This window comes from Muntiacus reevesi, chromosome 7, assembly GCF_963930625.1.
Source record: "Muntiacus reevesi chromosome 7, mMunRee1.1, whole genome shotgun sequence".
In the NCBI taxonomy this organism is placed as follows: domain Eukaryota; kingdom Metazoa; phylum Chordata; class Mammalia; order Artiodactyla; family Cervidae; genus Muntiacus; species Muntiacus reevesi.
In genome coordinates this window covers 21,415,898-22,569,330 of record NC_089255.1, presented here as the reverse complement: position 1 = coordinate 22,569,330, position 1,153,433 = coordinate 21,415,898, and the positions used below count along the sequence as shown (strand labels likewise).

The following is a 1,153,433-nucleotide window of genomic DNA, read 5'->3' as shown; positions in this document are numbered from 1 at the left end:
CTCCTAGAGGAGAACATAGACAAATCATTCTCTGACATAAATCACAGCAGGATCCTCTATGACCCACCACCCAGAATATTGGAAATAAAAGCAAAAATAAACAAATGTACCACAGCTTCCTTATCCATTCATCATGCACCATGGAATATTACTCAGCCATTAAGAAGAATTCATTTGAATCAGTTCTAATGAGATGGATGAAACTGGAGCCCATTATACAGAGTGAAGTAAGCCGGAAAGATAAAGAACATTACAGCATACTAACACATATATATGGAATTTAGAAAGATGGTAATGATAATTCTATATTCAAAACAGAAAAAGAGACACAGAAGTACAGAACAGACTTTTGAACTCTGTGGAAGAAGGTGAGGGTGGGATGTTTTGAAAGAACAGCATGTATATTATCTATGGTGGAACAAATCACCAGCTCAGGTGGGCTGCATGAGACAGGTGCTCGGGCCTGGTGCACTGGGAAGACCCAGAGGATTCAGGTGGAGAGGGAGATGGGAGGGGGGATCGGGATCGGGAATACGTGTAACTCCATGGCTAATTCATGTCTATGTCTGACAAAACCCACTGAAATTTCGTGAAGTAATTAGCCTCCAACTAATAAAAAAAAAAATAAATAAAAATTAAAAATAAATAAATAAACAAATGGGACCTAATAAAACTTAAAAGCTTTTGCACAACAAAGGAAACTCTAAGCAAGGTGAAAAGACAGTCTTCAGAATAGGAGAAAATAATAGCAAATGGAGCAACAGACAAAGGATTAATCTCAGAAATATACAAGCAACTCCTGAAGCTCAATTCCAGAAAAATAAATGACCCAATCAAAAAATGGGCCAAAGATCTAAACAGACTTTCCTCCAAAGAAGACATACAGATGGCTAGCAAACACATGAAAAGATGCTCAACATCATTCATTATCAGAGAAATGCAAATCAAAACCAAAACCACAATGAGGTACCATTACATGCCAGTCAGGATGGCTGCTATCCAAAAGTCCTCAAGCAATAAATGCTGGAGAGGGTGTGGAGAAAAGGGAACCCTCTTACACTGTTGGTGGGAATGCAAACTAGTACAGCCACTATGAAGAACAGTGTGGAGATTCCTTAAAAACCTGGAAATAGAACTGCCATATGACTCAGCAATCCCACTGCTTGGCATACACACTGAGGAAATCAGATCTGAAAGAGACACATATACGCCAATGTTCATCGCAGCACTGTTTATAATAGCCAGGACATGGAAGCAACCTAGATGCCCATCAGCAGACGAATGGATAAGTAAGCTGTGGTACATATAAACAATGGAATATTACTCAGCCATTAAAAAGAATTCATTTGAATCAGTTCTAATGAGGTGGATGAAACTGGAGCCCATTATACAGAGTGATGTAAGCCAGAAAGATAAAGACCAATACAGTATACTAACGCATGTATATGGAATTTTAAAAGATGGTAATAACAACCCTATATGCAAAACAGAAAAAGAGGCACAGATGTACAGAACAGACTTTTGAACTCTGTGGGAGAAGGCGAGGGTGGAATGTTCTGAGAGAATAGCATTGAAACATGTATATTATCAAGGGTGAAACAGATCGCCAGCCCATGTTGGATGCATGAGACAAGTGCTCAGGGCTGGTGCACTGGGAAGACCCAGAGGGATGGAATGGGGAGGGAGGCAGGAGGGGTATCAGGATGGGGAACACATGTAAATCCACGGCTGATTCATGTCAGTGTATGGCAGAAACCACTACAATATAGTAAAGTAATTAGCCTCCAACTAATAAAAATAAATTCAAAAAAATAAAAATATCGAAAGCTGAGCACCAAAGAATTGATGCTTTTGAACTGTGATGTTGGAGAAGACTCCTGAGGGTCCCCTGGACTGCAAGGAGATCCAACCAGCCCATCCTAAAGGAGATCAGTCCTGGGTGTTCATTGGAAGGACTGATGCTGAAGCTGAAACTCTATTCCTTTGTCACCTGATGCGAAGAGCTGACTCATTTGAAAAGTCCCTGATGCTGGGAAAGATTGAAGGCAGGAGAAGAAGGGGATGACAGAGGATGAGATGGTTGGATGGCATCACCGATTCAATGGACATGAGTTTGAGTTGGTGGTGGACAGGGAGGCCTGTGTGCTGCATTCCATGGGGTCGCAAAGAATCAAACACGACTGAGCGACTGAACTGAATTGAATAATGTTTAAGTGTATAATCCAGTGATATTAAATACATTTACATTGTTATTAAACAGCAACATTATTCATCTCTAGAACTCTTTTCATGTTGAAAAACTGAAAACTTGTACCCATTAAAGAGTAACTCCCCATTCCCCTGTCCCTCCAGCCCCTGGCCACTACTCTTCTACTTTCTCTGAGTTACTACTTCAGACAGCCTGTATAAGTGGAATCATGCAACACTGGTCATTTTGTGTCTTATTTCATTTATCATGATGTACTCCAGTTTCATCTATGTTGTAGCATGTTTTAGAATTTCTTTCCTTTTTAAGGTTGAATAATATTCTAGTGTAAGTATAGACCACATTTTTGTCTATCCATTCATTTGTTGATATTTGGGTTGCTTCCACCTTTTGATGGAAACATAGATATATAGATATCTCCGTATTTGGGGCATGTGCCAAAAGTTCAATTTTTGAAATAATTAGAAATGGAATTCCTGAATATATGGCACTCTATTTTAAAATTTTTGAGAAGTATTTATCCTAGTTAATTTGAACAGCTTTCCTCTAGACTGCTTTATCACAAGCCTGTTTCAAGGACTAGAGAATGCAAGTGATCAGGAGCTGTGAATGAAATTTTGGTACTCTGGGGGCTCACCTAAACCTAGAAAAATTTGTCATCTTTTTTATAGTGCATTGCTCCTCAGGTGCCTAACAATTGATCTGAAAGGAATGGCCAAGGCAGTACCTGGTAGTCAGCTCCTGAACTGCAGCTTGGATATTCTTTCCAATGTGTTGCTGTCCTCTTTTGGTGAAAGGGTCAAATCTGTGATTATTTAGTCACTTTTTATTGTTCAATATGCAGAAATAAAGAAGAAAGCAGTTAACAGACTGTATTGTGTGTGTATGTGCAGTCTGTTGCTTCAGTCATGTCCAGCCCTTTGTGACCCCGTGAACTGTAACTTGCCAGGTTCCTCTGTCCATGGGATTATCCTGGCAAGAATACTGGAGTGGGTTGCCATTTCCTCCTCCAGGGGATCTTCCCAACTCAGGGATCCAACCTGCAGTTTCTGCATTGCAGGTGGGTTCTTTACCACTGAGCCACCAGGGAAGCCCCTGAAAATTATCTATAGTATAAAAAACAGGGAATCAGGTTTGCTATCAGAGAGATTTCTATTCAAAATTATTAGCTCTGCCATGAACTTTCTAGACACTTGTGAGCCTTGTCTTATTATTTAAAATGGGAGAGTGATATATTCTTTGACATTTTATTGTGGCAAGTTATCAATAGTGTAGTTACAGGGGCTGACAAGTAGCAGTTGATTAATTAACGAGAATAACCTCAATAGATGCAGAAAAAGCATTTGCGAAAATTCAGCATTCATTCGTGGTTAAACACTTCCAGCAAATTAGGACTTAAGGAGTTTCCTCAACTAAATAAAAAACCTCTACAAAAACTACATCAGACATCATACTTGATGATGAAAGAATGAATGCTTCCCTCCTAATTTTAGCACTAGGGAAAGAATTTTGGCTCTCACCGTTTGTATATAGTGTTTTACTAGGGATTCTAGCCAGTGTAAAAAGGCAAGAGAAAGAAGCAAAAAAAAAAAAACAAAAAAACACAATTTGAAAAGGAAGACATGAAACTGTCTTTAGTCACAGACAGCATAATTATCTGAGTATAAAATCCAAGAGAAAAACCACTAGAAAAAATAAGAAAGTTAAAGTCAAATAAACACCTACCATATGCTCCAGGAATTCCACTCCCAGATATTATTCCAAGAGAAAAATGAAAGCACATGTCTCCTAAAAATGTGACACACAAAAGCTCAAAGCAACTATGTTTGTAGCAGCCTCCAACTAGAACTAACATAAATGTTTGTTAATAGGTGACTAGATTAACAATTAATTCCAAATTGTTTTATATCTATGTAATGGAAGACTTTTCATCAATACAAAGGAATGAACCATTGATACTTACAACCATGAAAGAGTCTTAATTATGCTGAGAGAAAGAAGCTAGACAAAAGAGTACACATGATTCCATTTATATCATATAAAATATGCAAACTAATTCATGATGGAAGTGCTGCATGAAAATTGGAGTAGGAGGTGGGGAAAGGATTGAGAGATGATTATAAAGAGATGTGAGGAAACTTTTTTGGGTGATGCATTGTGCATTATCTTGACTGAAATAATAGCTTCATAAATGTGTACACATGTCAAATCTTATTAATTTGTTTATTTAAAATAACTTCAGTATAGTTTTGTGAATGTTGTGTATTTATAAAACAATTAAAAATCCAAGTTTAGCAAATGTCTTTCTTCAATGTTGCATGAGTCTTCTAATGTAACCCCAATTCCAAATATTTCTCCTCTATATTTTCTCCTCATTTCTCTTCATATCATCCTATATGTTTTTTAAAGGTGTGGATAGCAACTTTCTTTGTCCATATGTTATACATTTATTTTCAATCCAGCATCATCCAAACTTTTTTGCTATCTGTTTAATGTGTCAAATTTTTTCAGAATTCTTCCTAGCATAGTTTTGAGAACATATTTGACAACAGAGTTGGAAAATAAAGGAGAAAGGAAGGAATATGTGAACCCAAAAAAGAATCTGAGCCTGATTTTATTACTTAAATCTGGATCAGGGAAATTATTTGTATGTTAACTTTGGACTGATGAAGCTGCTTGATACAAATCTGTGGAGAGTGATCTCCAGGAATCAGGCTGAGCTAAGCTTCCATCTTTGTGTCTAGTATGGGACTTCCCCTGTGGCTTAGTGGTAAAGAATCTTCCTGCAATGCAGGAGATTCAGGAGTTGTGGGTTCAATTGCTGGGTCAGGAAGATCCCCTGGATGAGGGCCTGACAACCCTTGCCTGGAGAATGCCATGGACAGAGGAGCCTGGCAGGCTACAGTCCATAGGATTGCCAAGAGTTGGATATGACTGAAGCAACTGAGCACCCATGCATGTTTGTCTAGGGATGCATGGTTACAGGGTTTTACAGAAGGTGTGTTCCACTCCAGAACTTAATCCTGATAGCCTTGAGGATTTTTTATTTTAGTTTTTCAAAAATGAATATTCATAAAAAGTAAGATAAAGAAGTGCTTGTTTTTGCTACTGCTACTTCATAGCAAAAGAGCAGTTTAAAAAATTGCACTTCTTCCTGATCATTGATGACCATCTTGCTCTAGGACACTGATTACAAAAGAAATCTTATAAACCAGTATTGAACTGGCTGCAACAAAACCATCTGGGAGTTTTAAAAGTTATGACTTTCTGGGAATTCCCTGGTGATCCAGTGGTTAGGAGTCTGTTCTCTCACTGCCAAGGGCCCTGGTTCCATCCCTGGGTGGGGAACTAAGATCCTACAAGCTGTGCAGTGGGGTCAAGGAAAAAAATTACACTTTTTGGTCTCAATCCTGAAAAGTACAAATCATGAAGTTATAGTTGGGATTCCTGAATCTGTCATTTAAAATCAGTGACATGTTGATTCTATTATCAGCTGTTGTATAAATATCAGCTATGTCTTTAATAATTTGAAAAGCTGGGAAAGAGCAGAGTCCTAACTCGTGCTCCAGGCTTTTGCCAGAAATCCACATTTTTAGAGTTCACAACCCAGTGGAGGAAAATTATTTGATTAAAATTTGGTAGCAAAATGTGGTAGATGGGTGCTAAGAGAATCAGTCCTGAAGCTAGATTTTCACTAAGAGTATGGGGTTAGTCTTGGTTGATTCAGATAGATTAACCATTTTATCTTGAAATCAGGGAAATAGTAGAACAAGATATTGATGCCAGATCATTCTATAAGGATTTGATAAATTCAGTTATGGTAATTCTTTCGTTTTCATATTTTAATGGTTTTGAAATTCAAGGTTATTTGACTATTGATAGGATAGTGTGAATTTTTCCCCCTGAAAATATTTTATTAATAAGCTAGCATTTCTTGCAAATGATATTATTTCAGGAATGATAAAATACTATTTTTCAAGTAGTAGTGATTCCTCAATCAAAGACCCTTTATTCATTATTTTTGTTTGGTATAGCAAATACTTAGTGAGCATGTAATAAATGTAAGTCACTGTTCCATAAATTGGGATACAATGCTGAGAAATAGAGATTCATTCAATACTGACTTGACTTCTTATTACTTCCTCTGTAATCAGCCACAAAACCCTTTTCTGACAGTCAGTAGATTATAGGTTGGCCCACATGGATTCATGAGGCACTATATTAAAATGCTTAAGAAAACTGACATCTTCTCAGCTACAGAAATACCTACGATGATTTGTTAAAGAACTTCCAAGTCAGGTAGTATCCTAAAAACAAAACAGACCTGAGAGATGTTGACAACTGTTGATTAGGTTTCCAAACCTCACCTGAAGACTGACATGTGCCTCATGGATAAAATCAAGAATAACATTTTTCTGATTTGTGGAGGAGACCAGGATACATGCATCACTTTTCTGTCCCTGTCCACCAGAGGGTGCAGATTCCTAACGCAGACACATTTTCTGTGTGAAACTAAATTTCACTGTGAGTTCAACATTTCTTCATGTTAAGAATCAAGAATGCTACTCAGGAGACACTCTAGAGATGAACTCTTCTTCAGGTTAGTGACCATAATACTCTTCCTGCTGGGTAAGCAAATACTTCTAAAAATTTGGATTCTTTCTTCTGTTATGTCAACAAAACCTTTAATCATAATTTTATCCCAGAGCTTTATGCCTGGGATCACACAGAACTGTTTTATTTTTCCCCAGGACAAACCGGTGGAGACTCAGTGACCCAGTTAGGTGGCCAAGTGACTCTTCCAGAAAAGGCTGCTCTGACCATCAGTTGCACTTATTCAGCCTCTGGGTACCCCACTCATTTTTGGTATGTTCACTATTCAAGAGAAGGTCCACAGCTCCTCTTGGAAGCCACGAAGGACAAGGAGAAGGGAATCAGCAAAGAGTTTGAAGCCACATACCACAGAAAATCAAAATCCTTCCACTTGAAGAAAGCCTCAGTCCAAGAGTCAGACTTGGTTGGGTACTACTGTGCTCTGAGTGACACAGAGAAGGGAACTGCAGGGGGAGCTGACTCGCACTCTGAACAGCAGCGGGGCCTGGATGCAGAGCATCTGACTGTTTGATCCACTCTGGGGCCCAGTCTGTGGTATTCTGTCTCTCAGCCTCTGGTTGATACAAAATTCATACAAATGATTAGGGCCTGAGAACAAGACATAAAGATTCCCCATACCCAACTCTCATTAGTGAGTTTAGCAAAAGAGTATGACACCAATAGTTCCTTCTCTAGGATTAAAGTAATTTCAGGGTAAAGTCACGTAAATAGTGAGACTTGGGGCCATTGGAAAAAGGAACAAGAAGCATTGGGATGCTGCTGTACACTTGTGGAAAAATTTAGAGACCAGAAACATCAATTACATTTGAATAATTAGAGTGGATGACACAGTGTGTGTGTGTGTGTGTGTGTGTGTGTGTGTGTTCTGAGGTCATTCAGGGAGTGAACGTTGAAATTAGGAGGACTAAAAATATATAAGCAGAGACTACCTATGTTCTCTACCAGTGCCTGTATAATAAGCAATGATCACTTTCCAAACCCAGCAGAAAACTGGAAGTTAGCCATTGATGTATTGAGCAATGGCACATGTAAGTAAGAAAGCCAAAATAAATAAAAAATTAAAATATAATAATTAAGTATTCATTTCAGGGAAATAAGATATTATTGAAGAAAGTAACATACCCATAGTCTTTATGATTCAACTAAATTTTCTTCTAGATAAGTTTTACCACCAATAGTCATGATTAGGCAGAATACCTATTTTCCTAAACTTTGTGTATTACTGAGGTTTTGGACTTTTGCTTATCAGTTAGGCTTTAATTTTTTTTTTTAATGATTAAAAGTTTATGAATGAGGCAGAACTTCATTTCATTTAAAAGTCATTTATATGTATTTGTGTAAATTTTCTATTCACGTTTCTTACCCTTCTCTACTGTGTTATGGGGCTTCCCAGATGGTTCAGTGGGAAGGAAATGATGGTTCAGTCTCTGAGTCCAGAAGAGGCCCTGGAGATGGAAATGGCAGCCACTCCAACATTCCTGCCTGGAAAAACCCTGGACCGAGGAGCCTGGTGGGCTGTAGTCCACGGGGTGCCTGAGAGCTGGATGTGACTTAGCAACTAAAACAGCACCTGTGTTAGAGTCATTTAAATATAGATTTGAAAAGAGCATTCTCTGTTAAGAAAGTTGTCATAAAACTGTCATATATATGTCTTTTTAAAAAAAGTTTAATACAATCTTTTTTATTTTGTTCATGTTTGCTATGCAGAATTTTAAATATAGTATGTAGTAAATTTTTGAAAAATTTCTTTTATGGATTCTGAGTTATATATTTCATGCTTCACAATCTGTAGCACCTTAAATGGTAAAATTTTATCTCATATTTTCCTTAATTTCTCTCAAACTAGTTTTGTCTTTAAATTTGCATGTGTGTGTGTGTGTATGCGTGTGTGTATGAGTTGAGACTGAGGTTAAGGCTATCTGTTTTTCTCAGTTTTTGTTTATTTTGAGGCAGCTATCCAGGCTCAACATCTTGAATGGCTCATTTTTCTTCTGATTTTCAAATGTTATGTTTGTCTTTTTTCATATCTCTTTCATTTTTCCTTAAGATTTTCAGCCTAGGCATTCTTTTCTGTTCAATATTTATATTTCAATATTAGCAATGCTTTTTGCCAGTTGCTTACTGGATACGTAAGGAATACATGTCTAGTCAACTTCAAGCCTATGCTAGTAATATAGAGAAAACAATGTGGCTGGGAGAGATGCCACTGGAAAAGTAAGGAGAGAGAAATCCACTCCATTGCATCACAAGATGTGTATGAAGTCTCATCTCAGGCAATGGAAACTATCTACCTGTGTTCCCAGCTCTGTCAGTTGGGAACCCAGGCAAAGTCACTAAAAACATGTTCACAATTAGTCCACACAAGGATGGGAAGTGGACAACCAACACGAGAATGAGAACATTTTGTGTCATCTGTCTTCTTGAAGAAGAGGATTTAAATAATGAGCACTGGGTTTTAGAGTCACATCTACTTGAAATGTCTTGAAATCTGCAGCTGTCTCAGTGTTTTGAGCTCTGTCATTGCTTTGTAGGACATTTTTGAATTTTTTTTTTTTCTGTTGCCACATTGATTTTTGATGAAGTTTGTAAAAATCTACTTTAGTAACTATCCTTGCTTCTGTTGAGGGTGTTGTTGAAAATTGATTACTGTATTTCAAATATCTTGCCCCTAGTTTAAGCAGAACAGGTATGGGCAGCTCTGTGGTCTAAGGTTCTTCTCTTCTATCTCTTCTTCCTCTCCTGTTCCCTTTGCCTCTCTCCTCTCTTGTCTTCTCTCAGCTCTTCTGCTCTTGGTTTTCCTGGACTGATTCTGTTTTCATCCTTCTCTGAAGTAAGCGTTTCTAATCAACCATTTCTTTGAGCCATCAATGTAAAATATAACAAATGTTCACAAAAGTATGTAAAACTCACAATATATATTATTTAGGTACATACAAATTTGAGACTATGGTTTTTTGCTCTGAAACTTCTTTAAGAATTTTAAAGTTCTCTGTATTAGGGTTCCCCATAGAAACAGAGCCAATAGGATTAATTTAATGTGGGTGTGTCTTCATCTCTAATAATCCTATTCTGAAGGCCTACTTTGTTATACAAGGGGATAATATGTTAGATTTTTAAGGTAAGTGCTTATGTGATATATCTTTTGCCATTCTTTTGCTTTCAAAATCTTTGGGCATTATATTTCAAGTTTGGAATAAATCTTCAGATATCCAGATACTCAAGTGTTCATTGGCTTCCTATTTCACTGAGAAAATAGAAGCAATAAGAAAATTTTCACAAGCTTCTACACTTAGCAGTTTTTAACGTAATTCACAGATTTCCATTTCTTTCAGTTGGTTACTGGAAATTTATTTTCTGCCTTTATTATCATGTTTTCTCGATTCTTTATGCATCTTGTAGATTTGCTTTGTTGTGTGAGCTTTTGAAGCAGCAGGTACCTCTCCCAGTATTTATGGTCTGGTCTTGACTAGAAGAGACCTTCCTCAGTCAGCAGTGCTAAATATGAGGCAAGATAGAGACCAGTCCCTTTGGGAGTATACTCCTGAGTAAATTTGGACAAGAACATGTTGGTTTTCTGTCCTATCATTTGGAGGAAACACCTCAGTTCTATCCTTCCTCCACCTTGTAGATCAGTACTAGCTGTAATACCACACCATTATTTCTCCCTTTGCTGCTAGCTGTTCCAGTGACCAAGCCCTGCCAGTCATTCAGTGCTAAGTATGACCTGAAGCAAGTAGAAACTGGCTACATGGAGGGTGCTTTGAATTATCTGGCATAAGGCTCCCTTCACTCTGTGTGGGGTTAAAACCAGATCTGCACTGATTCCCAGCCTTGCAGGGCAGTGGTAGTTGTAGAACCACACTCTCCCTTTCCTTGTTCCTTACTATCCCAAGGGACCAGGCTCTGCTCCGTCCTGGATAGGGGGAGAGAGAAACCATTCCTACTCTGAAATGATAGGAGTAAGGCCAGCTCCTTCTCCTCCCCCCATTTGCTCTCTTTTCCCCTTTGGAGGAAGAACTTCAGTTCTGCTCTTCCAAGTTCACAGAACAGGACTGGCAGCAAAAGAGACGTCCTGCATTTTCCATTGTTGCTCACTGTCCAAGGGATTGCTCTCTGCCTGTCATACTGGGCGGGAGGTAAGATAGAAAACCAGCCACAGAGGGGGCCCTGAGAGGACTGAAGGTCGGGTGCAAGCTCCAATATCACTCCCCTCCCCCATGGGGGACACGATGGGCACAGGCTATCTTCTCGGTACTGAGCTGAGTCCATCTGAGGGACTGATGTGGGTGAAGTGAAGTTGCTCTGCTCCCCCCTGTAAATGTGACTGCTCTCAGCTTGTTCTTACGGGAACGCGTTTACTTTTAGCTGGTTCTGCCTTGTCCTTCAAGGTATATTGTCACTAATACCGTTGTTGCGTCCATGTCTGTGGAGGAGAGGGAGATAGGGCTTCCTTCTTTGCCATCATGCTGAGAGCCACATCACGTCTTTTAAATCTTTCAAAAATGTCAGCAAAGTATTACCACATGTATTTTCAGATGAGAAAACGGAGGCTTAACTCTCCCATCCAATAAGTCAGAATTCATACCGAGGTTTTTAAACACATGTTTTATCTACTAACCTACTCTGTTTACAGAGATTTATAGGGGCTTATATTCAGTATTATGTTCAAAATAGTGAGAAGGAAACCTAGCAAGAAGTCCAACCCAAGGTTCTGAGCAACCATAGCTCTGACCCCAAGATGGCAGTATTTCCATTGGCCCTGCCTGTGGGTATGATTGAGTATGAAGCAGCAAAATCTGGTCTTTGGCTCAATAGGGATGTAGTCTCTGATTGGCTAAGCATAATCCCTGAGAATCCTTTGTTCATGTAAATAAATAAAAGGTTTTGAATAGACTAGTCAGTTTTGGGGGACAGCCCAGTGCAGAAGAATGGAGATGCACGCGAGATCCTCCCTGGTGGTTCTGTGGCTTCATTTCTATTGTAAGTTAATGAAGAGTTTTAGCCAGGTTGACACAATAAGTCCGGGGAATATTTTTAAAGGTTTTCAAAAAGGTGTACTGCATGTATTGCTTTGGGGTAGGAGGAGAGAAGAATTTGGGGCCGTGTTATGGTTCATCTGGGATTCATTCTGGAGAGGAGTAAGAGATCCAAATTAGAAAGCAATGAAAATGGGTGAGCTATCTCTCAGATCTCTCTTTGCTTTTTGAACAGGTGTGAGTGGCAAAAGCCAAGTGGAACAGAGTCCTCCAGCCCTGGTGGTCCTGGAGGGAGAGAATTGCACATTTCAATGCAATTATACAGTGAGCCCCGTTAACAACCTAAGGTGGTACACACAGGACCCTGGGAGAGGTCCTGTTTCCCTGATCACCATGACCTACAGTGACAACAAAAAGTCAAATGGACGGTACACAGCGACTATGGATGCAACTGCCAAGCTCAGCTCCTTGCACCTCACTGCTGCCCAGCTCGGCGACCCAGCCTTCCACATTTGTGTGGTGGGCGCACCGTGCTCCCCAGGCACTCGCACTCTGTACCCAAACCTGCACCTGGAGGTTGTCAAGGAGCAGTTTTTGAAGTGTTGTGTGTAATTTCAAAGTGAGCTAGCACTTCTCTTTCAGACATGACTGAATTTGAACTTGAGTCTAGGTATCTACTAACATAGAGGTATCCTCACTCACCACAGAAAGTTAACTGCTCACCTGGTTATTCCCAAGGGTAAGACCATCATATTGCATTACTACCCTGAAGTAGTTGATAATTTTGTTTAAAAGAGAGAGGTCAGTTCTGTGTGGGGTTCAGCAACTAGTAGAATGTCGACTGAGTATAAAAGCACAATGTTGACAAAGCTGATGACAATATTTGGTAGGAATGCTAATTTTGTGTTTGTTTTCTTTATCTCACAGGCATTATGCACAGAAAATGACAATACCTTCCTTCTTGTATAATTTAATGTAGATTGTAAGAAGAATCCATACAAGATTTATGAAGCAGGGTCCGGATGTAAGAGAATTATCCTGAGCTACAGTGTCAATAACTAAATTCATATATATCAGCTCACTGAGCAGGTTTTTGCACTGACAGGAGAGAAAAGAATCTTACAGGTTTTCCTCAGAGAGGGTTGATTTTAGTTATTCAATTTTTATAACTTGTACATGGTAGATTGCTGGGGTTCAGCCTCAGCAGGATCCAGGGGTACCCTCAGGATGAACGGCGTCGGCAAGAAAGAGAGAGAGAGAGAGAGAGAGAGAGAGACCAGACTGGGGGTGTGTAGTAGAGTATGGCAAATCTTTATTTATTTATTTTTTACTGTAGCTTTTATATTCCAAGTTAGTACATTTTTAAGGGGAAGATAGTTTAATATTACATCAGCTTGTGCTACTTGAAACCAGTGAGTTTTCTGCATGCTTTTTGTGAGAGTCTTGTACATTATCTTCTGGCCTTGGGGCCTATTGACATTTTATGACCTAGGTGAATGCAAAGCTGTTTTCTGTAATCTATTCTTTGTTGAACACAAAGGTCAGTCCTTTTGCAGAAGTTATCAGTTAAATTTATCTAAAAGGTTTACCACACAAAGACTCTGCAGCTCCGGTGAGGCAGCCCCTGTTTAGCATTCCTGGTTAAAATTAACAATTCTAAACTCTTATTTTTCTAAATCTTTAACTATAACCGCTTTTAGAATAATATTTTTATGTTCTCTAATAGAGCTTCCTCACCTCCTAAAGGGCTCTGTGCCTATTAGGGCCTTTTGTGTGATCAGGTTCTTTATGCTGTTTATGATTAAGGTGTTGTGAGCAGTCATGTGCGTTAGTACGCATTTGCCAAGCAGGCTAGAATGCCAGCAAAGGGGTCTAAATTGAAACACTCCTTTCATCCTGGATAATCTTATAGGATACCACCGTCCGGGGGACATATTGATTAAAGTGCTAAGTTGATTCTGTTTGGAAAGAGATCGGGGAAGGCCTTCTACTTGTGTCACAGAAATTAGGGAGTAGTCTAATATAGCAAGCATCAGAAAGACAGAGAACATCTGTAAGGTGAGCGCCGCGGCAGCTTTTCAAAATCCCTGAAGTCCTGATCTGCCTTGCTTGTCAGGTCTTCTCCTCATGACCTTGTCATGGGTGGGATCTCGTGTGCTGGCTCCTGGCAGTAGATGCTCAAGAACTTTATTTAAGTAGAAAGGGAAGAGAAAAATCTAGGAGATAAATAGTAGGTGTATCTCTCTGACTACTCTGCAAGTCCTCTGCACTTGATCTTGATGTGGTCCTCTCTCCATGTTACCTCTTCAGAGATCAGAAGAAGCTGGGTGAGTGTGTGCACAGGGGCATGGATCTAATTTCTGATTTGGTGAGGAGTCTCTCAGCTTCCTGTGACAGCGGATTCATGAATATGCACTTAGATCAACAAATTGTTTGACCTGGTAGTGTCTGAGAGCTCGCAGATTCCAACCTGAGTTCTCTTGAATCTGGTGAATGGAAAAAAAATGGAGAAGTCTTTGGGAGTTTCATGCCTGGTTCTTTTTTGGCAACTGTGCTGTGAGTTGGCTGGCTTTGAAGTTATGAATGAAAAGAGCAGATCCTAGTAATCTCTATGAATCTGAAAGTTATAGAAGGGTGGTTAGTGTTACCGGGGTCAGCTGGGCGGGATTGTGAAAAGGAAATATAGTCTTTCAAAAAATAATCGACCATTAATATATCTCCTTTGTGGTTCTCTGTTCAAACAGGGGTGAGCAGCCAATATACATTGGACCAGAGTCCTTTATTCCTGAGTATCCAGGAGAGAACACTTGCCGATCTTAATTGTACTTATCAAAAGAAAACATTTTACAATTTTGTCTGGTTCAAGCAGGAGCCTGGGGAAGGACTTGTATCTTTGTCTTTAATTCAATCAAGCCAGAAAGAGCAGGCAGACAAAAATTTTAAAGAATTCCCAGGAAAAGAGAAGTTTTACAGTGTTTTGCGTGTCTCAGCCTCCCACCCTGGAGACTCAGCTGTCTACTTTTGTGCTTTGCATCACAGCGCTCTCCAAGCACCTGCAGCCTGTCTCACAGCTGCCAGCTGGGCCTCTTGACAGGGGTCTAGCCTTGGGGTGGGAATGAAGGTGTTTCCTTTATCCTCAGAGGGAGTTTTCTTAAAATCTCTGTCTCCAAACAGAAATCAAAGATAATCTATCCCTCCCTTATGTGATGAATCTGAATTTATATTGAATTAAATTTCCATTTGTTATTATTGAAAGTTCATTCCTCAGTGCAAATTGTACTCATTCTGGGCCTGTTTGCCGAGATTTCTTTTCACCTTCTATCCTTCAGGTGAGAGGGCAGGCCCCTTTGTGCTCAGAATCCAGTTCAGAAAGCAAGTTTTCACCATGCTGTACCCTCACCAGTAGTGTCATATTCATTGGTTCATAGTCTTGGTGATTTTTTTTATATCTGTGTACCATTTATACAATTATTTACTAATTTAATATTAAATTTGCTTTTATATTAAATAGACTTTAAAAATGACTGTGCAAAAAGTTATCCTTGTTTTAATGGATGTTATATATGAAACCATATATTTCATGTGCAGGTTATATTTTTTCTATTACAAATTAAAATAATACCTTATATGTAACATAATACAAATTAAAATAATAACTTTTCTGCAACAATTACAACTTTCTTTTATGTGCTGCCTACCATGACCTCTTGCATCAATCACACTTTAGGAAATACTGATTCAGTCCATGCTCTTCATTGAATAGGTAAAAGAATTAGGATCTACAGGATTTGAATGGCCACTTAAAGCATGAGTTATAGCAAAATGGAAGCTGGGAACAGAACTCAGACACTCTGACCTTTTGTCAACTGCTTCTTCCACTAAAGACAAAAAATGGATCCAGAATTTGAAGGAAGGAGTCTAGTATTTTAAATTTAAATTAAACTAAAATTTTATTACTTAATTATATATTAATTTTAAATAAATTAGAAGATATAAACACCTTTAAAAAGAGAACACTCCCATAATTTCGTGACATAAAGCTTATGACTATCACCAGTTTTCAGAATTTTTAGTGTATGGATTATACAGCTATATTTTTCTATGAGAGGGGACTATAATATACTTGGAATTTATTAACATATTTTTTTTTTCTCAACATTGTAGATATTTCCATGTCAGAAAACATAAAGGCATAATTTTAAATGATTGGCTAATTTCCATTATTTAGGTGTATTTTAAAAAGTAATCACTATTTGGTATTTTTCCAATTATATAGTATTCTAGACAATATTTTTATGAACATCATTTAAGTTGTAGTTTCAATGGATGTGAAATTGCTTGGATACAGGAAAAAACATGACACTAAATGTTTGGTTTCTATGAAGAAATTTTTCACCAAGCTATGACTTCAACAGCAACCCATGAAGCTGCTGACTTTCCAATACTATACCAAGTCAGGATATTACTACTTTAAATTAGTTTTAATTTTACTACGTGAAAAATTTCAGTTTTAATTTTTGTTTATTTTAATCAGTAAGGTTTTTGTCATTACACATTTTATAATAAAAAATAAGATTGGGGAAAAAAATAAGATTGGAAAACATCAGAGTACCTTACAGAGAATAAGAACTAGTATTTTTCATAAAAGTGAAAAAGCTAGCTTAAAACCCAACATTCAAAAAACTAAGATCATGGCATCTGGTCTTCATGGCAGATGGAAAATAGATGGGGAAACAGTGGAAACAGTGATAGACTTTATCTTCTTGGGTTCCAAAATCACTGCAGATGGTGATTGCAGCCATGAAATTAAAAGATGTTTGCTCTTTGGAAAAAAAGCTATCACAAACCTAGACAGCATATTGCAGAGACATTACTTTACTGACAAAGGTCTATCTAATCAAAACTATGGTTTTTCCAGTGGTCATGTATGGATGTGAGAGTTAAACTATAAAGAAAGCTAAGTGCTGAAGAATTGATGTTTTTGAACTGTGGTGTTGGAGAAGACTCTTGAGATTCCCTAGGACAGGAACGAGATCAAACCAGTCAATCCTAAAGGAAATCAGTCCTGAATAGTCATTGGAAGTTTGATGTTGAAATTGAAGCTCCAGTACTTTGGCCACCTTATGTGAAGAACTGGCTCATTGGAAAAGATCCTGATGCTGCAAAAATTGAAGGCAGGAGGAGAAGGGGATGATGACAGAGGATGAGATGACTGGATGGCATCACTGACTCTATAGACATGAGTTTGAGCAAGTTTTGGAAGTTGGTGATGGACAGGGAAGCCTGGTGTGCTGCAGTCCATGTGGTTGCAGAGTTGGACATGACTGAGTGAATGAATTGAATTGATCTTTTCATAAAATAAGATATATTAAACAAAATTTGGAAAGCATTGTTCTCTTTTCTCTCAAAGTGTGTTATCCAGAGTTTTGAGACTCAAAATATAGACCACAATATTAGAACTTGTGCAGAATTCCAGGATCGAGTTCAAATCTACTGAATTTGAATCTTCATTTTAACAAATCCCCAGGTGATTCTACCACTTTGAAATTTGAGAAGCACTAATCTAACTGGTAGCAACAGTCATTTTTTAAGTGTAAAGCAAAGTTGTTGCTACCTGCCTAAATGCTTCAGTGGATTTCTATTGCCTCTAGAATAAAATACAAGCTCTTGGCTATGGTACACAAGACTCTGCATGATGTGAATCCCACCTGACCCATCAATCTTAGCTCATAACTCTCTTCCCTGACTCTCCGTGCAGTCACAATGCTGATCTTTTAGTATTCTAAGCTTGTCACGTCTTGTCCCACGTTGGGTCTTATTCTTTCATTTGTCTGCCATTTTCGTCCCCCAGATCTTGGTGAGCCTGACCTATTCTCATCCTTCAGGTCTCAGCTCAAATATCACTTGTTTATGTTTGGTCGCTAGATTGTGTCCAACTCTTTTGTGGCCCCAGGGACTGTAGTTCACCAGGCTTCTCTGTCCATGGAATTTTCCAGGCAAGAATATAGAGTGGGTTTTTATTTTCTTCCCCAAATATCACTACTGTAGAGAAAACCTTTTGACTTTTGCTGAACTTCCTGACTAATGTAGCCATCCATAAACCTTTTCTTAACTCTGTGTCAAACACCCTAGTCATTTCCCAATGGTAGTAACCATAATGAGCAGGCATATTCTTGATTGACATGTCAATATATTCATTGCTAGTAACTCCAATTAGATTATAAGTTCTGTGAGGTCAGTATTATTGTGTGTTTTGCTCATGTGTGTTTTACTCTTAGTGTCTAGAACAGGGACTGGCCCATAGTAGTCAGTTGATAAATATCTACTAAACAAATGTTGCATGGACCTTCTCCCTCTTTGTTTCCTTTTCCCTTCTTGTCATTTCCACCCATGAAACTCTTAACTATATGTATGTTCTCATTGCTTGTTATGTGGTATAATTCAGTTATCTCTGCCTCTTACTTGAAGACTCAGGTTCCAGCCTTGCTTTGCTCAGTAGGCTCTGTTAAATAATTAGATCCACACAGGGTCTCAGTCTGTCCTCAATCAACTGACTTCGCTTTATCAGGTGTAATCTCAATGAACTGGGTCAACTTGAAAGCTAGAAACCCTGCAGTGAAATATGTAAAAGAGAAAAAAAAAAGACATGTTCTAAAGACTTTAGAAAATATAAAAGGAATTTCAAGTCAAATAATTATGAGCACATGTCAAAATTTGATTTCAAATTATTGCAAGAGAAAGTCTCAGGAAACATATTCAAATGATTAGCCTTGGTAGAAACATTTTACAGGAGATAAGATTTTCTTTTTAAAGCTTTGATTAGAGATCATAATTATGGTCAGAAGACTGGTTCATATTTACTCTACTTTTGATTGTGTACTGGTATTAGATTCTTCACATGATTAATAGTCCTTTGAGGGTGTAACACTAATTTCCCAGGAGCCTTTATTTCATTAGGAAATGGCAGCACATTCCAGTACTCTTGCCTGGAAAATCCCATGGACAGAGGAGGCTGGTAGGCTACAGTCCATGGGGTCGCAAAGAGTCGGACATGACTGGGCGACTTCACTCACTCATGTAAGAGAATTCCTCAAGCATTCCATTAGAAATAATGGTTAAGTCCCATGTGAGGCTATAAAGAACATCCTTCAGAAAAGATCCATTTTAGACCAGTTTGGGGAAGCATTTTTCTCAAAAGTAATTCAAGTATTTATTATACTGTCTGTAAAAGGTGGCAGAGAGGATTTTGTCAGGTTTTGATCTTACTTCGGAGAAGGCAACGGCACCCCACTCCAGTACTCTTGCCCGGAAAATCCCATGGATGGAGGGGCCTGGTCAACTGCAGTCTGGTCAACTGCAGGCTGCAGTCCATAAGGTCGCTAAGAGTCGGACACGACTGAGTGACTTCACTTTCGCTTTTCACTTTCATGCAATGGAGAAGGAAATGGCAACCCACTCCATTGTTCTTGCCTGGAGAACCCCAGGGACGGGGGAGCCTGGTAGGATGCCGTCTATGGGGTCGCACAGAGTTGGGCACGATAGAAGTGACTTAACAGCAGCAGCAGCAGATCTTACTCTCTTACAGGCTAATAGCTTGTTGTTTCTTTGGTGCTATCAGTAAAGTCACAAATCCTGTGTCAGAGATGAAGGATGTTATTATTTAGGACACAGCAAGCAGCATGAACACTAGCATATTTGCTTCAGTTGCCTTTGTCCATAAGTCTCTCATGGTGATTTAAGGGGTGTAAATGGATGCTATGCATGCGATGGGATTGTGTCACAGCTGATGAATAGCGAGCTTGGGGAATTCATTGCTATTTTCACCAAGCAGTAAGCAAGCTCATTCTTTGTCTCAGAGAAGACATTACCCCATCCATCAAGGTTACATGTTGCAAGCACAACTCTGAGAAATGGTTCAGGTTGAGTGGTAATGACCTTACATTGTTGGTAAACCCTGAACATCATGTAGAAGTATAAGAGACTCACAGCAAACTGCCTTTCAACAACATTCACTTCATGGTTCTAAATTGTATTAGTTTCTAGAAATTTTTCTTGAGAGTTTGCCACTCCATCCACTGTTCTGATTCTCTGAATGACAAAGACTGAGATTGAATCTATTTGAATTTTCTCTAACAACATGTAATTAAATCCATTGTTAGTAGGGCTTCCCTTGTGGCTCAGTGGTAGAGAATCTGCCTGCAATCCAGAAGACTCAGGAAACACTGTTTGATCCCTGGGTTGGGATGATACCCTGGAACAGTAAAAGGTGACCCATTTCAGTATTCTTACTTGGAAAATCTCATGGACAGAGAAGCCTGGCAGGCTACAGTCCATGGAGTCATAAAAGAGCTGAATACAACTTAGCGAATAAACAGCAACTGTGAGCAGAAATTCATATAGCAGGATGAGGCCAGTCTGCATGATTAAGCTCAGTCATGTTTCCTAGGATCCCAGATTCAGCCAACTGTGAATAAGTTCCAGGATATAAACAGCTTGGATGTAGTATAATATTCATTATGATCCATGCAAGGGAATTGGGCACACTGGCCTTTGGTTTAATTTCTAAAAACGGATCAAAGATCAACCATCCTTCCCAATGGAAAGATGTTCTTTCTTCCCTAACACAAACATATAACTCCAAAGGAGACAGATTGCTCTAGTTTTAAATTTATTGTTAAACTTGATTAGAATCATCATTAAATTACTTATTAAGTTATATGAGCAGCATCATTCATGAGGCATAATTCAAGATGGGCAGACATCAAAAGCATATGCATTTGAACTGCCATACTGAAACAAAGTTGTGCTGATTTATAGGTTTGTACACATAGGGGGTTGGGAATCCATGTTGAACAGCTTCCATTGATGATGTCAGGCACAGAACAGTCCAGGACAAGCCATATTCATATCAATGTTTCTGTTTTCACAGACCATATGGTTGTTCTGCTTAGGCTGCAGTGCTGGGTCTAGCTTACAAAGAGAGCATGAACAGTCTTCCCTTCCAGCAAACACAAACTTTCCAGGGTCTAAGGTTTTCCCTTCTCTAGTACTAGGGTTGTTGTTCCTTTTTCACTACCACAAATTTGGTGTGATCATTCTAGTAGCTATAACTTTGCCATTTTTCCTAGTCATTTCCTAATCACACTCAAAACATTTGTATAGAATGATAAGGAGCAAGAGGAATAAGGGCATTTTCACGCCATTTACAGAGATCATTTATATTCACCACCTTGGCCCTACTGGGCCATATAAGGGAATTCTTAGAGCAGTATACTCAATAAACCATAGTTATCTTTACAATCTAGGACCATATTTATTCAACAGGAGAATCTAGGTGCTAAACAATAATTCGATAATTTTAATACCATTTTGACTGGCCTACTGCCAAGAAGGTAGACTAGCCAAGCTGGTCAGAGGTTCGCTCTTCAGGGAAAGAAGGAAGCATCATACTTTCCACTTCTAGCAAGCTGTAGTAGGTGTTTTTTTTTGTTTCTTCTTTTTTTTAACTCAACCTGTTGAGGACAGTTAGAAACCCTGGACCACATGTGAAAGAAAAACATAAGAATTTGGAGAGAAGTCAGACTAGCTCAGGAAACTGGAGCTTGAGGAATGATAGGGCAGTTAGTTCCCTGAGCTTCCTTTTGCCTCATGTAACCCAAGTGAGTCCTGGAGAAGCCAGGAACCTGGGAATGCCAACAGATGTAGACAAAAAAGGCCATGAAAAGTCTTCGATCTGCAGCCAAAGGTCCAGGAAGAGGCCAGCTTAGAAAGACAGGAAACTTTAGCACATTAATCTGAAAATAGAGGCAAACACCACAGAAAGCTGTGCAGCAACTGAGCAAACACATAAGTAAAAGGTAACAGATGCCTGGTAGGAAAGCTCTGTGGTATTTTAACCTACCCTGTTCTATCTTTTCATCACTGGATCCATGACAGTTTTTAGATAGCTGTCTGCATCCCCAGTGTGGGTTCCTGGTGGTGGAGGGAGCAGAGCCCTTGGTCATGAAAGAACAGAGCTTGACCTCTCTAACCTCCCTCAGGACTAATGCAAAGGGCTTGCCTATATGTCACATAACAGCACTCTCTCAGAGCAGAGAAATTGTTATGCAGAGAACATTTTCTAAGAAAAATTCAACCATAGATTTGAATAGGCAGGAGAAAGAACTTGAAGATAGGTTGATTGAAATTATTCAGTCAGAAAGCAGAAAGAAAAACTGAAGAAAAAATAAACTGAGACTAAAGGACCTGTGGGACTTTGTCAGATTTTCTGACGTAAGTATAATAGGATTCCCAGAAGAGGAGGAGAGTGAGAAATAGCTGTGTGAGTTTTGTCAAAAGCAATGTTCTCTTAAAGAAAAGGATCCCACTGTTAGCATCTTCTCCCTCATCCTACTTCCTACATAGTCGTCGGTGGGAATAGGGAGGACCTGACTAGCCCATCTTTGATGGATACTGTTTACCTAGTTCTCGAGCAGAAACGGACCTGCTGCATTGCTGGTCTCTAGCCACTAGCTTCTACAAAGGCATGAGGCGGGAGGTGAAATGAGAAGGAACAGTACTTGTCTGTGCTTCTTTTTCCATTAGACTCGATTAAGCTTCTTGCATAGATAGCCCTCTGATAAACCTGGTTTGCTGATTAGGGTACAATAGAAAGGCAGAGAGTGATTGTTGCTGTTCTTCTCTAGTTGCTAAGCCATGTCTGACTCTTTTGGGATCCCATGGACTATAGCCTTGCCAGACTCCTGTGTCTATGGGATTTTCCAGGCAAGAATACTGGAGTGGCTTGCCATGTCCTTCTCTGGGGAAATCTTCTCGACCCAGGGATTGAACTATCTCTTGCATTGGCAGGCGGATACTTTACCACTGATCCACCAGAGAAGCTCATTAGAGAGACTGATACCAGAGCTATAACTCTGGAGATAAATCCTGAGATGCCAGAGCTGTGTACAAGAAGAGGGATTAGACCCATGAACAGGTCCTTTGGATTTTATTTAAAGTCTAGGTGCTGAAGGCTGGTTCATCTACTACTACCATCAGCTGAAGTAAGCAATGTTTCCACACAGATATGCCACTGGTACAAAATAGAATTTAGAATTTAGTCCTTGACTTTGTTAAAAATACACCCAAGTTGTGAGCTGGAAACATGTTTGTTCAGTCAGATTTTAAGTCATTGTGTCTTTTTTTTTCTCATAGTTTTCAATAAATTGTAAACATTTTTGTTAAACAGATAACCTGATTTTATTTATTTATTTATTTATTTTTACTTTACAACATTGTATTGGTTTTGCCATACATTGACTTGAATCTGCCATGGGTGTACATGTGTTCCCCATCCTGAACCCACCTCCCACCTCCCTCCCCATCCCATCCCTCTGGGTCATCCCAGGGCACAAGCCCCGAGCATCCTGTATCATGTATCGAACCTGGACTGGCGATTCATTTCACATATGATAATTTACATGTTTCAATGCCATTCTCCCATATCATCCCACCCTTGCCTTCTCCCACAAAGAGGAGAGTTCTCTCTTACATCTGGGTCTCTCTTGCTGTCTCGCATACTGGGTTATCGTTACCATTTTTCTAAATTCCACATATATGTGTTAGTATACTGTATTGGTGTTTTTCTTTCTGGCTTACTTCACTCTGTATAATAGGCTCCAGTTTCATCCATCCCATTAGAACTGATTCAAATGAATTCTTTTTAACGGCTGAGTAATATTCCATGGTGTATATGTACCACAGCTTCCTTATTCATTCATCTGCTGATGGGCATCTAGGTTGCTTCCAGGTCCTGGCTATTATAAACAGTTTTGTGATGAACATTGGGGTACACGTGTCTCTTTCAGATCTGGTTTCCTCAGTGTGTATGCCCAGCAGCAGGATTGCTGGGTCATATGGCAGTTCTATTTCCAGTTTTTTAAGGAATCTCCACACTGTTCTCCATAGTGGCTGTACTAGTTTGCATTCCCACCAACAGTGTAAGAGGGTTCCCTTTTCTCCACACCCTCTCCAGCATTTATTGCTTGTAGACTTTTGGGTAGCAGCCATTCTGATGGGCGTGTAATGGTACCTCGTTGTGGTTTTGATTTGCATTTCTCTGATAATGAGCAATGTTGAGCATCTTTTCCTGTGTTTGTTAGCCCATTATGTCTTAAGAGAATTCTTTTGAGTTAGATTAGATTTCTTTAAAAATAAAGGTGGGGAAATAAAATAGGAAGTGTCTGGCCTGATATGAAGAAGAGCTACACAGATCCCCTGAATCATGACAGCCTCACCCAGACTTCTATCATTAGAATACCTTTTTGTCAATGTGAGAGAGTGTCCATTTGATAAAATTGCTTCTAATCAAACAGGTGTTGCCATTTGATGTAAAACACACATGTACACATCACTCTATCCCCACACACATTGACTTGGACCATATGCTTCTCAAATTTTTAATTTAACTAAAGTGGCAAATTTTTATTTTCATCAGTTCCCATAGTAAGGATCTATGTTTCGAACATTTCCTTGATCAGGGTCTTGAGTCCACAAGATGGCAGTGTCTTCTCAGGTACCCTACTCATGTATTCCTTCCTATGTGTGTGTGTGTGAGAGAGAGAGAGAGAGAGAGAGAGAGAGAGAGAGAGAGAGAAATGAGCAAGAGAGAAAGAGAGTGAGAGTGAGAGAGCGAGAAAGAGGGAGAGAGAGAGAGAGAAAGAGAGAGAGAGAGCAATAACGAGAGAGAGAGCGAGAGCAAGAGAGAGAGCGAGAGAGCAAGAGACCGAGAGAGAGAGCGAGAGTGAGAAAGAGAGGGAGAAAATGGGAGGAGAGAGGAGGAACTCAGTGGTGTGTTGCATGCATAGTGGAAAAAAATCTCTTTTTTCTTTGGTAGAACAGGCTCTTTTTATGATTTCTAGAGCAGAAGAACTGAAATGTCTGAGCTCGACTTTTTTTTTTTTTTTTTTTTTTTAGGGCTTAAAATTTGAATCCTCAGTGAACCAGAGGAGGCAAGAATGATGAAATCCTCAAGACTTTTATTAGTGATCCTGTGGCTTCAGTTAATCTGTAAGTTTGGGGCATTTCTATGGGACCATATAATATACTATTTGGAGTCATTGCCCCTTCTAGGCTCATGGAGAATCATGAACACTATTTCCCTTAAATAAGGGATGGTAGAGGTGGGAGGCCTGTGAAAAGATAACTTGAATTCTGGAGAGGAAGCATCCACTACCTAACCAATCTTCTTTGACTGACCATTCACTGTCTCTCTGCACAGCGGTGAGCAGCCCACAGAACACAGTGGAGCAGAGTCCTGCGTCTCTGCCGGTCCCAGAGGGAGCCGTCGCCTCTCTCAGCTGCACTTACTCTGACAGTGCTTCTCAGTACTTCGTATGGTACAGACAGAAACCTGGGAAAGGCCCCGAGTTTCTGCTGTATGTATATGCCGACAAAGACAAAGAGGAAGGAAAATTTACAGCGCAGGCCACTAAAGCCAACAAGCATGTCTCCCTGCTTATCAGAGACTCTGAGCCCAGCGACTCAGCCGCCTACCTCTGTGCAGCGAGCACACGGTGCTCCCCAGGCACCTGCAGCCTGTGCCCAAACCTGCTGGGGCCCCAGCAGCGCCTCGGGGAGAGCTTAGGCTGCAGGGCGCAGACACCCTGGTACCTCTCTAGATGTAAATGAGACTTAAGAGTAGAGTAACTAAAGGAGATCAGTCCTGGGTGTTCATTGGAAGGACTGATGCTGAAGCTGAAACTTCAATACTTTGGCCACCTCATACAAAGAGTTGACTCGCTGGAAAAGACCCTGATGCTGGGAGGGATTGGGGGCAGGAGGAGAAGGTGACAACAGAAGATCAGATGGCTGGATGGCATCACCGACTCGATGGGCATGAGTCTGAGTACACTCCGGGAGTTGGTGATTGACAGGGAGGCCTGGCGTGCTGCAATTCATTGGGTCGCAAAGAGTCGGACACGACCGAGCGACTGAACTGACCTGAACTGAACTGAACAGTGAAGAAGGTTTGATTGATTAGGGAAGTATTTTCATAATTCTGAAACAGTTGATTCTGAAGGGAAATTAAAGACGCAGTTTGGTCTGAATGACAATATTTTTCAATCTTCTCATTGTACTCTAGTTTTGTACCATAACTTTACTCACTGGAATTGGTATTATGATTTTATATATGACAACAATATTTTAATATGATAACTGAGATACTCCCTAATAGTTCCTGGTACATTTCGCTATTTCCCCATGTAGTTATTCAAAGTGTTTGATATTCATTGCTTTAGAAAATAATGGATAAACATAAATGCAGAAGTCTTTTTTTAAGTTTTTTTTTTTTTTTTTTTTAATGTGGACCATTTTTAAAGCCTTTATTGAATTTGTTACAATATTGTTTCTACTTTATGTTTTTTGCTTTTTGGCTGTGACACATGTGGGATCTTAGTCCCAAGACCAGGGATTGGAAGGCACACAAGTGGAATGAGAATTGGAAAGTTCCCCTGTGTGGAAGGCCAGGTCTTAACCACTGGACCTCCAGGGAAGCTCCAGAAAGGAGTCTTAAGCAACTATTTTGAAAAAGTTGTAAGTCATAAATTATTTTAATTATAGGTCTGCCACCTCATCTTCACCTTCAACTGCAACCACATTGATGGATTAGATAAGGATACATTTGATGGGTGGGTGGAAGGACTAGCATCAAAAGGTGAGAACTGGTTGAAACAAAAAGCCTAGACAGTTGCAGGAATTCAGATCAGAGGTTTATGTTACCATTTTTGAGTAAAGGCTGAGTAGAACTCAAAGTTCCAGGTGTGAGCTTTGTGGGCAAGTGTATTGATTCCTATGTATTTGAGTGTGGCTGGGGATGGTAGAGAGAATAAACTACAGCCATAGAATGTCCCATTCCCACAGCAGGGTGTAGGGGTACAGATTTCCTGAGAAGGATCTCTTAGTAACCAATGTTATGGTGATTAAAGATTTACATGGATCAGTTGTCAAAGACCATATGGTGTTGAGGCTGCTTTAGAAAATGTTGGTGGGGGGAACTGGCAATACCAACAAAGATGTGAATATCCACCCTCTCCTGACTCACCAGTGCTGTGGAATTGTCTTATAACTTATGCCAAAGTCCAGGAAAAATGTTTGTGATCTGATGAGAATCAATTGATGCTTTTGAACTGTGGTGTTGAAGACTCTTGAGAGTCCCTTGGACTGCAAAGATATTAAACCAATCAATGCTAAAGGAAATTAACCCTGAATATTCATTGGAAGGACTGATGCTGAAGCTTCAACACTTTGGTCACCTGATGCAAAGAGTTGACTCACTGGAAGACCCTGATGCTGGGAAAGATTGAAGGCAGGGGAGAAAGGGATGACAGAAGACGAGATGGTCAGATGACATCACGACTCAATAGACATGAGTTTGTGCAAGATCCAGGAGATGGTGAAGGACAGGGAAGCCTAGTATGCTACAGTCCATGGGGTTGCAAAGAGTCAGACATGGCTGAGTGACTGAACAACAACAAATAAATCCAGGGAAAAAATTAGGAGTCATAGCCATCATAAAGCTGGAGTAGTGGTCTGTTAGACATGACATTGTTTGTTTAGTCCAAAGAGCATGAAAAGATAGGAATGACTAGTTAAGATTTTTACTCAGTTTTGTTCACATAGTCACTGACTAGAAGGATGTAAAAGTATAAAAGGCTACAACCCATGGGGTTGCACAGAATTAGACACAACTGAAGCAACTTAGCATGCAAAGGATGTAATCTAATCGAATTTGCTTCAAATTCTCAGTCTGGAAACTTATGACTCAGAAATATTTCCAAATCATGGAAAAAGCACTTGAAAGGCAGTGAGAAAGACCATGAAATGCATTGAACTCAAGATACTCGAATTCTTTTTCCACTTGTGTGTCTTCTGGTGCCACTGGAAAGAACTTGGTTTGTGGTGCTGGTCATACTATCTTTTGTTGCTAATGAGTGACTTGATTTAAGGCTATACTCATATATATATATATATATATATATATATATATATATATATATATATATTTCAGGATAGGTTTATGATTATGTGAGGTAGCATATTGTCTTAGGTTGACTTCCTTAACAGAGCCAAAGTTGGGATTTCTGACACTCATCTTATTTTGAGAAAAAAAAGCAAGTTAAGTGGGGAGGGGAAGAGGGTAAAGATGAATGTGGCTGAGCTGAACTCTTGATCCAGCCTGACTTCATCGGGGTCTCTGGAGCATGAAATGCCCCCACAGAATTTGTCCCTCCCACCTTGAGTCAAGGGGGTCATACACCTGGTCTTAGAATAAGGCACTCATTGGAGCATGGATATACTCTACTGGAGAAAGGTGATGTTTATTGGTGTAGATCAGTTTTCTGGGAAAGAGGGCAGCTATGAGCCAAGCATAGCCAATGCTTGCAGGAGCTAGAAATTGGGTCCACTGGTCTGGAAAAGGAGGTCTAGGTTGAGCACCAGCAGTGCCTACTACTAGCATGGAACTCTCTTGTCATATAGGTGCATTCAATAAATGGTAGACTTGAAAATCAGTGTATTTAAAAAGTTAATTTTTTTCTCTATGTCTTGAAAGTGAAAGTGAGTCACTCAGTCATGTCCAACTCTTTGTTACCTCATGGACTATACAGCCCATGGAATTCTCCAGGCCAGAATCTTCTTGTTAATTGGGAAAAGTGAAAAGTCAAAGTGTTAGCTGCTCAGTTGTGTCTGACTCTTTGTGACCCCATGAACTGTAGCCTGCCAGGCTCCTCTGTCCATGGAATTCTCCAGGTCAGAGTACTGGAGTGGGTAGCCATTCCCTTCTCCAGGGGATCTTCCCAATCCAGGGATCGAACCCAGGTCTCCCAAATTGCAGGTGGATTCTTTACCATCTGAGCCACCAGGAAGCCCTTTCTATTTCTTGCCAATCTGGAAAAATTAAAATAATATAGGGTAAAGAACGTAAGAGAGAAAAACTAAAAAAATATAAAGAATTATTATCCAAAGCTAAGACTCCAGATTTTTTTAAAGTAGTTACCAAGGAACCATTATATTATTCTCTTAGATCCTTTGGTCATTCTCCAAATACACATTTCCATACGAGACCATAAAACACAACATTCTGCCACCACTTTGGTTCCAGGTATAAGGGCTCTCATATTCACAGTTGATGACCTGTTGCATCAAGGTGTGGAAAGAGATGCCATCTGTACTTATTAATGACTAGTGTTACTTTGTTCTTGGTTTATATTTAAGAATGAAGAACTGGGTAGTCGGATGGACTTCTTATGTCATTGTGTCCCTGTTCTCCACAGAGTTTCTTCTTGAATGGGATTCTTGGCCAGTAGTCTGGCCATGTGGGCTTACCATGTTACTTGGCAGGCTTCTTTTTAGGATGAATGAGCAGGGAACTGGTTATTAACTTGTTTCTTCCTCTCCTTTCCACCTAATATCAGTTTGAAGGTGGCTTAGCTCTGTTAAGTATTCACAGGAAAAAATAGCATTCCAGGGGTTTTATTTCAATTTTAGTGAACATCAGGTGCCCACATACAGGATAGCCTACTATGCTTCTCACATGTAAGTCCAGTAGCAAGGAGACTAGTATAACTATTCCACATATTGACCTTCAATTGGTCCCCACGTGCTGTCCCTCCTGCCCTCCATCACACTTATGCTTTCTCAGTCCAGAATCTCTATAGATTCCTAAGGACTAAGTTTCCTTCACTGGCATATCCAATAAAACCTTCTCATAGTTCATTCTGGGCTGTGCTTTCTCCCTCTCTGTCTCACCCATCAGAATGCTCACATCTACTTTTTGTCTTATGGGAACTGTTGATATCTTTCACCTTTTTTATTATTTTCACATTATGGTTTTAGTATCATCCTGTTTATACTTGTAAATTTCATCCCAGTGGGAAGTTTGGTGAGAAAGGAGGAGAGTACATATATTTGATCAGATATTTTGAATCATATAAAATTTCAAACTGACCCTTTTATTTGGTCTTATATGTGAAAGAAAATCTATCAACAGGATCAAGAAGTAAATAGAAGTACAAGGGAGAACTGATTTCAAACTGGTACAAGTTAACGGAGTGCTCAGAAAGAAGGAAGTTGATTTGACCTTGTCAAAAGGACCCCCGCTGACCAGACTTTCATTTCAGCTGAGATTTCTCTGCTTAATATTTTCAACACTAGGTCTCAGTGTTCTCTATGCTAAAATAAGTTGAGTAGGGAAGTCTTTTCCCTTTAGAGTTGCATCTTATTATTAGACCACAGAAGGAGTGTTCCTTGAACAGACCCTCTCTCCTATCTGCATGGGATGCTAATTGCTTTGCTATGTTGAGTGTCTGTGTCAATTTACTGCCATGTCCTCTGTACCTACAGAAGTTCTTCTCATTACTGCCTTCTTGTTTTCACTCCTTCCAGCTTTATTGAGCTTAAGTAAGTGTATTCTTCTTTTTATCACAGTTCTTTCCAAAATCATTTATTTGTGTGCTATATTCTCTTTACTGTTAGAATGTAGCTCAGGTTTCTCTACAGATACACCTCTGTTGACATTCTCCTTAGTGTGAGGTCCCCTTAATTTGGCGCTGTATACCTGTCTGTTCTGACCATGGACAATGGGAATGGGACTCTCCTTTTCTGCACATAAACGTGTGATGCCCAAGTCATTTTTTTTCATGGCTTTAACAAATATCAAAGTTGTTCACCTGAGACCGAGTCATATTTAGACTTTCTGACTGACAAAGAAAACTGTTGTTTTTTTAATTAACTTGCATTGATTAAATAATCAATGTTACATGTTCCATTCTGATGTTAAGTAAAAGTCTCTGATCTAATTTACTCTTCCCCTTTTAGCACCAAACAAAGGAATAATCTCTCCCCATCCCCCACCTGCTATGACACTCATATCCATTCTTCCTTTTCTTGAAAGTGATGCTTGCTGAACCACCTGAGCCCAGCAGGGAGTCCAATTACAGACTTTTACCATTTCTGTCACTTCATTGCGTTATTTTTATGTCTCCTAAGCACGAGTTGACTATCAGATTGTCTCTATATCTTAATAGGAAAATTTACCTATTTATATTTGTGTTTACATGCATTTATTGTTCCAACTAGTATTTTTAACTATTTGAAGCAGCGTCTTTGTTTGGACCAAAGTACAATAGAGCAGGTGGATTATAAACAACATGGGTTTGTTTGTTTCTCACCATTCTGGAGGCTGGAAGTCTGAGGTCAGGGTGCCAGCATGGTGAGGTGTTGGTGAGATCTCTTCTCTGGTTTACAGACTGCTCACCTCTCATTGTATCTTCATGTAGAGAGTAGAGAGAGAAACTGCCTGTCTTGCATCTCTTATAAAGGCACAAATCCCACAGTGAGGGCTCCACTCTGATTTTCTCTCAAAGACCCCACCTTCAAATGCAGTGACTTTGGGGGATTAGAGTTTCAACATATGAATTTCATAGCAAATAATGATGACATTTGAGATTATAGAACACTCCCTTCTTGAAACTCTTTATTTAGATTTAGAGACCGAGCACTTTCTTGGTTCACTTTCTGCTATCAGTTGCTCCTTCTCAGTCTCCTTTGAGGGTTTTTCCTTCATCCCCCCCGATCTCTAAACATTGGAATGCCTCAAGAATTTATTCTTAGAACTCTTTACTTTCTATCAACAATTTTTTTCCAGCTAATTGTATCCAGTCTCTTGGCTCTAAAAAATATTTAAATACCAGCATTTATATCTGAAATCCTGGAGAAGGCAATGGCACTCCACTCCAATACTCTTGCCTAGAAAATCCCATGGACGGAGGAGCCTGGTAGGCTGCAGTCCACGGGCTCGCTAAGAGTGAGACACGATTGAGCGACTTCACTTTCACTTTTCACTTTCATATCTTGGAGAAGGAAATGGCAACCCACTCCAGTATTCTTGCCTGGAGAATCCCAAGGAAAGGGGAGCCTGGTAGGCTGCAGTCTATGGGGTTGCTCAGAATCGGACAAGACTGAAGTGACTTAGCTTAGCTTATATCTGAAATGCACATGGCTCCTCTGATTTCTGAACTTGTATATTAAATGATCTATCTGACATTCCCATTTGGGTATCTTCTTCTTGGTATATCTCCAGGTGATCTCCTGATTTCCACCGCTCCAGCTACTTCACCCTCCAGACCTGCCACCTGATTTTTGTGAACTCATTCTCATTTAGGCAAAAGGCAACTGTGTCTCTGAAATTCTCTAATCACCTTGGTCAGAAACCTTGAAGGTGCCCTTATCTCCTCAATTTTTCTCATATCGCCATTTGATCTGTTAGGAAAGTCAATTAGCTCTTTCTTCAAAGCAGTCCCAGAATTGATCACTTTTCACTCCCGACTCTGCTCTTACCTGATCCAAGTCACTCTCATCTCTTGCCTGGGGGTGGCAATAATAACCCTCCGTGATCTCTCTTCTTTTCTTCTTGCCCTCTTCAGTCTGGTCTTCACCCAGAGGAGTGAGTTTCTGAGAACACAATTCAGATCATGTGGCTTCTGTGCTCACAACTCTGCAGTGGTTTTTCATCTCACTGAGATGAAACCAGATTCTTACTACAAACTGTAAGACTGCTCCATCTGGTTCCCTGCCCCTATCTGCTGTCAGTCACTGTCTCCTCACTCTCTCCACCTTCACCACATTTGATGCTGCTCTGACCTGACATCTGCTTTCCTGCCCTGGGGTTTCTGCAGCTCTTTTTCCTGGACCTGAGTGCTTTTCCTCCAGGTAGCCATCTAGCTTACTTTTTCACTTCATTCTGGCCTCTGCTCAGGAGACATGCTTGAAACATTTATTGTAGCACTTGAGGGCAGTAATAGTTGGAAAAAAGAAATGCAAAGTGTTTCTCAGGAAATGAGTTCAAAAGCTGTATTACAAATCTATTCTACATTAAGCCCCCTACATACAAGTGAGTTCCATTCTGAGAGCGTGTACACAGCTCCAATTTGTTTGTAAGTCTAACAAAGTTAGCTTTGTCCAACTAACACAATCGGTTATATACTAGTGTACTCTAACAGGCTTATCACACAAATAATACATAAAAGACAAGTACAAAAATAAAGAAAACAAAATAAAACTACAGTACCTTGAAAATTACACCAGATATGTGAACTAACTTACATGACTGGACATGAAAATGCATGTTTGCATTTTTGAAAGTTTGAAATTTGAAGCTTTGTATATAGGGGATTAATTATTATGAAGCAGGGTGTTAGCATCAGGATGTATAACTGAGTTCCATAAGTCAAGTTGCAAACTGTATAATATTACATATAGAGAGGAGAGATAGGTTAATAATATATTCATCCAGTTCCATTCTTCTTTCTCAAGATTGCTTTGGCTATTCAAGGTTTTTTGTATTTCCATACAAATTGTGATATTACTTGTTCTAGTTCTGTGAAAAATACCGTTGGTAGCTTGATAGGAATTGCATTGAATCTATAGATTGCTTTGGGTAGTATACTCATTTCACAATATTGATTCTTCCAATCCATGAGCACGGTATATTTCTCCATCTATTTGTGTCCTCTTTGATTCCTTTCACCAGTGTTTTATAGTTTACTATATATAGGTCTTTTGTTTCTTTAGGTAGATATACTCCTAAGTATTTTATTCTTCTTGTTGCAATGCTGAATGGTATTGTTTCCTTAATTTCTCTTTCTGTTTTCTCATTGTTAGTGTATAGGAATGTCAGGGATTTCTGTGTGTTAATTTTATATCCTGCAACTTTACTATATTCATTGATTAGCTCTAGTAATTTTCTAGTGAGTCTTTAGGGTTTTCTATGTAGAGGATCATGTCGTCTGCAAACAGTGAGAGTTTCACTTCTTCTTTTCCTATCTGGATTGCTTTTATTTCTTTTTCTGCGCTGATTGCTGTGGCAAACACTTCCAAAACTATGTTAATAGTAGTGGTGAGAGTGGGCACCCTTGTCTTGTTTCTGACTTTAGGGGAAATGCTTTCAGTTTTTCACCATTGAGGATAATGCTTGCTGTGGGTTTGTCATATATAGCTTTTATTATGTTGAGGTATGTTCCTTCTATTCCTGCTTTCTGGAGAGTTTTTAATCATAAATGGATGTTGAATTTTGTCAAAGGTTTTTTCTGCATCTATTGAGATAATCATATGGCTTTCATGTTTCAATTTGTTAATGTGGTGTGTTACATTGATTTGCAGATATTAAAGAATCCCTGCATTCCTGGGATAAAGCCCACTTGGTCATGATGTATGAGCTTTTTAATATGCTGTTGGATTCTGTTTTCTAGAATTTTGTTAAGGATTTTTGCATCTATGTTCATCAGTGATATTGGTAGTTTTCTTTTTCTGTGACATCTTTGTCTGGTTTTGGTATTAGGGTGATGGTGGCCTCATAAAATGCGTTTGGAAGTTTACCTTGTTCTGCAATTTTCTGGAAGAGTTTGAGTAAGATAGTAAAACAAATGGGACCTAATTAAACTTAAAAGCTCTTGCACAACAAAGGAAACTATGAACAAGGTGAAAAGACAGCCTTCAGAATGGGAGAAAATAATAGCAAACCAAGCAATGGACAAAGGATTAATCTCAAAAATATACAAGCAACTCCTGCAGCTCAATTACAGGAAAATAAATGACCCAATCAAAAAATGGGCCAAAGAACTAAACAGACATTTCTCCAAAGAAGACATACAGATGGCTAAGAAACACATGAAAAGATGCTCAACATCACCCATTATCAGAGAAAGGCAAATCACAAATCAAAACCACAATGAGTTACCACTCCACGCCAGTCAGAATGGCTGCTATCCAAAAGTCTACAAGCAATAAATGTTGGAGAGGGTGTGGAGAAAAGGGAACCCTCTTACACTGTTGGTGGGAATGCAAACTAGTACAGCCACTATGGAGAACAGCGTGCAGATCCCTTAAAAAACTGGAAATAGAACTGCCATATGACCCAGCAATCCCACTCCTGGGCATACACACCGAGGAAACCAGATCTGAAAGAGACACGTGTACCCCAATGTTCATCGCAGCACTCTTTATAATAGCCAGGACCTGGAAGTAACCTAGATGCCCATCAGCAGACAAATGGATAAGAAAGCTGTGGTACATATATACAATGGAATATTGTATATTCCAGCCATTAAAAAGCCATTCAGCCATTAAAGAGAATTCATTTGAATCAGTTCTAATGAGATGGATGGAGCTGGACCCCATTATACAGAGTGGAGTAAACCAGAAAGTTAAAGACCAATACAGAATACTAATACATATATATGGAATTTAAAAAGATGGTAATAATAACCCTATATGCAGGACAGAAAAAGAGACACAAAAGTATAGAACAGACTTTTGGACTCTTTGGGAGAAGGCGAGGGTGGGACGATCTGAGAGGATAGCATTGAAACATATATATTACCAAGTGTGAAACAGATTGCCAGCCCACGTTGAATGCATGAGATAAGTGCTCAGGGCTGGTGCACTAGGAAGACCCAGAGGGATGGGATGGGGAGGGAGGTGGGTGGGGGGGATGAGTATGGGGAACACATGTAAATCCATGGCTGATTCATGACATGTATGGCAAAAACCACTACAATATTGTAATTAGCCTCCAACTAATAAAAATAAATGAAAAAAATAAAAAATATATTCATATGTCCTTTAAAATTTTGAAATACACAACAGAATAGAACACTTTACCTCATATCTCCCACATTACTTGCACCTGTCTGTCCATCTCCTAGTCTTTTATTTTCATCTAGAAAGTGTCTCTAGTCTTTAGTTTACTCCCGACCTAATATCTCTACTTAACCTCTGATAGCATTCCTTTCTATCATTTACAGGGGGAAAAAAAAAAAAAAGCGATTTTGTTCTCATTAATTTTTGTCTGACTGTTTTCTGTTATAAGAAATGTCCCCTTATTTCTGGATTCATTTTGTACTATCTCATGTGCCACTTTCTATAAGAACACACACACACACATACACATGTCCTTGTCTTTCCTATTATACTGCAACATCTTGTAAATAGACAAAGCTGAATTCAGTTCTTAAGTTTTAAAGACTTAGAACAAGATCTCACTCATAGAAAACCTTTGATAATTTGTTGTGGACTTCTTTTGAAATAGATTGGAAAAATCACATTCAACTTTGAAGATGCAATTTGACAAAATAGTTTAAGATAGTAGTTTCCATTAACTGACATTTTGAAGAAGGAATAAGTTTACTTAAAAAATCTCCACCCAAGCCGACAGTTCTTTTGTTCCTGATAATTTCTAGGTGATCCTCAGGAGAGAACGAAGGGCTGGTGGCTGCTGATGAGCTAGTTGACCACCCCCCAACAATTTTAGACCACTAGGGGGCACTCTAAGCTACTCAAAATGACGAAATTTTTTCTCATTTGAGAAAAAGTCTCAAATGAATCTTGAGATGAATCTTGGTGAACATTTGAGTGAGGGTTTCTGGCAGTTAGGAAAACATCTGAACTAGTCAGATGGGGAACTGGGGCATCTCCATATACTCATCTGTGAGGTTGATCTGTTGCTTTGAGTGGTGTAAAGAAATGATTCCCCAACAGAATTGAGAATCAGATTAAGGCCATGGTAAAACTAAAAGTTCAAGAAGAAAAGACATACATTAGCTATATAGAGTTTGGATATTCATGACTAAAATTCTAAAATATAAGGCTTGCTGTCATTTCACAATTATTCCAATGATTTCTGCCCTCTATTACAACTTCATTTCTTTCAAATCAAAAAAGAAAAAAAAGCAAAGAAAAAAGGAGATGAGAAAAGAGAGATTGGGGAGAAAGAAATAGGAGACAGTTACTTGAATTGTGGCCCCTACTTCATAGTCACAGAGCAGAATCAGTCAGATGCACTTGCAAGGTGAGTGGGGAAAGTGCTGGATAGGAGCAGAAGGGCGGTGGGATTGAGGTCAGGTGGTCATCATGTACATGTCCTGTTTCTCTTCCATCAATCAAAATCTTGTTGGAGACACTGTATTGTTTCATGAGAATTATGTCTGAGGTTTACATAATTCTCCTAATTTTATTTAATTGTATTTATTCCCTCAAGAGGCTTCAATAAATAAGCAATGCATTCAGTGAGATATTCCTTCTTTGTGAGAACTTCTTTGTAAATGAATTCTCAATCACTGAAAACTTTGTGCCCTGATTTTTGGCTAGGGAAATTGGGTCACTGACCCTGATCATTTTTTCAGACTTTATTTTCCTCCAGACGAAGCCCTTATTTTTCTCTGAAGTATCCTTTCCCTTTCTATACTCCTTTCTGACCTGTCTCATTGCTGGGGCACTTTAACTGGAGGGAATGTTGTGAGAATGAAAAGTCTAGATATTTCCGTAACTGTGATCAGCAGTGTCTTAGGCAGTAGGGCATTGGTCTCAGCAGTAATGCCAGTATTTTGCTGAAAAACTAGAAAGTCATGTCTTTGCTCTCCAATCTCTTTGTACTCCTCTCCATTTAAGACAGATGGGACTCAACCTGCTACTTTCTTCTCAGCTATTTGGGGGCTAGAGAAAAGACTTTCTCAAAAGACTTACCTTCCTTAGAGGTCCACTGATCTCTGCATGTAAAGCTTTCTTCATGACCTATAGCTTTCTGCTCTTCATCCTGGAGTTTCTTGCTACTGACCCCAGATTTATTACGAGTCCCAATGGAAGAACTCACTTGAGCTCTGTTGACACAGCATTGACTGGCTTTAACAGAAAGCTCCTTGGGTAAACACAGGGGATCAGGAACATTTTTAATCTCTCTTTCTAGAATTGTCTTCTTTTTAGTTCAAATGATTGTTACTTTGTTAATGAACTATTTAAAAAAAGACTGTAGATCTAAAATTCTAAGGGTCCATTCCTGGTGTGAGGAAGGTCAGAATCAATGATGATGAATGGAAAATAACTTGGTATGGTAATGTTTAAGCATTTCATTAACAACCTATACAGAAGTCTGATCTGCTAATATCTTCCTATACTCTTTCTGACTTTCATGTTTAGAAAATTCATGACCATCCTAAATTTATAAAAAAATAGCTATTACTTAAAAATATTAATTATCTATATTTAGAATTTATTTAATAACAGATGCTAAGGTAGGCGTCCAAATTTATTTGTTAATCTCTAGACGACTCTCCATTTTTGAGGGCATGTTTTATTGAATATACCATCTTTTCCTTATTCTTTAATAACTAAATTTTCGTAGTTTGTATGTTTGGACTTTCTATTATGTTTCACCGATGCTTGAACTTTCAAGCAAGGGTGAAATGACTGTTTCCATCTAACAAGTTAAGTCTGTCCTTTGAACAAGTAAAGATGTTCTCATCCTTTCCCCCAAATGAGGAGACCTGCGGTCCCAACAGTCACTACAGATCACTAGCTGTATTAAGTTACTTCTAAAATTCAGAGGAAATTCGACTGAAAATTCTGTTATACACAGTCTAAATTGTAAAGTTAATCTCTCTCAAGTTGTATATAGAATAAGTATAGTGAGGAGAAGAAAGAAGAAAATGAATAAAGGAACATATGAAAGTAAAGAGCAAGAAGAAAATGTAGAAAACTACTACATTCTTTGATTCCCGATTTGGTCATGATGCTGCAATTGATATAGATGACTTTTTATTACACATTTTATATTTTCCCTGCTCACAGCCATAACCTCCATGAATTGGGTTACTTACCTAGTGGTGTGACCCAACTCTTTATCCTCAAAGGATCTGAGTACTCAAAAACCTTGTCTTTTTATTGGTTGTTGTAATTTAACATTAACCTTTAGTATTGGGCATGGAAGTGCCAAGAGGCTCCCTTAGGAAATCTCCTGGGTTCCAGACATAGTCCTCTTTATATTTTATATGTAGCAACAACCCAATTTCTCCTTGATAATTGGTATCAACCACTCTAGTCAGTAGAGTAACCTCATTTTCTATTCATTGGTTGTGAGACGTATGTAGCCCAAAGAGTCACATGGAAGTCTTATCTTCCAGTTCAGTGAAACCATTGCTGTGTTCCCTGGTGAAAGCATGATATCTTTTAGAGAATAAGAACTAATACAACTCAAAGTTACAAACATTACATGCAAAAATCTTGCTAGTGAGTTACTGACAATAACAGTGAAGGATCCACTCCCAGTGCCACCTCCTTGATTTCTGGAATCATGCATTCTGGCGATGGGGGAGACAACACCATTACTTATCTCTGCTGTAAAGCATACACTGCAGCCGATGAGACAGACAGCCATCTTTTTAGAGTTGTTTTTCAACCGGTGCTCTTACAGAATCAATGTGTGTGTGAGTGCTCAGTCGTTCAGTCCCCTTTGTGACCCCATGGACTATGGTCCATCAGGCTCCTCTGTCCCTGGAGTTTTTCAGGCAGAATACTGGAGCGGGTTGCCATTTCCTACCCCAGGGGATCTTACTGGCCCAGGGCTCAGACCTGTGCTTCTTGCATCTCCTGTATTGGCAGCTGGATCCTTTATCACTGTGCCACCTGGGAAGCCCATGGAATCAATAAGCCATGCTAAATTTAATCAGTTCAGCCATTTCTGGATTATAGGGTATGTGGTAAGAAAAATAATCCTGTGGGCGTGTGCCCATGGCTGTAATCTTTTGCTGTGAAAATAGTTTCTTCCTCAGAAGAAGTGCTGTGGGGAATATCTTGCTGAAATTAGGCATTCTGTGGGTTTATGAGGATGACGCTAGCAGAGTACAACAGCAGGTATAAGTGTCTATTCCAGTGAGAACAAATCTCAGTCATCTCCATCATAGGCGATATCTAATATAATCCAGTAGTCACGAGGCATCTGGGGAGTCTCTCTGGGGAATAACACCACATCAGGGACTCAGTATGAGTCTGTGTCATTGACAGATTAGGCCCCGAGCAATAGCATTAGGGAGGTCAAACTTGGTAAGTGCAAATCAGTGCTTTTGAGCTCAGGCATAAATTTCAGACTGCTAGCAAGGACGGATCATGAAGTCATGAAACCAAAGTGATGAAGCAGGTTGCACTGAGATGTTCCTTCTTCTGCAATCTCTGCAACTTTTGAGAGTAGTTTGAGAAGGATCAGTGTTAGCTCTACCTTAAATGTTTGGTAGACTGACTCTATAGCTTTGGAGTCCAGTTCTCTGACTGTATTGGAGATTCTGAGGCAAACCCAATATTAATTAACTTATTCCTTTTCTTTTTAATTCAGTCAGAGTCAGTTTCTGTTACTCATAAATAAGAACCTTGACTGATATAGAATCTCATTCCAGCATTAGGCAAGTTAGGAAAAAAGAAGAAGGACATGGTATCAGAAGTGACTGTAAGAAGTCTAACAGTGCTCCTCAGAGGGGTTCTGTAAATACTGGGCATCAATGTTCTCTCTTAATTGAGTTTTTAGTGCATAAGATTGTAGCTGTTCTCACTCTAGGCTGGAACTGGAGTTCAACAAAGGCAGAGAGTAGAACAGCTTTGCAATTTCCTCTGACCCAGCCCTAACACACTTCATCTTCCTTGAGTGGTTCTCTTTGCAGGATGATGTTGACCCCACAGATGGCATTGCCTCTCTCCTCAGACTCACTTTGTTTGAAATCAGCACGTTTGTATTGAAAGCAGAAGATTAAGCTTCCTTTGATTGGCTGGGTAAGAAACCTGAGACTCTCCCTGGGACTCAGAGGGACTGGATGAGTACACCCAAAAAAAGAGCTAGACTGAGGAACCTGGCTTTATTTCAGGGCAAGAGCTGCATCTGCCATGATCCCCCTAAAGAAGAAGAATGGAGAAGCTTCTGGCTCTGTCTTGGGTGATTCTGTGGCTTCAACTGGCCAGTGAGTTGGGGCTCTTGGTGATGGGGAGAGGGTGACTAAAGTTCAGAGCCCACAAGACTGAGGGGCAAAATCTCTTTAATTGGGAAAAGTGAAAAGTGAAAGTGTTAGTCACTCAGTCCTGTCTCACTCTTTGTGACCCAATGGACTATAGCCAGCCAGGCTCCTCTTTCCATGGAATTTTCTAGGCAACAATACTGGAGTGGGTTACCATTCCCTGCTCCAGGAGATCTTCCTGACCCAGGGATCAAACTCACATCTCCTGCATTGCCGGCAGATTCTTTACCACTGTGCCACCAGGAAAGCCTGTTAATTGGGAAATCTACCTTCAAATTATGGAAGGAAATGCAAACACTAGTGAGTGAAATTGCAGTGACTGACTCCTGGCCTCTGTCCTTGTGTTTCTGCCTAGAGGTGAATAGCCAGCAAGGAGAACAGAATCTTCAGACCCTGCACATCCAGGAGGGTGAAAATGACACCATGAACTACAGTTACAAAAGTATTACTTTAACTGCCTTACAGTGGTACAGACAGGATTCAAGGCAAGGCTTTGTTCATCTGATTATAATGCATTATAATGAAAGACAGAAATATAGTGGGAGACTACACTTCACACTTGACAACTCCATCAAAAGTGGTTCCTTGTCCATCACGGCTTCCCAGGCTGAGGACGCGGCTACTTACCTCTGTGCTGCAGACCCACAGTGCTCAGCGGGCACCTGCAGCCCCAGCACAGACCTGCCAGAGCTGTCTCTTAGAAACAGCGACAGTGTGCAGAGTTGGTGGTTTGTCTTCCCACAAAGGAGAGTCTGCAAACGGCTAGCAACACGAAAGGGAGCTCCTCTCAAATTCCTGATGTTTTCGGTAGTGTGTCAGACTATAGCAAAGGGTGTGAGGTTTAGAACGGGAAACTGAAATGCTAGATTCAGCTCTGCCCATCCTGGCTGTGTCTTTAGCCATTTCATTGGTGTAGCAGCCTTCAGTTTCCTCAATTTAAACAAAGGATTTAGACTGGATGAGCCTAAAGACCCTACAAGTTCTAATTTTACCAGGTCACCTCTGGAGGATGAAGAAGGACTTTTCAGTATGAGAAGGGCCCATCTGTTATATGTGCAGCTTCCCCAAGACCTAGATGGGGCTTTAAGATGCATGAGATGATTTTAGTATTTCTCTAATTCTTGTATAGGAAACAGTGGTTTCATTACACATTAGAAATAAAAAGGATTTAGAACTGTTTCAATGAAACGTTTCACTTTAAAACTGAGGAGTGAAAACATTATGTAATAATAGACACAAAGATCTCAGTCTTTGGAGTAAAAGAGACAAAGATGTGCATCTGATTCTGCCGTTTACTATTTATATGATTTCTAAGCTTCAATTTCTCCATTAAAGAGATGGGAATTTATCTGAAAGTCAGAATTTTTCCTCTTACAAGTGAGAGATATATGTTTTCTTCTATCAGCCCCTGAAGTATTGTTTTTTGAAAGTGGATACTTCTGTTTATTATCACATATATAACAATTTTCCATCCATTGTATTCTTGTTCCTGGTAAGAATAGTTTTCTTGATACAGTTTTGATGCTACTGAAAATGTGTTTGTGGATAAAGGGCATTTGTATTTATGTGACACTTGGTGGAAAAGGTAGGAGGGCAGGAGAAAGCTTGGTAGAACTGTGATTCCCACATTCCAGACCTTAACTCACCACCATCACCTATATCAGAATCACCTAGAACACCTTTGAAGATCTGGGTTATTAGGAGCTTACTCAATCAGACTGATGCAGTGATGTATTTTTAATGAACATCATTTATATCAGATATTGGTTCAGCTTCATATCACAAAAAACTCAGATAACGTTTTTAACAAGCTGGAATTTTCTTCCCTCTCATATAAAGAAGCTCTATCGCATGTACCATGTGCAATCCAGGGCTGGTATACCAGCTTCATAATTTTGTGAGGAATCAAGGGTCTTCTTTCTGGCTGTTGCTTGTCCTTAAATTGTCAATTTGGTTTATATACTTTGCCGAAATGGCAAGAAGTCTATCCATTTTATCCACCTTCTAGGAAGAACGTCAAGAGGCAACTGAGCACATGCTGGCCATGTCAACCATTTTCAGAAGCTTCACCCCACAGCTCCTACTCACATTTCATTCACGAGTGTTAGTCCATGTCTCCACGTTTTTTCCGTCTGCAAAGGAGCCTGGGATATCAGGATTTTTTCAGTCTCTGCATGTTGTCGCTTACAACAAAACTGTTGTTCTCCTTTCAATTCAGTTCAGTCACTCAGTTGTGTCTGACTCTTTGTGATCCATGAACTGCAGCACGTCAGGTTTACTTGTCCATCACCAGTTCCACAAATTTGCTCAAATTGATGTCCATTGAGTCTGTGATGCCATTTAACCATCTCATCCTCTGTCATCCCCCTCTCCTTCCGCCTTCAATCTTTCCCAGCATCTGTGTCTTTTCCAGTGAATCAGCTCTTCATATCAGGTGACTAAAGTATTGGAACTTCAATTTCAGCATCAACCTTCCAAAGAATATTCAGGACTGATCTCCTTCAGGATTGACTGGTTTGATCTCCTTGCAGTCCAAGAGACTCTCAAGAGTCCTCTCCAACACCACAGTTCAAAAGCATCAGTTCTTCGGTGCTCAGCTTTCTTCATGGTCCAACTCTCACATCATACAAGACTACTGGAAAAATCATAGGTTTGACTATATGGAACTTTGTTGGCAAAGTAATGTCTCTGCTTTTTAATATGCTGTCTAGGTTGGGATATCAGGATCTTTTCAATCTCAGCATGTTGCCACTCACAACAAAATTTTGGTTCTACCATAATTGAAAAAGACACATATACCCATTTATTGAAGCACTATTTACATCAGCTAGGACAAGGAAGCAACCTAGACGTCCATTGACAGATGAATGGATAAGGAAGTTGTGGTACATATGTACAATGGAGTATCACTCAGCTATAAAAAGGAACACATTTGAGTCAGTTCTAATGAGGTGGATGAACTTAAAGCCTATTGCACAGGGTGAAGTAAGCCAGAAAGAGAAAGACAAATATGTATTAACGCATATATATGGAATCTAGAAAGATGGTGATGATGACCTATTTGCAGGGCAGCAAAGGAGACACAGACATAAAGAACAGACTTTTGGTCACAATGAGGAAGGGAGAGGGTGGGAAGACTTGAAAGAGTAGTCCTGAAATATATATATTACTATATGTAAAACAGAGAGCCAGTGGGAATTTGCTGTATCATGCAGGGAACTCAAAGCTGGTGCTCTTCTAACAACCTAGAGGGGTGGAATTGGGAGGGAGGTGGGAATGAGGTTTAAGAGGGAGGGGACATGTGTATGCCTGTGGCTGACTCATGTTGATGTTTGGTAGAAACCATCGCTAGAGTATAAAGTAATTATCCTCCAATAAAAAATAAAAAAATAAAAGTATATAATCAACAAGGACCCACTGTAGAGCACAGAGAAGACTGCTCCATGTTCTGTAATAACCTAAGTGGGAAAAGATTTGAGAAAGAATAGATCCATTTTTATTTATAACTGAATCACTTTGCTGTACACTTGAAACTAACATGACACTGTTAATCAACTATACTCCAACATAAAATAAAAGTGGAAAAAAATGTAGTTCTATTAGAAGTAGTAGAAAATGAGCATTCTATAGGCAAATAGCAGTTTCTGCTGTACTCTTAGTATTGGGCATATTAAGACTCATGTGTGTTTTTTTGTTGGTTTAGTGATGTTCATTTCTGAAGTACTGTCTCCAGTCTGCTTCCCAGCTCTGTTAACTCTGCTTCCTGAAGTCCTCTAGAAGATGTCACAAGCCCCACAACCCAATTCACCTCCACAGTCCTCATTAAAAATCCATCTTAGTCTCTTGTTCAACACTTGACACTCCCCATCTCTCTTCCATGTAGTCCCTTGTACCACGGTGAGAGCGATTTTGTCAGAGTGCAAATTTTAGCCTGTCAGTCACCTGGATCCGCATGTGCTCTGAGGATAAAGAAAAGTTGTGTCTCCAGCTTCATTTCATTGTGTTCTTATCCCCATCTCTGTCTCTCCCTCTCTCTCAACAGAATTGATACTATGTTTCTCAAGGGCACAACTTTCCTCTTATATAACCCATTCATAGAAATTTTAGGTGATTTTTGAATTTGTTTTTTTCCTAAAATACTTTTCCTTGCTTCAAAAGAGTTAGAAGAGAAGAGAGAAGAGAAGTCGCGCAGTCGTGTCCGACTCTTTGTGACCCCATGGACTGTAGCCCACCAGACTCCTCAGCCCATGGGATTTTCCAGGCATGAATACCACAGTGGGGTGCCATTTCCTTCTCCATGAAAAGAGTTATAAACATAGTAAATGCCTACTCATTCTTGTATACTTGTCCAAGAGTCAGTAGCTAAGGAAAGCTTAGTGGATATATTTAGAATTATAGACCTTTGCATTTTCAGGTTTGTGATTTATTTTTATTTCATTATTTGTTTAAGGTCTATTTTCAATCCTACTCAGCGATCTCCTTAATGGTAGTGTCCATATCTGTGTTTTCCATTCTTGAAAAACTCAGCATCAGTGTATCTTAGGCATTTGTTGTTGTTGTTTAGTTGCTAAGTCATGGCCAGTTCTTCCTGACCTCATGGACTGTAGCCTGCAAGACTTCTCTCTCCATTGGACTTTCAGGTGAGAATACTGGAGTGGGTTGCCATTTCCTCCTCCAGGGGATCTTCCTGACCCAGGGATCAAATCCGCATCTCCTACATCAGCAGGTGGATTCTTTACCACTGAGCCACCCGGGAAGTATCTTTGGCATTAGCATCATTTAATTTCCTTCTTCTTTTCTATCCATTAATGTGTTCTTTTTTTTAATCCTCCTCAAAAAGCTGTGATAATATTTAGTGAAAAAAGTAATCTTTAGAGGTTTACGGATAAATTCTTGGAGTATAGAGAGGATTGGCAAAGGATAACCACAGGACAAAGTAGCTTGATACTTATGTTTGTAAATAAAGTTTTGTTGGAAGACAGCCATGCTCATTCATTTATGCATTGACCATGGATGCTTTGTGCTATACCAGCATAGTCATAGCAGAGACTGTACCACTTCAAAACCTAAACTATTTACTATTTGACCTTTTATGGACAAAAAAGTCTGCCAACCTACAGGGTGTAGGAATTACATTAGAACTTTTCGATTTGGATTTCTTTCTTTGGTGACAACAAATTAAATAATAAAGGCATATTTCTAATCATCAGTTGGGCCAATTTAGAATACTCCCCGTCTTTCTGAAGATTTTGTGTTATGTCATTTTTTAAATCTAATTAAAGACAAATGAATAATGACACTACAAATAAAAGCATCATGGGTCTTTGAATGGATAAAAGTTTTAAGACTATTTTTTAAACATTTAAAAATTTGAATGTATCAACATGAAATTCGGTAGAAAAAAAGAGTAGCAGTAAATGCACAATATTTTTTTCAGTGCTGAGTTTTTGATGCTTTGTTCAATAATAGAGTTATATAATGCTGACTTAAATGGATATTTTTGAATAGAAGTAAAAACACTGGAAATCAGTAATCACAGTAATTCAGACAATAGTGTGGAGAAGGCAATGGCAACCCTCTCCAGTACTCTCCCCTGGACAATCCCATGGATGGAGGAGCCTGGTAGGCTGCGGTCCATAGGGTCATCAAGTTTCAGACACGACTGAGCGTCTTCATTTTCACTTTTCACTTTCATGCATTAGAGAAGGAAATGGCAACCTACTCCAGTGTTCTTGCCTGGAGAACCCCATGGATAGGGGAGCCTGGTGGGCTGCCATCTATGGGGTCACACAGAGTTGGACATGACTGAAGCGACTTAGCAGCAGCAGCAGCAAATAGTGCATGAATCTCCAAATCATCTTAATCAGGTGAATTGCTGAATGACACAATCTATAGTTTTCTTCTAATGAGATTTCAGCACATCTTTAGTTTCATCAAAATATCACTCCTCACATTAATGTTTTAATATGAATTTTATTAACTTCATATTTTGTATGCATGGGCTTCCCTGATAGCTCAGTTGGTAAAGAATCCGCCTGCAATGCAGGAGACCCTGGTTCAATTTCTACATCAGGAAGATCCGCTGGAGAAGGGATAGGTAACCACTCCGTATTCTAGAGCTTTGCTTGTGGCTCAACTGGTAAAGAATTCGCCTGCAATGTGGGATCTGGGTTTGATCCCTGGATTGGGAAGATCCCTGGAGAAAGGAAAGGCTACCCACTCCAGTATTCTGGCCTGGAGATTCCCATATAGTTCATGGGGTCGCAAAGAGTCAGACTCGACTAAGCGACTTTCACTTTAGTGATTAAGAACTGTGAACTGAAGACATTTATACTTAACCTGAGTTTTGCATGTATGAAAGTGCTATAGTATTTTTTAAATAGTCAGTATGAGAATGGTCTCTTACATGAAGAACTGTACCTTAGTTTGAGAAATACCTAATGCCCCTGTGTTCAGACCCTAGACATGCCGCTGGAAGAAGCTCACCATAACACGGGCTTGAGAACTATTTCTCGTAGAGACTATACTTCATAAACAGATCATTATACACCTGAACATGTCCACTCACTCACTTATTCATTTATTTTTCAAATATTTTTAAACCATTTGCTCTGAACTAGTGTTCTGTGTATTTTGAGAAGTTGGCCACTGAGATTAATAAGATTAAGTTCCTGATCTCAGATGCATCAAACCAAGTTTGAAAAACAATACACAAATGCTACTGGATTGATAGCACTTCCCTGAAAACCCGTGTAAGGCAACCTCACACCTGACTGCAGCCACAAAGTCTTCATGCCTTAAAATGGTTTATGTCATCAAAGAACAATGTTTTGACTTCTTTCCATAATACAACCATACTTTTCATAAATCCTAGAAAAAGAAGCAGCTATGAAATGACTTTGTTATATCTTCTGCTGGGTTCACTTCACTTGCACAAATAATTGCAAAGGGACCTAGATAAACAGGCTGATAGACACTGAGCAGACAGTTTTTCCCCCTGAGGTTCCTGAATCTCTAATAAAATAAATACACAGGAGCCTGATAAACACCGCACACATGCCTTTGGAATGAAGCAAGCCTGGTTAATATTTTAAGCATCTGAACTTGATTTTCTAAAGACTCTACCAGAAAATTACTAGAGCTAATCAATGAATATAGTAAAGTTGCAGTATATAACTTAACACACAGAAGTCCCTTGCATTCCTATACACTAACAATGAGAAAACAGAAAGAGAAATTAAGGAAACAATACCATTCACCATTGCAACAAAAAGAATAAAATACTTAGGAGTATATCTACCTAAAGAAACAAAAGACCTATACATAGAAAACTATAAAACATTGATGAAAGCACTCAAAGAGGGCACAAATAGATGGAGAAGTATATCGTGTTCATGTTTTGGAAGAATCAATACTGTTAAAATGAGTATACCACCCAAAGCAACCTATAGATTCAATGCAATTCCTATCAAGCTACCAACGGTATTCTTCACAGAATTAGAACAAAAAATTTCACAATTTGTATGGAAATACAAAAACCTTGAATAGCGAAAGCAATCTTGACAAAGAAGAATGGAACTGGAGGAATCAACCTGCGTGACTTCAGGCTCTATGACAAAGCTACAATAATCAAGACAGTATGGTACTGGCACAAAGACAGAAATATAGATCAATGGAACAAAATAGAAAGTCCAGAGATAAATCCACGTGCCTATGGACACCTTATCTTCGACAAAGGAGGCAAGAATATACAATGGAAAAGAGACAACCTCTTTAACAAGTGGTGCTGAGAAAACTGGCCAACCACTTGTAAAAGAATGATTTTCTAAAAAAAAAAAAAAAAAAAAAAAAACAAACTTAGTTGAATTAAAACAAGAATGTGACAAGTGCTATCACCCAAGTATGGTCCAGGGGCCCCAAAGGAGATCTTTTCAGGGAGGTTTACCAAACTCCCTGAGGTTTCTCTCTTTTATTGCAGATTATTACTCAGCCTAAGAATCACCTTGGATCTCTGCCCTCCACATGCTACCCCCTAGCCCCTATCTCTCTCTCTTTCTCTCTTTTTGCCCACATCTCTCCTTTCTTGTCCAGTGGTCCACACATTTTGAAGTTCCATCTCAATCCCACAGTGAGACAGTTTTGGTAAACCCCGCCAGAACTGGTGCCTGGAAGCTGCTTCCATGAAGTAAGCTGGGCAGTGTAAACCCTCATCTCATCTGTCTTCCTTATCTCTGTGCTACCTGACGTCCAAGGTCCAAAATTTGTTTCATGTATCTTGTCCAGGTTTCTAGTTGTAAGGTCAACTGTACCTTTAACTGTGAAAAAGAAGTAACGGTAATTTTTTTCTAGTATTTTTACAAATGTGTCATTTTATGATGGTAGGGTATGTAATAAAAACCTTATCATTCAACCACACATTATTTGAGACCTGCTATAGATAAGGTTTCCTCCATGGCATGTTGACTGAGTCTTGGGGATGAACAGAGCTAATTCAGGTAAAGAACTCGAGGAGAGCAGGGAGCACTTTCCATTCTCCTGAATGGAGGATCCTTCTCTGAGGATGAATCATGAATCATGAATCAGGATCCTTCTCTGATTCATGGGTATCTTGGAGACACATTGAAGGAAGAAATCTCTGACTAGTCCATCTAGAAATTGTAACGGGTTTCTTGCGAAGCTAGAGATACCTGTACTATGCAAAAGGTCTTGGAAGTAATGATAGTTTGCCTATGCACGCTTATGTTTAGGACTCTCTTCTTCAGGTCCTGTCCCATTCTCCTGTATGTAATCCCACAAGCTATTATCAGGAGAAATAGTTCAGACTGGGCTGTGGTGCAATTCTCACGATCACCACCAGAGGGCGGGGCTTCCTTCAGATGCTGTTCCTTGTTGTGTTCAGTAGCCGGTTTCACTTGCCTACTTTGTAGCCACAAGACAGAATACTGCTATGGTGCAGAGAGGGGCTCTCCGTTTCTGAGTGAGGAGCTTCTGTAACATCCAGATGGAGACTAGATTCGTTAGACTGGTGTATTCCAGGGAACAAGGACCGTTTTCTTTTGCCAGCATGTATTCTGCCACTCACTCAGTTCTTCTGATCATCTTAATATTCAGTAAGTAACATTTTATCCTAAATGTTAATGATTTTTCATTTTCCTATGATTATAGGTAAGTTTTATTTTTCTTCTCTGGCTGAAAACTCCTCTCCTGTGCATTTCTACGATAACAAAGTGATTTTCTTGTAGGAGGGACCAATGGTGACTCAGTGAACCAGACAGAAGGCCCAGTGACTGTCTCAGAGGGGGCTCTCATGACCCTGAACTGCACTTACCAGGCCACGTATTCGGATCACTCTCTTTTCTGGTATGTCCAGCATCTCAACAAAGCTCCTCAACTTCTCCTGAAGAGTTTAACAGCAGACAAGAAGGTAGAGCATGAAGGTTTTCAGGCCACTCTTGTTAAGAGGGACAGCTCCTTCCACCTGCAGAAACAGGCAGTGCAAACATCAGACTCGGCTGTGTACTACTGCGCTCTGAGTGACACAGTGATGGAGGGCTGCAGGGGGAGCTGAGCGCAAACCCAGATGCAGATGGGGCTTCGGCGTGGGCAGATCCAGAAGGGGGTGTTGTTTCTCTCTCAGAGGTACAGTCAAAGCACTTCTAGCTCTGATACTCCGAGCCAAGGACCTTGGAATTCTTGGATTGCCTGACAGAGGAATCTGGGACAGGACAGTGTAAAGAGGAACCTAAGCGCTTTTCTCCAGAAATGCCTGTTTTCAGCCCATCCACATGCCCCCAGATGGCATAGAATCCATTGAAGTGACATTAACTGCTCAACAACAATTCAGATTATATATGCTGAAATATTTCACAATGTGTTAATAAAAATTCCAGGGCTCATTGTTGATGGATGACTGTGTGATCTAGAAGCTAGTCTCTGGCTTTTAAAATTCAGGCCAAGATTGTGTATCCTGCTGAGTTTCACCTGCAGACACTCCATCTTCAGTGAGTGGAGCTTTATTCTCTCTTTCCTTGACTTTTCCATCCCTGCTGGCTGCTCCAAAAATGCTGCTACCTAAGTAAGTTCCAAGAGGAGAGTTTCTGACAAGATATTCCTTCTGTCAAGGGCCCTGTGGATCAGAGCAGCCCACTCTGTAAATATTGCAGGTGTTGTGTGTATTGTTTATATTCATACTGGGTGCAGGATATTCTCTTCACTAATCACCTCATCTCAGGTAAATGAATGCCAAAGAATTAACATACAGTTGCACTCATTTCACATGCTATTAAGATTATGCTCAAAATCCTTCAAGCTATGCTTCAGCAGTACATGAACCAAGAATTTCAGATGTAGAAGCTGGGTTTAGAAAAGGCAGAGGAACCAGAACAGATCCAATATCTGCTGGATCACAGCAAAAGCAAGGGAACTTTAAAAAAAAAAAATCTACTTCTGCTTCATTGACTACGCTAAAGCCTTTGACTGTGTGGATCACAACAAACTGTGGAAAGTTCTTAAAAAGATGGGGATACCCAAGAAAGCTGTATGCAGGACAAGAAGCAACAGTTAGTACTGTACATGGAACAATGGACTGGTTCAAAATTGGGAAAGGAGTACATCAAGGCTATATATTGTCAGCCTGTTTATTTAACTTATATGTGGAGTACATCAGGTGAAATGCAGGGTTGGATGACTCAAAAGCTGGAATCAAGATTGCCAGGAGAAATATCAACAACCTCAGATATGCAGATGACACCACTCTGATTGTTATAGCCATGGTTTCCAGGAAACAAGCTCACTCAGAAGGACAATGCAGATAATGGAGTACAGTTTATTACACCGGTGGGTCAAAGGCAGTTTCCTCCTAGCCAAGGACCCCGACCAGCATTTGTGAAAATTTTTTATACCCCATGTGTACATGTCCAAACACACCACCCCAATTCCCTTGAGACTTACATAAAGAAAGGTAGGGTAAATACAACTACAATAACCCCATCATTCACGTGTTATGTGTTCAAACAGTCAATAATCAATAAGCCCACAGTTACATTCCAAACAGTTAATCAATAAGCTTGTGGTCACGTTCCAACCAGTTAATAATCGATAAGCCTGTGATTACATCCTGATAGATACGGAAAATGTTTATGACCTGTCCGGAGACAGGGGTGATTACAGTATGTTTCCTCTTTAGGCAATGAGTAACCTGGATGTGATCTTCAAGATTCCCCTGTCTGGAGGGGCTCTTATCCTTCCATTGTCTTTCCCACAGGCACTAAGCAGAGAGTTCAGAGTCCACTGGAGAGGCAGCCGAGCACGATCAGCACAGATAGGCCTGAGATGGAGTCCTGGCTCTATGAATTCCTTCTTCATGATGGCAGAAAGTGAAAAGAAAATAAAGAACATCTTGATGCAGGTGAAAGAGGAGAGTGAAAAAGCTGTATTAAAACTCAACATTAAAAAAAAAACTAAGATTACAGCATCCAACTCCATTATTTTAAGGCAAACAGATGGGGAAAATGTGGAAACAGTGACAGATTCAATTTTCTTGGGCTTCAAAATCACTGCAAATGGTGACTGTAGACATGAAATTAAATGATGCTTGTTCCTTGTAAGAAAAGCTATGATCAACCTAGACAGCATGTTAAAAAGCAGAGACATTACTTTATCAGCAAAGGTCCATATAGTCAGAGCTATGGTTTTCCCAGTAATCATGAATGGATGTGTGCCGGGAGCCATTATGTGAGATCCCACCCATGATAAGGTCATGAGGAGAAGACCTGAAACGCAAGGCTGTTCAGGCTCCAAGGGACCCTCCAAGTTGACCTCGGCCTCTACCCCACCCTGTAGCCTCCCCCTTTTGCTGTTGTCTTTGTTCGTCCTGTTGCAGATCTTTGCGTTGCCTGCCAAGAGCTCTCCTGCTCCTCTTTCACTAAATAAAGACCAACATAGAACCCTAATTAATAAATCTCCTGGACGCTGGTTCCCTATGAAGGGGCCATGAAAGAAGGAAATGTTTCAAGTAAAAACCCTTCTGCTGGCACTCTGGCTTGTTTGGCAAATATGTACTAATGCACATGACTGCTCACAACACATTAATCATAAACAGCATAAAGAACCTGATCACAAAACGCCCTAATGGTCACAGAGCCCTTCGGGGGGTGAGGAGGCCCTATTAGAGAACACAAAAATATTATTCTAAAAGTGGTTATAGTTAAAGATTTTTAAAAAAATAAGAGTTTAGGATTGTTAATTTTAACCAAGAGTGCTAAAACAGAGGCTGCCTCACCAGAGCCGCAGAGCCTTTGTGTGGTAAACTTTTTAGATAAATTTAGCTGAGAACTTTTGCAAAAAGACTGACCTTTGTGTTAACAGGATTGTATTTCTACTATGCTGCAACCAGCTGTACAAGAGACTGCAACTTTTCTGTTTTCTGCTAAGCTCAAGGCAAAATAGAACAATAAAGAATAGACTATGGAAAACAGCTTTGCCTTCACCTAGGTCGTAAAATGCTAATAGGTCCCAAGGCCAGAAAATAATATACAAAGATCCACTTTGATAGAAGACTCTCATAAACAAAGAAGCATGCAGAAAACACCCTGGTTTCATGAAGGACAAACTGAGGTAATGTTAAACTAAACTTTGTATGCTTATCTTTCACCTCCCCTTAGAAATGTACTAACTTAGGGTATAAAAGCTACGATAAAAAATAAAGCAATGCCAGACCCTGCTGCACACACCCCAGTCTGGTCTCTCTCTCTCTCTCTCTCTCTCTCTCTCTCTCTCTCTCTCTCTCTCTCTCTCTCTCTCTCTCGCCGATGCCGTTCATCCTAGGGGTACCCCTGGATCCTGCTGAGGCTGGACCCTAGCAGATGTCAGAGTTGGACCATAAAGAAGGCTGAGTGCCAAAGAATTGATGCTTTCTAGCTGTGGGTTGGAGAAGACTCATGAGAGTCCCTTGACTGCAAGGAGATCAAACCAGTCCATCCTAAAGGATATCAACTGTGAATATTCATTGGAAGGACTGATGCTGAAGCGGAAGTTGTGGCCAGAATACTGAATCATTGTCATTTCATAATTTATAGGCATGCGTGATTTGCTAAGTTTTGTCTGACTCTTTGCGATGCCGTGGACTGTAGCCCACCAGGCTCCTCTGTCCATGGAATTTTCCAGGCAAGAATACTGGAGTGGGTTGCTATTCCCTTCTCCTGGGGATCTTTCTCACCCAGGGATCAAACCCTCATCTCCTCAATTGACAGGCAGATTCTTTATCACTTAGCACCTGGGAAGCTCAATTTATAGACACAACTACTTAAATGCAGCGTTTAATAGTTGTAGTAGTTTTATGGTCTTGGCAGATGCACTCACCATCGTCGCTTAGGGTGGGTCTGGACACCCGCCTGAAGGTGAGCACTGCCTTCCTCCCTGACATCCCAGAGCCCTGCACACTGGGTGCTGGCCCCCTGTGCCCTGGGGGTTCAGCATCTTAATAAACAGGCCTAGAAATGGAGAGGGAGATGAAAGAGCAAAAGTAAATCTTAATAGTGGGAAAATAACAGTATTCTAGCAGGTTTTATTTCCCTGGTAGTAACTGCTTCAGTTCTCTGCTTTCGGTCTGATCCCTCATTTCACGTACTGGGGTCCATGTAGTGGGAGTACAGACAGGGCACAGGATTTTATTTTTTTTTTTTTTCCTCACCTGCTCCTCAATCAACTGAAAGCAATTTGAGGTAGGAAATTGTCTCATTTTTGTTTCCACGTTGTAGACAACCCTGTAAATTTCCAGAATGAATGTTGGAGGGATTCCTGAAAATGCACAAGAGTTTAAGAGAATCTAGGTGATCTGCTGAGCCAGAGAGTCTTGCCAGCATGATAACTTCAACTCAAGATTCTAATTTTAGGGAGAGCGTTGGTTCAGTGACTGGGACTCTCTGCACTCACATTGCTGGAGGCCCAAGTTCGATCCCTGGTCAGGGAACTAGATCTCACAAGCCTAAACTAAACCCGGTACAGACAAAAGAACAAAACAAGCAAAAAGAACAGCTCAGCATCAGATGTGCATTAAAAATGATCCCAGTTTTGGTAAGAACTAACAAAGTTCATTTTAACTGGGGAGATATCTCAGTAGTTAAAAAAGGCACATTTGAAGAAGACTGTTCTTGAGTTCAGCTGACTTAGTCACAGCCGTTGTTACTGGATTGACAACACTGAGAGCCCTGTAAGGCACCCTCACAGCTGTCTGCAGCCACAACGTCCCCAAGCCTTAAAATGGCTTATGTCACCAAAGAACAATGTTCTGACTTCTTACCATATTATAGTTAGATTTTGCATAAAGTAAACCCAATCCCAGAGAAAACAACAAGCTAAGAGAAGACCCCATTAAATCTTCTGCTGGGTTCACTTCACTAGCACAAATAATTGCACAGGGAACTAGACAAACAGGCTGACAGACAGTGAGCAAACAGTTCTTTCCATTGAGATTCCTGAATTCCTAATAAATAAACAGAAGACAGATAAATACCACACACATATCTCTGGAATGAAGAGTGTCTGGCTAATGTATTTAGCATCTAAACTTGACATTCTAAAAAAAACACTTATTTGAATTAAAGCAAGAATGTGACAAGAGGTAAAAAGATGTTTCAAGAACCAGGTTACCTAAGTAAGGTCACCTGTGCCTCATGAGGCTAAAGGTGTAAGGTTGCTGTCATCCAGGGTGGTCCAACTCCCCCCTGCCATTCTCTCCCCCAAACCCTGCCTTGCACTTATTTCTCTCTCTTTCTCTCTTTTTTGTCAACGTTCCTCCCCTTTGGTACAGAGGTCCACAAGTTTTAGGTTTTTCAGGATCTCTGTTCTCCTATTCTGTCTCAATCCCACAGTGAGACAGCTGCACTATTTTTGGTAAATCCCTCATGCACTGGTGCCTAGAAACTGCCTCCAGAAAGTAAGTTGGGCAGTGTTTGTGGTCATATCATCTGTTTTCCTTATCTCGGTGCTACCTGATGTTCAAGGTCCAAAAATAGTTTTATAGTTGGAAAATCTACTCTACCATTATCAGTGAAAAATAAGTCACAAATTTTACTTTTATTGTGTTTTACAAATCTGTCATTCCATGATAAATCAGGATAATAACCCTATCATTTAACTACACGTTATTTGACACCTGCCTTAGATAAAATTTTCACCACGGCATGTTGACAGAGTCAACATGAATATAACTACTTCAGAGAAATGACTTGGGGAGAGGAGGAAGCACTTTCCATACAGAGGGATCCTTCTCTGACCCATGGGAATCCAAGACATACGGGAGGAAGAATCCTCTATTCCATCTAGAAACTGTAACTGGGGTTTCTTGTGAAACTAGAGATAGCTGTGCCATGAAAAAAATTATGGAAGTAATAATAGAATATTTCCCTAAGCACGCTTATGTTTAGGACTCTCTTCCTAGGGTCCTGTCCCATTCTCCTGTATGTAATCCCACAAGCTATTATCAGGAGGAATATGTGAGACTCGACTGTGGTGCAATTCTCACGATCACCACCAGAGGGCGGGGCTTCCTTCAGATGTGGTTCCTCGTTGTGTTCAGGAGCCGGTTTCACTTGCCTACTTTGCAGCCACAAGAGAGAATGTTGCTACTGTGCAGAAAGGGGCTCTCAGTTTCTGAGTGAGGAGCTTCTGTAACATCCAGATGGAGACTAGATTCGTTAGACTGGTGTATTCCAGGGAACAAGGACCGTTTTCTTTTGCATACATGCATTCAGTCACTCACTCAGTTCTTCTGATCATCTTAATATTCAGTAAGTAGCATTTTATTCTAAAACTTAATGATTTTTCACTTTCCTATAACTGTAGGTAAGTTTTATTTTTCTTCTCTGACTGAAAAGTCCTCTCCTGTACATTTCTATGATAACAAAGTGATTTTCTTGTAGGAGGGACCAATGGTGACTCAGTGAACCAGACAGAAGGCCCAGTGACTGTCTCAGAGGGGGCTCTCATGACCCTGAACTGCACTTACCAGACTGCTCGTTCGGCTGCCTATCTTTTCTGGTATGTCCAGCATCTCAACAAAGCTCCTCAACTCCTCCTGAAGGGCTCAACAGCAGACAAGAAGGTAGAGCATGAAGGTTTTCAGGCCACTCTTGTTAAAAAGGACAGCTCCTTCCACCTGCAGAAACAGGCAGTGCAAACATCAGACTCGGCTGTGTACTACTGTGCTCTGAGTGACACAGTGATGGAGGGCTGCAGGGGGAGCTGAGCGCAAAACCAGAGGTAGATGGGGCTCCGGCTGTGGGCAGACCCGGAAGGGGGTGTTGCTTCTCTCTCCAGTGTGCTATGCTAGAGGTCTTGTCAAAGCTCTTCCAGGTCTGCTCCTCAGAGCCAATTGGACCCAGGAATTCTTGGGTTGCCCTACAGAGAGGAATCTGGGGGCAGAACAGTTCAAAAAGGAAACTAAGAGTTTTTCTCCAGAAATGCCTATTTTCAGCCCATCCACAATCCCCCCAAATGGCATAGAATCCCTTAAAGTGACATTAACTCTTCAATGACAATTCGGAAATACGCTGAAATATTTTACAATGTGTTAATGAAAATTCCAAGGCACATTGTTAATGGATTAGTGTGCGACCTGGAAGCTAGTCTCTGGTTTTTAAAATTCAGGCCAAAATTGTGTATCCTGCTGAGTTTCACCGGCAGACACTCCATCTTCAGTGACCGGAGCTTTATTCACTCTTTTCTTGACTTGTCCATCCCTTCTGGTTGCTCCAGATATGCTGCTACCTAAGTAAGTTCCAGGAGGAGAACTTCCTGAAAAGTTAATACTTCTTTTGATGGAACTGTAGATCAGAGCAGCCCACTCTGTAAATATTGCAGGTGTTGTGTGTTTGTTTGTGTTCAAACTGGGTACAGGATATTCTCTTTGCTAATCACCTCATCTCAGGGAAATGAATGCCAAAGAATGTTCAAATTACCATACAATTGCACTCATTTCACATGCTAGCAAGCTTATGCTCAAAATCCTTCAAGCTATGCTTCAGCAGTTCGTGAACCAAGAACTTCAGATGTACAAGCTGAGTTTAGAAAAGGCAGAGGAACCAGAGATCAAATTACCAACAGCCATGGATCTCAGAAAAAAAGCAAGGGAATTAAAAAACGTCTACTTCTGCTTCACTGACTACGCTAAATCCTTTGACTGTGTGGATCACAACAAACTGTGGAAAATTCTTAAAGAGATGGGAATACCCAAGAAACCTATATGCAGGACAGGAAGCAACAGTTAGGACCTCACATGCAACAATGGACTGGTTCAAATTTGGAAAAGGAATACATCAAGGCTATATATTGTCACCCTGCTTATTTAACTTATATGCAGAGTACAGCATGCCAAATGCTGGGCTGGATGATTCACAAGCTGGAATCAAGATTGCCAGGAGAAATATCAACAACCTCATATATGCAGATGATACCACTCTAATGGCAGAAGAAGAGAAGCTAAAGAGCCTCTTGATGAGGGTGAAAGAGGAGAGTGAAAAAACTGGAGTAAAACTCAACATTCAAAAAACTGAGATTATGACATCTTGTCCCATCACTTTATGGCAAATAGATGGGGAAAAAGTGGAAACAATGACAGATTTTTTTTTCTTGGTTTCCAAAGTCACTGCAGATGGTGACTGCATTCATAAAATTAAAAGACTCTTGATCCTTGGAAGAAAAGATATGACAAACCTAGACAGTGTATTAAAAAGCAGAGACATTACTTTGCTGAAAAAGGTCCATATAGTCAGAGCTATGGTTTACTCAGTAATCATGTATGAATGTGAAAGTTGGACCATAAAGAAGGCTGTGCACTGAAGAACTGATGCTTTTGAACTGTAGTTTTGGAGAAGATTCTTGAGAGTCTCCTGGACTGCAAGGTGGTCAACGCGGTCTATCCTAAAGAATATCAACCCTTAATGTTCCTTGGAAGGACTGATGCTGAAGCTATAAGTTCCAATATTTTGGCCACCTGATGTGAAGAACCGATTCACTGGAGAAGACCCTGATGCTGGGAAAGATTGAGGGCAAGAGGATAAGATGGTTGGATGTCATCACTGACTCAATGAACAGGAGTTTGAGCAAATTCTGGGAGCTTGTGAAGGACAGGGAAGCGTGACATGCTGCAGTTCCTGGGGTCGTAAAGAGTCAGACATGGCCTAGGGACTGAACAAAAGCAAAAGCAGGGAAATTAATTCATCAGTCAGCCATATTTCAGACACGTGGGGGAGGTCATTATGTTCTCTTAAAATAGGCTATCTTGACAGTGGAGTGGGCTTTTCACCTGCTCAGGACACTAGGAGAAATTACCACCCACTCAGAGAGCAGGAGCATCTCCACACTCCTCTGCTCATGAGTGGAATGCGGAGCCACTCTGGTCTCCGCTCTGTGTCCCTGCTACAGTCGTGCCCATTGCACAGAGTCCCCTCATCTTCTCAGGCTGAACTCCTGTCTGCAACTTCCGGGAGCAGACTTTCTGGAAGGACAGTGGTGGGCACAGCAGGTGGGAAGAGATGGATGTTTTACTGCTGGGGAGTCTGTGAGGTGTGGCCAGGATACTGAATCCTTGTCATTTCATAATTTACAGGCACATGTGTATTGTGTCTGGTGCTCAGTTGCTAAGTGGCATCTGACTTTCGCCATCCTGTGGACTGTAGCTGCCAGGGTCCCCTGTCCATGGAATTTTCCAGGCAAGAATACTGGAGTGGGTTGCTATTTTCTCCTCCACGGGATCATCCTGACCCAGGGATCGAACTCTCATCTCCTCAATTGGCAGACAGATTCTTTAGTGCTGAGCTACTGGGGAAATCCAATTTATAGACACAACTACTTAAATGCAGAATTTAATGGTTATAATAGTTTTATGGTCTTGGCAAATGTAGTCACCATCATCACTTAGGGGGATCTGGACACTCACCTGAAGGTGAGCACTGCCTTCCTCCCTGACATCCCAGAGCCCTGCACACTGGGTGCTGGCCCCCTGTGCCCTGGGGGTTCAACATCTTAATAAACAGGCCTAGAAATGAAGAGAGAGTTGAAGGAACAAAAATAAATCTTAACGGTGGGGAGAAAATTATTCTAGCAAGCTTAATTTCCCTGGTGGTAACTGCATCAGTTCTCTACTTCCAGTCTGATCCCTCATTTCATGTACTGGGGTCCAGGCTAGTGGGAGTACAGACAGGACATGGGATTTTTTTTTTTTTTTTTTTTTTTTTTTTTTTGCTTATGGGCTTCTCAATCAACTGAAAGCAATTTGAGATAGGAATTGGATCTGATTTTGGTTTCCACATTGCAGACAACCCTGTGAATTTCCAGAACGAATGCTGGAAGCTAGGGATTCCTGAAAATGCACAAGAGTTTAAGAGAATCTAGGTGATCTGCTGAGCCAGAGGGTCCTGCCAGCATGATAACTTCAGCTCAAGATTCTAATTTTAGGTGGAGGGTTGTTTCAGTGAGTAGGACTGTGCACTCACATTGCTGGAGGCCCCGGTTCGATCCCTGGTCAGGGAACTGGATCCCACAAGCTTAAACTAAGACCTGGCACAGACAAAAAACAAACAAAAAGAACAACTCGGCAAACAGGTGTGCATTAAAAATGATCCCAGTTTTGGTAAGAACCAACACAGTTCATTTTAACTAGCGAGAAAATCTCTGTAGAAATTTGAAGAAGGCTGTTCTAGAGTTCTGGACAAGGCACTGGCTCCGCACTCCAGTACTCTTGCCTGGAAAATCCCATGGACGGAGGAGCCTGGTGGGCTACAGTCCATGGGGTCACGAAGAGTCGGACACAACTGAGTGGCTTCACTTTCACTTTTCATTTTCATGCACTGGAGAAGGAAATGGCAACCCACTCCAATGTTCTTGCCTGGAGAATCCCAGGGACAGGGGAGCCTGGTGGGCTGCCATCGATGTGGCCGCATAGAGTCGGACACGACTGAAGCGACTTAGCAGCAGCAGCAGTTCTTGAGATCAACTGACTTAGTCACAGCCATTGTTACTGGATTGACAGCACTGCCCTGAGAGTCCATGTAAGGTGACCTCACAGCTGTCTGCAGTCACAGCGTTTTCATGCTTTAACATGGTTTATGTCAGCAAAGAACAATGTTTTGACTTCTTACCATCAAAGAGTCAGACTTTGCATAAAATATACCCTATCCTAGAGGAAAGAACAAGCTATGAAATGACCCCATTAAATCTTCTGCTGGGTTCACTTCACTGGCACAAATAATTGCACAGGGAACTAGACAAACATGCTGACAGACAGTGAGCAAACAGTTCTTTCCATTGAGATTCCTGAATTCCTAATAAATAAACAGAAGACAGATAAATACCGCATACACATGCCTCTGGAATGAAGAGTGCCTGGCTACACAAAGACAGAAATGTTGATCAATGGAACAGAATAGAAAGCCCAGAGGTAAATCCACGAACCTATGGACACCTTATCTTCGACAAAGGAGGCAAGGATATAAAATGGAAAAAAGACAACCTCTTTAACAAGTGGTGCTGGGAAAACTGGTCAATCCCTTGTAAAAGAATGAAACTAGAATACTCTCTAACACCATACACAAAATAAACTCAAAATGGATTAAAGATCTAAATGTAAGACCAGAAACTATAAAACTCCTAGAGGAGAACATAGGTAAAACACTCTTTGACATAAATCACAGCAGGATCCTCTATGACCCACCTCCCAGAATATTGGAAATAAAAGCAAAAATAAACAAATGGGACCTAATGAAACTTAAAAGCTTTTGTACAACAAAGGAAACTATAAGTAAGGTGAAAAGACAGCCCTCAGATTGGGAGGAAACAATAGCAAATGAAGCAACAGATAAAGGATTAATCTCAAAAATATACAAGCAACTTCTGCAGCTCAATTCCAGAAAAATAAATGACCCAATCAAAAAATGGGTCAAAGAACTAAACAGACATTTCTCCAAAGAAGAGATACAGATGTCTAACAAACACATGAAAAGATGCTCAACGTCACTCGTTATCAGAGAAATGCAAATCAAAACCACAATGAGGTACCATTACACGCCAGTCAGGATGGCTGTTATCCAAAAGTCTACAAGAAATAAATGCTGGAGAGGGTGTGGAGAGAAGGGAACCCTCTTATACTGTTGGTGGGAATGCAAACTAGTACAGCCCCTATGGAGAACAGTGTGGAGATTCCTTTAAAAACTGGAAATAGAACTGCCATATAACCCAGCAATCCCCCTTCTGGGCATACACACTGAGGAAAGCAGATCTGAAAGAGACACATACACCCCAATGTTCATCGCAGCACTGTTTATAATAGCCAGGACATGGAAACAACATAGATGCCTATCAGCATACGAATGGATAAGGAAGCTGTGGTACATATACACCATGGAATAGTACTCAGCCATTAAAAAGAATTCATTTGAATCAGTTCTAATGAGATGGATGAAACTGGAGCCCATTGTACAGAGTGAAGTAAGCCAGAAAGATAAAGACCAACATAGTATACTAACACATATATATGGAATTTAGAAAGATGGAAATGATAACCCTATATGCAAAATAGAAAAAGAGACACAGATGTACAGAACAGACTTTTGGACTCTATGGGAGAAGGCGAGGGTGGGATGTTTTGAGAGAACAGCATGTGTATTATCTATAGTGAAACAGATCACCAGCCCAAGTGGGATGCATGAGACAAGTGCTCGGGCCTGGTGCACTGGGAAGACCCAGAGGAATAGGGTGGAGAGGGAGGTGGGAGGGGGGATTGGGATGGGGAATACATGTAACTCCATGGCTGATTCATGTCAATGTATGACAAAACCCACTGCAATGTTGTGAAGTAATTAGCCTCCAACTAATAAACATAAATGAAAAAAAAAATAATTAAAAAAAAAGACTGCCTGGCTAATATATTAAGCATCTAAACTTGACATTCTAAAAAAAAATACTTAGTTGAATTAAAGCAAGAATGTGAGAAGAGGTAAAAAGATGTTTCAAGAACCAAGTTTCCCAAGTAAGGTCACCCGTCCCTCATGAGGTTGAAGGTGTAAGGTGGCTGTCCTCCAAGTAGGGTCCAGGCCCCAAAGGAGGCCCCTTCTGGGAGGTTTACCAAGCTCATTGGGTCTTCTCTCTTTACTTACAGGTCAGTACTCAGTCCAGGATTCACAGTGACTCCTCCCTCCACCTCTTTGCCCTCATCTCTCTCCCTATCTCTCTCTTTTGCCCACGTCCCTCCTCTCTGGTACACTGGTCCACAAATTTCTAGGTTCCTCAGGATCCCCAAAATATTATTCCATCTCACAGTGAGGCAGTTGGGCCATTTTTGTTAAATCCCTCATGCACTGGTGCCTAGAAGCTGCCTCCGTGAAGAAAGCTGGGCGATGTCCTGGCTCATCTCATCTGTTTTCCTTATCTCTGTGCTACCTGATGTCCAAGATCCACAAGTTGTCTCATATATTTTGTCCAGTTTGCTAGTTGGAAGGTCGACTCTACCTTTATCAGTAAAAAGAAGTAACAGCAATTTATTTTTTAATTTTACAAATATGACATTTTATGATGGATAGGGGTAATAACCTGCTCATTTAACCACACATTAGATGAGATCTGCCTTAAATGATCAGGTGGCTCAGATGTGTAACGAATCCACCTGCAATGAGGGAGATGCAGGAGACTCTGGCTCAATCCCTGTGTTGGGAAGATCCCCTGGAAGAGGGCATGGCAAGCCACTCTAGTATTCTCGCCTGGAAAATCCCATGGACAGAGGAGCCTGGCAGGCTGTAGTCTCTAGGGCCACAAAGAGTCAGACATGACTGAGTAACAGCCCAGCACAGGGCACAGGGATCATTCATTCACCTGATCATTCAGCTACACATTGTTTGAGACCTGACTTAGATAATGTTTCCAACACTATGTAACATTCCAACATTCCAGCAGCATGTTGGCTGTGCCTTAGGGATGAAAAGAGCTAATTCAGGAGATGGTCTTGGGGAGAGGAGGGAGCACTTCCCATGTAGAGGGGTCCTGTTCTGACTCATGGGAATCATGGAGACATATGTAAAGAAGAAACCCTCTGACTATTCCTCGTAAAAATTGTTAACTGGCATTATTTGCAAAGCTAGAGATACCATACCACACAGAAAATAATGGATGTAATAATGGAGGGTTTCCCAAAGCATGTTTGTGTTTAGGGCTCTCCTGTTAGAGTCCTGCCCCATTCTCCTGTGTGTACCCCACAAACTGTCATCAGGAGGACTAGGTCACGAGTAGGTCAGGATGAGGAGAGTGAAAAAGCTGGCTTTAAACTAAGCATTCAAAAACTAAGATCACAGCATCCAGTCCCATCACTTCAAGGCAAATAGATTGGGAGACAATGGAAACAGTGAAAGACTTTGTTTTCTAGGGCTCCAAAATCACTGCGAGTGGTGACTGCAGACATGAAATTAAAAGACACTCACTCCTTGGAAGAAAAGCTATGACCAACCAAGACAGCATATTAAAAAGCAGAGACATTACTTTGCTGACAAAAGCCCATATAGTCAAACCTATGAGTTTTCCTGTAGTCATGTATGGATGTGAGAGTTGGACCAGAAAGAAAGCTGAGCGCAGAAGAATTGATGCTTTTGAACTGTGGTGTTCAAAAGAGAACCCCTTGGCTCTTGAGAGCCCCTTGACTGCAAGGAGATCAAACCTGTCAGTCCTAAAAGAAATCAGTTCTGAATATTCACTGGAAGGACTGATGTTGAAGTTCTAGCTCCAATACGTTGGCCACCTGATGCGAAGAGCTGACTCATTAGAAAAGACCCTGATGCTGGGAAAGATTGAAGGCAGGAGGAGAAAGGGACGACAGAAGATGAGATGGTTGGATGGCATCACTGACTCAATGGACATGGGTCTGAGCAAGCTCCGGAGCTGGTGTTGGACAGCGAAGCCTGGCCTGCTGCTGTCCATGGGGTTGCAAAGAGTTGGACACGACTGAGTTACTGAACTGAACTGAGGTCAGTTATGACTGTGGTGTAATCTTTCAGATCACCACCAGAGGGCGGGGCTTCCTTCAAATGTGATTCCTTTTTGTATTCAGGAGCTGGTTTGACTTGCCTCCTCTGTAGCCACAAGACAGATGACTGCTGCTGTGCAGAAAATGGTCCCCATTTTCTGAATGAGGAACTTCTGTAACATCCAGCTGAAGACTAACTTTGCTAGATTTGATGTTTCTAGGGAACAAGGACTGTCGCCAGAATGTTTTCTGCCACTCACTCAGTTCTGGTCATCTTCTTAATACTTGGTAAGTAGCATTTTATCCTAAAATGATTTCTCATTTTCCTATGATAACAGGTCAGTTTTATTTTTCTTCTCTGGCTGAAAACTCTCCTCCTGTACATTTCTACTATAACGAAGTGATTCTCTTGTAGGAGGGACCAATGGTGACTCAGTGAACCAGACAGAAGGCCCAGTGACTGTCTCAGAGGGGGCTCTCATGACCCTGAACTGCACTTACCAGACCAAGTATCCAGATCCCTATATTTTTTGGTACATCCAGCATCTCAACAAAGCTCCTCAACTCCTCCTGAAGGGCTTCACAGCAGACAAGACGGTAGAGCATGAAGGTTTTCAGGCCACTCTTATTAAGAGGGACAGCTCCTTCCACCTGCAGAAACATGCAGTGCAAGCATCAGACTCGGCTGTGTACTACTGTGCTCTGAGGGACACAGTGATGGAGGGCTGCAGGGGGAGCTGAGTGCAAACCCAACGGGAGCAGGAGGCTGACGTCAGGAAGAGGTATATTCTCTCCTTGATCAGAGTTTAGTGTACATTTAGAGTTTTTCAGTGAAACCAATCAAGCTCAGGTCTAATCCTAGAAACTCAGGGGGTTGGGAATTGCTCTACAGGGATAATAGGGTGGATGTCAGTCTTAAAGAAGACCCAAGCTCCAATCCCCAGAAGCACCCCTGTGCAGCCAGAAGGATTCCTCTCTGCTCTAGACTGACCTTAAAAAAAAATCTATTTTCCTCATAATGTATGATAGATATTAGATGTCACAAAATTAGTAGTTCCTTTAGAGAAAAGAAATAGATGATTAAAAGCTCATCACCTGAAACATCATCATAAACCAACACAGAGGTACCAGACAAATCACATAGCAGTCTGCGTGTGGCTGAGATATAACGCTATTGAGGTGCTGTTTGCAGTGAAAGCCTTTGAACCAGAGCTGCTGCAGCTGTGGGATGAGAAAGCGTCTGTGACTTTTGAGTGGCCATGTTTCCTTTATTACTTATTTGTTTGTTTTATTTTTGGTCCGGCTGGGTCTTTGTTATTGACCTTGGCTCTCTCCAGTTGCAGCGGGTGGAGGTTGCTCGTCATTGTGGTGCACGGGCTTCTCGCTGTGGCGGCTCCTCTTGGTGCGGAGCGCGGGCTCCCGGTGCACCGGCTTCAGTAGCGGCGGCACGCAGCCTCTAGGGCTGCATTTCTGATGTAAGGAAATAAGGATGCTTGGTCTGGTGAGCTTGTACTCATTTTGGCTATAGGGTGGATATGTAAAAGCAAGATTATTTTAGCACACATTATTGATTCCTGTTAGACACATACAGCTGGACAAATTTTGTCCACCAGGAAACTTGCTGTGATTGCATTAAACAGACAAGGAACTTTATTCAGTGTAAATTTCCACAGAAACCCATGCCTTGGCGTGTAGGAAGAAAAGTTACGACGATTGAGAGTAAACAGTTTTATCTTCCTGTATGAAAGAAAAACTTGCCAGCTTATTTCACTGTAGATTTGGGCTGCAGATCTCACCTTCCCCAAAAAGAGCTATACAAAAATGGATGCCTATCTGTTCTGAGAGGTCACTATAATCATAATAAATTGTTTTTGTCACAAAATGTATGTCTATCCTAGATGCATTGACTGAATATGCATGCAGCCCTGATGTAATTGTTGTTAATTTAATTACAGCATGGCAACCCACTCCAATATTCTTGCCTGGAAAATCCCATGGACAGAGGAGCCTGGTGGGCTACAGGCCATGGAGTCACAAAGAGTCAGATATGACGAAGTGACTTTCAAGTCTAAATAGGCAGCTTATAATCACCAACCACATCAACAAGCCATGACATGACGCAGGCAAACTGGTGTCAGTCAGTTACAGCTCCTGTTCTGATGCAGAAGCATCTCACAGTTCAGTCACTGTGCATGCGCCCTCAGGCACGGCTCAGGCATCTGCTCAGAGGAAGAACTTCCCACATGGGGCTCCCTGGCCTGCTCAGAGCTGTCATAGCCTCTGTCTGCCTTGGTAAGGCTGGTAAGGATGACCGCCTGCAGACTCAGCTCTGCTCAGCTCCCATGTGAGAGGTAGAGCAGGGGATTATTGTCTGTTAGGGTTTAGGAGAGTTGGTTAACTGGCAGAGGAATTAGAACTCTTAATCCTCTGTTTGTTCCTTGAAGCCCTCTGAGTTCCACCAGGAGAATCAGCCTGTTCCTTTCTGTCTCTCTCTCTCTCCATATAATCTATCTATCTATCTATCTATCTATCTATATATATATATATATATTTTTTTTTTTTTCTTCTCTCTAGGATCCATCATGGCCCAGAAAGTAACTCAAAACCAGTCTGAAATTCCTGTACTGGAGAAGGAGGTTCTAACCTTGAACTGTGCATATGAAGCTAATAGTTATACTTATTACTTATTCTGGTACAAGCAACCACCAAGTGGGGAAATGATTTTCCTTATTTATCAGGAGTCTTACAATGAACTGAATACAACAAAAGGTCGGTATTTTTTGAACTTCCAGAAAACAACGAGTTCCATAAGCCTCACCATCACAGACTTACAGCTTGAAGACTCAGCGGTGTATTTCTGTGCTCTGAGAGACCACAGTGATGCCGGTGCCTGAGGGAGCCGCACAGAAACCTCAGATGTCAACATGTGGAGTCCCCCAGCTATGAATACCTTTGTGAGATTCTCAGTAAGGACAGGAAAAGGTAGTGGGGTTAGAAGTGAAAACCTCACTGTATGGAAAATGCTATCTCTTTGGCTCAGAGAGCATATCTCAAGATGAGACATGACATTGCTGTCACAAATGAATGCCATTTGTGATGTCATTCATCAAAAATACCTTTATCTTCAATTCTTTATCTTGCAGATGATTGTTTGCCAAATTTTTTTTAAAAACTTTTAAATGATGATTTTATTAAAGTATGAAATTTTAAAAAATTCAATAGTATTTGACTAAACCTGCATTGAGTTGTTAGAGTTGTAGGTTCACTGCACAAATATTTATGCATTGCTAAGTCTGGCCATCATTGTGGATCTGAAATATCTCTGAAAGGACACTTCTTGGACCCTCCCTGTGCCCTGCCTCACCTGTGCCGTGAATGACTTGGAATGATGTGCACAGAGTAACTATTACCACAAACCTTCACCCCAAGGGGAAATGAAACCCTGCAGTTTGCTCAGAACTAACCTCATCACCTGGTCACATTCTCTACATGTGATTACAGAGTTATGTATGTTTAAGGTAGAGAATAGAGTATGCAAAGAAGGAATGCTAGAAACAATATAACTCACCAATTTTACTAGTCAAAAAAACTCTATTAGAGATTCATACCTTATAGGATATTTCTTTTCTGAGTTTTTACCTGACAGTATATTGTGAAATAATTATTTCACAACAATATTTACAAGCCAGCATCACACATTCTAATGGTGATATTCCAATGTGTTGTTTTAGCATTCTTTTGGGCTAATTCCATTTTACCAGCTTTTTAGATTGTTTTACTCACTGTAGTAAACAATACTGGAATAAACACAAAGGTATTTAGTGATTTTCTTGATGGCTCCTAGGCGTTTAATAGGAGTTTACCATTAAATCTTTCTGATGTGGCTCCCTGCTCATTTCTGTGACCCTGGACTATAGAGCATTTTCACTCTGCAATTACTGAACAGTCATATTTTCCTTGTTTCACAAAACTCTTTTATATGAAGGCTTTGCTTTGTACTTTAGTCCCAGTTAACTCCAAATAGCTTCAATTTTGGATGATTCCACACCAAGTATGTGCAGAGTAGCTGTCATATAACATCTAAAAGAGTTAAGCCTCTGCACTATTCTTGGTGACTTTAGGTTGGAATTAACCTAGTGGGTTTGCTTTCATCTGGAATTCCAAAAAGGAAGATACTCTTCCTTGTGTAAGGATTTTCTATCCCTATTGTACAAATTACAAGGATCCCAATTAAGAGCAACTTCCCAGAAAAGAAAGTATAAGTGTGTTTGTGTGTTCAATGCACATGTGTGTGAAGAAGAGAGAGAGACAATAGACTTACATAGCCAAGTCATCAAATAATTAGTTTAAAGAGTTGAATTTTGTAAAACATATTGGAAAGAAGGCAGTAAAATCATCTAGAGACCAACTTTTAACGAAGAAAATAGATGTAAGCAATTTCAAGGAATAAATCAAACATATAAAAGAAGAAAAATGTATCCTAGAATTGACTCTTTGCAATTCCAATTTTTTGCAGGCTCCTCTGTCCATGGGACTTTCCAGGCAAGAATACTGGAGTGGGTTGCCATTTCCTTCTCCAGGGCATCTTCCTGACCCAGAGATTGAACTTGCATCTCCTGCATTGGTAGTCAGATTCTTTACCACAGTAAAGTGAGAGAAGTTGTCATTGCAACCTAATGTAAGCCTCAAAATCCTCCAGACTCCAGGGGAATATTTCAAACTCTCTGAGTCAATCCTTTGAATCTCCTCTAACTTGAGAACGATTGAAAAAAAACACACACCACCACAGATTCACTTTTTTCTCTTTTGTTTTTAATATTTTTTAAAATTGATTTCACTGTGCCAGCTCTTAGTTGCAGCACATGGGATATAATACTTTGTCTGGGGTCAAACCCAGGTCCCTAGCACTGGAAGTTCAGCGTCTTAGCCACTGCACCACCTGTGAAGTCCCTATTTATTCTAACTCTTTAGTGAATTATCAGTTTTCTCATGTATCGTTATTGTGCAGAATAGGCTAGGGAAAGTTAAAAAGTGGGCTTTATATATGTTTTGCAAGTGTCTTCAAGCATGTATTGTGGTCTCTCTCCATGTGTTCTCATGTATTGCAGGCTGTCTTCAAAGCCCAAGACAAAAGGGATGTTGCAATTAATATGCTTTTATGTATCTACATCTATATCTATAATTATGTATTGTATTTTTCAGTAGCTCAGTCATATCTCACTCTGTGACCCAATGGACTGCAGAACACCAGGCTTCCCTGTCCTTCGCTATCTCTCAGAGCTTGCTCAAACTCATGTCCATTGAGTCAGTGATGCCATCCAACTATCATCCTCTGTCATCCCGTTCTCCTCCTCCAATCTTTCCCAGCATCAGGGTCTTTTCCAATGAGTCGTTTCCTTGCATCAGGTGGCCAAAGGATTGGAGCTTCAGCTTCAGCATCAATCCTTCCAATGAATATCCAGGACTGATTTCCTTCAGGACTGACTGGTTTGATCTCCTTGCAGTCCAAGGAACTCTCAAGAGTCTTCTCCAATGCCACACTTCAAAACATCATTCATTCAGCGCTCAGCCTTCTTTATGGTCCAACTCTCACATCCACACATGACTACTGGAAAAATCATAGCTTTGACTATATGGACCTTTGTTGACAATGTAATGTCTCTGTTATGACTATAACTGTGAGCTCCATAGGGTCAGGAAATGTGAATCCATTGTACATTACAAAGTACATAGCACATAGTGGTTGTGTATTAAATATTGATTGACTGAAGAAGAAGAATTAATTCATAAAATCAACAGATATAGAGCTTCTACCCTTTGGGTGCTGTTAGGTAATTGTGGATCTATTTTTTCTTGTAGTTCATTTCTCATCACATTAAGAATACTTGTGTTTATATGTGTCATAAGTTCCCTTTCTGTTTGAACAGATTTTCTTCACATGGTACTATTTTTAGGCTTGCAATTAAATTAAATGGTCTCCCTCCTGTTGGCATAGACAGAGCCCTCTTAATCACCTGAGTGAGTCTATAGTGAGGTGTATCGACTTGTTCTCTTGTAAACTTGGAAGTCCCTCTTATCAGGGATTCTTCTAGGTTTCAGCCAATGTTAACGTACCCCTGTATTATCTCTTTCTTGCTTTCATTTCTAGACTTTTTAATCTTTGAATTTTAGCCTCAAATATTTACTTGCTGTGGCTAAAGATATGAATCCTATTAAGCTAAGGATGGTAGTGGGCAAGCAGGGAGCAGTGGTCCAGACTGAAAGAAGGTCATACTTACCTTAGTTCTCTTTGAGTCTCAATACTTTTCCTTTCCATCCTAATTTCTAGGGTTCAAAGGAAATGACCTTTGTATAACAGGTAGTCTCCATACACTAGATTTTGCCCATGAGTACAACTGGATGGTGTCAAACTATTTGTTTCTATTTATCTTTACCATTGCCATGACTTGTGCTGCTTCTTTGTGTATTTCTTCTTTCAAATCTAAAGACCAAGTTTAGGGATAAATACTCCTATCATTGGGAGTCCTAGCCTAAGACAAGAAAAGTGCCTTGTCTGTTTTTCTAGTTTCTGTTTTCAAGGGCTGACTTATTTTGATCAATAACAATTTTAAGCTCCTGGATTCACAACCCTTAAGAAAATTTTTAGAAACTGTTATCCTCAATTATCATATTTGTATTTAAAAAATTGGTATTTAAGAGACTCTGCCCCTGAGACAGTAGAAAGAAGAATTACTGCATCCTTGGAGAAATGAGCTGTTTGACCTTGGAATGCTGATTGTGAAAAAAGGTCAATGGAAGCCTGTAATTTTAGCAAAAAGTAATAACAGAAAGAGGGAATTTTCATTCTTGGGACAATTTGTAAAGAATATTCTCTTCTTCAAGAAACACAAGCTCAATTATAAGAAAGGAGTTACAGACAAGGAAGGAGATTCTGACTTTTAGCTCAGTTTGATGACTTAAAGATTGATAGGCATTTTTCTCAGAGAACTTTAAAGTTTAAAGAAATGTGAATGTTAGAAGAGATTACAGTTATCTTATTTTTTTTCTTCTTCTTTTTTTTTTTTATTTTTCAGTGGGTTTTGTCATACATTGACATGAATCAGCCATAGAGTTACACGTATTCCCCATCCCGGTCCCCCATCCCACCTCCCTCTCCACCCAATTCCTCTGGGTGTTCCCAGCCCACCAGGCCTGAGCACTTGACTCATGCCTCCCACCTGGGCTGGTGGTCTGTTTCACCACAGATAATATATATGCTGTTCTTTCGAAACATCCCACCCTCACCTTCTCCAACATAGTTCAAAAGTCTGTTCTGTACTTCTGCATCTCTTCTTCTGCCCTGCATATAGGGTCATCGTTACCATCTTTCTAAATTCCGTATATATGTGTTAGTATGCTGTAATGTTCTTTATCCTTCTGGCTTACTTCACTCTGTATAATGGGCTCCAGTTTCATCCATCTCATTAGAACTGATTCAAATGAATTCTTTTTAACGGCTGAGTAATATTCCATGGTGTATATACCACAGCTTCCTTATCCATTCATCTACTGATGGGCATCTAGGTTGCTTCCATGTCCTGGCTATTATAAACAGTGCTGCGATGAACATTGGGGTATACGTGTCTCTTTCAGATCTGCTTTCCTCAGTGTGTATGCCCAGAAGTGGTATTGCTGGGTCATATGATAGTTCTATTTCCAGTTTTTTAAGAAATCTCCACACTGTTTTCCATAGTGGCTGTACTAGTTTGCATTCCCACCAACAGTGTAAGAGGGTTCCCTTTTCTCCACACCCTCTCCAGCATGTATTGCTTGTAGACTTTTGGATAGCAGCCATCCTGACTGGCGTGTAATGGTACCTCATTGTGGTTTTGATTTGCGTTTCTCTGATAATGAGTGATGTTGAGCATCTTTTCATGTGTTTGTTAGCCATCTGTATGTCTTCTTTGGAGAAATGTCTGTTTAGTTCTTCGGCCCATTTTTTGATTGGGTCATTTATTTTTCTGGAATTGAGCTTCAGGAGTTGCTTGTATATTTTTGAGATTAATCCTTTGTCTGTTTCCTCTTTTGCTATTATTTTCTCCCAATCTGAGGGCTGTCTTTTCACCTTACTTATAGTTTCCTTTGTAGTGCAGAAGCTTTTAAGTTTCATTAGGTCCCATTTGTTTATTTTTGCTTTTATTTCCAATATTCTTGGAGATGGGTCATAGAAGATCTTGCTGTGATTTATGTCGGAGAGTGTTTTGCCTATGTTCTCCTCTAGGAGTTTTATAGTTTCTGGTCTTACATTTAGATCTTTAATCCATTTTGAGTTTATTTTTGTGTATGGTGTTAGAAAGTGTTCTAGTTTCATTCTTTTACAAGTGGTTGACCAGTTTTCCCAGCACCACTTGTTAAAGAGATTGTCTTTTTTCCATTGTATAGCCTTGCCTCCTTTGTCAAAGATAAGGTGTCCATAGGTTCGTGGATTTATCTCTGGGCCTTCTATTCTGTTCCATTGATTTATATTTCTGTCTTTGTGCCAGTACCATACTGTCTTGATGACTGTGGCTTTGTAGTAGAGTCTGAAGTCAGGCAGGTTGATTCCTCCAGTTCCATTCTTCTTTCTCAAGATTACTTTGGCTATTCGAGGTTTTTTGTATTTCCATACAAATTGTGAAATTATTTGTTCTAGTTCTGTGAAAAATACCGTTGGTAGCTTGATAGGGATTGCATTGAATCTATAGATTGCTTTGGGTAGAATAGCCATTTTGACAATATTGATTCTTCCAATCCATGAACACGGTATGCTTCTCCATCTGTTTGTGTCCTCTTTGATTTCTTTCATCAATGTTTTATAGTTTTCTGTGTATAGGTCTTTTGTTTCTTTAGGTAGATATACTCCTAAGTATTTTATTCTTTTTGTTGCAATGGTGAATGGTATTGTTTCCTTGATTTCTCTTTCTGTTTTTTCATTGTTAGTATATAGGAATGCAAGGGATTTCTGTGTGTTAACTTTATATCCTGCAACTTTACTATATTCATTGATTAGCTCTAGTAATTTTCTGGAAGAGTCTTTAAGGTTTTCTATGTAGAGGATCATGTCATCTGCAAACAGCAAGAGTTTCACTTCTTCTTTTCCTATCTGGATTCCTTTTACGTCTTTTTCTGCTCTGATTGCTGTGGCCAAAACTTCCAACACTATGTTGAATAGTAGTGGTGAGAGTGGGCACCCTTGTCTTGTTCCTGATTTCAGGGGAAATGCTTTCAATTTTTCACCATTGAGGGTGATGCTTGCTGTGGGTTTGTCATATATAGCTTTTAGTATGTTGAGGTATGTTCCTTCTATTCCTGCTTTCTGGAGAGTTTTAATCATAAATGAGTGTTGAATTTTGTTAAAGGCTTTCTCTGCATCTATTGAGATAATCATATGGTTTTTATCTTCCAATTTGTTAATGTGGTGTATTACGTTGATTGATTTGCAGATATTAAAGAATCCTTGCATTCCTGGGATAAAGCCCACTTGGTCATGGTGTATGATTTTTTTAATATGTTATTGGATTCTGTTTGCTAGAATTTTGTTAAGGAATTTTGCATCTATGTTCATCAGTGATATTGGCCTGTAGTTTTCTTTTTTTGTGGCATCTTTATCTGGTTTTGGAATTAGGGTGATGGTGGCCTCATAGAATGAGTTTGGAAGTTTACCTTCATCTGCAATTTTCTGGAAGAGTTTGAGTAAGATAGGTGTTAGCTCTTCTCTAAATTTTTGGTAGAATTCAGCTGTGAAGCCATCTGGTCCTGGGCTTTTGTTTGCTGGAAGATTTTTGATTACAGTTTGGATTTCGTTGCTTGTGATGGTTCTGTTAAGATCTTCTCTTTCTTCCTGATTCAGTTTTGGAAAGTTATACTTTTGTCCATTTCATCCAAGTTGTCCATTTTATTGGCATAGAGCTGCTGGTAGTAGTCTCTTATGATCCTTTGGATTTCAGTGTTGTCTGTTGTGATCTCTCCATTTTAATTTCTAATTTTGTTAATTTGGTTCTTCTCTCTTTGTTTCTTAATGAGTCTTGCTAATGGTTTGTCAATTTTGTTTATTTTTTCAAAAAACCAGGTTTTAGCTTTGTTGATTTTTGCTATGGTCTCTTTAGTTTCTTTTGCATTTATTTCTGCCCTAATTTTTAAGATTTCTTTCCTTCTGCTAACCCTGGGGTTCTTCATTTCTTCCTTCTCTAATTGCTTTAGGTGTAGAGTTAGGTTATTGGTTATTTATTTGCCTTTTTTCTTGTTTCTTGATGTAAGCCTGTAATGCTTTGAACCTTCCCCTTAGCACTGTTTTTACAGTGTCCCATAGGTTTTGGGTTGTTGTGTTTTCATTTTCATTCATTTCTATACATATTTTGATTTCTTTTTTGATTTCTTCTATGATTTGTTGGTTATTCAGAAGCGTGTTATTTAGCCTCCATATGTTTGAATTTTTAACAATTATTTTTTCCTGTAATTGAGATCTAATCTTACTGCACTGTGGTCAGAAAAGATGACTGGAATGATTTCAATTTTTTTGACTTTTCCAAGACCAGATTTATGGCCCAGGATGTGATCTATTCTGGAGAAGGTTCCGTGTGCACTTGAGGGAAAGGTGAAGTTGATTGTTTTGGGGTGAAATGTCCTATAGATATCAATTAGGTCTAGCTGGTCCATTGTGTCATTTAAGGTTTGTGTTTCCTTGTTAATTTTCTGTTTAGTTGATCTATCCATAGTTGTGAGTGGGGTATTAAAGTCTCCCACTATTATTGCGTTACTAATTTCCTCTTTCATACTCCTTAGCATTTGCCGTACATATTGCGGTGCTCCTATGTTGAGTGCATATATATTTATAATTGTTATATCTTCTTCTTGGATTGATCCTTTGATCATTATGTAGTGTCCTTCTTTGTCTCTTTTCACATCTTTTATTTGAAAGTCTATCTTATCTGATATGAGTATTGCGACTTCTGCTTTCTTTTGGTCTCCGTTTGCGTGAAATATTTTTTTCCAGCCCTTCACTTTTAGTCTGTATGTGTCTCTGGTTTTGAGGTGGGTCTCTTGTAGACAGCATATATAGGGGTCTTGTTTTTGTATCCATTCAGCCAATCTTTGTCTTTTGGTTGGGGCATTCAACCCATTTACATTTAAGGTAATTATTGATAGGTGTGGTCCCATTGCCATTTACTTTGTTGTTTTGGGTTCACGTTTATACAACCTTTCTGCATTTCCTGTCTAGAGAAGATCCTTTAGCATTAGTTGAAGAGCTGGTTTGGTGGTGCTGAATTCTCTCAGCTTTTGCTTGTCTGTAAAGCTTTTGAATTCTCCTTCATATCTGAATGAGATCCTTGCTGGGTACAGTAATCTAGGTGGTAGGTTATTCTCTTTCATTACTTTCAGTATGTCCTGCCATTCCCTTCTGGCCTGGAGGGTTTCTATTGATAGATCAGCTGTTATCCTTATGGGAATCCCTTTGTGTGTTATTTGTTGCTTCTCCCTTGCTGCTTTTAGTATTTGTTCTTTGTGTTTGATCTTTGTTAATTTGATTAATATGTGTCTTGGGGTGTTTCGCCTTGGGTTTATCCTGTTTGGGACTCTCTGGGTTTCTTGGACTTGGGTGGCTATTTCCTTCCCCATTTTAGGGAAGTTTTCAGCTATTATCTCCTCGAGTATTTTCTCATGGCCTTTCTTTTTGTCTTCTTCTTCTGGGACTCCTATGATTCGAATGTTGGGGCGTTTCACATTGTCCCAGAGGTCCCTGAGGTTGTCCTCATTTCCTTTGATCCTTTTTTCTTTTTTCCTCTCTGCTTCATTTATTTCCATCATTTTATCTTCTACCTCACTTATCCTATCTTCTGTCTCCGTTATTCTACTCTTGGTTCCCTCCAGAGTGTTTTTGATCTCATTCATTGCATTATTCATTTTAAATTGACTCTTTTTTATTTCTTCTAGGTCTTTTATTAAACATTTCTTGCATCTTTTCAATCTTTGTCTCCAAGCTATTTATCTGTAACTCCATTTTGCTTTCAAGATTTTGGATCATTTTTATTATCATTATTCTAAATTCTTTTTCAGGTAGATTCCCTATCTCCTCCTCTTTTGTTTGACTTGGTGGGCTTTTTTCATGTTCCTTTACCTGTTGGATATTTCTCTGCCTTTTCATCTTGTTTAGATTGCTGTGTCTGGAGTGGACTTTCTGTATTCTGGAGGTCTGTGGTTCCTTTTTATTGTGGAGGTTTTACCCAGTGGGTGGGATTAGATGATTGGCTTGTCAAGGTTTCCTAGTTAGCGAAGCTTGCGTTGGTGTTCTGGTGCATAGATCTTGATTTCTTCTCTTTGGAGAGCAATGGAGTGCCCAGTAATGGGTTTTGAGATGGGTCTATGTGTTAGGTGTGACCTTGGGCAGTCTGTATGTTGATGTTCAGGGCTATGTTCCTGCGTTGCTGGAGAATTTGCGTGGTATGTCGTGCTCTAAAACTTATTGGCTCTTGGGTGGTGGTTGGTTTCAGTGTAGGTATGGAGGCTTTTGGATGGTCACTTATTACTTAAAGGTCCATGTAGTCAGGAGTTTTCTGGTGTTCTCAGGTTTTGGGCTTACGTCTCCTGCCTCTGGATTTCAGTTTTATTCTTCCTGTAGTCTCAGGACTTCTCCAAGTATACAGCACTGATAATAAAACTTCTAGGTTAATGGTGAAAGGTTTCTCCCCTGTTAGGGACACCCAGAGAGGTTCACAGAGTTACATGAAGAAGAGGAGAGGGAGGAGGGAGATAGAGATGAGCAGGAGGAGAAAAGGGGGGACTCAAGAGGAGAGAGACAGATCTACGAAGTTGTCTGATCCCAGAGTGTTCTCCGTAGCCCAGACACCCACAAAGATTCACAGAATTGGATTGGGAAGAGAAGGGGAAAGGAGGAAATAGAGGTGTTCTGAGGTAGAAAACAGAGAGTCAAGATTGGGAGAGAATTATCAACACACTCCTGAATAAAAATGGGAGCTGAATATTGGATTCTTAAATGTTCACAATTTATATCATATACTGAAAAACAAAAATTAAAAATCTAGAGTAGAGGTTAGACTCTTAAAAATACTATATTAAAAACAAAAACCAAAATACACACAAAAAAATTTTAGAAATATATATGAAGTTCGGTTTAAAAATAGGGCTTCTCTTCTTTTTTTTTTTGTAAGTTTATAGTGTATTGAAAATGAAAATTAAGGAGTAGTAAGAGGAGTACTAGAGGACTTTAAAAGAAATAAGAGAAAAAGAAAAATAGAAAATAGAAGAGAAGAAGAAAAGAAAAGAAGAAAAAGAAAAAAAAATTGTTTTACCTAATTAAAAAAATCATAAAAATCTATGAAAGTGAAAGTTAAGGAGTAATGGGGGAGTAATAGGGAATTTTAAAGGAAAATAAAAGAGAAAAAAGAAAGAAAAAAAAAGAAAAAAATTTTTTTCTTACTTAAGAAAAACAAAAAAAAAGGAAAGAAAAGAAAAAATATATCTAGGAATTTCTCTGGAGCTGTTGCGGTCAGTGTGGGTTCGGCTCAGTTTCAGATAGCTCCTCGTTCCAGCTTACACTTCTCGATATCTACAGGCCCTTCCAGTGTAGTCGGTGTTTTCTTCAGGGATTTTAATCTGTTGCACCGGTCCCTTCTGAAGCAGTTCCCTTTGTTTCTTTGGCTTCTGTTGCCGGTCTCTTCAGTGCCTAATTTCTGCCCTGACACAGGCGGGCGGAGGTGGACTTTATTCAGGTAGCTAGTTCCGTCGCGCTGCGGCGAGGGGCTGGCGCTCCGGGGAGGGGCTGACGTTTTTCTCCCTCTGCGCTGCTCAGGTTCCCGGCTGCTCTATATGGAGCGCGCCCCGCGCTGCGCGCGGTTCCAGCCCTCGGGTGATTCACAAAAGCGCGGAACACAAAGCTGCGCCTGCGTTTTGTCCCTACGCCGCCCAAGTGGCTCAGGCAGCCAGGCGCTTGACGGGCGCTCTCTCCGCGGGTGCGGCGCACCTTCTGCCCTGCGCGATCCCAGCCTCAGTTTCCGCCGGCGCCAGTCGGGTGCGTGCGCCCTCTGCCCTCCGCATCCCCAGCCCCAGTCCCTGCCCGCGCAGGTCGGGTGCGTGTGCCCTGTGTCTAGCCACGACCCTCCTGGCAGATGTCGACCATCCAGAATCTCGGGAGGTCTCTGATTAGAAGGTGGAGGCCCGTTTGCAGTGTGGTAGGGGATGCGGTCCTTGGGGCAGAGTCTGCCCCTTTCTCCTCCCCCCTGCTTCCTGCCTCCTTCGTGGCTGGGCCAGTCCGCAGCCTGCCAGCTCTTCTCAGGACTTTCTCGTTCCCTTTGTTCTGCGAACGGCCGGCAGTGTGTTCGGGCCGGTTAATTTTCTCTCTCTTTTGCTCTCCCACAGTTTAAGCTGGCAACTCACAAAAGCTCCTTCTGATTGTCCTCAAGGCACTCAGGCCCGGACCCTGCCCCCAAGCAATGCCGCCGGCCCCTCTCCGTTCCGCCCCCACTTGCTGGTGGCGATGTGGGTGTCTGGGGTACTTTTCTGCTGGGAGTTGCTTTTAGGCTAGTAATCTGTGGGTTTTATTTATTGTTTCCCTCCCAGTCAGATTCAAACTCCGAGATTCAAACACTTCCCTCAGGCCCGCCAGTGCGAGGGTTTCCCGGTGTCTGGAAACGTGCTCTATTAAAACCCTTCCCGGGACGGATCTCCGTCCTTAGCTCTTTTGTCTCACTTTTTATCTTTTATATTTTGTCCTACCTCCTTTTGAAGACAATGGGCTGCTTTTCTGGGTGCCTGATGACCTCAGCTAGCGATAAGAAGTTGTTTTGTGAAGTTTGCTCTGTGTTCAGTTATTCTTTTGATGAATTTCTAGGAGAGAAAGTGGTCTCCCCGTCCTATTCCTCTGCCATCTTGGCTCCTCCGCTGGAAGGACTGATGTTGAAGTTGAAGCTCCAATACTTGGCCACCTGATGCGAAGAGTCGACCCACTGGAAAAGACACTGATGTTGAGAAAGATTGAAGGCAGGAGGAGAAAGGGACGACAGAAGATGAGATGGTTGGATGGCATCACCGACTCAGTGGACATGGGTCTGAGCAAGCTCTGGGAGCTGGTGTTGGACAGGGAAGCCTGGCCTGCTGCTATCCATGGGGTTGCAAAGAGTTGGACACGACTGAGTTACTGAACTGAACTGAGGTCAGTTATGACTGTGGTGTAATCTTTCAGATCACCACCAGAGGGCGGGGCTTCCTTCAAATGCGATTCCTTTTTGTATTCAAGAGCTGGTTTGACTTGCCTTCCTCTGTAGCCACAAGACAGATGACTGCTGCTGTGCAGAAAGTGGTCCCCATTTTCTGAGTGAGGAGCTTCTGTAACATCCAGCTGAGACTAACTTTGTTAGATTTGATGTTTCTAGGGAACAAGGACTGTCGCCAGAATGTTCTCTGCCACTCACTCAGTTCTGGTCATCCTCTTAATACTTGGTAAGTAGCATTTTGTCCTAAAATGATTTCTCATTTTCCTATGATAACAGGTCAGTTTTATTTTTCTTCTCTGGCTAAAAACTCTCCTCCTGTACATTTCTACTATAACGAAGTGATTCTCTTGTAGGAGGGACCAATGGTGACTCAGTGAACCAGACAGAAGGCCCAGTGACTGTCTCAGAGGGGGCTCTCATGACCCTGAACTGCACTTACCAGGCCACGTATTCAGATCCCTATCTTTTTTGGTACGTCCAGCATCTCAACAAAGGTCCTCAACTCCTCCTGAAGGGCTTCACAGCAGACAAGACGGTAGAGCATGAAGGTTTTCAGGCCACTCTTATTAAGAGGGACAGCTCCTTCCACCTGCAGAAACATGCAGTGCAAGCATCAGACTCGGCTGTGTACTACTGTGCTCTGAGTGACACAGTGATGGAGGGCTGCAGGGGGAGCTGAGCGCAAACCCAACGGGAGCAGGAGGCTGACGTCAGGAAGAGGTATATTCTCTCCTTGATCAGAGTTTAGTGTACATTTAGAGTTTTTCAGTGAAACCAATCAAGCTCAGGTCTAATCCTAGAAACTCAGGGGGTTGGGAATTACTCTACAGGGAAAATAGGGTGGATGTCAGTCTTAAAGAAGACCCAAGCTTCAATCCCCAGAAGCACCCCTGTTCAGCCAGAAAGATTCCTCTCTTCTCTAGGCTGACCTTAAAAAAAAAAAATCTATTTTTCTCATAATGTAAGATGGATATTAGATGTCACAAAATTAGTAGTTCCTTTAGAGAAAAGAAATAGATGATTAAAAGCGCATCACCTGAATCATAATCATAAACCAACACAGAGGTATCAGGCAAATCACATAGTCTGCATGTGGCTGAGATGTAACGCTATTGAGGTACTGTTTGCAGTGAAAGCCTTTGAACCTCAGCTGTTGCAGCCGTGGGATGAAAAAGTGTTTGTGGCTTTTGAGTGGCCATGTTTCTTTTGTTACTTATTTGTTTATTTTTGGTCCGGCTGGGTCTTTGTTACTGACCTTGGGCTCTCTCCAGTTGCAGCGGGTGGAGGTTGCTCGTCATTGCAGTGCACGGACTTCTCACCGCGGCGGCTCCTCTTGGTGCGGAGCGCCGGCTTCCGCTGCACCGGCTTCAGTAGCGGCGGTGCTCGGGCTCAGTAGCGGCGGCACGCAGCATCTAGGGCTGCATTTCTGATGTAAGGAAATAAGGATGCTTGGTCTGGTGAGTTTGTACTCATTTTGGCTATAGGGTGGATATTTAAAAGTAAGATTATTTTAGCACACATTATTGATTACTGTTAGACACATACAGCTGGACAAATTTTGTCCACCAGGAAGTTTGCTGTGGTTGCATTAAACAGACAAGGAACTTTATCCAGTGTAAATTTCCACAGAAACCCATGCCTTGGAGTGTAGGAAGAAAAGTTACGACGATTGAGAGTAAACAGTTTTATCTTCCTGTATGAAAGAAAAACTTGCCAGCTTATTTCACTGTAGATTTGGGCTGCAGATCTCTCCTCCCCCAAAAAAAGCTTTACAAAAATGGATGCCTATGTGTTCTCAGAGGTCACTATTATCATAATAAATTGTTTTTGTCACAAAATGTATGTCTATCCTAGATGCATTGACTGAATATGCATGCAGCCCTGATGTAACTGTTGTTAATTTAATTACAGCATGGCAACCCACTCCAATATTCTTGCCTGGAAAATGCTATGGACAGAGGAGCCTGGTGGGCTACAGTCCATGGAGTCACAAAGAGTCAGATATGACCAAGTGACTTTCAAGTCTAAATAGGCAGCTTATAATCACCAAACACATCAACAAGCCATGACATGATGCAGGCAAACTGGTATCAGCAGTTACATCTCCTGTTCTGATGCAGAAGCATCTCACAGCTCAGTCACTGTGCATGCGCCCTCAGGCACGGCTCTGGCATCTGCTCAGAGGAAGAACTTCCAACATGGGGCTCCTTGGTCTGCTCAGAGCTGTCATAGCCTCTGTCTGCCTTGGTAAGACTGGTAAGGATGACCGCCAGCAGACTCAGCTCTGCTCAGCTCCCATGTGTAGAGGTAGGGCAGGTGATTATTGTGTGTTGGGGTTTAGGAGAGTTGGTTAACTGGCAGAGGAGTTAAGACTCTTAATCCTCTGTTTGTTCCTTGTAGCCCTCTGAGTTCCACCAGGAGAATCAGCCTCTTCCTCTCATATATATATATATATATATAGATAGATAGATATACATATATGTATATATATATTATATATACATACATATATATATATATATATATATATATATATATATATATATATATATTTCTTTTCTCTAGGATCCGTCATGGCCCAGAAAGTAACACAAAACCAGCCAGAAATTCCTGTACTGGAGAAGGAGTATGTAACCTTGAACTGTGCATATGAAGCTGATAGTTATTCTTATTCTTTATTCTGGTACAAGCAACCACCAAGTGGGGAAATGATTTTCCTTATTCATCAGGAGTCTTACAATGAACTGAATGCAACAAAAGGTCAGTATTTTTTGAACTTCCAGAAAACAACGAGTTCCATCAGCCTCACCATCACAGACTTAGAGCTCGAGGACTCAGCGTTGTATTTCTGTGCTCTGAGAGACCACAGTGATGCCGGTGCCTGAGGGAGCCCCACAGAAACCTCAGACGTCAACATGCGGAGTCCCCCAGCTATGAACACCTTCGTGAGATTCTCAGTAAGGACAAGAACAGGTAGATGGGATAGAAGTGAAAACCTCACTGTAAGTAAAATGCTATCTCTTTGGCTCAGAGAGCATATCTCAAAGTGTCATTCATCAAAAATACCTTTATCTTCAATTCTTTATCTTGCAGAAGATCGTTTGCCAAATTAAAAAAAAAAACTTAAATGGTGATTTTATTGAAGCATGAAATTTGGCTTTAAAAATATTCAGTAGTATTTGAGTAAATCTGCATCTGAGTTGTCAGAGTTGTAGGTTCACTGCACAAATATTTATACATTGCTAAGTCTGGCCATCATTGTGGATCTGAAATATCTCTGAAAGGACACTTCTTGGACCCTCCCTGTGCCCTGCCTCACCTGTGCCGTGAATGACTTGGAATGAGGTGCATAGAGTAACTGTTACCACAAATCTTCACCCCAAGGGGAAACGAAACCCTGCAGTTTGCTCAGAACTAACCTCATCACCTGATCACATTCTCTACATGAGATTACAGAGTTATGTATGTTTAAGGTAGAAAATAGAATATGCAAAGAAGGAATGATAAAAACAAAATAACTCACCTATTTTACCAGTCAAAAAAACTATATTAGAGATTCATACCTTATAGGATATTTCTATTCTGAGTTTTTACCTGACAGTATATTGTGAAATAATTATTTCACAACAATATTTACAGGTCAACATCCCACATTCTAATGATGATATTCCAATGTGTGATTTTATCATACTTTTGGAGTAATTCAATTTTACTAGCTTTTTAGATTGTTTTACTGACTGTAGTAAACAATACTGGAATAAACACAAAGGTATTTAGTGATTTTTTTGATGACTCCTAGGAGTTTAATAGGAGTTTACCATTAAATCTTTCTGATGTGGCTCCCTGCTCATTTCTGTGACCCTGGAGTATAGAGCATTTTTACTCTGCAATTACTAAACAGTCATATTTTCCTTGTTTCACAAAATTCTTTTATACGAAGGCTTTGCTTTATACTTTAGTCCCATTTAACTCCAGATGGCTTCAATTTTGGATGATTCCACACCACGTATGTGCAGAGTAGCTGTCATATAACATCTAAAAGAGTTAAGTCTCTGCACTATTCTTGGTGACATTAGGTGGGAATTAACCTAGTGAGTTTGCTTTCATCTGGAATTCCAAAAAGGAAGATACTACTCTTCCTTGTGTAAGGATGTTCTATCCCTATTGTACAAATAATAATGATCCCAATAATGACCAACTTTCCAGAAAAGAAAGTATAAGTGTGTGTGTGCATGACACGCAAGTGTGTAAAGGACAGAGATGAGAGAGACAATAGACTTACATAGCCAAGTCATCAAGTAATTAGTTAAAAGAGTTGAATTTTATAAAACATATTGGAAAGAAGGAAGTAAAGTCACCTAGAGACCAACTTTTAATGAAGAAAATAGATGTAAGCAGTTTTAATGAATAAATCAAACATGTGAAAGAAGAAAAATGTATCATAGAATTGACTCATTGCAATCCCATTTTTTTGCAGTCTCCTCTGTTCATGGGATTTCCCAGGCAAGAATACTGGAGTGGGTTCCCATTTCCTTCTCCAGGGCATCTTCCCGACCCAGGGATTGAACTTGCATCCCCTGCATTGGCAGTCAGATTCTTTACCACAGTAACGTGAGAGAAGTTGTCATTGCAACCTAATGTGAGCCTCGAATTCCTCCAGACTCCAGGGGGATATTTTAAACTCTCTGAGTCAATCCTTTGAATCTCCTCTAACTTGAGAACGATTGAAAAAAACACACACCACCACAGCTTCCCTTTTTTCTCTTTTGTTTTTAATATTTTTTAAACTGATTTGGCTGTGCCAGCTCTTAGTTGCAGCACATGGGATCTAATTCTCTGTCTGGGGTCAAACCCAGGTCCCTAGCATTGGGAGTTCAGCGTCTTAGCCATTGCACCACCTGTGAAGTCCCTATTTATTCTAACTCTTTAGTGAATTGTCAGTTTTCTCATGTATCATTATTGTGCAGAATAGGCTAAGGAAAGTTAAAAAGTGGGCTTTATATATGTTTTGCAAGTGTCTTCAAGCATGTATTGTGGTCTCTCTGAGTTCTCATGTACAGCAGACTGTCTTCAAAGCCCAAGGCAAAAGGGATGTTGCAATTAATATACTTTTATGTATCTACATCTATATCTATAATTACGTATTGTATTTTTCAGTAGCTCAGGCATGTCCCACTCTTTGTGACCCAATGGACTGCAGAACACCAGGCTTCCCTGTCCTTCGGTATCTCTCAGAGCTTGCTCAAACTCATGTCCATTGAGTCAGTGATGTTATCCAACTATCATCCTCTGTCATCCCCTTCTCCTCCTTCAATCTTTCCCAGCATCAGGGTCTTTTCCAATGAGTCGGTTCCTCGCATCAGATGGCCAAAGGATTGGAGCTTCAGTTTCAGCATCAATCCTTCCAATGAATATTCAGGACTGATTTCCTTCAGGATTGACTGGTTTGATCTCCTTGTAGTCCAAGGTACTCTCAAGAGTCTTCTTCAACACCACATTTCAAAAGCATCAATCCTTCGGCACTCAGCCTTCTTTGTGGTCCAACTCTCACATCCACACATGACTACTGGAAAAAATCATAGCTTTGACTATATGGACCTTTGTTGGCAAAGTACTGTCTCTGTTATGACTATAACTGTGAGCTCCATAGGGTCAGGAAACGTGAATGCATTGTACATTACACAATACATAGCACATAGTGGTTCCGTATTAAATATTGGTTGACTGAAGAATAATTAATTCATAAAATCAACAGATATAGAGCTTCTACCCTTTGGATGCTGTTAGGTAATTGTGGATCTATTTTTTCTTGTAGTTCATTTCTCATCACATTAAGAATACTTCTGTTTATATGTGTCATAAATTCCTTTCTGTTTCAACAGATTTTCTTCATATGGTACTATTTTCAGGCTTGCAATTAAATTAAATGGTCTCCCTCCTGTTGGCATAGACAGAGCCATCTTAATCACCTGAGTGAGTCTATAGTAAGGTATATAGACTTGTTCTCTTGTAAACTTGGAAGTCCCTCTTATCAGTGATTCTTCTAGGTTTCAGCCAATGTTAACATTCCCCTGTATTATCTCTTTCTTGCTTTCATTTCTAGACTTTTTAATCTTCAAATTTTAGCCTCAAATATTTACTTGCTGTGGCTAAAGATATGGATCCTATTAAGCTAAGGATGGTAGTGGGCAAGGAGGGAGCAGTGGTCCAGACTGAAAGAAAGTCATAGTTACCTTAGTTCTCTTTTCCTTTCCATCCTAATTTCTAGGGTTCAAAGGAAATGACCTTTGTATAACAGGTAGTCTCCATACAGTAGATTTTGCCCATGAGTACAACTGGATGGTGTCAAACTATTTGTTTCTATTTATCTTTATCATTGCCATGACTTGTGCTGCTTCTTTGTATATTTTTTCTTTCAAATCTAAAGACCTAGTTTAGGGATAAATACTCCTATCATTGGGAGTCCTAGCCTAAGACAAGAAAAGTGCCTTGTCTGTTTTTCTAGTTTCTGTTTTCAAGGGCTGACTTATTTTGATCAATAACAATTTTAAGCTCCTGGATTCACAACCCTTAAGAAAATTTTTAGAAACTGTTATCCTCAATTATCATATTTGTATTTAAAAAATTGGTATTTAAGAGACTCTGCCCCTGGGACAGTAGAAAGAAGAATGACTACATCCTTGGAGAAATGAGCTGTTTGACCTTGGAATGCTGACTGTGAAAAAAGTCACACACACACAGAGAAAAAATGGAAGACTGTAATTTTAGCAAAAAGTAATAACAGAAAGAGGGAATTTTCATTCTTGGGACAATTTGTAAAGAATATTCTCTTCTTCAAGAAACACAAGCTCAATCATAAGAAAGAAGTTACAGACAAGGAAGGAGATTCTGACTTTTAGCTCAGTTTGATGACTTAAAGATTGATAGGCATTTTTCTCAGAGAACTTTAAAGTTTAAAGAAATGTGAATGTTAGAAGAGATTACAGTTATCTTAAAACATAAGACAGCTGTAGCCATTTTCTGAATCTATACTAGAAAGCATTACCCTGTAATACATGATAGATGATTTCAGAGGCGATGAATTGAGAAGGGCTTGGTTTTTTACTACAATTTTAACTTTACTCTTTGGGTAGAGAAATCACACTAAGCATAAAAAGGGAAAGTCACAGGCTCAAAGGACAAATTTTTTTTCACTCCCCTATGAGAGGTCTTCAATCCACACTTTGGTTATGTTGCTTTGAACTAGTTACTTGATAACAGCAAATAGGTAAAACCTGAAACAAAGATGATGGCACGGCCCTTTCAAAAATATTAAAAATATATATACATTATAAAAGTTAGCTCAAAATGGATCATGGACTTAAATATAAATCATAAAACTAATCAACTCTAAAAAAAAAAAATAAGAGAAAAACTTCAGGCTTGCAGCTAAGTAAATCTTAGATCTGACACTGAAAGCATGATACACTCACACACACATGCACACACCAAACTGAATCAAAATTGAAAACCTTTCCTCTGTAAAAGACCCTATTAAAATATGAAATGATAAGCTACAGAACTGGAGGTGAAAGTGAAAGTTTCTCAGTTGTGTCCGACTCTATGTGACCCCTTGGACTATATACAGTCCGTGAATTCTCCAGGCCAGAATACTGGAATGGGTAGCCTTTCCCTTCTCCAGTGGATCTTCCCAACCCAGGGATCGAACCTAGGTCTCCTGCATTGCAGGTGGATTCTTTACCAACTGAGCTATGAGGGAAGAAAATGGGCAACGGATTCGAACAGGCATTTCACCAAAGAGGGGATATACCAATTGCAAATTAGCACCTGAAAAGATGTTCAACAATATTAGCCATCAGAGAAATGCAAATTAAAACCAAAATGAAATATCACTACACAAACTCAGTGGGGCTAAAATAAAGAATAGTGATAACACTAAATTCTGGCAAACATGTGGGAAAAACTTAATCACTCACAAATTGCTGATGAAGATCTAAAATGATACGGGCATTCTGGAAAATATCTTGGCAGTTTCTCATAAAACTAAACATGCAGTCACACATTTGGACACTTATTCTAAATAAATAAAAGATTTTATTCACATAAAAACTCATACCTGAATATTCATAACAGCTTTATTCACAGCAGCTGAAATATGGAAACAACTGTGTCCCTCCGTGGGTTTCTGGTTAAGCAAACTGTGGAACATCTACACCATGGAATACTCTTCAGAAATAAAAAAGACCAACAAGTTGGATACATACAGTAGCTTGGATAGATCTCATGATTTTACTACTTATGCTAAGTGAAAAAAATCTCATTGGCTACTTCTATATAATTCCATTTCTAGGACATTGTTGTTGTTTAGTCGATAAGTCAGTCCTGACTCTGCAATTCTATGGACTCCCACCAGGCTCCTCTCTCCATGAGATTTCCCAGACAAGAATACTGGAGTGGGTTGCCATTTCCTTCTCTAGAGGCTCTTCCTGACCCAAGGATTAAACCTGCATTTCCTGCAGGCAGATTCTTTTACCATTGAGCCACCAGGGAAGCCCCTCTATGACATTCCTAAACAACAAAATTGTATGGATGAAGAACAAATGAGTGATTGTCTGGGGTTAATGATTAGGGAAGGGGGTCAGTGTGGCTACAAAGGTGTGCATGGCCTAGGGAAACCTTATTATGATGAAACAGTTGTGCATCTTGATTGTGGTGATGAACCTATACATGTGATATACATGCATACATGAATCTGTACATGTGTAAAATTGAAAAGCTACACATATACACACACACACACATATCTGCATGCAAAACTGAGGAAATCTAAAAACTGAAACCTGTGGATTTTACTAATGTTAATTTCCTGGTTTAAGATACCATGGAGGAGACCGGGTAAAGAGTACACAGAGCCTCCTTGTACATTTTCGGAAATTTCATGACTCTATAGTGATTTAAAATTAAAAATATTTTTAAAATGACATGCAATTTTCATAAAGTTCACAACTGTAAATCATCTCTTGAGCTTCCTTACACATCACTCATCCAGCTTCCGGATTCATTTAGTGTCTGTTCTACAAAGAGCTCCTGCATTTATTTTTCAGTTATCTTTCCCATCTTCTTTCTGAGATACACACTGAGAAACAAAGAAAAGCTGCCTTCTAACTATGATTGTAAGAGGGCTTGCTAAGTGTGGGTAAAATGAATTATATCAAAGGATGCTAAAATGGATATGTTAGTTCAATGACTTTTAAATCACTGAGAAATTACCAAATTTTCAAATAAAACTTCCAAGAACAACAAACTTCAAACACTGTTAGTGTAAGAACTTCTGTGCTGCTTATTCTTTCTCGCCACTGAGTGGGTAAAGGATAAAGTGACATCAAAACAGTGCAGCTGAGAGCTGATGCTCTTTATCCGCTTTGAAGCTAATGGGGTTGGGGCAGAGTGTGCCTTTCAGACAAGTCTTAAGAGAGCTCCTATAAATGGTGGTCAACTCTACAACAGAGACACACGTTCAATGACAAAATCCAGTGGGGTGTCATAGAGCCAAGCAAATTAAGCAAGGCTAGTTTTGCTATACTTATCTTCTGCTACCCACTCTGCCCTGTGACTTTCTGACCTGTCTGATGTCTACATTGGAGAGCTCTTCTTTCCCTCTGCCATGATCGCCCGTTCTGTCCTCCCAAGATCTATCAAGTTCTTGACCCTGAGTTTTAGTTATGCTTGGTTCCTGAAGCCAGACATAAAATTATTTGAAGAAATGGATTTCTTAACTTATTTTCCCAATTCTCTGTCAAAGAGGTTTCCAGACAGATGCACTCTGCTTCTGTCAGCACTCTGCTTCTCTCAGCACTCTGGTCTTTTTAAGGTCTCACCCGCTGAGACTCTTGTGTGCCGTAGAGGGAAACACAATCCATTACACCAATGCCGCTGCTACTAAGCCCCTTCAGTCGTGTCTGACTCTGTGCGACCCCAGGGACTGTAGCCTGCCAAGCTCCTCTGTCCATGGGATTCTCCAGGCAAGAATACTGGAGTGGACGGCCATGTCATCCACCAGGGGATCTTCCCCACCCAGGGATTGAACCCACGTCTCTTACATCTCTTGCGCTGGCAGATGGGCTCTTTACCAGTAGTGCCACCTAAGAAGCCCCATTACACTGATGCTTGGGCTCAACTCCCATAACCCTTGGTAGCAGTTTAGCTTTAAAGTACATCCATGGAACAAAGACATGATTAAAATCGCAGGCAGAGAAGGCTTTTCTGATTCCTGCTTTAGACCTGTGTACTGTGCCCACCAACATAAAAGATGTCCAGTGAGATGTGTGTGTTTGTGACCACCAGGGGGCAGTGATTCCATTCCTTTCATTTTCCCAGTGTCTTAAAAGTCAAAAGCATGAAGCTACTAGAGGATTTGCTCGTGATTGGCTGAGCCCAGCAGAAAGGCTCTCTTGTGCATTAGAGAAGAACTAAGACACAGGAGCAGCTCCTCAGGGGAGAAGATTTGGAATCATTAAAATTGCATCAAGAGTGAGGTGGCAGGATGGAGAACATGCTGGAATGTGCATTCATAGTCTTGTGGCTTCAAGTTGGATGTAAGTTGCCCATTAAGAGGTGAGATCATATGGGCACATTTTTCCAAAGACAGAGAGGAGAGAGAGAGGAGTCTAGACACCACTCATCCCAGGCTTTGTGTTGGGATTTTAAGCACTGCTGAACTGAAAGCTTTGCGTTGTTTCTGACTTTGTTCTCCTGAACAGGGCTGCGTGGAGAAGACCGCATGGAGCAGAGTCCTCAGACCCTGAGAACCCAGGAGGGGGGGCAGGCTCAGCCTCAACTGCAGCCACACCGCCAGCAGCTTCAGAGGGCTACAGTGGTATAGACAAGACCCCGGGAAGGGCCCTGAACTCCTTCCTTCTCTACTCAGCTGGGGATGAAAAGCAGAAAGAAAGGCTGAGAGCCACCTTGTTAAAGAAGGGAAGTTCTCTGCACATCGAAGCCCCCAAACCCGAAGACTCAGCCACTTACCTCTGCGCTGTGCAGACACAGTGCTCCCCAGGCACCCGCAGACTGTACCCAAACCCTGAGGCTGCGGCTCTAAAGTAAGGGCGTCTTTGCTGTTTTCCTGCCTCCTGAGCACCCAGGGCCTCTTCCCAAGTGGTCCTATGGAGAACGAACTCTTGTGACGCAGCCAGACAGCAGAGATTACTGGGCATTCTGTCCAGGATCCTAGACAGGCACCCGTGTGTCCATGGATCAGGCTGGTCTTTTAAACAACCCAGAGCTTTGCCCGTGTAGACTCGAAAGGGATAGTGGTGGTATGGAGTCTTGGTTTCCAGTCTTGGGCCCCTGGAAAAGACGCCACAGGAATGTACCTTCTTCCCTGAAATAAATTTTTTGGCATTCTCTTATAAAGAGAATCTTTCCCATTTTAATATACTCTCGAAGGTCATATCTCCACCAGCCCTATTACTACATTTCTCTTCTCCTTAATAATCAAATTAGTTGACTGTCTAGACTTACTGTCCCCTCCGTAAACCTGACTTCTGTGAGCATTACTCCGTGAGAAGCTCTCACTTAAACCAGTGGCTTTGGTGGTGATAAAGCCAATGATTATTTCTCAACCCCATCTCATCTGAGATTCTCACTTTCTCACCTTATTAAAAATAAAATTTCCTTTTTTAAATCAAGATAATACTCTCATTTATTTACAAAATCAAATAGCACTCTCTTTTTCTTCTCACTCTTCCACATAGTCTGTTTTTGCCTCCCCAGAGGAACCACTTTTTATTCTCAGGTGATGACACTGACATTTGTCTCCATATTCAAAATGCTTCTTGGCTTTCTTTTCTCTCTCTCTCTCTGTAATTGAAGTACAACACATATAATAAAGTGTACAAAACGGAAGCTTAGAACTCAATGAAGTTTTACACTTGTTAATATCTACATGCATAGTGTATATTATCTCTGGCTTTCTTCACTCAGAATAATATCTTTGCAATTCACTGATGTCACTGTGTATGTCTTGTTCTTTTTTTAATTGATGCATAGAGTTCCTCTATATGAATATCTAACAATTTAATTATCCATCCTCCAAGAAGTAGATATTTGGGTTGTTTGGATTGATTGCAGTTTTGTGCTATTGTGAAAAAAGCTGTGTGTGAGGGGAAAAAATCAGATTTTTTTCCTTTTTGTGTAGGGAAAAACCTAGTTCTGCCCTATTATGTCCTTCTTACCTATGAGTCTCCTTTACTACTTGCACAAAACATTTCTGGTCAACAAATGTGTTTTTTTTCCCATACTAAGCAATTCTCTTGGAGAAGGCAATGGCACCTCACTCCAGTACTCTTGCCTGGAAAGTCCCATGGACAGAGGAGCCTGGTAGGCTGCAGTCCATGGGGTCGCTAGGAGTCAGAGATGCCTGATCAACTTCACTTTCACTTTTCACTTTCACTCATTGGAGAAGGAAATGGCAACCCACTCCAGTCTTCTTGCCTGGAGAATCTCAGGGACGGGGGAGCCTGGTGGGCTGCCGTCCATGGGGTCGCACAGAGTCGGACACAACTGAAGCGACTTAGCAGCAGCAGCAGCAAGCAATTCTCTACAATCCCACCTGAGTATCCTATCATTCTAGTCAGTTTTGACACTTTCTACCTGAAAAAGGCATGCCAGTCACAAGTCCAAGTGATCAACTGTGCGTCTGAACAGAAGACTGTAGATAGAAGATTCCCAAAACAAGATAAAACAAAATAAAATCCTGGGCTCAATTAATACTCTAGAGTGACTCACAGAACTAGGAGAAATATTTCACTTATTTTTACCTGTTTATTATAAAAGGCTATGATAAAGGATGCAGATGAATATCCAGATGGAAGAGACATGTAGGGTCAGGTTTGGGAGAGGAACTGTCGAGCTTCCACGTCCTCTCCAGGGACCACTCGCCTAGCACCTCTGTGTGTTCACCGACGGAAAGCTCTTCAGTAGGTCTGGGGTCTGGGCAGTGGTCCTATGAGATGACTCCCCAGCCCACTTGTCATTCTGCATTTTCATTTTAACTGCACCCCACAAATGATGTAGCAAGTCCTACTTAACTGGCTAAGATCACCTATAAAATATTGAATAGAATTCTTCTTATTCCCAAACTCAGAGGTAAAGCATTCAATATTTCACTGTGTCTATAATTATAGTGATTTTGATCAATATTCTTTATTTATTTAAATTGATTTTTAAATGTGAAACCAACTTTCATTTCTAGAGTTAAGTGCCCTTAGGAATGTTGTTTTGTCCTTTTTACATAATGAAACATTGATTTGCTATTATTTTATTGAGCACTTTCCCCCATTTTCCTGAATGATATAGTATTCAACTTTTTCTTTTCCAGGTTAATGTCAGATTTTGGTATCAAGATTGTAATGGTTCATTAGGTAACTTGCAATTTTTGGCTTCTTTTCTACCTGTAGAAGAATTTGTGTAGGGTTTTTAATGATTTAGAAACAATTTTCAGAAAGTTCACTGTAGTGAGGCCATGTAAGCATAGCCTTATGGGGGAAACTTAATAATCTTGAAATTATGGATTCAGTTAGTTTAACAGATAAAAGTTTCTTTATACATTAATTTTTCTCTTATGATGGTTGACAAATTGTGTTTTTTTCTGCCCATGTTTTATTATTTGCTACCTTTACTTTCTTTTATTTTAACTTGCTACTTTTTCTAGTTCTTTGAGTTGCAACTTTGCCTATTAACTCTCAACATTTCTTTTTTCCTGACAAATATAATTTAAATTCATAAATTTGTCTCTAATTACAACTATTCCTTGACTTACAATGGTGTTACGTGCCAAGAAACTTATCATAAGCTGATAATATCTTTAGTCAAAAGTTCATTTAAAATACCTGAACTCTGAACATCATAGCTCATCCTAGCCTGCATTAAACATGTTCAGAACACTTATATTAGCCAACAGTTGGGCAAAATTATCTAATACAAAGCCTATCTTATAATTTGATGCTGACTACCACATATAATTTATTTGGCACTGTACTGAAAATGAAAAACTGAGTGGTTGTCTAGGTTCAGAATGGTTGTGTGTTGGTTGTTTACCTTTTCAATCGAGTAAGTGACTGGGAGCTGCAACTTGCTGCTGATGTTCAGCATTAAAAGACAGCATCACACTAGCCCATGAAAAGATCAAAATTCAAAATTAGAAGTGCAGTTTCTACTGCACTGAATCCATATTATTTTTATACCATTGTAAAGTTGGCAAACCATAAGTCAGGGACTTTCTGTACTGCATTTGCTGCATCTTGCATGTTTTCATATGTCATATATTCATTATTATTCAACTAAAATATTTCCATTTGAAGTAGGAATTTAATACCCTATGGAGATATTTTCAGGGACGTAAGAAGGGCCAAATCCTGCCCTGCTCACTACAGGGGAGATTCCTAAAGATGCTGTATATATTAGCTTAAGACACAGAAATTGAAGATGGACTTTTGGCTGATCCCTGGACCTAATTACCTCCAGGCCCTAATATCACTGGTCCTCTGATTACCTCTAGGAAAGGTGGGTTTGAGGTTCACGCCTAAGTAGAGTTTCCTACTTCCTTCTGATCCAGAATAGCAAGCTCAGAATTCCTACAAGGATGAGGTGGAAAGATAGGACACACCTCAAATTGACCAAGAGTTGATTTACTTTTCAGGCATCTGGGCTGAAATAGAAAGAAGAGACAGTCCATCCCAGGGCACTAAATTAGCCCTCTATAGAGATGCATTTATCACAGGTAGGCAAAGACTTCAAAATGCAGGAGCTATAAGCAGAATAAGTGGACTCTGGAGTCCTGTGTTTAAGTTAGACTGAGAACTAATCTCCTGGGCTTCTCTGGGGGCTCAGATGGTAAAGAATCCGCCTGCAGTGCAAGAGACACGGATTCAACCCCTGGGCCAAGAAGATCCCCTGGAGAAGGGATTGGCTACTCACTCTAGTATGCTTTCTTGGAGAATTCCATGGACAGACGAACCTGGCAGGATACCGTCCATGGGATCACAAAGAGTTGGACATGAATGAGCGACTAGCATTTCACTTTTTTTTCAATCTCCTACTCATAAATGGACTCTGAATGACAGAATCAGCCCTCCTCACTCCTCCTTTGTGGGTAGAAGAAGAGGTCGGAGGGTTTACAAAGAAGGGAAGAAGTGGAAGCATCCTGATTCAAGGAGAGAGACACAGGTATTATTATCCACACCTCCTGGTTTTGTTCAGTTTTGATCTTTTGGGTTTTTAGCTTTATAGTCTGCCCAATGTCTTCAGTGGAATAAATCTGAGAATTATCATGAGATTCTTGTTTCTACCTGCTGTCTTTTTGTCATTCTCATCTTCAACACCAGAGTCTTTATTATCATTTATTGAACCACTACCATATGCCAGGTCCATTGCTCAGCACTTTAGATACTCCTTCTGTAATCTAAAACCCACAGAGTAATATTAATCTATCCTCAGGTAAGGAAACTGAGCCTTAAACATGTTTAAAAATGAAGGTATTTCTGAGATCAATGCTGCAGGCAACATAAAACGAGAATTAAAAAATAAAAACTCCAGTTCAAAATTTTTTCTGCTATACAGCAGAAAGTAACATAACATTGTAAATCAGATATACTTCAACAAGAATTAATCTAAAATGTAAATAGCCAGTTTGAATAAGTCCAAAAAATCTTTGCAAGTCAGAAATAAGTCTACTTACTCTTTTGACAACTGTTTAGTATATTATAATACTGATCTATCATAACATATTGAGTATTTGTATTGAAGGATATTTAAATATCCTTGCTGCATACAATATGCAATTTTATAATGCATTTATAAGGATATTTCTTAAAAAATTCTCAGACAAGTGGAATATCTGGCCAATGATATGAAAATAGCACCTATGAATCTTATTTAGCTTATACTTCAGTTATAGGATGTGAAAGTGCCCATTTCCTGATATATCACACACATTGAATGTGAATATTATGATTCTTAACTCTTTTTGCAACCTGATGGCTGAGAAATGATAGAAAGGGATTTTCAAGGAAGTGTGAATTAAAGAAAACAATTCTTAAGAACTGAAGTGGCAAGAGGAGGGAGTAGTTCCAGGAATGTGAAGAGGTTCAGCTGTGGCTGTGCAGTAAAACTTTTGATTTCTTCTTTTCTAACATAAGCATTTATGCTTACATTTCTCTGTAGGTACCTGTGTGTATGAGTTACTCAGTATTGTCTGAGTCTTTGCCACCCCATGGACGGTAGCCCACCAGGCTCCTCTGTCCATGGAATTTTCCAGGCAAGGATACTGGAGTGGGTTGTCACTCATATCTCCAGGGGTCTTCCCCATCCAGGGATCGAACTTGGGTCTCCTGAATTGCAGGCAGATTCTTTACTGTTTGAGCCATCAGAGAAGCCCCTAGGTGCATATTTAGCCACATTCTGCAAATCTGATGTGGTAAAAATTGTTTTCCCTAGGAGGAGGGAAAGAGATAAGCATTTCTCTGGCAACGCTGGGCTTAGTCCTGAGATGATGGTGTTTCCATGGCAACCTGGCACTCCTGGCAGATGGGCTTCTAGCGTGTCCTCCTCCGTGCCTGTGTGACTTGCTCTGATTGGCTGGGCTGACTCTGTTTTTCCCGTAGAAAGTTTTGAACACAAGAGGCAGCAAAGCAGGTGTTTTATCCTTCGAGTCCTTGAATATTTTACAGACACAAGAATTCAGTTCTCCAGTGAGTCTAAATGACAGAAGGAATGGACAAATTCCTGAGCCTGCTTATCCTTTAGTTACAACTAAACTTTGAGTTAGAGGGATTTGGAAATGGGCAAAGAATGGACAACTCCCGGATATTCCTCCCCAGGGAAGACAGAAAGTCAGGGAGTTGTACCTGCATGGTTTCTGGGAGTTCCCGTGGAGAGCGAAAACGTAAACTTCGGTTAGTTATCAAAGAATAATAATAATAATCAGCCGCTGACCAGCCTGTCTCTGTTTTCTCTTTCTGAACAGGGGTGAGCAGTAAGCAGGATGTGAGTCAGAGTCCTGAAGCTCTGAGCGTGAGGGAGGGAGACAGCGTGGATTAACTGCAGTTACCCTGACAGCGCTCTGTACTTCCTGCAGTGGTTTAGGCAGGATCCGGGGAAAGGGCTCACATCCCTATTGTCAATTCAGGCGAATCAGAAAGAGCAAACAAGTGGAAGAATTACAGTCTCGTTGGATAAACCATCAGGACACAGTACTTCACACATGGCGACTTCTTAGCACAGTGACTCGACCACCGACCTCTGTGCTGTGAGCTACAGTGCGCAGAGGGAGCCTGTTCCCAGGACTCAGACTGCAGATGGGGCTCCATCTGCATTGGAGGTGGATTCTTTACCAACTGAGCTATGAGGGAAGCCCAGAGCCAACTGGAGAAAGGCAAATGTTCATCCTTAGCCAATCACCTCAGATGCCATACTGCTAATTAGCCTGCTGACATTGCCCCTGTTCTTTCCACCCCCCTCCACCCGTCTGTTTTGCTAGAACTTTGTCAGTTTTCCTGATTCTCTTAAAGAATCAACTCTTTGTTTCATTGAATTTCTCTATTGTTTATCTTTTTAAAATTTCATTGACTTCTCCTTTTATCTTTATTAATTTTTTATGCTTGTTTGATTAATTTATCTTTTCCTTGTTCAGGTTCCTCAGGTAGAAGCTTAGATAATCTATCTGAGATTTTATTATTTTTTAATATTTGCATGTGGTGCTAAAATTTCACTCTCAATACTTCTTTGGCTATGTCCCCCCAATTTTGGTATGTTGTATTTTCATTTTTATTCAACTCATGGGAAATTCAATCATTTCCCTTGAGACATTCTCTATGATCCGTAGATGATTCAGAAGTGTGTTGTTTGGTTGCCAAATGTTTGGGAATTTTCCTGTATCTTTCTGTTATTTATTTATACTATTATTTCATTGTGGTTGGAGAACATACTCTTTATATTTCAGTTCTTTTACATTAGATTTGTTGAGTTTTTTTGGTCCCAAGATTTGGACTTACCTGGTATATATTCCACGGACACTTGACAAGAAGTATATTCTGCTCTGGTTGTGTGAAGTATTGTATAAATGACAATTAAATCCTACTGGTTAGTGGTGTTATTGAATTCTTCTATATATCTACTGATTTTCTGACAAGTTATTCTACCAGTTGTTGAGAGAGGAATATTGAAGTATTTAACTATATTTCTAGATTTGTTTCTTTTCTTTTTAGTTATAATTTTTGTTCCATTTATTTTTCAGCTCTGTTAGTTGGTATGTATACATTTAGGATTACTATGTCTTCTCAGTAAATTATCCTTTTTTTCAGTAGATAATATTTATCTGTCTCTGGTAATTTTCTTTGTTCAGGAGTCTGTCTACTTTATCTGATATTAATATAGCCATTATACTTTCCTTTGATTAATGTTTGCATAATACATCTTTTCCCATCCTGTTACTTTCAAGATGACTATGTCTTATTTGAAATGAATTTCTCTCAGACAGTTACAGTTGGGTCGTGTTTCTTAACTCACTTTTTTTCTGAGCTGTTTTGTCACTGGTGTGTTCAGGTCAACTTCTGCGTCTTAGTTTCTGTGTGTAGATCACTTGTTTTTAATGTCTTGATATGTTAGGGCTTAGCCTTCCATTTTATTTGATTTTTTGTTTGCACTTTTTTTTTTTTGTCCCCTATGTTTTTCCTTCTAACCTCCTGTGAGTTATTCAACATTTTCTAGGATTACACTTCAATCTACCTGCAGTGTTTTGTGTGTGTGTGTGTGTGAGTTGCTCAGTTGTGTCTGACTCTTTGTGACCTCAGGAACTGTACCCTACCATGGAATTCTCTAAACAAGAATATGGGAGTGTATAGCCATTCTCTTCTCCAGGGCATCTTGTCAACCCAGGGACTGAACCTGGGTCACCCACATTGTAGGAAGATTCGTTTATGGTCTGAGTCACAAGGGAAGCTCCTATAGCATTTCAGTCAGTTCAGTTCAATTGCTCAGTCATGTCCGACTCTTTGCGACCCCATGAATCACAGCACGCCAGGTCTCCCTGTCCATCACCAACTCCTGGAGTTTACTCAAACTCATGTCCATCGAGTTGGTGATGCCATCTCATCCTCTGTCATCCCCTTCCCCTCCTACCCCCAGTCCCTCCCAGCATCAGGGTCTTTTCCAGTGAGTCAACTTTTCGCATCAGGTGGCCAAAGGACTGAAGTTTCAGCTTCAGCATCAGTCCTTCCAATAAATACCCAGGGCTGATCTTCTTTAGGATGGACTGGTTGGATCTCCTTGCAGTCCAAGGGACTCTCAAGAGTCTTCTCCAACACCACAGCTCAAAAGCATCAATTCTTCGGCACTCAGCTGTCTTCACAGTCTAACTCTCACATCCATACCTGACCACTGGAAAAACCATAGCCTTAACTAGACGGACCTTTGTCGGCAAAGTAATGTCTCTGCTTTTTAATATGCTGTCTAGGTTGGTCATAACTTTCCTTCCAAGGAGTAAGCGTCTTTTAATTTCATGGCTGCCTATAGCATTTAGATGTGTCTTATTGTATAGCTGTTTTTATACGGCTGCTCTGGTTATTGCATTTACATAACACAGTCTATTGGTAATATTATTTTACCTATTTGAATGAAGTGTATAAATATTGCCTCCCTTTACACCTATTTACTCTCCCCTATTCATAAAATAATTTTCTTTAGTATTTCCTCCGTATGTGTTTAGAGCCTCATTAGACAGTGTTATAATTTTTCCAGATATATAATTATATTATATTATTATATATTAATATATAATATATAATAATAATATGCTATATATATTATGCTATATATATAACATATATATTATGCTATATAACATATATAACATATATGCTATATGTATATATAACATATGTAATATATGTTATGCTATATATTATATATATAATATATATATATTGCTATATATATTACATATAATATGCTATAATATATTTCCACCAAATATAATTGAGAAAACTCAAGAGGAAATGTCTATTGTATTTATCCATATTTTTGCTTATTGTATTCTTTATTCCTTCTTGTTGATTCAAGACTCATTCCTTTGTAATTTTATTTCTGTTTATAGAGCTTCCTTTAGACATTATTTTAGGATAGGTCTTCTGGTGACCACTTTTCTTAGTTTTCCTTCATCTGAGACTATCTCAATTTCACCTTTATTAGTGAAGACTTCTCGGTTAATGGCTCTTCTCTTTCTGCAGTTGAAATATATTGGATTATTTCTTTCTGGCTCATAGTTAAATCTGGGAACTAAAATAATTGTAACATTGTGATTTTATGTTTCATTCTAAAAATTATTTTGTATCCACTTAAAAGTTGAAGGATAGCTGATTGACAATGTTATGCTAATTTCTTCTGTAGAGCAAAGTGATTCAGTTATATATATATAGACTTTCTTTTTTATTTTCTTTTCCATTATGGATATATATATAACCCTTGGATATTGAATATAGTTCCTTGTGCTATATAGTAACACAGGGAATTTTTAACTCACAATTCTGTATTTTTTTAAAAAGTCAAATTTAATACAGTTCAAGGCTGACAACATATAAATCCTTTTCTGTACATAATCATATTGCTTTGAAATTCAACCACAGGTCAGTAGAAAGGTGGGGCATGTTAATGAAAACAGTGAACTTCTCCGTAGTTCTCTATTTGGCCTCTGGAGGGCACTGCTGCCTAAATTGGAAATTGGTTTTCTGTAAAAGATCAGAAGAACCCTAGGGTTTAAAGAGATATTCTGACCATTTTTTACACAGTGAGATGTAAAACATCTCAGACACCAGAGATAGGCATTTTGTTAAGACAGCTTCTCTTCCTAACAACCTCCCTACAATTTCCATCAGAAGTATAAATTCTTTGTCATTCTTAACTTCAGAGAAACCTGGGTTCAAGCCAGTCAGTCTTCAGACTTATTTGTGGGGAACCCGTTAGAAAGGAGCTCACTGCCTCTTCACTGCTCCACTATGACCTTGGTGTTCACCTTGATGCTTGAGATGCTCCTGTTTCTGAGTGAGTATTACTCCATTTTACCCCTTTGTCCACACACGGAATATTGCTCCATGTTGAATAGAGACTTTTGCTTTAGCTGAGTTCACTGATTCAGCATTGATGTCTCAGCAGGAGCTGGAGCCCAGTCGTGACCCAGCCTGATGACCACATCACTGTCTCTGAAGGAGCCCGTCTGGAGCTGAAGTGCAACTACTCATCTTCTGTTTCACCATACCTCTTCTGGTTCGTGCAGTACCGGAACTGAGGACCCCAGCTTCTCCTGAAGTACGTGTCTGGAGACAATCTTGTTTCAGGCATCAGAGGTTTTGAGGCTGAATTTAGGAAGAGTGAGAAGTCCTTCCACCTGAGGAAAATACCAGCTCATTGGAAAGACTCGGCCAAGTCCTTCTGTGCTCTGAGTGACACAGTGCCTGGGGCTGCAGGAGGAGCTGAACACAAACCTCCTGGACACTGTAGCTCAGTCTTTGTTATATTAGGAAGTTGGCATGTTCTGTGAAGGCAAGCAGCACAGACAATACAGAATCCTGGAAGTGTTTGGTTCCCTTGGGCATCTTAGATTCTTCTTTTTTTCATTTTTTCTTGTCTTTTCTATTCTTTATTCTTTATCATTTTGCAAAGGAAAGACTCCTGTTTTCTGAAATTTGGAATTTTTGTCCTCTAGAATCAGAATTCCAGGGAAAATGAGGCCATAGAATTTTCAACAAACTGGAGAAAGCTACTTACTCCTGTGTCATTTGGAATAGTGATGGGCTGAGATATAATAGCTTGAGGTTGGCCATGTGAGTTGATATAACACAAGTCAGACAATTTCTTTACAATATTAATCTCATCTCTCAAGTAAACAAAAATCCCTGGACAATGGCTTATTTCTAACTGCATTATCTCCAGACTATTTTGCTACTATCCTAAGAAGCTTCTTTCCTTAAAGGATTTCAACTCTTTGACTGAAGCACTTGGGACTGATGCAGCTAATTACTGCTGGCACTTAAAGATGTATATGGGTGACCTTTCCAAAGACAATATTTCAGTTTCAGTTCAGTTGATCAGTTATGTCCAACTCTTTGCAACCCAATGAACCACAGCACGCCAGGCCTCCCTTGTCCATCACCAATTCCCGGAGTCCACCCAAACCCGTGTCCATCGAGTTGATGATGCCATCCAACCATCTCATCCTCTGTCTTCCCCTCTCCTCCTGCCCTCAATCATTCCCAGCATCAGAGTCTTTTCCATGAATCAGCTCTTTGCATCAGGTGGCCAAAGTATTAGAATTTCAGCTTCAACATCAGTCCTTCCAGTGAACACCCAGGACTGATCTCCTTTAGGATGGACTGGTTGGATCTCCTTGCAGTCCAAGGGACTCTCAAGAGTCTTCTCCACAGCACAGTTCAAAAGCATCAGTTCTTCAACGCTCAGCTTTCTTGACAGTCCAACTCTCACATCCATACATGACCACTGGAAAAACCATAGCCTTGACTAGACAGACCTTTGTTGACAAAGTAATGTCTCTGCTTTTTAATATGCTATCTAGGTTGGTCATAACTTTCCTTCCAAGGAGTAAGCATCTTTTAATTTCATGGCTGCAGTCACCATCTGCAGTGATTTTGGAGCCCAGAAAAATAAAGTCAGCCACTGTTTCCACTGTTTCCCCATCTATTTGCCATGAAGTGATGGGACCGGATGCCATGATCTTAGTTTTCTGAATATTGAGCTTTAAGCCAACTTTTTCACTCTCCTCTTTCACTTTCATCAAGAGACTCTTTAGTTTTTCTTCACTTTCTGCCATAAGGGTGGTACCACCTGCATATCTGAGGTTATTTATATTTCTCCTGGCAATTTTGATTCCAGCTTTTGCTTCTTCCAGCCCAGCGTTTCTCATGATGTACTCTGCATATATGTTAAATAAGCAGGGTGACAATATACAGCCTTGATGTACTCTTCCTTTTTGGAAGCAGTCTGCTGTTCTGTGTCCAGTTCTAACTGTTGCTTCCTGACCTGCATACAGGTTTCTCAAGAGACAGGTCAGGTGGTCTGGTATGCTCATCTCTTTCAGAATTTTCCACAGTTTATTGTGATCCACACAGTCAAAGGCTTTGGCATAATCAATAAGGCAGAAATAGATGTTTTTCTGGAACTCTCTTGTTTTTTCAATGATCCAGAGGAAGTTGGCAATTTGATCTCTGGTTCCTCTGCCTTTTCTAAAACCAGATTGAACATCTGGAAGTTCACGGTTCACGTATTTTTGAAGCCTGGCTTGGAGAATTTGGGGCATTACTTTACTAGTGTGTGAGATCAGTGCAATTGTAGTGCGAAGCAAAAAAAATTCTCCTTTATTCATCAGTCCCCAAAAATAGACTTCCCACGTGGTGCAGTGGTAAAGAATCTGCCTGCCAATGCAGGAGACACAAGGGCATCCTCCCTCATGAGCAGGAAGATGAGGAGTGCAGTGAAGAGGTGGTTAAGTCATCTATATGGGGCAATTCTTCTGAGTCTGTGTTTATCTTTGACCAGATATCTCTCTCCTTTTCCCACATCAGACCTGTTTTAGGACATTCCTAAAAGATGCATGTGCATTTTTGCCAAGATGGATTCCAGCACAGAGCTTTGTGGGATGCTTGGCATCATCTGTTATGAGGCGGTGCCACCTCCTTTTTGAGCTCCGAGGAGTCTTTCTGTGCCTGCACAGTTTTCCTTGACCTCTTGACCTCAGAAGTCGTCACTTTTTTACTCTAGCAGAGCTCAGCTTCTGCTGTTAATTGTCTTGGTTACTGAGGCTAATTAGCATGACAGGTTAATGAATCTGAGAGGAGGTGTTGAGCCAAAGTCTTTATTCGGAAAGCTGGCTGACCAAGAAGATGGCAGACTAATGTCTCAAAATGATCATCTTGTCTGGGTCTGGATGGCAGGTTCTTTCACAGAACAGGGTGGGGGAAAGTGAGGAAACAAACTGAAAAGGCAAAATTAATCTTGTAAACATCTGCTAGAATGGCAAGTCTCAGGCAGGGGATGTATTAATTTCTTCTTTCCCACCATCCACAGGTGGACAGGTCATGAACAAAAACCCTTTAGCAGTCAGGCAGAGGGGGTGATTCTCTGAGGCAGCCCATTATGTATGATTATAATAACAAAAGCAGTGAAAAGCAAGTCAAAGGAACAGTTCCAACAAGGTAGAATTGGTTCTTCCTTCAGTATTTGGAGTGTGTAGGGAAAACAAAGCTTGAATTTTACTCTGCTTGACAAATACCAGCTGTCTAGCCCAGGGCCCCATCTACCTCCTACCTCCGAAACTCACTCTGAGTTTTCATGTGCTCAGTTGCTCAGTCGGGTCTTACTCTTTGCGATCCCATGGACTATAGCCCACCAGGCTCCCCTGGCCATGGGATTTTCCAAGCAAGAATACTGGAGCTGCTTGGTTGCCATTTCCTTCTCCAGGGGACCTTCCTGACCCAGAGATCGAACCCCCATCTCTTTCGTCCCCTGCATTGGCAAGTATATTCTTTACTGCTCCATCACCTGGAAAACTCTTTCAAATGGAAGTTAGTAATAATAGAGGAGAATAATTTTGTGTGAAGAAAAGCTAAACCATTATCGGCATATAAGAAGTATGCTTTTTGATGAATATTCCTTTCAATTAATAGCTCTGTCTTATTCCCTGATTCAAGCACTAGACATTTATGACCATAATGCAGAATATCTATATTTACATTGATTGTTATTATCTTTATCTATGTCATTTTCTTTATCCATAGCTCTCAGGAAAGTCCCCTGGATCAAACAGGGAGTCATAAACAAAAGGTAAGATGGAAAATTTTGAAGTATAGATACCAGCTTTTTCTGATTTTTTTTCCATTTTTATTGCCTAAGATTTATTTATTAATATATATCAGGAGAAAATAGGAACTTTCAATTCACAAGTTCAAAATTATGTATAAAACATTGAATGTCACCTTTTCCCTCCACTCTCACCCCTCTTTAACCTGTTTTTAGTTCAGTTGAGATCAGAGGATGGGGCTTCCTGTCACAGAGTGTCAGCTGAGCAGGGTTTGTTGGCTGAGCTGATTGGTTGCAGGAGCTGAAACATCCAGACAAGTCATGACACTCACCACCCAGGGTTTGCTATGTATCTTGTGAATGTTTTCCAGCAACAAGGCAAAGCGTCATGAAAAGGCTAGTGGACACTGTACTGGGGCTTTTGTTTGCCCAGGTTTGCTGTGAGTTGGGGCTGCCCCACAGGGGAATCTGAAGGAATGAGCAGCTTCTCTTTTGTTGAAGGAGGAAGAGGAGTTGACAAGTCCTGCAGACTTTCTATCCTTATCATTTATGGGGTTGGGGGTGTACTTTACGGGTTTTGCAGGCGCTCTGTAATCCTCACCTGTGACTTTCCCTCCTTTACATCAGGTGTGCAAGGGATGGATGTGGTGCAGAGTCCCCCAGCCCTGCGTCTCCAGGAGGGAGCCAGCTCTACTCTGAGGTGTAATTTCTCCACCTTCCCAAACAGTGTGCAGTGGTATCTTCAGAACCCCGGGGGCCGCCTCATCCACCTGTTTTACATTCCTTCAGGGACAAAGCAGGATGGAAGATTAAATGCCACGACAGTCTCTGCAGAACGCCGCAGCTCACTGCACATTTCCTCTTCGCAGACCACAGACTCGGGCACTTACTTCTGTGCTGTGAAGCACGGTGCTCCCCAGGCACCTGCAGCCTCTACATGAACCCTCCCGGGCTCAGCCCCTCCTCCAGCCTCAGTCACACTGTGGGCCCCACAGGGCATTTGCAGTGCTTCATGTTACTCACCTACATCAGGACAGTTTTAACCACAGACACTGTTTGGCCCTACAGGTTACGGACTTTGGTCTCTATCTCCACTACTCAGTCTGTGTCTCCTTCTGCACTAGAAACTTCGAACTGGGAACTAGCAGAGAGTTGATACGAGGACAGAATTAAAATAAATGTTTAACCACAGCTTCCCAGGTGGCTCAGTGGTAAAGAATCTGCTTACCAATGCAGGAGACGCAGGAGACATAGGTTCGATCCCTGGGTGGGGTAAATTCTCTGGAGGAGGAAACAGTAACCCATTCCAGTATTCTTGGGAAATACTGGGAAATCTCATGGACAGAAGAGGCTGACAGGCTAACAGTCCATGGGGTCTCAAAGAGTTGGACAAGACTGTGTGACAGAGCATGCATGCTGAACTCAAAAATGTTAAAAAGTGAAAGGAATTAAATGAAATCACTCCAATAAAGATATTATCCAGCTTAGTCGCCTTCTACAGAGTGTTCAAGTCTACCTCACCAAAAAGTGTTCTAAAAGGCAACTGCAAATATTTATATGCCATCCTACTACTGTGGAAAGCAAACAAAAAATGTTTGCTTAATGTTTAATATGAACTTCATAAGTTAAAACAAATGAATTCTCTTATAGTTCTGGGTTGAAGAAGTATGAAAGCAATTTTGCTTGGCTGGTTGGTAGGTTTCCTCTAGAGTCTAAGGAAGAATCCATTTCCTTGCATTTTTCTAGCTTCTGGAGGTCAGTTGGATTCCTTGGGTCATAGCCTTTCCTTGAATCACTACAACCTCTTCTACCACCTCAGCTCCTTTCTCTTCTGGAGTCAAATACTTTTCTGCTTCTAAGGTGTAGGAAATTAGTAAATAAACAGAAACTCATTTAAATAGAGTTGGCAGACAGGGGGAGCTGTCATACCCTGTGAAGATAACAGGATTAAAGGGCAGAAGAAAGATGCCTCTTCTTTCCAGGCAAACACTGGACCAGTGAAAAACCATGGACTCTGTTTACTGTGTGTGTGTGTTTGTGCGTGTGTGTGAGTGTGTGTGCATGTGTGTGTGCATGCGTGTGTGAGTGAGTGAGTGTGTGTGTGAGTGTGTGTGTGTGTTTGTGTCTGTGTGTGTGTGTGTGTGTGTATGTGCAGGGGCTTCTCTTGTTGAGGAGCACTGTCTCTAGAGTGCGTGGGCTCCGTAGTTGCAGCACATGGGCTCTCCAGTTATGGAACATGGGCTTAGTTGCCTGGTGGCATGTGGGATTTTAGGTCCCTACCAGGGATTGAACTGCATCTCCTGCGTTGGAAGACAGATTCTTAAGCACTGGACCACCAGGGACATCCCAATGTAAACAAATGTAAGCGTCTGTTTACAGTAGCCCTCCCAACTTCTTTTTCTTCTCTATAAGATCCTTCTCTTGTCCTGTGGGGACTTGCATAAGGCTTGCCAAGGTTGCAGACCCCAAATTGCAATCCTTTGCTGATCCCAGCTAAACTCATCTTTTTAGAGAAATATCTGATAGTCTTTTCTTTTTTTTTCGTGTTCAGCAAAGTATGCATAGTTATGTATAGTCCCTACCCAGATAATCCAGAATAATTCGTATTGAGAGAGTCAATTCCTAGGCAGCTTGATAAGAAGTCCAGGGGTCCCCAAGGAGAGAGGTGTCTGGAATTCTCAAGGAGGAAGAAAGGACAAACTTTTTCCCTCTACATTCCTTAGGATTGTATAACAATAATGTGTCCTGCTTGAGGACAGTCTCTGGAAAAAGCCTTCTGGCTGATCCTGTCATCTTAAAATGTAAACTATGGGAGTAGGTCCAGTGAGGTCTTTACAGCCTCCAGACATTCTTTTGATTCACTGTAATAACTAACTAGAGAGTATATAACTCCATGGCTAACCCTAGCAAGGGGGTACTCTTTCTGCCTCCTTCTGATGCCTATGTCAGAAGCTTTCTCTATCTCCTTTATACTTTAATAAAACTTTATTACACAAAAGCTCCAAGCAATCAAGCCTCGTCTCTGGCCCCGGATTGAATACTTCTCCTTCGGAGGCCAGGAATCCCAGCATCTTTGCGTGGTTCAGCAACACCCTTTCAGTATCAAGATCCTTCAACTAATCCTACACCTAAAGTCTACTTTGCCACATTTTTATCTACTTAAAACTTTTAAAATTGAAACATAGTTGACTTACAATACTATATTAGTTTCAGATGTACAGCGTAGCCAATTGATATTTTTGATAAATTACATACCATACAAAATTATTATAAAATGTTGATCATATTTCCTTTGGTGTACATTACAAACTTATGATTTGTTTTATAACTGAGAGTGTGCACCTCTTAATTCCTTTCACCTCTTTCACTCCTACACTCATTCCTCTCACATCCAGTGACCACTCGTTGTTTCATTATGTCTGTCAGTCTCTATTTTGTTATATTTGTTTTTCAGATTCCACATACATGTATTAAACATTCAGTTTATTTGTCTCACTCTGACTTATTTCAATAAGTATAATACCCTCTGGGTCTAGCCATGTTGTCCCAAATGGCAAGATTTTACTTTTTTATGGTAATATTTCACTATTTATATCTATATTGATCTATCTACCGATCTACCATCTAGATCTTCTTTATCCATTCATCTATGATATGAATGAACACTGAGATGTCTTCAATATCTTGACTATTGTAAATAATGTTTCTGTGAACATTGGGGTGCCTATATATTTTTGAACTAGTTATTTTGTTTTCTTTGGATAAATACCCAGGAGTGGAAGTTCTGTATCATGTAGTAGTACTATTTTTAATTAAAAAAAATTGTCAGTCAATTTACTGTTATCTTTCCCACCACAACCACTAAAACGAGATAGGATCCTATTCGCTATCTCTTTCCCCCCGAAGGTGCTACCTCCTTTCTAAGCAATTGAGGAAGGATAAGACTTCAGGTTGCAGACATCATTCCATTTTTAATCTGGGGAGGGCAGAGCGGGGAGAATCTCCATACTGTTTTCCACAGAGACTGCACCAATTCATATTAGTACCAACAGTGCACAAAGATTCCCTGTTCTCCACATCCTCACCAACCCTTGTTATTTCTTGCCTTTTTAATGACAGCCCTAGTAAGGTGACTTGCTCATTTGTTGTCCTTATTTGCATTTTACTGATGATTAAAGATATTGAGCATCTTTTCATCTGCCTGTTGGCCATCTGTATGCCTTTTTTGGTAAAATGCCTATACAGGTCCTCTGCCTAATTTAAAATAAGATCATGTTTTTGATATTAAATGTATAAGTTCTTTATATATTTTGGATATTAAAATCCTTGTTGGCATGTTGTTTGCAAATATCTTTTCCTTTTCAGATTTCCTTTTCTTTGTGTTAATGGTTTTCTTCTCTGTGCAAGAGTTTCGTTTCATTAGAAAAAAATATTATAAAGATGAATGTCACAGAGCATACTGTCTATATTTTCTTTTAGGAATTTTATGATTTCAGCTCTTGCATTTTAGTCTTTAAAATATTTTGAGTTATTTTTGTTCATGCTGTGAGAAAAATTTCTAGTTTCATTCTTTTACACGTAGCTGTTCAGTTTGCTCAAAACCTACTTATTGAAGAATCTGTCTTTCCCCCCACTGCATATTCTTGCCTCTTTTGTCATAGACTGATGCATAGATAGGTGTCATAGATAGGTGCACGGGTTTATTTTGGTTCTATTTTGTCCCATTTATCTATGTCTGTTTTTGTGCCAGTACCATACAATTTTGGATTACTACCTCTGTGTAGCATGTTTTCGTATCAGAGAGTGTAGTATTTTCAACTTTGCTCTTTTTTCTCAAAATTGCTTCAGCTGTTGAAGTCTTCTGTGGTTCCATACAAATTTTAGGATTATTTTTTCTAGTTCTGTGAAAAATGCCATGGGTAATTTGATGAGGATCACATTGAATCTGTAGATTGTCTTGGGTGTATGGATATTTTAGCAATATTAACTCCTCCAGTCCATGAACATGAGATATCTTTCTATTTATTTGTATTGTCTTAAATCATTTTCATCAAATCTTATAGTTCTCAAAATACAGGTCTTTCAATTCCTTTGTTGAAATTATTGCTAATTATTTTATTCTCTTAGATTCAATTGTAAATTGATGTTTTCTTAAATTCTTTTTCTTATAATTCATTATTAGTGTATAGAAATGCAAAAGATTTCTATATGTTAATTTGGTACCCTGCAACTTTACTGAGCTTTACTTTCATTTACTTATCCTAAGAGCTTTTTGATGGTACTTTACAATTTTCTATACACAACATCATGTCATTTGCAAATAGTGGCCGTTTCTTTCTTCAAATTTGGATGCCTTCTCTTTCTTTTTCATATCTGATTGCTATGGCTAGGACTCCCAGTCCTATGTTAAATAGAAGTGGTGAGATTTGCAGACTTGTCTAGTTTAAGGTCTTAGAGAAAAAGCTTTCATTTTTTAAAACAACTGATCGTGATGGTAGCTGTTGGTTTGTCAGAAATAACCTTTACTATTTTGAGGTACACTTTCCCCATATCAAGTTTATTGATAGCTTTTATCATGAGCAGATATTGAATTTTGTCAAATGCTTTTTCTGCATCTACTGAAGTAATTATGTGGTTTTTATCTTTCATTCTGTTGTTGTGGTGTATCATATTGATTGATCTGAGGATACTGAATCATCCTTGCATGCCTGGAATAAATCCTAGATGATCATGATGTATGATTACAAAGGGTCTTTTTACAATAGTTCTAATTCACTTGCTTATTGTTTCATTCTGTTGGGGTCTTAAATATTTGTGTCCAGTTACTGTCTCAATAATAGATTCAGCAAATAATGCAAAAACAAAAACAAGCTAAAGTCATGTCATCAGTGTGCAAACCAAAAAATAAAATGACAGCAGTATTAAGTGTGGGCAGAATATGTAACACAATTTTCTGATTTAAAAATCTATTTAAAGACATGGTCTCTTCAGTATAAAGGGCTCTTCTTGATTTGCTGTTGACATTATGGGAAGAAAGACAGCTCCTTACACTGACTCAGTCTGAGGGTCAACATTTCAACAAGGTAAAATCTCCTTCTGTCTCAAGAAATCACTGATTCAAGATGAAGACTTGGTTACATATTTCAGTGCTCCGATTGATGTTCATAGGTGGTGAACATGAATTTTTAAGAAGCTATATACATTTTTTCAGCGTAACTTCTTTCTATGGCCACAAAAGGGGCAATGCTGCTTCAGAGATTACTGTAATGCTTGTCCCACATACACATATTCTTCAAGTAGCCAGAAAGGATCCCTTAAAAATCTACTAAAGTTTTATCTCCTATTATGGTTCCATTTACATCTATCAATCATGCATGAATGTATGGTATGTTTCTATCTATCCATCCATCTACCTAGGTAGTATCTATGTATATTGTAGTCTAATAGTTTGAAAATATGGCTTTGAAAATCAGCACTTCTCTGAATAATACATGTTGTCCTCAAGGAAATGGCCACATTTAGCTTCTTTAGTATAAATGTATACCACACTTAGTTAATCTGCGCCTAGAGTTCATGTCCTCCATCTTTATGGAAAATGTAGTAGTGATGTAAGTTCCAGTTCAAGTATCACCTCCATTAAAGCTGTTATCTGGTTGAGTTGAGAAGCAGAGTTTATAACTTTTTTCTTTGTCATATCTTAGAGATACACATCTCTCCTTAGTAGTTTTTATCTGATTGTACTTGAGTATTGGGCCTCAGTTAACTGAAAATGGGAACTGTCTCTTTCCTTCTTGAGACCCAAGTACTGAATAGTAAGTAGTCACTTAGCAGCACTCCTTAAATATATATTGAGATGCATTAGTGAATGAATAAATTAAAAATATATCGGAAGTCTAACAAACAATAAAAGTTCCCCTTGGAATGATGGGGTAAATGGGATTCGACTGAGGAATGAGAACTTTTATTATTTCTCCTGTTGGACTGTAATGATATTTTCTTTGAATTTGAGATGACATCAAATACAGAGACAAAATGCTGGGCTTCAAAAACATATGCTCCTTATTTGTTTTAACTTTACAAATAGATGGGGCAAATAGATGGGGAAACAGTAGAAACAGTGGCAGACTTTATTTTTGTGGGCTCCAAAATCACTGCAGATGGTGACTGCAGCCATGAAATTAAAAGATGATTGCTCCTTGGAAGAAAAGTTATGACCAACCTAGACAGCATTTTAAAAGGCAGAGACATTGCTTTGCCAATTTAGTCAAAGCTATGGTTTTTCCAGTAGTCATATATGGATGTGAGAGTTGGACTGTAAAGAAAGCTGAGTGCTGAAGAATTGATTCTTTTGAACTGTGGTGTTGGAGAAGACTCTTGAGAGTCCCTTGGACTGCAAGGAGATCCAACCAGTCCATTCTAAAGGAAATCAGTCCTGAATATTCATTGGAAGAACTGATGTTGAAGCTGAAACTCCAAAACTTCTGCCACCTGATGCGAAGAACTGACTCAATGGAAAATACTGATGCCTGGAAAAATGGAAGGCAGGAGAAGAAGGGGACGACAGAGGATGAGATGGTTGGATGACATCACTGACTCAGTGGACATGAGCTTGAGTGAACTCTGGAAGTTGGTAATGCACAGGGAGACCTGGTGTGCTGCAGTCCATGGGTTCGCAAAGAGTCGTACATGACTGAGTGACTAAAATGAACTGATATCTTCAATAGACTTTAATTTGTACTTGTAATTAGAAAAAGAGAAGTGCTCATCTTGTGATTTCATGGGAATCCCTCTCTTCTCCATTGCAAAGTAATGTAATCCCTGTTAAAACATCAAGTTGTCCTGATATGTGATTTTTAACCTTCTTGGAAACGTGAAGAAAAAGAAGAAGAGGAATAGGGGAGAGAAATTCTAAACTAAGTATATTCCATGTGTAAGGAGGAGATTTCTGCTTTTCATTGAAAGTAATTTTGAGCAAGTCTAAGACAGAAGATCGAGAAGTGCTTGCTTTGAAAAAAAAATAGCTTTAGTTGAAAATAGCCCCACTTGTGAGAAGGTGGGGCTTCTTGAAAGAATTAAAGCTGATGTGAACCTTAAGTCAGAGTTCTAGCTGGCTGAGGAGACCAGAGGAAGAACCTGAGCTGTCATTGAAATTTGGTGTCAGGACCAAAGGACAAGATGCTGGAAGCATCATTCTTAATTCTGTGTCTTCAAGTAAACTGTGAGTTATGATGGAGAAACCCTAGGATATCTCATTAATTTGGGGGAGTGAGAAAATTGGAGTATGGACAAATTCATCAGATAAAAACTTTACTAAGGAAATACCAGTTTGTGGACCTAATGACTTTTTATCTTTTTAAGCAGGGGTGAGTGGACAACAGAAGGAAAAGAGTGACCAAGAGCAGGTGAAACAGAGCCCTCAATCTCTGACAGTTCAGGAAGTAGAGATTTCCATTCTGAACTGTGGTTATTAGAAGAGTGCATTTGACTACTTCCTGTGGTACTGGCAATACCCTGGTAAAGGGCCTGCATTCTTGATAGCCATACGTTCAGTTGTGAATGAAATGGAAGATGGAAGACTCACAGTTTCCCTCAATAAGAGCACCAAACCGCTCACATTGCACATCACAACTTCCCAGCCTGAAGACTCAGCCGCATACTTCTGTGCAGCAAGTGTACAGTGCTCCCCAGGCACCTGCAGCCTGTACCCAGCTCTGCAGCCGAGGCTCCAGACACACCCTGAAGTGCAGATGAAATACATACATATACATGCTTGTGTATAAGAAGTCTTAATATAAGAAAACTGAAATTATACAGAATTAATTCTTTCACCAAAATGGAATGGATATAGAAAATCAGTTGGAAAAAATGTCTCTAAAAACTCCCAAACATTTGGAATTTAGGCACTAAATTTAAAACAACTCATAGGTATGTTTAAGAAGCAATTACAAAGACTATTAAAACCTTTCAACAAAAGAAGAGAAAAAGAACAAATAAAACCCAATATAATCTAACAGAAGGATAAACTTAAAAATTCAGATTGGTGAACTCTAAAACAAGCAATAGAAATAACCATTAAATATAGTCAATTTTGTTAAAATGATTAATAACATTGATCTATTCCTAGCTAGAATTATCAAGGTAATTATCAATATAATAAAAGAAAACATGAATTATACACATGAGAAAATCACATGCAGATTCTGCAGTGTGAAAATGGTAATAAAACAATATTGTTAATAAATTTATGCCTCTGGGTAACACTGTAGAAGTAGACTCACACAGGGAGAAAGTTGATTAATAAAATTGATCTGTTTCAAGGTAGAAGTATTAGGGAAGAAGAGAAAAACATGGTTTATGAATATAAGGAATGAAAAAGTAAACCATAATACAGATGCTAAAAGGATAATTAAAAATCATTGGCAAGTTTATGTCACTGAGTAACAGTATAGAAGTCAACTCACACAAGTGGGGAAAATTGATTTTTTGAAAAAGGTGCAAATACAATTGAACAGAGGACAGTTTTATCAACAAATGATACTGGGACAATTGGATATTTATACACAAATGATTGGAACTTGGCCTAAATCTCACACCTTATACAAAACTTTGAATTCAGTCTCAAAATGGATCATACATTCAAATGTAAGACTATAAATATTTTAGAAGGAACCAGAAGAGAAAATCCTGATAACGTAGTGTTAGGCAAAAAGATTTTTGATATGACACCAAAAGCACAATCCATAAAAAAACTTAGATTTCATTAAAATTAAAACCGGTTTCTCTGTGAAAGTTATTATTAAAAGAATGAAAAAGACAAGCCACTGAATGGCAGGAAATGTTTGCAGATTATATTTCCATCGAAAGAGTGGTATTTAGAATACAATAGACTCCTAAACTCAATAGGAAGAAAACAAACAATCCAATTGAAAAATGAACAAAAGACTAACACAAGCACTTTACCAAAGACAATGATATGTAGTAGGGATAAAAGCATATAAATAAGTATATTAACAAATGTTCACATCAACAGCCATTAGGGAATGTAAACTAGGGACCCAATGAGACAGCACTCCACATCTGTCATAAAGGCTAAAACTAAAAGTACTGATAATACCAAGTTCTAGAAACGGTGCAGAGAAATTGGATTACTCATGCATTGCTGGTGGGTGAATGGTACAGTCATTCTAGAAGACGGTACATCAGTTTCACATAAGCTTTATCCACTTTCCTTACAACTCAGCAATCACAATTGTGGTATTAATGCTTGAGAAATAAAAAAACTTATGTTCATACAAATATCTGTAGATGAATATTCATGGTAGCTCTATTTGTGATGGCCCCAAACTGGAAACTGCCCAAACATCTTCATTGGGTAAACTGATGAATAAATAGACATATTATTTATAGATCTTCCTCAACTTATGATGGAGTTAACATTTTAATAAACCACTGTAAGTAGAAAATATTGTATTAAGGAGAAGAAAGCATTTACTACATCTAACCCTCCGAACATCTTAGTTTAGCCTAGCTTAGCTTAAACATGCTCAACAGTTACATTAACTTACAGTTGGGAAAAATCATCTAATGCAAAGTTTATTTTATAGTAAAGTATAGAAAAACCTCATGTAATTTATTGACTGCTGAGCTGAGAGTTAAAAACAGAAAGGTTATATGGGAACAGAAGGGTTGTTTATGCTCCTGATTCTGGGGCTGACTAGAAGCTCAGCTCACTCCCAGCATCACCTGAGAATATCATACTGCATGGTGCTAGCCCAGGAAAAGATCAAAATTCAAAATTTGCTCTCAACTGAATGCATATGGCTTTCTCACCACCATAAAGTCATTAAGCGTAACTCAAACCATCCTTAGTTGGGAAAAGTCTGTAGTGATTAAAAGGAACAGACTACTGCAATAAGCTAGATTGTCCTCAAGAGTGTTATGCTAAGTGGAAAAAGGTCTATCTCAGAAGGCTATTTGATGTATAACACTTATTGGATAGTATGATTATACATAAGGTATGATTCTACTTACATGGCATTCTTAAAAGGAAAAATATAGAAATAAAAAGGAGAGCAGTAGTTGCCAGGGGTGATCAGGGGTTGCAGGGGTGAGAATGTGTGCAAAGGGACATTTTTTAGAGTGATGGGACAGCTCTGTATTGTGATTTCTGTGACAGTTACAAGAACCCAAACATGTGATAAAATTTCATAGAGTTATGCATCAAAAAAGTGCCTGTAAAAACTGGTGAATCAGAGTAAGTTCTGTGTTTTGATAAAAATTTATCAATATCAATTTCCTTATATTTATATCTGTAATTATTCTGTTAATATACATATACATATATATAATTTTATCATGCTGCTGCCTAGGTTGTTATGGGCATCCATGTTCTCTTCTACTTAGTTATAAATAATTGCAAGGGCATCAGCTGCCTGTCAGCACTCCGAGGTGAAATGACACAGAGGAGTAGACACCTCAACTAAATACACACTTTTATTCCTGCATCACTAGTTATCTTGTCCTAAAATTAAAAGACTGGCACTGTTTTAGAGAACTTGTCTGTACTTTCCTTTCTACTTGTCTATTTGCCTTTGACTACTTTATGTTAATTCTTCCATTAAAACAATGAAACCAGACGGAAGGTTGGCAGTTACATTCTACATGATCTTGTACCAGTGTGCAGATCACCAGCTACAGTCAGCAGCTTCTGTGGTACTGCCGGGTACTAAGGGTCTGCAGCCTGTAGATGCCAAGTTTGGCAGGAGTGCATTGTAGCATTGTGTCACAGAAAGATCCGGCATGCTTCTATTGACTTTATTTTACAAAGAGAAAAATAATGAGCCACTAACAAGTGAGACTGAACTCTTTGGGACAATGACATAGAAAACGTGACATGAGGACAACTCTAGGACACATGATCTAATAAGTATGATTCCACTTTGGGAGGCGGCAGGTCTGAATATCCTGATCCTTCTCAATGTCTAATAAGTAAGATTCAATGTCAGCCTTACAGCTGGAAGACTCCACAAAGTACCTTTGTGCAGTCTGGGAACTCACAGTGCTTGAAGTAATGGGAAAAGCTGTACAAAAAGTGATTTATTCCTGTTATAATTTCATAAAAACATAGATAACGGAATAGATTCTGAAAGTCAGAGGACTGATTTGTTATTGTTTGATCTTGAAGTAACTTATGTACAGGAAAACCTAACTAGAACCTTAGAGTCCAGTAAACAAGAGATATATAAACTATTTGGATAAGATTGCCTTTCACTAAGAAAGCTGAAGGTCTTTGAGCTTCTTAAAAGTGTCATTAGACTCTGGATGGAAGAGAGTAGACATAGGCTAAATGATGACCAGTAAATAGATTATAAGAAGGGTTCATGTCATATACTAAATTATGTTTAAAATGGGCTGGTAAAGTTATTCCGCTGAATAATTACCAATGTATGTCAACCTGTTTATTCTTCTGTTCTGCTCAACTCAAACCTTTCATGAGAATTGTTTTTTCCAGGCCTCTTTCAGATACTGCATAGGTCATTAGTGACCAGGTAATTCCTGACCAGAGCAAGAAAAGTAGATAAAATAAAGGTCTGTGGTGAGTCAGACTTTTCCTCATCTGTGCACAGACCACATGGGCTATGAACATGACAACTCCCACTTCCTGTCGGGGGGAGTCACATAGGTACCGGGTAGTATGTATATGTGCTGCCAGGCTCTCAAAGACACTGAACTCTCAGCTTGAGGCAGAACTGAGCACGTTTGTGCAGGGGAACCCATGCCTCATGCCGCTCTCTAGTCTGCTCTGGGTGTTCCTGGCCTTCACCTTCTCTGGTAGGGATGCTCCCAAACATGAGTGCCAGGGTTTGGGGTGAAAGGACTGCACACAGGCACGTGGTGCTTCACAGGGACTTGGGGAGGAATGGAGGATTGCAGAAAAGCATATTTATTATGATTTCAATTTGAGTTTTCTTTGGGTTTCAAATTAGTCTAATTCCTACTTTATTTTGTTCACTGTTTCAGCTCGGTTTTCTGATTTTTTCCACAGGATCTGGTGTGGCCCAGAAAGTTACTCAAAACCAGCCATACATAACCAGTCAAATAGGGCAATCTGTCACTCTAAACTGTCGGTATGAAGTAAGTTGGAGTGGGTACACGCACTACCTTTTTTGGTACAAGCAGCTTCCCAGTGGAGAGATGACTTTCCTTATTCGTCAGGAATCTTCTGGCCCGAATGCAAGGAATGGCCGCTACTCTGTAAACTTTCATAGAGCACAGAACTCCATTAGCCTCACCATTTCAACCTTACAGCTGGAAGACTCCGCAAAGTACTTTTGTGCAGTCTGGGAACTCACAGTGCTTGAAGTAATGGGAAAAGCTGTACAAAAACCCCAGAGCTTAATAAGTGAGAGCCCCCCTGCTGCAAGATCCCAGCTGAAATGCACACCTGCAGACCTCAGACAAGAAATGGTAGTCCTGCGGTTGTTTCATCTGTGGTCTGGATCAGAGGATTTAATTTTAAACAAAAACTCCTTCCATGTCATTTGGAAACAGGTGTCCAGAGTAACTTTCTACTAATACATTCTCGGTCTTGAATTTTTGACTTTAAAACAATCATACAGAACATGCATTGTCTAAAGTTGAATACTTGCCCCATAATACATCAAAGTGGCAGCTTCACCTAAAGACCCTCACATGGCAAACATGGGTCTAGTTATAGTTATCTGGACTCATCATGAAAATCATTTCCTTAGTCTTCTCCTCTTAGACTCTGTGTCACTGAAGTTACAATCAGAAGAGCAGAACCACTAGTGGTGTCGAATAAGAGATCAGTTATTGAGATTAGAACTCAGGCAATTGCTAGAGCTGGAGGAGTCCATACAAAGCTGTTATCTTTGTATCTGGTGTTGAGACTGAATTCACTGTTAGCCAGCTAGAGTAACATTTGTGAGGGAAAGTGGGTGCAGACCAAAGCATGGACAAACTGTGACTCATAAGGACATACTAGAACCATGAGGATAATGGAACCTGCATAACACACTAAAACTTGTCTTTCACCTCCTTTAGTGTCTCACAAGAATGAGTGATCTTGAGGAGAAGAGAGTCACTTGCTATTATGCTACATGCATACTTGGCCCAAGATGAACAGAAGATTTGGAGATCTGGTGGGAGGTGGAAGAGTTGTGTGTCATCAATTAGATGATGTAGTTGATCAGCAGCAACCTGTGTGAGTTGCCACAGTGCCTGGAGCCCTGCACCAGACAGCAGAATATAAAAATATGGCTACTTCATGACAAGTACCTTCCAAATAGATTTCTAGAGAGTTAGGTTGGGACAGTACAAAGTTACTGCAATAGCTTAACTATTTAATCGATTTGTTAACTAGGCATCCATCAGTACCTCTTTTAACTTTGTCATGAAGTCAACAGGAAAACTATTCTTCCTGCTGCAATAATTCCTCATTCAACCAGTATAAGTTAACTCCCTTCTGCAAAATTATACCAAGTTCATTTATCCATTTTTTGGGTGATGTTCTTTCCTCTTCTAGCTGAATCAAACTCTTGCATTGAAACCTGTATCTTAATAACTGAGATAGAATGAGATATAAGATTAACTTATATTAGCACATTTTATGTTACTACAGGCAAGCAAATGAGACAGGGGATTTAAAAATAATTAATGTATGTGTGAATATATTCATATCAAAATGAAAAGCATTAATAACATTTCATGTTTTTGTTACTGAAAATGACCAGATAATTGTCGCTGGAATTTATAACTACTTCCGTTACCCATTCCATAACCTATTTGCTTACAGGAGGCGCCTCCACTCACTGCTGTATTGACTTCCTCTATAGCAAGGTCCTTATTCAAGAGCAATTTATGTGAAATGCCATAAAGATGAATAAGGAATTCTGCAAGTGGGCCATCGTGGTTTTGGCAGAAGTTTGCAAGGCATTGAAGAAGAATCCCAGAGTCTATTTAAGTGGAAATAATCTTTCCAATACTCAGGGAAAAGTGATATATTGTATTCTGGGAACCATCATTTGAATGATATACCTGCTTTCTTATCAGAAGCAATAGCAGTCACCAAAAGAAAGCAGTTCTACAGTTCTTAAAGAAAACAAACAAAACTTTCAAGCTAGTTTCTTATGAACATGAAAGTGTATTTTTAAATAGTCTTTATTAAAAAAAAAAATAACTGCAAAGAGGATAGAAAGTCAATTCCAGACTGGTAGACCATATCTGCAATGCATATTTCTAAAAAAGAACTCAAGTGCAGGATATATGAAAAGCTCATAAATCAAAAAGAAAAGAAGATAGTTAAACAATGGAAAAAATCTTGGAGATCCAATTAGAAATATTATATCCATAGCCATAGCCAGTAAACATACAAAAATGACCTTGATTTTATTATTCACTAGGCAATCAAAATAATACCTACCTCCTCTGGGTGTTCCTTTCATGTCTTTTCTGCACCCTGAGAGTATCAATGCATCAGTGTAGCTAGTAGATATAACCCTAAAAGTATAGAGAAGAGTAATGAGTCTCCAGGAAAATAAGTGATTAAGTATCTGTCTAGAAACTTCCATCACTGACCTGATATAGAGGGAGAAACAAAGCAGTAGAAGGTTACAGACCTGGACATCGAAGGAAAGGTAGGTTTTATTAGAAAAAAGAAAATTGATATTTATTGTGCTTAGTATATTTCAGGCAATGTAGGATGCATTTCAGATTCATTATCTAATTTAAATACCAAAACTATGATTTTATTGTTCCCAAGTTGTTAATCTGTGAGAAATGAGATGTAACTTCTCTAACTGTGATAAGCTTCTCTAATTTTTATTGCCAGGCAGTGTGTAACATCTTAAAGGGCTCCTAAAGAGAAAGACTTGGACTATGGAGAAGCACTTGACCCCAGGGTGGCTGGACGTCTCAATGGCGGTGACATTACTGGTTAAAACCTGAAGTTAAAGGGAACCAGGAAAGAAGATGCCAAACCATAGACACAATTGCCCCAGGATCAGAATATGAGGAAATCATCCACTAACCAGGTAACAGTGCTGAATGCTTTGTTGTTGCTCAGTTGCTCAGTCGTGCCTGACTCTGCGACCCCATGGACTGCAGAATGCCAGGCTTCAGGGTCTTTCACTATTTCCCGGAGTTTGCTCAAACTCAAGTCCGTTGAGTCATCCAACCACCTCATCCTCTGTTGTCCTCTTCTCCTCCTGCCTTCAATCTTTCCCAGCATCAGAGTCTTTTTCAATGAGGGCTCTTTGCATCAGGTGGCCAAAGTACTGGAGCTTTGGCTTCAGAATCAGTCCTTCCAATGAATAATCAGCTGAATGCTTTAGCAAATTTCTCATGCAATAGTGTCCTAGGAAGAATAAGCGGTTAGAGAGAAAGAAGAGATATTATTACTTAAACACTCTAAACATGTTTCTATATCAAGACCTGTGTCCCTTGCCTTTGCCCTCTCTACTGTGATGCTATTACCCAAAACACCCACACGGTGTATCTCTGAACTTCCTTCACATCTTTACTTGAATGTCACCCCTTGCTGAATGCTTTATCTCAATTTTTCTATTTTCCCCCCTAGAGAATCAAGTTCCAGCACAGTGCATGCAGCAAGAATGAAAGCTGAAGCATTGCCACCTAGGGTCCTACTCAAACATTTTGTGGGGCCTACACTAGCCTCCTTGCTCCCCTCAGTGATCGTGGGTTAAATTGTGCAGAAGCCTAATCACCATAGGACCTGCCATTGCTGTAGCAATTAGTAAACTTTGCAACACAGAAACCATGAGTGAGAGGATTCAGGAGAACTGGCTGCTTTTTAATCTTTTGCCTGCCAGATGTGAACTTGATCAACTTCAAATGATAAATTGAAGCTGGAGAGTAATAAGCTAACTTGAACAGAAAGTTTGGAATTGTTGCACGAGGTGGGAGTTTTTTCCTCTGGCAAGTGAATTTTGTCTACTGCTCTGTCTTTCTTGTAGTATAGAAATATGAAGAGAAGGGGGAGCAGGACTCAATAATGGGGAAAAAACCAAACAATCATAGCAAACATGACTTTGTATACTTATTTAATATTATAATATTAGTCATACACCCAATCTCTCAACATAGCACTCTAACGAACAAATTTCCCTTTAACAGTAAGAGCATGATAGATTAGATACTTATGTGCTGTGTTAGCAGAACACAACAACTTAGGTTATATTTCCAAATCTGCCACTCATTAGTTGAGTGATCTAGGGAAAGTGACTTAATAATTTTTATGCTTCAGAATTCTATTTTATTAGCTGCAGGAATGCCATGGCTTTTGGAAATATACCTAGTTTGTTCTACATATAGATCCTCAAATGGATCTGAAGTTGAAACAGTCTGTTTAATTTTGATTATTAATAGAGATACAGTCATGCTATTTTAAATAGCCCTGTTAGAATAAACACACCGTCTAAAGCAGACAGGCACCAGCGTGTAATGAAGCACACACACCCTCCATAAACATCGAGGTCACATCAGTGTATCTTTTGTGTAGCACCCATGTCCATCTCCTCCTTTCCAAACTCTTCACTGCTCTTCTAATTCAGCCATTTGGTGCATCTTTCTTGTGTAACTGCAGGGACCTCTTCGGTTTCTTCCTAGTTTTACTCTCAACTCCTTGAATCTAACTTCTACATGATCATAGAGTTATTATAAAATGTATATATAATCATATCACTTCCTGGTCATTGTTGGGTAATGAGGAACCATTAGAAGATATAAAGATCAAATTCTATATTAAGAAATACAAGACAATGTACAGTTTTCCCCTAAACCGCTTCTAGTTTTGTCATTTCCCCTTTTCTACCACATACTCCTTAATGTACATCAACCACTTTAAAATTCTAACCATTTATATTATATTTATATTATATTAAACTCTTTCCTAAATCAGAGCCTTTGCAGATTGTGTCCTCTTTGGCCAGAATGAATTTTCCATGTAATTGTGAAAATGAACATGTGTGTTCAGTATTCATGTTCAGTTCAAGCAGTATTATTTGCTTCTTATCTAAAATCTCATAGGATAAAAATTGTAACAGTTTATTATAAATATTCTTCTATCTGGTCCTCTTTTAAAATCGCTTTGACAAGAATATTAGTGAATAAGGGCTATCTTATACATGTATTCTGTGGAGTCATTTCCTACTAAACATGTTGAGCTCCCTTTTTGTCCATAAACCAAAGCAAAGCCAGGTCTCTTTCTCTTCATTTAGCAAATTTCTACTTTTCACCCCAAGATCCAGAGATAACATACAGTAAATACGGTGGTGTGAGTGGGAAAGGGCAGCCTTCTCCAGGGGGTGACTGTTCTCTCCCAGTTTACATCCTTCTGTGTAAACTGCAGCAGGGCTCCTGATCTGCATGAAGATCAGGGAACTTTAAAAGCAACCCCAAGTGCTCTCCAGACCCCTTGCTCTTTTAGGATGGGGCAGAAGCCTTCACTAACATAGCATTGCTATGTTTGTCTTCATTTTGGTGTCCAAATCCAACATGCCTGAGAAGAAAAAGTTGTCCCAAGAGAGTGCATTTCAAAAAACTTTGTTAACTCATGGTATCTTCATTTTCCAGTGCATCCTAAACTTGCTTCTCTCTCTTTCCATATTATGCAGTAATTCAGATTCAGATTCACTTTTGACTCTGAAATAAATGTTGAGATTTCTATCATTCATATATTTTCATGAATTCTTCAAAGGCATTAAAGACCTTATAGTGGGATGGAGAGAGGGCTCCCAAGTGATAAACCCACATCCTAATCACAGAAAGTGTGAATGTGGCTTATTTGGACAAAGAGACTCTGTAAAAGTAAACAAAGTTAAGGATAGAAAGATGAGGTCAATGCAGCATACTAACGCACATATATGGAATTTAGAAAGATGGTAATGATAGTCCTATATGCAAACCAGAAAAAGAGACACAGATGTACAGAACAAAATTTTGGACTCTCTGGGAGAGTGTGAGGGTAGGATGTTTTGAGAGAACAGCAATGAAACATGTATATTATCCAGGGTGAAACGGATCACCAGCCCAGACTGGATGCATAAGACAAGTGCTCAGGGCTGGTGCACTGGGAAGACCCAGAGGAATCCGGTGGAGAGGGAGGTGGGAGGGGGGATCGGGATGGGGAACACATGTAAATCCATGGCTGATTCATGTCAATGTATGACAAAAATCACTACAATATTGTAAAGCAATTAGCCTCCAACTAATAAAAATAAATGGGGGAAAAAATGAAAGATAAGGTCATCCTGGACTATTCAGGTAGGGCCTAAATTCAGTGACAATTTTTCTTTTAAGAAACACACAGGTGAGAAAGCCTTGTGAGGCCTTCTCGATGGAGGAGGAGGTTGGGGGTATATAGTCACAAGTGAAGGAACCTTTGGAGTCACCTAAAGCTAGAAGAGGCACTGAAGAATTCCCTTCCAGAACATTCAGAAGGAGTATGTTTCTGTTGACACCTTGTCTCAGACTTCTGGCCTCCAGATTGGTTTAGTCGCTAAGACTCTTGCAGCCTCATGGACTGTAGCCCACCAGGCTCCTCTGTCCATGGGATTTTTCAGGCAAGAATACTGAGTGGGTTGCTGTTTCCTTATCCAGGGGATCCTCCCAACCCAGAGATCGCACCCAGGCCTCCTGCACTGCAGGCAGATTCTTCACCAATTGAGCTACCAAGGAAGCCCTTCCAGATTGTAAGGGAACCACTTTTTTTTTTAAAGAGCCATTAAATCTGTGATAAATTGTTATGACAGACTGGAGTTTTAATGCAATTTTCCAAAAGCAACATTTCAAAATAGCTACAAGCAACTCCTGATTACAGTCATGGAAGGGTGTTTTTAAACTGATCTTTGGAATATTTTGAGTTCAAACTCTCACACATGCAGACACATCCATTTATTTATTATACTACAAATACTTGAGTATCTACTATTTATCAGGTATTCAAGTAGTTTCTGGGAACATGGTGATGTTAACATACAAACACTTATTAAGTGCACACCTCATATCTAGGCCTTTAATTGTGACACCAAACAGGCAAAGTTCCTTGTTCTCATAGACCCTACACTGCAGAGAACCACCACTCAGTGGAACTTTATGAGATGGTGGAAACGCCCTATATCTGCACTATTCAATAGCCTCTGGTCAGGTGTGGGTACTTAGCCCTTGTTATATGGCCAGTATGATTGAGGAACTAAAATTTTAATATTATTTAAGTTCAATTAATTTAAATTTAAGTAGCCTCATGTGGCTAGTAGCTGCTATATAGAACAGCTCAGTTCTTGAAGGTGATACAGTACACACCGTCTAGATCATGAGGTCAGTCCCCTCATTTAACAGATCATACTATGGGCTGGTAAATGCTGTGATAAGCGACAAATTCTGTGGAGCCATACAAATGTATTCTATCTGAGAGTTTTGCTTAAGGAAGTCTTAGAGAAAGTCATATCTGATAGATAAGGCTTCCTGTCAAATTATACTGATTTTAAAAAATCACTGGTATGTGATAAAATAACACAGTGGGACAATAAATAAGAGCTCCAAATTGTATAATTCACAACCAGGACAATCTGTAAGACAACAGAAAAATAGGTACTTTTTATCTTCCATTTCAAGATCTTAGGTCATCTAACAATAAATTTTGAGTCTTTGCAATACCTCTTCAACTGTCTCTGATCTAATACATTCCATTAGTACATGCAGAGACACACATGTATGATTCTGATGAAACTGGAAATGCAAAATTAAGCATTTATTTTCTCCTGATGTCCTCAGTTCAGTTCAGTTCAGTTGCTCAGTCATGTCTGACACTTTGTGATCCCATGGACTGCAGCACACCGGTCTTCCCTGTCCATCATCAACACCTGGAGCTTACTCAAACTCAAGTCCATTGAGTTGGTGATGCCATCCAACCATCTCATCCTCTGTCATCCCCTTCTCTTCCCACCTTCAATCTTTCCCAGCATCAGGGTCTTTTCCAATGAGTCAGTTCTTCGAATCAGGTAGCCAAAGTATTGGAGTTTCAGCTGCAGTATCAGTCCTTCCAATGAACATTCAAGACTGATCTCCTTTAGGATGGACTGGTTGGATCTCCAAGGGACACTCAAGAGTCTCCAACACCACAGTTCAAAAGTATCAATTCTTGGGTGCTCAGCTTTCTTTATAGTCTAACACTCATATCCATACATGACTACTGGAAAAACCATAGCTTTGACTAGATGGACTTTTGTTGGCAAAGTAATGTCTCTGCTTTTTAAGATGCTGTGTAGGTTGGTCATAGCTTTGCTTCCAAGGAGCAAACGTCTTTTAATTTCATGGCTGCAGAAACCATCTGCAGTGATTCTGGAGCTTCCCCAAATAAAGTCTCTCACTGTTTTCATTGTTTCCTCTGATGCCCTAGTTTTAAATTTTAAAAATCCATTTTAAAAGGCAAATTGTTCCTCCCCAAACAATATCAGCGTGAGCAAACTCTTTCTTTTCAAGTTTTGACAAACATATATACCACTTAAATTAGAAAGCATTCTGTGAAAATTGGTTATAAAGTCAACAATTTTAGATCCAGCCACAGGGGGGCAGCATCTGCAAACCCGCCCTGCTTTTTAAGATGTGTGAATAAAATAGGGGTAAGTCTGATTGGCTGTCTCAAATTGCAGTCACTCCTTTCGTTTTTCTTTGCAAAAGGCAGTGTCGACCACAGAAACGTATGTGGGACTGGAAAAGCTTGTACAAGGGAAACCCTTTAGAGCAGGCAGATTCAGCAACTCTTCCTGACGAGGGAGAAGAGGGAAATGCTGCTCATAGCACCAGTGTTGATCTTATGGATGCAAATATCACGTGAGTTTTGGGGTTTCCCTGATTGCTTCCAGAGAATTCTGCACAGCGGAATCTTATCTGCAGGAAACTGTAGAGTGAGATTTTCTGAGAGAGAGCAGGATGTTGAGAAAAACTCAGAAACTAAAAAGTGGAAAGATGGAGGGAGTTGGGCAGGGAGACATGGAAAGAAGGAGAAAAATACACAAACAGAATGAGAGAGACCGTTGGAGCTGAGAGAATAGACATCTGATTAGACTTTCTCTGATACTTCTCACTGTTTTCTCAACAGAAGTGAACGGACAACAGATCAGTCAAATTCCTCAATTCTTGCGTCTACAAGAAGGAGAGAACTTCACCACGTACTGCAATTCCTCAAGCATTTTACCCACCTTACAGTGGTATAAGCAGAGCCCTGGGGGAAGTCCTGTCCTCTTGATGATATTAGCTAAGGGTGGAGAAGTGAAGACGGAGCAGAGACTGACAGGTCGGTTTGGAGAGACCAGACAGCACAGCTCCCTGCACCTCGCTGCTGCCCAGCCCTCAGATGTAGGAACCTACTTCTGTGCAGGGCACAGTGCTCTGGAAGCACCTGCTGTCTGTCCCCAAACCTCACTGTGGGCTCCAGGGGCCGCTCCTCTTCACCTCTTCTCAGAGCAGGGGCCAGAGAAAGCTGAAGTCACGATATCTATGAAGAAATTGAATTTTTAATTAAAAAAAAAAAATCCCTGGACTTAGTGTTACTAGATAATTCTACCAATCTTTTGAAGTATTAGCATGAATTATGCACTATTTCTTCCAGAAAAAAAGGAAGAAAAGAATTCTTCACTCATTTTATGAAGCTAGTGTTACCCTGAAATTAAAATCAGACAAATATCATAACAGAAAACTGCAGAGACATATTTCATGAATATAGACATAAAGTTTCTTAAAAATATTAGCAAGTAAAATTCATCTATATAAATAGAGTAATATACCAAGCACAAATGGATTTTTTTCAAAGATGCAAATTACTTCAAATTGGAAATCAGTTGATGAAATTCACCATATTAACAGGATAGAAAAGAAAAATTACATCATATAATCTATGTAGACTAAACTTTTGCCAATATTCAGCAGTCAACTATGGTGAGGACTTTGAGAAGCACAGGCACAGTGGGGAAGATCCTCAGCAGCGAACAGTGTGCTTACTAACAGAAGACTATGTGTTTCCCCAAGACTGGGGACAAGGCAAGCACATCCACTCTCATCACTCTCCTTCAGCACAGTGCTAGACGTCAGAGCCAGGCAGTAAAGAAAGTAGGTGTAAAGACAGTCTTGGGCCAGAAAAGACGTAAAACTGCCAGGTAATATGATTATCTGTATAGGAAACCTCACAAAGAACGTACCCCCAAAACTCTCAGACCTGTTGAGTTAAGCAACACCATAGGAAGTAAGATAAATGTATGTAGTCAACTGTATTTCTATATATTAGTGATGGACATGTGGACCTCGAAATTAAAATATAATACCATTTACAATGACTCGAAAAGAGACCCTGAGTGGTCTTTTTTGTTCAGAAAACATGTACAGAATTTTTAAGCTGAAAACTACAAAACACTGATGGAAGAAATTAAAGAAGACAGATGGAGAAATGTCATGAGTTTGCAAACTGGACATTTCAAAGCAGCGAGCATGGCAAGTCTCTCCAAATTCACACACACATGTCATAGAACTCCTGCTAAAATCCATCAGGATTTGAAAAAACAAACACAGGCAAGACAATTCTAAAATTTATATGAACAGGGAGAGATACTGGAGTAATTTTTAAAATCTTGAAGAAATAAGAAGTCAGAACAATCAGTCAATCTGATTTCAGGCTACAGTTATCGAGGTTATTTGGTACTGGTGCAGGGATGAACACACAGTTCAGTGGAAATGAACAGAGAAAATAGATCCACACAAATATGCCCAACTGACTTTTTCTGGCAAAGTGCCAAATACATGCAATAGAGGAAAGATAACCCTTTCAACAGATAGTGCTGGAGAAAGTTGAAATCCACTGGCAGGAAAAATTAACCTTGATTCAGGTCTCACACTTCATACATACATTCTTTAAAATGGATCACAGACTTAAATGTAAAATGTTAAATTATAAAAAATTTTAGGACAAAATACAGGACAAAATTTTGATATGTGTATGGGCCAAGAGTCTTTGGACCTGACAACAAAACAAGTCTATAAAATATTTTTTAAATGGCAAACTAGACTTCAAAATTAAGATCTTTTGCCCTCCAAAGCAACCCGTAAGAGCATGAAAAGACAAGCTACCAACTGTGAAAAACTGTTATTTGGAAACCATACTTCCCACAAGGAACTAGTACCTAGAATATATAAACAACTCTCAAAGCTAAACAGTATTTAAATAAGGCAAACATTTCACTTAGACCATGGGCAAAGAGCTATTTCATAAAAGAAGGAGGAAGGAGTCAAGGTACTTTCAAAAGATGCAAATAGCCAGAAATTGCAGAAATGCAATGAAAACCACGGTAAGGTATCACTAAGAGCACATTCTAGTGTTTGTGTGGTCTCAGCACAGGGTGGGGGCTTCCCAGGTGGCTGAGACGGTAAAGAGTCTGCCTGCAGTGTGGGAGACCTGGGTTCAATCCCTGGGTCAGGAGGATCCCTTGGAGAAGGGCATGGCAACCCACTCCACTATTCTTGCCTGGAGAATCGCATGGACAGAGGAGGCTGACTAGCTACAGTTCATAGCATCACAGAGAATCAGACATGGCTGAGCAACTAACACTAGCTGTTATCCCCGAAAGACCATCTTTTCCCCCATAGAATTGCATAGACACCTTTGGAGAAAATCAATTGATATTGTATACATATGGACCTATTTTTGGATTTGATCCTGCTTATTCATCTTTATTTTATCCTCTTTCCAACAGAACATTCTGTCCTAATTACTGGGGCTTCATATACATTTTGATATCTGGAAATGCAATTCAAACTTTTCTTCTTCTTCAAGGTTTATTTTAGGTCTTTTTGAATTTCCACCAAACTTATATATATTAGCTTCTCAACGTCTACCAAAAAACCTTGCTAGTAGTTGTATTGGGCTTGTGTTGAATTTATGGATTCATTTGGGACAATTTACATCTTGACATATGGCATCTTATGTTATTCCCTTTTATGTAGATCCTGTCTAATTTTTTTTTTTTTTGGGGGGGGGGTAGAGGACTGTATACCTTGTGTTAAATGAATTGCCATGTATTTAATAAATGAAAGTTAAATTTCACTTTCTAATGATTTCACTAGTATCTAGAAATAAAACGTATATTTGTCTTTAGTGACTATACAGTCAATAATTCCCCTATTAGTTCTAGCTCTTATAGTTTGCTTATAGACTCCTTTGCATTTTCTACATGCACCTATGAATAAAAATGGTTTATTTCTCCCTTTTCAGACTTAATACATCTTATTTCCTTTCCTGGTTTGATGCCAGGCCCTTCAGGAAGACAGTGAATAGGAGCAGTGATAGTCTACCTATCTTGTTCGGGATCCTTTAGAGACTAATATTGATTTTTTATATTTTCATCGATACTCTTTATTAGATTCAGGAATTTCTCTTCCATTTCTGGACTGTTGAAAGTATCCATCATACAGAGGTACTAGCCTTTCATCAAGTCATCTTGATTTTCTGAAAGTATGTTATGGGCATTATTTTGGTTTTCATCAAGCAAAGGAAGATAACCTCACCTCATATGGTCTTAGAGATATAATCCTATAAAATTAAAAACCCTGAAAAGAGCCAATAGGCAAGAAAACATTTTTAGATTCCTCATGGTCATACAGAGTATTTTTTGCTTTTTAGTATTATTTAAAAGAACACTTGGTAGTGGTTTTTATCATCTTCTAAAAACAAAGGCAAAGAACCCAACAAAAAAAAAAATGTACTGGTACTTGCTTTTCTTATGCTTTTTTCTAATATAATAAACTAATACATCCATACTTACTTTAAGCAATTCATTTTTATTTGTTCTTATATTTTCATTAGAAGTGCTTGTTGGCTTCTAAGTGTGTGTGTGTGTGTGTGTGTGTGTGTGAGATTTGCCACAGAACAGGTTCCCAGTGAATACTTATGAATATTTGTTAAATGAATGAAGCATGATTACCATGACGTTTACTCCCATGTCTTCAATATAATTTTCTTCCATCTTAGATTTTGAATGTTCTTTCCCTATTGTTGAATTTGCCCATAATTATAACCCTTTATTTATCCTGTTAGAGTCTTTTTGTTTAACATGCTTTCCATAAAATTGGGAGATTGTTTTCAGAATAGTGACTCATCACAATTTCTTTCTTTCACTAAATTCATAAATAAAGACTCAACTATTTATTCACGAAACATTCTTGAGTTCCCAGACTGTAACAACCTCTTTTATAAATGTTTGTTTGACTTTTGAAGTAAACTTTAAATATGGGAAGTTTAAAGACAAACGGAAAGATGAAAGAGATGTCAACAATGGAGAATCATAATAGGGGTTTTACTGAAATAAAATGGCCGAAAATAATTTATGTCTAAGAAAACACAGGTGAGTACAAAGGTTTTACAACTAAGATTCTTTTTTTCTTTTGAACTTTTGATTTTGTCTTGAGGTATAGCCGATGAACAATGTTGTAATAGTTTCAGCTGAACAGTGAAGGGACTCAGGCATACATGTACATGTATCCATTCTTCCCCAAATTCCCCTCCCATTCACATAATGTTGAGCAGAGTTCCTTGTACTATACAAAAGGTCCTTGTTGGTTATCCATTTTAAACAAAGCAGTGTGTACATGACCATCCCAGATTCCCTAACTATCCTTTTCCCCTTATGACAACCATACATTTGTTTCTAAGTCTGTGAGTCTCCTTCTGTTTTGTAAGTAAGTTCATTTGTATCATTTCTTTTTAGAGCTCACATATAAGGGCTGCCATATGATATTTCTCCTTCTCTGTCTGACTTACTTCACTCAGTATGAGACTCTCTAGGTCCATCCATGTTGCTACAGATGGCATTATTTCATTCTTTTTAATGGCTGAGCAATATTTCATTGTGTTTATACACCACATCTTCTTTATACACTCCTCTGTCAGTGAAAGCAGTTAGATTACTTCTTTTACCTTCAAATTTGAGCTTTTCCAAAGGTTGCATGCTCAGTAGTGTTCGAGTTTGGGAAATGCCATGGACAGAGGAGGCTGGCGGTCTACAGTCCATGGGATTTCCCAGGTGAGAACACTGGAGTGGGTTGTCATTTCCGTCTACAGGGTATCTTCCTGGTCCAGGGATCGAACCCATGTCTCCCGCATCTCCTACACTGGCAGGCAGAGTCTTACTGCTAAGCCATCTGGGAAGCCCCCCTTTTAAAAGATTATATAGTAGTGCTATAGTGCTCAGTCGTGTCCAACTTTTTGAGACCCCATGAACTGTTGTAGACTGCCAGGCTCCTCTGTCCATGGCATTCTTCAGGCAAGAATACTGGAGTGCATTGCTATTTCCTCCTACAGGGAATCTTCTCGACTCAGAGGCTAAACCTGCATCTCCGGAATCTTCTCCACTGGCTGGCAGACTCTTTACTCCTGAGCCACACCAGGGGGCTTTTGGCCTGGGTTTAGTTCTGCAGTTCACTTACTCAGTCACTGGAGGGGGCTGCTTCAACTGAAAACGGTGGTCCTTTCTGGGAGAGGGAAAGGGCACATCCATTGATGTGCCAAAGAAAAAGAAAAAATGACATCTTTCCATTCTTTCTCTCTCTCTCTCTCTTTTTTTTAATGTTTAAATGTTATTTTCATGTTAAAAAGGATGAGTTACCCTGTGGTTAGAATACCTTTTTGCTGAACAACAAAGTCACTTTCATTTCTGAAATATTTCCAGAAAAAAAAAAAAGAAAGAAAAAAGGAAATAGAAATCTAAAAGTGAGGAAGAGTAAGATCAAACTGTCCTGGTAGATTCCATCCACAGTCCCAACAGAAGCCATTCCCTCTAAAGGTTGCATCTCTAATTCAGTGCATTTCGCAATATCAGGTTCTGATGTCTCCCACCATCAATTTAGATATTTATGAGCAGGATGTCTGTACATTTAAAACCTAGAGCTTCTCGTGCTTTTATTTGAAAAGGTATCTATTTCAACAGACCTTTCAGTGTTTTAGTATATTGCCTATATTGCACACAAAAAATATCTTCTCTCCATATTTGAGCATAACTTCTCCACCACCCATACTGTTCTTTTACATAACGGGTGACACGCGGTGTATTACACATAGTACAGTTTTGAGGGAGGAGATGGTTGTTGGGTTTATGGACCACCTATCTTGCCATTTGCAGAGATTAGAATGGAGAACTGAGGCCGTTTTTGAGCTGATGAGAGTAGAAAGATGATGAAAGAAGAATCCAGACAGAACCACCCTCTGTGGTCAGTGGAGTTGGAATGAGTGGTCTTCCCTGAGAGACTTTACTGTGGTCCCAACATCCCAACACTGGGAAGATGTTATTATCTTTTGACAGCTTGTTCTTTATAATCCCTGGCTAAGGATCCATGGCCAAGGATTCTGGGCATCTTAGCCCAACCTAAGCCTTTTCCATGTACCTTCCTGACACTGCTTTCTCTGTTTCCCTCCTCTGATTATCTTTTCCCTTCCTTATTACTTACACTTTTATCCCTTCCCCTGACTTTTTCTACCACTTGCACCCACCCTACACATCACCCCGTCTTTGTTTGCATTCCTTCCTGTCTTTTCTCTCTGCTTCAGCATCCTTGGTGCACAGTGCCTACAAGCATGGGCATAGAGAACATGAGGATTAAAGATCACTCTTCAAGAAGAGTGAGGCGGACACCATCTGAGTCATCAGTTACTGTATCAAGAACAGATGCATTGAGAAATGTTTACCTAGATGGTGGAGGACACATGATTTCAAGGACCTTTCTTTACAGGAGCCCAGAACTCCAGGTTGTATAGCTTTAGTTTCAACATTATTAATATTTTCTGTCCTCCAGAGAACATCACTGCCTGCTCTGGAGTCTCACATACATTTTCTGGAATGTGGTTGGAAATTTTCATCTCCTTACAATACAGAGCTCAGTACAGTTTTCTGGTATTAATTAATGTTTTCCATAAGCTTCATAGAACACCAGCCAATTTCTTTAAGGAACCAAATGATCGGACAATGGCTCTGGATATCATTGTGACTGGTGTTCCTTTTACAGAGCCAGACTTTAAACTTCACAGAGGATGGCAGCAGACACCGTGTGAGTTGGGGATGTCTCTCCTTCTTTGGGGGACATGCCTAAAACAGGGGAGGAAGACCTAGACAAGGAACTGCTTGATCATTGGCTGACAGATCCTGGCGAAAACACACTGATACCTGCTCTGGTTCTAAGTCTTCACCAGCAGTGGTTGCTTCTGTTCTGTGGAAACAAGCCCAGGAGCAGACACAGTCTGAGCTGTGCGCCCATGATCCTGGTTTGTCCTTGGAGTATGAGGCTGGTGACTGGAGTAACCGTGTTTCTGACCTTGGGTAAGTCCTCTGTGTCTACAAGGGATGACTTGAGGGCAAAGGGCCATGAAGTGTTATTTGCTCTCTGCTCTCCCTGTGCCCTATTCAGCCTCATAACGATGGAATTGAGAACTGATCTATACATTTGCTAGGGAGCACAAACTTCTACATGACAGGTTAAATCATAGCTATGATCCCAGAAGAGCACTTAGCAGTAACCAATTTGTAGGAAATCCCTGCATTTACTGAGCAAAGGATCCATGAGATAAAGGTTATAGAGTCTCAGATTCTTGCCATGTGTCTTTGGTCTCTATATAATAAACACCAATGATATTTTGCAGGACATAGATAAAAACACTGGAATAGGGGGAGGTCCAGATAGTTATGGGAATGTTGTACACTTGATCCACAGAATTACACTGATTTGTGGTCAGGGGCTAATTTTATTTTCTTGACCCTTTAGGAACTGTGATTAATGCTAAGACCACCCAGCCCAACTCCATGGATTGTGCTGAAGGAGAAAATGTAAACCTGCCTTGTAACCACTCTACCATCAGTGGAGCTGACTATATACATTGGTATCGGCAAAATCCCAATCAGAGTCCACAGTATGTCATTCATGGCTTACGAGGCACAGTGAACAACAGCCTGGCCTCTCTGACCATAGCTTCAGACAGAAAGTCCAGCACCTTGGTCCTGCCCCAGGTCACCCTGAGAGACACCGCTGTGTACTACTGCGTCCTGAGAGGGGCACACGGGGACAGACGGGGCTGCACCTGCGCAGTATCTCTGGTGGGAAGAAGGGGGGACACAGTGGGGGAGCAGTCACGAGAGCAAATCTAGAGTCATCTGGAAGGAGAGTCAGAGAGCAGTAAGAGAGGAGGAAAATGAAGGGAAGGGAAAGGGAAGAAGATGGATAAAGAAAAGAAGAAAAAGAGGACACGGAATAAACACCTAGCTTATTAATGCAGCTGAGAAGAATTTTGAGGTGTGTCAGAATCATAATTTTAGCACAGCAATAAAGTAAAGAGGTGTTAAACTTGTTATGGCTCCTCCTCATGTCAATAAAATGTTGGTTTCAGTGTACTAGTCCCAACATAAGAAGTGGGAAACATGCAAATAATTCTCCTTGTACCAAAGGCTTCTTTCACTTGGATCCAGGGCCAAGTTCAAACTCTGATGTGTTATAGTTGCTCCACTTACCAGAAACAAACTACTCTTTCTCTGAGAAAAATCTGAAATGTTATTGTTGTTAGTCTAGGACATTCATATTTCCCATGAAGAAGTGTTTTGAAAGAAACAAAAATTAAGTGAATGACAATGTTTCACTTTCTTGGCAGGTCTGGAAATCCTGCTTCTATAAAGAGTTTTCATCATTTTTGATATTCCCTAAGCAGCCCATGGGGCTTCCCCTTTGGCTCAGCAGTAAAGAATCTGCCTGCTGCAGGAGCTGCAGGAGAGAGACAGGGGTTTGATCCCAGGGTTGGGAAGATCCCCTGGAGGAGGGCATAGCTACCCACTCCAGTATTCTTCCCTGGGGGATTCCATGGACACAAGAGCCTGGCGGACTACAGACCCTAGAGTTGCAAAGAGTTGGACATGACTGAAGTGACTTAGCATGCAGGCTTGCAAGCAGCACATGGGGCTTACCCTGGTGGCTCAGTGGTAAAGAATCTGCCTGCTAATGCAAGGGTCACAGGTTCAGTCCCTGGTTGGAGAACTGAGATCCCACATGCCTTGGAGCAACCAGGCCTACGTGCTGCTACTACTGAAGCATCCTTGAACTGTCCATCTGAATGTTAGTGCCTGCAGATCACTTCACTTTCACTGCAGTGAAAATATACAGGTCCTCATCTTCCATCCCTTTTACTCCCAAATCCACTGACAGAGAATCGATATTATTTACAAAGTCTGAGATAAGAGCACAAACTAAAATTATCTTCATATGGTTTCAAAAACACTTATTTTTCTCTAAAACAGCTTACTAAAATTAGCAAGCAGAATACAAAACTAATAATCAACAGTTTTAAAAATGTATTTATGATAGAAATTTTCTTTAAAATAATTTATTTTAAAATTATAGATGTTTTAATAAAAATAAAACTTACAATTCAGTTTTCAATGTCCAGCTAGTGGTTAAGATAACTTAAATTGCTCTTTATGCAGCCCTAGTCTAAAATAAATATATATAACTTTTTAAGTAATCAGTACCATTTTTATAGGATCTATATATATGCATTAATATGTGATATTTGTTTTTCTCTTTTTGACTTACTTCACTTTGGTTAACAGGCTCTAGTTTCATCCACCTCACTAGAACTGTTTCAAATGTGGTTTGTTTGTTTTTTTATTCGTTGGAGGCTAATTACTTCACAACATTTCAGTGGGTTTTGTCATACATTGAAATGAATTAGCCATAGAGTTACACGTATTCCCCATCCCGATCCCCCCCTCCCACCTCCCTCTCCACCCAATTCCTCTGGGTCTTCCCAGTGCACCAGGCCCCTGAGGAAACCAGATCTGAAAGAGACACGTGCACCCCAATGTTCATCGCAGCACTGTTTATAATAGCCAGGACATGGAAGCAACATAGATGCCCATCAGCAGATGAATGGATAAGGAAGCTGTGGTACATATATACCATGGAATATTACTCAGCCATTAAAAAGAATTCATTTGAATCAGTTCTAATGAGATGGATGAAACTGGAGCCCATTATACAGAGTGAAGTAAGACAGAAAGATAAATAACTGTTTCAAATGTGTTTTTTTTATGGCTGAGTAATATTCCATTGTATACAGGTACCACAACTTTATCCATTCATCTGTTGATGGACCCTATTTGCAGGACAAAAACGGAAATGCAGACATAGAGAACAGATTTTGGACACAGTAGGGGAAGGAGAAGGTGGGGTGAATTGAGGATAGCTTTGAAATGTATACATTACCATATGCAAAAGAGATAGCTCATGGGAAGTTGCTGTATGATGCAGGGAGCTCAACACGGTGCTCCGTGATAACCTAGAGGAATGGGGGGAAGGTTCAAAGGGAGGGGACGTATGTATACTTATGACTTATTTGCATCATTGTATGGCAGAAGCCAACACAACATTGTAAAGCAATTATCCTCCAATTAAAAATAAATAAATTTAAAAAATAAATAAAAAAAATACTGTTTAATCCAGCAAAGTGTTCCAGCCAATAGGGGCAACTTCCAATACTGTGCTGATCCATGAGCACCCTTTAGAACCACAGTGAGAGCATAAGAGAAACAATAGCTGAATTCTCAGCACTTCTGGGAAAAAACATTTCACTATGGAAGAAGCTACTACATCCATGTCATGTGAGAGGAAGATGGGGCTATACAGTTCATTTTTGCTTTCTTTATCCTAAAATTCTCCCAAATTCCAAATCAGAGTCTGCCTTCTCCGAAATGTTCTCAGCAAGTATCCCTTAAGTCATAAAATAACGACTTTTCTGTTTCCCACTCTCACCCGCCCCTGGCCAGCAAATTCTGTGTTGGTCGCGGTGGGGGGTGGAGTGTCCTGTAGTGTCACCTGAGCAGGATTGGTTGGGTGAGCTGATTGGCTGCAGGAGTAGGAACGACTTACGTCACTCACTCCCTCAGGCTTTAGTGAGGTGTCTTGCAGTGAAAATGTCCCAACAAGAAGAGGAAGCATCATGAAGAGGCCAGCAGGCACTGTGCTGGGGCTTCTGTTTGCCCAGGTTTGCTGTGAGTTGGGGCTGCCCCATGGGGGCATCTGAAGGATTGAGCAGCTGCTGTATTGTTAAGGGAGAGAGAGGAGCTGACAAGTCCTGCAGACTTTGTATCCTCTTCATCATCTATGGGATCCGGGAAGGAGTGGCTGGGGGGAGGGGGTGGTGGAGGCACTTTCAGGGTTTTGTAGGAGTTATGGTGACTTTCGCCTGTGACTATTTCTCTTTCCTCATCAGGTGTACGAGCGGCCGATGTGGAGCAGAGTCCCCCAGCCCTGAGTCTCCAGGAGGGAGCCAGCTACACGCTTCGGTGTAATTTTTCCACTTCCTCCCAGAGTGTGAACTGGTATCTTCAGAACCCTGCGGGCCGCCTCATCCACCTGTTTTACATTCCTTCAGGGACAAAGCAGGAAGGAAGATTAAAGGCCACCACAGTCCCTGCAGAACGCCGCAGCTCATTGCACATTTCCTCTCCGCGGACCACAGACTCGGGCACTTACTTCTGCGCTGCGCAGCACGGTGCTCCCCAGGCACCTGCAGCCTCCACACGAACCTGCAGCCGAAGCTCCAGACACGCCCTGCTGTGTAGATGAGACACATACACACACACACACACACATCAGTGTGTGCATAATGAGTCTTAATATATTTAATAAAACTGAAATTATACAGAATTTATTCTTTGACCAAGATGGAAATGATTAGAAAATCAAGTTAAAAGAAATGTTTCTAGAAACTTCAAAATATTTGGATTATATGCACTAACTTTAAAATAACTCTAGGTTAAAGAAGCAATTGCAATTGCTATTAGAAAATATTTTGAAAGTAAATATTGTGAGAGCATATTATATAAATATGTCTGAAATGCAGCTAAAATAATACATAGAAGAAAATTTATCTTTTTAAGTACTTATATTACTAAAGAAAGATGTTGAAAACCTGTTATGAAGACTCAGCAAAGATGATAGAAAAGCAAATTAAACCCAACATAAAATGAATGATGTAATAATAAAATGTTCAATTGGTGAAATACAAATAAAACCAAAGTGATAACCATGAAGCACAAATTTAGTTTTGTTAAAATGATTAATAAAATTGATATATTCCTAGGTATAATTATCAAGGGAAAAAAGAAAAAAAGATGAATTATTCATATAAATATAAGTAATAAAAAAGAGAACCATTTTACAGGCTCTATAATGTTATAAATGTAATGAAAGAATATCATTAACAAGTTTATGTCACTGAGTAAATGTGTAGAAGTAGATCCATACAGGTCAGGAAAACTTATTTTTTGACAAATGAAAAGACAGTTCAATAGAGGTAACAACATAGTCTTATGAGATAATGAGGTTGGGATGATTGTATATTCTTAGGAAATAATTGAAAATTGACATAAATATCACATCTTGTACAAAAAAGTGTGTACAGCCTCAAAATGAACCATATATCCAACTATAAAATGTAACATTAAATCTTTTAGGAAAAACATAAGAGAATATCTTCATGACCTAGGGTTAGACAAAAAGATTTTTGACATGACACCAAAAACACAATCCATGCAACATAAATAAGTTAGATTTCATCAAAATTAAAAATGTTTGCTCTGTGAAAGACACCATTAAGAGAAGGAAAAAGATAAACACAGGCTGGCAGGAAATGTTTACAAAATACAGTTTCATCAAAAAACTGTATTTAAAATACAATGAACTGTTCTAAACTCAGCAAGAAGAAACAAACAATCCAGTTGAAACCTGAACCAAAGATTCAGATGCTTTACCAAAGAGCTATGTGGAAATAAGCATATAGAGAGATGGTCAGTGTTGTTAGTAGTTAGGGAAGTGCAAATTAAGCCACAAAGAAATGCCGCTTCACATCTATCATAAAGGCTAAAATTAAAAATACTGACAATGCCAAGTTCTGGCAAAACTGCAGAGAAATTGGATCACTCATACATTGCTGGTGGGTGAGTGGTCCAGCTATTCTGGAAAACAGTCCAAGAGTTTTGCATAAGCTTAAATACTCACTTACCTTACAACTCAGCAAACCACATTCCTGGGTATTTATGCTTGAAAAATGAAAAACTTACATTCACACAAAACTCTGTACCTGAATATTCATGACAGCTATATTTGTGGTCACCAAAAGCTGGAAATTAGCCAAGGATCTTTCACTGGGTAAATGCAACTGTAATACATATGTACGATGAGATCTTATTTACAGAGTTTTCTCAATTTTCAGTAGAGTTGTGTCTCAATAAACCATTTTCAGTTGAGAATATCATAGGTGGAAAATGCATTTAATATACCTAACCTAGCTTCCCTTATATGTGCTCAACATTTATATTAGCCTACCGGTGGGAGAAATCATCTAAAATAAAGTCTATTTTATAGAAAAATATTGAAAATCTCATGTAATTTATTGAGTACTCTACTGAAAGTAGGGCTTCCCAGGTGATGCTAGTGGTAAAGAACCTGCCTGCCAATGAAGGGGACATAAAAGACACAGGTTCAATCCCTGGATAGGGAAGATTCCCCGGAGGAGGACATGGCAGCCCACTGCAGTATTCTTGCCTAGAGAATTCCATGGACAGAGGAGCCCGGTGGGCTATAGTCCATAGTATCACAAAGAGTCGGACATGACAGCAGCGACTTAGCACACACACTGAAAGTGAAAACCAGAATGGTTGTATGAGTACAGAATGCGTGTAAGTATGTCAGTTGCTTACCCTCATGATTTCAGGGCTGGCCAGGAGCTCAGCTCACTGCTGATGCCCAGAATCACCAGGGAATATCATGCCACATGTTGCTAGGATGGGAAAAGATCAAATTTAAAAATTCCAAGTATGGTTTCTACTGAATGTGTATTGCTTTCTTACCACTGGAAAGTCAAAAAGCCAAAATCAATGTCATAAGTTGGTGACAGTTTGTAGTGATTAAAAGAAACAGACTACTGATACATTTAGTAGCCAAATGGGGCTTCCTAGGTGGATCAGTGGTAAAGAATCTGCCTGTAATGCAGAAGACCTGGGTTTTATCCCTGGGTTGGGAATATTCCCTGAGAAGGAAATGGCAACTCAGTCCAGGATTTTTGCCTGGGAAATTCCATAGACGAAGGAGCCTGGTGGGCTACAGTATATGGGGTCATAAAAGAGTCAGACAGGACTTAGTGACTAAACAAATATAGCCTAGATGGATCTCAGGATGCTATGCTGAATGAAAAAAAGTCAATCTCAGAGGCGATATAGTGTATGATTACACTTATTGGATTATTATGATTATATGCATAGTATGATTCTATTTATAAAACATTCTCAAAAGGACAAAATACAGAGATGAAAAGATCAGTAGTTATTGGGGTTATAAAGAATTGCAGGTATGGGGAGGGTATGCAAAAGGGTTTCTTTAGAGAAATGGAATAATTCTGTGTCATGATTTTAGTGGTGGTACAAGAACCTATAAATGTGATAAAACTTCACAGAACTTCAAAACCAAACAGCACATATAAAAACTGATGTGTAATATTACAGTCTGTATTTTGATAAAAATTTTATCAGTACCAGTTTCATAATGTATATGTGATTACTATATTAATATATATCAACCTTTTATAGCATCATGCTGCTGCACAGGCTGCTGTGGTCATTCATGATCTCCTCTGCTTAGTTACAAAGAATTTCAAGCCCAGTGCTGCCTGTCAGCACTCAGAAGTGAAATGGGACAGAAGAGTGGATGTCTCAGATAAATACAATCTTTCCTTTCTGCTTCACTCATTCATGACTTATTTGATCTTAAATTACATGAACTGGCACTGTTTTAGAACTTGTCTGTATTTTCTTTTCTACTTGTCTATTTGCCTTTGGTTCTTTTATATTAATTCATCTATTACAGCAATGAAACCAAATGGAAGATTGACAGCTACATTCCACATGAACATGAAACCGTGTACAAAAGTTCAGTCACCAACTTCTGTGGGGTTGACATGTTGCAGTCTGTAGATATTAAGTTTTGTAAGAGTGCATTATAGTACTACAACAGAGAAAACTCCAGCATGTCTATCCTAACTTTATTTTACAAAGAGAAATAATAATGAGTGACTGACAAGTGAGACTGAATACCCTGGACCGATGAGACAGAAAATGTGACCTGATAATTCTGGGACACACAATCTAGTAAGTGCAATTCTACATTTAGAGTAACAGGATTGAACACCCTGATCCCCCTCAGTCTACTACATAAGAATCAATATCAGATTTCAAAAGAATATTTTATTCCTGTTATAATTCCATTTAAATACAAGCCACTGAGTAGACTCTGAAATTCAGATGGACTGATTTTTTAAAAATCATTTCATGTTGAAATAATTTCATTTATTGAAAAACCCAAGTAGAACCCTGGAACTGAGTAAAAAAAATAGAGAGAGAGATACATTAATTATTTTGGATAAGATTGCTTCTCATTCAGGAGACCTAAGATCTGTGAATGTTTTAAAACATTCACTAGATTCTGGATAGAGAAAAGAAAGTAAAGGCTAATGAATGAATAATCAGTAGATTATAAGCATGTTTCATAGGCTATACAAAATTATATCTTAAACAGGATGGAAAAATTATTTTACTGAATAACTACTGATGTATGTCAGTTTGTTTAATCTTCAGTTTCCCTCAGTTCAAATCTTTAATATTAATTGCTTTCTTTATGCCCCTTTTCAGGATCTGCCAAACGTAATGGCCAGGGAAAAATAGGTAGAAAAAGTAAAGATTTGTGGTGAGCCAGACAGTAGTCATATACTTAAAGCTATGGTTTTTCCAGTAGTCATGTATGGATGTGAGAGTTGGACCATAAAGAAAGCTGAGCACCAAAGAATTCATGCTTTTGAACTGTAGCATTGGAGAAAACTCTTGGGAGCCCCTTGGGCTGCAAGGAGATCAAACCAGTCCCTCCTAAAGGAAATCAGTCCTGAATATTCATTGGAAGGACTGTTACTGAAACTGAAACTCCAATACTTTGACCACCTAATGCGAAAAACTGACTCATTTGAAAAGAGTCAGTTGATGCTGAGAAAGATTGAAGGCAGGAGGAGAAGGGGGTGACAGAGGATGAGATGGTTGGAAAGCATCACCGACTCAATGGACATGACTTTGAGTCAACACTGGGAGTTGGTGATGGACAGGGAGGCCTGGTGTGCTGCAGTCCATGGGGTCGCAAAGAGTTGGACAGGACTGAGTGACTGAACTGAACTGAGAATTTTTCCATCTCTGCACAGACCATGTGGTTGATCCACATGACAAACCCCACTTCCTGTTTTGGGGGAGAGTCACAAGGAACCCACGTGCTATGTATATGTGCTCTCAGGCAATTAAAGACACTGACCTCTCAGCTTGAGGCAGAATTAAACAGATTTGTGTGGGGGAATCCATGCCTCATGCCACTCTCCAGTCTGCTCTGGGTGTTCCTGGCCTTCACCTTCTCTGGTAGGGATGCTCTCAAACATGGGTGCAGTGTTCAGGGTGAAAGGACTTCACACAGGCATGTGGTGATTCAACGGGACTTGGGGAGGAAAGGAGGACTGGAGAAGAGCAAGCATCTTATGACTTCAGTTTGGTTTGTAAATATATGGGTCCAAAATTAGTGTAATTTCTACATTATTTTGTTCATTATTTCAACTCTGTTTTCTTATTTTTTCCACAGGATCTGATGTGGCCCAGAAAGTTACTCAAGACCAGCCAGACATAACCAGTCAAGTGGGGCAGTCAGTCACTCTGAACTGTCAGTATGAAGTAAGTTGGTACATGATCTCCTACTCCATTTTGTGGTACAAACAGCTTCCCAGTGGACAGATGACTTACCTTATTCGTCAGTATTCAGAAAATGGGAATGCAAGGGACGGCCGCTACTCTATAAACTTCCAGAAAGCAGATAACTCCATTAGCCTCACCATTTCAGCCTTACAGCTGGAAGACACTGCAAAGTTCTTCTGTGCTCTCAGTCAACTCACAGTGGTTGAAGTAATGGGAAAAGCTGAACAAAAACCCCAGAGCTTAATAAGAGAGAGCCTCCCTGCTGCAGGACTCCAGCTGAAATGCACACCTGCAGATCCCAGCAAGAAATGGTAATCGTGTGGTTGCTTCATCTGTGGTCCGGATCATAGGATTTAATTCTAAATAAAAGCTTCTTCCTTGCTATTTGGTGTCCAGAGTAATATTCTCCTCTTGGATTTTTGACTTTAAATCAATCATACAGAACATGTGTAAAGTTGTCTAAACTTGCTCCATAATTAATTAAAAGTGACAGTTTCCCTAAAATACACTCACATCACAAATCTGGGTATAGTTACTTGGAATCATCATAAAAATAATTTCCTTAGTCCTTTGTTCTTAGTCTTGTGTCACTGAAGGTACAATCAAAGAAGCAGAACCACCAGTGGTGTGGAATAAGAAATTAGTTATAAAGATTAAACCTTAGGTAATTGCTAGATATGGTGGAAGAGTATATGCAAAACTGTTATCTTGGTATCTGATGTTGAGACTGAACTCATTGTTTGTCAGCTAGAGTAATATTTGTAGAAGAAAGTTGGATATAGACCAAAGCATGGACAAACTATGACTCATAATGACAAACTAGAACCATGAGGTGAATGGACACCACAAAGACACACTAAAATTTGTCTGTGTTTCACCTCCTTTAGTCTCACAGTAGTGGGTGACCTTAGGAGAAGTGGGTGTCATTTGGCATCTTGCTACATGCATACTTGGCCCAAAACAGAGAAGAGGTTTGGTGGGAAGTGAAGGAGTTGTGAATCAACAATAAGTTGAGCTATCAGATCAGCAGCAACACGAGTGAGCAACCATAGTTCCTGGAGCCCTGTACCAACACCACAAACATAGAAACTGTGGCTACTTCATCACAATCAGCTTGCAAATGTTACACAAATTTCTTTTGTGGCCAACCCTAACCAAGAACAATATGGGAAGCACTGTGTGGGAAAGACTTCCAGTTAGTTTAGATAGTACAAAGCTGCTACAGAACCCTCTTTGTTAACCTGGCATCCATCTGTACTCTTTTAACAACTTTTGAATAAAGAAAGCAAAACTATGCTTCTTGCTAATGTTGTTGCTGCTGTTCAGTCACTAAGTCGTGTCTGACTCTTTGTGACCCCGTGGACTGCAGCTTGCCAGGCTCCTCTATCCTCCACCATCTCCCAGAGTTTGCTCAAATTCATGTCCCTTGATTTGGTAATGCTATCTAACCATCTCATCCTCTGCCACCCCCTTCTCCTTTCGCGTTCAATCTTTCCCAGCATCAGGGTCTTTCCCAATGAGTGGCTCTTCTCATCAAGTGGCCAAATTACTGGAGTTTCAGCTCCAGCATTAGTCCTTCCAATGAATATTCAGGGTTGATTTCCTTTAGGATTGACTGGTTGGATCTCCTTGCAGTCCAAGGGACTCTCAAGAGTCTTTTCCAACACCACGTTTCTTGCTAATATAATGCAGTAATTCCTCCTTCAACCCCAAAGATTCTAACCTCATCCTGCAAAGATTATAGCAAATTCATTTATCCATTTGGGGGTGAAGTTATTTTGTTTTCTAGCTAAGCCACATTCTCCCATTGAATCCTTTATCTTCACTACTGAGCTATAATAAGATATAAGATTGACTTATGTTAGCATATCTTATGTTACTACAGGCAGGCAAATGGGAGAGGGGAGTTAAAACTGGTTAATGTAATACATAAATATATTCATATAAAAATGAAAAACAAATTCACATAAGTATTATTGCTCTCATTCCTGCAAATGACCACATGATTATAGCTGGTATTTACAACTACCTCTTCTATTACCCATCCCATAACCTCTTTACTCATAGTAAGCATTTCCGCTCACTGCTATACTTGATTTCCTATAAAACAGTCTCCTTATACAGAAGCAATGCTATGAGGAAAGTCATAAATTTGAATAAGCAATTCTGCAAGTCCACCACTCTGGTTTTGGCAGAAGATTGCAATTTTCACTGCAACACATTGAAGGCAAATTCAAAAGTCTATTTAAGTGGAAACAATCTTGCCAAAACCCATGGAAATTTCCCATATTGTATTCTAGGAAACATGATTAAGAATGATACTTAACTTCACATCAGAAGCAATAGAAGACCCCAAGGTAAAATATTTTTAAAGTGCTTAAAGAGAAAAAACAAACAAAACTTTCAAGGTAATATCTTATGAATATGAAAATGTATTTTTAAATTGTGTTTGTTATACATCACTACTAAGAGTTTTGAAAGTGAGTGCACAGACTGATAAACTATATTTGCAATATGTATGTTTGAAAAAGCCTCAGATGAAGATTATGTTAAACATAATATGTTAAAAGTTCCTCAAATCAATAAGAAAACAGGTAATGAGAATGACAAAATGTTGGAAAGCCAAGTGATAAATGTGATATCCAATAGCTAATAAATATATAAAAACTTTAATGAGAATAAAACCTTATCTGAGGGTTCCATCTGGGTCCTTTCAGTATTCTGAGGGTGTCAATGTGGCTAGGAGAATATGACCCCAGGGAATAGGGAAAAATAATGACTGTCTCCAGGAAAATAAGTGATTAAGTGAATTTCCTAGAAGCTTCCATCATTGAACTGATGTGGAATAAAGAGCAAACAGTAATAGGTCACAGACCTGGACATTGAAGGAGATGTAGGCTTTACTAGAACAAAGAAAGTTGGTATTTATTGAGCTTACTCTTTGTCAGGCACTGTGGTTTGCATTTCAAATTCATTGTCCAATTTAAATATAAAAATCCTGTGAGATAGGTTTTATTATTCCCATTTTTTAAATCTATGTGAAATGAGCCGAAACTCTCCTAACTGTGAAAAGCATCTCCAGCGTTTATCGCCAGCCAGAGTGTATTATTTGAGGGGCTCCTTAGGAGCAAGATTTGGACTATGGAGAAGCACTTGACCCCAGAACATAGTGGCTCGAAGTCTTAGTGGTGGAGACATTACTGGTTTAAACTAGAAGTTAAAGGGAACTAGGAAAGAAAATGCCAAACCATAGATTCAATTGCCCCAGGATCAGTAGATGAGGAAATCATCCACTAACCAGTTAACAGTGCTGGATGCTTTAGTAAGTTTCTTGTGTGCTGGGAAAAACAAGGGCTACAAGGAGATTTTATCCCTTTAACACCCTAAGCTTGTCTCCCTATCAAGACCTGTACCCCTTGTCTTTGCCTTCTCTGCTGTGATGCTTGGTTGTTGTTTAGTCACAAAGTTCTATCTGACTCATCCTCAGTGATAGTCACCTACCCACTAGGCCATCAGTGAATTCCAGCCTTTTGAGTTCTGGCTGCCTGGACTACTTGCTTGGTGTCCTGTGATAAGCACTGAATTTTGCTTCACTGCAATCCGCATGAGCAAGTGGACCCAGGAAGGTTATATATAACCTTGGGTTGGGCAACCATGGGTTGCCATCTCCTTCTCTAGGGTATCTTCCTGACCCAGGAATCGAACTTGCATCTTCTGCATTCTAGATGGATTCTTTACCACTGAGGCACCTGGGAAACCCAATATGTGTGTGTGTGTGTGTGTGTAGTGCAAAAGATAAAAGTATTTCTAGAGTTCACATTATTCTAACTCTAAAAGTCTAAGTTGGACTCTTTTTGATTTTTTTAATCTAGATGTCAACATTTCTACCTTGCAAGCCTCTTCAGGCAATATTTATTTAATTTACCTAGTGGTCAATTGGTTTGGCCTCTATTTCAAATGATTATGCTGGCTTTACAGCTCCTGCAGTTCAATTCCAGAAAAATAAATGACCCAATCAAAAAATGGGCCAAAGAACTAAACAGACATTTCTCCAAAGAAGACATACAGATGGCTAACAAACACATGAGAAGATGCTCAGCATCACTCATTATCAGAGAAATGCAAATCAAAACCACAACGAGGTACCATTACATGCCAGTCAGGATGGTTGCTATCCAAAAGTCTACAAGCAATAAATGCTGAAGAGGGTGTGGAGAAAAGGGAACCCTCTTACACTGTTGGTGGGAATGCAAATTAGTACAGCCACTTGGAGAAGAGTGTGGAGATTCCTTAAAAAACTGGAAATAGAACTGCCATATGACCCAGTAATCCCACTCCTGGGCACACATACCGAGGAAACTAGATCTGAAAGAGACACATGCACCTCAATGTTCATCGCAGCACTGTTTATAATAGCCAGGACATGGAAGCAACCTAGATGCCCATCAGCAGAGGAATGGCTAAGGAAGTTATGGTACATATACACAATGGAATATTACTCAGCCATTAAAAAGAATTCATTTGAATCAGTTCTAATGAGATGGATGAAACTGGAGCCCATTATACAGAGTGAAGTAAGCCAGAAAGATAAAGACCAATACAGTATACTAACGCATATATATGGAATTAAAAAATATGTTAACGATAACCCAATATGCAAAACAGAAAAAGAGACACAGATGTACAGAACAGACTTTTGGACTCTATGGGAGAAGGCGAGGGTGGGATGTTCTGAGAGAATAGCATTGAAACAAGTATACTATCAAAGGTGAAACAGATCGCCAGCCCAGGTTGGATGCATGAGACAAGTGCTCAGGGCTGGTGCACTGGGAAGACCCAGAGGGATGGGATGGGGAGGGAGGCGGGAGGGGGGATCGGGATGGGGAACACATGTAAATCCATGGCTGATCCATGTCAATGTATGGCAAAAACCACTATAATATTGTAAAGTAATTAGCCTCCAACTAATAAAAATACATGAAAAAAAATTATGCTGGATTTAGATTTCAGGATTCTGCCTTATTAGTTGAAGGAATGCTCCCTGCTGTTGGAGACACATGCTTCCTGGTTTAGACAAAGCCCCTCCAATATGTGGGTAAATTTACCAAGGAATTAGCAGTCTCATCAGAAATAAGCTCCATAGCAAATTAGCTTTTTGAATGTCCTTTTTTGAGCTTTTCTTGTCCTCAGAATCTTATCCTCAAGCGGTCTGATTGCTGCAAGTGGGCTGACTGCTGTGATCTGGAGGGAAAAAAAGGAAATTGATTTGTAGTGACTTCTGTGTGTTAGGGCTTCCCAGGTGGCGCTAGTGGTAAAGAACTCACTTGCCAATGCTGGAAACATACGAAATGGGGGTTCAATCCCTGGGTCGGGAAGATCTCCTGGAGGAGGGCATGGCAACCCACTGCAGTATTCTTGCCCCGAGAATCCCATGGACAGTAGAGCCTGGTCGGTTACAGTTCCTGGGGTTGCAAAGAGTCGGACACAACTAAGCAACTTTCACTATACTACACCACTGTTTATCTGGCATTCCCTGCCCAACCATCTATTCATACTTCTAAATAGGAGACGTTAATCAGGCTTTTCAGATATTCCTTTATTAACTGTAGCTGCATCTCTTTTCTTGGGAATTTAGTCAGAATTTGGCCATTGAGACGCCTTCCAATCCTGTTTCACTTTTCTTAACACAATTTAAGTTTGAGTAAGTGGAAGGCACTGCTCTGATTTTTAGCACCTACCTACCCCATACTGTTTAGGTGAGATGGATTGAGGTTGTTAGATAGCATCCCTGACTCAATGGACGTGAATTTGAGCAAACTCACGTTTGGTGGACATAGTGGAGGACAGAGGAGACTCGTGTGCCTCAGTCTACGGGTCACAAAGAGTCAAACGTGACTTAGTGATTGAACAACAACCATGCCATTTCCTTTGCTTATTTCAGTTGTTCACTGAAAAGAAGATTTTGTAGTCAGGCACCTCCAGATTCTAATATTTGAGAATGTGAAGAATGAACACTTTGTAGAGAAATCAGTTTCTGTGACTGACACTGTCTTTCTGAACAGGAGTGAGCAGCTGCTTGACTGTGGAACAGTGTCCTGCCTCGCTGTGGGTTCAGGAAGGAGAGAGCGCCAATTTCACCTGCAGTTTCCCTTCCAGCTCTTTCTATGCTTCACACTGGTACAGATGGGAACCTGCAAAGGGCCCCAGGAACCTGTTTGTAGTGAGTGTAAATGGGGATGAAAAGAAGCGAGGACGAGTGAGAGTCACTCTGAACACTAAGGAGGGTGATAGCTCCATGTACACTGGAGGATCCCATTGGAAAAGACCCTGATGCTGAGAAAAATCGAGGGCAGGAGGAGAAGATCACGACAAAGGATGAGATAGTTGGATGGCATCACTGACTCAATGAACACATGAGTGAAAGTTGCACATGTCCTAGTCTTTGCAACCCCACAGACTATACAGTCCATGGAATTCTCCAGGCCAGAACACTGAAGTGAGTAGTCTTTCCCTTCTCCAGGGGATCTTCCCAACCCAGGGATCGAACCCAGGTCTCCCGAACTGCAGGAGGATTCTTTACCAGCTGAGCCACCAGGGAAGCCCAAGGATACTGGAGTGGGTGGCCTATCCCTTCTCTAGCAGATCTTCCCAACCCAGGAATCCGTGTGGGTCTTCTGCATTGTGGGTGGATTCTTTACCAGCTGAACTACCAGGGAACATAAGTTTGAGCATATTGGGAGATAACAAAGGACAGGGAAGCCTGGCATGCTGTTGTCCATGACATCACAAAGAGTCAGACACAACTTAGTGACTGAACAACAACAACAACAATTTAATATGCAAACCCCAGAGAACACTCTTATCAGCTTAGAGTGGGAAGAAATTTAAGCCTAGGGAGGAACAGGGAGGAAATGGGGGCACAAAAGACCCAATAGGAACTTTGCTCCAATTTTTGACCTCCAGGGCATGAGGTTGCATTAACTGGAAATGTCACCACTAATAAAAGCTCCCTTTCACATCTATGAGATTCTGTACCTCACAGTTCACTGAGTTGCACATTTGAACAGGTTCAACACCAGGAGCAGTGATTATCAAGGAAGCATCTCTTACTGATAGTCACTAGAACTTGCTTGCATGGGGATCTTTTGAATCTCAGATTTCCCTGTAATAGGACTCAGTGCACTCTGGCACATTCCTTCCTTCGCAGGGGAGATCTTCCGCAATATGACTCTCAGCTTCCTTCCTCTATAGCCATGTTCTCTACCACCCTTCTCCTGTTGGGAATGTTCTTCATAGGGAATCAGTAACATTATATTCCATGCTCCTGCCTCTACAGAACAGAGTTCTGGTTGAAATCTGAATAGAGACATTGTCTCCTTATAGGTAGGTCTGTCCTGGTCTCACTGATTCAGCATTGCTGTTGCAGAAAGTACTGGAGCCCAGTCAGTGACCCGCCTGACAGCCACATCACTGGCTCTCAGGGGCCCCCTGAAGTGGAGATGCAACTATTCCTCCCTCTAGGGAACTTCCCTATCTCTTCTTGTATGTCCAGACAATACAGTAGGAAGGAAAAAAGGTTTGTTTTATTTAGAGGTTGTCTGTAACAGGCATTCTAGGTTAAACACATTTTCATGCAAAGTTCCAAGTGACCCGCTCAGATTGCCCCTCTCCTCTTTTCTAATTCAACTTCTCTAATACCCACTGGGTGCCCAATAATAGTTATTGATTCTAATCAACTTTATTTTTCTACACCATTTCCCACAGTTCCTTTAGTAAACATTTGCCGTAATCTCGAACTGTTCATCTGATCCTCGTGCCTGCAGATCACTTCAATTTTATCTCAGTGAAAATATATGGGTCCTCATTTTCCATGCTTTTTACCTCAAAATCCATATACACAGAACCATTATTATTCATAGAGTTGGAGAAAAAGCAAAGACTTGTCTTTCATAAGTTTTAAAAACCCTTATTTTTCTCTTAAAATAACCTAGTAGAGGCAAAAGACAGAATAAAAAATAACAATAGTTAACAGTTAAACTGTATTTTGTGTAAAATAGATAACTAATGGGAAGTTGCAATATAACAGGGAGCCCATACTGGTGCTCTGTGAGGAACTAGAGCATTGGAGGGAGTCTCAAGAGGGAGGGGAGATACACACATGTGTGTATGTATATATATGTATATATGTATATATGTATATGTATATGTATATACACATACATATACATATATATACATATACACACATACATAGATACATTTATAAAATGCTGACTGATTCACTTTGTTTTACAGCAGAAACTGACCCAACAATGTAAAACAATTATCCTCTAATTAAAAAGATAATAATAAAATTTACTTAAACATGAAATTTTATTTAAAATTTATTTTTAAATTACATGTTTTTAAATTAATTTATTATCTTAATTGGAGGATAGTTATTCTGCCATATTGTGGTGGTTTTTGCTGTACTTCGACATGAATGAGTTTTAACAAATATAAACATAAAGCTATTAGTTTTAATAAAAATAAAGCTATTTACAATTCTACTTTCAATGCTCATCAAGTGACAAAAAATAATGTCACTGTTTATGTAGGTTCAGTCTAAAATAAATATATATATATGTTAAAAGTAAACCTGTCTAATATTGCAAAATGTTCCATCGAAGACTGTTATGAATACTATGTTGATTCATGAGCACCCTTCAGAATCACAGGTGAGTGCATAAGAAATGCCAAAGGGAAGAGAAAAAAAAAAAAAAAAAAGGCTCCTGAGAACTTCTGGGAAATAAAATTTCATTTTGCAAGAATCTCCTGCATCCATGCCAGCTAGATAATTAACGTTTATTTTCTCTTCCTTAAAATTCTCCACAAATTCAAATCAGAGTCTGCCTTCATTGCAATGTTGTTAGAAAATGACCCTAAAGTCCTAAAATAATGACTTTCTATTTCTCACTCCCCTCACTCCTCTTTAGTCCATTCTGAAATGGTTGAGGTGGGAGGTTGGGGCTTCCTGTCATAAAGCGAGGGCCTGAGCAGGACTTGTTGGGTGAGCTGATTGGCTGCAGAAGCAGGAACATTTCCACAGCAGCTTATGACACTCTCTCCCTCAGGGTTTAGTGAAGTATCTTACAGTGAAAACGTCTCAGTAAGAAGAGGAGGCATCATGAAGAGGCTAGCAGGCACTGTGCTGGGGCTTTTGTTTGCCCAGGTTTGCTGTGAGTTGGGGCTGCCCCATGGGGGCATCTGAAGGATTGAGCAGCTGCTGTATTGTTAAGGGAGAGAGAGGAACTGACAAGTCCTGCAGACTTTCTATCTTTCTCATCATCTATGGGATCAGCGGAGGGGCGGGTGGGAGAATGGTGGAGGCACTTTTAGGGTTTTGTAGGAGTTACGGTGACTTTTGCCTGTGACTATTTCTCTTTCCTCATCAGGTGTGCGAGGGGCCGATGTGGAGCAGAGTCCCCCAGCCCTGAGTCTCCAGCAGGGAGCCAGCTACACGCTTCGGTGTAATTTTTCCACTTCCCCAATGAGTGTGAATTGGTATCTTCAGAACCCTGGGGGCCGCCTCATCCACCTGTTTTACATTCCTTCAGGGACAAAGCAGGAAGGAAGATTAAAGGCCACCACAGTCCCTGCAGAACGCCGCAGCTCATTGCACATTTCCTCTCCGCGGACCACAGACTCGGGGACTTACTTCTGCGCTGCGCAGCACGGTGCTCCCCAGGCACCTGCAGCCTCTACACGAACCCGCCCGGGCTCAGCCCCTCCTCCAGCCTCAGTCACACCGTGGGCCCCACAGGGCATTTGCAGTGCTTAGTATTCCTTACGGACATTGGTATACGTATAACCACAAACGCTTTTTAGCCCGACAGATTTGTGTTGGTCTTTCCCCTTCTCAGTCTATCTCCTTCTGCACTAGACCCTCTAACTTGCAACTAAAAAAGTAGTTGATAAGAGGACAGAGTTAAAATAAATGCTTCCCACAGTATGCCCAACTCCAAAACAGTAAACATTGAAAGCGAGTAAAAGAAGAGAGAAATCTCTCCAGTAAAGATATTATCCAGCTTGGTCGGGTGTCTCAAGAATGTTCAGATCTGTCTCACTGCGATGTAACCCAACAGGCAACTGCAAGCACTGGTATCCCATCCTATGAGTGCAGCAAAGTGAACAGAAAAGATTTGCTCAATGTTTAATATGAATTTGACCACTTACAAAATATTTCTTATAGTTCTGGATTCAAGAAATCTAAAATCAGTTTCGCTGTCTATAGCCAAGGTCTTGGCGGGGCTGATTCCTTCCAGATTCTCTGAGGAAGAATCTGTTTCCTTTCCTTTTGTAGCTTCTGGAGACCACTTGGATCCATGGCTCAAGAACCCCTTCTTGAATCACTCCAAAAATGGCCATTCAGGTTCTATGCCCAGTTTTTAATCAGACTGTGTTTTTGTTATTGAGGTACATAATGTCTTTGTGTATTTTGGATATTGATCCCTTATTGCAAATATCTACTCCCCATCAGTAGTTTGCCTTTTATTTTTGTTGATGGTTTCGTTGCTGTGCTTTAGATTTTAATTTGATTCAGTTCAATTCAGTCACTCAGTTGTGTCCGACTCTTTGTAACCCCATGAATTGCAGCACATCAGGCCTCCCTGCGGGGAGCCGGCCTGCTCAAGGCGCAAATAGGCCCTGGGAAAAGGCCTTCAAAGAGGCCATTCCCTGTCCCGCCACCCCATGATAAAGTAGTAAAATATTTGCTGGGCCTCCTTTGTTTTTCCTTGAGAAAAACGTAGTAGTGACCTTCACTTAGTAGTTTATTTTGGGAATGCCAAAAACAAGATGTAAGCTTCTGCAATCATTTAAAACAAAGAATTGTATTGATGTGACAAACACCAGATGGCATTTTTTATGAATTATGTTTTCTGCTTGTACTAGTATAAAGGTAGCTGTTCTACTCAATAAAATTGCTGACTTGCCTAAAGAACATTCAGCCCTCTCGACCCCATCCTTTACTATCATCTTTTTTTTCTCAGGCTTCCGTGTGGTTGCGGTCGGGACTTGTTCATTTTGCTGGCTGGTCCCGGCACCTCCCTGTCCATCACCAACTCCCGGAGTTCACCCAAACTCATGTGAATCGAGTTGGTGATGCCATCCAACCATCTCATCCTCTGTCTTCCCCTTCTTCTCCTGCCCCCAATCCCTCCCAGCATCAGGGTCTTTTCCAATGAGTCAACTCTTCGCATGAGGTAGCCAAATATTGGAGTTTCAGCCTAAGCATGAGTCCTTCCAAAGAACACCCAGGACTGGTCTCCTTTAGAATAGACTGGTTGGATCTCCTTGCACTCCAAGGGACTCTCAAGAATCTTCTCCAACACCACACTTCAAAAGCATCAATTTTTCAGCGCTCCGCTTTCTTCACAGTCCAACTCTCACATCCATACATGACCACTGGAAAAACCATAGCCTTGACTAGACAGACCTTTGTTGGCAAAGTAATACCTCTGCTTTTTTTTTTTATACCTCTGCTTTTTAATAAGCTATTTAGGTTGGTTATAACTTTCCTTCCAAGGAGGAAGCGTCTTTTAATTTCATGGCTGCAATCACCATCTGCAGTGATTTTGGAGCCCAAAAAATTAAAGTCTGACACTGCTTCCACTGTCTCCCCATCTATTTCCCAGGAGTGATGGGACCAGATGCCATGATCTTAGTTTTCTGAATGTTGATTTATGTTAGCTTGATTAGGTCCCTTTTATTTATTTTTCCTTTTGTTGCCCTTGCCTTTGAGACAGGAAAAAAGTATTGCAAAGAGAAATGTCAATGAGCATACTGCCTATATTTTCTTTCTCAAGTTTTAAAAGTTTCAGGTCTTACATTTTGGTGTTTAATCCATTTTGAGTTTATATTTGTATACGTTGTGAGAAAATGTTCTAATTTTAGTCTTTTCCCCATTTCAAGAAGCTATATCAAATCATTGAGTAATATCTTTACATGGCCGCAGAGGGGCAACACTGCTTCAGGGACAATTAACTTTTGTCCCACATATACAGATTCTTCAACTAGCCAGAAAGGATCCTTTAAATATCTGTTAAACTTTTACCTCCAACTTTGCTTCAATTTACATCTCTGAATCTTATATGTAAGTAGGTATCTATCCATCTACCTAAATAGTATCTCTGTATATTTTAGTCTAACAGTTTGAAAAATATGGCTTTGAAAATTAATATTTCTTTGAACAGCATGTTTTATCCTTTGGCATTAAGGCCATATTAGTTTCTCTAATATAAATTTATAATGTTTTCACCCAGATATACCCCAGACTTCAATCATACTAAGTTAATCAGTGCCAGAATTCCCTTACCCCATTCTTTACTAAGAAATATATTGTAAGTTTCAGTTCAAGCAACTCCTCCATCAGAACTACTCTGACTGAGTCCAGAAGTGAGCCCATTATCATTTTCTTGGGTTCATCATATAGAAACACATTTCTTTTTAGTAGCTTTTATCTGAATGTACTTGTATTGGGAGCGGATTGACTGAAGATTGCTACTTCTGTTTCTTTCTTGAATGAGACCCAAGGATGACCATTTTAGGCACTAGTAAATATATATTGAAGACGTGCATGGATGAATGAATAAATAAAAAATAAAACACACCAAAAATTCAACAAACAATAAAAAATCCCCTTAGAGAGCTGAAGTAGATGGAAATAGATTGAGGAGTGGGAATGGTTATTATTGTCTCCTGTTGAACTGTGATGATGTTTTTCTTTGATAGTGTCTGAGATGACATCAAATACAGAGAAAACAAACTCTTAAAAAAAAACGAGCTCCTTAATTTCTGTTTCTCTACCTTGATGTGTTGACCTCTAAAGCCAAATTGTTTCTTAACATTTTTGTATTTTACCTGTGAGAATAAGGTGTAACTCAGTATGAGAACTATCAAAAATGTCTCATTACTGAATGATCATGGTCCCATATCTTCTGAATTCTGCAGAATTTTCCTAGCTAATCTTATCAATTTGAAGACAAAAGATTCTCCAGAACAAATTATTCCAGTGCCTCTCAATTTATTTTCTCCATGCTTATTCTGGAAACATTTTATTTGCCTGATTTATATTTTATAAGAAGTATAAATTGAAATTGATCTAATTATATTTTATTAATTCTTAGGATCATGTAAAGTGTGGAAACCCCGAACGATGGTGTTAAAATGTAAATTCCATCAGGGCAAAAGGACTATGTATCTTTATGCTCTGCTCCATAAACTTTGCTTGTAATGATATATTATGCCCCCTGTGTATCCTCAATAGACTTTAATTAGTATTTGTAATAAAAAAGAAATGCTCCCTACATACTAATCTTCTGACTTCATGGGAGTCTCTCTCTTCCCCATTGTAAAATAACACTAGTTCTATTAAAACATCAAACTGTCCTGATACATGATTTTTAACCTTCTAGGAGGGGTAAGGAAAAGGAAGAAGGGGATAGTGTGAGAGAAATTCTCACCTGCACTTTTATCCTTGTAGGGGGTCATTTCAGATTCCCAATGAATTTAATTTTCAGTGATTCTAATTTAGCACAGAATGAGAAATACTACTTTTGAGCTAGGGGTTTAAGAGAAAGCCCTTGTGAGAGGGTGGGGCCTACTGAAAGAATAAAAGCAGGTGTGAACTTAACGTCAGAGCTCTAGCTGGCTGAGAAGAGCAGAAGAGGAACTGAAGTTGCCACTGAGCACTGGTGCCAGAAACAATGGACAAGATACTGGGAGCATCACTTACGGTTCTGTGGCTTCAACGAGGCTGTGAGTTGTGGAGGAGAAAATCTAGGATATCTCATTAATTAGGGGGACTGGGAAAACTGGGTTACAAACAAGTTCATGCAGATAGAAACTTTAAGAAATAAACATATGTCTGTGGAACTGATGGCTTTTTATCTCTTTAAGTGGGGGTGAGTGGCCAACAGGAGGAAAAAAGTGACCAAGAGCAGGTGAAAGAGAGCCCTTAATCTTTGACAGTCCAGAAAGGAGAGATTTCCATTCTGAACTGTAGTTATGAGGATTTTTTTTTTTTTTTTTTTTTTTTTTTACTACTTCCTATGGTACTGGCAATACCCTTATAAAGGCCTTGCATTCTTGATAGCCATACATTCGGTTGTGAATGAAATGGAAGAGGGAAGATTCACAGGGAAGTTTTCCTAAATAAGAGTCCCAGACAGCTCTCATTGCACATCACAACTGCCTTGCCTGGAGACTCAGCCACCTACTTCTGTGCATCAAGTGCACAGTGCTCCCCAGGTACCTGCAGCCTGTACCCAAACCTACAGCCGAGGCTCCAGTCACACCCTCACACACAGACACATACAATTTGTTTGTGCATAAAAAGTCTTAATATATTGAAGAAAACTGACATTATACAGAATTTATTTTTTGACCAAAATGGAAATGATATGGATCAAGTGCAAAGAGATATCTCTAGAAACTCCCAAATATTTGATACATATTTAAATCTTCTAACTTTAAATAAGCCTAAGATCATGGCATCTGGTCCCATCACTTCATGGGAAATATATGGGAAGACAGTGGAAACAGTGTCAGACTTTAATTTTTTGGGCTCCAAAATCACTGCAGATGGTGATTGCAGCCATGAAATTAAAAGACACTTCCTCCTTGGAAGGAAAGTTATGACCAACCTAGATAGCATATTAAAAAGCAGAGACATTACTTTGCCAACAAAGGTCTGTCTAGTCAAGGCTATGGTTTTTCCAGTGGTCATGTATGGATGTGAGAGTTGGACTGTGAAGAAAGCGGAGCGCTGAAAAATTGATGCTTTTGAAGTGTGGTGTTGGAGAAGACTCTTGAGAGAGTCCCTTGGAGTGCAAGGAGATCCAACCAGTCCATCCTAAAGGAGATCAGTCCTGGGTGTTCTTTGGAAGGACTGATGCTGAAGCTGAAACTCCAATATTTGGCCACCTCATGCGAAGAGTTGACTCATTGGAAAAGACCCTGATGCTGGGAGGGATTGGGGGCAGGAGGAGAAGGGGAAGACAGAGGATGAGATGGTTGGATTGCATCACTGACCCGAAGGACATGGGTTTGAGTAAACTCCGGGAGTTGGTGATGGACAGGGAGGCCTGGTGTGCTGCGATTCATGGGGTCGCAAAGAATCAGACACAACTGAGTGACTGAACTGAACTGAACTGAAGTTAAAAAAAAATTACAATGGATGCTAGAAGATATTTTGAAAATAAATGTTGGGAGAGCACACTATATAAACATTCATGAGATGCAGCTAAAATAACACATAGAAGGAAATTTACCTTTTAAAATACTTATATTAATGAAGAAAAAATGTTGATAGACTACTCTCAAGGTTTTCAGGAAAAGATGATAGAAAAGCAAATTTAACCCAACATAAACTTATAGAAGCAAATAATAAAATGTCCAAATGGTGAAATACAAAGAAAACTATGGAGATAACCATGAAATCAGTCAGTTCAGTCTTTGCAACCCCAAGGACTGTAGCATACCAGGCTTCTCTCTCCATCACCAGCTCCCGGAGGTTGCTCAAACTCATGTCTATCAGGATGGTGATGTCATCCAACCATCTCATCCTCTGTAGTCTCCTTCTCCTCCTGCCTTCAATCTTTCCCAGCAACAGGGTCTTTTCCAATGAGTCAGTTCTTCATATCAAGTGGCCAAAGTATTGGAGCTTCAGCTTCGGGATGAGCCCTTCCAATGAATATTCAGGACTGATTTCTTTTAGGATGGACTGGTTGGATCTCCTTGCAGTTCAACGGACCCTCAAGAGTCTTCTCCAACACCACAGGTCAAAAACATCAATTCTTTGGCACTCAGATTTCTTGATAGCCCAATTCTCACATCCATACATGACTACTGGGAAAACCATAGCTTTGACTATATGGACCTTTGTCAGCAAAGCAATGTGTCTGCTTTTTAATATGTTATCTAGGTTGGTCATAGCTTTGCTTCCAAGAAGCAAGCATCTTTTAACTTCATAGCTGCAGTCACCATTTACACTGATTTTGGAGCCCAAGAAAATAAAGTCTGTCACTGTTTCCACTGTTTCCCCATCTCTTTGCCATGGAATGATGGGACTGGATGCCATGATCTTAGTTTTTTGAATGTTGAATTTTAAGCCAACTTTTTCATTTTCCTCTTACACTTTCTTCAAGAGGCTCTTTAGTTCCTCTTCACTTTCTGCCATAAGGGTGCTATCATCTGCATATCTGAGGTTATTAATATTTCTCCCAGCAATCTTGGTTCCAGCTTGTGCTTCATCCAGTCTGGCATTTTGCACGATGTACTCTGCATATAAGTTAAATAAGCAGGGTGACAATATGCAGCTTTGACATACTCCTTTCTGAACTTGGAACCAGTCTGTTGTTCCATGTCCACTTCTAATTGTTGCTTCTTGACTTGCATACAGATTTCTCAGGAGACAGGCAAGGTGGTCTGGTATCCCATTTCTTGAATAATTTTCCACAGTTTGTTGTGATCCACAATGTGGCATAGTCAGTAAAGCGGAAATAGATGTTTTTCTAGAATTTTCTTGCTTTTTATATGATCCAACGGATGTTGGCAATTTGATCTCTGCTTTATCTGGCTTTTCTGAATCCAGCTTGAACATCTGGAAGTTCAGAGTTCATATACTGTTGAATCCTGGCTTGGAGAATTTTGAGCAGTACTTTGCTAGTGAGTGAGAAGAGTGCAATCGTGTGGTAGTTTAAAAATTCTTTGCCATTGCCTTTCTTTGGGATGGGAATGAAAAGTGACCTTTTCTAGTCCTGTGGCCACTGCTGAGTTATTCAAATTTGCTGGCATATTGAGTGTAGCACTTTCACAGCATCATCTTTTGGGATTTGAAATGGCTCAGCTGGAATTCCATCATCTCCACTAGCTTTGTTTGTAGTGATGCTGCCTAACAAAGGTCCATCTAGTCAAAACTACAGTTTTTCCAGTAGTCTTTATGGATGTGATTGCTATCCATGCACCAGAACACTGACGCAATCTTCGCTAACCAGGAAACCTTGACAAGCCAATCGTCTAACCCCACCCACTGGGTAAAACCTCCACAATAAAAAGGAACCACAGACCTCCAGAATACAGAAAGCCCACTCCAGACACAGCAATCTAAACAAGCTGAAAAGGCAGAGAAATACCCAACAGGTAAAGGAACATGAAAAAAACCCACCAAGTCAAACAACAGAGGAGGAGATAGGGAATCTACCTGAAAAAGAGTTTAGAATAATGATAATAAAAATGATCCAAAATCTTGAAAGCAAAATGGAGTTACAGATAAATAGCCTGGAGACAAAGATTGAAAATATGCAAGAAATGTTTAATAAAGACCTAGAAGAAATAAAAAAGAGTCAATTAAAAATGAATAATGCAATGAATGAGATCAAAAACACTCTGGAGGGAACCAAAAGTAGAATAACGGAGACAGAAGATAGGATAAGTGAGGTAGAAGATAAAATTGTGGAAATAAATGAAGCAGAGAGGAAAAAAGAAAAAAGGATCAAAAGAAATGAGGACAACCTCAGGGACCTCTGGGACAATGTGAAACGCCCCAACATTCGAATCATAGGAGTCCCAGAAGAAGAAGACAAAAAGAAAGGCCATGAGAAAATACTCAAGGAGATAATAGCTGAAAACTTCCCTAAAATGGGGAAGGAAATAGCCACCCAAGTCCAAGAAACCCAGAGAGTCCCAAACAGGATAAACCCAAGGCGAAACACACCAAGACACATATTAATCAAATTAACAAAGATCAAACACAAAGAACAAATATTAAAAGCAGGAAGGGAGAAACAACAAATAACACACAAAGGGATTCCTATAAGGATAACAGCTGATCTATCAATAGAAACCCTCCAGGCCAGAAGGGAATGGCAGGGCATACTGAAAGTAATGAAAGAGAATAACCTACCACCTAGATTACTGTACCCAGCAAGGATCTCATTCAGATATGAAGGAGAATTCAAAAGCTTTACAGACAAGCAAAAGCTGAGAGAATTCAGCACCACCAAACCAGCTCTTCAGCAAATGCTAAAGGATCTTCTCTAGACAGGAAGCACAGAAAGGTTGTATAAACGTGAACCCAAAACAACAAAGTAAATGGCAACGGGACCACACCTATCAATAATTACCTTAAATGTAAATGAGTTGAATGCCCCAACCAAAAGACAAAGATTGGCTGAATGGATACAAAAACAAGACCCTTATATATGCTGTCTACAAGAGCCCCACCTCAAAACAAGAGACACATCCAGACTAAAAGTGAAGGGCTGGAAAAAAATATTTCACGCAAACAGAGACCAAAAGAAAGCAGGAGTCGCAATACTCATATCAGATAAAATAGACTTTCAAATAAAGGATGTGAAAAGAGACAAAGAAGGACACTACATAATGATCAAAGAATTGATTCAAGAAGAAGATATAACAGTTATAAATATATATGCACCCAACATAGGAGCACCGCAATATGTATGGCAAACGCTAACGAGTATGAAAGAGGAAATTAATAGCAACACAATAATAGTGGGAGACTTTAATACCCCACTCACAACTATGGATAGATCAACTAAACAGAAAATCAACAAGGAAACACAAACCTTAAATGACACAATGAACCAGCTAGACCTAATTGATATCTATAGGACATTTCACCCCAAAACAATCAACTTCACCTTTTTCTCAAGTGCACACGGAACCTTCTCCAGAATAGATCACATCCTGGGCCATAAATCTGGTCTTGGAAAAGTCAAAAAAATTGAAATCATTCCAGTCATGTTTTCTGACCACAGTGCAGTAAGATTAGATCTAAATTACAGGAAAAATATTGTTAAAAATTCCAACATATGGAGGCTAAATAACACGCTTCCGAATAACCAACAAATCATAGAAGAAATCAAAAAAGAAATCAAAATATGCATAGAAATGAATGAAAATGAAAACACAACAACCCAAAACCTATGGGACACTGTAAAAGCAGTGCTAAGGGGAAGGTTCATAGCATTACAGGCTTATATCAAGAAACAAGAAAAAAGCCAAATAAATAACCTAACTCTACACCTAAAGCAACTAGAGAAGGAAGAAATGAAGAACCCCAGGGTTAGCAGAAGGAAAGAAATCTTAAAAATTAGGGCAGAAATAAATGCAAAAAAACTAAAGAGACCATAGCAAAAATCAACAAAGCTAAAAGCTGGTTTTTTGAAAAAATAAACAAAATTGACAAACCATTAGCAAGACTCATTAAGAAACAAAGAGAGAAGAACCAAATTAACAAAATAAGAAATGAAAAGGGTGAGATCACAACAGACAACACTGAAATACAAAGGATCATAAGAGACTACTACCAGCAGCTCTATGCCAATAAAATGGACAACTTGGATGAAATGGACAAATTCTTAGAAAAGTATAACTTTGCAAAACTGAACCAGGAAGAAATAGACGATCTTAACAGACCTATCACAAGCAAGGAAATCGAAACTGTAATCAAAAATCTTCCAGCAAACAAAAGCCCAGGACCAGATGGCTTCACAGCTGAATTCTACCAAAAATTTAGAGAAGTGCTAACACCTATCTTACTCAAACTCTTTCAGAAAATTGCAGATGAAGGTAAACTTCCAAACTCATTCTATGAGGCCACCATCACCCTAATTCCAAAACCAGACAAAGATGCTACAAAAAAAGAAAACTACAGGCCAATATCACTGATGAACATAGATGCAAAAATCCTTAACAATATTCTAGCAAACAGAATCCAACAACATATTAAAAAAGTCATACACCATGACCAAGTGGGTTTTATCCCAGGAATGCAAGGATTCTTTAATATCCATAAATCAATCAGTGTAATACACCACATTAACAAATTGGAAGATAAAAACCATATGATTATCTCAATAGATTCAGAGAAAGCCTTTGACAAAATTCAACACTCATTTATGATTAAAACTCTCCAGAAAGCAGGAATAGAAGGAACATACCTCAACATAATAAAAGCTATATATGACAAACCCACAACAAGCATCACCCTCAATGGTGAAAAATTGAAAGCATTTCCTCTGAAATCAAGAATAAGACAAGGATGCCCACTCTCACCACTACTATTCAACATAGTGTTGGAAGTTTTGGCCACAGCAATCAGAGCAGAAAAAGACGTAAAAGGAATCCAGATAGGAAAAGAAGAAGTGAAACTCTCGCTGTTTGCAGATGACATGATCCTCTACATGGAAAACCCTAAAGACTCTTCCAGAAAATTACTAGAGCTAATCAATGAATATAGTAAAGTTGCAGGATATAAAATTAACACACAGAAATCCCTTGCATTCCTATATACTAACAATGAAAAAACAGAGAGAGAAATTAAGGAAACAATACCATTCACCATTGCAACAAAAAGAATAAAATACTTAGGAGTATATCTACCTAAAGAAAAAAAGACCTATACACAGAAAACTATAAAACACTGATGAAAGAAATCAAAGAGGACACAAACAGATGGAGAAACATACCTTGTTCATGGATTGGAAGAATCAATATTGTCAAAATGGCTATTCTGCCCAAAGCAATCTATCGATTCAATGCAACCCCTATCAAGCTACCAATGGTATTTTTCACAGAACTAGAACAAATAATTTCACAATTTGTATGGAAATACAAAAAACCTCGAATAGACAAAGCAATCTTGAGAAAAAAGAATGGAACTGGAGGAATCAACCTGCCTGGCTTCAGACGCTACTACAAAGCCACAGTCATCAAGACAGTATGGTACTGGCACAAAGACAGAAATATAGATCAATGGAACAGAGTAGAAAGCCCAGAGATAAATCCACGAACCTATGGACAGCTTATCTTTGACAAAGGAGGCAAGGATATACAATGGAAAAGAGACAACCTCTTTAACAAGTGGTGCTGGCAAAAACTGGTCAACCACTTATAAAAGGATGAAACTAGAACATTTTCTAACACCATACACAAAAATAAACTCAAAATGGATTAAAGATCTAAATGTAAGACCAGAAACTATAAAACTCCTAGAGGAGAACATAGGCAAGACACTCTCCGACATAAATCACAGCAAGATCTTCTATGACCCACCTCCCAGAATATTGGAAATAAAAGCACAAATAAACAAATGGGACCTAATGAAAATTAAATGTTTTTGCACAACAAAGGAAACTATAAGTAAGGTGAAAAGACAGCCCTCAGATTGGGAGAAAATAATAGCAAATGAGGAAACAGACAAAGGATTAATCTCAAAAATATACAAGCGACTCCTGCAGCTCAATTCGAGAAAAATAAATGACCCAATCAAAAAATGGGCCAAAGATCTAAACAGACATTTCTCCAAAGAAGACATACAGATGGCTAACAAACACATGAAAAGATGCTCAACATCACTCATTATCAGAGAAATGCAAATCAAAACCACAACGAGGTACCATTACACGCCAGTCAGGATGGCTGCTATCCAAAAGTCTACAAGCAATAAGTGCTGCAGAGGGTGTGGAGAAAACGGAACCCTCTTACACTGTTGGTGGGAATGCAAACTAGTATAGCCACTATAGAAAACAGTGTGGAGATTTCTTAAAAAACTGGAAATAGAACTGCCATATGACCCAGCAATACCACTTCTGGGCATACACACTGAGGAATCCAGATCTGAAAGAGACACGTGCACCCCAATGTTCATCGCAGCACTGTTTATAATAGCCAGGACATGGAAGCAACCTAGATGCCCATCAGCAGATGAATGGATAAGGAAGCTGTGGTACATATACACCATGGAATATTACTCAGCCGTTAAAAAGAATTCATTTGAATCAGTTCTAATGAGATGGATGAAACTGGAGCCCATTATACAGAGTGAAGTAAGCCAGGAAGATAAAGAACATTACAGCATACTAACACATATATACGGAATTTAGAACGATGGTAACGATAACCCAATATGCAAAACAGAAAAAGAGACACAGAAGTACAGAACAGACTTTTGAACTCTGTGGGAGAAGGTGAGGGTGGGATGTTTCAAAAGAGCAGCATGTATATTATCTATGGTGAAAGAGACCGCCAGCCCAGGTGGGATGCATGAGTCAAGTGCTCGGGCCTGGTGGGCTGGGAAGACCCAGAGGAATCTGGTGGAGAGGGAGGCGGGATGGGGGATCGGGATGGGGAATACGTGTAACTCTATGGCTGATTCATATCAATGTATGACAAAACTCACTGAAAAATAAAAAAAATAAAATAAAATAAAATAAAAAAAAAATTAAAAAAAAAAAAAACAAAAACAAAAAGTGAGTGCCAAAGAATTGATGCTTTGAACTGTGATATTGGAGAAGACTCTTGAGAGTCCCTTGGACTACAAGGAGATCCAACCTGTCAATCCTAAAGAAAATCAGTCCTGACTATTTATTGGAAAGACTGATGCTGAAGCTGAAACTCCAATCCTTTGGCCCTGATGGGAAGAACTGGCTCCTTCGAAAAGACCCTGATGCTGGGAAAGATTGAAGTTGGGAGGAGAATGGGACGATAGAGGAAGAGATGGCATCACTGACTCGGCGGACATGAGTTTGAGCAAGCTCTGGGAGTAGGTGATGGACAGAGAATCCTGTCGTGCTGCAGTCCATGGGGTTGCAAAGAGTTGACCACAACTGAGCAACTGAACTGAACTGATACATAGTGTGATTCTGCTTAAACAACATTCTCAAAAGGACAAAATATAAAGATAAAAAGGAAACAGCAATTAACAGGGTTATAAAGAGTTGCAGGGATGAGGAAGGTAATCAAAGAGGATTTCTTTAGAGAGATGAAACGATTTTGTGTCATGGTCTTAGTGGTGTTACAAGAACCTATACATGTGATAAAATTTCTTAGAGTGATGCATCATAACCTAAGAGTGTATATGAGAACTAATTTATAAAGTTATGGTATTTTGAAAAAATTTTATTAATATAAATTTCTTGATAGATATGTAATTATTATATTAATATATATCTATATTATATAATATGATGCTCTGCAAGCTGCTGTAATCATTCATGATCTCCTCTCCTTAATTACGAATGATTTCAAGCCTGGCATTTGTTGTTTGTCAGCACTCAGATGTGAAATGGGACAGAAGAGTAGATGTCTCAGATAAATACAAACTCTCCTCCCCGCTTCACTCATTCATGAGTTACTTTGATCCCTGAACTTGCACTCTTTTAGACCTTGTCTGTATATTTTCCTACTTGTTTATTTGCATTTGGTTCTTTTATATTAATTCATCTATTACAGCAATGAAACCAAATGGAAGATCGACAGCTACATTCCACATGAACATGAAACAGTGTACAGAATTTGAGTCACCGTCTTCTGTGGCGTTGACAAGTACTATGTGTATGCAGTTTGCAGATATTAAGTTTTGTAAGAGTTTTACAGCATTATGTCACAGAAAGATCTGACATGTTTATCTTAACTTTATTTTATAAAGAGAAATAGTCATGAGCAACTGACAACTGAGACTGAATACTCTGGACCAATGAGACACAAAATGTGCCATGAGGATGATTCTAGGACACACGGTCTAATAAGTACAATTCTACATTTAGATGCAACAGGATTGAATATCCTGATCCCCTTCAAAGTCTAATACATAAAACTCAATATCAGATTTCAAAAGAATAATATTTTATTCCTGATATAATGTCATTTAAATATAAACCACTGAATAGACTCTGAAATTCAGATGGACTGATTGTTAAAAATTATTTCATGTTGAAGTAATTTTATTGATTGAAAAACCTAAGTAGAGCCCTGCAACTCAGTAAAAAAAGAGGCAGAGATACATTAATTACTTTGGATAAGATTGCTTTTCACCCAGAAAGCCTAAAATCTGTGAATGCTGTAAAATAGTCACTAGATTCTGGATGGAGAAAAATAAGCATAGGCTAAATTAATGACCAATCTGTAGATTACAAGAAAGTTTTGTAGGCTATACTAAATTATATCTTAAACAGGATGGCAAAATTATTTTACTGAATCAATGTATGTCAACTTGTTTAACCTTCAGTTTCCCTCAGCTCAAACCTCTAATACTAATTTCTTTCCTCATGCCCCTTTACAGGATCTGCCAAACTTAATGACCAGGGAAAGACAAGTAGACAAAGCAAAGGTGTGTGGTGAGCCAGACTTCATCTGTACACAGACCACGTGGTCGGTGAACATGACACCCTACTTCCTGTTTGGGGGAGTCACACAGGAACCCGGGTGCTATGTATATGTGCTGCCAGGCACTCAAAGACACTGAAATCTTAGCTTGAGGCAGAATTAAACGCATTTGTGCAGGGGAATCCACACCTCATGCCGCTCTCCAGCCTGCTCTGGGTGTTCCTGGCCTTCACCTTCTCTGGTAGGGATGCTCCCAAACATGGGTGCGGTGCTCAGGGTGAAAGGACTGCACACAGGCACGTGGTGCTTCACTGGGACTTGGGGAGGAAAGGAGGACTGGAGAAAAGAGAGTGTTTTATGATTTCAGTTTGGTTTGTAAGCATTTGGGTCCAAAATTTCTCTAACTTCTACAACATTTTGTTCACTATTTCAGCTCTGCTTTCTTATTTTTTTTCCATAGGATCTGCAGTGGCCCAGAAAGTTACTCAAGACCAGCCAGTCATAATCAGTCAAGTGGGGAAGATAGTCACCCTTAACTGTCAATATGAAACCAGTAGGAATGTGCATGACTACAGCATTTTTTGGTACAAACAGCTTCCCAGTGGACAGATGACTTACCTCATTCGTCAGTATTCAGAAGACGAGAATGAAAGGGATGGCCGCTACTCTGTAAACTTCCAGAAAGCACATAAATCCATCAGCCTCACGATTACATTCTTAAAACTGGAACATTCTGCAAAGTATTTCTGTGCTCTCTGGGAACTCACAGTGCTTGAAGTAATAGGAAAAACTGAACAAAAACCCCTGAACTTAATAAGAGAGAGTCCCCCTGCTGCAGGACCCCAGCTGAAATGCACACCTGCAGACATCAGACAAGAAATGATAGTCTTGTGGTTGCTTAATCTGTGATCTGGATCAGAGGAATTAATTCTACATGAAAGCTTCTTCTATGTCATTTGGATTCAGGTGTCCAGAGTAACTTTCTACTAAAACATTCTCCTCTTGAATTTTTGAATTTAAATCAATCATACAGAACATGTGTAATCTTGTCTAAAGTTATAAACTAGCTCCATAATAATGTAAAGTGACAGTTTCACTAAAATACACTCATATCACACACCTGGGTCTAGTTATTTGGAATCATTATGGAAGTAATTTCCTGAATCCTTTCTTCTTAGACTTACGTCACTTAAGGTGCAATCAGACAAGCAGAAACACCAGTGGTATGGAATAAGAAATTAGTTATAAAGATTAGAACTCAGGCAATTGCTAGATTTGGTGGAAGAGTGTATACAAAGCTACTATCTTTGTATCTGGTGTTGAGAAATAATTCATTGTTAATCAGCTAGAGTAATTGTTGTAGAACAAAGCTGGAAACAGACTGAAGTGTGGACAAACTGTGACTCATAAGGACATATTAGAACCATGAGGATAATGGAACCCACAAGACACGCTAAAACTTGTCTATGTCTCACCTCCTTCAGTCTTACAGTAGTGGGTGACCTGAGGAGAAGTTGGTGTCATTTGACATCATGCTTAAAATTGGCTTAAAACTCAACATTCAGAAAAATAAGATCATGGCATCTGGTCCCATCACTTCATGGCAAATAGATGGGGAAACAATGGAAACAGTGATGGACTTTATTTTTTGGGCTCCAAAATCATTGCAGATGGTGACTACAGTCATGAAATTAAAAGACACTTGCTCCTTGGAAAGAAAAGTTATGACCAACCTATACAGCATATTAAAAAGTAGAGATATTACTTTGCCAACAAAGGTCCATCTAATCAAAGTCATGGTTTTTCCAATAGTCATGTATGGAGGTGAGATTTGCACTATAAGGAAATCTGAGTGCCGAAGAATTGATGCTTTAGAACTGCAGTGTTAGAGAGGACTCTTGAGAAACACTTGTACTGCCAGGAGATCAAACCAGTCCATCCTAAAGGAAATCAGACCTGAATATTCATTGGAAGGACTGATGCTGAAGCTGGAACTCCAATATTTTGGCCACCTGATATGAAGAACTGACTCATTGGAAAAGACCTTGAGCTGGGAAAGATTGAAGGCGGGAGGAGAAGGGGATGACAGAGGATGAGATGGCTGCATGGCATCACTGACTCAATGGACATTAATTTGAGTAAACTCTGGGAATTGGTGATGGATAGGAAAGCCTGGTGTGTTACAGTCCATAGGGTCACAAAGAGTCAGACATGACTGAGTGACTGAACCGAACTTACATACATACTTGGCCCAAGACAAAGAGACAATAAGGAGGAGATTTGGTGGGAAGTGGATGTGTTGTGAGTCAACAATAAGGTGAAATATCAGATCAGCAACAACACATGTGAGTAGCCATAGTCCCTGGAGCCCTGCACCAACCCCCAAAACATAATAACTGTGGCTGCTTCATCACATTGACCTTCTAAATGTCCCACAAATTTCTTTTGTGGCCAACCCTGAGCCAGAACAATACAGGAAGCACATTCTGGGAAAGATTTTCAGTCAGTTAAGGTAGCTCAAAACTGCTACAATACTCTTTAGGTTAATTTGGCAGCCATCTGTACTCTTTTAACAGCTTTTGAATAAAGAAGACAGCAAAACTATGCTTCTTGCTAATGTTGTTTTTGCTGTTCAGAAATTAAGTTATGTCTGATTTTTGCAACCCTGTGGACTGCAGCACAAGGCCTCCTCTGTCTTCCACTATCCATTGATTTGGTGATACCATCCAACTGTCTTATCCACTGCTGCCCTCTTCTCCTTTTGCCTTCAATGTTTGTTTCCCAGCTTCAGAGTCTTTTCAAATGATATGCCTCTTCTCATCAAGTGGCCAAAGTGTTGGAGTTTCAAGCTCAGCATCAGTCCTTTCAATGAATATTCAGGGTTGATTTCCTTTAGGATTGGCTGGGTTGATCTCCTTGCAGTCCAGGGGACTCTCAAGAATCTTCTCCAACACCACAATTCTTGCTAATATGATGCAGTAATTCCTCATTCAACCCAAAACATCCTAAACATATCCTTCAAAGATTAGAGCAAGTTCACCTATCCATTTGTGGGTGATGTTTCTTTCTCTTTTAGCCACTGAATCCTGTATCTTCACTACTGAGATATAATAAGATATAAGATTGACTTATATTAGCATATCTTGTTATCACATGTAGCAAATGCGAGAGAGGAGTTAAAATTTAATACATAACGTAATACATAAATATATTTATATAAAAATGAAAAACAAATTTTCATAAGTATTATTGTTCTTATTTCTGCAAATGACCACATGGTTATAGCAGGTATTTATAACGACCTCTTCCATTACCCATCCTATAACCTCTTTGCTCATAGCAAGCATTTCCATTCACTGCTATACTTCACTTCCTATAAAGCAACCTCCTTATTCAAGAGCAATACTATGAGGAAAATCATAAATTTGAATAAGGAATTCTGCAGGTCCACCACTCTGGTTTTGGCAGACGTTTGCAAGCCACTGTATTCTGGGAAACATCATTAAAATGATATCTAACTTCATATTAGAAGCAACAGAAACCACCAAAGTAGAATATTTTTTAAAGAGCTTAAAGAAAACAAGCAAAATATCCAAGCTAGTTTCTTATGAACATCAATGTATATTTCTTTTTTTTTTTATTTTTTTTATTTTTTATTATTATTATTTTTTTAATATTATTTTATTAGTTGGAGGCCAATCACTTGTATATTTCTTAATTGTGAGTTTGTTATAAATCACTGCTAAGAGTTTTGAAAGTCAATGCACAGAGTGATAAACTGTATTTGCAATGCATATTTCTGAAAAAAGACTCAAATGCAGAATATCTTAGAAGTTCCTTTAAATCGTTAAGAAAACAGATAATAAAGAATGATAAAATCTTGGCGATCCAACTCAAAAATAAGATATCCGATAGCTAATAAATATATAAAAACCTTAATATTATTATTAATTAGGGAAATGAAAATAATACCATATCTTGGCATTCCATCTGGGTCCTTTCAGTACTATGAGTGTATCAATGTGGCTAAGAGAATATGACTCCAGGAAATAGGGAGAGATAATGACTGTCTCCAGGAAAATAAGTGATTAAGTGAATTTTCTAAAAACTTCCATCATTGAACTGATGTGGAGAAAAGAGCAAACAGTAACAAGTCACAGACCTGGACATTGAAGGAGAGGTAGGATTGATGGGAAAAAAGAAAGTTGATATTTATTGAGCTTTACTCAATGTGAGGCACTCTGGTTTGTGTTTCAGATTCATTATCTAATTCAAATATCAAAACCCTAAGAGATAGGTTTTATTGTTTTTTTCTCTTTTTTCCATTTATTTTTATTAGTTGGAGGCTAATTACTTTACAATATTGTAGTGGTTTTTGCCATACATTGACATGAATCAGACATGAATTTACATGTATTCTCCATCCCGAACCCCCCTCCCACCTCCCTCCCCATCCCATCCCTCTGGATTGTCCCAGTGCACCAGCCCCGAGCACTTGTTTCATGCATCCAACCTGGACTGGCGATCTATTTCACACTTGATAATATATATGCTTCGATGCTGTTCTCTCAGATCATCCCACCCTCGCCTTCTCCCATAGAGTCCAAAATTCTGTTCTGTACATCTGTGTCTCTTTTTCTGTCTTGCATATAGGGTTATCGTTACCATCTTTCTACATTCCATATATATGCGTGAATATACTGTATTGGTGTTTATCTTTCTGGCTTACTTCACTCTGTATAATGGGCTCCAGTTTCATCCATCTCATCAGAACTGATTCAAATGTATTCTTTTTAATGGCTGTGTAATATTCCATTGTATATATGTACCACAGCTTTCTTATCCATTCGTCTGCTGATGGGCATCTAGGTTGCTTCCATGTCCTGGCTATTATAAACAGTGCTGCGATGAACATTGGGTGCAAAACAAAACAACTTTGGGAAATGAGTCGTACCATTCCTAATTGTGAAAAGCTTCTTTACCTTTTATAATCAGCCTGTGTGTTGCATTTTAGAGGGCTGCTTAAGAGCAAGGTCTGGACTATGGAGAAGCACTTGGTCCCAGAACTGGGTGGCTGAATGTCTCAGTGGTGGTGACATTACTGGTTTAAACTGGATGCTAAAGGAAACTAAGAAAGAAAATGCCCAAACATGGATTCAACTGTCCCAGAATCAGTAAATGAGGAAGGCATCCACTAACTAGTTAACGGTGCCGGATGCTTTAGTTAGTTTCTTATGTAATAGTGTGCTGGGAAAAATAAGGGCTACAATGAGATTTCATTCCTTAAACACCCCAAGCTTGTTTCCCTATCAAGTCCCATGCCCCTTGTTTTTCCCTCTCTCCTGTGATGCTTTGCTGTTGTTTAGTCACTAAGTCGTGTGTGACTTATCCTCTGTCCGTGGGATTTCCCAGGCAAGAATACCGGAGTGGCTTGCCATTTCCTTCTCTATGGGATCTTCCAGACCCGGAGGTTGAATCCACCAGACGGTGGATTCTTTACCACTGAGCCAGTGATGCTATCCCCCCAGATATAAACATGAGGCCCCTCTGAATTCCTTCATGTTTCAACTTAAATGTCACCCCTTTGTGACTCTTTTGTCTAAATCTGTTTTTCCGTCCTGAGAGTCGGACTCTAGCACACTGGATGCAGCAAGAATGAAAGCTGACATACTGCCACCTGGTGTCCTGCTCAAACATTTTGTGAGGCTTTCCCTGACTTCCCTGCTCCCCTCCAGTGATCTTGCATTAAATTGTGGGGAAGTCTAATCACAACAGGAGCTGCCAAGGCTGAACCAGTCAGTAAACGTCCCAGTGCAGAAATCAAGAGGGAGAGGATTCAGGAAAACTGGCTGTTTGTTTGTTTGTTTTTTCTTTTGCATGCCATATGGGAAAGTGATTGATTCCAAATGACAAATACAACACATGAGATGATTATGGCTGCAGAGTTTGGGGTACCTTGGATAGAAAGTTTGGAATTGTTGCACAAGATAGATTTTTCTCTATTAAGTCAGATTGCATTTACTGTTCTGTCCTTTCTTGTAGTATAGAAATATCCTGAGAAGTGGGAGCAAGAGTCAATTATGAAAATGTTAATACACAGTAGTAGCAAACACAGGTTGGTATACACTTTCTATGTTATATTATGATACCCATTCTCTCAATATAATACCTTATATTTAAGGTAGTTAACATCAGTTAATGGGAACTGATTTCCCAGTAACAGTAAGAAACAGACCATTGATACTTATGATAGCACATGAAAACTGCTGTGTAAACTGTTAAATAAACCTCAGAAAATACTGAGCTTTATCTTGTAGATAGACTCTTCTGGAATTTCATGCTGTGGCTTCCTATCCTCCAAGGTCTTGTACATTTCCACAGCTGGTTGACAGCCTGTGACAGAGAAGGTGTTGCACTCGGTGATTCGCATGTGTGTTCACAGTTCTTACTGGAACCCCTCAAAGTTGTGTCCACCCTACTTTAGGAAGACAGTGGAGCAACGTGCTTCAGACCAAGGACTGAGATTGTGTTTCTAGATCTAGCATTCATTAGTTGTGTGATGTTGGGATTGTGACAGTAATTTTTATGCTTAATTTCCTCATCTCTGCACTGTGGTTATTGATAGAATTTACCATGCAGGGTTCTGATAAGAAGTGAATGGAATAATGAATGCCAATGCTAAGCCCAGTGCCCAGCAGAAAGATCCTGGCTACTTAGAGAAATACAATTGAATATGAGACAGTTTCAATACCTTGTCTGGTATTGCAGAATAAGTGTCAGAGTGAAGCCCTCCCTCCATACCGTACTTAAAGCAGATGCCCTTCCTCATCCCAAGAGTCACTCTCTACCTTAACACAGTTTTGTATTGTCTTTAAAGTGCTTACCACTATTTAAAATTGTCTACTTCTAAATAGGAGACATTAATGATACTTTTCAGATATTCCTTTATTAACTGTAAGTGCATCTCTTTTCTTAAGAAGGTAAGTCAGGAGTTAGCTGTTGAGACCTTCCAATCCTGTTTCTCTTTTCAGAACATGACTTAAGTTTCAGTATTCATGAGCTTCCCTGGTGGCTCAGACAATGAAGAATCTACCTGCAGTGTGGAAGACCTGGGTTTGACCTCTGAGTTGGAAAGATCCCCCGGAGTAGGGCCTGGCAAGCTTCTCCAGTATTCTTGCCTGGAGAATCCCCAGGGACAGAGAAGCCTGGCGGGCTGCAGTCCGTGGGGTCAAGGGTCGGACACGACTGAGTGACTGAGCTCACAGGTGGAAGGCGCTGCTCTGATTTTGGCACCGACCCCATACTGTTTAGGCGAGATGAGATGAGATGGTTAGATAGCACCACTGAGTCAATGGACGTGAATTTGAGCAAACTCTGGGTCATAGTGGAGGGCAGAGGACACTGGCGTGCTTGGGGTCACAAACAGTTGACTTAGCGACTGAACAACCATGCTATTTCCTTTGCTTATTTCAGTTGTTCACTGGAAAGAAGGTTTTGCAGTCAATCTGCAGTACCGGATTTCCAAGAAGTAGAGTTAGATTCTGAACAGTCTTAATTAATGCTATCTTGTACTAATAAATTTTCCTGGATGCATTTTATTTTACCAACTGCATATTGAGCTCACAGATAATATTGCTTTTATAATTTTCGAAGGCCCTAGGGAAATTGTGGTCCCCAAATCATTGTTTAAATAAATATGAATTAAACTAACATTCTTCCTGGACTGTAACAGATGAGACAGAACAAAATTCTTATTTATTTTTAAGCAACTCTATTGAGATATAAGTGACATTCCCTAATATTCATCCATTTTGAATTTCCAGTTTAATAATTTTTAGTAAATTATCCTTCATCCCCAATTATAGTTGTTCTTTATTTCCATGCTTGGCCCCATAGCAACCACTGACCACATTTATAACTTTATAAGTTCCTTTTGTGAATATTTCATATACATGAAATCATTCAATATGTAATCTTGTGTCTGGCTGTTATTCCTTAACATAATTAAAAAATTATTTATCTTGTAGCATACATTAGTATTTCACTCATATTTATTGATGAATAGTAATTCACTGGCAAATGAATTACATTTCATTTATCTATTCACCAGATGTTGCACATTTTGGTGCTATTAAGAGGAATAACCACAAAGTAGGTTCCTAGTATTTTTAGAATATACCTTCAATAACACTTACACATTTACTGAGCATCACAAATGTAGGTGGTGTGGCAGATTCCAAACGCTGTAGACTACTTAGCCAGATAGACATGCGTTGTGATTCTTACTATGCACCTACCATATGTGTGATCTCAAGTTAGCTACTTGATCTCTTTCAGCTTTAGTTTTCTTGTTTCTAAGTTGGAAATAATATCTCTATTGCATAACTTTTCTTTTAGAATGGTGTGCATAAAGATAGTTTAACACACAGCATTTGTGCACATTTATAAATTGGGATTTGAAAGTTTATAAACTTTATTGAAATTTTATGTAAAAGATTCCTAATCAAAGTGTATTTCCTGCCATGTTTGCAATCCCAATCTCTTTAAAGTTGAATAAGAACAGCCGATCATAAGGCAACCCAATTCTGAAAGGCTGTCAGCTCTCTTTGCATTGCGAGCTCATGAGAGATATCCTAAATGTTTCTGAAGTTGGTCTCAAGAAAGCAGCGTTTGATCTTTCCTTGAACCACAGGAAACTGATTCTAGGGCAGAAATGGTGTATTTCTAGCACATGTATATGTACTCCTCTCTGACTGGCTGAGCAACAAGATGCAGAATCCTTATTACCTGAAGCAGACCGTTCCCCAGATCTAGGCTGTAGAACTTTCCATGTTGAGGATACTTGATCAGAATAAATGGAGAGGAGCACTTTTCTAGCCTCATTACTGATCCTGTGGCTTCATCTTGGTCGTAAGTCTAGGGGCTGCTGAAGACATTCTGAGCAGTCTGGGGTGGTGATGGGGAAGGTGGGGGGCGCATTTAGGCACCTCCAGGTTCTAATATTTGGAAATGTGAAGACAATGAATACTCTGTAGATAAGTCAGTTTCTATGCGTGACCTTGTCTTTCTGAACCGGAGTGAGCAGCCTCTTGACTGTGGAACAGCGTCCTCCTTTGCTGTGTTCAGGAAGGAGAGAGCCCCAATTTCACCTGCAGTTCCCCTTCCAGCTCTCTCTATGCATTACACTGGTACAGATGGGAACCTGCAAAAAGCCCCAAGAACATGTTTGTAGTGAGTGTAAATGGGGGTGAAAAAGAGCAAGGACGAGTGAGAGTCACTGTGAACACCAAGGAGGGTGACAGCTTCATGCACATCAGAGGATCCCAGCCTGAAGACTCAGCCATATACCTCTGAGCCTGCACACAGTGCCCCTCAGGCCCCTGCAGCCCACACCCAAAGCCGTGCCTGCTGCTGCTCTTGGACCAGAGCTGAGGAAGAGCCATGTGTGGGTTGGAAAAGGGAAAGTCAATGAACTATAGTGTTTTCAGTAATCAGGGGGAAGTGGAACCATAGATTAACAGGTATTCCAGTCACTGTAGTTCCCTCAACTAACTAGACTGTACTGAACATCACTAACTAATGTGACTCCCACCAGTGTATTGGCCATATCGTTGAGTCAGATCTCTAGCCTCTTTTCCCATGATTTAAAATGCACTAAATGATTACTCAAAGATATCAAACAAAATAATGTGGCTCAACTAGGTCAACATTTAAACTCCACTGTTGCTACATCCTAAGAGCTAGACCTTCTATGGTGTTTCTTCACATTCATGAATGAGACATGGACACACACCTTCTTCTCACACACCTGGCAAGAAAATCTACATGTTTTACACCAGACCAGTCAATTATGCCTCATTAATTCATTGGAGAGATTTTAATTTTGGTTTAGTTCAAACTTCTCACTGCATGGGTATTTGTATTTCATTTCTTCTCATATGAAGCTATTTGCATTTTTAAAACTCATTTTTGATATCTGAAAGGAGCATTGATGGGGAAGTCCACCACTGTCTCCTGAGAAACCTGTATGGGGGTCAAGAAGCAACAGTTAGAATCAGACATGGAACCACAGACTGGCTCAAAATTGGGAAAGGAGTATGTCAGGGCTGTATATTGTCACCCTGCCTATTTAACTCTATGCAGAATACCTCATGCAAAACCCTGGGCTGGATGAATCACAAGCTGAAATCAAGATTGCTGGGAGAAATAGCAATAACCTCAGATATGCAGATGACACCACACTTATGGTAGAAAGCCAAGAGGAACTAAAGAACCTCCTGATGAGGGTGAAAGAAACTAAAGAACCTCTGATGAGGGTGAAAGAGGAGAGTGAAAAATCTGGATTAAAACTGAAAATTCAAAAAGCTAAGATCATGACATTCAGTCCCATCACTTCATGGCAAATAGGGGAAAAGTGGAAGCAGTGGAAGATTTTATATTCCAGGTCTGCAAAATCACTATTTGGTGACTGCAGCCATGAAATTAAAGGATGCTTGCTCCTTGGAAGAAAAGCTATTACAAACCTAGATAGTCTATTAGAAAGCAGAGACATCACTTTGCTGACAAAGATCCGTATAGTCAAAACTATCATTTTCCCAGTAGTTGTGTATGGATGTGAGAGTTTGACCAAAAAGTCTGAGCATTAAAAACCTGATGCTTTCAAGTTGTGGTGCTGGAGAAGACTCTTGAGAGTCCTTGGACAGCATGTAGATCAAAACCGTCAATTCTAAAGGAAATCAACCCTGAATATTCTTTGGAAGACTGTTGCTGAAGCTCCAATACTTTGGCCATGTAATTCGAAGAGCCGGCTCATTGGACAAGATCCTGATGCTAGGTAGATTGAGGGCAGGAGAAGATGGTGACAGAGGATGAGATAGTTGGATGGCTTCACCGACTCAGTGAACATGAATTTGACAAACTCTGGGAAATAGTGAAAGACAGGGAAGCCTGGCATGATGCAGTCCATGGGGCCTCAAAGAGTAGGACACAACTTAGTGACTGAACAACAACAACAACAACTTAACATTCGAACCCCTGAAAACATTCATCAAATTAGAATGGGAAGAAATTCAACCCTGGTAGAACGAGGAGGAAATAGGGCATAAAAGCCTCAAGGTGGGATTTGTTTCCACTGCTATCCTCCAGGGGGTGATGTTGCATAAATTGGAAATGTCACCTCCAACAAAAGTTCCATTTCACCCCTATGAGCTTCTGTATCTCGCAGCTCATTGAGGTACACATTTGAACAGGCTCAACACCAGGAACGGTCATTGTCAAGGAAGCACTTCTTCCTGATAGTCACTATAATTTCCTTAAATAGAGATCTTTTGAATCTCAGATTTCCCTGTAATAGGATTCAGCACACTCTGGCACATTCCTTCTGGCTCCTTAGGGAAAATCTTCCACAACATGGCTCACAGCTTCTTTTCTGCACAGTCAGGTTCTCCACCACCCTTCGCCTGTTGGGAATGCTCTTCATAGGGAATCAGTAGCATTATATTCCATGCTCCTTCCTCTACAGAACAAACCAGTTCTGGCTGAAATCTGAATAGAGACATTGTCTTACTATAGGCAGATTTGTCCTGGTCTCACTGATTCAGCACTAATGTTGCAGGAAGAACTGGAGGCCAGTCAGTGACCCCCCTGACAATCACATCACTGGCTTTAAAGGGGCCCCCTGAAGTGGAGGTGCAACTATTCCTACATCCAGTGTACTTCCTTATCTCTTCTTGTATGTCCAGACAATAGAATATGAAGGGGAAATAAAGGCTTTTTTTATCCAGTGGTCACCTATAACGGGCATTCTAGGTTAAGTACATTTTTGTGGCAAAGTTCCAACTGACCCACTCTGGTTGCCCCTCTCTTCTTTTCTCTCTTCTATTTCTCTAATATCCACTGTGTGGCCAATGATAATTATTATTACTTTTATTTTTCTACACTGTTTCTCACAGTTCCTTTAGTCAACATTTGCAACCATCTCGAACTGCCCATCTGATCCTGAGAGTCTGCAGATCACTTCAGTTTTAATTCAGTGAAAATATGCAAGTCCTCATTTTCTATCCCCTTTACCTCTAAATCCATATACAGGGAAACATTATTAATCATAGACTCTGAGAAAAAGCACAGAATTGATTTTCAAAAACACTTATTGTTCTTTTAAAATAACCTAATAGAGCTAAAAAGCAGAATTCAAATAACAATAATCAACAGTTAAAATATATTCAGTGTAAAATAGCTAGTGGGAAGGTTCAATAAAACAGCTGGAGCCCCTACTGGTGGTCTATGAGGAATTAAAGGGTTGGAAGGAAAAGGGGAGGGAGGCTCAAGAAGGATGATAATATATGTATATGTAACCATGACTGATTCACTTGTTGTATGGCAGAAATTAACACAAGAATGTAAAGCAATTATCCTCTAATTTAAAAAATAACTAAATAAAATATACTGTATTTAAACCTGAAGTTTTATTCAAAATTTATTTTTATTTTAAAATTATATATTTTAATAAAAATAAAACAATTTACAATTCTAATTTCAGTGCCCATCTAGAGATTAAAAATAATATAACTCTTTATGTAGGTTCAGTCTAGAATAAGTATATATATATAATTTAAAAATGAAAGTGTTTAATACTGAAAAGTATTCCAGCCAAGACTGTTACGAATACTGTGCTGATTCGTGAGCACCCTTCAGAATCACAGGTGAGTACACAGGAGATGCCAAAAAAAAAAAAAAAGGATCCTGAGAACTGAGAAAATATTTCATTATGTAAGAATCTTCTGCATCCTTGCCATCTGAGACTAAAACTATAGCTAGATAATTAATTTTTGTTTTCTTTTCCCTAAAATCCTCCACAAATTCCAAATCAGAGTCTGCCTTCACTGCAATGTTGTTAGAAAAGGACCCTCAGGTCCTAAAATAATGACCTTTCTATTTTCCACTCCCTTCCACTCCTCTGCAGCCCATTCTGAATTGGTTGAGGTGGGAGGGTGGGGTTTCCTGTCGCAAAGTGAGGGCCTGAGCAGGACTTGGTGGGTGAGCTGATTGACTACAGGAGCAGGAACATTTCCACAGCAGCTTATGACACTCCCTCCCTCAGGGTTTAGTTAAGTATCTGACAGTGAAAATGTCTCAGTAAGAAGAGGAAGCATCATGAAGAGGCTAGCAGGCGCTGTGCTGGGGCTTCTGTTTGCCCAGGTTTGCTGTGAGTTGGGGCTGCGTTACCGGGGCTTCTGAAGGATTGAGCAGCTGCTGTATTGTTAAGGGAGGGAGAGGAACTGCCAAGTCCTGCAGACTTTCTATCCTTCTCATCATCTATGGGACTTGTGTGTGTGTGTGTGTGTGGGGGGGGGGGGGGGGTCACTTCCACGATTTTATCAGAGTTACAGTGACCTTCTCCTGTGACTGTTTCTGTTTTCATCAGGTGTGCGAGGGGTGGATGTGGAGCAGAGTCCCACAGCCCTGAGTCTCCAGGAGGGAGCCAGCTACACGCTTCGGTGTAATTTTTCTGCCTCTGTGACCAGCGTACACTGGTATCTTCAGAACCCCAGCGGCCGCCTTATCCACCTGTTTTACATTCCTTCAGGGACAAAGCAGGATGGAAGATTAAAGGCCACGACAGTCCCTGCAGAACGCCGCAGCTCACTGCACATTTCCTCTTCGCGGCCCACAGACTCGGGCACTTACTTCTGCGCTGCGCAGCACGGTGCTCCCCAGGCACCTGCAGCCTCGACACGAACCCTCCGGGGGCTCAGCCCCTCCTCCAGCCTCAGTCACACCGTGAGGCCTCCACAGGGCATTTGCCGTGCTGATTGTCTCTTACCTACACTGGTACAGTTTAATCACAGACACTTTCCGCCTACAGATTGTGAACTTTGGTCTTTGTCTTCCTTTCTCAACCTGTATCTCCTTCTGCACTAGAGACTTCTAACTTGGAATGAGCAGAATAGCCGATAAGACGACAAAATAAATAAATATTCAACCATAGTATGCTGAACTCAAAAGTGGTAAAAAGTGAGAAGAATTCAGAGAGAAAAATAACTCCAATAAAGTTGTTATCCTGATTAGTTAGCTGTCTCAAGAATGTTCAGATCTGCCTCACCAGAATGTGTCCCAAAAGACACTTGCATCGTCCCATCCTACGAGTGCAGCAAAGTGAGCAACAACAATAAACCTTACTCAATGTTTAGTATGAGCTTGATAACTTAGAAGAAAATTATTCTGGATGCAAGAAATCTTAAATCTAATTCCATAGTCAAGGTCTTGGAAGAGTTGATTCCTTCTTGAGATCTAAGGGATACAAGATCCATTTCCTTGCCTTTTTTAGCTTTTGAAGGCCAACTAAATTCTTTGGTTCATGACTTCTCCTTGAATCACTAGAACTTCTTGATTCCCTCACCGTAGCTACTTCCTCTTTTGGAGTCAAATATCTTTCTCTCTGTCCTAAAAGGTTTAAAAATTATTAAACAGAAATCTCAGTTAAATAGAGTTGGGAGACAGGGGGAGCTCTCGTGACCTGTGGACATAGTGGAGGGCAAAGATAAGATGAAAGATGCCTCTTATTTCCTAGCAAGGACTCAGCCAATGAAAAGCCATGGGCTCTTGTTTACTGCAGCCCTCTCAGCTTCCTTTTTCAGTTTACATTGTCTTAAATTCTTTTCAACGTCTTACAGTTTTCAGAGAACTGGTCTTTCACTTCATTGGTTAAATTTATTCCTAGGTATTTTTGATTATTTTTGATTCAACTAGAAATTGGATTGCTTTCTTAAATTCTTAATAATAGTTATTATTAGTATATAGAAGTGCACAAATTTCTGTATATAAATCTTGTATCTTGCAACTTTATCTTGTAATCAACTTTGTTGATTGTTTATGTTAGTTTTTTTTTTTGGTGGTGTCTTTACAATTTTCTATGTAGAGTATTATGCTGTCTATAATTAGAGACAGTTTACCTCTTTCTGTTCAACTTGGATGCCAATTATTTCTTTTTCCCATGTGATTACTGAGACTAGGACTTCCATTACTATGTTAAATAGAAATGGTGAGAGTTGCATCCTTGTCTTGTTACTGATCTTAGAGAAAAAGATTAAGATTTTACCATTTAGTATGATGTCAACTGTAGATTTATAACAAATGGTCTATTATTTTGAGGCGTGCTCTCTTTATACCAAATATATTGACAGTTTTTTCCATGAATGTTAAATTTTGTCAAAATCTTTTTCTGCATTTATTGACATAGTCGTGTAATTTTTATCCTTTATTCTGCTAACATGGTATATCACCTTGCTTCATTTGTGGATAGTGAACCATCGTTGCACACCTGAAATAAATCTCTTGATCATGATGCATGATTCTTTCAAGTTTTGTTGAATTCAGTTTGCTACTATTTTGTTAAGAATTTTTGCATCTATATTCCTCAGAAATATAAGCCTGAATTTTCTTTTCTGTAGAATCTTTGTTTGATTTTGGTATCAGGATATTGTAGGCCTCAGAGAATGAGAGTGAGAGCATTTCCTCATCTTTGATTTTTAGGAATAATTTGCAAAGGGTGAGTATTAATTTTCCTTTAAATGTTCAGTTGAATTTCTTCTTGAAGCATATGGCCCTGGATTTCTGTTTCTCAGGAATTTTTTGATTACTGGTTCAACTTAATTACTAGTAATTGGTCTGTTCAAATTTTCTTTTTCTTTCATATTCCGTCTTGGAAGACTGTGTGTGTCCAGGACTGTATTGCTTTTACAGTCATATTTTTAGGTCCCAGGCATTAGGACTTGAATAACTTTGGGAGTCCTTTTTCAGGCTAGCACATTTATTACGGCAACTCTGGCTATCCGTTTTCCACCCCTCCGGCACTTGCTGTTATCTGCTTGTTTATTTGCCTAGTGACTTGATTATTTCAGGTAAGTTAATGTTTCCCATACTGTACAGCCTATGATGTTGTTCCTCAAAGGATATAGTCTTGGGTAGATTCTCAGACATCCTAATGCAGTAGTGGGTTAGCAAGGCTCTTTAACAGTCTTTTTCTCTAATTTCTATGCTAGGCTATATGCTTCTGTTTGTATTCAGTTCAGTTCAGTCGCTCAGTTGTGTCCGACTCTCTGTGACCCCATGAATCGCAGCATGCCAGGCCTCTCTGTCCATCACCAACTCCCAGAGTTTACTCAAACTCATGTCCATCGAGTCAGTGACGCCAGTCAGCCATCTCATCCTCTGTCGTCCCCTTCTCCTCCTGCCCCCAATCCCTCCCAGCATCAGGGTCATTTCCAACGAGTCAACTCTTCTCATGAGGTGGCCAAAGTATTGGAATTTCAGCTTCAGCATCAGTCCTTCCAATGAACACCCAGGACTGATCTCCTTTAGGATGGACTGGTTGGATCTCCTTGCAGTTCAAGGAACTCTCAAGAGTCTTCTCCAACACCACAGTTCAAAAGCATCAATTCTTTGGCACCTAAGCAATAGACTCCTCTAATCGCTGGCTGATTTTTTCCAACAATGCTATGAAGCCATAAACTGTTCCCAGGACTCATCTAATTAAATCAAGCCTGTTTGCAGAGACAGCCTTTGAAACTTTTCTTTGAGATCTTCTGACCAGAGAGGACTTTTCCTAGCTCTCCTCTTTCCTATACTTTCTGTTAAGATTTTAAGTTGTTGTCTATGAATTAAATTAACTTGTTGCTTTCATTGAGTTGCCAGCCTCCTCTTAATTGTTTACCATAAGCATTTCCATTGTTTTCAACACACCCTTAAACTTGGGCTTCCCAATGATGATTTCAAATAAAGCCATCTCAAAGGGAGACCTCTGTTTTTACAGCTGCTTCTCTCCGTGGGCATAACACCTGAGCCACTGCTCTGAACCTGTAATAAGGGACAGTTGGCTGCTTGTCTCAGAGTGACATCTCTGTGTTATGAGAAGCGTGATGGAAGGGAGCAGTAGCCACTTGTCTTCTTGGCTTGCCTTTGCCAGCATGAAATCACCACTCTATGATCTGGGATGAGAGTGAGAGGACCCAGTATCCTCAGTCTACCAAGCCTGACATAAAACCTCTGTGCTGTAAGTGAGGTGAGAAGTGGCCATAGAGCTGTCAGCTTTTCTTGTTTGTAACACAGTTTCTGTAACACAGGCCTGGGGGAGGTAAGGAAGGACAGCAGTCAGCCCCTCTGTAGGAGATACGATAGCCCTGCACTGCGGACTGGAGGGAGGAGGAGGCTTGTGTCCTTGGTTGTATCTGCCTTGAGGAGAACTTCCATCATCTTGAGCTGGGGCCGGGGAGTGGGTCATGGTACAATTGCCACAGATTCTTTCTGCTGTCGTGGCGATTTCGTAGATTTTATGAATAAATGTGTCTCTATTACGCTTTTTATATGCTGTATAACCTAAACACTATGTCCAGAGGCTTTAGTTTCTTAAAAATAATTTTCATGTGTTTTAACTCTTTTGTTGGAGAGAGTATCCATAAATCAACTCACAAAGTCATTCTGGAAGGTACAGTCTGCTATTTACATTATTAGCACCAACAGAATAGGTTTAAACAGAATATAATCAAAAGTTGAGCTTTTCTTTGAGACTCATTGGCTTTTTCCATTGACATAGAAAGTTGTCTTCTTGTCTTTAGCCTAAACCTGCCACAAAAATAATTCTACCATGGATCTCCATATTAACACAATCATGTTTTTTGATAGTATTAATATTGAAAAACAGGAATATCATATCTTTTCTGAAACATTAGTTATACTTAGAGCTATTATCCATAGTATAGAGATTAACAGTCGTATCTTCTAAGTTTTGACTCTTCAACAGAAAGCACCATTAGTGTTGGGTTTTTATAATATCTAATATTAGTGTATCAAAGATAGCATAATTATGAGAAGTTGTATGATTTTTCACTAATGAAAATAATGGACAAGCTATTTAAATATTCTCTGCCATAGGTCTTCTTCCTACGACTCTGACCTCGAGAGGAAGATCCACCAGGTTCCTCTGCCCGTGGGACTTTCCAGGCAAGAATACTGGACTGGGTTGCCATTCCCTCCTCCAGGGGATCTTCCCGACCTAGGGATCAAACTGGAGTCTCTTAGGTCTCCTGCCTTGGCAGGCGGCTTCTTTACCACTAGCTCTGCCTGGGAAGCCCACTGACTAGGGAAAAGGAAAAGGCCAAACAAGAGGAAGGTTTCAGATGTTCCTGCTGTTCTGTCTGCCTGGTTCTGTGGGGAGCGCTAGAGCACATATCAGACTATACTGTACCACTTAGACAAGAGAATTGGATAGTCCCAGAAATCAGTTATTATCTAAGCTGCTGGCAGCAAAACACAAAGAACTTGGGGACTGAGCACAGATGAGGTTTCTGAGAAAATTTGAGCAAGGTACCAACAATGTCTAATGTAGCCACTGTAACATTTATTCCTTGGAACAGTCCTGCAGGTTTCACTGCTTTTGCTATTATTCAGGTCAAATTCTCCAATGTTCACTTTTGTCTTTGAACTTTCTCTGCCTGTCCAACCAACCCTCATCTCTTTCTAGCCACGTCTACACATGTCTTCCCCAGCACTATCTGCTTTAATCTTCACACTTCTCTGCTCCCTAAGTGATGAAGAACATTTTTCACTCACAAACCCATGTTTCTCTCCTAACCCTGGATATTTTCCTCCCCAACCTTTCCTTCAGACCTCTTACACTTTGACCCTTGATATTGCTTCTCTTATTCACTATATTTTCCAGAATCATCTTTACCATTCAGAGGTGGTGGATTATTTTATTCTCTCTCTGATAAAATATCAGCAGAAATGGTCATGTGATCTTAAGGACATCAGAAGCTGAGGGACATCTGTGATACCGATGTGTGTGAAGGAAGAGACAGAGTATGTGGATGTCTTAAATCTGTACAGATTCATAATTTAAAACTCACTTTTTATACTTCAACCCTTATCAAAAGTATTCTGAGCAACCTGAATGTCAGCTTAGGATCCATGATCACCTTGGAAATATTCCATTTGCCTAATTTACGTTTTAGGAAAAGTATAAATTGAACTTGATTGGTTTTCTATCATTTTTTAAGGTCATGTAAAATGTGGACACATCTGAAAGATTGTGTCAAAATTGAAGTTCCATCATGGCAAAAGGGCTATATATTCTCTCTGTTCGGATCAATGACTTTGTCTTGTAATGATAGATAGTATGCTTCGGTGTATCTTCAATGGACTTTATTAGTATTTATAATAAAAAAGAAATACCCCTCTGCACACTAATTTGTAACCACATCAGAGTCTCTCTCGTTCCCATTGTAAAATAAAGTAATCTCCATTAACATATCATGCTCTCCTGATATATGAGTTTTTCTAGGAGGTGTTAAGAAGAGGAAGAGGTGGAGAGGGGGAGAGAAATTCTAACCTGCCCTTTACCCATGTGTAAGCAGAGTATTTCTGATTCCCAGTGAAATTAATTTACAGCACTTCTAGTCTCAATATGAGGAATACTTTCCTTGAGAGAGATAGGTTTAAGTGAAAGCACTCATAAGAAGATGAGGTCTGCTGAAAGCATTAAATCAGATGTGAACTTAAAGTCAGAGTTCTAGCTGGTTGAGAAGACCAGAAGAGGAACCTAAGTTGTCACTGACCTTTGGTGACAAGAACAATGGACACGATTCTGGATGCGTCATTTTTACTTCTGTAGTTTCAATTAGACTGTGGGTTGTGGTGGACAAAAACTAAGATATCTCATTAGTGAGGGGGAATGAGAAATTTAGGGAATGGACAAATTCATGCAGATAGGAACTTTAAGAAGGAAATATTAATTTGTGGCCCTAATGGCTTTTTATCTCTTTAAACAGGGGTGGGTGGACAAGAGAAGGAAAAAAGTGACCAACAGCAGGTGAAACCATCAATCTTTGATAGTCCAGAAAGGAGAGATTTCCATTCTGAACTGTAGGAGAGGAGTACATTTGACATTTCTCATGATATGATCAATACCCTGATAAAGGCCTTGCATTCTTGATAGCCATAGGTTCAGTTATGAATAAAAAGGAAGATGGAAGACTCACAATTTTCTTCAGTACGAGTACCAAACAGCTCTCATTGCACATCACAGCCTCCCAGCCTGGAGACGCAGCACCTACTTCTGCAGCAAGTGCAGAGTGCTCCCCAGGCACCTGCAGCCTGGACTCAGATCTGCAGGCGAGGCTCCAGACACACCCTGCCATGTAGATAAATACACACACACACTGGTTTGTGTATGAAAAGTCTTAATACATTTAAGAAAGCTGAAATTATGTAGAATTTATTCTTTGAACAAAATTGGAATTGACTTAGAAAATCAATAGCAAAAAGATATCTTTAGAAATTCCCAAATATTTGGAATTTAGGCATTAAACTTTAAAAAAACTCCATAGGTTAGAGAAACAATTAGTGAGCTACAAGAAAATATTTTGAGGAAAATATAGTGAGAACACATACATACAGATATTTATGAGATACAGTTAATATTTTACATAGGAGAGATTTATCTCTTTAAATGTTTATACTGCTAAAGAAAAAAGGCTGAGAAAACAATTATGTAAGCTTTCAACAAAAAAAAGAAGAAAAATTACAACTAATGCAAACTGAAACAAGAGCATAATAAAAATGTCAATTGGTAAAATAGAAAATGATAGAAATAGCTGAGATACCAAGTTAATTTTGCTAAAATGATTAATAAAATATACAGTCCTAGGTAAAATCATCATGATGAAAAAAGAGAAAGCACAAATTATAAATATAAGGAATGAAAAGTAAGCAATAATACAGATGCTACAGTGTTAATCAGATAGACTCCCTCTGGTGTCCACCTGAAACTATTACAGCATTAATTGGCTATACTCCAATATAAAATAAAAAGTATAATAAAAAATACAAAAAGTATCATGAAATTCATTAACAAGTATATGCTATTGAGTTATCCCAAGTGGGGATGTGGAGAAAGTTGGGAAATCTGACTTTTTCACAAAGGTGCAATGACAATTCCGTGGAGGAATGATAGAAGCAAATGGTTTGGGGACAACTGGATATGTTCATAGGCAAGTAGCTGAAACTTGGCCTAAACCTCACACCTTATACAAAAATTTGAGGAGAATCTCAAAATGGACCATACCTCCACGTGTGAAATATAAAACTATGAACCTTTTTGAAAAAAAAGAAAATCTTCAGGGCCAATTGTTAGACAAAATGATTTTTGTCATGACACTGAAATCACAATCCATAAAAAATAAACTATTTCATCAAAACTAAAAATGCTTGCTCTGTGAAAGATACTATTTAAGAGAATGAAAAAGACAAAGCACAGAATGGCAGGAAATATCTTCACAATGTATTTTCATCAAAGGATGGTATTCAGAATACAATGAACTCTCTAAACTCAGCAGGAAGAAAGCAAGCAATCTAACTGAAAAATGAACAAAAGGTTCACCCAGACACTTCATCCAAGAAATTTGTATTAGATAAATAAGCATGTAAATAAGCATGTAAACAGATGCTCAACATCATTAACCATCAGGGAAATGCAAATTAAAGTCACAATGAGATACCAGTCCACATCTTTCTTAATGGCTAAAATGAAAACTACTGATGATAACAAGTTCTGGCAATGACGTAGAGAAACTGGATCACTCATACATTGCTGGTGGGAAAATGGTACAGTCATTCTGGAAGAGAGTTTAGCAGTTCCATATAAACTTAAATATTCACTCACCTTACAACTCAGCAATCATACTCCTTTAAGAGCATTTATACTTGAGAAATGAAAAACATGTTCACACAGAAATCTGTACATGAATACTCATGGCAGCTATGTTTGTGATGGCCCAAAGCTGGAAACCAAATGTTCTTCATTGTGTGAATAGATAAATATGCTGTGGTACACCCGTACAATAAACTATTACTTACAGATCTATCTCAACTTGAAATAGGGTTAAGTCTCAATAAACCAATTTAAGTTGAAAATATCATAAGTAGAAAATGAATACAATAAGCATTGTGAATCAGAGTTTAGCCTAGCCTAACCTTAAGGTATTGTACTGAAAGTGAAAAAAAGAATGGTTGTATGAGTGCAGAATGGTTGTAAGTGTACCAGTTGTTTACCCTCATGATCCCTGGGCTGACGGAGAACTCAGTTTTCTGTTGCTGGTCAGCATCATTAGAGAACGTCATGCAGCATGTCACTAGCATGGGGAAAGATAGAAATTGAAAATACAAAGTATGGTTTCTAGTGAATGTATGTACACCTTTCTCATAACCATAAAGTCAAAAATCCTAAGTTGGTCCATCAGAAGCTGGGGACAGTCTGTAGTGATTAAAAGAAATATACTATTGATACATGCAATAGCCTAGATGGACCTCAATGGTGAGTGAAAAAGTATCTTGGAAGACTACATGGTACATGCTTACACACTATATTATTACAATTGCATACATAATGTATGAGTTTACTTTTACAGAATTCTCAAAAGGACAAAATATAGAGATCAAAAGATCAGTAGTTTCTGGGGGTTATCATGAGTTGCAGGAGTGGAGATAGTATGAAAATCGTTTTCTCTAGCGATGGAACAATTCTGTATCATGATTTTTGTAATGGTACAAAAATCCACACCTGTGATAAAATTTCATAGAGCTATGCATAAAAAAGTGGATGTAAAACTAATGTATCAGATTATTATTTGTATTTTAAAATCTTTTATCAATATCAGTTTTCTGGTATATATAATGTATATAATTGTTATATATAAATTTTTATGCTACATGTACAATCTCATGCTGCTCTCCAGGCTGCTGTGAGTTTCATGATCTCTTCTTTTAAGATACAAGCAAACCAAGGCCTCAGCTGCCTGACAGCACTCAGAGGTGAAATGGGACAGAGGAGAAGATGTCTCAACTAAATCTGCACTCTCCTCCGTGTATCAGTCATTAACGACACCACTCAAGGAGCTTAAAACCAAGGAATTGACACTGTTTTAAAGACCTTGTCTGTACTTTTTTTCCTATTATCTATATGCCTTTGATTCTTTTTATTAATTCATCCATTAAAATGATGAAATCAAATGGAAGATTGACAGCTATATTCTAAATGAACATGTCAGTTCAGTTCAGTTCAGTCGCTCAGTTGTTTCTGACCCTTTGCGACCCAATGGACTGTAGCATGCCAGGTTTCCCTGTCCATCACCAACTCCCTGAACTTACGCAGACTCATGTCCATTGAGCTGGTAATGCCATCCAACCATCTCATCCTCTGTCATCCCCGTCTCCTCCTGCCTTCAATGAACATGCAACAGTTTACAAAACTTCATACATCACCATCTATGGTGTAGATACTGCTTGTAGATACTAAGTTTTGTTAGAGTGCATTATAATACTATGGCACAGAAGGATCCAGCATGCTTATCTAAAGTGTATTTTGCAAGAAGAAAAAATAATAAGCAACTAACTAGTGAGACTGAACAATTTGGGCCAGTGGGATAAAAAATGTGACATGAGGACAATTCCAAGACACATGATCTAATAAGTACAATTCTACTTGTGGAGGCAATGAGACTGAATATTCTGATCCTTCTCAAAATCTAATAAATAAGACTCAATATCAGGTTTTAAAAGTATAATTATTTTATTCCTGTCATAAATTCCTATAAACACAATCAATAGAATAGACTCTTAAAGTCAGAAGGGCTGATTTTTTGTTATCATTTGATATCAAAGTAATTTTCCATATTGAAAAAAACTAAGTAGAGCCCTAAAACCCAGAAAAAAATACCTAAAAAATTTTGGATAAGACTACATTTCACCAAGAAGACCAAAGATCTGTGAGTTTTTAAACAAAGTACTTGGATTCTAGATGGAGCAATATAACTATACGCTAAATAAATGACCAGTATGTAGATTACAAGAAGGGTTCGTAGCGTATACTAAATTTTATTTTAGATCTGTTCATGTTGCAACAAATGGCATTATTTTATTTTATTTTATTTTTATAGCTGAATGATTTCATCATGGGTTTCCCTGGTGGCCCAGCGGTAGAGAATGCATTTGCCAAGCAGGAGACATGGGTTTGATCCCTGGGTCAGGAAGAACCCCTGGAGAAGGAAATGGTACCCCACTCCAGTATTCTTGCCTGGGAAATCCCATGGACAGAGCAGTCTGGAGGGCTACAGTCCATGGGGTTGAAAAACAGAGGGACACGACTTAGCAACTAAACAACAATGGCAGCAATTTCATTATACACACGTTCCATCCGCTCCTCTGTTGACGGATATTTCATTATACACATGTTCCATCCAGTCCTCTGTTGACGGATATTCCATTGTGCTGTACAGCAGAAGCTAACACAGCACTGTAAATCAACTATACTCTAATAAAAAGTTCAAAAACAAAAAGCAATTGCTGTTTTAAATGGGATGGCAAAATTAGTGTGCTGAATATTTATCAGTGAATGTCACCTAGCTTGTTCCTCAATTCCCCCCAGCTCAAACCTTTATTACTAATTGCTTTTGTGAAGCCCCCTTTCAAGATAAGCTTAACTTAATTACCAGTGAAAGAAAAGTTGAGAAAGTAAAAGTTCATTGGAAGGACTGATGCTGAAGCTGAAACTCCAGTACTTTGGCCACCTCATGCGAAGAGTTGACTCGTTGGAAAAGACCCTGATGCTGGGAGGGATTGGGGGCAGGAGGAGAAGGGGACGACAGAGGATGAGATGACTGGATGGCATCACCGACTCGATGGGCATGGGTTTGGGTAGACTCCGGGAGTTGGTTATGGACAGGGAGGCCTGGCGTGCTGCGATTCATGGGGTCGCAAAGTATCAGACACGACTGAGTGACTGAACTGACTGACTGACTGAAAAATTTGTGGTGAGCCAGACTTTTTTCCCCATCTGTGCACAGACCACATGATGTATGTAAATGACAAATCCCACTTCCTGTTTGAAGGAGTCACACAGGACCTGAGCTTATATGTATACGTGCTGCCAGGAGCACAAAGACACTCTCAGCTTGAGGCAAAACTGAGCCCAATTGTGCAGGGGAATCCATGCCTCATGCCGCTCTCTAGCCTGCTCTGGGTGTTCCTGGCCTTCACCTTCTCTGGTAGGGATGCTCCCACAGATGGGTGCACGTGTTCAGGGTGAAAGGACTGCACACAGGCACGCGGTGCTTCACAGGGACTTGGGGAGGAAAGGAGGACTGTAGAAAAGCAAGCATCTTATGATTTCAGTCTGTTTTTGGGGGTGGTGGTCCTAAATGAGTCTAATTCCTACATTATTTTATTCACTGTTTCATCTCTGTTTTCTGATTTTCCCCCACAGGATCCACTGTAGCCCAGAAAGTTATTCAAGACCAGCCAGACATATCCAGTCGAGTTGAGGAGTCAGTTACCCTGAATTGTCGGTATGAAACAAGTTGGAGCAGTTACACCAATTTTTGGTACAAGCAGCTTCCCAGTGGAGAGATGATTTTCCTTACAAGGGGTGGCCGTTACTCTATAAATGTTGAGAGATCACGTAAATCATCCAGCCTCACCATTTCAACCTTACAATTGGAAGATTCTGCAAAGTACTTCTGTGCTCTCTGGGAACTCACAGTGCTTGAAGCAATAGGAAAAGCTGAACAAAAACCCCCAAGCTTAATAAGAGAAAGCCTCTCTGCTGTAGGACCCAGGCTGAAATACACACCTGCAGATCCCAGACAATAATGGTAGTCCTGTGGTTGCTTCATCTGTGGTCTGGATCAGAAGCTTTAATTCTAAATAGAAGCTCCTTCCGTGTCATATGAAAGCAGGTGTCCAGAGTAACTTTCTACTGGTACATTTTCCACTTGAATTTTTGACTTTAAATCAACCATACAGAACATGCGTAAAGTTGTCAAAATTTGAAAACTTGCCCCATAATAATATAAAATGACACTTTCACCTAAAGATCCTCACATCACAAATCTTGGTATAGTATCTGAAATTGCCGTGAAAATCATTTCCTTAGTTCTTTCCTTTTAGGGTTTCCCAGGCATTAGGGGTAAAGAACTTGCCTGCCAATGCAGGAGACGTAAGAGACACAGATTTGATCCCTGGTTTGGGAAGTTCCACTGGAGGAGGGCATGGCAACCCACTCCAGTATTCTTGCCTGGAGAATCCCTTGGACAGAGGAGCTTGGTGGGCTACAGTCCATAGGGTCACAAAGAGTAGGACATAACTGAAGTGACTTCATACAGCCTTTTTCTCTTAGACATCATGTCAGGGCATATTCAGAGAAGGAGAACTACCAGTGATGTAGAGTAAGAGATTAATTATGAGGATTATTCCACTTCTCTTGTGGCTTGGCTGGTAAAGAATCCACCTGCAATGCAGGAGACCTGGGGAGAGTCCCTTGGACTGAAAGGAGATCAAACCAGTCAATCCTAAAGGAAATCAGTCCTGAATATTCATTGGAAGGACTGATGTTGAAGCTGAAACTCCAATACTTTGGCCACCTGATGAGAAGAACTGACTCATTGGAAAAGACCCTGGTACTGGGAAAGATTGAAGGCAGGAGGAGAAGGGGATGACAGAGGATGAGGTGGTTGGTTGGTATCACTGTCTCGATGGACATGAGTGTGAGCAAGCTCTGGGTGTTGGTGATGGACAGGGAGGCCTGGTGTGCTGCAGTCCATAGGGTCACAAAGAGTCAGACACCACTGAGTTACTGAACTGATAAGGATTATTCACTGGCAGGAGTTAGAGCCGGTGGAAGAGTCTGTTCTATTTGTATTCCAACACTAAATACAGATGAAAAATGTTATATTTGTATTTGGTGTTGTGTCTGAATTCACTGAAAGTCAACCAGAGTAATATTTTTGAAGGAAAGTTGGATGTGGACAAAAGCATGGACAAACTGTGACATGTATGGAAATATATAAGGATAATGGAACCCACAAGATACACTGAACCTTGTCTTTTTCTCTTACCTCATTTAGGCTCAAAGTACTGGGTGACCTTCAGGAGAAGTGGATGTCAGTTGCCATCATGCTGCAAGCATACCTCGTCAAAGACAAAGATAACATGAGTAAGAGATCTGGTGGAAGGTCGAGGAGTTGTGAGTCAACAATAAATTGAACTACCTGATCAGCAACAACGTTATGAGTTGCCATAGTCCCTGGAGCCCTACACCAACCTGTGGAAGATAGAAACATGACTACTGCATCACAAGTACCTTCCAAATCTTATGCAGACCTCTTTCATGGCCAACCATAAACAAGAACAATACAGGGAAGCAAATTCTGGGAAACAGATTTTCAGATAGTTAAGTTGAGACACTACAAAGCCACTGTAATAATTTAACTAGTTAACTGCGTTCCTTGTTAACTAAGAATTCATCACTACCTCTTTGAAGAACAAAACTTTCTGAAAAGGACAACAGGAAAATTATGATTCGTGTTCAGTTCAGTTCAGTCGCTCAGTCATGTCCGACTCTTTGCAACCCCATGAATTGCAGGACACCAGGCCTCCCTGTCCATCACCAACTCCTGGAGATTACCCAAACTCATGTCCATTGAGTCGGTGATGCCATCCAACCATCTCATCCTCTGTCGTCCCCTTCTCCTCCTGCCCTCAATCTTTCCCAGCATCAGGGTCTTTTCCAATGAGTCAGCACTTCACATCAGGTGGCCAAAGTACTGGAGTTTCAACTTCAACATCAGTCCTTCCAATGAACACCCAGGACTGATCTCCTTTAGGATGAACTGGTTGGATCTCCTTGCAGTCCAAGGGACTCTCAAGAGTCTTCTCCAACACCACATTTCAAAAGCATCAATTCTTCAGTGATCAGCTTTCTTTATCATCCAACTCTCATATCCATACATGACCACTGGAAAAATCCAGCTCGACTAGATGGACATTTGTTGGCAAAGTAATGCCTCTGTTTTTTAATATGCTGTCTAGGTTGGTCATAACTTTCTTTCCAAGGAGTAAACGTCTTTTTATTTCATGGCTGCAATCACCATTTGCAGTGATTTTGGAGCCCAGAAAAGTAAAGTCAGCCACTGTTTCTGCTTTTTCTCCATCTATTTGCCATGAAGTGATGGGACCAGATACCATGATCTTAGTTTTCTGGATGTTGAGCTTTAAGCCAACTTTTCACTCTCCTCTTTCACTCTCATCAAGAGGCTCTTTAGTTCTTCTTCGCTCTCTGCCATAAGGGTGGTGTCATCTGCATATCTGAGATTATTGATATTTCTCCCAGCAATCTTGATTCCAGTTTGTGCTTCTTCCAGCCCAGTGTTTCTCATGATGTACTCTGCATATAAGTTAAATATACAGGGTAACGATATACAGCCTTGACATACTCCTTTTCCAATTTGGAACCAGTCTGTAGTTCCATGTCCAGTTCTAACTGTTGCTTCCTGATCTGAATACAGGTTTCTCAAGAGGCAGGTCAGGTGGTCTGGTATTCCCATCTCTTTTAGAATTATCCACAATTTATTGTGATCCACACAGTCAAAAGCTTTGGCATAGTCAATAAAGGAGACATAGATGTTTTTTCTGGAATTCTCTTGCTTTTTCGATTATCCAGAGGATGTTGGCAATTTGATCTCTGGTTCCTCTGCCTTTTCTAAATCCAGCTTGAACATCTGGAAGTTCATGGTTCACGTATTGCTGAGGCCTGGCTTGGAGAATTTTAAGCATTACTTTACTAGGGTGTGAGATGAGTGCAATTGTGTGGTAGTTTGAGCATTCTTTAGCATTGCCTTTCTTTGGGATTGGAATGAAAACTGACCCTTTCCAGTCCTGTGGCCACTGCTGAGTTTTCCAAATTTGCTGACATATTGAGTGCAGCACTTTCACAGCATCATCTTTTAGGATTTCAAATGTCTCAACTGGAATTCCATCACCTTCACTCGCTCTGTTCATAGTAATGCTTCCTAAGGCCCACCTGACTTCACATTCCAGAATGTCTGGCTCTAGTTGATTGATCACACCTTTGTGCGTATCTGGGTCATGAAGATCTTTTTTGTACAATTCTTCTGTGTATTCTTGTCACCTCTTCTTAATACCTTCTGCTTCCATTAGGTCCCTGCCATTTCTGTCCTTTATTGAGCCCATCTTTGCATGAAATGTTCCCTTGATATCACTAATTTTCTTGAAGAGCTCTCTAGTCTTTCCCATTTTATTGTTTTCCTCTATTTCTTTGCACTGATCACTGAGGAAGGCTTTCTTATCTCTCCTTGCTACTCTTTGGAACTCTGCATTCAAATGGGTATATCTTTCCTTTTCTCCTTTGCTCTTTGCTTCTCTTCTTTTCACAGCTATTTGTAAGTCCTCCTCAAACAGCCATTTTGCATTTTTGCATTTCTTTTGCTTTGGGATGGTCTTGATCTCTATCTCCTGTGCAAGGTCACGATCCTCTGTCTATAGTTCATCAGGCACTCTGTCTATAAGATCTATTCCCTTTTCATCTTTGAGAAATGAGACACAACTTTCTTAGCTGTGAAAAGTGTCTGAAACCTTTATTGTCATCCAGAGTGTGCCATTTACAGGGCTCCTTGGAGAAGATTTGGATATGAGGAAGACTTTACCCAGAACAGGATGAATGTATGTCTCAGTGCCAGTGACAGTATGAGTTTAAACTAGAACCTAAAGAGATCTGTGAAGAATGGTTCTATCAAGATCTACAAGACTTTCTAGAGCTACAACAAAGAAAACATGTCCTTTTTCATCATAGGGGATTGGAATGCAAACATAGGAAGTCAAGAGATACCTGGAGTAACAGGCAAGTTTGGCCTTGGAGTACAAAATGAAGCAGGACAAAGGCTAGCAGAGTTTTGCCAAGAAAACACACTGGTCATAGCAAACACCCTCTTCCAACAACACGAGAGCCCACCCTACACATGGATATCACCAGAGGGTTATTACAGAAATCAGATTGATTATATTCTTTGCAGCCGAAGATGGAGGAAATCTATACAGTCACAAAAAGAAAATCTGGAGCCGACTGTGGCTAAGATCATGAGCTCCTTATTGCAAAATTCAGGCTTAAGCTGAAGAAAGTAGGGAAAACCACTAGATCATTTAGGTATGACCTAAATCAAGAACCGTATGATTATAGAGTGGAGGTGACAACTAGATACAGGGATTAGATCCCATGGACAGAGCTCCTGAAGAACTGTGGTTGGAGGTTTGTAACATTGTACAGAAGTCAGTGACCAAAACCATCCCAAAGAAAAAGAAATGAAAGAAGGCAAAATGTTTCTCTAAGAAAATAGCTGAGAAAAGAAGTAAGAGATAAAGAAGAAGCGTAAAGATATAGCCAAATGAATGCAGAATTCCAGAGAATAGCAAGTAGAGATAAGAAATCTTTCTTAAGTGAGCAATACAAAGAAATAGCAGGGAACAATAGACTGCGAAAGACCATAGACTTATTCAAGAAAATTAGAGATACCAAGGGAACATTTCATGCAATGATGGGCACAAAAAAGAACAGAAATGGCAAGAATCTAACAGAAGCAGAAGAGATTAAGAAGAGGTGGCAAGAATACACAGAAAAACTGTACAAAAAAACTCTTAATGACCCAGATAACTAGGATGGTCACTCACCTAAAGCTAGGCATCCTGGAGTGTGAAGTCTAGTGGGCCTTAGGAAGCATTACTATAAATAAAGCTAGTGCAGATGATGGAATTCCAGCTAACCTTTTAAAGTCCTAAATGATGATAATGTTAAAGGACTGTACTCATTCTGCCAGCAAATTTTGAAAACTCAGCAATGGTCACAAGAGTAGAAAAGGTCCGTTTTCATTCCGATACTAAAAAAAGGCAACACCAAAGAATGTTCAAAGTATCGTGCAATTGAGCTCATTTCATAGATTAGCAAGGTAATGCACAAAATCCTTCAAGTAGGCTTAAGCAGTATGTGAACTGAGAAATTCCAAATGTATAACTTGGATTTAGAAAAGGCAGAGGAACCAGAAATCAAATTGCCAACATTCACTGGATCATAGAAAAAGCAAGGGAATTCCAGAAAAGCATCTATCTCTGCTTCACTGACTACACTAAAGCCTTACACTAAAGCCTTTGAATGTGTGGATCACAACAAACTGAAAAATTCTTAAATAGATAGGATCCTAGTACACCTTACCTGCCTCATGTGAAACCTGCATGTAGGCCAGGAAGCAACAGAACTGGACATGGAACAACAAACCAGTTCAAAATTGGGAAAGGAGTACATCAAGCGTGTATACTGTCTCTCTGTTGATTTAAACTGTATGTAGAGTACATCACACATCATATGAAATGCTGGGTTGGATGAATCACAAGCTGGAATCAAGATTGCCAGGAGAAATACCAACAACCTCAAATATGCAGATAATACCACTCTAATGGCAGAAAGAGAAAAGTAACTAAAGAGCCTCTTGATGAGGGTGAAGGAGGACAGTGACAAATTGACTTAAAACTCAACATTCAAAAAATGAAGATCATGACATCTTATCCCATCACTTCATAGCAAATAGATGGGGGAAAAGTGTAAGCAGTCATGGATTTTATTTTCTGGGGCTCCAAAATCACTGTGGAAGATGATTGCAGCCATGATATTAAAAGACGCTTGCTTCTTGGATGGAAAGCTATGACAAACCTAGACAGCATATTAAAAAGCAGAGAGATCACTTTGCCAACAAAGGCCCATAGAGTCGAAGCTATGGTTTTCCAGTAGTCATGTATGGATGTGAGAGTTGGACGCTCAAGGAGGCTGAGAGCCGAAGAATTGAGCCTTTCTAATTGGGGTGCTGTAGAAGACCTTTGAGAATTTCTTGGACAGCAAGGATATCAAACCAGTCAATTCTAAAAGAAATCAACCCTGAATATTCATCAAAAAGAGTGATGCTGAAGCTGAAGCTCCAATATTTTGACCCCCTGGTGTGAAGAGCCGACTCACTGAAAAGACCCTGATGCTGGGAAAGGTTGAGGGCAGGAGGAGAAGGGGGTGACAGAGGCCGAGATGACTGGATGGCATCATCCACACAATGGACATGAGTTTGAGCAATCTCTTGGAGATAGTGAAGGACAGGGAAGTCTGCTGTGCTGAAGTCCAAGGGGTCACATAGAGTCAGACATGACTGAGTGACTGAACAACAATGAGACTTCCACTGAGTATTTATGAATGTTTGTTAAATGAACAAAGCATAATTACCATAGCATTTACTCCCATGTCTTCAATAGAATTTTCCTCAATCCTAGACTTGGATTTATTGTTTATTGTCCATTTTGTTCACAATTTACTGTTCATTTTTTTCACAATAATAACCCTCTGTTTATACTATTGGAGCCTTTTGTTTGGCATGCATTCCATAAAACTGGAAGATTGTTTTCAGAATAATTTAAACAATCGTTCAAGAAAATTTTTTCATTAAATTCATGAATAATGATTCATTGGCTCATTCAGGATACAAGTAATTCTTGAGTGTCTACTATGTACCAAACTTTCTTATAAACATTGAATTACAGGGCCTTAAAAGTAAATTTCAAATATAGGAATGTTAGAGACAAATGAAAACTTAAAGAAATCAACAAATGAGAATCATATGACTGCAGTAAAGCCGTCAAAGATAATTAAGACACGTCTATGGCATGTTTAGAACCAAGAAAATACAGATGAGTACAGAGGTATTACAAGTAAGATGTGTGAAGTGTGTGCTGAGATGCTTCAGTCTTGTCTGACTCTACAAGTCATGGACTGTAGCCCACCAGGTTCCTCTTTCCAGTGAATTTTCCAGGCAGAATATTGGAGTGGGTTGCCATGGGCCCTTCTCCAGGGGATCGTCCTGATCCAGGGATTGAACCTGGGTCTCTTAAGTCTCCTGGATTGGCAGGTGAGTTCTTTACCACTCGCACCACCTGGGAAGCCCATTTACCTGCAAACTTGAGGGGTTTTTCAAAAAATTGCTTGCTGACTTAGTTAAGTATTTAGATCTGCAGTTCTTCTATTCAGTCACAAGAGGGGGCTGATTCATCTGGAAAAAGTGTTTCTGGGAGAAGGGGAGAAAATTTATTTTCCATTGATTTGCCCCCAAAAGGGAAAATGACACACTTTCATCTTCTTTAAACAACTCGAGCTTTATCATCCCTTGTTGAACGTGTGTGGTCAAGGATTCAGGTTAGCCCAATAGCCTAAGCCCTTTCCAAGTACCTTCCTAACACGCTTTCCCATTTTCCTGCTCTGATTATCCCTTCCCGTTTTCTATTCTTGATACCCTTTTTCCCCTCCTCCAACTTTTTCTACCACTCACACCCACCTCCACCCCACATCCACATTTTTTTTCCTTCATTACTGTCTATTCCTCTGCCTTAGCATCCTTGCTACACAACATCCACAAACATCTGCATAAGGAACATGAGGATTAAGGACCGCTGTTCAAGGAAGAGGTGAACACCATCTATGTCAATCAGTTAGTTTATTAAGAACAAATTCGTGGAAAATGTCTACCTAGCTGGCAATAGGTGCTGTGATTCCAAGAACCCTCACAAGAGCTGCAGCGAGTTCTAGGATATGTTACTTTTCGTCTCAATGTTATTACTTTTTCCTGTCTCCCAGAGCACATCACTGCCTACTTTTGAATCTCTCATTAATTTTCTGGAATATGGGTGGAAATTTTCATCATTTTACAACACAGAGCTCAGTACATTTTTCTGGGATTAAGCATTGTGTTCCTCAATCTTCTTGGAGCATCAGCCAATTTCCTAAGAAACAAATGAAAGACCAATAACTGTGCAGCGACACATCATTGTGATCAGTGCTCCTTTGCCAGAGCCAGACTTTAAACTTCATAGCTGATCTCATTGTGATCTGGGGATGTTTCACCATCTTTTGGGGACATGACTAAAACCGGGGAGGAAGACATAGACAAGGAACTGCTTGATCATTGGCTGAGAAGGTCCTGACAACACAGCAGTATCTGCGCGGGTTGTACGTTTTTACTGACTAGCTGTTGCCTCTGTTCTCTGGAACCTCCTCAAGCAAAGGATCAGACACAAGTCTGAGCTCTGGGCCCATGGTCCTAGCTTGTCCTTGAAGTATGAGACTGGTGACTGGAGTAACTGTGTTTCTGACCTTGGGTAAGTGTTTTGTGTCCACAAGGGGTGACTTGAGGGCAAAGGCCACAAAGAGTCACTTACTCTCCACTCCCCTCCCTGTGTGTAGTCAGCATCACAGTGATGGGACTGAGAAGTGATCTGTGGGTTTGCTAAAGAGGACAGACTTCTACATTACAGTTTAAATTATAGCCACGATACCAGAAGAGTCCTTAGCAGTAAGCAGGTTGTAAGAATTCTCTGGGCTTATTAAGCCACGGACCCATGGGACAAAACCCATGGAATCTCTGATTCTTGCCACATGTCTTTGGTCTCTATAATTTTGTTGCTGTCCAGTTGCTAAGTTGTATCCAACTTTTTACAACCAAATGGACATCAGTATGACAGGCTCCTATGTCCTCTACTATCTCCTGGAGCATGCTCAAATTCATGTCCACTGAGATGGTGATGCTGTTTAACCATCTCATCCTCTGATGCCCCTTCTCCTTTTGCCTTCGGTCTTTCCCAGAATCAGGGTATTTTCCAATGAGTCAACTCTTCTCATCAGGTGGACAAAATATTGAAGCTTCAGCTTCAGCGTCAGTCTCTCCAGTGAATATTTAGGGTTCATTTCCTTTAGGATAACTGGTTTGATTTCCTTGAAGTCCAATTATGAGCATCAACAATATTTTTATAGGACATAAGTAGAAACACTGGAGTAGGGGTTAAGGCTAGACAGTTACAGGAGGCTTATGCCTTTGATCCATAGAATTACACTGATTTGTGCTCCGGAGTTAATTTGATTTCTTAACCCCCCAGGGACTGTGATTGATGCTAAGACCACTCAGCCCAGCTCCTTGGATTGTTCTGAAGGAGAGGATGTAAACCTGCCTTGTAACCACTCTACCATTGGTGGAAATGACTATATACATTGATATCGGCAAAATCCCAATCAGAGTCCACAGTATGTCATTCATGGCTTACGAGGCACAGTGAACAGCAGCCTGGCCTCTCTGACCACAGCTTCAGACAGAAAGTCCAGCACCTTGGTCCTGCCCCCGGTCACCCTGAGGGACACCGCTGTGTACTACTGCGTCCTGAGAGGGGCACACGGGGACAGATGGGGCTGCACCTGGGCAGTATCTCTGGTGGGAAGAAGGGGGGACACCGTGGGGGAGCAGTCACGAGAGCAAACCTAGAGCCATCTGGAAGGAGAGTCAGAGAGCAGTAAGAGAGGAGGAAAATGTAGGGAAGGAAACGGGGAGAAGACGCATAAAGGAAAGGACAAGGAAGAAGTGCTTCATTGATTGATGTGGCTGAGACAAATTATGGGTGTACTAAGAATCCTAATTGCAGCATAGAAATGAAGTGAGAAGCATTAGCAATGTTTCATGGTTCCTTCTCATGTCAATAAAACGTTAGTTCCAGTGTGTTAGTCTTAACCTAAAAGTGAGAAAAATACAAATAATTCTCATTGTTCCAAAGACTTCTTTCATGTCTGACTCTTTGCCAACTCAAGAACTGTAGCCCTCCAGGCTCCTCTGTCCATGGGATTTTCTAGGCAAGAATACTGGAGTGGGTTACCATTTCCTTCTCCAGAAGATCTTCCCAATCCAAGAATCAAATCTGGTCTCCTTTGTCTCCTGCATTGTAGGCAGATTCTTTACCACTGTGCCACCTGCAAAGTGGTTCAATTTATTCTTTATAATGTCTATGTAGTATTCTGAAATGTTCTATTACTAACTACTTTTCCATTAATAAATATTTGTCTCTATTACTGTGCTATCATAAAGAGTGTTGTCTTTATACAGCTTTGTAGATTGACTTTTGTATATGTGGAGACATGTCTACTGTAATGGAATTTCTGAAACTGGAATGGCTGTTTGCAAAATAAGGTGCACTTAAAAATGTTTTTGATAAAGTGACAACTTTCCATTCAAGTGGTATAAACAATTATACTTCAACCAACAGGGAGTGGGAAGGTGCAATTTGCATCTTCTAAAAATTGAGAATTATCAGCCTCTTTCATTTTAGCAATCCAAAGGTACTTTATCTATAGCATTTTACTGATCCCTAGTGCTTTTGAACAATTTTTTTCTCTGTATATTGGCACTCTTTCATTCAACCTTGGTCACATGCCTATTCCTATCTTTTGACCATTTTTTCCCATTGTATTAGTTTTTTTTTTATTTGCTAGAATTATTTTGATATCCTGCTTGATAATTCAACTTTTGTATTTGTTAGTATGTTTTATTCTAACATACTACCATTTATTTTTTAAATGATGTTGTCTTTAGTTCTTACACTGTCAAATCTATCAAAAATTTCTTTTTGGCTTTAAAATCACTGTCTTTTTTAGAAAGCCCTAAATGTATCTCTTAATCTTCATTACCATTTAGTGAGTTATTCTGAGATCTATGCTACCTATTAGAAAGCTAAGCCTCAAAGAGATTTTAAAAATTGCTTATCTTCAGTTTTAACAAGTCTTAGTCCAGCTGTTACATTTATTTTTAAATCTGCTAATGTCAAGCTCGAAAATCTTGGCATGTGTTGCTCAATGTGGCCTCGTTGGAAGCAATGGTAAGACGAAAGCCCCAAACTAGTGAGTCAGCTGGAAACTCAGTGGAATAAATCACAATACCCATCGCAGAAGGTGAAACATTTCAGGGCAAAATGTCAAGTGTTAGGATAAAAAGCGTATGCTGTGACTCGAGAAAAGCAATAATCCTTAATCTGTAAAGAAACATGCCTCTAAATACCCAAAATGGCAGTAGGACTATGTGTTACTGATTGTAGCAAGATTCTGAAACATCCTTAGCTCCTTATTAGCCACACATTTTCCCCAGGTGAAAAGATTTAGAGGAAATTAGAGCACAAGGCAGGAAAATAATAGAGAGGTATTCTGGTCCTTGATGTGAGTGGCATCACTAACATAATATTCTTGGATCATCAAAAAGACAGAAATGTATCCTCCTGTGTAGGATGTGTACCTAAATGTGAATTGCTGTGTTTATCATGCTTTGGAAATTGCTTTGATTTGTGAGTTAGAGATGAAGGAACAGATACTTGTACTGAAGTCTTGGAAAGTGCAATGAGAGGCGCTGTAGCACTTTCCAAATACCAGCATATCTCTCCAGTCGCTTTTTCACTCATCTCTTCCTCTTCACAGACTTTGAGCTCACTTTTCTTTTCCTCACTTCACTATTCCTGAAACATATCTTTTTGTTCCTTTTGCTTATTGAAGTATTATCAGTCATCATCCCAGTACCCAACATATAGTAGGTGTTCAATAAATATTTATTGAGTAAAGAAATATTCATGACTGATGATACTAATAAGTACTAGGGATGCAATAAAATATTGAAAGGGTGAGTTAGAGCTTCTATAAAAATAGAAGAGAGAGTCAACCTCACAAAGATTTCATAATGAAGACAGGGTTATATTTGAAAAATACTTATTTATTCATAAACCCATTAATTCTTTCCTTTTATTTCCATTTCTTTCCCTTCCTCCCTCGCTCTCTCTTTTCCTTCTTTCCTCTCTTTACTCCTTTTTCTATCATTATTAGTGAAATAGGTCATGTGAAACTTTAGTTTATTCCAATACAAAATTCTTTCTTCCATTAAAATTCCCAGTATGTTGTGTTTCTCATAAAGTGGTTGACACCAGATATTTTGAAAAATTTAAATTGTGTTTAAGTAGAGTCCCCTGCAAAGAGGCAGGGAATTCTTCTGATTTTAGAAAAATGGATAAAAAAATAGTTATTTAGCTATCAACTGGTATTCTCATTCAATTCATCTTCCATAACTATAAGCCAACAAAAGTGTTAAAATTCCATGTGGTATTTCAGCAAACCCATGCCCATAGGAAGCACAGTGCTTGCCAAACCAGAAGTGGTGAACAGATTTTAAAAAGCCTTTTTTGCTTTCTAATTTTTCATCTCTGTTCAGAAATAACCCTTACAAAAAAAAAATAAATAAATCAAGTGCCATTTTTATACCAAACATGTCCTGCTTTAAAACATTCTACTGAATTTATCTTTAGAAATTATAGAATTAATGAGTACTGTTTAATAGAGCTGTCATTAGTTCTATCACTAATTCTACCAATAGAGATTCACCATGAGTATATGATCTCACAAGAAAATTAATAGGAATTAGTAACTTGGAACTCCATTGGCTCGCTGTGTCTTTTAACTGTTTTTCCCTACAGCTAATGCATTAGTAAATTGAATCAGGAGATATTGTTAGCAGTGCACACTGAGGATTCTAATGTTTCACAAATTCTACCTGTTTGCACATCTGAGGGACTGAATCTAAAGTTAGAAGAATATCTAATTTGTTCATTACACTAGAATTGCATAAAACTGGCAACATACTAAGTGATGTTTAAGTTAACTAATAACAAGTGTATAGACAATATAAAACATAAGAAGAAAGTATCCTGGGCACAAAGACGATGAGAAAACTTCAGCAAATAATTCATTTTAGTAGTTAGAGAGAAAGTTCAGAAAACTATATCATTCATGTAATAAATACATGCTAACTATGAAAGGTAAAGAAAAATTTTAAAAATAGAAAAAATAGAAGAAAACCTGAAATAAAGGAGAATGATATGACCAGAGGGAGAGGGTGACAAAGTAAAATTTTGTGATAAAATTAATACTGGAAAGGTGTTACACTAAAAATTGGAAAACATTTCCATCCATGTGCCAAGGATAAAGGGTTTATAAATAGCAGTCAGAATGCAGATCTGAATGTAAGAATAATGCATGAAGTTAATAGAAAAAATTCAGAACTTGTTCATTACTTTGTGTTAGATACACATTTCTTAAACAAGACACAAGAATCGCTAAGCATCAAAACTAATCTATATGCATATATACATTCATGTTTTGTCACTTCTCTGTACAGCAAAGATGGGCACAGCATTGTAAATCAACTACCCTTCATTAAAAAACTGATCTACATTAAAATTATTTCAAGAGTTAAAAGGATAACTGGAAAACCTATTAAAGGATAACTAGTAAATATATTTACAATACTAGTATCTTATCAAATTTAATATTGATTATCAAAAATAATATATTATCAAACATTATCTATCACATATATTATCAAAGGGATCATTTTGATTTTAAAATATCTCTTTCAAATCAACAAGAAAGCAAGCAAATTGATAGAAAAGGCAAAAGTCTGAAGTAGGTTTTTGACAACAGAAGATATTCAGATAGTCAATAAACATGTCATTCCTATAGGATACAAAAGCTGATGTAGCTCATTTACACTGGCAGAAATCAGAATACTGTTATATGTGGGGCAATATCATAAAGAGAGCACTGTAGGGCTGGTAAAGCTCTGTTTCTTGATCTGAGTGCTGGTTAAAAGAGTGCTGGTTATGTGAAAATTTACCAGGCTATACCCTTATATTACATTTTCTTATATGACTATAATACTCCAATAATAACTAATATGATACATGATGACCTCCTACTAATTATAAGGTAACAATGAACTAAAACTGATATTTCAGGTGCTTTCATTCTAGTCTTCCTTTTCTGCTCCTGAAATATTTAAGTAAGAACAGATTTGTGAAACAAGCATGACTTCCGACCAGGGGTAAGCCTTCTATTAATAGACCATGGATGAGAAATGTGTCATTGGTCTTTTTCATCTCTGCGGGATACAAATGTGACTTTTGACCTTTGGTATGTAGTATCAGGACTCCCCTGGTGGCTCAGCGGTAAAGAATCTGCCTGCAATGCAGGAGCCACAGGAGTCTCAGGTTCGATCCCTGGGTCGGGAAGATCCCCTGGAGAGGTCATGGCCACCCACTTCAGTATTCTTGCCTGGAGAATCCCACGGACAGAGGAGCCTGGCAGGCTACAGTCCACAGGGTCAGAAAGAGTCCATAGAGTCGCTTCATGACTGAAGTGACTTAGCACGCATGCACTCATGTATTAGCAAGGTACTAACCCATTGATGGGGTCGCAAAGAGTCAGACACGACTGAGCGACTGAACTGAACTGAACTGGACCCATTGACATTTGGCATTATTAGGAAAAGTAGATAAGTTTAGTGGATAGGAAAGGGTGATAAACCACTCAGGATGCTTACGTTTTACTGATTAGAACTGAGTTCAAGCTGATCTCAAGCTATGAAAGTCTGGGGAAGATATGCATTTTTGTCTAGAAACATTGCTGAAAAACAGAACATAGAGATTCTGGTAAGGATGAAGAAGTAAATCTACTTGTAGGCAATGAACAGTACCTGCCATAGCCTTTCACCTAAATATTAAGGTGAAAGTGAAAGTCCCTCAGTCGTGTCCAACTCTTTGAGACCCCGTGGGCTACATAGTCCATGAAATTCTCTGGGTCAGAATACTAAAGTGGGTAGTCTTTCCCTTCTCCAGAAGATCTTCCCAACCCAGGTTTCGAACTCAGGTTTCCTGAATTGCAGGAGGATTATTCACCAGCTGAGCCACAAGGGAAGCCCAAGAACACTGGAGTGGGTAGTCCATCCCTTCACCAGCAGATCTTCCCGACCCAGGAATTGGACCAGGGTCTCCTGCACTGCAGGTGGATTCTTTGCCAACTGAGCTCTCAGGGGAACATTTAAGGGCTCTTGAAACACTGTGGCATTCTGTGCAGTCAATGAGATTTATTAGCCAACATCTTTATTCTTAACATTATCTCAGAATCTAGGGCGTGGTTCCAGTTTGCTGTAAAAACAGAAAAAGGAGTTCATCTTATCTTTGGATTCCAATGGCTGGTGAAATGGAAGAGAGAGGGGAACATTTATAAAGGAGCTTTGGAATGATTATCTTTACACTCCATGTTAGTTAAGGAAGCAATAGCCTCTGTGAAAATTCCTTGCACATGGCCTTAACTAAAAAAACGGAACATTTACAATACCTCTCTCTCTCTTGTAGTTGCTCCTAATTCTTTCTCATCTAAAACACTTCCAATTTAGTGATGGGAACAGCATTCTCTTCACAACCACACCCGTGCAAAAATAGACTCTTGTCTTTGCTCTCAGTCTCAAACAGAGCCCTCAATCATGGATAGTCCAGGAAGGAGCGATTTCCATTCAGAACTGTACTTATGAGAAGAGTGAATTTGACTACTTCCCATGGTATCAGCAATACCCTGGTAAAGGCCCTGCATTCTTGATAGCCATCCATTTGGTTGTGAATAAAAAGAAAGACTCACAGTTTTCCAGTACAGTGCCGAACAGCTCTCACGGCACATCACAGCTTCCCAGCCTGGAGACTCAGCACCGACTTCTGCAGCAAGTGCCGAGTGCTCCCCGGGCACCTGCAGTCTGGACCCAGATCTGCAGCCCAGGATTCAGACACACCCTGTTGTGCAGATTAAATACACATGCACACACACAATTTGTTTGTGCATAAGAAGGCTTAATATATTTAAGAAAATTGAAGTTATACAGAATGTATTCTTTGATCAGTAGTGAGATTGACTTAGAAAATCAAGAGCAAACAGATATCTTTAGAAACTCCCAAATATTTGGAATTTAGGCAGTAAGTTTTAAAGTAACCCATAGTTTAAAGAAATAACTACTTGGCTCTTAGAAAGTATTTTGAAAGAAAATATAGTGAGAACATATATGCATATACATATTATGAGATACAGGTAATATCTCATAATATAGTATCTCATAATAGATTCTGGTAAAGAATCTGCCTGCAATGCGGGAGACCTGGGTTCAATCCCTGGATTGGGAAGATCCCCTGGAGAAGGGAAAGGCTACCCGCTCCAGTACTCTGTCCTTGAGAATTCCATGAACTGTATAGGCCATGGGGTCTCAAAGAGTCACACAGGATTAAGCTACTTCCACTTTCAATTTCATAGGTAATATGTTACATAGGAGGAGTTCATCTTTTTAAATACTTATATTTCTAAAGAAAAATGCTGCAAAACAACTATCTAAGCTTTCAACAAAAAAGATAGAAGAACAAATTACAACTAATATAAACTGAAATAAGAAAATAATAAAAATGTCAAGTTGGTAAAACAGAAGGAAAATGATAGAAATACCCATGAGATACAAAGTTAAGTTTGCTAAAATGATTAATAAACTATATATTCCTAGACAGAATTAGCATGGTTAAAAAAAAGAAAAAACACAAATTAGAAATATAAAGAGTGAAAAAGTAAAATATTGTACAGATGTTACAATGTTAAAAAGATAGAGTCCCTCTGCTGTCAACCTGAAACTATCACAGCATTGTGAATTGGCTATACTCCAATACAAGATAAAAATTTCAATAAAAATGAATAAAAAGGGAAAATAAAAAAATTATTAACAAGATAATGCTACTGACTCATCCCAAGTGGGGATGTGGGAAAGTGGAGAAATTTGATTTTTTGGCAAGGGTGCAATGACAATTCAATGCAGTAATGATAGTCATATGAACAAATGATTTAGGGACAATTGGATATTCCTAGGCAAATTAGTGAATCTTGGCCTAAATCTCACACCTTATACAAAAATTTGAGGAGAATCTCAAAATGGACTGTATATCCAAGTGTAAAATCTGAAACTCTAAATCTTTTTTAAAAAAATATCTTCAGGACGAAGTGTTAGACAAAATGATTTTTGTCATGATGTTAAAGCACAATCAACAAAAAATAAAATATTTCATCAAAAGTAAAAATGCTTGCTCTGTGAAAGATACTATTAAGAGAATGTAAAGGACAAACCACAGAATGGCAGGAAATATTTTCATGATGTATTTTCATCAAAGGGTGGTGTTCAGAAAACAATGAACTGTCTAATCTCAGTAGGAAGAAAACAAGTAGTCCAATTGGAAAATGGTTCATCCAAACATATCATGGAAGAGCTATGTGTTAGGGAAATAAGCGTATAAACAGATGTGCATCATTAACCACCAAGGAAATGCAAATTAAAGCCACAATGAGATACCATTACACATCTTGCTTAATGGCTAAGATGAAAATTACTCATGACAACCATGTTCTGGCAATATGTAGAGAAGCTGGACCGCTCATACATTGCTGGTGAGTAAATGGTGCAGTCATTCTGGAAGACAGTTAGCAGTTCCACATAAACTTAAATATTTACTCACCGTACAGCTCAGCAATCACACTCTCTTATGGGCTTTGAGTTTCTTAGTAATTTCCAGGTATATGAAGCTGATCAATTATCTGGTCCTGTGCTCATTTTGCAGATTTCCAAATAACCCACTAGTTTAACATCATATTGGGCTTCGGTGATGGTCAGATGGTAAAGAATCTACCCACAGTGCAGGAGAGCTGTGTTTGATCCCTGGGTCAGGAAGATACCCTGGAGAAGGGAATGGTTACCATTCCAGTATTCTTGCCTGGATAATTCCATGGGCAGAGGAGCCTGGTGAGCTATAGTCCATGGGGTCACAAAGAGTTGGACATGACTTAGTGACTGAACAACAATAACATATATATGCATGTATAATATATATAATACATACATATATATATATACATATACACATACAATTAGATTGCTTCCTGCTCATCTTTGGATAATGAGGAACCATTAGCAATTGTAAAGATTAAATTTTATATTAAGAATTACAAGGCAATGTACAATTTTTCCCTGAGTTACTTATAGTAACTCATTCACCCTTTTTTGCCACATACTCTAGATGTACATCAGCCACTTTAAAATAAAACCATTTATGCTGCTATTAAGCTCTTTCCTTAATCTGAACCTTTGCAGATGCTGTCCTCTTTGGTCAGAATGGTTTTTCCCAAGTGCTTGTTCAAAACACATACATGCACTCAACCTTTACAGCCCAGTTCAAGCAACATTACTTCTTATGTGAAATCTCAGAGGATAATATTGCTAACTTTTAATTATAAATATTCTTGGATCTGCTCCCCTCTTAAGATGGTTTGACAGGAATATTTGCTACTGGGGGCCATCTTATATTTCTATTCATTCAAACTGTTTCCTACGAGGCATGAAGAGATTCCTTTTAGCCCACAAACCAAAGCACGATCAGGTTCCTTTCTTTTCATTTAGCAAATATCTCCTTCACAGCACAAGCCCCGAAGATAGGCTACAGCAAATACGATGGTGTGAGTTGGGAAAGCGCGGCCTTCTCCAGGGGGTGAGTGTTCTGTCTTGGTTTACATCCTTCTGTGTAAACTTCGGCAGGGCTCCTGATCTGCATGAAGACCAGGGAACTTTTAAAGCATCCCCAAGTGCTGCTCCAGACCCCTTGCTCTCCTAGGGTGGGAGTGGAGCCTTCACCAACATAGCACTGCTAGATTTGTCTTCATTTGGAGGTTCAAATTCAACATGCCTGAAAAGGAAAAGTTATCCCAGGGATGTGCATTTCAAAGAACTTTGTTAACTCATGGGCTTTTCCTTTTCCATTACATCCTAAACCTGCTTCTCTTTCTGTTTCTATATATAAAGTAATTCAGATTCAGATTTACTTTTGACTTTAAAGAAGTTTTGAGATTTCTACTGTTTGTATAGTTACATGGCAACACTTCAAAGACAATAAGGATCCTATAGTGGGTTGGAGGGCGGGTCCCAAAAGATACATTCACATCCTAACCCACAGAAACTGTGAATGTGAACTTATTTAACAAAGAACTTTTTCAAATGGAATTAAGCAAAGGATATCAAAATCCAATCATACTGGATTATGTTGGTGGGGCCTCAACCCAGTGACAAGAGTCCTTTTAAGAGACACACAGGTGAGAAGGCCTCGTGAGGTCTTTTTGATGGAGGAGGAGGCTGGAGGTGTACAGTCACTAACAAAGGAGCACCTGGAACCACCAGAAGCCAGAAGAGGCAGGAAGGAGTCTCTCCAGAAACATTTGGAAGCAGTATGTTCCTGCTGACACCTTATCATCAGACTTCTGCCCTCCAGGTTGCAGGGAACTGATTCTTGATTTTTGGAGCCATCAAATTTGTGATGATTTGTTATGGGAGAACTAGAGCTACTGGGGCTAACACAGTTTTCAAAAGGTAGCATTTCTAATTAGCTGCAAGCAACTCCTGACTCTTTACATTCATGGAAAGGCACTTTTAAATTGCTCTTTGGGACATTTGTATTCAAATTCTCACATATGCAAACATATTTATTTATCATTCAGCAAATATTTGAGTAATCACTGTTTACCAGGTATTACTGGATCAGCAATTTTTGATCCAGTCACAGAGGGGCAGCATCTGCAAACACAGACACTCCATGGGGAAGATGGGTGGATAATAAGGTGGTAAATCTGATTGGCTGTCTCAAATTGCAGTCACTCCTTTCTATTTGCTTTCCAAAAGGCAGTATAGACTACATTTCTATAGGTCTGGAAGAAGCTGATACAAGGGAAACACTTTTAGGAGCAGGCAGATGCAGCAACTCTTTCTGAAGAGGAAGAAGAGGGAGATGCTACTGTTAGCACCAGTGTTGATCTTATGGATGCAAATATCATGTGAGTTTGGGGTTACCCTGATTGCTCCCAGAAAATTCAGCACAGAGGAATCTTATCTGCAGGCAACTGTAGGAGTGGGATTTTCTGACTGAGAGCAGGATGTTGAGAAAAACATAAAAACTAAAATGTGGGAGGTAGAGGGAGTTGTTGAGAGACACATGGAAAGAAGGAGAAAATACCCAAGAAGAATGAGAGAGACCATGACAGCTGAGAGAATAAACATCTAATCAGAGTTTCTCTGTTACTTCTCATTGCTTTTCTGAACAGAAATGAATGGACAACAGATACAGCATTTCCCTGAATTCTTGCTTCTGCAAGAAGGAGAGAACTTCACCACATACTGCAATTCCTCAAGCACATTTTACAGTTTACAGTGGTATAAGCAGAGGCCTGGGGGAAGTCCTGTCCTCTTGATGATATTAGCTAAGGGTGGAGAAGTGAAGATGGAGCAGAGATGGACAGATTGGTTTGGAGAGTTCAGACAGCACAGCTCCGTGCACCTCGCAGCTGCCCAGCTCTCAGACATAGGAACCTACTTCTGGGCAAGGGGACAGTGCTCTGGAAGCACCTGCTGTCTGTCCCCAAACCTCACTGTGGGCTCCGGAGTCGCTCCTCATCTCTCCTCAGAGCAGGGGCCAGAGAAAGCTGAAGTCATGATGTCTATGAAGAAATTGAATTTTTAATAAAAAAAATCCCCAGACTCAGTGTCACTGAAGAATTCTGTCAAACATTGAATTATACACAATTTCTTTCAGAAAATAGAAAGAAAATAATTCTTCACTCATTTTATGAGGCTAATATTACCCTGATACCCAAATCAGACAAAGACCATTAAGAACCAAAAACTACAGGGAAATATCTTTTATCTTGAAGATAGACACAACATTTCTGAAAATATTTTAGCAAGTTAAATTCATTGATATATAAAATGAATAATCTACCGAGCACAAATGTAATTTCTTTCAAGGGTGCAAGACACTTTAATATTGAAAATCAATGGATGGAATTCACCATATTAACAGGGTAGAAAAGAAAAATCATATCATCATATTAACCTAGTCAGAATAAAAGGATTTGCAAAAATTCAGTAGTCAGTTATGTTGAAAACACTGAGCAACACAAGATAGTGGGGAATCTCCTCAATAACTAATGGTATTCTTACTAGTAAAAGACTATGATTTTCTCTAATAAAGAGAACAAAACCAGAGTGTCCATTCTTGTCACTCCTTCTGTACAGTGCTAGATGTTGGAGCCAGTCCAATAAACAAAGTAGATGTAACAATCTTATAGAGTTGAAAGAAAAAGTGAAACTGCCATTATTTGCTGGTAACATGATCATCTATGTAGAAAATCCAAAGAATACACCCCTAAAATTATATTAGGGAAATCCAAATTAAAATTACAAAGAGAAACCACTTCACATCTATCACAAGGGCCAAAATTAAAATTACTGACAATATCAAGTTCTGGCAAGGAAGCAGAGAAGTTGGATCACTTATTCATTGCTGGTGGGTGAATGGCCCAGTCATTCTAGAAAACAATCCACGAGTTTCACATAAACTTAAATATTCACTTACTGAACAACCCAGAAATCACACTCTTGGGTATTTCTGCTTGAGAAATGAAAACTTTATGTTCACACAAAAATATGTACATTAGTACTGGAAATTAACCAGTGATCTTCACTGAATGAACAGATAAATATTCTGTAGTGCATTCACACAATGAAATATTATTTATACATCTTTCTCAACTTCAATAGGGTTATTTTGCAATAAATCATTTTAAGTTGAAACAATAGTAAGTCAAAAGTTCATTTAATATAGGAAGGAAATCTAAAAAAGAGTGGAGATAAATGTATGCATGTATAACTGATTCTCTTTGCTATACTGCAGGAACTGACATTGTAAAGAAACTTTGCTTCAATAAAAATAAATAAAAATTAAAAAATAAAAGAAAATCCATCTAATATATTTAACCTAGCTTCCCTTGAAAATGAAAGTCACTCAGTCGTGTCTGACTCTCTGTGACCCCGTGAACTGTCCATGGAATTCTCCAGGCCAGACTACTGGAGTGGTCAGCCTTTCCCTTCTCCAGAGCATTTTCCCAATCCAGGGATCGAACACAGATCTCCTGCATTGCAGGCGGATTCTTTACCAGCTGAGTCACAAGGGAAATCCAAGAATACTGGAATGGGTAGCCTATCCCTTCTCCAGAGGAACTTTCCAACCCAGGAATCAAACCAGGGTCTCCTGTATTGCAGCAAATTCTTTACCAACTCAGCTATCAAGGAAGCGGTAGCTTCCCTTAAATGTAGCCATAAATCACATTAGCCTACAGTTGGAAAAAATTGTCTCATACAGTCTATTTTATACTAAAATTATGAAAATCTTATGAATGTGTTGAGTACTGTACTGAAAGTGAAAATCAAAATGGTTATAAAGGTATGAAATGGCTGTAAATGTGTCGGTTGTTTACACTGATGATTTTGAGGCTGGCCAGGAGCTCAGCTCACTACTGCTGCCCGAATCACCAGGAAATATCATACTGCATGTTGTTAGCCCAGGAAAAGATAAAATTTCCATATTCCAGGTATGGTTTCTACTGAATGCATACCACTTTCTCACTACTGTAAAGTCAAAAATCTTAAATTGAGTTATCCTAATTAAGTTGGGGACAGTCTGTAGTGATTGAAAGGAAACGATTATTGACATATGCAATAGTCTAGATGGATCTCAGGATGTTATGCTGAGTAAAAAATAATCAATCTCAGAGGCTACATGGTGTATGGTTACACTTACTGGATTATTATGATTGTATAAATAGTGTGATTCTACTTACACAACATTCTCAGTTGGACAAAATACAGAGATGAAAGGAGATCAGTAGTGACCTGGACTGTAAAGAATTGCAGGCCTCGGGAGTGTGTGCAAAGAGGGTTTCTTTAGAGAGATGGAAAAATTCTATGTTGCGATTTTAAAGGTGGTAACAGGAGTCTATACATGTGATAAAGTTTCACAGAGCTATGCATCAAAACCAAAGAGTGTATATAAAACTGAGGTATCAGATCACGATTTGTGTTTTAATAAAATTTTAGCAATATAATTTCCTGGTATGTATATGTAATTATTATATTAGCATATATATTTTAGAATATCAAGCTGCTCCCCAGGCTGTTGTGGGCCTTTGTGGTCTCTTCTGCCTAGTTACAAATAATTGGAAACCAAGGCATCAGCAGTTTTCAAGGGTTGCAGCAGTGGGGATGGTTGGCAAAGCAACCTAAAGTTCTTTAGGGTGATAGAATGGTTCTGTATCTTAATTTTAGTGGTAGTAATAAGAATTTACAGATGTGATCAACTTCACAACTATGCACATGAAGGTGGATATAGAAACATGTGATAAATATAATATGTTGATATATATAATATATGTATTATCTTGGTGTTCCCCAGAATGCTCTGGGCATTTGTGGTCTCTCCTGCTTCCTTGTAAATAATTAGAAACCAGGACATCAGCTGCCTGTCACTCAGAGTTCAAAAGGGACAGAAGAGATGGTTCAACCTCATATAAACTCTCCTCCCTGCATCACTCAGTAATGAGTCCTTGTGACCTTAAATTCTAAGAACTAGCACTGTTTTGGAGACTGTGTCTATACTTCCTTTTCTACTTGTTTGTTTGCTTTAGGTTCTTTTAAATTAATTCATCTATTAAAATGATGAAACCAAGTGGAAGATTGAGAGATACATACTTCATGACCATGTACCATATACAAAACTTCAATCATCAAGTTCTGTGGTATTGACATATACTAAGTGTTTGAACAGGACTGGAAAAGGTCAGTTTTCATTCCACTCCCAAGAAGGGCAATACCAAAGATTGTTCAAATTATTATGGGGTTGTGCTCATTTCACATGCTAGTAAGATTATGCTTAAAATCCTTCAACTAGCCTTCAACAGTATGGGAATCAAGAACTTTCAGATGTACAAACTGGGTTTCACGGAGGCAGAGGAGCCCGAGATCAAATTGCCAACGTTCATGGGATCATGGAGAAAGCAAAGGAATTCCAGAACAACATCTACTTCTGCTTCATTGACTACACTAAAAACTTTGTGTGGATAATAACAAACTGGAAAATTCTGAAGGAGATGGAAATACCAACCCACCTTTCTTGTCTCCTGAGAAACCTGTATGCAGGTCAAGAGTAACAGTTAGAACCAGACATGGAACAACCAACTGGTTCCAACTTGGAAAAGGAGTACATCAAGGCTGTATTGCCAGTCCTCTTATTTAACTTATATGCAGAGTATAACATGCGAAATGCCTGGCTGGATGAATCACAAGCTGGAATCAAGATTGCTGGGAGAAATATAAAAAACCTCAGATATACAGATGATACCACTCTAATGGGAGAAAGTGAAGAGGAACTTAAGGGCCTCTTGATGAGTGTGAAAGAGAAGAGTGAAAAAACTGGCTTGAAACTCAACATTCAAAAATCTAAGATCATGGCATCTGGTCCCATCACTTTATGGCAAATAGAAGGGGGAAAAGTAGAAGCAGTGACAGATTTAATTTTCGTGGGCCCAAAATCCCTATGGATGGTGACTGAAGCCATGAAATTAAAAGATGCTTGCTCCTTGGAAGAGAAGATATGACAAACCTGCAGGTGAGCTAAGTTGCTTTAGTCGTGTCCGGCTCTGCATCCCTGTGAACCGTAGCCCTCCAGGTACCTCTGTTCATGAGATTTCCCAGGGAAGAATATGGAGTGGGTTGCCATGCCCTCCTCCAGGTGATCTTCCTGACCCAAGGATCGAACCCACATCTCTTATGTCTCCTGCATTTGCAGGCGGGTTCTTAAACACCTGTGCCTCCTGGGAAACTTAAGATGGCATATTAAAAAGCAGACACATCACTTTGCCGACAAAGTTCTGTATCATCAAAGCTATGGTTTTTCCAATTGTCATGTGTGGTGTGAGAGTTGGACCATAAATAAGGTTGAATGCTGAACAAGTGATGCTTTTGAATTGTGGTGCTGGAGAAAGCTCTTGAGAGTCACTTGGACTGCAAGGAGGACAAACCAGTCAGTCCTAATTGAAATCCATTTTGAATATGCACCTGAAGGACTGATGCTGAAGCTGAAGCTCCAATACTTTGGCCACCTGATGTGAAGATCTTACTCTTTGGAAAAACCCTGATACTGGGAAAGATTGAAGTCTAAAGGAGAAAGGAGCAGCAGAGGATGAGGTGGATAGATAGCATCATTGACTCAATGGACATGAATTAGAGCAACTTTGGGAGATATTGAAGTACAGTGTAGCCTGGGGTGCTGCAGTGCATGGGGTCACAAAGTTTGGTTGTGATTTAGTGACTGAACAACAACAAAAAAGTGTTTAAAACGTGTAGATACCAAGTTTTGTAGGAGAACATTACAGCATTATGTCACAGAAAGATTTGGTGTACTTATTTTGAATTTATTTTACAAAGAGAAAAATAATGAGCCACTAAAAAGTGAGACTGAACACTTTGGACCACTGACATAGAAAATGTGACATCAGGACAATTCCAGGACACATGGTCTAATAAATGCAATTCTGCTTGTGGAGGGGACAGGACGAATATCCTGGTCTTCCTCAAAGTCTAATAAAAAAGACTCAATTCCAAATTTCAAAAGAACATTTTATTCCTGTATAATTTCATTCAAAATTTGAAACTGAATAGACTCTGAAAGTCAGATGGACTGATTATTTTGTCATTTTATGGTGAAGTCATTTTATTTATTGAAAAACCTAAATAGAGTCACAAATCTCAATACAAAGACAGAGATACATTAATGATTTTGAATAAAATTTCCATTCACCATGAAGCCTAACATCTGCAAGTTTTTAAAAGAGTCATTAGGTTCTGGATGGAGAAAAGTATAGGCTAAATGAATGACCTGTTAGTAGATTACCGAAAGTTTCATAGGCTATAGTAAATTGTATCTTAAACAGGATGACAAAACTATTTTGCTGAATAATTATCAACATATGCTAACTTGTCTAATATTCAGTTCTCCTCAGTTCAAATTTTAATACTGATTGCTTTTTTCATATCTTCTTTCAGGATCTGCCTAATTTAACAACCTGGAAAAGACAATCCGACAAAGTAAAGGTTTGTGGTGAGCCAGACTTTTTCCCATGCATGCACAGACCACGTGGGCTATGAACATCACAAACCCCACTTCCCGTTGGGGGGAGTCACGCGGGTACCGGGTAGTATGTATATGTGCTGCCAGGCTCTCAAAGACACTGAACTCTCAGCCTGAGGCAGGACTGAGCACATTTGTGCAGGGGAACCCATGCCTCATGCCGCTCTCCAGTCTGCTCTGGGTGTCCCTGGCCTTCACCTTCTCTGGTAGGGATGCTCTCAAATGCGGGTGCAAGTATTCAGGGTGAAAGGACTGCACACAGGCACGTGGTGCTTCACAGGGACTTGGGGAAGAAAGGACAGATGGAGAAAAGCAAGAATCTTATGATTTCAATTTTTTGTCTTTGGGTCCTAAATAACTCCTACACTATTTTATTCACTGCTTCATCTTTGTTTTCTGATTTTTTCCCCACAGGATCTGGTGTGGCCCAGAAAGTTACTCAAGACCAGCCAGATGTATCCAGACAAGTGGGGCAGTCAGTCACCCTGAACTGTCAGTATGAAACAAGTTGGACCGCTTACTACCTTTTTTGGTACAAGCAACCTCCCAGTGGACAGATGACTTACGTTATTCGTCAGGGTTCGGAAGTCACAAATGCAAAGAACGACCGCTACTCTGTAAACTTTAAGAAAGCAGACAAATCCATCAGCCTCACCATTTCAGCCTTACAACTGGAAGACTCTGCAAAGTACTTCTGTGCTCTCCGTGAGCTCACAGTGCTTGAAGTAATAGGAAAAGCTGTACAAAAACCCCAGAGCTTAGTAAGAAAGAGTCCCCCTGCTGCAAGACCCCAGCTGAAATGCACACCCACAGACCCCAGACAAGAAATGATAGTCCTGTGGTTATTTAAGTTGTGGTCTGGATCGGAAGATTTAGTTCTAGTTAAAGGCACCTTCTTCGTTATTTGGAAACAGGTGTCCAGAGTAACTTTCTATTAATATATTTGCTTGAATTTTTGACTTTAAATCAACTGTACAGAACATGTGTAAAGTTGTCTAAATTTGAAAACTTGCCTCATAATACTTTAAACTGGCAGTTTTACTTCATCACAAACCTGGGTCTAGTTGTGTGAAATCACCATCAAAACCATTTCCTTAGTCACTCCCTCTTAGACTTTGTGTCAGGGCACAATCAGAAAAGCAGACCATGGGTGATGTAGAATAAGAGATTAGCTCTAGGGATTAGAACTCAGGTAATGGCTAGAGCTGTTGGACGAGTCTGTACAAAGCTTCTATCTTCATATCTGTTGTTGAGCCTGAATTCACTTTAAGTCAGCTTAGAGTAACACTGATGCTTTTGAACTGTGGTGCTGGAGAAGACTCTTGAGAGTCCCTTGGACTGCAAGGAGATTCAACCAGTCCATCCCAAAGGAAATCAGTCCTGAATACTCATTGGAAGGACTGATGCTGAAGCTGAAATTCCAATACTTTGGCCACATAATGAGAAGAACTGACTCATTGGAAAAGACCCTGATGCTGGGAAAGATCGAAGGTGGGAGGAGAAGGGGACGGAAGAGGATGAGATGGTTGGATGGCATCACTGACTCAATGGACAAGAGTTTGAGTAAGCTCCGGGAGTTGGTGATGGACAGGAAAGCCTGGCATACTGCAGTCCATGGGGTCGCAAAGAGTCAGACACAATTGAGCAACTGAACTGAACAAAACTGAACTGAGGTTAACATTTGTAAAGCAAAGTCTGATGGGGACAAAAGCATGGACAAACTTGGACAAACAAAGTCATACTTGAACTATGAGGGCAACTGGAACCCACAAAGACTTGTCCGTCCCTCACCTCCTTCAGTCTCACAATAGTGGGTGACTTTGAAGAGAAGTGGGTATCATTTGCCATCTTGCTACATGCACACTTGGCTCAAGACAAAGAAGATGAGGAGGACATCTAACGGGAAGTGGAGGAGTTGTGAGTCAATAATAAGATGAGCTAGTTCGGCAGCAGCAATGAGTAGAAAAAGCATTTGCCAAAATCCAATAGTCGGCCATAGTGAAAACTCTAAGAAACACAGGAATAATGGGGAAGTTCCTCAACAGCTCTTAGCATGTTTACTGGTAAAAGACTATACTTTTCCCTAAGGAAGGGAGCAAAGGGAGAATATCCACTTTAATCACTCTCCTTCAGCACAGTGCTGGATGGTGTAGCCAGTGCAATAAAGCAAACAAATATATAAACAATCTTTTAAGCCAGAAAGGCAGTCAAATTACCACTATTTTCTACCTATGTAGAAAATCCCAAAGAATATAACCTCCAAAACTCCTACAACTATTAAGTGGGTTCAGAAGGTCTCAGGATATATAAGGTAAACACACAAAATAAAATGCATTTTTATATACTATCAGTAAACATGTGGATGCCTAAATTAAAAATATAATACTGCTTACAATGGCTCAAGAAAGACCCTAAATCCTTAGGCATAAATCTAAGAAAATATGTACAGAAATTATACACAGAAAGCTACAAAACACTGGTACTTCCAAAAATAAAAATAGCCAATTATTCTAGCTATTATTCTAGAAAGATCAACTTTCCTCCAGTGGAGCTGCATAGGCACTTTTAGAGAAAATACATTGATGGCACATGTATTATGGCATGTCTTTTTGGACTTGATTTTGTTTATTGACTATTTATCTTCATACCAACAGACCATTCTATCTTAATTACTGGGGCTTCATACACATTTTGTAATCTGGAAATGTAAGTCATGTTTTCCTTGTCTTATTCAAGGCTTGTTGTAGGTCTTTGCACTTTCACGTAAATTATAGAACAGCTTCTGACACAAGAGATTGAGGTAATTTGAAAGGGATTGTGTTAAATTTATGAATTCATTTAGGACAACTGACATCTTAACATATGGAGTCTTTAGATCCATAACCTCTTTATTTATGTCCTCTCTAATTTCTTTCATTAATTTAGGTCCTCTCTAATTTCTTTTGTTAGTGTTAAGATTTTTGTAGAGGACTTTTATTGCTGCTGTTGTTTAGTCTCTGTCGTGTCCAACTCTTCGCAACCCCATGGACTGTAGCCCGCCAGGCTCCTCTGTCCACGGGATTTCCCAGGCAAGAATACTGGAGTGGGTTGCCCCTCCCCTCTTCAGGGGATATTCCCAATGCAGGGATGTTTTCTACATGTACAAACGTATGCTGTGTAAATAAAAATAGTCCACCTGGTTGGCAGGCGGACTCTTTACCACTGAGCCACCTGGGAAGCAAGGCTACTTATAACAATTTTATCTTTTATTTCATATAGCTTTTTACCTTAATTGACCTAAATGCCCAGCATCAAATCCAGAGCTAGGACTAATTGGCTTAAGAAAATGCAAATATAGAGAATTAACTATGCCCTGAAATAGCCAGAACAGAACTAGATACCTGTCAATATGAGAACAGATTTAGTTCAACAGCCAAATAAATGGTACCAACCTCTTGTTTGGGGTTTTGAAAAAACTATTTCATTGAGCAGCCTTAAGAAGTGGTCTTTCCCAGAAACTATAAAACTCCTAGAGGAGAACATAGGCAAAACACTCTCCGACATAAATCTCAGCAAGATCCTCTATGACCCACCTCCCAGAATAATGGAAATAAAAGCAAAACTAAACAAATGGGACCTAATGAAACTTAAAAGCTTCTGCACTACAAAGGAAACTATAAGTAAGGTGAAAAGACAGCCCTCAGATTGGGAGAAAATAATAGCAAATGAAGAAACAGACAAAGGATTAATCTCAAAAATATACAAGCAACTCCTACAGCTCAATTCCAGAAAAATAAATGACCCAATCAAAAAATGGGCCAAACATCTAAACAGACATTTCTCCAAAGAAGACATGCAGATGGCTAACAAACACATGAAAAGATGCTCAACATCACTCATTATTAGAGAAATGCGCAAATCAAAACCACAATGAGGTACCATTACACGCCAGTCAGGATGGCTGCTATCCAAAAGTCTACAAGCAATAAATGCTGGAGAGGGTGTGGAGAAAAGGGAACCCTCTTACACTGTTGGTGGGAATGCAAACTAGTACAGCCACTATGGAGAACAGTGTGGAGATTTCTTAAAAAACTGGAAATAGAACTGCCATATGACCCAGCAATACCACTTCTGGGCATACACACTGAGGAAACCAGATCTGAAAGAGACACGTGCACCCTAATGTTCATCGCAGCACTGTTTATAATAGCCAGGACATGGAAGCAACCTAGATGCCCATCAGCAGATGAATGGATAAGGAAGCTGTGGTACATATACACTGTGGAATATTACTCAGCCATTAAAAAGAATTCATTTGAATCAGTTCTAATGAGATGGATGAAACCGGAGCCCATTATACAGAGTGAAGTAAGCCAGAAAGATAAAGAACATTACAGCATACTAACACATATATATGGAATTTAGAAAGATGGTAACGATAACCCTATATGCAAAACAGAAAAAGAGACACAGAAGTACAGAACAGACTTTTGAACTCTGTGGGAGAAGGTGAGGGTGGGATGTTTTGAAAGAACAGCATGTATATTATCTATGATGAAACAGATCACCAGCCCAGGTGGGATGCATGAGACAAGTGCTCGGGCCTGGTGCACTGGGAGGACCCTGAGGAGTCGGGTGGAGAGGGAGGGGGAGGGGGGATCGGGATGGGGAATACGTGTAACTCTATGGCTGATTCATGTCAATGTATGACAAAACCCACTGAAATGTTGTGAAGTAATTAGCCTCCAACTAATAAAAAAAATTAAGAAAAAAAAAAAAAGAAATGGTCTTTCCTGACATTAGTGTCTATAGGTGGCAAGGACTGGTCACCACTGAGTACCAGGCCATGATTTATGTTAGTTACCCCAGACCTCAGAAGTGAGGACATTTCTCATCTTCCCTAAAATGCTATGTGATTTTTATCCCTCAAATCAAAATTATTCTAGAGTTTTTGGAGAGGAATCAAGAAGAGGTCTTCCATACCTTATATTACATTTGTTCCCCAGCATTTGATAAATGACATTTTAATTGCATTTTCTAATGTTTTTGCTAGAATCTAGAAATAAAATTGATTTTTGTGTTTGGTGACTGTACCAATGCACTAATAGGTTCTAGTTCTTAAACAGCTTGTTTAGAGGTACTTTGTATTTTCTACATGTATAAACTTATGCTCTATAAATTAAAATAGTTTTGCTTCTCCTTTTATTTTCTTATTTTTTGCTTCTCCTTTTAAAACTTAATATACCTTATATCCTTTCCTGTTTTGATCCCAGGCCCTCCATTAGGACAGTGAATAGAAGTGATGAATAGTACATGTCTTGTTTGTGATCCTGTAGGGAATAATATTGACTTTGATATTTTCACTGATATCCTTATTAGATTTGGGAACTTCTCTTTTGTTTTTGGATTGTTGGGAGTATTCATCATGCAAAGACATTAGCCTTTCATCAAATTCTCTTGAGTTTTTAAAATAATATTAAGTACATTATTTTGGTTTTCATCAAGCAAAGACAGATAACTTCATCTCATATGGTCAAGATAAAATCTTCTAAAATTAAAAATTCTGAAAAGAGCCAATAGGTTAAAAAACTTGTTTTTAGATTCTCCATATCTTGGTTTTCATTTTTTTGGTTTTCAGTATTAATTAAAATGCCACTTTGAAGTGTGTCATCAAATCATCTAAAAAATAAAGTCAAAGAAACTAAGAAGCAAAAGCATTTTTTTTTCTGCCTTTTGGTAATATAATAAAATAATATATTCCTACATAGTTTAAATGAATTCATTTTTAGTTGTTCCTATATTTTCCGTAGTAGTGGGTGTTGACTTGTGTGTGTGTGATCCACCACAGAACGGACTACCAAAGAATAATTATGAATATTTGTTAAATATTTATATGGGAATAATATTTATACCCATATCAGTTTAATTTTCCTCCATCCTAGACTTGAGATGTTTGCTATCTGTTCTTGAATTTTGTCCATATAACCCTCTATTTATCCTGTTGGAGTCTTTTGTTTAACTTGACTCCCATTGTATTGAAAGAATTCTTTTAGAACCATTTCAAGAGTTGTTCAGTATAACTTCTTTCACTAAGTTCATGAATAACAACTCATGTACTCATTCAGAAAACAGATAACCCTTGAGTGCTTTACCTGTAGCAACCTCTCTCTATAAACACTGAATAACCTTTAAATATGGGAAGACAAAAGACAAAAGGAAAACTACAAAGAAGCCAGCAACTGAGGATCATAATGGGAGTGTGAAAAAGAAAGGAGCCAGAAAGAATGAAAACAATTTGTGGAGTGGCATAGAACTAGGAAAACACAGATGAATATAGAGGTCATACAACTAAGATGTGTGTATCTCAGTCGTGTCCAACTCCTGGGACACCATGGACTGTAGCCCACCAGACTCTTCTGTTCATGGATTTACCCAGGCAAGAATACTGGAGTGGGTTCAGTTCAGTTCATTTCAGTCGCTCAGTCGTGTCCGACTCTTTGTGACCCCATAAACTGCAGCACGCCAGGCCGCCCTGTCCATCACCAACTACTGAAGTCTACCCAAACCCATGTCCATTGTGTCGGTGATTCGATCCAACCTTCTCATCCTCTGTGGTCCCCTTCTCCTCCTTCCCTCAATCTTTCCCAGCATCAGGGTCTTTTCAAATGAGTCAGCTCTTCGCATCAGGTGGCCAAAGTATTGGAGTTTCAGCTTCAACATCAGTCCTTCCAATAAACACCAAGGACTGATCTCCTCTGGGATGGACTGGTTGGATCTCCTTGCAGTCCAAGGGACTCTCAAGAGTCTTCTCCAACACCACAGTTCAAGAGCATCAATTCTTCAGCGCTCAGCTTCCTTTATAGTCCAACTCTCACATCCATACATGACCCCTGGAAAAAACCATAGCCTTGACTAGATGGACCTTTCTTGGCAAACTAATGTCTCTGCTTTTTAATATGCTGTCTAGGTTGGTCATAACTTTCCTTCCAAGGAGTAATTGTCTTTAATTTCATGGCTGCAATCACCATCTGTAGTGATTTTGGAGCCCAGAAAGTCAGCCACTGTTTCCACTGTTTCCCCATCTATTTGCCATGAAGTGATGGGACCAGATTCCACGATCTTAGTTTTCTGAATATTGAACTTTAAGCAAACTTTTTCACTCTCCTCTTTCACTTCCTTGAGGTTCTTTAGTTCTTCACTTTTTGCCATAAGGGTAGTGTCATCTGCGTATCTGAGGGTATTGATATTTCTCCCAGCAATCCTGATTCCAGCTTGGGCTTCCTCCAGCCCAGCGTTTCTCATGATGTACTCTGCATATAAGTTAAATGAGCAGGGTGACAATATACAGCCTGACATACTCTTTTTCCTATTTGGGACCAGTCTGTTGTTTCATGTCCAGTTCTAACTATTGCTTCCTGACTTGCATGCAGGTTTCTCAAGAGGCAGGTCAGGTGGTCTGGTGTTTCTATCTCTTTCAGAATTTTCCACAGTTTATTGTGATCCACAGTCAAAAGCTTTGGCATAGTCAATAAAGTAGACATGGATATTTTTCTGGAACTCTTGTGCTTTTTTGATGACCTAATCAAATCCCTTATGACTATACAGTGGAAGTGAGAAATAAATTTAAGGGAGTAGATCTGATAGGCAGAGTGCCTGATGAACTATGGACGGAGGTTTGTGACATTGTACAGTAGACAGGGATCAAGACTTATCCCCAAGAAAAAGAAATGCAAAAAAGCAAAATGGCTGTCTGAGGAGGCCTTACAAATAGCTGTGAAAAGAAGGTGAAAGGCAAAAGAGAAAAGGAAAGATATCTCCATTTGAATGTAAAGTTCCAAAGAATAGCAAGGAGAGATAAGAAATCATTCCTCAGAGATCAGTGCAAAGAAACAGAGGAAAACAATAGAATGGGAAAGACTAGAGATCTCTTAAATTAGAGATACCAAGAGAACATTTCATGCAAAGATGGGCTCAATAAAGGACAAAAATTGTATGGGCCTAACAGAAGCACACGATATTAACAAGAGGTGGGAAGAATACACAGAAGAACTGTACAAAAAAGATCTTCACGACCCAGATAGTCACAAAAGTGTGATCACTCACACTCACCTAGAGCTGGACATCCTGGAATGTGAAGTCAAGTGGGCCTTAGGAAGCATCACTACAAACAAAGCCAGTGGAGGTGATGGAATTCCAGTTGAGCTATTTCAAATCCTAAAAGATGATGCTGTGAAAGTGCTGCACTCAATATACCCGCAAATTTGGAAAACTCAGCATTGGCCACAGGACTGGAAAAGGTCAGTTTTCATTCCAATCCCAAAGAAAGACAATGCCAAAGAATGCTCAAACTACCGCACAATTGCACTCATCTCACACGCTAGTATAGTAATGCTGAAAATTCTCCAAGCCAGGCTTCAGCAATACCTGAACTGTGAACTTCCAGATGCTCAAGCTGGTTTTAGAAAAGGCAGAGGAACCAGAGATCAAATTGCCAACATTCGCTGGGTCATTGAAAAAACTGAAACACCTTTCTATCTGAGGAACCTTTCAAAAGATTGACATCCGGTGGGAGTTTAGCTCTGCAGTTCATGTATTCAGTCACTAGAGGGGGCTGCGTCACTTGGAAACAGCGGGCCTTTCTGGCTATAAAGGAAAAGAAGTTTATGTTTTCCATCGATGTTCCACAGAAAAGTAAAAAAAAAAAAAAAAAAAGACAGATTTTCATCATCTTTAGACAACTTGATTTTATAATCCTTTGTTGAGTGCATGTGGCCAAGGATTCAGGGAATCATAGCCTTATAGCCTAAATCTTTTCCATGTACTTCCCTAAACATTGCTTTCCTATTTCCCACCCCTGGTTAACCCTTCCCTTCCCTATTCCTTATGCTCTTTTCTCTTCACTTTTCTTTCTCTGCCGGGATCATCCACCTCCACCCTTCTCCACCCCAGAGAGTTCACTCTCCCTTCTGTCTTCTCTCTCTGTCTCAGCATCCTTGGTGCGGGGCACCTACACACACGGGCACAGAGGACATAAGGATTCAGGACCATTGTTCAAGGAGGACGAGAATACCATCCGTGTCATCAGTTACTATATCAAGAACCGACGCATTGAGAAATGTCTGCCTAGATGGAGACAGATGCATGATTCCAAGGACCTTTTCAGGACGTTGGGCTCCAATGTCCAAGCTCAAGAAGTTTAGTTTTTGTCCCAATGTTATTAATATTTCCTGTCCCTCAGAGCAATCACAGCCTACTTTGAAATCTCACATACATTTGCTAGAACACGGATGGGAATTTTTATCTCTTTGCAATTCAGAGCTCAGTACAGTTTTCTGGGATTAAACAATGTTTTCCACAAGCTTCATGGAGCATCAGAAAATTTCTTTGAAGAAGAAATGATAGAAAAATGGTTCTGGATAGACACACCATCATGATCAGTGTTCCGTTTTCAGAGCCAGACTTTAAACTTCACAAGGGATAGCAGTCAGCACCCTATGAGTTGGGGATGTCTCTCCTTCTTTGGGGGATGTGACTAAAACAGGGGAGGAAGACCTAGATGAGGAACTGCTTGATCACTGGCTGACAGATCCTGGCAACAACACACTGCAACAGACACCTGCACTCGTTGTAGGTCTCTACCAGCAGCAGTTGTTTCTGTTCTCTGGAGACAAGCCCAGGAGCAGACACAAGTGTGAGCTCTGATCCCACAGTCCTGGTTTGTCCTTGAAGTATGAGGCTGGTGGTTGGAGTAACTGTTTTTCTGACCTTGGGTAAGTGTTCTGTATCTACAAGGGATGACTTTGAGGCCAAGGGAGCATTTGTTGTCCACTCCTCTCCCTGTGCTTTATTCAGCATTATAGAAATGGAACTGAGAACAGATCTATGCATTTGCTAGGTAGTGCAAACTTTTACATGACAGGTTAATTCATAGCCATGATCCGGAAGAGACCTTAGCAGTAAGCAGGTTAGAAGAAATCTCTGGGGTTACTGAGCCAAGGAACATGGGATAAAGCCTATAGAGTTCTCAGATTCTTGCCATGTGTCTTTGGTCCCTATATAATAAGCATCAATAATATGTCTCAGGACATAGATAAAAACACTGGAGTAGGGGGTATGTATGTCCAAACAGTTATGGGAATGTTGTGCCCTTGATCCACAGAATTACACGAATTTGTTGTCAGAGGCTAATTTTATTTTCTTGAGCCTTTAGGGACTGTGATTGATGCTAAGACCACCCAACCCAGCTCCATGGATTGTGCTGAAGGAGAGGATGTAAACCTGCCTTGTAACCACTCTACCATCAGTGGAGCTAACTATATACATTGGTATCGGCAAAATCCCAATCAGAGTCCACAGTATGTCATTCATGGCTTACGAGGCACAGTGAACAAAAGCCTGGCCTCTCTGACCATAGCTTCAGACAGAAAGTCCAGCACCTTGGTCCTGCCCCAGGTCACCCTGAGAGACACCGCTGTGTACTACTGCGTCCTGAGAGGGGCACACGGGGACAGACGGGGCTGCACCTGCGCAGTATCTCTGGTGGGAAGAAGGGGGGACACCGTGGGGGAGCAGTCACGAGAGCAAACCTAGAGTCATCTGGAAGGAACTCAGAGAGCAGTAAGAGATAAGGGAAATGAAGGGAAGATAAATGGAAGAAGATGGATAAAAACAGAAGAAAAAGAGGACAAGGAATAAGCACCTAGTTTACTGATGAATCTGAGAAGAATTTTGAACATAATTTTAACATAGCAATAAAGTAAGAGGTGTTAGTAATTTTTATGACTCTTTCTCATGTCAATAAAATGTTGGTTTTAGTGTACTAGCCCCAACATAAGAAGTGGGAAACATACAAATAATTTTCCTTGTACCAAAGGCTTCTTTCATTTGGATCCAAGGGCAATTTGTGACTCTGATATGTTATAATTGTTCCACTTACCAGAAACAAACTACTCTCTCTGAGAAAGATCTGAAATATTTTTTGTTGCTAGTCTAGAACATTCATATTTCCCATGAAGAAGTTTTTTAAAAGAAACAAAAATTAAGTGAATAATAATTTTTCACTTTCTAGGCAGGTCTGGAAACCCTTTCATCAATTTGATAATCCCTAAGCAGCACACGGGGGATCCCCTGTGGCTCAGCAGTAAAGAATTCATCTGCAATGCAGGAGCTGCAAGAGACCCAGGTTCAATCCTTGGTTCAGGAAGATCCCTTGGAGGAGGGCATGGCAACCCATTCCAGTATTCTTGCCTGGAGAATCCCATGGACAGAGGAGCCTGGCAGACTACAGTTGCAAAGAATCAGGCATGATGGAAGCGACTTAGCATGCAGGCATGCAAGCAGCACATGGGTCTTACCCTGGTGGCTCAGTGGTAAAGAATCTGCCTGCCAATGCAAGGGACACAGATTCAGTCCCTGGTTGGAGAACTAAGATCCCACATGCCTTGGAGCAACCAGGCCTATGTGCTGCTACTACTGAAGCATCCTTGAACTGTCCATCTGAATGTTAGTGTCTGCAGATCACTTCACTTTCACTGAAGTGAAAATATACAGGTCCTCATCTTCCATCCCTTTTACTCCCAAATCCACTGACAGAAAATCGATATTATTTACAGAGTCTGAGATAAGAGTACAAACTAAAATTATCCTCATATGGTTTCAAAAGCACTTATTTTTCTCAAAAATAGCCTACTAAAATTAAAAAGCAGAATACAAAACTAGTAGTCAACAGTTTAAAAATGTATTTAACATAGAAATTTTAAAAAAATAATTTATTTTAAAATTATAGATGTTTTAACAAACATAAAACTATTACAATTCAATTTTCGATGTCCAGCTGGTGGTTAAGATAGCTAATATTGCTCGTAATGCAGGCCGAGTCTAAAATAAAGGTATACAACTTTTAAAGTAATCAGTACCATTTTTATGGAATCCATATATATGCAGTAATATACATTTTTTTTTTTCTTTCTGACTTACTTCACTCTGCTTAACAGGCTCTGGGCTCATCCACCTTACTAGAACTGTCTCAAATGTGTTTTTTTTTTTTTTTTTTTTTTTAATGGCTGAGAAATATTCCATTGTATATAAGTACCACAACTTCTTTATCTGTTCATCTGTTGATAGACCCTATTTGCAGGACAAAAATTGGGACGCGGACATAGAGACTAGACTTTGGACACAGTAGGGGAAAGAGAGAGTGGGAAAAATTGAGAGAGTAGCACTGAAACATATGCATTACCATATGCAAAAGAAACAGCTAGTGGGAAGTTGCTGTGTGATGCAGGGAGCTCAACACGGTGCTCCGTGACAACCTAGAGGGGTTGGGAGGAGGTTCAAGAGGGAGGGGACGTGTGTGTCCTTCTGGCTGATTCACATCCTTGTATGGCAAAAGCCAACACAATATTGTAGAGCAATTATCCTTCAATTAGATATAAATTAAGTTTTAAAAATAAATTTAAAAAATAATACTGTTTAATACAGCAAAGCATTCCAGCCAATAGAAGCACCTTTTGATACTGTGCTGATTCATGAGCACCCTTCAGAACCACAAACAAGTGCATAAGACAACCAAAAGCTGCATCCTCAGCACTTCTGGGAAACAATATTTCATTACGGAAGAATCTACTGCATCCTTGCCATGTGAGAGAAAGATGGGGCTATATAATTAATTTTTGCTTTCTTTTCCCTAAAATTCTCCCAAGTTCCTAATCAGGGTCTGCCTTCTCCTAAATGTTCTCAGAAGATGTCCCTCAAATCATAAAATAATGATCTTTCTATTTCCCACTCTCACCTGCCCCTGGCCAGCGCATTCTGAGTTGGTTGCGGTGGGCGGTGGGGCGTCCTGTCAGTGTCACCTGAGCAGGATTTGTTGGGTGAGCTGATTGGCTGCAGGAGCAGGAACAACTTACGACACTCACCCCCTCAGGGTTTAGTGAAGTGTCTTGCAGTGAAAATGTCCCAACAAGAAGAGGAAGCATCATGAAGAGGCTAGCAGGCGCTGTGCTGGGGCTTCTGTTTGCCCAGGTTTGTTGTGAGTTGGGGCTGCCCCACAGGGAACCTGAAGGAGCGAGGCGCTGCTCTATTGTTGAGGGAGGGAGAGGAGCTGACAAGTCCTGCAGAATTTCTATCCTTCTCATCATCTGTGGGGATGGGGGAGCACTTTCAGGGTTTAGTAGGAGTTACAGTGACCCTCACAGTGACTGTTTCTCTTTCCTCATCAGGTGTGCGAGGGGCCGATGTGGAGCAGAGTCCCCCAGCCCTGAGTCTCCAGGAGGGAGCCAGCTACGCGCTTCGGTGTAATTTTTCCACTTCCCCACAGAGTGTGAATTGGTATCTTCAGAACCCTGGGGGCCGCCTCATCCACCTGTTTTCCGTTCCTTCAGGGACAAAGCAGGATGGAAGATTAAATGCCACCACAGTCCCTGCAGAACGCCGCAGCTCACTGCACATTTCCTCTCCGCGGCCCACAGACTCGGGCACTTACTTCTGCGCTGCGCAGCACGGTGCTCCCCAGGCACCTGCAGCCTCGACGCGAACCCTCCCGGGGCTCAGCCCCTCCTCCAGCCTCAGTCACACCGTGAGGCCCCACAGGGCATTTGCAGTGCTTCATGTTACTCACCTACATCAGGACAGTTTTAACCACAGATACCTTTTGGCCCTACAGATTACGGAGTTTGGTCTTTATCTTCCCTTCTCAATATGTATCTCCTTCTGCACTAGAAACTTCTGACTGGGAACTAGCAGAGTAGTTGACAGGAAGACAGAATTAAAATAAATATTTAACCACAGCTTGCCAGGTGGCTCAGTGGTAAAGAATTTGCCAACCAATGGAGGAGATGCAGAAGACATGGGTTTGATCCCTGGGTTGGCAAGATCCTCTGGAGGAGGAAATGGTAACCCACTCCAGTGTTCTTGGGAAACACTGGGAAATCTCATGGACAGAGGAGCCTGGTGGGCTCCAGTCCATGGGGTCTCAAAGAGTTGGACTGATTGAGTGACTAAGTACACATGCTGAACTCAAAAATGTTAAAAAGTGAAAGGAATTAAATGAAATCACTCCAATAAAGATATTATCCAGTTTGTGAGAGGGTGGGGCCTACTGAAAGAATTAAAGCAGATATGAACTTAGAGTTCTAGCTGGCTGAGAAGAGCAGAAAAGGAACTTGAGTTGTCACTGAGCACTGATGCCAGAAACAATGAACAAGATACTGGGAGCATCATTTTGATTCTGTGGTATGACTAGGCTATGACTTGTGAGGAGAAAATCTAGGTAATCTCATCAGTTAGGTGGACTGAGAAAACTGGATTACAAACAAGCTCATACAGATAGAAACTCTGAGAAAGAAATAGGTGTCTGTGGATCTAACAACTTTTTAATCTGTTTAGGTAGGGGTGAGTGGACAACAGAAGGAAAAAAGTGATCAAGAGCAGGTGAAACAGAGCCCTCAATCTTTGACAGTCCAGGAAGGAGAGATTTAAATTCTGAACTGAAGTTATGAGAAGAGTGCGTTTGACTATCTCCTGTGGTACTGGCAATATTCTGGTAAAGGTCCTGCATTCTTGATAGCCATAAGTTCAGTTATGAATGAAATGGAAGATGAAAGCTTCACTTTCCCTCAATAAGAGTGCCAAACAGCTCCTATTGTACATCGCAACTTCCCAGCCTGGAGACTCAGCCACCTACATCTGTGCAGCAAGTGCCCGGTGCTCCCCAGGCACCTGCAGCCAGTACCCAAACCTGCGGCTGAGCTGCAGCCACACCCTGCTGTGCAGATGAAATACACATGCACACACGCAAAATCTGTTTGGTCCTAAAAATCTTAATATATTTAAGAAAACTGAAATTATGTAGAATTTATTCTTCAACCAAAATGGAAATGATACAGAATATCTACTACAAAGAGATGTCTGTAGAACCTCTCAAATATTTGGAATATATGCACTAACTTAAAAATAAACACAGGTTAAAGAAACAATTACTATGACTTTAGAAAATATTTGGAAAGTAAATATTGTGAGAGCACATTTTATAAATATGAATGAGATGCAGCTAAAATAATGCATAAAAGGAAATTTATCTTTTTAAATGCTTATTTAACTAAATAAAAAAGGCTTAAAAACTATCATCTAGGCTTTTAGTGAAAGATGATAGGAAAGCGAATTAAACCCAACATAAACTGAAAGAAGTAAATAATCAACTGTTGGATTGGTGAAATACAAAGAAAACTATAGGGATAGCCAAGAAATACAAAGTTAATTTTGTTAAAATGGTAAATAAGATTGAAATATTTCTAGGTAGAATTATCAAAGGAAAAAAGGAAAAAACAACTTATAAATATAAGTTATAATTATTCTAGTAGAATAATTATCTTTTTAGTTACTTATGTTTATAAGTTGTTTTTTCCTTTTTTCCTTTGATAATTCTACCTAGAAATATTTCAATCTTATTGACTATTTTAACAAAATTAACTTTGTATTTCTATAATATTAAAAGGGTAATAAAAGAATATAATTAACAAGTTTATGTCACTGAGTAAGTGTATAGAAGTAGATTTACACAAGTAGGGAAGATTTATTTTTTTGACAAAGTGCAAAGTTCAATGGAGGTAACACAGTCTTATGAGCAAATGATGTTGGGATAATTGGATATTCTTGGGAAATAATTAAAAGTTGGCCTAAATATCACACCTCATACAAAAATTTGGGTACAGCCTCAAAATTAACCATACATCCAAGTGTAAAATGTAAAATTGCCAAATCTTTTAGGAAAACCTAAGAGAATATCTTCATGACCTAGAGTTAGACAAAAAGAATTTTGACATGATACCAAAAGCATGATCCATAAACAAACTTAGATTTCATCAAAATTAAGAATTTGCTCTGTGAAAGACACTGTTAAGAGAAGGAAAAAGATAAACCACAGAAATGACAGGAAATTCATTTTCATCAAAAGATTGTGTTCAGAATACAATGAACTCTCTAGACTCAGCAGGAAGAAAACAATCCAGTTGAAATTGGACAAGAGATTTACACAGACACTTCACCAGAGAGCTATGTAGTAAGGAAATAAGCATATAAAAAGATGGTCAGGCTAAGTCAAATATCTCTCTTAGTAAATGTCACATTGCACTGGAAAATATGTGGGTTATTTTCAAGTATCTTTGATAATGATTTCTAGCATAATTCCACAGTGATTAGAAAACAGACTGTAGGATTTCAATATCTTTAAACCATGAAATTTTGCACCTTGTTTTATGTCCCTGGATATTTACCTGTGTCTCCTAGTTTATAGTCTATGGGACCTTGAATAGAATTTGCATCCTACTATTGTGTGAAAATTGCATAAATCTTAGTTAAGTTTATTCATAGTGCTTTTCAGGTCTAATGTACCCTCCTACTTTTCTGTATATTCGTTCTATTAATTTTTGAGAGTTTGCCATTGAAACTCCAACCAAAATTTTTAATTTATTTACATAAAAAAATAGCTGTAATATACAGTGGAACTGTAGTTTGTGCTTTGTTTTCTAAGTCTAATGTATACTTTCATCATTTAAAAAATAAAGAGAAAAAAAGATGGTCGACATTATTAGTCATTAGGGAAATGCAAATTAAGGCACAAAGAGATACTACTTCACATCTACCATAAAGACTAAAAATAAAAATACTGGCAATATTGAGTTCTGGCAAAGATGCAGAGAAATTGGAGCCCTCCTATATTGCTGGTGGGTGAATGGTCCAATCATTCTGGAAAAAAGTTCAGCAGTTCCACATAAATTTAAATATTCACTTACCTTACAACTCTGCAATCACACTCCTGAGTATTTATGCTTGAAAATGAAAAGCTTATATTTATACAAAAATCTGTACATGAATATTCATAGCAGCTATATTTGTGATGATCAAAAGCTGGAAACCAGTCAGGTATTCTTCCTTGGGTGAATAGATAAATAAATCCACTGTGATACCTCTGTACAATGACATATTATTTACAGATTTTCTTTCAACTTATAATAGAGTTGTGCCTCAACAAACCACTTTCAGTTGAAAAATAACAAAAATGCATTTAATATACCTAATCCAGCCTACATTAAAGGTGCTCAACACTTACTTTAGCCTACTTACTTTTTTTTACTTTAGTCTACTTACTTTGTCTTTAGGTGGGAGAAATCATCTAATGCAAAGTCTATTTTTACTAACATGTTGACAATCTCATGTAATTTGTTGAGTACTGTACTGAAAGTGGAAAATAGAATAGTTGTATGATTACAGAATGAAGGTAAGTGTGTCAGTTTTTTACCCTCATGATCTCAGAGCTGGCCAGGAGCTCAACTTACTGCTGCTGCCCAGATCACCAAAAAATATATAGCAAATGTTGCTAGCATGGGCAAAGATAAAATTTAAAATTTCAAAGTGTGGTTTCTACTGAATGTGCATCACTTTCTTACCACTGTAAAGTCAAAAATCGAAAGTCAAGACATCATAAGTTGGGACAGTCTGTAGTGACTAAAAGAAACAGACTATTGATACATGCAGTAGCTTAGATAGGGCTTCCGAGGTGCCTCATTGGTAAGAATCTGCCTGCAATGCAGGAGACAGGGATTTGATTCCTGGGTGGGGAAGATCCCCTGGAGAAGGAAATGGCAACCCACTCTAGTATTCTTCCCTGGAAAATTCCAAGGACAGAGGAGCCTAGAAGTCTACAGTTAGTGAGGTTGCACAAGAGTGGGACATGACTTAGCAGCTATAAAACAATAGCCTAAATGGCTATAACATCTCAGGATGTTATGCTGAATGAAGAAATAGTCAATCTCAGATGCTACATGATGTATGATCACACTTATTGGGTTATTATGATTGTATACATTCTGTGATTCTACTGATACAACATTCTCAAAAAACAAAATTAGAGATGAAAAAGAGATCAGTGGTCAGGGTTAGAAAGAGCTGCAGGAATGGGGAGAGTATGCAGAGGGGATTTCTTTAAGAGACAAAACAATTTTGTGTAATGATTTTAGTGGTGGTACAAGAACCAATACATGTGATAAAATGTCATGGACTAATGCATCAAAACCAAAGAATGTACATAAAAACTGATGTATAAGGTATGGTATTTTGATAAAATTTTATCAATATCAATTTCTTGATATACATAATTATTATATTAGTATATATTTTTATTTTATAATATCATGCTGCTTTGCAAGCTGCTGTGGTCATTCTTGATCTGATCTCATCTGCTTAGTTACAAATAATTTCATACCCGGCCATTCGTTGCCTGTCAGCACTCAGAAGTGAAATGAGAAAGAAGTGCAGATGTCTCAGATAAATACAAACTATCCTCTCTGCTTCAGTCATTCATGAGTTATTTTGATCTTAGATTCCATGAACTGGCACTATTTTAGACCTTGTCTGTATTTTATTTTCTACTTGTCTATTTGCCTTTGGTTCTTTTATATTAATTCATCTATTACAGCAATGAAAGCAAATGGAAGATTGACAGCTACATTCCACATGAACATGAAACAGTGCAGAGAACTTCAGTCACCAACATCTCTGGTGTTGATAGGTACTAAGTGTCTACAGTCTGTAAATATTAAGTTTTGTAGGAGTGCATTATAGCATTACACCAGAGAAAGATCTGGCATGTTTATCTTTATTTTATAAAGAGAAATAATAATGAGCAACTGACAAGTGAGACTGAACACTCTGGACCAATGAGACAGAAAATGTGACATGAGAATGACTCTAGGACAGATGATCTAATAAGTACAATTCTACATTTAGAGGTAACAGGATTGAATAGCCTGATTGCCCTCAACGTTTAATACATAAGATTCAATATAAAATTTAAAAAGAATAATATTTTATTCCAATTATAATTTCATTTAAATATACACCACTGAATACTCTGAAATTCAGATGGGCTGATTTTTTAAAGTCGTTTTATGTTGAAGTGGTTTCATTTATTGAAAAATCTAAGTGGAGCCCTGGAACACAGTAAAAAAAAAAAAAAGAGAGAGAGAGAGAGAGAGGTACATTAGTTCTTTTGTATAAGATTGCTATTCACCCAGAAGTCCTAAGATCTGTGAATGTTTTAAAATAGTCACTAGATTCTGGGTAGAGAAAAGTAAGTATAGGCTAAATGAATGACAAATCAGCAGATTACAAGAATATTTCTTAGGCTATACTAAATTATATATTAAAGAGGATGACAAAATTATTTGACTGAATCAATGTATGTCTAATTTGCCTTCACAGTTGAATTCTACTAAAACTTTAAAGAGCTAACACCTATGCTACTCAAACTCTTCCAGAAATTTGCAGAGGAAGGTAAACTTCCAAACTCATTCCTTAAGGCCACCATCACCCTAATACCAAAACCAGACAAAGATGCCACAAAAAAAGAAAACTATGGGCCAATATCACTGATAAACATAGATGCAAAAATCCTTAACAAAATTCTAGCAAACAGAATCCAACAACATATTAAAAAGAACATATATCATGACCAAGTGGGCTTTATCCCAGGGATGAAAGGATTCTTTAATATCCACAAATCAATGTGATACACCACATTAACAAACTGAAAGATAAAAGCCATATGATTATCTCAATAGATGTAGAAAAAGCTTTTGACAAAATTCAACATCCATTTATGATAAAAACCCTCCAGAAAGCAGGAATAAATGGAACATACCTCAACATAATAAAAGCCATTTATGACAAACCCAAGGCAAACATTATGCTCAATGGTGAAAAATTGAAAGCATTTTCCCTAAAGTCAGGAGCAAGACAAGGGTGCCCACTCTCATCACTACTATTCAACATAGTTTTGGAAGTTTTAACTACAGCAATCAGAGAAGAAAAAGAAATAAAAGGAATCCAGATTGGTAAAGAAGTAAAACTCTCACTGTTTGCAGATTACATGATCCTCCAGATAGAACACCCTAAAGACTCCACCAAAAAATTTCTAGAGCTAATCAATGAATAAAGTTGCAGGATATACAATTAACATACAGAAATCCTTTGCATTCCTATAAACTAACAAAGAGAAAACAGAAAGAGAAATTAAGGAAACAATTCCATTCACCATTGCAATGAAAAGAATAAAATACTTAGGAATAAATCTACCTAAAGAAACAAAAGACTTATATATAGAAAACTATAAAATACTGGTGAAGGAAATCAAAGATGAGTCAAATAGATGGAGAAATATGCCATGTTCCTGGATCAGAAGAATCAATACAGTGAAAATGAGTATACTATCCCAAAGCAATCTATAGATTCAATGCAATCCCCATTAAGCAACCAACGGTACTTTTCAGAGAACTAGAACAAATAATTTCACAATTTGTACAGAAATACAGAAAACCTTGAATAGCCAATGCAATCTTTAGAAAAAAGAATGGAACTGGAGGAATCAACCTGCCTGACTTCAGGCTCTACTACAAAGCCACAGTCATCAGAACAGTATGATACTGGCACAAAGACAGAAACATAGATCAATGGAACAAAATAGAAAGCCCAGAGATAAATCCACACACCTATGAGCACCTTATCTTTGATAAAGAAGGCAAGAATATACAATGAAGAAAAGACAATCTCTTCAACAAGTGGTGCTGGGAAAACTGGTCAACCACTTGTAAAAGAAAGAAACTAGAACACTTTCTAACACCATACACAAAAATAAACTCAATATAGATTAAAGATCTAAATATAAGACCAGAAACTGTAAAACTTCTACAGGAAAACATAGGCAAAACATTCTCTGACATAAACCACAGTAGGATCCTCTATGACCCACCTCCCAGAGTAATGGAAATAAAGGCAAAATTAAGCAAATGGGACCTAATTAAACTTAAAAGCTTTGGCCAATGAAGGAAACTATAAGCAAGGTGAAAAGACAACCTTCAGAATGGGAGAAAATAATAACAAATGAAGAAACTGACAAAGAATTAATCTCAAAAATATGCAAGCAGTGCCTGCAGCTCAACTCCAGAAAAATAAATGACCTAATCAAAAAATGGGCCAAAGAACTAAACAGACATTTCTCCAAAGAAGACATACAGATGGCTAACAAACACATGAAAAGATGCTCAATATCACTCATTATCAGAGAAATGCAAATCAAAATCACAATGAGGTACCATTTCACGTTGGTCAGAATGGCTGCTATCCAAAAGTCTACAAGCAATAAATGCTGGAGAGGCTGAGAGAAAAGGGAACCCTCTTACACTGTTGGTGGGAATGCAAACTAGTACAGCCACTATGGAGAACAGTGTGGAGATTCCTTAAAAAACTGAAAATAGAACTGCCACATGACCCAGCAACCCCACTGCTGGGCATACGCACTAAGGAAACCAGAATTGAAAGAGACACGTGTACCCCAATGTTCATCCCAGGTCTGTTTATAATAGCCAGGACATGGAAGCAACCTAGATGCCCATCAGTAGTCGAATGGATAAGAAAGCTGTGGTATGTATACACAATGGAATATTACTCAGCCATTAAAAAGAATGCATTTCAATCAGCTCTAACTAGGTGGATGAAATTGGAGCCTATTATACAGAGTGAAGTAAGTCAGAAAGAAAAACACCAATACAGTATACTAACACATATATATGGAATTTAGAAAGATGGTAACGAGGACCCTACATGCAGGACAGCAAAAGAAACACAGATGTATAAAACAATCTTTTGGACTCTGTGGGAGAAGGCGAGGGTGGGATGATTTGAGAGAATAGTGTTGAAACATGTATATTATCATATGTGAAAGAGATCACCAATCCAGGTTTGATGAATGAGACAGGGTGCTCAGGGCTAGTGCACTGGGATGACCCTGGGGGATGGGATGGGGACGGAGGTGGGAGGGGGGTTCAGGATGGGGAACACATGTACACCTATGGCTGATTCATTTCAATGTATCAGCAAAAACCACTACAATATTGTAAAATAATTAGCCTCCAATTAATATAAATAAATTTTAAAAAATGCATGACATCTTCTTTAATCTTCAGTTTCCCTCAATTCAAACCTTTAATATTAATTGCTTTCTTCAAGCCCATTTTCAGGATCTGCCAAACATAAAGACCAGGGAAAGGAAAGTAGACAAAATAAAGGTGTGTGGTGAGCCAGACTTTATCTGTACACAGACCACGTGGTCGATGAACATGACACCCTACTTCCTGTTTAGGAGGAGTCACTCAGGAACCAGGTACTATGTATATGTGCTGCCAGGCACTTAACGACACTGAAATCTTAGCTTGAGGCAGAATTAGACACACGTGCTGGGGAATTCATGCCTCATGCCGCTCTCCAGTTTGCTCTGGGTATTCCTGGCCTTCACCTTCTCTGGTAGGGATGCTGTCAAACATGGGAGCGAACGTTCAGGGTGAAAGGACTGCACACAGGCACGTGGTGCTTCACAGGGACTTGGGGAGGAAAGGAGGACTGGAGAAAAGCAGGCATCCCATGATTTCAGTATGGTTTGTAAATATTTGAGCCCAAAATTAGTTGAATTTCTACATTATTTTGTTCGGTATTTCAGTTCTGTTTTCTTCTTTTTTCTGCAGGATCTGGTGTGGCCCAAAAAGTTACTCAATATCAGCCAGACATAATCAGTCAAGTGCAGAATGTAGTCACCCTGAACTGTCGGTATGAAAAAAGTCAGAACGTGTACATCTACTGGATGTTTTGGTAGAAGCAGCTTCCCAGTGGAGAGATGACTTACCTCATTCGTCAGTATTCAGAATATGGGAATGAAAGGGATGGCCACTACTCTGTAAACTTCCAGAAAGCACATCAATTCATCAGCCTCACCATTTCATCCTTAAAGCTGGAACATTCTGGAAAATACTTTTGTGCTCTCTGGGAGCTCACAGTGCTTGAAATAATAGGAAAAACTGAACAAAAACCCCAGAGCTTAATAAGAGAGAGCTTCCCTGCTGCGGGACCCAGGTTGAAATGAACAGCTGCAGACCCCAGACAAGAAATAGTAGTCCTGTGGTTCCTTAATCTGTGATCTGGATCAGAAGATTTGATTCTAAATAAAAGCTTCTTCTATGTAATTTGGAAGCAGGTGTCCTGAGTGACTTTCTACTAATATTCTTCTCTTGAATTCCTGACTTTAAATCAATCATGCAGAGCATGTGTAACCTTGTCTAAAGTTGTAAACTTTCTCTATAATTATGTAAAGAGACAGTTTCACTAAACTACAGTCACATCATAAACCTGGGTCTATCTGGTTTATATATATATATATATATATAGTTATATATATATATAACTATTGCAGTTATTTGGAATCATCATGAAAATTATTTCCTTAGTCCTTTATTCTTAGACTTTTGTCACTTAAGTTACAATCAGAGAAGCAGATCACCAGTGGTGTCCAATAAGAAATTGGTTTCGGAGTTTAGAACTCAGTCAATTGCTAGATCTGGTGGAGAAGTGTACACAAAGTTGCTATCTTTGTGTGTGGTGCTGAGACTGAATTCATTGTTAATCAGCTAGAGTAGTATATGTAGAACAAAGTTGGGTATAGACAAAAGCATGGACAAACTGTGACTCATAAGGACATATTAGAACCATGAGGATAATGGAACCCACAAGACACACTAAAACTTGTCTATGTCTCACCTCCTTCAGTTCCACAGTAGTGAGTGACCTTAGGAGATGTCAGTGTCACTTGGCATCATGCTAACATACCTACTTGGTCCAAGACAAAGAGAAGATGAGGAGGAGGTTTGGTGGGAAGTGGAAGGGTTGTGAATCAATGATAAGATGAGCTATCAGATCAGCAGCAACATGAGTAAGTAACCATAGTCTCTGGAGCCCTGCACCAACCCCCAAAACATAAAACTGTGGCTGCTTCATCACAATGACCTTTCAAATGTCACACAAATTTCTTTTGTGGTCAGCCCTAACCCAGAAAAATACGGGAAGCACATTCTGGGAAAGATGTTTCCGGTTAGTTAAGATAGATCAAAGCTGCTACAGTATCTTCTTTGTTAACTGGGCATCCATCTGTACTCTTTAACAGTTTTTGAACAAAGACCATAGCAAAACTACGCTTCTTGCTAATGTTGTTGTTGCTGTTCAGTCACTAAGTCGTGTCTGACTCTTTGTGATCCCATGGACTGCAGGATCCTCTATCTCCCACTATCTTCTGGAGTTTGCTCAAATTCATGTCCACTGAGTTGGCAATACCATCCAACCGCCTCAACCTCTGCTGCTGTCTTCTTCTTTAGCCTTCAATCTTTCCCAGCATCAGGGTCTTTTCCAATGAGTTGGCTTTTCTCACCAAGTGGCCAAAGTACTGAAGTTTCAGCTTCAGTATCAGTCCTTCCAATGACTATTCAGGGTTGATTTCCTTAGGATTGACTGGTTTGATCTCTTTGCAATCCAAGGGACTCTCAAGAGTTTTCTCCAGTACCACACTTCTTGCTAATATGATGCAATAATTCCTCATTCAACCCAAAACATTGTAAACATATCCTGTGAAGATTATAGCAAGTTCATTTATCCCTTTGTGGGTGATGTTATTTTCTTTTCTACCTAGGACATACCCTCCCTTTGAATCCTGTATCTTCACTACTGAGATACAACAGCATATAACACTGACTTACATTAGCATGTGTTATGTTACTACATGTAGTCAAATTGGAGAAAGGAGTTAAAATTGGTTACTGTAATACATAAATATATTATATCAAATTGAAAAACAAATTTCCATAAGTATTATTGTTCTTATTTCTGCAAATGACCTCATGATCTGGGAAAAAATCAAGACCTTGATCTAGGGAAAATCAAGGGCAGGAGAAGATGGTGACAGAGGATGATATAATTGGATGGCATCATCGACTCAATGAATACGTGAGTGAAAGTCACTCAACTGTGTCCGAATCTTTGCAAACCATGGACTATACAGTCCATGGAATTTTCCAGGCCAGAATACTGAAGTGATTAGCCTTTCCCTTCTCCTGGGGATCTTCCCAACCCAGGGATTGAACCCAGGTCTCCCACATTGCAGGTGGATTCTTTACCAGCTGAGCCACCAGGGAAGCCCAAGAATCCTGGAGTGGGTAGCCTATCCCTTCTCCAGTGGATCTTCCTGACCCAGGAATCCATATGGAGTCTCCTGCATTGCAGGTGGATTCTTTACCAACTGAGCTACCAAGAGACATGGGATTGAGCATATTGGGAGATAAGGAAGGACAGGGAAGCCTGGCATGCTGCAGCCCATGAGGTTGCAAAGAATTGGACACAACTTGGTGACTGAACAACAACAACAACAAAAAATTTAATTTGGGAAATCCTGAAAACACTCTTATCAGATTACAATTGGAAGAAATTCAACCCTAGTAAGAACAGGGAGGAAACAGAGCACAAAATACTCAAGAAAGGATTTGTTCCAGTTGTTGACCTCCAGGTGATGTTGCAGAAACTTTAAATGCCACCTCTAATAAAAGCTCCATTTCACTCCTATGAGCTTCTGTACCTCACAACTCACTGAGGTGTACATTTGAATACTCTCACCAGCAGCAGTAATTGTCAAGGACACATGTCTTCCTGATAGTCACTAGAACTTGCTTACATTGGGGTCCTTTGAATCTCAGATTTCCCTTAATAAAGACTCAGCACCCTCTGGCACATTCCTTCCATGGAATCAGTAACATCATATTCATGCTCCTGTGTCTATAGAACAAACAGAGCTATGGTTGAAATCTGAATAGAGACACGGTCTCATTATAGGTAGGCCTGTCCTGGTCTCACTGATTTGGCACTGATGCTGCAGGAGGAACTGGAGACCAGTTAGTGACCTGCCTGACAGTTGCACCTCTGGCTCTAAGGGGCCCCCTGAAGTGGAGGTGCAACTATACCTACCTGTAGTGAACTTCCTTATCTCTTCTTGTATGTCTAGACAATAGAGTATGAAGGTAAAAAAAAAAAAAAAAGAAAATAAAGCTGTCTTTCTCTAGCAGTAGCCTATAACAGGCATTCTAGGTTAAACACATTGCTTTGCCAAAGAACCAAGTGACCCACTCAGGCTGCTCCTTTCCTCTTTTCTCTCTTCTAATTTAATTTCTCTAATACCCACAGTGTGCACAATAATAATTATTGATTCCTAATTAGCTTTATTTTTATACACTATTTCTCACAGTTCCTTTAGTAAACATTTGCAATAATCTCAAACTGTGCATCTGATCCCCGTGCCTACACATCATTTCAATTTTACCTCAGTGAAAATAAACAGGTTCTCATTTTCCACCCTTTTTACCTTGAAGTCCATATACACAGAACGATTATTATTCATAGAATCTGAGAAAAAAGCAGAGTTAATTTTCATATGTTTTAAAACACTTCTTTTAAAATATCCTACTAGAGGTAAAAAGCAGAATATAAATACAATAACCAACAGTTAAAATATATTTAGTATAAAATAGATAATTAACGGGAATCTGCGATATAAATACCCATACTGGTGCTCTGTGAGGAACTGGATCATTGGAGGGAGGCTCAAGAGGGAGGGGATGCATATACAATATTGACTGATTCATATTGTTGTAAGGCAGAAACGGACACAACAGTGTAAAGCAATTATCCCCTAACTAGAAAAATGATAAAATAAAATGTATTTAAACCTAAAATTTTATTTAAAATTTATTTTTAAATTGTATGTTTTTAAAATTAATTTATTTATTTTAATTGGAGGGCAATTATTTTATAATATTGTAGTGGTTTTTGTCATACTTTGACATGAATCAGTTTTAACAAAAATAAAAATAAAGCTATCAGTTTTAATAAAAATAAAACTATTTACAATTCTACTTTCAGTGCTCATCAAGAGACAAAAAATAATAAGACTTTTTATGTAGGTTCAGTCTAAAATAAATATATATAATCTAAAAGTAAAGCTGTTTAATACTGCAAAATGTTCCAGCCAACACTGCTATGAATACTGTGTTGATTCGAGAGCACCCTTCAGAATCACAGGTGAGTGCATAAGAAATGCCAAAGGGGGAAAAAACGGATCCTGAGAACTCCTGGGAAATAATATTTCATTTTGCAAGAATCTCCTGCATCCATGCCAGCTAGATAATTGATTTTTGTTTTCTCTTTCCTAAAATCCTCCTCAAATTCCAACTCATGTCAGCCTTTTTTGCAAAGTTCTTAGAAAATGCTCAAGTCCTAAACTATTGACCTTTCTATTTGCCACTCTCCTCCACTCCTCTCTAGTCCATTCTGAATTGGTTGAGGTGGGAGGGTGGGGCTTCCTGTCACAAAGTGAGGACATGAGGAGGATTTGTTGGGTGAACTGATTGGCTGCAGGAGCAGGAACATTTCCACAAGGATTTATGACACTCACCCCCTTAGGGTTTAGTTAAGTATCTTACAGGGAAAATGTCCCAACAAGAGGAAGCATCATGAAAAGGCTAGCAGGCACTCTGCTGGGGCTTTTGTTTGCCCAGGTTTGCTGTGAGTTGGGGCTGCCCCACAGGGGCATCTGAAGGAATGAGGCGCTGCTCTATTGTTGAGGGAGAGAGAGGAGCTGACAAGTCCTGCAGACTTCCTATCCTTCTCATTATCTATGGGGATTGAGAGGGGTGGGGGGCACTTTCAGGGTTTAGTAGGAGTTACAGTGACCCTCACAGTGACTGTTTCTCTTTCCTCATCAGGTGTGCGACAGGTGAATGTGAAGCAGAGTCTCCCAGTCCTGAGTCTCCAGGAGTGAGCCAGCGCCACACTTCCCCACAGAGTGTGAAGTGGTATCTTAAGAGCTTTGGGGGCCACCTCATCCACCTGGTTTACGATCCTTCAGGGACAAAACAGGATGGAAGATTAAAGGCCACCATAGTCCCTATAGAACGCCATAGCTTACTGCACATTTCCTCTTTGCAGACCACAGACTCAGGCAATTACTTGTGTTGGGCAGCACAGTGTTCCCCAGGCACCTGCAGCCTGTACTCAAACCCTTTTCAGGGCTTAGCCCTTCCTCCATCCACAGTCACATCATGAGGCCACCACAGGGCATTTGCAGTACTTAGTATTTCTTACCTACATTGGTATAGTTATAACCACAAACACTTTTTAGCCCTACAGATCTGGGATTTGGTCTTTTCCCTTCTCAATCTGTACCTCCTTCTACACTAGAATCTCTAACTTGTAACTAAAAGAATAGCTGATAAGATGACATAATTAAAATAAATATTTCCCACAGTAAGCCAGACTCCAAAACAGTAAACATTGAATGCAACTAAAAGAAGAGAGAAATCCCTCCAGTAAAGATATTATCCAGCTTGGTTGGGTGTCTCAAGAATGTTCAGGTCTGTCTCACCATGATGTATCCCAACAGGCAACTGCAAGCACTGGTATCCCATCCTATGAGTGCAGCAAAGTGAAAAAAAATATTTGCTCAATGTTTAGTGTGAACTTGATCACTTACAAAATATTTCTTATAGTTCTGGAGGCAAGAAATCTAAAATCCGTTTTGCTGTCTACAGTCAAGGTCTTGGCAGAATTCCTTCCAGATTCTCTGTGGAAGAATCTGTTTCTTTCCTTTGTAGTTTCTGGAAGCCACTCAGATTCCATGGTTCAAGACCCCTTCTTGAATCACTCCAACATCTTACTTCCACCACCATGGCTCCCTCATCTCCTGGAATCAAATATCTTTCTGACTCTGTCCTATAAGTTATAAAGGTTTAATGCAGAGAAATCTCAATTAAATAGAGCTGGCAGAAGAGGGGGAGCTCTCCTGACCTGTGGACATCACAGAGGGCAAAAGGAAGATGGAAGAAGCCCCTTCTTCCCCGGTCAGGATGCAGGCGATGGAAAGTCAAGGGCACTCTGTTTACTGTCACCCTCCCAATTTCCATGTCTTCCCTATAAAAGCATTTCCTTTCCTTGTCCAGTGGGGACTTGCATGTGGCTCTTCACGGTTGCTGATCCAGAACTGCAGTCCTTGATGATCGCCGATAAACTCATCTTTTATGGGGAAATACCTGGCAGTCTGCCATTTGTTCCTGTGATTCTGTTTTTGTTCTATTTGTTCCTTTGTTTTGCTTTGCTTTTATATATCATATATAAGTAAAAACACACAGTATTTGTCTTTCTCTGCCTGACTTATTTCACTAAGTTTAATAAGCTCCATATCTATCCATGTTGCTCCGTTTGGCACAATTACATTCTTTTTTTATATGTGATTAATGTTCCATCTTGGGGAGTGTGTATGTGTGTATAGATAGATAATTAGATGAAAGATCAGTATTTTCTGTATCCATTCATCTATGAATGAACACTTAGCTTGGTTTCAGATCTTGGTTATTGTAAATAATGCTGCTATAAACATTTGGGTGCAGATACAGTTTTGAAGAGTTTTTGTTTTCTTTAGATAAATACCCAGGAGTGGAATTGCTGGATTATATGGTAATTATATTTTTAGTGTTTTGGGAGGAATCTCCATAATGTTTTCCATAGTACCAGCAATTTACAACCCAGCAGCAGTGCACTAGGTTTTCCTTTCCTCTGGCTCCTCACCACATTTGTTATTTTTTTTTTTTCTTTTGATGATAGCCATACTGATAGATGTCAGGTGACACCTCATTTTGACATAGATTTGCTCTTTTTCTGAATATTAGAGCTTTTGGGTATCTTTTCATGTACCTGTTGGCTATCTCTTTGGAAAAATGGCTACTCAGGCCCTATGCCCATTTTTCAATCAGACTGTGTTTTTGATATTGAGGTATATGAAGTCTTTATGTATTTTGGATATAAACTCCTTATGGCAAATATATACTCCCATTTAGTATTTTGCCTTTTATTTTTGTTGATGGTTTCTTTGTTGTGCATTAGATTTTAGTTTGATTACATCCCATTTATTTATTTTTGTTTTTGTTGCCCTTGCCTTTGAGACAGAAACAAATATTGCAAAGAGGAACGTCAATGAATATACTGTCTATATATTCTTTTGTGAGTTTTAATGCTTCAGGTCTTACATTTCAGTCTTTAATCCATTTTGAGTTTATATTTATATATGTTGTGAGAAAATGTTCTAGTTTTGGTCTTATCCTTGTAGGTGTTCAGTATGGTCAACACCACTTACTGAAGAAACTTGTCTTTTCCCCATTTTAAGAAGCTGGTAAATCCATGGCTGATTCATGTCAATGTATGACAAAAACCACTACAATATTGGAATTAATTAGCCTCCAACTAATAAAAAAAAAAAAAAAAGAAGCTGGATAAAGTCATTCAGAGTAATATCTCTGTATGGCCACAGAGGGGCAACACTGCTTCAGAGATTAACTTTTGTCCCACATATACAGATTCTTCAAGGAGCCAGAAAACATCCTTTAAATATCTATCAAATTTTTATCTCCAACATTGGTTCAATTTACAGCTATCATTCTTGTATGTATGCATGTATCCATTTCTTCCTAAATAGTATCTGTGTATATTTGTCTAACTGTTTGAAAAGTATGACTTTGAAAGTTAATATCTCTGTGAATAATATATGTTGTCCTTTAAGATTAAGGCTACATTAGTTTGTCTAATATAAATTTATAATGTTTTCACCCAGACAGATCCCAAACTCCAATTATAATGAGTTAATCAGTGCCAGAATTTCCTTACTCCATTCTTTACTAAGAAATCTAGTGATGGTGTAAGTTCTAGTTCAAGGAGCTCCTCCATCAGAACCTCTCTCTGACTGAGCCCAGAAGTGAGTCCATTATCATTTTCTTGGGTGCATCATATAGAAATACATTTCTCTATAGTAGCATTTATGTGAATGTACTTGAGTATTGGGAGTGGGTTGACTGAAGATTGTTATTTCTGTCTCTTTCTTAAATGAGACCCAAGTATGACCATTTAGTAGGCACTAAGTATCGCTAATAAATATATACTGAAGACATGTGTCAACAAAAAAATGAATAAAAAAGAAAACACACCAACATTTAACAAACAATAAAAAATCCCCTTAGAGAGCTGGAGTAGATGGGATTAGATTGAGGAGTGGAAATGGTTATCATTATTTCCTGTTGAACCGTGAAGATGTTTTTCTTTGATAGTATCTGAGATCACATCAATGCAGAGACCACAAACTCTTCTCTGTGCTTCAAAAATATGAGCTCCTTTGTTGCAGCCTGGCGGAGCAGAGACCAGAACCTACCCCATGACTGGAGGGTGCGGCAAACTGCACCCCGTGATTGTCCTAGTAGGCATGCCGAAGGGACATTCTTGGGTGGACTTGCACTCTGCTCCGCTTCACTGCCTACACCTGCCTCCGTCCCCATGGAAACAAAACAAGATGTTCCTGATCAACAGCAGAGCCTTAACTTTACTCTCTTTATGGTGTGCTAATCAAACTCTCCAGTATAACTTCCCTCATGATCTCATGTGTTTTCTGCCAATAAAAGTGCGGGCTGAAAGGAGCCATTTTGTCTTCCTGCCATGGAGAGCCGGAGGGCCCCCTGACTCCCCATTTGCCAAATTATATGTGTCTGTCTTTCCATCAGGCGCTCGGCCCCATTCCAGGTCTTTCTCACCTGCTGTGCTGGAGGAGATGCTCCTTGATTTCCGTCTCTATACCCTGATGTGTTGACCTCAAAAGCCAAACTGATTCTTCACAGTTTTGTATTTTACCTGTGAGGTTAAGATTAACTCAGGATGAGAACTACCAAAACTGTTTCATTATTGAATGATCATGGTCCCATATCTTCTGAATTCTGCAGAATTTTTCTAGTCAATTTTATCCTTTGGAGATCAAAGATCCTCCAGACTAGATTATTCCAGTGCTTCTCAATTTATTTTCTCCATGCCTATTCTTGGAAATATTTTATTTGCCTGATTTATATTTTAGAAGAAATATAAATTGAAATTTATTTATCTTTTTTTTTTTTTTACTTCTTAAGGTCATGTAAAGTGTGGAAACATCTGAACAATGGTGTTAAAATTTAAGTTCCTCCAGGGTAAAAAGTCTATATATTCTTTATTTTCTAATGCATAAGCTTAGCTTGTGAAAGTGAAAGTGTTAGTTACTCAGTAGTTTCTGACACTGGGACCCTGCCAGGCTCCCTCTGTCCATGGGATTCTCCAGGCAAGAATACTGGGGTGGATTGCCATTTCTTTCTCCAGGGGATCTTCCTGACCTAGGGAACAAACCCTGGTCTCCTGCTTGGCAGGCAGATTCTTTACTGTCTGAGCCACCAGGGAAGCCACCAGGGAAGCTTAGCTAGTTACGACATATTTTGCCCCTTGTGTATTCTTAATGCACTTTAAGTAGTTTGCAAAGAGAGAGAGAGAGAGAGAGAGATAGAGAGAGAGAGAGAGAGAAATGCCCCCTATATACTAATCTTGTGACTTCTTCCCCATTGTAATATAATGGTATTCCCTATTAACACATCAAGTTGTCCTGATATATGATTTTTAAACTTCTAGGAGGTGTAAGGAAAGGAAGAAGGGGATAGTGTGGGAGAAATTCTAACATGCTCTTTATCCATTTAAGTTGGGGGAGTGCATTTCTGATTCCCAATTAATTTGATTTTTGGTGATTCTAAATTAGCACTGAATGAGAACTTGTACTTTTGAGAGAAATAGGTTTAAGTGAAAGCAATTGTGAGAGGGTGGGGCCTACTGAAAGAATAAAAGCAGGTGCGAACTTAAAGTCAGAGTTCTAGCTGGTTGAGAAGCGCAGAAGAGGAACTTGAGTTGCCACTGAGCACTGGTGCCAGAAGCAATGGACAAGATACTGGGAGCATCATTTTTGTTTCTGTGGCTTCAGCTGGTCTGTAAGTTGTTCCCTATGAATTTCTTCACTAATGAAATTCTTCCTTAATTTCATTAATTAAGGGGACTGAGAAAATTGGATTACAAACAAGTTCATGCAGATAGAAACTTTAAACAAGAAATATGTTTTATGGAACTAATGGCTTTTATCTCTTTAAGCAGGGGTGAATGGACAACAGAAGGAAAAAAGTGACCAACAGCAGGTGAAACAGAGCCCTCAATCTTTGACAGTCCAGGAAGGAGAGATTTCCATTCTGAACTGTAGTTATGAGAACAGTTTGTTTGACTACTTCCCGTGGTACCGACAATATCCTGGTAAAGGCCCTGCATTCTTGATAGCCATACGTTCAGCTGTGAATAAAATGGAAGATGGAAGACTCACAATTTTCCTCAATAAGAGTGCCAAACAGCTGTCACTGCACATCGCAACTTCCCAGCCTGGAGACTCAGCCACCTACTTCTGTGCAGCAAGTGCACGGTGCTCCCCGGGCACCTGCAGGCTGTACCCAAACCTGCAGCAGAGGCTCCAGACACAGCCTGCTGAGTAGATGAAATACACACCCACAGTTTGTCTGTGCATAAAAAAGTCTTAATATATTTAAGAAAACTGAAATTATACAGAATTTATTATTTCATCAAAATGGAATTGATACAGAAAATCAATTGTTAAAAGATGTGTCTATGAACTCCCAAACATTTGGAATACATGAGCTAACTTAGAAATAACCATGGGTTAAAGAAACAATTACAATGACTTTAGAAAATATTTGGAAAGTAAATATTGTGAGAGCACATGATATAAACATGTATGAGGTAAAGCTAAAAATAATACATAGAAGGAAATTTATCTTTTTAAATACTTATATTACTAAAGAAAAAAAGTTGAAAATTATTATCAAGAGTTGCAGCAAAAGATGATGGACAAGCAAATTAAACTCAACATAAACTGAAAGAAGTAAATAATAAAATGTTGGATTGGTGAAATACAAAGAATACTATGGATATAACTATGAAATACAAAATCAACTTTGTTAATAAGATTAATAAGATTGATATATTCCTAGATAGAATTATCCATGGAAAAAATAAAAAAACCCACAAAGTATAAATATTAATAATAAAAAAGAAAACTATTCTGCAGGTTCTATAATGTTCTAAGGGTAATGAATGAATATCATTAACAAATTTATGTCACTTTGTAAGTGTATAGAGGTAGATCTACACAGGGTGGGAAAACTTATGTTTTGAAAAAGTGCAAAGACAGCTCAATAGAGGTGACATAGTCTCATGAGCAAATGAGGTTGGGACAATTGGATATTCATGGGAAATAATTGAAACTTGGCCTAAACATCACATCTTATACAAAAATTTGTGTACACTCCCAAAATGAGCCATCAGTTTATTTCAGTTCAGTTGCTCAGTCATATCTGACATGTTGCAACCATGGACTGCAGCACACCAGTTTTCCCTGTCCATCACCAAATCCCTGAACCTGCTCAAACTCATGTCCATCAAGTTGGTGATGCCATCCTATCATCTCATCCTCTGTTGTCCCTTTCTTCTCCTGCCTTTACTCTTTCCCAGCATCAGGGTCTTTTCCAATGAGTCAGTTCTTTGCATCAGGTGGCCAAAGTACTATAACTTCAACGTCATCATCAGTCCTTCCAATGAATATTCAGGGTTCATTTCTTTTAGGATTGACTGCTTTGATCTCTTTTCTGTCCAAGGGACTTTCAAGAGTCTTCTCCAACATCACAATTCAAAAGCATCAATTCTGCACTCAGCTTTCTCTATGGTCCAACTCTCACATCAATACATGACTAGTGGAAAAACCATACCTTTGACTAGATGGACCTTTGTCCTTTTACCGACCTTTGACCTTTGTACTGTGTATCGACAAAGGTCGATATTCCTAACCCAGCCTAACTTAACAACGCTCAACACTTACATTAGTGTACAGTTGGAAGAAATCATCTAACACAAAATCTATTTTATACCAAAGTGTTGAAAATCTCATGCAATTCATTGAGTATTGTACTGAAATTGGTGTGCTGCAGTCCATGGAATCGCAAAGAGTCGGACATTACTGAGTGACTGAGCTGAACTGAACTGAAAAGTGGGGCTTCCCAGGAGGCACTCATGGCAAAGAACTGGCCAGCCAATGCAGGTAAATAGCAGACTCGGGTTCAATCCCTGGATCAGGAAGATGCCCTGGAGGAGGACACGGGAGACCACTCCAGTATTCTTGCCTGGAGAATTTCATGGACAGAGGAGCCCGCTGGGCTTCAGTCCATAGGGTTCACACATACACAGAAAGCGAAAAACAGAATGATTGTATTAGTACAGAATGAATGTAAGTGGATTGGTTGTTTACCATCATGATCTCAGGGCCGGCCAGGAGCTCAGCTCGCTGCTGCTGCCCAGAATCACCAGAGAATAATACACTACATCTTGTTAGCATGGGAAAAGATCAAACTTAAAAATTCAAAGTATGGTTACTACTGAATGTGTTCACTTTTTTACCACTGTAAAGTCAAAAATCCGAAGTCAAAACATCATAAGTTGGTGAGTCTATAGTGATTAAGAGAAACAGACTATTGATACTTGCAACAGCCTAGATGGAGATTCCTAGGTGGGTCAGTGGTAAAGAATCTGCCTGCAACGCAGGAGACCCAAGTTTGATGCCTGGGTCAGGAAGACCCCCCCTAGAGAAGGAAATGGCAACTCCCTCCAGTATTCTTCCCTGGAAAATTCCAAGGACAGAGGAGCCTGGCAGTCTACAGTACATGGGGTCTAAAGTGAGTATGACTTGACTTAGTGACCAAACAACAATAGCCAAGATGGATCTCAGGATGTTATGCTGAATGAAAGAAAAATCAACCTCAGAGGCTACATGGTGTATATTTACACTTATTGGATTATTATGATTGTATATATGGTGTGATTCTACTTATACAACATTCTCAAAAGAACAAAATATAGAGCTAAAAAGGAGATTAGTAGTTACTGGGGTTATAAAGAGTTGCAGGGATAGGGAGGGTATTCAAAGAGGGTTTCTTTAGAGAGATATGTCATGATTTTAGTGGCAGTACAGGAACCTATATATGTGATAAAACTTCGTAGAGCTTCATATCAAAACCAAAGAGCACTTGTAAAAACTGATGTATAAGGTTATGGTCTGTATTTTGATAAAAAATGTCATCAATATCAATTTCCTAACATATATGTTATTCTTACATGAATATATATCTGTATTTTACAACATCATGCTGCTACACAGGCTGATGCAGTCATTCATGATCTCCTCTGCTTAGTTACAAATAATTTCAAGCCCAGGCATTAGTTACCTGCCAGCACTCAGAAGTGAAATGGGATGGAAGAGTAGCTGTCTCAGATAAATACAAACTCACCTCCCTGCTTCACTCCTTTGAGTCATTTTGATCTTAAATTCCATGAATTGGCACTGTTTTAGACCTTGTCTGTATTTTTCTTTTCTACTTGTCTATTTGCCTTTCATTCTTTTATATTAATTCTTCCATTATGACAATGAAACCAAATGGAAGATTGAAAGCTACATTCCACATGAACATGAAACAGTGCACAGAACTTCAGTCACCAACTTCTGTGGTATTGACAGGTACTAAGTGTCTGCAGTCTGTAGATATTAGGTATTGTAGAGTGCATTATCGCAGTACATCAGAGAAAGATCTAGCATGTTTATCTTAACTTTATTTTACAAAGAGAAATAATAAAGAGTGACTGAGAAGTGAGACTGAATGCTCTGGATCAATGAGACAGAAAATGTGACATTTGGATGATTCTGGTATGCATGATCTAATAAGTACAATTCTACACTTAGAGGCAACAAGATTGAATAACCTGATTGCCATCAAAGTCTAATACATAAGACTCAATATAAAGTTTCAAAAGAATAATATTTTATTCCAGTTATAATTTCATTTAAATATACACCACTGAATAGACTCTGAAATTCAGATGGACTGATTTTTTTAAATCATTTCAAATTGAAGTAGTTTTATTTATTGAAAAATCTAAGTAGAGTGCTGTAACTCAGTTAAAAAAAAAAAGATGAGATACATTAATTACTTTGGATAAGATTACTTTTCACCCAGAAGCCCTAAGATCTGTGAAAGTTTTAAAATAGTCACTAGATTCTGGATGGAGAAAAGTAAGCATAGGCTAAAAGAATGACCAACCAGTAGATTACAAGAATGTTTCACAGGCTATACTAAATTATATCTTAAACAGGATGGCAGAGTTATTTTACTGAATAATTACCAATGTATGTCAACTTGTTTAACCTTCAGTTTCCTTCAGTTAAAACCTTTAATATTAATTGCTTTCTTCATGCCCCTTTTCAGGATCTGCCAAACTTAATGACCAAGGAAAGAAAAGTAGACAAAGTAAAGGTTTGTAGGGAGCCAGACTTTTTCCCATCTGGGCACAGACAAGCTGGTCTATGAATACGACAAACCCCACTTCCTGTATGGGGGAGGAGTCACACAGGAGCCAGGTACTATGTATATGTGCTGTCAGGCACTTAAAGATGCTGAATTCTTAGCTTGAGGCAGAATTAAACACTTTTATGCACAGAATCCATGCCTCATGTCGCTCTCCAACCTGCTCTGGGTGTTCCTGGCCTTCATCATCACTGGTAGGGATGCTTCCAAACGTGGGTGCCAGTGTTCAGGGTGAAAGGACTGTACACAGCCACGTGGTACTTCACAGGGATTTGGGGAGGAAATGAGGACTGGAGAAAAGCAAGCATCTTATGATTTCAGTTTGGGTTGTAAATATTTGAGTCGGTCCAAAATTAATTTCTGCATTGTTTTGTTCACTATTTCAGCTCTGTTTTCTCACATTTTCCACAGGATCTTGTGTGGCCCAGAAAGTTACTCAAGACCAGTCAGACATAATCTGGCAAGTGGGGCAGTCAGTCATTTTGAACTGTCAGTATCAAATAAGTTGACTCACATACTACTACTCCATTTATTGGTACAAACAGCTTCCTAGGGGACAGATGACTTTCCTTATTCATCAACATTCAGAACACGGGAATGCAGGGAATGGCCGCTACGCTGTAAACTTCCAGAAAGCATATAAATCCATCAGCCTCACAATTTCAGCCTTACAGCTGGAAGACTCTGCAGAGTACTTTTGTACTTTAAGAGAGCTCTCATATAAGTCAGAGAACTCACAGTGCTTGAAGTAATGGGAGAAGCCATACAGAAACCCCAGAGCTTAAAAAAAGGGCTCTGCTGTTGCAGGAGCTGAAATGCACACCTGCAGACCCCAGACAAGAAATGGTAATCATGTGGTTGCTTAATGTGTGGTCTGAATCAAAGAATTTAATTCTAAATTAAAGGTTCTTCTATGTCCAGAATAACTTTCTACTGTTTACATTCTCCTCTTGAATTTTTGACTTTAAATCAATCATACAGAACATGTGTAAAGTTGCCTAAACATGCTCCAAAGTTAATTAAAAGTGACAGTTTCACTAAAATACACTAACATCACAAATCTGGGTATAGTCATCTGGAATTGTCATGAAAATCATTTCCTTAGTCCTTTCTTCTTAGACTTGTGTCACTTAAGTTACAATCAGAGAAGCAGATCACCAGTGGTATCAAATAAGAAAATTAGTTATGAAGATTAGAACTCAGGCAATTGCCAGATCTGGTGGAAGAGTGTATACAAAGCTGTTATCTTCATATCTGGTGTTGAGACTGAATTTATTGTTAATCAGCTAGAGCAAATTTAGGGAGAGACTGAAGCATAGACAAACTGTGACTCTTAAGGACATACTAGAACCATGAGGGTGATGGAACCCACATAGACACACTAAAACTTGTCTATGTCTCACCTCCTTTGGTCTCACAGTAGAGGGTGAGCTTAAGAGAAGTGGGTGTCATTTGGCATCATGCTACATGCATCCTTGGCCCAAGACAAGCAGAAGATGAGGAGATTTGGTGGGAAGTGGAGGGGTTGTGAGTCAACAACGAGCTATCAGATCAGGAGGAGGAACACGTGTGAGTAACCATAGTCCCTGGAGCCCTGCACCAATCGAAACATAAAAACTGTGGCTACTTCATCACAACGACCTTCCAGATGTCACACAAATTTCTTCTGTGGCCAACCCTAAGCCAGAACAATATGGAAAGCACATTCTGGGAAAGATACTTCCAGTTAGTTAAGATAGATCAAAGTTGCTACAGTACCCTCTTTGTTAACTTGGCATCATCTGTACTCTTTTAACAGCTTTGGAATAAAGACCATAGAAAAACTATGCTTCTTGATAATGTTGATGTTGCTGTTCAGTCAGTAAATCGTGTCTGATTCTTTGGGATCCCATGGACTGCAGCACACTAGGCTCCTCTATCCTGCCAAGCATGGAAATAGAGAATAACTATAACTGAAGATGAACGATAATTTATTAAAATTATTAAATTTGAATTTCAAAAGGGATGAACTTTATGGAATGTCAGTTATACCTCAATAGAGTTGCTCAAAATAAATAAGACTTTGTTCTGTCTTACCGGTGTCACAGTCCAGGAATCAGTTCAGTTCAGTCGCTCAGTCGTGTCTGACTCTTTGTGACCCCATGAACCACAGCATGCCAGGCCACCCTGTCCATCACCAACTACTGAAGTCTACCCAAACCCATGTCCATCAAGTCAGTGACGCCATCCAACCATCTCATCCTCTGTTGTCCCCTTCTCCGCCTGCTTTAAATCTTTCCCAGCATCAGGGTTTTTTCAAAGAAGTCAGCTCTTCACATCAGGTGGCCAAAGTATTGGAGTTTCAGTTTCAAAATTAGTCCTACCAGTGAACACCCAGGACTGATCGCCTTTAGGATGGACTGGTTGGATCTCCTTGCAGTCCAAGGGACTCTCAAGAGTCTTTTCCAATACCACAGTTCAAAAGCATCAATTCTTCAGTGCTCATTGCTAAGGATGCAATAATAATAATGCTAAAGAAGGTGAAGTTAAACAGTTCTATGATGACCAACATTTCTCATGATGTACTCTGCATATATGTTAAATAAGAAGGGTGACAATATACAGCCTTGACATAATCCTTTTCCTATTTGGAACCAGTCTGTTGTTCCATGTCCAATTCTAACTGTTGCTTCCTAACCTGCATACAGGTTTCTCTAGAGGCTGCTCAGATGGTCTGGTATGCCCGTCTCTTTCAGAATTTTCCACAGTTCATTGTAATCCACACAGTCAAAGGCTTTGGCATAGTCAATAAAGCAGAAGTAGATGTTTTTCTGGAACTCTTGCTTTTTTGATGATCCACCGGATGTTGGCAATTTGATCTCTGGGTCCTCTGCCTTTTCTAAAACCAACTTGAACATCTGGAAGTTCATGGTTCATGTATTGCTGAAGCCTGGCTTGGAGAATTTTGAGCATTACTTTACTAGCATGTGAGATGACTGCAATTGTGTGGTAGGTTGTGCATTCTTTGGCATTACCTTTCTTTGGGATTGGAATGAAAACTGACCTTTTCCAGCCCTGTGGCCACTGTTGAGTTTTCCAAATTTGCTGGTATATTGAGTGCAGCACTTTCACAACATTAAGTCTCAGGATTTGAAATAGCTCAACTGGAATTCCATCACCTCCAGTTGCTTTGCTCGTAGTGATACTTTCTAAGGCCCACTTGACTTTGCAATTCAGGATGTCTGGATCTTGGTGAATGATCACCATCGTGGTTATCTGGGTCATGAAGATCATTTTTGTATAGTCCTTCTGTGTATTCTTGCCTTTTCTTAATATCTTCTGCTTCTGTTAGGTCCATACAATTTCTGTCCTTTATTGAGCCCATCTTTGGATGAAATGTTTCCTTTGTATCTCTAATTTTCTTGAAGAGATCTCTAGTCTTTCCCATTCTATTGTTTTCCTCTATTTCTTTGCCTTGATCACTGAGAAAGGCTTTCTTATCTCTCTTTGCTATTCTTTGAATCTCTGAATTAAATGGGTACATTTTTCCTTTTCTCCTTTGCCTTTCACTTCTCTTCTTTTCACAGCTATTTGTAAAGCCTCCTCAGACAACCATTTTGCCTCTTTGCATTTCTTTTTCTTGGGGATGGTCTTGATCCCTGCCTCCTGTACAGTGTCATGAGCCTCCTTCTGTAGTTCTCAGGCACTCTGTCTGTCAGCTCTGATCCCTTGAATCTATGTCACTTCCACTGTATAGTCGTAAGGGATTTGATTTAGGCCATACTTCAATGGTCTAGTGGTTTTCCCCACTTTCTTCAGTTTAAGTCTGAATTTGGCAATAAGGAGTTCATGATCTGAGCCACAGTCAGCTCCCAGTCTTCTTTCTGCTGACTTTATGGAGCTTCTCCATCTTTGGCTGCAAAGAATATAATCAATCTGATTTCGGTATTGACCATCTGGTGATGTCCATGTGTAGAGTCCTCCTTTGTGTTGTTGGAAGAGGGTGTTTGCTATGACCAGTGAGTTCTCCTGGCAAAACTATTAGCCTTTGCCCTGCTTCTTTCTGTACTGTAAGGCAAAATTTGCCTGTTATTCCAGGTATTTCTTGACTTCCTACATTTGCATTTCAGTCTCCTGTAATGAAAAGCACATCTTCTTTGGGTGTTAGTTCTAGAGGGTATTGTAGGTCATCATAGAACTGTTCAACTTCACCTTCTTTAGCATTATTGGTCAGGTATAGACTTGGATTACTGTGATATTGAATGGTTTTTCTTGGATCCGATCAGAGATCATTCTGTCGTTTTTGAGATTGCATCCAAGTACTGCATTTCAGACTCTTCCGTTGACTATGATGGCTACTCCATCTTTCAATGGTCACCAAGTGACAAAAAATAATATCACTCTTTATGTGGGTTCAATTAAAAAAATATATATGTATATATAATTTAAATGTAAAGTTGTTTAATACTGCAAAATGTTTCAGGCAAGACTGTTATGAATATTATGTTGATTCATGAGCACCCTTCAGAATCACAGGTGAGTGCATAGGAGATGAGGGCGGGGGGGATGATCCTGAGAACTCCTGGGAAATAATATTTCATTTGCAAAAATCTCTTGCATCCATGCCAGTTAGGTAATTAATTTTTGTTTTCTCTTCCCTAAAATCCTACACAAATTCCAAATTTGCCTTCTTTGTGATATTCTTAAAAAATTCCCCTCAAGTCCTAACATAATGACCTTTCTATTTCTCGCTCTCACTCCACTCCTCTCCAGTCCATTCTGAGTTGGTTGAGGTGGGAGGGTGGGTCTTCCTGTCACAAAGTGAGGAAGTTGGGTGAGCTGATTGGCTGCAGAAGCAAGAACATTTCTGCATGGACTTATGACATTCACCCCCTCAGGGTTTAGTGAAATATTTTACAGTGGAAATGTCTCAGTAAGAAGAGGAAGCATCATGAAGAGGATAGCAGGCACTGTGCTGGGGCTTTTGTTTGCCCAGGTTTGCTGTGAGTTGGGGCTGACCCACAGGGGAATCTGAAGGATTGACCAGCTTCTGTATTTTTAAGGGAGAGAGAGAGTAGCTGACAAGTCCTGCAGACTTTCTATCCTTCTCATCATCTATGGGAGTTGGGGGGGCAGTTTCAGGGTTTTGTAGGAGCTACGGTGACCCTCACCTGTGATTATTACTCTTTCCTCATCAGGTGTGTGAGAAGTGGATGGTGAGCAGAGTCCCCCAGTCCTGAATCTCCAGGAGGGAGTCCACTCACCGTATTGGTGTAATTTTTCCATTTCTACACAGAGTGTGAATTGGTATAAGAACCCTGGGGACTGCCTCATTCACCTGGTTTATGTTCCTTTAGGGACAAAACAGGACGGAAGATTAAATGCCACCACAGTCCCTACAGAACACCGCCCCTCACTGCACATTTTCTCTTCACAGACCACAGACTCGGGCACTTACTTCTGTGCTGTGCAGCTCACTGCTCCCCAGGCACCTGCAGCCTCCACACGAACCCTCCTGGGGCTCAGCCCCTCCTCCAGCCTCAGTCACACCATGAGGCCTCCGTGAGGTCACCATAAGGCATTTACATTACTTAGTATTTCTTACCTACATTGGTACAGTTATAACCACAAACACTTGTTAGCCCTACGGATTTGGGACTTGGTCTTTTCCCTTCTCAGTCTGTATCTCCTTCTGCTCTAGAACCTCTAACTTGTAACTAAAGGAATAGCTTATAAGAGGATACAATTAAAATAAATATTTTTCCAAGTATGCTGGACTCCAAAACAGTAAATATTGAAAGCAACTAAAAGGAGAGAGAAATCTCTCCAGTAAAGATATTATTCAGCTTGGTTGGGTGTCTCAAGAATGTTCAGGTCTGTCTCACCACGATGTGTCCCAACAGGCAACTGCAAGCACTGGTATCCCATCCTATGAGTGCAGCAAAGTGGACAAAAAATATTTGCTCAATGTTTAATATGAACTTGATCACTTACAAAATATCTTATAGTTCTGGGTCCAAAAAAATCTAAAATTTCTTTTGCTGTCTACAGTCAAGGTCTTGGTAGAGTTGATTACTTCCAGATTCTCTGTGGAAGAATCTGTTTCTTTCCTTTTGTAGTTTCTGGAAGCCACTCAGATTCCATGGCTCAAGACTCCTTCTTGAATCACTCCAAAATCTTACTTCCACCACCATGGCTCCCTTATCTCCTGGAATCAAATATCTTTCTGACTCTGTCCTATAAGGTATGAAAATTTAATGCAGAGAAATCTCAATTAAATAGAGCTGGCAGAAAAGGGGGAGCTCTCCTGACCTGTGGACATCACAGAGGGCAAAGGGAAGATGGAAGAAGCCCCTTCTTCCCCGGTCAGGACACAGTCAATGGAAAGTCAAGGGCACTCTGTTTACTATGACCCTCCCAATTTCCATGTCTTCCCTATAAAAACATTTCCTTTACTTGTCCAGTGGGGACTTGCATACGGCTCGTCATGGTTGCTGATCCAGAACTGCAGTCCTTTGATGATTTCAAATAAACTCATCTTTTATGGGGAAACACCTGGCAGTCTGCCATTTGTTCCCTGTTCCTGTGATTCTGTTTTTGTTCTATTCTATTTGTTGCTTTGTTTTGCTTTGTTTTTATATATAATATATAAATAAAAACACACAGTATTTGTCTTTCTCTGTCTGACCTATTTCACTAAGTATAATACACTCCATATCTATCCACGTTGTTCCATTTGGCACGATTACATTCTTTTTTATATTTGATTAATGTTCCATTGTGGTGTGTGTGTGTGCCTGTGTGTCTGTGTCTGTGTGTGTATGGATAGATAGTTAGAGGAAGGATCAGTATTTTCTCTATCCATTCATCTGTGAATGAACACTTAGCTTGGTTCTGAATCTTGGTTATTGTAAATAATGCTGCTATAAACATGCTGCAGATACAGTTTTGAAGAGCTTTGGTTTTCTTTGGATAAATACCTAGGAGTGGAATTGCTGGATTATATGGTAGTTATATTTTTAGTGTTTTGAGAGGAATCTCCATAATGTTTTCCATAGTAGCTGCAGCAATTTACAACCCAGCAGCAGTGCACTAGAGTTTCCATCCCTCAGCATCCTCACCACACTTGTTAATTTTTTTTCTTTTGATGATAACCAAACTGATAGATTTGAGGTGACACCTCATTTTGACATAGATTTGTCATTTTCTGAATATTAGAGACTTTGGGTATCTTTTCATGTACCTGTTGGCTCTCTCTTTGGAAAAGTGGCTACTCAGGTCCTTTGTCCATTTTTCAATCAGACTGTGTTTTTGATACTGAGGTATATGATGTCTTTATGTATTTTGGATATTAACCCCTTGTTGCAAATATCTACTCCCATTCAGTAATTTGCCTTTTATTTTTGCTGATGGTTTCTTTACTGTACATTAGATTTTAGTTTTATTAGGTCCTGTTTATTTATTTTTGCTTTTGTTGCCATTGCCTTTGAGAAAGAAAAAAATATTGTAAAGAGAAACGTCAATAAGCATACTGTCTATATTTTCTTCTGTGAATTTTAATGTTTCAGGTCTTACATTTCAGTCTTTAATCCATTTTGAGTTTATATTTATATATGTTGTGAGAAAATGTGCTAGTTTTGGTCTTATCCTTGTAGGCGTTCAGTAGGGTCAACACCACTTACTAAAGGAACTTGTCTTTTCCCCATTTTAAGAAGCTGTGTAAAGTCATTCAGAGTAATATCTCTGTATGGCCACAGAGGGGCAACGCTGCTTCAGAGAAGCATACACAGATTCTTCAAGGAACCACAAAGGATCCTTTAAATATCAAATGTTTATCTCCAACTTTGCTTCAATTTGCATCTCTCAGTCTTCTATGTATGTAGGTATCCATCCATCTACATAAATAGTATCTATGTATATTTTAGTCTAACAGTTTTAAAAATATGGTTTTGAAAATTAATATTTAAATTAAATAAAATATTTAAATAAATATTAAATCTTTAAACAATATGTTTTGTCCTCTGAGATTAAGGCCATATTAATTTCTCTAATATAAATTTATAATATTTTCATCCAGATACATCCCAAATTCCAATCATACTGAGTTAATCAGTGCCAGAATTCCCTTACCCCAATCCTTACTAAGAAACCTAGTGGTGGTGTAAGTTCCAGTTCAAGCAGCTCCTCCATCATAACTACTCTCTGACTGAGCCCAGAAGTGAGTCCATTATCATTTTCTTGGGTGCATCATATAGAAACACATTTCTTTTCAGTAGCTTTTATCTGAATGTACTTGAGTATTGGGAGTGGGTAGGCTGAAGATGGCCACTTCTGTCTCTCTCTGGAATGAGACCCAAGTATGACCATTTAGTAGGCACAACTATATATATATTGAAGACATTCATCAATGAGTGAATAAATAAAAGAGAAAACACACCAAAAATTCAACAAACAATAAAACATCCCCTTAGAGAACTGGAGTAGATGGGATTAGATTGAGGAGTGGGAGTGGTTATTATTGTCTTTTTGAACTGTGATGATGTTTTTCTTTGATAGTGTCTGAGATGACATCAAATACAGAGACCACAAACTCTTCTTTGTGCTTAAAAAAAAATGAGCTCCTTAATTTCTGTCTCTATCCCCTGATGTGTTGACATCAAAAGCCAAATTGACTCTTCACATTTTTGTATTTTCCTTGTGAGGATAAGGTGTAACTCAGGATGAGAACTACCAAAAATGTTTACTGAATGATCATGGTCTCAGAACTTCTGCATTCTGCTGAATTTTCGTAGCCAATCTTATCCCTTTGGAGATCAAATGTCCTCCAGAGCAGATTATTCCAGTGCTTCTCAGTTTATTTTCTCCATGCATATTCTTGGAGACATTTTATTTTCCTGATTTATATTTTAGAAGAAATATAAATTGAAATTGATCTAATTATATTTTATTAATTCTTAGGATCATGTAAAGTGTAGAAACATTGAACAATCATGTTAAAATTTAAGTTCCATCAGGGCAAAAGGACTATGTATCTTTATGTTATGCTCCATAAGCTTTGCGTGAATGATATATTATGCCCCTTGTGTATTCACAATAGACTTTAATTAGTATTTGTAATAAAAAAAGAAATACCCTGTAATGCTAATCTTGTGAATTTGTGCGAGGCCCTCTCTTCCCTTTTGTAAACTAATCCTATTCCTATTAAAACATCAAACTCTCCTGATATATGATTTTTAACCTTCTTGGAGGTGTGAGGAACAGGAAGAAGGGGATAGAGCGAGAGAAATTCTAACTTGGTCTTTATGCTTGTAAGGGGGGCATTTCTGATTCCCAATGAATTTAATGTTTGGGGATTCTAAATTAGCACTGAATGAGAAGTAGTACTTTTGATAGAGATAGATTTGAGGAAAGCACTTATGAAAGAGTGGGACCTACTGAAAGAATAAAAGCAGGTGTTAGCTTAAAGTCAGAGTTCTAGCTGGCTGAGAAGCGCAGAAGAGGATCTTGGGTTGCCACTGAACACTGGTGCCAGAAACAGTGGACAAGATACTGGGAGCATCGCTTATGATTCTGTGGCTTCAGCTGGGCTGTGAGCTGTGGGGGAGAAACCTAGGATATCTCATTAATTAGGAGGACTGAGAAAATTGGGTTACAAACAAGTTCATGCAGATATTCTTAAAAAAGAAATATATTTTATGGAATTAATGGCTTTTATCTCTTTAAGAAGGGGGTGAATGGACAACAAAAGGAAAAAAGTGACCAAAAACAGGTGAAACAGAGCCCTCAATCTCTGACAGTCCAGGAAGGAGAGCTTTCCATTCTGAACTGTGGTTATGAGACGAGTGCATTTAATTGCTTCCTGTGGTACCAGCAATACCCTGGTAAAGGCCCTGTATTCTTGGTAGCCGTAGGTTCAATTGTGAATGAAATGGAAGAGGGAAGATTCACCGTTTTCCTCAAGAAGAGTGCCCTAAGCTCTCATTGCACATCGCAAATTCCCAGCCTGGAGACTCAGCATTTACTTCTGTGCAGCAAGTGCACGGTGCTCCCCGGGCACCTGCAGACTGTGCCCAGACCTGCAGCCGAGGCTCCAGACACACCCTGTTGAGTAGATGAAATACACACAGACACACAATTTGTTTCTGCATAAAAGGTCTTAATATATTTAGGAAAACTGACATTATATGGACTTTATTTTTTGACCAAAATGGAAATGATATGGAAAATTAAGTGCAAAGAGACATCTCTAGAAACTCCCAAATAGTTGGTATATATTTAAAATCTATAACTTTAAAACAACCCTAGGTTAAAGGAACAATTACAATGGATGCTAGAAGATATTTTGAAAGTAAATGCTGTGAGAGCACATTAAATATGAGGTGCAGCTAAAATAATACATAGAAAGAAATTTATCTTTTTAAATACTTCTATTACTAAAGAAAAAAGGTTGATAAACTACTATTAAGGTTTTTAAGAAAAGATGATAGAAAAGCAAATTAAACACAACATAAACTGAAAGAAGTAAACAATAAAATGTCTAATTGGTGAAATACAAAGAAATCTATGGAGATAACCATGAAATACAAAGTTAATTTTGTTAAAATAATTAATAAACTTGATATATTCCTAGGTAGAATTATCAAAGGAAAAAAGAAAAAATACAAATTATAAATATAAGAAATAAAAAAGAGAACTATTCTGCAGGTTCTGTTACATTCTAAGGGAATGAAAGAGTATCATTAACAAGTTTATGTTAGTGAGTCATTGTATAGAAGTGGATCCACACAAGTCAGGAAAGCTTATTTTTTGACAAAATGCAAAGACAATTCAATAGAGGTAGCAAGGTGTTTTTTTAAAATTAATTAATTTATTTTAATTGGAGGCTAATTACTTTACAATATTGTGTTGGTTTTTGCCATACATTGACATGAATCAGCCATGGGTGTACATGTGTCCCCCATCCTGAACCCCCATCCCACCTCCCTCCCCATCCCATCCCTCTGGGTGATCCCAGTACACTAGCTTTGAGTGCCCTGCTTCATGTGCTGAACTTGGACTGGTCATCCATTTCACATATGGTAATATACATGTTTCAATGCTATTCTTTCAGATTACCCCTCCCTCACCTTCCCCACAGAGTCCAAAAATCTTTTCTTTATATCTGTGTCTCTTTTGCCATCTCACATATAGGGTCGTTGTTGCCATCTTTCTAAATTCCATATATATGCATTAATATACTTTATTGGTATTTTTCTTTCTGACTTACTTCACTCTGTATAATAGGCTCCAGTTTCATCTACCTCATTAGAACTGATTCAAATGTGTTCTTTTTAATTGCTGAGAAATATTCCATTGTGTATATGTACCACAACTTTCTTATCCATTCATCTGCTGATGGACATCTAGGTTGCTTTCATGTCCCGGCTATTGTAAACAGTGCTGTGATGAACACTGGGGTACACATGTCTCTTTCAATTCTAGAGTGGTAACATAGTTTTATGAGCAAATGAGATTAGGACAATTGGATATTCTTGGGAAACAATTGAAACTTGATCTAAATATCACACATTATACAAAAATTTGAGTATAGTCTCAAAGTGAACCATACATCCAGGTATAAAGTGTAACATTACAAATTTTTAGGAAAAACGTAAAGAGAATATATTCATGACCCAAGTCTGGACAAAAAGACTTTTGACATGACCCCAAAAGCACAATTCATTGAAAAAAATCACTTAGATTTCATCAAAATTAAAAATGTTTGCTCTGTAAAAGACATTACTAAGAGAAGGAAAAAGATAAACCACAGAAAGGCAGGAAATAGTTGTAAATACATTTTCATCCAAAGACTGTATTCTGAATACAATGAACTCTCTGAACTCAGCAGGAAGAAAGCAAACAATCCAGTTGAAACCTGGACAAAAGATTAACACAGACACTTTACCAAAAGTTATCTGATAATTAAATAAGAATATAAAGACATGATTAGCATTATTAGTAATTAGGGAATGCAAATTAAGCCACAAAGAGATAACACTTCACATTTCTCACAGGCTAAAATTAAAAATACTAACAATACCAAGTTCTGGCAAAACTGCAGAGAAATTGGATCACTCATACATTTCTGGTGGGTGAATGGTCCACCCATTCTAGAAAAAAGTTCAGCAGTTTCACCTAAACTTAAATATTCACTTACCTTATAGCTCGGCAATCACACTCCTGGGTATTAATGCCTGAAAAGTGAAAAACTTAAATTCATTCAAAAATCTGTACTTGAATATTCATAGCAGCTCTATCCTGATGATCAAAAACTGGAAACTAGCCAAATGTTCTTCACTGGGTGAACAGACAAATAAATCCACTGTAATACATCTGTACAATGCCATATTATTTATAGGTTTTTCTCAACTTGCAATAGAATTGTGCCTCAATAAACCATTTTCAGTTGAGAGGATCATAAATGGGAAATGCATCTAATATACCTAACTCACTGAATTGAACCCAGTCTACCTTAAAGGTGCTCAACACTGACAGTAACCTACAGCTGGGTGAAATCATCTAACACAAAGTCTATTTTATATTAAAATGTTGAAAATCTCATATAATTTATTGAGTACCGTACTGAAAGTGGGGCTTCCAAGGTGGCTCTAATGGATAAAGAATCTGCCCGCTAAAGCAGAGACATAAGAGATGCAGGTTAAATCCCTGGATCAGGAAGATCCCCTGGAGGAGGGCACAGCACCACACTCGAATATTTTTGCCTGGAGACTCCCGTGGACAGAGGAGCCTGGTGGGCTACCGTCCATACTATCTCAGAGTTGGACACAACTGCAGGAACCTAACACACACACTAAAAGTAAAAAACAGAATGGTTGTATGAGTACAGAGTGAATGTAAGAGTGTCTGTCCTGATCTCAGGGCTGGCCAGGAGCTCAGCTCACTGCTGCTGCCCAGAATCACCAGGGAATGTTATACCACATGTTGCTAGCATGGGGAAAGATCATATTTAAAAATTCAAAGTATGGTTTCTACTTTCTACTGAAAGTTCATCACTGTCTTGCCACTGTAAGGTAAAGAAATCCAGAAGATGGTAACAGTCTGTAGTGATTAAAAGAAACAGACTGCTGATATGTGCAATAGCCTAGATGGGGCTTCCCTGGTGGCTCAGTGGTAAAAATCTGCCTGCCAAGCGGGAGACGTGGGTTTGATCTCTGGGTCAAGAAATCCCCTGGAGAAGGAAAAAGCAACTCTCTCCAGTATTCATGCCTGGAAAATTCCGTAGACAGAGGAGACTGGTGGGATATAGTCCATGGGGTCACAAAAGAGTCAGACAGGACTTAGAGACTAAACAACAATAGCCTAGATGGATCTCAGGGTGTTATGCTGAATGAAAAAGTAGTCAATCTCAGAGGCCACATGGTATATGATTACACTTACTGGATTATTATGATGCTTACATAGTGTGATTTTGCTTAAACAACATTCTCAAAGGCACAAAATATAAAGATGAAAAGGAGATGAGTAGTTAGCAGGGTTATAAAGAGTTGCAGGGATGGGGAGGGTATTAAAAGAGGATTTCTTTAGAGAGATGAAATAATTTTGTGTCATGATTTCAGTGGTGGTAGAAGAACTTATACCTGTGATAAAATTTCTTAGAGAGATGTATGAAAACCTAAGAGTGTACGTCAAAATGGATGTATAAGGTTATGATATTTTGGTAAAATTGTATTAATATCAATTTTTTGATAGATATGAAGTCAATATCAGAGTTCAAAAGAATAATATTTTATTCTGGTTATAATTTCATTTAAATATAAACCACTAAATAGGCTCTGAAATTCAGATGGGCTGATTTTCTAAAATCATTTCATGTCGCAGGAATTTTATTTATTGAAAAATCTAAGTAGAGCCCTGGAACTCAGTGAAAAAACAAAAGCGATACATTTATTATTTTGGATAAGATTGCCTTTCTCCCAGAAGGCTTAAGATTGTGAATGTTTTAAAACAGTCAGTAGATTCTGGATGGAGAAAAGTAAGTATAGGCTAAATGAATGACCAAGCAGTAAATTTCAAGAAAGTTTTGTACGCTATCCAAAATTATATCTAAAACAGGATGGCAAATAATTTTACTGAATAATTACCAGTGTATGTCAACTTGTTTAATCTTTAGTTCTCCTCAAGTAATCTTTAATATTAATTGCTGTTTTCAAGCCCTTTTCCAGGATCTGCCAAATTTAATGACCAGGGAAACACGAGTAGACAAAGTAAAAGTTTGTGGTGAGCCAAACTGTTTTCCTTCTGAGCACAGACCAGCTGGTCTAGGAACATGACAAATGGCACTTCCCGTCTGGGGGAGGAGCCACACAGGAACCAGGTGCTGTGTAAATGTGCTGCCAGGCGCTTACAGACACTGAAATCTTAGCTTGAGGCAGAATTAGACACACGTGCTGGGGAATTCATGCCTCATGCCGCTCTCCAGTTTGCTCTGGGTGTTCCTGGCCTTCTCCTTCTCTGGTAGGGATGCTTCCAAGCATGGGTGTGAGTGTTCAGGGTGAAAGGACTGCACACAGGCATGTGTTACTTCACAGGGGCTTGGGGAGGAAAGGAGGACTGGAGAAAAGCAAGGATCTTAGGATTTCAGTTTGGATTGTCAATATTTGGGTCCAAAATTAGCCTAATTTCTACATTATTTTGTTCACTATTTCAGCTGTTTTCTTGTTGTTTTTTTCCCCACAGGATCTGGTGTGGCCCAGAGTGTTACTCAAGACCAACCACACATACTCAGTGAAGTGGGGAAGACAGTCACCCTGAACTGTCGGTATGAGACAAGCTGGGACGTGTACAAGTACTACATTTTTTGGTACAAGCAGCTTCCCAGTGGACAGATGACTTACCTTATTCGTCAGTATTCAGATGATGGGAGTACAAGGGATGGCCGCTATTCTGTAAATTTCCAGAAAGCTCATAAGTCCATCAGCCTCACCATTTCAGCCTTACACCTGGAAGATTCTGCAAAGTACTTCTGTGCTCTCTGGGACTCACAGTGCTTGAAGTAATAGGAAAGCTGAACAAAAACCCCAGAACTAAATAAACGAGAGCCCCCCTGCTGCAGGACCCCAGCTGAAATGCACACCTGCAGAGCCCAGACAAGAAATAGTAATCTTGAGGTTGCTTCATCTGTAGTCTGGATCAGAGGATTTAATTCTAAATAAAAGCTTCTTTGATGTCACTTGGAAGCAGGTGTCCAGAGTGACTGTTGACTAATACGTTCTCCTCTTGAATTCTTGACTTTAAGTCAATCATACAGAAGATGTGTAAAGTTGTCTAAAGCTGTAAACTTGCTCCTTAATAATTTAAAGTGACAGTTTCCCTAAAATACACTCACATCACAAATCTGGGTACAGTTATCATGAATCATCATGAAAATCTCTTCCTTATTCCTTTCTTCTTAGACTTTTGTCCCTTAAGGTACAATCAGAGAAGCAGAACCAATAGTAGTGTCGAATAAGAAATTAGTTATAAAGACTAGAATTCAGGCAATTGCTAGGTCTGGTGAAAGAGTGTACACAAAGCTGTTATCTTAGTATCTGGTATTGATACTGAATTTAGTGTTAATCAGTTGGAGTAATATTTGTAGAAGAACATTGGACAGAGACTGAAGCATGGATGAACTGTGACTCAAATGACATACTAGAACCATGAAGATAATGGAGCCCACAAAGACACACTAAAACTTGTTTATGTCTCACCTCCATCATTTCACAGTAGTGGGTGTCCTTAGAAGAAGCAGGTGTCATTTGGCATCATGCTACATACATACTTGGCCCAAGACAAAGAAAGATGAGAAGGAGATTTGGTTGAAAGTGAAGGAGTTGTGAGTCAACAATAAGATAAGCTATCAGATCAACAGCAACATGTATAATTAACCATAGTCTCTGGAGCCCTGCAACACACCCCCAAATATAAAAACTGGCTGCTTCATTACAGTGACCTTCCAAATATTAGACAAGTTCCTTTGGTGGCCAACCCTAAGTCCAAACAACATGGGAACCACATTCTGGGAAAGCTGTTTCCAGTTAGTTAAGATAGATCAAAGCTGCTGCAGTACCCTCTTTGTCAACTTGTCATCCATCTGTACTCTTTTAACCACTTTTGAAAAAGGATGATTGGAAAGCCATGCTTCTTGCTCATGTTGTTGTTGCTGTTCAGTCACTAAGTCATGTCTGACTGTTTGTGACTCCATGGACTGCAGCTCACCAGGCTCCTCTATCTTCCACTACCTCCCAGAGTTTGCTCAAATTCATGTCCATTTATTTGCTGGTACCATACAACCGTCTCATTCTCTGCTGCCCTCTTCTTTTGCTTTCAATCTTTCCCAGCATCAAGCTCAGTCTTTTCCAATGAGTTGGCTCTTCTCAACAAGTGGCTAAAGTATTGGAGTTTCAGCTTTAGCATCAGTCCTTCCAATGAATATTTAGGGTTGATTTCCTTTGGGATTGACTACTCTGATCTCCTTGCAGCCCAAGGGACTCTCAAGAGTCTTCTCTAGCACCACACTTTTTGCTATTATGATGCAGTAATTCCTCATTCAATCCAAAACCTTCTAACCTTATCCTTCAAAGATTAGAGCAAGTTCATTTATCCTTTTGTAGGTGATGTTATTTTATCTTCTAGCTAGCCACACTCTCCCACTGAATCCTGTATCTTCACTACTGAGATAAAATAAGATATAAGATTGAGTTATGTTAACATACCTTCCTTATGTTACTACATGCAGGAAAATGGGAGGGGGGAGTTAAAAATTGGTTAATATAATACATAAATATTCATATAAAAATGAAAAACAAATTTCCATAAGTATTATTGTTCTCATTCCTGTAAATGGCCATATGATTGTAGCTTGTATTTATAATGACCTCTTCCATTATCCATCCCATAACCTGTTTGCTCATAGCAAGCACTTCCACTCACTGCTACACTTGACTTCCTATAAAGCAATCTCCTTATTCAGGAGCAATGCTATAAGGAAAGCCATAAATTTGAATAAGAAATTCTGCAAGTCCACCACTCTGGTTTTGACAGATGTTAGGAAGACATTGTATTCTGGAAAACATCATTAATAATGATTAAAAGATGTTTGCTCTTTGGAAGAAGAGCTATGACAAAGCTAGACAGTAGAGACATTACTTTACCAACAAAGGTCCATGTAGTCAAAGCTGTTTTTTCCAGTAGTTGTGTATGTATGTGAGAGTTGGACCATAAAGCTGAGCGCAGAATAACTGATGCTTTTGAATTGTGGTGTTGAAGAAGACTCTTGAGAGTCCCTTGGACGGCAAGGAAATCCAACCAGTCAATTCGAAGGGAATCAGTCCTGAATATTCATTGGAAGGACTGATTCTGAAGCTGAAACTCCAATATTTTGGCCACCTGATGCGAAGAACTGACTCATTGGAAAAGACTCTAATGTTGAGAAAGATTGAAGGCAGAAGAAGGGGAATACAGAGGATAAGATGGTTGGATGGCATCACTGACTCAATGAACTTAAGTTTGAGCAAGCTCCAGGAGTTTGTGAGGGACAGGGAAGCCTGGTGTGCTGCAGTCCATGGGGTCGCAAAGAGTAGTACATGACTGAGCTACTGAACTGAGCTGATAACTTCACATCAGAAGCAATAGAAGCCACCAAAGTAAAAAAAAAAAAAAAAAAAAAAAAAAAAAAAAAGAAAGGAAGAAAGAAAGAAACATTTATAGAGTTTAAAGAAAACAAACTAAATATCCAAGCCAGTTTCTTATGAACATGAAAATATATTTTTAAATTGTGTTTGTTATAAATCACCACTAAGAGTTTTGAAAGTCAAAGCACAGACTGATAAACAGTATTTGCAGTGCATATTTCTGAAAAAGGACTCAAATGCAGAATATGTTAGAAGTTCCTTTAAGTCATTAAGAAAACAGATAATAAAGAATGACAAAATCTTGGAGATCCAACTCAGAAATAAGATAATCGAGAGCTAATGCATATATAAAGACCTTAAAATTATTATTAATTAGGGAAATGAAAATAATACTTTACCTAGGCATACCATCTGGGTCATTTCAGTACTCTGAGCATCTATGTGGCTAAGAGACTATGACTCCAGGAAATAGGGAGAAATAATGACTGTCTCCAGGAAAATAAGTGATTAAGTGAATTTTCTAGAAACTTCCATCATTGGACCGATGTGGAGAAAAGAACAAACAGTAACAAGTCACAGACCTGGACATTGAAGGAGAGGTAAGAGTTACTGGAAAAAAGAAAGTTGGTATATTTACTGAGCTTTACTCAATGTCAGGCACTGTGTTTGCCTTTCAGATTCATTACCTAATTTAAACATCAAAACCCTAAGAGATAGGATTTATTGTTTCCTTTGAAAAAATAATTTGGGAATGAGCCCTATCTCTTCTAATTGTGAAAAGCTTCTCTACCTTTTATTATTGGCCAGTGTGTTGCATTTTAGAGGGCTCCTTAGAAGCAAGATCTGGACTATGGAGAAGCACTTGGCCCCAGAACTGGGTGGCTGGATGTCTCAATGGTGGTGACATTACTGGTTTAAACTGGATGCTAAAGGGAACTAAGAAAGAAAATGCCCAAACATAGATTCAACTGTCCCAAGGTCAGTAAATGAGCAAAGCATCCACTAACTAGTTGACAGTGTCAGATGCTTTAGTAAGTTTCTTAAGTAATAGTGTGCTGGGAAAAACAAGGGCTACAATGAGATTTCATTCCTTAAACACCCCAAGCTTGTTTCCCAATCAAGACCTGTGCCCTTGTTTTTCCCTCTTGACAGTGATGCTTTGCTGTTGTTTAGTCACTAAGTCATGTGTTACTCATCCTCTGTCCATGGGATTTCCCAGGCAAGAATACTGGAGTGGGTAGCCATTTCCTTCTTTAGGGGATCCTCCAGACCCAGGGATTGAATCCATTGGAAGGTGGATTCTTTACCACTGAGCCAGTGATGCTATCCCCCCAAATATGAACATGATGCACTTCTGAATTCCTTCATGTTTCAACTCAAATGTTACTCCTTTGTGAATCTTTTGTGTAAACCTGTTTTTCCTTTCTGAGAATCGGACTCTAGCACACTGGATGCAGCAAGAATGAAAGCTGACATATTGCCGCCTGGTGTCCTGCTCAAACATTTTGTGAGGCTTTCTCTGGCTTCCCTGCTTCCCTCCAGTGATCTTGCATTAAACTATGGGGAAACCTAATCACAAGGGCAACTGCCAAAGTTGAACCACTCAGTAAACTTTGCAATGCAAAATTCAAGAGACAGAGGATTCAATAAAACTGGCTGTGGCTTTTTTTTCTTTTCTTTTTTTTTTTTTGCTTTTGCCAGACAGATGTGAAAGTGATTGATTCCAAATGAAAAATAAACACATGAGATGACTATGATCTGCATGAATAGAAAGTTTGGAACTGTTGCACAAGATGGGAGATTTTTATCTATTAAGTCACATTGCATTTACTGCTTGTCTTTTCTTGTAGTGTAGAAATATCCTGAGAAGTGGGAGCAAAAGTCAATTATGAAAATACTAATAGACCGTAGTAGCAAACACAGCTTGGTGTACTCTTTCTATGTTATATGATGCTACCCATTGTCTCAATGTAATACGTTATATTTAAGGTGGTTAACATCAGTTAATGGGAACTGATTTCCCATTAACTGTAAGAAACATAATAGACTACTGATATTTATGATAATATATGAAATCTTCTGTGTAAACTGCTAAACAAACCTCAGAAAATATTGAGCTTTATCGTGTAGATAGACTCCTCTGGAATTTCATGCCATGGCTTCCTGTCCTCCAAGGTCTTGTACATTACCACAGCTGGTTGAGAGCCTGTGACAGAGAAGGTGTTGCACTCGCTGATTTGCATGTGTGTTCGCAATTCTTACTGGAACCCCTCAAGAGACAGTGGAGCAAAGTGCTTAAAACCAAAGACTTAAGTTGTATTTCTAGATCTAGCATTCATTAGTTGTGTGACCTTGGGTTTGGGACAAGAATTTTTACGCTTCAATTTCTTCATCTCTGCACTGTGTTTATTGATAGAATTTACCATGCAGGGTTCTGATAAGAAGTGAATGGAATATTGAGTGCCAATGCTGAGCCCAGTGTCCAGCAGAAAGATACTGGCTACTTACAGAAATAAAATTGAACATGAGAGAGGTTCAATGCCTAGCCTGGTATTGCAGAGTAAGTATCAGAAGGGAGCCCTCCCTCCATACCCTACTTACAGCTGATGCCTTTCCTCATCCCAAGAGTCACTCTCTATCTTAACACAGTTTTGTAATGTCTTTAAAGTGTTGTTGTTAAAGTGTTGTTAAAATTGTCTAATTTTTTAGAAAACAAAGCTGTTTCATTTTTTCTCCTTCTACTGCACTATAGTCCTTTTTTTCCCTTTTTTATTGCTCTTCACTGTTGCATCCTGCATTCCTGAACAATACATAGCACACACAGGAGACTATCTATCTATCTATAAGCAATTGGGCAGGACCTTATGAGGCCTTCCTGAAGCAGACCACTCCATCTGTCCCTGCAATGTCCTCTCTCTGCCTCTTATGTATAGAAAAGCTTTAGTTCCTACACCTTCCCCAAGTTCCAACGTATAAATTTAATCAGAGAAGTGAGAAAATGCAGAAAGAAGGGAAAACAATCCAGCAAGATAAAACAATAATAGTTTCAGTTCAGTTCAGTCACAGACTCGTGTCTTCAGCATGCCAGGCTTCCTGTCCATCACCAACTCCCAGAGCTTGCTCAAACTCATGGCCATCGAGTCAGGGAGGCCATCCAACCATCTCATCCTCTATCATCCCCTTCTCCTGCCTTCAATCTTTTCCAGCATCAGGGTTTTTTCCAATGAGTCAGTTCTTCATATGGGGGCTAAAGTATTAGAGCTTCAACTTCAGCATCAGTCCTCCAGTAAATATGCAGGACTGATTTCCTTTAAGTTTGACTGGTTTGATATCCTTGTTGTCCAACGGACTCTCAAGAGTCTTCACCAACAGTTTAGCCATTAAACAAATTCAAAGACCTTCAGATCCCCCTCAAGGACTGTGTATAACATTCTGAGCCAAGCCCTTTGAGCTGTTTTGCAGAAGCTGAAACCCCTACCAAGTGGAAGAAGTTAACTGTATGTGCTCACGAACACTAGATCTCAGACTATCTGTGTTAGTTGTTCAATTGTGTTGGACTCCTTTCAACCCCATGGACTGTGGTCACCAGGCTCCTCTCTCCATGGAATTCTCCAGGCAAGAATACTGGAGTGGGTTGCCATTTTCTTCTCCTGGAGATCTTCCTGACCCAGGTATCAAACCCGGGTCTCCTTCATTGCAAGTGGCTGCTTTACCGTCCCAGCTACTAACGAAGCCCCAGTACTCAGACTGGTTGGAAACAAAAGGCTGACTGTGTTGACTCCTGATTACCTCACCACCAACGAACCAGAAGAATGTCCACAAGCTGATCACACATCCCACAACTCCCTTCCCTCACGTTATCTTTAAAACATTTTCTTCAAAGCCATCCGGGAATTCCAGACTTCTGAGTCCTGGCTGCATGGGCTACTTGCTTGGTGCCCTGTGATAAACACTGCATTTTGCTTCACTGCAACTCACATGGGCAAGTGGATCCAGAAATGTTCCAGGAATATATATTGTTGTTTAGTCGCTAAATCATGTCCGCCTTTTTGTGACCTGGTGGACTGTAGCTTGCCAGGCTCCGCTATCCACAGGCTTTCCCAGGCAAGAATAATGGAGTGGGTTGCCATTTATTCCTCCAGGGTATCGTCCTGATCCAGTGATCAAACTCATGTCTCCTGCCTTGCAGGTGGATTCTTTACCACTGAGCCATCTGGGAAGCCAATGTGTGTGAGTATGTGTTTGTGTGTGTGTGTGTGTGTGTGTGTGTGTAGTGTGAAAGAAGAAAGTATTTCTAAGAGTTCACAGTATTCAAACTCTAAAGTAAAAGATTAAATGGGACTCATTTTAATTTATCTGTATTTGTCAACATTTCTACCTTGCATGCCACTTCAGGAAGATTTATTTAATTTACCTAGTGGTCAATTGACTTGGCCTCTATTTCAGACAATTATGATAGTTTTAGATATCAGGATTCTGTCATATTAGTTGAAGGAATGCTTCCTGCTGTTGGAGGCCTGTACTTCCTCCAGTATTTCGGTAAATTTATCAAAGAATTAGTCGTCTCATCAGAAATAAGCTCCATAGCAAATGAGCTTTCTGAATGGTGTGGTCATGTTCTTACGATCTTATCCTCAAGTGGGCTGATTGCTGTGATCTGGAGAAAAGAAAAAGGAAATCGATTTGTAGTGACTTCTGTTTGTCAGGGCTTCCCAAGTGGTGCTAGTGGTAAAGAACCTGCCTGTCAATGAAGGAGATATAAGAGGTATGGGTTCAGTCTCTGGGTCTGCAGGATCTCCTGGAGGAGGGCATGGTAACCCACTCTAGTATTCTTGCCCCAAGAATCCCATAGACAGGAGAGCCTGGTGGGCTACAGTCAATGGGGTTGCAAAGAGTCAGACACAAATCGAGCAACTAACACTATACTACAGTGCTGTTTGTCTAGCATCCCCTCCCCAAACATACATTCATACTTCTGGATAGGAGGTGTTAATGAGACTTTTCAGATATTCCTTTATTAACCGTAGGTGTGTTTCTTTTCCTGGGAAGGTAAGCCAGAGGTTAGCCATTGAGAAACCTTCCAATCCTGTTTCTCTTTTCAGAACATGATTTAAATTTGAGTATTCATGGGCTTCCCTGGTGGCTCAGATGCTAAAGAATCCACCTGTAGTGTAGGATACCTGGGTTCGACCTCTGGGTTGAGAAGATCCCCTGGAGGGCATGGCAAGCCTCTCCTGTATTCTTGACTGAAGAATTCCCATGGACAGAGGAACCTGGTGGGTTACAGTCCATGGGGTTGAAAAGAGTCATACATGACTGAGCGACTAAGCTGGTGGAAGGCACTGCTCTGATTTTTAGCACCTATCCCATGCTGTTTAGGTGAGATGAGACGAGGTGGTTAGATAGCATCATTGACTCAATAGACATGAATTTGAGCAAGCTCCAGGGCACAGTGGAGGACAGAGGACACTAGCAGGCTGCAGTCCTTGGGCTCACAAATAGTTGACTTAACTACTGAACAACAACCATACTGTTTACTTTGCTTATTTCAATTGGTCCTTGGAAAGAAGATTTGTAGTCAGTATGCAGTACCAGATTCCAGGAAGTAGATTTAGATTCTGAACAGTCTCTATTAATATTATCTCATATTTGCAAATTTTCTCTAGATGTGTTTTATTTTTTCAACTACATTTTGAGCTCACAGACAATGTTGCTTTTACAACTTTTAAAGGTCCTAGGGAAATTGTGGACAAAATCACTGTTTAAATAAATACCTACATGTTGAATTAAACTAACATTCTTCCTGTACTGTGACACAGGTAAGACAGAAAAAAATTCTTGTTTATTTTTAAGCAACTCTACTGAGGTATAAGTGACATTCCCTAAAATTCTTCCATTTTGAATTCCCAGTTTAATAATTTTTAGTAAATTATCCTGCATCCCCAATTATAGTTGTCCTTTATTTCCACGTTTGCCCCCTGGCAACCACTGATCTAATTTACAGCTTTATAAGTTCCTTTTGTGAATATTTCATATACACGGGAACTTTCAATATGTAATTTTGTGTTTTGCTATTTTTCCTTAACATAAGTTTTAGAAAAAAATTATTTATCTTGTAGTATACATTAGTATTTCACTCATATTTATTGATGAATAGAAATTCATTGACAAATTAATTACATTTTGTTTATCCACTCACCAGATGTTGCACATTTGCTTGCTTCTCTTTTGGGGGCTATTAGGAAGGGTAACCACAAAGTAGGTTCTCAGTATTTTTAGAACGTAGCTTTGCTAACACTTACACATTTACTGAGTATCACAAATGTAGGTCACATGGCAAATTCCAAACACTATAGACTACTTGAAAGTGAAAGGGAAATCACTCAGTTGTGTCTGACTCTTTCTGACCCTTGGATTGTAGTCCGTCAGGCTCCTCCGTCCATGGGATTTTCCAGGCAAGCATACTGGAGTGGGTTGCCATTTCCTTCTCCAGGGGATATTCCTGACCCAGGGATCGAACCGGGGACTCCCGCATTACAGGGAGACTCTTTACCGTCTGAGCCACTGGGGAATCCCAGGGAATAGACTACTTAGCCAAATAGGTATATATTGTGATTCTTACTATGCTACCTGCCATATGTGTGATCTCAAGTTAGTTACTTGATCTCTTTCAGCTATAGTTTTCTTGTTTGTAAGTTGGAAATAATATCTCTATTGCATATATTTTCTATTAGAATAGTGTGCACAAAGATAATTTAACACATAGCATTTGTGCACCTTTATAAATTGGTGATTTGAAAGTTTATCAATTTTATTGAAATTTTATGTAAAAGTTTCCTAACCAAAGTGTGTTTCCTGCCACATTTGCAATCCCAATCTCTCTCAAGTTGAATAATAGCAGTCCATCCCAAGGCATCCCAATTCTGAAAGGTAGCCAGCTCTCTTTGCATTGTGAGCTCTTTAGAGATATCCACAATGTTTGTGAAGCTGGTTTCAAGAAAGCAGTGTTTGAGTCCTCATTTTGAACCACAGGAAGTTGATTCTAGGGCAGAAATGGTGTATTTCTAGCACATGTATGTGGTCTCATCTCTGATTGGCTGGGCAACAAGATGCAAAATCCATAACCTGAAGCAGAATATTCCACAGACCTAGGCTGCAGAACTTTCCTGTTGAGGATACTTGATCAGAATAAATGGAGAGGAGCACTTTACCAGCCTAATTACTGATTCCATGACTTCATCCAAACCGGCACTTCACATGATGTACTCTGCATATAAGTTAAATAAGCAGGGTGACAATAGACAGCCTTGATATATTCCTTTCCCGATTTGAACCAGTCCATGTCTAGTTCCATGTCCAGTTCTAATTGCTGCTTCTTGACCTGCATACAGACTTCTCAGGAGGAAGGTCAGGTGGTCTGCTATTCCCATCTATTGAAGAATTTCCCACAGTCTGTTGTGATTCACACAGTCAAAGGCTTTGGCATAGTCAATAAAGCAGAAGTAGATGTATTTCTGTAACTCTCTTTCTTTTTTGATGTTTCAGGTGATGTTGGCAATTTGATCTTTGGCTCCTCTGCCTTTTCTAAATTCAGCTTGAACATCTGAAAGTTCACGGTTCACATATTGTTGAAGCTTGGCTTGGAGAATTCTGAGCATTACTTTGCTAGCGTGTAGATGAGTGCAATTGTGCCATAGTTTGAACATTCTTTGGCATTGCCTTTCTTTGGGATTGGAATGAAAACTGACCTTTTCCAGTCCTATGGCCACTGCTGAGTTTTCCAAATTTGCTGACATATTGAGTGCAGCACTTTCCCAGCATCATCTTTTAGGATTTGAAATAGTTCAATTGGAATTCCATCATCTCCACTGGCTTTGTTTGTAGTGATGCTTCCTAAGGCCCACTTGACTTTCCATTCCAGGATGTCTGGCTCTAGGTGAGTGATCACACCATTGTGGCTTTCTGCATCATGAAGATCTTTTTTGTATAGCTCCTCTGTGTATTCTTGCTACCTCTTCTTAATATCTTCTGCTTCTCTTAGGTCCATACCATTTCTTTCCGTTATTGTGCTCATCTTTGCATGAAGTGTTCTCTGGATATCTCTAATTTTGTTGAAGAGATCTCTAGTCTTTCCCACTCTGTTGTTTTCCTCTATTTCTTTTCACTGATCACTGAGAGGACCTTCTTATCTCTCCTTGCTATTCTTGGAACTCTGCATTCAAATGGGTATATCGCTCCTTTTCTTCTTTGCTTTTCTTTTCTCTTCTTTTCTCAGTTATTTGTAAGGCCTCCTCAAATGAACATTTTGCCTACACTCTAATAAAAAGTTTAGAAACAAAAAGCAAATGGTGTTTTAAATGGGATGGCAAAATAATTGTCCTGAATATGTATCAGTGAATGACACCTAGTTTGTTCCTCAATTCCCTCAGCTCAAACCTTTATTACTAACTGCTTTTTCAATGCCCCCTTTCAGGATCAGCCTAACTTAATCGCCAGTGAAAGAAAAATAGACAAAGTAAAAGTTTGTGGTGAGTCAGACATTTTTTTCTCATCTGTACACAGACCGCATGACATATGAATATGACAAACACCACTTCCTGTTTGAAGGAGTCACACAAGAACTGAGGTATTATGCATATGTGCTGCCAGGTGCACAAAAACACTGAACTCTAAGCGTGAGGCAGAACTGAGCACATTTGTGTGGGGGAATCCATGCCTCATGCTGCTCTCCAGCCTGCTTTGGGTGTTCCTGGCCTTCACCCTCTCTGGTAGGGATGCTTCCAATCATGGGTGTGAGTGTCTAGGGTGAAAGGACTGCACACAGGCACGTGGTGCTTCAGAGGGACTTGGGGAGGAAAGGAGGATTGGAATTAGCAAGCATCTTATGATTTCAGTTTGCTTTTTTGGGGGGAGGGTGGTCTGAAATGAGTCTAATTACTACACTATTTATTCACTGCTTCATCTCTGTTTTCTGATTTTTTCCACAGGATCTGGTAGCCCAGAAAGTTATTCAAGATCAAGCAGACATATTCGCTCAGATTGGAGAGGTAGTCACTGTGAACTGTCGGTGTGAAACAAGTTGGAGGAATTACATTTTTTTGGTATAAGCAACCTCCTAGTGGAGAGATGATTTTCCTTACAAGGGATGGTCACTACTCTAAATTTTCAGAGATCACTTAAATAACCTCCAGCCTCACCATTTCAACCTTACAACTGGAAGATTCTGCAAAGTACTTCTGTGCCCTCTTTGAACTCACAGTGCTCAAGGTAATAGGAAAAGCCTAACAAAAAACCCCAGAGCTTAATAAGAGAGAGCCCCTCTGCTGCAGGACCAGAGCTGAGATACACGCCTATAGATCCTAGGCAAGAAACGGTAATCCTGCGGTTGCTTCATCTGTGGTCTGCATCAGAGGATTTAATTCTAAATAAAATTTCCTTCCATGACATATGGAAGCAGGTGTCCAGAGTAACTCTCTCTTGATAACATTCTTCTCTTGAATTTTTGACTTTAAATCAACCATATAAAATATGTGCAAAGTTGTCTAAATTTGAATACTTTCTCTACAGTAATATAAAATGGTAGTTTCACCTAGAGATCCTCACATCACAAGTCTGGGTCTAGAGTCTGAAATCATCATGAAAATAATTTCCTTAGTCCTTTCCTTTTAGGGCTTCCCAGGCGCTAGGGGTAAAGAACTCACTTGCCAATGCAGGAGACATAAGAGACACAGATTTGATCCCTGGTTTGGGAAGATCCCCTGGAGGAGGCCATGGCCACGAACTCCAATATTCTTGCCTGGAGAATCCCTTGGACAGAGGAAGTTGGTGGGCTAGAGTCCATGGGGTTGCAAAGAGTCAGACATGACTGAAGTGACTTATCATACAGTCCTTTCCTCTTAGACATTGTGTCAGAGCATATTCAGAGGAGAACTACTAGTGATGTATGATAAGAGATTAGTTATAAGGATTATTCACAGGCAGGGGCTAGAGCTGGTGGAAGAGTCTATGAAAGCTATTATATTTGTATTAGGTTTGAGCTTGAGATCACTGTAAGTCAACTAAAGTACCATTTATGAAGGAAAGTTGGATGTGGCAACTGGACAAACTGTGGACAAACTGGAAAAAGCATGGACAAACTGACATGTACATGAGGACAATGGAACCCACAAGACACACTAAAACTTGTCTTTCTCTTACCTCCTCAGGCTCACAGTAGTGGGCGAACTTCAGAAGTATGCCATCATGCTACATGCATACTTGGTCAAAGACAAAGAGGACATGAGTAAGAGATCTGGTGGGAGATCAAGGAGTTGTGAGTCAACAATAAATTGAACTACCAGACCAGCAGCAACATTATGAGTTGCCATAGTTTCTGTAACCCTGAACCAACCACTGGAACCTAGAAACATGACTACTTCATCACAGTTCAGTTCAGTTCAGTTCAGTCGCTCAGTTGTGTCCGACTGTTTGCGACCCCATGAATCGCAGCACGTCAGGCCTCCCTGTCCAACACCAACTCCCAGAGCCTACTCCAACTCATGTCCACCAAGTTGGTGATGCCATCCAGCCATCTCATCCTCTGTCATCCACTTCTCCTTCTGCCCCCAATCCCTCCCAGCATCAGGGTCTTTTCCAATGAGTCAACTCCGCATCAGGTGGCCTAAATATTGGAGTTTCAGCTTCAGCATCAGTCCTTCCAATGAACACCCAGGACTGATCTCCTTTAGGATGGACTGGTTGCATCTCCTTGTAATCCAAGGGACTCTCAAGAGTCTTCTCCAACACCACAGTTCAAAAGCATCCATTTTTTGGTGCTCAGCTTTCTTCACAGTCCAACTCTCACATCCATACATGACCACTGGAAAAGCCATAGCCTTGACTAGATGGACCTTCGTTGGCAAAGTAATGTCCCTGCTTTTTAATATGCTGTCTAGGTTGGTCATAGCTTTCCATCCAAGGAGTAAGGGTCTTTTAATTTCATGGCTGCAATCACTACCTACAGTGATTTTGGAGCCCCCCAAAATAAAGTCTGACACTGCTTCCAATGTTTTCCCATCTATTTCCCATGAAGTGTTGGGATGCTTCATCACAAGTACCTTCCAAATCTTACACAAATCTCTTTTGTGGCCAACCATAACCCAGAACAATACAGAGAAGCAAATTCTGGGAAATAGATTAAGTTGAGACAGTACCAATCCACCAAAATAGCTTAACTGATTAACTTCCCTCCTTGTTAACTAAGCATTCATTACCGCTTTGAACACCACAACTTTGAATAAGGACCACAGGAAAACTATGCTTCCTGTTAATATGATGCAATTTATCTTTATTCAGCCAAAACAAGCTCTCTCCTTCAAAGAGAATACCAAGTTCACTTATCTATTTAAGGGTGATGTTCTTTCCTCTTCTAGCTGAATCACACTCTCCAATTGACCCTGTGTCTTTAGTACAGAGATACAATGAGATATAAGATTAACTTGTAGCAGCACATTTTCTGTTACCAGAAGCAGGCAAAGAGGAGAGGGAAGCTAAAAATGGCCAATGTATACATAAATATATTCATATAAAATGAAAATAATTTCATAAATATTCTAGGTTTTGTTACTGCAAATGACCACATGGCTGTAACTAGTATTTATAACTACCTCATCCATTACCCATTCCATAACCTCTTTAGCACAGCAAGAACCTCTATTCCCTGTTGTACTTGACTTCCTCTAAAAGAAGCTCCTTATTCAGGAGCAATGCTATATGGAAAGTCATAAAGATGAATAAAGAGTTCTTTAAGTTGACCGCTGTGGTTTTGGCAGAAGCTTGCAAGGTCTTGAAGACAAATTCAAGGGTCTATTTTAGTGGAAAAAAAATCATGCTAATAGGCAGGGGAAATTGATATGTTGTATTCTGGGAAACATCATTAAGAATGACACTTGTCTTCTCATCACAAACAATAGCAGTCATAACAGGAAAACATTTGTAAAGTCTTTAAAGAAAACAACAAATAAAATGTACAAGGAAACTTCTAATGAGCATAAAACATATTTTTAAATTGTCTTTTTTGTTAAAAAACACTGCTAAGAGAGTTCAAAGCCAGTGCCAGTCTGGAAGGCTATATATGCAATACACATTACTGAAAAAGGAATTAACTGCAGAATATATTAAAAGCTCATAAAGCAAAAAGGAGTGAAAATAGTCACTTCTTAGTCATTAATAAGAACGACTTATTAGTAGTCATTAATAAGAATAGCAAAATCTTGGAGATCCAATTCAGAAATATTATATCCAATAGCTAGTAAACATGGAAGATGTCCTTGATTTCACTATTTTTATGGAAATCAAAGTCAAACCTCACCTGTTCCATCTGTGTCTTTTCAGCACCCTGAGTGTATCAATGTAGCTAGCTGGCTATCACACCAAAAGGATAAGGAAAAATAATGACTATTTTCAGGAAAACAAGTGATTAAATAAATTTCCTAGAAGTGTCCATTACTGAACTGATGTGGAGTTGAAAAATCAGGTCACAGACCTGGACATTAGTGGAAAGGAGGTTTTAGTAGAATATAGAAAGATGGTATTTATTGAGCTTACTGTATGTCAGGCACTTCCGATTCATTATCTAATTTAAATATCAAAACCCTATGAGACAGATTTTACTGTTCCAATTTTTTTAATCTTTGAGAAATGAGACACAACTTTCTTAACTGTGAAAAGCATCTTAAACTTTTATTGCCATCCTGAGTGTACCATTTAGAGGGCTTCTTGGAGAAGATTTGGGTATGAGGAAGCACTTGACCCAGAACAGGGTGACTGGATGTCTCAGTGATGGTGACATGATGGGTTTAAACTGGAACCTAAAGGGATCTATGAAGAACTGTTCTATGAAGATCTACAAGATCTTCTAGAAATAGCACCAAAAAAAGATGTCCTTTTCATCATAGGGGACTGGAATGCGCACATAGGAAGTCAAGAGATACCTGGAGTAACAGGCAAGTTTGGCCTTGGAGTACAAAATGAAGCAAGACAAGGACTAATAGAGTTTTGCCAAGAAAACACACTGGTCATAGAGAAACCCTCTTCCTACAACATGAGAGCCCACCCTACGCATGGATATCACCAGAGGGTTAATACAGAAATCAAACTGATTATATTCTTTGCAGCCAAAGATGGAGAAACTCTACACAGTCAGCAAAAACAAGATCTGGAGCTGACTGTGGCTCAGATCATGAAGTCATTACTGCAAAATTCAGGCTTAAGCTGAAGAAAGTAGGGAAAACCACTAGACCATTCACTGGATCATAGAAAAGGCAAGGGAATTCCAGAAAACATCTACTTCTGCTTTGTTGACTATGCTAAAGCCTTTGACTTTGTGGATGTGAACAAACTGAAAGATTATTAAATAGATAGGAATACCAAACCACCTTACCTGCCTCCTGAGAAACCTGTATGCAGGTCAAGAAGCAACAGTTAGAACCAGACATGGAACAACAAACTGATTCAAAATTGGGAAAGGAATACATGAAGGCTGTATACTGTCACCCTGCTTATTTAAATTATATGTAGAGTACATTATGTGAAATGCTGGGTTAGATGAATCACAAGCTGGAATCAAGTTTGCCAGGAGAAATACCAACAACCTCAAATATGCAGATGATACCACTCTAATGGCAGAAAGAGAAGAGTAATTAAAGAGCCTCTTGATGAGAGTGAAGGAGGACAGTGACAAACTCAACATTCAAAAAACTAAGATCATGGCATCTGGGGTCCCAACACTTAATGCAAATAGATGGGGAAAAAGCAGAAGCAGTGACAGATTTTATTTTCTTGGGCTCCAAAATCACTGCAGAAGATGACTGCAGCCATGATATTAAAAGACACTTGCTCCTTGGAAGGAAAACTATGACAAACCTAGACAGCATATTAAAAAGCAGAGACATCACTTTGCCAACAAAGTTCCAAAGAGTTGAAGCTATGGTTTTCCAGTAGTCATAGTGATGTGAGAGTTAGACCCTAAAGAAGGCTGAGTGCTGAAGAATTGAGGCTTTCTAATTGTGGTGCTGCAGAAGACCTTTGAGAGTTTCTTGGACAGCAAAGAGATCAAAGCAGTCAATCATAAAGGAAATCAATCCAGAATATTCATCAGAAAGATTGATGCTGAAGCTGAAGTTCCAATACTTTGGCCATCTGATGTAGAGAGCTGACTGACTGGAAAAGACCCTGATGCTGGGAAAGCTTGAGGGCAGGAGAAGAAGGGGGTGATTGGATGGCAGCATCCACAGAATGGACATGGGCTTGAACAAACTCTTGGAGACAGGAGGATAAGAAATTGTGGTGTGCTGCAGTTCATGGGGTCACAAAGAGTCAGACATGACTTAGAGACTGAACAGCAACAACACTTCCAGTGAGTATTTATGAATATTTGTTAAATGAACAAAGCATGATTACTATAACATTTACTCCTAAGTCTTCAGTATAATTTTTCTCCATGCTAGACTTGGATTTATTATTTATAGTCTATTATTCATTGTTCACAACAATAACCTTCTGTTTATACTATCAGAGTCTTTTATTTGGCATGCATCCCATAAAATTGGAAGATTGTTTTCAGAATAACTTAAACAGTTGTTTAACGTAATTTCTCATCAAATTCATGAATAATGATTCATCGGCTCACTCAGAAACCATGCAATTCTTGAGTGCCTACTGTGTATCAAACTCTCTTATAAATATTGAATTACATGGGCTTTGAAGTAAATTTTAAATATAGGAAGGTTAGAGACAAATGAAAAAGAGATCAACAAATGAGAATCGTATGACTGCAAAGGCCTGGTGTGCTGCGGTTCATGGGGTCGCAAAGAGTTGGACACGACTGAGTGACTGAAAGACTGAACTGAACAGAACTGAAAGCAGTCAAAGATAATTAAAACCTTCTATGAGGTATTTAGGACCAAGAAAATACGGATGAGTACAGAGGTATTGCAAGTAAGATGTGTGTACTCTGTGGCAAGTTGCTTCAATCATGTCTAACTCTGCGAGTCATGGCCTGTAGCCCACCAGGCCCCTCTGTCCAGTGGATTCTCCAGGCAAGAATACTGAAGTGGGTTGCTATGCCCTTCTCTAGGGGATCTTCCTGAGCCAGGGATTGAACATGGGTCTCTTAAGTCTCCTGCATTGGCAGGTGAGTTCTTTACCACTTGCACCACTTGGGAAGCCCATTTACCTTCAAATCTGAAGAGCTTTTCAAAAAGTTGCTTGCTGACTTTTGGTGTGGGTTTAGCTCTGCAGTTCTTCTATTCAGTCACAAGAGGGGGCTGATTCATCTGAAAACAGTGTTTCTTTCTGGGAGAAAGGGAGGGAAATTTGTTTTCCATTGATGCACCAAAAACAACGAAAAATGACATGCTTTCATCTTCTTTAGACAACTTGAGCTTTTTATCCCTTGTTGAATGTGTGTGATTAAGGATTCAGGGGATCTGAACCCAATAACCTAAGCCTTTTCCGTGTACCTCCCTAACACTGCTTTCCCATTTCCCTGCTCCGATTATCTCTTCCCTTTTCTATTCCTTACACCCATTTTTTCCCTCTTCCGACTTTTTATACTACTCACACCCACCTCCAGCCCACCCCACCTACTTTGCCTTTCTTTCTGTCTATTCCTCTGCCTTAGCATCCTTGCCGCACAACACCCACAAGCATCGGCATAGGGAACATGAAGATTATGGACCACTCTTCAAGGAGGAGGTGAACACCATCTATGTCAATATATATATGTCAATTAGAACAGATGCATGAAAAATGTCTACCTAGATGGTGATAGATGCATGATTCCAAGAACACTTACAAGAGCTCCAAGTTCCAGGATGTGTAGTTTTAGTCTCAATGTTATTAATTTTTCCATCTTCCAGAGCAAATCACTGCCTACTTTTGAATCTCCCATACATTTTCTGGAATGTGTATGGAAATTTTCATTATCTTACAACACAGAGCTCAGTAATTTTTCTGGGATTAAATATTATGCTCTGCAAGCTTCGTGGAGCACCAGCCAATTTCTTAAGAAACAAATGATAGACCAATAGTTGTGCATAGACACATCATTGTGATTGGTATTCCTTTCCCCAAGGCAGACATTAAACTTCAGAGATGATTGCACTGTGAACTGGGGATGTTTCACCATCTTTTGGGGACATGACTAAAACAGGGGAGGAAGACCTAGATAAGGAATTCTTTGATCATTGGCTGAGAAGGTCCTGGCAACAACACAGCGATATCTGCACTGGTTGTAAGTTTTTACTAACACTGTTGCCTCTGTTCTCTGGAACCTCCTTAAGCCAAGGATCAGCTCTGAGCCCATGATCCTGGTGTGTCCTTGAAGTATGAGGCTGGTGACTGGAGTAACCGTGTTTCTGACCTTGGGTAAGTGTTCTGTGTCTACAAGGGATGATTTTGAGAGCAAAGGGCCACAAAGAGTTATTTGTTCTCTACTCCTTTCCCTGTGCTTTATTCAGCATCACAGTGATGGAACTGAGAAGCGATCTATGGATTTTCTAGGGAACAAAAACTTCTACATGACAGAAACCACGAACATGATTTCAGAACAGTCTTTAGCAGTAAACAGGTTGTAGGACATCTCTTGGTTTATTGAGCCAAGGACCCATGGAACAAAGCCTATGGATATCTGATTCTTGCCATGTATCTTTGGTCTCTATAATTTTGTTGTTTAGTCACTAAGTTGTATCCAATTTTTTACCACCAAATGGATGGCTGTATGCCAGGCTCCTCTGTCCTCTATAATGTCTTGGAATATGCTCAAATTCAAGTCCATTGAGACAGTAATGCTGTTTAACTATCTCATCATCTACCGCCCCCTTCTCCTTTTGCCTTCAATTTTTCCCAGCATCAGGGTATTTTTCAATGAGTCAGCTCTTTTCATCAGGTGTACAAATTATTGGAGCTTCAGTTTCAGCATCAGTCCTTCCAATGAATATTTAGGGTTCATTTCCTTTAGGATAACTGGTTTGATCTCCTTACAGTCCAATACTGAACACCAATAATATTTTTGCAGGACATAAATAGAAACACAGGAGTAGGGGTTAAGGCTAGACAGTTACAGAAGCGTTATGCCCTTGATCCACAGAATTATCCTTATTTGTGCTCTGGAACTAATGTGCTCTTATTTGTGCTCTGGAACTGGCCCCTCTGTCCCTGGGATTTTCCAGGGAAGAATACTGGTGTGGCTTGCCATTTCCTTCTCCAGAAGGATCTTCCCGATCCAGGGATCAAACCAGTGTCCTTTGTCTCTTGCATTGTAGGAGGATTCTTTACCACTGTGCCACCTGGAAAGTGGTCAAATTCTTTCTTTATAATGCCTGTGTAGCACTCTGAAACTTTCTGTTATTAATTATGTTTACCTTAATAAGTATTTATTTCTATGACTGTGCTATCCTAAAGAGTGTTGTCTTTATACAACTTTGTAGACTGACTTTTGTATATATGGGGACATGTCTATTGTAATGAAATTTTTGAACTGGAATGGCTATTTTCAAAACAAGGTGCATTTATAATTTTTTTTGATAAAGTGACAACTTTCCATTCAAATGGTATAAACAATTATACTTCAACCAACAGGAAGTGAGAAGGTGTACTTTGCATCCTCTAAAAATTGAGAGTTACCAGCCCTTTCCATTTTAACAATCCAAATGTGCTTTATCTGTAGACATTTTACTGATCCCTAGTGCTTTCGAGCAACTTTTTCTTGTATATTGGCACTCTGTCATTTAACCTTGTTCATATGCTTGTTCCTATCTTTTGACCATTTTTTCCCCATTAGGTTAGCTTTATTTTTATTCCCTAGAATTATTTTGATATCTTACATGTTATTTTGACTTTTATGTTTGCTTGTATGTTTTATTCTAACATACTACCTTTATTTTTAAAATGATGTTGTCTTTATTTCTTACACTGTTAAATCTATGAAAAATAAAATCAGTGTCTTTTAGAAACCCCTAAATGTATCTTTTAATCCTCCTTACCATTTAGTGAATTATTCTGAGATCTATGCTACTTATTACAAAGCTAAGCCTCAAAGATATTTTAAAAGTTGCCCATCTTCAGTCTTAATATGTCTTAGACCAACTGTTATGTTTATTTTTAAATCTGCTAATGTCAAGCTCCAAAATCTCAGCATGTGTAGTTCAATCTGGCCTTACTGGAAGCAACAGTAAAAAGAAAGCCCTGGAATACTGAGGCAACTGGAAAGTCATGGGGTGAATCACAATTCCCATAGCTGAAGGTGACACACATTTTAGGCGAAAAATCAAGTGTTAAAATAAAAAGCATATGTTGTGACTCAAGAAAAGCAATAATCTTTAATTCTGTAAAGAAACATGCAAGTCCTCTAAACATCCAAATAGCAGTAGAAATATTTTTACTGATTGTAGTGGGATTCCAAAACATCCTTAGCTCTTTATTAGTCACACATTTTCCCCAAGAGAAAAGATATAGACGAAACTAGAACACAAGACAGAGAAAGAAATAGGGAGGCATTCTGGCCCTTGATGTGAACTGCATCACTAACATAATATTCGTGGATCATCCGCAAATCAATCAATGTAACACACCACATTAACCAATTGAAAGATAAAAGCCATATGATTATCTCAATAGATGCAGAAAAAGCCTTTGACAAAATTCAACATCCATTTATGATAAAAACTCTCCAGAAAGCAGGAACAGAAGGAACATACCTCAATATAATAAAAGCTATTATGACAAACCCTCAGCAGACATTATCCTCAATGGTGAAAAAATGAAAGCATTTTTCCTAAAGTCAGGAACAAGACAAGAGTGCCCACTCTCACCACTACTATTCAACATAGTTTTGGAAGTTTTGGCCACAGCAATCAGAGCAGAAAAAGAAAGAAAAGGAATCCAGATAGGAAAAGAAGAAATGAAACACTCACTGTTTGCAGATGACATGATCCTATACATAGAAAACCCTAAAGACTCCACCAAAAAATTACTAGAGCTAATCAATGAATATAGTAAAGTTGCAGGATATAAAATTAACAAACAGAAATCCCTTGCATTCCTATACACTAACAATGAGAAAACAGAAAGAGAAATTAAGGCAACAATACCATTTGCCATTGCAATAAAAAGAATAAAATACTTAGGAGTATATCTACCTAAAGAAACAAAAGACCTATGTACAGAAAACTATAAAACACTGGTGAAAGAAATCAAAGAGGACATAAATAGATAGAGAAATATACTGTGTTCATGGATTGGAAGAATCAATATTGTGAAAATGAGTATACTACCCAAAGCAATCTACAGATTCAATGCAATCCCTATTACGCTACCAATGATACTCTTCACAGAACTAGAACAAATAATTTCACAATTTGTATGGAAATACAAAAAGCCTTGAACAGCCAAAGCAATCTTGAGAAAGAAGAATGGAACTGGAAGAATCAACCTGCCTGTCTTTAGGTTCTACTACAAAGCCACAGTCATCAAGACAGTATGGTACTGGCACAAAGACAGAAATATAGATCAATGGAAAAAATAGAAAGCCCAGAGATAAACCCACATGCCTATGGACACCTTATCTTTGACAAAGGAGGCAAGAATATACAACGGAAAAAAGACAACCTCTTTAACAAGTGGTGCTGGTAAAACTGGTCAACCACCTGTAAAAGAATGAAACTAGAACACTTTCTAACACCATACACAAAAATAAACTCAAAATGGATTAAATATTTAAATGCAAGACCAGAAATTATAAAACACCTAGCAGAGAACATAGGTAAAACACTCTCCGACATAAATCACAGCAAGATCCTCTACGACCCACCTTCCAGAATATTAGAAACAAAAACAAAAATAAACAAATGGGACCTAATGAAACTTAAAAGCTTTTGCACTACAAAGGAAACTATAAGCAAGGTGAAAAGACAGCCCTCAGATTGGGAGAAAATAATAGCAAACGAAGCAACAGACAAAGGATTAATCTCAAAAATATACAAGCAACTCCTACAGCTCAATTCCAGAAAAATAAATGACCCAATCAAAAAATGGGCCAAAGGTCTAAACAGATATTTCTCCAAAGAAGACATACAGATGGCTAACAAACACGTGAAAAGATGCTCAACATCACTCATTATCAGAGAAATGCAAATCAAAACCACAATGAGGTACCATTACATGCCAGTCAGGATGGCTGCTATCCAAAAGTCTACAAGCCATAAATGCTGGGGAGGGTGTGGAGAAAAGGGAACCCTCTTACACTGTTGGTGGGAATGCAAACTAGTACAGCCACTATGGAGAATAGTGTGGAGATTTCTTAAAAAATTGAAAATAGAACTGCCATATGACCCAGCAATACCACTTCTGGGCATACACACTGAGGAAACCAGATCTGAAAGAGACACGTGTACCCCAATGTTCATCGCAGCACTGTTTATAATAGCCAGGACATGGAAGCAACCTAGATGTCCATCTGCAGACAAATGGATAAGAAAGCTATGGTACATATACACTATAGAATATTACTCAGCCATTAAAAAGAATACATTTGAATCAGTTCTAATGAGATGGATAAAACTGGAGTCCATTATACAGAGTAAAGTAAGCCAGAAAGATAAACACCAATACAGTATACTAACACATATATATGGGATTTAGAAAGATGGTAATTATAATCCTAAATTCAAGACAGAAAAAGAGGCACAGACGTATAGAACAGACTTTTGGGCTCTATGGGAGAAGGTGAGGATGGGATGATCTGAGAGAATAGCATCAAAACATGTATATTATCAAGTGTGAAAGAGATTGCCAGTCCAGGTTAGATGCATGAGACAAGTGCTCAGGGCTGGTGCACTGGGATGATGCAGAGCGATGGGATGGGGAGGGAGGTGGGAGGGGGGTTCAGGATGGGAAACACATGTAAATCCATGGCTGATTCATGTCAATATATGGCAAAAACCACTGCAATATTTTAAAGTAATTAGCCTCCAACTAATGAAAATAAAAGGAAAAAAAAAAAAAAAGACTGAGAAATCTCTCCTGCTGCATAGGATGTGTACCTCAACATATATCGCTGTGTTTATACTTTGGGAACTGCTTTGATTTGTGAGTCAGAGATGAAGGAACAGATACTTGTACTCAATCTTGCCAAGTACAATGAGAGGTGCTGTAGCATTTTCCAAATATTCCTTCAGTCACCTTTTCACTCATTTGCTCCTCTTCACGGACTTTTTTTTCCCATTTATTTTTATTCGTTGGAGGCTAATTACTTTACAATATTGTAGTGGTTTTGGCCACACATTGACATGAATCAGCCATGGATTTACATGGGTTCCCCATTCCGATCCCCCCTCCTGCCTCCCTCTCCATCCCATCCCTCTGGGTCTTCCCAGTGCACTAGCCCTGAGCACCCATCTCATGCATCCAAACTGGGCTGGTGATCTGTTTCACCCTTGATAGTATACTTGTTTCAGTGCTGTTCTCTCTGAACATCCCACCCTCGCCTTCTCCCACAGAGTCTCTCACTTTCTGTTTCCTTATTTCACTTTTCATGAAACATATCTTTCGTCCCTTTAGTTTATTGAAGTATTCTCAGTAATTAGCACAGTACCTAACAAATAGTATGTGTTCAACAAATATTTATTGAGTAAAGAATTATTTATGACTGATGTTACTAGTAATTGCTAGGGATGCAACAAAATATTGAAAGGGTGAGCTAGATCTTTTTAACAATAGAAGAGAGTCAACATCACACGGATTTCACAATGAAGATGGATATATTTGAAGATACTTATTCAGTCATGAACTCATTAATCCTATTCTATTCCCCTTTCTTTTCCTTCCACCCTCCATCTCTCTTTTCCTTCTTTCCTCTCTTTCCTCTTCTTTCCTATAATTGTTAGTAAAACAGGTACCCAAGTACTTTGTTAAGGTCTTCTTGTGAAACTTTAGTTTATTCCAACACAAAATTCTTTCTTCCATCAAAATTCCCAGTACTTTGTGTTTCTCATAAAGTGGTTGACACCAGATATTTTGAAAGATTAAATTTGCACTTAACTCATTCCCCCAATGAGGCAGGGAATTCTCCTAATTTTAGAAAAATGGGTACAAAAAATAGTTATTTGGATATCAACTGGTATTGTCATTCACGCCATCTTCCATAACTATAAGCCAACAAAGATGTTAAAAGTCCATATGGTATTTCAGCAAACACATGGCCATTGGAAACACAGTGCTTGCCAACCCAAAAGTGGTGAACAGATTTTAAAAAGCCTTTTCTTATTCCTGTTTTTTCATCTTCATTCAGAAATAATACTTGCCAATAAAAAAAAAGAAAAAAAAAGTGCTATCCTTATACCAAACGTGTCCTGCTTTAAAACATTCTACTGAACTTATCTTTAGAAATTACAGAATTAATGAGTACTGTTAAATAGAACTGTCATTAGTTCTATCACTAATTCTACCAGTAGAGATTCACCATGAGCAGATGATCTCACAAGAAAAATAACAGGAGTTAGGAACTTGAAACTCCATTAGCTCACTGTGTCTTTTAACTATTTTTCCCTACAACTAATACATTAATAAACTGAATCAGGAAGAGCTTGTTATCAGTGCACCCTGAGGATTCTAATGTTTTACAAATTCTACCTGTTTGCACATCTGAGGGACTGAATCTAAAGTAAGATGAATATCTAATTCATTTGTTACACCAGAATAGCATAAAACAGGCAACATACTAAGTGATTTTCAAATTAACTAATAACAAGAGTACACACAATACAGCACTTGGAAAAGAAAGCATCCTGGGCACAAATAGGAGGAGAAATCTTCTGAAAATAATTCATTTTAGTAATTAGAATGAAAGTTTAGAAGACTGCATCATCCAAGTAATAAATATGTGATAACTATAAAATGTTAAAAAAGTTCTAAAAACAGAAGAAAAATTGAAATAAAGCAGAATGATATAAGCAGATGGAGAGGGTGACAAAGTAAAATTTTGTGATAAAATTTATCCTGAAAATGTATTACACTAAAAATTGGAAAACATTTGCCTTTATGTGCCAAGGATAAAGGATTTTCATTGCAATAAGGGACATTCTATCACTTTTCCTATGGAAAAGTGTATTATGGCCTTCAGATCACATATAAATAGCAGTCAAAGTGCAGATCTGAATGTAAGAATAATATATGAAGTTAATGGAAAAAATATAAAACTTGTGTTAGGTACACATTTCTTAAACAGGACACAAACATGGCTAAGCACCAAAACTAGTCTATATTCATATATACATTCATCTTTTGTGTCACTTTTCTGTATAGCAGAGATGGGCACAACATTGTAAACCAACTACCCTTCATTTAAAAACTGATATATATATTAAAATTGGCATTAAAAATATTCGAGTTAAAAGGATAGTTAGAAAATCTATTAAAGGGTAACTAGTGAATATATTTATAGTATTATTATGTTATCAAAGTTAATATTATTAATTATAAAATATTATATTATCAAATATTAGCTATAAAATATATTATCATACCATCAAAGGGCTCATTTTGATTTCAAAATATCTCCTTCAAATCAACAAGAAAACAAACAAATTGATAGAAAAGACAAAAGTCTGAAGTAGGCATTTGACAATAGAAGATATTCAAATGGTCAATAAACATGTCATTCCCATAAGATGCATAAGCTGACATAGTTAATTTATACTGGTAGAAATCAGAATACTGTTATAAATGGGTCAGTATCATAAAGGGAACTCTGAAGGGCTGGTAATGCTCTGTTTCTTAATCTGAGTGTTGGTTATAAAGGTGTTGGTTATGTGAAAACTTACCTTGTTGTACCCTTATATTACATTTTCTTATATGAATATAAAACTCCAATAAAAACTAAAATGATACATGATGATCTCTTATTAATTATTAGTTATAAGGTGACAATAAACTAAAACTAAATTTCAGGTGTTTTCATTCTAGTTTTCCTTTTCTGCTACTGAAGTATTTAGGTAGGAACACATTTGTGAAACAAGCATGACTTCTGACCATGTGTAAGCATTGACTTTCTATTCATAGACCATAGATGAGAAATATGTCATTTGTCTTTTTCATCTATCCGAGGTACAAATGTGTGATGTTGCTGTTAGGTATGTAGTATCAGGACTTCCCTGGTGGCTCAGCGGTAAAGAATCCGCCTGCAGTGCAGGAACCGCAGGAGTCTCTGGTCGACCCCTGGGTCAGGAAGATCCCCTGGAGGAGGGCATAACAACACACGCCAGTATTCATGCCTGGAGAATCCCACGGACAGAGGAACCTGGAGGGCTACAGTACATAGGGTCAGAAAGAGTCAGACATGACTGAACTGACTTCACACGTGTGCAACACATGCAGTATCAAGGCACCAACACGTTGACATTTGGCATTATTAGGAAAAGTAGAAAACTCTAGTGAATAGGAAAGGGTGATAAATCGCTCAGGATGCTTACAACTTATTGATTACAACAGAGTTCACACTGATCCCAAGCTATGAAAGTCTGGGGAAGGTACGCATTTTTCTCTAGGAACATTGTTAACAAACAGAATATTGGGATTCTGGTAAGGATGAAGAAGTAAATCTACTTGTAGACAATGAACAGTACCTGTCATATCCTTAAATATTAAAGGGCTCCTGAAACACTGTGGCATGCTATGCAGTCAGTGAGATTTATTAGCCAACATCTTTATCGCTAACACTATCCCAGAATCTGGTGCTTGGTTCCGGTTTGCTGTAACAACAGAAAAGGAAGTTTGTCTTGTCTTTGGACTTCAAAGTCTGGCGAAATGGAAGAGAGAGAGTAACATTTATAAAGGAGCTTTGGAATGATTATCTTTACACTCCCTTTTATTTAAGGAAGCAATAGCCTCTGTGAAAATTCCTTCCACATGGCCTTAACTAAAAACTGACCAGTATAATACATTTCTCTCTCTTGTGGTTGCTCCTTAGTCTCTCTCATCTAAAACATTTTGAATTTAGAGATGGGAAGAGCATTCTCTTCAGAATCACATCCGTGCAAAAATAGATTCTAGTCTTTGCTCTCAATCTCAAACAGAGCCCTCAATCATTGACAGTCCAGGAAAGAGAGATCTCCATGCTGAACTGTACTTATGAGAAGAGTGCATTTGACTACTTCCCACGGACTTCCCTGGTGGCTCAGACAGTAAAGCCTCTGCCTACAATGTGGGAGACCCGGGTTCGATCCCTGGGTCGGAAAGATCCCCTGGAGAAGGAAATGGCAACCCACTCCAATATTCTTGCCTGGAGAATCCCATGGACAGAGGAGCCTGGTGGGCTATATTCCATGGGGTCACAAAGAGTCGGATATGACTGAGTAAGTGAGGAATATTAAAGAAATGATATCAGCAACACTCTGCTAAAGGCCCTGCACTCTTGATAACCATATGTTTGGTTGTGAATAAAAAGGAAGACTCACAGTTCCCCTCAATAAGAGTGTCAAACAGCTTTCACTGCACATCACAACTTCCCAGCCTGGGGACTCAGTCGTCTACTTCTGAGCAGAAAGTGCACAGTGCTCCCCGGGCACCTACAGCGTGTACCCAAACCTGCAGCTGAGGTTCCAGACACGCCCTGACGTGTAGATGAAATATACTCACAGACACACACACGTATATCAGTTTGTGCATAAAATTTTTAATATATTTAAGAAAATTGAAATTATATAGAATTTATTCTTTGATCAAAAGTGGAATTGACTTAGAAAATCAATAGTAAAATGATATCTTGAGAAATGCCAATATTTCAAATTGAGGCATTAAAATCTAGGTTTTAATTTAACCCATAGGTTAAAGAAATAATACTTGGCTATTAGAAAATATTGTGAAAGAAAACATAGTGAGAACATATACATATAAATGTTATGAGATGCAGCTAATATAGGAGGAATTTCTCTTTTAAATACCTATACTACTAAAGAAAAAGGCTGCAAAACAATTATCTAAGTTTACAACAAAAAAAATAGCAAAAGAAGAACAAATTGCAACTAATATAAACTGAAATAAGAAAATAATAAAATTGTTTGATTGGTAAAACAGAAATAGAATAATAGAAATAAACATGAGATACAAAGTTAATTTTGCTAAAATGATTATATTCCTAAAAAATTATATTCCTAGATAGAATTATCATGGTGAAAAAAGAGAAAACACAAATTAGAAATATAAAGAATGAAAAAGCAAACAATAGATGCTGCAGTGTTAAAAGGATAGAGTACCTCTGCTGTCCATCTGAAACTATCACAATATTGCTAATTGGCCATACTCCAATACAAGATAAAAAGTTCAACAAAAATGGATAAAAAGAGATAATAAAAAATCATTAACAGGATAATGCTACTGACTCATCCCAAGTGGGGATGTGAGAAAGTGGGCAAATCTAATTTTTTGGCAAAGGTGCAATGACTATTCAATGGAGAAATGATAGTCTTATGAGCAAATGATTTAGGGACAATTGGATATTCCTAGGCAAATAACTGAATCTTGGCCTAAATCTCACACCTTATACAAAAATTTGAGGAAAGTCGCAAAATGGACCATATAGCCAAGTGTAAAATCCAAAACTATAAAACTTTGAAAAAAAAACAATCTTCAGTATCAAGTGTTGGACAAAATGGTTTTTGTCATGACGTCAAAGCACAATCCATAAAAAATAAAATATTCATCAAAAGTAAAAATGCTTGCTCTGTGAAAGATACTGTTAAGAGAATGAAAAAGACAAACCACAGAAAGGCAGGAAATGTTTTCACGACGTGTTTTCATCAAAGGATGGTGTTCAAAAAACAATGACTGTATAAACTCAGCAGGAAGAAAACAAGTAGTTCAATTGGAAAATGGTTCACCCAGACATTTCATCGAAGAGTCATGTGTTAGGGAAATAAGCATGTAAACATATGTTCAACATCATTAACCATCAGGGAAATGCAAATTAAAACCACAATGAAATATCATTCCACATATTTCTTAATGGCTAAAATGAAAAATAATGATGATACCAAGTTCTGGCAATGATGTAGAGAAATTGGATCACTCATACATTGCTGGTGAGTAAATGGAACAATCATTCTGGAAGACAGCTTAGCAGTTCCACATAAACTTAAATATTCACTCACCCTACAATTCAGTAGTCACACTCCTTTATGGGCATTTATACTGGAATAATGAAAAACTTATGCTCACACAAAATTTGTACTTGAATATTCATGGAAACTATATATGCGATGGTCAAAAAATGGAACCCAGCTAAATGTTCTTCATTGTGTGAATAGATAAATATGCTGTGGTACACCCATTCAGTACAATATTATTTATAGATCTATCTCAACTTGCTATAAGGTTAAGTGTAAATAAATCATTTTAAGTTGAAAATGTTGTAAGTGGAAAATGCATATAATATACTTAACCTACTGTGCATCAGAGTTCTGCCTGGCCTAATCTTAAAGGTGTTGCACTGAAAGTGATGCATGAGACAAGTGCTCGGGCCTGGTGCACTGGGAAGACCCAGAGGGATCAGGTAGAGAGGGAGGTGGGAGGGGGGATCGGGATGGAGAATACATGTAACTCCATGGCTGATTCATGTCAATGTATGACAAAACCCACTACAATATTATAAAGTAATTAGCCTCCAACTAATAAAAATAAACGAAAAAACAAAAAACAAAAAACAAAACCAAACAGAATGGCTGTATGGGTGCTGCTGCTGCTGCTGCTGAGTCGCTTCAGTCGTGTCCGACTCTGCGACCGTATGGGTACAGAATGGTTGTGAGTGTATCAGTTGTTTACCCTCATGATCCCAGGGTTGACTGAGAGCTCAGCTTGCTGTTGCTGCCCAGCATCACTAGAGAATGTCATACAGCATGTTGCTAGCATGGGAAAAGATAAAAATTAAAAATACAAAGCATGGTTTCTAGTGAGTGCATATTAGGTTTCTCACTACTGTAACGTGAAAAATCCTAAGTTGATTCATCACAAGTTGGGGACAGTCTGTAGTGATTAAAACAAACTTACTATTGATTCATGCAACAGCCTAAATGGATCTCAATGCTGAGTGAAAAAAAGTATCTCAGAAGACTACATGATACATGCTTACACACCATATTACTACCATTACATGCATAATGTATGAATTTACTTAAACAGCATTCTCAAAAGGACAAAATATAGAGATGAAAAGATCAGTAGTTGCTAGGAGTTGCAAGGGTGGAGACAGTGTGAAAGTGATTTTCTCTAGAGGAATGGAACAATTCTGCATCATGATTTTAGTGATGGTACAAAAATTTATACCTGTGATAAAATTTCAGAGCTATGCATAAAAAAGAGTGCATATAAAGCTGGTATATCAGATTATCATCTGTATTTTAGTAATACTTTATCAATATCAGTTTTCTGGTATATATATAATATCGATAGTTATATATGCTACATATACAGTATCATGCTGCAGCCCAGTTGCCATGGACATTCGTGATCTCTTCTACTTAAATACAAGTAGGTTTGGTCATGCAATCCAGGGCATCAGCTGCCTGTCAGCACTCAGAGGTGAAATGGCACAGAGGAGATGTCTCAACTAAACGTGCACTCTCCTCCATGCATCAGTCGCTAACAACACCGCTCAAGCAACTTAAAAGCAAGGAGTTGGCACTGCTTTAGAGACCTTGTCTGTACTTCCTTTCTATTATTTGTTTGCCTTTGGTTCTTTTATATTAATACATACATTAAAATGGTAAAACCAAATGGAAAATTGACAGCTACATTCAAATGAACAGGTAACAGTTTACAAAATTTCAGTAATCACCTTCTGTGCTATAGACATATACTGTGTGCTTGCAGTCTGTAGATACCAAGTTTTGTTGGAGCGCATTATAGTATTATGGCACAGAAAGAACTGACATGCTTATCTTAACTTTACTTAACAAAAAGAAAAAATATAGCAAGCAACTAGCTAGTAAGACTGAACACTTTGGGCCAGTGGGACAGAAAAAATAACATGAGGAAAATTCTAAGACACATGATCTAAGAAGTACAATTCTACTTGTGGAAGGAATGGGACTGAATTTCCTGATCCTCCTTAAAGTCTGATAAATAAGATTCAATATCAAGTTTCAAAAGAATAGTTATTTTATTCTGGTTATAAATTCATACAAACATAAAAAACAGAATAAACTTTGAAAGTTAGAAGGACTGATGTTTAATCATTTGATATAAAAATGATTTTATGTATTGTAAAAACCCAATAGAGCCCTAAAACCTATAAAAAATATGTTAAAAATTTTGAAAAGACTGCCTTTCACCAAAAGTCTGTGAGTTTTTCAATAGAGTATTTAAATTTTGGATGGAGAGATGTAAGTATAGGCTAAATGAATGACTAGTAAATAAGTAGATTATAGGAAGAGTTCATTGATTATATTAAATCTTATTTTAGTCTGCTCATTTTGTTACAAACAGCATTATTTTGTTCTTTTTCATGGTTGAGGAATTTTATTGTGGGGTTTCCCCCATGGCTCTGCAGTAAAGAATCCACCTGCCAAGCAGGACACATGGGTTCGATTCCAGGCTCAGGAAGATCCCTGGAAAAGGAAATGACACCCCACTCCAGTATCTTGCCTGGGAAATCCCATGGAAAGAGGAGCCTAGCAGGTTACAGTCCATGGATCCCAAAGAGTCAGACACCACTTAGTGACTACAGAACAACAACAATATCATTGTACATAAGTAACATATTCTATTCATTTCTCTGTCAAAGCACATTTTGCTGTAACACAAACTGTAAATCAACCAAACACCAATAAAAATGTGAAAAAACAAACAAAAAAAATCCTATATTAAATGGGATGGCAAAATTATTCTGTGGAATAATTATAAGTGAAAATCAACTTGTTTGTTCTTTAGTTCCACTCAGTTCAAACCTTTAAAATAATTGCTTTTGCAAAGCCCCCTTTCAGGCTCAGCCTAATTTAAGAAAGAAAAATAGACAAAGAAAGGTTTGTGGTGAGCTAGACATTTTTTCCCCTCTGTGCACAGACCATGTTACCCATGAACATGAGAACCCCCACTTCCTGTCTGAAGGAGTCACACAGGAACCAGATACTATGTATATGTGCTGCCAGGCACAGAGACACTCAACTCTCAGCCTGAGGCAGAACTCAGCATATTTGTGAGGGGAACCCACGCCTCATGTTGCCCTCCAGTCTGCCCTGGGCGTTCCTGGCCTTCGTCTTCTCTGGTAGGTATTCTAAAAGAGAAGCAAACATCTTATGATTTCAGCTTGGTTTTTTTCAGTCTAATTCCTATACTATTTTATTCACTGCTCCATCTCTGTTTTCTGATTTTCCCCACAGGATCCAGTGTAGCCCAGAGAGTTACTCAAGATCAGCCAGACATTTCCAGTCAAGCTGGGGAGGTAGTCACCCTGAGCTGTCGATATGAGACACTTCAGAGTAGTTACAACATGTTTTGGTACAAACAACTTCCCAGTGGAGAGATGATTTACCTTATTGGTCAGGGTTCTTCTAGCCAGAATGCAAGGGATGGCCGCTACTCTATAAATTTTCAGAGATTACGTAAATCCATCAGCCTCACCATTTCAGACTTACAGCTGGAAGACTCTGCAAAGTACTTCTGCGCTCTCTGGGAACTCACAGTGGTTGAAGTAATAGGAAAAGCTGAACAAAAACCCCAGAGCTTAATAAAAGAGAGCCCCCCTGCTGCGGGACCCAGGCTGAAATACACACCTGCAGACCCCAGACAAGAAATGGTAGTCCTGTGGTTGCTTCATCTGTGGTCTGGATCAGAAGATTTAATTCTAAATAAAAACTCCTTCTATGTCATTTGGAAGCAGGTGTCCAGAGTAACTTTCTACAGATACATTCTCCTCCTGAATTTTTGACTTTAAATCAGCCACACAGAACATATGTAAAGTTGTCTAAATTTGAAAACTTGCCCCATAATAATATAGAATATCAGTTTCACTTAAAGAGGCTCACACCACAAATCTGGGTCTAGAAGCTGAAATTGTCATGAAAATCATTTCCTTAGTGCTTTCCCCTCAGATTTTGTGTCAGGGAGCAATCAGAGGAGAACCACCAGTGATGTAGAGTAAGAGATTAGTAATAAGGATTAGAACATAGGCAATGGCTAGAACTGGTGGAAGAGTCCATAAAAACTGTTATATTTGTATTCGGTGTTGCGTTGAATTCACTGTAAGTCAACTAGAGTAACATTCATGAAGGAAAGGTGGATGTGGACAAAAGCATGGACAAACTGTGACATGAATGGAAATATATGAGGACAATGGAACCCACCAAAACTTGTCTTTCTCTAACCTCCTTAGGGCTCACAGTAGTGGGTGAACTTCAGGAGAAGTGGATGTCATTTGCCATCGTATTATATGCATACATGGTCTAATACAAAGAGAACGTGAGTAAGATATCTGGTGAAAGGTCAAGGGGTTTTAAGTCAACAGTAAATTGAACTATCAGAGCAGCAGCAACAGTATGTATTGCCATAGTCCTTGGAGCCCTGCACCAACCTCAGGAACATAGAAAATGCTACTTCCAAAACTTACACAAATCTCTTTCAGGGCCAACCTTAACTCAAAACAATACAGGGAAGCAAATCCTGGGAAATAGATTTTCATATTGTTGAGACTGTACATAATCTGCCATAATAGCTTAACTAGTTAACTTCCCTCGTTAACTAGGCATTCATCAGTACCTCTTTGAACATCACAGCTTTCTAATAAGTACCACAGGAAAACTATGCTTGCTGTTAATATGATGCAATTATTCTTCATTCAACCAAAACAAGCTGTCTCCTTCAAAGAGAATACCAAGTTCATTTATTCGTTTAAGGTTCTTTCCTCTTCTAGCTAAATCACACTCTCCCATTGAATCCTGTATCTTAACTACTGAGATACAATGAGATAAAGATTAATTTGTAGTGGCATATTTTATGTTACGACAGGCAGGCAAACAGGAGAGGGAAATTAAAAATGGTTAATATATACATATATTCATATAAAATGAAAATAATTTTATAACTACTATAGTTTTTGTTACTGCAAATGACCACATGATTGTAACTAGGATTTATAACTACCTCATCCATTACCCACTCCATAAGCTCTTTATCATAGAAAGAACCTCCACTCACTGTGACTTCCAATAAAGCAAGCTGCTTATTCAGGAGCATTGCTATGTGGAAAGTCATAAAGATGAATAAGAAATTCTGAAAGTCGACTAGGATCCTTTTAGCAGAAGTTTGCAAGGCACTGAAGACAAAACCAAGGGTCTATTTTCATGGAAAAAAAAATCTTGCTAATACTCACAGGAAATTGATTCATTGTATTCTGGGAAATATCATTAAGAGTGATACCTGACTGTCATCACAAGCAACAGCAGTCACAAAGGGAAAGCATTTCTATATTTTCTAAAGAAACCAAACAAATAAAACTTTCAAGGGAGATTCTTATGAGCATGAATGTATATTGTTAAATTGCCTTTTTTTTTGTCATTGTTCAAAATCACTGCTAAGAGAGTAGAAAGTCAATGCCAGCATGGAAGGCAATATATGAAAAAAACACGTCTGAAAGAGGAATCAAATGCAGAATATATTAAGAGTTCATAAATTAATAAGAAGAGAAAACAGTTCATCATAGTAGCAAAATCTTAGAGATCCAAATCAAAAATATTATATCCAATAGGTAGTAAACAAGCAAGATGACCTTGATTTTACTGTTTTTAGGAAAACCAAAATCAAACCTCACATGTTCCATCTGTGTCCTTTCAACACCCTGAGTGGATCAATGTATCAATGTAGCTAGTTGTATATGGTATCAAAAGGTTAAGGAAAAAATAATGACTGTCTCCAAGAAAATAAGAGATTAAGTAAATGTCCTAGAAGCTTCCATCTCTGAACTGATGTGGCAGGAATAAAAAGCAGATCACAGATCTGGACACTGAAGGAAAGGCAAGTTTTAGTAGAATAAAGAAAGTTGATATTTACTGAACTTACTATATGTCAGGAACTGTAGAATGCATTTCTGATTCATTATATAAGCTAAATATCGAAACCCTAGGAGGCAAGTTTTATAGTTCCAATGCTTGTAATCTTTGGGAAATGAGACATAACTTTCCTAACTGTGAAAAATGTCTCAAGCCTTTATTGTCATCTAGAGTGTACCATTTAGAGGGCTCCTTGGAGAAGATTTGGGTATGAGGAATCACTTGACCCAGAAGAGGATGAATGGATGTTTCAGTGATGGTGATATTATGGTTAAAACGGAACCTAATGAGATCTATGAAGAATGGTTCTATCAAGATCTGCAAGACCTTCTAGGATTAACACCAAAAATAGATGCCCTTTTCATCATAGAGGACTAGAATGCAAACTCAGGAAGCAATGCAAACTTACTCTAGGCTAGTTTGAACTTGGAGTACAAAATGAAGCAGGGCAAAAGCTACTACAGTCTTGCCAAGAAAACACACTGGTCATAGCAAATGCCCTCTTCCAACAACACGAGAGACCACTCTACACTTGAATATCACTAGATGGTTAATACAGAAATAAGACAGGTTATATTCTTTGCAGCCGAAGATGGAGAAACTCTAAGGAGTCTGCAAAAACAAGATCTGGAGCTGACTCTGGTCAGATCATGGGCTCCTTATTTTAAAATTCAGGTTTAAATTGAAGAAAGGCTGGAAAACCACTAGGCCATTCTGGTACGACCTAAATCAAATCCCTTAATTTAAACAATTTAAACAGTTTTTCAACATAACATTTTCATTAAATTCAATAAATTCATTGGCTCATTCAGCAAGCAGATAATTCTTTAGTGCCCAGTCTGTACTGACCTCTCTTATAAACATTTGAATTATATGGGCTTTTGAGTAAATTTTAAATATGGGAATGTTGGATACAAATGAAAACTAAAGAGATCAAGAAGTGAGAATCATATGACTGCAATAAAGCAGTCAAAGATAATTAAAACTTTCTATGGAGTGTTTAGGAACAAGAAAATACAGATGAGTACAGAGGTATTCCAAGTAAGATGTGTGTGCTGTGTGGTAAGTTGCTTCAGTCGTGTCTGACCCTGCGAACACATGGTTTATAGCCCAGCAGGCTCCCTTGTCCAAGGGATTCTCAGGCAAGAATATTGAAGTGGGTTGCCATGCCCTTCTCCAGGGGATCTCCCCAATCCAGGGATTGAAACTGTGTCTCTTAAGTCTTCTGCATTGGCAGGTGAGTTCTTTACCACTAGAGTCACCTGAAGTGAAAGTGAAAGTCGCTCAGTCGTGTCTGACTCTTTGTGAACCTATGGACCGTAGTCCATGGAATTCTCTGGCAGAATACTGGAATGGGTAGCCTATCCCTTCTCCGGTGTATCTTCCCAATGCAGGAATCGAACCAGGGTCTCCTGCATTGCAGGTGGGTTCTTTACCAACTGAACCATCAGGGAGTCACCTGGGAAGCCTATTTCCCTTCAAACCTGAGGAACTTTTCAAACAGTTGCTTGTTGACTTTTGGTCTGGGCTTAGCTCTCCACTTTTATTCAGTCACAAGAGGGGGCTGCTTCATCTGAAAACTGTTTCTGGGAGAGGGGAAGGGAAATTTGTTTTCCACTGATGTGCCAAAAAAACGAAAAATGACACGCTTTCACCTCCTTTACACAAGTTGCGCTTTATTATTCCTTGTTGATTGTGTGTGGTCAAGGATTCAGGGGATCTTAGCCCAATGGCCTAAACCCTTTCCACGTACCTCCCTAAACACTGCTTTCCCATTTCCCTGCTCTGATTATCCCTTCACCTTTCTATTCCTTAAACTCTTTTTCTCCTCCTCCAACTTTTTTTTTACCACTCACACTTATCTCCACCCAAACTCCACTTCATTTGCTTTTCTTTCTATCTATTCCTCTGCCTTAGCATCCTTGCTCAACAACAGCCACAAGCATAGGGAACATGAGGACTATGGACCACTGTTCAAGGAGGATGAGGTGAATACTATCTATGTCAATCAGTTAGTATATTAAGAACAGATGCATGAAAAATGTCTACCTAGATGGTGAGCATGATTCCAAGAACATTTACAAGAGCTCCAAGTTCCAGGATGTGTAGCTTTTAGTCTCAATGTTATCTTACCATCTCTCAGACCACATCCTACTTTTGAACCTCCCACAGATTTTCTGAAACCTGGATAGAAATTTTCATCATCTTACAACACAGAGTTCAGTGCATTTTTCTGGGATTAAATGCTGTATTCCACAAGCTTCTTGGAGCATCAGTCAATTTCTTAAACAAATGATAGACCAATGGTTGTGCGTAGACACGTCATTGTGAGTGGTGTTCCTTTGCCAGAACCAGGCACTAAACTTCACAAATGATTGCACAGTGAGCTGGGAATGTTTCACCATCGTTTGGGGACATGACTAAAACAGAGGAGGAAGACCTAGATAAGGAAATGCTTGATCATTGGCTGAGATGGTCTTGGCAATAACACAGTGGTATCTGCACTCATTGTAAGTCTTTACTAGCAGCTGTTGCCTCTGTTCTCTGGAACCTCCTTAAGCCGAGGATCAGACACAAGTCTGAGCTCTGAGTCCATGGTCCTAGCTTGTCCTTGAAGTATGAGGCTGGTGACTGGAGTAACTGTGTTTCTGACCATGGGTAAGTGTTCTGTGTCTACAAGGGATGACTTTGAGGGCAAAGGGCCACAAAGAGTTATTTGCTCTCTACTCCTCTCCTTGTGCTGTATTCAGCATTATAGTGATGGAACTGAGAAGTGATCTGTGGGTTTGCTAAAGAGGACAGACTTCTATATGACAAGTTAAATCATGGCCATGATTCCGGATGAGTCCTTAGCAGTAAGCAGGTTGTAGGAAATCTCTGGGTCTATTGAGTCAACGACCCATGGAACAAAGCCTATGGATCTCTGATTCTTGCCACATTTTTGGGCTTTGTAATTTTGCTGTTGTTCAGTCACTAAATTGTATAAAACTTTTTACGTACATGGACGGCAGTATGCCAGGCTCCTATATCCTCTACTATCTCCTGGAGTATGCTCACATTCATGTCCATTGAGATGGTGATGCTGTTTAACCATTTCATCCTTTGATGCCCCCTTCTCCTTTTGCCTTCAGTCTTTCCCAGAATCAGGATATTTTCCAATGAGTTGGGTCTTGAACCAAGTATTGGAGCTTCAGTTTCAGCATCAGTCCTTCCTAAATGAATATTTAGGGTTCATTTCCTTTAGATTGACTGGCTTGATCTCCTTGTAGTCCAATAATGAACATCAATAATATTTTTGCCGGACATAAATAGAAACACTGGAGTAGGGGTTAGGGCCAGACAGTTATGGGATCGTTATAACTTTGATCCATAGAATTATACTGATTTGTGCTCCAGTGCTAATTTGATTTCCTAACCCCATAGGGACTGTGATTGATGCTAAGACCACCCAGCCCAGCTCCATGGATTGTGCTGAAGGAGAAGATATAAACCTGCCTTGTAATAACTATACCATTGATGGAAATGACTATATACACTCATATCAGCAAAATCCCAATCAGAGTCCACAGTATGTCATTCATGGCGTATGAAGCACAGTGAACAGCAGCCTGGCCTCTCTGACCATAGCTTCAGACAGAAAGTCCAGCACCTTGGTCCTGCCCCAGGTCACCCTGAGAGACACCGCTGTGTACTGCTGCATCCTGAAAGGGGCACACGGGGACAGACGGGCTGCACCTGCGCAGTATCTCTGGTGGGAAGAAGGGGGGACACAGTGGGGGAGCAGTCACGAGAGCAAATCTAGAGTCATCTGGAAGGAGAGTCAGAGAGCAGTAAGAGATGAGGAAAATGAAGGGAAGGAGAAGGGAAGATGCATAAAGAAAAGAAAAAAAGGACAAAGAAGAAGTGCCTCATTAGTTGATGTAGCTGGGAAAAATTATATGGCTGCTAGGAATCCTAATTGCAACACAGAAATCAAGTGAGAACCATTAAGCATGGAGGAACTGTGACACGTATGGAGGTGGATGAGGACAACGGAACCCAGAAGACACACTAAAGCTTGTCTGTCCCTCACCTCCTTCAGTCTCACAGTAGTGGGTGACCTTCAGGAGAAGTGGATGTCACTTGCCATCATGCTACATGCATACTTGTTCTAATTCAAAGAGAACATGAGTAAGAGCTCTGATGGAAGGTAGAGGAGTTGTGAGTCAATAATAAGTTGAACTATCAGATCAGCAGCCACATTATGTATTGCCATAGTCCCTGGAGCTCTGCACCAACCTGTGGAACATAAAAATATGGCTACTTCATCACAAGTGTCTTCCAAAACTTACACAAATCTCTTTCATGGCCAAACCTAACACAGAACAAAAAAGGGAAGCAAATTCAAGGAAATAGATTTCCAGATAGCTAAGTTGAAACGGTACAAAGCTACCATAATACCTTAACTAGTTAAGTTCCCTCCTTGTTAACTAGGTATTCATCAATACCTCCTTGAACAACACAACTTTCTCATAAGGACAACAGGAAAATAATGCTTCCTGCTAATATGATGCAATTATTTCTTCAATCAACCAAAACAACTTCTCTCCCTCAAAGAGAATGCCAAGTCCATTTATTCATGTAGGGGTGATGCTCTTTCCTCTGATAGCTGGATTAGAGGATCCACTGAATTTTTTAACTTGACTACTGAGATGCAAGGAGATAAAAATTAACTTGTAGTAGCATGTTTTGTGCTACTACAGGCAGGAAAACTGGAGATGGAAGTTTAAAATGGTTGATGTATACATAAATATATTCATATAAAATGAAAGTAATTTCATAACTACTATATTTTTTGGTACTGCAAATGACCACATGGCTGTAACTGGTATTTCTAACTACCTCATGCATTCTATAATCTCTTTGCTCATAGCAAGAATCTCCACTTACTGTTGTAGTTAGCTTCATATAAAACAAGCTCTTTATTCAGGAACAACACTATATGGAAAGTAATAAATATGAATAAGGAATTCTGCAAGTCCACCTCTGTGGTTTTGGCAGAAGTTTGCCAAGCATTGAAGACAAATCCAAGCGTCTATTTTAGTGGGAAAAAAATCTTACTAATCCTCAGGGGAAATTGATATGTTGTATTCTGGGAAACATCGTTAATAATGATACCTGACTTATCACAGGCAATAACAGTCACAAAAGGTAAGCATTTCTAAAGTTTTTAAAGAAAACAAACATGTAAAAGTTTCAAGGGAGCTTCTTATGAGCATGCAAGTATATTTTGAAATTGTTTTTATTTGTTAAAAATCACTGCAAAGAGAGGGAAAAGTCAAAGTCCGACTGGAAGGCTATATATGCAATACACAGTCCTGAAAAGACTCAAATGCAGGATATATTAAAAGCTCATAAATCAATAAAAAGAGAAAACAGGTAATAAGAATGGCAAAATCTTGGAGATCCAAATCATAAATATTATATCCAATAGGTAGTAAACATGCAATATGACCTTGATTTTACTGTTTTTACAGAAACCAAAATCAAACCTCATCTGTTCCATCTGTGTCCTTTCAGCCTGAGTGTATCAATGTAGCTAGATGTATATGATATCAAAAGGATAAGGAAAAATAATGACTGTCTCCAGGAAAGTAAGTGATTAAGTAAATATCCTGGAAGCTTCCATTACTGAACTGATGTGGGGGTAGGGAGTAGGTCACAGAAGTGGACTTTGAAGGAAAGGTAAGCTTTAGTAAAAGAAAGAAAGTTGATATTTATTGAGCTTAGTATAATATAGTAAGGCACCATGGGATGCATTTCCAGTCCATTATCTAATTTAAGTGTTAAAACCCTATTAGATAGGTTTTATTGTTCCATTTCTTTTAATCTTTGAGAAGTGAAACATAACTTTTCTAACTGTGAAAAGTGTCCCAAACTTTTATTGTCTTCCAGAGTGTACCATCTTAGAGGGCTCCTTAAGAGTTTGGGTATGGAGAAGCACTTGGATCTAAGACAGGGTGGCTGGATATCTCAGTGATGGTGACATTATACTAGTTTAAACTGGAAACTAAAGGCAACTAGGAAAGAAGACAGTAAACCTAGGTACAAACTGCCCCAGAATCAGTAGATGAGGAAATCAGCCACTATTCAGTTAAGTGTCAAATGCTTTGTTTGTTAGTTGTAGAGTGCCTGGAAAAACAAGAGGCTACAGGAAAAGAAGAGATATCACTCCTTAAACACTCCAGGCATATTCCTATATCAAGACCTGTGCCCCTTGCCTTTGCCCTCTCTACTGTGATGCTATCCCTCAAAACATTTACGTGGTGCACCTCTGAAAACTCAAATGTCACAGCTTTGTGAATGCCTTATCTCAGCCTTACTATTCGCATTCCCAGAGAATCAGGCTCCAGCAGCTGCACAGCAGGAATGAAAGCTGAAGCACTGCCCACCTGGTGTCCCGCTGAATATTCTGTGAGGCGGACACTGGGCACCTTGCTGCCCTCTAGTGGTCATGGATTAAACTGCGGGCAAACCTAGTCACTGGTATGTGCCTGGAGAATCCCGTGGACTGAAGAGCCTGAGTGGCTACAGTCCAAAGGTTTCAAAGACTGAGAGGCTAAGCATGCATGCACGCTAGTCACAATGGGGGCTTCCATTGTTGAACCAAAATCAGTAAACGTCTCATTGAAGAAATCATAGGAGATGAGAAGATTCGGGAGAACAGGCTGGTTTTAATCTTTACCTGTGAGTGAAAGTCACTCAGTCGTGTCCGAATCTTTGCGACCCCATGGACTATACAGTCCCTGGAATTCTCTAGGCCAGAGTACTGGAGTGGGTAGGCTTTCCCTTCTTTAGGGGATCTTCCCAATCCAGGGATCAAACCCAGGCCTCCCACGTTGCAGGCGATTTCTTTACAATCTGAGCCGCAAGGGAAGCCCCAAAATACTTGAGTGGATAGCCTATCCCTTCTCCAGCGGATCTTCCGGACCCAGGAATCGAATGGAGGTCTCCTGCATTGCAGGTGGATTCTTTACCAACTGAGCTCTCAGGGAAGCCCTGATAATCTTTGCCTACTAGATGTGAAAATGATTGACTTCAAAATGACAAATATTAGGTTGGCCAAAAAGTATCTTCATGTTTACCTTTATGTAAAATATTTTACATGGGATGATTTTGGCTGGCAAGTAATAGGCTACCTTGGAAAGGAAGCTCAGAATTATTGCACAAAGGGTTGTTTTTTTCTTCTTCTTCTGGTAAGTAAAATCATTTCTACTACTCTGTCCTTTCTTGTAGTATAGTATAGAAATATTCTGAGAATGGGAGCAAGACTCAAAAATGGGGAAAAAACTAAACGATCATAGCAAACACTGCTTGGTGTACTCATTCCAACAACAAGATCCCAATCTCTCAATATAACGCCCTAATGAACTGATTTTCCCTGAACAGTAAGAACATGATAGACCATAGAAACTTATGACAATACATGAAATCTACCATTTAAACTGCCAATTACACCTCAAAAAATATTAAGCTCCATCTAGTGGATAGACTCCTTTGCAATTTGAGAGTTTGGCTCCCAAATCCTCAACATTTTGTGCATTGCTTGCAACTGACTGAGTGCCAATGCTAGGGAAAGTGTTATGCAAGGTGATTTTCAGATGTGTACTCATTCAATTCTTCTCCTAACCCTTCAAGTTTGGGTCCACACTACTTTAGGGAGGCAATGTAACAGTGCTTGGGATGGAAGACTTGGATTATGTTTCTAGACCTATCAGTCACTAGTTGAGTGATCTTGGGAGTATCACTTAATTATTTTTATGCTTCAGTTTCCTCATATCTGCAATGTGGATATTGATAGAATCTACCATGCAGGGTTCTTAGGAGAAGTGAACGAGATGATGAATGCCAATGTGAGCCTAGTGCCCAGCAGAAGGATACTGACTATTCACAGAAATGGAAATTGAACATGAGAGACATTCAATACCTTGCCTGGTGTTGCAGAGTAAGTGTCAGAGTGGAGCCCTCCCTCCATAACTTGCTTGAGCAGATGCCTTCCTCATCCCAAGAGTAACTCTCTGTCTTAAAATAGTATTGTCTTGTCTTTAAAGTGCTTATCCAGTGCAGTGGGTGCTGTGCTGGTTTGATTCTTGATCAGAGAGCTAAGATTCCACATGCTTTGTCCCCCCCTCAAAAAAAAAATTAAAAAATCCAGAAGCAGTATTGTAACAAATTCAATAAAGTCTTTAAAAATTATTGACATCAAGATAATTCTTTAAAAAAAAAAGAAAGAAAATCAACAAGTAGACTCCTATTATTTTTAAAACATTTACAGAATATCACAAACATAGGAGCATGACAGATTCCAAACACCATATGCTCCATACCAGACAGATAAGTGTTCTAATTCTTACAATGGCACTTATCTGATATTTCACCTTGAGTTAATCACCCAAACTCTTTGAGCTTCAGTTTTTGTTATTTGTAAATTAGGAATAATAGTAACTCTATTGTGTGACTTTCATATTAGAATAATGTACTTGAAGCTAAACAAAGTTCAGCACGTTATGTGGGTGAACATTTCTATTTGGGGAATTTGAAAGTTTTAAAAATTTTATTTAAAATACGTATAAATATTCTTTCCTTTTTTTTTTTTTTTTTCGTATAAAGATTCTTAACCAAAGTGGGATTCATGTCACATATTACCATCCCACTCCCTCAATTTGAATAGGAGCAGTCCATGATTAAGCAGCCCACTTCTGAAACGCTGTCGGTTCTCTTTGTGTAGTGAGCTCATCTCAATGTTTGTGAAGTTGGTCTCAAGAAAGCAGTGTTTGATCCCACATTGTGAACCACAGGAAACCAATTCTAGGGCAGAAATTGTTGGTGTTTCTAGCACATGTATGCTGTCTTGTCTCTCATTGGTTGGGCAACCAGGTACAGAAACCTATTTTCTGAAGCAGAATGTTTCACAGATCTAGGCTGCAGAACATTCCTCTACTGAGGATACTTGAGCAGGATAAATGGAGAGGAACACTTTGACAGCCTCATGGCTGATCCTGTGGCTTCATCTTGGCCGGAAGTCCTGGGGCTGCTGAAGACATTCTGAACAGTCTGGGGTGGTGATGGGGAAGGAGGGAGCTGCAGTCAGGCACCTCAAGATTCTAATATTTGGGAATGTGTGAAGGCAATGAACACTGTAGAGAAATCAGTTTCTATGTGTGACCTTGTCTTTCTGAACAGGAGTGAGCAGCCTCTTGACTGTGGAACAGCGTCCTGCCTCGCTGTGGGTTCAGGAAGGAGAGAGCGCCAATTTCACCTGCAGTTTCCCTTCCAGCTCTTTCTATGCCTTACACTGGTACAGATGGGACAGATGGGAACAGATGGGAACAGATGGGAACAGATGGGAACCTGCAAAGGGCCTCAAGAACCTGTTTGTAGTGAGTATAAATGGGGATGAAAAGAATCGAGGACGAGTGAGAGGCACTCTGAGCACTAAGGAGGGTGACAGCTCCATGTACATCGGAGGATCCCAGCCTGAAGACTCAGCCACATACCCCTGCACCTCCACACAGTGCTCCTCAGCCCCCTGCAGCCCACACCCAAACCCGGGCCTGCTGCCGCTCTGGGACCAGTGCCGAGGAAGAGTCATTGTCGGGAGGAAAAGGGAAATTCAATGAATGACAGTGTTTTCAGTAATCAGGAGGAAATGCAGACACAGATAAACAGGCATTCCAGTCACTGTAGCTCCCTAAACATCACTAATCTCCACTACCACCAGTATTCTGGCCATATCATTGATTCCAATTCCTAGCCTCCTGTTTTCCCATGATTGCAAGTGAACTAGATAGTACTCAAACCTATCTAAAATAATGTGGTTATACCTGGGTAATATTTACCCTTCACTATTGCTACATCCTAAGAGCTAGTCTTTATGGTATTTCCTTATGTGCATGAATGTAATATGGGGATATGCTGTCTCACACATCTGGCATGGAAGTCTGCATGTTTTATACCAGAACAGTCAATTTTGTCTCATTTAACTCATTGGAGATTTTGATTTTGCTTTAGTTCAAACTCCCCACTACATGGACATCTGTATGTCATTTCTATACTTTGTGGCTGTTTGCATTTTAAAAAATCACTTTGATATCTGGAAGAAGCATTGATAGGGGAAATTCACTACTAAAATTGGTCTCTCCCCCAGTTTATATTGTAACTGTGATAGTGAATAAGTAACTGAACTCCAGGATCTGAGTTTTTACTTAGTAATTTCCAGGTATATGAAGCTGATCAATCATCTGGCCCTGTGCTCATTTTGCAGATTTCCAAATAGCCCACCAGTTTAATATCATATCAGGCTTCTCTGATGGCGCAGATGGCAAAGAATCTGCCCACAGTGCAGGAGAGCCGTGTTTGATCCCTGGGTCAGGAAGATCCCCTGGAGGAGAGAATGGCTACCCATTCCGACATTCTTGCCTGGATAGTTCCATGGGCAGAGGAGCCTGGTGGGCTGTAGTCCGTGGGGTCACAAAGAGCTGGACGTGACTGAGTGACTAGCACTCTCACTTAATGCCGCGTCGCTGCTTTGCTGCTGCTTAGTCGCTTCAGGTGCGTCCGACTCCGATGCTATGGACTGCAGCCCACCAGGCTCCTCTGGCACAGGCTGCTAGTTCTGGGGTCTTTCTGGGGTTTGTCAACACGATTTAATTTGCTTCTGGGCTCTTCATCTTATCGCTTGTGTTTTCAGATTTCTCCCCACCATACACATTAGTAATTAATATCCAGCCTCTGTCCAGCCTCCTGAAGTATGGGGCTATTGTGCTCTCTCTCTTTCATAAATTTATATTTTAAAAAATGTATTAGTGTCACTATGTTTAGGAAAGATAATGCATATTATAAAAACAATACTGGTTTGCATACACATCCCTCAGACCGAAACTATTTAAGAAACATTCATGTGAAAGATTTCTTTTTCGAAGGTCATTCACAAGGCAGTAATGAATCTATTTGTCCATCAGATTGCAAATGGTTGAATCCGCTTTGTGATATGAATGTGCATAGAACTGGAAGGTAGGCCGCAGAAGTGAGTGAGGTGAACCTGTAGTTCATTGTACAGTAGTGTTGATGGAATAAAACAACACGTCAAAAAACAGCTTCTGGTCAACTTCCCAAACTGGGTCTTCAACATGATTGGCATAAAGATCAATGGAAGAAGTCTCTAATACTATCAGTGAAGACCCTGAGTTTTAGCTAACTCTGAATTGGTAGAAACAAAAAGCAAAGAGAAAAAGCAAGGACACAATCTGTCTATACTGTGTGCTGCTGCAACACAGTGCTTCATGTATTTTTCATACCAAAGAACATATAGAAATTGATTACATTTGTACACCACTTCAATATAGAATGCTGTTTGAAAATGACCTGTGATTCCACATTCCCTGGGTTCTTCCTCACCTTAGGAGGTAAGGAGATAAAGCACTTTCCACACAGGTAATCAATTCCTGGCATGCAGTGGCACATAATTTGGAAAATCTACTCTTATAAACATGGGGAAAATGTAAACCCGGAAATGAGATTTCTTCAAAAACACCTGTGTCTTTAAGAAAGTCATATGTAACCAAGCAAACATGCACCAACTTTTCAGTTTCTTTGGGTTCTCAAATGGATTTGAAATTGGAAATATTCTGTTGTGTTAGTTATAGAGATACAGATCTGACCTCTTAAATAGTCCCTCATTTTTTAAAGTCACATGGAGTGAGAAGAATGAGTGAAATATAAACATCAAATTGAACAAGGAAAGCTCACATCTCCCTGTTTACTGTAGGGCCCCAACATGAGCAACAACCACCTGCTCCTGTTCTGTGGGGCCCGAGGCTCTCATCACACCTGGGCATCACCAGCTAATCTTCTGTGCTAAGGCAGGAGCACTGAGACCACACGTGAAGAAGTTTGGTGAAACAGACAGATGTTTCAGGTCCAGCTCTTAGAGACAATCAGAATTCAGGGAGAGGAAAAACACCTTTCATTCTTGCTAATATCTCACAAGTCTTCAACAGGATTCTCTTCACGGGCTTTAGTGTCATTGTGTTTTGCTGCACAACAAACCACCTCAAAACTCACTGTTTAATTATCTCATGACACCTCTGCTCCATGCAGTGAAAGGGGGCTCAACTGCACTGGAATCCCTCAATTTACTCACTTAATTAGTGGAGTTTGACTGGAAGCTGAGGCTCAACTGAAATCTCAGAAGCTCAGGCTCATCTCTTCTTCAGACGTTCCCAGGAGTGACCATGGCCCATACATGTGATCTCTCTTTGTGGCCCTGAGGGAAGCTGGGCATCTTACATTGTGCCTCGGGGCTTCCAAAATCACAGATGTGTCAACTGCCAAAGAGTCGCCCCCTTTCGCCTCAGAACTGGCATGATGTTAATTCTGCTCATCTGTTTACTCCAGCAAGTCACGCAGCCAGCCTGGACTCAGTGCACACAGGGGCTACACAAGGTCCCAGGTATCGGGAAGCAAGGATCACTGGAGGCAACTTTGGCCACTAGTTTCCACGTGAGCTGATAGAATAAATACATTCCTTGTGGCAAACTGGCACCAGAGTGCTAATGAAGCACATAGACCTTAATAATCATCAAGGTCAAGTCAGTTTACTTTTCAAATAACACCCACATTCATTTCCTCATCTCTATACTCCTTGCAACTGCCCTAATCCAAGCATTTAGCACCTCTCACTTGGATAACTGCAAAGGCCTCTTCACTCTCTTCCTGCCTTTACTCTCAACTCTTTGAATCTGACTTTTACATGGCCACAGAGTTTATACATATATATATATATATATATACATATATATATATATATACACACACACATATATAGATATACTATATATATATTAGAGAAGGAAATAGCAACCCACTCCAGTATTCTTGCCTGGGAAATCACATGGACAGAGGAGCCTGGCGTGCTGCAGTTCATGGGGTCACAAAGAATTAGACACAGCTTAGTGATTGAACAACAATAACAATAACTGAATAACAATAACAACAACTAATAACAACAGTAACATAAAATTAGTTCACTTCATGCTCATCTTTGGATAATGAGGAACCATTAGAAATTGTAAAGATCAAATTTTATATTAAGAATTACAAGGCAATGTACAATTTTTCCCTGAGTTACTTCTAGTTTTCTCATTCACCCTTTTCTGCCACATACTCTATATATACATCAGCCACTTTAAAATAAAACCATTTATGCTGGCATTAAGCTCTTTCCTTAATCTGAATCTTTGCGGATGCTGTCCTCTTTGGTCAGAATGGTTTTTCCCAAGTACTTGTGTAAAACACATATATGTACTCAATCTTTACAGCCCAGTTCAAGCAACATTATTTCTTATGTGAAGTCTTAGAGGATAATATTGCTAACTTTTAATTATAAATATTCTTAGATCTCGTCCCCTCTTAAAATAGTTTGAAAGGAATATTTGCTACTGAGGGCCATCTTATATTTATATTCATTCAAACTGTTTCCTACGAGGCATGAACAGATTCCTTTTAGTCCACAAACCAAAGCACGGTCAGGTTCCCTTCTTTTCATTTAGCAAATATCTCCTTCACAGCACAAGCCCTGGAGATAGGCTGCAGCAAATATGATGCTGTGAGTTGGGAAAGTGCGGCCTTCTCCAGGGGGTGACTGTTCTGTCTTGGTTTACATCCTTCTGTGTAAACTGTGGCAGGGCTCCTGATCTGCATGAAGACCAGGGAACTTTTAAAGCATCCCCAAGTGCTGCTCCAGACCCCTTGCTCTTTTAGGGTGGAGGTGGAGCCTTCACCAACAAAGCATTGCTAGATTTGTCTTCATTTGGAGGTTCAGATCCAACACGCCTGAAAAGGAAAAGTTATCCCAATGATGTGCATTTCAAATAACTTTGTAAACTCATGGGATTTTCCTTTTCCATTACATCTTAAACCTGCTACTCTTTCTGTTTCTATATATAAAGTAATTCAGATTCAGATTTACTTTTGACTTTTAAGAAGTTTTGAGATGTCTACCATTCATATAACTGCATGGCAACACTTCAAAGACATTAAGGACCCTATAGTGGGTTGGAGGGTGGCCCTTGAAGGATACATTCACATCCTAATCCACGGAAACTGTGAATGTGAACTTATTTAACAAAGCAACTCTTCAAATGGAATTAAGAAAAGGGTGTCAAATCCAAGCATACTGGATTATCTTGGTGGAGCCTCAATCCAGTGACAAGTGTCCTTTTAAGAGACACACAGGTGAGAAGGCCTTGTGAGGTCTTCTCGGTGGAGGAAGAGGCTGGAGGTGTACAGTCACTAACAAAGGAGCCCCTGAAGCCACCAGAGGCCAGAAGAGGCAGGAAAGAGTCTCTTCTGGACCATCTGGAAGGAGTGTGTTCCTGCTGACACCTTGTCATCAGACTTCTGACCTCCAGGTTGCAGGGAACCAATTTTTGCTTTTTGGAGCCATCAAATTTGTGATAATTTGTAATGGTAGAACAAGGGCTACTGGGGCTAAAACAGTTTTCCATAGGTAACATTTCTAAATAGCTATAAGCAACTCCTGAATGTTTACATTCATGGAAGGACATTTTTAAATTACTTTAAAGAGGAATTAATTTAATTAATTTACTCTTTGAGACATTTGCATTCAAATTCTCACATAAGTAAACGTACACATGTATTTATCATTCAAATGTTTGAGTAACCACTATTTACCAGGTATTACTGGATCAGAAATTTTTGATCCAGTCACAGAGGGGCAGCATCTGCAAACATAGATCCTCCCTGAGGAAGAAGGGTGGGTAACATGGTGGTAAGTGATGGGCTGTCTCAGACTGCAGTCACTCCTTTCTTTTTTATTTCCCAAATGCAGTATAGACCAGGTTTCTATAGGTCTGGAAGAAGCTGATACCAGGGAAACCCTTTCAGGAGCAGACAGATTCAGCAACTCTTTTTGAAGAGGAAGAAAAGGGAGATGCTACTGTTAGCACCAGTGTTGATTTTAAGGATGCCAGTATCACATGAGCTTGGGGTTTCCCTGATTGCTCCTTGAAAATTCAGCACAGAGGAATCTTATCTGCAGGCAACTGTAGGAGGGAGATTTTCTGACTGAGAGCATGATGTTAAGAAGAAAATGAAAACTAAAAAGTGGAAGATAGCGTTGGGGAGAGAGACATGGAAAGAAGGAGAAAATATACAAGAAGAATGAGAGAGACCATGACAGCTGAGAGAATAAACATCTAATCAGACTTTCTCTGTTACTTCTCACTGTTTTTCTGAACAGAAATGAATGGACAACAGAATTCATTTTCCTGAATTCTTGCTTCTGCAAGAAGGAGAGAACTTCACCACATACTGTAATTCTCAAGCACACTTTACAGTTTACAGTGGTATCAGCAGAGGCCTGGGGGAAGTCCTGTCCTCTTGATTATATTAGCTAAGGGTGGAGAAGTGAAGATGGAGCAGAGATGGACAGATCGATTTGGAGAGTCCAGACAGCACAGCTCCCTGCGCCTCTCTGCTGCCCAGCTCTCAGATGGAGGAAACTACTTCTGGGCAAGGGTACAGTGCTCTGGAAGCACCTGTTGTCTGTCCCCAAACCTCACTGTTGGCTCTGGGGTCGCTCCTCCTCATCTCTCCTCAGAGCAGGGGCCAGAGAAAGCTGAAGTGATGATGTCTATGAAGAAATTGTAGTTTTAATAAAAAAAAATCACCAAACTCGGTGTCACTGAAGAATTCTGTCAAACACTGAAGAGGAATTAGCATGAATTATACACAATTTCTTGCAGACAATAGAAAGAAAATAGTTCTTCACTCATTTTCTGAGGCTAATATTACCCTGATGCCAAAATCAGACAAATACCATAAAGAACTGAAAACTACAGGGAAATATCTTTCATCTAGAAGATAGACACACATTTCTTAAAATATTTTAGCAAGTAAAATTCATTGATATGTAAAATGAATAATATACCAAGCACAAATGTAATTTCTTTCAAGAGTGCAAGACACTTTAATATTGAAAATTAATGGATAGAATTCACCATATTAGCAGGGTAGAGAAGAAGAACCATATCATCATATTAATCTAGTCAGAAAAAAAAGATTTGCAAAAATTCAGTAGTCAGTTATGATGAAAACTCTGAGAATCACAAGAATAGTGGGGAATTTCCTCAATAGTTAATGTTATTCTTACTAGTAAAAGACTATAATTTTCTTTAAGAAAGAGAAAAAAGTCAGAGTGTCCATTCTTGTCACTCTTTCAGTACAGTGCTAGATGTTGGAGCAAGTGCGATAAAGAAAGTAAATGTAACGATCTTATAGAGTTGAAAGAAGAAGTAAAACTGTCACTATTTGCTGGTAACATGATTATCTATGTAGAAAATACAAAGACTATACCCCTAAGTTTATATTAGGAAAATCCAAATTAAAACTACAAAGAGACACCACTTCACATATATCATAAGGGCTAAAATTAAAAATACTGACAATACCAAGTTCTGGCAAGGATGCAGAGAAGTTGGATCACTCGTGCATTGCTGGTGGGTGAATGGACCAGTCATTCCAGAAAATAGTCCAAGAATTTCAAATACACTTAAATATTCACTTGCAGAATTCTTAATACGTGAAATCAATCAGTGATCTTCACTGAATGAACAGATAAATATCCTATAGTACATTCACACAATGAAATATTATTTATACATCTTTCTCAACTTCAAAAGGGTTATTTTTCAATAAATCATTTTAAGTTGAAACAATAGGAAGTCAAAAGTTCATTTAATACGGGAAGGAAATCTATAAAAGAGTGGAGATAAATGTATACATTAAAACTGACTCACTCTGCAGCACTGCAGAAACTAGCATTGTAAAGCAACTATACTCCAATAAAAGTAAATTAAAATAAAAAAAAAGAAAATCCATCTAATATATTTAAGCTAGGCTTCCCTTAAATGTGGCCAATACTTGCATTAGCCTACAGTTGGGAAAGAAATCATCTCACACAGCCTATTTTATACTAAAATGATGAAAATCCTATGCAATGTATTGAATACTGTACTGAAAGTGAAAATCAGGATGGTTATACGGGTGTGAAATGGTTGTAAATGTGTTAGTTGTTTATACTCATGATTTTGAGGCTGGCCAGGAGCTCAGCTCACTCTTGCTGCTCAGAATCACCAGGAAACATAATACTGCATGTTGCTAGCCCAGGAAAATATAAAAGTTCAATATTCCAAGTATGGTTTCTATTGAAAGCATACCATTTTCTCACTACTGTAAAGTCAAAAATTCTAAATTGAATTATCATAAGTTGGGGACAGTCTGCAGTGATTAAAAGGAACAGACTATTGATATATGCAGTAGTCTAGATGGATCTTAGGATGTTATGCTGAGTAAAAGAGTCAATCTCAGAGGCTACATGGTATATGATTACACTTATTGGATTATTATGACTATTTATGTAGTGTGATTCTGCTTATACAACATTCTCAACAGGACAAAATACAGAGATGAAAGGACATCAGTAGTGACCTGGAGTGTAAAGAACTGCAGGCCTTGGGAGGGTGTGCAAAGAGGGTTTCTTTAGAGAGATGGAACAATTCTATGTCATGATTTTAATGGTGGTAACAAGAGCCTATACATGTGATAAAGTTTCACAGAGCTATGCATCAAAACCAGAGTGCATATGAAACTGAGGTATCAGATTGCAATCTGTATTTTAATAAAATTTTAGCAATATCAATTTCCTGGTATGTATATGTAATTATTTTGTTAGCATATATATTTTAGAATATCAAGCTGATCTTCAGGCTGCTGCAATCCTTTGTGGTCTCTTCTGCTTAGTTACAAATAAATGGAACCCAGGACATCAGCAGATTACAGGGATTTTCAAGGGTTGTGGAGGTGGGGATGGTCTGCAAAGTAAGTTCTTCAGGGTGATGGAATGATTCTGTATCTTAATTTTAGTGGTAGTAACAAGAACCTACAAATGGGATAAATTTCACAGCTATGCATAAAAAGGTGGATATAAAAACGTGATATGTATAATAAAATGATACATATAATATAATGATACATATAGTATGTGTATTATCATTCTTCTCCCCAGACTGCTCTGGGCATTTGTGGTCTCCCCTGCTTCTTTGTAAATAATTAGAAACCAGGACATCAGCTGCCTGTCACTCAGAGTTCAAATGGGACAGAAGAGTAGATGGTTCAACTACATATAAACTCTCCTCCCTGCATCACTCATTAATGAGTTCTTTTGAACTTATATTTTAAGAACTGGCACTGTTTTGGAGACTGTGTCTATACTTCCTTTTTCTATTTGCTTGTTTGCTTTTAGTTCTTCTAAATTAATTCATCTATTAAGATGATGAAACTAAGTGGAAGACTGAGAGATACATACTTCATGATCTTGCACAGTATACAAAACTTCAATCATCAAGTTCTGTGGTATTGACATATACTAAGTGTTTGAACAGAACTGGAAAAGGTCAGTTTTCATTCCAGTCCCAAGAAGGGCAATGCCAAAGACTGTTCAAACCATTATGCAATTGTGCTCATTTCACATGCAAGTAAGGTTATGCTTAAAAGATTTTAAACTAGGTTTCGCAGTGTGTGAACCAAGAACTTCCAGATGTACAGGCTAGGTTTCAAAGAGGCAGAGGAACCAGAGATCAAGTTGCTAACATTCATTGGATCATGGAGAAAGCAAAGGAATTCCAGAAAAGCATCTACTTCTACTTCATTGCCTATGCTAAAAACTTTGTGTGGATAACAGCAAACTATGGAAAATTCTTAAAGTGATGGAAATACCAGCCCACATTATTTGTCTCCTGAGAAACCTGGATGCAGGTCAAGAAGCAATAGTTAGAACTGGACATGGAATAATGGACTGGTTCCAAATCGGGAAAGGAGTCTTTCAAGGCTGTATATGGTCAGCCTGCTTATATAACTTATATGCTGAGTACAACATGTGAAATGCCGGGCTGGATGAATCACAAGCTGCAATCAAGATTGCCGGGAGAAATATCAAAAATCTCAGATACGCAGAAGATACCACTCTAATAGGAGAAGATGAAGAGGAGCTGAAAGGGCTTTTTGATGAGTGTGAAAGAGGAGAGTGAAAAAGCTGCCTTGAAACTCAACATTGAAAATTCTAAGATCATGGCATCTGGTCCCATCACTTCATGGCAAACAGAAGGGGAAAAAGTAGAAGCAATGACAGTTTTTACTTTCTTGGGCTCCAAAATCTCTATGGACAGTGACTGCAGCCATGAGATTGAAAGATGCTTGCCCCATGGAAGAAAAGATCTGACAAACCTGCAGGTGGGCTAAGTCACTTCAGTCGTGTCCGGCTCTGCGTCCCTGTGAACTGTAGCCCTCCTGGATCCTCTGTCCGTGTGATTTCCCAGGCAAGAATACTGGAGTGGGTTGCCATGCCCTCCTCCAGGGGATCTTCCTGACCCAGGGATTGAACCCACATCTCTTATGTCTCCTGAATTTGCAGGCAAGTTCTTAACCACTAGTGCCACCTAGGAAGCTTAAGATGACATATTAGAAAGCATAGACATCACTTTGCTGACAAAGGTCTGTATGTCAAAGCTATGGTTTTTCCAACAGTCATGTGTGGTGTAAGAGTTGGACTATAAATAAGGCTGAAAGCTGAAGAATTGATGCTTTTGAACTGTGGTGCTGGATAAGACTCTTGAGAGTCCCTTGGACTACAAGGAAGACAAACTAGTCAATCCTAATAGGAATCACTGTGAATATTCACTGGAAGGACTGATGCTGAAGCTGAAATTCCAGTACTTTGGCCACCTGATATGAAGAGCCAACTCATTGGAAAAGACCTTGATGATGGGAAAGATTGAAGGCAAAAGGAGAAGGGAGAGGCAGAGCATGAGATGATTAGATAGCATCATTGACTCAATGACATGAATTAAAGCGACTCTGGGAGATATTGAAGCACAGTGTAGCCTGGGGTGCTGCAGTGCATGGGGTCACAAAGAGTTGGACACAACTTAGCAACTGAACAACAACAACAAAGTGTTTGAAACCTGTGGATACCAACTTTTATAGGAGAGCATTACAGCATTATGTCACAGAAAGATTTGGCATACTTAACATGAATTTATTTTACAAAGAGAAAAATAATGAGCCACTAACAAGTGAGACTGAACACTTTGGACCACTGACATAGAAAATGTGACGTCAGGACAATTCCAGGACACATGATCTAATAAATGCAATTCTACTTGTGGAGGGGACAGGACTGAATATCCTGGTCCTCCTCAAAGTCTAATAAATAAGACTCAATTTCAAATTTAAAAAGAATATTTTATTCCTGTATAATTTCATTCAAAATTTAAAACTGAATAGACTCTGAAAGTCAGATGGACTGATTTTTTGTCATTTATGGTGAAGTAACTTTATTTATTGAAAAACCTAAATAGAGTCATAGAACTCAATACAAAGACAAAGAGATACAATAATTATTTTGAATAAAATTTCCATTCACCAAGAAGCCTAAGATCTGCAAGTTTTCTTAAAGAGTTATTAGATTCTGGATGGAGAAAAGTAAGTATAAGCTAAATAAATGACCAGTTAATAGATAACAGAACATTTCATAGGCTATAGTAAATTGTATTTTAAATCAGCTGGAAAAACCATTTTGCTGAATAATTATCGATGTATGTCAACTTGCTTACTATTCAGTTCCCTTCAGTTTAAATTTTAATACTGATTGCTTTTTTTCATGCCTTCTTTCAGGATCTGATTAATTTAATGACCAGGAAAAAACAAGCAATCAAAGTAAAGGTTTGTGGTGAGCCAGACTTTTTCCCATGCGTGCACAGACCACGTGGTCTATGAACGTGACAACCCCCACTTCCTGTCGGGGGGAGTCACGCAGGTACCGGGTAGTATGTATATGTGCTGCCGGGCACTTAAAAGACACTGAACGCTCAGCTTGAGGCAGAACTGAGCACATTTGTGCAGGGGAACCCATGCCTCATGCCGCTCTCCAGTCTGCTCTGGGTGTTTCTGGCCTTCACCTTCCCTGGTAGGGATGCTTCCAAACCTGGATGTGATTATTCAGGGTAAAAGGACTGCACACAGGCATGTGGTGTTTCACAGGGACTTGGGGAGGAAAGGAAAGATGGAGAAAAGCAAGCAAACATCTTATGATTTCAATTTTTTGTCTTTGGGTCCTAAATAAATCCTACACTATTTTATTCACTGCTTCATCTTTGTTTTCTGATTTTTTTCCCCACAGCATCTGGTGTGGCCCAGAGAGTTACTCAAGACCAGCCAGATATATCCAGTCAAGTGGGGCAGTCAGTCACCCTGAATTGTCGGTATGAAACAAGTTGGAGAAATTACTACCTCATTTGGTACAAGCAACTTCCCAGTGGACAGATGACTTACCTTATTCATCAGTATTCAGAAGACAGTAATGCAAGGAACGGCCGCTACTCTGTAAACTTCCTGAAAACAGATAAATCCATCAGCCTCATCATTTCATTCTTACAGCTGGAAGATTCTGCAAAGTACTTCTGTGCTCTCCCTAAGCTCACAGTGCTTGAAGTAATAGGAAAAGCTGTACAAAAACCCAGAGCTTGATAAGAGAGAGCCCCCCTGCTGCAGGACCCCAGCTGAAATTCACACCCACAGACCCCAGACAAGAAATGATAACCCTGTGGTTGTTTAAGTTGTGGTCTGGATCAGAAGATTTAATTCTAGATAAAGGCTCCTTCCATGTCATTGGAAACAGGTGTCCAAAGTAACTTTCTACAAATACATTCTCCTCTTGAATTTTTGACTCTAAGTCAACCATACAGAACATGTGTAAAGTTGTCTAGATTTGAAAACTTGTCCCATAATACTCTAAACTGGCAGTTTTACTTCACCACAAACCTGGGTCTAGTTGTGTGGAGTCACCATCAAAACCATTTGCTTAGTCACTTCCTCTTAGACTTCGTGTCAGGGCACAATCAGAAAAGCAGAACCATAAGTGATGTAGAATAAGAGATTAGTTATAAGGACTAGAATTCAGGCAATAGCTAGAGCTGGTGGACAAGTCTGTACACAGCTGTTATTTTATATCTGATGTTGAGCCTGAATTCACTTTAAGTGAGCTTAGAGTAACGTTTGTAAAGGAAAGTTTGATGAGGACAAAAGCATGGACAAACTGTGATACATAAAGTCATACTTAAACTGTGAGGATACTTGGAACCACAAAGACTTGTCTGTCCCTCATCTCTTTCAGTCTCACAATACTGGGTGACCTTGAAGAGAAGTAGCTGTCATTTGCCATCACGCTACACGCATACCTGGCCCAAGACAAAGAAGATGAGGAGGACTTCTAATGGGAAGTGGAGGAGTTGTGAGTCAACAATAAGATGAGCTAGTTCAGCAGCAGCAATGTAGAAAAAGCATTTGCCAAAATCCAATAGTCAACCATGGTGAAAACTTTAAGAAGCACAGCAATAATGGAGAAGTTCCTCAACAGCACTTAGTATGTTTACTGGTAAAAAACTATACTTTTCCCTAAGGAAGGGAACAAAGGGAGAATATCCACTTTAATCACTCTCCTTCAGCACAGTGCTGGACGTTGTAACCAGGGCAGTAAAGAAAGTAAATATATGATCAACCTTATAAGCCAGAAAGGCAGTCCAATTACCACTATTTTCTATCTATGTAGAAAATCCCAAAGAATATACCCTCCAAAACTCCTACAACTAGTAAGCAGGTTCAGAAGGTCTCAGGATACATAAGATAAACACAAAATAATATGCATTTCTATATACTAGCAGTAAACATGTGGATATCTAAATTAATAATATAATACTATTTACAATGACTCAAGAAAGACCCTAAATCCTTAGGTTAAAATTTAAGAAAACATGTACAGAACTTATACACAGAAAGCAACAAAACACTGGTACTTCCAAAAAATACAAATAGCCAATTATTCTAGCTATTGTCCTAGAAAGACCAACTTTTCCCCCATGAAGCTGCTTAGGCATCTTTAAAAGTGAAAGTGAAAGTCCTCAGTTGTGTCCAACTCATTGCAACCCCATGGACTATACAGTCCATGGAATTCTCCAGGCCAGAATACTGGAGTGAGTAGCCTTTCCCTTCTCCAGGGGATCTTCCCAACCCAGGGATCGAACCCAGGTCTCCCATATTGCAGGTGGATTCTTTACTAGCTAAGCCACAGGGGAATCCCCATGGAGCTGCATAGGCACCTTTAGAGAAAAAAAAAAATTGATGACACATGCATTATGACCTCCTTTTGGACTTGATTCTGTTTATTGACTTTATTTTATCCTCATACCAACAGACCATTCTATCTTAATTACTGGGGCTTCATACACGTTTTGAAATCTGGGAATGCAAGAGATGCTTTCTTTGTCTTATTCAAGGCTTATCTAGGTTTTTGCACTTCCGCATAAGTTATGCATAGCTTCTACCACAAGAGACTGAGGTAATTTTCTTGGGATTGTGTTGAATTTATGAATTGATTTGGGATAATTGACATCTTAACATATGAAGTCTTTGGATCCATAGCCTCTTTATTTATGTCCTCTCTAATTTCTTTCATTAATGTTAAGATTTTTGTAGAGGACATGCATTGCTGCTGCTGTTTAGTCTCTGTCGTGTCCAACTCTTCGTGACCCCATGGACTGTAGCCCACCAGGCTCCTCTATCAATGGGCTTCCCAGGCAAGAATACTGGAATAGGTTGCCATTCCCATCTCTAGGGAATCTTCCCAATGCAGGGGTATTTTCTACATATACAAACATATGATGTATAAATAAAAATAATCCACCTGGTTGGCAGGCAGACTCTTTACCACTGAGCCACCTGGGAAGCAAGACTACTTATCAATATAACAATTTTATCTTTTATTTTATATAACTTTTTTACCTTAATTGACCTAAATACCCATCATCAAATCCAGAGCTAGAGTTAACTGGGCTTGTTTTTTTTTAAAAAAAAGTGTGAATACAGGGATTTAATTGTGTTCTGAAATGGCCAGAACAGAGCTAGATACCTGTCAATATGAGAATAGATTCAATTAAACAGCCAAATAGATGGTACCAACCTCTTGTTTTGGAATTTGAAAATGCTATTTCATTGAGCAGCCTTAGGAAATTGTCCTTCCTGATATCAGTGTCTGTAGGTGGCAAGGACTGGTCACCATTGAGTACCAGGCCATGATTTCTGTTAGTTACCCCAGACCTCAGAAGTGAGGACATTTCTCACCTCCCTAAAATGATCTGTGATTTTTTTCTCCCAAATCAAAACTATTCTAGAGTATTGGAGAGGAATCAAGAAGAGGACTTGCATACCTTATAATAAATTAGTTCCCAAGCATTTGATAAATGGTATTTTAATTGCATTTTCTAATGCTTTTGCTAGAATCTAGAAATAAAATTGATTTTTTGTGTTTAGTGACTGTATCAATGCACTAATAGGTTCTAGTTCTTAAACAGCTTGTTTAGAGGTACTTTGTATTTTCTACATATACAAACTTATGATCTCTAAATAAAAATAACTTTACTTCTCCTTTTCAAACTTAATACATCTTATTTCCTTTCCTGATTTGATCCCAGGCCCTCCATCAAGACAGTGAATAGGAGTACTGATAGTCTACCTGTCTTGTTTGTGATCCTGTAGGGAATAATACTGACTTTGATATTTTCAATGATACCCTTTATTAGATTTGGGAATTTGTCTTTTATTTTTGGATTGTTGGGAGTATTCATCATACTTACCTCCCATAACTCCCATCATACATACATAACAAAAGAGACGTTAGCCTTTCAGCAAATTCTCTTGATTATTTGAAAGTAAATTAAGTACATAATTTTGGTTTTCATCAGGCAAAGGAAGATAACCTCACCTCATATGGTCAAGATATAATCTTCTAAAATTAAAAATTCTGAAAAGCAGCAGTAGGCTAGAAAACTTATTTTCAGATTCTCCATATATTTTTGGTTTTCAATATTATTTAAAATGACACTTTGAAGTGTTTCGTACAATCTTCTAAAAAATAAAGTCAAAGAAATCAACAAATAAAATGTTCATGCTAGTTTTCTTCTGCCTTTTGCTAACATAATAAAATAATATATTCCTACATAGCTTATATGAATTCATTTTCATTTGTTCCTATATTTTCAGTAGTAGTGGGTATTGACTTGTGTGTGCATGTGATCCGCCACAGAGAGACTCCCAAAGAATATTTATGATTACTTATTAAATGAATGAAGCATGATTATGATGATATTTACTCCCATATCACCAGTTTAATTTTCCTCCATCCTAGAGTTGGGATGTTTGTTATCTGTTCTTGAATTTTGTCCACAAATATAACTCTCTATTTATCCTGTTGGAGTCTTTTGTTTAACTTGACTTCCATGGCATTGAAAGATTGCTTTTAGAATAATTTCAAGAGTTGCTCAGCATAACTTCTTTCACTAAGTTCATGAATAACAACTCATCTACTCATTCAGAAAACAGATAACTCTTGAGTGCTTTATGTGTAGGAACCTCTCTTTTTAAACTTTGAATAACCTTAAAATATGAGAAGGTTAAAGACAAAAGGAAAACTACAAAGAAGCTGACAACTGAGGATCATAATGGGGGTGTGACAAAGAAAGGAGCCAGAAATAACTAAAATCTTCTGTGGAGTGGTATAGAACCAAGAAAACACAGCTGAGTACAGAGGTAGTACAATTATGATGTGTGTGAGTTCTCAGTCGTGTCCAGCTCTTGGGCCCACCAGGCTCCTCTGTGCATGGATTTACCTAGGCAAGAATACTGGAGTGGGTAGCCATTTCCTTTTCCAGAGGATATCCCTGATCCAGGGATCAAACCCCCATTGCCTACATTGCAGGTGGGTTCTTTACCGGCTGAGCCACCTTTCAATCTGAGCAACTTTTCAAAAGGTTGACTTCTGGTGGGAGTTTAGCTCTGCAGTCTGTTTATTCAGTCACAAGAGGGGGCTGCTTCACTTGGAAACAGTGGTCCTTTCTGGCTATAAAGGAAAGGAAACATGTTTTCCATTGATGTTCCACAGAAAAGTGAAAAAAAAGAACAGATTTTCATTGTCTTTAGATAAACTGATTTTATAATCCTTTGTTGAGTGCCTGTGGTCAAGGATTCAGGGAATCATAGCCTCTTAGCCTAAACCTTTTCCATTTACCTCCCTAAACACTGCTTTCCCATTTCCCACCCCTGGTTAACTCTTCCCTTCCCTATTGCTTATGCTCTTTCCTCTTCACTCCTCCTTTTCTGCCAGGATCATCCACCTCCACCCTTCTCCACCCCAGAGAGTTAGCTCTCCCTTCTGTCTTCTCTCTCAGTGTCTGTATTCTTGGTGCAGAGCACCTACAAACGTGGGCACAGAGGGCCTTTAATGGGCATTGTTCAAGGAGGACAAGGAGAATACCATCCGTGTCATCAGTTACTATATCAAGAACCAATGCATTGAGAAATGTCTGCCTAGATGGAGACAGATGCACGATTCCAAGGACATTTTCAGGACGCTGAGTTCCAATGTCCGAGATCAAGATGTTTAGTTTTTGTCTCAGTGTTACTAATATTTCCTGTCCATCAGGACAACCAGAACCTACTTTGAAATCTCACATACATTTGCTAGAACATGGATGGGAATTTTCACCTCTTTACATTATAGAGCTCAGTACAGTTTTCTGGGATTAAACAATGTTTTCCACAAGGTTCACGGAGCATCAGAAAATTTCTTTGAAGAAGAAATGATAGAACAATGGTTCTGGATAGACACACCACTGTGATTGGTGTTCCTTTTCCAGAGCCAGACTTTAAACTTCACAGGAGTATCAGTCTGTACCCTGTGAGTTGGGGATGTCTCTCCTTCTTTGGGGGACATGACTAAAACACGGGAGGAAGACCTAGACAAGGAACTGCTTGATCATTGGCTGACAAATCCTGGCAACAACACACTGCAACAAACACCTGCACTGGTTGTAGGTCTCTGACAGCAGCAGTTGGTTCTGTTCTCTGGAGACAAGCCCAGGAGCTGACACAAGTGTCAACTCTGAGCCCACAGTCCTGATTTGTCCTTGAAGTATGAGGTTGGTGGTTGGAGTAACTGCTTTTCTGACCTTGGGTAAGTGTTCTGTGTCTACAAGGGATGACTTTGAGGCCAAGGGAGCATAAATCATCATTTGCTCTCTACTCTCCTTCCTGTGTTTTATTCAGCTTTATAGCAATGGAATTGAGAACAGATCTATGCATTTGCTAGTGAGCGCAAACTTCTACATGACAGGTTAATCCATAGCCATGATCCCAGAAGAGACTTTAGCAGTAAGCAGGTTGGAAGAAATCTCTGGGGTTATTGAGCCAAGGACCCATGGGATAAAACCTATAGAGTTCTCTGAATCTTGCATGTGTCTTTGGTCCCTATATAATAAGCACCAATAATATTTCTCAGGACATAGATAAAAATACTGGAGTAGGGGGTAAGTCCAGACAGTTTGGGGAATGTTGTGCCCTTGTTCCACAGAATTACACTGATTTGTTGTTGGGGGATAATTTTATTTTCTTGACCCTTTAGGGACTGTGATTGATGCTAAGACCACTCAGCCCAGCTCCATGGATTGTGCTGAAGGAGAGGATGTAAACCTGCCTTGTAACCACTCTACTATCAGTGGAGATGACTATATACATTGGTATCGGCAAAATCCCAATCAGAGTCCACAGTATGTCATTCATGGCTTACGAGGCACAGTGAACAAAAGCCTGGCCTCTCTGACCATAGCTTCAGACAGAAAGTCCAGCTCCTTGGTCCTGCCCCAGGTCACCCTGAGAGACACCGCTGTGTACTACTGCATCCTGAGAGGGGCACAGTGGGCCAGACAGGGCTGCACCTGTGCAGTATCTCTGGGGGAAGAAGGGGGGACACCGTGGGGGAGCAGTCACGAGAGCAAATCTAGAGTCATCTGGAAAGAGAGTCAGAGAGCAGTAAGAGATGAGGAAAATGAAGGGAAGGAGAAGGGAAGAAGATGGATAAAGAAAGAAGAGAAAGAGGACAAGCAAAAAGTGCATCACTGGTTGATGTGGCTGTGAATGACAAAGCAATTAAGAATCATAATTTTAACAGAGGAATAAAGTGAAGAGGTATTAATAACTTCTCATGGCTCCTCCTCATGTCAATAAAATGTTGGTTTCAGTGTGTTAAAGATGAAAAGATAAGGAAAACACAAATAATTCTCCTGTTCCAAAGGCTTCTTTTGTTTGGACCCAGGACAAATCCATACTCAGAACGCACATTATTACCGTTGTTTCACTTGCAAATTGATCTTACTCAGAGAAAAATCTGAAATGTTATTTTGTTACTACTCTAGAACAAGCATGTTTGTGACAAAAATTTTTTTTAAGGAAACAAAAGCTAAGTGAATATTTGTTTTTAATTTGTCTAGAAGTTCTGCCTCTATAAAGAGTTTTCATAATTTTTTATATTCTAAGCAGCATGTAGATCCATCTAATCATAAAAGTCTCAGGCAGAGCAAAAGTGAAGGCTCATAGCTATATCTCCTTCATTCCACCAAATGGAGATTCCTCCCTCTGTCCTTTTCTGACAGTTTAATGTATATCATAGCAGCCTGTTTATTTCAATTACATATATTTTTGCACAGTTCCCCAGGTGAAAGGCTTCCCTGATGAAAGGCTTCCCCTTGATAAAAATAAAAGGGGAGAGTGGAAAAGTTGGCTTAAAACTCTTCATTCAAAAAACTAAGATCATGGCACCAGTCCCATGACTTCATGGCAAATAAATGGGGAAACAATGAAACAGTGAGAGACTTAATTTTCGGGGGTTCAAAAATCACTGTAGATGGTGACTGCAGTCGTGAAATTAAGACGCTTGCTCCTTGGAAGAAAAGCTCTGACAAACGTAGATAGCATATTAAAAAGCAGTGACATTACTTTTGTGACAAAGGTCTGTCTAGTCAAAGTTCTGGTTTTTCCAGTAGTCATATATGGGTGTGAGAGTTGGACTATAAAGAAAGCTGAGTGCCAAAGAACTGATGCTTTTGAACTGTGGTGTTGGAGAAGACTCTTGAGAGTTCCTTGGACTGCAAGGAAATCAAACCAGTCCATCCTAAAGGAAATCAATCCTGAATATTTATTGGAAGAACTGATGCTGAAGCTCCAGTACTTTAGCCACCTGATGTGAAAAAGTGACTCATTTGAAAAGACCCTGATGCTGGGAAAGATCAAAGGTAGGAGAAGAAGGAAATGACAGAGGATAAGATAGTTGGATGGCATCACTGACTCAATGGACATGAGTTTGAGCAAGCTCTGTGATGGACAGGGAAGCCGGGCCTGCTGCAGTCCATGGGGTTGCAAAGAGTCGAACACAACTGAGTGACTGAACTGAATTGAACCCCAGGTGGTGCAGTGGTAAAGAATCTGCCTGCCAATGCAGGAGACACAACAGAGGCAGCTTCAATTCCTGGGTCAGGAAGATCCCCTGGAGTAGGAAATGGCAACCCACTCCAGTATCCTTGCCTGAGAAATTCCATGGACAGAAGAGCCTGAGCGGCTACAGTCTAGTGGGTCGCAAAGAGTTGGACACAGTTGAACACACACACACATATTTTTGCACATCACTTTATGCAACTGCATACACATTTATACACATACATACATATGTACACACACACAGATCAAACGATTTGCCATTAAATTGAATTTATTTGGATTTTTCACACTGTGCCTTTTGATTTTCATTTAATAATGTCCTGGAGCTCTTTCTACAGTTGAAACAAAGTGGAGTGGCCCACTGCATTCTTTCTGATGCTTATTTAGTATTTGAAACATCTTATCATTAAATTAGTTGATTAGTAATTATAATAATTATTATAATAGTTATAATGAAGACAACATCTTACTCATCTTTGTAGAATCTTACACATCTCTGCAGATGTGTACACATCTTTGTCTTACACATCTTTGTAGAATCGCTTTGGCATGTACATCAAAAATTTAATTAGATATATGAATTAGATACTAGAAAATTTGATTAGATGTTCAATAAAGGGCACATTTAAAATTTTTGGAGAAGTGGCATCTTGCCCTCTATATGCTGTGAACAGTCACACTTCAACAGAGTGAGAGGACATATCTTGCATCCTCCACAATTAGGAAATCACCTGTATTTTTTATTTTAACAGTCCAAATTTACTTTATCTATACACAATGTGCATATATGCTAAGTTGTTTCAGTCATGTCTGACCCTTTGTGACCCTCTGGACTGTATCCTGACTGTCTCCTCTGTCCATGGATTCTAGGCAAGAATACTGGAGTGGCTTTTATTATGTTGAGGTATGTTCCTTCTATTCCTGTTTTCTGGAGTGTTTTAATCATAAATGAATGTTGAATTTTGTCAAAGGCTTTCTCTGCATCTATTGAGATAATCATATGGTTTTTATCTTCCAATTTGTTAATGTGGTGTATTACGTTGATTGATTTCCGGATATTAAAGAATCCTTGCATTCCTGGGATAAAGCCCACTTGGTCAGGGTGTATGATTTTTTTAATATGTTGTTGGATTCTGTTAGCTAGAATTTTGTTAAGGATTTTTGCATCTATGTTCATCAGTGATATTGGCCTGTAGTTTTCTTTTTTTGTGGCATCTTTGTCTGGTTTTGGAATTAGGGTGATGGTGGCCTCATAGAACGAGTCTGGAAGTTTACCTTCATCTGCAATTTTCTGGAAGAGTTTGAGTAAGATAGGTGTTAGGTCTTCTCTAAATTTTTGGTAGAATTCAGCTGTGAAGCCATCCGGTCCTGGGCTTTTGGTTGCTGGAAGATTTTTGATTACAGTTTTGATTTCCTTGCTTGTGATGGTTCTGTTAAGATCTTCTATTTCTTCCTGGTTCAGTTTTGGAAAGTTATACTTTTCTAAGAATTTGTCCATTTCATCCAAGTTGTCCATTTTATTGGCAGAGAGCTGCTGGTAGTAGTCTCTTATGATCCTTTGGATTTCAGTGTTGTCTGTTGTGATCTCACCCTTTTCATTTCTTATTTTGCTAATTTGGTTCTTCTCTCTTTGTTTCTTAATGAGTCTTGCTAATGGTTTGTCAATTTTGTTTATTTTTTCAAAAAACCAGCTTTTAGCTTTGCTGATTTTTGCTATGGTCTTTTTAGTTTCTTTTGCATTTATTTCTGCCCTAATTTTTAAGATTTCTTTCCTTCTGCTAACCCTATATGACAAATCCACAGCAAGCATCACCCTCAATGGTGAAAAATTGAAAGCATTTCCTCTGAAATCAGGAACAAGACAAGGGTGCCCACTCTCACCACTACTATTCAACATAGTTTTGGAAGTTTTGGCCACAGCAATCAGAGCAGAAAAAGAAGTAAAAGGAATCCAGATAGGAAAAGAAGAAGTGAAACTCTCGCTGTTTGCAGATGACATGACCCTCTACATAGAAAACCCTAAAGACTCTTCCAGAAAATTACTAGAGCTAATAAATGAATATAGTAAAGTTGCAGGATATAAAATTAACACACAGAAATCCCTTGCATTCCTATATACTAACAATGAAAAAACAGAAAGAGAAATTAAGGAAACAATACCATTCACCATTGCAACAAAAAGAATAAAACACTTAGGAGTATATCTACCTAAAGAAACAAAAGACCTATACATAGAAAACTATAAAACAGTGATGAAAGAAATCAAAGAGGAAACAAACAGATGGAGAAACATACCGTGTTCATGAATTGGAAGAATCAATATTGTCAAAATGGCTATTCTACCCAAAGCAATCTCTAGATTCAATGCAATCCCTATCAAGTTACCAACAGTATTTTTCACAGAACTAGAACAAATAATTTCACAATTTGTATGGAAATACAAAAAACCTCGAATAGCCAAAGTAATCTTGAGAAAGAAGAATGGAACTGGAGGAATCAACCTGCCTGACTTCAGACTCTACTACAAAGCCACAGTCATCAAGACAGTATGGTACTGGCACAAAGACAGAAATATAGATCAATGGAACAGAATAGAAAGCCCAGAGATAAATCCACGAACCTATGGACAGCTTATCTTTGACAAAGGAGGCAAGGATATACAATGGAAAAAAGACAATCTCTTTAACAAGTGGTGCTTGGAAAACTGGTCAACCACTTGTAAAAGAATGAAACTAGAACACTTTCTAACACCATACACAAAACTAAACTCAAAATGGATTAAAGATCTAAATGTAAGACCAGAAACTATAAAACTCCTAGAGGAGAACATAGGCAAAACACTCTCCGACATAAATCACAGCAAGATCTTCTATGACCCACCTCCCAGAATATTGGAAATAAAAGCAAAAATAAACAAATGGGACCTAATGAAAATTAAAAGCTTTTGCACAACACAGGATACTATAAGTAAGGTGAAAAAACAGCCCTCAGATTGGGAGAATATAATAGCAAATGAGGAAACAGACAAACGATTAATCTGAAAAATATACAAGCAACTCCTGAAGCTCAATTCCAGAAAAATAAATGACCCAATCAAAAAATGGGCCAAAGAACTAAACAGACATTTCTCCAAAGAAGACATACAGATGGCTAACAAACACATGAAGAGATGCTCAACATCACTCATTATCAGAGAAATGCAAATCAAAACCACAATGAGGTACCATTACAGGCCAGTCAGGATGGCTGCTATCCAAAAGTCTACAAGCAATACATGCTGGAGAGGGTGTGGAGAAAAGGGAACCCTCTTACACTGTTGGTGGGAATGCAAACTAGTACAGCCACTATGGAAAACAGTGTGGAGATTTCTTAAAAAACTGGAAATAGAACTGCCACATGACCCATCAATACCACTTCTGGGCATACACACTGAGAAATCCAGATCTGAAAGAGACACGTGCACCCCAATGTTCATCGCAGCACTTTTTATAATAGCCAGGACATGGAAGCAACCTAGATGCCCATCAGCAGATGAATGGATAAGGAAGCTGTGGTACATATACACCATGGAATATTACTCAGCCGTTAAAAAGAATTCATTTGAATCAGTTCTAATGAGATGGATGACACTGGAGCCCATTATACAGAGTGAATTAAGCCAGAAAGATAAAGAACATTACAGTATACTAACACATATATACGGAATTTAGAAAGATGGTAACGATGGCCCTATATACAGGGCAAGAGAAGAGACGCAGAAGTACAGAGCAGACTTTTGAACTCTGTGGGAGAAGGTGAGGTTGGGATGTTTCGAAAGAACAGCATGTATATTATCTGTGGTGAAACAGACCACCAGCCCAGGTGGGATGCATGAGTCAAGTGCTCGGGCCTGGTGGGCTGGGAAGACCCAGAGGAATCGGGTGGAGAGGGAGGTGTGATGGGGGACCGGGATGGGGAATACATGTAACTCTATGGCTGATTCATATCGATGTATAACAAAACCCACGGAAAAATTAAAAAAAAAAAAAAAAAAAAAACCTGAAAAAAAAAAATAAAGCTACTTCTTATTCCCCATGGGAAAAAATAAATAAATAAATAAATTAAAAAAAAAAATACTGGAGTGGGTTGCCTTGCCCTACTCCATGGGATCTTCCCAACCCTGGGGTTGAACCCATGTCTTTTATATCTCTTGCACTGGCAGGCAGGTTCTTTACCACTAGTGCCACCTGGGAAGCCCGAGTATAAGAAGAGGCTTTTTATTAATCAAATTGGTTCACTACTTTAGGGTTGACAAGCACTATGCTTCCTTGGGCACATTGCTGAATCATCATGTGCATTTTTACATTTTCATTGACTTGTAGTTGTGATAACAGGTTGACTGTGAGTATCAACTGATGTCTAAATGAATATTTTTTTGTTATTCTTTTTTGCCAAGTTAAGAGAATTCTTGCGTCTTTCCAGGGAACTCTATCTAGCTACATGCAATCGTAATCTTTCAAACTATCTGGTGTCAACCTTATGACAAACACAATAATTAAACATTTTAATAAAACAAGCAGAAATCTATGTCATTTATCACAGTCTATGAAGAATATCAAAGATAAAGAGAAGTTTGTATTGGAATGAACTGGAGTTCACAGGAAGAACCTAACAAAATAGTTGGGGACCAATTTCACATTTAATAATGATAGGAATGGGGAATAAAAAAAGAAAGGAAGGAAAAGAGAGAGGGTGGGAAGAAGGAAAGAAAAAAGGTAAATAGGAAGGAAAAATGTAATGAGTCCATGAATGTATAAGGATTTTGGAATACATTCTTGTCTTCATTATGAGATCCCATGTGATGTCCTTTGATTCTTTCTTCTATTTTTATAGAAGGTCTAACTCATGGCCTCTATATTTTATTGCATCCCTAGCAATTGTCAGTAAAATGTTCAGCCAAGAGCATTTCTTTATTCAATAAATGTTTATTGAGCAGCTACTATCCATCAGGTACTATGCTAATTACTGAGAACACTTCAATAAATAAAATGGACAAAAAGATATGTTTTAGGAAAAGCAAAGTGAGGAAATAAGCAAGTGAGCTCTAAAGCTGGGAAGAGGAAATGAGTGAAAAAGTGACTTAAAGTGTTCTGAAGGGATATGCTGATCTTTGGAAAGTGTTAGAGCATCTCTCATTGTACTTTCCAAGACTTGAGTACAAGTATCTGTTACTTCAGATTTCACTCACAGAATCAAAACAATTTCCAAAGTATGATAAACATAGCCATTTACATTTCCACACACATCCTACACACCAGGACAAATTTCCGTCTTTTTGAATATCCAAGAATATGATGTGAATGATGCCACATTGAGGATTCTAATGTTTCACAAACTTCATCTGTTGGGCACATCTGAGAGATTGATTCTAAGTTAGAAGAATATCTAATTCACTCTGTCAGAATTGCATGAAATGTGCAACATACTAAGTGATTTCAAATTGACTTGCCCCCCAAAGTAGATAAGATATAAGAGGGTTATAAGAAACAAGTAACAAGTGTATACATATGGCACATGGAAAAGACAATTTCCTGAACACAAAGAAAAGAAAACTTCTGAAAATAACCCATTGGGATAGCCAAAATTCACTGATTTATGACATCTTCTTAGAGACTTGAGCACAAGTTGATCTGGTTGTGGCCACCTTCCTCTGTACTAGGACCTTTGAAGGCACATTTGATTCTACCCCTGATTGACTCCTTGCAGAGAGGAATGATTCACCAAGGAGTCTGGCCTGTTTAATTTTCTACACTAATCTTACTACCTCTTACCATCCCACACTACTTTCTACTTTGCCCTCTAAATCCTCATTCTATTGAAAATAAGCATTCAGTATCCCCTATAAAAATTCCTTCCACATATCTTAACTGAAACCTGACTGCAATAAGGTTCTTTCACTTGTGGTTACTTCTGGTCCTCCCTCATCTAAAACACTTCAAATTTAGAGATGAGAACAGCATTCTTGTCACAACCACACCCTCCAAAAACGGACTCTTGTCTTTGACCCTTTGAGGCTTTGCCTTTTACCCCTACTTTTCCCTATTCCTTTCATCACTCTCATCTTTATAAACATCAGACACTCTCTGTGGGAACCATGTTTCACTGTTTGCTCAGAAATGTCTCCTGGAATTGACTCTCACTCATTCCCTCCTCCTGGCTTGCTCTCCCCTGCCTTTAAGTTAGATGTTCTGGTTGACATGTTGGCATTGCAGGATGCTGTTCTGCATGATAAACAAACTCGCCTTTCTTCAAAGGCCTTTCTTTAGGACTCTGGTGTGACTTCCTTCAGACGTCCCGGAGGTCCCTTCCTTAGCCCCAGAGTGCTGGCCTCCATCTGGCTTTCCTGCTCTCAGTTAAAGATCACCTGACCTTACTTATAGTTTCCTTTGTTGTGCAAAAGCTTTTAATTTTCATTAGGTCCCATTTGTTTATTTTTGCTTTTATTTCCAATATTCTGGGAGGTGGGTCATAGAAGATCTTGCTGTGATTTATGTCGGAGAGTGTTTTGCCTATGTTCTCCTCTAGGAGTTTTATAGTTTCTGGTCTTACATTTAGATCTTTAATCCATTTTGAGTTTATTTTTGTGTATGGTGTTAGGAAGTGTTCTAGTTTCATTCTTTTACAAGTGGTTAACCAGTTTTCCCAGCACCACTTGTTAAAGAGATTGTCTTTTTTCCATCGTATATCCTTGCCTCCTTTGTCAAAGATAAGCTGTCCATAGGTTCGTGGATTTATCTCTGGGCTTTCTATTCTGTTCCATTGATCTATATTTCTGTCTTTGTGCCAGTACCATACTGTCTTGATGACTGTGGCTTTGTAGTAGAGTCTGAAGTCAGGCAGGTTGATTCCTCCAGTTCCATTCTTCTTTCTCAAGATTACTTTGGCTATTCGAGGTTTTTTGTATTTCCATACAAATTGTGAAATTATTTGTTCTAGTTCTGTGAAAAATACTGTTGGTAACTTGATAGGGATTGCATTGAATCTATAGATTGCTTTGGGTAGAATGGCCATTTTGACAATATTGATTCTTCCAATCCATGAACACGGTATGTTTCTCCAACTGTTTGTGTCCTCTTTGATTTCTTTCATCAGTGTTTTATAGTTTTCTATGTATAGGTCTTTTGTTTCTTTAGGTAGATATACTCCTAAGTATTTTATTCTTTTTGTTGCAATGGTGAATGGTATTGTTTCCTTAATTTCTCTTTCTGTTTTTTCATTGTTAGTGTATAGGAATGCAAGGGATTTCTGTGTGTTAATTTTATATCCCGCAACTTTACTATATTCATTAATTAGCTCTAGTAATTTTCTGGTAGAGTCTTTAGGGTTTTCTATGTAGAGGATCATGTCATCTGCAAACAGCGAGAGTTTCACTTCTTCTTTTCCTATCTGGATTCCTTTTAGGCCAAAGAACTAAACAGACATTTCTCCAAAGAAGACATACAGATGGCTAACAAACACATGAAAAGATGCTCAACATCACTCATCATCAGAGAAATGCAAATCAAAACCACAATGAGGTACCATTACACGCCAGTCAGGATGGCTGCTATCCAAATGTCTACAAGCAATAAATGCTGGAGAGGGTGTGGAGAAAAGGGAACCCTCTTACACTGTTGGTGGGAATGCAAACTAGTACAGCCACTATGGAAAACAGTGTGGAGATTTCTTAAAAAACTGGAAATAGAACTGCCATATGACCCAGCAATACCACTTCTGGGCATACACACTGAGGAATCCAGATCTGAAAGAGACACGTGCACCCCAATGTTCATCGCAGCACTGTTTATAATAGCCAGGACATGGAAGCAACCTAGATGCCCATCAGCAGATGAATGGATAAGGAAGCTGTGGTACATATACACCATGGAATATTACTCAGCCGTTAAAAAGAATTCATTTGAATCAGTTCTAATGAGATGGATGAAACTGGAGCCCATTATACAGAGTGAAGTAAGTCAGAAAGATAAAGAACATTACAGTATACTAACACATATATACGGAATTTAGATAGATGGTGGCGATAACCCTATATGCAAAACAGAAAAAGAGACACAGAAATACAGAACAGACTTTTGAACTCTGGGGGAGAACGTGAGGGTGGGATGTTTTGAAAGAACAGCATGTATATTATCTATGGTGAAACGGACCACCAGCCCAGGTGGGATACATGAGTCAGGTGCTCGGGCCTGGTGCACTGGGAGGACCCTGAGGAGTCGGGTGGGGAGGGAGGTGGGAGGGGGGATCGGGATGGGGAATACATGTAACTATATGGCTGATTCATGTCAATGTATGACAAAACCCACTGAAATGTTGTAAAGTGATTGGCCTCCAACTAATAAAATAATATTAAAAAAAAAAAAAAAAAAAAGATCACCTGACAGGTTACCAGCAAACATGGGCTCGGCGTTTCCTTAGAGCTGCTCTTCCCCGAGCCTCCCCACACTGTCTCTTACGACCCTGTGTGTTTGTGAGAATCATTCAGTGCGACGCCGCCACACTCTCCCTTATATATTGAAGATGTACACACATAAGATTCTACTGTAACCTAAAATACTCCTTGACTTAAATTCAGAGAGAAACCTGAACTCATCAACTGTGAAGTCTGTCAGTTAGGATCCCTCTCAGTCACAAACTCCCATGGCCACACTCCAGAAAGATGTGATGATATTTCTCCAGGTAGATGTCGCTCCACCTCTGAAATCTTACATCCTGTCTCAACCTTGAATCTGCAGATTCTTACACTCATATACTTCTACTGCATTCGTTCTTTGACTCTTTATGACCATTTAGTCCTCAGATCTCTTTATTGTTATCTTATTTCTTAGAAGTTTCCAATCTTTTATTTCTCTTTCTACAATATCTAAACTTACAGCCCTCCTTCAATCAGTATTTAGTCACTAACTTCATTGTTTTGAGTTAATTCTATGTCATATCAATAATCTTACTACTTCCTAATCATGGATTAATATCTGCCTTCTTACGCACCTCATTGGGGTAATGATTCAAAACACTATATTACACTCATACCATGGAATACTGTTCAGTCATCATAAAGATCAAATTACAAAAAAAAAAATCTACTTTCTTATATACTTTGGTAAAGCAGAGTTCAAGAAAATCACACCGATGGGCAGACTGGTGTCACTGAAATTGTGATCACCTCCAATACTAACTAGACCCACAGTGCTTCCAAGAAAGTATTCTTTTTCTCTGTAATCATTTCTCATTGTCAATTCCTACAGTGACTTTTTCAAAACTTCTCACACTCATCAGATTTCTTAACCCAGGATCTCTTCTATTAATTATCTTGGAAGGTACTTAATTTCTATCTACAAGAAGAAAAAATTCATTAAAATTAAAAGATGTGTCAACTTTCTGCCTTCATCCCCTGAAATAATACTGAAAACCAAACCAATTCTTTCCTCCTTCATTCCAATAAAATTGGAAATAACTGTTTCTCCTCACAAATTAATTCTCCTACCTGTGGTCCATATTCCATCCTGGCTGTCTCTTCAGAAGTTTGATCCATTGTTCATAGAACATTTCCAAAAACATGTAAATATATCTCAACCTTTAAAACCCCTACGATTACCACTTTAACATCCTTGTCTAGTTAGCACCATGTCTTTTCTCCCGTTCTCAGTTCAGCCTCTGGAAAGAGATTTTTGTATTCCAAAATTTTTCTCCTTTGTCTTGTCTCTACTATAGTTGAGTTCCTGCTGAAAAACTCAAATCATGATCTTGGTGCTGCTAAAAGTCAACAGACACTTTTCAGTTGTCATCTCACTAGGTAGACATTTTTTAGCATCTGCTCTGATGGACAGTCCTTCCTCTTTGAAACTCCACTTTCCTTCTCTTTCAGGACACCAGTCAATTCTGATTTGCCATGTACCTCTCTGGACTACCTTTGAGGTTTCTCTGATACTTTTTTCTACTGGCCATCACGTCAGTGTTTGAGTTCCTTGAGATTTTCTTTAGTTTCTATTCTCTTGTGAAGTTTGCGCTGTGTGTGTGTCTTGGTGAAATTACATTTAATCTAAAGAGTAGTATTATCAGTAGTTGTCAGTAGATGACTACATAATGGAGTCTAATTGAATTAGGTTCTAATCCTTATATATCCTTGGACAAATCATTTAACTTCTAAAGGACTTGATTTCCCATCTAATAAGTGAGGATACTATCTAGCCTAATGGCCATAGTGCTAAATTGTCAGTGGCCAATGATACAGATTCTTGAATCATACCAATGGGACAAATTCCAGATCACTTATGGTGATCTTGAACAAATTACATCCTTCCTTTCTTGCTTCAATTTTATCATCTATAAAAATAAGGATAATTTACTTTATGTGATTATATAATGCTATTTAATTCATAGTATTAAAAGAGCCTCTTACTAAGCAAACCCCTGAAACATTCTCATCAGTTTAAAATGCTAAGTAATTCAAGCCTAAATAGGAGCAGAAAGGAGATGGGGCACAAAAGCCTGAAGACTCGATTTGTTTCTTTTGTTGACCTGCAGAGGGTGATGTTGCATAAACTGGAAGTGTTTGTCTCACTCCTATGAGCTTCTTATCTTACAACTCATTGAAGTGCATATTTGAACAGGCTCAATGTCAGGAGCAGTCATTCTTTTTTTTTTTTTTTTTTTAGGAGTAGTCATTCTTAAGGAAGCATTTCTTACTGGTAGTAGCAAGGACTGCCTAAACAGGGATCTCTTTAACTCTCAGATTTTCCCGGTTACAAGGACTCAGCACACTCTGGCACATTCCTTCCTGCTCAAGGGAGATCTTCCTCCCTGCATAGCCATGCTCTCAGTGGCTCTTCTGCTACTTGGAATGCTATTCACAGCAAGCAAATAACATTATATTCCATGCTTATGCCTATATAGAAGGGATTTTGTTCTGAGGGTGTCTGAATGGAAACACTGTCTCATTATAGATAGGTGTGTCCTGGATTCACTGATGCTGCATTGCTGTTGCAGGAGGAACTGGAGCCCAGTTAGTGACCCAGCCTGACGGTCACATCAGCGTCTCTGAAGGAAACCATCTGGAGCTGAGATGCAACTATTCTTATGGTGGATCTATTAATCTCTTCTGGTATGTCCAGCACCCCAGCCAAGACCTCCAGGTTCTACTGAAGTATTTATCAGGGACCACCTGGGTTAAAGGCATCAAAGGCTTCGAGACTGAATTCAAGAAGGATGAAAAGTCCTTCCACCTGATGAAAGCTTCAGCCCATTGGAGTGACTCTGCCAAGTACTTCTGTGCTCTGTGTGACACAGTGCCTAAGTCTGCAGGGGGAGCTGGACAAAAACCTTCTCAAACATTGTAGCTTAAAACACTCAGGGTCTCAGTCTGACCTGGTTTTAGAGAGGTCTCTGCTCTGATGAAAGTGAGCAGAAGGAGAAGCAGAGTCCTGGGGAGTGCGTGGTCCTGAGGAAAAACAAGATTTTCAATGAGTCCCTTGTTTCACAGCTATGTGAGACCAGACCTGGAATAGACTCGTATGGATAGTCTCCTTTTCGTGGTGACATAGCATTCTGAAGGATTTTTTTAAGTGTTGTTGTTGTTTAGTCACTAAGTCATGTCCAACTTTTTACAACTCCATGGATGGCAGTTCCCCAGGCTCGTTTGTCCATGAGATTTCCCAGGCAAGGATACTTCAGTGGGTTGCCATTTCCTTCTCCAGGAGATTTTCCTGACCCAGGAATCAAACCCATTTCTCCCGCTTGGCAGGCAGGTTCTTTACCGCTGAGCCACCTGGGAAGACCCAGTTCAATGTGAGCAGCACTAACCTTCTGATCTTTCACCTTCTGAGCTGTCCTCCAACATGCTCCTCCCACACCTCTCGTTTACAGCTGAGAGCACCTCCATGCTGTCCACGTCTCTTGCTGTAACTTTAATGATCTTTGACTCTTACTGTTTTCTCACCGCTTACATCTAACTCAGAAAGAAACCCGGTTGGCCATATCTTAAAAATTAATGCCAAATCGAACCACCGCTGCCATTTTCACTGCTACTTCTTTGGTCAAACCACGCTCATCTCTCAAATGTATTACTCTGAAACCCAGTTTACTTATTATGACATAGACACTCTTCAGCAAATGGTATTGGGAAAGTTGGAGAACTGCATGTAAATCAATGCTGTTGGAACATACTCTCACACACCACACACAAAAATAAACTCAAAGTGGCTTAAAGACTTAGATATAAGACACAATACTCTAAAACTCCTAGAAGAGAACATAGGCAAAACATTCTCTGACATAAATCTCACCAGTGTTTTTTCAGATCAGTCTCCCAAAGCAATAGAAATAAAAGCAAAAATAAACAAATGGGACCTAATAAACTTACAAGTTTTTTTTTTTTTTTTTTACAGCAAATGAATTCATAAACAATACGAAGACCCAAGTTACAGACCGGGAGAAAATATTTGCAAATGTTGTGATGGACAAGGGCTTAATTTCCAAGATATACTAGCAGCTTATATAACTCAATAACAAAACAGGAAACAACCCAGTGGGAAAATGGGCATATGACCTAAACAGAAATTCATCCAAAGAAGACATGCAGATAGCCAACAGGCACGTGTAAAGATGCTCAACATTGCTAATTACTAGAAAAATGCAAATCAAAATGACAGTGAGGTATCACTTCACAACTGTCAGAATGGCCATCATCAAAAAAATCTACAAACAATAAACACTGGAGAAGGTATGGAGAAAAGGGAGCTCTCTTACATTGGCCAGAATGTAAATTGGTTCAGACACTGTGGAAAACAATATGAAAATTCCTCAAAAAACTAAAAGTAGAGTTCCTATATAATCCAGCAATCCCTCTCCTGGGCATATACTCAGAGGAAAAAACATGGTCCAAAAAGATATGTGCACCCCAATGTTCACTGCATTATTCACAATAGTCAAGACATGGAAGCAACCTAAACATCCATTGACAGAGGAATGGATAAAGATGTGGTACAGGTATACAATGGAGTATTACCCAGCCATTAAAGGGAATGAAATAAATGCCATTTGCAGCAACATGGATGGACCTAGAGATTATCATACTGAGATAAGCAAATCAGACAGAAAAGGAGAAACATTGTGTGACATCCCTTATATACAGAATCTAAACAGAAATGATACAAATAAACTTACTTACAAAACAGAAACATATCCACAGACTTAGAGAAGGAACATATGGTCTCCAGGGGGGAAGAATGAGGAGAAAGAATAGTTAGGGAGTATAGGATCAACATGTACACACTGCTATATTTTAAATACACAACCAACAAAGTCCTACTGTATAGCACAGGGAACTCTGCTCACTGTTATGTGGGAGGGATGTTTGGGGGAGAATGGACACGTGTATGTGCATGGCCGAGTCCCTTTACTGTCCACCTGAAACTGTGACAACATTGTTGATTGGCTGTATGTGTCATCCAGTCTTGCTGACTCTTTGTGACCCCATGTACTGTAGCCTTCCAGGCTCCTCTGTCCATGGAATTTTCCAGGTAAGAATACTGGAGTGGTTTGCCATTTCCTACTCTAGGGGAATATAAAATAAAAAGCCTTACAAAAGTAAAGTCGATCAACTTTGTAAAAGTTAATTTTCATATAGAAAGTAAAAGGCAAAAAGAAAATCTATGAGCTTCATCTCATAGAAATATTTACTATGCACAGCTCAAGTCATTTTCTAAGTTCCTACCCTGTCTACCATCTTCAACTTTTTCTTGGTGTTTCTCTGGTATTCTTTGTACTATGCAGCATGTATTATGCAAAACTATTTGAGAATGTATGTAGTTCAATTATAATCATAACCTGGAAAGTAGAAATAATCCCTGGTAAGTAAAGCAATATAAAGGCATTTAAGAGGGTAGGCATATGCATATTCCAACTCAACTGAATTACAGCAAAAAGAAGTTAATAAATATTTTAATCTTAGTTTTGTCACTTGTATACTGGGGTAGTTACAAGAAAGAAAGGATCCGTAGGACAGTGTTCAAAAGATAGTATATGGAAAAATGAGTCCAGTCTGGCTCATTTGGAGACTGCGTGACACCCATGGAAAGAAAATAAAGATTCAAAGTATATGGCTTTTCAGCAAGATTCTGGACCATTCTGAATAGCTGTAAGTCAGCAGCCAAAATGATTTTGGTTGCTGAGCATTGTGGAGGGAAAAATTTCATTTCTGAATTTCAAGTATAAGGTGACATGTTTTGATATGGTGGACTCTAGCCCTTCAGTTTTCTCCATCATGTAGTCACATGCACTTGAAGAAAATTAAGTGATAGCTAAAATAATTTTTTTTTAAATCACAAATCTCTCACTATTATGACTTTGTGAGCCAAGTATTTGAGTGTGAACGTGGAAACTTAGCAGCCATAAAGACTTCATCACCAGAGCAGAACCATCTGCCCTGATAAACGGGACAAGATCTTATATAAGAGGTTGTTACTGTGAGCAACTAATTCACTTAAGGCATGTTCTTCAAATTTTACAAAAAGAACAAAAGAGAAAAATGGGAAAAGCAAGTTATTTTTATTATTGATTTCATCTAGGTCTTCACAAAAACCTTTCTTAAATATTTGAAGTTAATACATCTTCTTTTCCCTAAAATGGTTAACCTGTGACTGCCCTATAAGCTCACTCTCACGTAGCTCATTTCCAAGTGTGCATGTGCGACCCCATGGACTATAACCAGCCAGGCTCCTCTGTCCATGGAATTTTCCAGGCAAGTATAATGGAGTGGGTTGCCGGTTTCTTCTCCAGGGGATCTTCCTGACCCAGGGATTGAACCCACGTCTTTTGCATCTCCTGCATTGGCAAGCAGATTATTTACCACTGTGCCACCTGGAAAGCCCAAGAGCAATAGTATATATTGTTTGTTGACTACTTGTTCTCTCTCACTCTTGCTATGCTAACCTTTAGCCAGAGTGTATTTCCGATACTTCACCACACTGTGGACTTTGGACGTAACAATGTGACCATGTTTGACCAATAAAATGTGAGTGGATAGTTATATCCTAGTTAAAACTAAATATATTTACATGATATGCCTTCTTTTGTTTCTTCCCTGCACATACCAGATAGTAGTTGTCCTTTCAGGTTTTATTCCATAACGTGAAACAGACACAAGTTTCAGAATGAAGAGACAACTCAAGGGAGCAGAACTGAATCCACTTGTATGCAAGAGCAGAGCCACAGTGTTGAAATGGCAGCTGACCCACAAGTAACACACAGCGGACCATTCATTAAGCTTTGTTCCTGTGAGCCACTGAGATTGTGAGGTTCTTTGTACTGAGTCTTATGCTAGCCAAAGTTGACTGATACATGAAGTCACATCAATCCTGTCTTCTAAATATCTCTCGCATTCAACCACCTCTTTTTAGTTGCCTTGTTACTATCCTGGTTCAGGTTCTTATAATCTCTCACCAAGCTGGTTGGAATAACTTCTTAAATATATCCTTTACCCATGAGCTCCTACCACTCCAAACTCTCTAAAGTAATCATTGTAAAACACACATTTGGTTTAGATTGCTATTCTATTTCAAGACCTTCTATAGCTCACGATGACCCACAAATGAAAATGAAGGTTTCTGTGGCCATCTACAATATTACTTCCAGGAAGTTTTCATCCTCATCCCCAACACTACCCCAAGATTTCTAAACATCAGACATAATGAACTCATTTTAATATTTTCTTCTCATATATATTATTCTTCTCTCAAGTTTGCAAAAGCCTACTCAACCTTCAGGACTCAGTAAATGTCACATTTACTTTTTAAAAGATTTTCCACCTTATATTTATTTGTCTTCTTCCTCTTTTAGTATTTTGTACACAATTTTGTAATAGCAATATTTACAATGTTATGAATATTGTTTGGTTTTTGATGCTTTACTAGTACAAGTTCCTCAAGGATAGGGGCCATTCCACACTATTCTTTAATCTCACCTGTTATTACTGTTCCTGACATACAAGGAACATTCAGCAGATGGGCCACAGCTTGACCACAGGGTGCTTTTGACCTGTGCACTGATGAATGAGAGCTGGTTTGTGACGCTGGATATGCAGGTGGACTGGAAACCTCCCACATGGCAAACCTTGAGGACACCTTAACCTCATTACATCCCTCAAACCAACACATGTCTATGCTTCCCACTCTTACATACTTAAACCATACTCCCTAGAAGACAAAATTACCCCATCCAGTCATATGAATCATACAGTCTTACTGAAGTTTGCCTCCATATATTTGTGGCTTTTAACATCAATGGTAAATGAAATGGTGAATGAAAACTTTTTCATGTTTCTATAATATATCATTTATATCTCCTTTGACTCTGTACTCTCCTAAAATAGCCAACCGACCACATTTGATGAGTCATGGTAGGTGACAATAAAGACAATTTATATCATTAAATGAATCCTCCTCAACTTTCTGCATCCTAGGTAAAACATTCCTGTTTTACACATATAGTTTACCTTCTCTCCCATAATAATAAAAAAGGTGTCTCTCTTACTTTGAAATGGTACCCCTCTGCCCAAATGCTTTACCCACAGTATTCTGTCTGAATTCTCTGGCACTTCAGTCCACTGATCACACAAACTTTGGTCTGACTCTTTAAGATTTTCTTGCTAATTCCCTCCCAGCATTTAAAATATTCAAGCTTTCTCATCTTAAAAAATAGTTAATATTCCCACAAACCCATATGTGCCTCTCCAGCAACAAATCTTTTTTTTTTCTTTGCCACCTGTTTCTTGTAAGATCTAAAAGATGATAGATATAATTCTTTTTATTATTTTGTTTAACTGAAGGATAATTGCCTTACAGAATTTTGTGGTTTTCTTTCATAGCAACAAGAATCAGCCATAGCACACCCATGTACCGCTCCCCCCGCCCCCCAGACCTCCCTCCCGTCTCCCTCCCGCCCTCAGCCCTTCTCAGAGCCCCGTCTGAGCTCCCTGCTCCCTCAGCCCGTCTCAGAGTCCCCGTCTGAGCTCCCTCCCGTCTCCCTCTCTGCTCCCTCAGCCCGTCTCAGAGCCCCCGTCTGAGCTCCCTGCTCCCTCAGCCCGTCTCAGAGCCACCCCCCCCCCCCAGTCTGAGCTCCCTGCTCCCTCAGCCCGTCTCAGAGCCCCCGTCTGAGCTCCTGCTCCCTCAGCCCTTCTCAAAGCCCCGTCTGAGCTCCCTGCTCCCTCAGCCCGTCTCAGAGTCCCCGTCTGAGCTCCCTCCCGTCTCCCTCCCTGCTCCCTCAGCCCGTCTCAGAGCCCCCGTCTGAGCTCCCTGCTCCCTCAGCCCGTCTCAGAGCCACCCCCTCCCCCCCCCCCAGTCTGAGCTCCCTGCTCCCTCAGCCCTCTCAGAGCCCCGTCTGAGCTCCCTGCTCCCTCAGCCCGTCTCAGAGCCCCCGTCTGAGCTCCTGCTCCCTCAGCCCTCTCAGAGCCCCCGTCTGAGCTCCCTGCTCCCTCAGCCCTGCTCTGAGTCTCACAGCACACTCCCCTGGCCCTCTCTCACACACGGCGCTGTCCGTTTCTATGTTACTCTGTCCATACGCCTCCCCTTCTCCCTCCTCTTCTCCTGCCTTGTCCATAGGTCTGTTCTCTATGTCTCTTTCTCCACTGCTACCCTGAAAATAAATTCATCAGTGCCATCTCTTCAGATTCCATATATGTGTCAGTAGACAATATTTATATCTCTCTTTCTGACTTACTCCACTCTATATAATGAGCTATAGTTTCGTACACCTCATTAGAACAGATTCAAATGCATTCCTTTTTATGGCTGAGTACTATTCCATTGTATATATGGTACCAGCTTCTTTATCCATTCATCTGTCAATGGACAGCTAGGTTGCGTCCATGTTCTAGCTATTATAAATAGAGCTACAGTGAACATTGGGGTACATGTGTCTTCTTCAATTTTGGTTTCCTCAGGGTCTATGCCTAGGAGTGGGATTTCTGGGTCATATGGTCATTTTATTCCTAGCTTTTTAAGGAGTTTCCATACCTTCTTCCATAGTGGCTGTATCAATTTACATTTCCACCAGCAATACAAGAGCATTCCCTTTTCTCCATATACTCTCCAGCATTTATCGTTTGTAGACTTTTTGATGATGGCCGTTCTGACTGGTGTGAGGTGGTATCTCATTGTAGTTTTGATTTGCATTTCTCTGATAACGAGTGACGTTGAGCATCTTTTCATGTGCTTGTTAGCCATCTGTATGTCTTCTTTGGAGAAATGTCTCTTCAAGTCCCTTTCCCACTTTTTGATAGGGTTTTTTTTTTTTTTTGGTATTGAGTTGTATGAGCTTCTTGTATATTTTGGAAATTAATTATTTATCAATTGTTTCCCTTGCTATTATTTACTCCCATTATGAGGGTTGTCTTTTCACCTTGCTTGTAGTTTCCTTTGTTGTGAAAAAGCTTTTAAGTTTAATTAGGTCCCAATTGTTTTTGTTTTTACTTCCATTACTCTAGGAGGTGGGTCATAGAAGATCTTGCTTTGATTTATATCATCAAATGTTCTGCCCATGTTCTCCTGTAAGAGTTTAATAGTTTCTGGTCTTACATTTAGATCTTTAATCCATTTTGAGTTTATCTTTGTGTATGGCATTAGGTAATGATCTAATTTCATTCTTTTGTACACTGCTGTCAAGTTTTCCCACGACCACTTATTGAAGAGGCTGTCTTTGCCCCATTGTATATTCTTGCCTCCTCTGTCAAAAATAAGGTACCATGGGTGTGTGGGTTTATCTCTGGGTTCTCTATCTTTTTCCATTGGTCTGTTTTTCTGCCAGTACCATACTGTCTTGATGACTATAGCTTTTGTAGTATAGTCTGAAGTCAGGAAGGTTAATTCCTCCAGCTCCATTCTTCTTTCTCAAGACTGCTTTGGCTATTCAGGGTCTTTTGTGTTTCCATATGAATTGTGAAATTTTTTGTTCTAGTTCTGTGAAAAAAAGCCACTGGTAATTTCATAGAGATCACATTGAATCCCTAGATTGCATTTGGTAGTATAGTCATTTCATGATATTGATTATTCCCAGCCAGGAACATGGAATATCTCTACATCTGTTTATGTCATCTTTAATTTCTTTCATCAGTATCTTATAGTTTTCTGAATACAGGTATTTTGTTTCCTTAAATAGGTTTATTCCTAGATATGTTGTTCTTTTTGTTGCAATGGTGAATGATATTGATTCCTTAATTTCTCTTTCTGAGGGCACTTTCAGGGTTTTGCTGGAGCTCTGTGGCTCAGCTGGTGAAGAATCGCCTGCAATGAGGGAGATGTGGGTTCGATCCCTCGGTTGGGAAGATCCCCTGGAGAAGGGAAAGGCTGCCACTCAGTATTCTGGCCTGGAGAATTCCATGAGCTGTATATAGTCCATGGAGTCACAAAGAGTGGGACATGACTGAGTGACTTACACTATACTACTGTGACCCTCTCCTACGACTGTTCTTTCTCATCAGGTGTGAGAGGGGTGGATGTAGCGCAGAGTTCCCCAGCCCTGAGTCTACAGGAAGGAGCCAACTCTACCCTGCGGTGTAATTTCTCCACCCTCACAGACAATGTGTAGTGGTTCCGTTAGAACCCTGGGGGCAGCCTCATCCGTCTGTTTTACATTCCTTCAGAGACAGAGCAGGATGGAAGCTTAAACGCGGTGACAGTCCCTACAGAACGCCGCAGCTCACTGCAGTCTCCTCTTCGCAGACCACTGACTCAGGCACTTACTTCTGTGCTGCGCAGCGGAGTGCTCCCCAGGCACCTGCGGCCTCTACACGAACCCTCCCGGGACTCAGCCCCTCCTCCAGCCACAGTCACACCGTGACACCCTTACCAGATATCTGCACTGTTTAGTATTTCTTACCTACACTGGTACAGTTTTAACCACAAACACTTTTTGGCCCAACAAATTTGGGATTTGGTCTTTTCCCTTCTGAATATCTCCTATATCTCCTTCTACACTACAACCTCTGACTTGTAGCTAGGAGAATATCTAGATAAGGCGACAGATTTAAAGTAAATATTTAAACACGATATGAGGGACTCTAAAACGATAAAAAGTGGAAGGATCTAAAAGGAGCGAAAATAACTCTAATAAAGATGTTATCCAATTTAGTTGGGTGTCTCAAGAATATTCAAATTCGCCTTACCATAATAGCAAATACAAATAACTCACAATTGCAATTACTCACATTTGCAAATTGCAAATACTCACATTTTATCCTATGACTGGGGCAAAGCAAACAGAAAATAACTGTTCAGTGTTCATACATGAATTGATCATTTGAAACAAATTTATTCTCTTTCAGTTCTGGATGCAAGAAGTCTAAAATCAGTTTCACTGGCTACAGTCAAGTTCTTAGCAAGATGGATTCTTTCCCTTCACTGCACATTACTTAGTTTTAATTTATTTATTTTGTAAGTGGAAGTTTCTACCTCTTAATCCCCTTCATCTATTTCACCCCTACACCCACCCTTTCCCCTTCAGTAACCAATAGTTTGTTGCCTATATGTCTGAGTCTGTTTCTGTTTTGTTGTATTTGTTAACTTGTTTTGCTTTTTAGATTTCATATAAAAGTGAAAGCATACAGTATTTGTCTTTCTCTATCTGACATTTCACTATGTGCGGCATCCTACAAGTCTATCATGCTGTCCTGACCGGCAAAATTTTATTCTTTTTTATGGTTAGTAACATTCCATTGTATACACACACACACAAAAACACACACACTCACACATATATATCTTCTAGATCCCTTCATATGAGTGAAAATTGAGGTTGTTTATATATATCTTCACTATTGGAACTAATGTTGCAGTGAACATTTGGGTGCATACATATTTCTGAATTAGTGTTTTTGTTTTCTTCTGATAGATACCCAGGAATGGAATCAATGAATCATATAATGCATGTGCATGCTAAGTCATTGCAGTCATGTCCGACTCTTTGCAATCTCATGGAAACATAGAGCGCCAGGCTCATCTGTCTCTGGAAATTATCCCAGCAAGATTACTGGAGTGGGGTGCCACTTCCTACTCCAGGAGATCTTCCTGACCCAAGAATCGAAATTGAAGTGTCTCCTGCATTGAAGGTGGATTCTTTATCACTGAGCCATCTGGGAAGCCCCAAATCATAGAGCAGTTACATTTTTATTATTTTGGGGAATCTTCATGCTGTTTTAAATAGAGGCTACATCAGTGTACTTTCCCAGCAAGAATACACAAGTTTTCCCTTTTCGTCACATCCTTGACAATACTCAATTATTTTTCATTTTTGTTATGATAGTATTCTGGTAGGAGTGAGGTGATTTTGGTTTTGATTTGCACTTACCTGATGATTAGAGATGCTTAACATCTTTTCATGTGTCTGTTTGCCATCTGTATGTTTCTTTGGGGAAAATGCCTATTCATGCCCTCTGCCTGTGGTTTTGATACTGTGTGCAAAGTTTTTTTATATATTCTGGACATTAACCACTTATTGACCAATCACTTCCAAATATCTTCTCCCATTTGATAGGTTGCCTTTTGTGTGTGTGAATGGTTTATTTCACTGTGCAAAATAATTTAATTAGGTCCTATTTTCTGTGTTGTTCCTTTTTTCCTTGCCTGAGGAAATAGATACAAAAATATGGCAAAGATGAATGTCATAAAGCATATTGCCTATACTTTCTTTAAGAATTTATGAGTTCAGATCTTATATTTAAGTCTCTAATACATTTTGAGTTTATTTTAGTATATGCTGTGAGAAAATATTCTAATTTCATTCTTTAACATGTAGCTGTCCAGTTGTCTAACACCACTAATAGAAGAAGCAGTTTTCCCCCAATGCTTGTTCTTGCCTCCTTTGTTATAGATTGATTGACCATGTATACAAGGGTTAAAATCTGGACTCGCTATTCTGTTCCATTGACTGAATCTCTGTGTTTGGGCCAGCAATGTACATTTTAGATTGTAACACCTTTGAAACATATTTTGAAGTCAGAAAGTGTGATACCTTCAACTTTGTTATTTTTTTTTCAAAATTACTTTGATAATTTGTGGTCTTTTGTGGTAATTTGTGATAATTTGTGGTTCTATAAAAATTTTAGGATTATTTGTTCTAGTTGCGTGAAAAATGCCATGACTATTTTGAGAGCGATTGCATTAAATCTGTAGATTGCTCTGGTTCAGAGGACATTTCAGCATTGTTAATTCTTAAAACCTATGAACATGAAATATCTTTATATTTACTTGCATTGTCTTTAATTTTATTCATCAATATCTTATAGCTTTCTGAGTGCCATCAGTACAATTCTCGGGCACATGATCTAATAAGTACAATTCTCATAGAGGCAACAAGACTGAATATCCTGATCCTTCTCAAAGTCTAACAAATAAGATTCAATGTCAGATTTCAAAAAAACAATATTTTATTCCTGTTACAGTTTCATAAAAACACATACAAATGAATAGATTTTGAAAGTCAGAAGAACTGATGTTTCTTCATTTCATGTTAAAGTAATTTTATTTACTAAAAAATTTAAATAGAGCCCTAAAACTCAGTTAAGAAAAAAAAGATAATTATTTTGGATAAGATAGCTCTTCACCAAGATAGTTGAAAACCTGTGGGTTTTAAAAAAGTCATTGTTCTGAATGGAGGAAAGGTAAGCAAAGGCTAAATGAATGACCAGTAAGTAAGTTACAAGAAGAGTTCATAGCCTATACTACATTCTATCTTAAATGAGCTGGTAAAATTATTTTACTGATGATTATCAATATTTTTCAACTTGTTTAAAATTCAGTTCCCCTCAGCTCATACCTTTAATACTAATTGTTTTTTCTCCATACTCCTTTTCAAGATTTGCCTAACTCAATTACCAAGGAGAGACAAGTAGACAAAATAAAGTTTGTGGTGAGCCAGACATTTTTTCCCACATGTGCACAGACCACGTGGGCTATGAACATGACAAACCCCACTTCCCGTTGGGGGGAGTCACGCAGGTACCGGGTAGTATGTATATGTGCTGCCAGGCTCTCAAAGACACTGAGCTCTCAGCTTGAGGCAGAATTGAGCACATTTGTGCAGGGGAACCCACGCCTCATGCCGCTCTCCAGTTTGCTCTGGGTGTTCCTGGCCTTCACCTTCTCTGGTAGGGATGCTTCCAAACAAGGGTACGAGTGTTCAGGGTGAAAGGTCCGCACACAGGCACATGGTGCTTCACAGGGACTTGGGGAGGAAAGGAGGGTTGGGGAAAAGCATACTTATTATGATTTCAATTTGGGTTTTCTTTGGGCCCCAAGGTAGTCTAATTCCTACATTATTTTGTTCATTACTTCAGCTCTGTTTCCTGATTTTTTTTTCCCCCTACAGGATCTGGTGTGGCACAGAACGTTATTCAAGATCAGCCAGTCATATCCGGTCAACTGGGCCAGTCAGTCACCCTGAACTGTCGGTATAGAGCAACCTTGAGCTATTACTACATGTTTTGGTACAAGCTGCTTCCCAATGGAGAGATGATTTACCTTATTGGTCAGGTTTCTACTGGCCAGAACGCAAGGGATGGCCGCTACTCTGTAAATTTTCAGAAAGCTCGTAAATCCATCAGCCTCACCATTTCAGACTTAGAGCTGGAAGATTCTGCAGAGTATTTCTGTGCTCTCTGGGAGCTCACAGTGCTTAAAGTAAAGGGAAAAGCTAAACAAAAACCCCAGGGTTTAATAAAAGAGAGCTTCCCTGCTGCAGAACTCCAGCTGAAATATGCACCTGCATATCCCAGACCAGAAATGGTAGTTGTGTGGTTGCTTAATCTGTGGTCTGGAAGCCCCTTTTAAGTCGCTTAGGAACAGATGTCCAGACTAACTTTCTAGTAATACGTTCTCAGTCTTGATTTTTTTTAAATTTTATATCAATCATACAGAACATGTGCAAAGTTGTCTAAATTTGAAAACTTGCTCCATAATAATTTAATGTGGCAACTTCACTTGAAAAATCTCACATCATAAATCTGGGTTTAATTTTCAGAAATTGTCACGAATATAATTTCCTTAATCTTTTCTTCTTAGGTTTTGTGTCAGTTAGGGCACAATCAGAAAAGTAGAACCACAGTGATACAGAATAAGAGACTCATTTTAAGGAATAGAACTCTCAGACAATTGCTAGAGTTGGTGGAGGAATTTATACAAAGCTGTTATCTTGCATTTGGTGCTGAGCCTAAATTTACTTTAAATCAACTAGAGTGTCGTTTGGAAAGGAAAATTGGATATGGTCAAAAGCATGGAAAAACTGACATTTAAGGACATACTAGAACCCATGAGGACAATTGGCACCCACAAAGACACATTAAAACTTGTCTGTCTCTCGCCTCCTTCAATCTCATGGTAATGGGTGACTTTCGGGAGAAGTGGATATTTACCATCATGCTACATGCACATTTGGCCCGAAATGGGAGATCTGGTTGGAGGTTAAGGAGTTGTAAGTTAACAATAAGATGAACTAGCAGGTGAGCAGCAACACATGTGAGTTGCACAGTGACTGAAGCCCTGCACCAACCAGCAGGACATAAAAAAATGTGGCTACTTCATGAAAACTACCTTCTAAACCTTGCACAATCATTTTTATGGCCAACTCTAACCCAGAACAATACAGAGAAACAAATTCTGAGTCATAGATTTCCAGCTAGCACAGACACTACAAGGGCTTCCCTGCTGGCTCAGAGGGTAAAGTGTCTGCCTACAATGCAGGAGACCTGGGTTCGATCCCTAGTACAGGAAGATCCCCTAGAGAAGGAAATGGCAACCCATTCCAGTACACTTGCCTGGAAAATCCCATGGATGGAAAAACCTGGTAAGCTACAGTCCATGGGGTTGCAAAGAGTCGGACACGACTTAGAGATACTACAAAGCTATTCCATTACTTTCTATGTCAACTGGTCATCCATCTATACCTCTTTTAACAGCACACTTTCAAATAAAGAAAACAGCAAAACTATGCTTCTTGCTAATACGATGCAATTATTTCCCATTCGACCAAAATCACCATAACCTTCTCCTGAAAAGAGTATACCAGGTTTGTGCATGCGTACTAAGTTGCTTCAGCCACATCCAACTCTTGATGACCTTATGTACTGCAACCTACCAGACTCCTCTGTCCATGGGATTCTCCAGGCAAGAATACCGGAGTGGGTTGCCATACTCTCTTCAAGGGATACCAAGTTCACTTATCCATTTTTGGGTGTTCTTTCCCTTTATACCTCACCCACACTGTCCCATTGGATCCTGCATCTTAACTACTGAGATACAATCAGATACAAGATTAACTTGTATTTTGCACATCATACATTTCCATAGGCAGGCGATTGGGGGAGAGATTTAAAAATGATTACTGTATACATAAACATATTCACATCAAACTGAAAAAGAGATTGTCATAACTACTATCAACTTAAAATATATTCACAACCAGAAGTTGAGAGTTATGTTTTATCTGGTGGGAATTTTTAGGACTTCAAGTCTGGGAGATAGCATCTCAAGTAACCCTGAAAGAAATGCTCTAAGGAGGTGAGCAGAGAAGCCAGGTTGTATAGAAGTTTTGCAACAAAGTGCAGGTAGTCTGAACATCAAAAGATTATTGTTAATTAAAGAAAAATGGATATCTCAAGTTAAGGAATCTAGCTCTTTTCTATGCATGGGAAGGTGAAAGAGTCTGGGCTCACTGAAGTCATTCTTTTACTATTCACCTCAGCTGTCCTGAGGCCAGTATCTGTGTTTTTTACATCCTGAGATCCTTTAGGCTCCTGGTAGGGAGTGACTGCAGTTCTGATGGCTGTTAGATCACAGATATTCTTCTCCTTCCTGAGTGCCCTTAGGCTCAGGAGCGCACATTGGGCTACAGTTGTTGATGACTGTGACATCCTTGTTTACTGATATGGCAGGAAATACTCCATTTCTGACTATTACAGTCTTTGTTACTGCAAATGACCACATGATTGTTGGTAGTATTTATAACTACCTTTTCCATTACCCGTTCCATAACATTTTTGCTCATAACAAGCACCTTCACTCACTGCCATACTTGACTTCCTATAAAACAAGCTCCTTACATAGGAGCAATACTATGTGGAAAGTCATCAAGGTGAATAAGACATTCTGCAAGTCCACCACTGTGATTTTGACAGAAGTTCAAAGGGTATTGAAGGCAAATCCAAGGGTCTATTTAAGTGGAAATAATCTTGCCAATAAACAGGGAAAATTGATATATTGTATTCTGGGATTTCATATCAGATGCAAGAGAAATCACCAAGGGAAAGCATTTTTAAAGTGTTCAAGCTAGTAACACTTTCAAGCTAGCTTCTTATGAACATGAAAATGAATCCTTTATCTAAATCTTTCTATTTTTCCCCCGGAGAATCAGGCTGTAACACACTGCATGAATCAAGAATGAAAGCTAAAGTTCTGCCAGCTGGTGTCCTGCTCAAACATCTTATGATGCTTACACTGGCCTCGCTGCTCCCCTCCAGTGATCATGGGTTAAACTGCGAGGAAGCCTGCTGCAGTGAAAAGGAAAAAAAGAGGAATGGAGGTTTTTTTCTTTCACTTTCCTGAGAACAAAGAAAATAAAGAGAACAGTGAGCAGGCCTGAACATTCCTGAAAGTCGCTCAGTTGTGTCCAGCTCTTTGGGACCCCATAGACTGTGGCCACCAGACTCCTCTATCCATGGACTTCTCTGAGCAAAAACACTGGAGTGGGTTGCCATTCCCTTCTCCAGGGGATCTTCTTAACTCAGGGATCAAACCAGGGTCTCTTGAACTGCAGGCATATTCTTTACCATCTGAGCCATCAGGGAAGCCCTCAAACATATAATACTAACTGCTTTTCCCTGACGCTTTCAGGATCTACCTAACGTAATAATCAGGGAAAGAAAATTAAACTTCTGTGAGCCAAAAGTTTTTCCCATCTGTGAAAAAGACCATGTGATCTATGAACATGACAAACCCTACTTCCTGTCTGAAGGAGTCACACATTCACACAGGTACTATGTAAATGTGCCGCCAGGCTGACAGAGACACTGAATTCTCAGCTTGAGGCAGGGCTGAGCACATCTGTGCAGGGGAATCCATGCCTCATGCAGCTCTCCAGCCTGCTCTGGGTGTTCCTGGCCTTCACCTTCTCTGGTAGGGATGCTTCCAAGCATGGGTGTGAGTGTTCAGGGTGAAAGGACTGCACACAGGCACGTAATGCTTCACAGGGACTTGGAGGGTAAGTCCACTTGGAGGACTGGAGAAAAAGAAGTATTTTATAATTTGAATTTGATTTGTCTCTGGGTCCTAAATTAGTCTAAATCCCACACTATTTTATTTACTACTTCATCTCTGTTTTCTGATTTTTTTCCCCATAGGATTCAGTCTGGCCCAGAAAGTAACTCAAGTCCAGACAGCCGTATCCAGTCGAGTGGGGCAGACAGTCACCCTGAATTGTCGCTATGAATTAAGTTGGACCACGGACTACTAGTCCATTTTTTGGTATAAACAGCTTCCCAGTGGAGAGATGAATTTCCTTATTCATCAGTATTCAGAACACCTGAATGCAAGGAATGGCCACTATTCTGTAAACTTCCAGAAAGCAGATAAATCCATCAGCCTCATCATTTCAGCCTTATAGCTCGAAGACTCTGCAAAGTACTTCTGTGCTCTCCCTAAGCTCACAGTGCTTGAAGTAATGGGAAAAGTTGAACAAAATCCCCAGAGCTTAATAAGAGAGAGCACACTGCTTCAGGACCTCAGTTGAAGTGCACACCTGCACATCCCAGAATAGAAATGGTAGTCCTGTGGTTGCTTCATCTGTGGTCTGGATCAGAAGATTTAATTCTAAATAAAAGCTCCTTCTAGGTGGATCATCAGGCTACAGCTGGAACCAGGTGGGCCTGCCCCGCAGGAACTGGAGCCTGAAATAGACAGGGAATCACTGTGGTTTTTCCCTCCCTTTGGTCCCCCAATTTCCCACCACTGCTTTGGGTCCCCCATTTGAGCAGGAGGCCAGTAGATGCTGGAACTGGGAAAGCACATCTTATCTCCTGCATCTCCTTTCTGGTGGATCCACTTCACAGCTCTTGCCTCCCCTTTCACTCAGAGTTTCCTCTGACTGCCCAGGTTGATACAGGCTTTCAGCTCTTGCTAGTATCTTGATGCTTCCCATCTCTTTGTTTTCCTTAACCCTGTCTGCAAATCTATAAATATTCCCTTCATTAAACTTTGTAGTTAAATCTTCAAGTAAATCAAAGATATTTCTATGTTATTTGGAAGCAGGTGTCCACAGTAACTTTCTACTAATACATTCTTCTCTTGAACTATCGACTTTAAATCAATCATACAGAACATGTATAAACTTGTCTAAAGCTATAAACTTGCTCCATAATAATTTAAAGTGACTGCTTCACTAAAATACACTCACATCACAAACCTGGATATAGTTATCTGGAATCATTATGAAAATCATTTACTTAGTACTTTCTTCTTAGACTTTGTGTCACTTAAGGTACAATCAGGAAGCAGACCATCAGCAATGTTGAATAAGAGGTTAGTTATATGTAAAGGTTAGAACTCAGGCAGTTGCTAGAGTTGATGGAATAGTCTATACAAGCAGAAAAGATATAAGGACCCTCATGTTCATTGCAGCACTAATTACAGTAGCATGGACATGGAAGCAACCTAAATGTCCAATGATGGAATAATAGATAAAAAAAAAATACAGCATATATATACAATTGAATATTATTCAGCCATGGGAAGGAACAAAACAGTGCCATTTGCAGTGGCATGGGTGGACCTAAAGATTGTCATACTGAATAAAGTAAGTCAGACAGAGAAAGACAAATATCCTCTGATATCTCTTTTATCAGATGGCATTTTAAAAAGTGGTATTTACAAATGAAGGTGTTTACAAAACAGAAATAGAATCCAGGATGTAGAAAACTAATTATGGTTACCAAAGGGGGAAAGAGATATGAGGGATAAACTGGCAGACTGGGATTCACATATACACACTACTACTATACACATATATATTCACATATACACTGTATATTCACATATACACTATACTACTACCACTACATATACACACTACTACTATACACATATATATTCACATATACACTGTATATTCACATATACACTATACTACTACCACTACATATACACACTACTACTATACACATATATATTCACATATACACTGTATATTCACATATACACTATACTACTACTACTACATATACACACTACTACTATCTACTATAAAATAGGTAACTAATGAGAACCTTCTGTATAACACAGGAAACTCTACTCAATAGTCTATAATGACCTATACAGAGCACAATCTGAAAAAGAGAGGATATATGTATACATATAACTGATTTGCTGTACAACAGAAACTAACGTTGTAAAGCAACTATACTCCAATAAAAATTAATTTTAAAAGTAGACATAATAAATTTACTGGAAAAAATAAGAGCTATCAGAACTTTGAAAAAACAGTGATACCTGACTGTTGATCCAGACCAACAGAAGTTACAATGGGAAAGTATTTTTAAAGTGTTTAAGAAAATAAACAGAACTTTAAAGCTAGCTTCTTTTGAAAATGAAGACATATATTAAAATGTCTGTGCTGAATATCAACGCTAAGAGGGTGGAAAGTCAATGTGCCAGACTTTTAAACTATATTTCCAATGCATATTTCTGAAAAAGGACTCAAATAAAAAAAAATATATAAAACACATACAAATTAATCAGTAAAGAAAACAGTCAAGAAGAATGGGGCAATCTTGGAGATCCAATTCAGAAATTTGATATTCAATATCTAATAAATATACTAAAAATAATATTATTATTCATCAGGTAAGTGAAAATAAAACTTCCTCTGAGTGCTCCATCTGTGTCCTTTCAGCACCCTGAATGTACTAATGTAGCTAGGAGAATATGACCCAAGAGGACAGGGAAAAATAATGACTGTCTCAAAGAAAATAAGTGATTAAATAAATTTCCTATAGTTTCCCTCATTGAACCAATGTTGAGGAAGAAAAAAAAAAAAAGGTAGTAACAAGTCACAGATTCTGGATATTGAAGAAAAGGCAGGCTTCACTAGAAAAAAAGAAAGATAGTATTTTTTGAGCTTATTTTATGTCAGGCACTGTGGTATGCATTTCAGATTCATCATCTAATTTAAATATCAAAATCTTATGAGATAGGTTTTATTGTTTCTTTTTGTTTTTTTTTTTTAGTCTTTGGGAAATGAACCATAACTTTCCTAAGTGTGAAATGTTTCTTTACCTTTTATTATCAGCCAGAGTGTAATATTTTAGGGGGCTCCTGAGGAGCAAGGTCTGGACTATGGAGAAGCACTTGGACTCAAAATAGGGTGGCTGGACATCTGAGTGATGGTGACATTACTGGTTTAAACTGGAACCTAAAGTGAACTAGAAAGAGAAGATGCCAAACCTAGACACAAAGTCTTAGGATGAGTACATGAGGAAATCATCCACTAATCAGTTAACAGTGCTGAATGCTTTAGCAAGTTTTTTATTTAATAGTATGCTGGGGAAATTGAGGGCTACGATGGGATATTATTCTTTAAACACTCCTGTGAGGCTATCTTCCCAAACATCTACATGGTGTTATCTCTGAAGTTCCTTTACATCTTTACTCGACTTTACTTGGTGAGTTCTTTATTTAAATCTTTCTAGTTTCCTTCCTTGAGAACCAGACTCCAGCGCACTGCATGTAGCAGGAGTGAACGCCGAAGCACTGCCGCCTGCTGTCCTACTGGAACATTCTGCGAGACTTACACGGGCTTCCTTGCTGCCCTCTGTGCTGAGTCCCTTCAGTCGTGTCCGACTCTGCGACCCCATCGACTGTAGTCCACCAGGCTCCTCTGTACGTGGGATTCTCCAGGCAAGAATACTAGAGTGGGGTTGCCATGCCCTCCTCCAGGGGATCGTCCTGACCCAGGGATCAAACCCACACCTCTTATACCTCCTACAGTGACACTCCTACACTCCGTTACCACTAGCGCCACCTGGGAAGCACTAAATTGTGAGGAAGTCTCATCAAGGTAGGGCCTTTGGTTGCTGAACCAGTCAGTAAACTCAATGCAGACATCAGGAGACAGAGAATTCAGGAGAACTGGCCTTTTTTTGGTTTTTTTGTTTTTTTCCCTCTCCCTCTCTTTTGCCTGCCAGATATAAAAGGGATTGACTTCAAACATAGAATGCATAGGATGATTCTGGCTGGAGAGTAAGAGGCTACCTTGGAAACAAAGCTCTAAATTACTTCACAAAGTGAGAGTTTCTTCCCTGATAAGTGAAATTGTGCTTACTGTTACATCCTTTCTTGTAGTATAGAAATAGCCTGAGAAGTGGGAGCAAGAGTCAATAATGGGAAAAATAAACAATCATGGCAAATATTGCTTGGTTATACTCATTACATATTATAATATTCCACCCATTCTCTCAATAGAACACCTTATGAATTGATTTTCCATTGACTGTGAGAAACATGATAGACCATGGATACTTAGGATAATACATGTAATATGCTATGTAAACTGATAAAATACATCTTAGAAAAATATTGAGATTTATCTTGTGTGTAGAATCTTCATCAATTTCAAATTCTGTCTCCCAATCCCCTGCCCCATGAATTTGTTCATTGCCTACAGCTGGTTGAGTGTTTACGACAGGATTTCTGCATCTCTTCTCTTGGGCAGGAAAGATAGAGGTTAGTCATTGAGATGGCTTCCAATTCTGTTCCACTTTCCCGAACACAATTTAAATTTGACTATGTAGAAGGCACTGCTGTCTAGTTTTAGCACTTATTCTGTTTCCTTTGTTTATTTCAGTTGTTCACTGGAAAGACATTTATGTAGTCAATTTATACTATCAATTTCCCAGAAGTAGATTTAGATTCTGAACAATCTTAATTAGTGCTATCCTGCACTATTAAAATTTCCCTGATTATGTTTTATTTTTCTGACAATATTTGGAGCTTACAGAGAACAAAGAATATTGCTTTTATAACTTTTGGAGCTTAGAAATCATGGGCACAAAATCATGTTTAAACAAATGTGTGCATGTTCAATGAAACTAACCTGATTCGTGAGCTGTGACACAGGCAAAATAGAACATAAATCTTATTTACTTTAACCAACACTATTGAGGTATAACTGACATTCCATAAAATTCATCCATTTTGCATCTACAGTTCAATGATTTTTGGTAAATTATTTTAGTTGTAAAATTATTTCCATAATCAAAATCATTACCATGGCCCTCCATGTGCTCTCTTTTAGTGGTCTCTCAGGGAAGCTGTTCATCTCACTTGATGCCTCACAAAAGCATAAGCTGAGAAAGACTCTTCATGTTTAGTCTCACTACTGCAACAATATTAACTTTGCTGCATTTGTTTATTACAGTGAGTTACCAAGCCAGCACAGATTCAGTGTGCACAGGATCTACACAAGGGCATGGATATCAGGAAGCAGGGATCACTGGAGGCATTTCGGGCTCAAATTTGTGATAATTTGTTATGATAGAAGGAGGATTCTAACACAGTTCCTAAAAGTAACATTTCTAAACAGCTATAGCCAATCTTTGATTGTTTACATTCATGGGAGAATGCATTTAAATTGGTCTTTGGCCTATGTTGAGTTCAAACTCTCAAGCATGAAAATACACACACTTATTTATCACTCAACAAATGCTTGAATGTTCACTATTCACCAGGTATTCAAGTAGTTTCTGGGAACATGGTTATGAACAGTAAACACATATTTATTTAGTGTATACCACATACCTGGGACTTTAATTATCATATAAAAGACAAAATTTCTTGTTTTCATAGATCCTCCCTTCTAGAACATCACAGTCCAATAGAACTCTCAGAGGTGGTGGAAATGTTTTCTATCTTGCACTGTCTAATAGCCCCTAGCCTACTAGTATAAGTGTGGCCTGTAGCCCAGCAGGTTCTCCAGGCAAGATTCTCTAGGCAAGAATACTGGAGTGGGTTGCCATGCCCTTCTCCAGGGATCTTCCTGACCCAGGGATTGAACCTGCATCTCTTACGTCTCCTGAATTGTCAGGAAGGTTCTTACCACTAGCACCATCTAGGAAGCCCCGAAATGTGGCTAGTATGATTAAAAAGCTAAAATTTAATTCTATTTAATTTTCAGTTCAGTACAGTCACTCAGTCGTGTCTGACACTTTGCGACCCCATGAACTGCAGCATGCCAGGTCTCCTTGTTCATCACTAACTCCCAGAGTTTATTCAAACTCATGTCCTTTGAGTCGGTGATGCCATCCAACCATCTCATCCTCTGTTGGTCCCTTCTCCTCTCACCTTCAATCTTTCCCAGCATCAGGGTATTTTCCAATTAGTCAGTTCTTCGCATCAGGTGGCTAAAGTATTGGAGTTTCAGCTTCAGCATCAGTCCTTCCAATGAATATTCAGGACTGGTTTCCTTTAGGATGGACTGGTTGGATTTCCTTGCAGTCCAAGGGACTCTCAAGAGTCTTCTCCAACACCACAGTTCAAAAGCATCAGTTCTTCGGCACTCAGCTTTGTTTATAGTCCAACTCTTACATCCATACATGACTTCTGCAAAAACCATAGCTTTGTCTAGATGGACCTTTGTTGGCAAAGTAATGTCTCTGCTTTTTAATATGTTATGCTGTCTAGGTTGGTCATAACTTTTCTTCCAAGGAGCAGGTGTCTTTTAATTTCATGACTGCAGTCACCTTCTGAAGTGATTTTGGAGCCCCCAAAAATAAAGTCTGTCACTGTTTCCACTGTTTCCCCATGTATTTGCCATGAAGTGATGGTACCAATGCCATGATCTTAGTTTTCTGAATGTTGAGCTTTAAGCCAATTTTTCATTCTCCTCTTTTACTTTCATCAAGAGGCTCTTTAGTCCTTCTTCACTTTCTGCCATATGGGTGGTGTCATCTGCATATCTGAGGTTACTGTTATTTCTCCGGGCAATCTTGATTTCAGCTTCTGTTTCATCCAGCCCAGCGTTTCTCATGATGTACTCTGCATATAAGTTAAATAAGCAGGGTGACAATATACAGCCTTGACGTACTCCTTTTCCTATTTGGAACTAGTCTGTTGTTCCATGTCCAGTTCTAACTGTTGCTTCCTGACCTGCATACAGATTTCTCAAGAGACAGGTCACATGGTCTGGTATTCCCATCTCTTGAAGAATTCTCCACAGTTTGTTGTGATCCATACAGTCAAATGTTTGGCATAGTCAATAAAGCAAAAGTAGATGTTTTTCTGGAATGCTCTTGCTTTATCAATGATCCAACAGATGTTGGCAATTTGATCACTAGTTCCTCTGCCTTTTCTAAATCCAGCTTGAACATCTGGAATTTCTTGGTTCACGTACTGCTGAAGCCTGGCTTAGAGAATTTTGAGCTTTACTTTACCAGCATGTCAGATGAGTGCAATTGTGCGGTTGCAATTCTTTGGCATTGCCTTTCTTTGGGATTGGAATGAAAACTGACCTTTTCTAGTCCTGTGGTCACTGCTGAGTTTTCCAAATATGCTGGCATATTGAGTGCAGCACTTTCCCAGCATCATCTTTTAGGATTTGAAATAACTCAACTGGAATTCTATCATGTCCACTAGCTTTGTTCATAGTGATGCTTCCTAAGGCCCACTTGACTTCACATTCCAGGATGTCTGGCTCTAGGTGAGTGATCACACCATCATGATTATCTGGGTCATGAAGATCTTTTTTGTATAGTTCTTCTGTGTATTCTTGCCACCTCTTAAAATCTTCTGTTTCTGTTAAGTCCATACAATTTCTGTCCTTTATTGTACCCATCTTTGCATGAAATGTCCCCTTGGTATCTCTAATTTTCTTGAAGAGGTCTTTCCCATTCTACTGTTTTCCTCTATTTCTTTGCGCTGATAACTGAGGAAGGCTTTCTTATCTTTCCTTGCTATTCTTTGGAACTCTGCATTCAAAGGGGTATATCTTTCCTTTTCTCCTTTGCCTTTCCCTTCTCTTCTTTTCATAACTATTTGTAAGGCCTCCTCAGAGAACAGTTTTTCCTTTTTTCAGTTCTTTTTCTTGAGGATGGTCTTGATCCCTGCCTCCTGTACAATGTCAGGAACCTCCATCCATAGTTCTTCAAGTACTCTGTCTATTGGAGTTAATCGCTTGAGTCTATTTCTCACTCACACTGTTTAATTTTAATTTACTTTAAACTCAGCAGCTTTTAGACAACATATAGGACAGCTTAGTTCTTGATGATGATACAGTACATACCCTCTAGGCACATGGGACCAGCCCCTACAATTAACAAACCATTATAATGCAAGCTAATAGTGCTAAGTGAGCAATTCTGAAATTCTGTAGAACCTACAGGATGGTATTCTATTCAACTGTTTAGTTTTAAGAAATTCTCCCTAGAGAAGTTCATGTCTGATAGATAGATAAGACTCTTTTTGAATTATATTGATTTCTTAAAATCCCTGGTATGTGGTAAAGTAACATGGTGAGAGAGCCAATATATAAGCTTTAAATTGGATAATTTATAGCCAGAATATTCTATATGACAGCAGGGAAAAAAAGATACAGTTTATCTTCCATTTTGACATCATAGGTTGTCTAACAATAAATTATGGGTCTTCTCCACATATTAAAATGACCTAATATATTCCATCAGTACATACAGAAAAACACACTACATGATTCTGATAAAATTCGAAAAGACAAATGAAACATTTTATTTCATTCTGATGACCTGGTTTTTAAAGAATCACAGAATCCTTTCCTGAAGTGCAAAATATACCTCCCCAAACACTATCATGTGGCTCAGCTGGTAAAGTATCCACCTGCAATGTGGGAGACCTGTGTTCGATCCTTGGGTTGGAAAGATTCCCTGCAGAAGGGAAAGGCTACCCATTCCAGTATTCTGGTCTGGAGAATTCCATGGACTCTATAGTCCATTGGGTCGCAAAGAGTCGGACATGACTGGGCGAATTTCACTTTCATTTCCACTTTTTAAACACTTTCAGCATGAGTAAATTCCTTCCAAGCCTTGACAAATATTTACCACAGGAGATACCCGTCTGCTGATGGGCATCTAGGTTGCTTCCATGTCCTGGCTATCATAAACAGTGCTGCAATGAACATTGAGGTGCATGTATCTCTTTCAGATCTGGTTTCCTTGGTGTGTATGCCCAGGAGTGGGCTTGCTGGGTCATATGGCAGTTCTATTTCCATTTTTTTAAGGAATCTCCACACTCTTCTCCCCATAGTGGCTGTATTACCTTCCATTCCCACCAGCAGTGTAAGAGGGTCCCCTTTTCTCCACACCCTCTCCAGCATTTATTGCTTGTAGACTTTTGGATGGCAGCCATTCTGACTGGCATGTAATGGTACCTCATTATGGTTTTGATTCGCATTTCTCTGATAATGAGTGATGTTGAGCATCTTTTCATGTGTTTGTTAGCCATCTGTATGTCTTCTTTGGAGAAATGTCTGTTTAGTTCTTTGGCCCATTTTTTGATTGGGTCATTTATTTTTCTGGAATTGAGCTGCAGAAGTTGCTTGTATATTTTTGAGATTAATTCTTTGTCTGTTGCTTCATTTGCTAGTATTTTCTCCCATTCTGAAGGCTGTCTTTTTACCTTGCATATAGTTTCCTTTGTTGTGCAAAAACTTTTAAGTTTTTTAGGTCCCATTTGTTTATTTTTGCTTTTATTTCCAATATTCTGGGAGGTGGATCATAGAGGATCCTGCTGTGATTCATGTCGGATAGTGTTTTGCCTATGTTGAAAAAAACTTCCAAAGCTATGTTGAATAGTAGTGGTGAGAGTGGGAACCCTTGTCTTGTTCCTGACTTTAAGGGAAATGCTTTCAATTTTTCACCATTGAGGAAAATGTTTGCTGTGGGTTTGTCATATATAGCTTTTATTATGTTGAGGTATGTTCCTTCTATGCCTGCTTTCTGGAGAGATTTTATCATAGATGGATGTTGAATTTTGTCAAAGGCTTTTTCTACATCTATTGAGATAATCATATGGTTTTTATCTTTCAATTTGTTAATGTAGTGTATTACATTGATTGATTTGCAAATATTAAAGAATCCTTGCATTCCTGGGTTAAAGCCCACTTGGTCATGATGTATGATCTTTTTAATATGTTGTTGGATTCTGTTTGCTAGAATTTTGTTAAGGATTTTTGCATCTATGTTCATCAGTGATATTGGCCTGTAGTTTTCTTTTTGTGTGTCATCTTTGTCTGGTTTTGGAATTAGGGTGACAGTGACCTCATAGAATGAGTTTGAAAGTTTACCTTCTTCTGCAATTTTCTGGAAGAGTTTGAGTAGGATAGGTGTTAGCTCTTCTCTAAACTTTTGATAGAATTCAGTTGTGAAACCATCTGGTCCTGGGCTTTTGTTTGCTGGAAGATTTCTGATTACAGTTTCGATTTCCGTGCTTGTGATGGGTCTGTTAAGATCTTCTATTTCTTCCTGGTTCAGTTTTGGAAAGTTATACTTTTCTAAGAATTTGTCCATTTCTTCCAAGTTGTTCATTTTATTGGCATAGAGCTGCTGGTAGTAGTCTATTATGACCCTTTCTACTTCAGAGTTATCTGTTGTGACCTTTCCATTTTCATTTCTAATTTTGTTGATTTGGTTCTTCTCCCTTTGTTTCTTGATGAATCTGGCTAACAGTTTGTCAATTTTATTTACCTTTTCAAAAAACCAGCTTTTAGCTTTGTTGATTTTTGTTATGGTCTCTTGTTTCTTTTGCATTTATTTCTGCCCTAATTTTTAAGATTTCTTTCCTTATACTAACCCTGGGGTTCTTCATTTCTTTCTTCTCTATTTGCTTTAAGTGCAGAGTTAGGTTATTTATTTGACTTTTTTCTGGTTTCTTGAGGCAAGTCTGTAATGCTATGAACCTTCCCCTTAGCACTGCTGTAAACAGTGTCCCATAGGTTTGGGGTTGTTATATTTTCATTTTCATTCATTTCTATGCATATTTTGATGTCTTTTTTGATTTCTTCTATGATTTCTTGATTATTCAGAAGCGTGTTATTTAGCCTCTATATGGTGGAATTTTTAATATTTTTTTTTCCTGCAATTGAGATCTAGTCTTACTGCACTGTGGTCAGAAAAGATGACTGGAATGATTTCAATTTTTTCAAATTTACCAAGGCTAGACTTATGGCCCAGGATGTGATCTATTCTGGAGAAGGTTCTGTGTGCACTTGAGAAAAAGGTGAAATTGATTGTTTTGGGGTAAAATGTCCTATAGATATCAATTAGGTCTAGCTGGACCATTGTGTCATTTAAAGTTTGTGTTTCCTTGTTAAGTTTCTGTTTAGTTGATCTATCCATAGATGTGAGTGGGGTATTAAAGTCTCCCACTATTATTGTGTTATTATTAATTTCCCCTTTCATTCTTGTTAGCATTTGCCTTACATATTGTGGTGCTCCTATGTTGGGTGCGTATATATTTATAATTTTTATATCTTCTTCTCCAACTTCTCTTTTAAACATTGAATAGTATGGACTTTCGAACTACCATCACAAATAAGAAGCTTGGGGATAAAAGGAACATTAAATAGAAACCAACAACTGAGAATCATATGCTGAAATAAAGCAATGAAAAATAATTAAACCTTCACAGAGCTATGGAAACAAACATAAGTACAGAGATATTACAACTAAGATGTAAAGTGAAAGTTAAAGTCGCTCAGTCTTGTCTGACTCTTTGTGACACCATGGACTATACAGTCCGTCCATGGAATTGTCTAGGCCAGAATACTGTAGTAGGTAGCCTTTCCCTTCTCCAGGGAATCTTCCCAACCTAGGGACTGACCCTAGGTATCCCAGATTACAGGCGGATTCTTTACCAGCTGAGCCACAAGGAAAGCCCAAGAATACTGGAGTGGTTAGCCTTTCCCTTCTACAGGGGATCTTCCCAATCCAGGAATCAAACTGGGGTCTCCTGCATTGCAGGCAGATTCTTTACCAACTGAGCTATCTGGGAAGCCCTACAACTAAGATGAAAGTGGAAGTCGCTCAGTCGTGTCCGACTCTTTGGGATACCATGGACTGCAGCCTCCCAGGCTCCTCCGTCCATGGGATTTTCCAGGCAAGAGTACTGGAGTGCGTTGCCATTTCCTTCTCCAACAACTAAGATACGTACCTTCAAATCTGAGTAGTCTTTCAAAAGATTGCTGGCTGACTTTTGGTTTAGGTCTGCAGATCATTTATTCGGTCGCAAGATGGGGCTGCTTCATCTGGAAATAGCGGTCTTTTCTGGGAAAAGGGAAGGGAAGCTTGTTTTCTGTTGGTATTCCACAGAAAAAGGGAAAATGACATACTTTCTTTCTTTTTAGACTGCTTGTAGTTTGTGATCCCTTCTTGAGTGTGTGTGGTCAAGGATTAGGGTATCTTCAGTTCAGTTCAGTTCATTTGCTCAGTCGTGTCCAAATCTTTGCGACCCCATGTATCGCAGCACGCCAGGCCTCCCTGTCCATCACCAACTCCCGGAGTTTACTCAAACTCATGCCCATTGAGTCGGTGATGCCATCCAGCCATCTCATTCTCTGTCGTCCCCTTCTCCTCCTGCCCCCAGTCCTTCCCAGCGTCAGAGTCTTTTCCAATGAGTCAACTCTTCGCATCAGGTGGCCAAAGTATTGGAGTTTCAGCTTCAGCATCAATCCTTCCAATGAACACCCAGGACTGATCTCCTTTAGAATGGACTGGTTGGATCTCCTTGCAGTCCAAGGGACTCTGAAGAGTCTTCTCCAACACCATAGTTCAAAAACATCACTAGCCTAAATCCTTTCCATGAACTTCCCTCAACACTGCTTTCTCTATTTCTCTTCTCTGTTATCCTTTCCCTTCCCTAATCCTTATGCTCTTTTTCTTCCCTCTTCCAACTTTTTTCTACCAGCCTCATCCACCTCCACCCTGTCCCATCTTGCTTTGCTTTCCCTTCTGTCTTTTCTCCCTTCCTCAGCATCCTTAGTGTACCTACAAGCTTAGGCATAGAGAACATGAGGATTAAGGACCACTGTTCAATGAAAATGAGGTGAACACCGTCAGAGTCATCAGTTACTATATCAATAACAGATGCACTGAGAAATTTCTACCCAGAGGGCAGTAGATGCTTGGATCCAGGGACCTTTATAGGGACTCTGAGCCTGAGCTCTAGAATGTTTAGCTTTTAGTCTCAACATTAATTTTTCCTGCCCTCCCTGAGCACATCATTGCCTACTTTGGAAACTCACATACATTTTCTGGAATGTGGATAGGAATTTTCATCTCCTTACCATACAGTGCTCAGTTCAGTTTCTAGGATTAATCAGTGCTTTCCCCAAGCTTCATGGGACATCAGAAAATTTCTTTAAAAACACAAATGATGGAACAATGGTTGTGGATAGACACAATACTGTGTTTGGTGTGTCTCGTCCAGAGCCAGACTTTAAACTTCACAGGGATGACAGCGGGCACCCTGTGAGCTGGGGATGACTCTCCTTCTTTTGGCGACAAGACTAAAACAGAGGATGAAAACCCAGATAAGGAACTGCCCAATCATTGGCTGAGAAGGTCCTGGCAACAAGACAGTGGTACCTTCACTGGTTGCAAATCTCTACTGGCAGCAGTTGCTTCTATTGTCTGGAACCTCTTTATCCAGGAGTAGACACAAGTCTGAGCTCTGAGCCCATGACCCTGGTTTGTCCTTGAAGTATGAGGCTGGTGACTGGTGTAACAGTGCTTCTGACCTTGGGTAAGTGTCCTGTGTCTGCAAGGGATGATCTGAAACTAAAGGACCGTGAAGGGTCATTTGTTCTTTACTCCTCTCCCTGTGCTTTACCCAGCATTATAGTGGTGGGACTGAGAAATGATCTGTGAGTTTGTTAGGGAGCACAAACTACTGGAGTAGGAAATGGCAACCCTCTCCAGTATTCTTGCCCAGAGAATTCCATGGCCAGAGGAGCCTGGTGGGCTATAGTCCATGGGGTCGCAGAGTCAAATATGATTGAACGACCAATATACTTGCACACACAAACCTCTACATGACAGTCAAATTATCTATGATCCCAGAAGAGCACCTAGCAATAACCAAGTTATAAGAAATCTCTGGAGTTATTGAGCCAAGAACCCATGGAATAAAACCTATTGAGTCTCTGATTCTTGCCATGTGTCTTTGGTCTGTATATAATAAGCATCAGTGATATGTTTGCAGGACAGAAATGAAAACACTGGAGTAGGGCATAGGTCCAGACAGTTATAGGAATGCTGTACACTTGATCCACAGAATTGCACTGATTTGTGGTCAGGGGATAATTTTTTTTTCTTGACTCTTTAGGGATTATGGTTGATACTGAGATCACTCAGCTCAGTTCCATGGATTGTGCTGAAGGAGAGGATGTAAACCTGCCTTGTAACCACTCTACCATTGATGCATTGGACTATATACATTGGTATTGGCAAAATCCCAATCAGAGTCCACAATATGTCATTCATGGCTTACAAGACACAGTGAACAACAGCAAGGCCTCTCTGACCATAGCTTCAGACAGAAAGTCCAGCACCTTGGTCCTGCCCCAGGTCACCCTGAGAGACACTGCTGTGTACTACTGCGTCCTGAGAGGGGCACACGGGGACAGACGGGGCTGCACCTGCGCAGTATCTCTGGTGGGAAGAAGAGGGGACACGGTGGGGGAGCAGTCACGAGAGCAAACCTAGAGTCATCTGGAAGGAGAGTCAGAGAGCAGTAAGAGATGAGGAAAATGAGGGGAGATGAAAGGCGAGAAGATGCAAAACTAAACGAAGAAAGAGAAGACAAAGAAGTGCTTCTTGGTTCACGTGGCTGAGACAAATTTTGAGAATTACGAGAATTATGAAAATTATGTTAATTTTAACATAGAAATGAAGTGAAGAGGTATCAGTCATTTATCATGGCTCCACTTCATGTCAATAATGCTGGTTTCAGTATATTAGCCTCCATATAAAAGGTGAGGAAAATATAAATTGTCCCACAGACTTCTTTCCTTTGAGCCCAAGGCAAGTCCAGACTCTGAAAATCACATTATTATCATTGTTCCACTTAATAGAAACAAATTCTTGTCCTGAGGAACACTTCAAATTTTTTTGTTGTTAGTCTACAACATGCATGTATGTGATGAAGCTATTTTTTGGAAAGAAATAAAAATCAGGTGAGTATTAATTTATTTTTATTTATCTAGAAACCCCTGTCCTATAAAAGAGCTTTTATCTTTTTGATATTCCTTGAGTAACACATGGGGCTTCCCAGGTGGGCTCAGCAGTAAAGAATCCACCTGCAATGCAGGAGCCACAAGAGACATGGGTCCTATCCTGGGTCAGGAAGATCCCTTGGAGCAGGGAATGGCAACCCAATCCAGTGTTCTTGCCTGAGAATCCCATGATAGAGGAGTTTGTTGGGCTATAGTCCATAGCATTGCAAAGAGTAGGACATGACTGAAGTGACTTACCAAGCAAGCAAGCAACAAGTGGTTCATTGGTAAAGAATCTGCCTGCCAAAGCAGGAGACATGGGGAATTTTATCCTTGGGTCAGAAAGATCCCCTGGAGGAGGAAATGGCAATCAACTCCAATATTCTTGTCAGAAAAATCCCATGGACAGAGGTGCCTGGCGGACTACGGTTCATGGGGTCACAAAGAATCTGACACTGATAGCTTACGGTGAACAGTATGGGATTCAAAGAAGAAAATTTAGCATCAGGATCAGGGCCCAGGCTTGAACACTCAGGGCTCTTGTGTGGCAGAAATTTTACTACAGTGAAAAAGGACAGAAAAAACTTCTGACATAGACATCAGAAGGGGGCAGAGAGTGCCCCCCTCACTACTCTTATCAAGGAAGCTATATACTTTTCAATTGGTTATTACAGTAAATCAAAAGACTATAAAGGTTTTAACAGACCCACTCCCAGAATTTACATTTTAAGATAATGGGATTAGAATTAACAATAGAAAGATCATACCAGACCATTCCCATAATAACATTTTTAAGATAACAGGATTAGTCAGAAGATTCTTAAGAAGGAGAAACACTCCTCCAGCAGGATACATTGTTGTTGGTTATTTTTTTTTTCTTACTTTACAAAATTGTATTGGTTTTGCCATACATTGACTTGAATCCTCCATGGGTATACATGTGTTCCCCATCTTGAACCCCCCTCCCACCTCCCTCCCCATCCCATCCCTCTGGGTCGTCCCAGTGCACCAGGCCCGAGCACCCTGTATCATGCATCAAACCTGGACTGGTGATTCGTTTCACATATGATAATTTACATGTTTCAATGTCATCCTTCCATATCATCACACCCTCGCCTTCTCCCACAGAGCCCAAAAGACTGTTCAATATATCTGTGTCTCTTTTGCTGTCTCGCATACAAGGTTATTGTTACCATCTTTCTAAATTCCATGCATTAGTATACTGTTTTTGTGTTTTTCTTTCTGGCTTACTTCACTCTGTATGATAGGCTCCAGTTTCATCCATCTCATTAGAACTGATTCAAATGTATTCTTTCTAATGGCTGAGTAATATTCCATTGTGTATATGTACCACAGCTTTCTTATCCATTCATCTGCTGATGGGCATCTAGGTTGCTTCCATGTCCTGGCTATTACAAACAGTGCCGTGATGAACATTCGTGTATACGTGTCTCTTTCAATTCTGGTTTTCTCAGTGTGTGTGCTCAGGAGTGAGATTGCTGAGTCACATGGCAGTTCTATTTCCATGTTTTTAAGAAATCTCCACACTGTTCTCCATAGTGGCTCTACTAGTTTGCACTCCCACCAACAGTGTAAGAGGGTTCCCTTTTCTCCACACCCTCTCCAGCATTTATGGCTTGTAGACTTTTGGATAGCAGCCATTGTAACTGGTGTGTTATGGTACCCCATTGTGGTTTTGATTTGCATTTCTCTGATAATGAGTGATGTTGAGAACCTTTTCATGTGTTTGTTAGCCATCTGTATGTCTTCCTTGGAGAAATGCCCATTTAGTTTTTTGGCCCACTTTTTGATTGGGTCTTTTATTTTTCTGGAATTGAGCTTCAGGAGTTGCTTGTATATTTTTGAGATTAATTCATTCTCTGTTGCTTCATTTTCTATTATTTTCTCCCATTCTGAAGGCTGTCTTTTCACCTTGCTTATAGTTTCCTTTGTTGTGAAGATGCTTTTAATTTTAATTGGTGCAATTTGTTTATTTTGCTTTTATTTCCAATATTCTGGGAGGTGGGTCATAGAGGATCCTGCTATGGTTTATGTTGGAGAGTGTTTTGTCTATGTTTTCCTCTACAAGTTTTAGAGTTTCTGGTCTTACATTTATATCTTTAATCCATTTTGAGTTTATTTTTGTGTATGGTGTTAGAATGTGTTCTAGTTTCATTCTTTTACAAGTGGTTGACCAGTTTTCCCAGCACCACTGTTAAAGAGTTTATCTTTTTTCCATTGTATATTCTTGCCTCCTTTGTCAAAGATAAGGTGTCCACAGGTGCATGGATTTATCTCTGGGCTTTCTATTTTGTTCCATTGGTCTATATTTTTGTCTTTGTGCCAGTACCATACTGTCTTGATGATTGTGGCTTTGTAGTAGAGCCTGAAGTCAAGAAGGTTGATTCCTCTAGTTCCATTCTTCTTTCTCAAGATTGCTTTGGCTATTCAAGGTTTTTTGTATTTCCATACAAATTGTGAAATTATTTGTTCTAGTTCTCTGAAAAATAACCGTTGGTAGCTGCATGGGGGTTGCATTTAATCTATAGATTGCTTTGGGTAGTATACTCAGTTTCACTATATTGATTCTTATGATCCATGGACACAGTATATTTCTCCATCTATTTGGGTTCTCTTTGATTTCTTCCATCAGTGTTTTATAGTTTTCTATATATAGGTCTTTTGTTTCTTTAGGTAGTTATATTCCTAGGTATTTTATTCTTTTTGTTCCAATGGTGAACGGAATTGTTTCCTTAATTTCTCTTTCTGTTTTCTCATTGTTAGTGTATAGGAATGCAAGGGATTTCTGTGTGTTAATTTTATATCCTACAACTATATTCATTGATTAGCTCTAGTAATTTTCTGGTGGACTCTTTAGGGTTTTCTATGTAGAGGATCATGTCATCTGCAAACAGTGAGTTTTACTTCTTCTTTTCCAATCTGGATTCCTTTTATTTCTTTTTCTGCTCTGATTGCTTTGGCCAAAACTTCCAAAACTATGTTGAATAGTAGTGGTGACAGTGTGCACCTTTGTCTTGTTCCTGACTTTAGGGGAAATGCTTTCAGTTTTTCACCACTGAGGATAATGTTTGCTGTGGGTTTGTCATATATAGCTTTTATTATGTTGAGGTATGTTCCTTCTATTCCTGCTTTCTGGAGGGTTTTTTTTTTTTAATCATAAATGGATGTTGAATTTTGTCAAAGGCTTTCTCTGCATCTATTGAGATAATCATATGTTCTTATATAATTATTGGTACAGAGTTTAAGGAAAAACATATCCTTGAGCAAGATGAGCTGTTTTGTTGTATAATCATTCAGTTCAGTTCAGTTCAGTCACTCAGTCGGGTCCAACTCTTTGCAATCCTATGAACCACAGCATGCCAGGCCTTCCTGTCCATCACCAAGTCCTGGAGTTTGCTCAAACTCATGTCCATTGAGTTGGTGATGCCATCCAACCATCTCACCCTCTGTCATCCCCTTCTCCTCTCGCCTTCAATCTTTCCCAGCATCAGGGTCTTTTCAAATGAGTCAGCTCTTTGCATCAGGTGGCCAAAGTATTGGAGCTTCTGCTTCAACATCAGTCCTTCCAATGAACATTCAGGACTGATTTCCTTTAGGATTGACTGGTTTGATCTCCTTGTTGTCCAAGGGACTCTCAAGATCTTCTCCAACACCACAGTTCAAAAGCATCAATTCTTCTATGCTCAGCTTGCCTTATAGTCCAACTCTCACATCCATACATGACTTCTGGAAAAACCATAGCTTTGTCTAGACGGACCTTTGTTGGCAAAGTAATGTCTCTGCTTTTTAATATGCTGTCTAGGTTGGTCATAACTTTTCTTCTCTGCTATATAATCATTAGCTCTGGGCTTAAAGAAAAAAAGCAATAACAAAAACGTTTTATGTGACTAAGACTGAGGAATAAAGGAAAAAATTGTTTGTCCTTTTCTCCTCCCTTTCTCCTCATTAGGAACCAGACTTCTTATCAACCTACCTAAGAATTAGCTCTCTCAACACGACTGAGTCAACTGAGGAAGCACACACACACAGAGAAGCAACAGATCCATCTCATCATGCAGACCAAAAGTGAAAGCCCATGGGTCATTCCACCACAGCTCCAATTATCCTCTTCGAAAACCAGTTCTGATAGTTTGGAATACCAACACACTCTGTTTTGATTAAGTATGTCTTTGCAGATCATTTTATGCAACCACATATACATTAACAGGGCTTCCCTGGTAGCTCAGTGGGTAAAGAGTCTATCTGCAGTGCGGGAGAACCGTGTTCAATCCCTGACTTAGGAAGATCCCCTGGACAAGGAAATGGCAACTCACTCCAGTATTCTTGCCTGGAAAATTCCATGGACAGAAGAGCCTGGTGGGCTACAGACCATGAGGTCCCAAAGAGTCAGACACGACTGAGTGATTAACACTATACATTAACACATACATACACTCATATATGTGTACACATACATGACACAGAGAATTTGCCATGTAAGCTGGATTATTTTAATTTTTCCAACTTGCCTTTTTATTTTCATTTAATAGTGTCATGGAGATATTTCTATAATTGAAAAATGTAAAGAGGTGTGCTTTATCCTTTTTGATACTGGTTTAGTACTTTGAAACATTTCATTATTTAATTAACTATTCTCCTATTAATGCATATGTGTTTCTGTTTCTTTGCTGTCTTAGAGAATGTTATCTTATACATCTGTGTACATATAATTTTTATGTATGTAGACGTGTCTATTTAATGAAATTTATGTAATTGTAATTGCTATGAAAGTGAAAGAAAGTCACTTTTTTTCTAAAGAAGTGAAAGTGAAAGTTGCTTAGTCATGTCTGACTCTTTGTGACCCCATGGACTGTAGCCCACTAGGCTCTACTGTCCATGGGATTATCCAGGCAAGAATACTGAAGTGGGTTGCCATTCCCTTCTCCAGGGGATCTTCCTGACCCAGGGATCAAACCTAGGTCACCTGTATTGCAGGCAGATTCTTTATGTTTTGAGCTACCAAAGAACCCTAAAGAAAAGCACATGTAAATGAAGACAGTGACCATTTGCCCTCCAAATGGTTTAAACAATTATACTTCTGTTAACAGTGAATGAGCAGGTACATTTTGCATTCTCTACAAATTGGAAATTACTGGTGTTTTTTATTTTAACAATCCAAACACACTTTACCTACATACATTTTTTTGAGCCCTAGGGCTTTTGAACCACTTTTTCTCTAACAATTGGCACTCTGTTATTTAACACTGGTCTTATCCTTATTTCTACTTTTTGATCATTTATCTTTAAGGTTTTCTCTTTTTATTTGTAGAAATTACTTCTATATCTTAGTATTTTGATTTTATATTTTCATACATTTTATTCTAACATACAAGCTTTTATTTTGCTTATGTATTAATGTGGCTGTCCTTAATTCTTACATTGTAAAGTCAAGTATTTATTCCACTTTGACTTCAAAGTAAAGAATCTGCCTGCAGTGCAGGAGGCAAAAAAGACCAGGCTTGATCCCAAGATCAGGAAGATTGCCTGGAGGAGGAAATGGAAACCAACTACAGTATTCTTGCCTGAAAAATCCCTTGAACAGAGGAGCCTCGCAGGCCACAGTCCTTGGGGTTGCTCTTTGCAACTCTTTGTTGGACATGACTGAGAGACTTTCACTGCTGCTTACTGACCCATGCCATATGACTCAGAAAATATAATACAATTTCATAAAAAACACACCACACACTCACCCACAAATGCAGTTTACACAGACACTTCACTGCTCAACATGTTTGTTGAGGATACCAGAAATGATATGATGATATGTTCTTTATCTTCTGTTATCTTGCCTAAAAATGGTAAATTTTAATGGTCATATTTTCATGTCTGACCAGGTCACCAGACTTATTTAAATCTTGATGCTTGTGCATGCCAAATGAAATTGGGAGAAACAGAAGCATCATTGAAAGTAAGCCCCTTTTCAGTAAGGAAATTCCGACATTTCCCTTCCCTGCTGCAGGTTTCTTAGCCTAGAGAAGGTGAAAACATGACTTCCTCACATTTTAAGTAGACTTAGAATGAAAGAGAAATTAACCCTGTGACATTAGGCTACTCATAGTTTTTACTATCTGAAAGTGACTAGAAAAGTCCTGGAGTCTGCCAACATTTTAATGAGGGTCAAGGAAGAGCAACTCAACAGGGCAGGTTTCAAGGGACAATGGTGGGAAAGAGAAAACGTATTCTCTACTTGTACTCTACTGGATTCAATCTGTTAGACTGTCAAGAATAAAAAGAAAGTAAATTACTTTTCTACCTCTCCACAGGAGGGCAGTATTTCAAAAGGCAAAGTCCTTCCCAGAATCAGAGTAGAGTTTGAGGTTGGATGAAACCAGAGTGGGGGTGGAGGGTGAATGATTCAATTGGCTGACACACAGAGGTCTGTACCTTTTTACTGAGATCAAAGTGGGTAGCAAGTGTTGCTATAGCCCAGAAAAGCCTCTTTCAGGAGGGAATCTTTCAAGGACAGCTAAAATTAGGGACTGTAGCCACCAAATGATAAGAAGAAAAGATGCTCCAGAAACTCTTGGTGTTGGCCTTTTGGATTCAACTGGCATGTGAGTTTTAGAAGTTACCAATTACACGAATATGAAATACTCCACAGATGAAAAATCCTTGAAGGCAGGTTATTTTATGGTAAAGAGTGAAAGGAAGTGTTAGAAAGGAAAGAAGAAAGGGAGAGAGCAAGAGAGGAACAAGGGAGAAAATAATCATTTCCGGTTGGGAAGAAGGCCCTAATTCCCTTCCCTGCTGCATTTTGCTTTGTTTCTAAACAGGAGAGCACCCAGCAGCTGGAGCAGAATCTGCAGTTTCTATGTATCCAGGAGGGAGGAAATGTCACCGTGCACTGCAGCTCCTCAAGCACCTTCACCTTCTTTCAGTGGTACAGACAGAAGCCCGAGGAAGGGCCTGTCCTTTTGATGACATTAACGAAACCTAAAGAAATGAAGGAGCAGAAGTGAATAAGGGCTCAGTTTGGTGAGGCAAGAAAGGACAGCTCGCTGCCCATCACTGCAGCCCAGACTGGGGATGCAGGCACCTACCTCTGTGCAGGGGCACGGTGCTCCAGGGTCTCCTGCTGCCTGCACACAGACCCTGCTGCAGGCCCCCAGCCTCGCAGCTGCCTCACTCCTCCAGCTCCACCTCACACATCTTTTCTCATGGAGGAGAACCATTTCTGCTGCCTTTCCAGAACATTTCCCACATACGCTGGAGTCCAAGATTCATCTGCTCTAAGACAAGCTTCTGGAAATGAAACTTAGTACTCAAGTGAGTGGGCTTCCAAGTGGTAAAGAATCTGCCTGCCAATGCAGGAGATGTAAGAGATGCAGGTTTGATACCTGGGTCTGGAAGATCCCCTAGAGTAGGAAATGGCAGCCCACTCCAGTATTCTTATCTTGATAATCCCATGGACAGAGGATCCTGACACGCTATAGTCCATGGGGTAGCAAAGAGTCAGACACGACTGAGCACATGGGGATGCATGCACTTAAATGAGTAAAAATAAAGGTTTACAAAATATCATATACTAAAGCATATACATAGAATCTAGAAAGATGGTACTGAGGATCCTACATGAATTACAGCAAAGGAGACGCAAACATAAAGAACAGGCTTTGGGACTCAGTGGGAGAATGAGAGGGTGGGATGATTTGAGAGAATAGCACTGAAACATATACATTACCATATGCAAAATAGACAGCCAGTGGGAGTTTGATGTATGACACAGGGACCCAAAGCCGATGCTCTGTAACAACCTGGAGGGATGAGGTGGGGAGGGAGGTGGGAGGGTGCTTAGATGGAGAGGACAGATGTATGTCTATGACTGATTCACTGATTCATGTTGATGTATGGCAAAATCCACCATAATATTGTAAAGTAATTATCTTCCTATTAAAATAGATTAATTAACTTAAAAATATTTACAGCTTCTCAGGGTAGGCAGTAGGGGTGAGAAGAAAGTCAATATGGAGGATATCAGACACAGTACATCCCAAAGACCATGGCAAGGAATGGTCAGTACAAGGTGACAGAAATGAATGATTTTGCAGCTTTATGCAGTTGATGAAGCTTCTTCATCCCTAGTCTGCTAAACCAGAGTAAAAGGCAGAAGTACAGTAAAAATTAATTAGAAGAAGAAAGTTCCTACTTTTTGACAGAAAATGCCCTAAATGTACTCCAGTAATATCCAACTGTGTTCCCAAAGCAACATTCCCACAAGATGGTCCTGAAACCACTTAAGCAATAACTGCAGTAGTCTGTATTTGCTCAGAATTTGCTTGGGGATTACAGTTTGCATAACAGACATCAATAGCTTCAAATTTTCAAGGCCGGAAGACACTGGAAGCTGACAGCTTCCTCCATCTGGCAAGTCCTCCACTGGCCCACTTTTATACCTGAAGCATTCCTGGTTGTTCTTAAAGCAAGATGATATAATACGAAGCACATAGGTTTTGAAGTCACAATATCCCAGGTTTGAACCTGGATCTTTGAATCCTGTCTTTGCAGTTTTCTAGTTCTCTCCTCAGGCAATTATTTATCCTCATCTAAGCTTCCTTGTAAGTACAGGTTAATAAGAACACCTATCTTGGTAAGTTGCTACTAATTAAATGAGATAACATTTTAAAAGTGATATGAAGTCTCATGTGCAATATGTACTCAATAAATGTACCTGTAAATGATATTGTTATTAATTTTTCTAAATAAAAACTGTTTCTACTGTGAGATTTTAGCTGACTTCTCAAGGAGGAATAAGCTAACCTCTGCCAAATATTCTGAATTCTCATTTTAGTAGTCAGGGAGGCAGACACTGTGAGTTGCCTACCTAATTACCATTCTCTTCTGCTTCCTTCTTAACGGAGCTTTCAATTTTGATTTGCACAACGGTATCCCCAACTTTAAAAAAATAACCACTACATTTCACATCTTTTCTTACAATGAGGGGTCGCATATAGCATAGCTCTGACCAATGAGTCACACTCAGAAACATGCTAAGGATTCTCTGTAATGTTTTTGCTCTTCTGGTACAAGCGCCATAATTTCCTGTCCCCTTTCCAGTGATTTTCTTCCTGAAACATGGAAGTGATAACTCTACCATGAAGGAAAGTACAATCATAAATTCCCTCCCTAATCCCATGCCTGATCACCTTTTAGATACCAGGTCAAATCCCTCCCCCAGATTTGTTTGTATAGGAAAATTTTTAATAAACAAGCTTTTAGTTGAATTTCTTTGCTACTTATGGCTAAACATAATCCTAACTGTAGTTGGATGACATAAAATGGCTTTGTGATTTTGTGTGCATTGAAAGAATGATACAAATAAGTACTATAATTTTACAAAGGAGGGACCTGTATTTATGCTGATCATATTTATTTCTTGAAGAGTTAATGTTCCTATAAATTTGTATTAAGAAAAAATTTATCTTCCATTTATTTTAAAATTTCTGTCAATCTCCTACACTCATGGGAGACTATGAAATTCAGCTTTGCATCCTAAGCTATAGACAATATCAATTTCCACATAAATATTAACAAATAATAATAGTAGCATTACATTTTTCACATTCTGAGTCCAAATATTATTTATTTTTATTGATTTATAGCTTCATATTACCCCAGAAACATACTCAAAGACACCCCCTTGAACAAATACATTCATTTTGAAGATTGCAAGGGCAAATATAAGTTAAAAATAAGAAAAACACATTTCAATTCTGCCTCATAAAAAAAGGGAAAGGCTTCACTCCCTCCCCTTTCTTAGAGTATTTACTTTAGAAAATTTGTAATTATGAATTTTTTCTCTATCACTTTGAGATATGTGCAAACCTTTTAATAAGCTAAATAAGCCTCTTGCCAGTTTTATAATCCAGAAATATTTGTCAAGCACCTGGGAGCCATCTCTTTGAAATGGACTCATCAAGGAGGACACCCTCACCTTGCAGTGTCTGTGGAGGGCAGGAGTCTAACCTTGGCTGGCACTTTGCTCTAAATTGTAAACTTTCCTCCTGTCAAAGAAACAAGCCATTTTTCCTTCAGGTAAAGGAAATCAGCAAGCACACATGGCTACCCCAATGACCAGGTAAAGGTCAGAAGGAACTCTTGGCAAATGGTGCTGTCAAGTCCTCTTACCTGAGAACTAGTTATTGTTTATCTTGAGAAATGCATAAAATGGGTTGTATTTGTTTGGCTACATAAAGGGATAAAAAATTTTTTACATCTTTGCAGTATCTTTAACGGATAGACCAGGAAAAACACTATATTCCGATTTAATGTTTATTCAATAATAAAACTGTTTCCTTCCTTTTTTTACCCTCATGGAGAGGTGTTCTGGATTGGCAGGAAATTTTGGTTTTGTTTTCCCATGAAGATGGCCCATGTCTTTCCATAATCACTGCTCTTATCTGTAAAAGTTGACATGACACTGTGAGAAGAGCATGGGATATCTATGCCTCTGCCACTTACTGGCTGTGAGGCCTTATATGCCAATATTGTGACCATCAGTTTCCTCATAAATACTTTGGAAGTAAATAAGTAGCACTTACTTTACAGTGCTATTATGAGGATTAACAGTGTTTTGTGAATTGCCCAGCACAATGGATTAAAAAAATTAAAAGTTTGCAAGGCAGAATGACAGATTCAATAAGATACATTAAAGCCTTCATCTGGGTCCTGATATTCTGTGCAGCAAATGTGTAAAGAACACAGTTTCCACATTCAAGTAACTCGTTCTTGTGATGATGGAAAGCCAGTGACTAGTTCCCATAGCCATTGCTCTCCATGGGCCACAGCTTAAGAATCCACTCACCTACAACCTCCATTCAGAGAAGTAATTTTTAAGAACAACTTGGACACTCTCCATGATCCTGAAGCAATCTGTGCCTTCGTGAAAACACACTGTGATGCTGAAGGCCACAGTCAAAAACCCTGGTTTGGGTATGGACTTCCCTGGAGGCTCAGATGGTAATGAATCTGCTGGCAGTGTGGGAGACCTGGGTTTGATCTCTGGGTTGAGAATGTTCCCTGAAGAACAGAACAGCAGCCCACTCCAGTATTGTTGCCTAGAGAATTCCATGGACAGAGGAATCAGGTGAGCCACAGTCCACAGGGCTGCAAACACTACTGAGCTACTAACAGACACACACACACACACATACACACACACACACACACACACACACACACCCCTCTGTATATGAAGTGGTGTCAGTGCTAGGTTTTAGTCCAGATGGAGGCACTCTAAGTGTGTTTAGGCTTTCAGGATTAACTGTTGAAGGAAGAAGGTCTCTGAAACAGGTAGGGGACTAATAATTAGAGCCAGGGCAGAGGATGAGGAGCAAGAGAATTTCTGGACAAGAAAATTGTTCATAATGCACTTGGTCCTGCTTTCTTATCACCAATTCTTATCTCCAAACTTCAAAATGAAGCTTGAAATTAAAACAAGACAATTTGTTTCATACTTCTGTAATTTTATAGTTTCTTGAATCCATATTTTTAGGTGCCAGGGACCAATAGGAGCTTTTATTAATTTGTCCAGAAATTCTTTTCAACCTGATTGTTTTTCTTTTCCAAACCATACTGATACCTCATATAAGAAGAGAAACACAAAGATAAGAAAAATAAAAGCAAAGATAGAAGCAAGTAAAGAAAAGGTAAATTATATATGGAAAGAAGAGGGTGGAGACATAAGGAGTAAGAGAAAATGGCAGAAGACTGTTTAAACTGGAAGCCCTTGTCTGTATGTTTCTCACAGCAACATTTTTAACACCTGGGGCCAGGTGACTTTTTTGGGGGAAGGGGTTTCCTGTGCATTGGAGGATATTTAGCAGCATCCCAGGCCTCTGCTCACTAGATGCGGATGACACCCTCTCCTTTCCCCAGTTGTGAAAACCAAAAATGCCTTCAGACGCCGTCAAGTGTCCCCTGGGGGCAGCTGGCTGTAAACCAATGGTTTATATGTTAAATTTATTGAGTAGAAACTTGTACGAGATGATAGAGTGATAAATAACAAATGTACGTTGATTGGGGATAGATGATAGATGGATGGATAGACACAGTAGAGCTGGATATTTCGTCATATATACTCATAATATATATATATCCTCAAAGTTTCTGCTCTCTCAGTTTAACATATGGATCATCTAACATTCACTTCTTCATTCCATTTTGTGTGTAACATTTCACATTTTATAGGTATATACTACCAATATATGTTTTTCTAACATATATATAGACGTGAAAAAGACTGAGGAACTAAATATTTTCCTTTCTCCTATTATGATTAACTATTTTTTATTTCAAGTGGCCATTTTTTCTAGACTTCTACCGTGTCATTTGACATTGATACATTCAAAAAGTAAAATACATGGAGTGTAAAAATGCAAATGAGTCATATGTATTTGCATTATTCATATATATTTGCATAATATATAATGTGTATGTTTTATATATGTAGATACAGATATAGATATATATCATCACAACCTAAAAAACTCTAAATTGAATCAGATCTGACATTTTAGCTTGGTCAATATATCTTATCTATGGTTCTTTATAGATAAGAAACCATTTCTTTACTCTCCCTGTAAGGTATGGTCTCCCTATTCTATACATGAATATTCTATATATACTCAGAGTTTACAGAAATAGATTCCTAAACACTGAAAAGACAATCCTTCCATTACCCCCAACATCATAACAGACCCACACACACTCCCACAGACCACAGTGCATAGAAGGGCTAAGTCAGAGATGGGTGGTGCTCCCACTACACAGCTGAGTGATGACACTTAGGGTTGGCTTTTGTTGAATCTCTCATGAAAACAATCAGACACACAGGAACAGAATCACTCCCATAATCAAGATATCATGAATACCAATACTTAAAGGAGCTTGACATCAAGGTGTGTCCCTGTATCAGAAGAGTAAAGAATCATGAAGACACAAAGAAGAGTCTTGCTGAGTCTCCTATGGATACAGATTTGCTGTGAGTTAAGAACATCCCAGGGGGAACCTGAAGGAACATCAACATCACAACTAAATTTGGAAAGGAAAAAGGTGGGAGGGGATGATGGAGGAAGAGAGAGAACACGAGTCTCTTGGGCTGTGTCCACCATGAGGATGGAAATAAGAGGAAAATGCCCTCCACTCGGAAACAGACAGTCATTGTTCAGGGACCCTTACCTGTGCCTATTTCTCTCTTTCTCAACAGGGTTCAGAGTGCAGATGAAGGTGGAGCAGAGTCCTGGGGTTCTGATCCTTCAAGAGGGCAGAAATTCTTCTCTGATATGCAATTATTCTATCTCCATAAGAAACGTGCAGTGGTTCCAACAAAATCCTGATGAACGCCTCATCTTCTTGTTTTACATAGCTTCAGGAACGCAGCAGAAAGGAAGACTGAAATCCACCATCAATAGCAAGGAGCGTTACAGTCAACTCTACATCAGAGACTCCCAGCCTGAGGACTCAGCCACTTACTTCTGTGCTGTGGATGCACAGTGCTCTGCAGACACCTGCAGCGTGTACACAAAACCAGAGTTGAGGACTTAACCCAACCACCTGAGGGGTAGCAGATGCCCAGTGGGATTAGAATTGAAATCTCATTGTCTTGCTTCTCCTGATTCTTGCAGAAAGCATTTCTATAGAACTACAACTTGACACTGCAGAGTAGGCACATAAGCAGATCTTCTGGAGATCTCTGTAACTAGGTAAAATCTATACACTGATCAACTCTTTCCTATCTGATTCTGTCTTTCTGTACAGAAGTGAGCAGCTGGTTCAGTGTAGAGCAGAACCCTTGATCCCTCCATCTCTAAGAGCATGGAAGCACCAGTCTCACCTTCTCTTCAACATCTCTTTATAGCTTACACTGGTACAGACAGAACCCTGGGAAAAGCTCTCTTTTTCTTTTTAAATACACTTAAATGGGAATAAAAGGAGCAGAAGAAACTAAGAGCCACAATTAGCGTGAAGGTAGGGCAGAACTTTCTGCACACCAGACCAGAGACTCAGCCACATATCTTGTGTTGCAGCAACACAGGGCCTCCCAGGCACCTGAAGTCTGAACCCAGATGTGTGTCTGCAGTCCCCAAACCCAACATGAGGTAGAGGTGTCTGAATGTTTTTACTCACACCTAATATGGTATTAAGAAGTGACTCTGGATAAATCAAAGTAATCTCACTTTCAAAAAAAATTTGAGGTGCTAACGAATATTCAACTAGTAACTATCTCTTTCATTTCCTAAATAGAAATATCCCTAACCTCCTAATCCCTAAATCAGGGAATCAGTGATTCAGTAATTCCAGTTAGCAAATCTTTCAAACCTAATTTTAAGACTCTGTGTAAAAATGGGTATATTCAGCCTGAATGCTGTTTATTCATAACCCATGTTATTCTCACTCATGAAGGGAAATCATAGAAAGTCAAACCTTAAAGTGTCAAAGAAAGACAGTGCTATGCTCTGTAATCCTTCACTTCGTTTTGTTTCAACTTCTTACGGTGCATTTAATTGTTAATTTTGTTCATATTCAATAGTATTTACTTATATCATTTGTATCATTATCCTTTTTGTTATGTTTTGGAAGACCATTGGAGAAAAGCTAATTTCCAGTCATGAGAATGCTATTTCATCTTGAGAAAATGAGTCACAATTTTTGTACCTCATTCAAGAATCCTCAGTTGAGGACATATTTTCAACCCACCATTATTCACAGGGTTTGTATATTCAATCATTCAACAAATATGCATTTAACATCTGTCAGGTACTGGATAAGGAGGTTTCAGTAAATAGAGTTCTTTCTCTTGTTGAATATGTAGCCCTGTGGCAAACAGATTTTTGTTATCTTACAGTTTTTATAAAGTAAAAAAGGATGAAATTTGGTATTATAGAGGCAACTAGATGTCAGTCAGAGAAAGCTTCCTGGATTGTGTGATGTCTCAGTTTGAAGCCTAGTAGTTTAACAGGAGTTAATCAGGCTAAAGGCAAAGGAGAGTGGGAGAAAAGTTCTCCAATTTGAGGAAAACCATATACATGTGGGAAGCAAGACAGATGACGGCTAATTTAAAACCAAAATATAATTTGCAAGTGATAAAACTCTTCATGCTGTGGGGGACTTAAAATAAACAATAACAGTTCCTGGAGTGAGCAGCCTTAATACTGTGATGTGACACAGTAAAGGATCGAGGAACAGCAGTGACCAGGCTCATCCGCACACTCAGGGCGCACAGGCAGGAACAGCTGCACTGAGGACCAGGGAAAGAGTCAGAAATCATTACTTATGAGAAAGAAATGTTAGTGATCTAGAGACCCCATTCCTTTTAAATGCAGACAACATTCTGAAATAAGCTGTGCAAGATATCATAAATACAGTACATATGCATGAAACATTTTGACTACTGAATAAAAAATGACAGGTAATTTTAAAACAGGAGGAACAGTGAAATAACTAAGACAGAAAGATAAATGCTTTATGATTTCACTTATATGTGAAATCTAAAAAAAAAACAGGACAAACGAACAAAGATAACAAAACAGAAACAGACTCATGGATGAAGAGAACAAACAGGCATTGCCAAAGTGAAACAAGGCGCGAGGAGGAGGAAAGAAAGTGGTGAGACAGATTAAGAGGCACAAACTTACAGCAGCAAAATAACTGAGGCACAGATGTGAGCTGAACAGTGGAGGAAACACAGTCAAAGGTTATCTGACATCTTAGTCTGGTGAAAGACGGTGACTAGACTTTTTGTGGTGAATATCTTGAAATTCTGAATCACTATGTTGTTTAAAGGAACTAACATAGTATTGCAGGTCAATTATACTCACAAATAAGCAATCAAACTCAGAAAAAAAGATCAGATTTGTGGTTACCAGGGCCAGGAGGCAGGGGGAGACGGAATTGGATGAAGGCAGTCAAAAGGCACAAAGTGTCAGTTATAAGATAGCTGACTAAGTACAATGAACGTAATGCACAACAGAATAAATATACTTAACACTGCTGCATTTATACATAAAACTTGAGAGTAAATCCCAAGAGTTCTCACCACAAGGAAAAACATTGTTTTCTATTTATTTACTTTTGTATCTATATGAGATGATGGATGTTCACTAAACCTTTTGTGGTAATCATTTCCTGATGAATATGTCATTATACTGTACATCATAAACTTACACAGATCTGTATGTCAATTTTATCTCAATAAAACTGGAAGAAAAAAACGAGAGGAAATATGTTTTAAAAAAGGGGGGGGGCTATCTTAAGAGAACAAAAGAATGTCTGGCTATTCCAGTAAAGCTGATATGGAATTATCTTCTAACTGTAAACCACTCCAATACTGGGAAAACATATGAAGCAACTGTTTCCAAGGAGTGCAGACAGTGAAAGTTTGCCATCTGTGGGAGAAATAAAGCCTGCAGAACGAACCCCACAGTCACTAGGCATCTCCCAGGGGATTTTCTAACCTTCAGCACAAGGACCTGGAGCCCCGCAGAGTGGCAGCTTGCTGTATGCAAGAAACAGAGATCAGAATTAGGGCTGGTGATATCACTGGAATTTGAGGGGAAAGGTGTTGGAGAGAAGTGAACTTCATAAAAAGGACCTTAAAATCTGCCGAGGGAGTTTTTTGAACCTACACAAGCGCTACACATGCACACAGAGAGACAGGGAAAGCTAGCACAAAACAGCTTTTGAGGTCTAAAAACTCCAAGGAGATTTCAGAGACTTTGCTGTGTTGGGAAGACATCGGAGCTCTGGTTTTTCTAGAGCGAAGAATTTTGGTAAAAATGCCTTGCTCAATTGAGTCACCAGAATAAAAATCTCAGGCCAAAAGTAAAGGCTAAGTCCTGGTACAAAAATAAATAAATAAGGAATTAAAAACTTGCCCTAACAGATATTAAAGTAAACCTCAACAGACTTTAAGTGATAATTTAACAAAGTTAACATATTTTTGACAAAGACAAAATAATCGAGCTCTGCTTCTTGCTTCATCAACTTTTTGTTTTGTATTTTAGTTGATTAACCATGTTGTGATAGTTTCAGTTGTGCTGCAAAGTGACTCAGTTATATATACACCTGTATCTGTTCTTCCCTGGTGACTCAGATGGTAAAGAATCCACCAGCAATGCAGAAGACCTGGGTCCTATCCCTGGGTTGAGAAGATCCCCTAGAGGAGGGCATGGCAACCCACTTCAGTATTCTGGCCTGGAGAATCCCCATGTAGAGAGGAGCCTGGCAGGCTACAGTCCGTGGGGTCGCAAAGTGTTGGACACAACTGAGTGACTAAGAACAGCACAGCACATTCTATTTCAAAATCTTTTCCCATTTAGGTTGTTACAGTACATGATATCGAGCAGAGTTCTCTGTGCTATACAGTAGGTCCTTGCTGATTATCCATTTTAAATAAAGCAGTGTGTATATTCAGTCCCTATCCTTTCCCCTCACCCTTTCCCTTGGTAACAAAGAGATACCATACTGACTGAAGTTAAGTCAGACCGCAAAAGAGAAATATTCTATGATATGGCTTATTTGTGGAATCTAAAAAGAAATGATACAAATGAACTTACTTATGAAACAGAAACGGACTCACAGACTTAGAGAAGGAACTTCTGTTTACCAGAGTTCTACTTCCATCTTAGAGCACACAATAAAAGAAATATTTCAGCATTTATTCTTATCTACAATCATTAATTGCCCAACTGATTTAGTATTGAAACCACAATAGATTCTTCTTGCCTCTTATTGGATTAAGCTATGGAGGCATATTAGATGTGAATCAAGAGTGAAAACAAAAAAGCATGCTGCCTTTTTGGCATCTTCTAGTACCTTTCAATGTTATAGACTCATTCTGTCTGTAGACTTTACAGGATGATGTAATTTTTTCTCATTTGAGAATATGGAACAGTTAAATGATCCCATCTAAACTCTAAGAGAGGTAATTCAGTTCAGAGGTTGGTTTAATACAGAGGATAAACTTTAGTGCTCTCATTTGAGTTTTTAAGAGAAGTGTCTAGAATTTACATCAGATTGAATTACCTTATGGCATTTATTTAACCAGAACAAATACTGCACCACTGAAGACCAGGTAGAATGCAACTACATTGATTCCAAACTCCACATGTTCTAAGTTTGAAATTGTTATGTTAAGTGGAACATAATACCCTTATGTGTTGCCCATGACACCAGTTCTTCTTAGTACATTTAAATAAAGTGTTTGTCTAAACATACCAGCTGACAAAGTGCCTCTCATTTGATCTTACATAACTCTGTATATTCTTGGTTATCAGTTATCATTTTTACTTACTTCCTCTCTAGATATATATGCATGCAATAGATATATGACCAAAAAGTTTGTAAGATTTTACAGAAAAACTTGAAAGAAATTTTTGGCCCACCCAATAAAATTACATGATCTCTGAAAAAATTTTTCTTCTCTTAAAACCTCTGATTTTAACACTTTTAATGAGTAAAGGATTGCAAACTGGTCTTTAGGAAATATAGAAATGCATTTTCAGAAATTTTCTACATGTGAACTAAAGGGGGCAATGCTTCCCTTCATAAACATGAGTAACTGGTTAAAAAGAGGGCTGTTTACATGTGAAACAGAAGTCACTGTGGAAGGAAATGAATAAAGTGGAGGAAGTGGCAGTCAGATGTATGTTTGCTTGGGCAGGAGAGAGGACAACCTGAGTCTTTGCAGGAGAAATGAGCAAGCTCTTGGGAGCATCACTGTTGATTCTGTGGCTCCAGTCTGACTGTGAGTTGTGGGAGGGAGGTTTAAATACAGTAGAAAAATGCCAAGAGCAATGCAAGTCTGGGAGCTGAGACAACTGGGGACTTTTATTTCAGTAGGTTTTCTGGATCATAATGATTTTCTGTGGAAATTTTAAGAATAAAATTTGAAATCTGTTACTCTATTTTCAAACAGGGGTGAAGAGTCAACAGAAGAACAGTGCTCAGCAGCAGGTTAAACAAAGTCCTCCGTCCCTGAGCATGACAGAAGGAGGGATTTCTATTCTGAACTGTGACTATGATAATACTATGTTTGATTATTTCCAATGGTACAGAAAATACCCAGCAAAAAGTCCCACATTCTTGATATCAATAAGTTCCGTTTTGGAGAAAAATGAGGATGGAAGGTTCACAGTCTTCCACAACAGAAGTGCCAAACACCTCTCTCTGCACATCTCGGCCTCCCAGCCTGGAGACTCAGCCTTGTACCTCTGCGCAGCCGGCACACGGTGCTCCCCAGGCACCTGCAGTCTGCACTCAAACGTGCTCTGGGGACTCAGACTCAGAGGCACACACACTTGTTCCCGTTATAGATGGCAGCGTGAGAAGCTGTGCCTTAAAGTGAGTGAGGCAACTGACCTTTCCCTTCTCCAGGGGATCTTCCCAACCCAGGAATCAAACCAGGGTCTCCTGCATTGCAGGCAGATTCTTTACCAACTGAGCTAACAGGGAAGCCCAGCTGAATTTCAAAGAAGATCAATAGGTGGCAAGTCCTACATTCCCTGGGCTCCAGGGTTTCCAAGAATTGAGCCTTTTTACTTTCAGAGAGAGGCTGCTGGGTCAGCTAAGCTCCAATCACTGATGATGCTTTGTTGCCACTTGCTCCTGGAATGAGGTAGCCTTTTTTCCCCTGTATTCCAAAGAAAAGAGGTGTTCAGGATGGGGAATAAGATCTCACTGCAAGTTTTACAGTGAACGCTGGTGCGCTTTTGAATATCACAGCCATGTGCTTCAGTTTTATATAAAATGGGTAATATAATACATTATTTTTTCTGCCTAAATGTGCCTTTCCATTTAATGCATTTGAGGTTGTGTATGCTGTAAATCACATTCATTTACATGTTTCTTAATTTATAAGTACTTCTAGGTAATGCTTTAGCAAATCGTTTACTGTGTATTCTTTTCCAGGATGGCATTCAATTATTTGACACATTGTCATCAGTAAAAGACACGGTCTTATTTTTGTTCAGTCACTCAGTTGTGTCTGGTTCTTTGAGACCCCATGGACTGCAGCACACCAGGTTTCCCTGTGTTTCAGTATCTCCAAGAGTTTGCTCAAACTTGTGTCCATCAAGTCAGTAATGCCATCTAATCATCTCTTCCTCTGTTGCCTCCTTCTCCTGCTCTCAATCTTTCCTGGCATCTTTTCCAATGAGTCAACTCTTCACATCAGGTGGCCAAAGTATTGGAGCCTTAGCTTCAGCATCAGTCCTTCCAATGAATATGCAGGACTGATTTCCTTTAGGATGGACTGGTTGGATCTCCTTGCAGTCCAAGGGACACTCAAGAGTCCTCCAACACCACAGTTCAAAAGCATCAGTTCTTTGGCACTCAGTTTTCTTTATAGTCCAACTCTCACATCCATACGTGACTACTGGAAAAACCATAGCTTTAACCATTCAGACTCTTGTTGGCAAAGTGATGTCTCTGTTTTTTATTATGCTGTCTATGTTCATCATAGCTTTCCTTCCAAGGAGCAAGAGTCTTTTAATTTTAAGGTTGTAGTCACTGTCTGCAGTGGTTTTGGAGCCCAAGGAAATAAACTCTGTCACTGCTTCCACTTTTCCCCTTCTATTTGCAATGAAGTGATGGACCAGATGCCATAATCTTAGTTTTTTGGATGTTGAGTTTTAAATCAGCTTTTTCACTCTTCTTTTTCACCCTAATCAAGAGGCTCTTTTGTTTCTGTTCACTTTCTGCTATTAGAATGGTATCATCATTAAGCTTTAGTGGGAGTTAATCAGGTTGAAAGACAGCCCAGGTAGGAAAAGTGACCTTACAAGTAGGAATAGCACACACAGGGCAATAGAGATTATAGTGAATTTCAGGACTTTGTAAGTCAAGGTTATGTTACGAATAAAATCACACAAATACAAAATTTTTAAACCAACACTGCAAAGTAGCTATAATTTCAATTTTACAAATGAGCAAACATAGTCTTCATGAAGTTACCAAAAGTATTCTCTGTTTACTTGGTATTCTTCTAATAATTCATTCATTTGGCATGTGATGTGTCCTAGATCCAAATACATATTGTGTCTGCACTCAGGAAGCATGTAATATTGGAAAGTCCATTACAAAACAGTGCAATCAAAGCTACCAAAAGGGAAAAGTAAAATATGGTCACTAACAGAGGCATCCAAATTGGAAAAAGAGTATAAGGGAATACTACCTAAGATAAGTGGTGTCTATGTCCAGACTTTTAAAAGAATTCATCAAAGATGGAGTCAGGTAAAGAGTATTACAGAAAAAGACAAATAGAATGTGCAAAGGTAAAGTCAAGATGTTGTTTAGGAGGATGACATTAACTCAGAATGGCTGGAGCACACAACTCCAAACAGGCAACAACAAATATAAAACTAAAACAATAAGCAGAAGCCACCTTGTGAAAATAATTATGAGCCATTATGAGATGCTGTATATCATCTGGAAGGCATTGAGAAGCACTGTAAGGGATCTGCACAGCAAATGTTACACTGAAATGTTAGTATCCGAAATATGATTTTGGTATATGCATATGTACTTATATATATGTAACTGTATATATGTGTATATATACACTAATATTTACCTTGATTTTTCTTTTTCTGTTAATCTTGGAGCAATTCTCTCTCTAACACTGGTATTGATAGACCTAACCTTGTAGAAGAAAAAAATAAAAGTCACATGTTGGTTGTAAACTTATTCAAGAAGTCAAAATTCACCTTTCAATGAGCATTTCTCAGTCTTACCACAGGGAGCACTGTTTTCAAGGACTCTAGACAGGCACAGATCCCTGTGAACTGTGAAAGTGACTGGTTATCCCCAACTAAAAGTCAACTTCCTAGCACCACCATACCATATTGATCACCTCCTACAGTTTTATTTGGAGAATCTAGGGTCACTTGAAATGACCACTTTTGCTTAATAATAAAAATATTACCTACACTTCACTGAACACTTAGCATGTTCTAGGAACTTCCTGCAGGAAATCTTACTTAATCCTTGCCTGGTGGGAAGGGTGAAACTCTTGAGAGGTTATTCTTCCCCACTCCCATCCTTTCTCTTATACAGAAGGGAGAATGAGGCTAAGATACTCGTCCAAAGTCAGAGCTAGTAAATGGAGGATATGGGATTTAATTTAAGGGGTTATATTTAATCACAATCATCTAGTACCTCTGAGAGTAGATGCACAGTGATACCCAGGCCTCCACAGTCTGTGCCTGACCCTGAACCTGGACCACAGATGCTCTCCAGACAGGACTTCTGTGAGGCACTGACCAGAAGGGTCATTCAGGAAGAGAGAGAGACCCAAGGGAAACTCAGCTGCTTCAATATGAAATGCAAAAGGGGGTTTTGCTCTTAAGATCATATCTAGTTTAACATTATTTTCTTGGTCATTATATAATTTCTGGTTAGATAATTATGTAACTGCATGGTAGGTATTGTATATTAAATAGAGAACCACACAAATTTCAGTTTAAAAAAACCAAAGTGAATCACCATATTACTGAACTACACATGTGAACTACATTGTTGTCTGTAAATGAAATGGAATATCTCTTTCTTCTGCTAGATATTCACAGCTTCTTATTATTAAAAAAAAAAAAAACCAAACAACTAAGCAATAGTGTATAGAGGTTCAGGATTTTTACTTTTATGGGGCAGCATGACAGGCTGAAGGTAAGTAAAGATAAAAAATAATTTCTCCTCATCTCACAGATGTCTAGCAACCTGGAATCATAGGAAATAATCTATCATCATAGAAGTGATCTTCTATTATAACTGAGCCCAAGACAAATAACATTGAATAGAACAGAGATTTTCCTTTGTCCTAGTGAAATAGCTACCTAGATCACCATCAGAAGTCTAAGATAATCCAAAAAGGGAGCAGACTTTAAAGGGAAGTGTTTGAAAACATGATTTGAGAAAGAAAAGGGTGGCAGGGAAGAATACCTGGGTTGTGAAATTTCTACTTTGAAATTTTATGTGTAATAATATATAACTATCCCTTACAAGGACACAAAACCATATCTGCAGTTTATTTTAAAATATTCTTTCTTCACTTGAGAAGGAAAACACATTGTATTTTTAAATGTCAATCTAAATTTAAGGATATATTCACATGGCCCCCAAATTTCTGGAGAATATATGAACAACTTTTTCAGGAGGAAAGAGGCTAGTTTAAATGCATTTGGTGGCTCAACTTATTCTATGCAAGGATGCACAGGATATGATCTGACAGGTCATCCTACCAACCAAACCAATGTCTGCTCTGAGAGAGCTGTACCGCTCATGGCCAACAATTCTAGGGGTAGCTTTACACAAAGCCAAATAAGACTGAGCAGGCTCAGAGCAGATGACTTCTTAAAACACAGGTGCCAACATGACTCTTGTCAGCATATTATGGGCATGATGGCCTCTGACTTCATTGGTAGGAGGAGTTGCTAATAGGAAGGCTGAGGACAGTGTTGGATTGTGGGGAGACAGTGGGAAGGAGCAGAGAGGGTGAACAATGGCCAAACGTAACAAATACTCAGGAAATTAAGAAGGAAGGAGAAAGGAATCCATAACTGACTCCCTTAGTCTTAACTGAAGATTTAACTCTTGCCCTTGAAGTTTTTGGCCAGTTCCTTCCTTATTTGTCAGCACCAAGGATCAAGCTTTTTATTTCTTCTGTTTACAGGATCCAGATTGTCCCAGGTCATTCAGTTCTAACCAACAACAGTTAGTCAGGAGAGCAAAATTGAGGAACTGGACTGTTCCTATGAAATCAGACTTGTATGTTTTGTACTGTATTGTACAAAAGTCCTCCCAGTGAGGAGATGACTTCCCCCAAACTCAGCACAGTGCAGAAGCCGATGCAACAGAGGGTCAAAATTTTGTGAAATTCCAGAAAGCTACAAAAATGATCAGGCTCATCATATTATCATCACAACTAGAAGATTCTGCAATATACTTTTGCTGTCTCAGAGAAATGACTACCAAAAAAAAATACACATGAAAAAAGAACTTTACAAAAACCTCATAACTCAGCTGGAGCAATTGCCTGTTCCCATATTCGCAGAGAAAACATACAAATCTTACCCAGACTTTTTTTTAGAAGCTGATGGGTAAAGGGAGTAAGATAAGATTTATAAAGGAAGTCATTGAATTCATTCTAGGAAGAACTCCCTCACAGCTGGCTCAGAGACCATACTGCATGCCATACAGAAGCAACATATGAAGGACAGTGTTTAGAAATTATACATGATTCTTGCAGTTTTTACACCTGATCAACTCAAACTTTTCAAGGAAAATAGTCTTTTCAGGGGTCCTGGACCCAATTTCCACATGTACATGGGTGGGGAGTTTACCACACAACACCAAGCACTTCTCTGGACACCAGCTGCATCCCTCTATTCAACTCAACTCTGCCATCCTCTACCTGTAAATAACATAATTTCCCAAAGGTTAGGGCTCAGTACTACCAGACAGCCTCCTCTATCCCATCCCTCACTGAAACTGGAGTTTCAAATAATTTATTCCAGGGCTTCCCGGGTAGTGCTAGTAGTAAAGAATGTGCCTGCCAATGAAGGAGACACAAGAGATGCCAGTTCAATCCCTAGTTTGGAAGATCCCCTGGAGTAGCAAATAACAACCCACTCCAGTACTCTTGCCTGGAAAATCCCATGGATAGAGAAGCTTGGCAGGCTACAGTCCATTGAGCTGCAAAGAGTCAGACATGACTGAGCAACTGAATACAATAACTTATTCCATCTCAGAGTGCCAAACACAAGCCTAGGTTATTATCTATACTTCTACATGACTACCTATAGACCAGACGTTCCTGTGACCCCATTCTCAGTTTCAATGAATTTGGTAGAGCAGCTCACAGAACTCAGAGAAACATTTTACTCACTAGTGTGCTGTGCATGCTAACTCAATTCAGTAATATTCAACTCTTTGTGACCTTATGGACTGTAGCCCGCCAGGCTCCTCTGACCATGGGATTCTTCCAGGCAAGCATACTGGAGTGGGTTGCCATGCCCTCCTCCAGGGGATCTTCCCAACCGAGGGATTGAACCTGCATCTCTTATGTCTACTGCATTGGCAGGTGAGTTATTTACCACTAGCACCACTTGGGAAGCCCTTTACTCACTACATCACTGGTTTATTATAAAAGGATATAATTCAGGAACAGCCAGATGGAGAGATGCACAGGACGAGGTATGTAGAACCTCCAAGCCCTCTTCGGGTGAACTCTCCCAGCACCTCCATGAGTTCACCAACCCAGAACCTCTCAAACCGTGTTGTGAGTTTTAGGGAGTCTTCTTTAGATCACCATGACTGATTTACATCACCATGACTGATTTACATAATTAGCCATTGTGGATCAATTCAACCTCCAGCCCTTCCCCTCTCCCCTGTGTGGTCAGGAGGAGAAGGTTTCAACCATCCAATCAGTTAGTTGATAGTGAATAGCTTTTAACACAAATTATTATTTGGTTTTTGAATAGATAATAAATACATGTAGTATAAGACTTAAAAAGTATTCAAAGGATATATGTAGTGCATGTAGTGTATATAAGAAAGTAACACTATCTCTCACCCGCATCCCCACTGTCCTCAGTATCCTAGTAAAAATACTATTAAAATTAAAATTTTCCTTGAGTTATTTGTATTTTAGTTGCTGAGTTGTAACTGTTCTTTGTGTATTCTGAATACTCAGTCCTTAACAAATGCGATTTGTAAATAGTTACTCCCATTCCATGGGTTGCCTTTTTCACCTTCCTGATAGCATCTTTTGAAACAAAAGCTATTTAATTGTGATGAAGACTGATTTATCTATTTTTCTTTACTTACTTGTGCTTTGATTGCATACCTTAAGAACCATTGCCTAATCAAAAGTCACAAAGATTTACATCAATGATTTCTTCTAAGAGTTTCATAGTTTGAATTTTTACATTGAGGTCATTGATCCATTTCAGACTAATTCTTCAATCTGGTGGAAGGTAGAGAGAAATAACTTCTTTCCTTTGCGTATGGCTAATGAGACATTTGGAGTCCCTGACCAAAAGAAAACTGAGTAGATATAGCAAATAAAGTGGACATTAAAATGAAAATTGTTGCTAGGAATACAGAGCAGCTCTTCAGAATGATTAAGTGCACAATTGACCAGGAATATAGAATAATCCTATTTTATATGCACTAATAATATACCTTCAAAATATATTCAACATAAATCAGTATAGTTAATCAGCAGAATTAAATTAGTAGAATTTGTTGAGTTAAAAATAGTCACTAAGCAAATATACAACTCTGCTGCCAGACGTTAACATCTATCTCTCAGTAGAAACACAGAGAAAATATTCTCTACTTATACAATTACTAAATTGTATTCTTTACCTAATTTACATATATAGAACACTGTACCCCAAAACAACAGAATACAGATTATTTTCAAATGCACTTGTAATATTTATCAAACTTGTTCATACTCTGGATTGTAAAGCAAGGCTTAATCAATTTCAGAGGATTTAAATCATTCAGAACATAGTCTCTGATCATCATGATATTAAATAAGAATTCAATAACAAAAAGATAATTAAACTTTATTCCTGTACTTGCTAGATAAAATAGCCATTTTTCAAAGGCTGATGTTTTAGAGAAACATCAAGGCAAAACAGTGGTTGGGGTGGGGTAGATGTTTCAGTCCCTGAATGGTATGGTCTCCTTATGAACATTACTTCCTGTTTGGGACAGAAACATCTAAAACCCATGAGAACTCTGCACTCAGCTACTCAGAGAAGGGCTGATCTCTGCTACAATAAGAACAAGAGAAATTTAGAGAAGAATGTCTGTCAAGCTCTGCCCTGGTCTGCTGTGGGTGTTCGTGGCCACCTTTGGCTTCTGTACATGAGGCCCTAAATACGGCGCCTCAGTTTCCTCTTAGAGATCAATGGTAGCACCACGCAAGCTGTGACTTAGAGGATTAGAGGGAAGAGAGATGGAGAAATGAACAACTAAGCAACCCTTTTCTTGGTCCTCATGTCATAACCTCGTCTAGCCCTCATGACTCCTGAGACATTTCAGAGAACCAACGCAGTCTTCTCTTTTTCCCATGGGATCCAGCATGGCTGACCAAGTCACCCAAGCTCAGAACACAGTAGCAGCACAGGAAGAAGACCATGGGCTACATGTATGAAACCACTTTGGGGAGGTATATTATGTACTGGTACAGAGAGCTTCCAGGTGGAGGGATGGAGTTCCTTATTTATCATGATGATAATTCCACTCTGTGGAATTTCATCAGGAAAAAAATTCATGAGCCTCACCATCTCTTCCTTGCAACTAGCTGACTCAGCAAGGTATTTCTGTGTTCTCTTGGAACACCAGAGTGATAGAAATGACAGTAGAGATAATCAAAAACCTTAGAGCTGTATAAAGGCAGTCACCTGCTTAGAGTCTTAGGAAAATCCCATGAACCACAGTCAGGAAGAAGGCAGACACTGTGGTAGCAATTTAGACATTCTAGTGTAAACTTTTCTTGTATAAAACATGTCCCTTTTTTATTTCAGTGTATGAAACAGCATTGTTCCCTGAGATTCCCAGCTATTATGTTTGTATCTTGGATTAATATAAATCCCAAAGTGATTTTCAAATTGCTCCTAAATAGCTACATTGAAGAACCCACTTATTTCAGGAAAATTAGAAGCAATTCAATTCTTGAATTGCTGGATTTTCAGACCTGAAATTGTAAGAAAAACCATTCATTTTCTCTTCCATTATCATGCTGATTTTAGTAATTTTTACCATTAAATAATGCATTTTATTACTTTGTATATTTTATAAAAACAAATTTTATAGATATACATTAACATGATTCAAATAAATAAGAACTAGTTTTTGGAAAAATTTGAATAATTAAAAACAGCTTTAACTAAAACAAACTATAATCATTAGAGATTCAAAATACAGTTGAACTTTGAGCAAACCTCATGGGTTTGAATGTGAGGGTCCATTCAAACACAGACTATTTTAAAAACTAAAAACACTACTACATGATTCTCAGTTGGCTGAATTGCAGGTGCAAAACCTCAGATAGGGAGGAATTGCAAATAAGGAGAACCAAGTATAAGTTCTATGCAGATCTTCAACTGTTGGCCCCCCAAACTCCTGCACTGTTGGAGAGCCAACTGTACTTCAACTCTTAACAAACCCAGGCAGACAAAATATTTTTTCTTTTTGTTCTTTTATTTTCTTTTAAAGTCCTCTATTACTCCTCTATCACTCCTTAATTTTCATTTTCATTTCACTATAACCTTGCAAAAAAAAAAGACCTTATTTTTAAAGTGAACTTCATATATATTTCTTAAATTTTTTGTGTTTTTGTTTTTAATATTGTATTTTTAAGAGTCTAACCCTTACTCTAGATTTTTAAATTATTTTTCAGTAATTGATGTCAATTTTGGACATTTAAGAATCCAATATTCAATACCCATTTTTATTCAGGAGTGTGATGATTACTCTCTCCCCCTTTTGACTCTCCTTTTTCTCCCCCAGGTCACCTCTATTTCCTCCCTCCCCTTCTCTTCTCAGTCCAATTCTGTGAATCTCTGTGGGTGTTCTGGGCTACAGAGAACACTTAGGGAACAGAGTACTGCATAGATCTGTCTCTCTTCTCTTGAGTCCCCCTTTTTCTCCTCCTGCTCATCTCTATCTCCCTCCTCCCTCTCCTCTTCTTCATGTAACTTTGGGAACCTCTCTGGGTGTCCCTCACTGTGGAGAATCTTTTCACCATTAACCTAGAAGTTTTATTATCAGTGCTGTATAGTTGGAGAAGTCTTGAGGCTACTGGAAAAATAAGACTGAAATCCAGAGGCAGGAGACTTAAGCCCAAAACCTGAGAACACCAGAAAACTCCTGACTACAGGGAACATTAAATAATAAGAGATTATCCAAAAGCCTCCATACCTACACTGAAACCAACCACCACCCAAGAGCCAATAAGTTCCAGAGAAAGACATACCACACAAATTCTTCAGCATGCAGGAACATAGCCCTGAGACTCAATATACAGGCTGCCCAAAGTCACATCAAACACATCGACCCGCCGCAAAACTAACTACTGGACACTCCATTGCACTCCAGAGAGAAATCCAGTTCCATGCACCAGAACACTGACGCAAGCTTCCCTAACCCAGAAACCTTGACAAGCCAATTGACCAACCCCACCCACTGGGAGAAACCTCCACAATAAAAAGGAACCACAGACCACCAGAATACAGAGAGACCACTCCAGACACAGCAATCTAAACAAGATGAAAAGGCAGAGAAATAGCCAGCAGGTAAAGGAACATGAAAAATGGCCACCAAGCCAAACAAAAGAGGAGGAGATAGGGAATCTACCTGAAAAAGAATTTAGATAATTACAATAAAAATGATCCAAAATCTTGAAAACAAAATGGAGTTACAGATAAATAGCCTGGAGACAAGGATTGAGAAGATGCAAGAAATGTTTAACAAAGACCTAGAAGAAATAAAAAAGAGTCAATGAATAATGCAATAAATGAGATCAAAAACACTCTGGAGGGAACCAACAGTAGAATAACGGAGGCAGAAGATCGGATAAGTGAGGTAGAAGATAAAATGGTGGAAATAGATGAAGTAGAGAGGAAAAAAGAAAAAAGAATCAAAAGAAATGAGGACAACCTCAGGGACCTCTGGGACAATGTGAAATGCCCCAACATTCGAATCATAGGAGTCCCAGAAGAAGAAGACAAAAAGAAAGGCCATGAGAAAATACTCAAGGAGATAATAGCTGAAAACTTCCCTAAAATGGGGAAGGAAAAAGTTACACAGGTCCAAGAAACCCAGAGAGTCCCAAACAGGATAAAGCCAAGGCAAAACACCCCAAGACACATATTAATCAAATTAACAAAGATCAAACACAAGGAACAAATATTAAAAACAGCAAGGGAGAAACAACAAATAACACACAAAGGGATTCCCATAGGATAACAGCTGATCTATCAATAGAAACTCTTCAGGCCAGAAGGGAATGGCAGGGCATACTATAAGTAATGAAAGAGAATAACCTACAACTCAGATTACTGTACCCAGCAAGGATCTCATTCAGATATGAAGGAGAATTCAAAAGCTTTACAGACAAGCAAAAGCTGAGAGAATTCGGCACCACCAAACCAGCTCTTCAACAAATGCTAAAGGATCTTCTCTAGACAGGAAGCACAGAAAGGTTGTATGAACGTGAACACAAAACAACAAAGTAAATGGCAATGGGACCATACCTATCAATAATTACCTTAAATGTAAATGGGTTGAATGCCCCAACCAAAAGACAAAGACTGACTGAACGGATACAAAAACAAGACCCCTATATATCTTGTCTACAAGAGACCCACCTCAACACAAGGGACATAAACAGACTGAAAGTGAAGGGCTGAAAAAACAAACAGAGACCAAAAGAAAGCAGGAGTTGCAATACCCATATCAGATAAAATAAACTTTCAAATAAAGGCTGTGAAAAGAGACAAAGAAGGACACTACATAATGATCAAAGAATCAATCCAAGAAGAAGATATAACAATTATAAATATATATGCACCCAACATAGGAGCATCACAATATGTAAGGCAAAAGCAAATGAGTATGAAAGGGGAAATCAACAATAACACAATAATAGTGGGAGACTTTTAATACCCCACTCACATCTATGAATAGATCAACTAAACAGAAAATTAACAAGGAAACACAAACTTTAAATGACACAATGGTCCAGCAAGACCTCATTGATCTCTATAGGGCATTTCACCCCAAAACAATCAATTTCACCTTTTTCTCAAGTGCACATGGAACCTTCTCCAGAATAGATCACACCCTGGGCCATAAAACTAGCCGTGGTAAATTCAAAAAAATTGAAATCATTCCAGTCATCTTTCTGACCACAATGCAGTAAGATTAGATCTCAATTACAGGGAAAGAAAACTATTAAAAATTCCACCATATGGAGGCTAAATAACACGCTTCTGAATAACCAAGAAATCATAGAAGAAATCAAAAAAGAAATCAAAATATGCGTAGAAATGAATGAAAATGAAAATACAACAATCCAAAATCTATGGGACACTGTAAAAGCAGTGTTAAGGGGAAGGTTCATAGCATTACAGGCTTACCTCAAGAAACAAGAAAAAAGTCAAATAAATAACCTAACTCTACACCTAAAGCAACTAGAGAAGGAAGAAATGAAGAACCCCAGGGTTAGTATAAGGAAAGAAATCTTAAAAATTAGGGCAGAAGTAAATGCAAAAGAAACAAAAGAGACCATAGCAAAAATCAACAAAGGTAAAAGCTGGTTTTCTGAAAGGATACACAAAATTGTCAAATCGTTAGCAAGACTCATTAAGAAACAAAGGGAGAAGAACCAAATCAACAAAATTAGAAATGAACATAGAGAGGTCACAACAGACAACACTGAAATACAAAGGATCATAAGAGACTACTACCAGCAGCTCTATGCCAATAAAATGAACAACCTGGAAGAAATGGACAAATTCTTAGAAAAGTATAACTTTCCAAAACTGAACCAGGAAGAAACAGAAGATCTTAATAGACCCATCACAAGCACGGAAATCGAAACTGTAATCAGAAATCTTCCAGCAAACAAAAGCCCAAGACCAGATGGCTTCACAGCTGAATTCTACCAAAAGTTTAGAGAAGAGATAACACCTATCCTACTCAAACTCTTCCAGAAAATTGCAGAAAAAGGTAAACTTCCAAACTCATTCTATGAGGCCACCATCACCTTAATACCAAAACCAGACAAGGATGCCACAAAAAAAGAAAACTACAGGCCAATATCACTGATAAACATAGATGCAAAAATTCTTAAAACAAAATTGTAGCAAACAGAATCCAACAACATATTAAAAAGATCATATATCATGACCAAGTGGGCTTTAACCCAGGAATGCAAGGATTCTTTAATATCCACAAATCAATCAATGTAATACATCACATTAACAAATTGAAAGATAAAAACCATATGATTATCTCAATAGATGCAGAAAAAGCCTTTGACAAAATTCAACATCCATTTATGATAAAAAACTCTCCAGAAAGCAGGCATAGAAGGAACATATCTCAACATAATAAAAGCTATATATGACAAACCCACAGCAAACATTATCCTCAATGGTGAAAAATTGAAAGCATTTCCCCTAAAGTCAGGAACAAGACAAGCGTGCCCACTTTCACCACTACTATTCAACATAGTTTTGGAAGTTTGGGCCACAGCAATCAGAGCAGAAAAAGAAATAAGAGGAATTCAGATAGGAAAAGAAGAAGTGAAACTCTCACTGTTTGCAAATGACATGATCCTCTACATAGAAAACCTTTTAAGACTCTACCAGAAAATTGCTAGAGCTAATCAATGAATATAGCAAAGTTGCAGGATATAAAATTAACACACAGAAATCCCTTGCATTCTTATACACTAACAATGAGAAAACAGAAAGAGAAATTAAGGAAACAATACCATTCACCACTGCAATGAAAAGAATAAAATACTTAGGCATATATCTACCTAAAGAAACAAAAGACCTATGCATTGAAAACTATAAAACACTGATGAAAGAAATCACAGAGGACACAAATAGATGGAGAAATATACCGTGTTCATGGATTGGAGGAATCAATATTGTGAAAATGAGTACTACCCAAAGCAATCTATACATTCAATGCAATCCCTATCAAGCTACCAACGAACGGTATACTTCACAACTAGAACAAATAATTTCACAATTTGTATGGAAATACAAAAAACCTCGAATAGCCAAAGCAATCTTGAGAAAGAAGAGTGAAACTGGAGGAATCAACCTGCCTGACTTCAGGCTCTACTACAAAGCCACAGTCATCAAGACAGTATGGTACTGGCACAAAGACAGAAATATAGATTAATGGCACAAAATAGAAAGCCCAGAGATAAATCCATGAACCTATGGACACCTTATCTTCGACAAAGGAGACAAGAATATACAATGGAAAAAGACAATCTCTTTAACAAGTGGCACTGGGAAAGCTGGTCAGCCTTTTGTAAAAGAATGAAATTAGAACACTTTCTAACACCATACACAAAAATAAACTCAAAATGGATTAAAAATCTAAATGTAAGACGAGAAACTATAAAACTCCTAGAGGATAACATAGGCAAAACACTCTCTGACATAAATCACAGCTATGACCCACCTCCCAGAATATTGGAAATGAAAGCAAAAATAAACAAATGGGTCCTAATGAAACTTAAAAGCTTTTGCACAACAAAGGAAACTATAAGCAAGGTGAAAAGACAGCCTTCAGAATGGGAGAAAATAATAGCAAATGGAGCAACAGACAAAGGATTAATCTCAAAAATATACAAGCAACTCCTGCAGCTCAATTCCAGAAAAAATTAAAACCCCAATCAAAAAGCGGCTAACAAACACATGAAAAGATGTTCAACATCACTCACTATCAGAGAAATACAAATCAAAACCACAATGAGGTACCATTTCTCGCCAGTCAGAATGGCTGCTATTCAAAAGTCTACAAGCAATGAATGCTGGAGAGGGTGTGGAGAAAAGGGAACCCTCTTACACTGTTGGTGGGAATGCAAGCTAGTACAGTTGCTATGGAGAACAGTGTGGAGATTCCTTAAAAAACTGGAAATAGAACTGCCATATGACCCAGCAATCCCACTTCTGGGCATACACACGAGGAAACAAGAACTGAAAGAGATACATGTACCACAATGTTCATCGCAGCACTGTTTATAATAGCCAGGACATGGGAGCAACCTAGATACCCATCAGCGGACGAATAGATAAGAAAGCTGTGGTACATATACACAATGGAATATTACTCAGCCATTAAAAAGAAAACATTTGAATCAGTTCTAATGAGATGGATAAAACTGGAGCCCATTATACAGAGTGAAGTAAGTCAGAAAGATAAACACCAATACAGTATACTAACGCATATATATGGAATTTAGAAAGATGGTAATGATAACCCTATATGCAAGACAGAAAAAGAGACACAGATATATAGAACAAACTTTTGGAGTGTATGGGAGAAGGCGAGGGTGGGATGATCTAAGAGAACAGCATTGAAATATGTATATTATCAAGTGTGAAACAGATCGCCAGTCCAGGTTGGATGCATAAGACAAGTGCTCGGGGCTGGTGCACTGGGATGACCCAGAGGGATGGGATGGGGAGGGAGGTGGGAGGGGGGTTCAGGATGGGGAACACATGTAAATCTATGGCTGATTCATGTCAATGTATGGCAAAAATCACTACAATATTGTAAAGTAATTAGCCTCCAACTAATAAAAATAATTGGGGAAAAAAAATAAAGCTATCACAGTAATAATCCCCATTAATAAAAATATCATCCCAACAGTTACACAAAAATGTAATCAACAGTCACTCAAAGTAAAGAAATTAATTCCCAACAAATTAGGATTGAAAGAAAAGCTTCTTCATTCTGGTAAAGTGTATATGCTACAAGCACAAAGCAAATACTAAACTTAATGGTGAAGTGTTAAGTGTTTTCTTTCATTGAAGCCAAATAGTACTATCTCTATTACAGTGTGTACTGGGCCCTTGCCAGTTGTAGAAAGGAAAGAAAAATAAAGTTTTAATAACTAGAAATCAAGGACTATATGATAGTCACACATATGATTGTGAGATAAACAATCCAAAATAATCTACAAATATATTACAATACTAATGCAGTTGAGCAATATAAAATATAAAATATATTTTATATGCAAGTAACTAGAAATGAGATGAAATTTTTTAAAAAAATTCTTAAAATAGAATAAGAATCAAAATCCTTAGGAATAAAATTTTTAAATATATTTATAAGACCACAGCACAGAAAATTACAAAACACAAAGAAATTAATTTCAGTTGTAAATAAATGGGAGGATATACTATGTTCATGAATTAAAAAATTCATGAAACAAAAAATGTCAAAGTCTTTCACATTTCTTAAATAGATTCAACTCTTTGTATGTATGTAAAGGTGAAAATCAACTCTAAAATTTGTATATTTTAAAAGGCCAAGAATCTTTAAAACATACTGAAATTTAAAAAGCAAGTATGAGGACTTCCTCTACCTTAAATATTAAGCCCATGAAGTTAAAACTGTGGAATAAGTGAAAGAATAGACAACTAGATATAGACCATCAGCTCAAAGTATTTCATTTGCCTTTCACATATCTATCTTTCCTCTTCTTACTGTCTGCATCAGGAGGCCGATCTGAGTGGACCGCATAAATATGGCTCCTTTGAAATGAGTGCTTTTATAAAAGAGGCTCCAAAGAGAGCCTTTGCCCCTTCTACCACATGAGGGGACAGCAAGAAGGCATCACCTGTGAGCCAGGAAGCGTACCCTCACTAGACACCCAATCTGCCAGTGCCTTGCTCTTGTACCTCCAGCATGCAGAATTGTACGGGAAAAAAATTTCTCTTGTTTTGAAGCTACTCAATCCTCATCTGTTAAGGAAGTCCAAATGGATTAGGGCAGAAACAGAGTAGGCGAGTGGTTGCCCAGATGGAGTTTCATGGGGAGAAATGGTGGGTGACTGCAAATGGGTATAGGTTCCGTTTAGAGATCACAAAATGTTCTAAAATTGAGTGTGGTGACAGTTGCACAACTCTATGAATATACTAAAAACATTGAACTATACAATATAAATGGGTGAATTATATGACATATAAGTTGTATCTCAAAGAAGTTGTTATATAAAAACAAATAAACAAAAATAAAAAGTACCACAATACTTATAGTTCTTTGTGCTTGATCTGGATTGTCCATATCACCTGACCTCTGCAGTAATAAACACCAAATAAAAAGCTGTACCTGAGCATGATTTTGTGTTATATAACTAGATGATATAATGACTCTTATCTTTCATATTTCCTTCAGCAATCCCAATATTTCTCTCATTTATATATTGACATCAACCTTAAAACACTATTGCTAGTTTATAACCTGGTGCATAGTAGGTGCACATGTAGATTAAATTAACAGTGACTATATGACCACCATGCCATGGACTACCACATTCTCAAAACCAAGCTTCCCCTTTCCTAAATTTTTGAATTCTCCCATTTTTGGAGGATGGGGAGTAAGAACTGGTGTGCTGTCTATCTGAATTTTGCATTTATCTTCACTGCTGGATGAATAAAGTGTTAGTTGCTCAGTTGAGTCTGATTCTTTGCCACCCCATGAATTGTAGCCCACCAGGCTCCTTTGTCCATGGAATTCTCCAGGCAAGAGTATGGGAGCGGGTAGCCATTCCCTCTTCCAGGTGATCGTCCCAACCCAGGATTGAACACAGGTCTCCTACACTGCAGACAGATTCTTTACCACCTGAGCCACCAGGGAAGCTGTATACTTTTGTTCAGTTTATTTTCCAGAAAATCAGAATCTTTGGTTTGGAATAATTTTGAGAGTCACTCCATATAATTCTATATAACTTCTCCTAGTCTATATTAATTAATACATTCACTCAACAAATTAGTATTAAATGTAAGCAAAACCTGTGCCAAATCCCATGCTAAACAATGAATAAACTGGCCTTTGGAAACTGCCCTCCAACATGGGAAGTTCAAGATAATAAGGGAAGTAAAAGGCATTTAATTAAGAGATATTTAAAACTATTTCTGTGAGAAATATCTCACAGAAAAATAAAATTTCTAAAATTGTATGTGTCCTAAAATTCCCAAGTGACTGAAAATGATTCCGTCTTCAGAGTACCATGTTAGGAAACCTTGCCACTAGAGGGCCAGAGGGAGCACCTGTGAGACAGCTGTTCACAGAGTTGAAATACAAAGTTTGAAAGGCTGCTGATTCCAGGTTCTGAGGAAAGGAGTTCATATATGCAGTCACAAGAGGGGGCTGTTACTTCTGCAAACCAAAGCTCCATCCAGGGTGACAGAGAAGTTATCATTGAGTTGTACAAAGAATTGACTCTTATCCCCTTTATCACCTGTACTTCAGAATTTCACATTGAGTGTATGCGCAGTTTTAAGGACACGAGAAAGCCATTTTCCAAATGCAGAGCAAAGAGCTGACCCTCCACAGGAAAAAAAGGGAGAAGTGATTAATAGTTTAATTTTAAATGGCCCAATATTTGTTGCTAGAGTGGAGTAATAAGCTTAGATATTGTAACAGAGAAGGATGAGTAATCTTAAATTTTATTCTATCCCCTTTCTTTAATAATAACATTTTGGGGGATAACAGAAATAGCTTTATGGTTATTTTTGTCTCTCTTATAAGATGGCTTCATTTCGTTTCCCTTTCCAAATTTTATTTTCCCCTCTTTTCCTCTCTTCTTTTCTCCTACTATCCTCAATTCATTTCACCCCAAGTCATGAGCAATGAGACTAGTAACTATGCATTATAAAGGACCCAAGTGAAATAGGAATAAGTATCATATAAGTCATTGGTTCCTGGGACAAGACCAGAGGATTTCAACAATATTCATCTGAAATATGTCACACAGACATAGACTATTTATGTTTGAACTTTGAAAATAAACTTAATGCAAACTTTCTGCATTATGGCTTAACATTGGGAAAATATTATTAGTCTCTTTTGAGATTTGTGTTTAGTCCTGGGCATGGGAGTAGACCCAACCAAGAGACAGCTGACGCCTGGCTGGGGAGCACCCCAGTGAGCTGCCTGGTGTGGGCTGTGCATGTGGCTGCTGGTTTGGCACTTGGGACCTCCCCCAACTTAGGCTCAGTCAAAGATCCTGAGCTCTGAGGCCTGGGACTTCAAGTATGAGACTGGTGACAGGAATAACTCTTCTCCTAGCTTTGGGTAAGTGACCTGGGCCTAAGAAAGAATGACTTTCATAGCTAAAGACAAAGACAGGTGTCTGCTGCTTTCACTTCTCCCACTGTGCTTCACCAGACTACAGGGAAGAATGTGCATCTCTGTGTTTCTATGTGTCTGTGTGTTTGTCTAGAGACCCTGATCATCACTGTGAGAGGCTATCACATCCTCTACTCACAGAAGATCTCCTGAGTCTCAGTTTTCAGACTGTAAGGAGTCTGGGGCTTCACTGAATCCAAGGGTCATGGAAAACAACAATTTATCTTTGGCTTTGTGGCTCTAAGTAGCTCAGTAATAAATACTAGTAATACTTATCTTGTCCTGTGCAACAAATTTGAAAATCCTCATGGACAGGGCAAAGCCAGAGCGGGGAATTCTGGCAGTGTTTATGAATCTGCGCTTTAGGCGCACCCTGATTTGACAATCCAGAGCTAATCAATTGTTTCTCAATACCTCAGGTATATTGGGAGATTCTAAGACCACACAGCCAAGCTCAGCAGAGGTCACTGAAGAAGAACCTGTGCATTTGCCCTGTAATCACTCCACAATCAGTGGAAGTGAGTATGTATACTGGTATCGACAGATTCCCCACCAGGGTCCAGAGTACTTGATTCATGGTCTGAACAACAATGTGACAAATAGGATGGCCTCTCTGAGCATCGCCAAAGACAGAAAGTCCAGCATCTTGGTTCTGCCCCAGGTCACCATGAGAGACACCGCTGTGTACTACTGCGTCCTGAGAGACACACAATGGGACAGGCGGGGCTGCACCTGTGCAGTATGTCCTTGCTGGGGAAGGAAGGCAGCAGTGTGCCTTGTTAGAGCCGGTTTGGAAGGCAACCTTACTATACCCGTGAAAACATGTAATAGTCATACCCTTAGTTAACAATATTGCACTGAACACTTTAAAAATTACTAAGAGAATATATTTAAAGTATTCCTTTCACAAAAAAACAAATAAATAAAATTTTAAAAATAAGAAGAGCAAGAGAAAACTTTTGGACATAACCAGTATGTTTATGACATGGATTATGGTGATGGTTTCAAGACTATATTTTTCCCCAAAACTTATCAAGCTTTATACGTTAAATGCATACTGGTTTTTGTACATCACTCATATGTCAAAGAAGTTATTTTTGAAAAATTTCAACACACTGACCTTCATAATATTAAAATTGTTTGCTTCTTAAAAGACACTGTTAGAAAAATACAAGCAAAAGCCACAGACTAGCAGAAAGTCTTTGCAAAATATTTAACAAAAGATCCATATCTAGAATATATATATTATATATAATGTGTATACTATACATATAAACTCTTACAATTTAATAAAACAAAAATTTATTGTTTTTACATGGGCCAAAAATTTGAACACTTTACCAAAGTATGCCTATGTATGGTAAATAAGTACGTGAAAAAATGTTCAGAATCATTATAGTATGGGAGATGCAAGTTAAAGGAATAAGATACCACAACATACCTAATAGAACGGCTAAAATAAACATGACTGGCAATTCCAAGTATTAATGAGGTTTTGGAGCAATTGGAGTTCTCATACAGTGCTGCTAAGAATGTAGATGGTCCAACTGCCCAAAACACAGTTTCACTATTTCTTCCAAAGTTAAGCATACACATATCACATAACCTAGCATCTCCTTGCCTACTTAAAATCCAAAAGAAATAAAACCTATGTCCATACAAAAAACACTTAGACATGAATGTTCATAATAGCTTATAAAAGAGTAATTGGAAATAACCTTAAAGTCCATCAACTGGTGAATAAATAAATAAATTGATATACAGCTGCACAGCGGAACACTACTTAGCAATTCGAAGGATGAACTACTACTAAATATAACAACATAGATGAATCCCAAAATAAATATGCCCAAAGAAACCAAGAGAAATTATATACTCTATGATACTATTTACATAATATTAGAGAAAATGCACACCAGTGTATAGTAAGAAAAAGCAGAGTAGTGACTGCTTAGGGATGAATAGGGGTTGGAGGGACATAGTAGGAAGATATATAGGAGGGATTAAAAATGAGCAGAGAATAGGGCCACTAAGGAACTTTAGCAGATCGTACATCTGCTCTTTACCTTCACTGTCATAATTTCATCTTTGTATGCCCATGTAAAAAATGATCTAATTGTACATTTTAAGTATATGCAGTTATTCAGTGGTCAAGTATGCCTCAATAAAGCATTTTTTTTAAGAATAAAACCAAAAGCAGATAGAATCTAATGATGAAAAACAAGCTACAAATAACAGAATTTTTCACTTTCTCATAATTACAAAGGGGGAACTGTTTCAAACATGTGCATATCACAGGATACTTTATGTATCTCATAATAAATAGCATACTCTGTTGTAAAAAGGGATGTAATCCATATATAAATTAATTCCCAAAAGTCATGAATTATTCAACATTTCTCAGTCTAGCCAAGGGACGGCAGTGTCTAAAAAATATTTGAGTTAAGTTTGTGCAGTGCTGGACAAAGAAGAAACCAGAAACCTGGTTTCTGATTGGTGCAGTTTCCTGCACCAATGGGAGACCACTGAGCTAAAGTGACCTCTGCTGGGGAAGCGCATTCAAGAAAACCTGATTGGGCTCTGTTTCCTAAGGAATCATGGATGAAGACTCTTCTGCAAGTACTGGAAGGGACATTGGAGTTGCAGACAGCCTGTGAGGATGTAGTTAAATGTAGGGGAGTCAGGAGATAATGCCAACTCCCTGAGGGCAGGAACTGAGTCACCTTTAATCCTGGGAAAGCCCTTTTGAAACCCAGATACAGAAGTAAAAGTAGACAGTCTTCTGTGTTGATGTAATAACCTTGTTGCCTGGGGGAGTGAGGCAGGGAAAGAAAAAACCATCTCTAGTATGAACGGAAGATCTTATGTGGGTCTCCTGTATTCTCTTGACTTTTGAACAGGTCTCATAGCCAAAAACTGGACCACTGATCACAGTCCCTCATCGTCCAAGAGAGAGAAGATTTCACCATAAACTCTAATTCATCAGAGAACTCACATGCCTTATACTGATGCAGGCAAAAGCATAGTGAAGGTCTGATCTTCTGGATGGTGTTGTGGAAAATTAAAGAAGGAAAAAGTCAATGAAAAATAAGTGCCAAGTTGAATGAGAAAAAGCAGAAAAGTTCCCTGAATATTACAACCTCACAGCCCAGCCACTTAGGCATCAACTCTATAGGGAAGACACATATCGATCTCCAGACCTCTCCAGGCTGTCCAGAAATATACAGCTGGACCACAGATGCTCCCTGACACAGGACTCCTGAGGGGTGGCTGAGACATTTGCTGAGATGAGGAGCCTAAGAAAGATGCTATTGTCCCGTTGCCAAAGAAAGGGAAAGGAGTCAGAGCAGAAGAAGCTATGCCTTCATTCCAAAATTTAATTTGGCTTTTTGTCCTGGTAACTTACTTTTTAGTAGATAAAACCTGAAACAGGGGTGAGAATAGCATGAATGTCAGTGATTGCTGCAATAACTGTGCACAAATCTTGTGCCTTAATTGTCCCTGGGAAACTTTTTCCCATCTGTTATTCACATACCTTGTTAATAGAAAGAAATTCTGAGTCATTTATCTGGTTCCTTGTGGCATATTAAGACTGCACCATGAGTACTGGTACAACAATATTGACATACTGGGAAGACTCATGGGGAGTAATTTTTTCTAAGTGTACGTTAGACCCATAGATATATGTGAGAGTGGGTGGGGTAGAGGCAGAGAGAAAGAGAAGAGACCCACTACAATATTGTTAAGTAATCAGCCTCCAGCTAATAAAAATAAATGGAAAAAAAAAAGAAAGAGAGGAGACCTAGATCAGCATCTAATCTGGTCTCCTACTGGCCTTCGCTACTCTGATCTCTGTTCTCACTGCCCATGGGCTGCAGTCACACCCAGTTAGCCTCTCACCTTTGATATAGCTTCACAAAGAAACAAGTCATACTCAGTCCTGCACAGAGCTCAATTTGTAGACTTTTTTCACTTGTCTTACTGTTGTTAATAAAAAGATCAGAACTTAGGACCAGAACTGGGACATGTATATCTTTTGTCTTCAGTCCTTCACAATCACTGTTACTTTATCTGCCTCCCTCCCATCTCTGTTCCTGCTTCATGTCCAGCCCCTCATGTACCCTGTGACCATTTACTACCCCTTTTGCAGACCCAAAGTCTAATGTTTCTAGTCACTGAACTACTTTTCAAAATCTTCTCTCACTTTATGGTTTCCATAACCATTTCCCAAATCAGTCTTTAAAATGGAATGATTTATACCCTAAATTACATTCAGTTCAACATGCTGGATTAACCATCCTCAGATTGTATTTACAAAGGGAGTGATTCAGGAGATTGAAAATAAGTCACCTCAAATGTGCATTTTCAGTTGTTATAACAGTTGGATAGGAAGAATGTTTCATGGTAAAACAGTTTCCCACATTTCCAAATCATAGTGTAGGTCATGTGCCTGTGTGTAGGGCAGATTCCCTGAGCAAGGGTGAGAGCACCAGTGTTGGTATTTTTTAGAAATACAATTTTATTCAAATCTGTTCAGAAGGAAAATATACTACAAGAAGGAAAAAGGATAAAGATTCTTTTGCTTGACACTACACACAATAATTGGCAGCATCTGTTATGTAAGATGGATTTCATTTTTATAACAATCATGGAAATAACGGTGTAAAATACACATTTAAAGAACCATATTCATTTAGATTTAATATAGCAGAAGGCATCAAATGGAGATATCATTATCTTCATTTTGCTGATAAGAAAACTGAGAGGCAGAAAAATTCCCATCAAGTAATGCTTCTGAGAACATGAATTCTGCGGAAGCAGAGGAGATCCACAGCCACTCCAGAGACACTGAAGCCGCTCGCCCATTATGTAGTCAGTCCTAGCCTCCACCCTCTTCTTTTCATTAAGTACCACTGACCAAATTTTCTCATGGTCATCACTCACTGACCTGGGGCCTGGAGGTAGGTCACACTTTGTACCCACATCCCCAAACTGCATATCAGAAAATGGTGAAATCTGGGTTATTTTACTCCTGATCCTATCAGGTAAATGAGCTACATCTTCTTTGATTCCAAAAATCTCTCCCCAGGGACAATGTATGCAGTCCTGGAACTGTCAGTTTCCTGCAATTGAAAGCAGGGCTCTATAGTTACTTCTGAATACACTCAGAAAATTAAGATCATGGCATCTGGTCCATCACTTCATGGGAAATAGATGGGGAAACAGTAGAAACAGTGTCAGACTTTTTTCGGGGGGCACTCCAAAATCACTGCAGATGGTGATTGCAGCCATGAAATTAAAAGACGCTTGCTCCTTGGAAGGAAAGTTATGACCAACCTAGATAGCATATTAAAAAGCAGAGACATTACTTTGCCAGCAAAGGCCCATCTAGTCAAGGCTATTGCTTTCCCAATGGTCATGTATGGATGTGAGAGGTGGACTGTGAAGAAAGCTGAGCATCGAAGAACTGATGCTTTTGAACTGTGTTGTTGAGGACTCTTGAGAGTCACTTGGACTGCAAGGAGATCCAACCAGTACATCCTAAAGGAGATCAGTCCTGGGTATTCATTGGAAAGACTAATGTTGAAGCTGAAACTCCAATACTTTGGCCACCTGATACGAAGAGCTGACTCATTGGAAAAGACCCTGATGCTGGGAGGGATTGGGGACAGGAGGAGAAGGGGATGTCAGAGGATGAGATGGCTGGATGGCATCATCAACTCAATGGACATGAATTTGAGTAAACTCCGGGAGTTGGGGATGGACAGGGAGGCCTGGCGTGCTGCGATTCATGGGGTCACAAAGAGTCAGACATGACTGAGTGACTGAACTGAACTGATAGTTACTTCATTTTATTTTACTGGGATTTTTGTTTGATATGATTCCTCCTTTATAACTTAAAATAAAAATAATCCACCTTTATGGCACAATTGTCTTCCTAAAAATCTCACTACATGCATTTGCTACTCCTGATTTTCTGGCTTAGCAATGCCAATTAGAACATCATTTGAACAAATAAATTAGAACACACAGAAGTGGTATTACTTAGGTTGTTCCAGTTAGCACACTTTCGACATATATGACATGTATCTTAGTAACCTGAGTGTGTTTTAAAATTTCCCTACAAATTGCCATTAACAATCTGAGAGAGTAAGGATGTATTCTTAGAGGCCTGAGAGATATGGTCCTCCATATGTATAAAATTTCTTTGAAATCTCATGTTAATGAAACTCATGTGTTATACTCTATTCTGTACTATAACCTTATTTATTTCAATATACCAACACAATGTCAAATTGGTGATCCAGAATTGCACACCATGTTTATCCCAGTGGTTAGTATCACCCTCATACACTGTTTGCTGACCTATTCTCCCTTAGGGGATACAACTATATTGAAGGAATTCTCAAGGAAATGAAAATACAATTAAGGCTGAGACTGCAGATCTCATGAAGAACTGACACAAGAGCTTCTCATTGCTGTTACAACAACAATCATCGTGATCACAATGGGGGGTAATAGACCTGGTGATAAACCTCTCATCTTTGAACCTCCCACATTCCATTAAGATAGTATAAGATTAATGCAAATTTGTTTTTATCTAAATGAAGATGTTTCTGTTTTTATTTACGTTTATCTTTTCTTTATTAATAGTGCACAATTACTATTATTTACTTAAGTATATATTAATAAAATGCTTTAGCCCCAAAAAACAGAATATAGATTATATTCACACCCACACATAATATTTATAAAAGTTGACTCTGGCTCTTAAAAAAAGGCTTAATCAATTTCAAAGAATTTTCAGTCGTTCAGAATATAGTCTCTGATCACGATGGCAATAAACAAGAATTCAATAACAAAAAGATAATGAAACTTCATTCCTGTACCTTGCTAGATACAATAGCCATTTTTCAAAGGTATTCCTCCAGAAAAACATCAATGCAAAACAGTGGTTTGAGGTGGTTCATTCTGAATAGACTGAATGGAACATCTTCCTTATGAACAGTACTTCCTGTTTGGGGCAGAAATGTCTAAAAGCTGGAGGAACTCTGCACTCAGCTACTCAGGAAGGACTGGTCTCTGCGACAGTAAGAACAAGAGCAATTTCAACCAGAAAAGAATGTCTGTCATGATCTTCCTGGTCTGCTGTGGGTGTTCATGGCCATCTTTGGCTTCAGTATGTGTGGCCCTAAACACGGGGCCTCAGCTTCTCTTAGAGGTCAGGGATGACCCTGTGCAAGTTGTGAGTAGCAGGGATGTTAGAGGGAAGAAAAGTGGGCAAATGAACACCTGGTGATCCTTTTCTTGGTCCTTGTGTCATAACTTCAACTAACCCTCATGACCATTGAGACATTTTGGAAAACCAGCCCTGTCTTCTCCTTTTCCCCCCGGATCCAGCATGGCTGACAAAGTAACCCAAGCACAAACCACAGCAACAGTCGGGAAGAAGAAGCTTTGACCGAGGACTGCACATATGAAACCATTCAGAGGAGATACACTTTGTACTGATGCAAACAGCCCAGCGGTGGGATGGTTTTCTTTATTCATCAGCTTGACAGCATGCCAAATGCAAAGCAGTATCACTACTACCGGGACCTCCAAATGGCAAAAAAATCCATCAGCCTTACCGTCTCTTTCTTATAAATGGACGACTCAGCAAAGTATTTCTGTGCTCTCTGGGAATACCAGAGTGACAGAAATGACAGTAGAGGATAATCAAAACATGACTTCAATTAAGACAGCCACCTGCCCAGAAGCTTAGGAAAATCCCATGATCACAGACAGGAAGAAGGCAAGCATTGTGGTAGCACAGTTGAGACTTTCTAATGTAAACTTTCCTTCTATAAAACATTTTCCCTTTGAACTCAGTGTATGAAACAACACTGCTTCCTGAGACTCCTGGGTATTGTGTTTGTATCTGGGGTGAAAATAAATCTCAAAATGCTTTTCAAATTGTTCCTAAACAGCTAGATTGAGTGAATCTACTTATTCAGGAAAATCAGAAGTAGTTTCCTAATCCTTGAGTTATTGAATTTTTCAGATCTGAAGTTGTAGGAAAAATCACTTTATCTTCCAATAGTAAGCTGATTTTAACAGTTCTCACAAATATACTGTGGTTTTTTTTGCTTTGTATATGTGAGCATTTTGTAAAAAATTATAAATACGTAAATATATGATTTTTATTAGACTCAAATAGATAAGAAGGCATCTAATCTTTTTAAAAACCCGGATGGCCAAAAAACAGCTTTGGCTAAAACAATGGTCATTAGAAATTCACAATACAGTTGAACCTTGAACAAACCACATGGGTGTGAACTGTGTGGGTTTACTTATACAGGATCCTTTTCAAAAGTAAATACTGGCTTAAAACTCAACATTTAAGAAACTAAGATCATGGCATCTGAGATCCCACCACTTTTTGGTAAATAGATGGGGAAACAATGGAAACAGTAACAGACTTTATTTTCTTGGACTCCAAAATCACTGCAGATGGTGACTGCAGCCATGAAATTAGAAGATGTTTGCTCCTTGGGAAAAAAACAAACAAACCTATGACAAACCTAGACAGTGTATTAAAAAGTGGAGACATGACTTTGCTGACCAAGGTTCATATAGTCAAAACTATGGTTTTTCCAGTAGTCATGTATGGATACGAGAGTTGAACACTAAAGAAGGCTGAATATGGAAGAATTGATGCTTTTGAAATGTGATGTTGGAGAAGACTCTTGAGAATCCCTTAGACAGCAAGGAGACCAAAACAGCCAATCCTAAAGGCAATAAACCATGAATATTCATTGGAAGGACTGATACTGAAGGTGAAGCTCAAATACTTGGCCACCTAAAGCGAAGAGCAGACTCATTGGAAAAGACCCTGATGCTGGGAAAGATTGAGGGCAGGAGGAGAAGGGGGCAACAGAGAATGAAATGGCTGGATAGTATCATTGACTTAATGGACATGGGTCTGAGCAAATTCTGTGAGATAGTGAAGGACAGGGAAGCCTGGCGTGCTGCAGTCCATGGGGTTGCAAAGTGTCAGACATGACTTAGCAACTGAACAACAATAATATTCCATATATGTGTTAACACAACCCAGAAGAGTTTCCCAATCTGATCATGTCTCAGATTTCAGCTTGATCAATATATTTTGCCTATGGCTCTTTATAGACATAGAAATCATTTCTTTATTCCCCCTCAAATATACCATCTCCCTAATCATAACATAAATTATTTTACATATACCCAGAGTCTACAGGAAAAAAAAAAAAAAAAAAGACTTTTAAACCCTGAAAAGATAGCACTTCCCTTACACCCAACAAACACAAAAACACACATAAAAGCTCACAGACCACAGTGTGTAGAAGGACTAAACCACAGATGGGTGGAGCTCCCACTACACAGCTGAGTGATGATATTTAGGATTGGCTTCTGTTGAATCTTTCATGAAAGCAATCAGGCACAGGAACAGAATCAGTCCCATTTTCAAGATATGATGAATACCAATATTTAAAGGAACTTGACATCAAAGTGAGTCCTTGTATCAAAAGAGTAAAGAAACATGAAGACACAAAGAAGAGTCTTGCTGAGTCTCCTGTGGATACAGATTTGCTGTGAGTTAAGAACATCCTGGGGGAACATGAAGAAACATCACACTTGAATTTAGAAAGGAACAAAGTGGAGGGGAAGATGGAGGAAGGGAGAACATGAGTCTGTTGAGTTGTATCCTCCACCATGAGGATGGAAACTAGAGAAAAATGCCCTCCATTTGTAAACAGCCACAGTCATTGTTCAGGGACCCTCACCTGTGCCTTTTTCTCTCTTTCTCAACAGGGCTCAGAGTGCAGATGAAGGTGGAGCAGAGTCCTGGGGTTCTGACTCTCCAAGAGGGGAGAAATTCCTCTCTGATATGCAATTATTCTACTTCCATGACCAGTGTGCAGTGGTTCCAACAAAATCCTGATAGATGCCTCATCTCCTTGTTTTACATAGCTTCAGGAACGCAGCAGAAAGGAAGACTGAAATCCACCATCAACAGCAAGGAGCGTTACAGTCAACTCTACATCAGAGACTCCCAGCCTGAGGACTCAGCCACTTACTTCTGTGCTGTGGATGCACAGTGCTCTGCAGACACCTGCAGCCTGTACACAAAACCAGAGCTGAGGACTTAACCCAACCACCTGAGTGGGAGCAGATGCCCAATGTGATTAGAATTGAAATCTCATTGTCTTGCTTCTCCTGACTCCTGCAGAAAGCATTTCTGTAGAACTACAACCTGACACTGCAGAGTAGGCACATAAGCAGATCTTCTGGAGATCTCTGTAGATAGGTAAAATCTATACATTGATCAACTCTTTCCTATCTGATTCTGTCTTTCTGTACAGAAGTGAGCAACTGGTTCAGTGTAGAGCAGAACCCTTGATCCCTCCATCTCTAAGAGCATGGAGGCACCAGTCTCACCTTCTCTTCAACATCTTTTTATAGCTTACACTGGTATAGACAGAACCCTGCAAAAAGCTCTATTTTCCTTTTTAAATACACTTAAGTGGGGAATAAAAGGAGCAAAAGAAGCCCAGAGCCACTCTTTGTATGAAGGCTGGGCAGAACTTTCTGCACACCAGACCAGAGACTCAGCCACATATCTTCTGTTGTGGGGACACAGTGCTTCCCAAGCACCTGAAGTCTGAACCCAGATGCGCGTCTGCAGTCCCCAAACCCAACATGAGGTAAAGGTGTCTGAATGTTTTTACTCACACCTAACATGGTATTAAGAAGTGACTCTGGATAAATCTAAGTGATTTGACTTTCAAAAAAAAATGGAAATGCTGAAGAATATTCAACCTAGTAACTATCTCTTTCATTTCCTAAATAGAACTATTTCTAACATCCTAATCCCTAAATCAGAGAATCAGTGACACAGTAATTCCAGTTAGCAAATCTTAAAGCTAGTTATAAAGCTCTGTGTTAAAATGGGTATACTCAGCCTGAAGGCTGTTTATTCATAACCCATATTATTCTCATGTATGAAGGAAAATCATAGAAAGTCAAACCTTAAACCAGTCAATCCTAAAGGAAATCAGTCCTGAATATTCTTTGGAAGGACTGATGTTGAAGCTGAAGCTCCAATACTTTGGCCACTTGCTGTGAAGAACTGACTCATTGGAAAAGACCTTGATGTTGGGAAAGAAAGAGGGCAGGAGAGGGGGAAGACAGAGAATGAGATGGTTGGATGGCATCACCAATGTGATGGACATGAGTTTGAGCAAGCTCTGGGAGATGGTGTTGATCAGGGAGGACTGGTATGCTGCAGCCCATTGGATTCACAAAGAGTCAGACATAACTGAGCGACTGAACTGAACTGAAAGTGTCAAAGAAAGAGCAGTTAAGGATCTGTAATCCTTCACTTATTTTTGTTTCAATTTCTTACAGTGCATTTAATTGTTAATTTTGTTCATATTCAATAGTATTTACTAATATCATTTATATCATTATCCTCTTTTATGTTTTGGAAGACCATTAGAAAAAAGCTAATTTCCAGTCAATAGTATGCTATTTCCTCTTTAGAAAATGAGTCACCATCTTTGTACATCTTTCAAGAATCCTCAGCTGCAGATGTATTCTCCACCCACCATTACTCGCAGAGTTCATATATTCAGTCATTCAACAAATATGCACTTAATATGTGTTAGGTACTAGATAAGGAGCTCCCAATAAATAATGAGTTCCTTCCCATTTTGAATATGTATCCAGTGGGGAACCCATTTTTGTTGTCATACAGTTCCAAATTAAGTGTTATAAATACAAATAGACATCAGTCGAAGACAGCTTCCTGAATTATATGGAGTCTCAGCTTGAAAACTAATAGATTAATAGAAGTTGATCAGGTTAAAGGACAAAACAGGGTTGGGGGGTGGAAAGTGCTCCAATTTGAGGAAAAGCATATGTATGTGTGAAACAAGGCAGATCATGGCTAATTTAAGACCTAAAATGTAATTTTCAAGTGACAAAACTCTGCATGGGTGACTCTTTATGTGGTGGGAGACTTAAAATATAATAGTTCTTGGAGTGAATAGTTTTAATATTACAATGTGATAAGGTGAAGGATATGGGGAACATTCACTAAGCACATCTACATATTCAGGGTGTACAGACAGGTGGTAATTGCATTGAGAGCCATGAAAAAAAATCACGAAAGTAATTAGTGATAAGGAGTATTAGTTCTCTAGAGACCCTATTCCTTTTAAATGCAGGGAACATTTTTAAATATCATAAATAGGATACATACGCAAAATACATTTATTTGACTAAAATAAAAATGACAGTTGCCTTTAAAAGTGAGGAAATAGTGAAATAAGCCAGACAGAGAGACAAATACTGTGTGATTTCACTTACATGCAAACAACAGAGCAAATGAACAAACGCAACAAAACAGAAATAGTGTTATGGATGCAGAGAACAAATAGGCATTGCCAGAGGGATGGGAATGAGGAGAAGGAAGGGAGTAGATGAGGGAGATTAAGAGGTACAAACTTCCAGCAGCAATAAAAATGAGTCACAGATATGAAATGAATAGTGGAGGGAATATAATCAATTATTATGTATAATATCTTTGGATGGTGACAAGACTTGTGATCATTTTGAAATACTGAATCACTACGTTGTATAAAAGGAACTAGCTTGTCATTATAGATCAGTTATATACTTCACAAACAAACAATCAAACTCAGAAAAAGAGATCAGATTTATAGTTAGTAGGGGCAGGGGCTGGAGGGAGAGGTAATTGGATGAAGGCAGTCAAAAGGTACAAAGTTCCAGCTATAAATATATAAATATAAATAAATAAAGTACTAAGAATGTAATATACACCATAAATATAATTAACATTGCTGTTTGTTTTACATGAAAGTTAAGAGAGTAAATCTTATGAATTCTCATTATAAGGGAGAATGACAGGGGAATTAAATTAATATTTTTTTTAATTTCATTTCTAATTTTTAGTTATTTGCATATAAAATTTTAAAATTTATAAAAATTTTAATATTATATGACTAAACTGCTTTAGTAATGTAATATATTTGTAGATTATTTTGTATTGTTTATATCACAGTCATATTTGTGATATGATAGTCCTTGATTTCTAATTATGAAAGCTTTTGTTAATTTAATTTGGTAGCTATACAAGATAATGGATGTTCACTAAAATTATTCTGGCAATGATTTCATGACATAAGTCAAATCAGTATATTGTACACCCTGATGCAGAGCAGTATGTAAATTCTTTCAATAAAACTAGAGGGAAAAAATGGAGGAAATGCATAAAAACATGCTATCTTAAGAGAAAAATCTACTTTTGGTTCTTATATATAGCTGATACTAGAATTATCTTCTAAGTGTAAACCACTCTAAAACTGGAAAAAGTATGAAACAACTGTTTCCAAGGAGCATAGACAGTGAAAGTTTATAGTCTGTAGGAGAAAGAAAACCTGCAGAATGACCCCCACATTCACAAGGCATCTCCTAGGGGGATTTTCTAAACCTTCAGCACAAGAAGCTGGAGCCCCAGAAGAGTGACAGCTTGCTGTTTGCAGGAAACAGAGATCAGAGTTAGGGCTGCTAACATCACTGGAATCTGAGGGAAAAGGTGTTGGAGAGAAGTGAGCCTCATATAAAGAATCTTAAAATCTGTAGAGGGGGTCTTCTGAGCCTACACACAAGCTGCACGTGCAGAGAGACATGGATAGAACTAGCAGGAAACAGCCTTTGAGGGTCTAAAGACCCCGAGGAGATTTCAGGGACCATACAGTGCTGGGAAGACGTAAGAGCTCTGGCCTTTCCAGAGTAAAGAACATTGGCAAACGCTTTGAACTTTCAATGGAGTCACCAGAACAAGGACTGCAGACTAGGGGTAAGAGGTAAATTCTAATTTAAAAGAAAACTGGGGAAAAAAAAACAACTCTGCTCTAAAAGAGATTAAAGTAAGCCTCAACAGATTCTAAGGGATAATTTAACAAATCTAGCATTCTTTCAGAAGAAGACAAAATAATCCAGAGTTCTGTATATCATTACCTGCATCATAGAACACACAATAAAACAGTTCTTCCAGGAATTAGCCTCACCTGCCATCATCACTGGCCCAACTGATCTAGGACTGAGAGCATAGGAGTGTCTCCTTGTCTCTCACATTGAATTAAGCTGTGAAGACAACCAGAAGTGAAGCGAGACTGAAGACAAAGATGCTACCTTTGTGGCATCTTCTGGTACCTTTCAACACTATTGCCTCATTCTTTCTATAGACTTTACAGGATTGTGTGTTTTTTGTCATTTGAGAATATGGAACACATTAAATGATCTCATCCAAATTCTAAGAGAGATAATTTAGTTCAAAGAGTGATTTAATGCAGAGGGTAAATTTTATTGTGGTGGTTTGTGTTTTTAAGAGAGATGCCCAGAATTTACATCAGCTTGAATTGCCTTGTGGCATTTATTTAACCAGAACAAATACTGTACCTCTGAAGACCATGTAGAATGCAACTATATCGAAGACAGATTTCAAACTGCCATTGTTATATATTTGTAACCATTGTTTTAGATAGACCATCATATGTTTCTTGTCCCCCAAGACACCAAGTCTTCTTAGTATTTTAAATAAGGTGCCTGTCTAAATACACCAATTAGCAAAGTGCCGCTCCTTTGACCTAACATAATTCTCTATATTGGAGAATGAAATGGCAACCCACTCCAGTATTCTTGCCTGGAAAATCCCATGGACAGAGGAACCTGGAAAGTTACAGTCCATGGGATTTCAAAGAGTCGGACACGACTGAGTGACTTCCCTTTCTTTTACTAATTCTCTATATTCTCAGTTGTTTTCTACTTGCTCTCTTTCTACATATATATATATATATATATCTTCCCTGGTGGCTCAGACAGTAAAAGCATCTGTCTACAATGCGGGAGACCAGGGTTCAATCCCTGGGTCAGGCAGATCCCCTGGAGAAGGAAATGGCAACCCACTCCAGTACTCTTGCCTGGAAAATCCCATGGACGGAGAAGCCTGGTAGGCTATAATCCATGGGGTTGCACTGAGGGACTTCACTTTCTTTCTTTCTATACATATGTGTGTGTGTGTGTGTGTGTGTGTGTGTGTGTGTGTGTATAATGTGATCTCTGAACACCTTTCTTTCTCTTACAAACTCTAATTTTAATGTTTTTACAGGGAAGGGACTGCAAACTGATCTTTAAGAAACACAGAAATGCATTTTTAGGAATTTTCTGCATATGGTCGAAAGGGGGCAGTGCTTCCTTTCATAAACATAAATTTGGTTTAAAAAGGGCTGTTCATATGTGAAGGCTCTGTGGAAGGAAACAAATGAAGTGGAGGAAGTGGCAGTCAGATTTATGTTTGCTTGGGCAGGAAAGAGGACGACCTGAGTCTTTGCAGGAGAAATGAGTAAACTCCTAGGAACATCGTTGTTGATTCTGTGGCTCCAGTTTGACTGTGAGTTGTGGGCAGGAAGTTTAAATATAGTAGAAAAACTCCAAGAATAATGCAAGGCTGGGAGATGAGATAATTGGGGATTTTTATTTCAATATATCTTCTGGCTCATAATGGTTTTCTGTGGAAATTTTAAGAATAAAATTTGAAATCTGTTACTCTCTTTCCAAACAGGGGTGAAGAGTCAACAGAAGAATGGTGACCAGCAGCAGGTTAAGCAAAATCCTCTGTCCCTGAGTGTGACAGAAGGAGGGGTTTCTATTCTGAACTGTGACTATGATGACATTATGTTTAATTACTTCCATTGGTACAGAGTCTACCCAGCAAAACGTCCCACATTCCTGATATCAATAGGTTCCGTTTTGGAGAAAAAGGAGGATGGAAGGTTCACAGTCTTCCACAATAGAAATGCCAAACACCTCTCTCTGCACATCTCGGCCTCCCAGCCTGGAGACTCAGCCTTGTACCTCTGCGCAGCCCACACACGGTGCTCCCCAGGCACCTGCAGCCTGTACGCAAACGTGCTCTGGGGACTCAGACTCAGAGGCACACAGACTTGTTCCCCATTATACACGGCAGCGTGAGAAGCTGTGCCTTAAAGTGGGTGAGGCAGCTGAGCTTCAAAGAAAACCAATGGGTGGCAAGTTCCACAAATGAGTTAAGCACATTCCATGGGCTCCAGGGTGTCCAGGAATCTAACCATTTTCCTTTTTTACTTTCAGAGAGAGGCAGTGGGTCAACTGAACTCCAGTCACCGATTATGCTTTGTTCTGACTTGTTCCTGGAATGAGGTACTTGTTAAGCTTGTATTCCAGGGAAAAGTGTGTTCAGGATAGGGAACCAGATCCCACTGCAAGTTTCACCAGTGGATGGTGGTGTGCCTTTGAGTATCAGTAGCCATGTGCTTCAGTTTTGTATAAAATGGGCAATTTAATACATGATTATTGTTTCTGGGTAACTGTGTGTGTGTTACTCACTCAGTTGTGTCCGACTCTTTGTAACCCTGTGGACTGTAGCCCTCCAAGCTCCTCTGTCCATGGGATTCTCCAGGCAGGAGTACTGGAGTGGATTCCATGCCCTCTTCCAGGGGATCTTCCCAAACCCAGGAATCAAAACTGTGTTTCTTATATGTCTCCTGCATTGGCAGGTGGGTTCTTTGCCACTGTCACCACCTGCAAAGCCCTTAGGTAAATGAACCTTTCCATGTAAAGCATTTGGGAATGTGTATATTGTAAATCACGTTTATTTACTCTCTTCTTCACTTATAAGTACTTCTGGGCAATGCCTCAGCAAATCATTTGCTGTGTACTCTTTCCCTGAATGACATTCAATATTTGACACATTGTCCACAAGTAAATGTTGATGTCCTGTGGATCATAATAATAAATACAAGCATCTCATGAAGTTTGTCAGCTGCAAAGATCTTATTATTGGTAGCCATTCTTACTCTCTGCTGAGATGGATATAGAGCATTGAGCATTTAGGATGCAGTTCAATGTTGAGCGGGAAGAACCAGGCCAAGGTCATTCTAGGATGACCATATGATCCATATGAATTTAGAGGATGTGGAAAACATCCCAAAGGTTTAGTAAATCAGAGGTCTTCAGTAGGTTGTCTGTTAATCAAAACCACAAGTAGTTTACAACTTCAAACTTATTGATCTACATGGTGAAAGTTTACCTACAAGAAAATCTCCTTTCCTACAATTGAGTAGTAATGAAATGAATCTGTTAGCTAATAAAAGATATCTTGACATTTTATATTCTAACTTCCACTGTCTATTTGTATGACCTTTCACTACCATCCCATCAGTAGATTTTTAGTGAAACAATTTAATACAAATTATTCTTTGATTTTTGAATATATAATAAATGCATATGGTATAAAATTTTAAAATTATACAAAAGGGCATATACTGAATATATCTATAGTGTATGAAAAAAGAAGAGAATGTGTTAGTCACTCAGTCATATCTGACTCTTTTCGACCCCATGGACCATAGCCTGGGTTCATGGGATTTCCCAGGCAAGAACACTGGAGTGGGTTGCCACTCCCTTCTCCAAGAGATCTTCCCAACCCAGGGATTGAATCCCTCATTGCCAGAAGATTCTTTACCACCTGAACCTCCAGGGAAGCCCATCTATTGTGTGTACAGGAAAGTAACAATACTTCTTACATGTATTCCCACTGTCCTCAGAACCCTAGTAAAAAAAAATATGATTAAAATAAAAAGTTTCCTTGAGTTATTTGTACTTTTATTCTTGAGTTATATATGTTCTTTATGTATTCTGAATACTCAGGCCTTAACAGACAAGATTTGCAAATAGTTTTCTCCACTCTGTGGGTTGTCTTTCTCACTTTCTTGATACTGTTGTTTGAAACAGAAGGTTTACAATTTTGATGAAGCCTAATTTATCTACATTTTTAGTTACTTGGGCATTACTGTAATATTTTAAAAACCATTGTTTAATTCAAGATCACAACAATTTACATCTATGATTTCTTCTAGGAGTCCGATAGTTTAAAATTGTATATAGAAGTCATTGATTCATTTCAGGTTAACTCTTTAATATTGTAGGCGATAGAGAGATACAACTTCATTCTTTTGCATATGAATAATGAGACATTTGATCTGGAGTCCGTAACCAAAAGAAAACTGAGTAGCTATGCTAATATCAGATAAAGTGGACATTAAAACGGAAATTGTTACTAAGAATACAGAAAAGCACTTCAAAATGATTCAGTACACACTCTACCAGGAAAATAGAAACAATTTTATGTTTATGGGCATGCTCTGAATATCATAGCTTCAAACTACATCCAACATAAATCAGTAGAGTTAATCAGCAAAATTAAACTTGTAGAATTTATTGATTCGAAAATAATCAGTAAGCAAATATACAACCTCTGTGGCAGGACATTAACACACATCTCTCAATATTCCCTCAAGTAGAGAGAAAATATTCTCTACTTATCAAAGACAATTACCTATTTTTTACCTAGTTTACCTATATAGAATACTTTAATCCCCAAAACAACATAATACAGATTATTTTCAAATGCATATGGAATATTTGTCAAAGTTGACTCTACTCTGGATCTTCAAGCAAGGCTTAATTATTTCAAAAGATTTCAGTCATTCAGAATACAGTCTCTGATCACAATGGTATTAAGCAAGAATTCAATAACAAAAAGATAATTAAACTTCATTCCTGTAACTTGCTAGTTACAATAGCCATTTTTTAAAGGTATTCCTCCAGGAAACATCAAAGCAAAACAGTGTTTTGTGGTGGGGTAGATGTTTCAGTCTCTGAACAAACTGAACGGAACGCCCTTATTATGCAAATCACTTCCTGTTTGCGGTAGAATCCTCTGAAAGCCCCGGGGACTCTGCACTCAGCTGCTCAGAGAAGGGCGGGTCTGTGCCGCAGTGAGAACAGGAGCAGTTCCCACCAGAGAAGCGCGTCCGCCATGCTCCGCCCGGGCCTGCTGTGGGTGCTCATGGCCGCCTTTGGCTTCAGTACGTGTGGCCCTGAGCCTGGACCCTCAGCCTCCTCTTAGAGCTGAAGGGTGACCTTGTGCAAGCTGTGACCGGCAGGGGGGTCAGAGGGGAAAGAGGTGGGGAAATGAACAACTAGGTGACCCTTTTCTTGTCCCTGTGTCGTAACTTAACAGAGCCCTCATGATCCCCGAGTCATTTCAGAGGACCAACCCTGTCTTCTCCTTTTTCCACAGGATCCAGCATGGCTGACACAGTAACTCAAGCTCAGGCTACAGTAACAGCGCGGCAAGGAGAAGCTGCGACCATAGACTGCACATATCAAACCTCTTGGTATAGGTATACTTTGTACTGGTACAGACAGTTTCCTGATGGAAGGATGGAATACCTTATTTATCAGGATGATGATAAAGCAAATGCAAGGAGGGATCGGTACTCTGTAAACTTTCAACGGGGAAGAAGATTCATCAGCCTCACCATCTCTTCCTTGCACCTGGCTGACTCAGCGAAGTATTTCTGTGCTCTCTGGGAATACCACAGTGATAGAAATGATAGTAGAGGATAATCAAAAACCTTAGAGCTGCATTAAGGCAGCCACCTGCCCAGAGGGTTAGGAAAATCCCATGAACCACAGACAGGAAGAAGGCAGGCACTGTGGTAGCACAGCTGAGACCTTCTAATGTAAACTTTCCTTCTATAAAATATGTTCCCTTATTTGAACTCAGTGTGTGAAACTGCACTATTTCCTAAGATGCCCACATACTATGTTTGTTCCTTGGGTTAAAATAAATCACAAAATTCTAAACAACTAGATTGAATCCACCCACTTATTCTGGGGAAATCAGAAGTAGTTTCTAATTCTTGAATTGTTGGATATTCAGATCTGAAGCTGTAGTAAAAACCATACGTGGGCTTTCCTGGTGGCTCTGTGGTAAAGAGTCCACCTGCCAATGCAGGTGACAGGTTCGCTCCCTGGCCCAGGAGGACCCCCACATGGAGCAGGATAGCTAATCCCTTTCAGCACAACTACGGAGCCAGCGCCCTAGAGCCAGTGCTTCGCACCAAGAGAAACCCCTGCAATGAAGTCTACGCATCACGACCAGAGAGTGGCCTCCTTCGCTGCAACTAGAGAAGCCTGCACAAGACAATGAAGATCCAGCACAGCCAAAAAATTAAAAAATATTCTAAAACATCATTCACTTCCTCTTCCAGCAAACTCAGGGTCACTCTCACATACCTATAGCTGAGAGAAGCCTCCTCTTGAGGTACTTGTGGAAAGTTGGCATTCCTCTTGAGTCGAAGCCAGGGAATCAGCTCTCATCTCGACTTGACTTGGGTGCACGGAGCTCTTTCCTGTTGCTGCGGTGACCTCAGGGTCCCTCTAGACTTTTGACAGTGTTCTTGGGGACTCTGGAGTTCCATCAAGGAAGTCAAGGCTCCTTTCGTGTTTGATGTGGAACACAGAATTGCTCTGCACGCAATGCAGGGCAATCAGGCCTCATCTCGCGGCAAGAGGGAAGTCTCATGGCTTTTCTCAAGTTGCGGCGGGAACCTGGGGTATATTCTCGAGTTACGACCTTGCTGGCCCTTCAAAACTCAGGTTTGTTCAGCGACAACAGGACTTCTTTCTAGTTGCGAGGGACACCTCGGGATTACAAATATAATAATGCACCTTATTACCTTGTATAATATATATGTGTATTTTATTTAATAAATTAAACACATAAATATAAGACTTTTCTGGAATCAAATAAATAAGTTACCAATCTTTTGAAAGACCTGGATGGTCAAAATCAGCTTTGCCTAAAACAAACTATGGTCATTATGGATTCACAATACAGTTAAACCTTGAACAAATCACATGGATTTGAACCTTGGGGGTCCACTTATACACAGTTTTTTTCAAAAATAAATACAACAGTACTACATGATCCTCAACTGACTGAACTGTGGGCACAAAATCTCAGATAATGGAGGAATCATGTGTAAGGAGGACCTACTACAAGTTACACACAGTTTTTCGACTCTGTGAAGGGTCACCTCCCACCCCTGGACTCTTGTGATGTTTGAAAGTTAACTGTATTTCTACAGCTCTTAACAAACCCAGGTAGAGAAGACTGAGAAGTCTATTTACCAATAAAGAAGTGATAGTCCTTAAGATGTGGCCAAAGAAGATAATGGAAAAAGAATATCCTCGAGTGCTAAGTCAGAGAATGTGAAAAGCAATGAGCAAGCTATTTCCTTACATGAAACACAGAGTCTCATCAAAACAGGGTAAGAAATGCCACAAGCAATTCCCCCTGGGACCATAGACTTGCTTCGGATCAGCACTGTCTCGCTTCTCTTCCCAAGAGAACGTGGAATGATATAATCCAATGTCTTCTCCGTAATGGTATACTTGGTATGTGGAGCTTACTTGTCTTTCTTCACCAGTTTGTTTTCTGCTTATTTGTTTTCTCATAGATCTTCACACCAACAGGCATCTGAGGAAGACTATAGGGTCTCAATTAGAGACCCTGCTTTTGCTCAAAAAGGGTGACTGAACAGGGGTTCTAAGCCATCTTCCTTGGAGAAGGAATACCTGAGTTCTTGGTTACAAGTGGGGAGTTCGACTATGGAGTCCAGGATAGCTATTCATCAGTACTGTATCCAGTTCCCTCTCCTCCAACCATGCAGGAGAATTGCCTCCTGAAGACTCACAGGGCCATAGGACTTCCTTCAGCCAAAGAAATGTGAATAGAAATGACATATGTCACTTCATGATAGTGACATGTAAATGCCTAGTTTAAATTTCAACCTTTACTTTCACAGACTGTGGTGATTGTTGAATTGTGTGTTGATACAATATTTACAGAGATTCAAATGTGAAAACATTAGTCATCACATGTAGTATAGCTGACCTGGAGAATCACTTTGATTCAAAATGAATTATGACTATTTCATTGAGCCATGGATATTTGGAGTTGCTTATTATAACAGCATAACCTATCATTACTTGTGTACCAAACTTACCTAAATACAGAAAAAAAGGAGTAGGCACTGTAAAAGGACACCATAGTCTTGACACTAAAACTTGAATGAAGAAATTTTTTACAAGGTATAAGATACAGTCTTTCAAAGAACAGAAATTCAAAACTTTTAAATGAAATATTAGCAAAAGAATTAACATTTTCTATAAAAGCACCCACAACCAAATTGGGCTCTGTGTATGCTTATTCAACACTTTAAATCAATCAAAGTAATAATTCACATTAATGAAAACATCAATACACAATCAATAAAAAATACACAAAAGTATTAAATGTGTAATCAACATTCTCTTATTATAAAGAAAGAAATTTCCAGCAACTTAGGAATAAAAAAAAACCTTCTTCACTTTGGCAAAGGGTATATGCTATAAACATCAAGCAAATACCCAACTTAATGGTGAAATGTTAAATCCTTTCTTTCAAGGAAACCAAATAGCACTATTTCTGTTAAACAGTGTACTGGATCTTAGCTAGTATAAAAAGGAAAGAAAAAGAAACAAAAGTTTTAATAATTAGAAATCAAGGACCATCATATCACAAATATGATTGTGATATAAACAATGCAAAATAATCTACAAATTACTAAAGCAGTTTAGTAATATAATATTTAAAATTATATTTTATATGCAACTAATTAAAAATTAGAAATGAAATTTAAAAAAATATTCTCAAAAGCACATAAGAATCAATGTACTAAAAATAAGAATCAGTATACTTAAGATTAAATTTGTAAAATATAGTTACAATATCACAGCATAGAAAACTATAAAAAATAATTTATAGTTGCATACAAATGAGTCCCTGGTGGCTCAGTTGGTACAGAATCTGCCTGCAATGCAGGAGACCTGGATTTGATCCTTGGGTCAGGAAGATTCCCTGGAAAAGGGAATGCAACCTACTCCAGTATTCTTCCCTGCAGAATTCCATGGGCAGAAGAGCCTGGCAGCTACTGTCCATGGGGTCACAAAGAGTTGGACATGACTGAATGACTAACACACATTATAAATGGGAGAATATACAATGTTCATGAATTAAAAGATGAGGCAAAAATGTCGATCTTCTCACATTTTATAAATTCACCCAATGAAGTCCCCATCAGTCTCATCTCTGTGTATGTGTGTGTAAATGGAAAAGCTAATTCAAAATGTTGTATTTTTTAAGAGGTCAAGATTATTTAAAACACTCTGAAATTTAAAAAGCAAGACAAGGACTTCTTCTACCTTAAATATTAAGAACTATGAAGTTTAAACTATGGTATGAGTGAAAGAATAGAAAACTGGATACAGATTGTCACCTCAAAGTATTACATTTGCCTCTCACATACAATCTCTGATCTTTCTCCTCCTTGCTCTCTGCCTCGGGAGGCTGATCTGAGTGACCACATCAATATGGCTCCTTTGGAATGAGTGCTCTTATAAAAGAGGCTCCAAAGAAATTGGTATGCAGGTCAGGAAACAACAGTTAGAACTGGATATGGAATAGCAAAGGTCTGTCTAGTCAAAGCTATGGTTTTCCCAGTAGTCATGTGTAGATGAGAGAGTTGGACTATAAAGAAAGCTGAGTGCCAAAGAACTGATACTTTTGAACTGTGGTGTTGGAGAAGACTCTTGAGAGTCCCTTGGACTGCAAGGAGATCCAACCAGTCCATCCTAAAGGAAATCAGTCCTGAATGTTCATTGGAAGGACTGATGTTGAAGCTGAAGCTCTAATATTTTGGCCACCTGCTGAGAAGAACTGACTCATTTGAAAAGATCCTGATGCTGGGAAAGATTCAAGGCAGGAGGAGAAGGGGACAGATGAGAGGATGAGATGGTTGGATGGCATCACCGACTCAAGGGACATGACTTTGAGTAAACTCTGGGAGTTGGTAAGGGACAGGGAGGCCTGGCGTTCTGCAGTCCATGGGGTCGCAAACAGTCGGACAGGACTGAGCAACTGGGCTTTTGCCCCTTCCACCACATGAGGAGACAGCAAGAAGGCATCACCTGTGAGCTAGGAAGCCAGTCCTCACTAGACACCCAATCTGCCAGTGCCTTGTTCTTAAACTTCCAGCCTCCAGAACTGTATGGGGGAAAAAAATCTTTGTTGTTTCTAAACTACTCAGACTGTGGTAATTTGGTAAGGCGGTCCAAATTGACTAAGACAGAAGGAGAGTAGATTAGTGGTTGCTTAGATGTAATTTCATAGGTAGAAATGGTGAGTGTCTGCTAATGGTATGGGTTCCTTTAAGAGATCATGAAATGTTCTAAAATTGACTTTAGTGATGGCTGTGCAATTCTGTGAATATACAAAAAAAAAAAACCCATTAAGTTGTACAGTTTAAATGGGTGAATTGAATCTTATATGAATTGTATCACAAAGACATTATTATGTAAAAACGAATCAACAAAAATAAAAAGTGCCACAATATTTATGGTTCTCTGTGCTTGGTCTGGAGAAGGCAATGGCACCCCACTCCAGTACTCTTGCCTGGAAAATCCCATGGACAGCGGAGCCTGATAGGCTGCAGTCCATGGGGTCGCTAAGAGTCGGACACGACTGACCGACTTCACTTTCACTTTTCACTTTCATGCACTGGAGAAGGAAATGGCAGCCCACTCCACTGTTCTTGCCTGGAGAATCCCAGGGGCATGGGAGCCTGGTGGGCTGCCATCTATGGGGTCGCACAGAGTAGGACACGACTGAAGCGACTTAGCAGCAGCAGCAGCAGGGCTTGGTCTGGATTGTCCATACCATCTGACCATTTCAGTAATAAACACTAGATAAAAAGTTGTAACTTGACCTTGACTTTTGTATTGTGTAACTAAATGATATAATGACTCTTCACTTTCATATTTCCTCAGCATGCCCATTATTTATTTATATATTTATATTACATATATGTTATTGTATATATTATATATACTATATATACAATATAACATAGTAATATTTATACAGCATAATAACTTATAAACATATATATATACATTTCTATCATTTATATATTACACCAGCCTTAAATTTTAATTGTTAGCTTATAACCAGGCAAGCAGTAGATGCACATTGACTGGTGATTAAACTGACATTGACTACACAACCATCATGCCATAGACTGCCACATTTTCAAAACCAAGTTTTCCCTTTCCTATATATGTGGATTTTCCCTTTTTTGTAGGATAAAAAATAAGAACTGGTGTGCTGTCTATTTGAATTTTCCTCTTAGGTTTGTTCTTGCATTTATCTTCACAGCTGGATACTTGTGTGCAGTTTATTTACCACAAAATTAGAAGCTTTGGTTTGGAATAATTTTGAGAGTCACTCCATATGACTTTTCCTAGTACATATTAATTAATACATTCACCCAGCAAGTTAGTATTAAGTGCTTAGCCTGTACTAAATCCCATGCTAAGGATGAATAATGGGGCCTTTGGAAACTGCCCTCCAACATGGGAAGTTAACACACTAAGGGAAGTAAAATGCATTTGATTGAGGGAATTTAGAATTATTTCTGTGAGGAAAAAAAATGTCACAGAAAGTGTTCTAAAATTCCCAAGTGACTGAAAATAATCCAATCTTTAGAATACTATGTTAGGAAACCTTGCCACTAGAGGGCCAGAGGGAGCACCTGTGTGATACTTAGAGCTGAAAAGCAAAGCCCCAGTGGCTGCTGACTGACTTAAGTTCCATTTCTTAGGAAAGGAGTTCATGTATACAGCCACAAGAGGGGGCTGTTACTCTGGAAAACCAAAGCTCCAACCAGGGTGAGGGAGAAGCTATCAGTGAGTTATACAAAGAATTTACTTTCCTCCTCTTCATCACCTTGTACTTCACAATCTCACGTTGAGTTTCAAGGGCCTGGGTAACCCCCTTACTAAATGGAGAGCAAAGAGCTGACCCACTCACAGGAAAAAAATGGAGAGAGATGACTATTAGTTGAATTTTTAGTGGCCAAATATCTGTTCCTAGAATAGAGTAATAAACTTAGTTATTGCAGCTAAATAGGATGAGTAATCTTAATTTTATTCTATCCCACGGGCTTCCCTGGTGGCTCAGACAGTAAAGAATCTACCTGCAACGTGGGAGACCTGGGCTCAATCCCTGGGGTGGGAAGATCTCTTGGAGAAAGGAACGGCGCTCGCTCTAGTATTCTTGCCTGGAGAATTCCATGGACAGAGGAGCCTGGCAGCCTGCAGTCCATGCAGTGACAAAGAGTTGGACATGACTGAGCGACTTTCACTTTCTTTCACATTTTGTTAATAACCAATTTGAGAATAACAAAAGAAAATGCCTTATGCTTATTTTCATCTCTTATCTCTTATAAGATGGTTTCATTTCATTCTCTTTTCCATATTTTCTTTTCCCGTCTCCTCCTCTCTTACTTTCTCCTTAATGTCCTCAATGCATTCCATCCCTAAGCATGGGCAGGGAGAAGAGAAAGTATGCGTTAAAGAAGGTTCGGGTGGAATAGGGATAAGTGAAATTCAAGTCATCTATTCCTGGATCAAACCAGAGGAATCCAATAAAGTCCACTTATTGGACATCTTTCCAGGAGCCAGTAAAGAGACCTGCTTACCAGGTGACTTGCCTTTTTAGACTGGATTCTAATTTTCTTTTCCAATCAGACTGAGAACAGCAGTATTATACAACTATGAAGTTATTTTTGTCATAAATGTTACAAATATTTTCTGCCACTGTCATTTGATTTTTAACTTATGGTAATTTTTTTTTTTTACACCAAAAAGGAGTTTCTAGTTCTTGAAGTTAAATGGTATGTATTGCTCTTCCTGAGGCTTCTTTCCCCTCACTGGGAATATAGATAGGGATTCCCTTCTTCCCCCCATACCCCAGGGCTCAACATAGGTTTCCTGGATTAAATGACGTTTCATACCAGCTCAAAGGAGCATCAAATCACCAGTAGTGGTTGGTTTTTCCTTGTCATACAAATAGGTGGATAACTTCCTTGTGGAAGAAATGATTCATTCAGACTCATTCAGACATAGCTGATTTGAGTTTGAACCTTGAAAGTAATCATACTCTAAGCTCTCTGAATTAGGGCTAAATATTGGGAAAATAGCGTTACAGTCTATTTAGATTTATGTTTAATTTGGGAGTGTGAGTAGACCTAATCAAGAGACAGCTGACGCTTGGCTGGGGAGCACCCCAGTGAACTGCCTGGTGTGGGCTGTGCACGTGGCTGCTGGTTTGGCACTTGGGACCTCCCCTGACTTAGGCTCAGACACAGATCCTGAGCTCTGAGGCCTGGGACTTCAACTATGAGACTGGTGACAGGAATAGCTCTTCTCCTAACTTTGGGTAAGTGACCTGGGACAGACGGGGCTGCACCTGTGCGGTGTGTCCTTGCTGGGGAAGGGAAGCAGCAGCGGTGTGCCCTGTTAGAGCCTGTTTGGAAGGCAACCTTACTATACCCGTGAAAACATGTAATAGTCATACCCTTAGTTAACAATATTGCACTAAACACTTTAAAAATTACTAAGAGAGCATAGTTTAAGTATTCCTGTCACAACAAAGGACTGTTGCTGAAGCCTGAAGCTCCAATACTTTGACCACTTGATTGGAAGAGTCAGCTCATTGAAAAAGACTGATGCTGGGAAAAATTGAAGATAAAAGGAAAAGGGAGTGGCAGAGGATTGAGATGGTTAGACAGAATCACTGACTCAGTGGATATGAATTTGAGCTAACTCTGAGAGATAGTGGAGGACCGAGGAACCTGGCATGCTAAGTCCATGGGGTAGCAAAGAGTTGGATGCAACTTAGAGACTGAACAACAACAACAAAATCACAGCAAGTAAATAAAAATTTAAAGACAAAGTGGGCAAGAGAAAACTTTTGGAGGTATAACTACACAATAGAACACGACTCAGTAATTCAAAGGAATGAACTATGATAAGTGCAACAACATGGGTGAATCTCAAAATAAATATGCCCAAAGAAACCAGGCAGGAGAAAGTATATACACTAGGATTCTATTTACATAAAACTAGAGAAAATGCACACTGATCTACAGAAAGAAGGAGCAGACTAGTGATTGCTTCAGACTGAACAGGGGTTGGAGGGGGGATGTGGTAGGAAGATATACAGGAGGGGTTAAAAAGGAGCGCAAAGAATAAGGCCACCAGGGACCTTTGGGGTCCTGCACGTGCTTTTACCTGTATTATAATAATGATTTCACACTTGTACACATTGTAAAAAATGATCAAATTGTACATTTTAAGTATATGCAACTGATTTGATGTCAAGTATGCCTCAATAAAGCAGGTTTTAAAAGAATGAAATAAAAAACAGACCCAATGTTAAGAAACAATTCTACAGAGAGCAGAATTTTTCACTTTTTTAAATTTACAAAGGGGAAACAGCTTCAAGCAGGCAAGGGTTATAGCGCATTTTCCTAAATCTCATAAAATAACATACTCTGTTGCAATGTGTTGTGCTGTGCTTACATGCTCAGTTCAGTCACTCAGTCTTGTCCGACTCTTTGCGACCCCATGAACTGCAGCATGTCAGGCCTCCCTGTCCATCACCAACTCCCAGAGTCCACCCAAACATATGTCCATCGAGTCGGTGATGCCATCCAACCATCTCATCCTCTGTTGTCCCCTTCTCCTCCTGCCCTCAATCTTTCCCAGCATCAGGGTCTTTTCCAATGAGTCAACTCTTCGCATCAGGTGGCCAAAGTATTGCAGTTTCAGCTTTAGCATCAGTCTTTCCAATGAACATCCAGGACTGATCTCCTTTAGGATGGACTGGTTGGAACTCCTTGCAGTCCAAGGGACTCTCAAGAGTCTTCTCCCAACACCACAGTTCAAAAGCATCAATTTTTCAGCGCTCAGCTTTCTTTATAGTCCAACTCTCACATCCACACATGACTACTGGAAAAACCATAGCCTTGACTAGACAGACTTTTTTTAGCAAAGTAATGTCTCTGCTTTTTAATATGCTGTCTAGGTTGATCATTAACTTTGCTTCCAAGGAGTAAGCGTCTTTTAATTTCATGGCTGCAATCACCATCTGCAGTGATTTTGGAGCCCAGAAAAATAAAGTCAGCCACTGTTTCCACTGTTTCTCCATCTGTTTGCCATGAAGTGATGGGACCAGATGCCATGATCTTAGTTTTCTGAGTGTTGAGTTTTAAGCCAAATTTTTCACTCTCCTCTTTCACTTTCATCAAGAGACTCTTTAGTTCTTCTTCACTTTCTGCCATAAGGATGGTGTCATCTGCATACCTGAGGTTATTGATCCTGTCCAACTCTTTGTGACCTTATGAACTGTATAGCCCATCAGGCTCTTCTGTCCATGGGATTCTCCAGGCAAGAATACTGGAGTGGGTTGCCATGCCCTCCTTGGGCGATGGACAAACAAGAAACTAGGTCTGATCTCTGATTGATTCAGTTTCCTGCACAAATGAGATCTCTCAGAAGAGTCTTCATCCCTGAGCTAAAGTGACCTCTTCTAGGAAAGCCCATTCAAGAAAACCTGACTCAGCTGTGATTCCTAAGAAATCAAGGGATGGAGACTCTTCTGCAGTACTCATAGGGATACTGGGGTTGCAGGCAGCTTGTGAGTATGTGGTTAAATGTAGGAGAGTTAGGAGATCAGGACAACTTCCTGAGGGCAGGAACTGAGTCACTTTCTGTCTTGGGAAGGCTGTTGAGACCCAGATACAAGTAGAAATAGTCTTTGATACTGATGTGGTAATTTGCCACCTGGAGGGAACAAGACAAGGTAAAGAAAAAACGTTTCTAATATTAGCTTGAACATTTTATGTGAATCATATATATATATTTAACTTTATCTTTTTGAGCAGGCTAAGTATCCAAGAACTGGAGCACAGATCATGATCCCTGACCATCCAAGAGGAGAAAGATTTCACCATAAACAGGCATTCATCAGTGACCTCACATGCCTTATACTGGTACAGACAAAAGCATAGTAAAGGTCTGATATTCTTGGTGGTGCTATGGAAATTTAGGGAAGAAAAGAGTCAATGAAAAATAACTGCCAGTTTGGATGAGAAAAAGGCAGCAAAGTTCCCCTCATATCACAACCTCAAGTCCAGTCACTCGTGCATCTCCTCTGCAGGGGAGACACACAGTGATTCCAGATCTTTTCAGGCTGTCCCCAAACATACAGCTGGGCCACAGATGCTCCCTGACACAGTGCTCCTGAGGGGTGGCTGGGACACTTGCCAGGATGAGGAGCCTAAGGAAGATGCTATTGTCTCATTCCTGAAAAGGGGGATAAAGGAGTGAGAGCAAAGGAAGTTATACTTTCATTCTGAAATTTAATTTGACTTTGTGTTCTGTTAATTGTTACATTTTAGTGGGTAGAACCTCATGGGGGTGAGAATAGCATGAATGTCAATGATTGCTGCAATAACTGCTCACAAATCTTGTGCTTTAATTGTCCCAAGGAGACTCTTTCCCATCTGTTATTCACACACGATGTTAATAGAAAGAAATTCTCAGTCATTTATTGGGTTCCTTGGAGCATATGAAAACTCTACCATGAGTACTAGAACAGCAAGACTGTCATTCTGGGCAGAGTCAAGGGCAATATTTTATTCTGAGTTTATACTGTAAATATAGAGATAGTAAATATAGAGTAAATATAGAGATAGTAAATATAGAGATAGACAAATAAATGGGTAGATAGATGAGAGAGAGAGAAGAAGAAGAGAAGAGACATAGATCTATGCCTAATCTGGTCTTATACTTCTCCAACAACATGGCCTCACCTGTTCTCACCTCCCATGGGCTACAGCCCCCTCACCTTTGACATAGCTTCACAAAGAAATAGATCATATTCAGTCCTGTGGCAGAGCTCAATTTGCAGAATTTTTCCACTTGTCTTATTGCTGTTGATAAAAAGATCAGAACTTAGGGCCAGATGGAATGGAACTAAGACATGTACATATTTTGTCTTTAGTTCTTCACCATCTCTGTGCCTTTACTGCCTCCCTTCCATCTCTGCTCCTGCTTCTTACCAACCTCTCATGTACCCCAGTGACTCTCCACTACCCCTTTTGTCCATTCAAAGCCAAATGTTTCTAGTCACTGAATTGTTTCCAAAATCTTCTTTCACTTTATGGATTCTATTCCCAAATCAATCTGTAAAATGGAATGGTTTGTACTCTAACTTCCATTTCAATACAACATGCTTGATTAGCTCTCCCAGATTGTTTTAGAAAAGAGAAATGTTCGAGGAGATTGAAAAGAAATCACCTCAAATGTTATACTTTCAGTTGCTGTGACAGTTTGGTTAGAAGGATGTTTCGTGGTAAAACAGTTTCCCACACTTTCAAACCATAGTGTAGGTCATGTGCCTGAGTGTAGGTCAGATCCCCTGAGCAAGGGTGCCAGCACCACAGTGTTGGTATGTTTTAGAAACACATTTTTTTTTCAAATTTGTTCAGAAGGATAGTATACTACAGAAAGGAAAAAGGATGAAGATTCTATTGCTTGACACTGCACATAATAATTGGCAGCATCTCTTATGTAGGATGGATTTCATTTTCATGACAATCATGGAAATAATGGTGTATAATACACATTTAAAGAACCATATTCATTTAGATCTAATATAGGAGAAGACATTGAATGGAGATATTATTATCTTCATTTTGCTGATGAGAAAACTGAGGGGCAGAAAAATTCCCATCAAGGAATGCTTCTGAGAACTTGAATTCTGGGGAAACACAGGAGATCCACAGCCACTCCAGAGATACAGAGGCCACTCGTCCATCTTGTGGTTGGCCCTCACCTCCACTGTCTTCCTTTCACTAGGTGCCATTACCAAATTTTTTCTCATAGTCATTGCCCACTGACCTGGAAAATGGAGGCAGGTGACGCTTTGCACCCACTTCCCCAAACTGCCTATCAGATAATGGTGGAACCTGGGTCATTTTGCTTCTGACCCTCCCAGGTACATGAGCTAGACCTTCTTTGATTCCAAAATCTGTCCCTGGGGACAATGTGTGCAGTCCTGCAGCTGTCAGTTTTCTGCACTCAAAAGTGGTTCGCTTATTGTTACTTCATTTTGTTTTACTGGGGTTCCTGATTGGTATCTTTCTTCTTTTACAACTTGAAATAGAAATAATCCATTCTATTATTGCAGGATTTTTTTCCTGAATAATCTCACTACAGGCATTTGCTATGCCTTGATTTTCTGGCTTAGCAATTCGAATTAGAACAGAATCTAAATAAGTAAATTAGAATACACAGCAATGGTATTTCTTAGGTTGTTTAGGTTGTTATAGAAATATTTTGTTATTGCACACATAAAGTATTGTTGCACATTTTAGACATATATAACATATATCTTAGTAACCTGAGTTTTTTTTTTTTTTTTTTTAATTTCCCTACAAATTACCACTAACAATCTGGGAGAGTGAGGATATATTCTTGGAAGCCTGGGAGATATGGTCCCCTATATGTATGAAATTTCTCTGAAATCCCATGTTCATGAAATTCACATGTTACATTCTACTCTGTAATATAACCTTATTTGTTTCAATATATGAAAAAATGCTTTAAATTGATCATCCAGAATTGCACACCATGTTTATCCCAGTGCTTAACATCACCTTCATACACCATTAGCTGGACTATTTTCCCTTAGAGAATAGAAATATATTGATAGAATTCTCAAGGAAATGGGGATGCATTCAAGACTGAGGCAGCTGGTCTCATGGCAAACCGGAACAATAGCTCCTCATCGTTACTGCAGCCACAGCCGCGGTGATCACAAGATGGTCAAGGGACCTAGTGCTAAACCTCTCATCCTGTCATCTCTGAGCCTCCCACATTCCATTAAGATAGGAGCAGATTAATGCAAATTTGTTTTTATCTAATGAAGATGTTTCTGGTTTTTTGAAGATGCTTTTTGTTTCTTTCTTAATGCATTTCTCCAATAAAATAGTGCAGTCATTTAAAAAAGAAAGGTAATGTTGTCAGTATTTTTACTTGGTCAGAGACAGTGATTCATATTGAGAAGCCTACTACTCAGTAAAATAGAAAAGAGACAAGGTAAATACACAACCAGAAAGTGAATCTCAGGCAAACCAAGACTTGGAATTGGAATTGATAGGCGAAGGAGGAAAGGACACTCGGAAAATCTGAAGTGGAAATCCCTGCTCTCCTAAGTCTGAGGAGCATAGTGGGCTATAAAGACAGATACTCTGGTCAAGACATGGTGGAAATTCATGAGGTCTTTCTCAGCTTTTTAGTCTAGAACATAGGCGGTCGAAACTCCAAGATAGAGAATCAAGTTTTTTTAAAGCAAAATTTCCCCTCTAAAACTTCATTTTGTAAAAATGATGTTTTGCTTATTCAGAACTTTATTTTCTTCTCTAAAAAAAGTTGGAATGCTCACACCACTGCATTAATGAGTAATGGCAACCGTCTTCCTGCATTGTCTCTCCAAAGGTTCTTTTCTCTTTTAGGTTTGTTTTGTTTTGTTTATTTGTTTTTTGCCTTTGCCTTTCATGCTAAGTGTGATTTTTTTTCAAATGTTTAGTGATATCAGATGCCCATTCATACTTTGTTATTGTTTAGTTGTTATGTCCTGTCTCTTTTACAACCCCATGGATTGTAACTCACCAGGTTCCATGGGATTCTCCAGGCAAGAATACTGGTGCGGGTTGCCATTTCCTACTCCAGGGGATCTTCCCAACCGAGGGGTTGAACCTGTGCCTCCTGTATTGCAGGTTTGCCACTGAGCCACTAGGAAAACCCATTTCATTTATACTTAATAGGTTATAAATTGGGGATTTCAGCAGAAGAAGATGGCCTCACTTCATTCTCAACTGAGACTGGCATCCCAGATTCTTAAGATCTTTTATTCAAAATCTTCAGTAAAATAGGCTTTCAACTTTCAAGGCACCTGGAATTTTTTTAGCATTTCCTTCATTGGGCCACTTCCTTCAGCTAATCCAGTTACCACTTCTCCATCCAATCTCAATTCCCAGAACATCTCACCTGCAGTCATTTCTTGCTTGTTGTATAAACACTTTGGCATTCATAACTTAAATATTTTTTCTTTTTTTTTTTTTTTTACTGTCATTTCAGTAGGTTCTCAGAAAGAAACAGAAAAAAATATGTCTTTAGTTCATTATGCTTAGTTATAAGAGTAGCTTTCACTGATTTTCTTAAGCGATATTACAAGGTGCTCAGGGGCAGAGCTCCTGTCTTGCTAATGTCTCTATTTCCCTAGCAGATAGTGAGTACTCAGTAAGCACCCACTAAGTGAATGCAAGAAACAAGAGAATTCCGTTTTAAAAACCTCTCAGACAGCAATCTAGCGACTAGCCACAAGGGGGCATTGCCTGTGCTCATATTAACTTTCAAGATTAGCTCAAAATTCAGAGAAACCTCCAGTTAGAGATCAGACAGGCTCACATACAGAACAGCATATATTTTAACATTATGACAGGATTCGTAGTGTTCTTCTAAACCCAGAGGAGTTTCTTGAAGCAAAAAAAAAGCCCTTTTAGGAAGTAATTTCTTTGCTGAAATAAGTGATAGGGATGTTCCTTGAAAATTTATTAATGATCCTATGGATGCACCTGTCATGTGAGTACTGAGGGTTTCTAAACTTCCACAGGGAATTCTAAAAGCGTAGAAAATCTGTGAGAGAAGGAGGTGAGGTATAACTAACTGGGTCTATGAAAAGAGAAACAGAAGGAGAAATGGGAGGGCAGGAGAGGTGGGAGTGGGGAAGGAAGAAGAAAAGTGAAAAGCACAGAACCAAGGCTGGGGAATTAGGGGAAAGAGTGTCCATCACCGCTCTGAGAAAGGTGATCTAAAAATGATTTTGCATATCTCCCTTTGATTTTATAAATAGGTGTGAGTGCCCAACAGCTGAATCAGAGTCCTCAGTCTATGTCCATTCAAGAGGGAGAGGACGTCTCCATGAACTGCAATTCCTCAAGCACATTAAACCTCTTGCTGTGGTATAAGAAGGATGCTGGAGAAGGCCTGATCCTACTAATAAAATTACTTAAGGGTGGTGAGTTGGCCAGAAATGGGAAACTGACTGCTCAGTTTGGAGGAACGAAAAAGGACAGCTTACTGAACATTTCAGCCTCTGAACCTAAAGATGCAGGCAACTACTTCTGCGCTGGCAGCACAGTGCTCCCCGAGCACCTGCAGCCTGCACTCAAACTGGCAGTGGGCACACCGGGCACCGTGCTTTCCCGGCTCCTGCTCTCTTGGCATGAGATGCAACTGTGCGCACGACCTCTGGTCCCTGCCCCCTGCCCTTCTGCTACTGCAAACTCATGTAGTCAAGGCTTTACCTTCCCAAGACTGTGCTCTGCTTAACGAATACAATTCCGTTCTAATGTATAGAGTAGGTTTGCTTACTTAATGTATAGAGTAGGTTTGCTTACTTATTCTGTCAGGATATAAAGAGAAAGGATCAGTATACAATCACAATTGAATATTTAGCATATTTCTCTTAAAAATGGATAGATATTAAACCCACTGCAATGTTGTGAAGTAATTAGCCTCCAACTTATAAAAATAAAAAAAAAAAAAAAATGTATAGATATTATGTAATGAGTAGTAAATAAGCCACAGAAATCTAATGTACAGTATAATGAATTTAGACAATTGTAGTGTACTATAATTGTATAAATATTGCTTCTTGGCAATCATATATGATCCTATACAAGTGTATCAAATTAACACACTATACACCTTAAACTCACAAGCTGTTACACATCAAATGTACTCAATTAAACACAAATATTTAAAATGTAAAACAAAAGGATAGCCACCAATGAAATAGAGTTGAGAGATCAGGAATAAATCCATACATCTGTGGCCAATTAATTTTCAACAAAGTGCCAAGGCCATTCAAACAGGAAGCGACACAGGGACAACGGAACAGCCACGTGCAAGACTACATACATGTGTAAAAATGAACTCAAATGGTTCAAAGGCTTGAATGTAAAAGCTATAACTAGAAACCCTTAGAAGAAAACATAGGTAAAATTTGGTGACCTTGGACTATGAAACAGTTTCTTAGATGTGACATCAAAAGCAAAGTAACCAAAGAAAAAATAGGTGAGTCGAACTTCATCAAGATTTAAAATTTTTGTGCATCAAAGGTTACAGAGTTTTCCACAAATCAGAGTGAAAAGGCAACCCAAAAAATGGAAGACTATATTCACAAATCATGTATCTGATGAAGATATACAATGGAAACTATATTTAAAAAGTAACTTACAACTCAGTAATGAAAAGACAAATACCAATTTTAAAATGGGTTAAGGATTTGAATAGTCATTGCTCCAAATAAGATCTGTAAATGGCCAGTGAGACCAAGAAAAGATGCTCAACATCATTATTCATTAGGGAATGCAAAATCATGAGATACCACATCACACTGACTAGAATAGGCATATCTTTCTTTAAGTGGAAAATGATAAGTGTTGGTGAGACTGGAGAAATAGGAATGCTACATGATGTAGCCACTTTGGAAAACAGCTTGGCAGTTCTTTAATTGGTTAAAAATAGAGTTACCATTTGACCCAGTAATTACACTCCTAGGTGTGTAGGGAAGGATTGAAAACATGTTTGCAAAAGCTTATATACAAATGTTCATAGCAGCATGATTCCTAATAGCCAAAAATATTGAAACAACCCAAGTGTCCATCCACTAAAAAAGAGATATATGAAATGTGGCTTATCCATATTATCACATTATATTGAATTATATTCATATTAGGATTATGTCAAACTCTACACCCAACAATTAGAAATTAATCTAATTTGGCTGAAAAGAAAATAAAACTAAAGAGCCAAACTCATTAACTACTGATATCTTGACACAATCTAACAGAAATAGAAAGAATCCACAAAAACATAACTAAAACACGCCATATATTTAGATACTTTAAAACACACTACGTAAAATTTTATGATAGAACTCAAACTATTTTAATTCAATGAAAATGAAAACACCACCTGTCAAGCTGGTGGGATGCAACTAAAACAATACCTAAAAGGATATTTCTAGTCTTAAATTACGTATTAGAAAAGAAGAGGTTGAACGTCCATTGAACTGAACAATCAACTTAACATAGAAAAGGGGCAACAAATAAATCCCAAACAGAATAATAAATACAAAATTTAATTAATAACATAGAGCAAAAACAAAATATTGTTTGAAATGACAAATAATATTGATAAACCTCTGGCAAAACTGGTGAAAGAGGAAGCAGATGATAAAATAAACATTAGGAATGGGAAAGAAAAGAGAATATCATTAAAGATACAATAGATTTATAGCAATAGATATAATTCATGCTAATAAATTGAAAACAGGTAAAATAGTTGATTTCATAGGGCAAGAAAAGCAAAAACCTCACCAACACTGACAAGAAAAATATCTGCACTACTATTTGTAAAATAGATAACTAATAACAACCTACTCCATAGCACTGGGAACTCTTCTCAATACTCTAATGATCTTTGTGGGAAAAGAAGTTTTTAAAATGTGGATATATATTTATTTCACTTTGCTATACAGCAGAAACTAACACAACATTTTAAATCAACTATACACCAATTAAATTTTTACAAATTAGAAAAAATCTGAATATATCTATCAAAAGCAACCAAATTGAAATTATAGCTAAATGTTTACACACAAACACACGCACAGACACACTCACAGAAACATACCAATCCCAGGTCCAGTTTTATGAAAAGATATTTTAAAAGATAATTAGCATCATTTAAAAATTATTTTGGAAAGAAAACAAAGAAAAATCTTCCCAATTCATTTTGTGATGCTTTACAACTTTGATTTAAAAAAAAAAAACAAACAGTTAAGACAATTGAATAGAAGAAATTTCTTTCCTGAAAATAACTGAAAAATAAAAATTAAAAATATTGGCAAATCTAAACTGTAATGAATACATGACATAAAATAATATGAGTAATTGGAGTTCGTTTTAGAAATGTGTGGAAAACAACATTAGGAAAATTCATTGCCTCACAAAGAGTTGGACATGACTGAAAATGTGCACATGCTTTTATGTAATTTCAACTTAGTAGAGTAAAAGAAAAAATTGCAAGAGTATCTCAGTAGATAATATTTTAAATTGATGTTTTATTATGGACATTTTCAAATATGTACAAAGGAAGATAGAATAATATAAATAGGTATGCCTCACCGGAATTCAACAATTATCAGTAATCTCAGCATGACTAATTTTTCTTCATTCATACTCCTTCATCCCCTCTCTCCCTCACCCAGCTGAATTACTTTAAAGCAGTTCCTTTGATCACAGTTCCTTCCTGCATCTCAGATCTTCCTTCTGAGATTTCATATGTGTGTGTGCGCGTGTGCGTGTGCATGTGTGTGTGTGTGTGTGTGTGTGTGTGTGTTTGATCGCACCTACCTGCAGGAGGGATCTTCTGTTTCCTGACTGGGAATGGAACCCACACCCCTTGCATTGAGACCTCAAAGTCCTAACCATTGGACCACCAGGGGAGTCTCATTCTGAGAGATTGCTTTTACTCCTTTCTTCCTATGGTAACCCTTTAGAATTGAAGGCTTGCTGGGGACAAAGTCTGCAGTCTTAATTTCAACCTCATTCTTTCTTTTTTCCATCCTCATTCTCGAAGATAGTTTACTCGCAATTCTAGGTTATTACTCATAATTCTAGGTTAATAGCTATTTTCTATCTGCATTTTGAAGACATTTTCCAGTATATTATAGCTTCCATTGCTGATTTTGACACATATGCTCAGTGTCATTGCCATTCCTTTGTCAATAATTTTTTTTGTTTGTTTCTGACTTCTTTTAAAATCTTCTCTTTGACTTGGCAATATTTCTAAAACGTGGCTGTTTATATAAATAACCTGAGTTGCTGGTTTAAAAAATGTAGACTCTCAGGTCTCTCTCTTGGAGATTCTATGTTATACTGAATTCACAAAAATTCACATCTATCTTTCAATTCATGAATTATCCTTTTAATTCTATTACTCTACTCTCTGGCCCATCCACTGAATTACTACATCCAACAATTACATTATTTCATTTATGAAAGTTATATTTGGTTCTTTATCCAATCCACCTAGCCAGTTGTTATCATCTTGATTCTTTTCTCATTGTTGACTTCTTTATTATCTTTTTAATGTTGCATACATAGATATTTTATATTTAATAATTCCAAATTTGAAGACCCTGGGAGTATCGATGTGTTGCTTATTTTCTAGCGACTCTCATGTCTTCCAGGATAATGAGATCAATAGTGAGTCTCCAAAGGAGTTTTGGGAAAGAAGTTTTGCCTCTCTCCACAGCTGTTCCTCTGTTCCAGCTCTCCACAGCGTGCTTTAGCCCTTCACCCCACAGCGTGGGTTCCTCCTGGAACCAACAGCATTTTCTAACTTTCTTGTGTACCGGTTCCCCCTGCCTTCTCTGAGCCACAACCACTATTAGTGGTATGGGTAGCTCTGAGTAGTCTGTCCTTCAATGGTGATGCAATTTTGGAAGAACCTATCATCACTGATAAAACATGTGGATTCACCTTTACAGCTATTCTTCACCAGCTCACAAGATGGCAGTGCTCTGTTTTAAATAACTCCCCTGAGTGACTCATGGAAGGGTTTGAATTTGAATTAGAGCTAAATGATACTTGTTTTCCTGGCTGGCTGAATAGTCAAATTGCTATTTCCGTTTTGTGGTGTGTGTATGTGTGTCTGTGTACGTGCACACATGCATGCACATACATGTGCTAGAGAGAGAGGGTGTTGGTTTAAAAAAGGGAAGCTTGGGGCAGTGAAAACAAACCCAAGACGTGAAGGATGGAGACATGGTCATGAGCTTCACTAGTGATCTTCTGGCTTCAACTGAGCTGTGAGTAGCACAACTATTAGTATAAAAGATGAGGGACAGTCAGAAAAATCTGAGGATTAATCCTCAGAAAACACAAGGGGGAAAAGTGAAATTCATTCTGACTTATCTGGGAGCATCTAATGTTTTTACTGGAGAATATTTATGATCTCTGACAAAATTTGACCTGACATCATTCTTTCTCTGACCAATTTATTTATTGATCTTGTCTAAACAGTGGTGAAGAGTGATGACCACGTGATGCAGAGCCCCCCCATCTCTGATTGCCCATGAGGGAAGCAATGCAAGTCTCAACTGCAGTTACACAGTGACTAACTTTCTTTTTTTTTTTTTTTTAAATATTATTTTATTAGTTGGAGGCCAATCACTTTACAACATTTCAGTGGGTTTTGTCATACATTGACATGAATCAGCCATATAGTTACACGTATTCCCCATCCCGATCCCCCCTCCCACCTCCCTCCCCACCCGACTCCTCAGGGTCCTCCCAGTGCACCAGGCCCGAGCACCTGACTCATGTATCCCACCTGGGCTGGTGGTCCGTTTCACCATAGATAATATACATGCTGTTCTTTCAAAACATCCCACGCTCACGTTCTCCCCCAGAGTTCAAAAGTCTGTTCTGTACTTCTGTGTCCCTTTTTCTGCTTTGCATATAGGGCCATCATTACCATCTTTCTAAATTCCGTATATATGTGTTAGTATACTGTAATGTTCTTTATCTTTCTGGCTTACTTCACTCTGTATAATGGGCTCCAGTTTCATCCATCTCATTAGAACTGATTCAAATGAATTCTTTTTAACGGCTGAGTAATATTCCATGGTGTATATGTACCACAGCTTCCTTATCCATTCATCTGTTGATGGGCATCTGGGTTGCTTCCATGTCCTGGCTATTATAAACAGTGCTGCGATGAACATTGGGGTGCACGTGTCTCTTTCAGATCTGGATTCCTCAGTGTGTATGCCCAGAAGTGGTATTGCTGGGTCATATGGCAGTTCTATTTCCAGTTTTTTAAGAAATCTCCACACTGTTTTCCATAGTTGCTGTACTAGTTTGCATTCCCACCAACAGTGTAAGAGGGTTCCCTTTTCTCCACACCCTCTCCAGCATTTATTGCTTGTAGACTTTTGGATAGCAGCCATCCTGACTGGCGTGTAATGTACCTCATTGTGGTTTTGATTTGCATTTCTCTGATGATGAGTGATGTTGAGCATCTTTTCATGTGTTTGTTAGCCATCTGTATGTCTTCTTTGGAGAAATGTCTGTTTAGTTCTTTGGCCCATTTTTTGATTGGGTTGTTTATTTTTCTGGAATTGAGCTTCAGGAGTTGCTTGTATATTTTTGAGATTAATCCTTTGTCTGTTTCCTCATTTGTTATTATTTTCTCCCAATCTGAGGGCTGTCTTTTCACCTTACTTATAGTTTCCTTTGTTGTGCAAAAGCTTTTGATTTTCATTAGGTCCCATTTGTTTATTTTTGCTTTTATTTCCAATATTCTGGGAGGTGGGTCATAGAAGATCTTGCTGTGATTTATGTCAGAGAGTGTTTTGCCTATGTTCTCCTCTAGGAGTTTTATAGTTTCTGGTCTTACATTTAGATCTTTAATCCAATTTGAGTTTATTTTTGTGTATGGTGTTAGGAAGTGTTCTAGTTTCATTCTTTTACAAGTGGTTGACCAGTTTTCCCAGCACCACTTGTTAAAGAGATTGTCTTTTTTCCATTGTATATCCTTGCCTCCTTTGTCAAAGATAAGCTGTCCATAGGTTCGTGGATTTATCTCTGGGCTTTCTATTCTGTTCCATTGATCTATATTTCTGTCTTTGTGCCAGTACCATACTGTCTTGATGACTGTGGCTTTGTAGTAGAGTCTGAAGTCAGGCAGGTTGATTCCTCCAGTTCCATTCTTCTTTCTCAAGATTACTTTGGCTATTCGAGGTTTTTTGTATTTCCATACAAATTGTGAAATTATTTGTTCTAGTTCTGTGAAAAATACCGTTGGTAGCTTGATAGGGATTGCATTGAATCTATAGATTGCTTTGGGTAGAATAGCCATTTTGACAATATTGATTCTTCCAATCCATGAACACGGTAAGTTTCTCCAACTGTTTGTGTCCTCTTTGATTTCTTTCATCAGTGTTTTATAGTTTTCTATGTATAGGTCTTTTGTTTCTTTAGGTAGATATACTCCTAAGTATTTTATTCTTTTTGTTGCAATGGTGAATGGTATTGTTTCCTTAATTTCTCTTTCTGTTTTTTCATTGTTAGTGCATAGGAATGCAAGGGATTTCACACAGTGACTAACTTTCAAAGCCTACATTGGTATAAGTAGAAAGAGAAAGTTCCCACATTTCTATTTGCACTAATTTCAACTGGGATTGAGAAGTCAGGAAGATTAAGAGGCACATTAGACAGAAAAGAACTTCTCAGCATCCTGCACATCACAGTCACCGAGCCCAGAGACTCAGCCACCTACCTCTGTGCAGCGGAGGCACGGTGCTCTCTAGTCACCTGCAGCCGGGACCCAAATGCTACAACTGAGTCTCCTGCAACTGTTAGAGGGGGTTCTTGCTAAATCAAGCATGCATTCAAAATCAACCTGTAAGGAAAAGCAACTATTGGTCAAGATCCTACTGCCCATGCTGACAATTACTCATGAAGCTTAATGAGTCTCAGCTCAGACTAACTCATATCACTCTGTTAGTGCTTTGCTATGGAAGTCAGCATAGCTAATGTTTTCAGAGAATACCAATTCCATTACCACATCATTATGGCCTGTGGTAGAAACAAAGCCTTTTACCAGGATTGCACCAGCAACTAGTATGTGTACCACCCATCATTGACTTTGCCTGACAGCATCGATAGATAAAAAGTTCAGTTTATTTTTGATTTTCTAGTCCCACCTAGAATAGACTTATTTACAGATAGAGTTCTCCCCGCAACAATTTTGCTGGACCTATTAGCAAAGAACAAAAAGTGAAAACCAAGGCATCATTGCTTGATTCAAACAAAAGTTTTTCTTCCCTATTTTCAGTATTCTTACTCCATTGATTTGAGAGTTGTTGCTTATACTAGGTGCTTCATGAAAATGATATAGTAGAATTTTCTTAAGCTAATACACATTAATTTGAACACTTAGTATCCTAAGCAGTCTCCTCCCAAGAAAACAAGTGCTAGCCAACACAAGTTATGCAAAACTAACATAAGCTTAGCCTGGTTGAGTTATGATATATTTTTCCATGAAATATTCTTTTGTCATATTCATTGTATTTACAAAGAGTTTGTAATGAAAACAACTGTTTATTGAGATGAGAGTAAATACTATGGGCTTTGTTGGAGAAGGAAATGGCACACCATTCCAGTACTCTTGCCTGGAAAATTCCATGGACAGAGGGGCCTAGTAGGCTACAGCCCATGGGGTCACAAAGAGTCACACACAACTGAGTGACTTCACTTTCTTTCTTTCTTTCTTTCTTGTACTTTACAAATATTACTTCATTGAATTTTCAAAATAACTCTGATTGATCATTGTTCCTATTCCCTGTTAACAGACCAGGAAATGCAATTTCAGGAAGACTAAGGTATCCCCCCATAAAAATAACTGATAGAATTTGAAATTAAGACTATCCAGCTCCAAAGGCCATGCTTTCTCCAAAAATGGTGGGGGGGGGGGGGGTGGGGGGTGCGGATTATGCACAGCATGACCACAACTTTATACCAGAGAAATAAACAAGATATCAGAATAGCACATTTGACACATGAATAATATAACATGTTCACAGTAACATGTGAATTAAACAATATGAAAATGTTTGCAGCACTCTTATCGATAGTTGTCTCTGAGTACTGGGTGTGTGCTAAGTCACTTCAGTTGTGTCCTATTCTTTGTGACCCCATGCTCCTCTGTCCATGGGATTCTTCAGGCAAGAGTACTCGAGAGGGTTGCCATTTGCTCCTCCAGGGGGTCTTCCTGACCCAGGTATTGAACCTACATCTCTTTATATCTACTTTACATCTACAATGCATCTCTTTGCATTGGCAGGCGGGTTCTTTACTACTAGCCCCACCTGGGAAGCCCAAAGGCTTAGTACTATTTATTATTTTTCTGCTTTATAATATTCCTTACTGTTTAAACTGCCTGTAAGAAGAAAAAATGCAGTATGCTTCATTTTAAAATACCAAAACCCCAGGAAACTGAAACTGCATTATATGGTTATTATCTGACATATACAATGTTGCTGGATTATAACAATACATGACCAAATGACACGGCATTAAAACAAGATTTTTTATTGTTAGCTCTTCAAAGCACTGCAGATTAATGCTATCCCTTAAACTGGGAAGGTGTTAAAGCTACAAAATGACCTATTTCTCCTGATAATTGATTTTAAAGACTAACCTGTAAGTGGAGTGTTCTAATACCCTCTCTGTAGAAGAATGCAGACAATAAAGACAACTTGGGCTCATCAGTGTTAAGAACATGCATTGCAAGTTGAACACAGCTCTGATTACACTGCCCAGGAAAGGAGGAGACAGAGTAGGAAAACAGCAGATAATCATTCAAAGGAAGAAACAGAGTAAAATGTACCAGGATGTTGCTGCCTTTCTTCAGCCTGAACACACCTCTCTGCCCATTTTTCTTTCCTTCTTTTCTTTCTACACAAAGAACCGGAAGCCAGGCATGGGATAAGAACTCAGCTTTAATTTATTTAAGGCTACAAAATTGAAATAGGAAACCCTATGGCAAATATAAAGTGAAGACAACAGGAAGAACAAGACAAAGTATTTATTTTTTCATTTGAAGTCCTAGGAAGAAAAGGTCTAGGAGGCTGATAACTAATCCTTTTGCAAATGGCCTTCCTTAATGCAGGAGGTGTGTTCCTCAAAAGTTGTATGTAAACTAAGTTTTTATCTTATCACCCTCCCCCATCCTTAATCCTCAAGAAGTATACAAGGCCAAGAACTGAAAAATAAAAATCACAGTGTTAACTCATTATTCACTGTAGAAATCATCTTCCCCTCAGCAATTTACAGTCCACATGCCCTCAAGTTTTCCCATATACAAGACCTGTTAGACACTTAGCCTCCAATGCTTTAAATATACAGTCATATATAAATGTTCATAAGTTATGATAAATTTCAATATTTATAAAATTCATGTGGTGAGTAAAGGAAGTCTATTGCATTATTTGATCTGCTTTTCAATCTGTTAGAAATATTTCATAATTTTAGATACTCCTTTCATGAACAGTAAGGAGGGGAGCTTATGAGATTTCCAACATCTAGGCTGAATGCAGGGCCCTTCTATGACAACCTGGGATGGTTTTTACCTGGCCAGTCCCCTTGTCATTCTTGGCAACAACTCATCAGGATAAAGTAGGTCCTTTTCACTCTCAGCAGATGGCTATATAAATAGTCATGAATCCCATGAATTCTAGTGAATTTTTCCTAAAGAAGAAATTTACTAGAAGAAAAGAAAATGATAAACATAAAACTTGAGGTGCTATATTCAAAAACAATGTAAATATTCACCCAAATGATGGAGCCTATTTGTTAGAGTATATTTTAAAAAATACTCTAAAATACAGAGATTCAGTTCAGTTCAGTTGCTCAGTCATCTCCAACTCTGCAACCCCATAGACTGCAACATGCCAGGCTTCCCTGTCCATCACCAACTCCCAGAGCTTGCTTAAACTCATCTTGATTGAGTCAGTGATGTCATCTAAACATCTCATCCTGTCGTCCCCTTCTCCTCCTGCCTTCAATCTTTCCCAGCATCAGAGTCTTTTCAGATGAATCAGTTCTTTGCGTCATGTGGCCAAAGTATTGGAGTTTCAGCTTTAGCATCAGTCCTTCCAATGAATATTCAGGACTTATCTCTTTTAGGGTGGACTGGTTGGATCTCCTTACAGTCCAAGGGACTCTCAGGAGTCTTCTCCAACACCACAGTTCAAAAGCATCAATTCTTTGGCACTTAGCTTTCTTTACGGTCCAAATCTCACATCCATACATGACTATTGGAAAAACCAAAGATTTGACCAGATGGACCTTTGTCGGCAAAATAATGTCTCTCCTTTTTAGTATGCTGTTTATGTTGGTCATAGCTTTTCTTCCAAGGTGCAAGTGTCTTTTAATTTCATGGCTACAGTCACCATCTGCAGTGACTTTGGAGCCCAAGAAAACAAAGTCTGTCACTGTTTCCACTGTTTCCCCATCTATTTGCCATGAAGTGATGGGAGCAGATGCCATGATCCTAGTTTTCTGAATATTGAGTTTTAAGTCAGCTTTTTCAGAAATTGCACTCATCTCACATGCTAACAAAGTAACACTCAAAATTCTCCAAGCCAGGCTTCAGCAGTACATGAACCATGAACTTCCAGATGTTCAAGCTGAGTTTAGAAAAGGCAGAGGAACCAGAGATCAAATCTCCAACATCCGTTGGATCATCGAAAAAGCAAGAGAGTTCCAGAAAAACATCTACTTCTGCCTTATTGTTTACACCAAAGCCTTTGACTATGTAGATTACAACAAATTGTGGAGAATTCAAGAGATGGGAATACCAGACCACATTACCTGCCTCCTGAGAAATCTGTATGCAGGTCAGGAAGCAACAATTAGAACCAGTCATGGAACAACAGACCGGTTCCAAATCAGGAGAAGAGTACATCAAGGCTGTATATTGTCACCCTGCTTATTTAACGTATATGCAGTGTACATCATGAGAAATGCAAGGCTGAATGAGGCACAAGCTGGAATCAAAATTTCTGGGAGAAATATCAATAACCTCAGGTAAGCAGATGGCGCCACCCTTATGGCAGAAATCGAAGAGGAACTAAAGAGCCTCTTGATGAAAGTGAAAGAGGAGAGTGAAAAAGCTGGCTTAAAACTCAACATTCAAAAATATAGAGATTATGAGGTGATATCAACAGTGTTTATAGGATAACTTTAAGTTAAAGAAACAGAACAATGCCATCACCTTGTTACTCAAGCGTTCTTAGTTTAATTCCCACTAAATCAACTATGTTGCTTTATTTAAGCTTCTGCGTTAAAAAGTATGTTTCTTATTCAACAGAAATTTTAAGGCTCTCCTCACCCCCTGCTTCTTTTTTTCCTTGTCTGACATGCTTGAATTCAGGGTATCCCACCTATTCACAATATAACCAGAAAGTCCTCAGGAGATACACTCAAAACATAAATGAGTTTTTATAAGCTCCCACAGCCCTGAGTCTGTATCTCAAAATACATCCATCTGGTGCCTTGATGGAAAGGCATCTCTCATGAGCAAAACCTCCTTTGGAGTATTTGAGCACATGTCTTTGCACTAGTTCAGAGCTACACAAGGAGGGCATTTACACAAAGGGCGTTCTGGGCATTGATGTCACTTAAAACACAGACCTCTATGAGCAGCAGGTCGTCTCACCCACCAGTCAAACCGAACATGCTCTTCTGCCCTTTCTTGATTCTAAGGAGCTGCCCTACCATTCCAGTCTGTGACCCCCTCCCCTCCTTTTTTCTTTTCTCACTTTGGTGAATCCACCTAGACTTCCAAAAGAAAACACCGGTGTAAGACTTTTTGTCTGCTTGTCTGTTTTTTTCAAGAAGACCCTGAGACACCAAGAACATGGTAACTCCTCTCACAGCTGGTCATTGGCTCAGGTATATGAAGAGCTTGCAATTTAGTTTAGTCCTGAAGCGAAAAACGCAGCTGAAGTGGGAACAGTTTCTTTTTCATTCATTCCTATTTCCTTCTGTTAACAAGAACCAACAGAATTTACATCTCAGAAGAGTAACCTGTCACCAAAAGAAATATTCTAATTACAAGACTATTGTTTATTTGTCATAAAAAAAAATGAAAGAAAGAAAACCAAGTTAAAGAAACACCTATAACCTCAACCTACAGGAATTACCACTGTGGACAATTAGCATTTATACTTTCCATTTCATCTTGTTCACAAACATTAAAAAATAAGTCTAGAGAGATGTGGGAAGTTCACATTATTTCAAAGAACCAGTGTTTTTCAAAGTCTCTGCAAGAAAAGATAGTTCTGTTTCTTAAAAAAAAAAAAAAAAAATCTCCTTATGTAGTTCAGTTGAGCTCCTCCCATTTCTGACCTGAAACCCAGTGACTTGATTCTGAGACACTGTCCTCTTGGAAGCAGTCACCAAATAACGTAAACTCATTAACAAGAGATCCAGAAGAAATGATGAATATGAAGTTTATCTTCACTTCACTTCTAGCACTGGCCCTTCCAGGTAACTGAGTCCTGTCCTGCATCTGAGTTGCCCTCCTGAGGGAGGCAGCCTGAATGAGCCTTGGCTGAGGTCTGCTTTGTGTTTCAGGGCCGAGAAGAGCAGACTGGATCAGATCCCAGGAGACGGAAGTGTCTGGAGCAGAGGGGAAGACTGTGAGCCTCTTTTGTAATTATTATACTTCATCTACGAGCTTCGTTAGTCTCCTCTGGTATCGACAGTATCCAAATCAGGCGCCAGAATATATTCTCTACAGACAGTGGGGGTCCTCTGGAAAAGGATATGCCAGTTTTGCCACAGAACGGTTTTACTCAGATAATACAGCCAACACAACAAATTTGTACATCAAGAAGGTGGTGCCTGCAGACACGGCTCTGTACCTCTGTGCCCTGGAGAGGCACAAAGAGAATACTGCATAGGGTGGCCGTACAAGAACATCAGTGCACCGGAGGAAGCAGAATGCAGCACACGAAACCACACCGAGGAAACCAGAATTGAAAGAGACACGTGTGTCCCAGTGTTCATCGCAGCACTGTTTACAATAGCCAGGACATGGAAACAACCTAGGTGTCAATCGGCAGATGAATAGATAAGAAAGCTGTGATACATGTACATGATGGAATATTACTCAGCTATTGAAAAGGATGCATTTGAATCAGTTCTAATGAGGTGGATGAAACCGGAGCCTATTATACAGAGTGAAGTAAGTCAGAAAGAAAAACACCAATACGATATACTAACGCATATATACGGAATTTAGAAAGATGGTAACAATGACCCCATATGCAAGATAGCAAAAGAGACACATGTATAAAGAACAGACTTTTGAACTCTGTGGGAGAAGGCAAGGGTGGGATGATTTGAGAGAACAGCACTGAAACATTTATATTATCAAGTGTGAAACAGATCACCAGTCCAAGTTTGATGCATGAGACAGGGTGCTCAGGGCTGGTGCACTTGGATGACCCTGAGGGATGGGATGGGGAGGTAAGTGGGAGGGGGGTTCAGGATGGGGAACACATGTACACCCATGGCTGATTCATGTCAATGTATGGCAAAAACCACTACAATATTGTAAAGTAATTAGCCTCCAATTGAAACACATTAATTAAAAAAAAAAAAAAACTGTGTTTGTTTTTTTTTTTTTTTTCACATCAGGGTAGTTCGGAGTTATGGGATCAAAAAAAATCTAATCTGACTACATTACCTCTATTCAGTTGTAAGCAAAAAACTTAAGTTTTTGGAATTCCTATTTCCTGAAATTAGAGATAATAATGCCATGCTTCTTTGTCAGTTCTTACCTTTCCAGTTGGAGACAGGAGGCGAAGTGAGTAAGTGAAATCTTCACACAGGCTGCTTGAGTCAGAGGACACCTGCTGCAATGGTTCAAACCACACTTCTAACTGTCTACTAACATCCAAAGCCTTACATCTTTGTATAAATGTTGGATAGGGTGTAAAAGACAAAGGAAGACTTTAAACCTTATTCATTATAAACTGTGTTATCACAAGCAGCCTTGTTAGCCTTGTGTTAGCACAGGTGGCTTCCAAGCTAGAAACCTGGGGTTCCTGCAGTTCACAGTGAAGCCTGCACAGCCTCACTGTGGCTGAATAACTGCACCAGTCATTATAAGAGAACTTATTTCTACATAAACAAAATTTTTTTTAAAGTCTTAGCTCCAAACTTTGTAGCTAGTGTTAAACAACTGAGGACTCGTCTCAATCCCAGCTCAGCATCCCTGGCTCTTCCTCCTCTCTTGAACTGGAGGCACCAGCTTTATGGTCACTGCCCCCTAAATCCACTTCCTTAGTTGTCCAGACCCACTGACAGAGCCCCCCTGGAAGGCCCTGTGTGTCTCCAACTCATCTTTTACATGGATAAATGAGAAAAAGCAACCTTCAGCTCTTCGCTCTATAGTAGACCAGTCAGTGGAAGATTGAACTGATTGTACCAAGCATTCAGAAATCTCCATTGACCTCTCATTGGAAACCACTTCTGATTTCCAAGAGAGAAGATAAGATAAAGCTATAATCTTCATAATTAATTTTGTCTTATGATTGTTTTAAAATAGTTAAAATTGTAGAATTTAAAATATGACACAAATGAACTTATCTATGAAACAGAAACAGACTCACAGACCTAGAAAACAGACTTGTGGTTGCCAAGCGGGGTGGGGGAGAGATGGATTAGGATTAGCAGATGGATAAACAAAAGGTCCTATTGTATAGCACAGGGAACTATGTTCAATATCCTGTGATAAACCATAATAGGAAGGAATACAAAAAGGAATGTGTGTGTGTGTGTGTATATATATATATATATATATATATATATATATATGCATATATATATGCATAACTGAATCAAATCACTTTGCTACATACCAGAAATTACCACATTATAAATCAACTATACTCCAGTAAAAAAGTTATATATTGAATTGACTTTAAGAGATGAATACCTTCTCATTTTTAAAAAGTTGGAACATTATTGGAACATTACAGATAAGGTATAAGTTCTTTTTGCTCACATCTTCATCTGGTCTCTTTTCCTAGAGGTAAATGCTACTTTGGGTTTATATGGTAATACATGTTACAGCCCTTTAACATAATTAATATGGACATATATGTATACATGTACTCATGGAAAATATGTACTGTTATTTTGTGGCATTTTTACATATATGTTAACAGACATGTTTTACTCAGCAACTGTCCGTTATTTTACGCACAAAATGGTCTTGAAGACTAGCCACGTTAATAGATAGAGATCATTTCATTCCCTTTTAATTCATGCAAAGTAATTCATTGTATCAGTTGTCTGCTGCTGCTGCTAAGTCTCTTCAGTCGTATCCAACTCTGTGCGACCCTGTAGACGGCAGCCCACCAGGCTCCACCATTCCTGGGATTCTCTAGGCAAGGACACTGGAGTGGGTTGCCATTTTCTTCTCCAATGCGTGAAAGTGAAAAGTGAAAGTGATGTCGCTCAGTCGTGTCCGACTCTTCGCGACCCCATGGACTGCAGCCTACCAGGCTCCTCCGTCCATGGGATTTTCCAGGCAAGAGTACTGGAGTGGGGTGCCATTGCCTTCTCCGATCAATTGTCTACATCTTATTTAATAATACCAGTAATAGTAATAGTACTATTTCTCTATGAGGTAGTGAACCAAGGCTTAGATGATTAACTGACCAGCACCACATGACTAGTAAATGGCAGAATGGAACACAAATCAAATCTTCTGACTTTATTTAGAAGGTACTTCTGAATCTAGTCTAGGTTTTTCTTGTTTCTCATTGTCACCATGCTCAGTGACCAGGAAGAAGACTTTCTTCACAGAAACCCCTTTCTCCAGAGCCAACAAAGGTCCGTCTAGTCAAGGCTATGGTTTTTCCAGTAGTCATGTATGGATGTGAGAGTTGGACTATGAAGAAAGCTGAGAGCCGAAGAATTGATGCTTTTGAACTGTGGCATTGGAGAAGCTCTTGAGAGTCCCTTGGACTACAAAGAGATCCAACCAGCCCATCCTAAAGGAAATCAGTCCTGAATATTCATTGGTAGGACTGATGCTGAAGATGAAACTCCAATACTTTGGCCACCTGATGCAAAGAACTGACTCATTTGAATAGACCCTGATGCTGGGAAAGACTGGGGGAGGGAGGAGAAGGGAACGACAGAGGATGAGATGGTTGGATGGCATCACCGATTCAATGGACATAAGTTTGAGTAAACTCCAGGAGTTGGTTATGGACAGGGAGGCCTGGCGTGCTGCAGGTTCATGGGGTTGCAAAGAGTCAGACACGACTGAGTGACTGAACTGAAATGAACTGAATCTGAATATATAGCTTATATAAATTGCAGCTCCTTTGTCATGATTTTTATGGTTCTTGGGCAGGATAGCAAAACCCTTCTCTTCCATATTTGTAAACTTTCCTATAATGCAACTCTGGTTGATGCTGCCAATTTTTTCTTTCATTCCTTTCTCTCCAATCAAAGAAAACTATCTCTCTTCAAAATGCTCAGTAACAGGGAATCAAGCCTGATGTTGATGTCTAATAGAAAACATAAACTCAGATAACTGTGGGGAGTAGTGACCTGATGGAGTGTCGACATATTGTACTGGTTGTCACGTTTCCACCTGTAGCTGCGGCATCGCGCACAACTCCAGTGCTCTGCATGAGGCTGGCCCTGCACGCAGAGCAGAGTGGAGCCCTGGGCTTGTCAGAACACACCCAATTTTACTCGGGGAGATCAGAAGACTGCCTGCATATGCTGCCCCAGACTGCCATGGGCAGCTCTAACTCCATCTTCCTCAGCAGGGACTGAGTCACCTGGAGGTGGGAGCTTTTCTGAAAGATGCTTCCAGTGAAGGAGAGGAAAAGAGTCATAGACATCAGGCTGTGATGTCTTCTGCAGTCTTCTTCAGACACTGGGGTTGTAGAGGTTTTAAACAGCTTGTTCAGAACCATTGCACTGAGTCACAGATCCAGCCTGGCCTGTTCTCCGCTGTTACTTTTTCTGCCAGTTTCAGCAGCACTCAAGAATCATTCTATCCTAACCCGGCATTTTTACAGAAGGGGAGTCTGTGGCTCTGAACTGCAAATACTTTACAAATAATCCAGTTATTTTTTTCTTGGTTTAGGTGGTGTCCCAGTGGGGACATACTGATATTTTTCAAGTGATTTTTTGAAGTTCAGCAGCTTCTAGGAACAGATAATTTTCTGAGAACTTGCAGAAAGCAGCCAACACCATCTTTCTCACCATCTAAGCTGTGAGGCCAGGAGACTGGAAGGAGTATGTCTGTGCACTCAGGATGCTCACAGTAAGAGGAACAATAAAAACTGTAAGACCAAAACCTCAGAGCTTGTACCCCAGAGTCACCTTCTGCAGGAGCTGGGGAGGACCCACAGACCCTAAACGGAAAAGCATAACTGAAGAATGGAAAGGAAACAAATAACTGTATTACAGGAAAAGCCATCTCAAACTGCATTCACTGAAGGTTTTCAACTCATAGTCCTGAAATTGACTCTCACCTTTAAATCTTAACAAATTAAAGAAAAAGATCTAGCATTTTCTTTTAATCTAATTATTTTTCTATTTTCTTTAAACTTTTAGTAAAGTTTAAAGCACTGCTGCTTATTATAATAAATGAAGCAATAAAAAATACATAGTTAATCCTCATTCACCTGTTTCTCATCCCTGAGAGGCAAGCAACTTTAATACCTGATGAGTGTCTTTCCCACCATTCTCCCTGCTTATGTAAATATATACAACATATAGTCATACATATATAGCAGTTGTTTGGTTTATATGTGCATTGCTTTTTTGGTTTGTTTATATTGATGTGTGTGTGTGTGTGTGTGTGTGTGTGTGTGTATAAAACAGAGTAGTAAATCATAACCCACTCCAGTATTCTTGCCTGGAAAATCCCACAAACAGAGAAACCTGGTGGACTGCAGTCCATAGGGCTTCAAAGAGTTGGACATGACTGAGCATGTATATATAATAAATGTTTTATTTTTCACATAGTACAATCATGACATTCCTACGGGTCAGTAGATATTATTCTAACGTATTTCTTTCTTTTTTCTTAATGATAATAACCTTTAGTGAACTATCTTAACACTAAAAAATAATTCATTTCCATTACAGAAAATATGACTGGTCAGGTAAAGACATAAAAAAGAAATAAAATTAGGAGGGAGAACAAGATGGCAGAGGAGTAGGTGGACGTGGAGTATAGCTCTCTTCATGGATAACATCAGGAATATATCTTCAGACACAGAAGTACATGCAGAATACCAGCTGAGAGTGGACAGGAGTATCTGACCTGCAGAAAAGAATATACAGACCCACATGAAACTTGGGAGAAGAAGAAACTAGGGGGAAAAATAGGAGTGTTAGTAGGACTGGACCTGCTCTCAGCGTGTGAGGGAATTGAAGCAGGGGTGCAATCCCCACACTAGGGCAATTGTCTGAGTCAGAGGAGAAACATTTAAGGCTGAGAGTGAAACAGCTTATCTGTGGCAGCCTAAACGGATTGAGAATCAGACGGTCCTTGCCGCAGTCATACAGACCCCAGACGGCACAGCGGCTGGGCCCTAGAGTTTAGGGATTGTGGAGCAATCCCCGGATGACGGCTGCTGTTGACTGCAGAGAGACAGATGGAGAGGATGTGAGGGAGGGGTTTGTGGTGTGAAATGCCTGTGGAGAAAAGCCGGGCAGCCATGGAAGCAAGGCGATACTGCTGAGTCACGCCTAGGGGTGAAGCCATCACCACAGCCTCTCTCCCCCACACGCCAGCATCGGCAGCTGAACAATAGGGAGGCTGGCCCATCAAACACCTGACCACTGATCTACAGAGGAGGACCCCACCCAGGGTGCCCCTTTAAGTGCCTGATGCACTGATCTACAGAGTAGGACCCCAGCTGGGGGGCCCCCTCTATGTGCCTGATGCACCTGAGCACCAGAGAAGGACCCCAGGCAAGGAAGGCCGCTAAGTGCCTGCAGGGGCAGAGCCTTGGAGAAAAACTGGCCAAAGAGGCCTTCTGATCACCAGCTACAAGAGGCTCAAGGGCCATCACTCCTGCGGTGGAGGCAGTCTGTGTCCCTGCACACTGGGCGCCGCCAGGGTCCCCACAAGCCAAGCAGCTGTGCCACCTTCCTGCTCAACTCCCCCTGGGGCAGAACTGCCACAGGTCAAAAAAAGTCTTGTGCCTTTGCACACAGGGTAGCTTCGGTCGTGTCCAACTCTTTGCGACCCTGTAGACTGTGGCCTGCCAGGTTTCTCTGTAAGGGAGGGGCGTCCTCCAGGCAAGAATACTGGAGCGTATTGGCTGATACAGGCTGCCACACCCTTCCAGAGCACTATATTTCCTGCTGCCCTAGCCGCCAACTTCCCTGAGTAACAGGTGCTGCCAGAACCCCTGCAACCCAAGCAGCTGCACCACCTCCACATCTGGCCCTCACAGGGGCAAACCCAAGTCCTCCAAGGCAGCCTCAGGAGCAAACCCCAGTGGATGACCCACATGCAGAGGTGGAAACAAAGCCACAATTGAAACCCAAGGGCAGTGTGACTAAGGAAGAAGACCCAAAAACTTCCCACCAGCTGTACAAGCTGCAAATTAAATCCACACGATCAACTAGGCAGACTCTGTGTCTATGGAATATATGAAAGGTCATTGAGAGCTCCCACAAAAGAAAACACACCTGTTCTGATAGCTGTGGACATTGGAGGCAAGAACACACAGGAGTAGGACCAGATTAGAATCTGAGCTGCCCCCACAGCAGGTCCAGAGATCAGCATAGTGTTGGAGGGCATCCTAGGGAGGTGAGGTGGACTGTGACTCCCAGCAAGGAAAGGATTCTGACAGCAATGACTCAAGAAAAACATTTATTATTCTTGTTTTGACTTGTCCTGTAGATTCTTTTGCATTTTTTTCCTTTATTCCCCCCTCTGTTGTAGTTGTTGATTTTATTGGCATTATGAAATCTAATTAAGGTTTTGAGTTTTTTCTTTTTTTCCTGTCATATTTTTTATTGATGTTATAAAACTCTGCCTCTATGTTGGGCTTTTGCAGTTTTGGGGAGGTTTTCTTTTTCTTTTTTTAATTTTAATTTTTAATTTTTTAAACCTATTATTATTTTTTCTACACATTTTTTCTTTGTTTGCTTTTCCTACTGTTCTTTTCTCCTTTCAGTTAATCTTTAATACATATAAATCTTCTTTATCTACCTCTGGCATATCTGTTCTTTCCTTTCTTTCTTTCCTTTAGTCTCAACATATTCGTTAGTTTTATTTTCATTGCTTTATTCCCCAATTGGCACCTTGCTTTAGTTTTGTTTTCCAGTTTGTGCTTTAGTTAGTTTTGCTCTGGTAGACATAATTTTTGGTTCCCTTTGTTTGCTGGGTCAATATACTGTACTTTATTTTTGTTGGACTGTTTTGATTTTGCTTATGGGTGTATATGTATATGTGTATATTCCATTATTTTAATTATTATTTGCCTGATTTTGTAACTGCCATTTGTCTGGGATTCATCTTTGGTTTCTTATTTTTGGACATTTGTTTTAATCTCACTTAATGCCATAACAAACCACTTGTGGAGTCTTCGTTCCTGACCAGAGATTAAGCCCTCAGCCTTTGGAGTGAGAGTACTGACTCCAAGACCCTAGACTACCAGAGAACTAACCCTAGGGAGTATAAAATGGTGAGAACTCACACAAAGGAAACCACTTGAATATAAGACCTGGCATCACCCAACCACCAGGAACACCCTGTGCAGGACATCTCATCTAAACAACAAACAACACTAAATTACAAACCCAATAATCAGCAGACAGGATTACACCACACTCAGCCTTGCCCATCAGGGGGAAAACAAACAAACAAACAAAACCACAGTACAAATCTCACCCTATAAGCTTACAGAAACTACTCGATCAACCTTAGGAGGGCGGAAACGAAAAGGAAGAAAGAATTCAACGGTGAAGCCTGAGAAAAGGAGACCTCAAACACAATAAGTTAAAAAAAATAATGATGATGAAAAGGCGGAGAAATACTACATAAATGAAGGAACAAGCTAGAAACACAGAAGTCCAAATAAATGAAGAAAAAATAGGCGAACTACCTTAAAAATAATTCAGAATAATGATAGTTAATATGATCAAAAACTTTGAAAATAAAATGGAGAAAATGCAAGAATCAACTAACAAAGATCTAGAAGAATTAAAGAATAAACATACAGAGATAAATAACACAATTACTGAAATTAAAAAGACTCTAGAAAGAATCAATAGCAGAATATCTGAAGCAGAAGAACAAATCAGTGAGCTGGAAGACAAAATGTTGGGAATAACTTCTGAAGAGCAGAATAAAATAAAAAGAATGAAAAGAACTGAGGATAGTCTCAGAGACTTCTGGGACAATATGAAATGCAGCAACATTCGAATTATAGGGGTCCCAGAAGAAGAAGAGAAAAAGAAAGGATATGAGAAAATTTTTGAAGAGATTATAGTTGAAAATTTCCCCAACATGGAAAAGGAAATAGTCAATCAAGTCCAAGAGGCACAAAGAGTGCCATACAGGATAAACCCAAGGAGAAGCACACCAAGACATATACTAATCAAACTAACAAAGACCAAGCACAAAGAAAGAATATTAAAAGTAGCAAGGGAGAAGCAACTAGTAACATACAAGGGAAATCCCATATGCTTAACAGCTGATCTTTCAGCAGAAACTCTGCCAGAAGGGAATGGTAGGATATATTTAAAGTACTGAAAGGGACAAACCTACAACTAAGATTACTGTACCCAGCAAAGAGCTCATTCAAAATTGATGGAGAAATAAGCTTTTCAGACAAGCAAAAGTTAAGAGAATTCAGTACCACCAAACCAGCCTTACAACAAATGTTAAATGGACTTATATAGTCAAGAAATACAAGAGAAGAAAAAATACCTACAAAATCAACCCCAAACAATTAAGAAAATGGCAATAGGAACATATATATCAATAATTACTTAAAATGTGATTGGACTAAATGCTCCAACCAAAAGACACAGACTGGCTGAATGGATACAAAAACCAAGACCCATTTATATGCTATCTACAAGAAACCCACTTCCAAACAAAAGACACATATCGACTGAAAGTGAGAAGGTGGAAAAATATACTCCATGCAAATGGGAAGCAAAAGAAAGCTGGAGTAGCAATCCTTATATCAGACAAAATAGATCTTGAAATAAAGAAGATTACAAGAAATAAAGAAGGACACAACATAATGATCAAGGGAACAATCTAAGAGGAAGACATAACAATTGTAAATACTTATGCACCCAACATAGGAGCACCTCAATACATAAGACAAACACTAGCAGACATAAAAGGAGAAATTGACAGTAACACAATAATAGTAGGAGACTTTAACACCCCACTCACACCAATGGAAAAATCATCAAAACAGAAAATTAATAAGGAAACAGAAGTCTTAAATACGTTAGATGATATGGATCTCATTGATATCTTCAGGACATTCCATTCAAATGCAGAAGAATACACCTTCTCAAGTGCACGTGGAACATTCTCCAGGGTAGACCACAAATCAGACCTCAGTAAATTTAAGAAAACTGAAATTGTATCAAGCATCTTCTATGACCACAATGCTATGAGACTAGATATCACTTACAAGAAAAAAAAAAAAAAAAAAAACTGTGAAAAACTCAAACACATGGAGATTAAACAACACGTTTCTAAATAACCAACAGGTTACTGAAAAAATCAAAAAATTTCTAGAAACAAATGGCAATGAAAATAACAACTCAAAACCTATGGGATGCAGAAAAAGCAGGCCTAAGAGGGAAGTTTATAGCAACACAATCCTACCTCAAGAAACTAGAAAAACATAGGATAGACAACCTAACTTTACACCTAAAACAACTGGAAAAAGAAGAAGAACAACAACAAAAAAAACCCAAAATTAGTAGAAGGAAAGAAATCATAAAGATCTGAGCAGAAATAAATGAAAAAGAAATGAAAGAAGCAATAGTAAAGATTAATAAAATTAAAAGTTGTTTCTTTGAGAAGATAAACAAAATTGACAAGCCTTTAGCCAGACTCATCAAGAAAAAAAGAGAGAAGAATCAAATGTTTAAAAAAAATTAGAAATGAAAAAGGAGAGATAACAACACATAATGCAGAAATACAAAGTATTATAAGAGACCATTAAGAACAACTATATGGCAATAAAATGGATAACCTGAAAGAAATGGACAGGTTCTTAGAAAAGTTCAATCTTCCAAGACTGAACCAGGATAAAATAGAACTTATGAACAATCCAGTTACAGTCACTGAAATTGAAGCTGTGATCAAACCCCCCAAAAAGCAAAAGCCCAGGACCAGATGGCTTCACAGGAAAATTCTATCAAACATTTACAGAAGAGCCAATGCCTATCCCTCTAAATCTCTTTCAAAAAATTGCAGAGGAAGCAGCACTTCCAAACTCATTCTATGAGGCCACCATCACCTTAATACCAAAACCAGATAAAGACAATACAAAAAAAGAAAACTGTAGACCCATAGCACTGATGAACATAGATGCAAAAATCCTCAACAAAATTTTAGCAAACAGAATTCAGCAATACATCAAAAAGCTTATACACAATGATCAAGTTGGGTTTATCCCAGGGATGCAAGGATTCTTCAATATATGCAAATCAATCAATGTGATACATCATATTAACAAATTAAAAGATAAGAACCATATGATAATCTCAATAGATGCAGAAAAAGCCTTTGACAAAATTCAACACCCATTCACAAATTCATTAAAACTCTTCAAAAAATGGGCATAGAAGGAACCTACCTCAACATAGTCAAGGCCATATATGATAAGCCTACACCAAATGTTGTTCTCAATTGTGAAAAAGTGAAAGCATTCCCCCTAAGATCAGGAACAAGACAAGGGTGTCCACTTTTGCCACTCTTATTCAATATACTTCTGGAAGTCCTAGTTATAGCAATCAGAGAAGAAAAGGAAATGAAAGGAATCCAGATTGGAAAAGAAGAAATACATCTCTCACTGTTTACGGATGTCATGATACTATACAGAGAAAACCCTAAAGATAGTATCAGAAAATTACTGGAGCTAATCAGTGAATTTAGCAAGGTTGCAGGATACAAAATCAATACACAGAAATCACTTGCATTTCTATATATTAACAATGAAAAATCAGAAAGAGAAATTAAAGAATCAATCCCATTCACCATTGCAACAAAAAGAATTAAATATCTAGGAATAAACTTACATAAGGAGACAAAAGAATTGTACACAGAAAATTACAAGACACCGATGAAAGTAATCAAAGACGACATAGACAGATGGAGAGATATTCCATGCTCCTGGGTAGGAAGAATCAGTATTGTGAAAATGACTATACTACCAAATGCAATCTACAGATTCAATGTGATCTCTATCAAATTACCAATAGCATTTTTCATAGAACAGAACAAAAAATTTCACAATTCATATGGAAACACAAAAGACCCCAAATAGCCAAAGCAGTCTTGAGAAAGAATGGAGCTGGAGGAATCAATCTTCCTGACTTCAGACTACAAAGCTACAGTCATCAAGACAGTATGGCACTGACACAAAAACAGAAATATAGACCAATGGAACAAGATAGAAAGGCCAGAAATAAACCCATGCCCCTATAGATATCTTATTTTTGACAAAGTAGGCAAGAATATACAATGGGGGGAAAGACAGCCTTTTCAATAAATGGTGCTGGGAAAACTGGAGAGCTATGTGCAAAAGAATGAAATTAGAACATTTCCTAACACCATACACAAAGATAAACTCAAAACGGATTAAAGACCTAAATGTAAGACCGGAAACTATAAAACTCTTAAAGGAAAACATAGGCAGAACACTCGATGACATAAATCAAAGCAAGATTCTCTATGACTCCTAAAGTAATGGAAATAAAAACAAAAATAAATGAGTGAGAGAGACCTGATTAAACTTAAAAGCTTTTGCAAATCAAAGGAAACTATAAGCAAGGTGAAAAGACAGCCCTCAGAATGAGAGAAAATAAGAGCAAATGAAATAACTGACAAAGGACTAATTTCCAAAATATACAAGCAGCATATAGAACTCAATGTCAGAAAAACAACCAACCCAACCAAAAAGTGGGAAAAAGAACTAAACAGACATTTCTCCAAAGAAGACATACAGATGGTCAACAAACACATGAAAAGATGCTCAACATCACTCATTATTAGAGAAATGCAAATCAAAACCACAATGAGATATCACCTCACACCCGTCAGTATGGGCAACATCAAAAAGCCTACAAACAATAAACGCTGGAGAGCGTGTGGAGAAAAGGGAACACTCTTGCACTGTTGGTGGTAATGTAAATTGATACAGCCATTATGGAAGACAGTATGGAGATTCCTTTAAAAACTACCACCATATGACCCAGCAATCCCACTCCTAGACATATACCCTGAGGAAACCAGGGTTGAAAAAGACACAAGTGTTCCATTGTTCATTGCAGCACTATTTACAATAGCTAGAACATGGAACCAACCCAGATGTCCATCGACAGATGAATGGATAAAGAAGTTGTGGTATATATACACAACAGACTATTACTCAGCCATAAAAAGGAACACATTCTAATGAGGTGGATGAACCTAGAACCTATGATACAAAGTGAAGTGAATCAGAAGGAGACATACAAATATCGTATTCTAATACACATATACGTAATCTAGAAAAATGGTACTGGAGAATTTATTTATAGGGCAGCAGTGGAGAAATAGACATAGAAAAGTAGATTATTAGATCAAAATCTAGCTCTATGTTTATTTTTAGAAGACATTTTTGGATTACTTTCAAATAGAGTTGTAGCATTTCACAGTTCCACAATTTGTGTAAATGTTCATTTTCCTTTGTTCTCATGAGTTTGGGAGAATATAAATTGTTTCAATTTTACAAATAGGAAATGCCAAAAATTAACTCACTGATGCTCTAATTTGCGTTTTCCTGACTGTCAGTGAGATCAAATGTTTATAGCCAGTTGTATTGCCTTCTCTGTGAATTGTCTTTTTTAAATTTTTGTCCATTTTTCTTTTAATATTTGCTTCTCATTAACAAAATGTATACTGGGGCAATCCCACTTCTGGGCATATACACTGAGGAAACCAGATCTGAAAGAGACACGTGCACCCCAATGTTCATTGCAGCACTGATTATAATAGCCAGGACATGGAAGCAACCTAGATGCCCATCAGCAGACGAATGGATAAGGAATCTGTGGTACATATACACCATGCAATATTACTCAGCCATTAAAAAGAATTCATTCGAATCAGTTCTAATGAGATGGATGAAACTGGAGCCCATTATACAGAGTGAAGTAAGCCAGAAAGATAAAGAACATTACAGCATACTAACACATATATATGGAATTTAGAAAGATGGTAATGATAACCTTTTATGCAAAACAGAAAAAGAGACACAGATGTACAGAACAGACTTTTATACTCTGTGGGAGAAGGTGAGGGTGGGATGTTTCGAGAGAACAGCATCAAAACATGTATATTATCTATAGTGAAACAGATCACCAGCCCAGGCTGGATGCATGAGACAAATGCTCGGGCCTGGTGCATTGGGAAGACCCAGAGGGATTGGGTAGAGAGGGAGGTGGGAGGGGGGATCGGGATGGGAAATACATGTAAATCCATGGTTGATTCATGTCAATGTATGACAAAACCCACTACAATATTGTAAAGTAATTAGCCTCCAACTAATAAAAATAAATGAGAAAAAAAATGTATAATGGGGAGTCAAAATTTTATCATTTCCTCAGTCTATTTTTTGTTTTCTGACTTGCTTATAGTATGTGGCATGGTATATTTTTCCTTTGTATGGAAATAGGACAGTGTGTCTGTCCCGTTTACAGCTTCTAGATTTCTACCTTACCTAAGGATATCTCCCATAATCCAAAATATACAAATATTCTTAGATTTTTAGCCAGTAGTTGTATCATTTTGTTTTTTAACAATAAAATATTTCAACCACCTAGAAATTAGTTTTATATATGCATCTATTTTCCACTATCACAACGTGTTTGTGATATTTTATGTTCCTGTATACGTATATGTAACCAAACAGTATAAATCTTTATGAAAAAGTTTACCTTCTTCCAAATATTACAGAACTGGGTTCCCCAGGTGGCCCAGTAGATAAAGAATCTGCCTGACAATGCAGGAGATACAAGAGATGCAGGTTCGATCCCTGGATGGGGAAGATCCCCTAGAAAAGGAAATGGCAACCCACTCCAGTATTCCTGCCTGGGAAATCCCATGGACGTTGGAACCTGGTGGGCTACAATCCATGGAGTAGCAAAGAGTCAGTCATGATTGATCACGTAAGCACTGCACTGCAAACATTATAGAACAGTATAAGAATCACTGCAGAATTGGGTGCTGGCAAGAATAGTCACTAAATGCTCCAGTTCCAAGTTGAAAAGAGAAATTCTTGGCAATTCCAGTGAGGTGAGAGAGGCCAAACCTTCTTGACTGTCCTTAACAAAAGAGATATTGGAGGGGAAACTGGAAACATCAAGAGGGGACCTTTTGGGGAAATGCAAGCTTTGCAATAGAGGGAGGAAAGATGTTTAAATTATTCCATCCATTTCCTTCCTATACACCTGGAGGCATCTAGTCCAGCCTGCCCCACTCCACTAAGCTGAAATCCGGCTAAAGTCATATGTCTCAAAGATAAGCTCTGAGTTTGTGAATTGGCAGAAAATGTCAGACTCGTGAAAAGAAGATAAAATGCAGGAGAAAGAAAGTAGAGCTAGAAGATAGTGTACTAGCCTTCATTCCCATCTTTTACTGGAACAATATACCTGTGAGTTTAAAGAATTTGTCTAGGTTCTGAACCAACCTGTCTGAACCTACACTGCCTCAGAGAACTGCCATGTGATAAGGGTCCTAGCAGCTGGAGGCTGTGTTTTTTGTCCAAATGTGGGCTTGGTAAGGAGGAAGAGTTTGTGCCTGAGGACAATCACTTTTTCCAAGAAACTGTGGGTGGAGGGCTCTGTAGACCCTAAAGGAGCCACAAGACACCATCATGAGAAAGCGAGTACTTGGATACCTACCTCCGAGACAGAGTCTGTGACCAAGCAGAGATAAGAGCCAACATGAAGGGGCGGGACCCCTCCTCCACAATATGGGGCCATTCACAAAAAGGAAGAACAGTCTGAACAACCCAGGAGGCAAGACTACTCAGACCAGGAAAGGGTGAAAGGAGAGCCAACCCAACCTCTCCCACCCAACCTCTGAGGGGTGAGAGGGGTGATGGATAAAAGAACACAGTCCATCTGTCACTGGAAACCCTGGAACTATCCTGCTGGCTGGAGGTGGAGGGCAGAGTTTTGACTCTAAAATGGTAATTAAGGTTCAAAACCCATACATGAATTGTTGAAACAAAACTAATTTAATAGCTAAAAGAAAAAGAAAAGGCCTATCTTCCAATGGAAAAGAGAGGTTTGATAAAGAAAGAAAGATATTAGCAAATGTTGAAGAAAACTAAAACTGTTTCATATTTATACCCCATGACTTGCAATGCTTTCATCAAACCAGCAATATTTTGTTTCCTTCTGGACTTGACTATGTTCCACTTACTGGCTTAATCCTCTGCCTATATTGTACTGTTTTCTTTAGAGTAAGATTTTATATCATAAAGAAGAAAATACAATCTCAGTATTCTTGTTCAAAATATAGTTGACAATTTCAAGATATTTGTTCTCACTTACTCAGTTTGGCTCAAACAAATGAGATTCTCTGGAATCACATCGAAAACTGATGTTTTAGGATATTATGTTTTCCTACCCAAGAATGTTATATGCCTGTTCATCTATTCAGGTCTTGTTTTAGTATTTTAAAAGTTTTAGCTTGCTTGTTTCCAGAAAAGTTGGAAAAAATGAAATGAATCATTGAATAAGTGGACAATTGATGTCTGCTCTTCTGTGTCTGTTCCTCTCTCTGAGCAGCGAAGAAAGCCAACAAAAAGTGGAACAGAGTTCCCAGCCCACAGGTGCCAGGAGGGAGAGATATCAAGTTTTAACACAGTCACACAAGACTATAGGTTTTTATGTTTCAGACACAATACTAGGAAAGACCTTATTCTTACAGTTTTCATTGTTTCAGAGATTAAACAGAATGCAAGAGTGAGAGCCCCAACCATTAACATGAATACCTCTCTGTGAAAGTCATAGACTCAGCCACCAACTTCTGCCCTGTATTCATGGGACATGTAGCCCATAGGGTCACAAAAATGAGTCAGACACAGCTGAGCCACTAACACACACACACACTCCCCCCCCTTCAGTCCATTCACAATCCCACTAGAGGGAGTGCTCACTTCCACACGAAATGATATTTCTCCAAAATTCAGGTCTCAAGCTTCTCACTTTCCTCCTTTCTACTTGCTTTGTTAGGCAATATAAAAATATTTTAGTCATGATGCTTATACACAAAGAGCTTTCTATCTAACAGTCATGGGAATATCTCTCTTTATATTTAAGCTTTGTGAAGATATCAATTTTTTCTTACCATTAAGCACTCACTGAATGATGATTGAATGAATAATGACTGGTAATATTTACTGTACCCCATGTATAAAGACAAATTTATAGCCAATGGTTAGAATTTTTATGGAGATAAATTTCAGCTCACTATAAGGAAAAATAAACAATTAGAGGTTTTTTTCAAAACAGAACAGACAGCTTTGAGGTGTAAAACAATCCTTATTTCAGGAAATCATCAAATAAAAAGAGAACGTCTATTTTCTAGTGATTTACAGAAATAATTACAAAATGATATGGTTTTGTACCAAACTTAAAAGATTTTTAATTTTAAATGAAAAAATACAATAAAAGAACTGAATAATCAAAGTGCTTATAAAATGTACCACAGATTTTAAAAAATCACTTCTGGATTCATGGAAATTAGATTCTGAATTTTTACTTGATGTATGTATAGGAATTTAAGTGAGGTCAATGGTAAAACACATTTCAGGCAGGGTAAACTTATTAAGGGCAAAGATCAAGAAACAGTAAGCAAAAAGAGTTTAGGAAAATACAAATTTTTAATAATACTAAATAAGACAATTTTTATTGGATGGTACTGTGAGATAATATGAAATGTTAGCTTGAGGCAATAGTTCAAGAGAGCTACAGCAGCCCAGAACTGGATTTCTTTCCAGATAAAAGATAAAACAGGTCATGAGGGACTTGCCTGGTGGTCTAGTGGTTGACTCCATGCTCCCACTGCCAGGAGTGCAAGTTCAATCCCCGGTCAGGGAACTAAGATCCTACATATTGCATGGCATGGTCAAAAACTAAATAAAATAAAATTAAAACAACACTATATTTTTAAAATGTCATGAGAATACCTGTCTTTAACCTAGGCAACACTGTGTGTATGTGTGCTTAGTCATGTCTGATTCTTCTTGACCTCATGGACAGTCCATGAGGGTCCTCTGTCCATGGAATTTTCCGGGTAAGAGTACTAGAATGGGTTGCCATTTCCTACTCCAGGGAGTCTTCCCAACTCAGGGATCAATCCTGAATTTCTCATGTCTACTGCATTGGCAAGCAGATTCTTTACCATTAGCACCACCTGGGATGTAACATAAAGGAATATATTGAAATTGTTTCTTAGAATGAACTATTAATCTAAATTTAAACTGTTAAAAAATGTCAAAGATTTACTTTTACAAGCACAGTTCTAAATATGTAGAGAAACTTGATTTCCATAGTGATTGATTCAAGGAACAAATAAATTTCCCTTTCCCTGAGCAATTCTACCACCAACTAATAACCATATTATTGCAGGAAAGGAAAAATCTATACACTTTCCCAATGTGCAGCAATTTTATGACCACTTTTCAGCATGAGTTTTGTTTGGATGTAGGGGGAGACTAATCGCTTCTCTGCTTTTATTAACCTCAAGTAAAGGACAAATTTTAAATCAAATATTACAAACCAAATAAATAAAACATAGCTAGATTCTGTATTGCTTTGTACTTTGTTATCTTCCTCCCCTGGGTACAAAAGCCCTTGCATGATTTTCACTGAAAGTAACTCCTGAATTCATTTGAGATTTTAGCCTCTTCACAACTTATACTGGTGTAGTTTGGATATGTCCCTACCCCTGCTCTTTAGGGTACTTAGTTGCCATAAGGAAAAGCCAGGTGGACAATCCTTTGACATTAGGGCTAATTTCTAATTTACCCCCACTGTGTCTTTTATCTTCACAAACATGTTTGTCATCTAATACATTTCACAGGATTTGGTGTATCTAAAAAAGGATGTTTCTTCAGACAGCAATATACTAAATTTTTAGGGAGTCTTATAGCTCCATTTTTCTACTAAAGGGTGCAAGGTCTGAGAATCAACGGAGCACGTAAAAAAATAGACATCAACACTGTAGTAAAACTAAAATGGTTATTCCACCATTTGGAGATTTAGTTTATATCCACATGATTCAGAAAGAGGAAAGTTTTCTTCAAAAGTAGAAACTGAGAAGAGTGAAGAAGAGAAATCTATTTTATTGAATAAAAGACTTTCTGTAACATTCACTGATGGATGAAGTGAGAGATGTAGAAACTTCCCGTCACAGTTTTTACTTTTTACTTTTATCAAATATCTATGATCCATCTCAGAAAAGTAACCAATAGATTCATAATAATCCCACTCACAATTCTTTCTGTCAAGGAAAAGTTTCTTGGTGCTGAATGTTGGGTAATGCTATATGTTCATTTGGGATCTTGAGAGGTGGAAGAGGGACTTCCCCATGACTCAGCGGTAAATAACTCGCCTGCAGTACAGGAGCTGTAGGAGATTCGGGTTCTACCCCTGGAGAAGGAAATGGCAACCCACGCCACTGTTCTTGCCTGGGAAATTCCATGGATAGAGGAGCCAGGTGGGCTACTGTCCATGGGGTCACAAAAGAGTCGGGCAGAACTTATTGACTAAACAACAACTGATTTGCTATCCATTTTATTGACCTCTCTGCCTAGTCTTGCACTTGAGAATGCAAGACTTTTTACTTTCATGCAGCAGATAATGTGCTCTTTTCCTCCACATTTCTTGCAACTGTTTTTTGTTTTTCACATGAACACTATAAAAGCTATTTCTTAAATTGTTGTTTAAGGAAATGGCAACCCACTCCAGTATCTTACCCGGAAAATCCCATGGACGGAGGAGTATGGTAGGCTATAGTCCACGGGGTCACAAAGAGTCGGACACAACTGAGTGATTTCACTTTCACTTTCAGCTTTCACTTTCACTTTTCTTCTCTTTTAGATTTTCTGATATATCATTATCTCATCTGCGGATATGCAGGTGATATTTTACCTGTTTCTTTCCAATTATTATGCATCTAATTGTTTTTTCTTTTGGCCAACTGCACTCAGTAGTAGCTCCAACACAATGCTAAATAGTGGTAAATATAGTGGATATCTTTGTCCTTCTCCTAACTTTAATAAGATAGATGTCCATCGACAGATGAATGGATAAAGAAGCTGTGATACATATGTACAATGGAATAGTTCTCAGCCATTAAAAGGAACGCATTTGAGTCAGTCCTAATGAGGTGGATGAAGCTAGAGCCTATTATACAGAACGAAGTAAGTCAGAAAGAGAAAAACAAATATCGTATATTAACACATACACATGGAATCTAGAAAGATGGTACTGATAAACTTATTTGCAGAGCAGTAATGGAGACACAGACATAGAGAACAGACTTCTGGACACAGCTGGGGTGGGAGAGGAAAGAGAGGGTGATTTGTGTGGAGAGCATAACATGGAAACATACATTACCATATGTAAATAGATAGCCATGGAAACTTCCCCTATGACTCAGGGAACTCAAACCAGGGCTCAGTAACAACCTAGAGGAGTGGGATGGGGAGGGAGGTAGGAGGGGTGTTCAGATGGGAGGTGTCATGGGTAAACCTATGGCTGATTTATGCTGATGTTTGGTAGAAACCAATACAATACTGTAAAGCAATTATCCTTCAGTTAAAAATTAATTAATTAATTTTTAAAAAAAGAAAGCTTCTAGTATTTCCCCAAAGGTAGGTGTTAGTTTGAGGTTGTGGCATATACAATTTTGTCTGTTGAGGTTTTAAGGTATTTTTACCATAAATGTGTATTGCATTTTATCACATGATTTTTCTGCATCAATGGAAATGATAATATGATTTTTCTTCTTAGCTCTCAAACCAGTTATTAAGCTTCTCTTAGTTGCAAACTTTTGCTCCTGTACTTTGCATCCGTTGCAGGGTGCTGATGCCTATTATGCACTGCCCCCTAGAGGTAGCTAACTTTATGGGTGTTTTTCAAGACTTCAACAGTATCATGCAGATTCTATTTTGTACATTTTGTTAATCATTCCCACAGGGTTAACTCAAATGAATTTAAAGTAGCAGACACTCAGCCTTTGTTGACTGCCACAACCCCTGTCTATCATTACTTGATAAAATCACTATCACCTTTAACCAGGTACATTCCTGCTGCTTCTGACTGGGAATGTTGAAATCACCAATCCTATGACAGGAAAGAAGGGCTTCCCTGGTAGCTCAGCTTCTAAAGAATCTACCTGCAATGCAGGAGACCCCAGTTTGATTCCTGGGTTGGAAAGATCTCCTGAAGAAGGGATAGGCTACCTACTCCAGTATTCCTGGGCTTCCCTGGTGGCTCAGACGGTAAAGAATCCACCTGCAAAGCGGGAGACCCAATCGATCCCAGGGTTGGGAAGATCCCCTGGAGAAGGACATAGCAACCCACTCCAGTATTCTTGCCTGGAGAATCCCCATGGACAGAGGAGCTGGGTGGGCTGTGGTCCATGGGGTAACAAAGAGTCAGACACAGCTCAGAGACTAAGTATAGCATGAAACTAAAAGACGCTGGCTCCTTGGAAGAAAAGCTGTGACCAACTTAGACAGCATATTAAAAAGCAGAGACATTACTTTGCCAACAAAGATCCATCTAGTTAAGCTATGGTTCTTCCAGTAGTCATGTATGGGTGAGAGAGTTGGACCATAAAGAAATCTGAGCACCAAAGAATTGATGTTTTTAAACTGTGGTGTTGGAGAAGACTCTTTAGAGTCCTTTGGATTGCAAGGAGGTCAAACCAGTCAATCCTAAAGGAAATCAGTCCTGAATTTTCATTGAAAGGGCTGATACTGAAGCTGAAGTTCCAATACTTTGGCCACCTGATGTGAAGAACTGACTCACTGGAAAAGACCCTGATACTGGGAAAGATTGAAGGCAGGAGAAGAAGGGGATGACAGAGGATGAGATGATTCAATGGCATCACTGACTCAATCAACATAAGTTTGAGTAAGCTCCAGGAGTTGGTGATAGACAGGGAAGCCTGGTATGCTGTAGTCCATGGGATTCACAACAGAACTGATGACAGCAGAGAGAAAACTCCATGCAAATATAAACTTCTCTTGTAGATTTTACTTCTTCCAAACAACTGTAACAACACCTCCTATTTTTCCCAGAATAAAATTCCCTTCTTGAAATTTGACTAACATTTTTCTGCTTCCAGATTTAATATGATTTGGTAGTGCTCTTATTTAGGAAGAGAGCAATCATGCTCCTGGGAAAGTGTATCAGTTGACAAATAGGCAGACTCTCCATTGACCACCCCAAGTCTGCTGTTTTCTTCTCAAGGAGAAATGAGTGGGCTGGTAAAAACAAAGCACAGTTCATCTCAGACCCTACATTTCTAAGAGGGAGTTAGCTCCAATCTGAGGCACAGTGACCCTGTGCTTCAGGAAAATGCTAGAAAAAGCAATCTGTTTTACATAATTTCATACATCAGAAAGACTAATATACACAATTAACATCATAGAAGATCACAGCTCTTTACTCATTGCAGACTCTCAGCCACTTACCTCAGGCCCACAATAAGAACCAAAGAAAAAGAAGGGTGGGGTTAGATTGCCAGGGCCAGGCCTTTAGCCAGGTAGCCCAGCTGAGAAAATGAGGTTAAGTGGTAGCACCTGGAATCATCAGGGTAAGGACTGAACGCAAAGACTAGAAGAGAACTCTCTTTTTTAACCTCTCCTCTTTTTTAGTCACCAGGGCTTCCCTGCTGGCTCAAAGGGTAAAGCGTCTGCCTGCAATGTATAGACCTGGGTTCGATCTGAGGGTGGGCAAGATCCCCTGGAGAAGGAAATGGCAACCCACTCCAGTATTCTTACCTGGAAAACCCCATGGACGGGGAAGCCTGGTGGGCTACAGTCCATGCAGTCGCAAAGAGTCAGACATGACTGAGCAACTTCGCTTTGACTTCTTTCAGTTCAGTTCAGTTCAGTCGCTCAGTCGTGTCCGACTCTTTGCAATCCCATGGACTGCAGCACGCCAGGGCTCCCTGTCTTTCACCAACTCCCGGAGCCTACTCAAACTCATGTCCATTGAATCGGTGATGCCATCCAACCATCTCATCCTCTGTCGTCCCCTTCTCATCCCACCTTCAATCTTTCCCAACATCAGGGTCTTTTCAAAGGAGTCAATTCTTTGCATCAGATGGCTGAAGTATTGGAGTTTCAGCTTCAACGTCAGTCCTTCTGATGAACACCCAGGACTGATCTCCTTTAGGATGTGGTTGGATCTCCTTGCAGTCCAACGGACTCTCAAAAGTCTTCTCCAACACCACATTTCAAAAGCATCAATTCTTCAAGTGCCAAAGTATTGATTAATTTCTTTAGTCAAGTCCTAACCCTTGCTGTAATATAAAAGATCATGAAACAGGGTTTCATATACTGAATATGTAAAATATAGGAAATTACCAGAGATTACACAGATGCCCAGATTGAAATACAGCCTAGAGGGGTGGAATGGGGTGGGAGGTGGAAGGAGGTTCAAGAGGGAGGGGTATACAATCCTGGGTATACAACAGTAGGTATACAGTCATGTATACCTATGATTGATTCATGCTGATATATGGCAGAAACCAACACAATATTATAAAGCAATCATACTCCAATTGAAAATAAAAAACTTATAAAAAGAAACACTTACATTTTTGCAAAGGTACTGCCATTTTCAGAGCTAGCCAGATACCAGCTTGCTCGTCAAATCTGGGCATATATTAAAAGAAAGATACTGTATTTCTTTCCTTTATACTTTTATAAAGAATTTAGAGAAGTCCTAACCCTTTTAACTATTTTAAAATTCTTCAGAGTAAGAAATGTAACAAAGTCATAGGAGACCCTAACCAATTAAGGGAAAGAATCAGATCTTCTCTCAATGTTTTATTTATGACCCTCAGAACATAGTCATACAGGCAAAGAACATACATTGATCCCTTACAAGTGAGGAGAGTGAAGAAGGGAGTCCCAGGTAGTAAGGATTTGAAGACAGTCACCACTAGAGAACATTTTGACAGAGCTTTGTTTTCTTTCTTTTTTCTTCACTCTTCACCTCACTGTATGTTCTATCATCCTTTAGTTTAACTTGAGGAATTGCTCTGCATTAAGGGTAATGGAAACAAAATAATTTAAAAGTTCAGACGCCCCCATGGGGGCAGTGCTACCAGTAACAAAAGCAACTGGCTGGAAACTAGAATTTTGTGAATGGGAGAAGCAGGAGCAGGTAAATTCAGTGATGCACTTGTGACAAGTGAGATTTTGATTGATTGTGAAAACAGAATAAAGATCATCGGGGCTTCCAAGCCAAAGGAAGGAGAAGAATCTAGAATATTGGACTAATAATAATAAGCACAATTGAACATGGTCGATTTAAGGCCTTCAAACTGAATCCTGAGAGACTCCAGACAGGAGCAGGAATGCAGCCTCACCCGCAAGCTTCAGTGATACTCCTGTGCATGCAACTAATCTGTGAGTGGGGAGGAGGCGGGGAACAGTCAAGCCAGGGAAATGGGCAACTCTGGGAAGGAAATCTAGGGGCATCCCAGGGACAATCTGGAGCTTATTTTAAGAAATGAAAAAGAAATAGGGAAAGTTCTTATTTACAGAAAATGTGTTTTATGTATGAACATTTTCTCACCCCTCCTGAACAGGGTCAAATGGACAACCACTGGTGGAAAAGAAAATCAAGGAAGGTGAGAACTTCACACTGAATGCAGTTACAAAGACAGAGCTGATGATTTCTTCCAGTGGTTTAGGCAGGATCCCAGGGAAAGCATCCACTCCCTGGTGCAGTTGTTTTTAAATGAGGAAGAGAAAATCAGGGGAAGATTCACAGTCAAGCTTAACAAAGATGACCAGCAATTTTCTCTGCATGTGGAGGATTGCCAGCTCCACAATACAACCACCTTCAAGTGGGCAACAGGTGAACAGTGCAGCTCAGACACCTGCGTCCTGCACCTAAACCCTGCTAAGCCTGCACCTCCTGCTTGAAGGGCTCCCAGGCACTGACTCTGTGCTCTGAGCAAAGTGAAACATGAAGAGTTTTATATAACAGTGTCAAAGATTTCATTTGAAGACCATGTGTGGAGGGGTAGTGTTTTCAAACACCATCTAATCTATTAATAGTTTTGTTTCTCTGTGTGAAGTCCTTACTCTGTTCAAAAACCAGAGGCTTAACATCAGAAAGAGTAGAGCACTAAAGAACAGAGGGAAAAGAGGAAACAGAGAAAATATCTTGCCTTTGAGCTCTTTTGTAGACTTTCACAAATACCTCAAGAATACAAAATCTTGAAAGCAGTGACTATCAAATCCCACAGTGAAAGAAAACATGCTCTGCCATTCCAAAAAGACTGGCTAAGAAGATTGAGTACCAAAACCTGAGGGGACATGGTTTAAAGTTTTCAAAGGGCAGAGTGAAAGGAGAACACAGTGGCATGGCAAATCTGGTTCGTCTTTAAAAGAGGATAAAATTTCAACCAGCTGACTGGAAAAGAGTCAAAGTGTGCCTTTTTTAGGGCTGACCTCTAACAGCACGTAGTTTCTCATTCCTTTCTAGAGTCAGGTGGAAGAGGAAGAGTCACATTTCGAGGAGATCATGAGCTGAAGGAGCAGTGAGTGTAGGCACACGGGGTTGGGATCACTGTATCTCACATTCATGCCCCCCAGACAACATCCACCACAAGGAAGCGCCAAGCAACCATGTGACAAGATGGTCCAACCAGAGGATGTCACCAGCCTCATCCTTGTGTACTTCAGTGCTTTAACAAGAGACCTGTGCACAGATGAAACAAGCTGACAGAATAGATGTTCTCCATGAGCCCAGAAGGATGAGATGGGGACAGCAGATGAGATGGTTGGATGGCATCCGTGACTCAAAGGTCATGAATTTGAGCAAACTCCGGGAGACAGTGAAGGACAGGGAAGCCTGCCATACTGTAGTTCATCGGGTCGTAAAGAGTCAGACACAACTCAGTGACTGAACAACAGCAGCATGAACCCAGAAGCACGAGTTTTCTCTCTCCAAGTCGGACCTAACTACATCTGCCAAATGTTCAACCTGCCAGCCATAGACGCAACAAAAGGCCTTCAATGTGGAATCACCCCTCCAGAAGACCAACCAGCCTCTAGCTGGCAAGTCGATTACATGAAACCACTTCCACCCTGGAGGTGGCAGAAATCTTTTCCTACTGGGATAATGACACATTCTGGGTACGAGTTTGGCTTCCCTTTGACAGGGCTGAGCATAGCAGTATGAACCAAGTGTTCAGAGGTGATTATGATTATCAAGGGATTTCACATCCCTTTGCATCAACAGACCCAATTTACAGCAAAAAGTTGGCACAATGGACATGTGACACTGGACATACTGATTTACTGCATACAGCATTATCTGCAAACCACTAGCCTCATAGAACATTGGAATGACCACTTAACTGAAGCAACAACTTAGAGGTAGTGCTCTGAGAGGCTGGAGGACTATTCTTTGAGATGGTGTTGTGTTCCTGTTTGATAAAATACATGGACCTGGGAACCAAGCAGTGAAAGTTGTGTTATCTCCCCATCAACTCCCAATTCTGGTATTGGGAGAATATCAAAACTCACTTGTTCATTGTGTGTTTCCTGTTCTCATAACTCTAGTTTCATCTGAACTAGAGGTCCTATTTCCCTTTGAGTGGAAAGGAGAGGATACTTTTTTGGAGGGAACAGAGAGGCTTTCACCATGCCTAATGTTACATATGGGTTCCCTGGTGGTTCAGTGATAAAGAACCCGCCTGCCAATGCAGGAGATGCAAGTTCAATCCCTAGGTTAGGAAGACCCCCTGGAGGAGGAAATGGCAACCCACTCCAGTATTCTTGCCTGGGAAGTCCAATGGACAGAGGAGCCTGGTGGGCTACAGTCCATGGGGTCGCAAAGAGTCGGACAAAACTTAGTGACTAAACAACAACAGCAGTGTTACATATACCACCTGGTCATCTAAGATACTCATATCCAAAGGCCAGAAGGACAGGGAAGGAGTTACTACACTGGTAGGGGCAATCGATCTTGATTATCATGAGGATTTAGGGCTGTGTTTACCTACTGGGAGCTGGAAAAATAGGATGAAAACTCAGGGGATTCACCAGGATGACTTTTAGCATTTTCATGACCATAGTTACTCTAAATAGGCAACTTTAGCAACAATGGCCTAATAAAGGGAGAATAACCAGGAGTTCAGTCCCCTCAGGGATGAAGGTCTAGATTACCTCCTCCCTGGGACAGAAATCTAGATACAGAAGTATTAGTCCTAGGTGGGAAGAATCCAGAATGAGTGGTATAGGAGGGAGATGGAAGATAATAAATACGAATTATGGTTGTGGCATCATCTAAAGCAGGATTCCCTGGTGGTTCAGATGGTAGAGTCTGCCTGTAATGTGGGAGACCCAGGTTCGATCCCTGGGCCAGGAAGATCTCCTGGAGAAGGAAGTGGCAACCCACTCCAGTATTCTTGCCTGGAAAATCCCATGGATGGAGGAGTCTGGCTGACCACAGTCCATGGGTCACAAAGAGTCAGACATGACTGAGTGACTTCACTTTCACTTTCAGTTTTCATCATCTATGGCAGTTGTAACTTGTCCCATAATACTCTTGTTGATTTTTTTTTTAAGAACTAGTGTTCTGAGTGGATTAAACATAGAGCACAAGAGGATCTCAGCAGTGTAAGGATGGGCTGCATGGTGCCCTTGATGCACCACTCACATCCCTTGGCAGTCACCTCTGCACGTGGAAAACCCCAGCAACTCTGAGGACTATTTTCTGACCATGTGAACACATGTGCCCAATGAGCAAGACCCATCAGATGTGCCAGAGAATTCATGTCCCCAAAGCAGCCTTCAATCTGCAGTGGATAATGAGTCTATGAACTACTCTACCTCCTCTATGCTTCATTTGGGGTAACTCCGAAGGGCAATGCTATACCATCTCCCAGAGTTACCCAGCTGGATTAAGCTCGAATTGTCCAGAGTAGTAACTGACTTGATGACAGCCCTCTGTTGGCCTCCTTCCCTTCCCCTGTTCACTTCCTCAATGTTTCCTAGAATCACCTGCAAATAAACTACTTACCCACTAATCTATGTGTTAGAGCTGACTTTTGGAGAATCTAAAGCTAAGATACAGGAATTCAAATCACATGGCAAGGACAGCAATGATTTAGAGGAAATTTTGGTTGTCCTTTCTTCCATTGCTATCAAACTGGCTTTAGGGGCACAGGAGATTTTTCAGCCTCATTCAGAGCTGGTCCCAACTCTTACATTTCCAGTTCATCTCTCTCAGTGAGAAGACTCAGCCACCCTCTTCTGTTACAAGAGAACCCATGCTCACAGACAGTACCCAGTGTATAGCAGAACCCCATTCTTTCTCTTGGCTTGAGGACTCCAACTCTAGAATTACATGAGTATCCTTGTCACTCTTTCTGGAAACAGAAACTTCTAGAGACTCATGGTATGTTTTTTCCCTTGTTCCAGTATTTTTTTCAAAATGGAATGAGAGTAATGGGAACACCTCTTTTCTTTTTTTTAATGACAATCTTTTTAATTGTTCATTGAAAAATACAGGTTTGGAAAGAGTCTATGGCATTGTATATTGAATGCAAGGTCTGATATTACAAGTACACATGACTTAACAGTTTAACTTGTATAAAATGATACATATTAATACAAGTCATTTGAGGCAATTCAGTGCTGATGAGAATTCCTGCAATAGTTATTTCAGAACTTCTAAATATAGCACAAAAGAGGTCTTATTTTTTAAGTGTCCATGAAAAATATAAGCACAATTAGACAATACACATTCTGCTTCCATTTACTCTGTGTTTAGTCTGTGCTTTTTTCAGTCACATATATCTTTGTTTTCATTATTTTGAGCAGCTCTAAACTATTAAAAAAAAGAATACTTTAATATAACAGGTATATTCTTATCATCCATAATTAATTGTTTATAGTTATCACACTTGGCTTGTCATTTTTCTTAACACAAAGAAAAATTACAGAGTTTGCCATTGTTGCATATAAACCCGGCCACCTCTACCTACCATTCCAGGGCTCCATTCTTCTCCCTAGCATTAGGACTTGGCAAAATACATTTGCCAGCTCCCTCTGCTCTTAACTTTCATCCTAGAATTTTTAAAAACTCAGAAAACAGTTTTTGCTTTCATTTGAAATTATAACCCATAGCCTAGTTCCTGAAGGGGGACCAAAAAGTATTGGGAAAACTTTCATCAGTGAGGCATAGTCACCTGTCAGCTGCCACATCATTTCCTGCCCTGAAGCTCACATGTCACTGATCACAGAGAGGACCCCAGATCAGAGCAGGAGGCTCCTCGGCCTTCAGGGTAGAGCTGTGAGCATGACACCTGTTAGCTTGCTGTGGGCAGTCCTGGTCTCCATGTGTCTGGGTAAGGAAGACTGAGGTCTTTATTTATAATATTACCTAATGGGGCTGTGAAACGGGAGAAGATTAATAGCACCAGAACTGCATTGCCTCACAAAGCCCAGCTGAAAGCTGATATGTTCTGCTGAGGTTTGGATCAAGAAGAAAAGTGGGTGGGGATGGAAATCAACTTTGGGTATCTGCCTGCTTTCTCTCTCCTGTGACACCCAGTGCGATCCTTTCTCTCCTTCTTCCCACAGGACCCAGTGTGGCCCAGACGGTCACTCAGCCTCAACCAGAAGCATCTGTACAGGAGGCAGGCACAGTGACCCTGGACTGTGCATATAGCACCAGTGAGAGTGATTATTATTTGTTCTGGTACAAACAGCTTCCCAGTGGGGAGATGGTTTCCATTATTCGCCAATATGCTTATGAACGACAGAATGCAACCAACGATCGCTACTCTGTGAACTTCCAGAAAGAAACCAAAGCCTTCAGTCTCAGGATCTCAGACTCCCAGATGGAGGATGCTGCAATGTATTTCTGTGCTTACAGTGGTGCACAGTGAGATGAGCAACAGAGAGAGGCTTACAGAAACCTCAGACCTCAGCATCTGTGCAGAGGTCGGGGGAAATAGTTGGAGTAAGAGGAACAGAAAATCATTGACTTCTACTTGAAATAATAGCTGTTCCTATCTAAATATAAGAAACAGAGAGATGAATGTCTGTGACTTGTAATTCTTAAGTAAATATAATAACATGTACAGTACTTTCCAGTTTTATGAGGTGTCTTCATTCATGATATCATCTGTAACCCTCATTGTTTCATATGGTATATGTGATCAGTTAGATTTCTGAAGCATTTCTTCTGTCTAGCAAATCTTTGTAATTTTCCTGGGAACTCTTACCTCCAATAATCTTAGTCTTTTCCAAGTTGTTCATAGGTGTTTGTCCTTTTAACTTTCCTCCTTGACCAAAACTGAAGCTCCTCAGAAAAAGATATCTATTTTAGTACACAACGGTTGTGACAGTGTGGGCATAACCAGGCAGGGACCCCACTGGTCTTACCACAGACTTAAGAGATAACCTAGGTTGATGTACCTAGATCAAGTGACCTAGAAGAAGGAATGGCCTTTTAAAGGCTCAGCTAAGAAGACAGCTCAGGAGCAAGACCATTCGTGGTTCGAATGCTATTCCAGGAAGAGATAACACTCATTAAACCAACATCCAACCTGTTGCACCCTAGGTGAAATACACAAGTTTAGAAACCAAGAAATGGAAGCAGAATAGACTCTTTTCCTATCACTCCCTGAAACCCACCTTCAGAATGTGTGTTCCCCTTTCCCATAGATCCAGGCTCTGCTAGATTAGAGGTCCTGGTTCCCCAAGGAAGAATGCTTCCATCAATGGACTCACAAGGGTTCCACTGAACCTGCAGCTCTGACTGCCACCTAGGTCATTTTGAACTCCTTGAGCTGATGGGCCAGCAGGCAAAGACAGGAGTTACTAGATGGAGGGGTTATTGATCCTAATTATCATGGAATACCAGGTTGTTGCAGCATAATGAAAACAAAAATGAATATGTCTGGAATGCAAGTGTTTCACATGGGGTATTTCCAGGCCCAGTAAAAACAGCAAATGGTCACCGTAGCAACAAGGTCTAAAAAGAACAAACTAAGAACAGAGACCTCTCAGCCAAGAGGGTCTGGGCCACCACACGTGGTAAGAATTTGAGTTTGCTAAAGTTCTGTCTGATATATAGAAGTTTGAAGAGCATCGCACAGGAGGGAGAAGATGAATACCACATAAAGGAGTGGGGCGCTCAGGTCATACCACCTCGTGTATCAAGCGTTTCAGATGGATTGCAGCCTACCACAACCTTGAATACTCAGAGACACAGTGTAAATAACATGAGACAAGCAGACATCTGTGTATTGTCAGAGCAAGCTCCGCCACAAATATCTCATGTGCCTTATTGTCACATCCAAACACCTAGGTCTGATGTTAGCAATAGCTGTGGCAGATAATCCTGTGGGCACTGGGACTCATCTCAAGCTGATAACTTGCAACATTAAGTGTCCACTGTGCATTAGTTTTACTTTGTACCCCAGGACCTTCTCTGATTCCTTGGGAGCTCACTCAGTCCATGGGCAAGCACAGCCTGAAACTAAAGGGAAATTACCATCCCTGCCAGCAAGCACCAACCAGAAGGAAAAGGGATGGATGCATATACAGATTCTTGCCTCCCAGCGATAATCCTGAGATGCATCTGGTATGTTTCTTGGAGATCCTGGCAGAATCTAGCCCCAATACTGCGCTATCTACTTTCTCATTCTTAAGATCACTTCCTAAATAAACTGCCTTCACCTGAATTCTTGCCTTAGGCTCCTTTTTGGGGGTTGCAAGGAGACAAAATTAAAACAGAGGTGCTTTAAAAATTTGATAGAGAAAGAACAGAAGAAAGTTCAAGGTGAACTTTACTGGGCTGATTTCTAACAAGAGCAGGTTGGTACTTGAGTGATTACATAACTGGAAAAATAGAAACTGACACCTTATTTTTCCAAAAGATAGGAAAATAGATCGTATATGAAAATCCAGTCTCTGTAGATGTATGATCATATCCTTACTTACCAAGTCTCAATTTTTATTAATATCATTATTCCTGTCCCTGAATCTGCTCATCCTAATTATTTAAACCTCATTCCTACTTCTCAAAATATACCTCTATTCCAGTCTGTCTATTCTCCTTACCAACCCATAAGCATCTCAGTCTCTTGAATTTCTTTTCTGGTTTTTCCACTCACCCAAATTTCCCTTTCATTTGTATCAGGCTGGTCAAATCATATTGGTCCCATAAGCACACCTCAAAACTTTATCTCCTCCAGGTGTTCTTCTCTAATAGTGAATCCTTGAATCCCTTCTCCCCAGTGGTCACAGACTCCTTATAGAACAGATTTCTTAACTAGACCAAGTTCCTTCTGTGTAGAGGAGTGAATCGTCACAGGAATTGCCTCAGTAACTATTTCCGTGACCTGAAGAGGGCACTGCTTGCACGGTTGACAACAGAGAATCAACTGGCCACCTGACAAACCAGTTCCTGTTCTGCAGCCAGGATGTCACCAAGGTTCTGATGAGAACAAGAGGTTTTTGTGTCCCTGAAGGAGAGAACTACCAACATGTCAGGCCCCGGTTTGCTGTGGGCAGCCGTGCTGTCCATCTATCTTGGTAAGGAAAGCATGTGTATTTGCTTTTACTAACAGCCACTAGGACTGGGAAGTAGGAAGAAAAATATTAACACAGGTATCTGGTTACTTCCTCATGGGTCCAAGCTACTGGGGGCAAGAAAGCTGATGCATTTTACTTGAAGTTTAGATCAAGCAGAAGAAAGGTGGGTGGCAATGGGGACTAGCTCGGACCTCTGCCTGCTTTCTCTCTCCTGTGACACCCAGTGCAGACCTTTCTCTCCTTCCCACAGGACCCAGTGTGACCCAGACGGTCACTCAGCCTCAACCAGAAGACTCTGTACAGGAGGCAGGCACAGTGACCCTGGACTGTGCATATAGCACCAGTGAGAGTGATTATTATTTGTTCTGGTACAAACAGCCTCCCAGTGGGGAGATGGTTTTCATTATTCGCCAAAATGCTTATGAACAACAGAATGCAACCAACAATCGCTACTCTGTGAACTTCCAGAAAGAAGCCAAGGCCTTCAGTCTCAGGATCTCAGACTCCCAGCTGGAGGATGCTGCAATGTATTTCTGTGCTTACAGTGGTGCACAGTGAGATGAGCAACAGAGAGAGGCTTACAGAAACCTCAAACCTCAGCACCTGTGCAGAGGTCAGGGGAACTAGCTGGGTAAAAAGAACAGAAAATCATGGACTTCTCTAGAGGAAAAAAATATTATTCCATCTGCCTACAGGAAACACAGAAAGGATATCTATAAACTGAAGTTCTCAAAATAGTAATAAAAATAATGGAAGTACATAACACTTTATAGTTTGTAAAGTATTTACATTCACATGTATTTAACTTTCAAAACCCTGTTGTTATATAGGAGAGGTCAAATATTCTGTGTCACTACCATCCAGGAATTTTTATAGCTCTAACTAAAGTTGTATTCTCTATCTGCATGTTCCATGATCACATCAAATTCAATATATCTGAAACAGAATGTTTCATACTCCCCACAAATCTTATTATTTTCCACAGCTTTGATAAGAATTAAAACACACAATAGAAAACTCCTATTTCTGGGCTTGGAGAATTTCTTCATCCTTTACCTCCCAGCCTGGGCTGTCTAATTTTGTGGTGTGTGTGTGTACCCACATCTAATTTCATTATAATTACAAAAACAGTGTGACAAGCGACATCACATTTATCTCATTGTTTTCCAGTTGATATATCAGTCACCGTTTCTGACTTCAACCTAATTCCACCCTCTTTTTCTCAAATTTCCTTAAAGCACAATTGGCCTGATCTAAAAGGTAAGCAAAGAGAACATACACATCCAATAGGATTTCATGTGCTGCTAGTACTTATCAGCAAATGCAAATTAATAATTTTTTAAAAACAAAAAGGTTAATTTCTGGTTATGCTACCATTGCTTCTGGGAGAAGGTGAACCATTTGGAAAGGTGGGGCCAAGCAGCTGTCGTAGCCAGAGTCACCACCTAACATTCCCCGAGAAATTGGGAATGTCTGGACCTGGAAATGATTCCATCTTATTTATGTGAAAGGGAAAAAAATAAAAGAGGAAAAAATGATGCCAATATTTCTTTGTATGTCCATAATCTGCCCTTCCCAGTACATAGCTATGAAGAACTCCCTCCTGAAGCATTTAATCTGCCCACTTTGAGTGAAGTTGGAGAAGATATTCCATAACTGAAACAGTTAAGTCTAACAAGAGGGTTCCAGACCTCCAGAATGCTCCAGAGAGGGGTTTCCATAAAATATCATGGAAGACAGATCAGTCAAAGATTTTTTTCTTTTTCTTTTTCTTTTTTTTTTTTTTGCTTTCTTTTGAAGTCCTGACAGAAAAGGGAATCAACACTGACAGTACAAAAATTAGTGCTAAATGTTATAAACTGTGCTTTCTTTTTCTTTCTACTGTTCTAGACCAATGACTCTAGGGTAGAAGTGGCATGTAGCAATCATCTGGGAGTTAAAGACTATAGTCTTCCCCCTCAAACCTTGAGGACAACCACAGTTATACTGTTACTATGGGAGTGTTCAGTTCAGTTCAGTCGCTCAGTCGTGTCCAACTCTTTGCTACCCCATGGACTGCAGCACACCAGGCCTCCCTGTCCATCACCAACTCCCAGAGTTTATTCAAACTCATGTCCACTGATTCATGTCCATGGGAGTGTTTCACAACCACAAATTATGTTACAATGGTAAAAAGTTTGATTAACCCCATTTCATTGACGTTCATCTTTTTAAAGCGGAGTTGATTAAGATGTTTACATAATTTAAAATCTGTTTTAGCAAACAATTCTGTTTGGAATAATGAATGGAAAAGTATGTTATATGTCCTCAGTTAATAGCATCTGGAAACAATGAATCTACTGGGGTGCTACCCCTCTTGATGACACTTCAAATGAATTTTAGGCAAAGCTAACTACTAGATACAGGACTGACTTTCCCTGATTATACACTATAAAAGCTTATTGGTTGTTAAAAATGGAAATACCATGCTCATCGGCAACTAGCCTTTTCCTAGTGGCCCCTTACATGCTCAGTTCCAATCACTACAATTTTGGCTGTCTTGGTTCCTCACCCAAACTTATTCATGACCCAGCAACTAAAGAGAAAATGCTTGGCACAGCCAGCAATTAAACAGTGGAATAGCTTGGAATCCTCACCAGGATTCTGTTCAACACTCTGACTTTCTCCCCACCCCACAACCTATGTCTGTTCTGATATCCATACCAAATAACAAACAAGTTATTAAATATTGGGTTATAAGTTTTTAATATCACCCCGGCCCAGAAGGTAATACAACATGTACCATAGCATAATATAACAAACAGTCTACTAAGCAAGAGTGAGCTGATGTAGGTTAATGAAGAAATAAGAAAAAAATGTGAAATTTTTTTGTCATGCAGACATATTCATAAAATAAAAGTCTGATAGATATGCAGATATCAGCTAATCTGATCCTTATCTTTGCCTCAGTTCACTTTTCTACCTACTGTCTGGGCAAGAATATCCTGTCCTGCTTCTGTGCTGACCAGATGTTCTGAATCTCAGTTTCTAATATGGTGGGGATGGATGGGGGTGGGTAGGAGATCTTCCCATCAGTTCAGTTCAATCACTCAGTCGTGTCCGACTCTTTGCAAACCCATGGACTGCAGCACATCAGACCTCCATGTCCATCACCAACTCCCAGAGTTTATTCAAACTCATGTCCATTGAATCGGTGATGCCATCCAACCATCTCATCCTTGATCGTCCCCTTTTCCTCCCACCTTCAATTTTTCCCAGCATCAGGGTATTTTCAAATGAGTCACGTTTTCACATCAGGTGGCCAAAGTATTGGAGCTTCAGCTTCAACATCAGGCTTTCCAATGAATATTCAGGACTGATTTCCTTTAGGATGGACTGGTTGGATCTCCTTGCAGTCCAAGGGACTCTCAAGAATCTTCTCCAACACCACAGTTCAAAAGTATCAATTCTTTGGCGCTCAGCTTTCTTTATGTCCAACTCTCACATCCATACATGACCTGGAAAAAGCATAGCCTTGACTAGACAGACCTTTGTTGGCAAAGTAATGTCTCTGCTTTTTAATGTGCTATCTAGGTTGGTCACAACTTTTCCTCCAAGGAGTAAACATCTTTTAATTTCATGACTGCAGCCACCATCTGCCACCCCAAAATAAAGTCTCTCACTGTTTCCACTGTTTCCCCATCTATTTGCCATGAAGTGGTGGGACCAAATGCCATGATCTTGGTTTTCTGAATGTTGAGTTTTAAGCCAACTTTTTCACTCTCCTCTTTCACTTTCATCAAGAGGCTCTTTAGTTCTTCTTCGTTTTCTGCCTTAAGGGTGGTGTCATCTGGATATCTGAGGTTTTTTATATTTCTCCTGGCAATTTTGATCCCAGCTGTGCTTCATCCAGCCCAGCGTTTCTCATGATGTACTCTGCATGTAAGTTAAATAAGCAGGATGACAATATACAGCCTTGACATACTCCTTTTCCGATTTGGAACCAGTCTGTTTTCCATGTCCAGTTCTTACTGTTGCTTCCTGACCTGCATACAGATTTCTCAAGAGGCAATGGGGAGTATTAATTTGTTGGAGTGGCCCACAGAACTGAGGAAGCTTGTTTCCTCATTAGATCACCAGTTTATTATAAAATCATACAATTCAGGAACAGCCAGGTAGAAGAGATGGGTAGGGCAAGATATGAAGAAAGGAGAGCTTTCAAGCTCATCCTCAGCATACACCACTCTTCCTGAATCTCCACCTGTTCACCAACCCAGAGACTCTCTGAACCCCAGCCTTAAGGGTTTTTATAGGGGCTTCATTGTTTAGATATGACAGATTAAGTCATTGTCCATTGGCAATAGACTCAACAGCCGCATCCCCTCTCTGGAGATCAGGGGGAAGGGCTTAAGCTGCAATCCTCTAATCACAGGGTTGGCTTCTCTGTCAACCAACCACTGTCCTTAGGTGCTTTCTGAAAATCACCTCATTAACATAATATAAGATAACTTTAAGGCTCTTGCCATAAGAAATTCCAAGAGTTTTAGGTGCCAGAAATGGAATGAAGATCAGATATCCATTTCTTTTTATAAACCAAAATATCAGATGTGCTTATGTTAGTATTTGCCTAAGAACATGGCCAGAATAGAACTTTTAGGCATTGAGACCACATTAGGATATTTTGATTCCTGTTAATATGCTTTGCTAACACTGTTTGTCTACTTTGGTTACTAACAAAAGAGAGTATGGAGCTTTCTCTCTTAACACAGCTCTTTATCTCACATTTCTTAGGAAGCTTCATTGCCTCTGCGACATCAGGAATGGGCACATTCCATTGACTGCAGCAACGGAAGTCTACCCTTTGGCAGAAGGAAATTCCTGCTTAATGGGGAGGTTGATGCAGATAACCTTTTCTAGAAGCTCAGAATTACACTGATAATTTCTTGCACAGAACATTTGCAATTTCAGAAAGGTGAGTGATGTCAGATCTAAAAATCTTTGGTTCTGTCTTACTTCATTTAGATTCAGATTTAAGGGGAAACATTGGAGAAGTCTCATGAATTTCAATGAGTGATATTTTCCACCAATCTGTAGAAGATATAAATTTAAAGAATGGTTAGAGGATTAACCAAAACAGACATTGCCAGTAATTCTGCGTTGTCATCAAAGCACGTATGTTTGTAGGCCAATCAGCACTTTAGATGAGTGATAGACTTTAGAAAACTATAAAATCTTCACACAATTTTAAGATGACTTCTAAAATGTTTTATAATTACTTTAAATGTTTAAGTAGCTCTAAAGGTTATAAATTCCACTGTAATATAAATATTGACATTTTCAAATAAAACTTATATAATAGCTTATAAATATATGCAATGAAATCTTAATGCCAAAGTGATTTGATATCCATCAACATCCAATTAAAATTCATGAACAAGATGTCATATTACTCCTTTCTTTTCTTAAAATCATATTTCCATTCAATTTCCCCTGCAGAATTTAATACATTTTGTCTTTAAAGGTTTTATACTGATTACCAAAAATGTCTGCAAAACATGTATGAAATTAAAATTATTTTTTAATTTTCCCTGATCATATTGTTCTAATTGTTAAGTTATTTTTTTTCTGGATTGAGTTGTAAATACAATTACTGGTAATGCATACTTAATGAAAACAACCTAAATATGCTATAATTTTTAAAGGTTTTTTCAATGTAACAGGCAAAAAGATTTTTGAAAGCACATTTCTTAATGAAATGACTGAGGTCAGATTTAACTGCTTTGATTAAATGCTTTCCTGACACCAATAAAAAGAAATACCCCTTTTCTTAATGCCCTAGTGGTTTTTCAACCTCAGAGAAGCGCTGCAAAAATTCCATGTAAAGTAAGAAGGACAGCTGTGAAATGAAAGTTAGAAAATGAGAACCACAGTCAAGTTCTCAGGCAGATCATTTTTAGGAAAGACTACATAGAGAAGTCAAGAATCTAGAAACTGATTCCCTTAAATACATATCTCTTGCCTACTTTGAAGATCATTGCATGTGTGTATCTGCTAAGTCATCTCAGTCATGTCCAACTCTTTGCAACCCTATGAGCCCACCAGGCTCCTTTGTCCATGGGATTCTCCAGGCAAGAATACTAGAGTGGGTTGCCAAGCCTTCCTCCAGGGGATCTTCTCGACCCAGGGATCAAACCCACATCTCTTATGTCTCCTGCACTGGTAGGTGGGTTCTTTACCATTAGCACCACCTTGAAAGCCTATCATTAGATTTCTCTACATATTACTGATTCACTCTCAGCCAGTCTTCATTCCATAACGAAGTTTGAGGAAAGCAAGCAGGAAATTTGAAGGATAGAGTCTTCAGTTTCAGTAAGCTGATAAATTTCCTAAACCCTCTTTGACATTTCTGGCTTGGAGAAATGGCTACTGATGAATTAGAAAATAATAGGGACTGAACTCTTGCATGATACAAAGTCATTTGCATACAAGTCACTCGTATGTATCTTTATCTTGGAAAAGTCAATTTTAAATGGCAGGATCATTCATTAGCAGCACTGTAAAAGAAAAAGTTGTTCCAATCTTGGGGAAAAACATGAGCATTGCTAGATCCTTTTTGCTCTATCATGCAAAAGCATTTTCTAGAATACACTTATCTGACAATCTTGAAGAAGATAACTGTACAACAGTTGGTACTAGAATTTGGGGTTAATTTTTCTTCTAGACCATAAACTTATAATACCTCTTCTATTTCCATGTGTTAATTTCCAACACACAGGAGTGTAAACCATATGAGCCTTTCCTCATAAATATTTATGGATTGCTAGGTAAATATGCTGTGACACCAGTGAAGGAAACCATCATCCCATCCAAGGCATTTTCTTCACTATAATCAGGTATTATTTAAAAATGCAGATGCAATCATTTCAGGCTCTTGCTTAAATTAATCAGTGACTTCCCATTTCCCATAGGATAAAATTCAAAATCATCAAGACTCAAAAGTCTTCCTTGCTCTGACTTATTTCTCTGGCCTCATCTCCCAACTCTCATCCTCACCCATATTGGACTATGGGCTTACTATCTCCTGCCTGCCCTTATAGGTCCTTTCTTCATACTTCCACGCCCTGTTCTGTGAGCCAGGTGGCTAACCTGTAGGAACTGTATCAATGGGCTCTCTTGCCTCCTGACTTTTAGTTGGTTTAGGCTAAAGGGGGGCCAGAGAAAAGGAAGAGTATAAGGTCAGGGTATATAGTGACCCTAAAACATCTAATTCTGTTTTAGTGACTATGGCAAAGCCTTTGACTGTGTGGATCACAACAAACTGTGGAAAATTCTTAAAGAGATGGGAATATCAGACCACGTGAGCTACCTCCTGAAAAATCTGTATGCAGGTCAGAAAGCAACAGTTAGAACTGGACATGGAAAACAGACTGTTTCCAAATCAGGAAAGGGATACGCCAAGGAGTACTCTATATATTGTCACCCTGCTTATTTAACTTATGTGCAGAGTACATCATGAGAAACACTGGGCTTGATGACGCACAAGCTGGGATCAAGACTGCCAGGAGAAATATCAATAACCTCAGATATCCAGATGATACCACCCTTAAGGCAGAAAGCGAAGAAGAACTAAAGAGCCTCTTGATGAAAGTGAAAGAGAGTGAAAAAGTTGGCTTAAAACTCAACATTCAGAAAACTAAGATCATGGCATCCAGTCCCATCACTTCATGGCAAATAGATGGGGAAACAATGGAAACAGAGAGAGACTTTATTTGGGGAGGGGGCTCCAAAATCACTGCAGATGGTGATTGCAGTCATGAAATTAAAAGACGCTTGCTCCTTGGAAGAAAAGTTATGACCAACCTAGACAACATATTAAAAAGAAGAGACATTACTTTGCCAACAAAGGACCGTCAAGTCAGGGCCATGGTTTTTCCAGTAGTCATGTATGGATGTGAGAGTTGGACTATAAAGAAAGCTGAGTGCCAAAGAATTGATGCTTTTGAACTGTGGTGTTGGAGAAGACTCTTGAGAGTCCCTTGGACTGCAAGGAGATCCAACCAGTCCATCCTAAAGGAAATCAGTCCTGAATATTCATTGGAAAGCCTGATGTTGAAGCTGAAGCTCCAATACTTTGGATCCAAAGAGTTCCACATACCTGATGCTCCAATACCTGATGCAAAGAGCCAGCTCATTGGAAAAGACCCTGATGCTGGGAAAGATTGAAGGCAGGAGGGGAAGGGGACAACCAAGGAAGAGATGGTTGGATGGCATCACCGACTCAATGGACATGAGTTTGAATAAACTCTGGGAGTTGGTGATGGACAGGGAAGCCCACCATACTGTAGTCCATGGGGTCACAAAGAGTCAGACTCGACTGAGCAACTGAACTGAACTAATACAGTGCCCCAGCTTCCTCCTTGTGAGACTGACATAGGCTGACACCGAACCTCTATCAGAAGGTCAGCCTTTAAGACAGCCTCTACAAAGAGCCTCTCTATCTCCAGATTCCAGTAATCACTCTCTCCCTTCCATTTAAGACCCAGAGAGATGCTAGTCCCAAAATAGCACTATCCCTTAGGTGTTCCCTACTCTCTGCTTATACTTCTGTAACTAGTGCCTCATTAAAGTCTCCTCAAATTAGGCAAATTTTGTTTGAGTCTTCTGCTAGAATACTGATTAATACTGCTTTTAGATTCTAAAATGTGCTTATTTTTTACTTTAATGTTACTTTTTCAGGGAGGATTTTCCTAGCCTCCTTGATTCAGTATAACTGCCTGTTAACTCTTATAGTGCCCAGTACTCTCCCATCACAACATCCTCCACACTTGGTGGCAATTGCTGAATGAGTGTTAATGTCCCTTTCTCAAACAGGCTGTGTCTTCTACAACATTAGGGACTGAATTTTTGTCTTGCTCATTGCTGTAGCCTAAGAGATCAACCTGGAATCTGGAACACAATGGATTCTCAATAGTTATTGAATTCATAAGGGATGAGTGAATGAGCTTGTTCTTATTCCAAAACCATATTGAATTGGAAAAATATAAAGCAAAATTTGTGGGAAATATATGAATAATTTTAAATGATATTAATTATAAAATACTTTAATAACTACTTCTCAGAGAAAGAGCCAGAGATGAAAAATCACTTTGCAGCCCATAAGCATATATATACATATATATAAACATTTACCAGAACGTGAGCATGTATCATGACTCAAAGAAGCCATAAGAAAGATTTATAAAAGCCACATTCTCTGAATACTATACAGTAGAGCTGGAAATTAATAATTAAAAAATAACCAGTAAATAAGTTGAAGGCAATTAACCACTTATGATATTCTAAATAATTTCCAGGTCAAAGAACTAAAAGTTAAAATTGCAGGTCATTAAAAATTTACTCTAATGACAGTATTACATATAAAAATCTATGGATTTGTTCAAAGAAACTACTCAAAAGAAATGAATAGCCTTAAGTACATTTATTAATGAAGAGTTAAATAAAGAAGCTAAATTTTCCTTTCAATAAATAAAAAATAATAATAATGAGCAAAATAGACTAAAATAAAGAAGTGGAAGGTTTAATAATAAAAACAGGAATTAATTTAAAAGCAAAACAAAAATTAAAATTTATAAGTAAGTAGTTCTAGAAAATATGTTGGGAAAAAAGAAAGAAAACACAAATACACAGCATCAAGAATGAGAGAAGTAATAAGAAAAATAAAACACAAATACAAAACACAAAAATGAGAATGGCAATATTATTAGCAACCTCTAAGATAGGCATTTTTAAGCATCAGTTAATACTTGTGTAAATAGATCCTGATGAAATGGATGATTTTTAGAAATACAGTCTTTTCACTTGAACTTCTAAAGTTTGCAAAAATTTATATTATTTTATAATTCCATAGTCTGCATCAAACCATAAGGGAAAAAAATCCTGAATTCTGCCTCTTCTATTTCCCCATATATCCAGCACATAAATACCAAGAACCAAGCCTCAACTCTCCTGTATTTCCATCTTAAAAAAAAAAGCTATTTTTATTCCTGCTAGTGTGGGATAAATTGTGTCATCCCAAAATTCATGCGTGGAAACGTAAACCCGTAGTACCTTAGAATGTGACTACAGTTGAAGATAGGTCTGTTAAAAAAGTGATTACGTTAAAATGAGGTCATGAGGGTGTGCCTTAATCCAACCTGACCAGTGTCCTTATAAAAAGAGGTGATGAGAAAAAAAAAAAAAAAAAAGAGGTGATTAGACACAGACGCTGGGATGCTCAAACACAGAGGAAGACCATGCGAGAACACAACGAGAAGGCAGGCATCCACAAGCCAAGGAAAGGGGCTTGAGTCAAAATCAACCTGCTGACACCTTGGTCTTGGACTTCTGGCCTCCAGAACTGTGAGATATACATTCCTGCTATGTCAACCACCCAGTCTGTGTTACAGACACCCTACGTTTACTTTTAACAAGCAAATACAGAGACCATGTGCCAATCACTGTGCTAGACACTGGAAAATCAAGACAGATTAAGAAAAGAAGTCCCTGTTTTCAGAGGGCTCACAATCTAGAAGGATAAACATATATGCACATGCATGTGTGTTAGTCACTCATTCATGCCCAACTCTTTGCAACCCGATGGACTCCAACCCACCAGGTTCCTCTGCCCATGAGATTCTCCAGGCAAGAAAACTGGAGTAGGTTGCCAGTGGATTGCCAGTTCCTTTTCCAGTGGACCTTTCCAACCCAGGGATTGAACCCGGGTCTCCCACACTGCCACCAGAAAGCCTAAACACATGTGCACACTGACAATAATTCTAACACCAACTTTGATACTCTTGAATGACTCAGAGGTGGATGCCTGACCCAACTGAGTCATTCATACCATCTGTACCCCACTGCAGTCATAAACTGACACCTGGAGGAAAACCTAATTCAGACTAAGGTGAGAAAATCCCAGAATGTTTACATTTGGGATGGGAAAGAGGAATTCATCTTTGGTGGCCATGCCATAAAATGAACTTTGGCTAGAAACTGTTTGCATCCAGGTCTCCTGATTTGTGGTCTGGGTGAATAAATCTTATGTACAGAGAGAGGTGGAATAAAAGGAAAATCCTTGAAAGATTCAATTTCCTGGCACCCTGGATACCAGAGGCCCATATACATGCATATATACATTCTGTACTGCCTAGGTTATAGGAGCCAGTGTATACAAACATACATACATACATACATACTTTCTGTCCTGCCTAGGTTACAGGAGCCAATGCATTTTTCTTCTTGACTAAGCTTACTTCAATTACATTTCTGTCATATGATAAATGTCCTGACTAATTAAATGAGGTTTTTAAGGATTAATTTGCTTAAAAACTTTAGGAAACACCTTGTTGGCTTACCAAAAGCAAATTCTACGGCTTACTCTCAATTCCACAGCTTACTCTCTCAGTAATTTCTCCAAATATCCTGAAGGCGGCACTCTTTACATTCAAAAAGGAAAAAAGAGAAACCCAACCTTTCGTCCAAAGCATTTTTTTAAAAAAAACGAAAGGGAGGAACTTAGTGAATTGCATGAGGTGATTCTAATTGGTTGGAACATTTGTTGAAATGGTGTTTCTGTAGAGAAAGAAAAAGTTGCCATGTTTGAGGACCCCTAATCAGCTTTCAAGGCACCTTAATCTGAATCTTCAGTGACGTGGACAAGAAAAAAGAAAAGAGAACATGAAGAGGCTACCAGCAGCAATTCTGTGGCTTCAACTAGGCTGTGAGTTGAGGGTTTATTGGAAAGAGAACCACGGGGTCAAGGAATTGTCGTAAGGGGTTCAGAAGTGGAGATAAGATTCAGTGTGACCCATTTGTGGTTCCCTGGATAGGACCTGGATTATAGGAATAGCTAGTGAGCTCCTTCTAAAATGTTCTCTCTGAACAGGGTTAAATGCAGAGCTGAAAGTGAAGCAAAGCCCTCCATCCCTGATCATCCGGGAGGGGCAAGCTGGTATCAAGTGATCATTCAGTCACTACCTCGGCACATTGCTCTGATACAGACAGGATCAGGGGAAGAGCCTGGAATCTCTGTTTTTATTGATGTCAAATGGAGCAGTGAGGAAGAAGGGAAGATTAACAGCCTGCCTTGATACCAAAGCCCATCAGAGCCCCCTGCCCATCACAGCCTCCCAGCCTGGCCTCTCTGCCACATACTTCTGTGCTGTGGATGAAAAGTGTCCCCTGATGCTTCCAGTCTGTACCCAAATCTGCAGCTGTGGCTCCCACCCACACTCCTGCTGCAGGGACTGCAGTTCTGAGGCTTCCTTCACTGTCTCTGGCTCTCTGCTTGAAAGAAAAATGTTGAGCTGAATGAGAGAAAAACAGTGTTTTAACTTTGATTTTCTTTATTGTGGAAGTTTGCTTAGAAGGAAGGAGGATTCTCAGGCAGGCAGAATGGGGAACAACCTAAACATGTCTTTTCCAAGAATATGAAGTCTCATCTTTTATTGCCTCATAGTCAAAATCCATAAGTCTTCCATTACAGAGTAATTTTACATTTAGTGCTACTGTCACAAATAATTCCTGTGAAATATGGAACCATTATTTGTTTTTATATGCAAAGATAACATATAGCCATGGAGGGGAAAAGAGAATAAAAGCTTTATAATATAATATTCTATGAGAGGCTCCTTACCTAGTTTTTCCTGCTGAAACTTTGACTGCAGCAGACAGGCAATACCTATGTGATCTATAGATTGAGTCTTCACAACATGTGGAGAGATTTTTATTGTAGGACCTTAAAAGAAAATTAAAAGGCTAATTTAAAAAGCCTGAACCCACAATATTTCATGAAAACAACATACATGTACCGGATCTACAAACCCAGGATACATACAAATACTCTTATGTCTCTTTTATTTTTCCAACTAATTGTTAGAGTGACTACCTGCCAAATAAGCAGGAAGTTCATTCTCTCTTTTGAGACCTTCCCCACACCAGCTCCTGACCTGTCTAAGAACCCGAGAGACTCGGGCAGTTTGGAGGAGGTTAACGTGGCTTCCACACACCGTCAGAGGTCCTCCCAGCTGACTCTTGCGTTGTTTCTTGTTGATGTCCAGTCTCCCCCTGGTCTGTGTAGGATTGCTGGACCACTGCTGATCCAGGCCCTGAAGAGTGACCCCAATCCAATGTCAGCGAGTCGAGGGTGCCTCCCACCTGGGTTCCCACGTTTTTAGACTCTGTGTCATCTTTTTTGTAGATGCACAACCATCATTGGAGCCCCAGAAAATCAAAGGATGCTGGGTGCAGAGTGGTTCTGGCATTTATATTGTGAGTCCACACAACATCGATTTTTTGCATTTTCTGGGACCCATGCTTAACAGATAATACCTTTTGTTTTGTATGTCTCAGACCCAAGGCTCTGATTATGCTCACTTTCTCTAGAGTGATAGTAGGGTTTTGCATGGATCCTCTTCAGGAAAGATTCTCTAAATAACCCCTAAACATCCTGCAACCTCTCTATAATCAAAGTTGCCCAAAGGGTGCTTTATCCCACAAAAGAGTCTCTCCAATGTGACCTAAGCCAGTTTTTTAAGAAAGGCCACCCATGATTGAGACCTAGGTTCGATCCCTGGGTGGGGAAGATCCTCTGGAGAAGGAAATGGCAACCCCCTCCAGTATTCTTGCCTAGAAAATCCCATAGACAGAGGAGCCTGATAGGCTACAGTCCATGGGGTCGCAAAGAGTTGGACACGATGGAGCGGCTTCACACACACACACCCATGATTCACATTGTCAAACTTCCTTTTCTAAAGGATGCTTGCCTCATTGAATATGAGTAGTTTTCTGGGATTTTCTTGCTGAATAATAGAACTAATCCAAACATTATCTTTCATAAGCACCCTGCTGCATGATTTTTTGAATCAATTTAATAAAACAAAGTTACATATTAAGTTTTAAGCTCCTGGCTAAGTCATTAGTGAAAAGACTTAGTTTAATGGCAAAGGAAATAATATCTACTCTGATACAACCTGCTGCACCTCTATGTGTCCTGTAATATTCTGTTCCAGAATAGTTTGCAATGGGAGTCACTCCCTGGTTCAAAGATCTTCATGTAAGTCCAGAATGTTTCTGGTGTTTGTTTAAATGCTTTCTGAAAGTTGATATTCATAATATCAATTCTTTATTATTTTAGAAGCTTTACTTCCTCTAACTACTCTGCAAAAAGTCCATGCCCACATTTCTTACGACCCAGGAACAGTGGCCAGGGGAGTCTGTGTCCTGAGTGTGGTGATTTGTTCTGTTCTCTCTTCTCCATGTGGTAGAGCTGCTTAGTGGGCTGGGTTAGTTACTAGTTGAAATTCAAATTCAGATCAGATCCCTCCATGATGCAGAATTATATACACCAAGACACATTCGTGAACATCTTCACAGGCCACAAAAAGTCAGGGATTTTTATTTCTTGGTCATTGTTTGTGCAAGTGTGTTGGTACCTATAGCCTGCAATCCATTTTCTTCATCACTCAGGAATGTCTAAGGACCAATATATGGCTACAAATAATACAAATGTAGATTTATTTATATGGTACATGTAATTTGAAATTACAGTCCTTGGATAAATATTTTAAGATGGAGTTCCAACATAGCAGGGCTACTTATTCCAAAGGCTTCAGTATTATCACCTTTCTGTTCTTTCCTTATATTTTCTCATTTGAACTTCACAGAAAAAGAATATGATTTTTTTGTGTGTGAATGACAGGCCCCACTTAGTTAACAGACACAGAGTGGTAGAATCAGCTTTTGACTGGGTGAATAATAGAAAATATGCTACAAGGGAAGGAACTTTTGACTAAAAATTCATAAGCATGGGAGCCTCATCAATGATACATTGACTTCAACTATGTTAGGGGTTGCAGAGATATAGCTCAAGAATCATGAAAACAGAAAGTCAAAAATTGAAGTCTAAATAATTATCTCACACATTTTGTAGAGGCTATCAGATCAAGAATTAACACACAACAGGAAATAGAAAGAGCACTATTATCAGCCAAAATTACCCAAGCAGTATTTTAAGCAAATTTTCATAAAATAAAGCCAGCAGAGAACCCTAACAGCTAATTTGGTAATTTTTAAAGGAAAGAATTGAATAAGAGCACCATAATGAAGCTTCTCTTATTATAGCAAATCAGGTCTTTAATAAATTTTCCTCATTTAAATTTTTTAGGAGAAAGGAAACTAGAAGGCATCAAAGAGCTCTAAGAATGGGGTGTCTCAGCTCAGACCAGCTGAACTGAGGAGGACAGAGGTCTACATAAGCACCAGCAATAACTCTTTGAATATGGAATTGATTGTTTTCTTCTCCACTGTTTTCACTTTTATAGCATGGGGTCAGTAATTGAGCAGCTTTCTCCAGGAATGATTTCGGAAGATAAGATGCTCACTGAAGCTACCAGTCAACAAAATTGTACTAAAAAAAATCTATTCAAATTTGGCTGTCTCTTTTCCACTCAGTCATTAGCAATTGTAACCCAGCTTCCTTTTGACACCCTTTCACACAGTCTCAAGTTCCCTACCACATAAGCACAGTTCCTAAAGAAGAATCTCGGAAAATTTTAATCTTTGTAGAGTCCCTGGATTTACCATACGACTTCTTGCCAGTCATAAAAATATATTTTTTCTATATTCTCCACCAACTCTTTTTTCTGCTTCCTCCATTTTTATTTGTTTGTATTTTGCTAAACAGTGAATTCAACTTTGTCCTTTTCAGGCTAGATCAAAACAAATTTCACTATCAGGAAAATCATCTTATAAGAAATATCCATGCATAAACAATAAAGACTTACTGCATAGTAGAGAACTGTATTCAATATCCTATGACTAACCATAATGGAAAGGAATATGAAAAAGAGTGTATTTTATTTATATATATATATATATATATAATATATATATATAATTGAATCACTTTGCTGTGCAACAGAAATTAACACAGCATTGTAAATCAACTATGTTTCAATAAATTTTAAAAAAGAAATATCCAAATTGAGCTTTATATGAAAATAATTGAAAACAGCTTTCCTGTTTTACCAGTGAGATGGACAAGCCCTAATCAGTACCCTCAGATACCAGATTCATCAGTTTTTCTTCCCAGATCTCTAGACAAATAATCATCTTGATTTGAGGGGGCCTTCAAGTGAATCTATTCCAGAAATTATAATATGTGTAAAAACTGACCTTAATGTTTCAACATTCACACCCTCCTAGGTAACAGCACAATTTTTTTTTTAATCTATTTCTCCAAATTGTCCCAATCTTCACAGGATTATCAGCTTCCACAGGGATTTGCTGACAGGTTAAAAAGGTCAGCATCAGCAGTGTACAGACCAAAGTTCCTGGTACCCCTCAGAACCTACAGCACCGGCTATAATAACTGCAATAACAGACAAAATAAAATCTGACTTGAAAACCGGACTTAGTTCCACCTTCCTTTAACTCAAGCAGAGGCTCTACTCTTATGGATTAAGCTGGAAGAACTTTGATCGTGTACTTACAAATATTCATGATGGATCCTGAATTTTTACTTCTTCAAACTGTTACCAAAGCAAGTTTATTGTTAATGACTGTTTGTCAGGAAATACTTGTTTTTCATTTATGAACTTGATTTCTGCATCAGACAGATATCAGATTTCCTATGACCTTTCTGTAGCATTTAACACCATGTTGCCACATATTGATTTCAACGTTGAAAACGGTTTCACAAGGAGACCATTCATGACAGGAAAAAAGTCATTTTTCAACAGAATTTACTGAAGGAACAAATCTCCACTTGAGTCTCCAGATCTCTTCCTTAGAATAAAAAACTCTGATTCTGAGGATGAACTTTTGTATATTCTTAAAGTCAAGAGCATAAGCAAACTCCAAAACAGGTGAATAAGACTCAGTCTTCAAAGAAATCCATTAATTTGAAATTTAAAACATAAAAACCAAGTTCCTCTTGCTTCCCTTACTGACCCCTTCCCAACTTATAAACACATAGATTTTCATTTATTTTCCTAGAATCACTTTGACTGAGAATGTATCATTATACATTATCCTAAAAGCGATAACCCAGGTGTTCAAAACTGAGCCAGTTGGTTTTAAGAATGTGATGATATAATAAGGAAATATTGGATGTGACCATATCCACCACATAAAGCAGTATGCTCCCTCCGGTGGGACCTCCATGATGGTTTCTGGTGATGTTAATCCCCAGTGTCAAGCTGTTACCCCCCATAACCAGAGCTTCTTCTAATGCTCAGAGATTCACACTGATCAGATGCATCAGTTACCAGTCCCACTTGTTGTAAGGATTAGGAAAGGGGAAACTTTTCTCAGTTGTGCTAGTTATGTCCACAAAAGGCATTGAAGGCTAGTAATTCTCCTCTGAATATACTTTTAACTCTGTCCCATAGGTTTTGGTGTGAACTATTCCTTTTCTTTGCTTTTGGCATCCTTGGTTACTTTTCCTTTAAATTTTGTCTCTATTTCATGGTTTATCTGGAAATTCATTTTTTCATCTCAAAAGAGTTTACATTTTTCATTTTTTATTTTTATGTTTCTTTATGTTAATTGGATTATGATCAGAGAATATCCCTATAAAAGCTCTACTTTTCAAAAAAGCTTAAGGTTTACTTTGGGACCACACATAATCACAACTAACTTTATTTGAAAGCTATGAATTCATATTTGTGTGTGCATCTAAGTACTCAACTTTTTTATTGTACCATTAAATTCTGTTATCTTTGTTTTCTATGAATTCTGTCACATTCTGAAAGAGGACAGTTGAAATCCCCCACTTGTAAAAAGTCTTCTTGCTTCACTCGTTTCATTTATTTAGCTTCGTTTTTGGTGAGTATGATTTATCTCTCCGTAAAGTCTGTCTTTTTAGCATAATGTCCTGAAAGCCATTTGTTTCTCCTTCCTCTGTGATACACTTTTCTCTTCAGTATCCATTCTGCTCTCCTTCCCTCCTTTGCCTCAAAATAAAGTCTGTGTTGTCCAAACTTTCTTGTAGCTAGGTATGGCCATGAACTAAGTTCTGGTCAAAGAAATGTAACTATAAATGTCATGTGGTAGCTTCTGGGAATTTCTCTAAGACTCAGCATGCAAGCTCCAGCTCTACCAGCTGTCTTGAATCACAGTTCCTTTCCCATAGGAATTGTTGGTCTTTTGAGATTCAACCATATCCTTCACTTGGTCCATTCACCATGTACCTTCCTTAATGCGATTCCCTTGGCTGGCCCAACAGTTCTCAATTCCCAGCTATTTTCCATGAACCTCTTCACACAAGAAAATATTTTCAGATATTTTTGCAAAATAGTATTTAAATAGATCATAGTGTTATTTCTACTAGACTGTGGCTGAAATATGTTGGAATATATAATTTTGCAAAGCTGGAAACTTTCAGAGTTCCAGACAGAAACCACACAAAATTTCCCTCTGCATTGATTGGATAGCCAATCAATCTCTTGATTTTTATCATCAGCATTCCTAGCCCAAGTGGTTTCCTTCATAGTTCAGTTGGTAAAGAATCCTCCTGCAATGCGGGAGACCTGGGTTCAAACCCTGGGTTGGGAAGACCCTCTGGAGAAAGGAAAGCATATCTACTCCAGTATTCTGGCCTGGAGGATTCCATTGACTGTATAGTTCATGGGATTACAAGGAGTCGGACATGACTGAGCAACTTTCACTTACTAACTCAGGGTTTTAGAGCAGGATTCATGACAAAAACTGCCCTGAAATTTGCTCTTGGCATGCAAAGTTTCAAAAGGAAAAATTATCAAGCACTTGGCTCTTGAAACTAAAATACCTTTTCATTTTTAATATCTTTTCTCCTCTCAACAATTTTTAGGTCTATTAGAAAACACAAAGACAAGATTTTGAATCTTTGGTCTCAAGTCTCATTGGATGTTTTTTGCAATCTCTCTTTCCTGGCTCAATCAGATTCAACTCCAGAATTTATAACAAGAGGGTTATAAGGGGAAAAATTAATTTTAAAGAAGGAAAATATGTAAGATGATATTTGAAACTATTATTCCACTGCATATAAAATTGGAGATTCTAATAATACAACCATATGAATGCCAGTCTTGGTGCCAAAAAAAAAAATTCCTTGGTGTTCAAACTCTTCTACTATGACCTCAGTGCCCCTAAACAAGTTATATAATATGCCTAAGCCTCATTTTTCTCATCAAAAAAAGGGGAAGTAATAACCACTTGCCAGTTTTATGACATTTAAAATAAGATGGAATGTATGTCAGGTAAACAGCAAAAATACCAGGACTTCTAGAATAGTGTTTTTTTGGAGAAAACACAAAGACAAGATTCCCCAGTGGCAGCACACATCCCCACAATCTGGGGCACCACCCACCAGTCTAGCAGAGTCAGCATCAGACCCTACGAAAGGATCCCAGTCTTGAGACATGGAAATTTTAAGCTGCATTAATGAGAAGCACCAAGCCTTACCCCAGCATAAAGGCTGGGCTTCATGATTATAACAATAGAAAGCAAAAACTGTGCCCTCCAGTCCTGATCTGTCACCTCAGCATCCTTCCAGTATTAACGTGCATAATCACCAGGCTGGAGCTCTATGTGAGGACAATTCCCTCTCTGGAAGGTTGGCTTGCAGGGAATCTGTTGTTCCTACCTCTCAATCGCTGAAATCCACAGGCAGAGTCCCCAGCACATAGGCTGTAAATGTAGAATGAATTGGGTGGCTATGAGGGCAATGTGTCCAGTTCCATCCCAAAGCAGAAAGCATGTTTGTTCTCAGATTAAATAATGTATTACACAAGTGTTTATTGACTGTCCACTCTGTGCCAGGGTATCTTGTAGGTCTATTAACAAAATGCTCAAAGATATCAAATTCATGGAGATTCCATTTTCATAAGCGTTAAATAGAATAATAAATTATATAGTATATTAGAAGATGAGTCTCTGGAGAGGAGAATCAAACAGGGTAAAGGGGTTAGGTAGTGCTGAGGGTGGGGCACAGGAAAGTAGCTCCCGTTACAATTTTAGATTAGGTGATCAGAGAAGGCTTGCTGGAAGGATAACATCTGGGCAAGCACTTGAAGAAAATGAGGGAGTGAACCTTGAGGCTATCTGGGGCAAGAGCTTTTCAGGCAGAGGAAAGAATTCAGTTCTAAGTTAGGAAATGCCCAATGTGTTCAAGGACTGGGTGAAACGAAGAACCACAGGAGGGCTTTAGAAAAAGAATGACTAAGCCAGAAAGATAAAGAACATTACAGTATACTAACACATATATACAGAATTTAGATAGATGGTGGCGATAACCCTATATGCAAAACAGAAAAAGAGACACAGAAGTACAGAACAGACTTTTGAACTCTGGGGGAGAACGTGAGGGTGGGATGTTTTGAAAGAACAGCATGTATATTATCTATGGTGAAACGGACCACCAGCCCAGGTGGGATACATGAGTCAGGTGCTCGGGCCTGGTGCACTGGGAGGACCCTGAGGAGTCGGGTGGGGAGGGAGGTGGAAGGGGGGATCGGGATGGGGAATACGTGTAACTATATGGCTGATTCATATCAATGTATGACAAAACCCACTGAAATGTTGTAAAGTGATTGGCCTCCAACTAATAAAATAATATTTAAAAAAATAAATTAAAAAAAAAAGAAAAACAAAAAAGAAAAAGAATGACTAACTCCCATTGAAAAGTCTCACTCTGACTGTTGTGTTGAGAACAGACTACAGGTAGTCAAGATGAAATCAGGGAACTTGTCTGGTGGTCCAGTGGGTAAGAATCCGCCTTCCAATGCAAGGAATGTGGGTTCAGTCCCTGGCTGGGGAATTAAGATCCCCACTTGTCGCTGGACAGCTAAGCCCCCACCACAAACTACAGAACTCATGTGCCACAACTAGAGAGCCCACACACCATAACTAAGACTCAACACAGCCAAATGAATAAATAAATATTAAATGATGGAAAATAAATGTATCATTAGTGACTCACCAATTAAAAAAAAAAAAAGGTGAAGGTAGGGAAGACTGTTATGTTAACATCAAAAGCAAAAAGTTGTCAAAAAGGCACAAGCTTCCAGCTGGAAGATTAACAGGTTCTGGGGGTGTAATGTACAGCTTGGTGATTATAAATAAAAAATTAAAATAAATTTTTATATAGTCAGAACCAATGGTGTCTGACATTCTTCTGGGCTCAGAGCCTTCTTCCATAAAAAGAAACCCATTCAGGAGCAACTGGTGTCTCTATTCTTACCAGGGAAGAGATAGATGACATTGGATGACTGCTGGGAATACTCTGATTCTAATGATATGTGAGTTTGAGGGGAAATGATACAAAGGAGTCCTGATCTCAGATACATAAAGATGGCATCTCTCTGAGAACAAATACTGGAGTTTTCTTCTCTGTTTAAGACTTCTTGCTCAAAGTTGTACACATCAAGGACTTGAGAAAATGATCCCATGGTGATGAGGGTAATGTGAAACACAGAGGAGAGGTCAAATGAAAATCCAGCACACCTCAGTGAATCAGTTCAGTTCAATTTAGTTTAGTCGCTCAGTCATGCCTGACTCTTTGCAACCCCATGGACTGCAGCACGTCAGGCTTCCCTATCCATCACCAACTCCTGGAGCCTACTCAGACTCATGTCCATAGAGTTAGTGATGCCATCCAAGCATCTCATCCTCTGTCATCTTCTTCTCCTCCAGCCTTCAATCTTTCCCAGCATCAGGGTCTTTTCTAGTGAGTCAGTTCTTCACATCAGGTGGCCAAAGTATTGGTGTTTCAGCTTTAGCATCAGTCCTGCCAATGAATATTCAGGACCGATTTCCTTTAGGATGAAGGAATTGAATTTCCTTGGATTTCCTTGCAGTCCAAGGGACTCTCAAGAGTCTTTTCCAACACCACAGTTCAAAAGCATCAAGTCTTCAGCGCTCAGCTTTCTTTATAATCCAACTCTCACACCCATACATGACTACTGGAAAAACCATAGTTTGACTAGATAGATCTTTGCTGGCAAAGTAATGTCTCTGCTTTTTAATATGCTATCTAGGTTGGTCATAACTTTCCTTCCAAAGAGCAAGAGTCTTTTAATTTCATGGCTGCAGTCACCATCTGCAGTGATTTTGGAGGCCAAAAAAAAGTCTCTCACTGTTTCCATTGTTTGTCCATCTATTTGCCATGAAGTGATGGGACCAGAAGCCATGATCTTAGTTTTCTGAATGCTGTTTTAAGCCAACTTTTTCACTCTCCTCTTTTACTTTCATCAAGAGGCTCTTTATTGCTTCACTTTCTGCCATAAGGGTGGTGTCATCTGAATATCTGAGGTTATTGATACTTCTCCCAGCAATCTTGATTCCAGCTTGTGCTTCTTCCAGCCCAGCATTTCGCATGATGCACTCTGCATATAAGTTAAATAAGCAGGGTGGCAATATGCAGCCTTGACGTACTCCTTTCCATTCACCTCAGTGAATGGCTATATGATAAGGATCTCTGCTGTCTCATCATGTTGAGTCATCCTCTATCTCTAGAAGATAGAGGCCTTTAGCATGACAATCTACATAACTTGCAGGGCCAAGTGCAAAATGAAAATGTAGTACCTCATGTGCAAAACTTTCTAAGAATTACAAGATGGCAACAGCAAAGCATTAAAATAAGCATGGGACCTTTTGAGCGTGGGGTCTCATGAGACAGCACAGAATTCACACCCTTGAAGCTGGCCCTGGTCTTTAGTTGAACTGCCATTATTCAAATTGTCCAGATACAGATGTTCAGACAAAAGTATGGGAGAGACCTTGCATTAATCTGATAATAGTTCAACTTTGTGGAGTAGAGAGTGAGGGCAAATTAACTGCCACCTGGTGTGGTACATCACCTCTCCACCTACCTCTGAGCTGGTGAGATGTACTTTTTCTTGGCACCTGAAGACTGAATATAGGTCCTTTACCTATGCTGACCCCAGCCATGGCAGAGTCCCAAGTACTAGGCAAGATCTGTCTGCAGAAGAAACTAAATATATAAATAAGTTATTAATCAAGCCAAATAAGAGGCTGAGTTTTACCTTGAGCTGTTTTACAAACTCAGAAGGAGAGGCACTCACTGTTTCCCATAGGTGCGGTCTGTGCAGGTGCTGGAGGAGGTCATCAAGAGGTCGTGACCAAAGAACTGGACTTGTACCTGGAAAGAGGTTCCTTATCCTCTCCCTGACCTTAAAATGTATGTTCTACCCACTCTTCCTGCACAAGCAGTCACTTTCAAGGATGCAACCTTCAGAGAGCTATATGGTGTTGAGACCCATAAACCAGGTAAGGCCTCTAGATGAATTTATAAAATTCTAGTGGGTGTGTTCAGAGATCTTCTCATCCTCCGGCTGCCCAGAACAAGCCTCATAAGGAAATTCCTTTGCTTATTAAAACTGCCACCTGCCAACCTAAAGTGGTCCGCTTCTTTCTTTAGCCTCTCCTTGCCCTCCAAGTATGGGGGCCAGTTTGTGAACCAACAACAGGATCCCAACTTACCTCTCTAGGTAACACTTCAGTTTTCCCACCATAGAAGAGGCTGTATCATCATCAAAAATCATTTAGCAAAGCCTGGGGCTTTTTGGTTGTCTCCTCTTCCAAGGCTAGGAGCAAAGATGTAAAGAAGCAACATTTAGAAGGGTGTAGGTTCTAGTTAAACCTCCAGGCTCCAAAACCAAATACTTCATTCACTCATATATTGATTCATTCATTTATTCTCCAAATACTGAATTCATATTAGTTGATAGGCTTGGTAGTGTCTCAAGCCTAGTGAATATCTATTGAATAAAACTGTGGACTCAGGCAGTGGAGAGACAGACCTGGTACTAATTCTGGCTTCACCACTTTGAACAGTGCGTGACCTTGGACAGTTTACTTAGACTTTCTCATCATCAGTTCCATCATCTGTGAAATGGGAATGGAATAGTACTAACACCTACTTTTCATTGTCATGTGGAATAATGTATGCAAAGCTTTATTTTGTATCATTATTATTCATTCCTATTGGTTTAACTAGACACAGAAAGGGCAGCATGTATCTCACAAAACTGCACTTCTGTCTCTGTCACTAATTCAACAAGAATCAGGAGAAATGCGAGAGGTTCACTCCATAGTCCAAGGCAGGGTGCCATTGTGTTTTATTTTTGTTGTGGTTTTTCTGCCGGTTGAGAAGCACTTGTTTGTCTTGGCATCTCTAACATAAGAAACAATCACATACGGAATCACAGTCCTTGTATGTACCACTAAGGACCCAGTAGCTTTAGTGACTTGGGAGTTTCACTTCTGAAAGAGAAATCACTACTGAAAAGCACAAACACCTCAAGCCAAAAGGAAGGATGTGCAACCACTGGCGCAAACCCACAGCTCAGCCCTCACGTACGTTGTGCGGTTCTTCCAGGACAGGGCTGCTAGTCCAAGCCAAGAGAAAGTGCAGCTCACCCCAGCCCCCAGGCCTGGAGCAGCCATGATCTCTGCTTTCACCTTGACACTTGGGATGTTGTCATTCCTGATGAGAAAAATAACAGCTTAAAACTCTGGCTGGTTTTGTAATTTCTCTTACCATCCCTATTTATTAATTGAATGCCACACTCTTTTCTATTCATCATGACAAAAGCCTTGTTTTTTCAGGAGAAACCATTGGAGACTCAGTGACCCAGGCAGGGGGCCATGTGATCCTCTCTTAAGGGATGCACCTGACATGGAACTATACCTACGAAATGTGGGTCTTCCTTCCTCTTTGGGTATGTCCAATACCCCCAAAAGGTCTTAAGGTGTCTCCTCTCTGAGGCATCATGAAAAATGAAGAGAAAGATCATAAAGGTTTGCAGGCCTCTCGGGTTAGAAGTCAACATCCTTTCAGTTGCAGAAATCCTCCATCTGAGCACCAGACACTGTTTTGTGTGCACTCTTGTGTGTCTTCAAAACCCTGCCCATATCGAGCAGGGGACAAATTGTCCTCTAATAACTCATTGATCGAATCTACGAGACCAGTAATGCACGAAAGGAATGTTCTCTGCCATCAGTTATTTTAAAATATGTACCCTGTGATTTTCTGATAATACCCTTGTAATTAAAATGTCTTCTATAAATCAATAATAAAAACATTAATTTCCCTGGAGGAAAAATGGGCAATCTACAAAAAGAAGTATAAATGGACAGCCAATTTATAATGAGGTATACAAGTTCTTTAACAGAGAAACATAAAAATAGATCAGTGTGATTCATTTTCCACCTATTAAAGCAATGAAGGTTAAACACACACACACGATCATGGAGTTCCTTCTCTGTTATTCCAAGGGCTTTACCCAGCCTTTTCCCAAATGGGCACCACTAGCCTTGAGTCACTCACTCTGAGACCAGAACTAAAGACTGCAAATACTCAATTCAAGTCCAACCTCATCTAACCTCACTGCAAGCTTATATACCTGAAGAGCAATTCTTTCAGCCCTGAGAAACTAGACAAAATGACGCCTGGGCTGGGGAAGGAAATAAAGACAGAAAACAAGACTTCAAGAAAACCAGAGCAATGTTAAGAGATCCAATATCCCAATAAACTCTGCAGTTTCTTCAGGAAGAGACAAGAAAAACAGCAAAAATCTTGTAGCCAGAAATGTAAAGGAAAAAGTTCCCCTGTTGTGAGCCAAGGGCACCGGGGAAGCTGTGCAAAACCTCAGGGGCCCAGGTAATAGGGGCAGAGCTGCTGGTAGCCTCTGACCAAGGAGCCCTGCGCTCTCATAGTCTGCCAGGATGCCGTTAGAAGACAGGGAAAATGAAATCAGCTATAATTGCTTTGAATTCCAAGGGCACAGCAGTTCTTTGACTGAAAATGGGTTGAGGGGAAAGGGTCTCAGAAACGGATTGCTCTCAATTAAGCCAGCTCTCCACTGTGCTTTGAGGCTTCCTTGAAGGATATTTAGGAACTGGGTTGTAATAACTTGCATCCCAGTCTTGGCCCTACTGCTTATCTGCTATGCAAATTTGGCCACATTAATTGGTGTCTCAGAGCTTTAGTTTTTCATCTGTAAAAAAGAAATAAAAATAATCACACAATATAACACGGGATGAAATGAGAAAAGATGGGCTAAAAGAAACAGATCAGGTCTCAAAGAACTATAGCGATTCTGCCTTCTTACGGCAATCTCTACCTAGTCCTGACCACCTAACAAGACTTACCAACCCCCCAGTTTATCACACCACCCAGTCTCAACCTCCACCCCTGACCCAGGTTGTTGTGATCAATAAGTAGTATTCTTTCCCTTAAGGACCCAATTAAAAGAACTGAATGAAGTGACAGATAGATAGATAGCACTGTCTTCTATAGAGTGGAAGAATTTGGTAGTTCACAGAAATTATTATATTTATGACCAGACATCACTAACCTTTGTGGAGGTATCCCTGCTTTATACATTCAAAATGATATTTTGAATCAAAATAATCAGTATGGTATTCTACCTTTTCTTTTCCAAAGCATCATAAACAGGATATTCAAAGTTCTCTCAAACACAGGCTGCATTTTTTCTTCCACCTGCACATGGAGATAAAACAACAAAAATAGTAAGAAACACCCTTGTTTTCAAAAGACTCAGCATAAGCTATTAAGTAATCATTCTCCAAACATTCACTGATCAGTTAGTTGAAAAGTGAAGAATTTAGCATGGACCAACACATTGGTAGGAGGATTAGAAAATAAAGATGTATCATGCCCTCTTGAGAAAAGACTTATTGGACTTCTCAATGGGTACAAAGTTGTACAGGATTTGTGTAGGATTGTGTAGCAATGTGTAGGATTACTAATTTATCCCCCTGCCGCCTTTCCCCTTAGGTAACTGTAAATTTGGTTTTGAAGTCTGAGTCTGTTTCTGTTTTATAAATATTCATTTGTTCATTCATATTATTAAATTTTTTATAATATTCTTTTAGACAACGCTGCTAAATTCAAGGCACTTTCTGTAAACTTAAATTGGCTCAGATGTTTGCAAGACATTTCCTATTTTGTGTTTCATCGGGAAAATAATAAGATAATAATATCATGTATCATCTGCTGAGTGATCACAGGCCCTATTATACTATCAATAATGATAATAGCTAACATTTGTTAAGCACTTAATATGTATGAAGTATTGTTCTAAGTGCATCACACACATTATTTATTTAATCTTTACTACAGCCCCATGAAGTGGGTACAATTATTAGTACCAAGGTAACTGAGGCACAGAGAAACTAACTAACTTGCCTGAGAACAGCCAGTATAAGGAGAGCCAGCTTTGAGGACAGGTGGAGTCCCCCAAATCCTGCATCCTCAACCACTAGACTTTGCAAACTCCCATGTTATCTGTAATTCTCACCACAAAACCACAGTTTGGTATTGTTATTCTCATTTTACAGGAAGCCAGGGACTGAAATTGTGGTAACTTTTCAAAACCCAATCCAGTTAGTGGCAAGGCTAATTAACACTCGAACTTAAATCTCTTTGACTCCAAACCACGTCCATATTTCACTTTACCCTACTGTATAATGCTGCTGTCCACTGCTTCCCCACATGAGAGAATGGCCATGTGTAAAGATGTCACACAGAAAACTGTCTTGTTGTGTCACACAGTTTTATCCCTCATCCTGACTTGTTCATGGTCATCTAACATGAATTCATGTAAGGTATACCCGTTAAATGTGCAAATAGCACAAAGGTGAGATAGGTAACTATAATGTTAGATCATGTTAGATGGATTGTAACAGCCAAAATAAAATTTAATGATGAAAACTACATACGGCACTTCTGCATATATTTTTATGGAAATTGATTGTGGTGTATAGAACCAGGGACCCTGGACTTACAGTATCTTTTGTGAACATGAACTGGTTGTACAACCCACTCACACTAGCTCAAGGAAAAGGAGAGTGTCTGAAAAGATACAAGTGAATCTCATAAAACCCATTTGCAAAAAATACAGCTAGACCTCACAGGACGAAGAAAGCCATCAATTTGCTGTTCTTTCTAAACCTAGTTCTCTCAGAAAGTATAATCAGTTCTCTTGGGAGACCAGCTTCCACTGTAAGTCTGCTAGTTTCTGCTCCACAATAACCTGAGTATGAACCTACCTAGCTCTCATTTGCCAAGAGATGGCTCTGACTGGAACTCAATAGGGATTTATAGCTATAATGACAAATATTGTCTAACTACTATTTCTATACCCCTACTCCAAATTCGTAAGCCTAGGATTTACCTAGACTCAATATGTTATAGTCAGGAAAACAAGATCACTTTTTACGAACATGACCCTAGATTTATCCCTTAAGGGGCACTTTCAATGGAGGGGATGTAGGCTGGAAAGGAGTCCCAAAAGTGGAAAACAACTACAAGCTCAAAATAATATCATGTGAAGAAACAAGGATGTCATATGAAGAAACCAGGGATGTTCATAAGGAATACTTTTAAAAGCCAGAACAGAGCTGTCCTTGGGTTTTCAGAAACATACGCTACAAAATGCACGGGTTGTCACCTACTCTACTTGGTGTAGCGTAGCCTGCTGAAGCCGAGGAATCATTGGACTTCTGGTCCTCATCTTGCCCTAACTCCCAGGGCACCAAGGGCTGATCCTAACTTTGGTTCGTTTTCTCTTGGTGTTTACATCAGTTTGACCTACATGGCTGTGTGTGCTGCCACTAGATGGCAATGTGGACGTTTTATTTAAAAGACCGTGGATGGTTTGCGGTACAGGAGGCCCTACAAATGGTGCAAACACGTGCATTTGGGCTGCCTTTGATGGGTTGGAAATCCCTTTTGATTTCTAAAGTAAATGAGGAGAACTTACAGCAATAATAGACTTCTTTGAACAATTAAAATATATTTCAAATTCTGTAACAGAAACCTGTGGTAAAAATGGTGAAGACCCAGCAAGTTTCGTTGGCTATTCTGTGGCTTCAGTTACACTGTAAGTTGGGGAGTTTCTGGATATGGGAAGATGAAGACTAAATGGATATGAAGAATAAAGACATCTTTTTCAAAATTCTGAGAAGATAAGGGACTCCCAGTGACTAAACTGGAGTGCCCTCTGGGAAATGTGTAAGGAAAGAAATTTGTAGAAATGCTTCACTAATGGTAATATTCTCTGCTTGCCAATATCTTTGAGAACAGAGGTAAGTGGTAAAAATGGAGTGGAGCAGAGTCCCCAGTACCTGAGTGTCCAGGAAGGTACAATCAACTGTAATTACTCAGAAGGAATGATCACCTTACAGTGGTTGCAACAGAATCCTGGAGGAGGCATCATCTCCTTGCTTATTCTGAGCCTAGAGATGAAGAGGAAAGGAAGAGTAAGTGCCACAATAAACAGGAGGGGACGTCACAGCTCCCTGCACATCACAGCCTCCCAGGCCACAGACTCTGCCGTCTACTTCTGTGCTGTGGGGACACAGTGCTCCGCAGGCGTCTGGAACCTGTACCCAAACTCTGAAGCTGAAAGGCATCATCTCTTCTCATCCTTGTCTTTCCATATTCATCTGTCTCTCTCATCAGACTGATGAGACTCCTTTGACCAATTAAAATATATTCCAAATGATGCATTTCAAAAACTTTTTAAATTTAAGATTATCCCCCTGCAGACCACCCCAATCACTAAAGCATCATCACCAAGTATGTTAACTAGAACAATATATGATCTATTGCATAGGAAGTCGAATATACACTCTCTGGAGCTAAAGGGCCAGGGTATAAAAATACTGGTTCCACCTCTAACTAACTGGATGATCTTAGTCAAGTTACACTTTCTATATGCCTCAGTTTTTACTCAATTATTTTTTTTAAAAAGGGAAACTGTTAACCACAGTACCTAACTCCGATTTGTGGGATGGCATGTGATAACACATGCAACGTGCTTGAAATAATCCCCAGTCCATGTACATGCTAATTCACCTCAGTCATGTCTGACGCTTTGTGACCCTATGGACTGTAGCCCACCAGTCTCCTCTGTCCATGGGATTCTCTAGGCAAGAATACTGGAGTAGGTTGCCATGACTTCTCCAGGGGATCTTCCCGACCCAGGATCGAAGCCAGGTCTCCTGCATCTATGGCATTGCAGGCAGGTTCTTTACCACTGAGTCACTGGGGAAGCCAGTCCATAGTTAGTATTATATAAGTGGTAGATATTATTAGTAGCATAATAGATTTAGATGCATCATAAGTTTACTAATACTCACTGATGTGTTAATACCTCAGATCTTTGGAGAAATGAATGGGATATAAGTAACAAGCACCTAATAATAATTTTAGCTTCCAAATTCTTCATTAATAATACCCATCAATTATTGACCTTTTAAAATCATATTAGGGAAAATATCAAATGGCCTTAGAAAACCTGGTAGGATAACTTTATGTTTGGTTTGAGTGGGAAGATAAAAAACTGAGTAAAGTGGCCCTGGGGAAGCTCAACAACTGCTTTGGAAAAACCACAGATTCTAAGTTTCTCACATGGAGAACTCTAACAGAAAATTATGAAAATTTATGAAACAAATTATCAAACCCAGTGGGTCTCACTTGTTGGTTCTTTACTTTTACTTCACCAAGGATTCCTTGCGTCATTATTCCTCACCCCCAGTGGAATTCTTAACATAAGCATGAGAACTATTGTTAATAGGATTTCCCTTCCCCAGTGGCTCAGCAGTAAAGTATCCTCTCAATGATGGAGACACAGGGAATGTGGGTTTGATCCCTGGGTTGAGAAGATCTCCTGGAAGAGAGTATAGCAACCCACTCCAGTATTCTTGCCTGGAGAATCCCCATGGACAGAGGATCCTGGCAAGCTGCAGTCCATAGGGTTGCAAAGAGTCAAACACCACTGAAGTGACTTAGCATGCACATACTATTGTTATTATTGTTCTTGTTGCTCAGTAAAATAATACACACATTAACTTATAACTAAATCTTTTTCTTTTAAAATCAAAGATTTTTTAAATCAAAATATACTACTGGCACATTATCTAAAAAGTAAGAGGTATTACAAAGTTCTGTTCTCCCACTCCGGCCCCATCAAAAAAAAAAAAAAAAAACCAGCAATATGATGTTCTACTCCCACTGTCAATCCAACTCCATTTTAGCAGTTTCTAAATTATATGCTTTCTCCTTGATTTGTCAGTATTAGACATTATCTACCTATGGCTGATTTATGTTGATGTACAGGCAGAAAACAACACAACATTGTTAACTAATTATCCTCCAACTAAAAATAAATACATTTTTAAAAATATTAGACATTATCTACTGAATTTCTTTTATGATAACACAGCATCACTGCCACCTTCCTAATATGGTTATATCACAATATGGAGTTAAACTGATAGTCATGATAAATATGATTATGACCATGTCAATATTGTCACTGTCCAGCCAAAATGAGTACAATGATTACATTTCCTTTCTAGTACAATTGAAAGTGAAAGTGTAAGTTGCTCATTCATGTTTGACTCTGCGAATTCTCCAGGCCAGAATACTGGAGTTGGTAACTTGTCCCTTCTCCAGGGGATCTTCCCAACCCAGGAATTGACCCGGGGTCTCCTGCATTGCAGGCAGATTCTTTACCAACTGAGCTACCAGGGAACTTTTAGTTAGTAATTGCCTCATTTTTTTCATTTGTCCTATATCAATTCCCTATTTATTTTGTGAGTTCTTCAACAGATTTTTTTAAATATTTGTTAATAATTTCTCCCAAATGCATCAAATATATCAAGTAGAGTATCCTTTTTCTTTTTCTTTTTTTCCTACAGATTCTCTGTTCCTTGACCTTTATCATCAGCCCTATGTGAAGTAATCATTCTTTGACTTTGTTGCACAAATGTTATCCTAGGACTTTTTAGCATTGCTCACCGTATTGGTTATCTTGCGTCTTGAACCTCATGTATCTTCATTTTTCAGTTCAGTCCTTATTTTTTATAAAACACATTCTCTGAAACCTCTAATAAACCTAATAAAAGCTGCATGGGACTTTTCTTCTGTCACTTTTTGCATGCCTGAAAATATATTTATTCTACCCTCACATTTGATTAATATTTTGACTGAATATAAGATTATAAGTTGAAATTCTATCAGTATTTCCAGTATTGGGGGGAAAAAAGCTATTTCCATTGAGTTTCCTAATGAGAGGAAAAGTACAGGGCACTTCTGGTGACTCAGTATTTTGAGGTAGCATTCCACTATTTCTTTATATCCAGAGTTGCTGTTAAGTAGGGTGATACCACTTTGAATCTTTCTCTTTTATAACATTTTTATTCTTTCTGGACAGGTTTAGGATTCCATCTTTTTCCTTAAAATTTTAACATTTCAATTCAGTAAATGTGAGTAACTAGATAAAAGCACTTCTAGGCTCCACAATATAATGCCTGAGACACTCTGCTGTCAAGGAGCTTATGACCTAATAGACAAACTGTTCATCCTATGGTTATATTCACTTTACATGCATTCATGTTCTTCACCCTGGATAAGACTGTTGTCCAAGGAAGGTGACAAATATAACTTGCTATTCTGAGCCTATCACATTTGTGAGAAAATTCATAAGAATTAAAACACTTCCTCAGGATTAAGAGATAGTCTTCTTCATTAAACAGCCAAGAAAAGTGATGTTAAACCACATTTATTTCACAAATACTGGGTACATTAATCATACTGTTTTATTCATTTTTCTAAGCACAAAAGTGGAGTTTGTTTTATTATAAAAGAAAAAAAACAGTAAATCCTCAGGAACTTTAACAAAAGAAGGGAATTTTTTTTCATTTATTTTTATTAGTTGGATGCTAATTACTTTACAATATTGTAGTGGTTTTTGCCATACATTGACATGAATCAGCCATGGATTTGCATGTGTTCCCCATCCCGATCCCCCCTCCCACCTACCTTCCCATCCCATCCCTCTGGGTCTTCCCAGTGCACCAGCCCTGAGCACTTATCTCATGCATCCAACCTGGGCTGGAGATCTGTTTGACCGTTGATAGTATACTTGTTTCAATGTTATTCTCCCAGAACATCCCACCCTCTCCTTCTCCCACAGAGTCCCAAAGTCTGTTCTATACATCTGTGTCTCTTTTTCTGTCTTGCCTATAGGGTTATCATTACCATCTTTTAAAATTCCATATATATGCGTTAGTATACTGTATTAGTGTTTATCTTTCTGGCTTACTTCACTCTGTATAATGGGCTCCAGTTTCATCCATATCATTAGAACTGATTCAAATGAATTCTTTTTAATGGCTGAGTAATATTCCATTGTGTATATATACCATCATAGCTTCCTTATCCATTCGTCTGCTGGTGGGCATCTAGGTTGCTACCATGTCCTGGCAATTATAAACAGTGCTGCGATGAATATTGGGGTGCACTTGTCTCTTTCAGATCTAGTTTCCTTGGTGTGTATGACCAGGAGTGGGATTGCTGGGTCATATGGTAGTTCTATTTCCAGTTTTTTAAGGAATCTCCACACTATTCTCCATAGTGGCTGTACTAGTTTGCATTCCCACCAACAGTGTAAGAGGGTTCCCTTTTCTCCACACCCTCTCCAGCATTTATTGCTTGTAGACTTTTGGATAGCAGCCATCCTGACTGGCGTGTAATGGTACCTTGTTGTGGTTTTGATTTGCATTTCTCTGATAATGAGTGATGTTGAGCATCTTTTCATGTGTTTGTAAGCCATCGGTATGTCTTCTTTGAAGAAATGTCTGTTTAGTTCTTTGGCCCATTTTTTGATTGGGTCATTTATTTTTCTGGAATTGAGTTTCAGGAGTTGCTTGTATATTTTTGAGATTAATCCTTTGTCTGTTGCTTCATTTGCTGTTATTTTCTCCCAATCTGAGGGCTGTCTTTTCACCTTGCTTATAGTTTCCTTTGTTGTGCAAAAGCTTTTAAGTTTCATTAGGTCCCATTTGTTTATTTTTGCTTTTATTTCCAATATTCTGGGAGGTGGGTCATAGAGGATCCTGCTGTGATTTATGTCGGAGAGTGTTTTGCCTATGTTCTCCTCTAGGAGTTTTAAAGTTTCTGGTCTTACATTTAGATCTTTAATCCATTTTGAGTTTATTTTTGTGTATGGTGTTAGAAAGTGTTCTAGTTTCATTCTTTTACAAGTGGTTGACCAGTTTTCCCAGCACCACTTGTTAAAGAGGTTGTCTTTTTTCCATTGTATTTCCTTGCCTCCTTTGTCGAAGATAACGTTCGTGAATTTATCTCTGGGCTTTCTATTCTGTTCCATTGATCTGTATTTCTGTCTTTGTGCCAGTACCATACTCTCTTGATGACTGTGGCTTTGTAGTAGAGTCTGAAGTCAGGCAGGTTGATTCCTCCAGTTCCATTCTTCTTTCTCAAGATTGCTTTGGCTATTCGAGGTTTTTTGTATTTCCATACAAATTGTGAAATTATTTTTCTAGTTCTGTGAAAAATACCGTTGGTAGCTTGATAGGGATTGCATTGAATCTATAGATTGCTTTGGGTAGTATAGCCATTTTCACAATACTGATTCTTCCAATCCATGAACACGGTATATTTCTCCATCTATTTGTGTTCTCTTTGATTTCTTTCATCAGTGTTTTATAGTTTTCTATGTATAGGTCTTTTGTTTCTTTAGGTAGATATACTCCTAAGTATTTTATTCTTTTTGTTGCAATGGTGAATGGTATTGTTTCCTCAATTTCTCTTTCTATTTTCTCATTGTTAGCATATAGGAAAGCAAGGAATTTCTGTGTGTTAACTTTATATCCTGCAACATTACTCTAGTAATGTTCATTGATTAGCTCTAGTAATTTTCTGATAGAGGCTTTAGGGTTTTCTATGTAGAGGATCATGTCTGCAAACAGTGAGAGTTTTACTTCTTCTTTTCCTATCTGGATTCCTTTTATTTCTTTTTTTGCTCTGATTGCTGTGGCCAACACTTCCAAAACTATGTTGAATAGTAGTGGTGAGAGTGGACACCCTTGTCTTGTTCCTGACTTTAAGGAAAATGCTTTCAAATTTTCACCATTGAGGATAATGTTTGCTGTGGGTTTGTCATATATAGCTTTTATTATGTTGAGGTATATTCAGAAGGGAATATTTCATACTCAGAGAGCAGACACCAAGGTACAAAATTACAACTGTTTGAACTCCAGACTTGTCCCATCTCCTCCAGAGCAGAGACGGGGAGGAGACAGCTGAAGGAAATAAGCAATTCTGTTAATCAAAGACTTGGAAACCCTACAAATATGATTAAAATCTAAACTTCTGCTTTGCTTTTAAAAAAAAAAAAAATTCTTTTAATATATCAAAAGGCCTGCTTTAGTGACATGCTAGTCCCACCAGAAAAAAAACTCCAATATCCCTTTGTCAGTAACATGCTTAAGTTGACCAGCCAACACATATTTCCAAACTCCTGTGTGTACAAGTACATGTGTGTCTTTTTAAACCCGGAGCTCAGGTGATGGCTACTGCTATCATGGGCTTCCACCTGTTAACCAATCAATGTCAGCCCCCCCAGAAGGGCGAGCAGGGCAGAGAGAATCTCTGAAGTGGTAGAGACGGAATAATAGCCCCAAACAGCCAAGTTTTCCAGCACGGCCACCCCCATCCCCACCCCAACTCAAAAGGAGATCCTTATTTTTAACCAGACTACTTGTCTCAAATTTGGGTTTCCAGTAACCAGAATGGCCCTTTCTCCCTAAAGAGAAAACACACATTTATCTTCACACCCATATATGTAATTTTTTTGTTTTTACATTTAAATATAAAAATACTACTCTGCTTTGTGTTATAAGTGGAGGACCACACAAATGAGAACTTCTTTTAAGGTAAGGCTATCCATTCATTTATGCTGAGCCTGTCAGGGCATTGAGCCCCAGGCAAAGGAAGCACCACACCAGGAGATTTAGAGCGTTTCCCTACCTAACTTCCCACCCTTCCTTCCCCCCTAATTCTCACTTTTAATAGTAAGTTGGTTACAACCTGGTAAGTAATGGAGCTTGCCACCAAGAAGGGAAATCCTAACCAAACCACAGAATCCAGCACCCCAGTCCCCCACTCAGAAACCACTCAGAAAAGTCCTCCCCATCCCTTAACAGTGACTGGGCTCTCTGTCCAGAAAGCTATGCCTATTGGACAAACACACCTGATTAAATGGAAGCAGTGGTTATGTTTCCCTGCCCCCAACGAATGCACGAGAAAGCTCTGGTGATAGGAAAAATAAAAGGGTAGGGATAGGTAGGTGGTTGTGAAAGGATTAAGAACTTGACTCCTTCAATCCTGACTAAAGAAAGCAAGGGATATTAACTGGGTGTGAGGAATTTAAAAAAAAAACCTTTATATTCTACCCTTTGAGTTATTGTTATTATGACATTGAGAGGGGCGAGAGTGGGAGCAAGATGTAAAATTGAGAGGTGTTTTGAGGGCTGCAAGTCTAGTCCACTTAGTTCTTGTACTGGAAGAGCTCATCGCCCATTTCGTTCAGAAGACATGTGAGGATGAGGGCTTCCGTCACGGCGGAAGGGTCACAGTTGACAGACGGGCAACGGTCTTCAAAGTAGCCTTTCTTCTCCTGGCCAACAGTCCGAGGGATGTGGATACTAGCACCAAGGTTGGCCACGCCGGCAGAGAAGTCCTTGACGTTGGAGGTTTCATGGAATCCAGTTAGGCGCCTGGCGTTGCCCAGGGTCCCCTTGGGATCGTAGGCTCGAATGAGGTACTGGTGCCGCTTGCTTAGTTTCTCAATGCCCTCCTCAGTGTACTTCAGACCATTCTCCTCTTGCATGGCCTTGGTGCTAAAGTTGGCGTGGCAGCCGGTTTTCAAGAATGGACTTAGGATCAAAGGTGGCGATCACTCCGAAGTCTTAGCACATACGATGTAAGATGAAACAGTCCACCCACAGATGATCTCCTATGTTGATTCCTTCACAGGGTCCTATCTGGAATTCCCACTGCGCAGGCATGACCTCGGCATTCCTACCCCAGATCTTGATGCCTGCCTGCAAGCAGTCCCGGTGGTGAACCTCTGCAATATCCCTGCAGTAGGCCTTGTCTGCTCCCACACCGCAGTAGTATGGACCTTGGGGCCCAGGAAGGCCGTTGGAAGGCCAACCAAAGGTGTGCCCATCTGTGCCCATAAGAGTATATTCCTACTCCATTCCAAACCATAAGCACTGGTTACTAACCATGTCCATTTTCCGTTTATAGGTGTGCCCTAAATTGGTGTCTGCAGGCTTTCGGTTGTACTTGACGACTTCACAGAACACCAGCTTGTTGGGGTCCTTGCGGAAAGCGTCCCGAAACACAGCAGCAGGGACAAGATATATGTCACTGTTGGAACCTTCAGACTGAAAAGTACTAGAGCCATCAAAATTCCACAGGCAGCTCTTCTATATACTCGGGCTCAGAATTCAAGGTTCAGATCTTGCAGCGCAGTCCTTCTGCAATACCGTCGATCCAGATGTACACAGCTTGGACTTTCTCACCCTGAGGTAGGAGCATGTACACCAGCTTGATGTCTTTGTTCAAGTGGGAGCTCGCCAAGGTGGCCATGGTGGAAGGTATTCTGGGCACTGAGCAAGCTGCAGGGCGGGCAGGCAAGCAGCGAGAGCCAGGTGAGGAGAAGAGAGGCAAGGAGGCCAGGGGTGCTGCTTAGAGAGCCTGTTCTTCTCCCATTCTAGGTTCTGTCTGTTTGTTCAATAAATATTTATTGAGGGACTATGATGGACCAGACAATAGCCTAGACATTCAGTACACAACAATAAACAAGGTAAAGTCCCTCCACCCATGAAGCTTATATCAGTATGGTGCAGAGAGGGACATTAAAAATACAGGAATAAACAAATTCACTCATTCCACCAATATTTACCAAGCACTTATTATTTATCAGGTATGTTCTAAGTCCAGAAGATATAGCAATGAACAAATTAAACAAAAAAGCTTCTCCCATTGAATTAATGTTCTACTGAGTAAATAAACAAGGTAAACCATATCTTATAAATGTTCAGAGGAAAATAAAAGAAAGTGATAAGACAGAGCAAGTGTAGAGAACACTTTCATTGACTGGTCAGAGAGAAAAGTCTCTGAGATGATATTTAGGCTGAAATTCAAATGAAAAGAAAGAACAGGTCCTGCTAAGAAATGAAGAGAAAGGATTTGGAGTATAAGGAAAGCAAATAAAAAGTTTTAAAATGGGAGAAAGCCTGGTATTTTCCAGGACTAGGAATGAGAAGAGCAGAGTGAATGAGAAAGAAGTTGGTGCGAGATGTTTCCTTGAGGTATTACACAGACGCTTACAAAAGCGGTGGTGAGTAATACTGGGATATCTACTAACAAGTATAATGAGAAGCTGTTGGAAAATGTAAATAGGCCAGTGATATGGTTTCATTTACCTTCTTCAAAAACATTACTTGGTTCTGGTGTGGAAAGTAGATAAAGAGAGGCAGGGAGGCAGAAGTAGCAGGGGGTGTGGGGGAGGAGACCATTTAATAGACTGTTGAAATGTTGAAATAATCCTTGTAAAAAGATAGTGATTTGGACTAGGATGAAAAAAAAAGGAGATGAAGAGAAATATGCAAATATGAGACATATTTGACAGTGAAATTAACAGAACTAACAGAAATTAACAGAAGGCAAAGAAAAAGGAGCAGAACTAAGAATGATTACTTGATGTGTGGCCTAAACAATCAGGTACATTTTGATGTGACTTCCTGACATAGGTAAGACTCAGTTCAGTTCAGTTCAGTTGCTCGGTCATGTCCAATTCTTTGCAATCCCATGGGCTGCAGCACACCAGGCCTCCCTGTCCATCACCAATTCCCAGAGTTTATTCAGACTCACGTCCATTGAGTCAGTGATGCCATCCAAACACCTCATCCTCTGTCGTCACCTTCTCTTCCCACCTTCAGTCTTTCCCAGCATCAGGGTCTTTTCCAATGAGTCAGTTCTTAAATCAGGTGGCCAAAGTATTGGAGTTTCAGCTTCAACATCAGTCCTTACAATGAATATTCGGGACTGATTTCTTTTAGGATTGACTGGTTGGATTTCCTTGCAGTCCAACGGACTCTCAAGAGTCTTCTCCAACACCAGTTTAAAAGCATCAATTCTTCAGTGCTCAGTTTTCTTTTTAGTCCAACCCTTACATCCATACATGACTAATGAAAAAACCATAACCTTGACTAGACAGACCTTTGTTGGCAAAGTAATGTGTCTGCTTTTTAATATGCTATCTAGATTGGTCATAACTTTTCTTCCAAGGAGCAAGTATCTTTTAATTTCATGGCTGCAGTAACCATCTGCAGTGATTTTGGAGCCAAAAAGGCTGGAACATGTTTGAAGAGAAATTAAGATTTATATTTTAGCCATACTGGGTTTATGATACCCATTAGAAATCTAAATGAAGATGTCATAGAGAAAGTTCAATAAATGGGTTTGGAATTTAATAGAGAGATCAGGGATAGAGCTAAAACTTCAGCTGTCATTGACATGTAGATGGCATGTAAAGCCAAGGGACATGGGGAGATAGATTTTCTGGGAATAAATAGAGTTAGTGAAGAGATGAGAAATTTGAATCAGATTTGGGTACTATGACACAAAGGTGAGCAGAAAAGGGAAAAAATGCAGCAAAGAGGACTGAGAGATCGTGGCCATATGGCAGAGGAAAATCAGAAGAGCCAAGAGAGGGGCCTGTATAACTGCAAGAGGGGACTGCCGAGAGGTTGAGCAAGATAATAAAAAAGGTGACCACTGGATTTACAGCAAGGGAGTTCTAGTGCATTTGGCAGAAACCGTGTCCTGAGTTGGGAGGATGGACAATGAATTGAAATTGGTTAAACAAAAACAATGTGGCACAGCTGGTAAAGAATCCGCCTGCCAATGCAGGAGACACCAGAAACGCAGGTTCAATCCCTGGATCAGAAGATCTCCTGGAGTAGGAAATGGCAACCCACTCCAGTATTCTTGCCTGGAAAATTCCGTGGACAGAGGAACCTGGTGGGCTACAGTCCATGGGGTCACAAAGAGTCAGACACAGCTGAGTACACAGGAAATAAAGAGTTAATGGGAAGTAAAGCAATAGAAGCAGAAAAGATAGTTCATTTGAGAAATTGTGTTGGGAAAGAAAGCAGGTAAGTGATAGCTGAGAAAAACACAGAGGTGAGGGAGCTGTTTGTTTTTCTGTTGGTGGTTTGTTCATAGAACAGTAGACAACAGGGTACATTTTCAAAAGATAAAACTATTTTAAAGTGTTCCTTTATGGTTACTTTTGATAGAAACTCATATCTAGTTTATAAAACTAAAGATGTTCATGGATTAAATCACTAAATAAATGTAAATGATTCGTTTGCAGAAGAGTGACCTCTGGGGAATTACCTACATTCTTGTAATTTAACTGTGTTTTCTGCATTAACCCTGAAGTTTGAGTAGCTCAAGTTTAAATTTTTTTAGCTGAATTAGCATATGTCCTGGTTACATACCTTATTAAGGCAATGCCTAAGTCTCTTCTAGTGCAACAAATGTTTGAAAAATTAATGATGACCGTGGGAAGACTAACATTGTATCAGCCAAAGTGAAGTTCTGGGGGAAAGGAGACATTTTCAATCATTTTCCAATAAAAGTCATGAAATTTCTCTTCTTCTAAATAAATTCAAGGTAGCACTTCAGAATTATATTTACCCTCATTGATGTCACTGCAGTTGAAAGGAAAGATGCAAAATAAGCTTAGACCAAGCAATCACTGCTCCCCCAGTGTCTGTCACATAGGATGAGACAAGAACCCCAGAGACCCCAGGGCCCACAGGCAGTGCCTGCCCATGGCACTGCTCCAGAGAGGGCCAATAATATTTTATTCTGTGTGATGGCAGCTTCTAGAATTTTGCAACAGAAAGGCCAAGTCATCCAGATACTGTTTACCCTAAGAATGTAGCCCACAATTCTAAAAAAAACCCTTAAAATCCATAGCTGGTATATACTCACTAGTTGCAGCTTGTGTTTTTCTTCCCATTGACTCCTGTCCAGGTTTGGATTCACTACTGCTAAATTAGATGTTTATTTTCTTTTAAGTATTATTTCAGAACAGAGCTTTGTGATGACTTGAAGTGTGTCTGTGTACGTGTATGTAACCTTCATTAATATTTCGTGACGAATGCCCACTCTATTCTGATTTTTTTTTTAAAGGTTCAGATCAGGAAATAGATTTTATGGATTAAATATCTTTGTTTTGTCTTTCTCCTAGAAGTCACAGTGTACTCTTGGACAGAAAGATCAGACTATCAGAGGATATAAAAATTTACTTATCAGATTGCCTTATCATTCTGGAGAAGGAAATGGCAACCCACTTCAGTATTCTTGCCTGGAGAATCCTGTGAACAGGGGAGCCTGGAGGGCTGCTGTCCGTGGGGTCGCACAGAGTGGGAAATGACTAAAGCGACTTAGCACGCAACATGCATAGCAGATCACTATAATGTTTAGAAATACCACTGATTAGTGTTGGTCCTTTATTGGACTGCAACCTGGTGGTCCAGAGTCAACGATGAGAGAGTGAAAGAAGGAAAGAGGCTAATATTCCCTGGGTTATGAAGCCGGCTTTCGCATTCCAGGGAATCAGCCAGAAATAGAGAGATAAAGAGGAAGAGAAAGAAAGAAAGAAAGACACAGGGACCAAAGCTCTGATGGAGCAAAGGTGTTTTAATCAACATGGTGTGGGCATATATACTGTCTTATAAGGTAGTTACTCTCAGCAAAGATAAAGATTAAAATTCTAGACTTATAAAACACAAGGTGATCCCGATTAAAGAGAGAAGAGGGTACTTATCACCATAATGAGAAACTAACAAAGGAAATGTCTGGATTCCTCAGCCCCGGGAAAGGCATGCCTCTCCTCTTAATTCCTGAATGTTCAGGAATTAATAAGGGCCAAAGGTTTCCTGACAGATCCAAAACAGCACACAGGAAGCCTCCTGTTAAACTCTTCCTGACAATTAGAAGCTACATAATGGACAGCATGACTTAAATTTGTCTGTTAGTCATGAGTCAGAGACTTTATACATTACACATGCACTCCAACAGTACAGTCTGTAATACAGAGGGAAATTCTAGATGATCCCTAACAACCTCTCCCAGCCTGAGAGATCTACATTTGGCCTCAAGCATTAGCTATTTGAAAATAAATCAAAGATTCTGTGGCCACTGGAATTTGGAATAAAATTCAAAGCATATTTGAGCAAGCAATGTTTTTCATTTAGGCAAGGAAGATTGTGGAGTTTGTAAAAGCATAGATTGCATGGGTTCCTTTAAAAAAATGTTATTTGCTCAAGATATACAGTCAGGAGACAAGGAAAAAGAATGAACAAGTGTTGAAAGTCCATTTATTCAGACTATACTTCAGATAAATGGGTCCTGTCAGGTAGTAAATAAAAGCATCTTCCAAAGAGGTTTAGGATATTGGAAAAAAAGTCGTAGGACACTATTTCATACCAGCCTCCTGGCTATCACAGTCATATTCTGCTATTAGGAAAGACAATATATATTTTCTTAGTTGTGTGTTCCTTTCTTTGTGAAGGCCTTATTAACCAAACTGATCTATCCAAGCACATGAAGGAGGACAGGAACAGCCAGCCAGAGCCAGCAGGACCAGCTAAAAGAGACATTCCCTTCCATCAGGCTGAAGAATTGTATGACTCTGTGTGTCCCTGATTCTCCCATGGTCACTCTGAACTCAAATGTGAGAGCCTGAAACCTTTATGTTTCAAGAGATTGGATGCTGAGGAAATTAGAGGCTAAATTATGTTGACTGCATCCCAATTCCATCCACAGGCACATGCTAATCAATGTGTATAGGGCTGGATGCTCAGCTCAAAGATTTCATTCTGCCTCACCTACCACTTGGAGAGGCCATGTGATTTCTAGCCATTATATTATTTTCATGCTTCTGGGAATAATTTTAGCTATTTATCCTTTCTGCTCTGGCACATTAAATTATGTTCATTGGCTCTCCACTTCCTCTTCAAACTTCCTATGTTTTCTCAAGTCCTGAAACATTGCTCCCTTCTCCAGTTAAAGAAGGGTCAGACTCCTAAACCCCATTTCCATGTCAAGGACAGACACTCATCAGTCATTCATCATTCTTTTTCATTTCATTTGTTTAAGTCTTCCAACATTTCAACTATTAGTGAAAGTTTAAATCTCTTCATTGAAGTCCTAAGATAATGAATCTTATCAATACATGAATTTCTTCTGAAGAGGCAGTTTTATAGCAATTTGTTCATACACAAAGCAGTAAGGCACAGAGTCAGCCCTGAGACCATGCTCCATCGATTCCGTCTGGGGGAAAGACACAAAAGAGGATCAGCTCTAAATACATCAAGGACTTCCATAATAGTGTTGCAGGAAGGGGGACCCCTTCCAGGGCCCGAAACTGGGCTCTTATCTAACACTCAGAAATGAATTGTCCAAGGAGACACATTTGCTGACAAAGCAAAAGATTTTATTGGGAAAGGGCACCCGGGTGGAGAGCAGGAGGGTGAGGGAACCCAGGAGAACTGCTCTGCCACATGGCTCACAGTCTTTGGGTTTTATGGTGATAGGATTAGTTTCCGGGTGGTCTTTGGCCAATCATTCTAATTCAGAGTCTTTCCTGGTGGCACAGCATCACTCAGCCAAGATGGATGCTAGCGAGAGGGATTCTGGCAAGTGGAGGCACACGCGGTGTCCCCTTTTGACCTTTCCTGAACTCTTCTGGTTGGTGGTGACTTACTACTTCCGTATTCCTTATCAGGATCTCCTGTCATAAAACAACTCATGCAAATGGTTACTATGGTGCCTGGCCAGGGTGGGTGGTTTCAATCAGTGTGCTTCCCCTAACAATAGGATCCCAGTGGGAGTGAGAGGGTCAGTGGTGACCTGGAGCTAACAAAGGCCAATGACCACCCACCACCACACCTCCATAACTTTTTCTCTCTTTTTTGTCTTTTTTCTTGTCTCTTCTCTTTGTCCCTGAGACCCAACAGAGTTCTCCAAAAGCCTAACAACCTCTATTAACCTCTGACATGGTTCTGTTTCCAAAACCTCATCAAGTCAATTCTAATTTCAAGCCCCCATTTCCTGATGAGAAACCGATGTTGAAATTTCACAAAGTATAAATGAACTTTTAGAATATCTTTCATTTTATTGACAGTTGGAATGACAGAAAGCAGAAGCAATAAGATGTAGCCGATGATGTCTCGGCAGGAGGATGATCCTAGCTCAGGCTAGAGTTGAAGCTGAAGATGAAGCTGTCTCTTTGGGTTTTTTCTGTGTCAAAAATGTCTGAAACCTAAGCTGTAGGAAAATAAATAACAACTAAGGCCTATGATTTGAAGCCAAATAGAAGCAACCACTTTGGAAAAAGGGAAAAAGACCAAAAATGTTAAGAATCAAGAAGGAGAAACCTGAATGTCTACCAATAGAGAAAGTGATTTTAAAAATGTTGGCTCATCTGTACAATGGATACAACCACTATGAATCATATGATCTGGAATTCTGCTTCCAGTCAACATAGAAAAAATAAGACCAGATTACCCTTCATCTGAAACAACCAAAAAAAAAAAAAAAAAGTTCCCCAGACAAATTACATAAAACAACAGTTTCCAAGACACTGTACACCAGGCAACAGATGACAGCTATCCCTGAGAGATGGGAAACAAATGAGGGGAACCCAAACATTGCCCCCAGATTCTCACCTTGAGAGAGTTTCCAGCCTATGACACAGGGAGGGGAAATTGAGTAAGAACCCTGTGACTTTCCTGAGTCAAGGAGACAAGAGCTGAGACTGGAGGAGCTAGAGTTCACAGGACAGAATACTAGAAAAAAGAGAAGTACTTAAAGAGAGAACCCTTGAGATCTGCAGAGAATGCCCTCAAATATTCAGCAGAATGAGTCTCAGGCAAGTGTAAATGGCAGGCCATGGAAAGATCCATCCAAAAGGATTAGAGGAAATAGTGTCTCTTCAAGTGTACCTAGAATTTAAAAGGAGTTCATTGCTTGATCATACATTCCTTAATTATTTAATCATTTCATACATTTCATTTTTTTAGTTCTCATCACTAGCTCCCATCACTAAACAAAAAATTGCTTCATATAAATGTTTAAGAAACAAATGGATCTGATGGAGTTAAACAGTAAGGACAAAAATAAATGTCACCCGTCTATGGCACTGGGAAACAGTTACTAATAAACCTAATTTGTTTCTGATAACAATCATACAATTTTCTTTAAAAACTAGTTTTTGTCTCTTACTTGTAATTCATTTATGCATAATGTTGAGTTGAAATAAATTCAAACCATGCAGGCACTTGTAGAAATGTGGCTTTGTATAATTTAAAGTTTTTATACTTAAATCAACCTCAAAACTCAGTTTTACTCATTATAATGATAGAGTTCATTACACTATATATTGTGACACCATTAAGTCATTAAATACTTTCCATATTTTCTCTTATTCTTCATCTTCTTAGACTGAGGATCTATAATTCTTTGGACTCTCCCAGTTATTCTTACAGTCATCTTTGCTGCTGTATTTCTCTGGGCATTCTTTTTTACTTTAAAGAACAATCATCATTAACAGCTTCTGAAAAGTATTAGACATGATGTCCACATTGACAGTTTCTCATGCTGTGAATCTTGCCTTCCCAAGGTAGGAAAACTTTTTAACCTACTTCCCAGGCTCCATTGCCTTACATCGGGAGGTGAGGCACACGAAGAGTAGTCTAGGCAAGGACATTACTTTCCTTGGTGGGAGGCAGTACGGGTCGCATTGTTCTCAGGTTGGCAGCGGCAGCAGCATCTGATTCATTCGTTCAGGAGCAGTAACTTCCTGGTTGGGCCAGCCTGGCTGCATGTTCTGTGTCTGGTGGCACTGGAGGCCACTTCCAGTCCAGAAGATTCACCCCCATCAAGCGGTCCTGTGATTGGCACAGGGACGGCCACCTCCTTACTAGGCCAGTTGAATGGGTGGCTCTGGTCTTTGCTCTTAGAAGTCAGGCCCAGAGTCTGCTTCTCCAGACTGACTAATGATTCTGCAAGCCATCTAACACCGCTTCCAGAATCCCTATCTGCTTAGACTGAGTAAAGCCGATTACTCTTCCTTTCTTGTCATGTATCACACTGACATTTCACAGTGTTTACTCTGAAGCCCACCCTGGCTTTCATTTCAAAATACTTTAAGCTGGGTATAAGTGCTGCCTAACCTTTTCATGGCAGCACATTGATTCGTCTTTACAAGGAATACTAGTGATGTTTTACTATGATTTCTGGTTCCTTTGCTTGCCAAAACAGTAACTATGAAAAAGAACAAAGTCTATTTTGATGACTAGCTCAAGATATATCATGGAATGAAAGCACAGTGAATCTCATAAGCTAGAATCCATTAGCATAACCTCCTGAAAGATTTTTTTAAAAGCTTTCAATTTTTACACACATGGGAATGAGACAACCTGAAAACTTTCCAAAGGCTCCTCCTCTTGGAATGTTTACACAACTTCACTAATTATTTTCACTAGATTTCTTTTTGACTCCAGAGCCAGTTAAAGCCTTAAATACAAAGGCCTTTGACTTTCAAGTTTCATTAAAGATTATTTTCCTCATTTTGTGGGAGTGGGGAGACCATACAAAGACTAAATTTAGGGCTTACATCAATGCCATTCTTACCAGCTCATATCAAATGAGAGTTCCAGTCACTAGGCTAATCCTTTCCCATTCTTTAAATCTGGAATTAAATGTCACTTCCTCAGTGAACAATTTCCTGCCCCCCTCCACATCTAAATTTGTCCTCTCTGTTTTATTGTTTCAAAGAAACCTATAATTTTTTTTTGAAACAGTAAAACAAGTTTTGCTTTGTAGACCTTATCACAATTGCTATGTATTTTTGTGTACAATAAATATCTGCCTTTCCCATTAACCTCTAAGCATCACTGAATATTCTGTGTTCAGAATAGTGCCTGGCACAGAAAAAAAGATGTGATAAATAGTTGATAAATGAATGAATCTCAGCCATCAGGCATCTATCTTACTCTGCGTTGGGCTGTTCCTTCACTGTGAATGCTCCCAGTGACACATCCATTAACTCAAATTCTGATGGAAGAGGATTAAAAGCACAGGAAACAGTGTCTCTGGGAGTGAGGCTGTAGCTCAACAAGACTGCAGTCAAAAAATAAAGACCTTAAGCAGAATTCACACAAAGGCAGGTGCTATCATGGAAAACTGCAGAGAATATGTTTGATTGCAGAGTAGACACAGAAACAATGTTAGACTAATTATCTCCTAAATTGAATGGGCTGAGGTGAGAGATTGTAATGAGCTGAACCCTGAGAGAAAGGGGAAATTTTGGATTATGGATAATAAAATTTGCTTACTCTCCTATTAATATATAGTAAGGAATTCAGCCTTGACCAAAGACAGGCCTTTGTCCCAGCTTCTGGAAGGGAATCTCTAAATCTTTGGAAGCTCCAGATTCATAGGAGCATCCTTGTTATAGACAGTGGACCGCTTGGATCACATTTGACAGTTCCTGTTAACAAGATGACTCAGCTTGAGGCTGGCCTCACCTAATAGTATTAGCATGGGGGGCTGGTCATGCCAGAAAGACCAACCATATCAATTGTGGTGGGGGCTTTGGGTTACATAATATTGATCAAACCTGAGACTAAATTCAACCACATAGGCAATTAATCAATTGTGTCTACATAATGAAGCCCCAAGAAAAACTCTGGACACCAAAGCACAGGTGTGCTTCCTGGGCTGACATTACTCTGTGAGTATTGTCACACCTTGAGGCTGAGAAGATAAGCCATCGCTGAGGACAATGGGAGCTTCAAGTCTGGAATCTTCCCAGACTGTCCTATGCATCTTTTACATTGGCTGATTTTAATATATTTGTTTCCTATAATAAAAATAGCCATGAGCATAATAGGTTTCAAAGAGTTCTTCGAGTCTTTCTAGCATATAATGAAACCTAAGGGTGGTTTCTGAAAACCCCTAAACTTGAAGTTGTCCAAAGTAAGGACATTGTTGTGTAGACTCTTCCCTTTAACTTTGTAGTTAGTTCCTAATCCTTGAAACTGGGGTCCTAAGTTTTGCGTAGATTTGGCAGTCTGGGGGACTATGCCCTTAACCTCATAGTTTGACCAATTCTGGTAGGTACATTTTGTATTGAGCAATTCCAAGTGGATAAAAAAAGTTTTATCAGTGCAAACTAATCAGTTTTATGAAGAGAACAAAAAAAAAAGTTTAAAGTAGATAACGTGGGCAAAACAACTGAAAAGGAAACAAAATATCTAAATTTGGATGCTATGTGCATTTTTGGAACATGTATATATGAGACAGTCACTTTTAAATGTTTTCATCACATAAGCTGGCAATATCTAATAACAATAATTAATATTTGTTAAGTGCTTACTGTTGAACAGTTTCTGCTCTGAGTATTGTACATTATTAGCTTATTTAATTCTTATAACAACTCCAGGTATTTGCCCAGTTATAGAAACCAGGCACAAGGAGTTTAAATAATTTGTGCTGTGTTACACATTCCCAGGATTTGAATCCAAACCATCTGATTCCATGGTTAATGTGCTTATCCAGTTTCTTGTATGGTATCTCAGAAGGTAATCACTTATATTTTCTTTGATATCATAAAAAGGTATTACTAATAGTAACCTGGTTGTCTTAATACCCAATCCCAATCATCTCAGTGACAAAGAACCATTTTTATATAGGCAGATGTGTATTTTATTTCATTCTGTCATCCCTCTCACATTAGGTAGGAAGTCCTGACTTCCTATATTGTAGGAGGAAGAGCACAAAGAACATAGAAGAAAAAATAAATAAAAATAAATATATAAATAAAAAATAAGTAAAATTAAAAAATAAATTCTTTGCTTTCAAGCTTCAAAATAAAATTTAGACACTTTCTCTAGAATCAACAGAATAAAAGAAAAAGAGTTTGAGTTTGGGTTATAATCCTTGAGTTTAAAAAAAAAAAAAACCTATGCCTTACTAAAGATCTCTGAGAAAATGGGTTGATACAAACTTTCGATTTAATACAAATTTCTAGGTCTGTGAGAATTCCTAGGGGTGATGGAAACAAAAGCAACACAGTTAAGACATTGATGAAGACCTCCGTGCCCAACCTTCATATCACCTCCCACCAGTGGAGCCCCAAACAGGCTTGTAGGAATCTGAGACCAGGAGACTTACATAATTTCTATCAGAAAGACAATAGACTTGCAAGTTTCCACCAGGGCAGAGATAACCGTGCTGTAGTGATAGTGGGCCCAGAGAGCCCAAGACTATCCAAGCCCATTCTATCCATTCTGTATAAGTGATGTTAGAGCAGCTGAGTTTTCACAGACACACCAAAAAACATGGAAATTTATTGAAAGAGCTTTAGTGAATCTGGAGAGATTTAATTTTCAAGGAACACAGAACATGTACATCAACAACTAGAAACCCAGAGGGACTCAGACATCTAGAGACCCAGAGACAGTAATGTGGCAGGCCAGACCCAAAGCCCTGCATCCCAGCAGGTGCCAACCCAGGCCAGGTGCCCCCAGCCAACATCAGGACACCACTAAGGCCTCTAGAGTTTAGACATCAACCCAAGGATGGAGCGAGAGAAACCTGAACAGTCAGAGGAAATCCTGAATTGACTTTAAAAATTATGATTTAACTAAGAAAATCCTATATCTGCTTAAAATAGGTTTTCTGATACCAGATGAAATGGTTACTGGAGTTAGAAATTAAGTTGTTATAGAAAATAAAGCTGTTGTGGTTTGTACATCTGAGTAAACTGCAAAATGTTTACCTGCTAGGTTTCTAGTCTCCAGATCAGCCACGTTCAATGTCTTTCCTGCTCCTACAGAAATGACAAATCACTTTCACACGTATTACATGTCTCCCCAGGCTAGTCAAGGGTTATGTGCTATTTCAAAAATTAGGAAACCAAAACACCCAGTGGAAAACCACTAACCTGGATACTTATTAAAAGAAGTAGCTTGGGTTAGTATGAAATTTGGGGTAAGCCTGAAAGTCGGGAATTTGTTACTAGAGGCACCAGAGGAACATATAGTCCCTGTTAGGAGACCCCGCCGACACTATGTCAGAATGAAAGCAGGGACTGGCAAATAGTAGTTTCAAACAGGCACATAAACAAGCATCCAGACACAGTAAACACATAAGATAATTCATTTGGACACTTTTATATGCAGCGTGTATAGGATTTAAAATAACATTCCCACGTTAAACTGAAGACATTACTGTGTAAATGCTTCAGCTAAGCCGAATGAAAGAGTAAATACCAGCCTTGCAAATTGGCCTCCCTTAAGGGCACTCAAAGGCATGCTGTTCTCTAAAGAAATGTCCTCCTCTCTATCAATCTTTTCTGTTTTGACAGCAAACCCATTGACCAGCATATGTTTCAGAATTTCTAAACAATTGACATTCAAGGCCTAACAGACATTTGTTCTCTACCTTCTCAGAAACCTCATAGGAGTCACTGTTGCCAATAAAATATACCATAAATCTAACCCCCAAGCGGCATCACTTCAGGAGGAGAATGGACGCCCCCATTCTCCACACCGTTTGTGTACATCTGTGTCGGTTCTCTCACTGAATGGCCATGCCAGCAGGAGGTCATCAATCAGCAGGTGACAGCAAGCACAGGTACAGAATGGCTTAATAGAGAAATGGAGTCTTTTTTTATTCCCTATTGTCACCTCCTAAAATGTAAGTTGCTTGTTGATCTCATCACATTGAGTTATGTTTGTGTAAGTGTTGAAAAGACCCAACCCGCATATATTCTTGAAGTCTTGAAATAATGGCTCAGTGAACAGATGTATACTTTCACCCAGTAGCTCTTTGTGGAAATGAATTTTTAGGAGCCTCAAATAGCCACGATTCGACCCAGATGAAAAGTCAAGTTAAAACTAAATGCTATTATTTTTGAGATAAATTTAAGAAGTAATTGATACAGGGACTTTTGAGACTGAAAAGCACTGGGTTGATAATGAGCCTTTGTTTGGTGAAACAGATTAAAGTACAAGACAGAGATTAAAAGCACAGGCTCTCTTGTAAACCAATCATCAGTCAATTAAAAATAAATAAATATTTTTTTAAAAAGCACAGGCTCCAGGTACAGACTGCCTATATTCAGATCCTTCAGATTTCAGCTCTGTGACCTTAAAATTACTTCACTTCTCCATTCTTCAGTCTTTTTGAAAAATTGAGATTGTAAATTATATGCGCCTCATAGAGATGCCAGTGCCTGATACATGAAAATTGTTCAATTAATGCTTGTTTTAACTCCATATAGGTAGTTAGAAGCAGTGAGTGCATGTGACATGCCAGTGACTATAAAAATAAGCTAAATCATGTTTCCTATCTTATAATTGTATAAAGTTTCTGCTTATCTCTGTTAACTAAAAAGAGCAAGGAGCTTTCTTATAATAATGAAAATACTAGCCTAATGGTTCCAAGAACTGTTAAGTGGGAATGCTTGTTATAGAAACTTCACTTGTTGGATATTTGTTAATGAATACTGATTATTGTGCTTATAAACTGTGCTTCCATGAGGCCTGCTCTGACTCACTAACCTTTTGATTAGTAAACAGCTGGTAAAGAATCTGCAGGAGCCCTGGGTTCAAGCCCTGGGTGGAGAAGATCCCCTGGAGAAGAGAATGGCAAACATCTCCGGTATTCTTGCCTGGAGAATTCCAGGGACAGAGGAGCCTAGCGAGCTATACAGTCCATGGGGTTGTAAAGAGTCAGACACGACTGAGATACTAACACTCAAGTCACTCAAATGTAGCACTGCCCATTTAGGTCTAATTTATTCAATCAATGTAAAAGGACCATGCAGATTCTCCTAAACTGAGAGCACAGCTAAAGGCATTCTTCATTGTAAAAATGAATTTTTAAAAACCGAGATGATTCTAACAGATTTACTTTACATAGCAATGCAATATCTCTAATTGAAAATAATATCTTCTATCTGATGACATAGCATTCAACTGTCTTTCAGATGTATTCAGTGTTTTCTCGATTTTGAAAGCACTCGAAAATCCATAAGGGGACAGGATGTCTTTCTTCATTTTCAACAGTTACATCAAGGATATTTTTCAAAAGTCTCTCATATTCATCATATCTTCAACAGGTAACTCTTACAGCACTCATAAAACAAGTTCAAACTGACCCTATCCTGTTTCTAACCAGATAAAGAGTTGTTTTTCAGGGGAAAAAAAAAAAAAAACAGAAAGGCAAGTCAAGTGCAAGTCATGTGCAAAAGAGAAAATCCTGACTTCAAATAACAGCAGGTACAAAATGTCCCCCTCCTAACCTCATCTCCAGGGACCAAAGGACTGGGACGTGACAAGCAGAAGATATCAACTTTTCCTTTACCCGTCTCTGTATGACATGATGATGACGGTCAGCATGAACATTTTTTGTTATTTAGAGATATAGGTTTTTAAGAAAAGTTATAATGACAATGCCCAAGAAAAGAGCTAAGGAATGCCTTGAAATCCCTGAAACCTTCTAATTGAAGATAAGTTCCAGTGGTGGAAAAAACATATACTTTGGATTCTGAGCTTTGCTACCACAGGGAGGTGGGAAGAGAGAGTAAGAGAGAGAAAGAGATAGAAAGTTTATATGAGCCTTCCCATTAATTTAATCCGTACTAATTTAATTCATAGGAAATAACCATAAACATGCATAAATAATTCTATAGAAGTACAGTATTTCATTGTAATACTTTTTATTATGTCAAAGTCAGGGGAAATATAAATGTCTACCAGTAGTAGAATAGTTAGATAAATCATGACAATGTCTATACAAATGCAGCCATTAAAACCATACTAATGATCTGGAAATACTCTTGCCGTTATGGGAAAAAAATAAATAAAACTGAATATACCACGTTGCTACAATTATGTAAACATACATATATAAAGCTAAAATGCTAAGCTGTTAATAAAGCTTCTCTGCATAACTGATTTAAAAGGTGATCTTTATTTTCTTTTCGTATTTTATGTTTTCCCATTATATGTGATTAACGTCCATCCTTTTGAGATTAGAATTTTTCAAAATAGAATATTTTCCTATAAATATTGTAAAGAAATCCCGGGAGAGGGAGAGAGGCACAGAGCAGAGAAATCAGTGGGCAAATTACAAGAAAACCCACATTTCCCTACCTCCCCGTGATGCTGAACTTAAAACTGCCAGGCGAAGGATATTTTACCAGGGGCATGAGACAGCATACAGGATAGTATATAGTATTTATACATACTGACTGAAATGATCCAGCGAAGAGATAGAAACTGATAATGCAGAGAACAGAAGCTAGCATTACGAAGTCCTTGAGTTGGCAGAGGTGACAGGGTCCAAGTACAAATGGAGGAATTGGCCTTAACATAAGCAGGGAGGGCTCATCCATTAAACAGAAGGAAAGGCACAGGGCACAGCTTCAGAGGTATAGGACTGCAGACTCGGGGTGAGAAGATGAAGAAGTCGTCCTCTGATTGCTTCTATTTTCTTAGTGAAGAAGAGACTGGAGCTTAGAGAAGGGATCTTATTAATTAAGTACTAAGGGGGTGTGAAAGAGTCTAATACTGCCTGATTTTCCTTATTCTCACCTCCATCTGCAATGCCGTGAAAAATTTCATATTCAGGAAACATTTTCTAGACACTGATAATGGTTATCTAATCTTTTTTTTAAAAAATGAAGAAATGAGGGGGTGGTTAGAACTAGGGCTCCTGGCCATAATGAACTTACATTTTTTGTTGATAAAATGAAAAACAAGTACGATGATAAGGAAATAATTCAGTCAACCAAAAAATGGTTTTCAATTGAGACTTACTAAATGAAACAGGTGCACAATTTATGATACCAATAATAGTACCCCATGGTACGGGTGTGTTTATGATCTCTATAGTCTTCCTTCTGAGAGCCTTCATGGCCTGAAAGAAGGAAAGTTTATGTAGGTCAAGAATTAAGTCAGAGTGGGTGCAAACTCAAACCAAGGGGCTGAAGTTAAAAGAAGAATGGTGGAATGAGGATCACATTTGAAAAAAAAAAAAAAATGTGTCCCTAAGTCAGTCTGTGAGGAAAGAGCCAGGTTACATCCCAAGGGCCTCCTTCTAGGAACACCCCTTTTGGGAAGGAGTTGTATCCAGAGTGTTGGCAGAATCTGTGCTTGGGTAGCTCAATAATGAAGCCCAGGGACCCCCAGATGATCCCCAACTCTTCTCATTTTTTTTTCCATTTATTTTTATTAGTTGGAGGCTAATTACTTTACAATATTGTAGTGGTTTTTGCCATACATTGACTTGAATCAGCCATGGATTTACATCTGTTCCCCATCCTGATCCCCCCTCCCGCCTCCCTCTCCATCCCATCCCTCTGGGTCTTCCCAGTGCACCAGCCCTGAGCACTTGTCTCATGCATCCAACCTGGACTGGTGATCTGTTTCACCCTTGATAGTATACTTGTTTCAATGCTATTCTCTCTGAACATCCCACCCTCGCCTTCTCCCACAGAGTTCAAAAGTCTGTTCTGTACATCTGTACTCTTTTTCTGTTTTGCACATAGGGTTATCATTACCAACTTTCTAAATTCCGTATATATGTGTTAGTATACTGTATTGGTGTTTATCTTTCTGGCTTACTTCACTCTGTATAAGGGGCTCCAGTTTCATCCATCTCATTAGAACTGATTCAAATGAATTCTGAGTAATATTCCATTGTGTATATGTACCATCATAGCTTCCTTATCCATTCGTCTGCTGATGGGCATCTAGGTTGCTTCCATGTCCTGGCTATTATAAACAGTGCTGTGATGAATATTGGGGGTACACGTGTCTCTTTCAGATCTGGTTCCCTCAGTGTGTATGCCCAGAAGTGGGATTGCTGTGTCATATGGCAGTTCTATTTCCAGTTTTTTAAGGAATCTCCACACTGTTCTCCATAGCGGCTGTACTAGTTTGCATTTGCACCAACAGTGTAAGAGGGTTCCCTTTTCTCCACACCCTCTCCAGCATTTATTGCTTGTAGACTTTTGGATAGCAGTCATTTTCTCACTTTTGTTTCCTCTGTCTGGTACCTTCTCTCTCTAAGCAGCATCCTACTGTCTCCCTTCCCCCACCAAACACACACACACACACACATACCAGTTTTTATAATCATTGGCAGCCCCTGACTTAGATAACACTTCTTCTGGGAAGGCTTCTGTGGAAGAGATCTTCTCATGTGACTATCTACTTACCATACCAGATTTAAGCTATGTGAGATATTTAAGCCTGTCATTTATGTGTTACCAAACCAAACTTGGGTGGGCTCACCCAATGCATAATGAAGCCAACCTACTGACCCCAGGTTGCGGTGAAGGAAAGTACAGTGTTTGTTGTAAGGCACCAAACCAGGAGAAAGTGCAGCTGATGCTCAAAACACCCGAATTTCCCAAAGACTTTTAGAAGGGTTTTAAAGACAATGTGAGGGACAGGATCACAGGGTGGGTGATCAGCTCATACACAATTCTTTTGATTGGTTCATGATGAGGTAACAAGGTGATGTTTTGGGAATCTTTATCATCAGCCTTCTGGTTCCAATCCATCTGGGTTCTACTTGCCTATAGTTAGCACGTGGCTAACTTTTTCTACCTTATTATTCTGTGTAACTAGACATCAACAAATGGATGCTATTTAGTGAACTTCCAAGAAGAGGCTAAATTAATCGGTTTCATCAGCTCACAATGACAGTCAGGAATCTGTGTCATTGTGTTCTCAGAACACAGAGCAATGATGACAGAAAAAAAAAGAAAGGAAAACAAAAACCCAGGAGTCTGCCAAAAACACCCCTGGCTGCAGAAGCCTGGGTATACACACACACACTCAGAAAGACACTGAGAAACAGGAATTGTGAGTGATCCTCTGGGGTCCTAGGAGGAAACTGCTGATTGTTTTTGGAAAAACATTCCCACCCACCCCTGGGCTCAGAGAATAGAGAAATGGTATCCAGACCTCCTTCTCAGAAGAATTTCCTCCCTGAATCTAGTACCTGAGGTATTTGAGCGGCAGATAAAAATAGCATTTGCTCAAAACAAAGCAAATAATTTTTAACTAGCTTGTTGCCTGAACTTTGTCTCCCACAGATCTCAGACACCAGGCCAACTCCTCTAGCTGTACACACTGGTACCTGTCTCAGATGGGACGTTTCTGACTTCATCCCCCCTCCTCCCACTTCAGGCAGTAAGGAGGCGGGAGGCGGGCCGGGACCAGGATCAAAGACAGCTGTTCCCACAGCTGGTTTTACCACAATGCCCCAGCCCCCTAACAACCACCCACAGGCTCCGACCACCTATGCTGATCCACCCTGCCCAGTGCCGCCAGACGAGCTTTCCACTGTCTCTCTCCCACAGAGAACCTTCTCAGATTCCTCCTGAGACAATGCTTTCCCTGAAAACACAGCGTGCTTCACCACTTCACAGTCTTGTTCAGGCCATTCCACTTGCCTCGAAGACTCTCTGAAATCCTACCCTTGATTCACACTTAGCTGTAGCAATCGCCCTCACCCTTGGCAACTGTAAAACTTTATAGCAGTAAAAGACAAATATTATATGCTATCACTTGAGTGTGGACTCTAAAAAAGTAATACGAATGAACAAATGCATCTATTTACAAAACAAAAACAGACACACAGACACAGAAAACAAATTTATGGCTACTAAAGGGGAACAGGAGGGAGAGAGAAGTTGGGATTAACAGATACACACTACTATATATAAACTAGATCAGCAATAAGGATTTCCTGTATAACACAGGGAACAAAATTCAATATCTTGTGATAACCTAGAGTGGAAAATAATCTGGAAAATAAATATATATATATATATATATATATATATAACTGAATCACTTGGCTGTATACCTGGAACTAACACAATAGTATAATTCAACTATACTCCCATCAATCAATCAATAATAAAATCTTATACTATATGGGAAAAGAATCTGAAAAAGAATGGATATATGTACATGCATAACTGAATCACTTTGCTATACATCTGAGACTAGCATAAAATTGTAAATCAGCTATACTCAATATAAAATAAAAATTAAATTTAAAAAAATTTTAAGAACCTTTATAGCCATCATGTTGCTTTAGATCGCATTTATTTGTGGGTAGGTCACAGACACTGTGTTTGATGACAAAGATACGATGCTGAAGAAAAATATGCCCAACAACAGATTCCCTAATATCTAATGAGAAAGATAGGATAAGCAGATATTTAAACAATATACAAGCAAATAAGGATATATGTTATAGAAGCAATAAACAAGAGACTGAGAGAGAAATTGAAGGGTACAATTTAACAGGGTGATCAAGAAATGCTTTTCCCTCAAGTGACTGAGGGGGCAGAGAGAGTCAAAATTGTTACACTATATTCTACTCCTCGGAAACAAGGAGACTCTACCCAACAGAGATGTATAAACACGCTGATCGCATAGCCCAGAAAAGGTGACCCTGCACACCTTTCTGATGCTACTCCACAGGGACTTTAATTTGGATTTGCACAAATATGGGTCTCCCATGGATTCAATGAAGTTTGTGTCTTTAGAAAAAGACACACCCACAAATCTTTTCCACATAACCTCTATTTCGGCCCTTGCTCAGTTGGCCAACAGACCATATTCTCAAGCTTCCTAGGGGTCCTTTGGTTTGATTGAGAGGATCTATGAGGCTCATCTTAATCTCTAGAAAGAACCGTTTGTGTGACTGAATACTCCCACCATTAATTTTTTCTGATGTTTTAATGAAAAGTTGTACAGTCTCACTCAGATTTTTCTCTATGCTGCACTGTCTTAGTATCTTTTCAAATTGAGAATTTTCAGATTTATACAGTACTGGTTCTTTTTTGTTTAACAATTCTTTGCTCAGTTTACCTCTCTCCTCTTGCATTTCATTATTAGCAGCAAGAAGAAACCCAATGGTACGTTCATGCTTTGCTTAAAAATCTCCTTAGCTCTACAACCGAGTTCAGCCTTCCGCATAACCACAGGAAACAATTGCACAGTTTCTGCCACTACCTAACAAGGGCTCCCCTTCCTTCAGTTCACAGTAACAGTTCCTTAATTCCTTCTGCAGCGTCCCTAGTAGTGTCCTTAAAGTCCAGACTTCTATTAAAACTAACAATCTGTTCAAAGGAATTTAGATTTTTTTCCTATCATACTTCTCAAAATTCCTTCAGCCTTTTTACACATTTGTTACAAAAGCACCCACTATCAGGTGCCAAAATCTGTATTCATTTTCTATGGCTAAAGACAACTTACCACAAAATCATGGCTTAGTACAGCACGCACTTGTATCTCACAGCTTCTGCAGGAAAGTATGCTCTAGAGGCTCTCTTTGAAGAAGTAAGCAGTCATGTTAGAGAAATCCCTATGTAAAGGAAGATCAAGTGGCAATTCTCTCCCTCCTTATCGACACAGAAAATAGAAAAGCCATGAAGACTGACAAAATTGCTGAGAAGTGACACTGACAATCTAATACCAGAATCTGAGAGCTGTCTCCGCTTAACAGAAAGCAGATAGAGCTGTGTTTAGAAACACATTGCCAGGTTTCCCTTCCAATCCACCAGGTTTTACCTCAGGAAGCCAGAACCACCCAGATAGTCACTTTATAAACTTAGAGACTGGCTGATGGGAATTCCTCCTCCACACGCACCATGTTTCTACACCTAGAAATGAAAACTAGAGAAAGTCACCTCAGAAAAGTTGGTAGAAACCACCTAGAGAAAGTGGGTAGGACCACTAGCAGTGCTTTGCCTCTTTTAGGTAGATTCAGTGCAAGGAAAAGTTCAGATGTGTACATGGCTTCTTTGTACCCTATCAGGTACCCTATGAGGTACCTGGGATAGAGAAAAAGATATTGAAATGGTAACTATCTTTTATGTTTGTTTGATTGTCAAAATTAAGATGACTTTTTCATATTTTTATAAGAAGGAAGTTAGTCTGGGGAGCCTCAAAAAGCCCTTCAGTTTGAATTTTTTTGTGATTCTATGACTCCAGAAGAAAATTTTAATTAATGTTTGTTTAGAAGTTTAAATCTCAAAATGCTAGTCTTGACCCTGATGCCACGTCCTGGATGAGGTTCTAGTGTTGCTGACCCCTGGTAATACCACAGCCACCCAGAACCCAGGGAAAGCTGAGCAAAGAGCAAAGGTTTGAGAACTAGGAGTGCAAACTTAGGTAATCAGCACTCAACTCATATACACAAAAATGAGAACCTTCATGGGAACATCACAGATACAAACCCCAAAACTGGCCCAGTCAAATTTCAAATCTTAATGTTTTGTAAAACACTCCCTCCCAAAGTGGGAAACCTGCAGATAAAGTGTCTCCTTTTTTCTCTCTCTCAATATCTTCTTTAGTTCATCTTCCTGCTATTAGTAATTCTGGTTCTGTTCCTGTTTAGATTTATTGCAGAGCAGTAGCTTTCATTTCTATCTTATTTTTTCACTTAAGTATAAACTTTAATAGGTGATGCTGGAGTGTGTCCCCACATTGGTCTAGGGCTCTGGAATCCACATTTTTTAAGCCCTCCTAATTTATTCTAATGTGCAATCAGACTTGAGAACTATGAGGCTGGAAAGTGAAAATGTTAGTTGCTCAGTTGTGTCCAACTCTTTGAGACCCAATGGATCTGCCAGGCTTCTCTGTCCAGGCGATGCTCCAGGCAAGAATACTGCAGTGGGTAGCTATTTCCTTCTTCAGGGGATCTTCCCAAACCAGGGATGGAACCTGGATCTCCTGCGTCACAGGCAGATTCTTTACCAGCTGAGCCACCAGGGGAGTCTAAGAACTACTACGAGGCTAGGATGTTTTTAAAAAAGCTGCTCTTCTGTGTGGCCTCCAGGGGACAGTCTTGCCCATTAACATGATTCTGAAAACAGTGAGACCATGCTAACACTACATGGGGACTGATGAGAGGCCTGAACTTGGGAGAGTAAAGGACACCATTGATAATTAAACACTTGAACGCTGCGGAGGTCCTTGAAAGCAGATTTTCTTTAAAATTCTTTTGAACTTCAGGAAACTTTGTGACCACTTGTTTCCCTCTATATGTGCAATTTTCCCAAGCCCTGTCTTATACACAATCCCCGGCTTGTAAGTAAGTCTGAGGATTTCCCCAAACCATGATCATCTCTTTGGATAGGATTTCCTTTATAACAGATTTACCGTTTATAACAAACCACTCTCAAAAAAATGATTTGGCCAGAAGCTATTCCTTTTTCTAAACAGGTTTCTCTAGCCTTTATGTGTACCTTTCATTACTCATGTCATTATCACTTCTGGAATGACAATTTCAGCAGCCAGGATCTCAATGGTGAGTTCTGGGGTGGAGATGAACCAGAAACATGGTTAGTTCAAGGAGCTCAGTATAATAAATATTATATAATATTTATATACTACAAATATATAATACACATTCAGCTGCATATCTATCTGGTTAAGAAACAGTAGTGAACTTAACCAGGACAATGATCTTTTGTAAACAAGCCTATTTAATGGCCTTAAAAATAAAATATAATTACAAAGAAATTAGAGAAAAATTACACCAGTTTTAAAAAATAGATATGAACAAATAATTTTCAACTAAGAAACCAACAGCAAAAATATGAAAAGAATTCAACCTCAGTGATAAACAAAAGCACGTTAAATAATAAAACATTTTTTTCTTTATGAATTGTTAATTTTTTTAATATTAGACTCTTTGGTGCTCCTAAGGATGTCACAAAACAAAAACTCATAGTAATGTTGCAGAAATTTCCATTTGTAAACTCACTCTAAGGGTAATTTGTTAACATATATATAACTAATCCACTCAACAATTCTATATCCAGCAGTTTGCGCTTAAAAAATATTCAGAAAAGTTGAGCACAAACTGACCAAAGCAAGTAGTAAAGAATCAATATCACACAGGTTATATTCTTTTGCTACCATAAACAAAGTTAGATCTGTCAATTAAAAGTCAATGTTAAAGGCAAAAAGAAATGCACTTCTGAATTAAGTCAGAGAGAGATAGACAAATACCATATGATATTGCTTTTATGTAGAATCTTTTACAAATTATACAAATGAAATTATTTACAAAACAGAAATAGACTCACAGACCACAAAAACAAACATACGGTTACCAAAGGGGAAGGAGAGGGTATAAATGAAATGTTTGGTATTAACACGTGCACACCACTACATATGAAATAGATAAGCAGAAGGACCCACTGCACAGCACAGGGAACTCTATTCTGTAGTCATTTCAATGGGAGAATTTGAAAAACTTATATATAAATGTATAACTGAATCACATTGCTGTGTACCTGAAACTAATACAACATTCTAAATCAACTATATTCTAATATAAAATAAAAATTGAAAAAAGAAAAAATGCACTTCTAAATAATTTGTAAACCAAAGACATATGGAATTGTTAAATTATTTACAACTGAACTATAATGAAAAGTTTATATTTAACACTTCAGAGATAAACCTAAAGCAATACAGAGTAATTTTACAGGCTTAAAAATATATTAAAAACAAAAAACTGAACATGATGAGCTAAACATTCAATCAAAAAGTCTTAAGAGACAATAGTAAACAACAAAAATAGGATAAATAAAGGTAAGAATGAGAGCTAAAATTAATGAAATACAGAGAAAGAAACAATGAAAAGGATCAATTTTAAATGGTCCTTTGAAAAGAATTACAAAATGGACAAATCTCTAATAAGTTTTCTCAAGGAAATTAAAACAAGACAAAAATATTGTGTAAAATAAGATTATAGCTACAGGCACAGTAAAAATTTAAATAATTACAAAAAAATGCAAGATGTAGATTCATACAAATAAATTTATAAACTTGGACAAAATATAAAACTTTCTAAAAATTATAATATAGCAAAACTGATTTAAAAAATTATAAAGTTTGAATTTACACATAAATTAAAGAAAGTTAAAACATAATACATACATATGGTTTTATAGGCAAGTTATATCAAACCCAAGACCAATAATTTCCATATTATACAAATCATATCCAAGTACTGAGAATAATAAAAGACAGGAAGTTAGTCAATGCATTATTCTGAGCCTAAGAGAGAACCATAATGACAAAAACAAGAATAGATGACAATCAAAAATTATAGACCAACATTATTTATAAAAAGCAATGACAACTTCTAAAAATATTATCCATCTAGTACTGAATATTTAAAATAATACTGATACACCCAAAAGTATGTGTGTGTGTGTTAGTCACTCAGTCATGTCCAGCTCATTGAGACCCCATGGACTGTAGCCCACCAGGTTCCTCTGTCCATGGAATTCTCCAGGCAAGACTACTGAAGTGGGTTGCCATTCCCATCTCCAGGAGATCTTCCCAATTCAGGGACTGAACCCAGGTCTCCCGCACTGCAAACAGATTCTTTATTGTCTGGGCCACCAGGAAGCCCCAGAAGTATGAGGAAGGCTTGATATTTGAACAACACACTGCCTAAATATATTAATTATAAAATTCTCTCATGAAATGCTGAAAAGTAACTTGGTCAAATTTAATATTGGTACATATTTTTAATTAATTCCTTAGCTATAAAATCTCTTAGTAAACTAGGAAGTAAAGGGAACTTCCTTAACCTGACAAATGGAGTTTTATTTGTTTTTAAAGTGAAATGCTAAAAACATTCCCTTAAAAACTTGAAAACACAGGAGTTCCAGTATTATCCTTTCTACTCTACATTAAGGGTCTTGGGGATCTTCCCAATCCAGGGTTCGAACTCAGGTCTCCCACATTGCAAGCGGATTCTTTACATCTGAGCCACCAGGGAAACTCAAGAACAGTGGAGTGGGTAGTGTACCCCTTCTCCAGGGGAACTGCCCAACCCAGTAATTGAACCGGGTCTCCCGCATTGCAGGCAGATTCTTTACCAGTTGAGCTAACAGGGAAGCCTATCTTAACCAGTGCAGTAAAATAATAAAAACATTAAGACTAAAAAGGAAAAAAACACAATTATCATTAATCATCAATGGCTGATTCCATTTTGCAGGGAGGAAATGTACAAAATAAGCTTAGAATACCTTGTCATCCCAGAAAACTAGGAACTTATCGATGACTACAGAGTCCATGTTAAAAGACTTGAGAGCAAACCTGAAAAGATTTTCACTGGCTAAAGATGGAATGATTCTTGAATCAATAATAAAATGAATCCAATGGATTGCAACACATCAAGTATATTTAAATTCATGGGGTCACAAAAACATCCTCCTCAGTTCCTTTTGGGGATTTGTCCTGATTTGCATGGGGTTTGCCTGGGACTGTTGAGGTTTGACACAAAAAACCTCATGCCCTGAGAAACATGTTCATCTCAGGCAAACAGGGATGACTGGTCACGTTACAGGGAATCAACTCATTATCCTGAAGAATGATAAATAATCATGCACTTGATCTCAGAGAGTAATTGAAATATTGACAAGGAAAATATCTATAGAAATATTATAAAGATATAATATATAGCAATAACAATAAACATATATAGAAATATCATAATAAGTGAAGTAGAAATTATAAAATTAGAATAACATTTTGCCAACCGAGTCCCAACCAAACAATGCTGTGCTTAGTCACTCAGTTGTGTCCGACTCTTTGTAACCCCATGGACTGTAGCCCGCCAGGATCCTCTGTCCATGGGGATTCTCCGGGCAAGAATACTGGAGTGGGTTACCATGCCCTCCTCCAGGGGATCTTGCCAACCCAGGGATCAAACTCAGGTCTCCCACATTGCAAGGGGATTCTTTATGATCTGAGCTACCAGGGTAGTCCAAGAATACTGAAGTGGGTTGTTGTTGTTGTTCAACAGCCCAGTCATGTCCAGCTCTTTGCAGCCCCATGAACTGCAGCACACTAGGCCTCCCTGTCCCTCACCATCTCCCAGAGTTTGCCCAAATTCCTGTTCATTGCATCAGTGATGCTATCCAGCCATTTCATCTTCTGAAGCCCTCTTCTCCTTCTGCCCTCAGTCTTTCCCAGCACCAGGGACTTTTCCAGTGAGTCATCTGTTCACATCAGATGACCAAACTACTGGAGCTTCGGCTTCAGCATCAATCCTTCCAGTGAATATTCAGGGTTGATCTCCCTTAAGATTGACTGCTTTGAAGTGAGTAGCCTATCCCTTCTCCAGGAGATAGCTGAAGAATAGATTTTATCATTGCTTATTAAAGTCACTAACAATACACACACACAGAGTCAAGCTGACATTATGTATCTGCCCAGGAAAGTACACAATACCATGATGTCTGGCATTTACTTTAAATCAATCAGAATTGGGGGAGGTACATAGATATGTAGGATGATGGACAAGCAGATTAGTTAACTGGCCATAAGTCTATAATTGTGGAAGCAAGGTAATGAATATATGCTGTTTTATCACACTATTCTCTCTTCTTTTGTAGATGTTTGAATTCTCCATAATAAAATACTTCAAAAAAAACCTGGTTAACATAAAAACAAGTCAGCAGAAATGCATAGACTCATATTTACAATGCTCACTAAATTGTATTTAAATTAGGCAAAACAAATATAATGATACAATGTCAACCAATGATATTTCAACAAACTAAGGTACACTTACACAACAGAGTAGTCCAAAGCTGTAAAAATCACATTTTAGCATATAATTGAATGACATGATGGTATATTCATAAACACAATGATAAACAAGTGAGGGTTTCCTTTAAAGTAAGCACATTTGCAAAGATGTTAAAAGAAATATAATGAAATGTTAACAGTGTATATCTCTGGGGAATGAGATTATAGTTGAATTTTATATCTCTGTTACACTTTTTATACTTGTTGGTTCTGTCTATGTTGATCATTTTCCTTATAACAAAAAATATACTATATGTTATATATTTATTAAAGAAAAGTAGCAAGCCTGGAGGAAGACAGGTGGGAGGGTAAGCACAGACAGCAGGTGACATGACTAAGCCTGCACAGACAGAAACCCCATTTCCGGCTCTGCAGCAGCGAGGCCACAGGACCGCCCAGCCCCGGTGACACTCCAGGGCCTGGCAGGTGGCAGGCAGAATAAGAGCCACATCACTAGTGGGAAGAACCCCAAGGATGCAGTCTGGACCACCTGCTCTCCTGTGCACAGTCGTGGCCCTCATCTGCCTCGGTAGGGAGCTCCCCAACCCTGCAGCTGGGGCTTGAGGAAGGAGATTTGGGAAAGAAGTTAGAATAGAATCATACAATGCTTTTCTCCACTTTACTTCCTGGGTCAAAACTTGGCTACTGTGGCAGCTTTCTTGTGAGCATCACCAACAAATAAGTCATTTTTCCCTTCTTTTCTACAGGTTCCAACAATGTTGAGAGCGCCGATGTACCTACAGTGTCTAAAAAAGAGGGGGAATCTGTGACCGTGGAATGCAAGTTCTCAGTCAGCTATACTTACTACATGATGTACTGGTATCGACAGCCTTCCAGCGGAGAGATGATTTACATGGTTAATATTTATTCTCAAAGCAAGCACGCAAGGGAAGGACGATATTCCGTGCAATTTTACAAACCCAACCAAATGCTGAAACTCACCATCTCAGCCTTGACGCTGAGTGACTCGGCCATCTATTTGTGTGCTGTCAGAGAGTTCCACGGTGAGGGTAGTGACAGGAAGCGCCTTACAAAAACCCCCAGGGCTCGGCACGAGACAGCCACCTGCTCCAGGAGAAGACAACCCACAGAACAGGAAGAGGGAAGACACAGGCATGATGGGTGGTTCTGCTGGATCTAGAGAGAGGCTAATGAATGTTCTCAAACCAATCTTCCCACATTTGGTATCAAAGAAAGAGTCGTGGTTACAACACCCCAGCCTCCGGAGCATTTTCATCTCTGTGTCTGGTGTCTAAGTATAGCCCATCAAGGTATGCCCTGTCATTTCTGCTTGCCGAACATCCACACCCCTTTTCTGGTGACAGCACCTTGATTTTCTCTGGATAAACAAGCTTCCCCTCCTCCTAGGCCTCCCAGGTGGTGTAGTGGTTAAGAATCCGCCTGCCAGTGCAGGAGTCACAAGAGAGGAGTGTTGGGTCCCTGGGCCGGGAAGATCTTCTAGAGCAGGAAGTGGCAACCCACGCCAGTATTCTTGCCTGGAAAATCCCATGGACAGAGGAGCCCTGTGAGCTACAGTCCAAAGGGCCACAAAGAGTCAGGCCTGACTGAGCACAAGCAAACACACACCCCTCCTTCTACCCCATGTGTGGGTTTGGATGAAGCTGACCCCATCCTTGGAGGCCCTGGCCAGTTAGCATAGTTCATCTCGTTGACCACAATGATTGGTTCAAGGATGCACGCATGATCCAAGCCCACATCCCAAATTTAAGACGGAACTTTTGGGAATGCTGCTGGAGATTAAGAGGTTAGGATGTTGTTAAAAAGCAATGACAAGCCCCAAGTGGAATCATTTGCCCCATCTCCCACAAAAGCAAATCAAGACTCAATTGTAGTTTCAACCTATTCCAGAAACATGACCTTTCCGATAGTCAATCTCAAATTTTCTGATTAATACCAATGAGGTTATCTGTGATAAAAACCCTGCTGTTCCCTTTCCCCATGAGAAAATGGTCCTGGCCTGAAACCATCTTTTTTTTTTTTTTTTTTTCCTTTTTTAGTACCTCTTGTCCTTCCTTCCTTCTGCCTATAAAAACCTTTTACTTTGTACAACCCCATGTTTTGCTACATGGGGTGCTGCCTGATTCATGAATCATTGAAAAAAACCAATTAGATCTTCAGATTTACCCAGGTGATTTTTTTTTTAAACAATGTAAACCTAGAGCTTCCAGCAACCCTCTTGCCATCAAAAGAGAAGACCATGATCTTGAAATAAGTGAAACTGAGCTACTAAAGCATTGTTTGAGGCCCTGGACTCTGCTGTGATTAGAGAAGATCTATATGGAATTTTCAAATGAACAATTCAGCTACCTGAGCTTGTGTTCCACCAGAAGTGGACAAGGATTCAAGTGCAAGTGGTTTAGTTAGGAAATGATCCCAGAATGCATGGCTCGAGCTCTAGGGAGAGTGACAGGAAGGGAGTGAGCCAATAAAGTGTGTGTTGTCAGGCCATCTGCCATTGGGCACCAGATGTTTAATCTTGCCAGGGAATCTTCTGGGAATCATCGCAAAGCACTTATCTCCACTTATCTCAACTGGGGCCAAAGGAGCTAGGATACTGATACCCCAATCCTGTGTGTCTTTGACAGAGGACAGCTCCAGCAGATGAGGGTGTTAACTCCCCAGCACTGAAATCTGCCAAACTCAAGTGCTGGCAGAAGGAAGTGGGCAGTGTGCACTTTGAAATGATAAACATAAGGGAGTGAAAGTGGGATGCCAACAATATGACACAATTAATCTCTTTTTTTTTTTGTAAGCTATTATGAGTTGAGTTTTCCATTACTAATATTTCAACCAAAAGAGATAACAAGGAACACTAATAAAGACAGTCATGAGGTAAAATGAACTAAGCAAGCAAAATACTTCAAAATAACTTTTTAGAACTATTGACGTGCTACAGTTCAGAAAGTATCCTGTCAAGGAGAGGAAATTTCCCCCTCTACCCTCCTCGAGTTCCTATGGTTGGGCTTACAATAAAACTGACACAAGAAAGACTAACAGGGAAAAAAAAGAAATATATTTTAATTTGTGCACAGAGTTCTCATGGAAAGGGTACCTAAGAAGTGGCCAAAGCAGGCATCTTTTATACTTTTCATTAGTAATTGTCAAATGCTCAATTAGTGAAAAATCTAAACAGAGTCTGGGCTTGGGGTAGTGAGGTAAAGAAGTAACAAAGTTGGTTTATACAGATTTTTCTTCCAGATTCCCTATCTCTGGTGATAAGATGCAGGAAGGACACTTTTCACATAGAGGTTTATTTCCTACTTTCAGGGGGACAGAGGAGGGTCAGAATTTCCTTATTGCCTCAGCTATTTCTCAAACAGCTTCAAGTCAAAAGAATCAGGATGCCACTACAGCATACTTTAGGGGAGCAGCCCCGAGCCCCAGCTCTTCAGTTCTTCAAACTGTTCCAATTAGATGGGTTGGACATCAACTCACATCACCCAGACTTGACACCTGTACCTGCATCACTACGCTGTACACTTAACTGTCCTCTCACCTCCAGACCTTTCCTTGCTGAGTGCTGTTCCGCTCATCTCTCCACAGTGTCCCTCCCAAGAATCTTGCCGACTCAAAAAGCTTGGATCCCCGGAAAGACTGTGCTTTCCCCAGCTCCCAAATTCTGCTCCTGCTGTTTGCTTTTCCAGCAATACATTTCCTCTCCATTTCTACCTTTTGAGAGTCACCATCTTTCAAAACTGACTTCATATCTCTTCTTTGACATTCTTGAAAATGCTTCAGTAGCAAGGAGCAGGCCTGGATCCCATATCTTGGTTTCAAATACCATTTCTAATGAAAGGAACCAGAGATCCTTGGGAAAATGTCTGATTCTGAGGCTGGAGCAGGGAATATGCAGGATAATTCTGGAGTATGTCATCATGCTTAACACATACACAAATCACAAAAGCCAGTACTAAGGCAATGTCAAAGGGACATAGGAACCAACTGAAGAATCTCCCTGTGGCCAAAGGTGGAACACTTTGAGCAATAAAATAAATTAAACAGTATTAAGTAGCAACCTAAAGTAGAAAATAAATATCTGGAGTCATTGATATACATAAATTATTTCAAAAGTAAATGAGGGAAAATAGACAAATATCCCAAGCTGAAGAATTTCAAATTGTTTATGTAGACACTCCATACTCCAGAAAGTGGAGCATAACTCCCCACTCCTTAAGTGTGAGCTGCACATAGTGACTTCCTTCCAAAGAGGACTGTTAGAAAAGGCAGGAAAAGAGTAACTGTGTAGAAGAGAAAACTTGACAAACACTATCTCAGCCAGGTAATCATGTTCAACATCAACAGAAATAAGTCGTGATGATAGCAGGTCCGCTTGATATGAAATGATAAGAAGTGGCACTTTACTTCTGTGGTCTTCCTTCCCAAAACCCATAACCCCAGTCTAATCATGAGGAAATTATCAAAGAACTCCTAAGTGAGGTAATTCTATGAAATACCTGGTTAACACTCCTCAAAACTCCTGTTGTTGCTGTTCTGTCACTAAATCATGTCCGCTCTTTGTAACCCCATGGACTACGGCACAACAGGCTTCCTTGTCCTCCACTAAAAACTCAAAACTACCCAGGTCATCAAAAATGAGAAAAGTCTGAGAAATTGTCACAATCAAGAGGAATCTGAGGAGACATGATGACTAAATGTAATGTGGCAGCCTCAATGGGATTTTGCAAACAGAAAAAAGACATTAGGTAAAATCTAAGTGAATCCAATGAAGTATTAATTTAAGTTAACAACAATGTCTGTATTGGGTTATTATTTGCAGTACATTACCATTGGAAGATATTAATGAGAAGGGAAACTGGGGGTGGGCTGTGGAAACTATCTGTATAATCTCTATAACTTTTCTGTAAATCTAAACTACTCTAAAATTTAAAGTTCACTTTAAAAAAACCTATAAAATTGTAGGTTTCATTTGACCTGATTTTTGTGGAGGGAAAATTATAATTTTATGTATAGCTGCATCATTATATATACATCAAAGAGTGTTGAACTGTCCTGTTGAGTACATATCCACCACCTACTTGTGGCTGTTTAACACTTGGATTGTAGCTAGTTCAAACTGAGATGTGCTGTAAATGTGAAATATACACCAGGCTTCAAAGATTAAGTATGAAAAAAAAACCAGTGATTTTTTTTACATTGACTCCCTATTGAAATGATATTTTGGATTTACTGGGTTAAATAAAATATATTATCAAAATTAATTTTATTTCTTTATGCTCTCTTTTAATATGGCTACTAAAACATTTTAAGTTATGCATGGCTCACATTGTATTTCTGCTGATAGTAGTGGTCTAAAAGGATAGACATGAAATGTTAACAACAGTTACTCCTGGTAATAGGATTAAAAGTAACTTTCTTAGCTTTCCTTTTTTCTAAATTTTTCTTCAATAAATATGCATTCTTTGTATAATAAAAAATAGTGATAAAATGAAAAGATATGAAGAACTACTACACTGAAATGTCACACTAAATGATGAAAGCACCAACTAGAAATGTCAAACCAGAGTCCTTCCATTAATTAATTATTCATTCATTCATTTAAATGTACATATATTAAGTATATATGTGCAAGGCACTGGGACAATTGGTATAGAAGCACAGAAAAGATGAGCTATAATTATTTCCTTCAAGGAGTTCACAGTCTACTTGGGAAGTTAGGCTCATAAATATTTAAAATATTAGCAACATAATGTGGTCAGTGATACACCTATGATGATTCCTATAGAGTCAAGTTTCCTCTCCTTCCTGCTTTAAATGCCACTGTTTTTTCTGGTTCCAACCTTAGTCTACTTCTCTGCCCACCCCATGATTGTAACTAATACTTATATACTCATGACTAACACACCTCTGACCTTGATGAGGCCATAGGTATAACTTGGGAAAAAAAAAATGACTAGTGTAGCAAAATTGGATCCATAAAAATCTGATCCACTTGCTAATGCCATTTACCTGTACCTTCAAGAAATGCTCAAGCCCAATCTGTGTACACCACTCTCACTCCTATGCATGCCCAACTTTATAGTTTTGTAGGTCAAACTCTATAGTTTTGTGTGTCTTGTGGAATAAGGAGGCAATCAATTCTCTGTGGAATAGAGTCAGGGTTGGAAAGTTGATATATTTCTAAGGTGAAACATGAAAATATATTTCTGGTCCTCCCATATTTAAAAACTTATAAGATAAAATTAAATTAAATTACATTTGAAAGTATCAGGCAGTCTTTGCCAATAGGTATAGAGAGAGAAAAAATAATTTTTCATTGTTGTTTTTCAGTTGCTAAGTCATGTCCTACTCATTGCAAACCCATGGACTGCAGCATGCCTGGCTTCCCTGTCCTTCACTATCTCCTGGAGTTTGCTCAAACTCATGTCCATTGAGTCAGTGGTGCTATCTAACCATCTCATCTTCTGCCGTGCCCTTCTCCTCCTGCCCTCAATCTTTCCCAGCATTGGTATTTTCCAGTGAGTCAACTCTTTGCATCAGATGGCCAAACTATTGGAGCTTCAGCTTCAGCATCAGTCCTTCCAATGAACACTCAGGGTTTATTTCCTTTAGGATTGACTGGTTGGATCTCCTTGCTGTCCAAATCAGATACCAAGGGATTTGCTGATTTATTCCACCAATGAAACCATATTTGGAACAGCAGCTGCAATTGTATTCACTATCTGATAAAGTTTACAGTAATCCTTTGTCATCCTTCAAGAGTCATCTATCTTCTGCTCAGGCCAATTAGTTGAGTTGAGTGGAAATTGTCAACTCTGTATCTTTTAAGTTCTTTATGGAGGCACTAATTTTTGTAGATTCTCCAGGAAAGCAGGATTACTTTGGATTTACTAACCGGGAATTTAGAGGCAGTTCTAATATCTTCTAGTTGTCTTCACTTATCAGATAACCAAAATAGTGACTCTGACATTTGCTGAGCGTGTCTTTTTCAATCAGACATTCTAGAACTTGGGAAATAACCATGGGGTGAGTTCCAAGTCCAGCTGCCTAGACTGTGAGATGGACCTAAACCAAAACACCATAACCATTCAGCCTCAATAAAATCCTACTCTGACTAGCAGACAAGAGTGGCAGATTGGGTTTTCAAGATTTAGTGTCATTTCAGAGCCAGTGTTTAGATATCCCCAAAAGTCTCGTTATTTCCCCGCTCCAATGCACTATAACCTTGGCAAATGGTTGCAAGTCTTTGATGGGAAAGGAAAGAGGAAAAATTTGCTGTATAAACTTCTGGTCATGTAAATATAAATTAGAAAAACTGTAATTCTCTCTACATGTATGATATCTCATTATTTTTTACCTGTCAAATCTTGAATCTAGTTACAGGTATAGAAGCAATGAAAGGTGCTGAAGGTGGGTCTTGAGGAGTTTCAGCATTTCCCCACAGGAGAGGAAGGTCATCATAGGTTCTCCAAGCAAAGGGGTACCTTACTCCTCGCACAGGGGAGTAAAGTCTGCTTCCTCTAGCAAAGGAGACTGAGGGCCTCCCAGGGCCTTGGATTGATCAGAATCTGCCCACATGTTGCCATCTCAATACTCAGGGTCCTATCTCTATGCCAATCAAGGCCCTAATTTTAACTACAGTAAGTCCCCTACATGCGAACCTTCAAGTTGTAAACTTTCAAAGATACAAACATGCCTTCGCATATCCAATCATATAAGTTAGTTCCTGCCTGGCATACATTGTCATGTGCCTACATTCTCTGCAAGTGCTTTTGCGTACTTTAAGGGTAAAGCATCCGCCTGCAATGAGGGAGACCTGGGTTCAGCCCCTGAGACGGGAAGATCCCCTGGAGAAGGAAATGGCAACCCACTGAGAGACTTCACTTTCCTTTCCTTTTCACTGTATAGTGTACTGTATTTCAAGCCCAGGATATAGGAAGCAAGCATAAAAGCAGAGGTGAGGTAACTGGTACTACTGTATTTTTCAAGGTCCTCTACTGTTAGATTAAAAATTTTATTTTTGTGTTTTTTTATGTATTATTTGTGTGCAAAGTATTATAAACCTATAACAATACAGTGTTATAGTCAATTATGATAGTTGAGTACCTAGGCTAACTTTGCTGGACTTATGAGTTAATTAGACTTACGAACATACTCTCAGAATGGAGCATGTTTATACGTAGAGGGGTTACTGTATAAGAGACTTTGAGTTAACTCGGTATTGTAATCCACCTGCTCATGACATTAGTCTTTGAGTTTGGTTTTCAGAAATGTCAGATACTGCAGCAACAAGAAATAAGGATTTTTTTCACAGCTGTCGCAGAAACTTTCTAATTCTTTGCCTAGACCTTATGCTGAAATGTGTTGATATTACCCCAAATTCATTATTTTATTTCTCAAATTTCTTTATGACACCCAGAAGCAACTCACATTCCTTACACTCTTTATTTCCGCTAAATTGTTCAATGATAACAGCTCCCCGGTCATTCAGCACTTCCTTCTGTAAGCGCTGATGGCGGTGACTACTAGCGTCCACTTACCAGTGGCAGCGGGATCACTACACCCAGCAAAATCAGGGAACTGGTACCATCTCCCCACCCGGAAGGTTCTGTTTAACTGAATCAGTTCCAGACCAATAACTGTACTATTTAGGGTCAGCCAGCTTAGCAGAACCACTGTGAATGATACAGAATATAGGAGTAAGAATTCATTATAGTAATTAGACCTTACAAACACAGCAGGAGCTGGAGAAGGGAAGGTCTGGAAAAAGGAAGTCAGAGGATCGAAAGGGGGTCATTAAGTTACCTGCATGAAGCAGTAGCACAAAGGCATGGGCTGGGGCTTGAAGAAAAATCTAAGTACCTAAGCACTTTCAAAGGAAATCAGTCCTGAATATTCACTGGGAGAACTGATTCTGACACTGAAACTCCAACACTTTGGCCACCTGATGCAAAGAACCAACTCATTGGAAAAGACCCTGATGCTGGGAAAGACTGAAGACAGGAGGAGAAGGAGACAACCAAGGATGAGATGGTTGGATGGCATCACTGACACTATGGACATGAGTTTGAGCAAACTCCAGGAGTTGGTGACGGACAGGGAGGCCTGGCGTGCTGCAGTTCATGAGGTCACAAAGAGTCGGACATGACTGAGCGACTGAACTGACTGAAGCACTTTCAGCCACCAAAATGGGACTGTGAAGAGGAACTCATTGAGAGGTGTGCAGTAAGCTGCTATCTCTGGGGTGGATCCACAGCCAGGCATCTGGTGATGGGCCTGGGGTAACTGTTGGTAGGCAGAGACAAGAGCCAGAAAGATTAGCTGGCATAGAATGGAGGAGAAGAAGGACAAAGTGGGACCCGCCTAGCACCCTGGCATCTATCACTGTACCTGACCACAGTGACCTTCTAAGAGTGTAATAGGAATGAACAAACCCGACTCCATACTGAATCTGTTTTTCACTTGATCTTTTGTATTCTGTTGTTTTTGCCACAAGTTAAAAATGTTGCCTATAATCTAAAACATACAGGATGGCCCATTCTCAAGGCTCTGACTTTAAAGTGTAACACTTTTCCACTCAAAAAAGATAAAAATAGCCAGAAAGATAAAGAACATTACAGCATACTAACACATACATATGGAATTTAGAAAGATGGTAATGATAACCCTATATGCAAAACAGAAAAAGAGACACAGATGTACAAAACAGACTTTTGGACTCTGTGGGAGAAGGCGAGGGTGTTTCGAGAGAACAGCATCAAAACATGTATATTATCTATAGTGAAACAGATCACCAGCCCAGGTTGGATGCATGAGACAAGTGCTCGGGCCTGGTGCACTGGGAAGACCCAGAGGGATGGGGTAGAGAGGGAGGTGGGAGGGGGGATCGGGATGGGGAATACATGTAAATCCATGGCTGATTCATGTCAATGTATGACAAAAACCACTACAATATTGTAAAGTAATTAGCCTCCAACTAATAAAAATAAATTTTTTAAAAAAGATAAAAATCTGTAGAACTCAGAATAACTTCTGTCTTGTTGGAGGCTTATAGGAACACTGTGATTAGACATCTGTGGACAGTTAAAAGAACAAAGGACTCCACAATGAAGAAGCTTGCGGCAACCAACCACAACACCACCACCACTACCACCCCTTTTAGTGTAAATGAAGCCCAAACTCTAACGTGGGGAAGATGTTTCTTTGGGACACAAGTCCGCCATCTTTGCAGTCTGCTGGCTTTCTGAATCAAGTCGCTATTACTTGCCCCAACAACTTATCTCTTGATGTACTGGCCTGTCATGTGGTGAGCAGCATGAGCTTGGACTCAGTAACAAGAGGAATTGTCACTGCTTCCCTTCTGCCTTCCAAATCTCATGCAACTTCATCATACGCCCATTTCTAATACAGAACTTCACACAGAAGAGGATTCTGGAAACACAGTTGTCAGAGTAGTTGTCCAGTACAAACCTGCACTCCTTATCTCAGATATCAGAAGACAGTCAGTATGGGCAGAAAGAAACGTAGAGAAGCCCCTGGGAGCTCTTTGGTGACCTTGTGACTGTGGATCACCTGTGATTTGGGGAATTCCTGAAGATGGCAGTCCAGGCCCACAGAGAACTTTCCTCTCAGAGGTGCAAATGTCAGTGTGGATATACTGGGAGTCCTTCTGGAGACAGTGAGACTGAAAGAAACACTACAAGGTATAATGAACAAAAGGCTTGTTTCCTGTATGTGACCTGGTCTTTCCGAAAGGGGGTGAAGAGAAAAGGAGAGTGAACACAATTCCAGGGCGCTACAAATTCTAAAATGCAGAGAACTTTATTCTGAACTATTTACACAAACAGTGCTTGCCTTTTATCAATTCGGGCAGGATCTCTGCAAATGAGAGAGAGAGATGGAGTAGAAGATTCATAATGCAGCTCAGTGAAAATGTTTTTCCTCCTTTTGCACATCCTGGTTGCCCTGCTCAAAGTTCCAGCTGCCCACATTTACACAACAGTCACACTGTGATCCCCCCATCACCTGCCTCCTGTACCTCGACCCCACCTACATTCTGTCCCAGGACCCCACCTCGTTACCCACCGTGGACACTGGCCACAGTGGTAGAACCAGAGAACAGACACACAAAATATGCAAAAGGAAACAGAGTTTCCAACATCACAGCAATGTTCCTCAACTAGAGTACATAATGTTCTTTAAACATGTAGAAAAATAAACTGGTATTTAAACTCCATGTGCTTATTATTGCTCTTATACCAACTACAAAAATGCAAGTTAAACATGCAGAAAACTTTAAAACCAGTAAAACTTTAATGATTTTAATTTATGATGTTTTGCTAAACTAAATCATCAATTTGGAGCTGTATATATAAATATAAATCCCTGGAGGAGAGCACGGCACCCCACTCCAGTATTCTTGCCTGGAGAATCCCGTGGACAGAGGAGCCTGGGAGGCTACAGTCCATAGGGTCGCAAAGAGTCTGACACGAAGAGTGACTTAGCGCGCGCGCACACACACATACACACACACACACACACACACACACACACACACGCATGTTGGATTTTACTTATCAGTTTGATTCTTCTGATTTTCATCACTGCTAGTTTTCCTTTGTTCAAAAATAAGTTCATGGACTCCCTGGTGGTCCAGTGGTTAAGAATCTGCCCTGCAATGCAGAGGATATCAGTTCTATCTCTGGTCTGGGAAGATGCCACATGCCATGGGGCAACTAAGCCCATGTGCCACAACTACTGAGGCCACGCACTGCAATTACTGAAGCCCACAGGCCCAAAAGTCTGGGCTCTGCAACAAGAGAAGCCATCGCAGCAAGCAGCCCACACACCACAACTAGAGAGTAGCCCTCATGCAGCAACAACGACCCAGAGCAGCCTAAATAAATACATCCATATACATCATTCACTTGATGGGTTGATGAATTACTGTGCACCAACAGTACAATTCATGGGAAATACATGGGGAAACAGTGGCTGACTTTATTTTGGGGGGCTCCAAAATCACTGCAGATGATGACTACAGCCATGAAATTAGAAGATGCTTACTCCTTGGATGGAAGGTTATGATCAACCTAGACAGCATATTAAAAAGCAGAGACATTACTTTGCCAACAAAGGTCCGTCTGGTCAAGGCTATGGTTTTTCCAGTGGTCATGTATGGATATGAGAGTTGGACTATAAAGAAAGCTGAACACTGAAGAATTGATGCTTTTGAACTGTGGTGTTGGAGAAGGCTCTTGAGAGTCCCTTGGACTGCAAGGAGATCCAACCAGTCCATCCTAAAGGAGATCAGTCCTGGGTGTTCACTGGAAGGACTGATGTTGAAGCTGAATCTCCAATACTTTGGCCACCTGATGCGAAGAGCTGACTCATCTGAAAAGACCCTGATGCTGGGAAAGATTGAGGGCAGGAGGAGAAGGGGACGACAGAGGATGAGATGGTTGGATGGCATCACCAACTCAATGGACATGAGTTTGGGTAAACTCCAGGGGTTGGTGATGGACAGGGAGGCATGGCGTGCTGCAGTTCATGGGGTTGCAAAGAGTTGAACATGACTAAGAGACTTCACTTTCACTTTTCACTTTCATGCACTGGAGAAGGAAATGGCAACCCACTCCAGTATTCTTGCCTGGAGAATCCCAGGGACAGCGGAGCCTGGTGGGCTGCCGTCTATGGGGTTGCACAGTTGGACACGACTGAAGCAACTTAGCAGCAGCATCAGCAGCATACCTATTACTAAGCAACTGTAGCTAAATTGTTCATACAAAAGATGAACTGTACTCAATATAGTCATGCAAACGGTGAATATGGAACCAATCGTACATTGAGTTTTACATGCTTATAGCATTCAACTTGTGATAATTCCCATTTCCATAACTGTTTTCTATTCAAATTACCTGACCGCACTTGCCCTTCACTTAGTGCTAACATTACTGAAAAAGCAAAAGAGGGCATTGGGGTCTTGCAGCAGTATTGCTTGTACGATCACCATAAGATAAGGCCCAATATGATTCAGTTACATTTTATAAGAAATATGTATTTTTTACAATCTTGCATATAACTCAAGTTTGATTTTCCCACAAGAAAAAAGTGGAGAATTAATTTATAAAACTAGTATATCTACAACTTTGTAACATACTTCTGTTTTGATGATGCTCTTTATTTCCTTAGTACTATTTATGATATTTAGCAATTGCTCTTCTTTAAATTAATGATAAAGTGTATTAAGGCATTGTTGGGCTTTCTTCATGGCACCAAATTACAGCTAACATCTGTCTAAAACGTACGCATTTTTAACATGAGTTTTCATACCAACATGAGTTTTCGTAACAACTCTTAGTAAATGCTAATATAAAAAGACATAAAATAACTTAAAAACTTTAGTGACTGTTAAAAATAGTAACATTAGAGAAACCAATATCTCTTTCAGCTATTTTCATAAAGCAAAAAGAACATAACATACTATTAATAACAGTGAATGTCTGGTTACTTCCCTTATGAGCTAAAGTGGCGCCACCATGTGGTAGGAGTGAAAAAAGCTTAATTGTTTTAGTTCAACTGAAAGTTATGCAAATCTTAATTTATGTTTAGTAAGAACTACACTATTACAAGTTTTGCTCATACTATATATGGGTTAATTAATTTTTATATCACGCCACTTAAATTTCACAGAGTTTATGAAGCCCAACTGCATGTTTTAGACTATCATTCTGTTGAAACACATTTTTAATTCTCATAAAAACATGAAGACCCATAAAAATTTCAGAGATACATATATTTCAAATGTGATAAATACAAAGTATAAATGAATGTTTAAAAGCAATTTTCAAATAATCCCTGTTACTATTACAATTTCCATACAGATCTTGGAAATGTCTTAAAATCAATGATAATTTTGTCTCTGTAAAAAGAACATTATTCAAAAAAAGGACAATAACTTAATCAAATGTGGAATACTATTTTTGTCACTACCATTTAAAATTGATAAGTTCTTTTCTTCCTAAATTTTTCAATCAGAAATTTAATTAGTCTAAATTTTTGCTATATTTAAGATATAATTTATTGCTTTGTTCACATATAATTTATTGCTTTGTTCACACCTTATTGCTTTGTTCACATCTTTGTTAAACCAGCATAATGTAACCTGATTGTTAAAATCAGTTGTTCCTGGTTAGTCACTCAGTCAGGTCCGACTCTTTGTGACCCCATAGACTGTAGCCCACCAGGCCCCTCTGTCTATGAGATTTTTCAGGTGAGAATACTAGAGCGGGTTGCCATTTCCTTCTCCAGGGGATCTTTCTGACTCAGGAATTGAACTGGGGTGTCCTGGATTGCAGGCAGATTCTCTACCAGCTGAGCTACCAGGGAAGCTCCCCCAAAATTAGTTGTTAATCATATTATAACTTTTAAAATTCCCTAGGAAATTATCTCATTATTAAGTACTCAATATCACAGCTCATGGGAATAGGGTGACTAATGTTTTCCTTCAGCTGTTTTGTGTTTTACAAATTTTCCATATAAGAAATATACTAATTTTATGATAAAAATGGAAACTTCTACAAGAATAAATGTTCATGTTAGAAAAGAAATAACAAAATTAGTTATTTAGAATATAACATACAATAAACAAAAATTGACATACTATTTTACCCCGGTAGTGAGAAGAATGGGAGAGGCTGAGGTATCTTTCCTACCACAACACAAAAGCCTATGTTGATAGATATTAATATTGGAAATGAACATATTCTGTGACTCAGCAACTACTGGGTCCCAGCCTTAGTATTACCCTCTTTGTAAAAAAAAAGCATGTACAAGACTGCAGCAATGTGGGGTCTTAAGAAGCTGCAAATAACATAATCATATGGCAACAATGATATAATAAATTATGTTGTCTAATTTATTGTGTTGTCTAATTTACTCCATACAGTTAAAAATAATAAAGTGAATCTGTACAAAATAGCAGCTTCATTACCACTGAGGGAGAACAGCAAGTTGTAGAACAACATATAGAGATTGATGCCATTTATGTTAGTAAAAATACTTGTACAATATAAACCCTGAATATCTCACAGTAAAAGGACAAAGTACAAAGACAAAGTAAAAGTACAAAGACAAATTCCCTATTAATAGCAACCTTGGGAATGGAAATTACACTTGAGGGAGGGAGACAGTCAATGAACATTTGGACTTTCATTGCAATGCTTTAATTTTTATAACAAGAACGTTTGAAGAGATTCCCTGATGGTCCGGTGGTGAAGACTCTGTGCTCCCAATGATGTAGGGGCCTGGGTTAGATTCCTAATTGGGGAACAGATATCACATGCTGCGGGCTTCCCTCCTAGCTCAGTCGGTAAAGAATCTGCCTGCAATGCAGGAGACATGGGTTCGATTCCTGGATCAGGAAGATCCCCTGGAGAAGGAAATGGCAACCCACTCCAGTATTCTTGCCTGGAGAATCCCATGAACAGAGGAACCTTGCTGGCTACAGTTCATGGGGTTGCAAGAGTCAGACACGACTGAGTGACTTTCACTACTTCAGTACTACTCACTATCACATGCTGCAACTAAAACCTGGCACAGTCAAATAAATAAAATAATTTTTAAAAAGAATATTTGAGTATATTACTTGAATCATCAAATTTAAATTTTTAGAGTTTTCTTCTCTATCCCCATAGATGTACATTTCTGTACATAGCAAATAACAAAATCTACCTTTATTAGTGATTTTTAATGTCACTGACACTCTGCTAAACATTTTACATGCTTTGCATTTAAACTTATCATTAACCTTATGATGCCAATTTTATTAATCCCCATTAAACATGATAAATATGATAAAACCAAGCCTCAAAGGGAATAGGTAAATTGTCCAAATTCACCAAATCCAAAAGTGTTATAATCAGAATTTGAACTCAGGTAGCTGGCTCAAAGCTATAGTCTTAATGAAATTGCTGTTTTGCACATTTCCTTGTAGAAGTGAGTATACACATATGCATGTGCACATGCACACACACACCTCTGCTATCCAGCCTCTTCTGTATCTTCTATATTTATATCTCTCTTGAAATGCACAGGTCGTTAGTATTTTCTCTCTATAACTTTCCACAGAAATGTCCTTGCTCAAGTGCTGAGTTGAGGTGATAACCTTACAACATTGGTTGTTTCGTATTTTGTGTTCCTGGTTACACTTCTTCCATTAAAGTTTGCAAGATAGCACCTGAATTTATTTCTTCCCTATCTGCTCCATTTGCTGTCTTCATTAGGATGAGCATATTCTACTCAGCCTTTTCCCAATTTATTAAAATATTTTCCCTTCGCTTAAAAAGTTACAGAAAACATGTGTTCTCCAAGTGTCTTTGGGTAGCAGTAGGGTTTGCTGATGGCTAGAGGAAGTTCAAAGTTGAGTCACTGGTCCTCTATCTATAGAACCGAGCAAGCACATGTTCTTCATGAACCCAGAGGTGATCAGCACATCAGTGGCAAACTTAAAATATCTAAACTGGGATGAGATTCAGATTTAAAACCAAATGCCAGTGTATTTGCTCTTTTAGTCCCTGTCCAAGGCACTTCTTCCTTTGCTTATTATGATACTTTGGAAGCCAAATTATTGATAATAAACTTGTTTGCTGTGAATATGGGAAGTTAAACAGCTTGGGAGGGGGTTATTATATTTGTCCTTGTTGTTGTTGTTGTTTAGTCATTAAGTGGTGTCTGACTCTTAGCGACCCCGTGGGCTGTAGCCTGTCAGATTCCTCTGTATGCGGAATTTCCCAGAGAAGAATATTGGAGTGGGTTGCCATTTCCTTCTTCAAAGGATCTCCCCAATCCAGGTATCGAACCCATGCGTCTGGCATTGGCAGGTGGATTCTTTACTGTGGAACCACCAGGGAAGCCCTGTATTTCCCTTAAGCTCTAACAAAACACCATGAAGAATGTACCTCCCAACAAAAACACCTGGCAACTGGATTTTATATGCATTCATAGTTTTAACATCTCTTCCTCTGGATAGTGCCGGCTACTGTCTTCTTGTGGATTATTATTTCCTTAGGGACATAATGCTAGAGTCAGTTTGGAACCTAAATCATTTTTCCTGTGGCACTGGGAAGCATTGTGTCTCCTCCCTTTATACAGTAATTTAATTAGACAAATTTTCACAGTCTCTCACTAGCAGCCTACAGTCCATCTACCTTCTCAACCCTGTGAGAAGCCTTATCAAACTAAGAAAAATGGTACCATATGTTATATCCAGAGTTCCTGCAGCACGTTAGCAGTGAGGATACACCTGACTGTCAAAGCTGCTAATAAAACCAACCCTAATCCAAGCCCCAAGTCAAGTCTTCTTCCCAACGTAGAACTATTCCCCCAAACCCAAATTGTGCCCGCTCCCTCTGAAACAGGAAAGAAAAGGAATTTCTTATGTAAAGACAGTAAGCATAACTATCAGGAATACGTACAAATTCATAAACTTGAGTATATAAAGTGAAGAGATTTCTAAATATCCAAAATGCTTTTAAAGATTGACAATACATTCATAAAAAAGATCAATAATAAATATATTCATATAAGTTATATAAGTTAAATTTTGATGCGCTTAATATATAAAGAGTTCATATAAATGAGTAAGAAGAACACTGGCTTGATGGATATAGAGGCAAAAATGAGATACAAAAATAATACATAAACTGCTAATGAATATTTGAAAAACCCTAACATACTTAAAATTTTTAAATGCAAATGAAAACGACTATTACTCATATAAAAGCTTATCGATTTTAAAAAGGCAATCACAACTCGATGCTGATGAAATTCAGCATGTTAAGAGCACTTACATTTATTGCTGCTATGACTACAAACTGAATCAATGTAACAGTAGCTTATTACAGTATTAGGTATCATTTTAAAATGGTCATCCCTCTTGTCTGAATAATTGGTAATCTATCTTTAAAAGAGTTATCTGAGCAGACTTTTTATAAGCTACAATATCCATTTAATGTTGCTCGTGGTCCAAATAATTGGAAATAACCTAAAAATCCAACATCAGATGAATGTTTAAGCAAATTAAGAAACATCTGCCGAATAAAATACTATGCCTCCATCAAAAATTAGATTTTTAAGAGTTTTCTATCACACAGGGGAAAATGTATCACTCTAATATAAATGAAAAGCAGAAAATTGAAAATATAATGTGATTTCAACAATGTCAGAAAATAAACTGACACGTAAAGACTAAAGGAAAAGATAACAAAATTAGAGTTTATGGATGATGTTCCTTTTCTTCTTCCTTATAATTATATATAATTCACAATTTTCTCTTCAGTGAACACATATAGTGATAAAAATTATCTAATAAAAGCATCTTCTAAATACTAGATTATATGTCTTTAAAATATTTGTAGTTGCCCTTAAAGTGAGTTGCCTAACCTCTAGATCTAGATCTCTCTAGAACTCACATTCCTATATTCCAACCCAAATTTTTAAAATTTACTCTCTCTATGTAAATTAGAATGGCCTTTTTTTCCTCTGAATTTAACTATTTCAAACTTCAAGTAAAGCTCTCTATAGTTTTTGTACAACAATACAAGCAATAAACATACTCTGATAAACCATTTTTATTCACAACTAAAAATAAGGCTTTCTTTCTAAACAAAGGGCAAGGGGAAGAGGATGTCTAACAGTGGCAGTCAGTGAGCAATCTAATCTGACCAAAGAATCACTATTTGGCCACTGTTCTCAAAGTACTGAGCTAAATGCATCATTCTGAATGCTTCTCTATACCAAGCACTCTACTAGGTTGTGAGGATTTGGGGAGTTCAAAATGAGCAAGACTTAGAGTCATAAACACTCATCCCGGGTTCCCGACCTTGAAAAAAAAAGACCAATAAAAAAGGGTTGCTTTACCAATAATTTCAGAACAAAATGGAATAATTGCAGACATTTCTAGAAGCAAGCATCCACTGGAAAAAATTTACTGGTAGTAAATACTATATACACCTTAAAAGCAGGAAACAAAACAAAACAAAACAAACAGATCATCCTAAAAACTGTAAAAAAAAAAAAAAAAAACCTCCTGCTCTGATAGTCCAGGAATCTCTGTCCTTTCCCTAAGCAAGAGGGAGAAAGAGACGAAGACCAGACTGGCGAGCAGTAAACTTGGGTTCTGATCATGACCCGCTGAGCTAATGATGAGATCTCAACACCTCTGGTCTCAGTTTCCCACACATGAAACGGGGGGTTGGACCAGAAGACTAAGTTTGCCCAGATATAACATCCTCTGAGCCTGGGAGAAGTTCCCTCCTGGCAGGCCCCTGGAGACACTCGGAAGTGTTTGTTTTAGGAAACCCAGGGATCTCAGCACTGAAGGAGAACATAGCTCCTCCATGTACCATTTCAGACAATCTGCAAGCATTTGGGGTCTTTAACATAATTAGTTGGCCCCTGAGCTCTTTTAACTTTAATATTTACACTAGAACAATTGGAAAGTGCTCATTAGTGTTTCAGCCAAAGCAATTCTAGTCTCTTTATCCATTCCAATGAGCTTCTTCTCCATTAGCAAGAGGGGTGAAGGCCCAGAGGTTATCTGCCTAGCCAAAGCGGTTCTCAGGTGGAAATAAATTTGAAAAGCATTAATGTGGACACTGTGAGAAATTTGTTCTTACAGCTAATGTCCAGAGGACAAGGTCCAAATAAATAACTTCCGACAAGCCCTGCCCCGACGCAGCCCAGAGCTGCCCACAACTCCCAGAGGCGCCCAGTCAACTCATTCTCCAAATGCCAGAAAAAGAGAATGGGGAGTGATGGGAGGAGAGCTGGGGTGAACAACAGCAGCAAAGATCTCTCTCAAATCCTACCTCCTCAAAAGCTCGTATCAGGACCTCCCTGACTGTCCAGTGGTTACAGCTTCACCTTCCAACATAGAGGGTGTAGGTTTGATCCCTGATTGGGAAGCTAAAATCCCACATGCCTCACAGCCAAAAAAATCAGAAAGTAAAACAGAAGTATTATTGTAACCAATTCAATAAAGACTTTAAAAACAGTCCACATTAAAAAAAAAAAAAAAAATCTTAGAAAAGTCCAAGTCTCCCTTAAGACTGCACTTTCTTAGCTACTTTCTCTCTAATTGTGATGAGTGTCTTCAAAAGGAACACCCCACCTCTCATGCAAGTTTGTGATATTTTCCAGTTCATTCCCAGTAAAGTGTCAAGGTTCCACATAGAATTCACCCAGGCTGTTGTGAGCTCTCACCTCCCTGCATCCGCTGTGATCTTAAGGAGGGCTGGGGGCACGCTGAGCTGCTAATTGACATAAGTGCTGTCACCAAAGGGGGCATCTTCATGTATTGGGGGGAGGGAGGTTTCACCTCTCCTGCATGCTCTATCTGAGACCTCAGGCACCTTCTGAAATATATGCCAGGGAACAAGCTGGTAAAGTCCAGCAAAGGTTTCTGCGGGTTCATTCATTCTTACACAGAAGGGAATTCTGCTGTGTGCTCTGAGCTCGCTGCCAAGCTGTCCCCAGAGCCCGCAGTGGAGTGTTCACCAGCACCCTGAGATGAGGGGGGTATTGCTCCTCTGAAATCCCAGGAAACAGCCAGACAGACAGCATGGCTGATCCACTTTGACATTTTCGCTAACATCAAAAACTGAGCATGAGTTGCATTTGCAATTTTCCAGAATTCCTCATTTTAGGTCAAGACTGGCCTTACCTATAGATTAGTCACTTACATGGTAGGATTTGACACACACAGAAAACTTCTCCACTAAAAGGATAATATCCCCACCAACCTTCTGTGATTCTGCAATCTATCCATTAGTCACCCTCTGGAGTTCAGCTACTGACAGTGTAGGTTAAAATACAAATTTGTCACTTAGAGAAAAAGCATATGAAGGCATCCTCAACACTTAATGTCCCAGCAGTGCTGGAATGCCAGACTAAGACATGTGTGTTAAAATCAACATACCAATAAATGAAGACTGACTTTATGTCATGTATGTTTAATTTATGAAAATGGTAGCACTATTTTCGGATCAATAAATGCATGACAGATCCTTGATATTCTATTAATGAAAACTAGTCTGAGGCTATAGTTTAACCTTTGAGATTAGTGTCAGGAGAGAGGGTTATCTCCCCTGCTGCCCTTGTTAGAAGTAGCACATTAGCACAGATTCCACATGGATCAGATTCAGTTTGTAATTAAGTATAAGCGGTGTGTGTGGTCGAGAGAGCAGAGAGCTCTGGCTTTGACTCTGTCTCTGTTACAAGATGCATGACCTTGATAAAACCATGGTAAGTAATGTGAGCCTCAGTTTCCTCTGCATAAAATTGAGATATGGAAAAGAAAGCTTTCTGTAAAATTCTGATTCAGTGATTCTCTATTAAACAATCTTTCTCTTTCTGCCACTCATACTCACAAGGAGAAGAAGAAGCTGATGGTGTTGGCCCAGTACCCTCAACAGACCTGCACCTGAGCCACTGCGAGCCCTGAATCTGGGGCAGGCATGTCACTTCTGTGTCTAATTGCTGCTTGCCAGTCTGCAGGTGCTTGTTCACAAGTGCCAATGATGTGATTACTTCCTGGATAGAAAGGAATAAACCTCTGATGCTTTTGCACTGGTCATTATGTCTGTCTGCTTTGTGTAGAAGAACCATCTTGTTGATTCAGACTGGACGTTTCGAGAAGGCAGAGTTACTTTCCATTCAATTGCCTGAAGATGGTGCCTAATAGAGAACCACACTCGGATGGGGGCTAAATCATCAATATCATGATTGTGATGCCATGGTATTAAAGGAGAATTCTCACAAAAGAAACATGTCCCTCTCTCATTGAATCACTAACTCCCATGTCCTATAAAAACAAAACAAAACTGCAGACATCACCACAAGGAACCCTGAGCACAGGGGACTGGTGACTAGATGCCACTTGTCAGTCGGGATGATACCAGTGGCCTTTGCAACCAGGAATTTCCAATCCTGTGATTGTGGGGAAATTTCCGGCTCCAAAGGCCCCTGTGATTTGTAGGGATTCCTACAACAGCAAGAACCAGCTCTGAGAAGCCCACTCGAGACTGGCCTGGAACAAGTGGGACCACCCGGCCCATGGGGGAAAGTAAGGGGAAGAAGGGCCTGGTAGGGGTCCCTCTGTGGTGGATTTGCCTCACTCAGGTCCAGCCTGGCAGAGTCAAGGGCAGCCATAGGTCTGGGTATCTGGTTCTCCCCCCATCCTCCTCCTCCAGAGTTTGGTGGTCCCTAAGACAGAGAACAGGTAAGGAATGACTGTTCTGGTTCTGACCTCAGGACACTCACAGGGACAGCTGGCTTCTAAGGACTGGAATAGTGACCCTGTTATTCCTGCACTCCATCCTGCCCAGGGTGCAGCCCCAGGCCCCGGGTCCCAGCGCCTATGGAATGTGAAGCTGATGACAGCTGGTGGAGGTCCTGGGGTCTTGGGAGCAGGGCTCTAGGGCCAGGGGACAGCGGAGGCATCATCCACCTCCAAACAGTTCTTCAGCTGTTCAGAAAAGACAGAGGTGGGTAGAGGGGGAGGAAGGCTCAGCCCACCCTTTCCTCTTCTGTGTGTGGTTATTTATTTAACCTCTGGGGGCCTCCTCGCCTATAAAATGGGACTATGATGCATGCCTCAGCAAACTGTGAAATCCAAGTGAGTGGGCTCTCAAGTAGATGCTCGTTGACCATGAAGTTCCCTTCCCAATGGCTGATTTGCAAGATTGGAGTTCAACTCATTGAATCCCAGAGAAGGTGTGATGGGGACGAAGGGAGGAGGGTGTTGTGGTTCCCACAGGTGCGCATCAGGCTTCAGAGGACATGACACCTCACGATCGCATAAAACTCAAACTTTCTTGTCTGTGACATTTTCAGAAATGAAAAGAAGAGCCAAGGTACAGAGATTCTGATCTTTATCTCCACTGTAAGTTCCAAGACCAGGAGCTGATGGAGTTAGGAGGGTTGTTTTTGCAGACAGTGTGGATAATACCAAGGTGGCCTGGCCAAGAGCACCTTGGTCCAGGTCTCAGTACCTACAGAAACATATACATTACCTGGCACCTACCTCTTCCTAGAAACCTCTATCTCCAGAATATGAAACCCCAACCAACAGAACGGGCGAAGAAATGAGGCCCAGAAGGTATCTCCTGCAACACTTTATTTCATGTGGTTTATTGAGAGAAAAGCAGAGACGACACCAAAAGAAATAAAGAGAAGGTGATGAGTTAAAGTGATCAAAGTATTGTGCGTTTACTTACAACTCAACTAAACAAATTCTAGTTCCTACACAAATATTCTGAGGACTAAATAAGCAATACAATACTTTTTTGAGCTCTTTGTGATCAAATGTTTTGCCGTTAGAAGTTATATTCCTGGGGAGTTGATATCAGAGATGCTTGTTCCTTGTCAGTAAACTTAAGAAGACGCCAAAGCTGTGTACATTTAAATCACACAAAACATTCCCCCAAGCTGTCTAGTCTCTTGACAGCCCCCTTTCACTGAGCTCCATGGTCATGGAATATAAATATCTTTATCTTATCAGCACAGGCTTTTGAAAATTTGACATAATAGGATTTCTTCCTCACAAGGTATATCAAACATTATTGCAAACTAAGTCTATTTTACTTTTAATCAAGACTGAATCAAAGGGTCTTTTCTTCAGTCTTTTAGACTTTCTATTTCCACTTGATCTCTCTGACCATCCTGCCAGACGGAAGCCCTGAGAACTGGTCCAGTCACTCCAAGACGCAGCATCTCTCTCTGAAGTGTTCTTGGTGGAAAGGTGCGAGGACCATGTGGACAGGTAAAGCAATTAAAAATTAACAGATACTTAACAAGTGAAGGGACTGAAATGGAGACAAAAGTGACAGTGATGCTATTAATAGTTTGTTCTATGAAGCTCTAGTGCAATGTCAAGCTAGTATGAAAGTTTAGCCATTTTTGTGGTTTTCTATCTCGATCCCCAGTGCTAGAACAGTAGGTTTCTTGAATGAGTAAATGAATGACACATTAATTCATGAATGAACAGTAATATTGAGAAAGGGAAGAAATCTATTATAGTCAATAAATGGGCCCTGGAAGACACCCCCTTTGTCTCCTGACCCAGGGAACGTAGCCCATAGTTAAAGCAGAGTCCTTAGGCCATGGGCCCCGGGGGTGGCCACACACCTTAGAAGGCATTTCAGCATCAACAGCAATTCCTCGGGCAGCTTGAATCATTTACTTCCATAATACGCTACTCAGCTGTTGTGATCTCTGGGGATGCTCTCTTATAATCTCTGCTTCCTGTGTTAGCTGTTCTTCTCATTTGGAGAATTAACCCACATTGTCTCGACCGTCGGGCTCATCCTGACTTCCTTCTCTAGATAACAAGGTTCTCAAAGGTTGAGACTGTGTTGTCTGCTGCTTTTTGTGTCTAGTTCACTGTATATTCCACAGCTGAGTACATAGAGAACAACGACTCAATGAGTGAAATTGATGAACACGTACCAAGGCTTGAAGAGAAGGACATGAGCTGCTGGGTTAGATGACAAAAGCCACATCACTCCTTGTGCTTCAGGCCCCAGCCCAGAGGCTCAGAGGCACGCCTCCCTCCGATGTCTGAGCCCACAGCGGTACACAGGCACCTGCAGCCCCATCCCAAACCCCGCAGCCACGGCGCTGTCTGCTCTTCTTTCGCGGCTCTTGTTCGTTGTAAGGACAAGCCGGCTTGCGTTGCATTGGGTCTTCCATCCTGGGGAGTGTTTCACAACTCTGCACACATCCCCAGACCCCAGGCTAAAGAATAAGGGTTGAAAATACACTCAGATGTCATCATGGGCAATGGAACAAATGTCAAGCACAGTCTGCAGGTCCTGACTTGAGGCAGCGGAACCCCAGGCTGGAGCTAGCTTCCACTTACAAGGACTCTGTATGGAAATAGGTGGGTGGTTGGCTGAAGAGACCAACAGAATTTCCCTCCTGCTCTGTGCCTTCTCCGGTCCCACCTCTGGGGATTCTTGAAGAAATGGTGGGAAATGTCAGCATCAGATGCAGGACTCTATCTGTCTCCAGGTCACAGGATTCACCTGGGATTTTGGCAAGACATGCCAGGTCTCCACGGTTTACTTTTAGAGTCTGGAAGGTGGATAGATTTGTAAGAAAGTGGACAGACAATCTCTCTCCAGAAGAGAAAGGGCCCTCTTGGGCTCCAAGATGCAGTCCCAGCGTTGCTCAGGCAGGTGTCAAGAGGTAAGTCCTGACCCTCCGTTGCAACAAGGACTCTGAGGAAAGCCATGACTGTGTGTTTCCTGGAACTGTCTTCCTCCTACTTCACGGGGGCTGAGACTTCAGCTCTGTTAGCAAAAGGACAATGCAGAGGAGGAAAGTGGCCACGAGATGGCAGCAGATGGTAAGGAAAGGGAGTTCAGGCAACACAGGGAGAGGCTTGCTGCCCCTCCATTTTGCTTTACATCTTTAATGAGATATGTGAAGAAAATGAGTCCCTTACATGCCACACACAGATGCTACAACATATGGAGAGATGCCGCACAGCAATATTTCTCTGGTTATTAAACAGGAGGCACCTAACCAGTCATTCACTGCATCATCATGCCGAGCTGTCCTTTGTGTCCTGGATACTGCTGTTGACAAGGTAATAACAGGAGAAAGCAGTTGAGAAGACTGATGTGCAGACCCGGGCCTCTGGGCTTGCAGCTTCGCCAGGCCCGGATGCTGGCTGGATTGCCAGGAAGCAGGAGCTGCCCAGCCCAGCGGGACCGCCTTGCCAAGGGGCACAAGCCATGTGGCTTCTGCTGCGACTCAGCCCAGGCAGGGCCCGGACTGCTCTCTTGTCTCCCTGGCAGCCCCTGAGGGCTCGTTTGTTAAGAACCCGATTCCCACCAGACAGCTCTGGAGGCTGACCTTCCAACCACAAACCCCACGTGGGAACGGGAGCTCTAGACATTTTAAAGAACAAGACATGCTTGCTTTTCTGGCAGCACTGAAGGCATACAGGGTAATGAAAATGCATTCAGGGACTTCCATGGTGGTCCAGATGCTAAGCCTCCACACTCCCAGTGTAAGGGGCCCAGGTTCGATCCCTGGTCAGGGAACTAGATCCCACATGCCACAGCTAAGACCCGGAGCAGCCAAACAAGTTTTAAAAAAGAAAAACGCATTCAACTGCACACCGATGGGGAATCCATTTCCCAGCCTCCCCAAGCAAAGGTCGGGAATCCGGTCCTGGTAACCAGAAATGATTTCCCTTGGCGGACATGTCTCACATATTCTCCCGGGAGACTGCTACCAGGGCTGGGGGCAGGCAGGTATTGCTGTATTTTTTTACTATATGCCAACCCCATACCCACTCCCATGCCCTGTGTCCACCCTCCCCTGCTGATCATTCCACACTAATTTCCCCACTCTCCCAAACCCAGGGGCTCTTGGAAACCTCAGTGGTGACTGAGGAACTGAGAACAGGTGAGTCAGCCCAGGCAAGCAGCCCACTCCAGAGCCCAGAAAGAGACTTGTCATCTACCCCAAAGTCCAAGCTCCTAGAACTTCTCAGAGTAACTCACAAAACCCATCAACAATCCTAAATGAAGGTAAATAATACAGTCATTTTTCATACAGAGAAACTGAGATGCACAGCTGAGGTGTGGCTTTGGCTCTCCTAGTTCCCATCCCTTTCCTATAGGTCTGAGCCTCTGAAACTGACTCCCAGTGGGAATGTAATAGCAAGGCTCACACCGCTGCGATTCCCCTCCATCTTTCAGAAAGAGATTCTATGTGCTAGAAATCCTCACAGGTCTGTGTGACCTTCCACAAGTCACTTAACCTCTCTGTGCCTCAATTTGCTCATCTGTAATTTGAAGGGCTAGCACTGGATGGGGTCTAGGGCCTCTTCCGGCTCTGGGATCCTGGGGCTTTAATTTCTCCAATCTCTGCCAGCCATCTCCAACAATAGCCAGACTCCACAGGAGGGAGCAGAATTTCCTCCTCCGGCTGATAAGAAATGTGGTCATGGCTGGAGTCTTGTCGACCTCCTTTGTCCTCAGAACGAAGCGAGACCGGGAGGTTTCAGATGTTATTGACACTAACAGCAGCGGGGCCTGGAGGCGACCACACTCCTAGGGAAGGACCACACAGAGTTGTCCCAGTGGGCGGTGCAGATCCAGAGTCAAGACCCCAGGATGTTTTAATAACTATTTCTCAGTGGAAAAAAAAAAAAGACTCTTTTTATTCTGCACAAGGGTCTAGGGACAAATCCAAGTCTCCCAGGAGGAAACTCCTCTCGCCTATAATGGGGGATTGGCTCAGCTCAGCTGCACTGACAAAGGCTGAATACAGCATGCAGTGGTGTGGGCGGCTCCCTGTAGTTCCATGTGAACATGACTCACAGCAGTTATGAATATCAAACCTCCTTTGATGTGTTCCCGGACATGAGGAGCAGCCACAGGGGGGAGGAGGTGGATCCTGGATGCCGGCTCTGCGGGGCAGTGTGCGGAGGGCCTGGACACATCTGGCAGCATCCTGAAGCTCCAGGAGAACTTGGAGCGGGTAATTACCCTAGGACTCCCTGGGACAGCAGCATTCCCTTCCATCCATCTCTCTCCATCTCTTTCCCTCTCTTTTTTTTTCCTGTCTCCAGCTACAGAAGAATGAGATCCTCCAAGAATTATGACCTGTTTTTATACCTTCACCCTTCCCGGGGGGGATAACAATTCACTTCCCTGAATAAAACCGGTTTTATTGAGCACAGAATGAAGGCACCCCCTCACTCAGCATCTGCGTCAATTGCTTTAGTCCTGGCCCCAGTCAGCCAAGCAGAAGGATTTTTCTCCATTATGGCCCTTTCTAGACACTCAGCCTTTCCAGTGCTGCATGGTACCTTGTTCTCCTAGTAGGCTCCCAGTGATGACTGAACACCAAGCTTCCCAGTCTCTCTCATTTTGGTAGCTCCTGAGACTGGGTCAATTATGACCATCCAGAGCAGGAGACCGAGCCCTGCCAACCACAAGGTGAGCGCCCAGATTGGATCAGAAGAGAGGATCAGCCACCTCATGTCTGTTTCAACTGAAAGCTTTTTCACATGTGGACGGTTCTCCCATTTCTAGACAGGGTTCAAGAACAGGTTTGGTCCCTGGAAATTTGGACAAAGACTTTACAGTTATAGAAAGAGGTGGCAAAGGGTAAACAGGAAGGGAATCTGTTCATCTCCATGCCTGCATGCTTTTGGTTTTCTGAAATGAGGCTGATTTATTTTGCAGCTAAGTTGGACTTTGACTGAAAAATTCTCATGTGCCCAGAAATCTCATGCATATATACACATGGAAATAATAAAATAACTACTCTTAACTGAGCACTGACCTCGTGCCATGCACAATGCCCAGGGCTGCACAGGCACCAGCTCTCCAAATCTTCACAGATGCTCTGCCTGGGAGCGGGCAGTGGGGAGCAGGTATTATTATCCTTGTTTTACAAATGAGTAGCCCAAGCCTCCAAAAGGCTAAGAATTCTTCCCAAGATTGAAAACTTAAAGTAAAAGGGCTTGGATTCCAAAGCATCGTCTCTTAACCACTGTGCTATGGTGCAATATGCTTATCACCAAGGGCCCTGCATTATGAAGGAGGGCAGGGAAGGCACAGTTCTTGACTTCAGAAAGCTTCCGTTTAACGACATGGCAGTGCACACAGAGCTACACACATATGCACAGACTCACTGTGACTCACGTTGTCTTCTAAGAGCCCTGTAGCTAAAATATGCATGTTCCATCTTCATTATCTTGCTCTCAGACTCCTGCCCTGGATTCACAGATTGAACCTTGTTCCTGTAGTAAAGACTAGAGTCTTCCACAGTAGGGCTGTGGATGCTTGGATTTTAGAGGCAGCAGTGTGAGCAAGTCAACCACCAAGGTGCGTTATGCTACCGTTACTCAGCTCCTGAGCTGTAACTGTCTGGTATTGCTTTTTCCATTTGATCAGGAAGTTTCTCTAACCCATTTCTCCCTTCAGGGGAGTAGAGGAAGACAGCAACAAGGGCAGGGGCAGGGAAGGTTTCAGGCTTGAAGATTCAGAAAGCCAAGTCATAGATCAACTAGAAGAAATGAAGCAGGGTACAGTGAAATTCCATTGCTTCCATGACCTTGAAAGGTAAGCGCTGATATATCTAGAGGACACCGTGTGCTAAGATGTACTAAGATAAAAGGAAGGGAAGCTTGCACTAGTTGTAGACTTTGCCAAGCACACACTGGCTGCCAAGACGACTTCAGCCTTGACTCTTAGATCCGTGATCTGGGACACGGGACAGTGTTCTACTGTGCTGGACATCTTCCAGTGACATTGACCCAAGAGAGGGCTGGGAGGAAGGCTTCTTGCTTCTAAGAGAGAGAAATTTCCCTCCAAAGTAGAGTTACTGAACTGCCCATATGTAGGATGTGGGGAGACTGAAAATACTTGAGTCCCAGGAGCATGCTGAGGACGGATGTGTCTTCCTACGGGCTAGATCCCTTTGTAAATCTAATGTTTGGAGAATTTGCCTCTGATTTCATTTCAGGAGATTTGTGCTTGTTCCCTGACTGCCCATCAACCTGAAAAATAACGATTCTTGATCAAAGCCTTCTGAGAACCTACACCAAAGAGGATTGAGAGGACTGGGGTTGCAACTCTGGGCGATCACTGCTCCTCCAGTATCACTGCACTTTCTACACCCCAAGGCAGCCTGGTCATCTTGTCCCCTAAAATTCAAATTGGGAGACTGATGTGGTTTTGTTTCTAGTTCTCTCTACACATACAACTCCAGGTGCCTGGTCATTAATCAATCTTAATTCTCGCTTTAATTTCTCAACTGTGGCTTCCAATTCCTGCTTCCCCAACCTCATCCAAAGGAGTCATTCCTCGTCCCCTGATGAATGGGCAGGCACCTCAGAAACTCGCTCTAGGAATCCGTGGTTCCCGCATGCCTACATTTGACCACTGGAGGGCAGTGCTGGACCGGCCAAATCTCTAGGTGCGCTGCTCCATTTTCGTCCCCACCTGGGCTGTCATTGTAGGATATAGCCTCTGGTTGGAAGCCAAAACCAAGGACCACTGGAGCACCCTGAGAGCACAGCGCGGTCAAGCCTATTACAGCAGCTCCTCCAAACCTGGGTCATAGAAATAAAAGGCAGTTCACCAGAAAGCAGATTTGGCTCCAGTCCCCTGGGAAAGATTGAGACGACAATTTGCCTCATCGTTTCATTAATCAGGAACCATCTGTCTCTCTGAATGGGGATGCAGAGTCCTACCTATCTCTACCCACTCAGGTGTAAGCTCCTTGAGGGTAATGTCTTAATAAGCTCTATATTCCTGGCAGTAAACACAGTGTTTGACAATAAATGTTTGTTCAATGAATGGGTAGAAGAAGCATGCATATACATATATACGCATAAATTGGGATTGGCCATTTTCAGATTTGTTGCTGTTTTCCAGCTCTTATAACACCTAAACTTTAAGCCATCAATTAGTTGCTGTGCATTTTTAGTCCTGAAGACAGCCAAGGATAATTAGGTTATTAATTAAAGCAGTGGTTGTCATTGTACAAACGCTATTTCAAACACCACTTCAAGAGTTTCAGATCTCTTACTTTCAGAAGTCCTTCGTTATATCACCCATGTGTCCTCAGATCTCATCAGCCTGTGGATTACAAAATACTGACATCGTTTCATGAATATTCAGTTTATAACTAGCAGGCTCTATCATGGTAATGTGGAGCATCCGTTCTGTCCCCAGGGGACTTATGGTCATTTCATCCCACCATGGGTCCCCATGGGGCTCCACAACTTCACTGAACCAGAACTTTCCTTCAGGCCCCCTTGTGTCATCCCACAAGACCCTTCTCCAGGCTGCTGTCCCCTCTGCCTACTGCCAATGGATTCCACCTGGCGATGGATACAGCCTGCTCTCTTAATCATTCAAAGCACAGCTAAATGCTAGAGGAGAGAAAGAAATGCACATTTTAAGACCCCAAACCCAACCTCTTCCTGTCTCCCTGCAGACTTCCACATAGCAGGGACCAGTCAGTGCCCCCAGTAAAAATCTGCAGGCCTCCCACATCCTCATGTGCAGAGTCCAAAACCAGCTCTTTTGCTGCCCTGGGATGACTGACAGTGAGACAAACTACTCCTTCCAGGGAAGCTCTTCACCAACCCTCCACCATCTCAGGTAGAGGCTGGTCTTCATGGCCCAAAAAGGCAAAATCAGTGTTATTAGGTCTTAAAATATAATGTATGAGACACCAATAGCTTTGACTATATTCATATTTGGAGGAAAATATGCCCTCCACTTCTAACTTGAAACATACAAATTAATTTCTCTTAATAGAATATTTTTTAATTGATTTGTTTTTAATTGAAGGATAATTGCTTTAGAGAATTTTGTTGGTTTCTGCCAAACAACAGAATATTTTCTATCTTAGTGTACATCTGAATTTAGTTGTATGCGGACTTCATAATTTTCCCCAACAATGAGTGGATATTTGTTTTAGACGTGAATAAACTCATTCTCAGCCTTACTCTAGTTTTCTCAACAACAGTACTCTAAGTTCATCTAGTATCTCTAGTCTACCAACAAAACCCTCTCAGCCTCAACAATCTTCAAGGATCAGTTCTACTGAAAGAAAAGAAAAGATAGAAAGGAAGGAAGGAAGGAAGGAGGAATACATCATTATAAAGCAATTATCCTCTGGTTTTTAAAAAATGCAAAATGAAAGAAAGACTGGAAAAAGGGGATGAAGAAATAAAGAAAAGAAATACCCCTTTATAAAAACACCTAACTTAAATTTCTCCCTACAGTTCAAATTTAGGTCTTCAGGGTCTTCATTCTTCTCACAAAAATGTTGTAAATCAAAGCAAACTCTCCTTAGAGCAACTGGAAAAAAAAATTCTTTCTAAAATAACATTTTCCTGTAACTGTTCATGGGAGTTGAGTTCATCATATGTTAAGCATGTCCCAGCCTGTTATTTTTCAAGATGTCTTCAATATGATCAAGGGACAGGCCTCTAGGGCATCATCTCTGTTCTATACCTGGAAAAAATAATGTACAGAAATTTCCATAAGAGAGGAGATTGACAGTCAATACATAAGACTCAAGAGGCAAGGAAAGCCCGTAGGGTTAATGCACTGCATTCAAATACAGACCTGCCTCAGGGCTCTGAATATCCAGGTCCAGATCTTCCATGGGTGGATAATGCCTGAGGCTTGATACCAGGTCTGAGGTCCACGTTTGACATCTATGGCAGACCTTACACCCTCCTGCCTTGTGATTTTGAAAAACTCGAAATCTCTCCTGAGACTGTGACCCACGTGAGAAGTGTCTGAGATTATTTTCCTTGAAACTATAATTCCTTCTGACAACTCCAACACCAGGCAACCCTGGTTGCTAACTGGTGGATTTAATTTTTCACACTGTGGCAGCAGTGTAGGAAATCTTAGTCAGTCCCTCCAAACCACACACACTGGGTTACTCCCTGAAGGAGACAGTGACACTACAGCAACTTATTGAACACAGAGGACCTCAAAAAGGACCATAGACCCCAAGTGTTGCCAATGTCAGAGTCAAATCCTTCAGTACATTCACCAAAAGTGATCCAGCTGGAAGTGTTCTTTCAGGTTCCCATTAGAGACTAGCAGACTGCCTACCTGGCAGACATTGTTGCATAAAAGCTGTACTTTGGACAGAGCACACTGGTGGACCTTGGAAAATCAATTGGAAAATCTACCTTTTCCTCAAGCATATGGACCTTCCTGAAACCTGTAAGAGAATGGGTAGGGTAGGGTGTGTTCTCAACAGGAGACACATAAAGACCCTCCTAGCACTCGTTTCTAATGTCAGAACATGATAAATGTTGGTCAGAGTACAATGCACAGTTGTCCAGAGGAGGGAGAGATTAGTTTGGTTAAGGAGGATGGGGAAAGGCTCCCTGGTGGAAGTTATAGCTGAACTGACTTAAAGGATGAAGGGTCTTGACCAATAGAGGGACTGGAGAAAGACATGACAAGAAGAGGGCTAGCAGCTTAGGCAATTCAGGAAGGTGGACGGGACTGTGTTTGCAGAAGAGCATGCACTCTGCGGGAATGAGTCAGCACTGGTGGCCAGGTCAGAGCAGTGGCTGCTGTGGTGCGATGTGGCCTGATGGGGTAAGGTCTTGCAAACCAAGATAAAGAATTTGGATTTTTGTCCTGTGAGAAGTCATAAGCAATCAGAGATACAAAAGAGAAAATGTGCTTGGAAAGTGTTTTAGAAAGATCACTGTGGATGAGAGGATTGGTTTGGAGACCCAAAGCAGTGAGCTCAGATATAAAGTTTGTGTGAAAGCTGAGATGGACAATGGAAAGGTCAGGAATAAGCACCTGGAAAGAGAAAGCAGATTCAAGAGAAATCAAAAGCGGATGAATGACAAGTGGAGTCAAGGGGGAGAGAGAGGGCCTCTTAATGGCATTCTGCTTGTACACTGGAAGATTCTCTAGCTTGTATGTTTCAAGACTTTGTCATCAGAAATTAATTCTGTTTTTATTATATTAAGACTTAAAGTGTTGATCTTCCTAAGAACATTTTTATTATGTTTCTATGGTCCAAACAACTAATCTCCAAAGACAGAATTTCAGAATTTGAGGGTAGGGAGTTTCTGGGCCCTCAAAACTCATTCCATAATTGGCTGCCCACCCTTATTTATGAATTCAGCATGTGAAGGAGCATCCAGATACTGGACTGAAATCATTTGATTACCGTTATCTTTTCTTCTCTCTATTCAGTTTGGTGTAAGGAGAGCTAGATCCAGAGAAAGTCTATCATAAGTTCTTGGCTTCCCCGGTCAGTCAATCAAAGCCCTCTTCCTAGTAAAATGGTTAGACTATCACATATCTTCCACCACCAAGGGCAACCTTCCCCAGGAGTCTTTGATGAGTCAGTCTAGGGCCATCATACTACACACATGAATCTTCTCAACTAGCTTCACTGTCCCAAATATCATCAGCACTGCTGTGAGGATGCCTGGCCACCCTGTCACACCACCTGTTTTGCTGCAGGCACACCCACAGCCACACCACCAGCCTTCCACCTCTGCGTGTCTGTGTGCATGGCACTTCTGTGTAACCAGCCATCCTGGGATGACTCTCCCCTTATTTCGTTGTGCATTCTCCTATAATCCCTTTAAAATTCTTCAAAAGAGTATCTTGCAGAGAGAGGAATAGCCTTAGGAAAGAGAAAGGGAAGGCGATGAGGGAAGACAGAAGCAGAGGTATGAGTCAAGGCTTTGAGGAAAGCAATAAAAGAGAAAGACTCCGTGACCTCCATTAGCCCTGGCTCTCAAAATAAGATTGGCCCTAAAGATAGCTTATTATTTATCCCAAATTAAAATTTCCTAGCTCTGCAGTCACTGGAGACACAGTGAAAAGAAAACCATCACACAAAAGATGCCGTTATCCTCACAGCAGGAACAACTGCAACCAATCTGATTCTACTCCAAGAATAGAAAGATAACAGTGCAAAGACAGGAACCTCAAAACTATGAATTGTCAACAAAGAGAACTGTTTCTTGAAGGAAGAATGGTTATAAAGGAAGGTAGGCAGAAAAGGAACCCTCTGGCTCTAAGATGGGGCAGGAATTGCCAGGGAAAGTTCTAGTTTGTGTTCCTCCAGGGTGAACCTACCACCAGCTGTGCTGACTGGGAACAAACCCTGCCTGGATCTGTGCAGACCTCGGAAGCCCCTCAACCCACCCCTGCCCAGCTTCGTGTATATTTCTGAAGTTAAACATCACAACCAGACTTTAAACTCCACGGTGGCAGAAATTTCAACTGGTTTTCCTTTCCACCGCACCCTCAGCACTCAGCAGAAAGCTTGTATACAGCGGGCATTCAATACATCTTTATTGAATAGATGGTTGCCTGATGAATGGATTCCTTTAAAATGAGCAAATTGCTTCTGCCCTTTCTGGCTTCTGAAGAGCAAGTCCCAGAACCAGAACCAGTTGGGAGGGTAGTGCTAGCCATCGTTCCTTCAGGAAAAGGACTATTCCTACCTTTCCTCCTGCTTAGGTTCCTGAGGCTCAGAAACAAGGACCCCAGGGATCACGACCTACCAAATGTCTTTCAACAAAAGATTCTCTCCCTGGTTGTTTCCTTTCAGAGAATGAGCCCCCCGGGGGCTGATAAGGAAATGGCGCCATATGCGAAAACGCAGGCCCCTAGTGGCCGAGGGGCCCTGAGCTCCAAAGGGGCCTGTTGGCTGTTGCCTTTGAACAAATCTGAGTGTGTCTTTCGATAGCGCACGCACCAACCACCCCCAGAAGACCTCTTTCCTTTATGGCTGCAGCAACGAAGCAGCCACATGGTTGTTACAGATAAGGTGGCCTGACTGCCTGGTGCATGCAAAGTAGGCTTCGCGGTAAACAGCGCCGGGAGGAACTGCCGCGCCGCCACGTAGCGGCTGCTCTGCGTCGGGCCGCCCTGCCTCTCTAACTGGCTCCCAGGTAGACGGCTGCAGTCTCCCACCTCTTCTCAATTCTCATTTGCTATCCTTTTTCTCTTTGCCAGATGGTTCCTGTGGGACCTGAAATTACACAACTTCCAACAGAGCTGCCATGATTGGGAGGCATGTGACGTGCCAATGCCTATGTAATATTCCTGGTGGGAAATACAACTCTGATATCTGCAGAGGCTAACAAAGGCTCACTCATACCTACCATGCCTTTCAAGGCACCCTGGTGTTGGAGCCTTACCAGCTGTTTGCAGACAGAGAGCTATCCTCCAGGACCTCAACCATTAAGCACGAGGAGCCAAGAGACAAAGCCATTTGCTGCCAGCTCTACAGGCACCATGAGACACACTTAACGTCACACAGGACAAAGGCTGTATGCCTCAAGCAAGCTCGACACAGAAAATTCAGAGGGCATCCACCAACACCAAGGTGTTCAGGGTCATCTTAAACTCCCTCCACTTGTTCATCGATTCATTCATTCAAAACCATAGGACCCTCATGGTTTAGAAATCAATATCCTAAGTGCTATGGGAATACAAAGATACAAAACAAGCACTTCTCAAATAATAAAATGTATTCAGCAGTTAACACCTCCTCACGTTTATCTTGCTAAACCAGAAGTGAAAATTAAATCCTGTTGAATTACTTGCATCTTTGACCTGACACATAAAAGCACAGTCCCCGATACCCAGAGCGACAAACAAATTGGACACAGTAAAAAAAAAAATCAAACCCAACAATTAACATCTTAATCACAGACCCTTGGAAACCTAACATTTCTAACAACCTGAAAGATTTTAAGCATCTACATACACATATGTAAAATACTAGTACATTAAATAAATAATCGATAGATAATAGATAGAAAGATACATGTGAAGAGTAGGTAGCATAGTAGCAATGACTGAGCTCACCTTCAGACTTGGAAGCCAGACTTGTTGAATTTTGGATCCCAATCTTCCACTTAGTGAGTCACTAGCTATATGACCTTGGGCAAGTTACTTTATGCCTTGCCTCTCTCAGTTATAAAATAATTATAACACTTACCTTAGAGGACTGTTGCAAGAGTTAAGTGAATTATTACATGTAATGCACTTAGAGTGTCACTTGGCACAGAGGAAACACAGGAAGTTTTAACTGCTATTGCTGTGGATGGTGATGAGATCATAATGGTGATTATCACTACATATCTGCATCCCTGTATTGGGCTGGTCTAGGCCCTTAGCAACTTGATAAAGAATAAGTCAATCTCTTGGACAATTAAGCATTTTTTTTAATATTAGCATCCCATCTAATAAAAGCTAAATATGAGTAGGAATTCACAGAAATACAATTCAAAAAACTTTCAGGACCTTTTTTACTGGATGCTGATCAATTATTACAGGCTTCCTATATAGGAAAAAGTAAAATCAGCAGAAAGTAAGACATTATGAGATATTCAAATAAAACAGTAGCCTGACCCATTAAATGGATAGTGGAATAATTTATACATGTAGAGCCAGAAAAAAAGTTAAAGTTGCTTATGAACATAATCATAAATAAGGAATTAGTTCTTTCAACATCGTAAGGCATACTACATGACCTGAAAATATTCCTATGTCCAAAGAAATTATAAATTAAGTCAAAGTACACCTGACTCTATGGCATCCTAAAATAACTGTCAAGTGAAGATCATACCATGATTTCAGAAGTGCATAATCTCTACAAATACACACTCACATTGGCCTCTGTTTATTCATGGAACCACCCATGAAAACTCCTGGGTGTGAACTGCTGAGCTGAGAACTTGAAATAAGCAGGCTTGTCTTCTCTATTTTCTTTTCTGAAGATGCAGGATCTCCTGCGGCTTCAGATCTTGCTTTTATTCATCAGTGGAAACACTAATCCCCTGCTGTTTTGCTGGCTTTCTCATTTGCAGCCAGCATATGGGCTCATCAGCACCAGTGCCCCCAAGAGCAGTCCTTCAAGTGCACAGAATCACACAAAACAAGAGGCTTTTCTTGGAATAAAAGAACTAGAGAAAGACCCTTTGCAAAATTTGGCTTTGGAAATCTGATTTCAAAGTCTTAACCTTGATGGGACAGGCCCAGATTGACACAGTGGTGAGCAAGTGAGTCACTTTCTTTCCGGGTTTTCTCTTCCCCAGGGGTACCTTGGGGTTATTTTTAACACAGTCCCCGAATTGCTGAATGCTTACACAGAAAATTCTGGTTTCCTAAAGGACACTGACAACTTTAGGAACCCTCCTGTATTTTCAACCAATAAAAATCAGTTCAGTCAACTCTCCCTAGAGCAACCAAAATTCAAAGGCCATGCAATAATGAAATAGATTCTTTGTGACTCTGTCACAAAGATCTCTGATTATACCACGCTAACAGTCTCAGTAAGAGAAATAACTGTTTTTCCTTTTCCACTACCATCAGAGGGAGAGGAAGTCTGGATACAGTAGAAGAAAGTTATTAGAGAATGAGGCATTGACGGGAGACCACTGCCCAAGGGTGGGTTTCCTGGTCACTTCCCGCAGGGACCAAATGAAAACTGTGATGGAGCTCATGGTATACTTGAGCGCATCTGTCCCAACCACCTCATCATCTCACTGGAAGCCCTCTAATCTCCCTACGTGATCCTGGAAGAAAAGGTGAACAAGAAGGTTAAAGCCAGTTAATAAATGCTCATCAAGTATCTGTAAGTCTCAGACTATAGAATTGGAGAGGTTCATTTTTTTTATTCAACAATATATACTGAGTGTCTACTCAATATGCCAGACACCATCTCAAGAGCCAAGAATACCAAGGCAGGAAACACAAGCTTTCTACCATTCTGGAGTTCACGCTGTGGTGGGGCTTGTAACCTAACAGAGGAATGGAGTCAGACACATGTGAAAACAAGACAAGTACCTGGTTGTGATGATTATGGGAGGGTTCCAGAAGGAAGGCACAGACTGGAATTAAGACCTCTAGGTTTCAGGATGAGCTGGGTGATGAGAGCCTGGAAAACATCTTAAAGGAGCTGAGCTGAGACTCAATACAGAAAAGTTTTTTTATTTACATCACAAGGTCTCAAGTCAGCAACAGAAGCAGAATTACAACTGTAACACGTCCCCACTTGCCTCCATGCTGTTTTGCTTCACAGCTGCTTCATTCAATGCCGTGCAGCTGGGTAACTGAGCCGCAGATGGAATACTGGCAGCCAAAATATTTTTAGAGACAAATGACACTGTGATTTTCCTTGACACCCATTGAAATTCCTCACTAATTTCCAAAAATATCTAATGTTTGCTTTAAAACAACCAGTGGGGCCCAGACATTTCAGGAAAAACAAATCAGAGAAACAGAGTAATTCCAGCCATCTGAGCGTTCTGAGCCCAGATCAATCAGATGGACAAAAGCCACTTACTGAAGGCCATCCTGGGATACCAGGCAGCTGAGATCCAAACCAAGAGAGACAGAAATGCAGCTTCCACTCCCTTCATTCACCTCCATTTCTGTTCTTTGGTTGCTTGTCCAACCACCCGATGCCAGAGCAGAAAAACAGCAGCTATAAACAGGCCAAACAGAAGTTAACTGCCATACCTAAATGAAGACAAATCATGGGCAAACATCAGAATCTGACTTCACTGTTAAAAGTGCTTAATGTGAGATGTTTGAGACTAATGAGCAAGAGAAAAGAAAGGGATTTCCTTCACTAAACTTATCTCCTTTTTATCCCAAAGAACTCAAAGCGGGTGAGAGTAGATGAGTTTTCAAATCAAAGGTAAGGTAGGTCTTAAAACTTCCAATTATAGACAAAATCAAAGTTCTGGCACTCTCACACTGATATTCAAGTCACCCAGTGGATATTTGATACTGAAGACTCAGAGGGGCAGACACCATCAGAGAGAATGGTGCTAGTAGCCAGTATGGGTTGATTTGATCTGACCCTGGGGTCTTTTTGCTTCTTCAGTCGACCTATTGTTTCTTCATCCCAGTTGGACAAAGAAAACTGGGACTCTAGCTCATATGTGGCTTCCATCCTTAGCTGCAAGAGATGATCCTTTGCCTACAGACACAGAAGTTATTGATTCTACTCCTTAATTCTGTGTGTGTTAGTTGCTCAGTCATGTCTAATTCTTTGCGACTTCATGGACTATAGCTCACCAGGCTTCTCTGTCCATGGCATTTTCCAGGCAAGAATACTGGAGTGGGTTGCCATTCTTTTCTCCAGGGGGTCTTCCCAACCCAGGGATTGAACTTGGGTCTCCTGCATCACAGACAGATTCTTTACCATCTGAGCCACCTGGGAAACCTTCAACTCTGATGCACTGCAACTCTGATGTGGCTCTATTCATTTCATCAATTTAACCTGCTCAACTTACCTGATCACAGTCCTAAGGACATAGCTCAGCTTCCCTGCTTCTCCCACAGGAATATTCTGTCAGGCTTGGAATGAGAAGCTCTATATCTCTCCTGGTGACTATGGCTCAGGAAGGGAGATCTGACTACATCACTAACTCAACGATGACAAAGCAGAAGAGATGAGGCAAAGAAACCAACATCTGTGGTGGCCTACCACTGTGTGCTGGGTGTGGGGATGAGTGTCACATGTGTGTTCTCTCATTCCAACCTACAACATCCCTACAAGGTAGCTACTCTACTTGCAGAGGATGAAATCAAAATTCAGAGATGTAGCTTGCCCAGCTACTGGCAAGTTGCAAAGCAAGACTCAAAACTTAGAGCTCTAAGACCTGCCAAGCTGGTGCTCTTTTTATGGGTAGTGACATCACCTAAGCACCAATGGTGATGTCAAAATGTTAGCCACAAGCAATTCCAAGCAGACTCTTGGATAGGAGCTATCCTGCTGCTGCAGAGTACCTCACTACTCCCATCACCTACAACATGGGCAGACCTGGCTTCCCCAGCTTTGGGCTTGGGTTGTTGGAAAATCCTCCCCTAATCCCAGACATCACTTAGATGAGCAACCCACCAGTCTCCCTGAGAGTCAGGAGGACCCACAGAGAACTCCTGATTGGATCAGCAGGCATGTTAAGTTTCTCATATTGATAAGCTCTCTGCTGGACACTGAGAATGCAAATACAAAGATGCTATCTTTGTCCTAAAGAATCTTAAAGTCCAGTGCAGAAAACAAACAAATTATCAGATAGTTATAATAAAGGTGATAAGTGCCGTGACCCAACAAGTTCAAGGAGCCCTGGGGGACCCCTCCCCTGGGTGAGGTGGGAGTGGAGAAGGAAGGTACAGTTTTTTCAGGAAGAAAGAGCAACCACTGCAAAAACTGGGCATGTGAGGACTAAAATACATTTTCAAACCTGCAAGTCCTTTTTGTGCAGCAGAAGTACTAAGTTCGAGCGGACGAGTGGCCCAAAGTGAGACTGGAGAGGGAAGAAGATCAGGAGATCATGTGGCCATGCCATAGGATCTTCACATTCCCCTAAAAGCCAAGGGGAGTGAATAGGAGTTTCAGCAGAGGTGTGACCTGGTCCCCTTTGGTCTGAACAAAAAATTATTGTGAGGCCTGCATGGAGAAGAGATGAAACAGGGAAGGATTCTGGAAGCAGGAAGGCCTTTTGGATAGTAGCATAATTGCTGTCAACCAGGGAAGAAAGCTTCGCCTGAAGCAGGGGTGGCTACCTGCAGAGGGGATATTGGGAGCTGCACAGATTCTGAGTGGAGGCAGGACAACAACTGGCAGACCAGCTAGCTCCTGCCCACATTGTCCTTTCCGCCTCCAGCTCCTGGAAATGTTCTCCTGACAGAGCCTCCTCCCAACTCTCCGGGCTCAGTTCACGGTTACCCCTTCTGAGTATCCCAAGCAGAAGCAGCTCTTTTTCTGTGCTCCTGGAGTGCTTTGAATCCACCTTTAAAAAAAAAAAAATAGCATTTCACACTCTTTTGCAATTGCTCTGTGTCTGTCTCCCCAAAAAGCTGAGCGCTCTCAAGGTAGAACTTTACATCCTTATGTCAGAAGTTTGCTCTTACATCTCCCAAATAGTACCTGACCTGTGATGTCATTAGCCCATGTTTGTTGAATAAACAGCCTAACCTGTGGCCTCGCAAGCAAGTCGCTCTCTCTCTGAGGAAGTGGCTAACCCCCAGCCACCCTTACAGCGGACAAAACGTCCCATGGTTAGACAGCAGCTGATCTGGGCAGGGACAGGCAGGGGACCAGCACACCGCAGAGTCATCCCCATAAAGCCATGCTGTGGAGCTGTGCCCTCTTCCACCTGGCCATCTGCTGGGCAGGTAAGGACAAGCTGATGGGCCTTTTATTCTGCAGGAAAGTCAGGAACAGTTTGCTGGGGTCAAAGGGAGAGCGTTGCTGAGCCTGGCTCTGACACTCCTCCCCGTGGGACGGAGGGACTTCTCTGAGGCCTCTCTAACTCAGCACTTTCCCTTTCAGGGGTCTCTTTGGATGTAATTTTGGAATCAGAGACCAAAACTCTGACTGTCCTCCTTGGGGAGCCTGCCACCTTCCGTTGCAACGTAACTGGAGGGAACTGGAAGAACTACCAGATGAGTTGGTATAAGAGGAATGAGAATAACGTCTTAACTTTAGTATACAGACTAAGCAGTAATTCTAATGAAAATGTCAGGGGTAATTTCAAGGGGAAAATTGATACTTCAAAAAATCAATACGTACTCAACATTCAAAAAGCAACAATAAAAGATTTTGGAACTTACTACTGTGGATCCGACATCCACAGTGCTACAGTCCTGATTCTGATCGCCTCAAATCTCTCCGAGTCAAACCAAGGCAGCAGATCCAACGAGAGACCATCTTTGGCTAAAATGAGCACCACCCCTGAGGTGAGACCACTTTATAACCTCAACAGGAACATCTGATAAGAGAGTCGGGAGTTGAGCTGGGGCCTTAGCTTTGTAGTTGGTGGAGAGGAACTTTCTTTATCAGCCAAAGTGGGCAGAAAGGTCGGTTAGGGTTTGTACAGGGAGACCAAGGGGACCCTGCTTCTCTCTCACAGACTCCTGAGAAAAGACTGGTGGTAAAAACAACCAGCTTTCAATACTGAGAAATTCCTCTCATTGTGGAGAGGCTGAGATGAACATATTTCTTCTCTAGGGAGTGCTTGCTGTAGCTCATCCCAGAGTCTTTATCATGAAAGCCTTTGTGTGCATAAACCAGATAAAGCAATGATGGTTTTCCATTACCATCCTAATCAAAATTTCCAAAGCTATTAGAGATAGCTTTAACTCCTAGTCTGTGATGAAGGATGACTACAGTCATTTTCTGAGATGCTCCCTAACTATTTCAGGTCGTGAATGTTTTATATCTTCCCTTAGCGACAGAGGAGCCCAGGGGACCCATGGGGAATGCAGGGAGGGATAACACATGGCCTTCTGTTACGTGGGTTGCCAAGAGAAACTTTGGAGACAAATATCTGTGGCAATGCGAGATTTCTGAAGTGGTCATAAATCAACTGAATTTTAAAAAAATAGATCCCTGAGTCACAAGTTGAAATGGAAGAGACTTGAAGTATCTGGAACTAGAGGAAGTCAAGGCCTGGAGGCACCATGGAGCAAACTGATGTGCAGGAAGGATTAAAGACACAAACATTTCATAATCATCAAGGGAGTGATATCATCCTATTGGCCTTAACAGCCATCTCTTTGTTTTTCTGCTCAAGTATCTATCTGTCTGGAATCCTCTGTATACATAAGGTTAAAAGTCAGGCAATAGGATACAGGGTAGATGTGAATGTGAAAACTACAACTTTCCTCACGCTTTCTTCCCAATATTCTTTCCAATGTTACCTTCATCACACATTTAGTTACAGGACACTTACTGTGTTTATAATATTGGTATAGGTCATGGGAATAGAAAGAGTTCTGTGTTAACTTCTACTTTAAGTTGTATTCTCATCAGTGGATTTATAACTCATTTTAAAAGACATCATTAGAAATTAAAACTAGAGAGATGAATAAATGATTAAAAAAATACTAGCAAGTACATTCTAACAGTGAGTGCTGCTACTTCACATGGAGTGTTCCAGGAGTTCATGAAAGGACAATCAGTATGAGAAAAGTTTCCTAGGACAGCTAAGGTTTGAACGAGTTGGGACTTGGATAAGTGGGAAGGAGGAAAAAGGATATTTCAAGGCGAGTGCACTGGGTATCTACCTTTATATAATGAAGTACCACAGCACTTGGAAAGGTTCAAAGCATTTATTATCTCACAGTTTCTATGGGTCGAGAATCCAGGTGTGTCTTAGCTGGGTCCACCAGGGTCTCTCATCAGGCTGCAGTCATCTCAAGCATCGGCTGGAAGAGAATCCACTTTCAGGTTCACTCATGTGGATGTTGGCAGAACTTGAGTCCTCATGTGGACTCCTCCACAGGTTCCATCATAGCATGGTACTTACTTCCTTCCCTACAGCAAAGGAGAGAGAGCATTCAAGATGGAAGGCACAGTCTTTTGGAAACAATCTTAGCATCAGCATTCCATCGCATCTGCCATATATCATTTAGTAGAAATGAGTCACTAAGTGCAGCCCATACTCGAAGGAAGGAGATTATGTGAGAGCATGAATGAATACCAGGAGGTAGGGCTCATTGGGGGCTGCATCAGAGGCTTCCTCCCACCAGGGATTAATGCCACAGAGCTGGGAAAGAGAGAGCAAAAGCTCTGCTTGAGACCAACTTGTTTAAACCCTCCTGGGTACACGACCATAGAGATTTGATTTTATCTTATAAGCCAGATTTTCTCAAACTTTATTGTGTAGGCAAAGCACTAAGAGAGATTGTTTCCAATTCAATTCTGAACCCAATCTACAAAGATTCTAATTCAGCGTATCTGGGGGCAGGCCTAGGAACATGTATTTATAACAAGGACCCTGGGCGATTATGATGCAGGTGGTCCAAGGACATGTCTGAGAAATTCTGATATAAGCAGAAAAAGAACTGTTGGATATATCCAAGTTCTTCTGCCCTGATGACAGAGAAATGGGCATTAGATATGATCAAAGAATCTCTTGAACAACAGTTTTTAATTCCAACTGCATATTTGACTTACTTGGGAAACTCTTTGAATATACCAATGTCTGGAATGTATCTGGAGATTTTGATTGCATTGGTGTGAGCATAGAGCTCTAGCTCCCAGGTACTTCAGCCTCCGCTCCCTGTCCTCTTCTCTTCCCCTCTCTGGTCTAAGACCTCCTGTTCCAAATTTGGTCTCTGGACCAACATCATCAGCATCACCTAGAGGTTTGTCAGAATGTAGAATCTCAGGTCCACCCTAGGTCTACTGAATCAGAATCTGCATTTTATTAAGATTCCCTAGATGAATTATAGGCATATTAAGGTTTGAGAACCACTGGTCTAAGGAACCTGTCATTATTGAAAAATTTCATGGAGACATATAAATCAATTTTTCACTAATGTCACCCAAGAATCTATTTTTGTAAAAAGCTCCTGAAGGGACTCTGATGTGCAGCCAGGTGTGAGACTCACAATAAGCAATCAGTCATCCTCAAATCAGGTTACAGATTATTTGTGTTACTAATATAATAAATGGTCTCACTGAGGTGCTATTGTGTCCTTGTATGCTCCTTGGAAGAAGGCATTACATAAATTCTAGGTATGATCATTTCTCATTTATCCACAAGCAGATAAGGAAATGAATTAATATTTATTGAGTCAGTGTACTCTTTAACACACCATGTGACCTTCCTGGATTATCTACTGCAACCCAGGACCTTGTGTTACACACCTTCAACTCAAAATCAAATCAGAAAAAAAATAAATAAAAAAAACACATGAATCATTAGTGTCTGATTAAGTCTGATGGGGAAGAAAAGGGATGGAAGATAAGACCACGTGTCTCCAACTGTCCGTTCCTCCTGCAGGATGGACGAAAACATGAAGTTCTGTCCCATATTGGAATGAGATAACTCAGAACCTGAAACGGGAATGGGGTGAGCATTAAAAACAGCCTGGAGCAAGGAAAAGGGACATTTGAGGGGAAAGCAAGCAGACTGCCCAGTAACAATCTGAGAGAGTCTGGGCACAAAACTATGGCTGATTCGTGTCAATGTATGACAAAACCCACTGAAATGTTGTGAAGTAATTGGCCTCCAACTAATAAAATAAAATTATAACATCAAAAAAAAAAAAAAGAAAGAAAAAAGAAATCAGACAAGAATTAAAAGTAAAGGCCTGGAGAAATCCCTGAACTTACCAGGAGGCAGATAAGAAAGCCTTTTACGTAATACTTGAAGCCTCAGACGTGGGTGGAGGTAGGGCCACCAAAAGCTCTAATATAGTATGGGCATGGACCAAGTGTTTCTGCAGAAATCCAAGAGCCAAATGAGTGATATGAATGTCAGCAAATATTTTTGTATTGTCCTAGTTCTTCCCTACTGCATTGGTAGAGGTGATTGAGGGTTGAATAAATTTATTTTATTGTTATCCCTATTATCCTGCTTTCTTTGATTGTTATCCAACATGAAAATGGCTCACTTGAAAGAGTTCAGAACAGTAAAGAGAAATCTCAGAGTGTCTTAAAAAGTCTCTGAGGTCAACTGTCAGGGGGTGAAAATAAGCATGCCACTTCCACCAGGTTCCCAAGCAAAAGAGTCCCTGGGCATCCTGTGTGGCTAGAAATGAAGGCTATGATGGCTCAAAAGGTGCAAGAAGTTACCATGTAAGAAAGAGGAAAAAAAGAAGGTACCTTATGTCCAAGAACAGTGGCATCCATTGGCTGCACTTACAAACAAGTCATTCAATATCCTGAAACCATAGTGTGGAGTAAGAGGCAAGAGGGGAAAAAAAGAAAATCAGAGTACACTTCTTCCTCCGCATCAAACCAAGGAAGAGAATGTCATTTCTATCATGAGGTGTCACAATCTTAAAGAAATGACTCATTACAGAATCCTGAAAGTGCCCAGGGAAGATACAGGAAGGGGCCGAGTGAGGAAATGGACTCAAGGAAATCCAAGATGTGACCTTCCTCCTAAACAATTAAGAGTTTAAACAGAAAATTAGAATCGTTGAATTTGAAAGCCGGAAGGGATCTTAAAGGTCAAGTAGGAATCTCTCCATTCAATTTACATGTTCATTAAATATTGATTGAGTAAATGATCTTTCAGTCTCAAGTATTTTCAGTGATAGTCCTTACATTAAAAAATCACTTCTTATTGCAGATCAAAGTCTGCCTCCCTGTAACTTTTTATGTTGGTGTTTGTTACACATTGTGAAGCATAGCACATTAAGTTCAACCCTCATATTTTCAACTGTTTGAAGACAGCTATCACATCCAACCTCCAAATCCTCATTTCTTAATACCAAATACTCTCAACCATTCCTTATTACTGTCTCATACATTCTGAACTCTTTCAAGAGAAGAATCCAAGTTCAATATATTTTTCTGTTCCATACAATTCTCAATACAATGACTACCATATAGTGAGTAGTTAATAAATATGAGTTGACTGTGAATACATGAAGTATGTATTCACCTGTTATGTATTCATTCTATGTATACTAGTTGTTTAGCATATCCATGTAGATGCTTCAAAATTACCTCAGCAGAACTCCAAGACTTAGGTCAAGAACTTGGCTTTAAATATGACCCTTTCCCAAGGTTTCCTATCTTACATATCATCTCAAATCCATACACTTCTTTTCATCCTCCACCACTAACACCTGGATCCAAACTACCATTTTCTCTTGAAATGTCTCATCAGCCTTTGAACAAGCTACCTGGTCTCTGGGACCTTTCAATATATCCTCCCTACAGCCAATGTGATCCATTCAAAATACAATCACAGTCATGTCAGATCCCTGGTTTAAAATCCTCTAAATTGCTTCCCATTGCTTATAAGCAAAAGACCAAAATCCTTAAAGAGACCTCTAAGATTCTGCACAATTTGACCTCTTCTAATCTCCACTTCCAGTACCTCTCACTTTCTCTCCTTCCATTTTTCATGCTCCTGTCAAAGAGGTCTTCCTCCAGTTGCTTAAATGCACCAAGTATCCTTCCACCCCAGGACATTTGCACATAGTGTTTCCTCCTTACGGAATACTTCTGTCTCCTCATCACTTATTTAACTCCTATTCATCTTTTGGATCAAAGTTTACACATCAGATCTTCATATGTGTCGAGATGTCCCAGCAAGTTCAGATTTGGGGTTTTAAGTATGCATTCATAGTTCTGTCTGCAATATATTTCACTAATTGAATTAATGTTTAGTTTCTCATTAGTTTGAAAGCTCTGAGACACTGAGGAATCTATCTGCTCTTGCTTATCTTAAACCTGACAAATTGCAAAAATAAATTTCTATGAATAATTGGATGACTCTCCTAGATTCCAGAATTTCCCAAAATTTGGTGATCATCACTGACTCTGGGCTGCAGGTAGGTCCCAAGCCTTGCTATATTCTCACTTTGGGGTGATCTTGAAGTCTCCAGAGTCACCATGTGCTACAGACCAAGTGTTCTCAGAAACCAGTGATTTCCATCCTTTCTCTAGTTGTCTGATGTACTCAAGAGCCTATTTCAGGGCACACTGGACAACTGAGATGGTCAGAGGATCTATCCTCTGTAGATCTGAGCCAGTTTCCACACAGGGACCTGGGACAGGTAAGCAAAACCTGTCCAGAGAAACTGGCCAGCTATGAGAAATCAGAGGGGCCAATATGATTATGAAGATGATTATCTTCTCAGTGACTCTTGGCTGGGCTTCTAATGAGCCTTTTTGGTGTTTTGGATTTCGGATGGGTATTTTCAGTAGCTATATTATTAAAATACACAAGTCTATAATTACAGGGATGGATACCCTCATCCCTTAAACATGTACTGAGCACGCACAATATTCCTGGTGCTGTGCCACATGCTGAGCATTAGAAACCACTAAGGCTCAATTCCTGTCCTCAAGGTGCTCTTCCTAGTGGGAGAAACAGACAAGAAATTAAAGACATTAACAGAGGAAGGAGCACACAGCTGTGAGAACATAGAGAGGGAAGTGATGGCCTAGAGCTGGGGACGGCTTCTTATAGGAAGTGAGGTGAGCTCCTAACAGAGGAAACACTACTTCTTTGAAGCAATATATGCTTGGAAGATGACCAAGATGACCTGAAGATGATCCAGGAAGAAAGATGAAAATCCTTGATAGCTAAGTATATATACGCATGCACGCACGCGCACACACACACACACACACACACACACACACACACACACACACACTTACTTTTGGCTGTATGATACCTACAGTTTAAACAAACAAACATACTGAAAACAGATGGAAATTTACTGAACTTAGGCTAGACACAATCAGTCTCTTTTTGTGGGAAAGCTAATGTCTATCAGAGCTTTCACAGGGGCTCTTTAACCACAGATGCAGCAAAGTCCCTGCCAAGCAAAGCTTAGAGATTTCCAAAGTACCACTGCTGTGCACACCACAAAACAGACCAGCTAAATGGGAATGGTATGGGTTGAGGAGATAAAGATTTAAGAAAAGCAAAGAGGAAAGGGAGAGGGAAAGAACATTATTTCCTTGGCTAATGGTCACCCTTTCCAACTTTTTGTTCTTATTGAAGAGCCTTCCCAAACCTCAGAGATTTCCCAGAATTTGGTGATATGGGGCACACCCATCCTGCTAATGGGAACTATGAGTAACTGTGGAGAGACTATTAGGAAAGTAATGCAGAAACTTGATATTACTTCTGGATTTACATGGATGTAGTAAATAAAATTATCGTTAGTTCAGTTATTTAAACCTTGAACCAGTTTTTGTAAATTAATGAAATGCTAAGAATAATAAATATGTGCACTTTTGCTTTGCATATCCATCTGATTTTTAATTTATAATAATTTAATGCAAAACTATCAATCATCTTTATTCACCTTAACAATGTAATTTAAATGTCAAAAAAGAGAAAGTAACTGAGACACCGGGGAAGCCCAACGCACTCTACAAGGAGGCAAATAGTGCCAGTAGGACTAGTTATGAACATTCGCTTCTGTGTGTCCTTTGACTTCCTTCATTCAGTTTGAAATATTGAGATTTCCTCTTAGATATGTCAGCATCTGTAGTCTACACTAAGTCTACAAATCTCTATGTAAGCTGATGGAGTCGTCTCATTTTATAGAGTTGTTTCTCGGCAGAGCAAAAGTCTAACTTTTCTACAGTGAAGTATAAAAAAATTCAGCTACAAACTGAGCCACTGTGTTTTCTGCTTCTTCTCCAGGATGTTCTCTCTTCTGGGAGCTCAGGAAAGAAACTCATATTTATAGCAGCCTTCCATATTTCCCTCTTTGTATTTGTCAGCTCTGCTACAGTAACAAACAGCACCAATATGACAATAGCTTAAACATTTTTTCTGTTATTCCTACTTTTACAACAAGTTGGTGGCTTCAAGATACCTGCTAAGTTCTGCTCCCTGCATCTTCTCATTCCAGAATCCAAACTGAAAGATAACTCACTATTTGGGACACATTGTTCTCATGACAGAGGAAGAAGAAAAAAAGAACTGCTGGTGGAAACTCAGAGTGCTCCTCAGAGCATCTGCTTGGACATGACATACATTATGTCCACCCATGTTCATTGACCAAAGCCTTTGGGCCACACTCAAACTCAGCTGGGCAGGAATTCATACCCCTCCTTCAGAAGGCACCATAGGAAATGAAGCAACAGGCAGGAATTCATATTTTTCAAATAAAAGGGAGGATCAAATACTTGCGAATATAAGTGAATATGATAATAATGATACAACCTACCACACCCTTTGACTCCATCCATGTTATTTGTATCCAACATGGAGACTTTTTCCCACACCAATTAAAAAGGATTTTGACATATATATACCTATGGCTGATTCATGTTGATGTTTGGCAGTAACCAATAAAATTCTGTAAAGCAATTATCCTTCAATTAAGAAATAAATAAATTTTTTTAAATGAATTTGATATATTTTTCTTCTTAGAAAAACTCAGAGACCACGCTTGCCAAATTGTTCTTTAGAATGTCACTATCCCTCAAGATGTTAACGGTTATTAAGCAATTTTTTAAAATCCCATAGTCAAATAAATTTGGCAAATGCTCTACCTTAATAGATCTCTATTAGCATTCACAATTATTTCTTAGCATATTATGTGCTCTGAGAACTCCTACTGTAAAGATGCCTACGTAGCCAGAACCGGGTTCAGAGAATGCTTTCTATAATGGCACAACCATTAATATCTCGTGAGATTCTAGTGGGCTTCCTGATAGCTCATTTGGTAAAGAATCTGCCTGCAATGCAGGAAACCCCGGTTCATTTCCTGGATCAGGAACATCAGCTGGAGAAGGGATAGGCTACACACTCCAGTATTCTTGGGCTTCCGTTGTGGCTCAGATAGTAAAGAATCTACCTGCAATGCAGGAGACCTGGGTTCAATCCCTGGGTTGGGAAGATCACCTGAAGAAGGGAAAGGCTAGTGGCTAACACTGCTCTCAAAGATTATCAGAGAATCACCCAGTGGATTCTTACTGTTTTCTTATTCCTGAGCATCCAGATTGAAGGACTAGTGATGATGAGAGGGGTTATGCCTGAAGCCAGTGGCTCTGTACAGGCCTCCAAAAGGAGGCCTGCATTCTTGCTAAAATATTACTCCATGTTAGGAATACGAAGATGCTATTCAGATACTATTTTTTTGCCTGCCTAAGCACACACACCTTCAGTTCATTTCAGTTCAGTCGCTCAGTCATGTCCAACTCTTCGTGACCGCATGAATCGCAGCACACCAGGCCTCCCTGTCCATCACAAACTCCCGGAGTTTACTTAAACTCATGCCTATAGAGTCAGTGATGCCATCCAGCCATCTCATCCTCTGTCGTCCTCTTCTCCTCCTGCCCCCAATCCCTCCCAGCATCAGGGTCTTTTCCAATGAGTCAACTCTTCTCATGAGGTGGCCAAAGTACTGGAGTTTCAGCTTCAGCATCAGTCCTTCCAATGAACACCCAGGACTGATCTCCTTCAGGATGGACTGGTTGGATCTCCCTACAGTCCAAGGGACTCTCAAGAGTCTTCTCCAACACCACAGTTCTAAAGCATCAATATTTTGGTGCTCAGCTTTCTTCACAGTCCAACTCTCACATCCATACATGACCACTGGAAAAACCATAGCTTTGACCAGACGGACCTTTGTTGGCAAAGTAATGTCTCTGCTTTTTATTATGCTATCTAGGTTGGTCATAACATCATAACTTTCCTTCTGAGGAGTAAGCATCTTTTAATTTCATGGCTGCAGCCACCATCTACACATACCTTGGACCGGCTTTAATTCTTCCTTTATGCATCAAATATATCTTGAGTCCTTTCTGTGCCAAATGCCACTCCAGACATGTTTGAGTACATGTTTGAGCTAAACAGGGGCCTTGCCCTTCTTAAGATAAGAGGAGACAGACATAAAGCAGAGAAAGGAATAAATAGCCAACAACTATACAACCTCTCACCTGTGTACTTTACCACTGGCCATCCATTTGTTTCTTTTTTCTTTTTATTGGAATATAATTGTTTTACAATGTTGTGTTTGTTTCTGCTGGACAAAGAAGTGAATCAACCATACATATATCCCCTCCCTCCTGGACCTCCCTCCCACCACCACCCCCATCCCTCATCTAGGTCATCACAGAGCACTGAACTGAGCTCCCTGCCTTACGGAGTAGCTTTCCACTAGCTATTTTACACATGGTAGTGTATATATGTCAGTGCTACTGTCTCAGGTCATCCCACCCTCCCCTTCCCTCCCCATATCCATAAGTCCATTCTCTCTGTCTGCGTCTCTATTCTTGAGCTGCAGAGCTTTCCAGGCTTAGTTTCTGAGATGTTGTACTTTTCTGATTTTCCTCTATATCACTGGCCTCTCCTTCTCAGTCCCCTTGTAGACTTTCTACCTAGCGTCTGAATACGGAGCACCAAGGGCCCTTGTCCAGGTCCCTCTTCCTTTCTGTATCTTCCCCTAGGTGATCTCATTCACGCTCACAGAGTTGAATTCCACAGACGTGGTCAAGACCCCCAAATTAATACCTCCAATGCAAAGCTCCCCTTTGAGGATAAGATCTCCCCCCAGTTGAACCACCCTAGCTCTTACACCTCTCTCTCGCTCTCTTTTTTAAATTTATTTCTTTTCTCTGCACTTAACTCTCTTGAGTCACTTAATGTTTCCTCTCTTTTTCCATGATTGTTTAGAAACTTCCTTTATGCTCCTCCTAATTTATAAACCCCTTGAGGGTAGGAATTCTGTTTCATCTCCAGTTTCTACGGGGTGTTGCATAGTAAGTGTTTAATATATGATTATTGAATCTAATATGTGAGCAGAATTTCTGCTTTAGGGATCTCTAACACACAGCCAGTAATGAAAGGGAATATTTTATTTAAAGAAATAATGCCTCATCCTTCTGTATTTCCAAATGAACAACCTCAGATGAGAGAACACAGCTACATACTTTGACATGAGGTGAATACTTAAATTTAAAAATGCTAAATGGAGCCAGTATCATCCCTTGTGGTCTCCGGAGCTGCCTCAAAGGTTTTATATTAATAAATTACCTACCTGCCACAGCCCATCTGGCAAGGCTGGTGTGTCAGTGCCCATTTGTATCTGCTCCTTCCTTTGAAAAGAAAAGATAAAAGCAAATGACAAAGGTTTGCCCAAAACTGTCCCACCCAACTAGAGCAAGGGTTCAACCACATAATGCTGATTCCTTGATTTAGATTCAGAACCAAAGAGGAGGACAAAAGAGGAAGACCTCCTGGATTCCAGGAAGATGCTTCAACAGCTGCTCTAATAGCTTGTGGCAACTGTAACTCTGCTCCTTCATCTGAATTTTGATCCTGTTCTTTTCCAAGCTCTTCCCAAGGCCTCTTCCACCTATCAAAATCAGCTCGTCTTATATACCTTTAGAAGAAAAGAGGACTGATGGAAGCTAAGGATTGTCTAGAGAAAATCCAAGAGCCTGTTTGTACTTGATTATCTGCTAAAGTGGGTTGGGGGTCATGATGACCATACAGAGAGGCCCTGGTTATAATGTAGACATGACCCCATGGCCCCTTGGTGTGTGTACACAGAAGCTGCTTTAAAAAATTGTGGTTGCCCTGAAAAAAATCTGTCCTTGGCCTCCACATGCTTGAAGCTTAGGGTTTAGTCTTTCAAAATGAGAGGAAAATCGTCTGGATTACCTCTCTTCCATAAAAATAAATATTTTTCAACTACCGTGGCATTTTAAACTCTATTTTCTTTTCCTGCTAGTTTCCTTTCCCTATCACACTTCCCTGAATAAACACATTGTGCTGTAATATTTATTAACAAAGTGTTCTCTGGGCCGACAGCAGTTTTAGGAATTCTACTGGGCGTTTAGTATGCAGTCCAGCTGAGTCCCCAGCCACGTTGTAAGTCAACACAAACACGGCAGATTGTGAGTGGAGGCAACAGTTCTCCTCCTAGCACACCGCAGTCTCTGGGTCACCAATCTGGAACTTGAGCTGGCATGTCTGAAAATAAGGTCCTCTGACAGAGATAGATGATTATCTGTCAGTTGAGTCTTGCAAAAAATCTCCTTTCCCTGGGCTCTTACAGCCCATCTTCTTGGCACGTGCCCTTCCCTCTGCATCTTTTGTTTTCCTGCATCCCTGATTTCTCACTGCAGCCTGGACACGAGGTCGGTTTAGATTGATGTTGTGTGCTCTGTCACAGACCGTGATTTCACTCACAGTGTTGCTTCCATTTGATGGATGCTGAGGTTCTTCCTCACGCGGGACTGTTTCACTGTCCATGGTTCTTCCTTCACTCTCTTTGGTAACATCCCAGTTCACAGTCACTTCTCAGTCACGCATGTGTGCAAACTCTCAGACTCCTCGGCAATTAAAGCCCTGCCAACTTGGGTAGCTTGTATTTCTACTCAGCATTCTCTTCGTTCACTCATACCAAGTGTTCATTATGCAGCTCAGTGTTAACAGCCCTTTAACTTGTCACTTCCATGATTAATATAACAGCACCTGCATTCTAAACTAGACTTGAACACAGCGACACTGTGGTCATCATAAAACAACCACTTGTAACTATTGTGGCTCCAGCCATGGTGAATATGATATATGGATAACATTGTATTTACCCCAGTCCTTGGCCCTATACCCATGCCCACTTTCTACCAGAGACTTGTCACAAACCCCACATAACCAAAGAGAATGTCAAAGTTACAGAGGGTACGGCAATGGGGCGGAAGCAAATGCAGGTGGGTGCCATTCCTGGGACATGACAAGGGTTATGATAACCCAATCTGCTGTCAGACCAAGATCCACTCACATACTGACTTTCCCACTTCGCTGGTTTCAGAGTCTCTTTTTCCAGCCTCCAGAGCTACCTCCTGGCCACTTTTTTTTAATCTACCCAGCTGCCTTCCCCAAAGCATCCTAGAGTGTGTCCATGTTTTCCTTCCATTTTTTCCTCAGCTCTGTATCTTTAGAGCTGACCGCATGTTTTAGCATTCTTTCAGTCTCATTCTTTTTTCCCATCCAACCTGTGATAAAACTAAGCAAAAAAAATATGTTAGTTCAGAGCCCAAGAAGTAGGAGATAGCCTGGAGCTGTGTTTGGACTAGAAGGCCAATCAGAAAAAGTATGGATGACCCAAGTGTTTGCTGGTGGCTGTGGGAGCCACATCTGTTCTGGCAGCTGGGCCACCACATCCTTCTCCCAAGGAAGAGAAAGCAAGGCCTCTCCATCTTGGCATTTCGCCTCCTCTGGCAGCACAGTCCCAACCAGAGAAAAGGGGCATCTCGGTGTCTCTTGCTTGAGGTAGAGTGGGAAGAGTTCACCCTCAGGGGAAGCCTCAGCTATTTCCTCTCCCTTTGATTGGAGGATAAAGGGCTTGGTTTGCTTCTCTGTGGAAGGTTAAGGCAGGGAATTTCCCTGGGGTACTGGGAGAGCCCAATACTGTCACTGCCCTCTGCCTTGGGCACTTTGGCAGGTTAGAGGATGTAAGATGTATAATAGCTTAATTTTACATGGTGCCCAAGTTACAGAATTGGAGCTCCCTAAAGGCATGGAAACATAGACATTCTACAGTCTCATAAACTCCCATCTCCAAAGGAGAAAAAAAAAATGTATCTTCTCCCTCTCTCTGACCTGTTCCCCAGTTCTACTGCCAAATAAGAACCTTGAGAAAAATATTTTTCTCCCGTTTAGGGGAGGAGAGTCAGGGTGTTTTTTCTTATGTGCAGAGAAATATTACAGAGGGGGAGGCTTTACAGGCTTCTATTCCAAGCCTGTAAAACAAATAACCTCTGGGCTCAATCCAGGTTTTTCCAGCTTTTTCCTCTCTATTGGATATTGTTGGATGGAAGTACAAAATTACCATTGTTTGGGGTTTGCTATTTTATAAATAGACTTCTATCAACAAAGGCATAGGATTAGCCTCTTATCAGCATGAACAGCTCTGTTCTGGCCTCTCCATGTTCCACCTGAGGACCACCAGACCCCCACGGTGATTCCAGCAGGCTGGGGAAAAGAAAGAGGAGTTCCAGAGACAGCAATAAATTTACATTCTACCCACAGCTCTCACTGTGACAGCAATCTTCACTGTGAAATCAGCAGTTTCAGGAGAGCAGAAGGTAATTCACCCGCTCCAAAACCACGTGGCCACTTCAGGGCACTGCACACATTTTCACTCTTTATGGCAGGTCTCCTTGGATGACTGGGCTCTTCTGTGAGTCTGGGAATTACAGGACAGAATCAAGGAAGGAAAGAGGGAGGGAGGGTGGGAGCAAAAAAGGGAAGGAAAAGAGAACATGATGAAACACATCAAGAACCCATGACCCTGTGGGTCTGGTGCTGCAGGCTGCGTCCCACCCCACACTCATGGTGATGTGCTGTCCAACCTAACAAATCACAGCCAGCACGCTCTCCTGGCTGAATTCATCCTCTCAGGAGGAAGTCGAGTAAGGTATAATTTAGATCTTGACGGTCAAGGCAGAATGAAGAGGAGGAACCAAAAATCATAGGCTTTGCCCATTTTAATCGGCAGAGAAGGACCCAGACGGACAAGGACAAAAGCACTTAACAACTGTTTACTAAACACCTACTTAGTCCCCAGCACTGCTGTAGGCGTTCAGGGCAACCGGGAGATAGCTGAAGCTGACCTCAACAGGCCCTCCTGCCCTCTGATTCATAGGAGGTGGGCAGTGAGCCATCACCTGAGAGGAGAGTTATTGAGGGCCCTCTCTTGGTCCTGGAGAAAAGGATGAGACTGACAGACTCTCCCAGTCATAGGTGACATCTGGCCACAGGTTTTGGCTTGTTTCGGAGGCCAACACTATAATAAGCCTTCACTGCACTATAAGATATATTCTTTGTTTTACTAAATGATTCTCTTACACAGTGGTTTTCAACCCTAGCTGCACATCAGAATTAACTAGGGAGTTTTCTTTACATCCTGATGTCTGGACCTCATCTCCGACCAATTAAATCAGACTCTCTGTGGATAGCATCCAGGCTTCAGTATTTTTCAAAACTCCCCAGAGGATGCCAGTGTGAGGCCAAGATGGAGAACCACTGCATCAAGGTGGAGGTGATTGTGCTAATTACCTCTCCAGTTTTCCTCTGCCTCTACACTCCTCTTGTATAAGCTGTGATATTTCCTCTTTATTTTTAGTTTGTTCTACTTTGTCCTTTCAGTAGCTAATTCTACAATACCCCATTAAACCTTCTTTCATGCTTTAACTTTGCTTTTTCTCATTTAATTTTCATTGCCCGCTCCACTTACTCCATCTTCCCATTATGCTTATTTTGTGCTGTGCTTTCTCTAGTATAGCATCGACACTTACAGGGCCCTTGACATAAGCAGAGTACTACAGGAGACACTTAACTGCTACTAAAAATTAAATCCAATGCAATCATATTTTCCATTAAATCCTGTGTGACAGTTATGGGCCCTGGTCCTGCGGAAGATGGGCATTTTGGCAAAGTCTATCTCCCTTTCTAGGAAGCAGCTCCCTGGGTACATAAATAAAAGATCCAAAATAAATATACTGCAACAAAAAATAAAAGGAACATCCACAACTAGGGGGGAAGGAAGATTAAAAGCTGTCTGAATCTAAATAGTACATGTGTCCTGCCAAAATATTGGCCTCACTCTATGAGGGAGATGCTGCCATTTGCAGGAGAAAGAAAAAGCCCCCAGATTGTCTGTAAAACTGGTGAGGCTGTTTTCTGGGGGCAGAACATCTGCTAATTTGGGCTCATTTCCGCGTTGTCCACAGGCAAGCCCAACAGCACACAGGTGAGTGCCAGAGGCACTGAGGGTGAGAAGGGGAAGGAAGGACAGGGAGACAGTCCCAGAAGCAGACTCTTCAGAACTCAGGGGAAGCCACGCAGCACATCTCCTGTCACTCAGCTGCATGGGTAGGAGCCACCTTGCAGCCTCAGAACTGCAGATCCTGCAGCTTCTTCCTGGGCCAGGTGAGCCCTGAAGAGCCCGAAATGTTGTCACCCTCAAGGAGCCTAGCCCACCATAGAAGCGAGTGGATGTTTGCCCAATAATTGGGTGAATGGAAAAATGACTTCCCTGATGAAGTGACTCCCGGGAGAGACGATGAAAAGACAAAACTGGAAGGTGGCTCCATAACGCCACTCTGATACTTCAGCCCCTTGACGCTCTGATGGGGCTCCTCTCTCTCTTCTTTTCCTTTGACTTTGTGCTTCAGGAATCAAGTCAGATGTCTTGTTGGAGCAAGAAGAGATGTTTGTTCCTTTTAGAAAGAGTGATATTTTGCAGTGCCAAATGACAGGGGCAGGGAAATTAATAATTTCATGATATACTAGTGTCAGAGGAACCAAGATGGCTCCCTGAACTTTAAATACCAACAAGGAGACTTCTATGGCCCCAATATTCAGAGGCCATTTTTGGCCATTTATGGCCCCAATTGCAGAGGCCGATTCTCCCTGGAGATTCTTGAAACTGCAGTGAGAGAGGAGGGACTTACTACTGGCTGCCCTCACAGTGCAACTCCTCTGGCTCTGCCTGTGCGTGCGTGTTAAGTCACTTCAGTTATGTCCACTTCTGTGCGACCCTATGGACTGTAGTCTACAAGGATCCTTTGTCCATGGGATTCTCCAGTGGGAGTGGGTTGCCATGCCCTCCTCCAGGGGATCTCCCCAGCCCAGGGATAAAACCTGTGCCTCTTATGTCTCCTGCATTGGCAGGTGCGTTCTTGACCACTAGGACAACCTGGGAAGCCCCTGGCTCCGCACAGGTTACAGCAAAGCCTTCTCTTCCCATCTTCCACAATGATCTAAGGGTAGGTTTCCCTATAGGTCAGTCACAAGGTGTACCCATGCATATTATTTTAAGACTGAATGAGGCAGCATTATCCCCATTTTACTGTCTAGAAAACTGAGACTTAGCGAAGTTATGTGACTTGCAAGTAAGTGGTGATGTCAGGTACAAACCCAGATTCTCAGAGTCTAAATCCAGTGGTCTCTCCACTACAGAACAACTGTCCCTTGACACTAGAGAAGGCTGTGGGAAACAAGGGCTCCCGAGGACCCTGCCCAGCCTACTGGTAGACAGTATTTGGTCTGAGGGTCATGTGAGCAGAGTTGGGGTTACCCAGCTGCCTGCTCACAGCAGTCTGTGCAAATTCAAAGAAATAGAGTATGAGTTCAAAGAACTCAACTTGAAGAACTGTAAAAGCAGCTCTCTGCTTGAGGTTATGGGGAAGTGAAAGCTGAAATGTGATGAGAAGCCTTGCAAATGTCCCTACTTACTACCCTCAAATCTTTCCTTCTTTCTACCCTCAAATCTTTCCTTCTTCCTTCTATTTTCAGTGAGGCCAATAAACAGATCTTTCTCCATTGCTATGTCATCTGTGTTTATTTGCTTGGGGCTCCTCAGGCAGCACTCTGGCCCTGAAAATATTTACTGAAATATTAACTACCTCAGCTTCACAGCACTCTCTAACCACTGTGCACTAATGGAAAAGCCAGAAGCACAGTTTGTGTATTAAGGTCAGTAATGCCTTTCTTAACCTTCCTCTGTCTGGTAAGTCTGAAGGAAGCAGATGTTTCTGTAATGATATGACTTATCTTTAGAGCCACAATCCCAAGGCCTGAGGTCCTTCCTGTGGCCGTGATCTTGAGAATGTTCTCTTTACTGATGTTCCTGTGTGCTCCTGGTGTGTTGTAGACAGTGACTCACTTTCAAGTCAGACATCCTGTGAACAGAAGAAATCATTTCATTTCAGTCAGCATTTTTGAGGACCAGTGTGGGTTCCACTATTTCCATTATTTCCCCATCTATTTGCCATGAAGTAATGGGACTGGATGCCATGATCTTAGTTTTCGAATGTTTAGATTTAAGCCAAATTTTTCACTTTCCTCTTTCACTTTTATGAAGAGGCTTTTTAGTTCTTCGCTTTCTGCCATAAGGGTGGGGTCACCTGCGTATCTGAGGTTATTGATATTTCTCCCAGCAATCTTGATTCCAGCTTGTGCTTCATCCAGCCCAGCATTTCTCATGACGTACTCTGCATATAAGCTTAATAAGCAGGGTGACAATACAACCTTGATGTATATTCCGAAAACTAAGATCATGGCATCCAGTCCGATCACTTCATGGAAATAGATGGGGAAATAATGGAAACAGTGACAGACTTTATTTTGGAGTGCTCCAAAATCACTGCAAATGGTAACTGCAGCCATAAAATTAAAAGATGCTTGCTCCTTGGAAGAAAAGCTATGACAAACCTAGACAGCATATTAAAAAGCAGAGGCATTACTTTACCAATAAAGGCTCTAGTGGCTCTAGTCAAAGCTATGGTTTTTCCAGTAGTCATGTATGGATATGAGAGTTGGACTATAAAGAAAGCTGAGGGCCAAAGAATTGATGCTTTTGAACTGTGGTGTTGGAGGAGACTCTTGAGAGTCCCTTGGACTGCAAGGAGATCCAACCAGTCAATCCTAAAGGAAATCAGCCCTGAATATTCATTGGACGAACTGATGCTGAAGCTGAAACTCCAATACTTTGGCCACCTGATGCAAAAAACTGACTCTTAGGAAAAGACCCTGATGCTGGGAAAGATTGAAGGCAAGAAGAGAAGGGAACGACAGAGAATGAGATGGTTGGATGGCATTACTGACTTAAGGGACATGAGTTTGAGCAGGCTCCAGGAATTGGTGATGGGCAGGGAAGCCTGTCATGTTGCAGTCCATGGGGTCGCAAAGAGTTGAACATGACTGAGTGACTGAACTGAACTGATGGGTCTCACAGGTGTTTTGGAGGGATTACACAGGAGATAAAGACCAGACTAAGCAAGAAAGAGGCCACACTTATACCTCACAAAGAACTGCGCGTGCCTGAACGCGAAGTCCCTTCAGTCGTATCTGTCTCTTTGCAACCCTGTGGACTGTAGCCCACCAGGCTCCTCTGTCCATGGAATTCTCCAGGCAAGAATACTGGAGTGGGTTGCCATTCCCTCCTCCAGGGGATCTTCCCAACTCAGGGATCAAAACTGCGTCTCTTACGTCTCCTGCATTGGCAGGTGTGTTCTTTACCACTAGCACCACCCAAAGTAGTGTATACAAAGGCAAAAAGGTGGGTCTGAAGGGCTGTGATCTGGTAGAAAGATGCCTGAGGAATGTGCCTTGAGGTGGTGTTTTCATAGCACACAAGATTTGAGAAAGATGGAAAGAATGGGGGGCTGATGGAGATTATGGGGAAGAATGGATAAAGCATCCCATCATAGTCTTGTCTCTCCTACTAGCTGCCCAAGTCTCAGATGTCCTAGTTTTTATATAAATGCCAAAAAAGAAGGAAACTAACAAATAGCCAAGCAATGAGCCAAGTGTCCGCAAATATAATTTCAAGTATTCCTCAGAGACTGTGAAGAAACATAAGTTCTTCCTGAGAGCTAGCTCTCTCCTGTCACATGAATGGCCAGACATCCCCCAGGGACTGGAAAGTTGTGACCTAATTGCTGAGCAGAAGGCAGAAAGAATTACTACGCACCAGGAACAGAGCCTGCTCAGAGCCTGAGGAAGGGGGCATCCAAGGGTGGGGCCTGGCACACCTTTCTACCTTCTGCCCAGGCAACCTGCATAGACTGTGCTTAAGTTCCATCCTGCTCCTGCCATGGGCCCAGGCCAAGCTGCTGTAGCAGATCCTGACTCTTCTGACCAGGTAGTCTCCTAGCCACAACCTGCCCCATTTTCCTTCTCCAGGGGATCTTCCTGACCCAGGGACCAAACCAGGGTCTCCTGCATTTCGGGAAGATTCTTTACAGTCTCAGCCACCAGGAAAGCCCCTACACTCTGCCCCAGCTCCCACAAAACCTGTTCCCTCCCCACTGCCGTCTTCCACCTCTGGCTTTGATATATTGTTCAGACAGACTCTGTCCTCATCAGACCCAGGATGAGGTTGTCTTTGTCCATTAGCATAAAACTCTTAAAATTACTTCTAACCTGTGGCAGATAGAAATCACAGTCATAAACATAAGCACTATCTTGGAATTTTTCAGAATGACTTCCTGAATGAAGAATTCAACAATAATTATCTAAAAAGATAGGCTTATTTGAGTCCTGCTAACTGTTCTTTAGATATTAATGCAACTTTAGGTCTACAGCACTTCCTCCTGCCTCGGGGCTTTTTAAAAATATGTCCTCCTTTCTTCTACAGAAAGTTCTTTCCCTTCACAGGCCCCCTATACTTGGTGTATCAAGCAGAGTCCCAGCAGGAGAGAGAGGGCACTGTCAAAGGGGTGATTAGAGAGACTCTAATGAAAAGGACATTTGTGGGCAGGTGTTAAGAATGGAATTGTGTCCCTTAAGAAAAACATGTTCAAGTCCTAACCCCCAATAGGTTAGAAAAGTGACCTTATATGGAAATAGCATCTTTGCAATTGATGTAATTAGTTAAGATGAGGTCAGACTGGAGTAGGGTAGGCCTCTAATCCAACATGACTGATGAATTTGTAAGAAAGCCCTGTAAAGACACAGTCGCTAAGCAAACACCACATGACAGCAAAGGCCAGCCAAGTCGAAGAACACTCAGGACTGCCAGCAAACCACCAGCCTCTAGGAAGAGGCAAGGAAGGATCCTGCTAAAGGTTCCAGAGTGGGTATGGCCCTGCTGACACCTTGATTTCAGACTTCTAGCCCCCAGAACTGTGAGACAATAAACTTGTTGTTTTAAGCCATCCAGTTTGTGGTACTTTGTTAAGGCAACCATAAGAAATGAATACTGCTGGGTTATGGGAAACCCAGAAAAAGATAGTGAAACATCTGGGTTTGGCGACAGAAAAACAGCTGCCACCCTAGGCCTGAAGTATGAAGCACAAGAGCCTTTACAAAAACCTGCAGACTCCAGTGAAGGAAAGCAGAGACTAGCAAGGCACAGCCAACAGGAAGTAGCCTGGAGTGAAAACACACCACCTCATCCTTCTCCTTCTCTCCAGTCTCCTGATGGTGCCTCCCATTGGCCAAAATGAACAAGATGTCAGCAAGCAAGGGAACCAGGTGGATGTTGTCCATGGAGGTCAACCTCTTAGAGCAGTGGTCCCAAAACTTTTTTGCAGAAGGGTCCAGTTTTGTGGAAGACAATTTTTCCATGGACCCGGAGGTGGGCGTGGTATCAGGATGATTCAAGGGCATTATATTTATTGTGCCCTTTATTTCTGATCTCATGCTGCAGCTGATCTGACAGGAGGTACTGGTCTACAGCCTAGAGGTTGGGGGCCCCTGTCCTAGGGGAGGAAAAAGAGTGATCTGGAAGGACAAACAGACACTATCCAGCACTCTTGGGTAACTTCTGCTTTTGAGTCTCAACTGCAAAGTCACTGTTTCAGAAAAGCCTTCCCTGACCTCCTGATCAATCCTGGCCCCTGTAATATGCTCTCAAAACCCTGCGTCTGCAAGGTCTTTGTCAGTCTGCAGCACTGGAGAAATTCATTATGCAAATCAGTAAGCAGTGACTGGCGCTTATGCTAGAAACTAAACTCCGTGAGAGAAGAGACCATATCTGTCGTTCATCATTGAATCCTCAAGGTCTGGTGCATAGTAAAAATGACTAGATTTATAGGGTGTGCCAAGAGCCAAGCAACCTGATATAAAAAGATCAGGTAAGTAAGCCCAGAAAGTTGCCTTTGGCAACAAACTGTACAGAACACTTACACATCCTATGGGCATAGATATTGCAGTTTGTAGTGTCGGAGAACGTGACCACCTTGAGTACTTGCTCATGGTCCTCTAGAAATGCTGGGTGAGATGGGCTGTTGAAGAAATGAGATGACAAGAAGAAGAAAAGCAACTACCATGAGATCAAGCAAACTTGAGCTTGCTTCCACCTGAATCCGCAGGCCAGTCTGGTCCCAGTTACGCTGGGGGAACAAGAAAGCTCAGGTGGGTCTCTGCTCCACCTGTGTGGCAACTTAGGTCCTGCACCCATCCTCAGATATGGGACACCTCTTTGTAGCCAAGTGATCCTCTTCCCGGCTTCAGCTGCACTTTCTAGTTTCCCTTACTAATTTACCTGTTTAATTTCAATATCTCATAGATTATTAACCCTGAAACCCAATATGCAGGTCCCAAGCATTCAAATACACTTCTCTTCTGAAGTACATCTAAATTTAGCTGTCATAAACTGGGAGGTAGTGGTGGTTTCTACGTTTTTTACGTTGGATTGCTCTTTTATACTTGGATGAGTCAGTCAACCTTATCCAACTTTGCCTGGAGGGAGTTGGCAGTAAACACAACAACCATTACAACACCCACAGTCCTTGTGAACACACTATCAACCTCCTTATTTGCTGGTTCTTATGATTATGGCTGTAAATGTCAATAATTCTTCTTGCAATTAACTCTTAGCAGTACCACAGAGCACACAACATACACCTCTAACATGAAAGTGGAGCAACAATATCAAATTTAACTTCTAGGGTGGGCAGCATTGACAGGCATTGTCATCTCATTAATAGGCAGCAGGCTCCACATGCCTTCTGTGATTGGCAAAATCTCTCTTCCGTAACAGAACAGCTGCCAGGGGCTGGTTTCCTCAGGCAGAAACATGTCACAGAGAAGGTGTTGGCTCAGAGGAGGGACCAGGCCAGGACCAGTTGGGAGGCAGAGCTGTCCCCAAGCGAGCCATGCAGAGGGTCTGCCCCTTCATCCACCTCACCCTCTTCTGGGCAAGTAAGGCAGATCCCGGAAACTTAACTGAGCAAGACTCAGTGAGGCATCAAGGCTGCCAGGGCCAGGCCCTCGAGCATAGCTCCCCTTATTCAATGATCTTAGCCCCAGTCTTCACTGAGCCTATCTTGTGTCTTTTCTCTAGGAGTCATGTCAGCGGTCGTGTTGGTGCCTCAAGACCAAGAAAAGACTGTGCCTGTGGGGAAATCTGTCACCCTCAGTTGCTCCATGAAAGGAGACTCCATCAGTAAATACTATATTTTCTGGTACAGGAAGACCCCGGGTAACACAATGACTTTCATATACCGAGAAGGGGGTATATATGGCCCTGGGTTTGAGGACAACTTCCGAGGTAAAATTGATGGTTTAACCAACCAGGCTATGCTGGAGGTCCTGAAGGCATCAAAGAGAGATGAAGGATTTTACTACTGTGCCAGTATTACCACCCTGCTGCAGGTTCACTTCTAAGCAACTCAATAAACACAGAGATCTAAGTGGAACAGCATTTTCAACAAGATCATGACTTTCTCTTGAAGAAATAGTTTAACAAATGGAGGCCAGAGAAGGCTGATGTCCATGCCTTTCCTTCAGGTTCAGTGGCTCATATTCTGCCCACAAGCTCCCGTGGTGCTTAGATAGGCAATCCCTAGTGGGGTGTGGTCCAGTGTAGGGCAGGAGAGAAGAGACAGAACAAGAGTCAGAAACTGTAGTGTTTACTGTACATCCCTAACAGTTTTCTTGGAGTTTCATAAAAGATTTGGCTACACAGCCTGAAGTACTTAGGATATGATGTAAAGAGAAACTTCCCAGAATATGACTATGGCAAGCTCCAGTTTCTCCCCAACCACATACACCAGGAATCTAGCTGTTCTTGATGAGCAGGGCTGGGAAGGTGGAAAGACTTCTTCATTCCTTTGGCATCAATGAGACACACAGCCTGTCATCATCCCAACATGGAGGGTAAGATAGGATCTCTAGTTTTCTGTATCATTTTGGACTTTTGCTCTCCTGTCCATCTCTGCCTGTTTACTACTATATGTTCTAGAAACAAAACATTGAACAATTTTTTTCCACTGGCACTTCTTTATCATTCTTTGAGCAGCTCAATTTAAATTCCACTTTTATCTTAAACAGTGTATTTTTCAAGATTTAGATGACTGACAGACTGTTCTGAGGCTGAACTTGTGGCCTTCTTTCTGGCCTTGTCTAGAAAATCTACCATTCATGTTATTTACAACCTTATTGGAATTTTGGTGGTGACGGGTATGCTCAGTAACTAGATTATAGTGGCGGTCTCATGGGTGTATGAGTACATCTGAATTCATCAACTTGTGCATTGTAAATATATGCAGTTTATTACACATCAAGAGTACCCTGATGGAGTTATAAAAATATTTTTTTAATTTAAAACAAGAATTCTTAAAGCCTCAGTGGACTACTTCAAGCAATGCCTAAGGAAAACTTTCTATAGTTAACTCTTCTAATCAGAGGTCTTGCCATCCATAGAACATAGAGGCTGACAAATGTTTTCCAGGCAGGCACACAATCGGTTCCAGTCATAGATCTTCAGTTTTCCAAGGGTCCTCCCAATCATTCCATCTCCCGTGATTCTGCCTGACCTCATATACATATATATATAGGCAGCACTAGTGGTAAAGAACCTGCCTGCCAAAGCAGGAAACATAAGTGACATGGGTTCGATTCCCGGGTCGGGACGATCCCCTAGAGGAGGACATGACAATCGACTCCAGTATTCTTGCCTGGAGAATCTCATGGACAGAGGAGCCATGGGATCACAAAGAGTCAGACACAACTGCGTGACTGAGCACACACACACACACCCACACACACACACATATATAATATATGTACTTATATAGGGATGACATTTGGAAGCTAGTTATGTAGATATTGTCAAAGTTTTGGAGTGATGGTTTTATAAGACCTGCAAGATGTATTCCTATCAAGAGACCCAATGGGTCCTTCTGAAAGAGACTGGAAGAATGTGTTTGATGAGAAGGAGGAGAGAAAATATTTGTACAAATTTGTAGAACTGTGTGTTCTCCGTGATAATGATTAATATCTACTGTGTGCTTACTATACTCTTCTGAACACTTTACATGAGTTATATGAGTTAATTCTCTCAACAATTCTATGATGCATTTTCTATTATTATCCCCATTTTACAAATGAGGACACTAAGGCACAGTAAAGCTAAAACGCTTGCTCAAGATACTCCTGCCAGTGAGGAAGGGTGACAGATTTCAGACTCTGGAGCTGGAGGACACAGTATGCGATTCAGGAGGTTGAGAGGAGGTAGTCCATGGAGGAGGCCGTCCCCAGGATGTGTCAGAAGTAAGGAACAACAGGACTGTGCCCTTGCCACCAGGCCCGTCCAAACCAATGCTTCATGACCATCTGTCAAGAAACTAGGACAACGCAGCAGGGGCCCCAGATGACTTCTCAATGTCTTCTAGCTCCGAGGTTTTGTGATCCTGACACAAGCTTCACTGTCTTCTAAAATCATCTGTACCTCTTTATCTTTGAAACTCAATACGAAAAGTCACATTTTCAGAAATTATGAGTCCATCTTCACAGTGTTATAAAAAAACAAATAATAGGAAGTAAATTGCATTGCACATGAGTAGTTATTCCATAAATTTACTTAACATAAGAAAAAAGGCTTCCCTGGTGACTCAGAGAGTAAAGATCCTGCCTGCAATGCGGGAGACCTGGATTCAATCCCTGGGTCAGGAAGATCCCCTGGAGAAGGGAATGGCAACCCACTCCAGTATTCTTGCCTGGAGAATTCCATGGACAGAGGAGCCTGGCGGGATATAGACCATGGGGTCACAAAGAGTTGGACACGACTGAGCGACTCACATAAGAAAGGTCCAACAATAAAGTGGAATAACTGAGAAGAAATAAACTAAATTATGGAGTGCCAAGATGCAACCACTTTCAAGTGTGAACTCACTTAATCCTTATAACAGCCCCACAGGTCTTTATTGTCAGCTCTGTGTCACAGATGGAGATATTGATCCTCAGAGAGACTGGGTAGCCTACCTAAGTTTCCAGAAGCAGAGCAGGTATCTGGGTCCGAGTAAAAGCAAGTGGCTCAGGCACTGGGCTAGGAGCCATGGGCTACACTAAGGAAATCCATCACCTATAATACAATCTGAATTAGAGAACAACTGGAAACAAGTGTGTGAAGTCTAGTCATCTGTGTGATGCAGAGGTTGTCCTTGACTCCTTGGCCAGTCCTAGGGAGAGGGCATGGAAGTGGCCTCCTTCTCCTTCTTCCTCCTGACTCCTTTCTCCTCCACTTTTCCCTCCCTTCCTTGAAAACACCAGTTGCAATTTCAGCTTCCAGGTTGTTCTCACGAAATGCCTTACTCCCATGACTGAAGCAGGACAGCTGCTACCTAGCCCCCTCCCACTTTCACTCCTGAGCCCAACCCTAGGTCAACAGCTTGTTTCCCAGGCCACAGCATGGAAAACAGACCCACATATTCCTCCTTTCTGATGCCTAGCAGCGGCAATGTCTTATAGAATTCCCTGAGAGTCAAATTCCCTGAGAACTGAGCACCGAAGAATTGATGCTTTTAAACTGTGGTCCTGGAGAAGACTCTTGAGAGTCCTTTGAACTGCAAGGAGATCAAGTCAGTCAATCCTAAAGGAAATCAGCCCTGAATATTCGTTGGAAGGACTGATGCTGAAGCTGAAAGTCCAATACTTTGACCACCTGATGCAAAGAAGTGACTCTTAGGAAAAGACTCTGATGCTGGGAAAGATTGAAGGCAGGAAGAGAAGGGAACGACAGAGGATGAGATGGTTGGATGGCATCACCGACATTATGGACATGAGTTTGAGCAAGCTCCAGGTGTTGGTGACGGACAGGGAAGCCTGGCGTGCTGCTTCCATGGGGCCCATGGGGTCCCAAAGAGTCAGACATGACTGAGCGGCTGAACTGAACTGAGAGTCCCTCGGGTGCTGATGCATTCACTGCCTTCTCCTTGCCTTCAAAGAGACTGCCTCATGTGGCAGCTACAGGAGTCTGGGGCCGGTGTGATGAGAGCTGGAGAAATTCTGTGGGTCCCTGGCAGATCGATAGACTTGTTAACTTTACCATCCATGTACATCTGCACCCTGAGACAGAGTGTCCGAGTTCGTCTCTTCCATTTTCACTGACTTATTGTCACTTACATAGAAGCAGCAAAAGGGCTCAAGATCTATCATCCACAATTCCCTGCATTTAAAATGAGCAAACTGACACCAGAAAGCACTGCTGTAAATTAAGGTGAGGGAGTCACTGTGCAAAGAAGAGAACTGAGTTTAAACCAAACTTCGCTCTAGGGTCTTAGGGTCTTAGCCCCCTGCAGCACTTCAGACAGAAAAGTGCTGACTAATAAACTCTCCATATCAACAAGGTGAAGAAACATTGGAATTGAGGCTGCTTTCCTACTTCTCAATTCAACATCTTACCTCCAAATATAAATTGAAATCATGGGGTTATAACACCTCTAATATTTTGGGGTCAGAGTGCTTTATTCTTCCTCCAGCAAATGCCGTCTCTCCTCTCTATAGCATTCATTACTATTTGATGTGCTGTATATTTTACTTGCTTATTTATTTGTTGTTTAGCTCTCCGCTGGAACACAGGGATTTTGCCTGTTTTGCTTACTGTGTTACCTCTAGCACTTGGAATAAATCTGGCACAAAATGGGCCCGCAGTACATGTGTTGAATGAATGAGTGAGTGAAATGTGCAATGAATGAGCTGCATGTTTGGAATGCAATAGTGCACAAGACCGGTGATAACTTTGCCCTCAGAAATGCTTTATCCAACCCTCATCCATCTGCTAACAAGATTTTCTAAAGAGTAGATAATAGAGCACTCTAGAACACCAAATAACTGACTCTTGGAGAGCAGACATCAATGCTCCTACATTTCTTGGACATCCCACCATGATCGGAATAAAATGGGAGGGTGAGGACAGGGAATGGCAGGCTTTCTCCTTTCCCCCTATTTCCTCTCCTTTTAATCCTAAGGCTCCAAGCCCCAAGTCTTGAACTGTTGGGGAAGTTTGAACATTTCTACCTTATTTCCCAGAGGAATTTTGCAAACTTTCTCTCTAAACAGACTGCTGGGGCATACCATCTCTGAACCAAGAGACACTGGAAAGAACAACTCCTAACTCCCTCTTCCACTACGACCACTGCCATCAAATGATTTGGGAATTCTTCAGGAATGCAGAATCCTCAGGGTCTTGTGTTTTTAGCAACTCACGCATGCACAGACACTTACACTGTGAGTGGTAACAGTGCACGACTGTGTAAATCGAACACTGGAGGAACTCTCTGAAGGCACATAGCCTGGATGCTTGAGGCCCCCAGGCGCAGCTGGCCTGAGCAATGCTTCACCCAGCATGCAGGCTCCATAGGAAGAGAACCTGCTAAAGGAAGTCAAGCCACCGTGCAATAGCTCCTATTCATTTAAATAGGGCGGGCTCTCCAGCTCTGTTTAAATAAGAAATCTAGAGACTTCCCCAGTAGCCCAGTGTTTAAGAACCCACCTTGCATCGCAGAGGACACAGTTTCAATCCCTGGTCAGAGAACTAAGATCCCACATGGGCAACTAAACTCAGGTGCCACAGCTAGAGAGAGTCTGTGCACCACAAACCTGGTGCAACCAAATAAATAAATAATGCAAAAAAAAAAAGAAAACTACTCCCTGTAAGCTTTCCATTGCCTGCATACATGTGAGAGAATAGGGAAGCTTTAATGATCATTTTCTGGCTTAAGGACAAAGCCTCAGGAGAATTTATAACTTTCAAAAAAAGAACTGTCAGTATTACTAGGATAGCAAATTATTAATAAAGGAAACCAATCCAAAGTGTAGACTTTTGGAGATTAAAGCTATTTTCATAAAATATAACAACATTATTTATTCAACAAATATTTATTAAGTAGTTACTATATGCTAGGTACTTTTCTAGACACACTGGGAATATAGAAGGTCAGGAGTTTATTTTAGTGAAAATAAATACAAAATAAGTAAAATATGTGTTAGATTGTGATGACTGCCATGGAGAAGACTTGCAGGGAGGGAGAGAGAGTAGGAAATCAGGGGTCTGATGGAGGCAAATTTTTTAAATCACCTGGTCAAGAAAGGCTACAAGGAGAAGCTTACATTTCAGCAAAGGTCTGGGATGAGCAGTAAGATATATTTAGAGTCTGGGTGTTCTCCAGAATTTTCTGTTAGAAATAACATTTTAATGGCCAGTTTTATGATGCATAATAGTACCAGTTTTTCTGTAACTTGGAGGAATAGGCAACAGTTTTTTTTTTCTCTTCTTCTCTTGCTGCAAGCTCTGTCACCAAGCATTCAGGCTTCCATTTTTTAAAACCAATGTGATGTAGTTCCATAAATTAGTACCAGTGGGAAGGAAGCTGTGCTGAAAGGTCAAAACATAGAACATGAAAAGCAAGATGGTAGAATTGCATTATTGACAAATGGAATCTGGGGTAGGTAACATTTTTTCCTCTCCTTAGGTGACCTAGGAAATGGAGAAATTGACTTTCTCTCCAGCCCACAGCCAGCTGGTAGGAAAGCCAAAAGATAGCACGGCTTCCAATCACTGGTCATGAACACCTCTCACCACTCCCTGACCTGGTTGCCACAGGAAAGCACCCTATCACCCCCATATTTTCAGCCCACATCCCTGCTTTGCCATTCTCCACTCTGGTCAGCTGGAAAATCTCCTCCTAGCCAAGTTGAGCTGGAAAAATAAGATGTCTCATGGGTGTTGTGAGAGTCCAGAGCTCCAAAGAACTCCAGAGTGTTCACTACACTTCCACCCTTGCTTTCTACCCCTTTCTAAAGAGACTCCATGAAACCTCAAATGTTATCCTAGGCATTCTCCATCCCTCTGAGAGCTTAGCTCCATTCCAAGTTCATAACAGGTGTTCAGTATAAAGACGAAAGGCTGGTCTCCCACTCTATCTTCTCAGCCTAAGTAAACCCCACTCATCAGGGACCCTTCTCCTCACTCCCTGACCTTTGTCCCTACGGCAGTGCCTCTGATCCTGTCTACTGAGGAATGGGTGGATCAATGGCCTGAGCCTGCCTTCCATTCAGAGACAAAAATTTCCCCTTCTTTCTTTTTCAAAACAAATGCAAGTCCACCATATGACAATGCTGTTAAGAAAAAGAAAGCTAATGAGGTGCTAGAAGATTATAAGAATGGCAGTGTTATTATACTCAGCACTGAGCAGCTCCTCCCACAGGTCACTGGCCTGACAGGTTTCTGAATTAACCTGAGTAAGTCTTGGAGAAATCAAGCAGCATTGCATTGAAGTCTGTGAAGAGTTATAATGGAAAAGAAACCCACCAGACTGGGATGTGTGTTCAAAGTCTACTTTTGCCCTGTGAGAACCTACACCCCTCCCCAGGCTCATGCACAAGGCAAGGAAGCCAGAACTGAGACAACCTAAGGTCCCGTACCCTTCTCACCCTCTGCGATGCTGTGATCAGTCATCCTATGAGCCAATAAAAAGAGAAAGCATCTTTTCTTCTTTTCCTATCTGGATTCCTTTTACTTCTTTTTCTGCTCTGATTGCTGTGGCCAAAACTTCCAACACTATGTTGAATATAGGGGAATCGGGATGGGGAATACATGTAACTCTATGGCTGATTCATATCAATGTATGACAAAACCCACTGAAGTGTTGTGAAGTAATTAGCCTCCAACTAATAAAAAAAAAAAATTAAAAAAAGAAGAGATACACATAGCTAACAAGCATAAGAAGCATTAAAAAAAAAAAAAAAGAATCTCCTATGAGCCAAGAAAAAGAGAAAACATTCTGAAATTTCAACAAGAAGAAGTTAAAAATGAAAAATCTCCTTAAAATGAAAATCATCAATAGTTGTAAATGGGTACTAGTAACAATGTTCATTGATGGCCTACAGTCGTGGAGTACTTTTCTATGAGGAAGTAGATGAAAACACAGAAGCAAGGCCAGGGTAAGGCATTGCCCAAGGTCATACTGCTGGTGAGTCGCTGAGCTTGGACACAAGCCCAGGCAGCTGCCTCCAAAGATACTGTGCCTTGCAACCCAAGAGGCTGCAGTTTCTGGAGCTTATTAAAACTTTTAAATCATGTCTGTGGGCAAAAGTATGGGTCCAATCCCTTCCCAAAGTTGTTTCTGACTGTATTAGGCTATATTCTATAAAAGGAAGCTGTGCAAGGAGGGAAAAACTATTTCCTTTGAGTTCCCCATGATACTATCCTTACATTTTGCAACCGAGAAGACTGATAGCCTCAGTGATATGTCTGAGAGCACTTTTCCACCCTCAGTTTCCAGCATGTGGTGACTATTTGGACTGACCCTCTTTGTGCTATTCCTCTATGATAATGCATGAATCATCCTTTTGAAGAGAGTATCATGTTTATCTCTCACAATTCTTATCAGGGTTTCCTCTTTCCCAGAGGTACAGTCACTGAATCATCTGCGGGGACCATAAGAAGCACTGGGAACTCCCTAAGGACCATCTACAATGCCTCTGGGTTTAACTTTCCAGTAGGTCACTCACAGTAGTTCACTCTTCTGGGTGAACTACCACCTTCAAGTTCTAGAAAGACCGCATGAATTTTCTTTCTAAAATTAATCCCTTCAGACTAAGGTTAAGCATTTCAAATTTTCCGTGGAGGGAAGATTTATTCTCACTAGGAATAACATCAACAATCACTTATATTTACAAACAAACAGACTGAAACCAGAGGCTGAGTATTCTTGGGCTTTCACCACTACAAACCACAGAGAAACTGAAGGGGGTTGAAATCTCCCTAGTAAGCAGAATAAAAAGGAGAGTGTGCATGTAAGATCAGTGATCTTTCTCCAGCTGGATCTCGTTGTCCCAGACCTAGACCTCCATCTGTTATTTTCATCTGAAATGGTTTCTTTGCTTTGCTATTTTGAACTTTCCCAATCTTTTCATCTTCCAACTTACTGCATCCAGAGGTGCCTGGGCCAAAGGGTGAGAAGAGATGTGATGGTACCCTAAGGAATCAGCTTTGAATGACCCTTTCAGAAGTCCTGCTGGCCAGAAGGCTTGTTCTGAATGGTGACAGGTGGTCAGAAAGTTAAACGCATATCTGCCTCTCACGTGAAGCTGACCATGCATCATGGCTGCTTTTATTAGCCCTTGAATTCTAGAACATTGGAGGAAAGAGACAGAAAGAGCAAAACATATAATTATACCAAAGGGAAAGAAAGATGAGAGTGGGATTTTCTGAGTTTCAGATAAACACGTTCTATAATCCTTCCCACATTTCAGATCTGTGAAAACATCCTTATCGTGTTAACAGAAAGTTTCCTGGCACAGTTTAAGTAGGCGTATTTTCCTCTCTTAAATAGGTGGCAATACAGTGCAGATAACAAAAGTGATTATACAAGAATAAATATGCTTATCATTCACAAAAATATTAAAATGTGTTGAACTTAAAAGCAATCACCTGAAAATGGTCCCTCATATTGGTAAGGTCTTTTTACCTATCTTGATATGAACAAGTTTAAATATTTGGTCTAAAAAATTTAGTCTATAAGCTGCATATGTGTTTTTATACATGAGTTCTTTGAATTGTAAAAAGAGCATGGGTGGTGGAATCAGACAAAAGTAAGAAAGAATCATAGCTCCTCATTTACTGTGGGACCTTGAACAAGGTTGCCCAGCTTCTTAAACCTCTATTTCCTCACAGATAAAACAGAGATAATAATACCTATTTCACAGAGTTATTACAAAGATTAAATAAAATAATTGCTAGAAGTCATCTGGCACTCCTGGGTGATTAGCACTTCAAATGTGCTCAATAATGCTAATATTCTATACCCTTGGCTCTTATTCTTTTTGTTTTTTTAATGTGGACCATTTTTAAAGTTTTTGTTGAATTTGTTACAATATTGCTTCTGTTTTATGTTTTGGTTTTTTGGTCACGAGTCAAGTGAGATCTTAGCACCCCGACCCGGGATTGAATCCACATCCCCTGCATTGAAGGGCAAGGTCTTAACCACTGAACCACCAGGGAAGTCCCAATACCCTCAGCTCTTAGTGGTCTGAAGGAGGGTGGTTTTTATGCAGAAGAGAGAATAAAGATCTAAAATGGGAAGGAACATTGGTAATAACCAGTAAGACTTTTTCAAACCAATAAGTCCAAATGTGCTGCCAGCATATTTTTCATAAAAATATCTCATCAGGAAAGTTCTTTCCACACAATCTCTCTAAGTTCCTGCCATGCACTGATGATAGTGAAAGTCTCAGAGACAAGCCCAGTACCGGAAGGAGCTAGGTCTCCAATAACATACTGTGTCTTCATTGCCCTCTGTTTGTACCAGATGAAGGTGGCCCAGGCCAGTCCCAGCTTTAGCAAAAGTAACAAGGAGAATGAATTTTTCATGCCAAACTCTTCCAATAGACATGGTTTTGTTGTCTAGGACAATAGCTGGACCAGAGTCTCAATTTTCAGAAAGCTCAGCCTTCGAGCTTTGAGGATATTCTCCTGCAGGGCCTTCCCAGTCTTAGGATATTTAATTAATGTACCTTATTAAGAATGCAGAGATCTCTTTTCATCCTTATAAAGGAACCTATTAAGTTTAGTTACTAGCCTGTGAGGGGTGACATTTATCCATCCTCATGTTACTCAAGCCTTCTACCTAGGCTTAGTTCACCATAGCACTTGGCCAAGAAACTCAAGTTCCCCTAAATAAATCTCAAAGGTAAATATCTTCATTTCAGTACTTTGGCTTTGTCCATTTAAAAAAAAACAAAACTATAGAGACCTTATACAGGTGAATTAGAAAGAAAAGTCAGGGAATCAGAGCTACTATTTTGCCAGGAATGCTTTTTCTGCTGGTAGAAGACAGTGAAGGGTATTATCTGTGCCAAATCCCATGAGGGAAAGAAGCTGAGATCTGAGGAAACTTCCACCTGCTAAGAGGAACTGCCAGCCTGTTGACAAAAGTGTGGGGGAGGGGGAGTCAGAACTTCTCTTCTTATTCTGTGACTTTACATGAGTCACTCAAATCCTTTGAGCCTCAGATTGTCATCTGTACAATAGGTTACATTAGCTGATCGCCACGTTTCCTTAGGGCTTCTCTGGTGGCTCAGAGGTAAAGAATCCACCTGTCAGTGCAGAAGACTCGAGTTCGATCCCTACGTTGGGAAGATTCCCTGGAGGAGAAATAGCTACCCACTCCAGCATTCTTGCCTGGAGAATTCCATGGACAGAGGAGCCTGGCGGGCTGCAGTACAAAAGGTCGCAAAGAGTCAGACACGAATTAGCGACCAAACAGCAACATGCCTGCTTCAGCACTAACAAGCTGTGGGTCTCTGTCCAGCAAGAAAGAGAAGGAAGCAGCTATGGGACAAAAGGAATCGCATTTCATGGATTCCCAAGCTTGTGATGCCCAGATTCCTGCCTGGCTGATTCCTTTATGTGACTCAATAAGGATAAAATCAGAAAAAGAACTAAACAAAATACACTCATGGTTAATCAAAGGGGATTGAAAGTCAGTGCTAACCTCAGACCTACCTTACTTTGCCTCCAGTTCACCTCCCTTGGGACACTCCTCCTCTTTAATGCCTCATCGGGATTTTTCAAAAACTGTGATCACTCAAGGTTGAAGCTTTTAATCTCCCATGTATAAAAGGATATGCAAATAGAGTTCAGTTTCCTGTTGGGTCTCTGCCAAGGTCTTAGCCTGGCAGTTCTGGGAAAAGATCCAAAGACCTCATATTTCTTGGCTGTTAACATTCTCCCATCTGTGCTCAAGTCAGCAGCCTGGGCTTTGGGTTGTGGCTTGTCTGTAGTCTTACACTTCCCTAGGTTTTAAGAATGGTTAAGAATGGTTCTGCAAGAAAGTAACTTGTCCCTCAAGAAACCAGACAAGAGAATTGTCTGGTTATATTGGGGGCCAGTAAGAAAAAGGCTAAATTATAGCCTCAGAATACAATCTTATAAACTACTTCAGGTACTGATATTAATTAGACTTAGGTAATGCTTGTAAATTAGTCATCTGTGTCAGTACAGAGTGTCCTACATCGTACATACACAAGGTGGGAAAAGTAATATTCTCAGATGTAATAACAGCTCTGAACATCATTTGGAAACAAAAGACCTGAAAAACGCAAGACATTCCAATGTGTGTCTGAGCCAGAAGCCCTGCCAAACAGCAGAATCAGGGCTCAGACCAGTTGTCCCCTGTGTCTCCCTATTGAACTCACACAAAAGAGCAGCTGCCATTTTTATTCCACATGAGGCATCCAGATCAAGTTCTCTGAACTGTTGTTATCAATATTCTGATGGAAAATAGCAAGTTCCAAACTATATTAAATCCGACCATTCGATAAGTTTGGAATTTCCTCTTTTTCTATAAATGTTCTGGCTTATTTTTATTTTCTAGTATTTCTTTTCTGAAGCCAACAGCCAAAGGGCTTTCCTGCGCTTTCTTTGTATTTCCACTATAAGGTCAACATACAAGTGAAATTTTTTAAACTTTGTCACACACCTCTATGGCGGGACTTCCTCTTCCATTCCTCTGTTATCCCAGGCACCTTCCAGGAGAAAGTAGCTCAAGCTTGGAAATCTCTGGACGAATAGTCACCATAAACATGCCCTCCGTGTCATTTGTTCATGGTCAATTTCTCGCAGTGTCTTCCGTGGCATTTACTTCTCAATATCTTTCTCTAGTCTTGATCATTGGGCTTCCACTTTGTAAATTCAAACTTTCCTCTTTGAAATCCTCCCAGTCTCCCTCATCCTGAGCTTTACACCTTCCAACAATGACAGTTCCCAGATCGTTTACATCTCAACAGGGAAGTGATGCAACATGGTCCCTTCCTACTCTGTGTTTTTGCATCTCAATCCTACCCCTAGCCCTCCAAGTCTAGACAGCGCCACCTTGCGCCATTCATGGGCATTTTCTCAGAGATCTGTTTCCAGAGCAGCATTTTGCATGTTCTGTAGGGAGAAGATGTGTGAAGGATATCTTTTGGGGACCAAGCTTGAATTCCACTGATACTGTGACTATTAAAGAAATGGTCTGATTCAGAAAGATTGGATGTTTCTACCTAAATCCATGTCCAGCTACTTCATCACTGTAATTTGGAAGAAGGATGTGAAGTGAGTGAATGTCACTCAGTTGTGTCTGACTCTTTGGGACCCCACGGACTGTCCATGGACTTCTCTAGGCCAGGACACTGGAGTGGGCAGCCTTTCCCTTCTCCAGGGGATCTTCCCAACCCAGGGATAGAACCCAGGTCTCCCATATTGCAGGTGGATTCTTTACCTGCTGAGCCACAAGGGAAGCCCAAGGAAGCCCAGGGGAAACCACAAAGGAAGCACAAGGGAAGAAGGATGGGCTCTACACATATCACTGTTTTAAAGTTGCAGTGCTGAATCTTAAATTCTACCTGAGATTTGGGTTATGAAGTTCCAGGACAAAGGTTGGGATGTACCAGTTCTGTGGACTATGATGGGAGCTGTCCAGATTATATATCTTCCATGGAAGAAAGAGTTGTCACCTTTGAAACTCCAACTCTCTGGTCTACTTGTGTTCTCTGATACCACACCTCATTCTACCATGCATTTATGGCAGATCTGTCCTACACAAAAATAACCTGGACCAAATCAACACAGTCTTTGTTAGTCTTCAGACTCAAAGTGAAAGAAGTGAAACTGACTCCAGAGTAAAATCTTCCCATCTCTTCAGTACAGACTCTAAGGGCTACATATAAAACAAGTCTCCAACCGCCTTGTTTTTACATTTGGATATATTTCTCCCACTTCCTGTACATAGTTTCTGCATGCACAGAATTCTATGATGAAAACTGAGACTCCATCCAACATACACTAATTAACTCAACTATCAGTGCAGATTGAGTGTATGGAGGGAGGATAATTTTGCACCAAGATTTACTAATCTCTAGTTTCAGGAGAAAATTCTCTCTAACAGAAGTTTTGCCACAAGGGATTAGGATGGTTCTGCCGTTGCCTTTTGGCTTCCACACCCCAAGCCATCTGGTCTCCACCACATCTGAAGGAGGATCTCCCTATTCAGCATAGTTGACGCCATCAAACTGATCCCAGAAGTCACACCTGACTATACAGATTGGCCAATAAACCAGGGAAAGCGTATGTTCTAAGAGAGAGGTGGAAAGTGGTGTGATGGATGGGAACTGGGTGCTGGGAAACTGCTCAAGTCCACTGCTGACTCAGGCTTCTCACCACCTGCCTATTACAACAGATGTGACTTCCTTATGAGGCACCAGAGACCCAGAATATCCACATCCTGTGGTTCTTGTACCCCTTGACACCCCACATTTGAGTTCCTTTCCTATTCAGAGAAGAAAAGCTGCTGGCTTTCAGCCAGTTCACAACAGATGTGGGGCACAACCACCAACTACCCAGGAAGCATCCCCCAGGGCAGGGCATGAGAATCTGCTTCTCAGAAATTCCCATGCTTCTGATCCCATCTGACACCTGCCCAAAGAGAGCACCTGGGAGACTCGCTCCTTTGCATCTTCAAGGATTTAATGCTTCCTGTTGGGAATTAAGAAACCTGAGTGACAGCTAAGTTTAAGAGGCTGGGAGTTGAGGGAATTATTGGAAAACAGGTATCACAACTTTACATGTACTTTAGGCATGCCTGCAAATCTATATAAGACTTGGACAGAATGCCTTCCTAAATCACTGATCTTGTCCAGCTCACTCTCTGAATCTACGCGGTGATCACACACAGGACAGACTTTCAAAGCCGTGAGCAGCAGGACCTTCCTTTTCTCCACATGTAGGACAATGGGGGTACGGATTCTGCTCACGAGAAAGTTATTGCTCTTTGTGCCAGGCTTTGCAAGGATGCCCTTGTACTTCAACTATTTGTCAGAGATTGTATTTTGACTTTTCCTAAGTCTGTATATTTCTTTTGCTACCTTTGTGACCCAAGAAAATAGTCCCTTCTGTCCACTGCCCACTTGGTAAAACTAAGGAAAGTAGGAAGCATGGATACAAAGTACAAGGGAAGACACAAAGGCATTAGCACCAGGGAAAACACTGAGTGGATGTAGTGTGTTTATCACTAGAATTGATTGTAACCCAATACGTCCTAGAAAATAATAACATCAGTATTAGGATGTGTATTTTCTTAACATCTCTGAAAGATAATATGTGCTTTCGAGGAGTACACAATCCTTGAATCTTGCAGACTTCACCAAAAGAAGTGCTTAGCTGTAGCTGGAATGATCCGAAGTCTTGGCAGTAGCTAAGGCAGGCTGCCAGCCCTTTGCAAACTGTAAAGTAGGTCATCTATGGCTCCTCGTCCACATCTTACTGGGCCCTTTCCTTGGATCCTCCTCACTCATATGCTTTTATTCTGTTCCCATCAAAACCTGGTACCAAAAAATGACCTGAAATCAGGTCATAGTAATTTAGTGGACAATGGAAATTGATAGAGGCTTTAGGTTTTCTAAGGCTGGGGTGAGAGGGAGGAAATATTGTATTTAATAGAGACAATAGCCATGAGCTAAGACTAAAGCAACCTTGGCAGAATTTTCAAAGTTTTAGGACCCTGCCTCAAATGAAAGATAGAAGTACATTCTCCCTTTGCTCAGTGTGGATCAGACAAGAAGGAGAGTCTGGAGTCTCCCAGAGTGGGTAGTTCTTTCCCTGTGTCTGGTAAGATAGAGAACATTAACCTGTCTGCAGCAGAGGGAGGAACTGGGACCAAAAAGGGAAAAATGAAGATGATGGATAGATGGAGATAGAAATTTCCAGATATAGATCTAGATGAAGATATAGATATGAAAAAAAGATTCCAGTTCAATACCAGGAGCTTGTTTTCACAGTTGACAGCCATTTGACAGTGAAACAAGTATACTTGTGAGAGAGTAAGTGCAGGTGGATGAATATACTAGAAAGTTTGTCCTCATTGTTGAGTGCTAGAGCTCAATGATCTGAGTTCTTTTCCTCCGGAGAATTCATTATAGAATCTATGTTGAAAGACAATCAGGACTGTCACCAAAAAGGAAAGACAGTTGCTATTTTGGTATATCCTTTCCCACTTTCTTTCTCAATGTATAAATTATTACACACTCTGTATATGTAATTATATCCCATATACATATTTGTATCTATTTCAACATTATGAAGGCTTCCTGATAGCTCAGTAGGTAAATAATCTGCCTGCAATGCAGGAGACCCCAGTTCAATTCCTGGGTCGGAAGATCTGCTGGAGAAGGTGTAGGCTACGCACTCCAGTATTCTTAGGCTTTCCTTGTGGCTCAGCTGAGCCACAAGAATCTGCCTGCAATGCAAGAGACCTGGATTCAATCCCTGGGTTGGGAAGATCCCCTGGAGAAGGGAAAGGCTACCCATTCCAGTATTCTGGCCTGGAGAATTCCAGGGACTGTATAGTCCATGGGGTCACTAAGAGTCAGACACAACTGAGCAACTTTCACAACATTATGAAATCAATTCTCTACTTTATTAAGTACTTTTTATGAACAGTATTTGTACTAAGCTGCATTAATATTGTATCCAAGAATAAGGTATGGTATAATCAGTCCTGTTATGATGGAGAATTTAGGCAGCTTCTACATTTCTCCTATTATAAAAATTGCTGTGATGAACATATCTGTATATAACTTTTCATTATTTAAAATTATCCTATGTGTATGTGAGCAAAATTTCATATATATATATATATGAAGTTTATATATATGTAAGTCACACTTTCTCTCAATTAAAGGATTCAAAATAAAGGTTATTAGCCAACTTGATTATATAAACTCTAAGAAGGATAGATAAATTGTCAAATGTTTCTTTAAATCTTTAATGTATTATTTTGTTACACATGCATATTTAAAATCACATTTCATATAAAATAGCATCAATATATTAATTTTGATGTGCTTGTTTTTGCTTGTTCTCATAGTTCACAGAATTTTTTTCAATTCCTCTCAATCATCTCAAATCAAAGTATTTATCACTAGTAGAGCTGCATTTTTAAATATTCAAACATCTTTGAGAGCATATCAAACTCACTTGTATATAAATTGATTAAATTATAGCACATTAGGAATCCACATATGAAGCTAAAATATTTTGAACCACAATGTCTATTCATAAAACATTTGAACTGTTCATTGCCATTTCTCCTATAAGTGAATATTCATAATTTCCACAAAAAATTACTTGAAAAGATTTGTTTAAGCAATTTGAATACTTGTAATTTCAAAGCCTTACTCCCAAGAATAGTTACTAAGAATAGTGACTAAGTGGTTGTTAAACTTATTAGTCATCTTTTTCACTAAGCTCATCAGCTGATTTCCAGAAGTATCTATGAACTAGCATTCATTAACATCATTAGAGATAGATGCATCTTCACTAAGCTATACTTAACTGTGCAAAATCAAAGAATTACATAAAAGTATTGTAATGTTGTTTTCTGTTCTTTTGTAAGAAATCAAATATAAGGGGGTTCTTTCTTCTCTGAGGATTATAAGCTTCACTTCATATTCAAACACATATTGTGTTTTCTCACTGTAAATTTCCCCAAATGGAAATATTTGCTCAAGCAAGAATGAACATTTTCATCCTCTTGATATTACCTAATTGGCTTGCAATAAAAATAATGCAATATATATTGCTACCAATATCTTGCCAGTATTGGAAACATCACATTTTCTAACAAAAGTATTACTTAAACATCTGCCCCAAAACTAGTTTATTGTTTCTTTATTTACATTTTTTATTGCTAGAGGACTAAAACACTTTTCTAAGTGACTGATTTAACCAGTGAGTAAGTTTTTTCATTTATCCTTTGCCCATTTATCTTTTAAGATCTTATTGATTTGTGTGATTATAATAATGTTGTGCCTCTGAGTTCCACTGCCTTTAACCACAACAACAGCACTGGCAAGATGAGATATCTGAGACATTCTAGAAGGCAGAAGGTGGTGATGGCAAAGTGCCAAGGAAGAAAAAACAGAAGAGGAAGGTTATTGTACTACTGTGTTTCACTGTGACAACGTACCACAGAGGTTTAAGTGTATTAAGCCTCTGTTCAAAATCCCAGCTATGATCTACTGTGTATGTCTCAGCATTGGGAGGAGTCCTCTGAGTCTCATGGGGAAATAATGCATGAGTTTGCTTCCCACTTGCCCCCTGATTCCTTTCTTTAGGAATTTATTCTATATTATCTTTCGCTATAAAGCTTCCCAGGTGGCTCAGTGGTAAAGAATCTGCCTGCCCATGCAGAAGATGCAGGTTGAATCCCTGGGTAGGGAAGATCCCCTGGAGTAGGAATGGGCAACCTGCTCCAGTATTCTTGCCTGGAAAATTCCACAGACCGAGGAGTCCGGTGGGCTACCCCACGGGGTCACAAAGAGTCGGGCACAACTGAGTACACACATATACATGCAACTACCACAAAATTTCAGATATGAAGGACTACCATGAAGTAATCAGTTATAAGTAATCCCACCACATTTTAACAATGTTTATGAAATACAATATTGGCAAATTAAAAGAAAATATCATAGAAGAAGTAGATGAAACTAACGATGGGAAGCCCATGTACCGGGTCACATAGTCATATGTGATAGGGTAAGAAGTTGAACTCACTTCTGTCTAATGTAAATAATTATTCCTGTGTGGCAGCCTGGATGCAAGGGTAGCTTGGGAGAGAACGGACACGTGTATAAGTATGGCTGAGTCTCTTTGCTGCTCACCTGAAACTATCACAACGTTGTTTATCAGCTATGTGCTGTGCTTCGTCACTCGGTCCTATTCGACTCTTTGCGACCCCATGGACTGCAGCCCACCAGGCTTCTCTGTCCATGGGGATTCTCCAGGCTAGAATACTGGAGTGGGTTGCCATGCCCTCCTCCAGGGGATCTTCCCAACCCAGGGATAAACCCAGGTCTCCTGAGTTGCAGGCAGATTTTTTACTGTCTGAGCCACCAAGAAAGCCCAAGAATACTAGAGTGGGTAGCCTATCGCTTCTCCAAGGGAATTTCCCAACCCAGGAATCAAACCCCGGTCTCCTGCACTGCAAGCAGATTCTTTATCAGCTGAGCTATGCAGGAAGTCCCTAATCAGCTATACCCTAATACAAAAAGAAAAGTTTTGAAAAATAAATAATTACTCCTTCAAATAACTCAATGTCTGATACAAAACAAGTGCTTGGAAAGTGCTTATTATCAACTGAATTCCATCATATAAAGACCATTTTTTAAAATACTGTATTTATAAATTCCATACCTACAAGCATATCCATAAGGTGAAATTCTGGCACCAAATCCCAGTTCATATCTTGTTCTTATAAAAAAAAAAAAAAGAAAGAAAGAAAATGTCAAATGAGAGAGTAGAAATGGCAAGAGGGCCATTACTAGGTAGCACTGGACAAGTGATGTCATGAAAAGAACAGATCCTTTACAAGTAAAACCTGAGTTATCACAAAGTAAGTAAATAGGTGGTGGCAAGGAAATATTTGTTGGGTAGAGTTAGCTGGGAAGAGCTCCTGGAGATGACATTGAGCAGATTCTTGAAGATTCACAAGACCTACCCCGACTGGGAATGTTATTGCAGAGTCAGAAGTCTTCTCTCTGACCAAATGTCACTAAGCTCTCTCCTCATCCCAGAGCAAAGGTACCACCAGTTCCCACCCACTTATACTACATTTTCGAAAGATATTTCCTAGGAACTCAGAAAACTGTCTGTTCAATCAGAGGATCAGAGTGTGAATCCCACAGGTCTGAGAGCTGACCAGTCCTGGATTCCCCTTCACTCTTTTTCTGATCTTGCATGTGTTTGATCCTAGAGCACACAGATCATCCTTTCATCTTGGGATTACAATCACCAGTTAGCACATCAGTTACAATTGCTCTTTTCAAGTCCACAAGAGAAAAAGCAACCCACACAGGAAGAAAACTGTACCTAGGCTTCTACACAGATTGTCCAAAATAGCTGGAATTATGGCTTAAAGCAGAATTTCCTAACCTCCAGGCTACAGAGCAGTACCAGTACAAGGCCTGTTAGACACTGCGCCACACAGCAGGTGAGAAGCAGGTGAGTGAGTGAAGCTTCATCTGTATTTACAGCTGTTCCCCAGCACTTGCATTCCTGACTTAGCTTTGCCTCCTGTCAGCTCAGCCATGGCATAATAAATGTAATGCATTTGAATCATCCTGAAACCATCCTCCAACCCACTCCTGGCCTGTGGAAAAACTGTCTTCCATGAAACTGGTCCCTGGGACCAAAAAGTTTGGGGACCACTGGCTTAAAAGGGTAGAAGACATCAGCTCAATAAAATAAAATCAGGAGAGCCCATTTCAAGGAATATAAACAATTCACAAATACAACACTTTTAATGAAATTCTCATTTTTAGAGCAGAAACGGAGCATGTCTTCCCTGGGTTATATATTTTTAAAAGAGCAGATTCTTTTAGCAGTTAATTTTTCAGCACCTAGTGATGAGCTTACAGCACTCATTTCTGGTATAGCAGACTGAGGGCTTCCCATGTGGCCCTAGTGATAAAGAACTCACCTGCCAATGCAGGTAGACATGAGAGATTTGGGTTCGATCTCTGGGTTGGGAAGATCCCCTGGAGGAGGAAATGGCAACCCAGTCCAGTATTCTTAGCTGGAAAATCCCATGGTCAGAGGAGGTTGGCGGGCTACAGTCCATAGGGTCACATGGAGTCGGACACGACTGAAATGACTTAGCTTGCAAGCATGCAGTAGCAGACTGGAGGCATTTACATTAACAGGAAGAAGAAATGTGACTATTTGGGTTTCACATAAGAAAAATCATACAGACAAAAATGCTCTAAGTCAAAACAAAGTTTTAAAACATTGCAAAATCTCAGATACCTCACTGATTGCAATGGGAATACAAAACTTTACAAAAGATAAGTTTTTCTCACCTCATTTTATTCTAGTGATGGATCTTAGCCTCATCAAGTCATTATGTCTATCCTGACATGATTAATGTCATACACAGGACACAACCTCTCATAGACAGTATTCCCAACAAATAAACAAATAAATGAATGCTAATGCAACCTTTGGCTTCCCAGGTGGTCCACTGGTAGAGAATCTATCTGCCAATGCAGAAGATGCAGGTTCAATCCCTGGGTCAGGAAGATTCCCTGGAGAAGGAAATGGCAACCCACTCCAGTATTCTTCCCTGGGAAATCCCATGGATAGAGGAGCCTGGTGGACTACAGTCCATGGAGTCACAAAGAGTTGGACACAACTGAGCAACTAAACAACAACAATCCAAACTTTAGTTCTAGCAGGAGACAAAGGAGCTAGAAGAAGCAAAAGGATTACTCAAAGAAACAACTAGACAAATCCAGAAGGTGAGACATTCTACAGGACGATAGGTCCAGCCCCTTCAATAACCAATGTAATGAAAGAAAACACAAGTACAGTGGAGGGAAAGCAGTAGAAGAATTATTACAGATTAAAGAAACTTCCAGGATTTAGCAATGTAATTGAGTGCATAGTATTGATTGTATTCTTGTTTTTAAAAAACTTCTGTAAAAGGTATTTGGGAAGAAGTAGAGAAATTTTAAAAAGACTGGCTGTTCAAAAGAGACACAGATGTATAGAACAGTCTTTTGGACTCTGCAGGAGAAGGTGAGGGTGGGATGATCTGAGAGAATAGCACTGAAACATGTATATTATCATATGTGAAACAGATCACCAGTCCAGGTTCCATGCATGAAACAGGGTGCTCAGGACTGGTGCACTGGGATGACCCTGAGGGATGGGGAGGAAGGTGGGAGGGGGTTCCAGGATGGGGGACACAGGGGCACCCCTGGCTGATTCATGTGAATATATGGCAAAAACCACTACAATATTGTAAAGTAATTAGCCTCCAATTAAAATAAATTAATTAATTTTTAAAAAAAGACAGGCTGTTGTCAACAAATGGTTTTAAGGAATTGTTGACTTTAAGTGGAAAGTGGTATTATAGACCCGTAGAATAATATTTTTCTATTCAAACACTACATGCTAAAGTGTTTAGAAGTAAATTGTCATGCTACTTGTAATTTATTTTTAAATATTTAACCAAAATAAACAGCAAAAATGACAAAAATTTGTTGTTGTTCAGTTGCTAAGTCATGTCCAACTTTTTGCAACCCCATGGACTGTAGCACTCTGGGCTTCACTGTCCTTCACTATCTCAAACTCATGTCTATTGAGTCAATGATGCCATCCAGCCATCTCATCCTCTATCACCCTCTTCTCCCACTCTCAATCTTTCCCAGCATCAGGATTTTTTTCCAGTGAGTCAGCTCTTTGCATCAAGAGGCCAAAGTATTGGAGCTTCAGCTTCAGCCCTTCCAATGAATATTCAGGGTTGATTTCCTTTAGGATTGACTTGTTTGATCTCCTTGCTGACCAAAGGACTCTCAATAGTCTTCTTTAGCACCACAATTCGAAAGCATCAATTCTTCGGTGCTTGACCATCTTTATGGTCATTAATGATTGTTAAACCTAAGTGGAGACTATAAAGATACTGATTCTATTCACTTATCTTTCTTTATGTTCACATTCCTTGACCTTTATTTTTTTAATTCATTTTTAATTAAATAGTTGCTTTACAATATAGTGTTGGTTTCCTCCACTAGCTTTTTTCGTTGTGATGCTTTCTAAGGCCCACTTGACTTCACATTCCAGGATGTCTGGCTCTAGGTGAGTGATCACACCATCATGATTATCTGGGTCGTGAAGACCTTTTTTGTACAGTTCTTCTGTGTATTCTTGCCACCTCTTCTTAATATCTTCTGCTTCTGTTAGGTCCATACCATTTCTGTCCTTTATCGAACCCACCTTTGCATGGAATGTCCCCTTGGTATCTCTAATTTTCTTGAAGAGATCTCTAGTCTTTCCCATTCTGTTGTTTTCCTCTATTTCTTTGCATTGATCACTGAGGAAGGTTTTCTTATCTCTCTTTGCTATTCTTTGGAACTCTGCATTCAAATAGGAATATCTTTCCTTTTCTCAAATTTTTGCAATAAAATGTTTTTAAGTTTTCATTCTGAGTGATCAAGAAGTCTGCATCAACTTTAAGCAGTGAAAAAGTGGAGTACAATATGTTTCTTGAAAATTAGCATACTTTTTAAAGAATATTGCTCTGCTTAAAGAAACCCTGAATCTGTAGGTGTTTAAACACATTAAAACTGTATGTTCCTATGACATATTTCTACAACAAAGTGAATCTGTTACAGAATGTTTAGGTAATATAAATAACAAAATCCTGGTGACAATGTGGTACATTTTGGATTATTCTTATTCAAGAAATAAGCATAAATGCTGTATCTTAAAATCACTGCTTTGAAGATCTGAGATAATGATAACATCTGAGAATCAAGTCATCCTCTTGTGTGGGGTTGGGGCCATGCCAGGCTTCTACAGATGCAGCAAGGGCTCCAGTCAGTGGATTGTCAACCTCACTACTCCTTCAGCAGAATGGGCATCACAGAGAAGGTAGGAGAGGGTTTTGACAAAAGCCAAAGTGTGTTGGGGGCCCCTTAACTGAGAGGAACTAGACCAGGTATATCTAATCTTGGGGCTTCATATGGGTGTCAGTTTAAAACCTTGGCCCCTTTTATTTCCTGTCCAGTTACTAAGTGCATTGCTTGATCCCTGAACCATGAAAGCCAAGTCAGTCTATTACTTATATTTATAGTTTTGTCAAAAATTCAAGTCACAATCCTAACTACTTGATGCTTAAGCAAGTAAACATTATTTTTAAATGATGAAAAGTTTAAAGTTTTGCTGCATAAATATGGTGTGGGTACTGAACATAAAGTAATCAGATTCTGGACCTTCCCTGAGCCCACCCACTGCCCCCAAAGCACCATCACCATGGATCCAGCTTCTGAGACACTGAGTACCACCAAGGAGAACAAACCACAGGCAGATGACATACAGATCTGCGGTCCTTGACTCTAGAGATTCCACCAAAGTATTCAAGGCAATTTCATCTTTTTTAAGGAATTGGAAAATCACTGCACAACATGGCTTCTGACTACTTATTCATCCATCAGTCAAAGCATATGATACAATTGTCCTGCTAATCACAAGCAAACAAGTAGAGAGTGGTGAAACAGTAGAGAAAACTTGGATTGACTGCTGCCATTTCAGCTTTGGCAACACAAACTACATAAATTAGGACAAAAGTTCTCAAAGTAGAGCTCCATGGATATCTAGGGGCCCAAAGATCTTTTCAGGGAGTCCATGAAGTCAGAATTATTTTCATAATAATATCAAAGCAATATTTGCCTTTATCCTAGTGTTGACATTTGCCTTAATATTACAAAAGCATTGGTGAGTAAAACTGATGGTCCCTTAGGATGAGTGGAGTCAATGGCCTCAATTCTGTATTAGTGGTCATTGAACTCTTCATTACTGTATATTTGCAGGGCAAACAAAGCCAGTTTCACATAAAAAATATGAGACTGAATTAGCTGGCTAGGGCTGCCATAACAAAATACTACAGATTAGGAGACTTAACAGAAATTAATTTTCTCACAGTTCGGAGGCTAGAAATTCAAGATCAAGTTTCCCACAAAGTTGGTGTGTCTTTGAGCCCTCCCTCCTTGGCTTGGAGATGGCCACCGACTCGCTGTGTCCTCATATGGACTTTCCTCCATACATGCTTTTCCCTGTGTCTCTTCTCTTTGTGTGTACAAATTTCCTCTTCTCTTAAGATACTAGTCAGACCTGCAAAGGGTTCATTTTAATCCAAATCAAATGGACTCTTTTAACTAAATCATCTATTTAACAGTCATATCTCCAAATACAATTACATCCTGAGATATGAGGCCTAAGGATAAGTAACATATTAATTTGGAGAGCACATAGTTCAATTCATAACCTTGAAAAACAAATGAAACTATTAATTTTATGAAATCTCCAATCTTGAGTATATGTCTTTTTAGCATTCTGTGTGACAAAAGCGGAAATATATATACAGCATTTCTGCTGCATTTCAAATTATTATATTATCTCAAGGGAAAATCTTTGTGCAATTGTTTGAGTTGTGAACTGAGCTAGCCATTTTGTCCATACTTTTTGTTTGAAAGAATGTCTGACAAACAAACTGTGGGTATTCAAACTTGGGTAGCTGTCAGGTATTTTCTTGAAAATGAGTGACCTGGGCCTGTCACATCAAGAAAAACAGTGGATCATTGCTGCTGATGTTAAAAATCTAAGCTTTTAGGCAAAAAACAAACTTTAGGGAAACTTGTATCTGCCACCATGAGCTGTATGGTTCCCCAATTTTAAATATTATTCCGATTTTTAAATATTGGTGGTCACATTAACTACTGTGGTATTTCTGATATCATATAAAGCTTGTTAGAACTTCCATGGTAGCTCAACTGGTAAAGAACAGACCTGCAATGCAGGAGATCCTGTTTAGATTCCTGGATTGGGATAGGCTACCCACTCCAGCATTCTTGGATTTCCCTGGTGCTCAGATGGTAAAGAATCCACCTGCAATTCAGGAGACCTGAGCTCGATCTCTGGGTTGGGAAGATCCCCTGAAGAAGGGAAAGACTACCCACTTCAGTATTCTGGCCTGGAGAATTCCATGGACACAGGAGTCTGGCAGGCCCCTGTGTCCATGGGATCACAAAGACTTGGAAACGACTGAGCGACTTACACGTTCACTTTCACTTTTCTTTCAAAGATTGTTGATATATGGAAGCTGCCTGACTCAGATGAAACAATTATTTCCCAAAAGACCAATGGATAATCATACAATACCCTGCTTGGATGAAAATTTCCTCCAAAATGCAAGCTACAGCAATGGGCTTTAATGGGAAAGAACAGGAAAGTTCATTAACATGGTTTCTGATTTCACATTGTAACTAACCTAACTTTTTGTACTACATATATGCTTACGTCCAGATTTTGCTCATATATTTCATCAAACCAATGTATTTCAATAATAGAATACATAAAAATGGACATGTAAATCCAACTATCTTTTAATAAGCTAGCTGTACCCTGATGGCTATCCACAGACTACAAACACCTACAGGATCTTACTTTCTCAGTCTATAGTCTCTAAATTTTTCCAGCTGTTTCTCCATGTATGTGATTTGAGGTCTTTTCAACAACGTTTGAATATTCTACAGTTTATTTAGTATTCTCCTTTGAATATACTACAGTTTGTATATAACCTTCAAAGATTACGTCAATATTAGAGGGGGGAGTGGAGATAAATAAAGCAAGTTCAAAGTCCTCAGTCACCAGATTAAGACCTGTAAGATGCCCTTGGCCAATCCTTATTTTTCTTGGCCTGGCATCCCATAAATTTTCTCCAAGTGTCCTGAATCTCCAGGCAGGAGGCCTGATCTCACCCAGGACTGGACAATGCCACAGTAAACTCAATCCCCTCACCCCATCCCTGTCCCCTGAATCCTTCTGAGAATCCCTTCTGAGAATAGGACCCAGTCTCTTGCTAGGAAGAGGTGAATTTCAGAACACAACAATCCTGTGCCTGCTCCTCACTTTTCCCATGGAAGAGTGTCTCCTATAACAATGCAAAGAGAAAGAAAATTCCAGGCTGCCCAAGTTATTCTAAGGTCATTCCAAGGAAGGAGATCAGCTGGAGAAGTGAGAAGATACCCAAACACTTTCAAATTACATGGTCAAAATTAAAGACCAAAAACTGGGTACTTGCTTAGTGTATCAAAAATATCACTGGATGAGGAATTGCAATACTTGATTTCTTCTAAGTTTCTTTGAAGCTAAGTGCCTGGGCCAGGTGTGAAATCACTCTGGATCATTCTAGACTCTTTCATCTGAACACATAGAGGAGTAAATAAATGATCCTTGAAAGCCGTCCCAGTTGTGACATCCTAGGATGCTTCTTTAGAGGTCCAGTTCATCCTTGATTACTCATGTTAGTAGAAAAACAGTGATCTTCTTTTTGCCTTTATTTATTTATACATTCATTCATCTATTTATATTTTGGCTGCTCTGGGCCTTCATTGCTGCACACGGGCTTTCTCTAGTTGCAGAGAGTAGGGCTTTCTCTAGTTGCTGTGCAAGGGCTTCTCATTGCAGTGGCTTGTCTTGTTACAGAACATGAGCTCTAGAGCGTGCAGGCTCAGTAGTTGCTGTTCGTGGGCTCCAGAGTGATGGCTCAGTAGTTGTGGCATATGGGCTTAGATGATCTGAGGCATGTAGAATTTTCCTGGGTCAGGGACCAAACCTGTAATCCCTGCATTGGCAGGTCCTTAAATTGGACCACCAAGGAAGTCCAAGACTGTGATTTGAATACTCCAAACATGTAGACAACATAGAACTCATTCGTCTTTGGCTTTGGAATATATCTCATGGTATGACTGATGCTACTGCTAAGTCGCTTCAGTCGTGTCCAACTCTGTGCAACCCCATAGACGGCAGCCCCCCAGGCTCCTCTGTTCCCGGGATTCTCCAGGCAAGAACACTGGAGTGGGTTGCCATTTCCCTCTCCAATGCACGCATGCATGCTAAGTCGCTTCAGTCATGTCTGACTCTGTGCGACCCCATGGACAGTTGCCCACCATGCTCCCTTGTCCATGGTACAGAGCAAACCACAAAAAAAAATTTCCTTAATCCAATTATGCTTAACTCAGGTTGATGCTAAATTCCAATTAACTGGCACAAGAACCCTTGACCAAGGGGACAGGTGGGGCTAAAATTCACTCTGAGCTCTGCTGGCTGAGCCAAGTTCCTGGTGTGGAGCTGCATCAGCTGGAGAAAGAGAAACCTTTATGAATAAAGCTCACAAAGGTGCCCTCTGTTTGCCAACTTGAACTCTAAAAGCTGCCTCTGCATTTGCCCAGCAAGTCGCCTTTTCCAAGTCACAGAAAGCAGCATATGGGCTCCTGGCCCTGAATTCAGTCACGAGCTAGTCAATGGAGAGGATGAAACTCTGAAGTTTAGGTGAAAGCCCTCTCAACTACATAATACCCTCCATCTGCAAAATATGGCCAGCAGAGGTGATTTGGGAGCTTAGCAGGTGAAAGCAAAAATTACATTGAGCACAAGCATCTTCTGCCTACCTACACTTTGTAGGACCCAGTTGAGACATTCAGGTCTGACAGACTCCTCTGTGGGAAATCATCAGAATGCAGACTGGCCAGAAAGCACAGATGGGAGAAGACGTGATGGTTTCTGAAAGTCCATTCTAGTCGCAAACTCCAGGGAAGATCCCGGCAACAGGTTAGAAGGGCCTCAGACAGAAGCATCCAGGTTAGCCTGCCGTGACCTACAGCCAAGAGTCTGCTCTTGTTATATCTTGAATTAGAGAAATCTCTGGCAGAGGGCCTTCTCAGAGGCCACATAGGATAAAACCAAGGGGAGGTTTTTGTAAAGCTCTGTAGCACTGTGATTGGTTGGGACCACAGTATTACAAACCTCGAAGAGACCTCTACAGAAACTGTAAGAGCAAAAGTGAAATTGCCGTGGGAAATTCTCAGCCTGGCTACCATGACTTCAGATTTCTTGTCCCCTGTGTCTCTCTATTGAACCCACACCAAAAAAGCAGCTGCCATTTTTACTCCACTCAAGGCAGCCAGACCCAAGTTCACTGAAATTTTGTTACCAATGTTTTTGTTCAGCACTCAGTCATGTCCAACTCTTTGTGACCCCATGGACTGCAGCTGGCCAGGCTTCCCTGTTCTTCAACTATCTCCCAGAGTTTGCTCAAACTCATGTTCAATATTCTGATGGAAAATTATATACTCCAAGCTGTTTAAATCTGACCACTCACGAGGCATGGCATTTCATCTTTTTCTATAAATATTCTAGATTATTTTCCAGTGTTTCCTTCTGAAACTAACTCACAAAGGGCTCTCTTATGCTTTCTCATTTTCATTACAAAGTCAACATACAAATTAAAATTTTTCATTTCTTTAGACAACTCTATGGAGAGATTCCTCCTCCATTTCTCTGTTATCCCAGGCATCAAATGGGAGCAAAGAGCTCAAACCTGGGAATCTTGGAACAAACAGCAACCATAAAACATGCCCTCCATGTCATTGTTCCACAATAAACTATTGACTCGGTGTCCATTGCTGCATTTATTTCTCAATATATTGCTCTAATCTTGATCCTGAGCCTCCAATTTATACTCTTATAACCTATAATTTACTACAAAGACTTATAATCTACTCACAGTACTGAGACTCTACAAACATTCCACTACTCAGTTCTTCCTCCCAGGATCCCTCACCCTGAGTTTTACACCTTGCAACAGTGACATTTCCCAGACCATTTGCATCTCAACTGGGAAATGATACAAAACAGGGGCCTTCCTATTCCTACTTTTTGCTCCTCAGTCCTGCCCCTACCTGTACAGGTCTGGAAGGTTAGGAATACCTTGCACCATTAGTGGGCATTTTCTCAGAGATCTGTTTCCAGAGAATCAGTTTGCACATTCTGATGGGATAAGATAGTGAAAGATCTTTCCAGCACTGAGCCTGAACTCCATAAATATTATGATATTTGTTGGTGCCTAACCCAGAAAACATGGAACAACAGACTGGTTCCAAATAGGAAAAGGAGTACGTCAAGGCTGTATATTGTCACTCTGCTTAATTAACTTATATGCAGAGTACATCATGAGAAATGCTGGGCTGGAAGAAGCACAAGCTGGAATCAAGATTGCCAGGAGAAATATCAATAACCTCAGATATGCAGATGACACCACCCTTATGGCAGAAAGTGAAGAGGAACTAAAAAGCCTCTTGATGAAAGTGAAAGAGGAGAGTGAAAAAGTTGGCTTAAAACTCAGCATTCAGAAAACTAAGATCATGGCATCCGGTCCCATCACTTCATGGCAAATAGATGGGGAAACAGTGGAAACAGGGACAGACTTTATTTTGGGGGACTCCAAAATCACTGCAGGTGGTGACTGCAGCCATGAAATTAAAAGACGCTTACTCCTTGGAAGGAAAGTTATGACCAACCTAGACAGCATATTATTTTTTTTTCCAGGTTTTATTTTTTTTAATTTTTTTTATTAGTTGGAGGCTAATTTAGACAGCATATTAAAGAGCAGAGACATTAGTTTGCCAACAAAGTTCCGTCTAGTCAAGGCTATGGTTTTTCCAGTGGTCATGTATGGATGAGAGAGTTGGACTGTGAAGAAAGCTGAGCGCCGAAAAATTGATGCTTTTGAACTGTGGTGTTGGAGAAGACTCTTGAGAGTCCCTTGGACTGCAAGGAGATCCAACCAGTCCATCCTAAAGGAGATCAGTCCTGGGTGTTCCTTGGAGGGACTAATGCTGAGGTTGAAACTCCATTACTTTGGCCACCTCATGCGAAGAGTTGACTCATTGGAAAAGACCCTGATGCTGGGAGGGATTGGGGGCAGGAGGAGAAGGGGACGACAGAGGATGAGATGGCTGGATGGCATCACCGACTTGATGGACATGAGTTTGGGTGAACTCCGGGTGTTGGTGATTGACAGTGAGGCCTAGCATGCTGTGATTCATGGGGTCGCAAAGAGTCGGACATGACTGAGCGACTGAACTGAACTGAACTGAACTGAACCCAGAAAAACTTGGAAGTTCCTACCTAAATCCAGGTCCAGTTACTACCTCACTAGAATCTGCCATTGAAAAAGAGTGGGTTATCTACATATCACTTTTCTAAAGGCTCAGAACTGAGTCTCAGACTCACATGATTTATAGGTTTATGAAGCTCCAGGGCAAGACTTGGAAGCAGGAGTTCTGTGGACCGTAATGGGAGCTGTTCAGATCATATGCTTTCAATGGAAGAAAGAAGCATTGTCACCTTAAACAACTCCAATGCTCTGATTTGCCTGTGTTTTCTGATACAACACATTGTTCTATCATGTATGTATATGGCAGATTTGGTCTACTCAAAAATAACCTGGACCAAGTCAACATAGTCTTTGTTAACCTTCAGACTCAAAGTGAAGAAAATGAATCTGACTGCAGAGTAAAATCTTCTTCTTTCTCCAAAGCAAAGGTTCCAAGTCTAGGTATAGAGCAGGTCTCTAAACACTGTATTTTGACATTTGGTTGTATTTCTCCCACCTCTTGTATATTGTTCTGCTTATGGAAAATTCAGTGATGGAAACGGAGATTCCATCTTATCTATTATAGTTAACTCAACTATCAATGCAAAATGAGTGTATGGAAGGAAAATAGTTTTGCACCAAAATTTATTAACCTCTATTTTCAGAAGGAAATAATAGAGTACCTTCTTTCCTAAATGACTTTCTTTCTGATAGAGTGTTTGCCACAAGGGGTTAGGATGGTTCTGCCATTGCTTTTGGCTTCCACCTTCCAAAGCATCTTGTCTCCACCACATCTGAAGGAGCATCTCCTTGTTCAGCCTTGCTGATGTCATCACACTGATCCATAAAGTCAGACATGACTATACACATTGGCTAATATCCCTGAAAAACCCATGTGCTAAGAGAGAGGTGGAAAATGGTGGGATGCATGGGACCTGGGTACTGGGAAACTGCTTAAGTCCCCTGCTGACTCAGGCTTCTCACCACCCAACTAACCCAGCAGATAGGTCTTCCTTAGGAGGCACCAGAGACTCAAGAGTGTCCACATCCTGTGGTTGCTGTACCCCCTGACACCCCACACTTGAGTTCCTTTCTTGATTCAGAAAACAAAAGCTTTTGGCTTTGGACCAGTTCCCAACATACGGGGACACAACCACCAACTACCCAGGAAGCATCCACCAGGGCAGGGCATGAGAACTTGCTTCTCAAAAATTCCCACACTTCTGTTCCCATCCATCATCTGACACCTGACCAAAGAGAGCCTAGGAGACTTACTCTTGAGCATCTTCAGGGATTTAATGTTTCCTGTTGGGACTTGAGAAACTTGAGTTACAGTTAAATTTAAGAGGTTGGAAGTTAAGGAAATGATTGGAAAGCAAGTATTACAACTTTACACATACTTCAGGCATGCCTATAAATCTCTCCAAAACTTGGACAGAATGCCTTCCTAAATCACTGACCTTGCCCATCTCATTCTCTGAATCTACACGGGGTGGGCTTTCAAAGCCATGAGCAGCAGGACCTTCTTTCTCCACATGCAAGACAGTGGGGCTGGGGATTCTGCTCATGAGAATGTTCTTCCTTCTTTGCACCAGGCTTTGCAAAGTTGTCTTTGTACTGTAACTGTCTGGAAGAGATTGTACCCTCGCTTTCTCTAAGTCTGTATATTTCTTTTTGCTTTTTTTTAAAATTAAAGTATAGTTGATTTACAGTCTTTGGTGTACAGCAAAATTATTCAGTTATACATACACATATGCAGATTTCTTTCATTACCTTTGTGACCCAAGCAAATGAGTTTTTCTGTGCACTATCTGTTTAGTAAAGCTGAGAAGAATAGGAAATACAGGAACCAAGTGCAAGAGAAAATACAAAGGCATTAGTACCAGGGAAAATACTGTTGTGAACTCAAGACTATCACTTAAATTGATATTAACTTGACATTGCTAGAAAATAAAAAGGTCAATACCAAGATGTATATTTTCTTAGCATTTCTGAAAGAAAATATGAGCATTCAAGGGTATAAAATTCTTTAACCCTGCAGTTTCCACCCCCTAAGTAAGATGTTTCACTGTGGCTGGAATGATCCAAAGTCTGGGCATTGGTAGCTAAGGGAGGCTGCCAGCTGCCAGCCCTTTGCAAACTGCAAAGTAAGTCATCCATGGCTCCTCCTTCTCATCTTTCTGGGCCCTTTCCTTGGACCATCCTCCCCAACACATCCCTCATATGCTTTTATTCTATTCTCATCAAAACCTGGTATCAAAAAATGACCTGAAACCAGTTTGTTCTGGTTTAAGAAACAATGGAAATCAATGGTAGTTTTAGGTTGTATGAGGTTGGAGTGGGGTGGAGAGATAATAGCCATGAGTTAAAGACTAAAGCAACCATGGCAGAATTTTCAAAGCTTGATGACACTACCTAGAATGAAAGATAGTAGTTCATTCTCTCTTTGTTGGGAGGCTCAGTGTGGATCAGACAAGGAGAGTCTGGAATCGCTCAGAGCAGACAATACACTCCCTGTGTCCTGGAAGATAGAGAACATTAACCTCTCTGCAGCATATGGCTGAACTGGGACCAAAAGAGAAAAAATGATAGATAGACAGATAGATGACAGGAAGACAGACTGATTGATTTTAAATTATTTCATTTCAATAGCAGGAATTGCTTTGTAACAGTTGACAGCCATTCAGCAGTGAAGATACATCCTTATCAGGGAATGAGTTCAGGTGGGTGATTACACCATGCAGATTGTCTGCATGGTTGGGAACTATAACTCAATGACCTGAGTATTTTCCTCCTATAATTTAATACACTATTCTACATCAAGGAAAATCCGGACTGCCACCAAAAAGCAACTGCAGTTACTCTTTTGATATATTTCATCCAAGTTTAATATATAGATTATTTAATAGTCTGTACATGTAATCATATTCCACATACACACTTGTATCTTTTAAGCATTATACAATCAGTTTTCTGTGTTATTAGACACCTTTCATGATCAGTATTTAATGATGTACGTTAACATCGTATCTGGAAACACACTGTTTTATCAATTTCCTTTATAATTTAGAATCCGATCAGTTTTTTCTTATAATAAAGAATGCTGTAATGAATGTGTATATAGAGAGAGCTTTACATTATTTAAAATTATTGTGAGTATGTATACAGGGAAAACCATGTGTATATACATATGTGTGTGTGTGTGTGCTCAGTCACTCCAGTCACGTCTGACTGTTTGCGACCCCATGGACTGTAGTCCACCAGGCTCCTCTGTCCACGGGATTCTCCAGGCAAGAATACTGAAAGCGGGTTACCATGCCCTCCTCCACGGGATCTTTCTGACCCTGGGATAGAACTTGTGTCTCCTGTGTCTCCTGCATTGCAGGCAGATTCTTTACCGCTGAGCCACCAGGGAAGCCATGTATATATTATATGTACTGAAGTAAGTCCCCACTTTCTCTCAGAAGATTCAAAATAAAGGTTTTGAGCCAACTTGATTCTATATACCCTTGTAAATCAGCACTAGTTTGTCCAATTCCACCTTAAAAATTTTAACATATTGCTTTAGTATTATTTACATTTTTAAACCCTTATATACATTAGTTCTGAAATAAAGCTTGTCCCCCACTCTAATAGTTTATATAATTTTATTTAAATTCTCACGAATACCTCAAATCCATGTATTGTCATCAGCAGAGCTGTTCTTTTCATCTTCAAACATTTTTTAAAAGGATTTCACACAACCTATAACTAAGCTGTTTGAAATATAGCCCATTAAGAATCCATATATGAAGGTTTCACTAAAACATATTTGAACTCCAATATCTATTCACAAAACAGAACTTCTGATTGCCATTTAGACTGTAAGTGAATATTCATGATCTGCTCTGCGCAAAGAAATCATCTACTTTAAAAGATTTATTTAAACAATACTGAACACTTGCAATTTCTAAGCATACCCCAAGAATAGCTACTAAATTGTCATTAAGTTTACTAGTCACCTTTTTCACTAAGCTCATCATCTGACTTTCAGTAGTATTCATGAATTAACCTTGATTAAGATTATTAAAGGTGAACGTTTCTTCACTAAACTGTACTTAACTATACAAGACCAAAGAATTCCATTAAAGTATTGTAATATTGCTTTTTGTATAATATTTTTGAATTTGAATCAAATATAAGGGGATTCTGTCTTCTCTGAGGATAATAAACCTCACTTTAAATTCAAACACATATATATTTTCTCACAGTAAATTCCCCAAGGTGGAAATATTTGCTCAACCTAGTAATAATATTTTCACTTTTTAAATATTATCTAATTGGTTTCCAATAAACATATAACAATTTATATTATTACCAACATCTTACTACCACTGGGAACATCAACTTTTCTAACAACACATTGCTTAAAAACCTGATTATTTCTTAATGGTTTGCTAATGTTTCATCTACATTTTTTTATTTCTAGAGGGTTAAAATATTTTTCTAAATTTGTTAACCAGTGAGTGACTTTCTTCATTTGTCCTTTGTGCACTTACCCTTTAGGTACTTTGTGTTTTATTTATTAATTTGTGTAATGTAATAATTTTTGCCATCGAGTTTTATTTCATTAACCACAATAAGAGCATTGGAGAAAGGAGATTTCTGAGGTTTTCTAGATGACAAGTTGTGATGATGGTAAACTACTAAGGAAAGGATAAAAGGAGAAGAATGTTTTTGTACTGCTGTGTTTCACTGTGACTACATACCACAGAGGTTGAAGTGTACTAAGCACTTGTTTAAAAATCCCAGGTGTTATCCACTGCGTATGTTTCAGCATCAAGAGCCAACATCTGAGCATCATGAGGAAACAATACATAAACTACTTTCCCACTGACTCCTTTATTGAAGGAAATTTACCCATGTGTCTACTCCAATAGTCTCAGAATGTGAACAAATATCACCAAAATCAGCAAAATAAATCATCTCACTACAATTTAACAACATTTATTACATATACCAATGGCAAAATTAAAGAGAACATCATGGAAGAAATACAGGGATGGAAATAAAGATGACCATAGCCTGTGCACTGGGTCATACACCAACATATTCTAAAGACCATAACTAGAAGCAGATCTACAAGGAGAAAAATCTGACACTAAACCCCCAAATACGGACAGTTCTTGTGTCTCTTTCTGATGAGAAAACTAACAAGTGAGCGAGTAGTGAGGGCCAGAAGGACATTATGAGGCAGCACTGGACAAACGACCCAATGATGTAATGAAGAGCACAGACCTTTCCGAAATAAAATCTGAGTTATTACAAAGTGAGCAAAGAGAGGGTAGCTGAGAAGTTCTTGTTGGTAGAGTTAGCTGGGAAGAGCTCTTGAAGATGAATCTTGAGCTGGTCCTTGAAGATGCCACAAGACCTACCCCGAGTGGGAATGTTAGAGTCAGGAATCATCTCTCTGACCTAATGCCACTAAGCTCTGTCCTCATCTCAGAGTAGAGGCACCACCAGTCCCCACCCACTGACATGATGTGTTTTTGAAAGATACTTCCTGGGAACTAAGAAAAATTTCTGTTCAGTCAGAGGATCAATCAGTGTGAATCCCACATGTCTAACAGCTGACCAGTCCTGGCCTCTCCTTCACTCTTCTGACCCTGCTCGTGTCTGATCCTAGACACAGGGATTAACCCCTTCTTACTGAGATTACAATCACCAGTTACCACACCAGCTCCAATTGCTCTTTGTGACTCTATAAGAGAAAAAGCAATGCACAGAGAAAGAAAACTCTACCTAGGCTTCCTCCCAGGTTGTTCAAAATAATTGACCTTATGATTTAGAAGGAAGAATACAGCAGCTTGATCAAAATAAAAACTGAAGAGCCCACTTCAGGGAATATAAACGATTCACAAATACAACACTTTTTATGAAATTCTCATTTGTAGGGCAGAAATGTAATGTATCTTCCTTACGTAGCTTATTTTTTAAAAAAAAAAGCAGATTCTTTTAGATACTAATATTTCAGCATCTAATCTAATTCTTTTAGATACTAATATTTCAGCATCTATTTCAGCATCTAATATTTCAGCATTATAACATTCATTTTGTGTATAGCAGACTGGAGGCATTCGCAGTTACAGGAGGAAGAAATGTGACTAGCTTCTGGCTACATGCAAAACATCAGGCAGAAAAATATACTCCAAGCCAAAAGAAAAAGTTTTAAAACATTGCAAAATCTCAGATTACCTGCTGGTTACAATGGGAATATATAATTTTACAAAAGATAGATTTTTCTGTCCCCATCTTATCCTAGCGCTGGATCAGCCTCATCAAGTCATTATGGCTATCCTAACATGACGCAGGACACTACCATACATAGGACACTACCTCCCTACACAGTATTGCTGCCAAAAATAAACAAATGGAGCCTATAGTCATTAGTTCTAGCAGGAGACAAAGGAACTAGAAGAACAAGTTAAAGGATTCCACAAAGAAACAACTAGACAATTCCAGACAGTGAGACATTCTACAAGACAACAGTTCCAGTCCCTTCAATAATCAATGTGATGAAGGAAAACATAAGTATAGTGGAGGGAATGCTGTAGAATGAGAACTATTACAGGTTAAAGAAAGTTAAAATACTTAGAAACCAAATTAAATACATAGTATTTGACTGGTTTCTGGTTTCCGAAAACCATCTGTAAAGGACATTTTGTTGGAAAATTTAACATGGGTTAGTTATTAAATGATTTTAGGGAATTGTTAACTTTGTTAGATGTGAAGTAGTAGTATTAGGGTTGTATAGAAAATATTTTTGTTTCTTAACAATGTATGCTTAAGGGTTTAGAAACGAATTGCCATGGTGCTTATAATTTATTTTTAAACATTTCACCAAAAACCCAATAAAGCAAACATTAATGATTACTAGACGTAAGTGATGAGTCTAAAGATACTGATTTTAATCTCCCTTTTTTATATATCAAAAACTTTATAAAAATGTTTTTTTGCTTTCATCCCTAAGAAATCTGCAGCAAGTTTAAGCAGTAAAAAGTATAACATGTTTCTTGAAAATTAGCATATTTTTTAAGAATACTGCTCTTCTCAAAGAAATCCTGATTCTGTAAGTGTTTTAACAAACTAGAACTGTATGTCCATGTGACATATTTGTAAGACAACAATCGACTCTGTCACTGACTACACAGTTCGAATTAGTGAGAAAACCACCAGTTATGATCCGGCACAATTTGGATTATTCTTATTCAAGAAATAGGCATAAGCAGTGTACCTTAAAATCACTGCTTTTCTAGATCTGAGATAATGACTATAGCTTAAAATCCAGTCTTCCATTTATGTGGGGCTGGGCAGTACCAGACTTCTACAGATGCACCAAGGGTTCCAAGCAGTGGGTTGTCAAACTCACTTCTCCTTCAGCAGGCTGGACATCACAGAGAAGGTAGAAGAAGGTTTTGACAAAAGTCAAAGTGTGTTGGGGGCCCCTTGACTGAGGGGAACTTGATCAGGTTTATCCATTCTTGGGGCTTCATATGGGTCTCAATTCAAAAGCCTGGCCCCTTTTATTTCCTGTCCAGTTACTAAGTGCATTGCTTGATCCATCAACCATGAAAGCCAAGTCAGGCTATTACTCATATTTATGGTTTTGCCAAAATTTCAAGTCACAATCCTAACTACTTGTCGCTTAAGCAAGTAAACATTATTTATAATGGAAAGGGTGAAGTTTTGCTGCAGAAATATAGTATGGGTACTGAACATAAAGTAATCAGACTCTGGACCTTCCCTGAGCCCTACCACTGTCCCCAAAGCACCATCACCTTGGATCCAGCATCTGAGACACTGAGTACCACCAAGGAGAACAAACCACAGGCGGGTGACATACAGATCTGCGGTCCTTGACTCTAGAGATTCCACCAAAGTATTCAAGGCAACTTCGTCTTTTTCAAGGAATTAGAAAATCACTTTTCACAATGGCTCGACCACTTATTCATCCATCAGTCAAAGCATATGATACAATCGATCTGCGAATCACCAGCAAACAAATAGAAACTGGTCAAAGTAAAGAAAGCCTGGGTTGACTGCTACCATTGCCGCTTTGGCAGGACAAACCACATAGATTAGCAGAGTGGTTCTCAAAGTATGGTCCGTGGACATCCAGGAGCCTAAAGACATTTCAGGGAGTCCATGAGGTCAGAACTATACTCATGATAATGGAAAAATAATATTTGCCATTTTCTTTGTTTTGACATTTGCCTTCATGTTGTGAAAGCATTGGTGGGTAAAACTGCTGGTCGCTTAGTATGAATCAAGGCTGAAGCCTCAGTAGTGTATTAGCAGTCACTGTATTCTACATTCCTATGTATTTGCAGGTGGAAAAAAAAGACTAGTTTCAGCTAACAATGTAATTGACTGTATTAGTTAGCTAAGCTGACATAACAAAATATCACAGGCTATGTGGTTTAAACAACAGAAACTTATTTTCTCACAGCTCTGAGGCTAAAAATCTAAGATGAAAGTGCCCACAGTTTTGACCTCTCCTGAGTCCTCCTCCTTGGCTTGGAGATGGCCACCTTCTTGCTTTGTCCTCATGTGGACTTTCCTCTATACATGTATAATATATCCTGTATGTATCTTCTGTGTACAAATTTTCTCTTCTCATAAGGACGCCAGTCAGCCTGGATTAGGGTCTAATCCAGTCTAAGGTAAAATGGCCTAAGGTAAAATTACCTTATCTTTAAGGGTCTTATCTCCATAGAAGGATACATTTTGAGTTATCAAGGGTAAGGACTTCAACATATGAATTTGGGAAGGACACAGTTCAGTCCGTAACACTGAAAAAACAGTAAAACTATTAATTTTATTAAATCTCCACTCAAGTTTATATCTTTTTAGTATTCTGTGTAACAACAGTGGAAGCACACATAAGTACTTCTGCTGCATTCCAAATTATTTTATTTTCTCAAGGGAAAAGTCTTTTGTAGTCATTTAAGTTGCAAATTGAACTAGCCATTTTTTTCCATGAAACACCATTTTTCTTGAAAGAATAACTGACAGGCAAGCTATGGTTATTCAGACTTGGGTAGTTGTCACACATTTTCTTGAAAATGAATAAACTGAGACTGCACATCAAGAAAACAATGAACCATTGTTGCTAATGATAAAAATCCAAGCTTCCAGGGAAAAACTAGAAATCAGGGAAATTGTATCTGCCATTATGAGCTGGTAGGCTCCCCAGTATTTAAGTACTGTTCTGAATTAAAGATATTAGTGGCCATATTACCTCCTGTGATATATTTGATGCTGTATAATGAAATATATCAACACATAAAAGTTTCTTAATGCAATGAACCAATTATTTCCCAAAAGACCTATGAATAATGCTATAAAATCAAGCATGGATGGAAGTACTATCCAAAATGCAAGCTAGACCAATGAACTTTGATGGAAAAGAATAGAAAAAGTCCACTAACACAGTTTCTGATTTCACATTGCAAAAAATCTACCTTTTTGTAACACATATCTGTGTAGTCTAGGTTTTCCTCATACATTTCATTAAACCAATATACTGCAATACACAGGAGGCATACATAAGCAGACATGCAAATGCACTTGTCTTCCATAAGCCAGCTCTACCCTGATAGTTATTTCAAGACTATGATCAAACACCTTTAGTGTCACCCATCCTTTGGTCTATATTCTCCAAAGTTTTCTAGTTGTTCCTCCATCTATGTGGTTTGAAGTCTTTTCAAGAGCCTGTTCCACATTTTTTTAAAAAGCCTCATATTCTCCTTTGATATACACTGCAGTTTGCCTATAACCCTCAAAGAGTACACATCAATATCAAAGGCCGAGAGTGGAGATAAGAAAAGCAAGTTCACAGTCGATGGTCACAAAATTAAAAGCTCTAGGATGCCCCAGTGCAATCCTCATTTCTTTTCTGGGCCTGGCATCCCACACATTTTCTCCAGGTGCCTTGAGTGTCCAATCCCCCTCCCACCCAGGACTGGACAACATCATGGCAAACTCTCAGAATGCACTCATCTGGCAGCAAGAATGACTCGGCCTCCTTCCAGGAAGAGGTGAACTTCAGGATGAACCCACCCTGTTCCTGCCCCTCCCCTTTCTCATGAAAGAGCATCCCATACAACAATGAAAAGCCACATAAAGAAAGAAAATGCCAGGCTGCCCAGGTCATTCTAAGGTCACTCCAGGGAAGGAGATCAGCTGGAGGACTGAGAAGATACTCAGACACTTTCAAATTATAAGTATTAAAGTAAACGATCAGAGATCTGGATATTTGCCAAGTGAACCAAAAATATCACTGGACTAGGAATTGAAATAATTTATTTCTCTTATGTTTCTTTGATGTTGGCCTTGGCCAGTTGTGAAACCACTCTGGATCACTCTAGACTCTTCCATCTGAACACATAGAGGAGTGAATATATCATCCTTGAAGGCTCCCCCAGTTGCAATATCTTAGATGCTTCTCTGGAGGCACAGTTCATCCTTGATTACTCATGTTAGTAGAAAGACTGTGATTTGAATACTCCAAATATGTAGACAACAAGGAATTCATTTCTCTTTGACTTTGGAATATATTTCATAGTGTAGAGCAAATCACAGGAAATTTAACTTCCCATTGATGCTTAACTCAGACTAATGTTCAAATTGAATTGTTTACAGCTAATGGTGCTATGCTAAACAAATGCAAAATAGTGTTCCATAGTGCAGAGCAGGGTGAGAGAGAGCAAGGACTAGGAATTGGGAAGATGTGGGTTCTAGTCATGACTCTGTCACTTCCTAGCTTATCCTCTCTGAATATGAGACATTATATCATTACAATAGTTTCAGAAGGCACTTTATGAGCCTTGCTTAATGAGGTAATGTCCTGCACAGAGGACACAGACAAATCTCTTCTCTCAAAGATCTTTACCTAAAGAAGATGAGAGGAAATGAGTTTTGACAGCAGTTATAGGGATAAGCACTGGATGCCACAAAAATTAAGGGGAAGGGGGTGCATCCAATACAGTTGTCTTGAGCAATCATTTAGGACTTCCCAGAAGGTCAACAGCTAAGCTAAGCTCACATTATACTTCATCAATAGGATCTAAGGAGGTGGGCTAGAGACCAAACTGGGGAACTGGAGAAGGTAAGGGCATTTCAAGCAAAAGCAATCACAGGGCAAAGGTAAAGAGAGACGAAAGAACACGGAGCTTTCAGGAAGCAAGTAGTTCAGCACAGCTGAGTTTAAGGGAGCATGTGGAAAAGAATAAGACAATGGCCTAGGAAGGTAAACAAAAGCCTGTGCTCAAACCATCTCACCCTAAAGATAACGGGGAGCTACCATAAATTTCAGCACATAATTTCATAGGTCAAGTCACCCTAGGTTTAGAATCTGTATTAAACAGCCATTTCTACTATGATTGTTGCCTATGATTTAAAAAGTTGAGGTTGCTTTACAACTCAGTTCAGACAGTAAAGAATCTGCCTGCAATGCAGGAGACCTAGGTTCAATCCCTGGGACAGAAAGTTTCCCTGGAGAAGCAAATGACAACCCACTCAAGTATTCTTGCCTGGAGAATTCCATCGACAGAGGAGCCTGGCGAGGTCAGAGTTGGACACAATTAAGCAACTAACACTTCTACAATAACAAACATATATTGCATTTGCTCATTGGACTTGCCCTCAGATTGTGGACTGCAATCAGGACTGTGTCTTTGTTCTGGGACTCAGGTCAAAGCAACAGTGACCCCCTGAGCATACCCTTCCCATCTCACAGGACAAAGGCTCAAGAGTGCTGGCAGAAATCCATGACGCCATGCCATGTGGAGCCTCAGCCTGGACCAGGCACTGTCGCCTCCACCCACAACTATGGATCCATGCATGGCCACATCCCAGAGTCAGTGGAGTGGGATGTACACCCACCTGGAATGGGGACCCTGCAAAGTCCTGTGTCAAAGACCCTGGAGGATACTCCTGATACAGGGTGGAGTGAAGCACTAGGAAACACAATACCTGCATTCTCCTTAGGACCCAGCACCCCAAACCTCTCTGCCACGGCCACAGGATTGCAAGATTCACTGCCCCAGAACCACTAGGTTGCCGAGTCTAAGTTCCAGTCTCCTCAAGATTTAATTACCTTCTCATTCCCAACTTTTTGTTTTCTATAGCTGGTTCTATTCAAACCTGTTTCTGATGGCTGCCTGGGGAAGTCTGTGCATCAGCGCTAGGAGGGAGTCAGGGAACCTCAGGGGGTTCAGCAGAAGCCAAATTTATTTTTCAACATGCTAACCACCCACCTCTTGCCATTTCAAAAATTAATACCTAAACCAGCTATGCTCAACTGTCCAAGTTCAATGCTTTAGCCCAACTGGCCTCCTGCCATGAGGTACACATTCTCCTGCTCTCTGCTCAAGCCAGCCCCTGTTACATTATCTGTTACTGAGAAAATAACATTTCTTCTCCTCTTTTCCTGTTTGTTCTTTGAGGTTTTAATCAGGAAAAAGGTGTTAGACTGTGTGTATGGAAATGAAGTTGCTGGCATGCAGTTGAATGGAGGGTAGTAAGGCGCTGTCACAGGATTGTAAGGAATATTGTGATGCTTAAATTAGGCCGTGGATTAGAATAAGATCCTCCAAAGAAAGTATGAAGATCAAAGTTTTTTCAATCCTGCTCCCTCTTGTTAACAACAGCAAGAAAATTCACACTATCCTTTTATTATATATATATCCTTTTATTACATATATTTTTTTTTTCTTTTGGCTGTGCTGGGTCTTCGTTGCTGCTCCGGCTTTCTCTAGATGCAGTGAGTGGGAGCTACTCTCTAGTTGCAGTGCATGGTCTTCTCACTGCAGTGGCTTCTCTTGTGGAGCATCAGACTCTAGGGTGCCTGGTCTTCAGTAGTTGCAATATGTGAGGTCAGTAGTTGTGGCACATGGGCTTAGTTGCTCTGTGGCATGTGGGACCTTCCCAGATCAGAGATCAACCTGTCTCTCCTATATTGACAGGGGGATTCTTTACCACTGGGCCACCAGGAAAACCCCACACTATCCTTTAATGGTTAACTTTCAGTAAAGACATTTTCGATGATCCTTATGTATTGCTTTATTTTCACAGTGACGGACACAGAGATCTAAAGAAAATGAAGACTGCTGTGTTGAGAGCACCAAAGTTTTCAAAAAGGGTATGATGGTGTTAAAAATCAAAAGTCCAACAAGAGTGTAAATTAAAAAGCATGGACTGCTCGGGGCAGGTGCACTGGGATGACCCAAAGGGATGGGATGGGGAGGAGGTGGGAGGGGGGTTCAGGATGGGGAACACATGTTCACCCATGGCTGATTCATGGCAATGTATGGCAAAAACCACTACAATATTGTAAAGTAATTAGCCTCCAATTAAAATGAATAAATTTATTTTTTTAAAAAAAAGCATGGACTGAATTTGGCCAGAGCAACCACCCCTAGGTGCACAGGTTGTGTCTGACACAAGGACTCTCAGCCAAGGGAGCAAAAATTCATCTAAATGGGACTAAAATTCAGCCTGAGCTCTGCTGTCTGAGCCAAGGCCCTGGTGTGGGGCTGCATCAGCTAGAAAAAGGGAAGACTTTATGAATAAAGCTCAAAAAGTTGTCCTCTGTTTTCCAACTTGAACCCAAAGGTCTGCCTCTGCATTTGCCCAGCATGTTGCCTTTTCCAGTTCACACAAAGCAGCAGATGGACTACTGGCCCTGAATTTAGCCAGATGTGATCAATGGAAAGGATAAAATTCTACGTGGAAGCACTTTCCACTCCATAACACCCTCCATGGGTAAGTAGGACAGGCAGAGGTGATTCAGAAGATTAGCAGGTGAAAGCAGAAATTACACTGACCATGAATCTTTTCTGCCTACCTACAGCTTGTAGAACCCAGTTGAGACATTCAGGTCTGACAGACTCTCCTGAGAGAAGCCATCTGAGAGTGAACTCGTCAGAAAGCACAGGTAGGAGAAGAGGTCATGACTTCTGAAGTCCATTCTAGTCGCAAACTCCAGGGCAGATCCCAGCAGCAGGGCAGAAAAGCCTGAGAAAGAAACGCCTGGGCGAGCCTGCCCTGACCTCAAGCCAATACTCTGATCTGGATGGAGACTGACTTGCAGAAAATACCTATGATGGATGTTCTAAGACAGATGGGACAAAACCAAGGGGAGGTTTTTGTAAAGCTCTGCAGCACTGTGGGTGGGATTTACGAGCACTTTGCTACAATACCCAAAGAGACCTGTACAAAAACTGTAGAGGCAAAAGTGGAATTTCCCAGTGAATTGCTCAGTCTGGCTACCATGACTATCAGACTGACTTTATCTTGACTCCTTGACTGAATTCCCACAAAATACCAGCTGCCACATGTCATCCAGTCCCAGTTCAGGAAAATGTTGTTACCAATATTCTGATGAAAAATTATATGTTCTAAACTGTGTTGAATATAATCATTCACTAAGCAGAGGATTTCTTTTCCTGCAAATGTTTCAGATTATTTGTATTTTCTAGTGTTTTCTTTCTACTGCTAACACCCAAAGGACTTTGCTATGCTTTCTCACTTCATTATAAGGTCAATATACAAGTTAAATATTTTAATTTCTTCAGACACCTCTATGGAGAGATGTCCTCTTCCATTTCTCTGTTATTCTAGGCACCTATTGAGAGCAAAAAGCTCCAAGTTGGAAACCCTGGGACCTACAACCACCAATAAAACATACTTTCACTATCACTGTTCTGTAGCCAGTTACTCAGTGTCTTCTGCAGCATTCATTCCTCAATATCTTTCTCTAAACTTGATCCTGAGCCTCCACTTTATAAATTCATAATTTCTCCCTTGACATATACTCACAGGGTTGATAGTCTACAAAATTTCCATATCTCAGTTCTTCTTCCCAGCCTCCCTCAACCTGAGCTTGATACTTTCCAACAATGAACTTTCCCAGAATATTTGTATCTCAACTAAATAATGATGCAAAACAGGTCCTTTCCTATTCCTGCTTTTTGCTTCTCAGTGCTACCCCTTTCCACGTAGGACTGGAAAGTAGGGACCACTTTCCGCAGTTTGTGGACATTTTCCCTGAGGTCTTTCCACAAAGCAGCATTTGGGGCCTGAGTCTGAACTTCATGACACTAACTCTTTAAGATGCTTGACTCAGAAAGACTTCTAAGTTTCTACCTAAATCCAGATCTAGCTACTATATCATTGGAATTCACTGTTGGGAAAAGGTGACCAATCTACTTATCACTTCTTGAAAGTTTCAGAACTGAATCTCAATTTCTAAAGGATATATGGATGTATGAAGCTCCAGGACAAAGGTTGGGATGCATGAGTTCTGTGGACTGTGATGGTAACTGTCCAGATCATACACCAACAATGGAAGAAGGAAGAATTGTCACCTTAGAAACTCCAATTCTTTTGTCAAATTGTGTTCTCTGATACCACACCTCATTCTGCCATCGCTTTATGGTCGATCAAATCTACTCAAAAATAAACTGGACCAAGTCAGCGTAATCTTTGTTATATTCTTCAGATTCAATGTAATGTAAATGAATCTGACTCCAGAATAAAATGTTTCACTCCAAAACAGACTCTACAAGCCAGGTATAAGACAGATTTCTAACCACCCTATTTTTACACTCATGGATATCTCCTACTTTCTGTACATTGTTTCTGCATACCAAAAATTCAATGATGAAAATAGAGACTCCAACTTACACACACTACTCAGCTATCAGTGCAGAATGAGTGTTTGAAAAAGAATTTTTTTAGGCTGCCTATTTAGTTTTTTAACTGTTAGTATGTTTTTTATTTCTTTCTAAGTTTATTTTTAATTGGAGGACAATTGCTTTACAATGTTGTGTTAGTTTCTGTCATACAAAATTGTGAATCAGCCATATATAACATATATATATATATATATATATCTCCCCTGCCTCATGAGCCTACATCCCCTCCACCATTCCACTCCTCTACATTGTCACAGAATAACAGATAGAGCTCCTGTGTTATACAGCAACATGGAGGGATGGCAGTTTTATACTGAGATTATTTAACCTCTATTTACAGAAGGAAAAACACTAGACATTTTCTTCCTAAAACAGCTTTCTCTCTGGATAGAGGTTTTGCCACAAGTGGTTAAGATACTTCTGCCATTGCTTTTTGGCTCCACACCCCAAGTCATCTGGTCCCCAACACATCTGGAGGAAGGTCTCCTTGTTCAGCAATTTTGACGTCATCAAATTGATCCCAGGAGTCAGACTATATACTTTGGCTAATAATCATGGAAAAATCCATATTCTAAGAGAGAAGTAGAAAGTGGTGGGATGCATGGGACCTGGGTGCTGGGAAGCTAGTCCACTGCTGAGTCAGACTTCTCACTACCCACCTTACCCAATAGATGAATCTTCCTTATGAGGCACCAGAGACCCAGACTGTCCACATACTGCGGTTCTTGTACCACCTAACACCCCACATTTGAGTTCCTTTCCTATTTAGAGAAGAAAAGCTGCTGGCTTTCAGCCAGTTAACAGCAGATGTGGGGCACAACCGCCAACTATCCAGGAAGTATCCCCCAGGGCAGGGCATGAGAATCTGCCTCTCAGAAATTCCCATACTTCTGATCCCATCCATCATCTGACACCTGCCCAAAGAGAGCGCCTGGGAGACTCACTCCTGAGCATTTTCAGGGATTTAATGCTTCTGTTGGGAATTGAGACACTTGAATTTCAGCTGTTATGAGTCTGAGAGTTCAGGGAAAGTAAATATTACAATCTTACATGTACTTTAGGCATGCCTGCACATCTATTCAAACTTGGACAGAATGGCTCCCTAAATCACTGACCGTGTTCATCTCCCCAAGTCTGTAGATTTCTTTTTTGTTTGTTTTTGTTTGTTTTTGTTTCTTTGTTTCTTTTATTTCTTTTTTAAATGTGTCTATTTTTAATTGAAGGATAATTATTTTCTTTTTTTTAATTAATGTACAGTTGATTTACAATGTTTGGTATACAGCAAAGTGATTCAGTTATACATATACAAATGTAGATTTCTTTTATTACCTTTGTGGCTGAAGAAAACAGTCCTTTTTATGCACTTCCCATTTAGTAGTTGAGAATAGGAAGCGCAGGGATGAAGTCAGTGAAAGATGCAAATACATTAACACCAGGGAAACTACTGTTGTAGACTCAGAATGCTTATCAATGGTATTGATAAGCTGATATTAATCTGACCTTCTCAGAAAATAAAAAGATCAGTATTAGGATGTGTATTTGCTCAGCATCTCTAAAAGAAAATATAAGAATTTATGGAATACATATTGTTTGATAGTAATCAAATTAACAAAGATCAAACACAAAGAACAAATACTAAAAGCAGCAAGGGAGAAACAACAAATAACACACAAAGGGATTCCCATAAGGATAACAGCTGATCTATCAATAGAAACCCTCCAGGCCAGAAGGGAATGGCAGGACTTAATGAAAGTAATGAAAGAGAATAATCTACAACCTAGGTTACTGTACCCAGCAAGGATCTCATTCAGATATGAAGGAGAATTCAAAAGCTTTACAGACAAGCAAAAGCTGAGAGAATTCAGCACCACCAAACCAGCTCTTCAACAAATGCTAAAGGATCTTCTCTAGACAGGAAATGCAGAAAGGTTGTATAAATGTGAACCCAAAACAACAAAGTAAATGGCAACGGGACCAAACCTATCAATAATTACCTTAAATGTAAATGGGTTGAATGCCCCAACCAAAAGACAAAGATTGGCTGAATGGATACAAAAACAAGACCCCTATATATGCTGCCTACAAGAGACCCACCTCAAAACCAGAGACACATACAGACTAAAAGTGAAGGGCTGGAAAAAAATATTTCACGCAAATGGAGACCAAAAGAAAGCAGGAGTCGCAATACTCATATCAGATAAAATAGACTTTCAAATAAAGGATGTGAAGAGAGACAAAGAAGGACACTACATAATGATCAAAGGATCAATCCAAGAAGAAGATATAACAATTATAAACATATATGCACCCAACATAGGAGCACCGCAATATGTACGGCAAACGCTAATGAGTATGAAAGAGGAAATTAATAGCAACACAATAATAGTGGGAGACTTTAATACCCCACTCACAACTATGGATAGATCAACTAAACAGAAAATCAACAAGGAAACACAAACCTTAAATGATACAATGGACCAGCTAGACCTAATTGATATCTATAGGACATTTCACCCCAAAACAATCAATTTCACCTTTTTCTCAAGTGCACACGGAACCTTCTCCAGAATAGATCACATCCTGGGCCATAAATCTGGTCTTGGAAAATTCAGAAAAATTGAAATCATTCCAGTCATCTTTTCTGATCACAGTGCAGTAAGATTAGATCTCAATTCCAGGAAAAAAATTGTTAAAAATTCAAACATATGGAGGCTAAATAACACGCTTCTGAATAATCAACAAATCATAGAAGAAATCAAAAAAGAAATCAAAATATGTATAGAAATGAATGAAAATGAAAACACAACAACCCAAAACCTATGGGACACAGTAAAAGCAGTGCTAAGGGGAAGGTTCATAGCATTACAGGCTTACATCAAGAAACAAGAAAAAAGCCAAATAAATAACCTAACTCTACACCTAAAGCAGTTGGAGAAGGAAGAAATGAAGAACCCCAGGGTCAGCAGAAGGAAAGAAATCTTAAAAATTAGGGCAGAAATAAATGCAAAAGAAACTAAAGAGACCATAGCAAAAATCAACAAAGCTAAAAGCTGGTTTTTTGAAAAAATAAACAAAATTGACAAACCATTAGCAAGACTCATTAAGAAACAAAGAGAGAAGAACCAAATTAACAAAATAAGAAATGAAAAGGGTGAGATCACAACAGACAACACTGAAATACAAAGGATCATAAGAGACTACTACCAGCAGCTCTATGCCAATAAAATGGACAACTTGGATGAAATGGACAAATTCTTAGAAAAGTATAACTTTCCAAAACTGAACCAGGAAGAAATAGAAGATCTTAACAGAACCATCACAAGCAAGGAAATCGAAACTGTAATCAAAAATCTTCCAGGAAACAAAAGCCCAGGACCAGACGGCTTCACAGCTGAATTCTACCAAAAATTTAGAGAAGAGCTAACACCTATCTTACTCAAACTCTTCCAGAAAATTGCAGATGAAGGTAAACTTCCAAACTCATTCTATGAGGCCACCATCACCCTAATTCCAAAACCAGACAAAGATGCCACAAAAAAAGAAAACTACAGGCCAATATCACTGATGAACATAGATGCAAAAATCCTTAACAAAATTCTAGCAAACAGAATCCAACAACATATTAAAAAAATCATACACCATGACCAAGTGGGCTTTATCCCAGGAATGCAAGGATTCTTTAATATCCGCAAGTCAATCAATGTAATACACCACATTAACAAATTGAAAGATAAAAACCATATGATTATCTCAATAGATGCAGAGAAAGCCTTTGACAAAATTCAACACCCATTTATGATTAAAACTCTCCAGAAAGCAGGAATAGAGGGAACATACCTCAACATAATAAAAGCTATATATGACAAACCCACAGCAAGCATCACCCTCAATGGTGAAAAATTGAAAGCATTTCCCCTGAAATCAGGAACAAGACAGGGGTGCCCACTCTCACCACTACTATTCAACATAGTCTTGGAAGTTTTGGCCACAGCAATCAGAGCAGAAAAAGAAGTAAAAGGAATCCAGATAGGAAAAGAAGAAGTGAAACTCTCACTGTTTGCAGATGACATGATCCTCTACATAGCAAACCCTAAAGATTCTACCAGAAAATTACTAGAGCTAATCAACGAATATAGTAAAGTTGCAGGATATAAAATTAATACACAGAAATCCCTTGCATTTCTATACACTAACAATGAGAAAACAGAAAGAGAAATTAAGGAAACAATACCATTCACCATTGCAACAAAAAGAATAAAATACTTAGGAGTATATCTACCTAAAGAAACAAAAGACCTGTACATAGAAAACTATAAAACACTGATGAAAGAAATCAAAGAGGACACAAACAGATGGAGAAACATACCGTGTTCATGGATTGGAAGAATCAATATTGTCAAAATGGCTATTCTACCCAAAGCAATCTATAGATTCAATGCAATCCCTATCAAGCTACCAACGGTATTTTTCACAGAACTAGAACAAATAATTTCACAATTTGTATGGAAATACAGAAAACCACGAATAGCCAAAGTAATCTTGAGAAAGAAGAATGGAACTGGAGGAATCACCCTCCCTGACTTCAGACTCTACTACAAAGCCACAGTCATCAAGACAGTATGGTACTGGCACAAAGACAGAAATATAGATCAATGGAACAGAATAGAAAGCCCAGAGATAAATCCACGAACCTATGGACACCTTATCTTTGACAAAGGAGGCAAGGATATACAATGGAAAAAAGACAACCTCTTTAACAAGTGGTGCTGGGAAAACTGGTTAACCACTTGTAAAAGAATGAAACTAGAACACTTTCTAACACCATACACAAAAATAAACTCAAAATGGATTAAAGATCTAAATGTAAGACCAGAAACTATAAAACTCCTAGAGGAGAACATAGGCAAAACACTCTCTGACATAAATCTCAGCAGGATCCTCTATGACCCACCTCCCAGAATATTGGAAATAAAAGCAAAACTAAACAAATGGGACCTAATGAAACTTAAAAGCTTTTGCACTACAAAGGAAACTATAAGTAAGGTGAAAAGACAGCCCTCAGATTGGGAGAAAATAATAGCAAATGAAGAAACAGACAAAGGACTAATCTCAAAAATATACAAGCAACTCCTGCAGCTCAATTCCAGAAAAATAAATGACCCAATCAAAAAATGGGCCAAAGAACTAAACAGACATTTCTCCAAAGAAGACATACAGATGGCTAACAAACACATGAAAAGATGCTCAACATCACTCATTATTAGAGAAATGCAAATCAAAACCACAATGAGATACCATTACACGCCAGTCAGGATGGCTGCTATCCAAAAGTCTACAAGCAATAAATGCTGGAGAGGGTGTGGAGAAAAGGGAACCCTCTTACACTGTTGGTGGGAATGCAAACTAGTACAGCCACTATGGAAAACAGTGTGGAGATTTCTTAAAAAACTGGAAATAGAACTGCCATATGACCCAGCAATACCACTTCTGGGCATACACACCGAGGAAACCAGATCTGAAAGAGACACGTGCACCCCAATGTTCATCGCAGCACTGTTTATAATAGCCAGGACATGGAAGCAACCTAGATGCCCATCCGCAGATGAATGGATAAGGAAGCTGTGGTACATATACACCATGGAATATTACTCAGCCGTTAAAAAGAATTCATTTGAATCAGTTCTAATGAGATGGACGAAACTGGAGCCCATTATACAGAGTGAAGTAAGCCAGAAAGATAAAGAACATTACAGCATACTAACACATATATACGGAATTTAGAAAGATGGTAACGATAACCCTATATGCAAAACAGAAAAAGAAACACAGAAGTACAGAACAGACTTTTGAACTCCGTGGGAGAAGGTGAGGGTGGGATGTTTCGAAAGAACAGCATGTATATTATCTATGGTGAATCAGATCACTAGCCCAGGTGGGATGCATGAGACGAGTGCTCGGGCCTGGTGCACTGGGAGGACCCAGAGGAGTCGGGTGGAGAGGGAGGTGGGAGGGGGGATCGGGATGGGGAATACGTGTAACTCAATGGCTGATTCGTGTCAATGTATGACAAAACCCACTGAAATGTTGTGAAGTAATTGGCCTCCAACTAATAAAATAAAATTTAAAAAAAAAAAAAAAAATACATATTGTTTGAATCCTGAAGTTTCCACCAAAAAAAAAGGAAGGGGGGAGGGCTTCACAGTGGCTGGAATAATCCAAAGTCTGGGCAAGAGTTAAGGGAGGCTGCCAGTTGCCAGCCCTATGCACACTGTAAAGTAGGTCATCCATGGCTCCTCATCCACATCTTGCTGGGCCATTTCCTTGGACTGTCCTCCCCATCTCATCCCTCATATGCTTTTATTCTGTTTCTATCAAAACCTGATATCAAAAAATGACCTGAAACAAGCTCATATTAGTGAATGGTGGAAATTGATGAAGGCTTTTAGTTTTCTGAGGTTGGGGTGGGAGATGGGGGAACATTGTATTTAACAGAGATAATAGCCATGAGCTAAAGACTAGAGCAACCATGGCAGAATTTTTAAAGCTTGAAGACACTGCCTAGAATGAAAGATAGAAGTTCTTTCTCTGTTTGTTTGGAGGCTCAGTGCGGATCAGACTAGGATAGTCTGGAATCACTCAGAGCAGGTACATGACTCTTTGTGTCCTGGAAGACAGACAGCATTAACCTGTATGCAGCATATTGCAGAACGGAGGCCAAAAGGAAAAAAAAATGATAGATTTATTTATAGGTAGATAGATGATGGATAGATAAGTAGAAAGATAGATAGATAGATGCACTTCCCTGGTGGCTTAGATAATAAAGAATCCGCCTGCAATGTGGGAGACCTGAGTTCAACCTCTGGGTTGGGAAGATCCCCTGGAGGAGGGCATGGCAACCCACTCCAGTATTCTTGCCTGGAAAATCTCATGGAAAGAGGAGCCTGGCGGTCTACTATCCATGGAGTCACAAAGAATGACTAAGCACAGCATTGACAGATAGATAGATAGGCTTCCCAGGTGGCACTAGTAGTAAAGTCGGGGATAGATAGATAGATTTAAAGTGACTTCATCTCAATAGCAAGAATTGCTTAGTAATACTTGACAGCCCTTCAGTAGTGAAAGATACATCCTTATTGAGGAGTGAGTTCAGGTGGGTGATTACACCATGCAGACTGTCTGCATGGTTAGGAGCTAGAACTCAAAGACCTGAGTATTTAAACCCCTAGAATTCACTACTGTGCTCTATATCAAGAGAAAATCTAAACTTCCACCAGAAAGCAATTATGGTTACTCTTTTGATATATTTCACTCCAGTTTTCTTTTTCAATGTATAGATTATTAATAGTCTGTATATGTAATAATACTCCACATACACATCTGTATCTTTTTTTAACATTGTGCAATCAGTTTTCCATGTTGTTAGACACTTTTCATAATCTGTATTTAATGAACTACATTAATATTGTATTCAGTTCAGTTCAGTTCAGTCACTCAGTTGTGTCCGACTCTTTGCAACCCCATGAACCACAGCACGCCAGGCCTTACTGTCAATCACCAACTCCCGGAGTTCACCCAAACTCATGTCCATCAAGTCAGTGATGCCATCCAGCCATCTCATCCTCTGTCATCCCCTTCTCCTCCTGCCCCCAATCCCTCCCAGCATCAGGGTCTTTTGAGTCCAATGAGGGGTCCAATGAGTCAACTGTTCGCATGAGGTGGCCAAAGTACTGGAGTTTCAACTTCAGCATCAGTCCTTCCAATGAACATTCAGGACTGATCTCCTTTAGGATGGACTGGTTGGATCTCCTTGCAGTCCAAGGGACTCTCAAGAGTCTTCTCCAACACCACAGTTCAAAAGCATCAGTTCTTCAGTGCTCAGCTTTCTTCACAGTCCAGTTCTCACATCCATACATGACCAATGGAAAAACCATAGCTTGGCTGCAATCACCATCTGCAGTGATTTTGGAGTCCCCCAAAATAAAGTCTGCCACTGTTTCCACTGTTTCCCCATCTATTTCCCATGAAGTGATGGGACCAGATGCCATGATCTTAGTTTTCTGAATGTTGAGCTTTAAGCCAACTTTTTCACTCTCCTCTTTCACTTTCATCAAGAGGCTTTTTAGTTCCTCTTCATTTTCTGCCATAACGGTGGTGTCATCTGCATATCTGAGGTTATTGATATTTCTCCCAGCAATCGTGATTCCAGATTGTGCTTCCTCCAGCCTGGCATTTCTCATGATGTACTCTTCGTATAAGTTAAATAAGCAAGGTGACAATATACAGCCTTGACGTACTCCTTTTCCTATTTGTATTAGGAACACACTAAGGTTTAATCAGTCTGCTAATGACTGAGAATTTAGGCAGTTTCTACATTTTCTATTACAAAAATTGCTGTGATGAACATATACATAAAACTATACATTATTTAAAATTATCATGTATGTATATAGGGAAAACCATATATATATACTGAAGTAAGTCCCTACTTTTTCTCAGTTAGAAGATTCAAAGTAAAGTTTTGAATTAACTCAACTCCATAAATTCCTGTAATTCAGGGTTGATTAGTCAAATTCTACTTTAAATTTTTTAACATATTGGTTTAATGATATTACACCCCATATTATATAAAATATTATATTAATTTTGAAATTCTGGTTTTTCCATTCTTAGTTCATAAAATTTTATTCAAATTCTTCACTAGCACCTCAAATCAATATATTGCCATCAGTGGAGTTGTTTTTTTAATCTTTAACCTTTTTTTAAGTTTTCATTTTGTATTGGGGCATAGTAGATTAACAACGTTGTGATAGTTTCAGGTGAACAGTGAAGAGACTCAGCCCTATATATGCATGTATCCATTCTCCCTTACATTCCTCTCCCATCCAGGCTGCCACATAGCATTGAGCAGAGTTCCATGTGCTATACAGTCGGGCACTGTTGGTTATCCATTTTAAATATAGCAGTGTGGACATGTCCATCCCAAACTTCCTAACTATTCCTTCCCTTCATTCTTCCCCCAGGCAATCATAAATTCATTTCAAATATTTTTTAAAAAGATCTCACACTCACTTGTGTCTAAGTTGTTCTAATTAAAGCACATTCACAATCCATATATGAAGCTATGAGTAAAACATTTTTGAGCCACAATATCTGTTCACAAAACATTAGGACTGTTGTTTACCATTTATTTGATAAGTGAATATTCATAGTTTCTACAACAAAACATTTACTTTAAAAGATTTCTTTAAACAATAGTGAACCCTTGGTAAATTCTAAGCATACACCCAAGAATACTTACTAAGTGGTTGTTAAACTTAATGAGTTAATAACTGTCATTTTTACTAATCTTATCAGCTAACTTTCAGAAGAATCCATGAACCAGCATTGACTAGGATCATTAGAGGTGGAAAAAATTGATTATTGGGGTGAAAGTGTCTTCACTAAACTGCATTTAACTGTGCAATATCAAAGAAATGTGTAAGAGAATTGTAATATTGCTTTTTATAATTTTTTTAAGGAATCAACTGTAAGGGGACTCTATCTTTTCTGAGGATAAGAAACTTCACGTTAAATTCAAGCATATATATCAGTAGTATTTGCTCAGTGTAAATTCTCTAACGTGGCAATATATGCTCAAACTAGTATAAATATTTTCACACTCTTGATATTACCTACTTGGCTTCCAATAAATATATAACAATTTATATTGTTATCAACATCTTACCAGCATTGGGAACATCAACTTTTCTAACAAGCATGGCTGAAGTATCTGGATTTTTTTTTTAATGGTGAGGTAATGTTTCTTTTGTACATTTCATTTGTTCCTTTTTTGTACAACTTTACTTCCCTGGTGGCTCAGATGGTAAAGCATCTGCCTACAATGCAAGAGACCCAGGTTCGATCCCTGGGTTGGGAAGATCCTCTGGAGAAGGAAATGGCACCCCACTCCAGTACTCTTGCCTGGAAAATCCCATGGATGGAGGAGCATGGTAGGCTACAGTCCATGGGGTCGCAAAGAGTCAGACACAACTGAGCGACTTCACTTCACTTCACTAGTGGTTCATTTACATGCTTTATTCCTAGAAGGTTAAGATATTTTTCTAAGTTTGTTAACCAGTGAGTGACTTTCTTCACTTTTGTGACTTTTGTCCTTTGTTCACTTTTTTATGGTCTTACCATTGTACTTACTGATTTATGTGCTGGTAGTAATTTTGTTCTTGCCTGGAGAATCCCAGGGACAGGGGAGCCTGGTGGGCTGCCATCTATGGGGTCACACAGAGTTGGACACAACTGAGGCAACTTAGAAGTAGAGGTAACTTTGTGCATCTGAGTTTTATTGCATCTAACCACAATAACAGCATTGAAGAAAGGAGATTTCTGAGGTATTCTAGATGGCAGAAGGTGGTGATGGCAAAATGCCAAGAAAAGGATAAAAGGAAGAGAAGGGTTATTGTAAAACTGTGCTTCACTGTGACTATATACCACGGAGGTTGAAGTGTATTAAACCCTGGTTCAAAAATCCCAGCTATGCTCCACTTCTCATGTCTCAGCATCAGGAGTCAACCTCTGAGCATCAGGGGAAAATAATATACAAGTTTACTACCTACTTGCTCCTGACTCCTTTCTTTAGAGATTTATCCCATATGTCTACTGCAATAGTTCAGAATGTGAACAAGGATCACCAAAGTCATCAAAATAAATTATCTCCCCACATTTTGACACTATTTATTCAATATCTACTCATGGCCATGTAAAAGAGAATATCATGAAAGAAGTAACAAGCAATCATCATGAGCGGAACTAGCAATCATCATGAGCCTATGTCACACACCTGAATATGATGAGGCAAGTTGAGGCCATGTCTGTCTAATCTACACAATTTCTCCTTTCAAAGAGCTCAATGACCAGCACAAAGTAAAAGAAGTTCTTGGAAGGTGGTTGTTGTGGATTGAATATAATCAAACTGTAATGGACATGTATACAGATTACCAATTTCTTTAAATAATATATTCTAAAAGCTGTAACTAGAAGCAAATCCAAAGGTGAAAACCTGACTAAATTCCCAAATCCTGACTGTACTCATGTCTTATTCTGGATGAGAAAACTGTCAAATGACGGAGTAGAGATGGCAAGAAAGTCATTATAAGGCAGCACGGGACAAATGGCCCAGTGATGTGATGAAGAGTACAGATCTTTCATAGTAAAACTTGAGTTATCATGAAGTCACAGTGGTAGCAGGGAAATTCTTGTTGGTAGAGCTAGCTGGGAAGTGCTCTTGGAGATGAGTCTTGAGCTGGTCCTTGAAGATTCCACAAGACCCACCCTGACTGGGAATGTTATTTCAGAGTCAAGGAACTTCTCTCTGACATAATGCCACTAAGCTCTCTCCTTCTTCCAGAGCAGAGGTACCACGTGTGCCCACCCACTTAAATACTCTATGTTTTTGAAAGATATTTCCTGGTAACTCAGAAAAATTCTGTTCAATCAGAAGATCAATCAATGTGAATCCCCTAAGAGCTAACCAATCCTGGCTTGTCCTTCACTCTTCTGATCCTGCTTATGTTTGAGCCTAGGGCACAGGGATTAACCCTCTCATCCCGGGATTATAATCACCAGTTAGCACAACAGCTCCAATTGCTCTTTGTGAGTCTGTAAGAAAAAAATCAATGCACACAGGAAGAAAACTTTACCTAAGCTTCCTCCCAGGTTCAAAATAACTGAACTTACAGCTTAAAGGATAGAATACATTGGCTCAATCAAAATAAAATCAGAAGAGTCCATTTTCAGGAAATATAAACAATTCACAGACATAATACTTTTAAGGAAATTCTAATTTTTAGAGCATAAATGCCATATATCTTCCTTGGGGTATTGACTTCTAAAAGAACAGATTCTTTCAGATATTAATGTTTCAGCACCTAGTGATAAGTCTTTTTTTATTTTTTAAGACCTAGCATATCCAAATAAGTCTTTTTTTAGTATTTATTTACTTGGATGTGCTAGGTCTTAACTGCAACATACACGATCTCTAGTTGTGGTATGTGAACTCTTAGTTTTGGCATGTGGGATCTAGTTCCCTGACTAGGAATCAAACTTGGGTACCTTGCTTCGGGAGTGCAGAGTCATAGCCACTGGACCACCAGGGAAGCAGCTAGTGATAAAACATCCCTTTCTGGGATAGCAGGCTGGATACATTCACAATTACAAGAAGAAGAAATGTGACTAGCTTTGGGCTTCATATTAAAACACACACACACACACACACAGAGAGAGAAAAAAAAATATTTCAAGCCCCCCCCCAAAAAAAATAGGTCAAATTACCTGCTGGTTGCAATGGAATATGAAACTTTACAAAAGATAGATTTCTTTTTCTGTCACCATCTTTTCCTAGTGATGGATCTTAGCTTCATCAAATCATTATGTCTATCCTGACATGATGCAATGCACAGGACATGACCTCCCCTACACAGTATTCCTGCCAAAACTAAACAAATCAACAAAACCTAATCCAGCCTTTAGTTCTATCAGGAGACAAAGAAGCCAGAAGAACAAGTTAGATTAAAAAAAAAAAAAAAAAAACTAGACCAATCCAGATGTTGAGGCACTCAATAATCAATGTGATAAAAGAAAACACATGGACAGTGGAGGGAAAGCAGTGGAAGGAGAATTATTACAGACTGAAGAAACTTCAAATATTTATCAACCTAATTAATTGCATAGTCTTTGATTGGACTCTTTTGTTGCTGTTGTTCAACAAACAAAAACTTTTGGGATCTTAGTTCCCCAATCAGGGGTCAAACTCAGGCCCCGGCATTCAGTACCGAATCCTAATCACTGGACAGACTGCCAGGGAATTCCCTGGATTCTTCTTTTTTTAAACCGTCTGTAAAATATACTTGGGAAGAACTGGGAAGTTTTAGCCTAGACTGGCTATTAAGTGATTTTCGGGAATTGTTAACTTTAAGTGGAAAGTGGTATTATGGTTATGTAAGAAATATTTTAGTTTTTAAAAATGCATGCTAAAGTGCTTAAAAATAAATTGTCGTGATGCTTGTAATTTATTTAGAAGTAATTGATCAAAATAATACCAAATATGGTGAACACTGATTACTAGAACTAGGTGATGAGTCTAAAGATACAAAATTTATCCAACTTTTTTCAAATATAACAAAAGTTTTATAATAAAATGTTTTTCAAGTTTTCATTTCTAAGTGGCCAGGAAGTCTGCAGCAAGTTTAAGCAGTGAAAAAGTGAGATATTGGTTTGCTCAAAGTACTCTTTGAATCTCCAAGTATTTAAGCAAATTAAAAGTAAATGTTCGTACAACATATTTCTGCAACAAAAATGAATATGTTACTGGATATTTAGGTAATATAAATAAGAAAACACTACTGATAATGTTGTACATTTTGGATTATTCTTATTCAAGAAAAAGGCTTAAGTCATGTATCTTAAAATCACTGCCTTTCAAGATCTGAAATAATGATAATAGCTCAAAATCCAGTCTTCCACTTGTGTGGGGGTGAGGCAGTGCCAAAAATTTTGCAGATATACCAGTGACTCCAAACAGTGGGTTGTCAAGCTCACTTCTGCAATAGGGTGTGTATCACAGAAAAGTTAGAAGAAGGTTTTGACAACAGCCAAAGTGTTGTGGGGGGGCCGAGGACTGAGGGGAACTTGAGCAAGTTTATCCTTTCTTGTGGCTTCATATGGGTCTCAGTTCAAAAGCCTGGCCTCTTTTATTTCCAGTCCACCTGCTAAGTATATTGCTTGACCCATTAACCATGAAAGCCAAGTTTGTCTATGCCTTCTCTTTATGGTTTTGCTAAAAACTCAAGTCACCATCCACACCTGTTGTTTAAATAAGGAAACTTTATTTTTAATAAGGTTGAAGTTTTGCTGCAGAAATATATTATGGGTACTGAACATAGAGTAGTCAGACTCTGGACCTTCCCTGAGCCCTCCCACTGTCCCCAAGGCACAATCATCATGGATCCAACATCTGAGACACCGAGTACCAACAAGGAGAACAAACCACAGGCAAGTGACATATAGATCCGCGGTCCTTGACTCTAGAGAGTCCACCAAAGTAATTGAGTCAATTTCCACATTTTTACATAATTGGAAAGTTATGTGCTCACAAAGGCTTCTGACCACTTATTTATCCATCCATCAAAGCATATGATACAATTTATCTGCTAATCACAAGCAAACAAGTAGAAAGTAGTGAAACTGCAGAGAAAACCTGGATTGATAGTTGCCATTGCAACTTTGGCAGCACAAACCACATGGATTAGGAGAGTGTTTCTCTAAGTATCGTCCATGGTTCTCTAAGGGCCCAAAGACATTTTCAAGGATTCCATGAGGCCAGAACTATTTTCGTAATAATATATAAACAAGATGTGCCTTTATGCTTGTGTTGACATTTTCCCCAGTTGCAAGAGCAATAATGGGTAAAAACTACTGGTCTCTTAGCATGAATCAAGGCAGAGGCCTCAAATCTGTATTAGTGATCATAGTATTCTTCACTTCTGTATTTCCAAGGGGAAAAATGTTAAGGTTGGTACATAAGTAATTGTGGTTTCGGACCATGAATTTTAAATTATTATAACTAGGCTCAAACACATCTTTATTAACCAAAATAGGAACCATCACAATCAACACTTTTTTTTTTAATTTTTCAGTGGGTTTTGTCATACATTATCAACACATTTTTGACAACAAAAAATAAGTTTGTTTATTCCTGTAGTGTAAAAATCCATGCTTCAGGATTCAGCGACCTATTAGAAAGCATTTTCTGCCTCTTGCTGATTGTGGAAGCATTTTCCCTGCAAAAAGTTGTCAAGATGCTTGAGGAAGTGGTAGTCAGTTGGCAAGAGATCAGGTGAATATGACAGATGAGGCAAAACTTTGTAACCCAGTTTGTTCAACTTTTGAAGCACTGATTGTGTGATGTGTGGTCAAGAAGGGAGGAGAATAATTGGGCCCTTCCTGTTGACCAATGCCAGCTGCAGGCATTGCAGTTTTTGGTGCAATCAAAAAATTGCAAAAATAATAATAATAATAATAATAATCAACTTGCTGAGCATACTTTTCAGATGTAATAGTTTCACCAGGATTTAGAAAGTTGTTGGGAGTCTGATTGGTGCAAGTTTGGCTTTGGTAAGTGCTTTGAAACTTCTTCTCAGCCCAACCACTGAGCTGATCATCACCAATTGTCGTATAAAATCCACTTTTCATCACACGTCACAATCCGATTGAGAAATGGTTCATTACTTTTGTGTAGAATAAGAGAAGATGACACTTCAAAACAACAATTTTTTTGATTTGTGGTCAGATCATGAGACACCCACTTATAGAGATTTTTCACCTTTCTGCTTTGCTCAAAATGCTGAATGACCATAGAATGGCTGACTTTTGAGTTCTTTGGCAAATTCTCTTGTAGTTGTAAAGAGTATCAGCATTGATGATGGCTCTCAATTGGTCATTGTCAACTTCTGATGGCCAGCCACTATGCTCCTCATCTTCAAGACTCTGTTCTCCTTTACAAAACTTCTTGAACCACCACTGCACTGTCTGTTCAATAGCAGTTCCTGGACCAAATGTGTTGTTGACATTGCAAGTTGTCTCTGCTGCTTTATGACCCATTTTGAACTTGAATTTTTTAAAAAAATTGCTTGAATTTGCTTTTTGTCTAACATCATTTCTATAGTCTAAAATAAATATAAAATAAATAGCAAGTAATGTCATTAGCAAAAAGAAAACAAAGCAAGAAATGCCCATTAAAATGATACATCACATAACCACATTTATTTTATTTAAGAACGTATTCTAATATCAAATGACAAAGTTCAACAATGCAAAAATGCAATTGCTTTTGCATCAGCCTAATAATTTCACTTTCAAAAGATATTAAATGTATTAGTTGGCTAGGCTGCTATAGCAAAACTCCACAGACTTAGTGGCTTAAACAATGCAAACTTATCTTCTCACAGTCTTGAAGCTAGAACTTCAAGATCAAGATACACATAGAATCAATTTCCTGTGCCCTTCCTCCTTGGCTTGGAGATGGCCACCTTATTGCTGTGTCCTCATGGATTTTCCTCTATACATGCAAATCCCTTGTGTCTCTTCTCCATGTGTGCCCAAATTTCCCCTTCTTAAAGGAAACTATTCACTGGATTAGGATCCATTCTAATCCAATTCAATTTCAATTTAATTATATATTTAACAGCCATATCTTCAAATACAGTAGCATCCTGATCCATGAGATAACAACTTTATTTTTTTTTCCAGTGAGTTTTGTCATACATTGATATGAATCAGCCATAGGGTTGCCCGTATTCCCCATCCCGATCCCCCCTCCCACCTCCCTCTCCACCCGATTCCTCTGGGTCTTCCGAGATAAGAACTTTAATATAAGGATTTGAGGAGGACACAATGCAGTCTATAACATTTAAAAAGTTTAAACACTAATTTTATTAAATCTCAACTCTTGAGTCTTTTTAGTGTTCTGTGTGACAAATGCAGAAGTACACATAAAGAACTGCTGCTGCATTCTAAATTATTATTTTATCTCTAGGGAAAAACATGAGCAATCTTTTGAGTTGCAAGCTAAACTAGCCATTTTTCCCATCAAACACTATTTTTCTTGCAAAGGATTATTTGGATAGTTAGTTGTTAGGCATTTTCTTAAAAATAAATTAACTGAGTCTATCACATCAAGAAAAAAATAGATCATTATTGCTAATGATAAAAATCTGAGCTTTGAGGTAAAAATTAGAGGTTAGGAATACTTGTTTCTGCCACCATGGGCTGGATGGTTCCCCAGTATTTAAATACTGTTCTCAGTTAAAGATATTGGTAGTCATATTATCTATTTTTGTATTTTTGACCTTGTAAATGAAATACATCAACATGTGGAAGTCATGTTGTTCACTAACTCAGTGAACCAAATATTTCCCTAAAGACTACCAATGGATAATGCTGCAAACCATGCATTGGTGAAAGTTCTATTCAAAATACAAACTAGGCCAATGGATTTTAATGGAAAATAATATGAAAATTTATTAAAATGGCTTAAAATTCCACAGAACAACGAATCTATCTTTTCAAACTACATACCTGTGTAAGGTCCAGTTTTTCTCTTATATTCACCCAAACCAATGTATTGCAGTAGGTAGAATGCATGAATACACATAAGAATCTGCCTGTTTCCTACTAAGCCAGCTCTTCCCTGATGGTCTCTAAAGACAGTGATCAAACATTCCCCTTAACTTCCTTCCTTTGGTCTACTTTCCCCAAAGTTTTGAGCCTCTTCCTCCATGTACATGGTTTGAAGCCTTTTCTATAGCCTGATATTTTTCTTTGCAATTTGTCTATAATCTTCAGAGACTATATGTTCACACTGGTGCAAGATATAGAGATCAACAAAGAAAGTTCAACATCCACAATCCCAAATCTTCCAAGATGGGAATGCCCCTGTCTAATGTCGATTTCCTTTCTCTTCCTGGTATCCCATAAATTTTCTCCAAGTGCTCTGAATCTCCAAAAGGAAGCCAGGTCACAGCCATGACTTGACAATGAAATGGCAAACCCAGTCCTCACATGTCTGTATCTGTTTCTGCCAAGAGTGACCATTTCTGGCCCCAAGAACATGCCCTAGGCTCCTTCCAGGAAAAGGTGAACTTCAGGATAAACCTACACTGTGCCTGCCACTCCTCTTAACCACAGAAGAACATCTCCTACAGCAGTGGAATGCTACACAGAGAAAGAAAATGCCAGGCTGCCCAAGAGGGAAGGAGGATTGAGAGATCACCTAGACACTTTCAAATAACAAATGTCAGAATAAAGGACCAAAGACCAGATATTTGCAAGTATACCAAAAATTATCACTGGACTAGGAACTGGGACATTTGATTTCTTTTATGTTTATTTGAATCTGTGTGCCTTGACCAGTTGTGAAACCTCTCTGGATCTTTCTAGATTCTTTTATCTGAACACATAGGGAATTGAATAGATTATCCTTGAAGTCTCTTTCAGCTCTGACTAGGATTCTTCCTAGAGGCACAGTTCATCTTAGATTACTCACATTAGTGAAAATAATATGATTTGATTACTCCAAATATGTAGACAATGTGGAACTCATTTCTATTTAGCTTTGAAAAATATTTCATGGTATAGAGCAAAGAACATTTATCTTCCCAATGATGCTTATCTCAGACTAATGATAAAAAATGAATTGTGTACAACTAATGGTGTTGTGCTCTGCTATATAAATAATATAGTTGTATATATAAAACTATAGTTTTCCATAGGTTAGCTTAGGGCCAGAGGCAGAAGGGAATAAGAATCAGAAGGATGTGGGTTTTAGCCATGGCTCTGTCACCTCAAGCTTATCCTCTCTCAATATGAGATACCTCATCCTTCAGATGGATTCAGAAAGCACTGTCTGAGCGTTCATTCAAAGAGGCATTGTGCTGGCAGAGGAGACAGAAATGAAAAAAAATCTGTTTTCTCACAGGTCCTTATCCAATGAAGATGAGAGAAAAGGGGTTTGACAACAAAGATAGATAAGCACTGGATGCAAGAAGATTCAGGGAAAGGGATGTCTCTAACACAGTCCACTTTTTTTTTTTTTTTCATTTTTATTTTTTATTTTTTAATTTTTTTTTTTTTTATTTTACAGTGGGTTTTGTCATACATTGATATGAATCAGCCATAGAGTTACACGAATTCCCCATCCCGGTCTCCCATCCCACCTCCCTCTCCACCCGATTCCTCTGGATCTTCCCAGCCCAACAGGCCCGAGCACTTGACTCATGCCTCCCACCTGGGCTGGTGGTCTGTTTCACCACAGATAATATACATGCTGTTCTTTCGAAACATCCCACCCTCACCTTCTCCCACAGAGTTCAAAAGTCTGTTCTGTACTTCTACGTCTCTTCTTCTGCCCTGCATATAGGGCCATCGTTACCATCTTTCTAAATTCTGTATATATGTGTTAGTATACTGTAATGTTCTTTATCTTTCTGGCTCACCTCACTCTGTATAATGGGCTCCAGTTTCATCCATCTCATTAGAACTGATTCAAATGAATTCTTTTTAACGGCTGAGTAATATTCCATGGTGTATATGTACCACAGCTTCCTTATCCATTCACCTGCTGATGGGCATCTAGGTTGCTTCCATGTCCTGGCTATTATAAACAGTGCTGCGATGAACATTGGGGTGCACGTGTCTGTTTCGGATCTGGATTCCTCAGTGTGTATGCCCAGAAGCGGTATTGCTGGGTCATATGGTAGTTCTATTTCCAGTTTTTTAAGAAATCTCCACACTGTTTTCCATAGTGGCTGTACTAGTTTGCATTCCCACCAACAGTGTAAGAGGGTTCCCTTTTCTCCACACCCTCTCCAGCATTTATTGCTTATAGACTTTTGGATAGCAGCCATCCTGACTGGCGTGTAATGGTACCTCATTGTGGTTTTGATTTGCATTTCTCTGATAATGAGTGATGTGGAGCATCTTTTCATGTATTTGTTAGCCATCTGTATGTCTTCTTTGAAGAAGTGTCTGTTTAGTTCTTTGGCCCATTTTTTGATTGGGTCATTTATTTTTCTGTAATTGAGCTTCAGGAGTTGCTTGTATATTTTTGAGATTAATCCTTTGTCTGTTTCCTCATTTGCTATTATTTTCTCCCAATCTGAGGGCTGTCTTTTCACCTTACTTATAGTTTCCTTTGTTGTGCAAAAGCTTTTAATTTTCATTAGGTCCCATTTGTTTATTTTTGCTTTTATTTCCAATATTCTGGGAGGTGGGTCATAGAAGATCTTGCTGTGATTTATGTCGGAGAGTGTTTTGCCTATGTTCTCCTCTAGGAGTTTTATAGTTTCTGGTCTTACATTTAGATCTTTAATCCATTTTGAGTTTATTTTTGTGTATGGTGTTAGAAAGTGTTCTAGTTTCATTCTTTTACAAGTGGTTGACCAGTTTTCCCAGCACCACTTGTTAAAGAGATTGTCTTTTTTCCATTGTATATCCTTGCCTCCTTTGTCAAAGATAAGGTGTCCATAGGTTCGTGGATTTATCTCTGGGCTTTCTATTCTGTTCCATTGATCTATATTTCTGTCTTTGTGCCAGTACCATACTCTCTTGATGACTGTGGCTTTGTAGTAGAGTCTGAAGTCAGGCAGGTTGATTCCTCCAGTTCCATTCTTCTTTCTCAAGATTACTTTGGCTATTCGAGGTTTTTTGTATTTCCATACAAATTGTGAAATTATTTGTTCTAGTTCTGTGAAAAATACCATTGGTAGCTTGATAGGGATTGCATTGAATCTATAGATTGCTTTGGGTAGAATAGCCATTTTGACAATATTGATTCTTCCAATCCATGAACACGGTATGTTTCTCCATCTGTTTGTGTCCTCTTTGATTTCTTTCATCAATGTTTTATAGTTTTCTGTGTATAGGTCTTTTGTTTCTTTAGGTAGATATACTCCTAAGTATTTTATTCTTTTTGTTGCAATGGTGAATGGTATTGTTTCCTTAATTTCTCTTTCTGTTTTTTCATTGTTAGTATATAGGAATGCAAAGGATTTCTGTGTGTTAATTTTATATCCTGCAACTTTACTATATTCATTGATTAGCTCTAGTAATTTTCTGGAAGAGTCTTTAGGGTTTTCTATGTAGAGGATCATGTCATCTGCAAACAGCGAGAGTTTCACTTCTTCTTTTCCTATCTGGATTCCTTTTACGTCTTTTTCTGCTCTGATTGCTGTGGCCAAAACTTCCAACACTATGTTGAATAGTAGTGGTGAGAGTGAGCATCCTTGTCTTGTTCCTGATTTCAGAGGAAATGCTTTCAATGTTTCACCATTGAGGGTGATGCTTGCTGTGGGTTTGCCATATATAGCTTTTATTATGTTGAGGTATGTTCCTTCTATTCCTGCTTTCTGGAGAGTTTTAATCATAAATGAGTGTTGAATTTTGTCAAAGGCTTTCTCTGCATCTATTGAGATAATCATATGGTTTTTATCTTTCAATTTGTTAATGTGGTGTATTACGTTGATCGATTTGCGGATATTAAAGAATCCTTGCATTCCTGGGATAAAGCCCACTTGGTCATGGTGTATGATTTTTTTAATATGTTGTTGGATTCTGTTTGCTAGAATTTTGTTAAGGATTTTTGCATCTATGTTCATCAGTGATATTGGCCTGTAGTTTTCTTTTTTTGTGGCATCTTTGTCTCGTTTTGGAATTAGGGTGATGGTGGCCTCATAGAATGAGTTTGGAAGTTTACCTTCATCTGCAATTTTCTGGAAGAGTTTGAGTAAGATAGGTGTTAGCTCTTCTCTAAATTTTTGGTAGAATTCAGCTATGAAGCCATCTGGTCCTGGGCTTTTGTTTGCTGGAAGATTTTTGATTACAGTTTCGATTTCCTTGCTTGTGATGGTTCTGTTAAGATCTTCTATTTCTTCCTGGTTCAGTTTTGGAAAGTTATACTTTTCTAAGAATTTGTCCATTTCATCCAAGTTGTCCATTTTATTGGCATAGAGCTGCTGATAGTAGTCTCTTATGATCCTTTGGATTTCAGTGTTGTCTGTTGTGATCTCACCCTTTTCATTTCTTATTTTGTTAATTTGGTTCTTCTCTCTTTGTTTCTTAATGAGTCTTCACAGTCCACTTTTGAGCAGTCACTTAGGACTTCCCAGGGAAATCCTCAGCTAAACTCAGACCAATACATCAATAGAATCTCAGTGGAGGATGGGGCGGGGGTGGGGGATGGGGAGGTTAGGGACCAAATGGGGAAGCCACAAGAGGAAAGCAAAGAGGTATGAAAGACTATGGAGCTTTCAGGTAGCAAGTAGTTCAACACAGTCATGTTTTGGGGAATAAATGGAAAAGTACAAGATATAACTTAGAAAGGTAAGCAAAAATCTGTGTCCAAACTATCTTACTTATCTTGAGGATAATGAAGAAGTTAGCACATATTTAAGCACATGTTGCATAACTGGGATCTCCCCAAGGCTTAACATTTGTAATAATCAACTACTTCTGCCATGATTATTGTCTATTACAAACATTTCCAAAATTGCAGCTGCTTTATAACAACAAACATATATTAATTCTGCTCATTGGTCCACAGGCCAGCTGGATGATGCCCTCAGATTGTGAGCTGCATTCAGGGCTGTGTCTTTGTTCTGGAACCCAGGATGAAGCAGCAGTGACCCCTTAGCACACCCTTCTCACCTCAGTGGACAAAGGCCAAAAAGTGTTGGCAGATATCAATGAAGTCATGCCATGTGGACCTTCAGTCTGGAACTGGCACTGTCACCTCCACCCACACCTACAGATCCATGCCTGGCCTTGTTTTAAAGTCAGTGGTGTGAGATGTACACCCACCTGGAATGGGGACCCTGCAATGTCCTGTGTCAAAGACCCTGGAAGATACTCCTGGTATAAGAAGGAGTGAAGAGCTGGGAAAAACAACAGCTGTATTCTCCTCAAGATGCAGCACCCCAAACCTTTCTTCACAGCCAAAGGATTGCAAGATTCACAAGGTTGCTGAGTTTAAGTTTCAGTCTCCTCAAAATTTAATTGCCTTTTCATTCCCAGATTTTTGTTTCCTATAGCTAGTTCCATTCAACCCAGTCTCCTATGGCTGCCTGGGAAACTCTGTGCACTATCGCTAGGAGTGAGTCAATGAGCCTCATAGGGGGTCATCAGAACCTTAATTTACTGTTCAACATGCCAACATACCTCTTGTCATCTCAAAGACTAGGGCCTAAACCAGCTACACTCAACAGCCCAAGTTCAATGCTTTATTCCCAACTGGCCTCCCACCATGTGATGCACATTCTCCTGCTCTCTGCTCAAGCCAGCCTCTGTTATATTATCTGTTACCGAGAAGATAATATTTCTTCTTCTCCTTTTTTCCTGTTTCTTTTTTGAGTTTTCTTAAAAAATAATTTTATTTATTTATTTTTGACCGTGCTAGGTCTTTGTTGCTGTGCACGGGCTTTCTCTAGTGTGGTGAGTGGGGACTACTCTCTAGCTGCAGTGGAAGGGTTTTTTATTATAGTAGCTTCTCTTGTTGTGAAGCATGGGCCCTAGGGCACATGGGCTTCAGTAGCTGTGGTACATGGGCTCAGTAGTTGCAACTCCCAGGTTCTAGAGCACAGGCTCAATAATTGTGGTACACAGGCTTAGTTGCTCTGCAGCATGTAGGATCTTCCTGGATCAGGGATAGAACCCATGTCTATGGTACCGGCAGGTGGATTCTTTACCACTGAGTCACCAGGGAAGCCCACTTTTTTTAGTATTTTAATCTGCAGGAGTGTTATACCCTGTGTATGGAGATGAAATTGGCTGGGTTCATGGGGGAGGTGTGCAGTTGTATGGAGGTGGGGAAGGACTTGTCACAAGACTATAGAGAAAATTGTGACACTTAAATTAGGCCATGGATAAGATCCTCCAAAGAAAGGTGAAGGTTAAACTTTTTTCAATTGTGCTCCCTCTTGATAACAACAGCAACAGAATTCACACTCTACTTTAAACAGTTAACATTCCATGAGGTCACTTTTGATGACCCTAATATATCACTTTATTTTCACAGTGATGGACATGGAGATCAAAAGCAAAATAAAGCCAGTTTATTGAGACCACTGGATGAAAGTTTTCAAAAAGGGCATGATGATATTAAAAATCAGAAGTACAACAAGAATATAAATAAAAACAGTGGATTGAATTTGGCCAGAGCCACTGCATTTAGGTTCATAGGTTGTATGGCACAAGGGCTTTCAGCCAAAGGCAAATGGGAATAAGCTCCGCTGGTAGAGCCAAGGCCCTGTGTGGTGCTGCATCAGCTAGAGAAAGAGAAATCTTTCAAAAAGCTCACAAAAGTGCCCTCTGTTTGGCAACTTAAGCCCTAGGAGCTGCCTCTGCATTTGCCCAGCAGGTCTTTTTTCCAGGTCACACAAAGCAGCATGTGGGCTCCTGGCCCTGAATTTAACAACCAAGGAGTCAATTGAAAGGATAAAATGCTAGGCTTATGTGAAAGCTCTTTGTAGAATGTATAACACTCTCCATATGTAAAGTAGGCAGACAGAGGTGATACAGAAACTTAGCAGGCAAAAGCCGAAATTACATTGACCACAAGCATTTTCTGCCTACCTACAGCTTGTAGGATCCAGTTGAGGCATTCAGGATCAATAAATTCCTCTGTGAGAAACCATCTAAGTATTCTGGCCAGAAAACACAGATGAATAGACATCACGATTTCTAAAGTCCATTCTAGTTGCAAACTCCAGGGCAGTTCTAGCCACCAGGGCAGAAAAATTGAGAAATGATCACCCAAGTGAGCCTGTCCTGACCTGAGGGCAAGCCTATTTGATGCTACTGTAGCTCAAAATAGAAAAAAATGCAGGGATGTGGGTTCTCAGGGGCCAGATAGGTCAAAACCAAAGGGAGGTTTTTGTAAAGCTCTGTAGCACTGTGACGGGAGTACTCCCACATTGCAACAAAACCCACAGAGAACTGTACAGAAACTATAGGGGCAGAAGTGGAATTTCCTGGTGAATTCACCAGCCTGACTACTGTAACTATCAGACCAATTCTCCCATGGCTCCATGACTGAACTCTGATAAAATACCAGCTGCCATTTTTACCTCAGACAAGGCATGCAGATCAAGGTTCACTAAAATGTTGTTACCAATCTTCTGATGGAAAATTGCATGTTCCAAACTGGGTTAAATCTGACCATTTGTTAGGCAGGGAATTTTCTCTTTTCCTGTAAACATGTTATCCTACTTGTATTTTCCAGTATTTCCTTTCTAAAGCTAACTCTAAAAGGGCTTTGCTATGCTTTCTCACTTCATTACAAGGTCATTGTACAAGTTATATTTATTAATTTCACCATATACCTCTATGGAGAGATTCCTCTTCCATTTTCCTGTTATCCCAGGCACCCCTTGGAAGCAAGGAGCTCAGGCGTGAAAACCATGGGACATACAGCAACCATAAACATGACTTCTAGGCCATTGTTCCATGGCCAATTATTCACTCGTTGTCGTATGAAGTGTTTATTCATCAATATCTTTCTCTAATCTTGATCTTGAGCCTCCACTTTATAAATTCATATTTCTTCTTTAACACCTACTCACAGGGTTGATAGTCTACAAACTTTCCACCATTTAATTCTTCCTTCCAGGCTCCCTCACCCTCCAACATACATTCCATCCTCCCTCACACACTCCAACAATGAGCTTTCCCAGAACATTTATATCTCAACTGAAAAATGATGCAAAGCAGTTGCCTTCCCATTCCATTTTTTTGCTTCTCAGTCCTACCCATACCCATGTGAAGTGGTTAGGATCACTTCACATCATTTGTGAACATTTTCCTCATAAATCTATCCCCAGAGTAATTACCTTGTCTCCTAAGAAACCTTTATTCAGGTCAAGAAGCAACATTTAGAACCAGACATGGAACAACTGACTAGTTCAAAAATGGGAAAGGAGTATTAACAAAGGTGTATATTGTCACCCTACTTATGTAACTTATATGTAGAGTCAAAGTCAAAGTGTTAGTCATGTCTGACTCTTTGCCACTCCATGGACTGTAGTCCATGACTTCCTCTGTTCATGGAATTTCCCAGGCAAGAATACTGGAGTGGGTTGCCATTCCCTTCTCCAGGGGATCTTCCCAACCCAGATCAAAACCAGGTCTCCTGCATTGCAGGTGGATTCTTTACCGACTGAGCTACCAGGGAGGCCCAGACTTAGTGAGGTCATCACAGAGCACCCCCTGTGCTACAGGGCATCTTCCCACTGTGTGCTTAGTCACTCAGTCATGTCCAGCTCTTTGTGATCCTGTGGACTGTAGCCCTCCAGGCTCCTCTGTCCATGAGGATTTTCCAGGCAAGAATACTGGAGTGGGTTGCCTTGTCCTCCTCCAGGGGATCTTCCCAACAGAGGGATTGAACCCAGGTCTCCCGTATTGCAGGCAGATTCTTTACCAGCTGAGCTACCAAGGAAGCCCATCTTGCAAAATGCCAGGCAGGATGCATCAAAAGCTGCAATCAAGATTGCCAGAAAAAATATTAACAGCCTCAGATGTGCAGATGATACTACTCTAATGGCAGAAAGTGAAGAGGAACTAAAGAGTCTATTGTCGAAGGTGAAAGGGGAGAGTGAAAAAGCTGGCTTGAAAGTCAACATTCAAAAAAACAAAGAAAGAAACTAAGATCATTGATATACAGTCCCTTACTTCATGGCAAATAGATGGGGAAATAATGGAAACAGTAACAGACTTTATTTTCTTGGGCTCCAAAATCACTGCAGACAGTTAATGTAGCCACGAAATTAAAAGATGCTTGCTCCTTGGAAAGAAAGCTATGACAAACCTAGACAGTGTATTTAAAAGCTGGGACATCACTTTGCTGACAAAGGTCCATATAGTCAAAGCTGTGGTTTTACCAGTAGTCATCTATGAACCTAACACTTGGACCATAAAAAAAGCTGAGCACCGAAGAACTGATGCTTTCAAATTGCAGTGCTGGAAAAGACTCTTGAGTGTCTTTTGGACCGCAAAGTGATCAAACCAGTCAATCCTAAAGGAAATCAACCTGAATATTTATTTGAAGGACTGATGCTGAAGCTGAAGTTCCTATACTTTGGCAATCTGATATGAAGAGCTGACCCGTTGAAAGAGACCCTGATGCTGGGAAAGATTGAAGTCAAATGGGAAAGGGGCAGCAGAGGATGAGTTGATTAGATAGCATCATCCACTCAATGAACATGAATTTGAGCAAACTTTGGGAGAAAATGTAGGATACAGGAGCCCAGCGTGCTACAGTCCATGGGGTCACAAAGAGCCAGACACGATTTAGTGATTGAACAACAATGAACTCCATGATATGCGACTCTTAAAGAAGTCTGACTCATAAAGTCTCACAAGTTTCTACCTAAATCCAGGACCAGGTACTACATCACTGAAATTTGCTGTTGGGAAGATGTTACCTATCTACTTATCACTTCTTGAAAGTCTTAGAACTGAGTCTCAGGTTCTATAGGACATATGGATGTATGAAGCTCCAGAACAAAGGTTGGAATGCATGAGTTCTGGGGACTGTAATGAGAACTGTCCAGATCATAGACCTTCAATGGAAGAAGGAAGCTTCGACACTCTAAAAACTCCAGTTCTCTTGTCTACCTCTGTTTCTGATGTCACTCCTCAGTCTACCATTTATAGTAGATCAAACCTGCTCAAAAATAAACTGGACCACGTCAACATAGTCTTTGTTAATCTTCAGACTCAGAGTAAAGTAAATGAATCTTACTCCAGAGTTAAATATTTCCCTCTCTTCAGTGCAGACTCCAAGAGCTGGCCTGATTAAGGCAGGCCTCTAACACCCCATTTTTACATTTGGATGTATTTCTCACACTTCCTGTACATTGTTTCTCCATACAGAGAATTCCATGATAAAAATGGAAACTATCCTACATACACTAATTTATCTAGCTATCATGGCAGGATTAACGTGTGGAGGGAAGACAATTTTGTACTTATATTATTTAACCTCTATTTACAGAATAAAAGCAATCAGCACTTTCTTCTTACAATGTCATTCTTTCTGGATAAATTACTGGCCACAGGAGGTTATGATAGTTCTATACCATTGTTTTTACTTCCACACCCCAAGTCATCTGGTCTTCATTACATCTGGAGGAGACCAAAAACAGGATCTCTTTTTTTGTTTTTCTTAACTTTTTATTTTATATTGGGATGTAGCCAATTAACAATGTTGTGATAGTTTCAGGTGGACAGCAAAGGGACTCAGCCCTGCATATACACATATCCATTCTCCCCAAACTCTCCTCCCAGCCAGGCTGCTATATAACATCGAGCAGAGTTCCCTGTGCTATACAGTAGGACTTTGTTGGTTATCCATTTTAAATAGAGCAGTGTGTTGATCCCAAACTTCCTAACTACCCCTTCCCCCCATTGGAGGGGGATCTTTTGTTCAACATTTTTGATATAATCACAGTGATCCCAGAAGTCAAACCTGATGATACATATTGACAAATAAACTTGGAAAAGCCCATATTCTAATAGAGAGGTGGAAAGAGGTAGGCTGCGTGGAACTGAGTGCTGGGAAACTGCTCAAGTCCACTGCCGACTCAGACTTCTCACCACCTGCCTAATACAACAGATGGGTCTTCTTTATGAGGCACCAGAGACCCAGAATGTCCACATCCTGTGGTTCCTCTAACCCCTGACACCTCACATTTGAGTTCCTTTTCTAATTAGAAAACCAAAGCTGCTGGCTTTGGGCCAGTTCACAACGGATATGGGGCACAACAGCCAACTACCCAGGAAGCATCCCCTAGGGCAGGAGGGATGAGAAGCAGATGAGAATCTGCTTCTCAGAAATTCCCATACTTCTGATCCCATCTGACGCCTGCCCAAAGAGAGAGCCTGGGAGACTCACTCTGGAGCATCTTCAGGGATGCTTACTGTTGGGAACTGAGAAACTTGAGTTATGGCTAAGTTTAAAAGACTGAGAGCTAAAGGAATTATTGGAAAGCAAATATTATAACTTTATATGTACTTTAGGCATGTCTATTAATACCAACCTCTCCAAAACTTTGACAGAATGCCTTCCTAAATCATTGACTTTGCCCATCTAACTCTCTGAATCAATGTGGTGATCACACACAGGACAGGCTTTCAAAACCATGAGCAGCCAGACCTTTCCTTTCTCCACAGGTAGGACAGTGGGGCTGGGGATGGATTCTGCTCAGGCGAATGTTACTGCTAGTTTGGGTCAGCACTTACAAAATGTCCTTGTTCTGCAACTGTCTGTAAGAGATCGTACCTTGACCTTCCCTAAGTCCACGGATTTCTTTCAGTACATTTGTAACCCAAGAATGTGGTCCCTTCTGTATACTGCCTACTTGGTAGAACTAAAGGAAATAGAAACTGCAGGGAGAATGTACAAGGAAAGACACAAATACATTAGTACGAAGAAAAATACTGATATGGACTCAAAGTATTTATAACTTAAATTGTTATTAAATTTATTTCCCTCCAAAATATAAAGGTCAGTATTAGAATGCATATTTTCTTAGTGTCTCTGAAAGAAAATATGAGCATTCAAAGAGTACAGAATTCCTAAACCCTGCAGTTTCCACCCCCCTCCCACCAAAAAAAAAGTGTTTCACTGTGACTGGAATAATTCTTGGCAGTAGCTAAGGGAGGCTGCCAGCTGCCGACTCTCTGCAAAATTAAAGTATGTCATCTATGGCTCCTTATTTTCTTATTTCTAGGTCATTTCCATGCACCCTTCTCCCCACCACATCCCTCATGCGCTTTTATTCTATTCCCATCAAAACTTTATATTAAGAAATGACTTGAAATAAGTTCACACTAATTTAGTGAACAATGAATATAGTTGAAGGCTTCAGGTTTTCTGAAGTGAAGTGGGAGGGAGGGAATATCGTACTTAATGCATTTAATAGAGATAATAGCCATGAGTTAAAGACTAAAGCAACCTGACTAACATAATGCAGCAATAAAATAATAGAAGTTTCCAAAAAAAGACTAAAGCAACCAGGGAGGAATTTTTCAAGGCTTTGGACACGGCCCAAAATAAAAGATGAAAGTTTGTTCTCTCTTGTTAGGAGACTTGTTGTGGCTCAGACAAGGAGAGTCTGGAATCTTCAAGTAGGCACTTCTTATGTTCAGGAGGAAGACCAGAATTGCAGCCAGTAAAGAAATAAAATTTAAATGTGTGTCATTTAACTTAATAACAGGGATGGCTTTGCACAGTTGACGTTTTTCAGCCGTGAAAGAAATATCCTTATCAGAGAGTGAGTTCAGTTAGATGACTACACTGGGCAGACTGTCTCCTTGGTTGGGAGCTAGAGCTCAGTAACCTGACCTCCAACCTCCCTAAAATCCATTGCAGTATCCGTGTCAGAAAAACTCAACTAACACCAAAATGCAACTACAGTTACTATTTAAAGCATTTAAATTTGTAATATGTATACATAAGGAACAGATACTACACTTAGTATCACAAGTCTGATCTTCCTCCTGAACATAAGAAGTGCCTTCTTGGAGACTCCAGACTCTCCTTGTCTGATCCACAACAAGTCACCTAACAAGAGAGAATAAACTTTCATCTTTTATTTTGGGCCATATCCAAAGCCTTGAAAAATTCTTCCCTGGTTGCTTTAGTCTTTTTTTGGCAATGTCTATTATTTTATTTCAACATTATGTTAGGCAGGTTGCTTTAGTCTTAAACTCATGGCTATCACCTCTATTAAACACATTGAATACAATATTCCCTTCCCTCCCACTCCACCATTGCACTCATCTCACACGCTAGCAAATTAATGCTCAAAATTCTCCAAGACAGTTTTCAATAGTATGTGAACCATGAACTTCCAGATATTCAAGCTGGATTTTAAAAAGGCAGAGGAACCAGAGATCAAATTGTCAACATCCAATGGATCATTGAAAAAGAAAGAGAATTCCAGAAAAACATCTACTTCTGCTTTACTGATTACACGAAAGCCTTTGACTGTGTAGATCACAGCAAACTGTGGAAAATTCTTCAAGAAATGGGAATGCCAGACCACCTTATCTACCTCCTGAGAAATCTGTATGTAGGTCAAGGAGCAACAGTTAGAACCAGACATGGAACAACAGACTGGTTCCAAACTAGAGAAGGAGTACATCAAGGCTGTATATTGTCACTCTGCTTATATAACTTATATGCAGAGTACATCATGCAAAATGCTAGGCTGAATGAAGCTCAAGGCGGAATCAACATTGCCAGGAGAAATATCAATAACATCAGATATGCAGGTAGTACCACCCTCATGGCAGAAAGGGAAGAGGAACTAAAGAGCCTCTTGATGAAAGTGAAAGAGGAGAATGAAAAAGCTGGCTTAAAACTCAACATTCAAAAAACTAAGATCATGGCATCCAGTCCCATCACTTCATGGCAAATAGATGGGGAAACAGTGGAAACAGTGGCAGACTTTATTTTTGGGGGGGGCTCCAAAATCACTGCAGATGGTGATTGCAGCCATGAAATTAAAAGACACTTACTCCTTGAAAGAAAAGTTATGACCAACCTAGACAGCATATTAAAAAGCAGAGACATTACTTTGCCAACAAAGGTCCATCTAGTTAAGGTTATAGTTTTTCCAAGAATCATGTATGGATGTGAGAGTTGGACTGTAAAGAAAGCTGAGCACCAAAGAATTGATGCTTTTGGACTGTAGTGTTGAAGAAGACTCTTGAGAGTCCCTTGGACTGCAAGGAGATCCAACCAGTCCATTCTAAAGGAAATCAGTCCTGAATGTTCATTGGAAGGACTGATGTTGAAGCTGAAACTCCAATACTTTGGCCACCTGATGCAAAGAGCTGACTCATTGGAAAAGACCCTGATGCTGAGAAAGATTGAAGTCAGGAGGAGGAGGGGACGACAGAGGATGAGATGGTTGGATGGCATCACCGACTCAATGGACATGAGTTTAAGCAAGCTCTGGGAGATGGTGAAGGACAAGGAATCCTGGAGTGCTGCAGTCCATGGGATCGCAAAGAGTTGGACATGACTGAGTGACTGAACTGAACTGAACTGATATACAAGGAAAACTTTACATATCTCCATAAAACCACACACACACACACACACACACACACACACACACACATATAAAATCTGAAGTAAGCCCCCACTTTCCCTCAGTTAGATTTAAAATGAAAGGTTTTAGCCAAATTGAATATATAAATATATTACGGTTTTAGATGAAGTAGTCAAATTCAAATTCTACTCTTTTTTATTGGCCACACCATGCTTAATGTGGAATCTCAGTTCCCTTATCGGGGATCAAACTAGTGACTAGTTTATAACATTCTTTTGTGAATACAGGATGCATTCACAGTTACAGGAAGAAGAAATGCAACTAGCTTCAAGTTTCTCACTAAAGAAAAAGCATGCAGAAAAAAAAAATATTCCAAGCGCCCCCCCAAATATGTCCCATTGCAAAGTTGCAATGGGAATATGAAACTTTACAAAGAATAGATTTTTCTGCCATCATCTTATCTTTGTGATTGATCTTAGCCTCATCAAATCATTATGTCTATCCTGACATGATGCCACGCACAGGACACAATTTCCCTTACACAATATTCCAGCCAAAAATAAACAAATAGGACTTCCCTGGTAGTACAGTGGATAAGAATCTGCCTGCCAATGCCAGGGACACCAATTCGATCCCTGGTCCAGGAAGATTCCTCATATTACGGAGCAACTAAGCCTACATCCCACAACTATTGAGCCCACACTCTAGAGCCTGCAATCTGCAACAAGAGAAGCCCCTGCTCAATGCAACTAGAGAAACACTGAGCATCAATGAACAGCCAGCACAGCCAAAAGTAAAATATAATTAATTAATTTAAAAATAAATAAATATGCAAAGCCTAATCCAACCATTAGTCCTAGCAGGAGACAAGCTAGCTAGAAGAACAAGTTCAAGGATTCCACAAAGAAAGAACTAAACAAATCCAGAAGATGAAATGTTCTACGGGACAGTAGGCACAGCCCCTTCAATAATCAATCTGATGAAAGAAAACACAAGGACAGTGGAAGGAAAGCTGTGGAATGAAAACTATTATCGGCCAAAGAAACTTCAAGGATTTAACAGTCAAATTAAATGCAGAATATTTGACTGAACTCATTTCTAAAAATCATCTATAAAAGACATGTGGGGAAGAACTAAGAAATCTGACCATTGACTGGATATGAAAAAATTTTAGGAAATTGTTAACTTTGGTAGATGGAAAGAGGTATTAGGTTTCTGCAGAAAAATATTTTTATTTTCGAAAACTGCATGCTGAAGTTTTTAAAAGGAATTGCCATGATATTTGTATGTAATTTATTTTTAAATACTTGAACAAAATAAATAGCAAGCATGGCAGTATCAATTACTAGAAGTAGGTGATGAGTCTAAAAATATTGATTCTATTCACTTCATTTTTTAATATTTCAAGTTTTATTTTTTTAAAATGCTTTTAATGTTTTCATTTCTAAGTGGCCAAGAAGTCTGCAGCAAGTTTAAACATTACAAAAGTGAAATACAATGTTTCTTGAAAATTAGCATACATTTTTAAGAATACTTTTCTGCTCAAAGAAACCCTCAATCTCTTGGTATTTAGATAAACTGAAACTGTATATTCATGTGACAAATTTCTAAGAAACAATGGACTCTGTCACTGACTACACAGGTAAAATTAAAGAGAAAACTGACAGTGATGATCTTGCACTTTTGGGAGTATTCTTATTTAAGAAATAGGCATAAGTGCTGTACCTTAAAATCATGGCCTTTCTAGATCTGAGAGAATGATGAGAGTTCAGAATCCAATCATTCACTCGTGTAGAGGTGGGGCAGTGCCAGATGTCCACAGATGTACCAATGACTCCAGTCAGTGGATTGCCAACCTCACTTCTCATTCAGCAGGGTGGGCATCGCAGAGAAGGTAGGAGAAAGTGTTGACAAAAGCCAATGTGTGCTGGGGGCCCCTGACTGAGAGGAACTTGACAAGGTTTATCCAATCTTGGAACTTCATACAGGTCTCAGTTCAAAACCCTGGCCTCTTTCATTTTTTTCTTTTTTATTTACCAGACCGCCTTACCTGCCTCCTGAGACACCTGTATACAGGTCAAGAAGCAACTGTTAGAACTGGATATGGAACAATAGACTGGTTGCAAATTGGGAAAAGAGTACATCAAGGCTGTATATTGTCACCCTGCTTATTTAACTTATATGCAGAGTACATCATGTGAAATGCCAGGCTGGATGAAGCACAAGATGGAATCAAGATTGCCGGAAGAAATATCAATAATCTCAGATATGCACATGACACCACCTTTTTGTCAGAAAGTGAAGAGGAACTAAGCCTCTTGATGAAAGTGAAAGAGGAGAGTGAAAAAGCTGGCTTAAAGCTCAGCTTTCAAAAAACTAAAATCATGGCATCCAGTCCCATCACCTCATGGCCAATAGATGGGGACACAATGGAAACAGTGACAGACTTTATTTTCTTGGGCTCCAAAATCACTGCAGATGACTTCAGCCATGAAATTAAAAGATGCTTGCTTTTTGAAGAAAAGCTATGACAAACCTATACAGCATATTTTAAATTTGAGACATAACTTTGCCAACAAAGGTCTGTCTAGTCGAAGCTATGGTTTTTCCAGTAATCATGCTTGGATGTGACAATTGGACCAAAAAGAAGGCTGAGCACTGAGGGATTGATGCTTTTGAAATGCATTGTTGGAGAAGCCCTTGAGAGTCCCTTGGACTGCAAGGAGATAAAATCAGTCAATCCTAAAGGAAATCAATCCTAAATATTCATCAGAAGGACTGATGCTGAAGCTGAAGTTCCAATACTTTGGCCACCTGATGCAAAGAACTGACTCATCAGAAGAGACCCTGATACTGAGAAAGATTGAGGGCAAGATGAGAAGAGGACGACAGAGGAGGAAATGGTTGGATAGCATCACTGACTCAATGGACAAGAGTTTGAGCAAGCTCTGGGAAATGGTGAAGGACAGGGAAGCCTGGAGTGCTGCAGCATGGGGTCGCAAAGAGTTGTACACAACTGAGGACTGAACAACAAAATTTTTTAATTGAAGGACAATAACTTTACAGCATTTTGTTGATCTCTGCCATACAGCAACATGAATCAGCCATCAGGTCAGTTCAGTCGCTCAGTCGTGTCCGACTCCTTGCGACCCCATGAATCGCAGCACGCCAGGCCTCCCTGTCCATCACCAACTCCCAGGGTTTACAGCCATTGGTATACATATATCCCCTCCCTTTTGAACCTCCTCCTTCCTATCTCCCTCCCCATCCCACCCCTCTAGATTGTTACAGAGCCCCTGTTTGAGTTCCCTGAGTCATACAGAGAATTCCCAGTGGCTGTCTATTTTACATATGCTAATGTAAGTTTGCATGTTACACTCTCCATTCATTTCACCCTCTCCTTCCTCCCCCCGCCCCGTGTCCATAAGTCTCTTCTCTATGTCTGTGTCTCCACTGCTGCCCTGCAAATAATTTCATTGGTACCATCTTTCTAGATTCCATATATTTGCCTTAGTATACGATATTCATCTTTCTCTTTCTGGGCTCTAGGTTCATTCACCTCATTAGAACTGACTCAAATGCACTCCTTTTTATGGCTGAGTAATACTCCATTGTGTATGTATACCACAGTTTCTTTATCCATTCATCTGTTGATGGACCTCTAGGTTGCTTCCATGTTCTAGCTACTGTAAACCGTGCTGCAGTGAACACTGGGGTACATGTGTCCATTTCAATTCTTGTTTCCCCAGGGTATATGCCTAGTAGTGGGAGTGTTGGGTCAAATGGTGGCTTTATTCCTAGTTTTCCAAGGAATCTCCATACTGTCTTTCATAGAGGCCATATCAATTTACATTCCCATCAACAGTGCAAGAGAGTTCCCTTTTCTACACCCTCCCCAGCATTCATTGTCCATAGACTTTTAGATGATGGCCATTCTGACTGGTATGAGGTGATATCTCATTGTAGTTTTGATTTGAGTTTTTCTAGTAATGAGCCATGTTGGGCATCTTTTCATGTGTTTGTTAGCCATCTATATGTCTTCTTTGCAGAAATATCTGTTTAGATATTTTCCCACCTTTTGATTGGGCTGTTTGTTTTTCTGATATTGACTTGTATGAGCTGCTGGTATATTTTGGAAATTAATCCTTTGTCAGTTGTTTCATTTGCTATTATTTTCTCCCATTCTGAAGGTTGTCTTTTCACCTTGTTTATAGTTTCCTTTGTTGTGCAAAAGCTTTTAAGTTTAATTATGTCCCATTTTTTAGTTTTTGTTTTTATTTCCATTATTCTAAGAGGTGAGTCATAGAGGATTTTACTTTGATTTATGTCATCAAGTGTTCTACCTATGTTTTCCTCTAAGAGTTTTATAGTTTCTGGTCTTACATTTAAGTCTTTAATCCAATTTGAGTTTATCTTTAGCAAGTTTTCTATTTCATTATTTCATTCTTTTAAAACATAGACCTTCAGTTTTCCCAGCACCACTTATTGAAGAGGCTTTCTTTGTCCCATTGCATATTCTTGCCTCCTTTGTGAAAAATAAGGTACCCATGGGTGTATGGGTTTATCTCTGGGCTTTCTATCTTGTTCCACTGGTCTATATTTCTGTTTTTGTGAAAACCCTGGCTTCTTGTAATTCCCGTCCTGTTGCTAAGTGGTTGATCCATTAACCATGAAAGTCAAGTCACTCTATTCCTCCTCTTTATGGTCTGGCCAAAAGTTCGAGTCATTATCCTTACTACCTATCATTTAAGCAAGAAAATCTTATTTTTAATGGAACTGTTGAGGTTTTGCTGCAGAAATATAGGTTGATACTAAACATAATGTAATCAAACTATGGGCTTGCCTCAGCCTTCCCACTGTCCCCAAAGCCCCATCATCATGGATTCAGCATCTGAGACAGTACCATCAAGAACAGACCACAGGAAGATGGTATACATATTCATCATCTTTGACTCTAGAGATGTCAGCAAAGTAACTAGGTCCATTTCAACATTTTGACAGAACTAGAAAGTCACTGCTCACAATGGCTTTTGACCAATTATTTATCAATGAAAGCATATGATACAATTGATAGACTGATCATCAGCAAACAAGTACAAAGTGGTGAAGCTGTAAAGAAAGACTGGATTGACCATCGAAATTGCAGCTTCGGCACAACAAACAGCATAGATTAGGATGGTGGTTCTCAAAGGATAGTCCACAGACATCTAGGGGCCCATCTCTGAACCTCTTCAGAAAGTTCATGTAGTCAGAACTATTTTCATAATTATATGAAAACAGTATTTGCCTTTTCTTTGTGTTGACATTTTCCCTGATACTGCAAAAGCAATGGTGGGTAAAATGGCTGGTCCCTTGGTGTACTTATGGTAGAGGCCTCGATTCTGTATTAATGATCATTGTGTCCTGCATTTCTATATTTGCAGGGGGAGAAAAGCCATTTCACTTAAGATACTTATTGACTATATTAGTTGGTTAGGGCTGCTATAACAAATTTCCACAGACTTTTGGCTCAAACAAGAGAAACTTATTTTCTCAAATTCTGAGGCTAGAAATCCAAGATCATGCTGCCCTCAGAGCTAATATTACTTGAGCCCTCTCTCCTTGACTTGTAGATGGTGTCTCCTTTCTTTGTGTGACCAGATTTCCTCTTCTCATAGGGACACCAGTCAGAATGGATGAGGTCCACCCTAAACCAATCCAAATGACCTCATTTTAACTTAATTGTTTAATAGCCATATCTCCAAGTACATTATCATCCTCTGATACTGAAGGATAGGACTTTAACATATGGATTTGAGAAGAACACCATTCAGTCCATAACACTGAAAGAGTAGTAAAACCATTAATTTTTATTAAGTCTCAACTCTTGAGTTTGTCTTTTTAGTATTCTGTGTGACAAAAACAGAAGTACACATAAAGCACTTCTGCTACAACCCAAATTATTATATTATCTCAAAGGAAAGTCTTCGTGCAATCATTTGTGTTGCAAACTGAACTAGCTACTTTTTCCATGAAACACAATTTTGCTTGAAAAAATATGTTTTTAGAATTGAGTAGTTGTCAGACGTTTTTTTAATGAAGGAACTGAGTATGTCACAACAAGAAAAACAACAGATCCTGTTGCTAATGGTAAAAAGCTAAACTTTCAGGCAAAAACTAGGGTTTAGGGAAACTTGTTACTGCCTGTCATGAACTGTATGGATCTCCAGTATTCAAATACTGTTCTGATTTAAAGATAATGATGGTCATATTATCTATTGTGACATTTTTTATATCGTATAATGAGATAGGGGCTACCCTAATAGCTCAGTTGGTAAAGAATCCGCTGCAATGTGGGAGACCCCAGATTGATTACTGAGTCAGGAAGATACACTGGAGAAAGGATAAGCTACCCACTCCAATATTCTGGCCTGGAAAATTCCATAGACTGTATAGTCTATGGGGTCACAAAGAGTCAGACACGACGGAGCGACTTTCTCTTTCACTTTTCACTTTCAATGAGATATATCAACATGAGTAAGTTGTCTAAGTCAGTAATCCAGTCATTTCCCAAAGACCAACAGGCAGTGTATCAAAACCATGTATGGGTGAAATTTCCATTCAAACTCCAAGCTAGACCAATGGAGCTTAACGGAAAGAATATCAGAAGTCCATTAACACAGTTTCTGATTTTACATTGCAACTAACCTACATTTTTCTACAACATATCTGTATAAGATCAGGTTTTTCTGTAACCCTCAAAGAGTACATGTCTATATCAGGAGAAGAGGTGGAGATCAACAAAGCAAGTTCAACATCTACAATCCTAAATTTTACGAGATGGAGAATGCCCCCATCTGATCCCAATTCCACACAGAGATGAATGAGACAAGTCCTTCTTTCAAGAGCTTTACCTAATAAAGACCATAGGGATGAGTTTTGAGAGAGATAATAGGGATAAGTATGGAATGCCATGAAAATTCAGGGCAGGTGGGTGCATTTAAACCAGTCCAGTCTCGCGTAGTCGTTTAGGACTGACCAGGAGGTCAACAGCTATGCTAAGCTCAGATCATAATCCACTGGATCAAAGAAGGTGGGTAAAGGACCAAATTGGGGGGCAGAAGGGGGAAAGGGCATTTCAGGCAAAATCACAGGGCAAAGGTAAAGAATTATGAAAGACCACGGAGCCTTCAGGAAACAAGCAGTTTGACACAGTTGAGTCTAAGGAAGCAAGTGGGAAAGTACAAGATGTAAACCTAGGAAGAGAGACAAAACATTGGGTTCCAGACTTTCTTATCTGGGGGTAACGGGGAGCCATCAAAATTTTAGCATGTAATTTCATAGGTCATTCCCTCTCTATTTAGCATCTGTATTAAATAGCTATTTATACTATGAATATTTATTTGAAGGACTGGTGCTAAGACTGAAGCTCCAATACTTTGGCCACCTGATGGGAAGAGCTGACTCACTGGAAAACACTCTGATGCTGGAAAAGATTGAAGGCAGGAGGAGAAGGGGACGACAGAGGATGAGATGGTTGGATGGTATCACTGACTCACTGGACATGAGTTGGAGCAAACTCCAGAAGATAGTGAAGGATAGGGAAGCCTGGTGTGCTGCAGTCCGTGGGGTCACAAAGAGTTGGACACGAATTAGCAAAACAACAACAACTGTCTATTATCAGTTTAGTTCAGTCACTCAGTAGTGTCTGACTCTTTACGACACCATGAACTGCAACACACCAGGCCTCCCTGTCCATCACCAACTCCTGGAGTTTACTCAAACTCATGTCCATTGAGTCGGTGATGCCATCCAACCATCTCATCCTCTGTCATCCCCTTCTCCTCCTGACTTCAGTCTTTCCCAGCATCAGGGTCTTTTCCAATGAGTCAGCTCTTTGCATCAGGTGGCCAAAGTATTGGAGTTTCATCTTCAACATCAATCCTTCCAATGAACATTCAGGACTGATTTCCATTAGAATGGACTGGTTGGATCTCCTTGCAGTCCAAGGGACTCTCAAGAGTCTTCTCCAACACCACAATTCAAAAGCATCAATTCTTTGGTGCTCATCTTTCTTTAGAGTCCAACTCTCACATCCATACATGATTCTTGGAAAACCTATAGCCTTAACTAGATGGACCTTTGTTGGCAAAGTAATGTCTCTGTTTTTTAATATGCTATCTAGGTTGATCATAACTTTGCTTTCAAGGAGTAAGTGTCTTTTAATTTCATGGCTGCAATCGCCATCTGCAGTGATTTTGGAGCCCCCCCAAAAAATAAAGTCTGCCACTGTTTCTACTGTTTCCCCATCTATTTCCCATGAAGTGATGGGACCAGATGCCATGATCTTAGTTTTCTGAATGTTGAGCTTTAAGTCAACTTCTTCAATCTCCTCTTTCACTTTCATCAAGAGACTCTTTAGTTTTTCTTCATTTCTGCCATGAGGGTGGTGTCATCTGCATATCTGAGGTTATTGATAATTCTCCTGGCAATCTTGATTCCAGCTTGTGCTTCATCCAGCCCAGCATTTCTCATGATGTACTCTGCATATAAGTTAAATAAGCAGGGTGACAATATACAGCCTTGACGGCACTGGAGCAGCCATGAGGTGATACCCCTCATCCAGGGCACTAGAGTGGCAAGTGGCTGAGAGGAGATACCACATGTCCAAGGTCAGAGAAACCCCAGTAAGACTGTAGACACTGAAGCAGCTGTGAGGAGATACCCCACATCCAAGGACAAAGGAGAAGCCCCAGCAAGACAGTAGGAGGGGAGAATTTGCATTTAGAATCAAACCCCATTCCCGCCAGAGACACTCAGAGAGCTAAAACTATCATAAACATTCCCAAAATTGCAGTTGCTGTACAACAAACATATGTTGCATTTGCTCATTGGTCTGCAGACCAACTGGACCTGCCCCCAGATTGTTGGCTGCATTCAGGGCTGTGTCTTTGTTCTGGGACCCAGGTTAAAGCAATACCCCTGAGCACACCCTTCTCATTTTAGAGGGCAGAGGCTTAGGAGTGCTGGCTCAAATCCATGACGTCATGCCACATGGAACCTCAGCCTGGAACAGGCACTGTCACCTCCACCCACAACTGTGGCCATGTCCCAAAGTCAGTGAAGTGGGATGTACACCCACCTGGAGTGGGAATCCTGCAAAGACCCATGGCACGGCAAAGACCCTGGAGGATCCTCCTGGTACAGGGAGGAGTGAAGCGCTGGGACAAAACAGCTGCATTCTCCTCCGGATTCAGATCCCAGACCTTTCTGCCATGGCCACAGGATGGCAAGATTCACAGCACCACAACCAGAATTGCAGAATTTTAGTATACCTGAGATTGTAATTGCTTTACATCTCCTACTTTTTGTTTCTTAAAGCTAATTCCATGCAAACCAGTCTCTGATGGCTGCTTGGGAAAGCCTATGCACCAGCACTCAGAGAGAGTCAGTGAGCCTCACAGGGATTCGTGAGAAGCCAAATTTACTGTTCAGCATACCAACAATATACCTCTTGCCACTTCAAAGACTAGCACCTAAACCAGGTATAGTTAACAGTATGAGTTCAGTGCTTTCTTCCCTACTGGCCTCCTTCTCTGAGGTTCACATTCTCCATTCTCTGCTCAAGCCAACCCCTGCTACATTATCTGTTACTGAGAAGATATCATTCGTTCTCTTTTCTTGTTTTTTGAGTTTTTTAATCAGCAAAAGAGTGTTAGTGTTGTGTGTATGGAGATGAAGGTGCTTGGAGTTCATGGGGCAGGGATGCAATTATATGAAGGGTGGGAAGAGGTCACAAGTTTATACCTAAAATTGAAATTCAAATTAATTATTTAACTTGAATTTGGGTAAGATCTTTCAGTGAAAGTGAGAAGGTCAACCTTTTTCAATCCTGTTCCCTCTTGAGAGCAACAGCAATAAAATTCACAGTCTTCTTTGATGGTTAATATTTAATGCGGTCTCTTTTGATGACCCAGTATATCCCTTTATTTTCACAGTGATGGACAAAAGTATCAAAGTAAACCAAAACCAGGGTCTTGAGAGCACCAGACAGAAGATTTCAAAAGGAGTATGATGATGAAGTTCAACAAGAATATAAATAAAAAGCATGGACTGAATTTGGCTAGAGCCAAGGTACACAGGTTGTGTCTGGCACAGGACTCTCAGCCAAGGGAATAAGTGGGGCTAAAATTCAACTTGAGGTATGCTGGCTGAGCCAAGGCCTTGGTGTGGAGTTTCGTCAGCTGGAGAAAGGGAAATCTTTCAGAAAAACTCACAAAGTTGCCCTCTGTTTGCCAACATGAACCCTAGGAGCTGCCTCTGCATTTTCCAGCAGGTCCCTTTTATCAGGTCACACACAGTAGCATTCCTGGTCCTGAATTTAGCCAGTAGATAGTCAATGGAGAGGATAACATTCTAAGTTTATGTGGAAGCCCTTTCTACTGTATAACACCCTTCAAGTAAAAAATGGGGCAGACAAAGGTGATTGGGAAGCTTAGTGAGTTAAAGGAGAAAATACATTGATGACAAATATTTTCTGACTACCTACAGCTTGTAAAACCCAGTTGAGACATTCAGGTCTGACAGACTCTGCTATGGGAAACCATCTGAGAGTAGGCTGGCCAGAAAACACAGATGGGAGAAGATGTCATGGTTTCTGAAGTCTGTTCTAGTCACAGACTCCAGGGCAGATCTCGGCAGCAGGGCAGAAAGGTTTGAGAAAGAAGCACCCGGGAGAGGCTGCCCTGACCTACCACCAAGACCCTTTGATCTTCAGTTCAGTTCAGTTCTGTCGCTCAGTCGTGTCCGACTCTTTGCGATCCCATGAACCGCAGCACGCCAGGCTTCCCTGTCCATCACCAACTCCTGGAGTCCACTCAAACCCATGTCCATCGAGTCAGTGATGTCATCCAGCCATCTCATCCTCTGTCGTCCCCTTCTCCTCCTGCCTCCAATCTCTCCCAGCATATACATAGCTCAAATTAGAAAAAAATGCTGAGATGCAGGTTCTCAGAGGCCAGATAGGTCAAAACCAAGGGGAGGTTTTTGTAAAGCTCTGTGGTACTGTGGGTGGGGTACTATCACAGCAATACAAACATCACACAGACCTGTACATGAACTGTAGGGCTAAAAGTGGAATTTCTTTGTGAATTCTTCAACCTGACTACCTTGATATCAGAGTAATTTTCCCATGACTCCCTAAATGAATTCCCACAAAATATCAGCTGCCATTTTTAATTACTACAAGGCTCTCAGATCCAAATTCATTAAAAAGTTGTTTCTGATGGAAAATTATATGTTACAAACTGTGTTAAATCTGCCCATTCACTAAGCATGGAATTTTCTCATTTCCTGTAAATGCTCTATCCTGTTTGTATTTTCCAGTATTTCCTTTCTAAAGCTAACTCCCATAGGGCTTTGCTACACTTGCACATTTTATTACAAGGTCAATGTGTGAGTTAAAGTTTTTAATTTTTTCAGACACCTCTATGGAGAGATTTCCTCCTCAACTTCTCTGTTATCCCAGGCATCTATTGGGAGCAAAAAGCTCAAGCTTGGGACATACAGCAACCATTAACATGCCCTCTGTGTCAATTGGCCATGTTCCATGGCCATGTTCCATGGCCAATTACTCACTTAGTGTCTTCTGCTGAATTTATTCCTCAATATCTTTCTCTAACCCTGCATCTCTACTTTATAAATTCATACTTTCTTCTTTGACATCTACTCACAGAGTGGATGGATTTCCCTGGTGGCTCAGTGGTAACAAATCAGCCTGCTAATGCAGGAGACATGGGTTCAACCCCTGGATAGTGAAGTCCCTGGGAGAAGGAAATGGCAACCCACTCCAGTATTCTTGCCCGGAAAGTCCCATGGACAGAGGAGCCTGGTGGGCTGTAATCCATGGGATCCCAAAAGAGTCAGACACAACTGAGGAACTAAACAATAAAAACACAGGGTTGATAATCCAGAAACTTTCTACCTCTCAGTTCTCCTTCCCTGCCTCCCTCACCCTGAGCTTTACATTTTCCAACAATGAACTTTTCCAGAACATTGTGTCTCAACTAAAAAATGGTACAAAACAGATGTCTTCCTATTCCTGCTTTTGCTTCTCAATCCTACCTCTGCCCATGTAGGACTGGAAAGTAAGGACCACCTTCTAGCATTTGAGGACTCTTTTTTCTTTTTTTTTAATTTATTTATTTTTTAATTGAAGGGTAATTGCTTTAAGAAATTTTTCTGTCAATTGTCACCTAGAGCCAGACATCCTGGAATGTGAAGTCAAGTGGGCCTTAGGAAGCATCACTACGAACAAAGCTAATGAAGGTGATGGAATTCCAGTTGAGCTATTTCAAATCCTGAAAGATGATGCTGTGAAAGTGCTGCACTCAGTATGCCAGCAAATTTGGAAAACTCAGCAGTGGCCACAGGACTGGAAAAGATCAGTTTTCATTCCAATCCCAAACCAAGGCAATGCCAAAGAATGCTCAAACTACCACACAATTGCACACATCTCACACGCTAGTAAAGTAATGCTCGAAATTCTCCAAGCCAGGCTTCAGCAATACGTGAACCATGAACTTCCAGATGTTCAAGCTGGTTTTAGAAAAGGCAGAGGAACCAGAGATCAAATTGCCAATATCCACTGGATCATTGAAAAAGCAAGAGAGTTCCAGAAAAACATCTATTTCTGCTTTATTGACTATGCCAAAGCCTTTGACTGTGTGGATCACAATAAACTGTGGGAAATTCTGAAAGAGATGGGAATACAAGACCACCTGACCTGCTTCTTGAGAAACCTGCATGCAGGTCAGGAAGCAACAGTTAGAACTGGACAGAGAACAACAGACTGGTTCCAAATAGGAAAAGGAGTACGTCAAGGCTATATATTGTCACCCTGCTTATTTAACTTATATGCAGAGTACATCATGAGAAACGCTGGGCTGAAGGAATCACAAGCTGGAATCAAGATTGCCGAGAGAAATATCAATAACCTCAGATATGCAGATGGCACCACCCTTATGGCAGAATTGAAGAACTAAAGAGCCTCTTGATGAAAGTGAAAGAGGAGAGTGAAAAAGTTGGCTTACAGCTCAGCATTCAGAAAACTAAGATCAGGGCATCTGGTCCCATCATTTCATGGCAAATAGATGGGGAAACAGTGGAAACAGTTGCAGACTTTATTTTTCTGGGCTCCAAAATCACTGCAGGTGGTGATTGCAGCCATGAAATTAAAAGACGCTTACTCCTTGGAAGGAAAGTTATGACCAACCTAGATAGCACATTAAAAAGCAGAGACATTGCTTTGCCAACAAAGGTCCATCTGGTCAAGGCTATGGTTTTTCCCAGTGGTCATGTATGAATGTGAGGGTTGGATTATAAAGAAAGCTGATCAATGTATGACAAAACCCACTGAAGTGTTGTGAAGTAATTAGCCTCCAACTAATAAAAAAAAAAGAAAAAGAAAAAAGAAAACTGAGCACCAAAGAATTGATGCTTTTGAACTGTGGTGTTGGAGAAGACTCTTGAGAGTCCCTTGGACTGCAAGGAGATCCAACCAGTCCATCCTAAAGGAGATCAGTCCTGGGTGTTCATTGGAAGGACTGATGTTGAAGATGAAACTCCAATACTTTGACCACCTGATGCAAAGAGCTGACTCATTGGAAAAGACCCTGATGCTGGGAAAGATTGAGGGCAGGAGGAGAAGGAGATGACAAAGGATGAGATGGCTGGATGGCATCACCAACTTGATGGACATGGGTTTGGGTGGGCTCTGGGAGTTGGTGATGGACAGGGAGGCCTGACGTGCTGCAGTTATTGGGGTCGCAAAGAATCAGACATGACTGAGCGACTGAACTGAACTGAACTAAACTGAAACTTCTCAGGAATCTGTCCCAGAGAAGCGTTTTTGGGCTGACTTGAACATACCTGACTCAGAATCAAGGACACAAGTTTCTACCTAAATCCAGGCCCAGCTACTACATAACTGGAATCTGCCACTGGACAAAGGTGGGATATCTACATATTGTTTCTCTGAAGTCTCGAAAAAGAATCTAAGGTTCTACAGAATGAATATATGAAACTCCAAGACAAAGGCTGGGATACATGAGTTCTGTGGATTATGATGGGAACTATCTAGGTCATAGGTCTTCAGTGGCAGGAGGAAGCACTGTCACCTGAGAAACTTCTACTCTCTCATCTACTTGTGTTCTCTGATACCACAACTCATTCTACCATCTGTTTATGATAGATTGAATCTACCCAAAAATAGCCTGCACCAAGTCAACATAGTCTTCATTACTCTTCAGACTCAAAAAAGTAAATGAATCTGAGTGCAGAGTAAAATCTTTCCCTCTCTGCAATGCAGACTCAAGAGCTAAGTATAAGGCAGGTCTCTAATCATCCCATTTTTACATTTGGATATATTTCTCATGCTCCCTGTACATAGTTTCTGCATACAGATAATTCTGTGATGAAAATTGAGACTCCATCCCAATACAAAAAAACCTCGAATAGCCAAAGCAATCTTGAGAAAGAAGAATGGAAATGGAGGAATCAACCTGCCTGACTCAGTCTCTACTACAAAGTCACAGTCATCAAGACAGTATGGTACTGGCACAAAGACAGAAATATAGATCAATGGAACAAAATAGAAAGCCCAGAGATAAATCCACGTACCTATGGACACCATATCTTCAACAAAGGAGGCAAGAATATACAATGGAAAAAAGACAACCTCTTTAACAAGTGGTGCTGGGAAAACTGGTCAACCACTTGTAAAAGAATGAAACTAGAACACTTTCTAACGCCATACACAAAAATAAACTCAAAGTAGATTAAAGATCTAAATGCAAGACCAGAAGCTATAAAACTCCTAGAGGAGAACATAGGCAAAACACTCTCCGACATAAATCACAGCAAGATCCTCTATAAGCCACCTCCCAGAATATTGGAAATAAAAGTAAAAATAAACAAATGGGACCTAATTAAACTTGAAAGCTTTTGCACAACAAAGGAAACATAAGCAAGGTGAAAAGACAGCCTTCAGAATGGGAGAAAATAATGGCAAATGAAGCAACAGACAAAGGATTAATCTCAAAAATATACAAGCAACTCCTGAAGCTCAATTACAGAAAAATAAATGACCCAATCAAAAAATGGGCCAAAGAATTAAACAGACATTTCTCCAAAGAAGACATACAGATAGCTAACAAACACATGAAAAGATGCTCAACATCACTCATTATCAGAGAAATGCAAATCAAAACCTCAATGAGGTACCATTACACACCAGTCAGAATGGCTGCTATCCAAAAGTCTACAAGCAATAAACGCTGGAGAGGGTGTGGAGAAAAGGGAACCCTCTTACACTGTTAGTGGGAATGCAAACTTGTACCGCCACTATGGAGAACAGTGTGGAGATTCCTTAAAAAACTGGAAATAGAACTGCCATATGATCCAGCAATCCCACTTCTGGGCATACACACTGAGGAAACCAGAACTGAAAGAGACACGTGCACCCCAATGTTCATCGCAGCACTGTTTATAATTGCCAGGACATGGAAGCAACCTAGATGCCCATCAGCAGACAAATGGATAAGGAAGCTGTGGTACATATACACAATGGAATATTACTCAGCCATTAAAAAGAATATATTTGAATCAGTTCTAATGAGATGGATGAAACTGGAGCCCATTATACAGAGCAAAGTAAGTCAGAAAGATAAACACCAATACAGTATACTAATGTATATATATGGAATTTAGAAAGATGGTAACGATAACCCTATATGCAAGACAGAAAAAGAGACACAGATGTATAGAACAGACTTTTGAACTCTATGGAAGAAGGCGAGGGTGGGATGATCTGAGAGAACAGCATCGAAATATGTATATTATCAAGTGTGAAACAGATTGCCAGTCCAGGCTGGATGCATGAGACAAGTGCTCAGGGCGGGTGCACTAGGATGACCCAGAGGGATGGGATGGGGAGGGAGGTGGGAGGGGCGTTCAGGATGGGGAACACATATAAATCCATGGCTGATTCATGTCAATGTATGGCAAAAACCACTACAATATTGTGAAGTAACTAGTCTCCAACTAATAAAAATAAATGGAAAAAAGAAAAGAAAAAAAAGAAAATTGGGATTCCATCCTATATACACTAATTAACTCAATTATAAGTGTAGATAGAGTGTATGGAGGGAAGACAATATTGTACTGAAATTATTTAACCTCTATTTACAGAAGAAAATCATACACACCTTCTTCCTACAATGGCTTTCTCTCTGATAGAGGTTTTGCCATAAGGGGTTAGGATGGTTCTCCCATTGCTTTTTGGCTCCACACCCCAAGCCATCTGGTCTCCACCACATCTGGAGGAAGATCTCCTTGTTCAGTAATTTTTATGCCATCGCATTGATCCCAGAAGTCAAACTATACACACTGGTTAATAATCCTGGGAAAACCTATATTCTAAGAGAGAAGTGGAAAGTGATGGGATGCATGGGACCTGGATGCTGAGAAGTTTCTCAAGTCCCCTGATGACTCAGGCTTCTAACCACCCACCTAACCCAACAGATGAGTCTTCCTTATGAGGCACCAGAGACCCAGACTATCCACATTCTGCGGTTCTTGTACCCCCTAACACCCCACATTTGAGTTCCTTTCCTATTCAGAGAAGAAAAGCTGCTGGCTTTCAGCCAGTTCACAGCAGATGTGGGGCACAACGGCCAACTACCCAGGAAGCATCCCCCAGGGCAGGGCATGAGAATCGACTTCTGAGAAATTCCCATACTTCTGATCCCATCCATCATCTGACACCTGCCCAAAGAGAGCACCTGGGAAACTTGTTCCTGAACATCTTCAGGGATTTAATGCTTCTTATTGGGAACTGAGACATCTCAGTTATGGCTAAGTTTTTAATAGAATGGGAGTTCAGGGAATTATTAAAAAGCAAGTGTTACAACTTTACATGTACTTTAGGCATGCTTTCAAATCTATCCAAAACTTGGACAGAATGCCTTCTTAAATCACTGACCTTGCCCATCTCACTCTCTGAAGCCGCGAGCAGCAGGACCTTTCCTTTCTCCACATGGAGGACAGTGGGGCTGGGAATTCTGCTCATAAGAATGTTACTACTAGTTTGCATCAGATCTTGCAAGGATGTCCTTGAACCCCAACTGTCTGTGATAGATTGTTCACTGGCTTTCCTAAGTCTACAGACTTCTTTTGCTACCTTTGTGGCCTAAGAAAGTGGTCCCTGCTGTGCACTGCCTACTTGGTAGAGCTGAAGAAAATAGGAAGTGCAGGGACAAAGTACAAAGCAAGACAAAAAGACGTTAGTACCAAGGGAAATACCGATGTGGACTCAGAGTGCTCATCACTTGAATTGACGGTGACCTGAGCTTCCTAGAAAATAAAATTGTCAGTATTACAATGTATATTTTTTTAGTGTCTCTGAAAGAACGTATGAGAATTCAAGGAATCTTCGAATCCTCAAATCCTACAGATATTACCAAAAAAAGGGCTTAGCTGTGGCTGGAATAGTCCAAAGTCTTGGCAGTAGCTAAGGGAGGTTGCCAGCTGCTATCCCTGCAGACTGTAAAGTAGGTCATCCATGGCTCCTCATTCATCTTTCTGGGCCCTTTGGACCCTCCCTACCACATCCCTCAGATTATTTTATTCCTTTGCCATCGAAACCTGGTACCAAGAAATCACCAGAATCTAGTTCACACTAATTTAATGAACAATGAAACAGTTAGAGGCTTTAGGTTTTCTGGGGTAGGGGTGAGAGAGAGAGAGCATTGTATTTAATAGAGATAAGAGCCATGAAAGTGAAAGTCACATCCAACTCTTTGCGATCCCATGAACTATACAGTCCATGGAATTCTCCAGGCCAGAATACTGGAGTGGCTTGCCTTTCCCTTCTCCTGGGGATCTTCCCAACCCAGGGATCGAACCCAGGTCCCCCACATTGCAGGCAGATTCTTTACCAGCTGAGCCACCAGGGAAACCCAGGAATACTGGAGAGGTTAGTCTATCCCTTCTCTAGTGGATCTTCTCAATCCAGGAGTCGAACGGGGGTCTCTGCATTGCAGACGGATTCTTTACCAGCTGAGCCCTAAGAGCCATGAGCTAAAGACTAAAGCAACCATGGTAGAATTTTCAAAGCTTTGGGTACTGCCCAAAATGAAAGACTGAAGTTTGTTCTCTCCCATTTGAAGACTCGGCATGGATCAGACAAGGAGGGTCTAAAGTCTTCAAGCAGGCACTTCTCTTCTTATGTTCAGGAGGAAGCCCAGAATTGAGACCAATTTTTAAAAATAAAATTTAAATGTGTTATTTAATTTAATAGCAGGAATATGTTTGCATAATTGCCATTTTTCAGCAGTGAAAGAAACATCCATGTCAGAGCGTGAGTTCAGGTGGGCAGATTGTCTGTGTGGTTGGGAGCTAGAACTCAATGACCTGAGTTCTTCCTTTCCTAAAATTCATTACAGTATCCATATTGAAAAAAACTCAACTGACACCAAAAAGCAACTACAGTTAGTATTTGGGTATATTCCTTCCCAGCTTTCTTTTTTGATGTATAGATTGTTACATACTGTGTATATGGAATCATACTCCATATACACATTTCATCATTTTTTACATTATAAAATCAATTCCTTGTTATTAGATGCTTATACTGATCAGTATCTTTAATGTTCTACATTAATACTGTACTTAGAAACTTGCTATGTATCAATCAGTTCTTGTATGTTGGAGAATTTGGGCAACTTCTACATTTCTCCAATGGTAAGAATTGTTTTAAGGAATATACCCATATGTAACATTTCCGTTACTTAAAATTGTGATATGTAATATGAGGTAAACTTTATATATATGTAACTAAATACACATAACTATATTATTTACATAAGCATATATATACAGTATATGTATATTTGTGAAATAAGTTCCCACTTTTCCTCAATTAGAAGATTTAAATAAAAGTTTAAAACAAATCTGAAAATATAAATATATTAAGGTTGTAAATAAGATTGTGAAATTTTACTTTAAATGTTTAATATGTCAATTCAGTTGCACATCCTTAATTTAAGTCACATATTACATATTTATTGGTTTTGAAATAAACTTTTTCCATTCTTAGTTCATAAAATTTATTTTAATTTCCTTAATAGCAACTTAAGCTGATGTGTTTATCATCACTAGAACTGTTTTTTATCTTCAAACATTTTCCAAGCATATCATGTGCCTACATGTGTCTACAATGTGCCTACATTATTTAAATTAAGCACATTGGGAATCCATGTAGAAAGTCATCACTAAAACTTTTCTAAATCACAGAACTAATTCACAAAATATTACAACTATTGCTTTTCCACTTAGCCTGTAATTGAGTATTCGTGATCTCAGCAACAAAACATTCATTTTAAAAGATTTGTTTAAACAATATTGAACACATAATTTTAAAAGCTTAATCCCAAGAAAAGTGGTTAAATTTTGTTAAATTATACCTATCTTTTTCACTAATCTCATCAGCTAACTTCCAGAGTATTGTAGAACTGGCCTTGATGAAGATCATTCCTGGTAAAAAGATCTTCACTAAATTGTACTTAACTGTGCAAAATCAAACAATTGTGTGAAAGCACTATAATATTGCTTTTTGTAATTTTTGCAAAAAATCAAATATAAGGGGACTCTCCCTTCTCTGAGAATAAAGAATTTGACCTTTCATTTAAACATATGTGGTATTTTCTCACAGGGAATTTTCCAAAGTGAAGATATTTGTTCAAACTAGTATTAGTATCTTCACCCTTTTGAAATTAACTAATTGGCTTCCAATAAATATATAGCAATTTATAGTGTTACCAACATCTTACCAGCATTGGGAACATAACTTTTTCTAACAAAACATTGCTTAAATTAAAAATTTAATTGTTTTTAAAAACTGCTTAATTGATGCTTTATTTACATTCTTATTGCTAGAAGCATGTAACATTTTTCTAAGTTTGTTATCTGATGAGTGACTTTCTTCATTTGTCTTTTGCCAATTTATCTTTTAGTTTCATACATTCAAATTACTTATGAATTTGTATGATTATAATAGTTTTTGCATGAGTTTCATAGTATTCAACACAATAACAGCATTGGAGAAAGGATATTTCTGAGATATTCTAGACAGCGGAGGGTGGTGATGGCAAGATGCCAAGGAAAAGATAAAAGAAAGAGGAGGGTTATTGTAAAGCTATGCTTCACTGTGACTACGTACCACAGAAGTTGAAGTGTATTAAACCCTTGTTCAAAAACCCCAGCTATGCTCCACTACATATGTCTCAGCATCAGGAACCAACCTCTGAGTGTCAGGGGAAAATAATATACGAGCTTACTACCACTTGCCCCCTGATTCCTTTCTTTAGAGATTTACCGAACATGTCAACTTGCAATAGTTCAGAATGTGAACAAGTATCACAAAATTCATCAAAATAAATAATCTTCCCACATTTTAGCAAAATTTATTGGACATATACTCATGGCCATATAAAAGAGAGCATCATGGAAGAAGTATAGGAAGTGGAATTAATAAAGACTCTGAGTCTGTGTGGGTTTCCCAGGTAGAACTAGTGGTAAGGAACCAGCCTGCCAATGCAGGAGACATAAGAGCCAGAGGTTCGATCCCTGGGTCAGGAAGATCCCCTGGAGAACTTTACAACCAACTTGCAATATTCTTACCTAGAGAATCCCATGGACAGACGAGCCTGGAGGGCTACCATCCATAGGGTCGCAAAAAGTCAGACATAACTGAAGCGACTTAGCAGCATGCATGCACATACATTAGCCTGAGTACTGAGTCACTCAGGAGTATATGATGAGGCAAGAAGTTGAACCCACGTCTGTCTGATTTACGTAATTCCTCTTTTCATAAGCTCAGTGTGAAACAAAAACGAGTGTCTGGAAAGTGGTTGTTGTGAACTGAATTCTACTGATTGAAAGAGACAGCTTTTGTAACACATTTCTAAAGTTCATAACTAAAAGCAGATCTGCAAGGTGGAAATATAACACTAAAATCCTCAAACCCTGATGCTTCATGTGTCTTGTTCTATGAGAAAACCGTCAAATGAGGGAGTAGAGGCAGCAAGAAGGTAGTTATTAGGTAACACTGGACAAATGAAGAGTACAGACCCTTCAAAGGAAAACCTGTGTTACCACAGGGTAAGTTAAGAGATGTGGCAGGTAAATTCTTTTTTCAAGTAGAGTTAGCTGGGAAGAGCTCTTGGAGATGAGCCTTAAGTGGGTCCTTGAAGATTCCACAAGACCTACCCCAACTGGGAATGTTATTTCAAAGTGAAAGAATCTTCTTTCTCCTCATCCCAGAGCAAATGCACCACTTATCCTCCGCCACTTACACTTTGTGTTTTTGAAAGAGATTTCTTGGGAACTCAGAAAAATTTCTGATCAATCAGAAGAGAAATCAATCAATGTGAATCCCACAGGTCTAAGAGCTGACTAGTCCTGGCCTGTCCTTCACTCTTCTGACCCTGCTAGTGTTTGATCCTAGAGCACAGGGATTAACCCCTTCATCCTGGGATGATAATACCCATTACCATACCACATTGCTCTCTGTGAGTCTATAACAGAAAAATAAATTCATGGAGGAAGAAAACTATACCTAGGCTTCCTCCTAGGTTGTTCAAAATGACTGAGCTCATGGCTTGCAGGGGTCCCCAACTTCCGGGATCTAATGCCTGATGATCTGAGGTAGAGCTGATATAATAATAATAGAAATTAAGTGTGCAATAAATATAATGTGCTTTAATCATCCATTAAACCATCTGCCCTTGTCCATGGAAAAATTGTTTTCCATTAAACCAGTCTTGGGTGCCAAAAAGGCTGGGAATCCCTTCCTCAAAAAATATAATACATCAGCTCAATAAAATTTTTAAAAAAGAACTCATTTGCAGTTTACAGATATCACACTTCTAATGAAATTCTCATTTATAGAGCAAATATGGAACATATCATCCTTGGGTTACAATTTCTGAATGAGTGAACTCTTTTAGATATTAATGTTTCAGCATTTAGTGATGAGTTTATAACATCTCTTTCTGGTGTTACAGGGATTCACAGTTGTAGGAAGAAAAAAATGTGAACTAACACCCTGCTTCAGGCAAACAATCATGCAGGAAAAATTATTTCAAACCCAATAAAGAAAAAGTGTTAAAACCTTGTGATGTCTCAAATTATTTTCTGGTTGCAATGAGAATATAAAACTTTACAAAAGATAGATTTTTCTGCCACCATCTTATCCTAGTGATGGCTCTTAGCCTCATCAAGTCATTATGTCTATCCTGACATGATATCTTACTCAGGACATGACCTCCCCTACACAGTATTTGTGCCAAAAATAAGAAAATAAACAAAGCCTAATCCAGCTTTAGTTCTATCAGGAGGCAAGGGAGCCAGAAGAACAAGTCAGATTCAAAAAAACAACCAGACAAGTCCAGAAAGTGAGATATTCTTCAGGACAACAGGCCCAGCCCCTTCAAAAATCAATATGATGGAACAAAACACAAGTACAATGGAGGGAAAGCAATGGAAGGAGAATTATTACAGATTGAAGAAACTTAAGTTAGTAACCTAATTACATGCAAAGTATTTGACTGAACTTTTTTTTTCATTTATTTTTATTAGTTGGAGGCTAATTACTTCACAACATTGCAGTGGGTTTTGTCATACATTGACATGAATCAGCCATGGAGTTACATGTATTCCCCATCCCAATCCCCCTTCCACCTCCCTCTCCACCCGACTCCTCTGGGTCTTCCCAGTGCACCAGGCCCGAGCACTTGTCTCATGCATCCCACCTGGGCTGGTGATATGTTTCACTATAGATAATATACATGCTGTTTTCTCGAAACATCCCACCCTTGCCTTCTCCCACAGAGTCCAACAGTCTGTTTTGCACATCTGTGTCTCTTTTTCTGTTTTGCATATAGGGTTATTGTTACCATCTTTCTAAATTCCATATATATGTGTTAGTATGCTGTAATGTTCTTTATCTTTCTGGCTTACTTCACTCTGTATAATGGACTCCAGTTTCATCCATCTCATTAGAACTGATTCAAATGAATTCTTTTTAACAGCTGAGTAATATTCCATGGTGTATATGTACCACAGCTTCCTTATCCATTCATCTGCTGATGGGCATCTAGGTTGCTTCCATGTCCTGGCTATTATAACCAGTGCTGTGATGAACATTGGGGTGCACGTGTCTCTTTCAGTTTTGGTTTCCTCAGTGTATATGCCCAGGAATGGGATTGCTGGGTCGTGTGGCAGTTCTATTTCCAGTTTTTTAAGAAATCTCCACACTGTTTTCCATAGTGGCTGTACTAGTCTGCATTCCCACTAACAGTGTAAGAGGGTTCCCTTTTCTCCACACCCTCTCCAACATTTATTGCTTGTAGACTTTTGGATAACAGCCATCCTGACTGGAGTGTAATGGTACCTCATTGTGGTTTTGATTTGCATTTCTCTGATAATGAGTAATGTTGTGCATCTTTTCATGTGTTTGTTAGCCATCTGTATGTCTTCTTTGGAGAAATGTCTGTTTAGTTCTTTGGCCCATTTTTTGATTGGGTCATTTATTTTTCTGTAATTGAGCTTCAGGAGTTGCTTGTATATTTTTGAGATTAATCCTTTGTCTGTTGCTTCATTTGCTATTATTTTCTTCCAATCTGAGGGCTGAGTATTTGACTGAACTCTTGTCTCTAAAAACCATCTATAGAAGACAGAATCTGCCTTCCAATTCAGGGGTTGCAGTTGTGATCCTTGGTCTGGCTAAGATACCACATTGTTGTTTTCGCAACCCCATGGTCTGTAGCCTGGGGTTCCTCTGCCAGGTTCCTCTGTCCATAGAATTTCTTGGGCAAGAATACAAGAATTCCACCTTGTAAATAAGTTCATTTATACCCTTTTAAAAAGCATGCTTTCTTAAAGAATACTGCTTGGCTCAAAGAAACCCTGAATCCAGCGATGTTTCAAGAAATTGAAACTGTATGTTATGTGACATATTTCTAAGACAACAAGGACTCTGTCAGTGAATACACAGGTAAAATTAATGAGAAAACTGCCAGGGATGATGTTGCAGATCTTGAATTATTCTAATCCAAGAAATAGGCATTAATAGTATATCTTAAAACCACTGTCTTACAAGATCTGAGCTATGACTATAACTCAAATCCAGTCTTCCACTTGCGTGGGGGTGGGACAGTGCCAGGCCTCTACAGATGCCCCAAGGACTCCAAGCAGTGGACTCTCTAGCTTACTTCCCTGCACAAGGTGGGTGTCACAGAGAAGGTAGGCGAAGGTTTTAACAAAAAACAAGCAGAGAAGGTAGGCGAAGGTTTTAACAAAAGACAAAGTGTGTTGGGGGCTCCCTGACTGAGGAGAACTTGACCAGGTTTATCCATTCTTGGGACTTCCTATGGGTCTCAGTTCAAAACCCTGGCCCTTTTTATTTCCTGTCCAGCTGCTAAGTGTATTGCTTGATCCATTAACAATGAAAGTCAATTCAGTCTATCCCTCTCCTTTAAGGCTTTGCCAAAAATTTAGCTCACCATCTTAACTACCTGTCATTTAAAGATATAGATAATATTTTTAATGGAAAGTTTGAAATATTTCTGCAGAAATATAGTATGGGTACTGAAAGCATATGTTACAGTTGATAGGCAATTCGCCAGTAAACAAGTTAGAGAGTGGTGAAGTAGTAGAGAAAGCCTGGGTTGACTGCTGCCGTTGCAACTTTGGCAGCACAAACCACATAGGCTAGGAAAGTGGTTCTCAAAGGGTATTCCATGAACCACAAAGGACCCAAAGACATTTTCAGGGATTCCATGAGGTCAGACCAAGTTTCATAATAATGTCAAAACAATATTTGCCTTTTTCTCTGTGTTGACATTTGCCCTAATGGTGCAAAAGCAATGGTGGATAAAACTCCTGGTCCCTCAACATGAAACAAGACAGAAGTCTTAATTCTATATTAGAGGTCATTGTATCCTTCATTTCTTTATTTGCAGGGGGGTAAAAAGCCAGTTTCACTTAAAAATGTTATTGACTATATTAATTGACTAGGCTGCCATAACAAAATTCCACAGACTTCATGGTTTAAAGAATAGAAACTTATTTTCTCACAGTTCTGAGGCTAGAAATCTAGGATCAAGGTGCCCACATAGTTGGTTTCTCCTGAATCCTCCTGTCTTGACTTGGAGATGGCCACCATCTCCCTGTGTCCACATGTGGACTTTCCTTTGTGCATCCAAATCCCTTGTGTCTCTTCTCTTTGTTTGCTCACATTTCTTCACTGTACACCAGTCAGACTGGACTGGTCTGATCCACTCTAATCCAATGTAAATGGCCCATTTTACCTTATCTTTAAAGGCCTCATCTCCAAAGAAGGATACATTCTGAGGTACGAGGGATAAGGACTTCAATATATGAATTTGGGAAGGATACAGTTCAGGCTGTAACACTGAAAAAGCAGTAAAACTATTAGTTTTATTAAATCTCCACTCTTGAGTATAAGTCTTTTTAGTATTATGTGTGACAAAAGTGGTAGCACACACAGAGCACTTCTGCTGCATTCCAAATTATTAGATTATCTCAAGGGAAAACATATGAGCAATTGTTTTAGTCACAAGCCGAACTAGCCACTTGTTCATGGCTGAACAAGCTATTTTGCTTGACAGAGTAACTGGCAGAGAAACCATGGTTAATCAGATCTTGGTAGTTGTCAGGTATTTTCCTGGAAATGAATTGAGCCTGCACATCGAGAGAAACAATGGACCATTGTTGCTGATGATAAAAATCTAAGTGTTCAGGCAAAAATTAGAATTTGGGGGCTTCCCTGGTGGCTCAGTGGTAAAGAATCTGCCTGCCAAGGCAGGAGACACAGGTTCGATCCCTGATCTGGGAGCTGCCACATGCTGCAGAGCAACTAAGCCCAGAGTGCTACAACTATTGAGCCTGTGCTCAAGAGCCCAGGAGCCGCAACTACTGTAGCTGGTGCACCGACAGCCCGTGCTCTGCAACAAGAGAAGCCACTGAAATGAGAAGTCCACACACCACAACTAGAAGCTAGCCTCCACTCTCCACAACTAACAAAAGCTGGCACAATAACGAAGATCCAGCACAACCAAAAATAAATAAATAAATAACATTTTTAAAATATATATATTAAAAACAGAATTTTGGAAACTTTTATCTGCCATATGAACTGTATGGTTTCCTAGTGTTTAAATACTGTTCTGGTTTTAAAATATTGGTGGTCATATTAACTACTGTGATACATTTGATATTGTATAATGAAACATGCCAACATGCAGAAATCGCCTAACTCAGTGAACCAATTATTTTGCAAAAAGACTACTGGATAATGTTACAAAACTATGCATGGGTGAAAGTTCTAACCAAAATGCAGGCTAGACCAGAGGATTTTAATGGAAAAGAATAAGAAAAGTTCATTAGCACATTTTCAAATTTCAAATTGCAACTAACCTACTTTTTTGGACTACATGTTTGTTTGTATAAGGCCAAATTTTGCTTATATATTTCAACCATACTAAAACATTACAATAGATAGAAGACATACATATACGAGTAAACCCAGCTGTCTTCTAATAAGACAGCTCTACCCTGATGGTTATCTGAAGAGTATGATCAAACAAACACCTCCAGGATCTCCCAAGCTGTTCCTGCCTGTATGTGGTTGGAAGTCTTTTCAATAGCCTAGTATTCAGCTTTGAATACACTGCAGTGTGTCTGTAATCTTCAAAGAGTACATGTCAATATCAGGAGCAGAAGGTGGAGATCAATAAAGCAAGTTCAGAGTCCACAATTGCAAAATTAAAAGCTCTAGGATGCCCCAGTTCAATCCCCATGTCTTTTCTTGGCCTGGCATCCTCATAAATTTTCTCAAAGTGCTCTGAGTCTCCAGCAGCAAACCGTATCCCACCCAGGACTAGAGAAACCATGATAAACTCAGTACCCTCAGACCATCCCAGTCCTTTGATCCCCTCTGAGAATGCACTTCTCTGACAGTGAGAATGACCCAGCCTCCTACCAGAAAGAGGAGGGTTCAGGATGAACCCATCCTGGACCTGTCCCTCCCCTTTCCCACATAAGAGCATCTCTTACAACAATGAAAAGCTACATAAAGAAAGAAAATTCCAGGCTACCCAGGCCACTCTAAGGGCACTCCAGGGAAAAAGATCAGCTGGAAAATTGACCAGATGCTAAGAAACTTTCAAATAACAAATATCAGAATAAAAGATCAAAGACCAAAATAAAAGACCAAAGTTTAAGTGTACCAAAAACTATCACTGGACTGTATGTTCTTTTCAAGTTGAGTGCCTTGACCAGTTGTGAAACCTTTCTGGATCTTTCTAGATTCTTTCCTCTGAACACATAAGGAAGTGAACATGTGATCCTTGAAGACTGTCTTAGCTATGATATTCTAGGATGCTTCTCCAGAGGCACAGTTCATCTTAGACTACTCATGTTAGTGGAAAGAAAGTAATTTGAATACTCCAAACATGTAGACAACACAGAACGCATTTCTCTTTGGCTTTGGCATATATTTCATGACATGGAGCAAAGCACAACACATTTATCTTCTCAGTGATACTTGTGCTGTGCTGTGCTTAGTCACTCAGTTGTGTCCGACTTCTTGCAACCCCATGGACTGTAACCTTCCAGGCTCCTCTGTCCATGGAATTCTCCAGGCAACAAAACTGGAATGGGTTGCCATGCCCTCCTCCAGGGGATCTTCCCAGCCCAGGGATCAAATGCAGATCTACTGCATTGCAAGCAGATTCTTTACTGTCTGAGCCACCAGAGAAGCCAATGATGCTTAACTCAGGCTAATGTTAAAAACCCAGTTATTCTAACTTCTTGTCACCGCTTATTCGGTGAACCAAGTCTGACTGTTCATTGTCAAAAGGAGCCAAGATAACATAAAGGACAACACTTTTCAGGGCCTGTTGCCACTTTTCACTTTCTGCCTGTATACAGGGTGTATCATAGATTGCTCTGTAGTGCTTACAAATAGACAAATAAGATCCTTCATGTTGATCCAGTTGAATCATTAAGTTATAGTATTTCAACTTTAATTTCTCTGTATTTTCTTCCTGGAAAAATTTGGTGTTAATTTTTTTGCTGATGATTTGTGTACGAATGTAATCCTTCACCGCTAGGCAAAGCCGCATTTGCTCCAAAATAAACTCCACTCGCTCTTTCTTTTCCATTGACCCATAGGTTTCCACCTGTAACTCTTGTAAAATGGAGGCTGCCTCTTTGATATCACCATTTTGCTCTTTTATTGTGGCTAATGTTTTTGTCAGCCGAGCGCTGGTCCACAATTGTTGAAGACTATGGAATGGAATTAAGAAAAGGTTCTTTGGAGAGTCCTGCAACTGACGTTTTTGGTTATACAGAGGAAGGTGAAAAAAGGTGGAAAGACTTGAAAAACAGAGTTGTTGAACATAATATTAGAATAATGGCCAAGTATTACACAAGAATAACAATGAAGAGGATGGCGCAGCTTCTGGATCTTTCTGTTGATGAGTCAGAGGCTTTTCTCTCAAATCTAGTAGTCAACAAGACCATCTTTGCTAAAGTAGACAGGTTGGCAGGAATTATCAACTTCCAGAGACCCAAGGATCCAAATAATTTATTAAATGACTGGTCTCAGAAATTGAACTCATCGATGTCTCTAGTTAACAAAACCACACACCTCATAGCCAAAGAGGAGATGATACATAATCTACAATAAGGGTCTCCGTGCCCTTAGTGCTTTTAGAAAAGAGTTAAAATTGGAAGTCATTAAAAAAGAAAAAGACTTTTAATGGTGTATATGTTGGGTTTTTTTTCATTTCTATTCTCAGCTCTTTTGTTTAAAATTTAAAAGATAGTGAATATGTTTGATGCCCCTTTTGACCTTTCAATACCTTGATTTCATTGTTAACTTTGTATTTGGTGCAGAAATATACATTTCATCATCTGAGTACTCAAAAAATTGTCATAACTTAAATTTTTCTGTCATTTGAAACCTTTTTAGCTACTATTTGTTTTCATTCAGCTAGCAACCATAATTATTATAATAAAAGCAGTATATGCACGTTTAAAAAAAAAAAACCCAGTTATTTACAACTAATGGTAGAAATAATTGGGCACAGTTATTTTCAGATAACTGTGCTCAGATAGACAAATGTAAGATAGTATTTCATCGGGCACCCAGAGTCAGAGAGAGCAGGGTACCAGGAATGGGTTCTGGCCCTGATTCTGTCACCTCAAGCTTATCCTTTCTCAATATGAGATACCACATCTCTAAAACAGTTTCTGAAAGCACTGTCAGAGCACTCAATCTGTGAGGCACTGTGCTGGAGCAGAGGACACAGAGATGAGCAAGAGAAATCGCTTCTCTCAAGGGTCTTTACCTAATGAAGGTGAAAGGAATGGGGTTTTGAGAGCAATGATAAGGATCAGCCCTGGATGCAAGAAGATTCAGGGAAAGGGATACATCTAACACAGTCCAGTCTTAAGAATTCCCGGGGACATCCACAGCTAAGCTCAGACCAGCAGCTCAATAGGATCTAAGGAAGTGAGTAAGGGACCAAACTGGAGAACTCAAAAAGAAAGGGCATTTCAGACAAAAGTTATCACAGGGCAAAGCAAAGAAGAATGAAAGAACATGGCCCTTTCAGGAAGCAAGTAGTCTGAGTTTAAGGGAGCATGTGGTAAGGTATAAGATATAGAACTAGAAAGGTAAGCAAAAGCCTGTGTTCCAAACTATCTTATTCTGAACTAAGTGGGGAGCTACCATAAATTCTGGAAGGTAATTTCAAGGTTGGGGTCCCTCCAAGGCTTAGCATCTATATTAATCAGCTCTTGGCCTAGGGGACAAGTAGGGTTAAAATTCAGCTTGAGTTCTGCTGGCTGAACCAAGATCCTGGTGTGAAGCTGCATCAGTTGGAGAAAGGGAAGCCTTTAAGAAAGCCCACGAAGCAGCCCTCTGTTCACTATATTGAACCCAAGGGGCTACCTCTGCATTCCCCCAACAGGTCACCTTTTCCAAGTCACACTAAGTAGTATATGGGCTACTGGCCCTGAATTCCTCACCAGAGAGTCAATGGAGAAGATAAAATTCTAAGTTTATGTGAAAGTCCTTTGTCGGCTATATGATCTTCCCCATGTGCATAGTGGAGTAAAGAGAATTAATTTGAGAGCTGAGCAAGATAAAGGAGAAATTATATTAGCCACAGACATTTTTTGCCTACCTACAGCTTGTAGAATCCAGTTGAGACATTCAGGTCTGGCAAACTCTTCTGGGAAAACCATCTAGAGTAGACCAGCCAGAAGGCACAGTGGGAGTAGACATCATGACTTGATCTGTTCTAGTCACAAGCTCCAAGACAGATCTAGCCAGGGGTTCAGAAGAGCCTCAGACAGAAACGCCTGGGGTTCCGGCCCTGACCTAAGCCAAATCCTTTTGATCTTGCTGGAGCATGACTTGGAGAAAACACCTGGCCCTGTAGTTCTAAGAGGCCACGTTGGGCAAAACCATACCGGAGGTTTTTGTAAAGGACTGTAGCATTGTGGGTGGGATACGCACGGTGATACAAAACCCACAGAGACCTGTACAAAAACTGCAGGAGCCCAAAAGACATTTCCCTGGGAAATCCATAACCTGGCTACCCTGCCCTAGGGAACCAACACAGCAAATAGCTGTCCTTCCTTCCTCTGTGACCCAGAAGGGATGCCAGAAAATTGTCCAAACCAGGAGAGGTGACACCCCAACTCCCACCCCCACCCCCAACTGCCCCTGCCAGCTGCTACTGCTAACCTCTCTCTCACTGCTGTTTTCTCTTGGATTTTCTCTTGGTATTTCACCCATATTTGAGGAATACAGAAAGGTGATCCTTGAAAACTATCCTTGTCTTGGTTTCTACTGTAAAAGAGTCATATGGAATTTCTGAACCCAAATTCCTAGAGACATTTGCCTGTGTGCTTTGCTATGAAGTTTGGGAAGATGAATTTAAAGACGGGGATTTGGTTTTAGGCCATCACCAGTAGTAGCTGCTCATTCGAACACTGAATACACTATAAATCCCCAGGAGAGGACTGGTGCTTCATGCTGTCACTGTGGATATGCCACATGTTATCTAACTTAAAGCAGCTCTGGTGTCTGTGAGGCCCTTGACTCTGGAATAGTCATGGATCCAAGACCCATCCCCTGGGCAACACCCATCTTCTAAGACTGAGAGTTAATTATGCATCTAGGAAATGAGAAAAATTTAAAATAACAGAAAGCAACCATTCCAAGAACTTCACAAAATGCCCTGTACAGGAAATGTCCACCATAAGGAGCATGTGCTCTTACCCTCTCTTCAGACAGCAACCTTCCAAAAGCAATTGCGATTCTGCAATTGACCAAATGAGCATGAACCAGTTGGATGAATATCAAGTGCCATCTTTCAAACAGCCAAACCCTTAAGATCCTCCCATCCTCAAGCTGATAGGAAGAAGAAAGGCGGGAGCACTGCTGAGGTTTTTGGAAAGCCCTCAATCTCTGTGTGAGACTGACAAACTCTACTTTGGAAAAGGGACCCGCCTCATCGTGGAACCAAGTAAGTAATTCATTTATCTGTTTCTTTGAAAGGTAATCCTCCATCTCGGGGGTGGAAGTATCAGGGAATGTGAAATGGGTAGTAATAGCACCAATACTGTGTCGGGGAGGGGTTTGGGGAAGATGTGAACTACCGTTAAGCTCCTCCATAGGAACTGGGAGGGGGGTGTTTTTTAAAAAAGTAGATTTGGGGGTTGTAAAAGACCCCCACACAGCTCAGGGAGACTGAAAAGGCTCCTGTTCAATGCCTGAGCTTTGGGTCAGGCTGTAGAAACCACACAATCCCTGGCTCAACTCCTCCAGGAGAGTCATAACTGACCAGGTACAAGGTTAGGCTGAGTCTGGATGAGTCTATCAAGCTGGCTCCAGATATTAAGAATTCTGATCTTTAAGCCAAACACTTGCTCTTAGGAGAGCACAGAACTGCATCAACTTCCTGGGCACAGAAGCTTAGGCCAGGGTAAGTGGGCTGGTGCCGCTCCATTTTTCTTCAGAAAAAGGGAACCAGTTCCAGAAATCTGTTTCTAATTGCTTGCAAATGGAAGTTAGGTGACTAGTGAGGAAGAAAGTGGATGTGCTATGCTTTCTTTAAAGCCTCTAGGACATAGCCAGGTGTAGCTCCCTAAGAGCTCATGGCGTCCATCTTCCTCACTAAGCGTACGCAGTGCCACTCACTAATTAATTGTTATAAAGGAATCGATGCTAATGCTGTCAAAGGTCTATGCTCAACTCAGAAGGCATCTTCTCGTGTCATTTAAGTGACATTTTAATTCAATTGTGTCTTGTTTAAAATTTAAAAAAAGACTGTAATCTCCAGTGGGAAGCAGCTTCCAATTAGAAAGTGAAGATTAATAGTAAGCTAGAAAATGTAATAAACAACACGTTGGGGCCCCCTTATCTGCTGGAGCTGTCTGCTGGAAAAGTAACAGCACAACCTGGCCTGATGCCCTCATGTTCAGATTGTGTTTTCTAAGGTAAAAGAAGGCTACAGAGAAGTGGGGTGGAAGTGTGATGGAGTGGGCTCCTCTCATAGAATGGTTGGGGACAGGACTGTCCTGGGTGTATGAATTGAAGGAGGCATAGAATTGAGATCAGACGAAGGGAAGGGAGAAGTGCAGGCTGGGCACCCCCCAACCTCACACACAAAATGGAGAAGTGGGGCAGGGGCTTTGCATCCAGAAAAAGATGGAGAGCCAAAGTCGGCTAGCAGAGTCAGGGCAAAGAAAATCATATATCTGTTTTTTTAAATCATAGTAAGATTTGAAAATTCAACTAATTAAGATTCTTGCCTTTAGACATTGTTGGCTTTAATTTTTCTCACTCCTGACAAAGCTAGTGACTGAGTTCCTTTATCTCCGTTTGTTCACCGAGTTCTTCCTAATGAATTAAGTTCTTCTGTTTACTGACTTACTTGAGCCAATGTTGCCCTAAGTGTAGAATGCATAGCATATGATTTTCGGAGGTACATAGACAGAGGTTCTTTTCATTTGAATTGCACTATCTTTTAATGGTATCAGCATAGTACAACTAGGTTGTCAAACCTATGTGATTTTAAGTTTCCTCTTAATTGTATTTTAAGTTCAAATGTGAGTAAATTTAAAGAAAATTATTGAGCAAATCTTATGACTAATGGAAATGACCCAAAATAAAAGCCCCAAAAGAGATGTGATTAATTGAAGTTTAAGAAACACTGATCTGGTGCCTTCCATTGTCCTTTGAGATGAAAAGATAGCAGGCATCCAGAGAAGGCATATCTTTCAGTGTAGCCCAGATCCAGAATATCTTTGCACAGTGACTTCTTTTTAGCCAACACATATTGGATAAAGAAGGATCACTGCAAATCCAGATCCTTTATCTTCTCAGAAGCCTACTTTCTTTTGATGCTCTCTTTCCTCAGGAGCTTCTGTCAAGTTCTTACTTGCAGGGCTCCCCGGTTGCACCAAACTAACAGGTCTACACAGACCCACCGTCACAGGTCCACCATAGCTTTTAACCCTCCAGCTGGAAAAAACCTAGGGTTGCCACTTAACTTCATAAAACAGAACCAGAGTAAGGACAAAACAGCAAGGGATGACGTACCACAATGTAAATATATGCTACTGACCATGACAATGACAGGAGCTTAGAAAGGGTAGTCAGGAACATTTTCATGCCAGTGGGCCACTGGACGGACTTAGAGTTTTATATATAGTTATATGATAGTCATATATCATCATCATATCAACTACCACTTTTTGAGAGCCTACTATGTATTGGGCCACTGGACTAGGCACTTTATTCATGAATGTCATTCTACTTGGTTCTCACATGATTATGCAAAAATTAAGTACTATTACTTGCATTTTTATAGATCAGGAGAGGTTCCCCAAGATCAGACAGCTTAGCAAAGTTAAAATTGGTGTCATCTGTCAATTCCAAACCCTGTGCCCTGAAAACACTCTGCTCTTCTAAGGACTTCAGCTGGACTGGGGCACCTGTGGAGGTTTTTCCTGCCTGTCTCTTCCACACAGGCTCCTAATGAGCTTCTTTCCAAGCTGCCTACAAAGTCAGAAGCAACAGTTAAGCTATTTCCCTTCCAGCTGCCACCCACACCACAATCCTTCACCAAGGCAGAACTCCTGTCCCCCAATAAAAAACCAGTTACCCAAAGAGGCATTCTCCAGGCAAGGCCCATCCCCCACATTACACCCCTCAGGCTAGAGGGTCCCTAAACTCAGACAGGTTCAGGCAATGATCAAAGCATCACCCTTTCCTTCAAGAAAGAGGAGTCTACAAAATCCTGGGCTCATCAGCATGTTTCTAAAATGCCAGGAGACAGCTTTCCCACTCTCATCTTTGGCATTTGTTCCCTCTCACTCAGGAGGAGCATCTCTCAGAACAGAGCCTTGAGCTGCTGTACTTTCTGCCTGGAACCATTTTCTCTCATGAACTCACCCTAGCTTTCTCCCTCACCTTCTCCAAGTCTTACTCAAACATCACATCTAGTGAGGCCTTCCTCAACCACTCCCTGTCTTCTGCAGTCCTTGCTTAATTTTACCTGGCTTTATTTTTGTTAATTTTATGTAATTTTTGGCAGCACTGAGTCTTCATTCCTGCTTGCAGGCTTTCTTTAGTTGTGGCACTCGGGGATACTCTCTAGTTGTGGTGTGTGGGCTCCTCATTGCAACCGCTTCTCATTGCAGAGCACGGGCTCTACACACCTGGGCCCAGTAGTTGTGGTACTTATCTTCCTGGACCAGGGATTGTACCCACGTCCCCTGCATTTTCAGGCCGATTCTTAACCACTGGACCACCAGGGAAGTCCACCTTGCTTTTCTTTTTTTTTTTTAAGTGACATTATTCATGTTTTACAGGAGACCTTAACTGTCTATATTAGAGATTCTATGATAGCCATCATTTAAGGTAAACGTTCCATGGGGTCACAAAGTCAGATACAACTGAGCGACTGAACACATACACGCATAGCTTCACAGGCCTGTCCTAACAAAGGACCACAACCTGAGGGGCTTAAGCCAGAAGCTCACCCTCTTGCAGTCTGGAGCTCACCTTGCTTTATTTTGTATAGCCTTCATCTCCACCTGAAACTTTGAATGCTTATTTATCAGCTATCTCCCTTGTTCCATGAGGACAAGGGCTACATTGAAAGCAGTAAATAAATATTTGTTGAATGAATGAATGAACAAATGAATGAATGGATGAGAGGACAAGTCAGCAGTGGTATAAGGCAAAAGGAAACAGAAATGTAAGCAAGCTAGGCACTTCCAGAGCCAAGCCCGATCCCAGCTCACAACCTATGACAAGTTGCTGGCACTATATGCAGGGCACTCTTCTAGGTGCCAGGGAATCAGCATGAACAAAACAGACAGAAATCCATGACTTATTGGAGCTTACAGTGTACTGTAAAAGACAGATGATAAACTCACCAAATAAAATATATAATATTTTAGGTGGTGATAAGCCCTGTGAAGGAAAATAAACCAGAGAAGAGAAATAAAGAGTATCAATAGAAGGGGACAGTGTGCAGTTTTTAACAAAGAAGTTATAGAAGGCCTCATTGGAAAATTGACATTTGAGCAGAGACCCAAAGGGGTGATGTAGTGAGTTGTGTAGATTTCTGAAGGATGGGCACTTCTGGGCAGAGGTAACACAAGCACTGCCCAGGGTACATGAAGGACAGCAAGGAAGCCTGGGTGGCTGGAGGAGAGTGAGTGACCAGGAGAGAGTTTGCCAATGAAGTCAGGTTGATAAGGTAGAAAAGATGGCTTATAAGTCACTGCAAGGACCTGTACTTTTGGATTTAAGAGGGAAGGTTAGAGAAGGGAATGGTGGTCACACCTGACCCTGGTAAGAGAAAGGAGACAGAAACCTGGATTCCAGTCCTCACTTTTATCCCAAACACCAAAGAAACAGGATCCTCTCCTGTCTCAGCAACTTCTCCCTACACCTTGCTCTGGGGAGCTCTGAGCTTAGTATAATTACATTCTCCTGCTTCAAGTAAAAATTTTACTCTGAGTCTGACACTAATAAGCATTCTAATACTTACACTGAACATTTACAGAATGCTTTATATATACACCCTTTAACTTAATCTTACAACCTCTCAATACAGAAGACAGTATCCTCATTTTATAAAGGAGGCAAAAGAAGCTCAGTCAGTGACCTTAAGGAACTTGGCCAAGATTACACACTTAGTAAGTAAGAAACTGAGTGGAATTTGATCTCAGGTTCTCTGATTCCTTTCTACTTCACACAACTAAGAACCACTCTCCATTTTAGTGATTCTCAAAGTATGATATGCAATCCTGTATGGGCTGTAAACTGATCTGAAAAATCTGCATATTTTCTCCCTGGATTTTTGTGAGTAACATACAGCAATTTCATAGACTCTGGTTTTTACATATGACAGAAGCTATTTTAACTGTCATATCTAAGTGTCAGTATGCCATTAAAGTATGCTCAAATTTGAAATTCATGAATATATTATTAAAATGTTATTAAAATAGACTCTAGTTCTATTTTATACCAAGTCTGATGCTGCACAATGCTTGTCAATGAATCAAAGCTCTGATTGGATAGGAAATGGAATTCTCCTGAAAGGCTCTGAGTGGGGCTCATAACTTACTAGATCTTGCCCCACGTAAGTATTAGCGGGCTACAGTTCATGGGGTCACAAAGAGTCGGACACAACTGAAGCAACGTAGCACACCCTCATGCACTCTATGACCAATAGCCCATCTTTTTTGCTCCAGACTGGAAATTGTTTTTCAATCTCTCTTATTCAGACCACAAATTCAGACTATAACATGGCAAAAGTCTAGATTTCTATTTGACACAGGAATCACCCCTCGCTTTGTCCTGAAGGGTAGCTCCCAAGACAGAGGAAGAAAGAGGTTAAGCAGATGAGACAGAAAATCTCATCCAATGACTGTCACATGACTTGGCAACTGGGGCCAGGTTTGCGGTAAGGAAAAGGCAAGGCAGTTTTTAGACTGGGTTTATCAGCTGTGCAGAATCCACTAATATTTGGCAAAGGAACCTATCTGAACGTGGAACCAAGTAAGTGACTCGGTTTTCTTCTTCTTCTTCTTCTTTTTTTGACCACTGTATCTGTCACTTATCTTTGTTAAATATTTTCCCAATTCATCAGTTTAGGAAACACTTCTCAGGTTGTTGAAAGTCCCTTCAGCAAGTGATTTAGCAAGGGATGGTGGAGGAGCGGGGACTGAGTTTCTGACAAAATCCAGGGTGGGAATGCATTGTAGCAGTCTTCTTGGTCCACTCTCCATCCTGGGGTGTCTTTGTGGCCTTCCCTCTACCTGACTACCCTTAGAGAACCAGCTTACTTAACACCCATGCATTCGCCATTTACAGATCTGGGCCATGACCAGACCTGTATTACAGCTCATCTAATAAATGTGAGGAGCAGTGGCAAGCATGTTAGGCCAAGAATTGAAAGACTGAGTTCTAATCCTTCTTTTTGACCAGCTCTGTGACTTAACTTCACAGTACTTGAGTTTCCCTCTAGCTGATTCAAATGATTTCCAAAGTGTCTTCCAGCTTAGCACACTAAGATCCTGAATATCAGCCAGACCAATTCTAAGGGACAATATATTAGGAAAAGAAAAAGTTCAATGATGTGAATGTCTTATGGTCCGGTGGAAATTCTGAGATTTAATGAAAAATTACACTGAAAAAGGAGTCCAAACTCTCTCTGTATGCCCATTACTTAGCCTTTGTGTGGCCAAAGGAATTTTGACAAGTGGCAGCTGAAGCTCCTTTCAGTCCTGTCATCTATTACTCTGGTTCGATGGATGGGAACTGGGGTCTGGAGACCTAAGAGTCAGACACAGCTCAGTCACTATCTTAACTGCTCTTTAGCTCCAATGACTTCATCTGTAAGACAGATCTAATCATATCACCTCAAGGAGTTTGTTATGATAGTGTTTGTTGAGGTAGTGTAAGCACAAGCCATCTGGAAGTAGTAAAATGCTTATAGAAGTGGCAGACATCTGAGAGTATTGGGATCTCTTGAAAAGACTCCCAGTCTTTTGCAGAAATGACTTTTGGTCCAGCCATCATGTCCTTCCAATTCTAACTGAGGCATAGTCTTTTCTGATTGACTTGAACCTTACAGTTATGCTTCTGCTGAAAATAGCCATTTGACATTCTCAGCAAAACCAAATTAATTCCTTTCTCTCTGTGAAAATATGATTGTGAAGCAAGATCTTGGGGTGTGAGATGACAGGTTGAGGAGATAACAGAAGTAAACCCTGTGACTTCCCTAAATGCCAACACTCAGAAGATAACACACATCAAAGAAGCTGCCAAAATGAAAGGCTTAGATCTCAGAAACCCTTGTAGAGCTCTATCCAGCTAACCCATCCACTTCCAAACAGATGGACTAGGCAGGGAGAAAATAGGTAGTGAGATTTTGGGTCATGATGTCTGAAATAGTGTGCTGATAATACAACTCGTCTTTTGAAATGAGACTCAACTCATCATGGAACCAAGTGAGTTATGTATTTTATTTAGTGTGTATATTCCCTTGGAATTGTGGTACAGTCCTGAATAAGCAGAGCTTCTTGAGAAGTTAGGAGGTTCTAAATGGGAAATCCATTGTCATTCCTATTGTTGCTGTAAAGAGTCAACGTAAAATTGTAGAATAAAATCATTAGATCTCTCTTAAGAAAATATTCTATGTATACTTGGAAGCTCTCTTCTGAGGATTAGAATTGATAAGTCTTCTGCAACTGCTTAAATAAGCCCTAGTCAGACTTCTGGCCTCTGGTCAGGGACTGGGACTAGAGAAAAGGCAAGCTCTGGATCTTTAGAGTATTTCCACTGTTGATGAGGGAAAAGAGCCATGGTCATAGCATAGGGAGAGAGAAGGTTAGAAGAAGAAAAATATTATTAAAGAAGGAGTTACAGCAAAAGTGCCTTCTCTGCCTCAGGTATCAATAACCAACCTGCCCTTGTCTCTTTTTTTTGCTGAGAACTTGCATTAAATCATCATGCCTGACTCACACTAAATTATTTCCAAGGTCCCATCCTTGTTTGGGTCTGCTGAGCACTGTTTTGTGCTCACCTCCCTTGTTGGCCCTGAGTCTGAGGATTCTGTAAAAGGTCAGGAGTCTACACCAAAAGTAGAAACACAGCCCCCAACTTCAGGACAATAGGGAAGTAGTGGACTCTCCTAGGGATACTATCCACGGGCAGTCTGTTCCCATGTTTGGAAATCCAGGGACCATATTCAGGTAGTTTGGCTAGCTGCCAACCATCAGTCACTGGAACCAGTCCAGAGAACAATAGTCTCTCGGAAGCTTTCCAAAATGCCAAAGCCAATGGGGCATTGGTTAGATTCTGATTTTACTTATTTCAGAGGCAATAAAGAAGTGGAGAAATATACATGAATGTGAGGAGGCAATCTGACAGTCTTGAAAGGGACTGGTAGTGTCAACATGATCTCTGCCTCTCAGAGGGTAATATAGACTTACAGGAGTTCTTGATTGCCTTGGGCTTCCAGGGAAATAGTGGAATTTGGTGAGTTTTCTTATCTTTGAGGAGAGGGAGACTAGAGCAATGAAAAGGAGGGAAAACAGAATCACATTGTAACTGATTGCAGTCTGATTGATGTTGGGTAAATTGCATCTGAGCAAAAAGTATTGTGTTTCATTTCCCCTTTAAATCATTTCCACTTGAAATTCAGAGTTATCTGCAGTGTTAGAATCAAATCTCTGAGGCTATGCCTTTGGGAGTCCTAAAGAAGAAGGAAAGAGATGAAACCAAAGCTTAGACCCTCTGCCGAGATGCTGACCTGCACCCTCCAATGATATCCCAATTTCTTCTCCAGTTTTCTCTTCCTGCAGCGATTGAGTATAATATGATGATATGAGGCTCAGGTAGGGGGTTTAAGAATTTCAAATCAAGCCCCTAATCCTTAAAGTTTTGACAGCAAAGAATGGTCCTTCCCTTTCGCCTAGCTCTAACCCTGGACTCTTTATTTTTTGGTGATAAGACAACGTAATCTATAGGGTTTTTAAGTTCTATTTCACATGATTACTCTGTCCTCTTGAGGCTTGTATCTGGATCCAGAGTCAAGAGAAATTATAAAACAAAAATAAGCAATGCAAAGCAAGCTCTGGTTTCCCTGACCTGTGTCCATAACACACAGCACCACTGGGTTCCTCTGTCAGCTACCAATTTCTTGTTCAACCCTCGGGTCCTTAGAAAGTCTTTTCATGGGCTCAGGGAATTAGAAAGTAGATTTGTTGTTACTGTGAGACTCAGTCTGAGTGATGGGGGAGAAATTAGGTTTCTAATCAAAAAGCAGGATTGTGACCCAAGAGAAGGGAAACAGAATATGAGAAAAAGAGCAGTGCCTAAAACTCTCCTCAGCCTAACATTCATTACAAGAAATGTCGATATTCAGTGCCCCATTTTTACTCCCAAGCTAGTGTGTTCTTAGAGAGTCCTTCCAATAGACGGGTGTTAAATCTTCCATCTTGGAGGCAGCTATTGGTCTGCTGTCACCCCCTTCTGCTGCTCTGTCTCAGCCCTGTCCCCTGTCCCAGTGCTCCTGGGCTGGGGATTTCATGCTCACCTCCTTACCCAGCAGTTACACTATTCTTAGCTTCAGAGGGAACTGGGACTCTATGTGCTCAGCCCCCTGATTTCATCAAGTGCAGCTCTGTAGCTCTCTGAGCCATGGGGTCTCTAGGCTGGAAGCCGAGCTGGGGAGGCAGGACACAGATGCTCTAGCCCAGGCCCCAGGGCCGGCCCCGGGCTGGTTACTTGTCAGGCTGTGTCTCAATGTGCTCCTGGGAGACCCGGCAGATGTTTTTTGGAGCTGGCACCAAACTCTTCGTGGAGCCCCGTAAGTTGATTTTTTTTCCATACATTTCTAGGGATAAGTTGACTCCTGGGACTAGACTTGCCATCCAGTTTGTGGTACATGAGAAAGTATAATTAGGAGATGGAGTAGTAGAGATGTGGAGTGAGGCACAGTAAAGATAATAGGCTGAGTAGCGAAGTAGCTCTGTAACTATTATTATTTAAAAAAAAAAAAATGCTGATAAAAGAGCAGCCCAGAAAGCACAGAGGAATCTAGTAGAAGAATTATACTGATATGTTGGAATATCAGATGCAGGAGGGCAGAGGCCCAAATTCTCCAGGTGGTTGCTTCATCCTTGCGCATCCCTTTGGCTAAGCTGTGCATATCTTTGGGCCACCTGAAAAGTGTCCTGCAGCTGGAAGACTTAGGAGAGAGATGATTAACCAGGTGAGAGTAATCAGATGGAGCAAACTTATATTTCAGTGTTCAAGTTAAAGGCCATCTTGGCAGAAATCTTTGAAATTGTGAGTGACATCTGTTATCAATGTTTAGATGCTTAGAGAACCTGTAAGGTGCTCTATAAGAATCTATAACATAGATGATTTCTAAGTTTATAAATTAAGGAAGACTGTTCAGGGAAGGTATACACTTCTTTTTGTATGCTTACCAGCACATAACCTTAGCATTAGATGGTACTCATAAAAAGAGAAAGTCTGAAAATAACAATTGCCCAAACAAATAGCACTTTGAAACACATGCCAAAATGTAGTTGTATTTGTGGACCAAGAAGAAAGACTGGAAATTCTCAAAAGACAAACAATTACATCTTTAAATTTTAGACTACAATGTAGTGCAAATTTTACACAACTTCAAATTTTGGTTTAGGCCTAATGTAAAATAGACTGGGTTACATGTGACAACTATACTGAATGCATTCTATTTTTCAAAAAAGGTTCGATTCAGTCATATAGCCTGTTTTTTTAGTTACCATGATACTAAAGAATGAATTAAACCCTTTACCTTCAAACAACTGTTTTGAATAGATAGACATTAATTTAGAAAGAGGATCTGAGAAAAATGTTTTTTCAAACCAATGCATCATGCTCTATCTGAAATACTAACAGCTTCAGAGCTCAATATCCTGAGTATATGACCTTCTTCAGACATTTGTCTTGTTGGTTATATCAAATTGTTCAAATTACTCAAGTCAGGTCTCTCCATCCCAGAGTGATTATTAACAACTGCCTTTAAATGTAGATTTTTAAATCCCAAGCAAGGCTTAATTTTCCAACTAAATCAGACTAGGATTGGATCATATTTTTAAGTAATGAAGAAAATAGGAATGTTTTGGCTTTGGTTTTTAATGGACTAGTTTCCTTTCTCTATAACTCATAGCTTCCTTGAAAATCAAGTGGATTCATCTCACCAAATCAGTATTGTGAGCAAGAAATGCCACAGTTCTGAAGGGAGATGACTGAGCAGAATGTGCGGTTTCCAAGTCGTTACTGCTGGGCTTATCAGTGTCAGTTATCAGTGGCTTCAGCTATGCCGGGAAACAAAACAATGAAGCTTTTCTCCTTTTAAGTTCCAGGAGAGCTTTTGAAATATCCCCAACACCCCCCGCCCCCACACCTCTGATTTTAAGGAAAGAAAAAGATGCATACACAGAGTAGCAGATAAATGATTGTCCAAGATGAGGCATGAAAAGAGAGAAGGCCAGGAGGAGACCAAGTTATTGTAACCCATATTCCACAGCCCCGCTTAGAACAAAACAAGAAGAAATGGGCTTAAACTGGTTTCATGCTCATTAGGACTTCTGAGAATGACAGTTATTATTCTCTGATTAAAGACTCAAAAGAAACTGTAGGGTAGTCCCTTACAAGAGAAGAAGTGTTCACCTCAAGGCAGAGAGATGGATCACTTAACTTTAGCAGATCCCTTCTAGTCCAAAAAATAGGAATGACACCCTGAAATGATGTCAACACTAATATCTGCAGAGTGTTGGAACCACTATGGAGCCCTTTTCAGACTCTGCTTTGATCTCACTCCAAGGGTTCATGCATCTAAAATAAACCAACTACAGCACAACTTAAACTTGGTGCTCTGTGATGACCTGGAGGGGTGGGATGGTGGGCGGGTGGGGGGAGGGGGGTTGAGAGGGAAGCTCAAGAGGGAGGGAGATATATGTATACTTACAGCTAGTTCAAACTGTTGTACAGTAGAAACTAACACAAATTTGTAAAGCAATTATACTCCAATCTAAAAAAAAATTTAAAATAAATGAAAATGGAGGATATTCAGAAATTAAATAAATGTACTGATTCAGATATTCAGCCTAACTCAACTGTCCAGAGGATTGACTAATAAGACATAGATAATTGAAACTCAATTGACCTAGACAGTTCTTTGTATTTGTCATTGTCTATCTCTACTACCAGTCATATCTCTTCACATCTCCTAACTAGGAGTCAAACTGCCTGCCTTTCATTTCTACTTCCCTTGGTCATCCTTTCATGGAGATGCTAACAAGTTCAGGTCACTAACAGGATGCAGGAAAGTCTGGATTGCGGTGTTTGACCCCAGGGAAACAGGAAAACAGCATTGTTCAACTCCCACATGTGGATAATCATCTCATAAAATAAACTGATTATATTTGCAGAAAATCAACCTGCTGCCAGCCCATCTGTTTTTGTCATGAAAAATAGGACAAATGTCGCTTGTTTGGTGAAGGAGTTCTACCCCAAAGATGTAAATATAAGTCTGCAATCATCCAAGAAAATAATAGAATATGAACCTGCTATTGTCGTCTCACCTGGGGGGAAGTACAGTGCTGTCAAGCTTGGTCAGTATGAAGATCCTGATTCAGTGACATGTTTGGTTGAACACAACAAAAAAACCTTGCGCTCTACTGACTTTGAACCAAAGAAAACTATTTCAGGTAGGTCCTATCTGGCCTCAAGGGCCTGGGGTTGTGGGAAAGAAAAGTTGAGGGAAAGAGAAGTTGGAGATGTAAACTTTTGACAGATCACATTCAATATGGCATCATGCTGGAAATAAGACTTAGGTTCAGACTTAAGGATTAGGTTTAATTCCCATCCCTGAACAGGAATTAAACTTGTTGCATCTCTGAGCTGGAATCTAGGATAAAATCCATCTTATTTCATCCCCATCTGTCCTCTTCACCAAACCCTGTCTCCTTCATACTAAAGACTCTAGGATTGAATATTCATGTGGGATCTGATCTAGAGTGAATGCCACAACCAAGGGCAGCCCAGCTTATCTTGGTGTTCATTATTCCAATTCTTCCTACAAATTAGAGGCATACCTGGATGTTGGCTTCATGGCCTAATGGGAAAAAAAAAACCTCAAGACAGGAAGCATGCTGACTGTGTCAATAGCTGTAGGACCTTGACCAAGTCACTCTGCTGGTTCTTAGTTTACTTAAAGTCACCTCCAATTCTAAAACCTGAAAGCCCTTGAGCCTCTCAGTTGTCACTGTAACCCTGACCACTGCTGTTTGTTCCAGGAACTCCAAAACCGATGGAATCTGAAAACAGCACACAAGCTTCAGTTTCAGAGACCTGCTATGAGCCCCAAGGTTAGTTGAAGCCAAAGGGCCAACTTCAGAATTGAGGTTAAAGCAAACTCTGTCATTGTTAGATGGGGCCCAAAATCATTCTAGTTCAAAACAAAACAAAAACCATACTTGAGTCCGGTTGGCTCCCTCTAACTCTTCAAGCAGAGTCTTCCTGACTATAGGAATGGGTTTTTCCAAAGCTTGCTTTGCTGACTGTGAACAGCAACTTCAGTTCTGTGAAGGCTGTCTGGCACCATGCTGGGCTTCAGACCAGGAAGAATGATGGTGATGCGGGGCAGGCTGGTGTTGGTGCTGTAAGCCAATATCTGGCAGGAAATTTAGTCTCTTGCTAAGTGAGTGAACCATCTTCACTCTTGTTCATCTGCAGTGCAACCCGGGAAGGTGAACATGATGTCCCTCTCGGTGCTGGGGCTCCGAATGCTGTTTGCCAAGAGTGTTGCCGTCAATTTTCTCTTGACTGCCAAGTTATTTTTCTTTTAAGGTAAGATCTAGCTGCTTATTATTCATAACCCCACCCAAACTATGCTACATCTGGAAGAAAGGAGTTTAGGAATGATAAGAAGCGTTGGGAAAGGAAAAAAACACATAGAGACATATTACGATTCAATAAGGTGGGCCATTCTGGATACTTAGCATAACATTCTGTCTCCTGTTGGCCTTTTATTTCAAGCCAGACTCAAAAGTCATGTAATATAATGCAATACCAGTCAATAATCCTCATCTCCAACTGAGGAGCTAGAAAAACTGGACCTGAACAGGAAAAATCTTTTTCTTCATTGCTATTTTTGTGTATATGGCCAAGGGACCATGGGCTTTTTGAGAGACCATCAGTAAATGCTCACTTGAAGAATATTCATGGGAGCAGAACTTGTCTTTGACAGACCAAGGTGATGCCAGTTCTTGATCCTTAGTCATAGGACTCAATGTGTTGACCAGCCTAACTTTGGGATGAACCTACACTCCTATTCTTAGTGAACAGCTCACTAGTAACCACCCAGGATGCATGCAAATTGAGGATGAGATGTGAATTATTTGCCTGTTACTTGCATTCCCTCTTTGGTTATCTTGTTATTAGTGTTCAGTCACTAAGTCAAGTCCGACTCTTTGTGACCCCATGGACTGCAGCACACCAGGCTTCCCTGTCCTTCACTATCTCCCAGAGTTTGCTCAAACTCATGTACATTGAGTCAATGATGTTACCTAGCCATCTGCCACCACCTTCTTCTCTTGCCCTCAGTCTTTCCTAGCATCAGGGTCTTTTTCAATGAATTAGCTCTTCGAATGAGGTGGCCAAATTATCTTACACATGAAATTTGAACCGGGACTTAGGTTTGCCTATAAAGCTCCTTCTCCAGTGCCCCCAAACACCCTCCAGTCCCAGCTCCTGATCTAAGGACAACCCTAAACTTAGTGTGTTGGACTTACCCAACCTAGCCTGCAAGCATCCTCAGTCATTCCCCAACAGGTGAGTGTTTTACCAGCCATCCCAAGGACACAGGCCAAATAGCTATGTGAAAAGGACCTTCTGACCTCAGTAGGAATCAGAAGCATTAGATTTTAGTTTCAACTTTGTCACTAACTCACTACATTACCTGACCCAGTTTGCTTCACCCTGTTGGACCTGGGTTATCACATCTGTAACACAAAGGAGTGAAGAATAACTAAAGGAGAGCAGATGGGTTTTATGACTGGTGCCAACACTGATAAACTGATAGTGACTAGCTGAACTATCACCATGTGTAGAAGGAAAATATGCCAGGATAGGTTAGTGATGTCTGCAATGGTACAACCACAGCAAGTACTGACCATCCCCATGACTGCTACGATTCCTTCCAGCACTGAAGGTCTATGATTGTATAGCTCTGACAGTTTTCCTTCATTTCCAGGCTGACTGGCATGAGAAGGCTGCATTCCCTGAAAGAAACCAAAAGCCTGCAGAGGAACTCTCTCTTAGGCTTTCAACTTTTTGGTGATTCAAGTTGACCCATCCCAGCCTTGCTTAAATGGCTGTTCTGCAAACTGGTTTTCCTTTAAAAGCAACAAACCCAGCTTATCCTTCAGCCTGATGAAAGATAGAAGTCCTGGAGAGTGGGGGCTTATGGCCCCAACTGTTTTATATGCTGCTTTATAAAGGGATAAGAGATATGAGCGTATATAGGGCTCATTTTTTTTCCTATGACTGACATACTTTGAAAGTGGTGTTTTGTTCCTTTGACTTTCTTTGCCTCCAGAACTAGAAAGTGGGACCCATCCGGTTCCCAGCTCCATTCTCCAAGAGGAAAAATAGATCCTGGGGAAAGGAGAGTGGGTGTCCTTCTACCTAAATGTAAAAGCCTCTGCTCAACCCAGCACTAGATTTGCCCAAACTAGTGTTCTCATCCACAAAGGCACTTTCTGCTTTTCCTAGTACTTGACAAACAAAACTACACTTGACTTCCTAATACTCTCTGTGTAGGCAATGGGGTTTCTAAAGTCTCATCTAAATACTCTCCAAGCTATTAGCAGAGATCAGAGTAAAATGCAGAGGAAATGTGCTTTCCTCAACTTAACAAACGTGAATTATTGCAAGTTCCAGGCACTGTGCTGAGAGCGCAAAAATAAGTAAGACATGAGTCTTGCTTTCAAGCAACTCACTGTGCAAGTATTTTTGGAAGGAAGGACAGGAATGAGTCCCCAATATTTCCCTGTAAAACCAGAGTCTTCCTGACCCCTTGCCTGCCCATCTGTGCATGGGGAATTTGAGGGCATTGGATCTTTGGTGTTGATGGTTTTCTGCCATTCTTCTTTGTCTCTGTTGCATTTATTAAAGTGCATTGTAGGTACCTTGCTTCTGACTTTATTCATTGCGGACCACTGCAGGGGGAAAGTGGGGGGCGGGGGGGATGCTGTGAATTCACTAGTAGTCAGACGAAAACCAAACTGAGCTCATAGGTCACACCACAGCTTCCTGGGCCCCTGGCCCAGCCCTGGGTTTCCTGCTGTTGCCGCAGCTGCTACAACATCAGCAGCGCCCCTCCTCGCATGTGGCCACCGACCTCTGCTCCCCTCACCTCGGCAAGGCCAGCTCTATCCCTTTGCAGGAACACAGGTAGCAGAGGCCCAGAAACCCAGCACCGTGGGCGCCTCAGCACCTCTGCGGGGTGTCAGCTGGGGACTCATAAGGTTACAAGTGAAACAGCAAGGCTCACCCACAACTCCCCCGCCTTTGCCATCTGCAGACTGCCACATCAGGTCCTCACACCCCAAACCAAAGAAAGGAGGCAGCTGCATTCTGAGTCAGTGAGTTTAGGACAATCTAGGTGGATAAGCCAGGTCTATCCTGGGAAAAACCACTAGAAGATTCCACACATTGTCTGTCACCTCATGGGCATCAAGAATGCCTATTTCCAAAACATGTGCATCTGTTACCTTGGGCCATTCTTAGAATATTTCTCTGAAGTTGCTAAAAACTAAAAGATCATAGATTCATTTTTCAGGTGGAAAAAAAATACCCCCAAAAAAGTTGTGTACTTTGTCCAAAGTCATTCAGTGGGACAGGGATATTTCTGGGAGCAGAACCAAGTTATCAGGGGTGCCAACTCCAAGTTCAAACAGTCCTGCACTTAGCATATGAATGGGCCATACACTGGCCCACTTTGATCATCAGCAAAAGGCAACCTAGCATTTTAGAGGACTGTGAATTTCTTCCACCAAAAGGACCCTCCAGAAAAGATTTAAGGCTGGAGCCAGAGGGGACTGTGGCTGCCTTCAGGTGTGGGGACCTTGCTACCATGGATTATAGGTTTCCAGAGCTTTCACATGCAGAATCTCAAGTCCCACAAGGACCCGAAAGGAGTTTACAGAAGAGTATTACACAGACTCAGTAGGTGGCAGAACAGAAGCCCCAGAGGCTGAGTCATTTGCCTGAAACTTTGGCTCCCTCACCCATGTTCTTTCCTTCCCTCTCTATAGTGACTACTCTCCACTTGCCTGTGCTGAAGCCCAGACAAATTGCTGCCCAAGCTGCCTACTGCTACAGCCTCCTAGGGCGCAGCTGCGTGGGAGCACCCAGAAATGCAGCCCCGCTCCCTTGGCCCAGTCATTAACCAGCTCAGTGATCTTCTGATTGTCCCTCACTTCTCTGGGCGTTGATGCTTTCCCCATAAAATAATGTCAAACGCTTCTACTAGTGCTCCTCTAGTGGCTCAGCCATAAACAATCAACCTGCAGTGCAGGAAACTGGTTCAATCCCTGGATCAGGAAGATCCCCTGGAGAAGAAATGGCACCCCACTGCAGTGTTCTCACCTGGAGAATTCCATGGATGAAGGAGTCTGGTGGGCCACAGTCCATGGGGTCACAAAAGAGTCCAACACGACTTAGCGACTCAACAACCACCACCAAGACTTCTACTATTTCTAAGATTACACGTAATAGCTCTAATAGTTGTCTTAAGGCAGAAACATCAGTAGTAGAGGAAGGAGGGGTGCAATCCCAGGGCTGAGGGTGTATCTATTTTTGACATCACATCTTGGTTTACCGGGGAGGTAATTCTCTCCCCTGGGGATGCCACTGGGCTCCAAACTCAGGAACTTTGAAGCTGGGATTCTGGTTTTCACAGACAGCTTTCTGGGAATATCTCAAAGCTCTTTGGTGAAAGGAAAATATTCTCCAGACAAAGTAAAAAGGAGGTACCAAAGAACATCCCAGAGAAATAAAGTAGCTGCACAAGAAGATGTTCATGAAAGGTAAACTGGGGACATTTTTTAAAGTAAATAACTTTGTGTCCAATTTGAATCTTAAAAGGGAAACAGGCCAATTCCAACAATGGCTAAATGATGGAGATAAAATAAACACACTTCCAATGGGCTCTCTTTGGATTGGTCCCCCACCCCATCTGGCTATCCGCCCAAGGCATGCAGCACATCCCCGTCAAGCCCTTCTCTGTATCAGGCACAACCCGGGCACCAGGGGCCCTCAGACAGGCAGTCTCCCTTCCCCACCACGGGCACCAGGGCAGCAAGGGCCCTCTATGAAGTGGGGCGACATCTCTTCCATTGGAAGTCGGGGTGCTCCCCTGCAAGTAACCAGGCTTTTTCGTATTAGGCAGACACGTTAGGGCACCTCCCAAGGCCAGACTGGACCACAGAATGACAAGGAAGAAGGATGCCATGTCCAAGGACATGAGCTGCCCAGAGAAGCAGCTCTGCAAGGCTGCGCCCGGGGGTTTGTGTGGAGACTTCCTGGGCGCCTGCATCACTGTGGGAGCTCTAAAGCACAGTAGTACATGGCAGTGTCTTCAGGCCTCACGGAGGAGATCACCAAGTGGAAGGTTTTGTGTCTCACACTATGCTGCACAGAAAATCTACCCTGAGCAAAATCTGCATCATGGGATTTAGCATTGTCCCGATACAGGACAAACTGGAAGGCACCATCTGGTCTTATTCGGTACCAGTACAAGTCTGGATTTGAATATGTGGTTTGGAAAGTGCAGGGCAGTGTCACCTCACTGCCACTCGCCACTCTCTGCTCCGGGGAACTCTGGGTCACTTGGTTACACAGCACGCCCTTGTCTGTGAAGAGAAAAAATAAGGAAACAGTGAGGGGCTATGTTCTGCAGGTCCTGGGTCCAGCACAGGCCCACCCAGGGGACCTCAGTGGGCATAGGCAGGGGAAGGACACAGAGAGGAAAATTAAAGGCAGAAAATAACTGGAAAATCTAGCGTGAATGGGAAAGAGCCCAAGCCTCAGAAAATCAGAAACAGGGAAACGGATGATAGAATAAGTGGGACATAACAGTGAGTGCACTTACAGAAAAGCAAAAGGCTGAAGCCCACAGGGAGAAACATCTTCTTTTTATATCAGTGAGGAGGATATAGAATAAAACTGGGCTCCTTAAACCTCTGAGACTGTCTCTGGGGCTTCTGAAGAGAAGGAGATGGGAGGGACGTGCCGGGAGTGGAACAGCCCTGACAGTCACGTGCCTGAATTAGCTGTAACTCTCTGAGGCACATGCTTCCAACCCAGGAAACGTCTTTGTTGTTGTTTTTGTAGTCCTCAACCCTCTTGAACTAATCTTTTTGTAAAACACAATGAAAATGAATTAGTTTTTTAAAAAGGAAAAAAACAGAAATTACAAGCCTAATGATCACATACTTTGATATCAAACTGCCCTGCATGCTGCATGCTCAGTTGCTTCACTCATGTCCAGCTCTCTGCAGCCCTGTGAACTGTAGTCCCCCCAGGCTCCTCTGTCCGTGGATTCTCCAGGAAAGAATACTGGAGTGGGTTGCTATGCCTTCCTCCAAGGGATCTTCCTGACCCAGGGTTTGAACCCGTGTCTCCTATCTCTCCTCCATTGCAGGCAGATTCTTTAACCAATGAGCCATCAGGGAAGCCCTAACACTGGCTTATCGTCCATTTCCACATCCTCTGGGGACAGACTGGGTACCAGTCCATCATCGCACTTTTCTGTCTCCCAGCATGAACCCAGCTGCCCATACCCAGGGCACTCGGTACATGGAACAAACGAATGGGGACCTTCATCTAGAATTACATCTTTGTGTAATGGGAAAGGAAGAGGCTTGGATAAGGTCATTTCTAAAATCTGCTCTAGGGACTTCCCTGGTGGTCCAGTGGCTAAGACTCCACGCTCCCAATAGAGGAGGGGCTTGGGTTTGATCGCTGGTTCACGGAACTAGACCTCACATGCCACAACTAAAGAACCTGCATGCTGCAATGAAGACAGATGATTCCGTATGCTGCAACCAAGACCCGATGTAGCCAAAGAAATAAATATTTTTCAATCAATAAAATCTGCTCTAGCCCCGAATTCTAGAACTCTTATTTCTTTTGCTGTTGTTGTTGCTTATTTATTTTTATACAAGTTTTTAACGTTACACTCTGTTCACGATTATTACAAAATATTGAACGCCTCTATTTCTTTTTCCCCCAGTTTTTTTTATTTTTTTCTTTCTTTGTAATTTTTTAAATTCTGAAAGTATAATAAAGTTACCAGAGACTTGAAAAATACAGAACAAAGTAACATATAGTTCCACTCTAACATTACAATTACTTTCTTAAGTAGCTAAATTAAGATTTTTAGTTGGAGTTTCAGTATAAAACTTTCAAAAATGAATAGAATGAATATACAGAAAAGCAGAAGGATCGATTTCTGATGGATCAGGAGGGCTTCGATTCTGAGATCATTCTTTCACTTCCCGCAGTCTGATTTCCATCTCTCCTGCAGCACACACTTGGCCCCAGCTGAAAAATTCTCCCCTGAAGCAGCGCTTCCCAGTGGGTGAGCTGCCGTAAGTAGGTTACAAAGCTGCTGAGACAGTGCTCACAGGGGCCACTGGGACCTGGGGTAGCTGGAGCCTCCTGGGTCAGCCCCTCCTGGCCACACTCAAGTACAAATATGATCTTCTGTGTAAGCCAAGACATGACAACTGCTGGGAGGCGCTGCCCTAAAAGAACAGATGACCAGCTTGCTCCCCCAAACCTAGGAGTGTTTCTAGGAGTGCTCTGGAGTCCCTCTGTTTCCCTGCCCCCACCTTCAGTTCATCAGGAAGGCCTGTTAGCTCCACCAAGAAGTGTGTCTCCAAGTGCCTCCACTTCTCTCCACCCCCACCCCCTCCTGCCAACACCACCCTCTCGTGTCAGGCCCATGGCAGTAACCCCCCAACTGGTCCCCTTGCCTCTGCCCTTGCCCCTGGACAATCCCTCTCCAGGTCTTCATAAAATGTAATCTGTGATGTCAGGGGGGCCTCCTATCCTGGCCTGTGACCCGCTGCACCTGGCGGGACCTCTGCTGTCTGCCAGCATCCTGGCGTACCCTCTCCTACACCCATCACTGCCCTTCAGCTGCTGTGGCCTTCCTTCTGCTCCCCTCCCTGCCTCCCTCTTCCAGCTGCCTGAAGCTCTGCTTCCAGTTTTTCACCAGTCTCAGCTCTAAGAGTCTCTCCCTGGCAAATAAATGTCACTCACTTGGGTACCCAGAGTCCCCCTCAATTTCACCTCTGTCTTATTTTCACATCTTATTAATAACTATATTTGACATCACTGGGCTTATACACGCTTACTATTTGCCTTTCCCTTCTCACCCTGTATGGGCTTCCCTGATAGCTCAGTTGGTAAAGAATCTGCCTACAATGCAGGAGACCCCAGTTTGATACCTGGGTTAGGAAAATCCGCTGGAGAAGGGAAAAGCTATCCACTTCAGGATTCTTGGGTTCCCTGATGGCTCAGCTGGTGATGAATCTGTCTGCAATGCAGGAGACCTGGGTTTGATCTCTAGGTTGGGAAGATCCCCTGGAGAAGGGAAATGCTACCCACTCCAGTATTCTGGCCTGGAGAATTCCATGGACTGTATAGATGAGGTCACAAAGGGTCAGACACAACTGAGCAACTTTCACTTTCACTTTCTCACTCTGTGTACATACACATACACGGTGAGTCCTAGCCCCTAGGACTGTGTCTGCCATGTACCTGGCAATCAACAAATATTTGTGAACAAAGGAATATAACTTTCTCCACTTAAAAACTCACTACTGGCATGGATAAGTTTGCCAAATTTTTTTTTATTGAATTATAGTTGATTTACAATGTTGTATTAGTTTCTGGTGTACAACATAGTGATTGCTATTTATATGTATATATATATATATATATTCTTTTTAATATTCTTTTCCTTTTTGGATTATTACAGGATATTGAATATAGTTCTCTGTGCTATAAGACCTTGCTGTTTATCTATTTTATGTGTAGTACTTTATATAGTATTTGTCTTTCTCTTTCTAACTTACTTGACTCAGTATGATAATCCATAGATCCATCTGTGTTGCTGAAAATGGCATTATTTCATTCTTTTTCTGGTTGAGTAGTATTCCATTGTGTATATATGCCACATTTTCATTATCCATTCATCTGTTGATGAACATTTAGGTTACCTCCATATCTTGGCTATTGTAAGTAGTAAAGATGACAGATTTAACAAATAAAAATACAGGACACTCAGTTAAGTTTGCATTTCAAATGAACAACAACAAAAAATTTTTGGTAATAATTGGAGCTTCCCTAGTAGCTCAGCTGATAAAGAATCCACCTGTAATGCAGGAGACCCCAATTCTATTCCTGGGTCAGGAAGATCCACTGGAGAAGAGATAGGCTACCCACTCCTGTATTCCTGGGCTTCCCTGGTGGCTCAGCTGGTAAAGAATACACCTGCAATACAGGAGACCTGGGTTTGATCCCTGAGTTGGGAAGATCCCCTGGAGAAGGGAAAGGCTGCCTACTCCAGTATTCTGGCCTGGAGCATTCCATGGACTGTATCGTCCATGGGGTCACAAAGAGTCAGACATGACTGAGCGACTTTCACTAGTAATAACTGGGACATGCCATATTTGGGACATATTTATTCTAAAAAGATATTCATTGTTTTTGTGAAATTTAAATTTCACTGGACATTTTGCATTTTATCTGGCAATCCTAGTCATGAAGATCACCGAAAGCATACCCCAGGAAGTCTTAAATCCCAGCATGAGCATCCCTAGGCCCCCGGATGTGAAAGAAGGAGGTTCAGCAACCAGGTTGCTATGTCTAATCAGCTGGCTGCCAGGCCTGCACTGCCTCCTGCAGGCAGGGGTCCCCCCTCTCAAAGGCACCAGCCCCTCCGAGAGGGAAGGCCACTTGGAACTTCTGGCTCTGAGATAAGCGCTCTGGCAGCCCCCGCTCAGTCTTTGGGAGTCTGTCCCTGTTCTAAAGGTGGTGTGAAGCATGATACTTATGAGAGCTGAGTGCTCCCTTCCTGACCTAGGTAATATAACAGTGTACAAATAAAACTGCTGCTCCTCTTCTGACAGCCCAACCTTAGTTTCATCTGCCCACACTCGAGAACAGAGGAGAGGGCTTCAGAGACCCTCACTCAGGGGCACCTGCCCTCTCCGTAAGCCTTCACACTGAGACCTTGTCAGGGTGGCACAATCATAAAACGACCCCCTCCCCACCATGGTGTCCTTCCATCACTCCTTGAGAGGCGTCGCTTCAACCAGGGCACTTCTCAGAACAGCAGTGCAGTAAGGAGTGGGGCTCCGGATCCACACCACTAGGGTTCCTATCAGCTCCATCATCTTGCTATGAGACCTTAAACACAACCTAACTCCTCCTCAAGCCTCAGTTTCTCCATCCATAAAATGGAGATGAAAATAATAACAGTTTTTTCACGGGACTGCTGGAAAATTAAATGAAATAACACAAGCAATACACCCAGCAAGTGATCTAAGAGTGCTAGTCATTGCTGCTGCTATTGTCGTTTTTGTGAAATAGACTGATGAACAAACTCCTGAGAGCTTGAGTCTCATCAAAGACGTTCAGAAATAAGATGCTGAGTAAATCTAAAAAATAAAGTTGTGAAATCACACCAAAAAAAAATTTTAAACCATGTTGTACCAATCGATGGCAAATAAAAAAGGGACTCTCATCTTTCATTTCTGTCACTGGTGTAAGTATGTCATAGAGCTCTGTGCTACCCTAAGACCTGAGCCAGCTATGCTTATCCCAAACCCCTAAGAGCACTGGGAATAGGAAATGAATCTGCTAGCCCTATGTCTTCCGAAGGTTTCAACAGGCTTGTTCATAGGAGACCACAAAGTACAGAAGAGAGTGACCCCCAAAGTTTAGAGCTAAGAGAGACTCAAGATTTAATGACCTACTATGGACGCATTGCCCTTGAATTTTCCTTCCCCATCTCCCTTAAACCTGTGGGTGTCTGCATCTGAGTCCAGGCGGCGAGCGCCCTGGACTGCCTTTCTTTAACCCAAAACCACCACACAACAGAGGCCTTTGGACCTGACGGGGCCCCAAGGATTTGATAAAGAAGCCACTCTTGTCCCAGGCTTGGATTTGATCACTACACTAGCTCAAAGAAGGAGGGGGTTTCTCCCAGTTTCCTTTGAGGCGGGCAGCTTTGTTTTTGACCTTATAGCGCCCTCTGCTGTTCTAATTAGCCCATCTCCATAAGTAGGTCATACTGGAGGTTTGGCAGAAAAGAGGTCAGAGGAGAAAAATATTCTTTGTTCAGAACTTACTCAAAGTTGCAGCTTCTGTTCCCCCATCCCCTTTCAGCCCTGACACTGGCAGCTGCTTCTCTGTTGGGCCAAAGGGGCCACCCTCCCCAGTCACTCAGAGCACTGTCTTCAAGGACATAAGACAGCACCCCACAAGGGTACATGGGACATTTCCCTACCAGACAAAAGCCTAGTGCAACAGCCAAGGGCACAGTGAAATGTCTTTGGATGGACATGGACAAACACATCGCTTTTTTAATGAAAGAACAGAAATGTGATTAAAAGGAAATGCTTAGAAACATCTGTGTGATGATGGCAATGAGTGGTCTAGCAGAAGGGTTTCTGAATCACTTTCTTCCTGTGGCCCATTCCATTCCAAGACCCCCAGGACAGACCTGGGCGGATGGATAAGAGGAAGCATGCCAGGGAGGGACTGAGGTCCAGCAGACGTCCTCTATCCCCAGGACCTCTGTTTGGGGGGAAGATCTTACTGAAGGCTCTTTGGGCCAGAGCCAGCATGAAGAACACTACCATGGTTTGCTGCCCACGGCCTGTGTTTGAAGGAAAGCGGTGAGGAAGAAGCAATACTCCATGGTATTACCGTCGTCACCTCTGGAGCAGCCTATGGAAGGAACAGTCTTGGTCCAACCAGGTCAGTGATATCTTTTGTGACGGGGCTGTGTGGGACCTGGCCTGACCCTGACCCAAGCACATCTCTCAAGCCATTTGTAGGATCTTCTCTCCAATTATCCCCCAGGCATGGAGAGCAAGCAGGTGACATCTCAATTACCAAGGGCTAGCAATTGGTAATAGTTATCCGGAGCACAGTTTTAAGAAGGGTTGTGAACCATACGTAAAATAGATAAGCAACAAGGATTTATTGTATAGCAGAGGGGAATATATTCAATATCTTGGAAAAACCTACAATGAAAAATCAGAAATACATTTAATATATATTTATATATTAATAAATATATATATATAACTGAATCACTTTGTCATATACCTGAAACTAACATAATATTTTAAATCAACTACACTTCAATTTTTTTTAAAAAAAAGGACTGAGGCTATATCTAGACCCAGAGGAGCAGAGTGATGTGTCTATTAGCAATACCTGCCCCAGGAACAGGAACAGAAGGGAACACCACATGGCTTTGTGTTTGCCACCATCCTGCTTAGATGTCAGTCCTGGTAATGAGTCCCGCAGAGAAAGACTAATCAGAGGCAACTCTCTGTTGGATTATCCTTTTGGTAAAGGGCAAATTTCTAAATCTCTGTCTTTCCCTTGGCTTCCCTGAGACCTCATGGGCCATTTCCCCCGCTATCAATTGCTGTTGCCTGCAGCCTAAGAAATAAAATTTTAAAAATGAATTAAGATGCTCTATATCTCTCTTTAAAATTTTAAACCCTGTGCCAAAGCCAAACATCTCCCTTGTGTCATTTATCCACTGCTTAACAGAGATAATCATACCCAGGCTAGCCAGGAGAACCCCAGGGATGGGGCCTACCAAGGGAGGGTCCCTGTTCTCTTGAGTCACAGGAAGGAAGAAGGCAGGAAGGGACTTAGGTGTTCTGATTTCTAGCCCCACTTCTGTCTCTATCTACTGATGTGGCCTTAAGCAACTTTATCCCTCAGGGCTTGGGCTTCATCTTCTGCTTGGCCCCAGCAGCTGCTAAGTTGCCTTCCAGGTCTTGCACTTTAAGATGCTAATGTATGAAGCTGAGAGCTGAACTAAGAGAATTATCGGTTTATATCCCCCTGAGTGTGTGCTTAAACTCTGTCATGCCCAGCAAGGGAGGAAAGCAAAGCATGCTTTCTTTTCTTCACTGGGGGATAGCATCATTTCTTGATTCAGTATGTGTGTGACTCATCAGAACCTGGAGGTTTGTGCCCTTATGCCAGCTTGGAATCCAGTTATTATTGCATTTGGGAGAAAGAAAGTGCTGAAAACAGCCTTTGCAGGGAGGTGGAGAAGAAAAGCATTAATTTGGCAAGAAAAAAAAAATCTCTGCATCGTGTGATAACATTTTGATATCTTATTTATCATCTTCATCCCTAAAATCTACTCAGCCACCTATTATCTCTGTCCTAACAGAGGGAAGAGGGCAGACCTTTCCCAGGAAAGAGGGGGCCCCTGGGGAGGACCGAAGGCTATCTCTGTCTAGTGAGGAAGGAGAACAAAGGTGATGCCACATCCCTTCCAACCATGCTGACACTTCTAGTTTTTGTAAAGGTGTTCGCTTCTGTGGGAATGGGGTTAATAGGAAACTGACATTTTGGAAGCAAGACTAGAGGAATCTTGAAACTCAGTACGTACTATCTGGCAGAATTAATTTTTTTTTCATCTGAAAATTGTCAGAGAGATATTCAAGTGTTCTTTGAGGAAGAGGAACAAAAGATGAATGATTAATACAATTCAATTTAACAGATATTTATTAAGTGCCCACAGTTTTCCCCAGGGATCACCTGGGCCAGTTTTGGAGGAGGTGGTTTCATTGCCCTAAGGGAGGAAGGGTTTTGTCAATGGATGAACAATGACAACGGATTTACCTTTGAGACCCAGACATGGTTAACTGTGACCCTGGGTAAGTAGCTTATCTTCGGGGTGGGGGGGGGGGGGTGGAAAAAGTACACAACAGCATGGATAATCTAAAACACAAGATCATCAAAAATGGTATTTTATAATTTACTTTTAGCATGTATTTCATTATTTTGTAAGGCCAGTTTCTTTCCCCAACTGTAAGTTTTCTTGATCTATTAAATCTATGGGGGTAAAGCTTTTCAAGAATCATAGATTTCTGAAAGTAGGCTCATAGTCAACATAGGAAGAAGTGGTACCTTTTAACTTTCCAATAATGAAAAAGGGGACCTGACATCCCTCATATACTTGATGCCCACAGGGGTCTCCTTTCCTGTTGTAGGTCAGAACCAATGGTGAACCACCAGGCAGTTATGGTTTTTATAGATCTGTACAACAAGATGGGCAATAAGAAATAGCCTACAAGATGTTCAGAATACGGGAGTCTCAGCTGCCCAGGAAGCCAGAGAATTCTGGACCCCTTAACATGATTGGTCCTGGCGTCCTCATGGCCTGAGTTCTGGGCTGCAGAACAACCCTAAGTGACCTTGCTCACCAAGCTGGCCCCCTAATCACCCCAGAGATAGGCTACATCTGAGAAGAGGAAGTCACAGCCCAGCACTAAGAGGAACTTTTGGTAAAGGGCCCAGGCACTGTGTAAACAGCACTGAGAAATTCACCTTTGGGAAAGGGACTCAGTTAATTGTAAGCCTGGGTGAGTACCTCCATTTCAGATGTAGTGTTAGCAAAACCCCCCTCATCATCTAACACCTAGCAACCAGAGAGGTGGCACTGGTGGCTAGATGATGAACTCCCTCATCCACTGGGAAAAGACTATAAATATCGAACCACCTTTCCTGTAGATAAGCAAGAGCCTGTAGTTTATGTAAAGGTGTCTGCTCCTGTGGGAAGCAAGGCAATTTACATTCGGAACCGGGACTCAAGTGAGAGTGAAACTTAGTAAGTACTAGCTTTAAACCAAAGGTGTCAGTTTATTTGGTTTGGTTTTTGAATTATCTGGAAGCTCCAAAGAAAGAACACTTTTCCCTGAGGATTTGGTTCCAAAATTCTGACTTCAAACTTCTAAAAAGATCTAATGTTAAGGCAGATGGTAGGCTTGAAAAACTCTATTTCCCTATGTGATAAGTAGAGACCTACTTTTCTTTTCTCCGCTTATTTGTTTTATTTTGTTTAGGAAATGGGGAGGAGAACTAGACACTCTGGGAGGTTGAGGGGGATAGATTTGCACAGTATTTTTGGATAGATTAGGCCCAGAAAATCAAATCAAAGAGTAACAGCTCAGAAAGTCTTGAAAGACCACCTAACTCACTTCTTTAATTTTGCACATGAGGACAGTGAAACTCAGAGAGGTTTGGGAACTTGCTCAAGGTCACACAACTGAGCCTGGTCTGGGACTAAGCCAAGGCACCTCACAGCTCAGACCAGGCCAGACCCAAGAGAAAGAAAACATCATGGTTCTTGACTAAGCAAGTTTATTTGCACCCCAAACATTCTTTTTCCAAGATTTAGTGAGCTCAGAACAGAACCCCAGGGTTCTAAAGAGAGGTAAAATCATCAAATGCCTGTTTTGTGGGGGAAAGTTGACTGAAGTCGAAACAGCTAAACTTGATCTTAGGGGAAATGTTCAGCCATCTGCAAATGGAGGCAGGGATGCAAAAAAGCCCAAATGAAAATGCTGGTCTTGTCTTCAGACTGTGACCATCAAACACTACCTATAAATTCTGCAGCGCTAATTTCTCTCCCAGTGGGATTTTATATTCTATGATAAATTGCATCAGCTATGCAATTACTCTGGACCACAGAATGTGTATACAGAATGGCTTGCTGAGCTTTTGTGTCTTAAAATGGCAATCATATCTCTGGACATATCTCTCAGCCCTGAAGCTCTGGGCTACCACCAAGAAAGATACCATCACTTATCCTGTCTGAAAAGCTCGGAAGTTGAAGGAAAAATTTAATTCTTGGGAAGCTCAGCAAAGTTAGGTTCACTGAGTTGACCCCTCCGGTTTTTGCAAAGCCTCGGAGCATTGTGTTCAACAAACCAGTGGCTCTAAGATGATATTTGGGAAAGGGACTCAGCTCACAGTACAACTTGGTAAGTGGAAAAAGCACTGAACCCTCTTCATGAAAACAGTATGAGACCCTTTTACAGCAGTTCATGGGTATGTGACTTCTTGGCCCATCTCTGCTCATAAGCAAGTTCTGCCTGGCTAAATGATACCCTCTCCATATCCTCCAAGATGGTCCAGTCATGAAGGTGCACCCACGCAGCTAAATATAGCTTTTGCTAAATTCTCACAAAATCGCTTACCCTTCTCATCAAACTGCTGGGTAGTTCTGTTACCCTCATAGCCCTGCTGGTTTACCAATTAGAGGAAGAGAAGTACTCAAGGACTTGGAGATTTTTAGGGCATTGTGAAAAGAGGATCACTGCCAGTGTGTTTGGCTTCTGGGGAGGAAAATAATGATGATTTTTAATTGCTTACTATGTGCTAGGCAATGGGCTGCATGTTTTCCATCCATTATCACAGCAGATCCTTATACCGGCTATGTGGGTTAAGTGTTATTAATATCGTCATTTTATAGAAGAGAACTTTTTTCATTTTTATATTTTAATATTCTTTTGGAAGCTCAGAGAGAGGTTGAACAACTTGTTCAAATTGATTGAGTGAGATAGAGGACCTAGAATTTAATTCTTGGAACTCAGATTCCAGAGCTTAGTGTTTATTAGTGGGGGAGTGGATTATGTTTGAAGGGAAATCACTGATGCTTTGGTCTCTAAAGTTGCTAAAACAATCCCTAGAGAATTGTGCTCTCAGCTAAGCAAGCCAGGGATTGAGCAGCAGGGCCAGTGCAACCCACATACAGATCCTAGTCCTTATAACAACTTCACCATGCAGCCTCATTCTCCCCACTTTTCTCCCCTCTTTACAGACAGGGAAAGTGGGGTGCAGCAGGTTATGGAACTTGTCCTTGGTTCCAAACCCAAGTCTCCTTGACCCCAAAGCTGAGCTATTTCAAATTCATTGCAACTGCTAACCAGCTAGGTTAATTAATTCATTAATGGCAACAATCAAATGTTAGGTAAAGATGGATTAAAGTGTTTCCTTAGCTCCTCCCCCTTTTCAGGAATAACTACACAGTTTCGTGATTATACAACACTGGGTTTCCACCTTTGTGCTTCCTTTGGGAGACACGGAGGAGCCCCGGCCCCCAGCACCTGGTGGAAGGGTCTTGGCAGAATTTGTAAAGCAGTCTGTGGGGGTGTGACTCAGGGCGGATCTGAAAAACTCCTCTTTGGAAAGGGAACGAAACTGACAGTAAGGCCACGTAAGTCTGAGTAACTAATGGTTCCAGATTTCTCTCTGGAATCCTGATTCTTAAATTTCCTATTCTGTCTTATAATCAAGTCCAAATCCTGGCAGCCCCATTGATGGATTCCAATTAAAACAACCGGTGACATATACCTACCTCATGCAGGACTCTGTTGTTTACCCTCACGTGCTATTTCACCTAATAGACCCACGTGAGACTGCTAGTGAAACATTTAAACTAAGGAGTCAGACTGTTAGAAAGTTTAATTTCATATTATAACCGGTGGGATTTTCCATGAGACTAAGAGAAAATCAGTGAACTCGCAGAGCCTCTATTCTCTCCCTCTGTAAATGTGGGAGGCAGTTCCTACTCCTATTTTACTGGAGCAGGCAGGCTGTGGGGGGATGCTGGCACATTTCCAACTCAGTGACAATATGGCAAGGAAAAAGAAGGGCCCAGATAGTCCATAAACTCTACCAGCAGACCCTCATCATGAAAAGCTGGTTCTATCAAGAGAATCTTGGATGATAAGTAAACATTTAAATAGGTAGTAAAGGGAGTTTGAGCAACTGAGTTTTTGTAGAGTCTTGTGTCATTGTGTGGCACCTCATCCAATATTAAGCTGATATTTGGGAAAGGAACGATCCTGAGCGTTAGACCAGGTATGTTTTAAAGAAGATGATTTGTTTCTAAACACAAGCCTTCACTCTTAGAAATTCTTTGAAAGATCACTGAGTTACTCACTGAGCTATTAGCATCTTTGGGGACCTGCTGTCACCAGTCTTTCTGGCGAGATGCTCATGAGGGCAGCCTCATATGGAGACTCTTTAGGGCTGTTTCTTCTACACCTTTAAGCCCTTGGACATGTTATGCTGGTTTTGGTTGTTATTGGAAATGTGTGTCTGACAAATGAAATCTGAACTAAAGTTTTAGTGTGTAGGGTAGAAAGCACTTGGGAAGAAAGGATATATTAAGCTAAAGCAATGTAGGGTGTGCAATGCAACCTGACTCAAAAGAAGACAGTGAGATGCAGCCTGTTGATATAAATGGCTGAATGACCACTCTCATTCTGATATCTCAGGTGAGATACTTGCCTTCCTAAGGCCTCCATGTTGGTGCAATTAGGAAGAAATTGCCTAATCCCTATGATTCTCAAATTCTTGGAGCCACACCAGTTGGGTAAAACATGTAGGATTTTCTGGTGCCGACATTAATCTCAAGCTGATATTGAGGGAAGTGGTAAGATTGAAATCAAATACTCAAAACAGGTCACAAACTTCTGAAAACATGACCCAGGATGCTGTTAACCACAACGCTTCTAACTGGAACTTTTTCATTCATTCTCGCCGTGGCTGAGCTCAGCAGAGAAAACCCTTTGAATACCCACTCATTTCTGTGCCCTTCAGTGAAAAGGGGCAAGTACGCTGGGAAGTGTGAGGGAAGGATTCCCTAACCCAACATAACAACTCTTCTCTCCATCTTACAATACTCAGAGGGAGATTTTTGAGTGCTACTTACCACTCTCAAAACAAATCTAGTTAATTAACTTGACTGTAGCTGAAATTTTGCTCCATGAGGGAATCTCTATTTACTGCAATAGAAGCTCATTCCAGACAATTGTTTGGGGTTTAACTTTTGCTTACAATTCATAAGAGATACCAACTACCCAATGGATATCTCAAAGTAAAACTTCCACTTTCGTGGCCAAATTAGTGTCCACATTAGAAAGGCTGGAATCAGGAGGTCCTAGTGAGCATTCTGTTAGTCCCAGATGACCTTCCTGAAGTCCCTTATAAATAAATAAATATTTCCCTTATAAATAAATAAATAAATGTAAATAATAAAAAAATATTTCCATGCTGACTTGTGTGTCCAAGAGCTCAAAACATGGACCAGTCGGCTGCCATGTTTCCAAACTGGGTTGGATATTTAGAGTACTCCAGACACCGGAAATGATAATCAGAAAAAGCACATGCTATTCCATTTTTACTTATAATTCTCATCTCTCCCAGAGAACTGTTATAAATTTTCTCCCAGAGGTGTTATATTCATCCTTCTTTTGGTTCCTTATTTGTGATGTGTACAGAGATGAAATATTGGTTGAGATTCAGAAAACATCTATGAGATTTACCTTAAGCTTTGCCTGTCAGAGAGATTCTAAGAGCTAAAAAGATGGGAAGCTGACATTTGGGAACTAGATTAAAAAGAAAACTCAAATTAATCCCAAGGAGCAACGTTCAGTAGATGGTTATTTAGACATCAGCCCCACAAGCCGAGTTGCTCAGATGGCTGCACTGCCCCTATCTTGGGCTTGCCTAGAAGAGTAATAATAACGTGTTCACCCCCAGATCTGTTTTCGGAAGAGAGAAATGTCAGCCTCCGGCCCTAAAAACTCTTGAATTGGTTCATTTCAATAGAGTTTATCATTACACATGGTGTTCTGGAAGTAATAGAAAAAGTGCATTAGAAGCTTCAGCAAATGGAAATGAAATGCAAATTTAGATTGTAAATATAGGACTGCAGTAAATAGATAGCAAGAAAAAAAAGACGAAGAGATTAGAAACTTACCACATTTCTCTAACCCTAAAGGGGTTGTATCTATGAATAGTTTAAAACTACTGAAGAGGAGGGGGGAGGAGACAGAGAACAGCAGCAAGCAGATTTTCTCCTAATCCTTTTCACTTTGCAAAATCAGAAATTGTCTTTCAATCAAATTTCCCCAAGCAGAAGAAAGAAATGATGTCTGTTTTCAGAGTTCAGGGTGTGTGGGTGGGAGCCTTCTAGAACTGATACTGAGCAGGGCTCCCTCTTGGTGACAAGAGCTGGCAATGTCCTGGTTGGAGAGGAAAAGAGAATAAGTCCAAAAATAAGTGCAAATAAGAGTGTGAAGACCAGAAGGGCTCACAGGCCAGGATTTCCCTTGGATTTTTCTGCCTTGACTTCTAACCTTTCCTGTCTTAGCTGATGGATGAGGTCCCAGATGAACAGACCCTAGGATTCAAACCACCAGTTTCAAGGGGGAAGCCAGCTTAACTTCACTCAGGAGACCTTGTTTATTCTGACTTGAAAGATTCTTTCAATCCAGCTGATTTTAGGCAGAGCTCTGTAAAGGCTGAAAGATTTTTTTTTTAAGTTAAAATTCTATGAGGTGGAAATAAAGATGTTAAATATTTGACTGACAGGGAGAACAAAAATCTGGTACATGCCTGCAACTGCTAAAGGGGACATTGACAAGGAGGAAAAGGACAGCAAAGAGACTGTCCTAAAGCTCTCTGGCTTGTGAGATTCAGGGCCCAGCCGCCTGGGGCACTGAGGGCACAGCAGGCTCCTCTTCATGGGAGAGAGAGGGGTCTCGTGGGGAGAGAGGGGCCTTGCATACAGTTTGCGTAAAGCTCTTTGCTGGGGTGTGACTCTGAGGGGTGCAGGCCAGAAGCTGGTATTCGGGCAAGGAACCAGGCTGACCATCAACCCCAGTGAGTATGAAAGGATGCAGCCACACGGGGCCCCTGACAGTTTTGTCCTCTCTAGACCACGTCCTGCAGGCTCTCCTGGACAGGCACTGCTTCTTTTGCCTGGCCCATTATAGGGAAGCAGATCAGGAAAGACCAAAAAGCCCTCAAACTCCTACCTTTGAATACATCCCTGTAAAATTCCTTCACTCTCCTCCCCTTCTGCCGGGTGTTTCCGGTAAACCAGAATCTGGGGGTTTGATGTGAACAATTTCCAAAAACCAGAGAAACAGTTAGCCCCGAAGTATAATAAAATAGAGACTGTGTGAGTGCCAACCGGGGTAGACAATGGGGGAAGAAGAAAAAAAGAGTGGTTTATCCAAACTAAGGTGGCAGCTCAGACAAAAAATGAAAAAAAAAAAATCTTTAAGTTTTAATAAATAACATATATATTTATCAAGCTTCCATTGCCCTCTGGAAGCCCAGCTCCCACCTGCAGCAACCAATTTGGGGGCATGTTGTTAAATAACCCACAAGCCATGTTGTGCTGTCGAGACTATATTGACCCCCAGGGCCCTGCTGCAAAGAGCTGCCCCGTTAGTGTTTTTGTAAAGCCTCCCCTGACTGTGACACTAGTGGAACCGGCAGCTATAAACAGACATTTGGAAAAGGCACTCTCTTAATTGTGAATCCAAGTAAGTTCAAAAGGCCCGGTGGGAAGTGGGAGGGATTCAAAACATGTCTTTCTTCTGATTTAAATTACTTGTCTTCCCCCCCAACCCCCAAAACATTCCAGGTTAGTTTCCAAATCTGATGCTTGTGTTGGGAAGATATGGGCCCCCTCAGAGAGATTAGAACTTCATTGTACAAAGACTAAATTACCTTCGGCCAAAAACATTCCTATCATCCATCTTCAATGAGATTGTTGGTTCAGGGAGAAAAATTGAATACAGGATCCTGAGGGATTCAGCTAAAGCCAGGAAATGTTTGCCAAAAAGATAGAGAGGAAATTGACATATTGTGACTATGCAAATTCAGTAGACCAAATATAAATCTTCCTGATGTAGATACTAAAACTCCCCTAAATTTATCTCCTGAAATAATGAGACCCAGAGATTTCATTAATGAATGCTGGAAATTCTACAGACAGATTTCTTTTCTTCTTTTACCTTCATTTTCTCTCTCTTAAAGGAACTGTTCTCCATCCCCAGTCCAGTAACTGAGGTCTCTGTGAGTGGAACTGTCAGATTAACTCAGCATTTAACCCCTTTTCCCTCTGTTACCAAAATTATTGATTAAGTCACCGTTTGATTTAGCTCAACCCAGGAGGAGGCAAAAATGCATTTGTCCTCTGAATCATGAGAATATAGCACTACAATCTCTCCTTCAAATATGCACCCACACGTTCATAAGGGTAATAACATGTGTTAAATACTTGGAAAAGTTTTAAATGCTATATATATAAAAAACTAAGCAACTGCGGTAGCTATTGGCATTCCTTGAGAATCTTTCTGGTGGCTCTGAAGCCAGTGGTGCTTATAAACCAATGCTGGGAAGACAAACTTGTTATAAAATTTGGGTAAATAGGAAAAACATGTTGAAAGCACTCCCAGTCTCCTTTTGACATAAGCTAAGCTCCCTGGTTGCTGAGTTTTATTTATTCAGTTCTGCTTTCTATGATTAGGAGAGGATACAGCACTGGGAGAGGTATACTACAAAATACAGCCCAGGCGAAGCTCTTGCAAGACTGGCTGGGGGTGGGAGGACAGTGTAAATGCGTAAGTGATGCAGTGCATGCAGTGCTAAAGGAGTTATTGCGGCCCTGGTAACAGCCAGCTTGGAATGTTCTGAGCTAGGTCCTGCCTGAAAAACAGTCTGTGTGGTTAGCTCAGCGGTGAAGCTGTCACATGCATAAGTGCCTTGCTCAGCATGGGCAAAACCAGCACACGTCTGCAACAACAGAAACAGTGAATAATGTGGAAGCCCATGCATTCAGTAGTCTCTGAGGTCCTAGCTAATTAAAGTTTCAAAGTGCTTTACATGAGCCTCCTGGGAGACTCAAGGACATCACTTTTCAGAGGGTGGGCAGCCAAAACTGGGGACCAGACTGGTTTCATCTTTGGTGTCTCGCTGGAAACACTAGGGAGAGCTCTATGGTGGGTGTTCTAGAATGGACAGAGAAGCTGAGGATTCCTCTCAGTACTTGGTGGGCCAGTCAGGGAAGTGAGAGCTATAACCCCTACACAGTAAAATGTAGAAGCAGACAGCCTCACCATGCAAAGAAAATACCTGTGCAGGGCGAGCATTTTTCCAGAGCTCCAGACAGTAATTGTAGGTCAAATTTTCCATACAATGGACTCGTCTTCTACAAGGGCTACCAAGGCAAGGCTGGAGTCCAGTGGACTTTAAGTACTATTTTCCTTCAATCAACAGAGGACAGAGATTATTGTTATAGCGACACTTTGGCACCGTCTGTTGGAGAACTTTCGCTGAGGGTAGGCATCTAATTTTGCTTAGGTTCTGAAATTTCAGTGGCTCAAGTGTGGTGAGGGGAGCTCTGTAAACTGTGGCACTAGGAAGCAGGAAGAGATGAGAGGGTCATTTGAATCCCTGACTGCTGTCTTGAAAGCAGATGTCACTTCTTCTTTGCTAAATAATAGCCTTTTTTTTCCTCTCTCCCATTTCAGGCTTCATGTTGACACTTTGTTAATAAGTGGTTGCTTGAAGAGATGACTAGAGAGAGTAGCACAAATTCAGTCGAAACAGTTGAAGAGTTTAAAAGTTGAATGCAGATAAGGAGCTAAAATATTTGTGTTTCATCTTTTTGGGGGACAAGGCTTGATCACAATGTGCCAAATAATGAGGTTGCCTGAATTTGGCTCCTCACATGGTCTGTGGCATCCCCCAGACACAGCCTGGGGCCAAGGAGACCCCAGGGCTTCCTATGGTTGTGACTGTCAGCAGTGGAAGCTGTGTTTGATCAAAGGATGCAATTTACAGCAACTCCAAGTAAACACAGAGTAACTCCAAGTAAACTCCAAGCAACCCTAAGAGAGGCCTCAACTAACTCTCCCATTATGGCTGCTGGGTTGCTCTGAGGTCAGGACACCTCGGATGAGCCTGTAGGGTGACTAGTTGTCCCGGTTTGTCTGTGATTGTAGGCTTCCCAAGACAAAGGTCTTTCTTTCCTAAATCCAAAAGAGTCCCCAGGATGATTGATCACATAACAAAGCTCAGATGTAAACTTTCTGTGAGATACTGCTCTCAGTAATGAGTAATTTAGGTTTAAAACCGACTGGAAGTTCAGTCAAATGTGCCCATCATTTTCATTCCTTATGCTGGGGCATGAAGGGAAGCTCAGAAGATGGTGTTTCCTGAGGCTGGAGCCTAAACCTCATCAAATTCTAGTCAGCCTCCAGAAAGCTGAACACTCTCCTCCTGTCTCCTTGTAATCAATTCATTGTCATCAGAAATGTGTGACACCTCGAAGGGAGGGGAGGACACGTCTTGAAAACTGATCAGAGAAATTGTTCTGAAAATGATGCTGTAAAATGGAAATGAGACCTTTAGAAAGAGAAATGCTGAACATGAGAAATCGGTAAGCCTCAGGATGGAAACCAGAGGAAATGGACAGAGACAAGGGGGTGGGAGGGAGGGAGGAGGTCAGCGTCCCAGGACCAGACATGCAAATGGTTCTCTGATCTTAGGTGGGAAGAATCTCAGCCTCACAGATTCGGACCCCTTTGGGTGAGTCTCTTCTCCCTGGAGTTAAAGAGGAAGTTGTCTGTGAGCTTTGGGGGTGCCCCCGGGGTTCTTGTAAAGGCTTCCACTGCAGTGTTAATATACTGGTGGATCCTATGGAAAGCTGATATTTGGACAAGGAACCACTTTGACTGTCCATCCAAGTAAGTGTAAAAGGACACAGAAACATACTGGAAATTCTGGGATTTCAGCCCTGGTATTAGTTTTGAGAGAAATGTGTGTTGCCTAGAAACCAGATCTTGCTTGACGTTGACCAGTAGCCTCCAGGGTCCTGTCTCTTCTTTAATCTCAGCATTCATAGATTCCATTTTGGACCTTGAGACTTTGGGTCTAACCCTTTGAGACTCTGGGTCTATCCCACTACTGTGGAGTAAAGCTGACCTTGACCTTGGAAAGACAAAAAAAGAGTCTGCTGCTTTCAGAGCCTTCTCTAGAGATGATGCCCAAATTTGGGGGTGAGGGTGTCCCTCTTCCAATCGCCTCCCCTGAGTAATCCATTCTGTTAGTACCATTCCTTATCAGAAAGTTCTTCCTTATATCAACCTTAAATGCTTCTTGGTGCAGCCGAGGCCATTTTCACTGGTATCATCTACAGCGGAGAGGGATAATCGAGAGCAGAGGTTGAATAAGTCCGTGGCATTCAGTTCAGAATGAGTTTCAAATGAAAGCAGAGAAGGAAAAAATGAAAACTGAACAGGAATCTAAGGTCTTATTTCAAATCCCTCTATGTTCCTTGCATGTCTCCTATGGCTTCTCTAGATGCAAAACTACAAAAAGAGAGGAGAAGGGGGGGAAAGGGGTGGAAAAACACACATATCCACGTTTCCTATCACTGAAACCACCAGCAAGGGATTACAATTAATTCCAAAGAGTTTCAGATACAAGGCTTAATACCTTTCTCCTCGTGGTGACTTGTATCCTTGCTGATAATTAGAGCAGATAGGAAGATTTGGCTTTGGTGTGTTTGCTGCTGCTCCCCGCTGGGAAGAGTGAGAAACTCTGTTTTTTTAAGATTCATAAAGTTCCTTCTGTCAGTCGTTGTAAAACTCTCCACTGCAGGGAGTAGCACAGCAGCTCTGAGTTAGAAAAAGAAAGAACTTGACTAACCGTGAAGCCAAGAAGCCAGAAAGACCCAAACTCACAGTGTCCCCCAGGTATTCTTGCATTTTAGGACTTTTGTCCTTTTCTTGCAAGGATGCTAATGGAGTCCAGTGGAAACAGATCACAGAGGCTGGAGTCCCATGGGTGCTCAGAAATGTAAATGGAAGGAATGAGCTATAGGAAGGGGGAAATGTTAAAATATTAAAATGTAGGAATATGTCTTTAACAGCTGCATGATAAGACTGAGATGGGGAGGAGGGTGTCACAGAGAAGGGTGACATCAGTCTGCGTTGCAGGCACTCTGTTTTCCCAGGCTTTCCACTGAGGGCAAAGTCTTCTGATGCTAAAGGGATGAGAATCTAGGTCTGCATCTTTGTGCAGGCATAGTCAATCAGGCAGACAGTATGGTCCCTACTCTGTGTGATGGAGAGGGGAGTGGGGATGGAGGGTTGAGATTTTCTGATATTGTGGTCTCTATCTGCTCTATTGAGGGGCAGTGTCAATTCACACCATGTGAGTGTGGCACTAGAAGTGCCGCTGTGAAGTTGAATCTTGGCTTGTTATGACCATCTTGAATGTGCAAGATGCCTCCAAGAGGAGCCTGGGTCTACCAAACAGGGGGCAGGTTGGACCAATATTGCCCAATTTTTGTTGAATTTCTCCAAGCCTAGTATTGTGGGGGCTGAAACCGAGAGGATGACATTTGAGCCTGGGAACCCTTTGACTGAAATATGCCAAAGGGGTCTGAAAGGGCAACACTGCCTTCAGAGCTCTGCTTTTGTTGTTAGCTCTTTGGCAGTTGTCATTTCAGCAAAAAAGCATCCACTTAGAAAGGTCAGCTCTTCATTAGCCAGACAAATGAGGACAACATATTGACCAGTGATCAAGAGCGAGGGGCCCAGATCTCAGCTTCTGAGAGGCTGGCATTTCCAGTCCTTTAATCACGGCAGCCTGTGAATATATGCTGTCTCAGAGAAGGCAGATCAATGGTGCCTGAGGACCGAGTGTCACCAAACAAGGGCTTGGAGATGGAAATGAGATGCAGATGGGGACATGGTGTGGATGGGTGACAACAGAGAAGGGAGAAGATGACAAGGGAACTCACTGATGTTTTTAAAACCATTGGCATGTCAGAAGTTGCAATGACCCCAAGGTGAAGAAGCACGTGTTTCTAGCAAGTTTCCTACCATCCCCCAAAGAATCTGACCTAACCGTGGCTCCATACTCTCAGATCTGAAGTTACCTAAGATGCCTTTTGAAGTGGCATCAAGAAAGACTGGGGTCTGAGATCACAGAGTCACCTGTCAGTTATTGCAAAGTGCTCGATGGCTGTGTGACAACTCCTACAAGTTGATGTTTGGGCAAGGGACAAGCTTATCAGTCATTCCAAGTAAGTTTGCCTGTGACTCTGCCTGTGGAGGGTAGCGGGGATAATTACCATAGGCATGGGGCTCAGATGGCTGTGCTGGTGGCATAGTGATTGGAAACACAAAGCTAAGGGAATCAAGATGTGTTAACTGTGATCAGAAAAGGAGATGGGTAGATGGGATCAGAATGGCAGATATGGGTTTAGTGCCTAAAAGCTATCACAGAGAGCTTGGACCTGAACATGGCAATTTGAAAAACAAGTCACTAACCTGTGTTCTCCTCACTCCACCCTCTCCTTGTTCATGGGGTACAAGATCAGGTGGGTGAACAATGGATACTGTAATAGGGTGTTAGGGAAGTGAGGTAGGTTGGAGCAAGTGATCAGAGCCTCATTCTGCGTTAATCCCAAGAAAAGGAATTGCTCCAAAAACTTCACAAAGAAATAAAATCCTTCCCAGAGTTAAAAGATATAATAAAGAGACCTAATGAGAATGAGCTTCAGAATCATGCGATCATCAGGAGAGAAATTAAATCTTCAAAGAAAAAGAATTTTTCAAATGTCCACACATAAAACAAATGGGCCCACAACTTTCACTAGACAGCGAGCAGCCCACAAAGCACTTTAACCTTCCCTTTAACCCCCGCTCAGAAGGACTCGGTCCCTCCAGCCACTCCTCGTGGTCACAGCTGCTCTAAGCCCTGAAGCTCCTGTCCACTAATGCCCTGGCCCCTGAGCCTGCACAGGACAAGAGATTGTCTGTCTGTCTGTCTGTCTGTCTGTCTGTCTGTCTGTCTGTCCGTCTGTCGGGTGGGCCTCCAGGTGTCTGCACCAGCTCTGTCTTCTGCCTGGTTTTTGTTGAGCTTCCTGTCACAGTGGTACAGCGATGGCCGACAACTCTATTTTGGGAGAGGGACAAGTTTGACGGTCATTCCAAGTAAGTCAAAGAAAATTTTCCATCCCCATTGTGTTGAGCAAACCCTTTAAATTCCAGAAAGAAAGCATCAAGATTCTGCTACTCTGTTTCTCTAAACTCAGTTCAGTGCAGTTGCTCAGTCCTATCCAACTCTTTGCGACCCCATGGACTGCAGCAAGCCAGGCTTCCCTGTCCTAATTCTCTAAACTAGATAGAATTTTATCTGGAACAGAACAGAGTCCCTCCCCCTTCACCTGCAAGGGTGATTCATGCTTGGGAACATAAATCCTCACCTGGCAACCCCTGGGAGGAGGGGGACAAATGGTGTCATCTGCAGCCGGGCCACCCCCACCAGCTGGCCCCTCACACCTGCCCTGACCAGAGAAGCGTGGCCTCTCATGGCACAGGCCACAGGAGCAGAGACTGGGGGGCAAGTTTCAACTGAAAGAAAATGGCCCAGAAGGCTAAAGGAGGGGAAAGAGGTGACTTCAGAGAAAACTGAAATATGGAATGGTATGAAAGGATGAGAAAGATGGCAGGCTGTCCAGACTCATCCTATGTTTAGACCTGAGGGATTCGCTGATGGCACCTAGAGAGAGAAAGAGGATGTCTAGTCCTCTCTGTGAAGAAAATTTGGCAGAAAAATCAAAACAGTTCTCACATGTCAAGCCTCTCCTAATTATAGCCTTTTCTCCACTTTCTCTCAGCTGGTCCAGCAGAAAATGGTATGAAGGGGTCACTGACAGCTTTGATGGTGAAGTATTGGGAGAAGGAGGTTCAGAAGAAATGGGGGCTGCACAGTAGGGTTTGGAGAGCTTGGAGCCTTGGTTTTTGTAATGACTTAGAACATTGTGTGTCTAACTACCAAGCCGGTCAATTAAATTTTGGAACAGGAACTAGACTCATCATCACAGCCAGTAAGTATTTCATTCTTGGTCAGTAAATCAGCCATTCTTTAATTTTTAAGTCACCTATGTGAGATTCTGGAGGTCACACTAGATAGAGCAGGCTTAAAAGAATTTCCACCTGTCCTTTCTCACAACTGGTAGGGATGGGTGTCTGCCAAATATCTGAGTTCTCTGGGGGAACTCCAGTCTTGAATATTTAATTCAAAGCTGAAACTATGATTCACAATTCTGTTTTTGCTGCTGCCATCATGTGCTAATGTGACATGTGAATAGAATTCAGACAGAATAACTGCATCTCCACTTTCATCTTGTATGGTAATTTGAACTTTGAGTACTGCAGTCATTTGGAAGAAATGGTTGAAACGTCGACTATCAAAATGACAAGCAAACCATGAGACCCAGAGAAGCAGGCAGACAGAACACTGGAGAGTATAATTTTACAAAGTTAGTCCAATGTGTTTCTCTTTGCAGATGGTGAAGGTATTTGGGAAGGTGCTAAGAACTGATGCCTTAGGTAGGGCAGAACAATGGGACACTGAGCACTGGTCCTAAGTGGAAGGCTAAACTAGGAAAACTTGGGCGGGGGGAGCGGACCCCAGTGGAGTTTATCAGTGTGACAGCACATTTCAGTTTAGTACAGTTCAGTCGCTCAGTCGTGCCTGACTCTTTGCCACCCTATGAACTGCAGCAGGCCAGGCTTTCCTATCCATCACCAATTCTCTAGCATTTTTTTTTTAATTTTTTTTTTTTCAGTGGGTTTTGTCATACATTGATATGAATCAGCCATAGAGTTACACGAATTCCCCATCCCGGTCTCCCATCCCACCTCCCTCTCCACCTGATTCCTCTGGATCTTCCCAGAATTCTCTAGCATTTAGTAAGTTACAGCATGGATAAGGCACAGAATTAACTGGGGGAAAAAAAAAAAACAACTATGTCTGAGATGGTAGATAGTTGATAGTTGATAAATGAGAGATAGAAGGAACAAGATAAATCCTGGATATATATATCCAGAGTACAGTAATATGAAAAGCATGGGGCAAAAAAAATTTCTTGCATCTAAAATTTAAAGCTGTGGAAAATCTGAACATGTAGACTTTGTAACAAAAGACAATCTCGCAAATACTGGAAGGGCAAGAACTAGATAGATGGAACCTGTCCAAGTCTGGATTTCTCAACTGTCTTAACCACTCAGTTACCTAGAGGAATGTTCTTCTCTTTTTTCTGCATTAGAAATTAAAGGCATGAGTATTGAGGACTTGGATGGCTCAGACTATTGTAGTGAAAATTACATTATAAAGCATCTCCCAGCTAGACTGGATAAAGCACCTTTAGGCTTCAAAGCCTTTTTCTTCTCTATCTGGAGAAGGTAGAGGAGTGGGACTCTCTCCGCTCTGTATCTAGGGAAAGGGAGCTCTGAGAGTTACAAAGCAAGACAGTGACAGAGCTGAGCTGTGGGGACCCAGTGATGGTCAGTAGCCAGAAGTGTTCAGGGGACTGTCCCCAGGTGAAAACGTAACTCACTCAGTGAAAATGTCACTCTCCTCTGTGCTACCAAGAGCAACTCAGTAAAAGTATGCTTTCCCCAGCAGGGGACAGTCAGCGCGGTTCTAAACCAACTCAGAACCCCAAATACTCAAAAACTGTATGTGGAAGCCAGCTGCAAAGAGTTTGTTTCCAATCAATGCACCCAGAAATTTTTACTAATTGGTGGTTGCTATGGGTTTTGGAGTTGGAGGACATCACAACAGAGTAGAAATGTTTGTAACAGGGGAGTCTGATTAGGATTAATGAGATGAAAGAAAATTCTGCTAGAGGGTTAGAAAAGCACTGAAAGAAAAGATGTACTGAATCTTTGGAGCATTCGTTCCTTCTAGAGAAGAGTCATAGCATTTATCCTACTCCAAGAAGCAAAGAGCAAACACAAGGGAAACTCCATACACAATAGAACTTTTCAAATTTGGAAGTTTCTGTGATAACTCCAATATCTTTGACTTCTTGGCCAAAATCCAGCACGTCCTACATGCAGAGAGGAAGAGTTCTGTTTCCAAGACCAAGTCACTCACCCCCATGCCACCCCACATGCTTAGACCCACGAGCTGTTTTTGTAGAGGAGTTTGATGCTGTGTGAATTCTGGAAACACACTGATCTTTGGCTCAGGAACCACTTTGACAGTCAAGCCTCGTGAGTATAAAACGCGCACCTTAATCCCAACCTGTGTTTCATAACAAATCAAATAGACTCTATTTTAGAAGGTTTTGTTTCTAAGGAAGAAAAAGTGAAATTTCAGTGCAACACAAACACTTTGTTAATGTGATTCACTTAAGAATTCCCATGCAATTATAAGAAATGCAAGAGTACACACTTGGTTCTTTCCTTGTAGTTACTAGTTTGGGATTATTGAATGGTTTCCTAGTTTCCTCAAAGGTAACCATGGGATTTTATATAAACTTAGTATTATTATAAACTGTAGATTTTTTAATTTTTCAAATAATTCCCATGCATTGCCTTTGAGAGAGTTAAACACACCAATTAACTGATGTTAAAAGAGAACTTAAATTTTTCTAAGGTTTGAAATAGAACTTAAATTTTTTTTTTAAATGTCAGCGTCTCTGCGGGACCGCACTGCTTACTGTTTGGGTGTCTAGACTTGTCAGATAGAAACCTTAGCCTGTGGTTTTGAGCTGAGAAATTTATCCTGAGGCTGTGACTTGGAGAGGTGTGAGGGAAGATGCGCACTGCTTGGTTTGTAGGGCACTTTGGGATCGGTGTCAGGAGAAAGCCAGCCAGACAGGTTGGTGAGCTGACACTCGTGACAGATGTCTGCCCTGTTTCTGTAAAGCTGCTGACAACAGTGAGAAGAGTGGCAGCCAAAGCAGGCTGACTTTTGGGACCGGGACGCGTTTAGCAGTGAGGCCCAGTAAGTCTGAGAGGAAAGTGAAACATTTATGTCTCTTCCTATTATTTGTTCTAGCATAGTTTTTGCATTGTCCTGTTTCACATGCCAGATGTACAAACCATAGCCCCTTTAAATGTCTGTGGCTAAGGGCCTCTGTCCTCCCCATCTTCTCCTACGTGACAGGCGTGTGTTCTGTGACCTTTTCTGCTCTCATGAAGAAATCGACAGCGGCGCAGTTGGTAGCCATGTGTTGGCAGCCCCAGCCCTCATCTCCAGTCCCGTTATCTCATTATGTGTTTTGAGTTTTTACGACAGCAACACGGGAGGGGAAGAAATGACCAGCAGCTTCAGCAGGGCTGTGAGCTCTTCTGGTGTCTGTGGGCTTTGGAGCAGCTGTAGTTAGAAGTTCTGAAGGTTCAGGGCATGGGTCTCTGGCAGAGAGGTTTATGTAAAGGGTTGACATGGGGTGTGAATACAGGAGGAGGTAACAGACTCATCTTTGGAAAAGGGACTCAGCTCATCATCCAGCCCCGTAAGTGCTTCTGCCTGAGAGCTGGGGACCTCAATGTGGACTGCTTGGGAACATTCCCACACCCTGCTGATAAGCCTCTGGTCCCATGGGCATATCAGCAAGGTCCTAAGGACACAGGAGCTTTTGAGATGTGTAGATATGGAAGGAGATAGTTTGGGGGGGCTCCTGGGTGCTTATTGTGAGGTAGCCCCATTACTGGGGATTCTGGATTCTGGCAGACAAAGGATACCACTTGGGACTGAAGCATGAATATAGAGCGACCGTTTTGTTATCAGCACCTTTGCAATGAAAATGACTCTCATGGGTGTTGTGGACATGGCTGTGTGGATAGGAGTTTGATCGTTTCTCCTTTTCTGTCTTCACGCCCTCTTCTCTGCCTGACTTAGGGACCTTAAGTTAGAATAGTTATTAATCATTTGCTTTCTGAGTCCCATCTCTCATCAAATTCTGACAAGAGAGATTCGTTAACATAAAACCCAGAAAGGGAAAGGACAAGGAGTTCAATTCCCAGCGTCTGGGGAGTTGAACTTGACAACTTCTCAGTCTTCATCAGCTAGCCAGCACTCCATGATGAGTTGAGGTCAAAGAGGGCCGCAACAGGTGGTATCTGGCCAGAGCCCCACCACCCTCCTAGGCTTAACACTGCAGAGTTTGGGAGATGGATGAAAAGCGATCCCCAAGGGCTTGCCTGGGCAGCCTGTTCATGGGGAGAGCTCTGAGTAACTGTGTAGGATGGAGACCAGCAGCAGGTTTCTGTCATGGAGTATCTCACAGTGTAACACAGGCAGTGGCTGGAAAGTCATATTTGGGACTGGAACGAGACTTCAGGTGACCCTTGGTAGGTAACAGGAACCATAAGGTAACAACTGTGTGTGTGTGCGTGTGTTCAGTCACTCAGTTGCATCTGACTCTGCGACCCTATGGACTGTATGTAGCCTGCCAGTCTCCACTCTCCATGGGATTTCCCAGACAAGAATACTGGAGTGGGTTGCTGTTTCCTTCTCCAGGGGATCTTCCCGACCCAGGGATCGAACCCATGTCTTCCACATCTCCTGCATTGGCAGGCATATTCTTTACTCCTGACCCACCAGGGAAACCTCTGAAACAGGAGTGCTCTGGAGGGGATATCTTAGCTGGATGTTGCCCTGCCTTTGTTCCAGTGGGAGGTGGTCTCACTGAGGGTACCAGCATTCCATCAGTATTTGTACTAATTTTTATTTCTACTACTGAGGCTTTCCTATCCACCTGTGAAAACAGACTTCTCCCTACTTGAAGCTCTTTCTGTCTTTGTTACTCTGTCTGTTTTCTTTGGAGCAGCAGGTTTGGGAGTTTATCACCAGGATTATGTCACTCTGAGCAACAGAATGAAAAGCGTTCTCAAATAGAGAGTAGAGAGCCCTGCTCTTCCAGATAACTTTTCAAGGATGACATGCAAATGGGAGGAAGTGGGCTAGAGTGACCTTCTAATGACTGTTTTTGAGTGACTCCCAGGAAACTTGCTTAATGTCCTACACACTCAACTTCTGAGAGGAATTGTTGGGTTAGACGCTTGGAGTAAGACACTCGATCCTCTGAAAACCTAATGAAATACCAACCCTCTCCCCCAACACACTGCCATGTTTCATTATTTACCAATTATGAAATAACTACATGATAATTAACGTGAAATTATATAGATGAGCAGTTTGAGTATTTTGAACCCATAATTAAGATGCAAATTATCAACAATCTGGAGCATGCCACCAGGCAGTAACTCATATCCAGTGGTCCCTGAAGACACACCATGTGTTTGGGCATGATTTGTTTGTGGCATGGGTTTATACCTAATTTGGGAACCTGTTAGAGAGCTGATTCTATGTCTCAGAGTGCCAATTTGGGTTCTGGATTAGCTGTGCTCAGTGCGCTGAGAAGTGCCCCCTTGCACAGCCTGACAGATGGCTCCATTCCTGTGAGAGAGGAGAATGGGACAGTTGTGTTGTGGCCTTAGTTGGTGCCCCTGCCCCCTGCCCCTGCCACACTGGGAGCCTGGCTGCAAGCTTTCCTTGGGAGGTTTTTGTTAGAGGGTGTACTGCTGTGGCAATTATAACAACGACCTACGCTTTGGAGCAGGGACCAGACTGACGGTAAAACCAAGTAAGTGAGGGAAGCGGGTCAGTCTGAAAGGCAGTGCTGTTCCGTGCAGTTTAGCAGGATTAGGACGCTGCTGCTCCCAAGGGGGTAGATGCACCTGGCTTCTTTGTACCTGAGCTGGTTGGAGTCCTTTCCTTGATGAGTTCTGGCAATCCTAAGAATTAGGCCACGAAGAAGTAGAAATTTTTGTTGGTTTCTTCCTTGGCTCTGGATATATAAAAATGCTAATGATAATATGCAAAACCCAAATTAAAAAAACCAAACAACTCAGAAATCAGGTTTTCTTCAAGATCCCTCCTCGTCTCCAAGAGGAGCACAGTCGGCTCCTTTGTTGGGTTTTTATTGGATTTTATGGTTGTTGTTATTCTTTATAAGAACTATGAAAGTGGCATGGTCCCTAGTCCCCACAATAGCCACTCTCTGACCCCGTGCTAGATGGCATATCTCTGCCTGACCTTGCAATTTTTCCACATGTCTCAGGCATGAGTCAGCCATCAGAACTCGGTGTTATGGGAGCAAAACTGGGGGTTTAAGATCAAGTTCAGATCCATCCGCACAGCCAGCTGTTATTTTTAGAGAAATGTCCTATCCCTGCCAAGGTACTGGGAGTTGAGGCTGCAAAGCAGTAAGACTTTCACTAGAGGGCAAGTGATCTCCCTTATTCTGTCTCCCCCTGAATCCTTCCCACCCACTGATTATTGTAAGGTCCCATATGACTGTGTGAATGATGGGAGCGGCCAAGGAAAGCTCATCTTTGGAAAAGGCACTACAGTCTCTGTTAAACCAAGTAAGTATTGGGGGATTTCAGAGACTAATCAATGAGTGCAACTAAATCACAATCCAGAGAGAATGAGAAGAAATCTACCTGCCCTTCAGCCATGAGCCCACAGAACTGCCCTGGTCCAGGCCCCTGGCTGGCCTCAGTTCTGAGAGGCCTGGCCTCTGCTGGACGCAGGGTTTCACAACGTGTAACAGGGCCCCCTCCCCAGGTTGGCACTTCTCAGGAGTGATCGCCCACCTCACTGTGGTGAGTGAGAAACCTTCTCAGCAGTGGTCTCCTGGAAGAGGGCCCTGGGAGACTCGTGGTCTGTGTGGCTGCAGGGTGATGGGTGTTTAGACGTTAGATTTAATGGAGGGTCCCGTGAGGAAGAGAGGGGTTTTTGTTTAGGGAAGGTGCACTGTGGAACTCAACACCGGCTATGTGCTCCACTTCGGCCAAGGCACCTCAGTGCTGGTCACACCCGGTGAGTTCTTGCGGTTAACTCCTGATCCTTTCTGGAGAGCCATTAAGAGGGACCTGTTGAAACGCAGCTGAACTTAATTGCTTCGTTTAGCATGCAGTTGTTAACTATGTCGGATGTGTGAGTCAGATATGAATACATGTTTCCCTGGAGGCTGGATTTAGTTATCAGTCCTGTGGGGAGTTTGATAAATTGTATTAATACCATAGTCAGTGTTTCTTGAAGGTCCACAAAGCACGTTGAGGCTTTGGGGGGAAAGCAGAGATAAGAGGCAGAAAAGCTCGGTGATAGAGACAGAAACAAACCAATGAAAAGGGAGGCTGCCCAAGCAGCAGCATGTGGCCGCAGAAGCGTGTCCTTAACAGATAAGCGCTGAGGAGTCGCTTGCACTTATGCGGTGACACCTGCTGGAATTGGAAGATCCGGCAGGTGGACTGAGGGTTCGTGTGAGGGGTGGGCAGCAGGAGTTACAAGCTTCTCGTGGCTTTCCTCTTCTGGGAGAAGAGTGGAACAATGCAACTTTCTCTGGTGTGAGGACAGCCCTCAATGGGTCATGTCGGTGGACAGCCCCCTCCTTCACTCTGGGGACAGAGGAGTTCCCCACACAGACTTCTCCCATCACCCAGCCTGGCTGAGCCTCCTCTGCGGGAGGGACAGAGAATCCCGGTACTCTGGAAGCCTCCCTGTCACCACTGGATTGCCTGTGATAAAGCCGGGTGTTTATCTGAGTTGTGAAGCTGTCAGGGAGAGGGGAGGAGAGATGTATTACAACAAGCAGTGTTGAAAATTTATACACTATCTCCACCCTTGCAGAGTTCAGTGCTCCGGGGTTTGGGTTTGGGTTTTTTCTGCTAGAATTTTAGAAACCGGGGTGCCTTCCATGCACACTTTTTGCAGAAATGCCTGCCATCTCACATTTCAAGTTGTATTTTTGTCAGTTACCCTCTGTGCCTGAACCGGGTGTGACAATAAGTAACCGGGTTGATTTGTTAACAAATAGTTTATACATGTAAACAAGTGGCCCGGTCAAGCCAGTCAGCCTGAAGTGACACACACTTCAGTCCCCCACACACACCCTACTGTCCATTGGTCACCTCCTCCTTTGAATCTGCCCTCAAAAGGCCTGGAACATTCTTTCTGTAGCAGCCTTGATGGTTTTATCTTTTGAAGGTGAATTTTATTTTTGTTAATAAGCAAGAGGCTTTTGGAGCCATGACTTATAAATAAAGGAGGGATTCAAAATAATTACTGGTACTATCATGGTTCCAAAAAATGAGGTATGACTGTAAAGTAAGGTCATTGTTATGTATGTGTGGCCAATAAACTGATCCTAAAGAGAGTACTTTGAAGGGTCAAACCATCATTTATATGTTTAAATCCTGACATGTTTGTTAAAACAGCCTCTTTACTTAATAAACACGCTTAAGATAAACATAGCCTAAGACTGAGGGAGTTTTGCAAGCCCAGACCTAACCAAAACAAGAAGACTTCAATATGAACTGAGATGTTATCCCAAGTAAATCCCTTTTAGAAAAACATGAGGGCAAAACCTTCCCATGGAAAAAGTGCATACGATATCTTGCTAATTGACTCCAAAGCTACTGTAAGAAAAGGGGAACCCTATGTTGGTTTGTGTAGAGCCATATAGCACTGTGACTCAGGAAGCTACAAATATGTCTTTGGAGCAGGTACTAGGCTGCAGGTTTTAACAAGTGAGTATTACAGGCAAGACAGATTTTTTTTTTAATACAATCTTATACCTATTTACTTATTTATTTATAAGACAGATTATTTTAAATGTTGTTGGTATCTGAGAGGCAAAGGTAACATAAGGGAAATACTTGCTGTAAACTATGGAAGCAAAAATGGCAGCTGCCTGAAGTGGCCATTCTGGGTCCCTCCACTCTGGACAGGAGGGATGAAGGAGAGCTTGGGGCTCACCAACATGAGCTTACCACCAATTTCATAAGAATTATATTAATTACTAGAAAATGTTTATTGGCTTAAGACTTTGAGAGATTCCTCTAAACACGGGAATTCTTTTCAAAACTGTACTCTCATTCCACATTTTTCACATGCTTTTCCTATCCCTCTTTATGCCTTTCTCCCTCATCCAATTCAATGCTTTATTTAGGCATTCATGTTTTGAGAAACCATCATGTCCACTTCTTAGCCTGTGACTTAAGTAATTAAGTGAAAGATAGTTGCTCAGTCGTGTCCGACTCATGCAACTCCAAAGACTATAGCCTACAAGGCTCCTCTGTGCATGGAATTCCCCAGGCAAGAATACTAGAGTGGGTAGCCATTCCCCTCTCCAGGGGATCTTCTGACCCAGGGATCAAACCCAGGTCTCCTACATTACAGGCAGATTCTTTACTGTCTGAGTCACCAGGAAAGCAGACTATCTAAAACCTGGACCCTTTCTGTTCTCCAAATCTCTTTCCAGCTGTTCCCTTTCTCAAATGCTCTGCTCCAGGCAAACTGTACACCTTCTTCCCCCGAATGCTTACAGTTGCCCACACCTGAACCTGGTGTCCATAAATCAGACTCCACAGACCCACCAATGAAAGCAGATTTGCAGACATGAAACAAATTGTTTCTCAGCCAGGAGACCCAGCACAATGTCACCAGACTTCATTTCACAGGACAACTTGAGAAACTATATCCCTTCTTCAAAATGATGGAGGCTTGGGTAAGAGATCCAACAGGCAAATAGCAAAGTAGGAAGGAAGGAGATGATCCTGTAACAGGTGTGGAGAGGAGGGAAGACATTCTCTGGAGGAGAACAACACTGACTTAAGCCAAGTAGGAATGTATGGGCTGCTATATTTCCTGCATGTTTCTTGTTTTCCCTCCGGAGGGGAAAAGCCCCTGGTCCCTCCCGGTGCCCAGAGGTGGGGAAGAGCGGGGGACACTTTGCCCTATATTCAACAGTGGAAGTAAAAGGTAAAATCCTTCTCAGATTTTCCTTCAAGCTACCTCAAAATTAAGAGAGGTTCAAAAGAATCACCTTGACAGAACAGGAAAAGCTACCTTTAAAAGAGTGATTTTAGGTTAGCCCTTGGCTTGTGTTATCTCCTGGGAAAGGGACAGTAAGAAAGGAAAAGTCTCCACTAGGACAAAGGCAGAAAGTAGTGAAAGTCCTTTTCCTGGTGATTGTCCAAGCTGGGGATGAAAGGTCTGGAGCTGGAGTCAAGGGTGAGCTCTAGGGCTGACCAGTGCCTGCAACTGTCTCTAGATTTTTGGAATGAGAACAAGGCAGGAATCCCCTTACAATTCAAGAGCCTGGGCATCAGAGCCAGGCTCCAGCATCCTGAAAGGGTGGACCAACGTGCCCACCCCTCTTGCCAGGTGGGCAGTAGCAGCTGCCCTCAGTATCTATCATTGCGATGACAGTGTCTCTGACTGCTTTTGCTTTGGTGCCATGGACAGGAACTGTTCCTACTTTGTCCAAATGAGGTACATGATCTTCAGAACCTCAGGAGAATTATTATCTAAAGCACCAGAGAACAGCTAGGATTTTGGCAGTCTGGGCTTTTGTGGGAAAGTATTCTGGGCTTTTGTGGGAAAATTCCTTCTTTAGAATATTTAGAAAGAATACCCTCCATTCATCCAATGTGGAAACAGTTCTAAACTCCAAGCTGGAGCTAGGATTCTGTGCCAGGTTATTACTGTGACAATTACTTAATATTCTCCATGCTCACGGTATCGCTTCTTCCAGAAGATCTTTAGGGAAAACTTAGTTCAGTTTCCAGGAGGTTTTTGCTGAGCTGAAGATCACTGTGTGAATAATAATGCAGGCAACGTGTTCACATTTGGAGGGGGAACAAGGTTAATGGTCAAACCTCGTGAGTATCTCTGCTGAATCTATAATGAATGTTCTGATTTCTAAAGGAAGCCATAGCACTGAACTCCATTTGAGGACTTTCTCCACTCAATATTTTTAAAGTTAATTCTAACCATTAATCCTAATAATGATACAGCACACATATATGCCATATGTACATGTGAAAACAGGCACATAGGTAATTATCTGGAACAGAAACAAATAGCTGGAGGATAACAGATTTTTTGTCCTTTTTGATTAACCATTTGCATCAGAGAGTCTGGGTTGAACTCAGGGACAGCTGAGCACTGGAGTGGAAGAATCTTCTCCAGCGACTTTGTAAGGATTTTGCCATGCCTTCTGCTGGCCTGGTGAGAGGACAGCTTGGTCTGGAGGTTGGGTGATGAAATATGTAACCTCAGAAGAGCCTTTGTGTCCCAACCATGCTGTGAACTGGCCATGATTATGAGCAGTCTTCCCCACTGCTTCTTTGGCCAGGACCCCAGCTGGAGGAGCACGCTGGCTAGATTTGGGGATTGAAAGGGATTTCCTGGTACACATTGGCCTAGTCGGTTTCGGTAAAGCTTTCTATGACTATGTAATATTGGCAACAACAATAAGCTGATTTGGGGACTGGGGACAAGTCTGGCAGTAAATCCAAGTGAATCTTCTAATTAACTTTCTCAAACCTGTCTCTGTAGTTTGAAGTATCTGAGAAACTGTCTCCTCTTTAGAGAGAAAGTTTTAAATGTGCGGTAATGAGTAGTGTTCTTCTCTTGTCCACCCAAGCTGAGTCCTCGCCTACCTCTCAATCAAAATAACTAGATAGAACAGTTCAGATGTGCCTGGTGGGAAAGCAATTGGAGTGTTAGACTGTTGTCTTAGAGAGCAAACAGGTGGCCCATTTCAAAATAGCCATCAGGAAGCATCAAAAGTTAGACAAGGGGAAACTACACATCATGTATCACAGCCCCCTTAGTCTACACTGTACCAACATCAATGCAGGCCATCAGTGAATCCTGTTAGCCTCCAGCCAAAGATAACTCAAGTGCTGCTGGGAACTCTCAGAACTCAGGGCCCTCCCAGTGGCCTCCCTGGAGACCATCTCCCTAGTACGGATTATCCAGCATGACTCAAACCTACCATGTGATTTCTGCATCTCTCAGTTCTCTTTGGCTTACAGCCTTATGGTAGATTTACTAGAAGTAACAGGGAAGGAAGTTGGTTTCATCCTAACTCTGGTCTCTTGAAGAGTTCTTCTCTCCAAGACTCATCAGAAACATCTTAGGGACCACCCACCCTGCTCAGAATTGCGCTTGTACAACCAGACTGGTTCCCAGCAGTGTTTGCTGTGGCTTTGGCTAGCTCCCAGGGAATTTCTGGAGCTCCAGGCTGGAGCTGTGGGGAGAGGAACAGGGGTGATACAGTGAGCTCAGAGAATTTGGGAAAGACATCTCTGATAGAGGCGTTAATGAATTTCTAAATGAGTTTCTGTGTGTTAACTTGATAAGACTCTCCAGGGAGAAGGTCACCCTTACCTTTGCAACTCTAAATGTAAGTCATGGGTTGCAAGAAAAAATGGGAAATGTCAATTGCTATGCCAAAATGGATATAAATATTGAACCAATTTTAATGTTAAGTTTTTGAAATGTAAGACTTTCAGGAGAACCTTCTCAGGGCACCTTTATTAGGATCGATGAGCTAACTATTTAGTCGGTGTTATAGGATGCACACTTTAAAGGGGAACCCAAAATTTTTTTAAGGCCAATGAAAGGTTTAGCCACTGTAGGTGAATTTTGGAATCAAACTGCCTGGGTAAACCCTAACTCTGCTACTTGCTATATGTGTGATTTCGGGCAGGTTACCTAATCTCTTTATGCCTCATTTTTTCATCTGTTAAGTGGAAATAAGAACAGTACCTATAGCACTGCATTGTTATGAGATTAAGAGCGTTAATACTGACCAAGGGCCTTACATACAGTGACACATAGTGAGTCTCCAATAAACATTAGTTATTATTACTAGATCAGGTTGCTGGAGGGAGGAAAAGGCTCTCCTTTCACAGTTTTTGTAAAGCAGAGCATTAGAGTGTGGCTCAAGAAACACAGGAAGACTCACCTTTGGGCAGGGAACAATGTTACAAGTAAAGCCAGGTAGGTCTGATGTTCCGGAACAGTCCAGAGTTACCCATTCAGTTCATTCTTTGGTTAATCTTCTCTGCCTTTTCAGCTTATCAAAGACTCTTTATTTTTTAGATTTCATCTTTAGTTAACACTAATAAGGAGAATGTGGGTAAAGCTTGGCTGGTACGGTCTTTTCTAACTCACTTGGTTTCAGTTAGTGGCAAAAAAAAGGAGCAGGACTTAAGGTGAGTTAGGTCTGGAATTTCTAGCCAAGACCAAGAGAATACAATTTCATTGGAGACATAAAAACGTCAACTGTAAGAAGTGTACCAAAAATAAAGGTGATTTTACATAATAACATACTGTAGTGAGAACCACCCCAGTAGCCACTAGAATTCTCTTATGAATTGCCTTTCAAGGGGAAGATGGGTAACATGAAAATGATAAGTTTTATGTGAAAAAATCGGAAAGAAAAATGGGAGACTGTTGATAATTTGGATTTTTTTTATAAGAAACATGGAAAAGAACATTTTTTTTCCGTAGGATGGTTGGTAAAAGGCTATCATCAGATAGGAATCAAAAGAGTCAAAATGTGCTCCCCCTGGTGAGCTTCACAAAGAAAGAGGAGGAAGAAAATGGCCCAGAGTAGAGTGTTTTTGTGCTGGGCAGAAACACTGTGTTAACTTCTGGAGCAAAGCAGCTTGTCTTTGGGACAGGAACAACCCTCACCATCCTCCCCCGTAAGTTCTTTGCCACTTGAGAAAAAGCCCTTAATCTATAATGACCAGCTCTCACATCCCAGACACCTAATGAATTTCTAAATGAGCTTCCGTGTATTAACCTGATAAGACTCTCCAGGGAGAAGGTCACCCTTACTTTTGCAGCTCTAAATGTAAGACATGTTGTAAGAAAAAATGGAAAATGTCAATTGCAGTGCCAAAATGAAGAGAGTGGGTGTAAATATTGGGCCAGTTTTAATGATAAGTTTATAATATGTAACCCTTTCGGGAGAACCATCACAGGGCACATTTATTAGCTTGTGTCTGCACAGCACAATCATCCAGTTAATTTGATTAATGTCAGTAGCTGATCCAAATATTTAGGCATTTCCTTGAGAAACCTTTTTTGGACTCAAAATGGCCTGAATTGGCTGTCACATTACCTAAATAATTGCCAGATCTGTTTTACTTTGTGCGGTATAGACTCAGCCTAATAAAAACAAATGCTGCTGTGTTTTTTCCCTTGTCTGTCTCGTCTCCACACAGCAAGTTTTCCATCTATTCAACAGCAACTCTGCGCACAAAGACACCCAGCAAGCCATTTGAGTTATGGCTGCTGCTGTTTTGCATTTATATGACTCCTTTCCTTGGAAGAGATTAAGACACTTCATAGGAATTATTAGCTAAACAGATTGACAGCCTAATTAGAAACAGAGAAACAGATTCAGAGGATCTTTTGTGGCTGCCATTCCTGCCCCTTCGTGTAGAACATTTGGTCAGATGGTTCTATGAAACAGAGTAAGACGGGGGGGCCGGGGGGGGGGGTCTCCGTTTGCAGTGCACCCCTTCTTAGCTGCATATGAGAGGTTGCTATGGGAGGGAAAATAGCACTAAGTATGTCAGGGTGACTGACAGAGCTGGGACCATGTTTTTCCTCTAGAACTCCTGTGTTCTCACACATCAGAGCAGGACAAATTTTGACATCAGCTGTTGCTCTGTGGGTCTACCCTTCTTCTGTTTTCCGTGCCTTCCTTCTCCCACTCCTCTATCTAACTCCTTTCTCTCTCCTGTGATCCCTGAGTCTCATGCCCACCCCGGCACCAACTCCACCACATACTAAAGAGGCTGCCAGACATACTCATGCTATTGTCCTTAACTCCATGAGTGACCCTTCAAAAGCTCAGGCACCTGAGGGAATCCTCCCGGCCGCCCCGGGTACCGAATGCCTGTATCTAGGCTGGGGCTGGGCCCAGGGTGAGGGAGAGCCTCTGGAGGAAGGTCGGTCACAGAATGAGGACCACTGTGGCCTTCATGATACATGTGTCTGAGCCCCCTCCTCCCTGGAAAACTGTAGCTTCCACCTTGATTCCACATATGTGGCTCTGAAGGGTGGCAGGTTTTTGTAGTGGAGTCAGCCATTGTGGACAGTCAGCCTTTGGGGACGTACTGCATTTGGGGTCTGGCACTCAAGTGATTGTTATACCTCGTAAGTATAAGCATCTCTTCTCATTTCTGTGGGTTAGTATGTCAATCAAATAAAGGAGTTATCCCCCCACCCCATTTCCCATCTAGTTGCTGATGGAATATAATTTCTGGATCTAGCCGCACCGCAGGATTGACCATTAAGGCGATCAAATTCATTTTCAGACATAACTTCGACTGATTTCCGCTAATGCTGCCAACAGCAAAGGGAAATTGGAACGTGGTGGGAACCTAATCTATGCTCAGCACTGCTGTGGGAGGGCAGTCATTTCTTCTTATCCCCCGGCAGTCAGACTTAAGAATTCAGCAGACCTTTTCCAGGCCTGTCTTCTCTGTCAGATTAAGTGACTGTGTCCACTAACTTTCTTGGGGGGAAACATACAAGATAGATACAGTCCCCTTCAGCTTTTCCTCAGAAAGCTTTTTGTTAGTTATTTTAGCAATACACTTTAGCTAACATATTCCCTCCTATTGGTGTTAATAATATCTTGGCTTAAACAAGCAATTCCCCCCACATTATTCAAAATGCATTGCTGCGTGTAACCCACTGCTCTCTCACCAGCCCTTTTGCCTTCACAACATCCTCGGAGAAAGTAAACAGGATCACACATCATCACACATAATTTCACAGAGAGAGAAGCCGAAGCACAGACAAGTTAAATAATTTAAGTCAAACCCAAAAAGTCAGAACTGGGATTACAGTCTGAGATTCCTTGTTTTCTTATGGTGAATTATCTTGAGCTGTCACTTGTGTGAATTGAAAACATAATAAGCACAGGCCATAGGAATTCGCCGGGGATGGAACTTAACCAAAACAAAAACTGACTGCTTGATGATTTCATGGGTGTTTGAAATGTATGCCCAGATCTTCTTTGCCACTGGTGATTATTTGGTGTCAGAGATAGGGAGAAAGCAGAGGGGCCAGATGTGGGGAGAGAGCCTTGCTAGGCTCAAGGGTTTTTGTAGGCCTTTGTATCACTGTGTCACCAACAACAAACTCATCTTTGGGACTGGAACCAGATTACAAGTTTTTCCAAGTAAGTCCTAGAAACCAAGCAGAGATTTTGCAAAGGTGTTTTGTATAAACAGTAAACTGGCTTTGGTTCAGCCCCATGGTACTGTGGGCCACCCTTCCCAACGCTGTGTTCTGTATGACTTTCCCCACTTCTGGCTGTCTGGTCCTCATTCCCTCAGGATACCATTTCTCGAAGAGAGAAGTTTCTGTAAACCAAATCAGCTCAATCTATGTGTGAATACCATGGTACTGACTAGAATCTTATCAGCAGTAAAAATAAGACAGTCAGATGCATCATGACTCCAGACAAATGATCTGTTTTTCTCGTTTGCATTTTTATTTAAAGTATCGGGGAAGGTGAAGCAAGTTCAACTTCTCCCATTTGAAAACTGTTTATGAATTACTCTTCCCTTGTGTGCAGAAAGACCGAGACTGACTTTAGATGTTTAGTCATTTGATTTCATCATCTGTGTCTGGAATCTAAAATGGGCGAAGGAATCAAATGTAATTAAATGAGCAAATAATCTTCAATAGTCAATATTCCTACATTGTTTTATGTGCTTGGCTCTGGACTTTTATCTGGGACTTATCTTTAATAGGCTCCCCAGAAGGACAGTGAAGGTTTTTGTTAAGGTTTTTGTCTCTGTGTGGATGGCAACTATCAGTTGATCTGGGGCTCTGGGACCAAGCTAATTATAAAGCCAGGTAAGTCTCAGAGATGTGACTGTAAGGGAGAGGAGACATGGGTTGAATAATACACGAGGCATAGCATGCAAATTATATTTTTAAGAACAATCCAGCCTGCTGGAGACAAGGTACTCGACCCAAAAGGGCTTTTCACTCCCAGCGAGAAGCAGTGTCAGCCACCAACTCTCTTGTTTGATCTGCTTGCTTCCAGAGTGAATAGTGCTTAACTCGCCCTCCAAAAGAGCAGAGTTGGGTTGTTACAAAGGTTGATTCCCTCTAAGATGGTTGGAATGCTTTCCCAAGCGTATAACCAGTCTCGCTTTGTCAAAAGAGAAGGCCAGAGAAAAGGCCAAGAGCCATAGTCAAAGGCCAGGGGATGAAAGCAGTGTTTGCCACTTCCCCAACATCCTTGTCTCTGGTTGCTATCTTGTGTAGGGAAGCAGATGCCTGCAAAGCTTCTGGCCATTTGCTGGAGAACCCCCTGAGGTTCTGGACCTCAGCTCGAGCCCCACAAGAATGTCATGTAAAAGGTCATGTCAGGGCACGTGAGGGGTGTACGGAGCCTAAAGGGATACCTGGCAAGTCAGTTCTCAAAGCAGTGGGACTCAGGAGTTCTTAAGCTGGAAAGACTAAGCCCATTCTCCTCCATCCTTTTGCCCCTTCCTGTGGGTTATTGTAAGGCACTGAAAGGCTGTGTGAATTATGGGGGTGCTACTAACCAGCTCATCTTTGGGACTGGCACGCTGCTTTCTGTCAAGCCAAGTACGTGAGTAGTGGGATTCTGTGTCCCTAACAAGTGGGAGGGAACAACCACTCTTTGATGAAAGGGAAGGATAAAGTTAGATTTCTTACCTCTCCATCATTCCTTATCTAGTCAGGCTCTCAAATGTCCTAATCTCTTCATAGCACCACAAAGTCGGAGAAGGGGAAATAGACTAGTGTTAAGATAAATCCCAGGAAGAAAACCCCTGTAGAAAAATTCTTCTCATCTAAATGTTACAGGCTTTCTGCTCAGTGAACTTGATTTCCAGGCCATTTATCAGCTCTGGTCCTACCTTTATCTAGATAGATACAACCTCTCCTAGCCTATCCGTGCAGTTGTATGTGAGCCGGTCCAAGCATCTTATTTTTCTTCCCAAAGAGACCTGAGAGCTATGGTTGGTGAGATTGCTAAGAAGGCAGACAAAACTGATGCAGGGTAGGGGAGGCCAAAGACGAGGTTTAGGGTGGGCTGTGGTTGTTATTTAGACACTAAGTCTTATCCAACTCTTTTGCACCCCCATGGACTACAGCCCACAAGACTCCTCTGTCCATGGGATTTCCCAGGCAAGAATGCTGAAGTGGGTTACCATTTCTTCCTCCTGGGGATCTTCCCGACCCAGGGATCAAACCCACGTCTCCTGCACTAGCAGGCAAATTCTTTACCAGTGAGCCACCAGGAAAGCCCTGGGATAGGTTAGGTCAGTATTAAAATGGTGATCCATGGAACACCTTCCCCATATGTCCTGCATTTGTTTCCCTTTTCATTTTCTCTAGAATACATCCTTTTGGCATGTTCTGGACACTCACTGCTCCCAAACTAAGAGGAGAGAAAATTAGTTTTTAACTTGCTCTTCAAATCTGAAGAAGCAATAAGTCACAGTTATGATGGGGATGAGATCTAGTCTCCTCTCTCCAAGTTTAAAATTCTGTCACCAAGGCCCTATTTTTAACCAAGATCTGGTGTCACCGTCTTGGATGCTCACTCCTCTCTCTTCTCTTCAAGTCTCAGTGTATGTGTTAACATGTATGTTAAAACTCAGCCAATGCTCAGCTTAGTGATAAAAGGGCTCTTGTGTGCCCTTATCCTTGTATTTAGGATACAATCTTTCTCATCACAGAAAATGTTCACTTCTTTCATTTATTTCAGAACTGGACTTTCTTAAAGTGTAGTAGACGGTGTGTTATAACTCTCTTGTTCGCCTGAAACATCATAAGAGTCCATGGTGGCACTTCTTTAGGAAAAGATGAGATGGTTTGCCACTTGTTACTCTTCCCTGGTGAAATATGTTCTTAGGCTGCCAAATAGACACTATTACATAGTGAGAAAGCTTGGAAATACCCTGATCAGTGAGTAGGGAACAGGACCGTGGCATTTGGGTGGAGTCTCGATAGGAATTCAGACAGCTCTGAAGCTGGAAAACATCCCTGTGGGTATAAGAAGGCATCATCCTTCCAAACCTGTCTGTCTAGGGCTGAGCTCACGCATATGAGAACAAGAGTTGTTAACAGATTAGTTGATTTGGCATGGCAGATTGAAGCCTAACAATGCAAAAGGTCTTAAAAGCTCCTACATTTGGTCTTTTCAAATAAAAATTATTTGCTTTTTGTAGCAGAACCAGTATTTTCTTCTTATCATAAAAGACCATTTTCCAGAAACACAGGAAAAAAAACATGGGGAATCCAAAGCCCCTTCACTCCCAAGCCACGTGTGCGGTGGGGTTTCACTAGGGGTTTCAGTAAAAGCAGGAAATACTGTGGGGACTGGCAATGCCAGAATCTTCTTTGGAACTGGAACCCAGGTGGTGGTAAAGCCCAGTAAGTGGCCCTGTTCTATTTATACTTGACCAAACAAATAAATCCTGTGAAGTTAGTAGAGATTTAATTTAATATGTAGACAAATGTGCCTTTTGAAAAATGACTTTTGCAAATGCATGAAACATTCATGATTGTTGAAAATAGAGCAATAGTGATGAATGGATGCAGAATGAGACCATCCCAAATTGCCTTTAATATGGTAGCTCAGCTCCTCTTCTTAAAGAGATACTGGAGTCATCAGTTATTTACAGCCACAGTATCTCTGAAACTATGCTCTGCAATGATTCGTGTGTTTACTGTGATGTTGCCCACAGAACTTGTCTTCCATTCTACTAAAATGAGAATCTATCTCATTTTAAATGCTCCTCATGTGGATAAGGTAACTTCTTTGTCGCTCACGCCTGCATATGTATTTATTTCTAAAAGATCCAATATAAAACCCAAACATTATCCCAGTTTGACAAAGGTCCACATCTAGTCCTATACATGTCAAATTTCATTAAAAGCATAGCTTTACTATTCAAATGCAATGGGAGAAAGAAACAACTGAGATAAATTGACGATCCCAGATGGCTTACTAACACCTGAAAGGGAATTCAGAGTGAAATAAAATGGCAGGCATGATGACAGGATTTTTGTTTAATGATCAATTCCTCCATGGGGAGTAAAATCTTTTTGAACATGCCTCAATGGGGAGGAGGGAAATAATGAATTCAGGAGCCTGGCATTCCTGGGGGCGCACCTGGGATGTCAGTTTCTTCACAATACATTTTGGAAACAAAGCGACTCATCCAAATGTCTAGTCAAAAAAATAATAGTAAGAGGCAGGTGTTGTCAAGTTGACTGGATGAGTTATTAAACTCTACATTAGGTTATAACCGAAACTATGGACTGACCAACTGACAAGAGCTTTGAAATAGAATGGCCTAATCTTTAAATGGTTTAACAGTGGGAAATGACCAAAGACAAAGAAACAAGCTAGAGGACTCCATAACTTTGCTTTGGGCTGTTTGCTGGGCTCTACTAAGTCACTTCAGTTGTGTCTGACTCTTTGCCACCCTATGGACTGTAGCCTGCCAGGGTCCTCTGTCCATGGGGTTTCCCAGGCAAGACTACCAGAGTAGGTTGCCATGCCCTTCTCCAGGGGATCTTCCTGACCCAGGGATCAAACTCACGTTTCATGTCTGTTGCACTGGCAAGTGGGTTCTTTACCACTAGCACCACCTGGGAAGCCCAAGTTTGCTTTAGATCTAGCAAATATGACCAATCCATGCTAATCCTTTTTAACAACTGTGATAAAGACATTTTGGGGGTCAGGTAGTCAATGAGGAGGAAACAGTGGGGTTTGGTTTTTTATGGGTCAAACAAGGATTCAATTACTGGTGGTAATCATCCAGTGTCCATCTCTTAGTGGTGAGAAAACATAGGCATGGACTGTGACAGAACAGCCTTCCCTGAAAGACTAGAGTCCTTCTGGGCCAATGGATGACCCGCACTGCCGTTCGCTAGGGCAGGCCTATACTCAGTGTAGCAAACATGTGCTTGACCTCAGGTAAGGTATCTTCAGGGTTGGGTGGTACGGCCCCTCCAGAACAGAGCCCAGGGTGAGGTGAGGGCTCTGTGAAACAGTTCTGTCTCGGGTGAAATTCAGATGTGTGTCTTGCATAGCCCCTTCCTGCCCCCATCTTTCTTCAGGCTCTGAGGAGTGGGTTTCTAGCTCCATAGCTGTCTGCTCAGTCGTTTTTCACCTGCTACCACAGAATTGTGTTAGATATCACAAAGGAATTCATTGAATTGTTGCTTTTATCATTCACTCTCAGTGTCAAATGAGGTCGTCCAATTTCCTCTCTGCATATTTGCAACAAGCAGCATAAAATTGAAGCAAAACAACCAGGAGACACAGAGAAAGATAACAGAAGAGATAACAAGGCCTGTTTATTATAGTAAAAAGGAAAATGCCCCGTAAAGGTGAGATAGCCATCAAGTTTTCCTGAAGAGTCACTGGGAGTTTTTGTTGTGGCCCCAATCACAGTGTGAACAAACCGCTAGCAAAATTGTCTTTGGAAGAGGGACTCAGCTTCATGTTCTCCCCAGTAAGTGCTGTTCATGTGATTTTCTGATATTGACTCCCATTGACTGAAAGTGGTTTGGTGTTGGGTGGGAAAAGCTTCTTCGGCTCTAAGACATGTGGGTAGCCTATAATTCCTGAATCCTTCTGCTCTGCAGACAGGCCCAGTCCTTGACCCTTCCACAGCTTAGCCAGATATCAAATTCTTTCCCCTTTAGAGCTTGAAAAGTGTTGCCAGTGCTTTTAGTGCTTAAATATTAATTATCCTTTCTACAGTTTGTACATTTAAAGAGTCAAAAATTGTGAAACTTTGTCAAGGGTCATGTTTCAAGTTTCCCCTCCCCAACCCAGGCTACTCCCCACCCCTTCATGGACTTTGGACACATCATAAAATCCAGGATGATTTCAGACTTCAACAAACTGGCTTTGGAAATGACCCCAGCCTATCTATGACCCCCTCCTCTTCCATTCTTCGTAAAAGACCCACTTTCTCTGTTCAGCCTCTGCTAAAATTCCTGGCTCTGGTGCCCCACGCCTTCGCATTTCCTTTGTTCCAGGGATGAGTAGGAGATAACGTTTTTAAGAGCTACTTTAATGCCAGAGGCAACAAAGATGGTGTGTCAGCCAAGAACAACATCTTGGGCTGAGCCTTTTCACTCTGTGCCATTTTCCAAATCCTTTTCTTCATTTAGGTAAAGCAGCCACTCCTATTTATTCCTAGCACAGCAGAGAGTTCATTATGAGGCCAAAGACAGGGGTTTCCTTTGGAATATGTTTCACAGGCTAACAATAAGCTGGAAGTTTGCAGATGGTTCACAAATGCATTCTCAGGCCACAACTCCATGTATGGAAGCCAGTATGGGCTTCCGGGGAGAAGGAGGCAAAGACGTGCAAAGGGAAAACAAAAGCTATGGTTTAGTGGGGAGATTCCTGGCTGATTTCACACAGAGAAAAAGATTACCATGAAGAAACACTCAGAAAACCCCCAAGGCCAGGCATTCAGAGTTTTTGTGATGGAGGCAATCACTGTGGGGATTCAGGAGACAGGCGACTTGTCTTTGGAAAAGGCACAAGACTTGCTGTGACTCCAAGTAAGTGTCCCTGGCCATCCCTGTCAGCAATAGCATCTACGCTTAAATGATTTTTCAGTGAACCTATGAATGCTTTTTTCCCCAAGAAAAGTCTAGTAGGAGCTGAGAAGTTAGTACTCGGCAGGAAGATGAACAGGTTACTCTGACATAATTCAAAAGTCAACCAGAGGGAGGGGGGATCGGGATGGGGAATACATGTAACTATATGGCTGATTCATGTCAATGTATGACAAAACCCACTGAAATGTTGTAAAGTGATTGGCCTCCAACTAATAAAATAATATTAAAAAAATAAAAAAAAAATAAAAAAAAAAAAGAAAAAAAAAAAAAAAAAAAAAAAAGTCAACCAGACAATCAGGGGCAAGCCCCATACCTCACCCCGGCCTCAGCCTCTCCAAATGGTTCTGGTCACATATCCTGCCCAGTTCTCTCCCCTGATCCCAGGAGCTCAAAACCCTAGAACAGAGAAGCTGAGACACCTTAGTCTGGGGAGCACAGGAAAGCTTTTCTGAGATCCAAGAGCCACTTTTAAATATATTGTGAGTTTCTGTCTAATGTTGATATTCATTTTAATTTGTCTAAGTAACATACGAAATTTTCTCATTATAAAAGCAATCCAAATCACAGATAAAGCCAATATTCACCCTGACCTCCTCTTCCTTCAGTATCAGTTTCCTCCCCAAAGGTGACCCTTGGGACTGGTTGGGTGAGTTGTGATAAGTGTCTTCTTGGAGTATGACATGAAATCTCCTGTCTTCAGTGAAGGCAACTCAAGACATAAAGAACTCAGACTGCAGTTGGCAGATTTCAATTAGATAAAAGGATCGGTTACATCCTTGAATGCAAAGGCTATTGGCAAAGGAAAGTTATCTTCCCAAGAGCTCTTGAAGAATACTTTGGTCTTGGTTAGAGAACTCCTTGGCTGAGAACAGGAGGAGGGACCAGGTGACCTCTGAAATCCAGCCAGGTCTCTGTAGGACTCAGGGATGGTCCACCTCACGGCAAGTGTCTGTAACAGCCCTTCTCTTCTGCCTGTCCTCTGGTTATTGTTTTAGCTTGAGTTTTTGTCAGCACTGCTCCTATACTGTGAACGGTTTGATTTTTCTCAGCATCTGTGGGGTTTTTGCAAAGAAAGGAAACTCTGTGCCTACTCTGGGGTTGGGAGTTACCAACTCACCTTCGGGAAGGGCACCAAACTCTTGGTCACACCAAGTAAGTTCTTCTTTCTGGCTAATTATTCTTCCCAAGATGCCTGCCTTCCATCATCCAGAAGCTGTCAAAACACAGGTGGTGTTTTCTTTGCTTGGTTTGTGTTGGGTGGTTCATGATACCAGTTGGAAAACAAGGTTATTAATGCACATATCCTCTGGGGCATTGTACTTGGCTTTTAAGATCCATGTAGTTTCTCCCAGAGAAAATATGTGAACCTCCACAAAGAGGAAGGCCCAGGGAAAGCCGAGGGGAAGGGGGGAGGCAGGAATTGGATGAAAACAGATAAAGGGCTTGCAGGAACAACAAACAAGAGGGGATCCCAGGAGACCATGCAGTAGCCACCTTGAGTGAACTTCCCAGGAGTTGCTCCTGCCAAGGCCCATTCTCTCAAGGAAAATTATAGCAAATAGAATTGAACTGGGAAGTTGCTAGTTATTAGTATTCATCCCACATTCTAACCTAATTACAAGGAGATTGTTTTGGCCATGGGCAGTCATTTCAGGTTTTGTTTTCCTGCTTACCTCCTCCACCTCCACCTGTCTTCCTAGAGGCCCAAGTCAAGGTTATTGCAATAGCACTGAACACTGTGTAACACCGGTACAGGCAAATTAACCTTTGGGGACGGGACCGCGCTCACTGTGAAGCCAAGTAAGTTGTGTTCTTCTTTGGCTGTGCCTTCAGGGGCAATCAATCAAATCGTTAGTTTGAAAAATACTCTAATCCTCTGCATCTGCTTGGGCTCTTTATTAATGTTCTTTCCCCAGGCCAAAGAGAGTTGGTTTCTTTCTCTGCTTTAAAATGAGATATGCGTGTACGCATGCACACGTGCACGCGCACACACACACACACACTTGCTCTGGCTCATGGTGAGGGGCTTTCAGGAGCATAGACAGCATTTTCAAAGAAATCGAGATATAAACAATAACTGAGCCAATGGGAAAGTCGGGAAGAACCTCCAGAGAAGACCCCACCCCGGTCTGGCTTCTCTGCACGTTCTCAGCCAAATAGGGGGCTTTGGCTCTGTCTGATGGTCTAGGGCAAGGAATTCCTCAGCTTCTCTCTGTAATCACTTCTAAAATTTAGCAGCCTTTGCTGCCAGAAATAGAGTACATCTAACTTTGACTACCCATGTGTGCACTGAGATTTAAATCTCTGAAAAGAACCCCTAGAACTTTAGGCATCTAGTTTCCTAAATTCCTACAGTTAAATATGAAATTCAGCACTGAAATTTCATCTCTTTCTGCAGCATCTCTGAGATGCCATGTGTCCCTCAGGACATGAATCAAAATGATTAGGGATTAGGCATTATAGTGTGAGCTTTGGAGACAGAAAAACCCAAATTCAAGTTCTGGCTCCACTACTTTATCAGCTGTGTGATCTTGAACAAATTAATTAACCTCTCTGAGCCTCAGTTCCCTCATCCATAAAATGAGGATAAAAATATCTCTACCTTATTATGCTGCTGAAAGGATCAAATACAATAATAACAGCTAAAATATTTAGCATAGAGCCCAAAACATAGAAAGAGCTCATTAAACCCTAGCTATTAATAATGATGATAAACATCATCTCCAACACACAGTAGCACTTTTGTTTCACCCCTCAGGCTCTTCTGTCAAGGCTCTGTCATGCATCAGGAGAAGAGCTGGCAGGAGGGGAGGGTGGAGAATGTCAGCCTGCTCTATGAAATTTTTCACCTGGGATTGGAAAGTGTCTAAAGGGAAATAGAAAGAACCCTGGCTAATTTGAATACAAAATCATCCAAATGTCAGAGGCAGGGGAGAGATTTCTGCAGAGAGCTGCGTGGTCCGAGCTCCCGGGGCTACACAATAGCCCCTTAGAGCAGAGATGCAGCTCACGGGGTAGTTAGGCGAGGGGTGTAGCAGCTGAAACCTAGCCCCATCCTCTCGGCAAGCTGACCCCCGCGCAGCCCCCTCCCAGGCCCGGGCTCCCTATGTGGAGGGACAGGGAGAGAGAGGGGATGGCAGCTTCACAAGGAAGAGCTACTTGCCCCCAGATTGTGTCTCTGCTCCTCTAGGTAGTAATGCTCATGAGAGATATGATGCCTGAAGATAGCCCCTAAATGAAATTCTCAGACCCAGGGATGGAGAATCAGGAGTCTATAGAGGCAAACTGGGCCGGTTAGTATTGAAGAAGAGGGGTGGAGGGAAAAGTGGGAATCTAGTCATAGCTAAATCTGGGAGAGGACGCATTAAACAAAAGCTGGAGGTGCTGTGTTCCCCAGCTCCCTGCCTGACCCCACCCTGGGACTCAAACCACAAGACATGGCTAATACTGCAAGAGGAAGGGAGTTAGTTTAGTGGTAAAAACCTTCCTAATAGGTTTGCGAACAGTGAAAATGAACTGTCAGGAGTAGTTGCCAGGGCACTTTCTCTGGAGGGTTTTTGAAAGGGGATAGACACCCTCCTCCCAGGGCTGACTGAAGCGCAGCCCTGCCTGGAGGCAAGAGGAGGAAGAGAGACACTCTAAGCCTCTTCCCAGCCCTGGAGCTGCTCTGTGAAAAAAATTCTGGCTCATTAACGCGGAGCTGCCTCCTTCGGGGGACCAGGGTTGCTGGGTTAAGTTTGGGAACCCTTGCTTGTCGTGTCCCAAACTCCCTTTGTACTCAGACTGAACAGGACAAGCATCCTAAAGCTAAGAACACAGAGGCTGGGTCGTGGGTCATTGGTGGTGTTGAGATGTGTGAGTTGGGGGGGTGTGGGCTCAGGGGGGCTCTGAGGGGTTTTTGTAAAGCCCAGGGGCACTGTGGGAATAACTATGGCCGGGGTTTGATCTTCAGTGGAGGAACCAGATTGTCTGTGCAGCCCAGTAAGTATGGAGAGGTGGGAGCAGAAACCAGCCTGTGCTTGAGGCCTGGGTCCATTGTGACCTTGGAGCCAGGATGGAAAGGAGAGTAAGGAGTGAGAGGGATGTTTATTCTGGGAGGAAGATCGCAGGATCATGTGAATAATACTGGGGGAAGTACATCGGAGGTTTCCCTTCTCAGGAGGGCTTTGTCGGGGGAGAGCTGAGTTGGCAGGTTTTTGATGCTGAGATAATCACTGTGGGGAAAGGCAAGGCTTCTCCCTCGTCTTTGGGAAGGGGACAAGGCTGCTTGTCAAGCCGAGTAAGTGGCATCCAATTTGACTTGTGCTCTGAATATGATAATCTCCAAGAGAACACCTGCTCTCTTTCCCATGGGGGTCTCCTTGGGCCAGAAAGACATTCTAGGGGCTGAGCAGACCAAGGCCCAGGGCCTGGTCACCTTTCTTGTCTTTGAAGGAGCTCTGGGAGGTGCAGAGGGGGAGAAACTCACCAGGACCCCACCGACAGCCCAGACTTGGGGTCTTTCCACACTCTCACCTTCCAATAAGTAAAAGCATCTTGGTGGCAAATCTTCTTCAGGAGGAGATGCCGGTAGAGTTATGCCCATTTCATACACTTAAAAACAGGCCTCTCAGAGATTGGCATATTCTAACAGGAACGGAACTCAGGGAGATCAGTTTTTCCAGTAGACAGTTGGCTTTGAAGCAGCAGGTTATTTAAATGAGAGGGTAGCTGTGGTAATCAGCTTTCACCTGAGCTCCAGGTGCTGAGCGCTGGGTAGGGTTTTAGGTAAACTCCTAGACGGTGGGGTTTTATCACTGCAGAACCCAGTCTTCCCTAAGCCTGGTCTTCATTAACCCAAGCAGTGCTACTCCCTGGCCCTGCAGCCTTGGAAGTGCAGCTCCTGGCAACATCACTCTTGGTGTCTTATAATAAGACAAATTAGAAGAGAAGCAGGGGAAAAGCTTATATCTCGGATCATGCAGTTCCCTCATTTTGTAGCAAGATTGTTTCCCCACGAGCCATTTGTCTTCATTTAGCTGCTGTCTTCTCTGGGGAAGCCATTTTGTAGAGGTGTTCGTCACAGTGTGACAACTGACGGCTGGGGGAAATTGAATTTTGGAGCGGGGACCCAGGTTGTAGTCACCCCAGGTAAGCCTGATTCCCTGGAGCCTCAGCTGTCCTTAATTCTAACCCGTGTGCCAAGTATTTCTAGCTGAGACCATGAGAGACATATTTGAAAGGAAGCCATTTTGCCGAACAGCAGTACCCAGAGCCATTAAGCAAAAGTGAGAGACCAGTTTGGTGTTAAACAGTAACATTTTTGGATAAACAGGAATTCTCATTATTCCCTATCAGTCCCCTGTGTAGGTACCTGATTTCCCTCATAAGGAAAGAACTTATAGGAGAATGTAGAGCCGTGATTCATGCCGTGGTGTGAGAGAGATGGGCTGTGGATTCTGGAGGGGGAGGATTAGAAATGTGTTCAGGAAGATTGGATGTGTTTTTGACAGGCTGTAGAACACTGTGTGAATTATAACCAGGGAGGAAAGCTTATCTTCGGACAGGGAACCGAGTTATCTGTGAAGCCCAGTAAGTATAAATGTGTATCCCTGGATTAAGCAATGTCTATGGATTAAAGGCTGATTTAGACCCAATTACACACTATCGGAAGAATGTTTAGAAAGGGTGAATGAGCGTCAGATAGAAGGACAAAAGTCCCCTGGCTAGGATCTGACATCTGTGTGCAAAATGGGCCATGGAGGGGAGTGTCTGGGAATTGCTTCCAGAATATATTCGGTGAGACAGTGATGTGTGAATGATTACTTGAGGTGCTAACTAGGATCTGTAGCCCTAGATTTGTACCATCATCAGTGACAAGACTTCTTCTTCTTTTCCAAGCCTCTAAGACACTATTCTTTTTGGCTAAGATTATGTCAATTTATAGAAGGAACCTTGTAAATCGTGATCATTGACCAGAATAACTGCGATTCGCCTCTCCCAAAGTCTAAAACTCATTTTTAAAACAAAGTTTATTCATGAGTACGGTTGGGACAATTTCTGTTTCTGGGAATTTAGGCCAAAAATGTGTACAGCATAGCCTCATGGAGCAGAGAAAACCCTTAAAAGTCATCTTTTCTGACTGTCCACATATAAGGAAACCGAGGCCCAGGGAAGAGACAAATCATGGCCCCACAGCCAGTCTATGGTTGAGCTCAGGCTAGAATTTAAGTCCTTTCATTCATTCTCCTGGATGGGCAATTTCCTGGTGGTATAACCCAGAGATACTCAAAGCAGTGGAGAAATAGTCCCTGTCCTGGCTTTGTGAGTCTTCTTAGATGAAAAGATGTAAATACTGGTTTGACCTATGAAATCAGAGAGCGCTTACCCTCTCTATATATTAAAAGCATATGTTTGATGCCTGGAACTCTGTAGTAGAAAGTGAGAAGCAAAGGTTCCCTAAAAGGAGGTGAGATTTTAAAGACAAAAAAGGCATTCTTTATGATTTGTAGATAGGCAATTTGGTTACTCCAGATCAAACCTAGTTTGACAGGCCTAATTCATGGTGATCGCCAGCTCTTCACTCTGTGCTCCAGCCAAGCTGGCCCATTGGCTCTGGTTTTTGTTGTTGGGCTTATCACAGTGCTTCCTCTGGTTCAGGCTGGCAACTGACCTTTGGATCTGGGACCCAACTGACTGTTTTACCTGGTAGGCCATCACATTTAAGTAATATTTTCATGAATTTATTAATCTATAAATGTATAGTGTATATTTATGTAACATAATGGGCCTGCAGGTGGGGTGGGAGAGAAACTAACAACACATACTTTAAAAGGTAACATAAGAAGAGAATTAAAAAAAAAAAAAAAAGAAGAGAATTATTTATCGAAGACCAAAGAGAAAAAAGCCTTTTTTGCCAAGTTTGGAATAGGAGTTGGTGAAAATAAATAGAAAAGAAGCTGCCCTAACCTAGAAGAATAACAGATTTCATAACGGGAACCTCTGTTTCTCATAATATTTTCACTAGAACAGGTGAAATGCTACAAGATGGTTTTAACAGGAATTATCTTAAACCAAGTCTAGTTGGCCAGCTATGTTGCTAGCCCATCCTGGCTTATTTCTAAATAAGTCGCTAAACACAAAAGTGCCTATTTAAGATATTTAAATGAAGCTCTATTTCTATAGCTTTCTGGTGCCCTTCCAGCAAAGCATTCCTGTAACACACTGCTTATCATTTCTACGAGTAAGAACAAGTAAGCCCTTTGCCCTCCCAAACTGTATAAGTATTATAATTACTTGCTTTAGACTGAAGTCACCTCTATTTTATTTCTCATAACTGTGTTCATTTGTTGAGATTTGTTTAAATCCAAACAGTGTGGGCGTCTCACTGTTGGCACTGAGGTTTCCTTTCTCTTGAAAGTGTCAGCAAAATATTTTGCCCATAAATAACGTTTCATCTAGACTTGCAAATGACAGCCAAGTCTGCGGCCTCGTTTTTCCTCCCCCTTCCTAAAGGGAATATGCAGGCAGAGAGCAGAAAAAAAAAGCCAAAACCTACAGCTTCATTGTGGGGGGTGGACAGGGGCTGTTAAAGTACATTTGGTTATATAATGGAGGTACTTTGACGGATAGGACGCAGTGATCTTGTTTGATCACACACACAGAAGACTGCTAGCTTGCTGGTGTGGTTCAGGGTGTCCTTGAAAAGAAGCTCAGGTCAGGTTGCCAAGCATGACACAGACTCAGGTCGAACTCAGGGAGAGAAGCTCCTCGATAGCCCTGGAACTAAAGGCAGAATCAGGATTCTCCTTACAATCTAGCCTATCTGAGGAGAATTTCCATTTATAATTAGGAAGAGAGAAAGGTAAAGAGCATTTATTTGCAAAGTCCTTATTTCAAACATTGTGTGTCTGGAGTACAGAAGACACAAGAATGAACCCAAGCAGAAAACGAAAGAAAAGAAATCAATAAAACCACTGAAGAAAATCAGATGCCCTTATCTTGCCTGTCTTTGATAATGAATGTGTCTTCTTGGTTCATTCCTCACTTTGGTTCTTGAATTTTCTAGGAAAGTAGCAAAAAAAAAAGAAAAAGAAAACTGGTGGCATTTGGTTAGTCTTGGCCTAGCTTGGTTAGTTATCTCTGGATAACATACCTTCCTTTTAGAAAGTCCAGGAGACTTTTTGTAATGGTAGTAAACATGGTGTACAACTCCAACAGATTTTACTTTGGATCTGGGACAAAACTCAGCATAAAGCCAAGTAAGTGACAATTGTCTATAAGAAAAAGTCACCAGCATATTATCGTAAACTCCTCTTACCAGTCTGTATTGATTTTGAATTCTTTTCTTTTGTTTTTTGGCCCTTGTTCTTATGTCCGAAAAACAGATATAAAATGTAGTAAACAAATCCTATGATTCAGCAAACATTTTGAAACTGCCAACCATACTCTTGGGATGATATCCTATATAAGGAAAATTCTCAGATTTTAACTGTAGCTGCTTTTATTATTAGTTGACTCACAAAAAAAAAGCATTTGGACATAATTTTAAAAGTCTATGAATATCCAGGACCTCAGAAATGAGATATGACAAATTAAAATTTTATTAAGTTAAAATTATATATTATAATTATATTAATAATAATCTAATAGCTATATTTACTGAACACTTGCTATGGTGTAAATGCCTCTCACACTTTAACTCGCTTAATCTTCCTCACAATCCTGTGAAATAGTTATTGCCATCCCCATTTCACAGATGAGGAAACTGTGAAAGTGAAAAATAAAACAAGAGGTTAAAATAGTTACCCGAGGGCTCTACGCAGGGGAGGCCTCGGAGCAGCCTGCCTGTCCCCGCGGCCCACTCTCTTATCCAAGACAGGGTTTGCGTAGGAAGACGTAGCACTGTGACTCTAAATAACTACAAGTTCACCTTTGGATCAGGAACCACAGTAACTGTGAAAGCAAGTAAGTGAAAAGGAAGAAACAAGAACAACTTTAAAACAAAATGGTGGGCACAATTACAAGCAATTCCACTGGGGAGCACAGTGGTCAGTAATGAAATTCCAAAACTCTTTCCCCGTGTGCATTAGGACAAAACCTGCCTGCCTCAGGGTCACCCTCACATCCTCCTCCATCCCAAATGGTTCTCCTCCTCAGGAGCACCTTCACAAGGATAAACGTGTCGAGAGCGTTGGCTTTAACGTCAGATGAAAACCAAGCTAGCTATCTGGAATTCTCTCAGATTCCTAAAAAAAGTAAGAGAGGATGTCAGTGGGCTGTATTAAGATGAGATATAACTCTTTTCAAATATTTGAAGGACTGCCATTTAGACAAGGGAAGGGGTGAGGACAGGAGGCAAAATCAAAACCAGTGGATGAAAGGAGATGCGTCTCAGCCTTCTGTGGAGCCTTCCTGAACAGGGCCTGCAGTGGAAAGGCTGCTTTGTGAAGTGTGTGACCCTTCTTCCTTGGAGACTTTCACAGTGGGTCCTGTAGCTGACTATCTGATGTTGTAGAAGGGGTTTCTGTGCCATTTTAGATATTGGACTGAATCATCTCTGGGCTCCCTTTCAACTCTAAGTGCTAAGATTTCATGACTCCAGCCTAGAGGATGAAAAGGTGAGCTCAGACGTGTTTCTTCTATTTTTATTATTTTGATAGTCAAAGAAATATGTCATTGAATTATTCATGAGCTAAAGCCTATTTGGGCTTTTTATACCTAAGAGATGGTGGGATATGATTTCCCAGTGCCGTAAATGGAAAAATAAAGAGTGATATCAGGAAGAAAAAAAGGGGAAAAGAGAATGCCTGGAGGGACGATCAGAGGTTGAAGGAGGGGAATAGGGTGATTCTGCAAAGGACAGATTTAGTCTATTAGAGTTTTCACAAGTTCAGCTTTGGAAAAGGATCCAAACACAATGACAATCCAACTAAGTGAACTGTCTTTTATATGGGGAAATAGGGCCCGGGAAGCCAAGTTCCTTCCAATTTAAACACTCTCAAAAGGACGCGTAATTGCTTTCTGATGGGAGGGTGCCTCTGCAGGTGGGAATGCTATTGTTAGCACAGACCATTTGTCCCCTGAGAGATAGCCTCTGAGATCTGACTGTCCCGCTCAGACTGTTGACTGCACAAGGAAAGACTGAAAGCCACTTAAAGAGGATGAAGGTGGATTTTCAACCTGGCCCTCAGGGCAGGAGAGAGGGGGATGGGGAACATTAGGAGCAGGTTCATGTAAAGGGGGCCGGCACTGTGTCGACAGAGGCTCAAGTCTGGGGAGGTTCTACTTTGGAAGAGGAACCCGGCTAACTGTCCAGGCTGGTGAGTGGGTTGTTATCTACTCCAGGGAAACATCTCTATGAGGAAACTGAAAAGGGAGATGAATAAATGCCCTTAGTTCTAAAACTAAGGGAATATGTGTATTGCTGTTCCTGGAGGACCCTCCTTCCTAGGTAGACTGGGATGGGGAAGCAGAAGAAAGTTCAGGACCACCTAGGATCGCTTTCAGGAGCCCGAGACTCTGAGAGGAGGCTGTGCTTGTCCCCACAAGGAGAAGGGCATTCCCACTGGAGTGTGTGAGGCATCCCCAAACCCCCACTCTTGTCCACACCCAACACTTGGCTGGATGTGCCAGACTGAGGTACAGGGTTGCCAGGGTTATTTTTCTGGAGTCCAGAGGCCCTATCAACTTCTTTCTTACCATGAATAACCTCTCCATTGTATTCTGTCAACTTTCCCCAGGAAGCCTCCTCCCTCTTCCTTAGTGGAAGCCTCCCCATTGGACGGGCTCTAGAATAACTGGAGGGAGTGAGGGTCTGCAACTTGGATCAAGGAAAGAAAAGTTGATCACAGTGTATAGCAGCTCGGAGGGCCTGAGTAGACCCAAGACTAAATATCCTTCCTCTCTTAGGGGTCTTCCCAGGGCACTAAATTGAATAAAAAGAGGCTCATAGTGTGCATGCCTATGTACAGGTGGGTTCATTAAGCTGTATGTATGAACAACCTGATCCCAGAAGTCTTATAGAGCTTATAGGACTTCCTGTTCTCAGGTTCCTTTGTGGGTTACAAATGGTCAAATGGGCCCCTGAGTGAGGTTTTGTTGGCAGCTGTTATTCTCACTCACAGATCCAGGTCCAAGCAGCCAAAGCAGAGAAGTAAGTTAATATATGAAAGAATGAGGCCCAAACATGTGCCATAGACAAGCATTTCAGCCCTACAAAGTGAGCACAAGTGCTGGGAGCCAGGATTACCCTAACCATCACAAACCTTCCACTTTGCCCCAGCCACAGGGGTCAGGCATCTAAAGAGTGTGATTTCTTTGGTCCCTATGGTTTTTGCTGGGCCTCAAATCACTGTGTGACCACCTCTGCAGGGAGCAAGCTAATCTTTGGAGGAGGAACCAGGGTGATAGTCAAGCTGAGTGAGTACCGGTACTTGAGCCACAATTCTGTTTCCAACACTGAGGCAGGAATCTAGTCATCAATTTTAGATTGAGTGTGCTGTGTGCGCCCACATTAATCTGTCTCAAACTTGCCTTAAAATTGTGTAGTGTTGTTCTTATACATAAGCATATAGGGATGCACAAATTCAGTGTGGAGAAAAATAGCGCTATATAGGTATTTTCTAGGATCTGTCTTCTTAAAAAAAGGAAAATAGTTAAGGCCCTTTCCTTATTTCTTCACAGCTTTGTCCCACAACGTAGAAGAAAGAGGAAAGCAATGATTCTCTCGATTCAGACTGGTTAAAGGATTTGAACGTGAGCATAATAGCAGGGCCAGCACCCACATGCTCTAAGGTGCAATATATTGCTATCTGTACCAGGCTTCACCCTCTATAACCATCACTCTGATATACCTCCTCTGGCCCTCGTTTTTCCCAATTAATGCAACTGAAATATTCATAACTCTTATCTACAGGCTCACAGAAAGCATGTGAGGATTAAAAGGACATTACTCTGAAAAAGTTGAGCTGGAGGTTTATTTAGAGAGGTTCTGTTTTGTTTTGGTTTTTTCTAAGGGAGGAAATGGATATTGTTTTTGTTGTTGATGATACTGCCTTTTTCATTAGGGAAGAGAAAAAAGAAGGGAGAGATCCTTGAAAGCCATGGTGATACAATCAATACATGACATTGTACAAATAAATCATTAAGACATTCAACACGGGGCCAAAAGGCAGTCGATCTGGCTCAGACACTCACCAACCATGTGCCCATGGGAAACCCTATAAGCCTCAGTTCATCTATGACATGCAGATTATGATTCTAGCTCTGCCTAGCTCAAAGGATTTTATAAGAATCAAGTGAGATAATGTATGTGAAATCTCTTTGAAAAGTATGGGCAGTCAGATGATTCATGAATTTTTTGAGAGTCAGATTTTATGAAAAATTCCGTTTGAGGGTAAACTTGGAAATCAAAACACTTCATGGATCTTGGCTACGGCAGAGAAAGGGTTGAACGTGGCTGTAAGGTGAACCTTTCTAGCCATGAGAAACCAGAACATGAGAATTAGTGACTGAGACTGTCCCTGGAGAGCATCAAGACCTGAGATCACTTGGGAGAGAAATGAGTGAGGTTGTGAGCTTGTTGGAAATGGTTTCAGAGGTTTCCTATCATGCTGAAGAAGACTTTTCTTGAGTTTACCTAAATATGTGTTTAGTATTGAACTAGGTGTCAACCAAGTGAGAGAACCTGGGAGAATTTCTGTGCTTGTAAATGAAGCTCACTTTGGTTTTTGTGGTGAAATAGATCACTGTGGGGTTTTCAAGTGGCCAGAAGCTGGTTTTTGGAAGTGGGACCATGTTAAAGGTGAATCTTAGTAAGTATTGAATTTTGAATTCTATTAGTTACGGAGACATGTAACAGGCTTTTTTGTATATCTAAGGGGACTGCCAAGTGTTTTCAGTTTATTCAGATTTAGTGGAGAACAGATTTCTTCCCATGTCCTCCCCATCCTAACTGTAACAGCTCATTATGTTTGTAATGGTTTGTGATGGTTTGCATTGTTTAACAGTTTAATAGAGAACCAGAATGGCAGAAGTCTCCCCATCTCAGTGGTCAGCTCCATCAGAGAAGTCATCTGAGAAACACTCTGAGAGGCTAATATCTTCTCTTCCAGTGGGCCTCCTCTTACAACCTTAATACCCTCAACAACCATTGCCACAGTTCCCAATTCCTGTAATGTCCCAAAGTCACTATGGAAGAACCTCAGTCTCATTTTATCTTTCCTAAGCAGGAATTTATGAGGTGGAACTGTATCTAGTATTTCGACAGAGAGAAGGCATGATCTCGGCATCCATGGCCATCCTTGACACTGTGTGATTTGGAACCAGGCTTTGATCTTTCAGGCCCTCAAATTGCTGATCTGTTAATGGAGGTGACGATTCATTCTTCCATGCTTGGATCTCACTTCAGACATCACCTTCTCAGAGAGACCTTTCCTGCCTAATCCATCCAACAAGCCACCAAGCACAGACAACGCCTGGTTCTCCATCCCATTATCCAGCCTGATCTGTTCCTACGCTTTCATCACTTGACACTGTATTATCTATGGGTTGGTTTCTGTGTGCCTTCTCCTAGGCTGTAAGCGCCATGGGGACAAGACAGTGTCCCAGCGGCTTTCAGCTGTATCCTAGCACCTAGTACTGGGCCTCACACATGGAAGTATTGGGTGAAGAGTTGTTAAGTGAGTGCAGGACCCACCACATCTACCTTCCTTCTCACAAAGTAACAGAGCTTTACTGTTGCATTCCCAAACCCTGAGAGTTCACTGAATTCCTTGCCAAAGGCAAGGACAGAATACAAGTGTGCCTTGTTAGGTGAGTGAGCAGGTACTCAGGTATTTGCAGGGCCTTGTTTCACTGTGCCTACCAGGCAGGAAATGCATTGGTCTTTGGAAAAGGAACCACAGTTTCAGTGCATCCCAGTAAGTACCTGGTTATTATTGATCATAACACCTGAACTTATCCTGCAGACTTACATTGTACAGGGGACTAAATGTTTCATTCTTTTTTTCTAAATGTGTCCCTGTGTGTTTCTGTGTATCTCCTTTTTTAAATATTTATTTATATGACTGTTCCAGGTCTTAATAGTGGCATGCAAACTCTTAGTTGCAGCATGTGAGATCTAGTTCCCTGACCAGGGATCGAACCACAGCCCCCTACCTTGGGAGTGCAGAGCCTTAGCCACTGGACCACCAGGGAAGTCCCTATCTCCTTATTCTTTAACTCAAGAAGTATTGGGGTTTGGTAATGAAAGACATTAAAACAAAATGAAAAAAATGTGTACTATCCCCCATGTCTAATACTCCAACCATACCCACCACATGCTCACAAAATTTTTTTTTAAATAAACTAAAGTGAATGATAAAAGAAAGATTACCTATAGGGATGGGAGCAATTCACTAACCACTACTGGTAAAAGGAGCTGTGTACAGGGGTTGATGCCTAAGTAAACATGGGTACCAGAGCTGATGTCCTTTGGCTGGTAAAACAAGATGACTTGGTGAAATTTTGCAAATCTTTCTGAAGGAAACATGTCAGAGTTGTCTAGAGACTCTCACTTGGACTCTTCTCAGGCTTTCCCCTCCATCAGTTCTATTGTGCTCTGAAAAAGAAGCTTTCAGAGGCTTAACTCCATGGCTTAGTCTTTATTTCAATAATAAAAAGGGAGGAAATCCCAGCCAGAGTTCCCAGGAAGGAGGACAGCTACATGCTAATCACACTAATCTATTATCAAGGTAGCTCAGGAATTATTGTCAGGCAGCACGGTGCTGTGATTTATAACACATTCATCTTTGCAAGTGGGACAAGATTATCAGTAAAACCCAGTAAGTAGACAATATGTCACTAAAGTAGGAGGCTTAATGTGGCCGTTGAACTTACTGCAGCATTTGTAGGGCCCGAGCGTCAAGAAATGAATGGTTTATGTGGACTAAAATGCATTCTGATGTAGAAAGAAATGTTAAAGCAATGCCACAGAGGCTAGAAAGATCTAACTGTGGAGCAAAAGTAGTCATGTCGATGAACCAAAAATAACAGACTGGAACAGCTCAGTCCGAGAGTGGATCATAAAGAAAGAGACAAAGGTTGGCTCAATACTGCTAGTCCTTCTAAACCTGGCTAGATCAGTGCATCTGGGCCAAAATTTCACCACCTGTAAAATGAAAATACTTCATCTCACCTCAGAAGTTTTTTTAAAAATAAAATAAGTTAATAGATATGAAACTATTATTTTTATAAACTAGCAAATGCTATGTACATGTAAAATATTATGACTGTTTTCAGAACAAAAAGAAAAAGTTAGGATGGCTAGTACAATTCTACATAGAGAATATGTAGGTTCTTAGTAAAAGAGCTATTTTCACATTGATCTGTAGCCATAGACATTGGTGAAAACCACTCTCTCTTCTACTGAAGTACAGACACTTAAATGTCACCCACATGAGAATGGCAGGAAGGAAGCCATTCTGTAAAGGCCTGCATTGCAGCGTGAATCCTAGGGGTGACCTAAAGGTTGCCTTTGGAACTGGAATGACACTTCAAGTCACCCCAAGTAAGTCTAAATTCCTAAGCATTTCTCCTTCCTTGTGTTGTCGTCTCCCAGATTGTAACATTTGGAGCACATAATGGAGATGTAATAAGCCTTTTCTGGCCATTTTTTAAAGATTTAAATAAAGATATTTAGAAAGATCCCTCATCCAACCCTTAATGTTCTAATAGTTTTGTCTCATCCAAGTTGTGCTCTTTCTTAATAGAAAAGAAAGCCAAGACATTGCCCATGAGGCCTACTGAAACAGTAAATTTGCAGAGAATAAAGAGAAGGCAAGTGATTTTTTTTTTTTTAATCAGACCTGAACCAGAGTCGATGCCCTTTAATAAGAGGCATGCCTGACTTTGGGGACAGAACAGAACTCAAGTAGGTAACCCAGGTGCCGCTGAACTACTAAGTCTGCAAGATAAGGAGGTAGGAGCAGTAAGTTGTCACTCTGTGATCTGGATGTTATTCCATGAAGTTTCAGATTGATTGAAGTTAAAATTGGGAGAGACACTATGGCAGGAATTTAAAGTTTGATAAGTGTAATGAAGACAAAAGAGCTAGATACATCTGCTGGATAAACAGAGTTGAAAATCACAAGTTGGATGGTGATAGATCCAGGGCTGTGAGTAGATAAAGGCTTCATTTTAAGTGTTGCACAATAAACGCTCATATTTGAGTTGAATGGCCTGTGTTATGCAGAATGTAAAAAGAAAGTTAAGATGAGGGGGATGTATCTTTCAGTCTTGGGTATGAAAAGATGTGTGGGCTTGCAGGTGTTTTTGACTGACTAAGAAACACTGTGGGAAGGGCGGAGGCTATACGTGGACCTTCGGAAGCGGGACTAGACTGCTGGTCAGGCCTGGTGAGTAGAGTATCAGAGGAACAGCGGGAAGGTTGATGAACTTGTTTTCATGTCTCAGGAAATGACTGTATGATAGAGGATGAGCTGGAGTTTTGGGGATCACTGATACTAGCGTTCTAACATCTGGTTCTGGCAAGAGGATTAACTACAACACGGCTGCAGTCTCATTCTCTTAGAAACAAAAAGGAGAGTCCTTCTCTCATAGCTCCTGCTAACATGTATCTGTCCTGCACTAAAAAGTCTCATGCATCCAGGGTACTTGTGTAGCAGGACTGGTTCCACATGCCCATCCCCACATCATCTGTTCTTCATTTGTAAAATAAGGATAATAGTATCAGAGTTCATGGCATAGTTATCGCCCGAATAAGGCAAGGTTATATAGAGAGGTTGTTAACCCACTTGGCACGTAATAGATTCTAGTACTGGTCTGCTTTCCCTTCCTAAGTAGGTCAGAGGTTGAAGGGCCCAACACTACAGGCTATTTTTGTATGAGGGTTTGCTACAGTGTGAATTCAGGATACAACACACTTACTTTTGGAAAAGGCACTATGCTTCTTGTCTTTCCAGGTAAATGTTGACTCAATCCCACTCCTCTCTTCTCATTCTCTGGTTTAAGGCTTCTACACGTAATTTCTGTGTTTTACCCTTGTGACATCATCCTTGTTTAATCAGTTGACCTATGAATTTAAGGTCGAGCCTTCATGGAAGACTTTGAGAAAGGAAAGTAACCAACAGAAGAGTTGGGTTAGCAGAATTAGTTGAATTAGTAGAACTAATTCACTAGATCAGGATGGAATAGAAACTAATACTCTAGGTGATGAAGACAAACCTGGGTTTCCCCAGAAACAGCTTGGCTTCCCGCTTAAAGACTAGCCTGTGGTGTCTCCCCGGTACCCCTCCCTTTCCTCTTCCCTCTGTATCCTGTATCTAGCCGTGGAATACTGGACAGCCTATGACACATACAGCTACAGAATTCTTTCATTAGTGAGACGATCTGCCTATTAAAACTGAAAGATCCTTAAGAGCAGAGGCTCCTGTTATATACCATGAAGTATCTAATATGGTCCTTTTACAAAGTAAGTACTTGAAAAGTGCTTGTTTAATTGAAATCAAATACCCAGAGAAATCAAGTTTCCAGGCCACAGAGAAGAAGAGGATATAGTAAGTGACACAGTACATACCAGTATGTGGTAGAGGGGGAAAAATACTAGATTGAGAGTCAAACAGACTCACGTTTTGGTTTCTGCTACCAACTAGCAGTGAAGCCTGGACCAGATCTCTTGCTTCTGGACCTCAGTTTTCTCATCCAAAAATGGGAGAGTATGTCTGGATGGCCTCTCTGGCCCCTTGGCACCAGCAGCCCGTGAATTTATTCTGCTTGGGCTGTGGAGAGTTTTTTTCTCATATAAGTAAGTCAAATAGCTATATTAAGTCTAAAACATTTTCTAACTCATCAGGTAAATAAAGAAAAGGGGTGAAGTGACAGAGGAAGTTTATTGTGAGACATCAGACACTGTGGGAATTGGGCAGGAGGAAACAAACTCACCTTTGGGAAAGGCACCCACATAAAAGTGAAGCTGAGTAAGTGTGCAATTCTATGGTAAATGCAAAATGTATTCCAATGACAGTGACTGGGAGTTTCTCAAGGAGATGTCATTTTTGTCATTTGTATCTTATTTATAATTAACCACAATCTAGTACTGAAGTATTAAGAATTGTAGCACTCTGATAAATTAGTGAAAATATTCAAACACTGTATGAGCATCCTTTCCTTATGGTGAAATTTAGCAAACTATTAAGACGTTTCCCAAGATGTGAGGCTGACAAACCCGGGTTTCTCCAGAAATAGCTTGGCTTCCTGCTTAAAGATTAGCCTGTGGTATCTAGCCTGTTCTAGGCCCTGCTATAGGGCTCCATTTGTATAGAGTTGGCCCGGTCATGGGGTACCATTTTTGCATAGAGTTATGTCAGAGTGTGAACACAGGTTATCAGAAATTCGTATTTGGACCTGGCACCCAACTTTTGATCAACCCAAGTAAGTCAGATCTCCAGAAATGTGTAACCCCACTTCCAGTATTGGGTTTACATGTATCTATGTAGCATTTGCTCTGGTCTAAATATAATATGATGATGATGATAATAATAGTCATTATTATTGTCATATCATTATTATTACCACTACTGTCTTATTATTATTAATCATAACAATGCTGCTAACTTTGAATTTACTTTTCTGCCACGTTATTCATCCTACCCTTTAAGGAGAATCAGTGTGAAGGTAACAGGAGGAAAAGGGACAGGACAAAAAGCTCTGTCCGATATTAGAGTTTTTAGCACTAAAATTGAGCTAAATGCCAGAAAGAGGAAAAAAGATAAAAAGCAGGAAATTGCATGGCCGTAATCTAATAAAATTTTTCTACCTCCGCTGCCATTGACTCTGAGACTCACCATAGAAGGCTATTCAAGGTCAGTTTACCTATGTCCCAGCTCATTCCAGAGGCTATGGCCCTTTGCACTATACATTATTCAAGAAGAGTCAGTGAAGTGCAGAGAAAGGAGCCCAGGATTTCTAGTTTCAGTCTAGAGTTCTAGATTTGATTGCACCCCAACTGACTGTGTCATTGCCCCTCTGTGTGCCTCAGACGCCTCCAGTGTGAGATGAGAGGGTTGAGGCACTCAAAATCAGTGGTTCTAGGATCTTACTCCTATAGCACCCTAGAGTTTATATCACTACAACCCAAGGACATTGACTCTTATGACTATTTCACAAATTCTCTAACACTAAAAAAAACCTTATTGATTAATAATTTAATAACATAGAAATCATAACCACCTTCTCAGTTTCTATGATGGGTGGATATCATGTTAAGTGCATGACATACAGTATTGTGTATCTTCAAACAACTCTACAGATCAAGGAACAGTATTTCTATTTTACAGAAGAGAAAACTGAGGTTCAGAGAAGTATTGCCGAAGATCCCAGGGTTAGTGAGTAGAAGGGTCTACATTCAAACCAGGATCTGCCTGCCTGATCTCAAAGGCTTACTCTTTCTACTACTTTATGTCACAGACCCTATACCAGTGCTTACTTAGAAATGAGGGAGGATGCCAATCAGAATTACTAAGGAAATATATGGAATTTATCTTTTCCATTCTTAGATACTGCCATGATTGAGAGATGGAGCCTTGAGAGATCTTGACTTGGGTGCTGCAAATCTAAAGGATTTTCTGCCCCTTTTAATGAGAAATAAGTAATACAGGGGGCTGCTGAGAGCATTTACCCCAGTGGAGACAGGAGAGAGAAGAGCTGGCAGCAGCCACTTCCTTAACACTGACTGTCCTTTCCTCTCAGTATTTGTTGTATTTTCCCCAGGCAGACAGTCTCCAGGGTAATCCATCTATAAGTGCCTCACTCATTTGTGAATTATAGAAATATGCAATGGTGAGGGCACTTTGGGCACTTCTGGATCATAGAACTTTAGCTCTGAAAGGGAATTTTTTTCCTATAAGGAAATTAAGATCCAGAGAAGTTCATTGAATTGTCTATTATCATAAATTCAGTAAGAACTAGAGCTGGGACTAAAACATGGGGATCTTGGTCTCTGGGCCATATTCCATGACTACTGTTTGGTGAACTAACACTTCTAACAGGAAAGATGTATGAGATTGTTCATGAGCACGAAAAAAACTGGGTTTTACTAGTAGACTATAAAAAAAAAATTGCTCCTTGCTTAAGAGTCTGTGCTTCTACTTCAGGGGGCATGGGTTTGATCCCTGGTCAGGGAAGTTCCACATGACCAAAATAGAAAAAACAAAAAAGTGCCCCTTACTTTGAATACCTTCCCCAAAATAAGGCTCCCTGAGCCAAATCCCCAGCTGTGGTATAAAAATGGAAGGAGAAGGAAGTGGTCCATTTTGTCACAGCACAAATCACTGTGGAAAATACTGGAGGCTTGTCTTTGGGACAGGAACAAAGTTAATTGTTGAAACAAGTAAGTTCCATGAAATAACCTGATTCTTATTATAGTTGAAAGATATCGATATCTGTTTTCATTGACTTTTTCCCCAAAGTTTTGTCTGCTATTTAAATAAGATAGGTCGGCAATGGTGAAGTTGCATTATCCTTCCATGAGCATTATTCATGTAGAAATATGTAGTGAACACTTAGTAAGTGTGGATGGACATAGCTACCCTAGGTCCTGTCTAGAACTAAAACTCTGTAATTATATGAATGACTTATTAAACCTGAATATTCATGCATTTTTTTATATAATCTACTGTATACAAAGCAGGATTTTCTATTGAGTTGTGACTTATTTCTTGTCATCTTCCAGTGTTCTTAGAAGTGAAGGTTAAATAGTAAAATTACACACCTCTTCCTACTTTGATGACCACACAGAGTTGGTAACTAACTTGTGTGTGACTGAGGAACCCCAGGCTATGGCCCAGCTACAGGGCTCCATTTGTATAGAGTTGGCCCGGTCATGGGGTACCATTTTTGTATAGAGTTATGTCAGAGTGTGAACACAGGTTATCAGAAATTCATATTTGGAACTGGCACCCAACTTTTGATCAACCCAAGTAAGTCAGATCTCCAGAAATGTGTAACCTCACTTCGAGTATGGGGTTTACATGTATCTATGTAGCATTTGCTCTGGTCTAAACATAATATGATAATGATAATAATAATCATTATTATTGTCATCTCATTATTATTATTACCACTACTGTTTTGTTATTATTAATCATAACAATGCTGCTAACTTTGAATTTACTTTTCTGCCACATTATTCATCCTACCCTTTAAGAAGAATCAGTGTGAAGGTAATAGGAGAAAAACATCTGTGTTTCCTTTGGAGTCAAGTACTTGTCCATTCCGTTGCCCCCTCTCTACTGAGGGTCCATATTAACCTCACAATATTTTGGTTTCTATGCGGCTTCCTGATTACGTCTCTGAGAAATGCTTCCTTAGCTTTTCCTTGCCTAAGCACTTAGATTTTGCAGCTCATATTTACCCAGAGTATACTTAGCTTTTAACCTCTCCCTAAACTGTCCTTCTTGTCCCAATAATTATGCACAGTAAAACTCAGTTCACCTCAGTAGGTGATGACTGAGTATCATCAACAAGCCAGGGGCCATATGTGATTTAAAAAGAAACAAACCAAGAAAAGACGAAGTGTAAGATGCGGTTCTTGCTCGCGAGAACTTCCAGTCTTGTCAGAAAAACAAAACACCCATCTATTAAAAGTCTGTTAACAATTTATATGTGGTGCGCCAAGCAGCGTGCTGTGTACAGTCATGCATAGGACCTGGGGCCCTACTGGCTGGAAACAGGACAGTGGACAGTCCACATTCCCTGGCAGCGAGCAAGTAGGATTCCACCCGTGTTTCTGCAAAAGGACCTAAGACTGTTACCTGCTGAGATGCTTGACTTTCTCGATAACCCTTGACAGAAAGCAGCCTGACTAGGGTGAGGATAGAAACAGTAGAAGCAGGAATGAGTCAGGCGTGAGTCACCAGGAGTCTTGCTCAGCCCCAAGGAGGATGCGGTGACTCTGCGTCTCCCCGAAGCATGTTTTTAGCGTGTGCCCCAGCAGGCTTACTGAAAATGCTCTTGCTCCCACTTTTTCTGGCAAAGTGAAACATACATTTTTGCAAATGTCCCCAAGATGATGGTGCCTTCCTCTCAGGCGGGGCAGCTGAGGTGGGAAACGCCCGCTGCTGCCTGGTACCTTCAGAAACATGCACACCCACCCGGCCGAGGTAGGAGACACGTTTTTCACCAAGTGTTGTAAAGGCTCTGCTTCCCCTCCACCCCCTGCAGGAGAAGTAGCCAGAGGCTGTTTGTTGACGGCTGTGATGAGGAAAATGGAGGTGCTGGGTAGCAATGGGGCTGAAGCTGCTCCAGCCATTACGGGATCTCCCTCCAGTGCTCTGAGCACCCATCCCAGGAAAAAGGTTAGGGTCAGCCTTCCCGGGTTCCCAGCATTTAGAGCTCCTGGGATGTGAGTGTGTCCTCTGTGAGAGGTGGGCAAAGCCAGGACCTTTTTGTAATGCACTTACCCAGAGTGTGATTATGGAAACAGAGTCACTTTTGGAAATGGGACTCGAGTGCTGGTCACACCAAGTAAGTGAGCTGGGGTCCTCCTGGGCACATGACCCTCTCCCCCGCCCCTCGATGCTCCTACCCCATAGGTGCTGGACAACTTACGTGCGTGGGAGTAGGAAGGGCATGTCCTCCATCAATGCCACACCTAACATTCTTAGAAAGTCACTGCTAAGAAGCTTTGTGTCTAACCTTTGTGTGCCCCTTGTTGCTTTCTCTCAGCATCTGCACTGACAATATAATATAAAATCTCCTTTGCCTCCACTCTGGGAGCACTTGTGTTTGACGAAAGAGTAACAGAGTCAGACTCTGCTGTGGCCCCAGGTAAGCAGGCAGTACTGGTGGTGATGCTGCTACAAGGGAGTTGCCGCCTCATTTCTCCACTGACAGGAGCGTGTGTGTTCTCCTGAGTAAACCAAGTGTGGCGCTCTCCCAGTCCCATCACTGCCCCTAGCTTCAGGGGCCCTGGACAACTGTGGGAGATTCCTGCAACTCTGGGCATGTCGGCTAGTGTTTCCCTGGATTGTTGCCTCAACCACTGGGGCAACAGGTAGAGGGAGGTCATGTGAGATGGGTTTTAGCAAGGGCTTTCCTTGCTGTGTGTATCAAGAGGAAATGATGAACTTATATTTGGAAGAGCGACCAAGCTTGTTGTTCACCCACGTGAGTATTATAGAAAGAGCCAAGGGATATTCTGTAGACAGAGGATATATGATGGAAGGATACGGCAATAATGAGGGAGTCTATGATTGGTCTGCTCCGTCGTTAGAGAGCCCATTGTTGTCTGGGAGTAACCTACCGTTGTGTCAGGTCTAATGAAATGACTGAGGTTGTGCTGGACAAGGGTTTTGCATGGTGTGTGCAGAGGACAAATCCCTGAGGGTTGAGAAAAAAGGCTTCACTCTTGGTTAGGTTTCTGAAGCAGAACTATCTTCTTGGCAGCCAAGGGGTCCATCTTACCCCTCAATTCTGTGGCTGAGAATCTCTTACCATGTTGTCTTGGATCCATGAGATATCTGTCCCAGGCAAGAGCATCCCAGTCAGAATGCTGAGGCACCTTGGAGTGTTAGAAAGGACGGTGGAACAGGGACAGGTCTCCTCTGGCCGCAAAAAGCTTCATCCCTCCCTCAGTGGAAATCATTGCTGGAAACCACTGTACTATTAGCTACTATTTACTGAATGTCTGACATGTACCAGTGACTGTTCTTCATAGAATTTCTCATTCAATGCTCACACCCATCCTAATGCTAGGTAGCTAGTATTAGGCCCATTTTACAGATGAAGAAACAGAGGCTTGAAACAAATAACTCGCCCAACCCAACATCATACAGCTAGGAATGACAGAGCTAGAATTTAACTCTAATCTATTTGACTCCAGGGCCTTACTATTAACCAGGCCACTACACTGCTACCACTGTCCCTCCCTTCTGTGAAGGAAGATCACAGACCTCAAAGGCTACTGGTCTGGTCCTTGGTTTGCCCAACCCAAGCCTTGTTGCCATGGTAACCATGGCAGCCTTGGTCCCAGGACTCATCATTTCTGAAGAGATGAGTAAAGTCATTGAACTGGGTTGGCAGAATGTAGGCATGGCAGGGAGAGGAGTAGAAACCTAGGGGGACTCGTTATTGGGCATAAAGTAACACAGAAAGAAATTTATCATCCAAACCTTGGAACAGGCTATTTAAAAGCTCTGTTCCCAAGAGTGAAGGCTGTATGGGGGAAGGAGGGGGCAAGGGCCACCACCCTGGGTGGCAGAGAGCAGTATTTGTACTGCATTGTAGCAGGGTGTGGACACAGGCGGCAGAGCACTCATTTTGGGGAGTGGAACAAGACTCCAAGTGCATCCAAGTAAGTGCCCAACCTTAGACTCCAGCCAAAAGCGCAGAAAGTCCCTACTCTGCTTTCTTGGATGTTGAGTCTGCACTTCCCGAACTAATTTCTCATGCTTCTCCATGAGGTTTGAATATTTTGAAATTTGAATTCCCAGCCACAAGCTCAACAGTGGTTTATTTTCTAAATGTAGTCATTGCCAATGGGGCCTGGCCTTTTCATCATTACAGAGGTAGACTCTTTTGCTATTTCTAGATTCCTTTGAGACAAAAGACCTTTATTGGAAAAGAAATCATGACCGATTATGCCAAAAAAATTATTTTTGTTACCATTTAATTTTCATGAAAGGTGATAAGTTAAATTTCCCAAAGACCATGGGCATGGGATACACTCTCACAAAGCTCCATGTCTAGTCAAGAGACATGGGAAGGACTTAAGGCCTAAATAATGCAATAAAAACAATATTGAGTTTAAAAAATGGACCCATACAGTACTTAAAAGATAAATGAAACAGTCTTAATAAAAGAAGATAGCAGGATTGCATTTAAAATGAATTAAAATATTGAGAGGGCTTTCATTCAACAAATATTTACCAAATAACTATTATTGGGGTGACCAAAAAGCTCGTTCAATGCAGGAGACGTAAGAGACATGGGTTCTATCCCTGGGTTAGAAAGATCCCCTGGAGTAGAAAATGGCAACCTGCTCCAGTATTCTTGCCTGGAAAATCCCGTGGTCAGAGGAGCCTGGCAGGCTACAGTCCACGGAGTCAAAAAAGGGTTGGACACAACTGAGCAACTGAGCACACACAAAAGGCTCATTCGGGTTTTTCCATAAAGATCTTACAGAAAAACCTGAACAAAATTTTTGGCCAGCCCAATACATTCTAAGCACTATAGAAGGAAGGAGGGAGGAAGGGAAGGATAGAAGGGAGAGAAGGAAGAAAGGAAAAGGCAGAGTCTCTGTCACCCAGCATCTCCCAATGGATAGACATCCATACAAATAGACAGTTAAAGACAGTGTCACCACACTGCAGTGGAAGTACACACAAGTTGCGATGGAATAGCAGAAAGGAAGGCATCCTGACCCCCTATCCTAGCTGCTTGGTACTTTCATCCATCCTGCACTGCACCGTAAGCTCCGTGAGGTTGAGACCCTCTCTCCTTCATCCTTACACCTCCACACCCCAGCACCACGCCTGACATATCACCAAACAAATGATTGTTGAAAAATGCCTTTAGCTAGAGAGGTGGGGAAGACTTCAGTGCAGAGGTAGTAACTGTCTAGAATCTTTTGGTTTAGACAGTAGCAAGTATTCTCCAACAGAGTTGCTAAATTTCAAAACCAAGAGATTGCAGAATCCATCTGAATGTGCATGGGTGGGTGAGAGCCCATTTCTTGAGGGAAAACTTCCTCCATATTTGTCCGTTCATTTGTGCACTCACCGAAGCCTCTTCCCTGCCCTGGGTCAGTTCATGTTGCCTTTAGAAAGCCTGAAACCCCGTCATATTTCTAAAGAACCAGAGTTCAGAGGTATAAGAATTGCACCACCCTGCTAGGGAAGTAGCACAAGTGGAAAATCCTATGGTAGCAAAAAGGAAAGTGGTCTAGTGATAAATACTTGAAGTATATGACTCTACTTGAGACACCACCCAGGACAGAAAATTTTCTCCATTAGGACCAGAATCTCCTTTGAAGCACACAGCTCTAAGGTATGTAGGAAGGTGTGTGGAAAGAAAACCAATAAATTCACATTTGGGCAAGGCTTTCAAGTTGCCATTGTTCCCAGTAGGTAAACCCTACAAAGTGTTGGGGTGATGTGGTCTTGCATGATGACTGCGTTCATATCTGCCCTCGAGCCATTCCTGACAGTGCCAAGAAAATTTGCTACATAGCTGACTATTGTTCAACAATTGCCCGAATAGAATGAAGCTGTTTCATAATGATTAGAAAGAAATAATCAGCATCAATGAGACCCCTAATTGTGTCCAGTAGGAGTTGGTAGGAGAACAAACAGACTCAGAACATGAAAGCTTAAGGATAAAATTAGGCTGAAATTTAGGAAGAATTTTAAATTCTTTGAACTAGAAAAGGAACTTCCGGGGAATGTATATCTAAACCTGTACATGTTCCACAGAGTTTAATGGATGTTTTAAGAAAAAACATTATTGGATCAAATAAGTTTAATAAGCTCTAAATTTCTTTATTGTAAGACCTCTCAGAACCTTTAAAATGCTAATTTGCATTGTCAGGCTTCAGGACTGAAAATAGAGTATACAGCATTTTCCAAACTTCTTTGAGCTTAGAATCTTTCTTGCACAGAAATTTAGGACTAGAGTTCTGTGAAATTCTCACTGAAAAGGACTTGTCTAAACCACTCTCAAACTGGAGATTTTTTTTTTTGTTCCCATATGAACGTTAACCCTAACCTTAGAACTTTCCAGAGAACTAGATTTTTGGGCCCCATCTGCAACTCACTCCTGATTCTCACAACCTTCACAATTAAGCAGTCCTCCTTGCGCACTTTATGGGACTATTCCTATGGCAATATTAGTCTGTGTCTGCCCTCAAGAAGTAATGGAACCACTTTCTAATAGGAGCACTCTCATAGGCCTCCCTTCCATGATTAGGTTGTACTCAAGGTTTTCCATCTATTGCCAGTGCTGTGAATTTTCCCTCAAGATTCATTTCCCAATTAATCTCTGGTTTTTCTCCAGACTCTTTCAGTTTTCTTTCCTCACTTTCAGTGTGGAATCTAGAATGGGCATCCACCCTCCAGAAAGAGCCTGACCTACTCAAGGCTGGCTGGGAGAGAAAGGTGTATGAGGTTGTTACACAGAAAGCTCAGGATTAGGACTTGGTGAGCCAGACTTTTCTCTTGTGCTAGAGAAAGGGGGATTTTGAAGAAACCTGTAAAACAGACAACACGAGTCATTGCTAGCCCTGCCAGGGGCCAGAGTTCTTGTAAAGCATCCTCCTAGTGTGTATCGTCTGGTGGCTACAATAAGCTGATCTTTGGAACCGGGACCAGGCTGACTGTACACTCCCGTGAGTATGACAGTGTGAATGACCAAGGCAAAGTGATTGACCATTTGTCTGCGAGAAAACCAGCAATAATTTATGGCAAACTCGAGGATATGTGGAACACTCGTTTTCATTTCTACAAACTCTCTGGTAACTTGAAATGTTCCCATTTCTCATGTTAAAGATAGCAGTGCCAAGAGCCAGCTGGGTAAATGAAAATCTGAGCAGAACAATTTACGGAAACATAAAAAGAGTTGCAGATACTTGGTGCTTTCAAGCGAAACGGATCATATCAGCACCAGATAATCTGAGCATTCAGGAAATTAGCTAAATGCTCTTGGGGGAAAGAGATGAGTTAATGGCAAACACAAATTCTCTTTTATTGCAGCAGGTAGCTAAATTCCCTGGATGGACTAATGAGCATAGTGTGGGGATAGCTGCTCACAGAATCTTTCTCTCTGAGATTGAGTAGAATTTTGAACTGCTCCCAGGGTAAAAATGACCCAGACCCCTATGTGAATGGCAAATACGACAAGATATGGAGGCAGGATGGTGTGGGATTCACAGCATAGCTTAGGAGGCTAGCAAACCTTGGGGGGAGTCTAGATTTGTCCTCTCCAGCTAATTAAGTCTTCACCTTCTCAAAAGAAAAATAAAAATTAGCACATCATAATATGAGATAATGCTTGGCAGATAGCAAGTAATCGATAAATGACAGGTTTTCTAAATAATATTAATGATAATTATCATCATCATCATGAAGGCTTTGTTATTCGAAAGCTTCATTATTGTAATGGGAAAGGGGAACAATTTCCATGGGAAATAGGAAACCTATGACACAAAAGCCAGGGTCCCTTCTCAGATGGTACCCTCAGAGCCTGGTAGGTTCCAGCAGGTTAATGTCAGGACGGTTATTGCAAAGACCTTACTCTCGGTGGAGATACGGCACTTTTAAGTTAAACTTTGGAGCAGGGACCAGCCTGAGTGTCCAACCAAGTAAGTAATGTGGGGCAAAGGTGGACATTGACAGCTAATTCTTCTTTGTCTGAGATGCCCAGTTGAACCCAGGTGCTTTCTTTTGTTGAATCCCAAAAGGTTCTCTCCACCCATCCCAAAACATCCTCTCATCCTGCTCTCAATGCTCAGCAAACACCCTTGGACCAGAACCTGAGAAATCATGAGTTAGATGATGGGCAAGGAGTCCTGGACCTTTCACGAGAGGATCCAAGACACTGTTGTCCTGAGCAGGGGGTGTTTTCTACTGAATTCTGTGTTTACGGAAATCAGAACCTCCAATCCAGAGCACTACAGCAGGATGGGGCAGAAAGAAAAGGATTAAGAGACAAAGACTCAACACAGAAGAGCAGAAGGTCTAACTCTAAAGAGTGTGATCCTCTGTCCCCTCTGAGAGACCAGTGTTTCTCACTGAAGTAGGAGGCAGGGCCAGTGAGTTTCTGTAATGGTATCCCCAGCAGTGTGAATACAGGAGTGACCAGTAAACTCACATTTGGGAAAGGAACCCAAGTGTCCATAATATCTGGTGAGTCATTCCAGGTAGCACCATTTGCAACCCCATGGACCAGTGTCAGTAACCTTTTCTCTGGGGATCTTATTACTATGGCAAGGCTAACTGTGAGTGTTATAACTGTCTTACAGAGGCCTCTGTGAATGGAAAAGGCAACACTATTGATCTTGAAAATCTGTGTTTCTCTAGGTCAAACACATTAAAATTTGACTTTAATCATTCAACAGATAACTTTAAATGCCTTCTGTGTGGCCATCACTCTATAAAATGTGAGACTGAGTATGAATATCTAAGATAGATGCCTGAACTGTCTCCAAACAGTATAAAAACTAGTCAACGGGACCGAGATATTGTAAATTTAGCAACCTGAAAACCATTTTTGTATCAACCAGCTGATGATGTTAACAGGCACGGTAGAGATTCAGAGAAATGGGGTCCTGGATGAAAAGTTGGCCTACGTGGAAAAGGTTTTATGAAGTAGAAAGAATTTGTTGAGGCTAAAGGATAAATTAAGATCTATTGGGGCAAAGTAAGGAGATGAGGGGACTTCCAGGCATAAGAAACACCAAGAAAGAGGGCATGATCTCAGGAATGAACAAGGCATGTGCATTTTGACCAAGTAAACACTCTGATAACGAAGTTAGATGGAGAGAAAGCCAAAGATGTCTTCAGAGACAATGGAGAAAAGGAATGCTAGAGCCTTCAGGATAATATAGGCCATTAGGGCCAAGACCAGCCACTGGGAAACAGGGAAACAATTCAGAAATGCAGACCAGAGGTGAAGGCAAAAGAGGCCAGCTCTTCCTATGGACAGCTCATGGCCTAGACCACCCCACTTTGTTGCTCAATGGACTGTAAGAGCACATCCGTCAGAGGAGGGGGAACCTAAGGCTTTTTGTAATGAAGACAGTGAGAGTGAGATGGAGGTGTTGCCTCCCAGATGCAGTTTGGCAAGGGAACCAGAGTCTCCATTACTCCAGGTATGCCTGTGAGGGTTCACTGCTTCCTGACGCTCACGAGGGCCTCAGTGGGACTCAAACTCAAAGTCAGTACTGCTCACTCACATTTAGGGTTCCTGGTGCCCAACTTCCAAACACAGATTTGGTGGTAAGGGGGCTTTCCATCATTGCTGTGCCCTGGGGATCTTAGGCACTAGAGCCTTGGAACATGTGCTTCTGTGGTTAATTCTGAATTAAAATGAATGGTGAGGATTTAGAAATAGCTGGACTTCCACACTGAAAAGTTGATCCAGTCTTGCTAAGCCTACCTGCTGAGATGTCATCAGTGGCAAGAGGCATTTATCTTACTAAAGTGGAACAGGATGTTTCTCTCTCAGGGCTCTGGCAGATGGACCCCTAAAGACCTCCAAATTAATAATGACTCATTCTTTGTTTTCAGACAAAAATGTTTCATTGAGGCACCTGGGGATAAAAGTAAAAGGGGGCTTTATTTATTAAGGACTTCTTCTTTAGTATTTATTTTTATTTATTTATTTGACTGCGCCAAGTCTTGGTTGTGGCACACAGTATCTTTAGCTGTCCCATGCGAACTCTTAGTTGTGCCATGTGGGATCTAGCTCCCTGATCAGGGATCGAACCTGGACTCCCAGCACTGGGAGCTCATTCTTAGCCACTGGACTGCCATGTAAGTCCCTAAAAGAGGGCTTTAAAAAGTCAAGTTTCAGGATAAATATCCAGGTTTTTTGACCAAAAAGTCTAATTAGTAGAAATTTTCCAAATCTGACGGTCACTAGGCTGTTTATTTATCCCACAATTATTTCTTGAGCACCTAGTATATGGCAAAGACTAGGGACACAGTAGTGATCTAGGGACGGGTCCTAGTTGTCACAGAACTTATATTCCAGGGAGCCAGGGTGAAGAGTTTTATCCAGCTGTGTTCATACCGGGCATATACAGGACTTGAGAGAGGAAATTCAAGCGCTCCAAATCGTGGCAACCACCAAATGCTGTGCCACAAAGTATGGACATTATCCTATAGGCGATAGGAGTCTCTGGAGTATTTTGAACAGAAAGTGACTCGATCAGTTCCATGTTTTAGACAGGTCATTTGGATGATGAGCTCAAAGAAAAGACTGAAGTGGGGGGAGCAGAAAAGGGTGAGTAAGAAGGAAACCAGGGGTAAGGAAGCCAGACAGGAGAAACAACAGCAAAAATGCACATGGGGAAAGCCCACGGGTATCAAGTGGTAAAAACGAGAATTGAGAGAGGCTAAAAATCACCTCAATTCTCTGACTTCACTAACTGCTCTTTCATTTTGATCTCTCACTAGCAAAGTTGAGCAACAATAAGCCTGCCCTGGTATCACCCTCCACGGACCTCAGCTGACTTTAAGTCTCACTCTCAGCCCCTGCAGCCTTTCCTCGTGGTCTGTGGCATTGCACCCTCCAGACCAATGCCGTCTGATAGAATTTTCGGTGACAATGGAAATACTCTGTCAACCTGCACTGTCCTACACTGTAGGCATCAGCCACATGTGGCTACTGGGGTCTCAAAATGAAGGTTTAATTGCTAATTGATTTTTTAATTTTACTTGATGTTTGTTGTTGTTGTTCAGTAGCTCAGTTGTATCTGACACTTTGTGGCCCCATAGACTGCTGCACACCAGGCTTCCCTGTCCTTCCCTATCTCCCGGAGTTTGCTTGATGTTGGTTAGTGTAGCTAAAGACTATCACACTAGACAGCATGGTCTAGACCCTCTCCAGACTGACAGCCACTGGCTCTAGGATCTGAGTGAGAGTTTAACCAGGACTCAAAGTCAGGTATCTGGCCCCCATAACGACCCCTTTCTCCCTCTGAGGTCAACCTGTGTCTGGTGACAGCTTTCTTGAGGCCACATTCTCTCAGCACCTCCACACCCTCCCACATGGGACCTCTCTGGTCCCACCCATGACTCCCACTAATGACTGACACATCCACTGGGGTGTGGTATTAGCTAATGGCTTCTGGTCTCTCCCCTCCCAGTAAAAGATTTCTGCCGTAAATCCTTAACCCACAGTGATGTCGTCCTCTTGGGCACATGGAGATTGGAGGCGAATCCTTTGAAGCCAGAGCTTTGGGTGTCGCTTACATGTGACCATGGACAACCCCACCCATAGGCAGCTCCGCCTTGATTCAGCATCCCAAGGCCATGCCAAGGGTTGATTCCCCTGGTTTTCATCCAGATGGATATTTGCATTTCCAAGGCCACCCTGACTGGCTCAGCACACGGGGTGCGTCATGTATCACTGGTCTGCAAGATTTTGCCTGTGTGGTGAGAAGCTAGGGGAGCAGAGAACCACGGCCCCGGAAGCTGCCATCCCAGCCCTGCTGTAAACTTGCTGGGTGGCCCCAACGTGTTAATCCTCCTAATAAACCTCTGCTTCCTCCTCCAAAGGCAGGAGGTATGAAAGAATAAACCCTGAGGGTAGCTTTAAAAACACAGAATCCCATGAAAATACTGAGGAGTCATTCTCAGCACTAACGAAAAGCCTCCAGCCGCTCCTTGCTTTCCCCGGACGAAAGAGCAGAAACTGTATTACTGGGTAGCGCAGTTATCATGGCAATCGCCTGGTAGTATCAAGAGCTGCAATTACTAAAATTATTTCAGTTTATTAAGTATAACTTTACATGGAGAAACTCTCACGGCTTCTCAGAAGAGCCTGGTCAGGAAAAGAATGAGGCAATATCCCCCACTTGACAGATGAAATTCCTGAGACTCAAGGAGCTGGTGTGAATTGCTCAAAGCCTTGTAGCTAGTAAATGGGAGAGCTGGGGCTTAGACACAAGGGTTCTGATTTAGAGCCTAAAGCATTTATCAGTGAGAGAGATCTCCTGGTGATGTGGCCTATCTTCCAAGTTCATGTCAGCCTATTACAAACATCACACTCCTGTCAACACCAGCCCAAGACAGGGAGACCACCCTAGACTCTCAGACATATGGCTTGCTTTGCTGGGTCTCTTTTCTCTGCTTGCTTTGTCCTGCCAGAACTATGTTGTTGCTTCCTAGGCCTTCTGAGCTTTTGAAAAAGTTCCTATTAAGTAGAAAAATGGGCAGCATCCTTAAGTAGCCCTGCATTGCTAGTTTCCTTGAATGGTAGGCAGGGCCTGGCAGAATGTGTTCACTGACAGCCTGGCCTCTTGGCCAGGACCTGTAGTTTGTGCCTGTCCCTGAGCCCCATCCGTTGTGAGCAGATGGTTTCTAGGATGTTCTTTCCCACCTCAAACCTGAGAATGTGACTTGCCAGCCCCATAGAGCCCCATTCTTGCCCATCACTGGCATCTGGACTCAGGCCTTGGTTGGAGCAAGGAGGAAAACAACCATCTCCTAACCTGGGTCCTTTTGGTCCACAGAAATCAAGGACCCCAACCCCACTGTGTACCAGCTGAGAAGCCCTGAGTCCAGCGACACTTCTGTCTGCCTGTTTACCGATTTTGACTCTGAAGTCCAGCTGACAAAAATCACGGGGAGCAAGTGGAACATGATGCACAAGACAAATAGCACCGCGCTCGACATGGAGATCCTGGGATCCAAGAGCAACGGGATAGTGACCTGGGGAAACACCAGCGATGCTGGATGCAAAGACACCTTCAGCGAGGACATTTTCGTAGCCCCCAGCGATGGTGAGTGCAGCCTGGGTTCTGCTCTAAGTTGTCTCCTCCATCGACAGGCCCATTTGTGCCCAGGGCTCAGGTGTGTGACATCTAAAAGCTGCTCTGATTGGTGGTCTCAACCTCATCAACTGTCAGCAAAGACCCCTCCCTTCTCATTCCTGAGCATCAGGGAGCCCCATCCAGGCAGGTCACAGAACGTCCTAGATAAATAGCAGAGGGAGAAGAATCTGAGAGCGCCAGGGCCCTGAAGCTCACCCTCTCTGAGCCCCACCCCCTGCCTCTGCTCAGCCCCTCACTGCTCCTCCAGGCTCCAGTGTGCTTCTCCCAGATCCCTCCTTTTACTCCTCCCTCTCGGCCAAAGGGCTTCCCAGCTCCTAACCTCATTCACTCATTCACTCAGCAATTGCTGATTGTGCCTGTACAACATGCCCAGTGCTGCCATGGAGGAAGAAATGTATCCGATGAGGGCTCTGCTCTGAGTAAGCCCCATTCCAGTTGGGGGAGACCAACCATCAACAAGCAGAAATCTAAAGAACTCCAGATTATCATACTTGCTTTAACTTGGAGTTGGGGAAATAGCCACCCTACGGACAGAAGTCAGAGAAGGGCCCTCTGGGGAAATGCTATCTGAGCTGAGATTTCAAGGTTAAGGAGGTACCAGCCATAAGAAGAGAAAGGACCTTATAGAGTCAGGAGCACAGTGAGAAAGGCCAAGGGAGGAGGAGATGAGATGGAAGAGATAGGCCAGAACCAGATCACAGAGCTTTGCCCGTCATGAGAGGGAGACACTGTTTGGGTAGTGAGGAGCTATTGGTTGCCTATAAGCAGGCAAATGACACTCAATTTACTTAAAAAAAAGAAAGAAAGAAAATCATCCTGGGCGTCCCCGGTGGCTCAGTGGTAAAGAATCTGCCTGCCAGTGCAGGGGACACAGGTTCCATCCCTGTTTGGGAAGTCCCACATGCCAGGGAGCAGCTAAGCCCCGTGTGCCACAAATACTGAGCCTGTGCTCTAGGGCCCAGGAGCCAAAACTACTGAGGCCATGTGTCGCAACTATTAAAGCCTGTGCACCCTAGAGCCCGTGCTCCGCAACAGGAAGCCACCGCAGTGAGGAGCCTTGGCACCAAAGCTAGAGAGTAACTCCTGCTCACTGCAACCAAGGATGTCTGGCACAGCCAAAATAAATAAACCATTTTTTTTCCCAATCACTCTGACTAGAGTGGGAAATGGATTGTAGGAGCCAAGCGTGGATACAGAAAAGAAGCTCATGCAGCAGAGAGAGGATGGAGGCCAGGATGGGGTTGTGGCAGGGGAGTTATTTATTTGATATTTTGTTTTTTTATTTATTTAACTAAGGCATTGGGCCTTAATTAGGACATTCGAACTCTTAGTTGCAGCTTGTGGGATCTAGCTCCCCAACCAGGGATAGAACCCAGGCCCCCTGCATTGGGAGCACAGAGTCTTGGTCACTGGGCTATCATGGAAGTCCCTGTGACAGGGGAGTTAAAAGCTCAACACTATTTGGGATTCAAAGCTAGAACCATGCAGGGTCGAAAAGGAAAACGGGAACTGAGGAAGGTGGCTGGGTTTTCTTTCTGAGCAGCTAGGCCAATGATGATGCCATTTACTGAGTCAGAAAAAACAAGCAAACGGATTTGGGGTACGGGGGTCAAAACCTTGTGGAACAGATGAAAGCATCTATACCCCTTATGGCACTTCTCACAGTGTCTGTCTTACTTCCTCTATCAGACTCCAGACTGGAACTCACCCAAGAGTGGAGTCTGATGGCTCCTTGTGTCATGTAACATGCACTTAGCACAACCAGTATTAAGTAAATAAAATGGTGCCTAGAAGCCAGGGTGCTGGTCCTTCGAGGGTCAGTGGTGGCCCCAACAGGTGCTCATACGGGACAAGTTCCTTCCAGATCTCTCCACGAGGAGGCACAGAAAAGCTGGAACCATTCACCAGCCCAACTTCTGGGGTGGGAAGTCAGAATGCTCAGGACTCTAAGAAAAATGTCTTTATTTCTCCTTCTAGGTATCGCCTGTAATGCCAAGCTGGTAGAGAAAAGCTTTGAAACAGGTAAGCGAGGGATCCATCCTGGCTTCACACAGGTCTGGGGAGACGATGAACCCACAATCACCCAGACAGGATAGAGGCAGTGTGAAGGAACATGTGGATCTAGGAATGAAGTTCTAAGGAACAAGAACAGGAGTTCAAGCCCGGTTCAAAGCTGCCTGGGGGACATTCTTGAATCCCTAGATTCCCCTCACCATCTCTAATTTTCTTCTCCACTCTAAGAACTTCGAGGATACGTCTAGTTTTGCAAGACCAGTGACTTACTCCCAGGCCTCTATATTCCTTTCAGTGGATTCCTCCACTGTCCACAGAGATCAAGAGAGTTTCTGGGTGGCCCAGCTGGGAAATCTCGGACCTGCTCACATAAAGCCCTAGACTAACCCAGTCTTCCCAAGGATGTTCTCCCTCCATAGCCTGGGGGTTTTGCCTACTTTCAAGAAGAGCAGCAGAACTCATGTGGGCGGTGACCTTGGCTCTCAAAGATCCCCACTACTCCTCACCACCTACTCTGGGCCCACGTTCATTTCCATTTGAGTCATTTGTACTGAATCATCCCTCTTCAGCTTCCTTTCTGGCTCCTGCAATGCGGGAGACCTGGGTTCGATCCCTGGGTCGGGAAGATCCACTGAAGAAGGAATAGGCTACCCACTCCAGTATCCTTGGGCTTCCCTTGTGGCTCAGCGCGTAAAGAATCCACCTGCAATGCGGGAGACTTGGGTTCGATCCCTGGGTTGGGAAGATCCCCCAGAGAAGGGAAAGGCTACCCACTCCAGTATTCTGGCCTGGAGAATTCCATGGTCTGCATAGTCCATGGGGTCGCAAAACGTCGGACACGACTGAGTGACTTTCACTTTCACTTTCATCCCTCTTGTGATTCCGCCACTAGATTCTCACTAAGGGGCCCAGACCCAGGGTGTTGCGTGTGCCAAGTTCTGAGCATCCACCCTCCCCACCCACTGAGAGGCTCAGCTCTAAAACTGAGAGTAAGGCTGTTAGTGTTTCCCTTTGGAAATGAAATGCTGCTGACCCTGGTGCGTGCGCGCTCACTCACTCAGTCGTGTCCGACTCTTTGCAACCCCATGGACTGTAGCCCATCAGGCTTTTCTGTCCATGGAATTTTCCAGGCAAGAATACTGGAATGGGTTGCCATTTCTTACTCCAGGAAATCTTCCCAATCCAGGGATCAAACCCACATCTCTTGCATCTCCTGCATTGGCAGACAGAGTCTTTACCACTGTGCCACCTGGGAAGACCCTGTTGACCCTAGAGGGATGTACAGATATGTTTATGAGGGGACGTGCACCAAAGCCCAAAGGGAGAGGCAGATGGAGGCGCTGAAGCCCACCATACTCCCCACCCTGCTTTCAGTGTCGCGAGGGATGTGCAGACCTGCGCCATGACTGCTGTGGCTCTTGTTTTTGCAGATATGAACCTAAACTCCCAGAACCTGTCAGTGATCGGTTTCCGCATCCTCCTCCTGAAGGTGGTCGGGTTTAACCTGCTCATGACGCTGCGGCTCTGGTCCAGTTGAGGTGAGCTGACATCTCAGCCAGGTGGTGGGGCCCTGGGCACAGGTCCCCAAGCTCTGAAAAGGAACTTCCCCCAGGCTCTTGCTTTTAGGTCCTAAGTCTGGACCCACCAGACTCCTCTATTCCTGTTAGTGGTTCCTCTTGTTAATAGCAATAGCCCAAAACACTTAAGAAACACAACACACTCCTCGGGTGACGTTGGTCACCTCCTTTGAGCCACATCTCACCTACAAAGTATGAGGAACAGTTGTTATTATCCTCATTTTGGGAATGAAGAAACTGAAGCCAAGGAACATCAAGGCCACACAGTTAATGAGTGGAACTTAGGAGACATTTAGGACCTGGACTCATTCAAACCTGTGCCTTCTATTGTACCCCATGCATTGCAAATCTTATGGGGCCCCCCATTCCTTTCCTCAGGTCCTCTGGCCCCAATGTGGTGAGGCAGTATTGTATTTGTTATCCACCCCAATTCTGACTAGAATCTCCAGACCCTTTCCCCCAGTGTCCCAGGTCATCCCACTGACAAGAGCATCTCATCAAAAAGAACTCTGGGTCCATCTGCCCCTAGAACGCTACAAACAGAAGCATCCTCATCACATCCCTAACTGTCCTGCATCTCATCACTATGCAGCCTGACCCTGTTCTTCCTCATCCCAGGTCACCGACAGCCTGAGAGCCCCGTGCTCCCTCGCCCCTTGCTCCTCGTCGCCCTTCCTCTCCCTCTCCAAGCAGAGAGGCGCACTCTCTGCCCCTGTGGATGAGAAGGCTCCCTCCTCCTCTCTGACCTGGCTGGCCATACCACCAACTGGATCCTCCAGATACTGGCGATCAAGATGCTGACAAGCTGCCCAGCACAACTGCCACCCACTCTGTTCCTCACTGCTGCTTGTCACTGCCTGGCATTCTCGGCAAAGTCGGGGGGCTGCTGCAGCCTCTCCTGGCTGTAGGGACACTCCCTCCCCACCCCCAACCCCCAGAGGCTGCCTCTGATGTCCCACTGGATGGTGGATCCCCAGTGGGTTCTCTTGGGTTCTAGCTCTCAGAGAATGTTGTGTGGTGTTTATATTTTTTACATAGTGTTCATAAAAAAATATATATCACCCTTTTTCCCAAGATGTGGGGAAAAATTATCTTTTCATGATCTAGGCCCTGCTCTGCTGTGTATTTGAGCCACATTGTATATTCTGCTGCCAAGGCTTCAATAAAAGCGATTTGGAAGAGACTGTGCTCCTGTTTGACTGAGTTTGGTCCGGGTCATTTTCAGCTTGCTGTGGATCACTAGCTGGGCAGAAAGAAACCAAGCCGTCCACCCATGAGGACATACGGCAGGCCTAATTCAACAAGCTGCTTAAGTCCACCTCTTCCTGGAAAAACCTCTAAAGAATCCCACTGAGAAGGCTGTGCTGGGCCAGGCAAACCCACTTAAAAGCCTGGGTCCCTGCTCTTCCACTGGGCAACCCATAGCAGGAGGCCCATGTACATGGGTGGTAATGACCTGTAGCTGAAATTTGGCAGACAGGGACCACACAGCAAGTGTCCCCAAAAGGCCACCCACTGTCTCTTGCCCTGAAGAAACACTTCCTTTGCCTTTCCTTTCAGACTGGATTCCCACTGAAACTGTGCGTTGCTCTACAAGTTCATGGCTGGGGACCACCTACCACTCCACTGCCCCCAGTGCCCACCAGAGGCTCAGCCCCTTGGCGTGTCAGTCTAGGACTGGGGGAAGTGGGGAGAAGAGGGTGACCCTAGCCAGACGTTCTGCTCCCATCACCCTGGGTGTGAGAACAAGGAAAGCAGAAATGAGCTCTCTCCTCTCAAGCCCAGGGACTTGGCCAAGGAGAATAGGCATCTCAAGCCCTCACCTAGAAGACAGGAGATAGGGTCCCCTAGGATTCTCCTGAGCCTCCTGCTACCTTAGCACCTTTCCTGGGGTGCTTAGGAAAGGGAGCACCCCTCACACACTACTCAGCCATCCACCTCACAATTACCACTCTCAAGACTGGAGCCCAGTGCTTACCCATTCCTGGTGTAGGAGTGGGAGGGGGTTCTAGCCCCAAGTACATCTACAATTCACCTGTGTGTCTCTGACCACACAGCCAGAAACAAGCAAATCCTTCCGGCTACAATTCAGGTCTGCGGCTTTTGACAAGCATGGAGCCACCAGCTCAACAGGTAACATCAGCATGTCCCTCCCGTCTGTGAGTTCCAGGATCACCACCTATAAAACCTATGCCACTTAGGACAGGAGACTGCCTCCAGCTCCCCTCATCTCTGATTCTATGGCTTCTAGAGAGGTTAAGAACCATGTTCAATACTGGCAGCCCTACCAAGGGTAGTCACAGAAACCCCAGTGGTCTCTGAGCAGCCTCATGTGCAGCCTAAATACAAGTGCCTTTAAAGATCACTAAAGGGAAAGATCTCAGAGGAAATCCCATCATAGCAGATCACTCTCACACCCAGAAGAAGAGTTACCACCTGCGGGGAACTCAAAACTGCCTCCTCATCAGTCTAACACGACGCCAGAGACTCCACCATTGGGAATTTCTTTTAATTAAAGCATTCTCTTCCCCCTATTAAATGAAAATGCCCCTGGGAGGGTTAACAGAGCAAGCCTTTATCAACTGTTAAAAACTTTAGGCAAATTAGCCTTTTTTTTTTTTCTTCCTAAAATAGTAATCCACTTTGGTCTGTATACATAAGATCCAGGCAAGAGACTGTGTGGGTGGCTGGGGAGGCAGGCCTGCTCCTGAGCCTTGGCGGCAAGGATGCTGAGGATGAAGGGGAAATGGGACTTGTGGCAGGGGACAGCGGCAGGGACACTGGAAGGCAGTAAAGGGACCAAAGACAGACCCCTCCAAGAACTGCAGAGGAGGCCCAGGTGGAAGGAGACCAAGGGAGCCTGTGGAGTCATGCCAGCTCAGGGTCCTTAGATGGCAGGGCCCTGTGGTCACTGGACCCCTGAGGCCACCTGAGGAGCTAGGAAGGGATGCGGCAGCGGTGCCCAGGGATCCTCCCAGACCCATGGAGGGGGGAAGGCCCACTCCTTCCAGGCCCAGCCCAAGCTGAGAGTGACAAGGCCTCAGGCAGGTAAGAGGCCATCTGGAAAACAGGGTCAGCATCAGCTCAGGGAAGTTTTCCATCTCAAATCTGGATTCCTCTATCACAGCAAGAACCTTCTCTCAGGTCTGAGGCTGTTAAGCCAACAGCCAACTAAGCAAGAGTGCTGAAGGGGTGGTGCAGAGTCCTCGGCGACTGTGTCCTCTCTGTTCTCACGTCTGGCCCAGGCCCCACCAGGGTGTCAGAGGCGATCGAAGTGGCCTTGTGAGGAGGCCTGGGGAAGGGTGCCTATGCCCACTGGGAGGGCAGTGCTGGGCCAAGGGGCACTGCAGCAGATCCCTCCATGCAGTAAGGGGCCAGTGTTCAGCGTGGAGGGAAGAGGCTGCTGAGGAAACCTGGAGACAGGGTCAGCAAGTCCCTGAGAAGGCCCAGCCCTGAAGAGCCCCAGTCCTCACCAGCAGGGGCCAGCCTCGGGGAGGGACAGCATGCCATCCCAAGGTGCAATGGGCCCCCAAGGCCAGTTACAGAACAGAATTCTCTGGACAGACATCCTACTGCCTCCAAAAGACTTAAGTTCAGGCCAACCCTGGAGGCAGAAAAATGGACCAAATGACTTCTCTGGACCCCAAGCCTAAGATTCTAAAGAATTCTCTGCCACTTCACCCAGAAATCTGCCCTCTGAGTCCAACTGGAATCATGATCCAGTCCAGAAAAGGGCAGGCTAAGCCAGAATGTGCTTCAGGAAAACTTGGGTGGGGTCTCAGCCCCAACAGAGCACCCCTCACCATGACCCACCATTGGAGGGGCAGCCATCTGAGTCTTGAAGAATTGTTTTCTTCTTGGTTTGCCCATAACATCTAACTCCCATGAGGTCACATGTAAAGCCTTTGACAGATACCACTTTAGTTATCAGGTAATATCTCAGCAAGAAAATCTATTCAATTATGAGCGCCTTGGGATGGGAAGTACATGGTGTTCATCCGTGTGTCTGCAACACCCAGCACAGTGCCTGGCATACAACTGATGCTTAATATACACTTAAGCAGCAAGTGAACAAATAAATGAGGCAGGGGGCTCATCAGGCACTGGGGAAGGAGCGAAGATGTCTATGTGTGTAGGGGGGTGAGGGAGCATAAGAGAAAGGAAAACGGGGATTAATATACGAGGTGGTCCGGTGAGCACATTTTCACAATTTGTGTATGTTTGGTCGCTCAGTCTTGTCTGACTCTTTGCAACCTCATGGACTACAGCCTGCCATGCTGTCCATGGAATTTTTCAAGCAAGAATACCAAAGTGGGTTGCCATTTCCTACTCCAGGGGATTTTCCCAACCCAGAGACTGAACCCGAGTCTCCTGTGTCTCCTGCATTGGCAGGCGGATTTTTTACCGTTGAGCCTCCTGAGAAGGCATTTCATAATTTAGCCAAGAGCTAAGAGTAACCTGTCAAGAACTATCAGGAAAAGCAGAACCTGAGTGATGGTCCCTTGGCCAGAGCAGCCTCGGGTGGGCACTCATCCAGTAGAGCCTGGGGGGTGGAAAAGCATCAGGGCTTCTAGGAATCAGCCCTCCCTTTACTGAAGGACCACGCCCAGGTCCAGGGCTGCAGGCCACCTTACCATTCACCTCACTTTCTCCACGTGTCCTGTCTTAAAACTCTCTCTCCATCTACCTCTGGGAGCAACCTGTGGGAAGAAGAGCTTCTGACTGATGGGTGGGTCTGGGGAGGTCTGCAAGCCCAGGTCACTGTCACCCTGTTAATGAGAACACTCAGAAGCCAGGAGGCTGGCGGCCCAGTGCCCTGCCCCTGTGTAAGGCCCCCTGGGATGCAGGCCTAGTTTCACCCAGACACGCACATGAGTAAGGTTTCCTCTGAGTATCACACTGAGAGCTATATTTTGAAATTAATAAGCAGGTCAGACATTGAGTCAGTAGCCAGATGTAGGACAGGAAGTGGAAAAAGCCTGCCACTTCCGTGCAGGTGTTTGGGGGGCCTTGGGGCGGCCCCTCCCATTTCCATGACGTCATGGCTGCCGCGAGGGGCAAGTGGGGCACCCTTTGAAGCTCTCCCACAGAACCCACATCCTCTGGAAAAAGGAGTTAAAAATACCGAGTTAGAGATAGCATCACCCCAGGCCACGTGCCGGGGCCGGGAGGGCCGGGCCGTTACACCACCACGACCGCAGGTGCGACAGGAAGGCGGCGAGCTGGGAGAGGCCGGCGGGGCCCTGGCGGCTGCACCCACGCCCACGGCAGGCAGGGGGGCTGCGCACCCCACGGCGAGAAGTACCCCCGCCCCGCCTATCACCCCCTCCCCGCCAGCCAAGCCCTAAGATCAAACCTTGATCTCCCTCCATCACACCATTGCTTTATGCAGGACAGGCCCTCTAGGCTTCTGTCCGGCCCGCCCTCCCCGGGGGGTGTGGGGCCACATCTCCCCCTCCTACGCACAGCTGGAGCTGGTTCTCCAAGGAACCGCTCCAGGTCAGGGTTGAAGTGCAAGATGATGGTCTAGAGGGACATCTGGCTCTCGGAAGCCAAGGAGACCAGGATTCAGGAGGCCGGGAGATGGAGAGCCACAGAAGGACGCTCTGAACCTGAGACCTGAAGATCGCGGGGTTTGGACGTCCGGCCCCGTGGTAGTGACCCAGCCACCCACCTGGGGGCAGCAGAGCTCCACCAAAGATGCCTCTTCTCCCTTAATCCGCTTCTTTTGAAGCAGGAAAGCCCCCAAACGCTTAGGAAAACGTCTTTTCGGAGGAAAATAAAAGGACAGGAGACTTCCTTCCAGGAGCCGAGTCCCTGCCCTTGTCCATCACTGCCCTGGGCTCCTGCCCGGAGGAGAGAGGGTGTGGGGTCTGGCCCCGGTAGACAGCAGGGGGCGCTACCTGCCCAGGATCACCAGGCTCCTTCATCCAGCGCACTAGATAGGAGCCCCCAAGGAGGGGTTGGGGGAGCCCGCTGGGAGCCCGGAGAGAGCTTTGGATTCAGAATCAGGGAGCCTGGGCTGGCCACCAGGACCCACCATGCCCTCTGGGCATCTCACGAACCATCCACAGCTTCAATTTCCCAATAGGATCAGCGCTCTCTTACAGGGTAGCTTAAGAACCAAGGCTCCTCTCACAGTGTAGACCTGCCAAGTGCAAACACAGGCCAGGCCCCAGGGATTCAGGCTCTGTACAAACTATATGACCACACAGATGAAGCTCAAGAACAAGCAAAACTAATCACCAGCGACAGAAATGGGAACAGTGGATGCCTCTGGGGTACAAGGACTGGCTGGAAAGGGGCCCCAGGGAAGCTTCCAGGTGGTGGAAATATTCTGCATCTTGATTTGGGTGATTTACACAGGTATATAGACATGTCAAAATAAGCCCAACTGTACACATAAGATTTGTGCACTTTAGCACAAGTAAATTATACCTCAATAAAGTACTGTTCCTATTAACACATGCACCGTTTCAGCATAGTGAACTGAATGCACATTTTAAGGGAATGCCCAGAAAATTGGACGGAGACCCTGCCTGCAGGTCAGTAGAGCTGGGTCAGGCTGGACCACCACGCTGAGATAAAAGTGGGGCTGCTGCTTCACTAGGCCAGCGCCCAAGGGAGCCCAGAGCTCTCAGCCCACCCGTGTGTCTCTGTTGCCCACAGTGGACAGGTATTTCTCTCCTCACTATGACCCCAGGAGCTTCTGGTTACACCATCATATGCATTTTCTTGCCCCCTCCACAGCTTCCAGGAGAGCTTGAGGGAGGGGAAATTACAGCACTGGGAGGCCCTGGCAAGGCTGCAGCCGATTTTCAGAACAAAGCCAGCCCCCCCAGCCCCAGGGCACTGCAGGCCCCCCACTGCTCTCTTTGCAACATCCCTGAACACTCTTGCTTTTCATCTCCCCTCTTACCCTCTGGGGGCCTCTCTGCTTTCAAAAGGGCCCCCTTGGGGAGTCCCCGGCAGTTAGGACTCTGCACTTCTACTGCAGGGGGCAAGGGTTCAATTCCTGGTCAGGGAGCTAAGAATCCACATGCCACATGGTACAAGCCTCTCCCCCAAAATGGGCCCCCTTGAGTCCTGGCTAGACGTGAAGTCTGAAGGAACGAAGGTAGGCCACCCCCCAGTGGGTCGTTTCTCTGGGCAGCCATCGTCCCAAGCCAGAACACCCTACATCATCCCAGAGGGGTCTCATCACCTTTGGGAAAAGGGCAGCCCGTTCTCACTGTTTGTTTTGGAAATGTGGGCACCCTCCCATTCTAGAGGCAATAGGATCCAGGGGAGAGAGCCCTCCCATTGTCAGATTCTTTAAAAATCCCCCCAAGAAGCAGAAAGTGTGCTTGTCTACCCTTTTCCTGAGCCACCCACACAGAATTCAGCCAAGGAGAGAAAAAGGAACGATTAGGGGAAGAGCATATAAATGTGAGACATGGCTGGCAGGACTTCAGAGAGTTTGAGTAGATGAAGGACTGTGGTTCAGAGAGTGGTCAGCAACTGGTCTCCATTTCATGCTTCCAGCCTTGATTGGAGGAAACTGGGCTAACATGAAACAGGACTTTTTTCCAGTGGAGATGGTGAGACACTATTTTTAGCAAACTCTAGGGCGTCCTTGCCTCTCCTTGCTGACCCAAGTTATTCCAGTGATTTACCAGGGGACGTGGGTGGGGCGACATCCTTATCTGGAATCTTTATGAAGAATAGCGTGTCTGTGCAACACCAAAGCAAACATGATCTGGCTTTGACCTTCACAGGAAAGCTAAGCAGCAGGCAGGGTATGGTCCCTCCCTTTCACAAATGGAGAAAGGCGAAACGGCTCACTTGCCATTCCAGTGAATGAGGCCCATATCAGCGCCAGTGGACGCTCAAATCCCAGGTGCCTCCAGATACAGCCATCACAGAGGAGAAAAAGGAGCAGAAAAAGATGGGGTCTCAGGACCAACTGATCACCCACTCCCACCCCTGCCCCAAGACTGGTGTCTTCTATTCTGTCCGGATTTCCCTTCCCTCTTCAGGACTCTTGACTCCTCTAGGATTAGAGCAGAGTTGCAAAACAGTTTGCTTAGGAGACACTCCTTTGGTAAATGTTATTAGTCATCTCCTGAGGCAACGCTTTCTGCAAAAGCAAACTCCAGGACTCAATCACGCAGCAACGAGAGTTAGTAAAGTAATACCTAGACACACTCCAGCTGCCAGTGACTGATGATAAATGTCTCCTGCTTAGAGCTTTCCTGACCACTGTGTCTAGGGAGCTCCCACCTCATCCCCATTCGTGATCACTTCATACCATTTGTGTCCGTCACTCCACTTAACAGCAGTTCTATTCATGTGCTGATTTGGCCCTCTTCCTGACTAGAATGTAAGGCTCAAAAAGGGAGTTACCTTGTCTGTTCTGATCACCTCTGCATGTCCTGGAGAGTAGGCACGCAAATATTTTTTAACTCAATGATGGAGTCAGAGGAAGAGCTTCCCCATCAGATGTCTCTTATAGTATCTTGAAACTAGACGGGGTACTGAAAGTCACTCAGTCGTGTCCGACTCTTTGCGACCCCATGGACTATACAGTCCATGGGATTCTCCAGGCCAGAATACTGGGGTGGGTAGCCTTTCCCTTCTCCAGGGGTCTTCCCAACCCAGAGATCGAACCCAGGTGTCTCTCATTGCAGGCGGAGTCTTTACCAGCTGAGCCCCAAGGAAAGTCCAGATGGGGTAAAAAACATTGATAATTTTTTAAGCCAAATGTTGGGTATCTGTAAGTTTATCTCTTGACATGCATGCATGTGTGTGCATTGTATGTCTGTGACATTTTCAGTAATAAAAAGTTAAGAAACAAAGTTGTTCATCCCTGGGATTTAAAAAAGCAGAGCGGGTTCAAATAGCAGACCCCAGGGATGTCTCTAGAGACACCTAGGAAGACCTGACCTTGGCCACCACAGTCCTTTAGCTGGAAGCCAGTAGAACTGGATGTGCAGCTGGGGGTGAAAAGCAGTACGTGAGGACAGTTTTCCGCATTTCTGACGACTGCGCTCAGGGTACCAATACACTTGTACGGCAGCCGTATTAACAAGGTACTTTCACTTGTATTTTGTCGGAACAACAGTGAGAAGTCCTATTAGCCCCATGCTATTCTATCATTTTCTCATAAAGCCTAACCCAAGTGCTTTGAAATCAGACAGAAATAAGATTCAAACCCTCACACTGTCGTCTGAGTTTCCATTTCCTCATCTGAAAGAGACTACCTTCCTCTTCATGGGATTATTGTGGTTGTTCAGTCACTAAGTCGTGTCCAACTCTGCAACCCCATGGACTGCAGCATGCCAGGCTTCCCTGTCCTTCCCTATCTCCTAGAGTTTGTTCAAACTCATGTCCATGGAGTCGATCATGCCATCCAACCATCTCACAGGGAAATATAAGTAACAGGACGCTTAATACCATGCCAGACATACAGAGGGCGCTCAGTGGTAGCCACTCCTGGACAACAAGGCTGTATCATGTCTCTGGTGATCCCACGTGCTATGCAGCACCATGCCTGGGTGCCTAATTATTGGCTAAATTTGAGAGACAAAACAAAAGGTCTTCAGGTCAACAGACAGGAAGTGGCAGAACAAGTCCTTGAATCAATACCTTCAGGGCAAACGAGGTACTTCCGGCAGTAGCCGGCTGCCCAACTGGAGTCTTGAAAATGCCTCTCGTTTTCACCCCATGGACAGGTCTGCCTAAGCTTGAACCTGCCTATTAATTAATTCAACCTAAGCAAGTATTATTTTGTTCCTCAGAAGTCTTTTTCTCCCCCTCATTTCCTTATCTAAGATCCTTGTTCTGTGAAGTATTGTTTCCTCGTGCAGGAAAAATCCATTTATTTATTTTTAATTGAAGGATAATCACTTTACAGTGTTGTGCTGGTTTCTACCAAAAGGAAAAATCCATTTTTTATATTCGCTAAGTTTTTAAAAGTTAAAGACAGGAAGCCATACAGCACTCAGACTGTAGAAGCCCTGAGCCGCGAGCCGAGATGGGGGAGCACACGGTCACACAGCGCCCCAGGCCCTGGTAACCACCCGGCAGGTCTGCTGAGCCTCCAGAACCAGAGAGCAGGCCTCTCTGACCCCCACCCCCAAGTATTTTCAACCATCATAACAAAAGTGTTTTGAAGACTAAGATGAAAGGATGTGATCAAAGAGGCCAAAGGTATTGGCTGCTAAGAGAAGAAAACACAAACGATGGTTTCCATGTGATAGGGGGCAGGAAATGTGTGGGCAGGAGGTGCTCAGGGCCGGGCTTCCCGCAACTGCAAAGAATGGCAGGGACCAGACCATGTACAGGGCTTGTGGCGAATGGTTTCCGGCTCCACAAAAGAGCATAGAAAATAAAAATAAAGCCACTTTGTAAAGGTGTTGAGCTGGAGGCAGCAGAAAATGCTAGACTATAGCTCACTCTGGGGCATGGTACTCAAAATCCATTGTTGCAGCATGCTCCTTTGGGCACCCATGTGTGAGACCCATAGAGGGGCACCATCACAAGAGCTGATGGGTATCAAGACCCAGGTTGGAAGACCCATTTGATGAAAAAGATTACCCATCCTGGTTCAGTGCCTCTTATCTTAAAAAAAAAAAAAAAAAAAACTAAGAATCAGAAATCCCATTGGGGAGAGGGGGGAAAGTACTTTTTAAAATTTCACAGGTAAATTTTCTGCATCTAGAGTTGAGAACCACTCAGCTATTAAAAAGAATGCCATTTGAATCAGTTCTAATGAGGTGGATGAAACTGGAGCCTATTATACAGAGTGAAGGAAGTCACAAAGAAAAACACCAATACAGTATATATCAACGCATATATATGGAACCTAGAAAGATGGTAACGATGACCCTATATGTGAGACAGCGAAAGAGACACAGATGTAAAGAACAGACTGTTGGACTCTGTGGGAGAAGGCGAGGGTGGGACGATTTGAGAGAATAGCATTGAAACATGTATATTAGCATATGTGAAATAGATCGCCAGTCCAGGTTCAATGCAGGAGACAAGAGTGCTCAGGGCTGGTGCACTGGGATGACACTGAGGGATGGGATGGGGAGGGAGGTGGGAGATTCAGGATGGGAACACATGTACACCCATGGCTGATTCATGTGAATGTATGGCAAAAACCATCACAATATTGTGATTAGCCTCCAATTAAAATAAATTTTTCAAAAAAATAGTTGAGAACCACTGAACAAAGCCCAAAAATGGAGTTTTATTAAACTGAATTGAAACTCAAGAGTCTAAAAGCTGTCCATAGGCTTTTGCCCTACTGCAAATAGTGAGAAGACAACACGAGATGAATGTTTCCCACTGACGGTCACTGGCTTGGGTAAATCACGTCTGAGATGACAGCTAACCCAATTAAGTGGGTGCTTGGTATCTGCCCCAGGTATCTCAAGATCATGGATAGACATTAAAATGTGTATATCAGAGGCTCTGAAAGTTGTAACATCTTCCTTGATAAAATTAGTACTATTCCCAGTTTTTAAGTCCATTTATACTGCTTTTCTTATTCAAAATACTGGTCTATCAATCTACACTAAAAATTGTTCAGAAGCCTCCTGATAAAGATGCATGCCTGTACATACATTTGAAAGCATTATTAGTTATGAGTGAACTAATATCCCTCAGAAGGGTAAACCATGTCCCAAGGACCAACAGCCTGCCTTTGTGATATGGTTTTAGTGAAATACTGCCAGACCATTCAGTGATGACGACTCCTGACCCAGAATTATTCTCAAACCTCAGTGTGTATCAGAGTTCCATGGAGAGCTAAAAAACACAGAGGCCCAAGTTCATTACTAAGTTCCCAGAGAACTGTGAGATAAACCAAGATTTGAGAACCACTGGTCTGGATGGGTGCCTCTCAAACTTCTAACATGCACGTGTTTCACAAGCAGACCACGTTAAAACAGCTTTTGCTTCAGGAGGGAGGTGGGGCTGGAGAGTCTCCTTTCAAATAGACTCCTAGGTGATGTCAATACTGCTGGTCAATGGGCTACATTTTAAGGAACAAGAATCCAGTGGTACTTCTCCAATCTGGCTGCCTATTAGAATCTCCTGGGTAGCTGTACAAAGTAAAGATGCCACCCCCAAAGATTTTTATTTAATTGATCTGGGCTGTGCCCTGGGCATTGAGATTTTAAGTTCCCTAAGCAATTCTAATGTGCTCCCAAGTTGGGGAACCTCTAGAGCCCAACATACCAAGGCAGCAGTCAGCTAAATTTAAATAGTGGAATCCTCAACATAGCTTATTTCCTTCAGCCCCCAAGATGGAAATAAGGCCGCCACCACGATACATATAAATATGCCTAGACTTCAGCCAGCAGACCTATTGTTCCACCCAAGCGTGTCATGAACTCTGATCTAAAACAAGTTACAAATCAGAGCTTCAATTTATTCATCTACCTAATGAGGATTGGAACCCCTGAGATAATAGTAAGAACAAAGTGAGGGTATTGGTGAAGGTGGTTCGGACAGCAGTGTCTCATAAATAAGCATATACACAACTCCAACACTTTTTGTACTCTTCTTACACTAGAGATATGTATTTCACTTTTCACCACTAAATCACAGTGAAACAGATATAAATGGGAAGGCACACACATAGCTCAATTTCTCACAAAGTGCTTAATGATGGAGTTCCAGGAATGCATTGTGTCCTAACAGCAGAACCACCGGCAACAACTGAAGGATTAGTAAGGGATTACCAGCTCCAGGGAAAAGACAAAGGGCTCTACTTTCCCAGGGTTGTCAGAGGTGCCTTTTGTCATTAACTTCAAATACACTTAAGGAAAACATGGAGGTAGATTCACAGTTGCAAGTTATCAACTCCTAAAGAAATGTGCACAGAGGACTGAAGGAAAAGGATTTTAATACCAAAAAACACAGCCAGAGGCAGAGGAAGGAGGGGCATGGAGCTTTTTAATTTGGAAGGCAGAAAGGTTACACTGTATGGAAGGCAGAGGCTATGCTAACAAATGCTTATTACAAAGTTGTTCTGGCTCGGAAGGCAGGGAACTTCTCTAGGCTCTCCACCTGCACCCCAAGGAGTTGGTAGTAAGCATATATCTGAAGAAAATCCATGTGTCCAGCAAACTGCCATCTCAAAGAGCTCTTATCCAGGGGAAATTAAAAGGTGAACCTGAAAGAAAGAAGCAGAGAGGTAAGAAGAGATATTCATGGTTCCTAAAATCTCTTGTGATACTACAGACAGGGCCTCAAATCCTTTAACCTAAATTCTAAACCCGTATAGACAAAGGCAGTTATAGGGTTCCCCAATTCTGGAAAGTATTTAAACAAGGCTAGAACAACCAAAATAAGGTGAATATTTTTCACTGAACATTTTACAGAAGTATCCATAAAAACTAATGCTCAAATCTCAATTCCAAGACATAACTAGCTTGGAACTGCAGACACAGTTCTAATGCTGGCTCCACAATTAATCAGCTGTGTGACTTCATGTAAGTCACTCTGACCTCCCTGATCCACAAACCCTCTTTGAGGCGAGAGGGCTTCAACTTAACCTAAAGAACTTTTCTGGATTTAGAAAGTTTATAAAGCACTAACTTCTCGTTGGGGTGGGAGGGGTGGGGAATGGAAGAAAGAAGAATTCGAAAAACTTAGAAAAAGATCTCCAACCTCAGGTTTAACAAAGGACCAAAAGAGAAGGAATGGTTTTCATTTAAAGATAAGACTATTTTTGGAGAGAATGAGGTGGAGAACAACTCCAAGAGAAGTGGCTTTCTTTCTCACCCCTGTGGGAGGGCTACTCACAGTTGCTCCACCTCGGTGTGGCCAAGGGTGACCCCTTGACTCTAGGCACCCCAATGTCCCCAGCCACAAGCAGTGTGCCGTAAAAATACTGTCATCTTCCGTGTGTGCCATCACTTGAGAAATGTTGGGAAACACCTCCTTTCAGAAGAGGGGGGCTACCCCTATGTGAAAGGGCACCACCTTACTTTGTGTATTGGTTCAGGCGACCTGGAGATTCTAGCATCAGAGCCTAAAGGAAAGATCTTAGAGTTCTAGCCAGATTGCTTTTATTTCACTAACAATGGCACTTACAGTAATGCTACGTAATTGCAGAATATTCCTACATCAGTGGAATTAGAAGAAATATGTAATAAAACAAAGAGCAAAAATTGGGGAGCAAAAGTGAGCACAGTGCCAAAAAAAGAACAAACAGATCTACTGAAACTCACCTATTCACTCCATCAAATTTTTTAAGCAAACTCTATGACAACATACTATGAACTAGTACAACGCACCGGTGCTAACAGCCAAGGTGAGAGAGGACTAGAGCACAGGCCACTTCAGGGAAGAGCCTTGACCACTGAGAATGCTAAAAGAAATCCTCGTTTATTAGGAAAGTCAAGTTTTGAGATCTTATGAAATTAAAACATTTAAATCTAAGACATTGGGACTGGTCCATCTAAAAGGCAAGAAAATGATTCATAAATTTCTTTGAAAATGGTTTTCAGAAAATTCCTATTTACATAGATCTGCTCCTTTCTTTTAAGGCAAAAGTATATTTACCAGACATATTCTAAAAGCAGAGCTTCTAGGAGTCTCTGAATTATTAGCTCAACAAAACTGAACTATTCACCAGCTCAGAAGAATGATTTCAACTGTTAACCAGGGGATAAAGGTTTCAGGAAACAGACTAATAAAATTTCCTCCCCTGATAACAAGATATGTAAAGTGGAAGACACCTACTGAGAAGAGTGCGCATGGCTTCTTCAGTCTATTCACCCAAGCAGGAAAGACAGCACCATTCCATCAACCTGTCCCCGTCATCTTGAGAGAAAGTAAGGCACAACACAAAGAACTATTCAAAATAATTACTCTCTGTAAACTCACAAAAGATGATGCCAGACAGGGTCATTTCCATTTGGAATCTGTCTGCTTCCTCAGCACCATCTCTATTCAGACACCAGCACTGAGCAGATAATGCGCAAATACCGATTTTCCTTCAAATCCATCTCATCCTAGATTCTACTCACTCAATTAAAACTAAAATTGGAGAAAATATGAATCAAAGCACATTTAGTCTTCTCATCTTACAGATGAGGCAACTGCCATGTGAGAGTTTGACAGATCTGTCCAGAGCTGAGTTGTCCAACACCACAACCACTGGCCACAGGTGAGTCTTCAAACTGAGTTAACATTAAATAAAATTAAAAATTCAGTGTCTTAGACGTCCCTGGCAGCCCAGTGGTTAAGACTCTGTACTTCCAGTGCAAGGGGTGTGGGTTCAATCCCTGGTCAGGGAACTAAGGTTCCACATGCCACGGGGTGTGGCCAAAAAGGAAAAAAACAGTGTCTGTCACATAGCCACATTCCTAATGTTTAATAACTACATGTGACCAGCAGCTACCATACTGGGCAGACTGTTTGCCCAAAGCAGAGTTCTATCAGACAGCGCTGGCCCAGGGTCAGCCTCTTGAGATAAAGTCAGGTTTCCTGATGTGCATTCTCCTCCATTTCTCCCAGATCATATTAAAGATGACTTACTGTGCAGAAACATTTACCTCTAAGTTTTTCCCATTTAAAAAAGAGAAGCAACTTTAATACTGTTAAAGGAAACCTTCTAACAAGACATTATATTCATCATCCAAAAGTCTCTGAACACTATAGAGGAAGGAATATAAAAGTTTGGAGTAAAAATGTCAGTTAACGAGTTCCTACTCAGTCACTTATTAGTTCCAGGCCCTGGACAAATCAATTTTAATTTCATTAAGGTTTCCTTACCTCACATATAGAAAGGAACTACTACTATTTGTCTACCTCCATCCCAGTGTGCCGAGTGCCATGCTGAGAGCCAAAGAACTGTGATGTTGGAGAAGACTCTTGAGAGTCCCTTGGACTGCAAGGAGACAACCAGTCCATCCTAAAGGAAATCAGTCCTGAATATTCACTGGAAGGATTGATGCTGAAGCTGAAACTCCAATACTTTGGCTACCTGATGCGAAGAACTGACTCACTGGAAAAGACCCTGATGCTGGGAAAGATTGAGGGCAGGAGGAGAAGGGGACAACAGAAGATGAGATGGTTGGATGAATCACTTGACTCAATGGATATGAGTTTGAGTAAGCTCCAGGAGTTGGTGATGGATAGGGAGGCCTGGCGTGCTGCAGTCCATCAGGTCACAAAGAGTCGGACATGACTGAGTGACTGAACTGAATTGAACTGATCCCAGCATGAGCTGTGAGGATGACATAGGTTGATGTGTATAAAAGTGCACGTGGGATGTGTGTGAGTCCTGCAAGCCTGGTAATGTGATAACGTTAAAACATTCAACAAATGTTGTCTAATTTTGTAAAAGGCTTTATACAAACATCGTACATTTTTAACTTTCCACCACCCTGATGGATGATGAAAACCTGGTAATGTATAAAAAGCAAAAACTGAAGGAAAAAAGCAAAGGAAAAAAAAGCAAAGCTCAGCTGAGGATCCACACAGTGTGACTCTCCTCAAACACAATGGGACTATCATGAACACTATTAATCAGAGGCTTCAACAACTGCAAGAGACTCTGATGACCACCCAAGTCAATTCCCTCCCTGTAAAGAGAGGGGAAGTGAGGGCTCAGAGACAAGCTTATTTCTCCATCCAACTAGTTAACAGCACAGCAAAGTCTACAACACAGGTCTTCTGACTTCTGGTCTCATGCTCATGCCCCACTCTACTACCCTTCATGTGGACAGTTTCCTTGGCTTTGTCCTTCTACAGCACATTCCTCATGTCTGAGCATCCACATAACTAAGGATATAGCTATTTTATACAGCATTTCTTGCTGTTGAAAATGATTTACACAACAAACATGCACTATGTTAGCTCTGTGCTAAGCTCTAAGGTCCCCATTCCCTGGGCATTTAAGAATCCAGGGGGAAAGACAGGAAAATGAATGGTTTCGTTAAGTGTATGGTTAAGTGTAGCATTAGGGGCAGGCACAGGGGACCGTGACAGCCCCTAGAGGATCTTATGCAACCTGGGGGCAGAATGACTTGCAGCAGGACTCATCTGAGCTGTAAGGGTAGAGAAAATAAGGCAGGGACTTCATAAACACAAATCTTTAAGAGTCCCCTGGCTGTCCAGCGGTTAGGACTCATCACTTTCGCTACCGGGGCCCAGGTTCCATCCCTAGTCTGGAACTAGGACTCCATAAGACACAAAGCTCACCAAATTTAAAAACAGAACAAATTAAACACACACACACACACACACACAAATCTACCTGATAGTCCCTCTTTTTTTTTGGTAGTTTTCAATTAACCAAATACAAAATAGAGCAAAATCACCAATTAAAAGTCATCAATTATCAGGGTTTTTGTTTTTTTTAAAATAAGCAGATTCAAGGTTTTAAGAATAGGTAAAAAATTAAGCTCACTCTCCAACCAAGGAAAAAAAGGGGGGTTGAAAAAAAGACTATGCTAACTCAAAATGTTTTCTACAAATTTATTTATTCCCCTTTTTCAGAATTTATCTGATGGCTAATTCAATATAAGGTGAAATGTCACAGAGAAAATGAAAGACACTAACCCCTCATACACACACACACACACACACACACACACACACACACACACACTTAAAGCTGGATGCCAGGAGAAGAGCAAAACCAGGTCTCAGTTCTCACTCAGCTGTGTTAGACTCTGCAACCTTATGCACTGCAACACGCCATGATTCCCTGCCCATCACAAACTCCTGGAGCTTACTCAAACTCATGTCCATCAAGTCAGAAACAGGTCTAGAATAAGCCAAAATGGGAGCTCCTGAACTGACAAGAAAAAGAAATAAAAAGTAAATCTGTGGGCCACTGTACACTTGGTCTTCACATGTAACAAAACCTAGGGTTCACTGTAAGGCTGCATGCCCTTTTGTGCCTCACTCGACACTGCCCACTTCTGGTCAGAATGTAAAGCACCCCCCACCTAACATCCAGGCCCACCTGGACCTCTGCTGCCCTCCTGTGACTGGAAAGAAACTAGGTTCTATCACAAAGGTGTTTGTGGTCTCTCCCCCTAAACTCAGTTCCTCTTTTGAGTTTTGTAGTATATTCTCTCAGCAATGAAATGTACAAGCCACTAGGTGGCAGTATAGCCTAAAAAATAACATTAGGATTCCCTTTAGAGGTAATTTTCTAGATTACTATAGTACTGATATTTACTGATGAATTAAAAAAGCCAACAGCAATTGCTTGTTGGAATATAGTTCCGTTAGTCAGAGTTATGTTCTGCCCAGCCTTGTAGCACCCTTGCTTCAGCCAGAATTAAACACCATGAATATTTAAAGACTTGTAGAACAGCCTCCAGCATAAAGACTAACACTAACAAGGTTTCAGCACAAGCTGGTGGCAAACATCTCCCCCAGGCGAAGCACACTTCCAAGCTCAGGTCTGTGCCTTTGTCAAAGCCCTGCTCACTCTTCCCTCTGATCCAGGGCGGAGTCATCAGGGACTTCCCTTCCCAAGCTGTGATCCAGTTCAGCTAAGTCTCTCTTTCCTTCCCAACACTTGATGTAGGCTGACATTTTCTGAAAAGAATTTCACAGGGAGACATGGAAAAACAAAACAGGAAATATTCACCTGTAGTTATGTAAATCTCTAAATATTCAAGTCCACTGAATATGATGCATTCATTCAAAACAGACTTACTGCCACCTAAGTGCCAAATACCATCACTTGAGAGGTGTATGAATTCTCCCAACTCAGAAGCTCATGAGGAGAATTTTTCCTTTTTATAATAACTTTTTAAATATTATGAAGTCTATTCTTGGCCCCAGGAATAGCCACCTATACCAGTGTTGCCAACTGAACAGCTAACTTTTACCACAGGTTTCTCACTCTGCTATCTCTGGACATGTTTTCAGGAGGCCACAAAGTCTGAAGTTTGGATAAGGTTGTATTATTAACAGTAGTTTTTATATATTTATAAACTTTAAGAAGACAGTAAAGTCTTACAGCAGAGGGAAACAATGGGGACTGGAGGGATTCCAAGGAACTTTAGCTTAGTTTCTGTTCAAAATCTGTCCACTGCAAGTAATAAACATGGGGATGTTATATTATTCTCTGTACTTTTCTGTACTTTTAACATTGTCACACAAGCAAAGAAAGTAAGTAATAAAGGAAAAGATGGTGGTAAAATAATTGTGGCCACATTTTAAACACATTTCTCTGACTATGCAATTGTCAAATACTTTATAACAAGCAATTTTTTTAGGAGGGTGGTTTTTTTTTTAATATATATTTATTGACTGCCCTGGGTCTTGGTTGCAGCACACAGAATCTTCAATCTTCATTGCAGCATGTAGGATCTTTAGTTGCAGCACAGGAACTTCACTTGTGGTGAAGGAACTCTTAGTTGCGGCATGTAGGATCTAATTCTCTGACCAGAGATCAAACCCAACCCCCTTCATTGGGAGCACAGAATCTTAGCCACTGGACCACCAGGGAAGTTCCTATAATAAGCAATTTTAAGCAAAAATTAGGGCTTCCCTGGTGACTCAGATCGTAAGGAATCTGTCTGCAGTACAGGAGACCCAGGTTTCCCTGTGTCAGGAAGATTCCCTGGAGAAGAAAATGGCAACCCACTACAGTATCCTTACCTAAAGAATCCCTACGGACAGAGGAGCCTGGCGGGCTACAGTCTGTGGGGCTGCAAAGAGTCGGACAAGATTGAGCAAGTAACACAAGTGAAAATAGAGATTAAAAACATTTTCTGACATCAGACTGGATTATCAGACTTAAAAAGATTTCCAGCAAGGCTCCTTGAATCTCAGTTTCCCATTCATAAGTGGAATTAGCAAGTTTATCCTCAAGAGGTTGTTCTGAAAACAAAATAAGACAGAATAAAAAGAACTTAAAACCTGGTCCATGTGAGCATTCACTATCTGCTTTCCTTACTTCTCCTTGAAAACATTTCTTTAACTCAACGCCATTTTCTTCTGATCTGCCTTTTTCAGAGTCGCTGCTGGTTTTAAATGCTACCCCAAAATTCACAAAGAGCAGTACCCTATAGATGTTTATTCTCTTTATACCCAACTCCCAACATACTTGGCAAATATGGAGAGTATTAAATTTTTGCTGTACCCTCTGATATAAATATTGAAAACTCACTTAAAAACCATTTTTAAAAGTGTTTTAGGACACTGCACATAGAACTGAATTAGAAACAGAAAAAGAGCAGGAAAATGTCTATCTGAAGATTGAGAGCAGGACCATATATTGTATGTCAAATGAATAAAAACCCTGATGAGTCCCCCACAGAAGAATTCTCTATGAAGATACCCTCTATAGAATGATTTAACACTGCAATCTGGGATTGGAAGATTATGCTGTACCCTGGATCCATAATTCCCAGCTGAACAGGTGGCCCTAGGTCATTAATATGGTCTGCAGTATGCAGTTTCTGCTGAGCCTGCTTTTTTGTCTGTTTTTGCCATAATTTTGAAATACTAAGCTCTCTGCAGCAGAGTCCTCTTCCAATCATGACAGCCCTAAGAAATAATTTTTCATGATTTGGTATCTCCCTGATCCTAGAGAACATCCTTGGACTGTATGCTCTGTCCCCTTGTTAAAGCATACACCACCATGACTCATCTAGAAAAAAGTAAGGCATTTACTTTTTAGAGTAAGGCATTGCTCTAAAGTAAGCCATTACTTTTAAAGTAAGGCAATCAGAAGACTTATGACCTTTCCAGCTAGTTTACTATCAGAGCCCAAGGGTTACTCAGGATGTTTGCGGGTCAGTGAAGGTCAGCGTTGTTGGCTAAGTTTTCCACCTGCACTGCAGAAGCTGTCATTGGTCAGACACCTCGCCTGCGGCCTCTGCCCCAGACAGCATGGCAGCCACCGTCTCTCAGCCCCCAGCGCACTTTCTTCAGGTCTTTAGCATGGCTCTAACTGCTGTGGGCACGTGGCTTCTCCATTAGACTGCTCACTTCTTGAAGGCAGGAACTGTATTTTCCTTTTCTTTGTATTCCCAGTACCAAGGCATTGACTGGCATATGAGAGAACAATTCAAGTCCTGATCAGGTCTCCAAAAAATTCAACTGTATTACAATAGTAGAAAGAAGTGGTTCTCAAGCTCATTCACTGATATAAACCATCTCTGTCAACTTAACTATTGCCAAAAGTGAAACTTCACCTGAACTAACAGAACTGTTTTTGAGACAATATACAAAATGGAAAGGCTTTATGTAATATACTAAGTTACTTATTGACTTATGATAGAAACTGAAGTATAGTCAGTCACAGTATTACATTTACCTTGCCCATGGCTGCTGTAACTCATGTGTTAGATTTCTGATTAATACAAAAAAGACAGCTTTCCAAGTACAACAGAAAGAGGCGGGCCTCTTCCCCAGAGAGGGTAACATTTCCTAAGGTTCTCTTTTCTCTACCCCAGTAATAGCAAGATTTAATTCTGTGGGGAAAGGCAGAGAATAGAGTGCATTTACTCATCAGTAAGCAACATAGGATATTGGAAGAGCACCATTGGACTAGGACACTGCTCTGCCTCCACTGAGCTACATAGCCAAAGAAACCAGTAGATGCTCTGGAACTCTCTTTCCTCACATATAAAACAATTATTAACAGAGTCAAGCGCTTCTCAGAGCTTTAGGATTCTGCTTAGGAGGGAAGGATGGAGGGGAGGGCATACTACACACGAGGGGAGCCCGAGCAAAGAGAGCTTTTCAACTTTGTCAATCAAAACAACCCTGGCTCCTCTGCCATTTTATATATTGAGATTCTATTTTGGGGGCTCCAAAATCACTGCAGATGGTGACTGCAGCCATGAAATTAAAAGGCATTTGCTCCTTGGAAGAAAAGCCATGACCAACCTAGACAGTATATTAAAAAGCAGAGACATTACTTTGCCAACAAAGGTATGTCTAGTCAAGGCTATGGTTTTTCCAGTGGTCAAAGAAAACTACAAAGAAAGCTGAGCTCTGAAGAATTGACGCTTTTGAACTGTGGTGTTGGAGAAGACTCTTGAAAGTCCCTTGGACTGCAAGGAGACCCAACCAGTCCATCCTAAAGGAGATAAGTCCTGGGTGTTCACTGGAAGGACAGATGTGGAAGCTGAAACTCCTATACTTTGGCCACCTGATGCAAAGAGCTGACTCATTTGAAAGACCCTGATGCTGGACATTGGGGGCAGGAGGAGAAGGGGACAACAGAGGATGAGATGGTTGGATGGCATCACCAACTCAATGGACATGGGTTTGGGTGAACTCCTGGAGTTGGTGATGGACAGGGAGGCCTGGCGTGCTGCAGTTCTTGGAGTCACAAAGAGTTGGACACAACTGAGTGACTGAACTGAACTGACTGAACTGAACTGATTGAGATACTTAGGGGAAAAAAGAGCTCTACTGCTAAAAAAAAAGGAAAACTGACAAATGAACCAAAGAGCATCTCATCTTATATTTTAAGGTGTTCTCCCAAACTAATCCAATTTTCCCATTAATTTTTAATTTAGCACATATATTAGCAAGAAGCTGTCATCATGAAGCTATCATTCCTTTAGCATATACTATATGTGTATCAAGTGTAAGCACTATACTAGGTACTATGGGAACAATGGCCCAGCATTTGAAGTCATCTGCGATCAATATCAGAAAAAAAATTATAGAGCAAAACTAAAACCAAAATCTACAATTTATGTCTCTTCCAAGAGCTCAGAGTTATTTTCATGGGGTTATTGGTGCAGAAATTAATGTATTAGCTACAAGCAAACTCCCATTTTCTGCTCTCTTTATCATTTCCAGAACAGTGAGAAGAGAAGGCAATGACCAAGATCAGCAGCACTGATGAATCATGATGATATCAACACGAACTTTGCAGACCAATATGGAAAATTCTGCAAACCTCTCATCAGCACTATGGGAACTCTGCAAACCATAATCAAAACCAGCCCCCTCCAATCTCTATTCCTAAAATCAACATCATGTGATAAGCGCTAAGATCATCACTTACATTCTTCTAGTCTCCTCCTCCTCAGTTAAGTAAACAGGAATGATTCAGCCAACGAAGTTCATGACAACAAGGTGAAGGATGGTGCTGGCAAAGAGAAAATCAGCAAAGGCTCGCTCTGGGGAGATGCCTTGGAAATCCGCCTTGTTTTGTGGGTTGATCTGAATTCTCAGACAAACTGTACAAGAAGAAAAACACAAAAATGATTATCAAGTATGTAACATGTATGACTAATGCACATACTCAGACCCTCTGACCCAATAATTCTATTCCAACAGAAGTGATACGTAAGGAATGATACCAATGACGGCCCCCAAATGGATGCAATCTAATATCTATCAATAGTAAAATAGGGGGTATTCTCCAGCAGTCCAGTGGTTAGGACTCAGCACTTTCACTGACAGGGACCCAGACAGATTCCATCCCTGGTTGGAGAACTAAGATTTCACAAGTTAAGCAACCAAAAAAACCCACAAACAAAACAGTAAAATGGGTAAATTATGGCATATGGATACAACAGATACCATATAGCAATGAAAGAACTTCACAACATAGATTTCCACAAATATCATGATGAGCAGTACAATCCAGATGCCAAAAAATACATTCTCATGATTCTACTTCTACAAAGCTTAAAACTGGCCAAAAACAATATAGTGATACAAGTCAGGATAGTGGTTTTTAATCTTTCACAGGAGAGATGACTTGGAAAGCATGTGGAGAGACCTTTAGGGTGCTGGTAATGTTCTATATCTTGACGTGATAGTGGTTAAAAAGGTAAATTTTTTAAAGTTCATCAAGTTGTACACTTAAATTTTCTGTTGTTTGTTAAAGGGAACAATATGACTTCTCAGAGTTAAGCTAAAAATCAAAGGCTTACTTAGAAAAAACATATATACAACCAGAAAATCTTGAGAACTATCTCCTGACTTAAGTTTATAAACTTATTAAGACTGAGATGTAGTTGAGGTAGTAACAAAGGAAGCAGGCTGAGACCAAGTTATAAAATTGTCAGTTATTTCCAACAGAACATGTTTATTAGACAGCAGAGATGCGTATCCACGAGGACCTCACAGTTAAAGATAATCTTTGATCTCCCAGTTCTAGCAGCTGCTGGTCTCAAAAAAAGGCAAGAGATCTAAGTTACATAGCTCTGACAGAGAACTCTCCATAGCCACCTTCTGTACCCTTGAAGACTCCAACCTGATACTGTAGCCACAGTCACCATTTGACATGAAAAGAAAGTTCTAGGGATACACTTTTCCTAAATATCTTTATACCTGTGACAAATGATTACACAACTTAAATTTACTTCATGCTAGCATCCGGTCCCATCACTTCACGGCAAATAGATGGGGAAACAGTGGAAACAGTGACAGACTTTATTTTCTTGGGCTCCAAAATCACTGCAGATGGTGACTACAGCCATGAAATTAAAAGGCTCCTTGGAAGAAAAGTTATGACCAACCTAGACAGCATATTAAAAAGCAGAGACATTACTTTGCCAACAAAGGTCCATCTAGTCAAGGTCATGGTTTTTCCAGTAGCCATGTATGGATGTGAGTTGGACTATAAAGAAAGCTGAGCTCCAAAGAATTGATGCTTTTGAACTGTGGTGTTGGAGAAGGCTCTTGAGAGTCCCTTGGACTGCAAGGAGATCCAACCAGTCCATCCTTAAGGAAATCATTCCTAAATATTCATTGGAAGGACTGATGCTGAAGCTGAAACTCCAATATACTTTGGCCGCCTGATGGGAAGACCTGACTCATTGGAAAAGATCCTGATGCTGGGAAAGATTGAAGGTGGGAGAAGGGGATAACAGAGGATGAGATGGCTGGATGGATCACTGACTCAATGGACAGGAGTCTAAGTAAACTCGGGGAGTTGGTCATGGACAGGGAGGCCTGGTGTGCTGCAGTCCATGGGGTCACAAAGAGTCGGACACAACTGAGTGACTGAACTGAACTGAGCATCCATTTTACCACTAACCAAGAGAAGGCAACGGACTGAGATCTAACCCAAAGGTCAGAAAACTACTAGACTAGTTCTCAAGAATCCATCACTATGGCAACAGAGTTGTCATTATGCTTAAACATGCAAACATTGTGGAAACACCCCTGATGTTTTTCAGAAACCTGAACTCTTCAAAACATGAAGGACACTGACTGAAACAAGGGTGGCCAATTAAAATCTGCTGGGGTGAGTACAGCTTGGTTCATCCATTTGCCAGAGCAACTAGCAACATCTATTAATATTTAAAATGTTGCCACCTTTTAACTAAAGAATTTATCTTACAGAACAAGGACATTCTAACAGCATGTACCTAAAGCTGAAAAAAAGTGATAACAGTCCAAATGACATCAAGGGATTATTTAAATAAATTACAGACATGCAATAAAATCCCATGCAATTATTCAAAAGAATGAGGTGAATTCTCGATAGGTTGACAGTAAAGATATCTAAAATATATCAATTGAAAAAAAGCCAAAAATATTACACTATTCTATTTCATATTTCTCTTAAATATATTTTCTCATTTTTCTTGGAATGTAGGAAAAAATCTGGAGAGATACCAAACACAGTTAACAGAGGCTATTGAGGTGGAAGGTGGGAGTAGAGTAGTACTTGAGAATGGGGGACAAAAGGAAAGAGAAACTCTACATGAAGGTGATGTTACCATTTTCACAATCACAGTAACCGAAGTTACTTCAATAACAAGGTAAGAGTCAGAATCTTGCAGAGATGCAAAGGACCCTGAATGTCATACAGACCAACATCACTTATGATGCACAAAATGCCCAAGAGATGGTGAGAATGGGCATGCCAAGAGGGCTGCATAAATCAGCTGGGAATCATTTCAAAATATACTTATCATTTCCGGAATCTGATAAGTCATCCCCAGATAGAGAATTACAAACCATCCAGAGCCTGTGTTATCACAGAGGCAACATATCCCCCACATGCAGGGGTGAAAAAAAGGCAAAGAACGCCTGTTCAAAAAGTGTTAGTCTCTCAATCATGTCCAACACTTTTCGACCCCATAGACTGTAGCCCTCCAGGTTCCTCTGTCCATAGAATTCTCCAGGCAAAAAGAATACTGGAGTGGGTTGCCATTCCCTTCTCCAAGGGATCTTCCCAACCCAGGGATCGAACCCGCATCTCTTGCATTGCAGGTAGATTCTTTACTGTCTGAGTCATCATGGAAGCCCCCTGTTCAAACCGCGCCCCCTCCTCCACCACCCCCCACAAATATCCTCAGCCTCTCCCTGAGCACTTCCAAAAATGGAAATGTACTACCTTCTGAGGCAGCTTGCTCCATTTTAGTGGTTCTAATTTATCTCCTTAAATGTACATTTATTCAGCAAAATATTTACTGAGCATCTACTATGTGCCATTTGGCACAGAATAAGACAAGAGTCTGGCTCCCAAAGAACTTACACTTCCATGAAGAGAAACATAATAAACAAGAAAACAAATAAATAAGGAAATATGAGGTAGAGATATGTGCTATAAAGAAAACAAGGTAATAGAAGAGTGACTGGGAAGCTATTTCTTATTTGGTGGTAATAGAAGTTCTAACAAGGTGCTATTTTAAGACCAAAATTTGATAGGAGCCAACTATGGAAAGATCTAGGGGCAGAGCATTCCAGGGAGCAAGAACAATGTTGACATGTTGACAACATGTCAGACTGACTAGACTGTAGAGATCAAGGGCAAGAGGGGGACAAGGGCCAAATCCAGTGGGGCTTTGTAAGCTTCAGTAAAGAGTCTGGATGTCGTTCTAAGAGCAATGGAGTAATATTTCAAAGTTTTGAGTCAATGAGTAAAATAATCTGATTTACATTTTTTAAGGATGGTAGAACTGCAATATAGAGAATGGTTTGCAGAGTTAAAGAAATAAGAGAGTCAAGTAGGAGCCAGAGCTTGGGCAATGGTAGTAAAATTGACAGAAGCGGAGAGATACAGGCTATGTTTTGGAAAAGAAGGGCTTGCTGATGTAATGGATGTGGGAGATAAGAGAAATCAAGGCATCAAGAAAACCTCCTAAATTTTTAGCTTCAACAATTTAACCAATGTTGACACTATGTTCTGACTGGCAAGAGAAAGATGGTTGGGCCGGAAGGCTCAATTGGGAGTTGTCTGTTAGACATCAAGTGGAGATGTCAAGTGGGCAAATGGACCTACTAATTTGGAATTCAGGGAACAGGTTAAAACTGAAAATATTAAAGTGGTAGTTGCAGTTACATACATATTATTTAAATTCACCTAAAGGAAAGAAATAGAGAATGGGTTTGGAACCACACCCTCAGACCGAGAAACACCTAGCACAAACAGTAGGAAGGAAAAACCAACGAGGTAAAAGAGAACAACCAGGAGAGTGAAGTGTTCTAAAAGTTTTGAGAAGAAAGTACTTCATTCACTCAGAAGGAAGCAGCCAACTATGTTAACTGATAAAAGTTGCTGAACATTCCGGCAAGGTGAGGTGTGTGCTATTAGATCTGGCAAGATGGAAAGAGTGGTTTCACTGCAGTGGTGGGGAAAGACCACCACCATGAATGGGTTAAGAGCAAATGGAAAGTGAGAAAGCAGAAACAACTAGACAACTAGACTATTTTTTCAAGGAATTCCGTGATGATGGAAAAGAAACGGAACAGTAGCTAGAGGAGTATCTGCAGTCAAATAAATTTTTTAATTGGATGATTAATTAGAGCATATGTGTATGATGGGAATGATCCAGTGGAGGGAAGTTAATGGTACAGAATGGAGGGATGATTACAGAAGCTGAGTCCTTGAGTGAGCAAGAGACATCAAGATGCTCTTCACAAGCGGAGGAAGTGACCTCTGATAAGAAAGGGATATATCATCCACCATCACAGGAAGTAAGCCAGAGAGCAGGGGTACAAGTGGAGGTGAGCTGCTATGATTCCCTGTTGGGAAAGGCAAAGCAAAAAACAAAGCAAGATCAACTGAGAATAAAGGAAAAGAGAAAAGACAGGTGAGAGTGCAGAGAGAAATTACAAAGCATGTCTTGGAAAAGCAAACATATTAGGGAAGTGTTACAGACCACTATTCTCACCAATACTTCTCCATCACAGCACCATATCCATGTACTTGCCTGTATCTCCCACCAGATTATAAATCTGTGGGAGTAGAGACCACATCTGCATGTTCCATAGTTAAATTCATAGAGAAGGAAATGGCAACCCACTCCAGTATTCTTGCCTGGGAAATTCCATGGACAGAGGAGCCTGTCACAATACAATCCATGGGGTCGCAGAAGAGTTGGAAACAAATTTACAACTGAACAACAATAGCAGTGGGTAAGCCTGGTGCAAATTAATCCATGTAGAGTACTCTGAAAGTTACAATATGGAAGAAATGTTACAAACTTTAAATACATACTGTCCTTATTAATAGCATATTTTAAAAATTATTCTCTGTAGTGTGGAGTTCTGCTTATTTTTGCAAGTAAATATTTTGATAATCTGTACTTACTCTTTAGGCAATCATTCCTAAGTTTAGTAGGTAATTTTATCCTGTACTCAGTAAAATTTTTATCTTTTTATTTTGAAGAATCTTTGATCCATGGGTAATAGAAGTATATTTCTGACATGTTAAATGTGTTTAATTTTTACATGATTTTGTAATTTTTATGTAAATAAAGGAACACTGGAAAACAACATTTAGTAGTTGCTTGTTGTGCTGGCCTTCCATGGCAAGTATACAACATCCCTAATACATTTTATATATATATATATATATTTATATTTATATTTATATTTATATATTTCTTAAGGAAAAACTAACTGTTTATTGGCCTGAAGAGATTTATGCCATTTCCTTGCTAACAAAGAGTTGGCATATATCTGTAAGTGTACAAAATTCATCATATAGTCTCATGTGAATTATTATTTCCATCTTTGGTCTTTTGTAATTTGTCATTCCTTTGGCCTGGGGTTTGGACTATGGAATTTGTGTTAATAGAGACCTGTGAGATGGCAATAAAATCTAGAGTTGGCAATGAAAAAAAAAAAAAAAAATTCTCAGTTCCCCGCCAGGAAACCTGACACATAAATATTCAACATTCTTTAACTTATCGGAGGCATGCTCAAAACTGAACATCCAGTATTAAGCACTGATTGATGAACAGAGCATGACACACCTACAGAACATGGAAGAAGACCTAAATCTCAAGAGCCAGGCAAGGGCTCAAAGGAAAGCAGCACTTGAGCTGTCTAAGAAGGGAAGGAATTTTCCAGGCAATCAAATAAACGTAAAATAGCTTAATACACCTTGGCATGTTCAGGGAATAATAAGTAACACAATAATACTGGGATATAAAGTACAGAGGAGGTGGAGACAAGAGATGAAGCTCACAATGTGGCCAGGGCCAGGTCATCAAAGAGCCTCTACACCATTAAAAAATATTTTAAATTTCTCTTTGGATACAGACAAATTTTCTGTGGGGAGTAGAACAGTTAGATCTGTAAGTCAAATCAAGCCCGCACACATAGTGGAAGAGGACTGGAGGGAGAGACAAGAGGCTGGGCGATCAATAAGGAAGATTACAGTAGTCCAGATAGCAGATATTGAGAACCTGAATGACAGAAGACAAACAGCTAGCAACAGACATGAGATTCAGAAACAGGACTGTCAGGCATAATGCTGCCAAACTCCCAACTTCTTTGATAACAGCTATGGTCCCAGGGACAGAGGAGCCTCTTGGGCTGCCGTCTATGGGGTCGCACAGAGTCGGACACTGACGTGACTTAGCAGCAGCAGCAGCAGCATGGGCCTAGGAATCTAATAGATAATTCCCAAAGAAACACTGGACTCCAGTCCTCACGGCCAAGGAGCTGCCATGAGAAAGAAAACACTCTGAATTAGGCCTCCTTGCCTTTCAAATTCAAACCATTTTGGATCTATAAACTAGGGGAAACAAAACTCTGTTAATTCCAAAAGTATTTCATAAAGATTAGAAAACAGAATAGACAAAAGCTGTGAAACTATTTAAAAACTGATTTCAATATCAAAGACTTATTTTAAGGACAGTCGTAATGTTTTCCACACATCCCTCCTAAAGAGCACTTTAAAGGAGAAAAAGAGGGATTTGAATCAAGTAAAAAAGGAAAAACTAGAAAGGCTGCCAATACTGGGATGCTACTCTGAAAAAGGGACAGGTGTCCTCTTCTAGAGATATCTAACCAAAAGATAAACAGTCAGCTGCTGAGGATGTCTGAAATCTGTCTGGAAGAAGAAAAATATTCTATCATTGAAGTCTTCTACACTGTAAACTGTTGATCCAAAAAAACAAACAAAAAAAGATTTATCAATGGCAATTTTCTACCTCTGGCTCCTTCTTGAAACCATGGGTGAGTCTCCCCAGTCATGAGGGAAAAGGAGAAAACAGATCATTTTCATTGGGCTCAAATAATGTCAGGCTTTAAAAAAAAAAAAAAAAGTGACAGTTCAGTACTGATTTATAATGTACTAATCAATGTCCAAAGAGCATATGCTAAAGAATACATGCAGAAGGGATGGAAGAGAACAGACTACCAAAAAAAATTAAGGGAACCAGATTAGAGAACTTTCCCCTCCAGTTTATCCTACATATTAACACCAATTTTAAGTCTCTCCTTCACTCAAATCTAAAAAATGTTTTAAATGCTTAGATGCATTCCTCTTACCTAGAGGATAAAATTCCTTGGCCTGGCCCTCAAAGTTCTAGCACCCAGAACTACCTAATCCTTCCACATAATCGCCCACAATTCCCTTTCTCAGCCAAACTGACCTCCCTTCTCTTCCAGTAGATAGAAAAACTTGGGGAGGTTAGAAACCCCAGCACAATAAACAGACACAAGGCAGTGGTGGATTTAGTAAGGTCAAAGGTGTCAAAAGAAATGCAAACAAAAATAGACAAATGGGATCAAATTAAACTTAAAAACACTTGCACAGCAAAGGAAACTATAAACAAAAATAAAAAGAAAACCCTCAGAATGGGAGAAAGCAACTGACAAAGGATTAATTTCCAAAATATACAAGCAGCTCATGCAGCTCAACGTAAGAAAGACAAACAAGCCAAACAAAACACGGGTAGAAGACCTAAACAGACATTTCTCCAAAGACGTATCAGTTCAGTTCAGTTGCTCAGTCATGTCCAACTCTTCGGGACCCCATGGACTGCAGCACGCCAGGCCTCCCTTTTCATCACCAACTCCTGGAGTTTACTCAAACTCATGTCCATTGAGTCAATGTTGCCATCCAACCATCTCATCAGTCTGTCATCCCCTTCTCCCACCTTCAATCTTTCCCAGCATCAGGGTCTTTTCCAATGAGGAGTCTGGATCTCCTTGCAGTTCAAGGGACTCTCAAGAGTCTTCTCCAAAAGCATCAATTCTTCAGCACTCAGCTTTCTTTATAGTCCAACTCTCACATCCATACATGACTACTGGAAAAACCACAGCTTTGACTAGATGGACCTTTGTTAGTAAAGTAATGTCTCTGCTTTTTAATATGCTATCTAGGTTGGTCATAACTTTTCTTCCAAGGATTAAGCGCCTTTTAATTTGATGGCTGCAATTACCATCTGCAGTGATTTTGGAGCCCAAAAAAATAAAGTCAGCCACTGTTTTTCCACTGTCTCCCCATCTATTTGCTATGAAGTGATGCGACCAGATGCAGGATCTTAGTTTTCTGAATGTTGAGTTTTAAGTCAACTTTTTCACTCTCCTCTTTCACTTTCATCAAGAGGCTCTTTAGTTCTTTTTCACTTTCTGACATAAAGGTAGTGTCATCTGCATATCTGAGGTTACTGATATTTCTCCTGGCAACCTTGATTCCAGCTAGTGCTTCATCCAGCCCAGTGTTTCTCATGATGTACTCTGCATATAAGTTAAATAAGCAAGGTGACAATATACAGACTTGACGTACTCCTTTTCCTATTTGGAACCAGTCTGTTGTTCCATGTCCAGTTCTAACTGTTGCTTCCTCATCTACATATAGGTTTCTCAAGAGGCAGGTCAGGTGGTCTGGTATTCCTATCTCTGTCAGAATTTTCTACAGTTTATTGTGATCTACACAGTCAAAGGCTTTGGCATAGTCAGTAAAGCAGAAGTAGATGTTTTCCTGGAACCCTCTTGCTTTTTCGATGATCCAGCAGATGTTGGCAATTTGATCTCTGGTCCCTCTGCCTTTTCTAAATCCAGTCAATAAACACATGAAAAAGATGCTCAACATGGCTCATTATTAGAGAAATGCTCTAAACAAATCAAAACAACAATGAGGTATCACCACCTCACACTGGTCAGAATGGCCACCATTAAGAAATGTATTATACAAACAATAAATGCGGGAGAGGATATGGAGAACAGAGAACCCTCTTCTACTGTTGGTGGGAACGTAAACTGAGGCAGCCACTATGAAGAACAGTATGGGGATTACTTTGAAAACTAGGAATAAAACTACCCTATAACCCAGGTATCCCACTACTGGGCATACACCCTGAGAAACCCATAATTCAAAAAGACACATGTATTCCAAATCTCACTGCAGCACTATTTACAATAGTCAGGTCATGGAAGCAAGTAAGAAGTGCGTCAACAGATAAATGGATAAAGAAGCTGTACATACATACAATGGAATATTACTCAGCCATAAAAAGGAACAAATTTGAGAGTGCTGAACTGAGGTGGACGAACCTAGAGCCTGTTACACAAAGTGAAGTCAGTCAGAAACAAAAAAACAAATATCATATATTGACACATATATATGGAATCTAGAGAAATGGTACTCATGAACCTATATGCAGGGCAGGAAGAGAAAGGCAGACAGAACAGACTTGTGGACACAGCAGGGGAAGAAAAGGGTGGGATGAATTGAGAGAGTAGCACTGAAACATATACATTACCATGTGTGAAACAGATAGCTAGTGGGAGGCTGCTGTGTAACTGAGGGAGCTCAACCCAGTGCTATATGACAACCTAGAGATGGGGGAAGGGGGTGTGGAAGTGGGAGGGAGTTTCAAAAGGGAGGGGATACAGGTACCCTTATGGTTGATTCACTCTGCTGTATGGCAGAAACCAACACAACATTGTAAAGCAGTTATCCTCCAGTTAAAAATAAGTTTTAAAAAATAAAAAGAAAAGCAACCAATACCCTTCCACAGCAACTATGAATTGTCCTGAATCCTTTTTCCTAAAGCAATTTTCATTTCTTAGCCCCAGTTACCTATTATCCAACAGCTATGAAATCACAATCCCCCACAAGAACCCCACTATTCCCTCTCACTAGGCATTTTCTTCAATGACAAGTCATCAACTTCTCATTGGGGAGGAAGTTAGGGGGCCTGCCAATTCAATTTTAGCCACAGCAGCCTCAAATACAAAGACTTGGCATAAAGAAAAATTATCTGCTCAAAAATTCTTCTGATTGTATCACACCAATAACAGAATTATGAGAATGAAAGCTGAGTTCAAGATAATAAAATAACAGCTTCAGAGTTTTGGGTTTTCCATTTTAAAAGTTTACCAACTTCAAAGCTGTGTTAAATAAACTTAAGTTAAAGCCGAAATGAAGTTTTCCCTGTACCAATATGAAGTGAAGTGGATCACCAGGTTGAGGAGCAGAATGAAGGTGTTTCTAGATTTAAGTCCAGTTCTTCGGCGGCTTTTTGGTGTTAGGTACGACAACCTGAATGAGCCTCAATTTCCCCACTCACAAAAACACGGCAATGCAGATTCCCCTCACAACTTCAGAAGGCGGTGGTCTGATACAGAACCGAGTACTGTGGAAATACAAGCACGCACCAAAGCAACACATTATTATTGAGATCACTTATAGAATCATTACCCGCTAGGATGAAGCTCCCCACACAAGAGATGAAGCCCGAGAGGAAGGAGTTGAAGGGGAAGGTCCCCACGAGGAGACAATAACCGAATTGCAGCGCTCCGGTCAGCAGTATATACAGGAGGTATGCGTCCAACAACTTCAAACGCTGAGGAGTGGAGCTCAAGTACTCTTCTAAAAACCGCGAGATGACCGACAACACAGACGCCGACATGGCTACAGTCCGCTTCAAGCTGAATATTCCCGCCCGCGTACCCTCAAACTCCTAACTGACCAGACCACCACACCGGATATAGCGTTGGCGCATGCGCACAGATAATATCCCAGCTCCGCCCTCCTCGAGTTGCCACTTTGCGCAGGCGTATAGGCCGGCAAAGGCGCGAAGCAAGTAATGCGCAGACGCAGAATACGTCAACTGCATGAGAACTACAGCCAGAGAAAACTAGTGCGCCTGCGCAACGGATCTGTCCCAGAGCTGGAGACGTGTACTCTTTTTGTCCTGTTTCCGCCGTCGGGTTAGAGACGCCCACAGTTGCTCTAGCAACAGAGTAGCGTGGGAGGAAGAGAAGGATAGGTTTTTCAGCGGACAGCGTGGCTACCTGAAGGTTCCGGGTTTCTTTGGTTCTTAGGCGTCCTGATTGGATCTGCTTTAAGTCAATGTCTGGCGCTTCCTGGGTTTCGGTACCCGCCCGGCCCTAATTCTGTTAAGGGCACTAACTGCAGATGCCTGTCCCAGATCATTAGAGGAAGTCGAGTTGTCCCCCAGTGAGAACCACCGGAGCCGGTCACTGCGTACGCATCAGTTTAGACTTGGTTATTGGAGAAGGCAAGTGCGGGGCGGAGTAGGGGAGCTCGACCTCCGCCCGGCCCTGGACTCGATTTGGGAGCTGACCTCTTGAGGACGCTTAGGAATAAGAGCGGTAGAACCTAGGCCCGCAGGTGTTCAATCAGCAGACATTTATTGGACGCCTTCTCCAGCCTCCATTTTGCTATAAATTGTAGGTCGTTATGCTAGATTTTAGGTATCCTCAGGGAAACATGATATAGTCTTAAAAGAGCTGGTGATGGGCAGGGGCGGGGGAACAGTCCATTAAATTGCATAAGAGTATATGACCAAGTTTAGCACCTTCTACTCCCAAGCTATCATCTTGAACCTGTCGTACTATCCCAGAATGACAGCTCTGAAAGGCCTGTAAGAGCATTGCCTGGTGTCTGGTTCAAACCCTACACGCTCCAACTTATTTTGCAGAGGAAACTAAAGGTTGAAGGTTTGTATTTTAACAAGTGACATTAACTATTCATATCTAGCATTTTAACTTTTTTTTAAAACTAAGATATACCTTAATTTCTGGCATTTTCTGCGTTTCAATTTCATATGAATCTGGCCTTCCAGACCTAGTCTTTCTCCAAGCTGCAAGCAGTACATGAACCAGGTACTTTAACAGCTTACATTTATAACTTTGAACTATCCTAGGCATTCAAGCAAAATTCCTAAAACAGCAAGTTTCCTTCATTCATTTTCACTTTTTATTTGTGTTTAAACTGGAACCAAATGAGCATCACAAATGTACTGATTAACAGTCGTGAGCAAAACCTTGCTTAGTTCTAGAAAGAAGAGATGTAATCCATGTCCTCAAACAACTTTACAATCTATTTGAAGATATATTCATATTCACACTCATGGAGATTTATACTGTTATCAGAACTTCAATCTAAACTCTTAAGTTGCTGAGAAAAAAGTGCATAACCATGCCAATTCTGAATTTCAATATAATAAGGCAAGAAGCCTCAGTTTCTCTGACAAGTTGAAACTGTCTCCTTGCCTCATCAGTAAGTAGGATGGTAGCTTCCTCACCAGTATTCAACTTCAAACTTTAAAGACTAGGCGGATGCTGTTTAATCATTTAGGAGTGAATTCCTGAGGGGAATCATCCCGGCCCCTTCCCATAGTCTCTCCCTTATGTTTTGTCTACCTTTGATCCTTGTCTGCTATCATCATTAGCATCTCCATAGGAACTCTCAAAGGGGGAAAGCAGAAGAGATGAAAAACATCAAATTCACTCACTGAATACATCCTTTTCTGAGATCTGCAAAGTCAAACACTGATATAATGAACTAAAGCTTTCTGGACTACTTAAAACAGCAAGAAGTAGTCTTCTGTGTTCAGTTTATGATTCTGTAATCATGGAAACATTTTTTTGGACTGATCTCTCAATGGGAAATTGTTAATACTAGTGTTAGTTTCAAGATTTTAAATCAGAATCTCTATGTAAAGAGTCATGTCCTGAGTAGTGGACATACACAAGAGTCAGACAATCCTGGGTTTGAGCTTTGATTCTGCTGTTGTTGTTTAGTCGCTAGGTCATGTTTGACTCTTTGTGACCCCATGGACTGTAGCCTGCCAGGCTCCTCTGTCCTTGGGATTTCCCAGACAAGAGTACTGGAGTGGGTTGCCATTTCCTTCTCCAGAAAATCTTCCAGACCCAGGGATCAAACCCACGTGTCCTGCATTGGCAGGCAAATTCTTTACCACTGAGCCACCAGGGAAGCCCCGCTGTTGACTGGTTCTTTAATCCAGGACAAGTTAGTTAGTCTGACAGGCTCATTTTCCTCTTGTTCAAGATGGAGAGAACAATACCTGGCTTATTGGATTGTTGACTGAAGTAAAAATGCACAATGTGAGAGCTGTTTCAGTTTTATTTGGGGATTTACTGAGGACTATAGCCCAAGAGACAGTGTCTCAGGTAGCTCTGAGGAACTGCTTTGAAGAGGTAGAGGAGAGGTGATCACGTCTTTGTGGAGAAGGGAGTGGGTAAGTGCCGTCAAGCACATCTTGGTAGAGGGCTGCTGCTAGTCACAAGGCACAGATATCTTACTGATTTTAGTGCTTTTCTAAGGATGGGGAAATGCAAGAAGTTGTGTTGCAGGAAAATGGGGCATGAGAGAATGGTCACTTCCCAAGTCTTGGGCAAGACCCCGGGGTTAAGCCACAAAGTGAGGGTCCTTGGCTTCCTACAGGAAAGAATTCAAGAACTAGATGAAGTAGAGTGAAAGCAGGTTTATTGAGGGAGTAACATACTCCATAGACAGAGTGTGGGCCATCTCAGGAGAGAAGCCCCATGGTTGTTAGTTTTTATAGGTTGGGTAATTTCATAGGCTAACAAGTGGGAAGATTATTTCAACTATTTGGGGAAAGGAGTGGGGGTTTCTAGAAATTGGGTTACCACTCACTTTTTGGGCTTTTATGGCCAATCTCAGAACTGTCATGGTGCCTGTGGGTATGTCATTGAGCATGCACATGTATTACACTGAGCTTATAATGAGGCTCAAGGTCTATTGGAATTTGAATCTCCCACCATCTTGGGCCTACTTGGTTCTAAATGGCATTTGTCCTATCTTCTATTTTTTTGGGGGGGTGGGACGGGGGGCAGGCCACATGGCTCATGGGATCTTAGTTCCTCTATCAGGGGTTGAACCTGGGCCCCTGCAGTGAAAGCACCAAGTTCTAACCACTGGACCACCAGGAAATTCCCCTGTATATCATTCTTTTAATGGTTGTGCCCTGCCTCCTTCCCTCCTGTCTCAGCTGGGTTCAAATTTTCTCCTGAAAATATCCATCTGAAGGCCTGTTCTGCCAGTTTTCCCAAAGCACAGAGTGCCTCATTCCTGATCTCTGCCCTCACCTCCTTTCAGAGTGTGTTGAAGGTCAGTCACCACAGTGACTAATGACTCAGTCCTTTTAGAGATACAAGACAAGCATGACATTCTTTAGTTCAAAGGTTGTGGGGATTAAATGAGATGATGTTAACAGTAACTAACACAGCACTTGACACAAAGTAAATATTAAGGAAATGTTTGTTCTTATTAACTATCTTTAACCCAGGTAATTAACTATGTCTGCTTTGTTATTTCTCTGAATAATTAGAAGTTGGGCAAAGCACAGAGCCCCAATATTTGGGCATGCAAAATAACAGGTACTCGAGGGACTGCAAGTCTTATGGCTTTCAGAGGACAAATCAAATTTATAAGTTGAAGCTGAAATCAGTGTAAAACTTAGACCTTTTGTTACTAAAACAGTGAGAGAAGAAAAACTATTTCCCTCTACTCAGGTTCATTGGGCCTATAATTAGACTGACAAAAGACAGATTAACAAGAGGAAAACCAGCATGTTTCTTAACATATGCATTGCACATGCACAGGAAACAGTCAGTTAGGAGTGACTGAAAAGGGTGGTCAGAACTTGGGCTTATATAATGTTAAAAAGCAAAATTCAGCTCAGCAAATGTAAAGATTATATTGGCTTTATTCAATAATGTATGAGTCAAGCAGCATCCAACCAACAGATATAAAGGTGCTCTGAGGAGTTATCTAAAATAAGAGAGTTTTATAGACAAAAGGGAGAGAGAAGAGTTAATTATACTTGACAAAAATCAGATTAGTTACAGCAAGGTCATTTTCCTTTAGGGGATGGCAGGGATCTATCAGGCAGATTACCTAATAGTACAGCAAGCTACTCCAGTGTTCTTGCCTGGAAAATCCCATGGACAGAGGAGCCTGGCAGGCTACAGTCACAGGGCTGCAAAGAGTCAGACATAACTGAAGCGACTGAGCATGCACACATGCACACAGTACTGATCAGGCAATCCGTGATTGTCTGATCTAAGATTCCATTTCTGGGAGCACTGAAATTGTAATTAAGTTAGCATAAGTGACTCCATTTTGGGCCCGTTGTCTTGTTTTTAACAGTAGTATCTTAACCCAAGAAAGCAATAAATTTTAGAGAAGTAACAAGACAGAAGAAAACGACCTTGAGTTTAGAAATTCAAAGCAAGTTGTTGAGTAAATATATGAAGTTGAGCAAGTAAATATATAAAGCATTAATGAAAAATAAAGGCTAGTTAGTAAAGTTTGTTATGTAGATTCCTCTGGTGCCCTCTCTGGGCTGATAAGGTCAAGAGTTTTCTGTCCTTCCTAGTAGAGAGAGGAGCGGGAACACCTTTCTGTCCTGCTGTTAGGCAAATAAGAGGAGGGCAGAGAACCTTTATTTTTAATTATTTATTTTTGGTTTTGGCTGTGCTTGGTCTTCTTTGCTGCTCGCAGGCTTTCTCTAGTTGTGGTGAAAGGGGGCTCCTCTCTAATTGTGGTGCATGAACTTCTGATTAAGGTGGCTTCTCTTGTTGTGGAACAGAGGCTTTAGGCATTCAGACTTCAGTGGTTACGGCATGTGAGCTCAGTAGCTGTGGAGCACCAGCTTAGTTGCCCAGCAGCCTGCAAAATCTCCCTGGATCAGGGATCAAACCCATGTCCCCTGCATTGGCAGGCAATTCTTAACACTGGACCACCAGGCAAGTCCAGAACTTTTCTTGTATCTGTGTCTTCTCAGTTGCCTTCAGCTCAAAATAATGCTATACTAAAGTGACATGGTTTGGGGTGGCATATTCTGCTACCCTTAAACACTCAACATCATCAAACAATGGGAAAGTGGAAGGTCAAGAAGGTCCCCTGATAAACAAAAGCCATGAATGTACATTGTATCTCACTATGGTAAGAAATTACATTCTTTATCAAAAGAAACACATATCTTCCTAAGAAGAAGACTCTTCTAAAGACAATCTTTGTGTGAAAAAGTCTGTTTTCCAGTTCTTTTCCCTTTTATTTTCACTTTCTCCTTCAAATCCCTTTTTTTTCTTCTCTCTGCTATTGCACATAACAGCTCCATCCTTTAAACTTTGGCCCTAGTGTGGCCAAAACCCCCTTTCTTTGTAACAGTGTGATATAATAAGAAATACAAATTTGTTCTCCGGGTCTGGCACAGAGCTTTCAACCCTCATTATTCCCTAAGTGGTAAAAACAATAGGAGTATCTTTTGTTATATTTGTTTTTGTCTCATTTCTGAAATAGCTCCAGAGCAATAAAGGTGGAAGGAATGTCTTTTGTTTTTCATAACAAGCCCCTTTCACCACACTGGAGTTTATATTAATGAAGTGACTTTTGGAAAGCCCCTAAGAATGGAGACTGGATGCCAGGGGAGCCAACCACATGGTTCCAAGTTTGGAACTTTCGTTTCCTTCTCAAGGTCCAGTAAGGGGAGAAGGGCTGGAGATTGAATTCAATCACCAGTAGATAATTATTTAATCAATCATGCCTATGTAACAAAGCATCCATAAAAAACTCTAACCAAAGGGGTTCTGAGAACTTATGAATTGCTGATTACATTTAGATGCTGGGAGGGTGACACAGCCTAAAAGATAAAGGAGGTTATGTACCTTTTCCCCATTGTCTCACCCTGTGCATCTCTTCCTTATGGCTGTTTCTCAATTGTATCTTTTTACAATAAACCAGTAATCTAGTGTTAGCAAGAATTCAACAAAGTAAATTTTAAAGATCTAACTGGCTTTACTGAACAACTCATGACTCAGGCAGCATCCCAACTTACTAGTAGAGAAGAACTCCAAAGAGTTACAGAAAGGGAGAGGATTTTATAAACAAAACAAGAAAATCATAAACAAAAAAGATTATTTCAGGACTTCCCTGGTAGTCCAGTGCTCAAGACTCCATGCTTTCTCTGCAGCAGGGGGCAGAGGTTTGATCCCTGGTCAGGGAACTCAGATCCTGCTTGCCTTTCAGTACAGTCAAAAAAGCAAAATATAATTAAAAAGATTATTTCAGGTTTAGATAACCTACCTATGGGAGACAAAATGGGTCTTTGTGACAAATTACCTAAACTTTCTTTGGAGGATGGAAAGCACCTCATTGGTCCTGAACAGAAAATTCTGCGCTGACCAATTAGAAATTGGTTTTAGCACAAGTGACTCCATTTTGGACCTGTTGGGTTTTTTTGTTTGGTTAGTTTTTTTGTTTGTTTTGTTTTTGTTTTTTAGTTCCCTAACCAGGGACTGAATCTACATCCTTGGCAGTGAAAGCACGAAGTCCTAACCACTGGACTACCGGGGAATTCCCTGTTTCTTCTTTAATACTAGTAAGTAAATTGTTTTCCTAGAGTCTGTGAACCATTGCAGTAAGTTATCAAACCTTAGGAGGGGGTCTTGGGAACCTCCAAGTTATAGCTGGTGATCAGAGGTGAAACTTGAACTTGAGATTAGCATTTAAAATAGGAGGAGGGGAGAGTCTTATGGGACAGAGTCCTTAACCTGTGGCATCTGTACTAGGTCAGGGCAGTCAGTGCCAGAACTGAGTTAACATTAAGAACACTGAGCTGGTGTCCACTGAGAATTGGGGAAATGCCTGGTATGAGAAAATCCACACATTTGGTGTCAGAAGTGTTGTTTGAGTACAGAAAAAGGAATCTTCTTTTCTTTTACTTTGTTTTCTAATATAGTAAATAGGTTATTATTTTCTTTTTTAAAAATGTTGAGGAATCTAATTGCAAACAGCACAAAGTCAAATTTCTCAAGTATCAAGTTTCTGATCTAAGCCCTAGTACAGCAGCAAAGAGCTTCAGTAAGCCCATATCACTTCATCCCAACATAACTGCCCTTGTAGTCCCTGATGGAACAGAATAACTTTACAAGCTCCTTTCATTTTCTTCCCTTCGAGTCTTAGAGAGTTCCATAAAGAGAACCCCTCAATCTTGCTTCCTCCCTGACACCCATAAGAGAGTTTACCATACAGTCCTTTCCAAGGGCCACTCTCCATAACATGGGACTGAAATCATCACTGCTTGAGCAACACTGTCCGATAGAATTTTCTGTGATGATAAAAAAGCCTCTGTGCCATGCAGTATATGATAGCTACTAGACACATGTGGGTGGCTGCTGGGTGCTTGAAATGTAGCTCTTTAGCTACATTTCAAGGAATGTAGGTGACTAAGGAATGACTAAGGAATTTTGATTTTTTTATTAATTCAAATCTAAGTAGCCACATGTGGCTAATGGCTATCATATTGGAGAGAGCGACTTTAGAGCCATTTTACTCACTTTCTTTGTTTAATCTGAGGGTCAGACCTTATTTATAGTTCATTCAAAAGGCAATGACACCCATTTGAAACCAAAGAACAATCTATCCCTGGCAGGCATGAGCTATCAGGTCATCAGTTCCACCTATTTCTGGAAAAAAAAAATTTTATTTTTTTTTCTGGAAAATTTAATGTGATTTAGAGGCATAGGAAAGAGGGTTTGTTAAAAAATTAGTTTCCCTTCATAAAGAGCATATTCATACTTTAATCATACATAGTATCACATATGTTACAGGTAAAAGATACACTTGTACACAATGTATTTTATCTTGAAGCTAAAGAGAAACAAGTACCTTGTGTTTCTCCCCAGAGGCCTGTCTAGAGCAGGCCCTGAGAGTCTTCTCCACTGTAATTCTAACAGATTCAGCCTAACCCTGGGATATCTCAGCTCTGGGGATGAGACCCAACAGAGCCCTGTAGGACCCTCCCTGGTACAAAAGCTCCTGTGTCCCATTTCTTGTTTGTAGAAAAAGGCTTTGTGGCTTCCCTGGTGGCTCAGTGGTAAAGAATCCATCCACCTGCCAAGGCAGGAGACAAGGGTTTCATCCCTGATCTGGGAAGATCCCACAGGCCCTTGTACCACAACTCTTGAGCCTGTGTTCTAGGGCCCTGGAACTGCAACTACCGAGCCCATGAGCCACAACGACTGAAGCCCGCAAGCCAGGAGCTGATGCTCCACAACAGGAGAAGCCATGGCAATGAGAAGTCCGTTCACTGCAAAGAAGAGTAGCCCCAACTAGAGAAAAGTCCCAGCAGCAAGGAAGACCCAGCAGAGCCAAAAATAAATAAATAAATACAATTATTTTTAAGAAAAAGTCTTTGGTCTCCTAGGCCTTCTCTGAGGGCCAAGAGCAGACCCAAGTGGTTACTAATTAGGGAGATGAGGGAACACAGAAACAAAGGACAAGCAGTCAAGAAACAATTTAAAGCAGCTCTGGTTCCTCCCCAAAGGATATACATTTATGTTTGAGGTGTTCTGTGGGAACTGACACCCCAATCCAGGTGGAGGATGGTGACCACATGCTGAACACAAGCTCATAGACCCCAGACTGGTTGGAACCAGAAGGCTGATAATTAAAATTCCTAAAACCCCATCCTTTAGCTCACCACTAACCAATCAGAAGAAAGTCATGCACCTTGTAACTGTCACCTCAAATGTTGCCTTTAAGAATGTATGTATGTGTATAACTGAATCACTTTGCTGTACAGAAGAAATTAATGCAACATTGTAAATCAAATTGTACTTCTATTAAAATATATCAACTTTAAAAATTTTAGTAAATAAGTTTCAAAAATAATAATAATAACCCTTTCCTGAAAGCCTTCAGGGAGTTCAGGTCTTCTGAGCAGAAGTCACTTGTACTTCTGGCTGGGAGCCTACAATAACCACTATACTTTCCTTCATCACAACCCAGTGTCAATAGATTAGCTTTGTTGCACAGCGAGTGGACACAAGTTCAGATCAATAACAGGGACATCTTAAGAGATCTCTTAACTTTAGTTATAAAAGGCATTTTCCATATGTTGAAGTTTCCTACTCATGACCAACCTCTACAGTAGAGCTGGTTTGACACACAAAGACAAAATACAAACGCCTCTGCACTGCCTCAAAAGATGAGGTCAAGAGAGATCTGACATCAGTTCCAGCCAGGTCATCAGCTGAGTTCAGTTCAGTCGCTCAGTCGTGTCCGACTCTTTGCGACCCCATGGACTGCAGCACGCCAGGCCTCCCTGTCCATCACCAGCTCCCAGAGTTTACTCAAACTCTTGTCTGCTGAGTCGGTGATGCCATCCAACCATCTCACCCTCTGTCGTCCGCTTCTCCTCCCACCTTCAATCTTTCCTAGCATCAGGGTCTTTTCAAATGAATCAGTTCTTCGCATCAGGTGGCCAAAGTATTGGTGTTTCAGCTTCAGCATCAGTCTGTCCAATGAATATTCAGGACTGATCTCCTTTAAGATGGACTGGTTGGATCTCCTTGCAGTCCAAGGGACTCTCAAGAGTCTTCTCCAACACCACAGTTCAAAACCATCAATATTTTGGCGCTCAGCCAGGTCTGCTTACCCTGAAAAGTTCTACATCTTACGGGTTTTCTGAAAAGTGGGAGATTCTATTAACCTGTCTAACAGTGATGTAGCCTGGAATATCCTGTATGGCACAGCTTCCAAAAGCCATTGACACTGTCAATCAGAGAAAAATTGCACAAATTAAAAGTTGAGAGTTAAGTTTTATTTGGGGACCTTCCTCAGATTGCCTTGAGGAACTGCTCCCAAGAGGTAAGGGAGGAGCCAGGATATATTGCAGTTTTTGCTGGGAATGGGGGGGTGGGGGGTGGGGGTGTCAGGGGGTGGAGACATGTAGTGGAACATGGAAATCACAAAACCTAGACATCTCAAGTTAGTGATTTTAGTCCTTAACTACATATAAGAATTATTCCTTAGATATGCATCTTAACTATCTAGGACAGACAGTTTCCTGTTTACCTCCATCCTGAATTCCCTTCAGGGCACACCATGGGGGGGGTGGGCTGAGTGGGCAGCCAGCAGTTGCTCTGGCTGATGGCCTGATGGCAGGCAACATTCATTGTTTACCGGAACAGCAGGTAATATTCTTTGTTTATTGAAATTATGGGCAACATTTCTCTTTTCATAACACTTAGCACCTTGGTTTGTGTGTATGTGTGTGTGTGTTTATAATTAATTAATTTGGCTGCATCAGGTTCCAGTTGCGTCAATGCAGGATCTTTTGTTGCAACGAAATGAGTCTTAGCCACTGGACTACCAGGGAAGTCCCTGTTTCTTTACTTTTGATAATGTTGTTATTAGTGCTTAACATAATGCTGGGCTTTGAATAGGTAAGTTAATAATTATAGTAACTTTTTAGCATAAACAAATGTACTAAATGTTTGAATTATCTTAATTCTTACAACAAAATAGGAGACAGAGGAGGAAAATTTAGAGATGCTATATAATTTACTCACAATGATGTAGCAGATAAGCTGCAAAGCCAAAATTGACCTGCACCCAGAATTCTGACCCTAGAAATTATCTTCTAATTTCCAAACTTTAGCATCTGAAGTGCTTCCTAAAAATGCAGCTATTAGCATCAAACCAAACTTAATGAATTAGAATCTCAGAGGGTAGGGTTTTAGCAACTTTTTTTTTTTTTTTTTTTTTGGCTGCACCTCACAGGCATGGGGGATTTTAGTTTCCCAACCAGGGTTCAAACTCCACATTGGAAGCATGGAGTCTTAACCACTGGACTGCCAGGGAAGTCCTGGAAACTTGAATTTTTAAACAAGCCCTCCAGATGATGGTCATGCATCCTGAGGTTTAGGATCACTCTGTGGTAAGAACAAGTGACAAGACGGGTCCTTGTTTGTTAGTACTACCTTGCTCCACACCTTGCAAATTCCTAGACCCCCAAGCTCTAAAAATGCCCGTTCTCTTTTTTTTAATTAATTTTTACTGGAATGTGAAAGTGACAATCATCAGTTGTGCTCTATTCTTTACTTGATCCCATGGAGTATACGGTCCATGGGATTCTCCAGGCCAGAATGCGGGAGTGGGAGCCTTTACCTGCTGCTTTACAATGTGTTAGTCTCTGTTGTACAGCAGAGAACCAGCTATACGTATACATATATACCCTCTTTTTTGGATTTCCTTCTCACCTAGGTCACCACAGAGCACTGAGTTCCTTGAGCTATACAGTAGATACTATTTCAACATAGTATCAGTGGGTAGTAAATACCCATTCTCTTGAACTTCCTGCCCTTTGATAATCAGATCAGTTTAACACTGTGTTACATGAAAGAAGAAATCCCAGACTCTCCTGAGTCTAACAGGAAGGCTAAAAAAACAAGCCAAAAAAAAACCCATCTTGACAAACCCTAGCATCAGTATTCTCCCACCCTCCACTACTAGTCTGGTTTTAAGCTTATCAAGAGGATGCCGGAAAAAATAAATAAATAAATTTAATAAATAAATAAATAAAAGAGGATGCCGGTTCCAGAGACATCGGGCCTAGTTAACCAGTTCAGGTAAGTTCTGGAGCCAGCCAGCTTAAGATTTGGCTCCTCTTCGGAGCAAACCAATCAGGACCTCTCTCCCCCTCACCACCCGCCGCCATTCCAGCTACTTAAAACCGACCCAGCTTTACAGGTTAGTCCTTCAACTTCCCTCCTGCGGGGAGTGGAGGCAGGGATCGTCCAAACTGACGGAGACCTGAGGTTGAGCCACCTTGTTCCTGAGAACCAGGCTGGGGCCAAAGACATCCCCGGGGTTGAGGAATGCTCATCTTGGCTGGCGTGGCTTAAGGTTGGGGTGGCCAAATAAAATACAAGATGCTCAGTTATGTCCCAAATATTGCACAGGACAGACTTACTCTAAAAAAGTAGTTGGTGTTTATCTGAAATCCAACGTTAACTAGGCATCCTAGTTTTATTTACAAAATCTAGCAGTCTACTTGGGCCACAAGCTCCCAGGCCCTTCGTAGGAGCATTCCACCGTTGGTACTGTGTCCACAAACATCTTAAGCATCTGCTTAGAAAGAACGCTAAGGAGAGGACCTGGGGGGCTGGGGTCTGTAATAGGGAAGAGTGTGGGGGAGCGTGCAGGGGTAATTCTGTTACCTTTTACTTATCAGAGAATGGAGGTTTGACGGAGGAACTCGTAGTTTCAGTACTACTCACCTCCCCCGCTGTCCCCAAATGTGTGGCCGGACTGCGGTCGGGGCTCAGAGACAGCTCACGTGTCCCGGCTGGCGCAGCCCGAGTCCTGCGACCCCGCCTCCCCGGCCGCGGCGCTGGCCACGCCCCACTTTGTTATCCGACCCTTTTCTGGGTCAGCTGGTGCTGGCGTCAGGCGGAGGGATGGGCTGGCTCAGCTCGACCCGGCAGGGCTTGTTTACTATGGCCGATGATCTGGACCAGCAGTGAGTTAACCTTGTCTCTTTTCTCTCTCTCTCTCTCTCTCGGGGCCGTGAACCTGGGACTGTCTGTGGCTGAGGAACAGTTTTAGACATCTTCCCGCCTTTCGTTTCCAGGTCGGCTTCCGGGGAGGGCTGCGGGCTGCGTCTGCTTGCTTTGCTTTTGCCCAGGAGCTGCGGCCGCAGAGCCGAGGGAACGATGGAAGATAACGCTTGCCTGCAGCCCGGCGATTCTCACTTTCCACTTTAGTCTCGGCGATCATTCCTCGCTCCCCTCTAGTGCCTGCACCCTGGGATTAGATTTAGTGGTGATGTCTCAGATCCCTCAAAGCAAGCGTGTGTGAACGCGGGTGCGGGGGTAGCAGCCAGCTCTGCTGCTAGTCTGCGTTTGCTCCCGAACGCGAGTCGGAGGTGTGGGAAGAGCATCGCTTAGCCCCGCAATGCGAAGGCTTGGAAAGCGGAGAGAGGGCTCCCCTGGGCTGGGATTGGTCTGGGTTAATAGGCTTGCAAGTTCCTTTAGCTTTCGCCCAGCGAGGCGCTTAATTCACCAGCAATCCTAGTTGATAGTTTTTAATCATCATTAACAATCTCCTTAATGCTACGGTTTCAGTATTAGAGCTTTTGGATTTTGTTACCGCGATCTCAATGACATCAAGTTTGGGATGCCACCTGTAGGTGGTGTGGCAAGCAGTTCACCGTCTGATAGGAACAAGGAAAAGTTGCTTGGAGAATGACTCAGCTTCCACCCAAGCCGGGGTTATACCAGAACTGGGCCTTTCCTGAATCCCGTGTTCCCCCCATTTTGGAGCTGCTTGCAAAACTAATAACATTGTGACAGGCTTGAAGGAACTGCCAAGGAGAGTGGTACTTTCCAAAATGATGCTTTCAAGAGGAAATATCTACAATGACTTAAGGAAACACAGAATATTAGAGTTGATTTTCAGTCAGTGCAGTTTCTTTTTACAAATGAAGAATCCAGTGTCCAAAGAAGTTAGACCCCAATATCACAGAGGTCTAGAACAGGCTTCTTACGCAGCACAGAACCTCTTCTGCCTCACCCACTATCAGGGTAAAGATCCCTTGACCCTAGAGGGATGAGACCACCCCAGTCAGGCTAAGCTTGTGACTAAGGGGCCACTTTGCTTCTTGTCTCAGTTCCCCACCCCAGGCCTTCTTATCTCCCCAGTGGTACTGAGCAGATAGTGTGCCAGGTGCTATTTCCAGCACTTTACTGGTAGCATTTTCAGTGAAGAAGAAAGGCGGGATATCTGAGGATCTCTGCAGAGCAGCCCATGATGCTGTTCCTCGGGACAGCATCTCTCCTGAGTGCTACTTTGGGCAGATACAAGGCCATGTGGGGTCCAGATGACATGCTCCGACTTGTCACAGTCTCTGTAGGATGGAGAGAAAGTCTGTCTCCTAAGACCAGCAACATTCTGTGGTCTTGGTGCCCGCACTCAAGCCTGTAATGAATTCCAGTGGATTTTTGAAGGGTTCTGAGTCTTCGTAGGATTGAGACTAACAGCTCTCATCTGACTAAAGCCATTGACGGACAAGTTTCAGCTGCAGCCTCAGTAATTCAAACCTCTTAAGATTTGAGTAACTGAGATTTGCTACTTGAAAAGCACAGAATATGGATAGTTTATGATCTGGCCAGGGGAAAGTACATTTATGAGAGTGTGTATTGTGCTAGGCATTATTCTGTGCTTTAATTTATTCGATCTTTATGACAACCCTATGAAGTAGATACTATTATTACCTCCCTTTTAAAGATGAGGAAACTCAGACAGAGAAAGGCTAAATAATGTGCTAAGGGCATTGTGTGTGTGTGTGTGTGTGTGTGTGTGTGTGTGTGTGTATATATACTCACCTGGCTGGTGAGTAGTGGTGCCAGGATTAGAACTCTGACCTCTGGCTTTAGGTCACACGTCCTTTCAGAAAGCAGGCAAGTGTAAAACTGCTTGTATATTGGAGTATCCATGTGTGACCTTAAAAAGCTGAGGCTGGAATGTCCAGAGGAAACACAAGGAGAAACCTGGATTTGACTTTTTTTTTTGGGGGGGGGGGGGGCTTGTTTCTCAGCAGTGAAAGCACAGAGTCCTAACCACTGGACCATCAGGGAATTCCTGAAACCTGGATTTGAGATCCAGGTCCTGGTTCTGTTTCTTTTTCTAACTAGATGTATGGCCTGTTTGGGCATCACTTTGCTCATCTGTTAAATTAAGAGGCTGGACTAGATTTCTAAGGAACTAGCCTAATCTAAAATGCTGCACTTCAAATGACGCAGCACGGTGCCCAGTGTGTAGCGAGAGGGGATTAGTAGCAGTTGCCCTCACTCCTTCACAGAATGTCCCTGCTTGACTATTCTGATGTTTACAGGCCCTTCCTATAGCTGGTAGTGTCCATCCTGAAATCCACTTCATCTAGGCAGAGTTCAAGGAAAGAGAAATATGGGGTGGAAAAGGAATAACAAAAGCGATTCACTGAGCATCTGTTTTATCCCAGGCACCTTATGAGATTCCTTTCATAGCTGGATACTCAAAGACAGGTTATTTATCAGGCCAACACCATTCTTCTCATAAATGACATTACTATGACGTAAATCTAGGGTTTTAAAAAAATTACTGTAAAACTGGTACTTTCCACCTGTACCCTGCAATGACTTAAAGTCCCCTGGGTGTAAAGTAGAAAACAAACTGCAAGCCATTGGTGGTGAGCTTTATACTCACTTTATAATCTGGAAACAAGGCCAGAGGCAACATGTGTCCTATCAGGGAATCAAAACTGAGTTTGAACCCAGGCCTCGCTCCTCCTACTCCCTGCCTATCCCAACACATCATTCAAGTCTGGACTGATTGCCTGAGAGCCCCACTGGCCACTGACAGAGTGCTCTGGACTCCCAGGGACTGGGAAGCAGGCATACAGCAACCCTGGTACTCTGCCAGGAGGGCAGGTGGCATGGGAATTTGTCCTACTCTAAAGGAACATACAGTCCTAGGGATGGCAAAGGAGAACTGAAACATTAGTTAAAAGTTGGCATCCCCCCCCCCCCCCCGTAACCTCCTTGAACATTATAATAACCAGTAACAAAGGGGAGTTGTAAAGCTCAAATGAGATTTTTTTTTTTTTAAAAAGTGAAAGGGCTTTATAAACTGTAAAGTGCTGTACACATAGTATTCTGAGTATCTGTTGAAACAAAGGGTATGTTGTTGCTAATAACCATTTACCAGAGAAGAGTAACAGTTTATCAGGCAGCCAGGGAATTGCTGATTGCCACAGGGGCGGTTTCCTGAGCCTGGGAAACGCCCTGCACCCTGATAACTCTTTTGTAACTGCCAGCAAGACTGGGGGTATCAATGTTTGCAGTATTGCTAGTGAATGTCTCTGTGTGTTCCTGTCCCAGGCCTCAAGGCTGGCTGAGCAGCTGGCTGCCCACTTGGCGCCCCACTTCCATGTCTCAACTGAAGAATGTAGAAGCCAGGATCCTCCAGTGTAAGTAGAAGGTGGCTTGTGCCACCTCCCTCGGGAGCCCCAGAATACAGGGTCTTCCCAGAGCCTGGCCCAGTGAGCCCACTGATTCCTAGTTGACAATGCTCAATGTAGAAGGAAGGGATGTCCATGATTGGAGGGAAGCAATTTGTGCACATTCTATGATAGCGGTCCCTTAACATCTCCCACGCTGTCCAGCATGCTGGTTTCTGCCACAGCCTACAACTTCACCTCAAACCCTGTACCAGCTATAATACGCAATGTGTACAAATACACATTCACTTCTTGCTTCTCTTATTCTTTTTCCATCTCTCCCTTTCTCGTCAAACACTTCTTAGAGTTTCCACCTTCCTAGCCAAGGACCAGCAATCCTATATTCTCTAATAGTACTGTTCCTTGTATTCTGCCCAATAAGCTGCCCCTCCCCATCATCCAGGTACCAGAGTAGTTGGGCACTCCCACTGCCTGTTCTCCTAGGCAGTGTTCTGTGGGGCCAGGGCATCCCCCTAGGAGCACCAGCAGCCACCAACTCAAACAAGACCCTTGGGCCCCATCTTCCCATATTTCTCATATGATCTTTCCTGCCCTGCACCCTCTGCCCTAGCCATAGCTACCCTCTCTCTTATGAGCCTGAGTAAGTACAGCCACAGAACAGTCAGTTTTCAAGCCTCTGTCTGAAATCCATACGACTTACCTCAGGTGCTCTGTTGTGTGACTGCCTTCACGCTGGCAGAGCAAACACTGCCCACCTTCATCTTTCCCTAAGAGGGACCTGGCTTGACCCTCCCAGATACCCTCAGTGAGGACACACTCTCCCTCGATCAAGCCCCAGGCATATACAAGTACAAGAGTGATGAATGCCAGAGCTCTGTGGGGTCACTTCTGCCCTGGACCCAAAGGGAGCCCAGGGAACATGATGGCCCCTCTTAATGCCTACAGATTAGACATCTACAAGGATCTTCCCTGTAGCTCAAACGGTAGAGAATCTGCTTGCAATGCAGGAGACCCAGGTTCAGTCCCTGTGTCAGGAAGATCCTCTGGAGAAGGGAATGGCAATCCACTCCAGTATTTTTGCCTGCAGAATCCAATGACAGAGGAGCCTGGCAGGCTACAGTTCATGAGGTGGCAGAGTCAGACACGACTGAGCAATTAAGACTACTAACACTAGACATCTACAAAATGTACTTGGAGTTGAACTCTTAGGCTGTATGATTAGAGAGTCGTAAAAGGAAAGGTGAGAGAGGCCAGGAAGGGTTTGGGGATGAGAAAGAGCTAAAAAGTGGGAGTCCAAGCAAAAAGATGATACAGTCAGCACACAGTCTTATCCCTCTGCCCTGCACCCCCTCTCCCCAGGCCTCCAGAACAAGTTCCTGGCTCGATATGTGTCCCTCCCAAACCAGAACAAGATCTGGACAGTGACAGTGAGCCCTGAGCTCAGGGACCGCACCCCACTGGTGATGGTGCACGGCTTCGGGGGCGGCGTGGGCCTCTGGATCCTCAACATGGATTCACTGAGCACCCGCCGCACGCTACATACCTTCGATCTGCTAGGCTTCGGGCGAAGCTCGAGGCCAACGTTCCCGAGGGATCCAGAGGGGGCCGAGGACGAGTTTGTGACCTCAATAGAAACGTGGCGGGAGAGCATGGGGATCCCCAGTATGATTCTCCTAGGGCACAGTCTGGGAGGATTCCTGGCCACTTCCTACTCGATCAAGTACCCTGACAGGTAAGGAGGAGCCACCTGTCTCCATCACAACAGTGCCTTGCTGGGAATCTTCCATTACCCATTTCCAGTTGTTCTCTTCCTGGGCAACTTAAGGTCTATGGTACCTTCAAGCAAAGAAAACTTGTCTTCTCCCTTTTCCTACTTTAGAGTTAAACACCTCATCCTGGTGGACCCATGGGGCTTTCCCCTCCGACCAACTGACCCCAGTCAGATCCGTGCACCCCCGACCTGGGTCAAGGCTGTGGCCTCTGTCCTAGGGCGTTCCAATCCACTGGCTGTTCTTCGAGTCGCTGGGCCCTGGGGTGAGTAGCCTGCAGATGAAGAAACTCTCCTCCAACCACAACTGTCCCATTCTAGAAGCCCCCCTGTGTCTGGACTCTCACCATCCCCTTTTGGTCATGAAAAATGGGAATAAGCCTAGCATTATTATTTAAAGCTGTTCATCTGGACCAGATGTCTTGGTTGGCAGTTTCAGAAGGTTTTTTTCCCCCCCTTCATCTGCATGGAAAAATCTTTTCTATTCAAGGGACAGATGGAGCAGAACTTGTACTCTGTGCCCCAAAGAGAGAGAAAGGGGTTACGAGGCGACTCTTCCTCTGCTGAGCTTTTATGCTACATGTGTGGGTTTGGGGCAGCTGTTGGTGTTTCAGCGTGGTCACTATAGATCCCATCTCTGCAGCTCACCCAGCATCTGCTTCCAGGAGAGGTCAGAACCAGAGCCTCCAGCATCACCTACAGGGGCAGGCAAGCCCCTCTACACCATGCCCTACCCCAGTCAGACACCACATCCCCACTTAGTAGCTGTTAGCAAATCCTGTGAGTGAAGGGAGCAAGGAGGTGGGGCAGCCAGAGTGCATAGATTTAGTAGGCCCCAGGCTTCTGACCTCACACTGCCGGCACCTTCCTGTCTGGAGAGGAGCCTTTTAATGAAGTAAAACCAGCTTCCCTTTATGGTAAAGGTGGGCGACCCTCTGTCTTGCACTGATGGCTTATATATACACAGTAATGTTCAGCAGCCAATTATTAGGAGTTAATTGCTAGTGGCCGAATAAGAGTTGTCTCTCTAGGCCCATCAAGAGAAACAGAATGACTCTGGGTAAAAGAGAAAAGTGAGCATTTGAGCAGAAGGTAGGAGTCTGGGGAGAAAGGAAGGAAAACAGGAGACACAGGTGCCAAAGGGTACAAAATGGGCAGAGGACTGGTCTTCTTAGGGTACCCAGCGCTGTGCACTCCAGCAGACCTTCCATAGTCCTCCAGGCAGGAGCCCTGTTCTAACCACTGTCCCCATTTCGGGACTTGCCTCTGGCCGGCACCATGCATAGACATCAGAGCTAGTAGGTAGGGGCAGGTGGCTGGCAGCCATGGAGGAGGGCTGGTGCCCAGGGGATCCTGCCATGCCTCCCTCTCACCCCTCCTCACACAGAGAGAGCAGACTGGAAGAGAGAGAGAGAGGCCAGAAGCTGCTGAGTAGGCCCAATTTTTACAGTGTGTTTCAAGTGCCCTAAACTGCTTGTGTATGGACTATTTAAAGAAAGGTGGAAGGAACAGATTTCTCTAAAACTTTGCCCTGAGTCTGAGATGCCAGTGTTAGGTTTACCTCATCACTTGTATTCTGTTACAGGCCTGAACCTGAGAGGGCTCTTAGTTTCATCCACTACCTTCAGAAGATTAAAAGGCCATACATGCTCTCAGGGAGAAAGAGAACATAGCTCAGACCATAAAAGCAAAGCATCTCAACCATGGACTCTTGTGGGGCTTGTGATCCTTGGAGGAAAGGATCTTGGGATTTCATTGAGCTGCAAATAATCTGGTTCCTCAGTGACCTTAGACTGTCCAAATTCTTTGGCAACTAACTGACTCTCATTTGTAATTACCTGGAGCTTCCCAAAAGACTTAACATGCTCTGTCACTATAACCTTAAGTTTACAAAGCAAACAAACCCTTAAGAGAAATAATGTTTGGTTAAAGTTGTTAAAACATACAATGACAGGAGTCTTTCCTCCCCACTCAAACTGGCCCCTCCACATTCTGTTCCCTCCTAGGGCCCGGCCTGGTACAGCGATTCCGACCGGACTTCAAGCGCAAGTTTGCAGACTTCTTTGATGATGATACTATATCAGAGTATATCTACCACTGCAATGCACAGAATCCCAGGTGAGGGCAGCTCTGGGAGTCAGCTCAACGTCAATGGGTTTGGACCTAAAACTCCAGCTGCTGGAAAACTCCAGAACTATCCCAAGATCAGTCTGTGCTGTATTTTCTTCTTCCACAGAGCTCTCATCCCGTTAGAGGAATGTAGGCATTAGCAGGTGTGCTTATTTCCAGAGATTTCCCCAGGGATAGGCAAAAAGGGATGGAGAAGATAATAGATTAATTAAACATACCACCTGTCTCTATAGAGGAAGACCCTTACTCTTCCCTGGAAGTAAGCAGTTGGCCTGACAGGCAAAGAGTCTGGAAAACATTTGCAAAGATTTTTTTTTTTTTTAACTGAAGAAGTATTATGAACATGGTATTTTTGTAAAGGAAAAGAAAGAAAGCAAGTCCTCTCCTGTCCCAGACTTGTAATTCCCTCATTTTCTTGTTATTTTCTGTCTGAGATATCATGTGATATTGCTTCAGAGAGCCTCCTTGTATATCTTCCTTGGCACACGTCTGACCGTACCTCTAGGCTACATTTCTACAAATAGAATTGCTGATGGAAAGACTATACATTTTAAAACTTAATGTTTGTGCACCTTGAAATACTTACTGTTGGGATAGGAATGCCTTAATGCCTTTTCTGTCTTTTGGAGAATTGAGGATATCCCCAGAACTCAACAAGCTGATGTTTGTGACAACTCAGACAGTGGGCCCCTGGCCCGTACCCTGTGATCCGCAGTCTTGGCAGCCACCAGCCAGGGCGGAGTCAGGGAGGTGATCTTCCCTTGGGCAGTGCCATGTGAGCTGCTGATACCATGAGGCACCACCTCTGTGGGGACTTCACCCCAAGCTGCTGGGAGGCATCGCAGGCAAGCCAAGATCACTGGGAGCAGCAGCATTGCCCTGCCTCATTTCAGGCCTGTTCAGTCCGAAGCTGTGAAGCAACGGGGACTTTGCATTCCAATAGCACTGTCTGAGCATTAACCTCAAATTCAGACTGCTTTCAGGCAGCGTGGGAACTGTCCATCCAGCATTCCTCAGAAGCTCAACTGATGGAAGGGCCCTGCTTAAACAGCAGTCTAGAAACTCAGTTCGATAGTCGAATCAGCTTCCTGCTCGTGACCCCTCTCAACTGGGCTTGGTGCCAGTCTCATACCCTCTGAGGCCTTGCAGGCCCACCCCTAGTCCTTTCCTGAGAGCGTTTCCCAGCCTCAGTCCTCTTCAGTATAATGAATGGCCTCCCGTCTAAGCCACAGAGTAGGTAGTCACACAACTCACTCAGGTCCTGGAAGAAGCAGAGATGATGTTGGTGATAACCAGCCGCTTCCTCCAAACACCATCACTCAGTTTTATAAGCCCCTGAGTCTTTTTGAGTTGTAATCTTGAGTTCATGGTAACTGTTACCATTCCCTTGGAAAACATAATTTAGCAAAAGAATAATATCTGGGGGGTGGGATACCTACTTCGCTTCATTAAACTTGGGGCTTTGTACATATTTTCATTTTCCCCATAATGACCTCAAAAAGTGGGTACAATTTCTCTCCAGTTTGTAGATGAGAGAACTAAGGTGTATTCTGGTTCCACGACTTGCTAAGAAAGTAGAACCAGGATTTGCAGGTATGTCTCTCTGACTCCAGAGTCCATGACTGTTCCACCGTGCTGCAGTGTCTTAGGAAAGGACTCTTTCTGGTGCCCTGTGCAGAACTCAGGCTCCCCTTCATCTCAGGGATGCTAAGGAGACTGGGGACATAACCCCCGAACAGACCAAGCCTGCTGGGTGCCAGTCACCCCAGCCTTTCCTGCTTCCCACAGAAGTGACAGAGCCGTCCAGACAGCTGCCTTCCCCTCCAGCCTTGCAGATCCCTCCCGACACGATCTCTGAAAGACCAGGGAGCAAAGTAGATTAGATTGGCCGCCATTGCTTTTCAGGTAGCACAAACTGCTGCTCCCCCTGGGTCCTCGCAAGACTGACGTCTCATTCCCCAGTCTCCTCAGTTAACCCTCTGTGCTTCTGTAGTTCTTGCCCTTCAGAGCCCACCTCAAGGAACTCTTTGACCCTCCCCTCCAGCCCCAGCCAGCCAACTCCCTAGTCTGTGTTCTCCTAGAACTCCACCACCCTTTCATAATTCTTGGGAAATGTGAAGTTAAGTTAATTCTGTAGTTCATTATGTAATGCCTGAAGGATGAGGAAAATGGGAACTCCGGGAGGGCAGGCACTGCATGCGTCTTGTTCATATGTGCCCACCCTCCGCCCAGAGCTGCCACATCAATAGCTGTTAAATACATATTAACCTGCTATGCTAGTGGACAATCCTCAGTGCCTTGGGGTTTTCACAAGTGTGTCCCTCCTACCTCATCTGTGTCCGGACCCTCTGGAGATACAGTCCTGTCTCGTCATCTTCCTAATATTTAATGAGCCTAGTGCTGGGCTCTGAGGTAAACAAAAAGATGCCAAAGATACTGCCCAAGCCTCGGAGAGACCCACAAATTGACATTTTATGCTGTGGCATTTACTCATCGCCTCACCTGTTTGGCTTTTCCAGTGGGGAGACGGCATTCAAAGCCATGATGGAGTCCTTCGGCTGGGCCCGGCGCCCCATGTTAGAGCGAATTCACCTGATTCGAAAAGATGTGCCCATCACCATGATCTATGGGGCCAACACCTGGATAGACACCAGCACGGGAAAAAAGGTGAAACTGCAGCGGCCGGATTCCTACGTCCGAGACTTGGTACGTTGCCACCAGAGGGGACAGACTGAGGTGGGAATCTCGCAACATGCAGCACATGGTGATTAACTCAGTGTAGCTCCGAGACCAGGTAGCGAAGGGTGATGGGCGAGTCAGGGAGAAAGAGGAGTGGAAAGGTTGAGATCGGGTCATGAATTTGAAAGGGTTGGCTCTCTGTAATATCGTAATTCAAGGTTCCTCACTTCTGTGTAGCCAGTCAAGCTAAAAGGCAAGTTCTTGTCCAGTAGTCAGGCATAGGGAGCATGCTGCTCCTCTTCCCCTGTAATTCTCACTCCAAATCAGAGCTGGGTACAATAGAGGCTGCCAAGGAGCCTTTCCTCCATTCTCCTGCCTCCACCTTCACTTGCTAAGGAGTGTGCTTACTTATGGCTACCCACTCCAGTATTCTTGCCTGGAGAAGTCCATGGACAGAGGAGCCTGGTGGGCTATAGTCCATGGGATCACAAAGAGTTGGACACGACTGAAGGATTTTCACTTCGTGCTTACTTAGTCTGGTGCCTCAGGAGCCCTGGATATCGAACCTGTGGATGACATGAGCATGGTGGGACTAGCGTGAAAGGAAAGATACAATCAGGTACCATAGGAGCAATAAGGATGAGACATTGGGATTCACTGGTTGCCACTGGGAAGTGCCAAGATGTGGGGAGAAAGGTAGACAGTTTTCTTAGATAAAATACGTGCTTACAGGCAACAGGCAAACAGGTTTACAAGAAAAAGAAATGGTGTGGCAGCTTTCCAGTGCCTTGAATAAAGGGCCATCCTGCCTCTGGTGGGGTCCTCCCTCCATAGGAGATCGAGGGTGCCTCGCATCACGTGTACGCAGACCAGCCGCACATCTTCAACGCGGTGGTGGAGGAGATCTGCGACTCAGTCGATTGAGCTGCTCTTCCTGGAGGACGAGGAGAAAGCCAGAGAGTTGCTCTCACCTTCCTGTCTCCTTACTTACCCCTCTGTCCTTTCCTCACTGACTAACATGTGCCAGCCAGGCGGAGTCTCAGGCTGTCCCCAGGGCAGGGCCACAGAAGAAGAAAGAGCACGATGACCCCACACTGAAGGCTGGAGGCGAAAGCCACAAGAGGCCTTGAGCTCCCCACCCCGGGGAGGAACATGAAGGGTTGTAGAGTGCCACCCCATTCTCTCCATGCCGGTATCACCGGGGGGCGGTTGTGAAGGGACTGCACCAAGCCACGTCCCCCTGTGCCAAGGGAGGGCAGCTGCTTCTCCCGGACAAAGGAGAGGCTCTTTGCCCAGGTTTGGAGTGTGTCTGCAGGGGAAGGAGGGAGGCTCCATGCAGGACATCTTCCTCCTTCATCACCCCTGGCCCCCCAACCCATGCCAGTTCTGTTCAGGGCTGATTGGGGCTGGTTCCCACTTAACTACCAAGAGCAGGTCCTGGAGCTCCTGTGACCTAAGAAGTCACATCCAAAGCTCTCGTTAGCAGAGGAGGCAAAGAGCAGGGCAAGGCATGGCTGGTCCATGGAGAAACAGCTCAGGGCCCCTGGCAGACTCTGTTTGCTAAGGTTTGAGGCAGGCATCGAGGCCACGGGGCTAGTCCTGGCCGAGGATAAGCCCACCTGGCTGCACATTCCAGCCTCACTGTACGGGGATTCTGTTTTCCTGCTCTGTGTCTCAGCCCTGGCTGCCTAAGCTGGGAACACTCAAGTGCTTCCTTCCCTGCCCCTTCTTTCTCCCACTGGGAGGCCTCTGGGCCTCCCTCTGTGCCTTGGGCCCTGAAGCCCCACCCGTAGTACTGAGAACAGTGACCCCTGATGGAGAGAAGGGAAGGCCCTTCGACCCCAAGCTGAGTCTGGATCCCCATCCTCTCTAGTATCTGCAGGGTTTTCTTGCCTGCTCACATGAACCTCTGCCCAGGGTCCAGTGGGGATCCTCTAGCCAGTAGTTCCCTGTCCTCATCAGCCACAGGATGGTTCTCACTGCCTGGTCCTCCATCCCTGCTGCCTGTCCTTCTGGTCTCCAGCTCATCTGTCCCCGACCTACCTGTCACTCTCTCCCGAGGGCTGGTTCTGGGCAGTAGGCGGGGCCTGGCCCCAGAACTAGGGTCGCTCCCACCTACTTCTTCACTTTTGTAAAGCCAACTCTTCACCAGAATAGTATTAACTCCTGGTGCTTTGTACTACTGGTCCAGCTGCCTTGGGCTCCTTTTCTATATTAATAAAGAAATGAATCAAAACCGCTCATGGTGATGATGTTTAATATTGCTCTGACAAGAGTGCTGGGGGTGGTGCTGAATTCACAGCCTCTCCTGTGATGTCTGAGTCAGAGGAGGAGCCCTGAGAGGTACCCATGCACAAGCCCCCCTCCCGCCCGCTTCCTGTTTAGTGCATCGTCCGCCCTCTGGACCCCACCCAGCCTCCAGGTCAGCACAGGTCATCTCAGCCAACCACTTGAGAGGATAGAGACTTAGGCTGAACTGAGTGCTCCCTACTTGCCCATTAAATAGCCCTGTCATCTGAAGTTCACCTTGACCGCTACCCGGACGGCTCCCTATGGCCTGTTCTGCTTGCCCTCAGTGTTAGCCACTCAGCGGTGTCCAGCTCTTTGCGACCTCGAAGACTGCAGCCTGCCAGGCTCCTCTATCCATGGGATTCTCCAGACAAGAATACTGGAGTGGATTGCCATTCCCTTCTCCACGGGATCTTCCAGACCCAGGGATGGAACCCAGGTCTCCTGCATTACAGGCAGATTCTTTACCATCTGAGCCGCCAGGGAAACCACTCATCCTCACCTCAGTTCAAATGTTCCTTATGCATTATGCAGGGAAGCCTTCACTGACCAACCCCCCCCCCCAGACGAGACCTGCACCCCTTCTTCTGTGCCTCCGTGGCTTACTCAAATGCCCCTTTGTAAAACTTATACTTGTAGTCACTTGTTTCATGCCTGTCTTTCCTCCCCAGGCCACAAGCTGCTTAAGCAATAAGGGGCATGTCTGGCGCCTAGTTCTTGTTCAGTAAATTTTTATTTTGATTGAGCCAAGAGAAGTGAGGTGTGCCAAGTGTCCAAACATGTTCAAATCATTACCAGCAGTGCCTATTATCACCAGGGGTATCAACAGGTATCACTGTTGGTGATAACTAGGCTATGATAGTGAAGAAGCATGGTCCCTGCCTTCATGAGAAATTACATTCTACGTGGAAACTTGTGTTTAATCAGATTATTACATCAATCAGTATAAAACTGCGACTGAAAAGTGTGGCCCCCTGAGAGGTTGGGAAGGCATACCTGGAGAGGTGATGACCTCTGAGCCTGAAGGAAGGGCAGTGAAGGGGGTGGGGCAGGTCTGTGGAGACACCTATTAGCAGGGACAGTGGCTAGAAAAAGAGGCTGGGGAGGTGGGTGGGGATCTGGGCCTCTGGCTGTGAGAAGAATGTCATATTCATCTAAAAGCAATGGGAAGAAATACGGAGTGAAGGTCAGAATGGGGGGAGTGTGACAGAATCTGAGACTGGAAATGACCACTCTCGCTGCTGCTATGTGGAGTACTGACTGGTGGGGGATGAGTCCCTGCAGGGGAGGCTTGGAGGCCACCACAGTGGTCCAGGCCAGAGTTGGGGGCAGCACTGCAGATGGTGATTGCAACCATGAAATTAAAAGATGCTTACTCCTTGGAAGGAAAGTTATGACTAACCTAGATAGCATATTAAAAAGCAGAGACATTACTTAGCCAACAAAGGTCCGTCTGGTCAAGGCTATGGTTTTTCCAGTGGTCATGTATGGATGTGAGAGTTGGACTGTGAAGAAAGTTGAGTGCCGAAAAATTGATGCTTTTGAACTGTGGTGTTGGAGAAGACTCTCGAGAGTCCCTTGGACTGCAAGGAGAGCCAACCAGTCCATCCTGAAGGAGATAAGTCCTGGGTGTTCATTGGAAGGACTGATGCTGAAGCTGAAACTCCAATACTTTGGCCACCTCATGCAAAGAGTTAACTCATTGGAGAAGACCCTGATGCTGGGAGGGATTGGGGGCAGGAGGAGAAGGGGATGACGGAGGATGAGATGGCTGGATGGCATCACCGACTTGATGAACATGAGTTTGAGTAAACTCTGGGAGTTGGTGATAGACAGGGAGGCCTGGCGTGCTGCGATTCATGGAGTCGCAAAGAGTCGGACGGGACTGAACTGAACTGAACTGAACTGGACTTGGCCAGGGACTACTGGACACACAGAAGAAGCAAGAAATGTTTAGGAGGCAAAGTCAAAAGAACTTGATGTCAACACAGAGTGCGCTACCATCCCCTTGGAGAAAAGGCCAAGTGAGACAGTAGTCAGCAAAGCTGCTCACATCACAAAACAACTTGGGGTACTTTTTAAAATATAGATTCCCGGACTGTATACCCCAGAGTTTGATTCAGTCTACCTGTGTGGAGTTAGACCGTGACATCTGTGTTTAAACACATGCCCTGGGAGACTCTGATGCCCCCTGTCTGCAGGCACTGATCTAAGAGATTTTGTGTCTCTGACCCTTGACCCAGGAGATCCATGTGGAGAAGTAGGGCCTATGGCCCTGAAAGTCCATCCCCTGTTTGCTCCAGAACCACTTCTCTTTGGGAAGCTGCATAACATACTGACCTGATTTTCCAACACAGTGCAAACACGTTGCTCAGAAGCAGGTACAAGAAGGATCTGACAGTACAAATGAACCTATTTACAAAACAGAAATAGAGTCACAGAGGTAGAAAAGAAACTTATGGCTGCCAGGGGAGAAAAGAGGGAGGGGATAAATTGGGAGATTGTAATTGATATAGAAAATAGATTAACTAATGTATAGCTATACACTAGTTATACAGGAAACTTCTCAATACTCTGTAATAACCTGTATGGGAAAAGAATGTTTAAAAAATGGATACAGGTATATGCATAAATGATTCACTTTGCTGTACAACAGAAACTAACACATTGTCAATCAACGATACTGTAGTTAAAAAAAAATTTTTTTTTAAGTCTGAGGAAGGTCACTCAGAGTGCCCTGTTTCCACTACCACACTCAGCATATGAGTGCATGCCAGTGTGCACACACACACACACTCTATCTGACTGGGGCCTTCCTGGCCTTCCCAGGGCAGGGACTAAGAAATCACTATGAACACACCACCCAATCGGCACCTTTCCTGGGGGGTTCTAAGGATTTATGGTTACAGTTCACGCTATCAATTCAGGCTCCTCACAGGCCTAGCAGTTTACAAGGAGGCCTTCCACAGATAGACATAAAGGGCTGTGACTAACTCCAGACTCAGAAGATCTTGCACTGTTTGGTGGCTAGCAGAAAATGTGCTAAATATAACTTCCTCCTCAGGGATAGACACCAAAATACGTGTGCTAAAAATGCAGTCTGACTTCATTGCCAAAAGGGCGGTGAAATCTTGATGAATACCTCTCTTCACTCTGGCATGTCATGCTGAAAGCCCACAGCTGCAGGTACAGTTTGTAACCAGATAGAAAATAATCCTACTGGCTGATAATAGTGTGCAATAATTGGTGCAAAACATCACTTTTCTCATCATGTGACCTATCAGTTCACACTGAATCCTCCTTAGATGGGGTCTAGAGGGTCCTTTCTCTCTGAGCTCCACCCTCTCTACCAGGGTACTGGTCTATCTATAACGCTCTCTTTTTTAAAATATTTATTTGCTGTGTTAGGTCTTACTTTCAGTAAATGGGCTTCTCTTCAGTTGTGGCAGTGCATGGGCTTAGCTGCCCCACAGCATGTGGGATCCTAGTTCCCTGACCAAGGATCAGACCCACATGCCCTGCATTGCAAGATAGACTCTCAACCACTGGACCACAGGGGAAGTCCCCAGGGTCCTAGTCTAGCAGAAAGAAGCAAGTGAGGTACTTGAGATTTTGAGGGTCAGTCCCAACGCCATCCAAGGGAAATAGCTCAAGACAAACCATTTCTTCATTTGCTCATGCTGACTTCCATAGCATAAGTTCACCATGGTTATATCAGAGAAGTCTTTTTTTTTTTTTTTCCCAGTGGGTTTTGTCATACATTGACCAGAGAAGTCTTTACCTTTATCCCACTAAATACCACTCTTCTCTAGGGTTGAGGAGGAAAGACAATCCTAGCTTGACACTTGTGAGTATAATGAATTCCTAGATTAAGGAGGATCCATTGATGCCAACAGATGCACAGAGCCCTCCTCCAGCCCAGGAAGACAAAACCCCAGTCTGTTGGTTGGTGATTCTGTAAAGGGGTAGGAGGAACGCTCTGCAGACCTGACCTTGCTAATGATACTCCTTCCTCCAGTGTGTTCTGAGGCCTGATGTGGTGTCTGTTATAGTTAGGCAATCTTGTATTTGAGCTGATACATGTGAGAACAAGTTATACAACCTTAAGAAGCCTGGGACAAAGACAACTCTGAAGGATATGGGGTTGTGGATGGTATTTTCGTCTCTGTGTGAAGAGTCTGACTTTGGAAAAGAAATAGCACATGGCTAACACCTGATAATTGACATGGGGTCAGAGAACAGGATTTGGGGGAGGGATTGTGACTTATAACAAAAGATTTATGGACCTCTGGTAAATTATATGGTAACTAAAAAAATGGGCATCATGTACTTCCCAAAACTTTCAAGGAAAGAGAAAAGTGTCCAAATAAATCTGCCTAAATATGTATTACAGGAACTTCCTTGGTGGTCCAGTGGCTAGGACTCTGGGCTCCCAATGCAGGGGGCCAGGGTTCAATCCCTGTCAAGGAACTAGATCCTACATGCCGCAACTAAGAGTTCACATGCCTCAACTAAAGATCCCAGCCTGTGTGCCGCAACTAAAACCTCTATGTGTGTCTGTGTGTGTGTGTCTGTGTGTGTGTGTGTGTGTGTGTGTGTGTTCAGTCACTCAGTCGTGTCTGACTCTTTGTGACCCATAGACTATAGCCCACCAGGCTCCTCTGCCCATTGAGTTTTCCAGGCAAGAATTCTGGAGTGGGTTGCCCTTTCCTTCTCCAGGAGATCTTCCCAACCCAAGGATCAAACCTGCATCTCTTATGTCTCCTGCATTGGCAGGCAGATTCTTTACCACTGAACCACCTGGGAAACCAAACTAAGACCTGGGAGAACCAAATAAATAAACCAATATTAAAATGGAGAAACAGACATAGAGAACAGACTTATGGACATGGGGAGAGGGGAGGAGAGGGTGAGATGTATGGAGAGAGTACCATGGAAGCTTACATTGCCATATGTAAAATAGAAAACCAATGGGAATTTGCTGTATGTCTCAGGGAACTCAAACAGAGGTTCTGCATCAACCTAGAGGAGTGGGGTGGGGAGATGGGAGGTAGGTTCTAAAGGGAAGGAATATATGTACACCTATGGCTGATTCACGTTGAGGTTGATAGAAAACAAAATTCTATAAAGCAATTATCCTTCAATTAAAAAATAAATCAATGAAAAACAAACAAGAACACAAACAGGTATTACAGTAGTGGTTTCCTGCCTGAGTCTGCAGACTGGAGCTGGACTGTGACAAAGGATTTCTGGTCCAAAATGAAATAATATTTTTCCGGTACTTTTTAATTCTGAAAGTATGTCCTTTCTAACCCTACAAAGATTAAGCTATGTTCTTTTATGGAAAAAATGGTGAGATTCTAAGATTGTTTGGAATAAGAGGGAATATCATTTCTTTTTTGTCAAATACATCCATTTCAAGGAATTTTTCCCTGTAATTAGTTAACTTTAATAAAACCCTAAAGCTGCATCAGAGTGGAAGTGCTGCATCAGAGAAGACCAGAATGGGAAAGGAACTTGAATCTTTTCACAAGAAGATAAATAGTTGATGTAGAACTCATGACTGGAGGATGACCATGGAAAGATAACAGTGTTCATAGGAAGCAGATCTAATTAAAGGTTCAACACTTAGTATATAAGTCCAAAGGGAAATCACAAAACTACAAATGAAAGCATTCGGATGACAGGAAAATAACATCTGGGAGGAGTTACAGAATAGATGTCAAGATGAAAGGAAGACATGGAGGGATGATGCTTTTTAAATTCAGGTTGCAAAACTGTTCCAAGGCAAGATACTAAGGTGCCAGAGGTCCCAGAATCAGGGCATCAACTCCAAGTCTCCCTCTGCTGGAAGCAAAGCACCTAGTAAATTCTTGCCCTATTGACAACTTCACTTACTAGAATTTTTTACATTGAATTATAATTGATATACTAGTTTCAGGTATATAACATAGTGATTGATATTTTTATACATTATATAATAATCACCATGATAAGCCTAGTAACCATCTGTCACCAACACAGTTATTACAATATTATTGACATTAGTCCCTATGCTGTACATTACATCCCTGTGACTTGTTTATTTTATAACTAGGAGTCTGTACCTCTTAATCCCATTCACCCATTTCACCTGCTCCCTCACCCCGTCCCCTCTGGCTACCACTCCTTTATTCTCTGTGTCTGTTTCTATTTTATTTTTGTCACTTCCTGGAATGTCAAAGAAAGATGATCAGACATAACTTTTATAGATTTCAAGTCAGATTTCAAAATGTTCCAAGAAAAATTACCTGAGGGGCTCAAAAGGGACAGCTAGTTCTCCTGTGTGAAGTTCCAGTATTTTGTTTCCCCAAAGGATGCTGCTGAGGAAAAAAAAAGCCTTCACCAATCAGAAAATTGCACTGGTTGTTTTCTGATGTGATCAAACTATGAGCAGGGACAAATGACAAGTCTCTTACACTGAAAAATGAACCAAATAAGTAAAGCAAGGACACAGTTCATGTGAAAATGTTAAATCAATATGAAGGTTTTAGTGAACTGAAAGGTCAGTTTGAAGTGGTAAAGGATCAGGCTGCCAAAAAAACTAATGCAATGTTAGGGCTCATTCCTTGCATTCCTAGATAGATGCGATGGTTCCACTGGACTCCGACCTGAGCAGAAGTTCAGTTCTGGGAAATTTTTCCTTTTTTGTGTGAACAAAACATTTTCATTTTAATGAAATAAGGAGAACAGGACTTTTAAAAAATCATTCAGGACTTCCCTGGTGATCCAGTGGATAGGATTCTACTTGCCAATACAGGGGGCATCCATTCGATCCGTGGTCCAGGAAGATTCCACAAGCCTTGTAGCAACTAAGCCTGTGAGTGGCAACTACTGAAGCCCGTGCACATAAAGGCTGAGCACCACAACAAGAGAAGCTACCACAATGAGAAGCCCATGAACCTCAACTAGAGAGTAGCCCCCACTGTCCACTAGAGAAAGCTCAAGAGCAGCTGCAAAGACCCGGTGCAGCCAAAAATAAATAAATACATTAATTAATTAAAATATTTAAAAAATCATCCATAATTACACTACCTAGAAATAACCACATTAAATATTTTTAAACACATATGTATGTATACATGTATTCTTTCTATATCAATAAATATAGAATATAAAAATGCAGTCACCCTGTAATAGGGAAGAAACTTTTGTATTCTATCACAAGATAATCAGGGCTTCCCTAGTGGCTCAGCAGTAAAAAATCCTGCCTGCAATGCCAGAGATGCAGTTTCCATCGCGGGGTTAGGAGGATCCCCTGGAGAAGAAATGGCAAGTGACTCTGGTGTTCTTGCCTGGGAAATCCCATGGACAGAGAAGCCTGACAGGCTACAGTCCATGGGGTCACAAGGGAGCTGGACACAACTTAGCGACTAAACAACAACTAAGAGTAGGAATTTATGCTAATAAATTTTAGCACCATTAACAGTATACTAGAAATCACAGTGTCCATTGTTTATAAATGTGACATCTAAAAGTAAATTATGTAGTTTTGTTGGTATTGACATGGAAAGATACTTTAGAATATCAATTTGCAGACAATTCATATAATGCCATCCCATTTTTGTAAAATAAAAGTTTGTATAAATAAATATGTGCATGTTCTACAAGTGAAACAGGAGGGAAGGGGCAGGGAACAACCTTTAAAAGAAAGACTTAGCAGTAGGACGTGACAAAAATGGGTTAGAACCGCCTTTTTTCCTCTTAGCGCTTGGCGCTGACTGGTTGCTCGCCTCTTTTCCTCCGCTGCCTCCCAGTTCTAGATTAGCCATCGCCATGGGTTTTGGAGACTTGAAAAGCCCTGCTGGCCTCCAGGTGCTCAACGACTACTTGGCGGACAAGAGTTACATTGAGGGGTATGTGCCATCACAAGCAGATGTGGCAGTATTTGAAGCCATCTCTGGCCTACCACCTGCCAACTTGTGTCATGCCCTGCGTTGGCATAATCACATCAAATCTTATGAGAAGGAAAAGGCCAGCCTGCCAGGAGTGAAGAAAGCTTTGGGCAAGTATGGCCCTGCTAATGCGGAAGACACCACAGAAAGAGGAGCTACAGATAGTAAAGATGATGATGACAGTGATCTCTTTGGATCTGATGAGGAGGAGGAAAGTGAAGAAGCCAAGAGGCTAAGAGAAGAACACCTTTCCCAGTATGAGTCAAAGAAAGCCAAAAAACCAGCACTTGTCTCCAAGTCTTCCATCTTATTAGACATGAAACCTTGGGATGATGAGACTGATATGGCAAAACTGGAGGAATGTGTCAGAAGCATTCAAGCAGACGGCTTGGTCTGAGGCTCTTCTAAACTAGTTTTGGTTGGGTATGGCATTAAAAAACTTCAAATACAATGTGTAGTTGAGGATGACAAAGTTGGAACAGACATGCTGGAGGAGCAGATCACCGCTTTTGACGAGTATGTACAGTCTATGGACGTGGCTGCATTCAGCAAGATCTAAAATCCATCATGGATCAGTGCCCTTAAATAAAAGTTTGAAAGACAAAAAACCCTCAAAAAACTGGTTAGAAACAACGCAGCTCAAGACGGCAGAAGATTCAACTTCCAGTGGACCTTGAGACTGATTATACATTCATTATAATTCATTAGCAAGCTAAATGACACACCCACCAGTGTCATGACAATTCTGAAGCCAATCATGAAAGGCCAAAAATGGGCAGTGGCCTAATTCCTGGAAATCTCCCACTTATTAGCCTATGAAATTACCCAACCATATTTTAGGGCCTCACCTTCTGACAGTCCATACTCTGTCTGTGGAATATGCTTCTCCTAAGTCCACTCCTTACCTATCACTGTCTCTAACTAAATTCTTCCTGTGACAAGACATCAAGAACCTAAGCTTTATTAAGTCCTAAGACCAAGCGTATGATCTCAGTTAAAAGATGTTGGTTCAAGACCCATCTGAGGTGCATGGTCTCAAAAGCACAAATTGCTTAATTAATAATGTTTGCTGCTGGAGAGTAGAATTGGCTGATAAAATTCTCATGGTTTATTTTATGGTTTATTTTCAGTACTGGCTGAAATTTTACAATGAATGTGTATTTTTATAGTTAAAAATTAAAAATCAGAAACAAAAAGGCTCTCCAGTCAAAGGTGATCCTCATTTTGATTTATATTTATCTGTCACTATCAGACAGGAATCAGGTGTGCTCACTTTGATTCCTACCTAGCCCAGCACAGGCATTTACCTAATAGTCGACAAAGCTTAGAGAAACAAAAAGCATTGCAGGAATGGACTCCCAGAGGGCTATATAAGGTCAAACAGAAGTAAAGTAAGAGGCTGTGAGGTAAAATTCATATTTTATTGCAAGACAAGAAAAATTTAACAGAAAAATTTCTTCTCTGCCCTCTAGCCTCCTCTCTTCCCCATTGTGCATTGTGTATCTGAATTATGCATCAACCAAACCTCCCCAGTTGGCAGGAATACCTGCTCAGACATAAAAAGCAACATTCGCTTAGAATCAGCAGGACAACTCCTTAAAGTTAGCATTTCTGGACTTCCCTGGTTGTCCAGTGGTTAAGACTGGGTTCCCAATGCAGAGGACATGGGTTCTATCCCTGATCAGGGAAGATCCCACTTTGGGATCTTTTGGGAGGCCATACTCCCAAAAGATAACATTTCTTTTTGATTTTATAAGGTGTAACTTGATCTACCATGATGAAGAGTGTGTGTATGTGTTAGTCGCTCAGTCATATCAGATACTCTGCAACCCAATGGACTGTAGCTTGCCAGACTCCTCTGTCCATGGGATTTCCCAGGCAAGAATACTGGAGCGGGTTGCCATTCCTTTCTCCAGGGGATCTTCCCAACCCAGGGATTGAACCCGGGTCTCCCGCATTGCAGGCAGATTCTTTGCCATCTGAGCCACCAGGGAAGCCCATAATGAAGTTTAGATCTGGATTACATAAACTGTCAATAATATGTCATTTGATATACAACCCTCTGTCTCAAGAAACTCATATAACTTTGTCTTGACTTCTTACTGGTTCAACAGTTCTCAGAGCTTTCTGAGATGCTCCTCCTGGGTTATAATCCTCAAAGTCAGCTCAAATAAAATTTTCCATTTGTTTATTAGATTGGCCGATTAATTTTTCATCTACAAGGCTAAATTCTCCCTGTTGAAAATAAGAGAAGATCTGTCTCTTTCCCTTTTCTGAGACATATACTTTAGAAAACTTGTGAGTTCTGTCTGTTCTTTGAAATGTACATAAATATTAAAGTATGTTTACATATATAAATCTTAAATGTACATAAATCTCTAGTTTTAAATTTTAAATCAGCCTCTGGTCAGCTTTGTGACCCAGCAAGTCTTTCTTCAGGACCTTGGAACCATCTCTTTGAAGTAGAATCAAGGAAGATGGCACCCTTTCTCCCAGTCTCCGTGGGAGAATAGGAACCTAGCTTGGAGGATGCCTCATTCTCAAACTACCTTTCATCATAAAGATATGAGAAGTTTATTTTTCCTCTGGATAAAGCTAATTAGCTAACAAATGGCTATGCAATTACCAGATGAAATTAGGATATTACCTGTGACAAATGTAAGAGGTCTTGACCACACCATTTGTTACCACTTGTGTTCTAGTTCCCTGACCAGTGATTGAACCTGGGCCCCCTGCATCAAAAGCACAGAGTCTTAACCACTGGACCACCAGGGAAATCCATAGCCCCTATCCTCATTTGAGTGGCCTTTGTTTCCAGCACTCTACAGAGTTGCCTTAGGAGCGTGTTCCATGAAAAGCATAGGTGTTAATACAGGCAAGATGCATACTGCAGTGCTAGAGGTCAAGGAGGACAGGAATGTAAACCCTGGTGTTTCTGGTGACATTGAAAAAAATCTGGCTTGCACTGACCTGAGCCATAGACCACTCAAATATCTCAGGCAGTGTTTGGGCACCAAGAATTCAAAAAATTCACTTAGAAATAGGCATCTTTCTAGTTCCTCAGAAAGGGGGAAGGGCTATACTTGGTGCAGAGAGAGAGCTTTAGTCAAACTGTTTTTTAATCATGAGAAATAATGACCTTCTCAAAAGTGCTCAATAAAGAGAGGTTTGATATATGGGTACTGGCAACATCATCAAATCCAGGAATAGGAAATAAAACTGTCAACGTCTTGACCTGGGAAGTCATTAGAGAGGAGGGCTCTTCACTCTGCAACTGAGTTGACTCTCATCCATCTCTTCTCTATTTTCTCTATTATTCCCTGCGATGGGCAGACTGGGCTACTCTAATTACTCATCAGCTTGTTGCAATAACTTATAATGGAAAGTGTCTGAAAAAGAATATATATTCATATATACACATATATGAATATACATAACTGAATATGTATAACTGAATCACTTTGGTGTACACCTGAAACTAACACAAATTGTAAATCAACTACACTTCAATCACAAAAAAAAAGAAAAAAAAAAAGAAGAGATGGAGGAACCCCTGCCCCCCCCCCCAAAGTAATTACTCATCAGCTTGTACCTGCCCCAAATGGCCACTCCAGGCACCAAGTCTATCTGAGCTTCCAGAGGGAACATCACCATTGTCTGGTAAAATCACTACCTATCTTAGTCCAAACTCTCAAAAAAGAGACATTTGTTTGTACAATTTATCTGTCCCAGCCAAGCCACACAGGTCATTGTGCCTTAAGCCAAATTATCCATCCATGGGTCAGTCCTTGGAAGCTGAGGGAACAAGGCATGTCTTACGTAAGAATGCGAGCATGTTGGGTGTTATGAATGTGTTCTAGTACAGAAAGCAGTGTTATTAAATAACATGGACTACATATATCCACCACAGTCACTACAAATGTCCACTGAGGGAAGACAGTGGGGCACGGGATGTAACAGTGGCCTGCTAATGAAGATTATTCCTAGAAAGATTCCTAGAGAAAACAGAAGGAAAGGGCATCCATGGAGAAACAGCTAGGAAAGACTTTGTGTCAAGTTGACAGAAGAGTTGTATTCAGGATCCACAAGGAAAGGGGGTCAAATATGTTGGGACTTCAAACAGGACACACACAGGCTGTAGACCCTTCTGCAATTCTTGGAATATTCAGTGTGGACAGAACTTAGAGATCAAGTCAAGCCCTGATGCACTTCAGAGGAGATTACTGAGGGCCAGAGTGGCAGGTGACACGATGACCTATTGTGGCCACAGAGTTAGAGTTAGAACCAAGGCCAGAGTCCAAGTCCCTGTCTCCAGCTCAACTTCTTTCTGCTATAGACCACTCAGGATCCCTCAGCTAGCCCACTCTTTTGCTAAGGCAAGTCCTGTCTTTTATTTTTATTTATTTATTTAATTTTTGCTTTTTGGCCATGACACATGGAACATGGGATCTTCCCCAACCAGATATCATACATACTCCCCTCGCATTGGAAGCACAGAGTCTTAACCCCACTGGATCACCTGGGAAGCCCCTTTCTTTTTCTTTTCTAAAAAATTTCCTCTCTTTTAATACTGGGAGTCTGCACAATGGGTACCTGGTAGTGAAGAGGAAGAGGAACTATCCCCCTCCTCTGTGGTCACTGACAGAGGACACTCCTCTACTCAGCGTTGTCCTCATCCTCTTTTCCAAACCTGCTCGAACCCAGTCACACATCCCTGAGGACCTTCAACACTGTATCATTCCTCAGGGTATATATGAAGGGGTTGAGGAGTGGAGTCACTGCTCAGGACTGAGGGGACCTTGTTGACCTCCAGATATTCTTTCCGGGATGGAGTCACGTAGATAAACACCATGATACTGCTGGAAATCACAACTATGGTCAAGTGGGAAGCACAGGTTTGAAGGCCTTCTTTCTTCCACTTGCAGAAGGGATGCTCACTATCGTCAGGATGATGTACATACAGGAAAAGGCCACGAGGACTATGCAGCAGAGGATGACCGTAGATGAAAGCATAAAATCCATCAGCTCGATGGCGGTGGTGTCTGCACAGGCTGGGCCCAGCAAAGTCCACTGTCACAGAAGTGGTTAATGATGTTGGAGTCACAGAAGGGCAGCTGGGAGATGAGAATGGTTGGAAAGAGCACAGATACGAAGCCTCCCACCCAAGAGAACACAACTGTCCTGATGCAGACAGGGGGCCTCATAATGGTGCTATACCACAGGGAGTAGCAGATGGTGGCATAGCAGTTATAGGACATGAATGTCAGCAGGAGAAACTCTGCTGTGCCCAGGAAGAAGTAGAAATAGCACTGGGTGATACGGCCAGCAAAGGAGATGGTTTTATCACCAGATACTAAGTTGGCCAGTGCTTTGGGGAAATGACAGAGGTGAAGAGGATGTCCAGGATGGAGAGGTTGCACAGGAAGAAGTACACGAAGGCGTGGGGGTGAGTGAAGGACAGCACCACGGAGATGATGAGCAGGTTTCCCAGGAGCGTCAGCAGGAACGTGGGCAGCAGGAGCACCAGGAACAGCAGCTCCACCTGCGTGCTGAGAGGAAATCCCAGCAAGATAAACTCCATCACCAGGGCACTCTGTTCTCCATGGGCCATCCGCCCAGCTCAGTACCTCTAATGGGATAAAGGGAGACGATATTTAGGTACATGTTCATGGTACGAAATCCCAGGGCTGTTCACTAGAAAAATACACAGAATGTGCTAATCCAGATTAGATTTGTAAACCAAATTTAACCTGGTTTTAAATTATTTGCCCGTGGAGCTGGAAAATGTGAGGGTTCTTTTTGCTTTTTGTTTTTGGGAATGATAATGTTCCCTTTTCGTAAGGGTACCTGCCCTGCGACCTCACTATCACACAGTTAATATGAACTTCCTAAAAAATAACGTAGTAATTTCTATCAAAAAAACTTAAAATTGAACAAATCCTTAGACATCCTACTTCCATCTTGAGAAAATAGGTATGAATATTTTACCACATGAATATTCACCATAAAACTGCTTATAACAAGAAAATTTGGCAACAACTTAAATATCAAGAATGGGGGATGAAATGAGTAAATTATAGTATATCTAAATTATAATATGTCATGTAGTTAATAAAATTATATCTTACAGCATTATGTAATTCCAAAATATTCACAATATTTATTAAGGTTTTTTTTTTAAGCAAGTTATCAACCAGTAATAATGTTATGATCCCATTTTGGGAGTAAAATGTAAATCAGCAAAGATTCTAGAATAGTTGAGACATTCTAAAGAAGAAGATGGCAGGGAGGACTTGCCTAGGCAGATAACAAGACATAAAAGAAAAAAAAAAAAAAAAAAAAAAAAAAAAGACATAAAAGAAGAATGATTAAGGCAAGGTAGTCATGACATGAATATACACAAAATGGCCAGCAGAGCAAAATAAAGAGCCAAGAAACAACCCCACACAAGACTTTCAGAAGAAAAGAGAAGAATATTGTTTTGGACCCCAGTATACAGAAGAGTTTACTAAAGAACAGAAAATTTCTAAACAAAAAAGAAAACTTTGATAAATTAAGCTACATTACAATTAAGAGTTTTCTGGGAATTTCCTAACGGTCTGAGCTCTCACTCCTGAGGAACTAAGATACCACAAATCGCACAGCATGTGGCCAAAAATATATATGTGTGTATATATGTTAAATTAAATTAAGATTTTCTGTTTATTAAATGACCCCAATGTAAAGTTAAAGGCAAATCACAAACAAGGAGAACATATTTGTGACAGAGACAATGCACAAATGTTTAGTACGCATAGTATAGAATCAATATATTGATTTTTACAAAGCCATAAAAGATAGATAAGCCATCTAATAAAAAGTAGACCACATTTGACCTGAATTACATTTAAGAAGGAGGAAATACAGAATAATGTACCAAAAGATGCTTGATCTCATTAGTAATTGCTGCTAAGTCACTTCAGTCGTGTCCGACTCTATGCAACCCCATAGACGGCAGCCCAACAGGCTCCCCCATCCCTGAGATTCTCAAGGCAAGAACACTGGAGTGGGTTGCCATTTCCTTCTCCAATATGTGAAAGTGAAAAGTGAAAGTGAAGTTGCTCAGTCATGTCCGACTCGTAGCGACCTGATGGACTGCAGCCTACCAGTCTCCTCCGTCCATGGGATTTTCCAGGCAAGAGTACTGGAGTGGGGTGCCATTGCCTTCTCCAATTAGGGATGTTCAAATTAAGACAGTAACAAGATACTATTCTTATACCCCCTATTATCGGTAAAGAGTCTGCCTGCAATGCAGGAGACCCGGGTTCAATCCCTGGGTCAGGAAGATCCCCTGGAGAAGGAAATGGCAACCCACTGCAGAATCCTTGCCTGGAGAATCCCCTGAGCAGAGGAGCCTGGTGGGCTATATATAGTCCAGGGGGTCACAAAGAGTTGGACACAACTGAGTGACTAACACGCACACATATTGAAAAAAATAGAAATATGATAAAAACAAATGTTGAAGAGATGGTGAATCCATATAAATTCTTTATTTTTAATTTTTAAAAAATGTTATTGAAGGGGACTCCCCTTCAGTGGAAAGGGAAGTGGTCTGGTGGTTAGGAATCCACTCTGCAATACAGGGGACTTGGGTTCAGTCTCTAGTCCTGGAACCCTTTTCAGGGAGCTCAGAGCCCACGTGCCACATGGCATGGCCAAATTAGAAAAAAAAAAGTTTAATGAAGGCAAAAATACATGCATCAGATTGTAATAGGATCTTCTGCACTTTAGGCAACCCGGAAAAGCCAGATGGTTGCTCTGCATTCAGCTAATCATGCTACCTCTAAGCTCAGATCTGCTCATCCAGGTTTTGCAGCCACCTCATCATTGGAAAAGACCCTGATGCTGGGAGGGATTTGGGGGCAGGAGGAGAAGGGGACGACAGAGGATGAGATGGCTGGATGGCATCACCGACTCAACGGACATGAGTTTGAGTAAACTCCAGGAGTTGGTGATGGACAGGGAGGCCTGATGTGCTGCGATTCACGGGATCACAAGGCGTCAGACATGACTGAGCGACTGAACTGAACTGAGAACCTTCTATAGTAATTACCTTGATCGAAAGCCACAGTGAGCTTCACATCAGACCAGTAGCACCGAAGAGGTGAAATGAACCCCTCCCTGGTGGCTCAAATGGTCAAGAATCCGCCTGTAATGCAGGAGACCTGGGTTTGATCCCTGGGTCAGGAAGATCCCCTGGAGAAGGAAATGGCAACCCACTCCAGTACTCTTGCCTGGGAAATCCTATGGACAGAGGAGCCTGGTGGGTTATAGTCTATGGGGTCACAGAGTCTGACACCACTGAGCGACTAACACTTTCATTTTCTACTCATCTGGACTTCTGCCCTGGCTATAAAGTCGTCTCTAATGAGCATGCACATGGTGTAGACAGCTGGAAGGTTTAGTCTGTTGGATTTTTATATTCTTTATGCAGTTACAGAGAGTGGCACCCATTCCAGTACTGGGCCCATCCATTCCAGTAAGGAGCCGTCAGTCCAGCTGGGCCATCCATTGACCAACTGGCTCCTCCCATGCTGTCTATGCATTTGACCCGGCTAAGGAGTCAGGGGGTGGCCTCACCAGCAAGCTGCTGGATGGTGGTTGGCCCCCTCTCATGCTGCCATCTTCTCTGCTCCCTCTCCAGTCCTCTCAATGCCTATAGCCCAGTCCTACTTGCTTCTTAAGAAAAGGAACACTGCACTCACCTGATGGGCAACAATTATCATTCTGCTTCTCTCATTTTCTTCTCCTCTGTCCCCTCAACCCAACACGTACCACTTTCCTATCACTTGTTTTCGGAGACTGCTAGGCCAAGTGTCCCAAGGGCTAAACGTCTCCTAGGATTACTGCAGGACAGCTGAATCCTGTCAGGGGAAATATAGCTAGTGTACTGAGAAAAATCTGGACCTGGAGTCAAAAGACCTGGTTTCAAATTCTACTCCTTACCACCTTTGAGACTGGGTAAATCACCTCACCTTTCCAGATATCTGCACATAAATCCTCATATGATAAGCAGGGTTTTTTTCCCTATCTTTTTCACAGCCTGGTTGAGAAGCTCATAATGGAAAAAAAGATAATTCACATGAAGTGCCTTAGGAAATCATAAACATACCATAATCAAATGTTGCTGTTCTTTCAAGAAGCTCTGCTACCCTGCAATATTGGCAAAGGACAATTCCTGTTTTCCTTGTCTTTTTTGCTATTGTTGTTCCAGTTGCTAAGTCATGTCCAACTCTTGGCAACTCCATGAACTGCTCCCTGTCCCTCATGTCCACTGAGTCAGTGATGCTATCTAACCATCTCATCCTCTGCCTCCCTCTTCTTCTCTTGTCCTCAATCTTTCCCAGTCTCAGGGTCTCTTCCAGTGAGTCGGCTCTTCACATCAGGTGGCCAAAGTATTGGAGTTTCAGCTTCAGTCCTCCCAATGAATATCCAGGGCTGATTTCCTTTAGGATTGACTGGTTTGATCTCTTTGCTGTCCAAGGGACTCTCAAGAGTCTTCTCCAACACCAGAGTTCAAAAGCATCAGTTCTTCAGCGCTCAACCTTCTTTATGGTCCAACTCTCACATCCATACATGACTACTGGAAAAACCATAGTTTTGACTATTTAGACTTTTGTTGGGAAAGTAATGTCTCTGGTTTTTAGTATGCTGTCTAGGTTTGTCATAGCTTTTCTTCCAAAGAGCAAGCATTTTTATGAGATATTAACCATTCCACCTTGAAACACTGTCACTTCTGGCCCTGGAATACATCTCATCAGATCACAGTTCTGCCTTAATCTACCATTTTCTCCTTGGACAGCATATCTGGTTGTCTACAAAGAGTGAAGACAATGGAAGATGGTTCTCTACATGAGAATTTTGCTGAACCCTTCTTGCCCGGGGTTCGTGGAATGAACTGTCCTCCACTGTCTGCATTCTACAGCGGGGGCTCAGCAATACTCACATTAGCCTCAGTGAGGCACGCTGGCCAGTCTCCAGCATGTCCTGCCCACAGGGAAGCCCCAGGCTCTGGTACTGTCACATGGAGGCTTCTACTGCTGCAAACAGACTTGCACAATCAAGGCTTAGAGCGGGGATACAATGGAAGGGTCTCACATATGGGTCCCATGGTTTCTGTCACTGGGGTGGGGCAGGCAGGCTTGGCTCGGGCGAGAGCACACACTTTCCGAGAAGGATCCAATCATGGGGGAGTCCTCAGGGGCACAATTTACCAAGCTATCCCTAAACACCGAGCCTGAATCTGATGCCCCTGAAGCCCACTTAGGAAAGGATGTAAACCCAAACATGTCTACACTAACAAGAACTGGAGCTGGAACACTAGCCAAGGTCCACACCACCAGACACTTCTAAGAGAGTCTCAGAGTTCAGAGTCCTCATCTGCCCTTCTCCAGTCCCATCGTGACAACTGTGTCCACCCCTACCACTCTGTGCTCTGGACTCCCCTCCTTTCCAACATCCTAAAGTTCTGCTATCAATAGGTCAAATCTTCCATGATCTTCCACCATCCAAAAGAAGAAACCTAGCTGCTCAGCTAGGGACTCAAAGTCCCACCCGTGGTCTTTCCCAGAATTAGCTCCCAGCCTCAGCTCCCACCTTACACACTCTGGGACACGTCTTTTACTTCAATCTAACCACTTTCTTCAATCTGCCCACTGCTAGCCCAACTGGAATGTCTTCACACACCTAAGAGCTCAGCTCTTGTGGCCCCCTGCTCTCACCTAAGCTGTGTTCTCCCTACCTAAACATACTTTTCTTGCACTTGGAATTAGGAATCTACAGTGTAGAGCTCAAGCATTTTTAACATTTAAAACTTAAATATAACACATACACAGACAAGCACACAAATCACAAACTCCATGAATTGTTATGAACTGAACACATGTCTGTAACCACCACCTAAGTCAAGAGATAGAACAATACTAACACCCCAGAAGACTCTCTCTAGCTCCTTCCCTACATTCTAAAGGTAACCTTTATCCTGGTTCCTAACATCATGGGTTAGTTTTGCCTGTTTCTGAAATTCATATAAATGGATCCATGTAGTAGGTATTGCTCTATGTCTGGCATCTTCTGCTTAACCTTGTATTTGTAAGGCTCAAGTGTGCTGCACGTGACTTGCTTTCATTGCCGTATAATATTTCATCCTTTCACATATGTACACATGGCCCTTTAGTCAACTAGCTTGAATGGACCTGTTTTTTAAATTCAAAATATCAATGACTAAAAAAACAAGATTATTTTTCTAATCAAGAAGTTATTTTTCAAGATCCAAAGCAGAACTGTTACTCTACAGAAATTTACTTAACATGAATAACACATAAGGATTGTGCCTTATGGATTAAGGCACAAACTTACTATAAAAGCCAATGATCTCAGAACAGTCCCTATATGAGGACAGTCCCTACATAGCCTTCCAGAAAGTTCAAGGCTACCATCTTATCCAGCTTTAATGTCAACTCCTCCCATGCCTGCCTTCCCTTTATCTGAACATGTTACTAGTTCTGGCAACTGGCTAATTATAATAAGTGTAAAAGATAAATATTTCCCAGACCAGCAAGCAATTTTATGATGTACTAGCAACCCCCATGAGGATGCTAAATTCTTCCCAAAAATGCATTAGCTTCACTATACAACTGCTGTTCTGTATTAGCCATCACCTCCCTCCAATTGTAAGCAATCATGGCATTTTGGAGATGGAAGAATCCAGGTGCTATGACCTTCTCATCTCACAGATGAATATATTGAGTCCAATACAGGTCAGATGAGTTCCCCAACCTAACTAAATTCAGTTCAGCTCAGTTCAGTTGCTCAGTCGTGTCCTACTCTTTGCGACCCAATGAATTGCAGCACGCCAGGCCTCCCTGTCCATCACAAACTCCCAGAGTTTACTCAAGCTCATGCCCATTGAGTCGGTGATGCCATCCAGCCATCTCATCCTCTGTCGTCCCCTTCTCCTCCTGCCCGCAATCCCTCCCAGCATCAGGGTCTTATCCAACAAGTCAACTCTTCGCATGAGGTGGCCAAAGTATTGGAGCTTCAGCTTCAACATCAGTCCTTCCAATGAACACCTAGGACTGATCTCCTTTAGGATGGACTGGTTGGATCTCCTTGCAGTCCAAGGGACTCTCAAGAGTCTTCTCCAACACCATAGTTCAAAAGCATCAACTTTTCGGCGCTTAGCTTTCTTCACAGTCCAACTCTCACATCCATACATGACCACTGGAAAAACCATAGCCTTGACCAGACGAATCTTTGTTGGCAAAGTAATGTCTCTGCTTTTTAATATGCTATCTAGGTTGGTCATAACTTTCCTTCCAAGGAGTAAGCGTCTTTTAATTTCATGGCTGCAGTCACCATCTGCAGTGATTTTGGAGCCCAGAAAAATAAAGTCTGACACTATTTCCACTGTCTCCCCATCTATTTCCCATGAGATGATGGGACCAGATGCCATGATCTTAGTTTTCTGAATATTGAGCTTTAAGCCGACTTTAAATTAGTCTCCTCTTTCACTTTCATCAAGAGGCCTTTTAGTTCCTCTTCACTTTCTGCCATAAGGGTGGTGTCATCTGCATATCTGAGGTTACTGATATTTCTCCTGGCAATCTTGATTCCAGCTTGGGCTTCCTCCAGCCCAGCGTTTCTCATGATGTACTCTGCATATTAAGTTAAATAAGCAGGGTGACAATATCCAGCCTTGACATACTACTTTCCTATTTGGAACCAGTCTGTTGTTCCATGTCCAGTTCTAACTGTTGCTTCTAACTGTTGCATACAGGTTTCTCAAGAGGCAGGTCAGGTGGTCTGGTATTCCCATCGCCTTCAGAATTTTCCACAGTTTATTGTGATCCACACAGTCGAAGGCTTTGGCGTAGTCAATAAAGCTAAATTGAGGAAGGTATAAAACCCAGTTCTCCTGACCAGAACAGTTTGATGGAGAAGAAAATCAGTGAAGGATAGAGGTGCAGGCAAAGGAGTCATGGAAGACGTGAGATTAAAGTTGAGTGTGCATGTGTAACTTAGAGTCTTTACACAGAGGGCAAAGAGCACTGGAATGTGTGCAAGAGCCAGATACTGAGTCAGGCTACCACTTATTGGTTCTGTGACTCTCTGAAAGCAGAAACTGGATTTTATTCATCTTGGTGTTCTCTAAGCCGAGTACCACATAAGGGACATGAGAGAGGCTGAGTAATGAGTGAACAGGAGTAAGTGAGTGAGTTAGTAAGTGAGTGAGCAACAGGTAGATACAAAACTGTACACTGTGGAGAAGTTTATGTAGAGAAAAAAACAGCATGAGGCTCAGTGAAAGCCCCTGGAGAATAAAAAGCAAACCAACAGAAGCAGAATCGTGCAGGTTTAGCAAGCAGGGGAGGAGAAATTCAAGATGACAGGAGCGTCAACAGTGCCAAATATATGGAAAGGTAATGAAGAACAAGAATGAAGAAAAAGCCATTAGGCAATTTTTACCAATAAGGCATGGGACTTCCCTGGTGGTCCAGTGGTTAAGACTTTGCCTTCCAAATTAGGGGGTTCAGGTTTGAACCCTGGTTGAGGAGCTAAGATCCCACATGGCTCATGGCCAAGAAAATAAATTAAGTAAAACAGAAACAATACTGTAACAAGTTAAATACATTTTAAATGGTCTACATAAAAATTCTTAAAAAAATAAAATATGGCAAAATGTCTATTATTAAACTAGAAAGAAAGTGAAGTCGCTCAGTCATGTCCAACTCTTTGAGACCCCATGGACTGTAGCCCACCAGGCTCCTCCATCCATGGGATTTTCCAGGCAAGAATACTGGAGTGGGTTGCCATTTCCTTCTCCAGGAGATCTTCCCAACCCAGGGATTGAACCAGGGTCTCCCGCACTGTAGGCAGACGCTTTACCGTCTGAGCCACCAGGGAAGAGCTATTATTAAACTAGACCAGCAGCATATTTCAGCTGGGCTAGAGTTGGGGTTTCAGTGCATCTGGAAAAAGCAAATAGCTTCTATCTACCTATTGATACACATTCTGAACTCACACCCCAGAGCATCCATTATGTTAATTAGTGCCTTGAATTCTGTAGGAAATAGAGGTAAGAAGTGCCCCCTCATATCTCTTTGCATATACAAAGTTGCATATAAAATAAGGGTTTTCCCAGGGGTTCAAAGGGACTCATTTTGATTCAAGGACATAAAAACAGATCTGATGCACACAAGTGGCCCCAAACTGAGGATCACTCTCAGGGAAGGACTCTGGACTCCCTCACAGGGAGCTCACCACCAGGCAAGACAGTGTGTGAATGGTGGGTTGTGCTCAGCACCAAACCTTCAGTTCACTGTGTATCTGTCATTCTGGCAGGACTTTGGGAGAATCTGAATTTGTGGACTTCCAAATTGATAGACCCTTTTCAATTAAGCTTCTGATATTTGGGACTCAGTTCTCTTTACTATGGAGTCCCATCCCATCCTGAACTTATAGAACTTATCCCTGAGCCAACTATGAGCAGCATGACTGTGTTCAGCATGGTTCACAGGGTGTCAGTGATATAGAAGTTTCTAAAAATGGCAGTGATAATAGTGGTCCCTCTTGTTGCCTCTCTAGCAGTGGCAGAGGACTTTTAAGTGACCCAGACCAGCTGTTATGGTCATTCAGTCCTCAGCATTTATCAAGTTCAGTAAATGCAGTTGAATGATGACTTTAGAGAAGCATAAGTTGATATCATGCCATTGCAAAAACCAGGTAGCAGTGTGAGAATCCTCACAATGTCACTTCTCATCTCTTCCTCACACCACCATTGACCTACATGTCTCAGGTCAGCACACTAGGTCAGGACCAGAGGGTCGGAAGGGTGAAGAGCTCACACACCATCAGGTCCAGAACAGTGACAGGGCTGTCACTATCAAAGCCCCTCATGGCACTGATTCCACTGGCATTTGCACACCCTGGTCTGGCTTCTGTCAAGCAAATACAGGTTTGCTTCTGCCTTGTAGCTCTCAACAAATATTTATCAGCACTTCCTTTATCTCAGGCACTTTGGGTAGGCACAGGACACACATCAGCGCACAAGCCCAATCCTTGCCCTCCAGGAGTTCATAGTCTAAAGAAGAAGGTCCATAGATGAACTTCAGGGTTTTCTGGGAAAACTCTTAGGTTGTATGCAAAATAGTGTGCCTATGTAGATTAGGGTGGGTGGTGGTGTTGTTTATTGCTCGGTCATGTCTGACTCTTTGCAGCCCCATAAACTGCAGCACACCAGGCTTCCCTGTCCTTCACCATCTCTTGGAGTTTGCTCAAACTCATGTCCATTGATTCGGTAATGCCATCAGACCATCATGTCCTCTGTCGCTCCCTTCTCCTCCTGCCTTCAATCTTTCCCAGCATCAGAATCTTTTCTAATGAGTCGGCTCTTTGCATCAGATGACCAAAATATTGGAGCTTCAGCTTCAGTCCTTCCAATGAATATACAGTGTTGATTTCCTTTAGGATTGACTGGTTTGATCTCCTTGCAGTCCAAGGGACTTTCAAGAGTCTTCTCCACCACCACAATTCAAAAGCATCAATTCTTCCGTGCTCAGCCTTCTTTATGGTCCAACTCTCACATCCATACATGACTACTTGAAAAACCATAGCTTTGACTATACAGACCTTTGTCAGCAAAGTAATGTGTCTGCTTTTTAATACACTGTCTAGATTGTCATAGCTTTTCTTCCAAGGAGAAACCATCTTTTAATTTCAATGGCTGCAGGGGTGGGAAGAGTCAAACTTTCAAATGGATTTTTGACTCATAAAACGTTAAGAACCACTGATCAAGACCATCCATTTCCCTTATTTCTAAGTTCTTAGTAAGTAATCTCACAGCACCTTCCCACACCCCTCCTCCCCCACGTCTCACCTTTTACACTGTTCATGACTTGCCTTCCTCACCAGCTCACGGCAGACCTCTAGCGGTAGAGGACGGGAGCACACCTCAAGACTGCCATTGTCTCATAGTTCCCAGGGGCTCTGTCCCAGGAAGGATAATCGTATCCAGGAAGTGGCCACCCCTGTCCTTTTGGATGACTTTGGGCTCATCCAGTGAGCAGCCCAGTGCCTACTCCCTGACAGGCAGAATGACCAGGGAGGAACTTTTATCTTTTTCTGAAGTATTGCTTGCTTCCCAAGATTTCTTCAGACTAGACATCCACTGTCTAAGAGGGAAGAACACACTTTTCTTCTACAAGGAATCAAAGAGCTCTCAGGGAATGGTACTGACTAGGAGGAAGAGAGCAGAGGGAGAGAATGTGCTGAGCAGAGAATTCTCTAGAATTTTCTAGAAATAGGTCTAGCAGTCCTGTTTCTCATGCAAATTAACAAAGTGTCATTCTGAAATGCTCATCACTCCTAGGTACATTTTTGTTGATGTGACTCTCTTTAAAAATGCCACACCCACCCCCAGACACTTTGGAGCCTTCAAAAGGGAGGGACAGATTCCCCTGGCCTTTGTCAGATGACACCATTAATCTCCTCCTAGATGCTTTACTATTCTGCCAATTTCTGTAAAGTACAAACACCGTTAAAGAAACAAAAGTGTACTGGAGTGTTCTAATGAGATCAAATCCTCAGAGTTTTGAAAATGTAATGTCTAAAAACCAGAATAATTTATTTAAAAATTATCAGCAATTTTCAGATTCAATTTTGGGAACAGAGTATGTTTGTCTGGGGAAACATTTTAATGGCTTTATGGCAGCAAAGCCAAAACAATGACTTAAGACAGACAGAGCTACACCGCTCTCCTTCATGACACAGAAACAGCTTGCATTATGGAATGAGATCTGTCTCTGCAGAATAAGATGTGTCCTTGGAAGTGAGTATGGGGCTAAAATGGGGTTTTACCTTCTTCCAGGGTCTCAAAGATCAGAATCCTGCACCCAGAGATGAAAGAAACAGAGATATAGGTAAGGGTAATATATGGCAAAAGGTAGGTTTATGGCCAGGTGGGAGCAGAATGAAATGAGCAAAGGACAAAAGAAAAAAATAGGCTGTGTAGGTAGGTGGCTGATGGACTCTAATAACTTCCTGTATCTTGTTCTATGGAATTTTCCTCCCTCTTTCCTATACTAGAATTCCTTCACTTCCAAAAGTTTTGGTAGGTAGAATAGGTGGTCTCCGATGTGCTTGGACAGATAATAGAGGGGTCTTCGTCTGCACTTGGGGTGAGGAGGTATGGGGAAAGCGGGAGCAGTTGAAGAAGCTGGTCACAAGATGGCCTAGCAGAACTCCAGAACCAGCAGGACTAGGCAGAAAGCGTAAGCATTCCTCTGGGAATTACAAGGGTGGGGAGCCAGTCCATAGCTGAACTTTCAGTTGTGGATCAGGGTCTGAGCTTGGGCACTTGTGATCTTAAGCACCAAAGGGAAGGATGACTTTTGAAGACTTGAGAAGCCAAAGACTTCAGTTAGTTAGTTAGCTAGTTAGTAAGTTAGTTAGTACTTGAGTTGCCCCCAAATTGTTCCTGGCCAAATGTCACTGCTGAGTCAAGATGGCAGAGGAATAGGACGGGGAGGCCACTTTCTCCCCCACAAATTCATCAAAAGACCATCTGAATGCTGAGTAACTTCCACAGAACAACTTCTGAACACTGGCGGAGGACACCAGGCACCCAGAAAGGCAGCGCATTCTGTTCACAAGGAGGTAGGACAAAATAGAAAAGACAAAAAGAGAGACAAAAGAGTTAAGGATGGAGACCTGTCCTGGGGAGGGGGTCATGAAGGAAGAGAAGTTTCCACACAATAGGAAACTCTCTCACAGGTGAGTCTATGGGGAGTTTTGGAATCTCAGAAGGCAACATAACATAACTGGGAGAGGAAAAAGAAAAAAAAACCCTATAGAATACACGCTTAACTGCAACTTCGGAAAAGAGAACTTTCCGCAAAAGGCTCTAACCTAACAACCTAACAATCTAACCAACACAGCCTGGCCTGCTCACAGAACAAAGGATTGAGCAAATACCAAAGGAGAGCTATCCGGCTTGATAGCATGAAATGCATGCCCAACCCACAGAGACTGAGCCAGAACTGTGTCTCAGTGTCTCCTGTGGAGGTACAGGTCAGCAGTGGCCTGCCGCAGGGGCTCTGGGTGCAGCAGACCTGGGTATGACATAAACCCTCTTGGAGGAGGTCTGCATTAACCCCACCATAGAACCACCAGAACTTACACAGGACTGAGGAAACAGACTCTTGGAGGGCACAAACAAAACCTTGTGCCCATCAGGACCCAGGAGAAAGAAGCAGTGACCCCACAAGAAACAGGCCCAGACATGCCCACGAGTGTCCAGGAGGCTCCGGCTGAGGCATGGATCGGCAGTGGCCTGCTGCAGGGTCTGGGGCACTGAGTGCAGCAGTGCGTGATAGGGCCTTCTGAAGGAGGTCGCCATCATCTTCATTACCTCCACCATCCTTTGGCCTCAGGTCAAGCAACAGGGAGGGAACACAGCCCCGCCCATCAACAGAAAACTGGACTAAAGATTTACTGAACATGGCCCCACCCATCAGAACAAGACCCAGTTTCCCCCTCGGTCAGTCAGTCTCTCCCATCAGGAAGCTTCCATAAGCCTCTTATCCTTCTCTGTCAGAAGGCAGACAGAAGGAAAACCATCACAGAAAACTAACCAATCTGATCACATGGACCACAGCCTTGTCTAGCTCAATGAAAGTATGAGCCATGCCGTGTAGGGCCACCCAAGACAGACGGGTCAAAGCGGAGAGTTCTGACAAAACATGGTCCACTGGAGAAGGAAATGGCAAGCCATTTCAGTATTCTTGCCTTGAGAACCCCACGAACAGTATGAAAAGGCAAAAAAGACAGGACACTGAAAGATGAACTTCCCAGGTTTGTAGGTGCCCAATATGCTACTCGAGAAGACTGGAAAAATAACTCCAGAAAGAAAGAAGAGACAGAGCCAAAGCAAAAGCAATACCCAGTTGTGGATGTAACAGGTGATGGAAGTAAAGTCCAATGCTGTAAAGAGCAATATTGCATAGGAACCCAGAATGTTAGGTCCATGAATCATGGTAAACTGGAAGTGGTCAAACAGGTGAATTTAACTCAGATGACCATTATATCTACTACTGTGGGCAAGAATCCCTTTGAAGAAATGGAGTAGCCATCATAGTCAACAAAAGAGTCCAAAGTGCAGTACTTGGATGCAATCTCAAAAATGACAGAATGATCTCTGTTTGTTTCCAAGGCAAACCATTCAATATCACGGTAATCCAACTCTATGCCCCAACCAGTAATGCTGAAGAAACTGAAGTTGAATGGTTCTATGTTGTCACCCCATTTATTTAACTTATATGCTGCGTACATCATGTGAAATGCCAGGCTGGATGAAGCACAAGCTGGAATCAAGATTGTCAGGAGAAATATCAGTAACCTCAGATATGCAGATGACACCACCCTTATGTCAGAAAGCGAAGAAGAACTATAGAGCCTCTTGATGAAAGTGAAAGAGGAGAGTGAAAAGTTGGCTTAAAACTCAACATTCAGAGAACTAAGATCATGGCATCTGTTCCCATCACTTCAGGCAAATAGATGGGGAAATAATGGAAACAATGAGAGACTTTATTTTGGGGGCTCCAAAATCACTGCAGATGGTGACAGCAGCCATGAAATTAAAAGATGCTTGCTCCTTGGAAGAAAAGCTATGACTAACCTACACATCTTATTAAAAAGCAATGACATTACTTTGCCAACAAAGGTCCATCTAGTCAAAGCTATGGTTTTTCCAGTAGTCATGTATGGGTGTGGGAGTTGGACCATAAAGAAAGCTGAGTGCCAAAGAATTGATGCTTTTGAACTGTGGTGTTGCAGAAGACTCTTGAGAGTCTCTTGGACAGCAAGGAGATCCAACCAGTCCATCCTAAAGGAGATCAGTCCTGAATATTCATCGGAAGGACTGATGCTGAAGCTGAAACTCCAATACTTTGGCCACCTGATTTGAAGAACTGACTCACTGGAAAAGACACTGATGCTGGGAAAGATTGAAGGTGGGAGGAGAAGGGGGTGATATGAGATGAGACGGTTGGATGGCATCACTGATGCGATGGACATGAGTTTCAGTAGGTTTCGGGTGTTGGTGATGGACAGGGAGGCCTGGCGTGCTGCAGTCCATGGTGTTGCAGAGTCGGACATGACTGGGCAACTGAAGTGAAATGTCATGAAAGCATGAATAGTAAGATTTAAAGGAGTTTAGAGGAAGGAAAGTTTGCTGTTCCCCATGATGGCTGGGAAAGCTTCACAAAAGAATTTGAACTTAGTCTAGAAGAGAGGGTAGCAGTTGGAAAGGGGGAAGAGCAGGAACAGCACTCTTGTCAGGAGAAATAGAAGCAAAAGCAGGAAGACCAAAGGTGGTTGTGCTGAATCTTCATTGTTGCATATGGGCTTTCTCTAGTTGTGGAGAGTGGGGATGTCGCTCTAATTGCTTGCAAGGGCTTCTCATTGCAGTCTTCTCTTGTTGCAGAGCATGGCCTCTAGGGCACACTGGCTTCAGTAGTTGTGGCACACAGGCTCAGTTGCCCCATGACATGTGGGATCTTTCCAGATCAGGGATTGATCTCATGTTTCTGACATTGGTAGGTGGATTCTTTACCACTGAGCCTCCAGGGAAGCCCACAATTAGGCTTTAAACAAGAAGTGGTCCTGTCTGGCTAGAAGCAAGCCTATATTCTTGAGTATTCATCCTCCATACTTCAGATCACTTTAGGTCCCATTTCTGAGGCCCAAAGATGAGCACATATTAAGCTCATCTCATTGGAACAACCAGAGGTGTTGAAGACAACTCAAGTTAACTGGTATCATTCTCAAAGAGAGGTCAATCATCCCAAGAGGATGGGAATTGGTTTAAATGACTCACCCTTAGTTTTCTCATGCCTCATATCCTCTTCTCAAAGCCACTCCTGAATCCCATACCCAAACCTCCTGCAAAATGCTGCAAGAAATGTACATCTCCCCTTCCACCCCAACCCAACAGCTACTCTCCTCCATGCAACAGCTCCTCTGGGAAAGAAGTGCTTTGCTTTCTTATTTTCATTTAAAAATGCCTACTTAGTACCTCCTCAATGCCAAGCCTGTTCTAAATACACAATGATGAACATACCCATCTGTGCCCCTACAGAGTTTTCCTTCTAGTAGGGAAAAGCAGAGACATTACTTTCCCCTCCAAGGTCCATCTAGTCAAAGCTATGGTTTTTCCAGTAGTCATGTATGGATGTGAGAGTTGGACTATAAAGAAAGCTGAGTGCCGGAAAATGGATGCTTCTGAACTGTGGTGTTAGAGAAGACTCTTGAGAGTCCCTTGCACTGCAAGGAGATCCAACCAGTCCATCCTAAAGGAAATCAGTCCTGAATATTCATTGGAAGGACTGATGCTGAAGCTGAAACTCCAATACTTTGGCCACCTGATTTAAAGAACTGACTTATTGAAAAAGACCCTGATACTGGGAAAGATTGAAGGCAGGAAGAGAAGGGGAAAACAGAGGATAAGATGGTTGGATGGCATCACCGACTCAATGGACGTGAGTTTGAGCAAGCTCCAGGAATTGGTGATGAACAGGGAAGCCTAGCATACTGCAGTCCATGGGGTTGCAAAGAGTCAGACACAACTGAGTGACTGAACTGAACTGAACTGAGGGAAGACAGACAAATATAAATACATAAATAAAATATTAGGTAGGGTTATGAATAAAACTAAATAAGTAGTGGGAGATGGGAGGGAGGTTCAAGAGGGAGGAGACATATGTATACCTGTGACTGATTCATGTTGATGTATGGCAGAAACCAGCGCGATGTTGTAAAGCCAATACCTTGCAATAAAAAATTTAAAGACAAAAAATAAGCAGAGTAAGGGGACAGAAAAGGATAAGAAGAGGGTCTATCTTAAGATGAGCAGGAAAAGCCCATCTAAAGAGGTAACACTGAACAGAGAAAGGACATAGGTATGGGGGCCCACACCTAGAACTGGGCCCAGGTTTTGAGAAGCCCAGCTGGGGTGTGGTAAGTTCATTGAACAGGAACAGGGACAAGCAGAGATTTCTAGGAAAGGGACAGAGGGGAATTATCCTGCAGCTCTTTGAGTGTGGTCCACTCCTGCCCATCACAGTCACACAACGCCCATGCTCATAACCCCACTGCTCCAGCCCTTGGAAGGGCCTTGCCTACCATTTTTCCCTCACTCTCTCAACCAGACTCATTCAGCTTTTCCAAAGTCACTATGCTCTGCAACAGGAGGATGAAAGGGCAAAGTTCCAGCTTTAAAGTTAGAGCAATCAACAGCCAAGGGATTTGAGGTAGCTGGGGCCTTGTTATCAGAGTGCTATAATGAGTCTCCAGAGAAACCTCACACCATCGCTCCAGAGAGGGAAAAGTTCCCCTCAGTGAATCAGCACTTAGGGTTCCAAGTTTCAAAATTCCATAGAAATTGGGAAACCATCCAAACACATCCATGTACTACAGACACATGGAGTCACAGTCTCCCCCAAAATGGCTTATACCAAGGCCTTTTTAGGGATATTATTCCTGAATGTAGATGAAGGATAATCTAGCAGGACCCCTGGGGCCGTCTGTGGTTGTGCTAAGTGAATCTCATGACCCACAATTACACCTATAGCTCAGAAGGAAAAGACAGGAGGGCAGACTCCAAGGCCATCGCCATGGGATGGTGCACGTGCTCCCTCTCCCACAGAACCCAAGAGCAAGGGTCAGAGTCCTCTCAGCTGAGAATGTAAAGTTTTGGTTTGTTTTGGTTTGTTTTTCCAAGCTCTCAATTTTTTCTTTTGTGTTGAGGTAAAGCCAATTAACAATGTTGTGGCAGTTTCAGGTGAACAGCCAAGGGATTCAGCCATAAATATACATTTATCCATCCTCCCCCAAACTCCCTGCCATCCAGGCTGGCACAAAACATTGAGCAGAGTTCCATGTGCTATACAGTAACTCCTTGTCGGATATCTATTGTAGATACAACTGTGTGTACACGACCTTCCCAAAATCCCTAACTAGTCCTTTTCCCCAGCAACCGTAACTTCGTTTTCTAAGTCTGTGAGTCTCTGTTTTGTAAGTAAGTTCATTTGTATCATTTCTTTTTAGATTCCATCCATGTGCTATGTTGGGCTTAGTCCCTCATGTCTGATTCTCTGCAACTCCATGGACCTCTTCAGGCTTCTCTGTCCATGGGGATTCTCCAGGCAAGAATATTGGAGTGCGCCATGCCCTCTGGGGGATCTTCCCAACGAAGGGATCAAACCCAGGTCTCCTGCATTGCAGGCAGATTCTTTACCATCTGAGCCACCAGGAAAGCCTATAAGGGATGTCATACGATATTTCTCCTTTTCTGTCTGGAGAATGTAATGGTTTTGATGAACCTAAAAAGGCAAGAAGCTCCTGAGAGTCTGGAAACCCTCTGCAGTTGGGTGACCAGGAAGATCCAACAGTAGCTGTTTCTTAGCCCTGAGGTAACTTGTTCTGTTTAAGGTAGCCAAGTGACTACAAAATGAAGAGCATGTGGCTTGTCAAAGAGGATGCAACACAACTAGGCTAAATAATACAAGTGAACATTAACTGAACATTTACTATGTGCTGTTCCAAGCGCTTTACACATTTCCTTGAATCCTCCAAGCAGACCCTGTGAGTTAGGTGCTGTTATCATGATACCCAATCCACCAAGAAGATGGAGGCACAGAGACTAATAAGGCACTTGTTTCCAAAGTTACATATGGATGGAAGAGTCAGGATTTAAATTCAGGTCAGAATCCAGAACCCACTCCCCTAGATGTTATCATGCGTGGCACTCTGGAAACGACCCTGAAGTCTGAATAGTCTCAGTATGGCTCTGGATATAGTGGGTATCAACTCTTTTTGTGTGCATGACTTTTTACTGTCAGGGAAATTTGCCTGACCAATGTCTTAAAGTCTGTTTCTCTGATGGAAAATCCCCTACTTTTGTTAAGTGCTAGGTTGGCATGAACTGACCGTTCCCAGAAGAGTAATAACCTGGGCTCCATGAACTCCAGGGCCCCTCCCTGCTTTGTGCTCAAAGTTCTAATGGAATTGTTCTGGGCAAGATGCAAGGCAGAGCCTTTACCACAGAGGGAACCTACGGAGTTCATCAGGTCCACTGTATAGGCAGAACCTAATTCATACCTGGACATGTGTGCTAAGTCGTTTTGGTCATGTCCGATTCTTTGTAACCCTATGGATTGCAGCCCGCCAGGCTCCTCTGTCCATGGTATTTTCCAGGCAAAAATACTGGAGTGGGGTGCCATGTTCTCCTCCAGGGGATCTTCCCAACCCAGGGCTTCGAACCCACATCTCTTACATGTCCTGCATTGGCAGTTGGGTTCTTTACCACTAGCGCCACCTGGGAAGCCTACTGGACACCAACCTACTAACCCTGCACAGTGCTGTGAGTTGCAGCTGCTCCTAGATCTGTTTGAGAAACCAGTCCACTGTCTCCTGCCTCCAGCCAAAGGGATAGCCATCTCACTAGCACCATGCTACACCTGTAGCTCTTAAAGACAAGCAAGGGGAAGTAGCTGCATAGTCTCCTACAAAGTCATACCCTCCTGTACTCCTGACCTACTTCCTGTCACACACGAGCAATTTCCACTGTCCATGAGGAAAAACAACAGAGAGTAAGTGTGTGCTTTTAATTCAAACAGCTACTGTGTCCATTCCCATGACTGACTGACTTTCTTCTTTTATCATTTCTGAAGCATTCCTAGATGTCTCATATAAACAGATCTGACTTTTTCCAACTTTTTACTATGAAAATGTTTAAATACACAGGAAAGCATTAAAAAAATAGTGCAATGAACACCCAAACACCTGATGCACTTTTTTAACTCTTAGTGAGCATCGATGCTTCAATGGATAAATGAAATTTCTAAGGATCAGAAAAAGTTTCAAATATTCACAAGAAACCTAATTAATGACTATACTCAATGGAGAAATAGTAAAATAATTCTAACACTGAAATCAGAAAAATATACGCTTGATATGCACTAATTTGATCTTGGTTAGAAATTATGACCGAAGACAAAAGCTATAACCCTTAGTTAACAATGTAACAAATTGCCTTGAAAGGGAGACCACTGACACAGAGGCTTTAAGAAAGCAGAGTCATAAACCAACCACTGAATATTATTAGATAGAAAATAGCAAAAATACTTATATATAAGTTACTCAAAAATTTAGTGAAATCTACTTTTTTTCTGGATCTTGTGCTTACAGAATGACCATTTGTCTGGATCAGTCAACTAAAAAGACCAAGGAGCAGTCCCACAATACTGAAAGTTTTTTTCCCTCTTTCAATTATTTTTTAGCCACACCCCATGACATGCAGGATCCTAGTTTCCTGACCAGGGATTGAACTCTTTGCTCCCTGAAGTGGAAGCTCAGGGTCTTAATCATTGGACCTCCAGGGAAGTCTCTATTGAAAGATTTTTTTTAATACTTCCATGGATCATTGTCTTGTAACACTGAAATTAAAAATATTTGTTATAGGAAACCATATGTGTGTAAAATGTTTGTTTTCAGAAGACTGTGTGTTCATACATAGTTGTAAACTGTTTTCATGAGAGGCTGATTTATTCACCACTATTATTGTTATTACCTCACATATGAAATTATATAGTCAAACACCAAGAGAAACGTCATAGTCTAAAATGCTTATATTAATAAACAAGAAAGAACAAAAATTACTGAATTGAGGATGCAAAAGAATATATTAGGAAGAAATGGTAGAAGGAAGAAATTAATATAGAGAAAATCACAAAAGAGTGAATTTTTATAACTTGAAACAGCAAATACAAGAACTGATTTTTGAAAATCAACTAATAGATTAACTGTTAGTGAGCCTAACTGTTTTTAAAAGGAGAAAGCACAAACACACCAAATAGGAAAGGAAGAAATAACCAGACACAGCAGAAATATATGTGTGTGTATAAAGATATATATATATATATATTTGTTTTTGCTCACATATATGCAAATATATTTGAAAATTTGTATGAAATGGATCAAAACTGACTCTAGAAAAGCTGGAAAATCTAAATACACCAAGTAGCACAGAGTAACATAGAATAAAGAAAGCTGTCATTTACCCTCAACACTCTCTCCCCACCCCAAAATCACCAGCAGATAATTTAAAGGTATGCATGGGGAATCCGCTGCTCAAAAGCAAATAAGCAAGCCAGGTTGGTGAAAAGGAAAGTTTGCTTTATTTCAGACGCCGGCAACTGGTGGGAGAGGGTGGCTGACACTTGTCCAAAGGTCGACTCAGCCCCCTGACCCGCCCCCCAAGCAGGGGGTGAGGGTATTTAAGGCAGAGTAGGGGTGGGGTGGGCAACATGCAGAAACAGCACAGTCATCTCTAATAGTCTTCTTCAAAGTGGTTATCAGTGGTCTGACTAGCATCATCTTGGTTGTTTTAGGTATAGTTAGTCTTCAGTTCCGGGGTCCATTTGTTCCCATTTCTTTGTGATCAATTCTTGGAATTGTGGTAACTCGAGTCCTGGGTATCATACAGTTAACTTTTCCACCTGGTCATCATGCGGTTAACTTTTCCACCTGGTGTTTTAGTGTCTATAAGACAGCTCACAGGACATGGCTCAGAATATTTATCTACAGCCCTTGAGAAAGAACTAAAGGTGCTTGATTATGCTTGATGACTACATTATTATTGTTTGATCTCCTTAGACTGTTTTCCTTTGTTTCCACATTTCTTACTTCTCTGATTAAACTTATTCTATTATTAAAGTTTTCCACAAGCAAAAGGCAGGCAGAGAACATGATAGAGGGGCAAGGACCATATGGTCCTGCTCTGTTTCAGAACTAAGTACAGAAAATAAGGAAATCTTTCTAGCTATTTTCATAAAGCAAGCATTGCATCAGTAGGAAAACAGAAAAAAAAAACAGTACAGGGAAGGAAAACTACCCATTTTTGAATATCAGTGCAAAAATCACAAAGTATTTGCAATAAGAATCCAGTGAAGCAGTAAAAAAATAAGATACCATAACCAAGTGTAATTTTTCAAGGAATGCAGGATGATACAATATTAGGAAATCTATTAATATAATTCACCATATGAATAGGAAAAAAAGAAACATAATCATTTCCATAGATGTTGGAAAAAAATTTTTTCTAAAAATCAATTTACATTCTTAATTTTTTTAGGTTAGAAGTTCTTAATAAAATGGGAAAAGATGAATATCTTCATAATGTTATATATCTGTAAATCTCCAAAGTCAGAATTATTTTCAGTTGGGAAAGATAAAAAAACTTTCCCACTAAAGTTAGAAAAACAACAAAATGTTCACCATTGCCTACCAATATAAGGTGCAAATATTCAAGAGAAATGAAGAAGGAAATAGCAAAGAGAAGTTGAAAACTGAACAATTTTTAACTAGGAACTTCCAGAGAATTACTGAAAAATTATTACTGCCAATAGAGTAAGATGGCTCAGTACAAAAACAATACACAAAAATCAATAGCTTTATTGTTAGTGAGAAATAGGTTACAGATAACAGAAATCATTCAGATTGATATAAGTAGAAGGTGGTTTTTTGTGTGTGGTTCACGATGTCACTGGAAGGGCTGGAGGAACAGGACCAAAGCAGAATTCCAAGGAACCCTTGGTCAGACTACCTCTGCTGTGACTGTGTGTGTGCTAAGTCACTTCAGTCGTGTCCAACCCTTTGCAACCCATGGACTGTAGCCCACCAGGCTCCTCTGTTCACAGGATTCTACAGGCAAGAATACTGGAGTGGGTTGCCACTCCCTCCTCCAGGGGATCTTCCCCACCCAGGAAGCGAACCCATGTCTCATGTCTCATACTTTCTACATTGGCCGGTGGATTCTTTACCACTAGCGCCACCTGGGAAACCCTGTGTTGTGATGGGGTGCACCGCAATTCTGCTGCAGGAAGTTGCGGGATCAGGAAAAATGACACCATCTGCTGGGAACCCCATTGCCTCATGCCCTGCCACTCTACCCCACATAACAAAGCTCCAATTGTACTTTCTATATGTACAAAATCTAGATTCCATCCAGAATACTAGTTATTCTAGTCTTGGAAATGTAGTTTTCAACTACAGAAAGTCAGCTCTAATGAAAAACTGTAAAAATAATCTCCTTGGACCTAAAAGACTTTTAACTTCAGATGCTGTATTATAAAATGCCTTGTTTTGTGCTGATAAGAAACTCAATTTTATAAGCTTTCAAAATTAAACACAGCTGGTTAATCAACCATAGGGAAAGAGTCAGATAAGAATAAATTTAACTGTGTTCTCAAACAAAAGTGACAAATTTCTCTGTTGCTCTCCTGCTCGTCAATATAAAAGTAAATAAGGAAATGTGATTCACTGTTACATTATTACTCATTTTAAATGAATACCTTAAAGTTTATCAAAAATCATGAACAGGGTTTAGTTAAACAGAAGTCATGAGGCACAGCTAAGTGAAGGAGATAATAATAGCCTAATAATGATATTTGTGAATCACTTCCAGTAAATCTGATCTCCCAATGAATCCTCCTTGATATTCAGATGCGGTTCTTCATAAATTATAACAAGCCTATATGACTTTTAATTACTGAGGCTGGTACCAGAATTCACTGACTCCTTTCTGCAAAAGTAACTATCTAGACAGGATGACGAAATAGTTGATAATAATCTCCTTGTGGAAGTATTCCAGCTACTAAGTAAAGAAAGTATGAAAGAATTAGAATCCAACCTTATGAAATATTCTTGCCAAGAAAATCAAACCTGAATCTGATCAAGCTTCTACACTGAATAAACCAGGCTTCAGGGAACACAGAGGGGCAGAGGAATGGATTGCACAGCACCACGAGGATGCAAACAGTAAGCAGAGGCTGTGGGCATGCTATAGGTCAAACGACCAGTTCATTCAAGTAAATCGTAGGAGAAAAAAGAGGGAGAATGAGGATGAGGATCTAGATTTTAGAAGTCTTAGGGGAACATCAGCAAGTTGCAAAGTATGTTAGGTTATGTTATAAAATGTATCAAGATGATCAGAGAAATATGGACAGAAAATCTGAGAGGCTATCTAATGCACTAAGCTTACAATGCTGTATTAGATTATATATACTATTAGTATCATATATTAATATATAATATTAGTAGTAAAAATATTAAGAAGTTATAATTAAACTTATGCTAAGAGAAATATATCAAGAGAGAAAAAGATAAAGTAAATGTGGTACATTGTTAACATATAGGGAATCTGGGTGAAGGACATACGGGAATTCCTCACAACTACAAATCAAAAGTTATGTCAAAATGAAAAGCTATAAGAAAAATAAAATTGTGTCTCAATTCCACAAGTCTCAATTAAAAACAAAATAACTAAGACAGATGAAATTGTCTTTCTAGAGCCACAAAGTCTTTGTTTACAAAAAAAGAAGCTTATGTCTTCCACATGAATAGCCATCTGTGTACCATCAACACCTATCAAAGGAATCCTGTTGGGGGGAAACTGATATAAAGCAGGAATGGAGCCCAGGCCCCCACAGAGCCAGAACTCTGCAGTCCTGAGCCACCCTGGAGCCTGAGGAGAGGATGCCCCAACATTCCAGCCCCACCCAGGATGGAACCAGGGCTCTAAGGGCTGCACACCTGGTCATCCAAGCATCCCAGCCATGGTTGCTCCTTCTGTAATCTCCTCATGCTGTCTCTTAATAACATGTGGATTCCTGAAAGGCCAATTAGCATCACAACCTTGGATGGACTAGATCTGGGATTTGCAGGGTGTTGGCCTCAGGACAATACCTGGCCAAGTCCACAATGATGAAAGGTCAGTCTGCTCAGAATATACTGGAGCTTCAGCCTCTGGACAACACCAAGCCTCGTCCATGCAGACAGAAGCCCAGTGTTTTCAGAACCCACTGGGACATGCCACCTTGGCAGTAAAAGCTGAAGAAAAAGTGGGGAGAAACTTCTTGTATGTGGCTGACTGCTAAGAAGGGTTCCATTTTCAGAGGAGCCAGCAAAGGAAGGGAGCAATGTAGAATATTCTGGATTTCAGGTAGTTTTGTTTGTGGCATAGACAGTTTCCAGGGTCTTTGGTATGTGGTACCTACTTTCCTTGACATTATTTATTGAGAAGACTTTCCCCAGTGTATGTCTTTGGCAGCTTTCTTAAATTAATTGACCACATACACATGAGTTTATTTCTGGGTTCTCTGTTTCATTGCTTTGGTGCGTGTGCCTGTTTTTGTGCCAAATCCATACTTTTCTGATTCCTGTAGTTTCATAGTTTAGTTTGAAGTCAGCCAGTTGATTCCAGCTGTGCTCTCCTTTTGTAAGATCACTTTGCCTTTTGGGGGTCCTTTTAGGTTCCTCACACATGACAGAATTGTTAGCTCTGTTTTGTGAAAAATGTGAAAAATGCCATTTTAATTGTGTTATAGATTGAATCGAATGTGTAAGGTGCTTTAACTGGAGGAACATCTTAACAGTATTCTTCCAGTGCCTGATTATAGAATATTTTTCTTTTTAATATTGATTTTTATTTACGTATTTATTTACTTGACTGTGTTGGGTATTAGTTGCAATACACAGGATCTTTTTTTCACTTGCAGCATGTGGCATCTAGTTCCCTGACCAGAAATTGACCCTAGGGCCCCTGCATTGGGAGCGGGCAGTCTTAGCCTCTGGACCACCAGGCAAGTTCTCAGGATATTTTTCTGTTTGTTTCTTCTTCAGTTTCTTTACTGAAATGTCTTACAGTTTTCATTGTGCAGGTCTTTCACATCATTGGTTAAATTCATACCTAGATATTTGTTCTTTTTAATGCAATTGTAAATGTGTTGCTTTCTTAATTTTTCTGATACTTCTTTATTAGTGTATAGAAACTCAGCTGATTTTTGTTTATTGCTTTTGTATCATGAAATTACTAAACTCATGTATTACTTGCAACTTTTGGTGGTTTGATGTAGAAAACTGTAATTCAAAAATCCCATTGTTTCTACCATATCCCAGTCATCCACAGCACTCAACACAGTAATACTGATACAATCTTCCCACAGTAGAAATAAATAAATAAATAAATAATAAAAGTCTCATTTTCCCATTTTATTTGATTGCAATACCTTTCATATTTATTTTTTAGTGGTTTTACCCCTTTTTTTTTTTTTTTGGCTGCACTGGGTCTTCATTGCCATGCATAGGTTTTCTCTAGTTGCGGTGAGTGGGGGCTACTTCTTGTTGCGGTGCACGGGCTTCTCACTGCGGGGGCTCCTCTCACTGTGGACCACAGGCTCTGGGTGCACAGGCTTCAGTAGCTCCAGCACCTGGGCTCAGTAGCAGCGGCTCAAGAGCCCTGGAGCTTCAGTAGTTGTGGCGCACAGGCTTAGTTGCTCCAAGGCCTGTGGAATCTTCCCGGACCAGGGATGGAACCCCTGCCCCCTGCACTGACACGTGGATTCTTATCCACTGTACCACCGGGGAAATCCATTTTTCATATAATTTAAGTTCTCACACACAATGGACTCTAATTTGGATATTTCATTCAATTTCCACCAATCTACTTCCTACTGTATGTGTCTGTCATGCTGATTTGCTATGGAGCTTTGAAGTCCATTCTGATACGTAGTAAGGCAAGCAGATCATTGCTAGTTTTTAACATTTCCTCTCACAAAAAATTTCTTCCCTATTGTAAGGCACTTATTCTTTTAGTTACATGTTGTTTGCTTTATTCTTATACACACACCTGCACACAGGTTAGTATTCTTTTATTTACTTATTTTCTGCTGCACTGGGTGTTCACTGCTTTGTAAGGGCTTTCTCTCTCTCTTTTTTTTTTTTTTTCATTTATTTTTATTAGATGGAGGCTAATTACTTTACAATATTGTAGTGGTTTTTGCCATACATTGACATGAACCAGCCATGGATTTACATGTATTCCCCATCCTGATCCCCCCTCCCACCTCCCTCTCCACCCGATTCCTCTGGGTCTTCCCAGTGCACCAGCCCTGAGCACTTGTCTCATGAATCTAGCCTGGGCTGGTGATCTGTTTCACCCTAGATAATATACATGTTTTGATGCTGTTCTCTCGAAACATCCCACCCTCGCCTTCTCCCACAGAGTCCAAAATTTTGTTCTGTACATCTGTGTCTCTTTTTCTGTTTTGCATATAGGGTTATCATTACCATCTTTCTAAATTTCATATATATGCGTTAGTATACTGTAATGGTCTTTATCTTTCTGGCTTACTTCACTCTGTATAATGGGCTCCAGTTTCATCCATCTCATTAGAACTGATTCAAATGAATTATTTTTAATGGCTGAGTAATATTCCATGGGGTATATGTACCATAACTTCCTTATCCATTCGTCTGCTGATGGGCATCGAGGTTGCTTCCATGTCCTGGCTATTATAAACAGTGCTGCGATGAACACTGGGGTGCACGTGTCTCTTTCAGATCTGGTTTCCTCAGTGTGTGTGCCCAGGAGTGGGATTGCTGGGTCATATGGCGAGGGCTTTCTCTTGTTGCAGTGAGCAGGAGTTACCCTGTTTGGTTCTGGTGCCTGGGCTTCTCATTGCGATGGCTTCTCTTGTCATAGAGCACAGGCTCTAGGCACACAGGCTTTTGGTAGTTGAGTCATAAGGGCTCAGTAGTTTCATGGGCTCTAGAGCTCAGGCTCGGTGGTTGCAGCATTCAGGCTCAGTCAAGAGCCCTAGAACTCACGGGCTTCAGTAGTTGTCATGCATGGGCTTAATTGCTCTGAGTCATGTGGAATCTTTCCAAACCAGGGATTCAACCCACATCCCCTGCATTGGCAGGCAGATTCCTATCCACCGCACTACCAGGGAAGTCCCAAGTTAGTATTCCAATTAAAATGACATTGGATTAGCTTTTTAAAAAATATTTATTTGTCTGTACTGAGCCTTAGTTGTAGCATGTGGAATCTTTAGTTGAGGCATGTGGGATCCAGCTCCCTGACCAGGAATCAAACCCAGGCCCCTGCACTGAGAGTTCAGAGTCTTAGCCATTGGACCACCAGGAAAGTCTCTGGGTTTACTTTTGAAAGAATCAACTTTTTTAATATCAAGGCTTCCCAAGAGCATGGTATGTCTTTCCATTTGTTCAGGTTTTGTATAAAATAATTTTCTTCATAAAGATGTTCCTTTTCTTGTTTAAAACAAGTATTTTATAGTTTTTATTGTTATAGTTCTTGCTATGAATATATTATTTTTCCTATTGGCTTATTCTTTATTAACTACAGTGATATAGTACTAAATCTCTGGGGTTTTATGCAGTCATATCACCAGCTTATGTTTATCTCTTCTTTTCCAATGTCTTGACCAGCTATTTCATTTTGTGTGATTGTATTTGCTAGAAATAATAATGTCAATAGCAAGCATTCTTATCTGGTTCCTAATTTTAATTGAAATCATATTTCAATTAGCTCTACTGGCATGTTTGGTAATTGGTTTTTGTTATATTTTAAAAATCTGCTTTTGTCCCTATTTGTATAGAGTTTTTAAATTAAGAATACTGCTAAATTTTATCAGAAGAGTTTTCAGCATGAAAACTCTTGATATGATCATATCATTTTTTATTTAATTTTTTATTGTTCTAGCTTATGTTGCTAGATTTTCTGATATTGAACACACTTGTATTTCTAAAATAAACTTTTCTAGACATTATTTATTATCCTTTTGATAAATACCAGATTTTACTTACTAGTATTTAATTTAGAGATTTTCTTCCTATATTCAAAAGCAAGCTTGTTCTATATTCCTTTCCCTAATTTTTAAGTTTTAGGTTAAAGTTATGTTGGCTTCTCAAAAGGAATCATAGAGATTTCCATCTTTTTCTATGACCTTAAATAGTTTAAATAACATTGAGATTATCTTGTCTTGAAATGTTAGACAAAATAGAGCTGTGAATCTATCTGGTTCTGCCCTTTTTTATTATTGAATCTTTATTTACCTTTCCAGTCTTCAAAATGTAATTGGACCACTCAGGCAACCACATGTGTGTACCTTTTTAGTCATTTTGTGACCCCCTGAACTGTAGCCCACCAGCTCCTCTATCCACGGGATTTCCCGGGCAAGAAGACTGGAGTGGGCTGCCATTTCCTCCTCCAAGGGATCTTCCTGACCCAGGGACTGAACCCAGGTCTCCTGCATCTCCAGCTCTGGCAGGTGGATTCTTTACCACTCTGCCCCCTGGGAAGCCCCACTCAGCTGCCACTGGTCTGCCTAGTTTATACCTTCCCACCCTAGAGAGAAGTCCACCTCTTCACAAACCTAGCCAGCTTACACAGAGTCAACAGTTGGCTTTCTCATTCAAGTGACCGACTCCTCTCAGAAGAAAAACCCATACCAGATACCTTTATTTAACAGTGTTTGTTCATAAATATAATTGGATTCTCAAGTACCACCAAATATTTGAATAAAAATCAATAGCATGAAGAAAGAGGCACAAAGATGAACAAATGGGCAACAAACATCAGAGTAACCTGAGGTGATTAGGAAACTAAAAATTTTTTCTAATTTATGCAATATTTGGGAAGTCCAGTAGTTAGGGCTCTGCGTGCTCAGTGCTGAAGACCCAGATTCAATCCCAGGTTGGATAAATAAGATCCCACAAGCCATGCAGAAGAGCACCCACCCCCAAATTCATGAAGTACTCAAAATGATTGAGTGGGTATGACTCTCATTAAAGCATATAGTCTGTTAGGAAAAAGGAGTAATCAGAGAAAAAAAATATTTTGGAACATTAAAAATACAAATGTCAAAAAATGATACTGAACTGTGTGAATAATAAAATGAAAATAAGGTAATAAGAAATCATATTTAATGTCCTATAGTGGAAACTAGAAGGTAAATAATTCAAAAGTAAGGAAAAAAAAAACCACATGGAAGATGGATCCAAAAGTCAAAGATCTAAGAGAAGTTTCAAACACAGACAATGGCAGAAAAGAAATAATCTAAGAAATAGTGGAAGAGAATCTCCCCAAACTTCATGAAATCTTCATTTTTAAATAATCTATGTAGAAGCAAATAAAATTAATTTTTAAAAGACCCACTCCTAGGCGCAATCTAGTAAAATTTCAGAACTCCAAGAGTAGAGAAAAATCCTGAAAATTCTGAGAGGGAGTGAGAAAGAAACAAGGATAAGGATGGCACCAAGGACTTCCTTGGCAGTTCAGTGGTTAAGATCCCCTACTTACATTGCACAGAACACAAGTTTGATCCCTGGTTCAGGAACTAAGATCCTGCATGCTGCTCAAAGTGGCCTAAATAAATAAACAAATTTCAAAAAAAAAAAGAAAAAAGAATGGCACCAAACTTCTCATCAACACTTAATGCTCAAAGACAGTTGGATAATATTTCAAACTTTTGAGGATAGGGAAAGGTTGGAATGTTTATATTACTCAAATTTTTATAAATAATACTTCTACTTGGTAAAAGAATGAAACTATATTTTTAAAAGTGTTTAGAGTCTCACTCTCATCCCTATTTGCTCCATTCTCCACTCATCTGTCCCCAAAAGTAATAACCATTTCTGTTAGTTTCTCATTTATCCTCCAAGTTGGGAAAACAATTTTGAACTTAAATTTCTAAACAATCAACCCAAATCAAGTTCCCCAAATTAAACAAGTTTGGGCAAAATAATTGCATATGTAACACACAAGCACTCAGAGTATAGTGTGCCATGGGGTTTTTGTGAAATAAAATGCTAGAAAAAGATTCTAGCAAAATGAAAAGGGAGTCAAGAAAGGGGATACACAGGATAGACACTAGATATATGGCAGCAGCTGAATGTGACTTATGAGAAGTGATTCTGAAAAGAAGTTGAAAAGGATCTGCTAGAGACAGGTTTTCTAAGAAACTAGTAATAATAAGCTTCAGGGCTTCTCACTCACTAAAGACCATTCCAAGGCCAAGGGATAGCCCTTAACTGCGTCTATTTGTAAATTTGTATTTCTTCTCTTGAAATACAGCTCCCCAGTTGTATAAGATTCAAGACCTACAAAACTTGGATCCATCCTTGATTAGACTTTAACATTTGAAGGATTTCTTTCAAGCAACGAAGTTTTAATGACATGAATTACGTTTCTTTCTTTGGGTTGAATCAAACTCTTATAACAGTATTTATCACATGAAAAATATTTTTGCTAATTTTTTTTTCAAGTTAATTTTAACCGTTTATTGGCCAACGGAGAGCTTTCACATTTTCTTGCCACCCGGTGGTGCTATTCCTGAATTTGTCTCTTTGCAAAGTCAAGCAGAGACCAAAAAGTTTCCCTTAGTACTACTCAAAATCTAAACAAGTGAGGGGGGAAAAAATGCTTATGGTCAGAAAATAAAACTTGTCTCTCTGTTTAGAGAAAATTTTTCTTTGTACATCATATTTTAAAATACACTTTTGTTTTCCATTTAGGAACTGTGGAAAATCCCTGTTTAAAACTCTTTGGAAGGATAGCCTGTTTTGAGATGTTTGGTCTTTCAGGTTCTTGTGGGTTAGCGATGTTGAGAGGTACTCCATGGTATTCTCATTTCCTTTGAGTCGATGTTGTCTGGCAGAGCCTCTCTGTTTTCAGCTGTCTGACATCTTATCAAGAATTAGCAGAGGGGCAAGAATTCTTGCCCGATTTGTTTCCACAATGCAGCCATTTAATATCATCTCATCCAAAATGATGTGTACGTTATCCAAATTAAACATTATTTCTAGTTCACTCACTCGGCTGAAGTAGTCATCTAAAACTTGCACGAAGTTATGGATGAATTCATAAATTGCCATCTCGTTCTCAGTGTCATTAACTCCAACCACAGTGAAGAGAGCTGCGTACTGCCGGTATATCAGCTTAAAGTCATTATATTCAATGAAAGAGCACTGTTCATTGGCTCGAGAGAGACAGCTCTTTATGACTTCTGTTTCCAGAAGCGTACGCTTATTAATCTCCACATGTTCATAGTACTTAGTAAGTCGGGTCTGCCCTTGTTTATTCACCATGAGGAAATATTTTATCTTTTTTTTTCCTCTGGCCACTATTTTTCCAAGTATAATTTAAAAGATATGGCAAGGGGTGACTGTAACCAGAACCTGTGCAGCTCGGGGTGGGGGGCGATGGTCCTGGAGACGGCTCTTCCTAGAACCCCCCGCCCCCTTTCCCGCAGAAGCTAGTCACCCAGACCTCACTGGCTGCGCGGTGTGCGCTTCCTTGGGGCAGCCATTTTGGCTTTAGTATGGCGTCTGTGGGGGCTCCTCCCTATTTTTGCTTATTGATTTTCCATTTCTAAAATTACCTAGAGATAAGATATGAAGACTTAATTGGAGTTATAGAACAGAACTGGAATGTTATAAATCTTGTCAATATAAAATTACAATATAGCTATAAATATTAGGAAAGAGAGATGGAAGGATAATCTATTAACCTTTGATTACAGAATTTCTAGGAACACTAAAGTTGACAACAAGAATAGAGACTCAATTATACTGTATATTGTTAGCTACATAAAAAAGTTACTACTGCATTCTGGAGTTGGAGGGGTTAGGGAAGTGGGAGGTACTGCAGCAGTGATAAATTCCTCATCTTTGAGAATATAGCCCAGGACACTATTAAAAGATGATGAACCAAAGAAAAAGACAGAGATATTACTAAAGACAGAAATATTAATTAAAGATATAATTAACCAAAGGCATTATTTAAAGCTAAAATAATAATCATGTGAACAATCCCAGTAAGAAAGAATTATCAGATGCTTGTTTTTAACTGAAGTAGAGGAAGAGGAAAGAAAACTTTTACCTTTCATTTTATAATTCTCGAATTTTTAAATGTGTACTACCTCTATAATTTTTTAAACAAATTTTTAAATATCTGTACAAGTACACACTTTATGTTTATAATTGTGGGAATGGGAAACAATCTAAATGCAGAGAGACAAATAGGAAACTGATTAAAATAATTTAAATTGATTTTATGTATTTACTGACATGGAAAGACCTCCACACTCTATTATTTGTTTTGTTTTTGTTTGCTTGTTTGTTGTTTTAGTTGCAGCATTCAAACTCTTTTTTCAGTTGCAACATGCAAACTCTTAGTTGGAGCATGTGGAATCTAGTTCCCTAACTGGGATGGAACCCTGGCCTCCTGCATTGCGAGCACAGAGTCTTAGCCACTGGATCACTAGGGAAGTCCTTCTATCAAGTTTTTTTATTTAAACAAATCCAAGTGCTAAATAACATGTGCATCATGACCAATTTTTAAAAAAATCTGTGGTGTATATAAATGTATATATGCAAAAATGCCTATTCTAAAATGTGAATAATTACTTTATCCAGGTGATATGAATGCAGGTGGATTTTTATTTTTCTCTCTTTGCTTGGCTTTTCTAAAATTTCCTAGGAGGAACATAAACTATACTGTAGCAAAAGGAAACCAATAATGTTATTTTAATTTATTTTTCCCTAATTCATTCCACATTTTTCTGAACTGAAACAAGGTTACATGATTCTATTTGTCATTCTTAGCACAACTTAATATTTTATTTTCATCTAAATCACCTTCAAATCAAAGTGCTGAGGTACAAAGATGTCCTTCTTTGTCCACATTGATAAAAAGAACAAAATTTCATAGCTAAAAACAGATAAAAAGAACTTCATGTGCCTGGTACCTAGTGCAGCTGTGACATCGATTTCAGAGCCAAGGAGAGGGGAATTTAAGTTATCATAGTTGACAACAAAGCACAAGCTGAGTTTGTCGGCAGTTGTTCATTGTCTCCATGTTCATCTCAAAATGCTTTGGGAAGTCAAAGTTACTGCTGCTAAATTTCAAAAGTCTGAAAATCTATGACTTTTCCAGTCATAAAGAACAGTTCTGCAAGCCTTGATAAGGAAGTTTATACTGATTTCATTGCAACAGATTTAACACAGAAAATAAAGCCAAAAGCAATAGGTGCTCATGTTCTAGTGTAAGTTCGGATCCAGAGCATCTTCACCACTTCAAAGCAAGTAAGAGGGTCACGAAGTAAGCGGGTCACAAAGCATTTCCCCCTGGTTTGGGACATCTTAGTTCCACATCAGGCTGCCCTGTATTTCAGAATTTTTCTTCTTTTCTTTTTTGGCCTTCCGGCATGTGGGATCTTAATTCCTCCACCAGGGGCTGAACCCATGTCCCTTGCATTGGAAGGACAGAGTCCTAACCTTTGAACCACCAGGAAATTTCCAACTTCAGAATTTTTAAAGTGACAAGAAGACATTTAAAAGGTAACCACAATACACTTTTACTCAATTTCACTTGTATTTTTTTTCCACTTTGTCTACTCTTAATCAGATTTCTCTAAGAACCAGAATTCAGAAAATAAAAAACCGTCCAAACGGTCCAAAGTTTCAAGTAATAATTATGGTAACACTGAGCCTTTCCAATGCACCAGGAACTACACTAATTACTGATTAACTACTTAAGTGTTGATTAAGTGCTTAATCAATATTGAAGCACTTGATTTAAGCAATTAAATCAGTACTTAAGTGCTGATTAAGTCCTATACTAAGAACATTTCTCATTTGATACTCACAGAGCCTCACAAAATAGGCAATATCACTTGCACATGGCAGATTGTATTTCTAAATATGGCCAGAACTATATCTCTCATCCCAAATACTTTTCTACAACATGATTTGCCGAAATTCCCATCAACAGGTTGGGCCCTCTATACTCTCACTTTGGCTTTTTTTTCAATATTTAATATTTTTCTTTATTCAGCTGCATGGAATCTTAGTTGTGGCATGTGGGATTCTCGTTCCTCAACCAGAGATCAGACTCAGGCCTCCTGCGTTGGACGCACAGTCTTAGCCACTGGACCACCAAGGAAATCTCAAAGTTCTACATTGCTTGTGATGGCTCCTCACATCCCTGTAATAATAGGACTATCTAATGTTAGACAGGAGCCTCAATTTCAGAATAATAATTAGATGTATCACTTTAAAAGTAACTATTATTCTTGACTTGAACAAACAACTGAAACTTTTATTTGAAAAGTTGTAATAAGGAATAACCAAGAGAGTTGGGCAGAAGCTGAGTGAGGCTCATTATACTAATTCTCCAGGGAACCCAGGGACCATAAATCTTAGGATAAGAGTAGATCCCTGAAGAAAACAAAGCTGCCATCCAAATCTTCCAACCCTTATGTCACTTCCACAAGGAGATGTGTTTATTCTAGGAGTAGCTCATTCACTGTCTTATAGAGCCCCATTGTCCACAGGAGAAATATCTCACAGAGACTGGCCCAACGTGGAGAATGTAATAGAAGTCTTTATCAGTCAAAATCACCCTCAATTAGTCCAAAAGGAGGATGAAGGAAGATTCCATTAAATGGTAACTGAACACTTCCCAGGCTTTTCCCAGGATGAGCTTGCTGAACTTGGAAATTTTCAAGACATTCTGGCCTCATCAGATCCTGTGAGTTGAATGATGACAAAGTTAAGGAAATCATTCTCCCACCCAGGAAAAGCCAGATACTTCTTTCAGGATATTTTGGAAAAGAATTGTTGTTCTTAAAGGATGCCATCAAATTCATGAGAGATAGGGGTCTCATACCAATGGTATAAGATCTGCATTTAGTGCACATAGACAATACTGCAAGCTCAAGACACACTCATGTGAACCAGATTATCTTCTGAAATCCTGTGAGTAGTATATTTTAGATAGCATGATCAGAACCTCCCTAGAGGACTGCCTGGTGGCTCAGACAGCAAAGAATCTGCCCATAATTCAGGAGCTGCTGCTGCTGCTGCTGCTAAGTCACATCAGTCGTGTCTGACTCTTCGCGACCCCCATGGACTGTAGCCTACCAGGCTCCTCCATCCCTGGGATTTCCCAGGCAAGAGTACTGGAGTGGGTTGCCATTGCCTTCTCTGCAATGTAGGAGACCTGGGTTCAACCCCTGGGTCGGGAAGATCCCCTGAAGAAGGAAATGGCAACCCACTCCAGTATTCTTGCCAGGAGAATTCCATGGACAGAAGAGCCTGATGGGCTATAGTCCACGTGGTCCCAAAGAGTTGGACACAACTGAGCAACTAACACTTTCACTTTTCAGAGGGCAGCAAGAAACCTAACCCTGGGCCAGAGGGTAATCTCCACTTTGTCCTTGCACAGAAGGCAGAGCAGCAGTGACTTCCCCAAACCATGCTTTTCTTGGCACTTATCTTCTGTATTCTAGCACATTGAGCACACACACACTGGGTCTCATCTGTAGCTTCAGTCTCACCATCCAGGTCAATGCTAGGCAAGCCAATGTTCATCCAAGCAGAACCATTAAGTTACTCACATCGAGGAAATTTGCCTGTCCTGCCTTGTGCTCTGTGTAGTTGTCCCCTTGAAAAACCCAAAGCTCTGGAGAGCATCAGGTCTGCATGAAATTCTTAATGATTTTCCTTAGAAGGAGATCTCACCCTCCTTCTATCTACTAGAACTATCGAGAGGCAGGACAAACCTCCAGGGCATCCATAGAGACTTTCCTACTGGGTACTGCATGACTGACCCTTAAAACAATGAATAGTCTGGGTGAATAGTGCAGCCATGCCTAGGCTTTCAGGGTGCCAGGAAAGTCTCCCAGTTCACTCACCAAGTCTGAAGGATAAAGGAAGAAATACCCGAACTCATGAAGTGGACCCCTTCCCTTTGTATCTGGAAGACTGCCCCACCCAGCTGTTGACCTCCCATTTGAAGTAGGGAAAAAATAAAAAGTTTATTAGCCACCCTGTCTGTGAGACATATCCTTAGGCTAATCACAGTGTCTTTTCATGATCTATCTGTGCTAACTTCATGATTCAGTATGAGCCCAGAGCTTTCTCCTTCTACCCCCAGCCAATTCTTCTTCATCTTAGTCTCTATTCCCATTTCTTTCCCAATATGTTCCATCAGGACTTCACCTAAATGATACTCATTCTATTACCTCCTGATGATGTGTCTGGATATCACACTTATATTGGATCCTGCTTCTCTTCTAAAATGAGTTGGGTAAGTTTTTCAACCAACTGGACTCACCTGTGAACCGAATGATTGGGCCACAGAGAGCTCTTTCTCAAATTGCTGAGAAGCTAAATGATATTGAGCCTAGAAATAACCCCTGGTGAAGAGCCCTTAGTTATATTCCCTGAGGCTGATCAACTATTTTGTGCTCTTTAATACCTGTAAACCAATGTTAGATACAATAGTAGTTTTGGAATAACTTTGAATAGCGTAGCCTGTGCTGAAGAGAAGGCAAAATCATAAGAAAGATAAAGTTTATATAGTTTACCATTTCATCCTCTGTACTAATATCCCCTAGCATTTCCTACATCCCAAGTACCTCAACTGGATCCCAATCTTATTCTCCAGTGACAGAAAAATAACTGTTGCTACAGTTCTGTCTGATAATTAAGGGAGTGGTTGATAATGCTTAAGGAAGGAAACTTGTAGGGAGGTAGACTTTTAAAAAGAGCTGTTTTTTAGGTTAGGGGTTTTGCTTTTGTTTTGTTTTCTGCTGGAAGCATTCTAGCAGATCCAAACAGACCTCTATTTACTAGCTCAAACTCCAGACTATCTCAAAGATGGAGAGTTACTCCTTAGAGAAAGTTTGCGGGGAGACATCTCCACCTTCTCGTGAGGAAAAGCAAGCCCTCTTCAGATGGGCCAACTTAACAGACTACTTGGCATATGACAGCAGGATTTCTGTCTTCCATGAAGTGCCATGTAAGTGATACATCCTCAATCTACTGTGTGTCAAAAACCACCAAATCCATCCCACAGATATTTGAGGTGTTGTTCACTCACTCAATACATGCTTATTAAAGCTGATTGTTTCAAGAAACTTGTTCTAAGGGCTATATAAAATACAAAGATGAAAAACAACTATAAAACACAATAAAAGTTGTAATATACAATAAAATTATGAGGGATACAGAGACTCATGCATTCAAAAGAGAAGACTTTATGGAAATGATAGCACTCATTGAGGAGAGACTTAAAGGATAAATAGGATTTGAAAAGCTGATGGTTCCAAGCTGAAATGCCATGTGCTGAAACCTATGTATATAAAACAGTTAACAATTTTTTTTAAAAACAAAGGGTCTATTATATCTTGAGTCCATGGGAATATGTAATCAGGAGACTATGGATCTATTACATTAAGACAAATCCAATGTCCACATTAGAATAAATACCAAATTCCAATTAACAAATTTTGTTTCCACTAACAAATTTTTATTTCTGCATACGTTACTTGGATTATTCTCTTTTTGATTGGTAAGGATTGTGCTTTTCTCTCATAGATTTCCTCTTGTCTCTTTATTAAGCCAAATACTAGTGAAAGGCATCACATTTTCACATAATACTGAAATAGCAAAAGAGTGTCTATGAATAATCAGTTTACCCAGGATATGGATCTGTATAGTGAAAGGCTAAGTTAAGCCATTTTGATATTTTTCTAGCTTCAAATATTTGTCAGCCTCAAATAGGGACTACTTATGAATGAAGACCCAATATTAGGATAAAGATAAAATGAAAGGTAGTGAAAGGTAATGAAAGTCAGAGCAAAGGAACTGCTGAGGAACAGAAGTAAAATTTCAGTTAACAAAAGCAAGCAAGAATAACTTTTGGTATAGGATGTTTAGTTAGCATCCCTGGCAATATCGCTCTCTACCACGTAGAAACACCAGGGGCAATAAAAGAGACAGGTAGCCTCAAACGGAGAAGGCAATGGCAACCCACTCCAGTACTCTTGCCTGGCAAATCCCGTGGATGGAGGAGACTTGTAGGCTGCAGTCCATGGGGTTGCTAAGAGTCGGACATGACTCACTTTCACTTTTCACTTTCATGCATTGGAGAAGGAAACAGCAGCCCACTCCAGAGTTCTTACCTGGAGAATCCCAGGGACGGTGAAGCCTGGTGGGCTGCTGTCTATGGAGTCGCACAGAGTCGGACATGACTGAAGTGATTTAGGAGCAGCAGCCTCAAAGAGGCTCTCCAAAAAAAAAAAAAAGAACAAAAAAAGGACTCCTACAACTCTAAATGGTACATTCAGCACTTTTTTCTATAAATTCCAAGTGTCCTCAGATCCCCAGAACATCACGACTCCTGAAGCCGCACACCTCTGAGTGGTCATTCCCAGCAGAGGCCAGAGGAGCCACGGGGAACCACACCGCTGTCACCGAGTTCATCCTGCGGGGGCTCTCAGACGCCTGTGAGCTGCAGGCGCTCCTCTTCCTGGGGCTCCTCCTGACCTACCTGCTCACTCTACTGGGGAACCTCCTCATCGTGGTCCTCACCCTCACGGACAGGCGCCTCCACACCCCCATGTACTACTTCCTCCGCAACTTTGCTGTCCTAGAGATCTGGTTCACCTCGGTCATCTTCCCCAAGACGCTGACCAACATCCTGACTGGAAACAGGACCATCTCCCTAGCAGGTTGCTTTCTCCAGCTTTTCCTCTATTTCTTCCTGGGCACCACAGAGTTCTTCCTACTGGCAGTGATGTCCTTTGACAGGTATGTGGCCATATGTAACCCCTTGCGTTATGTCACCATCATGAGCAAAAGGGTCTGTGTCCAGTTAGCTCTTTTTTCATGGATCACGGGATTCCTTCTTATAGCCATTCCATGTTCCATCATATTTCAGCAACCATTTTGTGGTCCCAATATCATTGATCATTTCTTTTGTGACAACTTTCCACTCCTGGAACTCGTATGTGCAGACACAAGTCTGATCGAGCTTCTGGGTTTTATCCTGGCCAACGTCAGCCTACTGGGCACTCTGTCCGTGACGGCCACCTGCTATGGCCACATTCTCCACACCATCCTTCACCTCCCCTCAGCCAAGGAGAGGCGGAAAGCCTTCTCAACCTGCTCCTCCCACATCGTTGTCGTCTCTCTCTTCTATGGCAGCTGCATCTTCATGTATGTCCGGTCGGGCAAGGGCGGCCAGGGGGAGGACAGGAACAAGGTGGTGGCCTTGCTCAACACCGTGGTGACCCCAGTGCTCAATCCCTTCATCTACACCCTGAGGAACAAACAGGTGAAGCAGGTGTTTAGGGAGCAGGTGAACAAGCTCTTCTAATAAACCTGTGGATCCAAGAGGCTGCACATAAGATCCCCAGTCAAGCTGAGGGAACATCAGGCCTCTGCAACAGATGGAGGCTTTCTCATCCAGAAAAAGCTTGATGATATGTTTCTGGGGTGCCAGTCACTGTGCACCTCAGCATAAGCTCTGTGGAGCCTCAACGCATTTTTAGTAATTATCAGATTTAAATATTTCTCTTCATTCCATTTATGTCTGCTTGGCTTCCCAGCAGAATATAAGCTCTTTGATAGCAGGTACTAGCTCTTCAGAGAAGGGCACGGCAACCCACTCCTATATTCTTGCCTAGAGAATCCCATTACAGAGAAGCCTGGCAGACTACAATCCATAGGGTCACAAAGAGTCGGACTGAAGCAACTTAGCATGCACGCATGCATGCACTAGCTCTGTAATTCACCGTAAGCCTCTAACACCAATCTGTAGTCATAGGTAATATCCATACTCAGAAAGTACTTTCAGGCCTATTGCTTTGTGTCTATTTATCTAACAACTTTGAGGAGAAGAGACAAGTCCTCATTTAGCACTATTCTCATCTCACCCTTATATTCTTGCCACAGAAATACATCAGTAAAAATTCAAAAAATAAGGCTAGCTGCCTACTTATGTTTTGTTTAGTATAAAAATTCACAGAAATTCTTCATTCCTATTTAGAAAGACTCTTCCTCTTTCTGGTTGGTTACTTCCCTGAGCCCCAGTTTTCTCATCTGTAAAATGGGGATGACAATGGCCATTCCAAAGGATTATGATAAAAGTCAAATAAGATCCTCTATGCAAGAAACTTAAATAGTGACAGGAACCTAATAAGTCTCACTAAATGTTAGTCTTTTTCATCTACCTCTCATCTTACCTTTCCTCTCTTCCTTTTGAATTTCACACCAGTTGCTAACAAAAGCTTTCCTGTTTCAAATGCTATCAATTTTATATTCTGAATGTCATATTCATCTTATACAAAGCTAAATACAGTATTTAACTTATGAAACTTGTTACTAACATGTTCAATATTTTAATGAAAATTAAGTCATTGGTGAATAATCAAATATTAATTAAATAATGGAACTCACATCTTCATTTATTCTGAAACAATTATTATATGAACACTATATTCAAGGAAATGCACATTTCATTGATAATATTTAATATATGCTTTGAATATAGTTTGAAATCTAAGAAGGAAGATATACATAGATAACTATAATTTAGGGTGTAAAATTATCTATGTAAGAAAATACCATGGGTAACTCTTCAGCAACAAATAGGAAAACCAGGAGGAACCATAAGGGTGGTGTCATCTGCATATCTGAGGTTATTGATATTTCTCCCGGCAATCTTGATTCCAGCTTGTGCTTCCCAGTGTTTCTCATGATGTACTCTGCATACAAGTTAAATAAGCAGGGTGACAATATACAGCCTTGACGTACTCCTTTTCCTATTTGGAACCAGTCTGTTGTTCCGTGTCCAGTTCTAACTGTTGCTTCCTGACCTGCATACAGGTTTCTCAAGAGGCAGGTCAGGTGGTCTGGTATTCCCACCTCTTTCAGAATTTTCCACAGTTTATTATAGAGTGATCAAAATCATAGAGACAGAATGTAGAATGGTGGTTACTAGGAAGTGTGGGTAGGAATAGAGACTCACTATTTAATGGATATGGAATTTCAGTTTGGGATGATGAAAAAGTTCTGGAGATGCATAATGGTGATGATTTCACAACAATGTGAATGTACCTGATGCCAACAAACAGTACGCTTTAAAGTGGTTAAAATGATAAATTTTGGGCATGCAAGAGCAAGTGCACAGTGGGATGGCCCAGGATGTAATGGCCCATTACATCCATACATGACCACTGGAAAAACCATGGCCTTGACCAGACGGACCTTTGTTGGCAAAGTAATGTCTCTGCTTTTTAATATGCTATCTAGGTTGGTCATAACTTTCCTTCCAAGGGGTAAGCGTCTTTTAATTTCATGGCTGCAGTCAAATAATGAGAACTCACACAAAGGAAACCACTTGAATACAAGACCTGGCAATACCCAACCACCAGTAGCACCCTGTCAGGATGCCTTATCTAAATAACAAACAAAACAAAAATACAAACCCAATCATCAGCAAACAGGATTACCACCTCACTCAGCCTTGCCCATCAGAGGAAAAAAAAATAATAATAACAAACAAAAACTCAGCACAAATCTCATCCTATACAAAGATTACACAAACCACTGGACAAACCTTAGTCAGGCAGAAACCAAAAGGAAAAAAGAATTCAACCTTCTTCAAGGAAAGAATTCAACTTTCCTTGAAGCCTGGGGAAAGGAGACCTCAAACACAATAAGTTTAAAAAAAAATAATGAAAAGGCAGAGAAATACTACACAAATGAAGAAACAAATTAGAAACACAGAAGTCCAAATAAATGAAGAGGAAATAGGCAAACTACCTGAAAAAGAATTCAGAATAATGATAGTAAAGATGATCAGAAACCTTGAGAACAAAGTGGAGAAAATGCAAGAATCAATTGACAACAACCTAGAACAATTAAAGAATAAACATACAGAGACAAACAACACAATTACTGAAATTAAAAATACTCTAGAAGGAATCAATAACAGAATATCTGAAGCAGAAGAATGAATCAGTGAGCTGTAAGATAAAATGGTGGAAATAACTTCTGAAGAGCTTAATAAAATAAAAAGAATGAAAAGAACTGAGGACAATCTCAGAGACCTCTGGGACAACATCAGATGCACCAACATTCAAATTATAGGGTTCCCAGAAGAAGAAGAGAAAAAGAAAGGGTACGAGAAAATTTTTGAAGAGATTATAGTTGAAAATTTCCCCAACATGGAAAAGGAAATAGTCAATCAAGTCCAAGAGGCACAAAGAGTCCCATACAGGGTAAACCCAAGGAGAAACATGCCAAGACACATACTAATCATACTAACAAAGACTAAACACAAAGTAAAAATATTAAAAGCACCAAGGGAGAAGCAATAAGTAACATACAGGGGAAACCCCATACATTTAACAGCTGATCTTTCAGCAGAAACCCTGCAGGCCAGAAGGGAACAGCAGGATATATTTAAAGTACTGAAAGGGAAAAATCTACAACCAAGATTACTGTACCCAGTAAGGATCTCATTCAAAATTGATGGAGAAATAAAAAACTTCTCAGACAAGCAAAAGTTAAGAGAATTCAGTACCACCAAACCAGCTTTACAACAAATGTTAAAGGAACTTATATAGTCAAGAATTACAAAAGAAAAAAAAGATCTACAAAATCAACCCCAAACAATTAAGAAAATGGCAATAGGAACATATATATCAATAATTACTTTAAATGTAAGTGGATTAAATGTGCCAACCAAAAGACACAGACTGGCTGAATGGATACAAAAACAAGACCCATATATATGCTGTCTACAAGAAACCCACTTCAGACCTAAAGATATGTATAGACTGAAAGTGAGAGGATGGAAAAATATATTCCGTGCAAATGGGAAGCAAAATAAAGCTGGAGTAGCAATCCTCATATCAGACAAAGTAGACCTTAAAATAAAGAAGATTACAAGAGACAAGGAACGACGCTACATAACAATCAAGGGATCAATCCAAGAGGAAGACATAACAATTGTAAATATCTATACACCCAACACAGGAGCACCTCAATACATAAGACAAACACTAATAGACATAAAAGGAGAAATTGACAGCAACACAATAATAGTAGGAGACTTTAACACCCCACTCATACCAATGGATAAACCATCAAAACAGAAAACTAATAAGGAAACACAAGTCTTAAATGATACATTAGATAAGATGGATTTCATTGATATCTTCAGGACATTCCATCCAAATGCATAAGAATACACCTTCTTCTCAAATGCACATGAAACATTCTCCAGGATAGACCATATCTTGGGTCACAAATCGAACCTCAGTAAATTTAAAAATATTGAAATTGTATCAAGCATCTTCTCTGACCACAATGCTATGAGACTAGATATCAATTGCAAGAAAAAAACTGTAAGAAACGCAAACACATGGAGATTAAACAACACATTTCTAAATAACCAACAGGTTACTGAAGAAATCAAAAGGGAAATCAAAAAATTTCTAGAAACAAATGATAATGAAAACATGACAACTCAAAACCTATGGAATAAAAAAAAAAAAAAAAAACCCTATGGGATGCAGCAAAAGCAGTCCTAAGAGGGAAGTTTATAGCAATACAATCCTACCTCAAGAAACAAGAGAAACATCAAATAGACAACCTCATTTTACACCTAAAACCTAAAACAACTGGAAAAAGAAGAAAAAAAAAACAAAATTCACGAAAGGAAAGAAATCATAAAGATCCAAGCAGAAATAAATGAAAAGAAAATGAAAGAAACAATAGTAAAGATTAATAAAACTAAGAGCTGGTTCTTTGAGAAAATAAACAAAATTGACAAACATTGAGCCAGACTCATCAAGAAAAAAAGAGAGAAGTATCAAATCAACAGAATTAGAAATGAAAAAGGAGAGGTTACAACAGACAATGCAGAAATACAAAGGATTAAAAAAGACTATTATGAACAACCATATGGCAATAAAATGGATAACCTGGAAGAAATAGGCAGATTCTTAGGAAAGTTCAATATTCCAAGACTTAACCAGGAAGAAGTAGAAATTACGAACCACCCAATAACAAGCACTGAAATGGAAGCTGTGATAAAAAAATCTCCCAAAAAACAAAAGCCCAGGACCAGAGGGCTTCACAGGAGAATTCCATCAAACGTTTAGAGAACAGCTAATGACTATCCTTCTAAAACTCTTTCAAAAAATTGCAGAGGAAGGAACACTTCCAAACTCATTCTATGAGGCCACATCACCCTGATACTAAAACCAGACAAAGACAACACACAAAAAAAAGGAAAACTACAGGTCAATAGCAGTGATGAACATAGATGTAAAAATCCTCAACAAAATTTTAGCAAACAGAATTCAGCAACACATTTTGACCAAAAGCTCATACACCATAATCAAGTTGGGTTTATTCCAGGGATGCAAGGATTCTTCAATATATGCAAATCAATCAAGGGTGATACACCATATTAACAAATTGAAAGATTAAAACCATATGATAATTTCAATAGATGCAGAAAAAGCCTTTGACAAAAAAGCCTTTGACCCATTTATGATTAAAACGCTTCAAAAAATGGGCAAAGAAGTAACCTACCTCAACATAGTAAAGGCCATATATGATAAGCCTACAGCAAACATTCTCAATGGCGAAAAACTGAAAGCATTCCCCCTAGGATCAGGAACAAGACAAGGGTGTCCACTTTTGCCACTATTATGCAACATAGTTCTGGAAGTCTTAGCTACAGCAATCAGAGAAGAAAAAGAAATAAAAGGAATCCAGATCAGAAAAGAAGAAGTAAAGCTCTCACTGTTTGCACATGACATGATACTGTACATAGAAAACTCTAGAGATAGTATCAGAAAATTACTAAAGCTAATCAGTGAATTTAGCAAAGTTGCAGGATACAAAATTAATACACAGAAATCACTTTCATTTCTATATACTAACAATGAAAAATCAGAAAGAGAAATTAAGGAATCAATCCCATTCATCATTGCAACAAAAATAATTAAATATCTAGGTATAAACCTAACTAAGGAGACAAAATAACTGTACACAGAAAATTATAAGACACTGAAGAAAGAAATCAAAGACAACATAAACAGAGAGTCCATGTTCTTGGGTAGGAAGAATCAATATTTTGAAAATGACTATACTGCCAAACATAATCTACAGATTCAATGTGATCCCTATCAAATTACCAACGGCATTTTTCAGAGAACTAGAACAAAAAATTTCACAATTCATCTGGAAATACAAAAGACCCCAAATAGCCAAAGCAGTCTTGAAAAAGAAGAATGGAGCAGGAGGAATCAATCTTCTTGACTTCAGGTTATACTACAAAGCTACAGTCATCAAGACAGTATGGTACTGGCACAAAAACAGAAATATAGACCAATGGAACAAGATAGAAAACCCAGAAATAAACCCATGCACTTATGGGTACCTTATTTTTGACAAAGGAGGCAAGAAGTGGGGCAAAGACAGTGGGGCAAAGACAGTCTCTTCAATAAATGGTGCTGGAGAAACTGGACAGCTACATGTAAAAGAATGAAATTAGAACACTTCCTAACACCATACACAAAGATAAACTCAAAATGGATTAAAGACCTAAATATAAGACCAGAAACTATAAAACTCTTAGAGGAAAATATAGGCAGAACACTCGATGCCATAAATCTAAGCAAGATCCTCTATGACTCACCTCCTAAAGTAATGGAAATAAAAATGAAAGTAAACAAGTGGGAGGGACCTGATTAAACTTAAAAGCTTTTACACAGCAAAGGAAACTATAAGCAAGGTGAAAAGACCACCCTCAGAATGGGAGAAAATAATAGCAAATGAAACAACTGACAAAGTACTAATTTCCAAAATATACAAGCAGCTCATACAACTCAATACCAGAAAAACAAATCAATCAAAAAGTGGGAAAAAGACCTAAACAGACATTTCTCCAAAGAAGACATATAAATGGCTAACAAACACATGAAAAGACGCCCAACATCGCTCATTATTAGAGAAACGCAAATCAAAACTACAATGAGACATCACTTCACACCGGTCATAATGGCCATCATCAAAAAGCCTACAAACAATAAATGCTGGAGAAGGTGCGGAGAAAAGGGAATGCTCTTGCACTATTGGTGGGAATGTAAGTTGATACAGCCACTATGGAAGACGATATGGAGATTCCTTTAAAAAACTAGGAAAAAAACACCATATGACCCAGCAGTCCCACTCCTAGGCATATACCCTGAGGAAACTAAAATTGAAAGAGACGCATGTATTCCACTGTTCACTGCACCGCTATTTACAATAGCTAGAACATGGAAGCAACCTAGATGTCCATTGACAAATGAATAGTTAAAGAAGTTGTGGTACATATACATGATGGAATATTACTCAGCCATAAAAAAGGAACACATTTGCATTAGTTCTAATGAGGTGGATGAACCTAGAACCTATTATACAGAATGAAGTCAGAAAACAGAAAGATAAATATCATATTCTTACACATATGTATGGAATCCAAAAACATGATACTGAAGAACTTATTTACAGGGCAACAATGCAGAAACTGGGATTTTGGAGAAATTGGGATTCATTCCAATCCCACAGAAAGGCAATGCCAAAGAATGCTCAAACTACCACACAATTGCACTCATCTCACATGCTAGTAGAGTAATGATCAAAATTCTCAAAGCCAGAATTCAGCAATACGTGAACCATGAACTTCCAGATGTTCAAGCTGGTTTTAGAAAAGGCAGAGGAACCAGAGATCAAATTGCCAACATCTGCTGGATCATCAAAAAAGCAAGAGAGTTCCAGAAAAAAAATCTATATTTCTGCTTTATTGACTAGGCCAAAGCCTTCGACTGTGTGGATCACAATAAACTGTGGAAAATTCTGAAAGAGGTAGGAATACCAGACCACCTGACCTGCCTCTTGAGAAACCTGTGTGCAGGTCAGGAAGCAACAGTTAGAACTGGACACGGAACAACAGACTGGTTCCAAATAGGAAAAGGAGTACGTCAAGGCTGTATATTGTCACCCTGCTTATTTAACTTATATGCAGAGTACATCATGAGAAACGCTGGGCTGGAGGAAGCACAAGCTGGAATCAAGATTGCCGGGAGAAATATCAATAACCTCAGATATGCAGATGACACCACCCTTATGGCAGAGAGTGAAGAGGAATTAAGAAACCTCTTGATGAAAGTGAAAGGAGACTGAAAAAGTCGGCTTAGAGCTCAACATTCAGAAAACTAAGATTGTGGCATCCAGTCCCATCACTTCCTGGCAAATAGATGGGGAAACAGTGAAAACAGTGGCTGACTTTATTTTTTTTGGCTCCAAAATCACTGCAGATGGTGATTGCAGCCATGAAATTAAAAGATGCTTACTCCTTGGATGGAAAGTTATGACCAACCTAGACAGCATATTAAAAAGCAGAGACATTACTTTGCCAACAAAAGTCCATCTAGTCAAGGCTATGGTTTTTCTAGTAGTCATGTATGGATGTGAGAGTTGGACTATAAAGAAAGCTGAGCACCGAAGAATTGGTACTTTTGAACTGTGGTGTTGGAGAAGACTACATTACCATATGTAAAATAGATAGCCAATGGGAATTTGCTGTATGGCTCAGGAAACTCAATCAGGGTCTCTGTATCAACCTAAAGAGGTGGGATGGGGAGGGAGATGCGAGGGAGTTTCACAAGGGAGGGAATATATGTATACCTGTGGCTGATTTGTGTTGAGGTTTGACAGAAAACAGCAAAATTCTGTAAAGCAATTATCCCTCAATAAAAAAAATAAAATTTTTAAAAAATGATAAATTTTATATGATTATGTATTTTACCATAAGAAAAGTACTTATTGCTCCAGATCAAAAGCAAAACTACATTACCTTTGACTCTCTCTCTTTCATTTCCCAAAGTCAATACATTAGCAAATTCTGTGGATTATACATTCAAAATAGGTATCAAATTTACCATTTCTTACCACCACACTAACATTTCTGTCCATACCACCTTCCCCTTCCTCTAGCATATCTATCCACTACATGCCAACTCAATCCCATCCCATATCCCTGGAGGAGGACAAAGTTAGCACACACAGATAAAGGGGAGGCCTACTTGCATAGTGAACACAGGGGATGCCAAAAACACACACCCTTTCTCTCTGAGGTTCACCTGCCTGAAATAGGCCTCATGTGAAGAAAGGAATACATTTTCACTTTAAGTGACATTCAAAATTTAACAATTATATGGGTTCAGACAATTCAGTAATTCCATTCTTTGAACAAATGGTAAATGAAGGACTTCTAAAACTATATGTATGCCCAGAAAATTTGCATAACTGTCCTAAATTCTATCCAAGGTCAAGGAAGAAACAACTACATGAACAGGTTTAAAAGGGCATTCAAGAAGGAGGTAGACGGAAGAATGTAAATACAAATAGAAGACTATTTTCTATAATAAACAAAGACTAACAACCCAAGAGATAAATGAGATAAGTATATACATAGACACCTGACAGAAAAGTAAACCCAAAGGGCCCATATACAAGTGAAAAGATGTTCAACTTACTAACGGTCGTTGTTGTTTAGTCAGTAACTTGTGTCCAACCCTTTTGTGACCCCCATGGAATGGAGCCTGCCAAACTCCTCTTGTCCATGGGATTTCCCAGGCAAGAATACTAAAGTAGGTTGCCATTTCTTTCTCCAGGGGATCTTCCTAACTCAGAGATCCAACTTGTGTCTCTGCATTGCCAGAATGATGCTTTACCATTGAACCACCAAGGAAAAGTGAAGTTGCTCAGCTGTGTCCAACTCTTTGAGACCCCATGGACTGTAGCCCACCATGCTCCGCTGTCCATGGAATTTTCTAGGCGAGAGTACTGGAGTGGGTTGCCATTTCCTTCTCCAGGGGATCTTCCCGATTATATTAATGGTCAGGAAAACTCAAATTAAAATGAGTTTTATTTTAATTTTTAAATAAAATAAGTTTTATTTTAAAGAAATTCAACCCTTTGATGCTAAAGAATTTAGACATCTAATCCAATCCCAAAGAAGTGCAATGTCAAAGAATGTTCAAACTACCGCATACTATACTCATTTCATATGTTAGGAAGGTAATGCACAAATCCTACAAGCTGGGCTTCAACAGTACGTGAACCAAGAACTTCCAGAAGTACAAGCTGGATTTAGAAAAGGCAGGAGAACCAGAAACCAAATTGCCAACATATGTAGGATCATAGAAAAAGCAAGAGAATTACAAGAAAACATATATTTCTGCTTCATTGACTACACTAAAGACTGTTGGATCACAACACTCTGCAGAAAATTCTTAAAGAGATGGGAATACTGGCTCACCTTACCAGCCTCCTGTGAAATCTGTATGGAGGTCAAAAAAAAAAAAAAACCAGGACCAAATATAGAGCAATGGACTGGCTTAAAACTGGGAAAGGAGTATGTCAAGGCTATATATTGTCACCCTGCTTGTTTAACTTCTATGCAGAGTACATCATGTGAAACGCTAGTCTGAATAAAGCACAAGCTGTAATCAAGCTTGCCAGGAGAAATATCAATAACCTCAGACATGCAGATGACACCACCCTAATCGCAGAAAATGAAGAACTAGAAGAACTAAAGAGCCATTTGATGAAGGTGAAAGAGGAGAGTGAAAAAGCTGGCTTAAAACTCAACATTCAAAAAACGAAGATCATGGGATCTGGTCTCATCACATCATGGCAAATATATCGGGGAAAAATGAAAACAATGACAGACTTTATTTTCTTGGGCTCCAAAATCACTGCAGATGGTGACTGCAGCCATGAGATTATAAGAATCTTTCTCCTTGGAAGAAAAGCTATGACAAATCTAAACAGCATATTAAAAAGCAGAGACATCACTTTGTGCACAAAAGTCCATATATTCACAGCTATGTTTTTTCCAGTAGTCAAGTATGGATGTGAGATCTGGACCATAAAGAAGACAGAGTGCAGAAGAATTGATGCTTTTGAACTGTGGTGCTAGAGAAGACTCTTCAGAGTACTTGGACAGCAAGGAGATCAAGTCAGCCAATTCTAAAGGAAATAAACTTTGAATATTCAGTGGAAGGACTGATGCTGAAACTGAAGCTCCAATACTCTGGCCACCTGATACAAAGAGCCAATTCACTGGAAATGACCTGATGCTAGGAAAGATTGAGGACATGGGGAGAAGTGGACGACACAGGATGAGATGGCTAGATGGCATCATCAACTCAATGGATATAAGTTTGAACAAACTCCAGGGCAGGGAATCCTGGCGTGCTGCAGTCCATGGGGTCTGCATGTTCCAGAGTTGGACATCTCTGAGTGACTGAAAAACAATTTTATGTAACTTCATCAGGAATATCTTTCCTCATACCTCAGTCTGGTTCAGGATCTCCGATGTGGTCTTCTTCAGACACTAGTCTCAATAGTGTCTTATTATTTAATGGCTGTCTTCCCTACAAGACATTGCCTATATCTGGCATCTGGAGTCATACTTACCACACAAAAAGCACACCACAAAACTTATTGAATGTTTTAATAACTATGTTTCTTTGTTACAGTTAAAATTCATTAGAGGTTTCTCAGCTTCTCGGTCAAAATAAAGTAAACTTTAATTCCAAAGTTGAAGAAAGTAAGAGGTTAGGGACTTTCTTATGTCTTATTACCACTGATGGTAATGAATCTCCAGGGAAGCATAGCTCCAACCAGTAAGAGAATAACATGAATCTCTAGATTGATTAAGTTTGAACTCTGCACCTTCTGTATCTCTGAGTTTCCATGGAGACCAAACAGAACCCCAAGCAGTCCAAGCCTGTTGCCAGCTCCACAGAGGCAAACAGTCTGCCATGACTATTTCACCCAGAACTCTCTATGGAAACCATACTCCTGGAAGGGCCAGAAAGCTCTTAAGCCCAACTGAAAAGGAGTTAAACTAAATCAGCATCTATTGATGTCTGTCTCTGCCTTACTATATGAGGGATGGAAGAATAATTAAATAGGTCTTCATGTCCTTTTCCCCAGGAAATTGGCCCAGTGGTAACACAGTGATGGATCAGGAGAAACTGGTGAAGTTCTGGGGAATGTCCAGAGATTGTTCATTATTGAGGACAACTGATTATATGTGAATGGTGAGAGTCAGAGAATATTTCTTAAGAGAGATTGGTTGCTGGAAAATATGAATACCTGCAGACACTGTGTACAAGAGAACAGGACCTGTCTGTGTCCATGACCTGTAGACCATGTTACAGCTCTGGCACGTCCTTCACTTCACATCTCTGGTGAGCCCCCAAGAAGTGTACTCCTTGGGAAACCCTGCAGAGCTGGGAGTTTCCTGTGAAAACCAGGAGTCTCCCCTCATCAGAACTGCCGTGAAGACAACTGAGCATCTCACCTAGTATCTAGTGAGGTAATCTATGTTGGTGCAATTTTTGGAGTCCGGAAGGGGAACCTGATTCCTCTGGATGCCCTGGCTGGAAGCCTGCATCTGTTTCCAGGTGTCCACTGGCGGGCTGTGGCACAGCTCGCTTCTTTGATTTTTTGCATCATTCTCAGTATCCTGACTCAGGAACAGCTGATGGCTCACAGAATCAATAAGACTTTTTTTTCACTCTATTCATGGGCAGCCACTTATTTCCCATTTGTCCAAAACTGTTTTACCCAACCATTAGTCCCAATGGGTTCACTGTGCAAGTTTCTTTTATGACTTTGAATTTAAGTTAGTTTACAATCAATAATAAAATAATAAAGAGACAGAACAAAAATCACCCGCCATCCTCCCATCCTATTGTGGCAATTATGCTCATTTTTCTGTGTTCTCATCAATTCTCTTCCATATAAATACGTACTTTACACAGCTATACTGCACTGTGTTACCATTTCTCTGAGGCAGGCTTATCACATTAGTTTGTGCTCCTGTCTCAGACAGAGTCAGCTCTTCTTCACAGAAGCTTGCCTTTACCTATTATTTCCATAAAGGACAACAGATGGCAAGAATGCCTACTTCTTTATCCAGAACCAGAAAGACACTGTTGAACAATGTAAAAACTAGAAAAAAAAATCTTTTAGAAAAGACCAAGAAAACAAAGACATATTCTCTAAAATTGAACCAAAAAAATTCTAAATATGAGAATTTATCATTATTGTTAATATTACTTAGGAATGTATCCCAAAGAAATAACCATCATACCTAACCTACAAATGCATGTTCTCTCCTCCAATACAACAATCTTATAGCACACGAATCCCTCAAATAATATCAGCCAATAATATCTAAGAAAGGATTTGTAATAGCATAACAATAATTCGCTGTATTGATATGTGGGAAGCAAGGATGTTGAAAATAATAATCTGTGTGCATGACCATTCAAATCCATACACTGGAAATAATAGAAAAGTACAATAGAAATAAATCAATATATTAATAGCAGTTGTCTCTGTAGGACTACAGGTGATTCTTTTCATTTTCTGTATATATTAAAGTGTCCATGATGACCTGATAATATTTTTATATTTTAAAACTTTTTGTTTAAGTACACATTGCTCTAAATCAAGTATGTTTTCTCCAATTTTATTTTTACTTACCCTTAATCATCCTGCAAGAATATCAGTCAGAAAGAGAGAAATAAAAATCACTAGCATTATGTGACTGCATGGTCAGTGGTCAACCTTGCGTGAGGTATTGAGTATACATTACTAAATTAAATTCTGCAGAACTTTTCCCTTGTGAACTGTTTTATTCCCATTGAAGAAGCAGAGTTTCGTGAGGTTAGACAACTGGCCCCAGACCAGTTAGTAAATGTTGAAACTCAGGTGCACACACTCAGGTGCACACACGGAGTCTCTCTAACTGAAATGTCTGTGTAACAAGTTCTAGAGTAAATTTTCCATCAGTGTTTTTGATAAAGGTCTGTGATCAATGGATACAGGATTTGCAGAGGAAGTATTTTACTTTATTTGAGAGATCCCTTAAAACATTTGAACAAATATGGGGAAAGACATCATCTGATCAAGACGAAATAAAAGGACACACACTTCCTAACATAAATAAGAATAAGAGAAAAAGAATTGGTAAAGGCAAAAATTTGCCCAAAGAATACCAGACAATTAAATCAAAGTATGTAACTTGATGCTAACTCAGTGAGGGACCTGGACAACTGGCCTGACGAGGGAGGGAAAGGGATTTGCAGGTGGAAGAAATAAAGGATTCCTTCAGCTCAAAATCCCTCTTTCCTTTCAGATCCGAGTGTCCTCAGATCCCCAGAACATCACGACTCCTGAAGCCGCACACCTCTGAGTGGTCATTCCCAGCAGAGGCCAGAGGAGCCACGGGGAACCACACCGCTGTCACCGAGTTCATCCTGCGGGGGCTCTCAGATGCCTGTGAGCTGCAGGCGCTCCTCTTCCTGGGGCTCCTCCTGACCTACCTGCTCACTCTACTGGGGAACCTCCTCATCGTGGTCCTCACCCTCACGGACAGGCGCCTCCACACCCCCATGTACTACTTCCTCCGCAACTTTGCTGTCCTAGAGATCTGGTTCACCTCGGTCATCTTCCCCAAGATGCTGACCAACATCCTGACTGGAGATAAAACAATTTCCCTGGCAGGCTGTTTCCTACAAAGTTTTCTCTATTTCTTCCTGGGCACCACAGAGTTCTTCTTACTGGCAGTGATGTCCTTTGACAGGTATGTGGCCATATGTAACCCCTTGCATTATGTCACCATCATGAGCAAAAGGGTCTGTGTCCAGCTAGTTCTTTCTTCATGGATCACAGGGTTCCTTCTCAACATCATTCCAGGTTTCCTCACATTTCAGCAGCCATTCTGTGGTCCCAATATCATTGATCATTTCTTCTGTGACAACTTTCCACTCCTGGAACTCGTATGTGCAGACACAAGTCTGATCGAGCTTCTGGGATTTATCCTGGCCAACGTCAGCCTACTGGGCACTCTGTCCGTGACGGCCACCTGCTATGGCCACATCCTCCACACCATCCTTCACCTCCCCTCAGCCAAGGAGAGGCAGAAAGCCTTCTCAACCTGCTCCTCCCACATCATTGTCATCTCTCTCTTCTATGGCAGCTGCATCTTCATGTATGTCCGGTCGGGCAAGGGCGGCCAGGGGGAGGACAGGAACAAGGTGGTGGCCTTGCTCAACACCGTGGTGACCCCAGTGCTCAATCCCTTCATCTACACCCTGAGGAACAAACAGGTGAAGCAGGTGTTTAGGGAGCAGGTGAACAAGCTCTTCTAACAAACCTGTGGATCCAAGAGGCTGCACATACGATCCCCAGTCAAGCTGAGGGAACATCAGGCCTCTGCAACAGATGGAGGCTTTCTCATCCAGAAAAAGCTTGATGACACGTTTCCGGGGTGCCAGTCACTGTGCACCTCAGCATCAACTCATAAACTCTGTGGCCCCTCAAGGCATTTTTAGTAATCATCATATTTGTGTATTTCTCTTCATTCCATCTATATGCTTCGCTTCCCAGCAGAATACAAGCTTTTTAATGAGAGGTACTGGCTCTGTAATTCACCATAAGCCTCAAAAACCAATTGTTATGATAGACCATATAAATACTCAGAAACTGCTTTCAGACTGATTTTGTGTTTCTGTTTCTTCAACAACCTCAAGGAAGAGGAGAACACTGTTAGCACTGTCCTCATCTTGTCACAGTAATATATCCCTAAGAATTCAAAAAATAAGTTTAGTTGCTTATTATCCTGCATATAAGTTAATACTAAACTCTTTGTTTAGTATTAAAATTCATAGGTATTCATCATTCCTATTTATAAAGACCCTTCCTCCTGGTTGGTTACTTCCCTGAGCCCTAGTTTTCTCATCTGTAAAATGGGGATCCATTCCAAAGGATTATGATAAAAGTCAAATGAGATACTCTATGCAAGAATCTTAAATAGTGACTGGCACATAATAAGTCTCACTAAAGGTTAGTTTCTTTCATTTGTACCTCATCCTACCTTTCCTCTCTTCCTTTTAAATTTCACACCCGTTGTTAACAAAACTTTTCTGTTTGGAATACTATAAATTTCATATTCAGAATATCCTATTTATCTTATACAAAGTTAAATACAGTATTAAACCTATTGAAATTTGTTACTAAGATGTTCATTATTTTCATGAAAATGAAAATTAGGTCATATTAGTAAGCTATCAAATATTAACTAAATAATGAAATCAATTCACATGGTAACTTATTCCAAAATAATTATTACACAAATGCCATGTTCAAGGAAATGCACATTTCAGTGCATAACACTTAATTTATGCCTTCAAAGAATTTGAAATCTAATAAGGAAGATAGAAAGGACACAAATAACAACATTTTAGGGTATAAAATGATCTTTGTAAGAAAATACCACAGGTAGCTCTTCAACAACAAAAAGGAAAACCTGGAGAAAAGCGATGACTCCCTAGAGGATGAGAATTTTCAAAAATGTAAAAAGAAATAGAAATCTTAACTGGCCCAATTACCATAGAAAGATTTCAAGAAAAGATTAAACAGCTACTATAAACTAAAGAGTATGTTTTCAACAACAAAAACAACTCTTCTACAAATGGCTAGTAAGTACATGAAAAGTTGGGCAGCATCACCAATCATTAGGGAAATGCAAATTAAAATAAAAAATGAAATATTATTTTATAGCTATAAAGATGGATATTATTTAAAAATTTTTCTTGAACAGATTATACAAAGTGTTGGCAAGAATATGGATAGATTAGAATTCTGGTGCATTGCTGATGAGAGTATAAAATGATGCAGCCACTGTGGAAAGCAGTATGGCAGTTCCTAAATAAAGTAAACAGAGATTTACCATATCATCCAGCAATCTCACTTCTAGACATAAACCCAGAAGAATTGAAAGGAAGGACTTGAATAGATATTTTTACATCTGTGTTCACAGCAGCATTATTCACAACAGCCAAAAAGGTAGAAACAACTCAAATGTGCATGGATGAATGAATGGATAAACAAAATGTGGTATGTACATACATTGGAATATTATTCAGCCTTAAAAAGAAATGGAATTCTGATAAATTAAATGCTACAACATGGAGGAAACTTGAAGACACAATGTTAAGTGAAATAAGCAAGACATAAAAGGACAAATATAGTCAGATTCCACAATATGAGGTATAGAGTGATCAAGAAAAAATCATAGAGATGGAATGTAAAATGGTGGTTACCAGGAAGTGTGGATAGGAAATGGAGAGTTATTATCTGATGGATATAAAATTTCAGTTTGGGATGATGAAAAAGTTATGGACATGGATAATGGTGATGATCTCACAACAATGTGAATGTACTTGACACCACCAAACAGTACACTTTAAGATGGTTAAAATGATCAATTTTATATTATTATGTATTTTAACCAATAAGAAAAGTACAGATTCCAGGTCAGAAACAAAACTGCATTACCTTTGACTTCCTTCCTTTCTCTTATTTCTCAGTCAATCCATCAGCAAACTCTGTGGATTATACATTCAAAATATGTACTAAATCTACCATTTCTTACCACCACCACTGCCATCTTTGTTCATATAACCTTCTCCGTCCTCTAGGAAATCCATCCCTACTTGCCACACCAATCCTGTGCCCATATCTCTGGAGGAGGACAAGGTTAGCAAACTCAGGTGAGGGGGAGGTGGACTTGCATAGTTAACACAGAGGAAGCTGAAACCACACACCATTTCTCTCTTGAGATTTCCTGCCTGAAACAGGCCTTATGCATCAATAGAAATACAATTTACTTTAAATGAATATCAAACCTTTAACAATTATATAGGACCAGGCAATTCAATAATCCCATTCTTTGAACAAATGGTGAGTGAAGGACTTCTAAAATTATACATATGCCCAGAAAATTTGCATTACTCTCCTGAATTTCATACAAGGTCAAGGAAGAAATGACTGCATGAAGAGGTTTAAATGAACTTTCAGGAAGGAGGTAGACAGAAGAATGTAAATTACAAATAAATGATTATTTTCTATAATATACAAAGGTAAATAACCCAACAGATAATTGAGATAAGTATATACATAGACACTGACAGTAAAGTAAACTCAAAGGACCAATATAATTGAAAAGATGTTCAGCTATATTAATGGTCATTGTTGTTGTTTAGTCCCTAAGTCTTGTCCAGCTGTTTTGTGACCCCAAGTACCCTAGCCTACCAGGCTCCTCCTCTCCATGGGATTTCAAAGTCAATAATACTGGAGTGGGTTGACATTTTCTTCTCCCAGGAATCTTCCAGACTAAGGGATCAATCTCACATCTCCTGAACTGCCAAGAGGATTTCTTACCCCTGAGCCACCATCTAGTCAAAGCTATGGTTTTTCCAGTGGTCATGTATGGATGTGAGAGTTGGACTGTGAAGAAAGCTGAGCGAAGAAGAATTGATGCTTTGGAACTGTGGTATTGGATAAGACTCTTGAGAGTCCCTTGGACTTGCAAGGAGATCCAACCAGTCCATCCTAAAGGAGATCAGTCCTGGGTGTTCATTGGAAGGACTGATGCTGAAGCTGAAACTCCAATACTTTGACCACCTCATGCGAAGAGCTGACTCATTGGAGAAGACCCTGATGCTGGGAGGGATTGGGGGCAGGAGGAGAAGGGGACGACAGAGGATGAGATGGCTGGATGGCATCACCAACTCGGTGGGCATGAGTTTGAGTAAACTCCGGGAGTTGGTGATGGACAGGGAGACCTGGCGTGCTGCGATTCATGGGGTCTCAAATAGTCGGACATGACTGAGCGACTGAACTGAACTGACCTCTGCATATAAACTAAATAAGCATGGTGACAATATATAGCCTTGACGTATTTGGCATGGAACAACCAGGGAAGCAAAGTAAGTTGTATTCCTTGGAGAGATTGGTACTGCTATACTTGACATGCATTTGAATCTTATCTGATGATACTTTTTCGGGCTTTCCTGGTAGCTCAGATAGTAAAGAATCCTCCTGCAACACAGGAGACCTGGGTTCAGTCCCTGGGTTGGGAAGATCCCCTGGAGAAGGGAACAGCTGCCCACTCCAGTATTCTGGCCTGGAGAATTCCATGGACTGTAAAGTCCATGAGGTTGCAAATAGTCGGACACAAAGAGCAACTTTCACACCTCATACACAAAGTATCATCCATGCACAGAACATCATGTGATATGCAAGGCTGGATGAATCAAACTGGAATAAAGATTGCCCGGAGAAATATCAGCAACTTCAGATATGCAGATGACACCACCCTTATGGCAGAAAGAGAAGAGGATTTAAAGAATTTCTTGAAGAAGATGAAAGAGAAGAGCAAAAATGTTGGCTTAAAACTCAACATTTGGGCTTCCCTAGTGGCTCAGTGGTAAAGAATCTGCCTGTCAATGCAGGAGACGTGGGTTCAATCCCTGGTCCAGGAAGATCCCACATGCTGCAGAGCCACTAGGCCCATGTCCCACAGCTACTGAAGCCCAAGAGACCAAGAGTGCATATTCCCCAACAAGAGAAGCCACTGCAGTGAGAAGCCTGTGCACCACAACCCCTGCTTGCTGCAACTAGAAAAAAGCCCAAACAGTAACAAAGACCCAGCACAGCCCAAAATAAATAAATAAATAAAAATTAAAAAAAAAAAACTCAACTATCAAAAAGCAAGATCATGGCATTTGGTCCCATTACTTAATGGCAAATGTATGGGGGAAAACTGAAACAGTGACTGCAGATGGTGACTGCAGCCATGAAATTAAAAGACACTTACTCCTTGGAACAAATGACAAATCTAAACAACATACTAAAAAGCAGAGACATCACTTTGCCCACAAAGATTCATAGAGTCAAAGCTATGGTTTCTGCAATAGTCATATACAGATGTGAGAGTTGGATTGTAAAGAATGCCGAAGAACTGATGCTTTCAAACTGCTGTGCTGGAGAAAACTCTTCAGAGTTTCTTGAACAGCAAGATCAAACCAGTCAATCCTAAAGGAAATCAGTTGTGAAAATTCATTGGAAGGACTGATTCTGAAGCTAAAACCAATACTTGGGTCACCTGATGAAAAACTGAGTCATTGGAAAAGACCTTGATGCTAGGAAAGATTGAGGACATGAGAAGTGAACGACAGAGGATGAGATGGTTAGATGGCATCATCAACTCAGTGGACATGAGTTTGAGCAAACTCTGGGAGATAGTGAGGGACAGGGAAGCCTGAGTGCTGTAGTCCATGGATCACAAAGGGTCAGACACGACTGGCGAATGAACAACAAAAATGCACTGAGTGCTCCATCAGGACACCTACGGAATAAAGACCAGAATCTCAATGAGAACTGTATTAGCCTCTGGCTCCAGATATCTCATAAGACTGCAGCCAAGGTACAGGCTGCAACAGTAGTCATCTCAATGCTTGTCTAAGAGAGGATCTGCTCCCATGTTCACTACAGTGGCTGTTCATTGTCATTAAGTCCTTGCTGGCTGTTGGCTGGAGACATGAGTCCCTTGCCATGTGGGCTTTTCTACTGGACAGCTAATAATATGGCTTCCTTCAGAGCAAGCAAGAGAGCAAAAAGGACATGCAAGATGGAACCACAGTCTTTGTAACATTCTCAAAAATGACATCTCATCCCTTTCACTGTATTCCATTCATTAGAAGACCATCACTAGGCACAGCCACACACAAGGGGAGGGGATAACACGTGGGCATGGATATCAGGAGATGGGTCATCGGGTGATAGCTTAGAAGCTATCACAGGCACTATGTCAAATCAACCTGTGACACCAAGCACGTAGGCTGTATCATGTCTAACTGAAAATTATGAAACTTCTGGTTGACCAGAGAAGGGATACAATTTCTATAACCACATCTCAGCAGATGCAACCATGTGCCATGTAAGGTTCTTAACCTCAGCTATCCAGTCATATGAGCCTACTTCTTATGTTATTGATGTAGTCATGACTCTACCAGGAATAAGGTGATTACACATGCAGTTTATATGAGGTGACCAGGTGTTTAGAAAGTGAGTTGGTAGCCTTCTGACTACATTAAGGATAACCAGACTATCAGGAAAGATAACCCCAGTCAGATTAACCCACTAATGCACTTAGAGAACTGAAAGCCTGTCATTCATTTGCCTTTTCAAACATACCACTGGCTCCTAATCATACCATTTCTGACAGTCACGTTACATCAGTCAGTTTTCTCCAGTGCACAGAGTAGCTTGGTGACCAAAGAAAGTGGGATTACAAAGTACTTATAGCTTGAATGGCCCAAGAACCAAGACGAACACAATTTCAACACCATTTTACAAAGATTCACATAATAGAGAGGATGCTCAACGGGGACTGGACACCATCTCTGCTTTGTTCACCACTCACAGTCATCTTCAGTACACAGTATAGAGTCTAGCACACAGTAGGTACTGTAGGTACTCAATAAACATTTATTGAATGAATGATTAATTACTTAATTAAAGGTCCTTCACCTCCACACACACTCCAATTTATTCTTCACATCTCAAATTTATAGAGATGGAAATACCAGAATACCTTACATGCCTCCTGAGAAACCTGTATGTAAGTCAAGAAGCAACAGTTAGAACTGGACATGGAACAATGGATTGGTTAATAATTGGGAAAGAAGTATATGAAGGCTGTATATTATCACCCTGCTTATTTAACTTTCATGCACAGCATATCATGAGAAATGCCAGGCTGATGAAGCAAAAGCTAGAATCAAGATTGCCAGGAGAAATATCAGCAATCACAGATGTGCAGGTGACACCACCCTTATGGCAGAAAGTGAAGAGGAACTTCAGAGCCTCTTGATGAAGGTAAATAGGATAGTGAAAAGTCTGGCTTAAAATGCAACATTCAAAAAAACAAAGACCATCGCATCCAGTCTCATCACTTCATGGCAAATAGATGGGGGAACAAAAGAAACAGTGACAGACTATTTTCTTGGGTTAAAAATATCACTGTGGATGGTGACTGCAGCCATGAAATTAAAAGGCACTTGCTGCTTAGAAGAAAAGCTATGACAAATCTAGACAACATATTAAAAAGCAGAGACATCACTTTGCCCACAAAGATTCATAGAGTCAAGGCTATGGTTTTTGCAGTAGTCACGTACAGATGTGAGTTGGATCATAAAGAAGGCTGCGCACCAAAGAATTGATGCTTTCAAACTGTAGAGCTGGAGAAAACTCTTGAGAGTCCCTTGGACAGCCAGGAGATCAAACCAGTCAATCGTAAAGGAAATCAACCCTGAATATTCATTGGAAGGACTGATGCTGAAGCCGAAGCTCCAATACTTTGGCCACCTGATGCAAAGAGTTGACTCACTGGAAAAGACCTTGGTGCTAGGAAAGACTGAAGGCAGGAGGAGAAGGGGATGACAGAGGATGAAATGGTTGGATGGCATCGTCGACTCAATGGACTTGAGTTTGAGCAAACTGGGGCGGAGCGGCTGGTGAAGGACAGGGAAGCCTGGGTGCTGCAGTCCATGGATCACAAACAGTCAGACACGACTGGCAACTGAACAGCAACAACTTTATGTAATTCTACCAGGAATACCTTTCATCATCCTTCAGTCTCGTTCAGGATATATCCTCTGAGCTCTTCTTCAGACACTAATCACAATAGTCATTAATATTTATCTGATTACTTAATGTCTGTCTTCCCCACAAGATACTGCCTGTCTGTGGCATCTACAGCCATACTTATCATACAATAGCACATCACAAAACTTTTTGAATGTTTTGTTAACTGTGTTTCTTTGTTACAGTTAAAATTCCTTAGAGGTTTCTCAGCTTCTCAGTCAAAACAAAGTAAACTTTAAATCTCAAAACTGAAGAAAGTAAGAGGTAAGGGAACTTCTTAGGTCCTATTACCACTGACGATAATGAATCTCCAGGGAAGCATAGCTCCTTCCAGTAAGAGAGTAACATGAATCTCTAGATTGGTTAAGTTTGAGCTCTGCACCTTCTGTATCTCTGAGCTTCTAAGGAGATCAAAGAGAATTGCAAGCAGTCCAAGACAAAGAGTCTGCCACAATTATTTCACCCCAGAAATCTCTATGGACACCATACTCGTAGAAGGACCAGAAACTTCTTAAGCCCAACTGAAGATGAGTTAAACTAATCAGCATCTATTGATGTCTGTCTCTGCCTTACTATATGAGGGATGGAAGAATAATTAAACAGGTTTTCATATCCATTTCTCCATGAAAGTGGTCCATGACATGGTGATGGATCAGAAAAACAGAAGCTTCCTGAGAAACTGCTGAAGTTCTGGGGAATATTCAGAGACTGTTCATTTCTAAGGATATCTGAGGATGTGTGGATGGCAAGAGAGTCAGAGAATATTTCTTAAGAGAGATTGATTGTTGGAAAATATGGATATTTGCAGACACCTGCGTGTACTGTGTACAAGAGAACAGGACCTGCTCGCGTCCATGATCTGCAGAACACATTACAGCTCTGGCGCGTCCTTCATTTCGCATCTCTGGTGAGCCCCCAGAAAGCATACTCCTCAGGCAACCCTGCAGAGTGGGGAGTTTCCTGTGAAAACCTGGAGTCTCCCCATCATGAGAACTGCCTTGAAGACAACTGAGTATCTCATCTAGTATCTGGTGAGGTAATCTACGTTGCTGCAATTTTTGGTGTGGGGAAGGGGAACTTGATTCCTCTGGATGCTCTGTCTGGAAGCCTGCCATCTGTTTCCAGGTGCCCACTGGTGGGCTATGGCACAGCTCGCTTCTTTGATTTTTTGCATCATTCTCAGTGTCCTGACTCAGCAACAGCTGATGGCTCACAGAATCATTATGGCTTTCTTTCCCTCTATTCACAGACAGCCATTTATTTCCCCTTTGTCTCGCTAAATTGTTTTACCCAACTCTTAGACCAAATTGGCTCATTGTGCTGGCTTCTTTTCTGATTTTGAATTTAAGTTACTTTATAAGCAATAATAAAAATAATAAAGAGACAGAAGAAAAATCACCCGCCATCCTCCCATCCTATTATGGCAATTATGCTCATTTTCCTGTGTTTTCATCCAATTCTTCTCCATATAAATACATATTTTACACAGCTATACTGCACTGTGTTACCATTTCTCTGAGGCAGGCTTATCACATTAGTTTGTGCTCCTGTCTCAGAGAGAGTCAGTTCTTCTTCACAGAAGCTTGCCTTTACCTATTATTTCCATAAAGGACAACAGATGGCAAGAATGCCTACTTCTTTATCCAGATCTCTAAGTGAGTGAAGTCGCTCAGTCATATTCGACTCTTTGCAACCCCACAGACGGTAGCCTACTAGGTTTCTCTGTCCGCGGGATTTTTGAGGCAAGAGTGCTGGAGTGAGTTGTCGTTTCCTTCCCCAGGGGATCTTCCCAACCCAAGGATCGAACCAAGGTCTCCTGCGTTGTAGGCAGACACTTCACCACCTGAGCCACCGGGGAAGTTGGTAAGACACTGTTAAATAATGTAAGAACTAGAAAAAGATTATTCAAGACAAAGACATATTCTTTAAAATTGAAATTGAACCAATGAACAATTCTAAATATGAGCATTTATCATTATTATTCTTCATTACGATTACTTAGGAATTTATCCCAAAGAAGGGACCATGATGCCTAATCTACAAATAACATGTTTTATTCCCACTGAAGAAGCAGAGTTTGGTGAAGTTAAAGACCTGGCCCCAGACAAGTTAGAAAATGATGGAGCTCAGGTACAAACACTAAGTCTCTAACTCAAATGCCTCTGTAACAAGTTCTAGAGTAAATTTTCCACTAGTGTTTTTGATAAAGGCCTGTGACCAATGGATGCAGGATTTGCAGAGGAAATATTTTACTTTATTTGAGAGACCCTTTAAAACATTTGGACAAATGTGGGGAAAAAACATCATCTGATCAAGATTTAAAGGGACAAACACTTCCTAACGGAAACAAGAAAAATGGAAAAAGAATTGGTTAAGGCAAAACTTTCTCCAAAGAATACCAGACAATTAAATCAAAGTATGTAACTTGATGCTAACTCAGTGAGGGACCTGGACAACTGGCCTGACGAGGGAGGGAAAGGGATTTGCAGGTGGAAGAAATAAAGGATTCCTTCAGCTCAAAATCCCTCTTTCCTTTCAGATCCGAGTGTCCTCAGATCCCCAGGACATCACGACTCCTGAAGCCGCACACCTCTGAGTGGTCATTCCCAGCAGATGCCAGAGGAGCCACGGGGAACCACACCGCTGTCACCGAGTTCATCCTGCGGGGGCTCTCAGACGCCTGTGAGCTGCAGGCGCTCCTCTTCCTGGGGCTCCTCCTGACCTACCTGCTCACTCTACTGGGGAACCTCCTCATCGTGGTCCTCACCCTCACGGACAGGCGCCTCCACACCCCCATGTACTACTTCCTCCGCAACTTTGCTGTCCTAGAGATCTGGTTCACCTCGGTCATCTTCCCCAAGATGCTGACCAACATCCTGACAGGAAACAGGACCATCTCCCTGGCAGGCTGTTTCCTACAAAGTTTTCTCTATTTCTTCCTGGGCACCAGAGAGTTCTTCCTACTGGCAGTGATGTCCTTTGACAGGTATGTGGCCATATGCAACCCCTTGCATTATGTCACCATCATGAGCAAAAGAGTCTGTGTCCAGCTAGTTCTTTCTTCTTGGGTCACAGGATTCTTTATCATCATTGTTCCAACTTTCTTCACATTTCAGCAGCCATTCTGTGGTCCCAATATCATTGATCATTTCTTCTGTGACAACTTTCCACTCCTGGAACTCGTATGTGCAGACACAAGTCTGATCGAGCTTCTGGGTTTTATCCTGGCCAACGTCAGCCTACTGGGCACTCTGTCCGTGACGGCCACCTGCTATGGCCACATCCTCCACACCATCCTTCACATCCCCTCAGCCAAGGAGAGGCGGAAAGCCTTCTCAACCTGCTCCTCCCACATCGTTGTCGTCTCTCTCTTCTATGGCGGCTGCATCTTCATGTATGTCCGGTCGGGCAAGGGCGGCCAGGGGGAGGACAGGAACAAGGTGGTGGCCTTGCTCAACACCGTGGTGACCCCAGTGCTCAATCCCTTCATCTACACCCTGAGGAACAAACAGGTGAAGCAGGTGTTTAGGGAGCAGGTGAACAAGCTCTTCTAATAAACCTGTAGATCCAAGAGGCTGCACATAAGATCCCCAGTCAAGCTGAACGAACATCAGGCCTCTGCAACAGATGGAGGCTGTCTCATCTAGAAAAAGCTTGATGACACGTTTCTGGGGTGCCAGTCACTGTGCACCTCAGCATCAACTCATAAGCTCTGTGGAGCCTCAACGCATTTTTAGTAATTATCAGATTTAAATATTTCTCTTCATTCCATCTATGTCTGCTTGGCTTCTCAGAATAATACAAGTTATTTGATGGAAGGTACTAGCTCTATTGGAAAAGGGCATGGCAACCCACTCCAGTATTCCTCCCTGGAGAATCCCATGGACCAAGGAGGCTGGTGGTCTACAGTCCATGGAGTCACAAAGAGTCGGACATGGATGAAGTGACTTAGCATGTATTAGCTCTATAATTCTGGAGAAGGAAATGGCAGCCCACTCCAGTATTCTTGCCTGAAGAATCCCATGGATGGAGGAGCCTGGTGTACACAGGGTCACAAAGTGTCGGACACGACTGAGCGATTTAACCAACTAACTAACTAGCTCTATAATTCACCATAAGACTCAACAGCAATCCATTATCATAGACCATATAAACAGCCTGTAAGTACTTTCAGTCTGATTGATTGCTTCGTGTCTGTTTCTCCAGCACTCTCAGAGGGGAGGAGTACAGTCCTCTGGTAGCCCTGTCCTCATTTCACTCTTACACTCCTGTCACAAAAAGACATCAGCAAGAACTCAAAAATAAGAAGAGTTACTTAGTATTCCACATAGAAGTTACTTATGCTTCTTTAGCATCAAAACTCATAGAAATTCCTCATTCCTACTGAAAAAGATGCTTCTACCTACTAGCTGGTTACTTCCCTGAGTCCCGGTTTTCTGATCTGTAAAAGAAGATGACAATATCCATTCCAAAGAACTGTGATGAAGCATCAGAGATATTCTATGTAAAGTGCCTCTAGTGACTAGAGGATAATAAATCCTCACTAAATGTTAGTTCCTTTTATCTGTTTCTCACTCACCTTCCCTATTTTCCTTTGATTTCCCACCAGTTACTAACAAATGTTTTTTTGTTCAGAATGCCTTAAATATCTAAAAATGCTACAAGTTGTATATTCAAAATGTTATATTAAATCATATATAAAGTTACATATAGTATTTCACTTTGAAATTTGTTACTAAGTTGTTTAATATTTTATGAAGTTGAAATTAAGTCATATTGGTAAATAATCAAAGATTAAATAAAGAAATTAACATATTTTTAACCAAAAATTATTACATGAATAACATGTTCAAGGAAATATTCTATGTCATCTAAGAGATAATAATTTATGCCCTTGAAGAATCTGAAGTCTGATAAGGAAAATAGAAAGTACACAAATAGCTTTAGTCTAGGGTTAAAATGATTTTTTAAAGAAAATACCATATGTAGCTCTTCAACGATAAATTTGAAAGACAAGAGGAAATTAATGATTCCCTAGAGAAAGAGAATTTTCAAAAATCAAAAAAGAAATAGAAAACTTAACTAGGCAAATTACCATAGAAAGATTTCAAAAGGGATTATGTATCTACTATAAACTAAAATACAATGTTCTCAACAACAAAAACAAACAGTTCTACAAATGGCCAATAAGGGCATGAAAAGATGTGCAACATCACTAATCACTTAGGGAAATGCAAATCAAAATCACAATGAGATACTACTTAACACCCATTAAGATGGCTATTATTTTTTTCAATATTTTTATACAGAAAATAGCAAGTATGGGCAAGAATGTGGAGAAACTAGAACTCGTGTGCATTGCTGATGGGAATGTCTAATAATGCAGCCATTGTGGAAAGCAGTATGGCAGTTCCTAAAAAAAAGAGTAAACAGATTTACCATATCATCCAGCAATCTCACTCCTGGGTATATAGCCAAAAGAACAAAAAGAGAGACTCAGAGAGATATCTTTATATCCGTGGACTCAAAGAGCTATCTTTATATCCTTGTTCATAGCAGCATTATTCATAATAACCAAAAAGGCAGAAACAACACAAATGTCCACAGATAAATGAATGGATAGCCAAAATGTGGTATGTACATTCAATGGAAGATTATTCAGCTTCAAAAAGGAATAGAATTTTGGGGTTTCTCTGGTGGCTCAATGGTAAAGAATCAACCTGCCAATGCAGAAGATGCAGGTTCAGTCCCTGGTCCAAGAAGATCCCACATGCAGCAGAGCAACTAGATTCATGTACCACAACTACTGAGCCTGTGCTCTAAAGCCTGGGAACCACAACTACTGAGCTAGCACACCTCAGCTACTGAAACCCAATGCACCCTGGAGCCCATGCTCTGCAACAAGAAAAGTTACCAAAATGAGAAGCCTACACACCACAAGAGAGTAGCCCCTGCTTCCTGCAGCTAGAAAAAAGCCCATGCAGCATTGAAGACCCAGCACAGTCAAAATAAATAAATTTTTTTTAAAAAGGAATGGAATCCTGACAAATCCTACAACTTGGAGGAACCTTGGAGACATTACGCTAACTGAACTAAGTACAACATAAATGGGAATGCATTGTATGAGTCCACTCACTTGAAGTATGGTGGTGGTAGTTTAGTCACTAAGTCATGTCCTACTCTTCCAACCCCATGAACTGTAGCCCACCAGGCTCCTCTGTCCATGGAATTTGCCAGGCAAGAATACTGAAGTGGGTTGCCATTTCTGTCTCCAGGGGATCTTCCTGATTCAGGGATTGAACTCATTCTGCACTGTAGGCAGATTCTTTACCCCTGAGCCACCAGGAAAGCCATTATATGAGGTATAGAGTAATCAAAATCATGGAGACAGAAAGGAGAACGGTGGTTACCAGGGGCTGGAGGTGGGAGTAGGAATGGAGAGTTATTATTTAATGGATACAGAATTTCGGTTTGGGACAATGAACAAGCTCAGGAGATGGATAACTGCAAAACAATGTGAATAGACTTGATGCCAACAAACTGTACATTTTAAAGTGGTTAAAATGGTAAAGTTTATATTATTATGTATTTTACCACAATAAGAAAAGTACAGATTCAGATCAAAAACAAAACTATATTACCTTTGACTCCTCTTTCTCTTATATTCCACAACCAATCCATCTATTAATTCTGTGGATTATACATTCAAACTATGTATCAAATTCACCACTACTTACCACCACCACTACCATCTTTCTCCATATCATCTTCCCCTTCCTATAGGATATCCATCCACTTCTTACCACCCCAATCCTATCCCCATATTCCTAGAGGAGGGTAGGGTTAGCAAACTCAGGTAAGGGAGAAGTGGACTTACAGACTTAACAGATGAAGCCAACAACACACACCCTTTCTCTTTGAAGATTTTCTGATTTAAACAGGCCTTATATGGAGGAAGAAATACATTTTAACTTTAAATGAAGTTCAAATTTTAACAATTACATGGGATCAGACAATTTGATAATCCCATTCTTTGAACAAATGGTGAATGAAGGACTTCTAAAATTATATGTGTGGCCAGAAAATTTGCATAACTGTCCTGTATTTCATCAAAGGTCAAGGAAGAAATAACTACATGAACAGGTTTAAATGGACTTTCAGGAAGGGGGTAGACAATGCAAACTACAAATAAAGGATTATTTTCCATAATAAATAAAGATAAACAACTCAATAGATAAATGAGCTAAAAAAGGATATACAAAGATATTTCACAGAGAAACAGACCCAGAGAGCCAATAAATAAATGAAAACATGTTCAACCATACTAATAATTAGTACAACTCAAAATAACAACCCTTTTTATGATAAAGTATTTTTAATTTTCTAAAGTAATAATGACATTATGTTTTCATTTTGAACAGTAATAGTGTTTTAATACTGAAATATTTACAGATGAAATGATATAATGTCTTGGATTCATTTCATCATAATATGGAAAGCAGATGGTGGTCTATTGAAATAAAAATAAGAAGCCATGACTTGGTTTTCACTGAATCTAGGTGATGACTACATGGAAATTCGTTACACAATTTGTCCATTTTTGTATGTGCTTGAAATTTCCATATTAAAAAAGTAACAGAAAAAGATAATGGAAAACTTAAAGTAGGAGGTCATGTGTATATGACCTTGGGTAGTATTTATGACATAGCAGCAAGAAAGTGTGTAAGATGTTGCACATGCAGAATCTGGTAGGGATTGGGTACTGAAGAGATAAAACATAAACAAAGGAGATCCCCAGGTACCGAATCCAAGTAATTAAAATGATGTTATCACAGAAATAGAACAGTAAGGCAGAAAAGCTGACTGAGGAGGAAATAATAGTTGGCTTAGACACTTCTATTGTGGGCACTGAAAACCTGAGGTATTGCCTATTGACTGGGAAAAGGAACTCTTCACAAGAGTTTCCAATGGCATTGGAATTGTCCAAATATTTGTCTCTCATTCTCATTGTTTAGTTTATAGCAAAGAAAGCTGTCCTGAAATTGGAGTGTCATAAAACCGAGAAGAAAATTGTTAATATTTATAAACTTGTCACTAACCACTTGTACAGTTACGTCTCTATATTCAACCCCAGGCTTCCCTGGTGGCTTAAGAATCCACTTGCAGTGAAGGAGATATGGGTTCGATCCCCGGGTTGAGAAGATCTGCCAGAGAAAGAAATGGCAACCCACTCCAGTATTCTTGCCTGGAGAATTTCATGGGTAGATGAGCCTGGCCAGCTGTAGTCCATGAAGTCGCAAGAGTTAGACATGATTTAGTGACTAAACCACCACCATTCAAACCCAGGAAGTCGCAAATACTACTCTCTATACGTTTATATAAGAATCATAAATGACATCTACTAAGTTAAGGGTTTATAGTACAAGAGAATTCAAAACAGTTTTGTCAGCAGAATGTAAAAGAGCAAAAAGTTACAAGAGGTATGATATCTATAAGTGGTCCATCATGCATTGAGTTCCCCATCATGACACCTCAAGAATAAAGTCTAAAAAGGCTAGAAGAGAACTGTATTAGTTATCTATTGAAGAGTAACACATTACCCCAAACTTTAGCTCCGTAAAACAAGCATTTATTAGTTCACAGTTTATGAGTTAGGAATCTGAACAGGGATTGACTATGTGCTTCTGGCTCAAGATATCTCCCAAGGCTGTAACCCAGATATAGGCTAGGGCAGCAGTCATCTCAATGCTTTTCTGGGAGAGAATCTGCTCCCATGTTCACTCCTGTGGCCGCTCATTGGCCTCAAGCACTCACTGGTTACTGGGTACAGAGAGCAGTTTAAAGACACGTGGGCTTCTCCATAGGAGAGCTCACAATACGGCAGTTGTGAGCAATAGAGCAATAGAGCAAGAGACACATGTAAGATGGAAACCACCATCTCCTTGTTACATTCTCAAAAATGACACCTCATCCCTTTATTCTATTTATTAGAAGGCAGTCACTAGGTGCAGCAGCACAGAAGGGATTTCACAAGGACATGAATACCAGGAGGTGGGGAGGTCATGGCTCTGCTTAAAACCTTCCAATAGCTTCCACTTGCATTTGGAATGAAATCTATCCTTCTTGCCAGGTATGGTCTACAAAGCTCTACAAATTTTGAACCCAGCAGGAGTCTCCAGCCAAATCTCAAATCACTGTCACCCTCTTTCTGATTTACTGGCCTTCTCACTTTAACTCAAAAATACCACCTCTTTGCCATAACATGGCCTTAACATACCTTCTCTTTGCCTGGGACTCAACCAACCAGCCATCTGGTCAAGCCCTCCTCTGCATTCAAGTCTGAGCTGCAAACACAATTCCTCATGCATGCCTTTTCTGGATATCCATCTAAGGCAAAGGCAAGTCTCACTTATTTTCTCTCCTAAACCACCCAGTTCTATGCCGTCATAGCCCTCACAGTGTCTTGTTATTACATATTTACTCTCATGTGTTTCTCTCTCTGAATTTTAGTATGACAAAAACACTAATTTTTTTCTCTGTTCACAGCTTGAGACCTGCAGGGCTCAGAAATCAGTGTGCTTTCTCATATGACCAGAGGAAGAATACAATCTCTATAAGCTGATCCCAGGAGATACAACCAGTGTATGCCATGTACACTCCTTAAATTCAGCTGTCCAGTTATCTAGGCCTCCTTCTTATAGGTTCATGGTATAGCCATGACTCTTATCAGGAGTAAGACGACTACGCAAGCAGTTCATATGAAGGGATCAGGTGTTTAGGGAGTGGGTTGCTGGCTCTTCACTCTCGGGGAAGAATACTCCCCCAAGTTATTCTTCCCTAGTCAGAATAACTCACTAATCCATTTAAAACAGAAAACTGAAAGCCAGTCATTCATTTGCCTCTTCAAAGACATCATTGGCTCCTAAAATAATACCACTTCCTGCAGTCAAGTTACATCAGCCAGCTTTATCCAGTCTGGGAAATAGTGTGGTGACTAAAGAGAGAAAGTGGGATTCCAAAGTAGTTTTAACTTGAATGGCCCAAGAATGAAGACGAAGACAATTTCAAAACCCTTTTACCAAGATTCCCCCAATGGAGAGTAAACTTGAGGGGGACCTGGGATCATCTCTGTTTCATTCACCACTCATAGTCACCCTCAGTACATAGTATATAACCTAGCACATAGTAGGTGCTCAATAAACATTTATTGAATGACAGATTAATTAAAGGTTCTTCACCCCCCTACACTCCAGCTTCTCCTTCAGATTTCAACTTTATATAACTTCATCAGGAATATATTCCCTTATCCTTCAGTCTGATTCAGGATCTCCTATGAGTTGTTATTCAAAACACTTGTCACAATAATAATTAATACTTGTGTGTTTAATGTCTGTCTTCCCCACAAGACTCTGCCTGTCTCTGGCATCTAAACTTATCATGCAGTAACTCAACTAAAATTCACTGAATGTTTTAATAACTATATTTCTTTGTTACAAATAAACATCATTAGAAGTTTCTGAGCTTCTCTGTCAGAACAGAGTAAACTTTAAATCCCAAAATTGAAGAAAGTAAGAGGTAAGGGAACTTTCAAGTCCCTATTAACACTGATGGTAATGAATCTCCAGGGAAACACAGCTCCATCCTGCAAAAGAAGCATGTGAACCTCCAGATTGATTAAGTTTGAGCTGTGTAACTGCTGTATTTCTGAGTTTCCATGGAAACCAAACAGAACCCCAAGCAGTCAAAGCCTGATGCCAGTTCCACAGAGACAAGAAGTCTGCCATGATTAATTTACCCCAGAATCCTCTATGGACACTATACTCCTAGAAGGACCAGAAACCTCTTAAGCCCAAATGAAGATGAGTCATACGAGTCTACATCAATTGATGTCTGTTTCTGCCTTACTATAGGAAGGATGGAAGAACAATTAATTAGGAAGTGTTCTGGCCATGACATGTGAGGAGCACTAGGAGCTTCCTGAGAAACTGGTGATACTCTTGGCACTATCTAGGGATAGTTCGTTTCTGAGGATATCTGAGGATACACTGATGGCAAGAGAGTCAGAGAGTATTTAAGAGAAATTGGTTGCTGGAAAATATGGATATTTGCTAACATTTGCATGTACTGTCTACAAGAAAACAGGACCTGCTTGTTCCATGATCTGCAGACCATGTTACAGCTCTGGGGCATCCTTCACTTCACATCTCTGGTGAGCCCCCAAGAAGCGTACTCCTCAGGCAACACTGCAGAGTCAGGAGTTTCCTGTGAAAATCAGGAGTCTCCCCTCATCAGAACTGCCTTGAAGACAACTAAGCACTTCACCTAGTATCTACTGAGGTAATCGTTCATTGGTGCAATATTTGGGGTGGGGGAAGGGAAAGCTGATTTCCTCTGGATGCTCTGGCTGGAAGCCTGCCATCTGTTTTCAGGTGTCCACTGGTGGGCTGTGACACAGTTCACTTTTTTTATTTTTTGCATTATTCTCAGTATCCTGACTCAGGAATAGCTGATGGCTCACAGAATCATTAAGACCTTTTTCTCACTGTTTTCATGGACAGCTATTTATTCCCCCTTTGTCTCTCTCAAACTCTTCTACCCAACTCTTAGTCCAAATGGGTTCACGGTGCTGGTTTCCTTTATGACTTTGAATTTAGGTTATTTTATAAGCTTTAATAAAAGTAATAAAGAAACAGAAGAAAAATCACCCACCATCCTCCTATCTTATTGTGGCAATTGTGCTCATTTTTCTATGCTCTCATCCAATTCTTCTCCATATAGATACATATTTTACACAGCTACAATGTACCATGTTACCATTTCTCTGAGTTAGGCTTATCACCTTAGTTCCTGCTCTTGTCTCAGATAGAGTCAGCTCTTCTCCACAGAGGCTTGCCTTTACCTGTCATTTCTAAAAAGGACAATCGATTGCAAGAAAGCCTAGCCCTTTAACCAGATCTCTAAAGACAGTGTTACTCTCCGACATAAATCACAGCAAGGTCCTTTATGACCCACCTCCTAGAATATTGGAAATAAAAGCAAAAATAAACAAATGGGACCTAATTAAACTTAAAAGCTTTTACACAACAAAGGAAACTATAAGCAAGGTGAAAAGACAGCCTTCAGAATGGGAGAAAATAATAGCAAATGAAGAAACAGACAAAGGATTAATCTCAAAAATATACAAGCAACTCCTACAGTTCAATTCCAGAAAAATAAACAACTTAATCAAAAAATGGGCCAAAGATCTAAACAGACATTTCTCCAAAGAAGACATACAGATGGTTAACAAACACATGAAAAGATGCTCAACATCACTCATCATCAGAGAAATGCAAATCAAAACCACAATGAGGTACCATTACATGCCAGTCAGGATGGCTGCTATCCAAAAGTCTACAAGCAATAAATGCTGGAGAGGGTGTGGAGAAAAGGGAACCCTCTTACATTGTTGGTGGGAATGCAAACTAGTACAGCTACTATGGAGAACAGTGTGGAGATTCCTTAAAAAACTGGAAATAGAACTGCCATATGACCCAGCAATCCCACTCCTGGGCATACACACTGAGGAAACCAGATCTGAAAGAGACACGTGTACCCCGATGTTCATGGCAGCACTGTTTATAATAGCCAGGACATGGAAGCAACCTAGATGCCCATCAGCAGATGAATGGATAAGAAAGCTGTGGTACATATACACAATGGAATATTACTCAGCCATTAAAAAGAATACATTTGAATCAGTTCTGAGATGGATAAAACTGGAGCCCATTATACAGAGTGAAGTAAGCCAGAAAGATAAAGACCAATACAGTATACTAACACATATATATGGAATTTAGAAAGATGGTAATGATAACCTTATATGCAAGACAGATAAAGAGACACAGATGTATAGAACAGACTTTTGGAGTCTATGGGAGAAGGCAAGGGTGACATGATCTGAGAGAACAGCATCGAAACATGTATATTATCAAGTGTGAAACAGATTGCCAGTCCAGGTTGGATACATGAGACAAGTGCTCGGGGCTGGTGCACTGGGATGACCCAGAGGGATGGGATGGGGAGGGATGTGGGAGGGGGGTTCAGGATGGGGAACACATGTAAATCCATGGCTGATTCATGTCAATGTATGGCAAAAACCACTACAATATTGTAAAATAATTAGCCTCCAACTAATAAAAATAATTGGAAAAAATAAATAAAGACAGTGTTAAACAATGCAAAAATTAGAAATAAAAATCCTTTAAAATGAAGACATATTCTCTAAAACTGAAATTGAACCAAAGAAGAATTCTGAAAATCAGCATTTATCATTATTATTTAGAATTATTATTACTTAGGAATTTATCCCAAAGTAATAACCTCAATGACATCTAGTCTACAAATGCATGTTCCCCCCATCATGTAACAATTTCATAGTACATGGATCTCTCAAAAAATATCAACCAAATAATATATTAACAAAAATTTGTAATAACATATAACAAAAAAAATGTTATAATAATATGTGTGAAGGAAAAAAGTGCAACATACATTATCTATGAGCTTGGCTATATAAAGCAATAAGCACTGAATAAGAATAGAAAAAAATACAAAAGAAATTAATCAAAATATTAATAATAGTTGTCTCTGTGGGGCAACAGACAATCTTTTTATTTCATTTTTTTGTATTTCCTAAACTTTCCATAATGAGCTGATTCTACTTCTCTATTTTAGCCACAAAGGGAAAAATAAAAATAGCTAACATTATGTGACTATTTGCTCTATGACTAACTTTGTGCTAGGTGTTGGATATACATTATTTACTTAAGTTCTGAGAGAACGTTTTACATATGTATTGTTATTGTTCCCTTTGAAGAAACAGTTTTGGTGAGATTAGAGAACTGATCCCAGACAAGTTAGTAAATGATGGCGCTCACATGCAACCACACAGTTTCTCTAACACAAATGCCTCTGCAACAAGGTCTAGAGTACATATTCCATTAGTGTTTTCAATAAATGGCCATGATCCACAGGATGCAGAATTTGCAGAAGAAAATATTTTAATGTATTGAGAGCCTTTACAATATTTGGACAAATATGGGAAAATATGTCATCTGATCTAAAAAAATAAGCAGGGACTTAATATAGTTTCCTTACAAACAAACAAAAAAAGTGGAAGAGAAATGGCAAAGGCGAAATTTTTCCCAAAAACTACCAGATAAATGGGTCAAAGTATGTGACTTAATGCTAACTCAATGAAGGGTCTGGACAACCAGCCTGAGGAAGGAGAAAAGGGGACCTGTAGGTCAAAGAAATAAAGGATTCCTTTAGCTGAAAATCCCTCTTTGCTTTCAGATCCGAGTGTCCTCAGATCCCCAGAACATCACGACTCCTGAAGCCGCACACCTCTGAGTGGTCATTCCCAGCAGAGGCCAGAGGAGCCACGGGGAACCACACCGCTGTCACCGAGTTCATCCTGCGGGGGCTCTCAGATGCCTGTGAGCTGCAGGCGCTCCTCTTCCTGGGGCTCCTCCTGACCTACCTGCTCACTCTACTGGGGAACCTCCTCATCGTGGTCCTCACCCTCACGGACAGGCGCCTCCACACCCCCATGTACTACTACCTCCGCAACTTTGCTGTCCTAGAGATCTGGTTCACCTCGGTCATCTTCCCCAAGACACTGACCAACATCCTGACTGGAAACAGGACCATCTCCCTAGCAGGTTGCTTTCTCCAGCTTTTCCTCTATTTCTTCCTGGGCACCACAGAGTTCTTCCTACTGGCAGTGATGTCCTTTGACAGGTATGTGGCCATATGTAACCCCTTGCGTTATGTCACCATCATGAGCAAAAGGGTCTGTGTCCAGTTAGCTCTTTTCTCATGGATCACGGGATTCCTTCTTATAGCCATTCCATGTTCCATCATATTTCAGCAGCCATTCTGTGGTCCCAATATCATTGATCATTTCTTCTGTGACGGCTTTCCGCTCCTGGAACTCATATGTGCAGACACAAGTCTGATCGAGCTTCTGGGTTTTATCCTGGCCAACGTCAGCCTACTGGGCACTCTGTCCGTGACGGCCACCTGCTATGGCCACATTCTCCACACCATCCTTCACATCCCCTCAGCCAAGGAGAGGCGGAAAGCCTTCTCAACCTGCTCCTCCCACATCATTGTCGTCTCTCTCTTCTATGGCAGCTGCATCTTCATGTATGTCCGGTCGGGCAAGGGCGGCCAGGGGGAGGACGGGAACAAGGTGGTGGCCTTGCTCAACACCATGGTGACCCCAGTGCTCAATCCCTTCATCTACACCCTGAGGAACAAACAGGTGAAGCAGGTGTTTAACAAGCAAATTAGCAAGCTTCTCTCATAAATAGGAGCTGATCTGAGAGGGTGGAGAAACTTGACTCCTTTCCTGAACCTCTCCAAATACTGCTGCTTTCCGATCTCCATGAACTATTTCCTCTCAGACAGTTTCTTAGCAAATGCTATAATCTACAGTGGTTTCTTACATTTATCATTATCGGCTCATGCAATCTTGTCAGAGAGTATAAAAAACTCAGTGTACCACAACTGTGTCTGGTATGTCTTTCTGATCCTAGAATGTATCTGAGTGTTTTTTGGGTTTTTTGTTGTCTGGTTTTTGTTTTGGTGTTGGTTGCACTAGGTCTTGGTTGCTGCACACAGGCTTTCTCTAGTTGCACCGAGCAGGGGCTACTCTAGCTGTGGTGGTCAGACTTCTCATTATGGTGGCTTCCCTTATTGCAGAGCTCTAAGGTGTCTGGGCGGAGAAGGCAATGGCACCCCACTCCAGTTCTCTTGCCTGGAAAATCCCATGGATGGAGGAGCCTGGTAGGCTGCAGTCCATGGGGTCGCGAAGAGTTGGACATGACTGAGTGACTTCACTTTCGCTTTTCACTTTCATGCATTGGAGAAGGAAATGGCAACCCACTCCAGTGTTCCTGCCTGGAGAATCCCAGGGACGGGGGAGCCTGGTGGGCTGCCGTCTGTGGGGTCGCACAGAGTCGGACACGACTGAAGCGACTCAGCAGCAGCAGCAGCAGCAAGCTATCTGGGCTCAGTAGTTAAAGTTCACAGGCTTAGTTGCCTGGTGGAATGTGAAATCTTCCCAGACCAGGGATAGAATCCATATTTCCTGCATTGGCAGGCAGATTCTTTACCACTGACAAGGGAAGTCCTGTTATCATTTTTGTTTGTGTGTTTTGTTTTGTTTGCCACGTGGCTTGTGGAATCTTACCTAGCTCCTTGACTACGGATTGAACGCGGGCCCTCAGCAGTGAAAGCGCAGAGTCCTTAACTGGACCGCCCTGAGTTTCTCAATCTGGCCTCATTTTAAATTATAATTTAACATACCTTCTTCACTAAAACCTTTAAAAAGCAATGAAAATATTCTCAATGAGAATATATTTATGATAGACTTCGGAGTTATTATGTGTCCAGAAAAATTAATGAGGTAGAATAACCAACAAATATTGAACAAAAAAGTGTCAGGTATTAAAACACTAACTTAAGAACAAACAAATAGAACAGTGGAATTGGATAGTCTAGAAAAATGATGCAGATTAGACATAAAGATCTAATAGATGATTAGAGTAGACTTTCTAGGAAATTCCCTGGTGGTCCACTGGTTAGGACTCCAAACTTCCATTGCAGGAGGCATGGATTTGATCCCTGGGTAGGAAAGAAAACTAAAATCCAGCAAGCCACATGGTGAGGCCAAGAAAATAATAACAATAAAACAAAGTAGATTTTCTAATCTGTAAAGAAGAGTCAGTCCAGTGGATAAATAATGCCAAGACTATTGGCTAACCACAATAGAAGACTGTTGTCTTTAAAAAAAGATTGGGGTCTAGTACATTATTGGGAAAAGGTTAGAGCAGAAGACAATTTAAAAGTGATACATGGCTTAAATATTTATTTGAAATTAAAAGCTAGAAACATGTATTCACTAACCTATAAATATTCTTCTCTTTGAGTATCAATATGGTGATTGTTGTAGTCCTTCTTGCTTAAATCACATTTGCAATATGAAATTTCAGGATTTGCTTCAGTGGTACAAAAATTGTAAAGATGCCAGAGAAACCATCTATGAACATAATTCTAGAATTTTCGAATTTTGTCTGTTGCCAGTCTTCACAGTCCTTGCCCACACCTCAATCAATGATTTTTTCTTTTTTTTTTAATTTATTTTTCCCCATGAATTTATTTTATTATTTTTTTCCCAATTATTTTTATTAGTTGGAGACTAATTACTTTACAATATTGTAGTGGTTTTTGCCATACATTGCCATGAATCAGCCATGGATTTACATGTGTTTCCCATCCTGAATCCCCCTCCCACCTTCCTCCCCATCCCATCCCTCTGGGTCATCCCAGTGCACCAGCCCCGAGCACTTGTCTCATGCATCCAACCTGGGCTGGTGATCTGTTTCACACTTGATAATATACATGTTTCGATGCTGTTCTCTCAGATCATGCCGCCCTCGCCTTCTCCCATACAGTCCAAAAGTCTGTTCTATACATCTGTGTCTCTTTTTCTGTCTTGCCTATAGGGTTATCGTTACCATCTTTCTATGGAATCTATCGCAAGGACTCAATTTTGTTTTCGCAGTAATAGCTTTATTTTTATACTCATATTTCATTGGTTTATCTTTATTTAGTTAAAAATGTCACTATAGTAACAAGTCCAATTATCAAATCAAGGTTTAGAAACAACTGATACATGGTACAAGCTAACTGGTGGGAACAAAAATACGCATGGGTACAGCAGACACGTTCTAGTTGCAAAGGCATGCTGTGAACATCAATAACTTGGGGAGGTAATATAGCACAGAGGCTGAGAACAGCTACTAGAAGTCTACCACCTAGGTTTAGATTCCCAGCTATTAGCCATTTGAACTTAAATAAGCAAGACTTCTTGCATCATATATATTGAAGGCAGAAGGAGAAGAAAGCAACAGAGGATGAGATGGTTGAATACCATCACGAGTTCAATGGACATGAACTTGGGCAAGCTCTGGGAGACGGTGGGGGATAGGGAGGCCTGGCAAGCTGCAGTCCATGGGGTCACGAAGAGTCAGACACAATTTGGCAACTGAACAACTATATATATATATATATGGAGATAATAATATATTTACCTCATAGACTCCTTATAAATATTATTAATATATGTCAGAATGTTTAGCTCAGGGCCTGATAAAGTTAAGTACTATGTTAAGTGTTGGGTACTACATATTACTGAAGGAATAAGCTGCATAAATGAAGATAAATGAAGAGATTACCTAGAACCTTGGAGAAAAAGTTGTTAGATTCTCATCTCATATCTTAAACTGAAATAAATTCAGGATAATTAAGTAAATAGATATAAACCATGAAAAAGAAAATTTGGATAAAAATTATCTCATTAAAGATACATAGGGGACTTCCCTGGTGGGCCAGTGGTTAAGATACTGTCTGCCAATGCAGGGAACATGGGTTTGATCTGTGGCCTGGTAAGATCCCACATGCCATAGGGCAACTAGACCCTGCACACCACAACTACTGAGCCCAAGTGCCCTACAGCCTGTGCTTAGCAATAAGAGAAGACACCACAATGAGAAGCCTGGGCACAGCTACAAAGAGAGTAGCCTCTGCTCACCTAAACCAGAGAAAGCCTGCACACAGCAACAAAGACCCACCATAGCCAAAAATTTAAAAAAAGAGAGTGCATACCGCAACTAAAGATCCTGCAAGTTGCAATGAAGATGAAAGATCCCGAGTGCCACAGCTAAGACCCAGCATGCCAAATAAATATATATTTTTTTTTTAAAAAAAGATGTGTATGGAGTTTTTTCAATAGAACTATAAACATAAATTTATAAACTTAGCTATATAAATTTTTAGACTTCTTCATGTTAGAAGATAAAAAAACAGTAGTCATGTATGGATGTGAGAGTTGGACTATAAAGAAAGCTGAGTGCAGAAGAATTGATGCTTTTGAACTGTGGTGTTGGAGAAGACTCTTGAGATATCCCTTGGACAGCAAGGAGATCCAACCAGTCCATCCTAAAGGAAATCAATCCTGAATATTCACTGGAAGGACTGATGCCGAAGCTGAAACTCCAACACTTTAGCCACCTGATGCAAAGAACTGACTCATTGAAAAAGACCCTAATGCTGGAAAGATTGAAGGTAGGAGGAGAAGGGGCCAACAGAGGATGAGATGGTTGGACAGCATCACCGACTCAATGGACATGAGTTTGAGTAGGCTCCAGGAGTTGGTGATGGACAGGGAGGCCTGGCGTGCTGCAGTTGATGGGGTCGCAGAGTCGGACATGACTGAGCAACTGAACTGAACTAGACTGAACTATCTGTCTAAAATCCATTTCCCATTCTTAAAGTAGTAGGTCCCTGATCTTAATAAAGCCCCTCTCCCCTCTCAGTTCATGTAACTGAAATGGCATGACATCATCCCCAACCAGTTAAAGCATGACCATGGCTATTGGCTCAGGAATGGCCATATCACTAAAATCAGACCAGTGAAGCCAAGCAAATCTCAATTCTGAGATACTAATAGGAACTTGTGGAAGAAGAGTTGCTCATCTGCACTTGAGGTTGAGAGGATGTTGGGGGAAAGGACAGAAGACACAAATTACCAATAAGGGGAACAAGTAGACACCACTATGGATTCCTTGGGCATTAAAAGGTAATAATGGAACATTATGAACAACTTATGGTAATGTTTTTGACAACTTAGATCAAATCAATAAATTTCTTGAAAGACAAACTACTAAAACTTGGGAACTTCCCTGGTGGTCCAGGGCTAAAACTTGCTTTCAGTAGAGGGGACCCAGGTTCAATCCCTGGTTCATATGCCACAACTAAAGATTCCACATGCCTGATAAGGGGTTAATATTCAAAATATACAAAGAACTCATAAATCCATAGCAAAAAAGATAAAACAATCCAATTTAAATGGGCAAAGGGCTTGAATAGACATTTATCCAAAGAAGACTCACAAATGGCCAACAGGCACATGAAAAGGTGATTCACATTATTAATTATCAAGGAAATGCAAATCAAAGCCACAATGAGGTATCCCTTCACATCTATTAGGATGCCTCTCGCTATAAAGAAAAGAGATAACAAACGCTCTCAAAGTTGTGGAGAAGATGTGTACAATGTGTACTGTTGGTGGGAATGTAAACTGGTACTATCACACAGAAAACAGTACAGTGATTCCTCAAGAAATAGAACTAGTATACAATTCTGCAATCCCACTTCCGAATACACAACCAAAGGAAACAAAAATCATTGTTTCAAAAAGGTATCTGTACTCCCATGTTCACTGCAGCATACTCACAATAGCCACGGTATGGAAATGACCTAAGTGTCTACTAACAGATGAATGAATAAAGAAAATGTGGTATATATAAACAATGGGCTATTATTTAGCCTTTATCCTGACCTTTTTGACAACATAGATGAACCTGGAGTCCATTAGGTCAAGTAAAATAAGCCAAAGACAAACATTACATTGTATCACTTATATGTGGACTCTTTAAAAAAAAAAAAAAGGTTGAACTAATAGAAACAGATAGTAGAAAAGTGGTTGCCAAGGGCTGAGGTGGAGAAAATAGGGAGAGGTTGCTAAAAGGCTATGAACTTTCAATTATAAGATGAATAAAGTATATATCTAATATAATGTAATGAATATAATTGATAACACTGTATTGTGTAATTGAAAGTTGCTAAGAGTGTAGAACTTATATGTTTTCATCAAATAAAAAGGTAAATATTTAAGGTGATGAATATGTTAATTAACTCAGGGGGGATCCTTTAACAGTATATACATCTATCAAATCATCACCTCTGTACACTTTAAATACCTTGCAATTTTGTCAATTATACCTCAATAAAAAGGAAAAAAACTACACGAGGGAGGGAGGGTTGAGAGAAAGTTAAATGGTCTCTGTTTGCAAATGACATAATCATCTACGTAGAAAATCCTAAGGAATCTACCCAAAATTTTCCTAGAATTAATGAATAAGTGTGGTAAGGTTGTAGAATACCAGATTCTTGTGGAGAAACATGTGGTCGTGGTGGTTTAGTCACTGAGTCCTGTCTGACTCTCAGGACCGCACCGAATCTTCCCCAGTCAGGAATCTAACCCACGTCTCCTGCATTGCAGGCAGATTCTTTACCACTGAGCCATCTGGGAAGCCCTTATAGAGAAGCCTATGATACTACCTTATATGCTAGTAATAAACAATTAGAAATTGAATTAAAAAAAAAAATTTACAACAACACCAAAACATATGAAATACTTTAAGGGGTAAAAAAGATTTTTAAGACTTGAATATACAAATCTGAAAATGATAAAACTACTGAGAAAAAATTAAAGGCTTTAATAATAAAAGGAGAAATACACTCATGAATTGCAAAACATACTATTATTATTAAGATGTCACCTCTCATAAATTGCTGATGAGGCTATAAATTGGTACAATTTCAGCCTTGTTGAAGCCAAGACAACAACATGGATCACCAGCACCTCTACTGGAACCATCTGAGAAAATTCGGCCAGAGGTCTCGCTCTTGCCAGGTCTGCTCAAACCGGCTCAGTCTGATCCAGAAACAGGCTGCTCAATATGTGTCCCTAGAGTTTCCGCCAGTACGCGAAAGACATTGGCTTCATTAAGTTGGACTAACTGAACTTCTTTAAATGGATCCTCCAGCACAGCTACCTTATGCAGAAACAATAGCAGCGCTTTGTATATAAAAGTTTTAAAACTTCAAAAATAAATAAATTGATACAATTTCATATTATCTAATGAAGTTGAAGATCTGCATAACCCACAACCTACTAAAACCACCAAATCCAGCAGGTACCCTGGAGAAATTCTACATGTGTGTCCAAGAGACTTGTCCAAAAACACTCACAGCCACACTTCTAGAAATTGGGGGGAAGAAACTGAAAACAGTCCAAATGTCTCTCCACAAAGTAAACGATAAAGCAATGTTACATAATAGAACAGTATACAGCCATGAAAATGAATGAATGATAGTCACACATTTTAACATGGATGACTGTCAGGAACGTAATATTGCAGTCAGAAAAGACTATACACAATTTGATGCCATTTATATAAAGTTCAAAAATGTACAAAGATAAAAATATACTCTTTAGGATCAATACTTCCCATCCCTCTGCCCACTGGTTCCAGCATTCTCAGCCTCTGGGTTCCTCCCTATCTGTCCCTTTATGATGCCACCACCATCTTTCTTAAAAGGGGAATTTAGTTCTTTTCCAGCTTCTCCAGGCTTTAATTCCCACATGCTGCTCAACAAACATTCTTAGGCTATTCCCTTTTTATAGAGCAATAGGGATTATAAATGGTAAATTAACATTCCTTCCCACTTTATTATTACACCACACTGCAGACTTCTACCTCAGTGCCCAACTCACTTCCTGAAGTGCTTACCCTTTAGCTGTCTCTAACATTCCATTAGGTACTTGTAAGTCACACTATTTTAGAAATCTCAGAAACTTCACATTGCTCATGTAAAGGGTTTAAGGCCTTCAGTACTAGAAAGTTAATTACAGACATAAGGTGTATATAGTATCCAACTTTGTTCACACCACAAATCAACTAACCCAAATTCCCTTGGTATGAAATAAATTCATTCATTCATTCAGCCAGTCAATCAGGCATCTATGTATTTGTAACCGATATTATCAACTGCTTCACCAACCTATGGAGATATGTGGCTACACGTGCTCATTTTTTTTTTATTTTTTCAGTTAATTATGTAAGTGTCCATTTTCTGTATTGACATCAGTTCTAGTATCTGTTATTGGGCCTACCTGTTTCTCCCCTAAAGGGTCCCTGAATTCCAGTCCTTACACAGAAAGAGGGTTGGACAAGAGACCATTCTCAGACCCTGGATGGGGCCCCCTCCCTACAATAATATTACAGAGTTTTAACAGTTAAGTGAAATCATTCTTTGCTTGTTCCTTGGAAAAGAGTTGACTTATCATTATATTTTAGAGAAGGAAATGGCAACCCACTCCAGTATTCTTGCCTGGAGAGTCCCGTGGACAGAGGAGCCTGGTGGGCTGCTGTCCATAGGATCGCACAGAGTTGGACAAGACTGAAGCGACTTAGCATGCAAGCATGCACTGGAGAAGAAAACGGCAACCCACTCCAGTCTTCTTGCCTGGAGAATCCCAGGGACAGAGGAGCCTGGTGGGCTGCTGTCTATGGGGTTGCACAGTCGGACACGACTGAAGCGACTTAGCAGCAGCAGCAGCATCATTATATTATACCTCAACAACCTGGAGAGAAAAAACTTGAGCAAAGATCCAGCTAGCTCTTCAGTCTGAAAGGCTCTTTCCCTGTCAGAAGGCTCCTCCTTAAGAGGATGCAGGTAGGAGCTCAAGGAGTGGCTCTCCTTCCTCCCTGTGCTGATCACAGTGGCTGCCTTGGAGTAACCCTGGAGAGAGGGGAAACGAGAATTGGGCATAGAGAAAACACACTAAGACGCTAATTCAAGTTCTCTTTATAAACACAGTCCTGAATCTTGACTCTGTGGATGATATCTAGGCGAAAGCTTCCCTCTGGGTGAAGTGTGCCTCCCTCCACCGGAAGAAAGGAGCCTCACTTCACCCTGCCATCCTTAGAAATAAGCACTGTGCTCAGTGGCTTTACATGTAAACAAGACCTTGCAATCATTCATTATTTGTCCAACATTTTTAATGTACTCATTTAATGTAATATAATTCCCAACCTGTGGAGCTGAATAAAATTCATAAGCAAGACATATTTTAAAATATTTTCCAATTGTCTGTTTATCCTTTCTAATCCTCCCTATCTTCTCCTCTTTTAGGTCATCTACCCCTTTGCTGTCCAACTCACTGGAAGGAGAGAAAAGGAGTCACTGCCGGAAGAAGACGTGAGGGTAGGTAGTTTCTAACTAAACTTCTGCAGACAGTACAAACCAGCATTAAAATGGTGATGCTGCCGATGAAGTTGTTAGGTAGTTAGAATAGGGAAAAAGATTCCAAAATGGCGGTGGCTAAAAGACCTGGAAGGGAAAGCCCGCGAAAATAGAACAAAGGAAGGTCCGAGGACCAGAGTGAGAACCTCAGGTAAAACAGACAACACTCCCGCCTAAGCCCAATTTACATAAGACAGGCCCAGAGACAGAGAAACATATAAAAAGAGGAGCCAAAGCCCTCTTCTCCCCTTTTTTCTCTCTCTCCCCCGAGCGATGGAGCCATCTTCTCTTTGCGTCTTTGGATCAACGCGCCCTCTTGCCTCGAAGATGGATTTTCCTGCTAATATCTAAATAAATAGAGCTGTAACACTGTGCTGTAACACTGATTTATTTAAGAGCTATAACACGGTCCGTTCGAGACCTGAGAGCTATAACACGGTCTGTCCTCCGAGAGCTGTGACCCACCAAGGGGCTTTAATGTCCGTCACTCCAAATTTTTGTTGTGACGAGACAAAGAACCGAGGAACATACACTTGCATGACAAAGTTATGTAGCATTTCCTAAAAAGGCCTCTTATCAATCAACCAACAATTATTTATCGAGTCCCTGCCATATGCCTAACATTCAATCACTCATTTCTTCAACAGAATTTTGCACTGCCATGAGCTGTGTTAGGGACTGAAATGCAAAAATGAGTAAGATATGGTATCTACTCTCCAATAGTTCTTTTCTGGAAGAAATAAATAACCATAAGACCACCAATTCATACAACTGAAGGATAATCTGAATTAAATTATGTGCGCTAGAAATGTATGTCCATAGACAGTAGAGCTCAGTGGACTGAAATTGTAAAGATGCAAAAAAACCAAAAACCTTCTTAAAGGAGGAAGTGCCTGAAAAGAGCTTTGAAAGAGAAGTAAATAATAGATAAGTAAAAGAAAGGAGGGAAGGCACCCCAGGCTGTGGGAACAGCTTTGGCAAAAGCCAGAAGCTGAAATAGGCTTGAGATGCTTTGAGAGCAGCAAGGAAATGGAAAAGACAAAGTAGGCTCTTCATTAGCTCCACAAACCAGTTTAAACCTCTTTCCCAAAGGAATGGTGAAATTTTGATAAGATATTGTATGTGGGTTAAGAGTCTTTTAACTGTGGCAGCTTATAATTAAACCATTGTCTCTAGTCATTGTTAGACAGCTACTGAGAAAAGCCAGCTACCCCATGCTAATGTATAACTTCTTTGTTTTATGCAAAATAGTCAGCTCCAGTCTAAAAAAGAGCTGTGTGCTTCTATTCAAGTAGAAATGAATACCTCCTTCTGCTTGGATAATAAAAACCCAGGGCTTTCAAGCTCACAGGGCCTTTCCTGGACACACACAGTCAGAGCATCATGTAATTTTCTCTCTTTTCCTTCTAAACATGTGAAAAAAGAAGCAAAAATGCTCTGCATGCAGGAAAGTCAAGAATAAGCCAAGATCTGGCTGTCCCCACGTAAGGAATCATGCAGGCAGATGCAGCCACCCATCCCAAAGGCAAAGAACGATGGCGAGATACACTCCTGAGGAAAGGAAAGGAGAAAAAGGACTTCCAAAAAATCAAAATGAAAGGAAATATAAGGTAAGGGAAATATAAATCACCAGGAAATGTGTCTGTCTATAAAATTAAAGTTCAGAGAGAACATGTAAAGACTGTGTGCTAAGTCACTTTGGTCATGTCCAACTCTTTGCAACCCTATGGACTGTAGCCTGCCAGGCTCCTCTGTCCATGTTTTCTCCAGGTGAGAGTACTGGAGTGAATTGCCATGCCCTCTTCCAAGGGATCTTCCCCAGATAAATACTATCCAATCCCAATCCTCTTTATCTCTGACTGTTACTCACACTCCTGAATTTTCTTCAAGAGTGATGAGAAAAACTGAAGAATGAATAGGAGAGGCCCAGAAATGAATTTTGCTTTTTTTAATATCGAAAATAAAAGTCCTTGACACTAATAATTAGTTAGCTAGCCAAAGTTTTTAATGTTGGTCATCCTAATGAAGAAAGTGAAAAGGGACTTCCCTGTTGGTCCAGTGGCTAGACTTTGCACTCCCAATGCAGGGGGCTGGTTCGATCCCACATGCTGCACCTAAGACCTGGTACAGCCAAACGAATATTTTTAAAAAGAGGGTAAAGAAAATTCAGGAGTAATGAGTAACAAAGAAAAAGAGGATTGGGGTTGGATAGTCTTTATTTCTAAACATGAGAGCTTCTTAATGGTGCAGTCTGTTACGTTAACCATTACAGTGAGTAACTGAAACACCCTACAAAACCTTTTCTGAGCTTTCACAGTAAAAAGGATCCTCTCAAAAATGACCTATTATGGTAGGAAAAGTAGAGTATATGTATGTGAAGGATCCTTAAAGAGTCTGGAGCTCTTATGTTGCCAGTAGGAATGTTCGACAGTCTTTAATAAAGATAAATATACACTTACCACATAATCTAGCAATCCCACCTTTAGATGTTTACCAAGAGGAAATTAAAAGAGCATGTCTACTCAAAGACTTGTATGCAAGTGTTCATAGAAATTTACTCAAAAATAGCCCTAACGTGGAAACAACCCAAATGTCAACCAGTGAAAAGATAAATAAATGGGGATACCCATATTGTTAGGGAAAAACACTGACTGAAACCCCCCACCCTGGCCAAGCACCATAGTAACCATTCATGTGAGTTCTTTACGACGGGAGACCCTGGCAAGGAACACAGAACTAACAAGCTACCACTAACCAGAAGTATTCAAGAAAGGGTAAAAGGAGATGCTACGTGTCCTACAGAACAGAATCTTCGCTGGAATCCTTCTTGGTGGAGCAATGCATGCGCCACCAGGAAGGACCTTGAGTCAGAATGACTGGCCAGAGACAACCCAGAAACTAATCCCATTACCATAAAACGCGAGACTGCAGGCCATGTGGCAGAGTCCTCCTGGGTTCCCTTCCCCTCCTGCTCTCCTCCAGGCACCCTTTCCCAGTAAAGTCTCTTGCTTTGTCAGCATGTGTGTCTTCTCAGACAACTCATTTCCAAGGGTTAGAGCCCGGTCTCGGGCCCTGGAAGGGGTCTCCCTTCCTCCAACAATCCACGGAATGCTGTGCTTGCGTGCACGTTCAGTTGCTTCAGTCGTGTCTGACTCTTTGCAACCTATGAACTGTAGCCCACCAGGCTCTTCTGTCCATGGGGTTCTCCAGGCAAGAATACTGGAGTGGGCTGCCATGCCCTCCTCCAGGGCATCATCCGGACCTAGGGATCAAATCCATGTCTGCCTGCGTCTCCTGCAGTGCAGGCGAATTCTTACCCACTGAACCACCTGGGAAACCCCATGGAATGCTACTCAGCAATAAAAAGTTGTAACTAATGATACAGGCAGAAATATGGATTCATCTCAAAAGCAATTGCTAAGTGGAATAAGCCAGACACTAAAGACTATATACTGCATGATTCCATTGACGAGACAGTCTGGAGAAGGCAAACAGTACAGAGATCAGATTGATGGTTACCAGGGGCTGAGGACAGGAAAAGGGAATGGGTTCCAAAGAGGAGGGAAAACTGGGGGGAGTTATGGAACTCTTCTATATCTTAATTGTGTCTGTGTGTGTTATATTTTGAGAACCTTCCTCTGCCATGTGGAAGGTACACATATTTTGTACATTTGACAGCCAACTGAACAGACCGGGACTCTGAGCAGTCTTTTTTCTGACTGTGCCAGCTCTCAGGGACTTCTTATCATTGCATCAGCTATACAGTGAAATTCTTCCCTTTCTTAGACTATCCTGGGGAATAAATTTTCTGGATCTTGTATCAGTGGCATCCTTCGTGATCTCTTGCAGGGACACCTCTTTTATCTTATTGGTTTGATTCACTATTAAGATATATTTCATCAATGGCCAGAGGATGGATCATTTAAACTGGAGAAACTTCTAAACTGGTAAATTTTTAAAGAGCTCTCATCATAAACAGCTGTTTTATTGGTGGGAAAAAAACAAGTTAGATAGTGGGAAAATATATATATAATGGTTAACCTAAGAACTCCTTTAATCTGGAAAAAATGGCTTAAGAATCTTTATTTGTGGTCTGTGCGTCTGCTCAACGAGTCTTATTGACGCTAATAAAAAAAATTAGGGTAATTAATATTAACTAGGTTTATTAGGAGGGAAGTAAGAAAAAACTTAAGTCTAGAGACTTTTTCCCAATAAGGTGGAAATTTTAAAAGAACTCATCACAAAAGTATAAAAATTTTTAGATGATAATTAAGAAATGGAATAAGGGGTGCTTCACTGACAGCAATGGCAGCCACAGCGTTGGCTGCGCTTACCCGGCAAGCCGTCTGGAGCGTCTGGACAACGCAAGGCCGAAGCGGAACCAGCAGATAATGTTAGGTCCAGTGCGGGTACGGTCCGGGACACCGATGGGGCCTTCGGGAAAAGAGAGCAGGCCGAAGAGGAATAATACTTCAGAGCTCGTGCTAAAGAACAGCTGGCTGCCTTGAAGAAACACTGTGAAAATGAGATCTCTCATCATGCAAAGGAGATTGAGCGGCACAAGCAGTCAATCAAGAAACTAAAAACAGAGTGAGGATGATGACTAAGTGCACAAGTTCTCCATAGAATGGCTACCTATTATTGCCCACTTCTATATGGACATAGTTCTGGTTTAACCAAAATCAACCTGTGTGCTTCCAACAAATTATAATAAATTGTCATTAGTGAAAAAAAAAAAAAAGAAATGGAATAAGTAAAATAGATGTTAATAGGATTAAAAACAAAAAGTTTTAAATCACTAGCCCAGGTGAGATGCATGAGACGAGTGCTCCGGCCTGGTGCACTGGGAGGACCCAGAGGAGTCAGGTGGAGAGGGAGGTGGGAGGGGGGATCGGGATGGGGAATACGTGTAACTCTATGGCTGAATCGTGTCAATGTAAGACAAAACCCACGGAAATGTTGTGAAGTAATTGGCCTCCAACTAATAAAATAAAATTAAAAAAAAAAAAAAAGTTTTGACACAATGCTACCTAAGTTCGTATGGGTCAAAGGGACCCTCTATTGGTCCCTCACTGTGTGGTCAGTCCATTCAAGATGGTGGTGCCTATACTGACTGACCAGTGCCTCCCCTGATTGACCTCCCCTGATTTTGTGCCTCCCCAATTGACCAGTCTGCTTTACCTGTACCCTACTCACACGAACCTCCTTACCCCTTAGACCAGAAAGGCTCCACCTGCTAGGAAGGAAAACATCTGCCTTCCTAATAGTTGTTAACCTGAGGGGCTATGAGGGATGTGCCCCATTTTCTGGTTTCCCTGGTAACTGATAAGCCAATCCAATACAAATTCCACCTATAAATGGTAGCCTCCTTCCACCCCCAGTAGCAAAGACTGCTGTTGTGTCCTACCTGCCACACACAGTGGGGTGTCACTTCAGGAACTTATTTCAGGTATGTAAGATCTCCTGTCTATTAAATCATTATGTCTCTTGTCACTATCTTGAGGCTCTTTCTTCAGTCTCTTGAGGCTGGGCAACTACAAGGCTTGCAGGCACATGGAACACAACCCAATGCCAACTTTAAAAGACCCCAAACAAATCTACTCTATTCACCCCAGTTTAAATATATATTTATATTTAAAAGACTGGAAGAAAATTATGAACTACCTGGCCAATAATTTCTTGGGCCAATTAATCAAGTAAAAAAAATTAAGAAAAAGTTTTTAACAATTAAGTGGAAAAAATTAACTCTTTGGTTAACCAAAGAGTTGGTTAACCTCTCACTGGGGACCCCAGAGCCTTATTATACAAAACGGATAAAATGGTCAAGATAAAAAGGATGGTTTCTGGACTCCTTGTAAGAGTAAAATTTGTTGATGGGATCTTAATGGAGAATAAGGTTAAAAGTATAAAAGCTGATAGAATTGAGATAAAAGCTTATGAATATTGGTATATTTAAATGGACTTTATATAAGATGGTTACATCTCTTTTGCATAATTATATTGTGCAATAGACATTACATCTTATTGGAGAGAGCTTTTCTGCCTCTATAACACAGGGCATATGAATCTGATCATCAGGAAAATATAATTAAGCACACTAAAGGAAATCAATAGGGTTACCTGGTGGTGGTGGTTTAGTCACTTAAGTCATGTCCAACTCTTTGTGACCCCATGGACACCTAGGCCTGCACAATGTAAAGTAAAGACTGGGAGCAATATTTGGGCCAATAAAGATGATCACAGAGATTTGCTCTGGATTTAGCCAGTGAATTCAGAAAGAGGACCTTTGTTAAGTGCCTTATGCAAGCTTTTGAATGCATGATAAATTAAACCCTAAAATTCTAGAACCTAGAACTCTGAATTTCAGTTTAGTTGGAAATCCCATTGATACTAAAAAAGCAAATAAAAGAAAATATGGTGGGGCAAAACAATCCCTTAATATTCAGGCAGCAAACCAGTTCTTTGGAGAATTAAAATATAACAGATAGAAAGGGAGAAAATATTTGCAAATGATGTGACTGACAAGGGCTTAATTTCTAAAACATACAAACAGCTCATACGGCTCAATATCAAAAAACAAATGATCCAATCAAAAAATGGGCAGAAGACTTAAATAGACATTTATCCAAAGATACAGATAATCAATAGGCACATGAAAAGATGTTTAACATCCCTACTAGAGAAATGCAAATCAAAACTACAATGCAGTATCACTTTACACCAGTAAGAATGGCCATCATCAAAAAGTCTACGAATAATATATGCTAGAGAGAGTGTGGAGAAAAGGGAACCCTCAAAAACTGTTGGTGGGAATATAAATTGGTACAGCCACTATGGAGGAAAATATGAAGTTTCCTTTAAAAAACTAAAAGTTACCATATGAAGCAGCAATTCCCTCCTGAGCATATATCCAGAGAAAACTCTAATTCAAAAAGATACATGCACCCCAATGTTCCCAGCAGCCATATTTACAATAGCCAAAACGGGGAAGCAATTTAAATGTCCATTGACAGATGAATGTATAAAGAAGATGTGATATATATATACAAAGGAATATTAGTCATAAAAAATTAAATACTGCCATTTGCAGCAGCATGGATAGACTTAGAGATTATCATACTAAGAAAGAAAAAGACAAATACTACTTACTTACAGGTATTACTTATATGTGGACTCTAAAATACAAGTGAACTTATTTACAAAATAGAAATAGACTCACAGACATAGAAAAAAAAACTTATGGGGACTTCCCTGGTGATCCAGTGTTGAAGAGTCTGCCTGCTGCTGCAGGGGACACAGATTCGATCCCTGGTCCGGGAGAATCCCACACGCCAAGGGGCAGCTGAACCCTTGAGCCACAATTACCGAGCCCATGTGCCACTGGGCTCTTGGGTGCCCAGAGCCTAGGCTCCACAACAACAGAAGCCATCACAATGGGAAGCCCATGAACCGCAATAAAGAGAAGCCCCCACTTGCCACAACTAGAGAAAGCCCACACACAGCAAGGAAGACCCAGCACAGCTATAAATAAATAAGAAAAGCAAAGAAACTTATGGTTACCAAAGGGGAAAGAGGAGAGGGGGCTGGGGATTCACACACACCGCTTTACACGAAATAGACAAACAAGGTCCTATTTCACATGTGCTTGTGCGCTCAGTTACCATGGACTGTAGCCTGTAAGGCTTCTCTGTCCATGGGACTTTCCAGGCAAAATACTAAAGCAGCCTGCCATTTCTTCCTCCAAGGGATCTTCCCGACCCAGGGATCAAACCCACATCTCCCGCATTAGCAGGCATATTCTTTACCACTCTGTACCTGGGAAGCCCTACTATATAGCTAGCATAGGGAGCTATATTCAGTATCTTGTATTAACCTGTAGTGGAAAAGAATCTGAAAAAATATATATGCATAACTGAATTACTTTGCTGTATATCAGAAACAACATGGTAGACCCACTATACCTCCAATTTAATAAAAGCTTCCCTGAAACCCATTGGAGAGTTTGGATCTTTTTAGCCTCCCCATTCTCCTTGCTTGGCCTTGCAATAAACCTTCCTCCACTCCAAATTTTGACAAACTCTTCTCCACTCCAGACTCTTAGTTTGGCCTCTCAGAGAGTCCATAAAAGATAATTCTCTGCTCTCGGCTGTGCATCTGTTCATTCAACACACTTTAAGGTAGTTATCCTAAGGATAAAACTATGGTTTTTCCAGTAGTCATGTATGGATGTGAGAGTTGAACTCTAGAGAAAGCTGAGTGCAGAAGAATTGATGCTTTTGAACTGTGGTGTTGGAGAAGACTCTTGAGAGTCCCTTGCTGTAATGAGATCCAACCAATATACACTAAAGGAAATCAGTCCTGAATATTCATTGGAAGGATTAATGCTGAAGCTGAAACTCCAATACTTTGGCCACCTGATGCGAAGAACTGATTCATTTGAAAAGACCTTGATCCTGGGAAAGATTGAAGGCAGGAGGAGAAAGGGCCAACAGAGGATGAGATGGTTGGAGGGCATCATTGACTCGATGGATATGAGTTTGCGTAAGCTCCGGGAGTTGACAATGGACAGATAAGCCTGGCGTGCTGCAGTCCACAGGGTCGCAAAGAGTCAGACATGACTGAGCGACTGAACTGAACTGATCCTAAGGACATAATTGAAGATAATGTGTACAAACTTAACTAAAAGGATAACATTTTAAACAAAAGTAAAAAACTGGAGTCAGCCAAATGCTAGCAAAAAATGACTGGTTTATACTATAATTTACTTAACAGATAATGGGATGTTATACAGTCATTAATAATCATGCACAGGGGAATAGTTAATGACATGAAAATATGTTCACAATGCCCTAAGTTAAAAAAAGCAAGCTTAAAAATAAGCTAAAGTATATAATAATCCATTTTTTTATTAGAAATAAATAGACATAGAAAGGGGCTTCCCTGGTAGCTCAGCTGGTAAAAAATCCGCCTGCAATGCAAGAGACCCTAGTTCGATCCCTGGGTCAGGAAGATCCCCTGGAGGAGGGCATGGCAACTCTCTCCAGGATTCGTGCCTGGAGAATCCCCATTGCCGGGAGCCGGCACACAAGATCCCACCCATGACAAGGTCATAAGGGAGAAAACCTGACGGGCAAGGCAGATCAGGTTTTCAGGGGTTTCGAAAAGGCCAGCTCACGAGATCCCACCCATGACAAGGTCATGAGGAGAAAACGTGACAGGCAAGGCGGATCAGGTTTTCAGGGATTCAGAAAAGCTGCCCCCGGCGCTCACCTTAAAGATGATATCTGTCTTTCTGATGCTTGCTTCAATAGACTACTCCCTAATTTCTGTGACACAGGCAGAAGGCCTTCCCCGACCTCTTTCCAAATAAGAATCAATTTAAAACTTTAATCAATAAGTTTCCCGGGTGGTGGTATCTTATGAGATTATCCAGGATGAAAGGAGCGTTTTAATTTAAACTCCTTTGCTGGTAGTTTGTTAGCCAAATGCATTTATGCCCTTGGTACTAATATGCATGATTGCTTATATTACCCTAATCATAAAATAGCATAAAGAACCTGATTATATAAAAGCGCTAATAGACATAGAGCCTTTTTGAGGGGTGGAGGAGTCCTATTAGAAAACATAAGAAAAATTATTCTAAAGGTGGTTATTGGGTTGACGTTTGCTTGCTGTGTTTTGCTTGCTGTGTTTTTGCTTTTAATGTGCTAGGGTTGTGTTATAGAAACCATTGTTAATATAGTTAAAGATCTAGAGAAATAAGAACTTAGCCCTAATGGTAACAATGAGATGGTTGTTAATTGTCAGCCAGGAGTGCTAGGCAGAAGCTGCCTCACCAAAGTCGCAGAGTCAGTGTAGGGTAAACTTCTTAGGTAAACGTAACTGACAACTTCTGCAGAAGGATTAATTTTTGTGTTAACAAGGTTATACTTCTACTCTGTACTGTTGCCCTAAGAGACTGCTACCTTTCAGTCACCATAGAAACAGAAAATAGGTTTGCATTCACCTGACCTGCATAAAATGTTAATAGGCCCCCAGGCCAGATGATAATGTACAAGACCCTCATAAACAAAGAAGTATGCAGAAAACACCCTGGTTTCCTGAAGGACGAGCTGACGTAATGTTAAACTATCTTCCCCTTAGAAATGTACTAACTTAGGATATAAAAGCTACGGTAAAAAAATAAAGGATGGCCAGACTCTGCCAGACCCTGCAAACACCCCCGTCTGGTCATTCTCTCTCTCTCTCTCTCTCTCCCTCCCTCCCTCGCAGGCTTGGCCCTATCAAGGATGGTCTCACGTGTCTCTCTCTCTCTCGCCAACGCCGTTCATCCTGAGGGTATCCCCTGGATCCTGCCAAGGCTGGACCCCGGCACCCCATGGACAGAGGAGCCTGGCGGGTTACAGTCCTTGGGGTCGCAAAGAGTTGGACATGACTGACAGACTCATCACAGCATACACAGGCATAGAAAAGCTCTGAGAGGCCATCATCAAGATGTTAACAAAGATGGCTTTGAGTGATTTCTATTCTTTTCTTTTGTGACCTATATATTTTCATTTTCCATAATAGATATATAGCTTTTCCAAGCAAACTTCCATTTTTATTAATAGTATATACTTTTCTCACACTTCCCAGGAGGCGCTAGTGGTAGAGAACACGCCTGCCAATGCAGGAGACATAAGAAATGAGGGTTTCATCCCTGGGTTGGGAAGATGCCCTGGAGAAGGAAATGGCAACCCACTCCAGTATTCTTGCCTAGAGAATTCCATGAAAAGAGGAGCCTGGAAGGCCACAGTCCATAGAGTTGCAAAGAGTCAGACACAACTGAAGCAACTTAACACACACAGTCCACTTTTCTCACAGGGCTGCTGAGGATACAAAAGGATAATGCACCTGAGAAGCGCTTTTAGTACTGTAAAGCACTATACAAACTATTGGGCTTCCCAGGTGGCTCAGCAGTAAAGAATCTGCCTGCAATGCAGAAGCCTCAGGAGGCGCAAGTTCGATACCCGGTTCTGGAAGATCCCCTGGAGCAGGGCATGGCAACCCACTCCAGTATTCTTACCTGGAGAATCCCATGTACAGAGGAGCTTGGTGGGCTACAGTTCATGATGTCGCAAAAAGTGGGACACCACTGAAGCAACTTAGCACAGATGCACACAAATATTTTTTTTCATTTATTTTTATTAGTTGGAGGCTAATTACTTTACAATATTGTAGTGGTTTTTGCCATACATTGACATGGATCAGCCATGGAGTTACATGTATTCCCCATCCCGGTCCCCCCTCCCACCTCCCTCTCCACCCGATCCCTCTGGGTCTTCCTAGTGCACCAGCCCCGAGCACTTGTCTCATGCATCCAACCTGGGCTGGTGATCTGCTTCACTCTTGATAGTATACTTGTTTCAATGCTGTTCTCTCGAAACATCCCACCCTCGCCTTCTCCCACAGAGTCTAAAAATCTGTTCTGTACATCTGTGTCTCTTTTTCTGTTTTGCATATAGGGTCATCATTACCATCTTTCTAAATTCCATATATATGCATTAGTATACTGTATTGGTCTTTATCTTTCTGGCTTACTTCATTCTGTATAATGAAGTAAGCCAGTTTCATCCATAATGGGTTCCTGTCTCATCCATCTCATTAGAACTGATTCAAATGAATTCTTTTTAACGGCTGAGTAATATTCCATGGTGTATATGTACCACAGCTTCCTTATCCATTCGTCTGCTGATGGGCATCTAGGTTGCTTCCATGTCCTGGCTATCATAAACAGTGCTGCGATGAACATTGGGGTGGGATGCACACAAATATTATGCCCTACTCTACCTAAATCAGGGCTTCCCTCATAGCTCAGTTAGTAAAGAATCTGCCTGCAGTGCAAGGAGGAGACCTGGGTTCGATTCCTGGGTTGGGAAGATCCTCTGGAGAAGGAAATGGCAATCCATTCCAGTATTCTTGCCTGGAAAATCCCATGGACAGAGGAGTCTGGCAGGCTACAGTCCATGGGGTTGCAAAAGTAGGACACGACTTAGTGACTAAACCACCACAACCTAAATCTTTCCCACCATTCATATATAGAATCTGTCTTCCTGTTTGAAATCTCCTTTTTTACATTCTCTAGGTCATCTTCACATCAGTTGACCACCAGACAATTCATTCTTCCCACAGATTCATTTCTTCAGCCATCTTACCTTTGGCCTTTTTTTTTTTTTTTTTTCTGACTGCGCAGTTCAGCTTGCAGGATCTTAGTTCTCCAACCAGGGATTGGACCTGGCCGGCCCTCAGCAGTGAAAGCACTGAGTCTGAACCACTGGACCGCCAGGAACTTCCTAGGCCTTTAACAGACTCTCACATAGTTAGCAAACCATGGTGCTTTATCTTTTTTCATATATACTAGATAATTAAAAACCCAATGACCTTATTCTAGTGAAGGGTCACATTTCCATTTATCCTTTTCCCAACCCTTTCCATTATTACTCTGCTTTGTCTCTTCATATCCTAGCCTCTCCACCATGTTCACCACCTCCATTCCATTTATAATCTGCCTAAGCCTGTAACTTCTCCTTTTCTTTCATTCATTCCTTCATCTACTCATACAAAAAATATTGATTGGTTACTTGATATGCAACAATCAATTACGAGTTGCTGGGCCATAAAGATGAATAAAATACAAAGGAGGTGGGAAGGAAGACAGCATGGGTAACAGATGAGTAAAGACTCAGAGGTGGAAAAGAGCATGTCATTCCAGAAACCTAGTTTTATTAGAGAGTGAGCACTGAATGAGGAACTGCTCTTCCCAGAACTGCTGCTTCTAGGAATCTGCTAGAAGCTACTACTCATACAGACCTCACAGCCCAGAATCAGTTGGGGAGCACCACTGCCAGTGTGAAAACTCACGTCCAGGAAGCCCATACATCCACCTACCAACACTGCCAAAAGAGAAGGGGGTAAATATCTTGGGCTTCTCTTCTGCTTTCCACTCTTGCCAAGTACTGTCATTGGCAGAACACAAACTGCAGCTAGAACCATGAGAGCAAGGGCATTTGGTGAATATAGTTCCCGGGTTTCTAGACTTATTGATACAAAAAAAAAAATGGGCGGAAGAGTCACTGACTGCCCAGGGCACCCTTCCCCCAAGCCCTTATTTCAATTTCGTTCTTTCCTCCAGAGTACTTCAGGATGCTGGATTCTGCATGTATTTCATTCAGCCTCCTATCACAGCTGCTTTGTTATTCCAGCTAGGTTGTAAGACTCTGAGAAGAAAGTCCTCTTGTTTGAATCCTTTCTTTGAATCCCTTCAATGCTTGGCAGGCATATTGCTTCACGTTCAGAAAGACACACAATACATATTTGCAAGTAGCTGCAGAGTTGAAACTTGAATTTTGACCTTCTGGCTCCCAATTCAGAGTTCCACCCAACATCACTCACTCTTTCTTCAATAACAAGAGGATTTTTTTTAATGGGTGTTAAGTACAAGTTTGAAATTGCTCGGTTCAGTTTTGCTTGGCAGAGAAATTCCTCTAGAGTAAAAAGAACTGAATAGACCACAATGATTGAAAAGCTGTCAGCAGACACTGGTTCAGATTAGTGGAACATTGGTACCTATGAAAGCAGTTCCAGCTTCCTGGGGAGGTAATGATGAAAACATAAATGGAACTGAAGAAAACTGCAGCTGAACCCAACCAGCTATTTTTCTAAAATAGACTAACTCAATCTCATCTATTTCAAACTAATGGAGAAGCAAATAGAGGTGATCTCTCTACATTTTTAGTAGTAAATAAGCTCACGATGTTGATAGGAGAATCAAAACAATTTGTTACGGAATTTTTTTAGTTAAGAATGAATCTGCAGCTTAAAATGATAATAACAATCACAACTGCAAACTGATCTTTATTGGGTGCTTCTCATATGCAGGAACCAATCTAAGAATTGTGTGTTGAGGACTTTCCTGGGGGTCCAGTGGCTAAGACTCCGTGCTCCCAATGCAGGGAGAATCCCAATGCAGATTCTGTTCCTGGTCAAGGAACTAAATCTGACAAGCTGCACCTAAAGAACCTGCATGCCATGATGAAGACTGCAGATCCTGTGTGCACCAACTAAGACCCAGCACAGTCAAATAAATAATTTTTCTTATGAAATAAAATAAAAACCTCAAGAGAGCCCCAGATAGTACTTCTACAGATGAGGAAACTAAAGCACAGAAAAGGTAACTGACATGCCTAAAGTCACACATCTAGTAAGAAGTGCTATCAGGATACATACCCAGGCAATCCGAGATGCTTCCAAGCCTAGCCACTGTTCTACGCAGCCAGAAATGTGGGACCTGGCCAGTTATCTCCCACTGTTAGAAATTCAAACTACATCTTTTCAGACTGTCAGTAACAACTATAACAAATAAATCATTGTACTTAACATTACTCTGATTCATGAACTTGTTAATTACTATCACCTGTTTACACATATGAGCCAAAACATCTCATGTATATAACTTCATAACATTATATAAACATCACTTAACTTGTCTGAGTTTGATCCCAGACCATCCAGCTCTTATTCTTTCTAGTTTATTAGACAAAAATGTGGAAGAGAGTCTGCCAAGGAGTTCTATAAGTTTGCTAATAAACAAGGCAATGAAAGTAGTTAGACCAGGTTTAAGTTGAGGAGGATCACACAGTGCTCCTCTGCCCTCCAGAGGCCATTCGGACTCCAGCCTGGCTGAGGGGTCTGGAAATTTAAAGCTGCTTGCAAGTTCTAGCCTGACCACTAGGCATCTGGGAAGACCAAGTTGATTCCAAAATCATCCTAAAATGTGCATTTCACTTCAGGATAGACCTGAAAACCTATCTTACATCCTCACTCCAACCAAACCCAGCCTTCCTATGACAAGTTCACACTCTGGTTCCTATCAGTGCTCCTGCCCCATTCTCACTATAAAACTGACTTGAGCTCTAAGGCCCAACAGGAGTGGTGATTATTTATCCTTCACCACATTTTCTTCCCTACCTGCTGCTGCTGTTTCTCTTTCCCCTATTCTCAGCAAACAAGGCTTAATCCTGCAACTGTTCAGTTCAGTTCAGCTAGTCACTTTAAATCCTTAAATAAACCAGCACCCTGGGATTCTAAAGGGGCCAAACCCAGAGGGTATAAGTTCCTAAAGAAAGTTGAATTCTCATTAAGGAGCCCTATCAATAAAATGTTGGCCTAAGAGTTAAAATAACAGGATGGCTCTCCCTCTCCCTTCTTCCCTGCCTCCCTTGTTGATCCTTTGAAGGTGGCAGTGTGGCTGCCAAAACAGCCACAGGGGAAAGCACAAACTAAAGCAGACGCTGGCCAAGGAGATGGCATCAGGGCTGGGACTGAGAAGCTGGCAGGACCAAGAAGAAGGTCAGCCGAGAAGGCAGTCTTTGTGGTTGGGAGACTGGTTATGAACAATGAGAAATAAGCAAATATATGATGATGAGAGCCCAGTTTACAGAGCCTGAGGAGGAATTTACACATTTGGAATGGAGGAACACTAGAAAAAAACTAGAGGTATTGGATTGGAATTGGAGATGTTGGTGTGAACTCATACTTGATACAATAAATAGATGAAAGAAGACTGGATGGATAGATAGAAATAATCAGTGGATGCTTGTGATACATAGTTATAAGCATACTAAACACCAAGATCTTGGTTTCTAAATACCATTCTCCACTAAAAGAAACCAGGGCAGGGGAGGGATAAATTAGAAGATTGGGACTGACATGTAAACACTACTAGATATAAAACAGATATCTAATAAGAACCTACTGTATAGCACAGGGAACTCTACTCAGCACTCTGTAATGACCTATATGAGAATAGAATCTAAGAAAGAGTGGATATATATATATATATATATATATATATATATATATATAAAATGATTCACCTTACAGCATAAACTAACACTGTAAATCAACTACATTCCCAACAAAAATTAATTTTAAAATAATAAAAAATAAAGTACAGAACAGACTTTTGAACTCTGTGGGAGAAGGGGAGGGTGGGATGTTTCGAAAGAACAGCATGTATATTATCTGTGGTGAAACAGACCACCAGCCCAGGTGGGAGGCATGAGTCAAGTGCTCGGGCCTGTTGGGCTGGGAAGATCCAGAGGAATCGGGTGGAGAGGGAGGTGGGATGGGGGACCGGGATGGGGAATACGTGTAACTCTATGGCTGATTCATATCAATGTATGACAAAACCCACTGAAAAATAAAAAAAATATTAAAAAATAATAATAATAAAAAATAAATAAAAGGAACCAGGGTTCCTCGGAGAAATAACTGATTCCAGGACTAGGGCATAAATTAGTTTGGAACATTCTATTGTATCAGAAAATAAGCAAGTGCTCAAAGAACACTTTGATATGTGCAAAGGACATGGGAGTCAGCTTGAGTGAGTTCTCACTAGCCAAAACTGGAAAAATCTAATCATTATGATAATGACAGTACCAGATCTTAATGCATTGACTAACATAGTACATCCATGATCCATTGATTCATTCCATACTGATATAAATAAATGAATGAATCAATGAGTGAATAAGAAAGAAGGGAAAGAGCTTTCTGATGATTGAATGTTCTCTAATCATGTAGAAAGAATGATGGACTTTTAAAAATCAACATGTGGCAACCATGATATTGGTGGCTGATTTAGGCAGGAGTCATCAATGGATACTAAGATTGGTAAGGTTTGATGAGGAACAGGATATTGGAATAGTCTTGGGACTCTCTCCCCAGAAAACACTATTAAATTACAAATGGGAAAATGATGACTTCACACTAGAGAAATTTAATAGTACTGTAGCAACTTAGTCGGGTGATTATGGCTAACCTCATTAGCAATGGGACAGGTTGACAACACATGTTTCCTGATGTGATTCACTGAGATGAGCGCGGCACCAGTTCAGAGGTTCCTCCTGCCAAGAACGCATGGCGAGTCTAGACATGAGAAGAGTCAGACAAGCCCCAGTCAATAGTGCTAACAGAATGAAACGTGTACAGACTTTAAAACTGTTAAGGTCACAAAAAACAGCGAAACGTTAAGGAACTATTCTAGGTTGCAAGAGCCTAAACAGACATGACAAATAAATGCAACATTATACTGGATTGGACTCTAGACCAGAAAAAAAGAGGGAGAGAATGGGATAACTGTCAAAATTTTAACAGGGTCTATGGACCCTGTATCAGTGTTGATTTTCTGACTCTGGTTGGTTACAATTATATCAGAAAGTGCTCTTATTTGGGGGAAATACACTGTGGTATTTAAGGGATGGGTCATTGTTCTCCAACTTGTTCTCAGATAAAGAATCATCATATACATTAGAGACAGAGAGAAATGTGGTAAAACATTAAAAATTAGGGACTCTAGGAAAAGAGAAAATGGAAGTTTTGTATACTGCTCTTGCACCTTTTCTCTCAATCTGAAATTATCTCAAAATAAAATATTTTCAAATGAGATGCCATAATGACTAAATTAAAAAGACTGATAATGCCTAGTGCTGCTGAGACTGCAGAAGAACACATATTATTGATAGAGGTATATACTGAGACAACTACTTTGGAAAACTATAAGGCAGTATCTACTAAAGTTGTCATAATATACCCTGCGTGTGCATGCTCAGTCCCGTGTGACTCTGATGAGACCCCATGAACTTGCAGCCCGCCAGGCTCCTCTGTTCATGGAATTTTCCAGGTAAGAATACTGGAGTGAGTTGCTGTTTTCTACTCCAGGGGATCTTTCCAACCAAGGGATTGAACCCCATGTCCCCTACATTGGCAGGTGGATTCTACATCACTGAGTCACCTAGGAAGTCCCTCATGATCCAGTAATTCTATTCCTAGGTATATTCCCCAAAAGAGATGACCACATAAGTACATTACACATATAAGAAGCTTCAGCCAGCACTATTTGTGATAGCCAAAAACTAGAAAAAAAATCTCTATCAAATATCAATTACTGCCCAAAAAAATTACCCCAAAAGTTAGAAGCTAATTAACACAGCAGTAATATCTCATTTATCTAACTGTAAACCTTCAGCTATGACAAACCTAGGCAGTGTATTAAAAAGCAGAGTCATTACTTTGCCAACAAAGCTCCATCTAGTCAAAGCTATGGTTTTTCCAGTAGTCATATGTGGATGTCAGAGCTAGATATTGAAGACGGCTGAGATCAAAGAACTGATGCTTTTGAATTGTGGTTCTGGAGAAGACTCTTAAGAGCTCCTTTGACTGCAAGGAGATCAAACCAGTCAATCCTAAAGGAAATCAGTCCTGAATCAGCAACTTATTGGAAAAGACTCTGGTACTGGGAAAGACTGAAGGCAAAAGAAGAAGGAAGGGACAGCAGAGGATAAGATGGTTAGATAGTATCACTGACTCAATGGACATGAATTTGAGCAAACTCCAGGAGACAGTGGAGGACAGAGGAGCCTGGCGTGCTGCAGTCCATGGGGTTGCAAAGAGTCAGACTCGGCTTAGCGACTGAACAACAACATCATAGACATTAATATCTTGCAGATTCCATAACTCAGGAATCCAGTGTGGCTTCTTAGCTCAGACTGTCATGATGTTGCAGTCAAGTTGTCAACCAGGGCTGAAGTCATCTCAAGGTTTGCGGGCTGAAGAATCTACTTCCAAACTCACTCATATCTTATCACTTGGACTTCTGCAAAGAGCTACCTCAAGTCATGGCACTAATTTCCCCCAGGTAAGCAGCCAGACATCCTGAAATGTGAAGTCAAGTGAGCCTTAGGAAGCATCATTACAAACAAAGCTAGTGGAGGTGATGGAATTTCAGCTGAGCTATTTCAAATCCTAAAAGATGATCCTGTGAAAGTGCTGCACTCAATATGCCAGCAAATTTGGAAAACTCAGCAGTGGCCACAGGACTGGAAAAGGTCAGTTTTCATTCCAGTCACAAAGAAAGGCAACGCCAAAGAATGTTCAAACTACCATACAATTGCACTCATCTCACACGCTAGTAAAGTAATGCTCAAAATTCTCAAAGCCAGGCTTCAACAGTACGTGAACCATGAACTTCCTAATGTTCAAGCTGGTTTTCAAAAAGGCAGAGGAACCAGAGATCAAATTGCCAACATCTGCTGGATCATTGAAAAAGCAAGAGAATTCCAGAAAAACATCTACTTCTGCTCTATTGACTATGCCAAAGTCTTTGACTGTGTGGATTACAATAAACTACGGAAAATTCTGAAAGAGATGGGAATACTAGACCATCTGACCTGCCTCTTGAGAAATCTGTATGCAGGTCAAGAAGCAACAGTTAGAACCGGACATGGAACAACAGACGGGTTCCAAATAGGAAAAGGAGTACATCAAGGCTGTGTATTGTCAGCCTGCTCATTTAACTTATATGCAGAATACATCATGAGAAACGCTGCGCTGGATGGAGCCCAAGCTGGAATCAAGATTGCCAGGAGAAATATCAATAACCTCAGATATGCAGATGACACCACCCTGATGGCAGAAAGTGAAGAAGAAATATAGAGCCTCTTGATGAAAGTGAAAGAGGAGAGTGAAAAAGTTGGCTTAAAGTTCAACATTCAGAAAACCAAGATCATGGTATCTGGTCCCATCACTTCAGGCAAATAGATGGGGAAACGGTGGAAATAGTGGCAAACTTCATTTTGGGGGGTTCCAAAATCACTGCAGATAGTGACTGCAGCCATGAAATTAAAAGATGCTTACTCCTTGGAAGGAAAGTTATGACCAACCTAGACAGCATATTTAAAAGCAGAGACATTACTTTGTCAACAAAGGTCCATCTAGTCAAGGCTATGGTTTTTCCAGCAGTCATGTATGGATGTGAGAGTTGAACTATAAAGAAAGCTGAGTGCTGAAGAATTGATGCTTTTGAACTGTGGTGCTGAAGAAGACTCGAGAGTCCCTTGGACTGCAAGGAGAGCCAACCAGTCTATCCTAAAGGAGATCAGCCCTGAATATTCACTGGAAGGACTGACGCTGAAGCTGAAACTCCAATACTTTGGCCACCTGATGTGAAGAACTGACTCATTGGAAAAGACCCTGATGCTGGGAAAGACTGAAGGCGGGAGGAGAAGGGGATGATAGAGGATGAGATGGTTGGATGGCATCACCGACATTATGGACATGAGTTTGAGTAAACTCCAGGAATTGGTGATGGACAGGGAAGCCTGGCGTGCTGCAGTCCATGGGGTCACAAGGAGTCAGACACGACTGAGCGACTGAACTGAACTGAAGCAGACTGAGAGAGAACCCATGATGGAAGCCAAGTCTTTTTACAACTTAATCTTAGAAGTGAAATTCCATCACTTTTTTCCTATTCACTAGAAGCCAGTTGCTGGATCTAGCTCACACTCAGGGAGAGAGGATTACACAAGGTGACAAATAAGGAGGTAAGGATTACTAGCAGCCATCTTAGGGATTGCCTACCACACAACTCAAGTGGTAGGTCCAACAGTGGTATAACAGGTAAATAAATTATGGTCTATTGAAATACAGTGAAATATTTTTTAAAAAAACTAATTACAGCTACTTGCATCAAGAAATGACTCACAGACAAAATGTTGGGAAAAAGCACACACACAAAATAATCATATGGTGGGATTCTATATATATATAACATGGAAACATATATAACATGTTATATAACATGGGAAAAGAGGCAAAACTAATCTGTGACAATAGAAATTGTATAAAAGTTGCCTTTGTAGAGGAAGGGCTTCCCTGATAGTTCATTTGGTAAAGAATCCACCTGCAATGCAGGGGACCCTGGTTTGATTCCTGGGTCAGGAAGATCCCCTGGAGAAGGGAAAGGATACCCACTCCAGTATTCTTGGGCTTCCCTTATGACTCAGCTGGTAAAGAATCCACCTGCAATGTGAGAGACCTGGGTTTGATCCCTGGGTTGGGAAGATACCCTGGAGAAGGCAAAGACTACCTACTCTGGTATTATGACTGGGAGAATTCCATGGACTGTATATTTCCAGAGGATCACAAAGAGTCAGACACAACTGAGCAACTTTCACTCACTCACTCACTTGCAGAGGAAGGATGGCCTAATGACTAGGAAAGTTGCTTCTAGAATGTCGGTAATGTTTCAGATCCTGACCTGGATCATGACTACATGGGTGGGAGGGTTTCACTTCATAAAACTGAAGAATCTGCCTGTATACTTTTGGTGTCTGCACTCTTCTGTATGCTTACTATACTTCATTTAAAGGTTTTACTTTAAAAGATTAACCCCTCAAAATTCAGAATTGTATTTATTTGGTAACTTTTTATTTTGATATAATTTTAAGTTTGCAGGAAATTTGCAAGACTCATACAAAGTGCTCCAATATTCACCAAGATCCACCAAGTGTTTACATTTTGCCCCATTTGCTTTATTATTCTTTCTTTTAAATATTTACTTTCCATTACATACATTTAGGGGACTTCCCGGTGGTAAGACGTGGTTAAGAGTTATGGTGGCTCAATGATAAAGAATCCATCTACAATGCAGGAAATGCAGGAGACTCAGGTTTGATCTCTAGGTCGAAAAGATCCACTGGAGGCGGGCATGGCAACCCACACCAGTATTCTTCCTGGGAAAACCCTTACTTTTATATATTTATTCATTAACTTGTATATATCAGTATGCATTCACAGATTCTTATTCTAGTTAGTGGATTATTGTGTTACTATCATTAATTCTGACATTCTAATTGTTCTCCATTTGGCTATTCAGAGATCTAAGCTAAATTCTTGACCTGATTTACTTATTACCAGCCAAGTGACCTTATATTCTGAAATTCCCTTATAATGTAATAAAAGTAGATTGTGAGTTTGGACTTCACAATGTGCCCAAGTACAATAAATGTATAGGGGAAAGGCAGTACAAAATAAGAAAAGAAAGAGGGAAAATTAGAGAAAGGCTATGAACCATAAGTTGAGAAATCTCCCTAGTTTTTAATCTGTAAGTTTCAGTAATAAATGGTTAGTTCAAAGTAAACAACAATAACAGGGATGGATTTTTAAGGCTCTGTTAAAATATGCCATTTTTTAAATCAGGAATAAACAGTAGTTAAAGTTCACAGAGAAATAACTTCAGGCTTCTATTTTCTTTGTTGTAAAAGCTCCCATTTCCATTTTCATTTGTTGGACACAACTGAGTGACTAACACACAAGGCTTCATGATAAGTATCAACTAACAATAGTAAGAACTAGAAGTTCACCTATAACTCAGCACAATACAAAAAGAAATTGTTTATAAGACCAGGTTGTTTTTTCTCAGTAGGATGTTTTTAAGTAATCGCTCTTTATTTGTGGAGAGACAATTCTTCTCAGACAATGAGCTCTATTTTCTGCATCTTGAACAACAAACAAAATCTCTAAGAAGCATTCTACCTTTCAAAATCAAGATTATGTTAAATAACTCCTACATTTATGGATAAAAGCCTGTCAAAGAAAGCGGGGGCTTTTTTCTCACATTGAACATTGGGAGTTGGCAGCAAACACCTCCAGCACTCTAAAAACCTGACAAGTAAAATCAACATACACCATTAGGAAATGAAAAGCAAAAATCAGAAGAGAGAGTTTGACCATTGCCCCAGCAATGGAATTAATCTATCAGAGAGATTAGAAATTGAAGGACTGCAACAGAGAATTATAGAATTGGAAAGGTAAGCTCTGTTTAGGGGAAACACTACATAGGGATCATTAATCTCTTATAAGATTGGTTACTTTAACCAGCCCTGGACACAATCAAATACCTATACTTCCAAATGAGGAAGCTTTGACATCGCTGCACATCATCCTACAAAGCCTAATGAAACACAACTGGCTTCTGGTAACACCCACAACCACTTCATGACCCTTTCAAACTGCAAAATGGAAATGGAAATTAGGCTCAATGACATTTAGTCATCCAAACTGTTTTGAAAAGTTTAGAGCAAAAAGATGAGAAGAAAATCATATGTTGTGCTATGAAAATCAAGAGAAGAGAGTTTTAGAAAAAAGGGAGATCAACAGTGTCAAATACCACAGAGAAGCTAAAACAGGGAGGACTGGAAAAAAACACTTTTGCCTTGTGATTAAGAATCCAGGACTGCTATTCAGTAAGCAATTTGAATCACAGGGACAGAAGCTGAAGGAGCAGGAGGAGTCAAGAGAGCAGAACTAGGAGCGATTGTGCATTTAGAAAATGGAGTTTCATTCTTAAACGAGCAACAATAAAAGGATTAGAAAAGAGGCGAAGAGTTCCATCAAAGTCAAACAAAGGTTTTTGGGGGGTGGGTGTGTGTGTGTGTGTGTGTGTGTGTGTGTGTGTGTGTGTGTGTGTGTGTTCCATCAAAGTCAAAGGTTTTTGGTGTGTGTGTGTGTGTGTGTGTGTTCCATCAAAGTCAAAGGTTTTTGGTGTGTGTGTGTGTGTGTGTGTTCCAATTATGTATACAAGCAGAGGAGAGAAGAGGAAATTAAAAGTTCTCACGTTAGGACTTCCCTGGTGGTCCAGTGGTTAAGAATCCTCCTGCCAATACAGGGGGTATAGTTTCAATCTCGGTCCAGGAAGATTCCACATACCTTGGGGCAACTAAGTCCATGCCACAACTACTGAAGCCTTAGTGCAGAGCATGCACTCCCAAATAAGAGAAGCCATCAGTGAGAAGCCCTCAAACCACAATGAAGAGAAAGCCCATAAGGAGCAACAAAGACCCAGCACCGCCAAAAAATAAATTAATAAACAATACAGAGAATTATTTTTAGTAAATAAATGAGATGAAAGGCAACTTTAAAATTTTTTAAAAGCAGGCACAAAAGGCTTTTTCACAAAGGGTGTGCCACCAGGAACATGTGTCATAAAAACCATCCCTAAATCTAAGCCAAAATGGGAAAGGAAAAGATTCATATCCACATTGCTGTCATTGGACAGGTAGATTCAGGCAAGTCTACCACTACTGGCCATCTGATCTACAAATGTGGTGGAATTGACAAAGAACCATCAAAAAGTTTGAGTGAGAGGCTGCTGAGATGGGAGAGGTCTCCTTCAAGTATGTCTGGGTCTTGGATAAACTGAAAGCTGAACGTGAGATATCACCATTAACATCTCCCCAAGGAAATTCGAAGCCAGCACGTGCTATGTGACCAACATTGATGCTCCAAACCACAAAGACTTATCAACACCATGATTGCAGACATATCTCAGTCTGACTGTGCTGTCCCAATTGTTGTTGCTGGTGTTGATGAATTTGAAGCAGTCATTTCCAAGAATGGGCAGACCTGTAAGCATGCCCTTCTGGCCTATATTCTGAATGTTAAACAACTAATCATTAGTGTTAACAAAATGGATTCTACTGAGCCACCCTAGAGCCAGAAGAGATACTACAAAGAAACCATTAAGGAAGCCAGCACCTAAATAAAGAAAATTGGCTACAACCCCGACATAGTAGCATTTGTGCCAATTTCTGGTTGGAATGGTGACAACATGCTGGAGCCAAGTGCTAACACACCTTGGTTCAAGGACTGGAAATTCCCCTGTAAAGATGGCAAAGACAGTGGAACCATGCTGCTTGAAGCTTTGGACTGCCTCCTACCACCAATTTTTCCAACTGACCAGCCCTTGCATCTGCCCCTCTAAGACATCTATAAAATTGGTGGCACTGGTACTGTCCCTATATGTCCAATGCAGACTGGTGTTCTCCACTTAATGTTACAACTGAAGTAAAGTCTATTGAAATGCATCATGAACCTCTGAGTGACTCCCTTCCTGGGGACAATGTGGATTTTTATGTCAAAATATTCACTGTGGCAATGCAGCTGGTGACAGCAAAAAATGACCCACTAATGGAAGTAGCTGGCTTCACAGTTCAAGCTGATTATCTTGAACCAATCAGGCTGAATCAGTGCTGGATACACACCTGTGCTGGACTGTCACACAGCTCACACCACTTGCAAGTTTACTAAGCTGAAGATTGATGGTCATTTTCTGAGGAAAAGCTGCAAGTGGCCCCTAATTCTTGAAGCAGGTGATGCTGCCATCATTGATATGGTTTCTGGTAAGTCCATGTGTGTTGACAGCTTCTCTGATTATCCTCCTCTGGGTCATTTTTTACTGTTCATGACATGAGATAGATGGTTGTGAGTGTCATCAAAACAGTGGACAAGAACACAGCTGAAGCTGGCAAGGTCACCAAGTCTTCCCAGAAAGCTCAGAAGACTAAATGAATATTATCCCCAATACCTGCCACCCCAGTCTTAATCAGTGGTGGAAGAATAGTCTCAGAACTGTTTGTCTCAATTGGCCATTTACATTCAATAATAAGAGACAGGGTTCATGATAAAACTGCATCACGAAACCTTCAGAAGGAAAGGAGAATGTTTTGTGGACCATTTGTTTTGTATGGGCAGTTTAAAGTTATTAGTTTTTAAAATCAGCAATTTTTTATTTGAACATTTTTAAATTTTTATTTTATATTTGAGCATAGTTGATTAACAATGCTGTGTTAGTTTCAGGTGTATAGCAAAGTGATTCAGTTATTCTTATACATGTAACTATTCTTTTTCAAATTCCTTTTCCCATTTAGATAACTACAGAATATTGAGCAGCGTTCCCTGTGCTATACAGTAGGTGCTTGTTGTTCATCTATTTAAATATAGCAGCATGTATGAAAATCAGCACTTTTTAATGGAAACAACTTGACCAAAAGTCTGTCACAGAATTTTGAGTTCCATTAAAACAAACCTTTTATTTAATTTTGGTCATGCTAGGTCTTCATTGCAGCTCAATGAAGAGTTTTCTCTAGTCACAAGGGCTTCTCTAGTTTCAGAGAATGGGTTCTAGAAGATTCAGACTCTAGTTGTAGTGTATAGGCTTTGCACATGGGATCTCAGTTCCCCAATCAGGGATTGAACCTGAGTCCCCTGCAATGGAAGGCAGATTCTTGCCACTGGACCACCAGAGAAGTCCTAAAACAAAGCTTGATGAGAGGGGAAAAGTGCAAAAGATAGGAGGCTTGCTCCCTGCCTCTAGAATTGTATAATCTAGAGGGGGGAAACAGGGCTAATTTTCATGAAAAAGCAATAAAAGCACACAGAAAAAAAGTCAGAAATAAGTGCAAACTAATATAAGCAGACCTCAGTTAGCTTTAGTGGTAATGAAATGTTTTCTCAAGTACAAAAACCTATTCACATAACATTTTAATTCATTTCAGTTATCTACTGCCACACAACAAAGTACTCTAAAACTTAATGGCTAAAATGACAATCATTTTATTTGCTTGTATTCTGCAACTTGGGAAGAGCTGGGCAGCCTATCTCTGCCCCACATAGAGTCATCCAAAGTATCAACAGCTACAGTAGAGGCTGAAGAAGCCACTTCCAAAATGACCTTCTTCACATGGCTGGAGAATTGGTTGTGACTGTTGGCTGGGAGCTCAGTGGGTGCTGTTAGCCAAGCCCTCAGCCAGCGTTCCTCCATGTGGTTAGGTTGGGCTTTACACTTTACACAGCATGGAAGTCCAATGCCACCTCTCCCTGAATGCAAAAGTAGAAGCTATTACATTTTCTTAAGGCATACAGTTGGTAAAGAATCTGACTGCAATACGGGAGACCCAAGTTCGATCCCTGGGTGGAGACGGTCCCTGGAGAAGGGAATAGCAACCCACTCCAGTATTCGTGCCTGGAGAATTCCATGGACAGAGGAGCCTGGCGAGCTACAGTCCATGGGGTCACAAAGAGTAAGACACGGCAGAGCGACTAACACACACACACACACACACACACACACACACGCGCGCGGCACAAGGAGTCAGACACGACTGAGCAACTAACACACACACAAACGGCATAGGCCTAGGATGAATTCTAAGGACCAAAGCAAGTGGTAGGCCAGCTCAGATTCAAGAGAAGGGAACTATCAATGGTGCAAAATTGAGAGGCAAGATTCATTTGGGGCTACCAAAATGCATCACTAAAAACAAAGCTAGTAGGGGTGATGGAATTCCAGTTGAGCTATTTCAAATCCTAAAAGACGATGCTGTGAAAGTGCTGCACTCAATATGCCAGCACATTTGGAAAACTCAGCAGTGGCCACGGGACTGGAAAAGGTCAGTTTTCATTCCAGTCACAAAGAAAGGCAACGCCAAAGAATGTTCAAACTACCATACAATTGCACTCATCTCACACGCTAGTAAAGTAATGCTCAAAATTCTCCAGTCAGGCTTCAACAATATGTGAACGATGAACTTCCAAATGTTCAAGCTGATTTTAGAAAAGGCAGAGGAACCAGAGATCAAATTGCCAACATCTGCTGGATCACTGAAAAAGCAAGAGAGTTACAGAAAAACATCTATTTCGGCTTTACTGACTATGCCAAAGCCTTTGACTGTGTGGATCACAATAAATTATGGAAAATTCTTAAAGAGATGGGAATACCAGACCATCTGACCTGCCTCTTGAGAAATCTGTATGCAGGTCAGGAAGAAACAGTTAGAACTGGACATGGAACAACAGACTGGTTCCAAACAGGAAAAGGAGTACATCAAGGCTGTATATTGTCACCCTGCTTATTTAACTTACATACAGAGTACATCATGAGAAACGCTGGGCTGGATGAAGCCCAAGCTGGAGAAATATCAATAACCTCAGATATGCAGATGACACCACCCTGATGGCAGAAAGTGAAGAACTAAAGAACCTCTTGATGAAGTGAAAAAGGAGAGTGAAAAAGTTGGCTTAAAGCTCAACATTCAGAAAACTAAGATCATGGCATCTGGTCCCATTACTTCAGGCAAACAGATGGGGAAACAGTGGAAATAGTGGCAGATTTTACTTTTTTGGGCTCCAAAATCACTGCAGATGGTGACTGCAGTCATGAAATTAAAAGATGCTTGCTCCCTGGAAGGAAAGTTATGACCAACCTAGACAGCATATTAAAAGGCAGAGACACAATGTTGTGAAGTAATTAGCCTCCAACTAATAAAAATAAATGGAAAAAAAAAAGACATCAAAAAAATAAATAAATAAAAAGCAGAGACATTACTTTGCCAACAAAGGTCCATCTCATCGAGTCTATGGTTTTTCCAGTAGTCATGTATGGATGTGAGAGTTGGACTATAAAGAAAGCTGAGTGCCAAAGAATTGATGCTTTTGAACTGTGGTGTTGGAGAAGACTCTTCAGAGTCCCTTGGACTGCAAGGAGATCCAATCAGTCCATCCTAAAGGAAATCAGTCCTGAATATTCATTGGAAGGACTGATGCTGAAGCTGAAACTCCAATACCTTAGCCACCTGATGCGAGAACTGACTCACTGGAAAAGACCCTGATGCTGGAGATGATTGAAGGCAGGAAGAGAAGGGGAAGACAGAGAATGAGATGGTTGGATAGCAACACTGACTCGATGGACATGTGTTTGAGTCAGCTCCCGTAGTTGATGATGGGCAGGGAGGTCTGGGGTGCTGCAGTCCATGGGGTCGCAAAGAGTCAGACATGACTGAGCGACTGAACTGACTGACCAAAGTAACAGTCTACCACAGGTGGTTTGTTTGGTGATTTTCTGGTTTTTTATTTTTTGCCAAGTGTTCTATAGCTGTATATTTGTCATTATCTCTGTATTAATTTTTCAAAGCAACTTTTAAAAGCTTGTTTACGGATGACATCCAACATATGTCATTAATGTCATAAAGGTTTCAATAATAAAGACCATCAGTTATCTTACCCAACAAAATCTAGAGACAGGTGGGTCTAACTCTGCTGCAGTAACAGCTCAATGACATCATCAAGTATTCAGGGGATTTTCTATCTTTCCATACAACCATCTTCAGCATGTTCACTTCTCATCTTTAAAGATTTGTCCCCTAGGGTACTTCGCTGGTGGTCCAATGGCTAAGACTCCGTGCTCCCAAGACAGAAGGCCAAGGTTCATCCCTGGTCAGGGAGCTAGATCCCACATGTCCTGACTAAGAGTTCACATGCTGCAACTAAACAAATATTTTTCTAAAAAGATTAGTCCCCTCAATGTCACAAGAGGCTCCTCAATCAATCCCCAAGGAAAGCGCAAGATAGAGCCTCCTCTTGAAGCTTTCTCTGGAAGGAAAGTATTTCCTAGAAGCTCCCTTCCCTCAATTTCTAATTCCAGACCATTCTCAAATTTCACTGGATCAGTTATTACAGGGGTTTCCTAGCTGGCGCCAGTGGTAAAGAACTTGCCTGCCAATGCAGGAGACATAAGAGACGCCGGTTCGATCCCTGAATTGGGAAGATCCCCTGGAGAAGGAAATAACAACCTACACCAATATTCTCGCCTGAAGAATCCCATGGAGAGAGTAACCAGGTGGGCTACAGTCCATGGGGTCGCAAAGAGTCGGACACGATTAAAGTAACTTAGCACGCACTGTAATTACAATATTTGTTGTAGTTCGTTTGCGTCCGACTCTGCGACCCCCACGGACTGCCTGCAGCACGCCAGCCTTCCCTGTATATTAATTACCTAGCAACAAAAGTCAAACATCACTGGGTACAGAAAACCCACACCGAGGAGAGCCAAGACCCCCTAGAGAGTATTTTTTAGAGAATAGCGGGTTTAAAGGATAGAAGAAAAACTACTCAGGATTTACAGCCACAAACAAAAGCCCGTTATAAGGCTCTGAGCTTCCCTCTCCTGAAAACACTATCAGCGCGATATCGTTAATTTCCCTTTGCGGCTTCTTACCCACTTCAAATATGGCCGCCAAGCGCCAGTCTCCATTACCTCCTGAGTGTGGTAAAGCTCTGACTTCACGCCCATTTCCAAAAGGGCTTCCTCCCGCGAGGCTGCGGTTCTCAGTGCGCAGACGCGAACGTACGTCCTTTTCCCGGCAAGATGGCGCTGGCGTTGCTGTGCGGACGCCGGGAGCTTCTGCGCTTACTGCGGCCCCAGCGTCAGGTAAGGATACCCCGGGGCCGAGCGCCAGGATGCCTCACTGTCCCTGTGAGCCGAGCCGGGAGTGGCTTGTGCAGACGGGCATGAGCAGACGGTGACCTGCTCACCCGGACCGCCCTCTCGTGGCCTCGGGTCACAGGAGGACGCGGGAGGGTTACGTCCCAGACCCCGCGGGGTCAGCAGCCTCGTATTTTAGTCTGTTCCTGGGACAAGCGTCGCCTCTTCTAGAGAAACCTCAGCCCCAACTTCTGGGCCCCGGGCTGGGTTTGCGGTTGCTGATATGCAGGACTCACAGCTGGCATGCTTTCAGGCTCGCAGTCCGAGCGCGGGGAGTAGAAAAGTCCTCACCTGTGGAAGTTGGCTGCCTCTGTCTTGAGGGGAGGGGTGAGCATAATAAGCGATTTTATCTGATAAAAGGACCCCATCTCCCTTTTACCCACTCAGTTCCACAGCGTCGCAGGGCCTTGCCAGTGGCCCCGGAAACCGCTGACAGCTGGGCTCGGGTTCCCAGCCGACCGGTGTCGCGGGCACCCGCGCTATGTCCTGCTCATGGCCCCAGGCCCCCGCGGCCTCAGTACCTCTGTCGTCTCTTTTGCAGAAGCCCAGGTAAGAGACATTTCGTCCCTGAAATGTTAGGAATGGTGCTTCTTGCAGGTTTTATTTTTATTTTGCTTTGACTGGGAGGAGGGGAATATGGAGCTGTGTTCTTGTCCACACACCACCCAACTCCCCAAATGATAGTATCTCTGCTTGGGATAGATTTTCACATCAGTGGTAAAATTATTGAGAGCACAGGAGGAAAAGTTTATGTTGTAAACAAGGTGTTGTTTGCCAGAATGGTGGCAAGCCACTGATGGTGAAACAAGATGCACTTCTGTTTGTATATTGGAAAAATTATAATTTGCATGTCAAATGTGGATAAAGAATGTCACCTGCCATATCAGTAAACAAAAGGTCTTGAGGCCAGCAGTCCCAGTGGCCACCCCCAAGAGGTGCACCCTGAGGGAATTGAGGATGGAGAAACAGAATACTAGCTGTAGCCAGGTAGGGTACATATCAAAGGAATGATTTCAATAAACCCAAACTCGCATCTTTTCATACATAGGAAAACACTAAATTCATTAACTTGAGACTTCTGGGTTTTATTAGCAGTAATTTTTTTGGTGTTGTAATTACCTGGTTGGACTGGGGGTGGGGGGCGTTGTTTGGAAAAACTCCTGTATATCCTGGCTCCTCCCTTACCTCTTCTGAACAGTCCCTCAGAACTGAGAGGCTGTGTCCTAGGCTTCAGACCTGAATAATAATAATAAGTGTTAGTCACTCAGTTATGTCCAACTTCTTGCAACTCCATGGACTGTAGCCCGCCAGACTCCTCTGTGCATGGAATTCTCCAGGCAAGAATACTGGAGTGGGTAGCCATTCCTTTCTCCAGGGGATCTTCCCCACCCAAGGATAAAACCCTGGTCTCCTGCATTGTAGGGTGATTCTTTACCATCTGAGCCACCAGGGAAGCCCCTCAGTAATACCCCCAAATAAAACACAGTTCTCAACTTTTAGGTCTTGTTTTTTGCCAGTGGGCAGTTTGGGCTACCAGCCAAGGGGCCCAGAGTAGTTTTCCCCTTCCCCTGAACTGGAGCCTTGGTACAAGCAGGAACCTCTTGTGCCTCTCTGCCTCCTCAGAGAGTCCAGACAAATGTGGGTGAGTCTCTCCTGGTTCTCGGATCTCCCAATTATTGGTTGATAATCCTTGTATTTGGCAATGTCTAACAGGTACCTGGCTCCCCATCTGAAATATACTAGGATTTGCTCAGTTGAGAGACTCTGAGCCGTGGGTGATTAGATGAAAAGCTGGTCTAACATTTTTTCAAGAAGCCAGCCGGATTTCTATACTTACACTTAGAAGTATGTACTTAATTGGAAATTAAAGGAAATCTTGCCCTGAAAATGGCCAGTATGAGGTTTTTTATTTTGTATGCAGTAAGAGAAAGCCAGCTTGATAAAACATCTTTTCAGAATTCTGACCTTACAAAGAAGCAAAACCCCTTCTAGAGGGAACTTGCATTTTCTGTGTCTTTGAGATGTAAATGTGCTACCTGATCTTAGGCGCCTCGATGTGTGTGTGTTTTGAGAAGTTGGTTTCTCCTATCCAGAAAGTACATGTATGGTGTACATTTGGCAGCCAATCAAATAGACTGAGATTGTGGGCAGTCTTTTGTCTGACCATGCCAATTCTCAGGGACTTCAGTCATCTTAATCTTAGTTGCATCAGCCTATACAACGACCTTTACTTTCTTATACTGTTTTGAGGAGTAAACTTTATAGATCTTCTGAAGGCTGCATCCTTTGCACTTTCTTGTAGGGGTACCTCTTTTGTCTTACTGATTTGAGTTATAATTAAAATACCATTATACTTAAATAACCATTGATCTTTTACATTGGGAAAATGTGTTAATAGATACATTTTTACAGAGCTCTCATTATATACAGCTGTTTTATTGGTACCTATGGGAAAAGAAAACCAGAAGGTAACTACACACACACTCACACACAGTAGTTAGCCTAAGAATTCTTTTAGGTTGGTTTTTTTTTTTAAAGGTTTGGGAAACCTTATTTGTGGTTCCTGTTTCCCTTCAGTGAGTGGGTCTTACAGATGCTAATAAAAACATGCAAGATAATTAATGTTGATTAGGCTGATTACGGAGGTTTAAGAAATAAAGGGAAAGTCTAGAAACTTCTTCCCACTGAAGTGGAAATGTTAAAGGAACTCGTGTCCCAGATGGATAAAGAAATCTTTAAGTGGTTATATTAAGAAATAAGATACATAAAACAGATGCTAATAGGATTAAAACAAAAGGTTTCAACACATTACCTTAGGTTGGATGGACCAACATTATTGGTCCCCACTATTAGATTTTCTGCCCCCTAAAGGCTAGAAGAAACTTACACAGAGATATCTGACTAACAGTTGCTTGGGACAACAGTTAGGCCAATTGATTAAGTTAAAAAATTGACAGAAGAGCCTGAGTCCCTTGGCTCAACCTCTCACTGGGAACCCAGAGCCTTTTATACAAAAATAGAGCAAATGATTCAATTAAAAAGGAAGTTTCTGGACTCCTTCTGAGACCAAGTCTTGATGTGATCTTGAGGGAGACTAAAGTTAAAGTTATAGAAGTTGATAGAAATGAGATAAAAATTTATCAAAACTGGTATATTTAAATGGGCTTTATGTAAGATGATTATATCTCTTTGCCTTATTGTAGGATAGACATCATGTCTCACTCCCCTGCCTGTTGTTATAAGACAGGGCATATAAATCTGCCCCTCAGACTGTATTAATTAAGCATACTAAAGGAAACCAGTACAGTTACTAGAGCACACACAACATAAAGTAAAAACTGGGAGCTTATGTTCCAGGGCCAACAAAAATAGCAATAGAGATTTGCTCTGGTCTAACTGGTGCACTCAGAAAGAGGGCCTTTGTTGAATGTCTTATGAAAACTTTTGAAGACATGGTAAATTGAACCCTAAAGTTCTATAATGTAGAACTCTTGATTTTCAGTTTAGTTGGAAGTCAGTGATTAAAAAAAAACAAAGAAAATTTAGTTGGGCAAATCAATCTTTTAGTATCACTTAGGCAATTGACCAGCTCTTTGGGAAATTAAAAGCAACTATTTTTGTCTTGAAAATCTCTACAAATCAGAAATGTAAATATAGCCCCTAAACTAGTAAGTTTATTAACACTTGATTTATAACTTAAGTTTGGTGTTTTTTGGTTGCTAAGTTGTGTCCAGCTCTCTGTGACCCCATGGACTGTAGTCCCCCAGGCTTCTCTGTCCATTGAATTTCTCAGGCAAGAAGACTGGAGTGGGTTGCCATTTCCTCTCCACATAACTATGTTAATGAAACTATGAGATCTTTAGTTTTGTCTGTTTGTATGTCTGTATATACATTACACATATAAGATGTCACTCCTCTGGGTATACTTTCAAAATTAAATTTATAAAATTTATAAAAGGCTTCTATTTAATTTACTTTATGTGCTTAACAAATTAACTGTTTCTAAATATAAAGGAAACTGGCTAGAATGAATTTCAGGTTCATGTGATCTAGGAAATAGTAAATTAATATCTGGGGTTAAAGCTAGCTTAAGCATGCTGGCTTAATCAGTTAAGACATATCCTTTATTCTACCTAGGTTTAGTAAAAGTCAGTAAGTTCATATTCTTTGGCAGAGTTTTCAGCAAGAAAAAATAATAACTTGGTGATATTTTCATAAGTTATGAAATCCACAAGGCACATGGTGCAGCGAAAAAAAATAAAGGTAAATGACATGAGTTGTCAACTGGGGGGGGGAAAGCACAACATAAAGGTTGAGAGCTGTGTCTTATTTGGGGCATTCTGTTGAGTTCAGTCGCTCAGTTGCGTATGACTCTTTGCATCCCCAATGGACTGCAGCACGCCAGGCTTCCCTGTCCATCACCAACTCCCGGAGGTTACTCAAACTCATATCCATCGAGTCAGTGATGCTATCCAACCATCTCATCCACAGTTGGCCCCTTCTCCTGCCTTCAATCTTTCCCAGCATCAGGGTCTTTTCCAATGAGTCAGTTCTTCAAATAGGTGGCCAAAGTATTGGCATTTCAGCTTCAGCATCAGTCCTTCCAGTGACTATTCAGGACTGATTTCCTTTAGGATGGACTGATTGGATCTCCTTGCAGTCCAAGGGACTCTGAAGAGTCTTCTCCAACACCACAGTTCAAAAGCATCAATTCTTTGGCGCTCAGCTTTCTTTTTAGTCCAACTCTCACATCCATACGTGACTACTGGAAAAACCATAGCTTTGACTAGACGGACCTGTGTTGGCAAAGTAATGTCTCTGCTTTTTAATATGCTGTCTAGGTTGGAGCTTTTCTTTCAAGGAGCAAGTGTCTTTTAATTTCATGGCTGTAGTCACCATTTACAGTGATTTCACAGCCCCAAAAAATAAAGTCTCTCACTGTTTCCATTGTTTCTCCATATATTTGCCTGAAGTGATGGGACCGGATGCCATGATCTTAGTTTTGTGAATGTTGAGTTTTAAGCCAACTTTTTCACTCTCCTCTTTCATTTTCATCAAGAGGTGCCTTAGTTCTTCTTTGCTTTCTGCCATAAGGGTGGTGTCATCTGCATATCTGAGCTTATTGATATTTCTCCTGGCAATCTTGATTCCAGCTTGTGCTTCATCCAGCCCAGCGTTTTGCATGATGTACTCTGCATATAAGTTAAATAAGCAGGGTGACAATGTACAGCCTTGACATACTTCTTTCCCAATTTGGAACCAGTCTGTTTTTCCATGTCCAGTTCTAACTGTTGCTTCTTGACCTGCATACAGATTTCTCATTAGGCAGATAAGGTTGTCTGGTATTCCCATCTCTTTCAGAATTTTCCACAGTTTATTGTGATCCACACAGTCAAAGACTTGGTGTAGTCAATAAAGCAGAAGTAGATGTTTTTCTGGAACTCTCTTGCTTTTTCGATGACCCAGTGGAAATTGGCAATTTGATCTCTGGTTCCTCTGCCTTTTCTAAATCCAGCTTGAACATCTGGAAGTTCATTGTTCACATATTGTTGAAACCTGGCTTGGAGAATTTGGGGCATTACTGAGGATTTAACTAGGATGCAGGCTCTCAGCTCTGAGGAATTGTTCCAAAGAGGTGAGGGAGGAGCCAAGGTATAAAGAAGTTTTGCAAAACAAACAAAAAAATAGTTGAAACATCAAAGGATTACTGTTAAAGAAAAACCAAGTGTCTCAAGTTAATGAGTTTAGCACTTTTCTGTGTAAGGAAAGATACAGGAGTCTTTTGTTCAGTTGCTCAGTGGTGTCCACCTCTTTGTGACCCCATGAACTGCACTATGCCAGGCTTCCCTGTCCTTAACCATCTCCTGGAGTTTGCTCAAACTCATATCCATTGAGTCGATGATGCCATCCAACCATCTGATCGTTTGTCACCCCCTTTTCCTCTTGCCCTCAGTCTTTCCCAGCATTAGGGTCTTTTCCAGTGAGTTGACTCTTCACATCAGGTGGCCAAAGTATCGCAACTTCAGCATCAGTGCTTCCAATGAATATTCAGTGTTGATGTCCTTTAGGATTGACTACTTTGATCTCCTTGCTGTCCAAGGGACTTTCAGCGTCTTGTCTAGCACCACAGTTCAAAAGCATCAATTCTTCGGCACTCAGCCTTCTTTATGATCCAACTCTCACATCTGTACATGACTACTGCAAAAACCATAGCTTCGACTATATGGACCTTTGTGGGCAAAGTGATGTCTCTGCTTTTTAATACATTGTCTAGATTTGTCATAGTTTTTCTTCCAAGGAGCAAGCATTTTTTAATTTAATGGCTGCCGCCACTGTCCACACTGATTTTGGAGCCCAAGAAAATAAAGTCTGTCACAGTTTCCATTGTTTCTATTTGCTGTGAAGTAGTGGAACCGGATGCCATGATCTTAGTTTTTTTTATGTTGTTTTGAGCCAGCTTTTTCACTCTCCCCTTTGACCTGCATCAAGAGGCCCTTTAGTTCCTCTTCACTTTCTGCCATTAGGGTGGAGTTGTCTGCATATCTTGAGGTTATTGAGATTTCTCCTTGCAGTCTTGATTCCAGCTTGAGCTTCATCCAGTTCGGCATTCCACATGATGTATTCTGCATAGAAGTTAAATAAGCAGGGTGACAATATCCAGCCTTGATGTACTCCTTTACCAGTTTTTAACCAGTCTGTTGTTCCATGTCCCATTCTAACTATTGCTTCTTGAGTTGCATACAGGTTTCTCAGGAGGCAGGTAAGATGTTCTGGTATTCCTATCTCTTTAAGAATTTTCTGCAGTTTGTTGTGACCCACATAGTCAAAGGCTTTAACGTAGTCAATGAAGCAGAAGTAGATGTTTCTCTGGAATTCCCTTGCTTTTTCTGTGATTCAGCATATGTTGGCAATTTGACCTCTGGTTCCTCTGCCTTTTCTAAATCCAGCTTGTACAACTGAAAATTCTCAGTTCGTGTACTGTTGAAGCCTCGCTTGGAGGATGTTGAACATTGCCTTGCTAGCATGTGAAATATGTGCAGTTGTACAGTTTGAACATTCTTTGGCATTGCCCTTCTTTGGGATTGGAATAAAAACTGACCTTTTCCAGTCCTGTGGCCACTGCTGAATTTTTCCAAATTTGCTGCCATGTTGAGTGCAGCACTCTCATAGCGTCATCTTTTAGGATTTGAAATAACTCAAATGGAATTCCATGACTTCCACTAGCTTTGTTTGTAGTAACGCTTCTTAAGGCCCACTTGACTTCACACTGCAGGATGTCTGGCTCTACATGAGTGATCACACCATTGTGGTTATCCAAGTTGGTCAAACTTTACTGCAAATGCAATAAAAGAGCCCCATATTGGCCATTTGCAGGGCAAGATTTCCTTTAATTCCCAATTAAGTGAGCACTTGTAAGTATAAGTTTTGTACATACATAGATTTGGCTACAGTGTTAGTTGGAGGCAAAGATGTTAGGCTAGCCTCTCATTTAATACCCAGTTTAGACTGCTCAGTGTCTCTACTTAGCAACTGCCTATCTTTCATCTGGGCTTCCTTAGTATCTTTTAGCTGGGGAGCCAGGTACCTGTTCAGTCAGTTCAGTTCAGTTCAGTTGCTCAGTCGTGTCCGACTCTTTGCAACCCCATGAATTGCAGCACACCAGGCCTCCCTGTCCATCACCAACTTCCAGAGTTTACTCAAACTCATGCCCATCAAGTCGCTGATGCCATCCAGCCATCTCATCCTCTGTCGTCCCCTTCTCCTCCTGCCCCCAATCCCTCCCAGCATCAGGGTCTTTTCCAATGAGTCAGCTCTTCACATGAGGTGGCCAAAGTATTGGAGTTTCAGCTTCAGCATCAGTCCTTCCAATGAACACCCAGGACTGATCTCCTTTAGGATGGACTGGCTGGATCTCCTTGCAATCCAAGGGACTCTCAAGAGTCTTCTCCAACACCACAGTTCAAAAGCATCAATTTTTTGGCATTCAGCTTTCTTCACAGTCCAACTCTCACATCCATACATGACCACTGGAAAAACCATAGCCTTGACCAGACAGACCTTTGTTGGCAAAGTAATGTCTCTGCTTTTTAATATGCTATCTAGGTTGGTCATAACTTTCCTTCCAAGGAGTAAGCGTCTTTTAATTTCATGGCTGCAGTCACCATCTGCAGTGATTTTGGAACCCAAAAAAATAGTCTGCCACTGTTCCCACTGTCTCCCCATCTATTTCCCATGAAGTGATGGGACCAGATGCCATGTTCTTGGTTTTCTGAATGTTGAGCTTTAAGCCAACTTTTTCAGTCTCCTCTTTCACTTTCATCAAGAGGCTTTTTAGTTCCTCTTCACTTTCTGCCATAAGGGTGGTGTCATCTGCCAAATAAAACTCAGAATCATCAGCCAATAGTCAGGAAATCCAAGAATCCTCCTAATTGTCTGGACCCTCCAAGGAGGCAGACAGTCCCAAGAGGCCCCTGCTAGTATGAGGCCCTAGGTCCTCGTAGAGTTCAGGTGAAGGAGAGGGGTATATGCTGGATCCTTTTGTAGTCACCAAAATTGTTAACTGTAAAAAATGTACAACCTAAAAGTTGAAGATTATGTTTTATTCAGTGAACTTGCTAAGGACTTAAGCCTGAAAGACTGCCTCTCAGATAACCTCTGAGGGACTGTTCCGAAGAGGTAAAGGAGGAGCCAGGATATATGGAAGTTTGGGGAGCAGGTAGTCAGAACATCGAAAGATTTAAAAAAAAGATTAGTATTAAAGAAAAACTAGATATCGAAAGTTGCTAAGTTTAGCACTTTTCTGTGTATAGACTGATATAAGAGTCTGGGCTTGTTGAAATCATCCCTTTGATAAGCACCTTAACTATATAGCACCAATATTCTGTTTTTCTCCATCCTGAATCCCCTCAGGGTATACAGTTGAGGGTGGCTGATGACTGCTGCATCCTTTGTTTACTTATATGGCAGGCAACATTTTTCTTCCACATAGCGGTCTTCCACAGGCAATGTAGAGAATTTTAGATTATCAACAGGGCCTGATCCAAAACTAGCACTTTGAGTGGCCTATCAGCAGAATCTTTGCCAGATCTACACATCAGCCTTCCTGGTGCCATGGGACAAAACTAGTCATAATGCATCCCAACTTTTGGTCAAATTTATGACCTGAAAGAGAGAAAAACTGTGACCTGACAAAGCAGGTCACCTTCCACGTCAGCAAACAAAGTATATTCGGACCATCAGCCACTGTAGCCACCCCTGTAGTGCATCCTGAGGGGATTCAGGATGGAAAAGCAGAATACTGGCCCTAGAAAGTTAAGGTATATATCAAAGGAATGATTTCAATAAGCCCAGATTCTTGTAGCTTTCCATACATAGAAAAGCACTAAATTCATTACTTGAGACACCTGGTTTTTCTTTAATTAGCAGTAATCTTTTGGTGTTTGACTACCTGGTTTTTTGGGGTTGTTTGTTTTGCAGAAACTCTTGCATATCCTGGCTCCTTCTCAGAGCTGAGAGGCTATGTCTTGGACTTAAGTCCTCAGTAATGTCCCAAATAAAATACAATTCTCAACTTTGAGGTTGTACATTTTTTCAACTTACACAATTACAACTTGCATGTCCCTGATTTCATTGACATTAATATTTCTCAGCACCAAGTAGATATCATCTTAAAAACTGAGTTGTTTAAAGAAAAATTATAATAGTTTCAGTGTACGCAAAATCGTGTCAGTGATACTCATGCAACTGAAGTTTGGAAAATACTAATATAAGAAATAACTTCCTCACATGAAGGAGAGTGATTAAGTCTTATTCTGAGTAACTTATCTTCCTGCTTAGAGGGGAAAATAAAATATCCTTTTTTAAAAATCATGAACAGGAATATGTATTTAAAATAAGTAACCTTTACAAAGTAATATTTTTTGAAAAACTGACAAATACCATAAGCATCATAAAACCCAGAAAAATAATAAATTTTTTAATTGACTTCCTGACGTTAAATGTCCTTTTTAAGCTTTGGATTCTTTGGAGAGTATAGACTACCATGGGAGAATAAGAAATAGGGAGTCCAGAGAGTTCCCTAATGTTGGTTATTGTAAGAGGGACCTCGTTTTCTATGTGTCTGCCCTCTGCTGAATATAATGTGCTTAGTCGCTTAGCCATATCCAACTCTGTGTGACCCTTTGGACAGTAGCCTGCCAGGCTCCTCTGTCCATGGGATTTTTCAGACAAGAATACCAGTGTGGTTTGCCATTTCCTCCTCTAGGGACTGAATATAATACATGACTTTCTTCCCCCCACAGGTTCCGGCCCCTCCAGTCATTCCTGCAACTCCCCCACCCACAGCAGTACCTGAAGTGGCTTCTGGAGAGGCCGCAGACATCATCCAAGCTGTTGCAGAGCAGAGCTTTGCTGAACTTGGACTGGGGTCCTACACCCCAGTGGGACTGATCCAGAACTTGCTTGAATTTATGCATGTTAACTTAGGTCTACCATGGTGGGGAGCCATTGCTACATGTAAGGGGAACATATCTGTACAAGGGTAGAGGAAATGGGTTTGGGGGTAGAACTTTAAAGATAGCAGCTCTATGTGTGAATAGAGGAAATAGTTGCAGAAGTTTATAACTGAGAAAAGCCGATGATGCAAATGAGGGATAGAGATTCATAACACTTAGATGCAGTCCACTGTATTTCTTGAGGGGCATTTTAAAACCACTAGATCATCTAGGATATAAGAAGTGTAAGTTTTTTAATGTGGGGGTAGGGTTTAAGTATGGGGACCTCCGCAACAGTGATGAAGCCTGATTCAAGAGAGCAGAAGTTCAGGTCAGATGGGAAGACACTCACATCGCTCCTCTTATAAGGTTAAAACTGCTTTAAACTATGTTTCTCCCCATACGTTGCTCCAGTGATCCTCCTCCTCTGTCCCGTGTCTTCAGCTTCTCCATCTTTATTGCCTACTCTGAACATATAGGCATGTGCAAGCATACCGTGTGTTTCTTGGTAAATTCCTTCCCCTCATTAATTCACTTTTAACTACTACCCTTTCTCCTTCTCTTCGTAGCTATCATTTAAAAGAGTATTCTGCCCCCAGTAGGCTTTTCTCTCTGTTCTGTGACCCTCAGCAGGCTGACTTACACCACCTCATTCTAACTGCCAGTGATATCATTTCTTAGTCCACTTTTCATACTTGCCCTTTCTGCATTAGACACAGTAGAGTGAGGAATCTGCCCCTTGGCTTTTGCAACTTTCTGTCCATATCCTCCCATCTCCATTGCCCAGTACTCTACCTGCCCCTAGTGCTGGTATTCCCGATTCTGTCCTTAGCTCCCTTCTCTGTTCACTTCACACCATTTATCATTATGGTGATAAAGCCTAAATGTGTATCTCCCCGTCTCTTCTCAGCCCAGGCCACTTGCTTATCACAGATACCATCAACTAAATAAATACTTGTTGAAATGATCAAGAAATGTGAAATGTAAAAAAAAGAAATAGGAAAGAGTTAAAGTATTAGGCCACCTGATTACCTCCTATTCCAGACATTTCTAGGACAGCATTTTTCAGACTTCATTCCTGGGAGCCCCAGAGTTCTATAAAAGTGCTTCTGAGCAAAGCAAATTCCAGAGATTGAACAATCTTAACAGTCAGACAGCCTCCTCACCCAGGGCAGCTTGATTTTATTTGTTATGTATATTGTGGTTACACTTAGAATTGAGGACAAAAGGAGTCCATTAATCATAGAAAAGTTTGGAAACCATTGATCTATAAAAGTAGCTTCTGTCACCTTTTTGAGGAAATAAGATTCCTGGTCATTTGTTTGGAGAAGTTAATGCCAGACTTTTGATGTCAAAGCAGAGGACCGAGCTTTGAAGGAACTGAGTCACACCATGCCCTTTGTTTTGGGGCCCTGTGGGCATGAGTTGCAGGGTGGGAAAGTCTGGGTAAGAGACCCTCTCAGGCAGGACATAGAAACTCTTAGCCGTCTAGCTACAGAATGGCTTGATGGAGAATGCAGAATGTCACTCCACTCCTAGTTTGTTTCCAGGCACAGTCCTTGCCCGCTGCCTGGTGTTTCCTCTCATCATGAAGGGCCAACGAGAGGCAGCCAAGATTCACAATCACTTGCCAGAGATTCAGAAGTTTTCCGCTCGAATCAGAGAGGCCAAGTTGACAGGAAACCACACAGAATGTGAGTCAGTTGCAGAATAAGCATGGGAGAGGACCTGTTTTTCCTACATAGAACTGGGGGCAGGGAGGGGGCAGTGGGTAGGTGGGAAACAACTCAAAATGGGAGTTACTACTGTTGGGCAGGTTCTAAGATATACCTGCTTCTTGGGCCTAATGCTTCCAGTGCCTGGCCAGGGTCAGTTAGATCTGACTCATGGGCCAGGTTATAAGGATGGTCACCTCCACCAACCATTAACTTCCACTCCCTTCCCAGTTTACAGGGCCTCCTCGGAGATGACCTTCTACCAGAAAAAGCATGATATTAAACTCTTTAGACCTCTCATTCTACCACTGACTCAGGTGAGCAAAAAACATTTCCCCTCTAACTTCAGAAACAGATTAAGAGAAACAACAACAAAAATAAAAAATCAGATTACCTTCTCTGTGTTTCCCATGCCCTAGACCCTAAAAGCAGGTTGGTGGTGATATTATGCTACATAAGCCCATTATGGGTTTCAGTAATGGAGTAAATAAAATGTCCCCTCTGCTAAAGAGTCCTGACACTGTTTATCCTGTGTCACAGGCCCCGATCTTCATCTCCTTCTTCATTGCCTTGAGAGAAATGGCCAACCTTCCCGTGCCCAGCCTGCAGACAGGTGGTCTCTGGTGGTTCCAGGATCTCACACTGTCCGACCCCATCTACGTATTACCTCTGGTGGTCACGGCTACAATGTGGGCTGTCCTTGAGGTAAGCCCAGGTTCGCCAAGTGCCTGTCCTGTAGAGTGGGGAGTGAAAGGAAAGCAGTTGTATAGAATGGTCATTCTTCACTCCCTGGAGAGAGAGAACTGATGGGTAAGAGATCTGAGCCAGGATCAATGAAAACTGACATACATTTGCTTGTCAAATGCATGTTCTCCCCTTGTTTTTTCTTTTTTTTCCCAGTTAGGTGCTGAAACTGGCATGCAAAGTTCTGACATTCAGTGGATGAGAAATTTTATCAGACTAATGCCCCTGGCAGTCTTGCCCATAACTGTCCATTTCCCCACGGTAGGTGATGGCTTAGGGGCTGGCTTCAGCAAGCTGCCCAGAGACGCAGCTTCTGAGTGCTTTCTCTCCTCATCCAGGCAGTGTTCATGTACTGGCTCTCCTCCAACATGTTTTCCCTGGGCCAGGTGGCCTGTCTCCGTATTCCTGCTGTTCGCACTGTGCTGAAAATTCCCCAACGTGTTGTGCACGACCCAGACAAGTTACCTCCACGGGAAGGCTTCATAAAGAGCTTCAGACAAGGTAAGGGCCCACCCTCTGTGACAAGGACGGGGGACCGTGGTCTCGAAATGGGTGCAGGATCAATGGTCTTCCTCCCTTTTACACAGGCTGGAAGAATGCCGAAATGGCCCATCAGCTACAGGAGCGGGAACGACGCATGCGGAACCACTTGGAGCTCGCTGCCAGGGGTAAATAACCCTTCCAGGCTAAATTCTGTCATTTGTTTCTTCCTTTTCTTCATTTATCAGGATTTGTTTTCTCTTCTTCCCCAGGCCCATTACGACAGACGTTTGCCCACAACCCTCTGCTGCCGCACGGAAAGAATGACCCTCCCAACACCCCCAGCAGCAGCAGCAAAGCAAAGTCAAAGCAGCCCTGGCGTGACACGCTTGGCTGACCTCTGCTGCCTGCTCACACTGGCAGGAACTCTGTCTCTTCAGAGACTCAGCCTTCGAACTCGGTTTCATGCTGAGTCTTTGCGCCAGACCTAGAAACTGTGGGACATGTTGATGTTCATTTTAAAGTTGGATTCCACTACACTCTTCCACCTAAGTGTGAAAGAACCCTGGGGGCCAGGTGATTCCCATCCGCAGAGTTAGTAAACCTCTGTGCTACACACTGCTTCCAAACACTTATTAAACTGGGAAACAGATTGCGTGCTTCAGAAAGAATAGCTCGGATGATGATTGCTCTTGCTGGCCCACGATCTTAGGAGGCATCTCGGTGTTGTAACCTGGCCTTAAGAGCTAGGTGTGTTGTCATGCCCATATTTGCCTTGTAGTCAGAGTTGTATGCCTGATGAAGAGAATGTATATGGAGGAACCACATTCACTTATCCCAAGATTACCTATAAAATATCCTTCAAGAAGTAGATATGCTCAAAAAAAAAAAAAAAAAAGAAGTAGATATGCTCAAGTTCTTAGTGATAAGAGGAACAGTGATACATCAGCCTTCAGCAACTGGCTTAAGGGGGAAGAAATACTCAGATTCTTTCTAACATAAAATTGCTTTTAGTCTTCCTGCCTGGCTCATGGAAACTATCCCTAAGACACTATTAAAACGATGAAGCCGCTCAGAGTTTAGAAGCATACCCTTTTATTGTCTAGCACCTGTGACCATTTCATGTCTCTAAAGGAGACAGGCAGTTAAAGCATTGTTGGATTTTCCAGTGGAAGAGGAGTAGTGGGCAGGCACAGTGGCCGTGAGTGGATATCTTCACACATGGGAGCGCGCCACTGGAACATCCCAGCTCACACCTAGCATGCTTCCCATCACAGTCTGTTTTATGTCCCTTTAAAGAAACCTGGAATAATGTGTAGCAAAACAAATAAATTACTCTCCATCTCTCAGAAAGCAAGTTCAGAGGTTGCTGAAGCTGCCTAAGAGGCTTCTGGACAGGTGTCTCCAAATAAGTGAGCTTTCCTTTTCAACTTCCTTGCCTCCCGCCAGCAGGAGATAAAAGCCCCTGCTTTCCACATCTCGAAATTTCTTGTGGTTATTCAGACTTGGTATCCTGTTGCTTGGACTGCTCTCCTCCATCTTCCAAATCCATCTCTGCAGCAACTGACATACAGAGGACCTGGACGTACCACGTGACAGAGGCTGCAAAGAGAGGCTAGAGTCAGAACTGAAGGCGGCAAGTCAGCAGGACTGAGTCCAGGCGGCACTGAAGGGGGCTGGGCCCAAGGGGACAATTGCAGTTAAACCTCAACAACAGGTAGGGGCTGCGGCAAAGGCAGCTTGGGAGAGTAAGAGCTGCAGAAGAAAAAAGCAAAAAAAAACCAACCCTAAGCTGTACAGTAGCTGAGCTGACCTGAGGATCCAAGGCTTACCCACAATCCTGCGGAGGCAAAGAGGTCGTTTGTGTTCTGGCACTCTGATGATGAAGAAGTAAAAGGGCAAGCCTGAGAGAGCAATGCCAATGCCGATGAGAGAATTGATGGTATCACTGTAGAGTGGGACGGCCACCAGGAAGACGGTGCAGAGGCAGAAGACAATGGGGAAGAACAGGCTGAGCTAAGGGCACAAGAAACAATTAGAGGTTAAACAGGTCAGGGTCGACAGCCACGATATCCTCCCCACTCCTGTAGAGCAGAGTACTGAGCCTTCCTGTCATCCCGTTCATTGATTTCAATGAGTACCACCCACAGTTCTGGGCAGAGGTTTCTGAGGAGGTGTCAGAATCCCTGGAGCAGGTACAGCAAAGGTGGGATGGAGAGGAGCTACCTTGAGAGGACGAGGCCTGTTGGGCTCCTTCCAGCGCAGATAAAGCTGACCCACAATAGAGAGCCCCACGAAGAACCAGTAGCTGAAGCTGTAGTAGTTAATGAGCTGAAAGATGTCCTCCACACACAAGTAGATCAACGCCATGAGACCCTGTGGGCACAAGCCCATGTCAGCTCCTGTCAGCCTCTGTCACGCAAAGCAGTTTCCAGTCCCCTTTATCCCACAGATCCACCCCCTTGTTGAGTCCTCAGTTTCTCCAGCTGTCCTTTTCTGTTCCCACCCCATTTGCCACCTTAACTTCATTCATTTCCTATCAAGTCAGTAGCCTTTTTCAGCCCGTTCTTCAAATCCTTGCCAGTTTAATCCTCTATACAGCACAGCTCAAAACAGTTCCTCAAATAGCTTTTGCCCCAGAACCTCTCCAGAATGGCTCCAACCTACACTTCCAGCTTTTACCTTCTACTACCTAACTCTACACCTCCAGATTGCTGATGTCTAACCTAAAGCGCATTGATGTTTGCAACCCTAAACTTGAAGATCCATTTCAAATTCTCCAAAGTCTTTGTTCTTTCACTTCTACTCCTACAGAAATGACCATTTCTCCCCATAAACACTACATCATCATCTGCCACAGCAGTCATTACAATGTATTCCATGACCATTATGCCTCACTCTAGACGAGGAGGCCACCATTCCTTAGGGAAGATGGATTCTCTTCAGAACCACTGCAGCAGTTAGCACAGTGCCTTGCCTTGCCCATGGTGAATGGTCCACTAATAGTTTTTCTATTAGAATATTTAGAGCTGCTTGGAAGCTAGAACAGTTCTATCTACTGTTCCTAAAGTTTCCCCATTACCTGGCTTTCAGCCCAGTCTTGAGATCACTTACATTGAAGAGAAGAGCTGGCACCGGTGTGAACCGCTCCACATGAATCATGCAGATGGTATCAGGGAGATGGCCTTCTCTTGAGCCCACAAAGAAAAGCCTATTTTGGGTAAGATAGGAGAGGCTGAAAAACCTGGGGGACATGGGTGTGGCCAGGTTCATATGCCACAAGTCCTTCCCTCCATCAAAAGGGTTTGATTAATTTGGAAAGAAGTTGAATACCAAGATGTGTGAGCACTGGAGGCTGCTGATGGGAATGAGGCCAAAGGGTTGACTATTATTTGGGGAGCATGGTGGCTCAAGTGGGTCCTGTAAGTCTGGCCCTGCCATAGCTCTTCACAATACTCCTCAGTAAAAGAAGACACTCATACCTAGACGCAGCCACGATGGAGGCATTGAGGCCACCAAAGCAGGATAATGCAACCGCAAACGGAATGGTCCAATTGAATATTCCAAAAATCTGGTCTGCAAAAGTCTAAGGGGAAGGAATGGAGAGGAGTCATTAGCAGGGCCAAACAGAGATGGAAGGCAAGGACAAGCATGTCCCTCTGCTGGCAACCCAACCCTTACAAAGTATGGCTAACAGGACCTTACAAGCCCAGTGCCCTAAGCATACTCCAAGGACTACCGGATTTCTGGGACTCTGAGGAGCAACATGATACCCCAAAGCCCACAAACACACCCTCACCCTTCTGCTAGTGAAAATCCTTTACCACAGCAACAGCATCGCTTGCCAGGATGTCCCTCATTTCGAGCACAGTGTAATAGGCCACATTGGTCAAGATGTAGATGATGGTGACAATGGGCATGGAAATGCCAATGGAGAGGGGCAGATTCCTGCAGCCAAACAGAACAGTAGATCCATTAGTCCCACAGTCTCATCCCCATTGTCCTTTGATTCTTAGACTGCCTGCACCAATCCAGAGCTGGGGCCTCCTAGGCATTCCCCCAGTGCTTTTGCCTTTAAGTAGGAGAGTAGCTTAAACTCAAGCACTAAAGAGCGTCAGGTGGAAGAAATATAACATTCAGAGAAAGGCCTACACGAAAAAAGGGGGAAAGGATTAACAATCATGTCACAGTGTGATAACAGCAAAGGAAGGTTTGGTTTTGTTTTACTCTAGAGGTTCCTTAGTATCAGGCTTCCTTCTCCAAGATTATCAACACTGGAAAATTTGTCTTAAGGTTAAATAGAAAAGAAATTATGGAGGGAAATTCTGAAATCTTACCTCTCTAAAGAGTAAGACAGGCCCTCAGTAAGAACAATATGTGTACCTGAACAAGCAATTAGAAATATGTCCGCCCCACTCCCTTAGTCAGTTTGAGAACCTTGATTGCTACCCTAACCCTTGGCCAGAGAAGACTTAAAGAGAAAGACTTAAAGACAGCTCATAGTCCCTCTGGCCCAAAATAAGCCATGATCTTTATAAATGTTCTTTGCAGTGAGACTTGGAGGGGGGCAGGGTGTAGAGGGGCAAATATTCAAATCATTCAGCTTCTGTCCAGTAGGTGGAAGCACCACCCAGGCCTTCATCAGCTATTTTCTGCTCCCAGGGTTGCAACACTAGATGTATATCAAGAATACCCTTGTTTCTCAAAGCCAAAAGGAGTTTATTACTATTTTAAAAATTTCAGAAACCTCATTTCCTGGCAAATCTTAGTTCCTAGACTAGAGTCACTAAATTTTAGAGCCAGGAAAGGCTCTGAAAGTCATATAGTTCAACCCCCTCAATTATAGATAGGGAGCAGGTAGAGATGGCAGGGAATTCCCTCAAGGTCACCCAACAAATCAGTGGAAAGACAAATCCAGGCCCTTCCTGCCTCCACTGACTTCCTGCCCAGTGTTCTTTTCACTCCGTGACTACAAGACAATTCAGTGACGTCCTGAAACAAACAATACCACTAAGTCACGAATTTGAGAAACATGGGATCAGAAGGAAAAGGTTTCTGCTGGTCTGTGACCCTAAAGTTTTGGGAATAAGGGTGTGTGAAAATCTATCAAGAAAAGTCTTTTTTTAATTAAAAAAAAACACACACAAGCACATGATACAGCCTACTTTGATTAATGCTGAAATGCATGAACAAATGTGAAATGCCCTGTAAAAATTTTTTTTAGTACAAGAAAGTTCACCTCTCAGCACTGTTACTGTGCTCATGGACCAGTTACTTGTCCAGCCTCAGGCCTGTCAAAATGATGCTGACAAAACTGACCAGCTGCAGTATGCCATCAGCACACAGTAGGACTTCAGTAAATGACGGTTGTCATCGCTGTGGGGCGTTGATAGTGAAGTACCTACCTCTCAGGGTTCTGGATCTCTTCAGTGACATAGTTGAGGGTGTCCCAGCCAGAGTAGGAGAACAGAGCCGAGTACAGTGCCAGAGCAATGTCACCCACTGAAAATGATGAACCCTCAAAGGAATTTTCAAAGTGAGTCGAGGCTCCTGGAACCCAGAGAACACAGAAACGCAGAAGGATTAGTGGCCTATACCCCAACTACAAGGTGACTCAGTAAGGGAGAGGAAGAAAATGACAATAACAGTGGTTTAGAACACCTTAGCAGTAAGGGTATCAGTGAAGGAATAGGGAGCAGAAGAAAGACACCTACAGAAAAGGGCCGGAGTGCTGGGATCAGCAGCCGGATCTTAACAGGAAGGACCCTGGTGAATTTCTAGGGTAAGGAACAACAGCACAAGGGCTAGAGAACAGGAGCGATGCAGTTCTGGCCTGCTCCCCTCCTAACTGCACGGCGGACAGGGAGTGGAGGAAGGCAGGGTTCAGTGCGCCCAGTCAACAGGGCAGTTATAGAACAGGTGTTCACACCTGGAAACGGAGAGGCGTGAGTACCACGGGTTCATCTCTGCCCATGCCCACTCCCAGGGGCAGAACAGTCACTGCCACGGCACTTGGCTCGACAATCTGCAAAAGCCGGCTCAAGATCAACCTCCCCTGGGAGGCAGCATGCACAGACACGACAGGACAGGCTTTGGGGTCAGTCGGCCTGGTACCAATTTCAGCTCCACCATTTAAGCTGGGGCTTCCCTGGTAGCTCAGATAGTAAAGAATCCGCCTGCAGTACAAGCAACCCAGGTTTGATCCCTGGGTCAGGAAGATCCCTTAGAGAAAGAAATGGTAGCCCACTACAGGATTCTTGCCTGGAGAATCCCATGGACAGAGGAACTCGGCAGGCTACAATCCATAGGGTCACAAAGAGTTAGTCACGACTGAGCACCCATGCATGCACTTAAGCTAGGGACTTTAGAGAATTTCTTGGCAGTCCAGGTGTTAGGGCTCTGAGCTTCCATTGCAGAGGGCACAGGTTCAATCCCTGGTGGAGGAACTAAGATCCCTCAAGCTGTGGGGCATGGCCTAAATAAAAGGGAATAATAACAGTACTTATTAAATGAAATCATGCACAAAGGCTACTTAGAAGGGTACAGCTCATGGAAAATGCTTAACAAACAAGTTGCAGTTACTATTATTTCTTACCCTGGCCAAGTCTAACGATGCCTGCGATGATGATGGCGATCAGTGCCAATACTTTAGCATAGGTGAAAACATCTTGTACCAGGGTTCCCCACTTGACATAGGCACAGTTAATGAAGGTTAAGAGACCTGAAAGAAAAATAATGCTGATTGGTGACTGACCCTACCATCCAGAGGGCCTCAGACCCCCCAAACAATTTTTCTAGTACCCATCACCAAAACAGACCCTTTGGTCAAAGAGGTGTCTGGGCTCTGACCTGCTCTGCACTGGAAATCTCTGCCCAAAATTTCCTCACCATTATCATTCACAGGCACTTGCTGAGCACCCGGGTGCACAGCAACACACACACACACACACACACACACACTCACACTCAGCACTTATATAATATGAGATACAAAGTGACTGGATCTGCTTACACACAAATGTGCTCACAGCAATAGGAAGCAACTGGTGGCAGAACAGGGTTAGTGATGTGTTCTGGCTGTTGGCTCTGAAAAGTCAGAGTCTCTCCCCATCTCCAGCCCCGCAGCCCCTTATGTGGGCCTAGGAATAAACACTCTGATGCTGTGGATCACTGTGAACCTTGATGAGCCCTGCTGTAACTTAGCCAGTGTCTGGGCCAGCAGGTCAGGATGTGTGACCAGGATTAGGCTGGAGGCCAGACTTCTGCCTCTGCTGGCCTGTTCAGCTGCTTGTTTTCACGCTTGGAAAGATTCTTGAAACAGGTTCCTATACAAAGGGAACGGGGCATTTTTCCTGACTGGACAATGCAAAAGGCAGAGCCATGGACATTCCTCAAGTCCTTCCACCCTGGGGTAGAGGCAAACTCTTTACCTGAAAGAGCTCCAGCAAAGTTCATGAATTGCCCTTAGAGTCAGGGTTCTTAACCTAGGGCTTCCACAAGGCCTGCAATTCTCTGTAAAGTGTTATGTTCATATGTCCAAAGTATATGCATTTCTCTAAGAAAAAGGGTCCATTACTTCCATCAGAATATCAGAGAAATCCACCATCCCCCTCCCACAAAAACACCTATAATCTGCTACTTCAGAAGAAGAAATTCTAGAACGGAAGCCCACACAGGCTGTGAGGTCAACCAGTAGCCCCAGGATGTGGTAGGGGGTGGGGAGGGGGGGCATGGGGAAAATCAAAAGAATTCTGAAATTCAGCAGAATGTCCCTCAACCGCTCCCCCCACAACCTCTTAAACAAGCAGGTAGGCGCATACCCCGTAGCTTTCCTGCTGCGGTACAGCGGATCCCGGATCCGGCATTGCTCCCTCCTTCCCAGCTCAGCAACTGGGGCAGCAGAAGGAGGGCTGCCTTCCCAGAGAGAAAGCCCTGGGCTTGCCTGCTTCTGACCCCAGCTCAGTCCCAGGGACTCCCTGTCTCCATCCTGGCGGTGGTGTGGCCCTCAGGGTCCCCAGCCATCCTGGTTTTTCGTGTCCTGGTCTCAACACACTCTGGCCCAGGACTACTTCCTCCTGAGGGGCAGGAAGAAGCAACCAAGCCATCTCACCTTCTGTCTCCCCCTCCCTCACTGCCCAAGTCTCTTTCTGTTCTTCCAGAAAGGGGGCTTTCTTGTCCCTAATAAACAAGACAATGAACAACCAAACCTTATCACAGGGCTGGGCAAAAATGCACCCATAACTCCAGGCCAATGCAGTGTTAAGTTAATAATTAAAGGCACGAGTGTGCAGTTGCCACAAGCACCCCCACAGAATGGCCAAACCTTTCAGATCTGCTGATCCCCCTCAGCCAGTCACTCATCCTTCACTCCCCACTGGCTTCTGCCTCCAGCCACTCAGCAGCCCTGATCCCACTTCTCTGCATCCTGTAACCTCCACCCCTCACCCTCAGGCTCTGCTGCTGACACACAAATATAACTTAAGCCAGGCTGGATTAGAAACACCTGGGACACCTGGAGCTGCCACATTCACAAAGGAACAGGATCCCATAATTAAAATTCACAGTTAGGGACTTCCCCGGCGGTCCAGCGGTAAAGAATCTGCCTCCCGATGCAGGGGATGTGGGTTTGATCCCTTGTTGGGGAACTAAGATCCCACATGCCTCAGGGTAGTAAGTCCGAGCACCATAACTAGAGAGAAGCCCCCACACACCGCAACTAGAGGAAGCCCGCACACAGCAACGAAGACCCAATGCAGACAACGTTTTCTTAATTAGAAAAAAAAATTCACGGTTAGCCCTCAGCATCACCAGGGGGCCAACACCAAACTGGGATGGGCAGGCGGCTTAAGGGACTGGCTCTAGCTGAGTCAATCTGTAGCCACATGCCACCAGGTTCTGTTCTCAGCTCTGTCCAGGGAGCTAGACAGGGAAAAGCTGACCCATTACCCTTTACTACAGCAAATTCTGCAAAGAAAATTTTCAGGGATCACTTACATTTTAATCCCTATAGCTTCTCTAGTCTACTTCCACATCCATCCACTCGTAGCCTTCCTTTGACAACCAGTGTTTCCTCCTCCCCGACTCCTCAGCCTTTGTTCTCAGTCACGGACCCACCATCACCCCCTGATCTGCTCTCTGCATCAAGCATGGGAGGCTCCGTTTGAATGAAGGAGGGGATCCTCTGGAAAGAGCGCCAGCCCTCATCTTCCCCAGCGCTCAGCTGCCTGCAGGGCCTCTTGGCCGTGAGAGCAGGAAACGGCCCCGCAGGCGGCAGTGCTGACAGAGCTCTTTGTCCCCACCCCCGGCGGATACAGCTGACCGGTGGTGGCCCCGGAGCACAGCCAAGTGCACTGTTCTTGAAGTGGAGCCCAACCTCCTGCTTCAGAGGCAGGGAAGTGGGTGGGGTGGGGCCTGGGGTTAGGATAATGTAAGGACAAGGACATTTAACCTCAAGGATCAGGGATGCCCTACCCTCCTACCTCTAGGTACAATTCAGTCTCCACCCAACGCTGAGCCAAGTCCACAGGAAGATGGCCTGAAAATCACCCTTGGATCCTTGACTCAGGTGCACCTCCATTCCTGCTTTGACCCCTGCTTTGGAGGAAGAAGCAACTGCGAAGAAGTCACTCCTATAATTATCTAAAGAGATGTTCCTCAATGGTCATGAAACCTAGTCTCCATGGACACCTAGAGAAAGAAGCTAGTTCCAGCAATAAGGTCCAGCATCAACTCTAGAACTAAAATGAAGGAGAGTACCTGCATGGGCTAATCCAGAACAGAACAACTCAAATGCCAATCAAGAGTAGAATAGTTAAATGAAAACAATGGAATACTACACAGCAATAAAAATGAATCATCTACAACCACAGACAAAGCCAGGAATACACTTCACGAACATTAAGTGAACAAGCCAGACACAAGAGGACATACCCTCTGTGTCCATTTACATAAAAACATAAATTAATCTATGCTACTAGAAATCAGAACAGAGATTTCCCTTAAAGTGTGCATGGTGGGCATGGGGTGAGTGATTTGAACACAAGAAAGGCTCAGGGGGCTGCTTTCTACAATCTGAGCACACATCAAGCTGTACGCTTATAAAATGTGCACTGTTTCAAAAAAAATGTGCACTGTTTCTTCTATTTATATACACTTGAATAAAAAATTAAAATTGAGGTTAGCAAATCCATTCAGGTTATTAAAGATCCTCCTTTCTTCCCTTCATATTTTGCTAAAAGTTTTAACAGAGGAGCCTAGAATTTGGGCAAGAATCAAGCTCAGATTACCAGCGCAGAATGCTCAGAATCCACCTCTTTCTCTTTTTTGGAAAGCCAGGTTATCACTTGTGGTGGGCATAGTAGTGACCCTGAGAAACAGAAGAGTCAGCAAAAGACTTCTGATGTGAGAAAGACTTGACTAGCTACTGCTGGCTTTGAGGATGGAAGGGGGTCAAGAGCTCAGGAATCTGGGCAGCCCCTAGAAGCTAGAAAAGGTGAGAAAATGGAATCTCCCCTAGAGCCTCTAGAAGAGAACACGGCAACACTGACACCTTGACATTAGCCCAGTGGGACCCATTTCAGCCTTCTGACCTACTGAACTGTGAAATAATAAATTTGTGTTGTTTTAAACCACTACATTGGTGGCAATTTGCTACAACTGCAATAGGAAACTAATACATCACTCAATAGCTTCCTTTTTACACCCTTCCTATTCTCCAAGATCCAGGAGATGCCTAGTGGTCACTGTCATCACAACTAATTATAAATCCTTTCCATTTGCTTGAAGGGGGTAGTTGTTTAGTCACCAAGTCGTGTCTGACTCTTCACGACCCCATGGACAGAAGCACGTCAGGCTTCCCTGTCCCTCACTATCTCCCAGTTTGCCCAAGTTCATGTCCATTGTAAGTGGGTAGTTAAAAACATTTAAAGCAATGACATGCTTTATTACTATCTCCTCAACTCTCTTGGTCTTGTTTCTTTGCTGGCCTAGATCTATTGGCTTGCTGGGTTTTTACTGAACCCTTTCCTAGGTGAGCAGTTCTTCTGCAGGTAAACTTAGAGAAAAAGTGGGACTGTGGCATCTCCTTTCTCTATACCATCTACTATCAGGGATCTAAGTGACCCTAGGGCATCCAGCCTTTCTCCTGCTCTTCTGACTCTGCACATTGCTCTCAGAACCTTTTGTTGACCTAAGTCACTTCTTCAGGTCTTAGTTTATTAACCTTCAGGACACTCTCCTCACAGGTCTGGGCCACTCCTATATTTATTTAGTCTTGATTATGTGATCTCTCATTATCTCTTATATATCTTATTTCTAAAAATCTAAGGTCATCAAAAATCAGTAAGTTCAACCACATCATCTTCGGAGGATTCTCCTGTTCTTCCTAAAAAAGATAATGTCACTATTTTATCAGAATTTCATTTCGAAGACACTCCTGGTCTTTGTTGTTTTTAAATCCCTGGCTATAAAATTATAATTCCTTGCCCTGAATTTTCCTGCAATCTCTTTGCCTAACAGTTAGAGTACATTTTGGAGGAAATTTAGCAATTTTTTTTTCTGGGAAGTACCAACTCTGAGAAGGCATAGTCACTTCCTCACAAGGATTCCACATTTCTCCTGGTTATATAAAATAATAATAATTAATCTTTACCTTTATATATTCACATTGAAGTCTTTATGGATTACATACCTTGATGTCTTAGATTTGATTTAAATAATCTAGTGTGGGTGATGAAAGACTGGATGGAGCATAGACATTGATAAAACAGTAGAGATAGTCATTGATCTGGTGCTTGAGCCCTGAGAGTTCATTGTATAATTTGCTCTACTTTTGTATATGTGAAAATTTCCACAATAAGTCATTTTTTTAATGTAGAGAAGTACTGCTTCTGATAGAAGGCAACTGATTTTAGCCAAAGAAGCTCAAGGAATTGAAGTTTCCATTGCTACCATATTTCCCTTTTGTACAAATTTTATGATTTGTACTTAAGAGGAAAGCAAAATACTTATTCTTCTCATCTGATGCTGTGCAGTATATGCCCACAATTACATCATTCCCACTTCTTTTTGCTTTTGTCCTCTGTTCTCTTTACCACACTTCTTCCTTTAGGGTGAGGGGTTTATTTCCATGCTCTTTACTAAGGGAAACCTTCAGCAGAAATCCCTAGGTAAAACCCAAGAGCCCTCTGATAGCACCAGGTAGTAATCCCTTCCATGGTAAGCAGATGGGATTAACAGAGGCCAGGGCCTTGGCACCCTTTCTAAGAGATGGGCCACATATCTGTAATGAGGAAAGAAGAGACTTCTCCTGCTTACTTGTGAGAAACAGCCCTCCTCTAGGGAGAGAACTGGAAGCAGCAGCAGACAGCATTGTCCATTACATTTGTGGGGAAAGTGAAAAAGGAGAGGTGAAATCCTCTCCACAGGTTTCTATATCTTGGTCCTGAAATTTCCCTCTCACTGCAATCAATCCCAGAGGGAGCAGGCATCCCTTATTACAGCAGACCTTCATACAAGTACCTCTCTTTGATATACTGCAGCAATCTCAGCTCTTTTACAGGCCCATCACTTTTGAACAAGGTATGCATCCCGGGTGGTTCAGTGGTAATGAACCTCCTGCCAATACAGGAGATGTGGGCTTGATCCCTGGGTCGGGAAGATCCCCTGGAGGAGGAAATGGCAACCCAAGTATTCTTGCTTGAAAAACCCTATGGACAGAGGAGTCTGGTGGGCTACAGTTCATTGAGTCTCAAAGAGTCGGATACAACTGAGCATACACACGTGCTCTTTCACTGTCATATTCTACTCAAATATGAAATTGCTTCTTCCCGCAGTAAAAGTAAAAAGCAAATGTACTGGGCTTCCCTGGTGGTCCAGTGGTTAAGACTCCATGCTCTCAATGCAGGAGACACGGGTTCAAACCCTGGTCGGGGAACTAAGATCCCACATGCCACAGAGCATGGCCAAAACAAAATAAAAAAAAAAGCAAATGTATTTATTAGCCTCACTGAATGCTGATGAGTACAAAAGCATCACTCCCGGTCTTCTAGCTTCTACAAATGCATTACTGAGCAACTTTTCACCTTTATTCTTCTTTCCCTGTAATATCTCATAGCCTCCAAAATACCCAGATGAATACTTTTACCTGTGTATTTTTCTCCTTTCCTCTAAAATTTCAGTTTAAAGTTTTATCAAATGCACCTCTCCCAATCTCTATGAAATCTGCTCCTCACCAGAGTGTATATTTCTGGGTGTCTTAGCATTTACATTTCAGCACTCAGCTCTGTTCTTTTTCTTTCACATTGACAGCCTTCAAATGACAGAGAGGAAGATTCCACCTCCACTCAATTTGCTATCTCAAACTTCAAAGTCAGTGGTCACGCCTCTCACATGTCTTCTGACTGGTGACATCACTCATTCCTCAGCAGTCAACGACAGGATAGCAGTCCCTGGGCTTAACTGGGGTGAGCAAGCTCTTTGTCACATGCTACCCAAGAAAAACCACCCGTCTCTGCATTAGGCCAGGCTGTGTGTGAAGTGAAGTCGCTCAGCCATGCCCAACTCTTTGCAACCCCATGGACTGTAGCCTACCAGGATCCTCAGATGCTTTACCATCTGAGTTACGAGGGAAGCCCATGGCTGTGCGTAGTCAGAGTCAACTGCTATGGAGCAGCCTAGCCCCTTAGATGGAACATTCAGACCTGCAAACACCAGACGTCTCCAGGGTCCTCTACCACAGTGTTTCCTCAGAAGGACCAGATGTAAGCTCTCCAAAAAAACCTCAGATCTGCTGCCTTAAGCCAAGCATTTCAAGTGTTTTCCTCTTTTCTCTACCACTGATTGTTTTTTGTTTTGTTTTCTGGTTGTGCCACATGACTGGCGGAATTCTTAGTTTCCCCACCAGGGATTAAACCCAGGGCCATGGCGGTGGAAGGACCAAGTCCTAACCCCCAGACCACCAGGGAAGTCCCACCACTGCTTGTTTTGCTTTTTGTCATCTGATGGTGGTTTAGGGCTCTCTCTGCATCTCAAAAATCCCTTTTTCTTCTTAGCTTCCTTGATGGCTATTTCTTCCTTCCGAGGAGCCGCCGTATTTCCCAGATAACAGATGACCCTCAGACTCTTTTACAGGCTACAGAAATTTTGCTTACTGCAGCATCATGTGTGACAGCAGCTGGCAGGAAGACACACACAGCATAAACCCTGTGGGTCACCGGATCACATCCCTCACACTCTGCCCAGTGGACTCAGCACTTCAGTCGCCATGGCTCCGCACCACCCAGATGGAGCAAGCAAACCGGCAGGCCCGCCTATTAAACCACTCCATCAGCTCCCATCTTGAAGCCAGCAAGTCCTGGTTAACTGGATTCTTACTGGATTGCTCAGCTAAGTCCAGTTCAGGTTCTAAGAATCAGGACACCAAGCCCGAGTGAGCATCAGAATGGCCCAAGGAATGTGAACCTACAGCTCTGGGTCTCCACCTCTGAAATTCTGATTCAGAAGGGCTGAGATGGGGCTCCCCTGGGGGAGTCTGGTTATCTGCTTGCTTCAGGCTACCTTAGTTCATCACAAAACAAAATCATCACATACAGAACTACCTGGTTCTAGGCAAGCCGAAACCCTCACTTAGCTCAGCTCTCCTGGCTCCACAAATGCATCACTTGACAAGCTTTAACACAGTCCAGTGCTCGGTCCCACCCAGGCCAAAGAAGCCAGGCTCTGGGGTGGAGCCCAGGCTTCGGCATGTTTTTAAAGCTCCCCAGGTGATTCTAAAGCTGCCCATTGATAACCTCTCTTCCCAAGGTTAGTTGTCCTCAGCAGCAGCTTTCTGCTTCCTCCAGCCTTGTCCTCCAAGTCTAATCCCATTCTTCTACCCAGTGGTTCAGAGTTATTTGATTGATGAAGAAGAGAGGGAGAGGAAGGGGCCATGAATGTTTTTTTAAACCCCCTTGGTGACTCCAATGTTCAGCTGAGATTGGGGCCCAAGCTCCTTTACCAGCCTCCTCTAGGCCATTCCCTTAACCTCTTCTGAGACAGAAAGAGAACAGGAAAAGAGATTAAGGTGAACCCCTGAAAAGCCTTGGGGATCAGGCCAGCACAGAGCCCCACTGCCCTCCCTGCTGGTGATGGGTCTGTTCCAAGGTCCATGGTGACCCCCTCCCAGAACGACTCTAGTCCCTGCGTTGCTGTCAATGTGGAACATGAAATGTAAGCTTCCTCACCCCTAATGTACAATGGAAAACCCCTCTGGGAGAGGCAACCAGCTTCCAAGTAGAAAGTTCAAAGGGCAACAGGCAGTTGGGGGCCCAGCGTCTGGCTGTTCCACCTCATTAGCCGCAAGGACATGAAGTCAGTGGTTCTGGTACTAGGAGAAGCTGCCCGAGGGCAGGGGCCAAAGCTTTCAGAGATCTGAGGTCCTCGGGAGTTCATGAGCAGCTTGAGCAGTTGCCCTCCCCTCAGCCCACAGCAGCCATCTGCCCCACCAGCACCCTGAGAGCCAAGGGCAGCCAATGCCCTTCTCTGCTAAGATGAACATGGAGCCGAACCTTCTGTTCATTCCTCCAGCCGACATTCACTGAAAAGCACCTGCTGCTGCTAAGTGGCTTCAGTCGTGTTCAACTCTTTGGGACTCCATGAACTGCAGGCTCATCTGTCCATGGGATTCTCCAGGCAAGAATACGCGAATGGGTTGCCATGCCCTCCTCCAGGGGATTTTCCCAACCCAGGGATCGAACCCACATCTCTTACGTCTCCTGCATTTACCACTAGCACCACCTGGGAATCAGCTATATGCACACATATAACCCTTTCCTCTTGAGAAAAGCACTTACTCCACACAAAGGGTCAAGCATCAGGGACAGCAAGACTATGGACACTAAAGAGCAGCCTGTTCACAGCTCCCCCTCCAGCCCCACGTGTGTGCTGCTAGCCGCCTGCTACAGAACACACAGGAGATAAACCAGCCCATTAACCAAAGGCAAAGATCTAAAAAAAAAAAATAAAAAGATCTAGACCAACAAAACTAGGTCACAGGGAGCGTGAGTGTAGGCAAGACAGGAGCAGAAACATCCAGGGCTGCTAACAGTGGGCCAAAGCAGGGAGTTCCCTGGTGGTCTAGTGGTTAGGACTCAGCGCTTTCACTGCCCTGACCCGGTTCAATCCCTGGTTGGGGAACTCCCAAAAGCCAGAAGTCTAAATAAATAAATAAATAAACAATGGACCAAAGCACACTGGCTCCGTGTGGACTGCGTTTCTGGACACGGAGTCCTAACGCCGCCACCTCCGCCTCCCCCGCAAAGAGGAAGAGGAGTCTCAGCCATCCCTGCTGATCTCTAAGCTACTTAAGATTAACACTGCTTTTAATCATCTAAAGACAGAATCAGAAAGTCAAGGTTTTAGAAATTAATAAAATGTATATGACTGTGGGTATAACTTGCAGCAATAGATACCATTTTTTGACTGACAATTATGTGTTGGGTCACTCACATTCTTACATGTGTGCATGTATGTGTGTTGATCAGTCATGTCCAACTCTTTGAGACCCCATGGACTGTAGCTCACCAGGCTCCCGTGTCCATGGGATTTCCCAAGCAAGAATACTGGAGTGGGCTGCCATTCGCTTCTCCAGGGGGTCTTCCTGACCCAAGGATCAAGCCCAGGTTTCCTGTATCGCAGGCAGATTCTTTAATGTCTGAGACACCAAGGAATCCCAACACTGTTACATACATTATCTAATTTAATCAAACAGACTAGGTTTACTATCTTCATCTTACAATTGAGGGAACTGAGGCTACTCACTGGCCAGTTCCAAGGCTTGGACATGTTCCACTATACCATACGCTCTATTTGCATGCAAGGATGTGGGCCAGGGAGTGGGACTATTGTCCTCTGGGGTATCGGGGCTTCTGGCTGCAAAGAACTGGAGCAATCCTCAAAGAGCTCCTAGAAGCCAGAGTAATTAGTTTCAGGAGGGGCCGAATCCACACCCCTCTGGTTGGAAAAAGTAACCATTTATAGCACCCTGGACAGTACAGCAAGGTTCCTTCAGAACTCAAAATTCGTCCACTCATCCATTCATTCCCCTATGGACCCACCCATCCAACAAGCATGTGTTGAGCCTGAACTCACTATATTCCAGACCCTGTGCAGACTCTGTGTTTAAGACCCAGTGCCCTGGGACTTCCCTGGTGGTCCAGTGGCTAGGACTCCATGCTCCCAATGCAGGGGGCCTGGGTTCGATCCCTGGTTGGGGAACTAGATCCCACATGCCATAACTAAGAGTTTGCATGCTGCAACTAAAGGTCCCACATGCCACAGCGAAGACTGAAGATTTCACATGGTGCAACTAAGACCTGGTGCAGCCAAGTAAATAAGTTTTTAAAATATTAAAAATAAAAAGTCTCCATCCTTCCCAGAGAAGTGAACATGGACAATTACAAGAATCAGGTGCTATGAAATTACTGAGAGGCAACCCATCCATTCTGGGGCAGCAAAGTGGGCTTAGGTAGACATCAGGACCATTGCTATCTGGACTGAGTGAAGAGGTTCATGTCGGGGTTGGTGGAAGGGAGGTGGAATTCCTGGCAGAGGGAACACCATGTAATTACCCTAACAATGAAATCAGCAATGAGTGGAGTCACCCATGCATACAAACAACTTATTTATGCAATAATCAGTCAGTCATTTCAAGATCTATTAGCAATACTAGCTTATCTAGGGCTGTAGTTAGTTCATCAGCAGCTTTAAAGGAAGATTATGCCTGTAAAGGAAATACATGCCACCCCAAAAGAAGTAGAATCTTTATTTGCTCTCTCGAAATTGTCACTGATGAAAAGGATGAAAGTATGGTAGAAATATAGATCAAGCTTCTAGAGGTAGAATCCCATTCTACAGATGAGGAAACCAAGGCTAATAAATTCAACCTGCCTAATTTCATGCTCTTAACCACCATGCACCACTACCTCTTAAAGGGGTGAGGGTATGCTCTGCACCATTCAAGGGAGAGAGATGCTGACTCTGGGCACCCAAGCATTCCAATGAAGAAGACCTCATTGTAGGCTAAGAATACTTCATCCAATTTGATAAATACACCCCCAAACCAACATAAGGTAGGCTTAAGTCTTTCCCATAAACTCCTCCCTCAGCCTGAGTCCCTTCCTCTAACAACTGCCCTTCTTGCCTGCAGAGTCCATCTTTTAGAAAGCACACCTATATTCCCTCCTCACCTGTCCTTGTCTCCACAATGCAGCTCCAGGACTCCAGTGAAAAAACTGCCAAAGTGCTCCTTGACTTCCTTCTTCTCAAGTCTAATGCTGTTCTGTTCCTTATCTTACTTAACAGTTCCTCCAAAAAAGACTAAATTTGAGTGCAAACCAACCTCTCTTGGGAGCGCTGCCTTTCCTCTGAACACTTTACATATCTGTCTCTCCCGTCAACTGTGAACTCTGTGAGGGTAGACACTGGGTCACACTTATCCTTGTATTCCCAGGCCCTAACCGAGAACTAGGCATAGAGCAGATACTCAATAAATCTTGCAGGATGAATAAACCATCTCTCTGGAATCTAACTCTACCCTCATTGCCCTTGCAGGTTCCCTCTCCAAAGTCACCAGTGATCTTCATGTTGATAAATTCAACTCCACCTGGTCCTATCTAGCTTGACCTCTTAGCAGATTGAACACTGTCAGCCACTGACTCCTCAAATTGCTCTCCTCTTCTAAGAATTCTAAGAGTATATCCTAAGCCCTTTTCTCTTCCCTTTCTTATGCTCTCCTAGGATGATCTCATCTCCTACTGTGATTTCAAATATACACTGATGATTCCCAAAAGTATATCACCAGCCCAATTGTCATGATTCCAGATACATATGAATATCCAACCACCTACTCAGCATCACCAGGCACAAACTGATCCCAACCATTTCCAGCAAACCTACTGCTCCTCCAGTGCGCCCCCATAAGTAAATGGCAACACCATTCACCCAGCTGCCCAAGCCAGATGCCAAATCTTATCATCATTGACAACCTCTACCTGTATCTAATCGGCATCCAAGTCTTAACCAGTCTCTTCATCCCTAAAACATGACTCCAGTCCAAGCCACCATCATTTCTCACCTCATCTCATCATCTCTCATATCTCTCAAGATCATGGCAACAGCTTCCTAACTGGTCTCCCTGCTTTCCATCCTGCAAAGTCAGAATAATCTTTCTAAAAATCACAAGTTCTAAAATGTAAATCACAAATATCATTCCCCTGCTTTGAAAATCCAAAGAGGTTTTCATTGCCTTAGAAGAAGCCCACCAAGGGACTTTGCCAGTGGTCCAGTGGTTAAGACTCTGCTTTCCGATGCAAGGGGCATAGGTTCAATCCCAGGGTGGGGAACTAAGGTTCAGAAAAAAAAATGTAATTTCTCCCTAAATTTTAGGACTTCCCTGGTGATACAGTGGTTAAGACTTCACTTTCTAATGCAGGCGGTGTGGGTTCAGTTTCTGGTTGGGGAGCTAAGATCTCTCACAGCCTCATGGCCAAAAAACCAAAACATAAAACAGAAGCAACATTGTAACAAATTCAATAAAGACTTTAAAAAATGGCCCACATCAAAAGAAAAAAAAAAAACTTTAAAAAAAAAAGGGGGGGCAACTCACCAAACTCCTTAATATAGGGTGTGCTATAGATTGTTTTCCAAAGATATCTAGGCAGTATCTCCCATCCCATGTGTGCTTTTCATACACTGTGATTTTAACACTCTGCCCATCAAGACAGAGGGTCTGTGCCTCTTCTTTGAAAACTGGATGGTATTCTGTGAGTGTTTCTACTCATGTAGTACTGCAGGAGGGATACCATGCAACTTCAGAGGCTAGGTCATAAAAGGCAAGGCAACTTCCACTTTGCTTGCTGGGATACTCATTCTTAAAGTCTTCGGTCACAATTAGAACAGTCTGTTCTAATTGTGCTGAGGCTGTCATTATGGGAGGGAACTCATCATAGTCCATAAGGAGAGACCACAGGGAAAAGCCCCAACCCAACTTGAGAAAAAAATGCCCATCTAGTCCCTGTCTGCTTCAGCATTCCTCTGTTTTACAGCTCCTGCCACCATCTAACTGCAATCACATAAGAGCCTGAGCCAGAACTGCCCCCACTTAGCTCTTTCCAAATTCCTAAGAAGAACCATGAAAGAATAAAATGACTGTTTGAAGTCACTTAGTTTTGTGTGATTTGTTACACAGTGATAAAAAGAGGAACAGTTAATAAAAACCTGAACAACTTATCTGAAACACCTCCATCTACCTCTACAAGCCAACTCTCAACATCTCCTACCTTAAACTCAATATCTGAACCCCTGAGACTCCCCTGGTGGTGCAGTGGTTAAGAATCTGCCTGCCAATGCAGGGAACATGGGTTCAATCCCGGGTCTGAGAAGATCCCACATGCCTCGGGGCAACTAAGCCCATGCACCATGGCAACTGAAGCCCTCACACCTAGAACCCGTGCTCCACAAGCATAGAAATCACCGCGATGAGGAGCCTGCCCACCGCAATGAAGAACAGTCCCTGCCTACAGAAACTAGAGAAAGCCTGGGCGCAGCAACGAAGACCCAGTGCAGCCAAAGATAAACAATAAATAAAAATCTTTTAAAAGTAAACAAAGTTTGTTAAAAAAAAAAAAAACAAAAAACTCCAAGCTTCTACTGCAGGGGGTGACCAGGTTTGAGCCCTGGTCAGGGAACTAAGATCCCATATGCCAAGCAGCCAAAACAAAAACAAAAAAAACTTGAACCTGAACTCCTTTCAGTGTCTCAAAGATGTCCTTTCTTGCCTTCAGGTTTTCATACATCCGTTCTTGCTGCTTGAGATGCTCCTCTTCCCTCCCTAGTCTCGGTTAATTCTTCTTCATCTAGGTGCCAGTTTAAACTTCCTTTGAGAGAGTTTTCAAACCCCTAGGCTAGTTCAGTTTTCCTCCTGTAGCTCCCTGTGCCTTGAAAATCACAATGCTTAGCATGATCCATTGTGATGGTGAGTTACCCACCCTGTACACATGCAAGCGCAACACAGAGACCTTCATAAAGACGATGACCAGCGCTGGGAAAACATCAAGTGTTTCGTGAATATCTGCTGAATGTTCAGCCTCAGCCCCATCTCTACCCTGAGCTCCCAAAGGGCACATCCACCTACCGTCCTACAAGTAAATTTCAACTTCAGCATGATTCTCTCCTCCCCTTCCCCGCAAGTGATGCCACTACCTACCAGCTGCCCAAACCAGAAACCTCGTCTCGTCATTGAAAGATGTATCCGGCTCCTCTCTGTTTGTCTGTTGAGTATCCAGTGGATCATATGACAGGCTCAGCCCCTGCGGCAGAGACTCACAGGCTTGTGGATGTTTTCCTCATCACCTGCCTCTCTTATGTCAGACATTCCAGTAGGAGCTATTGGTTGCACCAGTTATAACTTCTTAATACTCTCCTATCTATCCTATCCACCTCACCTACCATTGCCCTAGTTCAGGCTTTTCTGGTTTTGCCTAGATCTCTAAGAGAGCTTCCTAACCCGTGTCTCTGCCTCCAGCCTTGCTCTTATGTCCCACCCCAACCGCATTCCTTCCTCCTTCAAATCCTGCAACAGCTCCTTGTATGCTCCGGAAGAAAATCTAAACCCACGAGGAAGGTTTGACCTTGTGCACTAACCCCTTGCACCCCCGGGGTCCCCACATCCCATAGCCCCCTACACACCCCACACCCCCATGCTTTTTCACCTTGTGCCTTTACATTGCCTTTCCCTGTGCCTAGAATTCCTTGCCTCTTCTCCACTTAACGGATAATTACTAAGTACCTAGCAGACATCAGTACACAGCACTGATGAAGGTGCCAGAGACTCAGTAGTGAGCAAAACCAAGACCTTACTCTCATGATGTTTATACTCTAGAGGGAGAGAGACAATAAGCAAGTACATAATCAATGTCAGGTGGTATCCCTGGCGGTCCAGTGGTTAAGACTCTGCACTTCCACTGCAGGGGGCATGGGTTCCATCCTTGTTTGAGGGAACTAAGATCTTGCATGCCTCACTGCACGACTGAAAAAAAACTCTACAGAGAAAAATAAACCAGCTAGAAGACTGAGAGTAACCATTTTAGATAAGGCAAGCCTTCAGCAAGGTAATATTTGTGCAAAGACATGAGTGGAGTGAGGGAATAAATTCTAAGGGTATCTGGGGGAAAAGTCTTCCAGGAAGAAGGAAAAATAAGTACAAGTCCTTGAAGCAGGAACATTCCAGGCAAATTGCAAGAAAAGCAAGAAGGTCAGAAGCTGGAGCAGAGAGTGGGGACAGAGGGCTGAGGCAAGTTACTGTCAGATGGCACTGGCCTTGTGGGCTGTGGTGAGTGGGTGTTTCATGGGCCGCTTGACTCCTTTCCATCCTTCAGTGTTGAGAGTGGATCTCATCTCCCACTCCCAGCACTCATTAGCCCACTCCACCCACTCCCAGCACTCATCACATACAACTGACTACTTTTGCTCTTCCAGTCCAGTGGCTGCAGGAAGGGCTCTTACCTTTCAGCTCCGTATTATATAGAACCCATCACATTCAGTAAATTTTCCTCAAACAGTCAAAACTTTCTTTGTTCTGGTTACATGCCCTGCAAACAATTCCCAGATTACTATTAATAGATGGGTTCCCCAGTGACTACAGTATTAGGGAAGGGGTGTCTTGATCATGAACCATACAGGTATGCTCACCATGTACACTAATAGGCTGACATCATCATGGACACATCAGCCTCTTTTTAGGTAAGTGTGGTGGTGATGGCGGTGTAGTTGCTAAGTCATGTCTGACTCTTTGCGACCCCATGGACTGTAGCCCAACAGGCTCCTTTGTCTATGGGATTTTCCAGGCAAGAATACAAGAGCAGGTTGACATTTCCTTTTCCAGGGGATCTTCTCAACCCAGAGATCAAACCTGCATCTCCTGCATTGGCAGGTGGATTTTTTACCACTGAGCCAGCAGGAAAGCCCAGCTAAGTGTGACTTGGTGGGAAAACGACAGCTCTGCGTCACAACAAAGGCATGGCTCCTGAAAGGGCATATGAACAGCCCAGCAGAAGCCCCAGACGCCCCCCTTCAACCTCATCAGTCATGACTGACTGCCCACCTTCCTATTTCAGAAGGTAACCCCATCAACATTCCATCTCTCCAAGGCTGAATCCTTAGCATCATCTGAGAGCTCCTACATCCTCCACAACCAGAATCAGAAATTCCACCTTCTGACTATTTCTTTATCTATTCCTTCATCTTCCTGACAGTGCAGGCCATCACCATCCTTCAGGTTTCAGTTCCCTAACCTGGTCTCCCTATCTTCTGTCTCTCACTTTTTTCCAAAAACGTTCTTCACAGAGTTCCTCTTCAAAGCAAATCTAATTTCAAATCTCCACTTAAAGTCAAAAGTTTCTGCCTCCTCCCAAGATAAGATCTAACCTGTTTAGGCACCACAAACCACCCCCGCTGAGCTGGCCCTGAGGCTACGTTCCCAGTCTCTCCCTTCTCACCCTTCTCCTACCCACATTCCAGCCACATCAACCACCTGGAATTCTTGAACCTGGACTGGTTCTGTGCCTTTTTGCACCCAGTAACTTCACATGCAGTTCTCTCTGTGAGAAGTGTCTGAGGAGACAGCTATGTATATATTCAAAATTCAGTGCAGACATCACAGTCCCTGTGCTATCTTCCTAAGCGCTCCTCCCCACAAGAAGAAAGCCATCTTGTCTGCTCCTAGGGTGTCTCTTTTCTGGCTGCTTGTAAACCTTTTCCTCTCCTTACTTCTCGGTTTTCTCTTGAAGGATTGTTGTCGTTTAGTCACTAAGTCGTATCTGACTCTTTTGTGACCCCATAGACTGTAGCCCACCAGGCTCCTCTGTCCATGGAGTTTCCCAGGCAAGAATACTGGAGTGGGTTGCCATTTCCTTCCCCAGGGGATCTTCCCGATCCAGGGATCAAACTCGGGCCTCCTGCACTTCAGGCAGATTCTTTACCTACGGAGCCACCAGGGAAGCCCTCCTGAAGGGTTATGGTTAGATAAATGAGATGTTACTGCCTAGATGCTACCTGGACAGAATGTCTTAGCATCTGACTTATACTGTGTGTGTTCAGTTGCTCAGTCGTGTCCAGCTCTTTGTGGCCCCAGGTACTGTAGCCTGACAGGGTCCTCCATCCATGAGATTCTCCAGGCAATAATACTGGAGTGGGTTGCCATTTCCTACTCCAGTGACTTGTACTGGGTGCTCATTAAACAAGAGCTGAAGGAAAAAGCTCATGAATCATATGCCCCTAAATTCTTTCTTACAATCTCAGTTGCCCTTCTGAACCTCCTTCCAGATCTCTATGTATCTCTGAAGATTATTAGAGATAGAACACAGAGATAGAACAAAGTCCTACAAGCAACTGGGAGAGGGCAATTTTAAACATCACAATCATTAAAACGGTATACTTGAGTCATGATTTATGATTTTCACTGAATCTCATGTCATGCTCCTAGTACCTTAGAAGTAACAAGGTTACTACACACAGTTATTGACCCATCCTCAAACACAAGTCTGGTATGCTTTCCACTCTATCGGGCTTATCTCAAATATATGCCATAAATCCAGTCACAAAACTCTGTCTTTTATTAACCAGGGAGCTTTCCAGACTAATCATAACTGTGGCAACTTAACATGTATTCTGAGGAGGACGCACATGTGTGCATATGTGTACTTAGTGCACAAGAGTTTGAGTACCTCCCTACTCCCAAATTAGAAGCAGCAAATTAAAAAGACTACCGAAGGCAGGCCCAATGTCAGAATCAAGGAAAAATAGCTGTCAGAGAAGACACAGATCAAAATCATGAAAGGAGAAAATCTGAGGGCCTGAAGTCAAGCCAGTCCTCTGAGGCCACGGAAGAAGCAAATAAATATTCATCCCCACCCCAGGGGCCTGGAAAGGCCTCAGTCATATAAGCTTTGACATGTACAGTGGGGTGACCTCGAGTCACACACACGAAAGAGTCACATTATGAAGGCAAGAAGACATAACGCTGGTTTTAAAGAGATTTCAATCAAGACGGTCAAAGTAGAATTCCGGTGCTTAAAGGAATGCAGCCGTCTTGGAAATTTTACTTAGGTGGAATAATCCTTACTCTACACAACATATGTAACTATATGCCCACGTTTGAGGGCACTCCAAGACTAACAGATTCTAAAATTCTAAAATTTCATTAGTAAGTCATCCTACCAAATCATCTGTAAATGATGCCGAAGAAATTACAGATCGCATTTAAGACCTCAAGGGAAAACTCCCTTCCTACAACACAAGGCAATGGCTTCGCCCCTCCCTAAGCGCTGCCAGCATGACACACAGCCCCGCACACAGCCCGAGCCCACGCGCGGGCACGCATAGCGCAGGAGGCGCCCGCAGGGCACAGCGGCTCTCTGGACAACCGGCAAAGGAGGGAGGCTGGGGAGGAAGCTAAGAGTAAAATGGGGTGGTGGAAAAACTGAACGGGAACGGCACACGAGGGTGACTGAGGCCTGATCCACCGGTCAAGCTGACGCCCACCAGGCACAGGCTCGGCTGGACCTGACACAAACGCCTGTGCCCCTTGGCTCCCCCAGATCGACAGCTGCCCCACAGCAGGGGCAGGGAGGGATCTCCAAGGTCCTAGGGCCTCCCACCCCTGGGCACCTCCACGTGGCTTTGCTAAATGTACAAATTTAAATAATATTTATGAGATAGAGAAAAGGCCAGGGTAGGTTGAAATGATAGTTTTAAGAATCTAAGGAAAAAAAAAAAAGAATCTAAGGACTTCCCTGGTGGTCCAGTGGCTAAGACTCCATGCCTCTAATTCTGGGGGCCAGGGTTCAATTCCTGATCAGGGAACTAGATCCCACATGCTGCAATGGCTCAGCCAAATAAATAAATATTTTTTAAAAAGAAGAAGAAGAAGACTCTAGCCCACAAAGAATGTAAACTGGTACAGCCACTGTGGAGAACAGTACAGAGGTTCTTCAAAAAAAAAGACTAAAAACAGAGTTGCCATATGATCCAGCAATCCCACTCCTGGCAGATACCTGGACAAAACTGTAATTCAAAATGATACGCAAAGCCCTGTGTTCATAGCAGCGCTATTCACAATTGCCAAGACATGAAAACAACCTAAATGTCCATTGACTGATGAATGGATGTGGTATATAGACACAATGGAATGGTAGTCAGTCATAAAAAAGAATGAAAGAATGCCATTTGCCACAACATGGATGGACCTGGAGATTATCATACACAGTGAAGTCAAACAAAGACAGATAACATATGAATCACTTATATATGAAACCCAAAACATGACACAAATGAAAAGACTCAAAGAGAAGACCTGTGTTTGCCAAGAGGGAGGGGGGAGAGGAGGGAAGAACTGGGAGCTTGGGATTAGCAGACATCAATTATACATGGGCTCCCAGGTGGCATTAGTGGGAAAGAACCCATCTGCCAATGCAGGAGATGTAAGACATGTGGTTTCAATCCCCTGGGTTGGGAAGAATCCCTGGAGGAGGGCATGGCATCCCACTCCAGTATTCTTGCTTGGAGAATCCCATGGACAGAGGAGCCTAGTGGGCTATAGTCCATAGAGTCGCAAAGAGTTGGACACGACTGAAACAATTTAGCGCCCACACAACTATCATATATAGAATGGATAAACAACAAGGTCCTACTGTATAGTACTGGGAACTATATTCAATATCCTGTGATATTCCATAATGGGAATGAATATAAAAAAGAATGTTAAAAAAAAAAGAATGTGTATGTATGTATAACTGAATCACTTCGTTGTACAGCAGAAATTAACACAGCCCTGTAAATCAACTACACTTCAATAAAGTAAGTTTAAAAAAAGAAAAGAATCTAGCCCACAAAAAACTCATGCAAACACAATAGGATATTCATGGGCGTGTTATTTTTAAAAAATGGAATCAACTGAAATGGCCATTAACAGAGGCCTGATTAGTTAAATAAACAACATAGCCTTAAAATTAACATGCAATAACATGGAAGGTTTTTTTTTTTAAGTAGATCTGTATGTCGAAAAGAACACTACTAATAAATTCTGGGAAAAAAATAACTGTAGAAATATATGTGTACTAGAACCCCATTTTTGTAAAACAGAACAAAACTACATCTCTTGAAGGTAAAGGTCAGCAAGGGCAGAGACTGTTAATGATGTGAGTGAGAAGTTGGAAGAAAGGATTTTTTTTTTTTTTTTTTGGACACTGAAGCCCTTGAATTTTCACACTTAGCACACACAGTAACAACAACAAAAGTGTTTGCCTGAGGCATTCCTTTCTAGTTCCATATCAGCTAAGCTGACTCACACCCCAGCCTCTGCCCCAGGCTCCACCCCATACCTCCTGTCCCAGCCCCACTCACAGATGCAGGCAGCAGCCAGCAGGCGGGCAGCAGCATAGGGGGCTAAGCAGTTTGGGAAGATGGGCTGCACTAGGTAGTTGGCAAACGTGATGGCGATGACGGCCTGGCTAGTGGGCTCGATGATGAGGAGCGAGGTCCAGAGGCGGATGAAGGCAAGGAGTCCCCCAAAGGCCTCAAGGATGTAGGCGTAGCTGGCCCCAGATTTCTTAATGGTGGTGCCCAGTTCTGCATAACAAAGTGCCCCGAAGACAGAGAAGACGCCCCCGACTGCCCAGATGACCAGGGAGAGGCCAAAGGAGGCACTGTAGATGAGCACGCCTTTGGGGGAGACAAAGATGCCAGAACCAATCATGTTCCCCACAATCAGGCACACGCCATTCAGCAGCGAGATCTCCTTCTTCAGCTGCACCTGCTCTGGCTTGGGGCTGGCATCATTGGCCAAGGGGGTGGCGTCCCTCTCCTGCTGGGAGGCCACTTCATATTTAACGCCGTCAACCATGGTGGAGGAGAAGAAAGCCTTCACCAGCTTCCTGGCATTGCCCTCTAAGGAAGAAAGATGAAGATATATATTAGGTTGGCAATTACAGAGAACTCTGCGCCCCAGAAGCCAGCATAGGCAATCCACCCGCGCCCACCATTTTGGAGACCCTTTGCCTCTGAATGGAATCTCTTCTCCATCTGGCTCATCAAAATGACCCCAACTTGAATCTTAAAAGGAAGGCACTCATTCCTCAGAGAGAAAACATGTTTCTCATCATTATGCCGGCACTTCCCACCTGATTTACAAAATAGAAAACTAAATTCTGGTTCTATCTGAGCTCACTGGAGACAGGAAGACAAGCAGTTGGGCAGTTCCCAGGTGTCACTATCAGGACGTCAGCCTGTGCTTCAGCCTTACCCCCTAAAAGTCTGTCTTCCCTCCAATTTCAGCCTCATCTGTCACATGATGAGATGCAACCTTGGAAACCAAACTTGCAAGCAGCTAACCTGTGGGTTCTCAACACAACACCGCCCTTTTCACCCAAAGACCCTGGCTCTGGCAAACCTAAAAGCTTCAGCGATCCCTTTCTCTGGAAACTCACAGCCATGCCCCTGCTCAGGGAGCATCCCATAACAACAGCTGAACTCTTCAGCCCCAGCAAAGGTCAAGCAGCCCAGCCCCATCCAGAAAGAAGACAGGTCCTTCTCTTTTCCATGCTTTTCCTTTCCCAGATACCACAGCCCCTAGAACTGCAGGCCTCTAGCCATCAAATCCCTGCATAGTTGCATCACCCAAAAAAGATACGGATGAGAGATGGGTGCTCCAAATGTACAGCCCAACTAGAGATGACTGGAGGCGGCTGATGACCACCCCCCACCCAGGTGTTGCCACTGCAGAGACAGCACCAAAGCCGAGACAAGGAAACAGCTGAAGGGGTAGCAAATGCCGGGCATCACAGAGCAGGAAAAGCTAGGAGGAAGACAGGCCAGGCTGGCCAAGCAAGTGAATAGATCCTAGGGCTAGAGGCACTCAGGAAAGGAAGCGACTGGATACTGCAGAGCAGTAAAGGCGGACTGGGCAAGATGAGCAGGGCTGAGGGGAAGCGGGGAAGCACACTCACTCCCCAGCCCTGAAGGAAGCAGGGCGGCGGCAGCAGCCAGCCACACAGAGACCAGCCTCTGAGAGCTGTGGTCTGATCCCTCCAGCGTTTCAGTAAAAGGAAAGGCTAGGCAAATGCTGGTGGATTTAAGTCAAATCAAGAAGTCAAGAAGGGAGGGGAGAGGAAGAGGGAGGGGTGTTAAGCAACTGTCTGGGTCCAAGGTTCACTGGCCTTTCACTTCTACAAGAGGAAGGCTAGGAGCTCTTGGCTCAGCAGTTTCTGCGATAAGAAGGCGCTCTCTCAGGAATCTCCTTTGTCAGCTCTGCTCCAGGACTGGGGGCCCAAAAGAAAGGACCCATGGTCAGCTGAGTGCAGTTTCTGCAACCCCAGGGAAGTTTCCCCCCCCCCCCAACCCAGAGCAAATCAGCTGAGGACAGGGCTGCAGCTGAGAAGGAAGGCACAGCCCTCTCTCCCTGACCTCCAGGCCCCACCTTAGCCCCGCTTCTCTCACCCCACCACTAGAAAGACGGGAATGCGGCAGGTTGTAACAGAGGTTTGTTCACATGCAGATTAGAGGAAGTGTAAGTACAGTCCAACTCGTGACCAAGTGTCCTAAGAGAACTCTGCACACTTCCCCACACACAGTGACGGTGGCTGCCCGAAATTTGTGCCATGACCCGAGGGCTGAGCCCAGGCTGCTTCCAAGATCAAATATCAGACTCAAACCTCTGACTGCATCTGTGCCCCACTCACATATCCTTTCATCCTTGAGAAAACATACCAGGATCTCTGCATAAATTCCTACAAACACCTTCCCCAAATACAAGTTTACTCCAATTTCCTAAAAATATGGGGAAAGAATTGTATTTCCAGAATTTTATTCTGGAAAGAACCTCTCCAGAGCTATACTGGAGAGGTCCAAAACAGAGGAAGCTGAGCATTTTGGGGAAAGCAAAAATTCTGTTTTTAGAGGCTACTTAAATTTGGTATTCCTGGTTTCTTTTACCAACAGAAATGTGTTCATTTTGAAATGCAACTGTCTATCCCTTCTCAAGCCCTTTCCCACCCCCTTTCCTTATTCAATTATCAGAGAACTGAGATCGAAAAAGCCCCAGGGGGCCTTATCTCCACCTTACAACCTCCCAATCTAGTCCCTTAAACTTTTTTTTTAACCCCCCAGGAAGCTGATTCTGCTGTTAGCCTCCCCAGAGATCATGTGTCTCCCAAGCCACCCTCACAAAAACATCTTGAAATCCATCCAGAAGACTGTCCTTTTCTCCCAGCTCCCCACTAAATGCTTCTGTAACAGTAACTGTCATTTATTGAGCACTTACCTAAGCCAGACACACTGCTGAACATCTACATGCCTTATCTCATTTAATTCTGCCAGCAGCCCCACCAGGTAGACACTAAGTCACCTCCCAGGATGCCAAAGTAGCAAGGTAGGCGGGCAGGCTAGCCAACACAGCCCAAGCTCTGTCTCTTCAGCCTCCCCAGCCATTCTGACCTGCCCAGTCTCTAGCCCTCCTCTTAGGCAAGAAAGCACTTTAGATGGCTCCCTAATGATTTATCTAGAGGAGGATGTGATTAGATTAAAAGAAAGTCTCCGCCATCCTTCAGCCTGAAGTCCAGGCTAAAGACTCCAACAAAGCCTGTCCATCTCCTTCCTGATTGCTTCTTCCCTTTCTCATCCCTTAGGAGGGATGAGAGGTGATTACAAGTCCTCCTGGCAGTGCTGCTATTTCTAGAGAGCCCACTTCTAACGCAAACAAAGCACACGGGAACACATCATCATGCCAGGCTTTTTAAGATCAAATTCCCTGGCACCAAGGATGGGTATGTGTCCTAATGGGACATAGTGGAAAAGGATGAAGGGGACGAGAAAAGAGGAAACTGTGACAGTGAGTGGGGAGTGACGTGTGCAGGGTTTAGTTCCTGGTTGGTGGTATCTGATAAGTATCAAAATGCTCATCACCCAGTGGGGGTGAAACTCACACTCCAGCAAACAGCACACCCTAGTGGTCTCACCAGGAAATGCTTTATCTATATGAGTAGAATCCTCTTCCTAGCCTACTCTTCAATAAACCTGCTCAAATTGGACGGAGGAGGCTGGCTTGAGAGAAAAGATGCCCCATCTTTTCTCAACTACTGCCCAGCACCAGCTCTGTGGGAAGGAAGGCACCATCCTTGGTGGTTCACATTCCTTCCTAAGACCCCAGCTCTCAGGGTAATGCTTCCAACCATTCAGGCAGCCTGGGACCAGCATGACCTACCCTCTTACCCCAGGCTTTACAAGAGAATCTTGCAGAGTCTAGAACCTCAGGAGATAACCAGCGTTCCTGAGGTGCATACATCTCTGAGGACCTAGTGGAGATTACAGGACAACACACTCATCCAACAGAAGAAGTTTCAGATTCAGGGGTTCAGGGAACACAAGAAGCAGGGCTCTCAGCAGGCAGCGCCAGGCACAGCAGCCAGTGAAGCCCCTGCCCTGACTCCTCCCATGAATGGCAAAACCCAAACACACCTCCTCCAGGAACCAGCGTACAGTTCCTTAGTCAAGCTCAGGTGGCTGAGGTGGGAAGGCACTTTCTCCCCCAGATACCAGGTCCTGCCATCCTAGCTCCAACTGGACTGTGCTGGCTCCCCAAACGACAGAAACAGAAAACAGACACACTCTGCTACAGCTGAATTCCCTCCATCTCCCCAAGCTGGAAGCTCAGCTCCTCCCTCCCCAGTTCTCCATTTTTTTTTTCCTGTATTCCACTACCACAGTCTCTTTAAAAAAAAAAAAAAAAGTGCAACAAGCAAGCAAGAAAGGATTTACTTCAATGGCCATGGCTTCCACTAACATAGGGCTGAAGTCTCATGGCAGAGGGCTGAGACTGGGGAGGGCTGAGGCGAGGAAACAGACAATTTTCGGGACTCGCTCCATTCTCCTTCCGCAAGCACTTTCCCTCTTGCCCATTGTCCCGCCCATCCCATCACTTACCTGTCTGAGACCTTTGGACAGGTGCAAGGAGGAGCTACCAGCTCTCTGGAAAAGGGGCCGGCGCTGGGAAAGGGAACAAGGGGTAAGGCTCAAGCTCCAGTAACTGTTGACTCTGAGGAGCAGAAAAGGCAGAGGGTGACTCCGGGGACCGAAACGGAAAACAGGAAAACACATGTGTGACTCTGGCCGGCAGTGGGGAGGGGCCAGGGAACGAGCTGGAGCTGGGACTGCCTGTTCAGACCCTGAGGACCTCAACGGCTGCCTGCCTCCAGGCACCTTCTCCACCGAGCCTCGGTTCCTCCCCCACCCGCCTCAGTCCCTGAACTACCTGGCTGTCCTACCTTTACTCAGTTCTTAAGTTCTCCCAGTGACCTAGGGTACCCTCTCGATGCCCTTTGCATGCGTGCATGCTCAGTGGCTTCAGACTCTTTGTGACCCCATGGACTGTAGTCCACCAGGCTCCTCTGTCTATTGGATTCTCCAGGCAAGAATACTGGAGAGGGTTGCCATGCCCTCCTCCAGGGGATTTTCCCGACCCAGGAATCAAACCCATGTCTCCTGTGTCTCCTGTTTTGCAGGATTCTTTATCACTGAGCCACCAGGAAAGCCCCTTGATGCCGTTTACAACTCCTCTGGCCCCTCATTCCATTCCCTGCTCAACTCCCACTCACATACTATCTTTGGTCCTGTGGAGGGCACAAGATCCATAGTTAGGGCATTAGAACTCTGTGCTCTCATCATAAAAGCCTCAGCCACTTCAATCCCTATGTAGGACAACACATGCCGAGGAAGGCCAGTTGTGGGGGCCACAGTCACGCACACACACAAACACTAAGCAAACCTGCTCACACCTCAGGTCCCCAACTGGTTCAGGTGACGCGTGACAACCCAGCTAAGAGCCAGGCAAGTGGACCAGAGCAAGCCCTGGCACCCTGGGCAATTTAATGAGTTGGCACCCCCTTAAACCAAGATTATTTAAATATCTGTTGAATGTGTACTTAGCAGAAGTGGGGGAATATCGATTTTCTCAGAATAAAAATTGGAAGCCTCATTCTTTCAAGGGTAGAGTTTAAGGCATGAATTCATTACATGCAGTTTTCTGAAGCAGACGGTTTCTTGGTAGGCATATCAAACGATTTTGAATGTAGACAATAGCACAAGTCTCAGGGAGTGGCACTTCACAGCGAGGTGCAGCATTTTCCGAATTCCAGCTGTGACCACTGCCTTTAGGCAACTTGTATTAATACCTGTACCCACAAGTTGCACAATTATTCTAGAGACAGGTGGTCTAGGTAAACAGTCATCAAGGATTCTGTCAGTGGAAGGGAGCCAACTTACAGTTCACCAAGAGACAGAAATCAGAGCTCATCGGCTCCAAAAGTCTGAATTACTCCAGGATAATTCAGTGCCCCTTTAGACCCAGGCTGGCCTGCCCCTTAATCCCACCCTGGACTCAGGGCCAAGTTGTAAATGAGGGAAATCCTAGGAAGACAGTCCTAAGGCTGCCCCAATTGGAACTGGCTCCTACCCACCTCCCCTCACTCCAGCCACGCTGGCCCCCTTGCTGTTGCCACAGAAGCCCTGACATCACAAGGCATCTGCATTTGCTGTTCCCTTGGCCTGGAACATTCTTCCCCCATGATATTGCTCCTTGTCTCACTCATTCCATTCAGGTCTGTGCTTAAACACCACTCTCAAGAGACCTTCCCTGAGGAGTCTCTGAAGGAGTAACTTCTTCCTTCAGCCAATCTCCATCCCCTTCACCATGCCTGACTTTTCTTCAAAGGCACTAGCTATCACCTGGAGTGAGTTTGTTGTCACTTCCCCCACTAGAACGTAGCCCCACGGGAGCTTCTTCATTCATCGGTATCCCCAGCGCAGGGTCCGTGTAGACAGTCAAAAAAAGGTTTGCTGGAAGAATAACTGAATGAATAACGCCTTTCTTCCTAGACTGGTTTCCAAGTTGAGCTCCGGGAATGTCTTGCACTTGCTCTTCAGGCCCTCCTATGCTGCTGCTGGCCTGGCTCCCATGAAACTTTGAAAGGTATCTACTCTTTTTGATAGTAATGGGTCGAAGGGAAGGAAAAAGTATAGTTTTCTCAGTTTTACTGGGAGGCCTAGAATGGTTTGAAAGGGACTTTCTGTTTCATCAATGGGAAAACAAAAACAAAAAGCACCTCATTAACGCGCCTTCCGCGATCGATCGGAAGCTCTGTGCTGCTGTCCCACACCCAGGCTCAGGTGGCCGGTCTGGGCGCGGCGAGAACAAGGCGCGACGTCGGCGAAGCGGTGAAAGGACAGAGGGGACGAAGGCGGAGTGAGGCGAGTGCTCAGGTTCACGCAGAGGCAGGTGGGCTCGAGCAGAGCGGACCCTGCAGGAGCTCCTCCAGCGGGAACTCTTCCCCGCCCCGCCCCGCAGCGCCCCTCGCCCCTCCCCCGCCCCCGCCGGGCCGGCGCGCCGCGCTCACCTTTGCCCCGGTCTCCCACTCTGCCCCCCAGCCTGGCTCTCCGCCCCGCCCCTTGACGTCGTCCCCGTCGTTTCCCGTTACTTCCCTCTTTCGGCCCTCTTTCCGTGTCTGCAGCCCCGAGGTCTCGCCTTCCCAACCCCGACCCAGCCACTGCCCGTCCCCAAAGCCCTCTGGAGAGCTCGGTTAGCCCCCGATGTCCAGATCTGGCTGCGGAGGCCGAGGAGGGCTCTGCGCTAGAGCACCAGGACCTCACCTCACCTGGACCCCTTCGTTCCCCCCACCTGGCCAAGCGGCCCCCGCCCCTCCCCGGGCTGCAGGAGGCGCTAGAAGCGAGGGGATTGTGGTGGGTGTAGTCGAAGATCGCAAAGGTTCGAGAACCCAGAGGCCCCGCACCCCGCTCCCCTGCCCTGTCCTCGCTCAGCCAGAGCTGCGCTCCCCTTGGGAAATGAAAATGACCGCGGATACCCTTAGAGGCGTCCTTCGCCCCACGAGCGCTCAGCTTCCTCTTCCCTCCCTCCCCAATCCAGCTCGAGCTCGCGGGCCCGAGGGGCTCTGGGCGAGGGCCCCAAACCCTGGCAACCCTGCCTCCAGTCCCGAGACGTTCTCGGCTGAAACTCCGGAGGGACTCTGGCCCGCAAAGCCCCTTGGGGGGGGGGGGAGGGAGACGTTCCCGCTAGGAGCCAGGGGAGGGGTCTCCCGGAAGGGCGACTCAACTCTCCGCCCCCTCGGGGAGGCTGTTGCGTCAGCTTCGAGATCCCAAATTAAAGCAAGTGGTCTCCACCCGGCTGGAAGGTGTCAGGCCGTAGAGCCGCCGCCAGGAGGCAGCACGTAACCAAAGATGTCCGAGCTGAGGGTACCCCAGAGGCTGGAGTCCCCACCGCACCTTTGCTGAACCCAATAAAAGAGGGACTTGCTGGGCTCATTCAAGGAAAGGAATCTGGAAATGTTTCACCACGTTTTAAAACTAAAAGATGACTTGTAAATAATACAATTTCCTTTTGTATACTTTATGGACAGTCCAGCTTTGGCATCTTTTAAAGCCAAATATTCATAACGAACCACCCACCTTCAAGACATGTCTGGTGGAAAGGCACAGAGCTTAAGAAACTTCCCAGGGACAAGGCAAGAAAAAAAGTGTAGCCCTGAGGTTATAATTTACCCATGTTGAAGCTGGGGCATTTAACACACAATTTAGCCTATACTGAATGAGCAAGGATTTAACAGCCATGGGAAAAGAAAAGGAATATGTTACAATAAATTACATAAGCAATAAGGAAATAATATGCAAAGCTATGTATTGTGTGAGTGGGTGGTTTATAGCTGTCAGTTCCCACAGTTCTTGCATAGAGTGACAAGTGATTTAGATCTTTGTTGAGCTGTCCTAAGAAGGAATGTGAAACAAGACACTTCCCAAATAGTTCCGCTCTTCTTCAATCTTAGAATTTAGTCACCCAATGCTGAAAGGGGAAGAGGCTGCAAAATGAGGTGGAATTAGCCACCCAGAGTCAGCCTTACTTATGTTTTTTCTCCAAAGTCATCATTACTCATCACAACAGTTTGAAGAGAACCAAAATTCTCAGTGCACTTGTACAGAAATTACTCTATACAGACCTGACAGAACGATATTGAGTAAACGTGTTGGACAAAAACATCAGTGGTTAAACAAAATGTTAACGCCAAATACAGGTCATGGTGTGAAGCCCTTGAGAGGCAAAGGACTTTAAGGGGGGAAAGACATGGAGCTCAGATTCCTGATATTTCTCACCATTGTTACCTCCAGCCTTTGCCAGATGAAGTCCAGAGGTTGAAAGACATTGAGTTAGGGGATGATGAAGCCGCTTTCCTGTGGCTTAGAGTCTGGTGAAGTCACTGCGGAGTGCTGTCCAAGTGCCAAAACCCTCCCCCTGCAACATAAGGTCCCTGAGAATGCCGATGATGTTAGCTGTCAGCACCTAGAGTTCTCTTTCTCTCTCCCTCTCAAAATCCTAACACCTATTTCCTGCTATTTACAACCCACAGATTGTCCCCCTGCCACATCACTCTAACCACGTCAAAGGCTGAACTTATCTTCCTTCCAAAGACCTTTCCCTTCCCGCATTCCCCAGTTTTTCAGATTTAGCTTCCCTTCCTGCCCTGAAATCCTCCAGCCCTGGCTCCTCGATTCCCACAGCTATTAAACTAGTACATGTGTTCACTTTTGCATGTGGAGTTCATACTGTCTATATTATTTTTTTCTAACATTTATTTATCTTTGGTGATTTCTTTACAATATTGATTTATGTCATACATCAACATGAATTAACCACAGGTTTACATATGCCCCCTCCCTCTTGAATCTCTCTCCCACCTCCTGCCCATTCCCACCCCTCTAGGTTGTTACAGAGCCCCAGTTTGAGTTCCCTGAGTCATACAACAAATTTCCATTGACTTTCTATTTACATCTGTTAGTGTATATTCTTCCATACTACTCTATTCATCTCACCATCTCCCTCTTTCCCCCCACCCATGTCCATAAGTCTGTTCTCTGTGTCTGTGTCTCCATTGCTGCTCTGAGAAGTTTCATCAGTACCATTCATCTAGAATTCATATATATGTGTTAATATGATATTTGTTTTTCTCTTTCTGACCTACTTCACTCTGTATAATAGGTTCTAGGTTCATCCACCTCATTAGAACTGACTCAAATGTGTTCCAAAAGGCCAATTAAAAAATGGCTGAGTAATATTCCATTGTGTATATGTACCACAACTTCTTTATCCATTCATCTATCGATGGACATCTAGGTTGTTTCTATGTCTTAGCTATTGTAAATAGTGCTGCAATGAACATTGGGGTACATGTGTGTTTTCCAGTTTTGGTTTCTTCAGGGTACATGCCTAGAAGTGGCATTGCTGGGTCATATGGTGGTTTTATTCCTAGTTTTTTAAGGAATCTCCATACTGTCTTCCATAGTGACTGTATCAATTTATATTCCCATCAGCAGTACAAGAGGGTTCCCTTTTCTCCACACATTCTCCAGGACTTATTGTTTGTGGATTTTTTTATTATGGCAATTCTGTCTAGTATGAAATGATTTATCATGGTAGTTTTGATTTGCATTTCTCTAATGAGTGATGGTGAGCATCTCTTCATGTGTGCATGTATTAGCTATCTGTATGTCTTTGGAGAAATTATCATCTACATTATCAGTTCACCTTAATGCATGTGGCCTTTTCTATGATTTTGTACCCATAGTGTATGAGTTACTAGAAGACAGGAATATTGCTGGTTTAACTTCTTTATATAGTGTTGATGGTAGTGCCAGCCTGCTTTCCTATGAATCTTGAATGTTAACACCGACTTTATTTTTCCAGCCCTTGGTTTCTATTACTTGATTGTCTAACTGTAAGTTATGTGATGGAATTTCAGTGCTGTCTGCTTCAGCTGTCTCTCAGAACCAGCCAATGACACATGTAGGCTGGCTTGGGAAAGGTGTTACTCAGTCATTGTTGCAACTGTAAAATAAATCCACAGCCATATTTTGCTTCAATTTCCTGATCTCTGAAAATTACAAGCAATCTCCATAGTGACTGCTTCCTGCTCTGTCTTATCTACTTTATAGGTTTATTATGAAAATTTCAATAGAAGTGTTTATATCATTTATACAGAAGTGTTTTGATAACTGAAAATTAAGTGTACGAATGTAAAATGGTAACAGTACTCTATGGTCTTACTTCCCTTGCTAAGTTTTTGGGTCCATCCATTGGCTTATAGCCAAGGTTGTTTCATTCTCATCCTTTTTTCTAGTTCAGCACTCCCCTATACCATTCTTATTGTTATCCAAACAGCCGCCTTTTACTCCTTAAACTAGGATCCACCCTTCCCCTCTTTCAAAGTGCAGTTCAGAGCCACCTCCTGTGGAAAAACTTCCCAGTCTTGCAGAAGGAAATGATAAACTTCCAGATAGACCATTACACCACTCCCTCAGGTTTCCCTAGTCAGCATGTATTTAAGTGTCTAGCCTAGCACAAGAGTAATGGACACTTCTGTAAAAGCTTCACCATTTTTATAGCACTTTCACTTACGTTATCATTTTTTAAATGTTTTTATAAATGTGATATATTCAGCTTTTTTGTCAATGAAGAAGTTAAACATAAATTACTTCCCCAGGGTAAGTATAGGCATACCTCAAGATAGTTCAGGTTCAGTTTCAGACCACCATAATAAAAGAAATATCACAATAAAGAGAATCACATGAATTTTTTAGTCTCCCAGTACATGTAACATTACATTTACACTACATTATGGTCTATTAAGTGTGACTAGCATTTGTTGCTATTTTTCAGTCATGTCTGACTCTTTGCAACTCCATGAACTACAGCACTCCAGGCTTCTCTGTCCATCACACTCTCCCTATCATTATGTCTTTAAAAAAAAAAAAAAAAAAACAAACTTTAATTGAAAAAGTGCTAAAAAATGTCAAAACAATTACAAGAGTAACATCAAAGATCACTGATCATAGTTCACCTTAACAGTGATGCCAAAGCCTGAACTATCTCAAGAATTACCAAAATATGACACAGAAGCACGAAATGAATAAATGCTCTTTGAAAAATCTGGCACTGATAAGATGTTCTATGCAACGTTGCTACAAACCTTCAATTCGTAAAAAATGCAGTACTTGCAAAGCACAATAAAAGTATATCTGTAAGTGACTGAAGATAAAAAAAAAAAGAGGGAGGAAGCCACAGGATCTGGGTTTGCTACTTACTAGTACCTGCCTCACAAGGCTTTCCCATGGATAGTTCACAATGTGCGGTGGTAGCTTTATAAAATGGAATCAGGGCTTAGCTCCAATTCGGCTTCCTCAAAAAAGCCTTCTTTTACACTATACTCCAGATCAAGTTTTCATGATATGCTTACAAGCAACACCTACTTCCCTTCCCAGTACTCATCTCAGCTATAATATTACTGTAATGTGTATGATTACTGTCCTCTTTCTCTAGACCGGGAGCTGTATCCGAATAGGGACCTTTGCTTTGCTCTCCACACTGACTGCAGTGCTCCTCACATGTAAGCTCTTCAACTTTGATAAATGAGTGAGAACTGAAACCCTAATTTTGATTCACTGTAGATTTCACTCCGGCTGAGGAAAACATGTTACAGTGATGCTAGAAGACAGAATGAGGTCACGTGTATGTTACTCAACTGAGATAAATTTCAAAGGACTAGTGACCGCGGCTAGGAGATAGAAGGCTGTGGGGAGACAGTTCAGAACGGTTTCGTCTGAGAGGACGCGACTTCCAGGAAGTTGTACCCAACACTAAGAACACATACTCAGAACAACCGCTCTCCCCCAAAACACCCTGGAATCAGTTTTGCCCCTCTTTTCCGTACGATGAGCCAAGATGGCGGGGCCCGTGTTTGAAAACCAGATTCAAGATGGCGACTTCCTGCTTCCCGCGCAGCGTCGCGCGTGGCCAGCGAGGCCACGCCTACTTCCGGCTCCTGCGCCTCAGCATGGCTGCTTTAGGTATACTGCTCTCTAGTAAGTGGGTGTGAGTTCGGTGGGCTCCGGAGTTTGTCGGGGTGGGCCCCGGATCCCTGGGCTGGCTGTGCGGCCTCTCTCCCAGCTCTGCCCCGTTTTCCCAGCAGGTGTCCGGAGACTGCACTGCGGCGCCGCGGCTTGGGCAGGCAGCCAGTGGCGACTACGGTGAGTGCCCATCTGGAAGAAACTGGGGGGCTAGAAGTTGGCCTGAGTCCTCACCGAACTGTTTTTCTCCATCCAGGCAGGGCCTTGCTGCCAACCCCTCCGGCTACGGACCCCTTACGGAGCTCCCAGACTGGTCGTACGCGGGTGAGCGCTGATCTGACTGTTAACTCCACTTCCGAGATTATCACCCTGAGGGAACGCCCCTGGACGTAGCGGAGAGGGGAGTGGGGGGAAGGAGTGTCAAAGTGGAGGTGTGTCTGAGCAGACAACTCACTGAACTTTACATTTGTAGTTGGGAGGGAAGAAGCCCTGTTGTTTACTTTGTGAATTAAACTACACCTGTGGAAAGTAAAGCTGGACGGAATCTCTTGACTTGTGGCGATAAGCAGAAAATAATTCTGATTTAGGGGGTCACCGGGGAGAGACAAGACTTTCGTGTTGTCAAAGAGGGACGTGATTTTCTCAAAGTTAGGAAGGGGACTTCACTGTTGGTTCAGTGGCTAGGACTCCGTGCTCCCAATGCAGGGAGCCTGGGTTCGATCTGATCGGGGAACTAGATCCCACGTTCCACAACTGAGAATTTGCTTGCAGCAGCTAAAGATGCCGCAGGCCACCCACAACTAAGACCTGGTACAGTCAACTAAATAATAAACATTTTTTAAAAGTTACAAAGAACTGCCCTTCTGTGTGTGGAGTACATTGTTGAGAGTTTGTTACCAAATGCAGGGAGAGCTTTTTGAAAGGCTGCCTAAATAATCCTCTGAGAGAGGCTTAGAAGAGTGAGGACAGAGGTGGTGGGTTCCCTTTGAAAAAAAGTTTCTTTCTTTAAAAAAAAAAAAAAAAAAAAAAGGCCTTAAAAAGAAGGACTTTAGAAAAGCTGAAGCCACTCCCCACTCCATTGGAACTCCAGTTCAGAAGTGGGAAAATTGAGGCCTAAAAAAGTAAATTGTCTGGGAGCACACAGCTAGGTAATAGCAAAGCCAAGACTAGAACTGGGCAGAGACCAGGCCCCCTTCAACAGCACGGAGTATAGTTTATAGGAGTATGAAAAAAAATAGTGAAAGTCAGTCACACAGTCGTGTCTCACTCTGCAATCCCATGGACTCTAGTCCACCAGGCTCCTGTCCTTGGAATTCTCCAGGCAAGATCCCTGGAGAGGGTTGCCATTTATAGGAGTATAAACCTGGTTAATCAGATATGTGGTGGCTGAGGAGGGTGGGGAAGATTTTTTTTCTACTTGTTATTTACTGTAGGAAGTCTAGGCTTTCTTGAAATATTGGAAGGACTCTGGAGTTAATTTTTTTTTAAGTTTTTTTTTTTTAATGTAGACCGTTTTTAAAGTTTATTGAGTTTGTTACAATATTGTTTGTTTTTTTATGTCTTGCTGGTTTTTTTGTTTTTGTTTTTTGGCCTCAAGACATGTGGGATCTTAGCTCCTTTTGTGGCACAGCACAGGCTCAGTTGCCCCACAGCGTGTCCCCTGCATTGGAAATTGGATTCTTAACCACTGGACCACCAGGAAAGTCCTAGAATTGATTCTTAATCCAGACTTCCTTCTCTACTTGCTAACTTTATGGTCTTGGACAAGTTACTTAATTGTATCTCTCAGTTTCCACTTCTGTAAAAGGATATGTATCTCAGATGGTTTTTGTAAGGAGAAAATGAAACATCCAATGTAAAACACCTGATGTACACAGTATTGGTTCCCTTTCTTGATGAATAATATCTCTTATTTGTCTTGCCTTCAAACTTTGGCAGAGTTTTCACTCTCTTTGTAGAAAGTATCCTTTTAATCTCCATTATAAACTACTTGAGATCAAGATACCACATCTTTCTTTTTTCCAGCAAGTCAGCAGATGGTTATGAGATTTTTATTATTGCCTACACTATATATATTACAGTAAAAGTAAGGGATATAGTTCTTGATCCCAAAGAACTTAAAGTCTTAGCTGGAAAAACAAAGCATGACATTTTAAAGATTAATTAATATTTCAATGCTCTGTCTCTTTCCAGAAGAATTTGAGATAGCTAAATAAGACTAAAAATAATCAGTAGTACAGTAAATGTCCCCAAGTAGTAGGTTCCTCTGTCCATGGAATTCTCCAGGCAAGGGTACTGGAGTGGATTGCCATTTCCTTCTCCAGGGGATCTTCCTGAGCCAGGGATCAAACCCAGGTCTCCTGCATTGCAGGCAGATTCTTTACTGTCTGAGCTACAGGGAAGCCCTTAAATGTCCCGAAATAGATAAATATTAAATGATGGAGATGCATTTCTTTCAGAATAGAGTGACAAAGTTGAAGAGGTTAGAGAAGGGTTTCTGGGACAAGTAGGGCTGGAAGTAGGCCTAAGAATGAGAATTTGGCTGGAAGGAAAGGAAAAGAGGATATTTCATTATAGAGTGAGATAGAATTCAGCAGGGACTCAGTGGTGAGTAGAACAGTAATCAGATTGCTTGAGTGGAGGGTTTCTGAAGATAAAACAGGAGATTCAGCATCGCGAGATTCAGCATTGCAAAGGACCTTGAATTCTAGGCTAAGGAGGGGTGAGTAGAGTAGAGTAGTAGAGTAGAGTAGGAACATGACTAAGAGCTTATTCTTGGTGGTTCTCGCATACTTCACCATTGAAGATGAAGGAAATGTTCTAGGGGAATGAAGCTACAGTGGGTACGAAATAGAAGAGAGGAGCTTGAGATTGGTTCTCCCCTCTTTTGCTGTCACAGCCACTTGGCCAGGGTATTGTAGACTCTATAACACTTGCCTCTCCTTTCACTTCTATCTGCAGATGGCCGCCCTGCTCCTCCAATGAAAGGCCAGCTTCGAAGAAAAGCCCAAAGGGAAAAGTTTGCGGTAAGTGGCTAGATCTCCAGCCAGAACAAACTGTAACTGGTGGGAGAACATTTAAATTATAATTTGTCCTGAGTTGGCACCTAAGCTGACATGTACCCCTCACTTGGAGGTTTTAGCCACTGAAGGTTTTAACAGTACTGTGAGAAGGGAGAATAGACTGGGGCACTCCTAGGGCAGGAACCAATGGTAGACACCCATTTTGCTTCCTTCCTCCTGCTTGCTAGCCCAGGACCTGGTTCCACCCCTTCCCCAGGCAGTGGTGTCACTTTCCAGCCGAAACCTGACTTTGATCTGTGAATGAAAGGATATATGGTGCAGAGCTCAAGCCCCAGATGTTATCCACACTGTTTTCCTGTCTGTTTCAGAGACGAGTTGTACTGCTGTCACAGGAAATGGATGCTGGATTACAGGCATGGCAGCTCAGACAGCAAGAGAAGTTGCAGGAAGAAAAAAGGAAGCAGCAGAATGCTCTTAAACCCAAAGGGGCTCTACTGCAAAACCCACGACCAAGTCAATAAAAAAGCAACTCCTGTCTCCCTTCCCAAGCCTGTCTCTGGCTTTCTTTTCTATTACCTGGATGTGTCATCCCTTCCAGAAGAAAGTCTTATGTTCCCCATCAGGGCAAAAGGATGGACACCAAGAAGAACGGGCTATAAAACCACTGCCTGGAAGGGTTGACTCAGTCCCCTCACCCCCAGCTCCATCCCAGTTCAGCAGAATCTTACTCTGGAGTATCTACTCCCTCTTTTACAAGCCATAGGACTGGCCCAACTATGAGCAGTAGTAGCTGCTCTGCAAACATGAAAAGGGGGCAACAGTTTTCCTGGTTTTAGCCCGGCACTCAAGCCTTTAACAGCCCATACACAGCTGAGGCCACATGCAGTTCTGCATTTAATAAATATTTTGATGAAAAAGGCTTTCTAGCTGAGATCTACTTTTTGGCACGAAAACAGTATCAGTTTTCCTACACTTCAGATAGATGGCCCTAGAGGATACTCCCACTGGGAAGGCGGACCTGGGAAGAGCCAACGTGGGTGTTGCATGTTCTACTGAAGAGTTGGATCCTGAGGTTTCTGTGGTTCTGACTGAATTCCAGAGGTTGGTTGGAGAGAGGTCCAGATTTCCCGACTTCCATTTGTGTAGGGGAGCCGTGAGGTGCTCAGCCCCCAAACAGTCACTGTTGTAATGGGCACCTAGTAGTCACCATGTTCTACCATAAGACCCTTAGCTGCACAGGCCTCGGGAAACACTTCCTTTCATTGGTCATGGCTCCTCCCATGGATTCTGAGAGGAAAAGGACCCATTGCAGTACAGAGTACTGGACTTTTCCATTTTCCTGCTGCAAAATGTGGTAGTTCCTGGATCTCTAGGATTTATGGAACTTTCTACCTGAAATAATTTGTCCAGCTTCCTTTATTCCTTCCCTTGTTTTCCCTCTCCTCTTCACCCCCACTCCCCACTACCTCCTTCCTCTCTGGCTGACCAGTGCAATTCTTGGATCTTAAATTTTGCTGATGGTCGACTTTTCTGTCTCCCACACTTTTCCTGCTTCTGTTGTGTTGCTTTTCCAGATCTAGCCCTCAACCTCTTATCTGTCTCCCTTTCCCACTGCCTGCCCTGGCCGGCCCTCCCCCTTCTCTGCATACCTCCATCTTTTGTTCTCAGAGTCTAGGCTGCCCTTGAAGGAGGAGGGTATGTTCTCTAAGGGACCGTCTCCTTTTCCAATGTAGAGGTGGAACCCCCATAGTCCTGACTCCTAGCCCCTCTTTTCTGCAATCTTACCAAACTTCATTTGTCTTCCCCCAGATGCCATGGCCTTGCACTCCTTTCCCGCCGTAGTTTAAGGGGCAGTAGATCGCAAAAGACAATAATAAAGGGAGCACTTGTGTCTTTCTACAAAGACAGGAACCCCAGATCTAATGTGGTGGTGGGATTTGTCAGTGGGTAGTTGCATTTTGTTATCGTTGCATTCACCACCACCCCACCCCCCTGCAGGTGAGGGACAGGTGGTTGTCAAGAATAAGGGGCAAAAAATTCGATACGGTCAAGCCACAGGTCCCAGCAGACAAGCCCCCAAACCAGATCTCTTGAACATGGAAGACCCCACCACCACCATCCCAGACTGAGCTCCTTGTTTGCCCCACCACTGAGCCTAGCACTTCCCACGGAAGTGAAACAAATGCTGAAAGCAGAGGAATCAAGCCACCCAAAATATGCTTAGAAGGAAAAAGTGTCCCACATCCCGTCCCCTGAGTCCCCCCAAGCCCCCCGCTCTTGGCCTCAACCCCTGCAGATGGCAGCCTCCACCACAGAAAGGCAACTTAGGAGTTTTTTTTTTTTTTTTTTTTAACCCGACTTTTGGCTGTAATTGGATTCAGGCTGAAACAACCACGTCCGCACAGGGAAAGGAGGGCATAGGGGCGGGGGCGGAGGGAGGCTGTGGGAGAAGGGAGGGACCAGAGAAGAGAGCAAGAGAGGGCTCGCAATCCAGTTCGCCGACTAAGCAGAAGAAAGATCAAAAAACGGGAAAGAGGGGACGAGCAAACAGGCGCCTTCAAGACCGATCCCCTCATCTCCACGTGGACAGCGCTCTGGGAATCCAAATTCAGTGCCTACGAAAGACAAAGGCGCCCCGAGGGAGCGGCGGCGCGACCCCAGGGCTTGGGCCCGGCCGCGGAGCCCGCTTGGCCCGGCTGCCCGGACAGTCGCGGACCATGTCTCCCGCCCCACGACCCGCCTGCAGTCTGCTGCTCCCGGTGCTCACGCTCGCCTCCGCGCTCGCCTCCCTCAGCTCTGCCCAGAGCAGCTTCAGCCCCGAAGTAAGTGAGCTCCTCCGGCCCTGTCCGGAGTCGCGCCCGGGGAGGCGAGCCCGGGGGTCTCCGAGAGAACAGCCCCGGATCGGAGGGGCGAGCGCTCGGGATGCCGGCTCCTCCGGCCTGCAGGTTCCCCCTTCCTCTCCACTTCCTCTCCTTTCCGTCCTCATCTCCAAACTTTCAAGTCCATCGACTTTGCCTCCTCCAACCACCCCCCACCCCACTGCGCGCTGCCGACTTTCTGTCCCGTTCCTTTCCTTGGAAGAGCTTTCCAGCCGAAGCCCACTCCGCACCCCTCCCCAGCTCCCCTGGGCTCTAAGCTCAGTTCTGGAACGGGTCGGGAGCCTGATAAATATCTGGACTCCGCTCAGAGCCCGCGCTGTCCTGGTTTCTTGTCCAGTGCTAGTTTGTTGTTCCTTCAACTTTCCAGCTCGCAGGCGCTCGGCCGGCCGCGAGGCTCGGGGGATCGCGGCCCGGGCCCCCTACGCTGCGCCCTTCGCCGCCGCCTCCCGGGCGGTCCCGACCCTCTTCGGACACATCGGCTGCCAGGTGCGGTCGGGGGTGGACGGCGGAGCGGCCCCGGCCCCATCCCACCCCCGCCTCCCCGAGAGGACCCTCTGCGTCCCGGCCCGCAGCCCTGGCGTCGAGGGTCACGGCGCTGGCGCCCTGGCCCACGTTTCCGGACAAAGCTCTCCTTGTGAGCTGGGGGCTCGACCGGGCCGCCGCCTCCTCGCCCTGCTCCCGCTTCGGCGCCTTTAGGCTTTTTTGGTTAATTGCTTTTTTGTGTTAATTGCACGGAGACCTGGGGGCTTTGTACCGGGAGAGGGGTGAGGGCTTGGCCCAGGGCGCCCGCGCAGGCCTTCGCTGACTCGGTTGCCCCCGCTTCTCCTCCCCGAAGCTGGCCCACCGGGCCCGGGAGGAAGCCGCGTGGGAGTTGTCTGAGCAAGTTCTTCCTCTCTCTCTCTTTTATTTTGGGGTGAAGGTGGGAGACGGATTTGATCAGTTTCTTATTTTGGGCCATCCCAACCCACTCAGCCTCGGCCAGGGCCTGGGTGCGGTCGGGAGGGGCAGGGAAGGGCCCCTGAGCAGGGGGAGGGGATCTGGACTTGGCTTCCTCCCTCCTGGTCCGGCGCTGGTCCCACCCCCGGAGGAAACCTCTCCAGAAAGAACACACTCTCTCTGTCCTGAAGGGATCTGAAGCTGACAGAAGTGTGGCCCTCGGAAGGGGGGCGACCAGGGAGAGCGAAAATCTGCCCCGGCTAAGCCTGACTCGGTCCAGGAGGAGGCACCCTGTTTCCAGGCCTGGAGTCTTCATCAGAGGCCTAAAGGGGAAAGCTCCTAACAAAAGGAGCCTGGGCATCTGGGGGGATTCCCGCTGCCAACTTCGCCAGCCCTGCCTTCCTTCCCTCCCCTGCCCCACTAGGTCCCCTAGAGGAGGGGCCGCAGACCTGGCTGTGTTTTAAGTGGGTCATGGGCAGTCACAGTGCCAGAACCACCGTTTGCTTCTGAGCCATGGAGGGGTGGGAGGCAGAAGGAGGGAGGAGCAGGCCCAGAGGCTGGAATCCAGGGCCTGCAGAAGAGCCAGAGATCCCTCCAGCTCCTCTCCAGGATGCTTAGGACAGAGAAATGGGCCCAGGAGTGGAAAGGGGTTCCCTGTCCTTGACTTCCCCCAGGGGAATACCTTGCACCTCTCGATTTTCAAGACAAAGCCAGCCAACTGAGTTCTCTGACCCTACCGAGTTGCTCCCTCTCCGGGCCTGTCGGCAGGGAGAGAGAGCTGGGGTGGCCCAGGCCTCAGGCGGCCGGCTCCCTTCTAGCACCTCCGGAGTCCTGCACCAGCTCGGGACAGACAGCACTCCTCCCCTTGGCCAGTCTGGCACTTGGCCCTTCCCCCACTTGGCCGCAGACACAAGAGTCCTCTCTTCTGTGGTTCAGACCTCATAGTCTCCTCTGTGGTTCTTGCTTTGCTCAGAGCCTAGGCCTGGGAGGAGGAGAGGAATGGGGGGCACTTCCTTTCCAGGACTTGCGGCTCTCTTGACTCCAGAAAGTCCCTTTCTTGACTAAGTCCCCACCTTTGTCTACTGGATTTGGATAGGGTGGGGGTTGGTGGGTGTGAATATTCAGACCTGTCTGCCTGCTTGAAAGATGCTTGCCATGAGGGATTTATCCCAAATCCCAGAGCTCCCGGATGTGGGTTTCCCCCACCTCTCTGCCGCCCTCCCTTCTGTCATCCTGCACTAGGAGCTTTGCCCCGCTGAGGGTTCGGGGTCTGACCTCCGTCTTCCTGCCAGCTCCAACAGCAGTGGGCCATTCCCATCTTTTCTCAAAGTTGAAGCAGCTGCTCCCCTAACAGAGGGCATAAGCCCAGGGGTGTGTCTACCCTACAGGTGAGGCCAGGGGCAGAGGGAGTTTCCTGCATACTTGGGCACAGGGCCACAGCAGGTCTCCTGCAGGCACTAGCTGTGGCATCAGTCAGCACAGGTCAGGGCAGGTTTAGAGCTCCCCAGAGAGCAGCCGGGGATAGGAGCCTTCTGCTCTGCTCCCCAGAGGTTAAACTTTGCTCCCCCTCCCCCACCCCGAGGAGGGGCTCTCAGAGCGGGTGGTGCTGGGGTTGTTCTGGCCAGGCCTGTTGGCTGAGGAAAAGCTGGGTTGTTTACATCTCAATCCCTAACTCCCGTCATCAGCCTTGGGGGATCACTTCCCAGAACCATGTTGCAATTCTTGCCCCTGTGGGCTTAGGTCCCCAGTCAGCTGCTCCTGAATCACCCCCAGCCCCAATGCAAGCACACTGCTCCATCTCCAAGGCCTGGCCCTCAAGGGGAAGGGCCACTTGCAGAGCCATCCTAATGACCTGGAGTAGGGGATGCATCTCTGCTCCAAGTTCCTATCCCAGGAACCTGCAGCCCCTGACCCTGGGCTCTTTTAAGAAGGCAAAGATGGAGCAGGGACTAGAGTTAGGGTTAGGGTTAGAAGGATCTCCCCATTGAGGCTCTGAGCATGTTCATGTTCCATATATAGCTTGACTCATTTAGTTTCTTCAACCTTAGGAAAACACTCTATTGTTCTTACAATAAACTGACTTTTTCCTCAACAGGGTTTTGCAGTGTGTGTACCTTTCAATCAAACACCGAAAATGTAACGTTACGTTAAGGCAATATGCCACCCTTTATATTATGAACAATTCAAATCATACCTGAAATAAACAACAGTCACCAAAATACTAAATAAAATATTAACCGTAATGCTAACCACCCCCTCAATCTCTCACTCCCTCTTTTGAGAACCTTAAATGGAATGTTAGGTCCCAAGTCCTCGATCTCATTCTGCTTGGGTAGAGACAGTGGCAGGATCCTGGCTCTTTGTCTAGTCACATCCCCACCACCTCCAAAGACCCCAGCTTCCTCTATCAACAGTCAGTCTGAGCCCTAGTTTCTTTTCTACCCTCCTTCCAAAAAGATCTCAGAGTTGTGTATATCCTGGAGGCATGCCTGTCCCAGGAGAACCTCGTGCCAGGCCTCAAAGTGGAGCCCCCTCAGCCTCTCCCTTCTCCATCTACTATGGGACATACCCCAGCCTCAGGTAGAACATGCTGTATTTACAAGAACACTGACACAGAGGAGGAAAGAGCTGGAAGGGAATCTCGACTCTTAGAAGACATCCTAGAACTCAATTAAACCACCAGGGCTCCCATCAGAAGAGTTACAGCCAAAGCGCAGAGCTGTGGCTCCCCTCCCCTCCAAGAGGATCAGCCATACTAGGACCTGGGCCAGAGTTTGGGTCCAGCCTGGGAGTTCTTCCAGACCCACTGCCAGAGCCAGGCTGGGAGCTCATGGCCCTTTCCACGCCAAGCCAAGCGTGTGTTCCAGGTGCCGTGAGGAGGCAGGGGCCCCCCTTGGGCCAGGTGGGGATGCTCCAAGCCACACCCCTTTCCCCACAGGCCTGGCTGCAGCAGTATGGCTACCTGCCCCCTGGAGACCTGCGGACCCACACACAGCGCTCACCCCAGTCCCTTTCAGCTGCCATCGCTGCCATGCAGAGGTTCTACGGTCTGCGAGTGACAGGCAAGGCTGATGCAGACACCATGAAGTAAGTGCTAGAACCTGGCAGGAATTCTGCCCAGTTCCCACCCACATGACCCAGCACCAGAGAGGTTGCCACCTGAATGCCTGATCCTACCCCCGTACCTCATCCCCACAAGATGATCCTGACCCTCTCCTGTTCACCCGAACCTCATGATCTTGACTCTTCCCCACACTGACCCTGGGGCCAGACACTGCCCCTCTCCTCTGAAGACCGACGTTGTTCTGTCATGTACTCTCCTGACCACAATCCCCACACCCCAACCCACCCCAGGGCCATGAGGCGCCCCCGCTGTGGTGTTCCAGACAAGTTCGGGGCTGAAATCAAGGCCAATGTTCGAAGGAAGCGCTATGCCATCCAGGGACTCAAATGGCAGCATAACGAGATCACTTTCTGGTGAGTCCAACAGGCGAGTGTCCTTTCTCACACGTTACCCTTCCCTACCAGGGATGCTTAGAGACTCAGAGGCCCCCTCCCCTACTCACCCCTGTTCCTGCAAAGCATCCTGGGGAGTAGGGAGGAAAATGGCTCCCATCCTGGAGAGAGGAGCAGTCCCTGGAGGGTATATTCCAGGGCCAGAAGGCCCTCAATTCTTGGGGCAGAGGCATCGTGAGACGGCAGGACGCGCCGGGTCAGACAAAGATGGCTGGGCGGCTCAGTCAGACCTGGGAGAGTACAGGGAAGGAGAGTTTTGCCCCTAACACGCTCCCATCCTCTCCCCACGTGGCTGGACCTCAGCATCCAGAACTACACCCCCAAGGTGGGCGAGTATGCCACATTCGAGGCCATCCGCAAGGCATTCCGAGTGTGGGAGAGTGCCACGCCTCTGCGCTTCCGAGAGGTACCCTATGCCTACATCCGTGAGGGCCACGAGAAGCAGGCCGACATCATGATCTTCTTTGCTGAGGGCTTCCATGGTGACAGCACGCCTTTCGATGGCGAAGGCGGCTTCCTGGCCCATGCCTACTTCCCAGGCCCCAACATTGGAGGGGACACCCACTTTGACTCTGCCGAGCCCTGGACTGTCCGGAATGAGGATCTGAATGGTGAGCGAGGTAGCCCTGGATCTCTTATCCCTCAGAGAGTCAAGAATCGTTTGCATGCGGGTTCTCTGGCCTCCTCCCCAAACCTCAGACCCCCCCCCCCCCAAATCACAGGGCTTGTTGGGAACCACAAAGATCTCCTGGTCTGACTTCCAAGGAAAGCAGGAATCCTGTTTTGACCTATTTACATCTGGTCCCTTCTCTCGCCCAATAATTAAATTCCCAGTTAAAGACTTTGAAGCATCTGCATCAGCCACTTTTCCAGGCAAATGTCACGTCTGGCTCCCGGGAGAAACTGAGGCCCAGATAGGACCTCAGCTTCCCTTAACACAACCCTCGCAGGGACTGGGATCTGGCCAGTCTCTCCTCTATCCAGAAGAGTTGCTGACTGGCTTTGTGCCTCCTCTGCCAAATATGAGGCTGGAACTTAGGGTTTGCTCACTTCAGATGGAAAATTTGGCAAGCAGGCTTCACTGTGAAACTTCTGATGGGGAAGCAGTGAGTCTGAGGGGAGGGACCCAGGCTGCCATCATAACCAGCCCCATCCTTCCAGGGAATGACATCTTTCTGGTGGCTGTGCATGAGCTGGGCCATGCCCTGGGCCTTGAGCATTCCAACGATCCCTCGGCCATCATGGCACCCTTTTACCAGTGGATGGACACAGAGAACTTCGTGCTGCCCGATGACGACCGCCGGGGCATCCAGCAACTTTATGGTGACTAATCTATGCCCACATCTGCTCCTTTCTTTCTGCTCCTTGTCTCCTCCAGCTCTCTCTGGCCTGGGCATGTTCCCCTCCCTCATGCCCTACAGTCTTCCCGTCCCCCACCCCCCAGCCCCCGCCCCATGACTCCACCTCCATCGCCCCCACTTTTGACCCCACCCTTTCTGTCCTTTCCCAGCTGATTGCTTCAGTCTCCCCCCCCCCAAGGTGTTTTCTGCCCATGTGTCTGTCCTTTCCTCCTACTCTGCCAAAGTCTGAAGTACCCCTCGTGTTCCAGGGAGTAAGTCAGGATTCCCCACCAAGATGCCCCCTCAACCCAGGACCACCTCCAGGCCTTCCGTCCCTGATAAGCCCAAAAATCCCACCTACGGGCCCAACATCTGTGATGGGAACTTTGACACCGTGGCCATGCTTCGAGGGGAGATGTTTGTCTTCAAGGTAAGAGGAAGAAGTGGGCTGGTGTGGGGGGCCAAGGTGGCAGGGTGGGCACAGAAGCAGGAGGACAAACACTGTGAAAGTGAAGTCGCTCAGTCGTGTCCAACTCTTTGCGACCCCATGAACTGCAGCCTACCAGGCTCCTCCATCCTTGGGGTTTTCCAGGCAAGAATACTGGAGTGGGTTGCCATTTCCTTCTCCAGGAGATCTTCCCAACCCAGGGATTGAACCTGGGTCTCCCGATTGTAGGCAGACGCTTTACCGTCTGAGCCACCAGGGAAGTCAACCTATAAAACTGAGGTAGTGGGGGAGCTTTGGGGACTGAGCTGGAGGACAAAGCTAAAGACTGAATGAACTGCCTCCCAGGAGCGTTGGTTCTGGCGTGTGAGGAAAAACCAGGTGATGGATGGCTACCCCATGCCCATCGGCCAATTCTGGCGGGGCCTGCCCGCATCCATCAACACTGCCTATGAGAGGAAGGACGGCAAGTTTGTCTTCTTCAAAGGTAACCAGACATTCTGCCATAGTCTCGGGGTGCGGGGCAGGTCTCCCGGAGGAGCATGTCCCACTTGACTCCTCCAAAGACCCAGGGTGGAATGAGACCCTGCCCTCCCCTCCCCGCCCCAGGAGATAAGCACTGGGTGTTTGACGAAGCTTCCCTGGAGCCTGGCTACCCCAAGCACATTAAGGAGCTGGGCCGAGGACTGCCTACTGACAGGATTGATGCTGCTCTCTTCTGGATGCCCAATGGAAAGACCTATTTCTTCCGAGGAAACAAGTAAGAAACCTCAGCCCCTTGACTGCAGGCCTTCCTCGTCACACACCACCACCAGATTCCCTCAGTTCTAGTGGAAGACCCACTTGCCCCCCGAGATGTCTCCCTGAAGAAGGCACTGGCTGAACCTCCGCTGTTGCCTAGCAACAGGCAGCCTCCACTGGGTGCTGAGTGGTGGGATATGACCCGGTCACCATCATTTTAGACCTGGTCATTTGACGCCTTCTGCCCCCAGCACCATGCCTCCGCCCCAGCTGCCAGGCACTGTCATTAAGGGCTGCTGGTGGCTCCTTGCAGCCTGGGCCCTCCCTTCCACCCCCAGCTTCCGCTGCCTTCAGCTGCAGGCCCTCATTAGTCAAAACCCCTGTCCCCCCACCCTCTGCTCACTGGTGAATTCAGTCCCAGGTCACTCCCCTCGGAGGATGTGCCCAGTGTCAAACCGCTTCCTTTCCCCGCCTCTCCCCTAGGTACTACCGTTTCAACGAGGAGCTCAGGATAGTGGAAAGCGAGTACCCCAAAAACATCAAGGTCTGGGAAGGAATCCCTGAGTCTCCCAGAGGGTCGTTCATGGGCAGCGACGAAGGTGAGAGGGGCACGGGAGGTGTGGGTGAAGGGAGGACAGGAACGGGGAGTTAAGGAAGAGCAGGACGAAAGACCGAGGGTGTTGGGTGTTAGAAAATGGATGATGCTGAGAACCAGGGAGCCCTTGCCACATGCTGGGTCCTAAGTGCTTCCTGCGCTTCAGACCCTTCGATCTGCCCCACTCTCTCAGCCTGGTGCTATAGTCACCTGGCTTCAGAGCTGAGGAGACGGGTGCTCAGAAGGGTCAGGAGATGAACTCAGCGGGCTCGCACACTTAACAGTTTTCTTCCGCTCTGCTTCTTCTCTTTGGCTCTTCTCCGGACACCGCGTCCACCTCGCGGCTTCCACGCCACCCTCTTGCTGACCCTGCAGTCTTCACTTACTTCTACAAGGGGAACAAATACTGGAAATTCAACAACCAGAAGCTGAAGGTTGAGCCGGGCTACCCCAAGTCAGCCCTGCGGGACTGGATGGGCTGCCCATCGTCGGGGGGCCAGCCGGACGAGGGGACTGAGGAGGAGACGGAGGTGATCATCATCGAGGTGGACGAGGAAGGCAGCGGGGCGGTGAGCGCGGCCGCGGTGGTGCTCCCAGTGCTGCTGCTGCTGCTGGTGCTGGCCGTGGGCCTCGCCGTCTTCTTCTTCAGACGTCACGGGACCCCCAAGCGACTGCTGTATTGCCAGCGCTCCCTGCTGGACAAGGTCTGACCCCCACGGCCGCCCGCCCACTCCTACCACGAGGACTTTGCCTCTGAAGGCCAGTGGCAGCAGATGGTGGTGGGTGGGCTGCTCCCACCCGTCCTGAGCCCCGTCCCCAGCCCTCCCCGCCTCCCTTCTTCTCTGTCCCATGACTGGCCTCTCCCACCCTCCACGCTGGCAGTGCTTCTTCCCTAGATGGGTCCCCCCCTCCCCGGGGGCTGAGCAGGGGCCGCCCTCCCAGCCCCTGCCCCTCAGGGGCCCCCATGGCTTGGTGTGTGTTCAGCCCCATCTGAATGTCTGGGCTCTGCACTTGAAGGCAGGACCCTCAGACCTCGCTGGTAAAGGTCACATGGGGTCATCTGCCCCTTTTCCATTCCCTGACATACCTTTAACCTCTGAACTCTGACCTCAGGAGGCTCTGGGCACTTCAGCCCCTAGGTGGACCCAATTGGCAGCCTCCCACCACTCCCTCTGGCTAAAAGAAATCTAATCCTGTTGTGGTGGGAGGAGACCCTGAGTGAGAGAGCGTGGGTTGCACAGCCACCCTAAGACCTTGGGAGGAAAACTCAGTGAGGGCCAGTCCTTTCCACAAACATCTGCCTCTGCCCCACCGGCCCCTGAGAACTTCCACAGAAGGAGCCTGAGCCATTAGGACTAAACAGGGGCTGCAGAAACCCTCGACAGCCCTCCCCTCCCCAACGTTAGCTTCGGATGGGGAAGTCAAGGTTGGAAGAGCTGAGACCAGGGGTGCAGCCACCAGGGTGGGGGCCCAGGAGCCCCGGGGGTGAGCCTGGAGGCCACAGAGAAAGAACCTCGCTCATAATGCAGGCAGCTGGGGCAGGGTCGTCAGAGGGGACGGGGCAGGAGCAAAAGGCGAACCAGGGAGGCGCAGCAGGAGTGGATGGCTGAGCGCCAGGCAGGGACGCCACAGGGTGGGCTGTGGTACCCAGGGGAGGGCACTTTTCATTGGCACTCTCAGGAAGGGCTTGAGAAAATCACACCTGCTCCTGTTTGGGTGCCCTGGCTTCAATCAGACAGCATGGAGGGCAAGGCAGGGAGCCAGGGAAAGGAGCAGAGAGGGCGCCCTTCGGGGATTGGCGACTCGGGACTTTTATGAGAGCAGCCACCTAGTTAGGGCGCTGAGGATCAGCCTGCCTCAGCCATCTTCTGCAAAGGGGCACCGGCCTGGGCGTTTCGTCAGGTTAGCCCCTCACTTCCCGATGCCCCCCACCACTCAGCCCTTGCTACAAGTGTCCTGCCCCCACTCCCACCCAGCCCGCCCATCTGAAGTCTCCTTCGGCCACCGAGGGTGGTCATGGTACCAGAGACTTGGGAGAGTGAGAGGCCCTGTGGGGGCAGGGAGAGGAAAGGGATGTCAGGGGTTGGGGGGTGGGGGGGGTGGGAGAAGTGGGGTGAACGGTGCTGGCAGTTCGGCTAAAGTTGTCTTGTTTGGGGTTTTTGTTTTGTTTAATGTATATTTTTATTATAATTATTATATATGAATTCCCTTCAAATCGTTCCTTTTTGTTAACAAGGGGCATGGGGTGGGGTGGGGGTGGGGGGCAGAGGCATCGGACCCCAGGAACCTGCAGGGCGGGGCTGGGTCATTGCCCTCTAAGGACATTTTTGACCTTGTTCAACCTTTCCACGAAGAATAAACAGTGTTTCACATTCTTTGTGTGGCTGCAGTTTGTGTGCCTGGGATGCGGCTGCAGGGGAATGGAAAGCAGGGGGGCCCTGCAGTGTTTTCCGTGAGGCGGGGTTTTGGTATTTTTCATAAAGGAATATGTTTATTCTCAGTGGATGAAAGGGATGCAGGATCCAGAGCTGGGGGGAGGCGGGCATGCTTTTGGGGGGCAGGGGAGTGGTCCACAGAGGCCAGCTAAAGCTCCTGTACCCCAACCTGGCTTCTGAGGCCCAGGACTATAAAGGCAAGAGGAAGTGGCCAAGCTGAGGCTACTCGGAAAATCTTCCTAAATTGCGTTACCCTGTCGTGTGACCCAGCCACAGACCCTCTTTCCTCAGGCCTCGTGCTGGTTGCTGGGGGATCCCCGTGTCACAGTCAGCCTAAGGCTCAGGGGCAGGCCCTTCTCCCCAGCCCTCAGGACCTCAGCCTCTACCAGCCCCAGGGCTTCCCTGCAGGGGCAGAAGAAACAGACAGGAAGGGAGAAGGTTGCCCCACGGCCTCACCCCAGTTGCCCAGGAGAGGCAGGATGGTCAGGTAGGAAGGGCAGAACGGCAAGGCTTTGTTTCCTCTTTCCCTAGAAACTGATGCCCCAAACGGGGTTCCCAGGCTGTCGACCCACCCTTCCACCAATGCAGCCTGGAGGGAAGAATCAGCTGCTGAGTCAGCTCAGCTGAAGGGGAGCAGTGCTCATTCTTCCCTCCTTCCCTTCCTGCCTCAGCCCGGCCCTCCCCGGGCTCCAGCCCAGGCCCCCTCCACGGCCTGCCTCCAAGAGCCCTGGCCCCACCTAGGCCAGGCGTTCTATCCAGCTGCTATTCAGGGCTGGCGGGTGTGATTGCTTTGGCAGAAGGGGTACCCCACCTTCCTGCCAGCCAGGAACCCTGACCCTACGCCTGGCCTCCTGCGCCTCTCCTGCCAACAGCTGTTTGGCACGGCCTGTGCGTCTCCGTGGAGTTGAATACCACCTCCCTGCCACCCTCACCGGAGGGGATGGGGACCCTGAGAAGTCAGGGGCGTCTGGGGGCAGCGGGGCCCATGCGTGTGGCAAGGAGCTCAAAGATGAGCTCATGGCCCCTTTGTGTTTTTGTGGCTCACATCTGGAGGCAATTACAGATGTTATCCAGTGGGAGTTCTGCAAAACACAGCTGGAGCCAGCGGAGGCGCACGGGGAGGGGGGACTGCCAGAGGGAAGAGCGGGGGGAGCCTGGGGCTCCCGTGGCTGGACTGTGGTTTCCCCATCACGAGGAAATTGTTTGGCCCTGATTCTGGAATCACAAGATGCTCTCTGAAGCCAAGGGGATGGAATGGAGGACCAGAGACAAAGGGGGAAGAGGGGGAAGAGGCTTCGCAAGCAGGGAGAATTGCAGGGTGGAGGCCGCAAGTCCCGTGCTTCTGACGTGCCTTGGGTCTGAGGGATCCAGCCGAGTGAGGTGGCTGGGGGACCCCACCCGGCCCCAGCTGAGGGAACCATCAGGTCAGGCTGGGTGAGGGGAGACCAGAGGCCCCGTGGCTCTCGAGAGACCTGCAAACACTGCCTTCACTGGCCCTACCCTGCTTTGTCCATTGGGCCTGACCCAGTTTCTATGGTTCCAAGTTCCTTTATTCGAAAGCAGCACATGTGAGTGAGAGCAGCCAGGAGGGAGCCAAGGGGAATCTGCAAGGAGGTTTGGGCAAAACCCAGGGAAGCGGGCTCTCGGGAGACTGGACTGGGGGCAAACACAGAACGCGGGCTATACTCTGCCCACCACAGCATCCCACATGTTTCCAGGGGGAGCCATGGACACCCCTGGCATCGCCTCCCTCCTGGGTGTTCCTGCCACCATCTGAGCCTATGCCTCCAAGGCTGCCAGCCAGGCGCTGGGTCCCCGGTATGGAAAAGAGAGGGGAAGCCCTAAGAGGAGTTGAGCTCTCTAGAGGAGCGGGGACTGAGCCGAGTGACCCCCAACACACAATCTGGCAGCTGTGCTGGTCCTCCCCCGCCCAGCCTCCATCTCCCCACAATCTGACGGACTTCCCAGTCCTCTCTTTACTCTGTACCCCCACTTCCTCTTCCAGCTAAAGGGAGGTGGTGGGAAACTAATGCCTGCTGAGGTCCTTGCAACACTCAGGGACACAGGCACTGACATTGCCCCCATTTTACAGATGTGGAAACTGAGGCCCAGATAAGATGTGCTCAAGCTCCCAGCTTGGTAGTCCAAAACCAGGGCCTGTCTGATATTTTTTTCCTATACAAGCAGATGCTAAGCGTGTCTGTTTGGTGTCCCTTCCAGTGTGAACTCCCACGTGGCCGGGCATGGGCATGGCAGTGTGTGTTCTGTGGAATCTGTCAGCATATGTGTGCTTGTGTGCTGTGCTATGTCACAGGAGCACAGGGGAGAAGGGCTGTTCCTCAGGAATCTGCTTGGCCAGGAGTCACCTTCCTCCTTAGGGGCAAGAACAGGTATTCTGATGGAATGGAGGAGGCATAGCACTGAGAAGCCAGAGGAACTGAAAGGGGCAAAGACAGCAGCTAGGGGAGGGACGTGTGTGTGCTAAGTCACTTCAGTCGTGTCTGACTCACTGTGACCCCATGAACTGCAGCCCCCTTCAGTCCACGGGATTCTCTATGTGAGAATACTGGAGGTTGCCATTTCCTCCTCCAGGGGCTCTTTCTGACCCAGAGATAGATCAAACCCACACTTTCCCAAACTCCTGTGCTGCAGGTGTGGGAGGGATGAGGGTGGTCAAAGTCTGAGGCAGGGGCCTCGGGGGAGGAGGAGGCCTTCAGGGTGGTTCCCATACCCTGAGGCTCCAGGGAAACCCCTGGGGAGGTTGCTCCATTGTTCCGTGGTCCCCATACCCCCACCTAACCCACCCCCCAAATCTCTGCCTGCTTCCCTCAGACAGTCCTGGGAGACCGGGGAGACCCAGAGGCAGCCTACTTCGAGGGGGCTGAGCAGCCAGGGCTTGGAAAGGAGGCAGGCCTGATTGGCCAGAAGCCACCTTCCAAATGAGCTCACACACATATTTTCCACCCTGGCCCAGGGCCGTGGCTGGGTGCCTTCCAGGCCAGCCTTCCCCAGCCAGGCCCAGCCCCCTCTGTCCTCCCCGATCCCTCACCAGACCTGGACCCTGCGGTTCCACAACAGGACTGGGCACCCCAGGCCCGGGGCTGTCACCACACCCCGAGGGAGCAGATTTTCTGCCTCCAGACTAAGGCCAGGTCTCCCCAGTTTCCCTCACTCCAATGGGACTTTGTGGCTTAGGCAGGAAAAGACCAGTTTCCTGCTCCCAAAGACTCACACCTGGACAGGGAGGGGCCAGAGGGGAAAGAAGAGGTGACCACACTGTAGTGACTTGAAGGAAGCACTTCCTTAGCCTGATGTAGCTCATTGACTCAGGGACCCAGCCAGATCTGGAAGCTGCCTCACCATGGATCACTTCCTGCACCCTCACTTGATTTCCCGCTAGGGCCACTTCCCTGCTCTGGGGCAGGATGGGGTCTGGGCAGGGCAAGGCCAGGCTGACCACAAAGCAGGGGAAAGACGGAGGCCTCGGAAGGGCCCAGCAGATTCACACACACGCGACAGGCTCCAGCTCATTTTGATCCAGCCTGTGGTCAAAGACGTCACCCTGCGCCCAGCTTCCAGAGACATGTAGCACCAGGCCAGCGAGCAAGATCAGTGCCTCAAAATACTCTCCTTGGCCACTCCGTGCCTGGCTCTGGGCTAGGAGCGTGGCTGCCCTGGCCCAATACCCTGGGTCCCATGAGTTTGTATATTCAGGCACAGAAGACAATCCATCCCATTTTGGATTTCAAGAATACGGGCACTGCAGGTAGATCATACAGCCAGCCATTGCCTTCTCTGTGGAGGAATAACTAAGATTCGTAACACCACTGATTCCCATCACAGCCACCAAACAAACATTCTGTTCTCACTTCCTTAGAAAAGAGTAGGATGGTGCTAGGTACACAAGAGCCCCTTAATAAAAGTTTGCTGACTTGAATTACCAGTGAGAGCTCTGATGTACATACATAAACAGCTGTAGATACGGACTTCCCTGGTGGTCCCAGGGCTAAGATTACATGCTCCCAGTACAGGGGGCCAAGGTTTGATCCCTGGTCAGTGAACTATATTCTGCATGCCACAACTAAAGACCCTGTGTGCTGAAACAAAGACCCAGCACAGACAAATAAATAAATACTGTATATGTATGGCTGAGTCCCTTTGCCGTGCACTTGAAACTATTACAACATTGTTAACTTGCTATACACCGATATAAAATGGTGTCCCGGTGCAAACAATCTGCCTGCAATGCAGGAGACCCAGGTTTGATCCACGAGTCAGGAAGATCCTCTGGAGAAGGGAATGGCAACCCACTTCAGCATTCTTGCCTGGAGAATTCTATGGACAGAGGAGCCTGATGGGCTATAGTCCATGGGGTCTCAAAGAGTCGGACAAGATTGAGTAACTAACATGCACATTCAATACAAAATAAAAAGTTTTCAATAAATATATATTTTTTAGAAAACAGCTGTAGTTGTGAATACATAAGTATTCTATACATGTGCAAAAAGTATGTGACACAGTAAATATATAGGTTAAAAAACCATTGAGCTATATGCACTTAAGTTTATTACATTTTTAAAAATTTTACTGTATATTTCACTTCAATCTTTATTTTTTTTTTTATATTCACCTCAATCTTTAAAAGGTTCAAAAAAGAAAGAAACTGTATTGAGGGAAGAGATTCATAACTCCAGAATAGCTGCTCTGTCCCTATAGACCTCCTCATGTGCCAACCCTACCCACTGCTGGGCTTAGTCACTCAGTCATGTCCAACTCTTTGCAACCCTTTAGACTGTAGCCCGCCAGGCTCTTCTGTCCACGTGGATTCTCCAGGCAAGAATACCGGAGTGGGTTGCCATGCCCTCCTCCAGGGGATCGTCCCAGTCCAGGGATTGAACCCAGGTCCTCCTGCATTGCAGGCAGATTTTTTTACTATCTGAGCCACCAGGGAAGCCCTAACCTCACAGAGTGCCCTTAATCGGAGGATGATTGGTATTGGGTTGTGTCAGCCCAGCTCTTCTGGAAATACCAATCCTCTAGGCTGCACACTCAGGACAGCCAGCACCAGGACCCTGGAGCACCAGCAGAAGGTCTCTCTTTCATCCCTCCAGGCTTCATCCCAGGTGTCCTCAGAGTGTCTTCTCCACTCTACTGGCCTGTGCTCCAGAGGTCCTCCCAACTACCTCACGCCTGCACAAAACTGCCCATAAATTCTGGAGGGAGGAAAGCTGGAGAAGGGGACCAGAGGAACGCCCACCCCATCCTCTCAGGCTGGGAGCAGCCCAAACTGCTGCAGAGACGGGCTGGGCAGGGTTTGCAGGGTGGTAGCGCCCCCTCGTGCTAGGTGTTGGCACTGCAAACCAAGCCCGGAGAACTGAGAGGCGGAGGCAAAGCCTGCCACACTCAGGGCCGAGGATACCGCCGGCCTGTCCCTTCCCCCTTCGCACTTTCCACACTTCCACCCAGGACACCTGTACTTAAACGGGTGGGACTATGGGCGCGACAGGATGACAAGCCTTAGTCTTCCAGCTGCAGAGAGGGAAAAGTCAAGAGTTTCCGTCTTCTGCCCCTTTATGGGGGTTGGTGAACAGCCCTGGAATAACTCCAGGAAGGAAGAGGGGAGGGGAGGGGTTGCAGGAGAGGGTGCCTGATAGAGGAAATGAAAGGGGCACTGGGGTCCTGGCCTCCGAGTTGCCACACTGCCCTCCTGTGGACGCCTCAGGCACTGACCCCTCCAGGATGCCTGGACCCTGGACTCTTCAGGTCAGCGGCAGGTGGAGCTGCACTCCTGGATCTCAGGATGCTAGGACAGAACCACCTCTGGCCAAGGCAAGCAGGCCTCTGCGACTCTTGTATCTTAGAGTGGGACATTTCTGTGCCACTTGTCTGAGGCTTTTAGAGGTCATGCCCAAGCCTTCCAGGGGGGTTCGTGACCTGCACCCATCCTTCCAAAGTCATCCACACTCTGGGACCAGGAGACTCCTTTACTCCTGGTCTTACAGTGATAAAAGTCTTAAATTTTGTAGTTCAAAAATGCCTGGAGGTATATTGCGAATATCACTTTATTATTGTCTGTTTATGCTAAAAAATTTTCATTTGTTAAATATAAGCATTTAAAATACACCAAACATTTTCAAAACAATCTTAGTTTTTAAACTTTTTAATATGCCAGAGGCCCTCTAAATGGACATGATTGAGGTTTCTCTCAAACCTCCAAGGGGTGTCCCCAAGCCTGCATCTCATTTTTTCCAACGCACAAGGAAACTTGCTCCTGACACCATATGGTAGAGTCTTTAACATAGAGGTTTCCCCATCTTGAAAAGCTCTCCTGGATTCTGCCGCGGTCTTGAATGATTTTTCTCATTTTCCCCTTTTCTCTCAAGCCAGAGTTTTCCAAAAGCTGTCTGCATTCTTTCCCCAGTCATTTCTTTCTTTCTTTCTTTCTTTAATTTTTTGGCTGTGTGGCATGTGACATCTTAGTGGCTCATGAGATCTTAGTCCCCCGAACCGGGATCTAACCCACACCCCCTGCATTGGAAGCATTGAGTCTTAACCACTGGACCACCAGGGAAGTCCCCCTTGTCATTGCTTTTTAACCCAACCTCTGCGTCTGCATCCCAACCAGGAATATACTGAAACTTCTCCCTAAAAGGCCCTCATGATGACCCCTTTCTTCTAACCCCAGGCCTATTCTCTGCTTTCACTTTCTTTGGCCTTGCATCAACATTTAACATGGCTTACTTCAAGAAGCTCCTATACCCCTGTCTTCTGAGTTCTGCCATCCTACAGTCCATGAATCACCCTATTGCCAAGGAGTCCTGAAAGCCCAGGACTCGGGTTCCTCTGCCTCAACCCTCCCTGCGCCCTCAGCTTCTGTACCTTGATCAGGGACTGTCTTTACTTGTTCTGTTAATTCCAGCTTCTGCCCTTCAGACTGTACAGAAAAAACAAATTCTTGTTCCACACTACAGCTCTTCAAATATTTGGGTGTAGTTTTCATATATACAAACGCTCACTGAAGTTAAGCTTTTATTGGTGAAAAGCCTTTCTCGTCCCATAAACAGCTTTCACACGAAGTGGCTTAGAGACCCCCCCTCACCATTCCTATCACCAATCAGTCTTTAAAAGCTCAGTTTCATAGAGAAGTGGTACCACACAGCGGTTAGGACAAGGATTCTGGAGTTACATAATCCGGGTTAGGATCCAACCTTTATGACTTATTGGTCGGGTGACCCTCAGCACGTTATATATCTTCCCTGAGCGTCAATTTCTTCCTCTTTAAAATGGGGTTAATAACTCAAAGGGTAGTTGAGTGGATTAAAAGACATAACCTATGTGATGCCTACTATTGGCAGTCACGACTCACTCATTTATTCATTCAACTCAAACATTTATTGAGTATTTGTTTTATGCCAGACATTGCTTTTGGCACTGAGGATTCACCAGTAAATGAATAGGCCCTTACCCCCTGTGGAACTTACTTCTTTTTTTTTTTTTTAAGAATTCTTTCTTTTTAAAACATATTTATTTGGTTGTGTCCAGGACCTTTGTGGCATCATGAAGGATCTTCCATTTGGCACATGGAGGATTCTATAGTTGTGGCACGGGCTTAGTTGCTTTGTGGCACATGGGATCTTAGCTCCCTGACCAAGGATCAAACCTGTGCCCCCTGCATTGCAAAGCAGATTCTTAACCACTGGACCACCAGGGAAGTCTCCTCTATGCAACTTATATTCTTGTGAGTGCGCAGGGAACAAACATGATAAATGAGTAAAATATAGTATGTTAGATAATGATAAGAATTTTCCAAATTTTTAAGTTCCGAATCCTATTTGATAAACAACTGCACCTTTAAATCATTTTTATCTTTTACTATAAGCATCCAAGAGAAACCAGGATGCTTCTTCAACACTTTGCTTTGAAATTTCTTCAGCCAAATGTCTAATTTCATTCCTCACAAGTTCTATTAATACCTTTCACCAAACACTAGAACACAGCACAATTCAACCAAGCTTTTTGCCTGTTTATAAAAGATCATCTTTCCTCCGGTTTCCAACATGTGTTCCTCATCTCCATCTGAGACCCCTCAGAACAACCTTTAACATCCACATTTCCACCAACATTCTGATCACTTAGGTATACTCTGAGGGATTGAGGCTCTCTCAATAGCTTTTCTTTTCTGAGCCCTCATAATAATCACCTTTAACAGTCCATTTATGGCAATATAGGCTTTCTCTAGCATGCACTTCCAGTCTCCCATTCTCTGCCCATCACTCAGTTCTAAAGCTGCTTCCACATTGTTATGAACTTGTTACAGCAGCATCCCAGCTTTGTAGTACCAAGTTTTGGTCTTAGGCCACTACAACAAAATACAACCAACGAAGTAGCTTATAAATAACAGAAATTTATTGCTTACAGTTCTGGAGATTGAGAAAACCAAGATCAAGGTGCCAGCATAGTCACCTTCTGGTGAGGGCTGTCTTCCTGGTTCACAGCCAGTGCTTTCTGGACATTCTGTCACAGCCAGGACTTCATCACATGATGGAAAGGGCTAATGATCTCTCTAGAGTCTTTCTTACTAGTTCCACTCTGAGGGCTCCACCTTAGGAACAAAGCATCCCCCAAAGCCCCACCTCTAATACTATCTATCATCTTTCAGTTCAGTTCAGTTCAGTTCAGTCACTCAATCGTGTCTGACTCTTTGCGACCCCATGGCCTGCAGCACGCCAGGCTTCCCTGTCTATCACCAACTTCCGGAGTTTGTTCAAACTCATGTCTATCGAGTTAGTGATGTCGTCCAACCATATCATCCTTTGTCATCCCCTTCTCCTCCTTCTTCAATCTTTTCCAGCATCAAGGTCTTTTCCAATGAGTCAATTCTTTGCATCAGGTGGCCAAAGTACTGGAGCTTCAGCTTCAGCATCAGTTCTTCCAATGAATATTCAGGACTGGTTTCCTTTAGGATTGACTGGTTTGATCTCCAAGATGTCCACTATCATCATTGGTGGGTAGGATATCAACATATGAATGGGGAGGGGGAGGGGCACAAACATTCAGACCTGAGCATCTTGACTGCTGCACATGCTAGTAGTTTGATCTTGAGCAAGTTATCTAATGACTTGCTTAGTTTATGACTATATGTGACTTAGTTTCCTCAATTGAGGAAATGAGGACAAAATGAGGACAAAAATAACACCTACTTCCTGGAGATGTAGTGAAGATTAAATGAGGTGATATATGCGCAGTGATGAGAACAGTGCCAAGCATATGGTGAGTACTCTTTCAAAGTTAGATATTGTCATCTTGAAAACCAGAAATCTGCCCATTTTTCAGTACTTCCACTATTTTTTCACAATTTCTCAAAGTATTCCAAGAACATCTTCAAAGATCCATTTCTTTTTTGTAATTTTTTTCTTATTTTCTTATTTCTTTTTTTTATTTTTTTCTCTTATTTCTTAAATTAATTTATTTATTTTAATTGGAGGCTAATTACTTTACAATATTGTAGTGGTTTTTACCATACATTGACATGAATCAGCCATGGGTATACATGTGTTCCTCCATCCTGAACCCCCCTCCCATCTCCCTCCCCACAAAGACCCATTTCTAAATGTACTTGATGATCTATGGGGATTTATACGGGCCTGAACACTTCAGCTCACTAAACAAATTAAAGCTTAAACTCATTATAAGCACCTAGGTTCTCTTTAATTTCTTCTCATCTTCTTTTGGCTCAAATTCACTCCTAAACATTAATCCTCGTGGCTAGCACAGGGCCTTGCACTTGGAAGGCACTCTAATAAATATTTACAGAGTGAAAGTTTGTTCTAATTGGTGCCATTTCTTTCTTTATGATGATGACTGCTCCCAACAGCCTAGATCTTCATTTTTTTTTTCAACTCTTAGTTTATTCAGTATCGCAGACCGTGGTCTCTCTTCCTCCTCCTCCTCTTGCCCCTTAAAACTCTACCCATCTCACCATCACTTTTCCTGTTTCACTTCTAAATTAACTTCTAAACTCCCCACAAGTCCACCTCCATGGGTACTTACCATGGCTGTCTGACTTTAAATTTATGTGTCTGACCTTTCTTTTCAACTAGACTGTAAGTTCCTTGATGTTAAAGTGAAGTCTTACAAGTTCCAGGCATCTGCCAAGTACTCAACATAGAGAACATAGCCAGCATTGAACTAAAACTGATCACTTTCACAACTTAAATATTTTTAATTTCCCCAGCCTCTTTGCCCTGCTTCTGGCTCTTCAATACCATCCTCCCACATTTAGGGTTCAATTTCACCTATCATAATCCCAAGAGTTGCAGTAGGGAGCATAGAGAGACCAAGGAGCCAAGATCCTTGGCATGGGACCAAGATCCAAGTGGAAGAAGGGCCTTTTTATGGCCACCTTTATGGCTTCAGGCCCTGCTGAGGCCTCGGTTTTGAAAAAACTGATGTCAACTACAAATGTCACAAACAGAAAACTGTTTGTACCATTTGTAGAGAGGTTCTGAATGTACACTAGGTTCAAACCCTTGTTTCAGCATTTACTAGATCCATGGTCTTGGGCAATATTAAACCTGTCTGTGCCAGAGTTTCCTTACTTGTAACATGGGAGTAACAATAATAAGTACCTCACAAGACTTTGTGTATGTTCTAAGTTGTTTCAGTCGTGTACGACTCTATGAACCGTAGCCCACCCGGCTCCTCTGTCCAACGGATTCTCCAGGAAAGAATACTGGAGTGGGTTGTCATGCCCTCCTCCAGGGGATCTTCCCAACCTAGGGATCGAATCCACATTTCTTATGGCTCCTGAACTGGCAGGAGGGTTTTTTACCACTATGGCCACCTGGATTAAAAGAGGAAATACTTGAAAAGTGCTTAGATCTGTGCTGAAATGTACAAAAAAGCTCAAAAACTATATATTACCTGTAAGTGCCACAGGAAATCAGCAACCCCAAGCTCACATAAATTAGAAATATCTCTTGTGACTAATAATAATTGCTAGCAGGTATGAAACACTTCCTAGATGTTCAAGTTGCATTACCCCTAAATGTTGACAATAACCTTAAGAGGGAATTGTACATTATTAACCCCATTTTGAGAAGCACAGAGAAGTTAAACAATTTTCTCAAGGTCACAGAGACAGCAAGTAGAGAAGGCACCATTTATTCGTTTGTTGAATTACTGTGTCTCAGCAGGCGAGAAGCATTGTGGGTACAAAGGTAAACAGTCTAGGCCCCAACCTACAGGAAGTTTCGGTTTCCACAGAAGGGGCGGGGCGGGGAGGGGGCGGGGTCAGGAAAGAGTAAACAAATAGTTATAACACGGTGTGGTAATTGTTGTAATAGAGGCTCACGGAAAAAAGTACTACCGGATCCCAGACATTGGGACGAGAGAAGTACTGAGAGTTTAAGGATCCAAAGGAAAGACATGACAGTTACAGAATAAGCAGTAGTCCTCTGACAAACGTGTCCTGTAACTAACGTTACACGGAAAGGACTAAACAAAGCAGAGTTAAAAGTAAGGGTGAGCACCTTAAAAGCCAGCGTGCCAAGACTCGGCAGAACCGGAAAGGGGTTAAGACAGGCGGGTGGGCGGGGAGCGCGTTGATTGGCAGGGGTGTGGCCAGGCTCGTCACCCGCCCCCTCCTCCGCCCGGGCTTCTCCAACCCTAGGGCCGGCGGGGCTACCGTCTGGGCAAGGGACTGGGCGCTGGACCGAATCGCCTGACCCCTCCCCCACTCCTCTGCCGCGTTCCGCGGGCTGGACGCGCTGGAGAAGTTGAACAGCGCCCGGCCCGGCCCTGGGGGCTGACAGTCGGTAAAGTTTGGCCCGAAGAGGAAGTGGCCTCAAGCCCCGGCAGGTGGCGGCCAGGCCTGGACCTGGGCGCTTGCGGCCTGCGGGCGGGCTCTGGGCGAGGGCGCGCTCCAGCGCCAGACTTCGAGCTGATTTCCGGGGCTTCGGGGACTGGCCTCGGAGAAAGCGCGGCGGTGGCCGGGGAAAACAACTCAGAAGTTGGTTAGAGGCACCGCCCCTGCCCCCGGGCCGCTGCCGCCCCCCACCCGTCCCCAGCCCTGGCATCTAGAGCATCGGTCGGGGAGCCTGGGGCATGGAGCCCCCTGGGGGAGGCGGCACTGGGGAGCCAGGACGCCCGGAGCGGCTCCGCCTCCCCACTGAGTAAACGACGGAAGCTCCGGGACTCTTCCTGCACCTCCGGACGGCTCACGATGCTGCCGGCCATCCTTCTCCTCTTCCTGGGTAAGAAATCGAAATGAGACTACTCGCCTGGCACCCCGCTCCCAGGGCTATCACCGGGCCCAGAGGACTCTAGCTCCCTTCCTGCTATGCAGCTCCTCACCTTAACCTGCTCGCTCGTGCCCTCCACCCCCTGCCGCCGCCCCGGCACTGCCTGCCCCAGCCCCCGGGAGATCTCCAGCCGTTCCCTCAGTCTTCCCCTGACTTCTGTAAATCACTGTACCCATCCCATAGGCCGTGCTGCCAGACCTTCCTTCGAGGTCACACACCGCTGTCTTCCTCTGCTCCACCACCCCTTCCCGTAAACTACCCAGAAGCCGCAAATGGCTCTCGTTCCTCCTTGAGTTGCTCAGGTGAAGGAAACTCGGAAGCATGACTCTTGCCCTTTCTCGCTCTTCCTCTAGGAGGCACTGTGGCCCACCCAGATAGGCTCATTTTCCCGAATCCTGGTGAGTAGAGGATGCCCCAGGGGTCCCATGGGCTTGGTAGGTAATGAGAACTCAAGACTTTCTCTTCCATGCATTCCTCTAGCACCTACCATAGTTTTAGAGTGGACGTCACCCACCCTTTTTTTACAGATAGGGAAACTGAGACCCAGAGTAAGCCCTCAGCTGATAGTTATGTACTTTTTTCTTTTCCCCCAAATATCCATCCTTGATCTGCCTAGCCAAAATGTACTCTCCCTGAGAATAGAAACAGTATTTCCTGTTCCTTCTGGCCCAGTGGCTGGCACAGAGCAGACCTCATATTGTTTGTGGTGTTGATACTTTAGTGGAATTATGATGAGGGAGGAGAGGAGGAGGCTGGCTGAAGACTATGCCTGTAGTGTGTGTGTGGCGGGGGTGGGGGGAGTGTCTGTGCTCCTTCCGAAGAGCCCAGGCCCTCGGAGACCTCAAGCCTGGGCAGGGGTGTGATGGTAAGGGGCTCTCGACTGATGTCCCTACATTCCTCTCTTTCTCTAGCCTGTGAGGACCCACCAGCGGTGCTCTTGGAAGTGCAAGGCACCTTACAGAGGCCTGTGGGCCGGGACAGCCGCAGCTCCCCTGCCAACTGTACCTGGCTCATCCTGGGCAGCAAAGAGCAGACGGTAACAGTCAGGTGAGTGCAGGCATAACCCTATACCTTTCTCCCACCCCCCCTCCTCTACCAGGGAGAAGCCTGCGGGGATCACTTCTCCATGGAGCTTCCATCCTGTCAACAGGGAAAAGAGGAGAGTTAGATTTGGCGTCATCGCCCTAAAAGCCTGGCTTGTTTGGAGCCAGACACAATGAATTGCAGGTGGGCTGGAGTGGACATCTAGCTTGGGTCCTGTCATCTCTGAAGGACAACAGTCACTCCAGAACCTTCCTCAGCCTCCTCAGATCTTTTAAACAATCCGGGTCTCCGTCGGCTCCTCCAACCTTGGGCCGTAGGGTTGGGGCCTGTGTTAAGTACCTGGCTGTTTGCTTCACACAGTTCACTTCCCATAAAATTTACCCAGAAAAGGACAGGTGAAAAGAGAGGCCATCTGGGGAGAGCTTGTTGCAGCAGAGCGATCAGAATGGTACGGTGATCTCAGGTCTCACCACTGGGCGTTGGGAGGGGATGGTGAGTTCTGGTTAATTAAGCTTATGGTAGTTGCCGGCACCATACTCGGGTAACAGTGCTGCAACAACAGGAAAGCAATGAATCTAACTCAGTCCAGAACACATGCCAGTTTTTCCAAGAGGCTCTAAGATGTATCATGGTCTCAGGTACCGTAGGCCTCTGTTAGGGCTGTTGCCTTGATTACAAAGGAATTTGGCTAACTCCATTTTCATCTGACCATTTGGATTGTGGATAAGCAGGGGTTTGTGCTGCTTGGGGTAGAAGAGGCTTGACAACTGTCAGGGGAGGAAGAAGCCAGCAGCAGTCAGGAATATCTTACGTCCTGCTCTCCTTCACCCCTGTAGGTTCCAAAAATTGCATCTGGCCTGTGGCTCAGAGCGCTTAACCCTGCGCTCCCCCATCCAGCCGCAGCTCTCCCTGTGCGAGGCACCTGCCAGCCCTCTGCAGCTGCCTGGAGGCAACGTCACCATCACCTACAGCTATGTCGGGGCCAGAGCACCCATGGGCCAGGGCTTCCTGCTCTCTTATAGCCAAGGTGGGCTGGACAGGGCTGTTGTGGCGCTTAGAACAGGCAATGGAAGCCCCAGGGAGGAGGGGAGGATCCTGCCCGCCCCAGTGCTTCACAGCCCCTCCCCGTGGTGCCTCTGCAGATTGGCTGATGTGCCTGCAGGAGGAGTTCCAGTGCCTGAACCACCGCTGCGTGCCCCTGCTCCAGCGCTGTGACGGGGTCGACGCCTGTGGCGACGGCTCTGACGAGGCAGGTTGCAGCTCAGACCCCTTCCCTGACTTGGCCCTAGCCCCTGTCCTCACCCCACCCTGCAATCACACCTTAGAAGACTTCTATGGGGTCTTCTCCTCCCTCGGATACTCACACCTGGCCTCAGTCTCCCACCCCCAGTCTTGCCGCTGGCTGCTGGACCCACGCGATGGCCGGCGCCTGGCCGTGCGCTTCACGGCCCTGGATCTAGGCTATGGGGATGCAGTGCGTGTGTATGACGGCGCGGGGCCCCTCGAGACTCTCCGGCTACTGCGCAGCCTCACCCACTTCAGTAATGGCAAGGCTGTCACCGTGGAGACGCTGTCTGGCCAGGCCACGGTGGACTACCACACAGTCCCTTGGAGCACCGGTCGGGGCTTCAACGCCACCTACCACGTGCGGGGCTACTGCTTGCCTTGGGACCGACCGTGCGGCTTAGGCTCTGGCTTGGGGGCTAGCGAAGGCCTCAGCGAGCGCTGCTACAGCGAGGCGCAGCGCTGCGACGGCTCCTGGGACTGTGCAGACGGCACGGACGAGGAGAACTGCCCCAGCTGCCCAGCTGGACACTACCCCTGTGGGGCCGCCGGCACCCCTGGGGCCACAGCCTGCTACCTGCCCGCTGACCGCTGTAACTACCAGACCTTCTGTGCTGATGGAGCGGATGAGAGACGGTGTCGGCACTGCCAGCCGGGCAACTTCCGGTGCCGGGATGAGAAGTGCGTGTATGAGACGTGGGTGTGTGACGGGCAGCCGGACTGTGCTGATGGCAGTGACGAGTGGGACTGCTCCTACGCCCTGCCCCGCAAGGTCATTACTGCCGCCGTCATCGGCAGCCTCGTGTGCGGCCTGCTGCTGGTCATCGCCCTGGGCTGCACCTGCAAGCTCTATGCCATTCGCACCCAGGAGTACAGGTCAGTGGGAGTGCAGCTGGCGGTAGAGGAGTGGGTGCTGGGGGCGGGACAGGGCCCCTGTGGCCACGGGAGACCTGAGGGTGCCCATGTGGGGGACAGGTTCTGGTGACCAGCTGCTGGGTTGGCTCCTGGGGCTGTCTCACTTGGGGGCAGGTGTGCTCCGCTGAGCGAGGGAAAGATCTAGATCTCGAAAGCCACCTCAAGGAAGGATGGAGACCTCAGATGACTTTGGAGAGCCAGGGCATAAATGCTCGCTGTCCTGGCCTGGATGTGGAGTAAAGAGGCCTGTCTGGGCTGGGATAGGCAGCTCTGGTCACCGGCACCTGTGACTGAGCAGCCCTCATGCCTTCCAGCATCTTCGCCCCGCTCTCCCGGATGGAGGCTGAGATTGTGCAGCAGCAGGCGCCTCCCTCCTACGGGCAGCTCATTGCCCAGGGCGCCATCCCCCCTGTAGAGGACTTCCCTACAGAGAACCCTAATGATGTAAGTCACCCTCCCCAACCAGATCACCTGCCGCTCCAGCCCCCCTGTGGCTGTCCCCACCCCTTCCAACTTTGATATCTTCCTCCTGTCCTTGCAGAACTCTGTTCTGGGCAACCTGCGTTCTCTGCTACATATCCTGCACCAGGACATGACTCCAGGGAGCACCTCAGGTGCCCGCCGCCGCCAGCGAGGCCGCTCTATGCGCCGCCTGGTGCGCCGTCTTCGCCGTTGGGGCTTGCTTCCCCGAACCAACCCCCCAGCCCGGACCCCTGAAACCAGATCCCAGGTCACACCATCCGCTGCTCCTCCTGAGACCTTAGATGGCAGCACAGGTCCAGCCCATGAGGGCGGGGCGGTGGGCGGGCAGGACAGGGAACAGGCACCCCCGCTGCCTGTTAAAGCCCCACTGCCACCTGCCAGCACATCCCCAGCCTTCCCTACTGTCCCTGAAGCCCCAGGGCCGCTGACTGCGGTGCCCCTGGAGCCATCACTGCTGTCTGGAGTGGTACAGGCCCTGCGAGGCCGCCTCCTGCCCAGCCTGCGGCCCCCTGGACCAACCCGGGCGCCACCTGGACCCCACACAACAGTCCTGTCCCCAGAGGATGAGGACGATGTGCTGCTGGTGCCACTGGCTGAACCCGGGGTCTGGGTGGTCGAAGCGGAGGATGAGCCACTGCTGGCCTGAGGTGACCTGGCTCTCTTGGGCACTCTGTTCACAGAGACAGCAACCCTACAGAGGGCAGCTCAGCTTCCCATCCACTACTCCCCTCCCTGTCCCTCAGTCTGAGGGGACTTGATGGGCCTCCCGTTGATCCCATGTAGCTGCTGTCAAGTTAGGTGTCCCTCAGACAGGGAGAGGGCCCTCACAGAGCCCCCTCTGCGCATGGCCAGAGACCACAGTCCACCACCACCCTCTCCCCACACTGCCACTGGTTGTGGCTGTTTTGAAAAAGTAAAGTTCTTAAAGGGTCATGGGCCTGGACACTCCATCCTTGCCAAACCCACCCAAAAGTGGCCTTAAGCACCAGAATGCCAACTGACTGGAGACCTCCAGCTCCCAAGGGAGGATATGAGCAGGGCCTGAGGTTTTGCCAACAGTGATCCCTCCTACAAGGTCCAGCTCATAAAAAAAGCACAACAAATGCTTCTGTCCCATAGCTAGGTTGTTGCCCAGGAAGCCAAGGTTGAAAATAAAGGAATCAGAAATTTCAGACTGTAAGTGAGCTGTGCTCCTGGGCCCTGCCTCTCTACCTACATCAGCTTATGCTCCCCTCACCTTGCTCCTCACTATGAAGGCCTTTCTCTGCCTCACCTCCTGCCCTTTTCCTGTTTATCTTCAAATCATCCATCCTTAGTTTTTATACCACTCAGAGGGTAAGAAAATTCTAGGAACCCCAAGAGTAAGGCTCTCCATCTCCACTTACTGCCAGGGGCCCATCTCCATAGTGACTGACACCAGCAGTGAGCACCAAGCCTCCTTACTGCCAGGCCAGAAGTTGTGAGCCAGCCGGGCCCTGCGTCTGGGAAACTTCCCATTTATGGAGAACTCACAGAGTACTTATCACAGAGGCAGACTGTCCCCTGGTGGAACACTCCTGCCCTCCATCCTCCACCCAGCCAAGCATTTTTAGTCTGTCCTAGGCAAGACAGATGAACTCTCTTCCAGCATGCCTCAAAGCAGACAAAGATGCATCCAGAGAAAAATCATAATCACTCAGGGTATGAGGATGCTAGCATCACCTTGGCCAAATCCAAGGGGTCTTCCTAGAAGAGGGTCCAAACTAGATCCTAAAGAATGCTGTCAGTAGTTGGAATAGAGTTGTGAATTTTAGGCAAGATGAGAGGCCACAGGATAAGCAAACTAAGCAGACAGTGAGGGCTAGGGCTGTTGGAGGGACCCAAAGAGCTGGAGAGGGTAATGGAGGGAATGATCAGTGAGAAATGCTGGGACATATGCTTGCTTACCAGTCTGTGGTAAGCAAGGTGACAAAGCTGTCCCAGAGTTTAAAAGGAAAATTAATGGGCACAAAGGATTTAGAAAGAGCCTAGGAAAGTGGGTGTGATGCCTACAGAAGCAAAGCTGAGGCATTCCCTAGCAGAATCAGTCCCCAGAGAAATGGGCTCCCCCTTAGGTTCATTTTCCCTTCCTGCCTGGCCTGGCCTATCCCCACCCGTCTGCTGGAGGAGCCGTGTTGCTTACACCCTGTCAATGTCCTCACACCCAGCACTAATTGTTCAGCATTTCCTCTCCCAGCAAGTAGGAGCCTAGGGAAGCCCCAGTGGCAGGGAGAGGGGGTTGACCTTGTACTGGCATAATGGGAAATGAAGACAGAGGATCCTGTCCAGGTAAGGGTGGGACACTGGGGGGCTGTCACACAAGTTTATTTTCACCATGGCCCAAGGAAAAAGAAATTAGATGACTTCAAATCCTGTCAAGATAGACACCAGTACCAGGGCATGGAACTTAAGCAAAGGCCCTTGGTGAGAAGGAGGGAGGTGATCTCAGTTATGAGATGGGAATCAGCCTGAGAATTAGACAATCTGAGCAGATACCAGAATTCGGTTCTTAAGGAGCAGAATCTGGGCCTAAAGCAAGCTCCAGGTCGCGCTGGGAGGGGAGAGGAATACCCAGCCTGAGACTGTGGAGCACCAAATGGCAGGGGAACCTGCTGCATATCGGACCCTTTATCACGTGTAGCTAACCCTCACAACAAAGCTGTGCCATGGATACCACAGCCCCAATTCACAAGCTCACAGCAGCTTCTGGAGAATTACAAGACTGGTCCAGTCTCTATTGAGAGGCAGAGTTAAACCTGGATAGGCTCAATTTCAAATCTCAGTCTGTCCCATTATTATACAGAACCTCCAATTCCTGAGGGAGCCTCAAGCTGGGCAAGTGCACAGCCACTTACCAGTGGGATGAGAGAGATGATGGTTCAAGATGAAACCCAGCCTGCATCTGTGGCGTGAGGCGAGATTGAGAGCCAGCAGAAGTCATGGTCAAGAGTCCTCGCTGGGCTCTGCAGATGCTGACACTCTTATCTAGTATCATAGAAATGAATTCTACCCTCTAAATGAACTTTCCAGATATATAAAGTTCACCCCTTTATAATTTAAAACTTTTAAAAAACTCATTTTGGAAGGAAGTCATTCTAAAACATTACACTCATCTTCAGCACATCTGCAATATAACATAAATCCTCTAGATAGCTGAGGATCACTCAGAAACCAAACAACTCTGCAGCAATGTCTTCAGAAGCTGTGAACAGTGTCAGAAAAGCTATTCGCCTTAATGCCAGATGACCTTGGAGCACTTTTTAAATGTTAGGACTGCTTTAAAAGTTTTCTGTGATGTTGTTTCTCTTGCTATTAGCTACTGTAGGGTTCACTAGCTGCTATAGATGTACTTCTAATCTTCAAGTACAGAACACAGGTGGAACATTAAAATTGTGAATAAAGTTAAGGACAAGTAGGCTGTGATCAAGGACTGTAGAGTCTATCCAGTGAAGTACACAAGGACTGTAGCTGCTTAGTTCTGCTCCCACTAGACCCTACGCTGTTGCCCTGTTATTGACCTCCATCTACATACTGCACTAGCAATCCCCAGATCACTATTTGCTTCAATTGGAAAAATCCACTGAAGATGGCAATAAAGATTGTTCCCAATAATAGGAGACAGCTGGAATATTTAAGACAAAGAAGGCAGCATAGCATAGAGATGAAAGGTAGTCTCTGGCACTGGAAGGATCTGGGTGGGAATCATGGTGTCCCCATTTTCCAGCTGCATGATTGATTTGGAGGACAGGTCACTCACCTATCACTCTGAGCTTCAGGGTCATGAGGATGAAAGGAGATAATTCAGAAGGTGCTTAGCACAGCATCTGATAAAAATGGGATGAGAAGGGGCCAGTAAATCGAAATGCGTGTTTGGGCCCTTGATGTCAGGAAGACAAGAGTGGGAGCCTAAAGTGAAAGGGACCTGGCAGAAAAGGCGCAGTAGAGCAGTGCCTCTATCTTGGCTTCCCCCAGAGAGGTGGGTGTCACTGCGTGTCTGCCCGGTATAGCCCAGAAGGCCTGGGGCTGCTCCAGAGAGCACTGAGGGGGCTTGCCTGCCTCGGGACTGGGAACTTCCAGATGGCTAGCTGCCCCTCCCCTTTTGCCTGCTCTGATTAACACGAGGTTGGTGGACCTGGCACGGAGGGACAGGTGGGAAGTCTCCACAGTGGTTTGTACCCACCGGAACCAAGTGAAAAAACGAAGCTGCCCAAACAAAGCACCATGTCTCCCTCCTCAAAGCCCCCATCTGCCTAGAGGCCAGGCTGGGAAATGGGTACTTTTGTGGGTCTTAGCCCAGAAGGGGTGACAGGCGGAAGGAGGGGGCGACAGGAAAACCTGGTGGCAGGGTGGCTGTTCTGTCCCTGTGTCTTTTTTGGTTTCTTCCTTTAGCCCCTCCATCTAGCTACTGGGCACCCACTCTGGGCTGAACGTTGGGCTAACGGGTTGGGATACGCAGACAAATGACACATAGTCCTAGCTCCTGGAAAAAGACCACCCAGGTCCTGGGTCCTTGCTTCCTCCCATTTTCAGCTCCCTTACCCATGACCCCTCGCCCCAATTCTCTGAACCCGTCTCTTCTGCCCCTGACTTTGTTCTGTTCACATCTTAACCAGACTCCGCTGTGGGTGTGCTCCCAGAGGGAAGAGACACAAAGGAAGGGGGGGCAGAAAGGAGGGAATCCCGCTGACATCACAGCTTATTAGCATGTGTGACCTCATCAGGGGGCGGGACTATCTCCCCAGGTGTTGGGGGGGTAGAGCATGGGGGGGGTGGTATTTAAAGGGAAAAGCTGACAGTGCTGCTGAGTGAGCGAGCGGGTGCTGCAAGCTACCGGGCTGCACACACACAACGATGCATTCGGACCTCGACACCGACATGGACACCGACACGGAAACCACAGCACTCTGCCCCTCCAGCAGCCACCGGGCCTCTCCTCCAGAGACACCCACACCAGGTGAGAGCTAAGCTGGCAGGTTCTGGCTGAAACCATGCTGGTGGGAGCTGAAGCTTTGGTGGGGAGGTCAGAACTAGGGGTTGAAGGAGCTTGAACCCAACAAGAAGGGAAGAGCCACTGGAGAAATGAGGGAGCCACCTGCCCACGCTAGGGCTGGGCTAGGTAGGGGGGTAGAGGGGGGCTGCCTAAATGTCCCCTCACCCATCACCCAGGGCTTTGCTGGAGAAACTGGTACTTACCCCTAGGTCTGCCTCATTCCTGAGAGGTTGGGATGGGCAGGAGGGAAAGGGTAAAGACAAGGGGCAGCCCAGAAGCCTGGGAATCACGGGCAGGGGGCTACCCTGGGGACCTGTTGTAAGGGTTTCTCTGGCTCCTGGAGGCCCTGGCTGCCAGTCAAGTATTGATCCTGGGCTATTTCCAGCCTCTCTGCATCCCCCTTTGTTGTGTCTCCTTCCTCCTCCAGTTACCCGGACCCGTGCACTGTCACTCTCCCTGCTCCCGCTCTCTCGCTATTTCTCTCTCCCTCCCTCCCTCCCTCCACCTAGCCCTGAAAAGAATATGAACAGGATATTGTCTGGGACTCACAGGGACAGCCAGGGGTGTAGCAGGACTCTCACACAGCCATGCACTGGGGGGACGTCCCTACAGGGCCATTCGAAGAGGCAGCCCCTCCCACACACCCATGGAGACCCAACACACACATCTGAGAGGAAAGGCCCTTCCCCGGGAAGCGGCTCCCCACAAAGTTTTTGACTCTGTCAGTACCCACCCCCAGAACCAAGGCAGTAGCTCCAGTTTCCCATCCCCTGGGCACCTCCCCAGCATAAGGATCACCCGGTGCAGGAAGCAGGAGAGGGCAGGGCCTTCAGTGGAGGGAGTGGCAGCCCCCTCCCCAACCCGGCCGGAGGCCTAGTCTGGGGGTGTGACTGTGTCAGTGTGAGGTGTGAGTGGGTGCGCAAGCCTGCGCACAGGTGCCTCCCCCGCAGGAGGCATGTTTTGAACAGGTTGTGGCTGGAACCACGCTGGGCAAGCCTTCAGGTCAGCTCCTGGGAGCCCCACCAGTTCAGGCTTCTGGTGTTCTGGCCTACCGACTCATAGCTTCCTTCTCTTTGCCCCCCCAGAAGCAGATGGCACACTGCTGAAGAAGTCAGAGAAACTGTTGGCAGGGTTGGACCGGGGCAGGCCACCCCCTGCCCCAGGGGCTCCCAGACGAAGAGGCAGTATGCCTGTCCCCTACAAACACCAGCTGCGGCGGGCCCAAGCTGTAGATGAACTTGACTGGCCACCTCAAGCCTCATCCTCTGGCTCCTCTGACTCCCTGGGCTCAGGGGAGGCAGCCCCCACCCAAAAGGATGGCATCTTCAAGGTCATGCTGGTGGGGGAGAGCGGCGTGGGCAAGAGCACCCTAGCAGGCACTTTCGGTGGTCTCCAGGGAGACAGTGCTCACGAGCTGGAGAACCCAGGTATTTGGGGGAGCCCTGCAAGGGTTGAGGGCACCTCTGGAGCCCTAGTCAGGGATGAAGAGCTCGAGGCATGTGCAGTCCCGGAGGCCAGAACTTAGAAACAGTTCCAATGCTTTCTGTGGCAACCTCTCTGGAGGGAGTCTCTGTTTACCAGGTCTTACATGTGTTGGGGAGCCTCCTAACGGGCTCTCTTCCTTGTTTCTATTTCCCAACAGAGGACACCTATAAGAGACGCATCATGGTGGATAAGGAGGAAGTGACTCTAGTTGTTTATGACATCTGGGAACAGGTAAGAACTAAGATGTAGCTGCAAGCAGATAATGAAACCTGGAAGAACTGAGGAGGGGCAAAGTCTTGGCTGAAGGATAAAGGCTGGTACCCTCGTTTTAACAGTAATGAAACCTGACTCTTCATATGTATGGTCTCAGAGAGCAAAGGCTGACACCCATGTACACACCATAGCATTGAGAACTGCTGTTTGGTTTCCAGGATCTTCTGACCCAGAGGAATGTTAGGATCTGAATTTGACAAACCCTGTAGCTGGAAGCCAGGCTGGAAACCCTGAAATACATTTTTTAGCCTAGAAGAAACTGATCTGACAGGACAGGAGCTCAGGGCTTTGTAATGTCAGGGAAGAAAAAAAAAGTGAGGCCCTGTGAAAATATGGACATAAGTGATTACTATGCAGAAATGAGAGGCCAGAATGAACATACTTGAATAGCATTCATTTCTGAAGAGCTTAGGCATAAGAAAGTAGGATGGACTACCCTAGTCTAGGATCCTATGTCACCCATTTGCCCATGTGGGGCTCATATTACAAACTTCTCCCCCCTCCACAAACACACTCTGAGTATTGGATGTGTTTGGCAGAATGCGCTGTGTCCTAAGCAGGTGGCTTTGCCCTCACACCCTGAAGTGCAGGGGCTGGGCGGGTTCTTCCGTGCCCCCAGCCCTGACATCCCACAACTTTCTGCCCATCTGCAGGGGGATGCAGGGGGGTGGCTGCGGGACCACTGCCTTCAGACGGGGGATGCCTTTCTCATCGTCTTCTCAGTCACCGACCGACGAAGCTTCTCCAAAGTTCCAGAGACCCTACTTCGGCTCAGGGCTGGAAGGCCCCACCACGACCTGCCTGTCATCCTTGTTGGAAACAAGAGTGACCTGGCCCGCTCCCGGGAGGTATCACTGGAGGGTGAGTACCCTGAACCTCATCCATATTTGCAATCTCAGAGGATTCTCTCCTTTCTAGTCATCTCTTCTCCATAAGGCCCTTTTACCCTTCCAGGTGCACAAAACTGCAATTGGCCCCAGGTTAAGGGCAGACTTTCAATGCCCACACCTAGGACTTGAGACCCTCTCTTCACTCCCCCTCACCTCTTCTGACGGCCCTTTTCTCCCTCCCCTTCCGCATCACCAGCGCCCTCCAACTGATCCTTGGTTGTTCCTCTGTGCAAGAGATTGACTTGCCCCAATCCCTTTTCACTGCATGCCCTGGAGCCCCCAGGTCCAGCCTCGCCCCATCCCGGGCCCAGCGCAGCCCAGTGGGCGGGCGGGCGGGCGCCTGAAGAGGTCCCTTCCCGCAGAGGGCCGCCATCTGGCAGGGACACTGAGCTGCAAGCACATCGAGACGTCGGCCGCGCTGCACCACAACACGAGGGAGCTCTTCGAAGGAGCGGTGCGCCAGATCCGGCTGCGGCGAGGCCGGGATGGCGCCGGAGGCCCGCGGCCCGAGTGGGGCAGCCCCGAGGGCCCCGCTCCGCCCGCGCGTCGCGAGAGCCTCACCAAGAAGGCCAAGCGCTTCCTTGCCAACCTGGTGCCACGCAACGCCAAGTTCTTTAAGCAGCGCTCCAGATCGTGCCACGACCTCTCAGTGCTCTGAGCCGTGGTCGCCATGGTCACCGCGCTCTCAGCCCGCCCCCTAGCCCCGCCCCGCCCTCGTTCGACTTCCTCCATGAAGACCGTCTAGGAAACCAAAAACTCCCGGGACACCTTGCTGTGACCGCGGGAGGCGGGCCCCCCGCCCCCAGGCCCCGGAGGGCGTCGCCCAACCCGCTCCAAGCGCTCTCCGTTTACCTCCCGGCCTCTGGGCTCCTGGAAAGAGGAAGCGGACCCGCCGAGGGTGAGCCGCGACCGGTGGGCGGGGCAGCTTCCGGCGGACGGGGAGAAAAGTAGTTCTGCAAGGGATTTTCTTTTTTATTAATTCACGCTTGACCACCTCTCCTGTAAAGAGATGCTAAAAGCAAGAACTGGAAGAGACCTTTGTAGACTTCTTTACAGTTTCCCACCTTTGTACTCAGCGCGAACATGCCTCATCATAAGAGATTCTTAAAGGTAAAGTCACAGAGCCGCTTCCTTGAGACTTTCCTACAACGTCCTGGCTCTGATCTGCTGCACTTGTCCACTTTGCCCTTAAGAAGTTCTTAAAGGCAAGGGCCTGGAAGCGCTGTTCTTCAGATTCTGTGACTTACCGTGGCACCACGGCACTTCCCCTTTAAGGTTATTAAAGGTAAGGCGTGCAGAGACTTTTGCCTGAAGATTTGAGGGGTGGCAACCTGCCTTTTGCCAGGACCCAGGAGGCACCACCAAGGGGACTACCTTTCTCTTTTCAATAAAGAATTTTTCTACTGCACTTGCTCACTTTGACTGTTCTCAAAGCTCCCAAAAAGGGATGGATGCTGATTTAGGTTCCTTGCTCCCATGAGCCTGACTTTTCTTGTCGAACAGTTCTAGGGAGGTTCCGGAACTTAGTCTGAGTGGTCCATGACAAGGCGAAAAAGGTCCCTAGAGAACAGAGTCCGATTTGTCCCTTTGCCAGTGAAAAAAACAGGCCTGGAGAGGAGTAGGGACCTGCTAGAATAATTTGGTAACTCAGTGATCAAGTCCCCATCTCCTTACCCCTTAATCCTGCAAGGAGCAGGCTGGAGGCTACGCTTTGTGCCCAGAACTACTCTCAGCTGTGACCTGGGATGGTTCAAGGTGGGGCCCACCTCCAACAGGGAGGCCCATCAGCTGGGGTTTAATGGGGTTGTCCTGCACCTCCCCTGGCAGGGCCCCACCACCCCAGCTGTCACCTGCAAGGCCCATGTGAGTACTGAAGCTGTCAGTGCCTTCCCTGGGGACGCCCACGCCTGCTGCTGCCTGAGCCACGAGTTTGAACAAAGAGCAGAGGCAGCAACTCCCCTCACCCCTAGATAGACGATACAGCTACCTGAGCACCTGGGGGCCAGGCCTCCGCTCCACCCTACCCAGGTTCCCAGAGCTAGATGGAAAGAAGGATGTCTCCTGAGTCCTTGCAGCTGAGGAGGAGCCAAGGGAAACCAGCCCAGCACGGGTGGTGAGATAAGAATAGTAACACTGTCCTTAGGACTTTATTCACTTTATCTCAATTCTTTAATGACTATAAGGTGTTACTACCGCTTTTACTTGCCTGAGGTTAATAAGCAATAGAACTGGGGTTCCACTCATGTCTGCTTGATATTTAATGGTGATTTTTGGTGTAACTTTGCACCTGAGGTTTCACTTCCAGTGATGATGAGGGGAAGAGGGAGAGGAACAGTAGAAGAAATGCAGGGGACACTATGGGCAGAGCCATGGGCAGTGGCTGTGGTTAAAAGGGCCAGAGAAATTACATGGCTATAGTGGAGTAAACCAGCTCTAAACTCAGGACCAGAACAGAGGCAGTTCTAATTGTAAAATGCAGGAAAACACACTGGGCCCACTAAGGGACCAGATGGTTCTACAGTTGGGTTGAAACCTCAGGGACATGAAGAGGAGGGGTAAGAGATGAGCACTGAAAAGAAGGTTGGGAGCTCTATTGCAAAGGACCTTAAATGCCAAGCAAAGGAGTTTGTGCCCAACTTGGTAGGCAGTGAGAGTCACTGAAGGGCTCTGAGTCTGTAAGTGACATGATGGGGCTGGTCCTTTGGGAAGAGGAGGCAGGGACAGGTGTTCATGGACTGGAGCAGCTGAGGCAAGGCCTGGGGAGCTGAGTTTAGGGGACAATCACAGTAATACACACGGAGAGTAATGAAGAAGCATCCTGAGGGAGATGGCAATGGGAAAGGAGAGGCAGCACGGAATTCAGAGGCAGGATTTGTGGGACCTGGCAACTGAGTGGCTGGGTACAAAGCAAGTGAGGAGTTGCAGGTGATGGAAGGATGGTGAGGAACTGGCAGCTCAATTTTGGAGACCCTAGAGTTTGAGATACTCAGAAATACATCCATATGGAGAGTTTCAACTGTTCCCCAGATAGGTGAGTCTTAAATTCAGAACAAGTCAGGGCAAGAGACAGATATGAGAATAAATGCCCTAACGACAGCAGTAGAAAAGCCAGAGGAAAGGAGGCGTCGCAGGGCAATCACACAGGCCCTATGCTCAGCTTAATGCTCCGCTGTCCCTAAACAAGGCTCTTTGAAGAAGGAACCCCGCATCTTCATCTTGCACCAAGGACCCACTAACAGAGCTACTAAGAGAGAAGGTACAATACAGGCTGGGATCCTTAGCCTCAAACCACACATGGGCTTTAGGGGTCTGTGATCTTGTGAAATAGTGCAGTCTGATGTGTTTGTGCAGTCACGCATTCGTCTGAGAACAGGTTCATGAATTTCATCAGATTTCCAAAGGGGTCTGTGACAGAACAAATCACCAGCCAGGATGGTACTGATTACTACCGAGAAGGGGGACTGGGTGGGGGAGGACAGGTTCGGAGGTTTACTTTTCATTGTAAGTTCTTTTCTCTACCTTTTGAGTTTTTACCTGTGGCTAAATAAACTAATTTTAAACAAAACAAAGTTTCGTTGTTCCAAAAAAAGAGGGACCAAAGAGAGTGTCCTGGGGACAGGCTGATGAAGCACAGTGGGGATGTAGCTGCCAAAGAAGTGGTGGCCACTGTCCAGGGAGGAGGGTTTCCTAGAGGAAGAGGATCACCAATGGTCAAATGTCACTGGAGAAGAGGGTGAGGAACTGGAAGGCCCAGTGTCTTTCATGTGGCAGAATTCTAAAGATGATGATGGCAGGACCGCCCCCATGAGGGGAGCCACACACTCTACAAGCTTCCCTCCCCCCAACTCAGCCAGTTCCATCAGCCCAACCCATCTGTGTGTTCCCTCCAAACGCCTACAGGAAGAGCTCAGAACAGACGGAAACTGAAGTCCCGCTCCTGCCAGACTTCGGAGCGATGGGGTCTTCTCTGAGAGCCTGGCCAGCTCTTCATCCTCTCTCTGATCAAGGCAAAGTAAGAGCAGGCTGCGGACCTGGGCTGCCGTGAGAGATCAGCAGAGGGGCCTGGAGCTGAGCTGCCTGAGCCAGGTAAGTTCCTCTCTGCCCTCATAGCCTCTTAGCCACTGTGATTTTATCTTGGGGTCTTTGCTCCCTTAGCCCAGCCTCTGCCCAACCTCTATGAACCCCATGCCCCCTGGCCCACAAGCCCTCCTCATTGGTCAAGAGCACTCTGCTCTAGGCCTGTGCTTACAGTTCTGCCCTGCTACATCTAACCTTCCTCTAGAGACTGGAGAAAGGGCTCTTATCTCCTGAAAGGCCACCAGGGCCCTGGAAGGACACTCCACGAGTCTTCTGGGTTAAATCCTCACTCCCAGAAAGTCCACCGTACACACATCTTTTAATTTATCTAACATTACTCCAATCCACATCAGTCTAAGTAAAATTTTCCTGAACTTTTTAATCTTTCATCTACAAATGCTTGTTTCACTCACGTACTGTATATGCAAGTCACTGTGCTGGGCCCTATGGAGAAAACAAGCCACTGTCCCTGCCCGCAGGCAGCTTACAATCGTGCTGGAGAGCAGGGACCAGGTGAAGGAAGCACTGACATGGCCGGAGCAGCAGCAAACTGCACCACACTCTACCTGCAAGCTGAAACAAGTGCTCTAAGAAGTCTAGATGAAAGAAACAGAACATTTGGAAGGCACATATTAGGAACTGGGCCTTGAAGGTTATACACAGGCTGTAGATAGAAGGCGGAAAGAAGGAAAACAAACGCCTTGTGGCAAAACCACATGCGAAAATGTACAAAAGAAACGGTGGGCAGCCTGCCACATGATGAGGTAAAGACCCTCACTGTATAGAACAGAGCACAACTTGGGGGATGGGGCGTCCAAGTTGCAAAAGGTCCCCAAAGTCAGATTAAGAGCATCCTGCTTCTTAGCCCTCTATCATCCAGGGGCTCTCAGATGGATATACTCAAGGAATTTGAATCTTGATGTCATGCCTTTACAACCTGGAGACCATGTAAACTCAAGGTGTGAATACAAATTCAATGGAGCTATGCAAGCCTTTTTAGTTGGCACTCAGGATAGAAGTCTATGGAGAAAGTCACTATTAACCTCTCTTGTCTTTCTGAACCTCAGCTCTCCCAATTTAAAATGAGGATAAGGGTGGTTCAGTGGTTAAAACTCCACACTCCCACTGCAGGGTGTATGTGTTCAATCCCTGGCTAGGGAACTAAGATCCCACATCCTACAAGATGTGAAGAGGACTAGATAAAATACAAGTATCTTCGTAATTATTCAAATGAGCAGTGGAAGTTATGCTTTTTTTAAAAAAAAATTATTTGAAATTTTTTATTGGATTATAGGGAAGTAATGTTTTTTGACAACCTGTGTCCAGGCCCTTATTCAAGCACCATGTAATGTTTGAATCTCTCAAAGCATAGCCCTGCTTTGGGAATACACATTTAAGTTGTGGTCCACAGAGTCCAACAAAACTCCCCCAGAACTCAGGAGACCCATTATCGGATTTCTTGCTTGGGGAGTACTGGGGGGAAGATTGGCAACTGAAGCCTAAGGATGGTATTATACTACAGTTTCCCATTTTTCTGTTCAAATTATAATCTTAGGCAGAGGACCAATGCCGATTTAAAATACTTACTCTGAAAGGAAGTTGCCAGAGTAGGTAGAGTTAGGCTCTGGAAACCAAGAAAGACAGGTGCTATAGGAATGCTTGGGGGAGATTAGGAGGGCAGTTTGCAAAGGACGGTAACAAAAGAATGCTTTGAAGGTCCCTGAGGGGCTCACCTTGATTTTCCAAAGCCATCTGGTTGTAACCCCATTAGAGTTTCAAGTATAAAAGGAGATTGGACCAGTGGGATGTGGTTTTCCTGAAAGCTAGCCTGACTGTGGGTGCCGTAGGGCCTTGTGAGCCTCGTACTTAAGCCCAGGAACAATTCAGGTTTATTTTCATCACTGCCCTGTCATCGGTAGGGCCCTATCATCCCCCCGTAAATCTCGAGCATTCTCTGAAGCTGGGAAGAATTAGGTCAGGTAGAAAGTCAAGTGTATAGGCATTCCGAGGAATGGCAATGAGGGCAAAGCAACCAGTTCCAAGCCCTCTCCATGTATCATTTCATTGAATTCTCAGGACATGCCTGAGACAGGAACTTTTGTAATCATTTCCTTTCTATAGGTGAGGAGTCTGAGTTGAAGTGAAGTTAACACCCAAGCTTATTCAGCTGGTTTGTGGCAGAAGAGAGATCTGAACCACATGGTGTTGTTCCACAGTATGATCTTTCTGCTGCAGGGTGGAGGTCCCCTGTCTTGGTCAGGCCTAGGAGGTGGGAGGAGGAGGCTGATTCTCAGCACCACTCATTTTAAACAAGCAGGTTTCAAGATGCTTGAAAGCTGATTGAAGTTCCCATCCTTTCTGGAATACTGGAAATCTGACAAGTTCTCTGATTTCCAAGGTCATTGTTTCCCCCTTTTTGCAATCCAGCACTGACTGGCTCTTTTACAATCTTAATACACCTCATCCACCCACTGCCCTCACAAATAACTGCTTAATGGGTCTCCAGTAACTCCAGCCAATTCCTTAAGGGCTCTTGAGATGATCATCTGGGAAAGCCAAGAAAACTCATCCAACTTTTAAAAGTGATCTTTGATCAGATCTTTTCTTGCTTCCATCTCCCCACGTGACCTGAGTTAACTGGTCTGCTTCACCTCACAGAGCTCTTTCAATCAAGAACACATCTTGAGAGCAATCAGTTCTGGATATAGAGTATAAAAGTTGGGAGGGAAAAGGGGATAACTGAAGCCAGAAATTTCAGATACACAGCTTCTCAGAGCTCATGCCTACTGACTTCACCTGGTTGCCATGGAAACATCAGTCTCTGATGGTGGCAGCAGCATTTTGGACAGAAATCATCACAGGCTACCATGGTAACCCCGAAAAGAGGAAAGCTGCCTTCTCTTTTGGAAGGGTGAGGAAGAAATGGAAGAGGCTGCTGAGCTAAGCAGGCTACAGGGGATAGCTTCTGGAAAGCCTGGGTCTGATTTGAACTGAGAGGGGATTAATTTAACTCAACAGATATGAAAAATGTGCAAAGACAACAATAATGAAAATGACACGTCTATGATTGACTTCATCAAGATATAACCACCGAGTAACAGAGTTTACAAAGAACTGTAAATAAAGTCGGAATAAGAACCAATAGGACAAAAAAAAAAAAGAACCAATAGGACCAAGAATACTGAAAGGAAAATAAACTTCAACTAGGAAAGCATCAGAGTCTTAAAGAACAGGATTTCTGACCAGCAGAAAGAATAAGACAGTAGACATGGAAGTGGAAAAATTCAAGATATATTGAGAAGTATGGATATAGAGACAGAAAAAGTGACACTTCCCCATGATTCCAAGGCTTTAGCTTTCACAGTGATGCTGAGAAGCAGGTTAAGATCAAGGGATCTGAAGCTAGACTGTCTGGACTGGGATCCCAAACTTGTTAATTACATAATCGAGGGACAAGTTAGTTAACCTTTTGGGTGTCAGTTTCCTCAGTGACAAAGTGAAGAAGAAAAAAGAATCTACTTCAGAGAATCATTGTGAGGATTAAATGACAATACACATAAAATGATTAGAGCAATGCCTAACCCACAATAAATGCTGCATAAATATAAATTCTCATTATTGTTAACCACCTCCCACCACTCACTTTTCAGAGTCAGGATAGCCTCTTCTCACTGTCCAAGTAACACTTTCTGATTCACACCAAACTTTAAGAGAAAAGAGGAGCTATGACAGAGTATCTTCCTTTAAGTTTTTAGTTCCTTTCCCTTTCCCCTAAGTGCAAAACACGAAGACTAAAGGTTCATAAGTCACAGCCCTGCTTCCATGGTAGCTCACATCTGGGGGTGGTTAGAGTCTAAGGAGGAAATAGGATGAATCCCAATGTCAAGAATACAGCAGTTTAAAAAACAGGGCTGCTTCAGAGAAGACAAAAGTGGAAGCTGTAAGCCAAAAGTCAGATGAAAATCCCCTTTAGAGTTGAGGATTGGTAGGGAAATTGTAACTGCACTGGGAACGGATTTGAACAAGTTTCATCTCTACTCCCACCTTAGCCACTATACTCAGGCAGAAGGTTGAGGGAGGCTTCTTTACATTAGGCTGAGCCAAGGGGTTATCTACTGCCCCCTTCACTACACTCCAACCACCCCCTGTACAGTTATGAGTAATAAGAAGGCCTTGAGTCACAGGCAGTGACACTGTCACCCATTAGATGCTGTTACCTTATATGGGTTAACATTAGAACAGAAGTTGTCTTAGACATCCCTTTACTTCCACCCTTGTCTTTCTCCCGCAAAGTTACGTGAGGATCTGAGAGCAAGGAAGAACTGAGGTGGAAGGACCCACAGTGCAGGAAGGCAAAGCAGCCAGGGATGGAAATATAAGGAAAATGAGTAGTGATGGGGCCCACCTGAGGCAGAAGGCAAGGCCTGTGGGTACTTAATAGTGTGAAGGCATTCAAGACTGCCATGAGGAGGCCTGGTCCACAGCCTTAGGATGATGTATATAAATAAGTCTGTACTGAGCTCAGGATGCATTAACATCCCAATCAACAACTACATGGGGACTGGGCCACATCCAGCTGCTCCTACCTAAAAATAATGCAGCCTCCTTCCCTTCCTCAGGTCCAGAGAGCAAACAAGGATAAGGAAGGGGTAGGGGTGACAGTGGGTGAGGTTGCAGCAGCCTAGAAAGCCCTCCAAGTCCCAGTGGCATTCTGTGCCACAAGTAGGTTTCATGTACTTAACACTTCAGTGTCAACAGAACATCAGAAGCTCACCACCAAAAAACCAGCACTCTGCTTAGAAGCCTTAACTGACAAACTAAAAAACCTAGCAGCAATTATCCATATTTTTAGCATGACAATAAAGCCTTAACATTGTTGCCATAGAGACCAGTAAAGAATGGAGGAGGCCCACAGGAGGGAGACAGGTCTGAGGTTCAGCCCTGTCCCTGGAACCTCAGACCTTCTGGGCTGGTCCGCAGTTGGTGAGCCAGGCTCTGCTCTGGCCCCGTGTCCTAAGCCTTACAAAGCGGGCAGAGGAAGCTGTGCCTCACCTTTGGCAAGGACATGCCTAGAATACTCAGCTCCCTGGAAAGCATGGATCAGCCCAGCCTGTGCTGTCCCAGGCAGAGCCATATGGGAAGCAAGAGTTGAGGGGGCTGAAAGGGTGAACAATTACAGACCTAAGGCCTAGAGGACCCCTGATGTATAATGCCCAAACCCCTCTGGATACTAGACTGGATTTCTACACAAAGAGGTCCAAAGGCAGGCCACAGAGATCAACAGGTTAAGAATGGTGAGCTGAGTAGGCTTCTTTAGTACTTAAGCTCCTCAGGATCACAAAACCCTCCGCTCCCAGAAGGTGCAGAATGTGCTACTGTCACACTGCCATCTGGTGGAAAGACAAGATCTGTCCCCAGGTAGAGCCGGAGCTGGAGAGTCTGTCCAATGGGCAGGCATGTTGAGAGAAAACTAAGATAAAGACAGGGGCATGAAAACCACGGGCGTTTAAGCAGACATGGACAGGGTGTGTGCCTTGCCTGATTTTCTTCTAAAAGATCAGATTTTTTAAAAATTAAAGGAAAGAAAACACGATGGCATTACAAATATTTTATATCTCGAGATCCATTTGTGGTGCTGGCTCAGAAGTTAACATCAGACAGACACACTATGAACTGAGACCACACATATATGGGCAGCAGCCACCACAACAGTGGGACATGCCTTTTGTACAAAGTTTATATATATATATATATATTTATATTTATGTACACAGACACAGGGTATAAAATCCAGTGAGAAGGGCTCATGGGTGTCCAGCAAGGGGACAAAAGTGGCTCTAACAGCTGGGCTTGAGCCCAGTCTCCGGAGGCACAGCGAAGTGGTGGAGAGCAGTCGTCTGCCCTCCACACTCCCACCCTGGGTCAAAGGGAAAGACAACTACACAAAGCTGGATGGTACCAGAAAGGTACCCTACCTTTCATTAAATGCCCCAAAGACATCCAAAATGGCTGGCAGATTATTCCCGCACCTCCCAGCAAGACCCTGAGCCCTTAGAAGCAGTTTTGGCCCCAAGCTGAGGTCTAAGGCAGGCTTCCCAACACACACGTCCACACTACCTTCCAGGGCCCTGTAGCAGCAAGGTTCAACCCCTCACATTCTAAAGTCCTCACAGACCAGAGGTTTCCGGGATTTTCTGTGACAGATTGCAGGATAAAGGTAAAGGAGGAGAGCAATTAGTTCCTTCAGTTAATGCCCTATGGCCTTTCCAAAGGGGTAGGAAAGAAAGAATCAGTAAGAGGTGGTTGGGAAGGACAATGAAGGTCATCCCAGGAGATGTTAAACACAAACAGATGTTCAACGCAAGTGTAGATGCTGTTCTCTTCGACCAGCAGCTTTGATCAGCAGAGTCCATTCCCACTGGGGCTGTGGTGGGTAGGAGCCCTTCTTGGTGTCTAAGGGGGGCCCCAGTTCCCCCACCATCAGTGTCCATGCCTTCAGGATGGCTTGGTCCACAAAACGGAGAGAAGGGGCCGTGGAAAGGTAGACGTGGAGCAGGGAGTGGCAGGACCCAGAGGCACAGGGAGGCAGTGGACCAAGCCACTAATTTACCTGTGGCAAGGAGAAGATGTAAATAGGGAGCTGAAGGAAAGAAAATAACTATGAATACTGATGCGAGCTGGGCCTTGTGACTCACATGGTTTGGGGGGTAAAGAGGCTGGAAAGCTGGAAGCACTGGGAGGCGATTGCCTGGGAGGCGAGGTTCAGGGCCGGACTCAGAGCTGGAACAAAGAGAGGCACAGAGAGTTAGCACAGAGTATTCCTGCCTTCCAGGTCTAACCCTTCTCTCCCTTCCCCAAGTTCAAGTCTACCAGTCAGAGCCGCTGGGTTCAGGGCCCCCAGGGGAACTGCTCCATTCAATTGCAGGGCAGCAGCTTGAGCAGCAGCAGCTTGGGCCACAGCAGCGGCAGCAGCAGTGGTGGTTGGCAGCTGGATTCCAGAGCCTCAGAGGGAAAGAAGAGATGAGGTTAAGTCCTAACCCTCAATGTAAATTTCAACCCCACGTTCTTCACGCCACAAAGAAACCTACCTTCTGCCAATTTGGCCATGAGCTGCAAATGTCCACCCACTGATCCCAGGTCTAGCTCCTGGTCTCCATCAGGAAAAGTGATGTCTATGCTACCATCCGGTCGCTCGGTCACATGGCCAATCCTCATAGGTCGACCAGCAAGCTCAAAGCCATTCAACTGTTCCAAGGCCCTCCGGGCACACTCTGAGTCAGAGAACTACAAGAAATCCAGGCCATATCAGGTACCTCCCGGCCACATACCTGCTCTCAAAGCCCCAGGAACACTCCCTAGTCCTACGGTCCCAGGAAAATGGCATGCTCACTGTGGCTCAAACTTTTCTTTCCCAAGGAATGTCACCTAGGATCCCATCCTCCCAAATGGTTCTCTGAAAAGAACCCTTTCCAGCTGACTCAAGGGCAATCACTTTTCAATCTTCCAGCTCCACTAAGAACCTAACAGTGTGTTATCTGTAGGGAGCCTCGCCTGACGGGCTATTTCACAAATGGGTATATCAGATGAAAATAATATAGGCTGAGATCCTAGGCTCCTGAGTTTCATTTCAGCCCTCAGGACTAGGAAGTTTCAGTCTTTAGTCAAGAACTAGGAAAGGCACAGCCTCAGGGGGGCACACAGCCTGGTACTGAAAGCAACACCGCACCCCCACTTCAGTCCACCTCTCTGGCCCCACGGGGCCTCTACTTCATAGTCCCTTTCAGCAGCGGCCTGACAACGAGGATTCCTAGTCTGCTGTTTACGTGTCAAGGGTGTTGACCTAAAAGGCAGTAACACAAGGGCAGAAAGACGCCAGAGGAACCTTTCTGAATCTGAGTCGCATGGGGAGCTAAAAAAGGTACTTGCCACCATGAACCCCACAGCTGGCTTTGTTTACTCCGGTATTACCTGCTCTAAGGCCTGGCACGTGGTAATGACAGTTCCTAGGCAGGTGGTGTATGTAGGTGGCTTGCTTTTACTGGATACTTCTGTGATGAGCAATTCCCAAGGTAGAGTTTAACCTACCTCCCCTCTGCCCTGCAGGCAACTGTGGGGGTGTAGGCTGCCTGGATTGAGCCCAGAAAATAGCAGCTTCCATTAGACTTTGTGGCTGGCAACCAGTCCTCAGCCTGGAGTCACATGGAAGAACCAGTTATGGGAGACAATTTTGTTGGAGTGTCAGGAAAAGGTGAGACTTGCCCACTATTAGGTGGCCTCACTATTTTCCCTACGATGGTATTTAAATATGAAAGTATTTCTCAGTGGAGAAACTGCTTCAAACAGAGTAGCAACAGAGGGAAATATATAACTTCTTATTCCCACCCCATCATAAAAATATACCAAATCTATAACACACATCTACAATAAAGCCCACACCTGACCTCCCTCATCCCCCAACCTCAGCTACAGCCTGGAATTATTACTATTACCCAAAGAGCAAGCTGGAGCACTTGGTTGCTAGTTGAACAGGCTGGTTCAACCTGACTGGTTGAACTCCTGGACACCCCATACCAGTGCCACTGACAGAGTGTGGGAGCAAAGCCAAGATCTCAAGCAATGTGTTCATCTCAAGGGGCAGAAGGCTAGTCCAAGCTTCAGGCAACAGAGTTTATGGGTCATTAAGACTGTTCCTATGGGAGGAGGATGAAGCTGAGCTACAAAACCAGACAAGTAGACAAACCTAAACTAAAATTAAAAGTTAAAGACTAGAAACTCACCGTAATAAAACCATAACCTTTGGAGCGACCTGTTTCTGAGTCCTTCATCAAGACAATATTATCAATCTGCAAAATAAAGAGAAATAACAATCTTCTGGCTAAGCCACACCTTTGATCTTTCGTACCCAGACTGTTTTTTTCAGCTGTGCTATGCACAGTATGTGGCACGGAGGACGTTAGTTCCTCCACCAGGGATGAAATCTGTGATCTGTGCCCCGTGCAATGGAAGCGCAGAGTCTTAACAACTGAGCCACCAGGAAAGTCTCCTACTTAGATTGTTCTAAATACCTCTATCTTTCTAACCAATCTATTACATCTCTCCAAATCATTTTAAAGAGAGAGACAAAATTCATTTCTTTCCAAAACACTTTTGCTAACTCATCTTACTTAACCTGGACCTCACTATTTGATTTCACAGTGCCTAATTTATCTCCTGAGCAGTAAGAATACAGAGATGGAGCCAACATTCCCAGGAGGGACCCACATAGCCCTTATGAAACATGCAGTGGGTTAACCATGATCAGACAGATGAGGAGGTACACTCACCCTCCCCACTTTTCCCAACTCCCTTCAGATGTTCCCCTCTTTCCACTCACTTTGCCAAAGGGCTCAAAGATGCCCCGGAGCATGTCCTCTGTGATATTGAAGTGTAGGGAGCCCACATAAAGGCGCATTGGTCCACCACTGCCCTTCTGCAGGTTATTGGCCATGGCTGCCAGGCGGTTTTTCTCTGCCTGCCGAAGGAGGAAATGATGGGTTATGCTACACACCTACCACATTTAACTCCATCTTCTCAAGTCCGTTTCTCAGGCTGCTCACCTGTGACGCCTGTACAATGATAGGCACTCCTAGCAGTCGCTGCCCAGTGAGGCCAATGGCAAGCGGCACAGACTGGATCTCACAGAATTCTACATAGGCAATGCCTTTAGACCGACGTGAGTTTCGATCTGAGATGATACGGACATCTCGAACCTATCCAGGGCAGAAGGGAAATCCTGAGTTGGGCATAAAGGGGGATGGATAGAAGACAGGCTACCCCAAGCTAACTAAGAAGGAGAAGAGGGTTACCTTGCCAACAGCAGAGAAAAAGTCCTCCAGGTCTCGAGGCCGAATGCGGGCAGCTAACTGCATGCAGAACACTGTGCGGGCATCTCGCTCTTCTGGACTCAGGTTATCAACTGGCTCTCTAAAGAGTACAACTGTTGAGACCTTCCCTCCCAATACTTGGTCATCATTCTTTAGCTGCCCTCAAGAACTACACATTTCTGTGGTTTGGCTCAAACCACTTTTTATTCATAATTCACAGTCCCTGAAAGAGTTTGCATTATCAACTCACCTGACTGGGCTCTTCTCTCTGAAATGAGGACTCTTACTGTGTCCATACCTACACCTACAGAACAGAGAACAACAAAATTGAAAACCACGTCTATTCACATTGGTCCAGTGCTGAGTCTTCCACCATGAGAAAATCAGATTACAGCACCTCATCACACATGCAAATTCTGAGTATCACCCCTCCAGTAACTGGGTCTCCTGCCCATCCAAACAACAGGATACAGGCACCCTTGGGCAGGGACCATCATGCACTTGGTTTTACCCAGAATACAAAGGTGATCTTATTAGCAAAAGGTGATACCCAGTGGCAAGCGGTGGACTCCTGTAGTGTACACGATCCTCACGACGCCAGTCTCGACTTCGTGACTCACTACTATGTCGACGATCCCAGCTACGGCTTCGGTGGCGACGCTGCCGATCTCGACTTCGGCTCCGACTATTTTTCCGCCTGTGACGATCCCTGTCTCGACTACGACTATGGACAAAAATTACTATTAAGTTCCGTCAAGAACAAACAAACCTCCTCTTTAATGTATAGCTTTCCCTGGTATCTTTCTATTTATAATTCTCAAAACCCAAGTGTCCCCAGAACGACTGACCTGCGTTTTCTCTCCCTGCTTTTACTATGGCTCCGGCTCCTCTTCTTCCTGTGGGAGAGTATCAACTCTCATTACAGAGGTTTCATTATCTCTCCCAAGGAAACCAAATGATAGTGAGGCTAGGATGAAACAAAAACCAGCAAAAGACCAAAGCCTAGAAGACAGTATGGCAGGAATTCATGACAATGGTATGACATCAGTTTACACACAGCCCTGAACACTGTCAGGTATATGAAATGGTCATTTCCCCTCCATAGAACAGGACAGTATCTGATGTTTTCAAATCAGAGATCCTCTTGTTATTTTATTCAAATGAAATACATCAAAACTAGGACTGATCCACAAGTCTACACTGGAAGATCATTACACCAAATCACCATTATTCCCATGACCCAGTGGAGCTATTACTAAAGTAGGAAGTCTTATGAACAACCACCTCTCTGTTCCAGCTGTTTCTATAATGCACAAAGCTGTCTTCCTTCCCCAAGCGGCCAACCCACTTTCCTCATGCCACACTCACTTGCTTGCCTCCCCACTCGTGCCATTCCCATTGGTGGCACTGGTCCCGTCAGTGACGCTGCTCCCATCGGTACCACAGTCACTGGTGCCAATGTTGCTGGTGCTGTTAGTCATGTTGCTGGGACTGTCCTTTTTAACCTCCTTCCTTTGCTGCTCATCCTAAAGGGTTCACCAGGAAAATGACACAAGGCATCAGGTGGCAGACACACAGATTCCATTGGGCAAGGAAAGAACAAAAGTGGACAAGGAAGAAAGCTCATTAAATCAAAACTCTCAACTATCTTAACAGTTTCTGAGCACCTAGATCTCCTAACAAAGAGGGTAAGAGAAGAAGTATGGAAACTACCCAAAAAGAAGAGATGAGATTTTAATGTCAAACTTTAGCTATCCGACATTTGTTTGTTCCACTAACATCTATTTCCCAGGAGAGTGAGAAATGAGTTACGTCTGAGATATAGCAACTTTCTTCTGTGTCACTGAGAGCTGTGAGCAAAGCGCTCCCATCCCAACTTTATGTTGCCCCCTCAGCCCCAGTTTTCAGGGCCCTTTCTGCAAGCGTGGCCTTTGAGTACTAATCTCCAGCAGTGACTGCTAAAAGATTATACCTTTCGTGAACAGCCACTGTACATAATAAATGAACAGGGAAAGAAAATTCCTAAAACACTGAAACTGATTAGCCACAACTGCTTTTTCTTACTAACCCATTTCCAAGAGTGAGATGGGGAATATTACCTCCTCTTTTTTATAGGGAGCCTCCAGCATGGCCTCAATCACTATATCAAAGTCATCGGATGCCATTGTAGCAGATCTGAGGAAAAGATATCAATACATAAGAACCTCAATTTTATTTTTCCTCCCCTTCCGGCACCCCACATTCCCTCCCCCTTTGAAGAAACAGACATCAAAATATACAGTTCTGTTACCTGAACTCCGAAGGTATCTTATCAGCTGTTGCTTACCCTCCATTTATTTTTGCACCTTATAGATCTGAACTAGTTCTGCTTTGTGGCTTAGAAAAGGTCAGGGTCTAGAAGAAAATTAGATGTCTAGGGACAGACAAAATATAATACAGACCTTTTCCTGTTAAAATGCAGGTACTCAAACTTACTATTTATATTGGGCACTTGGCCTCTATTCTACTATTCAAAATTCTGAATAATTCCTTTAAACTTAAATTGGCACATATTTCCATTAAAAAGGTAAGACTACAAGAATAAAAATTAAGAGCAAGGCAAAGTAATACCAGAATAATGCAGATTTGTCCTAAGCTTTTCTTCACATCCCTAACTCAAACACACAAAAATGAGGGGATTCATCATTAAGCAGTTTTTGTACAACGCCAACTAGAGTTGGGGTAATTCAGAAAGACTGTGATTAAAATGGCTTAACCAGTCCCACTCTGAAGCATTTCTGTCTAGGCACATACAGTAGGACTTCTAGCCTACCCCAAGCTTTCATATTTAGCAATGGTCTTTCTCAAGTCTGTTCGTCACAGGTCTGTCAAATAATAAAAACAGAAGACACCAAACAAAATCAACAGGATAAATTATTCAAAGATTACTGCTCCAAAATTATAAAAATATGTAACACAGATAAATCTCAATCATTACATTTAAAGAGGTTACCAAAAAAAAAGTACATACTGTATGATGTACATTTACATAAAATTTTAGAAAATGCAAACTAACCTGTAGTGACAGAAAGCAGGTCAGGGGTTACCTAGGGACAGGAACAGGTGGGGAAGGGCCAGGATGAAAAGATAATAAAAGAACATTTTGGAATTTTGGTGGGGGTGATGGTTTCATGGGTGTCAGCACATAACAAAACGTACCAAACTGTACATCTTAACATGTATAGTTTTATGTCACTGATATCCTAATAAAACTGAAAAAAACTAATTTGAAGAATTTCTACGCAGAAAGGCTAAGTGTGATTAAGACTTTCCATATACACAAGAATTTTGTCCTCTTTAACGTAGTTAATGCATCATCCAATCATGCTGTCTTGACTGGAGACAGAGTCCATAGCCTATTTTGATGACTTATAAAAGTAATCATATTTATCATTTGTAGTACCTGACATTGCTGGGCACTATGCTAAACATGTTACAAAGATAAGATTCTTGGAAGCAGCCAACAGTAAAATTTAGTTGGACCCAAGTTTAAGGTTTAAAATGGAAACCAAACCAAAATCAAATAGGTGTCTAAAAACCAGTGAACTCAATCTCTTATCTTACATTTATTTAGTAATCAATGGTAACATATGCTACAGGCAATACTGAATCTAATACACAGAAGAAAAAACTAAGGTTCTGTGAACAGTCCAAAGTCACAAAGCTCAAACGGAGGAGCTGATCCTTGATCAGAAAACTTCTGACTCTAATGTTCAGGTTACCACTCTCTCATGTGGTTTGTCGGAGAAGGCAATGGCACCCCATGCCAGTACTCTTGCCTAGAAAATCCCATGGACAAAGGAACCTGGAAGGCTGCAGTCCATGGAGGCGCTAGGAGTTGGACACAACTGAGTGACTTCACTTTTACTTTTCACTTTCACACACTGGAGAAGGAAATGGCAACCCACTCCAGTGTTCTTGCCTGGAGAATCCGGGGGACCGCAGAGCCTGGTGGGCTGCCATCTATGGGGTCACACAGAGTTGAACACAACTGAAGCAACTTAGCAGCAGCAGCAGCGGCGTGTGGTTTGTAACTTAAAGGAATTTTTTTTTTTTTTTTACTTTTGAATAGAAATTTTATTATTTTCATTTTCCAAGTGTTTTCTTTTTCTATCAGGGGGAAAAAAAGAAAGAAATCTTAAGGACAGTTGTCACTTGCTGCCAAATTGAGAGTAGTCTTTCTCCAGTGGTTTAGTCGCTAAGTCATGTCTGACTCTTGTGACCCCATGGACTGTAGCCTACCAGGCTCCTCTGTCCATGGGATTCTCCAGGCAAGAATACTGGAGTGGGTTGCCATTTCCTTCTCCAAGGAAATTTCTTAAAAAATAAAAGTACACAGCATACCAAGATGTCTATTTTTAAATATACACTGATCTGGAGAATTAATGTTCTTATAGGTATATGAAAAGAATCAGTCTCATTAGTCACACCTTATTGTGTGGCTTATAGAGATAATCAGTTTGTAATAGTATATGCTTCAAAGAAAAAAATCAGTATATGCTTCAAAATATTAGGAGCCAGGCTGATTTTAATATATGCTATCTGAACTATTGTGGGGGAAAAATGGTTCTATAAGTAAGTTTTTGATCTACAAACTCTGTTCTTTTCAGTCATCTGACTGCCAAGTCTATACAAATTTTTTAAGTGTCATAACACTCCTCTTCATTTTTTATAGCCTGCCTTTAATTCTCCAAATGAAATGCTTCTAATTTCAAGAACCGCTTTTTGTTGTACAGTGCAAGGATAACTTAAGATATGCAACAACTTTCACATAAGTTGACAAAGGAACCCCTACCTGTGGAATAAAGTTTTCAGACCTAAGAAACAAATGAATGGATCTATTTAGAAACACACATATATAAAACACTAGCACACTTTGAAACTTGCAATCTTGCTGGGTTTAGTCTATCTTTCTAGATGTCCTAAAAAGCAGAAAAGTCCCAAACACTTATGCGCTTTCAGGTCGGGAGTTTAAGAACTCTTTTAAGTCCTAACTTATGGGTCAAAGTTCATTCAAAACCATACAATAAAACATTATACTGCTTTCTTCCAACCCTGCTCCAAAAAGTGAATTAGGGACCCACAATCATGGTATCGCGTGGACCTTATCATAGCACAGACTAGACCCAAGCCGGCACTTAGGCCCCATTGCAGCCGGGCCACAGGAAAGCGAAAAACCACTGTCAGCCCCAATCAGGCAGAATTCATTCACCAAACGCTGAAGTCTCAGGGGTGATGGGCAGCGCCACCTCCTGGGTCTGGTCACTGAGCTGGGCACAAACATCTCCAAACTGAAGACAGCTTAATTAAGAACAATGAGAAAGACAAAAACATTCCCATGTGTAACAAACTAACAAACCAAGACCACGCTTCAAAAAACGGTCCTACAAATAACTTACTGGCAGCATCTCTGTGAGGGCCAGTGTCCCGATGCTAAAACCTCCTATGTGGCCCCACTATGCTTCTCTACCGCCACGGATTATGTGGGCAGAGCCGCCAACACAGTGAACAGTCTAACACACACGGAAGACTGAGGAAGAAACCTCAATTCCCTCATCTCTCTCTGGCGCCACTAGGGGTTGAAAATGGATTCCACGAGTCCTCTGAGACCGCGGGAGGTCGATGCTCCCTCCACAGTGTGGGACACCCTGAACGTCAGGGCTACGGGGACCAAGAGACCAGTCATTCGGATCCTTGAAAACATCTTCATCGCTGAAGGATACAGCCACGAGGGTGCCGATTCCTAAAATCGTGCCAGGGGTTAGGTAGGCAGCGAACACTTCCAGGTCAAAATAAACAAAAACATTTTGTTGTTGTTGTTGTTGTTTTAATTTCAAAAAGTTTGCCGGACTCTACTCTCGGCTCCATTTTCTGCCTGTGACGTCAGGGGGAGGGGCCGTGCGGCAACGTCACGCACAGGTGACGTTGCGGGGGGAACCCGGTTTCGGGGTTTCTTACCAGTTCCGGGTCCCCGCAGCGGGGGTCCCGGTTCCCCCTGTTCCTTAGGGTGTGTCGGGGGACACGAAGCACCGCTATCTTCCAGATACTCAGCAGTAAAAGCAGCACTAGAGCCGGAGCTGCTCCTCTTCCCGCAAAATGGCGGCAGCTCCACTGTCTTCCAGAACCTTCCCCAATCTGCGCAGGCGCCGAAACATTCAGTCGCTGGAATTTATCTCACTGGTTTCGCGGCAACAGTCCAAAGTACAGATTTTCATTGGCTAAAATCCTAAGTATGGGTGGAGCCAAACTCAAAGGTCTCTTAGCAACAGTCAAGTTCCCATTGATTGGTTAACCGGGACTCAAGGAAAGCAGAAGCGTCCTTAGGTCCTTAGGTAGCCGCCTATCGCTCTCATTGGTTAAACGATTTGCGGAAGGCGGGGAAAGCGATCAGAGAACTGAGACTGAACCCTGCTGGCCAGCTCCCGGCACAGTGGTAGTCTGGGCCAACACCGCGAGGTAATGAGGTGCAGTTGAGGTCCTTGGCCATTCTTAGTGATTTGCCAAGGAGCTCGAGTCGGACTTATCCAGTACAGCATTCTGGAGAGCAGCTGCATTTGCTTCCCTAGGGGAGGTGTGTTGAGCTCCACATCCCCATTCTGTCTGTACAACCTTCCTAACCGCTGCCTCATGCCCTCAGCGCTTAGACCTCACGAGTCTGTGACAAGTTTATTTTCTTCACATCTCACATACTTTTCAGTTCAAATTAGTGCCCCCCACAGCTTCCACTGCAAGGGTAAACTGGCAGTTTCTCAGATGACTGGGTGCAGCTGTACTCAGCCATCTATCTTACGTCCACCTTCACATTCCAGGAGCTTCCAGAACTCCCAGAGACTTCAACTGCCTAATATAGCTGCCAAAAACGTAGCTAGTTAAAACATAGGAGACGGTCATGAACTCACAGGAACCGTTTGAGTACTGATTTGACTATTAACTTTTTATCATTATACAAATTCCTTTTCTGTAAAAATGTAGACTTGAACTAGATTACCTCTTAGGACTTCAAACTCTAATCCTGTGATTTTATCCAAACAAAATAAAATGGCTTCTTGCTGGAGAAGTGTGGATGACTTCCAGTTAACGCTCCCAAAGGTAACAGAGGAGCTGGTAGTGCAGCAGCTCAGGAAGGTGGAAGGGAAGCTGGCTTCACTCACTACCCCATCTCTTACTGTGACAGCAAACTCCATGCCTCCTCCCCAGAAAAGAACCTAATCAGGTCCTAAAGGACAAGACCTCTCTGTAGCTGGTCAGAAAGGTTTGTACCTGGGAGTCCAAGAGTTACCACTAGCTTCTTAAATAGGAAATAAACCTAGGTCCCTTCAAGTATTGGCTAACAGCACAGATCTGAATATGTTTAAGTAACAGCTGGAGAAGCAAAGGGAGGGGGCAGCAGAGTTGGAGCAGAAAAGGCCATAACCTCATTTTATTTGTATTTCCTCCTTACACAAAACCATCAAAATAGGAACAAAGATGGATAGGGAAGAGGGCTGAAAATTTGTTCAATTCACATGTTCTCAGAGCTATCCCAGGGAGCCCTTGAGGCTGAGTGCCTGTTGGAGTAGCCACAGATCCAACATGAATTCCTCATGCTCAGGCCTGAAGTCTTCACAGATTGGTGGCATGAGCCCCACAATTCTCCTCCTTTGTCCATCTTGACGTAAGGTAGGAAAGCAGACTGAAATGTTCCTCTCTGATGGGCACGGCCAATCAGAGCCCATGGTGTACTGCACCTTCTGTGCTACAGGAGCAGAACCTGCAGCTGCTTTCAAGGCTCCAGATACTTGCAGGCAGGGCTAGAGGCCGATGGTGTAAGAGCGGCCTGTGGGGTTGTGAATAGCAGAGCAGACCGGTGCCGTCACAGCCCACTCATACCACACCTTCTTAGAATTGCTGCATCTCCAGAAACGCACACAGATGGTCTGGCCTTCACGCACAGTAATGGGCTGCTATAAGAAGAAAGACAGGGAGGTTCAGGGTGGGGCTGATGAATTTTATGTGGCAAGGAACTAAGCTGAGTGTGGAGATCATGATCAAACATAACATTCCAACCCTCATGAGGTTTGAAGTCTATCAGAACAAACAATCAGAACTGAACAATCTGACACTGAACAAATAATCAAAAGTGGGATGAATGCTGTAAACTGGGACAGTACCTATGAAAAGTAATGCTAACCTAGTCTACAATTGTGGTCAGGGAAAATTATCTGACAATAAGAATGTCTAAAAAGACCTGGAAGATAAAGTCACCTGGGTCAGAAAATGAGCCAAGAACTTTATAGGCAGAGGACAAAGGCATGAAACCCTGAGGCAGGAAAGAACATGGGGTATTAGAGGAACCAAAAGAAGGTCCAAGGACAAGCAATGTAAACAAAGGACAGCAGCTGAAAAGGCAGGTGAAAACTAGATCACACCAAATCTAACAAAGATTTAAGACTTTATCCTGGGACTTCTCTGGTGGTCCAGTGGTTAAGACTCTGTACTTTCCAATGTATGACAAAACCCACTGAAATGTTGTGAAGTGATTGGCCTCCAACTAATAAAATAATATCAAAAAAAAAAAAAAAAAAAAAGACTCTGTACTTCCACTATGTGGAGCGTGGGTTCAATCCCTGGTCAGGGAACTAAGATTCCACATTCCATGTGCCAAGGCCTAAAACAAAACAGACTTTATCCTAAGGGAACTGGAAAGATATTGAAGGGTTTTAAAAGCAGGAGAGAGACAGAGGATCAGATTTGTGTTTTTAAAAGATGACTCTTGCTCCAGGTACAGAATGGACAGAAGAATAGCCTAAGTAGATGTGGGAAACCAGGTGGAAGGCCACTGCAAATATCCCAACATCTACAACTGCACATGAGAGCAGCAGAACAAGGGTCACAGCCAAGTTTTAACCTGGGAGAAGGGAAGGGGCAGAACATCAATGCCATAAGTTACTTTTTAACCCAAGGAGCCTTAAGGTGATACCTACCTTAATGGGGAAGAGGATGGGAAACCATGAAAACATCCCAGGAGAGTGAGTCTCTGGACGGATACCTAAGTGGACAAGTGATAAAAATGGAGAATAACTGATTGCTGTACACCTGAAACTAACACAACATTGTATCAACTATATTCCAATAAAAATTAACAACAACAACAAAAAAATGAGGTCTCCATGACTCTGTTTTTTGCCTAAGTTGAGGACAGTCTCGTCTGTAAACACAGAAACAAGTCATCAAAGATCCCCATTCACTGATTGCTCGGTTCCTTGTGACTCTAAATGCAACATGTATTAAATACACAAGCTGCCCAGGTAGCATCCTCTTAAACCCCCATCCACTGCCCCACTCACTCAGAGTGATGTCCTGATAAAGCACAGTCTCAAAGTAGCCTGCAAAACCATGCAGCACTGTGTTCACCTCCACAGGAAACTCCAAGGTACAGTAGCGATTGTTGTCAATCATAGGATCTGTCAGGGAAGAGCTGTGTGGGTGATGAGGAACCAGAAACCCTAGACAACTTGGTGAAACCTAAGCAGGAACCAGGAAAGGAAGCCTAGATAAGAGGCCAGATAGAGCCAGGACAGCAAGGGAAGAAACCAGGGAGGTGAGCTCCCCATTTAGTCAGATGACATCCATGCAGGAACCCACCTCTGTTAGGATGGCTGAAGGTAAAACAGGGCTGGGGCGCAGACAGCTGGTGGAAATTGTGCAGTCGTACCACATAAGGCATCTCAAACTGGGCCTGTCCCAAGAGAGAGAAAATGATATCTGAAGAAGACAGGCGAGAGCTACCTAATTCCTCAGGGAATGCAGCTCAAGCTCTAAGGACATAGACAAAGATAAAATGTAGCTTCACTTCAGTTACTTTCCCACATCCCCAACTCCTTCACCTCTTCATCTCCTCCAGTGGAAGAAAACAGTTACGCTGACAGAGAAAAAGAAAGGCACTAAAGAGAGAAGAGACTGACTCTTTACCTCAGGGTCACGGTCCTTTTCCCGACAGGCTCGGACCTCATTGTATAGCTTGGAGGAGGAGATGGGAGCTAGAAAGGAGGTGTACTCCCCAGGGATGCTCACACCATCATCTGCAGAACAGAAGAGGCACATTACTTCCCAGGGGATGGAAATGGTGCATCTGTACTGAAGGCCCAGACCTCCCACATCAAAAGAGACCCAGGCAGCTCCATGTTGCCACATCCCCAAGCCAACCTGCCCCCAGCTCATGCCTGAAGGCATTCTACTTCCAGGTTAATTTAGAGTCAGGTAAGAGTAAAACTGGAAGGAACCCAAAGTATTCTAACCTAATGGTCCTTAACTTTCTTTCCTTTGAGCTAGTGATGAAAGCTAAGTCCAAGGTACATATCATAGCAGTTCAGGGAGTCCACAGATCTCAGACTAAGAATCTCTGCTCTGGGGGCTTTTCTGGTGGCTCAGTGGTAAAGAGTCCATCTGCCAATGCAGAAGACATGGGTTCGATCCCTGGTCTGGAACGATCCCACCTGCAGAGGAGTAACTGAGCCCATGCACCACAACTACTACTCCCACATGCCCCAGAGCCTGCGCCCTGCAACAGGAGAAGCCACTGCAGTGAGAAGCCCATGCACTGCAACTGCAGAGCAGCCCCTACTCTCCCCAACTAGAGAAAAGTGCATGCAGCAACGAAGACCCAACACAGCCATAAATGACTAAATATTTTTAAAAGTTTCTGCTCTGGTTCACTCCCCTCATTTTACAGATGTGAACACCCACACCGGAGGTTTAGGGAGACTGTGTCACTTGCTAAGGGCACTGACCCAAGTGTGCCCTGCCTCCCCTAAACTCTGTAACCTCTTCTAAGCTGCTGCCACACCCACCCCTCCCCAGCCCCACTGAGCCTTCCCAGTTGATAATCCAATCCCCTTATTCAGTACACCCCAGCCTGGATGCACCTTTGAGGAAGTGCTGAGCTCCATCCAGGCACTCAGGTGACAGTTCATTGTCAGCAAAGGACCCCAGAAGCTCACTGACGATGATATCTGCTTTCTCTGGAGCCACCCATTCCCGCATGTCCGATGAGACTACTGTCACCTGGCTTCCCCATTCTTCAAACTGCCAGTTCTCCAGCCTAAAACAGATGAAACAAGTCAGGAGAAGAAAGAAAAACTGGCACTGGGGACAAACTTCCCAGCAACAAGGCTGCTACTCACGTCACCACAGCATTTGGGTTCTTCTCCACAGCATAGAGCTTTATCCGCCGGTCAGCTTGCTTGGAGGCCCGCAGGGACGCATTCACCAGGGGCCCCCGGCCTGCTCCCAGCACCATCAGCACTCTAAGAAACAGAGGGAGCAGTCAAGCTGACTCTACATGTAGAGGCAGGCATGCACATCTCTGGGAATCAGGCAGAGAGCACTCACTGGATGTTGGTGTCCTTCTCTTCCTCTGGCACTCGATCTAACAGACATTTATAGATGGCCTGGGGGGAAGGAGGGAAGACCTTGTGGCTATAATGCCATCTTCACCCAGGTCATCCCAGCCCTTTGCCTGACACTGAGACCCACACTGTACCTGCTGGTACTGAGAGTATTTGATGGGGTCCTTTTCGAACACTTCATATGTCTGAGATTCCAGGTTATCCATCAGTGGCTGAAGAATGAGAGGAAAAAGACAGAGTAAGTTAGCCACTTTCTGGCAAAGACAATGGTATTCTGCACAATGCAGAATACCAAAACCTTCCCACTGTCTCCTGAGCTCTGGTGAGATTTTATGGTACCTGCTCTCAAGATACATTTCCTCCCCCCACCTCCATCCTCTTAGTGCACTCCAGACCCACCTGGAGTGGGGACTGCAGGTAATCTTCATAGCCCTTGGCAAAGAGTTCGTAGGCATTGGGTGGAGGTCGGTTCTGGCTCAGGTATTCCAAGTATTGGAGGTAGGAGCAGAACTCCTTCTCTGAGTGGTGGTTGGTGCCTGTGATGATGAACTGTACCTCCAACTGTGAGAATAAGTAAGGCCATCAGACACAGTCCTTGAACCAAGAGGATATTACTGAAGTTTTTGGCCAAAGAGCTCCAGCATAAAATAAGGCGCAGATCACCAAATACCTCTCAATACCAACAAAAGCACAAAGAGCCCGCCTATACCACATAAGCATCACCCTGGCACAAGGGACCCCATGGATCACTGCTGTAACTTCTTAGATCAAACTTTCTGCAAAGTTCTCATGAGACCCAATTCCTTTTGAAATGTTTCTGGGGCTTCTACTGCTTTTTGTCCTTTTGCTCTCAAGGCCCCCAACTTTGCTGAAATTGCTCTCCAGAAATTAGAGAGGAAGAGTCAGCCCCCCCACACACACACAAAAATTCCCATTACACATATGTGATTAAAACAAGATTAGCTGGAACACCTTTAGAATCCTTCCACTACACACCTTGAGAAGTCGGAAGATCAGCCTCTGGTGCATCTTAGAAAGAACAGGAAATCCCTTCTTATTGGTCAGGAAAATGCTGGTGGGGAGAATGGCTGCTTTGATGGGCTCCCCAAGCCAACGATCAATGACATGATTAGATGGGAGGTCAGCACCAATTTCAAGAGCTACAAAAGGGAAAACAAAGACCTGTCAAACACATAGGCCAGAATCTTTGCGTGCTCTTTTGTGCAAGATCTGTCTCCTCCTTAAGAGCAAGGCAGACTAAAGCATGGAGAAAGTATGCCCCAGCAGCCAACCACACATGAGACTCCTGATTTTAAGTCACAGGACTTCAGAGAAGGATAACCTATCCCAGGATCTTTGTGGACTTACCCACTGCAATCCTCTTGCTATAATCACACAAGGTCCGGAAGTTGTGCCACCTGTGCAGAGTCAAAATACAGAAGTTAGTTGCTCAGTCGTGTCCAACTCTTTGTGACCCCACGGACGGTAGCCCTCCAGGTTCCTCTGTCCATGGAATTTTCCAGGCAAGAACACTAGAGTGGGTTGCTAGTTCCTTCTCCAGGGGATCTTCCTGACCTAGGGATTGAACCCAGGTCTCCAGCATTGCAGGCAGACTCTTTACTGTCTGAGCCACCAGGGAAGCTCCATCAAAGACATATGGCCCACCAATCACCACACCTCAGGGAGACCTTCCTACAGGTTCCACTCTGTTTCCCTCCATCCCAGGCACAGCAGCAAAAGGAAACATACCACATCCATGTCTTCTCCTCTCCACTGTACTCCGCTGTGTGTGAAGTTGGTGCGTTCTCAATTATATCATCTCTCAGGTCCTCTGGTGCCACCAATGGCACCCGCATCCAGAACTGCACATGAACATTAAATAGGTTCAACACCCTATTTAGAACTCTATTGTGAACACATTGAGTCCAGAAAGCTTCCTTCAATTAAAAAGATCTTGATCCAGATTTCAAGCTAATCCCCTTATATCCTTTCCCCATTTTGTGATTACATGTTGTCTTTTATCTCTGGAAGTTTCGGGAAGTAACTGATATTCTATACATGTGTTTTGTTTTTTTTTTTTAGATCTACTAGTTTATTGCTACCAACCCATCTCCCTCCACCCTCATGCACACATGCTCAGTCATGTAATCCCATGGACTTCAGCCCGCCAGACTCCTCTGTCCATGGATTTTTCCAGGCAAGAATACTGGAGTGAGTTGCCATTTCCTTCTCCATCTATACGTTTTATAATACTTTGCTTACCACTCTTAGTTGTGGGTAGGCAGTATTGACATTTCAATTCTCCCAAATGCACCCTTTACTGAATGGCTAGGAACAAGAAGATACTCAGCACAGCCTGACTATCACAACATGCAGCAGGAAAGGAGGCCCTCGCCATACCATGGAGGAGTGGTGGCCAGTGTGGATGTGATTGGTCAAAACTCTCGCCAAGTTTGTGTTATCTTCCTGATTTAGGGGCAGCAAGAAAGCTGGAAGACCCAAATATGCCCCAAAATTCAGCTCCTGTAACATAGCCTGGAATAGAGATTAAAAGGATAAAGTTAAGAGCTAGCAGCTCAAATAGCTTTAATTGCATTATATCAAATTTACTAAGTTACAGAGTGGGGAAAAAGTGCTCTCCCCCGCCAGTTTGTCTCCAGATATTTAGAGTCAGTGAAGAGATCAGTCTTACCGCCTCAGAGTTCCTGCGTATCTTCTCCACTTTTGAGTCTGGACGAATCCATGGAGAAAGCTTTCCCACAATTAGTGTATTCCAGTCTGCACTCCCCCACCCAAGAAAGACAAAGACTAAGTAAGGTTCAGCACTTTACTCATTCAATTTCTAGTTCTTAACAGGGAATAGAGTTAGAGATGAAAGACAAAGACTTTTTCTATCACAGATACAGGAGAGCCTGACAGAATGGGGAACTAAGGTTTTTCGCAGGTAGGTAATGAGAGAACAAGAGTTATCTATATCCGTGGGGCGAACCAATATATCCAGGTCAAGAAAGGAAGAGGAGGAAGGCACTGATAAAGCATACGTTGTTACTGCCTCTAATAATTAAGGGGCATGTGGGATGCTCCCTACCCCTTCCTGACAGCAGTAGGTCTGATCGTGTCTGGGGGCCCGGCCGACTCTTAGCAGGTTCCTGAGTGAATTCCCTCTTGAAACGCGGGTGGAACACAGGCATGCAGAGGAAATCAAACCTACAACCGCGACAGACCCAGAATCGTCATGTAAAGACAGCAGCAGTGCCCAGAGATCCAAGTAATTGGACTGGCTCTCTTGATTCTGCACAACCCTTTCAGCTGCCACCAGTCAGCGACCCGACTAGACTGCTGAATTCAGCCAACTTGGGGCATATCACTTCCGCTGCACTGTGCCTCAATTGCTCGCCAGGACACAGCCATGGAAAAGATGAGTTAAGAGAACAGATGAATATCCACACCACGTGGACTTTCTACTCTGCTGTCACTCGTTTTCCGAGACTGTCACATCCAGATCGGCAGCAGTACTGCCAAAGTATCCCCCCTCAAGGTTTAGCTCTCCTCTCCCTAAGCTCCTAACTCTCTCCCAATCTCATACGGTAATCTCGCTCTCCAGGGCCCTGGAGGTCTCAACGCCCCCTTTTTGAGTTTACCTGATAACTCCTCCGACTTTGGGGTTCAGTGACCACACGCCCCCAGTAAGTTTCCCGCCCTCCTCTCACGCTCCAGGGCCCGAGGCTTCTCCCCCCGAAGGACTAAATGGTTTCTCCCGCCCTGGTCTCATCCACTCCGACCCCCTCACCCCTGCCTCTCGGGGATGACTGGTCTGCCCCTTTCGGTCCCCGAGTTCGGACCCCGCATTCAGCTCGCGGAGGTCGAGGCCCTCACCCCTGCTTGGCCACAGCCCCCAGTGTGTCAGCTATTTCGGGGACGCAATTCAGGTCCCTCCCGCTGGACACGCGGCTTCCACCGGCACCACCGACCGCCATCGCCGCCATCTTTTCCCTCGCGCAGTCCACGCCGAGATTCCCTGAAGCTAGCAGCCAATCACAAAGCCGGAAAAAAGCCCCCAGAAGGCGGGACGTTTCACCTTAACAACCAGAGCGTCTCCCACGGCTCTGGAGCTGGAGGAGGAGGGGTGGGGAGTGGCTCGTCTCGCCAATCCGCTGGAGTGGCTCTTCTCTGCACAGTGACGTACGGCGAAGCTTCGGAAGAGTCACCAATCTGAGTCTGGTTCTTGATGAACTTAATCTCCCATAATGCTTCGTGTGCTCGTAGAACCCCGTGTAGAGACTACACGTCCCATGAAGCCCTGCAGGGTAAGCTTGAAGTGTCATCATTGGGGACAGTAAGGTCGTCTCGGGGCCAGTGGCGCAATGGATAACGCGTCTGACTACGGATCAGAAGATTCCAGGTTCGACTCCTGGCTGGCTCGGTGGGACGCGCGTGTTTTTATTGCATCCCATGTAATACTGTCATAAGCAGTATTATGAAAGTCTCCCTTTCTTCCCTTTCTAAATTTCCTTATGATCTCTTACCCTCATAATTTTGAGGGTAGTTTTGAACTCATAGTCTTACTGCGTTCTGTTGCCATTTTATGTCAGCTTTTTCCATTGCCTAATTCAAAGATCGTTCTTGTGTCTCTACTTAGGTCCATCAAAATCCTGAGAAAATTGAGGTAATGACTAACTTGGGCTTTCTATGGGCCTTAGTATATTTTTAAATAGATTGTGGCAATTTAGCCACCAATTCCTTTCGAGTCTATATCTCAAACAAACAAAAAGTAAATAAACATCTAAACACACACACACACACACTGAAGATAGGAAGAAAAAAACAAACTCATGGTGAGGAATTACAGTGGAGAGGAGTTATGAACAGCCAGTGGAGACCTGAGAGAATCTCTACATTTTCCTTTGTGAATACCTGCTAGAGGGATGAAAAAGAAGGAAAAGAATGAAGCAAAGAAAGATATAAGGAGGAGAAAGAGAACCTGAAGGCAGGGGCCCAGAGATGTTGAGGGCCTGGAAGCGAGGATGGAAAGAGGACTTAATACGAAAGGTCCGAGGCAGGAGGCATTGACAGAACTTAGTGACCGGCTGACAGGAAACCTGATAAGGGAAGTCTGCGGGCGAAGCCCAAGATTTTGGCCTGTTTGAGTGCTACAGGAAATGAGAAGCTCTTTTAGGGAGAATCAGGGTTTGGGTCTGGAAATGCTGAATTGGACGTCTAGGGGGCGCTGTGTAATAGAGAGTTGGATGAATAGCGATCTGAACCAGACAAGATTTGGAAATAGCCAGAAGAGAGGTAGTGACTTTAGCCTTGAGACTGGATGAGTTGACCGTAGCCCGTGGGGGATCAGAGTTCTGAGAAATACGGAATGGCTGTGAATAGGATAAGCTATAAGGAGCCCTGGGTGCAATGTATTTAGTGCGTGCCCCCAAAAGGTAAAGGTTAGAAAACTAAAGAAATAAGAAAATGCCTATGAAGCCTGAGTTGGAGGTACTTTTATCCTATCTTCTTATTATTATTACTAGACTTTATTTCTTAAAAGTTTTAGAATTATAGAAATCTTAAGCAGGTAGTACAGTACAGCCAGCTCTCTCATGTCTTCTTACAGCTTTCTCTATTATTAACATCTTAACATTAGTATGATACATTTATTACTATTGGTGGACCAGAATTGATGTATTATTATTATTAACTAAAGTCCATAGTTTATTTAGATTTTCTTAGTTTTTATCTAATGACTTCTTTTTGTTCCACCATCCCATCCAGAATACCATATTACATATAGTTGTCATATCTGCTTAGGCTCCTCTTGGCTGTAACAGTTTCTCAGGTGCTCCTTATTTTTGATGACCTTGATAGTTTTGAGGAATACTGGTTAGGTATACTGAAGGACATCTCTCCACTGGAATTTGTCTGATGGGGTTTTTCATTAGACTGGGATTATGGGTTTGGGGGAGGAAGATCACAGAGGTAAAGTGGCCATTTTCATCACATCATATCAAGAGTACATACCATCAACATAATTTTTGACTGTTGATATTGACCTTTATGACCCGGTAGAACTAGTTTTTATCAGATTTCTCCACTGAAAAATTACAGTTGTCCCCCCACCCCTTCCATCCTGTACTCTTCGGAAGTCACTATGTGCATTCCACACTTAAGGGGAAGGGAGTTATTCTTCCCCTCCTTTAAGGTGAAGTGTCTGCAGTATTTGTTTGAATTCTTCCCTGAAGATCTTATGAGTAGGGAGTTGACCGGAAGTGGGTGGTTCTCTGCCGACATTATAAGAAGAAGAAGAGTTGTTGGGAAGTCCTGATTGTTGTTCTCCGCCCCAGCTGTGCTCAACCAAACTCTATATTCACAGAAGACTTATGAGATGTTTCATCTTCAGAAAAAGCTAATTATCTGGGCTGTGGACCATCTGTGTTCCTGGCATCTTCCTCCTGATGTCAAGCTGGCTGGTGGCTGCTCTGCTGATTGTCAACGAACTCATCCATGGGTGAAAGGGAGAGAGGAAAATCTATGAAATCGTAATGTCAGTTTTGTCATCAGTGAAAATAATTTTCAAAAGGTTTTCTGTTAAAAAGAGCCTAGAATTTCTGACTGACCTTAAAGTAAGTTTAGATTGGCTGAACTTCATTCATCTGAGATGTCTTTGTTTTTTCATTAAAAATGGCCTCTACTGTGTGGCAAGCATGATGCTGAATGGTTCCAGGTAATTCCACACCACATTGCTCTCCACCTCTTCTACAACACTTTGCTTTGTGTTAAAGAACAGCATGGACTGTGGGTCTGTCTATATGAGCTACAGAGAAGCAAAAGGGAAAGAATGAAAAATAAATAGAGAACCTTTTAAATGGCTTGGTCCTAGGCGTAAAGTCAGAGTTAATCAGTTCTGTCTTATCCTTTGCTTCCCTCTCTGCTCTCCTTGCTGAACTTTTGTGCTCAGAAGTATGTCAGTCACTGTTAACACTATTGCATGTAGGCCTTTGCTAGAATGAAGATAGGAATTTGGTGGGTGAGAAATAATGTTGCTTTCTCCAGGAGCCAGTGACTAACAGGTCAGAGCTCTGGAAACGTTTCTGGAAGGAAAGGAGTACCCACTTCCAGATAACCCTCCAGCATTCCTCATCTTCAGGCCCAGTCCTTCTACCTTCTCTTGTTTTTCTGTCCTTGTTTAAACACTGCCAGTGAATTGTAAACTCTCCTTTCACTTTCTCTTGAGCTCTCCTCCTCCCTCAACACTGGTCTCCCTCCCCAGGCCCACCTTCATTCACCTCTGTGCCTGCCCAGCCAGCCGCACTCTTCAACACCAAAATAATGGCCCGTTTGACCCTCCTACTGCTCCAAATTGCTTCTTCACAATCAAGGCTGTCCTCCAGCTATGAAAGTGGCAGAGTTACTGAGGCAAAATAATCTGTGCCAATTTGCATTCTCTTCCTTGTCATCTCTATTATACAGTATTTATCTGTCAAAATGAATAGAAAGTAGAAACTGTTCTGGAACATAGAAAAAGATGGAAAACTACCCAATTGTTTATGAGGCCAGAATATACCTAATATCAAAACCTGTCAGAAGGAGGACCCTTCCAAAAGAGCAAACCTATAGACTTACCTAACTTAGGAATATAAATGTAAAAATCCTATAATATTTGAGATTAACAATGAATGTCAACAGTATATTAACATAACAATAATATATCAGAAACAGTTAGCATTTATCTCAGGAATTAGCACAGGTTAGGTATTAGGAGATTTATTTATATGATAGGCCAAAAGTAAAGCAAACAAGAAAAACATTTGATCATTTGTAATAGTCATCAAAGAGAACATGGTAAGTAAATTCCATTTTCTAAAGCATTCTTTTTTTAAAAATTATTTTTATTGATTTATGTATTTGGATGGGCCGGGTCTTGGTTGCCACATGACGGGATCTAGTTCTCCGACTAGGGATTGAACCCCAGCCCTCTGCATTGGGAATGTGGAGTCTCAGCCACTAGACCACCAGGGAAGTCCCTCTAAAACATTCTTAATATTCTTTATATGTAAACACATATATACCTGTATGAAGTCAACAATTCATGTAAATATAAGATAATACAAGAATGTCTTATCTCATCACTGTGTTATTTAATATTATTCTAAAAAAAAATCCATACTAAAAAAAAAATCCAATACAATAAGCCTGGAAATTTTTAAAAAGGAGTTATAACTTTTAGAAAGAGAGAGGCATATTTGTCATTGTTTGCTGATGATATGATTGTGTATATAGAAAATCCATGAGAACCAATTCTAAAATGATGAGAATTAATAATAGCATTCAGAGACACCACTTGATACAAGACAAATATAAAATATGTCCTTAGCCTTCCTATAAACTAAGAATAACAAGTTAAAAGACATAACTAATAAAAATATCTCAATAACCTGGTAGTTAAGGTCATAGACGGTAGAGCCAGGTGGCAAGAGGTTAAAGCCCTGTTTATCCATTTACTAACCATGTGAACTAACCCCTCTGGCCTCAGTTTCTTCATCCACAAAATGAAAATGTAAATTATAGTTATCTCATAAAGCTATGATGAATGTTAAATTAGCTAATATTGTAAAGCATTTAGAACCTTTCTGCACATAGGAAGCTTTCAATATACATTAGCTATTGTGATTAGTTTCTTACCCATTCACAGAGGTAACCATAATATCACCATAAAC

At 41.4% G+C, this 1,153,433-nt stretch overlaps 16 protein-coding genes, 2 long non-coding RNA genes, 3 other non-coding genes, 5 pseudogenes and 9 gene segments (V, D, J or C); 26 read left to right on the top strand and 9 right to left on the bottom strand.

Annotated features, from left to right (window-relative positions):
* Positions 1–49,725: 49,725 nt before the first annotated feature.
* On the top strand, positions 49,726–50,395 carry LOC136172532 (T cell receptor alpha variable 18-like). The segment is given in 2 exon segments: positions 49,726–49,771; positions 49,904–50,395. Coding segments are annotated over 2 exon segments (538 nt in total).
* A 32,088-nt stretch (positions 50,396–82,483) lies between these two features.
* LOC136172531 (T cell receptor alpha variable 14/delta variable 4-like) lies at positions 82,484–82,795 on the top strand. The segment is given in 1 exon segment: positions 82,484–82,795. A coding segment is annotated over 1 exon segment (312 nt).
* A 30-nt stretch (positions 82,796–82,825) lies between these two features.
* On the top strand, positions 82,826–105,715 carry LOC136172530 (T cell receptor alpha variable 22-like). The segment is given in 2 exon segments: positions 82,826–82,883; positions 105,402–105,715. Coding segments are annotated over 2 exon segments (372 nt in total).
* Positions 105,716–137,823: 32,108 nt separating this feature from the next.
* Positions 137,824–138,452, top strand: LOC136172529 (T cell receptor alpha variable 22-like). The segment is given in 2 exon segments: positions 137,824–137,875; positions 138,097–138,452. Coding segments are annotated over 2 exon segments (408 nt in total).
* A 4,831-nt stretch (positions 138,453–143,283) lies between these two features.
* On the top strand, positions 143,284–143,974 carry LOC136172528 (T cell receptor delta variable 1-like). The segment is given in 2 exon segments: positions 143,284–143,332; positions 143,550–143,974. Coding segments are annotated over 2 exon segments (474 nt in total).
* An 8,851-nt stretch (positions 143,975–152,825) lies between these two features.
* LOC136172527 (T cell receptor alpha variable 22-like) lies at positions 152,826–153,479 on the top strand. The segment is given in 2 exon segments: positions 152,826–152,877; positions 153,094–153,479. Coding segments are annotated over 2 exon segments (438 nt in total).
* Positions 153,480–180,982: 27,503 nt separating this feature from the next.
* On the top strand, positions 180,983–181,750 carry LOC136172526 (T cell receptor alpha variable 22-like). The segment is given in 2 exon segments: positions 180,983–181,034; positions 181,254–181,750. Coding segments are annotated over 2 exon segments (549 nt in total).
* A 50,721-nt stretch (positions 181,751–232,471) lies between these two features.
* Positions 232,472–839,132, top strand: LOC136172319 (M1-specific T cell receptor alpha chain-like). Its single transcript, XM_065941585.1, has 7 exons — positions 232,472–232,523; positions 232,714–232,995; positions 794,987–795,058; positions 834,048–834,317; positions 836,346–836,390; positions 837,812–837,919; positions 838,577–839,132. The coding sequence occupies exons 1-6, from the start codon at positions 232,472–232,474 to the stop codon at positions 837,916–837,918; spliced, it is 828 nt and encodes a 275-aa protein (XP_065797657.1). The 3' UTR covers position 837,919; positions 838,577–839,132.
* LOC136172318 (T cell receptor delta constant-like) lies at positions 328,514–752,734 on the top strand. The segment is given in 8 exon segments: positions 328,514–328,562; positions 328,776–329,086; positions 466,354–466,368; positions 736,946–736,994; positions 748,984–749,262; positions 749,851–749,922; positions 750,290–750,403; positions 751,809–752,734. Coding segments are annotated over 7 exon segments (888 nt in total).
* On the top strand, positions 360,095–364,050 carry LOC136172046 (T cell receptor delta variable 1-like). The segment is given in 3 exon segments: positions 360,095–360,143; positions 360,365–360,780; positions 363,883–364,050. Coding segments are annotated over 3 exon segments (633 nt in total).
* LOC136172324 (uncharacterized) lies at positions 432,658–433,524 on the top strand. Its single transcript, XR_010664005.1, has 3 exons — positions 432,658–432,737; positions 432,909–432,946; positions 433,457–433,524. It is a non-coding gene; the product is annotated as an uncharacterized lncRNA (long non-coding RNA).
* LOC136172317 (glutamine synthetase pseudogene) lies at positions 534,377–535,485 on the bottom strand (annotated as a pseudogene).
* On the bottom strand, positions 606,344–638,951 carry LOC136172323 (uncharacterized). Of its 2 annotated transcripts, none has more exons than XR_010664003.1 (3): positions 638,900–638,951; positions 615,689–622,343; positions 606,344–606,524 (listed from the first exon to the last, which is right to left on the bottom strand). It is a non-coding gene; the product is annotated as an uncharacterized lncRNA (long non-coding RNA). The 2 variants fall into 2 exon arrangements; XR_010664004.1 differs by lacking the exon at positions 606,344–606,524 and having other exon boundaries at positions 615,009–617,662; positions 618,686–622,343.
* TRNAC-ACA (transfer RNA cysteine (anticodon ACA)) lies at positions 683,514–683,585 on the top strand. Its single transcript has one exon. It is a non-coding gene; the product is annotated as a tRNA-Cys (tRNA).
* Positions 839,133–850,886: 11,754 nt separating the features above from the next.
* DAD1 (defender against cell death 1) lies at positions 850,887–872,113 on the bottom strand. 2 transcript variants are annotated; one of them, XM_065941408.1, is made up of 3 exons: positions 871,809–872,112; positions 860,964–861,138; positions 850,887–851,126 (listed from the first exon to the last, which is right to left on the bottom strand). In XM_065941408.1, exons 1-2 carry the CDS (start codon positions 872,017–872,019, stop codon positions 861,008–861,010), a joined length of 342 nt encoding a protein of 113 aa, XP_065797480.1. In that variant the 5' UTR covers positions 872,020–872,112; the 3' UTR covers positions 850,887–851,126; positions 860,964–861,007. The 2 variants fall into 2 exon arrangements, with proteins under 2 accessions (XP_065797480.1, XP_065797481.1); XM_065941409.1 differs by lacking the exon at positions 850,887–851,126 and adding an exon at positions 857,608–857,812 and having other exon boundaries at positions 871,809–872,113.
* Positions 872,114–884,629: 12,516 nt separating this feature from the next.
* Positions 884,630–897,004, top strand: ABHD4 (abhydrolase domain containing 4, N-acyl phospholipase B). Of its 2 annotated transcripts, none has more exons than XM_065940794.1 (7): positions 884,630–884,712; positions 888,110–888,198; positions 889,549–889,921; positions 890,069–890,223; positions 891,964–892,075; positions 894,607–894,793; positions 895,601–897,004. In XM_065940794.1, the coding sequence occupies exons 1-7, from the start codon at positions 884,651–884,653 to the stop codon at positions 895,688–895,690; spliced, it is 1,068 nt and encodes a 355-aa protein (XP_065796866.1). In that variant the 5' UTR covers positions 884,630–884,650; the 3' UTR covers positions 895,691–897,004. The 2 variants fall into 2 exon arrangements, with proteins under 2 accessions (XP_065796866.1, XP_065796867.1); XM_065940795.1 differs by lacking the exon at positions 884,630–884,712 and adding an exon at positions 884,776–884,823.
* Positions 897,005–904,813: 7,809 nt separating this feature from the next.
* LOC136171814 (elongation factor 1-beta pseudogene) lies at positions 904,814–906,551 on the top strand (annotated as a pseudogene).
* A 1,140-nt stretch (positions 906,552–907,691) lies between these two features.
* TRNAK-UUU (transfer RNA lysine (anticodon UUU)) lies at positions 907,692–907,764 on the bottom strand. Its single transcript has one exon. It is a non-coding gene; the product is annotated as a tRNA-Lys (tRNA).
* Positions 907,765–909,605: 1,841 nt separating this feature from the next.
* OR6J1 (olfactory receptor family 6 subfamily J member 1) lies at positions 909,606–910,600 on the bottom strand. Its single transcript, XM_065941987.1, is given in 6 exon segments — positions 909,606–909,695; positions 909,697–909,769; positions 909,771–909,888; positions 909,891–910,055; positions 910,058–910,357; positions 910,360–910,600. Coding segments are annotated over 6 exon segments (987 nt in total).
* Positions 910,601–941,265: 30,665 nt separating this feature from the next.
* LOC136172524 (AP-4 complex subunit sigma-1 pseudogene) lies at positions 941,266–946,320 on the bottom strand (annotated as a pseudogene).
* Positions 946,321–949,069: 2,749 nt separating this feature from the next.
* Positions 949,070–950,113, top strand: LOC136172523 (olfactory receptor 6E1-like). Its single transcript, XM_065941986.1, has one exon. The coding sequence runs from the start codon at positions 949,070–949,072 to the stop codon at positions 950,111–950,113; it is 1,044 nt and encodes a 347-aa protein (XP_065798058.1).
* A 13,327-nt stretch (positions 950,114–963,440) lies between these two features.
* Positions 963,441–965,058, top strand: LOC136172522 (olfactory receptor 6E1-like). The gene is made up of 2 exons (XM_065941985.1): positions 963,441–963,466; positions 964,028–965,058. The coding sequence occupies exons 1-2, from the start codon at positions 963,441–963,443 to the stop codon at positions 965,040–965,042; spliced, it is 1,041 nt and encodes a 346-aa protein (XP_065798057.1). The 3' UTR covers positions 965,043–965,058.
* A 1,879-nt stretch (positions 965,059–966,937) lies between these two features.
* LOC136172521 (olfactory receptor 6E1-like) lies at positions 966,938–975,938 on the top strand. The gene is made up of 3 exons (XM_065941984.1): positions 966,938–966,942; positions 967,374–967,445; positions 974,924–975,938. Exons 1-3 carry the CDS (start codon positions 966,938–966,940, stop codon positions 975,936–975,938), a joined length of 1,092 nt encoding a protein of 363 aa, XP_065798056.1.
* Positions 975,939–983,554: 7,616 nt separating this feature from the next.
* On the top strand, positions 983,555–987,739 carry LOC136172520 (olfactory receptor 6E1-like). The gene is made up of 2 exons (XM_065941982.1): positions 983,555–983,610; positions 986,722–987,739. Exons 1-2 carry the CDS (start codon positions 983,555–983,557, stop codon positions 987,737–987,739), a joined length of 1,074 nt encoding a protein of 357 aa, XP_065798054.1.
* A 6,159-nt stretch (positions 987,740–993,898) lies between these two features.
* LOC136172403 (small ribosomal subunit protein uS14-like) lies at positions 993,899–994,079 on the top strand (annotated as a pseudogene).
* Positions 994,080–1,020,259: 26,180 nt separating this feature from the next.
* LOC136171999 (elongation factor 1-alpha 1 pseudogene) lies at positions 1,020,260–1,021,596 on the top strand (annotated as a pseudogene).
* A 4,577-nt stretch (positions 1,021,597–1,026,173) lies between these two features.
* Positions 1,026,174–1,040,430, top strand: OXA1L (OXA1L mitochondrial inner membrane protein). The gene is made up of 10 exons (XM_065941584.1): positions 1,026,174–1,026,292; positions 1,026,734–1,026,895; positions 1,036,648–1,036,861; positions 1,038,390–1,038,533; positions 1,038,786–1,038,871; positions 1,039,095–1,039,259; positions 1,039,455–1,039,559; positions 1,039,637–1,039,799; positions 1,039,886–1,039,966; positions 1,040,051–1,040,430. Exons 1-10 carry the CDS (start codon positions 1,026,230–1,026,232, stop codon positions 1,040,173–1,040,175), a joined length of 1,308 nt encoding a protein of 435 aa, XP_065797656.1. The 5' UTR covers positions 1,026,174–1,026,229; the 3' UTR covers positions 1,040,176–1,040,430.
* Positions 1,040,431–1,040,899: 469 nt separating this feature from the next.
* SLC7A7 (solute carrier family 7 member 7) lies at positions 1,040,900–1,074,128 on the bottom strand. 3 transcript variants are annotated; one of them, XM_065941583.1, is made up of 11 exons: positions 1,073,963–1,074,128; positions 1,071,786–1,071,897; positions 1,067,214–1,067,756; positions 1,046,374–1,046,499; positions 1,045,184–1,045,328; positions 1,043,603–1,043,726; positions 1,043,261–1,043,364; positions 1,042,893–1,042,989; positions 1,042,005–1,042,154; positions 1,041,611–1,041,794; positions 1,040,900–1,041,380 (listed from the first exon to the last, which is right to left on the bottom strand). In XM_065941583.1, exons 3-11 carry the CDS (start codon positions 1,067,710–1,067,712, stop codon positions 1,041,274–1,041,276), a joined length of 1,536 nt encoding a protein of 511 aa, XP_065797655.1. In that variant the 5' UTR covers positions 1,067,713–1,067,756; positions 1,071,786–1,071,897; positions 1,073,963–1,074,128; the 3' UTR covers positions 1,040,900–1,041,273. The 3 variants fall into 3 exon arrangements, with proteins under 3 accessions (XP_065797655.1, XP_065797654.1, XP_065797653.1); XM_065941582.1 differs by lacking the exon at positions 1,073,963–1,074,128 and having other exon boundaries at positions 1,071,786–1,071,938; XM_065941581.1 differs by lacking the exons at positions 1,071,786–1,071,897; positions 1,073,963–1,074,128 and adding an exon at positions 1,068,815–1,068,923.
* Positions 1,074,129–1,078,432: 4,304 nt separating this feature from the next.
* Positions 1,078,433–1,083,705, top strand: MRPL52 (mitochondrial ribosomal protein L52). 6 transcript variants are annotated; one of them, XM_065941589.1, is made up of 5 exons: positions 1,079,702–1,079,765; positions 1,079,888–1,079,945; positions 1,080,022–1,080,089; positions 1,082,727–1,082,791; positions 1,083,157–1,083,705. In XM_065941589.1, exons 1-5 carry the CDS (start codon positions 1,079,753–1,079,755, stop codon positions 1,083,307–1,083,309), a joined length of 357 nt encoding a protein of 118 aa, XP_065797661.1. In that variant the 5' UTR covers positions 1,079,702–1,079,752; the 3' UTR covers positions 1,083,310–1,083,705. The 6 variants fall into 6 exon arrangements, with proteins under 6 accessions (XP_065797663.1, XP_065797661.1, XP_065797658.1 ...); XM_065941586.1 differs by having other exon boundaries at positions 1,079,716–1,079,780; positions 1,079,885–1,079,945; XM_065941588.1 differs by having other exon boundaries at positions 1,079,719–1,079,765; positions 1,079,885–1,079,945.
* Positions 1,083,706–1,085,240: 1,535 nt separating this feature from the next.
* On the top strand, positions 1,085,241–1,094,031 carry MMP14 (matrix metallopeptidase 14). Its single transcript, XM_065940631.1, has 10 exons — positions 1,085,241–1,085,610; positions 1,089,542–1,089,690; positions 1,089,958–1,090,080; positions 1,090,423–1,090,730; positions 1,091,281–1,091,442; positions 1,091,729–1,091,889; positions 1,092,253–1,092,391; positions 1,092,514–1,092,664; positions 1,093,129–1,093,244; positions 1,093,616–1,094,031. The coding sequence occupies exons 1-10, from the start codon at positions 1,085,506–1,085,508 to the stop codon at positions 1,093,948–1,093,950; spliced, it is 1,749 nt and encodes a 582-aa protein (XP_065796703.1). The 5' UTR covers positions 1,085,241–1,085,505; the 3' UTR covers positions 1,093,951–1,094,031.
* Positions 1,094,032–1,107,306: 13,275 nt separating this feature from the next.
* On the top strand, positions 1,107,307–1,112,883 carry LRP10 (LDL receptor related protein 10). Its single transcript, XM_065941229.1, has 7 exons — positions 1,107,307–1,107,929; positions 1,108,331–1,108,375; positions 1,108,889–1,109,024; positions 1,109,858–1,110,048; positions 1,110,164–1,111,181; positions 1,111,535–1,111,664; positions 1,111,762–1,112,883. The coding sequence occupies exons 1-7, from the start codon at positions 1,107,899–1,107,901 to the stop codon at positions 1,112,347–1,112,349; spliced, it is 2,139 nt and encodes a 712-aa protein (XP_065797301.1). The 5' UTR covers positions 1,107,307–1,107,898; the 3' UTR covers positions 1,112,350–1,112,883.
* A 148-nt stretch (positions 1,112,884–1,113,031) lies between these two features.
* On the top strand, positions 1,113,032–1,139,283 carry REM2 (RRAD and GEM like GTPase 2). 4 transcript variants are annotated; one of them, XR_010663956.1, is made up of 7 exons: positions 1,113,032–1,116,675; positions 1,117,797–1,118,138; positions 1,118,354–1,118,427; positions 1,119,123–1,119,330; positions 1,119,722–1,120,257; positions 1,123,260–1,123,445; positions 1,138,915–1,139,283. XR_010663956.1 is itself a non-coding variant. In XM_065941234.1 (5 exons), the coding sequence occupies exons 1-5, from the start codon at positions 1,116,573–1,116,575 to the stop codon at positions 1,120,015–1,120,017; spliced, it is 1,023 nt and encodes a 340-aa protein (XP_065797306.1). In that variant the 5' UTR covers positions 1,113,032–1,116,572; the 3' UTR covers positions 1,120,018–1,121,096. The 4 variants fall into 4 exon arrangements, 1 of the variants encoding a protein (XP_065797306.1); XR_010663958.1 differs by lacking the exon at positions 1,138,915–1,139,283 and adding an exon at positions 1,134,832–1,135,383; XR_010663957.1 differs by lacking the exon at positions 1,138,915–1,139,283 and adding an exon at positions 1,123,916–1,126,205.
* RBM23 (RNA binding motif protein 23) lies at positions 1,129,030–1,139,472 on the bottom strand. Of its 3 annotated transcripts, XM_065941233.1 has the most exons (15): positions 1,139,297–1,139,472; positions 1,136,355–1,136,385; positions 1,135,399–1,135,474; positions 1,134,668–1,134,825; positions 1,134,148–1,134,195; positions 1,133,850–1,134,023; positions 1,133,550–1,133,603; positions 1,133,282–1,133,399; positions 1,133,033–1,133,185; positions 1,132,810–1,132,947; positions 1,132,214–1,132,279; positions 1,130,525–1,130,720; positions 1,130,307–1,130,438; positions 1,130,132–1,130,216; positions 1,129,030–1,130,046 (listed from the first exon to the last, which is right to left on the bottom strand). In XM_065941233.1, the coding sequence occupies exons 3-15, from the start codon at positions 1,135,462–1,135,464 to the stop codon at positions 1,130,043–1,130,045; spliced, it is 1,392 nt and encodes a 463-aa protein (XP_065797305.1). In that variant the 5' UTR covers positions 1,135,465–1,135,474; positions 1,136,355–1,136,385; positions 1,139,297–1,139,472; the 3' UTR covers positions 1,129,030–1,130,042. The 3 variants fall into 3 exon arrangements, with proteins under 3 accessions (XP_065797305.1, XP_065797303.1, XP_065797304.1); XM_065941231.1 differs by lacking the exon at positions 1,136,355–1,136,385; XM_065941232.1 differs by lacking the exons at positions 1,129,030–1,130,046; positions 1,136,355–1,136,385 and having other exon boundaries at positions 1,130,128–1,130,216.
* Positions 1,139,473–1,140,738: 1,266 nt separating this feature from the next.
* Positions 1,140,739–1,148,727, bottom strand: PRMT5 (protein arginine methyltransferase 5). 2 transcript variants are annotated; one of them, XM_065940364.1, is made up of 17 exons: positions 1,148,602–1,148,727; positions 1,147,814–1,147,932; positions 1,147,418–1,147,503; positions 1,147,126–1,147,260; positions 1,146,475–1,146,587; positions 1,146,094–1,146,143; positions 1,145,722–1,145,885; positions 1,145,125–1,145,286; positions 1,144,860–1,144,937; positions 1,144,709–1,144,767; positions 1,144,501–1,144,623; positions 1,144,243–1,144,418; positions 1,143,290–1,143,399; positions 1,142,963–1,143,056; positions 1,142,665–1,142,781; positions 1,142,302–1,142,366; positions 1,140,739–1,141,281 (listed from the first exon to the last, which is right to left on the bottom strand). In XM_065940364.1, exons 1-17 carry the CDS (start codon positions 1,148,709–1,148,711, stop codon positions 1,141,129–1,141,131), a joined length of 1,914 nt encoding a protein of 637 aa, XP_065796436.1. In that variant the 5' UTR covers positions 1,148,712–1,148,727; the 3' UTR covers positions 1,140,739–1,141,128. The 2 variants fall into 2 exon arrangements, with proteins under 2 accessions (XP_065796436.1, XP_065796438.1); XM_065940366.1 differs by lacking the exon at positions 1,147,814–1,147,932 and having other exon boundaries at positions 1,148,602–1,148,721.
* Positions 1,148,728–1,149,075: 348 nt separating this feature from the next.
* Positions 1,149,076–1,149,148, top strand: TRNAR-ACG (transfer RNA arginine (anticodon ACG)). The gene has a single exon. It is a non-coding gene; the product is annotated as a tRNA-Arg (tRNA).
* The last annotated feature ends 4,285 nt before the right edge of the window (positions 1,149,149–1,153,433 follow it).

Excerpts from the sequence above, each read along its gene's own strand:
- LOC136172319 (XM_065941585.1), top strand. The coding sequence starts at position 232,472 with ATGAAGAGGCTAGCAGGCGCTGTGCTGGGGCTTCTGTTTGCCCAGGTT. Across the intron at positions 232,524-232,713 it reads TCTGTTTGCCCAGGTTTGTT|GTGTGCGAGGGGCCGATGTG; the intron begins GTGAGTTGGGGC and ends TTTCCTCATCAG. Across the intron at positions 232,996-794,986 it reads CTTCTGCGCTGCGCAGCACG|GTTTTTGTCTCTGTGTGGAT; the intron begins GTGCTCCCCAGG and ends GTTTTTGTTAAG.
- DAD1 (XM_065941409.1), bottom strand. The coding sequence starts at position 872,019 with ATGTCGGCGTCTGTGTTGTCGGTCATCTCGCGGTTTTTAGAAGAGTAC. Across the intron at positions 861,139-871,808 it reads GGGGAGCTTCATCCTAGCGG|TTTGTCTGAGAATTCAGATC; the intron begins GTAATGATTCTA and ends CTTCTTGTACAG.
- ABHD4 (XM_065940794.1), top strand. The coding sequence starts at position 884,651 with ATGGGCTGGCTCAGCTCGACCCGGCAGGGCTTGTTTACTATGGCCGAT. Across the intron at positions 890,224-891,963 it reads TCGAGTCGCTGGGCCCTGGG|GGCCCGGCCTGGTACAGCGA; the intron begins GTGAGTAGCCTG and ends GTTCCCTCCTAG. Across the intron at positions 892,076-894,606 it reads TGCAATGCACAGAATCCCAG|TGGGGAGACGGCATTCAAAG; the intron begins GTGAGGGCAGCT and ends TGGCTTTTCCAG.
- LOC136172523 (XM_065941986.1), top strand. The coding sequence starts at position 949,070 with ATGGTACATTCAGCACTTTTTTCTATAAATTCCAAGTGTCCTCAGATC.
- LOC136172522 (XM_065941985.1), top strand. The coding sequence starts at position 963,441 with ATGGTCAGTGGTCAACCTTGCGTGAG. Across the intron at positions 963,467-964,027 it reads AGTGGTCAACCTTGCGTGAG|ATCCGAGTGTCCTCAGATCC; the intron begins GTATTGAGTATA and ends CTTTCCTTTCAG.
- LOC136172521 (XM_065941984.1), top strand. Across the intron at positions 967,446-974,923 it reads GACAAGGTTAGCAAACTCAG|ATCCGAGTGTCCTCAGATCC; the intron begins GTGAGGGGGAGG and ends CTTTCCTTTCAG.
- LOC136172520 (XM_065941982.1), top strand. The coding sequence starts at position 983,555 with ATGTTACAGCTCTGGGGCATCCTTCACTTCACATCTCTGGTGAGCCCC. Across the intron at positions 983,611-986,721 it reads CTGGTGAGCCCCCAAGAAGC|ATCCGAGTGTCCTCAGATCC; the intron begins GTACTCCTCAGG and ends CTTTGCTTTCAG.
- OXA1L (XM_065941584.1), top strand. The coding sequence starts at position 1,026,230 with ATGGCGCTGGCGTTGCTGTGCGGACGCCGGGAGCTTCTGCGCTTACTG. Across the intron at positions 1,038,872-1,039,094 it reads TCATTCTACCACTGACTCAG|GCCCCGATCTTCATCTCCTT; the intron begins GTGAGCAAAAAA and ends CCTGTGTCACAG. Across the intron at positions 1,039,967-1,040,050 it reads CTTGGAGCTCGCTGCCAGGG|GCCCATTACGACAGACGTTT; the intron begins GTAAATAACCCT and ends CTTCTTCCCCAG.
- SLC7A7 (XM_065941583.1), bottom strand. The coding sequence starts at position 1,067,712 with ATGGTTGACGGCGTTAAATATGAAGTGGCCTCCCAGCAGGAGAGGGAC. Across the intron at positions 1,045,329-1,046,373 it reads CATCGTTAGACTTGGCCAGG|GAGCCTCGACTCACTTTGAA; the intron begins GTAAGAAATAAT and ends TCTGGGTTCCAG. Across the intron at positions 1,042,155-1,042,892 it reads TGCCAGCTCTTCTCTTCAAT|GGTCTCATGGCGTTGATCTA; the intron begins GTAAGTGATCTC and ends TTGTGCCCACAG.
- MRPL52 (XM_065941586.1), top strand. The coding sequence starts at position 1,079,753 with ATGGCTGCTTTAGGTATACTGCTCTCTA. Across the intron at positions 1,079,781-1,079,884 it reads TTTAGGTATACTGCTCTCTA|CAGGTGTCCGGAGACTGCAC; the intron begins GTAAGTGGGTGT and ends CCGTTTTCCCAG. Across the intron at positions 1,080,090-1,082,726 it reads CCCAGACTGGTCGTACGCGG|ATGGCCGCCCTGCTCCTCCA; the intron begins GTGAGCGCTGAT and ends TTCTATCTGCAG.
- MMP14 (XM_065940631.1), top strand. The coding sequence starts at position 1,085,506 with ATGTCTCCCGCCCCACGACCCGCCTGCAGTCTGCTGCTCCCGGTGCTC. Across the intron at positions 1,092,665-1,093,128 it reads TATTTCTTCCGAGGAAACAA|GTACTACCGTTTCAACGAGG; the intron begins GTAAGAAACCTC and ends CCTCTCCCCTAG. Across the intron at positions 1,093,245-1,093,615 it reads GTTCATGGGCAGCGACGAAG|TCTTCACTTACTTCTACAAG; the intron begins GTGAGAGGGGCA and ends CTGACCCTGCAG.
- LRP10 (XM_065941229.1), top strand. The coding sequence starts at position 1,107,899 with ATGCTGCCGGCCATCCTTCTCCTCTTCCTGG. Across the intron at positions 1,109,025-1,109,857 it reads GAGCAGACGGTAACAGTCAG|GTTCCAAAAATTGCATCTGG; the intron begins GTGAGTGCAGGC and ends TCACCCCTGTAG. Across the intron at positions 1,111,182-1,111,534 it reads ATTCGCACCCAGGAGTACAG|CATCTTCGCCCCGCTCTCCC; the intron begins GTCAGTGGGAGT and ends CATGCCTTCCAG.
- REM2 (XM_065941234.1), top strand. The coding sequence starts at position 1,116,573 with ATGCATTCGGACCTCGACACCGACATGGACACCGACACGGAAACCACA. Across the intron at positions 1,118,139-1,118,353 it reads TCACGAGCTGGAGAACCCAG|AGGACACCTATAAGAGACGC; the intron begins GTATTTGGGGGA and ends ATTTCCCAACAG. Across the intron at positions 1,119,331-1,119,721 it reads CCGGGAGGTATCACTGGAGG|AGGGCCGCCATCTGGCAGGG; the intron begins GTGAGTACCCTG and ends CCCTTCCCGCAG.
- RBM23 (XM_065941233.1), bottom strand. The coding sequence starts at position 1,135,464 with ATGGCATCCGATGACTTTGATATAGTGATTGAGGCCATGCTGGAGGCT. Across the intron at positions 1,134,826-1,135,398 it reads CTCCCTATAAAAAAGAGGAG|GATGAGCAGCAAAGGAAGGA; the intron begins GTAATATTCCCC and ends TGAACCCTTTAG. Across the intron at positions 1,134,024-1,134,147 it reads AGCAGGGAGAGAAAACGCAG|TCGTAGTCGAGACAGGGATC; the intron begins GTCAGTCGTTCT and ends TTTTGTCCATAG.
- PRMT5 (XM_065940364.1), bottom strand. The coding sequence starts at position 1,148,711 with ATGGCGGCGATGGCGGTCGGTGGTGCCGGTGGAAGCCGCGTGTCCAGC. Across the intron at positions 1,147,504-1,147,813 it reads CCTACTGCTGTCAGGAAGGG|ACTGGAATACACTAATTGTG; the intron begins GTAGGGAGCATC and ends GGGGGAGTGCAG. Across the intron at positions 1,144,419-1,144,500 it reads AACCCAAATGCTGTGGTGAC|GCTGGAGAACTGGCAGTTTG; the intron begins GTGAGTAGCAGC and ends CATCTGTTTTAG.